Raw genomic sequence first — 1,025,993 nt, forward strand, 5'->3', positions numbered from 1 at the left:
ATGTTCTATGCCTGCTAGAGCTGTGAATCGTTAGGAAAACATGCTTCTCTTTTTGCTGAAGTAAATATTTTGTGATTTCTGAGAAGTGTCCCATATCAGGGCATTTACATTCCTTTTATAAACCTCTCTCGGGACTCTTTGCCTTTAGCTTTTTGGAGCACATTTTCATTTCATTTCTTGATATAAAGTCCAAGGATGGAATTATTGGGCCCAGCTGAGAAAATCCCACATTACTTGCTGTTTGCCTTCAAGTACGGTCATACGGTGTTTTGGTGGTGGTGGTGGTTGTCGTTAAGTGATAGCCGGACATCTGTTCTGTTGTGTTTAAGATTATCTGTGACGTGATCTTGGTCTCTTTGGGGTCCAGACGCTGCATCAAGATCCATTAGTACCAATTTTATTTCTCATGATGCTCTAATGTTTCTTCTTCATGGCTGTTCCTTATACTTTCTCATGAGGACACGTTAATGAACTTTTTCCCACTATTACCTCAGTTCTCATTTACTCATCAGGCTGAAGTAAAATTTAATGTGTGAGGCTTAGCTTTGCCCTTTTCTAAATAAAGGCTATTTAGAATGTAAACAATTTCAAAGAAAAACTTCCTTGCCTTCCTTTTGTAGTTTGACTGTAATGATTGAAAACAACTTTACTGTAGCAGTGTTTTAAGAAGTGGATGCCTGTTAAACAGTGTTTAAGTAAACTGTTATAGGTTGGTCTATTCTGGTATGATTAAGTATATTCTGGTGTGGCTTTGCCTCCAATGAATATTTGACTTTTTTTTTTTTTTTTTTTTGCCATTTCTTGGGCCCCTCCCGCAGCATATGGAGGTTCCCAGGCCAGGGGTCAAATCGGAGCTGTAGCCTCTGGCCTACACCAGAGCCACAGCAACGTAGGATCCGAGCCGCGTCTGCAACCTACACCACAGCTCGCGGCAACACCGGATCCTTAACCCACTGAGCAAGGCCAGGGATTGAACCTCCAACCTCATGGTTCCTAGTCGGATTCGTTAACCCCTGCGCCACGACGGGAACTCCCAAATATTTGAATTAGTTGATATCATTTGCTTTTTTCCTACTTTCTCTATCTTTAGTAATCATGATAGGAAAAGAGAAGCATATTTGCCTTATAATCAGTAGTATGACAGTAAGTATTGAATAACCACCTCTCTGGGCAGTGGGGAAGCAGCCCTGATTTGTAGCATGTGCTGATCTCTGGATATAAATACTCTCACCATGGATGATTTCAAGCTGCCAACGAGGCATTCCTGAACATCGAGTTGGGAAGAAAGGTGCAGCCACTCACCATTATATGGTGTTTCCACCAGAGGGATCCAATAGAGCTCAATAGAACTAGAGCTTGGACACTCATAAAACAGTAAAATCATTAGGAAGGAATGCGTTTTGAGTATTCCTTTTCTTTGTTTTTAATACAATTCATTGTAAGTTTATATATAATTTAATTTCGGGTGATGACTGAATTTAACAAGCTACTCACCAAATTCCCGAAGATTCATGAATTAGCTCTTGTGAGTGAGTTCAGACTGGCTTCAGCTTAAAAGGGAGGAAGAGCTAGTGGCCAGAGAGAAGGATCGATCACTCTGCTCCTCTCAATCTTATGTTCCTTGAAAGTTATCACTGGAGACCCTGTCCCTCCAGCTTTCCACTTCTCTTCTACCCTTTAGATACTTCCTATCAGCACCTCCTTTGTACTTACTGAAAAAGCATATTATCTCTGCTCCAGAATCTCCAGAGCCTGCACAGTTTAGTACAAACTGAAAAAGGGAGCTTATGAAAAATCTTTGTATATTTCAGTAGCCAGAGATTTTTTTCTTTTGTCTTTGAGTTTATGAAATAGTGTTGTAAGTTTTTATGGGATATTTCTTCCTCCCTGGGGTCAACTGGGTCTCTGTTGATCCCACACTGTCAGTCCATCTGGCAGGTCCCTAATGCTACCTCCCAGTAAGTGAAAGGAAATAGCAGCGGAGACAACTGTACATTTCCTCTACCCCCTTGGTGGGCATGTGGGATGATTACTAGAAGATGGTGAAAGATACCTCTCTTCGTGCCGCCTTGCATGATTACATTTCCTTCTTTTACTGTTACAGTGGAATAATGGGTCTAAGAAAAGAGGACGTGCTAATGACACCACACGCTGAAGCATGAATGTTTTCCCCTAATTTCTGGATTTTTGAAAATCCACTTTTTAAATGTCCCTAATTTTATTAACCTGCTCTGCTAGATGTCCTGTACTCTCGAATTAAGATCCCACAGCATATAGATTTTGACACATCTTGTACTTAGTGTACTGCAGGATTCATTTTACCTCCCGCAGTTCTCAAGCTGAAGGTTTACATTCCTCTTTCTTACTTCCAGCCCCGGCCTGGTGGTGACAGCAGAACATCATGCAATCACTGGTTCCAGGCAATCAGAGAAAGATACATGTACATGATCATTAAAATAAATACATCAAAACAAAGTATGTGAAGCTGTTCCATTAACATAACTAACAGCTGAAATGTAACATAACAAATCAACACATGTGCTACAACATTTGGTGTTATTCTTGACTTTGCCTTTTTAGGCTACACAGGGATTGTTCTTATTTTCATTGGAACACAGATGAGTGTCAAGCTGCAGCTCATCAAATGGCGCCCCTACTTATGGCAAAGATGCTTTCCCAAAGACTATGCTTACCTTTGGCACAGTGAGAATACTTTGCTGGGTACTTCTTTTTTTTTTTTTTTTTTTTTTTTTGTCTTTTTGCCATTTCTTGGGCCACTCCAGCGGCATATGGAGGTTCCCAGGCTAGGGGTCAAATCGGAGCTGTAGCCACCAGCCTACGCCAGAGCCACAGCAACGTGGGATCCGAGCTGCGTCTGCAACCTACATCACAGCTCACGGCAATGGCAGATCCTTAACCCACTGAGCAAGGGCAGGGACCGAACCCGCAACCTCGTGGTTCCTAGTCAGATTCATTAACCACTGCACCATGACGGGAACTCCTTTGCTGGGTGCTTCTACAGCATGGTAATTAGAATCTAACGCCATAGCTCTCATCATTTAGTCTTTGGTACATAGAAAAATCCAACACAGACAGTTGTAGAAACTACTTCTTCTTTTTTTTTTTTTTCTTTTTACACCATTAAAAATAAGAATCAACTTAATAAACCCCAACTTTTCCTTCCTCAGGTGTGTTCATCTAGACTTTATGATGCAGTAATAAAACATCAATACAATGCATTCCAGGGTCTACGAGAATCAATAAAATGTTGGGAAAATGAGCCTGGAATGCATTTTGATGTATTTGAAAGGAGATTGGGATCCACTTTCATCCAAGAATATGTTCATAACATATACTTTTGAAATGATCGTGAAAGCTGTTAAGTGGCAGTGCTAAAATTTTGCATGGAAAATATCTTAGCATTGGAAAATGTATAAATTGCAGTGGGAAATATCATATTTTAATCTGAGCATCTCCTATGTAGTGCAATAAAGCTATTGTATTATTAACTTTAAATCATGAAGCATCTGAGATTTCCTTGAAAGAGGCAAACAAGTGTTTTTGCATTTTTTCCTATAATTCCAACAAGCTAGTGTGTATTAAAAGTAATTTCAATTAAATATTGTTTGTCACCTAACTATTCTTTAGATAGCAACATGTTTATCAAAATCTCTTCCCTGTTTTTCTATTTCTCCCAATCCGTTTCTCCTTTCCATTTTCCAATTCAGTTCTTCCTCCTGTCTCCAAGACACCCATTCTCCATCTTTTTTTCTTCATAGTCTTGAGAGTCTAGCTAAACACGAATAACTCCCAGAATTTCAAGACCGTAAGAGAAAGGCATTGCTTTTTTTTTCTCCTCTCTGATACAGATGCCAAGAAAGTGAGTCACAGGCACAGGTGTAGAGCAGGACCCGGCAAGCCGCCCATCATGCATTTCCTGATTACATAACCTTTGAGTGTCTCCAGGAGAGATGGGTTTTGAGCTATGCTGGGTGCAGTGCCAGGCAGTCTGATCACAGACAGGCAGTGCTTGTATCCTTTCTCCACAACTTCCCTGCTGGGTTGTTAAAGCATCATAGGTTAATGTTTAAATTGGAATCGTGTCGGCCACAGCTGTGCGTGAGTGAATCTCTGCTTTAATGTGAATCAGAGTAGCTGACTGGGATATGAAGGGAGCATTCTCTTCTCCAACATTAACCATGTTGTTATGTCCTCAGTGGCTAGAAAGGAAGGACTGGGTGGCCAGTAAAAAAAAAAAAACAAACAAAAAAAACGAATGACCCAGGATACGTAAACATTTCTAATTCGTCATTAAACTATGTTACTTAGCTATCATAAAACATAATCATTATATGCCATTTAAAAGTCAATTTATGTTAACTTAAAAATGATTTTCATAATCTTTATACTGATCTTAAAGGTGATGTTTGGCCTTTTAGTTTTGTTTCATAGGTATGATTTCATCCCTTGTGTTGGTTATCCACTGGCAGATTATCTCTGGCTTATTAGGAACACATATTAGAAAGACATTCTCAGATTTTAATGGCATAAGTTAAATGGAATGGCCTGTAAATTTACTATGTGGCCTAATTAAGGATTGACAGTCAAATCCATTTTCTCCTTCTTACCCACTTAAGCACATGAGGAGGTGAGGAAGAGGGAGAGACCAGGCACCCCACCTCCGAGGAAGACAATAAAAGGGCACAGTCTGGGCGTGGGATGTTGTAGTGAGGACAAAATTTCAAGCCCCTTTCTAATGCTTTCAGTTCTGTGATTTTAATTGTTTTTCTTTTTTTTTAGGGCCACACCCACAGCATATGGAAGTTCCCAGGCTAGAGGTTGAATCAGAGCTGCAGCTGCCAGCCGACACCACAGCCACAGCAACGCCGGATCTGAGCCGCACCTGTGACCTATGCCACAGCTTCTAGCAACACCGAATCCTTAACCCACTGAGTGAGGCCAGGGATCAAACCCATATCTTCATGGATACTGGTCAGGTTCTTAACCCACCAAGCCACAGCGGAAGCTCCACAATTCTGTGATCTTAAATTAAGACTGGAGGAGTTCTCTTGTGGCACAGTGGAGGTAAGGATCCAGTGTTGTCGCCGTAGTGGCTCAGGTCACTGCTGTGGTGAGGGTTCGATCCTTGGACTGGGCACTTCCACATGCCTGGGCATGGTCATTTAAAAAAAGAAAAAAGACTAGTAAAGAATCAAAGGTGAAGGGAATATATTGCTCTTAAGGATTATGCTGGTTGATCATAGTGGGGACTGAACAAAGAGAAGTTGGTTAAGTGATAAGGAACCATGTTCTGATAAACTGACTGTGAGTAAGCAGAAAACAAACCCCCCCCCAAAAAAAAAAAAGTGAAAGGGCAAACAAATACCTACATTTCAGTACAATCAGAGAGGGGAAATATTTTAAAATTTCTATGAAGATATTCATTTAGGGCATTTATTCATAACAAGGAAGTCTGCAAAGCTTCAATCCAAGTTCTAAATCAAATATTCTTGCTTTGGGATTTTGGCTTTTGATAACAGCTGTTCATTTCATATGATTGATAATTAGACAGATGTGTATTTCTTAGAAAGGCATATCCTCTGCCTTTATTTTTACCTTTATGTGTCCAGCACTTCTACGAGTCTTATTTCAGAGAAACTTTATTTTTATCTAACTAGTGGTAGTTCAATATAGGAAGAGCATATAATTTATCATCTAAACCAAGATTCTTTTGTGAATAAGAGGGGAACTTTTAATAATTTGCCAGGACAATAGGCTTAAGCCAGAATGAAGTCATATGGCTACCCTAATTGTAGCTCCTTGAACCTGTGGGACATGCATTTAAATCATATGCAAAAACCCCCAAACTCATAGGAAGAGATATCAGATTTGTGGTCACCGGAGGTGGAGGGGTGTGGGGAGGGAACACTGGATGAAATTGGTCCAAAGGTATAAACTTCCAGGTATGAGATTAATAAGCACTGGGGTTATAATGTATACTATGACAGATGTAGTTACCATTGCTATAAGGTATATATGAATGCTATTAAGAGAGTAGATCCTAATAGTTCTCATTGCAAGGAAAAATATATTTTTCTTGCTTTCTTTTTTGTTTTTCTTTGAGATGATGTGTATGCTAGCTTTTTGCAGTAATCATTTCATGCTATATATAAGTCAAATCATTGTGCTGTGTACCTTAAACTTTTATAGTGTGTGTGTCAGCTGTATCTCAATAAAACTGGAACAGATAGTTCAACAACCACAAAAAGTGTACATGGAATCCTGTGGCTTTATGGAGTACAGAAAGCGTGTTTGAGCAGGAAGTAGGCAGCAGCCTGGAAAGGGTCTGCCCCAGCCTGGACAGAAGACTGAGTTTTATCGTGTTTCTTTTTGGGTTAGAACTGCTACCCCCTCTTTCATCCTCATATTTTTATGCTTGTTCTTGTCAATTTCACCGTGTTCATTGCAGAGAATTAAGTTCATAGGTCTTGCATTTGAGAAGGAAGGAGAGGAAACTGAGGAGGAAGGAGTCAGGTTGTGCTGTGAATGGCACGTTATTAATGAAAACTGGAAACCCAGAGAGACTTGGGGGGATAGGAAAGGATAATTTGTTATATTACTGAGTCATTGAGTTTGAGGGTTGTAGGCTATCCATGTAGCTATAATAAGTAGGCAGATGGAAGCAAAGGTTTTGAGTTCAGGAAGGAAATCAGATTGGATTTCTTCTACATATAGTTGACTGTTAAGTCTGAGAATGAAGTCTTTAATTCATTCATCCATTCATTCATTCTATAATTAGCATTATCCTAGATGCTAAGCATATAGTAATAAAGTAGACCCAGTCTGTCCTCATAGAGTTTATGGTCCCATAGGAGAAACAAACAAGTACAGGGTCCCATGGGCATACATAATAATGATACCTCAGCCATGCTTCAGGAGTCAAGCAAGACCCAGTCCTTTAGAATGAATAGAAGCCCAGAAAAAGGGGAAAAGAGGATAGAGTGCAAGTCCTGTGAGACCGTGCCTGGTATGTGTGAGAAGTGTAAAGAATGTGAATTGAGGAGTTCCCGTTGTGGCTCACTGGGTTATGAACCCAACTAGTATCCATGAGGATGCAGTTCAATCCCTGGCCTTGCTCAGTGGATTAAGGATCCAGTGTTTGCTGTGAACTGTGGTGTAGGTAGCAGAGGCAGCTCGGATCTAGTGTTGCTGCAGCTGTGGTGTAGGCTGGCAGCTGCAGCTCTAATTCAACCCGTAGCCTGGGAACTTCCAAATGCTGCAGGTAGCCCCAAAAAGCAAAAAAAAAAAAAAAAAAAAAAAAAAAAAGAATTGAGAAGAAAATAACAGTTGAACACAGAACTTCAATGAATGCCTTCCTTTAAGGGGAGATATAGCAGAAGAGGAAGCAACAAAGAAGCCTAAGGATGGAAATAGACAAGGAATCAGGAGAAAAGTGTTGGTGGCAGAGGAAAGTCAAGAAGGGTAACCAGTGGTGTTAAAACTGCTTAAGTGGGGTAAAGGTTAAGGAGAGAAGCTATTGAAATGCTGATTATGTGGTTGTTAGTGATCTCAGCGATAAGTTTCATTGGCGTGAGAGCAAATTGCAGTGGATTGAGGAATGAATGAGAAAGTGAGTATGAAGTAGGGAGGGGAAAGAGCAAAAAGGGATGATAGTGTGTGGACAAAGCAGGGGAAATATTTTTGAATGGAAGAGACGCTTCACTTGAACATCATTGAAATATAAAAAAGGAGATGAAATTAATGGAAATGTAGATTAAGGACATAATTGGTGTCGCCAGGTTCTAGAGGAATGGAGTCAACAGCACATAGGATTCATTTAGCCCTGGAAAGGAGTTCTTTGAAACATCAGAGAAAGAAAAAGATTTAGAAGAAAGCTCTTGAGAGAAAACCTGAGGGCATTCACACCAGTGTTTTTTCCTAGTTAAGGGGCAGATAAAGTCCACTGAATGTGAAGAAACATAAGGGACTTTTAAGGGATCTTTAAGGAGGATGGCAAGGTAGATGTAAGTAAAATCTTGCCAAGCTTTGTGATGACAGCTTAGGGGTGTGTGTGTGTGTGTGTGTGTGTGTGTGATGTGTATTTTAAAGTCTATTTATAGTGGATCCAGTTATTATAGTTTTTGTTGGAAGCTTGAGGAAAGAGTTAGAAAAATGAATGAATGATTAGCCTGACCCAGAATTAATCTTTGACAAGGCAGAAAATCAAGATGGGAGGAATTAAGGATGTTTAAGAGTATAGTTGAAATGCTGGATAGTCTTCAACCCAACTGTGTAAGAATGTAAGAGACCCTAGGTAGTGCCTGATTCATTTAGAGGACAGGAAGAAGCTTCAGATTGTGCTGTAAGTAGACAAAGTTTGATGAGAGGTATGAAAGGATGAAGACTAATGGCCAGAGAGAGGAAGCTGTGCTATTAATACAGTAGATGGTAAAGTGAAGTATGAAGAAAATCATAAAGCAAAATTCCAGAATGTAAAAGCCCAAGCCAATGTGGTACAGTCACATCCAATGATCTGGCTTTACCATTGGCATCATGAAATGTCCACCAGTGTATAGTGGTAGAATATATAAATGGCTTCTAGACTCTCTCATAGGACTGTGAGAGCAGTAGATTTTAAGACATGAGGAGTCAGTTCCCACCGTGGCTCAGTGGTTAATGAACCCGACTAGGAACCATGAGGTTGCGGATTTGGTCCCTGGCCTTGCTCAGTGGGTTAAGGATCCGGCGTTGCCTGAGCTGTGGTATAGGTTGCAGACGCGGCTCAGATCCTGAGTTGCTATGGCTGTGGTGGAAGCTGGCAGCTACAGCTCCGATTTAACCCCTAGCCTGGGAACCTCCATATGCTGCAGTTGTGGCCCTAGAAAAGACAATAAATAAATAAATAAATAAATAAATAAATAAATAAATAAATACAGACAGACAGACAGACAGACAGACAGACAGACAGACATGAGGTGTGAAGACAAGACTTGGAGAGAGAAGGAAAGGAACCGATCTGGGTGTCCACCGGAAGCTGACAGTCACGTCTCCCTGTTACTCTAGTCACCATTTCAACTTCTTTTGTGCTTTACCCTCTTCACTGCTAATGCTTTTAAAGCAAAGGAATCACCCCGATGTCTTAACAAAAATTTTGGCGCGACACGTCAAGTCTTCTCAGACTACAGCTTTGAATGTAGCTGACCCAATGACACAGCAGGTGCTTTATTTTCTGTTAGAGGATATTCTTGCCCAAATAAAACCTGACTAGTGATTTTTTTTCCCTTTTTAAAAAATTAATGAATTTTATTACATTTATTGTTGTACAACAATCATCACAACCAAATTTTATAGCATTTCCATCCCAAACCCTTAGTGCAATCCCCTAACCCCTCAACCTGTCTTTTTTGGAAAGCATAAGTTTTCCAAAGTCTGTGAGTCAGTATTTGCTCTGAAAAGGAGTTCATTGTGTCCTTTTTTTTAGATTCCACATGTAAGTAATAGCATTTGATGTTGGTGTCTCATTGTCTGACTGACTTCAATTCTGACTAGTGATTTTAATGTAAGTGATTTGGGAGTCAAATTTGCTTTCCTTTGAGGTACATTTGAAATTTGAAGCACATTCTAGAGACATTTTTTTAATGTTGTTAATTTGATTGGTTTAGGCTTTGGGTTCTTAATTTACCTTAGTACAGACATTATTTTAATTAGTGCACTTTTTAAAACTTTGAATTTAGAAAACGTTTAAGAGTAGATTTGAATTGGATATAATCTTTGCTTCTTAAGCAGGTTGGATTTACACATCATTCTTCTGAATAACTTCCAAGGTTAGAAAAAATTGCTGTGTGTGTGTGTGAAGCATATTTCACTTTAAATATTACAAAATTATTTGGTAAGAGAATAGTTGACTTTGTACTATTAAATCCACCAGGCTCTATACGTATGTTTTAGGGAAGGAGGTTTCCAGCCTGCAGATTACCTAGTTAAATAGAACATCCAGAAAGGCTCTTAAATATGACCCTTCTCTCATATTTCACAATACCTAGGAAAAAAGAGAGATTCTCTGTTGCTATTCAGGAGGGGTTTTTGTTGTTGTTGTTTTGTTTGATTGGTGTTTGTTTGTTTTGGCTGAGGGTTTTTTGTTGTTGTTTTTTGTCTGGTTGGTTTTTGTTTGTTTGTTTGTTTTGGCTGCATCTACAGCATGTGGAAATTCCTGGCCCTGGGATTGAACCTGCATCACAGCAAGCCTCTGCAGTGACAACTCTGGATCCTTAACCCACTGCACCACAAGAGAACTCCAGGATTCTTCTTTTAATAGCTTCAGAAATTTTGAGGTCTGCTGTATCTGCACATTTCCCCTCTCCTTAACCTCATTAATGTTACCTACAGAACTTTTCTCTTTTTCTTTCTAGAAATTTGCAGTTCATGACTCATGAAATTTCTCCCTACTTTTTCTCTTTTATCATCTTGAACATTTTTCAATATCCACACTAATAATCCTTATATCATATATAGTCTAGTGTTTCTTAACTTACCCAGTTCCAGTGTCTTTTATCTCTATTTCTCAGAAGTTACCTATAGGGGTGGCCATATACTAGAATTCATCATAATTTGGAACTACTTCAGCTGAAGATTTTTGACTCTGAAGTTTCCCTTTCAGATCATGATTTTAGTTTAGGCAACTGTCTTTCATTCATTTATTTAGCAAGTATTTTTGGAGTGCCTATTGTCCACTGAACCTCAGAGTCCTTCCTTTTAACTATGTGACATGTGCTCCTCCTTTATTTTCATCTCTAGTTCTTTGATACTCTGCCTTGCTTTTTTTGTATTACTACTCTGATTAATTTTTGTATTACTACTCTGATTCTAATCTCATTTGCTTTTCTGGGTATAATGAATGAGTGATCAGGCCACTCAAGATGGCTCTTCTTTTGCTCTCTGTATATCCCCTGCCTGAGCCGTGCCTGCTTCACCTGTATCCTACTCCCATGACTGACCTTCCTACATACTTGCCACAGGCCCCATTTAGTGATTGTTCTTATCCAAGGGGCAGTCAGTGAGGGGCAGGCCCCTTTGCTAGTTTCCCTTGTAAGCAGTGAGCCAACCTGATCCCGATGTCATTTCCCCCGTAACTGGCACTCTCCCCTTCCCCCAGGAGTAAAGACTGCCCCCATGTCTTGCCCTTGCACCACTATCTGCCCCACATGGTGGGTGTCACACCAGGACTTTGCTTCAGAGGTGAAACAGCCACCATCCACTAAACCATTGATGTCTCTGTTGCTGATTCTGGGCTCTTTCCTTGGTCTTAAAACTGGGCAAATGCAAACTTTAGTAGACCCATGGAGCGCAGCCCAATGACGAGCCTCATGGTTGATCATTTCAATTGCACTTTAATTTTACATCTTCAGTTCTGACTTCTCTTTCCCAGGCTCTTTTACTATTTCCTCTGACCTTATTCATTATTGTTATATGTTACAATCAAGATGTATTGATATTTAGGAGTTCCTGTCATGGCTCAGCAGTTAACAAACCCGACTAGTATCCATGAGGATGCAGGTTTGATCCCTGGCCTTGCTCATTGAGTTAAGGATTCAGTGATATCATGAGCTGTGGTTTAGGTTGCAGACACAGCTCGGACTCCACGTCGTTGTGGCTGTGGTGTAGACCATCAGCTTTGGCTCCGATTCAGCCCCTAGTCCGGGAGCTTCCATGTGCCACAGGTGTGGCCCTCAAAAGACAAAAAAGAAAAAAAAAAGATGTATTGATATTTACCTACCTATCTGTGCTTTCTGTTGTTTTCTGTTCCATCATGCTTTTTTCTAGGGCCTCTTTTTAATTTTTTTTTAAATTTAGTACAGCTCTCTTGATGATGAATTCTGGTTTTGTTTATTGACTTATGACATCTTTATTTCCTTTTAATTTTAAAAGGGTCTTTTAACTAGACATAGAATTGCAGGTTAGCATTTATTTTCTTTTGGCATGTCAAAGACTCAAGACCATAGTCTATGTCGGGTCCACCTCTGCTTTTAAGTGTCTTGAGAGCCTGGGGTGTTTACAGGCGCTTCCCCACTGGCAGATCCTGAACTATAATCCTTGTCCTCTTAGCACTGAGAAACTTCCCCAAACTTCAGTTATAGGTAGTTATAGGGACTCTAGCTCTTATTCTGTAAGAGATGGGAAGTCAGTGAAAAGTTTGAATGGAGGAGTGATACACAAAAGAATTTCTATTTGCTGTGGTAAGAGAAGATTTAAGAAAGCAAAGAAGAACCTGAGAAGACCAGTTAAGAGAGTCTTGCAAAAAAGCAAACAAGAGATGGGGATGGCATGTAATTTTTTGTCTGGCTATTGAAATAACTTCCCACCTACCTCAAATCTTAAGCTATTCAAACAGTTTCTTCCTCCTAATGCCATAGTGATTTATTTCTAAAATTTGTGTCTAATGATGTCATTCCTCAGAGATTCTACATTACATATCTTGAAGTTAAAAATTCAAATTCCTGGAGTTCCCGTCGTGGCTCAGTGGTTAACAAATCCGACTAGGAACCATGAGGTTGCGGGTTCGATCCCTGGTCTGGCTCAGTGGGTTAAGGATCTGGCGTTGCCATGAGCCGTGGTGTAGGTTGCAGACACAGCTGGGATCTGGTGTTGCTGTGTCTGTGGCGTAGGCTTCAATGAGACCCCTAGCCTGGGAACCTCCATATGCCATGGGAGCAGCCCAAGAAATGGCACAAAAAAAAAAAAAAAAAATTAAAATTCCTTACCAAAGGATACAAGATCATATCCATGCTCTGGTGCCTACCTCCCTTTATAGCATCCTCTCCTATTGTACCTCTTTCCTATAGAGAGTGTTATCTACTTGGAGTCTAGTCTCTCTCCGTAGGTCATAAAACCCCCATAGGCCTCCATTCCTTAGGCCACGTTTTCCTTCTTCTTGAACTATCCTTCTCATCAATTCCCTTCTCTTGTCTGTCTTCCTCTAACTCCTCTTTAAAGATTCAGATTAAGGATCAAGGATAAGAGAAGCTTATCCTTCTCTTAGAGACGTTTCTGAACCTTTTCCTTCCCTATTCCAAGACAAAAAAAAAAAAAAAATGAGTCTCTTTTGTGGATTCAGCACAATGCAATAAACATTTATAGCATTTACTCTCTACCAGGAGGTTTTAGGAGTTGGGAAATCACAGAAGACTAAACTACAGCATTTGCCCTCAAGGACCTTGTTCCAGAAGAGAAGACACAAAAATACATAATTATGGCATTCCCGTTGTGGCGCAGTGGTTAACGAATCTGACTAGGAACCATGAGGTTGCAGGTTCGATCCCTGGCCTTGCTCAGTGGGTTAAGGATCTGGCGTTGCCGTGAGCTGTGGTGTAGGTTGCAGATGTGGCTCGGATCCCACGTTGCTCTGGCTCTGGTGTAGGCCAGTGACTGCAGCTCCGATTAGACCCTTAGCCTGGGAACCTCCATATGTCACGGGAGCAGCCCTAGAAAAGGCAAAAAGACAACAAAACAAAACAAAACATAATTGCGTTATAGCGTGAAAGGTATAGCAGTAGAAAATATGATCTTGGGAGGAGGATGTGAGTGAAGGATTCCTAGAGGAGGAGAAATCCATATTGTCTTTTGAAGAATAAATCAGAGTTTATCAAGCAGACAAGGTGCATGGGGCAGGACAGATATGCAAGATTGAAGGAACAATATGCGCAGTGATATGGAATGGTGAAACATCAAGGAATATTACAGAAAAATTTGTATTTGAGTGTAAACTTTAAAAAGATAATTAATGGGAGGTGAGCTTAAAAAGAATGTATAGCCAAATATTGAGGGTCTTATTTGCAATGCATACCTTTATTGTTATAGTTAGCATATTGTATTGTAACCACTGGTTTTCATCTCCATGTCACACCGTATGGCTCCTTCTGGACAGGCATTGGGTCTTATTCATTAATCTTTTCCATACATAGCAGCTATCAAGTGCCTAAGATATAATGGATACTCAGTAAATGCTTATGTTATTATTGTGAATCCTATAAAACTTTTTTTTTCTTGGCTGTGCACATGGCATGTGGAAGTTCCTGGGCCAGGAATCTAACCTACACCACAGCAGCAAACCAAGCCACGGCGGTGACAATCTTGGATCTTTAACCTGCTAGGTCACCAGGGAACTAACTCTCTCTCTCTCCCTGTCCCTCCCTATCTATCTATCTACCTACCTACCTACCTATTTATCAGTCTATCGCCTGGGTTGAGTCTAGGCATTATCAAGTCCAAAGTCTAAGTATAAAAATAAAATTAAAATAAAATGCAAGTAATTAGAGATTTTTAGTAAAACTTCATTTACATCTGTGGCACAGGGCATGACATATCCAGTATGTAACGTTTTAAAAATTAAACATTATTAAATTGCTTCTCAGATTTAAATAGCAGTTATTGAGAGACAAGACCAATGAGTAGAATGGAACAGACACTTGGGCAGCCTTATCTAGGAAGCATGATGTTGCATATATATCTTTCCATTCACCTTTATGTCCTTGTTTCTGTTCCACTGCATTGGACCCCAGTTGGAGACAGTTAAGGTCTGTGCAACTCAGTTGGGTAGGACAGGTAGTCTGTGGGGTCCCTAGACTGGAAGACTGATGGCAGTTTTCAGCCCTGGTGTATTCTTTCCTATTGTATCCAAAAGGGCATCTCAAACCACTTCGGAAAGTAGCACAAATGTGTTAGAAATGTCAGGAATGTAAGGGGAAAAGGAAACATATAATCTCTATGGAATCAATCATAATAACACACAGTAGTAATCTGAGAAAAAAAGAATATTCAAATCACGTGCTCTTATACTATTAGCCACTGGCTAACTAGCTAATGACCAACCAAGAAACAGGAAAAGAAAATGAAAAGCAAAGCCTTGGAATAAACACATTGCTTTCTAGGTTTACACATCTTTTAGACATCTTTTCAAGAAAAAAAAATCACGTGAGCTTGTGTGCCTTCTGTTATCTTTTAAAAAATGCCTTTGCTGAGGCATCTACTAACCATTATGGTTTCTCCCAATATTCTCTCCTTTCTCCCCCCTTCTCCCTTAGTATCTTTTTGCCACATACATTGCTCCTTCAGCCACACTTGACATTGGACTCCAACAGGAAAAGAAAAGAGAAATTTATATGAAAATACAGCCACCATTTGAAGACCTTTTTGACACAGCAGAAGAATATATCCTTCTCCTCCTCCTCGAGCCTTGGACAAAGATGGTCAAATCAGACCAAGCTGCTTATGGAAAGGTATTGTGGTGCTGATCAATTGTGTGTGAACTGTCCAGGTTACTGCTAAACTGATGACAAGCAGCCTTGTTAACTTGCAAGAGAGAGATGCTGAGAAAGGTCTCACATGGGCTAGGAACTCAGAGTTAAGATTTGGGCAGACACAAAATTGGGTCAAGGAAAGTATTTATTAACTTAGCTTTTGCCAGTTTCTCTATTGTCTCCTAACAAAAGACTACAATCGATGTCATTTTTAATACTCTCTACAAATATGTCAGCAGAGAAAAATCCTGAGTTTGGGTTTCCTGTGAACCAATAAAATATGCCATGATAATATGCTGGCTTTGTCCCTTCTTGCCATCTCAGCAGTGGCCTTAATTTTGATTAATGGAAAAAGCCCGTTTATTTTTATGCTGGATGAGTTACAGTAAATATTACACCCATGGAAAATATAAATGTTTCATATGTATTGCGGAAAGCACATTCTCTGACTTCAGTGCTGCTATTTTAAAGCACCCCCAGATGTTCATCAGGTCAGCTGCTTGATTGGATAAAAGTGTCAACACATCTTTTTTCATTCCAAAAGAGGTCATTTGAAGCCTCAGTGCTTGAATATTTTCACCATTCTTATTGATGGGTGGAGGAAATTTCTTTAAAGGTTTATTTTGAATCACGACTTAAAACCATCCTTGGGTATTTTTAATAGGAAGTTAATGCATGTACCCTGTACATGAGGTCATTGCAGGTGGAGCTCTGCTGTCCCTGTATTGCCCTTGTCCGTTCACATTTCCTCAGCAACTCTTAGTCATGGCTTCTTCCAGAAAGGTTGGGTTAGGTAATTAAGATGAAATTAACACCAGAAATTAACATCAGATGGAAGTACCTTATTGGATTGTGACCAAAACAACCCTTCTGACTTACTAAATCCACTGACCCACAATAATGAATTTTTCATCCCTGATTTTTTTTTTTTTTTTGTCCTGAAAAAATAGCATTTGCATCCTTTCTACCATTGCCCCAGGATGGGGATATTTTACACTAGGGAAGCTGAAAGCTTTGAAAAATTCTTGCCGCTCATGATTTTAAATACAGTGTACCGTGTGGAGGAGAGTGGCCGTGAGATACTGTCCTAGGGTAACGGAGCAGATTTAGCGTTACAACTGTCTCCACTAAGCCTCAAAGTTTTGGCCTTGGTGATTTTTACAAAATGCATGGGGCAAGTTATACACTCTTTTTAATACGAGGAAAATACATTTCTCTTAATTCCACAAACTTCTTAAATTCAGCCCAGAGTACTTCTCTTAAAAAAGCCCAGCTGACTGGATTACGTAGACGATCCCCCAAAGGACAACCAAGGAGACGTCACCAAAATTAGCTATTAAACACAGGAAGTTCTCAGTCCGCCAAACTGCTTTTTCCTGCAATAGGGAAATGGAAAATGATTTTATTCTCCTGACGATGTGAAGGATTCCAGGACACGGTCTGAAGGCTGAGCCCTACTGAGAAGTTTAATTTGAAAGCTTGACTCTCTCCTCTCTTGCTATAGCAAAAAAACCTTTGCTAACAGACTACTAATGATACAGTCCAGTCATCTCTCGCTTTACTGCGGATTATTGATCCCCTAAAGCTTGCATTGCCTCCCTTCATGACTATTGGCCTGCTATAAAGAAGAGAAGCTGGAAATGTGACCCAGAATGTTTTTAATGTCTCTTAGTTCACATGGGGTGTCCAGAAAGGAGCAATGATCTTTGGTGGCATTGTATCATTGCATAGGAATGTAGGCTTTCTTTTTTTTTTTTTTCTTTTTTTGGCTGCACCTGCAGCATATGGAAGTTCCCAGGCCAAGGATGGAATCCCAGCTGCAGCTGCAACCTACCCCACAACTGCGGTGATGCCAGATCCTTAACGCATTGCCCCGGGATGGGAATCGAACCCATGCCACCACAAAGACAACGCCAGGCAACACCTGCACCACAGCAGGAACTCCAGAATGTATGCATTTTTTTTTAATCATAGGCACTTGAAGCCCGACTTTGTTGTAGCTAATATTTTCCACTATGTGGGTCTTCCTGCTTTTGCCTCCAAACTAACTTTATTGGCAAGTGTGTTTGTTTTTCATCCCACTGTTCTTGGCAAATTGTGCCTCCTTTCCCCACTTCTTCATAATGCACATTCTTTTGATGTTACAAACTTTATTATTTTATTATAGGTGGAGCTGGTGGAAGAGATTCGACAGCTAGATTCTACATACTTCAGAAAGCTACAGGCTTTGCATAAAGAGACATTTTCCAAGAAAGTTGAGGTAAGAAACTCTCTGCTTAAAAAAATAAACATTTTAACCTGGAGAGGATTATCACTGCATATACTGAGGACCAAGAGGGAGTAGGGGTCTAATATTGAGGAGATCAGGTATTGATAAAGCAGGGGACAGGCAGTTTCATTTCCTGCTGCTTCTTTGCCTAGCACGCTGCATTTGACAGGTGTCACATTTTGACACATTTAACAGCAAAGTCAGAAGAACGAAGCAGATGAAGGAGCATAGGGCGCCCAGAGCCCTCGAGCCACATTATATCCCTTTGAATGTTACTGGTTATTTTCTGTATAGCAGCAGCTCTATTTGTTGTCAAGTCACTAGAGAATTAAATGGAGCTTTCCAAACAGAAAAAGAATGGTTGTGTGACAGCAATAAGCAAAACAGTAACGGAAAAAAATATGGAAATGGTTTAAGGGAGTCTGTAAAAAGATCATAGGATTGACTAGGATATTAAAAGTGTTATTTTGATTTATAAATTTGCAATCTTTGGATTGGCTAAGTAAGCCATGATAGAACCATAAAGCCATAAAATCAAATGTGTATCTACATAAAAATGACAGTTTAGATTCATATTTATTGACATGGAAAATGCCCAGGACATATTATTATATAAAATGTAGGGAACAAAGGCACTGGTATCATGTAACCCTATTTATATAAAATAACACATGCATTTCTACTTGTATACATGCATGCACAGAGAGCTGTCTGGAAAAATATTCATCAAAACAATATTAAAGATAGTTAGCTCTAAATGGTAGATTTCAAGTGATTTTTAAAAAAATTTTCTGCTTTGTACCTATCTGAAATCTGTGCTCTTTTACAATAAAATTTTACACATATAGTAAAGTTATTTTTATAATGTAAACTTCATGATATTGCCTTGTGAAAACATAGCAGTTCTTTATTTGAAGCGCTATTAATATCTGGAAAGGATATATAAAAATCCATAAAGGTAGCACATTATGAAGTTGTATTTTTTAAATTCAAAAATTATACTACTATTCATAATGCTTTTACCATTTGAAAGTTGACTGTTTAAATATCGGTAGTTTATCTCATGATCTGATGCTTTTCAATAACCAATAAGAAGATGAATTAATTATATAGGGAATTACAGAAGGAAGGATTTCCAAAGAATAAGCCTCTCTAGCGCTTTGCCCTGCAGGGCTTGTAAACTGTTTGTAAAACATCAGAGGTCTTAAAAATATCTAACAGTTAACTCTTATGTGAAAGAAACTATATCTGAAGTGTCTTATATTACTGTATATCTTTAAAAATTGTTATAGAGAAAATAATGTTTTGTGTTCATGATATGTTGTGAAGTAAAGGAACCAAGTTACAAAATCATACATAACTGTATAGTCCTAGCTTCATTTTTAATAAACTACATGTGTGCTAAAAAAGACTAAAAGGATACACATAAACATGGTAGTGGTGATTAGCTCTGAGTGGTAGTACTATATATGCTTTTTGTTTTCTTTTTAATCACAAAAGATGTATGACTTCTGTACCAACAAAAATAATGCAATTAATATTTTATAAGCACATATATGGTAAATGTTTACTCACGGTTCCTGAAAAGAAGGGAATGGAGAGGAACAGAATAGAATTTGATGTGAGCTAGAACCAGATTCTAGATTCTAGATTCTTCACCCAGTTCTACCACTGACTTGATAAATGGCATTGTCCTAGTAGTTGATTTTTTATTGCAGTTTCTCTTTAAGTTTGGAAAATAATTTGTTGTATTTAAGAGATGTTTATGAAAAGTATTATTTCACTAGGACACTACTTGTGATACCGGAACTGGTATTTCACCACTTCCTCGTGTCTCTAAACAAACAGAATACTGGAATAATGTTCCTGCAGAATTTAGGCATTTTACTTTTAATGACCTGGTTAACAACACACTGGAGTTCGAGCATTTCCGCCAGTTTCTTGAGGCTCATTCTTCAAGGTGAGGAATATAACCATTTTAAAATTTCTTTCTCTCTTAAAACATCATTTGTCTAAGCTGCTTAGTTTTATACGCTGCTTATTTTGATTCCACATATGATAAAAGTGATTCGATGCTAGATTTTACCCATTTCGGCATAGTCATCTGAAACCTATGTGGATACGTTTTGGTTGGGGTTCGCATTTGACAGTAACAGCCTCTAAGATGTTATTTTAAGGAGTCAAACAATATTCGTTGATACTGTTAGCATTGGCCAAATAAAAATACTGGTATGTTTTATTTTTTCCCCTGTTCTGCTGTTTCCTTCTTTTGCATTTTTCTAGACAGGTGCTCTAATTACTATTTCTGAGGTTTTCTTTTCCATTTCACTAAGCTATTGAAATTACAATTTTGTAATTTTTGTTAGTTAATACATAAATGAAACATTGTAGCTTTGCACAGAATCTTGGAACCTTATGACACATTTATGTCATATAAACTGAAGTACTAATCATATTTTTTCCAATAATTGTCTCCCAAGTTAAGCAAAAACTGGTTAGACCTGGGAGCCAAATTTCACATCTGTAGTTTTCCCTTCTTTGTGATGAGAATTATTCTAAATGTAGCATGTAGCCAAATAGACGTGCAATAGGGGGAAATGTTTCCCTGTTTGAAAGTGACAGTTCTGGTCCATCATTAAGGGAAGAACTCTGAGACCCTACCAATATGGTGGTAGATTCTCTTCTGATCCCAGCACTCCTTGTATTCATTCATATATTTAGCTAGGATAAGACAAGGTATTGTACTTATTAGTTCCAAGATCTAGTCGCTGGTGTTGACAGCTTTCTAAGGTCTGTCAAAATAGCAACTTGTTTGATGTTTAGTAGAATTGACAGAAAGAAGTGAGAAGGGCTGTACTTTATTTTTGTGTTTTCATTTTAGCATGGACCTTATGTGCTGGACAGACATTGAACAGTTCCGAAGAATAACTTACAAAGATCGAAAGCAAAGGGAGGCAAAATCTATATATATTAAAAACAAATACCTCAACAAAAAATATTTCTTTGGACCCAACAGTCCAGCTTCTCTCTATCAGCAAGATCAGGTATCAACATGGAAACATACTTTCCATACTGAAGTAGGAAAACTAGTAATTTATTTATTTTTGCCATCAACCTGAAAGTCATCTTTTTTTCTTTTGCAACTTATATGTTAGACATTTTTGATATCTTTTTTAAGGTATTCATAAGTATCTACAAATATCTTTAAAATTCACTCAAATCTTATGTATTATTACAATTATATTTTGGGGGGTTCCCATTGTGGCTCAGCAGAAATGAATCTGACTGGTATCCATGAGGATGTGGGTTCAATCCCTGGCTTTGCTCAGTGGGTTAAGGATCTGGCATTGCCGTGAGCTGCGGTGTAGGTTGCAGACGTGGCTCAGATCCCGTGTCGCTGTGGCTGTGGCACAGGCTGGCAGCTGCAGCTCCAATTCGACCCCTAGCCCTTGGAGCTTCCGTATGCCACAGGTGTGGCCCCCCAAAGCAAAAACAAACCCCAAAAACCCAATAAAAAGACCTGTATTTTTTAAAAGTAATTTCTGGGATAAAAATAACTTTTATTCATCTACTCACCCATTCATTTAGCAACTCTGAGAGGCCAGATACTGTTCTCGGTGCCTAGGGTGAGTGTTAAACAAGGGGGTAAAGTCCTTGTACGTTTCCATAAGCAGGAAAACAGCCGTTCTCAGCCTTTGGTCCTTGTCTCCACCCCTTTTCCATTCTTCTCTTAAATGAAATGACTCCCAAACATGATCGTTCTTTGAAAAATCCTTTTTGCTATTGAATTGTCTCCCAAAACTATTCTTACTGACCAGGAACTTAGATTTGCCATTTTGTAGAGCCAAAATCACATGGCCTTAATCACAACTTATTAATAACTCTGTGTGTCACAGTTTACAGCAAAAATGTCAGATTAGGATTCAGCAGTGGGTTTGAGCATTTATGCAGTATGACTCAATTTTTTTTTTTTTTTTTTTTTTTTTTTTAGGACGCACCTGTGGCATATGTGGAAGTTCCTGGGCTAGGGTTCAGATCAGAGCTGCAGCTGAGACCTATGCTGCAGCTTGCAGCAACGCTGGATCCTTAACCCACCGAGCCAGGCCAGGGATCAAACCTGCATCCTCACAGACTCTATGTCAGGTTCTTAACCTGCTGAGTCATGACAGGGACTCCAAAAAGCAAAAACAAACAAAAAAACCCAGTTTTTATGCCTTTGAAATATCAAATTAAGTGTTGCATTTATTTAAGTTGAAGTTTGCTAGTACTAGAACTTTGCTAGATCAAATGTATAACATTTGAAGAGTTCTCTTGTGATATAATGGGTTAAGGAACTTTGCTAGATCAAATGTATAACATTTGAAGAGTTCTCTTGTGAAATAATGGGTTAAGGATCTGTAGCAGCTTGGGTTGCTGCTCTGGCACAGGTTTGATCTCTGACCCAGGAACTTCTGCATGCCAGGGTGCAGTCAAAAAAAAAATTGTATAGCACTTGATTTCTTTATTTTTGTAGTTTAAGTGAATGCATATCCTAATGGCATGTATTTATAAAATACACTTCTCAGATGAATTCAGAAAATTAAAGAAAAATTCAGAGGTGTTCACAAGTAGGGCATACCAAATTAAAACCATAGATTTTTTTTGGGGGGGGGGAAATGAGCAGAAGTTCTTGGGAGTAAGAAGGAGAAGAAATTCTGGAATTAAGCAACCCTAACAAAAATGCCTTGCTGTTACTTCCCTGAGATACAAATCTGGGATGTATTAGCAAAAGCGGCTGGGAGTATCTCAATAAGCACAAGTATGAAATAAACACAAGGAAAGCATTTGTTTTCTATTTGGCTTGTGCTACATTGCGTGAGGTTTCATGGTATCTGATGCTACTGTTTGAACCCTCCACAGTAAAACATGCTAAAAATTTAAAATTCAACTGAAAATATCACCCATTGCTTTCAGAGCACATGGTTGAGCTTACTACAGAGGAGTTTTCCAAATGACCTTTCTTCTTTGTCTTTACTTTTATTTATTTATTTATTTATTTATTTATTTATTTATTTATTTATTTATTTTGCTTTTTAGGGCTGCACCCATGCATATGAAAGTTCCCAGGGTAGAGGTTGAATTGGAGCTGCAGCTGCTGGCCAACACCACAGCCACAGCAACGCTGGATCCAAGCTGAGTCTGCAACCTACACCATAGCTCACGGCAATGTCAGATCCTTAACCCACTGTGCAAGTCCAGGGATCAAACCTGCATCCTCATGGATTCCAGTTGGGTTCATCACTGCTGAGCCACAATCGGAACTCCTACTTTTATTTTTATATACCTATTTTATATTTAAAGATATCTGTATCACATTATGTTTGATATAGATCATGTTATTTCTAGTTTTAGTTGTGTGGCCAACTTGCAGTTTCATTAGTCTTTTCTCTTATTCTATTTCCTTCTTATTTTTATATAAAAACAATTTTATTGTTAATATTATTTGATTAATATTATTAAAAGTTGGCTAAGAGATTTCTCTCTTATCTTTATAACCACATTATTGCTAGGATTTGATTAATCTGTTAAAGCAGAGCTAAGAAGAGGTAATTTTTTCAATGAGGAGTCCAGTTTTCTTTTGTGTACACATAACTCACTAAGTTGGAGTGGTATGTACACAGAAATAGGTAAAGAACAGGATGATTTATAGTGGGACATGGCTATGAATGTTGTTGAAGCCAGTGATTATGCTGAATGAAGATTTGGACCACAAAGAAACTATGTTTTATAAAAGGGTTACCTGTGCAAGTCGGAGACTCTTGTCTATACAACCTGGCCTTCCTCTACTTCCTGCTGCCTCTGTCTTCTTCTTTGAAGTTGTTGGAACAGGCCTACGATGCTGACACCACTGTCATTCCACCATCTCCAATGCATTGTTTATTGGTAATATATGTATTTGTAATACCTAAGTCAGAGTTTTTTTGTCTTTTCTAGGGCCACACCCAAGGCATGTGGAGGTTTCCAGGCTAGGGGTCTAATCAGAACTGTAGCCACTGGCCTACACCACAGCCACAGCAACGTGAGACCTGAGCCGCCTCTGCAACCTACACTACAGCTCACAGCAACGCTGGATCCTCGACCCACTGAGTGAGGCCAGGGATCGAACCCACAACCTCATGGTTCCTAGCCAGATTCATTAACCACTGAGCCATGACAGGAACTCCAGAGTTATGTCTTAACTAATTAATGCCTTATTTTTCTCAGATACAAAAAGAAAATGGGAGTTCCCGTCGTGGTGCAGTGGTTAACGAATCCAACTAGCCACCATGAGGTTGCGGGTTCGGTCCCTGCCCTTGCTCAGTGGGTTAACGATCCGGCGTTGCCGTGAGCTGTGGTGTAGGTTGCAGACATGGCTCGGATCCTGTGTTGCTGTGGCTCTGGTGTAGGCCGGTGGCTACAGCTCCGATTCGACCCCTAGCCTGGAAACCTCCATATGCCACGGGAGCGGCCCAAAGAAATAGCAAAAAGACAAAAAAAAAAAAAAAAAAAAAGAAAATGATTTCTTCAAACAAGCCCATTTGAGTAGAATCACAGATTCATTGAATATTAGAGCCGTGAATTTCCCATCATGGCTCAGTGGTTAACGAACCCAACTAGGATCCATGAGGACGTGGGTTCGATCCCTGGCCTTGCTCAGTGGGTTAAGGATCCCACTGTGGTGTAGGTCGCAGGTGCAGCTGGGATCCCGCGTTGCTGTGGCTGTGGTATAGTCCGGCGGCTACAGCTCCGACTGGACCCCTAGCCTGGGAACCTCCATGCTGCGAGTGTGGCTCTAAAAAGACAAAAGAACAAAAAAAAAAAAAAAAAAAAAGAATATTAGACCCAGAAGAGAATTTATCAAACTAATAGACTAATCCCCCCCCCTTTTTCATTTAAAGAAACTGAAGCCATGGAGAAAAAAATGGCATTGCAGTTGTCACACAGGATAAAAAATCCTATGTTCTCGGAAGTATATCATAAGCAAAATCATACATCTAAAACAATAATCACATAAACCACAATTCTCTCTTTGAAGCTAGAGGAGTTATCTGTCTTTACATAGTAAAGTGAGGAGATAATTTTACAGAAAATGGAAATTGTGGCACCTATCAGGTGCTCAGCAAATGGTTTGGGGATGAAAGCATAAAAATTCATGACTATTAGTGTTTCTTTACCTAAACGGAAGTTTTCAGTGTCTGTTTCATTTTTATTTTCTTAGATAATGAATTTAAGTGGTGGCTGGGGAAAGATTCTCCATGAGCAGCTTGATGCAGCCGTTCTCATTGAAATTCAGAAGCATGTCCTAAATAGGTTAGAAAATGTGTGGTTGCCATTGTTTCTTGCAAGTGAACATTTTGCAGCCCGCCAAAAGATAAAGGTATATAAATTAGTATAATCTTGGGATAGCAATTGATAGCACCTCTCAAAACATCAAATGTGCATACCTGTTGACCCAGCCACTGTATGGCATAGTGGTTAAGTGCATGGAGTCAGTTGTTGTCGTTGTTGTTGTTGTTTTAAACTGAGCTTGAATTTTAATGTCAGCAGTTGAAATCAATACTTGGGCTTCTTGGTAGGAACCAGGAAGGCCAATGTTGTTTCCTGAGCCTCTGTTCTCAGGAATTCTTGCCTCCAGCTTCTTTAAGCTTCCTGGGAGACCAGGCTCAGATTCCTTTTCTCTCTCTTTCTTTCTTCTTTCTCTCTCACTCTCTTTCTTTCTTTTAAATTATAGTTGATTTACAGTGTTATGCCAATTTCTGCTGTATGGTAAAGTGACCTAGTCATACACACACACACATATATATATATATATACACATTCCTTTTCTTACATTCTCTTCCATCGTGGTCTATCCCAAGAGATTGGATGTAGTTCCCTGTGCTATACAGCAGGACCTCATTGCTTAACCATTCTAAATGTATTAGTTTGCATCTACTAACCCCAAACTCCCCGTCCATCCCACTCCCTTTCCCACTCCCCTTGGCAACCATAAGTCTGTTCTCTATGTCTGTGCAGACTTCCCAAGTTTTAATCTCAATACTGCCACATATTAATTGCACAACATTAAGTTTTATAACCGTAGTTTCCTCCTCTGAAAAAAATGGGATTAGTGAGAGTAATTACTTCATAAGATTGTTATGATGGGGAAATGAAATGATTTATAGTTTCTAAAGTGAATGATGTTTCTTAGCATGGTCCCTGGCATACAGCGAAGCACTCAAATATTGTCTATTAATATAGTTGTTATTTTTTATGTGATTATTGCTGAGTTCTCACATAAATGGGCAAGGGTGTACAAAGGGGAATAGTTAAATGAAGTATGATCATTCCATACTGTGGAAAACTATGCAGATTTCCATGTAAAATGAGATCATAAAAATGAGATTTCTACATATACTGATAATGAAAGATGTTATTTATTGAGTGAAACAGGCAGGGTACAGAACAGTATATAGAAGATAAGCCCATTATACATACTTACAGCTCTTTATTTTTTTATGCATTTTTCTCTTTTTCTCTATCTGTCTATATTTATGTTTATAAACAAAGATAAAAAATGAATCTGCCTCCTGGGGATGGATTTGGGTAGTGAGAAGGATTTTTATTTGGAAAGCAGAGCTCTTGTTGTTGTTTTGTCTTATTTGTTTTATAAGAAGCATGTATTGCTTTGATCATTTAAAATGTCATTAATGTATCGAAAAGCTGGCAAGTGGGGTCTTTACCAAAAGAACACAAGGGGCATGTAATTTTGGACTTTGGTATTCAAAGCATATGCTATTAGTATTGATCAGGAAGAATCTACAACAGCTGCCCTCCATGTTTAATTTATCAGATGTTTTGAGTCTTAGTTATCTGAAAATATCCTTAGTCTTCTGAACCTTAAGTTATGGAAAACACAGTGCTGCTGGGGGCAGAATTTACCATGTAGGGGAGGAGATCTGACTTGTTTTAGGGAAAAAGTTCCTGGAAATAAGCTTTGAGACATTTTCCTCATTTCCTTTCTTCAGTCTAGCTCGAATCCTGTATCCAAAGCCAAGTAAAAGGATATTTGGCTTACTAATATTATTTACCATGTTTTCTCACTGTGTTTACCACAATAATTCTTTTGTAACTTACAGCCGCTTCCTGACTGTCATTCTTTGGGTGGCCAACACCATAAACTAATTGGCAACCTTAAGACAAAGTCAAAAGGAAGGGAGATCAAGAATTTGTTATAAAATGATGCTAGGGCATCTCACACACTTATGGCAAGAGTTGACACCCAAGCTTGGAATGGCCAGGGGCCAGGACGGTGCTCGGCACAGAGCAGGAAGAATCCTCAGATCTTTTCTCCAGGCCATGCTACCAAAAGACTCAGCCGCAGTGATTCTAGTTGCTGTCTCTCTAGGTCAGCTCCTGAATCTGTTGGCTGTGGACAGGGAGGTAGAGTCACAATTACAGATTTGGCAGGAATGGTTCCCAAGAAGGGAAACATATTGTGAACAGGCAATAACCTCAACAAATATCTATTATATTTCCTCCTTGTGTTGAGTAACTTTTGTACTCCTTTAAAATTAGTTGTGGCTCAGAGTTCCTGCTGTGGCTCAGCAGCAACAAACCTGACTAGGATCTGTGAGGATGTGGGTTCAATCCCTGCCCTTGCTCAGTGGGTTAAGGATCCAGTGTTGCTGTGAGCTGTGATGTAGTTTGCAGACACAGCTTGGATCCTGTGTGGCTGTGGATGTGGTGTAGGCTGGCAGCTACAGCTCTGATTCGACTCCTAGCCTGAGAACTTCTGTATGCCACAGGTGCAACCCTAAGAAGACAAAAAATAAAATAAAGTAAAATAAAATAAAATAAAATAATAAAATAATTAGTTGTGGTTAGAAAATAGCACAACAATCTGGGAAGTCCTAATTGTCTTTCCAACTTCACTTTCCATGTGACCCAAAGTGAAACTCTTATCTCCCTTTGGCTCAGTGCACTTAGGTTTTATTATCTCCATTTTGCAGATGAGGAAACTGCTCAGAGAATTTGAGTGATTTGCCCAGGGACCTGGACAGGGTTTCCATTTCTGTCTTATCCTTTTTCTTCTTTATCCATATATCCTTTTTCTCTTATCCATGCCGACTGGATACCTGATTTTTTAAAAGCTATTAAATTAGTAATACTGCTCAGCCATAAAAAAGAACAAAATAATGCCATTTGCCGCAATATGGATAGAACTAGAGACTCTCATACTAAGTGAAGTAAGTCAGAAAGAGAAAGACAAATACCATATGGTATCACTGATATCTGGCATCTACTATATGGCACAAATGAACTTAACTATGGAAAAGAAACAAACTCGTGGACTTGGAGAACAGACTTGTGATTGCCAAGGGGGAGGGAGAGGGAGTGGGATGGACAGGAGTTTGGGGTTAGTAGATGCAAACTATTGCATTTAGAATGGATAAGGAATGAGATCCTGCTGTGTGGCTCAGGGAACTATATATAATAACTTGTGAACATAATGGAGGATAATATGAAAAAAAGAACGTATATAAATGTATAACTGGGTCATTTGCTGTGTAGCAGAAATTGACAGAACATTGTAAATCAACTATAATAAAATTTTTGTAAAAAATTATATTAAAAATATTTTTAAAATTAGCAAGTGATTTTTACACTGTAGCCATCCTGAATAACAGGGATAAAAATCATTGGTTTTGCTTCTAGGTACAGATGAGAGACATAGCTGAAGAGCTTTTACTGCAGAGGCATGAAAGGAAAATCGGGGTCTGGAAGGCAAGTAGTAGTAGTTATACTCTTCCTCTTATAAGTTCCACTCTGTCAAAATATTGTTTTTCTTCCTCTTCTTATACAAAGACACTCATTGTATATACTGCTTTCTAAGCCACCAGCAGGCACTGCCACTGTTCTTCATTGGCTGATGGGATCCAGGGGAAAGTATGATTCTTCTTAGAGTTCCTTAACCTGCTCAGCCCTGGAAGTGTGCAATTGGACTTTAAATATATATTTTTATTTATTTTGCTTGTGATGGATTTATTGAGACAAGCTGTTCCTTCCAGCGTATCATAGTTTATTTATTATTGGGAGTGGATTATACAAAAAGAATGAGAAGTATGCAGCAGAATCAGCAACTGAAATGATCTTACATTATCCTCTTTATTTAGGATTACATTTTAACTTTAAAAGAATTTAGTATCTGTCATTTTGGTGATTATTTAAACCACAACCATGTGATACCTTTCTAAAAACTGCCTGTTTTGCATCTTAACAGGCATGACACACACAGGCTTCTTTTTGAACCTTCAAATTTGTGTGTATTCATCCTATTACAGTTCTTGATAACATGTCAAACTAGACCCAGCTGACCCCCTACTAACTAAACTAAAAATTTATTAGACTATTAGAGGAGTTTATGTATCTGTCAGGATGCTCTTTTTCTGTGTTTTCCTGTTGAAAAGAAATAAACTGTTCTTATACCTGTCTTTTGTTCTATATGTTTAAAAATACTTAATAGAATGGGCTTATATTTCATATTATTGACTATTATGTATTATGTTATTTTCTGTTTAGTTAAATTACAGGTTTTAGTTAAATTACTCAGTTTTAGTATCTTCAGGAGGAGGTCTTAAAACATTATTTGTTGAGTGGGTTTTAAATAAACATCCCAGTCTAATACATAGTTGTTGCTATTTATAGGGCTGTAATTTTAATATGGACCATATGGTGAGGGTCTTAACTTTTTGTGCATAGAACACCACATGTGCTTCACTAAAATAGCAAGAGATATCTCTTCACTTTATCTGGGGTAAAGGCACCACTATTCATCTACACAGCTTGGAGTTCACTTCACTTTTCAGTTTCCAACTCATGTCATCCTCCAGGCCCTTCGCTGTAAAGCTGTTATTCCTCCAGGCAGAATTAGTTACTCCTTCCTTTGTGTTCCTATAGATTTTTTTTTTCCATAACTCTCTTAAACACTTATACTGATAGTCACATATGATTTGTTTCAAGAAACTTATCATATGCATTGTCAGTAATGGTTATGTATCCTGTGTAACAGCTATTTATCATTGCTTGTTATTATAATTCCTAAGTTCATCTAAAACTATGTTTTTAAAATAACGTTTTCTAGTATAGTTGTAGGCTAAACTCAGATTTGGGGAACTTGAGTAAATTTATCAAGTGAAAAAAAACTATTCAGAAAATAAAATCTAGTATGATTTTTTAATCTGAGACGCCAAAGGGGGATTTTATGTGATCTAAAATGGTCAAAGTTCCCTGGCCAGGCACAGTAGGTTAAGGATCCAGCATTGCTGAAGCTGTGGGGTGGATCGCATCTGTGATTTGAATTCAGTCCCTGGCCAGGAAACTTCCGTATGCCATGGGTGTGGCCATAAAAAAAAAAATTTAAAAAAATAAAATGATCAAAGTGAAAAAAGTAGACATCATACACTTCAAAGTTGTGAAGATATAAAATAAGTAATACCTTTAAGCATTAGTGAAACACCATGGGTCCTTCTGGCATTTTTTAATGTAGAATCAATCCTGAGTTAGTTTATTATTAAAAATATGTATTAGTAAGTATTTAATTTTATTATTATTGATAGCAATTTATTATTAAAATAGTATAAAGATATATCATCTGAAAACATGTTCTTTCTAGTATAGAATTATAGTGAAGCACCACAGTAAATTTCCTATTTAAATTAATAGGATTAATTTTTAGTTTTTGAAAAAAAAATGCCTTAAATTTTCAACTGCTTTTACTTTTTGAAAGGCATGAGAATTATATATTAATATATAACAATATATATATTATAAAATAATGATATAATAATACATAATCATAGCATTATGGTTACTTTGTTCTGTTTAAGCACAGAACTCATCCTATACCCCTAAATGTAGTTTTTCATCATAGTCCCAAACTGTTAATGATTCTAAATGTAGTCATATGCTCTAAGTCATTCAATCATTTCTTTTTCTCTCTACCTCTTAAAAATACGATGCTATTAAACATATAAAGGAGACAAAAGGGAAAGTTGCCAAATTCTATTTATCCATGCCTTAAATTTCAACAGCCAAAAATGAAAGAAATAAAAGTTGGCCATTTTTAGCCTAATAAATTACTTTATTATTAATTTTCAGAGCACAGCTAATTTTCTGCATTCTCTTATTTGGACAGCCTGTGGAGAGTAAATGGATCTCTTCTTCTTGTGAAATCGTTGCTTTCCGCAAAGCACTATTGAATCCAGTTACTGCAAGGCAATTTCAGCGGTTTGTGGCTCTAAAAGGAGATTTATTGGAAAACGGCGTGCTCTTTTGGCAAGAAGTACAAAAATATAAGGTATTGTATTAGAAGCTGGAGAAAACCACGTCTTTTTGAGGAGGGAAGACATTAACATAACAGATTCCTAAGTTTAGGGACAAGATTTGTATAAGACATCCCAATTTTTTTTTTTTTTTCCCACTGTACAGCAAGGGGGTCAGGTTATCCTTACATGTATACATTACAATTACATTTTTCCCTCACCCTTTCTTCTGTTGCAACATGAGTATCTAGACAAAGTTCTCAATGCTATTCAGCAGGATCTCCTTATAAATCTATTCTAAGTTGTGTCTGATAAGCCCAAGCTCCCGATCCCTCCCACTCCCTCCCCCTCCCATCAGGCAGCCACAAGTCTCTTCTCCAAGTCCATGATTTTCTTTTCTGAGGAGATGTTCATTTGTGCTGGATATTAGATTCCAGTTATAAGTGATATCATATGGCATTTAAGACATCCCAATTTTGATGTCTTCATAACAATATGTAAATATTGTTCTATGTTAGATACATTTACTATTATGCAATGAAGAGTAAGAGTGAGCCCTGAAATGATAGTACAAGGTATATATATGTGTGGGTGTATATATATATTTTTTTCTTTCTTTTTTTTTTTTTTTTTTTGGTCTTTTTGTCTTTTTAGGGCCGCACCTGCAGCATAAGGAGGTTCCCAGGCTAGGGGCCCAATCGGAGGTGTAGCCACTGGCCTACACCAGAGCCACAGCAATGCTGGATTCAAGCCACATCTGCGACCTACACCACAGCTCACAGCAATGCCAGATCCTTAACCCACTGAGTGAGGCCAGGGGTTGAACCCACATTCTCATGGATGCTAGCAGGGTTCGCTAACCGCTGAGCCATGATGAGAACTCCGGTATTCACATATATTATGATCTAATGAGAACCTTTCTGATAAGTTTGAGCTATATTTTTGTGTATCACTTATCTATAAATGTATTATACACATTTTTCCCGAAGATATTCATATTCAGTACTTTAACTAAGAGGTCTTTACAAGAATTCCTCCTAAACATATTTGCAGCAACAGTAGTCAAAGACAGTGGATTACAGGTAAATAAATCAACAGAGATGAGAGAGGCTTTTCTATTAGCATGGCCAAATTCTTTTTTTTTTTTTCTTTTTTTTACATTAGGACAAGCATATTTATTGCAACATTGTTTGTAATTGCGAAAATTGGAAACAAAACAACCTATATGTCCATACAAATGGGAATGATTGAATAAACTATAGTCTATTATCCACCCAAAAGACTACAATGAGAACAACGTATCAACTGACATACAGTGATTTTTAGAGCATATATGACTAAGTGACAAAAGTGAAGTCCAGAAGATTACTTATTGTACACTACCTTTCATGTAAAAAGAAGGGGAAACAAGAATATATGTATCTCATTGTATAAAATGAAAAAATAATAAAACAAGAAAGAACTAAGACTGGTTACCTATAGAAGTGGGTAGGAATGTTAGCATGGCCAAATTCTTAACAAAATAAATAAGCAAAAGAATAGATTGTTAGGTGCAAAAGTAGTTTATTTTCAGGTTTAATTGTTTGATGGAATTATGTGGAATCTATGCATTGAAGAGGAAGAAAGGACTTTCTAGGTTATATAATCTAGACTTGAATACAGGAATGTATTCTAGGAATGCCTAAGAGTAGGCATCCAGTTTAAATGCTCCCAGGTTTAGTCATTCCCTTGCAAGCAGCCTATTTAAACCCATTATAAAAGTAGGGAATTAATTTAAGGGGATAATACCTTCAATTGGCTTATACTCAAATATGTATTATGTGGTTCTAATACTCTACAGCATGTAGATTCTATATAGTTAGTAGTTGCTCAGTGCAATCTTATTTCCAAACTTCCCCCAGCATACCACGAAACAGTTTTCTTTTTAAAAAAATTTTTTATATAATGATTTTTATTTTTTTCCATTATAGCTGGTTTAGTGTTCTGTCAATTTTCTACTGTACGGCATGGTAACCCAGTTACACATACATGTATACATTCTTTTCTCTCACATTATCATGCTCCATCATAAGTGACCAGACATAGTTCCCAGTGCTACATAGCAGTCGGAATGGCCATCATTAATAAGTCCACAAATAACAAATGCTGGACGGGGTGTGGAGAAAAGGGAACCCTCCTGCACTGTTGGTGGGAATGTAAGCTGGTACAACCACTATGGAGAACAGTATGGAGGTACCTTGGAAATCTGTGCATAGACCTACCATATGACCCAGCAACTCCACTCTTGGGCATATATCCGGACAAAACTTTCCTTGAAAAGGACACACGCACCCACATGTTCATTGCAGCTCTATTCACAATAGCCAAGACATGGAAACAATGAAACAGTTTTCCACTCTTTTCTGTTATCAACAGTTTTTGTAATTTTCTCAACATAGGAATTTCCTCAGGGGGGAAAAAAGGTATTTTGAGATAAGTTTTTTATTCAAAATCTGTCACAAGATAAGTAATATTAAATTTTCTTTGAAAATTAAAAAGGAGGTGGAGTCTGTCTTCTAGAACAGACAGTTATTATTGAGTGGGCAGGAACGGTCTTTAAGATAAAATGAATACAAATAAGCCCAATCTTGCTGGGACAAGAGGTGATACAAACTGTGCAAAATAAGCATTTTAAAAAAATGTAGACTGGAGTTCCCATCATGGCGCAGCGAAAACGACTCCAACTAGGAACCACGAGGTTGTGGGTTCGACCCCTGGCCTTGCTCAGTGGGTTAAGGATCCAGCGTTGCTGTGAGCTGTGGTGTAGGTCGCAGACGCGGCTCAGATCTGGCGTTGCTATGGCTCTGGCGTAGGCCGGCAGCTGTAGCTCTGATTTGGACTCCTAGCCTGGGAACCTCCATATGCTGCAGGTGTGGCCCTAAAAAGACAAAAAAGACCAAAAAAATTTTAAAAATAAATAAACATAGACTCATACAGAGTCAACCCTTATCTTTTTGACTGTTTCTCCTTCGAGGCTGCCCTTGGTCTTCATCTAAATATATTTTCTGTGGTATAGGACAGAGGACATATAATACCTGGTAACCATAAAAAAATGCACTATAGGAGTGAATTTGTTCAATAAGCGTTTATTAAATCTCTAATATGCCAGTCATTATGCTAGACTGTAGAAATAAAAAAAAAAAAAAGAATACAATGCATTGCACTCCCTCAAGGAGGGAGGCATCTGTGACAACAACATGAAATCATGCTGATTATGATCCATGTTCTAACTGGGTATGCTTTTGGCACCAAAGAGATGATTTGGGGGAGAAGGGCTGATAGGTCAGGGAGGTCTCAGCCCAAGTGATGATAATTGAATTGGGCGTTGAGGAAGCTTGTCACAGGAAAGTGTTCCACTTAACAAAGTCTTACTGAGCTTACTTTCATATGGCTTACTCATTTTGTTTTATTTTTATTTATTTATTTATTCATTGCTTTTTAAGGCCACCCCCACAGCATATGGAAGTTCCCAGGCTAGGGGTCTGATCCGAGGTACAGCTGCCGGCCTATACTGCAGCCACAGCAGCACTGGATCCGAGCCACACCTGCGACCTACGCCACAGCTCACAGCTGTGCTGGATCCTTAACCCCCCTGAGTGAGGCCAGCGATCGAACCCGCATCCTCTTGGTTCCTAGTCAGGTGTGTTGACTGCTGAGCCACGAAGGGAACTCCGACTTACTCATTTTAAGTGTTTACTGTCTTCCAGATACTATCTTAATGCTTTTCATGTAATAACTAATTTATCCTTTTTAAGAATCCTAGGTCAAAGCTGATAACTCTCACCATTTTACAGATAAAGAAGCTAAGGCACAGAAAAGTTAAGAAACTCCTGACATCATAGAGCTGATTAAGTCTAGCGCTGGAACTTGAACGAAGGCATTCTATTGCTACAGCTTGTGCCCTTAACCATTAAGCTATGCTCCCTTTTAGTAGTGATTGCAGTAACATGCAAAGAGATGGCTAGAGTGATCTTAATCAAACACTGTTCTGAAAAATAGGAAAGAACTCTAACGTTCAACGATAGGACATTGGTTACTTTAATTACGATACATGTATGCAGTAGCATACAGCCATTCAAAACTATGCTGTAGGAGAACAATTAATGATTGGAAAAGAAACTTAGTGATTTTTTAAAACCTAGCTACTAGAAAACAGTATGATTTAATCTAAAATTGTTTGTGTGTGTGTGTATCCTTCAAAAGACTTGAAGGATATATACATCCAACAAATACTGAGCACCTATCAAGGGCCAGCCTAAATCCTGAGGATACAAAAGAGCCTTTCCTCTTAGGGCTTACAGTGTTAGGGAGGAACAGACAAGTGATAGGCAAGGTGATCTTTAGGGTGTGATTACTGAAGTGGTGGAAAAAGCACTGGGAGCAGCGGATGTACCTGAGGTGGACATCTCTCCCAGATCAAGAGAGTCACAGAGAGTTTACTAGAGGGCAGAGCAGTTGACCCTTGAGCAACAAGGGCTTGAACTGCACAGATCCAGTTTTACTTTTTTTCAATAAATTCAGGCTCTAGTACTACACAAGGCACTTTTGCCTGAATACAGGGATGTGGTACCACAGATACAGCCAACTGAAGTTATATGCAGATTCTCAGCTATGTGGGAGGGTGGCCACCCCAACCCCCATGTTATTCAAGGTCAACTTTACTTAAAAGTTGTGTGCCTTTACTTTATACTGTGGACTTCAGTTGAGACCGTAAAGATAGGTAAAATTAACTCAGTGGTATAGTAGGGCAGACCATTTGAAAAAAAAAAATCTAATTTTGTCTAAATGCTATCCTTATACTTCTCAAAATTAAAACTGCATCATTTCACACCTTTGTTTTTCTTTCACAAGCCCTATGTTCCATAATAAGAAACCAGGCTCACCAAATAATTATATATAATTTCACTAGTAATGGAAAAATAATTTTTGGTAACATACCAAACACGTGTGGTAACATACCAAACACGTGTGGTATTTTCTGAGGGAATACAAAATTAAGTAAAAATGCTCTTGTCTCAGTGTAACTTTTATATCGAGATTTTTACTTACAACTTATACCAAACTTGTAACTTAAATATATATGTCAAGCACTAGAATTTGTCTTTAAGAGTGTCCATAAGACAGTTATTACAATGCCCGTCATATAATGAGCACTTAATCAGTGTTGGCCTATTTCTGGCCTAGAATTACAAATTTCCAAATTTGTTTGCTTTCTAGTGATTTAGAGAACAACGTCTTTGACAGAGAAATACTGTAATTCATGCTAAGCTACCTCTTTAAAAAAAATGATGGCCCTCTGTTTGTCACATAGAACTGGGTCTTTTTAATGTGCAATTACAATTTTTAAGTTCTCTAGCTAGAAGGATGATAATGTAATAGGTTACATGAAAAATATAGATATTAAGAGTTAATACATCTGTTATGCAGACATATTAATACATTTGTCACCACAAGCATCCCTACTGTTGTTGCTAGCCTTTGTGAGCCTAAATCACTTTGGTGTGGAAGCAGTTACAGTGGGAAAGCTTTTGCATCCACCTGTAAGTTGAGTTTAGGTGCCTATTCTCAGTGCTCTTCTAGGACCCTAGGTATACCTTTATTGTAGCACTTATTAACGATCTCAAATTAGGATAACATGTTTTCATGCATCTCATCCAGTAGATTTTGAGCCTTTAAAGAGTTCAGCTCAATGCCTGGCATATAGCAGGCACTTAATCCAAAACTGTTAAATGAGTCAAAATAGACACTAAAGCTGCTCCTTTGCCAGGAGAAGAAACAATCAGGATTAAATGAAACCTGTATTTATTTATGGCATATGCATCAAAGTCTTAGTTTCTTCAAACCTAAGAGAAATAAAAACTATAAGTTTTTTGTTTTTTTTGTCTTTTGTCTTTTTAGGGCCACACCTGCAGCATTTGGAGGTTCCCAGACTAGGGGTCTAATTGGAACTGTAGCCGCCGGCCACAGCAACGTGGGATCTGAGCTGCATCTGCGGCCTACACCACAGCTCACAGCAAGGCCGGATCCTGAACCCACTGAGCGAGGCCAGGGATCAAACCCACAACCTCATGGTTCCTAGTTGGATTCGTTTCTGCTGCGCCACAATTGGAACTCCCTTTTTTTTTTTTTTTTTTTTTTTTTCAAAGTATAAATTTTGAGATCGTCTTGACATGTCCCAGTACCCTTTTGACCTGAGGTTAAAATACACGTATTAACTGAAAGACATCCTGGCACGTTCTGTAAAGTGTTCTGTCTTTCCTCCTTGCTTAGGACTTGTGCCATTCACACTGTGATGAGTCCATCATCCACAAGAAGATCATGACTATTATCAACTGTTTTATTAACTCCAGCATCCCGCCAGCCTTACAGATTGACATTCCAGTAGAGCAAGCCCAGAAGATTATAGAACACAGGAAGGAATTAGGACCATACATATTCAGAGAGGCACAGGTAAGAAATCAGGGCATGTAGCTAAGCATACTTTTAAATAGATTCACCATCTAGATTTTTTTGGGAAAGTGTTTGCATTGTTTTTATTTGGCAAGGTTCTAATCCTCCTAATGCTGGGGTTTCTTCTCTTTAATTAAAAAAAAAAAAAAAGTCTTTGTGGAGTTCCTGTCGTGGCTCAGTAGTTAACAAATCCGACTAGGAACCTTGAGGTTGCAGCTTCGATCCCTGGCCTCGCTCAGTGGGTTAAGGATCTGGCGCTGCCGTGAGCTGTGGTGTAGGTCGCAGACAAGGCTCGGATCCCGCGTTGCTGTGGCTCTGGCTTAGGCTGGTGGCTACAGCTCTGATTAGACCCCTAGCCTGGGAACCTCCATATGCCACAGGTGCGGCCCTAGAAAAAGACAAAATAAATAAATAAATAAATTTAAAAAATCTTTGCATGTGCCACGGAACACAGAAACTAGGAACTTACTTTCATTGAAGAGAATATCCTGCAGATATAATTATTTGATTACTACACTTTGACTCTGCATGGTTAATTACCATTTTAATTTCTAACTTATAAAACTCCAGCTAATTCCTTTTTCCTTTCCCACCCTTCATATCCCCTTTTAAAATATCTGCTACCACAAAAATGTATAAAATATGTGTGTTCCAAGATTTGTATATTTTTAAAGATTGGAATATTCACATAGCTCATAAAATAAGTGAAAGGAGATTTAAGTACCCAACTAACATAAAGTACACAAGCTCATGAAAGAAAAAATCATGCCTGTTAACCTGCTCAAGTTACTTCTTTTTAAGATAAATAATAGAAAACAGTGATTTGCTGAACATAATTTATTTGCATTTTGAAAAGCCTTTTAGTGATGTTGTTCCTGAAAAAAATGATTAAGAAAAATAAATTATAATAGGGGAAATCAGGAAGCCATGTCATGATTTAAGTGATATGAAACAGAGATTTGGATATGATTGCCCTTGGATATGGAAAAAGGCCATTGTTCCTTAACATTCATTTGCAAGCCAGCTGTATTCAGAGTCCTAAAAGGAACTGAAAATAGACTCCCAATCCAAATTATGCATTAAAATAGGCAGAAATATAGAATGATTGAGGATGTGCTGGAGAGAAATAGGAAAAACATGATGCCAGAATTGGAATATCTCTTAATGAAAAGATCACTTAGCCTAGCCTACATTTCTTGATCACCAGGCCAAGGCTTGCCCATCTAGATCATAGCCTTGAGTCTGATGGTGACGGGAGCTGCTTATGTTGTGTTGGTTCCGCCACAGAGATTGCAGCCAGTGAACTTTATTGTTAATGTCCTTTATTTTATGCCTTCTCCCTGATTTTCCAAAACAAGGCCCTAGACATATCTTAAAGATGGACTTTGGAGCATCCGAAAACAGGAGAATATTTAAGGGCCTCTCTGCACCAAATCTATGATTCTTATGTCCCCTAAGGAAGCTCAGAGAATGGTACGCCTCCCACCCAGGTGGATAAGCCATCTTCCTCTCTTCCTGCTCCTTCATCCCCTTACCTGTGGTGATCTTCCGTCATTCAGACATATCCATTGATCTCCTTGTTATCTGTTCTTCTATCCACTTTCCTACAACTCCTTGCCACTACCTCACTTCACTTTTTCAGTGACTCAGTTTGATGACCAGAATTCCCTGCCTCTAGGTCCTCTTGAAACCATTTAACTCATTGCAGGGAGTTCCTGTCGTGGAGCAGTGGTTAACGGATCTGACTAGGAATCATGAGATTGTGGGTTCGACCCCTGGCCTTGCTCAGTGGGTTGAGGATCTGGCGTTGCCATGAGCTGTGGTGTGGGTCGCAGATGCGGCTCGGATCCTGCGTTGCTTTGGCTCTGGCGTAGGCTGGCGGCTACAGCTCCGACTAGACCCCTAGCCTGGGAAGCTCCATATGCCACGGGAGCAGCTCAAGACAAGGCAAAAAGACAAAAAAAAAAAAAAAAAAAACAAAAACAAAAACAAAAAACCTCATTGCGGTCAGTGTCATCTTTTTCAAAATATATATTTGATCATGATGCTTCTCTGCTTTCAATTTCGATTACTCCCCATTGTCCTCAAGATAAAGACCAAACTCTAACCACAGGTCTTCCTACCCCCTGCCATCTATCCCCCAGTCTCACTGAGCTATTCATACTTCCATAAAGAGGCCTTACTTTCTTCTCTCCAGAGCTTTTTACAGTATCATCTTCTCTTCCTTGTGCTTCTATAATACCCTGTATTTGTCCCTGTCAGAACATATCACACAAAAGTGAAGATGGCTGTTGTCATGCCTGACGTTCCCACTGGACTGTAAAGTCTTTGAGGGTAGGGAATGTTTCTTATTTATCTTTATGGCCTGAGTGCCTGGCACAGAATTAGACCCCCAGTAACATTTTTGAACACATGAGTGAGTGACATGAGAAGAGATGGATCATGACAGCAATAGATCAAATTAGAAATGAAAGCCAAGTTGAGCAAAAGGGCGGAAGAGAAAATTTAAAACTGTTGCCTCTTTTAGTGTCGTTTTCACTGGAGTCTCTGCCTGTCCCCCACCTGCATTCCTAACAGCATGAAAGTTTTTGCCATTCAGGCATATTTTCACTGGCCCTTTTTACACATGCGAGAGCCATTGCCCATCTGCTGGCAGTGAGCAAAGTTGCTCTATATTTATTAAAACATTTTCTTTCTTTCTTTTTTTTTTTTTTTTTTTTGTCTTTTGTCTTTTTAGGGCTGCACCCATGGCATATGGAGGTTCCCAGGCTGGGGGTCTAATTGGAGCTGTAGCCTCCAGCCTACAACCGCAGCCACAGCAACACTGGACCGAGCTGCGTCTTTGACCCACACCATAGCTCACGGCCATGCCGGATCCTTAACCCACTGAGCAAAGCCAGGGATCGAACCCGAAACCTTATGGTTCCTAGTTGGATTTGTTTCCGCTGCACCACAACGGGAACTCCTAAAAGATTTTCTTACCCATGGTTTGGTTATCTTTTAAGGATCTGGAGGGATAGGGCACTTTTCATGAATAACATGTATGTTATTTACCTTAACTGCAACTTTTAGAAATAGAACAATTTTCTCTACCTAGAAAAATTGTGTCCTAAAAGGATGACTTTTCTTGGAAAGCCTTCTAGATGGAAATAAAATATATTTGCGAGCTGGGAATGATTCAGGGTTTGGAGCAATGACTGAGAAATAGGGGCAATAGTTGGTAAATAGAGGAGGAGGGGGAGTATTTAAGATAAGAAGTTCATATAAAATCTAACCTAATCCATTAACGTTGAAGCAGGAGATTACTTAAATGCGTGGCAGAGACATGTAATCGAAAATTTCTTAAAAGCCTGCATTTCATCAGAGTATCTTTAGCTTTTATGTTTGCAATCCCAAGAAGCCCTAGTATTCAACGACAAGAAAGTATTGTAAAGGGAGTAAGTAATTTTAGAATTACAAATGATATTCATGTACAGAAAATAGGAATAATGAAATATATCAGTTCAAGGACTCTGTTGATCACAGCAGCATTTACTTTTTAAACATTCTACTTTCTCCCTGAAGTGCTGGCTTAGAGCCTAATGGGATGGTTCCTTTTTCTCTGGGGCATTAGGTAAAGGCCATTCCCGGCAACAAGATGTTGGACTTGATCTGATGTGGCAAGTCCTACCTTCTTGGAAGTAAAGTAAATGCCTCTGGAACTAATGGAAAAACTTGGCATGGGAATTTGAGCAACAATTCTTATCTCTATAAATATCACAATTAATCACTTAATGTGGAGTGTCCTCATAGAAAGCGTCTGTCCAGGATACCACTCTGCTTTTTAAATGTTACTTTTCTTGCTCTCACATAAAAGAGAGATTATATCATTTAAAAGTTACTCAAGATTTATTCTTAGATCTGCAGCTTTGTTTAAGAGCTTTTCCAGAGGCAAAATGGTATTTCCTTTCTCTAAAAGAAGGAGGCGGTGGGCGGGCAGAGAAGAGTTCCCCTTGATGAACTGAATATTTGGAATACTTGCAGAAAACAGCAGAGTGTGTGGCAGATCAACTAGGGTATGTTTTAAAAGAAACATTAATTTCTTATTTTAAAAGACCTAATGGATTCTTTATTAATACAGTCAGTTGGTCAGGGAAACGTAAAGAATAAAGTGACTTTTAAGAGTGTATTTTTTTAAAGGAAAAACTTCTCTTTGGTAGTAAAAAACATTGATGGTGAGCATGTGCCGAGCTAAACGATACCAAGATGTCTGGAGACAATAATTTGGAGGAAACATGCTGTATATTAAAGATAGAATAGTTAATCCATTATTATGGTGAATTAGAGTTTAAATTGATACATTTGTATAAAATTGTAATCTGAGACATACTTTGTTTTCTATACAGATGACAATTTTTGGGGTCCTGTTTAAATTTTGGCCTCAGTTTTGTGAGTTTAGGAGGAACTTAACTGATGAAAAAATTATGAGTGTTTTGGAAAGAAGACAAGAATATAGTAAGCAGAAAAAAAAATTGGCAGCCACAGAAGACGAAAAATTTGCAAAGGTGAGACAAGAATCATTTGGGGTTTAAGCAGACTTTTAAAAAGTATGTGATATGTGTAAATTTATAAAAGGAATCTGGGCTGGGCAAAAATACAGAGAAGTTATAGAATACAGATTTTAGTGGTTTTTAAGCCTGCAGTCAGAGGTTTCAGACTTGTTTTTGAATTTTTAAACATTTATCTCAGATGTCATCTCTTCTATGTGAAGACTTCCTTGTCCCTCCTAGGCCACCGCAGCAGCTCACAGCCGTTGTAGTAACAGTCCTACCCACCTATCTTGGAGAACATTTTATTTTGTCTTGCGAATGAGTTTTTACATCTTTTTTCTTTTCTTTTCTTTTTGGCTGTGACATGCAGAGGCTTGATGTGGGATCTCAATCCCAAACCGGGGACTGAACCTGGGCTGCAGTGGTGAATGTGCCAAATCCTAAACAGTAGACCACCAGGGAGCTCCCAAAGATACTCTGTCTGTTAAAAACTTCCACCACTGTCCAGCACATGCTCAATTATTTTTTTCAATTATTATTATTTTTTAATAGTTGTTTCCCCAATACATTTTTTTTCTACTGTACAACATGGTGACCCAGTTACACATATATATATACACATTCTATTTTCACACATTATTATGCTCCATCATAAGTGACTAGACATAGTTCCCAGTGCTACACAGCAGGATCTCATTGCTAATCCATTCCAAAGGCAATAGTCTGCATCAATTAACCCCAAGCTCCTCAACCACCCTACTCCCTCCTGCTCTGCCTTGGCAACCACAAGTCTATTCTCCAAGTCCATGATTTTTTTCTGTGGAAAGGTTCATTTGTGCCTTATGTTAAATTCCAGATATAAGTGATATGATATTTGTCTTTCTCTTTCTGACTTACTTCACTCAATATGAGCTTCTCTAGTTCCATCCATGTTGCTGCAAATGGCATTATTGTGTTCTTTTTTATGGCTGAGTAGTATTCCATTGTGTATATATACCACATCTTCCTAATCCAGTCGTCTGTTGATGGACATTTGTGTTGTTTCCATGTCTTGGCTATTGTGAATAGAGCTGCAATGAACATGCGGGTGCATGTGTCTTTTTTAGGAAAGTTTTGTCTGGGTATATGCCCAAGAATGGGGTTGCTGGGTCATATGATAGTTCTATATTTGGTTTTCTGAGGCATCTCCACATTGTTCTCCATAGTGGTTGTACCAGCTTACATTCCCACCAACAGTGCAGGAAGGTTCCCTTTTCTTCAGTTCCGCTCCAGCTCTTGTTATTTGTGGACTTGTTAATGATGGCCATTCTGACTGGTGTGAGGTGGTATCTCATGGTAGTTTTGATTTGCATTTCTCTAATAATCGGTGATGTTGACATGCTCAATTATTAATCATTGTTTACCAAATAAATTCAAGGATAAATGAATGTATGAATGAATGAATAAATGAATGAAAAATATTATGTACTGGGGCAGCATTTTCAGTTATTAAAATTACAGAATGATACATTGACTGTGAAATTTATGAATATAAGTCATAAATTGTCTAGCCTGCCTATTGGTCTGTTAGTTTGTCCATTCGTCCATCTGTTTATCTGTCTAGCTCTGATTATCTATTTTCTTTGAGTTGAAAAGGGGTTAAAAAGTGAAGTATTTCATCCTGATAAGTTTATCCCTGTTCTATTTTTCTAAAGAAATGTATGGCATTAAAAGATACAAAGGTATATAACACTCATATTTGCACAGGTCAGCATAAACACTATTAACATTTTCCTTATTTGCTTCTCATTTTTCCTTAAGAATTGAAATATCATAGAAGAATAAACTCTCTTAACTCTAGTCCTGAGTTCAATTACCCTTCTCATCCCTAAGAGTAACCATTAAGTTGGGATATGTTCTCCCAGTTCTTTTTAAAGATGGTGTTTTACCTGGGTATAAGGATTCATAACAATACAGAGGACTATTTTGTATGTATTTTAACTTAAATGGTACCATATTTTATTAGTCTGTTCAGGCTATCATAGCAAAAGATCACAGGCTGCATGGCTTAAGCAGAAATGTATTTTTTATATTTCTGGAGATAAGAAGTCCCAGATCAAGGTGCCAGCTGATAGGATTCTTGGCTTCCTGGCTTGTAGATGGCCACATTCTTGTCATGTCTTCAAAGTTGGGGACAGGCAGAGATCTCTCTCTTTCTCTTCCTCTTCTTATAAAGCCACAGTTCCTTTGGATTAGGATGCCACCCTTATGACCTCATTTAACCTTAAATACCTCTTAAAGACCTATCTCGTGATACAGTCATAGTGGGAGTTAGATTTTAACATGAATTTGGGAGAGACACAATTCATTTTTTAGTACATGTTATATTGTCTGCATCTTGCTTTTTGAATTCAATGTCATCTTTTAATTTACCCATCTGCTGTCCTTAGATCTCATTTATTCAGTTTAATTGCTGCGTTTCCATCCTATGAACAAATATACTATTTTTGTTTAACTATTTCTTTATTGTTGGATTTTTTTTTTCAATTTTCACCATTGCAAATAGCACCGTAGACAACATACCTGTAAATGTCTCCATAGGCACGTGTACAACGATGTTTTGAAGTGGCTGGGTAACAGAGTCTGTGCATGTGTCTGTCTATTTTCCTACCAGTAGTATATGAGAATACTGCTTCTCTCCATTTGGTGTGTTCAGGCTTTGAAATTTGTGCCAGGCTATTGATGACACATGGTATGTCACCATGCTAACACATTTATTTACATTCATTTATTTACCTAATTATTAATAAGGTAGAACAAATTTTCACATGTTAACTGTTTGAATATTTTGATCAGTTTGAGAATTGATGTCATAACAATATTGTGTCTTCTAACTCATCAACAGTTTATTTGGTTCTTTCATTTCTCTCCTCAATAATTTGTTATTTTTAATGATGAATCTTGAATATATTTTGTGACATTTATTTCAAAGTATTTCATATTCAAAATGATACTATTTCTGTATTTAAAAGTTTTACATCCCAAAGGATATTTTAGAAAAAAAATTTTTTGAAATAATTAACACTCACTGGAAGTTGCAGAGATAATAGAGAAGTCCCATGTACCCTTCATACAGTTTCTGCCATGACTATCTCTTGCATTAACTGTATTACAATAGTAAAATCAGGAAACTGACATTGATACAAGGTGAGTGTAGAGTTCTCTGCCATTTTGTCACATGTATAGCTTCAAGTAACCAACGCTATATTCAAGATACACCACAAAGATCTCCCTTGTGACTGCAAGTTATACCCACCCAGTTATCTCTAATGTCTGGCAGCCATGAATCTGTTCCCCATTTATATTAAGCTTGTCATTTTGAGAATGTTATATAAATGGAATCTAATATGTGACTTTTTGAGATTGACATTTTTCACTCAGCAAAAGAAAGACCTTAACATCTATCCACATTGTTTTATTCACCCTCTTTATTGCTAAGAAGCTCTCTGTGGTACTCGTGCCACACTTTAGCCATTCACTCTTTGAAGGACATTTGAATTCCTGTTGGGGGCTATTATATCAAAATGTTAACATCGTCATTTTTGCCTTCTCCTCCTCCTTATTTTTCTTTTATTTGAGTACTCTTACTTAATAACAGGTTTCTTGAGATTTCATCACATACCTTAAAATTCATACTTTTTTAAAATTTTATTTTATTTTTGTCTTTTTAGGGCTGTACCCTTGGCACATGGAAGTTCCCAGGCTAGGGCTTTAATCAGAGCTGTAGCCTCCAGCCTACACCACAGCCAGGGCAATGTCAGATCCGAGCTCACGGCAATGTGGGATCCTTAACCCACTGAGCATGGCCAGGGATTGAATCTGCATCCTCATGGGTACTAGTTAGGTTCGTTACCACTGAGCCATGACAGGAACTCCAAATTCACACTTTTAAAGTGTACAGCTTTTCAGTTTTAGTATATTCACAGAGTTATGCAACCATCCCTGCTACTTAATTTTTTTTTTTTTTTTTTTGTCTTTTTGCTATTTCTTGGGCCGCTCCCATGGCATATGGAGGTTCCCAGGCTAGGGGTCCAATCGGAGCTGTAGCTGCCGGCCTACACCAGAGCCACAGCAACGCGGGATCCGAGCCGCCTCTGCAACCTACCCCACAGCTCACGGCAACACCGGATCATTAACCCACTGAGCAAGGCCAGGGACCGAACCCGCAACCTCACGGTTCCCAGTCGGATTCGTTAACCACTGCGCCACGACGGGAACTCCTGCTACTTAATTTTAGATCATTTACATCACTCAGAAGAGAAACTCTTTACCCATTAGTAGTCACTCCCTTTTTTCTTTCTCCCTCCCAGCCCCGGGAAACCACTAATAAACTTTCTGTATCCGGACGTTTCCTGCAAATATTTCAACACATGACCTTCTATGACTGGCTTCTTCCACTTAGCATAATAGTTTCAAGGTTCATCTGTGTTGTAGCATGTATCAGTACTTCATTCTTTTTATGGCCAACTAATATTTCAGTATATGACTATACTGTTTTACTTATCCATTCATCGGTTAATGTACATTTGGGTTGTTTCTACTTTGAGGCTATTATTAATAATGCTGCTATGAACATTCTTGTACAACTTTGTATGTAGACATATGTTTTCATTTTCCTTGGGACCTAGAAGTTGAACTGTTGGATCCTTTTGGTGAACTGCCAAGCTTCAGCTATAGAACCAGCTTGCTCGCTTTTAATGTTTGCGTATATCTTTGTTCATTCCTTTACTACCTGTATCATTATATTTGAATTAGGTTTTCTATAAATAGCATATAGTTGAGTCATTGTGGGTTTTTTTTTTTAATCTACTCTACCAATCTCTGTCTTTTAATTGGTGTATATGGTCTGTGTCTCTTTAATTATTGCTATGTTAGTTCCTAAGTCTGCCATTTTATTTTTTGTTTTGTTTGTTCCCTCTGTTTCTTTTTTCTATTTCATTTGTCTTGCATTCCTGTGGATTACTTGAACATTTCTTAGAATTTCATTTTGGTGTATCTCTGTTTAGATGTTTCCGTGGTTGCTTTAGAAATCACATTATACATGCATAACTTATCACAGCCTATTGGTGTTGACATTTTACCAGTTTGAGTCTAGAAACCACCTCCCTTTAAGTTCCTTTCCCCTCACCTGTTTATAATTATCTTAAATATTTATCAACATGTATTGAGAACCAGATCAGACAATTTTAAAATTTTTTCTTCAGCCATCAAACATAAATTAGGAAACTCGAGGTGAAAAGTCTAATGTATTTACACGTACTTTTATTCTTTCCATTTTTCTCCCTTTCTGATGTTCCAAGATTTATTGTTTTATTCTTTCTTCTCCCTGTAAGTAAAGTATTGTTTCTCACTGCTTTTAAGATTTTTTTCTTTGTCTTTAGTTTTCAGATTTTGGTTTTGACGTGTCTTCTGTGGATTTCTTCAGGTTGATTCTGTTTGATGATTGCTCAGATTCTTGAGTATGTAGTAGGTTTATATCTTTTGCCAAGTTTAAAAGAATGGAATTTATAATCATATGTGTCTGTCTGAGTGTGTGCACACACAGACATGTATATGTATGTATATATACACTTTCTTTCTGATCCATATTTATGATCCCTTGGGCACCTTATGTAGCTTCATTTCTAAAAGATGTTTGTTTTTTTAAATCTTTTTTAAGTAAGCTGTCATATTTATTTTCCTTTTTATTTATTTATTTTTTTTGATCTGTTTCTATCCTGAATTTCTGCATTTATGATTGAGAGTACTATTTCATATATGAAAATGTTCATATAGGAATATTTTATTCATTTTGGGCTCCTATGTTAGAGTTTTCCTCTGATTCATGATTGGATTTCTTAGAAGGTACTGTCCTCACCTAAGATATTGGAGTTCTCTGGAGTTTCTGTTTTGTAATGGTTTAATGTAGATATTTCCTGCCATTTTCTGCTCATTTTGAAATGTCTTATATTTTCCTCAACCACTAATAGTAGAGAGCAGTCAGAACTCTTATACACTGTGGATAGGTATGTGTATAGATAGTCACTTTGGAAAACAATTTGACTTTTATCTAGTAAGTTAACAGATGAGCTTAGCCTTCAACCTTTCAAATCTACTTATATGTACATATTTCCTAGAGTAATTCATGGACACATTTTTCAGGAGACGTGTACATGGTTTACAGCAACCATGTTTTCAAGAGCAAAAAATAAGAAGCTATCCAAATTATTAACAGGACATTGGAAAAACGAGTTCCCTCATAGCTTCATAGTTTAAGGAGCTGGCATTGACTCTGGTTACAGCTGTGACTCTGGTTACAGCTGTGGCATGCATTTGATCCCTGGCCAGGGAAATTCCACATGCCATGGGCAGGATCAAAAAATTCAAATTCATGTAGTAGAATACTGTGCTGTCATGAAAAGCAAATAAACTATAACCAAACTAATAAACATAGATGTATATCCACAGTATAATGTTAAGAGGAAAAGCTGCAAAAGAATAGAACCAGTCAGTTCTAATTATAAAAGTTAAATTTTATACAAAACTTATTAGTACAAATATGGTAAACTATAAATCAGCAAAAAGAAAGATAAATACACAAAGTTCAGTATAGTAGTTACCTTGGGTGGAGTGGGGATCAGTGAAAGTGATTGGGGAGTGACACAAAGGGGAACAAAGGGACTGGTGATATTGCATTTCTTAAGCCTTAGTGGTATTGTTATTATTTATATCTTATGTGAATGTTATTAATATTTTATAAATACTTAATATCTAATAACTTTTTAATATGAATGATGCTACCCCCAAATTATCAGATATTTAGAAACTTTTCTTTGGTTGATGTTTTCTGTCATCTGGAGGTTGAGAGTATTTCCAAAATAGGGTAGGAATCTGGGAAAACATAGGAGTGAGGAGATAGGAAGAGGGGTCTGCAAAATCTTCATTCTCCTGAATCAGTTCTTCACAATGTGGCTTCCCATATTTTTGTTGATATAATATGAGTTCTCTAGCCAGGAGGCAAATATATACTCATATATGTAATTAAAATTCATTTAAGTTTAATATAATTGTTTTTAGATTATTCATTTTAAAATTTTCTGCAGTTATTTCCCTTCCAGTGGTTGAGATGATAAATTATCAACTAATGCAAAAGTTGATGTTCCTCTCAAACCAATTATGCATCTGTCTCAATCTCTGTAATCTGATAAGAAACAGAGTTCACTAAATAAAAATCTTCCCATTTACCTTCTCAGTCCCTTGAGACAAGTCCACGTCCAGTTGAGCTATAGGAGTGTGACCCTAAGATGGTAGACTCGGGAAGGAACGATATTTGAAGGATCGATTAGGGAGAAGAAAATAGGATGTTGTCTAACTTGTGTATGCTTGGAGCTCTTTTCTTTCTTTCTTTTTTCTTCTTCCATTGTTTATTCGTCATGTGTCTTTTACTTTCAATGTTGAAACAATTTTACAAAGTCATTTTTAACATTGTCTAGCTTAGGTTTTAACCAATTTTTACATTTATTACTCTCTGTTCAAAGTAGGACTTTCTTGGAGTTCACATCATGGAGCAGTGGAAATGAATCTGACTAGGAACCATGAGGTTGCAGGTTCGATCCTTGGCCTCGCTCAATGGGTTACGGATCCAGCGTTGTCATAAGCTGTGGTGTAGGCTGCAGACGCATCTTGGCTGCAGACTGTAGCATAGGCTGGCAGCTCAGCTGTGGCTCCGATTAAACCCCTAGCCTGGGAACGTCCACATGCGACAAGTACGGCCCTAAAAAAAACAAAAAACAAACAAACAAAAAAATAGGACTTTCTTTTTTTTTTTAATTGTTTTTAGCTTTAAAAATATATTAAAGTATAGTTAATTTACGATGTTGTGTTAATTTCCACTTTACAGCAAAATGACTCAGTTATCCATATAGACACATTCTTTTTTCATATTCTCTTCCATATAGATACATTCTTTTTTCATATTCTCTATACTGAATATAGGTGCTATACAGTAGGACCTTGTTCTTTATTAGAGCTCTTTGCTCATTCCACCTCTGACATGTGAATAACTTCACCAATCGGATGAGTCTCACATGAATCTGCTGCATTTTCTATTAATGTGGCCTAAATTATCCCTCAAAAGAGCTTCCCATCTTAATCCTTTTCTTCCTTTTCACCAGACTTTTATTGATTATCTACTTCAGAGGTTTATTGGTCATCTATTCATAGTGATCCCTACTACATATGCTAGGGATATGAATATAATTTACACTAGTATAAGGGTAGATAGATACACACATAGACTTAATTGAAAATAATACAAGCAAAAAACTGAAATCATAGAAAAGGAGCAATCAGTTATTTGTGGGGGAAAGGTATAAAGTATTCAAAGAGAAGGTAAATTTGAGTCTTAAGAAGTAGGGTTTTAGTAAATCATTCTAAATATCTATTTATTGAAGAATAAGGATAAGAAGATATGGAGAAGATCTCTTAATATATCCTAAACTCTTAGGAAGAACTTCACAGGTTTCTAAGTGTCACTTTGGGTAGTATGGTAAATATATTGTCTGAAACAATGTATTTGTTGGAACATATGGTGTGGTAAGAGTAGCGAAAATCTTAAATTAGTCTGTCTCCAGAAAATCCAGGATGTTTGCTTATATTGTCCATGTTATACTTTGGTTATGGAAATGAAAATATCCTGAAGTGAATTTCTTATCTGTCCATATCTATCAACTGATAATTGCTAACAGATTTAGGTATAAATATTGACAGTCATTTTGCAGGGTGTGTAATCCTAAAGAAAAGGGAAATTTTACTTTTGAATATTCTTATTATATACAGCAAACATATTGGTACCATTTATTATTTTGTCATAAGGAACTGCAAATTTTGCAACATGTGTTAGATTTTCACACAGAAAATATAAGGTGGGGAAGACCAATAAACTAGATGTTTGTTCCATAATTGTATTGTTAATGAAAGCATATGAGGGTATGTTGGAAAAAGTGAATATAGGAAACCTAAGACTTTTTTTGTAACATAAAAATGTATCCTCTGAAAAAAATCTGTTACTGTGAAAAACATCGAATTTCCCTAGGTAACCATAGGAATGACTCTTAACCCTCTTAACCCCAACTTCAACATCAGCTAATGATGATAATATTAATCTCACATGATTTGAGAGGGATTAATTGAAAAGGTATGAATAAAAGACCATGTAAGGTATTCCATTATATGGCTGTAAGGTATTATTTGATCTGAGAGTGTATGGTGTAGAAGATAAGAGTACAGTTTCTAAAGTCAGACTGCCTAGTTTCAAATCCAGGCTTACCACTGATCACTGAAGGAAAACCACTTCACTTCCCCAAACCTCATTTTTTCAGTAAAATTAAAAGACTAATAGAACTTACATCGAGTAGAATTATATATAACATGTGAAACATAGACATGTCATAAAATGAATGTGATTATCTTATTACTCTTGTAGCAGAAATTGTTCTAACAAAAATACTAATATCAATTATATCCATCTATTATGCTTCTAAAGGAATCAAATGAAACTAGGTAATCTGAAGAAAATGATGATTGGAGAAAAAAGTCTTATAAAAAATTGTGTATAGTTTAATATCAGATACTTTCAATGAACAGTGGCAAATTCATTAACAAAGGGTTATAGTGATTTAACTAAATAAAAATTTTAGATTTTAAATGGCAAAAAATAAAGTTAAGAAACAAATTGGGAAGTCACAAAACACATGTTATCAATTATAAAAATAAATCATAAAGATACTTAAAAAATAGAGCAAAGAACTTTAACAGGCAATTCACAAAAGAAATACAAATGGTTAAAAGCATTAACAGATGTTCAACCTCACTGGTAACCGAAGACGTGCAGATTAGCAAGAAAACACCCAGTGCTGGTTAAGGGTATGAGAAATAGGGCTACAAATTCATGCATCATTGGAGAAAGTGTAAAATGGTACTTTGTTTCTGAAAGACAGTTTGACAACTTATGTAGTCAAAAATATTCATTCTTTTTAATCCAGCAAATATACTTCTAGAAATTTATTCTAAAGGAGAGAATCAAAAGTACACAAAGATGTATATATGCCTCATTGTTTATTGTAGTAAAAATTTTTGATGAACTAAATTTCTTTTTTTTTTTTTTTTTTTTTTGCCTTTTCTAGAGGCACTTTTGCGGCATATGGAGGTTCCCAGGCTAGGGGTCGAATCGGAGCTGTAGCCGCCAGCCTACATCACAGCCACCGCAACGCCAGATCCAAGCCCCATCTGTGACCTACACCACAGCTCATGGCAACACCGGATCCCTAACCCACTGAGCGAGGCCAGGGATCAAACCCGCAACCTCATGGTTCCTAGTCGGATCCGTTAACCACTGAGCCATGAGAGGAACTCCTGAACTAAATTTCTAATAGCAGGTATTAGTTAAATTATTTACAGTACATTACTAGAATATTGTTCACCCATTGAAATGAAAATATTTACTCTTTTGTGATTCAACAAATATTTGAGTGTATAATTCAGCCATTGAAAATGATGAAATTTATTAATTTCATCATCCAACAAATATTTGAGTATATACTGTGTGTTCTACAGTAGGTATATTTGGTGAATGATACAGAGACCCTGCCCTTACATTCCTATTCTATATTTATTCACAGAGAAATATTTTCATGATATTTTGCATGAAAAAGCAGATTCTGAAAGAGCCTATATAATGTGATTAAATTTTATGAAATTTATGTAATAAAATAAAAATATTAAAATTATAGACCATGTCTAGGAGTTCCTGTTGTGGCACAGTGGAAATGAATTGGACTAGAAACCATGAGGTTGCAGGTTCAATCCCTGGCCTTGCTCAGTGGGTTAAGGATATGGCATTTCTGTGATCTGTAGTGTAGGTTTGCAGACGTGGCTCAGATCTAGTGTGGCTGTAGCTGTGGCCAGCAGCTGTAGCTCCAATTCGACCCCTAGCCTGGGAACCTCCATGTGCCGCAGGTGCAGCCCTAAAAAGCAAAAAAAAAAAAAAAAAAAAAAAAAAAAAAATTATAGACCGTATCTAAGCATTTCTCTAGTGAGAAGTTTGGAATAGATGCTCATGAAAAGGTAGTGGTATTTCTTGAAAGCTAGAATTTGGGGGTCATTTTTACATTCTACTTCATAATTTCTCTCATTTTTTAAAAATATATTTATATTAGTATGAAAGAAAATTATAAAGGTGATAACGGTAGATTATGTCATATTCGTGACATTGACTGGTGAAACCTCACATGTGGTTCTCAGCACAGAATGTTTTTACATATGAGGTTATGTCTGGTGAACTATAAGTTTACATTAATATAGCATTACTTCTTTTTTGGAATAATTGAATGTATTTACAGGATGGAATCAAACAATATCCAAGTATTTCAGGATCTACTAACAAAACGGCTACTTTAGCCAGTGACCCAAGTTTAGGCCTGCAAGCCTATGGCCGACAGGTAAGGTGTCACAGGTATCACCTCCTCTGTAGAGCCCTGGATAGCAGGATGCAACAACTCAGTCATTTTATAGTAGGAGAGGTATGCTTGTTTGAAATTGAGGCTGAAATTATAATACTAGGAGAGATTGGAAGGTACCTTCCTTGAGCCTTCAGAGAACAGTAAAATTTCAACTGATCCTGGACAGTATCATCAAGAAAAATAATTTCTTGATCCATATGAAGAAGATTTAGTGGCAGCAGTTTAAATGACCATCTTATTGGAAAAGAAATAATGAAGATTTAGAGCAAGATAGACTCTGTGTGTGTGTGTGTGTGTGTGTGTACATATGTAGGTATTGACATATTTTGGGATCAAGAGAAAAAAGAAGAGTATCAAATGCTAGCTTCACTTATGTAATACTTTGAAATAGTCATAAAATTGGCCAGTTCATGACCATCAATTAATACATATACAATACCTATGTTTATATCTGCATTTATAACTTGTACATTAATATCACTTCCTTGAAAAATTTCACAAGTTTATGTCCATTAATGATGTGTATTGAAAATGTTTGTATCTTAGGATAATACTAGCTTAAGAAATAATCTTTTTGATAGTTGAGAATGCCATATGTGTTCAGCCACCCAGCAAGAATAACTGATAGACTGTGAAGCTATTATTGAGAGAAGAGAAATGTCCAATTTTGTGGACTCAAACATTGTAAAATATATTCTAAAAGTGTATTATACCTAATAATGCCATTTGGAAGGACAATTATTAGCAAATGACTAACATTAAGTTTCAGAAACACCATGTAAAAATAAAGGGGAGAGATGAAGCATTAGGGATACTAGGCTTCTAATTTCTACTCTGTAATTTATAAATAATTATTACCTTGAAGTCTGAAAAAAATCACTTATTCTTCTTTGAGCCTGTTTCCTTATCCGATCAAAAGAGAAAGACGGAGGGAGTTATTGTCATAGCTCAGTGGTAACAAATCTGACTAGTATCCATGAGGATGCAGGTTTGATTCCTGGCCTCATTCAGTGGGTTAAGGATCTGGCATTGCCGTGAGCTGTGGTGTATGTTATAGACTCACATTGCTGTGGCTGTGGTGTAGCTGGTGTCCAGCTCCAGTTGGACCCCTAGCCTGCGTAGCTTCTATATGCTGCAGGTGCAGCCCAAAAGAAAAAATAGTAACAGTATGGAGATTCCTCAAAAATTAAAAATATTACTACCAAATGATCCAGCAGTTCCACTCTGGGATATTTATACAAAGAAAACAAAAGCACTAATTAGAAAAGAAATATGCACCATTATTTCACTGCAATATTATTTATACTAGCCAAAATATGGAAGCAACCTCAGTGACAGTATAGATGAACAGATAAAGAAGAAATGGTGTGTGTGTGTGTATGCATATGTACACAACTGAATATTACTCATCCAGAAAAAAGAATGAAATATTGCCATTTGTAACAACATGAATGGACCTAGACAATATTATGCTAAGTGAAATAAGTAAAAGACAAATACCACATGATTTCACTTATATGTGGCATCTGAAAAACCAAACAAATTGAACAAACACAAACAGAGTCATCGATAGAGAGAACAAATAGGTGGTTGCCAGTGGGGAGGATTTGTGTGGGAGGAAAGAATTAGGTGAGAGAGAATAAGAGATACAAACTTTGAGTTACAAAATAATGAGTCACAGGTATGAAATGTACAGGGTGGGGAATGTAATCAATGACTATGTAACATAACTAACCTGTCATGGTGAGCATTTTGAAACATACAGAAATATCACATCATTACATACAAGGAACTATCATAGTGTTGTAAACCAATTATACTTCAAAAACAAACAGACTCATGGAAGAAGAGATCAGATCTGTGGCTACAAATTCATTCTAATTTGTGAATTAGATGAAGGTAGTCAAAAGGAGAAATTTCCAGTTGTGTGATAAATAAGTACCAGGCATGTAATATACAACATGAAAAAAATAATTAACACTGCTGCATGGTATAAATAAAAGTCATTAGGAGTAAATCCTAAGAGTTCTCATCATAAGCAAAAAAAAAAATTTCTATTTTTTTAATGTTGTATTTATATAAGCTGGTAGATATTCACTAAATGTATTGGGATGGTCATTTCATGATGTAAGTTAAACATTATGTTGTGTGTGTTTAACTTAGTGCTATATATCAATTATTATCTCAATAAAAGTAGGAGAAACATTAGATTAAATTAAATTTTTAAAAATTTTAGTCAACGCTATAGAAAAGTATCTTACTTCATCATAAATCTGCGTAAAGGTAGATCAATAACAATTTGTGGTACCCAGTTAAAAGGTTAAAGAGGTAAGTTCTGTTTGTGAAAATTCATGTAATTGTACACTTATGTGTGTTTCTTTATATGTGTTATGCCACAATAAAAGTTTTCATTGAAGGGGCTGGTATCAGCTATTTTACCTTCGGTTTATTTCCTGGGGCAGATATTTCCAAAATTAACTTTGAAAATTGTTTTTCTAGCCAACCTGGTGCTACTCCAAGTACATAGAAGCCTTAGAACAGGAAAGGATTCTTCTTAAAATTCAAGAAGAACTAGAAAGAAAGTTGTTCGCAGGTAATTTTTGCTTTGGGCTTACAGAGTTGCTTTGGTATTGTTGACGACAGATGAATCTTAGAGGACTTTGCCGATGACTGCTTCACAGTTTTGCTTATTTCTCTTATTTTCATGCAGCCACACCATCTTTTACAAATTTCAAGCCTACTGCTTCCACTGTGTCTTTGAAAAAGACGTTATCGTCCCACAACATCCAGAGTGAGTTTCAAGTGACAGTCTCTCTTCCTTTCTTTCTTTCTTCTTTAGTTAGAGCTCTGCCTCTCACCTGGCCATCTGGAATAGAGAGGTTGGGAAGGAGTGAGGACTGGAGAATTTCAGAGAGAAAGAGTGAGTGAGTGTGTGTGTGTGTGGCTCTGTTTTTCCTCCTGTAATGCCAAAGACGAATACCCAACACTTCATCCCATTTCCAGAGTGACTGCCCTTGTGTGAGTATACACCCTGCTCCCGATGCGTGCAAGATAGATCATAGACCGAATTGATCAGTCCCATCAGCCTCCCTTCGGCTCACATGCTAATGCATGTGTACACTTGCAGCCACCCCCACCCCCCGCCCGCCACATATATATATACTTACACTCCCTACTAACAAATTGATGTTTAAGAGCACCTTGTCTTCCTTCTAAACGGCACAGTCTCTTGAGTAGGAAGGTCCCTGGGGAAGGATCATTTATTGCTTCTGTTTACTCCTTATCTAGGCTCTTCCGCAAGAACATATGTGGAAGCATGAGCTCAGTTTCCCAAGGTGAATTTTCCCAAGTTCCACTTTCCCAAGACGGGAATATAGGAAGGAACTGAAAATAAGATTGAAAATCAAGCTGAGGTCCTTCTCTCATACAGATACTGATGTGATTTTTTACAGTTTTGATTAGATACTCATGTTAGAGTTTAACAATGCCCTTGCAAAGTAAGATAGTGGTATAATGTAATGTCTGTGTAACCCATGGATCTACTTCTTAACCTGGTAAAAGTCCCCTTTTCTCTTTATCTTGCAGCTTAGATTGTTGTTCCCCAAAACCCTTAGTTTTTTGGTTCTTGGGAGGGTTTGATGAGCTGACTTTTATGTTCATAGCCTGCTCATCTTTTTTCTCTTCCAGTTCCCCCACCCCTTAGACCAACCTCACAGCACACATTTAGGGTGTGCTGACACATTTGTTAACTTTTTTGGTCCTTATTATAATTTGTATTATAATTCAATAAATTTTGTTGTTTCAGATTTAAATTTTCTCTAGCTGCTTATGTTTCAATCAATCATTTCTTCTCTCTCTTTTTTTTTTTTTGCAGGAATTCTTTAAACCAAATTTAATTAACATGGAAGCTCAAGTGACTTTTTGATGGTCTGCTTTAAAGGAAGCCTTATCACCTAGATAAAGTTTGGCTTGTTTTACTTAGTTTAAAAATTACAGCTATTCTATACATATGACGTACAAAACTATAAAATTTTTAAACACTTACTTAGAATAAAATGACTACTGTCTAGGTTAGAAGAATCAAAATGTTTTTCTTATCACAAACCTTAAGGAACTATCATGTTTTGCTGCTCAAGTAGTCTTTCAAGAGACATTCCCCGAGTTCCCATTGTGGCCCAGGGAACTCAACTAATATCCATGAGGATGGGGGTTTGATCCCTGGCCTCGCTTGCTGGGTTAAGGATCTGGCATTGCCATGAGCTGTGTTGTAGGTCACAGATGCCACTTGGATCCCACATTGCTGTGGCTGTGTGTAGGCTGGCAGCTGCAGCTCTGATTCAACCTCTAGCCTGGGAACATCCATGTGCCAGAGTTGTGGCCCTAAAAAGCAAAAAAAAAAAAAAAAAAAAAAAAAAAAGAGAGAGAGAGAGAGAAAGAGATTCCTTGAGCATTAAATTCACTATACAAATGACCCTTGCATGACACAGGTTTGAACTGCACAGGTCCACTTACATGCAGGTATTTTTCAGTAGTCAATATTACAGTACTACATGATCTGTGGTTGGTTGAATCCACAGATGCAGAACTACACATGCAAAGGAACCATAGATGCTGGGGGCCTACTATAAATCATATGCAGATTTTCAACTTTGCAGAGGATTCAGTGCCCCAAACTCTGTGTTGTTCAAGGGTCAAATGTATTTGATTAGCAGATATATTCAACATGTGGTTACAAGACTCATATTCCTAGCAGTAAACTGACTGGAGCATAAAGGGAAGAGCCTACCCCGTCTTATCTGTATGGATAAGGAAACTCAAGTTTCGAGTTGGGGAACTCTACAGAAACCATAAAGGAGTTGCCATCGTGGCTCAGCAGAAACGAATCTGACTAGTATCCATGAGGACATGGCTTCCATCCCTGGTCTTGCTCAGTGGGTTAAGGATCTGGCGTTGCCGAGAGCTGTGTTGTGGGTCTCCAACATGGCTCGGATCTGGTATTGCTGTGGCTGTGGTATAGGCCAGCAGCTGCAACTCCAACCCCTAGCCTGGGAACCTTCATATGCCTAGGGCACGGCCCTAAAAAGACAAAAAGACAAAAAAAAAAAAAAAAAGGAGGAGGAAAGAAATCATAAAGCAGTGGTTCTCAAACTTTAGTTTACTCCTATAGTTCTTGAATATTCTGTTCTGTCTTTGTCATTATTATTATTATTATTTTTTTTGTCTTTGTATTTCAGTTTGAGAATTTTCTATTGAGCTCACTTCACACTAGCTGATTCTTTCCTCGGCTGAGTGTAGTCTCTTTTGTTTTTCTTTTGTTTTTTGTTTTTTTGTCTTTTTGCTATTTCTTTGGGCCTCACCCCCGGCATATGGAGGTTCCCAGGCTAGGGGTCGAATCGGAGCTGTAGCCACTGGCCTACACCAGAGCCACAGCAACGCGGGATCCGAGCCGCCTCTGCAACCTACACCACAGCTCACGGCAACGCCGGATCGTTAACCCACTGAGCAAGGGCAGGGACCGAACCCGCAACCTCATGGTTCCTAGTCGGATTCGTTAACCACTGCGCCACGACGGGAACTCCTGAGTGTAGTCTCTTAATAAGCCCAGCTAAGACAGTCTTCATTTCAGTTTCAGTGCTTTCAATTACTAGCATTTCCTTTTTTTTTTTTTCCTTAGACTTTCCATCTCTCTGCTTACATTTACTCATGTGTGCTTGCGTGTTGTATACTTTTTTTAATTAGATCTCTTAGCATATTAATCAGTCACTTAAAATTTCTGGTCTGCTAATCTCAGCCATATCTGATTCTGATGCTTGCTTTTTTTGTCCCTTTAGACAAAAAACTAAAGGGGTTTTTTTGACCTTTTAGCATCTTTGTAATATTCGTCGAGAGTAAGATATGACGCATCAGGTAAAAGGAACTGAGCCTTTAGTGTGTGATTTTATGTTTATCTGGCTAGTAGGTAGGCTGTATTTAATGTTGACTCTAGCTGTGGTGTGAGAGGCTGAAATTTCCTCTATGTCCTTGTTTTTATCTCTTCTGTTGTTTTTGGGTTTTCCTACAGATTCCTGAGGCTTGCAATTCTTTTATCTGTAGTCCCTGTCATTATACAGGAGCATTATTGATATGGTGATAGAATGTGGGAGGAGGAAAAGTGTTTTAGAGTCCCTTGATTATATCTCAGTCCTTTAGTCAGCCTGGCTTGGGTATTTCCCTTCCCCTGCATTGCTCTTTGGTAAAACCACAGTCTCTTAGGCTGTGGCAGAATAGTTTTCTTTTTTTTTTCTTTCTTTTTTTTCTTTTTTTTTTTTTTGTCTTTTTAGGGCTGCATTAGCAGCATATGGAAGTTCCCAGCCTAGGGATTGAATCAGAGCTTCAGCTGCCGGCCTACACCAGAGCCACAGCAACGCCAGGTCCGAGCCATGTCTGCAACCTACACTGCAGCTCCTGGCAAAGCTGTATCCTTAACCCACTGAGAGAGAGGCCAGGGATCAAAGCCGAGTCCTCATGGATACTCGTCAGGTTCGTTACCTCTGAGCCACAAGGGGAACTCCAGAATAGTTTCCCTTGAGGGCAGGCTTTGTTAGGAAGAACAGAGAACTCGGGGTGTATTCCAGAAGGGTTGTGCTATCCTTCCCTCAGCCAGAAGCAGGAGGGGATTTTCCGCTGATCTTTATACCGAGAACCCAAAAGTCAAATTCAAGAATGTGGCAGGTGAGGGAGGGGAGGCTCAGGGCCGTCTTAGACTTTTTAACTCTCAAGCTAGTCTACCAGAAGCCTTGAGCAATTCATTAATTACAATTTAAAGTATTCCTGCTGAAATTCGATCTAGCGGATGGCTTCTGCTCCTGGTAAGCTTAAAATTACCAGTTTTAGGAGCAGCACTTTGCCCTGTTAACTGCAATTCTTTGCAGGATATAGGAGGAGTCATTGATTTTCACTTTGTTCAGCTTTTTTCTTAGTGCGAGGATGGTAGTGATGACATGTTGGATAGGGACCCTGAGGTTTGTCACCAATATTTTTTTTCATTATTTTTATAATGATTTTTATTTTTTCTATTATAGCTGATTGACAGTGTTCTGTCAGTTTTCTACTGTACGGCAAGGTGACTCAGTCCCACATACATGTCTACATTCTTTTTTCTCACATTGTCATGCTTCTCCATCACAAGTGACCAGACATAGTTCCCAGCGCTATACCGCAGGATGACGCCAATATTTTAAAATATTCTGAAGTCAATTTTATTCTTAAAATTAAGGAAAATTAATTTATTAAGGCTTTTATTGTGCTATGTATGTATATATATTCTTGACTAAAGTCTGATTGGGAAATACTCATTTTAAGCATCAAATTGTTTTAGTTGATTTAAAACAATTTTATAGTATAAATTTTTATACTATAAAATTTTTATAGTATAAATATTCTCATGTTCATTTTTGGCCTATCCTCAGAGTATCACACAGCATGAGTTTTTGCCACTAGAGGCAATTTCCTTATATTAGCGCTCAAGAAGGATCTTCTGACTGGTTCTACTGATTCTTCTTAACGGATCTTCAATGCGTCTTCCACTTTCCCTCCCTTCTGCCACTGGAGGACTGCCTTATTTCAGATTCTTGCCACCTTGGATCTGCGTTTTAACTAGTATCTCTAAAATAGAAATGCTTTATTTCACATGGCATACACGTAAGGCCCTCCTGTCTTCTGATGCAAACATTCATCCAGCCCAGGCACTTGGCCCTCTCGGAGGCCACCTCTGATATTCTTCTCTTACCCTGGATTTCTTGAACAGCTACATTAAGTATCACTCCCTCTTTCCAGTCCTACCACCATAGGGTATTCCCTACTCTGTAACAGCACTTGTCCCATTGATTGTAATGTGCTGTGTCATTTCCCAGTTAAAGCTGAGATTTGAATGCCAGCATCTTATGTAGAGCATCTAGAAAATAGATATTCATTAAATATTTGCTGAAAAAAATGAAGGAACCATCTCCATTGTCAAATCTCCAGAAGGTAAAAATCACTGTTTATCTAAGAAAGTCAATATAATGCTAGTCACAAAAATGTCCCATTAGTATTTTTGTAATTTTCAATGCACAGTGATGTGGCTATTTGATACAAAGTATATTAACTTTATTTTAGCTACATTATTTTTCATATTTATGAAAATAGACTTATGTGTCATCCTGTCTTTCAGAGAAGAAATTAACACATATTAAATCAGATTCAATCACTTAAATCACTTTAGACCTGGATTTCTCAGCCTTGGCACTAATGACATTTTTAGCCAGCTAATTCTTTGTGGTGAAGGGCTGTCCTATGCAGTGTAGAAGGTTTAACAAGATCCCTGGCTTCTACCCAACTGTGTGCTGGTAGCACATCCCCAGCTGTGCCAATCCAAAATATCTCCAGACATTGCCAGATCATCCCTAACTGAGAATTATTACTTTAGACTTTGGGATTTTTATGTTTTACTTTTTGAAATCTCCAATTACGGTGGAATCTTCAAGTTCTAGTGCCTAGCAAATAATTTTTTAAAGTATCACATCTGCTTGCGCCATAACACTACCAACAGTACCTTCTAGCTGATGACAACTTGTTTGTTTTGGCGATTTTTAGTGATTATCTGTATTACATCCACTTGGATAATTTCTCCTTTTATATCATCCTTGGAAGTAGAATGTCTCAAGGAGATGTTCAGCCCATGTCTTTTGAATTAATAAAATGTAAAATAAATTCCTTACTTAGATTTAATGTAACATATACTGTATTTTGGGTAATCTTAAAAGTGCCCTTGAAGCTGTCTTGGATTTGTACAAATAAATAAATTCTAACTGTGTTATATGGTTGCATCGGATGTGCGTCTTCATGTTATGAGTTCTCTATAAAAGACAACGTACTTTGGGAAGTCTGAGGTTTTAAAAACACACAAAGTACTCTGTATACTATGTCAACGTACATCCTTCAAAACGTGGGAAAATTGAGCTTATCCTTTGTTTACATTATCGTTCAGGGTGAATAACTATTTTGAAATAAATGTAATAGTGAAGCAGTCCAAAAGGAATTTGGCCAGTTGGGTCAGATTCGGTGTGTTTAAAACTAAATTTATTTTTAGTTTTAAAGGCATAACTTAATTCATGTTATATTCCTTAATGTGTTTATCATTAAATTACTTTATAGTACATAATCTGTGAATTTTTTTCTTTTCCTCCTTTTTTTTTTTTTTTGCTTTTTAGGACCACACCCATGGTATATGGAGGTTCCCAGGCTAGGGGTCATATCAGAGCTACAGCTGCCGGCCTACACCACAGCCACAGCAATGCCAGATCCCTGACCCACTGAGCGAGGCCAGGGATCAAACCCGCAACCTCATGGTTCCTAGTTGGATTCGTTTCTGCTGCACCACGATGGGAACTCCTGTGAATTGTTTCCCTTAATTGACATTCTCTTTAAAATTACAGTAACCTTTCTACTTTTAAAAAACGTCTCAGTTGGAGTTCCTGCTGTGGTGCAACAGGATCAACAGCGTCTCTGCCGTGCCAGGATGCAGGTTTGATCCCCGGCCCAGCACAGCGGGTTAAAGGATCCACTGTTGCTGCAGCTATGTTGTAGGTCACAACTGTGGCTCAGATATGATCCCCTGCCTGGGAATTCCATGTGCCATAGGTGGCCAAGAAAAAAGAAAAAAAAAAAAAAAATTCATTTTTTATGTATCTAAAGATTCAGTAGAATTTGGTTCTGATGCTGAATATGTTACTGTCTTTCAGACTTGCAGCCATTTGTTTTAACTTTTTGTATCTGTTTACTTATATATAAGAAACAAAGGGTCCTTTTTAGCGCTAATATTGTGTGATTCTATGAGTTTATAATATTAGAGCTTTTTAATTTATAACTACATAGAGTTTTGGTGTATTCCTCAATGAGCAAGCATGTCTATATTTAAAATAAGAGCCTTATGGGAGTTCCTGCCGTGGTGTAGCAGAAACGAATCCGACTAGGAACCATGAGGTTGCGGGTTCGATCCCCGGTTAAGGATCCAGTGTTGCTGTGAGCTGTGGTGTAAGTGGCTGTGGTGTAGGCCGGCAGCTGTAGCTCTTGATTAGACCCCTAGCCTGGGAACCTCCATAAGCAGCAGGTGTGGCCCCAAAAAGACAAAAGACAAAATAAATAAATAAATAAGAGCCTAAGGGGGAAGGTTCAAGATGGCAGTTTAGGAAGACCATAAACACACCTCCTCAACCAGAGACAACAAATCTTCAACTACATGTGAAATAATTCCTTCAGAAAGGAACCTGAAAACTAGATGAATAGAGCTTCCACAACAAAGAGTTAAAGAATAGCAGCAAGACTGGTAGGAGAGGTGGAAAATAGCCACTTGCCAAGGAAGAACCTACACACCAGGTGCAACTGTCCACAATTGAGAGGGATCACAAAAGTACAGATCCCTCGTTTTCTTTTTTTTTAATTTTTTCTAATTAAAATACAGTTGATTTACAGTGTTTCTTCAATCTCTGTTGTATAGCAAAGTTACCCAATCACACACAGTTCCCTCTGCTGTACTGTGGGCCCCATGCCCATCCATTCCAAGTATAAGAGTTTGCATCCAAAAACCCTGAACTGCCCATCCATCCACTCCCTTCCCGCTCCCCCCTGGGAACCCCAGGTCTGCTGTCTTTGGCCATGATCTGTTTCTGTTTTGCATATAGGATCATCCGTGCTATATTTTAAATTCTACAAATAAGTGATATCGTTATGGTATTTGTCTTTTTCTCTCTAGCTTCCCTTAGTATGAGACTCTCTAGTTCCATCCATGTTGCTGGAAATGGCATTAGTTTGTCTTTTCTATGGCTGAGTAGTATTTCCATTGTGTCTATGGATCCATTCATCTGTTGATGGACATTTAGGTTGTTTCCATGTCTTGGCTATTGTGAATAGCACTGTGATGAACATAGGGATGCGTGTATCTTTTTCAATGAATATTTTGTCCGGATATATGCCTTGGAGTGGGATTGCAGGATTGTATGGTAATTCTATATTTAGTTTTCTGAGGTACCTCCATGCTGTTTTCCATACTGGTTTTACCAATTTACATTCCAACCAACAGCGCAGGAGGGTGCCCTTTTCTCCATACCCTCTTCAGCATTTGTTATTTGTTGACTTGTTAATGATGGCCCTTCTGACTGGTGTGAGGTGGTATCTCATGGTAGTTTTGATTTGCATTTCGCTAATAATTAGTGATACTGAGCATTTTTCTCCTTAGTCTTGTAGGCTGTTTTCTACTGTCTGAGTGCAATAGTGTTATCATTGCATCACTCTGCATGTGCATGTGGCATACCCTATCCCTATGCGATCGTAGTTCTTAGTTGGGACTCTATGTACTTGTGCTGTATGCATCTTTGCCCTTGACATCTTTGCCACATGTATTTTTTGCCACAAGCATTTTCAGCACATAACTAATTGTGCTTAAGGCAATTTTGCCATAAGAGATAAAATAACTGGTTGACAGTTTGGTGTGGTAGTTGCTTTCATTTCTTCATTGATACGTACTCCCATTTTTATATTACATAAATCTTAGCTCTGGTAATCATCTGTATAGATTAACTTGATAGAAAATGTGGTGATAAAACCTCCTGAAAGCGAGATATGACAGCATAAAGACAGATGGCATCTGTACTAGAAAATGATTTGAAGGCCTAGAGGTGAACCCACATTTCCCATAGAACTTTGGAAGGTCTATGAACAGATGTGTGGTGATATACCAAGAACAAATAACAGTGTAGAAGGCTTTCACCACACAATACAAAACTCAGTTACATATATGCATCCTAGAATTTGAAAACTGATACCTCTCTTAATGAAGGAAGAAATTTTCTTAATGAAAAAGAGAAAGTGCAACCCAAAGAGGAGACAAATCAACAACCAAACAAATGTATGATACTATGAGTGAAAGGCTTGAAAGACAAGTGTTTAGGTACAACTCACAAAATAAGTTATCTGAGCCATATTGCCATGAATCTATATACATTTTAAAGGTATTCAAATATTTTACATTTTGCAATAATCTTGTTATTCATTTCTCATGTCCTTTTTAATGCTTCTCTTTTATTTTTCATTATTTTGTCTTTCACAGAAAAATTGCCCAGTTAGTTATGCAGTGAAAATTCTTTTTTTTTTTTTTATCTTTTTTTTTTGCCTTTTCTAGGGCCGCTTCCCAGGGCATATGGAGGTTCCCAGGCTAGGGATCGAATCGGAGCTGTAGCCACCAGCCTACGCCAGAGCCACAGCAACGAGGGATCCGAGCCATGTCTGCAACCTACACCACAGCTCACGGCAACGCCGGATCCTTAACCCACTGAGCAAGGCCAGGGATCAAACCCACAACCTCATGGTTCGTAGTCAGATTCATTAACCACTACACCACGACAGGAATTCCTGCAGTGAAAATTCTTGAGGCAAAGATGACCACGGCAAAAATGCTTGTGTTCAAAACACTGAACACAGTTGGGAGCTCTTATTCCTTAAATATTCACATGTAGATTCTCTAAATAAATAGAAACTTGCCTATTCAGTTCCCATCATAAGCATGATAAGATTATGTGTAGTATTTTAATCAAAACTATTTTATCTGCAGTTCACTGCATGGTTTAGTGGTAAAGAACCCGACTAGGATCCATGAGGATGGGAGTTCGATCCCTGGCCTTGCGCAGTGGGTAAAGGATCTGGGATCGATGTGAGCTGTGGTGTAGGTTGCAGATGCCGCTCGGATCTGGTGTTGCTGTGGCTATGGTGTAGGCTGGAAGCTGGAGCTCCAATTTGACCTCTGCTAACTTCCTTATGCTGTGGGTGCGGCCCTTAAAAAAACAAAAACAAAACAAAACAAAAAACTCTTCGTTTTAAGTTAGAGTAACATTTTGTATTAAATTTTCCTTTTATCATCAAAAGAAGAAAATAAATTTCTTTCAGAGAATAACTTGGCCCATATGAAAAATACTTTATTATATAGTGATAACACTTATTTCATCTGAGGATTTTAAATGGATTGTGACAAAAAAAAAATCGGTGTCCGTTTTTTCATTTTGTGTAGTATTCATTTTTGAAGACTTGTCAGCAGACAAGCATGCACTTAATCCAATTATGATTCTCATTGAAGGTTTTTTTTTTTTTTTTTTGGTCCACGAAGACTGTTAACAGACATGGTCCTTTTATGCCATATGTGTTTGACGTTGCCATCTTGCCAGAAATATAATTTTTGCAAATCAAGAGAATTATCTCTTCTCAGAAAAAAATATTCTTGCACACAGAAAAACAATCATCTCATTAACCAGAATGTGAAATGAGACAAATGACAGGACAGGCAGGGAACAACACATTGTCATACAGGAAGAATGTGCTAGCGTGCAAGAGCTTGTGCATTACTGTTGTTAAAACAAATAATGTGCTAGATCAACAAAATGTAATCTACTTTGTAAGACTTTCTATCAGCCTGTGTTGGGAGGGGGGGGTGCATGTGTTTGGAGGATGGCTACTCTTGCTGGTAAGTATTCCTTATTATATTTCAGCCTAAGGAGGATGACGGTTTTAATTCAGAGGTAATTCAGCAAAGACCACTGTGTAATCCTTATAGCCATCAACAAACTGATTCATGTGCAGTTGGTCCAAAGTTACAAAAGCTGTTTCTGAGTTCTTGTTTGTACCCACCATCTTAAGATTACATCAGAATTCAAGCATGCTGGACTTGAACTGACTTCAAAGACTAAACTTAGACTTCTAGCTAGTTGAGCTTTTTTCTTTTATTGGTTCATGTTTTCCATTTGGCTTCCATATCCTGTTTTAGCTTGATGCCCCTTCTAGAATTTCATTTACAAATCTTACAGCCTTGGTTGGTGAAACACACTAATTAATGTTGTGGTAGAGGCTGAGGATTTTAGCAATCTCATGCCTCCTGCTTGGAAAAATATCTGCTGTTTTTCCACCCCATGTCTAGCACCATACTGAACATGGCAAAATGGAACTCTAAATGTATTTAATCAAAATGCATTTAAGGAGCACTGTTTATACTATCTGCTGCCAATACTATTAATCATGAAGCTCAAACCTTTCAATGCAACAGAAATATGAGATCTACTTTTTCCTAATTAGATTTTTTTCAAGAAAATACAATAAAGTAAAAACAGGTTATTTTATGATTTTTTTTAAAGTCCCAAGTCATGCTTAACAGCATTCCAGCTTTATAAAATGGACAATTTCATGTGCTTTGTAATCTCTTACGAATGCAATAATCAATACCAATTTAAGGGACAACTTTCAGTTCCATAGGTCCTCAACCTGCCTGGGAATCCTATACAGGTAACCAAGCTCAGATTTGCAGGTTCATGCTTGAAGAAGCTTTTCTGTGACCAACTTCTTAAAAATTTGGTGACTGCCGTGATATACCCATCATATTTTAGTTGGAAAAAAACTTACAGACACTTATGTTACTTTGCCTACTATGCTTTTTAGCAGATGGAGAATGTGCCATATATATTTGATTGAGTCTTATTAGGAACACCTCATCGGCATGATGTCTTAAAACAGTGCTGATGCGTGTGAATGCAGTGTTTTTTGAGCAGCATGTAGGGACTAGGCTTTTAGTAGGATTAAAACCTTTGAAGAGGAGTTCCTGTCGTGGTTCAGTGGAAACAAATCTGACTAGCATCCATGAAGACACAGGTTCAATCCCTCGCCTCGCTCAGTGAGTTAAGGAGCTGGTGTTGCAGTGAACTGTGGTATAGGTCACAGACCCGGCTCGGATCTGGTGTTGGATCTGATTGGACCCCGAGCCTGGGAACCTCTATAAAGCCAAAAAAATAAAAATAAAGAAACTTTGAAAAAAATAATTGGGTGGTTTTACAACCACCATATTTTGTAGCTCCTGAGGATATAGTTAAATTTTCAATTCTTGTGACACTAAGGGGAAAAAAATGAAAAAAAAAAAAAAAACTTTGACTCTTGGATTTCTCCAACCCTAGCTAACTGATAAAGAGAAAAAACAAGCTACTCTTGAAACTCCAAATTTAGTGGGCCTAGAACATAACACACTTGTTTAGTGGGCTGACTTGGCGGCATTAGTTGACCATCTGTAAACCAAAGGAGATGGAAAGGATACATTGTGAATCTGTGCTGTGGATATAGCAACTACCCTGCCAAGTTCAAAGCTCTGTTGGCCAGGTTACCTTATCCAAATCCTCCTGTATTTGAAAGCTTTATGCTTCCCTTGAGACATTTTGATGAATGTGATTCCACCATGCTTCCAAGAACTTGGGGATTCAGGATTAACTAATGAAAAGATAATTTACAATACATTTACCTTGAACTCTGATTGGCCATGTTTGTGTTAACATAGCCCCCGTGTTCTGTTTAAAGTGTGAGTGTGCAAACACAAAGGAATGACACGTTGGTTCCAAAACAACAGTTTAAAAATGTATGAGGAAAAAGCCTGTATGTGGTTTGCTTAAGACTGTTTTCCTCATAATTTAAAAATATCTTTTCCAAGATGGCATGCTCTGATTTTTCTAACATTTAATTGAAAGTTTCTTTTGAAATACAGAGAAATCTAGTTCAGAACTTCCTTGACTGCTACTTTTGAAATATCTGTCCCAATTCTCAGTATGCCATTTATACAATACTTATATTTTACTAAAGAAGGTGAAAGTTCCCACATGTTAAAACATATTGTTCTTTTTTTTTGTCTTTTGAGGGCCGCACCCCGCAGCATATGGAGGTTCCCAGGTTAGGGATCGAATCGGAGCTACAGCTGCCAGCCTACACCACAGCCACAGCCACACAGGATCCAAGCTGCAGCTATAGCCTACACCTCAGGCCGAAGTAACGCCGGATCCTTAACGCACTGAGCGAAGCCAGGGATCGAACTCTTGTCCTCATGGATACTAGTCAGGTTCGTTAACCATTGAGCCATGACGGAAACTCCATCTTGTTCACATTCTTGTACAAAGTTAATGACAAAGTTGTGGTCAGTACTGGTAACATCTGAATTTTCTTACTATAGGGATAATGATATTGATCATGATGATGATTGATAACATTTATTAAATGGTTATTAATGACCAGCTTGTTCTACATTCTTTAGAAGAACCAGAAACAACAGTAAAAATTTATTTTACAGATGGGACACAAAGAGATAAACTTATCCGTGATTACACTAACAGCTTATATCATTAAACCACGATGACTCCGGCATGAACTCCCTTTCGAGTAACTCAAAATTTGTATCATTATGACATATAGTCTCACATAGGACATATGTGTATGTGTAAGTCATATGCATGTGGCATATAGCCTCAGTGTCAAGGGAGAATTAAAGTCCAAGCCTCATATGAAGTAAATTAGTCTTCTCATTTGCCATTATTGATAACATTGCTTATTTCCTAGAAAAGGAATAGATGATTAAGTAGCAAATGCAGATCCCATCCCTTTGCAGAAGATAGGTAGACTAATCTCTTTAGAAATATCTGATTTTTCGGAGTTCCCGTTGTGGTGCAGTGGTTAACGAATGCAACTACGAACCATGAGGTTTCGGGTTCGATCCCTGGCCTTGCTCAGCGTGTTAAGGATCCAGCGTTGCCATGAGCTGTGGTGTAGGTTGCAGACGCATCTCAGATCCTGCGTGGCTGTGGCTCTGGCCGTAGTCCGGTGGCTACAGCTCCAATTTGACCCCTAGCCTGGGAATCTCCATATGCCGCGGGAGTGGCCCAAGAAAAGGCAAAAAGACAAAAAGACAAAAAAAAAGTATCTGATTTTTCTAAAATGTGATACTCGGCTTTGGTTCTAGACTCTAACACTTGGCCTAAAGACACTGACAATGATATAATATGTTTTGATAATACAATGCTTAGAGTGTACTTTTGTATTTTTGGTCATGTAAGAATCATGTAAGAATAGATTAACCACTTGAACTCTCAACGAATGAAGTGAGAAAAATTCTTTTTTTTTAAAGGTGGGAGTTATTTTTTTTAATGATCCCTGAGATGTACTTTATGTCATAGCAACTTAAATGTGTATGGATATAAGTTAGTTTTCATCTAAATACTAGTGCATATGCTCATGATATTGCTCTTCATGGCTGATACAATATGGATGCCACATAGCTTCCTTTTCTACTTGTTAAGAATAGTTTTATGAGGAGTTCACACTGTGGCTCAGTGGTAATGAACCTGACTAGTATCCATGAGCTTTTGGGTTGATCCTTGGCCCCACTCAGTGCGTTAAAGATCTGGCATCGCCATGAGCTGAGGTGTAGGTCGCAGATGCGGCTAGGATCTTGCATTGCTGTGACTGTGGCTGCAGCTCTGATTCAGCCCCTAGCCTGGGAGCTTCCATATGCTGCAGCTGTGGCCCTTAAAAAAATAGTTTTATGATATTCTTTGATTGGTCATTGGTCAAGATAGTCCAGGTCATACCATTATAATACACCCTGAAATCTAAGTGGCTCAAAATTTTAAAAAAGGAATGGTACCTGGGCATGGCTTAGATAGATTCTTGGTGTTTTAGCTCTGTTTTCATGAATTTATAGGTCATCCTTTCTGTATTCTCAGTGCAATTGAGGTAACTAAAGTTATAGGATGCAGAGTTCCTATTGTGGGTCAGCAGTAATGAACCTTACTAGGATCCATGAGAATGCGAGTTCAATCCTTGGCCTCACTCAGTGGGTTACAGATATGGCATCGAAGTGAACTGTAGTAGTTCACAGATGAGGCTTGGATGTGGCGTTGCTGTGGCTGTGGTGTAGGCCAGTGGCTACAGCTCTGATTCAACACCTAGCCTGGGAACTTCCATATGCTGTGGGTACAACTCTAAAAAGAAAAAAAAAAAAAAGTTATAGGGGTCATACATTTCCTATAATGTACAGAACTAAAGTGGAAATCACATGATATGGGTTTACCCACCTTTAATTTCTTACTGTATAAATATAAGATTTATCTGTAAGAATTTGAGAAATATTTGTGGACTTCTGGCTCTGGACATGATGGAGTAACTAGTATCAAACCTCCCCTCCTGCCATAAACAACTGTTGAACTGTGACCTACAACAAATAGACTGGGAGTTCCCATCATCGCTCAGTGGTTAATGAACCAGACTAGCATCTATGAGGACGTGAGTTCTATCCCTGGCCTTGCTCAGTGGGTTAAGGATGCGGCGTTGCCGTGAGCCGTGGAGTAGGTTGCAGATGCGGCTCAGATCCTGCATTGCTGTGGCTGTGGTGTAGGCTGGGGGCTGCAGCTCCGATTGGACCCCTAGCCTGGGAACCTCCATATGCCACTAAGGTTTTATATAAAAAGACAAATAAATAAATAAAACCAATAGACTGCCAGTTATTTCTCCACCAAAAAAAAATAAATAAATAAAAAGGCGGGGTGGGGGTTGAGATTAGCAGAGAATTACAGTTTAGGATCTGCAACCATGGAAAGGCATGTACAAGTAAGGGAAGGAGAACTCTTTTATAGTGAGGAAAAGGAGGCTGGAAGGGCTACGGTAAACAAAGAGTCCATGGCTTTACATTGGCTAAGTTATTGTCAGGAAAGAAGAGGAGTCCTTCTTCCTGTTGGACTCTATTGTCACAGCATGTGAAAGCTCCCCCTTTGGTCTCCCAACTCTATTTCATTGAGGTTTCTGTTTATCAATTGCTTATAAATCTGAACGAAAGATATAAAACAATTAGTTTTAGGTATTGGACAGTACACAGTACATAACATCCTTGAGAGGAAAGAAGCAAAAAATGAAAGTGCTGTATTCAACCTGAGGGCATTTTCTAAACCATGTGTGAGAAATTTGGAGCAGATAAATAGATTGGAGATTGGGATTGCTAAAGTGGCTGGCAATTGCAGTACAGGGTACAGAGAAAGGGGAAGCCCCAACGAAATAGCCCCAGGAATCTGCACAGAGGTTTCTTTTCAATTCTTTGCCAAATCTTAAGCTGCATAAGTGCTGGGTAAGACTCTACAAGGCCTAGCAGAAAACAAAAGCTGAAGAACCTGAAAACAAGCCTCGATTTGAGAAAGTTGTACAATGCTGTGAAGACGTTGGATTTATTGCCCAGTCAGAGTGGAGGGACCTTGCTGAGACTCCCCAAAGGCCATACCCTAGGAGTATGGATGATACCACATAAGTAAAAACTAACCCCTACAACTAAGGAAAACATGAAACAGACCCACAGTGAAAGACTAAAGTAAGTGTAAACTGGATCAAAGTGATCCACCAGCAATTTAACTTTCTGCCAGAACAAAATTCAACACCCTTATGGTGTTTTAAGCCATGGAAATATTTTTTTGATCCTTCTTTTATTTTTTAAAAATTTTTTGTTATAGTTGATTTGCAATGTTCCATCAATTTCTGCTGTACAGCAAAGTCACATTATCCTCCATCATATTCCATCACAAGTGATCAGATATAGTTCCTTGGACTGTATAGCAGAATCTCATTGCTTATCCATTCCAAATGCAACAGTTTTCATCTACTAATCCCAAGCTCCCAGTCCTTCCCACTCCCTCCCACTCCCTCTCAACAACCGCAAGTCTGTTCTCCATGTCCATGAATTTGTTTCTTTTCTGTGGAAAGGTTCATTTGTGCCATATATTAGATTCCAGATATGTGATATCATATGGTATTGTCTTCCTCCTTCTGACTTACTTCACTTAGTATGAATGTCTCTTGTTCCATTTAAGTTGCTGCAAAAAGCCACTGAAATATTTAAAGCAAAATATTAAACAAGTGGCTGAAGAGATGGATTAATTGTAGTAGAGAAAAGAAACTCTTGAACCCAGTGGAAATGCTAAACTGAAAAAGACACTGTCTGAACTGAATCCACTGAATGGCTCAACAACAGATGGACATGGCAGAAGAAAGGACGAGTAAACTTAAAGACAGAATAATGGAAATTAGATAAATTAAAGCATAGAGAGGAAGTAAAAGTGAAAGGACAGAGAGCTAGAGACCAGTGGGACAGTGTCAAGTGATCTAATAATGGAGAGAGAATGGGGTAGAAGAAATATTTGAAGATATAATAGCCTGAATTATGAAAGATAACCTATAGATCCAAAAAATTCAGAGGACTTAAGCAGAATAAATTATTTAAAGACTACACCTAGGTATAGCATAGTCAAACTGCTGAAAACCAAAGATAAAAAGAAAATTTTAAAAGCCCTCAGAGGAAAGATAGGTAATACATTTAGACGTACAATAATAGTAAGATTGATGGCTGACTTCTAATCAGAAACAATGGAAGCCAAAAATGGAATAACATCTTTTAAAACAATGTAAGAGGAAAAAAACTTGTCAACCTGAGATTCTATAGCCACTGAAAATATCCTTCAAAACTGAAGGTCTTCATTTTGTCTTTGTCACAGCCAAGAATTCAGCTGGCACAATCAGTGTGGCCAGGGTCAAGGTTTTGGCCTATACGGTTGGTCGAGGCAGGGTTGAGGAGATGATCAATATGGTTGTGAAATTGATTACATACAAGAGGATTAGCAAATAATATATTGAAGACAATGGGAGTGAGGTTTTCAATGTTAAAGAAGGGAGTTACAAATATAGTAACTACAAGATACTTCTTAACGTTACAGTGGAGAAACATGGCACATGCCATCTTTTTTATTGCAGTAAAATCTAAATAACATAGACTTTACCTTTTTTTTTTTTTTCCTTTTTAGGGCCACTCCTGCAGCATATGGAGTTTCCCAGGCTAGGGGTCTAATCACAACCACAGTCACAGCAACACCAGATCTGAGCCACATCTGTGACCTACACCACAGCTCATGGCAATGCTGGTCCTTAACCCACTGAGCTAGGCCAGGGACTGAACTGCAACCTCATGGTTCCTATTTGGATTTGTTTCCACTGCATCACAACGGGAACTCTACCATTTTAATTATTTTTATTTTTTATTTTATTATTATTTTTTCTTATGATGTTTATTTTTTCCTTTATAGCTGGTTTACAGTGTTCTGTCAATTTTCTACTGTACGGCATCATGACCCAGTTACACATACATGTATACATTCTTTCTTCTCACATTATCATGCTCCATCATAAGTGACCAGACATAGTTCCCAGTGCTACACAGCAGGATCTTATTGCTTATCCATTCCAAAGGCAATTGTCTGCATCTGTTAACCCCAAATTCCCCATCCATCCCACTCCCTCCTCCTCCCCCATGGCAACCGCAAGTCTATTCTCCAAGTCCATGATTTTCTTTTCTGTGGAAAGGTTCATTCGTGCCATATATTAGAGTCCAGATATAAGTGATATCTTAGGGTATTTGTCTTTCTCTTTCTAACTTCACTCAGTATGAGAATCTCTAGTTCCATCCATGTTGCTGCAAATGGCATTATTTTGTTCTTTTTTATGGCTGAGTAGTATTCTATTGTGTATATATACCACATCTTCCTAATCCAATCACCTGTTGATGGACATTTAGGTTGTTTCCATGTCTTGGCTATTGTGAATAGTGCTGCAATGAACATGTGGGTGCATATATCTTTTTTAAGGAAAGCTTTGTTATCTTTAAGTGTTTAGTTCAGTGACATTAAATATGTTTGCTTTGTTGTGCAACTATCACCACTACCTATTTCCCAGAAACTTTTCATCTTTTCAAAGTAAAACTCTGTACCTATTAAAGAATAACACCCCATTCCCCCCTTTCCCAGAACCACTGGAAACCACCATTCAACTTTCTATCTCTATGAATTTGCTGAGTCTAGGTATTTCACATGAGTAGAATCATATAGTGTGTGTCTTTTCCTCACTGGCTTATTTCTTTTAGCATCAGGTCTTTAAGGTTCATCAATATAAGGATATGTCAGAATTTCATTTCTTTTTAAAGCTAAATAATATTTAATTGTATGTATATACCACATTTTGTTTCTCCATTCATCTGTCAATAGACACTTGGGTTGTTTCCATGTTTTAACTGTTGTGAATAATACTGTTATGAATACGAATATATAAATATCTCCTTGAGACCGTACTTTCACTTCTTTTGGGTATTGACCTGGAAATGGAATTGGTACATCATGTGGTAATTTTATATTTAATTTTTTTGAGGAACTCCCATACTATTTTCCGTAGTGGCTACAACAATTTAGATTCTTAGCAATACGGCACAAGAGTTCCAATTTCTCTACATCCTCCCCAACACTTGTTATTTTCTGTTGTTTTTTTTTTTAAATAATATCCATCCTGATGGGTATGAAATAGTATCTCATTGTGGGTTTGATTTGCATCTCTCTAATGATTAGTGATGTTAACCATCTAATTGACCATTTGGAGATCTTCTTATAGAAATGTCTATTCAAGTCCTTCGCCCATTTTTGAATTGGGTTGTTTATTTTTTGTTGTTGTTATTGAATTCTAGGTGTTCTCTATGTATTCCAAATACTAGCTCCTTATCAGACACTGAATTTGCAAATATTTTCTCTCATTCTGTAGTTTGCCTTTATACTCTGTGGATTAATCCTATTGATGTACAAAAGTTTTAAATCTTTATGTAATCTGATTTATCTAATTTTTCTTTTGTTGCCTGTGCTTTTGACATCATACCCAAGAAACCATTGCAAAATACAATCATAAAGCTTCTCTTGTGTTTTCTTCTGAGTTGTATTGTTTTAGTTATGACCTTTAGGTCTTTGAGTCAGTTTGAGTTAATTTTTGTATGTAATATAAGGAAAGAGTCCTACTTCATTCTTTTGCATGTTCCCCAATAACATTTGTTGAAAAGACTGTCCTTTCACATCGAATGGTCTTGGCACCATTATGGAAAATCATTTCACTGTATAGATGAGGGGTGCTGGGGGGCTCTCTATTCTACTGCATTGATCAATATGTCTGTCTTTATGCCGTACCACATTTTTCGTAATTGGGAAATGTGAGTCCTCCAACTTTGCCTTTTTTCTAGTTTGTTTGGATATTTAGGGACATTTACCCACCTTAACCAAGTAGTAAAAGTGAACACTACAAGGAATGAGGACAACTGACGTTGTGTGTTTACTGAAAGGATGCACTGAGAGGGACATAGCATCACTTCTGTGTTATTCCAGCCAAACAAAGAAATCTCTCTTGACATAAGAATAGGAGTTCCTGTTGTGCCTCAGCGGTAACTAACCCACCTAGTATCCATGAGGACATGGGTTTGAGCCCCGGCTTCACTCAGTGGGTTAAGGATCCAGCATTGCTGTGAGCTGTGTGTAGATCACAGACATGGCTTGGATTCTCTGTTGCCGTGGCTGGCAGCTGCACCTCCAATTTGACCCCTAGCCTGGGAACTTCCATATGCTTCAGGTGTGGCCCTAAAAAATATGCAAAAGAAAAGAAAAGAATAGTATGTAAGACAAACCCAAACTGAGTGATATTCTGCAAAATAACTGGCACGTACTTTTCAAAAAATGTCAAGGTCATGAAAGACAAAAAGAGGCATAGTCTTCCAGATGGAAGGAAATTAAAGAGACATGGTAACTAAATATGATATGTGATTCTGGATTAGAGTGCAGATTTATAAGGAATATCATCAGGACCATCACTGAAACTGGAGTGGGATCTGTGAATTAGGTGGTAGTATTGTTTCTTTCTTTTTTTTTTTTGTCTTTTTGCCTTTTCTAGGGCCGCACCTTCGGCATATGGAGGTTCCCAGGCTAGAGGTCTAATCTGAGCTGTAGCCGCCAAGCCTACGCCAGAGCCACAGCAATGGGGGATCCCAGCCACATCTGCAACCTACACCACAGCTCACTGCAACACCAGATCCTTAACCTACTTAGCGAGGCCAGGGATGGAACCACAACCTCATGGGTCCCATTTGGATTTGTTAACCACTGAGCCACAACAGGAAGTCCTGGTAGTATTGTTAATTCTCTGAATCTGGGTCATTATATCTACAGCTTACTTTCAAATGGTTGGAAAATTATATGCTGTATATTATAAAAATATCAAAATTATGTATGATGTATATACATATACAGAAGCAGGGGGACAGAGAGGGACAAAAAAATAGAATGATTAAGCAGATGTGGCAAAATGTTAGCAATGAAATATTACCAGTCACCAGTACTTGGAGTTCTTTGTACTATTCTTGCAGTTTTCAGTAAGCTTTAAAGTAAAATTTTTAAAAATAGAAAAATGATGGCTAAATATAGACATTTTCAGAAAAACAAAAGGTAAGGAAATGTGTTGGCACTGGACCTGAACTGCCGGAAATGCTTAGGAAGTTCCCAGGGCTGAAGAGAAATGATCCCAGATGGGAGCCTGCATCTGCTGGAAGGGACAAAAGCACTGGAAATGGTAAGATTTCTAAACTACACTTTCAGACTTGTAATTTTATGTAGTGGATTAAGCACACATGTTTAGCTCCTCTTCCTCCAAACCCCTCAAAATTACTGTAAAGGAGAAAGTTATAAACCCACAAAAATAAATAGGGAGCATCAGTTGAACAGAGGCTTCAACAAATTTCTGGAGACTGAAAGAAGGTGGTGGAGTAAGTATTTAATGAGGTGGGAAGGAGGAAACCTCACTTAAAAGAATGCATGCTGGATATTGTAGCGAGGAGACCATGCAACTACGTGTCATAAACCCGGAGAGGCTGAGGACTCTGACAGCAAAATATGGGGCTGAAAATAGAGGGGTTACTGGCAAATTTGTTGGCAAAACATTTAACACATACGCATCTCTGCGGAGAATGCCTCATTCTCCCCCAGTGTAGAGAGTGAGAAAGCAAGAATGAGAGGAAGATTGATTGATTGATTTCACTTTGAAAGAAATGGAAAGATAGACTACAGACTGTTTTCTTTCTTCCTTTCTTCCTCCCTCCATCCATCTTCCTTCCTTCCTGCCTGCCTGCCTGGATTTTTAGGGCGACACCTGCAACATATGAAAATTCCCAGGCTAGGGGTCGAATTGGAGCTGCAGCTGCTGGCCTGCCTCACAGCCACAGCAATGCCAGATCCAGCCGCGTCTGCAACCTACATCACAGCTCACAGCAACACCGGATACTTAACCCACTGAGCGAGGCCAGGGATCGAACCTGCGTCCTCATGGATACTAGTCAGACTTATTTCCGCTGTGCCACAATGGGGAACTTGCCTATTTTCTTTCTTTTTGTTTGTGGTGAGAACACTTCATATTCCCTTTCTTAGTCAATTTCAAGAACATAATACTGTGTTGTTAACTACAGTCGCCATGCTGTACATCAGATCCTCAGCACTCAAAGTTTGTACCCTTTGGTGGTATCTCCCCATGTCCTCTACCCTTCACCCCCTGGCAACCACCATTCGTTTCTCTGATTCTATGAGTTTGACTTTTTTTATGTTCCACAAACAAATGAGGTCATACGATATTTATCTTTCTATATCTGGCTGGTTTCACTTAGCATAATGTCCTCTAGGTTTATCCATGTTGTTGCAAATGGGAGGATTTCCTTTTTATGGCTGAATCATACTTCCATTGTATATAATTTCACAGTATATACATAGATTAAAGTATCACATTGTACACTTTAATATGAACCAAAAAACCCACATTGTACAACCTATGTTCATACAATTTTTATTTGTTAGTCATACCTCAATAAAACGGGGGAAAGGAATTTAAATGAATTCATCCCATACTCTATCTGGTATAATAAATAGGATACCTTGTCTCAAATGGTTTAAATATCTCCTTGGGAAGAAGCGTTTTTCTCTTCCTTATCTTTTTATATTTCTTTCATAGCAAGTTCAAGGGCAAACACTTGGAACCTCACTGTTACCACTGATGGAGAAAATCAGCTTGAGAAGCTTAAAATATATATTAGGAAAAAGGGGGAGTGGAGACAAGAGCATTCATTCAACATATGGAGAGAGGTATGCATTTTTTGGTATCTATTTATAACCAATCGAGATAACTAAATAGAAGCAGGGAAGGAGTCCTAAGAGATAAGTGAGCTCGATGATTGTCTATCATAGTAGGAAGTTAATAGATAATACTGATAAATCAAGAAGTTTATTTGATGTTGTGTTATGCTATCATATTAAATGGGAGATAAATATAGCCCTCCCAAATATGCCACTTAAAGTTAGTCAAGAAATAGCCAGGCAAGACGGACACTCTGACCCTCTTGGTCCCTCTGAAAACAGAAAATAACTCTTCCCTGTGAAAGGCACCGTCCTTGTTCCATTAGCTAGAGAGACATCCTTATTACCAGAGAGAGATAATGTAGAGCTCTCTAGAAGTCCTTGTAAACAAACTTTGTTACTTCTTTGCTAATTTACCACCCCAACTCCAAACTTTGTCTGATCGATTCTTCACCAATATATTGTGTCTTGGTCTTTTTAGACCTTTTGGTATTAAAGCTTCATGGTTGGCCATTTCTTTGAATCTCATATTGTTTATGAGTTTTTGTACATATAAATTAAGTTTGTGTTTCTCCTGTTAATCTGTCTTATGTCAACTTAATTATTATACCAGAACCTAGAAGGGAAGAAAGGAAAAGTTTTCCTTCCCTGTGATAGCACTTATTGTTACTATTATTATTATTATTATATTTTTTGGCCACCCTGAAGCATATGGAGTTCCTGGGCCAGGGATCAGATCCAAGCCACAGCCCCAAGACACCGCTGATCCCATTGTGCCACAGCGGTAACATCTATGATAGCACATTATTACATGATGAAAGCATAGCATTAATACTTCCATGTAATAGCACATGGTTGCATAATTATGGCTATGATTTATACATGTAAAGGTCACCAACTGAAGAAATGGTCAAGTAGTTGCTTCTGGAGAGTAGGATGACCATGGGGCTTATCAAGAGAGGACTTTATAGCCATGACCATGGACTGGTTTCCTTATTAGGTGACTCTGGGCAAGAAACTGAAAAGGTAGACTGGAGCAGACTAGAACTTGCTCTTTCACTATGTTAGGAGCGTGAACTTAACCTGCAAACGGTGAGAAGGCATTGACAGTCTTAACCTGGGCAGGAAAATATCAGTTGTGTCAGACTCCCTCACCCTGGGAAGAGCACACAGTAACTTCTAGTTCTTGCTTCTTCCCAACCCTCCCTCCCTTTTTTTCCTTTATTTCCTTCCACTTTTTTTTTTTTTTTTTTTTTTTTTTTGTCTTTTTAGGGCCACACCTGCAGCATGTGGAGGTTTCCCGTCTAGGGGTCAAATCAGAGCTATAGCCGCTGGCCTACACCACAATCACAGCAACGTGGGATCTGAGCCATATCTGTGACCTACATCATAGCTTATGGCAATGCCAGACCCTTAACCCACTGAGCAAGGCCAGCGATCAAATCTGCGCCCTCATGGATACCAGTCAGATGAGCCATGATGGGAACTCCTCCTTCAACAAATATGGATGTGTGCTTCCTATGTGCCAGAACCATGAGTTACAATTATTGACCAAAGTGTCAGTGTTCCCCAAGGTATGGGACAACTCATGCAAGATGATTTTAAGTAGTACACAAACAATGCACCAAACAAACAAACAAACAAAAAAACCAAGAACGTAAATTGCAAAGGAAAGAAAAGGATGCATTAGAAGAGAGGGAAAAGACATGTTAGACAATTGCAACAAGTGGCCCTTATTCAAATAGTTAAAAAAAAAGACTTTTTGAAATCTGAACACTCGGATATTGTATAATAGAGGGGGAATATCATTGTTTCAGGAGTGATAATGATACTGTAGTTACAGTATGAAATATATTAGTATCATGAAATATAATATAGAGTTTATTAGAGATATATAATAAAATATTTACAGGTGAAATTATGTAATGTCTGGGGTTTGCTCTGAAGCAATCATCGAGAGGAAGGGAGATGGGGGATGAGCTAAAACAAAGCTGTGTCATCGGTTGACCACTGTCCATGCTGGGTGATAGGGTCTTTCACCATGCTATTCTGTCAAGTTCACGTGTGTCTGAAATTTCCCCAATTCAAAGATTTTTAAAATGTTGGAGTCCCTATTGTGGCTCAGGGGTAATGAAGCCAACTAGTATCCACGAGGATGCTGGTTTGACCTCTGGCCTCACTCAGTTGGTTAAGTATCAAGAGTTTCTGTGAGCTATGGTGTAGGTTGCAGATGCAGCTTGGATCCAGTGTTGCTGTGGCTGTGGCATAGGCCGGCATCTGTGGCTCTGATTTAACCCCTAGCCTGGGAACTTCCATATGCCTCAGGCGCAGCCCTTAATAGCAGAAAAAAAAAAAAAAAAAAAGAGTTTCCGTCATGGCACAGTGGAAGCAAATCCAACTAGGAACCATGAGGTTGCAGGTTCAATCCCTGGCCTTGCTCAGTGGGTTAAGGATCCGGCGTTGCCGTGAGCTATGGTGTAGGTTGAAGATGTGGCTCAGATTCCGCATTGCTGTGGCTGTGGTGTAGGCCAGCAGCTGTAGCTCCGATTTGGCCCTAGTCTGGGAATCTCCATATGCCATGGGTGAGGCCCTAAAAAGCCAAAAAAAAAAAAAAAAAGTTGTATCATACAATGAGGAAGTTAATACTTTTTCAGTACTCCTTCAATCCATCTGATTAGTCAAGGAGAAAGTAATGTTTTTGTAAAGTCAGATTCAGAGCCTTCAATTAAATTATTTTTTTCAGCTCCTTCAATTTGACATTAATGAGATTATTACTTGGTTCTCTAATGATCCTGGCTTATGTGCTGTAGTGATATAAAATTTACATGAATTTGTTTTTAAAAATTGTTAAAGTTATATAATTTATACATTATATATAATTGATAATATATTATAAAATTAAGTTAATATTTTAACAGGTATGAATTTTATTTACTGGGCTTCCCTATACAAGAGTTTTCATTTTATTTCTCTATAACTGAACTCAGGAAAACACTCGTGCCCTATTTCTTCCTCAGCCACAGAAAGTGTGACTCAGTTCAATCAACCCTGATATAAAATTCAGCCTTTTCAGATCAGTTCAGAATTTTCCTTAGAATTATCCCACCTCCTCCCCTTCTCTATGGAGCAATGTTTATTTTGACCTCAAAGAGGAACTGGATGCCTGGTCAGCCTTGTCCCTTCACCGAGCGCAGCGCAGTCTCTCTGAATCTTGCCACTGTCCCCAGCACTGGCTCCTGAAATTTAGTTTTTGTCTTTCTCATCCATCTTCTGGCTCTTTGGGGCCCATAACTCCATCTCAGAACAGATTCCCCCAAGGAGACCCTGGCTGTCTCTGGACAGTTCTACAGCCTTGCATATCAGAATATAATCTGTGGGTCAGCAACACCAGCATTGCCTGGGACCTAATCAGACATGCAGAATGTTCAGCCCCATTCCAGCCTCACTGAGGCAGAATTCGCACACACATTAAAATATAAGCAGCTCTGCTCTACAGAACCTGCTAGACTTGGCCTGAACCCCCTCTCTGCAACCCACGAAGCATCCAAGTTCTAGTTTCCTCTTCCCTGACACGCCTCTTCTCTTCCTAGTTAATTTCCCTTGGAGTAGGGTACTGCGCGTATTCTGGATTTACTTCTTATAGTGCATTTTCTTTATACCCTTATTCCTGATGGACTTAGCGGCTGATTCTTTAAAACTTTCTTTTTCCCTAGAAAGCTCACGCTAATCAAAAGTTGTGACTCTTAAGACCATTTGCCAATGGGGAGGCTTCAAATCACTTCAACAAGTTGACTACCCTGAGGATAGTGTGTATAGAAAACGCTTCCTCCCAGGTTGATGGTGGTGGGGGTGTGGACAATGGTAGGGGTGTGGACAATGGGACAGGCCAAGTTAGCATCTACGAATGTTAATGGCTATGCTGATTTTTTCTTTAAATGAGTCAATTCAAAGAAAAATGCTAATAAGTAATCATATAAGGGTGTGCAGACCACTGAAGCTTGGAAACTCTAGGTTAGGCTGCAGGCACACTAAGACCTGCTCTCCTGAGGCTGCACTCATCTGTACTTGTCTGGATTCGATCTCTCTAGAAGACAGAAAAGCACAGAAAATTGATATACTGAGCTTAAGTCTATCAATACAGAGAATAGCTGGTTATGTTAAAGAGATGGGAGGCATAGAGGGCAGTGTCTTGGAGTTCATGATGGGAAAGCAGGGGTCTGCATGACTCTAGGTGCTCCCCAGTGTTTGCGACTGAATCATGTTCATCTTTGCTCCCACAAAAACTGCCACAAAGTATGACCCATAGTAACCTCAGTAAATATTTGTAGAATGAGCACCTCAGACTGAAAGCAGAATTTTTATATTTCTTAGTTCTTTGGAGAAATGGCAGGTGTAGTCTGATGCCACTTAAAACAGGATGGCTTAAGAGGAATGAGAGGACAACAAAGTGAAAATTAATTAAAAAATAAAAATATAATTATAGATAATCTCAACATGGGAGGCCAAAATTAATATGGTTGTTCAGGGGACTCTCATGTGAGTTTGGCGTTTAAAAGCCTATATACAAAAGGGGAAGTGAATGGTCTGTCATCCAAGTCAGATGTGGGGGACAGTCACTTGCAAGAATAATACAAAGAAGGCCGAAGAGTGGTCTGAGGCTCGTGTGTAATGCTGAAGACATTCATTTGTACTGTGGAAGGATCAAAATGAGGACTATTCAGATTGGAAAGTACAAGGAGTAGAAAAACAAAACAAGATAGCACTATTCACAATAGCCAAGACAAGGAAACAACCTAAATGTCCATTGACAGATGAATGGATTAGGAGAATGTAGTGCATATGTACAGTGGAATATTACTCAGTCATAAAAAAGAAAAATAATGCCTTTTGCAGAAACACAGATGCAACTAGAGATTCTCATACTAGGCGAAGTGTGTCAGAAAGAGAAAGACAAATACCATGTGATATCACTTGTATGTGGAACCTGTCTACAAAGCAGAGGCAGACTCATGGACATGGGGAACAGACTTGTGGTTGCCAAGGGGGAGGGGGAGGAAGTGGGATGGACGGGGAGTGTGGGCTTGGTAGATGCAAACCATTACGTTTGGAATGGATGGGCAATGGGATCCTACTGTATGGCACAGGGAACTATGTCCTGTCTCTTGGGATGGAACATGATGGAATCTGGCATGAGAAAAAGAATGTATTATAGATATGACTTGGTCACTATGCTGTACAGCAAAAATTGACACAACACTATAAATCAACTATACTCCAATGGAAAAAACAAAGAAGAAGACAGGGCAGGGCAGGAAGTCTATATGAGGAGGCCTTCTGCATACAGAATATACAGAATATTTTCTTCCTGGTCTATGGGACATCCTGGTCTGTGCAAAGGCTAGAAGGAGAGTTCCTGGTTTCTGGACTGGAAATTCTTCTTACTTTTAGCCTTGTGATTCCCATGGTCTTTACTCTGTGTTCAGATCCCTTCTACTGCGACTTACCAGCTATGTGATCTTGATAAGGGGGACATATCATTTTATTGCCCAAACCAAGACAATATAGAAAGTGAAAAGGGATGTTATTAGTGATTTCACAAAGAAAATATAATGTATGGGCATTTCTCTCTTAAGCAAAATAATAAACACTTATGTTTCTAGTGGCATATAATAATATATACCATATCTGTTCAACACTTATTGTTAAGCTGTGCTTGGTTTTCTTTCTTTCTTCTTTTTTTTTTTTCTTTAGGTTTTTAGGGCCACACCCATGGCATATGGAAGTTCCCAGGCTAGGGGTCCAATCAGAATTCCACCTGCTGTCCTATGCCACAGCCACAGCCATGCCAGATCTGAGTCTGCGACCTACACCACAGCTCATGGCAACGCTGGATCCCTGACCCACTGAGCAAGGTCGGGATTGAACTCGTATCCTCATGGATACTAGCTGGATTCGTTTCCATTGTGCCACAACAGGAACTCCCTCAGTTCTTTCCATACTCTCTCTAATCCTGTGGGGTACAAACTATTATTATCCCCATTTTTACAAATGAGAAAACTGAGGCTTGGAGAAGTCAATTTTACCAAGATATCGGGGACAACATGTTTCAGTTTTCCTATAACTATACAAAAATGGGACTGTAAAGCTCCATTAGAACTTGAACATCTAAATGGGTCTTCTTGCTGCAAGCACTCATCTTGAGAAGCTATGTCATACTAAACTCTTCTTGCAAAACTAAACAACAACAACAACAAAAGACATTTGTTGTAAATGTTTTATTGAGGAAAACATCAAACATAAGCAAAAGTAGAATAGTATGGTGAAATTCACAAATTAAAATCAATACTATTTCAAAGTGTTATCCCTAAGTAATTACTGAGAGATCCTCTTTTTAAGAATCAGAAGTTATTATCAAGTGTCCTATCTTAGACTATCTTTTGACTTTGTTGTGTCCTCTTTGAAGTTAAAATAGGGTATTTTCCCTTCTCTTGATTTTTTTTCTATTTAGTAATTTTTTTTCTTTTTTTGCTCTTTCTCTATTCTTAATAAAGCTGAGTTTAACATGACTCGTTCATTTAACAGCTTCATTTCATAAAGGCTTTTATCAGGCTAGAACATTTCTGTGTATAACTTCTGTGACTAATGCCAGTTTGATTCTGAGAAGTTTGTTTTTAACTACTGCTGGCTCTGAAATGAGCAGAGAAGAACCAATATCTGGTCTTTAGTTATTGTCTAAACCTCATCACTATTTGTTTGAATAAATAACCTCTTAGATTTTCTAAGTGGGACCTAGGAAGATATATTTATCCAACTAAAGAGAAATGGAAGGTTTTGAACTAATTTACGGATTTGGGGGAGTGTCATCAGTGGTATCTTGAGACTATTCTCTTAGCTATCAGGAACACACAGAGCACACAGTAGGTGCTCAACAGATCACAGTAGGCTAATGAATGGTGTCCAGGGAGGCAGATCTGTTTCCTGCTGTGGGAGGACTCTCACTCCAGATTCTATTCCTAGTCCTGCTCTTTTTCTCTACCACTGTGACCCTCAGTTTATTTATGTAAAATACAAGAATCCCTGATCATCTCTTGGGATTATTGAGGGCAAAATGAAAACATAGATGTGAACATGTTTTGCAAAGTCCTAGGTACTGCATAGGGCTTACAATGCAGTGAGGCAGTGATGTAGCTTTAGAGTGGCCAGAAAACGTTGTCTCTGATCCACATACACACTTTGGGGGAGTCCCGAGTCCCCTAGAATCCTGGGCCCCATCAGTCTAAGAAGTCTTCGGGGAGCTGACACCCCAGGCAACCCCTCGTGAGGGGTCCAAACACCCTGAGTTCCCTTTGGTAGGCAGCTGGAGGACTCTTAAGAAGCAGACAGGTTCTATTAAAAAACTCAGGGCTTCCCTTCTCTGAAGGTTAGCACTGGGCCCAGGGATACCCCTACCCTGAAAGGCCCCTTTTGTTTCCAACTTGGGAGAAATTGTGGGATCAACATAGCTCATTTCCAGTGTTGCCTTAATGTCTCCATTTCTTTTTCACACTCTCACTGTCTCTGTTAACTCATTTTATCTGTGTAAGCACACACACACACATTTAACTAAAACACTTTTTTTTCCCCCCAAACCTTCTGTATTAGTCAGGATGAGCTAAGCTTGTCTTTTAAAAAATTTTTTTCACAATAACAACAACAACAACAACAACAACAAAAAAATTTTTTTTTCACACAGTGGAACCACTTGACCTTCTTGGACTCTAGACATCCAAGTTTGTCTCTAGAACCAAACAGTCCCTGAATCTCAGTGGAGTAACATGCTACTGCACTGCTTATTTCTCACTCATTGAACCTAGCCAGTGTGGTATAGGAGGAGGTCTCTGCTTACCTTTGTCTTTCAAAGACGCAGGTGATACAGGTGGCTTCTCAATCAAAACTTCATTATAACAAAAGCAAGACAGAAAAACCCATGGAAGACCACATGCCGGGGTGTGGAGCGTCTGCCCAGACGTGACCCATGTTGCTTCCACTCATATTTGGCCAAAGGGAGTCATGTGGCTGTTCCTAACTGTAAAGGGATCTTCCCTATTGCACTGGCTTTCACCTGCGGTGGAGCATTGGTTGGAATTTTTCCTTTTGGACCGAGGCATGGTCATCTGGCCCCATCTCTAGTGGGGCACTGGTTGAGAATTTCTCTATTCGGAGCTAGGGAACAGATGCTGAGAGGTTATTCTGCATTGCGTGGGTTGGCTGTTTGCTTGGTATTTGATAACAGCGCCGTGAATAGTTAAGTAGGAGTGATCAAAGCTCAGGTCCATCTTGTAGTCCCCTCTGGTGTATCTACAACAGTGGGAGATCTTCAACTCTGTTCTCTTGAATTAAAGAAAATCGTATTTTATTGTAACCCTGGGCTTCAGTACTCCTTGGGATAAGGAGAACAATGGCTGCTAATGGCTCTCTAAATTATAACACCACTGGTGTTCCTGCTGTGGTGTGGCGAGTTGGGGATCCAGCATTGTCTGTGCAGTATCATGTGTTAGTGGGTTGGGGATCCGGTGTTGCTGCAGCTGTGGAGTATGTCCTGACTTCAGCTCAGGTTTGATCCCTGGCTTGGGAGCTTCCATATGCTGCAGGTGTGGCTGATAAATAAATAAACACCATCTTTAACTAAAACTGTTTCGTAGAAGGGAAGGAAAATGGGATGAGATTTCTTATGTATAGGCTTTTGCATAAAAGTGAGCCTTTTGGAATTGGTTTGGCTTTTATCTTGGGTGTGTGTGTGTCTCTGTACCTGAGTCTGAATCCTGTTCTCTCTTCCAGCTTTTGATCTTCATTAGGGGTCCTTGTAAGTTGACTGTTGATTCAAGTTCATCTGGAAGTGAGGCATGGAAATGTGAGTGAGTGATCTGTATCACCATAAATGATCTACCCAGGCTACTAGGAATTTTAATCATCTGTGACCCTGAAATTAAAGGGGAAAAAAGAGGTTTTTATACTCAAGCAGGAAAACTGTGATACCTTTGTCTGTGTCTGTACCTGTGTAGGTTTGGCCTCACTGTGCCTCAGGCACATGAACTTGGGTTCAACAACAATAAGAAACCTGAAAAAAAAGTTGCTGATGTACAAACCCACTTGACCTTCAATTAGCACCATTTGTGTAGCTGAAGGGGTTTACTCCCCAGGATGTCTGTTAAATTGAAGGACCAAGATTCCCTTACAAGCACCACCTCCTTGAAGTTACTCTCGTGGCGCAGTGGTTAACAAATCCGACTAGGAACCATGATGTTGAGGGTTTGATCCCTGGCCTCCGCTCAGCGGGTTAAGGATCTGGCGTTGCCGTGAGCTGTGGTGTAGGTCGCAGACGCGGCTCGGATCCTGCGTTGCCGTGGCTGTGGTGTAAGTGGGTGGCTACAGTTGCGATTAGACCCCTAGCCTGGGAACCTCCATATGCCGCGGGAGCGGCTCAAGAAAAGGCAAACAAACTAACAAAAAGCCCACTTCCTTGACGGTCTGTCCTAATAATAGCAGAGCCTAGTACATAGTAATTAATGTTGAATATATGTTGAATCAATATTATGTATCTTTTGTGTCCCTATGACTTTCACAGTGCTTGCTGAGATGACTTAAATAATGCAGTATAAATCCAGGTTATTACAACAAAAACCCCTAAGGCACAAGAGACTTTCTTTCACATATCACTTTCCATAACCTTTCAGATGCCTTTCTTTACTTGTCTTTTACCAAAAATCCACACAAATATTTCCATCAAAACTTGCTCAGTTCTGCCCAGCAGGCAGTTGGTTTTGGAGCAGCTGGGTCACATCTTCATGATAGCTTCCACTGCTTGGAATTGGTGTTGATCTGTTTACCTATGTCTCATCTGCTGGGCTGTGAACTCCTGGAACTTGGCAGTCTCGTTACTCAAACAAGCGGCTAGACGTGTAAAGGTAGTCATCATAATAAAAATGTCGGTTTGTGCACATAGTTGGAGCAATCCATGCCCAGGTTGACTTGTGCTGTCTTTGTAGGATACACTTTTTAAAAATTCACATATTGAATCTCTTTGAACTCCCTAATAAGTTCATATCAATCCTGTGTATGAGTAAGGTCAATATCTCCAGTTTACCAAGGAAAGTGACTCGGAAGATCAAGCTTTAAATCCAAGGTTGTACAGGAAAAAGACAAAACTTCAGCTGTGAACGGCGAGAGACGCGCCGGAGGCCTTTTGAACTCTTTCGGCCACCGTCGCGGGATCCTCTCTGCTTCCTTTATCTTTGCGCCTGCGCGGTGCTGGAACCCCGTCCATTTCTCCGTCAGTCTGCAAGGACGTTGTTGTGGAGGTGAGTCCTGTTACTTTTGCGTCTCTCGTTTGGTTTCACCTTATTGCCGCCTCCCGCTGCCGGCCCTTGGTCTGCTTTGGAGTTGAGTCGTGACTCTGCATTTTTGCGGTCGGGAAACTTGGGCCCTCTGGCCCGCTTCAACCCCAGCACGCTCTTGTGGCAGTTTCTGGGGGGAAGTGGGCAGGCGGCGGGGACCCACAGGGGTCAGGTTTGCTCCGGGGGCCTAGAGGAACCGCCGAGCGCTTCGGAGGCGGCCGGCTCGGCCCGGTGTTCGCTGTGTTTTTTTCTCCATTCATTGTGACCTTGGTTGTGTCTTTTGACCTGTCTGATCCCAGTGTTTTCACCCGCAAAAAGGGAGGGTGATTTCTTCCTCATTCTGGCCTGAGGCGTGAGGAGCAACGTCGGCACTCGGCCTGCGTCAGCTTTGCGGTAGCCTTTGTGATTAGAACTGGGAAGCTGCAGGAGGGCCTCCGTGCCTGTGGCTGGAGGTCAGCGGTGGGCCTCCTGCAGCTTCTCCGCGCGCTCACGGCCTTTGCGCCTCGGCCCCTGCGGCTCACGCAGGAGAGCTCAGAAGCCGGCCCACGCGCCGCGGGTCACAAAGCGGGCCTTGCAGGCCCTGCGGGGGTCCCGGCCGAGTCTTAGCCGTTGACCGCCTGACCTTGAAATAGTTGTGTAATCTTCATGCGTCCCGTTTTTCTCAGTAAAATGGAATAACTGCCCCACAGAGTTGTCTCGAGGGTTAAATAAATGAATTGGTAGTAAATTTATAGAGTAAATGCCAGAAATGTGTTTACACTTATATCAGTCCAGAGCTGCTATTAATTTTTACTGTAGTTGCGGGAGGTTTTTGTCATTTTTCTTCCCTGGCTAGTGTTGGGCCGCGATTGTCTTGATTATTTGATGTTCATTCAGCCGGGGGCGGGGGGTATTGGAGATGAAACTGGCTAAGCCAGCAAAGACCTTAGGCTTTGGGGGCGTAGTCGGTCCGCTCTCCTGCCTGGGCCTCGAGGTGACAAAATGTATTATGCAGAAGCATTCTTTAGGTGTCGTATGTCCTAAGAGTTGTTTCTTATTATTTTAGCTGTCAAGGAGAAAAATTACCATGGCTACTAGTTCTTTGACCAAACCTCAGATGCGTGGCCTTCTGGCCAAGCGTCTGCGATTTCATATTGTTGGAGCATTCATTGTCTCATTGGGGGTTGCAACTTTCTATAAGGTATGTATATTTGATTTTTTTACTTTGTGCTCATGGTCCAAAGATGTGCTTTTAAATTTGAAAATGTATTTTATTTTCATAAAGAGTTTAGAGCTTTTTAAAAGGAATTTCCTCTTTAATGTGCTCTCTTCCTCTTACTCTTTCACTGTTCACCTCAGTGTGACACCTCATATGCCCCGGATGGCTTTTCCTCCATCTTTAAATGAAGCTGTATTAGTTTGCTAGAGCTGCCATAACAAAGTACAACAAACTGGGTGGCTTCCACAAATAGAAGGTTTTTTTTTTGAAGGCTGAAAATCCAAGATCAAGATGTCTCTGGGGTTGATTTCTTCTCAGGCATCTCTCCTTGACTTTGTAGATGGCTGTCTTCCTCTCATCACAGGGTCCTATGTGTGTTAGCATGACTGAATTTTCTCCTCCTGTAAGGATGCTGGTTGTGTTGAATTAGGACCCATCCTAAGGACCTCATTTTAACTTTACCTCCTTAAGGGCCTTAATAATAGGGTTCAAGTTTAAAGGTTAATACAAACTTGGTTTATGTTGTCTTTAGATATTTTTGTGATGATCTGTAAAATAAATCCTAATGTGGTATGCTGCGTTTTAGTTTGCTGTGGCTGAACCAAGAAAGAAGGCATACGCAGATTTCTACAGAAATTATGATTCCATGAAAGATTTTGAGGAGATGAGGAAGGCTGGTATCTTTCAGAGTGCGAAGTGATTTTGGAATGTAAAGGTAATAAGGTTATTTGAAGTTACTGTATTAAATTTTAATTAGGGCAAAATACATAAAATACACCATTTTGCTATCTTAACTGTTTGTAAGTGTACAGTTCAGTGTTGACAAGTACATTTATATTGTTGTATAACCAATCTTCAGAATTCTTTTTCATCATGCAAAACTGACCCTCTGTATCCATTAAATATTTCCGCCTTCCCCGGCAGTCACCATTCTACTTTTTGTCTAGATATCTCATGTAAGTGTAATTATATGTTTTTGTGACTGGCTTATTTCACTTCGTGTAATGTCCTCAAGGTGTGTAAGAAGGCTAAATAATCCATTTTATTTAATCCACATTTTGTTTAATCATCTATTAATGGACACTTGGATTTCCACACTATTGGCTGTTGAACAACTGCTGTGATGTGTGCAGTTATCTCTTTTGATAGGCTGCTTTCAGTACTTTTGAGTATATACCAGAAGTGGAGTTGCTAGATCATATGGTAGTTCTATTTTTAATTTTTTAAGGAACTGGCCTACTATTTTACTAGTGGCTGCATTGGTTTACACTCCACCAGCTTCTGTGTACAAGGGTCCCATTACTCCACACCCTTGAACACTTGTTTTTTTTTTTTTTTTTTTTATTTTCCCACTGTACAGAAAGGGGGTCAGGTTATCCTTAGATGTATACATTGCAGTTACAGTTTTTTCCCCCACCCTTTCTTCTGTTGCGACATGAGTATCTAGACATAGTTCTCAATGCTATTCAGCAGGATCTCCTTGTAAATCTATTCTAGGTTGTGTTTGATAAGCCCAAGCTCCCGATCCCTCCCCCTCCCTCCCCCTCCCATCAGGCAACCACAAGTCTCTTCTCCAAGTCCATGATTTTCTTTTCTGAGGAGATGTTCATTTGTGCTGGATATTAGATTCCAGTTATAAGTGATATCATATGGTATTTGTCTTTGTCTTTCTGGCTCATTTCACTCAGTATGAGATTCTCTAGTTCCATCCATGTTGCTGCAAATGGCATGATGTCATCCTTTTTCATGGCTGAGTAGTATTCCATTGTGTATATATACCACATCTTCCGAATCCAGTCATCTCTTGATGGACATTTGGATTGTTTCCATGTCCTGGCTATTGTGAATAGTGCTGCAATGAACATGCAGGTGCACGTGTCTCTTTTAAGTAGAGGTTTGTCCGGATAGATGCCCAAGAGTGGGATTGCAGGGTCATATGGAAGTTCTATGTATAGATTTCTAAGGTATCTCCACACTGTTCTCCATAGTGGCTGTACCAGTTTACATTCCCACCAGCAGTGCAGGAGGGTTCCCTTTTCTCCACAGCCCCTCCAGCACTTGTTATTTGTGGATTTATTAATGATGGCCATTCTGACTGGTGTGAGGTGGTATCTCATGGTAGTTTTGATTTGCATTTCTCTTATAATCAGCGATGTTGAGCATTTTTTCATGTGTTTGTTGGCCATCTGTATATCTTCCTTGGAGAAATGTCTATTCAGGTCTTTTGCCCATTTTTCCATTGATTGATTGGTTTTTTTGCTGTTGGGTTGTATAAGTTGCTTATATATTCTAGAGATTAAGCCCTTGTCAGTTGCATCATTTGAAACTATTTTCTGCCATTTTGTAAGTTGTCTTTTTGTTTTCTTTTGGGTTTCCTTTGCTGTGCAAAAGCTTGTCAGTTTGATAAGGTCCCATGGGTTTATTTTTGCTCTAATTTCTATTGCTTTGGGAGACTGACCTGAGAAAATATTCATGATGTTGATGTCAGAGAGTGTTTTGCCTGTGTTTTCTTCTAGGAGTTTGATGGTGTCCTGTCGTATATTTAAGTCTTTCAGCCATTTGGAGTTTATTTTTGTGCATGGTGTGAGGGTGTGTTCTAGTTTCATTCCTTTGCATGCAGCTGTCCAGGTTTCCCAGCAATGCTTGCTGAATAGACTTTCCTTTTCCCATTTTATGTTCTTGCCTCCCTTGTCAAAGATTAATTGACCATAGGTGTCAGGGTTTATTTCCGGATTCTCTATCCTGTTCCATTGGTCTGTCTGTCTGTTTTGATACCAGTACCACACTGTTTTGGTGAGTGTGGCTTTGTAGTATTTCTTGAAGTCTGGGAGAGTTATGCCTCCTGCTTGGTTTTTGTTCCTCAGGATTGCTTTGGCGATTCTGGGTCTTTTGTGGTTCCATATAAATGTTTGGATTGTTTGTTCTAGTTCTGTGAAAAATGTCATGGGTAATTTGATAGAGATTGCATTGAATCTGTAGATTGCTTTGGGTAGGATGGCCATTTTCACAATATTGATTTTTCCAATCCGGGAACATGGAATATCTTTCCATTTCTTTACATCTTCTTTGATTTCTTTGATTAAAGTTTTATAGTTCTCGGCATATAGGTCCTTTACCTCTTTGGTCAGGTGTATTCCGAGGTATTTGATTTTGTATGGTACAATTTTAAAAGGTATCGTATTTTTGTATTCCTTTTCTAATGTTTCATTGCTGGTATACAGAAATGCAACTGACTTCTGAATGTTCATCTTATATCCTGCCACTTTGCTGAATTTATTAATCAGTTCAAGGAGTTTTGGGGTTGAGTCCTTAGGGTTTTCTAGGTATAGTATCATGTCATCTGCATACAGTGACAGTTTGATCTCTTCTCTTCCTATATGGATGCCTTTTATTTCTTTTGTTTGTCTAATTGCTGTGGCTAGGACTTCCAAAACGATGTTGAAGAGCAGTGGTGAGAGTGGGCATCCCTGTCTTGTTCCAGATTTGAGTGAGAAGGCTTTCAGTTTTTCCCCATTGAGGATTATATTTGCTGTGGGTTTATCATAAATGGCTTTGATTATATTCAGGAATGTTCCTTCTATACCCACTTTGGCGAGGGTCTTGATCATGAATGGATGTTGAACTTTGTCAAATGCTTTTTCTGCGTCTATTGAGATGATCATATGGTTTTTGACCTTTTTTTTGTTAATGTGGTGTATGATGCTGATTGATTTGCGTATGTTGAACCATACTTGTGAACCTGGGATGAACCCAACCTGGTCATGGTGTATAATTTTTTTGATATGTTGTTGGATTCGGTTGGCTAAGATTTTGTTGAGAATTTTTGCATCTATATTCATCAATGATATTGAGCGATAGTTTTCTTTTTTGGTGGTATCTCTGCCTGGTTTTGGAATGAGGGTGATGGTGGCCTCATAGAATGTCTTTGGGAGTATTCCTTCTTCTTCAACCTTTTAAAAGAGTTTAAGGAGGATGGGCACCAATTCCTCTTTATATGTTTGATAGAATTCACCTGTGAAGCCATCTGGTCCTGGACTTTTATTTGTAGGGAGTGATTTTATGACCTGTTCAATTTCATTTCTAGTGATCGGTCTGTTCAATTGGTCTGTTTCTGCTTGATTCAGTTTTGGCAGGTTGTAAGATTCTAGAAAATTGTGCATTTCTTCCAGATTGTCCAACTTGTTGCCATACAGTTGTTCATAGTATTCTCTTATGGTTTTTTGTATTTCTGCTGTATCCGTTGTGATTTCTCCTTTTTCATTTATAATTTTGGTGATTTGGGTTCTTTCTCTCCTCTTTTTAGTGAGTCTGGCCAGGGGTTTGTCAATTTTGTTCACCTTTTCAAAGAACCAGCTCTTGGTTTTATTAATTTTCTCTGTTGTTTTTTGAGTCTCTATTTTATTGATTTCTTCTTTGATCTTTATAATTTCCTTCCTTCTGCTGACTTTAGGACTTCTTTGTTCTTTTTCTAATTCGTTTAGGTGGAGGGTTAAGTTGTCAATTTGGGATCTTTCTTCTTTTTTGAGAAAGGCCTGGATTGCTATAAATTTCTCTCTGAGCACTGCTTTCGCAGCATCCCATAGATTTTGAGAGGTTGTGTCTTCATTATCATTTGTTTCAAGGTAGTTTTTAATTTCCTTCTTGATTTCCTCATTGACCCATTGGTTTTTGAGTAGCATGTTGTTGAGTCTCCATGTAGTAGGTTTTTTCTCTTTGCTTTTCCCATGGTTGATTTCTAATTTCATGGCATTGTGGTCAGAGAAGATACTTGAGATAATTTCTACGCTCCTAAATTTATTGAGATTCGCTTTGTGTCCCAATATGTGGTCGATTCTTGAGAATGTTCCATGAGCATTTGAGAAGAATGTGTATTCTGATTTTTTTGGATGTAGTGTCCTGAAGATATCAATGAAGTCTAACTTTTCTATTGTTTCCTTTAGGATCTCTGTTGCTTTATTGGTTTTCTGTCTAGAGGATCTGTCCATTGATGTGAGGGGGGTATTTAGGTCTCCTACTATGATTGTATTCTCATCAATATCTCCCTTTATGTCTGTTAATATTTGTTGTATGTATCTGGGTGCTCCTATATTTGGGGCATATATGTTGATGATAGTAACATCCTCTCCTTGGATGGATCCCTTAATCATTAAATAGTGTCCTTCTTTGTCTTTCTTTATGTCTTTTGTTTTAAAGTCTATTTTGTCTGATATGAGCATTGCGACTCCTGCTTTTCTGTCATGTCTATTGGCGTGAAATATTTTTCCCCACCCTTTCACTTTCAATCTATATGTATCTTTTGTCCTAAGGTGAGTTTCTTGTAGGCAGCATATTGAAGGTTTTTGCCTTTTTATCCACTCAGCCACCCTGTGTCTTTTGATTGGGGCATTCAGTCCATTGACATTTAAGGTGATAATTGATAGATGGTTATTTATTGCCATTTGAACCTCGTGTTCCAGTTGATTCTATGGTTCTCCATTCTTCCTTTCTTTTTTTTTTTTTTTTTGGTTGGATGGTCTCCTGTTATTATCTGCTTGAGTGTATTTTTTTTTTTTTCATTTTTTGCAGATGCAATATTTGCTTTTGGCTGAACACTTGTTTTTTATTGTTGTTGTTTTTTAAATGGGAACACCTGCTGCATATGGAAGTTCCCAGGCTAGGGGTTGAATCAGAGCTGCAGCTGCTGGCCTATGCCACAGGCCACAGCCTTAGCAGTGCTGGATCCCAGCGCATTTTCTACCTGTGCCACAGCTTGTGGCAATGCCAGGTCCTTAATTCACTGAGCCAGGCCAGGGATCGAATCCACATCCTCACAGAGCCCATGTCTGGTTCTTAACCTGCTGAGGCACAATGGAAAATCCTTGTTTTCTTTTTTTGATAGTAGCCATTCTAATAATTGTGAGGTGTTATTTTGGTTTTCATTTGCATCTCTGTAGTTCTGTAATGTTAATGATGTTGAAAATCTTTTCCTGTGCTTGTTGACTGTTTGTGTATCTTTGGAGAAATGTCTGTTCAAATAAGTCCGTTGCCTGCTTTTAATTAGATTACTTTTTGTTGAGTTTTAGGAGTTCTTTAAAACCCCCTATCAGTCACGATTTAGGTATTTTCTTCTAGTCTATAGATTGCATTTATGGTATACTTTGACGCACAGACTTTTAAAATTTTGATGAAGTGTAATTTATGTAATTTTTCTTTTATTGCCTATGCTTTGGATGTCATATCTAAGAAAGCATTGACAAGTCCATTATCATTATGTTTTCTTTTTTCTTTTCTTTTCCTTTCCTTTTTTTTTTGGTCTGGGCCTTACCCGTGGCATGTGGAGGTTCTCAGGCTAGGGGTTGAATCGGAGCTGTAGCTGCCAGCCTACGCCAGAGCCACAGCAACTCGGGATCTGAGCCACATCTGCGACCTACACCATAGCTCGTGGCAATGACGGATCCTTAACCCACTGAGTGAGGCCAGGGATCAAACCTGAAACCTCGTGGTTCTTAGTCAGATTTGTTAACTACTGAGCCATGACGGGAACGCCCATTGTCATTATGTTTTCTGCCAAAGTTTTTCTTAAAATTATTATTATTATTATTATTGATTTACAATGTTTCTTCAAGTTCTGTTGTACAACAAAGTGACCCAAATCACACACATTTCCCCTGTGCTGTACGGTGAGATCCCATTGCCCATCCATTCCAGATATAACAGTTTGCATCCCCAAAACCCCCAAAATACCCATTCCCTCCCATCCCTCCCCGCCGGATACCCAAGACTACTCTTCTTGGCCATGCTTTGTTTCTGCTTTTTGTGTGTTGTTTTTAGATAGGATCATTTGTTCCATATTTGAGATTTCACAAATAAATGATATTGTATGGTATTTATCTTTTTCTTTCTGGCTTACTTCACTTAATATGAGTCTCTAGCTCCAGCCATGTTGCTGCAAATGGCATTAATTTGTCTTTTTTATGGCTGAGTAATATTCCATTGTATATATGTACCACATCTTAATCCATTCGTCTGTTGATGGACATTTAGGTTGTTTCCATGTCTTGTCTCCCAAAAGTTTTATCGTTTTAGTTCTTACCTTTAAGACGAACTGTTTTAGTTTTTGGATATGATGTTAAGAGAAGGGTCTGCTTCATTCTTTTGCATGTGAGTGTCTGGTTTTCCCAAGACCACTTGTTGAAAAAGACCATCCTTTTCGTGTTAGATGGTCTTGGCACCTTTGCGCATTTTTGTTTTTTTACTATATGTGTGAGGGTTTATTTTGGCTCTGTTGCACTGGTTTATATTTCTGTCTTTATGCCAGTGCTACACTGTTTTGATTACTGTAGCTTTATAGTAGTTTTGAAGTTGAGAAGTGTTAGTCCTTCAAATTTGTTTTCTTTTTCAAGATTGTTTTGGTTATTCAGGGGTTCTTTGATAGCCTGTATGAATTTTAGGATGGATTTTTCTATTTATGCAAAAATCCCATGGGGATTTTGGTAGGGATTGCATTACGTTACAGATTACTTTGGGTAGAATGGACGTCCTAGTTATAAGTATTGAACACAGGATGTCTTCTGTTTAATTCAGCAATGTTTTGTACTTCTCAGAATACAGGTCTTTTGCCTCCTTGGTGAAGAATTGTATTTTTTAAATGTTAATGTAATTGGGATTATTTTCTTAATTTTTTTTCTGATTATTCATTGTTAGGGTATAGAAACACGATTGATTTTTGTGTGTTGATTGTGTAATCTGCGGCTTTGCTGAGTTAGAAGAAGTTGTTAAAATAGTGTGTGCATGTGTGTAATCTTTGGGTTTTCAGTGTATGAGAATATAAGATAAGGTCGTCTGCAGAAATAGTTTTGCTTTCCAGTTTGGATATCTTTTCTTTTTCTTGCCTAATTGCTCTGGTTGGGACTTTTTGAGTAGAAGTGATCAGAACATCATATTCCCCCCTAATCTTAGAGGTGCTTTTAAGTTTTTCAACATCGAGTATGATAGTAGCTGTGGATTTCTCATGTATCACTTTATGTTGAAGTAGTTTCTTTCTATTCCATATTTATTTTCTTTATCATGAAAAGGAATTGGTCAAATGCTTTTTCTAAATCAGTTGAGATGCTCATGTGGCTTTTTTGTCCTCCTGTGGTGTATTATGTATGATTTTCATATGTTGAATCATTCTTGGTCGTGGTGTGTAATCCTTTTAATGAGCTGTTAAATTGCTAGTATTTTATAAAGGATTTTCGCATCTATTAGGGACATTGCTGTGTAGTTTTCTTACTTGTCTGGCTGTGATATCAGGGTAATGTTGGTCTTATGGAATATTTCATATTCTTAAATGAGATGGTCAGTCAGATGTGACCCTAAGAGACACAGGAGAGGCTCAGGAAAACACGGTAGGGGCAATCTCTTCCCCCGTACAGAAATGTTTAAGATGTCTTAATACAAAGAAAATAAAAAATAGTGAATTATGAGATGTTTCTCCCCTTTCCCCTCCCCTCTTCAGTTTTGGGACGAGCTTGAGGGGATTGGTGTTTTAAATGTTTGGTAGAATTTACCTGTGAAGCCATCTGATCCTGGGCTTTTTTGTTGGGAGATTTTTGATGGGTGATTCATTCTCCTTAGTTATAAGTCTATTTATATTATTTATTTCTTATTTCTTGGTAGATTGTGTGTTCATAGGAATTATTCCATTTTGTGTGGGTTACCTAATTTGGTGACATGATTGTTTACAGTATTCCTTCATAATAGTTCCTATTTCCTGTGTAAAATCAGTTGGAATATCCCTTCTTTCATTTCTGTTTTTAGTTGAGTCTTTTTTTCATAGTCTGACTATATGTTTTATATTGCTGATCTTTGCAGATAACCAGCTCTTGGAGTTCCCGTCGTGGCGCAGTGGTTAACGAATCCGACTAGGAACCATGAGGTTGCGGGTTAAGTCCCTGCCCTTGCTCAGTGGGTTAACGATCTGGCGTTGCCGTGAGCTGTGGTGTAGGTTGCAGACACGGCTCAGATCCTGCGTTGCTGTGGCTCTGGCATAGGCTGGTGGCTACAGCTCCGATTCGACCCCTAGCCTGGGAACCTCCATATGCTGCGGGAGTGGCCCAAGAAATGCCAAAAAGACCAAAAAAAAAAACCAGCTCTTGATTTTTTTTAATTGAAGTATAGTTGACTTATAATCCTGTGCCAATTTCTGCTGTACAGCAGAGTGACTTAGTCATACATGTATATACATTCTTTTTTTATATTATTTTCTGTCATGGTCTATCCTAGGAGATTGGATATATTTCCCTGTGCTATGTAGGACTTTATTATTTATCCATTCTACATGTAATAGTTTGTGTTTACTAAGCCCAAACTTTCAGTCCATCCCACTCCCTCTCCTCTCCTTGGCAGCCACAAGGCTTGTCCTCTATGTCTGTAAGTCTGTTTTCTGTTTTGAGATAGGTTCATTTGGGCCATATCTTAGATTCTATATATAAGTGATATCGTATGTATTTATATGCTCTTTCTGACTGACCTCAGTTAGTATGAGAATCTCTAGTTGTATCCATGTTGCTGCAAATGGCACTATTTTGTTTTTTTATGGCTGAGTCGTATTCTGTTGTATGTATGTACTACATCTCAATCCATTCATCTGTCGATAGACACTGAGGTTGTTTCCATGTCTTGGCTATTGTGAATGGTGGTGCAGTGAACATAAGGGTGCATGTGTTTTTTTGAATTACAGGTTTGGTTGGATATAGACCCAGGAATGGGATTGTTCAATCATATGATACTTCTGTTTTTAGTTTTCTGGGGAGCTTTCATACTGTTTTCCATAGTGGTTGTACCAATTTACATTCTTACGAACAGTGTAGAAATGTTCGCTTTTCTCCACACCCTCTCCAGCCAAGTTCTTGATTTTGTTGATTTATCTATTGTTTCTCTATTCCCTATTTTATCTCTAATCTGTATTTCTTGCTAGTTTTGGTTTAGTTCCCTTTTCTTTTTCTAGCTTTTTAAGGTGTAAACGTATGTAGTTGATTGATTTTTTTTTTTTTAATTTCTTTGACCCATGGTTGTTAGACAGTATGTTGTTTAATTTCAGTGCATTTATGGTGTAGTCTTTAAACATTTTTTTCTTATTTTACGGCCTAACATGGAAATTGTTCCATATGTACTTGAGAAAATTGTGTAGTCTTATACTGTTAGGTAGAATGTTCTGTATCTGTGTATTAGATGTGACTGGTCTTTAGTGTTCAAATCCTTATTTTCTTAATGATCATCTCTCTAGTTCTTATAGCCATTGAAAGTATAAGTACTATTATAATTTATTTCAAATTGCTAACAACTTAAGTCACATTCAAAAGTTCTCTTACAACTGTGCTCTCCTACTTTACTTTTTTTTTTTTTTTTTTTTTTTGCCTTTTAGAGCCGCATCCACAGCATAAGGAGGTTCCCAGGCTAGGGGTCTAATCAGAGCTGGAGCTGCTGGCCTGCACCACAGCCAGAGCAACACAAGATCCAAGCCGAGTCTGCGACCTATACCACAGCTCACAGCAGTGCCGGATCCTTAACCCACTGGGCAAGACCAGGGATTGAACCCGCAACCTCATGGTTTCTAGTCAGATTCATTTCCGCTGTGTCACAACGGGAGCTCCCTACTTTAATGTCACAGATTCTATTTTTAAATATCGTGTACCCAGTAACATAGATTTCTAGTGTTTTGTCTTTTTCTTTCCTTTTTCTTTTTTCTTTTTAGGGCCATACCTTCAGCATATGGAAGCTACCATACTAGGGGTTCAGTTGAAGTTGTAGCTGCCTACACTGCAGCAATGCAGGATCTGAGCTGCCTCTGCAGCCTGTACCACAGCTCACGGCAACACCGGATCCTTAGTCCACTGAGCAACACCAGGGATTGAATCTGCGTCCTCATGGATACTAGTTGGGTTTGTTACTGCTGAGCCACAATGGGAACTCTGCTTTGGTCTTTTAAATCCTACAAAATTAAAAGTGGAGATAGGGAAACAAAAATAACATCGTCTTTTATATTTACGTACTTACCTTTGCCAGAGAACTTCTTTTCTTTGAGTTACTGTCTCCTGTACTTTTGTTTCAACTTGAACTCTCACTGCAGCTGTAGTAGTAATGAACTCTTTATCCTTTCGCTTTTGTTTATCTAGGAATATCTTAATTTCTTCCTGATTTTGGAAGGACATGTTTGCTGGATACAGTATTTTTCTGTGTGTGTGAGCACTTTAAATTTACCACCTGAGAGTCTTGTGACCTTCAAGGTTTCTCCCTTGTAGGTGATGAATCGTTTTTTTGAAGGGGCTGCTTTCAAGATCCATTTTCTTTGGGTTTTGACAGTTGGATTATAATAGTCTTGGTGTGGGTCTCTGGTTCGTTTACTTTCAAGTAACACCTTGTATTTGGGAAGTTTTTGGCCCTTGTTTCTTCCAATAAACTCTCTGCCCCTTCTTTTTGATGGTGTCTCATGAGTCCTTTAAACTCTGTCACTGTTCTCATCAGTGCTCTGAGACAAAGATTGAACCAGTCCCTTGGGAAGCCCTCAAAGACAAACCAGAACATTGTGCGGGGTCTACTCTTTTCCATCTGTCTTGAGGGAGGAGCCAGGAATTGGTCACTTTCCTCATGACCACACTGCTGCATTGAGGCAGGGGTGGGGTAAGGTTGGAGGAAAATTGCACAAAATAGCCTGCCATTTTGTGTGCAGCTTTTTCTTATTGAGGTGTTAGCTTGGTTGCTGCTTAACTGATTTCTACAGTTCTCACAAAGACACTTTGCTCCATGTGTTGTTGCTTTTTGTCTGAGGGAGTAGGGGTATGGGAGCTTCCTAAGTGTACCGTCTTGCTGACAGAAGCTAATTTTCATGTTCAGAATCATTTTGCAAGTTATGCTGGTATTGCTGTATCGGCATTAGGCAAACCACACTTTTAGAAGTGTTTTAAAAAACAAGTTTTTGACACCTTTTATAGTTAAGTTGCATGTCCATAGATGACTTGGAGTCTTTCCCGAGGTATTCTGGTTTGGTTGGTCATGGCCACAAGGTCCTTTGCCTCATGGACAGTGTGAATTCAGGTTCTTTGTCCTGTGTGCTGATGAAAGGTCATCTGTTAAATTGATTGGAAAGCATGAGTCCAGTACCTGCCTGATAGAACTGTTCATACTCTGGAATCTTGTCACTCACATATTTACCTTGATTCAAGCTCAAAAAAGTAAGAACAGTTCAGGCAGAGTTAAAGATCCTGTCTGTCACCCTGGTGTGAGTTTGATGTGGCAAGGGGAATGTGAATCTATTTTTTTTAGGCACTCTTCCCGAGTGAGCATTCCTGCCATATTATGTGTGTGCGCGCGAGAGTGTTGGTGATCTTTTCTCCAGATCTGGAGTGTTGGGGAGACCTGCTGTACTGGACTCAGATTAGTTTTCCAAAAGACTCAAGGATAATTTTGCATATAAGTAACTTTTTCCTGATACGGAATTCAATACTTTTACATTCCACTTCTGTAGTTTATCTTAAGGAAGTTTCTGAATTGCAGATAGTGATATATGCATCAAGTAGCCACAGTGTAATATATAATAATAGAAAAACAACTTTATATTTCCAGTGGTTGGAAAATTGATGAGTACAACTTTTGTGCCAGAGACTGTTAAGTCTATTAGAAATTGCACAGTAACACATTAATAAAAATAGAAAATTAAGAATGTTTTATGTAAAGGGTGATCTATGTTAAGCAAAAAAATGGCCAGAAAAAAGGCTAAAGGTAAAACGATAATAGAAAATATTAGGGGTTCTGTGTGGAATCTTAACATTGCTGTTTTCTTGTACCTTTGAAACTTTTAAAACTTCCACAGTGAATGTGCATTTCATAATCAAGTGTTAACAGGCTGATTTTTTTTTTAATACTTGTTTTTCTACCTTTTACTTACATAAGAAGCTATTTTGTAAAAATCAGTAAGAGGACCAGAAATGGAGACAGAAATAGAAATGTTTAGAACAGATGAACTGCTGCTTTTTAAGAATAGCATGGGTATGAGAAGGAATGGAGGGAGGTGGACTTGAAGAAAAAAAAAAAAAGAATTTGGTAAATGAAAGCAAAGAAACCTCAGAGTAAGGTGTGTGTGCACCCAATGGAAAAGAGGGGGGTCAGGGAGCATGTGGGAGAACGGACCTGGCGTCCAGGCAGCCTGAACCACGCTGCTCCTGGGCTTAAAGGGATTGATCAAAGTGTGGACTCCCCAGGTAGCAGGAGCTCAGGGGATCTTCAGGGTGGTGACGTGTTAGGAAAATGATTGTTACTAACTTTGCCACTCTGTTTTTCTCCACAGAATTTCTTTGGGTTGAGTTCCATGGAAGTTTGTCACTTAACCATTTTCCTGAACTGTGAAACTATGAGCTCCAAGTATCTGGGCTAAGAAGTAGTTTCTCTTGATAAATAAACAGTTAACAAATACTGTGAATACTGGTGTCTTTGCTCACGTATTCTCACTAATACATATAGTTCAGGGTACTTGCATTAGAATTGGTTGGGGATTTTTAACTATGAATCTTACGAAGATAACTTGATGCTAATATTTCTTAAATTTCATTGTTTTAGGACATTTTTGATTCCTCTCACATTTTGTCTATTTCACTGAGGTACTGCCTGGGCCGTGGATTTAAGGGGTCTGCATGAGCCTACGTGAATACTAGAATGTGGGCTCTTAAAAGGAAACAGAGACTGTCTTTCCAGTAAAATGTCTTTGGACTTCATTGTCATTGTCTGGTAGTCCTGCTGGCTCCAACCCCTGGATAGATGTCATAATAGGTAATTGAAATTTAAGGGCTTTTACTCAGCACTGCTTTATTGAAGACCTAATTGTATGTATGTGCAATATGGAATACATGTCTAGTCCAGGAAAGGTCCATGTTACTTTAATGGGACTTGAGTAATGTCTGCTAATTTACACTGTGGCAGCTTTTTTCAGAGGAGGTCTTAGAGGACTTTTCTCCCCTTTAATAATGATGTTTTTGTTGTGGTCAAAGTGATACTACGGAGAGCTATAAGAATTAAGTGTATTTTAGCCAAAGCTAAATTAATCACTAGTTCTTTTTATTAGGTTAACAAAAATTATTTCTTTTTAAATCATGCAAAATTTTGGGCCCCATAACATAAACTGTAATAACACCCCCCTTCCTCCCTCACCAGGTATTAGTGAGAACCTGCATTTTTAAGAACTGGTGACCATATACATCTATTTGTGATCAGTAATTCAAGGATTGCTTTTATTTTAAACAATTTTATATAACAATTCTTAGTAGTATGCAAAATTACCATAAAAGATACAAGACTAAGTACATATTTACATCTTAAAAATAGTTACTCTTGAGTTTGACCAAACTGTCACTTTCCTGAATGATTATGATACAACGAAGTAATGGTGAAACCATTTTTTTTCATATTCAGCCAGAATTGTCCAACTATGCAGTGACTTCTTACGACCAATAACGTGAGGCTTAAGTTAAAGAAGGCATTTGAATTTTCTTAACCTCTCACAATTGTAGGTATCAGGTTGTAGGCCCAAGTTTGGATGTAATGAGTGAAAATGTGTTTTAATCTGGAGTATGAGATATTTACTGAATTTTTAAAGGTGGTACCTGTCACCCAGCCAACTCCATCTTTAAATATAAAAGAATATCAAATACTGGGAATATCTTTATGCTTGATCAAGTCAAGTCAACAAAAGAAACTTACTTGGACAGGTTCATTGTCAAGGTTAATGTTGGGGTTCTTGGTTCTACCAGTACATCAGGGCCAAAGAGTCCTGCCACAAGAGAGTATCAGAGGGAGTTCCCCAGTAGTATTTTGCTTATGGAACTAAAGAAACTCACCTGAGCACTTTGGGTCTGTTTTTTATCTGTAGACATAGATTCTCTAAGCTTGCCTAGTAAAACAAACTTTTTCCAAAAGGTACCTGGACAGTCATGAGAATGTTTTGTAAACTTTGATAAAATGTACTGTTTAAAGAAAGGATACAAATGGGGGCTTTCACTGAAAGAAACAACATCACATTTAAGGAACACATTTAACAAGGTAAATAATAATATACTAAGCGTTTGATTTCATTTCAAGAATTTCAGCGTTTGCAGATAAGGGTGTTAGGCAAAAGACGCCTCGGCCTAAAAACGGATGCAACTGGGGATAAAGTTTTAGCCTGTCTCCATTCCAAGGCCTTACCACGTTTTGTTAGAGGTTTCCAGATCATAATTATAGTCAAATTTTTAACAAATATGTAACAAATACGTAGATAATGCATTCCTTTTCCTATTATAAAGACATAATAATAGGATTCTGTTCATTGTCCCCAAATAGGAAAAAGGGCTTTTTTGTATCACTGCATTTTAAAGAATATTAGTTCTAGGGAAAAGGAATAGTCTGAATTAGTTTTAGAAGGTGTTAGAAAATTAATTCTAGCACAGTGTTGGTTTTGCGTCCATATTAGATGTTAGAGCTCATTAGATGGCTTTTTCAAAAACTGCACAAGCAGGAATCAGTGCCTCAGAGGCGGCTCAAGGGAACCCTTTCCTCAGGGCTTTATTTTTCACCATGGTAAATTTACTAATGAAGACTTGGGCAAAAGGTGGGTCGACCATATAGTGGTAGGTTTTCACAGTGGAGGGTAGAGGTTCCACAGCCACCACGGGGCATGGTGTCTGCACAAAAGAACAGCTGGGGGCCAGGTGACAAGAGGTCTTTGTGATGTAGTCCACAAGTCTGTTATACTGCTGCTCTGACAGTCTCTCTCGAGTACCATCCACCTGTGATCCAAAAAGAATGATTTTTTTTAGTTCCCAAAGCTTCATAAAGAAGACCTCATAACAGAATCCTGCCTTCTCTTGCCTTGGATACATTGTATGTTGTGCCTTTTAGGTTCTCTAATAAAGCCACTGAATAAGTTTTTGGTGTGTAAAAAAACTCCCATGTTTTGAAGTTGACGATTTGGTAATATTTTATTCATTAACTCTTAAGACATCTGTCACTGCTCTTTACTAGCTTAGTCCAGGAACAAAGGAGAAAAGTGTCTTTCCTCTGGTCGACTCTAATCAGCGCTAAACTCCATACCCTGAGATAAAAGCTCTGCTTGCTTGTTTCTGCAAACCTCTCCAGACAGAACCTCTTTAGTTTGACAGAAACGTGGAAAAGAGCACCTCTTTCAAACCAGTGGCTTTGGACAGAGCATTAAAAAAAAATAAATACCTTTTGAACTGTAACATTTTCTGCTTTAATAAATTGTAGGATTTAAGGCCAGAGAAAATAAAAAAGCTGGGCAGAGGAAGGGGAAATTTTTATGGAAAAGAGGGAGGATGCAAAGTACATTTATGGTTCATAAAAGTCTGGCTCATCTTCAGTGGAACTCAAGCAGGAGAACTGAGATATATTACCTAAGTTCTTAGGAGAGATTTTCTGAGAAAGCACCCATCAAAGGCAAGTGGAGCTATAAATTCCTCCCATCCTGAAATTCTGTGGCTTCTACTGTAAATCAAGTGCGGTGGGACGTTTCCAAAGTAAGCTGCTGATCTGTGGGAATCAGGTAGCCACTGACCTTTCAGTGGTCTTACCTACCAAATGCTGGCAAGACCACTCTGGAAGAATCACACATTTCAATGAGGGCTTCTTCGTGCTTGAAATAGAAATGTAAAGAATTTTTCTCTCTCTCTCTGTGTAGGGCACCAAGGTAGTGTAGCCAGGGGTGTCCTAAAAGCTGCAGGACGCCAGTGGGGTGGGAAGGAGGGAGAGAGGTCTGCCTGCCAGAGCAAGAAGTCGGACATCTATTAAGAGTTCAGCCTCATGTTTTTAAGTTTGGGAAAGAAAATAGCGGCCCCCAAAGATTCACTGACAGATGAAAGCTCTGCACCACCAGGCAATAGCCAGAGCTCTGATGATATCATTTGATGGGGTCAGAGTTCGGCTGGACCGCTTTGAATACACAGAAAGTCTTAATTGCTCCTCCTGAACAGCAGCACAGGAAAACCCGTGTTGTGAAAGGAACATGGCCAAGGCATAAATTGACCTTCTGACTCATTTTGAGCTGCTCATAAGGGATTTCAATAAAGTGCCAGGCATATTAGGCAAGTATTAGCCGAAAAATGGCTGCATTTAACTAAGCAAAGCAAATGCTGATTTTTAAGGATCAATCCTGCCATATTTGAACATACCAAATGATGTCATCTATAAGTTAATTCCTTTCAAAATTCACACAAGCTGTGTTTCCTAGCATCTAGAGCAAAATCCTAGAAAAGCCATTTTATGTCAAGATCTTAAAATACTGTTCTCTATACTGTTCTCTGGTTTTCACTGGAGGATACTGCGTAGGCTTCTCGGGCCTGCTTTTATGCCTGTGGATTAGGCTGCTGTGCACTTACGTGGGTACGGCCGCCAAGGAGAGTGCAGTGTGTCAAGCAGCACTGCTGAGTTACCCATGTACTCCCGTTTTGAAAATACACTGTATTATGGTACTCTTAAGGATCTACTGCCTCTCAAAAAGGGAGCATTTAGTTCTGCAGCCTGGGTCACCGTTGGGGTGAGTGGGGGAGGTTAGGGTTTGGGCACAGGATTAGTGGGGCAGTTACTTCTTGTTTCTTAGGGAGAGGTACAGGGGACAGGTCGCTGTTGCAGGCTGGAGGCGTGCTGGGTATCTACCAGGTATCCACCCCTAACCCCAACCGCGTTATCCCTGAACACCAGTGGGAAACGAGTGGTGAGCATGGTGTCCAGAATGCCAGTGCTTCTGCCTCTGAACTCAGTGATCCTCTGGTCTCAACTAGCCTTAGCCACGTCTAGGGGTGGGGACTCCAGCTATCATCTCACTGACCCCCGGCGAAGCTGAGGTCTGTGCCTTCCAGCTACGATAACTCCCCATAGTACCTTCCTCCAACAGAAAAGCCAGAGAAGAACCACAGTTGAAGACAGTTTAACAGCAAAAGATGATTCTCTAGTCTCAATAGTTTAAGATCTGAAGTATTTCCCAAGCAAGTAAGGAACGACAGTCACAGATAACTCCTCAGGGTTTTGGAAGCTTCTCGTTAAGGACCAAGGACTTGAAGTTATCATTATTGATACTATCCCTTGCCAAGTCCTGTAGCCAGATCACTGCTGCTTTATTGTCAACTGGATCAGAAGATTTTGGCAGATCTAATAAAGTCAGCCTGGACATCTGACCTCTGTTTATTCCCAGAAAGTCATCAACTCGAACCAGTAATGTGGTCCTGGTGCCAAGCCCAGCTTAAAGCCTGACTGATTAGGATCCAAGAAACTAGAGAAATCTCAGAGTTGTTGTGGTTGGCTGCCTTCCATCTTCTCAGATAATTTTACCCAAACAGTGGTGAGGGAGATGCAGGCTCCCATACCAGGAAGAAAATAATGAAGGAACCAGGCAGGACCTGCTGGAGGCAGGTTTGCTGTCCTTTTCTGGGGCTACTCAGACCCTAAGTTAGGACCAGCTGGCTCCAGCTTGCCTCTGATCCATTCCCAGCGAGCCCCGTGGGACAAGATGTCTGTTTCTGAGGTCAACTCTCAGGGCCCCATGGGTCAGACAGTCAGCCAGGAGTGAGGGGCAGAGCAGTTTTCCAGTGGGAGCACCTGCTCGCCCAGGCTGGGCTGCAGGAAGCTGGTGCTCACCTCTGACCCCTGACACCCAGAATGCCCCACCTGAGCATCCATTCTACATCACAGGTGTGGCAGGAGCCAGCAGGCAGTACATCTCAGGAGCTGTGTGGCCAGAGAGTTGCCCCAAGGGCCTGAGCAGAATCCCCAGGAGGTTCCCTGTGGTGCTGAGGGGGTGTGACACTGTCCTGCAGGAAAGGGAACACAGCACAGAGCAAGGGATCTACAGAGCCGGGGATAGGAGAGAGTTCCCTATTGAGAGCATTGTGACCTCGAGGTCTCAGGGGTTAGGAATGAGGGAGGGGGCAAGTCAGGCCTCCTGGTTTGTGCGTTTGCAAAGGTGAGGCCTGTGCCTTGTTTCACGCATGACACCCCTCACTCTCCTGTCCCCGCAGACCTGCTGCAGTCACTTCCAGGCCACGGGCAGACGTGGGCCTGCTCTGTGGAGTTCAGACCAGGCGGCCTGCTTCGTGGAATGGCCCTTCTTGTACAGACCTGCTTGTTTGGAGGCTTCACTGCCCTATCCCCTTCTAGCACCCCAGCCTTATGACAACCATGCTTCTTCAATCCCAGTGCTGCTCAGCCCTGCCTGTGGGTCCCTCCGGCCTCCTGCTGTGCTCTCCCACAACAGGCTCACAGGCACCTGGGCGGCGGCTTCCCAACCCCCTTCCGCAGTGGCCTCCTTGCCACCCACACTCCTTCCCCTGGCAGCCCTCCTGGTCGCTAGCGGCCAGTCCAGAGGCTGCAGGCTCGTAAATGCCCGCTAGCAGCAGTCACCTCGTGTCTCGATTTTGCCAGCAGCTAGCCCCAATCACCCTACTTTCGGAAATGTACCTCCACATCACAGGCCACTCTTGGCTGCTTGAGCTGCACGATGAGCAGGTTGCTTTGCTTGCTGTCCTGTGCACAGTCGATCTCCGTGACGGGGAAGGCCTGCTGCTGGGTGTCCTCGCTGACACTCACCACGAAGAGCACTTCTGATGTCAGCAGCAAGCACCCTTCGTGCTCCTGGCCCGAGCCCCTCACCAGAACTACATCCAGGGTCATGTGAACTTCCGGTCTGCCCAGAGACTGAAGCATTTTCCTGTTTGAAAGGCGAAAAGTGAGGCCAAAGCCAGCTTTGAAAAGATGGTCACCTATCAGGGCTCACTGTACCCAAACAAAGGCCCCCACTGACCTGATGACTAGCTTCAGCTTGAGATGTAATTGTCACTGGGAATTCTTAAACTGATTCTGCTCAACAGAACCCAGCTCCTCCTGGAGACAAAGATTTCCCTTGGCTCTGGTAACTCCTTTCCTCCCCATTAGAAACGTCACCCCTAATTAGACCACTGGCTCCAGAGAGAACTGTAAGCCCAGTTGCAGGCCCGGGCTTCTCTGCCAGAGCGCATCTGTCCCTGAGTGGCGCGTGGGGCAGGGGCATTCTGCTGCCAGCCCGGATCTGTGGATGGCAGCCTTTCCCTGAAAACAGCTGCTCCTCTTGGGCTCCCCTGGAAGCACAGCCCATGAGCTTGAGAGCGAGCCGGGCCCTGTTACCATAGCATATGTGTACTGTGGAACAAGCATCTAGATCATTTTACCAGACATATTTGGCGTGGCTGTTTGGAGCCTGGTCAGCGTGCAGATCACCTGGCTGATAGCGCTGTTTGGGAAGCTGAGAAAGTCCAGCTCCGTGTAAAATACCTGTGGTAAAAGAAGTAAGGGAGTTTTACTAGTTGTTTTCTGGAAAACAGTTCTGTGCTACAGTGATGTCATCTGCTTGGAGCCATCCATAAACTGCTGCAGATCCCAAATGATGTCACATCTTTGGAAGCAAGTGTATAGATAATCATGAAACACTGCAATGCTGTTGACCCTTGTGATCTTACATTAACTACAGACTGAAATATGAATGAGCTACGGTCCAAGCAGAGACTGGCAATTAGAGGAAGCATAATGCTCGTGGGAGTAATCAGTCCTGAGCAAGAGCTTACAGATCATTTACAATTGATGCGATAAAAAAGTCAAGATTGTTGGTTGACTTCCTTGCTCATTACAATATTTCTGTATCTGTGCTATGGCTGGTCAGATAATAAAAAACACAACACACAGAGAGATGCACACAAAGGCACATGGTTTGCCTAGATACAGTATTTAAGTGACTTAATCCAGCTGTTAAACATGATTCCATATACATTTATGAGTGCTCTTGGGGCCTCCGGTTTATTACATGCTCTCCCTGGTGCCAGCACCAAATGAGGGCACCCAGCAGCAGCCGTGCAGTCCTCCAAAGAGACTCTCCAGAGCCAAAGATGGTACAGCATGTGTGCTTTCTGAGGGCTTGTAAATGTTTATAAATGAGGCGCAGTCATTAGACTAAGAGTTAGTGGTTTGTAAAACCTTCAGTGCGGTAATAAAAGTTTTACAAGAATGATGGAAACCAACAAGGCCATGCGAAGCTCTGTTCTGAGATGCTCTTACATAAGGGAGAGTTCCTCAGCCCCGGGAGACACACAGCGAGGGACAATGGCATTTTCAAGACCAAAGGAATTTATGAAGTATAAGGTGACTTTACCTCACTGGAGTCTAGAGCAAAAGGGATCCTGTTTGGATTAATGTGTAAACACTAGATAAGGGAGCCTTTAACTCTGGCCAGTTAGGAGTTGCAGTAGTTCTTTTTGTCAGTTTCCCTGGAAGTGAAAAGTCATTCACACAAGGAGGGAGACAGAGAAATGGGGAGAGGGAGGCGGTGGTGGTGTTGGGAGGGGAGCGGGAGGAACACGTGTTCCCGTCTGTGTGGTCTCTTAAAGGAGCCTCTCCGGATGGTTGCCTGAGTGTGGGCATTTGTCTCCTGCTCTCTTCCTTTCAGACGTTTTTATGTCCTGATCTGGCTGCCTCTTGTCAGAGCTAGTGAGCCGCAGGAGGCTGCAGTGAAATCTACTTCGCACCCTTTCTGGCCCGATGCAAATGCAGCGCTCCCATGGCTGAGAAGCAGGAGAGCCAGCCCACAGTTTGTCATGTTTGCCAGCCAGGTGCTTCATGATCAAAGTGATGACACCGATTTTAGGTAAAAAGGTGACCATTCTCGAGACCTATGTCGTAAAAGTCACTTTAATGTGCTCTGCCAAGCACGCAGAAAATGAGCTCAGGCGGAGGTGCGCCCTCTCCCTCGCACCAGATGCTCCCCCGTGCGCATGCGTGCAGGGGGAGGCCAGGCGGTCCCAGAGCCCAAGCTCCCGGCTGTGCTATCTGCTTGGGAAAGGCTTTTCTGGGGCACATCTTGCGCCTCTGCTGTCACTGGCCAGGGGACTGGGCCTGCCTGCAAGAAAGCCTTGCTCACCACCGAGCAGTTGCGGGCATGTGTGCACGCCACCCACCTACCCGCTCCCCCTCCTTTCTTTCTCTCATTCTCCAAATATATATGCACGGTCATTTAAGGATATCTGCTTTATAACCTACCTTTTCCTTTCAAATTGCTCGCCATAAGAAGGAATTCTACTCTGCTTCAATGTATTCCTCTTTCTTTCTATATATATATATATAGAAAGAAAGAGGAATATATACTCATTATATATACATATACATATTCTAAATATGGCCCTCAATATCTAACTGGTTACCTTTCATTAAAGTCTATTTTATTAAATGACTATAAAAAGATTATATGTGTCACAATCTTTTTACAGTCATATATACTGAAATTACTGATTTCCTGGTTCTATTATTTTATTCCTGTGATATACGATTAGTAATCCAATTCCACTCTGTGTAAAGAAGCATAAGGAGGTGAGAAAAAGAGCTATGTCTTTATAAAGTTATCTATTTTATTTGCTACTCCTTTGGCATGTAAGGGGCTAGATTATCTTAGGGAAACCTTGGCATAATAACGCAAGTTATTGATGATGTCTGAGTTGGCCTGGCAGGCTCCCCACGACTCACCGTAGCCAGTCTGTGACACGAGCTCAGCAGCCCCTCCGATGGGCTTTGTGAATACGCCCATGATTCCTTTCCCCACACCTGAGATGACACCCTTGGCCTTGTGTCCTGCCGAAGCATGAGCCTCAGATGTTTTCTGGAAGTTCTGCATTGGCTGATCAACTATACCAGCAATTGCCCCTGAAAAACAACAAAAATCCCCAGTAAGGCTGAGGCTTCAAATCCTGAGACAATGAAAACCTTCAAACTGGAACACAGTTTTATCAGGACTGAGAATGAAACCCTATCCTCATTATGAAGGTTTTTTTGTTTTTTTTTTTTTGTTTTTTTTTTTTTTCCTGTCTTTTTAGGGCTACACCTGCAGCATATGGAAGTTCCCAGACTAGATGTCAAATCAAAGCTGCAGCTGCTGGCCTACATGGCAGCCATAGCAATATCAGATCCAAGCCACATCTTCGACCTACACCACAGCTTGCAGCAACACAGATCCTTAACCCACTGAGTGAGGCCAGGAATCGAACCCTCATCCTCATGGATACTAGTCAGGTTCTTAGCCCACTGAGCCACAACGGGAACTCTATAAAGCCCTTTGCTATGCATTTATTTACCATGTTCCTAAGTACATTGAGGCTGTTAGAATTTATTATCTTCATTAAAACACAATGTTCAGACTGGGTTGGGCCCATCATGGTCAGCATCTGTGAACTTCAGTTCCGAATGTGATAAACATGCTGGACTCTTCCAAAGGGACACCCACACACCTTCCTCCAGAAATCAGACAACACAGTTCAGGGAAGAGAGCTAATAATTCCTCAGGAGGAGGGTGAGTCTGCTCAGCCTAATACATTTTCACGGAATTAAGACGATGAAAAAACTGAAAGGGACCAGTCCTTTCCCACGTTCTCTCTTTTGGTAAGAATAAGAGCAATTCTTTCATAGTAAGGTCATGTTAATATATTAATAATTATTTAATAAGAGTAATTATTGATGGAGTAACTACTGCTTCTATTACAGAGAATCTGTTTTGAGTGCTTCCTATGGGCTAAGAGCTTACTTATATGAGATCGTTAATTCTCACCATCCTAGGGAGCTGGGCATGGTTTTTATCCTCAGTTCCTAGAGAAGGCCACCGAGGCACAGGGAGGTTAAGGAGTTTTTCCCAAGGTCACACAGCTGTCCTGTGCTTGAGCCAGGATTTGAGTCTAGGGAGTCGGAGTCACCACCTTGCTCTTAAGCACCAAGCTGTTCACTGATCCTGTGTATAAAACAGGCTTTTCCCTTTGCCAGTCTTGGAAAAACTTCCTTTTCTCTCACTTCAGCTGAGGTTTGGCCACTTATCTTCGCTTGAGAACAGTTATAAACCCTGTGCTCCCAGCTCTGCTCTAAGGGCTCTCCCATGGGGCGGCCAGACCATGCCCAGAGCTGGAGGGCGAACCCCTCAGCCAGAGTCCCCTCCTTGCTCCTCTTCCTCTGAGCCATCAAGGATGAGTTCGAGAAAAGGTTCCAACAGTCCAGATCTTTTCATAATGGAGGGAAGGGTTCCCTAACCCAGTAAGAGGTAACAATATCATGACCATTCTTGACAGAATTCTCTGTTTTCAACTCAAATCTGCTAGGATTAATGAAAATGTACAGTCCCCCTGGTAGAAATTTTAGTACACGTCAAATCCCATTATTCCAAACGCCACTAATTCAAAGTCTCCTGGGGAAATGGAGATTTCCAGGTCTCGGTTAATGACCTGCTAATTTCAAGTAATATTCCATTGAACAAAATCCAGTAACACAAAAGGCCAGTTCCTTCAGGTCAGCTGTAACGGGAATATTCTTTGTGGAGTTCGCGCCCCTAAATTTTGACAGAGCCATTTAAGTTTATACATTGACAGATTAAGAATGACCTGATGTGACAGGTCTGTTTCTCAGCCTAGACCACCGCTTCCTAAACCTCCTAAAGAAATGACCTGGGAAGCCAAGGAAGCTGCTCAAACCTGGCTTGGGCCACCCTGGCTCTCCCCAGGCAAGGGATGGCGGTTTCAGTGTCCCCCAGATGCCCAGTCTTGGTGCTTGGCTGAGGACTCTGCTGTTTTGCTCTCTGTCTATGAGGTCAGGAGTCAGAGCAGCTGGGAAATATTAATGGAGCCAGCGACACTGGGAGAGGCAAGAACCTCGGAATCTTTAAATCACAGCAGACAGTTGAAAGTGAAGAGCCAGCAAATCAAAGAATACAGCTTTTTCTTTTTTCTTTTCTTTTCTTTTTTTTTTTTTTTTTTTTTTTAAGAGCCACACCTGCGGCATATGGAAGTTCCCAGGCTAGGGGTCTAATCAGAGCTGCAAATGCCAGCCTACACCACAGCCACAGCAATGTAGGATCCGAGCCAGGTCTGTGACCTACACCACAGCTCACGGCAACGCCGGATCCTTAACCCACTGAGCGAAGCCAGGGATCGAACCCATGTCCTCATGGATCCTAGTCAGGTTCATTACTGCTCAGCCACAGTGGGAACTCCCAAGAATACAGCTTTTTCGATGTCATTATCTGATTATCCGATTTCATTATCTGATTTCTTTGAAAGGTCTCCCTGCTCAAGAGTAGAAAAGGTGGGGTCAATAGTTACAACTTCACCAATAAAGTAAATCATTGCCTCTATTTCTGGTAGAAATGGCTTTTCCCAAGTACAGATTTCCATTAAGACTATAAAATTGAGTTGGGGGAGGGGGGCAGGTGAAAAGCTCCCATTTCTCTTCAATGTACCAGGCCCGACCAGCACAGGGAGCAGGAGCTGCAACTGTCCGCACAGGGCTCTCACCTCCCTCTGTCTGCGTGCAAACAGGTGTCACAGTGAAACCCCTTTGATCTCCCACTTTTTCCAGCCACTGGCTGCGGCGAAGGCTCAGTTAGCATGACTTTGATAGATAAACCCTTCCGGCAGCCCCAAAAGCGAAAAGCCTGCACCCCGTGACAAGGTGTTAGGTTCTAAGAGGGAGAGAAGGAGCTGCTGGAGCACATGCTCTGGGCCAGCACCAGGCCCTGGCGGGGGGCTGGCCTGTCGTCCCCACTGTCACCTCACCGGGCCCCAGGTGCGTGAGTGACCGGCAGCTGTGGCTGAGCCCGAGGCAGTGCTCTTGGGGCTCCGGAGGGCTCTCTTATTAAGTGTAATCCAGCTAAAGCTCACAATGGGAAAATTATTTACTGCTATATCCTCCAACTCTGCTCGGAGGCTTTAGCCATGGAAATTGATCCCTGCTGGCCTCAGGCCCACGGGAGGGCGGCCACATGGAGCTGGCTGCCGGGTGACGAGTGAGGTGGGGAGGGAAGGGCAAGCCTCGCAGGGGGCTTCCAGGGCTGCTTGGGTGTGTGCTGGGTGGGCAGAGGCCGGAGGCCCCTCACTCCTCGGTGACCTGCTCTCCAGCCTTAGGCCAAGGACCCTGGGGCAACCAACCCAGGGAAGTGGCTATTTTGGTGCTGCCCTTTCTCAGCCACATTGTCATTTGATTTGGGACACTTTACATTTTTTTATTTTATGATTGTTACGTTGCTTTTTAGGGCCGCACTCATGGCATATGGGGGTTCCCAGGCTAGGGGCTGAATCGAAGCTACAGCTGAGCCACACCACAGCCTACGGCAACACAGGATCAGAGCTGTGTCTGCGACCTACACCACAGCTCACAGCAATGCCAGATCTTGAACCCACTGAGCGAAGCCAGAACGCGAACCTGCATCCCTCTGGATCCTAGTCAGGTTCCTTAACCACTGAGCCATGGAAGGAACTCCTGATTTTGGATACTTTTTAAAAATCACAATACTGCAGGTGCAGACCTCAGATGGGACACACTCCACAGCTCCCTGTCCCAGGGACAAAGAAGCCCCAGAGAGGGTAGCAGACCTCCCGGCTCACTTGTTCTGACCAGAACAGATCAGCGAACTGAGAAGGAAGCACATTTGTCAGTCCCCAGTTCTCTTCTAAGTGCAAAGCAGGTGCTCTGGCTGGGGGTGGGGAGGCGGCATCAGAGGGAGTGTGTGCAAGGCCGGCTGGGTGCCCTGCTCTTCGCTCACCCGCTGGAGGCCTAGCTTGCTGGATTCCACACAGCATCCCGCGGGTGGCCCTGAAGACCGAGGGCGCGGCTACTGGGAAACCCAGCAGTGCCTCCTAAGTCAGGCGGTAGCCCCAAAGCGTGGGTCAGAGACGTGAGTTCTGACTCCTGCCTTTGCTATTCACGAGCAAGAAGCCTCCTCTGGGAGGGAACATGTGGTGTAACTGTGACGGGGGGCTCAGGTCTCCCTCAGCGGACTCCAGGGTGTAGTGGGAAGTGGGGGTGTCTGGGGAATGGATCTGGTAAATGTGGCCAAACCTGATGCCAGTTCTGCAGGTTAAACAGTTTTTCCACAAGCCTTTGCATTCGGAAAACGGATGTTGAGCTCCTCCAGGAGCCTCGGCGGCATCTCTCCGCAGGCTGACACTTCTTCGCTGACCAGGGGCCATGGGGCCGGGCATGGCAGCTGAAGACGGCCTTTGATTTTTCCGGGGCCTCACAACACTGCACAGTGTCCCCCAGAGGGCCAAGTGGAGTCAAGAAGGCCCATCAAACCCATAAACATTTGGGGGAAATGTGTTTTTCCTACCCTGGAACTTGCCATTGTTCAGTCTCCCACATCCTGATTGCTTCCAGGCTCGGAGCCCTCCAGGGTGGGTGACGTGGGGGAAGATGCAAGACTCGCGTCCTGCCTAGGGTCTGAAAATCGAATGGGATGACACATGTGAAAGTGCTTTGTCAACCCTGAAGTGCTCTTTAAATATATTTTTACTGAGCAGATCATCTATGTTTAGATCTCGTAAGGGAAGAAACAGAGGAATCAGCATTTCAACTGCACTGAGCATGGCTCTCAAACTCTTCCAGGAGAGGCGCTCTCACTCCAATTGAGCACTTACTAGCATTTAGCAGTTTTGTTTGTTTGTTTTTGGTTTTTTTTTTTTTTTTTTTGCCTTTTCTAGGGCCACACCCGTGGCATATGGAGGTTTCCAGGCTAGAGGTCTAATCGGAGCTGTAGCCACCGGCCTACACCACAGCCACAGCAATGCAGGATCCGAGCCGCATCTGTGAATTAACACCACAGATCAGGGCAATGCCAAATCCTGGACCCACTGAGCAAGGCCAGGGATCGAACCTGAAACCTCATGGTTCCTAGTCAGATTCGTTAACCACTGAGCCATGACAGGAACTCTGCATTTAGCAGTTTTAAACACTGTTTCTGGGAATGGATTAAATGGCAGCAAATCTATGCCTTTCCAGGTGAGGGGCCGTGGTTGGTCCTACTCTTGCTCTTCACACATCGAGGAGCAGATGTTGTGAGAGGACCCAGTGGGATACAGAGAGTTCTTGAGCTCTGCCAGGAAAGGGGGCTGGTCTGGGCCAACCTTAGTCTGAGGAGGCCAGAAATGGACACACTCCCTGAGGGTGTGCTGCTGGGAGCAGAGCTCTTGGGGGCCCTCGGTCGGGCCGGGGTTGGGGGGTTCCATCAGTACACCCTGTGGAGGAGGGATTTACACCAGCCCCAGGTCTCCCTGCTTTGGGGAATTACTAGAGAGACAGAATGACTCCGTGAGCCTACTGCGGTTTCCACGGACAGGCTAAGTGACTCCCTTGTGTGGACAAGCACGGTCCAGGACACAGTGACGACAGCAACGTGCAGAGGTTGATGATTTTCTACCCTGGTTAATAACAGAAGCCAGGAGTTCCTGTTGTGGCTGAGCAGGTAAAGAACCTGACTAGTATCCGTGAGGATGTGGGTTTGATCCCTGGCCTTGCTCAGTGGGTTAAGGATTCAGCGTTGCATGTAAGATGCAGCATAGGTCGCAAATGCAGCGTGGCTGTGGAGAAGGCTAGCATCTGCAGCTCTGATTAAACCCCTAGCCTGGGAACTTCCATATGGCACAGGTGGCCCTAAAAAAAAAATAAAAAATAAAAAACAAAACAGAAGCCATACTTCAAAGGCTGGCATCACAAAGGCAGAATCATGGCTCCCCAGGTAACTGATTTTCACCATCGGGCACAGTTCTATGCTGTGGAAACTGGGTAGTGGGTGTGGGCTTCTTGGGGTGGGAAGAGAACAGATTAGTCGGGCTGGAAATGGCCACATGCCAGCCAGCTAAGGTCTCCTCTGTGGAGCACCTCCATCCAAGAAGAGCTTGGAGGGTGGCGAGGAAGCTCTCCTGCCCCGAGCAGAGGGCATGTGAGGCCACACTCTGAGCAGAAAGAGGTCCCACGGTTCCCACATAATGACTCAAGGCCTCCAAGATAACCTCATTGTCGCTTCCTGTGGTTACAGCCACTTCACCCACCGGACTAAAACTAAAGCAAAAATGCTGTTGCCACTGCCCAGATGGCTCTCTGCCGCGACACTCTCAAAACCAGGCAACCGTTCCTTTGCCACCATAACATAAAGGTAGGTGCTGTCTACCGAACATGGACTATTAGCCTAGCACACATTCCTTCAATGGTATTTCCAGCCCCGGATTACAAAAATGAAGCCCCGAGGTCACAAAGAGGGGACCCGGACCCTTGCGGTGGGGTCTGCTGGCTCTTGAGGACCACCGCCACCCCACCCCACCCCCTTCCCCAGGGCAGCCACACTGCCCGGTCTGGCACATCCTCACAGGACCACGCCCCGCACCAATGCAGCGTAGGACCGTCACAATTTCTAGTAACTTAGCTGAACTCGTAACATCGTACTGCTTCCTCTCAGAGCCTCAGCTGGCTGCGCCGAGAGTGGCGGGATTGTGTATAGAACTGCAGCCTGGAAAGGACAAATCCTTTCAAGCTCATCTTTTCTAACCTTTGCTCCCTGTGCTTTGGGCCACTTTGATCTCTGCGAGATGCACACTCCTTCAGATGCTCCGCAGGCAGGCTGCCAAGCAATACAGTTTGAAATTCCTTTGCAAACAAATAAACAAAAGATACCCTTGAAAATGCTGCTCTGCAGAATTTCAGCTCTGAAGCTTCCCTTTTATAGATGTTTCCAACGCAGCTTATTTTTCAAACATTCGTAATATTTGGAAATACCCAGAGCACTCTTCACCTCTAGCTATACCATATGGCTGCTTGACAAGCAGTAATTACGCGAAGTCAGGATCCTGCACTCTTTAAAAAAATGAAAGACAAATGTGGGCTCCTCACTGAAGTTTACATGACACCTGCACACTGCTCAAGTGCCTCTCCAACAACAGCAGGCTTTTGCAGGATCCTTCTCTCGCCCGCAGAGAAGGAGCAAGGCTTTGGGAGGTTTACCTGTTACTCCCTTTAACAAGCAGACAGCCTGCTATGTGTCCCTTCCTTGGGTGGACACCCCGCGCGGGCCCCCTATGGAATGAATGATGAGTTATGGAAGCCTTGACAAGGCAGAAAGGCAGTTCCCACGAAAGGCATGGAAAGGCGGTGCCCAGAGTTTGGCCGGGAGAGGGATCGGGCAGGTCTGGGATGAGAGGCCTGCCCCTCCACACCAGGGCTCTGCGGAGGGTGTCAGGTCCCAGAGCCTCGCTGGTAGGAACCAGAACACGGGCCTCATCCTCCCCGAGCCTCCGCTTCTCCGGCAGAATGACGGGAGGTCCACTTCCACCCCTGGTCCCGGCCGGTGGACCTCCATCTGCGGGCAGACGCCCGAGCCCGAGTCCCAGGCGACCCCTTACCGAGCAGGCTGATGCCCAGCCGGGACAGGCCCTGCCGCAGCCCCTCGCCCAGGCTCTCCGGGAGCTGCCGCCGCCACTCCTCCTGCCGGTTGTAGTGCTCCTCGTCCAGCGAGAGCCGGTCCATGTTGCGGGCCAGGCTCGTGGCCAGGTTGGTGATGGAGGTGAGGGTACCTGAGGGCACAAGAGCAAAAGGGTTGGCCTCCTGGTCCGCACAGGGTGGCCCGGAGGGGGGGGGGTGGTCCCTGAGGGCAGTGGGGGCGGGGCGATGGCAGCCGGATGCCCTCCACGTGCTGACAGAGCTGCCTTAAGAAAATGACGTGGAGAAGAACGTCTGCTTACGAGGGTGACAGCGCTCGACACGAGAGGGGCTGGACAGAATCTCTCACCAGGAAAACGCCTGGCGTCTCAGAGGAAGCTCCCATCCCATTGTCAGGGTTTGGCTAGAAGAGTTTTGGAGCCCTCCCTGAAGCCCAGTTTGGAAGGTTGTTACAATTTGCCTGCTCTGATGTTAAAGGTTAAGGTTATGTTGCTGAATTTTATTTTATTTTTTTGCCTTTTCTAGGGCCGCTCCCACGGCATAGGGAGGTTCCGAGGCTAGGGGTCGAATCAGAGCTGTAGCCACCAGCCTACGCCAGAGCCACGGCAACGCGGGTCCGAGCCGCGTCTGCGACCTACACCACAGCTCACGGCAACGCCGGATCCTTAAACCCACTGAGCGAGGTCAGGGATCGAACCTGCAACCTCATAGTTCCTAGTCGGATTCGTTAACCACTGAGCCACGACGTAAACTCCTGTTGCTGAATTGTAAATCGACTGTAATAACCGTTTTGTAACTTTAGGAATACAATTTATTCCCTCCTTACTACTGCAGTCATGGTAAAGGGAGATACTCAAGTTTGTCATTTGATAGGCTGAGGCAATAATTATCATGCCACAGAGAATGTGTGTGATTTTGATCATCAGGATATTAATTGAAAAAAATGTGAGGACAATAAAGGGAAAGCCATACTTCTGTCTGGTTTCCCCCAGAAAGGCCATTTCTGCATCTTATTTAAGACAATCATAAGGCCGGCTAGCAAGTGTGCTTAGATCTCAGTGGGCAAAACTGAAAGACATCAACGGACATATCCTGAAGTTAATGAATTAGTTCATCTGTTATAAGATGTTTAGTTTCAAAAAGAAATGGAAGATGTTGTTTTTGCAGCTGCATCTTTAAAGTAATCTGTAAAGAAAAAAAAAATCGATGTGCGTGCACACACACACACACACACACACACACACACACACTGAATGGATTCTGCTAAGAGAAGGGGAGGACACGTGTAAAAAACATTCAGTGAGTCAGGACGCTAAAATTACTGCTGGAGTTCAATTTAGCAGGTGTTGGTTGTCTCATTTTAAAATAAAAACAACAGAACCACAAAGATTCAAGTGTCAAGAGTGAGAAATCCACCAGTGACTCATCTGTGAGTTCCTGCAGCTCAGCACACGGGCCTCCGGGACGTCTGGGGCCCGGGGGAGTGGTCCTGTCACTGTCCATGGAAGTTGGTTTATCGCTCCCGCCTCTCTGGACCATGGCTTCTCATATTTCAAGCTCAAGTCTTTCTGGAGGCCTTCTAGAGACTTCCATGACATGTCCACTCATCACAGTGTTGCAGTACAGTTGACAGTAAAAAGCTTTTTACGGGGGAGAAGGCCTTTACCCTGTTTCCCCTGCCTCCTGCTGAGAAGAAAACGGGGACTCACATGGCCCTTGTTAGTTCCCGAGTCACTGCCAACCTGACCAAAATATGGGCAAACAAACACACGGATGAAAGGAAAGCACGCTCCTTCCTGTGGGCAGCAGCTTGGCGTCTGTGTCTGATGAGCCGCCTTGGCCACAAGATGGCAGTGTTGACGTGGCGAGCCTGGGAGAAGCTGGCTCCTTCCCCTCCACGCCAGCTTCCACGTCAAAATGTATCCACATCTTTACAAAAGTTATGACAACTGTATCTACACTTAAAAAAAAAATATGAGGCAACACAGGGTAGGATTTCTGATGTTTAGCAGAAGTCCCGAACACCTTTAATATTTCTGTGTTTATCACATGGAATAATAGTTGAGCCAATGCTTGTTTTCCCAGTGGGAGGTTTAAAATTCTGAAGTTTCTGAAACATTTTCACACACTATAGGCAAGCAGTGCTCTGCTTAAAACATAAGACATTATATATGAGCTTTGTTACGAATCCAACATTTTGCTGCCAGTGAACACGCCAAGCAAAGCTGGGGCAGAGTTAATTCACTGAACACTTTAACACGTTCTTGAAAAATAAAAAAATAAAAAAACAAGACAGGGAAGGAATGAAAATAAGGCATCGTGACAAGGAACCCAAATAGCTACCTTTGGAAATGTGCTTCACAAATGACGTTGTCCCTCTGGAAACCCCGCTCACAAAGGCTCCGGGACCTCGGGTCAGCCCCTCGTAAGGAAGCCTGAAGAAGTCGGCGATGCCATTCCCAATGCTTCGCACCAAGCTGGCCGGGCTGCCGAGGATTTCCAGGGATCCAACCACCCAGCCTGTGAGGGACCAGAGGGAAGGGGTTACTGAAATCTTAAACACAGCCCTTTCCACATTTGGGAAAAGTGACCCATTTTCCCAGCAATTCATTTTTCACCCTAGCATTGAGAATGTAATAAGCGCCTTTGGAGCAAATATGGGAAATAACTCATTCACTGTGAATTCATAAATGGCAAACTTTCATACTTTATAAATCAAAGTGATCCTTCTGGCAGCCTCACAAATAGCTTTAATATGACTTCCCTGCCTGAGCCTCCCGGGTTCCTGCTAAAAGGGACCCGTGTGCGGGGTGGGGGCTCCTACCCGCCCCAAGAGAAGGCGGTCCCTGGGGCTGCAGGTGTTCGCAGGCTGGGAAGTTATCTTGCAAACCTCCTTGGGGCAGCAGAGGCACCAGGAGGAGGAGGAGACGCCTGGGTGGGTGGGGGAGGAGGCCAGATGCTCAATGGGGTGTTGCAAAGGGGATGCATGGTTCTGACAAGGATGGAGGAGTTACTTTTAATCTTTCCCAATCCTACCAAGCTTTTGGAGTGGAGCTGGAGCCAGACGGACGTCTCCCCTTCAATCCCAGCTTCAGTTGTGTAAACGCTGGTGACTGGGACACGCTGATTAGGTTAGGGAGAGGGGTGTGTTCCCTGCAAAGGTCCCAGGAGGGGAGCTTTGGATCGGGTTTCGTGCTGAGCTGGGGCTTGCCAGGAGCCAGCCCTCTTAGGGGCCCAACTGCTCAGGGCACTGTCCTGTGGGAACCAGAGGGGCTCCCCTTCTTCCCGGGTGGGGCTCGGGGTTCTTGCCCAGAGGATGGGAGGCGCAGGCTTGGCCAAGGGTGAGTGCACAGGAGAGGGGGATTCCGAGCAGGCAACTTCCAGGAACAGGCTGACCTCCCCAGCCCGGGCCAAGAGTGCTTTTGGGGTGGGGGGGGGCCTTGAGGACAGGACCCGTGTGGGAGCCAAGCCTCCCTCCACAGCAGGTTCTTGGAGGCCAGGCCTGGGCAGAGACCCCCAGTCAAGTTATTGATCCTAGAGGGTAAGGAAGTGTGGGAGCAAGTGCCAAGCCAGAGGCCTGAAGGGCTCCCAGGTCCAGCCCTTGTAAGGAGGAAATTTTCTTAAATTTTGAGCCCAGCTCTTTTCTCTGGAATGTTAGGAGACAACACTAGGGTTTAGGCTAAAAGAGGGAATAATTTCCAGAAGATGAAGATTACAAATGGGAGGACCTATGGGTGTCAGGCATTCAATGCACTTCATTTGCATGGCAACCGTGCAAACACTAGTACCTGCATAGATTCGCTAATGACGGAGCCTCTCCCCGGGATCAGGGACTGTACCAGGCACAAGAGAGCCCAGTCCGATGTGGTGTTACCCTGTCTCCACCATCTCAAGGGTAGGCAGGACGAGGAGGAAACTGCAACTCAGATGCTGAGACAATTCTCACAATCTCCCTACCGGTACAACACGTGGGAGGGCTTCCAAGCCAGTTTACGTTTTTGGTCTTTTTAGGGCCACACCTGTGGCATATGGAAGTTTCCAGGCTAGGAGTTAAACCAGAGCTGCAGCTGCTGGCCTGTGCCACAGCCACAGCAACACCAGATCTGAACGGCATCTGCAACCTACACGACAGCTCATGGCAATGCTGGATCCTTAACCCACCGAGCGAGGCCAGGGATCAAATGTGCATCCTCATGGATGCTAATTGGGTTCTTAACCCGCTGAACCACCACGGGAACTCCCAGTTTACCTGATTCCAAAGCCCACCCTCCCTCTTCCTAGGAGCCTGGTCTGGGAGTAGTCAGGGTACCATGGAAGGTTGTGGACTATTCTTGTTTGGAGGGCCCTCTCCGGAGGTAAAGAAACAGCAAATTCCTTTTAGCCCAGAATATTTGTAAGGTTCTCCTGGAGGCAGAAGACTGGGGTGGAAACAACCTAATCCCCCTTCTCCCCAAAGGTTCCACATAGAGATAAGGAAAGGGAAGCCACTGCTGCCAAGCAAAGACCACACACTCTGCAGCAGGCCCTTCAGGCCACAGCGTAGGGGGAAACTCTCCAGCCCTTCAGCCACCCCAGACCCAGGAAGGTGAGGTGGGCTCTTCTGGGTTAGGACCATTGCTGATGGGAAGGCCACAGTGGGCCAGAGCTACTTCTCAGTGCATCTGAGATAAGGACCAAGCATCCGAGGACAGGCCTTCTTTAATTGCTCCAAAAGCAAATATATCTTTGGCTTATTCGTTTGGAGATTTTTGTTGAAAAAGGGTGTGTGTCTGGCTTCCCATCAAACTGAGCCTTGGAGGTAGAGAGGGACCCCGGGAAATGACAAGGTCCGCATTCTTTCCTTCAGATAGGGTCAGTGGTTATTCATGTCTAATTACTTTCTTGTTAAAACCTCTACAGGCACTTCCCTAGAAATGAGGTCAGGGTATCTCAGTCATCCTTGTCAGAAACCTTCTAATCAAGCCCAGTGGGTGAATCCTGCCCCCTGGGAGATGTAGAGGCAACTCCTCCGCTCTCAGGCCAGCCCTTCCCCTGCCTCTCCAAGAAGGTTAGTACATTCTCTTTAAGAAGCATCTGCCCGGGGGCTGGTAACCCCCCACCACCTTCCCCCTTCCCCTTTGCAACTGCTTTTTTTCCCTCCAGATAATCTTCAGATTGTCTGTAGGCCATTAGTGACAGAATTCCCAACAGGCCTAAAAACTTGGCCTTCGATTTTAGAATTTCTTGTCTCATCATATAATGAGATTGGGACAACAGCTTAGAGAATTTTGAGGTGGATTACAAAAAAATCCAAACAGAATGTTCTTGTGAAAGCTTGTGAAAAACAAACCAAAGAGAGATCATTTCTAGCACAGAGGCTGCAGGGACGTGGTTCCTTGGTGCCACAGTTGGGGTTTCTCTGCTAGCACGTTACCGGTGGGTCCTCCCCACAGCTCTGTCTTATGTGACGACCCATGGACAGGAGGCCGATGCCAGCTTAGGAACCCACATGCCCGTGTCTCGTGTTAAAAGCCAAAATTGCCTGAAAGAGTACGTGTTTAATATGCCCATGTATTAAATTTCAAATGTTATCAGCTTTAAAAAAAAATAATTTCTTAGCAAGAGGGAAATAGTCTTGATTGTTGTAAAAGCTAGCAAAACAGCAGTTCTGGCAGGGGCCTCTCTTGATCTTACCATTTTCTTTTTTTCTTTTCTTTTTTTTTTTTTTTTGTCTTTTTAGGGTTGCACTCACAGCATATGGAGGTTCCCAGGCTAGGGGTTGAATTGGAGCTGTAGCTGCTGGTCTATGCCACAGCCACGCCAGATCTGAGCCATATCTGCGACCTACATCATGGCTCATGGCAACACCGGATCCTTAACCCTCTGACCGAGGCCAGGGATTGAACCTGCATCCTCAAGGATCTTATATTCATTTCTGCAGCGCCATGATGGGAACTCCCGATCTGGCCATTTTTAGTTGAAAGTTCTGGTAGCCCTCTTAACTCTAGGGATTTCATTGTGAAGAAAGTGGCAAATGTCACCTTCCCGGTATGGCAACAACATGGTTCTGTCATGCTACCACATTAACCTTCCATGGGAAGGCACCCACTGAGCACAGCCACAAAGGTCTCTCCTTGTGACTTTCAGAAAGTAAGACTTCCATGGTCTTTACCAGAAGGGACCGTGAGACCAGCTCTGGTGCGGCTTGGTACCGGTTGCTCGAATTCATCGGAATGTGAGGGGCCAGGTCTGAAACTGCTTTAGAGTGAATTTAGGTGGGGAAGGCGCGCTCCAAAGCCAATTACCATCGGGAATCCGGAGACAGCCCGGTCTCCAAAACAACCTTCAGCGCACAGTGCTCCCCATACAGCGTTTCATGCACATATTCAGACCACCCCCTGCAGACGTTTCCCGCTCAGGTCTGGGGAGAGGCTGAGACACCGATAGCCTTTTCTTTGCCATCTGTCTAGACAGGCAGGGCCACCCCAGGTAGGTAGAAGGCTCTTTATGCATCTGACGAGCACACAAATCCTCTGAATTTCTCACCTAGAGCTATTCATGGACTGTAATGAAGAAAGCTAACAACCCAGAACTGGATTCCTTTTAGGCCCAGGGACAGGGCCTGGGCTGGCTTTCCTGGCTGCACTAGCGCGCTGACACAGGGCCTTGTGCCTGTGAGGAGCTGAAAAAGTGTTTGCTAAATGGGATTAAAACTCTACGTTATATAACAGCAAATATAACAGCTACCAGTGCTCTAGTGTTCCTTAAGTGGCAACCAAAATTCAGGGTACTTTACATTCTTTCTTTTTTTTTTCTTTTTGTTTTTTTTTTTTTGGTCTTTTTCCTAGGGCCACATCCTCGGCATATGGAGGTTCCCAGGCTAGGGGTCGAATCAGAGCTGTATCCGCCCGCCTACAACCACAGCCACAGCAATACCAGATCTGAGCTGTAGCCGCCCGCCTACAACCACAGCCACAGCAATACCAAATCCAAGCTGCGTCTGTGACCTACACCACAACGCCGGATCCTTAACCCACTGAGCGAGGCCAGGGATAGAACCCGCAACCTCATGGTTCCTAGTCGGATTCGTTAACCACTGAGCCACAACAGGAACTCCTATACTTTCATTTTTATCCTGTCGAAAACCTTAAAACCCATTTTATGGATGAGGAAAATGAGACGTGGGAGGTTCCATAACATGCCCAAGGCCTCAAAACCACAGAGTGGCAGAGTCTGGATTTAAATCCATCACAAAGGCCATCACCTCCCACTGTGCAGCTTCCCAGTGCTGGAAATTCCTAAGTCCGCCCCAAAGCCTTTCTTTTCTAGCTCAGGCTCCAGCTCATCCCAGCCCCTCCAGCGCATCCCAGCCCCTGGTCACCCTTTATATAAAAGCTCCAAAGCATTTTCTAGACACACTGTCTCCTATTCCTCATCTTCCATTTCCTCTTAACCAGCTGAGTCCTCACCTGCCCTGAAGAGAGCCCCCGCGGCGTAGTGCATGGCCAGAGCGTGGACCAGCTGCCTGGCCGTGGTGAAGATGGGGCCTCTTTCGAACACGGAGAAGGAGAGCGGAGTGTGGTCCGAGGCGATGTACAGCTTGAGGGAGGCGTGGATGCTGACGAGGAGGTTCACGGGCTGTATCACCAGCTTCCGTAACCTCACAGGATGCACCAGGGCCCTGGCGTGCTGCCGGACTTGCAGGGGCAACCCCTGTGTGCCCCCCGCCAGGAGCGGGGCGTGAGTGGCCGGGCCGCCGCTCGGAAGGTAGGTCTCAAACAGGGTTTTGACGTAATAGACAAATGTATCTTCCACATACAACCGGGCAGGTTTCAATTCAAAACTGAACTCGTTAATATCAAAGGAGCAGCTCTTGCCCTCTGCTAAGGTGAGGCAGAATTTGATAAAACACTTCTTCCTGTATTCTTCCAAATCGTGGCTGGACACAAGGAGACTCTGCATTTTGGCACACGGGCTGGGTTCCGTTTTCTCCCCCTGGCAGACCAAGACGGCGAAGTGGAAATTGGACTTGTTGTACAGCTGGTTGTCCAGCTGCAGGTCCCCGCAGCAGACCTCCACACAGTAAAGGTGAACCGGGGCTGCGGCCGCCTCTTCCCCAGGGAGGTGACCGGCCACTGGGGCCAGCCGGAGAAAAACGTTGTCCAGTGTGAGTCGCAGAAGTTCGGACGATACCCTGTGGTGGGTAAGGTCATCCAAAACGGCCACACTCAACTGAGTGATGACCATTCGCAAGGCCATAATCTTCTCCGGAGTTCTAGAGGAGAAAAGGGACAGGACATGAGTCGCCTCCTGCTTTGCTTTGCCTTCTTTTCTCTCCCTCCCTCCCTCCCTCCCTTAATGTCTGATTGTTTAAGGCCAGGGTCTTATTCCACACCTCCTGATGCCCCATCGGATTCTCATAAGAAACAAATAAGACCTCTCTTCAGTACATCGTGCCTGGGCAGAGCCAGTCGCACTCCAAGGGTATTGGGAAATGTTCCCCATGGGACTATTACAAGTTCTTGCCATGTTTCTGTATCATGTTTCCCTTATCAACACCAGATTTTTATTCCAAAGGCTCTCTAGTTCTCTATGCACTACTTCTCTGTCATGATCAGCATCAGTAGAAAGTCACAATAAAACAACCAAACTGGACAAGTAATGCAGGCAGAGGAAAACATACCCTGAACTCCCACCACAAGGGCCCAGCTCCCGGCGCTGCAGGCCGCGCTCTGCTCTCCCTGCGTGTTTCCAGTGGAGCTGCGCGTGTTCCCGTCTCTGCCAAGCCCTCCCCTGCGCTGAACCACTGAGCTCTCACCCCCTTCAAGCTCTTATCCCTCTTCTGCATCATCATTTCTTCTTCACTCCTCGCAGCTTATAAACATGCTGTTATTTCTCCTATCGTAAAACAGCCTTCTTGTAACCCTACTTTCCCCTCTGGCTGCCCCTCATTTTCCTGGTCACCCTTTACATAAAAGCTCCAAAGCATTTTGTAGACACACTGTCTCCCATTCCTCATCTTCCATTTTCTCTTAACCAGGCTCCAAGCAGGAGCCTCCCGTCAAGGCCCCCAGGGAGTTCCCTGTGGCTAAATCAAGGACGGGCTTTTGGTTTGTGGCTCACTCACCCTACAATGGCATTTGACATGGTAACTTTTTCTCCTCCAAGGAGGAATCTGCTCTCAGCTCTTCTATGTCTGGTCACTCATCCTCATCCCCTCTGAGGGTCCCTCCTCTTAAAGTTAAGGCACCCTGGTCCTCTTCCCTTCCCGTCTCCACTAACTCCCTTTGGTGACCTTCATCCAGGCCTGTGGCTGGACGTGCATCTCCAGGCTGAAGACTTCCAGCGTCACAGAGTCAGCCCAGAACTCCCTGTGAACTCCAATCCTGTACATCTAACTGCCCGTCCACACAGGAGTCAAACTTATTTATCAGATCTCAAGGAATCACCCCTGTAGTCAAATGCTTGATCTCACCCTCAAACCCACCTAGAGTCATTCCCATCTGAGTTCATGACAACCACATCCTGCCAACTGCTCAGACCAAAAGACCTCCCTGATGCCTCTACATTCAACTCTTAGCCAGTGTGTCCGGGACATCCCACTGGCTTTTCCTTACAAGCAGATCCAGACTCTGACCATTCCTTACCACTTCTCCTGATGCTACCGTCTAAGATTTCAGTGCCTCTCCACTGTAATAACCTCCTAATGAGTCTCTTTGCTTCTTCCTTTGCTTCTCTACAGGCAACTTCAAAAGCAGCCAAAGGTCTCCTCAAAATTTCCATCACCTCATGTTATTTCTCTGCTCCAACAGCTCCGGTGACTTCCCCATTTCACTCAGAAGGACGACTAAGCCCTACACAGCATGTCCCCTGCCTCCAGGGGACCTTGGCTCCCTGACCCCAGGCACCAGGACTTTCCTGTGCACCCTCTCCACGGGGCCTGCACTAGCCTCTTCTCTGCTCCTCCAATATGCTGGACACACTGCTTCTGACCTTTGAACCAGCTGTGTCCCCTGTCTGCAAAGCTCTCCCCCCAGAAAAGCCACATTACTAACCCCCTCGCTGCTTTCAAGTCTCTGCTCAAATGTCAACTTCTTGGCAAGGCTTACCTCCACCAGTTTTTCAAAACTACGCTCTCTGTCCCTTTGCCCTGGTGCTCCTGGTCCTTATAAGCAGGCTCTGTGTTTATCCCAACAGAAGGCCAACCTCCTACAGAACCCGAACACTTCCTTTTTTATGATGTTTATTCTCTGTCCTCCCATTCCACAGCTCTAAGAATGCGATCTCTTTGGGAGCAGGGATTTGGGCTTTTAGGTCACCGGTGTATCCTCATCTCTAGAAGAGCATTTGGAAAATAGCTGCTAAGTAAATGAATTACGGAAATACTAGCCAATGCTTGCACCTCTCCTACCGCTACCACTGAATTAACACTACTGTCATTAATGAGGCCGACTAATGCTCTAGATAAAAACATTCCTGAAATTGTTGGGTGGGCTTGAAATTTGGGGTTAAGTGGTTTAAAATTTAGCATCCAGTTTTGTTACACTGTTAATTCATTTTGCAAAGACTTGGAGGCAAAGGAAACAGTCTACCCAACCTGTTCGAAATATTGTAAATTCAAATTAATAATAATTGGGCAAGGCCCAAATTAATGAGTTCTTAACCATGTATAAAAAGCAAGAAACTTAAAAAAAAAAAAAAGGCCTTAAGCAATGTAGGAAAGTTGCTATTATTATTTTATAATTTAAATACAAATTTAAATAATACATTCATTTTTCTGATTATAAAATAAATTCTTGTAGAAAATTAAAATACAGAAAAATTTAAATAATCACTTATCACTGCACATCTATTAACAATTTTGATTCTTTTCAGTGCTATTTCTAGTAATGTGTCCGTGTGAGAATATCAGTGCATATATATACTTGTGTGTATATATAGGTACACATAACTAGGATAGTTATATATTCCATTTTATATTCTGTTTGCTTCATTTGCGATTCATCATTCATCACATCTATTTTTCCATTCCACTAAAATCCTATAGGCCTTTTTTCTGTGGATATACCATTTTTTTAATGAAGATTTTTCTTTTTTTCCTACTATAGCTGATTTACGACGTTCTGTCAATTTCTGCTGTACAGCAAAGTGACCCAGTTATATATACACATTCTTTTTCTCACACTATCGTCCATCATGTTCCATCACAAGTGACTAGATACAGTTTCCTGTGCTATACAGCAGGCTCTCACTGGGATGTACCATTTATGGTACATGTGCATCTCCTCTATTCCCCTGCTGATGATATCCGTATCCTGAATATTTTCCCATTCTAATTAGCAATGTGATAAAACTCCTCTACATAGCCTTGCCTACTTCTCTAAGTACTGCTTTCACTCTTAAGCTCTTAAAATTCTCAAAAGTGGAATTTCCAAGCCAAAGGGATTTTAAAGCTCTTCATACATACTGCTAAAGTGCTTTCCACAAAAAAGTACCAATTTACACCCTATCTGGGACTATATAGGATGGAACATCATTGTTAATTCAATAAGTTATATCTTATTTAAATTTGCATTTCTTTGATTACGTGTGTTTCTTCTTCCTAGAATTTTCTGTTCATGTCTTTTGCTGTTACTTAATTTTTAGAAGGAGGGACTATCTTCATAGCATTCCTATTGAATTATATGAGTCTTTTTAAATGAAGGCTATTAACTCAGGTTCATATTTGTAAAACCTGGCTGCAACATTCAGGTCAAAGGAGGAAAAAATGTGCCTCTGAGAGGTGAATTTATTTTTGCTCTAACTGCCACGTCTAATGACTAATTACTAGCTTGTCATATGAGATACGGAAGTGTTATGTTATCTCATGCTAATGATAATGTGTAATTGTAAGAGGCATGTCTCCGTTTGGAACTCAGCTGGTAACACTTACCACAGAAGAACTGGAAGGGGTACCCACAGAAGATGATATAGTGCTTCTTATTATGCATGTAATTTAACGTGAATAACCATATCCTTATGGATTAGCATAATTAACACAAGGCTTTAAGGTATATATGGATGACAAAGAAGGGTAAGTAGTAGTTGACAACTTTTTTAACAGGAAACTTACCCTGCTGCCCCTGGGATAATAATTAAGCCTACCTGTGGGTGTTAGTTAAAATGGGTCCAGCTTTTCCTTCTGGGGCCACAGTGATGAAGATGGTGCCACCCTGATGGACAGTGTCCACGTATACACAGCCAAAGCCAGTCAGGAACACAACCTGTGGAAAGAATATTCAAAGTCTGATTGAAAAGCAGTAAGAAACACTCTTCAAATGTCTTGGGTTCTGAGGCAATACCACAAACACTTGCTGGTTATATTTCTTTATATCCATGTGTACAGGCCATTCAACTGACTTGAAATGAAAAAAAAAAAATCAAATCCAGATTTTTCAATATCCAGCTGTAAGGTTCATAGAGAAAAAAAATGATGGATGATAGGGCATGAGTGTCTTCATGCCCCGCTTCTCAGAAAGTGGCCAGTAACTCTGTATGGGCTGGAGCCCAGCCATGGGCCAGCCTGATGTGTGTATATGAATTTGTGAGGGGAAAAAACAACAACCCTCAAACTCAGGATTTGAAATGGAATGTGCAAAAAACTCTCAGGCTCCTGAGTACTCACTTACTACCACGAGGATGCCCTTCTATGATGGGGAAACAAAAACATACCCGAAAACGCACCAATAAGATGTGTTATGACCCCATCAAGGCCCCTAGCATAATCTGTGACAGGAATGTCAGATAACTTCATGTGCTTGGAGTCAAAATTAATTTTTCTTCCATGAGAAGGTGGACTAAGACCTAAAAAAAGTTCTATCTCAGAAGCCAGGTGCCAGGCCAGCAGAACAGATGTCCTTTCAGCATTAAATACCGATGCTGCTTAAATGGATAAATATTTGAAAACAGAACAGAGCTATTTGAAAAACAACTCCAAGAACATCGTGTTCACAGCCAACATTACCTGAGGGTAAGGGCAAGAACCTCCCCGTGTTTGGGAACTGGTGATTTGCAGGATCCCTTCAGTCCAAGTCTGGGCCCTTTATTATTGTTAGAACAGCAAATAAAAGAGGAAAGACTCAACATTCCTGGATGAAGGAACAAAGCTAGGTGTCTGCCTGGCATGTAATGAATGCATCCTAATTTTGACCCAAGGAAGAGGTACCAGAAAGCATGGACACAGAACCACAGGAGTCTGTGATTCTTACTCTTGGAAGTGACTTCAAGGTCCCTGAGCATCTTCCTTGTACAACGGTACCTCCTTCAGAATTCCTGACTATCTTCCACATCCAGGGCACCTGGATGTCCTCTTTGCCTCCTTCCTGTCTTCCTTTCCTGCTCTGCCACCTCCTATGCTAGCGCTCTTTTTCATTCTACCAGCCACTGCTCTGTCTTAGTCAGGCCCTTGTCTGCCCCCCAGCACCCTCTGTGGAGAACTCGCTTTCCCCCATGCAAATCCCGTCCAGATCCTCTGTATCTTTGCATAGATAGGGTAAGGACACCTTATTCTAGGAAGGAATTCTCATATTTTTCTATTCCTTTCCTCAGCTCGATACCCACTCCTCCATTCCTATGGCACTTTAACCACCCTTCTTTTTCTTTTTCTTTTTTTTTTTCGGGGCCACACCTGTGGCATATGGAGATTCCCAGGCTCGGGATCAAATCGGAGCTGTGTCTGCGACCTACACCACAGCTCATGGCAATGCTGGATCTTTAACCCACTGAGCAAGGCCAGGGATGGAACCTGCAACCTCATGGTTCCTAGTCGGGTTCGTTGACAGCTGAGCCATGACGGGAACTCCTTAACCACACTTCTGATCACAAATCTTATTGTTTGGATTACAGGCACCAGTTTCTATCACAGATGCAGTCACTAGACTGTCAACCTCTTGAGGGCAGGAGTGGAGTCAGTTTGCATTTTTGACGGATGTGTTTCTCAAATGGATTGTTTTGCAAAATATCTGTTTCCAAAGACTCTGCATCCTGAATTTGCCCCTTTTGTTCCAAGATAAGAATTGACTATGATCAAGTGTGGAATGAAGCCCACCTGAAAAAAATGGCTCAGCTCACGAACCTAAAACAAAACAGATATTCTTTGGGAGACACTCACATTTATAAAAGCCATTATTTTGTGTGCTGTGTAAAGTAAGTCAACTGCTTTTTTATTAGGCTCACAGACATGGGATTACTCATTTGACACAAACCTTAAGGGCCTATGATCCCATCTATATCCCCTCCTCTCAACAACTGTCCAGAACTTCAGGGCATACCCCAGGGTTTTAGCAGAGAGTGCTAAAAACCAGAACTCGCTTAAGGCGGGGGCGGGGGGGGGACAGGATCAGAAGAGGGAAATACTTATTGTTCTGCTCATTCTCAGAGCAATCTTCAGACATTAGGAAATTAGGGTCCGTGTACTTCCTAAGACAGTAAAGATAAGGCAAGCTGATGGTTTCTGTTAAAACTGCCTGGGGACTGTAAAACCAAGAAAATGAACCTAAACCTTTAAAGTACTTCTGCTCAAAAACCTGGACTCTGGGGAATTCCTGTTGTGTCGCAGTGGTTAACGAATCCGACTAGGAACCATGAGGTTCTGGGTTCAATCCCTGGCCTCGCTCAGTGGGTTAACGATCCGGCGTTGCCATGAGCTGTGGTGTAGGTTGCAGACGCGGCTCGGACCCCGAGTTGCTGTGGCTCTGGCATAGGCTGGCAGCTACAGCTCCAATTCAACCCCTAGCCTGGGAACCTCCATATGCCGCGAGCGTCACCCCAGAAAGGGCAAAAATAGACAAAAACAAAACAAAAAAACCCTGGACTCTGGAGAGAAATTCTGTTGGGTGTCCCTTTTACTCATCACTAGAACGGAAGCAACACAGACTTGAATTCTTGCAGTCTCTCTCATCTCTTTTCACATGCAGAGAAACAACTCCCAACACCAAGCATTTCCCAGGATGGCGCTCTAGGGATTAGGTAGGTACCTAAGGGCTAGAGGAAGGAGGCACCTATACCCAGGTCTGAGGGACATTCAAATAAATGCTTGTTTTGCTCTGACAGTTTGATCATTTAAGTATTCAGTTATTCAACCAATCGTTGGGTATTTGACGTGAACCTACATAGGGCTCCTCACGGCAGCAGGCACTGAGAAGACAAAAATCACGCCCTCAAGGTGCTCACAGCTTAGTTGGTGAAGAAGCAAAGTACACAAATAAAGAGAAAAGAGCTAACAGTTCCAGGGCAGAGATTTATAAAGACCTTCTCCCTCTTAGGGTGTTAACCATTGTGGTCTCCGTGCAAGCTCATGAGGGTGACAGTTTTGTGTCCATTTTTTTCAGTAATAATAACCAGTGCCTGGTGTTTGAGAAAGATCTGAGCGGACGTCATCTCAGTGTCCACTCACGTCTGGCTGCCCAGAGCCCTCTCGGCCTGGAGCAGGATTATACTCCTAACCCCCTTGCAGTGAGGTATGGAGATGTGACTAGCTTTGTCCAGCGGGCTAAAGGCAGAATTGACAGGTGTGAGTTCTGAGCCAGAGCTTAAAGGAGCCAGCCTTCTGCCCCTGCTGCAGAGACTGAATTAAGGCTTCATGTTCCATGTCAGTAGTGGGCCAGATCCAATCAGATTCCTGTTCTTTTAAATAAAGTTGTTAGTTTATGTTCATTTATTTGCATATTGACTCTAACAGCAGAGTTGAGATACTGTGACTGAGGCTAGATGGCCTGCAAAGCCTGAAATATTTACTATTTAGACTTCGAAGAAAAAGTCTGCTGACCCCTGCTCCAGGTGGTTGTGGTAGACTGCTAAGGAACTGCACATCCGGGATCGATGTCCTGGTTCAGTCCCTTCTCATACTGACACGAAGCTTGGCTAATGGGATGTCAGCAAGCATGAGGCAAGAAGCAGCATGATAAGGTTTGCTTTTGCGGATTAGTGCTCTCACCAACCATGTAAGGAAGCCTGGTCTAGCCTCTCTACGGAGGAAAGACCTTGCAGTAAGAAAGATGCCCCAGAGTTCCCTTCGTGGCCCAGTGCTTGGCGAACGTGACTAGTATCCATGAGGATGTGGGTTTGATCCCTGGCCTCGCTCAGTGGGTTGAGGATTTGGTGTTGCTGTGGGCTGTGCTGTAGGTTGCAGATGCGGCTCGGATCCTGTGTTGCCGTGGCTGTGGTATAGGCCAGCAGCTACAGCTCCAATTTGAGCCCTGGCCTGGGAACGTCCATGTGCTACAGGTGCAGTCCTAAAAAGCAGGAAAAAAAAAAAAGGAAAAAAAGAAAGATGCCCAGACTTCCTGGCTGAACTCATGCCTTGGCCAACCCTCCATCAGACTGCAGCTGCATGAGTGATCCCAGGCTCATGCTGCAGAAAAAACACTCAGCCACACCCTCTGATTCATTACTGTTTAAAGGCTCCAAGTTCTGGGGTGGTTTGTTACAATGGAACAGACAGAAGGTGGTGGCACCTCTATCAACCTGGGTCCCTGAGGAACCAGGTAGAACAGAGTGCTCTGATGACCACCACTGGGATGCAGCATGAGCAAGAAGTAAATGCTAGGACTGTGATAGGCAGCTTAACCTATAGCCTTTAGCATAACCATATCCTATGCTAATGGATAGAGATATTGGTAACAGGTAGGGTTCCAGCAAAAACCTAAAATATAGGTTTTTGGCTTAATGGTCAGGCAAGTAGAAATTCATATCGAAAGCTACAAGAATGGGAATGAATTCATGTTACGAAGTGGCAAGAACCTTAGTAAACTTGTCTGGGATTACTTGGGAGGTAGATCGTAAACCTAACAGATTTGTAGCTCTAGAAGATGAGGCTTGAAAACAAAATATTAGTAGTGTGTGTTGGCTGTTGCTGGCTGTGTCTGGCAAAGTATTATAAAGAAGAGATAGGGTCAGGAAAGAACTGGCTTATTTGCAAATAAAAATTAAAGAGAATAAAGCGATCCCAGAAATTCAGGGCTTTGCAAAATTAAAAATTCTTTTAAATTCCCAAAGAGCAAAAGATAAGATTTAATCTTTGAACATGAAGGCAGATTAATACACAGGCTTAAGTCTACATAGAGGCATCAGAATTCACTGTTAAAACTTCTTAATTGTTAAAGTGAGTCAGAGAAAATTTTAAGTGAATAGTATAGCTTTGCCACAGAAGCTCCCATATCCAGAGGTAAGGAAACAAGACAGCCTAGAAATATGTCTTTAAAAGGACCTAGGATGTGGTTATTAGGGCCTAGAATTCTCTGGAGTCAAAGAGATCAGAAGTCTGCTGAGTTTTTGAGTCATTACTGCTGCCTAACAACTTATGAACCTAGACTAAAAGAGTCTGTGATTGATGATTTGAGACTCAATACAATTTCAGTTGTGGCCAAGGAGGATCTCTGAGGGTAGTTTCGGGGACTGGAGGAGTAACGGTAACAGGCCCCTTCCAGGAGCAGAGACAGGGCTTAAAGGCTATTCCTTGCAAAAAAACAAAAACAAACAAACAAAAAAAACAAGAACCAAAACCCAAAAAACAAAACCCCAAAACAAAACAAAATCCAATTGCATAGCACTGGGAACTACAGTTACAGATAAGGAACAGTGTAATATAACTTGTGCTTGATGTTATATTCAGTTATCTTTATTAGAATGATTATTTGCTATATTTCTCTTCCACAAATGATATTTTAAAAATTATACCAGTTTAATTTCTAGTAAATAGGTTACAAGGAGATGGCTAGGAAACAACTGAAAGTATTCTTGAAAATCTCTCTTCTTTTCTCCATCTTCTCTCGCATTTTCCCTCAATAGGCTATATGTGACGATTCGGGGATAACCAAGAGGGAGTTATAAAGCATCATGGCAGGGAGCCCTGTATTAAATAACGGGTATCCCTGCCTTAAAGCCCTTAAGTCACCCTCTCTGCCAATCTGTACTAATTCCCCTTTGATTGGGCTCCAGTGCCCACTATGGCACATCTTGCTAGACCTCATCTCTCTCCAATTCTTTCTTTTACCTGATTCATTTTGCCTCAACTTCACATTTTCACTTCCTTTCTGATGGCCAATTTAAAAAAAAAATCCATCCTTAAATTGTTGAAATGTTAATACTAGAAAATATTACTTGATACAAAAGAAAACAGTAAAGGGGTAGGAGTTCCTGTCGTGGCGCAGTGGTTAACGAATCTAACTAGGAACCATGAGGTTGCGGGTTTGATCCCTGGCCTTGCTCAGTGGGTTAAGGATCCAGCGTTGCTGTGGCTGTGGTGTAGCCGGCAGCTGTAGCTCCGATTCAGCCGCAGCCTGGGAACCTCCATATGCCGCAGGTGTGGCCCTAAAAAGACAAAAAAAAAAAAAAGAACAAATAATAATTTGAGGTACAAAAAACAAAAATGAAATGGCAGGTATAAATCCAACTATTATAAAGAGGCACATTTTATAATGGGTTATTTTGTGTCAGTCTGATGGGGGGTGGGTGCCAGATGAAAAAACATAATTTCTGGAGGTGTCCCTGAGGGTGATTCCAGGTTAGATTAGCATTTGAATCAGTGGATTCAGCAGGCTGCCCTTCCCAGTGTCGGGGGACCTCAACCTATCCACTGGAGGCTTGAGGTGGAGGAAGAATTTGTCCCTTTTTTTCCCTGCCTCAATGCTTGAGCTGGGACATTTCATTTCCCCTTTTTTTTTGCTTTTCAGGCCGCACCTGTGGTATATGGAAGTTTTCAGGCTAGGGGTCCAATCAGAGCTACAGCTGCTGGCCTACACCACAGCCACAGCAATGAAGGATCTGACCCAAGTCTGCGGGATCCAAGCCGCGTCTGCAACCTACACCACAGCTCACGGCAACGCCGAATCCTTAACCCACTGAGTGAGGCCAGGGATCGAACCTGTGTCCTCATGGATACAAGTCAGATTTGTTGCTGCTGAGCCACAATGGGAACTCCTCATTTCCTCTTCTCACGCCCTTGGACTGGAATTTATAGCCTGGCTCTCCCGAGTCTCTAGCTTGCCTATGGCAGATTGTGGGGTGTCTCAGCCTCCATAAATTGATCTACAGATACAGCAATCAGGCGTTGTATTTGCTCTGCTGACTTTTGGCAAAAATCTATAAAACTTTTCACCCTCTGTTTTGGGAAGGAATAAGTACAAAATTTACTTCTATGTCCAGATCAAATAGTTTGTAAAAGAATATATGAAGATAGAACACCATGGTAAGGAAGAATTTAAGACTTGGACTTTGAAGGGAAGAAGAGATTTCCACGTGTGCTCCGGGATTATACACTAACCTACCCAGGGAGCAGGGGAGGAAGCTGCAGCCTGCTTGGCTGCAGGTGGTGGCTTATTGTGAGCAGTCTAGTGGACTGTGGAGGCTTTTCCGGGCTGGACTCTGTTGCAGTGATCATTTTGCTGGTCTCTATGGAGACAGGTTTGAGGGTAGGAAGGCTGAAAACAAGAGAGAGCCTGTAGGGGCTATGGCTAAAATCTGGGAGAAGGATGATGAGTCAAAGGCTGGAAGTAGACCCTGGTCAGATACAAAGACACTTCTAGGAATTTCTGCCAGAACTTGGTGACTGACTGGATGTGTGGGAGAAGAGAGAGAAAGGCAGATCCAGCAGGAATGAGAGGCTTGGAAGCTAGACAGGCCTGGGATGGAATCCCAGTCCACCTGCTCTGTCTGTGCACACGAACCTCTCTGCGCTTCAAGGATGGGATGCAGACTAATTGACAGTATTTTAAGAAAGCTTGACATAAAGTAGGTACTCAATACCAATTTATATCAATGTTATTAAGGTTTTCATAGTGGGGAAATGGTAATGACGTTAACTAAAGGCGACATCTGGGCGAAGCTGGCTTGGAGATTGGGAAGTGGTCACTGGTTTCAGACGATGATGATGTTTGAGGTGACCTGCAGGTCTTTCAGGTGGAGCTGTCTGGTGCATAGCTAGAAACAGAGCTCGAGCTTGGGAGAGATGTGGGGGCCAGAGATAGAGATCTCGGAGGGACCGGGTGGTTGTTGGGAGCTAACGTTTTGAGAAGAATTAGATCTCCCAGAGAGGCAAAGAAGGGGGGTGACTTCCTAAGATGATCAAGGTAGGAAAGACAGGATAAGGATGAGAGGAAAATAGCAGCTCTTCTGGGTGTAATTCCTCCTCCTATCTATTTGCTGAAAAATACTTCAGGGAAATCCCTCTGACTGAGCATCTCTGGAAGCAACACTGACTCAACCAGAACAAACTGTAAGCACACAGCAGACTCTAGACCAGGACACTGGGCAGATGGGAGAAGCGGGTGCCAACTTGCTGATACATCCCTGGCCCTGATCTGGGGGGTGGTGAGTGAAGTCAAGCAAGACGTGAAAACATCTGCACTGCACATTTTCGAAGTCAGACCCTCACTTGGATCGATAACTTCTCTGTGTGACAATGTGGGGATGGAGGCTAATGGTATCTCTGAAAATGACCACATGCATTTAAGCCTTAGTGCTCAGGGGTACGCGGCGGATCGGCACCAAGTGCACAGATCACACGCTTGAATCCTGGCTCATCACGGCATTTTCCAAAGTGTCTCAGAATATTCTTGTAAGCAAGATAAGGACTCTCTTATACGGCATAACTTAAAACTGCTTTTAGATGCATTTTCCTATTTAAGAAATGTGGGCTAGATGACAGTACAGTTTGGTGTGTAAGGGGCTGACTGAACCGGTGCATTAGGGAAGTGTCTAGTGATTCACCACAGCATGTAGACCTTGGACTTGTCCTGTTCAACGTATTTATTAATGACTTGGATGAACACGCAGAATGCATGCTGACCACATCTATAGATGACATAAAGCGACCAGGGATACTTAATATGTTGGATGACAGCATCACGATTTTTTAAAAAAGTGATTTCAACAAGTGGACCAGGCCCAATAGCAACAAGATTTAATTTCTTGGAGATAAATGTAAAGTCCTGTCATGGGGTTCAGAAAGCCAACTGAACAGCAAGTCCACATGATAAAGACCGTGGGGATGTGGTTGACCATGATTTCAATAATAACAAACAGTCCGGACTCGTTAATAAAAAGCTAACTCCATCTTCTGCTTTATTAATGGAAGCGTGGGGAGCTAACAGCTGGTTCGACCACATTTGGCACACCATGTGTAATTCTGGCTGCCAGACTTTTAAAAGGGAACATAACACACTAGCGTGTTCGGACACGGGTAACTGTGGTGATGGGTCTGGAAATCACATTGACTGAAGGAATGATTCAAGGAACCAGAAACGCTTGGCCTGCAGATGGGAACACTTGGAGAAGATGTTGAAGCTGCCTTCAAATAACTGGGGTGTTGCTACGTTAAAGGAGCAGTCGATACTCTGTGATGCCCCAGAGAGTTAAACAAGGATGGATGAATGGAGGGATAGTTTGCAGCTTGATACACGCAGAAACTTTCTCACCATCGCCACTGGAATACGCCAGGACTATGACACTGGGAGTCTTCTGAGGTGGGATGTCCCAGAAGGGACACTTGCTCTAGGTAAAAGAGGCAAATGAGAAAAGGTCTTCTAACCATGGACAGAGAGAGAGAGACCTCAGCTTGGGAAAGGAAAAACAGGACTGTGCCATATGTGAGCAGACCCAGGTTCCAGCCTGAGGCTGCTTAATTATAAACCACCTAGTGGATTACTCTTTCAGCCTCAATCCTCTCATCAGGAACATAAACATCAAAATTACTGCCCTATCTTAGAATTTGTGCAATGATCAAAGGCTCTATCTTAGGATGTACTACACTTGATTGCATGTATTTAGTTACTCAGGTGCCTTAAAAGTGGGAATTATACATTATTCAGGGCAAAGAGTGTGGCTCTTGTTAGGTCCTCGGTAAAAGTTTGCGACATAGGAGTATCTGGTGTGGCACGGGGGGTTAAGAATCCGACTGCAGTGGCTCAGGTTGCTGTGGAGGTGTGCATTTGATCCTGAGGCTCGCATTCAATCGCTGGCCTGGGAATGTTCAGATGCCACGAGTGAGGCCATTAGAACAAAGAAAAGTGTGTTGAATAAATGAATGAAAGAATGTGGACTGTGGATGTGAAAACACTTTGTAAATGGTACAGAGCTCATAGGAGAAGAAAACAGCAATGACACCGAACACTTCTGCTAAGAGCCAAAGATCAGGAGAATTTCCTGGCTCTTGGTAGAAGAGAATTTTCCTGCAAAGGGATAATTTTAATCTGCCTTGTGGGGTTCAAACTGCTCATTCTTCTTTGTCTCAGGCAATTGCTTTTCACAAACAATTCAATCACTTCCTGTGGCTCTTAAGTTTAAAATCCAAACCGTTGATTGGAGCTACCGGATCTTGCCAGCTTTGGCCTTGAATGGCCTTACTAGCCTCCTCTCCCAACCCTTGTCCTTCCTCTGGCACCATGGCCACACTGGCATTTAGATTCCTGAAAGGCCCATGTTCCCTCTCTGAGCACCAAAGCTTTGAGCGTGATGTTCTTTCTGCCAAGAAAAATCTCCCGTTCTCTTGTCCACTTAATGCCTGGTCACTCAGCCAGGGACTTGCTCCCTGGCCTCTCAAGCTAGTCTGCTGTGTAACTGCACACCTGTGCCCACTTTTCCTTCATAGCTGTTGTCAGGGTTCATACTGACACAACGACCTCCGGGATGACTTCCTCCTCATCTCTCTCCTCAGCGTGTCACCTCCTTGTGGGAAAGCGCTGTGTTTCATTTTTGCGCACTGTACTTTACGTAGTCTCAGCACCAAGTCAGAATGCCTGGCATATATTAGATATTCAGTAAGTCCTTGTTGATTGAGTGACTAGAACACACTCTGCACAATGTTTCTATTAGTTAAAATGGTACCTACTATATATATTTTTTTTCCCTCTTTTTTTTCTTTTTTGCTTCTTCAGGCCGCATCTGGGGCATATGGAAGTTTCCAGGCTAGGGGTCCAATCAGAGCTACAGCTGCCGGCCTACACCACAGCCACAGCCACGCCAGATCCGAGCCATGTCTGCAACCTATACCACAGCTCACAGCAATGCCGGATCCTTAACCCACTGAATGAGGCCAGGGATCGAACCCGAAACCTCATGGTTCCTAGTTGGATCCGTTTCTGCAGTGCCATGACGGGAATTCCGCGGCTATATTTTCTAGGTACCTTTTTCTGTTTTGAGTTTTTCAAAAGAATGCTGCCTAACTTTGACAAGGAGAAGGTTATGGACTATCAGCAATTGAAATCTCATACACTGGGAAAAAAAAAAAAAGTTCTCGGGGTGGCTCAGCAGTAACGAACCTGACAAGTATCCATGGGGATGTGGAATCGTTTGACCCCTGGCCTTGCTCAGTGGGCTAAGGATCTGGTGTTGCCGTGAGCAGTGGTGTAGGTCACAGACACAGCTTGGATCCTGAGTTGCTGTGGCTGTGGTGTAGGCTGGTGGCTGTAGCTCTGTCTGATTTGACCCTTAGTCTGGGAACCTCTATATGCGGCAGGTGTGGCCCTAAAAAGATAAAAAAAAAAAAAAAAGAAAGAAAGAAAGAAAGAAAAGAAAAAGAAAGAAAGAAAGAAAAGAAAAGAAAGAAAGAAAGAAAGAAAGAAAGAAAGAAAGAAAGAAAGAAAGAAAGAAAAGAAAAAAAAGAAAGAAATCTCATACACTTGGCAGGATTCTAAACTATTTCCCTAATAGGATCAAAATTATGATGTTTATCAACAGAAGCTTATTTTTCATGTCTTTTGTTGTTTACTGTGGATCTAAAGATTTTTCTCCCCTGAAGTCAGGCTACCCCTACCATCATTATGGGTAAGAGCACCGATGCCACTGCAGGGCCTCTGGCTGAGATGTCTTCCAGCCAGGTGTGAGCCATGGTCGCAGCCCCAGAAAACCCACAACAACCAGAATTTTGTGGCACAGCTGTCTTCAGTCTTCTTGATAACTCTTAATCCAAAGACTACTTGTTTGTGTGATTATAAAGTTATTTTCTGCATATTCCCTCTCACGTTCCAGCTCAAAATTATACAAGACGACTAGGTTTATTTAGGAAACCAAGGCAGGGGCATATCTGCGCCTGACAAAAGCTAAAGGGGTTTTCTTCCTTGGGGCACAATAGAGATTTTATGGTGTTTTCCTTCTGCTTTTTCAGGTCAGCTTTGAAATTCACATCACGTGCCTCAGACCCAGGGCTGAAGAAAGGCTCTGGGAAGGCCAGCTCCCTCGTACAGAAGGGTTGCTCCCTTTCATCAGAGGACACAGCTCCCCACACTCCCCAGTGATTTATATGCTCTGGTGTGTTATTGAGGAGATGTCACTGAGGGTTTGAGACAAATCTTCCTCCAGGATGGGAAGTAAACCATGCTTTGCAGGACATATGGCACACAGCTCCCCCAAAAAGAATGGGAATACGACACTTTGCCGGGTCCTAGGACCAGGGATAATAACAGTGCTAGAAAGAGTACCTCCTCTTAGCTTTGAAGTGTCCCCGACTACAAAGGTTTGAGTAAATTAGGGTGAACGGAGATTCCCAAAATATAGTTTGGCAGACAGAATGCCTATTGTAAAGAATTCCCTATACAAAAAAAAAAAAAAAAAAAAAAAAAAAAAAAAAGAGGGTCTGTTAAAAAAAAAAAAGAATTCCCTCTGACACCCAGGAATCTTGACTAGGTAGGAGATTTCTTACAGAAGTAAATACAATTAAATGTTACAAATGTTATCTGGGTATGTGGACGGTCCTCAGAGTGGGGAGGAACTTGCCAGGGTGTCGAGAGAGAAACTCTTGAGAGATGAGAAAGCATGTGCTGGCAGGACCGGGGAAGAGGGGAGTTAAGGAATTCCAGGTAAGGGAGCAGCACTCATAGCATAGTGGTACAGAGCACATGCTTTGGAATGAGGCAGATCTGGAAAAATCCCCAGGCCCATCCCTTGTCATGGGATTTAGGCCATGTTTCTTCTGGGGGTCTCAGTTTTCACTTCTGTAACATGGAGATGACAGTCCCTAGCTTCTATGGCTGCTGTAAAGGTTAGATAAGAACGGATATAAAGGAGTTCTCTTAGAGTTCCCGTCATGGCTCAGTGGTTAACGAATGCGACTAGGAACCATGAGGATTCAGGGTTGATCCCTGGCCTTGCTCAGTGGGTTAAGGGTCCGGCGTTGCCATGAGCTGTGGTGTAGGTTGCAGATGTGGCTCGGATCCTGCATTGCTGTGGCTCTGGTGTAGGCCAGTGGCTACAGCTCCGATTGGACCCCTAGCCTGGGAACCTGCATATGCCACGGGTGCGGCCCTAGAAAAGGCAAAAAGACAAAAAAAAAAAAAAGTACAATAGTATTCATCCATAAAAAGGAATGAAGTTCTGCCATGTGCTACAACAATGATGAACCTTGAAAACATTATGCTAAGAAGCCAGACACAAAAGGACAAATGCTGTACAATTCCACTTGCATGAGGTGCTTCACGTAGGCAGATTCAGAGACAGAAAGTACAACAGAGGTTCCCAGGGTTGGGGAGGGGGCAGAACGGGGAGTTACGGGGAAAGAGTATCTGTCTGGGATGATGAAGCATGTCTGGAAATAGCGGTTATGGTTTTACAACATTGTGAATGTCTTTAATGCCACTGAATTGTACCTAAAATTGGTTAATTTTGAGTAGAAAGAAAATGCTAGGTTCCTGTGCCATTTTCAACAAAAATATCACCACTAACACCCAGAGTAAGACAGAGACAAATCAGGACTCTAATCTGTTTATGTTTTTAAAACTGTACGTATATTGCAGTTTTACATACAACTAGGATGAATACATATATTTTAAAATTAGCATTTTTTCAAAAGATGGAATTCGTCTAGGGTTGGTGTTATGACTGTCCTGAAATCTGGATAGTTGGACTGCCTTCCATATAAAGAAGATTAACAATTTTATTTCACTTTTTTTCTTCTTTTTATGGCCGCACCTGTCTCATATGGAAGTTCCCAGGCTGGGGTTAAATCAAAGTTGCAGCTGCCAGCCTATACCACAGCCACAGCCACACGGGATCCGACTTACACCACATGGCTACATGTACACAGAGCTGCGTCTGCAACCTACACCACAGCTCATGGCAATGCTGGATTCTTAACCCACTGAGTGAGCCTCACAGGCACTATGTCAAGTTTTTAACCTGCTGAGCCCTAATGGGAACTCTTTATTTCACTTTTGACCTGGGATTAGACCCAAGATGGGCTTGCTTTACCAAGTGCTCTTCTCATTAACCACTCTAGAGTTTACTTTGGAGGTACACACTTGTGTTGGAGAATTAATATCCCAGTGAGAACGTAAAAGTGGATACACAGAGACAAGAAATTCAGCATTTAGGAAACTAGGTTTAGAAAGAGACAATCTTTCTAAGAGACAAAGAGAACAAAGAGTTCCCACTGATATGGAGGGGTGGGTTTAATCCCTGGCCCTGCTCAGTCTGGTTAAAGGATCCAGCTTTGCTGCGGTGGCAGTGTAGGCTGCAGCTGTAGCTTCGATTCGGTCCCTAGCCTGGGAACGTCCATATGCTATAGGTGCAGCCATTAAAGAAAAAAGAAAAGAAAAAAGAAAAAAAAAAAATAAAGGAAGAGAGAACCAGCAAAGCCTTAGGAAAGGGATGCTTTCTCTGGGCTTTGTCGGGAATGCACGAGGCTCACTGACCTGGGTTCCCTGATTGTTGATGTCGATGGCATCACTCCATTCAGTGGTCATCTCCTCCAGCAATTCTACTCTCAAGAGGAGGCTTGGAAGTAAGTCTCTGGTCTTGCAGTCTGGATAACTGGACATCTGATGATACAGCTCATGATGAACCGAGCACTCGGGAGGGATTTTTCTGCAATAAACCTCAAACTTTGGAATATCTGAAATTGAAAAAAGGCATATGTAGACTTAGGATCTGAAGACAAAGACCTAGGGATATGAAACATGATGTGGTGAGAGAAATATCGCAAAGAAGTTTACATAAAGATTAATCCTTTTTTTTTTTTTTTTTTTTTTTTTTTTGGTCTTTTTGCCTTTTCTAGGGCCGCTCCCGCAGCACATGGAGGTTCCCAGGCTAGGGGTCGAATCGGAGCTACAGCTGCCGGCCTACACCAGAGCCACAGCAACGCCAGATCCAAGCCACATCTGTGACCTACACCACAGCTCACGGCAACACCAGATCCTTAACCCACTGAGCAAGGCCAGGGATGGAACCTGCAACCTCATGGTTCCTAGTCGGATTCACTAACCACGGAGCCATGATGGGAATGCCAAGATTAATCTTTTTATTTAAGGATCACAGGTAACTACTAAGTCAAAAAGCTCCAGGAAGAATATAGGTTTTGTAGCAAATTCAACACTATAAAATATACCTTTAATGTTTTCCTTTATAAGTATCGTCACTGGACATCTGTTGTGGAAGATTATTCGAGGACTAGGGTCTTCTGAGAGGGTTAAGTAAGTCACTCCGAAGTGTTCTTGATAGGTCAGTGCTATAGCCCTAGAACAGGGTCAGAGCCAATGACAGAAATGATTTAGTGCAAAACATGTGCTTCCCCTCCTGGTACATGTTCATTTGGATTTGTGATATTTGAACTTCTATGATACCTTTTCTTTTCAACATCAGAGGAAATGTTTTCCAGAGAAAGGAGGCCATCTGCTTATCCTTTAATAGCCAAACACTAATTATAGGTTTAGTAACTCTTTTTCTGACACTAGTAACACTGTTTTTACAATATTTTTTTAAAAGGTGAGAAAATATTTAAATTCTGCTTTGTCTTTTTAGGGCCACACCCACGGCATATGGAGGTTCCCAGGCTAGGGATCGAATCGAAGCTGGAGTTGCTGGCCTACACCACAGCCACAGCAATGCAGGATCTGAGCCGCATCTGCAACCTACACCACAGCTCACGGCAACACCAGATCCTTAACCCACTGAGCAAGGCCAGGGATCGGACCCGAAACCTCATGGTTCCTAGTCGGATTCGTTAACCACTGCGCCACGACGGGAACTCCAAAATTTTTAACAACAACAAAAAACTCACTCAGGTTGAGTTCTCCAATCAGAGGAGGACAACTATTCCCCTCAAGATGAAAAGTGTTTATAAAATCAGGGATGCATATGAACGTTGTGAAAGAAGAAGGGACGAGTACAGGGAACAGAGCCTTACTATTAAGGATAACTCGAGTTAGGACGTAATCTTTAAAAATATTACTACTAGGAATCTCTATACACATCAAAGTTAAGATGGCTAAGATCTCAAATAGAGTCTATAAATTCATAATCAGGAGAATAAGATACCTCTCATAAGGTCACAATATGTTTTCTCTTGGACTTTTTACATATACCATAAATAAGTTATTCCTGACAGCTACAAAAAGGACGTATTGCATGCAAAACGACCGCAAAATAAAAGTCCGGTATGAACAAACCATTACATGTCTCTGGCTTGATTCTGTGGTTGTTATTTGCATAATTGGTAATTGGTAATTGAAGTAACTTGCGTGCAGGAACAACCACAGAACAGAGTCTTCTGTGACTTGTGTTTATCTAAGATATCTCTCTTAATGACTTCTTGAGAAAAATTCCATTTGGAAGTGAAAGTAAAACATGGGAAAAGAAAAAGGTTTTCCAGCTTGACTCTCTCATATTTTAACCCTATTTCTTATCACTTGACAGAGGCTAAGAAATCATAAAAGGAGGCGATCTTTTCATTATGATATATTGCTGCTTCCGTGGCACAAACACCATCATCTTTTCCCCAGAAGAAGCTGCTGAAGGAAAAAAAAAAAAAAAAAAAAAAGAAGAAGCTGCAGAAGGAAAACCGATCTCATCAGTAGTCCACTAGGACAACCCATACGTGATCATACCATTTGCCCAGCTGTACATAACATCTAGCAGTCATTAAAAATAAAACCTCATTTCACAGGCGGTGAGCACTGCAACTATTCTCCTGTCTTTCCTGGCACCTGGATGAACAAGCAAAGAAGGGCATTCACAAAAATGTAAAATACCTGGTACAGAATCCATTTTCCCCACAGCTCCCCAAGGGCACTGCCACACTTTGTCTGGGGAACTCTTGTCTAACTACGGCGGGCAGGCTCCAGTACTGGGAGCTGTTGGCTGCTGCGGCAGGAGCAAAGGCCAGCAAGATCTGTTTCTGAAGCAGGGATGCATCCAGGGCTGACTGACTGATGTCAGGCCTTAAGTCCCAGCAAGGAAGGGAGCTGAACGTCACTGCAGGCTGCTCGCCACCAGGGTGAAGGCTGAAAGTAGCACCGTCCGGAATGTGAAAATACTGCAGACAGAGAAGACAGTGCAGGGGGGGCACAGTCACTATAGTCATACAGACAACTTGAGGTTTTTCAAGCACAGCTTCTGAGAAACCATAACCACACAGTCTCGGGAGGCGGCCAGGTGGGGGACATGGGAGGGAATATTAGAAATCCCGTTTCCATGAGAAGGTCCTAATGAGACAATTACAAGCAGCAAGAGCAGAGTCTGCGTTTCTAGGCATAATGAAACGGGATAGAGCTGGCGTGATTTAAAAGGTGATGCAAAGTTCTCAACATCCCCCAGGTACTGCGAAAAATCCAGATGCCATGGGCTAGAAATGCCGTTTGTTGGGAGGAAGCCCTCTTGGAAAGGTACAGCCGGGCTGAAAAAGTCGCACCCTGAGTGACCGTGGGCCGGAGGGGTCTGAATGAGATACACTGAATGAGATACAGAAGGGCAAGGTTGGGAGCTCAGAAAACCAAGGTTTTTGAAGGCTCATCCTGAGGGAACAGGAAACTCTGATCTCCAGCCTTTGGCTGGAATTCCACATGGTTTCTGGCACACTAGAGAGCCTCAGGATTGGAGACTTAAAAAGGACCTCTGGCGATAATTTATTTGAGTCTCCTCTTTCACAGCTGAGGAAGCTGCTTTCCAGAGCGCCGGCGAGGTGTCCAGCATCTCAGAGCCAGTGTGTGGCAAAGCCTGGCCAGAAGCCCGGCTTCCGCCTTCCTCCCCTGTTTGCTGTTTCTCCCACTGTCCCAGATGGTCCTCCTGAGAGGCTGGGGATTATCATGTCTCTTAAAAATTCCTGCACCTGCCCGGAGCAGGGTCAGGGTGGAAAAAGGAGGCCCCCTCAACTGCAGAAAGAATCGGGGGTGTCGAGGTGGCTGCTGGCAACTCTCATTTCCTGAGCACCGAGCCTTTTTACTCATAGTATCTCATTTAATTTTTACCTGGACGCTGCAAGGAATGCAAAATCATACCCCCTTTCAGATGAGGAACTATCAGTGTGGAAAGCCCTGACCCACTGTCTCAGGAAGCCCAAAGGGGGGAGAAGCAGGAAATTCATCAGGGTACAGACTGGTTTTTTCCCTTGAATCCTCGCCTACAATGTCATTACAGTAGACCTCTACTTGCCAACAGGGTCCTTTTGGTCACCTGCTGATTTTATTAATATTTCCGTGAACCAAGATGAAACTCTCTGATGCTGACATACTGGTAAATACTATAATGCACTGTAAGCTTAGCCGACCCAGACTTTCCTCCTAGTGTGTTGTTCTAATGTAACTTTTAGGAGCTAAAAGTAAGGGATCACAGTAACTGCAGATGAAAGCAAAGACAAAGAATACGTTTCAGTATGATGGTTTCAACAGCATAAAACAATAGCACACCACTTAGCATATTCTGTTTTTAGGGCCTTTTAAAATAGCTCCTTACTCTCTTAAAATAAAACCCTTCATCTGAATCGTATAAAGAACTGAATAAAAAAATCCTTCTTGGATTCATTTTCCACATATTCTGCCACAGAGACGTTAACATAAATGAGCTGGTACATTTTCACATTTCCTCTCCTTGTGGATGCGGCGCACAGGGCTTCCAGATCTGGGGCTCAGTTGGGGCTGAGCCTTCTGCACACACGGCTCCTGCAGGCGCGGTGCCCTGCAAGGCAGATGTTCTTTTCCATGAGCCTCAGAGCCAGTTCTCAGGCTCCGGTCCCGGCGCAGCAGGGGCCGTGAACTAGGGAGCCCGCTGCAGCCCCTGGGCAGATGGGTGGGGCAGCGCTGCCCCGTAGTGCGTCAGGCCAGATGTCTCCTTATTAATGACCTGGGAAGCGCTGAGCAAGACATCCAGGGTTTTAATGAAAGCGAAAATAAGTGAGTCTGTACCTATACTCAGTGTCAGCTTTTTATTTCTTCTAAGGTTAAAAAAACGTTGATCGGGATGATTATTGATTTATCAAAAACTTAGACAAAACAATCCATGCTTGAATTGCTTACCTCCTTTCCAGACTGGGGTGTGGAGACAGACAACTGGGGTTTATAAAATATCTGATATGGGGTATTATTGATTATTGTAGTCTTGTCTTCAATCTGAATAACTTGTATGCCTTGCTGTACCATGGAGGAAATGCAGAACTGGCATAACTGCAGGACAATTGGGGAAAGAGTAATTTAAAAAAATACTACATGGCATATAAACATCTCTTGATTATTTCTAAAAGATCATTTTATCCACTGGTTTGCCCAGGACAATATCCATTTTACTTTTTGTTCTAGAGTATTTATTAGAATTCCCTTTGTGTCTCAAAACTATCTTGGTCCCTTAAAGGGGCCATTCTGTGCTCTTCGGCCGGGTGCTTTAGCAGATCAGTTGCTTTTGCTGCTACTGTATAGTGACAGAGACTTGTTTTCATGTTCTTTAACCAATTCCTTCACAAAATATTTGCATCTAAAGCACTTTTATATAAACAGATGCCCCTTATCTTTCTCAACATAAAGAACTCAGCACAGCATTCCTTGTCTCCTCCTCACGCTTATCCTGGCAGCTCTCGCACTGAATGTGTACATGGACCAAGGGGAGTTTGGAGAACTACAATCACGATGATGATGATGAAAAAAACCAGTAACTGACCCTCATATATTGTGTTCATGTGCTCTATCTGTTTAAAGTACTTCATGCATATTATCTCACGGGATCCTCACCACACCCACATGGGTAGCTACTATTATCCCCATTTTACGGAAGAGGAAAAATGAGGCACAAAGAGGTAAGCAACTTGCCCAAGGTTGCAAAGATAAAGGGGGTTGGAATTGGAAATGATGCAGTCTGGCTTCCCTGTGCTGCTCTTAACGACCACATGTATCATCTCCCTGTCCTACCATGTTGTACGAGAAGATACCCATCTAGGAAGCGGTGACATCAGGACAGGAGTTCTCGAAGTGTGGTCTGGGAACCCTTAGGGGTGGTGGCTTTGAGATCCTTTCAGGGGTCCCAAGGTCAAAATTAATTTTATAATAATACTACAATGCTATTTGTCTTTTTCACTCTAGTTTTCTCAGGAGCGTACAGTGGAGTTTTCCAGAGGCTATATGACCTATGACGTCATTGTTTTCACAGCTAACAAAATGTATGTTTATGAATTCCTGTGTTTAAAATGTTCTCTCTTTTAAGACTCACAGACATGGAGAACAGACTTGTGGTTGCCAAGGCAGGGGAAGTGGGATGGACAGGGAGTTTGGGGTTAGGGGAAGCAAACTATTACATTTAAAATGGATAAGCAATGAGGTCCTACTGTACAGCAGAGGGAAATGTGTCCAATATCTTGGGATTGACCGTGATAGGGGATGATATGAGAAAAAGAATACATATATGTGCATGCCTGGTTCACTTTCTGTACAGCAGAAATTGGCACAACATTGTAAATCAACTATACACCCTGCCCCCCCCCAACAAAAGCACATTAAACAATAACAAAGTCTAAATTTTTTTCTCTGTTTTAATTTCTAACTTAGTAAATATTAATAGAAATAATCCACATAAACAGAAGGTTTTTGCAGGGCCTCAGTATTTTTTAAGAGTGCAAAGGGGCCCTAAGACCAAAAAGGTTGAGAATCACTACTAAAGAACAATGAGAGATAATTGTATTTTCTAAGAGTTCATTCCTTCATTCACTAACATGTATTCACATTTGCTCTGGCCACTTGGTGAGGTGCTGGAGGTACTAGGTCTTGGACTGTATTTCATAACTATTTCCCCAGGTTTTGATGGTCGTTCTCAGCTTACAACTGTTCAACGTAGGGTGATTCACGCTTACAGCTCTTTGCCACTTACACCCATGTTTCAGTGTTCTGGCCGGCAGACCATAAACATGTGTTGCCCAGACAACTTTGAGGAAATGGATACCAGTCTTGAATACTGAAGACCTACTTCTTTATATCACAGCAATTTATTTTTTAAAAGTTACCAAATGACCCTAACTTTTCTCAAGAGGGTCTTCAAAGATGCCTGTCAAAATCTAACTTCTGCCCCAGAGAAAGGTCAGGCTGAATTATACTCTCCTGATGAGGAGATGAGGGATCCCTTCTTATTCTGATTTGGGACAGTGAAAATAATGAAGCACAGTGTGTGATTTCTACATGGTACGCTGTGATATTGGACTTTCACGCATGCAGTTAAATGTGATTTGTTACTATGTTATTTAGCTTAATCGGTATTCACATACTACTTTGGAAAAGATTTATGTTGAAAAGCACACACCACTTGTACTTAAAAAAACTGATTACATATTTTTTTTGTATTCATATCTTTGCAAACATGGGTCTCAATCCCCTGTTCAAGAATACAACTCCTTCGTATCACATTGGTTCTACAGGAAAATCAGAATTGATGCACATCATTTTGCTCAGGATGTCCTTTCCAGGAGTAGAACCTTGGTTGCAGGAGATTTTGTCCTTTCACTCAATACTCAGAATGTAAGCAACTCTACTTCCTGATCTAAAACAAGGAAGCCAAGTACAATTTGTGGCTCTTTTGGAATAAGTTCATTTTTCCCCTGCATACAATAAATCAAGTGACTGCTGAGTGTTCTGAAATAGAGTGGTTATTGGATAAATTATGTGACACAGCTTTTATCACTGGCAAAGGGGGTGGGGAAGAACACTGTAAAAGAGAGAGGTCTAAGAAATCACAGGTTTCACTGGTATAAATGGTTTGGGACAAGAAACACCTAAGAGAGATTAAAAATGAAAAGGGGGCAGACTCATTTCAGATAGGTTGAGGGGATGGCATGCCATCCCCCTGCCTGCCCCTGAGCCACACAGACTCTGATCCTACCTTCTGATGCCCTGGGAAAGCGCCAAGTGTTATTTCAGCATCGACAAACCCTTCTTCATCCAGTGACACAACTTCACCATTACCTCCATCTTTCCACTTTGGAGATGTCAGGTTATGGACCAGTTTAATTGCTACCGACTTGTGCACAGTGTTTGTATTTGCCCAGTATATTCCAATTTGAAAAGCTTCCTGGAAAAAATAATGCCTCATTATAAAGTATTTTTCTTTTTTTTTTTTTTTTTTTTTTTTTGCCTTTTTGTCTTTTGTTGTTGTTGCTGTTGTTGTTGTTGCTATTTCTTGGGCCGCTCCCGCGGCATATGGAGGTTCCCAGGCTAGGGGTTGAATCGGAGCTGTAGCCACCGGCCTACGCCAGAGCCACAGCAACGCGGGATCCGAGCCGCCTCTGCAACCTACACTACAGCTCACGGCAACACCGGATCGTTAACCCACTGAGCAAGGGCAGGGACCGAACCCGCAACCTCATGGTTCCTAGTCGGATTCGTTAACCACTGCGCCACGACGGGAACTCCTAAAGTATTTTTCTTAACTTTGATATTTTTACTTCAATTCCTAGGAATTTCATATATTATATAATAGGTCTACTTAGGCAACCAAATCCCTTTAAGATTTTTTTCTTTTTTTGTAGTTGCAACATACATTTTATTTTAGTTTCCAATGCTTTCTTTCATTCACAATGGAATTCATATTTATGGAAGGAGGAAAAGACCTCAACCCAAACTGTGACTACCCTGTAAATACCAAAGGCTTACAATCTGAAGATTTCATTTCATTTGACAAAAGAATAATATGTAACATCAGGTATATGGAGGTCAACATTCCAATTCCCTAAGGTAATATTACATTATGTTTATAAAAAAAGGAAAAATGCAATTGAATAAAGATGTTTATAAACTGGAGTTTTTAAAAAAAAGACTCTCAAATTGTTCCCTATAAGGAAAACATTTTATTTGGGAACTCCTTGTACTCTACTTTCTTACAGATTTATGTGCCTTCTTGAACTGGGGTAGCCTTATCTAAAAAGTTCTCTTGTGATGGAATATAAAACCTTCCTATGAAATTCCGTTTTACAATCAGGTTTTTCCTCCTATGTTAGTAATGATTCTATGTTGTTATTTTTGAGAGTGGGTAGGAGTCCATGATTATGGACTGGCAAGTCCACTTCTAAAGGAAAAGAGGCCTTGGCAAAAATAGTTGTTCAGAAATCTTTAATTCTTACCCATCTTGCAAATCTCAGAGAGTTTCTGTAAAACCCCCCAAAACATCTAGGGTGTGAGTTAGCACAGAATATGGCTCTACATTCTTAACATACCCTGAGTGGGCCAATCCTAATACTTGTCAAACACCCTGTACACAATGGAAATGAGAATGTAACTAGTATGAGTTATCAAATGTAATGATAATTCAAGCATGAATACTGCTGATGGGGAAAAAAGACATCTGAAATGTCTCTGAATATCAAAGAACATTCCATACGCCTTATATATGCATCTAGGAGGGAAGTTTTCCACAATGGATTCATTCTGTTAAGAACATAAATGCAACTTCAAATAAAAGCTAGTTGTTGAAAGAAAGGAATTCATATTAGTTTTTTAAAAAAGTTATATAGTACCTGAAAATTAGGAGGGATAATAATTTTGCCAGCAGGAACCTGTAGAATAATCTTCTCTCCCTCAAACAGCCAGAGGTCCCACTTGGACTGATTGATAAGCAGGGCCCAGGGTAGCAGTTCTATCAACAAGGTCCTCACATATGGCTTCCAGGCTGACAGCTTCACTCGCATCGGGCTGTCCCACTGGCTCAGCTGCTCATTCCTATGCCAAATACCACATCCAAGAGACTCAATGAAACATGATGACTTCTGGATCCATGAAGTGTGTTTAAGGATTCCAGACACACAACGCTCCTGTATGACACCTCTTCACACTAGAGTCATGCCTTGCTGCATTTGCATTCAGGAGAAAAGCTTTTCATGCAATTATGTTCTAGATTAGGAATGAAGCAATCTACAGAATACATCTATTAGGTGATAAAAGGTCAGAATCTGGCATATATATACAAATATCTTTTTAAAAACATTTTTATGGTATCTAACATTTTTGGGAATGGTTGTTCACTCCTTAAAACTGAGCAATGTTTGTAGACAAAGACTGCTGGAGAACATACCTGTCAGAATCCTTTTTATTATAGGGCCACGTGGGTTGAAGGGACTTTTCTGGCCCATAGAATTCGTCGAGGATCTGATTAACTGTCCCTCCTGGGTGTATCTTAGTGGCTATTTGCTTAATGAGGGATGTTGAGATGGGGACGGCACAATGTGATGGATCATCTTCTTCTCTAGAGAACACAAAGAAAAAGCAAGAGTGATTATCAGATGTATTATAAACCAATACTTTTTCGTGAGAATGAGTCAATGTTTGATGATTTGGGGATGATGACACAGTTTTAGAATAATCTGGGCTGTGGCCTCCCCCTCCCCCCCAACGCCTGTGAGGTTCATCTCTTGCTCCTCTACAGAAATGATGTGTCAATTAAATGTTCTGATCATCCCTCTGATTTATTTCTAAAGGTGCTGAATTTTATCTATAGAATATGAGAATACCAGACAGGGCAACTTTAAAACAACATTCTCCTAAGATAAGAAATCATACGAAAACCCTCTATCCTCCCATTTCCCCTCAGTGGGACAAGGTTACATTTCTACGGAATCTCTCTTGGAAGATATAAGGACTTTCCCAGTACCTTGCTTGAAATGTTAGGTGATGTACAAGGTCAGGTTCTATGTTTTGCAGTGGTTTTTCCTGTCCTTTTCCTGGAATAACTTGTGTTTCACTCAATCCAAGACTCCTTTTCTCCAAATGTATGATAATGGGGTCTGGAAGATGACTCCTCATGATAAAAAGAGGGCTGAACACAATCTATAAAAATAAAAGGACAGAACAACTTTCATATTTGCTTTGTTGCAGTATTCCAGCTGTTCGATGCCGAAACAAACTTGTAATAAATCTCTTCCCTGGGTCACTCTGACCTTAATTTATTTCAGAACAGGAAAGGTCAGAGTCATATACCATATTTTAGGATTGCAAAGCACTTACCATTCGCTGTTGCACTTGAGAACTGGGTTCTAAAGTCAAAACTGTGCACCAGACATAAATAATGGAACTGTTTGAAGATGGCACCTGCACATGAGATAGAAAAGGGTCCTATTAAATACTAAAAAGTTTACTAATTAATCCAAGTGAGACACAGATATAATATCTGTCTGGAGGATACAGAAAGCCTAATGTTAGAAAAAAAGCCACGTTAAAATAACCAAGCAAAATCAAACTTCATTGTGGCCTAACGTGAATGTGCAGTGAGTCAAGGAGCCCAATTCGTTCCATAAGGATGAAGGGATGTGTACGCAGAGAGATTGATTCAAGAGTCAGTGGGAGAATGAAAGAGATGATTTGTCCTTTATGGGAGTGAATGTGATGGCAGAGATGGAGAAAGAGATAAAAAAGTAGCAGATCATCAAAAAGATTCTCAAGTGGGGGGGACACCCTTTATTCCCTCCCATCCCCCCAAAGCCCTGGTACATCAGAATCTTTTTCAGGATGTAACCCATCTCCATCTGGGAGGGTTAGAGTCTTGGATACTGGAAGTGATTCAACTGTGTGGTCGTGGGATGGGGAGGAGGGAGTTTGAGAAGTGATATTCAAAGCCTTGTTATATTACTCCTCTCTTTTGTACATGTCACTTATTAATAAATTGAGTGGGGGTGCTGAGTAAAGAACATAATGAGAAATTTTAAATTTTAAAGCCGCACCATTCTAGATGGTACTACTTCTCATACCTGAATGACAACGCTATACTCAGGGGCCTTGGATTCCAGGCACACGTCTCTCGACCAGTCTTCATCTCCTTTGGCCCTCACACACAACTCGGTCAGTTCACTGTTTTCGAGTATGTATGAAGGCAATTTCTGCTTGGCTGTGAGGCAGTCAAAATGTTCTCGAACCACAGCTTGTCCGTCTTGACCAATGTAATGCTGAACAACTTTTAGTTCTATACTTTGAGACAAGTAACTACAGATAATCTGTCTTCCACAGATGATAATCTAAAAGACAATCAATCAATCAATCAATGAGACTTCATCAATTCAGATTCCATGCATTGGAAATAGAGGCATACCTTGGAGATACCACAGGTTTGGTTTCAGACCACCACAATTAAGCAAATATCAAGATGAACCCAGTTACATAAATTTTCTGGTTTCCAAGTATATATGAAAGTTCTGTTCACACTATATTGTCATCTTTCTGCCCCGGAATGCAGCAGCTTGATGTGGGATCTCAGTTCCCAAACCAGGGACTGAACTCGAGCCATGGAGGTGAAAGTGCTGAGTCCTAACACTAGACCATCAGGGAACCCCTTACTGTAAACTACTGAGTATGCCAAGCATTTTGCTTTAAAAAACAAAAACAAAAAACAAAACAATGTAATACATTAAAAAATAATCTTTTTGCTAAAAAAATGTTAACCATTATCTGAGTCTTCAGTGAGTTGTAATCTTTTTGTAATAGTAACATCAAAGATCACTGATCACAGACCACCATAACAAATGCAATAATAAATGAAAAATATTGCTAGAGTTACCAAATGACACAGAGACATGAAGTAAGCAATTGCTGTTAGAAAAATGGCTCTGAAAGACTTGCTCCATGCAGGGTTGCCACAAACTTTAAATCTGTAAAAATGCCATATCTGTGAAGTGCAATAAAGCAAAGTGCAATAAAACAAGATACGCCTTATGTAATTGTTCAGACGGAGCAAACTGTGCTGATTTTCATGGAAAGAAAATGAAATCATAGGCTTATTTAGAGAGTATGAGAAGAAAAAGAGGCTTGGAAGGAGAGAAGGGACTTTGCTCTGGTCATGAGGCCTTTGCAGGACTCAACTAGTATAGGCAGGATCCATGCCCAGCTAGAAATACCGGTCATGTGCTTGAGAGTGAAGGAGAGGCTGGAGATAAAATACTGGTGAAATAAATGCCTTGTAAACGTGCAGACAGAAAGGCACTTTACCTGGAAAAGTGAGTAGAGGCTCAAGCCCAGTAACTGGCCGACACTTCAGGACAGACTCAGGGTGAGAAGCCAGGGAAGGGGCTGGAGAAGAAGGGGGGTGGAGGTAAATCAGGAGAAAGTGGCCTTGCTGAAGTCACGAGAGAAGAGACTGCCTGGCACGTGTGGTCAGTGGTACCAAACAATGCAGCAGCCATAATGGAAGGTGACTGTAAACAAGACTTCAGCTCTCATAGCTGAGAAGACAGCAGTGATCAATCTATTCCCTGAGGCTCATCTCCAAGGGTTTACTGAACTCTTCATGCTAGATGAGATCTCTGTAGAGACGCCTCATACAAACAACTTTTAACACAGAAGCCCAATGATATTTTATTTTATTCAGCTTTTTCCTAAAGTGTAGAGGCATTTATCTTTATATAGCACACAGAATTATCCATTAAACACATGGATTATTTGACTTTTCATCCAGCTAAGAGTATAGTTCAGAGTAGGCTTTAAGAAATCTCTCTTAAATTGGTGGAAATTGCAAAGATAGAGGAAAATTTATTCCTATGCAGTGAACACTTTTAAAAAATCAAATCCTTCTGCATAGGAATTTTTACCATGATTGAGGAAGACAGAGTTTTCACATACTGGATTTCCTTATTTGTAATATTTTTCTAGATTTTAGAATAACAGTAAGCATACATCTATAGCATATTTACAGGTCTCAGGACATGATGGTTAATTTTACGTGTCAGCTTGAATGGGCCATGGGGTGCACATATATTTTGGTCAAACATTCTCTTGGTGTGTCTGTGAAAGTGTTTCTGGATGAGATTAGCATTTGAACTGCAGACTGAGTACAGCAGATTGCTCTCCCTAATGTGGGTGGGCCTCACCTGACCAGCTGAAGAGCTGAAAGAACAAGGAACCTTAACAAGAGCGGGCTCCTCCTGCTTGGCTGCTTGAGCTGGACATTGGTCTTTCTCAGCCTTTGGACAAAGACTGAACCATCAACTCTTCTTGCTACACTAGCCTCCTGGCTTTGTGACCGGAACTACACAACAGCTCCTCTGGTTTTCCAGCCGGAAGATGGCACATCTTGGGACTTCTCAGCCTCCATAATTGTGCGAGCCAATTTATAATAAATCTCTCTTTCCCCTTCTCTACGTACATATACGTGTGTATATACGTATGTGTACATGTATACGTGCACACACACACCACTGATTCCATGGTTTTTTTTTAGGGCCGCACCCATGGCATATGGAGGTTCCCAGGCTAGGGGTCGAATCAGAGCTGTAGCCACTGGCCTACCCCACAGCCACAGCAATGCCAGATCTGAGCCGTGTCAACAACCTACACCCCAGCTCATGGCAACACTGGATCCTTAATCCGCTGGGCGAGGCCAGGGATGGAACCCACATCCTCATGGATACTAGTTGGATTTGTTACTGCTGAGACACAATAGAAACTCCTGATTCTGCTTCTTTGGAAAACCCTAATAGAAAACATTTCCACAAATTATTTCTTTTATTTTCACAGCAACCGATTTATACAATAGGTGTCACAAGAACTCCTTGTCTAAACATGGAAAAAAAAAGGCACAGAGATGTTGAATAACTTGCCTGATGTTACCCAAGTTGTCTGGCCCAGAGTCTGTCTTGACAGTCACCCTGATGGTATCTCCTAAAATTAATATCTTACTAATTAAGAAAACATAGAAACAATAAGAAAGGGAAAAAAGGTTGCCCACCATAAGGGCAATGTGGCAGAAACCACTGGTCCATGGCAAATAGCTGGTCCCTCCTTTTCCCTGGCTATTAAAATCTTTGACGTGGTTTAGGTCTCAAAAACCAGCACACTACTCAGGGATGGTCAACACCTCCCATGGCCCCTGGAGGCTGTATCAGTATTGGTACAATCTCATCCTGGTAATTCCATTCCCCTTTTGACAATGATTTGTTTAGGGGTGAATACGGAATTTTGTTTTGGCTAATAATATAAAAAAGGACAACTGCTACAAGGCTTGGGGAAATTTTGACTACTTGATAATAAGGGAGACAATTGAGAAGAGAAAACCTTGCTTTTTTTCTGCCACGGAAGATGCTACGAGAGGACAGAGCTTTTGCAGCCGTCTTGAGACCAGGAAGGCAAATTCAAGAGGACAGCAGAGAAGCAGGGACCGCACTGAGTTGCTTAATTAACTAACCAACACTGAACCTGCCTCCTTCCTCTCTGTTACGTGACATAATAACTAAAATAGGACCAACAAGAGTACTGCCTCATTAACGTCCTGTGAAGATCAAAAAAACTATTTTGTAACTTCAAGCTGAAAGCATCCTAACTGATACATGTTCCTGTTATTAGGAGTAGTTTGTAACTATAACTTTCAATAAAACTATTATTTACATAATATGAAGAACTATTTATGAACTATTATTTACCCCAAACAAATCTGCTAGGTTGAGAGACCAAAAATTTAAGTCATTGTTGTTTTCAACTTACATTATTTGAAAAGTGAAGATTAGGATTTTCTTTCTTTTCTTTTCTTTTTTTTTTTTTTTGCCTTTTTAGGGCCACACCTGTGGCATACGGAGGTTCCCAGGCTAGGGGCTGAATTGGAGCTACACCTGCCCTGTCAGCCTACACCACAGCCACGGCAATGAAGGATCTGAGCTGCGTCTGTGACCTACACCGCAGCTTACGGCAATGCCAGATTTTTAGCCCACAGAGCGAGGGCAGGGATCGAACCTGCAACCTCATGTTTTCTAGTTGGATTCGTTTCCGCTGCGCCACCATGGGAACTCCTAGGATTTTCTTAAGCATTTATTTTCCAACTACCTATTACTTTGATTTTCTTTAGAAGGAACACATCTGTAAAAACCAAGCTGTACTTAACTATTTCATTTCCCCTAGATGCTTTGGCCATTATAATCTATGGAAACAATGTTTTAAAAATAACACAGACCATGCCAGGCTTTCTTTAGCATCTGGGGGTTGCTAGATTCTCCTGATAAGCCTTCTGATGCCACCGCATTGCCTAACGTTGAGTAAACATCTGAAAGCTCTGAGGCAGTATTTAACTCTGTTCTCTTATCCTGGCTGTGCCCAGGCCTGGCAATGTGTGCTCACTGCTCTTGCTTCAGAACCTTTGGGCCCCATGAGATTTAGGAGAGAATTTGGCTGTCTCTCACAGAAACCACAGAATCTCTGCAACCATCTGGGACTCACTTTGTTTAAAGACAAAGATCCTCTTGGTGGGTTTTTAGTTTCATTTTCAACGAAAAAGCCTGTTAAATAGGCTTTCAAATTTGATCAAAAAGAAAACCCTTAAAAGTGGCCAGGGAGGAAAGGCTACTGAGTGGAAGGAAAACCAAGATGGCTCCTCGTTGGGCTGGTGCTGCTCACGGCTGCTCCCACGCGGGGTTCAGTGAGAGCTCATGTCTGCTTTTCTTCAAAGTGGCCACACTTACAATGCCGTGATTTTGAAAATTATGGTTAGAATTTCAAGATTAATTTATCAGTTGAAGACAGCTACTTAATTTTTTTTGAAATGTAGGGTTTCTCTTTAATACACATTTCCAGGTTTCACACTAATTCCCTTCTTTTTCCAAAGCCACAAAGATGTGTACTGAAGATAGCCACATATGATTTTACTTAGCAGGTTTCAGAACTCTTATTAGATCAGTGCCAAGAAGAATAGTGATATTAAAGAATAACTCCAGAGCACCAGATGCACTGGAAAATGATATCTTAACCATGATGAAAAGTGTATGTAGAAAGATACAAATATGTATACATACATACATTTACATGTACACTTAAGTTTTAGCGTGGTAAAGCTTTCCTCAATGAAAGGAAAGAAAACATGGAAGCAAATATGTGTACGGGAGTAGCTGCATAATGCACAATATTCCTGAGAAGTTTTATGTGTGGTCAGTTTTCACTGAATTGGAGAAACGAGAGAGGGAAAGGAGAGTTAGGGTGCAGATAACTAATGTCATTGTTCAAAGAAGCTTTAGCCAATTCTCCACTGTCCAGTGGCACATTAATGTGGTGAAGATACATCAGGGAGCTGCACACACTCACCTCCACAAACGGGGCTTGGCCATCAGACAGCTGTGGTTTGTTGCCAATTTCCAGGCCCAGGTGGGGTGGGGGAGGAGGAAAGAAGCCAAGATGTAAGGGAGGCAGGGATCTAGGAAGCTCTTCTAGAAGCTTGGTTCCTATCTTCCCAACCTGGCCCACTGTACTTGAAAGCTAATCTGAATGTTAGTTAATCTACCCTGAGCTTAAAAAAAAAAATCCATTTTAAAAAGAAATAATATATTTGTGTGTGTGTGAGAGAGAGAGAGAGAAGGACAGGGAGTTGGGGGAAAAGAGAGACAGATGAAAAACTGAAAGCACTGACTAGAAAGGTTTTTCACAGCTTTGAGACATATTAGTTAATCCACCATGACCTTAAAAAAAATCCAATTTAAAAAGAAATAATATATTTGTGAGAGAGAGAGGAAAAAAAAGAGACAAAGAGACAGACAGAGAGTGGTGGAAAAGAGAGAGAGAGAAAAAATCAAAAGCACTGACTGGAAAGGTTCTTCACCACTTTGATACATGCAGCAGGTGGTTCGAGGCTGCCTGGTGGTCTGTTGAACCTCATATTACCTGGGTTCCATATAAACCATTTTCCACTTGCTTCATTCTAGGTTAAATGAATTGCTGTTTCTGTGTTCCACTTTTCCCTAAGTTTTTTTAAATGGCCCTAATACAGAGCTGAGTCTCATTTGATGATGACAAGAAATGCTAAAACTCAAACTATGAGTTATGTGTGTACATGCCTTCTATGATAGTGGGAATGTAAAATGGACCTTCCCAGTTCCTGGGGGAGAAGAAGACACTTCCTTTGAAAAAGGTAAGTGTAATGTGAGTGCAGCTTATGCTCCCATTATTGCTCTCCAAAGGGTCCTTTCCTGTTTGGCTAGATCTCACTTTTCTTTCTTTTTCTAAAAGTGTATCTATTATATTAGGGTAGAAGCAGAGAAAAGTATGAGGCATTCCCAGCGGAAAATGATTATTAACATTTAACAGTACAAACGACATTTGGAAAAGCCCTGAAATGTGATTCGGCACCAGATGCCTTAAAATCTACAGACCTGACATTAACGGGGAGAGTGACTAAAAGAATTCCTTAAACTTCAAATGTATTAAAAAAAATTTTTTTTTTAGTTCTGATTGGAACCCCTCATAGAAATATTTAAAACTGAAAAAATGCTAATGGTTTGAAAAACTCAGGAAATCAGCAGGAGTTTTAGGATAAGCATCTATTCAGTTATTTAAAAAATTAGTGTAGCCCCAACAAGACTCTGGTAAGACAAAACAATGAACTTTGTCTAAGGAATAAAGTACATCTCTTTAGTTTGGGAATATGCATCAAGCACCACAAAAAATGTTCATACCCTTTGCACAGGTAAATTTTATAGCAATTATTTTAAAGATAGACTCAGAAATTTGGACATATAATAATATACAAAGATACCTAAATATTTATTATAGTGACCAACTGGAAACTAAGTGTCCAAAACAAGGAAATGTCTAAATGTGTTTTAATATACTGTAAGGCAAATCACTATACCACCATTATAGGGATAATTTCAGGAATTTTAAATAACATGAGAAAATAAGCATTATATATTGTTAAGTGAAAACAAGTTGAAAAACTATAACCACAATCAGATCTCAAGTATCTACATGGAAAAAAAAAGAATAGAACAAAATTTACCAAAGTACTAACAGAATATATTTTTTGGGGTGGTAAATTTATGGGTAATTTTAATTTTCTTCATTAGGATTTTCCATATTTCCAGATATATTTTTATAATAGTTAACATAAAAATAAGTGTTAACTAATATTTATTGAGTGCTTTTCTTTTACAAAAGGACTGTGAAGCATAGAGAAGTTAAGAAATTTGCCTATGGCCATATAGGTAGTTAAGTACTAGGGATGAGAAATCTTTAAAAATCAGGGGGAAAAGGTAGGTAAAATTTTGAGAGAATTAAAAAGAAATTATTTTTCACGATCAACTTATTCATGGTATACCGTTGCAAGAGTATCTGCTCAGGGGCATTGTATATATTAATTTATCCCTAAAATTTAATATCATTTCTTCAAAACAGACAATATCTATGGCAAGAATGAGGCATTTAATACAGTAACACAAAAAAGTCCACCTGGCATTACACATGCCTTGAAGGAGTTCATTATTGTAACTAAACTAAAGTTTACTGGGTTATGACAGTGGGCCAGGCGATGTTGTCAGCACTGTACATATACAAACTCATTTAATTCTCGAACTTGCATCATGAGGAAGGCGCTATTACTGTCTCTATTTCACAGATGAGAACAGGGATTCACAAAGGTTCAACAATCTGCTGACCATCACACAGCTAGCAAGGGGGTACAGGCAGGTCACTGTTGACCTTAACCTACCTTCAAAACATTTCTCCACCTCTATCGAAGGACCCAGCCACCCCACTGATTGGTAAACCTTCTAGCAACTGGGTGCTAAAGAGGCGAATGAGTTGGGAAACTCTGGACCAGAGCTAGGGTGGTCCAAGCACCTGAGATCTTGTTAGAAATACAAATTACCATGCTATGCCCAAGAGCTACTAAATCGGGAACTCTGGGGGGTGGGACCCAGGAATGTGTGTTTTAACAAGCCCTCCAGGGGATTCTGATATATATTCAAGTTTAAAAACCCACTAGCCTTGAGGGATAGAAACCAAGGGGAAATATGAACTCCCCTCATATTTTTATTTATTTATTTATTTTAATTTTTTTTTTTGTCTTTTTGCCATTTCTTGGGCTGCTCCTACGGCATATGGAGGTTCCCAGGCTAGGGGTCGAATCGGAGCTGTAGCCGCCGGCCTACGCCAGAGCCACAGCAACGCGGGATCTGAGCCGCATCTGCAACCTACACTCCTGCTCACGGCATCGCCAGATCCTTAACCCACTGAGCAAGGCCAGGCATCTAACCCACAACCTTATGGTTCCTAGTTGGATTCGTTAACCACTGAGCCATGACGGGAACTCCTCCCCTCATGTTTTTAGAGGGCTGTAACACAGGGGAGAGGTGACAAGTTGTGTGTGCATTTTGTGTATGCCTCATAAGTTCTGAGGAATGTAAAAGACTGGCTGAATGGTGACAGATTTTGGCTCAGCATTTGGAAAGAACTTTTTGAATAGCTGCATGTAACCAACAATGGAAAGGGGCTGCTGTGTGAGAGAGTGAGACTCTCATCATGTGGAGTAATCCAACAGATGCTGTACGACCATTTCTGAGGCACGCGCGTGAATGAGAAGGTGTAGAAAAGGCTCTTTGGAGAGACCCTGAAGGACGGAATCGGAAAACCAGTATGTACTGGGCAGATCTTGGTGGACAGCAGCTCCATGCAAGAGAGCTTGGAGGGCAGAAGGGAGTGACACTTCTTGCCCTTCTGACTTTCCAGCTCAAAGCCCACACCAGCTGGGCTGGTCCCCAAGACGCATCTGCCCCGTATTTGTATCTTTGTTTGTCCTATATAGCTGACTTGGAATACCCTCTCTTAATCCAAATACGACATGTTTTCCAAAGCCCCGTTCAAGTCAGTCATCTTAGTGAAAACCTCTAAATTCCCTTCACGCTTACTGTCAGTTGCAGATACTGCTGAGTTTATGTCAATTTATAATTTAAAAGTGAAGAGGGTGTCAGTACTTAGTGTCTTTCATTTTACCCTGTCTTATGGGAGGCAATCTACAAATACTTGGAGGGAAGGTCAGCTGATGGGGAAGACTCCTCGATGCTTCTTTTCTGAGACTCCGCTGCTATAGTTCTCTTTCACTTCTGCTGCCCACAAAGAGAACATGAGGTCCAGCTCCCTGATTAGGTGCAGACCAAGAATGAATCTGGTATGGGTCCTACTGTTCACCAGTTGCTTCCTGCTTGCCCCCTGGCACACGGCAATGGCGTAGCCCCGGGTGCTCAACACAAAAAGTTCCTTTTTCCTTTTCTAGGGACTGAGTGCTGTTTCTATCATGTGCTCAGTTCACAAAAGCTCTGGATAGACTGTTACAATCCAGATGCAAATGTATATGTTAAAACTCTTATGACAAATCCAGTTATTATGTGTGCAGTGAAGCCAGTTTTCAGATTTTAATACTTCCTTTTTTTCTTTTTACTCTTGTCATATGCTCCACGCTTGAAAAACATCTTTTAAAAACCACATTTTCACATCTTAAGAACACAAAAAAGTGTCAGATACTTTTTTTTCCCCCTTTGCAGTCTTAGAACTTCAAAAACAGCCAAAAGGAAGTTTTATAAAATACGTAAAAATATGTGCTGAGAGCTGAGGTTTTATATGCCAAGAGTCAGCCTGCAGTGAATTTTTACTGCAGTTAATATTAACTCCTAAGGAAAGAAAGCTTGCTGGAGACTCAGGCCCACTCTGTCCTGGGAGAGAATCACGACACTTTCTCGCGGAGCATTCTTCCGTGTGTGAGCATCAACTCCTGGTTATCCACTGTTGGATTATCCAGAGTCCCCACTGTCCCTTGCTTCTCTCCCTTCTCAATAAAGACCCTTTGGCCATTTCACAGCTCATTAGCACCTCCACCAGAAGGTAGGTGGTGACAGGGAGAAGAGGTGAAACTGAAATCAGTAAATTTTACTGCTCGTTAGCAGCTCTTGTAAAAGACGTGGGACAACGGGGATGAAGCCATCCTCATCATCAGGATCATCGACGAGCACTTGCGAAGTGCTCGTGGGCATGGCAGCAGCAGGTATGACTAGGCACGGCACTGGGAGGTTTCTTCATCGTTAATTATTTTCATTTCTTTAGGTTTTCCTTCCATCAGTTACATCGAATGATCAAGACCCATCTGGGCCATGAACACGAAGGCACTTACCTGTTTTTGCACTCCGCTGAGTTGCTGAACCTTGATGATGAGCGAAGCAGTTCGACCCTTGTACTGAATAGTTCTAATAAAAGTCCCAGCGTGGTCCACACTGAAGGGCTCCGACCAGCGCCAATTGCCCCAACCTTCAATACAGATGTGTAACAGCTGGAGAGAAAAACAATAATCATCATAATGCCAAAAGTGCCAACAAAAATCGAGTCCTAAAATGAAAGTCTCATTGCTGGAAAACCTTCCTATTTGTAATATTTAGCATCTGTTTTCTTTCTAACCTGCATTATTCATCCACTTCCAGCCTATTCAACCAGGCTAAGAATAGCAAATATGCCACATAGAGTCAGTGTGGTTTTCCAGATCACATTTTAAACCTTCTTAAAAATAATTGTCCTATCAAATGGTAAAAGGCCTGTTGAACATTTGAGAAAAGACCATTTCATTCATCTGGAGGACAAGAAGGCTGAAATGTGAGATCAAAGAACCTTGGTCTTGGCTGATAGTTTATTCCTTCTTATGGCTAGACAGTAATTAAAGCTAAATTTGGTTTGTGGCACTATTTTTGACCCTAACTTGCCATTGCTTAGCTTTTTCTTTTGGTAAAGAACAAAACAGCAATTTCAGGATGCAGCTCATTTAATATGTTCCCCTTATGAAGTCACATATACCAAATGAGAAATACTGTTAACATTTTGAATGTGTGAGAAAATGTCTTTGTTCTATTTTTTCCTAGTATGTATTTATTGCAACTTTTACCCGTTGAGTGTCCTGATCCACATTCATATTTATTCACACAGTGCTTCCACTTTTGGTAATATTTACATTTCTTTCATGGTCATCAAATACTTTTTATTTCTATTCCTACCCGCTAACTACAATTAAGTACTCCAAACTTAAATCCATTAACGGAAGGAGTATCCCAAAGTAACAATAATGACTGCCTCTTTAGGATACATGTTTAAATGAAAATAAACAATGTTTATGATTACTAAGTATGAAGAAATAAAACTGACATTTTTAGGAAAGGCATTTAGATGATATACAAACTTAACATTTCCTTCATGTTATATACTAGTTTTTAAAAGAGCTAACCAAAAGCTAACCATATGAAACATTTTCCAATTAACAGAATGAATAGAGTTTTGAAAATATTCTATAAAAGTTATCATAATAGGCTCTTAAATACATTAAGGATTTACGAGAGGATTGGCATAATAATAAAAGTCTTTTGATGGAAAGATTATTATTTAGTTTTAGCATTCAGAGAAGCCCTTATAAAGTGCTTAAATTTGAAAAGTTCCCAAGGTCATTGGTCATCACAATGTGATTTTTGGTGGAAAATTAATAAAGGACTTTTTTGTTTTTGTTTTTAAATATCTTAATATTTTTTAAAAATCCCCTAACTCATCTCCCTGCTTTTAATATGGCTCCACTCCAGTTCTTCCTCCATACAAATGCCAGTGATCTTATGAAATCAAAAGGTTACCCTTCAGATGACTTCTAAAAAAGAAGACTAACAGCTAACCCCCCCCCCAAAAAAAAATTTTTTTTTAAAATCCTGGACAGCAAATAAAATACCTTTAGGCAAAATTTGATTTTTATATACTCTAGAACATAAAAGTACCACAGTATCTTTGATGTCTAAATATTAGCTACAGAAAAAAAAAAAAAAAAAAAGAAAAACAATCATGGTGTTTGGAATCATTTCAGTTTTTTGTAGCAGCAATTGGGAATAAAGCTCAGGGTACACACAAAACTAAAAGAAACAAAGGAAGTTGTTTTCTTTGGAGAGACTAGTAGCTGGAAATGACAAAAAAAAAAAAAAAAAAAAAAAAAGAGACAAGGTACTTAAGGTCAAGTTCAGCTGTATTTTTCCTGAAAACTCCATAGCCTCTGAAGAAAGTTTTAATGTACACAATGTAATTTTAATTGAGGAATGTTCACATTTGCATATGAGCTCAGTTTTCGGTCGTTGCTCACTCTGTGTACACAGCTTTTCATGACTGAATGCCACCAAGGAATATGCTGTCAGGTTTCACTTGGCAGCTATTTGTTCTCAAAATGTTGGCACATATATTTTCCTTGAACTATGAAAATTCAGACACATTTGGAGTTAGTTCACACAGAAAAGCTAAGTGGGAGAAAAGCATGACATTTCTCTCCACATGCATCACCAATAGAACATTTGCAATGTTCGGTCTATCATTAGAAAACATCTAAATACCATTGGCAATTAGAGGTATATAATTTAATAGGAGAGGAATGACATTCCTAAGACAGAAAATCTACTCACAGGACCTCAGGAGGGTCGGCAGTACTTTAGTCCCCCTTCGCATGGTGCAACTGATATGGGCAATAGACAGGGTGCTCAGATACCCATGGACATCAGGTAAGGGCGGGAAGTTCTACTCTTATTGGGCCAACTCACTAAATCTCACTGCTGTAGGTACTGAAAAGTCTCCATTTAATAACAAATACCCATATATCTATTTCTATAGCTTTTTACTAAGAAACGATAAAATCAGTCATAAAGTGTGAAATTTGTGTTAGACTGCCCAGTCCTAATGAGACTTCTTCCTATCTTTCATCCAATACATTTTTTTTTTTTTCTCTTAAAGGCCAAACCTGCAGCATATGGAAGTTACCAGGCTAGAGTTGAATGGGAGCTGCAGCTGCCAGCCTAGGCCACAGCCACAGACAAGTGGGATCCGAGCTGAATCTGCAAACTACACTGCAGCCCATGGTAACACTGGATTCTTAACCCACTGAGCAAGGCCAGGGATTGAACCCAAATCCTCATGGATACCAGTCTGGTTCATAACCTACTGAACCACAACGGGAACTCCCATTTGTTTTTTTAAATGGCTGTACCCATGGCATATGAAAGTTCCCGGGCCAGGGATTGAATCTAAGCAGCAACTGCGACCTATGCCACAGGTGCAACAATGCCAGATCCTTCATCTACTGTGTTGGGCTGGGGATCCAACTAGCACCTCCATAGCAACCCGAGCCACTGCAGTCCTATTCTTAACCCACTGTGCCACAGCAGGAACTCCTCATCCAATAGATTTTTATTACAGATACCATAAGGAAGGCAATATACTAGGAACTGTAGAGGAAATAAAGAGAAGGGCCCTTTGTCCCTGAAGGAGCTTGGTTTTACAAGGCAAATAAGGCATGCATAAATATCTAATGAGAAGCATTAGGAGAGGTACAAACTGATACAGGAGTCTAGAGAAGGGGAGGCTTGCTTAGGCTGTTGTGATCAGGAGCGCTTCCGGAAGCATTTGGTTCTCAGAGTTTGGGGAGGATCTCCACTGGTAAAAATGAACAGGCCAAGGGAACAATCTGTGAAGTGAAGCCAGAAGGTTTGCTCGGGGCAAAGTTAACAGTCTCAACTGGCTGGAGAAAAGGGAACAGTAAAGAAGAGTGAGGGATAAGATCGGACAGGGAGAGCTAGACTGTGCCAGCACTGATGTGCAAGTTACTGAGGTTGTGCTTTATTCAGGAATTAGCTTTCTGTATAAATGAGCAATGTGTTGAAAGGATGGTGAGAGTGGAGTGTGGAGGACAACTGCAATAGAACAAGAGGCAACATGGGCCAGAACGGGAGAGAGGACGCAGCAGGCTTAGCGAACTATCACTTTCCATTTTGCTTAGAGCCCAAGTATCTTTAATGTTCTCTTATCAGTTTGGAAGTTTCCTTTCCCCTCTTTTCTATTAAATTTCCCTGATTCACGTCCTTCACCCTCTTTTCTATTCTGTCTTTTCATTCTCTGTGGCCTGCTTAGCCGGTGTCTAATATTTTCCATTGGAAGAAAAAAGTCAAATAGGAAACACTCTTGTTTGAACTTTTCAGTGGGAACTGAAACTAAGTATAAGGCAGGCTGTACAGTGGCCACACTCAATGGAAGGTCTCAAGAGGCTACATTTTTTTTTTTTTCCCCTAGCAGGACCCCCCACCCCCACCCCCGCTCCATGCTGCACTGGCAGCAAAATTAAATTCATAGTTTTTCCACTGAAGACCTCAAATGGGAGCAGAGAACTTTCCACTTATTTTTTTCAATAAAAAATAAAACTTAAAACTGAATTACTGATCAGGGGGTTAGGGATCAGCTCTCAGGACCACCCACAGTCACAGCCAAAAGGAGAATTCCTGAATCGACAGATTACAGAGGAAAGAAAAACAAAATGAAATCTATGATAATAGGGCACACCAAGGAAAAGAAAAAGAAAGGAGATGGTTAAAAAAATTTTTTAAATGTATCTTAAATATAAATGAATGTTCTAGATACTTTTCTGTGAACTTTATTTCACTCTTCATTTAAAAACTGTTATCAAGATGATTTCTATCTAATCAGAAATTAAAAATGTGCCTTCAGATACATTTGCATTTTTTGGCATTTTACAGTAATTTATTGTACAGTAATAGGAAATGCTCTAAGAAGAAACTGAAAATTTATGTGACTTCAAAATATTTCCCCAGCCCATTGGTATTCTTTGTAGAAATTTTAATTCTAAAAGTTAATGTGAAATAAAGCACTTAATATATGTATATATAATATATAATGTACATTGACATATATTAAATCTTAAGCACCGTATTTATTTATCTTTTGTCTTTTCTAGGGCAGAACCCGGGGCATTTGGAGGTTCCCTGGCTAGGGGTCCAATCGGAGCTGTAGCTGCCAGCCTACGCCACAGCCACAGCAACGCGGGATCTGAGCCGCGTCTGCGACCTACACCACAGCTCACAGCAATGTCGGATCCTTTAACCCACTGAGCGAAGCCAGGGATCGAACCTGCAACTTCATGGTTCCTAGTCAGATTCGTTTCTGCTGCACCACAACGGGAAGTCCCATATTTATTTTTTAAACTTCTAAACTTATCTCCATATCCTAAGAGCCTAGTGCATAGTAAGCATTCAATAAAATATTTGCTGAATAAATGAATCAGGATTAGTGAAAAATAATCCAAAGTAGATATTCAAAAATTTTAGTGGTGATATTTGTACATAAAATAATATCATAAAATGAAAATCAAATAAAATATTTAGAAACAATTCCTACTTTGAATGACCTTTCAACAGAGGAGATTTTCTCTATGTGGATAATGATACTAGATTAAACTACAAATCAACGTAATCCCTCAGATCCATAATTCAGACACTGCAATATTGATATTAAAGCATAAAGTTGACCCCAAATGATATACTAGGTGAGCATCGTGAGTGAAGATTAAGTTAAAATATTAAAAAAAACTTGTCTCTCCAAAATAATATCTGAAAAGCTACAGATTAAACAAATCAAATTTAAATTGCTTATTTGGAATGCATAAGTAGAACTGACATAAAAACAAAACAAAATATGTTGCCCATTATTGTTTTTTTAAGGCAGTTAAATATCAGGATGTTCAGAGTATCTGAAATGATGCTAAAAAACAGGTAGAAAAGTTTCTAGATAATGGCTAATGCTTGGTGTCACCCTGAGTCAATAATAGAACTCTTTGGAACCTAAATATCCTTTTACATTTATGGAGCACAACCTAAAAGAATGATCAAGTGGAAATAAATCAAATTATTTTACTTCTTAATCATGCTTATACTATAGAATCATCTCATGCCACTGGAAAAAAAAAAAAAAACCACAGCATGAAAGAATATGAACATTACTTAGCAAAAGATTGACCAGAAAGAAGCACATGACAAAAGATATGTGTGGTAAACATTCTATTTCTGTAAAATGAACAAAAAGTACATATGCTGATTCCTAAGGGAAAAAACGGCTAGAAATATACCAGGACACTAACAGCAGTTACCTTGAGGTTGCAGGGTTACATGTTTTAAGTTTCCTTTTTGTGTGTACGTTTTGTGTGCTTTTACGTAATTTCCAAATTTCATACTATAAATATGTATTATGTTGCAATCAGATAAAGATTAATGTTATTAAAATGAAAAAATGTCTAACAGAAAGCATACAGAGCCTGCATTTCAAGTAAAAAGAATTATACATTTCTACTTTAAAAACTCAAATTCAGCTGCTTGCACGGAGTCTCCCCGTCTGTCCTGGTCAGTGCTGCAGCTTTCCCATTGGTTCCGTTGGCACTTTGCTAAAAGGGTGACATGAGCCTCAGTTCATTTTTGAGGCCTTCATGACAGCTCCTCGCTTGGGTCTGCCTTGATGCATTACTTGCTCAGATGATTCCTGGAGCAGTTTTACGTAATTATTTGAGGGTTTTTGTTTCCCCTAGAGTAATAGTTCCCCCCCCCCAATTTAGCAAATATTTTTAGGATCTAGAGCGAGTAAATGTTCACCATAAGCCAACTACCTGGATGACACCTGCTGGGTATAGAGACAAATGAGACACACACACAGAAAATTCTTACAATATAGTGGGAGAGAGACTTAACAAGAAAAAGTATGCTGCAAAAATTTATAAGAGTAAGGAAAAAATTATTATAGGACTCCAGAGGTATTGTTTTAGGACTCCAGATTGACCAGAGATTGACATATTTTACTTACTCAAAGAAATAATAGGGAAAAAAAGATACATTGAAATAGAATAAAAGATATACAGAACTGTTCTTTCTTTTTCTTATTTTTTTTTTAGGGCTGCACTCACAGCATATGGAAGTTCCCAGGCTATGGGTAGAATCAGGGCTATAGCTGCCAGTCTACACCACAGTCACAGCAATGCCAGATCTAAGCCGTGTCTGCGACCTACACCAAAGCCCATGACAACGCTAGGTCCTTAACCACTGAGCAAGGCCATGGACTGAACCCCCATCCTCGTGTATACCAGTTGGGTTCGTTACTACTGTGCTACCATGTAGGGAACTCCTACAATTGTTATTGATGACAAACAAATGCAGGTGACAGCCTAAGTTGGAATGGTTCTTTCTATACAAAAAAGTAATGTCTACAAAACACACGGATTGCATTACAAAAAAGGCAAGTCATAAAACGAGCAAACCAAGGCTTCAAGCCATTTGTGTGAACAACTTCTTGTCATACTTCTTGTCAATGTAAGTTGGAAAATTAATTTTACATTATGAACTCATTAGTTTATATTCCTCTAATAGCTCCGACTATAACTCAAATGGAACCATTGATTTTTTTTTTTTCTTTTTATGGCCGCACCTGCGGCATATGGAAGTTGCCGGGCTAGGGGTCAAATCAGAGCTGCAGCTGCTGGCCTATGCCATAGCCACAGCCACACCAGACCTGAGCAGCATCTGGGGCCTACTCTGTAGCTTGCAGCAACGCCAGATCCTTAATCCAATGAGTGAGGCCAGAGGTCGAACCTGCATCCTCATGAACACTGTGTTGGGTGCTTAACTCTCTGAGCCACAACAGGAATTCCATGAACCATTGAATTTTGATTCTGGAAAGGAAAGAGTCCTCCTAGAACAAACATCAATGTTTCAGGAGTCAGATGTTGCTCTTGGGCAGCCAGAAGGCACGTACATAGATTCTCGGGGATCAGGAGAGGTGGGAGAGAATGGTCCAGAGGAGGATGAAGATGCAGTGAATTCTTAGGTCAGTAACAGTCACTTCCCTTCAGAGCATCTATTAGCAATAAACACTAGGAAGTGAAGCATTAAAGACACTGAAACACAGTAACTAGTAGTTGTTGGGTTGTTTGAAATAATGTTATTAACTATCTCCCTGGTCTTTCTATCGCTATTCAGAGATAGTAGCTCCCAGGAAACAACAGATTCTAGCAGCACCTCACCACATTTTATCAATGGTCATCACAAGAGAAACATCAATGAAGAAAGGGTCAGGAAAAAAACAAACCACAAAAACAATAGCTGTGAATGAAGGAAACTGAAGGTTTTTTTTAAAAGGACTTTTGGCAATTTAGGATAACAGAGAACATGGAAGGATGCAGAAGTTTTCACCTCGATATAATTGAGAATATTAGGAAATGCCAGCTGGAGGATGGAAAGTGGAATAGGAACTGACCCTATCGTCTACCCCTGTAGCTGGATATAGGAGAACAAAAATCTTATCATTCCTCAAATGAGAATATAGAAAAACCAAGGGCAATCCACATAATATAATCATTACTAAGTAACAAATGTGACAAGAAAATAAGCCATGAGACCTATGAAAAGATACTGCAGAGCAAAGGAAAGAAAATGACATTTTTAAAAAAATGAGGGGAAGAAGAGACTAGTTAATATAAGCACTCAGTTACAGAATTCAGGGGAAAAAAATCAGGAAAGGTTTTGGTTTTCTCTAATGTATGCAAAAATACATGATTTCTATAAAACTGTAGGAAAATACTAAGAGGAAAGAACTGTCTCGTATAAATAGAAAACAGCTTGAGCTTAATAAATTAAATGATATAAGAAGGGAATTAGATAAGAGATAAATACAAGAAAACATGCATTTGCAGAATAATAATCTACAGTGATGGAAGGAGAGCAAGTCCTATGAAAGAAAAACTTAAAAATCTTTACAATTATGTAGAGTAAAAGCAAAGAGATGAAGAAACATGAGAGAAAATGTCATAGGTATGAAAAAAACACATGTATAATTAATATAAAGAAAGAAATAATGACATTCACATCCTACCTGTTCATCTTTAGTTTTATAGTATATTTCATCATACAGTCATTTCATCATACAGTTTATGATCACTCGTTTGAATTTCCATGAGTAAATAGGATGTCTAATGCCACACATTTCTGGCAAACATTAAGGCTCAATCAATGTTGCAACATATCTATAAACAAGTCACAGGATTTTTTTTTTTTTTTTTTTTTGTCTTTTGTCTTTTTAGGGCTGCACCCGCGGCATATGGAGGTTCCAGGCCAGGGGTCTAAGCAGAGCTGTAGCTGCTGGCCTACACCACAGCCACAGCAATGCCAGATCTGAGCCGTGTCTGGACCCTACACCACAGCTCAAGGTAACACCGGATCCTTAACCCACCGAACAAGGCCAGGGATTGAACTTGCAAACTCATGGTTCCTAGTCGGATTCGTTTCTGCTGCGCCATGACAGGAACTCCAGAATCTTTTTAAAAATTAAAAGATTGTTCACAAATATCTACAAACTAATCTAAGTTCAAGAATTTATTTAGGATTTTTCACTGTCGGAACAACATTAGTCTCTGTTCAATCTCTGAATGAAATTTATATACTTAAGAGAAAAATAAGTTGGAAAAAAAAAGATAAAGTAGGGTGAAGAGTAGTGGCACTTTCCACTCTCACCTATTTATCTCAGTATTGGAAGTACTAGACACAGAAATCAGACAAGAAAAATAAAAAGTATCCAAAATGGAAGAGAAGAGGTAAAATTTCATTATATGCAGATGACATGATACTATAGATAGAAAACCCTAAAGATACAACAAAAAACTACTAGAACTGAAAAACAAAATCAGCAAGGTAGCAGGGTATATGATTAACATACAGAAAATGATTGTGTTTCTTTACACACTATCAATAAAATGTCGGAAAGGGAATATAACAAAATACCTTTTAAAATCACACCTCCCAAAATAAAACAGGAATAAATCTTTTTTTTTTTTTTTTTTTTTTTTTTTTTTTTGTCTTTTTGCCATTTCTTGGACCGCTCTTGAGGCATATGGAGGTTTCCAGGCTAGGGGTCCAATCAGAACTGTAGCCGCTGGCCTACGCCAGATCCACAGCAATGCGGGATCCAAGCCGCGTCTGTGACCTAAACCACAGCTCACGGCAATGCCAGATCCTTAACCTACTGAGCAAGGCCAGGGATCAAACCCGCAACCTCATGGTTCCTAGTTGGGTTTGTTAACCACTGAGCCACAACAGGAACTCCAAAACAGGAATAAATCTGACTAAGAAGGTGAAAGACTTATACTCTGAGAATGATAAAACATTCATAAAGGAAATTGAAGATGATTCAAAGAAATGGAAAGCTATCCTATGGTGTTGGATTGGAAAAATTAATATTACTAAAATTACCATACTATCCAAAGCAATCTACAGATTTAATGCAATCCCTATCAAAATACTCATGACATTTTCCACAGAACTAGAACAAATAATCCTAAAATTTCTATGGAACCACACAAAATTCAGAATTGCTAAAGCAATCCTGCAGAAAAAGAACACAGCAGGGGTCAACCTCTGCCTCCCCCCATGCTAGACTTCAGACAATATTGAAAAGCTTCAGTAATCAAAACGTCATGGTATTGGCATAAAAGCCGACATATGTATCAATGGAACAGAAAAGATATCCCATAAAAAAACCCACACACCTATGATCAATTAATTTTTGACAAAGGAGGCAAGAATATACAATAGGAAAAATCTCTTTAGCAAGTGGTGTTAGGAAAATTGGACAGCTGCATGTAAATCAATGAAGTTAGAACACACTCTTACACCACATAGAAAAATAAACTCAAAATGGCTGAGAGACTTAAACAGAAGACATGACACCAAAAAATTCCTAAAAGAGATCATAGGCAAAACATTCTTTGACATAAATTGTACCAATGTTTTCTTAGGTCAGTCTTCCAAGGCAATAGAAAGGAAAACAAACAAATGGGGGACCTAATCAAACTTAGAAACTTTTTGAACAGCAAAGGAAACCATACACAAAATGAAAAGACAACCTACAGAATGGGAGAAAAATATCTGCAAATGAACGACAGACAAGGGCTTAATTTCCGAAATATACAAACAGCTAATACAACTCAACAACAGAAAAACCCAAATGACCCAATCAAAAAATGGACAGAAGACCTAAACAGATCTTTCTTCAAAGAAGAAATACAGATGGCCAATAGGCACATGAAAAGATGTTTAACATAGCTAATTATCAGAGAAAAACAAATCAAAACTACAATGAAGTACCATCTCACACAGGTTAGAATGGCCAGCATTAATAAGTCTCCAAATAACAAATGCTGGTAAGGGTGTGGAGAAAAGGGAACCTTCTTACACTGTTGGTGGGCATGTAAGTTGGTACAGCCATTATGGAAAAAAGTATAGAGGTTCCTCAGAAAACCAAAAATAGAATTACCATATGATCCATCAATCCCATCCTAAGCATATATCTAGAGAAAACTATAATTCAAAATGATACATCCACTCCTATGTTCACAGCAGCACTATTCACAAAAGCCAAGACATGAACAACCCAAATGTCCATCGAGAGATGAATGGATTAAGAAGAGCTAGTACATATATACAAGGGACTACTACTCAGCCATAAAAAAGAATGAAATAATGCCATTTGCAGCCACATGGATGCAACTAGAGATTCTTATACAAAGTGAAGTAAATCAGAAGGAGAAAGACAAATACATATAAGATCATATATGTGCAATCTAAAATATGACACAAATAAACCTAAACAAAAACAGAGTCAAGAGAACAGACTTGTGGTTACTGAGGGGTTGGGGAAGAGATGGAGTGGGATGTTGGGGTCAGCAGATGGAAGCTTTTATATACAGAACAAATAAACAAAAGGTCCTAACTGTATAGCACAGGGAACCATATTCAATATATATATATAATTGAATCACTTTGCCATATGGCAGAACATAACATTGTAATCAACTATACTTCAGTTTTAAAAAATAGCAGTGCTTTTAACTTAAACATTATCTACAAGACAATAGGATACTGCTTACTGAATATTCTTTGCAAAAAAGTTATCTAAATCTAAATTGTCTAAGTTAGGGACAAATGATTTACTTCACAAGATTTTTTGCAAAAATGTTTGATGAGCAAATTCTCTCATATGTTAACATAATTTTATGAATACATTTTGGGAACATATTAATCAGGAAATCAGATATAAATGTACATAGTAAAAAAAGGATGGGATGACATATAGGCTTAGTTTTAAAGAGGTCATTTCAACATTGCACATATCTATTGTTTTCATGGTTCTGAAAGGTGTGGGCCTCCCTTTATTTAAATGCTATATGACTGAAAATACATAAGCTCTGATACTAATAGCTGCCCTTCATCCAGAACTGTGTGATAGTTTTTGAGGGCGTTCACTCTTGATGCTACCATAAGGGATTGAAAAGTGAAAATTCAGAGAAATTTGATACGTATGTGTACAGAAAAGGACGGGTCTGTCTATAAAATATAAAATAATTCACATTTTCTTTTTAAACAATTAAATAAAAGAAATAAACATGTTAATTGCTTAACTGAGTGGCACTAACAGCCAGGATATTTTGGTGCGGTGTAGACACAATTCTCTTGACAGAAGCACTGTCAGTGGTTGTTAGGCTCTTGGGTGGACCCAACTCTTCAGTGAAAGAGATGAGTATGTTGGAAATAATACAGAAGGTTTAGGTAAGCTGGGAAATGGAAACCAATGAGATAAGAACCTGGAGATACCATTTGACAGTCATTCAGATTTGGACAAATGTTCTGAGTTTGTGAGCAAAACTGTCAGGTTTTGTTTGTTTGAAGTACAATTTTGACTCGATACAAATATAAGCCATAGAGAAATCTAACCAAAATTCGAAGAAGGTTTTTCTTTTGAATTTTTCTTAAATGTAACATTCATCATTTAGCAAAATTTAATGTAGAATAGTAGATATGCCAACATGCGTCCGAAGAAAAGATCAAGTAGTTCTATGTAATCTGTAATTTATTTTTAGCGATCATGGCAATTTAGCCAATTATAACTGTTACCTCTAATTGTTAATCAGAAGAAAAAAGAAGTCAACAGATGGATATAAAAGAAATCCAAAATTTTTACAGTTATTTATTTTCATTTAACTAAACTGCCTTGCCATACTAAGAAAACATTTTTGTAAAGGTTAAATAAAGTATTTCATGGCAACCGCTGCTTCTGAGTGCCTGTATAACAAGAAACATGAGCCAGCCAAAGTTGTGCAAGTTGGTTTTCTTTCCCAGTAAGGGAATGTGGTATCTAAGACCTTGTCCTAACTCATTTTATCCCCAAGTGTAAGTCAAGCAAGTCAAATATGAACTAATGCCTGAAGGGAAGTCCCTGACTCCAAAAGTATGGATTATTTCACATTTATCTTAAAATCTGCTCTCAGAGTTCTTAAAATTCACTAACTTGGCAAGTCAGGAATTATCATGAGAAATGAAATAATTTCATAACTATGAAGTCATCCAACATTCCATGCATCTGACACTCGTTGGGCTTGGCCATGTCTTGGGCATTATTCTGACCTTTAGATAATAAGCTCTTCAATATCCTGTTCAGCATGAAAATAATTAAAAAGTGCCACAGTGTAAAAGGTATGCCATTGTCTTTAACAGAGTTAATGCTTTTGTTGCACGGACTTGTGGTAATAGGTTATGATTAAACACAATCACACTCTGTACCCTGAAATCTTTATAACATGCTTAATCAGTATTTCCCATTCTTTAAAAACGGCAAAATACCATGCTGTAATGGCCCAGCTGCATTCCCTTTCTCTAAGCAATCTGTATTAAAATTCACATTTAAAATTAGTTCAGTCAAAGACCTTTATGTTTAGACATCAAGAATTCACATTTGCAGAGCACTAGCTTGTGAAAAGCCTTTGAGTGTCTTGTAAAAAGCTTAAGGAATCCTCAGTACATTTTCCTCCAAAGCTGTATTTCAATATCTAAAATTTACTACCAGAGAAGGGACAGAGAGACCATTAGCCACACCAGCAACCATTCCTCTGGGTGCTTCACAGCCGAAATAATCCCCAGTCGTTCCCTTTCAAGCAGGCTTGTAGAAAACTCCAGAAATGAGCCCTAGGACTGGACAAAGTGCCCTATCGCTATCCTATCTCTACCATTTCTTGTGAAAAACTTCAAAAGTCGTAACTAGGTCATATTCTGCAAATAATTTTTACAAAGAACCCTTGAAGCACACAGGAAAAAAACTCAATCCCAAACTTCTCCCTCTCACTTAAATAGAACAAATGTAGTTCCCAACAGAAAATGAAGAAATTCCAAACACGTCTGGTCCACTAGATTCTTAATGACCAAAGCTTTTAGGGCCCCATTTTCTGGTAACTTTACCAACAAGGCACTAGGATCTTCCTCAGAGAATGTATGTTTCTTGGAACCTTTCATGAACCTAAACACATTTTAAGAGAGAAAGGCGAAGAGAGACTTTGTCTACAGTCTACTATTCTGCTGTTTCAATTACTGCTTAAAGATAAAATAAAAACACAGTTGATAGTGACTGGACAGTAGGTTCAGCTACTCAAATGGAGTCAGTGTTTACAGAATATTTGGGATTAAATCCTTGCCAGATGGTCCTAAGAAGTGTTTACCTCACTGTTGATTTTAGCTATCTTAATATCAGCAACAATAAAAAGAAGCTTGTTACTGCCACTGGGGAGCAAAGGCATACAATCCTTCCTCCTCAAAGGGAACTGCTGGTTGCAGACAGCTGCGCCCTACACGGCAGTCAGGGTGACACTGTAGGTTTCTGGGAATCTATTTCCATGATTAGAGAAAGAGACAATGAAGGCAAATGCAACTTGAAATAATGTCTACTTTAAATCCATGGCATTTGGTAATTGTACAAGGTACTTTTAGTTTATGATAAACAATAGAACTTTTACAGGGTTAAACAAAAGTAGGAAGAGTTGAAAGGTGGTCTCCTTTAAATAGTACACTGCTGAGAATTCCCATCAAGGAGCAGCTGAAACAAATCCGACTAGTATCCATGAGGATGCAGGTTTGATCCTTGGCCTCGCTCAGTGGGTTAAGGATCCTACGTTGCTGTGAGCTGTGGTGTAGGTCACAGACACAGCTCGGATCCCGAGCTGCTGTGGCTGTGGCTTTGGCTGCAGCTATGATTCAACCCCTAGCCTGGGAACTTCCATATGCCATGGGCCTAAAAAGCAAAAAAAAAGGTACGCTGCTAATCCTCTCCTCTAGCACTTTCCTCTTTTATAAGTTTTCACTGGAGGCCACTGGGAGGCCAAAGGGGAAGGGCTGGGGTGACTGGGGTAGGGGGGGATGGACCAGGACCTATTCTCAACTAAGAGTCCATTTGTATTGACAATATACATCAGCATACATTTGAGATCACAGGAGCTCTTTTTGTGTGTCTGCATAATCTACTCACAAGTATCCAATATGATACAAGAATGCTCTTTTAATTTCCCTATTGTTAATCTTTTACATCTCTGCTCTAGAGAAATGTCAGAAACATTGAGACATCTCAACATTTATTTATTCACTGAACATTTATCAAATACCAATTGTGAACAAGACACAGGATTAGATACTGTATCTAGGATACAGGAATAGGAAGATCACTTTTTTAAAAGCCACCTATGCCCCCCCTTTTACTTTCAGCAAGTACCACCACTACAATCACATCTACATTCACAGCCATCCTCATTCCCTCTCTCCCCATCTCAAAGCAAGAGGAGGGTTTTGGGGGTAAGTTGCAAATGACCACAAATCTCCTCAGCAATTTGTGTCAAGAGGTTAAAATCTGGTTTCTTATCCTTTGGATCTGGCCTCGCCTTGGGACTTGCTTTGCCCAGCAGAATGCAGCAGCAGAGATACTGTGAGAGTTCTGAGCTTAGGCTCAGCAGGCTTCATAGTCTTTGCTCTAGCTCTCCTGCGGAGGCCAGCCTGCTGGAGAGAGCTCATGGAAGAGAACCCTGGCCAAGAATCTGCCAAGTACCAAATATGTGAGTGGGGCCATCTCAGACCATGCAGCCCCATCTGGCCTATCAGGTGATGCTGCCTCATGAGTGACCAGCTGAGATCAGCACAAGACCTGCTCAACTTGGGATTTCTGACCAAGAGACTCATGAGCTAGTGAACTTTCTAAGCCACTAAAGTTTGGGGGTGATTTGTTAAGCAGCAAATAGATATTTGGCATAAAACTTTCCATTCAGGGTCAACCCTTCTACTTGTGATCTGGATTCCTTCTTCTTCTCCCCTTCTGAGACCTTATTTCATTAATCATTCTTCTCTTCTGTATCATCAACTTCTCTATTTATTTTTTCTCACATATGAACATGCCTAAGGTACTTTCATTTAAACTCCTTGCAGCTTTCTCTAGCTAACACTCAAGAAAGATTTATAAAAAAAGAAAAACATGTTCATTCTCCTCACTTCCTCACATCTCTCTTTCACTTTTCAACCTATGCAATCTGACTTCCATTCCTACCTTGCCACTGAAATGCTTTCCGTGAGCTATTGCTGACATCCCAGTTGTCCAATACAATGGTCTCTTCAGTTCTTGTTTCACTCAATCTCCCTTTTTTTTCTTCTACATTTATTTATTTATTTATTTATTTTCCACTGTACAGCATGGGGACCTAGTTACACATACATGTATACATACTAGTTCCTCCCATTGTTGTGTTACGATGTAAGTATCTAGACATAGTTCTCACAAAAGACCCAGAATTGCCACAGCAATCCTGAGAAACAAAAACCAAGCAGGAGGCATAATTCTCCCAGACTTCAAGCAATATTTCAAAGCCACAGTCATCAAAACAATGTGGTACTGGTATCAAAACAGAGAGACCAATGGAACAGAATAGAGAACCCAGAAATAAACCCTGACACCTATGGTCAATTAATCTTTGACAAAGGAGGCAAGAGCATAAAATGGGAAAAAGAAAGTCTATTCAGCAAGAATTGCTGGGAAACCTGGACAGCTGCATGCAAAACAGTGAAAATAGAACAGACCCTCACACTATGCACAAAAATAAACTCAAGATGGCTGAAACACTCAATCTCTTCATGGCATCTGAAAACACTGATAATTCTACCCTTGGAGATATTCTCCTTTCTTGGCTCTAAGAATACCATATGCTTCAGGTTTCCCCTTGCGTCTTGATTTTCCTTCTTCCTCTTCTTCCTCTTCAATAGCTCCCATTCCTTAGCCTAACTCCTAAATTCTACTGTTAGTCCTTATGGCAGCCCAGCCTCACGACAGTCCCAATGATCCATGCCTCCTTTTATTTGTGCCTTTGTGTAATCCCCTCCCACAATGAATAGGGCTGATCTGAGTAACCATTAGGATATTAGAGAAATGAAAATGATTTCTGAGCCTAGGTCACACATGACACCGGGGCTTTATCTTGGGTAACTTGATCTGAGGGAAGCCAGCTGCTGTGTCTTCTGAATACCCAAGCAACTCTTTGGAGAGATCCTTGCAGCAAGGAGCTGAGGCCTCCTGCCAAGAGCCATTTGAAGGAGCCATTCTGGAGACTGGTTCTCCAGCCCAGACAAGCCTTTAGATGGCTGCAGTTTCAGCTGATGCCTTGACTACTGCCTGGTCAGAGACTCTGAGCTAGAATCACCCAGGCAAACCATTCCCTAAACTCTTGGCTAATGAAAGTGAGATAATAAAACTTGTTTTATCTACTCTAGTTGTGTGGTAACTTGTTAAAGAACAACATGTAGCTCATACAGAATGTGGTATCTGCAAGTGTGGTGGTGGGGGGGGGAGCTTCTGTAACAAAAGCCTAACATGTGGGAGGGGTTTAGGAGCAGGAAATTAGGCAGAAACTGGAAGGTCCTGAGGAGAGTACGAGAATGTCTAAGGTGGTTTAAAGATATTATTAATAGAAACCTGATGGCTTTAGAGGCTTCTGCCAGCGATGAAGTGAGGACAATGCTATTAGAAACTGGAGGAAAGGGGATTCCTTGTTATGCAGTGGGAGAGTTTAGCAACACTATAACCTGCAGTAACATGGAAAACAGAAAATGTGCCTAATAAATCAAGTGATCTAGCTAAGGCGGTTTCTAGGAAGTGCTGAAGTACCTCCTGACTTCTACCTGCTGCCTATATAAAAGTCCGATAGGGGTGACATAGGCTTAAGAAAGGACTGTCAGATGATTGGATTAGGAAGATGTGGTATATATACACAATGGAATACTCATATCGCAATTACTCACAGCAATTACTCATATCGGCCATAACAAAGAACGACATAATGCCATTTACAGCAACATGGATGGAACTAGAGACTCTCATACTGAGTGAAATAAGTCAGAAAGACAAAGACAAATACCATATGATATCACTTATAACTGGAATTTAATATACAGCACAAATGAACATTTCCACAGAAAAGAAAATCATGGACTTGGAGAATAGACTTGTGGCTGTTCAGGGGGAGAGGGAGGGAGTGGGAGGGATCGAGAGCTTGGAGTTATCAGATGCAACTTGGAATGGATTTACAACGAGATCCTGCTGAGTAGCATTGAGAACTATGTCTAGATACTTGTATTGCAACAGAACAAAGGGTGGAAAAAATGTATACATATAAGTGTAACTTGGTCCCCATGCTGTACAGTGGAAAAAAAAAAAAAAAAAAAAAAGAAAGGACTGTCAGATAAATAGGAGCCAGGACTCACTAGTTCTGGAAATTTCTAGCTTTCCAGATGGCAAATGATGTTAACATCAAGAAATAGCTTCCATGCAAAGATCAAAGCCAGGACATGGCCAGGACAGCTGGGTCTAGGGGTAAGGCTAAGGATGTGGCTCTACAATCCTTTGTTAAGATCTCGGAAGGATCTAAATTGGTATCTCAGCAAACTATTCAAGCAACAGAACTTCTGAAACACTTATGCAGAAACCCGAAGCAGAGGAGGAATTATTATTATTTTTAATTTTATAGCTGCATATGGAAATTCCCAGGCCAGGGATTGAATCCGAGCCACAGCTGCAACCTATGCCACAGTTATGGCAATGCTGGATCCTTTAACCCACTGTGCCAGGTTGGGGATTGAACCCAAACCTCCATAGCAACCCAAGCTGCTGCAGTCAGATTCTTAACCCCCTGCGCCATGGTGGGAACTACAAGAGAAGAAATTATCTTGAAGGGATAAGTGGGTGTAATTTTGTCTACAGCGCTGAACCCCAGTAAGATTAGTAAGGGACCTACAATCTTGATCAAAGAATTATAGTGGCAGAAACACTCCCAATTTAGGCAGAAAGAGAAAAACTGCCACATACAAAGAGGGCTTTAAACCTTCATAATTCTACAGGTAGAAAGCAGGCTGAGAAACCAATGAAGTGCAAACAAAGGATACTTTTCATGGGAAAGAATGGATGACGTACTGTCTTCAGCCAAGAGTCCAAAGCCATGAGACATGGAGAATTATTTCCAAGCAGGAGTATGAATGATTACCAATCAAGAAATTTCCAACATCTACCTGTTTGGATTTTAGAATTTCTATGGACCAATAATTCCTACGTGTCTCCCATTTTCTCCTTTGAGGAATGGGAGCATCTGTAGTAGTCATCCTATGCCTGTACCACCACTGAACAATGTCAACAACAGGTAATAGGAGTTCCCAGGTGGCTCAGCAGACTGGGGATCCAGCATTTGTCACTGCTGTGGCTCTGGTTACAACTGTGGCGTAGGTTTGATCCCTGGCCTGGGAACTTCTGTATGCTGCGGGTCTGGCAAAAAAAAAAAAAAAAAAAAATTAAAAAAAGAGAGAAATAACTCATAAAGTCCTCTGAGGCCCCATTCTCCCTCCTCTCATTCTTTGATGGCAATTACTCATATCGGACCTTTTGAAATTGTCCCATGGGTCCCAGCAGGTCTATTCCTTCTGTTTGAATCTTTTTTCTCTCTCTCTTCTTCAGATTAGATGATTTCTATTAAACCATCTTCAAGTTTACTGACTTTTTTCTTCTGTCCTGTAATATTTCTATTGCTGACTGAAAATGACTACAAATTGAGCAGCTTAAAACAAACTCAAATTTATTATCTCACGGTGGATCAGGATCCAAGCATAGCTTTGCTGGGTCCTTGGCTGAGAGGCTCACAAGACTGCAACAGAGATGTCAGCTGGGCTGCATCTTATCTAGAGGCTCGACGTGGGGAGAATCCACTTCCAAGCTCACTCTGATTGCTGGTAGAATTTATTTCCCTGGGTCCATATGCTGAGTGCTCTGATGCTTTATGACTGGCACTGGCAGCCACCTGGTGGTCCTGGAGGCTTCTCACAGCTCCCTGCCCCTTAGCCCTGTTCAAAGGCAGCCACACATGGTAATTTGCTTCTTTAAATCCAGCAGGAATGAATGTATGTATCTCTCTCCTCACAAAACGGTCCAGTCCCTCTTTTAGGCCTTTTGCCCAATTAAATCAGCCCACCCAGAATTATCTGTTTTGATGAACTAAAAGACAACTAACAAATAGAGAACTAGCAGTTACCAGTGGGGAAAGGAAAGGGAGAGGGACATGAGAAATGTAGGGGATTAAGAAGCACAAACTACCATGTATAAAATGAAACAACAAGGATGCATTGTACAGGGCAGAGAATACAGCCAACACTTTATAAGTTTAAATGGAGTATAACCTATAACAAATTTGTATCGCTATGCTATACACCTGAAACTAATAGTATACTGTAAATCAACTCTACTTCAATTAAAATAAAGAATGGCAAAAAAAAAAAAAAAACCCAAGTAATTTAGGACCTTAATTACACCTGTAAAATCCCTTTGTCATTGCCACAGTTGGCTTTAGAGTATGTGCTTGATAATTCCAACCTTTGGGTTATCTTAGGGTTGACATCTGTCAATTATCTTTTTCTTAAAATGAATAACTTTTTTTTTTTTTTTGGATTCTTGAGATCTGTCCAGTAATTTGGGGTTATATTGTGGACACTGTAAATCTTATGTTGTGGACACTCTGGATTCTCTTATAATTCCTCCAGAGAGTTAATGTTTTAAAGAAATAATTAACTTCTTGGAGTTCCCGTCGTGGCTCAGTGGTTAACGAATCCGACTAGGAACAATGAGGTTGTGGGTTCGCTCCCTGGCCTTGCTCAGTGGGTTAAGGCTCTGGTGTGGCTGTGAGCTGTGGTGTAGGTTGCAGACGTGGCTCAGATCCTGTGTTGCTGTGGCTCTGGCGTAGGCCGGTGGCTACATCTCCGATTGGACCCCTAGCCTGGGAACTTCCATGTGCCGTGGGAGCAGCCCAAGAAATGACAAAAAAAAAAAAAAAAAGACAAAAAAAAAAAAAAAGAAATAACTAATTTCTTTAGATTCAAACTGAAAAGTCTTACACCTAGGTGGCAGAGTAATTCAGTTCTTTAAGCCTTGGGTACTAGCTGCTTTCACTCTGCCCCATGCATGTGTGGTTCAGCAATAAAGAGGCGGGCCAAATTTTAACGTATGACTTTCCCATTCTCTGGCTTTCCCTTTTCCACAGTTTACTCCTCACTCTCTAAGCAGTCTGAGTTGCCTGAGCTCTTTCACCTGGTACTTTGGGCCAGAAAGATAGTGGGCCACCCCGGCGCTGCCACAACTGTAATTGCCCTCAAAGCAAAGCCACAAAAAAATGGGTAAATCACTCTGGGAAGATTGCTTGCTCAAAGAGTCTATGTCCCTTCAAAATTTGCTTGCCTTACTTTTTCCCCAGAGGTAACTGTTTTGTGTTTTTCTCAGAATTTGCAGCAATTGTTCACAGAAAGATCACGTTAGGCATTTGTACCAGGTCTTGGCACAGTTACCAGCATCTTTCTCATCCCTGGACTAAGCCAAATAATTGGGTATAGTTAAGAGATGGTAGGGGAGGCTGTGAATATTTTTGGATAGGAAAGTACCAAAACAGTGAGAAAATAACTCGAGATGCAGTCTGGGAGGTAGACTGATTTGGAAGCAAAGCTGTAATGAAAAGAATCGTTGAGAAAAGCTATTGCAATAGTTCATAAGAGAAGCATTAAAGATAAAAAGATAACCATTGTGGATATATCATTACACTTGCCACTGTTCTAATTAGCATTTGAAATTCCTATCGTTTAGCCTGTATATAAAATTTTTCAGGGTTTTTACTTCTCTCTGATCTAATAATCTATATCCTTTATTTTAAAAAGTTGAGAAGTATATAAAAATGTCATATATAGGAAAACTATCACCTTAAAAAATTACACCATGCAGAGGTAACCAATGGTAACATTTTGACATATTTCCTTGCAGTAATTTTCTATGCATTTTTCCTATATTGCTAAGATCATATTGTATATGTAGAATTTTATATTCAGCTTTTTCTGACTGATATAAGGTAGCACTTGCCTGCCTATGTAAAAATTTAAAGGTCTTATAATATTTCATCTAATAGATATGCCAGATTGTATTTAACTATTTCTCTACAAACCAATATTGTGCTTTTTAAATTTTTTTGATGCTAAATAAAAGTGTGATAAACGTTTTTGCATACAAACTTGTTTTTTTTTTTTTTTGTCTTTTTAGGGCCTCACCTGCAGCATATGGAAGTTCCCAGGCAAGGGGTCAAATTGGAGCTACAGCTGCCAGCCTACACCATAGCCACAGCAATGTAGGATCTCTGTGACCTATACCACAGCTCACAGCAACACTAGATCCTTAACCCACTGAGCAAGGCCAGGGATCGAACCTGCATTGTCATGGATGCTCGTCAGATTCATGAACCCAGTGAGCCATCATGGAAACTCCCCTGTGCATAAACTTTTAATTTGGATTGTTTCCTGAGTGTAGCTTACTAGTAGATTTACTGGGTCAAAGGTTATGACCATTTTAATAGTTTTGATGCTTCTTATCACATTGTTTTCTAAAAAGAAGTATCAATTCCATTTGCACCTTCAGTGTGTAAGAGTGTCTTCTCACTTGGCCTTTCTAAAAAAACCTCTGATATGCATGCCACGTGCCATATAATAGCAGAGGCGAACACCTGAAAAATTGATCAGTTTGAATAGCATTGTCACACAGAATATTTACCTGCCTCCCTAAGTCTGCTTTTAAATTTTTAAAATTGTGACTGTGGCAATAAGAAATGTGCTCATTCTCTAGATACAGGTGTACATACGCATTATATAAATGTATATGGCAAGAGTGGTAAGTGAAGAAGAATTATAGTCTAGTTAATAAAATGGACCACTGGCCGAATTACCACACGGTAGGTAGATACTCAAAATCCATTACTTTTCCTTTTGACAAGAGGGAAAATGATTGGATCTTGCTTTTGAATATGTTTATACCCAGAAAAAGAACTGCAGAACTTTGTCTATATGGGCTGAGAACAAGCACAAGAAAAATATTTTACTGTTATGTGGTAAGCACAGGTTGATTGCATACGTGTTAGATTTAATCTATTACCTGTCATGGCATAATTTCTGAGACATTTTACCAAGTTTTTAAGTGATGGGACTATCATTTAGATCAGAGCAAAAACAATTTTATATCAAACCTTTAATCTACTGAATTTTCAACTGAGAGACTTGAAAGCAGGGCTGGCAAATCTGGCAGGCTTATGGGCCAAATTTAGTGTACTGGCCTATTTTGGTATAGCCTGTGAGCCAAGAATGGTTTTTTACCATTTTCAGATGGTTGAAAAAAGTCACAAGAAGATTAAGATTTCGTGATGTGTGAAAATTACTGAAATTCAAATTTCACTGACTATAAATAGTTTTATTGGCACACAGTCACACTCACTTGCTATGGGTGCTTTTGTGCAGAGTTGAATAGCTGTGAGATAGGCTCCAAGGCCCTAAAACCCCAAAATATTTACTATCTGGCCCTACACAAAAAAGTCTGCCTGAAAGTAGTGTCAGATTTATGTTTTCTTCACTAAATCTGATTATTCTGATGAAATTTCCCAAATGCGCTGCTGCTCTTCCAAATGGATTCCTACTTTGATGCATTTTGCATTTTTAACTATCTGCCGTTTTCACAAACTTATAAAACTTCCTACTATATCCATTTTGGAGCAACATTTTGTTATTTTCTATAGTTCTGCCTAGAGCCCATTTTCACTGGTAGCTGGAATTCTGCAATTCTTTAAAAAAAAGCTTAACCTATAAACTGTGCATGTTTTGAGGGTAAAAGCAAATGTAATTCCTTACATACAAGACAGAGTCATTCCTATTTCAAGCAGTTTAATTAGCCAACAGTGCTCTCTCTAAACCAGAAAAGCAAGTTAACTCGAACAGCCTACACACAAATCCTACTGCGATGGAAATGTCACTCTATTCAGTTTGGCTAAATTAAATAAAGCTTCCCTTGACTCTTGAGCTGTACAACACTGCCCATCTTCCGAGGAAAGAGTCCATAAATGCACACATCCAGATTTGACTTCATATACTGTGAAGCACTTCTCTAAAGACCAATCCTTTGCTGGTTGGTCTCGTCCAACCAGACCTGAAATCTACAGAACTGGGATATTTAAGAGCCCTGTGTGGTGGCATATACGACCGTGCAGCTGAATATGTTCAATTATTCCCTAGGAAATCGTTTTGTTCTTCCTATGTTTGTTTAGGCAGGCAACTGTTGCGGGATATCCAGCATTTCAAGGGATTCTGCCTCTGAGCATGTGTTAGAAACTATAAGGAGAGTTTATAACTTTTCAATTTTAAAAGGTTTTTCAGCTTTGGGTTTCTGGAATAGGTTGTGTCCATGTTTTTTCCCATCCTGTTGGGACTGACTGTTGTTAGCAACCTCCTGTGTGGTTCTAAGACATGGTGACCTCTTTGAAACCTTTCCAGGTGTCATTGCCACTTTCTTGATCTCTGCAATATAAGCTACATTGTTTAGTGGAGTTAAGTTCTCTGAACTTTAGAAATCCTCCCTGAGACTATGAATTGACTAACACCCAAGGTAGCATAAACATGCAGACACAAATGTTCCTAAAACCAAGCCTGCTGGGCAGTGCAGGATATGACTTGGAGTCTGGAAAAAGGAACAGTTTGCTCACTTGTGAGGCTATGACTACCTCCAGGTGCAGTCTGAAGCGAAGTGGCTAGTTTCTCTGATCCTCAGATGTAACCTCTCATTAGAACACAGCAGAATTTGCAATTGTGGATGTAAGGAATTCCATGAAGACCCTCTGGGCCCATTAAGACATCTCTGGCTTCAGAGGGTCCTAAAACACACTTCCTTGAGCATACATAGCTGTAGTAAAGAGACACTTTTTACCAATTTGATCTAAGTTTCAGCCTGAAGATTATAATGACTACAGCTCTTCTTAAACTCTGTATCCAGAAGATGGAGTTACACATTAAAAAGGGAAAAGGTTAACAGATACCAGTCTCATGTTTCCAGTATGTCATTACAAGGTAATTTAATTGTTTTGGGTTCTTAAAGCTTTGCAAGCGTTCCTACTTGTACTAAGAATCCCATAGTAGTCTAGCTTTACATGTGATTTCTCAGCCCTTAAATCCTCACAGCTTGGCCATCCTAACAGACACATCATGCTGCCAAAACCTAGGAGAGTTTGACAGTGTTGTGGAAATAACCCAATATCGAGAATGAAAAGATGTGGGATTCAGTGCCAACTGCACCACTATCTTAGCTGAACATGTCTGTCTCCTTATGCATATATAAAATATGCATAACAGAAATACAAACTACACAGGGATATTATGAAAACAAGAGCAGTAGTAAGTACAAAAAGACCTTGCAAAAGTGCAGAAGAGTATACATACAAAAGATGTAGTGGGGCAGTGGTCATCCTTCTTTCCGGCCAGAAACTATATCCACAACCTGAAGACTACTGTTCCTTCACAGCCCTGAGCCAGCTGTTCTTACAATCACTCTTCCTATCCTGGCTCCAGTGTCCAGGGAATCTGGAGGGTCACTGAGGTCCATGGTAGTCTATCCAGCTTAAACTGACTCAGAAGAGATTAAGCTTCCTGTGCTGTGCTTCCTACGGGCTAAGGCCTGCAGCTTGTGTGTATGAATGGGTGAAGTGGCCACAGGGACCATGTATGATCACACGTCACTGTACCTTCTCAGAGGTTTCTCTCCCGTCACTACGAGTTCATTTCTGGGAATGCCATGATCATAAAAGCCCTCGGAAGGTCTAAAAGGCTAAACGACAAACACTAACATGGATTGTCTCTGAATGGGTGGAATTATAGGTGGTCTTTTTCTGTTTTGGTTTATAATATTTGGTCTGTGTTCTCATTTTTGCAATTAATAGGAAAAAAACACTATTTAATTTTGAACAAAAAGAAGGAACCAACCAACCACCCTTTAATTACGTTACAAGGGGCAAACCACCAAATGACTTAAAAACACTCAACATGGACATTTATCGAAAGGACAATTAGAAACCAAGGGCACGTCGTTCGCTCTAAAAATACAAGTGCAATATCATATCATAGGAGACATTTCTGCTAGAATTTTTATTAAGAAAGAATTTATGGGAGTTCCCGTCGTGGCGCAGTGGTTAACGAATCCGACTAGGAACCATGAGGTTGCGGGTTCGGTCCCTGCCCTTGCTCAGTGGGTTAACGATCCGGCGTTGCCGTGAGCTGTGGTGTAGGTTGCAGACGCGGCTCGGATCCCGTGTTGCTGTGGCTCTGGTGTAGGCTGGCGACTACAGCTCCGATTAGACCCCTAGCCTGGGAACCTCCATATGCCACGGGAGCGGCCCAAGAAATAGCAACAACAACAACAACAACAAAAAAGACAAAAAAAAAAAAAAAAAAAAGAAAGAATTTATGATGTTTTAATGTCCTGTTAGCCGAATTAGAATTAAATAAATAGACTTAAGAAGAATTGCACTAGATCTACTTTTACAAATTTTATACTAATAGTGTGGCAATAGGATGAAAAAGCAAGTAAGAAATCAGAATGTGGCTACTGGAAAAAAAAAAACGAGCAAGAGGGAGCCTGAGGGTAGAACATTCACGAAAGCTCGTCTATAGGCCAGATGGGAAAACTTGTTCTCTAATCTAATGACTTTCTTTTAATCACAAGCAGACAGTAGTTTCCTTATTCTCCAGAGTTTTAGAAATACATTATTCTTGAGAGTACTTCCTAGGATTTCTTTTACTCATTTAAGACCACATCTTTGTATTTAATTCTTCCTCACTTACCCCTGCAGGGCACATCCCTCTAATTACTCCCATCTAAAGTGACAGGAAAGTGGAATTACACTACTTGGAAAACAGACATCCTTTGGTATGTTTCTCCTCAGGGCTCCCTTGGGCGTATTCTGTCACTGGGCTCCCTGTGCCCCAGATCGTGAGCTGTCCTTGGACGGCGAGGACTAAGACTTCTCTGCCTTTGAATTCCTAGTGCCTGGGACATGACTGGCACGAAGTAGACACACAGTAAGAATGATCAACAATGCACAATAATAATACTGATCACATAGTTACAATATATCAAGCACTCTTTTGATGCCTTGTATATATTAACCTATTTAGTCCTGACGATTGAATAGGTATTATTTTAGCCCCAATATACCGATGAGAAAACCGAAGTGTGAAAGCAAAGTGAGGTCACCCAGAACCAGCATCCAGGCTCCAGGGTTCAACCTCGCAATCACCACACCACGCTCCCTCGGCAGCACCCGCACTCCACAGGAGAACCTCTGCTCCGAGAGGAGCGTGGGTACATTGGGCTCCCGTCTCTGAACCTTTCTGGGTCTTGGTCAGATGGAGTTATACTTCAAAAGGGAACTAACTGGACACAGGCACACAAATGCACGATACGTGAACCCCCAACCTGAACAATTGCTGTGTTTGTAAGGCCGTTTCTCAAATACCTGTGGGGATTTGTGAGAGCGCCAGCTGTACTGGTGACTGTGGAGACTGGCCAGCAGAATATTTTCATCAGTGTCCACCTGGCCAAACCGCAGTGTCTCCTGTGTGTCATTACAGATCACAAAATGGCTGAAGACCAACTCCTCTACCTCAGGGCATTTGTTCTGAAAGAAAAGGAATAGGAAAGCCAACGTGCATCAGATTAATTGCAAGATGTTTGGCAGCTGTCTGCCCAGTGGCGATTGTTACAACACAGAAATACTAAAAGAGCTGTTGTCATTAGCTCTGGTATAGAAAGTATTCTATACTTCCAGGATCAGCACAAAAAAATACCTTAAAGAGATCTTAAATGTTCCAAGAATATGTTTTGATTTATATTCCTGCAAAATAAATCATACACACAGAAGACTCAAAGAACAATGAGATCCCTCAAACTTTTAACATCTTAAAATGAATTAACATGCTACAAAGAACGCTGTACTGGGTAGCGCACGTTTTTTGAGCAGAGTACCAGAGGCTAGAATTACCATGTTCCCGGCCTTCTAAACTTGACAATCAAGACCAATTACCAAAGCCACAGTTTGTACCCTACAGAAAGTAAGGATCATTTAGGTATTACATCCCCAGTTCCCTTAGGGGGAGGGTGTGTGTGTGTGTGTGTCTGTGGGTGTGTGTGTGTGTGTGTGTGTGTCTGTGTGTGTGTCTGTGTGTAAATCTGCTCAGGGAGAGAGGTAAATAAAACCATTACTTTCCCTCTTTTGTTAAGAGGTTGAACACACAAAACAGATCAACTTCAGAGTTGCTGTGTGAGCCGAGCTGCAGTTTTCAAGACAGGTGATGTTAGTTGGAAAACAGTCGCTGGTGTCTCTGTAGGCTAATAATCAATCAGCAGATGTCTTCTACTAGTCTACTAAGGTCGGCAAATTAGTGATACGTTCCTGTGTTGATATGCCTTCTCAACTGTGTTGCTGTTGTATCAAAGTGTCAAGAGTGGCAAAGTGACAGAGCATTCTGTGCTTAGTCTTTTATCACTCTGGTTAGGGTATGACTTAAAAAACATTTGGTAAATGAAAAGAATAGTTCAATAAATGGTTAATTGGACAATGCAAGAGAAAATATTTTCATGAATTTTGTAGACCACAGGAGGTAATATGTTACTGTTCTTCTCCAGTTGGCCTCTACTTTCCTGGCTGTGCTTCTAAATAAGGTCGCAATGCCACACTCCACCTTTTGCCATTTTACTGAGGGAAAGGAGAGTAAAAAGGGAAGTATCACTCCAGAGCGTAGAGATTTCAGTGACTATGTGGCCTGAAGCCAACCAGTCGTCTATGGATGAACGTACCTGGAATCCAGCCTGGACCAAGACCTGTTCAGAACAGATATCTTGGGAGGTAGAATCCCTTCTGACTCCTCCAGAAGGCCCCCGAAGTGGGTGGGCAGAGCTCAACGGCTGGTGAATAAATCCAGAAACACCTCCTCCTTCTGGATACCCGTGAGGACTCCTAAGCGCTCACTCTATCATCCATCTAGCTCTTCTCCCCAAACCGCTCTATTCTCGGGGAGTGGAACCTTGCCTGACAGCCACACTAATCATAAAAAAGAGTCTCTGGCTAAGTGAGACTGAGGCGGTTATAACCAATAATTATCTGTTGTCTACCATACTGTTCTTTGCTGTGGCTTTTAATCAGGAGCTATGACTTCAAAACTGGCCTGCCTGCGGGTTTCAGGCACCCTGCCTGATCCGGCCCCTGCTGCATCTTGAACCACTCTCCATTTGCCTGCTGGACCCCAGCTCTACCAGTCCTTTTCAGCTCTTCCACACATGCCACACTGGCCCCCTTTCAATTCATCCCACATGTCAAACTCCTTCCTGCCTCAGTGCCTTTCTTCTGCTAGGACCTCTTTTCCTCCTTGCTCAACTAACTTCTCTCTACTCAGCTTTCGGGTTCCTGTTTTCAGATCACACTCTAGGGGCAAGGAGCCTCCTGAGATCCTCCTGGACCACTTTTGGTCCCCCTGTTTTAGGCTCACACAGCACTAGATATGTTGCCTCCGCAGCACTGATCCCTACTGAGAACTGAGTCATTAGTTGCGTGATTGCGGCTCACTGTTGTCTCCATCACGAGACTCTATACTGCATAAAGGCAGGAACTGGGTCTTTGTTATTTTACAGTGTTATCCCTGTACTCAGTGCAGTACCAACAGATAAGTACTCATGAACACTTGTGACACAAATACGCAAGTAAATTTAATTTTAAAAATTATATGTAATATACCTTCCCTGTAGAAAAATTAGAAAATACAGAAAGTATTGACTTTTTTTTTTAAAGTCTTTAATTTTATACTCAAGGTAACAGCTGTTAAGATTTTGGAGAACTTTTTCCAATAATTTTTCACTTCTGAGTGTCCTGCCTATTTCTATTCTAATCTATCCTACCTAATCCTATCTTATATATTTGAAGGTTTGTAAACCTTTAATCAAAGTACAGTCACAGTATATAATTAGTTTTGATGAGATTTTTCCATTGAGCATTATATAATCAACATAAACTGCTCTCCTTGTAAACATTTTTCTCTCCTTTAAGTCCAAGAATACAAACATGAAGAAAGGGATACGATTCCAAACTCCCACTTAGATAGATATCCTGAGACTGAAACTCACTTTTCATAATGAATTGGGATCAATCCACTGGTAACGCAGAGGTTAAGTTACCAGATGGGGCTTGAGTAGGGAAAAAAAAAAAACAAAAAAAACAAACCCATATTACTTTCCTCATCTCTAAAAACTGACCTTTAATAAATGATGAGGGTTTTAGGAAAAAATGTAAATGAAAGAACACAAGGGGGTTGTTTACATTTTTCTAAAGAATACTTCAAGTCCTCAGGGAACTGTTTCTCTATTGCTCCTTCATCTGCAGAGTTCATTATAACTGTAATAAGTTTAAGAATTTCTTGGAATGTTTAAATTCTAGTATATTATAAAAAGATTCGTATGTGTTTTATATGACATCATATAAAAGCAAAACCTCAGAATACTTTTGCAATTAAAAAGTGCCTTATTTATATGTAAGGTGTGTGATAGAGTGTTATACAGGCATTTGCAATGAATGAGAGATATCATTTTAGTGTAAGAGAAGACATATGAGCATAACCTTGATTTTGAAATAAAAAGCTCCTTTCAAAGCTATTTAGTCCAAATGTAGGAATGCGACATAGAAATATAAAGCAAACTACAAGTGGCATTTTGGGTCCTTAATCTGGTTTCACAAACATTAATCATTTACAAAAGAGAAAAAAAAAAATTCCCAGCCAGAGAAATCAGACACTGATGAAGGCTTCTGTTAATCTTGAACTTGTGACCTTAAGGTGAAAGGCCAAATTATTTCATGCTTTGACTGTCTGGTCCATCCACACTGGATACAAATGACTTGTCTCGGATATAAACCTGATAAAAAGTATGTGGAGAACTCAAATACCTTATCCTGCTTGTTAAATTCACATTTCTCACTGACAATAATTATACTGTCTATGAGCATTATACACACAATAAAATCCAAACTTGGGAAACTAAGCTTCCCCTCTGAAGGGGATAAACCACATTCAGAAAATCTTAGAAACAATGAACTTAATAACCCCTCCACAAGCCCATTTCAATGTCAAATGTCCTAGAATTTCAAAGTAGTGCATTTTTGTATTTACTTTAGAATACACAGGGTTAGATGCCTACCACATTAAAACTTGGTGGCAAGTACCCTTGACATGGGAGGAAACAAGAAAATTACAGCAACAATTACAGAAGTATATCCTCTTGTGGCTCATGTTAACATTGCCAAATCCCTGTATAAATCAGAACCAACTATTCATAGAATGTACCTGTCAGCAATATGCTACGTGACATATGGCTCTACTTAATCAAATATACAATTCCATTTAAAAAAAAAAAAAGCAGAATATTCCTTCAAGGCACTGTGTTAGCCAGTCAGTCATTCACACTCTGATGTGGTTTAAAACATTTAAATATTTATGCACCACATTTTATTTCTATGTAGAGCTGTGTTTCAGAGAATATGTTTTACCCTGGGAGGAAACTGATATTTCTGAGGGCCATTTTGCAGTAGTTGCTACACACGAGTCCTCTTATAATGGCCCTGATACCAAGACAAAAATATCCCGGGTTTAAATGCTCTATCAATGACTCTTTTATATTTTCTAGGTTTGTTTTTTATTAAATGCATTGTTCAAAATATGACAAAAAACAGAAATTGGAGCCACGGAGGTTTTTTTCACATCGCTATTTGAACCAGCTGCAAAGATTTAGATCACACTAGCTCTTATTTTACGCATGTCCTCTGCAACAAGAAAACCATGGAATGCCCTTAAAAAAGAATTTTAAAATACAAAACAGATGTGTTATCTTCTTTCTCTTTGCTATTGTAGTGCCATGTTAGGTAATTAATTCCTTCGTCTTGTATAGGTCTTCATGCATATAAAGAAAAGAGTTCATTCCCATAAAAATTCTTAAGTTAGAAAACTCAAGCCCCTCTCCCCCTGCACTGCCCCATCCCCACGTGGGGTCAGTGCGGACTGAAGGACCATTTCTCCTGGGGAGTTAGTCCGCACGAATGCAAGTAACATGCAAAATGCGGGGAAATGTCTCAGTTTAAATGGCAATACCAGCTTTGTGGAACTACAATACTATACTGAAAATCAGTAAAGGAAGCAGAAGTGATTCGTTATGAAATCACTGAACATATTATTACCCAAACATTCTGTGGAAGTTGTTTCATGCCAGCGGACAGGGGCAGGTTCCCCATTTTAAATATGTCATTCAAAACAGACTTAAACACTATCTCTGTTTTGACATGGCTACTTTCTGACAAAAGACAGAAGTGAAAACATTATTAATCAAGAGTCTTTAGCGGCTGAAAAAAGTCTCTTATCGAGTGTTCTTTTTAGTGACTCAAAGTGGCAGAATGGTAATGGGGAAAAGACTAAGCCTCTGTTGTGTTCAAAGACTTCCTTTGGCTGCTCTTCTCTCTGAAAAGACGAAGTGCTTCTATCAGAAAGGCTCACACAGGTTCCTCATTTCTGCAGGGGCTGCCGAGACAATCTGATATATAGCTAGGTTAAAGCTTTGGCAAACTAAAGCCATAATACTTGGAAAAAATTTCTGGAAATATGTTACTTTCCACACAGATGTGGTACATTAGTCACAAAAATGTGGGCATGATCTCTGATGCATGTGTAGAGAACCCAGAGTCTCCAACAAAGGTTTTAAGAATAACATGCATCGCTTTGCCAAAACAGAGAAGCTCCCCAATACTATGGTGCCCATCAAATTCTTCATTCTCTCACATTTTCGTCTGTGTTTAACTGGTTATTAGAAGTGATAACAGAGGGCCTAGTAAAAGATCACACACAAACTGTAAACTGTTCTGGAGCAAGCATACCTGTTGCCAAGCTTGTACTGCAGTGTTTAGAGAGTGAACTACATGTTGCCCGAAGTTTACAAATACAGAGTCAATGACGATGGCGCAGTCGATCAGCTTTTCTGCTGCGCTGCTGGAAACTGCAACCTGTCCAAAGATGCTGAAGGGCTTCACCAGGCTTTGCATCGTAACGTTTCTGCACTCCAAAAGTTTACAGTCAGCGTGAGCTGAGAACTGGATCTCCTGACAGACAGAACTATTGTTCCATTGTCGCAGATATATGTGTGGTTCTCTGAAGGAAATAATCATATATTCTAGTTCAGTTGGCACGTTTTTATCGGAAACAAATGGCTGTAGGTATTGCGGTGGAGCTGTTGAGAAAACAAACAAGGAAAACAGCAATTGAGATGAGCCAATCCTCTATGGAAATAAACAGATGACATTTAAATCACTCACTTCCTGGTTACTGAATGCAATATTTGCTGTTTAAGAAATTCAAACATTTTCTTGAATATAATATTTGAAGTACCACTTGATATTTGTAAACAAAACTGTTTTGTTCAATAGGCAGGACTCTTTCCAAAGGTTATATTCACAGATAAAAATGTGATCACAAAAGACAATAAATAAAATGAAGAGGAAGTAAACATCTAAGGAGAGTTTTATAGAAGTGCTCTGTATCTACCAACCAAATCTCAAAACCAAAAACATGACCCAAAGAGAGTTAGAAAATGCAGGTTAAACTCCATTTTTTGCTGAAAAGGCAAGATGCTTAACAGCAGCTGTGTTTAGTTTTAATCTGATTTTTTTCCCCTTTTTCCATTACATGTAGGTTGAAAACCTAATAGCAGAATCAAAATGAATTAAGTAGAAAAAGTCTGGTACAGACTTTTAGGAATAATTATTCATGTAACATGAGCAAATTTATAAAAGGCCATGTGCGGTGTGTGGAAAAATGTAATCTTCTACCTTAGCAACTTGCAAAAATGCTAGTCCTTTAAATCATTGGAGAATTTATCCATCTTTTGTAGAAGGTATTTGCACTTTCAAAATAAGGTAATATCAAGTACTTTTGGAAACTATTTGCCATTAATGTAATGGCTCAGAATATAGAACAAAAACAGATGTATTTCTTTCAAAAAGATCATAACTGGACTAAGAGTCAAACCTTCAACTTTTGTAACTTCCTTGAAAATTCTCACTAAGAAGTATACAAAATCATAGCATTTCAGTAAAACTGGCAACCTATACAATAGGTCCATAAGATGGTTCAAAAATTAGGGGGATATTTGTTACACAAAGTCACCTTGAGAATAACTTTGCCGGTGCTCACTGTTAGGGAAATGAATGCTGCTTCTAAAAATTTCTACCACCATGTGGGTGGTGATCATTAGGGAAGGAGCTTTGTTGGAAGGAAGTGATTAGCAATCACAACACTGAAACATCAATGATACCATAATACATAGGATAGAAACCCCTCCAGGCCTTTTTACTTTCTGAAAATATATTATCTGGGTAAAAATGGATTAAAAAAAAAAAAAAAAGCTGCTCTGAGAACACTCAGGACAAAACAACAAGTATTAACTGAATATTATTCTGATGCTAAAGTAAAGAGTACCTGTGCCTAGTTGATCAAGGTGATGACAAAGATGGAACTCCAGGTGAGAAAACTGGAAGGAAATGCAAAGAGATGGGACAAACCATGGGGTAAAACAGGAATCAACTCTGGTACAGGCAGCCAGGGCTGTTGGAGTTACAAGTTGATCACAAGCGCTTTGGGAACCAGATTCACTCGCAGAGCTGTGGGAAATAAGCAATAAAAGAAGCTCAATAACCTAAATTTCCCAATATTATATAAATGAAATGTTTTTCTGAAAAGTTTTTAAAGCTAGCTCCCATAATCCTAGAGTCAATATGTTATCATCGACTCTTCTGCATTTGCTCCCATAAATAAGTTGTCTTTAAAAATTACGTTCTTTTTGACTATTCTGAGTTATTGGTGGAAAAGCTTCAAAGGATTCCTCAAACCCCAGGCCGTGTTGACTACCAACCCAATTGTCTTCCATTCACATTTCACATAACTTATGGACAACTGGTTCTTATATTAGTTTAAGACCAACACAATTCCGAGTATGACTCTGCTGTTCAAAAAACCCAGTATTTTCAGTGTCACCATAAATTTTTGTTTTAGTTCTCCAGTTCATCCATATCAGTATTCTCATGTGAGTTAGTCATTACTCTTTATTGAAGACCCACTGAATTCTGTACTGTCATAAAGTTATGACTATGGGGAGTTCCTGCTGTGGCATAACAAAAATGAATCTGACTAGTATTCACGAGGATGTGGGTTCAATCCCTGGCCTCACTCAGTGGGTCGGGGATGTGGCGTTGCCATGAGCCATGGTGTAGGTCGCAGATGTGGCCTGGATCCTGCGTTGCTGTGGCTGTGGGGTAGGCAGGCAGCTGTAGCTCTGATTGAACCCCTAGCCTGGGAACTTCCATATGCCATGGTGTGGCCCTAAAAAGCAATAATAACAATAATAATAATAAAGTTATGACTGTGTCTAAAAGATCCAAGGTCCTATGGAGAATTACACTCTGTGGGTCCTCTCTTCAGTTGTCCATCCTCCTAACACCATTTTATTTTATACAGGGAAAAGCTGTTTAGGATAAAGAGTAAAGGGCATCTGTAGGAGGAAAGAAATTTGTAAATGGCAACTGCTGGTATACATGGTGAGCTGTGCACACTGCCTGGCTGCCTCATCTCCATGCTGCTAGAAGCATGAGAGCTGGGGACTGGGAGGGGCCAAGTGCATTCTGCTAATTGTTGATCAATGAATAGATACTATTCCCCCTCACCATCTTCCAACCTCTTCTTTCCAAACCTAAATATGGCTCTACACCTCTGGTAGCCTGGTTTCCAAATCCACGAGGAGCCTGGAGAAGAAACTCTGTGGTTTAGAGCAACATAGGAAGACTATGAGAGGGCAAACTGAAGAAACACATCCTTAGTTTTCAAAGAACGCACAGTCTAACTGGTTATAGAAAAATTTAGATGTTTACAAACATTATAAAACAGAACAACCACCCAGGAGTAGGAAAGTCGGAAGTGCTGCCCAGAGGGGGAAATATAAGAAGAACTCAGAATGGCACAGGGTGAATCATGTGGTTTCAAGAGTGTGAATCCTCAGCTGAGTTTTGAAAGAAGTTGTGAAAAGGCTGGTGAAAATGAAAGCTAAGTTCACTAAGAGTGTAACTTCAAGGAGTTTATAGTTATGTGGTGCTATTTACTGCACTGTCAGAAAAACTCCATTACATACAAAGAAAACACAACTCTGCGGTACTATGTTCCAGGTGAAATGTTATGCGTGAAAATGTAGATAAGTGTATTCTTAGCACTTCTATAAAGTGGACTTACTAATCCAAATAGCTTTCTAGGGATCTATCTGTAGAGGTATAATTAAAGATTTCACTTAAAATAGATCAACAAAAAGGTCCTACTGTACAGCATAGGGAACTATGTTCCATATCTTATAATAACCTATAACAGAAAAAAAGAGAAAAAAATGTGTCTAACTGAATCGCTTTACTGTATACCAGAAACTAACGCAACATTGTAAATCAATTATACTTCAACTAAAAAAAAAAAAAAAAGAAAAAGATCTCATTGACAAGGTAAAATTAAAACTTGTATTTATTCAGAAAGACCAAACTATATTAGTTGCACTTGTGTTTTATACATGTGAACTCCTTTCCTTATACAACTTTAAGAAGTTGTTAAAAATAGGGTATAGTGTTAGTCAAAATATTATTAAAAATCCAGGTGAGAGTCCTCTGAGATCAGTTTTAAAACAGTAAGTACACAATTTGAGGTGTTTATCTGAACAATTTTTCTTGCCAACTGCAATTTTTGACACTCTTGAGATTTTCCAAGATTTACTTTTCTCTCTCTTGAGAGTAGCAAATACTGTAACATATTGAAAACGTTTGCTAAAACATCACAAGTATGTGCCATAATCTTTATTTATAATAAACTGATTGATTCTTCACTTTTCTAAATGAAATGTACAAATCAATGGTTAAAAAGATATTTTTAGGTCTATTTAGTTTAACTCCTAACATATTCAAGCTATCAGCAATACTCTTTCAATCTTGAAATCCTGGCTAAAATGTTACTAATCTATATTTAAAAATTTAGAGTTTAAAAACTGGAGTTATGGTACATTACACAATGGAATATTACTCAGTCATAAAAACGAATGAAATGCTATTTTCAGAAATAGAGATGGACCTAGATATTATTATATTAAGTCAAGTATAATAGTATGATATCATTTATATATGGAATCTTAAAAAGGATACAAATGAGCTTATTTATAGAACAGAAATAGACTCTCAGACTTTGAAAACAAATTTATGGTTCCCAAAGGGGACAGGTGAGGGGCTGGGATGGATTAAGGGCTTGGGATTGGTGTATGCAAACTGTGGTACATGGAATGAATGGCCAATGGAGACCTGCTGTAGAGCACAGGGAACTCTACCCAATAGTCTGTGATAACCTACATGGGAAAAGAATCTGAAAAAGTAGGGATGTGTATACATGTATAACTGAATCACTTTGTTGTGCACCAGAAATTATCACAGCATTGTACATCAAGTAGCATGTATACGTTTACCTTTTACATAAGGATTAAAAAGATGTAAGAATACTGGAGTTCCTGTTGTGGCTCAGTGGTTAATGAATCCGACTAGGAACCACGACGTTGCGGGTTCGATCCCTGGCATCGCTCAGTGGGTTAAGGATCCGGGCATTGCCGTTGAGCTGTGGTGTAATTGCAGACGCGGCTTGGATCCCGCATCGCTGTGCCTCTGGCGTAGGCTGGCAGCTACAGCTCCGATTGGACCCCTAACCTGTGAACCTCCATATGCCATGGGAGCGGCCTTAGAAAAGGCAAAAAGACAAATAAATAAATAAATAAAAATAAAAAGATGTAAGTATAATGGAGCTAAACAGTCATAAAGATGAGGACAATGACACTGTTGGGGGCACTTATGGAAGCTACATTTATGGCATTTCCTTAATTAAGTACAACGGACTTTGACATGATCCAGATCTCAAAAGGAAAAACATAATTTATCAGCTGTGTAATAATCAGAGAGAAAAGTAAAAATGGCTCCTAGGATCAAGACCTCTCAAATTGTAATACACAGGACTCAAGATTCAGTAGTTAGTCAAATATCCATAAGTTCCTAATGGAAACTCGGGTTTTAAGAACAGTGGAAATATTCCCCAAACTAGAAAGTATGGCAGGAGTTTTACACACCCGTGCCTTCACTTTAGCCAAAAGGACTTATCAACTCTCTTGGGTGACCCATAGAAAGGTATAGGTTCCTTTATAAGGAGTATTTTAGTAATTCTCAATCTTGATTGATCCACAGGTACTGCAGGGACCCAGGAATAACCTTAAAGATTCACCCCTGGATGTCACCCCCATCACACGGCAGGTATCCAGCAATGAATGATCTGACTTGATTGATAGAGCCTTGTCCTTTTCTCTGGATCTCTCTGTGGTAATAAGGGTGTCATCATCTATCATAAAGATTAAGCAGAGATAAGAGAACCTGGATGGAAATGCCTGCACTGGTACCACTTACAGTGTAATCACAGCCAAATTAGTTCACCTCGCTAAAGCTCAGTTTTCTCATCTGTAAAGTAAGTACAGTAATTGGACTTACGTTTTGAGTATTGAAGGAAGTAGTACATACAAATTGGTAGCATAAAGTCTATCATTCCATAAAAGAAAAACCTCGCCCCTCTTTTCCTGACTGGCAAACAGGGTACTGTACTGGTTACTTACTTAGATGTCAATGGTTGGTGATTACCTTTAGCTCCCAAGAGGGATCTCATAATATCACACAGTTATTCATCTCAGTGTGGCACTGTCCCTCAGTGCTGGTTCACCTAAACTCTCCTGCCTACTGTCCATCCCGGGAGAGCACTGCATGGCGAGGAAAGACAAGGAGCGACATGTGTGCCTGCCACACCTTGTTCCCTGTACTCCTTGGAACTGTCTTTTTCTTGAATGTTTTAACTCTAACCCCCCCCCAAAGAAATACACTTTCGTTGTCACCTGTGCTACACATATAAAATATGGGGGGTTATGGAAAATATGATACTCTGTTATTTAAAAAATTGTGGTAAAATATACATAACGTAAAATTTACTATATTAACCATTTAAGAGTGTATAGTTCAGTGGCATAAGTACATTCGCACTGTTGCACGACTATCAACACCATTCATCTTGAGTTTTTTAAATCTTTCCAAACTGTAACTCTGTACCCACTAAACAATAACGCTCATTCTCCTCTCCCTCAGCCCTAACAACCACCATCCTACTTTTGTCTCTATAAATTTGACAACTCTTGTATCTCATATACATGGAAATAGTATTTTCTGGTTTGTTTTTTTTTTTTTGATGTTTCCTGGTCTAAAAAAATTTTTTTTTATTAAAGTATAGTTGATTTACCATATTCTGTCAATTTTTGATGTACAGCAAAATGATGCAGTCATACATTCTTTTTCTCATGTATTTGCCCTTTTCATATTGATATTTCATATATTTTATTTTAAAAATTCCATCAACAGATGAATGGATAAAGAAGATATGATATACATACACAATGGAATACTACTCAGCCATAAAGAGTGAAATAATGCCATTTGCAGCAACACGGTTGGATCTAGAGATTATCATATGAAGTGAAATCAGATGAAGACAAATATCATATCACTTACATGTGGAAATTTAAAAAGTGATATGAATGAACTAATGTACAAAATAGAAACAGACTAATAGACACAGAAAACAAACTTATGGTTACCAAAGGGGATAGCCGGAGAAGGGGGGATTAGGAGTTCAGGATTTATATATACACACCACTATACATAAAATAAACACAGAGAACTGTATAGCACAGGGAACTGTATTCTTCTTTTTTTAATTTTTTAAATTGTTATTTCCCCAATACATTTTTTTCTACTGTGCAGCATGGTGATCCAGTTACACATACATGTATACATTCTTTTTTCTCACATTATCATGCTCCATCATAAGTGACTAGACATAGTTCCCAGTGCTACATGGCAGGATTTTATTGCTAATTCATTCCAAAGGCAATAGTTTGCATCTATTAACCCCAAATTCCCAATCCATCCCACTCCCTCCCCATATCCCTTGGCAACCGCAAGTCTATTCTCCAAGTCCATGATTTTCTTTTCTGTGGAAAGGTTCATTTGTGCCATATATTAGATTCCAGATATAAAGAACTATATTCAATATCTCATAATAACCTATCATAGAAAAGAATCTGAAAAAGAATATACACACACACACACACACATATATATAGCTGAGTCACTTTGCAGTACACCTGAAACTAACATAACATTGTAAATTAAGTATACTTCAATTTAAAAAAAAATGGTTAAAAAAAAGTTCCAGCTGCAACCCGTTGTATTGACTCCATGACCAACCAGTCGATTTTGCAATATGTAGTCTTAAAAAATAAGCTTAAACATGTCCTCAGGTAAAGGGCTACTTTATATTTGACCTTAAAAAAAAAAAAAAAAAAAAAAAAAAAAAAAAAAAAAAAAAAAAAAGGAGGAGAGAAAGAGAGAAGGAGGGACGGAGGAAGAAACCTGTCATGGTTCAGAGAATAAACAACATGACCCAAGACTTTGTTAATGCCATGAGCCTAGAACTTTAGGTGAGGCCTGGGGGATACTGAGTATGCTGGGGAGCATGAATGGGGAGAAGAACTACCTGGCAAAGATAGATTCCTTGGCAGGGCGGGGGGAGGTGTGTGGGGGGTGTGTGGGTGGGAGTTACATAGAGTTCAGTTACCAAGTAAATAGTAAAAGGATTCCAAAAGACACTTGGGGAAAAATACAAGTATTCCTTCTACATAAGGCAGAGAAGGCAAAAACTCAGGTTTAGCCCTAGAAAGAAGTTTTTGGATAAATCCATTATGTGACTAGAAACGTAGATGGCACAACAGTTTCAAATATTAAGATATTGCCTGAATGGTTTATGAAAGTAGAAAGGTTAAAAAAAAATGGTACCCAGCAAATTTTGGTACATCTAAATGTACAGATCCAAGTAGCCAAATGGAGAATCTGGAGGCCACAGTGACCTTCTGGTAGGAGAAACTTCAACCAGTGGAGAGAAAGGAAATGATCTGGGGACTTTACCATCACAGGGCTCCTTCTTTGATTACTCCACTGTCTATATACATAAGAATGAAGGCTTGGAAAATGAAAAGCATCTCTTCCTCACACACACACAAGGCTGTGGACCACTGCCTCAAAGATCACTAAGTATCAGTGGCCAGTGACTTCTTTTATGGGATCTTAAGGGAGTGGGAGAAAATCTTTTTTTTTTTTTTTTCTTTTGTACTCCAAAAAACTCAAGAGTTTAACTTTGATTGAATGAAGAAAGAGACATGCACTCTTTAAAACCACTTCTTTTTCCAGGATGCCTTCTTCCATGAACCAGCGTCTTGGGGGTGTGGATAAAAAGTCCTTATAGGCAATCTACTGTCACATGTTTTCACATGAAAAAGTGACCATGCAACATGGAGCAAAACCATCAAGACTTGGTACAGGTGAACAGAATTTAGCATTATCATCAAATAACTCAGCATGAAGTTAGCTAGTCACACATATCAAGATCTTCACAGTTACTACTGGGTAACACAATGTCTGTAACTTGTGACTTTACACTGTCACATACTTCTGGAGCTAGCCATTTGGAGTGAGGGTAAGAAGTAGGAAAAAAGTAGAAATTTGTTCTGGTCCATCATAAGACATCTGGTTGATACCAAACTCCAGGAACCTGGCAGAGTGGGCCTGAGAGCTGGGCGCACCACTCCACTTCTCATCGTTCCATCACTGGGTAATTCCAAATACAGAGCGTGCTCGCTGGCTATCTTGTTTGCTCCTTAGATCCACTTTCTACTTCTTCTCCGCCCCAACTGTGTCAACAGGAGGCTTTGTGCTCTGGCTTGTCTTTTGGTTTAGCCAATGGGAGGTGGCCACGGGAGATGAGAATGTGGCGGAGAGGGTGGCAGGGTTGGGGTGGGGGGAAGGGTGTAATTCCCTGGCTCCATCTGAACCACATCCCCACATGTTGCTGAGTCCCTCCATCAAAACCAGCTACAAGAACAGGTTCTGAGTTAGTTTTGGTAACTGTCTCTCACCTGGCTCTTTCAGGATGAAGAGTGAGATGGTTCCCCTGGGTTTCTAGCCTCAGGGGGCTGTACTACCCCTTAACCTTGCCAAGCCTTTGTAAATACTCTCTATATGAAACTCTCCTCAGTCACCCACTTTTCCTGTTTCTTATCAGACTTGACTGATAAAAAGGGTTTATTTAGGAGTCAGCAATGGGCAATGGAGATAGGCAAATATATCATGATGAGATTAAAAATAAATAGCTGAAATGGATATCCTTCCTCATCAGGGCTTAAAGGCTGCATCTCTTACTTCAGTCCAGTGCACTACAAATGGAAGAAGTCTCCTAAAAGTCAATAATACTGTGGAAACTAAGCTTCAGTTACTCTACTTCCATGCTACCTTGAAACAAATAACCATTGCCAATCATTCATTTTCATATGATCAAGAAAACTGTTAGAAGAAGAATAGTGGAAAATGATTATTACAAATATACAAGGATTGAATTGAAGATAAGACGCTTGAATGGGATAAATCGACTAGGGTTTCAGAAATTAAATACTGTCTCCTGTCCTTTGTACCAAAGACTACCTGCCACCTCTTGGACTAGTTAGCTCCTATCCATTCCTCAAGGCCACAGCTTAGAAGGCAGTTTCTCAAGGACAGATAGCTAGTTGGTGATGGATCCAGGACTTAAACCCAGGTGTGTGAACCTGAAATTATCTAGTAAATAGTGCTTCTATTTACATATACACAGTGATGACATTACCACTAAGGACCCTATGTTGTTTCATTTTTTTTGCTTCTCTGTTTTTTAAAATTAAGCTTCATGGGACTTATTTTTACAAACTTTCTTCCAGTAATGTACATTGATGCATATCCTTCTCAAACTGTAAATATCACTTAAGAGAAGACAATCTCTAATCATAAAAGTTTCAGGTTTTTGTCCAGGTTTAGATTTCTCATCACAGAATATACTGGGACTAACTGCAGCAGTTTTATTTCTATATGAAATGTTGACATATTATCAAAGCATTGATGTTATCTTTCAAGAAATTAGATGACAATTTATTTTCCCTCTTGAAAAATGTCTTAATAGTGTTTTATTATGTTGACTTTTAAACCAACTCTTAAATTTCATTTCACTAATATCAATTTCTACCTGAAAAATGCCTAATGTCAAGCAATTTAAAAAAGATCAATTGTTGAAATATTAGGCATGTTGAAAAATCCCAGGTGAGGACAAAAGATCTGTGATTACAATGTCAAAAGCTTGGTGAAAAATTGCCTGAATTTGACTGTCTGCATAAATTTCCATTCCCTAAAGATTTCACATTTCTGCAGTGCTAAGCTTACCACAAAGTGATTTTTATGAATATTTCAGATTCAGAGGAATGAACCTTACCCAAAATGCTTCTTTCAAAGATGAAAACGCATACATTCATGATTAGAATCAAGATACTAATAATAAAACTCAGATTAAAAAAATTTCATTATCCCTATCTCTGCTTTCTGAGATTTCCTGATTTCTGCCTAGGTAACCTATGCTTAAACAGGCAATCTTTGTATCCATCTTCTAAATCCTACAGGATAGGTGTTCATTTCACTGCTGCATTTCATACAGGTAAAATCAAGACCCTGTTCCTTTAATATATTTTCACCAGCTGTATACTACTAGGTCATATTAGGAAGGCAATTATCTTTAAAGAGCCCACATGACCTAAAAATAGAAAATATAAACTATAAAACATATTATTATTAAGCATACAAAGTAATCAATGAAAAAGACTGTGTGATGCTATAGACTAAAGTGCGAACAGAGGTTATCTCAGGGTGAGATGATTATGGGTGGTATTATTTTCTTCATTTCTTCAATGAACGTGTATTATTATTAATTATGAAAAGAGAAAGCATTCACAAGTATCTATACTATAAAACAGGAATCAGGATACAAAATGGTGCGCTATGATTATAACCTTATAGTCATACAATAATGGGCAAAAATAAAGGTTCATTTGCAGGGTGTTGGAATGGTGCCTTTTTTTTCTGTTAGTGTCAAAACATTGTTTGGGAGGGGGGAAGGGGGGAATCATAGAAAAGCAACAAGATAACACGAAAGCAAACTCATCAGGAGAATTAGAAGATAGGACATTGACAGTGATGGACAGCAAGACTGACATAGGCCCACAGTACACATACCATATGACCCAAGAAACTATTTCATTGATGGTGATTTGGTTTCTTTTCTTTTTTTTTAAATCATTTATAACAGCATGAGCAGAAAGACGTAATAGGGATACATAAACTAGAAGCAACACTGATGAATAAACTGCTGAAGGCATTTTTTTCTCTCCTCTAAGTTAGTGGATGGATCAAGCAGGCAAACACTGGAGATGGACACAATCTGGCCCTGTTTTGCCACTAACCAGATATCCCATAGCGGGTGTGGAATGGGAAGTTCTGGGAACACGACTGGGAATACCTGAGGTCTATAGCTCCAGAGATATATTACAATTTAACAGACTCTAGAGCTGGATCGAACTTCAGCTATCTGAAATTCTCTGAGTATAAATAATTTTGGTTAGCCTAGTTTTCTTAATGTCTGGAGTTTCAACTTTTAAAGTTTTTCAAAAACCACTTAGAAGGAAATATTTTCAAAAGTTATCTTTTTAGAAGGAGAGGAGATTAACCTTTCTTTAATGCGCGGGGTTAGTATTACACGTATTGATTACTGTGTCATTAAGAGTCTACTGAAGTGTGTATGGTTCTCTTCCTCTATATTTTTTGCTTCAGGGTAACTGGACTAATTTTTTATAGTTTGTTTTTTGCTCTTTTTTCTTTTTATATTTAAGGAAAAGGTATTTACAGCTCACTGTAAAACATAGGAATTTTAGTACAAATACTTTGAAAGATCAGCTTCTATCTTGCTTCCTGGTTCTCATCTGTAGATCAGACAGATGCAGATGCTAGAAAACTGAGATACAACCTTGTGAAGGAGTCACTATTTAAGATGACTTGACAATTGTTTCCTAGTATGAAACCACTATTTTTCACTTTGTTCACTGAGTTACCTCTGGTCATCAGCTCCATTTTGGCTGCTGTTCAAGACAATTCTCCAAAGATCTGAGGATACCAGTTTCTTCTGGTCATTCACAAGATTGATATCTGGCAACTGCAGTTCGCAAACTTTGCTTTCAGACAGACTAAATTCTCGAAATGCAACGAAAACCTTCTGGAGTTCATCCCAGTATTCCAGACTGCAAGGAATCTATATCAAAAGAAAGAAGATTTTAGAAGTTGCAAACAGAAACTCTGCTTATCTATTTGTTGACATGCAAATTGAATCTTCATAAAAGTTATAACATTAATAAGACTTTCAAAAGTAGATATGGTTGTAAAGGACAGTAGTTTAGGATTTCCTCTCATAGTTACATTCATCCTATTTCCCTCCTCCCTCCCTCCCTCTCTCTCTCTCTCTCAATCTTTTTTGGCCAGCCTGCAGCATATGGAGTTCTTGGGGCCAGGGATCAGATCTGAGTCACAGCTGCAACCTATGCCGCAGCTGTGGCAGTGCCAGATCCTTTAACCCAATGTACTGGACCAGGGATTGAACCTGTGTCCTGGAGCTGCAGAGATGCCACTGATCCAGTTGTGCCATAGTGAGAACTCCTACCTACTTTATAAAAGACTCATTCAAGAATAATAAGTGAAAACAGCCAAGAAACTCTTTAAAAAAAAGAGAAAAATTGGGGAACAAGTTCAACCAGATGTTAAGTATATTATAGAGCTATACTAATTAAAAGATAAGGTTGGAATAGTAACATACAAATAGATTAGAAGGATAGAAGAAAAAATTAATAAATGTAAATACGGATAAATTTTAGTATGTAATGGAGGTACCATTTCAAACAAGTAGGGGAAAGATGGGAGATGAGATTATAAGAGCTGGTTATCCAATTGGTAAAACCAAGGTGGGTCCATATATCATTCCTACATGAAGGTCAATTCCAAAAGGATCAAAATATTAAAGGCCAAAACTGAAAGCATAAAATAAAGAAAGAATATTTTTATTATAATAGGATAGTTTTTTCTATGTATGGTATGAAACTCATGGATTGTAAAACAAAACAAAACAAAACCTCTCACAATTGATAAAATCAAAAGGTAAAAAATCCAAACCAAGATAAAGCAAGTAATATTTGATTGCAGACCTAGGAATACTTGCGCTAGCAGAGCACTCTTACGAATTAATAAGAAAATGGTAAATAAGATACAGAAAAGTAAGTGAAAGCAGTTGGTGGGAGAGACCCTGAACGTCCTGGGCCTGCATGTTCTTGCCAGGTATGCAAAGGATGCAAGGCCCTGAACGCTATTAACTGGGGCCATTTCTCAGGTTGTGTTTGCAGAGAGCATCCTTGAGCGATGAGGTAAAGTTTCTTTCCAGGACAAAGAGCAGACTTGCTCTAAAAGAGGCAGACGTGACAAGTCGTGTGTGCCATGCCATGCCATTTATCTACCACACGCAGTGCCAACCCCTGAGGCCCTTCTGTATCACCCTCGTGGGACTTGGGGGCAAAAGGAACTGATGCAAACATGACACACACACTGTTGACTGTGCCAGGAGCAATAATGTTCTCTGTTTCTGACCTTCTGTTAGCATTCATAAAATATTGAGACCAATTAATGAGCTTGCATAAGGCAGATTCTGACAGAAGTTAAATCACAGAAGAAAAGATATGACCAGCTAGTAAATACAAAAAGATACTCAAATTTACTAATACTTACAGAAATTCAAATTAAAGCAATAACATTATTTTTTAAAAATTTATTTATTTATTTTTCTGCTGTACAGCATGGGGGCCAAGATACACTTACAAGTATACATTTTTTTCTACCCTTTGTTCTGTTACAATATGAGTATCTAGACATAGTTCTCAATGCTATTCAGCAGGATCTCATTGTAAATCTATTCCAAGTTGTATCTGATAACCCTAAGCTCCCGATCCCTCCCACTCCCTCCCTCTCCCCCTGGGCAGCCACAAGTCTATTCTCCAGGTTCAGGGTTTTCTTTTCTGTGGAAATGTTCATTTGTGCTGTATATTAGATTCCAGTTATAAGTGATATCATATGGTATTTGTCTTTGTCTTTCTGACTTATTTCACTCAGTATGAGATTCTCTAGTTCCACCCATGTTGCTAATAAATGGTATTATTTTGTTCTTTTTTATGGCTGAGTAGTATTGTGTATACATACCACATCTTCCTAATCCAATCATCTGTCGATGAACATTTAGGTTGTTTCCATGTCCTGGCTATTGTGAATAGTGCTGCAATGAACATGCAGGTGCATGTGTCCCTTTAAAGTAGAGTTTTGTCTGGATATATGCCCAAAAGTGGGATTGAGGGGTCATATGGAAGTTCTATGTATATATTTCTAAGGTATCTCCAAACTGTTCTCTATAGTGGCTGTACCAGAATAACACTATTTTTAATTATTAATCTGGCAGTCCGAAAAGACTGAAAGCTCTAATTTCTGCATTGGTATGGGAAAAAGCATTTCTACCTAGTATTTCTGGTGAGTAATTTGGCAATATCTATTAAAGGTTTGGAAGGTTACATCTAAGAATTTGTTTTTAAGATATTCCAATGCAAGTACATGTGTGTCTGTGTATGTGTGTGTGTATTTACTTCAGTACTGTGTTAGTAAGAACATGGAAAAACTCAAATATCCATACATATGGGATTAAAAATAACATGCAGAGCTAGAGACTGGATTACTGTACAATCATTAAAATGAATAAGGAATATCTATATCTATCTGTCTATCTACGTACCTACCTACTAACACAAAAGACACCCAAGATACACTATTAAATTTAAAAAAAAATTTAAGCTTCAAAACAGAACCTGTGGGTTGACCCGATTTGTCTTTAAAAATAAAAAGACTGGGCTCAGATGTGTCTCCTGTTTTTTTTTTTTTTTTTTTTTTTGAAAACATATCCTAATTAATACCATTCTCAGGGCTGATCATTGCCTCTCTCGTGTCACTTCCACACCTACCACACTCCTGTATCACAGAAGTCATTTGTCACACTTCACAATTCCCTATTTATATGTTTGTCTCCTTTAATCAATTCTGTGATCCTTGTGGTAAAAATGGCATATTATTTTTAAAAATATTAGCATCTCAGCTTTGGGGACACAAGAGGATATTAATAAAAGCTTCATGAATGGACAGATTTCTCTTTAACCTTTTTTTCCTAAGTAAGTGCTTCTTAATCTTTGAATGGGAGTGATTTTTACTTCCACCTATAATGGTTTCTTTTCCTTAAATAGGGACTTGAGCATTTATATGGAGAGGTGTTAAATGGCAGAAAGGGACACAGAATGGATATGCATGAGAGGCTCACCGGGATGAAGTAGAGCATATATTTTGGTTAGTGATAAGGACAAGTGTCATATCCATAAATTCTACTTTTAGCCCCCATTTCTTGAAGTTCTTGCTTTCCATGACATATTTTTTTTTTTCATTATCCTCTCTGGGTCTTTTTTCCTATATTGTCTCTCAGCCTGAAACACCTAGAATCCCTAGTTTCTCACTGTCTCATGTTTAAATCTTTCCCATCTATCAAGGTCCAAATGAAATACCACTTTTCTTTGAACCTTTTCACCTCCCAGATATAGAAATGCCCTCCCTTTTCTGAACTCCAATATTTTTTAAAAATGGGAATCTGTCTCATAGCTCTTATCACTGTACACCTCATGTTACAGTTATTTCTATACATGACATCTTCCCTGGTAGACACAGTCCTTGAGGGAATGATTTCCATTTGGCTAAGCTTTGCCTTTTCATAGCACCTGGCAAAGTGTATACAGTGAATGTTCAAAAAAGTTGCTGAATGAATGAATGAATGATTCACGAATGAATGAATGAATATACATATACTGAGTGACTTAATCTATTTCTGGCACATTAAAAATTCTCCACAAAGATGTATAGCAGATTAAAGCATAAACTTTGGAGTTAGACGTAATGGAATTCAATTCCTAGCTCCATTAGCTATAAGTTTTTAAGCAAATTAATTTCCCTAACATCAGTACTCATATCTCTGAAGAGAGGATAATAACAGGACTGTCTCATAAATTGGTGAGAGAATTAAATGAGACAAAGCATCCTATTTAATACCACATAATAAAAGCTGTTGATACACAGCATTAACCTTTTGTCCTGAGAGTGTAATGGAAAGACAGAAAGCAACAAAGTTTAGGGTACTTATTTTCCAAGAGGGTGTTTGAAATGATGAATTAAGAATTTAAACTGGTTAAAGGGGCATGGGAAATTAGAGTAAACTGCAGGATAGGGAGAGAGCAGAGAACTGGAGGTTTCTGTGTAGTTCAATGAATGATTACAGTGGGGCTTGTTGAGTGAGCAGAATGGAAAGACTAAGGGACTGTGGGTGAGACTAGAAGGCCGGGCACAGAACCTGCATCCTCATGGATACTAGTCAGATTTGTTTCCACTGAACCACGACAGGAACTCAGAACTCCCCACTTTCTTTTTTTAATTTATTTTTTCCCCACTGTACAGCGAGGGGATCAAGTTATCCTTACATGTATACATTTTTCCCCCACCCTTTGTTCTGTTGCAATATGAGTATCTAGACATAGTTCTCAATGCTACTCAGCAGGATCTCCTTGTAAATCTATTCTAAGTTGTGTCTGATAACCCCAAGCTCCCGATCCCTCCCACTCCCTCCCTCTCCCATCAGGCAGCCACAAGTCTATTTTCCAAGTCCATGATTTTCTTTTCTGTGGAGATAGAACACCCCACTTTTAACAAACTTCTCAGTAGCTCATGAATCTTCTTTGCCTTTCAGTGAGAAGTAGACAAGGCCTGGCTAACCTCTAGGTTAGTAGTAACATAATTAAACTAAAAATCTAATGAAGTCATCATACCAATTGTTTCATATGGTAGCAATCAATTATTTTCAGGAATAACTGGGGGCTCTCTTTTGTGTGATCTCTTTAAAATCATGTCATTATGTGCTTTTAGGTTTGAAAGAGATGATGTGAATGATCCGCAGTTACACATCTATGACTGAGGATTTATTCTTAATGCCTCTGCTAAATAACCTGAAGGAAAGATGACTATTCCAAGAAAGTTTGGTTGCCAAAAAATAGTTTAGAAAGCCTAACTATCTAGTACTGAGTCATGGGAAGTGGGAACAAGTAAATTGGTTTCACTGGAAAACATTCCGCATGGAACACATGGTACATTTCAAATGACTGTCAAGATTATATATATTTTTATTACATTTTGTTTTCCTATCCATCATTTGACAGGACCTAAAAAATTAGCCCGCCATACCTAATAAACTCTACTCTAAGCATATGTGGTCTTTGCATATGAACGTATTTTCAGTTGTATATCTGCCAATTGGTAAGAGCACATGTATTTTTGCATTTAAAATGGGATTCCACCATTTGTTTCCATTTGATGGCTAATTTGGGAAGATGTGCATGTGCGTTTGGCCATTTAAAAATATTTTTGGTAGAAAGAATATTTTGGCACTTAATTTGTTTTTATTACTTAAGAGTACTGCCAAGACTATTAGCAGGGTTGCAACTGCCCATCTGTCCTCATAGACAAATAGCTCTGAGTTCTGTGTGCAGGAGCTGCTGAAGCTGGGCCATGGCCCCTTTTGCCCACTCAGTGCCACCAAGCAACCCTAAGAGGGATACAGTGGTCCCTGTATTTATGTACACAATAAAGAGGTGGTAGGTAGTATTTAGCGAGCGATGTATTCTATCAATCTGATTCAACTGTCTTTTCCTTTATATTTTGACAAAATAGAGGCAGCCTAGCTGACCGTGTAGGGCTGGTGAGTGAGCACAGAGCTAGAGCTTCCTCCGTTCAGGAGTAAGTTATTGAAGCCTGGTTACAGCAGAGAATACCATCTTTATCACTCCTCCCACATTTCCAGATTTCCCATGACACCGTGTATACAGTAGGGGTAAAACGGCTTGCTTTTTCATCATCATCACCCATGTTGTTTTGGTAGTAGAAGTAATAAAAATACTGATGGAAGTTGTGACTAGCCTTTTACAATTTACAAAGATTGTGTGTGTGTGTGTGTGTGTGTGTGTGTGTGTGTGCGCGCGCGCGCGCGCGCGCTTTATCCTAGTGAGGAAAATATTCCCATTTTACAGATAAGCCAACTGTGCCTTAGAGAAGTTAAGTAATGTAGTCAAGATTACACATTTAGTGTCATACCATTTTGCTATAAATCCTATGTTTTTAAAACTAATTACCTTTAGATGAAAGAAGAAAAATAGACCCCCATAATGCGTCATTTACAATTTCCCGTTCTGGTTCCTTTATAGCAGATTCTTAGAAATCTGAGTGCAGAATACATTTTGACCCTTACTATGTATCCCGGTCATTTAGTTACTTAATCTGGCAGTTTTTTTCCTCTTTAGCAGCCTTTTTCTTTCAGCACTTTGAATGTTATCACTCTGCCTCTGGTCTCCCTGGCTGATAATGAGAAACCAGTCGTTAACCTTATTGAGTATCCCTTATATGTGAGTCACGTCTCTCTAGTTGCAGTCCAGCTTGTTTCTTGATGGCTTGATTGGTGTGGAAATCCTTGACTTTTTCTCTGCATGGAGTTCCCTGAACTTCTTGGATGTGTAGACTAACGTTTTTAATTAAATTTGGGAAGTGTTTGGTCATGAGTTTTTCAAATCGTCTTTATTCTCTCTCTCTGCTTTCCTTCTAAGTCTCCCATCATACACATATTGATACACTTTTTTTTTTTATTCTTTTTTTTTTTTTTTTTTTTTTTTGCTATTTCTTTGGGCCGCTCCCGCGGCATATGGAGGTTCCCAGGCTAGGGGTCAAATCGGAGCTGTAGCCACCAGCCTACGCCAGAGCCACAGCAACGCTGGATCCGAGCCGCGTCTGCGACCTACACCACAGCTCACGGCAACGCCGGATCCTTAACCCATTGAGCAAGGGCAGGGACCGAACCCGCAACCTCATGGTTCCTAGTCGGATTCATTAACCACTGCACCACCACGGGAACTCCGATACACTTGATGGTATTTCATAGTCTCTAAGGCTCCGGTCATTTGTCTTCATTCTTTTTTTTTTTTTTTTTTTTTTTTTTTTCTGTTCTCTAGACTCAATCATCTCAAATGACCTATCTTTAAATTCACTGTTTAATACAGACATCACTATTACTTCCCTTTAGTCCTTTAGACAAGGCTTTCTTTAGGTTTTCTGAACATATTTAAAATAGATAGTTCAAGTCTTTTTCTAGTAAGGTTAACATCTAGGCTTCTTAGGAACAGTTACTACTGATTGCTTTTCTCTCTATAGACCATACTTTCCTGTTTCTTTGCATAGCACATATTTTTTTTATGGTTGGAAACTGGACATTTTAAACAGCATAAAATTTTATTATATTAACAAGTATTATTAACTACATTAATAACTAATAGAGTTATTTATTATTTATTAAGTGTGGAATTCAGATTCCCTTCCCCAGAGCTTTCTGTCATTGATATTTGTTCTAGTTTTGTTTGCTACAAACATTTGTGAATTAATTCTAAAAAGTATGTATTCCTTATGGCCACTGAAGTCTCTACTTGATGAGCTTAGTGGTCAGTTTGGTCAGTTAATGATTAGGCAGAGATTTCCTTAAAGGCCTAGAAATAATAAGCACACTAGTCACTGCTGAGGGGCTCTGTGAACCTGTTAAAGTACGCCCTCAACTCTGCCTTAGCCTTCCCTTCCTGCTTGTGAAAAGCCTTAAGGTCAGCCAGAGGTGAAAGCATAGGGCCTTCTTAGGTCATTCTTAGCAGTATGCAGGGTCTGGGATATCCTTCTGATATCCCAGGAATCTGTTGGAACTTTTTGGAGTCTATGTGGACATCTCATTATCCAGCTTTTCTTTTTAAGCTTTTTATTTAGCTTAAAGGTTTTCTGTTATCCACTTCCTCAGATAACAATTTCTTTGAATTTTTTCTGACCTACACTCCTCTGGGTAGCAAAAAGGGCTTTTCGCACTGAAATGTTCCTAGTTGCTAACTTTTCAGAGTTAATTATTGTGAGACCCCTATTTTGTTAATAGAAAGTTATTTCATCTCATTAACCAAGTAATACTAAATACTACACTTATCACAATGTCAAGGTGGTGATAAGACTAAAAATATTCCTCAGTGAGGAATGTACTAGAAAAGCTAGAGGTAGATAAAGAGTTTTTAGTTGATGACTAGAAAGAGAGTAGGTACATGGATCGTTAAAATATAGAATGTGATATCTGTGCATAAAATAGTGGATTGATGGGTGAGTGAAAGAGACAATGTATATATACATATGCATTGTATCATTATATAAATTAGGATAATTATAAATTATTATAAAAGATAGAATAAAGGGACATAACTATATATTTTTATAGAAATTAAGATTAAGAAATAGCAATATAAATGTTAAAACCTAACGAGCTAAAAAAACAGCTTTGCCTCTATAAAGACAGAAGTGGGTTCTGTTTACAATTGTTACTGGAGTTACCTGTCCTTTTAAATATGAAGAACACTTCTCATACTCAGTTATTTATAACAGGAGAAAAATGTTCATCACACAAAATAAATGCAACTGAGTAGAGATACTTTTCAATAGTTAATTAAAAATAAAATTATTGAAATGTTTTCTGATAATGGCATTTGTCAGTTTTTTGTTCTTCTACTTCAAAGTAAAAACTTACCATTTAATAATCACATAAAATAAAAATATGTATGCAATCTCAAATGTTTTAGCAGATAATACCATTTTTATATGTATCTGGTTTTCAGTTGATTTTGAAGAAGGAAAAGAAAAGCTTCTATACATCTTCAACTAATAGAAGTCATACCAAAAAAAAAAAAAAAAAAAAAAAAAAAAAACCTTAAAATATTGGAACCAGTTGAGAAACCACAAGCATTCAAATGCAGGAAATCATGATTTTATAACATTTTAATGTGATCTACTCTTGGGAAACAAAGTTAACCAAACCCTATTTCTGTACAGGAAATATTCCAGCATACAGTTGTAATACATTGTGGTGAAGGGGTACAGCTGCAGATTTTTCACCTGTAATGCCCCACTGGTATTGTGGCTTACTGCATTGCATCAAGACTGCCTTCCTGTCCGGAAAACCCTCTAAGTACAAACAAGACTCTAAGTCCAGATTTTATTTTCCCTTGGTATCAGAATATGGTAATTTAAGAGCCCTGAGAAATACTTTTTTAGCCTTTAAAAGGAAATGTGTAACATTCTTTTATTAGGATCTATGTTTGGGTTGGTTTTTCAAAAAACTTAACATATGACCCAGTTATCTTATCAATTTATCAAGCTACCAAGTTTCAAGCAAATGCAGGTGTGTAATATGACATCTTTCAAGATAATGTTTTCCATAAAGACAAATAATAAAAATATATTAAGAACTTCTGAGTCAAAACTAACTTAGAGTAGGGGCAGCTTTACTATTTTACTGTTTATTTTAATGAGGCTACAAACCCTATTCTCAGTATCGTGTCCTGGTGTCAGCTCTGACTGGTCAGGTATTTTACTTATCTGTATGAAACAGTCAAATACACATGGTATACTGGAAAAGAACTCTAATTGGGAATCAGGGGAGCTTAATTTGAATCTAAATTTAGTTGAGAACTAGTTTTGTTACCATGAGTTGAAGGCACATAACTGATCTGAGCTTCAGTACTCTTATCCATAAAAAATTCACTGCTGAGTAGCATTGAGAACTTTGTCTAGATACTCATGTTGCAACAGAACAAAGGGTTGGGGAAAAAAATGTAATTGTAATGTATACATGTAAGGATAACTTGATCCCCTTGCTGTACAGTGGGAAAATTAAAAAAAAAATTCAGAGGATGGAATAAGACTACTCTTAACTCTTTAAAACTCTAAGTGATTTGTAAATACAGGACAATTTTTTACCTTATATTTGAGGAAGACAGTTTACATTTTATTTATTTATTTATTTTCCCACTGTACAGCAAGGGGGTCAGGTTATCCTTACATGTATATATTGCAATTACAGTTTTTCCCCCACCCTTTCTTCTGTTGCAACATGAGTATCTAGACATTTTAAAGTACATACTGTGTGTCAAGATCCTCATTACTTTATTCAATTTTAATGGTAATTCTATAAGTTAGTAAGAGTATATCCATTTTACAGATGAGGATAATAAAGAAGAGTTAAACAACTTGCTAAGAATCTCAATGATAATAAGTTACAGAGCCAGGACTCTTAGATTCTAGAATCTAGAGAGCTCATACACCTCATTATACTGACTCCTGTATTTTAGTTACCTGATTGTGGCAGGGGTTTAAACCCATGCAACCTGGCAAACAAGCAATGTTCATAAAGCAAATACTTGTACTGTGATAACTTGCCTTATGCTTGTTTTTAAAACTAAAAAAGTTAAGAATATAGCAAATCATTGATAATAGCTCTTAATAATTCTTTATACTAAGAAAGAACTATAGTGCAGACAGGGTAACTCAATAATTGGGAAGAAGTCAATAGGGGTTACAGAATAACTTAAAAACATGAAAATACTTTAATTAAAAAATTTTTCTTTTCATTTTCTTTTTTGGCCACCCCTTGACATATGGAGTTCCTGGGGCCAGGGATCAGATTTGAGCCACAGTTGGAACCTAAACTGCAATGCCAGATCATTTAACCTAATGTACTGGGTTGGGTATTGAGCCAGTGTTCTGATGCTGCAGAGATGCTGCTGATCCTGTTGTGACAAAGTGGGAACTCCAAAATATGAAAATACTTTAGAACAAAAAGTAAGCTTGGCATATTTTGTAAAGGCTTGTCATAAAATTAAATGTTTTGATCAAGCAGTCAACAAACTTTTTCTGTAAAGGGCTAGATGATGGCGAACACTTGAGGCTTTGTGTGCTACATGCTCTCTGCTGCAACTACTTGACTTTGTCTACTGCATCATGTAAATAATATCTAAATGACTATATCTGCATTCCAATAAAATTTTATTGACAAAAACAAGCAGTGGGATGGATCTGGCCTACAGGCTGATTGCTTGATTAGATGAAAAATATTGCCCTTGGAGAGGTCCTTTAGAGTGTATGTCTCTCAGGAGATACTTTTCCACATATCTCAAAGGTAAAGGTATTGTCTTTGCTCCAGACTACCTTTTCAAGCAATGGAAGACAGAGATATTGTCCCTCTACAAAGAAGACGGCAGGCATGCTTATTTCCCACTTCAGAAGAGTCGGGTTCCCCAAGTTCTAGGTTCCTTCTTATAATGGAACTCACTGTACATTTAAGCATCACCTGGCTCTCTTCATGTCACCCACAGAGAAGTGTGGCTTGGGTAACTGGCACATTCACAAATACTCTGTTGTAGGTAATAAACTGTCCTTCGTCTCCGATCCAGCACTTCCATCTTTTCTCTCAGCATCCATGAAACCCTGGCAGGCTAAGCTGTCAACTTGCAAATGGAGTTAAATGCAAACCCTTCACAATTTTTGACAATATCTATACTTCAGTATATATTTTTATATGTACCACGTACATCACATACACATATATAAATATAGGTATGAAAGTGATATTAGCCTACTAAGTATACTTAATTTAGTCAGTACATATTTATTGTTAAGAACAAGCTAGGGATATGATTGTCAGTAAGGGAGACAGAGAGACAGACATGGTTTGAGACTTCGTGAAACTTACAAACAAGTGATACATAAATAATTAAGTACCTGACATTGCTAGAAAAGTGTGCTCAAGAAAATTTTTTTTCACGCAATTACTTACCTTTCTGGTAAATTTGAATTTGTCCTTAGAGTCCAAAATAATGTGGTTTAATTATTTATTAGTGGGAGAGTCTATCTTCTCAAAGCATAAATACATAATTTCACACTATCTTTTCACTAGATCTTTTAAAGGACTGCTAATAGGTAGGCAAGAGTGACTCATGATTTTAACTTTGATGGAGGGACTATGAGAAGAATTATTTGTAGGCAGACAACAAGAAAGAAAAGGATGAAAAATTAAAAAAAAACTAAGCCTGCCTGATCAAGTCCTGAGTAAGGGGCAGACTGTACCGTGTAGTTTTCAAACTGGTAACCTTCGTTGACCTCTGGGATTCTGGATAAGTCTCTTAGGGGAATAAATCTCAACGTGGTAAAAATGAAACTGTGTCCACCAACATTCCTAAGGAATTATCCCCAAATCCTGGCCCCTCCCTATTTCCCCAGACTAACCTCCCATTTTATGCTACATATGCTTTTAGCTGCCATTAATTTGTCTCCATCAGTGCTTCTTGAAATCTGATCCATCTTTCAAAACTATTCTCTTCACCTCCTCCTAGAAAAACAAAACAAAAACTCCTTCTCTAACAATCAAATTAGAAGTGATTTCTTTTCTGAACTCCCCAAATACACATGGCTTAGACTCTACTTACTGGCATTCAGTAATACTATCTTTAAAAATTTTTTTTTGTTATAGTTGATTTACAATGTTCCTTCAGTTTCTGCTGTACAGCTACCCATACACACACGTTATTTTTTTCTTTTTTTTTTTCATTTTCCATCATGTTCTAACCCAAGAGACCAGACACTCTCATGGGCATCTGTGTGTCTCTGTGCGTATGAACTCCAGCTTGGTACTTTGTAACTCCCTGCCTCTCCCGTGCAGAGTAAACTATAATCCCAGCTGCTATTCTCTTTGTTTAAACCACCTACCAGAACTCTTACAAGGATCTCCTTGTCTTTAGCCTGCTCATTCAGGAGGCTCCACACATCCACCAAACTGATCATGACAACAATATGTAAAGCCCAGACTAGAGTGAATATATGGGCAGGGCCTTACTTTGGCAATTACCTTTAGGAGACGGTCTCAATGAATTACGCTCATTTTAAGCTCTCACTCAGTCACAGTCAACTACTCTATTAGGCACTGGACGGCAAAGATAAACATATAAACTCTGCTCTCAAGAAGCTCAAAATGAAGTGAGGAATCCATAATATAAATAGGCCCAGGGTAATATAGGTGCCCTAAAGAAGGGCAGTTTTCCCAGCGGGGTGGAGATAGAGGATAGCGGGGAAGGCAGGCCCCTTGCAGGTCAAGAAATGAACAATATATAAAAGGTCAAGAAATGAACAACATATTAATACAGAGAAACACAAATGACAAATTCATACATCCAGACGATGTATTTCACCTTTTCAGGATTCAATTTACAGCGTCCCTACCCTAGGACTATTCTATTTTTTTAAAAAATGGTAAGATTTGACCATAAATTTGAAAATCAGGAAGCGATTTGTTATCATTATGTATATAATTAAATTTTGTTCACAACCCATAAAACTCTTTGGAATTTCAAATAGATGTTCATATCTGATAATGCGAACATGAATAAGCTGTATGGTTTCCTAAGATAACCATTTTCGTGAATGACCACCTCGACACTGTCGCCCCCAAGTGAAATGTAAAAGAAAAGCAGTCAGGCACATGGATGATTTATACCCTTACAAGGAAACAGGAGTGCCTTTGACACTGATTATGATTCTTTTCCTATTATCTGTCGTATCAAATTCACCTGAAATAATGGTTGGTGCCAATCACTCTTAACCTTACACTTTCCTGACTTACCATGAAGAACAGCCATAGGGGGTTAGTCTACTGCACAGCAACTGAACATATTAAACCATAGCTCTGTTCACTTGGTTTGTTTTCAGGTTTCAGGTGGCCAAGGGAACAAAGAAGGCTCTCACAGATAACTATAATTTTCTACGTCTTGTAAAATCATCCCAGAAAATCTACAGAGAGGCAAATTTCCTGGGATGGAATGACTGGCTCTTTATTCATAAATGTGCAGATAGAATTTCTGGCTGTACTGACCACCATTATTTGGTGGTGACCTATGTCCTGCTAAGTGAATCATCATGTAGAAGGAATGTAATGTGGAAAAGATGAGTTTGGGGAATGCTCTTTAGACAATTTAGCAAAATTCGTAACACATCATAGACTGGAATAAAAGCCACAAACACCTAATTTGCTGTTTTGGGGTACATCACGGACTTTTTGCGACAAATTTTTCTCTTGAGATTTGTCGAAAGAAAAAAGATGGAAAACTGAAAACTAACAAATAGTATGGACAGGATTTTAAAAAACTACCCAACAGCAAGTTGTGCCCATGGATCCATTTTTACATGCGCACAGAATGACCAGGCCCCTTCTTGGGTGTTCCCTACTCTGATCCTCTTCCCCTGACCCTGCTGCCCAAGGGAACAAAAGTATTCTTGGAACATGTCACTCTTAAAAAAGTTAAAAACCACAAAGAACAAATTCTTTTATATTCCCCAACACAACCAGTTCTTAAAACTTTAGTAAGCAATTAAAATAAATGGCATTAATTTTAGAGAGGGCTTCATAAAAAAAAAAAAAAGGAATGGCTTACTTTCACGGTTAAAAAGTATAAACATTTCTGTTATAGCCCACGTAGTTACACAAAAAGATTTTGATTTTTGTCTGTAATTCTTGATATGCAAACACTGATAATTCCAAAGAGCATCAGAATAGTTTCAGTTCTTAATGAAAAATATAGGATTATAGATTCTCTAAAAGGTACAATCTGGCACAGGTCTGAGGAACTGAGAGCTGTCCTGCATTTCCCTGACTGTTACAAACCCTGATTTTTTCCCCTGACTATATATCCTTAACTGTAAAACTTTATTGTACCTCAACTGAATATTAAGGCTTAATAGTTTGATCTAAGTATTTAAAAGAATTCTTTTGGCTAAAGGCCAAAACTTTTTGGGGGCACAATAACATATCTATTTCTAACTTCTGGCCTGCTTCTTTCTCCCTTTGGACCTCATCCCTGACAGACATCTGTATTTTGTAACTTTTCCTACATTCTGGCTCTGAAGATACTCTGAGTTTTGGCCCAATAATCCTTTTCTGTTTGAATTTATTAGTGTGAGAATCACAGGACTAGAAAAGACTTTGGGAGGTCATAAGACATCAACTTGCTCTGGACAAGACTAACTCCAAACCATGAAGACAAATGATGTTTAAAGACTTGTGGAAGAAATTTCAAGATTTTTCTCATCAACACTGAAATGCCTAGCATGTCTCACTGTTAGAAAATGCTTTATAATATAGCTTTCATTTTATAAAAATGTTATCTGGCAGACATCAAGGCTTTCTATAAAGCCAACTACCATACAGCTTATATTTTTAGTCCATTAAAGGGATATTTAAAACTGAAATAAATTATATTCTGCGCTCCAAAGGTCCATAATTGGGGTAAGGGTGGTACCTAGCTTATATGACACTGATATCACCTTACTGATAGTATGCAAATGCTACAGATGTTTTCATTCTCATTAAGTTTGGTCTTTTTAAATCTATCTTATCTACTTCTGAGAATTAATACTTTATAGTTCAATTATCTGTAAAAACAACTCCTAAAACCAGCATAACTGGGTTAATGTACCAGCTATATGTCATTAAGAAAACTCCCTCTATTTGCAATTTCTTTCCTATTAAACTATAAATGATGATATAGAATACACAAGATTTTGGAAATGGCAGATGAAAGAATGTAGGTAAACTGCCAAGCAAAATTTCTGGCACATAGAAATTGCTCAATAAATGCAAGCTGCCTCTTCCCTCCTAGTGAAGAATGAATTACTGAATTTAATTGCTGTGGGTTGGGGAAACTGCTGATGAACTGCAGGACCTATCAGTGAATGCTAAAAGCCAATGTGTAAAAGGTTGATGGGGAATTTGATAAGGACGGATGATGAGTTCATCAATTTTACTACCACTAAAAGTGAAATAAGCATCCATTGAGATGCAACAGAAAGAATATTGTGTCCCTTGGCAAATATTCTTTATGAGAATAAAAAAAGCAGCTAAAATCTAATCAGGTCTCCATAACAACTACTAGAGTACAGAAAATATGGGAGATAGGGGAAAATGTTAAACAATACCATAAAGATAAAGTGAGCCAAAATGTAGGAAATTCTATATGTCAAATGATCTAATTTCTTCATTGAATAAATGACACAGGGGAGAAAAAAAATAGGGAACTATTACAGAATAAAAGAGACTTAAAGGAGTTTTCTTGTGGTGCAGTAGGTTACTAGCCTGGGAACTTCCACATGCCATGGGCATGGCCCAAAAAAGAAAGCAAAGAACACGACGACGACGACGATGACAAAGAGACTTAAAGACCATACAATCAAATGTAATTTGTGGACCTCAGTGGGATCCTGATTCAAACATACCAACTGTAAAAAAAATATTTTTGAGACAAAGGAAATAAATAGATATCAATTATTCTATACTAAGAAATTATTGTTAATTGTGTTGGTTGTGCTAAAGATTACTGAAGTTGCATTTAAAAATATTTACCTATTAGCAATGCTTACTGAAGTATTTATGAGTGAAATAATATGATGCCAGGACTTCCTTAAAATATTCCATCAAAATAATAATAAGATGGACAAAAACTGGTAAGAGGAATAGATGTAACAAGGACAATGTGATATTGATAATTACTAAAGATGTATGAGAGCCATAGAGTTTATTATACTAGTCACTTTACTTTTGTATATATACATTTTTAATGACAGAAACATAGAATTTTTTTTTCCAGGAAAATCATCAGATTTTTTTCCCTCAACTAAGATTGATCAAATGATAGGAGACATTGTTAGGAATAACATAATAAGCATATCAAGAAAAAAATTTTAAAATTGTTTGAAACTTCCTTTAAAACCAGTTTAAGGATCATTTTACAAGGCAGAACTCATATAACAAATAACTGTGATAAAATCATGCACATCTCAGAAAAAGTCAAAAGTGTACTGAATCAAAAATAAATAAAAAAGGAAAAAGGGGATATAAAGACCACTAAAAAAGTACCATCATCAGGAGTTCCCGTCGTTACTCAGTGGTTAACGAATCCGACTAGGAACCATGAGGTTGCGGGTTCAATCCCTGGCCTTGCTCAGTGGGTTAAGGATCCGGCATTGCTGTGAGCTGTGGTTTAGGTTGCAGACCCAGCTCTGATCCCGCGTTGCTGGGGCTCTGGTGTAGGCTGGCGGCTACAGCTCCGATTAGACCCCTAGCCTGGGGACCTCCACATGCGGTGGGAGCGGCCCAAGAAATGGCAAAAGACATTAAAAAAAAAAAAAAAAAAGTACCATCATCAGAGAAAATAGTTGCAAATCATATATTTGATAAAGAGTTAATACTCAAACTATATAAAGAATTCATATAACTCAATAGAAAAATTAAAAAATATGATTAAAAGAGTGGAATGAACAGGGAATTTGGGCCTACTAGATGCAAACTATTACATATAGAATGGGTAAGCAATGAGGTCCTACTGTACAGCACAGGGAACTATATCCAGTCTCTTGGGATAGAACATGATGGAAAATAATATGAGAAAAAAAGAATGTATATTTATGTATGACTGGGTCACTTTGCTGTAGAGCAGAAATTGGCACAACATTGTAAATCAACTATACTTTAATTTTTAAATAATGGACAGAAGATCTGAGCAGACATTTTCTCCAAAGAAGGCATACAGAGGGCCAACAGGTACATGAATAGATGCTTAATATCAATAATCATCAGGGAAATGCAAATCAAGACCACAATGAGATACCACCTCACACCTTTGTTGGAACGGCTATTACAAAAAAGACAAGAAATTAGTGTTGCTGAGGATAGGAAGAAAGGAACCCCTGTGCACCACTGGGGGGGAATGTAGTAAACAGGTGTAGCCACTATGGAAAACAGTATGGGAGTTCCTCAAAAAAGTTAAAAACAGAACTACCATATGATCCAGCAATTCTACTTCTAGGAATTTTATTGGAAGAAAATGAAATGAAAAGACTAATTCAAAAAGATGTATGTACCTCCATGTTCACTGCAACATTATATACAATAGCCAAGAAATGGAAACAATCTCAGTGTCCACTGATAGAAGAAAAAGAAATAAGCAATAGGAATGTAATGCGCAGCATGGTGACTCTAGTTAATAATACTGTTTGGATCTCTGAAAGTTGCTGAGAGTAGATCTTACAAGTTCTCATCACAAGGAAAAAATTTTTTTTATAACTGTGTAGTGACAGATGGTAAAGAGACATTGTGGGGATCATTTTGCAATATATATGAATATCAAACCATTATGTTATATATCTGAAACTAATATAATCTGTCAATTACACCTCAATTTGAACAAAAGGCCATCACCAATAGATACTATCAGTTGATAAATTTTAGTGTACTCAGTACTACTTGAAAAACTGCCCCATCATCTAAGGTTCTTTACCCTACTACCAGATGACAGCACCAACACTGGTTATTTTATTGGTCTATGCTGGCTATATTAATAAGACCTTCATAAATACATTAATTAAGTATTTATGAAGGTCTACTTTACACTTGATGATAAAATATCTAGTAGAGATTTTCAACATAGTACATAAATTTTAAAGAGGACAAGGTATGGCTTGGGGAAAAAATATAGGGTTGTGTATCTAGATGGTGCAAAATCTACAAAAGAATAAATGGTGCAAAAGTTAGTTCTGCAAGACTATCTTAAAATTCTTAATATACTCAAGTACACTACATCAATCACTAAGATTACCTTACATAAAAGTTAAGCTTTGATTTTCTTAATGTGCTCAATAGAGTGGTCCCCCCCGCCTTTTGACTGCCCCCTGGCATTTGGAGTTCCCAGGCCAGGGATCTGATCCGAGCTGTAATTGTGACCTAAGCTGCAGCTGCAGCAACCCCAAATCCTTAACCCACTGTACCAGGCCAGGGATTGAACCCGCGTCCCAGCACTCCCAAGATGCTGCCAATCCCATTGTGACACAGTGGGTACTCCAATAGAGTGTTTTTTAAAGATTTAAAAAAAAAAAGTTCAGTAACTTGAGTACTCACTTTTTTAAAAAGAAATTTTTAATGAAATAGGAAGCAACTATGGAAGCTTGTTATTTTACACAAATGTGCCATGATGCAGCTAAAGAGAAAAGGGGCTGGTCAATGTTTGGAAATGACTTTTCCTCATGGAGAAGAAAAGAGATGTCACAATAAGGAGTAAAAATATGGGTATGACTGGTGAAATCACTGTTTACTTTTAAAGAATGGTTCAAAGTTGGTTTATATAGCAAACATTTTTCTAAGGCTAAATAATTTGCAGTCAACAAATGTGCAACAAAACTGTGAATACATTTTATATATATTTCAAGATCACTGCAGTAAAATGCAGTTTGAGATCTGTGTTAAGAAAGCTGGTTGTGGTGAAAATGAGTCCTTTGAGAATCTTGGTTCACTTTATGTACAGCAAGACTCATAAAAGTAAAGAATAATCACATCAGTCATCTCTTCACTGAAAATGGCCTTTGATGAGTATTATTTCCTTGGAAGAGTTAAAAGAGGCTGTCTCCTGTATTGCATGTTGGAACGGCAACCATTCCACTTTAACGTACGGTATAAGAACTGTCATCAAGAAAAAACACTTATCAAAATTCCTTCCAATAGTAGCCTAAAATCAACCTATCATTTAGCTGCTTTGGCAGCATCCCAAGCATCTCTAACCAGGGAATCACTACTATATGGCTGATAAAGCAATGAAAAAAGAATTGCCATCTGCAGTGACTTATTTATGTAAGTCTAGGCTTTCAAAACATTATGACACCAAGATAGAGAAAACTATTTGACACATGTTTTGGTTTTGATCAGTTATATAAAATGCAAGAAGATCTTATCCAGTAAATAACAGTGTAGGTAATGAGATAGAATATTCTTATCAGTAAAACTAATAAAAATTCATGATAGAGTGGAATATAGAATTTGGTTGGAAAACAGAGGTGATTTCAAAAAAAAAAAAAAAAAAAAAAAAGCCTGTGCTTGAAGGAGGCTTCTTTGGACCATCCCATGGATGCCAAAATTTAGGAAACACTGATCACCTGTAAAAGGGTTTCATAAAGGACATCTTAAGTAGGATACTTAACTTCTTTGAGCCTTAGTTTCCATAATAAAATGTGAATAACGGTTACTATAGCATTGTGATGATTAAGTAAGGCAATCATATAATGCTCTTAAGCACAATGGTTGGCACTAAACAAGAAAACACTAAATAATAAATCAGAGAAAAAAGTAAACAACTGCTTCTTTCAATCAGAAATCTCAGGGTCTTTTTCCAAGTTTAATTTTTTTTTCCTTGGCATACTACCATTTATCAAGGTTTGTTGGCTAGTACACAAAAACATAAGGGTAAAACCCTCCCACATTGTTGTGGGAATGTAAATTGGTAAACCACTATGGAGAACAGTATGGAGGTCCCTTAAGAAAGTAAAAATAGAACTATCATATGATCTAGGAATCTCACTCCTGGGCGGATATCCAGAGAAAACTGTAATCCAAAAAGATACATGCACCCTAATGTTCAGTGCAGCAATTTTTACAACAGCCAAGACATAGAAGCAACCTAAATGTCTATCAGCAGAGGAAAGGATAAAGAAGATGTGATACATCTACAAAATGAAATACTACTCAGCCATAAAAAAGAATGAAAATAATTGCCATTTGCAGCAACATGGATGGACCTAGATATTATCTTACTAAATGAAGTAAGTCAGGAGTTCCCATCATGGTGCAGAGGAAATGAATCCTACTAGTATCCATGAGGATGTGGGTTTGATTTCTGGCCTTGCTCAATGGGTCGGGGATCTGGGGTTGCCATGAGCTGTGGTGTAGCAGACGCAGCTCAGATCCTGCATTGCTGTGACTGTGGTGTAGGCTGGCAGCTGTAGCTCCAATTCTATCCCTAGGCTGGGAACTTCCACATGCAGCGGGTACAGCCCTGAAAAGCAATAAATGAATAAATAAATAAATAAAGTCAGAGAAAGACAAATATCACTTTATGTGGAATCTAAAAGAAGGATACAAATGAACTTATTTACAAAGCAGAAACAGACTGATAGACTCTGAAAACAAATTTACAGTTAACAAAGGAGAAAGGTGACAGGAGGGGCTAAATTAGGAGTTTGGGATTAACATATACACACTACTATATATAAAATAATCAACAAGGATCTACTGTATAGCACATGGAACTCTACTCAATATTCTGTAATAACCTATATGGGAAAAGAATCTGAGAAAGACTGTATATATGTATATGTATAACTGAATAAGTTTCCTGTACATGAGAAACTAATATATTGTAGATCAACTATACTCCAATATAAAATTAAAAAATTTTTAAAAGTACAAGGATATAGACCAAACCTTCATTTAGGTCTTGACACTGTCATCCTACAACTTTTAAAACCTGACATATTGCCTTGAGTTTCTTCTGTCTCCTAGGAATGAAACTTATCACTCAATTTTCTACTTCTAGGCCTTTCTACCAATAACTTCCTTGATAGAATCAAGTGTAAAATAAATTAATAACTACTTTTATAATTCCTAACTTCCCTGTATCCTTCGATTCCTTCCACAAACACTTACTGAGCAACTACTATGTTCTGGTCTCTAAGTGACAGGCAATTATTGATGAATAAAGAATGGAGGCTTATTCTCAAATGAACTTAATTTACAGAACAAAAACACACTCACAGACTTTGAAAAACTTATGGCTACCACAGGGGACAGGTGGGGGACTGGGAGGGATGGACTGGAGGTTTGGGATTGGCATATGCACACTGAAGCATATGGAATGACTGGCCACTGGGACCTGCTGTATAGCACAGAGAACTCTACCCAGTATTTTGTGATAACCTATGTGGGAAAAGAATCTGCAAGAGAATGGATATGTGTCTAAGTATGACTAGGTCACTTTGTTGTACAGCAGAAATTATTACCAACTTGTAAATTAACTATACTTCAATAAACCAAACCAAAACAAAGAATAGAGCCTTAATCTCATGGAATTTACAGTCTAGTGAGAATGTCAAATAATTAAGCCCAATGTGACCCCAGCATAGACTCCAAGGAGATGGGCTGTTGTAGGGGAATGACTGTTACGGTGCCCTGGTGACTAAAACTTCAAGCCAAGAGGGACCTCAAAGTTGTCAAGTTCAAAACATTTCCTTTTCTTCCAGTCCACAATTCAGTCATGATACTGTAGTCATGACATCGCTGAGTTCTCCAAGCCGCCTAAGTTTTTCACTATACTTGGATTCGCTAACACTCTAACTCTCCTAGGCCCTTCTCTCTGACCGCTCCTTTGTTGATTCTTGCATTAGTTTCCCAGGGCTTTCATATCAAATTACCACTAACTTGGTGGCTGAAAACAACAGACATTTGTTCTCTTACAGTTCTGGAAGCTGAAAGTCCAAAATCAAGATATTAGTAGGGCGATGTTCCTCTGAAGACTCCAGGGAAGAATCCTTCCTTACCTCTTCCCAGCTTCTGGTGGCTCTTGGCAATCCTTGGCTGTCCTAGTGTATAGCTGTGTCATGTCAATCTCTGTCTCTGCCTCCACGTGGCCTTTTCTCCACGTGTGTTTGTCTCTAGCCATATTTCCCCCTTCTCATAGGGATACTAGTCAATGGATGATGGCCCACTGTAATCTAGAATGACTGCATCGCACCTTAATTACAGCTGCAAAGACCCTATTTCCAAAAGACTCATGCTCTGATGCTCTTGGTAGAAATGAATTTAAGGGAGACACTAGTCAACCCACCACAGTTCCTAATCTACTAATTTTCACCATAGTGAGATTTCTCATAGTTTCGTTCCCAGTTCACTCACCTTTGAATTCTTCATTCTCTGTGTGATTTCTATTTTACTTTCATGGCTTCAAGTTTTACTTCTATGAGGATGATTCCCCACACATCATTTCTTAAATAACCTGACCCTTTTCTGAATTGTCACTGTACAGTTCCAAACTTTTGGTAGGCGTTTCATCATGCCTAAGGTTTCCTTTAAGGGTTCCTCTAAAACCTTAAGTTTTAAGTGTTTGATGCAGCATTTAGGGTCTCTTCCATATATCTCACTATCTCATTTTCTCTCTGATATTTCCAGTCCCCATTAATGGTGTTCAATCCATCCAGTCACCGAGGCTAGACCCACAGGGTCATTTAATTTTCCCCTCCTATTACAGATCACCTCTAGGCACTGAAATCAATTTATTCTTCCTCCAGATGTCTATCTCTCACATTCATTTCCTCCTTCCCATTCCAACTGTCATTCTCATTATTGCTGAGTAATTGTGCTCAGAATAGGTCACCATGCGGCCGACTTATACAGGCAATCTTGTAGTTATTGCAGCTTTGGTTCCAGACCACCACAATAAAGTAAATATCACAGAAAGTCACACAATTTTTTTTATTTCCCAGTGCATATAAAAGTTATGTTTACACCACACTGTAGTCTACCAAGTGTGCAAAGTAGCATTATATCTTAGAAAACACATATACTCCCTAATTTAAAAAACATTTTATTGCTAAAAATTGCTAATCACCATCTGAGCTTTTAGCACGTTATAATCTTTTGCACTATCAAAGATCACAGATCGCCATAAAAATAATAATGAAAAAGTTTGAAATATTGCAAGAATTACTTACCAAAGTATGACACAAAGACCCAAAGTGAGAAAATGCTATTGTAAAAATGGCATTGACAGACTTTGCAGGTTGCCATAACCTTTGAATTTGTAAAAACTGCAAATGTGTGAAGCGCAGAAAAGGGAAGCACAACAAAAATGAGGTACGATCCTTTCACTCATCCTTCCCTCTGTAATCAGCCGAGGTTCTTCCTCAGCTTGATGATCTTAATGACTACCTTCACAGGATAAAATGCTTATGAAATAAGCCCAAATGTCTTGGCACAGCATAAAATCCTTCACTATCTGGCTTTAAGCCAACTTTTCAAGTTTATCAACTACTGTATGAACTTCCTTCCCTGTACTTCCATTAACGTTAGTCGTATACCACTGAGTGATAGATGCATGTGAATTTGCTTCGAGAAGTTTAGATTGTAAGCTCTTAGAGATAACGCCTATAAGAACACTCTGTAAATATTATTCATCATGGTCATCACCTTTTGGTCCTTCCCCTCAAGTCTGCAGGACAGAAGAGAGACTAAGTGGAGAAGGATTCAAAAAGTGCTACCACCTAGGAGTTCCCATTGCGGTGCAGTGGAAATGAATCTGACTAGGAACCATGAGGTTGCAGGTTTGATCCCTGGCCTTGCTCAGTGGGTTAAGGATCCGACATTGCTGTGAGCTATGGTGTAGGTCGCAGACACAGCTCAGACCTGGCATTGCTGTGGCTGTGGCCAGCAGCTGTAGCTCTGATTTGACCCTTAGCCTGGGAACCTGCATATGCTGCGGGTGAGGCCCTAAAAAGAAAAAAAAAAAAAAAAAAAAGGTGCTAACACCTAAATGTCCAAAAACTGATGAATGGTAAGTAGAATGTGGTAAACTCATACAGCGTATTGCTATTTGGTAATGAAAAGTAATGAAACACCAATTCATGATTCAACATGCGAGGACTATGAAAACATGATGCTAAATGAAGAAGCCAGTCACAAAAGATCACAAATTATGTGATTCCATTCATATGAAATGTCCAATGCAGGTAAATATACAGAGATTAAAAAGTAAATGAGTGGTTGCTAAGGGCTGAAGGACAGGAACACTGGAGAGTGATAGCTAAAGGGTACTAGGTTTCTTCTGGGGATGATGAAATTGACTGTGGTTATAACTGCATAACTCCATGAATACACTAAGAACCACTGAACTGCACCCTTTAAATGAGTGAACTGTATATTATGTAAATTGTATCTCAAAAAAGCTGTTAAAAAGTGCAAATAGCATAAAAGAATCAAGATTCTTAACTTTGAGGTAGTTTTTGAAGATGTAGCTATGAAACATGTAACCTTTTCAAGTTTGATTCCACTCCTCCCAACTAGGAGTTTGAAAAAGAAAATTGGGGGCCATGCATATTTGAAATTGCATGACAAAAAATTTTTCAGACCAATGTGTTTATGAAGAGGATGGTTAAAAGGACAAAGAATTTTCAGTTTGTAGATTTACAAGGAGATCCTGCTGAATAGCATTGAGAACTATGTCTAGATACTTATGTTGCAACAGAAGAAAGGGTGGGGGAAAAAGGTAATTGTAATGTATACATGTAAGGATAACCTGACCCCCTTGCTGTACAGTGGGGAAAAAAAAATGAGTTTGCCGCCCAGGAGATCAAAAAAAAAAAAAGAATTTTCAGTTTGTAATCAAACTTAGTTTTGCTCCAACATTCAAAATCTGGGGCAGAACAAGAGACAAATGAGCACCTGGAGATGCTAAGTTCTTAAAGGAAAGTAAAAAGAGCTAACATCTATAAAGTCTTAACTACCTGCAAGACACTGTTCTAAGTGCTTTTCACATCTAATAACCATTTATTCCTTCTAAAAACTCAAAGTATTATCATGCTTAATTTACAGATGATGAAGCTGAAGTACAGAGAAGGTAAATATCTTGCCCAAGGCCATCCAGTGGTCCTTGGATCTGGATCCAGAAATTTTAGGTCCAGAATCTTTGCTCTTAACAACTAGGATATATTGCCTTTCTGTACTTCACTTTCCTCTTTCTGTTTTCTTACTTAATAGTGTAGCTTTCAAGAAACAACTTATACTTTTTGAATAATGGTTTTTACTGTGATTCTCAAAAGGGGAACTACTTCTATGGGGGGGGGAATAATTCATAAAAAGATGATCATAGGTCATCAGTTCATATTTATTACCATTTTTTTTTACACCTCAAACATTTTTAATACTGAGCAATAAACATCAAACACACTGATTGCTATGCTAAGCACAGTTCTTCATTTCCAAAAAAAAAAAAAAGAAAAAGCTTCCCCACTCCCATCTTTTTAAATGCAAGAGTATTTAATAGGAAAAGAGAAATAGGCTAATAAAATTTCTACCGCCAAATAAAGTGACAGGACGAAAATGACTTCAGTATTCTTCCAGTCTGCGAATGTTTTCCATTTACTTTAAAAGCACGTCTTATTGACAGATTCCTTCTCCACCTCGTACTTTTTTGAAGTGCAAGGAATGCTAGCATTTCAAACTATTTATTTATTTATTTTTACTTCAAAAATCGTGTTTGCGTTTTATGTTTTCTCTTCAAATTCTGCTTCAGCAGTCCATTCACTAATGAACTAGAAACTGAGTTCTCTTACTGTGTCACAGACTCAATGACGAATTTCACAAGCAGGCCAGAAGCAGGTCCCAATTTCCCCTTTAACTGGGAGTAGCTGCATGATACAATTCTGGACTCTGGGATGTTGGCAGCACAGAGTGCAGGGTGTGGGTTCCAGAAAACATCCTTAAAGGGGAGCTATGCTCTTTTTTAGTTCCTTTCTGTTCCTCTGGTTGGGCTGGGGACAAGAAGCTTGAAACTGCGTGACCATCTTGGACTATGAAGGAAATAGAAGGGCTGCCAATAGCAGAGCAGCAAGAAACTGGAAGATGGCTGGACCTCACGGTGTTGTAGAGACACTTCAGTCCTAGACCACGCACCTTCCGATTGTTCTCATGGACCAGAGGAAAGGAAGCTTGTTTCACTTAAAGTGCCGTTATTTTGTGTTTTCTATTTCTTGTATCTGAATCCAATCCTAACCGACACAGAGTTCCAGTAACTCTGGCAGTATTTCTTGCTGGGATTCTTCATTAAGGATTCATACATGGTTTACAGGACTCCATAAACTTCTTGAAATTGTATGTTAAATCTTGTGTGTACTCATGCACTTTTCAGAGAGAAGAGGTCTGTGGCAACTCATTGAACTTTTCAGATCCTCAGCTTTGTCATCTGTAATAAGGGGGACCACCACTCATCTCTGCAGTTGACTTCAGGAGTAGATATTTGCATACCGTGTGTAGCACGGTGAAGAGTGCCTAGCGTGAGAGGCATTCCTCTTATTTCCAAAATTTTCTAAGTAGTCTCACTATATTTCCAATGAAGGTAAATCTAGCTGTCATCCTTGACTTCTCTTAGTGCCTCTAATTAAATGACCATATTAGTTGGCAAGAACATAAATGATTTCTCTACAGTGTCTCGTGTATTCATTTATTTTTCTCCATGCCAGCCACTATGCCCTTGCCTCCCTAGTTTATAGACTTTCCCATCTCTTCTATGTAAGTGTCTTCTTACTACATTCCTCTCTACCAAACCATTAGATTACTTTACCTAAAGTCTTGGGTTGCCAATGGTTCTCCAACACCCATCAAATGAAATACAAATCCAATACTCTAAAAGTACTCAACGTAGTACAAAGCAGAAGAAAAACTTATGGATTCATACAAACCTAGATTTGAGTCCTAGTTTTACCTCCTTAATTGCTTTGTTCTCTCGGGGAGATTGTATTACTTCTCAGAACCTAAGTAACCTTAGCTATGAAGTAGAGATAAAAGTACCAATTTTACAGGGTTATAAAGAGGATGGAAGAGACATGACATATAAAAGGACAAGTTGTGTGCCTGGTACATATGAGGTGCTCAGTAAAATGTGTTCTCTCCATCCATGGAACAGCCATAGACAAAAAACCCAGGTCTGCAGCTTATCCCTCATCCACGAATCCCTTACTAACACAATCTTTGCTGTTATGATTATTTGCCACATCCCAAGTATAAGTTCTGTCTTCTCTTATTCAATTCTGAAATTTTAGTCACACTGATTTTTTTCTTCCTATACCCTCTGCCCCCCATTTTATCTGTAAAAATCCTATTCAGCCTTCAAGGATCCTCTCAACTGCCATCTCCTCCATGAAGCCTTTTCCTGATGTCCTGATGTTTCCAGTCAGTTGTAAGCACTCCTTGTTTAAAAGGCATAGTCTTTGTGTGTCTATGGCCTTTCACAGTCCTGCCTTGCCTTATTCTGTGGACTTGAATATGCTCCTAAAAGGCTATAGGTGTCTTAAGAGCAGAACTGGAGCCCTCCCTGCCTTTGTCTATCTTGTGGCCCTAGCTTAGGTCCTTTTGTCTGTATTTATGAAATTAACCTCAAAACTCTCAGGCAGAGCTCTTTTCAATGTATTCCTAGATCTTTTTTTTTAATATATTTTTACAACACTATGAAGACAGAATGATTAAAAGTTAATCCAGGGAACACTCTATTTTAGGTTCCCCTTCATTGTCCAAAAAAGGAGGCAACAGCTTCTGGATGCAAAACACTTAGTAGCTGATCCAGCACTGTTACCCATCATTCAAAACCATTTATTATTGTGTCCATTGGGTACACAGGACTTTTTCCTTTCCTTTATTTCCTAAGAGTCTGGCTCTGCCTCTTATTTCCTCAAAGCCCCCAAGACTTCTTTTTCTTTTTTGCATTTCAACAACAATGAATCTCGTATCTGGCTTTGAGCACTCCTCCTAAAGATGATGGATAGGAGCAAAGCCTTCTGGGACACATTAGTACAGCTGCCAGTGGGCAGGAGGTGCTTATAAAATAAAAAGACTCAGGATTCTGGGAACATATGTGCAGCTATAAGTGAACCGCCCAACAGCTGAAAAGAAACACCCAAGAACACTTCCTTTTCTTCTTTTTAAGTTGTGCATAGAAGAAGCAAATCATATTACACTGCAAGTAACTCTCGAAGGATTCTTTTTCTGTAGTGTCACCATGTGCTAATATCATAACCTTTGCCTATCAGGTCCATGTGCTTTAGAATCACAGGAAGCTTGTAAAATCAAGTTTAAGCAGTGAAAGTCTAGTTTTTAATTTATTGGGTATATTGAGTATTATTATCTGACTCAGAACACTTTTGCATGTAATTATGGAAAAAGAACAAAATCCACACGACCATCAGGTTTAATGAAGTTTTAGTTCAGTCTGTGGATAATTATGTAAGATAAAATGTTATAAGAAAACCAAACAATTAAATTACCACTAAGGTAGAGACATTAAGTATCAGACTATATAAACTCAATTTCAAAAATAGAGAATTATTTTACATGTAAAGCTCTCATCCGTGATTAGAACTGAGAGAGTATTTACAGAACCTGTGAAGTTGCTAATGTGTTACACAGGCATTGCATTAAAAGGAAACTCTGATCCAAGAAAGATACTTGGGGACAATAAGCTATGTCCTATATATCTGTAAGACAGAGAAGCTTGCCTGATCTGTATTTGTGGAAGATGCTAGGGGAGGACAATGAGAAGATTTAAAAAGCGATATGAGGCTTTCCTCTAGATGCAGATACTTGTAGTGTGCAGAGAGAAACAGCTCTGCCAGATATTTGCAAAAAGAAAATACCAGAAGAAAACAGAGTAACTTTTTTTTTTTTTTTTTTTTTTTTTTAGTGAGGCATTCTTTCTAGAGACTGTCTTGTCACTGGTGACTCTTCTTCAAAACTACAGACCAAATATAAAAGACTTCCCTTTTGGAAGAACAGGTACACTGTGAAGGTCTTTAGGGTTGATCAGACTGGAAAGATGCAGCTGGCAGCAGGAGGCCAGGACTGATGATGAGTTTGGCCAGGCTTGCCAGGGTGGCAAAGGAGAGCCACAAAAGAGAGATGATAGAGGAGAGACCCCCTTTGCTGGCTATCTGCAAAGCACAGTGACCGCTATTGCACAGCCATGCTGGTGAGTGTGACTCTACCCTGTGGCTTGAGCTGAATGGGCCACAAGCACCTGACACCAAATTAGGTCAATCAGGAATGTGGAACTGGACCAGAGGTGGCACCTGTCAATGTGACTCCGGGAGCATTGGGAGTTGGGGAGACTACCAGCTGGTCTGAGAAGCCAGGGGGAAAGAAGCCAGTCTGCTGAAGAGGAGGAATAAAGCAAATATGGGGAAAGCAGCAGAGAAAAATGATTCCTAGATTCCTGTCTTATTTCCTGCTCTATCCTTCTAAAGACTTAGATGCAATTTGCTCTTGGCCTCTAGGACTCCCCACTGTATCTTGGTATTAGATCCCTCCTCTGTTTTCCTCTAGGCCAGCTGCAGGGGGGACTCAGCTACCAGCAGCCTAGAGGACTATACTATCACACTGACATCTCAGAGGCCACTGACTGTGTAGCTGCGGGAAGGTGGTGTCTCTTTTAACATCCATTCTCAGTCAGTGAAATCATGCCATTAATGACACAGAGAGCCATCATTCTCAACAATCATGACATTTTCAGACTGTAAATGCAAAAGGTGTCTTTCTCAGAAAAGGGGCTTTCTTGGTCTAACACAGTATTATTCAGGTTCTTTAATCAATTGAGAGGATGACAACAAGGATGATGATATGATAATGACAGCAGTTACTGAGGGCCATGATAATAATTTACTGAGCCCTATGGCACAATGCCAGGTGCTTTATATACATCATTTTTACTCATCACAACTCTTTGAGGTGGTAAGGGTGGAATTTTGTTTGGAAAGGTTTGTGACACAAAACGCAATAGAGGTGCCATTTAGGAGAGGCCGGTGTGCTAGAAAGCTGGAAGCCACAAGAGGGTATATAGTGTGACGGGTTCACCACGATTTAAGGTCTGGCCATTGGTCTTGCAGTCGTAAAAAATTTCCATGGTGTCCCAGCACTGGCTAGATTTAGAAATGCTGAGTCAGGTAACCAAGTTCACTGGAATCTGATAGATAAACCAGATGCCAAGTTATTAGTTTACTGTGAGAGATGTATCTGCCAAGCAGCCTGAACACGGATGCTGGGCTGAGAAGTGTATGAAACTCTCTGAAGACAGACTGTATTGGGAGTCAAAGTATTAGAAGATTCCTTGGGTGCTTAGATGATTCGACTGTTGGACACAGAGCTCTGACAGCTGCTATATTCATCTCCATAAAAGGGATTTAGCCACCAGCTTAGCAGACCCTTGGGTACCCTTTCCTTGGATGCCACTAGGAGGGCTTCTTCCAACAAGTGCTTCCATGACTGTCGGAGGCTTCCTGAGTTGACCAGTTAGTTCTCCTTCTGAAGGAAATGTTCTTTTCTTAGATAGCTTAATACCCAAACCATCTTGTGTGCCTGGGGGTCCTTTTATTTATTTAAGTTTATTTTGCAAGTCTTTGGTCTGATCCATTATTTCATGATTTAAGAGACTGAAGCAAATGAATAATTTTATTTTCCTTCTTCACACATTTCTCAACAATTTCTCACTATCACTAGAATGAGTCATCTACAATATGCATATTTTACCATTTTACAAATAGGGGAAAGGACATGAGTTTTAGAGGCAAAAAGACCTGGGATGAAGTGTGGCTCTCCTACTTTTTAAGTCTGATGATTCAAGACCAGTTAACTTCTCTTGGCCTCAGTTTCCCTGCTTATAAAATGAGGTGAAGGCCCACCACCCAGAAAAAAAATGAAGTTTAATGAGGTTATGTACGCAAAGCCCCTAGCTCAGTGCTGGGTATAAAACACAAAGATGATCATGACACTCTGAAGCGAAAATAACACAGATCTCAACCATTTAGATGCTCCTTGGCTTCCCAGTATGTAGTTTTTCGGTTCATTATTCTTCCAATGTGGTTTTACTTCAATTTTTATAATCACATTAGTATTATTTTAAAAACTAATTTCCCAGACTTTTGGACTAGATAAACAAAAATTGGGCATGAGTGCATTGATTTCTTTGGCTACCATTCTCTTTCTCCATCAGAGATAAACAAATGACACAGCTTGCTTTTGTCTTTCTCTTCCTGTTATCCTTGAGAAGATAATGTTTAAGGACTCTAGTCATAATTTTTTTCAGATAAGAGTTCTGCACCTAATTCTGAAGCTTGAAAATGCCTTTTATTTAATTTATTATTTTTGCTTTTTTAGGGCTGAACCTGCGGCATATGGAAGTTTCCAGGGGTTAAATTGGAGCTGCAGCTGCTGGCTTATGCTACAGCCATGGAAACGCCAGAATTGAGCTGCATCTGCTACCTACACCACTTTGCCAGATCTTTAACCCACTGAGCGAGGCCAGGGATCAAACCCACAACCTCCAGGACACTAGTCAGATTTGCTACCGCTGAGCCACAGTGGGAATTCTAAAAATGCCTTTTAAACTGAGAAAGTGCTCTGAAATCATAGAGCTTTAGTAACAGATTTATTCTCCCCCCTACATTCAATTTACTCTTCAGATGTCAGAAGTCCCCAAGTTACATAATTCCTCCTATATAAATGGTCAATCAAAATATATATTCAGCTATTCTATCTTCTGAGTTTGCATAGGTAATTATGCTCTCTCTTTTCAATTAGATTATAAACTTTACAAGAGTAGGGACAGATCTCACTTTGTGATACCCTATACTGATATTGAGAAGATATTCAATAATTATTTGTTGATGATAAGTTGTACGAAGTAGAAATAAAAATGTGTTTATCTTCTCACGTGCTAATTAACTTCGCATTTTCTGGAGGTGTAGATCTGAATTTAAGTGTTTATCTAATTTTGGAATGTACAGATTTATGAAGCTGTGTTTATTTTTCCCTAAATTACTTAAACATTTTATTTCCCTTTTATCTGACTTTAACGCCAGTAATCTTATGTCCACTCAATATTTCTTGCATTAGAGAAATTCCTGACTTTAGCTCTTATATCTTTCCTTTTAACCCATACAGGATGGATTTTATTTCTTTAACTTTGCTTCACATCTGTTTAAACTGCTGCAGTAATCCCAATCCAATATTTACTAGTGGTCTTGAATTATAATGCTCAACCTTTATACTTTTGAGGTCCTTGGGGAAAAAGGACATTTAGTTTGGGCTACTGTCACATACCTAATAAAGATATCTAAAAACTTAGTGCAACACATAGATGAAAATAAATATAAAATGAGAATAATACAGTATTGAGATAACAAGAATAAGCACCCATGACAGGTCTGTGTGAGAATGAAAATATCCATTACCACTTCTACTGCAAAGGATGAACTAAAATGTTACCATCTGAGAACACAGGTATTCCAAAATGTAATCCTTAGTAGGCAGTGTACATACAGGCTGAGGAGAGGGGAAAACATACTATGTGCCAGAAACAGTGCCAGAAATTTCTCATATTCAAGCCCATTTAAACAGCACAACGTTCTTTCTAGGTTGATAGTATTACTCTACCTTACAGATCCTAATTTCATTGATATCTAAATATACTACTAACACTCATCAATTTAACATGATAAAATTATAAACTGACCACAAAATAAGCTCCTCTTGCTTTCTGTGAATATTAATTTTAGGGTCTTTATTCTGAACCTACGGTTACTTTAATATTATAGACATATTTTCCATATTTTTCAGTACAATCACAACATAAACCCTATAAAATCATATGAGGAGCCTGTTTATAAATCCCAATATCAATCATGGAAAGATATATAAACAGATGTGTTTAAGTGTCCTGTACAAGGGAACGCCATAAGGTGAGTTTTTTATGAACTAAATGGTCCTGAAGAAAAAAGTCATCCAAACTCGATTCTGTTTTTAGGACTAAGACCAAGGAGATTAACTTATTTTCATATTTAAGAACTAGCCTCTGCCTAGGGGGCAGTGGACTTGGCAGAACAGTCAGTGATCTCACCAAGAGCCTGTGTAACGTAATGACACGAGACTGTGTGTTTATAGTAGGTAATACCACTGAAGCATAACACAATGCATGCTGACATAATTCAGTTTGTAAAACCAAATGCATTCAATAGCCATATAAAATAATGACAAACATGTCATACTTCTGAATTAAACAGAATAGGAACACAGACATCCAGGCACTCATTCATCCAGTCAATATTCTGAGCATCTCCACTGTAAGGAACATAATGACGAATTAGCTGTGATCATTTCCTTCGGGAACCTACAAACTAGGAGGCAGATGAGATATGGATAATTAAAATGTGGGGAACAGATGAGAAACAGCATCAAGGTGGTGCTATGAAGTGTCACAGGACTTCAGAGAAAGGCAGGATCATGTTTGGAGATGGTGGCCACGAAAGGCTTCAGGGATCAGATGGCACTTGGGCTGTTTGGAGGTGTGGACAGCATTTCAGCAGGGAAGGGAAAGATGCAAACAAAGTGGGAGTGGATGCCACAGGCTGGTTTGGGGATGCCCCACAGGCCAGTCTGACTACAGCACAGATCACGTGTAAGGGAAGGAAAGGCAACGCTGTCTCAGGAGGTTCTGCAGGGGCCCCAAGGTCAGTCTAGCAGGGTGATGGGACCACTGAGGGTTTTTCTCAGGAAATAATACAGTCCACCTGTTCCTTTAAGAACTGAGCAGTAGGAAAAAATAAAAATCATTGAAAAAAAAAAAAAAAGCACTGAGCAGCAGAGGTTGGACGGAGAAGAGACTGAAGGCTGGAATTTCACTTAGGGTGCTCTTTCAGGTGCTCAGGCATTTATTTGCCTGTGAGGCAGTGAAGAAAAAGAAATGAATATTTATTAAGAGCTCACACTGTAGAAGGCATTTATTTATTTTAGCTATAATATTTCATTTAATTCTTACAATAACCTGAAAGGTAAATAGCATTAACTCCAGAGTTCAGTTGAGGAAATTAGGCTCGAAGAGATCAGTAGTTTCCCCATAAGGTCACTGAGTTGGTCAAATACAAAGGGGAGGGGAACAGGAGGCAGCAGCTGAGACTTCAGTGTCTACTTTACTCTATACCATGTTGATAAAGGGCCTTCTTTTCTTAAGTTTCCTGGTATTCTGGTTGGCATTTCAATATTTTAGCTGTACCTCTGGTACAGACCTAGCGATAATGACACAGAGCAGGAGAACGATTCTGACGACAGAGAACTTTAATGCTGAATGTGCACATGCTGAAATTAGGGAAACTCTTCTACCCCAAACAACCACAGAAACCTGCCTGCCGGATGGAGAGCTTCTTAGGAGTGGATGGTGTCTTATCCGTCTCTGAATTCCCAGGAGTGTGCCCAGGGTTGGGCACTGCAAGTGCTCAAGGAGACGGCTGTCATGTTGAATCAGAAACGTGGTTTATGCAACATTTTTTCTGTTCTCAACAGAAGTTCCAAGGAAACAAACTGGTTTGTATGGGTCTAAGATTGCAACTCAGGGATTTATTTCCACAGAGGAGGCTCACCCCAAACTCTGGGACAAATTATGCTAATGGTCCGGGGAATAGAAGGTTAGACCAGGAACTCAGTAGTGTGGCAACTTTCTGCCCATCCTTTTCTGTTCTTCCCTCTCAGCTGTAAATTCCAGTGTTCCTTCTTACCATGGGGATCAAGCTTCCCACCTTCAGCTTATAGTAGGTACAACCCTGTCTTGCTTTTTGAGCCAGCATCCCTGTCTTTGAACTCTGATGTGTATCAGTTCCTATCTTTCCAACAAGATATGAAATAGAGTAGGACCTCTCTGATACCAACTCGTTGCTTGTTGAAATTTGCCAGGCTTCCTTGAGACAGTGCTTGCTTATGTGCCAAGGGTCCTTTACAGGCCCTCGGATTGTCCCGGATCTCCTGGACTACTCCAGCTGGTCTACAGAGTCATCAGACCCAAGCTCTCTCTGGTTTAGCCTGTGCTTCTGCTTGATGAAAAGACTACTGACCATAAGCACTGTAATAGTATTGGTAGTACTCATACTTACATAGCATATATTATGTGCCAGGCATTTTGAGACTCATGTTCCTATGAGTCTAATTAATTCCTATTAATTCCTATAATCATTACATTATCAATAGCCTCATTGTATTGATTAAAAAACAAGCAAAACAGAAAGCCTGAGGCTGAGATTAAGATACTTGTCTAAAGTGACACAGTTTGCAAATGGCAGAGCCAGAATTCGAAACCATACATTCTGGCTATAGTTCATTCTCTTAACCACTATTCTCTGTGGCCTCTTCAATGGCAGTGAGAAGAAGATGATTAGGTCTTAGTGAATGTACTCACTACATTAAATGCTCTGTTTAATACAACTGGCATAATACTACCACCAACAGTTATCAGGCTTAGAGTGATTAACACTTAGCTATAAATTTGAACCCCAAAATTAGCCATAGAGAAGCCCTTATGTTATGCTGAAACTGTGATATATGAGTGTTTTCATTTTGACTGAAAATTCTACAGACATTCTGCATTTAGGCAAGTCTAACAAGACAGTAGGATTCAATGGCAATGCTATTTTATTAAGCACAAAGAATCCAAGAATATTGGTAAAGAAGATAATCATGAATATGTCCTTGACAGAAAGGAAAGCAAATTTGGGGATTTGAGAATCAAAGTAGAGTTGCTAAGAGGGTAGATCTTAAAAGTGCTCATCACAAGGAAAAAAAAATCAACTAGAGACTGTTTGCATCTTGGCAAACTGGATAGCTCTACACATTTTAGTTCACTTGACACGATGACACATTTCATTATTAATTCAGAAGGTGAATATCTGACTATATTATAATCAAGAATTTAAACAAGAATTAAATAAACATATAGTAACACCTATGTTAATATGTACCATGGACTCCTCTGATTTGTATTATTATTATTTTTAAATATAGAGCAGTCATTAAAAAATTGGTTAAACTTTCTATGTAGCTGGGGCTGGAGATAAGTGATCAAGACATATCAGAGGCCTATTTTCTAATGGTGGAGAGAGAAAGCCCATAAGCAAGTAAATAAATAAATGCATAAGATCATTCAGGATAGAAATAAGAACTAGGTAGAGAGTAATACAAGGCAATGTAATACAGAATAAAATAGAGATGGCGATCTAGCTAAGATATGATATTTTGAGCTGGCACCTGTTTGACAGAGGAGAGCAAACCAAGAGAGATGCTCAAGGAGAAAAGGAGGCCAGTATGGCTGGAGAATCTAGAGAAATGGGGAGACTAGAGGAGACCAAGTCAGAGAGGTGGGCAGGGTACAGATCACAGGTCCTCATAGGCCATAGCAAGATACCAAATTCTGTCCTCAATAGTAGAGGAAGCCATCATCAGATTTTGAGTTAAGGGAGTGATGTAATGTAATCTACATTTTAGAAAGGTCACTTTAGCTGCTGTTTGGAAAACACATTACAGGGAGTGAAGAGTGGAATCCTAGAGACCAACTAGGAAGCTACTGCAGCAGGGAACAGAAGATGGTAGTTTGGACTCAAGCTTACCAGGAGACACAGAAAGAACTAGATAGAAGAGGGACATATTGGGGGTTAGGGCTGATAGGAGTTGTCGATGAATTAGATGTGGGCAGTTAGAGACAGCAATCAGGACTGACTTTGTGTGGATGGTTGTGTGACCTAGTAACAGGTGGAAGAATAAGAGGAAAGCAAATTTTAAGAGAAATTCAGATCCACTAGCACATGAATAAGTAGAATAATGATACAGTGACATCCACACTCAGGGAAGTAACAAGCAACAAACTTTCCACAGCATCATATGGAACATGATCACTGGATAGATGTTTCTCCTATCAGCCTACAAGGCCCAACACCATTTTCAGCTCAGGAAATGAAATGAAAATAAGCCCTTCTTTCTGGGCTTATGGGGACACATCTTTATAGAGCAGTTCTAGAAATGCTAAAGAGTGTGAGTGCATGGCTGGTACTCGGAAAATGTGTGGTGAACGGAATGACACCTGTTTGCCCCATGACAGCTGGAGACCACGGAAGCTACCAACACCAAGACTAATTCTGTTCTAAGAGTAGAATTAAGAACTCTCCAGGAGTTCCCGTCGTGGCGCAGTGGTTAACGAATCCGACTAGGAACCATGAGGTCGCGGGTTAGGTCCCTGCCCTTGCTCAGTGGGTTAACGATCCGGCGTTGCCGTGAGCTGTGGTGTAGGTCGCAGACGCGGCTCGGATCCCGCGTTGCTGTGGCTCTGGCGTAGGCCGGTGGCTACAGCTCCGATTCAACCCCTAGCCTGGGAACCTCCATATGCCGCGGGAGCGGCCCAAGAAATAGCAACAACAACAACAACAGACAAAAAGACAAAAGACAAAAAAAAAAAAAAAAAAAAAAAAAGAACTCTCCAAATTGCGGTGTACCATGAATCTAGACAACATTACTCCCTTATTTTAAAATGTCTGGTGTGTGTGTGTGTACACGTTAAGTGTTTGTATGTACATGTTAAGTGTTTGTATATACACACGTGAGCATTTCTTTCTGATACTACTGACAGAAAAACTAGGTTTGCTCCCAACAGTTTTCTTATTATCTAATCAGTACTTTCCCACAAGGTTTTTATTTCAAAATAAATAGTCGTGACATACCTGTAGCATATCACCAAGGTCTGCTGTGCTAATATCCGGATCCTCTGTGGTGTTGAATGGCACAGGAGTGATGCGTACAAGGGTGAGCACTCTCGGTTCTGGGTACCTCCACAACATCATTCCTGGGCTATCTTCGGTTTCATTGTAAAACAAGACTTCATAGACACCAGGCATTTTCAAAGGTTCTGTTAAATGAAAGTATAATTAATGAATTAACAATGTGCTTTTGAAAGGGAAGATGTTGGTTTATTATAGCAAGAAAAAATTGTGAGGATAAAAGAAAAGAATATAAAGAAGTTGGTCATTTTTATATGGTTTGAGACAGGAACAAATCAAGAATTTTCCCTTAACAGAGACTGAATAGCAAATACTACTTTTTTTTTGTGACGGGGGCTGGGGGGCACACCCGTGGCATATGGATGTTCCCAGGCTAGGGGTTGAATTGGAGCTGCAGCTGCCAGCCTAGGCCACAGCCACAGCAATGCCAGAGCCAAGCTGCATCTGCGACCTACACCACAGTTCCAGGCAATGCCGGATCTTTTAACCCACTGAGCCGAGGCTGGGGATCAAACCCGCTTCCTTATGGATACTAGTTGGGTTCTTAACCCGCTGAGCTACAACAGGAACTCCAACAAGTACTACTTTTGTATTGTAGGAATTCACTTACTTTCCAAGTGATCGTGTGTGTTATCATTTAGCAAATGTGCAGGTAAAACACACACACACACAAACACACACACACACACACACACACACACACACACACACACACACTCTCATACTGAAGCTTTTGCTACTTACCGGCATCCCGTATATATTGAAATAGACCTGTCCGTAGGTCATCTGAACTTTGTTCACCTTTAAACATCTGATTCTTTTCTTTAGGAGATGGCATTTGTGGTACTGCTTCAGAAGCTTGCACGTCAAAAGCTCCCTCCTCATTAAGGTATCCATTGAGTAATTCATGTAGAAGAACCAAGCAATTCAAATGTTCTTGACCCCAGAAAACCTTTAAAATCATATGAAAAATTTTAGTAGCTTTAAATACAAAAATTTCATGATAATTAGGTACAATCATATTTGAATTAGTACAAGACTGTAATTATTTAATTTAATTACTGATAATAACTGAACTATAATTTTTAAGAAGCAACTGACCTATGAAATGAAACTCTATTACTTGGGTACATAAAAACAACAAAACCAAGTATATCATGTATTGTGTGAATAACGATCATTTTAAATGCCAGATTATGATGAAATTACATTGATGTGAGGTAATGTTTATGAATTAATTTAGCTAAGAGGGAAAAGAACACTTACTACAGTCTGAGAGAAGGTAATGAAGACTCTTCTGGGCCAAAATGTTAAGAAAATAATAACAATTTTCTAGAATAGCTTCCTACATTTTTGTCATGAGATTAAATGAAGGGGTCTCTCTCTTCGCATTTTCTTTTTTCTTTTTTTTTTTTTTTTTTTGCTTTTTAGGGCCGCACTTGTGGCATATGGACGTTCCCAGGCCAGGGGTTGAATCGGAGCTATAGCCACGGGCCTACACCACAGTCACCGCAACGCAGGATCTGGGCCGCATCTGCAACCTATACCACAGCTCATGGCAACGCCGGACCTCAACCTGCAGAGCAAGGCCAGGGATTGAACCTGTGTCCTCATGGATGCTAGTCAGATTCATTAACCGCTGAGCCATGAGGGGAACTCCTCTTTGCATTTTCATTCTTCAGGGAAACAGAAAGGGAAGATGCTCAATGAACCTGGCCTTAGATGGCTACCAACTTTAGTGAGAATGTGCCAACACACAGTATTCCGCGGCCCCTGAGAACCAACCATTCAGGAGCTGCAGTAGAGTTTCAGAACAAAAGCCTTGGTGTTTGATCCAACCGAGAGGATCAAGTTCCCCTTTTCTGAATATGAAGAATATTAGTCTATAAGAGAAGTATGACCAGTGGGTAATGATGATTAATGTCAGAGAACTTAAAATGTTAATAACATTCAATTTATCTGTCTATATTAGATAAAGGCAATACACCCATTATTTCTAAGAGAACCGAGGGAACACAGAAAAGAAGAAAAGAACATACAGAGGGAGAGAGAATAAGCCTATACTTTGTGGATAAGTTTTAAACCCTAAGCTGAAGTCCCGCTCTTTGGAATTAAGGCATCTCAGAGATGAAGGTAAGAGATATGATACTAAGTTATTTTTTCTCATCAATTTTATTTTTATTGGATCCTGAAAAACAGAGATAGGTGAAAAGTCGAGCTGGGGAATCAAACACCCTGTTCCAGTTTTTAAAATGTCAAGAGACTTTACAATGTAGAGATGAATTGCTTTGTTTCTACTCTTATGGTTGTTTTTAATGTGGGGTTACTTTGCCGCCTTTGAAAAATGGTAATAAAATTAATATTCTTGATAAAACAACACAAAATCACACGCTTAGTAAATATATGGAGATTTATAATAGATGCTGAAAAATCTCCAAAGAAATACGAAGCAGTAAGTTATTAGGCTCCATCTATGTTGAGTTCTGTGTCGGTAAGGAAACAGGTGAAAAAGTTGAGGCAAGACAACTTTAATTTAATTAATTAATTTTTTTTAATGGCTGCACCCACAGCATATGGAAGCTCCTGGGCCAGTGACTGAATCTGAGCCACAGCCATGACCTATGCCAGAGCTATGACAATACCAGATCCTTTAACCCACTGCCCTGGGCCAGGGATCAAACCTGCACCTCCACAGCAACCCAAGCCACTGCAGTTGGATTCTTAACTCACTGCACCACAGTGGAAACTCCTGAGGCAAGACAACTTTTAGGTGAAAACAAGAAATTCATATTTAATATGCCTCCACTATTAACAAATTATCCATTTCCATTTTCTGTAACTCTGAATTTCTCAAGCTTTTTAGATTTGTGTCAAATGCGGGGGACATCGAATCGTATAAAGAACACATTCAAATTCTCTCCAAACAGAAAATTATTAAGAAATAAGTTCCATACCCTCACATACTCCACACTTGGCTGCAAATGAAATATATAAAAGGTTGCAATGTAAGATTATATGTCACGTTAGTCATCAGACACCAAAATAGCTAAACAACTGTCATTAAGAAATGGTCTTTATATACTGTGGAGGAGACTGCTTGAAATAGGCTGACTACTTTGTAGCCTAGACATCAGAAAAAAGTTTAATGACTCAGCAAGTCCACTCCCAGTCATATATCCAAGAAAAAGGAAAGCGTGTCTGTACAAAACTTGTACACAAATGTTCACAGCAGCATTATTCCAAATAGCCCAAAGTGGAAAGAACGTAAAGGTCTATCAACTGCCGAATGGATAAATAAAATGAGGTATAGCCATACAACAGAATATTACTTGGCCATAAAAAGGTACCTGCAAAAACATGAAAGAACCTCAAAAACATTATGCTAAGTGAAAGAAGCCATTCACCAAAGACCACATTTTATAAGATTCTATTTACATGAAATGTCCAGAAGAGTCAAATATGTAGAAACAGAAAATAGTAGTTTCCTGGTCCCAGAGAGGGGACTGGAGGGTAATGGGGAGTGAATGTTAATAGTTTTGGAGGTAGGTGTGTAAAAATGTTCTAAAATGGATTGTTGTGAGGGCCACATAACTTTGTGACTATATCAAAAAATCCTTCTGAATCATATAATTAGGTGAATTGTATGGTTTGTGAATTATATCTCAAGAAAACTGTTTGAAAAAAGTTTAGTAAGACAGCAACCTGACAATACCCTTTCTCACCACATCAAGATTTAAAATTTAATGAAACAGTTCAAACACGAACCAAGGCCAGTTAATTAAAAACTTATGAAAACAATGGGGCCAGTCCCCACAGACCTGGAGCAGACCTCCTCTTAAATCAATGGATATTTTTGGTATGGACTGTTCTGGGCCTGGGTTGCCACTATGTTTACACCATTTAGCTTCCAGGTTGGCAGTAGCACAGCATGGTCCTATCAGAACCCGACTTCTTTCTTTGAGACTTGTTTTAAGGAGAAAATCATTTACGCTGAGTACAAATGATGATCCAAGAATGACACCTGGGGAAAAAAAAAAAAGAGAGAGAGAGAGGTCTATATTATAATTCTTCCTCATTTAAAAAAAAAAAAGTACATTTGGGCAAGAACTCTCTGCATTTTTTAAGAGCATCAATTCATTCTTTTTTTTTTTTTTTTTTTTTTTTTTTTTAAACAAGTGGCCGCACCAGCGGCACATGGAAGTTCCTGAGCCAGGGGTCGAGTCACAGCCACTGTAGAAGCAACATCGAGTAGTTATGCTGCGAGCCACATGTGAAGTCCGAGCATCAATTCATTCTTGGTCAGAGTCTCCTTTTCAGTGGGCTTTTCCCTACACTTCCATGCCATTTACATAGAATTCTAGTTATGAAGCAGGTATACCTCATTCACATTCCTAACAAAGCAATATTTGCCAAAACATTATGACTTTTTCCATGTGTGAGCATTTTAAGTTTTACGAGTAGAGACATTTTCATTAAATTGTGCGAGTTTTCCAAACAACTACATTACGAACGAGAACAGCTGCTTCATTTGTCTATTGTTAATATGATGGGAAAGGGCAATTTTCTGTGATTTCTTACAGTAACAGAGTACAGTATATTACTTTGCTAGACACTCCAGTTTTTGACCGGCCCATGTTAAAATTCAAAACCATCAAAATATATAACATGTGTTTTCTAAAAATTTTAGTTTAATCCAAACTTCACACATCATAACCACTTGAAGTTTACAAAGTCTTAAAAACAGATAGTGGCAGGTTAGATTTATGAGAAAAGCTATACACTATAGTTCAAAGTAAATACACCCAGAAAAGGAATACACTTTAAAATGGAGCTTTTCTTTTGAACTTAAACTAGAAGTGTAGATCAAAACCTTTTCATAAAACCAATGGCATACTTTAAGATATTTGGATGCAAGGCTAGAGTGGTGGGTTAACTCTCCCCTAAGGAGCTCATATTCTGAATTGTCATTGTGAATATTGAATTTCACCAGACCATGTTTGTAATGCCCATGGCTTATTTTTCTAATGATATTTGATCCTTAAAAGAGATGAAAGATTAAAAAACACCTTAGGTCCACAATATACTTGTTTCATAGTACAGGACCCACACTGACTTTTCAATTCTGTGGAGACTTGAAAACGTCATATATGTTGTATGTTTCTACAGCAGAAATTAGATATATAACTTCTAATCTTCCGTGGAAGACAAGCACACTTGTCAAAAGTGTTAGGGTTAAGATTCTTGTTAAAAACTATGATGGCAGCAAGCAATTTCTTAAATTTTGTCTTTTTGTCTGTTTTCCCCCCCTTTGGGCCACACCCGTGGAATGTAGATGTTCCCAGGCTAGGGACTGAATTGGAGCTGCAGCCGCTGGGCTACATCACAGCCACAGCAACACCAGATCTGAGCTGCATCCTCGAACTATGCCTCACCTTGAGGAGATGCCGGATCCTTTGACCCACTGAGCAAGGCCAGGGATTGAACCCGCATTCTCGATGATACTAATTGGGTTCTTAACTCGCTGACCCACAATGAGAACACCCAATTTCTTAAATTTTTTTCATCAAGACTTCTATTTCATTTACATCATTTTCTTGAGTCAAAGCTACACTTCACTTAGACTAAAGAAAAATATAAAATGGTAAATTTAAAAATATAAGTAGGCCCAAAAATACTCAAGAATAAAAAAAAAAATCATCTTTGTTAATGGCGTTTCGAACTTAAGTCTAACTTGACTTAACTGCGTCACACTTCCAAAAATACTTCTCAGCAGTAAATACTTGCTAAATGAAATACACCAATTCATTATTCAGAATTCTGTCATAATGGGATTCTAAAAGCACTTGTGGAATTCAGTGCGATCTTCTAGCAAGTGAACATTAAGGGAGTGTCAGAATTATAATACACTTGATTCTCAAATGCTTGCATCTTCATGCTATCCTGCAATAAAATACCTGATTATCTGGTGGTAATCTTAATGTCCTATGGGCCCCTCATACAGGAAGTGTTTAAGGTCTCCTAGGTTCCTTACCTTATTTAATGTTTATCATTTTTATCAGACACCCAGCTTAGACAATTTTGGAGTCCACTTCACGGGCTCTCTCTTAGATAGGTTTCTAAGACTTATCAGTTTCTACATCTTTCTATCCAACTCTAAAAACCTTTTACCTTAAAATAATGTTAAACATATCTAAAAGTTGCAAAAATATGTAAAGTTCCCATATATCTTTTGCCCGGCTATATAACTATAGTACAAAATACTGGAATCAGGAAATTCACATTGATATAACATTAAGTAATCTCTAGGTCTTATTTAAATTTTCCCATTTTCCTCATAATGTCCTTTTTCTGGTCCAGGATCCAGTCTAAGATCCCCACTAAATAGAGTTGTCAAGTGTTCTTAGACTCCTTTAATCAACGACAGATCCTCCAGCTTTCTTTGTCTTTTATGACCCTGATACTATTAAAGAGTCCAGACCAGTCATTTTGCAGAATAGCTCTCAATTTGGGTTTATCTTATGATGTCTTATTTAGAATGAAGTGATGCATTTTTGGCAAGAATACTTCTCAGTGCATCATATTGGAGCAAGCGATACTGATGTTTCTACCATCTTCGGGTAATATTAATATTCATCACATGGCTCAAGTGGTGTCTGCCACTGTAAAGTTGTTATTTTTCCACTTGTAAATAATAAATATCTTGTGGAAAGATAGTTGGAGGTTATGCAAGTATCTTCTTTTACATCAAACTTTTACCCACTAATGTTAACACCCCACCAATGGATCTTGTCTCCAATGACATAACTGTGGCATGTGATAATTGTGACTTCCCATTTCTCTTATTCGTCTACACTGACAATTAGTATTCTATAGTAAAAAGAGCTGTCCCTTCTATCCTATTTACCAGTTCAATTATTTATACCAGTATGGACTCATGGATATTTATTTTATGGGTTTTGATCTAATACCATCATTATTTACTTTGTTGCTTAAATTGAAACAGCTTTGGCCATTGGGAACCCATTGGTTCCTGTGTCATTTTGATATACTCCGGACATTTTTCAAGAACTTCTTTACTTTCTTGCCAAAAGATGTTTCAGGCTTGTCTTGTATTTTTCCCATCTCATCTCTGCTATCAGTCATCTCTCTGAAAAGCTTTGGATTCTTTTGCTAACGAATGGGGTGGTAAGTGTGCTCATTGCTGCTAGAATGTCACTGCTTCTAGCACCTCTAAACAGAGAGGGCTAAGAAATATGTACACTGCCTGCGTGTATACACACACATCAATTTTTCTGTATCTATCAGTAAAGACACTAAAAACCATGAATTCAAACTGATACCTCTGGTTCTAATCCACCACTACACGTAGTTTCTAGTCTTCTCCCTTTCTTTATCTGTAATCTCCTCCTAAGGCAGTGAGAAACCCACAAAGTACTCCTGATATGTTGATTCCTAATCATTCCTAAAACATCCCTTTGAGGAAAGTGGTCAAAAATTACAGCAGAAGAACTAAGACAGACATAAAGGACAACTTTATGCAAGCAAAGCTAATTGTCTATCAAATAAAAGACTATCAAAAGAAAGGGCTGATATTTATTCCTAGAAGTCTCATTAAGAATGGGTTTTGCAACATTCTGTCTGTAGCACATGGATGAATGAGATTACCTTTCTCGCCCTACAGTGCCTTTCATTTATACAAAGATATTTGTAAGCATAGGATAAACCTTCTTTGTAGAAGTAAGATAATATATACAGAATTTGAACCTTACTAGCTATATCTACTATGGAGCAATGACTTCGAAATATTGATAACTGTACTGTCTAAATTCATTTTTAAGGTTTTGCCTTAAAAAAGAGCAAAACAAAACTAGTCCTTAGATAACAAAATTCATTATGCCTTACTGTGTACTCCTCAGAAAGTAGTTATCTCTTCTCAAAGAAGAATGTAATAGGGGTGACGGAAGGCTCTTCCTAAATTCCCAAAGCTACACAATTAAAAGTATTTATTGGCTGGGGTAAGGAGGATGTAAGAAAAAATTCTAGACTTGCATTATTACATAAACAAATACTAAAATGCTGTCAACTTTTGTGTGACGATGTACACTGATAAACACATGAACTTCTCCCTACTGTCATACAAATTCTATTCTTTCTTGCTTGGGTAGAGAGAACGAGACACCTAGAATTCTTGGGAAAGTAAAGATAAAGGTAGGGACGGGGACCTGAGGAAAACGGCCTAGAAATAGGAAGCTACTGGTCATACAACACTTGGGAGCCTGAAGCAACAAAGAGGAGGACAAGAGGAAACACAGGGTGTCTTGAAGTCAAGAATCTTTCCTCTTGCTTTCTGGTTTTGAAGAAAATGAAGGTGCTGGAGCTGCCAGTAGCCACCATGTAGAGCCTGAAGCTGAAACTGTACATTACAGAAGGAAGATCTGATGAGTTCTGCCATGCCTACAGAAGGCACCAGTGCCAAGCGTCTCACCTATATGAGACTGCTTCAATCAATTTAGGTTGGATGGTCTGCCATTTATGACCCCAAAGCATTCCAACTGATACACATTCTCCAGCTAACAGGATTTCTGAATCTAAATTCTATTTTTCCTTGTGCCTTTAATTTCTTGCTTCAGTGAATTTCTTTACTATCATGCCTTTAAGGATAACTTCTTTTCTTTTCTTTTTTTTTGTCTTTTCAGAGCTGCACTCACAGCATATGGAGGTTCCCAGGTTAGGGGTCCAATCAGAGCTATAGCCGCCGGCCTACGCCACAGCCACAGCAACACCAGATCCGAGCTGTGTCTGCAACCCACACCACAGCTCGCAGCAATACCGTATCCTCAACCCACTGAGCAAGGCCAGGGATTGAACCCACAACATCATGGTTCCTAGTCAGATTCGTTTCCGCTGTGCCACAACGGGAACTCTAGGGTAATTTCTTATGACAGTACCTATAACTATGCCTAATTTTTTAAACAAGTGCTACTCCTAAGCTCCTAAACTGTCTGTAAGGAATTTAGATATCCTGGATGGCCTCCAGCTTGATATTTATGCATGCATATATTTATTATTCAACCAACATTTGCTGATTATCTATCATATACTGGGTATATACAAAGATTAAGTGAATAACTGGCAATTTTCCTTCACATCACAAGATTTTTTCTTGGCAATTTGCTAGCCTCAAGTTCTGAGATCTCAGTAAGTATTAGAGGAAAAAAAACAGCCAACAGCATTTATAATACTGACAGTGTGAAGAAAGTGAACAGTTGAAAAACACAAATACTTCCCTATTGTTATACACTTTTAGCTTTTTGCTTTTTGTTTACTCTGTGTGCTGTCAATTCTTTCATGCTAATTAAATACTTAATTGAATACCTACATGTAGGTCGCTGTTCCTTTTTTGGCCTTTCTTTTCCCGGAGAGCTTACCCCTCACTCTATTCTTACTTTTTCTGATCCTTTACACTTTGTTCTTGTCTATATCTCAGGTCTACCAGCATTGATCATGGCCTTGTTTAAAGAATAGGAGGCATGGAGTTCCCGTTGTGGCGCAGTGGTTAACGAATCCAACTAGGAACCATGAGGTTGCAGGTTCAATCCCTGGCCTTGCTCAGTGAGTTAAGGATCCGGCGTTGCCATGAGCTGTGGTGTAGGTCGCAGACGCAGGTCGGATCCCGCGTTGCTGTGGCTCTGGCGTAGGCCGGCAGCTATGGTTCCGATTAGACCCCTAGCCTGGGAACCTCCATATGCCGCGGGAGTGGCCCTTCAAAAGGGAAAAAGACAAAAAAAAAAAAAAAAAAAAAAAAAAAAAAAAAAAGGATGGGAGGCATGGAGAATTTAAGATGCTAAGAATTTAAGACACAGGCACAGGCACTGCCTAAAGACACTAAGAAAACACAAGACCTATAGAATAAACTTGCCCTGCCTCATGTTCTGTATCCTTTTTCTTTAGTGCCATACACCTGTAAGGATATTAGGTGTGGATTACTTCTGAGACTTAAACAACTGATTTCACTCATACCTGCGTGTGCCCATCTGCCCACTACACTTATTCCACACACTAGCCTGCTGTGCCTTTACACCTTGATGAGGGGTCCAGTTATCTGTGGCACCACAGAAGGGTCCACCCACAAGTAGCAGCTTGTAAGTTTTTAAAATTTTTTTTTATTTTTAACTTTTATTTTTTGCCTTTTCGCCTCTTCTAGGGCCGCTTGCTGTGGCATATGGAGGTTCCCAGGCTAGGGGTCTAATCAGAGCTGTTGCCGCTGGCCTACTCCAGAGCCACAGCAACGCAGCATCCGAGCTGCGTCTGCGACCTACACCACAACTCATGGCAACGCCGGATCCTTAACCCACTGAGCAAGGCCAGGGATCGAACCTGCAACCTCATGGTTCCTACTGGGATTTGTTAACCACTGTGCCATGATGGGAATTCCAAGCAGCTTGTAAGTTTAAAACAGAGCTTCTTTTTGAATATTTTCTGCTACATTAATAAAAAAATTTAAAAAAGCTACAACAAAAGAAGAGAAAAAACGTGTTAGTTCAAGTGATTTTAATCTTGGTGTAAATGACCAGTAATAATAACAATAATAATTAATAAGTAAATGAGATCATAGTAATCACCTCATAATAAAGAGTGGTGATAAATTTCACCAAGGGTCACTTATAAATGGTAAACCAAAGCTCATACTTTTATCACAAAATATGAAAATAATCCCTGGGGGGAGGGTTATTCATTCTCCCCCCCCCCCTTCTTTTTGTCTTTTTAAGGCTGCACCCCTGGCATATGGAGGTTCCCAGGCTAGGGGTCAAATCAGAGCTACAGCTACCGGCCTACACCACAACCACAGCCAATGTGGGACTGAGCCACGTCTGTGACCTACATCACAGGTCACAGCAACGCCAGATCCTTAACCCACTAAGCGAGGCCAGGGATAGAACCTGCAACCTCATGGTTCCTGGTCATATTCGTTTCTGCTGCGCCACAATGGGAACTCCCTCCTTGCCCCTTTCCTTTACTCTGTGAGAAGCTGGCCTGTGGGACATCATCCCTTCCTTTTGGTTTTTTTCATCAGGAAGCATACTAAATATCTTCTGTGAGATAAAGTAAATCTTAGTTTATAAATCACCACCCACATAAACCCAGGGCCACAGAGAATACTGTGTTCATGTAAGCTGGATAATTACACATTCAAAATCTGGTGTAAATGATTTCAGAAAGTGAGTTAAAGACATGTGTTATTCTTTTTCCTACTGGATGAATGCATTGTGGGACACAATGACTACAACATTGTAAAAACCTAACTTCTTAGCATTGAAACACTGGAAAAGGCTGAATAATTTGTTAAGTTTTATCCACACCCCCACCCCAGCCTCTGTGTATGTGTGTGTTTACATATAGCAAATATGACAAAATGTTTACATTTGTTCTGGCTGGTGAGTATATAGCATTCAAAGTGTTATCCTTATATTTTTTGTTCTTTTAATCTTTCCCCTAAATTTCCAAAAATAATGAGAAAGAAAGAAAAGTTAAAGAAATATGCTGCAAAAGTGTAAGATTTAAAAGGATCACAAACTTTAAAAGCATGGCTATTATCAAAGCTATTATGCAACCAGTGATCAGGCCATTTTTTAAAATTTAATTTTGAAATAATTTCAGGCTTTTAGCAAAGCTGATATCCTTCATGCAGCTTCCCTTAATTTAACAACTTACATAAACTATAGCATGATTCCTAACAGCCAGAAAATTAACATCAATACAATACTACTAATTAAAGTACAGATCTTACTTGAAATGTCACCAGTTTCTCTCCCTTCATGTCCTTTCTTTGTTCCAAGATCCAGCCCAGGTCCCTACCTTGCTTTTAGCAATTGAGAGAATCAAAATTTTGACTAATCTCTTTTATAGCCTTCCATTCAGTAGAATGCTTTCCTGCCTGATATCCCCATTGGCCTCCTTCAAAAACTTGTATCTACATATTTAATTTCAGCTCTAGCGAACTAATGGCAGATACTTAAACTAAATGAGGTGTATCAACATTGAGACGCAATTTCAGAAACAACTGGTGTGATAAATAGAAGTAATCTTGCTTTGCATACTGACATACTTTTCTTTGAGTGTAAAATTTTAGTTCAAGGAACAAACAGTTTTATGACCTTTGCAATACTCCTTCAGAAGACTAATAAATGCAAACCACTTGTTTTGGAGAATGTTTACAAAATGCTGCCAGCCCTACATCTAACTAGAACCTTTAGTAAGGCTCCTACTCTACATGCTGACTGTGCAAAATGCAGTATGCATCAAGCTTCTGTACACCATCAGAAAGAGTACTCAATGATAACACAGGCTAGCAAAGCATATTCAGGTATTTTATCCAGCTGGAAATAATCTAAGGCTACTAGAAAATCAGCAAGCATGTGTTAGATACATTCAGAAGTCGATTTGAGTAACAGTGAAGCATGAATTGCCTCAAACAGTGAGGAAGAAAAATATTTGGTAAGTATGATTCATAAAGAGATGACCATAAGTGACAGATGGACTAGAAAAAAAAATTTTCTAAGTCTGGTTCATAAAGAGATGACAGAAACCTCTGCATTTCTAGTTCCTTCAAATAATTATGCTGAAGCACAAAAAAGTGGCACTTGGGGAGTTCCTATTGTGGTTCAGTGGATTAAGAACCTGACTAGTATCCATGAGGATGGGGGTTCAGTGCCTGGCCTCACTCAGTGGGTTAAAGGATCTGGTGTTGCCTTGAGCTCTGGTGTAGATTGCAGATATGGCTTGGATCTGGCATTGCTGTGGCTGTGGCAATACATTGGCAGCTGCATCTCCAATTTGACCCCTAGCCCGGGAACTTCCATATGCCACAGATGTGAGCCTAAAAAGAAGAAGAAAAAAAAAGACAGTTGGGTACTTTAACCATGAAAATACCTTGTCCCCCCCACACCACATCCGCTTGCAGCGTCTGGAAGTTGTCAACCTAAGGGGTCAAATCAGAGCTGCAGCTGAGGCCTACACCACAGCCACAGAAACGCCAGATCAGAGCTGCATCTGAGACTACTCTGCAGCTTTTGGCAATGCCGGATCCTTAATGCACTAAGCGAGGCCAGGGATTGGGTTCATACCCTCATGGATAAAAGTCGGGTTCTTTACCGGCTGAGCCACAACAAGAATTCCCTTGATTCCCCCCTCTTGATCAGAATATGTAAATGGTTCAGATCCTATTTACTGACATTCTATTTCATAATAAGCCTATACATTGTATCTATTATTAAACTATAACCTAGGGTAAGACTAATACATGAAACTAAATGTAACAAACCTGTCAGAGAACTATATGAACACTGATGTTTAAGCTGAAAAAGATGCTGGTGTTCCTCAACAAAGTTACTAAAAGTTCCAGCACTCCAAAGGAGAGTCCAATTGGTGACTCACCTGCTAACATGCGTCCCTTCTCCAAAGCACTGATGATTTCTCATGGGTGGGACTTCCAATCCCCAGGGACTCTCATTGGTGAGTAAAAGCTGAGACCCCACCCCCAAGCCTAATCCAAATCTACTCTTTCGGACATAAGAAAATCCCAGTAGCAGGAATAGGATTTTTTTTTTTTCTTTCACATAAAGAAAGAACTACTACTTGGCCTTTGTCTGGGAGTGGTATCTTTTGAGAAATGTTTTAAAGTCCTCAGATCCTAGAAAAAGTAAGCTGAAAACAGCAAAGAGCAATGTAGGATATGCTTTGCCTCTTTCTTCCCCTCCAATCTGCCACCATGCTTAATAATGTTTTTACAGTTGTGTAGGTTTATTAGAAAAATAAAACTTGATTGGATCATATGACTATTTTTTTAAAAAAAGCAGACTCACAAATCTGACTATGCTTATTGGCAAGTGTATGACAACCTTCCTACTGAGGAAAGAACAACAGTCAATACATACTTAAAAAGTTTCTTAGATGAATATAGTAGCTGGTTAATTTAATGAGAAAATGGCTGTGAATCAATTTTTCTTAAAGTAAGTCACATGGGTGGAATAACGCAGAAACGTAGACAATGCTGAAAAGCAAAAAGACTTGTTAAGTGAATTACTGCACTGGCCTCGAAACTGGCCTTGATTTACATATCCAGGTTTTTAAAGATTGGTTTCATAGACCAGAAGCCAGGAGCTGTGTGCTGTCGTTTCTGCTGCACCCCAGAATATCTCACGGCAAATCACTGAATCCTGGTACCCTTAATTGAGTGAGGGAGTTGAGACCAGCTCAGTGGACCCCTGTCTAGGGTTCTCGGACACTTAGGGAGCTCCACATAGTAGCGGTGGTCCATGAGGTACTTTCAGTATTTCAAAAAGCCTGAAAGAAACCATGAATTTGTTGGAGAAGGGATGAGGAAGTGTACTCAAGTTTTTTATTTTTGGTTATAGTCATATCAAGTTGGTATGGTCATGTTAGCTGCCTTATCCAACATATAGTGTGTCTGGATGATGGAGAGAAAAGGGTAAAAAAAAAAATGTTCTTGATAAAGAAGAGGCTGATCTTTGCGATAATTTTCAGTGCTGAAATTTAATGCTCTATGACCTCAGCATCCATATGGTGTGACTGAGCTGGGACAGAGAGGGAGAGCAAGACACAAAACGACTAATAATTATTGAGGAATTTAATCAATTTGTGCCAAGGAATGTGTAGAGTACTCTGTGTACATTATCCTCTCAATGGCCCTGTGAATTGAGTATTTTTGCCTTTATTTTGGAAATGAGCTGTGTTGGTACTTTTACCACAATCAACTGACAGCAAGTGGCAGGGCTGGGATTAAGACTCTGTCTGCCTCCTTCCAGCACCATGTTGCTTTATGAAAACCACTGTTATTAGTTAGCTCTTAGTAATTTCATTTTTCCAGTTGGCGACAGGGTTGTGAATAAATGCTTTTTCCTGTCCCTGGCTGTCTTGCATGGCCTCAGTATATTATGCCAACATAGCCTACAAGTCCGGGGCCCCAGCCAGAGAGCGAAGGAACATCTAAGATGTGTCTTCGGTCTGACAGGGTTGCTTTGCCAGAAATTTTCCTAGCAAATAGGCTTCTGTCTTATGTGGATGACAGGGTAGTTTGCTGTGACTACAGGCAAAAATTAAACATTGTCACAAATTCAGTGGAGTGGGGGATATTTACGTCTAACCCTCTCTTTTTCCACAGTCCCAGTGCTAGGGACTACAAGAATTCTTGTCCATTTCACCTAATAGTAACTCATAAAGTGCCATCATTAAGACGCAGAGGAGATGCTATTAAGAAAAAAGATCTCTAATATTTAATTGCTAGGACTGGAAACTCTCTTCTCCAATAACATTTTGTACAGTGAGATATCTCCATGTTAATTGATAACATTTTTGTTATCTCAAACATCCTTTTTTTCTCCTGTTAAGGGAAGACTATGTTTTAATATATGTATATGGGAAATTTTTTTATCAGTTGTCCCTTTTTTTCCCTTTGCCTATACCTCAATCTAAAAAAATGGTTCTTTATCATATCTTTGTTAAAACTAAGAGAAGCAATAAAAAGCACTGATTTTTTTTTCTATAGTACCTCAGACACACAAAATCCAGTGCCATAGGACACAATTCTAAAACAAATAACCCAAAGCTAACAGTTTTCTACAGTCTAGATTAAGTCTGGAATTTGGTTAACTAAAAACAATAGGGAGAAAGAGTAATCTAGCTAGAGACAAGATTTGAAGGTGGATATATACTTGGAAAAGTATAATAACTGTACTGGATTTCTCATTACAAGGGAGCAGAGTCTTATGAAGACTGCACATTCCCCAAGAGAATCGTATCTACACAATTAACAATTCTTTTGTTTAAAAAAAAAAAAACCTTTCATTACTGCATCTGGACACATGTGGGCTGTGTAAAAATATGAGATGTGTAACACACGGTAAACAGAAAGTAATGATCTTAAACAGGCCAAATCCTTGAACTCGTCATTAATAAATGTCTCTCCTGCATTCAGCTACCCGGGCTGCTGGGAGCCTGTTTTCTTCCAGTACTTCAAACGCTGAAATCCAGGAACATTTATTATTTTAATCCATTACAGGCAGTGCTTGATTTAACTTTATTGGTTGTGGTGGTGGTAGTGGTTATAAGTGGGGGTACAGCAATGTTCTTTTACACATCATTTCAAAAGGGCTTAATTATATTTTATAGTTTGGGCCAGGAATTCTGCTTGTTTTTTGTCTAACAAGGTTCAAATGGAGTTCAGGTCGGTGATTAATCAGAAGAAAAAGTCAGAGATGGTTATCTCTGTGAGATGAGCTCATCTCCCTCTACGAAAGGCTGGGCAGGTACATCATGTTCACTACGCCACAGAGCACATGAGAACGCTCGGACATCCTGAGACGGCTGCTCATTAGATGATTTTTACTTTTTCTGCTGCCTGGAAACTAACACATCAGAAATTGCACCCAGCGCTTATCTTCTAAATTTCTGAAGTTACTATCCTACATGTTTAAAGCATTCTCATTAAAATCCAAAACAGCCATAGTAACCACACAGCACTAAAAAAATGTATACAAAGAGCAAAAAAATCACATAACAGAGCTTAAGAGAGAAAAAAAAAAAAGCCAGATACTATAAAAATTCTTAGAGGAAAATGTAAGTAAAACACTCTTTGACATATATCGAAGTAGCATCTTTTTGGATCCACCTCCCAGAGTAATGAAAAGAAGAACAAAAATAAACAAATGGGACCTAATTAACCTTAAAAGCTTTGGCACAGCAAAGGAAACCATTAACAAAACAAAAAGACAACCCAGGGAATGGAAGAAAATCTTTGCTAATGAAGTGACTTATAAGGGATTAATCTCCAAAATATACAAACATCTCTTAGAGCTTTGTATCAAAAAAATAAGCAACCCAACCAAAAAACAATCAGAAGATCTAAATAGACATTTCTTCAAACAAGACATACAGAAAAACACATGAAAATATGCTCAACACCACAAATTATTAGAGAAACGCAAATCAAATCTACAATGAGCTATCACCGCACACCAGTCAGAATGGGCAGCATCAAAAAGCCTACAAACAATAGATGCTGGAGAGGGTGTAGAGAAAAGGGGACCCTCCTACACTGCTGGTGGGAATGTAGGCTGGTGCACCTACTATGGAGAGCAGTGTGGAGGTACCCTAAAAAACTAAATGTAGGGAGTTTCCGTCGTGGAAACGAATCCAACTAGGAACCAGGAGGCTGCGGGTTCTATCCCTGCCCTTGTTCAGTGGGTTAACGATCCGGCGTTGCTGTGAGCTGTGGTGTAGGTTGCAGACTTGGCTCGGATCCCGCGTTGCTCTGGCTCTGGCTTGGCCGGCAGCTACAGCTCCGATTAGACCCCTAACCTGGGAACCTCCATATGCCACGGGAGCGGCCCAAGAAATGGCAAAAAAAAAAAAGACCAAAAAAACTAAATGTAGAACTACCCTATGATCTAGCAATCCCACTCCTGGGCGTGTATCCAGACAGAGTACAATTAAAAATGATATATGCACTCCAATGTTCATTGCAGCACTATTTACAACAACCAAGACATGGAAGCAACCTAAATGTCCATCAATAGAGGATTGGATAAAGAAGATGTGGTGCATATATACAATGGAATATAACTCAGCCATAAAAAGAACAAAATAATGCCATTTGCAGAAACATGGATGGACCTAGAGATTATCATACCAAGTGAAGTAAGTCAGAGAAAGACAAGTACCATATAAGATCACTAATGTGTGGAATCTAATAAAAATGATACAAAAGAACTTATTCAAAAAACAGAATATGCTTTTTCAAAGGGAAACATTGGGGGAAGGGATGGATTGAGAGGTTGGGATTGGCATATATGCACTACTATATCTGCATATACTATAAACTACATATACATAAAATCGATCAGTAATAAGGACCTACTATATAGCTTGGGGAAATCTATTCAATACTGTGATAGCCTACATGGGGAAGGAATCTAAAGAATGGAGATATATGCATATGCATGGCTGATTCACTTTGTTGTACATCTGAAACTAACACAACATTCATTCTAAGTCACCTACACTCCAATAAAACTTATAAAATAAACAAAAAACCCATATAAACCGCTTATCACAGAAAAATGTAAATATCCCAAATGAAATATGTAAAGACTGAATTAACATAATTTAAACAAACAAAAAAAGTGAGCATATAAATATACCTAAACAGCATATATCTACTAGTGAGGTTTTTTTCTTTTTTTTTTTTAATCAAACATTCTTGGAGTTCCTGTCATGGCGCAGTGGTTAATGAATCCGACTAGGAACCATGAGGTTGAGGGTTCGATCCCTGGCCTTGCTCAGTGGGTTAAGGATCTGGCGTTGCCGTGAGCTGTGGTATAGGTCGCAGACGTGGCTTGGATCCCGCGTTGCTATGGCTATGGTGTAGGCCGGCAGCTGTAATTCCGATTAGACCCCTAGCCTGAGAACCTCCACATGCTGTGGGCGCGGCCCTAGAAAAAGACAAAAAAACAAAAAACAAAAAACCATTCTTTATTTTTTACCTCTGTTTTTGAAGGGGTGAAAGAAAGATAATTTCTAAGATAGTAGTGTTAATATTGCTTATTATTATTCCCAATTCTATCTAATCATATGCTGTGATAATAATTACAGCCAGGAGAATCAAACTTGTATGTTGGGATTTCTTCTCCACTATATATGATTTCTAAGGGAGAGGATAAGAAAAATTATTTCGCAAGAGAATTTATAGTTTTTATTTCCCAACATATTAGAGAAAAAAGAGGAACATTACTTTGAAAAAAAAGTAAGAATTTTACTTTTTCCACTGTTTCCCATTCAATATTTAGAGCTTCCCATTCTACCTCTTTTGAATGTCTCAATAGTCTACCATTGAACAGAAAAATATCACTGTTGAGAAAACCCAGTAATCTACAGGTAATTTAAAGTAAAAAAAGAAGGACATGCCAGTTCATCAGTAGCAACTTTGAACCTTGTTACAAAGTAATAGGAGGCAATCTGACCAGGATTAATAGTGGTACTCAGTTCTGGGATGGGGGGGTGTCATGTTTCATGGACTCGAGGCCATCTGTTCTGCCTGCCTCCATTTTACTTCTGCAAAACTATAAACGCACCTCCACCTCAGGGACTATAGAAAGGCATTAGAATTCTTCTGCTTTTCATTATCACAAGATTCAGTAACTCATTTCATTGTCAAGATAATCCCTTTTTACTCTTTCTTTTGCGCTTGCGGGGTATGCCAAAATGACAAATAAAACCCCAGATGTTACAGACCCAATAGGTCTGCACCTTTCCTTGAGTGTTGGGTTTAAGCTACTTGAGACACAGTGTCAAAAATGACAGGACCCTGATGCCCACACCCAATATTCATTAAGGTTTGTTAGTGATTTGTATAGCTGTCTACAAGCTGTGCTTCCACTTCAGTCCTCAGTGGCTGTTTAAAAGTTACGGTTGTCCTTTGGCTTAACTGTCAGAGAATTCATTTCCTATTGTGCAGGCACTGGAAAAAGATGCTATTTCTTACTAAAAGTAACAAAAGTCTTTGGGGTGTTGTAAATGGCTTGCTATTGCAATATATTATTTTAGGTAGTCATATCTAATTTAATGTTTTATTTCCCCTCAGGCTTACGTGCATTTCTGTAGCATCCAACGGCTATGACAACGCCTTAGGAGATTTTCCTCAGGAGATCCAGTTGACTCTGGAATGAAAAGCTGGAGCTCCACTTTCTATCAATTAATGACCTGGTTTTACTTTTTAATACATGAAAAGGAACGTTAGGGTCTTTACATTTTTATTGGTCCTGCATTCAATGAACACAAGAAGAGGAATTCCTGTATGTGAAAAATAAAGTGGTTATGCTTTTTTTCTTTCTACTTTTGTGTATACACAAAGATAAGTACATCTGGATGACAGAGGCTGGGGTAGTGAAAGTTATTTAAACCACAGCTCTTTGACTTCAACTCATTGTTTTCTGCATGGATGAAAAGTCCCCCAAGTTCCTATGGAAAAGAGATTCTTGCAACTTTTCCCCAATTCTGACTAAAATGCCAGCCAAGATGGCCTCACTTAGGTGCTTCCCCCAAAGCTTTGTGCTACCTAACTTGTTCACATCCTATTTCCCTTTTACTTATCTACAAGGAGCTTGCTAATCTAAGTGCTCCTGAGAAACAGCAAGGCAGCCTAAAGCACAGCTATTTCACAGCCTGAATTGTGTACCCTTGTTTGCCGAAATCTAAGAAGGGCCGCCCTAATAGAGCCATAATTTATTCTGACAAGGAGAGCTAAAGCCTGCAGCTCTGTCCCCACCCTGCCTGTGCAAAGTGCAACACTGCTGGTTCAGAATTTATAGCTACATACTTAGAGTTTCTCCAAAACGCCGTACTTCAAACAGCAAAAAGGACTGTGTGGGGGTGGGTGGGGTGGGGAGAGAGGGTTGTTTTTTAAAAAAGAACTTACTATAGAACAGGATGGATTTAATGGATGGCAAAAGAAATAGTACCTGCCTTAAAATGGTTCAGAAAATAAGTTATCATTTTAAACAGGGTTAATTTTGTTATCGATAGCAGAATCATAGAAATTTTTTGCAAGATTATGCACAATCACAGAAGTTCTGGCAATATTATACACCAATTTAAAAAATATAATCATTACATCTACTAACATCAGAACTCTAGGGCCAGAACATAAGTGTTCTAACGGAAATATGAGATACGTTATTGTAAGTCACTGTTACACTTGCATCTGCAGAGTGTAATAAAAAAAAAAAAAAAAAAACCCAAGTCCCATGAAACGCCGGTAGTTTAGGGCTTCAGAATAGTATAGAGGCTAAGAACTCATGAATCTTTTTTTTTTTTAAGTGTAAAATACTTAACCATTTCATTTTGTTTCCAATGATGAAAATATTTCAGCGAATACTCTGTACATATTTTGCTGTAAAAACTGGTAAATGAATATAAAAGCATTTCAAATTTCAATGTATTGACAACATCCTGGGAAGAAAATGAGCTTTCCTCTCTTACTCTTTTATTAGTCCCTTTTCCCATACACGTCCCACAAGCTTATGACGGTTTAGATGATAAAAAACAATCATTAGGCAAACTCAAATATTTTTTGTACTTTTCAGAAGTGTAGAAACATGCCTACGACACATTCCCAATTGTGTTTCTCTAAATATTACTTAGAACATAAGATTCCTCTAGCATTACAAATCTTTTTCAGCTCCTAAATTAAAACTCATCTGGAAAAGACCGTTTTACCCTGTTTATATAACATTGTCACATAAAGAGTGTTAAAAAAAATATTTCACTAAAAATAGCTTGCGTAAGTTAGGGATTAGAGTAGTTTCTGCTGCTATAATTGTTCCTTTGTAGTTTTTTCCATGATGTTTTTGCACAGTGTTTTTGACTATGTTTATTAAAGTCAGCACATCAAAAAGGATCAAAGAGAAAGTGAGTGAGAACCAAAGAAACCCCAAGTGTGTTGTCTCATTGGGGAGTTATGCAGATTCGCATAAACAAGTGCAAATTGTTGAGGTTTTAATGAAAATTTTCTACAATTATTTTATCTTAAGTCATTCTATACAATAACATCTGTAGAGCAGATGGCTATGCTGTACCAAGGCAATGCTCCTTTTTCTTTCTGTTTAATAGTACATCTGAGATGACTACTTTTGTCACTGTGCTCAATTTGGTTGAGCAAATAATTTGAAAAGTGCAGCTGCTGCAGATGGTCACAATAGTTATATAAACTGTAAAATCAAAGACATAGTTAAGTATTTCTGTATTAGATTCAAACTATAAAAATCTGACATTAACTCTATTGAGCTCAAAGATATAAAAAATTTTGGTTGAATAGAATGATGTCATTTGAAAAATACAAAAAAGAAATACGACTAATGGTAGGATTTTTTTTTTTGGTGGGAAATACTTTTTACCCCTTATTAAAACTATATCTTGAACATATATTTGCATATATTTCCTCCAAGCTGTAAAGCATGAAATTTTAAGATATTCAACTATACAATGAAATTAATGTTCAAAGCTCGAATTATATTTTACTTTTAAAAAGTTTTGCTTAGTTAAAAATCAGTTGTTGGAAAATGCGTAGTAATCTTCCAATTACAATTCCCTAGAAATCAACCTATAAAAATAATTAGAACTTACAATCTTCACTTAATTATAATTTGTTATTATTTTGCTGACTTTGTTATCTTTTAAACATTTGAGCATGCCATCACAGTAAGAAGACAGGTAGAGAAAACAGATTTGGTGTTTGTTATATGCTCCCATGATAAAATTGTTTTTATTAATTAGATGGCTAACTTCAAACTTATTTGATTTGCTGATGAAACGAACTGCTTTAGAACATTTGCTGAACACTACACATTAGAGTTGTATAAAGTATATCTTGGTCAAAGCTATAGTTTCTGCTTCTGCATTTAACTAAATGTAAGAGTGTTAACTGTAAAAAGAACAGGGAAAAAACAAGTGACAAAAGCAGAATGAGTTTACGACCTTGTAGACATCAGTAAGAAGATTTTAATTATATTTTAGAGATATTTATGAGAATAGACACTACTAAAAATGGGTAAAATACAAATAGCAAATGAATGAAATAAGAAACAAGGATGAAAAAAGAAAAGGACCTAGAACTGAGTACAGTACATATTAAATTCTTTCACTCTGTTTGAGTGCTAACCTTTCCTTGCTATGATTAAGGTACAAGTGGACAGGCGTAGGAATGGACCCAGTGTTGTCTGGGTTGCAATTTATTTGTGGATAAATCAGACATTGTAGCCTCCAGTGCTTAAAGACTTTCATGTCCCATGGACCTTACATTTTTCATTTCTAACTTCTAAGGCAAAAAAAAAAAAAAAAATACAGTGCTTTTAGCTGGCTTGGTCACAAATAATTTCTGATGAGAAAGAAATAAATCATTTACTTTTTGGCCTAAAATTCATACTTCTTAACTACTAGACTCTTTCTGTGTCTCTTCAACTACTGTGCCCAAGCTGGCTATATGAACTGAGGAACAGTTAGATTCCAGCTGCCACTTCATTACTTTTTAGTAAGCAACTAAATTGCGGCACAGTTTCAGGATTTATTTTATCCCTTGCACTACCCCAGTAGCCCCACTTCTTTCCTGCAAATTAAAGTGGAAAAAAAAAAAATCAAAAAACTTTCCCTTTTGCTACTTTTACTTTCAAAGTTAAATTTCTGGCATCATGCCCTGAACTTTAACAGCAGCAGTTTCTGTGACTGAAAAAGGTTATTTCCCACCTGTACCTTGACTTTTCTCTTCCCCTCCTCATATTCCTCTGCTCACCCTTTTAGATACAGTGTGAAAAAGCACATAACAAAAGAGGAAAATGTAGATGTCACTGCCGGTTAATTTCTCACCTCTCCGCCCTCAAGGACATTCAGTTGCTGGTGACTGGCTCCCCAGGCTCAGCTGGGCACAGAAGCCCAGGCTTTTCTTGCCAGGTGTTGCTGCCTGATAATCCTTGACGGCACTGTCTCTGCAAAGTTGAACCTTGGCTTCTATTACAAGCTGTGTAGCATTCCTGCCACCAGAGCATTCCTGCCACCAGAATTTTTCTTTCTTAAATAAATTGTTACCAGTGACTGCATGCAGGGCATCGGAATCACCTGTAAGGTTTCCTGGAACGCATTCTTCCTGGGCTCCATGCCCAGAGTTTCTGATGCAGTGGGTCAGGCGTAGAGTCTGAGAATTTGCATTTCTAACAAATTTCCAGCTGATGCTGATGCTACTGGTTCTCAGACCACACTTTGAAAGCTATATTCTAATTATTCACAAAACTTGATAAGACTCTCTTCTCCCACTACAGCTCTTTTAGGTTAAAAGCAATTCAGGAATGAACAGTTTTAAAGATATCTATTTGTAGGAGCATGCCTGAAGAGGTGGATAGGATTAGTTTAGTTTAAGGCATTAAAATTACTTAAGCTTAAATGATTTGTTATAACATCTTCCCTGAAATAGAGTAACAAACCAAAAATGTTCCCATTTCCAACAGCCCTTGAAACTTTTAACCTCTACATAATATAAATCTTCAAATTATGCAGTGTCAGATGCTAACAAGTCATCCTGTCATCTCCCTCTTCCCTTTTCTGTGACTTACCAGGTACTTTTTGTGTTGCTTTCACATTAAGGCTTCCACTGAAGGTTGATAAAGATGCTAACAGGCATGGTTTATTAGGATGGGGGACAGTTTCCATGGAGACCACAAGCTGAGTTGTATGAACAGAAATTTTTTGAAAGCAGGAAACAGTTTTCCACACGTTTTCTGTAAATGGAATCTTCTGTGTCCCATCACCATGAACTTTAAGTTTAGACAACTTTCCACGGTAACACCTGGAGGCTGGAAGCTCATCCTTATTCGGCATGGTGTCGGACAGGGCTGAAGTTTCTCTGCAGTGTGCACTTTGTATCTTCTTTAAAAAGTTGTTTATCTGATCCAGCTTGGTAAAACTCACGTTTGCTTTCAAAGGCTTTGATATATCCAAGTGGATGTCTGCTATAGAATTGAAAAAGATAAGAAAATTACTGAAGTTCTCTTACTGAAGAGAAGCCTTCCTTCCCTGTCAAGTTCCTATTAAGTTTCCCAACACACCTGTACTGTGAACTCAGTGCCAGATGTTCTAATTCCTTTACACATTACCTAACTATTCTTTCCACGAATTTACTTGAAGGCACTTACTTACATGCCTACATTCCTGCCTCAATCCACATGACTGTCTGCTCCTGGACAGCGAGGGCCACGCAATGGGCATCTACGTTCACCCTCCCACTCTGAGGCAAAATTGAGCAGCCTTTCCAGTTTGTTACTGGAACTGACATTCTTTCTTCTGAGATAAAAGGACTTCCTTTAGTATCCAGCACAATGTTTGATACAAATCCTAGTATTAATCAGTATCTAACTGATTAATTGAAATAGCCTCCCCTACCACTCTCTGATCAAGTATATGCACAAAACATTTGGTTCCCTTTTGCGATCTTCATTTCCCCCAACATCCTGCATTGATAAAGTTTCAAATACCTCATCCAATGTAACACGGGTAGACTAAGATATATTAAGCTCTATAGTCCATTTTATATGGATAATATACCTGATATTGTCCTTATTTGTCACTTAGTCCCCTGACATTAAACCTTCCTACTCTCAGAGTTCCCGTTGCCGCTCAGTGGGTTAAGAACCTGACTAGTATCCATGAAGATGAGGGTTTGATCCCTGACCTCACTGAGTGGGTTAACGATCTGGCGTTGCTGCGAGCTGCGTGGCTGTGGCATGGGCCAGCACCTGCAACTCCCATTCATCCTCTAGCCTGGGAATTTTGACATGCCGCAGGTGTGGTCATAAAAAGGAAGAAAAAACAAAACTAAATAGTCTCTATTACTTCTGTTCTTGCCTTCTTCTACTTTTATTATCAATAAGACATAGGGTCGTGAAGGCAGAGCTTGGCATACAGCTTTATTCCCAGTGCCTGGCACAGTGTGTCTCTTATATGTATGTATTCAATAAATGGTTGTGTTTGACTAAACCTAACAAGTATTCAATAAATGGTTGTGTTTGACTAAACCTAACAAGTATTCTTTTCATTGGAGCCTGAGGATATAATATAAGACATAATCCCAAATGAAGGTAAGAACAGCAAAATTATCAAGCAGATAGAGTGAATATTTATTGTCTTCACAAAGAGGACATCGTCTCATCTTTCAATGCTGGCACCTTAGGTTTCTTGCTGGCTACCTAGGCTCAAGCTCGCTTTGCTCAGGGTACCATTTCTTTAAGTGTGCCTTTCCTTGTGTTTCTTTAATCAGGCTAAGCAAAACCCTACGAGTCCTGCTTCTAGCCCATTGTCCACTGGAAAGGGTCAGGCACTCAACCCTTCCGCGGTACAAAATCCTAAGACTTTTCTGCAAATATTAAAATGTGCTCTGCTCCCTACATTCTTTTTTCAACAGGGAAAAACATCCTAGTTAAAAGGAAATTTTATTTATTTATTTTTGCTTTTTAGGGCCGTGCCTGGGGCATATGGAAGTCAAATTGGAGCTGCAGCTGCCAGCCTGTGCCACAGCCACAGCAATGCAGAATCAGAACCGCGTCTATGACCTACACCACAGCTCACGGCAACAATGGATACTTAACCCACTGATAGAGGCCAGGGATTGAACCCGTGATTGAACCTGAATCCTCACGGTTACTAGTTGGGTTTGTTACCACTGAGCTACAACGGGAACTCCCTAAAGGAATTTTTTTTTTAAGCATCTTTACTGACATATTAACTTACATATCATACAGATACTTACTTAAAATGTACAATTCAATAGTTCTAAGTATACTCACAAGATTGTGTAACCATTACCACTATCTAATTTCAGAATTTTATCACAACCACCCCAAAAATATAACAAAAATTAAAATTAAAAATCCCCATGCCTCTTGGCAATCACTCCCTATCCATTCCCCATTTCCAGTCTCAGGCAATCCATAAGCCGATTTCTGTCTTTATGGATTTGCCTATTCTGGACATTTTACATGAATACCTGGCCTTTTGTGTCTGTCTTTTTTTTCCAGCCAGAGTTATAAAAGTTTTTAAGATTCATTTGTGTTGAAACATCTATCACCAGTCTGTCATTCATTTTGTGACTGAACAATACTCCATCCTATGGATATACTACATTTCGTTTTTCCATGATCAGTTTCTGGACGTTTGGGTTATTTCCACTTTTGGCTACTATAAATAATGCCGCTATGAACATTCACATGTAAATTTTTATGTGAATATGCTTTCAATTCTTTTAGGTATATACACAGAAGTGGAATTCCTGGGTCATATATGATTAGAGCCATCCTAATGTTCATGGAGTGGTATTCCACTGCGATTTTCATTTGTATTTCCTTAATGATTAGTGATGTTGAACATTCTCCATGGGCTTATTGGCTATGTGTATATATTCTTGGAGAAATGTCTATTTACATCCTTTGCTCATTTTAAAATTGGATTATCTTATATTATTGAATACTGAGTCCTTTATACATTCTGGATACAAGTCCCTCTGAGGTATAAGATCTGCAAATATTTTTTCCCATTCTGTGGACTATCTTTCCAAGTTTTTGATGGTATCATTTGCAGCACAAACATTTTAACTGTGAAGTCCAACAGATACATTATTTTGCTTGTGCTTTTGGTGATATATCAAAAAACCATTGTTGAACCCAAGGTCACAAGATTTACACTTATGATTTCTTTTACAAGTTCTATAGTTTTATCATACATTTAGGTCTATGGCTGCTTTGAAATAAATTTTGTATTTTATATGAAGCAGGGGGGTCCAACTTTTTTTTTCTTTTGCATGGGAAAATTCAGTTATATACCACCACCAATTTTTTTTTGTTGTTTTTTGGTTTTTTTTTTTTTTTTTTTGCTTTTTAGGGTTGCACCTGCTGCATATGGAAGTTCCCAGGCCGGCAGTCAAATTGGAGCTGCAGCTGCTGCCTTATGCCACAGCCACAGCCACAGCAACATGGGATCTGAGCCACGTCTGCACCTACACCACAGCTCATGGCAATGCTGGATCCCTAACCAAATCAGTGAGGCCAGAGATAGAACCTGTGCCCTCATGGATAATAGTTGGGTTCATTTCCACTGAACCACAGTAGGAACTCCAGCCAGCACCATTTTTCAGAAAAGCATTATTTTTTATAATTACATTTAGTTTTTATTTGAGTATAGTTGATTTACAGTATTGTGTCAATTTTTGCTGCACAGCATAGGGACCCAGTCATATACATACAAACATTCTTTTTCTCATACTATCTCCCATCATGTTCTATTCCAAGAGATTGGATATAGTTTCCTGTACTGCACAGTAGGACATCATCAGCAGTTCCCTGTGCTGCACAGTAGTTTACCCACTCTAAATATAAGAGTTTTAAACAGCGGTATTTTCGACTTGTAGAATTTGGGGGTACTCAAAGAGGCTGTGGGCAAAATATTTTATGGAAATTGGATGGTTCAAATGACCCATACATTGTCCTACTCTGCCTCAAATTTTTTAATGTGGGCTTCCCTTTTCTGTGGGTGCATAGAAAATACCAACTTTTACCAAAGCTTAAAAAAAAAAAAAAAAAAAGAACAATCTTAACAGATGATAACAACAACAGAAAAACAAAACCAAACTAAAGCAAAAAGAAGACTCTCAGGTTGAGGCCAGAAACTATCTGTTTTTACTTGGATTCATAACATGAGATTTAGACTAAGGGTCAAAAAATAGACATAGAAACAATTTACTGACCTACTCAGCAAGGTGCCTAAATATCCACCTATACCAACTGCTGAACATAAGGGACCCACCTTCCCTTCACTACAGACTGGCAAAATCTCCATGGGCTGGTACACAGGGGAGCTGCAGACTGCCACCGCAACATTGGTCCTTGTATCTCAGGTATGGCGGTCCCAGTGACACAGGAAAAAAACTATACCTCAGGTTATTTGCCTAATTTGTCCTTTGAGGCAAGTTAATCCTTGAGTCATTTCCTCCAGGAAATCGTTCTTGACCCCTGTGGCTGAGTGAGGTGCCTTATTCATTGCTTCCTGAATATCCTGTGTATTATGTACCTATTTACATTATTTTTATAGTTACTGCTTAGGTAGCTGTCATAGGCCAGCTAACTGTGAGCTCCTGAACAATAAGGATGCTTCTACGTCTTAATATTCAGAGTACCTAAACTACTGTTTGGTCCCTAGTAAATACTAAATGAATATTTAATGATGTAATGAAGGGGAAAAAATGAATGATTTCTTTCTTTCTACTGAATTCCCACAGGCCCATGAAATCAATTCATCCAGAACAGGCTACTACCTTCTCTCACACATGCTATATTCCCTGTCTCAGTTAATGACTCTAATCTACCAACTGGCTCAAACAAACAAACAAAAAGTCTGATTTTTTGACTCATTTTATTCCCTGTTTTCCTGGTCCAAATCCATTCAATAATTAGGTTTTCTCAATTTTATTTCCAAAATATTACTGGAATCCAATCTCCTCTCCAGTACTCCAGCCACTCTCCATTTTTCCCTCCACACCTTTGATACTTACTGTTCAGCTATTATAAAGCCTCCTAAGTGGTTTCTCTGTCTAGACTGAGTCTTGTTAATCCAGTCTCCAGAGTAAGTTCAAAATAATGTTTCAAATGTGATCCTGACTGGCACCCTACAGCTTAAAACTCTTTAATAGTTTTCTTTACCTATGGGATAAAAGACCAAGTGCCTTAGAATGGGGGAAAAAAAAAAAGTCCAGCCTTTTCTTATCTGCAGCCATTGCCCGCCTCAAATATTAAAGTTCCAGAATATATATCAAAGAGTTTATAGAGCCCACTTCCCCTGGCCCATGCTATGTCATACCATTAGGCCTTTGATCATGCTGCTCCTTTGTCTAATGTACACTTTCTTTGCCTAATGCCTAATCTTCAGGATATTGCTAAGCATTTTCTGTAAAAAGTAGTTGCACAAAACTGGCCCTGCCCAAGTATCTTTTTATGAGATTATGTCTCCCACCAATTAAGAAGATTCTTTTTTAAAATTTACAGTTGATTTACAATGTTATGCCAGTTTCTGCTATAAAGCAAAGTGACCCAGTCATTCACATACATTCTCTTTCTTATATTTATTATCTTTTATCACGGTCTATCCCAAGAGAATGGATATAGTTCCCTGTGTAGGATCTCATTGCTTATCCATTCTAAATGTAATAGCTTGCATCTACTAACCCCAAACTCCCTGAGTGCACATTTTCACTTTTAATACTTAGCACTGTGCCTCAGACTCAGCATGAAGCACATGTTTGGTTACTTCATACTGGAGCACCCCCAAACATTCTAATCTGTTCTGCTGTGGTCATAATTCTAAAGACGACCCCCTTCCCCCAAGATTTCTCTCCCCTGACTATTCAATCAAACACTAATCTAGGTACTGCTGCGCTGTGAAGGAATTTTTATAGTTGTGATAAAAATTCCAGGTAAATTGAATTTAAGATACAGAGATTATGTGGTAGGTCTGACGAACATTTTAAAAAGTACATGAAGGAGGCAGAAGGGGAAGTAAGAGAGATTTGAAATGTGAGAGGAACTCTATGATATGTCATTGCTGCTTTGAGGATGATAGGGGTCATGTGAAAAGAAAGAGGTTCCCTAGAGCTGAGGAAAGGAAGCACTGGCCAACCGTAATAAGGAATTACGGTCCTACAACCACAGGAACTGAATTATGCAAACAAATGGAATGAGTTTGGAAGTGGATTCTTCTCTGGAGCCTCTTAATTAGAGCCCAGTCCAACCGGCAGCTTGATAATGGCCTTGTGAGATTCTGAGCAGAGAAAACCCACCTGGACTTCTGATCTATCTAGAGCCTTGTGAGATAATAAATTTGTATTGCTATAAACCACTACATTTGTGGTAATTTGTTATGCATTAATAGAAAGCTAACACAAATTCCACATATATATATTTACCTACATGATACTTCCAGTTTCTAATGTGATCATAATTGAAGCTTCAAGGCCTAGGAAGGTTTGCCTCAGCTTGTTTTACCTTTCCCCCCAAAGTAAAAACATCTAAAATACCTTGCTCTTCACTGTGTTAGTTGCCAATTCCCTCTCTTTAAAAAATATTATTTCAAGGTTCCAGGAAAAATGGAACCTGTTTTTCCCACTTTATGCAGCCATATTATCTAGAGAGATTATAGCTATAAAACCTACACAGAGCAGTCATTTGAGGACTGTGAAAAGCAAATGGCAACTGGTAGACTGGGGAAGATGACTAGACTTCAAAATACCACCAAAATGGTAGTGAGTTTCTCCCTTTTCTTGCTGTACCCCAAAGCCTGGGACAGCCCAAAACCTGGAGGTGGGCATCAAATGGGAGTAGAGGGAGTGGTAGGAGAAACCCTTTATTTCTGGCTTCAGGAACAGAAAGGGAATTCCTGATGCTCACAGGGACTAAGAAAATTCCTCATTTTTTCCTTCATATTCTTGTACCATAGAAAATAGGAGACAACACTCCTAAATTCATTTTATGAAGCCATAATTACTGACATCAAGACCAGATAAAAACAGTGAAAGAAAGCTATAGACCAGTATCTCTTAAAAACAGAAATATGAAAATCCTCAAAAAAATTAAAAACAAACCAGCAATGTATGAAACATAATATACCACAAAAAAGAGTGACTACCAGGTTGGTTCAATATTAGAACTCGTGGACTTGGAGAACAGACTTGTGGTTGCCAAGTGGGGAGCCAGAGGGAGTGGGATGGAGTCTGGGGTTAACAGATGCAAACTATTGCATTTAAAGTGGATAAGCAATGAGATCCTGCTGTATAGCACAAGGAACTATATCCAGTCATTTGTGATGGAACATGATGGAGGATAAAGTGAGAAAAAGAATATATATATATCTGTTCATATATATACGACTGAGTCACCTTTCTCTACAGTAGAAATTGACAGAATACTGTAAATAGACTATAATGGAAAAAAATAAAAATTCATAAAATTAAAAAAAGAAAAGAAAAATCAGTCAAAGTAATGATATTACCAGTTTCTAAAACAAAAAAACATGACAATATCAACTGATGATGAAAAAGCTTTTGAAAAACTCCATATCCATTTACGGTAAGAACTCTTAGCAAACTGTCAATAGATATGAACTTCCTTAACTCGATAAGGAAGGATTGAATGTTTACCCCTAAGGTCAGAAACAAGTCAACAATATTGATTTTCATACCCAATATAATACTAGAGATCCCACCAGTGCAATAAGGCAAGAAATAAAAGGCATGAGGATTGGAAAGGAAGAAATAAAATGATGTCTACTCACAGATGACATGATTGTCCATGTAGAGCACTCCATAAAATCTACAGAAAAGCCCCTAGAATAACTAAGTGGATTTGGCAAGATTTTAGAGTACAAGACCACCCCACAAAAATAAGCTGAGTTTCTATAAACTAGCAATGTGCAGTAGGAATAAACAAATTTAAACAAAAAAATATTTACACATAGCTCCAAATAAGATACTTAAGTATAAATTAATAAAACTCATACAGAATCTGAATGTTAAAAAATTATTAAATATCTAATTTCATGAATTACTGAAAGACTCAAAATAGTAAAAATGTAAATTTTCTCCCATCTAGGTTTAAGACAATTCCAATCAAAATTCCAGTGGTATTTATTGTATATATAGAAAAGCTGATTCTAAAATGCATACAGGAAAGCAATGGAATTAGAATAGATAGCCAAACCACTTTTTTTTGAGATTCCCTCCTTTTTTTTTATTTAATGGTTTTTTTTTTTTTGAAATAGAAGAATAATATTGGAGGACGTACACTAGCTAATTTTATGACTTACTATGAAGCTACTGTGATTAGGAAAGTATAATTTTGGAGAGGTGATATACATGTATATCAGTGAAAGAGAACAGAGAATCCAGATTAGAGAGTACAACCAAATACTGTGAAATGATTTTCTTAAAAAGTTAAGGGCAGTTCAATGAAGAAAGTATAGTCTTATCAACAAATAGTTAGACATCCTCATGCCAAAAAAAGAAAAGTCCTTTTGAATTCAACTTTATATCTTATCCAAAATTAACTCAAAATGAATCATGGATCTAAATATAAAATTATAGAACAGTTTTAATTAGATTTTTACAGAGGAGAAAATCTATGAGTTCAGAAGTTAGGCAGAGTTCTTATTATACACAGTATCAAAAAAGCATGATTCATTAAAAAAATTTACTAATTGGACTTCATAACTAAAATGCTTTGCTCTGTAAAAAGTACGATTAAAAGAATGAAAAGGCAAGCTATGCACTGAGAGAAAATACATGCAATTTTGCAAATCACGTATCTGCCAAAAGACTAGTATCCAGAATATACAAAAAAAAAAAAAAAAATTCAAAATTCCACAAGAAGAAACAAAAAGGCTAACTTTAAAATGGGCAGAAGACTTGACTAGATACTTCACCAAAAGGATATATGAATAGTAGATAAGCACACATAAAGACAAATGACATTAGTCATTAGAAGAGTGCATTTTTCAATTGTGTTGTTGGCTTTTTTGCTGTTGAGTTGTATAAGTTGTTTGTCTATTTTAGAGACCTGAAAAGACATTTCTCCAAGGAAGATATACAGATGGCCAACAAGCACATGAAAATATGCTCAACATCCCTGATTATTAGAGAAATGCAAATCAAAACTGCCATGAGACACCACCTCGCACCAGTCAGAATGGCCATCATTAATAAGTCCACAATTAACAAATGCTGGAGGGGGTGTGGAGAAAAGGGATCTCTCCTGCACTGTTGGTGGGAATGTAAGCTGGTACAACCACTATGGAGAACAGTATGGAGGTACCTTAGAAAACTATACATAGAACTACTATATATGACCCAGCAATCCCACTCTTGGGATATATGATCCGGGCAAAACTTTCCTTGAAAAAGACACATGCACCCGCGTGTTCACTGCAGCACTCTTCACAACAGCCAAGACATGGAAACAACCCATCAACAGATGACTGGATTAGGAAGATGTGGTATATATACACAATGGAATACTACTCAGCCATAAAAAAGAACAAAATAATGCCATTTGCAACAACATGGATGGATGGAACTAGAGACTCTCATACTGAGTGAAGTAAGTCAGAATGAGAAAGACAAATACCATATGATATCACTTATATCTGGAATCTAACATAAGGCACAAATGAACCTTTCCACAGAAAAGAAAACCATGGATTTGGAGAATAGACTTGTGGTTGCCAAGGGGGAGGGGGAGGGAGTGGGATGGATTGGGAATTTGGGGTTAAGAGATGCAAACCTTTGAAATGGATTAGCAATGAGATCCTGCTGTATAACACTGGGAACTATGTCTAGTTAGTCATTTATGATGGAGCTTGATACTGTGAGAAAAAAGAATGCATACATGTATGTGTAACTGGGTCACCATGCTGTACAGTAGAAAAAAAATGTATTGGGGAAGTAACAGTTGATTACAATTAAAAAAATGATTTAAAAAAGAGTGCAAATAAAACCTTGCTGTTGGAAATGTCAAACAATACAGGCAATCTGAAAACATTTTAGTTTCCCACCAAGCCCACACCTACATATTTATCATAGAGGAATGAAACTTGTGATCACTCAACAAATTATGCACAAATGTTTAAAGTAGCACTATTGATAATCACCAAAACTGGAAACAACTTATGTGTCCTTCAATGGGTGAATTTTTAGACTGTGGTATATCTACATAATGGAACACTATTCGGCAATAAAAAGGAATGGACTACATGCAACCACTTGACTGAATCTCAAGGGCAGTATGTGAATAAAAGAAAATGTTACATGTTTTATGAACATCTGAAAATGTTACATGTTTTATGATCTCATTAGTGTGACATTTTCAAAAAGGCAAAACAAATAAACAAAAACTCTAAAGTGACAGAGAGCAGTAGCTATCAGAGATTAGCTAAGTTTAGGGTCAGGAATACCATGAGAGTTTTTTAAGATGGCAGAACTGTTCTGTAACTGACTGTAGTGGTGGTTATAGGAATCCATAACATGTTAAAATTCATAGAATTGTACACCAAAGAGGGACAATTTTATTGCAGATTAATTAAAAAAAATAATTTCAATGACTTTATCATATGCATGACAGGACAGTTTTTCCCACCCCATTTATTTTTTACCCTCCTATGTGTTTCTCAAAAAACTGAAGGGCTGGAATGTGCTCTTATGTGTAGGGGAAGCCCACTTTAGGCCTAAGTGCTAACCAACTCTATACTGGGTCAGTTCTTCAGGTTTACTTTCCTCTCTCCATGGCCTCTCCACAAAGGTAGTAGAATATTTATCTAATATCTTGAATGGTGAGATCAGGGTGGCCTTTCTGTAGAAGGTGAAGATGATGGAATGCTACTCCTAAAAGTTAGAGAAGCTACAGGACAATTCTTTTTTTTTTTTTTTTTTTTGCCATTTCTCAGCCACTCCCATGGCATATGGAGGTTCCCAGGTTAGGGGTCGAATTGGAGCTGTAGCCACCGGCCTACGCCAGAGCCACAGCAACGCAGGATCTGACCCGTGTCTGCAACCTACACCACAGCTCACGGCAGCGCCGGATCCTTAACCCACTGAGCAAGACCAGGAATTGAACCTGCAACCTCGTGGTTCCTAGTTGGATTCATTAACCACTGAGCCACGACAGGAACTCCTACAGGACAATTCTTGATCTAAAAAATTTTAAAAGAAGTCTCTTTTTTATAAGCAGAAGTGCTGCTAATTCGGAAAAAAGAAAGGTGTACTAAAAACCTGATCATATTGATGAATTTCAACTATGAATCTGTTTGGGTTACATTATCCACCTCATTCTACCAAATATAACTTCTTTGAACAGTCTCAAATCAGAAAGATCTATTTACCAAAACAACATCAAAAGCAGTCTTTATTCAGTGCAGGTCTAGTAGCTCAAAATGGAGATGATGGGAGTTCCTGTCGTGGCTCAGGGGAAAGGAATCTGACCAGTATCCATGAGGATAGAGGTTAAATCCCTGGGTTAAGGATCCAGTGTTGCCATGAGCAGCGGCATAGGTCACAGACGTGGCTTTGATCTGGTGTTGCTGTGGCTGTGGCGCAGGCCAGTGGCTACAGCTTTGATTCAACCCCTAGCCTGGGAACCTCCATATGCCTCGGATTTGGCCCTAAAAAGACAAAAACAAACAAACAAAAACAAAAAAAGCAAAACAGAAAAAAAACAAAATGGAAATAGCAAGTATATAATTACTTACAGTTGCCTGTCATTCTATCTTTAAGTCATGAATCTCTATTAGGCCACTAGCCATATATATATTATATATAACAATTAGCAGGGACTCAAAAAATTTAGGATTAAGAAAATTTGAAACAATTAATGGATCTTCCCCTCTCATATACTTGTCTCCAAAATGTCAGTGTGATTTTAAACTTTAATAACTTAAAAATAAATGTTACAGAATAATTCAAAAAACCATTTTTAAAGTTTAATTATTTAAATTTCTTATACGTTTCTTTTGCTTCAAGACTTTTTAATGTGAACTTTTTGTGGGCTGGTTTCTGAGGGATTCTTTCTTTAGAACAGAAGATTGGTAAGGAGGGCTTACTTATATGGACACTTTGGTCCTGTGAGGTCAGATCAAAACTTAATTCTTTGAGTGATCTTAAACCTAGGAGTACAAATGCAGTCTCTCAGTCACAGAATAGCTGATAAAAGTTTTTTGAAAGTTCAAAAATCTACTAGACAGGTGTTATGTTAACTTTTTATAAGAAACAAGTTGATAGTAAAACATTAATTTACCTTTTAAATGGTTTCTGTATGTTTGTTTGCATACAGTGCAACCTCTGTGCACAGTACCCTTCACTAGACAGCAAAGTCCCTCACTCCCACCCCTCTACATCCAGACTGCTGAGCCACATTCCTGGCAAAATACAGCCTGTCATATGTATAAACAGAGGAGTTGGGGCAGTCCCATTTGGGCAAGTTAGACATTACTTGGGCCCAAGAAGCAGTGCTGAAATGGGGGTATGCTGCAATACTAGGTATTCCTTTCAAAGCACCATGTTCACCAAGAGATAGGCAGCATGCACCAGGATGAGAAGCACCACAAATGCCATAGAACCCAGCATCCTTTATTGCTGGTTAAAGTCCATCAGCATGTGTGAATCCTTCAACTAAAATCATGAAGTCACTGTCACATCTCACAACTCAACAAATTTGTATGGTTACTTTCATTACCCAGTGTCTCTAGACTTCTACATCCTAGAACTAGTCACGTACAATTTGGGTTGGAAAATTAGTGCCTTTATTGTAAATACCTGCAGTGTCATAACGATAGGACAATTATTTTTATAAATGGGAAAAATTATGCAAAAAGGTTTGGCAGTTTTGAAAATAAATAAAAATTGGGCAATATATTTTCTGGTTTTCTTTTCTGTTTTTTCAACATTGAGGAGAAATATAAACCTCCTTATTAAGAAGAAAATATTAAAGAAATGGACTATAAAAGTTTTATTCAACAGAAACAGTGGGAGCTATACAGAATGATATTTTATAAGAACTGAAAATATAACTGAATAAAGAACCAGGCATAGATTGTTAACATGGGTTTTATTCCAATTATTATCAGATTCTTGTTTTAAAGGGTTTAGAATTTTTCATAATCCTCAATGAACTTAAATAAATGGATTATTTTCAAAGTTTAGAGTTTAAGAATGTGTAGTAATAGAGAATCTCCCAGCTGAGTCATCTATTTCTCTGCCAAATCTAATTTCTCACCATCCCCAGAACACATTCTGTATCTTTAAGTTACCAAGTAAATCCATGCCTGTCAATTATTAGATTCTAATTACCCTTCAAAATTTTCTGAACAGCTACCAGAAAATAGAATGATGGAATGATTATTGAGTTAAAAGGAGATTAGAAAAATACAAATAAATTACACTTATTTTATGCTCCCATCACCCTAGGAGATGACTTAATAGTGAAAGGAAAAGAATCATATTGTAATAATGAAATCAGAGAGGGAATTCAAGCCCCAGAGGTGATTCCCCTAAGTTTATGTTAATGCACACCTTGTGGGGGACCAAACATAAACTGGAAGAGTTTCCTGAAAACTGTTCCAGCTATTTTCTTATTTAAATTGTTCCAACTTTACTTGACCCATTAGTCATCATATTACTTACATTTATGATGTATTTTGAAATCTATTACCAAAAACCCAATGGATTCAATATGTCTTGTTATACCCAAATCATAACATTTATGAAAGAAAACTTCTTTGTTAAGTGCTTCTTCCTTTGGAATTTTATTTGTAAAAGACAATTTTTTTTTTTTTTCAGACAAGCAGGGCTTGCTAGGAAAACAGTCAGTGGCCATGGTGATTATGCACAGACACAGGCATAATGATGGTTCCCCCCCGCTCCTTGGCAGGGGGGTAAATGCAAAATAAAGAACAAATTTATAACCAAATTTGACTTTATACATTATAGTAACTCTACTAAAAATATTTTTTTATTATTAGGTCACAGTACATTTTTTTTCTCTTATTTAGCAATTCAGATTTTTGTTACAGCGTCCAAGTAAAGGTATTCATGATTATAATGGACAGTGGAGACTGAGTCGTTGCAGGTGTGAGAGCTAGAAAACTTGGAAAGCTGCCCTTGACAATGAGATCAATGTGTTTTCATTGACGGTGTGAAGTGTAAACACCTCAGTGGTGGAAGACATAACTGAGTCAATTAACATGGTATACCAAATGGAACTGGGTATACGCTGTCTGATGCACTAGTGAGGAGGCTCAGAGACACGGACAGACACATGCCTTTGACTGGGTCAGCCAGTAGCAGTTCATGGTGATTATTACTGGGATGTGGGAATCATCATTAATAGCATTATTACTCATGCACATATTCTCATGATACAGCATTGACTTTTTTTAAGTACACTGTCCCATCCAAAAACATCACAACATAAAAGTTCTGATTATAGGGTTATTGTATTGGTTTTCTATATAATGAATGCTTTGCAGTGAACTCTAAGCTTCTAAGTAGTTACCATAGAAGACTAAGTACATTCCATTGCTCCAATAATTGTGGCAGCTTTTCTGGTGCCCATCTCCTGCTATTTTTCTTCCTTTTCTCAATGATGGCATACACTTATCCTTGGAGACGGCAGATCTGATTTTTAGGAACAGCCAAATATTCTGAGATACGGGAGCAAGGATTTCAGAATGAAGGAAGATTAAAAACAGAGAAGCCCATTTTTAGAGTATCACTGCCAATGATGAGACAATTTGAGCATCATTAAAAATAATGAATTCAGTATAATAGCAAACGGCCACCACTGGAACACTCAGAACACCATCTCATTCCTCCCTCCCCCTGCCCCAATTTCATTGAGGATTGACTGACAGAATTCTAAGATTATTTAAAGTGTATATTATGATGACTCAATATACAGATATATTCTGAATGAACTCCCTGGTGGCCTAGCGGTTAAGGACTCAGTATTGTCATTGCTGTGGCTCAGGTTACTGCTATGACTCAGGTTTGATTCCAGGCCTGAGGACCTCTATATGCCACAGGCATGGCAGGAAAAAAAAAAAAAAAAGTGCAAAGGACATTCTGAAAAAATTCTTCCCATCTAGAAAACCAGCTTATTTTTTAAAATAGGGAAATAATTAAGAATTTATCCTACCTTTCTTAGGTGAACAATACTACTAGGTAATGAAATAATACATGAGGAGATGTTTCTCTTTATAGAAATAGTCCATCTAATATGTGAAAAAGGAATGCTAGAAACCAAATATTATTGTTTGTGACCTCCAATGAACTTAGGCATTGAGAATCAGTGACTTTTAACATCAAAAAAAGAGACCTTCAGACATTATACGCCTCCTGATGGAATAATACAAAAACTTTTACAAAACTGTCTTGCAAATAAATAAATAAATAAATAAGCAAGCAAGCAAACCTGAATCAGATTAAGTCAACTACCAGTTTATACATAGGAAACAGAGAAAACAGGGGCAGACAAAATCTAAACTGTGGCAAGCTCTATAGGATAAATGATTTGGTTTCTTCAACATATATGACTCATGCTTCCAGACTTTAGACTATACTACAAAGCTACAGTAATCAAAAAAGATGGCACTGGCACAAAAATATACATATAGATCAATGGAACAGGATAGAAAGCCCAAAAATCAACACACATTTACAGTCAATTAATCTGTAGCAAAGGAGGCAAGAATAAACAATGCAGAAAAGATAGTCTCTTCTGTAAGTGGTGTGGAGAAATTGGACAACTACATGTAAAAGAATGAAATTAGAACATTCTTTAACACCATACATAAAAATAAACTTGGAGTTCCCATTTGGCTCAGCAGTAATGAACCCAACTAGGAGAGACTAGGATCCATGAAGACACAGGTTTGATTGATCCCTGGGTCTGCTCAGTGGAATAAGGATTTGGCATTGCTGTGAGCTGTGGCATAGGTTGCCGACATGGTTTGTATACAGTGTTAATGTGGCTGTGGTGTAGTCTGGCAGCTGCAGCTCCAAGTGGACCCCTAGCCTGTGAACTTCCATATGTGGTAGATGCAGCCCTAAAAAAGAAAAGAAAAGAAAAAAGATAAATAAATAAATGCATAAATAAACTCAAAGTGGATTAAAGACCTAAATGTAAAACTCCTAGAGGAAAACACAGGCAGAACACACTTTGACATAAATTGCAGCGATATTTTTTTGGGTCTGTCTCCTAAAGTAATGGAAACAAAAGCAAAAATGAACAAATGGGACCTAATTAAACTTAATGAGTTTTTACAGAGCAAAGGAAACCTATGGGATGGGAGAAAATATTTGTAAATGATGTGACCAACAAGGGATTAATTTCCAAAATACCCAAAGAGTTCACAGAGTTTAATATCAAAAAAACAACCCAATCAAAAAATGAGCAGAAGACCTAAATAGATATTTCTCTGAAGAAGATATACAGATGGCCAGTAGGCACATGAAAAGACAGACAACATTGCTAATTATTAAGAGAAATGCAAATCAAAATTATAATGAAGTACCACTTCACATTGGTCAGAATGGCCATCATCAAAAAATCTACAAATAAATGCTGGAGAGGGTGCGGAGAAGGGTTCCTCCTACACTGTTGGTGGGAATATAAATTAGTGCAGCCATTAGAGAACAACATGGAAGTTCCTTAAAAAACTAAAAATAGAACTACCATATGACCCAGCAATTCTGTTTCTGGGCATGTATCCAAAAACGACGAAAACTCTAATTCAAAAACATACATGCACCCCAATGTTCACAGCAGCACTATTCACAACGGCCAAGATGTGGAAGCATCCTAAATGTCCACTGACAGACGAATGGATAAAGAAGATGAGGTAGGCACACACACACACACAAATATTACTCAGCTATAAAAAAGAACAAACAATGCCATTTACAGCAACATGGATACACCTAGAGAATATTATGCTTAGTGAAATAAATCAGAGTAAAACAATTCCTGTATGGTATCACTTACATGCGGAATTTCAAAAATAATACAAAGAATATATATGCAAAACAGACTCAAACACATAGAAAACAAACTGATGGTTACCAAAGGGGAGAGGGAGAGGGTCAAATTAGGAGTATGGGATTAACAGATACAAACAAATAAAACATAAAACAGATGAGCAACAAAGATTTACTTATAGCCCTAGGAATTATTATGAGTATCTTATAATAACTTATAATGGAATACAATCTCCAAAGAAATGAAATCACTATGCTGTATACCTGAAACTAACACAATATTATAAATCAACTCTACTTTGGTTAAAAAAAATGTAAAAATAAAATTCATGGTCCAATCCCTATTTGATACCTGACATCAAGTTTACTGTTTCATTATGATAAATCACGGGGAAAATAAACTATGATGATGTAATTCTGACACTGCAAATTGGAACTCATAAAACTCAGGAAATGTAAAAGTCAAGGTTCTTAGAGTTTTATTAACTAGTTTACATTTCTTTAAATGTAGAAGATAGCTTGCTAGTATGGCTGTAAAATTGAATTAAGAAACAGATAGGACTCTAGTAATTAGAGTATGGGCCTTGGCCCTATTTCTAGAAAGAGAAAAGAAGCAAAGGGTTAACTATCAGTGTTACATAGAGAGGAATAAATTAATTAAAATTAGCTTTTTAAGATGCTTACTTTCATTTTGAATCTTCTTGCATTTAAAAGTCACATTACTTATTCCTCATTTTGTACCTTAAAAATGTCAGGAGGCTATTTGTGTTAATTATTTATTTTTTTTTTTTTAGGGCCACACTTGCAGCATATGAAAGTTCCCAGACTAAGGGTTGAATCAGAGCTGCAGCCTTTGGCCTACACCACAGCTACAGCAATGCAGGAGCCGTGTCTTCTACCTACACCACAGCTCATGGTGATGCTGGATCCTTTAACCCACTGAGTGAGGCCAGGGATCGAACCCCGACCCTCATGGATACTAGCTGGATTCGTAACCCACTGAGCCACGGTGGGAACTCCCTATTTGTGCTATCTTTTTCAGGTAACTTAATTCCCTTGAATCAGTCATCTTCAACATGTCTGAATTAATTCCCAATGAGAAATAAGTTCAGTAACAACAGAACAAAAAAGATTTCACCAAGAAAAGAGCATTTCAAAAATACACAAAATTGGAGGTAAACAATTTAAAACTTCTACTTTATATTCATAAATAAACCTGTTTGAATGGTACGTTACTGTATCTGAGAAGTTTTTAAAGTAATACTTTACATTACTCAAATATATATTTTCATTCATATTAAAGAGGGGTGTAGAAATTGGACATTCTAGGATGTTTAGGAATTTTTTTAAGGTAAAAATTAAAGTCATTGCAACCTATAAAACAGTAGGTTAAACCATAAAAACAAAAATTAAATAAAACCAATCCAGGGGAGTTCCCCTCGTGGCTCAGCAATTAACGAACCCAGCTAGGGGACATGGGTTCTATTCCTGGCCTTGCTCAGTGGGTTAAGGATCTGGTATTGCCGTGAGCTGTGGTATAGGTGGAAAGCGTGGCTCAGAGTCCGCATTGCTGTGGCTGTGGTGTAGGCCAGTGGCTACAGCTCTGATTCGACCCCAGCCTGGTAGCCTCCATATTCCACAGGTATGGCCCTAAAAACAAACAAACAAACAAACAAAAAAACCCTGATAAAACCAATCCAAAGCGAGAATAAAATCAGAAAAACTGAAAACTACACAGGTCAATTAATGAACATATTAAACAAGAAGAGACTACATAAATGATTTTATTAAGAGAAAAAATATCAGGGGCTATGAGTTTCAACAGGAGATAGCAGGTATGCTAAAATAAAAGAAATAGGAAATTGCAGTCATAACTTATTGTGGTGTGCTAATGAATTTATAATGAAACATAAATGATGGGGGAATGTTCTCTCAATTTGGCATATTTTTTTCTTTGTTGTCCTTTAAATGTCATTTCATGGCTATGGTGATTATGTTCAAAAACATGTCTGCAAAGGAACAATGAAAAAAATATCAGGGAGCTCGAGTGTTTTGTAAATGACCCTGAGTTAATTAGAAAAATCTGCACCCTACCCAGGTCTTCTTCTCACGTGTCAGCTCTCATTAAATTAAAAAAAAAAATTTCATTTCAAAGTTAAGAAATCCTACAGTTAACAAAACTTTTTAAACTGGGATCAAATGGGCACATTCTTACGTTTCGGTATGATGTCATACACAGCTGAATTTGAATTTGCAAGAGTTATGAATGAGTTTTCAATATAAGAAGTATCTGATCTAATGCTAATTTTTCCTCTATCAGCTAACTGTGCTGGGAACAGGTGGCCCTGCTTTCAATTACGGAGGGCGAGCATGCCAGTGTGAGGCCTGGATTAGTTCACCTTCTCACGGGGAATTTTCCTCGGTTGGGAATGGATTTATTATGGCTTCACACATGGAATAGAGCTCATGTCAGCTGAGGGCAGTGACACATCATATGATTCAAATTAACCTGCTGTGGACTGTTCCGCGGGGCTTAGATTGTGTATTAAAATGACGACATTTTAAAAACAGCTTGAAAGAAACCAGAATTGCTGAACTGCAATGGTTCCAATTTGTTCCAACTAATCTATCACCTGCTGGAGATATTATTCTAGTGGGTTTCTGGTAGCTGCTGTTTTCCTGGTTTCTCCAAGCCACTGACCTTGCTAATGGGTACAATTGTTGCCTCTGAAGGAAGGGGGTGGGGGCTGAGAGAGCTTTGAAGGGGTTTTTTGATGTGGAAGTTGGGACCTACCATTTGCTCTAAGGTACTATTAAGTGAACAGAGGAAAAAAAAGGAATACTTAAGAACACCGAATTATTTTTCCAAAAACAAATGCTAAAGAGCAGCATTCCTAACACCTTGTTTAGAAATTTTAAATTTTACCCCTCCAAAAAATCTAAAATTCTGAATTGAAAAGCTGTTAAGTTTGCACCTTTATGTAGAAAATTTAAGGTTAATAATTATAATCAGTATTTCCCCTACTCTTCAGGGTCATAACTTATATTGCTACTACAATCTTAATTCAAGAACAAGTAAAGAATAAATGAAAAGATACTATTTTAGAGATGTAGCACGAAACATTCTTTGGGAATAATACATGCACATGGATTAAACTAATGGTAGCAAAGGACTCAATGATAATACTGCATAAAACTTAGAAGCATTATTTGCAATACTAAAAAAAAAAAAGGTCTTTTTCTTTTTCAAAGGAAAAGAATGGTATTGGGGAATATTATAAAGCTGAAGTTTGTTTACCCAGTCTTAGCATAAATAATATTGCACTTAACATACTATTACTAAAATCTGGAAAAAAAAATTTTATTGAGTTGCCAAAAAGCTATAAGACATTCCTATAAGCAAGAAATGCTTTAATATGTCCTGTTATTCCTACTGATCTCTAAATTAATACACAGTAGCTATATAGTGAGATAATATAATTATTTATATAATACCATCTACATATATATTTTATATGACAAATTGTTTACAGTAAGAAAACTTTTGTCTTAGAGTAAATTCCGGAGCAGTTCAAGGCTGTTAGGTTTATGTTCTAGTGGAATCCTACAGAACTGACATCATTCAAACTAATCTTCCCTCAAATAATTTATGAAAGAAAAATACTTTTAGTTAAAATGTTTTAGTCTTTGAAGAACTTAAACTATCTATTGGACACTGTATTTGATTTTTCATAATAAAAGTACCATTTAAAAAACTACTCATCATTTTTTGGAGTTCATGTCATGGCTCAGTGGTTAACAAATCTGACTAGGAACCATGAGGTTGCCGGTTAGATCCCTGGCCTTGCTCAATGGGTTAAGGATCCGGTGTTGCTGTGAGCTGCAGTGCAGGTCACAGACATGGCTTGGTTTTGGTGTTGCTGTGGCTGTGGCGTAGGCCAGCAGTTACAGCTCTGATTAGACCCCTGGCCTGGGAACCTCCATATGCTGTGGGAGTGGCCCTAGAAAATGGCAAAAAAAAAAAAAAAAAAAAAAAGACAAAAATAAATAAATAAATAAATAACTACTCATCATTTTTCACTCCCCTCACCTTCAGTTTGAGACCAATAATTGTTATCGATGGTATTAAGAAAATCATATATGTATAGGTTTTATTAATATGAGTAATATAAAATCTTGGTACAAAAGGTGTAGTCCCCTGACCAATAGTATCCACTTCACCTAGGAGCTTGTTAGAAATGCAGGATTTCATCTCTATTAAATTACATTTGCATTTTAACCAGCTCCCCAAAGACATTCAAATGCACACTGAAGTTTGAGAAATGCTGCTGTTACATAATTATTTCAATTCATTTATTTAAAGGTTTCACTCTCTAGATAATCTATTGAATGGGTCTAAAATTAGAAATGGCATGTATGTAGTTTCCAATTTTAAAAAGTATAAGAAACACAAAAGCACAACTATTGTAAAAATCAGACTTCTACTACATACCTTGAATGACAGAATTATAAACATATAATTTTTCAATTGTACACTGATATTTCTCTTAAAATTCAGTGTATTTGGTTGCCATGAACACATGGCACACAATTTATCATTAACTTACAGACCTCATCCCCTTTATAAACAAATCGATCAAATGTTAATTAGAAGAGAATTTTCTAGCCAAAATGGTGAAAGACTACTGGCTAAAGACAAAAGAAATCTGAAAGTAAAAGAGAGCAAAAAGAAGTAAATGCTAGTTTCCCTGTCACTTCTCCAAGAGCTAACTTTATGTTCTTACCCTATTTCATTCCTGCTAGCGTGCTGTCTTTTGTCCTTCAATTGATGCAGTAAGAAAGCACTGTATCATAGTTTAAATAGATATTTTTTTTTCTTTATTCTTAGTGGTACATAAAATGTTTTTCTCTCAGTTGACGGTTATTTGAATTCAAGGAAATATGGTCCTTCACACTCACTAACCAAGTACAAGGACTCCACTCCTCCCAACCATCCCACTCACCCCAAAGGATTCTTCCAACTTTAATGACCCCCTTAGCCTCCATCATCAGCTTCTTGCGTTCGTATGAATGTCTGAAACCATGTCTAGATGCTTATAATGATCAGAAAAAGTTCTTCGTGCTTCTATACCTTTTAAATCCCAGCACTGGAGAAACATGCTTAAGAAGACCTGGGTCCCTGGGAAAGGGCTGGCTGAGGTTGTTTTTAGGCTCTTTCTACCCCAGACACGATGATGGACCACCCCCTCTGCTCACAGCCATGGGCTTAAGGGCACTAGCATGCTACACACAGCACACGACCTGAATCAGGTCCACCTTGGGATGTTTTCCCATCGTCAAAATTTATGCCTTGCAGAGTATTGCTAGAGATCTTAAGAGAGTGTAACAATCATTGTTTTAAATTTGTAATGAAGAAACTAGTATTCTTCTGATGACTAACAGGTTCTGCAGCATTGTAAGTAGAAGATAAAAGGAAAACTGAAATGTACTAATTTTTGTTAAATAGCTAAGATCTCTGGTAATTCAGAGTTGAGGGAAGAGTGATGAAGAAGAGGGGAACTGAGATGAAGGAAGAAGAAACAGAGTAGCCAAAAGAGAGAGAAGGAGAAGGAGAAGAATATGAAGACGATAGGAAAAATCATTAATTATGCTAAAATTAGTGCAGTACAGAAGTGATCTAGGTCTTTGGAGTCACACAGATTTGAGTTTGAATGTATCCTCTGCTACTATAATCTTGGGCAATTCACTTCATTTTTCAAGACTTAGCTTCCTTATTCATAAAATAGGGATAATTGTAATGCCTACTTCTTGGGTTTATATGAGTATGTAAAGCAATTAGTTCCTGGAACATAAGCACTCAATCAACACTTCTTGATATCTAGATGTATCTATTTAAAATTGAGCTTTTATATGTGTCAAGCACTTTGCAAAGCATTTGAAATAAGTGTATTTATCTAATTGAATCTACCTACATAGACTATCTTATGTATGTATGTATGTCACATATCCTATCCACCCACTCATCCACTGCCCATCCATCCAACCAACCAAGCATCCACCCATCTATCCACCCATTATCTCTTTTATTTTCTTCATTTACAGGTAAGGAAACAGGCACAGGAGATTAGATAACTGCCTCAGGTCCCACAGTTAATTAGCAGAAAACATAGAAATAAAATCTTAAGTCTCTGGCTTCCAGTTTTTATTATTATTATTATTGTTATTATTATTATTACTATCATTATTATTATCTTTTTAGGGGCAGCACCCATGGCAAGTGGAGGTTCCCAGGCTAGGGATCTATAGCTATAGCTAGGGGCCTATAGCTATAGCTGCTGGCCTACGCCACAGCCACAGCCATGCGGGATCCAAGCCACCTCTGTGACCTACACCAGAGCTCACGGCAATGCAGGATCAGATCCCCAAACCACTGAGCAAGCAAAGGGATTAAACTCGTGTCTTCACAGATACTAGCTGGGTTCATTTCTACTGAGCCACAATGGGAACTCTCAGTTAATTATTTTTTAATTGATAACTACTTGGGTCAGACTAAAGGTAACTTTTCATGCATATTAATATTTGCTGTTTGATCTTTAGAATGGGCAGCCTGAGAAGAGTGCATACTTGGAAAACAAATGAACTACTTGCTTTTGGCAAGGAATGTCAGGATAGCGAACAACAGGTAACCTACATGTTAACAGGCTTACATGAAAAAAAAATTTGAATTATGAATTTCTTACCTGGTCCATTAAGGAAGTCTTTAATTTGCAGGGTCACAAGGGAAGGTGGAATACCACTTTTGCTGTCTATTTCTCCAGGCACTGTCTGCAGCCAAACTGTGCAGTAATCAAGGGCTTCAGGCAGAGTCTTCCCAGGATCTGAAGTGACAAAATTAAAATTAAAAATGTCAACTATCACACAAACATCTATTTTGGTGCAAGAGTTTTGAGCTGATAAAGAAAAAAATGGTTAAAATATTGAATGTAACTTTTGTTAATTCATGTGTATATACATACAGTACACGAATACTTGTGCGGAGAAAGAGAAGTACTCTCTATATGATGGAATGATGAAATCGTGTTTCCCAGAACCAGGTCAAGAGGAAAAGATGGAAAAAAAAAAAAAAAAAAAAAAGAGGAAAAGATGTTTCAAATCTTAGCTCAAATCATCTTTGAGTGAAGGTAAAGTTTCTGTACTCTGAGATGCTGACTGTTTACAGTTGAATAGTTAGATTTTTTTTTTTTTTTAAACGGGATGTTGGAAATGAGTTAAAAAAGGGGTAACCTTTTCAGCTTAGAAAGAAGCATACACATGTTCAAAGACACAGTGGATTAGTACTACTTAGGGGTTATTTGATCTGTTTCAGAGTTTTACTGACATTACAATCACTTTTACTGCTGGGCTTTTGAAGTTAACTTCAGTAGCTTTCCCATAACTTTCTTTAATGATAAAATTGGCCAATCTTTTAATAGTTACAATTATGACTAAAAGTTTACTTTTTTCAGTTTTGAATTTTTCTATTAAATTTTAAACTTTTTAAAAGGTTAACACTGTATATATTTTAAAAGTATTTTTGAGCTATTGGTGGTGGTAAATGGAATTTGCTTTTTAATGTTTGGCAATCCACCGTTTTTATTGAAATAGCTCTTTGAATAAAAACGACTGCTGCATCCTGGCATACAATGTAGTAGGCTTTCTAAAAACTTCTAAATATTCAGTTTTTTAGTTTCAAGATTGTTTTACTCTCTGGGTTTTAATGGTCTCTGAATGTCAATTTTATAGGGATGTTCTTGCCATAGAGTCCATCTATTCCATTTTCAGTCGATTTGAAATGTGTTATTAAAGTGTTATTTATTTTAGGTTTTATTGATTGAACTGCTTTCAAGAATAGCATTTACATACTGTGTATTATATTCAACATATGGTTATACAGTATTACTGTCATATGTGAACTGGGCATATAAATTCTGCCTTGGAATTTGTATTTCTTGACCTTATCATGTGATCTTTATGAAATTTGGCACATATGAACCTTTATGTGATTTCAAAGGAAATATTGAAAGCAATTGATCGTGACGTTCGATCTATGTGGTAAAGATCAAACACAAAACTAGTGCATTCTTCTCTTTTTATATGATCAGTGAATTTAAACCAGTGAGAATATGCATAGTAGATCCATTGCACAGTAACACTATACTATTCTCTCTTTCAAATATAATGTGAAAGGATGGCAAAAGTCTGTTGTTAGTAGGATCTATAATCAGTTTGTAGGAGCTACGGAACCTGCCAGGACCCAAATGTCTATTTCTAAGTCTCACCTGTGTAGCCCTCATTAAGAAGCCATTATTATCAAATAAGTGATATTGTCCAGACCTATACAAGGAGATATAATTCTTCATTTTGAAGAGGATAAAATCTAGAGAGAGAACAATGATATAATGGAGAAAACAAAAGTAAGTGACGTAGCTAAATAAATAATGAACAGAGGTGAATTAAATTGATGTAGAAATATTAAGTATAAAAAACTGGCAAATTAAACTTAGGGTAATAAGTAAAACAAGGTATAGAAATCAAATATTTAAATTTGTATGACAGAAAAGGGATATCATGACTACATAAAGAGTTTGTTCAATCAATATAGATACTAAGAAAAATGGGTAGAGGACAGAATAAGCAATTATTTAATGAAGAAAATAAAGAATAAATAAAGGAAAACAAAGTCCATAAAACAGTTAAAAGTATAAATATTAAGAGATACCAAATCTTAGCAATCATCAAAGGAAAAAAGTTTTTTAAATAAGTAGAATTTTCTACCTATCAAGCCAAGACTAAAAAAAATTGCTAATGCCTATGTAATACACACATTCGGAGAATTGTTTATCATAGCAAAATGTAGAAAACAAACTAGATGTCTATCAACAAATTAATGTTTACATAAACAATGATAATCCATACAATGTTTAAAAGAATCAAGAAGATTTCTATGCATTGACATAATGGCCATGTAGGATTCATCTTCTAAAGATATGTATTTATTCATTTTTTATTGGGTTCTTTTTTTGTTTATTTTACTGATTTGTAGGAGGCTCCTTATGTTATGAGTGTTACTGATTTGTTTGTCATGTGTAACAAATGTTTTTTCTTGGTATGTTAGTTGATTTTTAACTATATTCTGATGCTTTTTGCAGATATACTTTTCAAAATAGATGTGGTTAAAAATTATTATGTCTAATGGATTTATCCCTAGGTTTATTATACATTTTCTTGAAGCATTTTCAAGATTTTATTTTTATCTTTAGCTATTTAATCCTTCTGGAGAGCATTGTTCTATGAAAAACAGGAAAAATTTGCTCAGTCTCACTACTTATTAAGCATGCACAAATTAAAACAAGAAATACAAAATTTTCACTCATCAGATTAGCATAAATTTAAAAGACTGGTAATATCTTATGTGTGGAAGGAGAAAAAAATGATTCCCTAATGTATGGTGGATAAAAGTATAAATATAGTATTTTTGAATGGGTGGGAGAGAGCATTGGAAATGAATGTCTACCCAAATTCTAAATATCCATGCCTGGTAATCAAAATGGCCCCTGTAGGAATCTAAAAGTAATACTTAAGAATACAAAGATAAATGTCCAACGAAGTTGACCACAGTATCATGAGAAATATTTAAAATCTGGGAAAAATAAAATGAAATATCCATCTACAGACAAATGATAAAATAAATCATAACTGCACTGCGGATACCACATAGAATACTATGCTGCTGATAAAAAGAAGGGAGTGACTGATGTACTGATATAGGAAAGCTTTAAAATGTCTTGTTAAGTGGTATTCCCTTATGGTGCAGTGGGTGAAAGATCTGGCATTGCCAATTGCAGCGGCTCAGGTCGCTGCTGTGGCTTGAGTTCAGTCCCTGTGCCAGGAACTTCTGGAAGCTGTAGTCAATAAAATGAAATATAATGCCTTTTTAAGTGAATAGAACAAAGAAACAGACCACTAGCTTTGGTAAATTCAAAAGTAAAAAGCTCATCTGCATACAAGTGCTCACACACACACACACACAGATGATCATCTTCAGGAGGATCCTAAGCACAAACTTATATATGGACCTGATGAAAAACAGGACTACCTACCAAGCATTCACAAAAATTAAAATGAGAAAAAAACACTTCAAAGGAAATTTGATGTCCTACCTTTAAAGATACAGACTAGAGGAAAAGCAAATTCTGATAATGTGAATGAAGGTTTTCCAAGTAGGGGAGATGGGTTTTATGCAGGTTGCCTCTCTTCTGGTAGAAGTTAGAGGGCCTGGCTATCTGGCACAGAGCCTAGGAGTCTGCACTGGGGCGATTACAGAGGGATATGACTTAACAGAGATAAAATAAACAATCTGGCAACAGTAAGAGGCAGAATAGGAATTAGGAATTAAAGAAAATGTAAAAGTCTAGGAAATGTATCCAAGGAATTAAAAATTTCAATCACTGTTTCCCAACAAAATATTACTGGTCTAATGTTATTACTGGTTTAATATTACCACACACCTGGTTTTAAAAGTGCAGCTATATTTTAGAGGGCTGATAGAGGAATAGAATAACTGAAATTAAGAACATTCAGGAAAAAAGGGTTTCAGAGTTGATGAATATTGAATGTATGACAGGGCTGGTGGCTACTCTCTTAGTTCTGGCTAAAATCTCTACTTTGGATATGCCTGTAGTCACTGTGTGAGGTGAAGCAGCAGTATTAGCAGAAAGGTATGTCAGAATCCCAGAGAACAGCTTAGGTTTGCAAACTACTATTTAGTCTCTCATGTTGTAATGGCCAGATGAGGAGAGGCATGACTTCTAGACTTCCTGTACTGTGTTCCATTTAGCTTCTCCTTAATTCCACCAACAGGTCTAGAAACTAGGATTCATAGTACACAAACTTCAGAGTCAATATAGCTGGGAAAGCACCAGATAAACCAAGATTAAAGATTAAAGATTAATATAAATGGTGTGACAAATAGGGATGACTGTTTCATATTGGAAGCTCCTTTATACATTGCCAGTTTTCTTCTTCATACTTAGCAAACATCTGTTTATTTAAGTCCAGGAAGCTCTCAGAAAGAATAAGCTCCTGCCGATGTTGATGACCGCATTCACATTTATACTGTTGTCCCGAAGAAGCACGAGAAACAGGAGAAAGCCGTATCTTCTTAGGAGTTAAAGAGTGTGGGAGATGGGTTAGAACAAATGACAAGCTGCTCATAGCCATAAACCTTGTTCAAAGTCACTTAGAATTCCATTCAGTGAGAGACTGGTATTGACAAAGTTATCATATTTTGTTTTTCTTCTGGATGGATCTGGCCTCCAAAAAAGAAAATATTTCCATCATGTCATGCCCCAAAGAACACCCACAGAAGAGATTCAGCCTCAAGTGCATTCCCAGATGGATGAAGGTAATACAGGTTTTCATAAAGACTTGATTCAGATGATATTCTTTGTGCCTGTAGATTACTCTGCTCTTTTTCACAAAACCTTCATTTCACTTAACTGTTGGAAGGTGGTTCCTCTGACTCTGATAAAATGATCTTTGTAGTACTGCTCATTATTGCTATTTTTTAACACTGAGCAAACATCCACAGAGTTAAGTATGTCTTTGCTTAATTTTTGAATTATATAACTTTTAACATGATTCACTTTGGTTAACTCAAAATAAAACTTTGAAAATGAACTGTTTGTTTACTTTGTAATTTTCTACTTACAAAAAATTAATTTTCCAAGCTCATACAGAATAGCCAAATGCTGCAGATCTTGTAAGCTTTATTATTCTTCTTCATGTTCTCCTATGTGGCAGGATATTTCTTTTTCATAACTAGGCTGAATTTTTACTAAGGTCCCCAAATTTTTACTAACCATGTTCCCACAGATTTCAGTGAAATTTCCATACTTTAAGACTGATGTAACACTGAATACATAATGAAGCCCAGCCACTTTTATACCATTATATCAGATCCTTCTAAGTGCCGCCCATCATAGAGAAAAAAGGTTTTGTTTTAGTGTATATGAATAAAGAAATCTGAATTTCGAAAAGCCTAGTGTCATAAGAATCTGTTCGTTTGAAAGCTAAATATCTATCATAAAGAGAACTAGAGTGAGACTTTGCCAACATCATTTTCTTCCTCATTGTCCCCTCTCTTCTCTACAGTTACTTTTATCAACCACAGGTTTAAAATGGAGTTGATAACCCATGCCTGTTTCTGCTTTCTCTGGACAACTTCTGTGCTCAAGAACACCTCTAACAAGTGAACTGTTTAAAGAAGGATGCAAAGAAAAGTTAGCCCAATAGTTATTTTCCCTGAAAGGTCCAGCCAAGTTTTCAGTAATGCCAGTAACCACAGTCACAATCATGCTTTTTTGACCCTTTGATTCAATAGTCTCACAATACCCTTGTTGTTTACATTTCTGTGGAAAATGAGTGCTAACTGAAATATGGACCAATGGCAAGGGAATGAAATTTCCCCATGGCGGAGAGTCCTTGTAAATGTGTGTTACCAGAAAATATTTTAATTAAAATTTGTGGGATAAATAATGAAGAATAAACTTTTGATTAATTGGGTTTCAGTGTACTTCACTTTAAGCATATTTTCTTCAGAAGGAGGCAGTGTGTTATTTTATTCCTGGTGTTAACTTGCTGTATTGATCTAATCTTGGGTAATAAAATCTTGCTCAGTATTACCAACAACTTTGAAATTACATCATGGTTTTATTTCCAATCCTACTGATGCTAGTATTAGCATACCGATGATATATCATTAAAATTAACATGTCCCTAAGCTACTACTGTAGATTTAAATTTCAGTGACTTTTGGCTTTGATGTCATATTGCACTGAGTTTTCTTTCTGATAGTAGCACATGCTAAAAACATCACAAATTCCTCAGAAGTATCAAATAAATGCTTGTATGACATAGCACCAGAAATAGCCTCAAGATTTACTTCTGTTTCCATTTTACCAGTTCCAGAAAGTCCAGAAGGACTGCTGTTTGGCTTTTTAAAAGAAAAACAGACTATGTATTTTATTCACTCTTTTGCAAAGTCTTCAATGACCTGTTATTATGAGTTACAAGCATACTGAAGTCTGCCATAGCTAATGAGCCCAAGCCTACTCCAGAACCAAAGTGGCAACTATCGCTGCTTAGGGAGACTGGTTTCCTTTGGCCTGAGGTATCCATGGCTGTCATGTTTATGAAAGAGCATTTAAGTGACCTTGGATGAATTCTTGAGGGACAACTGGCAGGTAATAAGATACTGTCACACAAAAGAGTTTATATTTTATCACTGACCCAGGACATCCTAAACATAACCCTTCTTTCATTGAGTTTTCTAACATTCTGTTCTATAAAATAGTTTATATCAGTTTGTAACGCAGGAGAAAATGTAGTGTAATGAAAGAACAAGAACTTTGAAGGTAAACAGATCCAAGTATAAATTCCAACTCTTTAAACTTGGTAAATTTAATTTTAACTTCACCGAGTCCTAGTTTCTTTGTTTCCAGAATGGGATTATATACTCAATTGTGGGGATGTTGAGATTATATGAGATAATATATGCAACGTGGTTTGTATGGGACATATCATGGTTGGAGTTCAATAAACAAGTCACCATGTTTCTTAAACACAAATTCTAAACAAAATAGGAGTATGTGTATGACATATCTTTCAAGTGTCTATTCTTCATATTTTGTTTTTGTTTTCTAGATATTGAAAAATCTTCACTGCTGATCTAAAATAAAAAGAATATAATATAAAGGGTAAAAAATAAAAAAGCTTTGCTTATTAGCGGAAATTATACCTAATCTTGAATTTAGAAGCTAGGAAACTTCTATACTTAACTTTTAAATAATACTATTGAGGTTTGAAATACCGCTCAACATATTTTACTTTCCTATTAAATACTTCTGGCTAAATAATTACAGACCTGACAACTCCCCGGCATTTTGTTTCTGATAGTTATCAAAATTATATTCTCGGAGTTCCCGTCGTGGCGCAGTGGTTAACGAATCCGACTAGGAACCATGAGGTCGCGGGTTCGGTCCCTGCCCTTGCTCAGTGGGTTAACGATCCGGCATTGCCGTGAGCTGTGGTGTAGGTTGCAGACGCGGCTCGGATCCCGCGTTGCTGTGGCTCTGGCGTAGGCCGGTGGCTACAGCTCCGATTCAACCCCTAGCCTGGGAACCTCCATATGCCGCGGGAGCGGCCCAAGAAATAGCAACAACAGCAACAACAACAACAACAGACAAAAAGACAAAAGACAAAAAAAAAAAAAAAAAAAAAAAAAAAATTATATTCTCACCTTCTTTTCTACCCCTTAGAAATATTTCGCCTACATATAAATCAAGATGTTATAAATCTATAAGTGGAGTTCCTGTCATGGCACAGAGGAAACGAATCCGATTAGGAACGATGAGGTTGTGGGTTCAATCCCTGGCCTTGCTCAGTGGGTTGGGGATCCGGCATTGCTGTGAGCTGTGGTGTAGGTTGCAGATGCGGCTTGGATCTGGCATTGCTGTAGCTCTGGTGTAGGCTGGCAGCAACAGCTCTTAGTAGACCCCTAGCCTGGGAACCTCCATATGCCACGGGTGAAGCTCTAAAAAGACAAAAGACAAAACAAACAAACAAACAAACAAAAACAAACAAACCAAAAATAAAAAATAAAAAATCTACAAGCCAAAATGAACTCTTGTGGTTGCCAAGGGGGAGGGGGAAGGAGTGGGATGGACTGGGAATCTGGGGTTAATAGGTGCAAGCTATTGCATTTGGAGTGGATAAGCAATGAGATCCTGCTGTATAGCAGTGGGAACTATTATCTAGTCACTTGTGATGAACCATGATGGAGAATAATGTGAGAAAAAGAATGTGTGTGTGTGTCTGTGTGTGTATGTGTGTGTGTGTGTGTGTGTGTGTGTGTGTGTGTGTGTGTGAGACTGGGTCACTTTGCTGTACAGTAGAAAATTGACAGAACATTGGAAACCAACTATAATGGAAAAAAGTAAAATCATCAAAAAAAAACCCCCAGAGTTAGCTCTTTTCCATTTTCTAAACTAGAAGGTAAAGTCTCATTTTACAAAGGTGTCTGGGTATATTAACCTTTACACAAAGAAGGAATTAAAATGACACTTTAAAATACTTTATAAGTAACCATGGTGAGTCTATCAGGATTTCAATTTCACACAGCTTTCTTTTTTCAGGAAGATCAAGAAGAGGTCACATTCAGCCAGAGCAGAGAGGGAAAGGATATCTAACAAGGAACCAGAGTGGTAGAAGAGGGCTTAGATTCCCCATTCTGCTTTTCTCTTTTTGACTTCCTTGACAAGATGATCCTAGAGGGTCCTTTAGTTGAATCCTTTTATACCCAGCCAAGAATACACAAAGGTATTCCTTAACAGAAAATGAATAATCTTTAAATGAAAGCATTTTAGGAGGATACATTTTTGACTAGATAAATTTGCCTCTATCCGTGAGAGTGCTATGGTTATAGCTTCAAGGGCCTCTGTCAGAAGCCATGGTTGTGCTTGGTTTTGGTCCACTCAGAAATGGTTGGAAGTATAACTCCCTGAAGTGAGTGGTTAATACCAGAACACTCATCTTCTGACCACTGGGCATGTAAAAGGCAAAGCTACAGGCTTACTGGAGTTTCATATATCTTTCTACATTTATTTTATAATCCTTAGTTGAAAGGCTATCTCATTATTTTTTCCTTTTTTAATGTAGCCAAAGAAGCAATTGTAGAACATGAAGCCCCTGTGATATCCGAAAATTAAATCATGAAGGGACCTAGATCCATAAAACATAGTAACAGTTCAATGTTATGACAACAAAATCAACCAAGTAACCAGTGGATGCAGGGTAAGTGCTGCAGTATGCTTGTTGATATCCAGGAATTTGACTAAGTCCATAAGCATTTTTTCCCATACTGTACTGTGTACCTCATAAGATGTACAGGAAGGGGAAGAGGAGATTTCCTGGCTTGAAATCCCAAGCCTGGAGCCCACAGGAAGAGAAAGAGGAAAAGATTAAAATGGCTGCTAGCATGTGTGACCATCAGTGTCCACTGGCTCTTATTTCTAGAACCAAATCTTCCATATCTTGCTGGAAGGAAGTGCATTCTTGCTATGTAATGATGCTAATCAGCAGATGATATGTGAAATACCATGTCAATGAATTCCTTTTATTTCCAGGCTGTTCTGTATTACTCTTCATCTCGTTACTATGTTGTGTTCAACTCTAAATGTGGGTTTCAGACATGTAACAGGATACATAATTAAAATTCAGAGCAAGAAAACAGAGTGTGTTGTCCAGCCAAAAAATGTAGTCATATATATTCAAGGAAGATCAACTTAATCTCAACTCTAAGTCTCTGCTTTGAGTAAAGTCTTGGTTCTGTACTACTGAAAGCCAAGTCAGTGGTTATAAATGATTTCTCCCTTTTTTCCTTCACTTTGAGTAAATGTTGATGATTAAAACCAGTGTTAAAAGGGCCAGGACACTAATCATTTTCTCATGTCCAAAAAGGAAAGTCTATTAAGCTCTCCCTTCCACTGCTAATAACTACAGAAGTCCCAACTAGTAGTTAAATATTCCAAGGCATTTCATAATTATTATCTCATTTGGAGCTCAGACGAAATCATTAAGCTACAAAGACCAGATATCATTGTAAAAGTATGCCCTGTTTTATTGCACTTAGCTTTATTATGCTTTTCCGATATTGCATTTTTTACACATTGAAGGTTTGTGGCAACTCTGTGTTGAGCAAGTCTACTGATGCCATCTTCCCAAAAGCACTTGATTGCTTTGTATCTTTGTGTCACATTTTGGTAATTCCCCCAATATTTCAAAATTTTTCATTATTTTATTTGTTATGGTGATCAATGATCTTTGATGTTACTATTGTAACTGTTTAGGGTGCCACATGCCATGCCCATATAAGACAATGGACTTAATCCATAAGTGTTGCATGTGTTCTGACCGCACCACTGAATGGTCATTCCTCCATTATTCTCCCTTTTCTCAGGCCTCCGTATTCCCCAAGACACAACAATATTGAAATTAGGTCAATTAATAATTTTACAATGGCCTCTGAGTACTAAAGTGAAAGGAAGTGTTGCACATCTCTCACTTTAAATAAAAAACTAGAAAAGATTAGGCTTAGTGAGGAAGGCACAGAGGAAGCTGAGATGCGCCAAAAGCCAGGCCTCTTGCACCACTTAGCCAAGTTGGAAACGCAAAGAAAAGTTCATGAGGGAAATTAAATGTGCTCCTTCACCGAACACATAAATAATAAGAACGTGAAACAGACTTAATGCTGATATGGACAAAGTTTTACTGCTCTGGATAGATGCTCAAGCCAGCCACAACACTTCCTAAACCAAAGCCTAATCCAGAGCAAAGCCCTAATTCTCTTCAGTTTTATAAAAGCTGAAAGAGGTGTGGGGGCTGCAGAAGAACAGTTTGAAGCTAGCAGAAGATGTTTTACGAGGTTTAAGGAAATAAGCTACCTCCGTAACATAAAGGTACAAGGTAAAGCAGCAGTGCTGTTGGAGAAGATGTAGCAAGTTATTCAGAAGATCTAGTTAAGATAAGTAATGAAGGTGGCTGCAACAAACAACAGATTTTCTTTTTTTCTTTTTTTATGGCATATCAAAGCTCCTGGGCCAGGGATCAAATTTGAGCTGCATTGCAACCTATGCTACAGCTACAGCTACAGCAATGCCAGGTCCTTATCCCACTGCGCTGGGTTGGTGATTGAACGCAATGCCACAGAGATAAGCTGGATTGTTAACCTACGGCACCTCAGAAGGAACTCCCAAACAACAAATATTCAGAGTAGATGAAACACCTTTCTATTGGAAGAAAATGCCATCTAGGACTTTCATAGCTAAAGAGGAAAAGTCAATTCCTGGTTTCAAAGCTTCAAAGGACAGGCTGATTCTCTTATTAGGGGACAATGCAGTTGGTGACTTGAAGGTGAAGCCAATGCTCTTTTCCCATTCTGAAAATTCTAGGGTCCTTAAGAATTATGCTAAATCTACTGTGCCTGTGTTCTAAAAATGAAACAACAAGGCCTGGATGATAGCATATCTGTTTATAACATAGTTTATGGAATATCTTAAGCCCACTGTTGAGACCTATTGCTTAGAAAAAAAAAAGATTCCTTTTAAAACACTGCTGCTGCATTCCTTTCAAATGACTGCTCACTGACAATGCACCTGGTTACCTTAGCCCTCTGATGGAGATGTAAAAGATTAATGTTGTTTTCATGTTTGCTAACACAACATTCATTCTGTAGCCAATAGACCAAGGAGTCATTTCAACTTTCAAGTTTTATTATTTAAGAAATACATTTCATAAAACTGATGGATCTGGACAAAGCAAATTAAAATCTTCTGGAAAGGATTCACCATTCTGGATGCCATTAACAACCTTTGTGATTCATGGGAAGAGGTCAAAATATCAACATTAATAGGAGTTGGGAAGAAGTTGATTCCAATCCTCACGGATGACTTTGAGGGGTTCAATACTTTAGTGGAGGAAGTAATTGCAGATGTGATGGAAATAGCAAGAGAACTAGAATTAGAGGTAGAGCCTGAAGATGTGGCTGAATCACTATAATCTCATGATAAAACTAATGGATGAGGAGTTTCTTCCTATGGATGAGCCAAAAAAAAAAAAAAAGCTTCTTGAGATGGAATCTACTCTTGGTGAAGATCCTGTGACACTGCTGAAATGACAACAAAGCATTTAGAACATAAACTTAGTTGATAAAGCAGCGGTAGGGTCTGAAATGACTGACTTCAATTTTGAAAGAAATTCTTCTATGGGTAAAACGCTATCAAGCAGCATTCCATGCTACAGAGAAATTCTGTGTGAAAGGAAGAGCCAATCAATGCAACAAACTTCATTTTTATCTTACTTTAAGAACCTGCCACACACATGAAAAGATGCTCAACTCTGCTAATTATTAGAGAAATATAAAGCAAAACTACAATGAGATGTCACTTCACACCAGTCAGAATGGCCAACATCAAAAAAATCTACAAATAATATGCTAGGGAGGGTGTGGAGAAAAGGGAATTCTCCTTCACTGTTGGTGGAATGAAAATTGGTACAGCCACTATAGAAAACAGTATGGAGATTCCTCAAAAAACTATAAACAGAGCTGCCATATGATTCAGCAATCCCTGGATATATCCCAGGCAAAACTATAATTTGTAAAGATATATACACCCCTATGCTCATAGCAGCAATATTTATAATAACCAAGACATGGAAACAACCTAAATGCCCACTGATAAATGAATGGATAAAGAGGGTATGGTACTTTTATACAATGGAATATCATTTGGCCGCATAAAAGAATGAAACAATGAATGCCATTTGCACAACATGGTTGGACCTAGAGATTTTTATACTAAGCAAAGTAAGTCAGAAACAGAAAGGCAAATACCATATGCTATCACTTATATGTGGAATCTAAAATACGACTCAAATCAACATATCTATGAAATAAAAACAGACTCACAGATACAGAGAACAGACTTGTAGTTGCCAAGGGTATGGGGGTAGGAGAGGGAAGAATTAGGAAATTGGGATTAGCAGAGGCAAACTATTATATATGGGATGGATAAACGATGGATAAACAACAAGGTCCTACTGCATAGCACAGAGAACTATATTCAAATCCTGCGACAAGCCATAATGGAAAAGAATATGAAAAAGAATATAGATGCATAACTAGGTCACTCTGCTATACAGCAGAAATTAATACAATGTTGTAAATCAACTATAATTCAATAAAACTTGGAAAAAAAGAAAAGAAAAAAGAAACTGCCACAGCCACCCCAACCTGCAGCATCACCGCCCTGATCAGACAGCAGCCATCAACATCAAGGCAAGACCCTCCACCAGCAAAAAGGTCAGAACTTGCTGAAGTCTCAGATGACGATTAGCATTTGGAGCAATAAAGTATTTTTTAATTAAGTATGTACATTATGTTTAGATGTAATGCCACTGCACACTTAATAGTCTATACTACAGTGTGAATGAAACTTTTATATGTACTGGGAAACCAAACAATTTGTGTAACTTGTTTCACTGCAATATTTGCCTTATTGCAGTGGTCAAGAAAACAAACTCACAATATCTCTGAGGTATACCTGTATCTATTTTAGAGATAAGGAAACTAAAGCACCAAGAAATTTAGTTATTTGCACGAAAGGGCCTGGGCATTAGAACCAAGCCTACAAGTCAAAGTTTCTGATTTCCATACCAAAACTCTTGCCCATACATTAATTCCCCTCACTGGAAGGATGACTTCTTAACTTTCTCACTGCAACTCTCCCTGTGTGAGGTACTAAAGTGCCTACTTACTTGCTGATTCCTGTCAAAGTAATAACTTCAATTTACATTACCGGCCAGCAAGAAATGTTCCTAGCAGCTAAATTTTCAGATGAATGTTCAAGTTGTGATCATTATGACATTAAAGTCCACAGGTTAATTCTAAGCCTTTCCAGGGACATTAGCAAAACCGTTAATTCTAAAGAGACATGTAAGTCAATCCTTCTCTTAAAGTCACAATAACTAAATGAAATCAAGATATGATTTATGAGGTGTTAGAAGCCAGTTTATGATTTTTCTAACTGTTGGTTTACTCAAATGTCTTTGGCACATTTTCTGCAGACCGACTTATGAAAGAGGTCAAGAAGCCAATTATTATAGCTGAACATTTTCAAACTACACAATAATTGTAATTGCACTGAAATGATGTGATTTTTTGTTTTTGGCCCATTACAACTTAAAGATATTAACAATGATGATAAAAGCAATAACAACCATAATGTTAACATTCATTGAGCTTTGTGCTACACACTTAGCCTAGTGCTTCACATACATTATTTAATCCTCACAGCAACCCCAGGAGGTTGCTACCAGTATTATCCCCATATTAAAGATAAGGAGCTGAGGCTTAGAGAGGTTAAGTAACTTGCCCAAGGTCACACAGCTGTTTGTAGCAGAACTGGGATCAGAGCTCAAGACTGAATGACTCCAAATCTTGACCTGTTAATGAACTCTCTTCCATGTTTGCCTCTGAACTGAACCTAAAGTCATATCTAATATCTGTAAAACTTTAAAATGAAAAAAGTGTCCCATACTAGAAATGTCATGGCATGGATGCTTTGTCCTACACAGAGGTTGTATTATTACCTGCTTTTTCAGTAAGGTCAATTCTAATCAACTAGTTTCTGTATTTTAGTCTAGCTGATGTTTGAAAAATTACAATAAGGTAAAAAGATTGCAAGAGGGCAGAAGCAACTGTTTATAAACTAGTTTGTTAGTTCCTAGCACCCATTAGTGAGTAAAATGATACTGGAATGACTGACTGTGTCCTGAGGAAGTAAGGGATGGGGGGATTAGTTAAATTCCCTCAGAATGGTTCAACTCCTTCGCAAGTGACCAGATGGCACAGTCATTTTTTCAAAAACAAACAAAAAGCCCCAAACAAACTAGAAGAAAAATGACTTTTTGAGGCTGCCTTGGGCTGCATAGTCAAGATATGAGGCAATTTCAAATCTGGACTCCATTACCTCAAACAAAACAAATACCGATTTTTAAATATTTATAAACACAACTAATATGATTATGTTAAAGCAACTACATACATCTTTATTTAAATGAGAATTGCCAATATTACAGCTGCTACATGTAAAGGTGCTGGCAGAAGATCTCATTTTTGTTAGAGGTTGCTCCAAGTTAGAAGGGCATGGAAATAGACCATTTAACATTTTAGGAAAAACCTGTTAACTCATAGATCTACTTGGACTAGATGAAAATCACTTATAGGCTATTAGTATTAATAGTCATAAAAGAAGTTCAAATTGATAATTTAGACTTTAAATAATTTGCCATTTTAAAAAAATTATGGAGTAACACAAAGCACTATATATACATTTTCAGGTATAGCTAGCATAATTTAACGTCACTAAAATGCACTTATTGGGGGTTATAATTTTTTATAATACTTTCAAAATCATAAGCAATTCTCATCATTCTTATTCCACCTCAAGTTTCTCAAATAGAGGTACAAGTATACAAATTGATTCCCTTTTATTGTGGATAACATCCCATACAGAATTAGGTTTCTAATATACATGTGTATAGATGATATATATGATACACACATATGTATATATATTAGTCACAGGAGCTGAGAAGGCAGATTGACATGAGGAACAATGAGTTTCACAGCATTTCCTCTTCTAACTTGATTTTATAATGTGTGAAAGAATATCCCAATGAAACACATTGAGTGAACACTATCACCCTGCTTTGAGTATTTGGGTATGGACTCTGCCTAATGGCGACATGGGTAGAGTCAAGTTAATGCTGACAACTCCCTGGGAACAGTAATTATTCATTACAATATACTTAACTGATCTGTACTCACAGATGTAAAGATATTAAAGTATCACTTTTGGAGGAAATCCTGTATTAAGTTTCTCAGAAAACCATGGTTCTACTAATGGACTAGAAAATATGTGTGTTATCTTAAAATTGCAGGATTTCTAGTGCCAGCCCAAATTAGAATAAGCTCATCACAGCCCGACTCTCATGCTGCTTAAATTAAAACTCAAGGAAAAATACAAAACACAAATACCTGAGGACTCCGAAAAATAAATAAGAAAAATGAAGATTGCGAAGGGGAATTAAACTGACATGATCCAATAGTGGTGAGTTTTCCATTTTGTTTTGGTTTGATTTTCCTCTTTTTTTCTCATGACTTTGACTTGAGAGTGAGTCTTAAGTTGTGGTGCACAGTGATATATAGCAACGACAGCCAAAAAGCCCAACAGAAATCCTGTCTGGAAGAAAAGGCCCATGTGGTTTCAAGACTCCCAGGGAAACAAGATGCTTTTTCTTTTTCTTTTTCCTTTCCTAGTTTTGCCCCAAGGGTGGGCACAGTGAGTGTGTGTGTGTGTGTGTGTGTGTGTGTGTGTGTGTGTATGTGTGGTGAAGAGACAGAGCAGTGGCTGTGTTGAGGAGGCAGTGACACAAACATTTAAGACTTCATGGAGGTATTATAACTGTTTCATGAGGTAAAGGTAAACATACTTGAAATGAATGGAAATATAGAAGTTCTCAGAAGAGAAATAGAAAGTACCAAGTGGAGATGTTAGGACAGAAAAATCTAATAGAAGTCATACAGTATGAAGACAGAGAGGGAAAAAGAAAGAATAATGAATGGAGTCTTAGGGATTTGAGAGATAATATAAAAAAGTTTAACTCTGGAGTCCCAAAAGGAGAGGATAAAGACTGGAGCAAAAAAATATCTAAAGATACAATAGCCAAAAAATTCCTAAATTTTTAGAGTCAAGAAACTGAGAGAAACACAAAGAGGATAAATGTAAAGAAATCAAGCCCAGACATCACATAGTAAACCTACAGAAGACCAAAGATAAAGAAAAAATCTTGAAAGCAAGTACAGAAAAAACAACACATTACATATACAGAAAGAACGATTGGAATTTTTATGAATTTCTCATCAGAAAACACAGAGGATAAAGACAGTTGGAACAATATCTCTAAAGTGCTGAAAGAAATGTCAACCTAGAATTCTATATCCTGCAAAAATATCCTTCAGGAATGAGAAATAGAAAAAATACTCCCAGATGATTGGAAATTATAAGAATTCATTGCTAGCAGGCCTGCTTTAAAAGAAATGCTAGAGATGTTCTTAATGTTGAAGGTAAATGTATGAGAGGAAAACTTGAAACTTCAGGAATGAAGGAAGTACTCTCGACAATGGTAAATACCTGGGAAATATAAAAATATGCTCTTTTCTCCTCTCTAGTTCTTTAAAATAGGATTATAAGGCTTTTGCATTTTCCACAAAGTAATAAAATATTACCACTAAACTGACTGATTATGAAAGGTTAAGATGTATACTGGACACCTCAGAGGAACCGCTCACATACATTACAAAGACATGCAGCCAAAAAGCAAACAGATACATGAAATAGAATACTAAAAATTATTCTGAATTGCATCTAGAGTTGAATCTACTATTACTTAGGGAAAAAAAAAAAAAGAGTAGTACTATTTCAATCCTTGAAATCCAAGCAGTTTTCCTTAAAACCTCCCATACAAATGATTCTAAGCTTTTCGAAATTGCTTCTCTGCAAATGGAAGTTACAGCTCCTACTTAACTTTGTTTCACAGCCCTTCATGTCATGAAGATCCATATCCTGTTAAACTTTCACCATTAATCATAACAAGAATAATTATTAAATGATGAGAGATGCCTGGAGGTTGAAACTGGGTCTCGTTCTTTGTTCCTCAGCATCTTGAACATGGCTGATAAATAGCTAGTGTTCAAGTGGGATAAATAAATGACTGTGCCCAAAGACTTTATGAATGTAGAAATGAAAGCACAATAAAGATTAGAGGTTCATACTAAAGTAATATCAAGGTGATTGTACAAAATATGAGGGTGTGATTTTAAAAACCATGTTGATTAATTGAGTTATCTTCAGCTATTACACTATACGCCAACAATGGTCAAAGGATCTTTAGTATTTGCGTTCAGCGTATCTTCACTGCAATCTCCTAAACATGTCAAATAAAAACCACATCATCATAATGTGATGTTAAAGGTACTTCCATCTTTTCAGAATTACCCAGAGCCATGCTTTAACAAGGAATAAAGTCAGTGATAAGTGGCCCTTACCATTTTTATGATTCTAGTGAATTAGAGAATCCAAACCTCTGAGATGACCAGGGCCTTAAAGGTCCCCTGTGTATGAATTCTTTTGCAACATTCTTCTCAGTTCCCTCATTAATTAATGAGTTCGGTAAAATCTTTGACATGTTCATTTTATATTTACGAAAGAATTATGATTTTTCAGAAAATTATCCTCTGAACGTAAGTCATTTTATTTATTTATTTATTTTGGCCATTTCCATGGCCTGTGGAAGTTCCCCGGCAGGGGATCTAAATCGAGCCACAGCAGCACCCTGGGCCACTGCAGCCATAAGGCCAGAACCTTAACCTGCTACCCCACAATGGAACTCTGATAACTTTAAAAAGAGTGAAACAAAATCCTTTCTTTACTTTTTGTTCCATATGATTTCCTTACAAAGGAACATTAGCACATGTAATGATGGTTTGTGACTTTCATGTAAAACAGTAAACAATTACATGCTATTGTGCTAGATATTTTTTTTTAAACAATCAAATGTTTTTGTGCTCTTAAAAAAGAAAACCCATTACATCCATAACAACCCCAGGCATGTCTGAAATGCTGAAATTAGGCAGTCACTGAAATGTACATACATGCTGAAAGTGCTGTTGGCTGGCTGAAACTTGAGTTACCTTATAAAAAAGGATTATTTTTAGTATCAGGAGGAAAAAGTATGAACACTATAGAAAGTCATAATATGTTGTTTCTTTCATTTTTAAATTATGATGCCTTTAACTTTTCCTCGATCCTTCTTAGAAAGTTAGCTTCCTGGAAATACTCCTTTTGTCCCTCCAATTAAGCCCTTCACTTTAGAACCCAGAAATGCACCTGGCCACCTCCGTCTCACTGCTCCTCCTCCCCATGAGTGTTAATGTTATAGTTACTCATATTTTTCTCTTTTTTCTTACCCACATAGTTACTGTTTCAGGGCTTCAAAAGAATCCTGGACATGGAACACTGCTTTCTTCAGGATGAAAAATGCTACATAAAGTGGTTCTGGATAACTAAATTGGTTATGGGACTCAGCTAGTTCGTTCAAGTGGACCAAATTAGAATAGAAATTCCTCATGTCAGTCTTTGAAAAATAACTTCATTAACATTTAATAAAATTTATGTATTTAAAATATTGAATAAACTAATTAGTGCTCTACCAAAGCATCAAAAGAAAATTTGCATCTTTAAAATAAGTCAAAATGGGAGTTCCCGTGGTGGCTCAGTGGTTAACGAATCTGACTAGAAACCATGAGGTTGTGGGTTCGATCCCTAGCCTTGCTCAGTGGGTTAAGGATCTGGCGTTGCCTTAAGCTGTGGTGTATGTTGCAGACACGGCTCGGATCCTGTGTTGCTGTGGCTCTGGCCTAGGCCGTAAAAAAAGTCAAAATGAATTTTTATTTTATTTTTTTTTGCTTTTTTAGGGCCGCACCTGCAGCATATGGAAGTCCCCCGGCTAGGGGTCAAATTGGAGCTGTAGCTGTGGGCCTATACCACTGTCACAGCAACATGGGATCCAAGCTGCATCTGTAACCCACCACAGCTCACAGCAACACTGGATCCTTTAACCCACTGAGCGAGGCCAGGGATCGAACCCGCATCCTCATGAGTACTAGCTGAGTTCATTATCACTGAGCCACGACGGAAACTCCTTAAAATATATTTTAATCTAATAGGGTAGTAGCTTACGGATGTCAATTTCTTAGGCTAAAGCTAGTTTAAGTGTTTTTAGAAAGCTAAGAATGGAGAGACAAATTCCAAATTATAGATGATTAAACTTTAGAACTGGAATGAACCTTTTCATGTCTATTATAATCATCACATTTTACACATAAGGAAACAGAGACCCAAAGAAGTGAACTGCCTGGCTAACATCACTGCTAATTAATAGCAGGGTCAATATTAAATCCCAGGCTTTCTGCTTCCTAGTTTAGTAATCTATTTTATATTAACAACAACTGAAGCAGTAACAGCAAACAGTTGTGAGGGCCTCTACTAGCTAGTCTCAATGAGAAATACATTCATGAATTATCTCTTTTCAGTTTCACAATCGTAAGATAGATACATAGATAGATACACATAGATAGATAGATACACATCTTGTAAGTGGCAAGTGTTAGAATTTCAACTCAGGTTTACGGGATTCCCGTTGTGGCACAGCAGAAACAAATCCGACTGGGAACCATGAGGTTGCAGGTTCGATCCCTGGCCTCACTCAGAGGGCCAAGGATCTGGCGTTGCCATGAGCTGTGGTGTAGGTCTCAGTTGCTGTGACTCTGGCGTAGACTGGCAGCTATAGCTCTGATTAGACCCCTAGCCTGGGAACCTCCACATGCGAGTTTCAACTCAGGTTTGTCTGTCATTTTACCAAGAGAGGCTGTACTGTGTAGTCAGGTCATGGAGAATTATAACATGCACAAATTCACCAGTTAAAATACAGAAAGGGAACCATTCACATGGTCTGCAGGGGGACAGTGGAGGTTGACTGACAATGGCAATTCACATCTTTTTCTCCACTCCAGGGAGCCATATAGGTTGAAAGCCCAGACTCAGGAGTCCAGTGAATCTTGGTTTTGAGTTTTAGCTCTGTTTGTTGTTAGATCTGTAATCTTGGAAAAGTTACTTAATTTCTCCAAGCTTTCATTTCGTTATATGTAAGATGGAAATGTGTTTCCCAAGGAGTTGCTATGAAGATTAAATGAGATACTGTATTTCAAGCAATTGGTACAATGTCTGGCACAGACTGAACACTCAATAGTTGCTAGCTATATTTTTTGAATGGTCATTAAATTTTAACTATTTGCTTTCTGACAAATTTTTCCAAATCACTAAATTTGCTTTTAAAAAAACATGATAATTTATATTGATGACTCTTTATCTGGATAGGGTAAACACCCAAGTAGATGCTTTTTGTGTAAGAAAAGGCATCCATAGGAATATTATGTAAAGGATGCTCTTAGGAGGTATGTGAGACTTTTCCTCTCACAGGTAAATCCCCTATACTGAATCTGGCCCATAGCTTTCACTCTAAACTTCATCTAATGAAATTGGGTTCCATGTTGGTCTGCGTATAATGACTTTTTTAAACAAAAAATATTTTATTATTTCAACCTAGGAACCAGTTATAATTGAAATGCACACCTCTGCTATGAGCCCTGATAACTTTGCTGAACTGAGTATCAATATTTCCTAGTAGAGGCTGCTGAAGCCACTTGCCCATGAAGCAACTGCCCCTGAAGGCACTTAAAGAGGGGCTTGAAATTAACTTTTATGCTCACAATCCTACATCTACTTTTTGTCAATGCTAAGCAGACATCCAAACAGTTACCAGGTATATAGGCCTGAGTCCTTGATTCATAACATCAACAACCTCAGCACCACTCCCGTCTCCAGTGACCCTGAAGTACCCTTTACATTATAGGTACTCTAAATAAGAACATATTTGAAGAAGAGGGACAGTGGTTGCTGGTAACTGTTTAACAACCAGTACTTAGAGTAGGAGAGCTGATCGACAGCATTTACCAGTATCTGTGGTGGAAATACTCTCACTATGGCCAATTTAGGCTACCAGTGGTTTAACAACTGCCTTTTAAAGTTCCGAAAAATGTAAGTCAGCTCTTCTGAGCCAGTAGGAGCCAGCTCCAGCACACTACTGGAGAAAGGGCTGGCAGGCAGCCTAGGAGGTAACTCTAGGTTACTCCTTCTTTATAACTGGCCAGCATCCTCTTTCTCAAGTAGAGGACTTGACCTATTCCTCAGTAAGAGCCAAGGGACTTCTCTGACCCAAGTTCTCTGGGCTGAATCCTAATTCTGATACCTGCCATCTACTCTCCAGGAGCCTGCGGTGTAAAATGACTATCCTTAATGCCAAGAATGAACCAATGTGACTTCCACATTGGGCAAATTCTCCAAATGCCTGCTTAGATGGGACCACCTGAGAACTAAAATAAAATGCCTGAATTATACCTGAGCGTGCTAGGGCCCTCTTCCAATCCCAGATCTTAGATAATCCTGGTCCCCTCTCTGGAGCCTTTCTGGCCAAATCTTTAATTCTCTATTAACTCAGGAAAAAGGTCTCTATACCTTGTTTGGCGCTGTTTGTATTACTCTTGTCACTTAACCGCCCATATGTCTTAAATCTGAACTTCTGATCACTTTCCTAGTCTCAACAAGCAACAAGCTTCAGAAGTTCAACATAATTATTACATGACGCTCTTCTCTCTGATTATAAGGAAGGTGTGGACAGGCCAACAAGAGCCAGTTGTGAAGACCGCTAAAAAACATGTTGTGGATGTATAAAAATCTTGAAGTCATCTCACTTTACTATGAAACCTTCCCCAATACATGTACTATTATGCTGTTACAGCAGCATGATTAGAGCAAAAGAATACCAAAGCAATAAACTTCATTTTCTAAGGTTTTTCTTTTCCTTTTTTTTTTTACCTGAATAGCTGCATTAACATGGAAAGCAATAACTACGGGCCATTAACATGAAGAGGAAAAAAAAAAAGCACCCCCCCCACCAAACCCCCTTTGCTTCCCAATCACTAGAAATTGTTAGGCATTTCAATAGCCTAGAAAGAGTCCCTGTTCCATTCAGCTCCTGAAAAAAAATTTCAGAGGCCTCGCAAGAACGCTAAGGCTAAGCCCTGTTATATTTCAAACATTTACTTAAACATGATTCAGCTGTGGGACATCAACTTTACATATTGACATATTCTGTAGAGAAAAGAAGGCTTCCCTGGTCTGCCTGCTGGCTTCTGTTTGATCAATCTCGAAATTCTGAGAATAAAACATATTATGTAGTAGCAGTCATTGGCACCCCAGTAAACCTGAAAGCTCTTACCTGTACATTTGTAATCAGAGGCTACTCCTTTAAGCACAGCATCAAAAATGGATACTTCCACTCGCTGCTTTCTGTGGTGGCAACTCAGAAGCAAAGAAGGCTGGGATACAATAAAGTACAAAAAGGGTTCTAGCTGCAAGTCACCGGTTCCTCTCCGTCCAGGCTGCCGAACAATAGTGACGCCAAGTGCTTGTCTAGCAGATGATCTTGTGGATGCATGAAGACTTTCAAGAGAGATGACCCCAATTTTTTTCCCTGAAGGAAAAGATACGTTGCTGCTTAAGAGATCATCTGCTGTGACCATGGAAATACACGCCTGGCTCGGCTTTGTGATATCTGAATCAACCTCTGGGAGATTTAATGAACTCTTGCCTGTTTTTTCATTATCCTTTTGTTCTTGTGATTTCGATTTGGGTAAGGCCGTACAGGAATAGGTCATTAGTGAGATTCTACTTGCAGTAATAAATATATCAAAAGGAATAAAATTTAGATTTTTTACAATTGATGACTGGCGGGAGGGACGCGCAATGCGATGCTGACTGGTACCACTGTGCTGCTCTATTTGCACTATTCTGATTTTAACACTGTCGCTGCCGATTCCACTGTCCTGAGCACCACTGTATCGAGATGAGGTCTCAGCCATGCTTCCATCATATGCATCCATTTTTTTCTGTTCTTGTTTCGAGATCTATATGGAAAAATAATTAGATAATGTTAACTACCGGATTCCAAGTGTTATTACATAAATGTTATAGAAACATGTTAAAAATGGGACTAGTATAACTTAGAACAGAGTAATCATAAAAACAAAGTAGGTGCCCTTTCAAAAAATTACTCATATTAAAATGCTAAGGCAGTACTTGAGAAAAACATCCTATGTGCATTTCTATCATTAAAATATACTTTTCAGTATAAAGTTTTCTTTCTTTGCACTAATACACAGTATACATAAAAAACATGCCTTTTAAAAAATTACATTACTTAGTATTCTTTACAGTGATGTTTCAAGTAGTGTAATAAACTGTTTCCAAATCATGATTACAACTGCAATTGTATTTTAAGCAGAAGCAGTTTACGTTCTTTACCTTTGTCATTGCAAAACTGATTTATAAGATTTTCCACACTAAAAAAGAGAGGGAAAAGTCAATAGTCCTACTTTAGGAAGGACGGAGAAAACTAAAATGAATGTGTCATTCAAAATGGTATTTTCCTTTATTACAACAGAACTTGAAACAAAGGTAAATGTAAGTGATCAAGCAAAATGTAAGAAATTAAAATTCGGAGTTCCTGTCATGGCGCAGTGGTTAAAAAATCTGACTTGGAACCATGAGCTTGCAGGTTCGATCCCTGGCCTCGCTCAGTGGGTTAAGAATCCGGCGTTGCCGTGAGCTGTGGTATAGGTTGCAGACATGGCTCGGATCCTGCATTGTTGTGGCTCTGGCGTAGGCCGGTGACTACAGCTCTGATTGGACCCCTAGCCTGGGAACCTCCATGTGCCGAGAGAGTGGCCCTAGAAAAGGCTAAAAAAAAAAGAAAAGAAATTAAAATCCTAGAAGGTGGATTTTCCCTTTCTGCACTATATATATATATATATCCATTTTTTTCCCCTCAAAAATTTCTACCAATGACTGCCTAGTAGAGAAAAAGAACTTGGTGGCAGCAGTGTTGGTTACTTTGGCAGCACAACTGCAAGAGCTGCAGTTTGAGTCTTTGGTTCCCTTTTCTTAGTTTCCCAGCCATCCATGTGTGATACACTATTTGAGACATAGATATTTCACCTGCTTTTTCACTGAAGTAATACAGAGTCATTAAAGAAATCATAGAAAGTCTGAGAGAAAAACAAAATCCTCCTGATCTCCATGTTTTATCACTAAACATAACCAATGGCAATCTTTTAGTTTCTTTTCTGTCTTTTCTCCTACCTCTGCATATGTTCCCCCCACCCCACCCTTTATGGTTATAATACTGTAGAGACAAATTTGTAACCCAGTTGTTTTTCATGCTAACATACTCCTCATAAATGTCATTTTTTAAAGTTGCATAATATTTAATGTTAGGAACAATTTGTTCAACTGCATAAGTGGACGTTCAAATATTCAGTTTTTGCCAACAAACAGCTATGACAAACATCTAATAAGATTTTCTTAGGAAAGGATCCCAGAAGTAGAATTACTAGGTAAATGGTATGAAAAAGTTTAAGGTTATCAAATATTGCCAGCACTTTCCAAAAAGGCTATACTAATTTATATCATCATCAGCAATGGGAAATATAACCCAAAGTACTGTGAACTGTTCTCATTTTTTAGACTCTTTCTTAATTTGTAGGTATAGTATCATTTTCCCATATGCTACAAATTATTAAAAGTTGCTTGTGAAAATGTTAAAGGACAGTTAAATAATTCAAGACCATGATATAGTCATTACAATTTTTCAAATAATACATTTTTGCTAATTGATTTTAAAGTTGTTTAAAAAAGCATTGTTAGAAAAATCCAGTATTAGGTATCTGAAACAAAAACCAATTCATCTTGGAGTTCCCGTTGTGGTACAGTGGTAACGAACCTGACTAGTATCCATGAGGACTCGGGTTCGATCCCTGGCCTTGCTCAGTGGGTCAAGGCTCCATCATTACCATGAGCTGTGGTAGGCGGCAGATGCAGCTCTGATCTGGTGTTGCTGTGGCTATGGCTGGCAGCTGCAGCTCGGATTCAACACCTGGCCTGGAAACTTCCATATGCCGTGAGTGCGGACCTGAAAAGACAAACAAAACAAAACAAAACACCACCCACACCCAATAATCTCTTTTCGTTTAAGACACCCTTCTTTTATATTCATTGTTTTGCTTTTTAGGGCAGCAGGTGCAGCACATTGAAGTTCCCAGACTAGGGGTCAAACTGGAGCTACAGCTGCCAGCCATGGCCACAGCAATGCGGGATCCAAGCCGCTACTGTGACCTACACCACAGTTAGTGGCAACGTCGGATGCTTAACCCACTGAGTGAGGCCAGGCATTGAACCCACATCCTCATGGATACTAGTTGGATTTGTTTCTGCCGCACCACAATGGGAACTCCCTTAAACCATTCTAGCTATACCATTTGCTATTTCTCTGCCTGGAGCCCCCTTCTGCAGCTGGCAAACATTTCTCTCTCCATGAAGACTCAGAACGAATGACACTTGTCTGAGAATTGCGCTCTCAACTCTTATCCTTCTTGGTGACCATAGTACTTTACTCATACTTCTATTTTAGGATGTATTATTGTCTACTAAAATGTTCTGTGGTGGCAGTATCACATAGTGTTAAAACAATCTAAAGGTTTTGGAATCAGAAGTAGTGTCAAGTACAACACTTCCTAATTGTACAACACTGGGCAAATTACAAACCTAAGGCTATATAATCTCATCTGTAAAATGGGGATAATGAATCTGACCCCAAGGGGTTAGGATGAGGTTTCAATGAGCTGAGGTACCTAAAGAGGTCAGCTCAGTGTCTGGCATGTAGCAAATGCTCAATAATGGGCAGCTGCTGTGTATCTCTTTTACCACGTGAAGGACTGCTGGAGGGACCGGGTTGTATCATTTTGCTTCTGTGTATAACCAAGGAATAGTGCAATGCCTGGCACACTGAAGAGAGGATCCATAAATATTTGATGAGATATTAGTTTCTGATACAATATGAAATGAAAATAAAAACTCTGCAGACTAGAAATGCATGATTGTTAACATGTAAATATATGTGCATATTACACTCTTTAAGGTCTTTCCAGACATATTCATGAGCTCTTATTTGTGGGCTGATCGCACTTCAAGCAATACTCTCAGTCTCTGCTAGATCCTTATTCTCACGTTGTGGATATTAATACCCCACCCACAAAGTTGCTACAGTATTAAATGAGTTAATGTATTGCCCATATATAGTTGGCACTCATTAAAGGGTAAGTTAAAAAAGATGTCCCTTCTTTGTGAAGACTTCCTCAACCTTTCCAGATGGTGCTAGTCTTTCTACTATACTTTTATAACAAACTGTTATTATGCCACTTTTCAAACACTGTTCTGTCTCAGAGATTGTGAGCAACTGAAAATAAAAAATAAGATACCACTGAATATGTTTATTATTTGCCAAACATTGGTAGCACATTACATACATTTTCTTTACTAAGTGTTACAACCCTTTGAAGGGGTGGGTAATTCCCATTTTACAGCAGAGGAAAGTGAGGCTTACAGAGATTAATCAACAGGTCCAAGGTTAGAGAGCTAGTAGGCTATGGGTAGGAGACAATGCCACTAGTATTCACAGCATGCAGCACACTGCTAGTCACTCAGTAAAACTCAGTACCTTTATGCTGATGGAACACACGGACGAACATATTTCATTTTAAAACTCAGAAAAATAAAAACAACTAAGGCAATTATTAAAAGGACAATAAGAGTTCCCGTCATGGCTCAGTGGTTAACGAACCCGACTAACATCCACGAAGACGCGGGTTTGATCCCTGGCCTTGCTCAGTGGGTTAAGGATCCAGTGTTGCTGTGAGCTGTGGTGTAGGTCACAGATGCGGCTGGGATCCCCGTGTTGCTGTGGCTGTGGAGTAGGCTGGCATCTACAGCTCCAATTGGATCCCTAGCATGGGAACATCCATTTGCAGTGGGTGCAGCCCTAAAAAGACAAAAAAAAAAAACAAAAACAAAAACAAAAAGGACGATTTAAGTGAAAAAGTTTTAGTTACCTATTATAAAATTTCAAATATACCTCCAAATCAATTACCAGCTAGGAATTCTCAAATAATATGTGAAAAGATAATAAAATCAAGTACCTAAGTAATCCAGGATTTACTGCCCACATTTTGAAGCATTACAGGCTAAATATCTGTATACAGCATAACTAAAAAAAAATCTTTTAGGTTGAGTGCACAGCAAACTCAGATCAAGAACTCAATCATTTTTATTCTCTCAATCAGGAAAGGCAACCATGAGCAACTACATGAGACTGTGATTTTTATGCACGGAGCATTCTATTTTCTTCTTCTGATTTACATATTGTATTTAAAATCTAGCCTCTCCTTCTTCAAAGTGAATTAAGTGTCCCCTATTGGTGTTAACATGAGAAAACAAATCGTATGTAGGTAAAGATAAAGAAAGGTAGTGTTTAGCCCTATTACCTGTTGAGATTGCCACATTAAACTCCATCGAATGTCAAGTGGAAACGATCCTGGGATATAAATAACCAGCAAGGCCAGGGTGGCAGCTATCAGCTCAGGTCACTCAGGTTACTGAACAGAAGTCAGATGGTAACTAATTCTAGTCACTACTGAATAGAATGGAATTTGAACCAATGACCCAGAGATGAAAGACTTTGACTCTTATGGGGGAGGGGGGTGCGGAGGAAGAAGTACAACTTTCCCAGTACCAGCAGACTAAATTCTTTAAAAATAAGTTAAAAGCCAAGAGTTCCTCCATTTTTCTAAGGTTCCACACTATTTCTAGGACTGAAATAAATAAGCTGGTGGCTTTGGGGATATATTGAAAAATCCAGTCCACTGCAGATTTATCTGTTATATTGAAGAGTATCTGGCCTGCTGTTAAGAAAGCTTTATAATTCATTTTGGGTGGTGAACTATAAACTTGGGCGTCAATTTACTATCCCTTTGTGCAAAAGGAAAAGTTCGCAATGTGATAACTCTGAAAATAACTTTTTTGTTGTTCAAGGGGACTAATCATTTAAGTTGTCAACAATAGCCATATCTGCTTGCTGTTAGTGAATGCAGCAGCAACGTGTGTCTCTGGGCAGTGCTGTTACATCAGCTCTCCCACTCTTTACCTAACTCATTTAAAATGAACAATAAAAGTTTTCTTTAATTAGCTACTGGTGTGCATTAACATGATCATGATTAAACCATAAAAACCAACTGTACATTACTCTGGTCCCCTCTTCCATGTGTTTTGAATTATTCTGTTTGAAAATGTACTTTGCGTCCCTTTTAAAAGTTCGACCTTCTGCTTTCAGAGAATTAAATGCATATTACTGCAGTGAAGAAGATAATGTTTCAGACCTCCAGGCATATATTAAACACACTGGCAGCACTTGAGACAAAATGCTTTACTTATTAGATACTTCCTATTCTAAACAGTGTCATCAAAGGCTAAAAACAAAATCCATATAAAAGCTGCACAATGCTTCCACACAGAACCTGTGCCAAAATCCCTGTACTTTCCAACTAATGAGGAAAGGATGTGTACTCTTAACATATGAATGTAAGATTTTCCAAGCATTCACTTTAGGAAACTGGGCTATTGATTCCATATGGGTTATGTTAAATGAAACTGTATTGGTAAAATAACCTTTAAGATATCTGGCATGATAACTATAATTAAACAATATTCAAAAGACTAAAACAAAAGGGAATTTGGTTCCACAATGGCTAATTAAAATAAAATGAAAAAACACAGCACGCCATCTATCAAGATAAATTGTTATTCTTTAAGAACTATTTAAATACTGTTAAAATATACTTTCAGATAAAATCTGAAAGAGCTGGAAAAATATTTGTGGCTTAAAAATGGATAGTTTGGTGAAGAAAAAAGTATAGGACTCCGAAATTTTATGCAGAGATAACAGCTTTAAAGCCTTGAGCACAACCAGATGGTACTTAAATCAGAGGAATTCTACAGTTTCACTATCGATGGGTTTCAATATAAGAAGGTTTTCAATAGCTAGGAAAACATGTCAAGTTGATAGTTTACTTCTGAGATCATTTCAGCGCATTTCCCCATCCTGTCACAGCTCTACGTGGTACAGATATTAGCCACCATGCAAAAGGTGCTGAAAGCTGGACTAGTAGCTAGGGGAACCGTAGCTAATTCCTCCTTTTAATGTATTGAGATAGGTAAGTTTACTAGCTCACCCAGAGCCTGCTAAGAGCCACAGTCTCTCAGGAGCAGTGGCTAAAACCACACGAGTATGTGACAGTACCAAAGGATGCCCTGAAATCATTTCCAATGACCTTAATTAGACATTCATAGTAGCACTCTGGAGGGGAGAAAGAGAAGCCTGATTGACTGAAACTTTTTGTTTGGCCATATCAGCATTTTTATGAGCACATTCAAAAGTCAGCCTTATTAATAAAAATGCTGCAGATAAATGTTATTTAAAGATTTTAAGAAAAATATGTAGAAACCAATCTCGAGAATTAGCAGGGACTAAAGCAAACATAGTTTTTATTTTGATAGCCGACAAGAAATGGCAATTCAGCACCTATTCCAATATTTTAATTCACATTATTTCTTTTGTCTTTTTAAGGGAAATTTATAAACCAAACATAAACATATTCACATCTTTTCCCACCTTCTCATCAAAATTATGGTTATACAACAGCAACAGTTATATTTTAACTTTGATCAAAATATCATGTGCCAGTCATGAGATCACTTTTCACATCTTATAAATTAGGACAAAGTCAAGTGTGAAACCATAAAATCAAAGTGACAAACACATCTGTATGTCACTGTGACATTTACTCTAATTTTGCTGCCCTTGGTAAAATGGAGTCCTATTTTCTAAGAGGTAAACATTCTATCTTGCAAAGTCAAATACAATAAAAAAAATTAGTCACAGTATTTTAACGGTTTCACATATTGGAATTACTAAGAACTTTTAAAAACTTAAATTACTTGCCTCACTGTCTAAGCATTTGCAATATACTCTTCTAGCTGTATCTTTAGGAAGTTTGGTTTTGGGGATGGTGTAGGGAGGCACTGCTGGGAAAGGTTGTGGTATGTCTTTAGCACGGAGACGGTCTGCACTGGAAGCTCTAGATAAATAGCAAATTGTTATACCAATTGGATATTTCATTTCAACTTGATTAATTTAGTCAAGTGACCAACAAAAGTTTATTTTTAAGTCTCCAATTTTCAGTGATGTCAGCATTACACTTCATGAACTTTTATCATTTTATAGATGAATTACCATTGCAACTCAGTGATGCGCTAGATAAAATTTACCGATGCACATTAAATGAAAAACATTATAAAGAATAAATTGACTTTGATCTGAAACACCTTCTTCAATGTCACCAAACTACGTTATTTTTTTATTTAAAAAAACAAACCTGAATAAGCACTATATGCACTTAAGTGCTGCAGCTACAGAATGCTAGAAAACAAGGTCTTTTTATATTTTGTTTCTCTAAGCCAAATGTTATACAAGATCCCACATGATATAATTGTTCCCAGTTGGATGGCAAAAAGTTTTCACAATACTGCAGTAATTATGCAAAAGAGCAGAACTAATGATACCCATCACTGCTTAACAGATAGAATGGTAAAGAGTACTATAGTTTCAAGTTTTTCCTTTCATGAAGTTACTTTTCCGGCTCTTTGAAGTAACAGTATGAGGCCACTACTGCCTGCTAAGTATCAGTTCAAATATTCACATTTCAAGACCAGTGCTGACTGCAATAAAAGAAGCCTGGAGATAGTTCAGGCAAGGCTGTGTTTTACTGTAGTTGTGTTTGGTCTATTGTCCTAATTTAAGATATAAATTCTGAAAAGGGATCAATTCTGGTGCTAAACTGACATAATACCTCGATCATTATCACTGTCATTTGAATATGATAAAGAAAACAACCAAAAAAAAAAAAAAAAGTACACACAGCGTTTCCACACAAGTTCAAATTCTGCATACTGACTTTTTATCAACAAGGTTGATCCGGAAGACTTTTGTGCCTGTCTGTCCTTTGAAACATATATGATTTTACAGATTAAGCTTATTTTCGGGGCTTCTAAAGTTATGGGGGAAAAAAAAAAGAATCACTTACAGGCAAGGCTTTGCATACAAAGTCTTAATTCAGAAATAATTCTGATTCTCTCTTCCTCTATATCTCTCATGTATGAAATTGGAATAAGTTGGTCATTTTTATTTAAGGAGACCAGATCTAACTGATTTATACTAACCCCTAGGTTTGACTTGTTTGCTTTTTAAAATGAACTCAGTTTTTAAAAAATAAAATGACACATTTTGGGAACTTGGATCTTAATCAAAGTAGATGTCTCTATATCAGAAACAACAACCTGCTTTGAGATGGCCATGATGTTAATTCTTAAAAAGTGGCTACTATGTGTACCAGGTAACTGCTCTTCATACAGATGAAATCAAGGTTCATTCCACTGATGTCAATGTGGAAACCATTTTGTCCCATGACTGCTTAAGGATTTTCAATAGGATTAAATCAGCTGCAAGTCCTCATTATATCAGGGTTTACAATTGTGTCTGAGTTGAAGTCTGTTTCTCATAGAATTTTACTTCGAGACTGACTTAGATTGGCTCCTTAGAGCTAGTCTGATTTTACTAGAAACAACTGTATCACATCAGCCACTCTCATAAACTTGCAGTGAGATTGAATCAGCCCTGACCTCGAAGCAGATGAAAGTTTACCCAGCCTATATATTCTCTGTAAGAGTCACAGAAAAGTTTGCATTTTGTTTTCTGCAGCAACGCAGAAGTAGAAATATGCATATTAACTATTCCAGTAGGCCTCTGCCTTCCAATTACGAACCAGATTTTTTGATAAGAAAATTATAGCTGAACTAGGAGAAATTTCTACTGATAAAAAAATGTAAGAATCTTTGATTATTTTATCCCTCAAATCATATATCCCTTTAAAGAAACTATGCAGACTTTATGGAAATAAAGCAAAAGCATGCGTTAAAAATTTCCCCTAATATTCAGTGTAAGTTGAAAAACAATGAAAATGGTATAAGTACACCCATAATTAACTTTAGCCAGTAGCTGATTTTCATTGCCAAGCAAATAGTTATTTAACAAAAATATTAAACTGATTTTCATTATTATATATTCTGTTTATTAAATCTATACAAACCTGGTTGAGTTAACTACAGATTTTCCTCAAAGTAAACCTGAATATCAGTATTCCTTTACATTGTATCTGATTTTAGTATAGTACATCAAGACATTATAGAATACAGGATCATTTACAAACTTTTATTGGCTACCCTTTAACTTTATGATGACAGATTAAATCCAAATTGAACTAAAGCTACATATTGATTCTGTGTCATATGTTATCAATACCTTAATGCCACAGACTTGAAATGCAAATGATCACCATGTTAAGAGAGAAATATTTGTTTATGCCCTGCAGCCATTTCTTCCTTTCCATTAGAACAACTTTGTTCTTCTCTGCTACTCCATAAAAATCATCGCTAGGCCAAAATGATCTTCCACACAAACTGCTTTGATCATATCAACCTCTCCTTTCAATCTTTAGAAATTTGAAGTATTCTCTAAATCATGTAAATATTCCTAACTTTAGCTCTGGTCCGTGAGCCTTACAACATTAGTAAACTTTCAAATGTTGACATATTCCAAGTAGTTCTTGCAGTTCCAAGAAAGCAACTTTTTGTGATAATGAAGGTAATGCAACGTATACCTTGAGGATATTCCTAGTCATGTGGGACTATCTGAATAAGAGTTTAAAAGTTTGAAAAAAAATGTGGATTACCCCCTCCCAATATCAGCATCATCTCTACAAACATTAAAGTAGTAGTCAAGTCTGGAAAAAACTTTTCTCTCTCTAGACTAGTTAAAGAATAAGGTTTCTATTTAAAAAATATTATAGTTAACCCTTGAACAAGTTTAAACTTCATGGATCCTCTTACATGTGAATATTTTTTAAGAGTAAACACCACAGCACAGTTTGTTGAATGCATGGATATGGAGGAACCTCCAAATGGAGGATTGACAATAAATTATACCCAGATTATACCTTTGCATCATTCAAGGGTCAATTGGATTTTATTTATTTTTGGCTGTACCCATGGCACGTGGAAGTTTCAGGGCCAGGGACTGAACTCGAGCCACAGTAGTGACAAGGCTGGAAACCTAACCAGCCACGCTGTAGGGTCAAGTGTATTTTTAAGGTAACATTAGTCAGTCAAGTATGGTTAATGTTTAGACGTCAGCTGTAGCAATTTTACTGGGATAAAATTTCTTGAGTTGTTTCTTTCTTTCTTTCTTCTTTTTTTTCTTTTCTTTTTTTTTTTTTTTTTTTGCCTTTTTTAGGGCTGCACCTGCAGCATATGGAAGTTTCCAGGATAGGGGTTGAATTGGAGCTGCAGACGCTGGCCTACACCACAGCCACAGCAATGCAGGATCTAAGCCACATCTGCAACCTATATCACAGCTCACCACAACACCAGATCCTTAACCCACTGAGCAAGGCCAGGGATCAAACCTGAATCCTCATGGATATTAGTCGGGTTCGTTTCCACTGAGCCATAATGGGAACTCCTCTTGAGCTTCTTTTTTTTTTTTTTTTTTTTTTTTTTTTTTGTCTTTTGTCTTTTTTTTTTGTTGTTGTTGTTGTTGTTATTGTTGCTATTTCTTGGGCCGCTCCTGCGGCATATGGAGGTTCCCAGGCTAGGGGTTGAATCGGAGCTGTAGCCACCGGCCTATGCCAGAGCCACAGCAACGCGGGATCCGAGCCGTGTCTGCAACCTATACCACAGCTCATGGCAACGCCGGATCGTTAACCCACTGAGCAAGGGCAGGGACCGAACCCGCAACCTCATGGTTCCTAGTTGGATTCGTTAACCACTGCGCCACGACGGGAACTCCCTCTTGAGCTTCTTAAACACAGAGCCAATGTCAACATTACTGAGCAAAATGTGAAATACAATTTTACTTCAAATTATTCATTCGCTTAACAAATTCTAATTGAACAGCTACTATGTTCTAGGCATTGGCTGGGGATATAGCAGAATCTCTTCACCTTTAAGGAGTTTATATTCTAGTGGGGAAGTCAGGTAATAAAATTTTATATAATACATACACAAACACTCCAACCCTGTGTTTGCTGATGGATTTGTTGCTGGATGTTATGAGAGAATGACAGGAGTCAAAAATGACTTGAATTTTTTGGCCTGGTCAACTACAAAAATGAAGAAGGATGACTTCCCAGGCTATGCAAGTAGCTTCCCAGTCAGTCTGTGTTATGCCAGTGATTTAACAATCTGCCTTTTCAAACTTAGCCTGTTTTCTCAAGGATCATAAAAGACATCACTGATTGTCACATAGGGAGATGATGACACACCATCATACCTAATTTTAAAAGACTCTCTAGTTCAATTACAATGACTTTCTAGTTCCTCTGACAAGCCAAATCCCCAATCAGCCACGAACCACTCAAGAAAGGGCTATGATTAGAGGTGGTTTTTTGGAGTAGGCTTAGGCCTCATTCTAGACAAACACTTGGAGAATAGGGAAATGGGGCCAACACATGCGGTCATGCCACATATCAGAAAATCAAATGAATGAGACATAGAATATCTCTTGGGAGGATTTTGGCCTAGAACAGCAGGAAATGAAAGAATATCCATGAGTTGAGTTGGAAAGGAGAAAAGGAGAGAGGACTGGGCCTTTACAAGATTTCCATAGCTGCTAGTGAGCATTTCTACTCACTAGATGTCTTGTTAATGTCACACACTTAAAGGAACGCTGTAACACTTAAAAATACCTTTCCTCCCAAATACCATCTCGGTACCTTTTTATTTATTGATTCCTTCTCAAAAGGCCCCCACCATGTACTGTTGGTCATTGTTTCATTTCATTAATTACCCTTGCTGTTTCCTTGTTTTTTTTTTTTTTTTTTTTTGTCTTTTGTCTTTTTAGGGCCGCACCAGTGGCATATGGAGGTTCCCAGGTTAGGGGTCTAATTGGAGCTGTAGCTGCCGGCCTACACCACAGCCACAGCAATGCCAGATCTGAGCCATGTCTGCAACCTACACCACAGCTCACGGCAACCCCGGATCCTTAACCCACTGAACAAGGCCAGGGGTTGAACCCGCAACCTCATGGTTCCTAGTCAGATTCGTTTCCGCTGCGCCATGATGGGAACTCCTCCATTGTATCTTCTAATTTCACTGACCCTTCCCATTCTAGGCTGACTAATTACCAGAATTCGTTAATTAATTCCTTTCATTGGTCTCTCCCTTTCCTAAAGTATACCACATAGTACTAACAGTTAACACATCTCAAAATACTTTCAATATTTACTTAAAAATATTTGTCCCACTGGAATGTAAGGTCCATGAAAACAGAATTATTATATTTTTACATTTTTATGGCCATACCTGTGGCATAAGGAAGCTCCCAGGCTAGGGGTTGAATCAGAGCTCTTGCTGTGGGCCTACACCACAGCCATAGCAACGCCAGACCTGAGCTGCATCTGGGACCTACGTTGCAGCCTGTGAAAACACTGGATTTTTATCCCACTGAGGGAGGCCAGGGATCAAACCTGCATCCTCATGGATCCTACTCAGATTCTTAACTCCCTGAGCTACAATGGGAACTCCATGAAAACAGACTTTCTGTGTGTTTATTTTTCTACATTATCACCAAATTCTTAGAAAAGTGCTTGACACATAGTAGGCACTCAATAAATACTTAATGAGTACATTAAGGAAGGAACAAAGGAACTGAATCATTTGCACTGTGCTCATTTAGGTCCCTGGGTCAGGGAGTAGATATAAAAAGCAGTTAAATTTGGACCCTGCCTTCTAGGTTAGAGATACTTACTTAATAAAGAGAGTTTTAGGACACATCTCAAACAAGACTGAAAGAAGCCAGATTTTGGATTTGTTGAAATGGCAGTAAGGACACTGAGGCTGAGGGATCCACATAAATGAAAAAGGTCAAAAGACAAAAAAGGGCATGGGTAAGGGTATGGAAAAGGAAATGTCCTATTTTGTTCAGACAAAAGGTGTACTAATGAGAACAGTGAAACATGAGGTTTGATAAAGCAAGATTTTAAAAGTTAACAAATCTGGACTCTTTCATGCCAGTCTTCCTTGACCAGCTGAATCAGAATCACCTAGGTTTTCAACAGAGATTCTCAGGCCGCATACCAGAAGCATCTTACCTGAAGGCAACCCACACGTGTAATAACATTCCAGTCATTTTATCACACTAACATTTGAGAAACGCTGTAGTCAGTGGAAGCACAGAGGACTTTCTAAGCAAAGAAGTGATAAAGGGGTACTTGAGAAAAATAAATGGGATCAGAACTGCAGTGGGAGTAGGAGACTGGAAAACAGTGAGATCGTAGACAGCACCACCTGTTAGAAAGCAACCAGCCCGATGATGGTGGTGGGGATGTGAAACAACATATAAAGGAGGCTCATTCCAACTCGGAATGGGGTCACGACAGACCACTGCCTACTGAATCATTTAACCACTATTCTGGGACACCTCCCCCCCGCCCCCCCCCCCGCCCCGACTCATCCCTCATCACTCCGCTACTCAAATTCCCCATTCTGGAAGTGCACATTCACCTTCCTGATGCCACGTCTTCACGCATGCCAGTCTGGGATGGCCTCTTTCTCAAGGGTTCATTTCCTCTATGAAATCCTTTCTGTTATGAGCCCATAATTACCCCCTCTGCTCAATCCTGTAGGACATACTGTCTTTATCATTTACCTGGTACTTAACATATGCTACTTTGTATTACTATTTTCTCTTAATCCTTATGGTCTCCCAACTAGATTGTAGGATTGTAGGACTCTTGAGTCCAGAAACACACCACACCCATGTTTGTTAATCCCATGCACAGGGCATGTATTTGTGGTGAGATAAGTACATGTGGATGACGGTGATGAAGGTGATTAGTATGGCAGTGATGACAGCCTAACTAGTTGAGTACATGATATTCTCTAAAGCGACAACACTAACACACAGGTAACACTTCCTGGATGCTTAGAATGTGTCAGGCGCTTTTCTATGTGCACTTAGTATATGCCAGGTATTTTTCTTTATTTTTTTTTTCTTTTTTTGTCTTTTTGGGCTGCACTCGCAGCATATGGAGGTTCCCAGGCTAGAGAATCAGAGCTGTTGCTCCTGGCCTATGCCACAGCCACAGCAATGCGCGACCCAAGCTGTGTCTGTGAACTACACCACAGCTCAGAACAACACCAGCTCCTTAACCCACTAAGTGGGTCCAGGTACAGAACCTGTGTCTTCAAGGATACTAGTCAGATTCATTTCCACTGAGCCACGACAGGAACTCCTGCCAGTCGTTTTTCTATATCAACTTGTTTAATCCTCAGAACTCTATGAAATAGATACTATTCTTATCTTCATTTTAAGATGAAGAAATTGAGGTCCAGAAAACAAGTACCTGCTCAAAAATCACACAGCTAGTAAATGGTGATGTTGGGATTTGGAACACTGGCGGTATGAGTGCAGAGCTCATTTTAAAATCACAGAGGAATGGATAAAGAAGATGTGGTACATATATACAATGGAATGTTACTCAGCCATTAAAAGGAAAGAAATAAGGAGTTCCCGTCATGGTGCAGCGGTTAACGAATCCGACTAGGAACCATGAGGTTGGTTGTGGGTTCGGTTCCTGCCCTTGCTCAGTGGGTTAACGATCCGGCGTTGCCGTGAGCTGTGGTGTAGGTCGCAGACGCGGCTCGGATCCCGCGTTGCTGTGGCTCTGGTGTAGGCCAGTGGCTATAGCTCCGATTCGACCCCTAGCCTGGGAACCTCCATATGCCGCGGGAAGCAGCCCAAGAAATGGCAAAAAAAAAAAAGACAAAAAAAAAAAAAAAGAAATAATAACATTTGCAGCAACATGAATGGTCCTAGAAATTATCATGCCAAGTGATTTAGCCATACAGTGAGAAATCAACATCACATGCTATCACTTACATGTGGAATCTGAAAAAAGGACACAATGAACTAACTTCTTTGGAGAACAGATACTGACTCTCAGACTTTGAAAAACTTATGGTTTCCAAAGGAGACATGTTGGGGGTGTGGGGATGAGCTGAGGGTTTGGGATGTAAATGCTATAAAATTGGGTTGTGACGGTCATTGTATAACTATAAAGGTAATAAAATCGAATAATTACAAAAAAAGAAAAAATCACAACCTACAGAGTCTCTATCTCAGAACCTTATTTTTTTTTTCCCATGGCCCCCACAATAAGAAAATTTTAAAACTTTTTGTTGTTGTTAAGATACGTCTCCCTTACTAGATGGCAAGGTCCAGAATTGTATGGATGAGCTAACTTTGTTTACTGCTACATACTAGTGCTGGGAACACAGTAGATGCTTCACACATACAGGCTTTGTAAACAAATGGATGAATGAAAAATTAAGGAAGGAGCGGGAGAAAGGAGTAAAGGAGTGATGCCATAGATACTATTATGAATATATAAGGACTAGGGAAGTTTTTTTATTGCTGCAGATTTCAGACAGATGGCTTCCTAGGGAAAGCCTTCATCAATATATAAATATACTTTGAAATGTTGAAAGAAAAAAAATCCATTTCGCAAGGTGCTGGGACCAGGTGTCTCTATTTTAGCAAATCACTGCATTCAAGAACAGGAAGCAGAGCTTGGAGATAGAGCACTACACTAGGGAACTGAAGACCTGGCTGAGCTCCATGGTTTCCACTAAGTCACACCTGTGTGCAGCTATGTGGGGAGACACTTTGTTCACAACTTTCCTTTTCTTGACAAGGAGCTAAAATGGGGTGATCTAGGCCAAATTCAAATTCTCAGTTCAATGCATCAAAATAATGGCTTATTAGAGCTGGAAGAGGTTCTGGAGCTCATTGTTTCCAGAGGTTTTCAAACTGCTTTTGAGCCACAGTACTCTTTTTTTAAAGAAAGTCTTATGGGGCAATAGGGTAGCAGGTGAGGGGCAGGTGGGGGAGAGTGGAGGCACACTATGTAAAACAGACAAAAGCAAAGCTGCCCCGGGATGGTTGTGTCATGAATGTGTATGCAGGTGTTATGATGGCCACAAAGTTCAAATCTGCTATAGGTCAACCACCCCTTGATGTAATTTTTAAATATATGTTTTCTTGAGATAATAATTCACATGTGATATAATCAATCTAGATAAATTATACATATCAGTGTGTTTGGATATATGTGCAGAGTTGTGAAAGCAACACCATAATCAATTTTTGTTTGTTTGTTTTAGGGCCACATCCACGGCATATGGAGGTTCCCAAGCTAGGGGTCAAATCGAGATGCAGCTGCTGGCCTACACCACAGTCACAGCAACGTGGGATCCAAGTGCATCTGCGACCTGCACCACAGCTCATGCTGGATTCTTAACCCACTGAGCGAGACCAGGGATTGAACTCATGGATAGTAGTCAGATTCGTTTCGGCTGAGCCACGACGGGAACTCCCCACCATCAATTTTACAACATTTTTGTCCCTTGCAAAAGAAACCCCACACTCATTAGCTGTCACGTTCCTCTCACAATTTCACTTTCCTCCCTCCTAATCAGCCCCTGGCAACTGCTAATCTATTTCATGTTTCTATAGGTTTTTCTAGTCTAGACATTTCATATGGAGGGAATCATACATGTTTGGTCTTATGATTGTCTTCTTTCACTTTCCACAGTGTTTATAAGGTTCATTCCTATTGTAGCATGTGCCAGTACTGCATTTCTTTCTTTCTTTTTTTTTTTTTTTAATTTTCCCACTGTACAGCAAGGGGATCAAGTTATCCTTACATGTATACATTACAATTACATTTTTTTCCCCACCCTTTCTTCTGTTGCAACATGAGTATCTAGACAAAGTTCTCAATGCTATTCAGCAGGATCACCTTGTAAATCTATTCTAAGTTGTGTCTGATAAGCCCAAGCTCCCGATCCCTCCCACTCCCTCCCCCTCCCATCAAGCAGCCACAAATCTCTTCTCCAAGTCCATGATTTTCTTTTCTGAGGAGATGTTCATTTGTGCTGGATATTAGATTCCAGTTACAAGTGATATCATATGGTATTTGTCTTTGTCTTTCTGGCTCATTTCATTCAGTATGAGATTCTCTAGTTCCATCCATGTTGCTGCAAATGGCGTTATGTCATTCTTTTTTATGGCTGAGTAGTATTCCATTGTGTACATATACCACTTCTTCCGAATCCAATCATCTGTCGATGGACATTTGGGTTGTTTCCATGTCCTGGCTATTGTGAATAGTGCTGCAATGAACATGTGGGTGCACGTGTCTATTTTAAGTAGAGTTTTGTCCGGATATATGCCCAAAAGTGGGATTGCAGGGTCATATGGAAGTTCTATGTATAGATTTCTAAGGTATCTCCACACTGTTCTCCATAGTGGCTGTACCAGTTTCCATTCCCACCAACAGTGCAGGAGGGTTCCCTTTTCTCCACAGCCCCTTCAGCACTTGTTATTTGTGGATTTATTAATGATGGCCATTCTGACTGGTGTGAGGTGATATCTCATGGTAGTTTTGATTTGCATTTCTCTTATAATCAGCGATGTTGAGCATTTTTTCATGTGTTTGCTGGCCATCTGTATATCTTCTTTGGAGAAATGTCTATTCAGGTCTTTAGCCCATTTTTCCATTGATTGATTGGCTTTTTTGCTGTTGGGTTGTATAAGTTGTTTATATATTCTGAGATTAAGCCCTTGTCGGTTGCATCATTTGAAACTATTTTCTCCCATTCTGAAAGTTGTCTTTTTGTTTTCTTTATGGTTTCCTTTGCTGTGCAAAAGCTTTTCAGTTTGATGAGGTCCCATGGGTTTATTTTTGCTCTAATTTCTATTGCTTTGGGAGACTGACCTGAGAAAATATTCATGATGTTGATGTCAGAGAGTGTTTTGCCTACGTTTTCTTCTAGGAGTTTGATGGTGTCCTGTCGTATATTTAAGTCTTTCAGCCATTTGGAGTTTATTTTTGTGCATGGTGTAAGGGTGTGTTCTAGTTTCATTGCTTTGCATGCAGTACTGCATTTCTTTATATGGCTAAGTAATAGTCCATTGTATGGATACAGCACATTTTAATTACTCATTCATTAGTTGATGGGCACTTGGGCTAATTCCACTTTTTAGCTATTATGAATCAAGCTGATATAAATATTCAGGTACTAGTTTGTGTGTTAACATGTTTTCGTTTCTCTTGGTTACATGACTAGGAATGGACTGTGGGGTTATATATAACACTATTTCTTTTGAGGAAATGTGTCAGGCTGCTTTCCTAAGCAGCTTCAACATTTTATATTCCCACCAGTGTATGAACTTCCAATTTCTTCACAACTTCACCAACAGTTGTTATTATCTATTTTTATCTTCACAGCCATCCTAGTAGGTGTGAAGTGGTGTCTCATGCTGGTACTAAGGAGCATTTCACTGATGGCTAATGATAGTGATAGTTTTGTCATGTACTCATTGGCCATTTGTATATCTTCTTTGGAGAAATGTCTATTCAAATCCTTTGCCCATTTTTAAACCAGCTATTTTTGTTTGTTTGTTTTTATTCTTTTAAACTACTGACAAGTAAGAGTTCTTTACATATTCTAGATACAAGTCCCTTACCAGATATGACTTAAAAACATTTTTCACCTATTCTATGGGTTGTCATTTCACTGTCTGAATTTTGATGAAATCCCATTAATTAAGCAGCTTGTGCTTTTTGTGTCATATCTAAGAAATCATTGCATAATCTAAGATGACAAAAATTTACTTCTATAGCTTCTAACAGTTTCTTAGTTTTATTGCTTATGTCTAGGTCTTGATCCATTTTGTTTTTTTTATATGGCACAGGACAGTATTTCTTTTTATTTCTAAAGGTTGGTACTAATTTCCTCTCTTTTATTTCATAATTTTGTCCTTTTCTTGGTCAGTCTAGCTAAGGATTTGTCAATTCTGCAGTTTTCAAAGAACCGAGTTTTGGTTCTGTTGATTTTCTCTGTTTTTCTACCTTCCTTTGTGATTTTATAGAACCTTTGAGAAAGTGAAGAGTTTGGGGCTGAAGCAATAGCAGCTTCCTACTCATCCTTTCACTCAAATGATCACATGCCTGGGATGACCCAAGCTGGTCCTACTTCTTTTTCTTTTTCTTTTCTTTTTAGTGGCACACTGGAAACATATGGAAGTTCCTAGGCTAGGGGTTAAATCAGAGCTGCAGCTGCTGGGCCATACCACAGCCACAGCAATGCAGAATTTGAGCGACGTCTGTGACCTACACCATAGCTCACAGCCAACGCTGGATCCTTAACCCACTGATTGAGGCCAGGGATTGAACCCCCATATACCAATCAGGTTCGTTACCGCTCAGCCACTATGAGAACTCCCAGCCAGTCCTAATTCATGCCTATTACCTTCTTTATTAATAGTGTCCACTCTCAAAACTTTCCTGACCAGTTGTCAAGTTTCACATGTTCAATCTACCAAAAGCCCTGGTCTGCAATTGTGGATTTCTTGGAGGTTGTGTCCAGCTTCCTGCAAGCCCCTTTCTGGTTGAATGTTCTCTGCAGTCTTGGATTCAGGCATAAATAAAGTACAAAATTAAATAAAGCATCTGATCAAAGAGACACACTTGCAGTCAGTTCAGTAGGAATTAAAAAAGTCTTTTGAGAATGCTTGCCAACTAAAGAAAAAAAAGTAAAAGAATTATTAGTCTTTACTTGTCTCTCTCTTATTCTGTCCTTTTTATTCTTTTATAAACAAGTATAAACTGTGATTAAGGTTATAGAGAAATATTCCCAAGAACTACTATAGATAAAGCAGGCTGACTTTTCCAAGGGGCAAGACCCTGTAGTCTATTCTCCAGCTATGTCTGTGTACACACTCTTCCTTCATGAAAATGGCATTTCCTAGTGAGAAACCGCCATTTTGGAGGAGAAGTTCATTCTTTTTTTGAAAGAGAGGTTCCAGATCTAAGGGCTTAAGAAAACACAGGGACCACACTACCCCATCTTGCTACCTGCTTCCTGCATCACAATCAGTGTACCCAAATCTATAAGATGCCAATAATTCACCTTCCATTCTATCTGTCTATCTCACTTTGCCCTGTACCCATACTCTCCAAGGAGGAGGAGATGGTTTTGTGCTTCTATCTTCTTTAGCAAGTTAATCAGCTCTTTTAACACAGCCAAAGGCATACATGCAAACAAACAGTTGCATTTGATCAATTATTTCATTCACAGCAGGAGTCAGGGAACTGCACATTCAATATTTCTAGAAGCACCCTGTACAAACCAAGGAGAATTAAAAACATTTTAAAGTACTTTGTTTGAATCTCAAAATCTTTTATTTGTACTTTATTATTAATCTAGAGATCAGTCTTGCTGTGTTGGCCTGACTATTGCAATGTTACTCACAAAACTTCATTTTATTTTAGTCAAATGTGTTTTTTCCCCCCTGCTGTACTGGTTTTTAGACTTTATTTAAGAGAGCATATTTTAGGAATTGAAGTTTTAAAACATTTTGCAAGGACTTGTTTATTAATAAGAATTTTCTTGATATCAAAGTTAAATCAATGAAAAATCTAGTACGTTCAAGGTTTTCAGTGGAACAAAAACGCTCATTAAAAGTCAGGGAAAAATATTACTGCTGTTTTTGGCAATAAAACACAATGATGAGACAAAGCTTCCTTAACAATGTAAAGACAGTGGGATAGTGACTCAAAGCACTGGCAGCTATTTTATTTTGATACTTAATGTAGTTCACAGAATACCAGTTGACTTTATTCTTAGGAACACATTTAAAAAAGGCACTGATGGATTTTCAGGCGTGATTACACCTACCAGGAAAATGACGCAACCCTTATTCACCCCTTCCAACTATGGTTTTTACTGGCATCTTCTATGAGTTACACTTTGGCACTCTTCTAAACATCATCAGGCCACAAACGCAGTCTAAATCAAATATTGTCGCAAACTAAATAATCCTGTGCTAAAAACAACCCAAGTTACAAAGACCCAGTGCTGTTTCCGTTCCAAGGAATGAAAAGCTTTCTACGGAATGAAAAGGGAAATGGTACTTTAACCCAAAAGAACCAGGCTGGCCAGAACATTAGAAAAACACTGTTAGGATCAAACTTCCACTGGGTGCCTACTGACATATATAATCCACTAGTGATCTTTTCCATTCTCTTTATCTCATGAGTCCATGTAATGGATCATCAAGGCAACTGAGTTAGATTCACACAGAAAAAAAATTTTGTTTCATAGACATAGCCTATACTCCAAGTTCTGACAATTCTCTTGTACAAATGTGAGCCACTATTCACATAATTATTACAAAAGAACAATTCCAGGGGCATATCCTACTGATGACAGGTCAGTAGCATTCTCTCTGCATGTGCAGAGTATCTGATTTTCAAAAAGTTGAGGGAATGCATACAAGCAGTGCTGTTAAGCTAATGTAACAAGCCAGTGAAATTTTCATTCTTCTACACTAAATACAGATACAGTAATACATACTTGTAGCCGCTCCAAGTTTCAACTTGAAATTAGCTACATACATCTGGCACATAATAGATAAATTGGAAAATACTTGTTTGAATGAACAAATACAGAATATCTGGTACCTTTACAGATTTGGGAAACCCATATCATGCCCAGTGCTATATGAGTAATATTTTGGAAGCCACAGGAAACTTCATTATACATTCTCCTTTCCCTTTAAAAACAAAGACCACTAAACATAGATACAACGGAATATTACTCAGCCATAGAAAAGGATGAAATAATGGCATTTGTAGCTACATGGATGGACCCAGAAATTATCACACTAAGTGAAGTTAGACAGTGAGAGACAAGTATTGTACAATATCACTTATATGTGGAATCTAAAAAAAGGATACAAATGAACTCATTTCCAGAACATAAATAAACCTGCAGACTTTGAAAAACTTATGGTTACCGAAGGGGACAGGTAGGGGGGAAGGAGGATTAGACTGGGGGTTTGTGATGGAAATGTTCTAAAATTAGGTTGTGACGACGCTGGTACAACTATAAATATAATTAAATTCACTGAAAATTCATTTATTAAAAACAAAGACCACTACTCTTTACTTGAGGAGCTTTGTAACCAGACTAACTGGTCAGCCCCACAGATCTCCCTTACTTCTGTGACCTCTATCAGTGGTCTTATCACGCAGGGGTTTACACCAGTCAACCAGCATAGTATTACCTCCTCAATTCTGTACATTCATTAATAATCATCATTTACTGATTTAACAAATCTGTGCAGGGCTCCTACTATGTGCCTAATTTAGGCACTAGGATCACATGAGTGAACCAAGACAAACCCCTAAACTGGTTCTTGAGGAGTCTGATTTGAGAAGGGGGAGAAGCAATGAGTAAAATGAGTAAGTAAATCAGATAGGATGTTAGTTAATCAAATGTGTTATGAGAAAAATAAGAGGAGACCAGGAGTTCCAAAAAAGGCCTGCCATTTTAAACAGAGTGGTCACCTTAGGGCTCATAAGGAGGAGACATTTGAGTAAGGCCTCGGGGAGCTGCTGGGAAGAACCCTTTCAAACACCTGGTGGCAGGAATCCTGTTGAGCATGCTCAAGGAAAAGCAAGGGGGCCATTGTGATTGGGGTGAGTGAGAAAAGAGATCAGAGAGTAATGAAGGGGCCAGAGCACAGAGGGCTGAGAAGCCGTCATTGTAAGGACTTCGGCTTTTTTTCTGAGGGGAACAGGAGCCTTGAAGAAAGCTTTTGAGGGGACAACAAGAATCATTTAGCTTAGGTTTTAAAAAGGTAGCTCTGGCTGGTGTGTTGAGAATATGAGGTAGGGAAAATACAGCGTAAAATGGACATGACTCAGGAGGCTACCTCCTCCGTAACCTCGCTAAGAGATGACAGTGGCCTGGACCAAGGCAAAACAGTGAAGGTGGTGAAAAGGAGTTGAATTCTGGATATATTTTGAAGGGCCAATAGGGCTTCCTGACAGATTAGATGTGATGTATAATAGAAAAAGAGGAGGTGAGTATGACTTCATAAATTTTGGCTTTAGCAACTGGAAAAATGGGAGTTGCCAATGACAGATATGAAAAAAAAAAAAAAAAGACTATGGGTGGAGTATGTTTGGAGGAAGAGAAAGATCAAGAGTTCTGTTTTGAACATGTTAACCTCATATAGTGAAATGCCATAGTCCTCACTTACAATCCCAGTTCATTTTTCTTAGCATACGTTTACTTGTAGATTAAAAAAGCCTTCTATTTTTGAGGCATTCTAGCTAGAATTGTATTAGAGATCTAATATAAAATAACTTTTATTCATTAAAGCCAAGATTTCTCTCATTGTACTAGCTGGAAATTCTAGTCTACCAATTTAAGAATTAAGAAAAGTTCCTGGTTGCCTTTCACTTACCAAAGCCAAATGTATTTATAACTTCTGGTTCCCTAGATTCAAGAACAATCTGGGCAGGATAAAATGGCTCTGGAAATAGAATAAGACCTTCAGGTCAAACTGGCTTTTCCACCTACTTGTTATGGGGCTTTAACATCTTTAGATTTCATTGATGACAACATAAAGTGAAGAAAATATTTATAAGGATAGGGTGAGGTTAAATGACGTAAGTGAAAAGTTTTCATGGATTGTAAAGAATTAAATCAATATTAGAAGCTATTGTCCATAGCTTGCCATAGCTTTTCTATTGTTCTTGTTTATTTACTTTTTAATTCATGCATCCCATCATATTATAAAAGGGAGTAAATGTAGATAAAGTTCCTCAAATTATCTCAACAAACTGGTGAAAGACCTCTGAGAAGCTTTCTGGGGGTTTCTTCACCATTTTCACCCTCTACCCTTCCAAGAGCTGCCCAGACAATGGTAACAAAAATGCCTTATCTTACATAGATCTGATTCAATTAATGAATTCTGAAACAAAACATGCACTAAACTGAAAGGACAGAAAAACAAAACAAAACAAAAAAACCCTGGTAAAGTAATAGGAAACAGCATGATAAAGCAGAAAGAGCAATGAAAAGTGGGCCATGTTATGTATTATTGGAAGAGTCAACTGGACTGTTCCAAAATGCTGGGATGGGAACAGGGCAGAATCTTAAGACGTAACCTGTAGAAGAGAATGATGACATGGCAAGAAAGGAAAAAGAGATGGCCGAGGAGATTAAGAGCAAGGTCTTGGCTCTAACTGTTGCCAGTTTAGTTTGTGCCCTTGATTGCCCTCCATTTTTATTTATGAAGAAGTGAGGGTAGGCAGATCATCTTTGTCAATTCCATCACCATATGCAGAGTGACTGGCAACTTTGTTGACACAAGTTTAGAGGTGAAGTCTCCATTTCTTAAGAATCTTAGTGAATTAGGTTAGAACAGTTAGGGTCCTATGTTCTTAAAAAAAACCAACAAATAAACAACAATCCCCCCTCCCCGGCCCCCTGGAAATACTGTCAAGCTTTCATAGCTTTCCCCTAACTAACTGAAGGAGTCTGGAAGATTGAGGGGGGATTCTTTTGTAACTCTCCATCATGCTCTCAGACCCAATTTTATTACAAAACTTCTTATTGGGCACCATAATTATTTACCTTCTGACATAAGCTATGAATTCCCTCAAGGCTGGGAAGATATTTTATTCATCCTTGTAAAATAGAGCCTCTAGCACATGTATAACAGAAAGTCAATAAAAGTCAATTTCCTGATTCCCCTTCTGTGTACAGCTTTTCCTTCCAACCTTTTATTTCTAAATTGGTAATTCCAGAGCTCTTTTAGTCAGCTCTCATATATACTTCATTATCCTTTTGTGTCACAGACTGCTCACATAAAATGGTTAATGCCAAGTAATTTCACAGCAGGAAACCTAGAATTTCAGACAAAGCATCTTCTTACAAATGGAATGCTTGTGACATAAGGGGCCAGTATTATTCCAGGAATTCATCCGAACTGTCATTTAGGTTACACTATTGCTGTCCTGAGAAGAGAAGTTTTGGCTTCTAGTTCTTCTGAGTCACCTTCCATGGTTTTTATTGCGACACCATCATTCTTGAGAACTCATTTTTTTTTTTCCAACATGCCATTGTGAAAATATTCAAACACACAAAAAGGTCAAATAATTTTAGAGGAAGTATCTGTATACCTACCACCTAGATTCTCTAATGAACATTTTCTAGTTTTCTTTTTTTTTTCTTTTCATGGCTGCACCTGTGGCATACAGAAGTTCCCAGGCTAGGAATCGAAACCTACAGCCACGGGATCACTAGATTTGAGCTTACATTGATCTGTGGCTTATGCTACAGCTTGTGGCAATACCAGATCCTTAACCCAATGAGCAAGGACAGGGATCGAACCCACATTCTCATGGATACCATGTTGTGTTCTTAACCTGCTGAGTCACAATGGCAACTCCTAGTTTACTTGTTTTAATAACTATCTAGGAATGGAATAGATCTCAGTAGGAAAAAAGGCACCTTAATTTTATTTATTGTTTATGATTTAAGAAATCAACAAAAATGTTAATAACCATACGTATTTATTAAGTCCTTATGTGCTAAGTCCCTTACCTATACTACTTCTATTCCTTAAAAATTCCTATAGGGAAACAGGTTTAGAAGGTTAAGGAACCTTACCAAGTCCCAGAGCATATCTCTGAAAGCTAGACTCACACCTAAATTCACTTTTTAGTATTCTATACTGATCCTAAAAGCCAAAGGAGGGGAAAAAAAAAAAAAACCAGACAATTGAAGGAGAATTAATGGTTACCTGCCTATCATTCATTTAAATTTTCCCCATCCTAAGAGAAATCAAAATTTTCACAACGCCCTTCCACCGTATCCTTTATGTCTCAGGGATAGTTAACTACACTTCTAGGATTCAGGGGTCTAACATGTCATTTTCTTTTGATTGGTTCAGAAATTCAGGCCCAAGCCAATCAAAGAGAGAACTGCCTAAATCATAGGGCCTGGTTCAGGAATGAGCCTACAACCTAATTGAGTCCAATAATTCATGGAAAGAAGTTTTCTCAGAGCTTCTGGGAAAACGCTTCCTCCTTCATATAAGGTAGCTTTGTGCAACACCAGGATGCCATGTGCAGACACAGAGGTGGGAACTACTATGGTCACAGTGCCACCATGAGGAATGCAATCTAAGGATGGAGCCAATGTATTAAGAAGAACATAGCAGTGGAAGTCAAAAGAAAAGAAACTATTAGACTGAGAGAACTCTCAAGTCTCCCCTACCCCTGGAGTTCCAGTTATTAGAGCCACTAAATTTCCTTACTGCTTTGGGTTTTCTGTTATTTGTAGCTATAGACATCATAGCTGATAAGTGAAACCATTAAAAAAATACTTTAAAGAAAACATAATTGCTAAAAAAGAACACAGTGAAAGGAATTTATTCACAGAGCTGTTTGAAGGGTCCACTGAGTGAGGGGGCTGCAGTGAACAGCAAGTATTCTACACAACTTCACTCCCAGGGTGGGTTTAGCAACAGCAGCAGATGTTTCCTCAGTTGTTCAGGCACTGAACTCCCAGGCCTTCCCTGAAGAACAGTATTTATATTCCCATCAAAGAAAGGAATGCATTCTAGTCAGATTTTTAAAAGTCCGTTAAGTTCTTCCCAGCATCTCTCACATGCTGCTAACTACATTGTCACCCAGTCCCCAAACTCTTCCCCTAGTTTTGAGACTGAAATAAGTAGGCATCAACAGAGCTAGGTTCTAGTTCAGGCTGTAGTTGATTCCCAATGCCACCTGTTTTCTTGGATTCAGTTTCCAAACTGAAGCCCTGGGATTGCTCTCAGGAACAACTAATAGACTACTGATGAAATACAAATATTAGGAATTCTTATCAAGAAAATACAGTATGTTTGCTACCGCTCATTGGTACAGGGCTTCTGATCAGTCACTACCAAATAAGAAATGATGCTAAGAAATTTGCCAAAATATTATGCAGAGGAAGAAGTAAATTATTAGCCCTAGTCCTCTTCTCCTTCCCAACAGATTGGTACATAGTGCTGATGGAGCAAAGAGCAGCTCTCCAAGGAGCTATGTCATTAATGTCAGTGTTAATATTTATTACATAGGAAAGCACAGTTCAGCTGACCAAGACGAGTGCATTTTGGAGAGAACAGAATATCAGGAAATTACACAACGTAATAGCTGAGAGACCATGGATCAGCTGCCCGGGCTGAGTATAAAGTTGGTAACCAATAACAATGGAAGAGTGGGAATGGATAACACATTTCTTCTGCATAACAATTTTGCCTGAGCTGGGACTGGCACTATTTATTCAATTTGCCATCTTAAAACAAGCAAGCCTAGTAGAAAGGAGGGTAGAAAGTTGTTTATAAATCTTTCAGTGTGATGGATGTCTAAGTTCAGGCTCATACTGTCCTTTTGTTACTTACAGGAGTTACACCCAAATCTATCCAGAGCATGCTATGTGTTAAACAAAAAAATTGTTGCTTCGCTACTCAAAACAGTATTATTTATAAGTATCTCATACCATTAACTTTTATTTTCATTCTAAAAGTAGATCCAAGAAATATGTAAAGAATCATTTTTGAGATATGGGAGAGACGCAATTCTTTTTTTTAAATGATGTGCAAATGCATTTATTTGTGGGTTTTTTTGTTTATAATGCAATTCTTGATTCCAAATTTATTTACCTATTCAAGTTACCAAATCTTAGGATTCTTCGAATGTTTGTGTGTATGTATGTTGAAATTCTTTTTAAAAATTTTAATTTGCCTTCAAATACTAGTATACTACTTCATATATAGTCTAAGAACTTTCTAACAGTATATTCAAATCCCCCTCTAAGATTATATATTACTGTTGTCACATATTACACTTTCATGTATGTTACAAGTCCCAATTACACTGTTATTATTTTAGCTTCCCACAGTCAGTATTCTTTGGAAGAGATTTAAAAAGTGAGGAGGAAAAGTCCTTTACAGCTACCCACATAATTATCATCCTTAGTGATTTCATTCTTTTGTGTAGAGGCAGATTTCTACTTAGTATCATTTTCCATCTAACTAAAGACTTTCCTTAACATCCTTTATATGCAGGTCTACCGATGATGCATTGTTTCAGGTTCTGTATGCATGAAAAAAAATCATTATTTTGCCTCAGTATTTTAAAAGATATTTTGTTTGGATATAGAATTTTCAGTTGACACATTCTGTTGTTCTTTACTGCAAAGATGCTGCTTCGCTTTTTGGCTTGTGTTTATAGCAAGAGGTCTGTTGCAATTAATTTATCTTTGTGTCTTTTTTCCTCTGGTTACTGTTAAGATTGTGTCTTTAAAGTGGTTTTTAACAATCTGACAATGGTACAGTTTTCTTCCTGTGTCTGGGGCCTATGATTCTTCTTGGATCTCTCAGGTTTATAGTTCTCATCAAATCTGTAAAATGTTCAGCCACTATTTCTTCAAAGAGATTTTCATTTTTCTGTATCTTACTGTCTCTTCTCTCCTGTAGGTGCCACAATTGTACACCCACTAAGCTGTCTGAAGTTTCTTACAGCTTATATAAAGCTCTCTGATCCTTTCCCCTCTGCTGTTCTTTGGCATGTTTTATTTCGGATAGTTTCTATTGCTATCTTTTTTTTTCTTTTTCTTTCTTTTTTTTTTTTTCTTGTCTTTTGTGTATTAGGGATGCACCCACGGCATATGGAGGTTCCCAGGCTAGGGGTCCAATTGGAGCTGTAGCTGCCAGCCTATACCACAGCCACAGCAACGCCAGATCTGAGCTGCGTCTGCGACCTACGTCATGGCAATGCTGGATCCTTAACCCACTGAGCGAAGCCAGGGATCGAACCTGCAACCTCATTGTTCCTAGTGGGATTCGTTTCCACTGAGCCACGATGGGAACTCCTATTGCTATGTCTTAAAGATCAGTAATATTTCTTTCTATAGTGTCAAATCTGCCAGGATTTCTATTTAGTTGTTTTTTTTTTTATTCTCAGATATTAGACTTTTCATTTCTAAAAGTTCAATTTTTAAATATATTTCATGTTTTTCCTCAGCATGTTCATGCTTTCCTCTACCATCTTGCATATGACATAATTTATAATAACTGTTTTAATGTCCTTGTCTAATAATTATATCATCTTTGCTATTTATGGATAATTGTGTGAGTAATTTTTCTCCTTATTATGGGTCATATTTTCTTGCTTCTTTTTATGCCAGTTTTTACTGGATGTCAGACATGAATTTTGATTTGTTTGAATCAAGGTACTTCTACACTCCTCGAAATATCTGTATTTTTTTAAATATTCCTTTAAATATTAGTTCTGGGACACATTATTTGGATACAGTTTGATTCTTTAGTTCTTGCTTTTAATCTCTTTTGGATGAGACTAGAAGAAAGTACAGGCATGTGCTCTTAGACATTATTAATATTTGGGTATGTCTCCTCAGGTAAGGGAAACAAAAGTAAAAGCAAGTGGGACTATACCAAACTAAAAAGCTTTTGCACAGGGAAGGAAACTATCAAAAAAAATGAAAAGGTCACCTATTGGGTAGGAGGATATTTGCATATGGTATATCCAATAAGGAGTTACTATCCAAAATACACAAAGAACTCATTCAACTCAACATCAGTAAAGACTAAGAGCCTGATTTAAAAAATGGGCAGAGCTGTGAATAGACATTTTTCCAAAGAAGGCATACAGATGGCCAATAGACAAATGAAAAGATGCTCACGACCACTTATCATCAGGGAAATGCAAATCAAAACTATAATGAGATGTCACCTTGCATCTGTCAGAATGGCTTTTATCAAAATTCAAAGAATAAGTGTTGGTGAGGATGTGGAGAAAATAGAATCCTGTGTCCTGTTGATGAGAATGTACACTGGTGCAACCACATGGAAAACAGCATGGAGCTTCCTCCAAAAATTAACGCCCCCCCCCAAAAAAAAAGCATCATATGACCCAGCAATCCTACTCTTGGTTATCTGAAGAAAATAAAAATACGAATTAGGAAAGATATATGCACACCTATATTCACTGCAGCAATATTTACGATAGCCAAGATTTGGAAGCAACCAAAGTGCCATTATCCATTCAAAAGATCATACAATGAAACATCACTCAGCCATAAAAAAGAATGAAATCTTGCCATTTGCGGCAACATAGATGGACCTAGAAAGTATTTTGTTAACTAAGTGAAATAAGTCAAACTAAGACAAATAATATGTGATTTCACTTATGTGTGGAACCTGAAAAAACAAGTGAACAAACAAAACAAAAAATAAATGGAGTTATAGATACAAAGGACAAACAGACATTTGCCAAAGGGGAGAAGGGGAGGGAGAAGAAGGAAACAGGGGAGGCAGATTGAGAGGTACAAACCTGTAGCTGCAAAGGAGATGAGTCATGAGTATCAAATGTATAGTGTGGGGAATGTAGTCAATAACTATGTAATGTCTTTGTACAGTGACATAACTAGACTTATCGTGGTAAGCATTTTGAAATGTATGGAAATATTGAAACACTATGTTGTGTAACAGGAACATAGTATTTAGGTCAATTACACATCAAAAACAAACGAACAAAAAGACTCACAGAAAAAGATCGAATATGTGGTTACCGGAGGTTTGGGGATTGGATGAAAGTAGTCAAAAGGTACAAACTTCCAGTTATAAGATAGGTTAGTACTAGGGATATAATGTACAACATGAAAAACATAATTAACATTGTCATATGTAATATATGAAAGTTTCAAGAGGGTAAATCCTAAGAATTCTTTTCTACTTTTCTTTTCTACTTCTTTAATTTTTATCTGTATGAGATGGGGACTGTTCACTGAACTTACCATGACAATCAGTTGCTGATTGTCATGTAAATCAAATCATTATGCTGTATACAAATACCTTAGACAATGTGCTGTATGTCAATTATATCTCAATAAAACTAGATGAAAAAAGATTCTTTATGGTTTCACTCCACTTATGTAATATTTTCATGCCCTGGAAATCCAAATATGAGTTGACATAAAAATGTGATTCTTCCTTCATTTTATTAACTGTAGCTTTTGTCCTACTAAATGGAAGCTGAAAATGAGGCAGTTCTGCTTTTTTGGGAATACAAAACTTGAAGAATTTAACTATCATTTTCTACTCTACTTATTCATTTTTTTCTTATTAAAAAAGAAGCACAGCCCTAAGTAAATAGATCCAATAGCTAGGTGCAAGTAAAATGACACTGGCTCCTTTTTGACCTGGGATGGATGGATGGATGAATGGATAAATGTGTACGCGAACAGATATATGGTTAAGACAAAGGAAAATCTGGAAGAAAATATACAAAAATATTCTAATAACTATTGAGCTTTTAAACACACAATTTCACTGAAGCCTCACAATAAGATTAAGAATTAAGGAGCATTATCCCAAATTTACCAGTGAGGAAACAGGCTCAGAAATCAACCAGTCTGCCAACCTTTCAAAGTCATAAAGTGGTTGTGCTGGGATTTGGACCCAACCTTTCTTTTTTTTTTTTTTTTTTTTTTGTCTTTTGTCTTTTTGTTGTTGTTGTTATTGTTGCTATTTCTTGGGCCGCTCCCGCGGCATATGGAGGTTCCCAGGCTAGGGGTTGAATTGGAGCTGTAGCCACCAGCCTACGCCAGAGCCACAGCAACGCGGGATCCCAGCCGCGTCTGCAACCTATACCACAGCTCACGGCAACGCCGGATCGTTAACCCACTGAGCAAGAGCAGGGATCGACCCGCAACCTCATGGTTCCTAGTCGGATTCGTTAACCACTGCGCCACGACGGGAACTCCAAAAATGTAAGGTTTTTTTTTTTTTTTTTTTCTTTTTGCCATTTCTTGGGCTACTCCCGGGGCATATGGAGGTTCCCAGGCTAGAGGTCGAATTGGAGCTGTAGCTGCCAGCCTGCGCCAGAGCCACAGCAACACTGGATCTGAGCCGTGTCTGCGACCTACACCACAGCTCACGGCAACGCTGGATCTTCAACCCACTGAGCAAGGGCAGGGATCGAACCCGCAACCTCATGGTTCCTAGTCGGATTCGTTAACCACTGCGCCACGAAGGGAACTCCTGGGCCCAACTTTTCTGACCATTCTATATTTTTCGTACTATGCTATATTATTTCATTTAGAAAATGACTGATAATATACTTACTAATATAATGTAATAAGTAATTATTGCATTGAAATAAAGGTAAATTTCAATAGATCTGAGAAATATCCTAATACTGATTTTGGCAAGCAAAAATCTTACAAGGGAAATTGGTAAAGGATTTGCCTTTTTTTTTCTAGATTGCCATGTTAACATGAGAGAAAAAATAAATTTATCTTTAACTTAAGTAATGAAAACATAAAGTTCTGTATTAAATAATCAAGTAATGTAGAGCTATTTTTAAATGATCTGGATCAAGCCCAAATCCCCATTTGACACCAGGGTTAAAATTACCCTAGCCCATGAGACTTCCTTCTCATACTGAAACACTTTTAAAAGAATAATAATTTTAAATAAAAGATTTCTCTTGGAGTTACTTTTTTCTAGTTAAATCACATTAGCCCACACAGACTATAAGTAATCTCTAAGTGTAAATCTATGTACTCCCTTGAATTTGTCATTTAATTTATTTTTGTTTATTTAATTGAGGAAGACTGGAAATTAAGTAAGTACTAAGAGGTTTCCATACACATAAAGAAAAAGCCAATATTTTCCTGGGCCTCTTTTCTAGGATTAAAAAAAAATGGGTTGTTCAGAGTCTATACTTTTTGGATAGGATGCCAGCATGTTAAAATCAGCTGTACCTAACTAGCTTTACATTTACATAACCCATCACCCGGGTCCTGAGGTACCTGGACATCTGTGGTACTTTATCACCAAACAATATGAAGGCACAGAAACATTTTCACGTTTAACTTAATGGTCCAGGCTACTAATCAGTCCAAGCAGTAAAACATATTAACACCTATGTTAAACATATGTTTGAATAAAACATGTTAGACACATAAAAAGAATTTTGCTGTCTCCACATGATATTCAGAATGAAGTAAAGATGCAGTTCCTGCCAGGGTGATAGGCAGATAAGAATGTAAATAAGTAAATAAACAAACAATATATATATATTGCTTTAAATGCCTCAATAAAACTTTCATTCTATTAAGATGAATACACTGATTTAGACCACATCAACTTGTCACCAACTACTGGCCTGGCAATATGCAAGGTACTAGCAATATAAAGGTAGTGTTTATTCCCAAAGAATTTAAGACAGGGTCTCTAACCTTTCAGACATATTTGCAAGGTGTAACACACAATGCTATACATTTTGGGACACCCACAGATGAATCAGACTTTGAGCCTATCTTCAAAAAAGAATGCAGCGTAGTAAATGATCTTCTTCACTGCAAATAACTATAGATTGGTGTTAAAAATAGAGACTTAAGAAGTAAACATTTAACGGAACAGAACAGACTTGTGGTTGCCAAGGGGGAGGGGAAGGGGGAGGGATTGGGATGGACTGGAAGTCTGGGGTTAATGATGCGAACCACTGTATTTGGATTGGATAAGCAATGAGTTCATGCTGTATAGCACAGGGAACTATATCTAGTCACTTGTGGTGGAATATGATGGAGGATAATGTGAGAATACTAATATATATATATGTGTGACTGGGTGACTTTGCTGTAGAGTAGAAAATTGACAGAACGCTATGAACCAACTAAAATGGAAAAAGTAAAAATCATTTAAAAATAAATAATTTAAAATATTAAAAAAAAGAAGTAAACATTTAAAAAGCACATGGGTGTTCAGGCAGAAATTGGAAGGATCAGGGACTATAAGTGAGACTTAAGCTTGGCTTGAAGGCTAGGTAAGATTACAGCAGCAATGGATTTAGGTGGAAGGGTAGAACAAATCAAACAAAGAGCAGGATAAAGGAGCAATGATAGGAAAAGAGGGAGCCTGATGGGGGAACAGGAGTTAGAATCAGTTGTGTACCTACATTTGGGTGGGACCATTTGTGTATAAGACTCTTACACACTCACAGGAGGACTTGGTGCATCCCTGGCCCCAACACTCAAATGCAGATTGTGGATGCACAGCAACTTTGACAACCTAAAATATTTCCAAGCAACTCTACCCTCATCTCAAATGAGAACTACATAGGTTTCTGTGTAGGAAAGCTGAAGTAGGAGAGATACATTGCAGCCACCAGATCAGGCTGAGTTCTCATTTAAGTCCGTGGGCAAAGGGAAAGCAATGAAGATCTCTGAATGAAGGAATGATATGGCCCTAAATAAACTTTAGCCTGCTGTGTATGTTGGACTGATTTAAAAAGAGACAGAAGGCTAAGTCAGTGAGGAGGATATTTACTATTGCTGCATGGTGGTAAGGGCCACATGGCTGGAGATGAGGGCCCCCAATAAGATAAAAGTAATTTTATTCTTATCACTGCCATAGACAATAGCTTCTACTGAGCACTTCTGTGTACTAAGAACTGTGCTAAGCACTTCACTTTCTCATTTATCCTCGTAGAAAGCCCCCAAACCTTTTTGTGACTCTGAAAATATGATGAAAAACTAAGAATTGCTACTACCCTTATTCCCATTTTACAGATTAGTAAATTTAAGTTTAAAGAAGTTAAGAAACATGCCCAAGGATACAATAAAATGCAAAGGCAGGAAGCATTTTAGACATACAGTCTAGGTTGGATTGTTGGCTTCATCACTTACTAATTATGTGATCTTGGGAAAATAACTTAAACAACCCTACGCTTCAGTTTTACCTTTTGAAAAATAGAAATAAGAATAGTACCTATATTTTATGGGGTTTAGAGAGAACTGAGATGATGCTCCTATAGTACTTACTCTACTTAGCTAATAATTACTATATAATAAATGACTGTTATCATCATCATCAATTATTCTGAGTCCTTAGATATAGACTCCTAAAATTCTTACACAGCACATGATATCCCTCCTCCATTGATATTCTTAATGGAAAAAGTCAATCAAACTTATTCTGTGAGAGCATTTCTGGAAAGAATTTTTTTAAGTTTAGAGAAAGATTAGGGGAACTTTCAGTCCATTTTAATAGTATTAAAATAGAAAGTAAAGTCTAATTATGCTAAGAAACTGATTTAGGGAAAAAAAATCCACTGTAAAACAATTCCTGCTCTCAAACAAGGCTGCTTAAAAGACCGCTCAGAGAGTGAAAAGACTGTGTTAGGGTAGTGAAATTACTCCTATGCAAATAAATATGTCTGTGATTAGTGAAACCAAAGCTTTGTGTTTTTTTTTTTTTTCATCGATTAATTCTCAGTAATATAAGTAATTTTCTAACATAGCTCTTTGTACCTGGCACATGGTAAGCAGTTAATGAATATTACCCACTGCCAGCATTATCAACACTACTGCTAACATGTGACTCTGGAGAATTTTAAGATATACAAATTATTCATGTTAAAAGTCCTCTCAATGGTATTTCTGCCAAAACAACATCGCAGATAAAGCACTGGCAAAAATCAATCAGAGTTCAACCAGCTAATAAAATATCTGTACAGAATTTATTTGATATTTACTGTATTTTATATGGAAATTTAATATGCTGCTTTTTATATAATGAATTCATTCAGCTCATTGCAGAAGTCTTATTTTTGCAACAATAAGAGATTTTATAACTAAATAAGAGGTTTACAAGGTTATATAAAGGTATATATAACCTTTTAAGAAAATTCAGAATTGGCCCATTACTGGCCTTCCTCCTCTTCCCTAAATCAGTGTTTCAGCTCAGGCTCTTATCATCTGTATTAGTGCTAGAGCTCCCAGTGGTCTCCCTACCTAATCCCTCTGTCACTATTCCAAGCGGGAATCTAATGATGTCATGCTCCTGTTTTAGATACTTCAATGGCTTACTATTATAATACAATAAAAGGTCAACTTTACATAAGAACAAATAACACCTGTATAAACTAGTTTTTGCTTATAAACTAGTTTTTGCTTATTTCTTCCTATTAAAACATTCACATCCATATCAGTTAGGTCACTGAACTGCCTGCCCCTAACAGCTCTTTTAACCAGTACATTCTCAGATGGGGTGTGGAGGGACTAGCCTGGCTTCAGTACTCATTAGCTAGTCCCACTCGTACCAATTATGGGACTTTCTTGAGACTCAGTTTCCAAATCTGTACCATTTGAAAAAAAGCCCCGAACTCAGAGAGTTGTTGTAAAGACTAAAGGAGTGAAGCTATATAAAATATGTAGACTATCTGGCCCCTAGTGAGTATCCAATAAGCGTTAACTGGTGTTAGAGAGTATGGGAAACTACCTCAGTAACAGACGTTCTGACATTGATGGAAATCAATGTTCCCAGCAGATTTTTGTGTCTTCCAAAGCTGCTACTGAGTGGCCAAACATTTTAAAGCCAGGTATACTGGAAGATAATCTGTAAATAAAAAATTTACTCCTTAAAAACATACAGCTGAATGGGCTCTGACAAATGCAGACAGTTGCGTAACCACCGTCACAATCAAGATACAGAATATTTCCATCTCCCCAGTGCACTTTCATGTCTTCCAAAGGTGCATTACTGAATGGGCTGATTTTTAGAAGGAAAGGTGGAAAGGCACCTATGGCACATTTGCTGAAGTTCAGGAATCTTAAAAAAGTGTGGAAGAAAGATTATTTGATTTAGATTTTGGTGTTTATTTTATGTATCTCTAACCTCTGTGAAAGGACTTTCAGTTATTTGTTGCAGAAAACCTTTGATGAAGCGCCAAAGGTCTAGAAATAAGCAATTTAAAAATGTATGAAATCTTAGATGAGAATTATATACATTCCCATGGCTCTGATGTTAATATTTTTTTAAAGTTGTTTCTTTTATGTAAAAGTAACTCAAAGTCCACACATTTGCTTGCTAGAAAAGTACAAACTGTCAGATAGGAAACCAAGCAAAGCAGAGACCCTCAGACATTCTGAGCGGCTGGCTCAATTATCATGTTTTTACTCAGAAGAGATAATAATGAATTAGTTATAACCTACTTTCCTAGAGCTTTCATCTTTATAGACAAGCATTTTGGTAGGTCATGAGAAATATGGTACTAAAAGACAGCATTGGAAAAGAAAAGTAAGTGAGAAAGGAAAAGTTATCAAAGAGATTTCAAGGCCAGAGAGGAGGCATATAACTTAACTTGGATAGGAAGAAAGAGAAATATGGAGCAGACAGGGGTGGCCTGGAGAGAAGCATAGATGAGAGGGGACAGTAGCGCTGAGAGGGCAGAACTGACTGAAGATGGGGATAGAGTTGGAGCTAAGGGACTTACCTGTTCTGACCAGCTTGACCATAACATTATTATTTTTACTGTAACTTTATTATGCTTCATAGACAGTTGGATAGTGTGCTCTGTGTAGTTCTTTAAGTTGTAGAGAAGCCTAATACAATAAATAAGAGCAAAATTCTGGGGAAATAGAAACCTAATTTTGGTAGAAATGTCCATTATTTTAGAAATCTAAAGCAACAGGGACTAAACTTTGTATATTTTATGATGGTCGATTTTTTTTTTTTTTGTAAATGAGATTTTTCCTTAAAAAACATAATTTATAGCTATCAAAGACAGGATAAGAACAGGTATCAAGCATTCATGGGACAGGTCACCAAGTGAGTCATTACCAGAGACGGAAAGGAAAGGAGGGCTAAGGAAGTGCCTAAAACCAAGTGGTTAAGTGGAGGAGGAGGAGGAAGGAGAGAAGGCAAAGGAAGAAATGCTCAATTAGTGCTATAAGCTGTCCACATTCCTCTCCAGGATCTGTAGTGTGCGGATCAAAGAACCCCCACCTTCAGATCCCCAATGATGTGGTTCTATTCTTTGCCCCTAAAAATATGGTTTTTATTTTGCTACAAAAGTTTTCTTTTCTCTAAAACACTGATTTGAAAATGAGCATGTGTTACTCCTTACATATGCTACCTCTGTGAGTAGGCTTAATAAGATGATTACTTGCTATTCAGGAATAACAGAGTAATTACTGCAGCCAAATGAACATAACCCAGGGCAATCTTAACCCTCTTATCCTTCTATTTAGTCAATTTAAAAAGTGTGTTCTTTTTTTTTTTAAAGAATTGTAGCTTCTGGAAACAATAGATGATATTATATGCTACAGCTCTTTCAAATTCTAATTGAAATAAACCAATACTGTAACATATTCTATTATATTAAAATAGAAGGAAATGCAACTATAATATTTATGTTTGAAAATCACATACCTATGAATGTGTGAATACAGCTGATCAGGTTTAGCCTAAAGTGGATCTGAGCTTCAAAGCATACCTGTTGAAGTCATTCTCTAGTTAAATTAACTTCAACTCCTCTCTATTGCCTTCTTACTTATGAAAACATTTCAGCCTAGCAGTCGAAGCCTTCCACACTATTTACCCAACCTGTCTCCATCAAACATACAGTTAATCATCAATTTCTTCCAGTTCTTTTGATGTATATGTGGCATGTATCTTATCTTTTCTATTTTTATGAACAGAAATAGGACTTTCTATGAATTGATGCATTCATCTTTTAATTCATACTCCAAGTACTTATTCAGCACCAAACTCTACTACATGCTCAGTATTTCCCCTGGGTTTTATCATCTCCACTTCAGATTACTGTAACAGTATCCATATCAGTGAGGACTGTGTTTGGCCTTATGTAATAGAAAGCCAAATACCAGTGGCTAAACAATTTACCTTTATTTATCTAACAATACCTTAAGTCCAGGGCTAGATGCAGTGGCTCCATGATGTCATGCACATCTCAGGATCACTTTATCTATCCACTTTGCTAACTTTGGTGCAAAGCTTTTGTCCTGTTTGTCATCATATGGTAACAAGTAGCTAGTTGCTTCCATTATTATTCCAAGAAGTAGTAAACAGAAGAACATAGGCACTTTCCCAGAAATCTGGAGAACATTTCTCTTTATATCTCATTGTGAAGAACTGCATCAAGGGAGTCAGATGATGTCAATGACTTTATCTTTCAGTTTTGCTTATTCCTGTGAGTTCAACTCTTCTTTTTTGACAAAGATATTCTTCATGCGATAATAGTGAAGGAAAAGAGTGAGGCAATGGTCAAAGGAAGCTCCACTATGACAACATCTGAACTTAATGATTCCTAGCAGAGAGGGCTTCCTCTTCCCAGTGCCTTCATATGAAACACTGCCCCTGCCTAAGTGCTGTGCCCATATCTGGACCAAGGGGATTAATACAATAATTTGTTGGGCTTGTGTCTGACGTTACCTTGTAGTGGGAATCTCTATCAAAACCACTCAGAATAGGAGAATGTTGTTTAGGCAAAGAAAGCAAAGTTCTATTAGCAGATGAAGAAGGTTAAAAGTACTGTGCAAAGACAATACTTGTCCATATAGCAGGACTGAACAATTTGCAAGCTAACATTATTTGTGCCGTACTATATGATACAGAATTTTAGGATATGTTCAAAGTACTGAAGAGAGCCAAAGCTGCTTTCTAAGGACCATCCCCTAGCTTTGACTGGCAGGTGATCCCGAATTCCCTGTGGCCGAGGCTATCAGCTGTACCTCAATATTCATTATCCTTTCATGGTAGAATAATTTCTAGCAGGGCGTATGGCCCTATTTTAAAAAGACTACATTTCCAGCCTCTCTTGCAGCTACTTATGACCACATGACTAACTGTGGGCCAATGGAAATGATGTATGTAACTAGTTATGTACAAAGATATGTTGGTATACATATAGCCATATATATTACTAGTTATATAGATAGTTCCAGTTATTTGTTTACTATTGTCTATCTTTCTCACTGAATATATGAGCACTAAACCATGAAATCAGAAATTTTATCTCTTTTGTTTAATTCTGTCACCCCAGTATCCAGACGTGTTTGACATATAGAAAGGGTTCAGTATTTACTGAGTAAATAAGCAGGTCACTCTTCTCTACCTATTCAATTTCAACTTCTCCGTGAAGGTAGATTTTGAACCACTGAGCCTGACGTCTTTTCTTCTTATTCTGAATAGTTATTACAGCACTAATTTTCTGTAGACCTTATCTGACACTTTTCACTTACTGTTCTGAGTTCTTAGTTATAAACTGGTCTGTTTTATTTCTCAACCAGATTATAGATTCTAGAAAGCATGGACCACAGTATGTTTATCTTCCATGTCTCTGTCAGGCTGCAGTCAGTCTTGATGTTTATGGCATAAGTTGAAGCATAAGCTTGTTTATCAGGAGAAAATGATACTGTTTTTAACATTTACAGGGACTAACTAAAATTAAGACAGGTGTGATATAGCTCAATGCACCTAAGAAGCCCTTCCCTTGCAGAGAATAGGCAGAAAAGTACTTAGTAACTTTTCCAGGTCTAGATTTTAAGAAAAAAAATTAAAGGGATTTCCTCATAGGCTCTCTTGTCCATTTAAGGCTCTTCTTGAATTTGTATTTTATTAGAGCCTGAGTTTATTGCCAGGTTAAAGTAGTCAATCCAGATGCCTCTGAAGGGAAACAAATACTCAGTTGACAGGTGACAGAAGGTCACTACATGCATGTTATCCAAAATTCCTATCTCCTTTTCTAAGGAGAAACGTTATAGAAAGTTTACAGAAGTTGCAGAAACATGTAACCCTTGAAATGGCCTCTCCCATTCATGCCTACCTCAAGACAGAAAGCACTGAGATAGACTAAAGCATCAACATCCTCTCTCATATCAGTTTTAGTTCTTGCTTTCAAACCCTACCTCACTCACTTGTGTTCTTAAGGTATATTTGCCTCTATTTTCCTCATCCTGCCTTAAGTTCTACTACAGGAAACATCTGCTATTATACCACCACTCAAAGTCCCTCCCCTCTTATGTTACTAGTTCCAATGATCCCTAGTAATCCTTAGGTTGGTCAAGTATGCCTTGTAAGAATTTTTCACCATTCACTAAAACCCAAGAATTTCCATTCCTAAAATGAAGGACAACTCCAAAGCAGATGATTTCCAAGTTAAAACAGTAATAATACTCCAAAAAACAACCTCCACCACCAGTCCTAGGGCATATACTCAATCACAGCTCAAAAGAGTCTAACTTATTATATTCTATTTTACAGCAAACTGCAAAAGCACCAAAGTCAACTATATTAGGCATGTATAAGCTCCATTATATTTTTCCATACTATTATACTGTTTCTATATATAGAAAAACTTAATATTTTAGAATGGGAGAATAAAGATTTTGGTGATTTTATTAAATGGTACTCATAGAAAAAACATTATTTATTTGATACCCTATAATTTTCAAACTCTGTACCATTAACTTCAAAAATCACAACCTTCTCTTCTCTAGCTCTACTGTGTCAAGTGTGCAGCAGGTCTAGAGAACTACTGGTCCAGATGAAGAAGACGGAATGAAGGCTTTAGGAAAAATGGTTCCAAGGGAAAAAGCAGAGGTGACGTTATTTTATAGGTTTCAAAGGGTGAAGAATTAAATTGCCAGGCATTATGTAGAGTCAATGGTGGGAGCTGAGGTGGGGTGGAAAGAAAGAGAGAAGAGATAGAGATTTAAAAATAACAAAAACTGACCACATTTTAAAAATGTGGCAATGATTAACTTTAGGAAAAGCAAAAGAACATAAAGAGAGGAAATATAATGTTCTATTAGTTCACTAAGCAATGAACAATATTTACATGTTTGTAATGAAAACAATTTGTAGTGACTTTAAAAACATGATATAATGGAGTTTCTGTCGTGGCTCAGTGGTTAACGAATCCGACTAGGAACCATGAGGTTGCGGGTTCGATTCCTGGCCTTGCTCAGTGGGTTAAGGATACGGTGTTGCTGTGAGCTGTGGTGTGGGTTGCAGACGCGGCATGGATCCCACGTTGCTGTGGCTCTGGCATAGGCCGGTGGCTATAGCTCCGATTAGACCTCTAGCCTGGGAACCTCCATATGCCGTGAGAGCGGCCCAAGAAATGGCAAAAAGACAAAAAACGGACAACCAAAAAAAACATGATATAAGAATGTTGGGAAAATGTAAGACTGGAAAAGAAGTGTAAAAGATGAAATCCTCATCTACAGTAAATAGCAAGTGAACAGAAAATACGAAAATAAGTAAATCAAGAGACGATAGTCTATCCATTTTATTAAAAAATATGGAGATAAGTACTAGAAGGAACGGCTTACAGAAGTAAAATGACTAAGCAGGATGAGATAAGGATATAAGGGTAGTGACACTATTTTAATATATTTAACAACATGTGGTTGTTAAAATTCATGCATTACTTAGCTAAAAATAACATCACATTATAAAAAATAATCCATTCCAAGCAAACAAGCTAGTTTCAGTATCTTATCTAGATAGCTTATAATTTTATAGCTTTTAGATAGGTTAGACAGTTTTCATTTCAGTTTAAATCACTGTACTACTTTATTTATTTATTTGCTTTTTAGGGCTGCACCCATGGCATATGGAGGTTCCCAGGCTAGGGATCAAACTGGAGCTGTAGCTGTCAGCCTACACCACAGACACAGCCATGCAGGATCCAAGCCACTTTTGTGGCCTACACCACAGCTCATGGCAATGCCGAATCATTAACCCACTGAGAGAGGCCAGGGATCGAACCTGCAACCTCATGGTTCCTAGTTGGATTCATTTCTGCTATACCACTATGGGAATCCCAAATCACTATACTACTTTAAAATGTGATAAAAATTATCTTTTCTTATGGTTTTGTGTGTGTGTGTACGTGTGTGTGTGTGTGTGTGACTGCAACCAGAATAAAATGTTAAAAAAAGCAGTATTTGATTTATTTTTTAACAATTCCTTAAAATGTCCATAATACCAATATCTTTAGGAACATTTACAATGATTTTTATTTTTTTAAAAATTATTGTATAAAAATGGCTTGCATTATTAGCCCATACATACACTTACACAAATTAAAATTCTTTAACTCTTTGTTTATTCACATTCCTTTTCAAAAGTTTCCTGATACTTACTGGTACATGTAACTAAACTATCTCCCTTGCTAATTTGTGGAGGAATGTTATTATTATATTACTAATAACGACTTTTATATAATTGGGCTTTTATGGGACTTAGATCACCTTATAAGAAGAAAAAGAATCTTCTAAAGAGTAAACCAATTGTGTCAATCACCCTAGCCCTGCTAAACATTAAGAAAGATATCAAGGATGAGTAGTGGGGTTCTATTGTCGGAGAAAAATTAGAATTGTACATTTAGATTCAACTATGAAGCTATCTAGGAGGTTAACTTCTACCTCATGTAAATCGCAGGGAAGTAGGATGTAAGAAACCCAAATAACATTCCTCATGTACCACACAGAGCCAGATGTTATCATAAAGAGAGGAACTACAGAATGGAATATAGAAGGACATGTACTTTGCAATATGGAATGAATTTTGGTTTTTTGAATACCAAATGTTTATTTTTTTATGTACTTTCTCAGCCTGTCAATAACATGTATAGAGAAACAAAAAAAGAGAAATTTAAAATGAAGAAACTGAATATTCTAGGAACCAGCAGTCATGGAACTAAAACATAACATTTGAAGGAACCCCTGTAATCAGAGTACAAATACAGGCTACTTAATCACTAAGCAATCAGTACATTTTTAGAGCAAAAATAATGGAAAAGTTTCAATCAATATGGGAGGCAACTTGCTTAAACCAGTGGATAATCATTTTATTACCTAAAGTGCTTCTCTTTCAGCTATATACTTGAAAGTTTTCATATATGTTAATTGCATATCTAATTAAAATTGATATTAAACATTGGTTCTAGCAATAAGACTGCTCAGCCATTTTCAATTATATTTCTAAAGAGCTCTCCATCTTTCATTCCCTTTGTTTATAGTGTAGATATGTCTCTCTAGTAACAAAATCCCCTTTTCACATTCCTGAATAATTTCTGAAATTAATGTTTCAAATGAAACCTCATGAAAGATTGTCTAAAAATATTAACATCTTGAAAAGTAAGCAGAACAAAAGAAATAACAATTGGAACAGAGATCAATGAAATTGAAAATAGGAAATCCAATAAATAAAATCAAAAGTTGATTCCTTAAAAAGATCAGTAATACAGATAAGCCTCTAGCCAGGCTAACTAAAAAATCTAACAAAATAAATTAACCACATGCCACGCCTGCAAGACCCCTCAAAAATCACCAAGAGAGAGGAATCAAATTATTAATGTCAGAAATGAAAGAGGGGACATACCAACAGATCCTATGGAAATTAAAAGAATAATACAGGAATACTATGAAAAAGTCTATGTGCACAAACTTGATAACAATTTCGAGGAAATGAACCAATCCCTAGAAAGACAGAATCTAATAAAACTAATACAAGAAGGAAGAGAGGATGTGAATAGACCTATATATATTAATAAATTTCATCAATAATTAATAACCTTCCAAAACAGAAAGCATCAGGCCTAGATGGGTCACTGGTAAATTCTACCGAACATTTAAGGAAGAAATTATACCAATTCTTTACAATCTTTCAGAGGACAGATGCAGAAGAAATATTTCCTAATTCATTCTATGAGGCGAGGATTACCCTAAACACAAAACTAGACAAAGATATGAAAGGTAAAGGAACCTATAGACCAATATCTCTCATAAACATATATGTAATGATCTTCAACAAGATACTAGCAAATGGAATGCAACAATGTTAAAAAAGAATTATATACCATGACAAAGTGGGACTTATTCCAGGTATACAAGGCTGATTTAATATTCAAAAATCATTCAAGGTAATTTGTCACATCAAGAGACTGAAAAAGAAAAAAATCGCATGATCATATCCAAAGGATGCAGAAAAAACATTTGACAAAATTCAAATCCATTCCTAATAAAACCTCAGTAAGTTAGGAATAGAGGGTAACTTCCTCAACTTGATACACACTACTTACAATGACACCTACAGTGAGAAACTTGGACCTTTCTCACTATGACCAGGTAGAAGGCAAAGGATATCCTCTCTAACCAGTATTTTTCAATAACATACTGCAAATCCTTGTTAATACAGTAGGGCAAGAAAAAACTACTACATTTAGAATGAATAAACAATAAGGTCCTACTGTACAGCACAGTGAAATATATCCAATCTCCTAGGAGGTTTCCATGAGGGAAATTATATTAAAAAAGAAGTATTTATATGCATGATCGTTGGGTCACTTTGCTGTACAGCAGAAAATGGCAGAATGCTGTAAATCAACTATACTTAATAAAAATTTTTCTTAAAAAAGGAAATAAAAGTATACATATTGTACTACTCTATCATACCATGCACCAAAATAAATACAAAATGAATTAAAAGTTAAATATAAGACCTTAAGCCATAAAATTTCTGGAAGAAAACCTAGGCACTATGCTCTCTGAGATCATTTTTTGCAATTTTTTTGGATATGCCTACTCAGGCAAGGGCAACAAAAGCAAAAATAAACAAATGGGACTACATAAAAACTGTAATACATTTCCTTTTTTTTTTTCTTTTTCTTTTTAGGGCCACACCCATGGGCATATGGAGGTTCCCAGGCTAGAGGTCAAACTGGACTGTAGCTGCTGGCCTATTCCACAGTCACAGCAATGCAGGATCCAAGTGGTCTGCAACCACAGCTCATAGCAATGCTGGATCCTTAACCCACTGAGCAAGACCAGGGATTGAACGTGCTTCCTCATCGATGCTAGTAAAATTCGTTAAATGCTGTGCAATGATGGGAACTCCTTCAGAGGTAAGGAAATTATCAACAAAAGGAAAGACCACCAAGTGAATGAGAGAAGATATCTGTAAATGATATGTGTGATAAGAGGTTAATATCCAAAATATATACAGAACTCATACAAATTCAACATAAAAAAAATCCAATTAAAAATGGGCACAAGATCTAAGTAGACATTTTCCCAGGGAGGACATAGAGATGGCCAACAGGCACATGTAAAGATCCTCAATATCATTAATTATCAGGGAAATGCAAACGAAAACCAAAATAAGACAACATCTCACATCTGTCAGAATGGTTATTATCAAAAAGACATAAATGAAAGTGTTGATGAGGATGTGTTGAAAAGGGAACCCTCATGTTTACTCCTTTGTAAATTGGTAAGCCATATTAGAAAACAGTATGCAGGTTCCTCCAAAAATTAAAAAAGAATTACTATATGTTCCAGAAATTCTACTCCCAGTTATTTATCTGAGGAAAACAAAATCACTAATTAGAAAGGATATATGCACCTCTATGTTCACTGCAGCATTGTTTACAATGGCCAAGATACGGAAGCAGCCTAATTTCCCAACAATACATTACTGGATAAATTAAATATTTTAATTATGTGTCCCACACACACATACCAGACAAAGGAATATTATTCAGACATAAAAAGAATGAAATCTTGTCATGTGCAAGAACATGGATGGAACGAGACAGTATTATGCTAAATGAAATAAGTCAGACAGAGAAAGACAAATACTGTGTAATTTCACCTATGTGAGCAAACTAAAAAAAAAAAAAAAAAAAAAAAAAAACACACACACACACACACAGTAACAAAACAGAAAAAGAATCAAAGTTATAGAAAACAAACAAGTGGTTATCAGAGGGGAGAGAGGTGAGGAGGGAAAGAAGGAGGTGAGGGAGATTAAGAGGTAGAAACCTCCAAATGCAAAATCAATGAGTAAAGGGTATCAAATACAAAGTGGGGGGGGGTATAGTCAATAAATGTGATATCTTTGTATGGTGAAATAATGTAACCAGAATTATGGTGATCATTTTGAAATGTATAAATATTGAATCGCCATATTTTGTAAAGGAACTAGCATAGTGTTGTAGCTCAATTATATTTCAAAAATAAAAATCTTATGAAGGTAAGCAAAAGGTACAAATTTCTAGTTATAAGATAAAGAAATCCTAGGAATTTAACGTACAACATAATAAATATAGTTAAAACTGATGTTACATGGATGGGTTAGTAAGAAAGAAATCCTAAGAATTATCATAAACATAAAAAATACAAAAACTCTTTGAACAAATAAGCAATTATAGCCAGTTGGCAGGATACAAGGTAAATATAGAAAGTCAGGAGGAGTTCCCGTCGTGGCACAGTGGTTAACGAATCCGACTAGGAACCACGAGGTTGCAGGTTCAGTCCCTGCCCTTGCTCAGTGGGTTAACAATCCGGCGTTGCCGTGAGCTGTGGTGTAGGTTGCAGACGCGGCTCGGATCCCGCGTTGCTGTGGCTCTGGTGTAGGCCAGTGGCTACAGCTCCGATTAGACCCCTAGCCTGGGAACCTTCATATGCTGCGGAAGCGACCCAAAGAAATAGCAAAAAAAGACAAAAAAAAAGAAAAAAAGAAAGTCACTTGCTTTCCTATATACAAATCAAGAGGTGAAATTTGAAATTAAAAATACATGACCATTTATATTAGTACACAGAAAAATGAAATTCTTAGATATAAATCTAATGAAACAAACAAGATTCATGTAAGCGAAACTACAAAAACACTGTTGACCAAAATCAAAGAAGAACCACGCAAAGGAAACCCAAAAGAAAACAAAAAGACAACTTTCAGAATGGGAGAAAATAGTTTCAAATGATACAACTGACAAGGGCTTAATCTCTAGAATATATAAACAACTTATACAACCCAACAGCAAAAAAGCCAATCAATCAATGGAAAAATGGGCAAAAGACCTGAATAGACATTTCTCCAAAGAAGATATACAGATGGCCAGCAAACACATGAAAAAATGCTCAACATCGCTGATTATAAGAGAAATGCAAATCAAAACTACCATGAGATATCACCTCACACCAGTCAGAATGGCCATCATTAATAAATCCACAAATAACAAGTGCTGGAGGGGCTGTGGAGAAAAGGGAACCCTCCTGCACTGTTGGTGGGAATGGAAACTGGTACAGCCACTATGGAGAACAGTGTGGAGATACCTTAGAAATCTATACATAGAACTTCCATATGACCCTGCAATCCCACTTTTGGGCATATATCCGGACAAAACTCTACTTAAAATAGACACGTGCACCCACATGTTCATTGCAGCACTATTCACAATAGCCAGGACATGGAAACAACCCAAATGTCCATCGACAGATGATTGGATTCGGAAGAAGTGGTATATGTACACAATGGAATACTACTCAGCCATAAAAAAGAATGACATAACGCCATTTGCAGCAACATGGATGGAACTAGAGAATCTCATCCTGAGTGAAATGAGCCAGAAAGACAAAGACAAATATCATATGATATCACTCATAACTGGAATCCAATATCCAGCACAAATGAACATCTCCACAGAAAAGAAAATCATGGACTTGGAGAAGAGACTTGTGGCTGCCTGATGGGAGGGGGAGGGAGTGGGAGGGATCGGGAGCTTGGGCTTATCAGACACAACTTAGAATAGATTTACAAGGTGATCCTGCTGAATAGCATTGAGAACTTTGTCTAGATACTCATGTTGCAACAGAAGAAAGGGTGGGGAAAAAAATGTAATTGTAATGTATACATGTAAGGATAACCTGACCCCCTTGCTGTACAGTGGGGAAAAAAAAAAAAAAAAAAAGAAGAACCAAATAATTGGAGGGATATTCATGTTCTTGGATAGGAATACTCAACATTGTCAAACTGTCGCTTCTTCCCAACTTGATCTATGAATTCAAAGCAATCTCAGTCAAAATCCCAGGAAGTTAATGGATACTGGAAAACAGATTCTAAAGTTTATATGAAGAGGCAAAATACCCAGAATAGCCCATACAATATTGAAGGAAAAGAACAAAATTGGACAACTTGTTGTTGGACTTCAAGACTCACTATAAAGTTACAATACTCAGGACAGTGTAAAATGGGCAAAATAAACAAAGAGATCAATGGAACCTAATAGACAGTCCAGAAGCAGCCCCCTTTACTATGGTCAAATGATCTTTGACAGAGGAATAAAGGGAATACAATGAAACAAAGACAGTTTCTGCAACAAGTGGTGTTGAAACAACTGGGCATACAAATGTAAAATAATGAATCTACACTAATACCTTACCTGCTTCACAAAAGTTAACTCGAAATGGACAATAGGCTTAAATGTAAAACACAAAACTATAATACTCTTAGTTGATAACATAGGAAAAAACCTAGATGATCCTGAGGATATGGATGCCTTTTTAGATACAACACCAAAGATGTGATCAATGAAAGATACAACTGATAACCTAAATTTTATTTAAATTCAAAAACTGCTCTGTGAAAGATAGTATCAAGAAAATTAAAAAACAAGCAATAGATTGGGAGGAAATACTTTCAAATAGACACATCTGAGAAAGAAATGTTATCTAAAACATACAAAGAACTCTTAGAACTCAACAGTAAGATACAGCCTAAGATATGCTACCCAGCAAGAATATCATTTGAAATAGAACGGGAAATAAAGAATTTCTCTAACAAACAAGAACTAAAAGAGTACAGGAACACTAAACCCATTCTAAAGGAAATACTGAAAGGGCTTCTCTAAATAAAAAAGAAGTAAGAAGAAATAGAATGGAGTAAATCACAACTGGAAAGTAATCACTTAACTAAACCATTATACAGATCTAAAAAGAAAAAAAAAAAAAAACCCTATTGTAAAAGTGACAATAAACACAAGGAACAGCAAAAGGATAAACATGAAGAAGTTAAAATGGGACATTAAAATCATAAAGTGTGGAGAAGGAAAGTAAGAAAATCCAGATCTTTTTTTTTTTTTTTTAAGAATGCATTTGAACATATATAACTATCAGTCTAAAGCAAGCAGATATAGGAATGGGTTAATACACTTGAAAACAGGGCAATTACAAATCGAAACCAAACAATACATACACAAAAACTGAAGAGGACACAAACACAAAATAAAAGGAAATGATACAACAACAAAAAAACAAAAAAAGGAAGAACAGAGTCAACAGGAAAACAAGGTTTAAAAATAGCAATAAAGGAGTTCCCTTCATGGCTCAGTGGTTAATGAACCCAACTAGGATTCTTGGGAATATGAGTTCTATCCCTGGTTTCACTCAGTAAGTTACGAATCCGGAATTGCTGTGAGCTATGGTGTATGTCTCAGACGCAGCTCAGATCCAACATTGCTGTGGCTATGGCATAGGCTGGCAGCTGTAGGTCCGATTTGACCCCTAGCCTGGGAACTTCCATATGCCAAGGGTGAAGCTCTTAAAAAGGGGGGGGGGCAATAAATATATACTTATCAATAATTACCTTAAAGGGCAATGGACTGAATCAATCAAATCAAAATGGACAAAATCAAAAATCAAAAGACAGAGTGGCAAACTGGATTAAAAAAACAAAAGCCTGCAATATGCTGCCTGCAAGAGACTCATCTTAGGGCAAAGGACACATATAAATTCAAAGTTAAGAGATAGAAAAAGATATTTCATGTGAATACAAAAGACAGGAAGTGGGAGTTGTAATATACCTATCAGACAAAATAGACTTTAAATCGAAGGCCATAAAGGAAGACAAAGAAGGGCACTAATGATAAAGTATCATTTCAAGAAGAGGATATTACACTCATCAATATACATGCCCCTAATATAGGAGCACCCAAATATATATAATAAATACTAACAGACATAAAAGAAGAAACTGATGGGAACACAATAATAGGAGACTTTATCACCCCACTCACATCAATGGACAGATCCTCTAGACAGAAAAAATAAGGTAACAGAGATCCTAAATGACACAACAAAAAACTTAGACTTAATGACATTTTTCAGGACATTACAATATACATTCTTTTCAAGTGCACATGGAATGCTGTCAAGGACTGACCACATACTGGGAAACAAAAATAACCTCAATAAATTTAAGATTATAGAAATTATTCCAAGTACCTTCCCTGACAACAATGGCATGAAACTAGAAATCAACCACAGGAAAAGAAATGAGAAAAAATTGACTAAATGGAGACTAAACAACATGCTACTAAAAAAACTAATGGGTCAATTAGGAAATCAAAAAAATAACTTGAGACAAATGATAATGATAACACCAACATTCACAATCTATGGGATGCTGCAAAAACTGTTCTTGGAGGTAAATTCATAGCAATACAGGCCTACCTCAAAAAAGAAGAAAAATCTCAAATCCACAAATTAACCCACCACCTAAATAAATTAGAAAAAGAACACATGGAGTTCCCGTTGTGGCTCAGTGGTTAACGAATCCAACTAGTTACCATGAGGTTGTGGGTTCGATCCCTGGCCTTGCTCAGTGGGTTAAGAATCTGGTGTTACTGTGAGCTGTGTTGTAGGTCGCAGACACGGCTCAGCTCCCGGGCTGCTGTGGCTCTGGCGCAGGCTGGTGGCTACAGCTCTGATTTGACCCCTAGCCTGGGAACCTCCATATGTCACAGGAGTGGTCCTAAAAAAGGCAAAAAGACAAAAAGAAAAAAAAAAAAAAGTAAGAAAAAGAAAAAGAACAAACAAAACCTAAAGTCAGCAGAAGGAAAGAAATCATGAAGATGAAAGAGGAAATCAATAAAATCAGGATTTAAAAAAACAACAAATAAAACAATCAAACCAAGAGCTGGTTCTTTGAAAAGGTAAGCAAAACTGACAAACCTATGGCTAGACTCACCAACAAGAGGAGAGAAAAAACCCAATAAACAAAATAAGAAATGAAAAGGGAGAAGTCACAACGGATACTACAGAAATACAAAAAAAAAAAAAAAAAAAAAAAAAAAAAAACCACGAGAGAATACTATGAACAATTGTATGCTAACAAGTTTGACAACCTAGAAGAAATGGACAACTTTTTAGAGACTTACAGCCTACCAAAACTGAATCAAGAAGAAATAGATCAACTGAACAGACCTATCACTAGAAATGAAATTGAATGTCATAAAAACACTCCCTACAAATAAAAGTCCAGGACCAGATGGCTTCACAGGTGAATTCTACGAAACATACAAAAAGGAACTTATACCCATGCTCCTTAAACTTTTTCAAAAGGTTAAAGAAGGAACACTCCCAAAGACATTCTATGGCACCACTATCATTCTAACTCCAAAACCAGACAAAGATACCACCAAAAAAGAAAACTATTGGCCAATATCTTTGATGAATGTAGATGCAAAAATTCTCAACAAAACTGTAGCCAACCGAATCCAACAACATATAAAAGAGATCATACACCATGACCAGGTGGGATTCATTCCAGGTGCACAAGGATGATTCAACATACGTGAACCAATCAACGTCATACACCACATTAACAAAAGAAAAGTCAAAAAGCACATGATCATCTCAATAGATGCAGAAAAAACATCTGACAAAGTCCAACATCCATTCATGATCAAAACCCTTACCAAACTGGGTATAGAAGGAACATACCTTAACATAAGCAAAGCCATTTATGACAAGCCCACAGCAAATACAGTACTCAATGGAGAAAAGCTGAAAGCCTTCCCACTAAAATCTGGAACAAGAAAAGGATGTTCACTCTCACCACTGTTATTCAACATAGTATGGGAAGTCCTAGCCACAGCAATCAGACAAACAATAGAAATAAAAGGCATCCAAATAGGAAGAGAAGAGGTAAAACTGGCACTGTATGCAGATGACATGATGCTATACATAGAAAACCCTAAGGACTCAACCCCAAAACTACTTGAACTGATTAATAAATTCAGCAAAGTAGCAGGATGTAAGATTAACATTCAGAAATCAGTTGCATTTCTGTATACTGACAATGAAATATTAGAAAAGGAATACAAAAATTCCTTTTAACATTGCACCCCAAAAAATCAAATACCTAGGAATACAGCTGACCAAGGAGGTGGAAGACTTATACGCTGAGAACTATACAACATTAATCAAGGAAATTAATGATGTAAAGAAATGGAAAGATATTCCATGCTCCTGGGTTGGAAAAATTAATATTGTAAAAATGGCCATACTACCCAAAGCAATCTACAGATTCAATGCAATCCCTATCCCATTACCCATGACATTTTTCACAGAACTAGAACAAACAATCCAAAAATGTATATGGAACCACATAAGACCAAGAATTGACAAAGCAATTCTGAGGAACAAAAACCAAGGAGCAGGCATAACTCTCCCAGACTTCAGGCAATATTACAAAGACATAGACATCAAGACAGTGTGGTACTGGTACCTAAACAGACATACAGACCAATGGAACAGAAGAGAGAACCCAGAAATAAACCCAGACGCCTGTGGTCAATTAATCTTTGACGAAGGAGGCAAGAACATAAAATGAGAAAAAGACAGTCTTTTCAGTAAGTATTGCTGGGAAACCTTGACAGCTACATGTAAATCAATGAAATTAGAACACACCCTCACACCATGCACAAAAATAAACTCAAAATGGCTTAAGGACTTAAATATAAGACAAGACACCATCAAACTCCTGGAAGAGAATATAGGCAAAACATGCTCTGACATCAACCTTACAAATGTTTTCTCAGGTCAGTCTCCCAAAGCAACAGAAATAAAAGCAAAAATAAACCAATGGGACCTAACCAAATCTACAAGCTTTTGCACGGCAATGGAAAACATAAAGAAAACAAAAAGATGACTTACAGAATGGGAGAAAATAGTTTCAAATGATGCAACTGACAAGGGCTTAATCTCTAAAATATACGAGCAACTTATACAAAAAAGCCAACAACCCAAGTGAAAAATGGGCAAAAGATCTGAATAGACATTTCTCCAAGGAAGATATACAGATGGCCAACAAGCACATGAAAAAATGCTCAACATCCCTGATTATTAGAGAAATGCCAGTCAAAACTACCATGAGATACCACCTCACACCAGTCAGAATGGCCATCAATAACAAGTCCACAAGTAACAAATACTGGAGGGGGTGTGGAGAAAAGGGAACCCTCCTACACTGTTGATGGGAATGTAAGCTGGTATAACCACTATGGAGAACAGTATGGAGGTACCCTAGAAAACTATATATAGAACTACCATATATGACCCAGAAATCCCACTCTTGGGCATATATCTGGACAACACATTCCTTAAAAAAGACACATGCACTGCATGTTCACTGCAGCACTATTCACTATAGCCAAGACATGGAAACAACCTAAATGTCCATTGACAGATGACTGGCTTCAGATGATGTCTGTGTGTGTATATATATATATACACACATACATTAGAATAGAATACTACTCAGCCATAAAAAAAAGAACAAAATCATGCCATTTCCCGCAACACGGATGGAACTAGAGACCCTCATCCTGAGTGAAGTAAGTGAGAAAGAGAAAGACAAATACCATATGATATCACTTATATCTGGAATCTATTTAGGGCACAAATTAACCTTTCCACAGAAAAGAAAATCATGGACTTGGAGAATAGACTTGTGGTTGCCAAGGGGAAGGGGGAGGGATTACAATGGACTGGGAGCTTGGGGTTAATAGATGCAAACTATTGCCTTTGGAATGGATTAGCAATGAGATCCTGCTGTGTAGCACTGGGAACTGTATCTAATCACTTGTGATGGTGCATGATAATGTGAGAAAAAAGAATATATACATGTATGTGTAACTGGGTCACCATTGCTGTACAGCAGAAAATTGACAGAACACTGTAAAGCAGCTATAATGGAAAAAAATAAAAATCATTATATATAAAAAATAAATAAATAAAACCAATACGAAACATTAAAAAAAACCACACACACACAAATAACCCACTGAAAAGTGGGTGAAGACCTGAATAGACATTTCTCCAAAGAAGACATTAGAGATGGCCAAAAGGTCCATGAAAAAATGCTCAACATCAGTTCTTATTAAAGAAATGCAAAACAAAAGTACTATGATGGCCATTCTCACACCAGTCAGAATGGTCATTATAAGTAAATCTACAAATAACAAATGCTAAAGAGGGTGTGGAGAAAAGCGAACCCTCCTACAATGTTGGTGGGAAGGTAAATGGGTACAACCACTATGGAAAACACCATGGAGGTACCTCAGAAAACTAAATATAGAAGGAAATACCATGTGACTCAGCAATCCCACTCCAGGGAATATATCTTCAGAAAACTTTCATTGAAAAAGATACATGTACTTCTTCGTTCATTGCAGCACTATTTACAACAGACAAGACATGAAACAACTTACATGTTCACTGGAGGATAAATGGATTAAGACGGTGTGGTACATATATTCAATGGATTGCTACTCAGCCATATAAAAGAACAAAATAATGCCATTTGTAGCAACACAGATGGAACTAGAGAATCTCATACTAAGTGAATTGAGTCAGAAGGAGAAATACAAATACCATACGATATTACTTATATCTGGAATCTAATATATGGCACAAATAAACCTATCTACAGAAAAGAAGCAAAGTCATGGACATGGAGAAAAGACTTGTGGTTGCCAAGGGGGAGGGGGAGGGATTATGATGGACTGGGAGTTTGGGGCTAGTAGATGCAAAGTATTGCATTTGGAGTAGATAAACAATGAGGTCCTTAATGGACCAAACTGTCCAAACTGTCCTCCCTGACGAGAGCGTTTTTTTTTTTCCTTTTTTCAATTGTGGTAGAACATACATAAAATAAAGTTTACCAACTAGATCATTCTTCAGTGTATTCTTTTTTTTTTTTTTTTTTTTTTTTTTTTTTTTTACTTTATTTCTGTATACTGCCTGCATTGTTTAAAGGTTTTTATTTTTTAGCCATGCCTGTCTCTTGCAGAAGTTCCTGGGCCAGGGATCAGACCCATGAGACAGCAGTGAGCCAAGCTGCAGTGGTGACAACACCAGATCCTTAACCTGCTGAGCCATCAGATAACTCGGGTCTGTAATTTTAATATAATGTCCAAGAAGGATAAAGGGGCACAGACACAATTTTAAAACAGCCAAACAATTCTAGTTTGTTTATGGAACTATAATGAATGACTTAACACTCAGGTATGAGTTGCTAGCCGTCTAACCCTGAGTGTGCCTTATTTACTGAAATCAGATCCTACTAATAGGCATCAGAAGTAGGTAGGTAAGTAGCAATCAATTTGCTAAGTTCTATAAATTCCTAAAACATATCAGAAATATGTGATATAGATTTCATTGACATGACAGATCCCTAAAATTGGCACAAATAATATAGGAATTTGTTTCCAACCCAACTTGCTTCAAGGATTTCATTGAGGATGTCAAGGGGAAATATTTTTGATCTGCTTGTTTTTATATCATATAATTATATTCTCATGGATTGTCTAAAATATATTGGGGAATGGTTCCCTTGTAGTTCAGTAGGTTAAGGATCCAGCATTGTCACTGCAGTGACTCAGTTCTCTGCTGTTGTGTAGGTTCAATCCCTGGCCCAGGAACTTCCATATGCCATGGGTGAGGACAAAACTATATATACATCCCTTCCTTCTTGATATATACATAAACACACACATATATATGTAAAAAGAATCAATATTTTGAAGAGTATATAGCTCTATAGTCCTTTTAAAAAATCATGGGTGGTAAAAGATGATCTAGTTAGAGAATCTTTAACTATGAAAATTAAAAAATTTATAATTTTTAAATCTTTAAAGATAAAGGTGATTGAGACTAATGTAACAGTTATAGTACACCAAATTGGCAGACTGAAAAAAGCACTGACTTGAAAGATTTAGTTTAAAACCTCAGATCCACCATTTTTTACTTATGTGTGTATGATCTCAGGCAGGTCACTTACTGCCTCTGAGCCCCAGCATCCTAATCTGTACAATGGTGATAATGCTCACATCTACCTCGGAGTGGTTGTAGTAACATGCTTGAACATAGGAGTTAACCTACATGAAACTACCTGGCACACCTCCTTAGCATCAGGTGGCTCTCGGTGAGTACCTCTTCCTTCCTGTCCTTCTTAATAAATTGCACTGAGAGCCTTCTGCATAACACACAACAAAGGTAAAAGCAATGCCTTTTTCATAGATAAACAGTTTTTTCCACTGGCGCTTTTATCAAAGATTTATTCTAAGTACAGATATGGTTATAGAAGTATGGAAACAAAAAAGCAAAGAAAAATATCTTGAGAAGCATCTAACAAGCAGCTTTGTTTCATGCTGACATGCTTTGTGGTTACAATGCAGGCTTCCAATGAACACTGGATCAAAATTAAAATTCTAGGCAGGCATTCAAGTTTTTTGATTGTGTCCATTCTTCACTGAGCATGGGAAACGAATGCTTTAGAAGTTATTTACTGAAGATATTCCCATAGTACTCTTACAAAGTTCACTTCCAAAAAAGGCCTCAGCCCTGTAATGGATCTCAGTAAGTAAAAGCTATACCAGGTTTTGTGCATCATACTTTAAAAACTACAGCAAGGTAATAAAATCATGTTTTTTACAGAGGCTTTTCTGAGGCTGGGCCACAGCAATTGTGCAAAGGTATATGATAAATTACAGGAAAAGAGACCAAAGAAATTTCAAAAATAAAGAACACCATTCCCAAATGATTTATGACCATGTTTTGAATAAAATTAAATATAGAATAAGCATAAAGCATTTAATTTAATTGTTTTCCTATTATGAATGTAATGCTGGCACAAACGCAGAAGGCCTAATCAAAATCAGGTAATAGTTACCTCTGTGGCTTTGCTTGATGGTGCCAGTCCAGTCATATTTGCTACTATTAACTGATGTAAGAGTTGAACTTGAGCCACACTTAGGAAGAAGTCCAGGTTTGTGGTTATATTCACTTCCAAGGAATGGCCACACACTAAAATCTCCTAAAGGAGAAAAAAAGGTTGAATACAGATAAAGAAACATGATAGCCATTAGATGATAATTTATCATTCTTTCTTATTTGAACTCTACACAATGTTGATAAATTCTCCTGGGACTCCAGTTCCAATGTTAATGAGAATTGCAGAAATGGTGAGCCTCTTGACATAACTTTAATGGATTAATTTAATAAATATTTATGAGAGCCTCCTGTGCACTATGCCTTGTGTTAGTTACAGGGAAACAAACCAACAGTAAGAATTTTTTCACTATTTCATGTACATTTGGCTTTTTCATACACTGTTGCAATATGTCGGTGATGGTATAATTCTTTAGCATAAATTTGTACATCCATTCAAACCAACAAATATTTACTGAGCATCTCCTAAGTATTATACCCCACATTCAAGTGCTAGGAACATCAGAGGGAGTCAGGTTGGCCTTGAAGGACAATCTGCTCTTGAGAAGGTTATAATCTAGGTGGGCAGACAGACGTAAACGGGCAACTACAGGCAGGCAATTACAGTCACAAGTGGTGTGGTCAGAGTATTCTCTAAAGGACACTCTCCAGATGATTTATAACAAAATGGAGTGCAGAAGCCAAAGAGAGCTAGACCAATTAATTTCATTTTTCTAAACTGCTAAAATCTTGGCAGCATCAGGTAGATGTCCGCTACTTAACTGGTGCCATTCTGCATCACTGAGCCACTTGAACATTCACTGTTGGAAGACTCAGGGAAGGAAAACAGAAATGAAAAACAATCCAGAAGTTTCACTTAATAAGCAGAAGCCCTGCCTCCTGTCATGAAGCACATGTGGACAATGTTCAAATGCTTGGAAACGTCCAACAAACCTTCTTCTTGTTAGTGTCATCCAAGAGAATGGATTTAAGGAGTTTACGAGGGTTCCAACTACAAACTACACAGCTTAGAGTAGCTTTTAATAAAGCCATAAAGAACAGCATGTCGGAAATGATCCCCCCCACCTTTTTACTTAAATAACCTTTCCCTCCAAAAGTTTCTAGTATTTACTTATTATAGTTAGAACTCTTTTTTTTTTTTTTTTGGTCTCTTGTCTTTTTAGGGCCGCACAAATGGCATATGGAGGTTCCCAGGCTAGGGGTCTAATTGGAGCTGTTGCTGCCAACCTACGCCAGAGCCACAGCAACACCAGATCCGAGCCGCATCTGCAACCTACACCACAGCTCATGGCAATGCTGGATCCTGAACCCACTGAGTGAGGCCAGGGATCGAATCCAAACCAGATGGGTCCTAGTCAGATTCGTGTCCTCTGTGCCACAGAACTCTTATTCCTCAATTAATGATGAAAGGAATATATTTGTGTATTTTAAACTAATTGTGTTGCTCAAAGATACTAGCAGACTTACTTTTTATATACCTTTTGTGGATATTCAAGATACCATGCCTTCCCCATAGGGCTATTATAAAAATCAAATAAGATAACACGTACAATATTATTTTTTTTAAATTCAGATAAGAATGTAAACCTTTATCAACTTAATTAATATATTTCAACTGTACCTAAATTTTCTGCATTTTTCATAATAACTGCCTATAACTCTGAATGATCAAAGTATCTTTAAAGTTATAATGGATCACATTATTATTACATTTCTATTCTAGGCCTATAGGCAGTATACCATGTCATCAGACTTCAAATTTGGATCCACTACTAAATGGTAACATTGGTCAGGTTACCTAATTTCTTTTGATCTCAGCTTCCTCATCTATAAAACATGTATACTAATAATATCCATCTCATATGGATGGATTCTGTGAAGAATAAATAAGATAATTTAGGTAGACCTCTCTTTGTAAAGTAATCCACGTGAGATCTCTAAGTGATCTGTCAATATTACTGTTGCTTTTATTAGAAAGAAGTTGTAGAGGTCAGGAGTGTACGGCCTGGAGCCAGACTGACTGGGTTCACACCATGTTCTGCTTCTTACTACTTGTGAAAATTTATACAAGTTAACTCTCTATGCTTCAGTTTCCTCATCTATAAAATGAGGACAGTAGGAGAACCTAATCGGATTATTCTGGGGATTAAATGAGTTATTACATGAAAAGCAGTAACTGAACAGAATTAGAAAGTACTCAACAATTTTTAGCTATAATCATAACTGTTAATAATAAGCTAATCTGATATTCCGTGCACTGCAACTAAGAAAACCCCTAACAAACAAAGAAAAGCTACTCAATTACTTAGACTAAAATAAAACCTAAAGCAAGTTCTAACCTCAGTGTGCATATTTTCTGGAGAAATTATTTTGGTGAAAATGATGGCAGGTGCTCCAGTTATTCGGACAGAAAAATCTGTTAAAATGGGAGTCAAAATTGCTCTTCTTTCTTGATGCCGTCGTATACTAAAAGATAAAAGTAAAAAAATTATTAGCCATTTCATTTTTAAGGATAACTGTAATTACATTTGTACAAGCCTTTGTATTACAACCATGTATAACAAAATTACATTATTTTGAGTGTCTGTACATTTTATAGATATGATTTTATAACTACAATTGCTAACTTCATACTCATAAAAGATAAAAAAAAAAGTCACTGAGAAGTTTAGATATAAATTAATTTCATATTAGTAGCATCCTAGGACCTGTTAATAAATTACTTTGTCTATTTTTCATTCCTTTTTTTTTTTTTTTTATTTTATAGCTGCACCCACGGCATATCAATGCTCCCAGGCCAGGGACTGAATTCAAGTCACAGGTGTGGCAATGGTGGATCCTTTAACCCACTGCACTGGGCCAGGGATCGAATCTATGCCTCCACAGTGACCTGAGCCTCTGCAGCTGGATTCTTAACCCACTGTGCTACAGCAGGAATGCCTTTAATTTCTTTTGTTTTTACAAATAGTTTAGTATCTCTCTTGTTATCAACAATAATCTTACTATTTTGTGACCATTTTACATTTCCCAGTTTTAGTATTTCTGACATTCTACTTTACAACTGCCATCTTTCCAATCCCACTAGGTTCAAAAGCTTATCTTCTTAATCCTTGACCCTTTAAAAAAAAAAAATGCTAAGAACCATCTGAATTCATTGATTATGACTGCCTTTACAGTTTGTGAAATGGCTTTTGTAACTGTGATATTCTTCTTTACAACAACCCTGTGGAGAATTAAGGACCATTACTGGCCCCAAATTAGTTATGAAAAGATGAGGGTTAGGGACCTGATGAAGGCCACCCAGCTGGAACGAAGGTTCCACAATTTGGCCTGAAAGGCAAGGTGATACCAGAGCAGCATATGACCTCTATTTTAGTTCTTCTTTAAACATTTTCACCTTTTGATCAGTTATTTAGCATATTATCCCTACTTTACATTCAGTATTGTCAAATTGCTAGTAATTTCAAAGGAAAAGCTGCATTCATAGTAGATGAAATCGGAAAATATTACTGAGAAACCAAAGCTTGTGCTAGTGCAGATCCTTATGTCTACTGCCCATATACTTAGTTTTCATTTTATAAAATAATATAGTTCTATGTTTTACTAGCCAGCTGTACCTCAAAAGTTCCTTGGAACCATTAATTTAACATTTCTTATAAATATGTTCCTATGATTCTCTTATTATAAAATGAAAATTGAGATCAGAGAATTGGCCTAAGATATCTTATGAATAAGCCCAGAGAAAACTCGAGTCTGTCTATGTCTTTTCCTACCAGAGTTGTCTAGAGAGTATTGGTATCTTTTGTTGAACTCTGCAATGGGCAGAGCTTTACATGGTTTCTGCCAAAAAAGCAAATTGGATCATCTGGTTCTGTGACACATAAGTATTGTATTTCAAGAAAATCAATTTTAAAGAATTAAGAGATCTGGTGAATAGAGGGTAACAGGAAGAAGTATTAAAACCTGAATACAGAGGAAGGGTTGAGATCCTGAGAGACACCATAATTATAGCCTAATAGCTCAAATTCCACAAAATGACCAATGTGAGAAACACGTAACATCTGATGTGCTCTCATAGGGGAGTGCTTAAAATATATGATGTATTAAAAATACCTTAAAATGGAAAAGATGGCAGAGAACCAAATAAGAGCAAACTTTAACTAAAGTTAAAGTTTATGGGGGAAAAATAGTACTTGTCCGTATCATAATTTTTTCCCATTATGTGAATTAAATCAGTAACAAAAAATATGAAAGACCCATGACCTTAGAAATTTAAAAAAAATTTAATAAGTCAATAGTCTGATGAAACTACGACTTTACTGGTATAGAGTGTTAACTTTTCCTTTCTATTATCTCTGGTAAGTATTTGGATACGCATTTTTTAAACCATAAAAACATTTTTATAGATTCAAATATTTTCAAGGATGAATTCAAAAGAAAGAAAAAATAAACACTGAAGAAATAACTACAATGAGAATTAAATTCTGCCAATATTTTACTAGATCATAGTCTAGGGTTTAAAATAACAAAAGAGGGAAATAAAACTCGAAGTATTAACTGACATTGTTAATGACATCAGGGTCTTAGTCACTTTCCATAAACCAGGAGAATAGATTTTTAATGGCCATATTGAGACCACAGGCTAATCCTTACATCCCTGACAGGCAAGGATTTTGAAATGAGCTGCCAACCTAGATCTGGGGCCCTTAAAAGGCCAGAAAAACAACATCCTATCAAAAATAGAAAAGAACGAGGATGTTTGCCTGTCTTGGCAAGATAGCTTATTGGAAAACAAAACAAAACAAAACAAAAAAACCAACAGAGATCTCCATGTTGTTTCAACTTAAAAATTAAAATAATGGGGAAATTAAAAATTATGGGAAATACCTCATGGGTGTTTGGAAGCTGTAATTTATATTAGTTGTGTCAGTTCAGGAATGTCCACACTGAGTTATTTATATAAAATTGCCACCAGATCTTTGGTAACACTGTGGTATCAGCTGGAAATAGATGTAAAACCTCTCTGGAAAAACATGCCCTCAAACCAACAAAAAGGATTCGAAGCAACCAAGACGACTGAAAACAAACTCCTAATCACAGATTTCACATATTAATTCCCAAAATTATTAGCAAGAGGAGAATTCAATTCCATTATCAAATTCATTATCAAGAACTACTGATAATGGAATTTCCACATATGGACAATATATTTCTTTAAAATCATTAAACACATATAGGATTGAATGGAAAACACGAGGGAAAAACCAAGGTACTACGAAAAAAAAGGCAAAACAGATTTGAAAAACAACCAAATAGAACTTTCAGAAGTAAAACAATTTATTTACTATAATTAAACACATAATAGTTGGATAAAAACAATTTCAGATATAACTTAAGAACAAATTTAGTAAACTAGAATATAGATTTGAGAACATTCCAGAAATGTATTCAACTAAATTTTAAAATGGAAAGTTTAAAAGTTAAATGTGCTGAGGATGGAACTCCTATAAAAGCTGGATTGTGATGATCATTGTACAACTATGAATGTAATAAATTCATTGAGTAATTTAAAAAAAAAAGGAAAAAAAAAAGTTAAGTGATGTGGAGAGGCAAGTCTGATATATTTAACTGACAAGCCAAAATGAGAGAAAAGAAAGGGAAAGGGATGGTATTAAAGAAATAATGACTGAGAACTCTCCAGAACCGCTGAAATAGAGGAATCCACAAACTCAAGAAGCACAATGCGTCCTGGTTCAGAGTAATACAATAGGATCCACGATTACACATATCTTGATGAATGATGGATATTAAAATCAGCGAGAGAAAAACATTATCTATTTCTAAGGCACATGGGATTGGGAGAGCCATAGAAAAAATATTTCTACGATATGTTCTAATATAGCAATGATTAAATACAGCTCAATATTGTCCACAGAAACAAAGAAATGGTATAATGATTTGTGCCTATCATCCAATACAGAGGATTAAGCCCATAAAAACTTACTAAACTCTCTTTGAGTATTAAAAAACATTAACAACTGTAAGGTGGTAATCAAATTACAGCAAAGTAATCATATGTGTTAAGCTATTCTGTTAAGCCTTGAAAGGGGGAGACTGTAAATAATAAAAATGACAGTTCTCTGAAATTGTCACTAAGCAAGAAGGCATATGTATATGCTACATGCATTCATGAAAATACATATTTGGGGAGGTTTTGGCCATTTTTCTTGGGCTCAGCATATTTATGCTAAGGTTCTTCCGCCCATCTTCCTAACATTTTGGTGTGACTTCATGGTAAATATTAAAGAAGTTTAGGGACCATACTTCAAAATTTATAAGACAAGTAAGAAAAATGGTATTAAGACTTCCAAAATATTCCACCAAGAATAAAAAAGTGCTAGATGGTCTGTGTGTGCATAGAACATTTCTTATGCAACTGAAAGACTTTTTCATATGGTATTATGGTAATGAACTGGATCAGTATCCATGAGGATGCAGGTTCGACCCCTGTTCATTCAGGGGGTTAAGGATCCGGCATTGCCATGAGCTGTGGTGCAGGCCAGCAGCTACAGCTTCAATTCGACCCCTAGCCTGAGAACTTCCATATACCACAGATGTGGCCCTAAAAAGATAAACATAAAAAAATAAAAGTTACGTGTTGCAATACACTTTTAAGTAAATCTGATATAATCTTGTTTGGCTCCTTGTCTTAAAAACAAAATGTTGAAGGAGGACTAATGAGGGCTTTGGTCAGCTGGGTTTAGATCAATCTGTTCATTATCTATATTCACGTATATAAAAATCATGTAATATTAGGAGCTATAAGACTACAAAGTAACTGAAAATATAGAAGGCTTTTAAAATTTTATGATATATTATTATGACAATTATATTCAGCTTAAATATTTTCTGACTTTTGAGTACCTACTGTTAAGATACAAAGAGTAAGCCTGGACAAGACAGATCTTTGTCCTTTTTATCTCTCTGCCGCCTTTACAAGGTTGCCAAGAGCCCTTTCAGCCAATGCGTAAGGAAGAAAATATTTGCTGGCTATTGGGAGGGATAAACCAATGGCTCCTTCCTGCTGCGTCAGGATCCCTTTTCACACCTAGTTCCCAGGTATTTTCAGTGGCAGGAAAAATCACATTTCCTCATATAAAGCCATGAAAAAGCTTAAGAGGATTATTATAAAATCGTACAATTCAAGAGGGTTTTGGTCACTCCAGGCATTAATCCATAAACTATGGGAATCAGTTTAACTTCTGTTCTATAATTTTCCTTAGGCATTCGCCTGACATTTCCTGCAAATTAAGAGAAAAGTGATGGTTTTCAGGTTAAAGAGTAAAAATGAAGAAAATGCTCTCTTTCTACATTCCTGTGTATGATTTCAGGTGCAATTCTGGAAAAGTATCATGTTTGATTAATTGCAAATCAATATATGCAAGGGCTCCTAGGAACATTTGGGTGAGACTTCACTTCCAGAAATAAAGCTGTGAGATTAAAAGACAGATGCAACAGTCATGAGCTCTCAGAATTAAGAACAACTGTATGTGTTCCAGGTACTTTAATGTCATCACAAAGCCACACTTCCACACAGGCATTGTTACTAATCCTGTGAAGCACACAACTGACAGATTTTAAGGATGTGTCAAATTCATATTCAGCCTGGTAAGAAAACATAGCAACACTAATTTCTAAAAAACCGTTTGTGTCGGGGGGACAAAGGCGTAAGGGTAGTGTATGTACTTTGGTACATGTATATCAAAATATTTAAACAAATAAACATGCTGTGACTACTTCTCTCAATAAAGTTTGAAAGATTAATTTCCCAAGGATATCAAACATAGATAGTGAGGGGGCCAAATAAAAGTATATAAACTTTTTAAAATGAAAACTAAATTATTTATTTTTCAAGTATAGCTGTTTTTTTTTTTTTTTTTGCCTTTTCTAGGGCTGCACCCACGGCATATGGAGGTTCCCAGGCTAGGGGTCGAATCGGAGCTGCAGCAGCTGGCTTACACAACAGCCACAGCAACGCGGGATCTGAGCTTCATCTGTAACCTACACCACAGCTCACGGCAACGCCGGACCCTTAACCCACTGAGCAAGGCCAGGGATTGAACCCGCAACCTCATGGTTCCTAGTCAGATTCGTTAACCACTGAGCCACGACGGGAACTCCTCAAGTATAGTTTTCAAGTCTATTTAAATAGTATCTTTAAATATTATAAAAGAGAAAATTATTTTAACTTGGAGAACTATGTCTTATTGGCATTTTCAGGAAAGGGTAAGATTAAACTTTTCATACTATTCCCCCACCCCCAGCTGACCCCCATGTAAAAACAGCAACATGTAAAAACATGTAAAAACATGTAAAAACATGTAAAAACAGCAACAGTGACTTTAATATGTAACCTGCACATGGCCGACATCAGCACAGGTTATTTTAGTTCTCAGCACTTCTCATTTCCTCAGATTATAAATAAACCCAGACATAGTAAAAATAGTTGCTAAAAGAAAAAGGAAATAAAAGTGAATAACTAACAATGAACTTAGCCTAAGCGTAAGGGGTCAGGGCACTGAACCGAAGAAAAGGAGGTGACTGAGAATGAGCAAACCAGAGCTACATTTAGCTATATTTTTAAGTGACACTGGACAAGCCAAAGAATCTCCTCAAACTTTGTTTACTGTAATGGTTTCATTCTGTAACTTGCTAAGAATGGTTCAGAGTTTAGAAAGAAATTTGCATCAGAGTTGGAATGTGGAAGAGAAACAGTGGACAATATTCTCTGAATGTCATATTGTTTAAATAGTGATGAAATTATGTTACAGAGGTGCTGGCAGATTCCAGTTGTCCTCACTTTTCCCACCTTTGTGACTGGTTCTTTTCTGCTGACTGCTGGCTCTACTGACCAATAGCAATGGCAGGCTCATCTCCACAAGCAGAAGCAATAGCCTCCCGTGGACTTCCTAACAGCCTTCAGTGGTCCCTCCAGCTATTGGACTTGCCTGGCTTCCTAGTTTCCTGGGATGCTACAAATTTTTGCCCAGGTCACCCAGCTTCTTCCACAGTCAGATGTGGTCTTATTCCCAAAATAAGTCCCTTATGTTAAAATACTCATAGAGTATTGTGCTGCCCTGATTGAACCCTAATGTATTCTCTCAGCTGAAAAATTAAGCTTTTGGAAGTAAAAGACCTGCGAGACTTAAAATTTGATGATACTTTCTGCTTAACTTCCTTGCTTCCTTCTTCCCAACATACACACAGAAACGCATTATGATTAAAGACAAAATAAATAATGAGTAATTTATCAGGAGGAATAAATGAAAACCATTATAAAGGCTGCCAATTAATGTTGGTTAGTGGAGGAGTAAAATACTCTTCACTGTGTATTTTTTGGGTTCTACCTGTAATACCAAATGAGAAACAAAAATCAAATGACAACATCGGATCTAAAATGTTCTTTCTTTGTATCAGTATCTCTCAGAAACACTCACATTCAGTCACTGGATTTTCTAGCTCTACTAAATCATCTAATCATTTGATCTCTCATTATTCACTCTCATTAATTCATTAAGTTCCTATTAATGATACTATGTGCTAGGTACTCAGAAGTGAACAAAATATGCCAAGTTTTCATTCTGCACTAGCTTTCTTAGTTCAAAATTCTCCCTTCCCTCTCCTGCCACTCATACTTTGTGGAAACAAATTCAGAAGCCATATTCTCTGTGAAACCTTTCCTGAAAACACTTGAGTAAAAGTAACCATTAATTTATTTTTTAAAATTTTCTATTTGTGCCTAGATTGATTTTTAGATTCATTTGTTTTGTTTGCATTATGTCACACTTATTAGTATGAGATGTCCTTTGAGCAGAATATGTTATTCAAACTTTTTAAAGTTTTTTATTTAAAAAAAATTTTTTGGTCTTTTTTAGGGCCACTCTGTGGCACATGAAGGTTAGTAGGCTAGGGGTTGAATCAGAGCTGTAGCTGTCAGCCTATGCCACAGCCAAAGCAATGCCAGATCTGAGCCACGTCTGTGACCTACACCACAGCTCGTGGCAATGTCGGATCCTTAACCCACTGAGCAAGGTCAGGGATCAAAACTGTGTCCTCATGGATACTAGGTAGATTTGTGACTGCTGAACCAGTATGGGAACTCCTATTTTTTATTTTTGTTTAATTTTTAGGACCCTACCTGTGGCATATGGAAGTTCCCAGGCTAGGGGGTGAAATGGAGCTACAGCTGCAGGCCTATGCTTTAGTGACATCAACACTGGATCTGAGCCGCATCTGTGACCTACAATGAGCTTGCAGCAATGTTGGATCCTTATCCCATTGAGTGAGGCCAGGGATTGAACTTGCAACCTCATGGACATGATGTTGGGTTCTTAACATGAGCCACATGAGCCAATGAGCCACAATGGAAACTCCTATTATTCAAATTTTGATGTGGCTTTTCTGTAATCCTAAATATTCTTTATTTATTTCTATCGAAGTACCTATCACATCACACTAATAATTAACTAGTGAATCTATTTTTTTCCTCCTTTTTCAGCTGCATATAAAAATTTCGGGGCCAGGAATAGAATCTGAACCACACCTGCAGCCTATACTACAGCTATGGCAATTCTGGATCTTTAACCAACTGTGCTGGGCTGGGATGGAACTGGCAACACCACAGAGACAAGCTGGATGATTAACACACTGTGACATAGCAGTGCCTCTCTAGTCTGCCTTTTTGATAGGGTGCTGAACTCTGTAAGAGATAGACACTTATTAGAAGTTATTTTATTTTGTTTCTTTAGTGTAAAAGAAATTCCATGGCATATATTGGATGTTCAAAGACTATTCAAGGGGGAAAAAAATAAATGGTGCTAGGACAACTGGCTATTCAACATGCAAAAGAATGACATTGGACTTTTATCACATAAGATATATAAAAACAAACAAAAAATAAATCAACAACCTAACTATAAGCATAAAACTCTTAAAATAATACAGGCAGAAATCTTAATGACCTATGATTTGGTAATAGATTCTTAAATAGGATGCTACAAAGATAGATAGGCAACAAAAGAAAAAAAAATAGTTAGACTTCATCGAAGTTAAAAACTTTTTCATTGAGACAAAAACTAAAGGCACAAAACTAATTTCAACAAGTTAATGAATGTAGAAATTACTTCAGGCAACTTTCCTGACTACAACAGCATGAAATTATAAATCAACCATAGAAAGAGAAATAATGAAAAAATGATTACAGAGAGACCAAACAACATGCTAGCAAAAAGCCAATGAATTAATACAGTAGTTAAAAAAAATACCTTGGGACAAATGACAATGAAAACACAATGATACAAAATCTATGGGATGTAGAAAAAATACTTCTAAGAGGAAAGTTCATGGTGATCCATGTCTTCCTCCAAAGCAAGAAAAATCTCAAGTAAATAGCCTAATCTACCAACTTAAAGATTCAGAGAAAGAACAAATAAAACTTAAAGTCAGCAGAAGGAAGGAAATAATAAAGGTCAGAGGGAAAATGAATAAAATAGAGATTAAAAAAAAAGAAAACTAAATAAATAAAACTAAGATCTGGTTCCTTGAAAGGGTTAATAAAATTGACAGACTTCTGGTCATACTCACCAAGAAGAAAGAGAGAGGACCCAAATAAAATAAGGAAGAGGAGAGATAACAAATGGCACCATAGAAATAAAAAAACCATAAGAGAATACTGTGAATAACTATAGGCCAACAAATTGGACAACCTAGAAGAAATGAACAAATTTCCTAGAGACAAAGAGCCCACCAAAAATGAATTAAAAAAAAATAGTAATTTGAACAGACTGATTACTAGAAGTGAAATAGAATCTGTCAAAACAAAAACCAAAAACCAAAAAACCAAAAAAAAACCCCAAAACTGCCTACCAACAAAAGTCCAGGACCAGATAGGTTCACCAGGAAATTTAACCCAACATACAAAAAAGAACTTATAAAAATCCTTCTTAAACTCTTCTAAGACTGAAGAGGAGGGAACACTCTCAAAGTCATTCTATGAAGCCATCATCACCCTGATTCCAAAACCAAAGACACTACCACAAAAGAAAATTAAAAGCCATTAATTATCTCTGATAAATATAGATGCAAAAATTCACAACAAAATATTGGCAAACCAAATCCAACAACACAAAAAAAGATCATGCACCATGAGCAAGTTGGATTCATCCCAAGGATGGTTTAACATACACAAATCACTCAATTTGATACACCCATCAATGAAAAGAATAGATAAAAAACACATGATTATTTCAATAGATGCAGAAAAAGCATTTGACAAAACCCAACATCCATACATGATAAAACTTACCAAAGAGGGTACAGAGGGAACATATCTCCATGTAATAAAAATGATTTATGACAAACCAACAGCCAGCATAATACTCAACAATGAAAAGCTGAAAGCATTTGCACTAAATTCTAGAACAAGATAAGGATGCCCACTATCACCACTTCTATTCAAAATAGTAATAGAAGTCCTAGTTATAGCAATCAGATAAGAAAAAGAAGTAAAAGATATCCAAATTGGATGGGAAGAGGTAAAATTTTCATTATATGCCATATACAAAAATAAACTCAAAATAGTTTAAAGACTTAAATGTAAGACACAACACCATAAAACTCCTAGAAGAGAACATAGGCAAAACATTGTGTGACAGAAATCATAGCAATGCTGTTTTAGGTTAGTCTCCCAAGGCAATAGAAATAAAAGCAAAAATAAACAAGTGGGACATAATCAAACTTATAATCTTTTAGAGAGCAAAGAAAAGCATAAAGAAAATGAAAGCAATGTACAGATTGAGAGAAAATGTTTGCAAACAATGAGATTGCCAAGGGCTTAATTTCCAAAATATTCAAACAGCTCATATGACTGAATAATGCAAAAACAGATCACCCAAAGAACGGGCAGAAGGCCTAAACAGACATTTCTCTGAAGAAACACACATAGCCAATAAGCACATTAAAAGATGCTCAACACTGTTAATTAATAGATAAATGCAAATCAAAATGACAATGAATTATTAGCTCACACTGGTCAGAATGGCCATCAGTAAATAATAAATGTTGGAGAGTGTATAGAAAAAAGAGAACCTTCCTACACTGTTGGTGGGAATGTAGGTTGGTAAAACCACTATGGAAAATAGTATGGGGATTCCTTAAAAAAATAAAAATTTAATTGTCATATGATCCATTAATCCCACTCCTAGGCATAGGAGAACACTATAATTCAAAAAGATATATACATCCCAATGATTAGACCAGCACTAGTTACAATAACCATATATGGAGGCAACCTAAATGTCCAGTGACAGAGGAATGGATAAAACGATGTGGGGTGTGTGCGTGTGCGTGTGTGTGTGTGATTGATTATTACTTAGCCATGAAAAATATTGAAATAATGCCATTTTCAGCAACATGGATGGACCTACAGATCATCATTCTAAGTAAAGTATGTTAGAGAAAGACAAATATCATATGACATACCTTATATATGGAATCTAAAATATGATACAGGGGAGTTTCCTTCACGGCTCAGTGGTTAACGAACCAACTAGGACCCATGAGGATGTGGGTTCAATCCCTTGCCTGGCTCAGGGGGTTCAGGGTCCTGTTTTGCCGTGAGCTGTGGTGTATGTTGCAGAAGCAGCTTGGATCTAGCATTGCTGTGGCTGTGGTGTATGCTGGCGGCTGTAGCTCCAACTTGACCCCAGCCTGGTAAGTTCCTTATGCCATGGGTGCAGCCCTAAAAAGCAAAAAAAATTAATAATAATAATAATAATAAAATAAATAAATAAAATTTAAAAAATAAGTAAAATATGATACAAATTAATTTATTTACAAAACAGAAACAGACTCACAGACATAGAAAACAAACTTATAGTTACCAAAGGGGAAAAGGAGAAGGAAAGGAATAAAGTAGGAATTTGTCATTAGCAGATACAACTACTATATATATATAAAATAGATAAACGACAAGGACCTACTGTATACTGGAACACAGTAGGTGTTATATATAGCATAGGAACTATATTCCATATCTTATAATAAAACATAAAAGGATATGAAAAAGAATAAATATAATGGAATCACTTTACCCTGCACCAGAAACTAACACAACAATGTATGTCAAGTATACTTCAATAAAAATTGTTTAATCAGGGAGTTCCCGTCGTGGCGCAGTGGTTAACGAATCCGACTAGAAACCATGAGGTTGTGGGTTTGGTCCTTGCCCTTGCTCAATGGGTTAACTATCCGGCGTTGCCGTGAACTGTGGTGTAGGTTGCAGACGAGGCTCGGATCCCGAGTTGCTGTGGCTGTGGCGTAGGCCAGTGGCTACAGCTCCGACTGGACCCCTAGCCTGGGAACCTCCATATGCCACAGGAGCGGCCCAAGAAATGGCAAAAAGACAAAAAAAAAAAAAAAATTGTTTAATCAAGTTAAAAAAAACTCCTACAAATCATCAACAAAAAGACAACTCAGTTTAAAAATGGGCAAAGGGCTCAAACAAACATTTTCCCAAAGATATACAAATGCTATAAGCACATGAAGAGTTGTTCAACATCATTAAACATCATAGAAATGTAAGTAAACACCACACCCAGTAGGAGGGCTATAGTGAAAAATAAATAAAAAACTAAGCAGTTTAGGAAAAGGAAAGTGTTGGTGAATATGTGGATAAACTGGACCCTTGAACATTGCTGGTAAGAATGTGAAATTGTATAATAAATGAATTATGTAAAGAGTAGGAGAAAGGTAGCTGAGTTAAGCCTAAATTGTCATGAAGTTTCCTAGGAATAGAAGGCTCATCTTATTTGTTGACGATAGAATTTGTGCGTTTAAGAAGTGATGAGCTGCAAGTTTTATAATCTAGTACTTCCTAAATCTGAAAACTGAGTGAAGTGGAGGAATAGATGATTGATGTTGGCTGCTATCATGTGATGTTTAGAGACCACGGTGTGTGGTGTGTACACAAAACACTCAACACTCACTGCCCCCAAATGCAAGAAATGTTGCCTGCTGATGTCTCAATAATTGCATCCCTCTCCTGAAACATACCATGGCCAGTTCTGGGAGATTCATCACCCAAATTTATACCCCTCCTCAGGGGCACATGCAATCAGTTGACAATGAAGGGCTAAACAATACATTTTGTATCATGAAAGTGCTTTGTGCTAGGGATAAATAAATGGACAGAATGGAGATGATCTCTGTCCTCAGGACCCAGACAAAGCAGACAATTAAAATTAAACTTGCTAAGTACTATGAAAAGAGCACACAGAAGGGGAGCCTAACTTGCTCTTAATATCTATTCTGAGACTTAATGAATGGTAGTTAGGTGACTGAAACGGTGGCTTAAGAGAGTTCCTGGTAGAGAATCACATGTAAAGGCCTAGGAACAAATGATGACTCCTCTATTCAAGAAACTGAAAGCTGCTCATTATGAATGGAGACCAATAAAGTTATAAAAGAATGTGGGTCCTTAAAGAAGAAGAGGAAGCTGATAAGGAAAGACTTAAAAAAAAAAATCTGACTTTGAATATAATGGACTTCAAGGGAAAATGTGAATGTACCCTAAACCTGAAGTGGAACCCTTCATTAAACAGCAAACTTTAGGAGTTCCCTTCATGGTGCTGTGGAAATGAATCACATTAGGAAGCATGAGGTTGAGGGTTCAATCCCTGGCCTTGCTAAGTGGGTTAAGGATCCGACATTGCCTTGAGCTGTGGTGTAGGTCCCAGGCTCAGATCTGGCATTGCTGTGGCTGTGGCATAGGCCAGCAGCTGTAGCTCCCATCAGACCCCAAGCCTGGGACCCTCCATATGCTGCGGGTGTGGCCCCAAAAAAGATAAATATAAAATAAAACAAAATAATAAAAAAAAATAAATAGCAAACTTTAAAAACAAAAATTCTGAGAGTTCCCATCATGGCTTAGCATTAACAAACCCGACTAGCGTCCATGAGGACACAGGTTCTATCCCTGGTCTCCCTCAGTGGGTTAAGGATCCGGTGTTGCCATGAGCTGTGGTGTAGGTTGAAAATGGGGCTTGGATCTGGTGTTGCATAGGCCTGCAGCTGTAGCTCCTATCAGATCCCTAGCCTGGCAACTTCCATATGCTGCAGGTATGGCCCTAAAAAGAAAAAAAGAAAAAAAAAAAAATTCTGGAGTTCCCTGATGGCACATCATGTTAAGGATCTGGTGTTGTCACTGAAGCAGCTTCAAGTTGTTGCTGGGCCATGGGTTCAACCCCCTGACCCAGGAACTTCCACATGCTGAGGATGTGGCCAAAAAAAAATTCTGACACGACCTTAAATTTGTAATAATTGCAGTGTAACAGTAGTAGGAATAGCAGGTTTTCAAGCAAAATCATCAGCTACAATTACAAAATACATTTTAGGTTTGTTATGAAATGCAACAATACCAAAATACATAGGCTGGGCACATTAAAGACTGTATCATCAACTGTTCTTTGGCAATGAACTATCGGAACGTGGGTAATGTCCTAACCATTTCCTACCTGCTGGCCATATTCCACTCAAGGGCTGGATTCTGAGAATTTCTTTCATTCTCTGTTAGCACCCCTCCTGTTCCACTTTCCTTCTCTGGTTTTAGTTGATCCCACTGTGCAGTACCAATATTGATGGACTGCAGATCTATTTGGTATTGTCTATCTTCAATTTCTGATCCAGGGTCTCGAAGAATTCCTAAATTCAAGGCTCTCCTGTAAAGGCAAAGGAAAAAAGTAAATATATAAAGTTAAGTATACTATGTTTATGTTGTTCACTAACATTGCGTTATTGCTATTTTTCTCTTGGGATTACTCAGTTAATTCAATCTATGAGGCTGGCGTTAGAAAGCTATCATATACTACAATTTGAAAACTTGGCAATTACAGTATCTACCTTATAATGATTTCATATGTTTTCTCAGCACTGTGCTATTTTTCTAAGTACTTTCATATATATGATTTAAATCCTTGGGATGTTATGAGGTTCTATTATTATCTCCATTTTATAAGGAGAGAATAATGCGGAGAGGTTGAAAGACAGCCAAAGTTAATTAGCTAGTATGTGAACAAAACTGTAGCTTAAATCCATGTTTTTGGACTCAAAACCCTTTCTTCTTTCCAATGCTAAACACCTACTTTCCCTTCCTCAGCATTTTGATTTCTTGTCAGGAAAGGAGATGAAGCCTTGCAATTGCATTTAATTCCCCCAGCCCTTGCCTTTGGTTCTTTATATAACTCATTGCCATATATACTTAATTGCTGAGAAGACTACATTGCTTAGTGATGCAGAAACACAGTAAGGACTACTGGCCCATAGAGAGTTAAAACTCTCATCTTATTGGACCAAAGGCTAAGCAAATGAATAAAATTATCATGAGCTTAAGCTAAATTAGGGTTCATGACTGGTTTTAGGAAGGCATTATGGTAGGGTAGAAAGAACAAATTCAGGATTTGGAAGGCAGATAAGCTTAAGTTTGTGTGAGTTTGGAATTTTTTAGTTATGTTGGTTCACAAATGTTTTAAAGTGAGTAATCAAAAGGAAAGTAATATTTGGCCACTGTGCAAGTTTCAGTAACAACATAAAAACTGAAATTACATAGAGAATAAAAACAGCTTTAGCGGCTTAGATACTCTTGCAGAGCTTAGTATAATTATAACTAAATTAATTACATCAACTGAATACTAATGGAACTAGTAAGTGGAGGGAGAAGGAAGGGAGGCACTGAGTCTTAGTGTGAGAATTACAGAGTTATGGTCAGGAAGTGATCGAAACAATGTCTTGGCTAAGTAAGCAGTGAGGGTCAGACCATGTCTAGAGGCTGGTCAAATGCAGATGGCAGGTGCCTGGGCCAGATGCTCAGGAATGGAGATGGCACACATTGGGCCAGGCAAAGTGAGGGCTGAGGCTAATGAATTCAGGTGAAGAGAGGAGCAGAGAGAGGAATATAACCAAATGAGCAGGCAGCATAGATAGGAAGATATCACAGGGCCTTAAAACAAGGCAACAGCAAAACAAACAGGCATTGGTCAAAAAGTAAGTTGTAGTGGCAGTCAGAGAAACAGAGATGGATTGGATTCTCACTGTTCCTATGGTTAAAAGCTGAGTCTGTTTTTCATTTTCTTTTTTCTAACTTAGAAAATTACAACCTACTTTCCTACAATCTAGGAATGGACATGCAAAGAAATGTAGCCTAAAGTTTTACATGAACCTAAGAATTGCATCCAAATAGGGCCCATACATAAACCTCCCAGGCTTCAGACAATATTATAAAGCTACAAAACAGTATGGTACCAGTACAAAAATAGACAAGCAGACGAATGGAACAGAATAGAGAGCCCAGAAATAAACTCAGATACCTATGGTTGATTAATCTTTGATAAAGATACAAAATGGGAAAAAGTCTCTTCATCAAGTGGTGCTGGGAAAACTGGATAGCTGCATGCAAATCAATGAAATTAGAATACACCCTCAGACCATGCATCAAAATAAACTCAAAATTGCTTAAAGTTTGAAACATAAGACAAGACACCATAAAACTCCTACAAGAGAACATAGGCAAAACATTCTCTAACATCAATCATACAAATGTTTTCTTAGGTCAGTCTCCTAAGGCAAAAGAAAAAATAAAATAAAATAAATCAATGGGACCTAATCAAAACTTACAAGCTTTTGCACAGCAAGGGAAACAAAATCAAAACAAAACAACCCCCCCCCAAAAAAAAACCCCGAAAAGACAACCTGTAGAATGGGAGAAAAAGAGTTGCAAATGATAACAGCAACCAAATAGACAGAAAACTCATACAATTCAACAGCAGAAAACAAAACACCCAATCCAAAAATTGGCAGAAGACCTAAATAGGCATTTCTCCAAGGAAGACATATGGATTGCCAGTAGGCACATGAAAAAATGCTCAACATAACTAATAATTAGAGAAATGCAAATCAAAACTATGAGGTACTACCTCACACAGGTCAGAATGGCTATTATTAATAAGTCTATAAATAACAAATGCTAGAGAGGGTGTGGAGAAAAGGGAACCCTCCTATACTGTTGGTGGGAATGTAAACTGGTACAACCACTATGGAAAATAGTACGGAGGTTTGTCAGAAAACTAAATATAGAGCTACCATATGATCCAGCTATTCCACTCCTGGGAACATATCTTCCCAAAACTTTCATTGTAAAAGATACACACACTCCTATGTTCACTGCAGCACTATTTGCAATAGCCAAGACATGGAAACAACCTAAATGTCCATTGACAGATAAATGGATTCAGACAATGTGGTACATATACACAGCGGAATACAACTCAGCCATAATAAAGAATGAAATAATGTCATTTGCAGCAACATGGATGCAACTAGAGATTCTCATGCTTAGGAAGTAAGTTCGAAAGAGAAAGACAGACACCATATGGTGTCACTCACATGTGGAGTCTAAAATATGGCATGAATGATCTATCTACAAAACAGAAAGAGATCATGGACATGGAGGACAGACTTGTGTTTACCAAGGGGGAGGGGGAGAGAGTGGAATGGGAGTCTGGGGTTAGTAGATGCAAACTGTTGCATTTGGTGTGGAAGGGCAATAGGACCCTGCTGTAGAGCACAACTGTGATAGAACATGATGGACGATAACATGAGAAAAAGAATGTGTGTGTATATATATATATATATATATATATATATATATATATATGTATATATGTATAACTGGGTCACTTTACCATACAGCAGAAATTGACAGAACATTGTAAATCAAATATACTTAATAAAAACAATCTTTAAAAAATAGGGCCCATAAAATGAGCCATGAGCACCTTCATTTGCCTTAATGAAGGTAAAGATGAAAGGAGTGAATGAGAATGCAGGAGGGAGCAACATTTTTAAATACCCCTATTTTGGTAGAATGCTCTCCCTTCATTCAACTATTGGTGTAATTCTGTTAATTCTAAAGGCCCAGCTCAAAACTTCACTTTCTAAGAAAGCTTTCCTGACCACCCATCCTTCAAACTCCCTTTCTCCCAAATGTCCACTGTTAGGGTCTTTACACACCTATAAGAATATCACAATAACTTACCAGTTTTTCTCATATAGCATTGATTTCTTGAAGTCAGAAACCATGTGTCCTATTAAGCAATCAGTAAATGCTATTTCCACTCACTGATTTGGAACTGACACAAATCTTTACAAATCTCAAGTGGAGAACCTCCTTATCCTCAGCAATAAGAACACATAGTCATTAGACAGTAAACTTCAGCTCAGGGCCAGATAAATTCTATAAGGCAAATATCTTTGAAAGCTGGTGGCCTAGTTTATTTACCTAGAGTATCATTCCCCATATAAAAGTTACATTTACTTATTTTAAACTAGCCAATCCTTTCTACATTTCACATAAATTCCCTAAACCTGTTTTAAAGAGATCTAAAATGCTTCAATAATTCCTTTGAAGGAAGAAAAAATATGTTTGGGAATACAATTGGTGCTATATTAAAAGACAAAGGAAGCAACCTAGTACAACATTAATATCACTCTTTGTATTTCTCTTGGCACATGAAGAAAATGAAAAATTGTAAGATTAAAACCAGAAAAAAAAAGAATTTCATTATACTTTCCACCTATGCTTCAAATGCCCAATACTTAGTCTTAGCCTTAAGCTAATTGCCTCCTATCATCTGTGGAAAATATGACTTCCCACAGATTCTCCTCTATGCAAAAATGGATCGTACATGAAGCTATAGCTTAATACTTCTACACATGGTAATTTCAAAATTTCTTACTTTCTAAGAATCAGAGTTTTAGATTTTATATTTTTTCTTTGTTTTTGAAATTAAAATAGTATTTGTCACTTTAACCTGATCTGGAAACTCAGAGAAATTTATAATCTTTGGGTATATATATCTCATGTAAAAGTTAACTGAAAAATCATTTTAAATCTGAGTTGTAGGAAACAGGATAAGCAGAATATTCATGTGAACTTTGGTCTCAGACTTTCCAATGATCATGAGTTTGGGGAAATTATTTAACTTCTCTGTTTTAGTTATGTCAATATTAAAACTATTATATAAATAAAATATGATTGAAAATTAAACTATTCATAAAGAGGCCCATTATAAATTTTATGACCATATGTTATATGGTTTTGAATGAATAGCATATCTAATCACCAACTAATCATAGGTGCACTGGCACCAAGATAAACAAAGTTAATTATGAAAAATATATTGGTGAAACAAAAAGATAAAGGCTCTTTAACATTTCCATCGTTACCTGTTTCCCAAATATAGCATATTAGAAACTCTAAGTGAATCTTCTGACTGAAACAACTAAAAAGCTTGAAGATGATTTAAAGTACCTTTTTAAACACATTTCAGAGCTGGCACCAGAGAACAGAAGCTGCAGAGCCACTCAAAAAAGTGCAATCAGGAACACTAAAAACTAAACACCTTTCAAAGCCAGCTTTTGCTCCTAGAATTTCTGCTGGATCCCGCAATAGTGATTTCCCAAAAATCGCACAGGAGGAGATAAATATCAAGGCCACCTATGGTGATGGATGGATTTACTTAATCAGAGAATTCATATAAAGCTGGATCACAAAGGGCTACATAAGCCTTGAAAAGGTGAATTAAAAAAAGCCTTCCTAGGAAGACTTGTGATAGAAGAGTTCTGCCTTGATTGTGATAGCAGTTATGAATCTACACATGTGAAAAACTGCAAAAAAAAAAAAAAACCCTCTACACATATACACATAAATACAAACAAGTGCATATAAAACTCATGAAATCTGAATACAATTGTGGATTGGAGTGATGTCAGTTTCATGGTTTTAACACTGTCCTGCAGTTTTAAAAGAAATTATGCAATATCTGAAACTATAAAACTCCTGGAAGAAAACACAGGAGCACAAGCTCCTTGACATTGGTCTTGGCAATGGTTCTTTGGATTTGACACCAAAAAACAAAGGCAACAAAAGCAAAAATAACCATGTATGATTACATCAAACTAAAAAAACTTCTGCTCGGCAAAGCAAACTGTCAACAAAATGAAAACACAACCTCTAGAATGGGAATGTTTGCAAATTACATATCTGATAAGGGGTTATACCCAAAATATAAAAGGAACTCATACAACTTAATAGCAAAAAAAAGCAACCTGATTTAAAAACTGGCAAAGGATCAGAACAGAAATTTTTCCAAAGACATGTAATTGGCCAACAGGGGTAGCGAAAAGGTGCTCAACATCACTGATCATCAGGAAAATGAAAATCAAAACCATAATGAGATATTATCTCATACCTGTTAGGATATCTATTGGCAAAAAAGACAAGGGATAATATACACAGGGAGGACGCAGAAAAGAAGGAACACTTGTTCATTGCTGGTGGGAATGTGAACTTGTATGGCCACTATGGAAAACAGTATGGAGGTTCCTCAAGAAATTAAAAACATTGCACATTATTGCATTTGGAGTGGATAAGTAATGAGATCCTGCTGTATGGCACAGGGAACTATATGTAGTCAGTTGTGATGGAACATGCTGAAAGATAATGTAAGAAAAAGAATGTATATGTGTGATTGGGTCACTTTGCTATATAGTAGAAATTTATAGAGCACTGTAAACAAACTACAATGGAAAAAATAAAAATCATTATAAAAAAGAAATTAAAAACAGAACTAGAATACGACCTAGTAATCCTACTTGTGAGCACATGGCAAAAGGAAATGACATCATTAATCTCTAAGAGATATCTGTACTCCCATGTTCATGAAAGCAGTGTTCACAAAAGCTTTTTCCATACCTTTTATGGAAACAACCTAATTGTCCATCAATAGATAAATAGATCAAGAAAATGTGGTATATACAGTTGACAGGTGAACAATTTGTGGATTAGAGGCATTGATCCTCCACACAGTTGCTAATTCACATATATTCCTCTGTATCCATGGTTCCTTCTTCTTTTTCTTTTTCTTTTTTTTTTTTTTTTGTCTTTTTGCCTTTTCTAGGGCCACTCCTGCGGCATATGGAGGTTCCCAGGCTAGGTAGGAGTCTAATCCTAATCGGAGCTATAGCCACCAGCCTGCGCCAGAGCCACAGCAACGTGGGATCTGAGACACGTCTGCGACCTACACCACAGCTCACGGCAACGCCGAATCCTTAACCCACTGAGCAAGGCCAGGGATCGAACGCGCAATCTCGTGGTTCCTAGTCCGATTTGTTAACCACTGCGCCACGACGGGAACTCCCCATGGTTCCTTCTTAACACTGGTTCTGCATTCATAGTATTTACTGTTAAAAAGTTCTGTGTGAGTGGAACCATGCTGTGTTGTTCAAGCGTCAACTGCATATACAATGAAATATTATTTGGCCTTAAAAAAGAAAATCCTGTCATTTGTGAGAACATAAATAAACCTGAGAGGCTTATTAGTACTCAGTGTAATATTTATAAGGCAGAGAAAGACAAATATGGCATATATCATTTATAGGTGCAACCAAAAAAAAAAAAAAAAAGTCAAATTCATAGAAGCAGAGACTAGAAAAGTGGCTGCCAAGAGGTTGGGGAGATAGGAAGAGGTTGGCAATAGGGCCCAAACTTTTAGTTTTTTAAGATGGCTGGGGGTCTGAGGATCTAATGTATAACATCATAGTGACTGCAGCTGCTAACATTGTATCATACAACTGAAATTTGCTAATAAGCTAAGAGAGTAGAACTTAAATGTTCTCACCCACACAAAAAAGCATGAATATGTCAGGTAATGTATGTGTTAACTGATGGTAGGGGGGAATCCTTTCACAATGTACACATATATCAAATCATCGAGGTGTAAACTTTAAATATCTTACAAGTTTGGCAATTATACTTCAGTAAAGCTGGGGAAAAAAGGTTACATTGAAGGAAACTGGGTAAAGGGCACACAGGAGATACGTTTGCAACTTTCTGTGAATCTCTAAGTATTTCAAAGCTAAAAAAAAGTTTTTAAAAAGGAAAAAGCCCTCCTAATGCCAATGCTCAAAGGTATAAAGTAATTTATCAACTTACCCATCTGACCTTAGTCTGGGCAATGGATTAAGAGTGGGGGGTGGGAGGAAGTCCCTCTAAGACTTGGCAATCAGAAGACAGCACTTGGAGGTGTTTGATTTTCAAATGTGGTATGAAAAATTTTAATTTGGAGAGGCCTGTCCCAGATAAACAATGATGCCATGAGAGACAGGTTAAAGCAAAGGTAAAATCAAATTCTCTTTAGATGAACTTAATCTCAACTCAAAGAATTTCCACCGATTTAGTTCTAAGTGAAATGAGAAACCAAGAGCTACAATTCACACAAGACAATAAGGCACCTTAAATGAGATACAGCAGAAACAGTGAGCAGAAGAAACAGACCCTCAAAAACTTCACAAACTGGGTTAGTACCATGAAATATAAAATATTTGTTTGAAAAGAAGAAAAAGTGTTTTCAAAATATGAGAGGGACCAAAGCAATATACAGATGGCAAATAAGCATATGAAAATATTTTCCACATCATAATGTTAACAGGGAAATGCAAACTGAAACAGAGACACCAATATAATGACGAAAATCCAGAACATTGATAATACTAAATGCTGGGGAGGATATGGAGCAAGAGAAGCTCTCATATACTGCTGGTAAGAATGAAAAATGGTATAAATGCTTTTGAAGACAGTTTTGCAGTTTCCTACAAAACTAAACATTCTCTCATAATATGATCTAACAACTCCACTCCTTGGTATTTACACAATACGAAAACATGTCCACACAAAACCTACACATGAAACCTATAGCAGTTTTATTGATAAATGTCAAATCTTGGAAGCAGGCAGATGTCCCTTAGTAGACAGATAGATAAATAAAGTCTGGTATATCCAGATAATGGAATAATATTCAGCCCCCAAAAAGAAACGAGCTATCAATCCAAGGAAAAAACATAAGGAACTTTAAAGACACATTACTACATGAAAGAAGCTAATCTGAAAAGGCTACATACTGTATAAGTTCAACTGTACATCATTTGGAGAAATTTAAAACATGAAGACAATAAAAAGATCAATGGTTAGAGGGGTGGCTCAGTGGGAAGGAATGAATAAGAAATGCTCAGAGGACTATTAAGGCAGTGAAAATAGATATTAGGATGGATACATGTCATATCGTAACTTTGTCCAAATTCACAGAATGTCCAACACCAAGAGTGAATACTAATGTAAATCATGGACTTTGGATGATTAGGATCTATCAGCGTAGATTCATCAGCTGTAAAAATGTACTACTCTGGTGTAGGATGCTGATAATGGGGGAGGCTATGTATGTGTGGGGCAGGGAGTATACAGGAAATCTCTATACCTTCCCTTCAATTTTGTTGTAAACTTTTAGCTGATCTAACAAAAGTCATTAAAATATATGAGCAAGGAATAAGATTTTAACAATAAGAACTAGGTAGAACCATAAATAAGAACTGAATTAAATTTAAAGCTCAAGGAGACTAAACACAACTTAAGAGATAATTAGTGAATTGAAAGAAAGCTCCGAAGAAATCCAGAATGTACGCCCAAGTGACAAAGAAATATTGCAAATGAAAGAGTGTCAAGATACATGAAGAAGAAACTCTAAAATATATGGAAATGGAGTTTCAGGGAGATAATACAGTGAATTCCCATTCATGGAGGAACTTTGAGAAGAAACAGTTAATCTACAATTGTTGAAAAAATGCCAAACCTTAGATCCAGGCAGCCCAAAGAATCCCAAAAAGTAATGAATGAGAAGGAAGAGATTGGTAAATATACAGGTAAACCTAAACAAACATTATCTTTAAACTATTAAATAATGCCAAAATTGTGAAGAGAAAACAAGCTAAAAATAAGACATGGACAGTGACAATATATAACTAGAGGACCAGGTAATTTGAAGGTTTCTAAAATTCCTTGTATTTGTGGAAAAGGGTGATGAAGACAAAGATATTAACTTCAGACTTTATTAAGTACACCTGTTAAAACAGCTAGAGTAACAGTTAAAATAACAGAAATTGAATATATAATTTTTTTTTCTTTTTATGGCTGCACCTGCAGCATACAGAAGTTCCCAGACTAGGAATCGAATCTGAGCTGCAACTGTAAGACTATGCCATAGAGATGCCAGATCCCAGCTGCATCTGCAACCTACACTGCCACTAGTGGTGACACTGGACCCTTCACCCACTGAGTGAGGTCAGGGATCCAACCTGCATCCTTACGCAGACTATGTCAGGTTCTTAACCTGCTGAGCCACAATGGAAACTCTCAGAATATATAACTTTCAAATAAAAGAAGTAAAGATTAGAATGTAAGAAAAGAACAAAAATTAGAAAAAGACAAATAGCTAAAAATAAGAATAAACCCAAGGATAATTACAATCAGAATAAATATAAATGATTTAAACTGTCCATTTAAAATATAAAACTGTCAGATTGGGTTTTAACAAATCACAGTTTTATCTGGTTTTTAACAGGAAGATTAAGAAAATTTAAGTGCATGGAAAAATACATGCTAGGTCAAAGGAAAGCTGGAATAGTTACAATGACTTTCAATGACAGAGACTTGAAGGGAAAAATTATTAAAAATAGAGTTACTAACTGAATATAAAAGAGTCAATTTGCCTGAAAGGTAATTCTAAATTTATTTGTAATAACATAAGTTCAAAACATATACAAGAAAAATGGAAGTATCCAAAGAGAAATTGACAAATATATCACCTCTGGTGGAAAATTTTAACCTACCTCCCTCAGTAATGAACATGCCAAGCACATTAAGATAAAAACATAAAATACAGGAAATATGAAAAAGATACATAAATTTGATAAAATGGGCATTTATATTACATAGTATCCAACAATTGTAGAATACATATTTTTCTGAAGCACACAGGAACATTTATAGAAACCAATCACCTGGGAGATAATAAAGTTAGCCTTAACATATTTCACTTGGTTAGTATCATACAGGCTATACCCTCTGAGCAGAGTACAAATAAAGTAGATATTTTATTTAGAAAGAGAATCTGCAAAATTGCCTGTATTTGTAAATTTAAAAATATACTTCTGGCATTACACTGTCGTGCAATGGGGATCAGTGGCTCTTGGGAGCGCTGGGACGAGGTTTGATCCCCATTCTGGCACAGTGGGTTAAGGATCCGGCATTGACACAGCTGCAGCTTAGGTCATGACTGCATCTTGGATCTGATCCTTGGCCCGAGAGCTCCATATCCCATGGGGTGGCCAAAAATCAAAAAAACAAAACAAAAAACCCCCTCACTTCTATGTTAGTCACTCACTGGTCAAAAATAATAAAAAATGTATAAGTACTTAAATGTGAATTAAAGGTTGTAGGATAGAGTCAAAGTGGCACTTAAAGGGAAACTTATTGTCTAAAATGTCTGTTTTAGCAAAAAGAAGAGATTCAAAATTAATGAGCTAAACATAAAAAGGCAAAATAAACTAAAAAGGGAGGGGAAGAAACAAAGTAAAAAATTAATGAAATAAAAAAGAATATCAACAATGCCAAAAATAGATAAACCTCCAGCATTCAAGGAAAAAAAAAAAAAAGACATAAAGATAGAAGGCCAATAAACTGTATTTGCAATCAAAAAGGAAACATAATTATGATGCTGTGGAGATTAATCAGATAATGAGGATATAAGGAAGATTTATAGGAACAAAGAGTTTACAATTTATTGTGGAAAAACAATCTCACCTACTTATCACTGTCTCTAGGAGACATTTCTTATCCTTTTCACCGTGGGATGAATATAAAGAGTATCCTCTCATTCTTCCACCAAATATAATGTTAGTTCTATTATAACTCTTGCTATATAAAATAAACTATAACCTGACAGGATAAAGTTGTTAGTAATCTAATAACTGGTGCAAAGCAACCAAGTTCTTCCCTATTTCTCACCTCAATCAAGACTATCCAAAAGAAAAAAGAAAAAAAAAAAAGACTATCCAAAAGGTATCTTCCTGTCTATAAAGCCCTGTCTCCCGTGAGCTAAGATACATTCATTCATTCAAAGGCTATTTAGTGGGCACCAGCGGTGGACCCTGTGATAGGCCCTGAGGATACACGGTTCCTGTAATGGTCCCTGCTTTCGTACAGATAGATGCAATTACAAAACAGTCAATATTAGGCGAGGTTGGGCAGAGAATGCAACTGGAACCACACAGGAGAGGACACGTGACCCAGATCTGGCGTGCCCAGGAGAGGAGGCAGTGTTTAAAGTTCAACCAAAAGCCCAATCTCATTTAACACAATGAAGAAAGTACTCAGGCAGAGGAAATAACAGGTTCAAAGGCCCACAGTTGTGAGAGAGTAGCCCACCAGAAACTTTGAGGAGGCTCTGAATGGTTGGAGTGGAGAGGGGCATGAGGGCCTTAAGGCTAGTGAGGCTTCTAGCTAAAGACAGGCCATTCCTGAAAAAGCGTCAGTGGCCTGTACAAGGCCCAACTTCTGGCGGTAAGAGAGTATGGCCCACAGGTCAGGCTTGGCATTTTGTCCTGGGCCAAAAAAGTTATAGGAACTATGTAGTAGCAGCAGAGAAAGAACTGGGTTTCTGTCTTCAGTACAAAATTTAAGTGAGATAATATAGATAGCCTGGCACAAAACTTGCCACATCAGAAAAACCTCAGTAAGTGTTAGAAGAAAACAATCATCTACTTTGATTCTCTCTGCAGCCTTTGTATAACATGTTAAGTAAAAGTGAAATGCCTGAAAAGTGACAGGAAGAGAGACTTGTTGGGACAAAGTGACCATTAGGATTCTCAAAAACAAAAGTCTGAGCAAAACCAGAGCACCAAAGACTTGCAATTTAACTGATCAAACTGAACTGTCTCTACATTTTCTAATCTAATCCATTTCATCGATCTAAAACCACTTTAATAGCACGCTTATTAGTATGTAATAAGCCCCTTGCTTTTAAGATGAGAAACAGTTTATCATGGAAAATTTAGGCCAATTAAAAATAGTTATATCTTATAAAAAATCACTTTCCTCAATAATATTTTAGCCTCCTGAGAGATCACATCCAAAAAACAATGTATTTCCTCTACACACAGTTTCTCAAGAATAAGAATTTAAATTACTATAACAAATAGTAAAGGTAGGCCATTTGGCTTCTTAGTTTAATATAAAGATTTTTATATTTGAAAGAATTAGCTAATATTTAAAAACTGGACAAGTTTGATTTTGCTCCAATAAAAATAAATACAGGATAACTATCTCAGACTTAGATAATAAAACCTACTTTTCTTATTACATGATCCATATGACTTATTTTTAATTCTTTACAGCTAGAAAACATAAGGTGGTGCATTGATGTCCTTCATTTTCCAAAAAATACTTGAATTTTTCCTCAACTTGAAATATTCCCTCATCTTCATTTTCTCTAATCTTCATTTTTTCCTTAACTTGAAATATTCTCTAATCTTCGTTCTTTAAAGTGTAAAATACGCCCATTTTGTTTTATGCATACTTTAAACCAATTCCAGTTATTACAATATAGAATATTTAAAGAACTTGTTTTTCAATACTAAATTAAGAAAACTTATTCAAAATGTTTTCATTCAAATACCATACATTAACTTTTATTAAGAGGTATTAGAACAAGACGTCTTGCGAAAGATACATCTCACATCTCATGGCACAGAGATATTTTTTTAAGGTGTAAACACATAAACAGCCACAGACATAAGATTTGAAAATAACTTACTTTTGTTTCAAAGGCTGGAAATCAGTGCACAACTTTTAAAATGCTATTTTCCCTAGGTAAGATCTTTACAACTAAAGATAGCCAGTTAAGAGTAAAAACCAACCTGACTGCAAGTTTAAAATTAACGTTTATTTTATTCAAGAGAGCATTGATTTAGTGCACTATATTTTCATAGCACAAAAAACAGTTGCAAAATTATTAAAGAATTCTGATAGAATTATACTTTACTAGGGAACTAATAACAGGAAAAGAACTTTATGGCTTCAGAGAGGACCAGAATGCCCAAGATGAACAATATCCCTCTTAAAAAATACAAGTACAGTATCTTAATAAGAAAAGCTTCATATTATTTCCTAACTAAATTTTTCCTAGAAATGTTTGACATCATAAATAGGAATCAAATTTTTCTTGTCTCACATTCACATATTTCTAAAAGCTCTATGAACTCCGCTCTCCCTCCTTATTGCAGTCTTTAAAGTCTTTTAGCAATTCAAATCAGCAAAGAGAGTGAGTCAAGATGCCCATAACTTCCTTACCCTTAACACAAAAAGCTGCTTTATTAGCTAAAATGTAGGAGTTATAATTGTAATTGCTTTGCCCTTCCGAAACTCATCTCCCGTACCATTTGAACCATTCGGCAGGTGGTGTAGGAGGATAAACTAAAGTCTGCAATAGCTGGTCAATAGTATAATCATAAGGAACCAAAGACGACTTTAAGTATATAACAGGAAACATAGCTTTAATGTTTTCCTTTTTAAATTGATTTAGTCTGGGTCAGGCCTTTTGTATGTTTACATAAGAAACAGCTCATGTTGAACCATTTACTGCTCACTGCTGAATAGGCATATCTTGGGAACTCACTGTAAAGTAAAATTCACTACGTACAGCTCAATTGAGATCTACAAAATGTTAAACAAGCCAGAAAATAGGAATGTAAAAAGAAGTAAAATTTACATCTTGATTAAATGTCTACAATTTTTATCACCAAGTCTCCATAAATGACAGTAATTTTGAGAGTGTATTCGGCAGGGGATATAAATGGTTGACCATCAGGCTGAGACCAGTTGATGGTTTTCATGACCAGAAGGGCAAGGCTTCTTATCTTCAGAGTGCAGAGTAATCACCTGGGAGCTTGTTACAAATGTTAAGTTCCCAAATCTACAGAAATTCTGATTCAGCAGATCTGGACAAGGGCTAAGGAATATTCTCTCTCTAAAACTAAACTAGCATCGTTACTGATTCTCAAAACAACATTCTGATAGCGAGAACATCACACAGCTCTTTGACTTGGAACACCATGTCTCTGATCTGAACTGAGAGGAATACGGACAACAAGGACCAGTTAATCTAAAGCTATTTTCCTTATAAATCAGAGAAATTCATACTTGTCCTGCCTCTTTCACTGAACTGTTTAGAGGAAACTTCTCTTCAAGGCCAAGATCCCTATTAATTCACTTCACTCTTGAAGGCTAGGTCAGTGTCTGTTTTTTCACCAGCTTGTACTGAGCCACAGGATTTGGCACACGGTAAGCTTTTAATGTACATAAGTTGAAGAAATAACAAATAAAATATTCTTCTTTATTCCCTTTACTTCCCTTGGGGACTTTACTTAGTTGTTTTTACTTTTTCTCCCCTGCAACTTTACCACTCAGGCTAAAATATGTTCAAGTCACTCTCCTTGTAAAAGAGACACTTTCCCTACCGCCCTGTCACATTTCTTTCCTTTTTTTTTTTTTTTTAAGGCTGCAACCATAGCATAGGGAAGTTCCCAGTCTAGAGGTTGAGTCGGAGCTGCAGCTGCTGCTGCACAGCCACAACATCATGGGATCCAAGCGGCGCCCGTGCCTACATTGTAGCTTGTGGCAATGCTGGATCCTTAAACCATGGAGTGAGGCCAGGGATTGAACTGGCAACCTCAGGGATACTAGTCAGATTCATTTCTGCTGCAACACAACAGGAATGCCCCACATTTCCTTTTAAATAGAAACATTTTTCTCTTAGTATTTCTGTTTCCTCACTCTGTATTTCTTCCTCTAACCAAGAACAAACCAGGTGTCATCCCATCCTATCCCTGAAATTGTCCTGGAAAAGATCCTCAACTAATTCTCTAATTACCACATCCAATGGATGGTTTTCAGTCCTTGACTCACCTAAACTTTCTGGGCATTGGAAAATTCAGAATGGTAGTATAGCATGGTGCTGAAAAGCACAGGCTGCACATTTAGCTTGCCTGGATCCATAATTCCACCAAATTATAAGTTTCAATGCTTAATTTTATTCATACAAAAAGTGAAGTCATTGAGGGGAGTCAAATGAATTAATGCATGCAAAGCAAGAGCTGACACAAAAATAAAATAATATATATTAAAGTTATTCTTGCAATCTTGCTTATTCTTGAATTTTTCCTCCATGAGCTTGTATGGCTCCCCACTCCCTCAACTGTCCTTTCATCTCCTTTAATAGATTCTTTTCTTCTGTTTGCCTCTTCAATATTAGTGATCTGCAGGATTCTATATTCAGTTTTGTTTTATGCTTTATGTGAATTTAGTAGCCTAACTCATTCACAAATGACAGCATGTGTACTTCTGTATTTTATCTCCAATGAAGGAGATAAGTTTCTTAGGATCCCTTTAATTTCGGGCCCAGTCCATTCCATGATAAATGGCACACATCTGCAAGACAGTTGGCTACCATTAGGGTCCACTGTCAAGTAGAGTGCAGTATAAATAATACTGTATTACAAGCATGAATTTTAATTCTAGTTCTACCACTTATCAGCTATACATATATGCTTGGAGAAGTTAACTAATTCGATGAATATCAGATTCATCTGTAAGGAGATAAGGGTATCTAGATATACCTAGGTACAAAGGTTTCCTTTTTTTCTTTTTCTTTTTTTTTCTTTTTTGGTGTTTTAGAGCTGCGCCTGTGGCACGTGGAGGTCTCCAAGCTAGGAGTTGAATCGGAGCCAGACACGGCCTATGGCACAGCCACCACAAGGCCAGATCAGAGCTGCATCCACGACCCATGCTGCAGCTTGCAGCAATGGCACATCCTTTAACCCACTAAGTGAGGCCAGGGATTGAACCAATATCCTCATGGATACTAGTCTGGGTTCTCAACCTGCTGAATCACAACAGAAACTCCTATAAAGGTCTTCTTTGGGAGTAAATACATAACTTTACCATGCTTGGTATCTTATAATGACCCCTGTTATTGTTATTACTACAGTGGATATGAAAGAAGCTTGCCAGCCTGCTGAATCCATTGGTCTCATTTACTCTGTACTAAAAAAATCCAAAAGTCCACTAAGGACAAAGAGGCTTCAATTTAAGGAAGTAGTCCCTATAATAATTCTCGGAGTTGAAACATAATATTATGTAAGAAAATGCTTTCTCTACACTTCTACTCCAAGTCATAAACTAAACATGTATTTCACAATCTCAAAAGAAAGGAGGTTATAAAAGTAAAGAAACAAAAAAACCGGAGAAATCCAGTTATTAAATTATTTTCGGAGAATTTCATACCTTTCGGAAAGTGAAACTTTAAAGTAATACAAACTTTTTAATAAACAAGCAATTTCACATTAACAATGGTTTATGATGGGTTAATAATGAAATTTGCCTTTTTCAGTTTTATAAATTTTAAATGATTTATATGTATAAAGCCACATAATATGAGTATAAAGTAAAAATGACATGACAGCAGTATATATCAATTACTTTCCTTTTGATGACTGAATTACGGGCAGCTTCATCAGAATATAAAACATTAAATTTTTTCTTCTTGAAGAGTCTCAATATACTCTCATTGATTTAGTAAATAAGAAAGTAGGTTTTCACAGCCTATCTTCGGAAAAACATGAGCTTTGAAGTTTTTTTTTGGTTTGTTTTTTCAAACAGTCACAGACTTGAGCTGTTAAATCCCCATTTGCTCACTAATGTTATAAATGGGACATCTTCACAAGATGATTTAAGAAGTTACAAGGTATACAATGTACAGTTGATGTGAAAAGTATACTAAACTCTACCAAACTAATCGCATCCCATTAGAAACATGACCTAAAGAAGAGCACTAACTGAACACATACAGCATTGGAAAATTTGTTGATGTGATCAAAGAACCAATGTGTGATCTCTGAGAAATCAGAGAAAGATGTACTAAAATATAGAGAAATGGAAATGCTACTTCAATTTTGTACAAAATTTAATTATGATGTCATTTTCAACAAAACTGAGTATTCATTTTTGAATGAATGTAACCATTCATCAGAAAGGTTTGAGGACTTACAATAGAAAGTAGTATATATTAGGAGTTATATGAATTAACTAAGAATACATCAAGCAGAACGAAACCATACCTATTTCCTTCTTGATTGTACTATCATGACAAATAAGAAATCAGCATCAGTATTACGGGACATGATGTTATGAAGATAAATAACTGAGATGCTTTTTTAATGTAATAAAGAAATATGGACTTAATGAAAACATAGTAAAATGGATTTAGAGCTGGCTTAATATCCAAGCCAAATAATATCTTTTTGGAATCAGGTCTCTAGTAACAACATGCAAGAGGATTTGGCTCAATTCAGTAATTTTTATCATTCATTAATTTTAATGAGTTCATATAAAACTGTCTAATCAAATTTTTAGATGACAAAGTTGGGAAGTACAGCTAATACAGTCAATGAGAGAATTAGGATCCTATATCTCAAAATACTGGAACAGAGTCAAAATTAGTAAGATGAAATTTAACAGGAATAAAAGCAAAATTCCATGTACAGGTTCAAACAGCAAACTCTATAAGATGTGAGAGGCCTGCAACACTCCACACACACAAAAGGGGCAACAACAAGAGAAAGACTAGAGAAGTAAGCTGGCTTAGAGGAAAGGAAGGAAATATCAAAAGCATTGTCATATCATTCTAGCCTTCCAATTTTTATTTTTTTACACTTAAAAATTCAAGTATTATAACTGATTTACAGCATAGTGACCAGTCGTACATACATACATTCTTTTTCTACCTTCCATCGTGTTCTATCCCAAGAGATTGGATATAGTTCCCTATGTTGTAGAGTAGGACCTCATTGCTTATCCATTCTAAATTTAAAATTTGCATCTACAAACCCCAAACTCCTCATCCATCTCTTTCAATTTTTAAATAGCCTAACATACACCACACACATACTACAAAGTTTCACTGGATTAGGCAATCTCTTCCTCATTATACTAATAAAATAGTGCGCATCTTAAACTACTTTTCATTAATATTCAAAGATGAAATTTTTAGAATGAGTGTATTTTATTTGCATAACTCCAACTCAAATAACAATATATAATCATTCACTGACAACATGGGATCAGAGAGTTTTTTTCAGAATGTTGTAATATCACAGGTGTGTTTACATAAAATCCTCACGGACTTCTAAAAAGGTGCAAGTACTTGGCATGGAAGTTAACTTTTTTTATATATTAAAGTCCAGAATGGTCTTACTTAGTAGTGAAGTTTACTGCAATTCCCATGTGGGTGACTTTGAAAGACTAACTGTAAATTTAGTAAAAGCCCTGCATTCTTTAGCTTTGTTTAGATTTCATTTAGTTTTCTAAAGATGATAATAAAATAGATCAAATTTATAATATATGCCTATTAAAAGATAGTTAGACTCCTACTTGCTTCTAATGTTTCTGCAACACATCTTTGGCAATACTCCTGATTTAGGAATCTTCTATAAAATCTACCATGGCTGCAAGTCAACTCCTATTACGTAAATCATGAACCACCAAGACTTTATCACTGTGTTGGCACCCTTTCTCATTCAGATATTTTTTCATACCTTTACTCACATTTTTTTTTCATTTTATTTACTCAAAACAATTGGTTTTAGTAGTGAACTGGTTTCCTATTTATTTCCAAATCCAATTTGAAAATCCTCTTTGAAAACTATGAAATTCTCACTCGTAATATTCCCACTTTCTCTATTCATCAATCATTAGCCATATTTCCCACGCCTAAAATTACATTTACAAAGAAGACTTCAACAATCATCATTTAAATCAGGATTCAGAATTGGCTCCCCTTTATTCAATATAAGTTTTAGCAATAATAATGGTATTCAAACACACTGGTGAGTAATTAAAAATAAGATTTTAAAAGACTTTAATTACATAGAGAGAAATGTTCATATGACATAGGATATAACTGTTTTTTAAAGATTTTTTAAAATATCTTCTGTAATAAGAAAAACTCCTATAACCTTATAGAAGTGTTTATATAAAGTAAACTGTAGTTGAATTAGTTGGACTACATGAAAATTCCTAATTCTAAACTGCTTGGGGAATCTTTAAAAAAAATTTTATCCAAGACATCTCCATCTCTTACCAAATTCATTATTATTAATATCCAGCTTCCAATTCTATCATTTAAACCTTTTTCTTTCTAATTACATTCTTTTATTCCACTTTAGTCCCATATTCTTATCAAACTACAAAGTGTTTCATAACACAAAATATAAATACACATGATAGTAATAATATTAATAATACAACTTTAATATTTGTATACAGTTAAATGGTTTGCAAAGAGCTTTTCAATATCATCTCAAGGAAATCACCAACAACAGGGTGTGACAGGTAGATTCCATTTTATAGATGTTGATGATTTAGGTAAGGAGACTGGGTAACAGCAGAGTTTAAACTGGAAACCATACCTTCTGAATATAAATTCAGTCTTCTCTCTTACCTCTTTTCTATATTTAATATGAGAACTAGTTTTCAAAATAAAACATAGGATTATATTCAATATATAATATATCTATATGTATGTGTGATATAGTTGAGTAAAAAACTGAGAGATGTTAGATTTAATAATATTTCCAAGACAAGAGACTAGAGTAGATATAAAGAAATTTGGGGGTAGAGTTGGATGAGGAACCTTTAGATTTGGTATATTATAAAGCAACTCTTTTTTACTAAAATAAAAGATTGCCATGTTATTTTATATAGTTTATAATGTGTTGAGTTGCTTGAGACCCACAAATGTTACAAAATTAGTCCAAGAAAAAATAGAAACTAGAAGGCAAGATGCTCAAATTTACATACAATAATCATTAAGCAACTCTGTTTATTTGCAAAGGAAAAGAGTAGTTTTTAAAATGCAGCAAGAGTTCAGAAAATCTCTTAATACATGACGTTAAAATATGAGTATTTCAACATGCAAAATAATCAGAATCAAGACAGTTTAAGGAAAGGTACCAATTAAGAATATTCTAGTCAGCAATAAGTACACAGTCTAACATTTGACTTAAAAACCTGGTAGATTTTCCCTGGTGCATGGTAGAATAGTGCCCTTCTCTCACCATACATTAGAGGGGACACACCTTTACGTCTAATCGTATTAGGATATCACAGCATTGGCTCCAGTTGGAGAGAACAAGTATTCTTCTCTAAGGGTCTTCCACTCACTTCTAGTCCTAAGAAAATCATGTCTGTAGTGTCTAATATAACAGTATTAATGCCAAGTGTTTGCCAGAATGTAGAGTGATGGCAATTCTCATCATCAGCCACTGGGAATGTAAATCCTATACAATCACTTTGGAAAACAATGTGGTGATATCCAGCAGCACTGAAGCTGTGAATAACCTATGACTTAATTCCACTTCTAGCTACATAACCTAGAGCCATGCTGTCCACTACAATAGCCACCAGCTGCATGTGTGTACTGGAAATTAAGTTAATTAAAATTCAATACAATTATAAAAAATTTGTTCCTGAGTCGTAGTAATCACAGTTTAGATGCCCAACAGCCACATCTGTCTAGTGGCTACCGTTCTGGACAGGGCAGATATAGAATATTTCCATCACTGAAGGAAGATCTTTTGTAAGGTATTGCTCTAGAGAAACTACTTTAGGTGTACAAGGAAAATGCTGAAGGATATATATTTTAATGCCATATGTACATAGAAAAATTTTAAATATAAATGTCAATTAGTCAAAGGAAAGATAAACAATCTGGAGTACTCATGTGATGGACTACTAAATAGCAGTAAAAATCTAAGAATGAGATTATGAATATGTGATGAGTATAAGGTAAAGTTACAAAAGCATGTTGCAGAACAGAGGTACGTGTGGGTATAGAATGCATTTTCTTATTCTCTATATTTTTTGATGTAGCTATTTCAATGAAAAGGCTAAGAAGAATTACAATGCAGGGGGGTTAAGAGTTCAAGCTGGCTATGTGAACCTGGGAAATCTTGAGCTTTAGTTTTTTTCTGCTGCAAAATGTGATCAGTATTACAAAGAAGGACCTAGGGCTACAGTGAAAATTAAAGGAGGTAAAATATATGAGAAGTATAAATATATAATATATAACATAAATACTATGAAATCATAGCTAGTATTAAACAGCTGAAACTGAAAATTACCTGGGAATTTTAAACCGACACAAACCTCTTGAATAGGGAGGATAAGATGGGATATGTTTTCATGTAGTACATAAAAAATTATAGTTCCTTAGTTTGTCAGTGATACTTTATTTAATCTTATATAAGTAAAAACTAGAAGTGGAATCTTTCCCCAAATTTAGTCAATATAGTACAGCCAGATTAAGTAATTATTTCAAAAATATTCATCAACATTAATAATTTTGACAGCTAATGCAAGTAAATATTCAGTACCGGGAGTTCCCTTCATGGCTCAGTGGTTAATGAACCCAACTAGAATCCATGAGGATGTGGGTTCGATCCCTGGCCTTGCTCAGTGGGTTAAGAATTTGGCATTGCCATGAGCTGTGATGTAGGCTGCAGAAACAGCTCAGATCCTGTGTTGCTGTGGCTGTGGCTAGGCTGGCAGCTGTAGCTCTGATTTGACCCCTAGGCTGGGAACTTTCTTATGCTGCCAGGGCAGCCCTAAAAAGCAAATATATATATACATATTTCTAAATACTTACCATACGCCAGTTAAATTCTAAATGCTTGTATAATCCTCATAACAACCCTGTGAGGTAGGTAGTATTATCTTTACTTTATAGAAAGGAAATTGAGACAGTTAAGTACCTTATATTGTCCAAGGACAACTGGCTAGTGAGTGGAAAAGCTGAGACTTGAATCCAGGCATTCTGGTACCAGAATATGTGCTCTTTAAACACCTATTATGTCCTTGGCACTGCATTTAATCCTCCAAAAATAGTACAGACCTGATTAAAAATACTCAGGATCTCCCCCAATCATCCGCGCAATGAAGCAAAAATCTTTAACCAGGAATTCAAAGCTTCCATAATCTGACCTCAATTACTTTCCCCCACCTCTCTCTCATTATGCCCTTAAATTCAGTCCTTTGATACAGACAGAAGTCTGCTCAGGTCTCTAAATGTACCCGCCTCTCTTCTTTGACCCCTTATTTCCTTCTACCTGGTGTATTTGCTACAATTCAACACATTCTTCTTGGGTCTCATCCTTGAAGTTGTAAATCTTGAAGTTCCAAGAGTTCTAACTCTTCCATGGTGATTCTCTCCGGTTATCATAGCACCAAAAGACATCTCTATGAGAAAACATCCCTAACTCACAATCTATAATCAAAATATTAATTACACGGATATGAATTAGGACGCTGCAGGGTTATAAAAGAGTAATGATGCAAAAAGGAAATTCTGCAGACATCCTGTTGGTAATAAATGTACATACTGCTATGGAATGTGCTAGCTGCCTTTCAAGTTGTGGGGTTAGATTTTTCTTCTTTTGAAAAATTTTCCCTAAAGAAATTTAATCTCATGAGATGAAAGTCTAGAAAGATCTCCATTAACTCTAGGATCAAACACTAGACTTATAGAAACAATTAAAAATTTTAAAATATTATACATTAATTGAATTCCACATATAGGATTTTATCCCTCCCTTCAGTAATTAGTGAATCTAAAAAGTAATCACTACCTATTTCATTCAGGAAGTGAAACACTATCATGCCATTCTTAGTACGAAATTTTTTTCTTTAGGAAAATAATAACATAAAAATATTTCCCCTTTCTTATTATCCAAAGTATACATGTATTTTTATTTACATTAAGCATCAAAAAAAAAAATTTTTTTTTTTTTTGGTCTTTTTGCCATTTCTTGGGCCGCTCTCAAGAGCGGCTAGGGGTCGAATCAGAGCTGTAGCCGCCAGCCTACACCACAGCCACAGCAACACGGGATCTGAGCGGCGTCTGCAACTTATACCACAGCTCACGGCAACGCCAGATCCTTAACCCACTGAGTGAGGCCAGGGATCGAACCCGCAACCTAGTTGGATCCGGTAACCACTGAGCCACAATGGGAACTTCAAGCATCAGTTTCTTAACATGGAAAGAAATATAAAAATCTGGAAACAGTGCAGACGTGGCTCAGATCTGGCATTGCTATGGCTGTGATGTAGGCCGGCAGCTACAGCTCCGATTAGACCCCTAGCCTGGGAAGCTCCATATGCTGTGGGTGCGGCCCTAAAAAGACAAAAAAAAAAAAAAAAAAAAAAATCTGGAAATAGCGAATGTAATGTTTTTTTTCTTAATACTATAACAACGTTGAGTAAATATCATGCCATAATAATATAGTATTGACTTTAGTCAGCAAAATACAAATTATCTGACCAAAATATTTAAGTTACATTGTTTAAGAATAAATTTCATGTAAGTTCTAATTGATACCAGAGAACAATATTCTTAAAATATAATAAATACTACTCTACAGCGTAGTATGTTACTCTTAGACATTTTCTAAGCTATAGCTAAAACAAAAAAGGAAAAGGGAAAATTAAGGTAGCGTATAAACAATCTAACAATGTACATTCAGCAGTTTTTTTAAAAAGAATCACGACTACAAAAAATTTAACCTTCGGTGTTTGTGCTTCTCTACCATAATATTTTAAGAAAATAATTTTGTAATAGAAAAGAGATGTTGAGCAATAGCAAAGACAAAAACACATAAAAGATGAAGGTATAGTTACTCAAATAGGGACTCAAGACAACAGTGAAAATTTAGAGAACAATTACAAAGTTTTTAGATTTTGGTCACAAAATAAACATAAAACAAAAAAGTCTTGTATATCTCAATGGGAATACAAAGGAAACTGATTTGGTATGATGAAATTTCATTTCATCTATGAATTCAGCAAATTCAAAATTTTAGTTGTGAAAAAGACATGTCAGAAATGGGTGAAGAGCTAGGAAATATTTTACCAATAAAACTGAGACATGAAAGTCAAGGAAAAGAAGGGTATTTTTCACACCTTAGCATGTGTGTTGCGGTATGAGCATTGAAAATAAAATTTATGAACTGAGAAATAATGAACTCAAACAGCTGTTAAGGAGATGTTACAAAAAAGACTCCTAACTTGATGATGAATTTTAAATCTCTTTTCTTTCTGTGAATACCATAAAATATTCCTTAAATATATAACTGTTTATATATAACTATTTATAGATAAAAATGTGCTTTCTGCTTTAGGGTACCTTCGCCAACAGTGGGTACTTCCAAAAAAAGGGGGAATTATTATACTTATTTTAAAGCATATTTTCTGTCATCAATTTATCTAACAACTATCTACTAAGTTTATTTATTATATTAGTTTTATTTTATTATTCTAAATAGATCCTTTCCCAAATGTTCACAAAATCTGTTATTCATACTGTGTGTGCATTAATAAAATCACATACTAAAATATAGAATTTCCATTCAACATTAACATGTTTTCAAGTTATACAAGTTTTATATTCTTAACGTATTTCAAAAAATGCAAAAGGATATGCAGAGAATTACTGCAGCTTTTTTAAAAAGGTCAATTGAATAACTGTTTACAAATTATTAGTGAAAGCTCTGAAGCATAATAGTGGCTTTGTACACTATTATGCTTAAAATTTAATGATTATTTTGATCTTAAATATTATCACAAATCATTACCTGAAAATGACTGAAAGTTACAATAACTTTGACTTACAAAACTAGTGAAACACTTCTTACAAGACAAAAACAATCAGATGCTACAGCAGCATACTAAGAACATTTAAAAAGTTAGTGATTCCTTTATATTTTAAATGTGCCATATATTTTTTTACCAAGATAAAATGTTTAACGAAATCACTCACTTGGAGTTCCCATTCGCGGTTCAGCGGTAATGAACCCGACTGGTATCCATGAGGATGTCGGTTCAATCCCTGGCCTCACTCAGTGGGTTAAGGATCCGGTGTTGCTGTGCACTGTGGTGTAGGTCACAGATGCAGCTTGGATCTTGCATTGCTGTGGCTGTGGTGTAGGCCAGCAGCTACAGCTCAGATTCGACCCCTAGCCTGGGAATTTCCATGTGCCACATCTGTGTCCCTAATAAGCAAAAATGAATGAATAAATAAATAAATAAATCACTCAATTAATATACTTTAAGTATAAAGATGCTTAAACTATGTTCTATGACGGTAAAGACTGACTATTTTATTACCTTTTTAGAGGTAGTGTAGCGTGACACTTAGAAAATAACCAGTAAATGGTAAACATTCACAAATTTGAGAAAACAAGTAAGTGACATAAACTGATTATGTAAGGAAGAAGAAGTGAAACACTGAACATATCTGGATGCTCATATGAGGAGAAAAGATTAAACTGATTCCTCAAATAAACAAAATAATCCTCAATGTACACACACACACACAAGTAGAGACATGTCTGCACACACTAGCACATCAGAAATAGAGCACATTATTTCTTTAGAACCACCACTGTTGAGTGTTGAATGACTAATGAGTGAGCTGATGATATGCTACAAATAGTTTAAAAATATCTGAAAAGCAAACAAAGTTCATAGGATAAATATGAAAGAATAAAATACCTATTTTCATATATTTTACACTGAACAGAATTAAAGCCTAAAAATTTAAAACAATATCTTAAGATTTAAAGATATAATGGACCTAAAATTGCCATTTTTTCCTACTCTTTAGAACTGCAATTACAGTTTAAATTAGTCTAAAAAATATAGAAAATATCCATAAATAACAAGAGAAACAATTTTTCATATACTGATGATCACAGGTAACTCATTTGACAGTTTGGATGAGGGCTATTTTCCATTACATACAGTTTTTAAGGCATCTTTGTTCACTTAATAACCAACCTACACTTTAGGTTTTTCAAGAGGCACCGATACCATCCTTTGTGATTGTTGCTTAGAATTTCACTGCATGGATACATCATTATTATATTAACTAATTCTATACAGCTGAGCATTAGATTGTTATCAAATCTTTGCCATTACAGGAAATAGTCCTTGTTGCTCACTTACGTTTAAAAAAGAGCCAAAACCTACAGATGATTAGCATTCAACTGCTTTTGAACATGTGATCTTAGAAGAGTAAAGAATATTGGTAATTATCAACTTTGTTTCATTAAAGGTATATAATATTGCTGACAGCTACTCTGTCAATACTTATTGTCTATAAGACTCACACAGCCGGAAAACTACACTATAAAACCAGATGTAATGTACAACGTGGTTTGTATAATTAACACTGCTGTATATGTGAAAGTTGTTTGAGTAATTCTGAGTTCTCATTACAAGTAAAAAATTTTTTTTTCTCTTGTTTTGCATCTGTATGAAATGATAGATGTTCACTAAACTTACTGTATACTTATTTTATGATGTATATAAATCAAATCATTATGCTGTACACATTAAACTGACACACTGCTACATGTCAATTGTAGCTCAACAAAACCAGAAAAAAAAAAAGAATGAAAAAAAATTTTTAAAACTAGTTTCCATCTTGAAATTTAGATGCTTGTAGGAAACTACTGGAGGAAAATGCTGATTTAAACACCAGGTATAAAAGGTAAAGCAAGGAACCCTAAAGAGTATCTAGCTGCAGCAACATTAGTGTTGGCAGTCTGTAACACTGAATCATCTCTTCCATGAAAACCAGTCTCTAGGAGGACTATCCAATTATGAAAAATAAATATTTTAATGAAAATGAGAGGTGGTTATTTAAAAGAAAACAGCATCCTTAATTACAATAACGCTGCTAGGTATAGTTAATGATCTTATACACTAAGGAAGGTCGAACTTTAATGACCTGGACCACACCAGGGTCACAATTGGTAGCAGAACATTGATCAACATATAAAAGCCACCAAACACATGAAAAGAATTACAGTACATCACACATCAAACATTTTGGCCTGGTGCTTCCTTCCTCTAATCCTACTGGCAGGAAATGCTCTATATATCCTTTGAGGTGACCAGACACATTTAAAAGTAGTCCCTTGTTAAAAAAGCTCTTGGATACTGCAATTTTCTGCAAAGAGAAGAGCAACTTCTGCTCAACCCTCCATTTCTACTTGCAGCACAGAAATGGAGCTCCACTGATGAGGTACTGTAACTGCATAATGTAATTTCTTCTTTGAAGGGTTTAAAAGTATAGAAAATAAACCTGGAAAAATATGTTTTCACATTTTATATGATATAGTATCAGACAAAGTGACCCTTAAATGTTACAGATTTAACTGTTTTATTTGATATATCTCCTAATAAAGTTAAATATTATATAAGTTTTGACCTATCTCACCTTGTAAGTTAGACATCCACTAGAATATACTTATGGCATTGAGAATAAATTTTATTTAAAAGCATATCTTTAATATGCTTAAATTTAACCTGGAAAATGTACAAGTGATTCTAGCACACTATTCAAAATGAAGGCTGCTAAATTTCTGAGGATGAACATGTTTAAATAAAATAATTATATGAAGTTGGAAAAAAAGAGTGAGAGATTCAGACTGGAGGATCACTTCCCTGGAGGATATCTGTTGTGATATGAACTTGGATTAAAAAAATAAAGTGCTTGATTTTAGTATTTTATTCTATAGCATGAATACACTTATAGCATAATTTGATACTATTTAACAGAATTAAAGAACATGAAGTAATTACTGTGTTTTTCATTAACATCCATTCTATCACTAAACTGAATTAATGACATAATTCTGTAACTATGCATGTTATTTTTCTGTCGTTTTTGGATAATTCTTAAAGTTTAGTGGTACTATACCTCAGTTTTATCAGGTGTTATTTAAAATCACCTGGGAATACTGAGGTTGTGTTTCACTGAACCTGAGCTTCGTGACTTCTAATCACAACTTAAATGATTGGGAATGTATTAAACACCAAAGGCATGCTGTCCATAGTGTGTTTGATAAGCTGACATGGGACAGGGATTCTTTTCACTGTTGTGTCAGTTTATCAAACCCATACATGGACGACAGTCAATTCAGCTACAGGACAATAGAGTCCTGGAATACAAAGCATTATTTCCTTTTGAGAAGCAATATACTCTATAATGCACAAATGCCATGGACTTATGTATAGGACAATTTGCACTAAGTAAATGTTGCAGCAAATAAAATTCATAGAAATTGGTTCAAAAGCTCACATTACAACTAAAGTTATAAGAGCATATCACAGGAATTTGTCTAATGAATAGAGATATTAATTAAAATTTAATATTCATACACAGAGCTTTTATTTTTCCTGCATTAGCAATTTACATAGGAAATATAGTGGATAAATATACAACTTGACATGAATGTGTGACCAACTGAAGTTAAATATTGCTTTTTAAATTCCAATCAAAATCATTTTATATTTTGAATTGTATGATTTGACATTGACTTGACTCTGTCAAATAGACATATAGATAATAAATTGAGAAAAAAATTTTCGCAACTTAAAATGATTCATTTTAAAATTTAATTATATCAAAACTAGCTCAGGGCTACAGAGGTAAGAAGAGTGGTTCTCTGTGGAGTGCAGGGCACTGGATGGGATGAGAATGAGGAAAGTTTCTGGGATGTTGGGTAGCTGTAACATGGCTACATACATATGCGAAAGTTCATTGAACTGTGTAGTCCCATCGAGCTGTATAGGAACGATTCATGCACTTTCCTGAATCAAAGTTATAACTCAATAAAAAATAAATATAAGATGTAAAAAAAGTGCAAACTGGAAAAAAAATAAGCTTCGTGCAAATTTATTTTTTTATCTATTTTTTCAATCATATTTGAATTTTTCACTACCTCTGTCAATGTGGAATGATTTTCAGATATCTAGTTTGGCTCACAGCTCAATGCTGGGAATGATGGGCAAGAAAAGTATTGAGGCAATACCTTTTCTTCAGCACAGAGGAGGCACTGTCTCCAAAGAGACAATAGGTATTTCTATTATATAAAACAGGTAAAATAGTAGTTTATTTTAGGGCAGTGACCTAGCGGACACAGAATAAAATAAGAAATAAAGATAAGTATGTGTTTTAACAGCTACCGTTTAAATTGGCATTTTAGAAAATAGAAACTTCCTTGATCTCATGTAAAAACCACAAGGGTTTTGGGGTAGCAAGTGCTCCTACGCAATGTGTAGAGGTAATTTATTATTAATTCTACATATCAAATAAATGCAAATATGCTTCCTTCCTACCTTGATTTCTATACAGCTTCTGTATTTGCGGAGGGGATAAGAAGGGCTTGACTGAAAGCAGGCACTAGTCAACAAAGAGTAAAATGGGTCTTTCTCAAATTGCAATTACCAAGCCAACACTGCAGCTCATATTTACAATATTCTTAAAACTCGAAGCTGGCCATTTTTTTTAATCAATCAATCAAACAATTACACAATCATCTATCTCTTTTGTTTAATCCTTTTAGGATGTTGAATAGGGTACATTATATGAATAACTACAAGAATAAACATGTAGGCTATACTTTAGTTCCAATATTCTATTTCTGCCATTAATGAGAAAAAATGTAATTCTTCCTTTGCTTCGGACATTTAGCAGCACAATGTTTCACTGTTTGTTAAAAAGCTGTCATGTATGACAGCAGTTCTGGTGAATAGTCATCACGAATTCCAGAAAATGTAAAGATGTATCTGAAAGGGACACTATGCTTTCTCTTAAGTATCATTAATCCTAGAAATGTCAAGATAATAATTCCACATGATGATGTTAGTGCTTCAGTGAAGACACACGATCAGGAACGCACATTATCATATACTACATTTATGGTTACCAACGGTAAACGTCAGGCTGGAACGATAAATTAGAGGGTTGGGATTGACATATACACACTATTATATATAAAATAGATAACAAGGACCTACTCTATAGCAGAGAGTAACCTACTGAATACCATGTAATAACCTATATGGGAAAAGGATCTGAAAAGGAATAGATATATGTATAACTGATTAACTTTGCTGTACACCTGAAGCACAACTTTCTAAGTCAGCTATACTCCAATAACGTTTATTTAATACATATTACATATCTAGTCTACTTTAACCAGGATGTATTTGAAATAAGTTTGTTAGATTTCCCAAGTTCATGATAAAAAATTGCAATAATGTGAATCCAAACAAATTCTATTATTCTGTAGCTTTTTTTCCAATATGAATTTCTGAAGAAAGCATCAAAAATATCAATAAGGAGAGTTAAATTCATTTAACATAACATTCCAAGATTAATGACAGTAGAACTTACAATAATTTTTAACACTGTTATTGAGGTAGATTTGGCAGCAAACAGAAACATATTCATAGAAACCTACATCCTGCTAGAGGAAGCCACAAAAGACACAGTTACTTTGGTGAAGGCCAAATATAAATCCAAAGCCTTCACACTAGATCAGCTGAAGAACACAACAGGGACTAAAAGTCTGCCAATAGTATTCAAACAAAGCTTTTAGGCAAGTTATTCCAAATACCTACTATCCCAATCTCTCTGATTCGTTAAATGGGAGTTATTTGAAACCAACACTATATATTATAGGATTAGGGACATAACGTCACTAGATATGAAAAATACCTTGCCAAAAACCAATACAATGGTTATTTTGAGAACCTTTATATAGAGAGAAAATTAGGAAGAAATTAATGGTTGGGAGGGAGAGGGCATAGTTTTGTGGAGAAATGTAGAATTTAATCTTTACTATGTGTCTGGGAACTGCCGCTCGGTGTTAAAGTAGATGATAAGCTAGGTTTTAAGAGTACACACACACAGAGGAGCAATGCCGTATCTTGAGCTGCACATTCATCAAGAATAAAGAAAGGCTATTATTCCAGAAAGAAAGGCTATTATTATTCTTTCCAGAAAAGAGTAATTTTCCTTTTTGAAATACAGATGATTTCTTCAAAGCACTTCTGCACAACTATTAATGATGTTAATCTCATCTGTTAATTTCTGTCAGTCATATGCTTGAACTATTAACTGTTTGAGTCTGTATAAATTGTTACAGTATACACATTAATATTTTAAAAAATTAAGTTAATCTCAACTATGAATTTCACTGGTCACTAAATGTTAGTTCCTATTGGGAACATTATCCCTTTGAGAAGTCAGGACAACCGTTAGAAGGTTAAAAATTATAGAAGCATATTGTCAATGCTTTCAAGTATGAAACAGTTCTATTTCCTGCAAATGTCTATATCTTGGAGTGCGTTAAGTAACCTTTAACAAGGTACTTGATTCTTGATTTTTAGTAAACTACGATTTAAAAAATCTTAGTATATGGATTATACATCTAAGTCGATAAAAAAATTAAAAAACATTATACAGTAGTTTAAAAAATATTCTGCTTCCCAGTCAACACTTTTATCCTTTTATTAAATGATAATAAAACTCTTATTATCTACTTTAAAACTACTCTTTTAAGCAGTTCTCTTAAAACTACTCAATTTGAGGCAGTTCACATTGGGGCTCAGCAGTAATGAGTCTGACTAGTGTCCATGAGGATGTGGGTTAAATCCTGACCTCGCTCAGTGGGTTAAAGATCTGACATTGCCGTTTGCTCTGGTGTAGGTTGCAGATGCGGTTCAGACCTGGTGTTGCTGTGGCTGTGTTGTAGGCCAGCAGCTGCAGCTCCAATTCGACCCCTTGCCTGGGAACATCCATATGCCGTGGGTGTGGCCCTAAAAAGAGAAAGAGAAAAAGAAAAACACAAAAACCCCCAACATTCTGCTTAGTGTAACAAGCTTCCAATAAAGCTTTATTTAGGATGTGTATTTTTTGTGTTGATCATTTATGCTTCTGAAATATTACTCATTAAATTAATTTTTATAATAAAAATTAAATTTTCTCATCAACATATAAGAACAAAGCATGTTTTTTCCACTCTTTCTCTGTTGGTGATGTCACATCAGGCTCACAGTGAGAGAAGGAGAGCAACCACCATTGCAAAAGCTGCCATCAAAGAGCAATAAATAGATAGGAAACAAACATTTTGGATATAATGCTAGAAGAACTCTGCTACTACAAGTCCTCTAAGAGGGAAAACAAATCAGCTCCCCCAACTTTTATATTTCTTTAAAGGTAAAATTCCATGAATTCAACTGCTACAGACAGAGTACACCTGTCAGAGGTTTTACCTATAAATGATGTCTTTAAAGTTTACCAAAATTACCATGGATTTGTCATATAATGCTTGCGGACAATTTTTAAGAGAATAAAATTCTCTATGGAGAAAAGCTGAAACCCTACACTAGGTTCAAATCTATTAAGTACTGAATGCACTAAAAAGGGTTAGCGAATGTCTACAAAAAAGAAATGGCTGAAAAATCCAACAACTGACAAAGTTTTTAAGGAGCTATGGGATAAATTAGTCACAGATAAAATCCCATAAGGGACATCAGAAGACCCACAAATATTTATGGCATGAACCAAAAGCTGTATGCAGAAGTTCACAAACGTTCAATTACAAGAAGGATATAGTTCCCTCAAGTAAAAGATGAAAGTTAAGAAACTCTTTAATTAAAAATATTACAAAAGCAAAAAGTTCTGTTTTCAACATTTTAAAATTCCTTTAACAAATAAAATATTTTGGAAAAATGTACTAAATTTTATTGTTAAAATCATGAGTTTATCTTTCAAGGCTTTTAGTTTAGGTATTAAAAGACTGAATTTTTAGACAATGTGACAGAGCAATGATATAGGGAGACAATGTGTAATCTTAAATAGCTTCCAAAGTTATATATCTAATTCTATGAGCCCTGTCTTCAGATAGGTAGCTTAAACACAATATTTCTCAACTGCACAGGATTAGAAAGAAAAAGCCCAAGTTAGTAGAAACATTGATAACATTTATTTAACTTTAATATAATTTTGATATATGAAAAAAATGCATGTGGACAAATAGTATGGAGTTGTTTTCAAATAATAAAGTATTTTCTTTGATGCAATTTAGAGAAAAATGATCATATGTAAGAATACTGCAGGAAGAAGAGAGAATTATAACAAAGAAAAAGTTTTAAATTATCTTTTTTCTTTCATAACTCTGAGATAAAACTAGAGTAATAACTCAAGCCTATCAAGGCAAAAAGAGAAAGATTTAAAAATGTTTTATAATGATTTAATACATCTCTGATGAAATAGAAATCACAAAAATACAGAGTTTATTAATCAGCAAACATATGTTAACATTTCTATCTGGTCAAGACTCACTTCACAGCTTATAACAGATGTGAGAAAAAGCTGGATGATGAACAAAATCCTTAGCTAGGTATGCTAATGGGGAGCTATTTTCTGCAGATCAAGTGTAGAATTAAGCACAATCTAATGAAAATGCTTTTAATTTTCAAGTACCCTCAAGGACCAAAGACCTCCAACACTTGGGTTATAAATTACAGCTCTAATATCTATAATATCAAGTCCATCCCAGAGTGGAATATTTTCTGGAACCTAAAGAAAATGCACTCAAAATGCACTCAAATTGGTACCTAACAGTTTTTTCAATTTACTCACTGTTAAGAATGCTGTTAGAAAAAAATACATATATAACACTTAAATAGTAATAAAATTTAATGGACTATGAATGTGAAACTTCAAAAAAATTAAGTTTCAAACTTACTATCACATAATGGCTAACTATGTATTACTGAAATTCAGGCCAGTCTGTTCTAAATTCAGTTATAGGCAGCGAGATGTAGTGGTAAAGAGCATGGCCAATGGGAAGGGGTTCTGTCCCTTATTTTATGTGTGACACAAGAGAAAGTATTTAACATCTACAGACTCAGTTTTTCATCTTTAAAATACAGATCATCACACCTGATTCTTAAGATTAATGTGATTTATAAGTATTGCACTGAAAGCATCACGGAGAGTCCTTGATACAAAGAAAATACTCAATAGATGTTAACAATTAATGTTGCTACCCCTACTATTTCTGCTGCAGCTATTACTATATCACAATTATAGAAAGGTAGGTCAGACACTAATATAGAAGGACAAGGAACAGGGATATTACTTCTAAGTCAAGTGATAAAGAAATGTTTCCAAAAGAGAGCAGAATTTAAATGACACATTCTAAGACACACGAGTCTTAAAAAATTTTTTTAACTAACAATGATGAACACCAGTGAAAAAGATTTTTAAATAATCCATTACCTCACCAATGTAAAGTTGTTGTAACAAAAGTTCTTTGAAAGGCAGAGCGGGAAGAAAGCTATTTTTTAAGAAAGTTGAAAATTCATACAAAAACAAGGGCCACAGGAAAGAACACAGTAAGCATTATCGGGGTAAATAAAATATTTAACTTGAACAAGAGTCTTATGTAAGAAAGCAATTAGTGGTAAGATGTGAAGTCTAGGTTGAGGTCAGATCACAGAGGATGATGAATGTTGGGTTAAAAGACAAGGATTCTGTCATGTTAAAAATTGAGCACTATGACAGATGTTAAACAGAGTTGCTATCATCAAATAATGTTTCAGTGTGGTATGTCAAAGCCAAAAAACGCCTACAACTTTTCAATCCACAGTAGTATTGAATTGTGAATCACTTGGCCTTTGCAATTCAAATGGCAAGAGAACACTTGAGCTATAATAATTTCAGTTTCCTATTGGTACTGATCTATTTTTTTAAGGACCACCCTAGTAGCTATTTCACTGAAGGAATCAACTGTTTTCCTTTCACATTTTCTCAGGTATAATAATGTTTTGAAGCTTGGGGAATTTTGGTCACAACATGCTGTACAAAATTAAGCTTTCCTGGAGCTTTTTTTTTTTTTTTTTCCGCCCCATTTTTAAAAGTTTTATTGAAGTATGGTTGATTTACAATGTTGTGATCATTTCTGCTGCACAACAAAGTGATTCAGTTATACATATATACACATCCCTTATTTTTCAAATTCTTTTCCCATACAGACCATCACAGAATACTGGGTAGAATTCCTAGTGCCATAGAGCAGGTCCCTATCGGCTAGTCAAGCCATATATTACAGTGTAATGGAGAATATTTTGTTGCTGGTGACAAAAAAGTAGTCTTTAAAGAATCTTTCGGTCTATGCCATCTAAACAGATCAAAAACAGGCAAGTATTTCTGAATATGATGATACTGAAGCTGCCCACAATATATTACTGAGTGTAAAACAAATGCAAATTGCAGAACAACATGTAGAGTACAAAATCCCATTTTTTAAGACTGAGACAGACAGACAGACAGAAACACACACACACACACACACACACAGACACACACACACACACACACGGTTCGAATTTGTCAACCTAAATATCAACAATGGCTATAGAGAAAGGAAATAGTACTCAGAGGAATCCTTGGAATTCTATTTCATATGCACATACACTTCGGTATTACTCAGGTTTTTTTTTTTTTTTTTTTTTTTTTTAAATAAACACTGTAAGAGTTGCCATTGTGGCACAAGGGATTGGCAGTGTCTCGAGAGAAATGGGATGTAGGTTCAATCTCTGGCCCAGCACAGTGGGTTAGGGATCCGGCATTGCCACAGCTGTGGCTTAGGTTACAACTGCAGCTCGGATCTGATCCCTGGCCTAGGAACTCCGCATGCCACAGGCTGGCCAAAAAATAAATAAGCAAACAAACAAGCAAGCACTATACACTCTTACTTTAAAAATCTTACTAATACAGATTAATGTATTAAAAGTATATTTGATATAAAAAGGTATCATTCTACCAATTTATAAATTATTTTAAATCTTATTTTAACATAGTTTAATTTCATAATAAGATAATTGTAATGATAAACTAAGTTGTAAATATTTTAAACTTGGAATATAGAAAATTTTAAAAACATATAATTAAAACCGATTGAAAAAGTGACATATTTTACTTATATAGACTCACTAATAAATAATGTTTCTATTCCCTTACTTTTAAAAAGAAAACAAAATATAACAGAATTGAATACTTTTCTCTATTCCTTCCTGTGAAAACTGCAAAAACCTGATGGAACTTCTGAAATCACTCTATATTTTTATAATAATTTTCAGAAAATAAAGGACAGAATACTATAAGGACATTTAAAATAAAAATGGGGGAGTTCCCGTCGTGGCGCAGGGGTTAACGAATCCGACTGGGAACCATGAGGTTGTGGGTTCGATCCCTGGCCTTGCTTAGTGGGTTCAGGATCCAGTGTTGCTGTGAGCTGTGGTGTAGGTCGCAGACGCAGCTTGGATCCCGCGTTGCTGTGGCTCTGGTGTAGGCTGGTGGCTGCAGCTCCGATTCAACCCCTCGCCTGGGAACCTCCAATAAAAAAAAATAAATAAAATAAAAAAATAAATAAATAAATAAAAATAAAAATGGGACCACACACAAAAAAGTTTAGGGTGTAATTCATAACTTCTGATTTTGCTTATTTCATCAATCTATGCATTTTGGGGAGGCATTATAGACAAAGTATGAATAATGGTATCAAATCTAACAGAACTTCACAATGTAACTTCAGTGACTCAAATGATGTGGTTCCAGGTTTTGAGTTCCATGAAGGGAGGTACCATAATTCTACTCAAATATACATACATATATATATATATATATATATATATATATACACACACACACATATATATATATCTAAGCACTGCTGTCAAATACAGTGTAGGCACTCAATAAATATCTCTGAATAATTAAAATAATTGATGTATATTTAACAAATAAGTAAATTAAAATAATGAATTAACGTATGCGTACATGTAATGGAAAGGCAGGCATAGATGTCTCAAAGATCCCTACTGTTCTAATAACTGATACAGAGCTAGTCTAGATATGGAGAGCTATTTTTTGAAAAATTATTTAAAACAATGAAAATCAATTCGAACTACTTATAGGATAGTATTCTGGATTACAGTCAATGAGATTTTTAGAAAAGTCTTAGAAAGTGAAATATATAAACCATTTATATAAGAAAAGAGTAAGCAAAGTTATTAAATTCTTAAAGGGTTTAAGTTATAAACACATTTAAATATTTTAATTATACTTTTTATAATCCTTATTTTAATTTCTGTACATCAGTCTATGAAGGAACACTGTGGGCATAGGTAACTTTTTAAAAGTCTGCCTTTATAACCCTTGATCCTTAACTGTTTCTCTGCTTCTCTTTTACCTTGAGACAAGAATCTGAATTGTCTCTTAGTAAAAGAGGTTGTGTACGATAAAGGAAAAATCTTAGTATTAGGCCAGACTGTATGTGCTTTAGAACTTCAGTGTAAGTCAGAGAAATGGTCGAACAGATCATAGAATAGGAAAATCTCAGAATGGGATAAAAAGAACCTAGGAGATCATCTTATCTTGAAATTAGCAGCTGTAAGATAGGCAGATCAGTAGGCAAGGAGAAGGCTGGTAAAGAGACCATAGCTAAGAAAGGAACTCATGACTACACATAGCTGGACACGAACACTGAAAAAATGACATGTTACACATGCTCTGTTGTTTTCCATTGGCTTCGATGCTTTTTAGAAGAAAAATAAAGTACGAATTCATACAAGGTGTACCCGTAGTAGAAATTTTATACTTTATATTTTCTGTGTCAAAGATTTGAAAAGTAATAACCATTATCAACTGAAAGTGTATGAAAATTATAAAGTTTAAAAGAGATTCTACTGAGTGATCTTGTCAGGGAGTGGGTGGGAAAGCACGGGAGTGGAGATTACTCATATTCTGTGGTAGAACCTTTCATGTTTGAATTTTTAGTATAAAGTTATTAACATTTGCTAAAAATGTACTTTTGAAAAACCCCTGTAAATTGTTGGTCAGCCTTTGCTATTTGGCAACAGGGAGCTCAGAACCTCCTGAGATAGTGGACATTTTAAAAAATAAATGCCTGATACCCACCTGCCTAACCTTCCAAACTAAATCTTCCCACAGTTGTCCTTTCCTTGATTAATTTCGTCCTTCTAGCTGTTTACACGTCATACAAGTGATTATCTTTTCCTCCTTTGTCTCAAACCCCATGTGCTGTTCATGTGCAAATTCTCTTGGTTCTACCTCTAAAATATCTCCAAAATCTGACTAGTCTCACCACCTCCTAGGCCAACCCTGGACCAAACCACCATCATCTCCCGACAAGATTATTGCAGGAAGTCAAATACCCTTGCCCTTCCCTGCCTGTAGTCTATTCTTCACTTGCTGGTCTGAGTTATCAGCTTATATAGAAAGTTAAGCAGATAATGTCACTTCTCTGCTCAAATCCTCTGAGGGTTTTTCATTTGATGAAGAAATCAATAATCAAAAGAATTTCATATCGCATGTTCGGCTGACGCAAATAATAGAAATAATCCTTATTATAACTCTTTGGGCGATCAATATCAAACTCCCATTTTCTCTTTCGAACTGTGACTTCCTACATTTCTATCTCTATGTATTTGTCTATTCTGGAAATTTCATATAGATGGAATCTATAATGAAATATGTGGCTCTTTATGCTTGGCTTCTTTCAAGTGGCATGTTTCCAAGGTTGACTATGTTATAGCATATATTTCATCTCTTGCTATGGCAGCATAATATACTATTTACTGAGCATAACACCTTATGTTTAGCCATTGATCAGGTGATGAACCTTTGGATAGTTCCATCATTTTGCCTATCATGAGGAGTCCTGCTAGGAACACTGGTATGCAGGTTTGTGGAGATATATGTTTCAATTCTCTTGAGGAGTAAAATGCCTACATCACATGTTAACTCCATGTTTGACCTTATGAGGAATTGCTAAAGAGTTTTCCACAGTAGCTGTACTATTTTAGTATCCCACTAGGAAAGTAGGAGGGTTCCAACTTCTCCCCATCTGTTGCCTTTTTGATTATATCCATTCTGATGAGGGTCATTTTGACTTGGATTTCCCTCATTACTAATGGGGTTGAACATCTTTACATTGTGCTTATTACCCATGTTTATACCTTCTTTGGATACATATTCACATCTTTTGCCTGGTTTTTAACTGGGCTGTCCTATTTTTGAATCGTAAAAGTTCTTTATGTATTCTGGATACAAGTTTCTTATCAGATATGTGATCTGTAAATATTTTCTCCCATTCTATGGATTGTCACTTTCTTGATAAAATCCTTTGCAGCACAAAAGTTTATATTTTGATAAAGTCCACTTTATCTATTTTTTCTTTTGTCCCTTATCCTTTTGGTGTCATTTTAAGGAAACCATTATCTAATCCAAAGTCACAAAGATTTACTCCTATGCATCCTTTTATAAGTTTCAGAATTTTAGGTCTCTGATCCATTTGACTTAACTTTTGAATATAGTGTCAGGAAATGGTTCAACTACATTTTGACATTCAGATGTCTGAGAACCATCTGTTAATAAACCTATTCTTTATCACTAAATTGCCTTGGCCCCTTTATCAAAAACCAAATGGTAGTAAATATGATAGTTTATTTCTGGACTCTCAATACTATTCACTGATCTGTATGGCTGCCTTATACCAGTACTCTACTAGTTTGATGACTGTTATTTTGTCATAATTTTGAAATCTGAAAGTTCGAGTCCTCCAACTTTGTTCTTTTCAGAGATTATTTTGGCTCTTCTGGGTCCCCTGAAATTCCCTATTAATAATTTTCATACAAATTTGGATGCAAAACTGTTATATTTGGAATGGAGAGGTAATGGGATCCTACTGTATAGCCCAGAGAAATGTGTGTGATTGGGGTCACTTCGTTGTACAACAAAACTTGACAAAACATTGTAAATCAACTATACTTTAAAAAAAAAAAAAAAAAAAAAGAACACTCAAAAAAAAAAAAAAGCCCACAAAAAAACCAAATTTTAGAAATTTTGTCAATTTCTTCAAAGAAGCTAGCTGGGATTTTGATGTTGACTATACTGAATCTGCAGACCATTTTGAAGAGTACTGACATCTAACAATACTAAGTTTTCTGATCCACGTACATGGATATAATTCCATGTATTCAGATTTACTTTAATTTTTTTCAATGTTTTGTAGTTTTGAGAGTGTAAATTGTGTACTTTTCATAAATTTATTTGTAGGTATTTAATTCTTTTTGAAGCTATTATAAATTAATTTTTTTAAATTCACCTTTTTTTTTTTCTTTTTTTAGGGCTGTACCCATAACACATGGAAATTCCCAGGCTAGGGGTCAAATAGGAGCTGCAACTGCCCACCTATGCCACAGCCACAGCAACAGCAACATAGGATCTCAGCCACGTATGCAACCTACACCACAACTCATGGCAACGCCAGACCCTTAACCCACTGAGCGAGGCCAGGGATTGAACCTGTGTCCTCATGGATGATAGTCAGGTTAATTACTGCTGAGCCATAACGGGAACTCCTTAATTTCACTTTTAACTTGTTCACTGCTTATTGTTATTACGAAGTGATATTTATACAGTCGTTCCTCAGGATCTGTGGGGAATTGGTTCCAGGACCCACCAGGGATACCGAAATCCATAGCTACTCAAGGTCCCATCCTCCATATCCATGCTCTGTATCCATGGATTCAACCAACCAGCTTGTGTAGTACTGTATTTACTACAGAAAAAAAATCCACATATAGGTGGACCCATGCAGTTCCACCCTGTGCTGCTCAAGGGTCAATTATACCTTGGTCTTCATTTTACATTGCAACCTTGCCAAACTAGTTTATTTGCCCAGTGTTTCAGAGGATTCCTTGGGATTTTCTACATAAAGATCATGCTATCTGCTAAAAGATAGAGTTTTATTTCTTCCTTACAATGTAGTGCCTTTTACATCATTTTCTTGCCTAACTGCCATGGCTAGGGCTTCCAGTACAATGCTAAACAGAAGTGGTGAGAGGAGTTATCTTGTCTTGTTCCTGAGTTTAAGGGGAAAGCATTCAGTTTTTGACCATAAACTACACTGGCTGTGGGTTTTTTATAGATGCCATTTATTGGGTAGAGGAAGTTAGAAAAACCAAGATAGAAGAAAAACAAAAGGCGTATTAAACAAAGGAGGCAGTAAACATGTGGAAAGGGAGCAGGAGAATGAAATGACTAAATCACATAATCAGGGGGAGGCACTAAAAGACAGAAATATGAATTTAAAAATAACCGAAGAGGGGAGGTCCCCATTGTGGCTCAGCAGTTAACCAATCTGACAAGCATCCATGAGGACACAGTTCGATCCCTGGCCTCACTCAGTGGGTTAAGGATCTGGCATTGCCGTGAGCTGCGGTGAGGTCCCAGATGTGGCTTGGATCCTGTGTTGCTGTGGCTGTGGCTATGGCTGTGGCCAGCAGCTACAAATCCGATTTGACCCTTAGCCTGGGAACCTCCATATGCCGCAAGTGGGCCCTAAAAAGCAAAAAAATAATAAAAAATAAAACAAAACAAAAACTGAAGATAACTCATAAGAAATAGATTCTGAAATGGTCTGAAAACATAAAGTATATAGTTAAATATATAAATACTTTTATGTGTTTGGAAAAACACATAAAAATTCTGTGTGCCTCAGGTTTATCAATTAGAGAAAGAAAGGGCATTTATGCATAAACATAAAATAGCTCTCATGGACCTTTTGTGCACATATTTTTATGTATTTTGTGTGAGGCAGGATATGAGGCACTGAAGATCTAAAGAGATAGTGTACATTTTTAAACTTAATTTTACTTTTTGGCATTATATGTCTATACTACATAAAAGAAGTCAAACTATTAAAGTAGTGAAGTGGAGAAGAAAATGAGATATAGGGAAAGAACATAGAAAGAAAAGAAAAACTATGAAAAGTGAAAAGGTAAAGAATGAAGGAAGATACAAAAGGGAAGGAAAAATTATGTCTGAAAAAAACAGGCAAGTAAATAACAAGAGGGATTGAGAGGGGGAAAAGTTCAAGAAGGACAAAGGGGAGGAAGCAATGAGGCAGGAAGAGGAGAGCTGGAGAGCCACATCTCCACAAATGACGGCTCAAGAGCCAGGAAGGGAAGGAGGAGCAGAGGAGGAAGTATCTCAGAGGTCACTTTATTGGTGGTGATAGGGTCCTTTAATATGAAACATATTTCTTCCACCAAAAGTAAAGTAGGAAACACTTTGAGGACCACTTCTGAAGTGGAAAGAGAAAAGATAAATATACCTGAAAGAATTTCCAAATGTTAGAAAATTAAATTGTTTTCAACCAGAAAGGATTCTTCTACTGAAACCTTTCTCTGGATACTGAGGAAGTCAAAATATGATCTGTGATCTTGGCTCTGTCATTACTTGACTGAGACAAGAGCCATTCTTTCGACTCTTCAGTTTCCTAATAAGGAAGTTGGATTATATGATTCCTAAGGGTCCTTCAGTTCTGACATTCTTAAATTTTATATAAGTTAGCAAAATAAAAACTCATTTAAGGGGTGAATACTATAGGCTACTAAAAACAAACAAACAAAAAAAAAAACAAGAAAGAGAGCAAGATATATAAATAATTCAACGGCAAAAAAAAAAAAATCAACTCAAATAACAGGAAAAATTGAGAAAACAAAATCCCTAGGTCCACTGGAAGTAAAAATAGCTGTCACCCTCTAGGTGGTAAATGCATTACAAAAATCAGAATTTTTCCTAACAGTAACATTTATTGGAGAACAGTATAAATTTATTTTTTATAAGCGTGAAAGACTACAACATTGAAAAACAGACCAGCAGGAAAAATGACACTTGTTCAAGTGTATTTCTGTGACCTTTCTCACTTGGTATTATTTGCAACTGTACTTTTATGTCTGGCAGCAGTGCCAACTTCAGTAAGAATGATATATTATTTTTATCATGTTGATTACACATGTTCACCAGTTTAGTTGTCCATATACACTTGGTGTGGTTTGCAAATACTCAGTGACAAAATCCAGAGCACGGCATTTTCACAGAAAGTGTTTACTGTGAAATTTCTCTTTAGAAGTTTGCTTTTCTTTACAGCTTTGATCCATATGACATCCACAGTCCTACATTTCAAATAATGGCTTATGGTTAAATTAAGAAAATGCTTCAATTTGATACAATACGACAATACTAGGATGCGGTAGTTCTAGAGAGGACCTCATGTGCTCATGTGACTAGAGATTTGGTCAAATATAAAGTCTGCTAAAATTTTCCAAACTGCGCTTCTTCAGTTTTATGGTGACTTGGTACTTACATTCTGTTATTCATCAACACTTCACAGAAATACTTGATTTGTCTGAATGAATTTAAAAACCCACAACTGAAGAAAATCAGAAAAACCTGGTTTTAAATATCAAAAGATCCCGAATGAAAAGTATTTCTACAGGCTGCACTAAGCAAGTTTTATTGATCAGTGTACTTCTTTGCAGTATGAAATTGTTGCAAGACTGAACATAAGAAAATAAACTTACTGGTAAATATCTTTCCTGAGGACCGATCTGCCAAGGGGATTGTCAGCCTGGGGAGCCATAGCAACAGAGCCAATCTTCAGAACCATGGTGTCTTCCTTTGCTGCCTGATTAACTACAACAAAAGAAATAGATTCATGAGGTATACAGTAGATTTGTGTGTAACTTCACATGTAAGGAGAAATTTTTGAATAATGGCATAAACACATATTAACACAAGACCATAAATGAGGAAAAGAAAAAAGTTATGCTTAAAACAGAAATATTTAATGCTTATCTTAACTATTTCCTTTATGTCCCAGTAAGGAGACAACTGCATACACAACTAAAATGGCAAGGAAAAAAAAAAACAAAACATCACCCCAACATGAAAACATGTGATATAAATTATATATAATACTGAAGTAGTTTATCTAATTTCAAGATCTTATACTACTACATCTTTTTCCTAAGTGATTTTCAGTCTTGGGTTTTCAACACTGCATTGTTATTTACAAATATATTGAAGGATACCAGAAAGTCAGTAACAAATTCTCAGTCCTCTGAATTTACATGATTAGTAATAACTAAACACACACACGCAATAGCACTTTAAACTTAACATGTGAACTTAATGGCTGCAATGGTGAAGAAAACAAAAACCCAGTTACTAATTAATATACATGGACATTTCAACTTGCTATTTTTGGCACTTTAAAAATGTTAATAATTTCTGCTGTGGAACTGCTTGAGAAATAGTAATTTCAGACCTGTGTAAAAGTTCTACTTCGCAATGGAATGTAAAACGGAGGCAAGTACTCTTGGAAAACAATAAAAGGTAAAAAGGATATATTAATTCTGATTCTTTGTATTGAATAAAACAATACTTTACCTTATGTTCTCAGGTTATAAAGCTCAACATTTTTCTCTAAGTCACTGGCTAATTCAATGTCTTTTCTGAAAATTATTGGCAATGAAGACGTGTTCTTGATGGCATCATTAATTTATATTAAATTTTACTTCCTTTTCCCCCACAGATGATTCTACTCTAGCAGCTGTTTAAAATTGTTTCAAAATTGTTAGCAATACACTGCTTTCTGGGTTTTGAGGAAAACATATACTAAAACTCGTATTTTCTCTCAAAGAACTATTATCTGTCACAAATGGAACAGAAAAGGACTGGCTGCAAGACCTCAGGAATATCCTGAACAGAACATGCCTACAAAGGCATACAATCCATATTTCCCAAACTGTGGTGCCCAAAGAATGTAAAAGCTAAGAGATTATTTCCAGCTGCTTCAGCAGAACACTCGGTAGGGTCTGACTTAGATTAGTCTAAAAAAAGAAAGTCAGAATTAAGAAAATCAGAAAAAGTAAGAAGAAAGATATTCAGCAACGAAAAGAAGGAACTAGAAGATGAGGTGAGAAAAAAGAATGTATATATATATATGTGTAACTGGGTCACCATGCTGTACAGTAGAAAACTGACAGAACACTGTAAACCGCCTATAATTGAAAAAATAAAAATCATTATACAAAAAAAAATAATAAAAGTGAACAAGTAAGCTAAAAAAAAAAGAGAGAGAGGCAACATGGCAGCGGGCTGGGGAAAGGGAAGGTCAGTAAAACGGGAAAAAAACAGATGAACTATCATAATAAATATTAGCATGTGGATACCACAATAGAGATGGTATTTTTAAATGTCCACAGCAAAAAAAAAGATCAAATAGAAAACTATCTCTCAGGCAATTGCTCTATTTTCAAATGACTAGAGGTCTGGCTTGATTATAGGTCCTTATACTATGAACACTGTTTACATTTCACAGATCTTGCATTTTATGCCAGGCTTATCAAATAGTTCCATGTGGGTAAAACATCTGATTAAGCAGAAGGCATCAATTAAATCAATAAATAGTAAGCCTGGAGAATAGGCCATACCACAAAAGTGCAATTAGTGTACTTGCTAACTGTTCTTCCAGGCTACAGATACTACCCACCATATGAAAGTCTAAAATGAAATAGAAACATTGCAGTAAATGAGGTACATATGGAAGGAAAATGACGTACTTGGTGTTACATACAAAGCCAGATCCAAGAACAGAATTCTGTTTCTGTTAGAGCCAAAAGTGTTCTCACTACATTAGACTATGAAGTTATAATAATAATGATGATGATAAAAAGCACTTAATGCAGATCATTCACAAACTAAATCAAAATAATCAATTATATTACAGAAAGTATTCAGCTTATCAGAATGTATCTTTGAGCTATAAGGAAAAATAATAAAAATAAGTTATTTGTATAAGAAAGTGCCTTGAGTCATTTCTTTAGTTACCTTATAGCTGGAAAAAAAACAAGCTTCCCTTTTTTGGTTTCTTTCACCTGCATTTAATATATGGACCAAATGAGGAAATGTTCCCTCTAGAAGCATTTTCAACATGAAAATGAATGCCTTCCTTCTTTGCTTTAACTGTAGTTTTAAAAATTGAGCCTCATGAGGAACTACTCACTCTAGAAGACTCTTACGAGATTAAAAAAACAGTCCTCTGTTCTGAAATAAATAGCTTAAGCTGGAAGTCAAACACCTGTAGATTCAGAACCTTGATAATAACTGTACAAAAAGCAAGCAACATTCAAGTTGAAAACCAGACTTTCAATATCACTTCTTTAAATATGAATGTTAAATATATTTTTCTTACTATTAACTGAATTTAACATACGAACTATTCCAAACTTTTACATTTAATGTAACATGAAATGTAAGGCTCTTTTCTTAGGGCAAGAGGATAAAACAATTGAAATTATGAGCTTGGAAAAGTAACCAAAACCTTAAACAAAGAGCAGAATTTTCATGTAATTTTCAGACAATGTAAGACTGTTGCTCAAAACTGTTTTCTTAAATTCAACATGAAATAAAGAAAGTTTTGCAGACATCAACTTTCCCTAAAGATTCTCAATATAAATTCTATACAACAAAATATCAAGGAGTTCCCATCACGGCTCAGCAGGTTAAGGACCCAACATTGTCTCTGTGAGGACACAGGTTCAATCCCTGGCCTCACTCAGTGGATGCTTAATGCATCCAGTGTTACTGCAAGTTGAGGCTAGATCTCTGATGCAGCTCAGATCCATTATTTCGATGGCTGTGTTGTATGCCACAGCTGGAGCTCTGATTCGACCCCTGGCCTAGGGACTTCCATATGCCACAGGTGCATCCTTAAAAAGAAAGACAAATAAAACATTGAAAGTCTCAAGAGTATTTGAACTTACCACTGCCCAGTGTTACACTTTTATAAAGCCCCAACTGTACTGATAGCCCTACACAAAACTATCAACGAAAGCTTTTATTAGTTACTGCCACATTTGCATGCAGCTGAAGACAGAAAGAAGGTTCAATAAATGTGTAACCTAATGATTATACATATTAATGAAAAATATACATTGCATCTAGCTTACTAATCATCTGAGTTACAGGCATAAATTGCTTGGGGATATTTTTATAATATAGTTTCTGTTGAGAAGTACAATACAGCAACATTTCAGTATGCTATCACACTCAATAAGACAAAATTTACATTCCGTTTAATTAATTTAATAAAATGCTATGATCATTTGAATTAAGATTAGCAATGATGAAAGAAAGTGTCAAAAAATCTAGCATAATGCAATATGCCAAAACCTTTGAATTTTTGGCATGCATTTTTATATTTGTATTTTGTGGATAGGCACATGTTCTGGCAATACATAGCATCTCAGATATAGATATGAGGACAGGTATAAGTGAAGATATATACAAGTAGATATAAATACAGATGTATACATACAAAGACAGACAAATACACATAAAGGCAGAGGGCAAAAAAAAAAAAAAAAAAGACAAGACAAAACATAGGTCTTTTACAATGTAGACCAAACAAAAGGCTTAAAACAGAGCTCTTAAAAGATGAAAAGATGAGCAACTCCTTAGAAAAAAGGAAGTGTACTTTTCATTAACATGACTGACAAAAGACCAATAGGTTTCATAACCCTCTGTTAGGATGACAGTGAGGAAACAGTATAAAACAGTGCAGCCACTTAGGAGGGTATTTGACATCTATTAATATTGGGTTTTTTTGGCCACACTCAAGGAATGTGTAAGTTCCTGAGCCAAGGATAGAACCCATGCCAGAGCAGCGACCCATGACACAGCAGTGACAACGCTGGATCCTTAACCCACAGTGCCACAAGAGAACTCCATTCCTTAATATTTTAAAGGAATATACCCTTTGAATTAGCAATCCTTTTATTAGGAATTTATTCTCTATATAAACTTACCTAAGTCATGAAAAATACCGCTAAAAAGGTGTTTATACAAAACGTGTTCATACAAGCAAAGGATTAAAATTAATCAAAAGTCCACAGATAAATGGCGGACTGTATTTTCCAAAGATGGGTATAACAAGATTCCACCCCATATACTCTTATTCAAGGTTACCTGCTTAGCAGTAACTCAGGAATCAGAATTTTAGATTTATACATTAAAAACTGTACCAAAATCACCATCAAAACCCCCCATCAGCTTTTTTTATTTTTTATTTTTTTTTTGGCTTTTTGCTATTAGCTTTTTTTTTTTTAAAGCAAACAAGAGTCTAGAAATATTCTTGCAATTACAATCAATTGGGGATTTTCCTAATTAGAGCAACTACTTGGGAAATTTAAAGGAATATCAACAAAACTATGTGATAATGGTTATAAAATAAGCCAAAAACAATGAAGAAACAAAAAACAAATGCACACACAAAGGGAATAATGCTGTTTCTTTCTCTCCCTTTTCTCAAACAGCTAGATATAAATTCCTTCAGATATTTATACAAATCAGTGAAACACAGAACCTGTTTCACTCCACCGAGCAGGACAGAAGAATGAAGTGAGTCAACCAATGACCTTCTGACCTCTGCCTCACTGTGAAGGGGCTCAGCACACAAGTCCTACCACCCTTACTAAGAGTGAGCTCCCACTGCTCTGCTTGATGACTCAATTCCACCTACACATAAATACTGTTCAGAAAATACTACAAGTCCTGCCTTAGTCAAAAGGGTTTCCTAGCAGATTGGTGATTCTTCAAAAACATGAAATTCTAAACAAGAATTACCATCTAAGTTAGCAATTTCACACCTAGGTATATACCCAAAAGAATGAAAAGTGAGCTCAGACATCTGCATGTAGTAGCATTACTCACAATAGCAAACCCAACAGTGGAAACAATCCAAGTGTCTGATAGATGAATGGGTAAACAAAAATGTGATATATCCACGCAATGCATATTCTGCTATAAAAAGAAATGAAACACATGAGTGGACCCTAAAAATACTATGTCAAGTGAAATAAGCCAGACACAAAAGGACAAATAATTTATGACTCAACTTAAATGAAATATCTAGTAGAGGCAAATTCACAGAGACAGAAAGTAAATTAGAGGTTACCAAGGGGGAGTTATTGCTTAATGGGTTCTGAGTTACTGTTTGGAGTGATGAAAACATTTTGGAAATAGATAGCGGTGATGGTTGCACAATGCTGTCAATATAATTTATGCCATTAGTGCATACTTAAAAATGAAAACATTTTTATATCTACTTTAAGAAAAAAGATGAAAAAAAGACTTTTAACATAATGAGCAAGATATTTTACATTTTATGAGCAAACTAAGTGTTTTGACACTGACATGGATGGTAAAAAATAAGCTAGTCATTTAAGTTAACTTTAAATTAAAAAAATACCATATGATCCAGCAATCCCACTCTTGAGCATATACTGGGACAAAACTTTCATTCAAAAAGATACATGAACCCCTATGTTCATCGCAGAACTATTCATAATAGCCAAGACATGGAAACAACCTAAAAGTCCATCGACAAACAAATGGATTAAGAAGATATGGGGTATATACATACATATACATACACACACATACACGGAATACTATTCAGCCATAAAAACGACAAAAATAATGCCTTTTGCAGCAACATGGATGAAACTAGAGATTCTCATACTACATGAAGTAAATCAGAAAAGGAAGGACAAATACCACATGATGTTATTTATTTGTGGAATCTAAAATATGGCACAAATGATCTACAAAACAGAAACAGATAACGGCCAAGGAGAACAGACTTGTGGTTGCCAGGAGGGAGAGGGGAGGGAGTGAGGTGGATGGGTAATTTGGGATTGGTGGATACAAACTGTTAAATTTGGAATGGATAGGCAATGGGGTCCTACTGTGCAGCACAGGGAACTGTGTGTGATTGAATCACTTTGCTGTACAACAGAAATTGAGGAAACTTTGTAAATCAACTATGCTTTAATAAATATTTTTATAAACAGATTTTAAAATAATTTTTAAAAATTTAAAAAATAAAAAAAAACAGCACAGGGGAGATTTCCCCTCATGACCTAACAGTTAAGGATTCAGCATTGTCATTGCTGTGGCTCGGGTTTGATCCCTGGACTGGGAACATCTGCATGTCATGGGCGAGGCCAAAAAAAAAAAAAAAAAAAAATTAATTAATTAACATTAAAAAAAATCATGATAAATTAACTCAATTTAGGATTAGTTAACACCCAATTGTTATTTAGAGACCAATTAGGTCATATAATTTGAGGATCATCTGTGAATCCTAAACACTTCTAAATTATTACCAAAGTATCATAGTCAGGTGCATTGCCTTACTTCCTGATTTGTCTGAACGACCTTTTCCTATATTTTTGCAAGCATTTCCCCCAATATCTCTCTCCCTCAGCCTAATCTCTCACCTCTAATATTATTTATTTCCTTACATTTCAGTGAAATTTCATCCTTACTAATTGTTCACATTCAGATAAAAATAAAGAAAAAAAATGACCAAACGGGAACATAAAATATATGCATGCTAAAAGGAATTTTCAAGAAATCACAAAAGCTTACTAACATATCCTATTTTAAATGAAATTAAAGGAACTTATTCTATTTAGGAAAATGAATACTTTTGTACCAACAAGAGATATTTGTGGAAAATAATATCCCTAATTGTTAGAAAAAATAGAATTTTTATAATACAGATACTATAGGAATTTACTCTTACTTTTTCTAAACACAAAAATTTCTGTAATTTTTGAAATTAATTTTTTTTTTTCTTTTCAGGGCCGTACTTGGGGCATATGGAAGTTGCTGTGCTAGGGGTCAAATCAGAGCTGCAGCTGTAGGTCTACACTACAGTTCATAGCAAAGCCAAAACTTAGCCGCATCTGTGACCTATGCTGCAGCATCCTTAACCCACTGAGGAGGCCAGAGACAGAACCCACATTCTCATGGACATTATGTTGGGTTCTTAACCTGCTGAGCCACAACGGGAACTCTAAAATTTCTATAACTGTATTTTATTTTATATTTTATTTTATTGCCTTTTTAGGGCTGCACCCTTGGCATATGGAGGTTCCCAGTCTAGGGATCAAATCAGAGCTATAGCTTTTGGCCAAACCACAGCCACAGCAATGCCAGATCCAAGCCATGTCTGTAACCTACACCGCAGTTCATAGCAATGCCGGATCCTTAACCAACTGAGCGAGGCCAGGGATCAAACCTGCATCTTCATGATACTAGTCAGATTTGTTTCCACTGAGCCATGATGGGAACTCCTGTAATTGTATTTTAACGTAAAAAGTTGTGGCGACTGCAATATGATGCTACTTACTTTTAAAAATGTAATATTCTACACCATACTCTTTTCCCAAAATAATAAAATTTTCTGTAATAACAAAGCCGAACTACTTCTGTTTCTATAGTGTTTTCCCTCTAATCTCAGTTGGAAAATCTGGTTTTGTAAAAAGATTGTTTGAAAATCTCAGTGACATTTTATAGACACTGAGATAGTTCCTCTTCTTATATGTTTATGAGAAAATGTTGTTATTACTCTCAAAACTAGTTTTCAGAGAACTATATTGTGGAAAAACATAGGTTTCTTTTTTAAACCCTATGTAAGTACAATATAAATTATATTACCTAGATATTCATTGCATATTCATATAATAATAATAATAATAATGAAAAAGCATACAGGTTATTGCCTCTGCAATGAATGTACAGCCTCTTTTTTTTTCTGCTTATTGGCTTGTTTCTCATATCACTTGTAATTGCTTAATAAAGATAAGCTCTATTCTTTATTATTGATATGTTTCTACAAACTATCTGAACAGTTAATAACAACTGCATAGTGCTATCAGAATATAGCCTAAGACTAACCTCACATCTCAATGTAATCAATAGTATGACAGTCCCCTTAAAAATTACAATAAAAACAATAGAAACTGGTTTGTATTGAGAATCCATAGGTAAATACAATATATTTGTCTCTAGACATCTTGGTAATTTAGAACTATGAAACTCTAAAAATAATTATTTTTCATTAAAAGAAATGTTTTATAAAAGAAAAGAAATTTTGAAGAAAGCTTCATTTTTGGTAGTATTAGGAAGAATACCTTCCCTAACTAAGATCATTAGTCTTTGGGAGACAGAAAAAGAGACAGACTAGACTCTGTAAAGAAAGATAATGAAATCAGATGCTTTTCTTTTGTTATCTGCCATCACTGACTGTTCAAACTTTGCCTCTTCCACCTAATAACTAAAAGAAACAAACAAACAAAAAAACCCCAAAACACCTGAGTTTTGTTGCTTTCATTTGGCAAAGGCTATAACCTATCCCTTAAATACTCATTCTCTCCCCTCTCTCATATTCACAAGGCCCTCATTTATTAGCTGGACATGGTACCATCTATTTAAAGACTGTTTTTCAGTTTCTCTTACAACAGAATAGCCATATGACTATGTTTTGGTCGATGACATATAAGAGGTAGTGAAACATTGTATTTCCAGGAATTCTACTTTAAAAGAAAGTACACAGTCTTCTTCTGATAAGACTTGAATTTACTGAGAGCTTTCTAAGGTACTGGCACCATGAGCACAGTCCCATGCAGTCATCATTTGAAAGAAAGTTACTGATAAAACCTACTATCAAGTGAGATACTACAATTACTATTTCACACATAAGAACTTAGGAGAACCGACTCAACATCTCACAGTTCATAATGGGTAAATTTGGCATGTAAACTTTACAGCTCAAGTAATGGTTAACTCTGTTGTCCATACCATTAACTGCTGTGCTATAATTTCAGTAAAAATTGTTAATGTTCTTCAATCTTTGATACCATGGGGGAAACTATAAAACGTTAAAAGTCACTAGTGTGGATGGAGGCACTGAGATTATGAATTCCCTTCTTTTAAAATTCTAGCATAATTTTAGAGGGCACTGAGAAGCCTGGAAGGAGCCACAGGAGCTTTGGTGTATTGGCTACATTTTTAGTTTTTAGTTATCTTAGGTATATAGAACATAACACTTGAGTTTACTAAACAAAACAAAACAAAACAGGAGGTATAAGCTTTACCAGAAAAAGCTGTAAAGAAAAAACTCTCATATTTCTTACTCTAATAAAGAGTCAGAAACACAGCCAATATTTTGACATAACTCCTGAAGATTTAGTTGTAAAATTATTATAGCATATTTATTCTTTTTAAAACACTTTTAAAACTCTTTTTAAAATTACTATAACATATTTACCCTTTTTCAAACTGCAAACTAGAATGAGCTACCATATTTCAAAAAAGACAAAGAAAAAAGAAAACTAAAGTTCCTAGATGAAAGTTATTTAAAATCAACCCCCCCCCCACAAAAAAAAAAAAAATTCTGAAGACATACCTTCAATACTTGGCTGCACTTCTTCTGTTTTTGGAACAAAAATTCTGATTACGCTTGTGTTGATATAAATCAAAGGTAAATTGCGTGAAGTCAGTGTATGCGTCCTCATGGGCTGACCAGGAGATTTTCTTTTCTCTTTCTGGGTCTTTGGTAGTTTTGCTTGAAATATACTTGCAATGGCATTAAGTAAAGGAAAACAAAGGACAATATCAAAAGCTTGTGCTGAAAGAAGAATTTCATGAAGAAAATGAGGGGAACCATCTGTTAAACCTTCAGATAACTTATGAAAACTTCTTCGCTCATTTCTTGATGTTAACTTGTGACGAACATTTTTTGTTACAGCTTTTGTATATGTCAAAGAGAGAAATCCATGTTGCTGATGAGAGCCATCTAGAAGTTTTGCAGTTGTCTGTTCCAGAAAAAGGAAATCACAATACACATTTTATTAAAAAAAGGAAGGAAAACTATTTGAAAGCAGAAAACGATCTTGGTCGGTACTATAATCTCTTTTGTTATGTTCACACTTCTTAATGAGCACATTACTGATCAATTCTGTAGACAGCACAAAAACTTCTAAGACAGGATGACTGAACTTAGTTTGGGATCCTAGGTTGTAGTTCTAGATCTTGAGAGAGCTAATTAACCTCTTAGTGCCTATTTCTGTATTTTCTGTAACATTAGGAGTTTAGAACAAATCATCTCTAGATTTATCTTTCCATTCTTGATAATTTTTATTAAAAGTACTAACATGCTGTAATAACTTGGGTCACAGAGAGGTTGTTTAAGCAAGTGATCAACAAACAACCTGAATAGAAAACATGACTGACTTCGCCTGGCTTAACATTTACATGAACAAAGTTTTTTCTCTGATAATTTGGCTAATTTATATTAAGATTGAGTCCCTAAAAAGAGCCTCATTGATACTATGCTTTGATAACTGAATTAACCATTTAATGCATATTTACTGGAAATGGTAATGAGAAAAAATTAAACAAAGTCTTTTAGAACTTGTCTATTTTCATTGACTATCATATTGTTTAGAAAACCTACAAACTCTCCTAAAACTCATACTCCTTGGGTTTAATACAATATTAATACATATGGACATGTGATTGTGAGTGGAAATTATATCATTGTAATTTCAATATTTTTGACAAAATGTGTCCAATTAACTCTCATATTCAAATTACACACTATAAACAAATTATAGTAAAACAGCATGCTTTTAAGAGTAAAGTAAAATTCATACTTCATATTTTTCAAAATATGAAAGGGATATTCTTGAGAAAAGTTTTCCTGAACCAATTCACATAAACTCCTATCTTCCAAATTAATCAATATAAAGTAAGAGTTAAGTTGTTATTTGCCACATTCTCAACCCCTCTTTCCAAGACCTGGTGAAATTTTTTAGTTATTAGAGTCCAAATAATGATGTTAAGAGAGAAAATAAATTGAGGAAGAACAAAAAGAAGGAAATGTATTCACATAAACAAGAAAAAAGAAGAAGCCAAGCAGAGCGGGGCCTGAACCATTGTTATCCATTACTAGCAAACCTCTTCTACTTTGATTTTCTTCCTCTCATGTTGTTGCCTATCACTCAATGAGAAAGAAACAGTATGAAACTCAGTTTTCGATGTTAATTTTGTTTTTAATCTGAACATTATAATGAAAGGAAGGTGAGATAAAATTTACCTTTGCCTAAGTTCTTTTTATAAAGTTAATTTTCTGACCATTCAAAAAATAATTAAAAAAAAACACTTGGAAAGCAGGCACTAAATGAATGTGCAACATAGTCAGTTTCCATATAATTGTCTTTTTCTCAGAATGTTTTCTACTGTTTCCAATTTTCTCATTACCTCTTATCTGATTTCCCTTTCTTTTCGCTTTCTTCACTTAAAGCGAAAGGAAACAGCAAAACAAGAAAAAGTGACACCAGTCTTATCACCATTTTGCTGAAACGAAAGCAACAGTGGATGGAGAAGGGTGGCTGTGGTATGGGCCCAGTGGAAGATGCTACCCCAACGCCACTTCTAGTGTCTACACTGGGAATTAGGGCAGGAAGGAGTGGAATCAACCACTAAGCTGAATAACCCACCTCAAATCATCATTAATAGCAATGTTTGAATCCTGGAAATGGTATAAAAGATGTTTCAAGAGTTCCCGTTGTGGCTCAGCAGTAACAAACACGTGGGTTCGATTCCTGGCCTCGCTCAGTGGGTTAAGGATTCGGTGTTGCCATGAGCTGTAGTGTAGGCTGCAGAGGTAGCTCAATCCCCATGTTGCTGTGGCTGTGGTGTAGGCTGGCAGCTGCAGTTCTCATTCGACCCCTAGCCTGGGAACTTTCATATGCCATAGGCGCACAGCCCTAAAAGGACAAAAAAAAAAAAAAAAAAAAAAAAAGTTTCAATGTATAAATCTTTTGACTTTGAAAAAATATTTTTAAACATGCTGAATGTAGGTAATTTTAAAAGTAAACTCCCATGAGAGAAAGAGTTTTGAATTGCTACATCCCTAACTCCCCTAATAAAGTGGGGGAAAAAATTGAAGAGTAAATGAATACTAGCTGGAGTTAATACAAATTTTTCACATAGTAATAATATTTTATAGTACTTAAAATGAAAAGTTAGAAAGCACTGACAAAAAAGTTAAGAAAATTAAAAAATTTAGAATAATTGATTTAAGAAATTTTAAAGGACATTAACAATAATCTAAACAGAACTTCCACTGATATAAAAACCACATTTAGAGACATCTTTTTTCCAGACAAGGCTAAAAAAGAGTCAAAAATCAAATCAGAAATCAGTATTTGCAAATACAATGTTAAACATTAAATCTAAGAATGCAATTATTTAAAATATTTGGCTGGAGTTCCCACTGTGGCACAGTGGGGTAAGCATCTGGCATTGTCTCTGCAGTGGCTTGGGCTGCTGCTGAGGTGCAGGTTTGGTCCCCAGTCTGGTGCAGTGGGTTAAGGATCCAGTGTTGCTGAAGCTGTGGCAGGTTCAATCCCTGGCCCAGGAACTTCTATATGCCTATGGTGCAGCAAAAACAAAAACAAAACAAAACAAAAATTGGCTAATTTTTATACTCGTTTTAATGACATATGCCTTAAATACCATTTGAACTATAAAAAAGGGGAAATACCAGTTTATACATGATGAGAAAATATCTAGCAATGTACTATTTTAATAAATTCTTAAGAGAACTGCTATTATCATTGTGATAATCTGCTCTTAATATTTTAAAATTACATGCATTTTTATTGACTTTGGGAATGTCACTTAAAATAATTAGCTTAATAACATATTCAGATATTTTGGACCACTAGGGCAAGAAAGGTTCTAAACTTCTAAAACCCACTGGTACACAGTCTAGTGTTCATCTTCCACCAAGTCAATGACAGATGTACAGTCTTATCTATGTTTAAGAGGAACCAAAGAAGGTATCCGGAGTTAGGTGTGAGAAGGAAATGGCATAATAATAGAAAAAAAGCAATTTAAGTTAGAATGATAATAGGAAAGACAAAAGCAGTATGGTCAACTCTTGATCATTCGATACATGCATAATTTAAAAAAACGCATTTAACATCCTACTTTGATATTCTAATGCTGATGGTAAAATTACTTTGTATTCACAAAAGGAGAATGACAAATAGCATACTCAAGTAAGTCAGAAACAAAATATACTATACTGAAAACCAGTCCAAGATTTCAGAATACATTGCACTTCAGTACAAAGTGGATGATACAGAGAAAGATGAAAATCAAGAGTTGACTCTGTGGATAGTTCAATTCCTTCTCTGGGTTCCCGTTAATGGGAGTTCTGTAGCATAATTTAAAAATGATTTCTTACAGAAGGAAAGAAGCCAGAGCAATTACTGAAAGGGTCCTGCTTGCTGATGGGTCGAACCAACAAGGTGCGTCTGTTCAGCTTGTCAGTACAGGAAAGGAAGACACCTCCACATTGCCCCAGAGACCAACACTCTTCCCCAAGGCTTGAGGTGATGGACAGGAGCAAAGAAGGTGAAAAGACAAAAAGCAATAAAAGCCATAAGCAAAAAAATTTGGATAGCTTTAATTCTGCTCAAGTTTGCATAGGTTTAGGTTTGAGCCACTGCTAGGTATGGCCTCTGTTTGAACCATCTTCTGCAAAAGCATTGTTAATGGAAGTAAACCAAAAAAAAAAAAAAAAAACAAAAACAAAAAAAACTGCTTTTAGTGTAAATTACTACTTAAAATTTATAATAAAGCACAACCCAACATAAACTCAGTTACAAATGTGAAAAACTTCTAAAAAGTCAACATAATAATACATTAATGACATTAATGATAAAGTATATTAATAAAAGCAATCCTACCTTTGCCTTATTGAACAATTTACTTAATTGCTATAATAGGAAAATGGTTACAAAACACAAGCAGCTTCAAAGAATAAACAGTTTTATTTTAAAATTTGATTTTGAAAGAACAGGTCAAAAAGAATTTACTCTGAGCTTTAATTCTTGTAACCATTAGTCCTATTGCATGAAAGAACAAAGATAAGCAATTTATAATATATTTTTTGAAAAATCAGAATTACTAAATGAGTCTCACCACAGGTTTCTCTTTGCACTGCAGAAATACTCCTTCAAAATGTCCTGACTGCCAACCTTCCCCTGGCCTGGAAAACATAAGTTCACCTTATCTGTTCTCTTCAATTTTTCTGATTAAAAAATTGAGCATATATAACTATTTCAAGTAGTAAAAATATAAACAACACTACCCTGAACTAAAACATGGATCTGAAAATGTAATCAGTAGAACAATTTACATTAGCCCTATACCCTGGTTTATCTTCATGGTAAATTGTACATTTACTTGGTTATTTTTCTTTCTCATTCAAAAGACTATAAGGTCCATAAAAGCATGATTTATGATTATTTTTGTTAAACACTATATCCCCCAGTGCTTAGCAGAGTACTCAGGACATAATATATACTCAATAAATATTCTGATTAAATGATGAATAAATAATCTAAATATTTAAATTGTACATACACTTAAGAGTTAAATCATTGATGATCTGGAACATAAATTATAATAGTCATATAATCAAGAAATTATTTCAGCAGTAAAATAAAATTCATTTATCACTTGCAAGGATCATTTTCATATAGAGATATACCATTCAAAAGGAACTAAAGAGCTAATCATCCCATCATCAAAAAATCAATTAGTGATTCACTGTTAACTACAACAAAAACAATTATACACTTGGTAAAATAACACTATTATAACAGGTCCTAATATATATTCAGCAAAATATTTTGAACTTCACAATTTTGATATAATTTTCTGGCTGTGACAGATTTGATAACATAAACAATATGATATAGACAATTAAGAATAAAAATTCAAATGTATTTAATGTAGAATTATAAACCAGTTTAAAGACAAGACTGGTTTTTAGGGTATATAATGCATCAATAAAGATATAGAAACATATGTGCTTCTGCAAACACTTCATAATTTCTGAATAAATAAATATGATGAATACAGGAAAAAAAGGACTAATCAAATTAAAGTATAAAAATTCTTATATAGACTTTGTTCAAAGAAAATATCACTTTTCCCATATTCATTATTCATTATTTACCTGCTTCTGTAGTGGTCAATATTGAAACTTTCTATTTTACATTTCACTTTGGTGTACACATCCTGGACATCTATGGAAGCACTGAGATCTTCTAGTTCACTGACCATACAGAGTTCTGAAATAAGGTAAACATTAATATCAGCATAGGCCTAACAATATTAAAACTTTCTATTTTACATTTACTGTTGGCATAATATCATCGATGTCTACAGAGATTCATTAAGCACATGAGATTCTACAATAAAAAGGAAAATTAATACCAATATAGGCCTTACAATTAGGAAAGGATACCTATTTCAAGATGAAAAATCCCAGTTAATATCTGAAGTGCTACTTCCAATATCAGTCAACAATCTTTGCAATACTTTAAGTGATGATATATAATGCATGAATACAACCAGTGAAATTACCTCATGGCTTCTGGAATGAATTATAATACAAACTAGACAAAATTTAGGTGTTACAGTCAACATGTTAGTATTTGTAATAGAAATCACTTGAATTTTCTAACGATGGCTGATGAAAATGACAACGATAAATAAAACAAAGTCTCTAATTTCTTCTAAAGATAGTGTTCAATATTTTATCTTTTCAGTAGAAAAGTAATCCTGTACCTGTGCCTTTGTTTTCTGGATCTGGAGCAAAGAGCTTTATAGTAATTTTGGGGAGCACCCACTGCATCCACAAACTAATACGACCACTGGATCCACCAATGTTACTTGTAGTTTGTTCCAAGGTAACAGAATCTGAGAATGGTGAATCATCAAGTGCTTGTACAGAATCTCCCTGGGATGAGAAATAACAACACTTTGTAACAAATAAAAGTAACAAAAAATTAATTTTAAGTCTATAATTATTGCTTAGAACTTATCCTTATATGTGCTAATACCATACTGATTATACTAATACATAACGCCAATAACATAAACATATACTAATCATGTTTCATTTTTTAAAGTTTTATTGAAGTCAGCTGACTTACAATGTTGTGATAATTTCTGCTGTACAACAAAGTGAGTTATCCATATACACATATCCATTATTTTTCAGATTATTTTTCCATATAGGTTATCACAGAATATTAGAGAGAGATCCCTGTCTATACAGTAGGTCCTTGTTGACCATCCATTTCTTACACAATAGTGTGCATATGCCAGTCATAATTACAATGTACCTACATGCCCTTCCAGTTTCCTGAGATAAGCTAGGATCATATCAATGAGTATTTCCTTACAGAGTTGCTATCACCAAGGGGCAAATCTAGCTCTATTTTTGGAACAAAATTTTTACAACCACATAGCCACATCCACGCATTTATCTACTGCCTATCACTACTGTCTAGCAGAAATAAGTAGTTGCCATACTGATGCTATGTCCCACAAAGCCTAAAATATAATCTTGTCATTTACAAAAAAAGTTTGTGTACCCCTGTTACAATGTATTTATGTATGAATCTACAATAACCATAGCAAAACAAAGCATAATTAGAATGATTAAGAAACAGCAAAACCTTCATCTTGCCTCACAATTCAATATCAAGGAGATATTTAAAAGTTTGTAGAGCTGACAACAGACTTTTTAAAAATGATCTTTATGGTTAGAAGCCTCATAATTAGAGGTAGAGAGGCTAAGATTATTCAATTTAACAAGTACACAGTGAATTCTAGACACATATAAGGTCCTAAATTTGGTACTACCAAACTTTCTGTAAAAGGTTGGGTTGTTTTTTGTTTGTTTGCTTTTTAACCTTTTCAGCAGCTGAAAAATAAATTCTGGTTTGAAGGTGTAGTTTCATTCTCAAAGGCAGGTAGAGATAGTGACCACTAACTCATGTATTCTGCTTTTTTGGAATTAGCTATCAAGTATTTGGGTTGCTAAAATTTCAACTTCGCGGTCCACTCGGTGGACAAATCAAATACACCATAGTATGCTCATTTGTTCAAAAGGTACGTGTATATTTAAATATTAGTAACAGGTACTTAAGTTTAGTCTGGTAGGCAACATGCTGTATGTACCAGGTTAGGGACTTTAGATACTAGCTATGTAATTTAACCTCAGAATTTGTTTCTGCCTCTGCAAAATGGGTATTTCTCTCTCAGAATTGTTAAGATTAAATAAGAACATGAACATAAAGTGGTTATATGTAATATACAATTCATAAAGAGTATGTATAATTATCACCACCAAGCTGAACTACTATTTCAAGTTGTTACTCACAGTCCTATAGAATTTGGTATCCTGTACCCTTTGCCTTTCTCACTCTATCTTATTTCTAATTTCAGCACATTTTCCTTTGCCTTACATGTTCAATTTGTAATATTTAACTGTTGCTTTGAGTCTCAACAAAATGTCCATTTCTAAGGATTCAAAACCAGTAGTCAACGACCAGAACAAAACATCCCTTAAAATTTTATAGAAGACTATATGACATGGTCAGTATGCTATTTCTATGATGTTTTCTTAGAGAAGAAGCCACTAATCTCTTTGTTAAACCATTAGACTGGCACTCAAGAGCAGGGAAGATAAGTAAAACCTCATACAAAACCAAACCAAAGACCCTCCTCCCATTACCACAGACATGACATCTACACAGGTATGTTCAGTTCCTACATGATGTTTTTAACCTTGATCTCAATTCCATGTTATCTTTCAATCAGAAGAAAATCCAATTTCCTTGAATCCCCAAAAGGATACAAAAAGAAAGATTTTCACAAAACAGGCAAGTGTTTACTGTTAGAATACTTAGGCACCAAGCACTGCAAAGCAATGGTGTCCTGTGATTTAGCGTGACAGAAAATTATAGACTTAAATCTGGAGATAGTTGAGTCATTCTTTGTTCCAGTTACACCAAGCAAAGCAAACAGCTCACTGTGATGTTTTCATACAAATGCTTCTCCAAAATATAAGTGGCCCTAAATCTGCTATAATTGAAATTCCTAGAATTTGAGAAGCTATTTGAAAATTCAGGTTTTTGGTTAGCTGTATGAAATAACACAACATCTAATGAAAAGCACAAACTAACCCCAGAAAAAGACACACATTTTACAAAGTCAAATTCAATAAAAGACAACACAATGTAGTCAGTATGCCCTTATTTCTCTATGGATTGGTTCTTAGAGCAGAAGAATTCATAAACTAAATTCTCCCTCCAACAGTTAGAAGAACACTATAATCACAAGAATGGAAACTGTGGGGAAAACACCATCTCAAATCAATGAGCCCTGGATTTTTAACACTGTTAAGTATATTCAATAGGAATGCTAAGAAAACTTCAGCTTCAAATATAATCAGCAAGCACTCTTAAGAAAAAGTTTTGCTCTCTTTTTGATACAGTCTCAATTTTCAATTTGGATCTACAGCATTTGGTGTAAAACTGTTAAGTATGTTTGTACATTAATTTTCTCCTCTATTTCTAAACTTATAGAAAAAACTGAGCCAGATTTGGAGATGCTGATATTTTCTCAAGACTCTTTATGCCAAGTTCTAAAACATACAGTTCAAATCTTTCACCATTTGGTTGCAAAGTGACCAAAATACTGAGTTTATTTTGCTAGTTGAATTTATCTTTGCTCATCTGGAAGAGCAAACACTTCAGCCTCCATCCTTGGCCTACTTCAGAGCTCACAGATGATCATACTTTTGGTCACCCTACTATTCTTCCTTATCAAAATAACCCCAGCATTCTTGTTCAATCACAAAACTTCCCAAAGGGCTAAACAGTGTTTGTACTTAAGTCCACAGTAACAAGTGGCTTGCTGTGGTTTCCACTACTTTTGCTTTTTTTCTTTCTTTCTTTTTTTTTTTTTTTTTTTTTTTTTTTTTTTTTTTTTGCTTTTTTGAGCCATACTTATAGCATAAGCAAAGTTCCCTTGCTAGGGGTCGAATCAAAACTTCAGCTGCTGGTCTATGCCACAGTCACAGCTACGCCAGATCCAAGCCACATCTGCAACCTACCACACGGCTCACAGTAACACTGGATCCTTAACCCACTGAGTGAGGCCAGGGATTGAACCTGCATGCTCATGGATACTACTGGGGTTTGTTACGGCTGAGCCACAATGGGAACTTCCTGTTCTCACTATTTTAATGTGAGGGTGGGGAAAATGAATACCTGTTTTTAAATTCAGTTCTGAAGCCTCTCATTTATATTCCACACCCCTACCACTCTGATTAATATTCAAGAAACTAGAGCTATATCCACTGAAAAGTATGTTGCTCCCTATCAACATGACAACATAAAAAGAATTACAGTTTAAGTATAAATCATCTAGGGAATCATATAAGCAAATACTTTTCTTTTACTTAAAACAGCTGTTGAGAGTAAGCTTTTAGAAACTAGATTCACTTATAGTGAATCTTTTTATAGTTGAAATAATTAAAAAATAATTATTTTGACCCAACTGAGCAAGAAATATCTAAATAGTAAATGTTTTAAATTTTTATGAACTTTTTTGAATGCAAATATTAGTTAGAAATTAAAAAAAATCAAAACTGTAATTTCAAAGTTTTGTACTTACTTTGTACAACAATATAAAATGACCTCAGATTAATATACAACTAAACTGAATTTTAAAAAATAAGCCAATAATTGAGAAACTAGAGACATCTTCTGGCATGATTATTTTGAAATAAGAAAAGCAGGACAAACAAAATATTGTGCTGATTTATATGTGATGGCTAAACAATAATCTGCTTTGATACAAATTACCCTTGGCTCATTCAAAAGCTACTCAACTGATGAGATGATGTTTTGAGGATATAATCATTTAACGATTAATATTTAATGAAATAAGTCTATTTTCAGGAAGAAATTTAAAATTATTATAAAATATTATTGAAAGAGCAATTTGAGCAAGAAGTTCAAACTAAATTTACTTTCTGAAGGGTTGTTTGGGAGGGAGTGGGATGGACTGGGAATCTGGAGTTAACAGATACAAATTATTGCATGTGGAATGGGTAAGCCATGAGATTCTGCTGTATAGCACTGGAAACTATATCTAGTCACTTGTGATGGAGCATGATGGAAGATAATGTGAGAAAAGGAATGTATATATGTATGTGTGACTGGGTCACTTTGCTGTACAGTAGAAAATTAACAGAACACTATAAGCCAACTATAATGGAAAAAAGAAAAATCATTTAAAAAAGATAAAGAGTTGTTCTGTAACAATTTAAGACAGATTCATGCTAGGCTAACTGAACTTAAATAACTGAAAACCTGACAACAGTTTTCCTATAGCAGTTGATGCCAAACAACTTCATTTTTTGGGGAGGTGAGGGTGGGAGAGATATAAGTGACACATAATATTATAATAGTTTCAGGTATATGTAATGACTCACTATTTACATATACACTGTGAAATGATCATAGTAAGTCTAGTTAACATCTGTTGCCACACATAAGTCATGAATTATTTTTTTTGTGATGAAAACTTTTAAGATTTACTCTCTTAGCAACTTTCAAATATACAATATGGTATTTTAACTACAGTCGCCATGGTGTACATTACATCACTAGGACTTATTTACTTTATAACTAGAAGTTCGCACCTTTTCAGAACCTTCCTTCATTTCATCCCCTCTACCTCAAATTTTCAGTCCTGATTTAACTGAAAATAAATGCATTTTAAGTAATTACTGGAGACTAAGAAATGAACCACTTCATGCTGTTCTGTTTTTTTCCTGGAAATATATTTTCTTTTTATTTAATTGAAGTACAGTTGATTTACAATACAATATTAATCTCAGGAGTACAATATAGTGAATATCTCATAGGTTATACTCCACTTGAAGTTACTATAAAATACTGACTACATTTCGAGCTGTACAATACAGCTCATGCTGGATTTTTTTTGAGAAATAGGCTGCTAAAGCCATTTAAATTCCAGAATCAAAATAAAATGCAACTCAAATTCTGCCATGACCCTAAGCTTCCAACACTGGTGGTTAATTTGTCAATTTTTACCTTATGTTGAGCTTTAAATCAATATTCTATCATTGAGCCAGCATTTCATATTTTTCTAGAGCTTTGAAATTATTTTTTTAAAATGCTGTGAACAAGGATAACATCATCAAAGACACAATACAAACATACAATAAAATTAAAATGAAAACGTACTTAGTGGTTGGCTCAAAATTACTACTAAATTGGAGGGACTGAATTTCATCAACACAACATAGCTATCCATAATAACTGTCCTTCCTATATCAACTTTATGGAAAGTACTGAAAATCCAGAAGTGCAAAATATCATTTTATATAATTAGAACAGCTTCCAAATGACTTGCAGCTTATATATTGACCCTATAAGGGAAGTATGTGAATGTACTTGTGTACTCTATGTATATTTGCCTTGTTTACTTGTTAGGAAAATGAATCATAAAAATGTTGGCACTTATTTTTTGTACTTTTTGGGGGGAGGGGTCATGCCTATAGCATGCAAAAATTCCTGGGCCAGGGGCCGAACATGTGCTACAGCTGTGACAATGCTGGATTATTAACCTACTGAACCAGGGAATTCCAAAATGTTATTAGGACTTTTTTTTTTGTGTGTGTGTGCTTTTTTTTTTATTACTCAAATGAATTTATCACATCTATAGTTGTATAATGATCAGTTTTTTATTGTTGGGCTATCTTGTAAGCAAAATGGCATAGATATTTCAATGAACATGATTATACAATGTTTCAGTTTCCTGAACATCTACCTAAAACACAAATTTCTGACAACTCTAACTAGCTAAAATACAGTGGAGTACGTTCAAGTATACAGCTAAGCTCTTATTTGTCTTTGGAACCATGATAACAATTATTGTGCCAAAGACAGCTTGCTATGTAACAAAATTTTTGTTCCCCTTCTATGTAGTACATAATTTTCTATGGAAAGCAGTAACTTAGTTATGCACTAAGTTTCTCAGCCCACCTATGTATTATGTGTATGTAGATATCCACTCCCCCCACTTAAATATTATAAATTCCTCTAAGGATAAATGACTGTGTCTTTAACACAATTTTTTTTTCAAAAAAGCTGAACATAATTAAGGTAAGTATTTATTTTAAGAAATTAGAAAAACAACAGAATAAACCCAAGAAAAAAGCAGTGTCTATCTGAGCTTAGATAGTGGAAAAAAGCTATCCATTTTTTTCTTCTTTTTTTTTTTTTTTTCCAGGGCCGCACCTGCGGCATATGGAAGTTCTCAGGCTAGGGGTCTAATGCAAGCTATAGCTGCTGGCCTAAGCCAGAGCCACAGCAATGCCAGATCCGAGCCAAGTCTGCAATCTACACCACAGCTCACAGCAATGCTGGATCCTTAACCCACAGAGAAAGGCCAGGGATCAAACCTGCGTCCTCACGTATACTACTCAGATTTGTTTCCACCAAGCCAAGAGAAGAACTCTAAAAAAAATTACCCTTGAGACTGCGTAAACAGAACTCTGGGTTACATGTATGTTTGAGGGCTTGATTTCATACTACCAAAATGTTTCTAAAAAATCCTGTCTAGCTATGAAATTAACAACAAAGGTATCCCAGGCCAGTGATAGTCCTTGCAGATTCTCAGAGAAGGAAACACGTAAAACCCCTGTTGGAGAACAGGCCCTTAAGCAGTACTTAAAGAGCCTCATCAAGATCCACTAGTGAAGGACTCCCAGCAGATGAGTACATAACACAGAGGGAAATTAGTCCACTAAGAGCAAGAGCTAAAAACACAATTAGGATTAGACTCGCAAGAGATTCAGATAATAGATCTGATAAATAATATAAAAGAATTATGATACTGTACAGTAGAAAACTGACAGAACACTGTAAACCAGCTATAGTAAAAAAATAAAAATCACTATGTTAAAAAATACAATAACAAAAGACATAAAAACAAACTGAAAAGCTCATGAATGGTTTATGAATTTACATCAAAATATATGTATAGTGACAATACATAGATCCCTATGCCCTGAACTCTAATAAATCAGATATAATTGTTACGGGTTGCTATTCCCAAATCATTTAACATTCATATATTTAAGAACAGTGTGTATAAAATCTACACTGTACCAAGCACTATTGCTTACTGTACAAAGTGAAAGTTTAGAAGCCACACATAAAAATCAGCTGTGTTTCTATACAATAATAGTGAATAATCAGAAAAGGAAATAAAAATTCTATTTATAACAGCATCAAAAAGAATAAAATACTTAAGAATAAACTTAACCAAGGAAGTCAATGTGCACACTGAAAACTATAAAATATTGCTAAAAGAAATGAAAAAAAATACAATAAATGGAAAAATACCCCATGTTCATGGATTGGAAGACAATTTTAAAGTGGGAAGTTATTGTTCAGTAGGTATCAAATTTTAGATTGTAAAAATAAAAAAGTTTTGGAGATGGTTGATGGTGATGGTTACACAACGGTGTGAATGTACTTACTGCCACAAAATGGTACACTTAAAAATGGTTGAGGAGTTCCCGTCATGGCTTAGTGGTTAACGAATCCAACTAGGAACTATGAGGTTGCAGGTTCGATCCATGGCCTTGCTCAGTGGGTTAAGGATCCAGCGTTGCTGCGAGCTGTGGTTTAGGTCACAGATGCGGCTCAGATCCTGTGTTGCTGTGGCTGTGGTGTAGGCTGGCAGCTGTAGCTCCAATTCAACCCCTAGTCTGGGAGCCTCCATATGCTTTGGGTGCAGCCCTAAAAAGGAAAAGAAAAAAAAAACGGTTGAAAAGGTAATTTGATGTTGTGCATATTTTACCACAATAAAAAATTAACTGGTTCATAAAATCATAGTATCGAAAATATAAAAATCATAGTATCAAAAATATAGTATATTTATTGAGCATTTATAATTAATATGTTTACTAGTTTTATATAAACAGAAATGGTAAAAATATTTTATCATTAAGTATTATTTTATCAATGAGTAGTATAAAATTCTTTTTCTAGAAATATAGCAATATCATTATTGGAGTTCGGAGCAAGGAACAAGATTCTTGACTGTATTCCCCTTATAACGATGAAATAGGTGTCTTTATCTAGTCTATTACCTCTTTTCTAATAATCTTATAAGTTAAATCTTTTTCTACATACAAATAATGCCTAAATTAACACCTTCCAACGTGGATGAGGTATGTGTTAGACCCAAGTACCTTTTCAATTAGGATCACCTTGCTGGTTATCATGGGAATATACAGTGGCTGGGAGAATTTCCACACAAAACATACTTCTCCAGAAAACAAGAGGGAACACTTCCCAGTACAATCATGACACCAAAATATGACAAAGATACTTTATAAAAGAACCAGTATCAATCATGATTATAAATACCAAATTATAAATAAAATATTAGCAAACATAATCCAGCAAGACATAAAAAGGAAAATATATCACAACCAAGCTGGGTTTGTTCAAGAAATGCAAGATGAGTTTACTACTTGAAAATCAACCAATGTTACTAGTCACCTTAAAAGAATAAATTATAAAAGTATATAATCATATCAATTGAATAAAAGTATCAAATACTAAAGAACATATCTATAACAAAATGGTCAAGACTTTTAAAATGGCAACTAAAATCTTACTGAAATTAAAGAAAACACAAATAGAGAACTGTGCACTGTTCACAGGGTATACGGACAAACTGTACATACTCAATATTTGTACTAACACGTTGAGATGAATGCTAACATTATCTACACTTTTAGAGTTGATGAAGCTAAAGCACAGAGTTTACATAATGTGTTCATAAATTGCGGAGATAAAAATTCAATTGTTTGATTTTAACATGCCTTCTATAGATTCTACTAACTAAGATGAGCTGGTCCAGTCCCTACTTTCTGTGGCACTAAATTCAACTCATTGCATTTCAGTTTCCTAGTATACAAAATAATGATGCTGGTTAGAGGAAGGCAATTCTTAAGACTGACAAAAGAGAGAGTCGACCACAAAAAGTAGGGAGGCAGCAGACACAATGCAGCTAGTTTTTGCCAGGAGAAAAAAACAAATACATTATAGAGAAAATAAATGACTAACATTCTGCTTTTCTTTTCCCAAGGTTACCATGGAAACTAAGTAAACTACTTCTAATTTTACCCTTTCCCCTTTTGTAATCACTTTGACAAAACTCGAAATATGTTTAAATACATTTGGGGATAACATTAAGTGACACTTTAATTCTATACCCTCCTGGTTGGTACTAAGCAAATCACATCTTTAAAAAAATGACAAAAATGTGCTCTTCTGGGTTATAAAACCAGTACTGAATAAAGTATATTTAATATCTCTGCATTCACTTTCCTCTGCTCCTTAACTTTTATAGCAAATAACTCTGTTATCAACATATTTCAAAAGGTAAAGAAAAATTAGAATAGCATTTCAAGTATTAGTTTTAAACAGGTCACATAAAATGCATAGAATTTTTTTTTTTTTTTTTTTTTGTCTTTTTGCCTTTTCTAGGGCCACTCCCGAGGCATATGAAGTTTCCCAGGCTAGGGGTCTAATCAGAGCTGTAGCCAACGGTCTACGCCACAGCCACAGCAACGCAGGATCTGAGCCGCGTCTGCGACCTACACCACAGCTCACAGCAATGCCAGATCCTTAACCCACTGAGCAAGGTCAGGGATTGAACCCGCAACCTCATGGTTCCTAGCTGGATTCGTTAGCCACTGCACCACGATAGGAACTCCAAAATGCATAAAATTTTAATCAGCACTTATACATCAATGTTCATAACAGCATTATTCATAATACCCAAGAGATGGGAATAATCTAGATATCCATCTACAGATCAATGGATAAATAAAATATGCTATGTACACAAATGGAGTATCACTCAGCCATAGAAGGGAATAAAATTCTTATACACATTACTACATGGATGAATCTTTTTTTTCTTTCTTTTTTGGCCACACCCATGGCATATGAGAGTTCCTGGGCCAGGAATTGAATAGGAGCTAAAGCTGCAATCTATGCTACACCTGTGGCAACAATGGATCTTTAACCCACTGTGTCAAGCTGGGGATCAAACCTGCACCTCTGCAGCAACCCAAACCACTGGTCAGAGGATTCTTAACCCCCTACGCCGCAGCAGGAACTCCTTCTGGATGAATCTTAAAACCATTATACTAAGTGAAATAAGCTAGGCAAAAACTTATGATTCCTTTTACTTGAGGTATCAAAATAGGCAAATTCACGGAGACAGACAGTACAACAGTAGTTACTAGGGATGGGATTGGAAGAATGGGGAGTCATTGTTTAATTGGAACAGACTATTTATTTGAAAAGGAAACGTTTTAGAAATGGATAGTGTTTGTGGTTATGCAACACTGAATACTGATTAAATGCCACTTAAAAGTACATTTAAAAATGGTTAAAATGATACATTTTGCTACTTATATTTTACCACAATAAAAAAATTCAACAAAAAAATCAAAATTCAACCAATAATACCGAGACTCTAATATAATACATACAAGGCAGAGTGAGAAATAAAAAGATTCTAAAGATTGGTTTTTAGTACTCAAATGATGTTAAAGAAATTTAAATTCAGGTAGCATGGCAGACTAGGTTGAACATTTTCCTTTTCTACCACAAAAGCATTGAAAGTCTAGATAAAAACAAAATAAGAATTTCTTTTAATATATTAAAGTGCTTGGAGTTCCCGTCGTGGCGCAGTGGTTAACGAATCCGACTAGGAACCATGAGGTTGCGGGTTCGATCCCTGCCCTTGCTCAGTGGGTTAACGATCCGGCGTTGCCGTGAGCTGTGGTGTAGGTTGCAGACGCGGCTCGGATCCTGCGTTTCTTTGGCTCTGGCATAGGCCGGTGGCTACAGCTCCGATTCAACCCCTAGCCTGGGAACCTCCATATGCCGTGGGAGCGGCCCAAGAAATAGCAACAACAACAACAACAACAACAACAACAAAAAAGACAAAAGACAAAAAAAAAAAAAAAAAAAGTGCTGTACATCTTTTTTTTGGTCTTCTAGTGCTACTCTTCAACCATTAATTCCCTCTCTACCTGTGAGGCTAACATATATGAAAAAGGTAAAAATACTTTGGTCCTATGGTTTCTGGTTGGTTTCAGCTAATGAGGAACGGTGGCAGAAGGGAGCAGGATGAAGTCAGAGTATTATTCCCCATTTTCCCTGCCTTTAAGCCTATTTATGACAACAATATTCTAGTGTTACTAGCTCCAGTTGTCTACTATCCCTGAGTTCTCCCTTTCCGGTCAACACTTTTACCCTTTTATTAAACTCTCTTAAAACTACTCAATGTGAGGCAGTCCCCATTCTGGCTCAGAGTAATGAATTTGAGTAGTATCCATGTAGACACAGGTTCTATCCCTGACCTTGCTCAGTGGATTAGGTATTGGGTATTGCTGGCCAGTAGGCAACTGCAGCTTTGATTCGAATCCCAGCCTGGGAACTTCCATATATCACAGGCGTGGCCCTAACAAACAAAACAAAACTACTGAATTTGAGAATGCCATCTTGTTCTAATGTAATAGCCAAACTTGAAATAAATAAAGGCAAATCTCAAGATGTCAGAAAAGCAGAGGAAACACAAAATCAGGGTAAATAACTGAGAACTGAGTCCATGGTGGCAAAGGGAAGTATCAAATTCAGGTGAGGGAGCAGAGGTTTGAGCAAGGCCATTTTAATATTCATTCAGGGACTTGGAGACAAAGTTTAGAGTCTGAGTTGGAACTATTAGCATAAAGCCTGGAGCAATAAAGAGCTGTTTCAGTAAAACAGACAATTCACGTTGTTTTATCAGACTGAAGAAGTGTCCTGAGTGTTTTCTATATGGGGCACTGGAGTGGACAGGGAATAAGAAAGAAATCCACAAACTTCTCTTCTCTTATCCTCCAATCTTCTGCTTTTATCTCCCACTGACTGAAACCAAGTGGATTATAAATAAAGTGACACTGACTAAAGCAGAATAAAAAAGAAATTGAGAAAATGCCGTAGAAAGAAAACAGAGCTAATGAGAGTGGAGGAAGAAAAAAGGAAAAACAGAAAAACAAAACAACAACAACAACAACAACAACAACAACAAATAGGGGTCCAAAGATATAGACAGCCAATAAGGAAGTTCTAGAAAGAAAGACTAAAGAGAATGTAGAAGAAGCATTTTCTCAAGTGAGAATTTTTTAGGATCAAAGAAAAGTATTTCACAAAACATCAAGTGTTGAGCAGGATAAAGGAGAACATACGTACACTAGTTGGCAACAATTTACTTTATTTATTTATTTATTTATTTATTTATTTATTTATTTAGTCTTTTCTAGGGCCGCTTCCCACAGCATATGGAGGTTCCCAGGCTAGGGGTCTAATCAGAGCTGTAGCTGCTGGCCGACACCAGAGCCACAGCAACGTGGGATCCGAGCCGCAGCAACGTGGGATCCGAGCCGCGTCTGCAACCTACACCACAGCTCATGGCAACGCTGGATCCTCAACCCACTTAGTGAGGCCAGGGATTGAACCTGCATCCTCATGGTTCCTAGTCAGATTTGTTAACCACTGCACCACGACGGGAACTCCAGCAACAATTTTTAAAGCAAGCAAGGTTTATTATTTTTTTTCTCTAAGGTATCCTATTACACTGTTGGTGGGAATATAAATTGGTGTGACCACTGTGGAAAACAGTATGGAGATTCCTCAGAAAACTAAAAATAAAATTACCATTTTATTCAGCAATCCCACTCCTGGGCATCCATCCAGAGAAAACCATGACTCAAAAAGATACATGTTCTCCAATGTTCATTGCAGCACTATATAGACAGCCAAGACATGGAAACAACCTAAACGTCCATCGACAGAGGAGTGGATAAAGAAGATGTGGTACATATACACAATGGAATATTACTCAGCCATTAAAAGGAAAGAACAGCATTGGCAGCAACATGGATGGACCTAGAAATTACCATGCTAAGTGAAGTCAGTCGGACAATGAGACACCAAAATCAAATGCTATCACTTACATGTGGAATCTCAAAAAAAAAAGGACACAATGAACTTCTTTGCAGAACAGATATTGACTCACAGACTGTGAAAAACTTATGGTTTCCAAATGAGACAGGTTGGGGGGTGGGAGGGTGCACTGAGGGTTTGGGATGGAAATGCTATAAAATTTGGTTGTGATGATTGTTGTACATCTATAAATGTAATAAAATTCATTAATTTTAAAAAAGGAAAAAAAAATTTAAAAAACAAGGTTTATAAATGGATTAAATCCCAGAATTCATAGGAAAATATACATTAAGGACTCTAGAGTCAGAATGCAGAAGTTTTCATTTCAGCATTGCCACTTATGTCTATGATCTCAAGCAAATCAGTTAACCTCTGTAGTCACAAATTCTTCATTGTGAAAAGGAAATATTAATATCTACTTCATAATAAGGGTTTGAGGATTAAAAGAGATAATGATTAAAAAGTGCTCAGTTTAGTTGGTATTCCACAAAGTTTAAATTGTCTTCTTAGCCCTGGCTACATGAAGAAGACCTGTCGTAGTAATTAAATGGTTTACCACAGTAACCCCATGCTATTATAATACTATTTTATTACAATGGCATGGTGGGGAGGTGGTAGAACATAACTATAAAACAACTTCAATATTAATGACTTTATTTAAATGCATCAACATCAACACTCTTTTACTAAGGCAATAATAAACATGTTAAGAATTTATTAAAGAAATGCTATCACTCAGAGTTTCCTAACTAGTGTGCTGAGACACCATGGGATACGTCACAACTGTGCTGAGAATCTCTTGGCCCTCAGTGTTCTGTGGTGGGCCTGGGGTAAATGGAGCTTTCAATGATTTCTAGCTTTTTCTGGTTACTCTAGATACAAGTTTCATTTTCTATATATGTAATGACATGAAAATGATAGGGAAGCACTGCTATAATCAACCACAAAATATAAACAATATATTTAAATCTCTATACCGATAGTTCTGATATTTACATGACAGTGTTGCCCATAGAATGTCTTCTTACAATCATGAGATTACTAGGACAATGATTAGCAAAAGGAACAAAAAGATGCTAGAGTTTCCAGGAGTGCCAAGTCCAAAGAGGCATAAATGCTTTTGAATGGATTAAAACAAATTATACGTATAACCTCTTCACATTGTCTTCCCTAACCCACTCATTAAGTAGTTTCTCCAGGGAGAAAACAAGGTTTTCTCGCTATTGGTTAAGTAATATGCTTAAATACACAGGCAAATTCATCAAAATTACAAAAATATTTTTAAACGGAATTCAAAGGATCACAATAACTTATCTGCCATTTTAGAACTCAAAATAAAGGGAATGTAAATTACAAAGATCATTACGCAGTTTTACCAGCACTATAAACATAAGGAAATGAGAAATGAAAGCTTGGGGACAAATTCTGAATTCTGGATGAACTAGCCACAGTTTTAGTCATAGATGAAACATTCATACACAAAGGAGAAAACAATGACTACATTTACTGGCTAATTCTCAGAGAGGTAAATTAAAACTGAGATGCATACATAGTTAATCTTGCTTTCCACATAAACATTTTCTTGAGTGCAAGAAGAGAAATTAAACATGAATTGTTCAATATATAAATACCTCCTTCTAAGTTGCAAGGTTAAAATCAAAACCTTAACATTGACCATCATATCAAAATAGTCTTTACAAAAATCTTCCTGCCCTTTATGGAAAATAAACCAGATAAATTATTTTAAGATATTTCTAAGGAAACAAGTCTCCTAAGTGATTGTGGGTTTCAAATCCATACTGGACTACTAGGAATCACTCACCTCTTTTCTTGACCACACTACATAAACAAAAGAGGGAGCCTTTTGAAATATTTACCACATCCCCTCCTCCCATAACTCTGTATTAGTTTGTGAAAGCTGCTTTATATGGTCTTTCTTGAATATTAATGTGAGTCTTTTGCAGTAAGAGTCTTTCACTTTTAAATCTTTTTCCACGCAGGTCAGATTAAGTCTGTAACTAACACAAAAGTAACAAATCCCCTAGAAATATTTTCATTATTTGTATTTAGAAGTCAATCAGAAAAAATCCTCAATATTCTAAGTTTAAATTAAGTGCAGTCATGTGAAGAACTTAATAAAATCAAAATTAGTTTCTCCCCCTTGGTTACCCTCTCCCTTTCTTCCTCACTTTGGCTAATGAAGACACCATTCTTCTAATTCATCATATTTACTATATGCCCACTAAAATAAAATTGTCACACTAATTGTCTTTATTTTTTAAGATCCATCTTAAATGTTGCTTCCTCTGCAAAATACCTACAGATTCCATAGACTGAATGTGTTAATAATTTCTCTATAATTACAGAGCATGTCATCTCTATTACATCTCAATGTCAGCGTCGCCATGTCCTTTTGTATAGGTTGGACACTGCACAACTCTAGAGAGCACATTCAAACTGTACTTTATGTGAACGGCAAGCCTAAATGTATGACAAACCTGTGTGACCGTTCCAAGTGGGCCCCATCTTTTCTGGACTTGCAACATTTTTAAATATCTCTTTCCAATAAGACTACTCTCGGGATAGGTATTCATGTTGATCTTGACATTCTAAGGAATACAATACTTAGCAAACAACTGTTTAACTCAAATCTCTCCTTTCTGCCACAGAAATGTCTAAAAGATTTAACTTCATTTATCACTTTCACTTGTATTAGCCTTGTCTAGCAGTTTATCATCCCAAGCTTTGCTTACTCTACCAAAGTATTAAACAAAGTGTATTTTGTGCAATGTTAACATGTAGGCTATGAAAATGGGGTCTTTGGTTAAATAAGTTTGGAAACTACTGCAGTGATGAAAGTTAAGTTTTCCTTATTGAAAATTTCCTTATTTCCTTATTGTTAGCTTTTGTATTCTAACAACATTAGCAATGTCCAAGAAAGAATTCATTGTTTTAACCCCAAAAGGATACACCTCACTGACTTCATAAGGCATATTTCTAGATTTTCACTTGGAGTGGGGGAGGATTAGTCCTATCATTTAGGTCACTGTGTTTCTTAAGGTTTGGAAATGAGCAGGGATGGAGAAGTTGCATATGCAGGAGTCAAAGAGATCAAGTCAAAGAGATTTACTCCAACATGTGTTTATGCAAAAACAAAAACATAATTTCTACCTCTATTATGGTAGTTCTCAGTGGTAAAAGTTCAGGTCTCTAGGGAGTTTTTGGAAATGCATTAGGCTGCTTTTGGTTGACTTTATCAAGTTTTCCATTATTTCAGAAAATCACAGCATCAATAACAATACAACTTGCAGTGTTTAATACACCTGCACAAATCTATTTGTTTCAGACACATTCACAGTAATTATATGAACCTGGCTACTTCATTACAACTTCTCAAGCAGCCAAGCCAGAACACTCATATATTAAAATATATATTAAAAAATATATATAAAGTATATTACTATACTTTAAATTATTTTCCTTTAATCCTTTATATTTTACTCAAGATACTAGATATTTTTGAAATCACATGTATATATATGTATGTTGCATTTTTAAATTTTCAATTCAGGAGAGTAAAGGGGACTTTATAAAATATTTGTTATAAAAATGGGCACTGGCAGATTGAATGAGGTTATGGTGTTAAAAATTACAATAAAAGCTTTTATGATCAACAGAAAGGAGAGAACTTTGGGTCTGACAAAACTGAAAATGACTAACGATAACAGGAACACTGGTTCAAAAAAGGTGCAGAGGCAGACAGGGTAGGGGAAGGGGCACATAAGCCTCTTTTGCACTCAGCTTCTAAGTGTCCATACTTCTGAGGAACCCTGCATGGACTATGTCTCAGTTTTTGCCATTTCACAGAACCCCCACTGTCTTGAACTACCCTACCCCACTAACTACTGAAAAGTGATTAAAATACATGCTCCTAAGAGAAACATACTGTAATACACAGTCACTGCTACAACAGTTTCTCAACAACCTTCCGAACTTGCTAGTTTGCACAGAGGTGAAGTCATTGTCAGTCTCAATCCTGATACGGAGCTGTGTGGTATACATTTCCCTTCATTTAGTAACAGAAGTTTTCAGGAACACTTACCTCAGTGGTAGTTCCAATATCAGCAGATGGGCTACATGTGCTGGTATCTGGAGGAGCTGTGCCTATACTGCTTCTAACCGGAGAACTAGGAACAGGCCCTGCCAAGCTCTCTGGATGAGCAGAAGAAGGACTGAGATTGCCTCTCCTCTGAATCTTACACCAGACTTTATTCATGATATCAGTTAGCTCATATAAGAGCTGCACCTGAGAAGAAGGGGAAAAAGAGGGAGGAAACAAGTTTTTCAACATCTCGTCACAACTGATTACAATACTAAATATGAGAAAATTAAAAGGGAAGCAAAAAATGTATGAAACAAAAATCAATTAATGTATCACTGATCATATTATATCATGAGCTATAATCTGTAATATACAGTTATTACGCATACTGTAATTATACATATGATCATGACTAGTTTGTCATGACACCATGATTTTGGTGTGCCATGCAGAGAAAGAGAATTCACATAACATATACACTTTATGTATATATATGTATATATTAAACAGTTTATCATGAATTTGAGACAGTTAATGAATTTATTCATACCTAAAATTTACCACACATTTGTAGGAAAATAACTCTAATATGATGAAAATGCTAATAAAACAGATTACAGGACAGTATATGGCTTTTAATTTATGACTAATAGAGCTACCACAAAGAAGTGCCTCTTAAACAGAGGTCATTATAAAAATTAGAAACCAAATATATCCTAGTAAATATGATTATTTAGTTTATATATGAAACAGTTACTGTTCTTATTTCTGAATTATTTTCACATTTAAATTTTATCTACTTTCTGAAGAATAAATCTGAAACTGGACTTCTTGTCCAGCAAAATAAAAAAGAATGATATAACATAGAAGAGTAAAAGGAAAATGTTACATATGAGTCTTTTCCACAGATAAAGAACGTAACTATCCAACCTACTATTTCCATCAAATCTGTCATTCCAATATTCAGAAAAAAAAAAAACTGTTTAACTTGCACATTGTTTGTCTAAGTTCTAAGATATTTACACAAGACTTCATAAATAAGCATTAATCATGGAATTTGTATGACAACATATTGCCATATACTGTATAAAACAAGCCTAGGGGAAAAAAATGCAAACACAATATATAAGCAAATCCACAGCTGGATACCATATTCCGCTTCCATTAAAAAAAAAGAAAGAAAAAAGAAATGCTCATATTTATAAGAAGTTTCAGCCCCAGGACACAGCCAGATGATAAAGCTGGCTTCTTATGTGGGCAGAACAGATGCCTAAAAACACTGTTGTCAATCCTTATTTGATATAGAACAGTACATGGGTTATAGTTTTCTCCTGCTTTTTGTGTGATGAAGTCTCAAATCTCAGGTTGTAGCTCTTTCTGTTTAAAAAAATAACCTAATGGCTAGAGATACTACAATAAAGCCCTTAGAAAAAATTTAGGTTAAATTCTTTTGTCTTTCATAATCATGAATAAGTTCTCTCTAAAAAGAAACCATTTTGTTACAAACCAATTTTTTTAGAAAAAGATTATTCTACTTTTCCTTAAACCATTAGAACTAACAAATAAGGAAAGCATAAACAGTTTCTAAGTACTTTTAAAGGCATAAGGTTTATTTTTTAAAGAAAACTGATGCTGTTTTTGTCTGTACTTCTGATTTCCTTTAACTGTTATCATAAAATAATTATATGTCAGTGTTACCAAGTACAATGTATATTTAGCATTCCAAACAAATACTGACATAAACTTTAAAGTTGCTATCACAGAATTCAGACTTCCCAAATTCAGACTAAAAAAAAGGACAAAAATTCAACTCTTCTCCTTCAAGCTATACTGAAATTATGTTAACTGAAGCTGCAATGAGCTTCTACTACCTACCTATTAAGATGTCTGAAATGAAATAGCATAACCAGACCAAGTATTAGTGAAGAGGTAGAGCAGCCAAATTCTCATTTACTCTGATGGAAAGCAAAATTTAGATACAATTTGGCAGTTTCTGAAAAAGGCATATACATGTCATATGATTGAGCCATTTCCTAAGTGTTTTCCCATGAAAAATTAAAGCCTATGTCCACACAAAGATCTATATACAAATGTTCACAATAGTTTTACTTGTAATAGTCTAAAATTGGAAAAAAATCTCAAATGTTAACCAGTAAGTGGATAAAGAATACAACAGAACACTTAGCAATAAAAAGAAATATACTATGGATTCAAGGAAAAACATGGATTAATCTCAAAATTATTATGTTGAATCAAAGAAGCTGGATGAGGAAAAGGAACACAACTACATGATTCCATTTGTACAGAATCCGAGCAAATGAAAATCAATCAATAATGACAGTATCCGTGATTGCCTGGAATAAGAGGAGGAACAAAAGGGAAGATTACAAAGGACCACAAAGAAACTTTTTTTTAAACGGCTGCACCTTAAGCATATGGAAGTTACCAGACTAGGGACTGATTTAGAGCTGCAATTGCCTGCATAAACCACAGTCATCACAACATAGGGTCCAAACCCCATATGCGACCTACACTGGAGCTTGCAGCAATGCTGGATCCTTAACCCACTAAGCAAGGTCAGGAATTGAACCCACATCCTTATGGACACTATGTTGGGTTCTTAACCCAATGAGCCACAAAGAGAACCCTACAAACTTTGGAGGATGATGGATTTATGCATTATCTTTTTGATCTAATCCTTATCTTGTGAAAATGATTTCATTCATATTCATATGCCAAAACTTATCAAAACAGATAATTGAGACATGTGAAGTTTGCTGTATTTATGTATATCCCAATAAAACTTCTTAGAAAACTAAAAGAAGAGAACAATGTGAGGCAGCTTTATGTGGGTTATAGATGAAGGTGTTTGAATATCAATAACATCTTGCATAATATATCAAATATTTACTGAATATCAAAAATATAATATTTTGTTTAAAAATTAATTGCACATACATTTCCTTACTTAAAAACCAAAATAAAGGAGACTTTAGAAAGGCTATTCATTTGGCATGTAAGTTGTCACTAACCATTAAAATTCAGTTTCAAAAGAAAGTTTTTTTGATAAAAAACAAAAGAAAACAAAAAACCCTTTTCATATAGAGTTGTTACCATAACCAGTTTAATTTTATTCAAAAGACAAAAATAAAAATCAGGACCTCAGAGAAATTACAAATGAGTGAGTGGTGTAAGGATACAGACTCACTTTTGTCCAAATTAAATGCCTGTGTTCTCAGACAATAGTGCCAAATTCTTTTGCCTTGCTGAAGATTGAGCATAACTTTTAGCAGTAAAATCTATGAATAAATGGATAGGAAAGGAGCATAAAACCCATTCTCTCTCTAGTTTCACATACTTAAAACCCCAAAATGCCAAGATAGTTTTATGTTCCTATAAGGTATATCAATTTATTGACTGAGGAAAAATTGAAACCAACTATAATGGAAAAAATAAAGATTCTTTTTAAAAAAGTTCTATAGGCTCATTTACTTTTGAAAGGAACACAATTTTTAAAGTCTGAGAAACCAGTGTCTAAAGATATTAAAGGGAACTGGGTAACTTTGAAAAAACATTAAAGATGTTTTATCTTCCATCACTCCTAGGAACAAATTCTCTAAATATTCAACCAGGTGAAATATTTATAGTATCTAAAGCTTTGAATGGCAATAAGTTATAGGAACAAATACAGTCGTTTAGGTCTCTATAATTGATACATAGATCTACAACAATGTTGGACATGACAATGAATTTGCTCTAGGTCTGCCCTACATGTAGAACTTGCAATATACTTTAAAGTATATAAAGTACTTCAGGAGTTCCAGTCATGGCTCAGCAGAAATAAATCTGACTAGTATCCTTGAGGATGAAGTTTCGATCCCTGGCCTCGTTCAGTGGGTTAAGGATCTGGCATGCCATGAGCTGTGTGGTACAGGTTGCAGATGCAGCTAGGATCTGGCATTGCTGTGGCTGTGGTGTAGGCCAGAGGCCACAGCTCTGATTCAACCCCTAGCTTGGGAACCTCCATACATCACAAATGCGGCCCTAAAAAAAAAAAAAAAAAATACATACATACATAAAATACTTGAGGGCTCTGAGTACTACTGAACCAAATTAATTGTTAGCACTTCTGATGTTACTATAACAGATAAACAAAAGAATGGTATTTAAATAGGAATTACTTGAATGGAATCAAAAGCTTATACTATAATCAAAAGAACACAAAGCTCTGACAGTACATGTAAAATTTAGTAGGCATATACAAAATTCTGGGGAAAAGGCTTTAAGATTCTCAAAAGAAGTCCAATAGTCCCAAAAAAGGACAAGAAGTACATCACAAAAACTCAAATAGAAAACAAAAAGACCCCAGATGAATTGTGAGCAACTACTCATAAGAAAGAGATTTATTTTGGGTCCTTAGTCATAAAAAAAAAAGTAAAAGAAATTTTAAGATCCTATATGCATATGGATGTTTGTATTTTAAGGGCCCACAACATTCTTTTTATAAGGCAGGACACCCATGGAAAAAAAAGACATACAGATATAGTTCCCTAAGAAAGATTAAACATTTTTGGCCAAAAATCCTTTAAAGTTTAAAGGCAAATAACTTCATTAGATACAAGGTTTGTATTTATGGAAATATAAGGAAAGGTCTCCAAAGTAACTTAAAAATTAGGTAAATGATATATGAAATAACTCATAAAAGAGCAAATCCACTGGTCAATAAACATTGAAAATTTGTTCATCCTTATTAGTAATCAGAAAAGTACAAATTAATGTAAACAATATGAACTGTCAATTCACAAAAGAGCAAACTCAATGGCCAATAAACATTTGAAAAGTTGCTCAAACATCTGGTTTCAGTTCCCTTCACCATGAAGGATTTCCTTCAGGATTTCTTATAGTGCAATCCTAGTGGTGATAGATTCTTTCATATGAAAAATGTCTTTATTTAGTCTTTATTCATAACTGCTATTTTTTAAAATTCAGAATTCCAGGTTGAGAGGCTTTTTAGAAAATTTTCACAATTTAAAGATGTTGATTTTTCGATCTCTACAGTTTCTTAAGAGAAGTAAGCTAACAATAATATCTTGGTTCTCTTGCATGTTATGTGTCATTTTTCTCATGATACCTTCAAGATTTGCTCTTTATCTGTGCCTTTCAACAGCTGGATTATGACGTGTGTAGGCATGGCCTTCTTCGTGTATTTATCTTATTCATCTTTCTCCCCTCATTTCTGGCCTATATGTAGCACTCAATAAATATCTGCTGAATTCACTTAGGGGAAAAAAAAAATCAAGTCATTCTTTGTAATTCTGACAGAATCCAGAGGAAGTCTGGAAGTACAGGCTAAAGCAACTGCTCACAAAAAAAAAAGAGCTTTATTTGGAGTCTCATGTTTTACTATTAAAATTTAAGTCAATCTAGCACACAAAAATATAAAAGATTCTTCAAAGTGCTATACTGTTTTGTGGCTTCCTCTCCCTTCAGGAATAATGCTGCATTCCATCGGGGATATTCATGCCAATTTCCATAGATGCACTCTCATTTTTATCAAAGTCAATCTAAACTAACAAAATGACATTAATATAGCATCTCAGAGTTCACAAAATACTTTCAGAAATATCACAAATTTCCCAACAACCATGTGATCAACTGTGGATACAGCATTGGTAACAATTTAACAGAAGCTGGTTTATCAGGACTTATCAAGAAAATAAAGTGGAATTAAGTGAATAGATAAAAGTTATTCCATGTGGGGTGCCAAAGGATTCTTGGAGCATGAGGCTCATTCGGCCTTGGTTTAATTCTCAAAAATAAATAAATAAATAAATAAATATTCAGAGTATTCAGGGAGCAGCAGCAAGGAGGCCCCAGTAGTTCGGTAATGGAGTTACGATAAGGACAAAAGGAATGAGCAGACATTAGAAGGAAACACCAGGCCAAATATAAGCTCACGCTAGGTGATAACTTGGCTTAGAACTGGTTTATATTTAAATAACAAAACCTGAGCTTGGTTCCAAACATGCTAAATATCTAAAGAAGATATCCCAAAGCTCTAGTGTTGAGACACAGTATGACATTTAATAAGACTCCACAGAAATCACAATACTATCGATTATCTCAACGTATAAGAAAAAAATTTTTTAATAATATTAAAACAGGCTAAAACAACAATGGCAAAAGAATTTAGTCTCAGCTGGGAGAGCTATGGATAACCAGAACATGTGGAGTAAGACAATCCTCCCAAGGCTATAACGATCCCTAAAATAAGCCCTTAAAATATAAGGTTTCTGGTAGATAAATCCAAGTAGCAGTTAGCTATTATGCAGAGATAAAGCTGTTACTAAATATATAAACTATGAATATTTTTTTTATTATTATCACCAAGAGTTTCTTCATGTCCCTTTGTAATCTATCCTTCTCATCACTTCCTCCTCTTTCCCTCCCTGTGCCCTGCTTCCAGGCAAGAAGGAAGCTACTTTCTGTCACAGTGCAGTGGTTTACGTATTATAACTTTTATATAAATGAAATTATACAGTAAGTAGTTTGTTTGGTTGTTGGTTTCTTTCACTTAGCGTAACAATTGCGATATTTATCCACAGTGCTGAAGTTAGCAATAATTCATTATTTTTTTATTTCTGAGAACATTCTATGGGTAGGCCATAAATCCACCTACTGATGAACACTTGGGTTATGTTTAGGTTTTGGCTAAGCAAATAAAGCTGTTAAATGCATTCATGTAAAATGTCTCTGCATGGACATACTCCTTTTTAAATTATAGTTGATTTACAACATTGTGCCAATTTCAGCTGTACAGAAGACAGACATTTTTGCTGTTCTTAGAAAATACCTAGGTAGGAATGGGTGGGTCATACAGTAAGTATGTGTTGTTCTTTTTCAGGAATTTTCAAGTTGTTTCCAAAGTTGTTTTATAATTTTTACATTCCCATTAGCAGTTGCAGTTGCTTCACAACACCCCGTCTTTTAAATTTTAGCCGATCTAATAGGCGTGCAGTGGTATATGTTCATGTTTCATTCTGTTTTTCCCTGATGAACGCAGACAAACACATCTTTTCATGTGTTTACTGACCATTCATACAGCTTATGTTGTTCAAAACTTTTCCCTGTCATTTGCATTCATGCTAATTTATATATTGTTCTTTGCCTTCATGATATTGAGGACAAAGGATTCCTTAAATATTGTGGACAATAGTTTGATAAATGTATTGCTAATACTTTTTCCAAGTTTCTGGCTTTCTGCCATGTGAATCTATCTTTCAAAGAGAAAACGTTTTTAAACCTGATTATCCCCAATATCTAGATCAATTTGGGGATAACTGCCATCTTAACAATTTTGAGTCTTCTAATCCATGATCTCCAGTTAGATGTTCAAGTTCTCTCAGAAACGTTTTGTGGTTTTCAGGTAGAGATCTTGGACATCTTTTGTTAGATTCACTTGTGATATTCAGAAATCTGACAACCAACATAGATCCCTTTACCTCCCACTAACCTAAAAGATGAAGTTGTCTTGTATATTATTTACCTACATTGAAAACTCCAGCAGACAGTGTTACATGTTTTACTTTCAGCAGTCATAAGTATTTTTTAAAAGTTAAAAAAAAAAAAAGATTTATCAAGCCACGTATCATTTCTATTGGTTTTCCTTTATTTCCGAAGTTCCAAGTTTTCATCTGGTATCATTCTCCATTAACCTACAGAACTTCCTATAGTATTCCTTGTAAAGCAGAGCTGCTGGTGACAATTCTCTTAGTTTTCCTTCATCTACAATGGCTTCATTTCACTGGGACATCCTCACTGGCTTGACATTGTTTTTCTGTTAGCATTTTAAAGATACTGTTCCAATGTCTTCTGTTCTCTGTGGTTTTTAATGAGAAATCTGCACTCACCCAAATCATTCTTAAGCTATATATAATGTATCTTCTGCAGCTGCTTTCAAGATTTTAAAAAAATTTATCTTTGGTATTCAGTATTTTAATCACAATGTGTCCAAGCATGTTCTCCTCTGAGTTTATCCTCAAAGATAAACATGCTTGGGTCTGGGTGAACTTCTTGAATGTGTACAAGCCTATCTCTTTCTGCACATTTGGGAATGTTGTACAATTATTTGTTAATATTTTTCTTCCCCTAGCTTTTTCGCCTTACCTTCTAGAATTCCAATTACATATCTATTAAAACAACCATTGAATCTTGATCCTTTAAAAAAAATTTTTTTCTGATTTTCAAATTCAGTAATTGCTATGCTCTATGTTCAACCTCAGTGACTCTTCAGTCACATGCAGGCCACCTCTAAGCACACACAGTATGGTTTTTTTCTTAAGGCATTGAATTTTCAATTCTCAAATTCCATTTGATTGTTTTTATACTTAATTTCTCCATTGCAAATTCTTACCTTTTTTATTCAGTGTGCTTTCCTTTACGCCTCATGAAAAAAAATATAATAGCTACTTTATAAAGTTTTTTGCAATTCAATTATTTAAAAAACAAGTTGGGAACATTCATATGTTGTTAATTTTTGCCTTTTTTCCCCCAGAGTACACAGAAATAATTAGCAGGATGGATGGGCTGAGGTGGGATTCTGCCACTATGAAGGACTAAATCTATTGTTTCCCTTTCAACAACTTCTGTGATAAAGGCTCTAAAGGTGAATCTATTTCTCTGAAATCTGTTTGCTAGAGCTGCCATACAAAAGTATCACAAACTGGGTGGCTTAAAACAAATTTCTTAGAAGAAATTTGTAATTTCTTGGGTTTAGAGAGTGCGTAACCAAGATATCAGCAAGACCATGCTCTAGGATTCTGAGGAGAATCCTTCATTGCCTCTTGTCCTTCTTCTGGCGGCAGCCACCAACACTTGTGTTCTTCAGCTTGCAACTGAATCAGTCCCTCTGCCTTCATTCACATGGCACTCCCCCTGTGTATGTTCACATCAACCTCCCTCTATGTGTGTCTTCTTCCAAATTTCCCCTTTTCATAAGGATATCAGTCACAGTGGACAAGGGTTCACCCTAACTTCCTTTTAACTTGATTACCTCTGTAATAATCTTAACAGAAAAGGTCACATAATGAGATATGAAGGGTTAGGAACTCAACATATCTTTTGGAGGGGCGCAATTCAACCAGTAAGTTTTCCTTCCTCTAGGAAATGTCTTTCAGTAATCACCAGCAGTAGCATTCAAAGAATAATCTAAATAGTCTAAGATAGTGCAATTCATTTCATAATTACTCTATTCTATACAACTATGGGTCATAACAGAATAGCAAATGGCCATTAAACTGGAATATTTACTATTGTTAAAAAGAATTTACCACTGAGGAGTGGATCCAGAAGATGTGGTACATATACACAGTGGAATATTACTCAGCCATCAAAAAGAACGAAATACCAGCATTTTTTGCAACATGGATGGACCTAGAAACTATCATGCTAAGTGAAGTCAGCCATACAATGAGACACCAACATCAAATGCTTTCACTGACATGTGGAATCTGAAACAAGGACAGACTGAACTTCTTTGCAGAACAGATGCTGACTCACAGACAATGAAAAACTTATGGTCTCTAGAGGAGACAGTTTGGGGGGTGGGGGGATGTGCTTGGGCTATGGGATGGAAATCCTGTGAAATCAGGATTGTTATGATCATTATACAACTACAGATGTGATAAATTCATTTGAGTAATTAAAAAAAAATGAAAAAAAAGAAAGAAAAAAGAATTTACCACTAACTATACTAGAAATTACTTTTATAATGATGGATAAGCTTTCAGTTAGTCTGCCAATGTTCATTTAATATAACCGCCTCATAATAATTCTCACTCTATGTATTTTTATAATAAGGCCATCCATCACCAAGATATTAACAGGTCTAAACTTTTCAAAATGCACAAATATATAAAGAAATTAAATCAAACTGTGAGGCAGAGAGAACAGAGGAAAGGAGGATAGTATCAGTAAGGAGGCTCTATAAAATATGGAATAATATTTGAATCCACTTTGAAAACTGGCTTATAACTGCTAATACTGGGATAAACAACAATTTACCAACACTGACCTATCAGATCCAATAAGGCTCTAAAAAGTATTGTTTAAAAATATAATTTCAAATATTATTCAACATTGATAATCTATGTAGAAAATATCCTACAGTCCACTTGAGGACAAAGAAACAAGTATTAACTTGCATGTGACTAATAATTTGTACAAACCCAGGAGATCTGATTTCATGTTAAAATATATACCTACAGAATACAACATGTTTGGCCTATATGAGAACTGAAATGTTAAAGGATTAACAAAACACACCTTTTAAAACGAATAAAGGGAGTTCCCTTTGTGGCCCAGTGGTTAACAAATCTTACTAGGACCCATGAGGATGCGGGTGTAATCCCTGACCTCGCTCAATGGGTTAAGGATCCGGCATTGCCATGAGCTGTGGTGCAGGTTGCAGATAAGGCTCGGATCCTGCATTGCTGTAGCTGTGGTGTATGCTGGCAGCTATATCTCCAATTCAACCCCTAGCCTGGCAACTTCCATATGCTGTGGATGCGGCCCTAAAAAGCAAAAAAAATAAAAATAAAAATGAATAAAAAGAATAAATAGTGCTTTTTAAAAAAAAAAAAATTGCATGTTAAGCAAAAGACATTCTGAGTGAGAATCTGATTAGAAATTACATTTGATCATTTCAATAGACTTTTTCAGTCAGTCTGACAGTAAAGTAGTTCTTTACCATTAAAAAACTTTACATCTGCAACTGATTTCATTCCATCAGCCAAAAGATGCATTTATGCTGCCACCATTACATTTTCAGAAGAGTTTAAATTACAAAACTTGAGAGAGCTTCAAAGCAATACTTAATCTAACCATTCTGATCTTGATGGCCCTGTTAAAAATAATTTAGGACACTTAATAGAAGAGAAGCCCTTCAACAAAATGGATAACAATTGTTCTTAAATCACATTATTTTAAATTTCCTTTCATAAATCAAATGTACCAACCTGGGGGTTCGAGCATTTTATTTCAAGTGACTCTAGGTCAACGTGCAGACAGACAACAAATGAATGCCTCGTATCAGGTCCTGCAGTGAGCAGTTTTTGCGATGTAACAGCTAGAGTAGAGGTACAACCCATAGGTTCCACTAGGCAAAGTGTTACTTGTTTTCCAAAAAGGGTATATATGCTGAAATGATGCAAGCTGATGGTCCAAGGAAAAGCATCACCTGATAATGGGGACACAAGAGGGTAGGGAGGCACACATAAAAAAAATATAGTTAATTGTTACTTGATAGCATGGTGTTTACTGTTAATACATGAAGTATAAAACATTTGATATGGCATCATAAAAGGTGAACATTGTATCCAGAGACCACCATGTTAAACAGTTTTATATGCTGTGTAAGGGTTACCTCTAAAAATGTTGATATTTGTATTTATTGTAACATACTACTCTATCAATGATTAAGTACACTATAAACATACAAACATAGAAATTAAGGAAATGATATAAAAATATAAGTTGAGGCTCTAACTTTTTCTTCCCTCATGGTAGTCCTAGTGGGTTGTACAGTGCAACTGCTGGGGGATGTCTACAATCTACCTTGAGAAACAGAAAATGTGTTAAGCTCGGAAAACGGACTAAAAGTAACCACAGACTTGACCGTGGAATAAAAAAAGAAAAGAATAAAACAGTTTACTATGGTCTACCAGTCCATCTGCATCAGAATCATGTGGGTGCTAAAATAAAATACAGATCCTTGGTTTCTACTTCACACCTACTTAATCAGAATTTCTGGTGGTTAAGACCCAGGATGCAAATCCGTATCGTCAGGTGGTGACTCTTATTTATGTTAGTTTTAAATAATATATACTTCAAAAAAAGAATTAATAAATTTCAGCATTAAAAGCAAAATTTCTTTCATTGTTTTAAACTTTTTTCCTTTATTAATTTACTAGAGGAAAATGTGTTAATATAAACTTATGAGATAAAACCATCTTATTTTTTATTGTGGCTATATTTTGTGAAATAATGTTTGGAAGTGTACTCAGAATATTTATAAACATTTTACTGAGATGCCAATTTGATGGAAAATACATTCCCATGACTTTTTTTTTTTTTTTTTGCAATTTTACTAGCACTTGTCAGTATAGATAGTATAATATACACTTAAGTAAATTATTTTAAAACAAAATGAAAATACCTATTTTATAATTAGAGAAGTACTAGTACCTCACTGAAGGTAAGGTATACCATATAAAGAAAAAAATCAAAACCCCGTCATAGTTCACATTTCATCTTGCTACTCCCAGTTATATGCACTATTAACATGCTCCATTTCCTGCAAGCCTTTTATTATCCCCATTATTCTGCTGAATATGCCCACACAGAGTTGGAAGCAGGATCACACTGTACTTTTAGTTTCCTATTATTTGTTAGTAAGAAAAAAATACTAAGTGAATAACTAAGTGGATAATGCTATCAATAATGTATTTTAAAGAATCTAAATATGTATTTGAATTGTGAATGGTGATGCTCAATATAAGACAGATAAAAGTTTGAACTTTCAGAATGTCTGGATCAGGTAGTTAATAAAATTAAAACTAGAAACTTTGAAGTTGATACTTGGATAATAAAATAAATATAGCTATGTCAGAATCCACAGTAACTTGACTGGAAACAATGAAAACTGCATAATAATATGTGGTCAGCATAGTGGTACTCTGCCTGTCTTAAGACTTAAAATATTTTGCCCTCAAGAAAGAATGACAAACCTTAAATCGCCTGTAACTAATTATGAAATTATTTTAAAGCCTACACAAAGTTGCACGCTATTTACAAAATAAAGGCTTTGCCAAATTTTGTCTGAAAATACTTCGGAATGATTTCGGGTTACATTATTTTAAAGTTGGTAGCAGCTATATATAGTCTTTCAAATTTTATGTTATCCAAGAAATACTAAATGGTGATTATGGTGGATTTTAAAAAAACCAATTAAATTCATTAAATTGAAGAAAAATTTCCACGTGACATTAGTACTATCTAAAATATGTTTCTCTGCTTCTTCTTTGGAATCAGATCATAAACTGAAATTGGGTACCATATTCTATATCTTAAACAGAATCTTTTGAGGTAATACTCTATATCTGTTTATTCAGCAAGCAGATCATTTGTTTTAAAAGCCACACTTTATCTAGACGATCGATCCTAACATGGAAAGACAAACATTCTCATAATTTCATCACTGTGAAAAAATTACCAAAACACAACACATTGTTACTGGCAAAACTATGCCTTTTACACACACACACACACACACACACACACACACACACGTACACAAACAAAATAAAACCTTATCTATTTACAATACTGACAATATACTGTTCTGGGGACTCCTTAAAATATGTTCAGATATCCATGACAGACCAGGTCCATGTACTAATCTGAGACTTTTGAGATTAGTATTTTCACTTTAATTAGTGAGTTCTAAAGCTATAAAATGGGTCTTCCATTTTAGAAAAATTATTTATTGTTGGTAGAATTTAGGAATAGTCAAACAAATTGTCTAGAGAACAAGAAAAATTAAAAAGTATCAAGATTGGGAATTCCGTTTCTATTTGAATTTGTGAAACCTCTACATTATCAACAGAGAAAAGAATACCAAAAAATTCATTCTCAACAAATTATAACTGGGGTTCCCATGGTGGCTTGGCAGAAAGGAAACTGACTAGTATCCATGAGGACAAGGGTTTGATCCCTTGCCTTGCTCAGTGGGTTAAGGATCCAGCATTTCCATGAGCTACAGCATAAGCTGTGGAAGCGACTTGGATCCGGTGTTGCTGTGGCTGTGGTGTAAGGGTAGCAGCTGCAGCTCCAATTCACCCTCAGCCTGGGAACTTCCATATGCTCAGGTGTGGCCCTAAAAAGACAAATAAAAAAAAAATATATATATATAACCAACACTAATGTACTTCAGATGAAATTATGTAAAAGAAAATGAGCATGACAGAGCTTTGGGACAAAATGAGCATGACAGATTTGGGACAAAATTCAGTGTAAGGCTATGTGATACATGTGTCAACAATAGGGGAGGAAGACTTCATTAAATAATATTAACTTAAAACTGAGTGGAATCATAAAAATCACACAGTGTGGATTTCCTTATATTGTATTACATGTTGCTAATTTTTCACAAAACTAGAAGCAGAAGGACTGATTTAGATAACAAAAAAATTCTCTCAAAAATATACATTTCAAAAATTTTATTATCAATGTTGGATTACGAAGAGTGATTAATTATATAGACCCTCACCATATACATCTAAATCACAATGTTCAATATTGGTGGGCAGGAATCAATATTTTGGAAAGATAATCGGCCTTTTTTTTTTTTTTTTTTTTTAAAGGGCCAAACCCACAGTATATATAAGTTCCCATATTAGGGGTCTAATCGGAGCTACAGCTGGCAGCCTACACCACAGCCACAGCAATGCCAGATCCGAGCTGTGTCTGCAACCTACACCACAGCTCACAGCAATGCTGGATCCTTAACCCACTGAGGGAGGCCTGGGATTGAACCTGCAACCTCATGGTTCCCAGTCAGATTTGTTTCCATGCACCATGACAGGAACTCCAATAATCAGTCTTTCTAAAGATGCTATACTTTACCATAGGAAAAAGTATGTGTACTTGGTGCCAAGGTGAATGACTTTATAAACACCAATATGGAAAATGAAGAAGGAAAGTTGGTCAAAATTAGAGATACCACCCCTCAGTTTTCTTTCTTTCATACATAACCTCTGTCATTAAGTCTTCGAAACACAAGAAAAGTGCCCTTCTCTTCTTTTTTACTTTTTTCTCTGTGTCTCCAAATCCTTTATGGCTCAGGCAAGTTTTTATTTCAAATATGAATTAGCATAACCAGGAATATTTTACTAATTGTGAGGGGTAACAATTTGGAGATGGATACATTGCTTTCTACCAATATAAATAAGCCAAAGGGCTGACACTGTTTCCCCAAACCACTTAGCACTTACATGATTTAAAGACAGTTGAGATAAAGGTTTTCCTTAATTCTAAGTGATGTTAATTTAAGTATTGGAAACATTCAAAGAATGAAAGCACTAAAAAATGGTATAAAGTGTAATCAGTTCTCCTGGATGAAGAGAACTGCTGACATGTCTGGAAGAGAAGGAAATGAAAATGAGCAGCCTACAGTTTTATTTGCTCTGTAACCAAAATTCTACATTTGGAAGAAAATACTGCTTTGTATTAGGAAATGTAAAATGTATTGCATGGATCAGATAATAAAATGTAAATGTAAAAAAATAAAAGTATGTTATATAAAGATATATTTAAAATATGATTATTAAATTATGATAAAATAACACATCAAATTTGTGAAATATTTTCTTCACATCTAGAACTCCAAGCATTCAATGCTAACTACTGTTCATTTCTGAAAGTTATTACTGGTTTAATCATCAACATTTCACTACTTCATAAAGAAATATAATACTGCTTTTTAAGATTTTTTAAAACTTACGATTGCAATTATAAATGATTCAAAACCAGAACAAGAACAATTATTGCCCTTAAAAATAACCTCAAAAACTAGCACTGTCCTTCAAGCAACAAAGGTATTAGTAACTACTTTACAGTTTTTAAAGAGATGTTAAAATGACAGCAATGTAGGATTTGTTTAAGGTCATAGCTAATAAGACATACCCTCAGTTTCTCTAACTTGTCAAGAAATATGACAATTCTACATATTTCCTAACCACTAATGGCACTCCTCACCTCACATAAATCATTATGCAAAGACAACTACATAATTAAGGAAACAAAATATTTATTGGGTCTTATGATTTAGGCATTAAGATATATGGGTTATAACTTAAATTATAAATATAAGGTATTTTAACTATCCTTATTCTTAAATGCTGATTTTTGCTTCCTAATCGTTTTTTACTTTAGCTTTTAAAAATAACGGAATAGGAGTTTCTGTTGTGGCACAGCGAAAGCAAATCCAACTAAGAACCATGAGGTTGTGGGTTTGATCCCTGGCCTCGCTCAGTGGATTAAGGATCTGGCATTGGTGTGAGCTATGGTTTAGGGCACATACATGGTTCAGATCTGATGTTGCTGTGGCTGTGGCATGGGCCAGCAGCTATAGCTCCGACTGGACCCCTAGCTTGGGAATTTCCACATACTGAGGGTGCAGCCCTAAAAAAAAAAAAAAAAAAAAAGAACTCAATAGCTAATTATCCCTTTTTAAGCTACTAAATTGAATATGTATTTTACAAACATTGTGCTCTCAAAACTTTAAAAACTAAGAAAGATGCTTAGGTCATGATTCCCTTTCCAAAATATTTTTAGCTATATACATTATATTTATAACAATAAGAATAATTAGAAACATTTACAATACAAATATCCTAGAAGTTCAATATTTTTATCATTTTTCTTACCACAAAATACAGTACATGTAGTCACTTTAGTCGATTTGGGTCAAATCTATTTTGAGTTAAACCTTCCCAAGACTTCTACAAATGAAGTATTTTCAACTGTTACTGGATGAAAGTTGAGACTAATGTAGAAAGGCTTTGCCATGCTAACTCTCCTAATAAACAAGCATTTGTGAGCAATAAAAGGTACACATTTGTGTGTTCATTTTATTTTACTGACAGAGCATATCAACTCACTTAAGTTGATAAACTAGTTTACTGAGTGCAGTAGATACTCTTGACACTGTTTCAACAGGAGAATGAGCCTGGATTTTGCACCAGACCAACTTAGGTTAGAATCCTAGCTCTATCTATCCCTAGGTGTTGGAGGAGAAATGCTAAAAATTCCTAAATCCTATGCTTTTTCCTCGTGAAGCACTGAGCCATTTCATGACTTTTCTCTTTGTAAGAATTGAGTGGATTCAATTATAGTAAAAGAACCAACTTAGTGACAAAGAAAAAATGGAAGAAAGTTTTAACAAGGTAAAAAGTCAAGCCCTGATGAATTTCATTCCTTTCATTATTTAGTATTATTTGAATGTTATTCTTTTTCTTCTTTTTTTGCCTTTTAGGGTGGCACCTGTGGCATAAGGAAGTTCCCAGGCTAGGGGGCAAATTGGAGCTACAGTTACCGGCCCACGCCACAGCCACAGCAACACCAGATCTGAGCAGCATCTACGACCTGCACCACAGCTCATGGCAATGCTGGATCCTTGACCCACTAAGGGGGGGCCAGGGGTCAAACCCACATGCTTATAGATCCTAGTCAGACTCATATCCATTGGAGCCATGATGGGAATTCCTGAATTTTTGTAAAAGGCAGGACGTTCATGGATGACCACAGGACTCCTTCAGTTCAAGAAAATTATTTCAAATTCTAAATAAGTTTGAATTAATGAATTTGATTTTGTGAAGAGCTCATACAAAAGGGAATCATAGGGAAGAAAACCTGGGTCCTGGAGATCAAGGGGTTTTTTGGTATACCCATGGCTTGGCATATGGAAGTTTCCAGGCCAGAGATTGAATCTGAGTTGCAGTTGTGACCTATGCCATAGCTGCAACAATGCCAGATCCTTAACCCACCACACTGGGCCAAGAATAATCTAACCTGAGCCTCAACAGTGACCCAAGATGCCACAAAGACAACCCTGAATCTTAATCCACACTGCTACAGTGGGAACTTCTGGAGATCGTGTTTATCTATAACTTGGCGCCTAAAGCGTGGCTTCATTCTTGGGGGTTAAGGTGAACCACTTCAAAAAACACACTAAAGCTGACAGGTATAGCCAGGAACCAGCTTTGAAATTAAGAATGGAGCAATTTTTGATATTGAAAATAGCTTTTACTCTGTAACATAACATTCTATTAAGTTATTAGTGCCATATGATGGGCAATCTAGGTCAAAGAAATGCCTGAGAATATAAAAAAGGAATAGGAAAGCCAGATAAGTGACAATCTTATAGATTTATAAACCACCAGTGAAAGGGTAATAGCTTCAGTATAGGTATAGATAAGAATATCTAGTAAAACTGTAAATATGAACAGCACCTATCTTTAAAGAATGAACACAGGAAAAGGATTCCATAAAAGATGGAAGTAGCCATGATCCACAGAAAACAAACCAAAGAAAGTGACTATCCAGAAGTTAAAGAGTTTCAAAAAATGAATCAATGAACAACATCAAGGATTAAAAGTTTTCCACTGAATTTGCAACCAAAAGCTTCGTTCTGTTGAAAAAATTGAAACTTTAGCATATTCATATGACAAAACGGTTAAAGAGATTATAATTGATAAAGCAAATTCTTTAAAAACACAGTTCATAATACATTGTAGGCACTCAATAAATATTTGTTTTGAGAAGGAAAGAAGGAAGGAAAAGGAGGAAGGGAAGGAGGGAGAAGAAAGGAAAGAAGGAAGGGAGGAAAGAAAGAAAGGGTAAGAAAGGAAGGGAGGGAGGGAGGAAGGAGGGGGAAAGGGAGGGGCAGAGGGAGGGGAAAGTAGAAAAGGAGAATGGGAGGGAGGGACAGAGATGGATAAACGTATAAAAATGCTTGGGTCATAAAATGATGACAGAAGACTAAAGACTTACTCCAGTTACCGCAGATTCATTTATCAAACAAATATTTACTCCATTAATTACATCCTATACATTATTCTAGGACCTAGGAAGAGGGCAGTGGTCAATACAAACTCACTTTTCCCATGCAACTTGCATTCTAGTTGCAGAAAGAAAAATGATAATTAAATAACATATAATATGCTGATGGTTGTAAATGCTCTGAAGAATAATTAAGCAGGGTAATACCACAGGGGATGGTGCTGCCACTTTAAGATAGGACAGTCCAGTAATCTGCTCTGATAAATGACCTTTAGTGAAGATATGAGTCATGAAGCTACTTGGGAAAAAAAATGTTCTAGAAGGTGAATAGTGAGTGCAAAGGCCCTGCAGCAGGACCATGTCTGGATGGGAAGTTGCCAATGCTTTTGTTAAAGGCATAAAGATGTAGTATGTTAAGTAGAGAAAATAATCAGATAACCTGGAGAAAAGTGGTGAGAATTTATAGTACTTTTATAAGGAGTGGGAAGGCATTAAAGGAATTATTAAAAGTTTACCAAATTATCAATAAGGGCCAGAAGCAGTTTTTTCAAAAAACTGTCAAAAATTTCAAAAAAAGAAGGTAAAATGTCATATAGCTGGAAGGATCCAAAGCTACACTTCCTTCCGAGAAACTGAAAATCCACCATATCCAAAATATATAAAGAACACATGCAACTCGGGATCATAAAAAGTCTGATTAAAAAGTGGGCAGACAGGACAAAATTGACAGAACACTGTAAACCAGCAATAATGTAAAAAATAAAAATCATTATAAAATAAAAAAATAAAATACAACATAAAAAGCGGGCAGAGGACCTGAATAAACATTTTTCCAAATAAGACATACACAGTTGGCCAATAGACCAATGAAAAGGTGCTCAACAAAACTAATTGTTAGGGAAAGGCAAATCAAAACCACAATAAGGTAATATCTCACACCTGTCAGAATGGCAATTATCAAAAAGACTAAATAACAAGTATTAGGATGTAGAGGAAAGGGAGCCCTGTGCACACTGCTGATAGGAATGTCAACTGGTATAACCACTATCAAAAACAGGATGAAAGCTGCTCAAAAAATTAAAAACAGAACTACCATAGGATTTAGCAATTCCACTTCAGCTATTTATCTGATGAAAACGAAAACACTACTAGAAAAAGATATGTGCATCTCAGTGTCCATAGCAATATTACTCGCAATGCCCAAGAGAGAGAAGCAACCTCAGAGTCCACCAATAGATGAACACATCAAGAAAATGTGGGTATTGTGAGGAGGAAGAGGTCAAGATGGCAGAGTAGGAGTGTGGTAAACTCACCTCCCCCAATGAACAAGTCAGAAATACACTTACATGCGGGACAACTCTCACAGAAAAAGTGAAGGCTAGCAGAAAAAAAAAAAAAAAAGACCATGCTATGATCAAAGGTGTAAAGAAAAATCCACAGGAAGTCAGGCAGGAAGGGAGATGTAATCAGGTGGGGACCTGTGCTCTTTATAGGGGACCCAGAATAGGGAGGGTATATCAAGAGCTCAGAGATCCTCCCTTGGAAGTGAGCAGTTCAAACCACATATTGAGCACTTCAGCCCTAGAATCCAAAACTGGGAAGATGAGTCCCTTTAGCTGCTTGAAAAACCAATAGGTCTTAGCACAGGTTTGTAAGACACCAAGGCTGTGTTCCTGAAGAACACATACACGCACACACAGTTGCTAACTCCTTGGACCACAAGAGAGGAAGTGGACCGAAATTGTACAGGGATCTAGCAGATTTCCTGTGACAGTTAAGGCACATGCCCCAGCCCACAGGCAAGTGTGGCTGCTCCAGCCCCTCTAGAGCTTTGACTGGCTCAGCTCCCCTTGGCGCAAAGGATGCCACTGCCAAGGAAAGTGTGCACTTCATGGGGATGGAGCCAGTCAGACCAGCACTGCATCTAAAAAAGGCAAGAGTGGCCATTACTGGTGCTGAAAGAGAGGGGCCAGGAACATTCCAGCTTTAACAGGGGGACCACACTGCATGCCCTCTCTGGGCCCTCTTGTTCCAGATACACTCCCCTCTGGGGTGAAGGTGCCATTGCCAGGAGGGAATAGAGTACACACTTAGAGGGAATGGAACCAGCTCACACTTGGCTCTAGCCACTGCTAAGTTAGCAACTAGAAGATAAGATCTGAAGATCTAAGGCACATCATAATGATTAGAGTCAACAATCCTATATTAACACACATCAAATTTGCTAAGAGACTAGACCTTAAATGTATGCATCACAGAAAATAAATAATTCTGTGACTTGATAGAAATGTTAGCTAACACCACAGTGGTAATCACATTGCAATATCTAAGTGTATGAAACCAGCAATGTTGTACACCTTAAACTTACACAATTTTATATGTCAACTATATCTCAATTTAAAAATTGCCTTTAATGAGAATATACTACCTTAGTATCATTTAAAAAGCCGTATTTTTAAGATCTTAAGACACTGTAAATTATATAGTTTATTTTTAAAAGGTGAGCAGGAAAAATATGGTGCATATTAGATCTGCCATATTGGTTTTTGTTTGTAAAATAAATGTGTTTGGGGGTTGGGCAATGTAAAATTAACAGGAAATAAATAAAGGTTGTTTGTGCAGCCTTTCAAAGTAACAGAACTTGCAGCTAAACAAATGATTCAGAAAAATGAATGTGAGCTACTGAGAACAATGTCTACAGTAATTATATTAAATATGTTAATGCAGTTCAACAGCTTAACTTCATTTGTTATACATATATGATGGCTTTCAAGAGATGTATTTTAAAATAATAACATCAAGAACAAATCTGAAGCTCTTTTCTGAGCTTTCACCTTTCCTTAGAAAATCTAATTTACATACGGTTTAAGAATTAAAGTCAAAGACACAGAGTAAAACTGGGGGAAAAGAACTCTTGCAATACTACATTACCATCTTTCAGAACAGCAGAAATTTTTAAAAAAATTTTTTCTGACATATATTTGACTTACAATGTTGTGTTAATTTCAGGTGTAGAGCAAAGTGAATCAGTTATACATATACATATATCCATTTCTTTGCAGATTATTTTCTCATCCAGATTATTATTTCTTTATTTTTATTTTTTTACAGAATATTGAGTAGATTTCCTTGTGGTATATAGTAGGTCCTGGTTACTTATCTATTTTATATATAGTACTGTGTATATGTTAATCCCAACTTTCTAATTTACCTGTCCCCACATTTCCACTTTGGTAATCAAAAGTTTGGTTTTGAAATCTTTGAATCTGTTTCTGTTTTGTGAATAAATTCTTTAGAACAATAGAAATTGTTTTTCTTTTTCTTTTTAGGGCCTCATCTGTGGCATATGTAAGTTCCCAGGCTAGGAGTCAAATGAGAGTTGCAGCTGCCAGCCTACACCACCATCACAGCAATGTCAGATCCAAGCCCCATCTGAGACCTACACTACAGCTTACAGCTACACCAGATCCTTAACCCCACTGATTGCGGCCAGGGATTGAACCCGAATTCTCATGGACACTAGTTGGGTTCTTAACCCACTGAAGCACAATGGGAACTCCCAGAACAAGTGCAAATTATGATTATCAAACTATGATATTAAAAAAAAATCTATATTGCAACAATACACATGAGCCACTAAGGCGATCAGAACTACATGGAAAATAGCCCTCATATTTTTCAAAGATGTTCAACAATTTTCACATCAGTTTCTATTAAAACTTACTAAATCCAACAACAGCAGAGTTTTAATTTATAAATGATCTCAATATTCCATCTCTGTCAAAATATTTTATTAAAGTCACAGGCAACTCTTTCACAAAAGGAAAAACAAACCTCTGCTAGGCACAAGGTAGAAACCCATCTGCTCAGAGGTGTGAGCTGGATATAGCAAATTACATCTGCAAGCCTCACCGCAATATGTTCTCTAATGAAACTCAAGATGTTGATTTTGACCCAAACACCCTACACAGATTGAATCTGGCTATATTAGAGATCATCTCTCCTTTCCCATGGCAACTGAAAGCAGATGACACGTTTCAACAAACAGTTCCTCATTCTGAAGCTTAGAAGTCTAAGTTCAGACTACAAGAAGCCTCAAATCTATAATGAGAACACTTTTTGTTCATCCTGTTGATAATCTTTGTAATGCTGGAAGCTTTTTTTACATGTTGGTCATATCATAATGACTAGTTTGTTATATCTTGAATCTAAAACAACTGACTTCAAAAATTAAAGTTTTAACAGAAATTTAGAACTCCACAGTGATAACTGAATAACACCAAAGACAAAGATCAAGAGAAAATTAACTTCACAGGAGTTAAAAGGACAAGTTAAAAAAAAAAAAACATAAAGAAATGAAACAAAGTTTTAATTGAAAACATGTCCTTCATAGCCACCAAAGTCAAACGGAGAAATAGCAAAATTTTATTTAAAAATTCAAAGTTGTTTTCTAGAGTAGAATACAGTCAAAGGGTCATTAAGTCCCATTTTTGCTTATGTTATCCTGATGTGGTCTCTGTTGTTTACAACCAAAGCATATTAAGTTGTATATATATACATATACACACATACACACGTATCATCCCCACTCTTTTTTTTTTATCTTTTCTAGGGCCGCTCCCGCAGCATATGGAGATTCCCAGGCTAGGGGTCTAATCGGAGCTGTAGCCTCTGGCCTACGCCAGAGCCACAGCAACGGGGGATCCGTGCCGCATCTGCGTGCGACCTACACCACAACTCACAGCAACACCGGATCCCCAACCCACCGAGCAAGGCCAGGGATCGAACCCACAACCTCATGGTTCCTAGTCGGATTCATTAACCAATGAGCCATGGTGGAAACTCCCCATTCTTCTCTCTTAAATAATTTTTGTGTTTTGTTTTTTGCTTTTTAGGCCTATACCCCAGCATATGGAAGTTCCTAGGCTAGGTGTCAAATTGTAGCTACAGCTGCCAGCCTATGACCCAGACACAGCAACGCTGGATCCTTAACCTACTGAGCAGGGCCAGGGATCAAACCCACATCCTCATGGATACAAGTCAGATTTGCTTCTGCTGAGGCATCACAGGAACTCCCTTAGAAAATTTTTTAAGATTGTGAATGTGTTATATCAATTCTTCACTTTCAGTTTAGTCCTGAGGCCATCATCATCTGACTAGCATTAACACTATTCCGCTTAAAGTATTGGGATAAGAGAAATCGATCGCCTAAAACTGTCAAGTCCCTTTCACACCTTTTAGTCTTCATCTTGTTAGGCAGCTGTGCTACAGTTACACGACTTAATCATCTGTCTTCCAGGAGACTACTGCCTCATGGTTTTTCCCCTTACTTACCTTACCTTTTACTTGTAAGTTTCCATCACAGATTATTCTTTTCCTTTCATCCAATTAGTGTTCCCCTCTTTTTCTATCTGTTTGTCTCTGTTTAAGGGATCACATTTTTTTTCATGGTTTTCCCTGCTATCATTATGTATCTCTAACAATAATGCCTTTTTTAAGTTCTAGACTCATATACGCAAAAGCTTATTAGATAATTTAACTAAATGCCCCACAAACACTTCACAGTATTCCCAAACTAAATTCATCCCTCTCATCTTTCACACTCAAAATTAAGTCGCTTTCTTTATTTGTAATTATAATTTTAACTGTATAAACTTCTACATAGATATCGCAATTAGGAACCATGGAGTTATTCTATACATTTACTTTTCCTTCACCATTAGTAACTAGCCCAATCACAGTTTCATTAATTTTGGCTAATGTCAAATATTTCTCTATGCTTTCCCATTTTTCCCATTCCAATCACCAAGATTCTGGTTCTGATAATTTTAGACAATTATAAAAGCTAGACACACTATCTAACTAATCTCCTTGACTCCAATTTTCCTATCTTCCCCTGCACCCATTCCCCCCGGTCTCCACCAAATTCATCCTCTACACTTACCAAAAAAAAAAGAAAAAAAATGAGTTGAACATAAAACAATAGTATCACAGAAGCAGACTAGAAAACAGTATAATCAGAAGGTGGTATAGATTTAGTCACATTCCATATCTGTTGAAAATGACTAAAAATATTTATCTGCATTCTTAAACCAGCAAAATGACAGAGGAAAAAAAGCATTCTAAGCCAAAATGAGTAGGTGAACAGGAGAAGACAAAACAGCAAATAAGTAATGTTACCAAATTTTTAAACATGGGAAGATAATAGATAAACAGCAAGTGACTGATGCCTGGAGGGATAACTATAAAGGATCTATCTGATTCATGACATCTATCCTTCAACAGGTTCTAATACTCGAATATGTTTCAAAAAGAGAATGCAGAGTGACACCAAAACCAGGAGGACTATTTGAAAACTGAAAATGAAGAGACCTCCAGATTCTTTCTCCATCTACGCATAGGTGTAAAGATAAACTACTCTTTAAACATATCCATCAAAGGGTTATACCCAGATACTTTACAATCTTAAAGGAAAAAAGATGGTTTTTCCTAAGAAGTTAATATCTATAGTTTTTTTAATGCCTGAAAAAGTTTTAAATATCTTGAAATAATCTCCTTTCCTTAGGGCAGGTTTGACCAATGAGAATAACCAGATGGTTAAAAACTTGTTTCTACTTTAGGTTTCAATGTTGATTATACAGTCACTCTATAGTCTCCTAGGGAGTATGAAAAAATAGACTTTAGAAGGTTCTATTTGATTCTAGGCCTCTCCATCTGGTATATAATTTTTATTTTAAGTTTAAAATAAACTAAGATGCTAACTCAGTTCTAGAAGAAAAATCAGAAAATATAATAACACCTTATGCTTTAAAGACATAGACTTCTATAGCTCTTAAGTCACTCATAAAACACTGGAATAATAAGAATAAAATAATTTATCATATGAAAAGGACAAACAACTGAAGTTGGCAGGAGTGCTGTAGAAATAAGGTGAATACTGAAGAGATAAAAAATAGTAGGGTAGTATGTATCAGTCATTTCGTAAAATCCATTAGAAAAAGAGGGGTTAAAATAGCCTCATAACATCTTTCAATCACTTGAGGGATTCTAATACCAGAAGTATAGTAGAAATAGTGCCCTGAAGGACCCTTGTGCTAAAAACAAATGAAAATGGTGAATATATTTATAAAATGTTTGCATATAACACATACTATGATTAAAACTTGTATCTGTTTACACAGGCACACAAACACAAATTGGAACACACATTATATCTCCTAAAATTTATTAATGAGTTTCTCCAAAAAGTAAGGATTAAGGCATGGGAATGAGAGAAGCCAGAAACTAAAGAAATGTTCAAAAGTAGTGAGATTGAACACTCTTGTTCACAAATAAGGCTGATTAAAGATTAAGCCCTAGGGCAATCTGTAGTATAGAAATTAATAGGACATAAGCTTTGCATGCATACTTACGTTAGAGTAAACTAGAAATAAAACTGTCCCATTTTTCCGCTCTCTACATGCCCTATTAAAACGCTGCCAGAAAACTGAACCTTGAATAGAACAACATCAATACCCATAACCACAAGCCAAGCCTCATAAGAGGTTGTAACTTGAATTTTTTTTAATCTGAGTGGCATAAAAACTTCCAACAAGGAAGTTAGTTTCAAGTGGTCCTAAACTGGAAAACTCCCAACGTATCAGAAGTAAGTTCAAGCATGCATAGGAGGAATCTTTCAGCTAGTCTTCAAAGAATTTCTAGAGAGAAATTTCTAAGGAAAATAAGAATGCCCTCCTTAACAAAAAGAAGCAACAAAGAAACAAACAAAAAAAATGTACCAGAAATACTAGGTCTAATAGGCAAGAGTCAGCAGAGATTAGACAATAATATAAAATAAATGATTCAAGTATTAAGAAATACAAGGAAGCTCTAAAAATTATGAAAAAAGCAAGGAGTTTTAAAGAGCAATCAAAACGAAAAGAATATTATAATTTTTTTTTTTTTGCTTTTTGCATATGGAAGTTACCAGGCCAGGGGTCAAATCAGAGCTACAGCTGCCAGCCTATGTATACCACAGTCACAGCAATTCTGGATCTCCGACACACTGAATGAGGCCAGGGATTGAACCTGCATCCTCATGGATACTAGTTAGATTTGTTTCCACTGCGCCACAATGGGAACTCCCTACAATTTAAAATTTAATGAAGTGTCATAGAGTTCAAAAACAGGAAAATTAATTGATGGTTTTAGAAGTCAAGATGCAGTTTGAATCTGAAGAAAAAGAGTCTTGGCAGGGACTAGAGAAGATCTTCTGGGTACTGCTAATATTTTTGATCTTGATTCAGATGCAGGCAACATGGGTAGGTTTATTTTATAAAACCTATGAAGCTATATTCTAAGAGTTGTGCAGTTTTCCATTTGATGTATTCAAATTCTATAAAAGTGCATCCTAAAAAATTTAATGAATTTTAGCAGCATATCAGACATAACTTTAAAAAATTAATGAAATGGAGGATCAGATTAAAGAAATTACTCAGAATGCAGGTTAGCAAGTCAAAGTGAAAACATATACAAGTAAAAAGAAGAGACAAGAAAAATATAGTACAAAAGTGATTAAAAGGAATTCCCATTGTAGCTCAACAGGTTAAGAACCCCAAACAGTGTCCATGAGAATGTGGGTTTGATCCCTGGCCTTGCTTGGTGGGTTGAGGATCCAGCATTGCAGTAAGTTGTGGAGTAGGTCACAGAGGTGGCTTGGATTCAGTATTGCCGTGGGTATGGCATCAGCTGGCAGATGCAGCTTCAATCTGACCCCTAGACTGGGAATTTCCATTTGCCACAAGTGTGGGCATTAAAAAGAAAAAAACACGTGAAAAAAAATTCTAAAATATATTTAAGAAAGAATAAAGCACAGGCAATATATAAAGAGATAATGCCAGAAAACTTGCATAAGTTGTAAAAGACACCAATACTAAAACTTTAAAACACATACACTAAAAAAACTCTGGAGTTCCCTAGTAGCCTTGTGGCTAAGGACCTGGCATTGTCACTGCTGTGGCTGGAGTTTGATCCCTGGCTCAGGATCGAACACGCCATAGGCAAGGCCAAAATAAAAATTAAAAAATAAAAAATTCTAGAAGGTGCCAGCAAGAAAGGACAAAATATTTTTAGGGACATACAAACTGCTAATGGATCCTGAACAATGAAAAAGAGTCAGCACAACAAATATCTTTAACAAGCCAGGCAAAAACAGTAACTACCAATAAGATATTGTACATCCACCAATATATCTTTCAAAATGGAGAACCAAAAAAATACATTTTCAAACAAACAAAATTAAGTTTACTAACTACAAATCATCACAAAAAGGCAGAAGGAAACTGATTTGAGATAGAATAAAGGACTGAGTTGTATGTAAGAAGGAATGTCTCACTAGTATATGAGTCAGCAAATACGGCCTATGATCAAATTTGGCTATTAGATTTTGTGAACTGAATTTTATAGAAAAATACAGTCATGTCAATTCATCAACAGCTGCACTACAAAGCAGAGTTGAGTACTTGAAACAGAAACCATATAGCTGGTAAAACTGAAAATATTTACTATCTGGCCCCTTACTAAATAAATTTCCCAAATTGTGTCCTGGTTTTATACACATGCAATAAATATAAACAATTACTTTTTTAAGTGATAACCAGTTAATCCAGAGAGGATGATTGAGTTAAAGTATTTTAAGACCTGTGTATTGTTCAGAGGCAGAGTAAATAGCTTGGTTTACTGCATAATTTAATAAATTAAATATGCAGCATCATATTTCTAGGAGCAGATTTGATTTTGAGTAAAGGATGTTAATTTCTAAGATTGGAAGAAAAAGGTCCAGGAATAATTTCCAACACAGCAGGGGAAACACAGCATTAAAAGAACATATATTACAATAAAAAGGAAACTAATTCAATTGTTAATTAAACAAATAACTAAAACATTTAGTTAAGATAGTGAAAATACAATGAGAGAATGGGAGACAAAAGAAGATCTACAAATGGTGGCTAACAAGCACATGAAAAGATGCTGAGCATCATTCATTAGTCATTAGGGAAATGAAAATCAAAACCATGAGATATCGCTTTACACCTACTGGGATGGCAAGAGCAAATAAAACATGTAATAACAAGTGGTGACACAGATATGGATAAATTAATATTGTAAATCAACTATACTTCAATAAAAAAAAAGATAGGCACAAATCAGAACCTTCGTACATTGATGTGGGATTATAAAATGGAACAGACATTTTGAAAAACAGTCTATCAATTCCTTAAAAGCTAAGCACAGAGTTACCAAGTGACTCAAAAGGCCTACTCTTACATATGCACCTAATACAAATTAAAACATATGTCCATACAAAAAAAGTGTACAAGATAAACCGTAGCAGCATTATTCATAATAGCCAAAAAGCAGAAACAACCCAAATGTCAATCAAGCCATCAATGAATAAAGAAAATGTAGTTTATCCATGAAGTGAATTATTTATTCAGCCATAAAAAGGGAATGAAGACATATATACTATAACAGGAATCAACTCTGAAATTTAATAACTGAAAAAGTTAGTCATAAAAGACCACACATTTTGCTATTCCATTCTAATGAAATGTCTAGAATAAGCAAATTCATAGAGCTAGAAAGACAAGTGGTTCATACGGACTGAAGGGAAGGGAGAATGAGGAGTAATGCTAATGATACACCAATTCTTTTGGAGATATAAAACTATTCTAAAATTTGATGGTGATGATGGTTGCATAAATACACTAAAAATCATATAACCAAATACCTTAAAAGGAAGATTTTCACAAATATGAATTTTATCAGTGAGTTTTAACAAAAATAATCAAGGTACATATCATTTTAATCTTAAAATATTCCAGAATTAAAACAAAAAATGAGGGTGCACTCCCCAGCTCACTTTATGAAGCTACCATATTCTTGATATGACACGCAATAGCTGTTGTGATAAGCCATTCCCTATATCCAAAAACAAACAGCAAAGGACAAATATGTCCCATATGCTAGAGAAAAGACGCAGACAAAGAGCACATAAGAAGAACTTTGAAGAAGTTCCTTCTAACTCTTAGAATTCTACAATTTTATTGTAATGGTATTCATATTATTAAGTACCAACATTAATTTCTGGCAGTAAAATTATGCTTACTTTTGATAAATCTAAAAAAAATCCTAGATTTCAATGGAGATTTCAACAGAGAAAAGGAGGAAAAAAATCAACATCATGTCAAAGTCAAAAACTGCACAGACTGTATTTGCTTCTCAGTAACAGTACATGTGGTAATCTGAATGATATCAGGATTCAGACACTTACATTCTAATAATATGAACAAGGTGTTGACCTATTTAGCACTGTCAAAAATTTGAGGATTGTTATTAAAATATAGATTTACATTATTTACTTTGTGACTCAAAACTTTTCCAGGTTCACATACTATTTGAAATGAATACGTTAAAGTTCAAAAGGGTATGAGTGTGCAACTGAAAACACTGCAACATCAGAAATCAAGTATTTATTGAAAAAAGAGACATGGCTTAAATAACACAATTATCTACTTAAGTGAGTAATCTAGAAATAGATTATGATTGATGTAAATAACGTATCCATTTGACTATATATTTATAACATATCCATTCATAAGTCAAGTGGCTTAAATTAAGATCTACCCACTTAGAATTCTTACTTCAGACTAACGCAAACATCTGTAACCTTCTTCTCTGGTTAATTTTATCTATGTTTAGCATTTCAGTGATTATACTATACTGTATATGTTCTTTTGTAGATAGTCTCCATATATATTTAAATATGTTCAAAAGGTGAAGCTATCAATAAACAGCATCACTTAGTTCCTTTACTTTGTACATCGCTCTTTTTAGATTACTTTGTAAATCACTCAGTTCATTTCCATGCAGTTCTTCCAATGACAAGACTGATTTACAGATGCACTGGCATATTAGAAAAAAACCCAATAAACTAAAAATATCAGTATCAAATGTAGTAGCCATAGAAAGACTTTTTAAAAAATGTACCTTCTTCAAGGATGGGTCGTGGGATGACAAATGGAATCTCCTGCAGAGGTTCCATGTACTTGTGGCCAGCACTAACAATCTTGATTTGAGGCAAACAGAGGACAAGCATCCCAGGCATGCTGGTTTGTCCATGGTACCAACTTCTCACTGTTCCAGGAATGTCACCAGATACAATTGTACTCGGGGAAGGCAAGCTATCATTTGGGATGAACACACAGCAAGATTGTACTTCAAGCTGGAAATGAAAAGCAGAATCAAAATAATTGAATCAGACTAAATTTGAGAGTAAATGTATTCACAAACATCTAATATCTTTACCAGAATACACAGGCAAGCCAAAAAAAGAAAATATCCCATACTTAGGTCTTCGTGAGTTACTTTACTAAAGAATACAACAAACACTTGAAAAGGTGTTGCTTCTTGCTATAAATCTGATCAAAAGAACACAGTGACATGAAATGAAAACATATCTGCCTTTCCACAGTTCTTTCCAAGAAACATGATTGAGTCAGAAAATGTGCTGGCAAAAAAAGGTGAGAAAATCCTCCTTATTTTACAGTTCATTACATTTTGTTAACACCGGCTAAGGCCTTAGAACTGACTAGCATTTTATTGCTCTTACTTTAAAAAATAAAAAACCACAAACAGCTATTTCTGTGTGAATTTGTACTTTTTTTACTTTGCAGACTGAAATTTAAAGAAAAAAATATTTAAAATGTTCAGAGCTTATCTCTATACAAACATTAAAGGAGAACATATTTATAACATATAGTAGGAAATTCAGAGACTTAAAAATCAGAGAATGATTTCTTTTATCATGCTTTGAATTATAATAAATTGTGATTTCATGTAAAATGTTTATGTTCCCCTAGTCCCAGTGTGGTTATTTAGGGTGCCAAGCCCTTACAGAGTTAAAATAAGACTAAGTGTCCAAACAAAAAAATTGAATACATCATAAGTTCTTAATTCAAAAGCAAGGTAGGTTAAAGCCTATTAGTCTTAGTTGGCTCTCCTACAAGGTAATATTCTGTACCTGGTTAGTAAACTGCCCAAAAAGCCTAGCATACTTTTAAGAAAATAAAAAATATGACTTGTGAATTTCTATAAAATATCTGACATACAAAGGTGTTATCCTAACTTTTTATCTAATAAAAACTAAAGTTTGTTTGCTTGATAAATGTTTGGGTAGTCTAGGAAATTAAAATAACAAAGAGACTATATTTTATAAAAGAAAACTAAGAATATAGTAGTATCTCTTCTCTTGGGGTTAATATATTCCTTCAGGAGCGCATAATACGTAATAGGAGTGGAATTCTTGATATGATAAATATCAAGGCTAGTCTTATAAATTAAGTACGCTGGCCAGTCTCATAAATAAGCACACTTACTCATCTTTCCTTCGAGATTTCTCTGCATGGATAAATTGGTGAATTTGGTGAAAAAAAAATACAAGTATAATTTCACGAAAATAGATATACTGGTTCATAGACCATGGGATTTTTTAGTTCTACGATTTTATCTTGTAGCTCAGATAATCATACATTAAGTAGTTCATCAATCTAAGATCACAACACTTTAGTAGATATTCCCATTGTGGCTCAGTGGTTAACGAATCCGACTAGGAACCATGAGTTTGCAGGTTCAATCCCTGGCATCGCTCAGTGGGTAAAGGATCCAATGTTGCCGTGAGCTGTGGCGTTGCCCTGAGCTGTGGTGTAGGTTGCCACATGCAGCTCAGATCCCGAGTTGCTATGGCTGTGGTGTAGGCCAGCGGCTAAAGCTCCGCCTCAGCCCCTAGGCTGGGAATCTCCTTATGCCACAGGTACGGCCCTACAAAAGACAAAAAATAAATAAAAATAAGATCACAACACTTTAAACTTCTGAAATAGAAGTGTATATTTTCTCAGATGTATTACATTTATTTTTTAAATATATAATTTATTAATGATGTTAAAGTGCACAAGTGGCATACTGAGAACATATTCTCCTATATAAATTATAGTTATGAGGTCAAATGATGAAGAGCCAATATTTAACACATCATGTTAGGTATTGATGCTATGTTGAAAAATGTTTTCAACAATGTAAGTAATTAGTTTAATATGACACCATACACAAATTTAAATACAGATGTCCTGAGAAACAAATTTAAATTATGCCAAAATTTCCAAAATCACAGTGCATTCTAAATTCCCAGTAATTCACAAATAAATAATTAAATCAAATTTAAACAACCTGAATACAGAATTAACAGTATATTAGCCTGACACACATAACAACTCTAAAAAATAAACTTTATAAAATATGACACATGTTGTGGGGATTCTCTTAATGATAAGAACCAAAACATATACATAATCCCAATTGCTTAAACTTATTATAATGTTACATCTATTATATATACTAAAGCTATCACATAAATCTTTTTACACTTTTAAAATAACTGTTAAACTATATGTCTAAAATTGTGGTTTTAACGTAAAATGTTGAGTGATTTATGTAAGTGAATATAAATCTGCAGCAGTAAATTTTGCATTAATGTAAGGATCTGACAATCCAAGGGAAAGAAAATGAAGTAATCTGCCAGTAAGAAGTCCTCAAACCGGGGGTCAGATCATGTTCATGGAAACCATCTGGTTGAGACCCTCTGAGCCACACCAAAACACAAATGATCTTTTAAAAAAATATCCTATTCATTAATGCATCACAGCTGCACTGAGTGTTACTTCATTTTTCCATGGCAACATCCTTTCTGTTTCAAGGATCTTATTTCAGTTTTGGTAGCAACATACTCCTTTGCCAATATTGAACACATTCATGTGTTAAAGTGAAGGGATTATTACAAATTCTTGAAGTAGAACCACCTCTATTTTGATTCCTATTAGGTCAAGGGCTACATATCTAAGGATCGTATGCTGAGGATAAACCAGTAAGTAGAAATTATTTGGTATTATTTTAATAAATGAAATTATTGTCATGCATTTTTTTTCTGAGGTTCCAAATTCCATTTTTTTCTGAAGTTTCAAGTGCTGTTTGAAAAGATATATGCCATTATGTACCCCACCATCCTTCATCAGTTAGGCTTGGTAAACTTAGATTTTTCTAATTTGTATGGTCTCTGTGATCATAACTCAGTTAAAAAGAAGAAACTAAGAGAGGCTTCATTTATACATTACTCTAAGCATTTTAATTAGCCCATGTCCATCATATAGAATAACTTTATGTAAATGCTTGTAAAATGTTATACCAAATTTTCTACCCTTTTAAATAATGCTATTTTCTACTTCCAAAACCATGCTTCCTTTCTTCAAAGCTTGTAACTTTAGTGATAAGTTCTATAGAAAAAAAAGTTCTCTGCATTTTACTCCTAAGTAAACAGTTTCACATAACAAATAAAAATGAAATACAGCAGGTTTTATTTTCATTCACTTTTTCTTTCTTTCATTCATGCATTCTTTAGTAGCCACTATTAAATGAGCTGGAAGTCAGGAATACAGAGACAAAAGACAATAGGCCCACCACTTAAGAAACTTGAAATGAGAGGGTTTTAAAATACTAATAGCCTTATATACTTTTCACTAGAACATAAGGCTTATAAGTTCAGACATTTTGCCTAGTTTGTTCACTCAGCAGTCTCAGTACAGAGTACAGCACATATCATGTACTAAATAACTGTTATGTAAGTATTATAGAAGTTAACAATATTTGATGCTAATAAAAATAATTGTTTAATGGTTGTTATTCATCATTTCATTCCAGAGAGACGCCTTGTAAAATAACTGAGAAGCTGGACAAGATGGTTCAACTCCAGCTGTGGAACTTTTGACAAATTATTTAACCTTTCTATGACTTCAATTTTTTCATCTGTAAATGGGGGGAAATCGGCTTTGATATAAAGATGTACCATATTAACTGCCATCTAAATGTTTGCTAAATAGAGTCAATGAACAAACACTAAGTATCAACTATCTGCGAAATCCGCGTATTAGCCCTCATGGATTTATAAAAGATGTTCACAATCCTTTTATTTAAAAATACTGTTGTTTATGGTTTAGTTATCTACGTATATAGAGGCACCAAAATAAGCAGTATTATATTTGCACTACGGAGCATTTATAAACTTTTGCCCAAATGGTTTTCCCATTCTATAAATTCTTAATACCTTATGAAAATATTTGGAGTCTCTTCCTACTTAGTAGAAACCTAAATATACACACGTTTAGGGCATTTGTTAGAAACCTCAAAAGTGAACCTTGGTTGTCTTCTTTTCCACAGTGAGTATTATAAATCGCCACACTTTTCCCATAAATACTTGACATGAAAAAAGGCAAGATATGAAAAAAATTCCTAGATTTGTATTCCAAACTTCCTAAGAAATTACCACACAATTTCTGTCAGTTTTTCAATGCCTATAAATAAAAATACAGTCCTGTGGGAAAAATTTCAAACATTAAATGTAAATAATTTATTTTATAATTAAGGTGACTTGAAAATTGATATGTCTAGCCTAAAATGTCTACTAAATTATCTAATCCTGGAGATAAGCCAGAAAGTTCACTGGACTTGATATTAAGTGTATCATATGAGGTAATGATTGCATCACTGGTCATACTCAAATATAATTTCCTGGGAGAGAAAATTCAGTTATAGCTTAACTGACTTATGGTGCTGGAGACACTTTGACACTCTCATCAAAATCATACAGAATGGGGAGGTCCTGTCGTGGCTCAGCAGTAACAAACTGGACTAGGATCCATGAGGCCTCACTCAGTGAGTTAAAGATCCAGCGAGGATGTGAGCTGTGGTTCAGGTGGCAGACATGGCTCGGATCTGGCTTACTGTAGCTGTGGCTGTGGCACAGGCCGGCAGCTACAGCTCTGATTCCACCCCAGTCTGGGAACTTCCATATGCTGCACCTGCAGCCATTAAAAAAAAAACAAAAACAAAACAAAACAAAAAAACCACAGAATATTTGATATTCTCATCAAAATCATGTAGCATGTGAGAAATAGTTTCCTAAAAGGAATAAAAAATTATTAGTAAAAGAAGGAGATCAGGATGCTTCGTATGGAAAATAGAGTCCATTACATTATACTGTCCACAGTCAGAAGACTTCAGAAACTACCGAAAAAAAGCCCCACCCGGGAAATGCCATAGGCCAGCAACATGATGTTCAAAGTGAAAGACAAGAAGACTGAGCTTGGCAAAAGTCAAGGTAATGTTCTCCTTTATTACTGAATTCTAGGCCAGAGCACTTCTTTTTTGTCAACTGCTTACCACTGCCAATTATGTCATTCTGGAATAAAAATGTAGCTTCTTGAAGTATAATAGATAGTATCTTTGCTAATGAGCAGAGATAAAATGAAAAAAAATTGAATTAATCTCTAGAGAAAAGCCCCCGCCAAATCCAGTTAATAATTAAAAAAATGTTGAAGACTATATTTAGCAGTATAAAGTAATTCAATTAAAATGAAGTATAGAAGTTCTTTTACCTACAGAAAAACAAAAAGGTTATCGCAAATATTGCTGATGTCTCACTATAGTGTACGTCTTTCTACCCTAAGTAAAAAATACATGGGCTTAGCAAATATCAGCTTTGGCTCACAAAATCAACTTTCCAGAAACTCTGATTCCAAACACATTTACTTGCTCAAACTTGGATTAAAAGAATAATCCTTTGATGGCTTTAAGTTATGATGTTCTGTTTTATCTGATGACAACTTCAAGGTTTTCTTTTTTATATTGTTCATAAAACATCTTGGAAGATGAACAGAATTTTTTAAAAAAACTCAGTCTTAGGACCTAGATTTTGGTCATCTAATCAGAATTTAGTTTTACCTTTAAACTTTTCCAGAATATATTAACATTTGAAAATGTCTATATATCATATACAATAGAGGGCTGGGACTAGGGATGAGGCAAGCAAATTGCCTTGATCATATTCAAAACAACCTATACAAATAAAAATCATTTAGTACTCTCATAATTAAATGTTAATTCATACTCAATACGCTTAGTCAATTGAGAAACATCAGACTAAACTATATACTTAAAAATGTCAAAATGGTAAATGTTATATGTGTATTTAGCTACAATCAAAAATAAACAAGAAAAAAGAAAAAAATGAGGGACATCAGTATATCTACTTATAACCAATCCATAGGATATAGAAGATTAAGTTCACTGCTTGTGATAAAACTAATGAAGGTACTACACCATTACGAAACAAGCAAAAGAACCATAAGAATCACATAAGAATGTTACATGAGTTCCCATTGTGGCTCAGCAGGTTAAGGACCCCACACTGTCTCTAAGAGGATATGGTTTCTATTCCTGAATTGGCTCAGTGGGTTAAGGATCTGGCAGTCCCACCAACTGATTTGTAGTTCGCAGATGTGGCTTGGATCTGGTGTTGCTATATGGCTGTGGCATAGGCTGCAGCTGCAGCTCCAATTGGACCCCTAGCCCAGGAATTGCCATATGCCACAAGTTAGGCCATAAAAAGAATGTTAGAATTGGAAACACTTTACTTAATCTAACCATTTCATATTGCAGATAGCAAAGTAAAGCCCATAGCTAATATCCAGAATCTGATATTGCTGAACAATAGCTCCTTGAAATTCTACGCATCCCTGGCTTCCGTGCATCCTCTAGCCTTTCTTCCTACATTTCTGATCAGTGGCTTAGGGTTTCATTCAAGGATACTGTTTCTTCTACTGACTACTTTAGAAACGCTTTTCGCTTGACCCATTGCTCTTTCAACTTAACACACTTTTTTGAACGGTTCAATCTCCTAGTTTTAACCATTGTAGATGATTCCCCAAATTATATTTCAACTGTGCATCTCTTTCTTAAACTCCAGATGCAGCTAATAGATACCTGGATGTCTCATGGGCATTTCAAATACATATGTAAATTCTAACTCCCAAGTTGACACCAATCCTGAAAAGCTGATTCTCCTATCATATAACAGCTTCACTATCTGCCCAAACGAGAACCTGGAATGACACTTAGACTCCCACAAATCTCTAGGTCCTGTTGATTTTACCATAAGTCTCTCTGGGTTCACTGTCTTTTTTCTTAGTGTTTTGAAACCATAGTTTAATATACTTTGCCCATTTTTTTTGGTTATCACAAGCAGCAAGATAAATTAGTTCCCTGTTAACTTAATCCTGGGCAGCAGGGGATGTTCTTCAGAATGTATTAAGTTGTGGAACATTCATGTGTTGATTTGTTGGCTTACAAATATTATAAAGGTTTCTTGGAGTTCCTGTGTGGCTCAGCAGTAACGAACTTGACTAGTATCCATGAGCAACTGGCAATGCTGTGGCTCTGGCATAGGCCAGGAGCTGCAGCTCTGATTCCACCCCTAGCCTAGGAACCCTCATATGCCTCAGCTCCAATCTTGAAAAGCAGAAAAAAAGGGGGGGGGAGAGAAAGAGAGAGATTCTTATGTTGCTTGAAATATTAAACTTGAATATTTTCCTGGAGCTGTCAAATAATCATGTAACTATTTTTGTTATCTTCTGTCACATAACTTCTCAAAGTGATATCAAAAAAGGGTAATTACACTAAATTGGATAAAAGAGAATAGGATACTTTTAATACAATTACTTATGTTAGCATGAAATAATATTTAAGACCAAAGTAAACTTCAAACACTAAATATTCTTGATAGTTATTATATTCTAGACAATGGTACAGTGTCACCTAGATCTACAAATCAATAAATACTAATCTGAGATAGTATGTAAACTTGTCATGAACTGGGCAGAGAAGGCCCTAGGAATCCTTTCAGCAAATGACATTTACTCTTGACATGCCCATTTCTCTTTGGGGGAAGAGAAGAAAAGAGAAAACTCATAAGAGTTTTCTAAGGGATCCCTCTAAGAGACACTCCCCACAAGATGCTTCATAGAATGGCTCTTTTCCTTTTTCCTGCTACACCAAGAGAACTATCATGTTTTTTTTTGTTTCCTTAGCATCTAGCATGATATATATGGCAAAAGTTAAGTGTTGAATGTGAAAAGAAATGAAAGAATAATAAACGGAGGGAAAGAAAGCATTTCATAATGTACTACTAGGCAACTAGATGTTTTAAAAAATAAACAGGTTTACAGTAGGGTATTAAAAGTTTAGGGACTTCCCGTCGTGGCGCAGTGGTTAACGAATCCGACTAGGAACCATGAAGTTGAGGGTTCGGTCCCTGGCCTTGCTCAGTGGGTTAAAGATCCGGCATTCCCATGAGCTGAGTTGTGGTGTAGGTCGCAGACGTGGCTCGGATCCTGAGTTGCTGTGGCTCTAGCCTAGGCTGGCAGATACAGCTCCGACTGGACCCCTAGCCTGGGAACCTCCATATGCCGTGGGAGCGGCCCAAGAAATGGCAAAAAAAAAAAAAGATGTCTAAAAGTTTAACATGCTTATGATTGTTAAGTAAATGCTTATATTTTAACAGGACTTTTTGGGAAACACAATGTTTATCAGAAAGGTTATATGGAATTTTAGAAAGTGAAGGAGGATATACTAAAGAGCTATAGGACCTTGAAGCAATTCCTCAAATTATATTCCACTTCTTCATCAATTCCAGGGCTATTTCTGAGGAGAGTACAAGGTAATTAATTTAATTAATTATTTTTTTTTTTTTTTTGTCTTTTTAGGGCCACACCAGAGGCATATGGAGGTTCCCAGGCTAGGGGTCGAATCGGAGCTGCAGCTGCCGGCCTACACGACAGCCACAGCAATGTCAGATCTGAGCCGCGGCTGCAACCTACACTGCAGCTCAGGACAACACCAGATCCTTAATCCACTGAGCGAGGCCAAGGATCGAACCTGTGTTCTCATGGATACTAGTCAGATTCATTTCCACTGAGCCACAACAGGAACTCCAAGGTAAGTAATTTTAAAGAGAGCATATAAGTTCCAAGAAATATGCTACAGTACCACTATAGAACTTTTATTTCTATGCATATATAATGCATAAACATACTTCAAATATATGAAATGAATACCATATAAGTTTATTTTAGTATCAAACCTCTTTCACTAAAATAGAGAAGAAAAATTGAGCAAAATAAGAAATAAGCCATGTTGCCAGGAAGGGAAAGCTACAGATAAGATTTAAAAGAAAGCAAATTTTGTGAAATAGGTTAGATATCAAAATTTAAAAGAGATATCTCAGAAGTCTATTATACACTAAGTAAGTCTCAGAAAAGACACGAAGAAAACATATCTTTCCTACCATAGTTTTTAGTCCCACTTTAATGAAATCAAAATACAAGTAACTCCTGACTACAGCTGGCTTGTGCTAAAGAAAAACATGGTATGTTGAGGCAAAGTGCTGGAAAGAGATTTAATACTATTTGGATTACTCCTTTCTTCCATGAAATATTTGTGTCAAACTATAATTCAGAACTTCAGATTGAACTATAATCAGATGAGTTCACTATTTTTAACTAATAGAAATATGTGCTCTAAGTACTTACTTAACTTACTAATCACGTTAGTATTTACATTTATTAACTACCTAACACACCACAGATTACTGAATAATACATAAAAAGTTAGTGGGTAGTACTCCTCAGGGGAAAAAAAACACATTTTTATTGGTGATTTAAATAGTAGAAGAGAATGTGTTAAATCAGTGAAATTAGAGGAACACATAAAAGTCAGTAAGGCACTGAACAGAAACACAAGAAATAAGACTACTTAAGGTTATCTTCTTGTGACCACAGACTAGTGTATACTAATAGTACAAACTGAAGTTGACCAAACTGAGAAAGAGAATATAACTGAGATGCAACTGCCCATGACTATTTTCATTCCCATCAATGTATCTCCCCTGAAATTAAAGATTTTATTTTTAAAAAGCTACATATAATTAAGTGAATAAATATAAATAGGCACTAGGAGCAAAACCACACATGGTCTAGTTAGCTCTATAATGCAGCATGGGTAAATGTTTAAACCAGGATTGAGTGATATATAATCAAAGAGATCATATGGAGATGGCATTTTAGCACAGATTAAAGAAAGCAACACTGAATATGAAGTTCAGCAACATCTGAAGAGTACTACTTTCTGCTTCTACAATCAATCTCAATACAAAGACACTAAATGTTTCCTGCATTCATGTTGTCTCACCTTCCTATCTGATGCTACCAATGCATCAATGGAACCTCTAGAAGAGGAATACAGGTGAGTCAATACAAAGAGTTATCAGGATAATATTAATAGCAAAATACCTTATGTTGGCTGAGATGGGTGGGACATAAACGATGTCTGTGAAAAAGTCAAATTTCTTGTAAGCTACGAGTTAAATGACAACAAAAAGTGACAAAACACACTTTCTTTTTCCCACTCTTCTCTTAGTTTTGTTGTAAGTAGCATGCTCAGAAAAGAGAGGCTGTAAAGGATTGCCGAAACCTATAGTATTTCAAGTACTGGTGACCCTGAACAACGCTGGGATTAGGAGCACTGACGCCTCACAGCAGAAAAACCACATATTAACTTGACAGTCCACTCTTCATATTCATAGTTCTGCATCCCCAGTATCAATCAACCAGAGACCATGTGGTACTGAAAATGCATGTGGAAGTGGACCTGCACTGTTCAAAACAGTGTTGTTCAAGGGTCAACTGTAATCGTATTCACTTACCGATACTAGGCAACTGGAAAGGTTTTTAGACATATTTCTAAAAAGTGATTTTGGTAAGTTTTCATTATAGCAATCAGACTAAAGATTATAGCTATGTACAAGGTGCTTGTATCACTTTTCTATGCTGCATACAAACTACTACAAATGTAAAGGTTAAAAACAATACATATGTATGACCTCTCAGTTTATGTGGGTGAAGCATCTTGGCATAATTTTGTAGATCATCTACTTGCTCTTTCTTGTTTATAATGTGGCAGTAACATTCTTTTGCAATTTTCTACATCTTAAACACAAGTAGAAGTTTCCAGGACTTAGATATTACTGTCTGATACACATAAAATTCTGTAAAGATACCTCTGTTATCAGCCTTTCATATCTTACTTCAAAGAGAAAACAATCTATTCAAAAACTTTAAAACTGTTGAGTTACTCTTACCTAATTCCTAAGAAATGAGATAAGCATTTAATTGTGTATTTTCATCAGTTAAAACATGATCTGGAAGAAGGGTAATTCAGTAAGATTAAATTCTATGTATTTAAAAGTGAAAATAAGTGAGAAGAAAATTTAATAATAAAATAACTACAATTATCATTTTATATTTAGTTTGTGATTGTGTAAGAAAAACAATTAGATAACTCTTTTACTTTAATTCTGTTTATTTCAGTACTGAGATAAGAATGTGATTGGTACACTGACCATTTACAACATTTTAAATGATGCCTAAAAGAAACAAAAAGAAGAATGAATTAATTTTTTAAATTCAAGGAACATTTCAACATTTCTGTATTTTTATAATTTTATCAGGAAGAACATATGTGTTTCATATCATTGTTAATACTATGCAAAGTACACCAATAGTTTTCATTTAAATTATGAAAATGAGATGGTGTACATGAGTGTCATCAGTGAGAAATTTTAGCAGTATTAAAGGTACTGAAAATTAAAAAGGATCACAGAAATTAAAACCATGATATTTCTAACTCTTATTTTACCTGTAGTGTGAGACTCTTTACTGCATTCCATACTACTCCAATAAATTCTTTCATTCTTTCTTCAGGGCTTCTACAGCCTTCAGATATATTCAGCATGGCTTTCATAGGAACTGACAATGGTCTGGATTCTAAGAATAAGAATAGCTATTGTTATTGAATGGAAAGGTACCTTATGGTTTCACATAAATATATAAAAATATTTCTTTTTTAAAATTGAAACTTCTATATGAGGTATTAGAATATATTAGATCATTTTATCTTATAGAATTACTGATTTTTATAATTATTCAAAAATAAGCAAAACTAATCTGTTAAAAGTCAGAAGAGTGCTGACTCTTGTCAAGGATTGATGATTGGTAGGTAGGTTTGAGGATCAATCTTCTATTTATTGAATATATGGATTGTTCACTTTGTGAAAATTAATTGTGACCTACCAATCTGTCCATTTCTCAGTGTGAATTTAATACATCAATAAAAATCTTACTTGAAGAAAAAATTCAACTACAACGCATTTGCTTTTTCCAAAATTAATAGGAAATTTGTCTTCCCATATGTGAATTTTCCTGAAAACAAAAGCTTATAGTGTCTCTCAATTTTAAAAACTGATTTTGATGATAACCAAAAGAAGCATATGACCACATAAAAGGCAGATGTACATTATTAAAAATTTTATTCACCTAAAATAAATGATAGAACTTCAACAATTTTTACCATGTAAATTTCAGAAATTAATAATTTATAACATTATATCTAAACAGATCATATATATATTTATATAATATATATTTATGTTAATGCAAACATATAATTTATAGGTGCTATTTTAAATGTCATGAAATAAATAAATCAAATCTTGCTTTTTGAGACTTCTACAAAGTTAAGTTGTGGATCATAGGATGATCTCCAAAGTAAGTGCTGCCATATCATCACTATAAGATAACTGCTATACCAACTCATACTTTTCCTCCCCCCTGACTTGGTTCACATACATGCATTTATGGTAGATTTACAATATCTTAAGTGTATGGAGCATAAACCTTTTATCCTTGTATCTTACTGTCTACTACATTATACATATTAAATTTTAGATGGTTGTTAAAAAATAAAAAAATAAAAAAAAAAACATTTTGAGAGAGATCCATGGAGCTGGGGAACAGAGCATTCAAGGCAGATAGAACAATGCAAAAAGATCCGAGTTGGGAGTGTCCTTAGGATATTCAAGAAACAGTATAAAAGCAAGGATGGCTAGAATGGATTAAGAGTAAGAGACATAGGAAATGAGGTCAAAGGAACCAAATCATACAGGGCTTATGTAAGGAGGCTGGATTTTACTTTGAGGAAGCCAGGATATGATGACAGATTCTAAAAACAGTTAATGAAATTAATCGATATGTTTCAAAAGAACTTCTCCAGCTACTGTGCAGAAAACTGACTACATAGATCAAGTATTAAAACAGGAAGACAAGTTGTGATAGTAAGAAATGGTAGAATTCTTCATCCATTTCAAAGCTATAGCCAAAAGGATTTACTAATGGACTAGCAGTATAGGAAGAGAGAAAAGCAAAGCAAAGATGACTCCAAGGTTTTACATCTGAAACTGGAAGAATGGAACTCTAGGAGGAGGAGAACTGAGAGGAAAAGAAATTTAGTTTTAGACCTGTCAGGTTGACATTTCCATTACAGGTGTAAATGAAGTTATCAACATGACAAATAGATAAACAACTACAAAAGGTGGAAAAGAATGCAATTTATAGAAAAATGTAATTTGGCCAATAAACTTCTTAAGAGATGATCAATTTGGCTAATAAACTTCTTAAGAGATGATCAATTTTGCTAACAAAGAAATAATAATTACAACAACAATCAGAAATCCTTCCTAAGTGTACATTGGCAAAAATTTTAAAGAGTTAATTTATATTTTTAAAAAGTTGACACTGTTTGAGCCCCTTGACAGAAGTTTCATATACTGGGAATATAAATAAGTATAGTGTATAGCATGGGGATTACAAGCAAGGACATTTTTTATCTATCAAAATTTAAACATACAAGTTTTTCTACAATATAATAGCATTTTTAAGAATTTAGGTTACAGAAATACTAAAAAATCTAAGAGTACATGCATATCAACAATTTATAAAAGATGTTTAGTATTAGCCATATTATTTGAAATAGCAAAACAGAGGGAGGTAAGGTAAGAGAGGAAGGGAAGAAAGAAAAAAGAAAATGTTAAGCAACTTAACTGTCCATCAAAAAAGTAATGGTTGGGCGTTCCCGTGGTAGCTCAGTGGTTAACGAATCCGACTAGGAACCATGAGGTTGCGGGTTCAATCCCTGGCCTCGCTGGGTGGGTTAAGGATCTGGTGTTGCCGTGAGCTGTGGTGTAGGTCGCAGACGAGGCTCGGATCCTGCGTTGCTGTGGCTGTGGTGTAGGCCGGCAGCTACAGCTCCGATTAGACCCCTAGCCTGGGAACCTCCATATGCTGTGGGAGCAGCCCTAGAAAAGGCAAAAGACAAAAAAAAAAAAAAAAAAAAAAAGGTTAAATTAACTATGGAATAGCTGCAATAAAGATTATAGTTCAATCATTTAAAAATGAAAAAGTTAAAAGTATGACAGTAATTTTAAATATATATTTGTATACACACACACACACACACACACATATACACACTTTGTTTTGTCTCTTTAGGGCCACACCAGCGGCATATGGAGGTTCCCAGGCTAGGGGTCTAATTGGAGCTGTAGCCACTGGCCTACATCACAGCCACAGCAACACCATATCCGAGCCGCGTCTGCGACCTACACCACAGCTCACAGCAATGCCAGATCCTTAACCCACTGAGAGAGGCCAGGGATTGAACCTGCGACCTGTCCTCATGGATACTAGTCAGATTCCTTTCTGCTGAGCTACCAACGGCAACTCCAGGAATTATATTTTTGAGAGCACGTTAAGTGAAAAAAATACATATGTCTCGTATAATCCAAATAGGTTTTCAAAACTGTGTGAGCTTGACCATGTATTTGTCTATCTCATACAAAGAAAAAGTTATACAAGGGTAAATAACAAACACACGTTAACTCTGAGGACAGTAAAATGGAACTGATGAGGGGTAAGGGGGGGGAGGTATTTGACTTCTTATTCTGTATGTTTTAAAATTAATGTTTTACGATAATGAATCACCCATTATAATTTTTAAAGTAAGACACACCTTAATTTACTTTGCACTAACTTGGGGTTTGTTGCTATTCTTTTATATTTTAGCAGTTATGGGAAGAAAATGGTTACATAAACTTACTATATAATTCTGCCAATTTAAATAACTAACTTAAATGTAGACCAACCACATAAAAACTTGAACACAGATGTTTATAAAAGCTTTATTCATAATTGCCAAAACTTGGAAGCAACCAAGATGTCATTCAGTAGGTGAACTGCTAGATAAAGTGTGGTACATCTAGAAGATGGAGTATTATTCATCACTTAATATAAATGAGCTATCAATCCATAAAAACACATGGAAGAAATTTAAATGCATATTACTCAGTAAAAGAAGCCAGTCTTCAAAGGCTATATACTGTATGATTCCAACTATATATGACATTCTGGAAAAGGCAAAACTGTGGAGACAATTAAAGATCAGTATAGGAGTTAGGAAGGAGAAGGGAGGAGCAACAGGCAAAGCACAGAGAATTTTTAGGTCAGTGAAACTCTTCTGTATTCACTGTAATGGAGGATACATGTTATCATACATTTGTCCAAACCGAAAGAATGTAGAACACTGTGAGCAAACCATGAGAATCATGGATGTGTCAACATAAATTCATCAGTTTTAACAATGTAGCGCCTTGGTGAAGGATTTTGATAATGAGGAAGACTATGTATGTGTACGGGCAGAGGATAAGTGGGAAATCTCTGTACCCTCCCCTCAATTTTAATGTGAGCCTAGAATAGCTCTTAAAAATAAATAATTTTTTTAAAAATGCAGATCACATTTTAAAACTCTTTGAAACCATGACCATCAAAGGTTTCTACAAAAGATGCTTTTGGTCAAATTTTTAAAATCTACTGATACAGAATATTAGTGTTGTATAAATAACATTATCACAATTTGAAAATAAATCCATCTAATAAATGCTAATATTATCAAGGAGACTAGGCACCATTACTTGACTGTTAACTGTTCAAGCAATTACTAACCAAAACAGCCATGTTTATTGTAAATGTTGTATTCTCTGATGGAATGATTTAAGAAGTTAAAGGAGGCCTTGAAATCTATATGTGGCTTAAAAGTGCTTTCTAAAAAACTACAAAAAGCATCTATCTTTCTCATTAAATTCTCATTAAATAGCATGATTTGGCTATCAGAAGTGTAAAGGCACACTATTTTGGATATACTAATTTTCAATCCATCACAGGGAGACAGGTTTGTTTTTAAAAAAAAGATATTTTTTCCTAATTATGTATATATTACAGGTAGGACATGTATAACTTTATAAAACTCTGCCAATTCTGATACATACTTTATTTAACCAAAACCTCTGTAATATCTACTACATGCCAGGTACTGCTATAAATGCTTCACAAATATTCATCAGTTTAAACCTCCTAACAATCCCATGAAGAAGACACTAATATTTACTGGAAATGGCTAAGTAACTTACCCTGAGTCACTCAGCTGAAAAGTGACAGAACAGAGATACGAATCCAGGCAGTCTAACTCCAGAGTCTAGGCTTTTTAACTATTATGCTATGGTGCCTCTTCTGTTTTTCAAACCTTGTGCAATGACTTCTAGTTCTACTGAATATGTGTTAATGTATATTTCTACTTAGGATCTTGGTACTAAAAATAGTTCAGAATACACCATAGATTAGCTCATTTTTCCTGGAGCTACATAAAACCTACATTTAAGATGGTAGCCTGATTATCTATTATACTACCTGTTTTCAACAATAAATAAGGTAATTTTGAGACTCAAACTTTATTGGTTAAAATAATCATTTCTTAGGCAAGTACCACTCAACTTGGTACAATTCCAGTATCCATGGAAAAAGTCACTTAGAGTCAACTTAGGGTTTCAGTTGTACCAGGTATTACACAGCTTGGGGAAAACAATTTAATCTAAGTGTCAGGAGTTAATAATACTTATATCTAATGTCAAGAACATTATTTATATTAAATGTTGTATATTTAAAAGTTCTTTAAAGTACTTTAAATATAAAGAATAATGATAATTAAAAATTAACTGCTCATAACAGAGAGAAAAGATCTTGAAGGTTACCAGATCTGAAACACAGTTAGCCTTCTTTTCTATCACAATCAACCGACTGTTTCAGTTCTACCTTAAATACCATTTCCTCAGAGAAATGGTCACTGAATTCCCTAATTTAGATCTGGTCCTCCCTCTATAATTTCATAAAATTCTGACACAATTCTGCATAATATATTCAATTCTTCATGGTATTAAACATTTGAATATTTGTCTCTATGAGAGTAGTAGAGCAGAGTAACATGGCATAGCAATAAATGGGAATAGTTAATGGGTGAACATCGAAGATACATTCTGGTTTGTTTGTTTTGTTTTGTTTTTACTTTTTAGGGCCGCACTAGCAGCATATGGAGGTTCCTAGGCTAGGGGTCTAATCGGAGCTACAGCCACCAGCCCACACCACAGCCACAGCCACAGCCACAGCAATGCCAAATCTAAGCCTCATCTACGACCTACACCACAGCTCACAGCAACACTGGATCCTTAACCCATTGAGTAAGGCCAGGGATCGAGCCTGCATCCTCACGAATCCTAGTTGGGTTTGTTAACCACTGAGCCATGACAGGAACTACTTTGTTTTTCTTTTTGAAGATACATTCTGGATTCTGCCCTCTACCAACCTTACTCTTCCAATGTGAAATAATCTTTATTATATATTAACATAACACCAGTTAAATAAAATTGGCTTAAAAAGCACCAAGCTAGAAACTCCAAGCCACAAAATTAAATAACTGTATTTTTTGCCTTTTTATATCAATCAGTGATTTATATCAGAACATTCCTTTACTTCCGAATGGCTGAACTGGAACCTGGTAACAATTACTCAAAGTCAGTGTGTCTTTAAAAACCTCTGTTCTTATTTTGAAGAGTTGAGTAATGATGTCAATGGTTAAATGGTAATTCTAAGTATGCTGTAGTATGTATAAAACAATGGCACCAAATAATAACATTTGACACAAAATGGCTTATGTTCTTGAAGTTCAAAATTCTCATAATAACAAGGTTACTTCCTGTTACCAAAGAGTCAAAAAAACCTATATATTGTCACAGTATATACTGTTCAGTAATAAGCCCTCTGTTTCAAGTTTTTACCACCTGCTGTGTAAAAGTCTTAGAGAGGTGCTATCACAAAAGTAGGCCAACTTCAGTACTTGGTCAATAAGCGAAGATGACATCTAATAGGAAAGCAACAAAAAAAATTCTTAGAGCAATTTTTCATTTACAACATAAGAGTCTAACCACCAATTTGTACGTTTATGTACTCTATTCAGTATAATGCTAATACCAAGACAGTACTCATTTCACTGAAAGGACAATCCATGTCCTTTATATATTTCAGGTAGCACCCTCAAATAACATAGGGCCTTGCTCAGGAAACATTTAGCTGAATCAAGCAATCACTAATGCTTAAAAAAAGAAAAAAAAATCTTACGCATACCTTCTTTAATAGCACATTGACATTTTTGCCAAAAAATACATCTTTGTGTAAGGCACATATTGATGATTTACAGTTTGATTTTTATTCAAATCATTACCAAGAGGAACTGTGTCAATCTTTAATTTCTCCTTTATGTTCATGAGAAATCAAGTTGTTCAGCAACGTACTCATACCCAAAACAAAACACTGTCAGGAGGCAGCTGCCTTAACTGCACTTGTATCCTAAAGGAAACTTAAAAGATAAAAATAAAATCCTTCTGAGAATAAGCCTTGTGAACTCAGGCTGTAGATTACCCTGAAGAGGCAGCATACTTTAATCAGTCACAGGCAAAGAGACTTGACAACACCAAAAAGAGCTAGTAAGGGAAACCGAGGCTTACTAAGAGATAAAGAAGGTAGAGTTGTAAGCTTGAGAAAGAGAAATGTTTCAGTAGGACCTGAAGCAGGGCTATAATTTCATTACAATTTTTCAGATGCTAAAGACTGAGTAGAGAACACCAGGCTGTACAGAAGAGCATGCTTTCTAAGTTTTTGTGAAGAGGTTTTTGTGCAAAGTCACTGAGATTTTATGGTTGTTTTTTAGAATTGGACAACACTGACTAAAGGATCTATTAGAGGAATCTGCAACTGTTGTTCATTTCATCATCTTTGACATGAACTTCCTTCCTTATGGACATGACTGTCTCTTTCTGTGTGTCTTTACCACCACACTGGCAGCTCTTTCAAGGTTTCCTTGCTAGTTCATTTTTCAGACCTCTAAAATGCTAGAAGCTTCAAGGATTCAGTAGCTGGGCTATTTCTCTTCTCTTATATAAACCTCTCTTCTTAAATGATCTCACTCTATTTCAAGGCTTTGAGTATCCTCTTCAAAGTGACAATTCCCAGGCAGATTCTGCAGACTCTCTAAAGGTCCAGACCATTTTTTTTTTATTTTTAAAAATTAAAAAAATTAATTTTATTGGAGTATAGTTGATTTACATTTTTGTATTAGTTTCAGGTGTACAGCAAAATGAATCAGTTGTACATATAAATAGAGCCATTCTTTTTTTCCATATGGGTTATTATAAACCATAGAGTAGATTTTCCTGTGCTATACAGTAGGTTCTTGGTAGTCATCTATTTTATACAGTAGTATGTATAGGTTTTTCCCACCTTCTCAATTCTTCCCTCCCCTCCCCCAGACTATTTATCCAACTGTCTACTCAATGTCTCCATTTAATAGGAATTTCAAACTTAACATGGCCAAAGCAAAACTCTTGAGTATCCTTCAGCCCCATACCTTGCCTTTTATATCCTTTCAAGTCTCAGTACATAGCAAATCCACATTTTCAATTGCTCAGATGAAAACAAACAAATAAACCGACACTTCTCTCTCTCACCACACATCCAGAAAGCCAGCAAAATTTTATTGGCTGTATCCCCAAAAGTACCAAGAATATGACCTATGTCCTCTAGTGATACTATCCTGGTCCATGCCACCACGATTACAGAGATATATTATGGCAAAAGCTACCTGGCAACTGGTCTACCTGTTTCTATGCTTTTCTCCGTAGAGTCTATTCTCAACATGGCATCCAGAGTGATAAATGCTATTAAAACAGCCCCCAAAGGCCGTATCACTCCTCTGATCACGGCCTTTCTACGGCATTCAACCTTAATTTTATTAGCCAAAGTCCTTACTACAGTTTATAAACCCCTACAGAATATGGCTTCCCCACTGTCTTTCTGACTACTCCTCCTATCCCCCTTTCCAGTGTCTTTCTGTGCCAGCCAGGTTGTCCTCTGTTGCTGTTCCTTGAAGGCAAGAATACTGGCAAAAATACTGGGTTGAAGAATAGAGCAGAAGAGAAATCACTCACTCTCAATTCTCCATTTCCGTAATCTACAGAAGATCTATCAAAATTGAAGGAATTTCAGTACAGTAGGAATAAAGGCAGACAGATGCTGATTTGTGAATCTTATTATATTGCTATTCTTCTGTTCCACTGCTGTGGCTTGGAAAACAGTTGAAAGTGAGATAAAGGAAAATGTTATCCTCTTCCAAGACTTATGAGCTACGGAAAAGTTGCTCAGTTCAGTTCAATAAGCATTACTGAATGCCTACTTCTGCTAGGACCTTGGGAAACAAAGATGTATGAGACTGGGATTATGCCTTTGAGGAGCTTACATGGGAAAGAATGGGTAAGAAACTTTGTAAATGGATAGCTGGCACAGACCTACTTTAGAAAAATTTACCTTAATGTAAAAAGTTTAATAATTATGGAAGCATTATCTTATAATGACCTTTCACTCTTTCCTACACCACATGTGTATAGCTATGGAAAAGAAGCTATTATTCATTCACAATCCTAATAAAGACTTTGATGTCACTGGAAAGAAACATGAATACTTTTACAAAAAGTAAGAAAAAAAGGCAGCTTCTGTTATGGTGCAGTGGAAACAAATCCGACTAGTACCCATGAGGATGTGGGTTGGTGTTCTGGCATTACAGTGAGCTGTGGATTTGCAGATGTGGCTCAAATCCCACATGGCTATGGTTGTGGTGTAGGCTAACAGCTGTAGCTCTGATTGGACCCCTGCCTGGGAACTTCCATATGCCACAGATGCAGCCCTAAAAAACAGAAAACAAAAAACAAACAAAAAAGGTCAATTTTCACATTCAACAAAAATCTATACATTTATACTTTTGTCCTCCAATTCCATGGCTACCAACCTGCTAAAAATCTTCATCACTATAAAGTAGGATAACTCAAACTTCTGCAAAGGGTCTTTCTCCTTCAGATCCACCATGAAGACTACTCCCAACTATAGGATCCTATTCAAAAATGAACAGCATGTAATATAGAAAACCCAAGTCCCTATCTGATTTTCAAAGCTCTGTATAAGCTGGTCTTGCCTTTCTGAATCTGTTCAACTTTATTTTCCTATACTTCCATAGAGTCTTGCCTCCAATTCAAAGTCTTTCCCATGTTATTCCTATTCAAGTGTACTGCAACCTCTTGACTACATGAATCCCATATATTTAAGACTGACTTCAAGTTGTACCTCTTAAAACTTTTCCATTCCTAAAATCTATATTAATGCCTCCTTTCTCTAATTTTCCCTCAGTTCTATAAAGCCTAGCACATTACATATTCCCTTTTTTCTTTTCAGTTAGAACCTAAAGTTCATCAGAACAGATGTCATGTCATATACTACTTCCAACTTCCTAAAGCACTTAGCACAGACTTAAGAACACTGAAAGAACTCAAAGTTATATATACTGATTATCTGTCTCAAGATAAAATTTACCTCAATATCTTGGATTGTACCTGGACAATTATCATTGTTCAACATTTTTAAATATACTTAAATTTCTGATGTATCAGGAAAACCCTGAAAGATTATGTGTACCAATTTAAAATGGACAAACTAGAATTTTTTCCTAAATATTGATAAATATCCCTGGGAAATCTAGGAACAGATTTGAAAAGTTACAAGACATCAATTTAAATCAATTAAAAAACATAAGATAAATAAGGAATATGATTATTAAGCCCCTAAATAAAAATAACAGAAGAAAAACAACTTACTTACTCATACAACAATATTTACTCAATTCGCTCAATGCTAGAAATAGATGTTAGATTGTAAGAATACAAAAGTAAACAAGTCAGATATGGCCCTTGACTTACATTTTAGATGAAGAGACAGAAAAAGGAACACAAAACTATGACAAGCCTTATAAGGACAGGAAAAATGGGCTAAGGTAGTGAATCTTGGGGCAATGGCACACACCTATTTTAGACTAACTATGAAAGGTTTCTCTGTTGAGAGGATGACACTTAAAAACAGAATATGCAAAAGAACCTAGGCAAGAAAAAGCATGCAGTGTTTGAAGAAATGAAAGAGGACCAATGTAATGAGAATGACAAAAGTGGAATTGAAGAAACTGACAAAGGCTAGATCAGGTCAAATTTTGTAAACCTTGGTAAGGATTTTTATCTTAAATACAATAAGAAGTCACAAATGAATTTCAATCAAGGAGTAAAATGATCCTCTTGAAATCATTAATGAATCTTGCTGTTATCTAGACAATGGATAAGATAACCTGGAAATGACATCAGTGAGACTAATTAGGATACCTTTATGTTATTCTTGACAAGAAATATACAGTTCTGACGAGGGAAGAGGTATGCAAACAGACTGAAACAAAAAGACTCAAGATAATCTTTTTCAATATTACTTTGTCTTTTTGGGGTCTCTTGTGTCTCCATACAAATTTTAAAATATTCTGTTCCTAGCAACAACAACAACAACAACAACAAAAAGACAAAAAAAAAAAAAAAAATGGAGTTCCCGTCGTGGCGCAGTGGTTAACGAATCCGACTAGGAACCATGAGGTTGCGGGTTCGGTCCCTGCCCTTGCTCAGTGGGTTAACGATCCGGCGTTGCCGTGAGCTGTGGTGTAGGTTGCAGATGCGGCTCGGATCCCGCCTTGCTGTGGCTCTGGTGTAGGCCGGTGGCTACAGCTCCGATTCAACCCCTAGCCTGGGAACCTCCATATGCCGCGGGAGCGGCCCAAGAAATAGCAACAACAACAACAACAACAAAAAGACAAAAAGACAAAAATAAATAAATAAATAAATAAATAAAATAAAATATTCTGTTCCAGTTCTGTGAAGAATGTCTTTGGTAATTTGATAGGGATTGCATTGAATCTGTAGAATTTCTTGGGTAGCATAGTCATTTTGACAATAATGATTTTTCCAATCCAAGAGCATCTTCCCATCTCTTTCTGTCCTCTTCTATTTCTTTCATCCATGTCTTATAGTTTACAGAGTATAGGTCTTTTGTCTCTTTAGGTAGGTTTATTCTTAGGTATTTTATTCTTTTTGATGTGATTGTAAATGGGATGGTTTCTCCGATTTCTCTTTCTGATCCTTCATTATTAGTATATAGACATGCAATTGATTAATGTGCATTAATTTTGTAGCCTGCAATTTTGCCAAATTCAGTGATGAGTTCTAACAGTTTTCTGGTGCTGTCTTTAGGCTTTTCTAGGTATAGTATCATGGCATCTGCAAACAGTGATAGTTTTACTTCTTCTTTTCCAATATGGAGTCCTTTTAGTTCTTTTTCTTCTCTGATTGCTATAGCTAGGACTTCCAAAATTAAGTTGAATAATAGTGGTGAAAGTGGACATCCTTGTCTTGTTCTTGATCTTAGTGGAAATGTTTTCAATTTTTCACCATTGAGAATGATGTTAGCTGTGGTTTTTTCATATATGGTTTTTATTATGTTGAGGTAGGTTCCCTTTAAGCCCTGTCTCTGGAGAGCTTTTATCAGAAACGGGTGTTGAATTTTCTCAAAAGCCTTTACTGCATCTATTAAGATGATCATATGGTTTTTATTTTTCAGTTTGTTGATGTGGTGTATCACATTAATAGATTTGTGGATACTAAAGAATCCTTGCATCCCTGGGATAAATCCCACTTGCTCATGAGGTACAATCCTTTTAAATGTATATTTGGATCTGGATTGCTTGTATTTTGTTGAGGATTTTTGCATATATGTTCATCAGTGATACTGGCCTGTAATTTTCGTTTTTTGTGGTATCTTTGTCTGATTTAGACAATACGACAAAGCTAGAGTCATCAAAACAATATGGTACTGGCACAAAAACAGAAACATAGATCAATGGAACAGAAGAGACAGCCTCGAAACAAACCAAAGCATCTATAATCAACTAATCTATGACAAAGGAGGAAAGAACATACAGCAGAAGAAAGATAGCCTCTTCAATAAATGGTGCTAGGAAAACTGGAAAGAAAGAAGCTACAAGTAAAAGAATGACAGTAGAACACTATCTAACACCATGGGTTAAAGACCTAAACATAAGGCAAGATACCATAGGCAGAATGCTCTGTGACATAAATCAAAGCAACAGCTTGTGTGATCCACCTCTTAGAATAATGACAATAAAGACACAAATAAACCAATGACACCTAATTAAACTCAAAACCTTTTGCACAGCAAAGGAAACCATTAAAAAAACTAAGACAGCTCACAGAATGGGAGAAAATCTCTGCCAACAATGTAACAGACAAGAGCCTAATCTGCAGAATATACAAACAACTCATGCAACTCAACAACATCAACAAAAAAACCCAAAGTGAAAAACGGGCAGAAGACCTAAATAGACATTCTCCAGAGAAGAAATATGAATGGCCAATAGGCATATGAAAAAATGCTCAACATCACTAACTTTTAGAGAAATGCAAATCAAAACTCAATGAGGTTCTGCCTCGCACCAGAATGGCCATCATTAACACATCAACAAATAACAAACGCTGGAGAGAGTATGGCAAAAAAGGCACACTCCTATACTGTTGGCGGGAATGTAAACTGGTACAACCACTATGGAGAACAGTATGAAGGTACCTCAGAAAACTAAATACAGAACTACCATATGACCCAGCAATCCAACTGCTAGGCATTTGTCTGGACAAAATTTTCACTAAAAAAGATACATGCACCCCTATTTTCAATGCAACATTATTCACAGTAGCCAAGACATGGAAGTGACTTAAATGTCCACTGACAGATGAATAGATTAGGAAGATGTGGTATATATATATATATATATATATATACAATGGAATATTACTCAGCCATAAAAAGACAAACTAATAGCATTTGTAGCAACATGGATGGAACTAGAAATTTTCATATTAAGTAAAGTAAGCCAGAAAGAAAAAGACAAACACCATAACACATCACTTATTTGTGGAATCTAAAATATGGAACAGATGATCCTATCTAAAAATCTGAAACAGATCATGGCCAAGGAGAGCAGACTTGGAGTTCCCAGAGGGCAAAGGGGAGGGCGTGGGATGGATGAATATTTTGGAGTTTTTTTGGATGCAAACTGTTATATTTGGAATGCATGGGCAATGGGGCCCTACTGTACAGCATAAGGAAATGCGTGTGATTGGGTCACTGTGCTGTACAACAGAACTTAAAGAAACACCGTAAATCAACTATAATTTAAAAAAAGAGAGAGAGAGAGAGACTCAAGATATAACTTGGAGGTAGAACAGACAGGAGGAGAAGGCACTAAGGATGAATCCTAGTTTTCAGCCTCGAGCAACATGGTCAATGGTGTTAGGGGAGAGGAATGTAGTTGTACAGATTTGAAAGACAAGAGGCTTTAGGAGCCTGTAAGATACCTCAACAGAGATGTCAAGGCAACTAAATGTGAGATACCTTCAAAAAACAAATAAGAAGAAAAAAAAGAGGAAGGAAAAAACAGAAAAGAAAAAGGCTGGTATAATAAAGAAAGTCAATTAAGACAAGTGTAAAATAAAAACATCATCAGTGTGAAATGTTATTATGTAGGCATGAATGGAAGTACTGGGTTTTAAGGCAGCTTTAAGATAATTATGATCAAATACAGAGTTCCCCTCATGGCTCAGTGGTTAACAAACTGACTAGGAACCATGAGGTTGAGGGTTTGATCCCTGGCCTCACTCAGTGAGTTAAGGATCCGGGGTTGCCGTGAGCTGTGGTGTAGGTTGCAGACGGGACTCGGATCCCGCATTGCTATGGTGGTGGTATAGGCCGGCAGCTACAGCTCCAATTAGACCCCTAGCCTAGGAACCTCCATATGCCACGAGTGCAGCCCTGGAAATGACCAAAAAAAAAAAAAAAAAAAAAAAAAAAAAAGATTATTATCAAATAAAAGAAAAAATAAAATTGCACTGCAGGGTCAGAAACTAACAGATAAAATAAGCTTCACCTTGCTTGATGCCTAGAGCTCTCCTTTTAAAACACAAACATGAAAGATGTGGTCTTTACTTCTCATCTGAATTATAATTTACCATTTCATAGAACTTTCATATATCTTATTATATTTAAGTCGTATAACAAAACAAATCTGTGAGACAGTTCAGTATGCTTATTACAATTTTATAAATTAAAAAATGTGGCTTTCTGAGGTTAGTGTGAAATGAGAGGGGGGACTAGCTCAAAAGATGGGTTTGTTTTTTTTTTTTTTTTTTTTGGTTGCTCTTGCTGTTCCTAGTCTACCGGTTTTTCTACTATACCATCCCAATTCTTGATTTGTATTTTACACTGATCATGATTTTTGGCAACTCTGGTAATACAAATTTAAATAATTTGAAAAGTGACTTTTACATCATAATACTATTTTTAAATTTCTGGAGTTCGGATAATACATAAAGCTTTAAGTAACTTGCCATAAAAACAGCAATAATGCCTGAGACTTTTCATCAAAATACAACCTTCATTTGATACTATCACTCCTGAAAGCCCCATGGGAAATAATGGCTTTTGGATTCTGCAAGTCAGCGTGACATGGCATGCAAAATTGCATCTCATGCCGAGCCAACCAGGAAAATATATGTCATCACTATGTGACATTCAGAATTTCATCTGGAAACTATAATCTTGTTCTGACTGCAAAAAAGGGGAGGAAGACTGCATACAAAACAATTTGGTTGAATTTTTGCTGAATTCTGGCCAGTTTGTGTAAAAACTAGAATAACTTATCTCCAGAAAACTCTGTATCTATCTGAAAACCTTTCGATGTACTTCTCAACATCACAATGTGCTCTCATATTTTAAAATTAACTTTAAAATTTTAAAACTTTAAAATTAACTGACAGATTTTAAACTGTATGTTAACTCAAATGAGTTAAATCTCTAGAAAACTGTTTTTAATGAAACAAAGTTGCAAAATTAATGAATTATACAAAGCAGGACTGTATTTTCAAAACTGTATGTAAGAAAAAAGTCTCCCAATTCCTTTCCCCCAACTGAATAAACTCTAGGTTAAGAAACAAACATGAAAATCTGTTGTAACATCTGCTATCTTACACATCCCACGTTTCTGTCTTTTAAATTATTTCTTACCCTGCCCTTCCAATTCATATGTTTAATACCTTCATAATCTATTTAACTTACTCCTATTAAAACAGAAATATATAAATACAATTTAGTCCAAATGTTATGTGATCAACATTCCATGTTTCATTTGTTTTTTTTTTTTTTTTTTTTTTTTTTTTTTTTTATGGCCACACCAATGGCATATGGAAGTTCCCAGGCTAGGAGTAAAATCGGAACTACAGCTGCCAGCCTACACCACAGTCACAGCAACGCAGGAACCTCAACCCACTGAGCGAGGCCAGGGATCAAACCCATACCCTCATGGATGCTATACAGGTTTGTCACTGATGTGCCACCATGAGAACTCCAACAGGTTGCGTTTTAAAGCTGATGTGATTAACTATAAAATGAAAAAATAGTAGACATAAAATGGAATAGCTGACTGACTCTCAAAAATTATTCCCTAGGAACCATGTTTCTGCTGTCTCTACATTCTCTGCTATATCTCATGACCCTAAACACAGAGCTGGACACATGACCAAACCTGGGCTGCCACTGTACCAACTACAGTAACTAACCTCCTTGGCCATGGTGATCATCCATGATGTGTGTATGTAGCCAAGACAGGTCAAACAAAACCCTTTTCAGGTATGTTTTTAGCAGATACTGGACCACATCATTATCTCTTTGGTCACAGTCAGATATAAGTATGTGAGTATAGAGCTACCACAGTCATGTGCACTGCTCGGTCAAGAAAAATAAGTTCAGCAAAAGAAAGATAAGTCAACATGAAAAGAAAGAGTCCTCATGCTGTGGAGTCTGGTTCTAAGTCATTCCAAAGAAAAGATTTCTATTTGCCTTTCTTAACATTTTGCTTATGAGAATCAATAAATATCCCCACTTAAAAAAAAATAAACTTATCATTTGAATAGATTTTTGGCTCTTCCTATTGAAAGCCCTCTCGTGTTTAGAAATGTGTACCCTCTAGTAAAGGAACCACCTATAAATTAGGAGGAAACCAGGCAATATGTTAGTAGTTGTACATGTCCAGCCCTTGTGACATCATTACACATCCTGCATAGGGTCCAAAGTGCCATAAAATGCTTTAAGCATATCATGGGGCTTACTTCCTCAACAAGTATTCAACTTCATGCCCTGCCTAGCTCGCTTGGCTCTTACACTTTCTATTACCACAATACTGGTCATTAACCCAATGGTTTTTCTGCCCGAGCTTGAATATTTGGAGATGCTATTGATCTCTTCTCTACTCCAGAAGATTTCTTTCTTTCTTTCTTTTATTTTTTACTTTTTTTATTTTTTGCTTTTTAGAGCCAAACCTGTGCGATATGGATGCTCCAAGGCTAGGGGTCTAATTGGAGCTGCAGCTTTCGGCCTACACCACAGCCACAGCAAATGCGGAATCTGAGCTGCATCTGTGACCTACACCACAGCTCATGGCAATGCCGAATCCCTAACCCACTGAGTGAGGTCAGGGATTGAACCTGCATCCTCATGGACACTAGTTGGGTTCGTTACCACTGGGCCACAACGGGATCTCCCCAAAAATTTCTTGAACAGCATTAGCCAATATTTTTCTCATTTTAACTTAGCTCCTTGTGACCCTCCCACCTGGGGCCCATATGATTAACTTTCTCCAGTTTATCCTAAACTTCCGGATATTAGGATCCCAAGATAGCCATGTCCTCTGAAAATATACACAAAAATACAAGACCATCCACTGCGCTGTAGGAGAGATATATGAGAATATCTATATGTATACTTTTATCTAAAAATGAGGACATACAGTTAATATTTAGTGAAGGAGAATGACACTGAGGCCCTTCCGCTTGTCAGAAGGCCACACATAACACTAAAACAAAATATACCAAAGGAAGAGAAGACATTCAATAACAGGAAGGAACCAGCAGGGACCCTCTACTCTTTCATTTGTTTTCAGTTATGGTGGCATATTACAATTTACATATTTAATCATTTACAAACTTTATTATCTACATTTAACTAAATTATTTATATTTATTAATTTAATTAATTTGGATACATACTTTTAAAAGATTCTTGCAAAAAAAAATACCAAAACATATGGTATTGGTTAAAAAATAGTAATACATAATGATGCCACTAATTTATTCAAAAGAAAAAGGTAACATGTTTTCATTAATTTGGAAGGATACCTTTATTGATATAAGATGCAAATGCACAAGACTTTTACAAAATGGATGACAATGAAAAATAAGCATCCTGAGGGCACCAATGATGTGCCTTCCACTTTGTATCCACCTGTCTCAGTGACGTGGCTTTTCAGTTATGTTAGTCACTAAAATCAACTACCGAAATAAGTTAGAAGAACTAAATCTTTATGTGGTTATCATAATAAAGTGTTAAACTTTATTTTTTAAAATGAAGCATAACATTCCTCTCACTATAATATTGATGTATTAAAATTTTATCATGTTAAATTTTAAAATTACAATTATCTTGCATGCTCTAGAATACCTTAATGTAGTGATACATCTATTTAATGCATAAATCAATAAATGACATACTACACATGCTTACTCAAAATTTTTTACTGATAGTAAGAAAAAACTTTGAAGACTACTACTCTAAACTATTTTCAAGTAAAATGTAAGCTTTCCTCGGCTGTGTTCAAGGAAACCAACACAGTGGTTTTGTTTTTTTCTACTTTGTTTTGTTTTGAACCAGGAGTGGGGTAGGAGGTCGTAAGTACAGTAATCACAGTAAAGTAACTACAATATGATACACAATTTAAAAGTAATTTTTCAACATTAAAATAATTTATCGGAGTTCCCGTCGTGGCGCAGTGGTTAACGAATCCGACTAGGAACCATGAGGTTGCGGGTTCGGTCCCTGCCCTTGCTCAGTGGGTTAACGATCCGGCGTTGCCGTGAGCTGTGGTGTAGGTTGCAGATGCGGCTCGGATCCCGCGTTGCTGTGGCTCTGGCGTAGGCCGGTGGCTACAGCTCCGATTGGACCCCTAGCCTGGGAACCTCCATATGCCTCGGGAGCGGCCCAAGAAATAGCAACAACAACAACAAAAGACAAAAGACAAAAAGACAAAAAAAAAAAAAAAAAAATAATTTATCTTCTAAAGCATTCCCCCCAATGATATTCAGAGGAGTCCATATACAATCTTCAAAATAAAAAGTAAAATTTGAACACACTATAAGAAATCATACATAAATAAATCTCTTGCTTTACTGTTCTAGAGAAATAAAAAATGAACCAAGGAAATAAGTATTTTTAAATTAAATATGAAGTAATTATTGGCCTAAGTCTTGAGAATTAAGGTTTCAAGAAGAAAATATATTATGTGCATGTGGTACATTTAAAAATAAAAAATAATAAACCTAGTTTTCTTTAACAAAGTGAACACATTCTTGGTTTACTCATCAAACACTATAAAGCCTTCTACTGAAAACAGTGGGAAACACATCCAAAGATATACATAAATTGCATTTCTTTCTGAGCTGATGATTTACTTGAGGACATCTCAACTGAACACTAGCAATGCAAGAAATTCAGGTATACAGTAGTGCTGACTAGTGCAGTTATCAGATCTGTCCATAAAAAATTACCATCAATTGGTCAAGTGATGTTTCATGAAACATAAAAAGAAGATATTCCATGATTCTGGATTGGAAGAATAAATATTGTTAAAATGGCCATACTATCCAAAGCAATCTACAAATTCAATGCAATCCCTATCAAATTACCCATGACATTTTCACAGAACTAGAACAAACAATTCAAAAATTTATATGGAACCATAAAAGATCCAGAACTGCCAAAAAAAATCCGGACAAACAAAAACCAAGCAGGTGGCCTAACTCTCAGATTTCAGACTATATTACAAACCTACAGTAATCAAGACAGTGTGGTACTGGTACAAATACAGACATACAGACCAATGGAACAGAATAGAGAACCCAGAAATTAACCCAGGCACCTATGGTCAATTAACCTCTGACAAAGGAGGCAACACTATAAACGGGAAAAAGACAGCCTCTTCAGCAAGTGGTTGGGAAAACTAGACAGCTGCATGTAAATCAATGAAACTAGAACATACCCTCACACCATGTGCCAAAATAAACTCAAAATAGCTTAAGGACTTAAACATAAGACAAAACACCATCAAACACCTAGAAGAGAACATAAGCAAAACATTCTCTGACATCAACCACACAAATGTTTTCTTAGGTCAGTCTCCCAAGGCAACAGAAACAAAACAAAAATAAACCAATGGGATCTAATCAAAGTGACAAGCCTTTACACAGTAAATTATAAAAAAAAAAAAAAGGCAATCTACAGAATAGGAGAAAATAGTTTTAAATGATGCAACCAATAAGGGTTTAATCTTCAAAATATACAAACAACTCATACAACTCAAGAGCAAAAAAACAAACAACCCAACTGAAAAATGGACAGAAGACCTGAACAGACATTTCTCCAAAGACATACAGATGGCCAACACACACATGAAAAAAATGCTTCATTGTAGTTTTGATTTGATAGAAATGCAAATCAAAACTACCATGAAGCCACTCTTCACACTGGTCAGAATGGACATCATTTAATAAGTCTACAAATAACAAATGCTAAAGAGAATGTGGAGAAAAGGGAACTCTTCTACACTGTTGGTGGTAATGTAAACTGGTATAACCACTGTGAAATGGTATGGAGGTTCCTCAGAAAACTAAATAAAGAACTACCATATGATCCAGCATTTCCAATTCTGGGCATATATTTGGACAAAACTTTCATTCAAAAAGATACATGTACCCCTTTGTTCACTGAAGCACTACTTACAATAGCCAAGACATGAAAACAACCTAAATATCCATCAACAGATGAATGGATTAAGATGATGTGGTATATATACACAATAGAATACTACTCAGACATAAAAAAGAACAAACTAATGCCATTTGCACCAATGTGGATGCAACTAAGTGAAGTAAGTCAGAAAGATAAAGACAAATACCATATGATATTATTTATATCTGAACTCTAATATATGGCAGAAATGAACCTATCTACAGAAAAGAAACAATGTCATGAACATGGAGAACAGACTTGTGGTTGCCAAGGGGGAAGGGGAGGGAGTGGGATGGGCTGGGAATTTGGGGTTAATAGACACAAACTATTGCATTTGGAGTGGATAAGCAATGACGTCCTGCTGAATAGCACAGGGAACTACATCCGATCACTTGAGATGAAACATGATAGGGGATAATGGGAGAAAAAGAATGTGTGTATATATATACATGTATGTATAAACTGGGTCACTTTGCTGTATATCAGAAATTGACAGAACATTGTAAATCAAATTATAATATTTTAAAAATTAAAAAACAATAAAAAACAAACTGTGGTTACAACCATCTAGACTACAGTTGAAATAGCAAATTATCATCTGGCATCTATTGGAATCCTTTAGGAAAGTAAGCTTAGAAATGGTGTCTCACTATAAATTTGTGTTCATTGCCCAGAATAATGCAGAAACTTATAATCTGAACATTATGCATGATTTTCAACTCTGCAGACTGCTAATACTTTCTTCCATAAATTTTTGATTTAGAGATAAAAACAATTTTCTTACAAAGTAAAAAAAGGGGAAGAGTAATTCAATAAATCTATATTTTCATAAATTTCTTTGATTATTTTATGAATGATATTTTAACTTTTTTTTTATTTTTTTTTATTTTTTTTGTCTTTCTGCCTCTTCTAGGGCCACTCCCATGGCATATGGAGGTTCCCAGGCTAGGGGTCTAATCGGAGCTGTAGCCACCAGCCCACGCCAGAGCCACACCACAGCTCACGGCAACGCCCGATCCCCAACCCACTAAGCAAGGCCAGGAATTGAACCCACAACCCCATGATTCCTAGCTGGATTCGTTAACCACTGAGCCACAACGAGAACTCCAACTTATTTTATTTTAAATGTACTTCATTAGATAAACTTCATTTCATTTAAAATCCCTCTATTCCATAAGGGGAAAATATTTTTTAAACCACATTTTATCCCTAAGAGAATAAAATCAATTATGTATTAGGCATTAGTGTGTATGCTCATGCTTTAATATTTTCCAATGAAACTAAATATCTAATTAATCACAAAGGAATGGCATTTTATGCTAAGCTACATGATTAAAGTGAGCAACTTCTAATATACATAAATCCACAAAGTATTTCTTGTACATTAATACCAATTCCACACTCTAATTAGGAACATACCTGCTCAACATTCATGCCTAATTGAATTAATGATGATGGCCTAAACATTTTTAAATGAATAACTATATTGGTGTGACTCATTTTACTTACAATCTACAATTCTTAAAAAATCAGAAGACAGAATACATAAGTGCCTTCAGGAGCAACTACTACTTAGCAAAAATTACAGATATCCCTCCTTAAAACCATTCTTCAGCTTACAGAGCCTGTGGATAGAATGATTTTTTTTTTTTTTTTAAGAATTAAAGGAATTTCAAACTTGGAGTAACATATTAGACTGATTTTTTTTAAAAAATGGAAGGTAAAGCATAATGTCCTGCCTTATTTTCTTATAAGGAACATATTCCTCATACATGAAAGACAGGGGCTTACCTTGAAAAAATTATACATTTCCTAATCACTTATATTCTATGAAACAGTACAAGAAAATAATACTTATCCTGAATAAATACTTGCTTATGGAGAGAAAATAAACTAGACTGACCTATAATGAATGGTACATACTTTATCTTCTTACCTTTTTCTCAGAGGAAGTGGAAATTCTGTTAAATCCTACATCTGTTTATAAGATTTTTTTTTTTTTTTTGTCTTTTTGGGGCCACTCCTGCGACATATGGAGGTTCCCATGCTAGGGGTCTAAACAGAGCTACAGTTGCTAGCCTGTGCCACAGCCACAGCAATACTAGATCTGAGCTGTGTCTGCAACCTACACCACAGCTTAGGGCAATGCCGGATCCTTAACCCACTGAGCGAGGCCAGGGACCTGCAACCTCATGGTTCCTAGTTGGATTTGTTTCTGCTGTGCCATGACAGGAACTCCTGCTTATAAGATCTTACATTCTACTTCATCTGTGATCTCACTGCGTAAATTATTCCAAACTTTACTGTATCTCCAATTTTTACCTCTGCCCTTATTTCACTGTAACTAATGACATACTCAAGTTTCTTTACAGTTGAATTTCCTAAAAGAGTACTGTACAGAGGCTATCTCTGCATGCTCAGTTCCCACTCATTCCCTAACAAACTAAAGCTCCTCTGGCCAAAGGACTTTGGCCAATTAAAGTTTTTCAGCCTCATTGTTCTTGCATATCATGCAGTTAGTAACCCTCTTCTCAAAACTCTTTTCAATTGTATCATATATATATATATATATATATATATATATATATATATATATATATATGTTCCTTTGCTGCCTACTTCTCCATCTCCTCCCCTGGCTCCTACTCCTTACTCTTGAATGAGTAAGTTGCTCAGAACTAAATTTGGGGCTTTCTTCTCATCCTGCTGTGTGTGGTCTCCCTGAGAGGTCATGCACTCTGTGGCCTTAACTACAATCTACATGGTGATGACTCCCAAACCTGTATCTTAAGTTGTGAAAAATCCAAACTATATCTTAGACATGAAAACACTTTAACAGCTTTATGTTCTGATACCGTCACTAAAAGAAAAATATTACTTAGAATTTTTTCTAAAACTCAGCTATGACTTTCCACTTTAAGTTATTATGGCAGAGATTGTGAAATAACTTCCAGTATCCACTCTCCCCTTCTTTCTTCGTTAAAACCCACACCTTCTGGCCAGGCATGTGGCCCTAAACATTATAGACTACCATCCTGAGACCCCTTTGCAGCTAAATATGATCATATGACTAGCTTCTTGCAAAGAAAAGTAGAGCAAAAGTGGGGGGTATGACCTGTGTAGTTTTTAAAGAAATAAAAGAGTTCTCTTTACTCATTTCTGCTCATCAGGATGCAGATATGAGAAACCACTGAAGCATCCATTGTGAACCATAAGGTAAGCCTGGCAACAGAAGCCACCCATAGTGGGATAAAAAAGTACCTGATCTTAGAGAATCTTAATACCTCCGGGGGTCTACTTGAGGGTTTCACATGAGGGACAAAATTCAGTCTTGTTTAAACTGCTGTTACTGAGGGATTTCTGATATTTTCAGCCAAACTTAATACAATCTTAAAAATTACAGTTAAATTACTGAACTCTTGCTAAGTTTTAAAATACTTTTTTTTGGAGTTCCTGGTATGGCACAGCACAGTAGGTTAATTATCTGGTTTGTCTCTGTGGGTTAAGGATCCAGCGTTGCTGCAGCTGTGGCAAAGGTCAGAACTTTGGCTGGAATTCAGTCCCTGGCCCAGGAACTTCCATATGTTGCAGGAGTGGCTGGAAAAGAAAAAAAATAATTAAAAAATTAGAATATTACATTTTGAAAATGAGATCAAAAGAAAATGTAATTAGAAATATTCTACATAATAGCCCAAGTTCAGTGTCAAAAGAGATTCTTAAAAAATAGTCTGAAACCTTTCACTACCTGTACCATAAATAGGTTTTCATAATTCCAGGATTTTTCATATTTAATTCTCTTCAAGAGCTAAATAAAATTAGATTTCCATATGCTTAACAAAATTCTTAAACATTTTAAACATCATAAATTTTTTTATCTTGTTAGTAGCATCAATGACTCTGGGGTGTATGTAAGGACATACTAGGGAACAAAAAAAAAAAATGTCAGGAGTAGTGTTTCACTTTGAAACTGATGCCAGGAACTGCACCACTGACATGACACCTTATTAAAGACAGGCAGAACCTCCATTCTCATCATAGAAGTGAGATATTTTCCAGAATATCCAGGATGGCAGACACAAAATTCGTCACTGTCCTAGCCCTATGGAACTGGGCTGAAAATTTAAAACACTTCTTTTGACAAAACAAAACAAAACACACAACCAACCAAAACAACAACGAAAACCAGACACTCAGACACTCTGAGGTTGGCTGCTTATATATTAGGTTTTAGAGGGGAAATCTAACATAGACCTTACTTTTAACTGATTATGCCATTAAGGAATGAAAGAGGCAAACCAATAGTCATAGAATAACTACTATAACCTGCATATTAAAAAAAAAAGTCTAAATCAATATTTTTTAGCCTTGGATAAGTTCTTGACATCTTTATGACTCAATTTCTTTAATTAAAAATTGAAGGGGTTAGATAATTTGTACCTAGACATACATACATTCCCATGTGATTTTACTACAGATAGCCACATGCTTCACTTCCTCATGGGCTTCAAATATCTGGTTAAATGAGAACGTTCAGTGAGACCTACTGTGTGACTACCCCAATTATTATTCCACAGTTCACTAAAGCTGTGTACATTTTTTTCATTTTATTCTTTATGCTTCATTTTGACAACTTTCTAAGCTTTATCGTCAAGTTCACTGATTTCTTGTGCAATGTCCCCTCTACTTTTAATTCCACCCAGTAAGTTTCTCATTTCAGATATTATATTTTTCATCTCTATAGGTGGGTTTATCTCTTTTTTATATATTTTCCCCAAAATGCGTTAATCTTTCCTTAAACATCTGACATAATTATACCTGTTTCAATATAAAATATTTAATATACCTGCTAATTCTATCATCTATGTCACTTCTCGGGGGTTTTTGTTTGTTTGTTTGTTCTTTTTGGCTAGTTTTCCTCCTTGTCAAAGTTGCCTGCTTGTTTGCATCTCTAAGAGTTTTTGACTAAATGTTTGATATTGTGGTTTCTAAGATGCTACATGTCTGGGATTTTACTGTATTCCTCTTAATAGCACTGGGCTTCATTTTGCCAGCAGAAAACTATTCTGGTTTCTTCAGGAGCTTTTTTAAAGCATGTTTAATGGGGGCTACGGTAGGCTTTACTCCATGGATAGGTTAGCTCCACTACTGAGGCATAGTCTTTTTGGAGTATCTATCCAATGTTCCAAATGGTCAATGGGAGTTATGAACAATACACAGTAGGAACGTGAATGCCTTCCAGACCTGTGTGAGCTCTGAGAATCATTCAGTCTCCTTGGTCATCCTTTGCCCAACTTTGCAGAGTTTTGTGCTATGCAGGCACATCTTACTATTCAGCAAATAGGGAGAAATTTATTGCCAATCTCTCAAGTTCTTCTGCTGCATGGCTTTCTCTCTCTGGAACACTGTGCCACAATTTCTAGACATCTCTGCCTCCTTATACTTTAATCCCTTTGCTCCCTAAACCTCAATTTAGCAAGACAGCTGAGTTCAGCTTGATATATTCTACCCTGCTCTGTGGTCAGGAATGTGCCTTCAACCAAAAAGCCAAGGCAATCCTAGGGCTCAACTAATTTGTTTCCCTTCTTTGAGGGATTGCAGTCCAGTCTGCCTATTGTCTGATGTCTAGAAACTTTTATTGTTCTCCCATATATTTTGACCAGCTTACTCCTTATTTGCAACAGGAACATAAAACTAGTCCCTGTTACTCCCTCATAGTCAAAAGCTAAAGTTTCATACTTTTATTTATTTATTTAATTTATTTATTTATTTTGCTTTTTAGGGCCACACTCATGGCATATGTAGAACCCAGGCTAGGGTTCTAATCAGAGCTACAGCTGCCAGCCTACACCACAGCCACAGCAACGTGGGATCAGCGCCACATCTGCGATCTATACCATAGCCCACGGCAACGCCGGATCCTTAACCCACTGAGCAAGGCTAGGGATCAAATCCATAACCTCATGGTTCCTAGTTGGATTCATTTCCACTGTGCCATGACAGGAACTCCCTAAAGTTCCATACTTTTAATCTGTGGCATTATCTACTAAAATTTACACCATTATCAGGTCTTATAACCTTGGTAGTATTTGAGGAGTCAAAAGGTCTTCTATTACTTTAGGTGTGTACTTACAGTGCTTCAGGCTTAAGAGGTAATATATAAACATGTGAGATAAAAATGGCTAGAATTTTTTAAAGAGCTATATCATTTATGAAGGATCTCACATTTTAAAGTGCTCATCTTCATTATAAACATTTTCATCAAGAGTTCCAAATTAATGTTCATAACATTTCCCAAACATTGGGTAAACAGATGTCATAGCTTTTAGTGGTTTCCTTGTTTTGAAGGATATACAGATTCTCTAGAAGATTATTTAGAATTTTGTGATAATGTTATAGTATCTTCATGTGAAACATGTTGTTACTCTGGCTTGGCATGCCCTATGTGCCTATATCACTGAAACAGCGCTGTCAACACATTTCCAACCATCAAGCACATGTTTCCCCTGCAGCCCACTAGTTAAGATTGATTAAAAGAGATCAGAAGAAGATGTCTGCCTCTTGATGAATAATTAAAAAGCAAAATCAAGCCCAGTGCAATATCACCAAGCCTTCGAGATCATGTGCCAAAAATACTACGTAACTGGAGGATGACCTTAAGACCAATTCTGGACCTTAGGTTAAGAATATAAAAATTAAAAAGATATTTCAATAGGAATTCAGGCAAAAAAGAACACATCTCTCCACTTGAAATATCCGTTTAAAAATTGGAATGTACATTTCACAAGGAAGTGAATACATATCCCCCTCGGCTTACAATGGGGTTATGTCCTGAAAACCCATCATCAGTTGAAAATATACTTAATATACGTAATCTACTGAACTTCATGGCTTAGCCTAGCCAACTTTAAACATACTCAGAACACTTACATTAGCCTACAGTTGGGCAAAATTATCCAACACAAAGCCTTTATTGTACTAACGTGTTGAATGTTTCATATAACTTATTGAATACTGTACTGACAGTGAAAAAGGGATGGTTGTATGGGGACAGAATTGTTGTGAATGTACCTGTTTATCCTCGTGGATGCATGGGCAACTGAAAGCTGTGGCTCACTATTTCTGCCCAGCATCATCAGAATATCATATTGCACATCACTGGCCTGGGAAAAGGTCAAAATCCGAATATGACCAGAAAAAGTGCAAAATTCAAATTCACAGTATGGCTCATCGTGAACACACATTGCTTTTCATACCATCATAAAGTCAAAAAACCTTAAGTCAAACCATCGTGAGTTGGGGATTGTCTATGTACTTAACAAACCGAACTGTTCACCTAAAAAAGTTAAGAAGTAGAAGACAAAAACAATAGGAAAAAAGGTGTGTAAAAGGCTATGAATACCTTACCAAGCTCATTAATGCCTTATGATACAATGTAAGTAGAAATTAAAATAGTGATAACTACATTTAGATGTAGGTATAAATTTGAAGGACTCATAATGCATGTTTAAATTAAAACCAAAACAGGAAATATATACTCTAATTAAAAATAAAACAGAAAACTCTGAAACATAATTGTCAGTAAAGAAATGGTTAGCAAAGAGCATTCTCAAGAAAAGAGAGAACAATACCAAGGTTTCCAGAGACATGAAAATGGTGGCCATCCAAAGAGTGAAATATATTAGTTACAGAGAAGCATATTATACCCAGGGCCTTTCACCTTCTACAAATGCCCACAGTCCAAAAAAAAAGGCAAGCACAGGCATTAGCTTGATAACTGTTCATTGTTAAGCTAGTTTGAGTAAGAATATACATTTGCTGAAATACAGACATCCTCACCTGTAAGGAGAATACTTATTGGGATATCTAAACTAAAGATTCTAGAGATGAGGAAACACTAAAGACAGAAAAAGCAAATACCTATAGCGCAAATGCAAAGACCCACAGTTCGTGTCTGTAACTTGAAATAAAGAACTATGTATTGTCTGTATGTTTTCAGATTCTATAAAGTAATAAGTAATGATGAAAAATTCTGTTTGGGGTTTTCTTAATTTACTCAACATAAAATATTAATTTCTTATAATTAAGTGGGAAAGTATAAGAAAGCAAAATAAATCTCACATATTAACTGATATAATTCGTGAATTGACAGGTAACTGATATATCTTTAATATTTCTCCATGTATAGCAAATGCATTCTAAAATCCATGATCATATTTGCTATACACTCCTAGGTCATGTAATTTCATTTAAATTATAAGCATTTTCTGTCGTCTTTACACATCCTTAACAATTACATTAAATCAATTATCAAGTGTGATTTAAAAAATAACTACTACAGCAAAGCAGGAGGTCAGAATATGTGGTTAATAGGTGTATGAAATTAAACTTATTTTTATAATTGATACTTAGTGGACACATTTTATTTTATTATGAGGTGATATTTATCATATCTTACGTAAATTTAGATCGAATCTAAAGTCTACAATTTAACATTGACCAAAAAAGGGAGGGGGGGGTAGTTCCCGTGGTGGCGCAGTGGAAACAAATCCGACTAGGAACCACGCAGTTGCAGGTTCGATCCCTGGCCACAATCAGTGGGTTAAGGATCCGGCGTTGCTGTGAGCTGTGGTGTAGGTTGCAGATGCGGCTCGGATCTGGCGTCGCTATGGCTCTGGTGTATGCCGGCGGCGATAGCTCCGATTGGACCCCTAACCTGGGAACCTCCATAAGCTTTGGGTGCGGCCCTAAAAAGACAAAAAGACCTAAATAAATAAATAAAATTTAGCATTGTATCTAAAGGAAATATCTAATTTTATATTGACATGAATTACAGATCATATATGGTATGAAAAGTAAGCATAGACTCACATTTTTTTTTTTTTTTTTTTTTTTTGGCTGCAGCAAGCAGTGGCTTGATGTGTTTCTCTGTTCTCAGACCAGGGAATGAACCAGACCTGGGATGATGACAGTGCTGAGTCCTAACCACTAGACGACCCAGGAACTCCCCAACAGAAGTGTTTTTATCAACTGGTAAATAAAATCTCAACAGAGTAAAAGGTTTGTGGATACTGCTAAGTGGAAGTCTACTGATAAACATATATTTTATGAAAAGAAACAGAAAATAGATTAATAAACAAAACTCGACAAAACTATGTTAGCATTTGTATCATTTTTTTTAAATATGGTAAGGAAATAATGCTAACTTTTTCCCTAAACTACAAATGTTAGTTTGAACTTGTGTATATGATCATATTTTAAATTCCATAAGGGCAGGGATCATGGCTTATTAATATTTCTACCCTCAAAATTACTTACATCATAGTCCTACCAAATTACAGACATTCAATAAGCAGTTTTAATTTACTGAAAATATAAAAATTTTTAAAATATAGTTGAAAATATATGAGTTATAGGGAATTAAACTGAGTATCTAAGGAAAATATTAGAAGTTAAAAACATCACTTAAAGTGAAATCATAAAGTGGGTTTTCCTATTACATGTAAGTGAAGAGTAATTGTTCCATGGAAGGATATATATGTTTTACATTTGCATTGATAATCTAGCTAAGAAAGTAAGAGAAGGAAGAGGAGGGAAGATTGAGATGTAGCGTGGTTTGCAATAATTTACTTTAAGAAGGAACATACTATCGAGAGATGATTCTCCATGGGTCTCTTATGTTTGTGCAAGTAGAGGCAATGAGTGTCTTTGTTCCCCATGGTATTTTCAAGGACAACTGTACAGTGTACAGCCTCTGAAGACAAAAATATTATCTTCCCTCTGAGCAAAGAGCAGATGTGCTTATAGTCTTGTAAGGTACATATAAGGGCTCCCTCTAGAGAAAATGGCAGGGATGCTTTCTACCCATTATAAAAGGTCCAGGTTCCTTTCCTGTAACATAATCCACTGTATACAGGATCACCTGGCCCTCTTTGTGCCACCCTGTGAGAATTAGGCTTAGGGCAGAGACACAAGAAAATGCTACTACTTTGGTAACTGGTAATGCTATAGATAATAAAGTCCTCTGTCTCTATTCCAGGAGTCCCATGGTTTTGGTCAGTATTCATGAAATTATGGCCTGGCTAACTTGAAAACTTGTTAGCTTAGAGGTAGCGTGAAATCACAAACCTGTTACTGTTTTTGTTTTTATAGGACTGCTGGCATATTCAGAGGCCTGATATGATTGTTGCTTTGCCAAGGGCGCACTTCCAACAGACACCTCATCCTCCTTCCTTCTGCTAATTGGCACAACAAGAGGAACAGGTATCACAGGCTGCTGGAGAGAATCAAACGAAACACTGAGTTATTTATTATTTCTTAAGCAGAGAAGGTTAAACATAGCATCACTGAAGCAAGTCCTTTACATGTTGAGGTTGAGGCTTTATTATTTATTATTATTTTTTATGAATAATCATCCATAACCCTCACCCCACAGGGATAAACAATGAGCATTCTGATACATTTCTTCCCAGTGTCTACATACTTTTTTTTTCAATTGAAGTAAAACTGATTTACATCCTTGTGTGAGTTTCAGGTGCACAAAACAGTGATTTGGTATTTCTGTGCATTACAAAAGGATCACCACACTATGTCTAGTTATCATCTGTCACCATACAAAGATACTATAATATAATTGATATATACACCACACTGTACATGGGCTTTATTATTTTGAATCAATTAATCAATCAAACACTCTTGCCTTCCCCTGTGGTCCCTGTGTCTCTCACACACACTTACATATGGACACAAAAATTTCAATTTTAAAGTAGAATTCTGTGCAAAAACCAAGAGAGCTTGGAAATAATTGAAATTTAACATAAATTATAGTAAGAAGTATAAAGATAATATGGTAGGGACAAATCAAAAGTTAACTTTGAAAGTTATGATTACTAGAAAATGAAAAGTTATAAAATGATATTTCAGAGACATACTTCTATAAACTGATTATGTACATGTTAAAATGGACAATCCAATTATTGTTAAGAATTGCTGAAAACCTCTATATTTTGTCTAACAAAGTGGTATCCAGAGCATAGTTAGAAAGCACAGAAAAATATTTATAGCTAGAGAAAGCTGGAAAACATTATGATCCTATATTGAATGCATGAGTGCTGTGCTGGACAATAAAGCAGCTGTTTTATCTTTATTCACTAAAATAAAATCTGATGTTACTACCGATGACGCCCAATACAATCCTGTCAGATTTTTGGCAAAAAAAAAAGAAAAAAGAAAAAAAACAGGTATTTTTAAGTTTGCTATGGGATCAAAGATCAATATTGAACTAGGTGAAGACAATCATCAAGTATTGGGTTTTAGCCACAAATTGAGGAGGAAATTGCAGCCTGGGCAAAAAAAGATGATAACTGTGATACAGCTGCATCAGATGGTGGATCTGGAGGGGACTGGTTAGGCTGCAGTGTAGTCTAATACTACACTCGAAACTACAATGGCCACACTTTCATAGATCTGATTTTAAGCTTCACCCAATTTATTATACTAATTCAATATTACTGAAATTATGAACACATATTTCCATGAGAACAATGTACATTATGTTACCATACAATATAATCAATCAAGTAATGGGTTAGAGGGGAAAAGCCAAATTATTTTGCATGTCCTTACTTAGACTGAGTAAAAGGACAAAAAACTGATAATGAGAGAGTGACAGATTAACTATATTGTGGAATACACCACAATGTAGAATACCTGCTTTCTTGTTGAGCATTTAGTCAAACGGATAACATTTATGAAAATCTAAAAAGGAAACAGTATTTAAGACGTTGATGAGAATTGTTGAGCATAAATTTAAACTTTCTCATCTATGAAATAAGGGAGTGGCGACGTCTCATAAAAAAACCCTTTATGCGCTAACATTGTGATTCCATAATCCTTTGAATTTCCTGATCATCATTTATAAGCAGGAAATATGATGAAGCACTCTAAGAAATTACAACCAAGTTTAGGACCAAAATTAATACATAATAATTAGAGAAAAATAATGTTTTGAAAAGTGTGATATTTAATTCATGCACAAGAGTTGAAACACAAGGTTAATGAAAGCCATGGTATTAGCAATAACCAACAACAAACAAAAACCTTTCATTTGGTGGCTAAAACTCTGGGGGCATTTTCACATAGGTAAAAGCAAACGGCCAAATAAAAACCCTTTCTAGCAAGAGAGCACGGCTCTTACATTTCTTACATACAACTGTATTCTAAACGTCTATAATGGTGTCCAACAGAGACCCTCCATAAATATTTGCTGAATGATGGCCAATATAGATGTTACATGTTAGGCATGAAGAAATACTAGAAAAAGAGTAAGATAAGTGATTCCCACCACGTTTTTTGTAAATATGGCTACCCCAGTCAAAAATATCATAAAAACTAGCTTTTATTTTTAGCAACTTCCCGTAGCTCTGCTTAAATTCTTCTACATTCTGGTACTGGATAGTCTCCTAAATTTCAGTTGTAGCTTCACCCCAGATCTGTCCTATCCTTGCCCCATCAATATCCTGTGATCCCAAAGTACCTAAAATCCTTTTGCTCCTCCTCTATGAAATTTCATTTATTATTAATTTAATACATGTAAAAATATAATAAATTATAAAGAATTAAAACACCCATATTTTCATCATAAAAATAATTTTTGGCAATTAACTATCATTTGTTTCTTTTTTAAGAAGAAAAAGGAAATATTACAGATAAGGCTAAAATTATCTATGATTGCTAACTGCCCATTCCTCCCAGTGTCTATCACTATTATAATATTGATACAATCTTTTAATTTTTATTGTACATTTATTTACATACACACACCATATATGTATTAGACATTACATAATATCTAATAAGTAATTTATATGAGGTAGTTTGGGAAAAATATAATAGATACTCTCACTGCATATATCCTTGGGAAATTGATTTTTGCATTAAATATAATTTTGAGACTTGCATGTTAAAAAATATTGAATAATTTTTAACAATAAAATAATACATCATGTGATCATGTCATACTTTATTTATCTACTTTTTAGAGATAATATTTAGGTTGTCTCCAGTTTTACATCATTTCAAGGACTTCAGCAATGACAGGTTTATAAATGACTCCTTAGGCTCATATACATGTCACTATAAGAACATACAGGTATATCAAAAAGTAGAATTTAGGGGTCATGAGGTAGCATGTATAATTTTACTAGATAATGCCAAATTTATAAATTTTCACTCAGAATGATAGTATCTGAGTTTATCCATTTTTTACATTTTCACCACTACTGAATAATAGCATTTTTTCACCCAAATGATTTTAAAAGTGAAGATTAGTCATGGGTTGATAAGTATTGAAATTGGGCAGTAAGTTCGTAGGGTTCGACTATACTATTCTCTCAATTTTCCATGTTAAAGAAAATGTAAGACTGAAATAGTAGATTGAAGACATTTCCGAAAGTATATTTTTGAGATACGCTGAACTGTAGCAAAACAGTAATATTATAAAGTGCTAATGAAAATATAAACTGTACTGGTCATTTTGCAAAATATTCTAATACTGAATTGCTATGCTGTTACCTGAAATTAATATAATGTTACATAGCAATTATATCTCATTAAGAAAAAAATTACAGGAGTTCCCATCGTGGCGCAGTGGTTAACGAATCCGACTAGGAACCATGAGGTTGCGGGTTCGGTCCCTGCCCTTGCTCAGTGGGTTAACGATCCGGCGTTGCCCTGAGCTGTGGTGTAGGTTGCAGACGCGGCTCGGATCCCGCGTTGCTGTGGCTCTGGTGTAGGCCGGTGGCTACAGCTCCGATTGGACCCCTAGCCTGGGAACCTCCATATGCCGCGGGAGCGGCCCAAGAAATAGCAACAACAACAACAACAACAAAAAAAGACAAAAGACAAAAAAAAAAAAAAAAAAGAAAAAGAAAAAAATTACAACTATATTTTTCTCAAATGGTCTCTGCCATTCACCTTAACTTTTCCATCATCCATATTCTATTTCCTGTTAAAACTTCCTAAAATCCAAGTTTGTTTCTACCAATTTCCTATACTTCCTCATTATTCTTCAGAATAAAGTTTCAAACACTTAGCATTATTAATAAAACCTTTTATAAACTGCTTTTCAATTTCTACCAGTTTCTATAAGGACACTTGACTCTAGTCTGGAAACACTGAAGGTTCTTTTCTTCCCAGGTTATTACATTGTTTTTGCCTCTGCTCATTGAGTTTTGTCTAGAATAACCTTCCTTGTCTGGCTTACCCCTATGATGATGCTCAGCTCACCTGTCAATTCCTATTGTTAACACCCACCCTCACCTGATCCTGAGAACATTTCCTCTTTTGTTTTCATATACTCGTGTAAATATACCTCATGCAGCAATTACAGTCAGCCCTCTGTGGATCTGGAATCCAAGGATATAGAGGGCAGACTGTGCTACACCAAAGGACCTTAGCATCATGAGTCCTGGTATCCATAGGGGAGGGAAGGCTAGAACCATCCCTTGTAGGTACCAAGGGAGACTATACTAAGAATGGTGTTGCTATATTCCTTTACATTCTCAAACACACTAAATACCTCTAGAGGGAGGAATATTCTCAACCATGATTTCTGTAGCTCCAGTATCTAGCATACTGCATTGTATTCTGTAATTATGTGATAAAAGGAATCAGGAAATAGGGAAGGGATGGCAGAAGCTTCCAATGAAGTTAAGACAAAGTGAAGGAAAACCTTTAAAGATGCTCCTTGAGACACAAGTTGTACTTCTTAATTAATTTTTTATATTCCTACATAAATATAAAACTACGCATTTTTCTATCAACTAGCTTTAAGTTTCCTCATGGAAAAAAATACAAAGCTATCCTATGTACAAAATTACAAAACTACAATTAAGTGAATGGGAAAATGCAATTCAATACCACATAAAATCGGCCTTAAAAATTCTTAATTCAGTAATACACTAGATGTGTGATAGTAGGTATGTTTAATCTCAATAAGTATCAGTTTCTTCATCTTTGAAATGCAAATAATAAAACCCATCTATCAGAACTACACTTAAGTATCATGACATACATGGAGAATTACACCTAAGCATTCAAGGGGCTATAATGAGCTACGTTTTACTTTAAAATTTATAGCCCTTTAAACAAACACATCCCAAGACTTTTGCACCAATCATCCCAATACCAGGGTTAGGCATACTCAATGCATGTTTGTTGAGTAAATCTAAAGATGAAGAAGAAATGTACAGATAATAAAAGTTAAAGTTCACATTTACTAAGGAATGCTTATGTATCAAACACTCTGAGAACAAATATGTAGCACTATGTGTCACTATGAGGAAAAATAAGCCAGCAAAACAGGACTACCTAGGAATTCCATGGTGGCATAGGGGTTAAGGACAAAGGTTGTCACTGCAGCAGCTTGAGTCCCTGCAAGTGGTGCAGGTTTGATTCTTGGCCCACAAACGTCCACATGCCACAGATGCAGCCAATAATAATAATGATGATGATGATAGGACTACCTAACGTAGCATCTCTGAAGTATCTCCTGTACAAGCACTTATAGAGTAAATCCCTTTAAAAATCAATGCAACTCTACTTTTAGCTCTAATTTCTTGTACAGAAAATAAAGAATATAATTGCTTACAAGGCACAGAGTGGGAACAGAACAATTATGGTACATCCATAAACAAAATCAATAAAAGAAATGAAAAATATAACTCCAATAAACCAAAAAAATTATACATTTAGAGAATTATAAAAACTTCTCACCTGCTGCATATGTTTACTGGTTCGTCTCTGAGGTTGATAAATGAGCCATGTGTATAAAATAGGGTCAATATTTACTGCTAGTCCTTGTATACTACAAAGAAGCACAGCACCTAAAAAACAAGATTTTAAAATTCTTATAATTCCTCCAAGAAATAATAAGATTGATATCACTTTATATCAGTCATTAGGATACCTACAATAAAAAAGACAACAGTTAAGTGTTGTCAAAGATGTGAAGGACTGAGTTCCTGCTGTGGCTCAGCAGTAACGAACCCAACTAGGATCCATCAAGATGTGCGTTCGATCGCTGGCCCTGCTCAATGGGTTAAGGATTTGGCATTGCCATGAGCTGTGGTATAGGACATAGCTCGGATCTGGCGTTGCTGTGACTGTGGTGTAGGCCGGCAGCTGTAGCTCCAATTTAATCCCTAGCCTGGGAACTTCCATATGCCGGGGGTGCAGCCCTAAAAATAAAAAAAAAAAAAAAAAAAAAAAAAGAATGTGAAAGAATTCAAACCTTCATACACTGCTGGTTGGAACATAAGATAGTGCAAATAATTTCGGAAGTAGTTTGGCATTTTCTCAAAAAAAGCAGATATACGGGAGTTCCCGAAGTGGCTCAGCAGAAATGAATCTGACTAGTGTCCATGAGGGTGCAGGTTCAATCTCTGAGCTCACTCAGTGGGTTAAGGACCCAGCATTGCCATGAGCTGTGGTGTAGGTTGCAGACACGGCTTAGATCTGGGGATGCTATGGCTGTGGCATAGGCCAATTCGACCCCTAGCCTGGGAACCTCCATATGCCATGGGTATGACCCTAAAAAGAGAAAAAGACAAGCAGAATATACAGTCATAATAAGAGCCAATGATTCTATTCCTGAAATCATACATCCATACAAAAACTTGTACACAAATTTTCAAAGCAGCATTTTTCACAAGAGCACCAAAGTGGGAAAACAGGAATGTCCATGAATTGCTGAATAAACAAAATGTGTTAAATTATACACTTCGTCTGTGAAAAGAAATGAAGTACAAATACATGCTATAACATGGATAAACTCTGAAAGCATGCTAGGTAGAAGAAGCCAGTCACAGAAAACCACAAATTGTATGATTCTGCTTACATGAAATGGCAAGAATAGGCAAAACCATTTAAAAAAAAAAAAAAAAGTAGATCAGTGGATGCCAGGGCCTGGAGGGAAGGAAGACTGGGAAATAACTGCTAACAGATATGTGGTTATTTCGGCAGTGATGAAAATGTTCTGTAATAAGAAAATGGTGATTGTTGCACAACCCTGCAAATATACTAAAAACCACTAAATTATGCACTTTAAAATAATGTACTTTATGGAATATGAATTATAACTCATTAAATGTGCATTTGTCTTTAAAAATAATAAAAAATAAACGTATTTTTAGGCATATATCAATTTCTATATTGGCCATGAGAATGGAATTATCTCCCTGTTTGCTTATATTACAAAACTAACACATGAAGTGAAAGGAAACATTATTACAACCACTTAATAAATCACTGAAAATTACAGCTTTAAATGTTCAGAAGAGAGAGAGCTGCCTAGATGAAATGCAGGTTAACATTCTGACGTAAGACACAAAACTGAAGGGTTAACAAGTTAAAATTCCATCCCACTAACTAAAACATTTTTACCCCTCTCTGGTAAAAAGTAGCTCATATAAATTCAATGAAAGCAGAATATTTCATTCTTACTTTATGTAAGGCTATCTATATATCTATAAATAAGATTTAGTATTTCCACGTACGTTTTTTTTGATAAAAATAGCATTTGCTCCACTAGGAAATATGGAATATGAAGGAAGGGATATTAGTCAGTTTTGCTCTCAACTGTATCCCTAGCATCTAAAAAAGTACCTGCCACATGGTAGAGGCAAAAAAAAAAAAAAAAGAGAGAGAGAGAGAGTAGTGGAGTTCCCATCATGGCTCAGGGGAAACAAATCTGACTAGGAACCGTGGTTAATTAAGGATTGGAGTTGCTGTGAGCTGTGGTGTAGGTCGCCGACGCAGCTCAGCTCAGATCCTGCATTGCTGTGGCTGTGGTGTAGGCCGGAAGCTGTAGCTCCGACTGGATCCCAAGCCTGGGAATCTGCATATGCTGCGGGTGCAGCCCAAAAAGAAAAAAAAAAAAAAAAGAGTAACAATACATGGTAGACAGATTCTCAAGTTAGCTGAAAAAAATATCATTTATTCTATAATAATGCAGATGATGTAAACAATTAGTACAATTAATATAATTAGTATTAATACCAAAGTCCTATGAAAAGTGAAACACACACAGATGGAGATACAAAGACGGAAGAGAGGAAACAAGTAAATAAAAGAAAAATTTCCCCTTTTTCAAAGCTTTGCACAGAATTATCAAGCAAGCAAAATTTGCCACGTATACTCTTGTTCTACCTTACAGTGCTACTTCTCCCAGGAAGCCAGAATCAGCAGAGATCCCTAGGCAACATGCTGACACAACATAAGCAACCACCTCTTCCATGTACCACTACATGTGCTAGTGAGCAATGATGTCCTTAGATACATATCAGAAAGGAACGATGGGGAGAAGCTAAATTCAAGATGACTATAAAACAGGGGTACATAATTGAAGCCAATTGGAAAACACAATTTAATATTTTTTCCTGCAACACGCAGATTCCTCATAAGAATTCAAATTCTTCAATTTCTCAAATGCTATTAGTGTATAGAATAAAAGCTTAAAATTTTGTAGTTATATTAAGGAAAATAAAATAGGTTTTTCCCAAAATTATATCCAAATAATCCTAAGAGCTTTACTATGCCAAAGATTATCAACTCCATAAACAAACATATATATAGTACATACATATGTTAGTATATAAATAAAGCAAGCTAATTTTTTAATTTTTTTTTAATTTTTAGGGCCGCACCTGAAGCATATGGAATTTCTCAGGCGAGGGGTTGAATCAGAGCTGTATCTACCAGCCTACACCACAGCCCCAGCAACGTTAGACCTGAGGCACATCTTCAACCTACAACACAGCTCAAGGCAATGCCAGATCCTTAACACACTGAGCAAGGCAAAGGATCAAACCTGCATCCTTTTGGATACTAGTCAGGTTCATTACTGCTGAGCCACAACAGGAACTCCACAGTTAAATTTAAATACTGTTTTCATTTTATAATAGCTCATTCCATCCAAATATGTTACTAAGTAAGAAAGAGAATTTGGTATAAAACAGAAGAAAGTGTTAATCAAAATCTTTTTATTTTAAAGAAATGAGTTGAACACATTTAAACAATGTGTGTGAAAATTTATTTAAATTCAAAAATATATCATTAGAACATAAAATTTAAAAGTCCTTTCTAAAATCCATTACAGAAATGAAATTATAATTAGATTGAAATTACTGTGAATAGTTTCCTGTCACATGAGGAAAGGGCACCAAAATAACAACACATGGTTAACAATAAAGAATGTGTTTCACCAAAAGAAGGAATTACAGGCATTCCCTAGTGGCCTAATAGCCAAAGGAACTGGTACTGTCACTGCTGTGGCTCAGGTCACTGCTGTGACATGGGTTCAATCCCTTATCTGGGAACTTCTGCATGCTACAGCTGCAACCAAAAAAAGACAAAAGATAAAGACAAAAAAGAATTACAACAGGAAAAAAGACATTGGAATCAATAAGACTCAAGGATCCAACACAAGAGTGATGGGAATCACCTGGATGACAAGAGGTACATGGAAAACTTAGTAACAACAATCACAATTATTAAATATAGGAAAAAGAAGTGTTATAAAGGAGAGGATATCATGACTATCCCATACATAATATTTATAGACAGAAATACATAAATTCTGGAAAAATGAACTAATTGATTAATCAAACTTATGACAATATTGAAAGAATGGGTATTTAAGAGGAATGTGTGATGGGAGCTGAAGAGGATAAAAGTTAGCTAATTATTACTTTCCACCATAAGATAACAATAAATCTCTAAAATGAACAATCAAGAAAAAGTAAGAAAAGCCATGTTATTGCAAATTATGGAAGTAAACATCAAAATAATTACTGAAAAGATTTCAAACTAGGAACTGTTTGAAAAGAGACCATTAAAAAACAGGTACAGCTGACATAAGAGAGAATTTAATTGGGATTCTCAAAATAGAGAAAGCAGAAAAAAGAGGTAGATGAGTTTTAGATTTTCTTGATGAGGAATACCCTTATTGCCACGAGCAAAAAGCAGAATAAAATTTCTCTTGGAAAAAAGTCTCAAAGAATAGGTATATTTATATGTTTGACTGAGTCACTCTGCTGAACACCTGAAACTGATACAACATTCTAAGTCAACTATACTCCAATAAAATTAAATTAAAAAAAAAAGAAAGTTTCCAATTCATTGTCATGTAACAGCCAAAAATTAAGATCTGTGAGTGATTCCCATAACCAAAAACATCAGGAAGCACTACAGAAGGCAGTGAGACAGAGTCAGAAAAAAAAACAAAGAACAAATTTATACTCCCAAGCACTAAATATATCTGAATACAGAACATAAAAGAGCTATGTAGAAAATGTTTAAAATACAAAAGTATGGAATCATGAAGGGGAACAAACAATGAGAAAATACCAGCAAAGAACATATTTTAAAGAAAAATTGAAATTACAGAAATGGCAGATTTAACTGTTGAAGTAAAAAATTTATTGGGCAGGTTAAATAGAAATTATAGATTAGATACTGCTGAAGGGAAAATTAATGAAATAGAAGAAACAAGATAAGATAATGTGTCATGAATCTGAGATAGAAAAATGAAAGAAAGGTGTTAAAATGATGTTAAGAGATATTAAACTGACTAAAAAGGAACAAACACATATTTAATTAGATTCCAGAGGGAGTTACTGAGGAATGAGAAGAGTCAATAGCATTAAAAAGATATCAGATGAAAATTTTACAGGATTATTAAAAGATATTAAACCTCACACCCTAGAAGCCCAATGAATCCAAACTGAATAATTAAAAGTAAACCTACAGTAAAAAAACAACGAAACAAATAAGAAGATCAGAAAAGGACCAAAGAAAGATCACTTGGTGTATAAAAAAGCAAATACACTGATAACCAACTTCTTAGCAAAGAGTCAATGGTATTCATTATAAGATTTTACTTCAAAACTTACACATAGTATTTTGCATGTACCAAGTGTTATAAATAAAAGATGATAAAGGAAGAAAAAGAAATTAAATTGACTTTTATGAGTAAATAAATCAGATAAGTTTTATTCTAATATTATACGTTTCAAGTACAAGGCACACACAAAATTTTTAAAATTATGATAACAATATAGAGAAAACACTTGTATAAACAAAGCAGTTATAAATTTAAAAGTATGCAAACTGCAAAAGACAAAAGTAAATTAAGGAATTACACATATTCTCCACATTAGGTAAGTTACTTTAAAAAGTCTTTTCACATGTGCTCAAAACTAAAAGTGTTAAGTAAATTTTTAAAAAAATTTTTGATAAGTTATTAGCACACCTTTTAAACTGGGGTTTTAGAGAAAAGAAAATGAACATAAATAAAAAATATTCTAATATGAATAATTAATTTTGAAAGGCTTATTATAATAAAAAAGTCAAATACCTCACAACATTCATATATGATTGCATTATACCAAAAATGATTGATTTATAGACAGACCTGAACTTTATGAATATTAAGTAACAATAATCATCTATTAATTTAACAATTTAGCTGAAATTATAATTTAGAGATAACATTCTATTAAATTTAAAGTCATATCTTAATATTATACTCAATTTACAAGACATAGCCTTTAAAAATAATGCGTAAGTTCTGACATATAAGTGTGCAGACAATTAGTCTGATACTGAGTTGACTCAGAACAGATTCCCCATAAATCACTAAAATCTGGCAATATATTATTCTGGTTAATTTTAGCTCGGGAGACAACTAATGAGAAAAGTGTGCTTTGCTTTTCTGCTCACTGCCAAAATGGCTCACTTAACCACATTCCATTCAGGCTTCTCCAATTAGTTAAACCAAGGCACCACTGTCATTTTCAGTTACATCCTAAGTTGAAGAATGAGAACTGAAATAAGGGTAGAGACCAGAGTTTCAGAGCATTAACGTTAAATATACATGCTTCTTGTCGCTTACAGAAACCTTGTCAACCAATGAAATTGTTCTGTAAAATATCAAGTTATTAACAGGAAAAACTGCCCTGCATTTATCTTGAACACAGACATATTAATCTTCATCTAAGTTTTAGTGGTTAAAATTCACTACTTTGCTATTATGTGACTATAGTAAGCACTTTTTAGATTTCTATAGCTCTTAAGAAATTATTTGCTACCCTTATTTTTAAGAATAATGTTAAGAATTATTACACAGTTAAGTGAACAAAAAAGGAAGAAGCAAGACTTCAAAAACAAGGGTGGAGAATAAAGGCAAGATAGAGTAATCAGAGGCTAAGAAATGACAGAGCAGGGATGAGCTGCCAACTACTGGCAACCTTACACAACGTAATTGTCAAATTTAGCATATAAATGAATCATAAGATTTTTAGGTATGTGCGTATTGTAGCTCATGTTACTTAATTAACAATTTTCCCCCTTCTCTTAGGATACAGAAAATCCTAAGAGAATTCTATCCCATTGTAACAGTAAGAACAACCATGTAACCTATTAAAGCTTTTCAGCGTTCATCAGACAGATTTTTCTATGAACAAAAACCAAAAAAGTGAAAGGCTCTGCACAGGGCAGAAAGAATGAATAATGGCTTTTACTCTCAGTACAGTGGTAGGAGAAGAAAGCTGATGAGAAGAAAACAACCAAATGTTTAACAAATGTTTAAAGGGCTAGTTGGAGGGCACAAATGACAGCTTAGAATCTCTGTGAACCCCAGACACAAAGGGAATCTACCCACCTGCCACTGCTTTGCAACATACCTCCGCCGAATGCTCAGGAGAGTAAGAGGGGACAGGACTGGAGAGATAAAAACGATCCCCCTTAGATGCAGGCTCATGGAACCTAATGAAGTCTGAGTGTAAAGAAGGATAACAGAGAAATCTCACAGCCATTCTGAACTTTTCAGGGAGCACCAAGCAGGGCAATCTGTGCTAGGCGAAGAAAGGAGGAACTAAGATAGATCCCTCCATAGGACAGATGAACAAGATATGCTGAAGCCCGAGGGTACGTAAGAACTGAGAGAAAAATCACAAACCATATGCAAAGAAAAATTCTGATTCTATACTCAAAAATACTTAAAGCAGGGAGTGACTTATTATAAGTACAGCAAGAATCAGACCCAGGTAAACAAAGAATAGAAAGCAAAGACCAGACCCAACTAAACTGCACCAAATACAGGACAAATTAAGAGGCATGCCCTTTTGTGGGCATAAACTTTATTTATCATAGGTTATATTATTCTTTTTACATACAATGTTTGGCATTCAATTTTTAAAAAAGGAAACATACAGTAAAACTAGAAGAAATGACTCATTATCAAAAAAGAAAATAGTCAATAGCACCAGTCTCAAAGGCAGCAGATATTGGAATTATCAGAGGCTTTCTAAGAACTCTGCTAAGTATGCTGAAGAACGTAGTGAAAAAGGTATAAAAAGTATGAACTGGAAGGTTCCCATTATGGTGCAGTGGGTTAAGAATCCGACTGCAGGAGTTCCCGTCGTGGCGCAGTGGTTAACGAATCCGACTAGGAACCATGAGGTTGCGGGTTCAGTCCCTGCCCTTGCTCAGTGGGTTAACGATCCGGCGTTGCCATGAGCTGTGGTGTAGATTGCAGGCGCGCCTCAGATCCCATGTTGCTGTGGCTGTGATGTAGGCCGTCAGCTACAGCTCCAATTCGACCCCTATCCTGGGAACCTCCATATGCCGTGGGAGCGGCCCAAGAAATAGCAAAAAGACAAAAAAAAAAAAAAAAAAATTCTATTTTTATCACGCATCTATACACACATACATATCAATGTTACTGTCAAAACCAATTTAGATTAAACAAAAACATTTATTAGATACATATTTATGTACTTATGTAGTTTATAATTCCCATCTATCCAAATTCTACACATCTTCTGATTCAAATTAGCTTCCAACATTAAGACTTCTCACCACCATTGCCCTCTCCATTCTCTGGTCAACTGCAATACTGAGTATTAAAGAGCTCATCTTAGACATTGACTCAATTCAGTTTTCTCAGTAAATAAGAATGTCATACGTTAAGAATACGGATGGCAAAAAAAAAAAAAAAAAATTATGAGCACTTTAGGAAACTGAAGAATGTGTGAAATAGTGACACATTTTATTGCTCAATAACACGAAAGACCCATCTGTGTTCCCTGGTTATGAATTCAAGGTGACTCAACTCATCTTCATGGCGTATTTTTCTCCAGTCCAGTTCAGGTACAGAGAAGGCAGAAGTGGACTTCGATGACTCTGTGTCATTTTATTTTTCCTGCTGTTGTTTTTATTTTTATTTTTTCCTCTAGATCAAATGGTTACTGAAACAGTTTTGTCAAGTATTAAGGTAACAACTGGTCTCCTATGTGACTCTTGTGTCTTATTTCCCAACTGGAACAGAATCCAAAAATTAGATTTAATAGTAACCTCATGTCAATAATTAATACTCTGTGCTGTTTTTTAATTCTAACTTTATTTCATGACATAAAAGCCTAACACCATAGAGGTATTTATAAACAGCTTGAAAGAAAAAAGCTTAAAATTTCTAAATGATAAAAGATACCACAGACAAAAGTAAAGGCAAAAGGCAGACTAGGAGAAAATATTAGAAGAATATAAAACAAAGATAATGTTCATGACATAGGAAGACCTCCTAAAAATTATTAAAAAAAAAAAAAAGACATACAAGCAAACAGGAAAATGGGCAAAGAATGTACGTAGACAACTCACAAAATAAATACATCCAGGCTTCACTAATAGTCAAATTACTCACAGCCAAAAAATTCAAGGTAAAACACTAAGATAATTATTCAGTGATTAGCAAAAGCTTAAATGAATTAAAGTCTATTACTGATGGGGCTGTTAAGAATAAAGCACTCTCATGCTCTGCTGAAAGAAATGGAAATTGGTAGAAGTCTCCTTGAAGGATATTTTGGAATTACCTATTAAAATTTTAAATGTCTAACTCATTCATCCAGCAATTTTAGTTCATGGAATCCTACATTAACAGTTGTAGATGCTCTTAAAAGTATATTCAAAAGATGTTCATTTTTAGTATTATTTATAGCAACAAAAATGTAAATAGGGTCAAATTTTAATTATTTAATAGCACATTATTCAGGTATTAAAGGATGAAGTAGAATGGTATATAATAAAACCAAAATAAGTGCAGAAGTCCTAGTGCATAGCACAGGGAATTATTTCCAATCTCTTGGGAATAGAACATAATGGAAGATAATATGAGAAAAAGAATGTACATGTATGTATGACTGGGTTACTGTGCTGTACAGCAGAAGGTGGCACAACACTGAAACCAACTATACTTTAATAAAAAAAATTAGCAAGTGCAGACTGGTATACTTAAAGCGAAGGAAGCAAAGTGTATGCATAAGTGAACTGCACAGAAATATCAGGTATTACATATATATGTGTGTATATTTGAACATAAATATGCTTTTATATAATGTATACTTAAATATAAAAGTATAAATCCAGGTGTACGAAAGTGAACATACAAGTGATATATTCTAGAAAAAGATCTGCAAGTAATGAAACAAGCTGCATACAAACCAAGGTAGAACACATCACTTAACAATTAAAATATATTACTATATTACTTATATTCTAAAAGCATTAAACCACATCAGCATTTTTCTTTTTTTTATTATTATTTTTTTTCTCTTTAGGGCCTCACCCAGCGTATGGAGATTCCCAGGCTAAGGGTAGGATACTATAACTAAAAATCAATTTTGAAAACCAATTCTTCAATTTAAAATAGACTTTATTTTAAAGAAAATACAATGAAAATATAGACTATAAAACATTTAATCATTATAAAAATTATTATCACTGGCCCACCTCAGTAAAATTTTGTCTACTGCTGCTACCATGATAGTTTTATTAATTTCAAATAATTCTGCATCTCTTTTATATACAGGCCCAAAACTTCAACATAACTAAATTTTAAGGCTATTAGCTTAGACTATAAAATCACTACAAAAATTATGATAAAATTACCTTTTGAATTAATGGTGCATAAAATATGAATTAATGTACAATTTAGAATAAAGTAGTATTGAGTTTGGTTTAAGTAATTTAAAGCCAATACTGATAATCTCTGAGTGTGCTTAATTCCAAATAATAACGTCCTGATTTAGCATTTTAATTTTGCTGAATCTATGAAGTTACTCACATCTGGCTTTAATTTTAAGGACACAGAGTTAAGGATCATATACATGTATTTCTTTTTATAAAAAATCCTAGCAGGAAATTTAATAAATGTTTTTTATTATGATGATTCTTGAACTGGAAGAAGAATCTTCAAAGTCATCCACGTTAGATGGTGCCTGTAGTTTTTAAATCCTGTGTATCAGCAGTGGTTGGAAAAATGATTCTTTCAAAATTATAACATTCAGTAGACTAACTAGGAGACAGAATATACCTTTCAATTTAATTATGAAATCTCTGAATACTAATTTTTTATTAACAATAATAAATCTTAACTTGGAAATAAAAATGAATGCTTTTTTGACCAAGACCAGACAAGCATGTATTTTCTGACACTTTATATCATTACTTCTCATTCCATCTGAAATCCCATGGCATAAATCACAGGATAAATTTCTAGCATTCCTAAGTTCAGGATTCTGCCCTCCATTCCATCAGTCACCCTTCTCCAGCCTAGTTATTTCTTTCAATTTTTCAGAAATTAAGACTGCTTTTTTAAATACAAGAACCCTAGGATCACCATGTTTCAAACAGAAACAAAAAAGTTTGTTTTTTTTTTTAAAAAATCACTTACCTGCATGTATCAAAACAGACAAACAAAAATCCCCAATATTTATGTTTTTCACAAAGTAACCTGAGACTAAAGTGATTTTTCCCTTAATTAAACTTGCCTTGGGGGGAAAAAACTGATGGCTGAGGCAAAAAATAAATTTGCATGTTTAATTTACCCTACTATTTTCCAAAAACACTAGACCACTTCACGGTTATCTAGAATCTTATTCTATTTACATCATGTAAAATGCCACAAAGTCTCTGAAATATGCCAATACTTTATTCTACCTGGCCATGGCTCCAGTTTGTACATCTTTCTATTATAATAGAGAAATAAACCACTACAAGATACATGTAAATTTGAAAAGCAGGCAACATTAGCCTTATACAGAGTTCTCAAGTTTACAGAGCTTACATGTGATATGTGAGGATTAGCTGTCAAAATTAGAGGCATTCAAATTCAAAGAATTCTGGTTTCTGTACAACATTCCAGTATTAAATTGAATTCATGGTTGCCAATCATTAAGAGATTCAAGAAGTCATTAGTATTCCTGGAGTTCAAATTGGATTAGTCTTAATATCAAAGATTAATTTGGAACAAGTACATAAAATACAGAACACAAGGAAAATTAATGAATTATTGCTGTAGCTATTAAAACCAACCAGAATTATAAAAATACTAATTTCATACTACTTTACTACTTAAAAAGATATCAATGAAGCTTTGAGTGACGTGTTATTTAAAATTCTTTTAAATGAGGCTGTCAGATTTATTTAATCCCCAAATTCCCAGACATACAATTTTAAAAAGTTAAATCAAAATGATAGCAAGGATATGGTATAATTGATAGTGTAACCCAGCCTTCAGGCCACAGACTGAAAATAAAATTATTTAAGTATTTTGGAACACAGTCATGCCAACTTGTTTACATATTGTCTACGGCTGCTTTTACGTGGAAACAGCAGAAATGAATAGCTGCTAGAGACATTATATGGCCCACAAGTTTAAAATATGTATGATAAGCCTAAAATATAAGAAAAAGTTTGCTGATCCCTGTTAACACATTATTGGTAGGAGTTTAAATTAATCTAACAGTTTTGCAAATGATTTTGGTAATAAAAAGATAATACCTTTTAACTAATCAATTCCATTCCCAGAAAGTTTTGCTAAGGAAATACAGAAATCACTTAATATTAAGAATTTCACACATAGTTATTTATAATAGAAAATATTTTAAGTGATCTAAATCCCCAAAAATGAGGACTGGTTACAAATGCAAGTCTAAAACAATCTGGGGAGAAATATTTTAAATCAATATTAACATTCAGCTGTAGATAAGACTCCTAATATTTGAGGAGTTAAACCCCAGCTATTTCAACATCTATGTCTACACTGTAGTCACATGAAACTGGTATCCAGAAACAAATATACTTCGTAAAGATAAAAGTGGCTTCACATTCTATAATATGTTTGTTTTTTCTTTACTGTTTTGTGATGAGCCTTTTCCTGGGTCATTAGTGGTTTTATTCTCCAGCATTCCTTCCCCTGGTCTCAGATACCTCTAATTGTCCACCTGAGCCTAAATTATTCTAGCAGTTGCAGTGGTGAACGCCCAGTTCTATGGGGGTTCCTAACCAACTCAATATAGGGCAATCTGACAGAGCCTAGACCTGTGTCCATCCAACACGTCTCCTCCTCTGGATCCAGTGCTCCTAGCTGATTCCTCAGATATGGAGCAGTGCAATTCCTCAATTAGTGCTCACACATGCATGCAGAAGCTGGAAGAGCAGTCAAGTCAGTGTCTTGAGGAGCAGAACCTTGACCAATGGAGTGAGTGAGCCAACAGGAAAAACCTCTCTCCCAGAAAGAACTGTTTTGGGAAGTAGTGGTGGCTAGCTAGATTATACCCCATACAAGTCTCCCTCTGCTGACTCATTACCTAATCCTCAACTATAATCCTTAGTAATTGCAGCACATAAGCCTTTCTCTTAGGCTTTACCTTCTGAGGAACGCCCCCAAATCTTTCGTTTCTTCTGATGTTTTACCACTTCCGTTCCCTTTGGGGAATTATCACATCCCCTCTGCTGAAATCACATATAGTTTAGTGGGATTATCCATCAAGGTGGTCTATACTGCCCTGCCCAAAGGATGTACATGTGACTAAAACCAAGTATCTAAAACTGATCTTAAATTGCCTTTCTAAACCTAGGTCTATTTCATTATACCTCATGCATATAAATAGGCAACCCACTCCCCTTCTCTTCCTCCCTTTCTCCCATTCTTGAGCTATCATTTATAGATCTAATATGTGTAACACACTGTGCTTGGTACTTGGGGTTCAAAGATGAATAATTTCATAATAGAGGTCTAAAGAAGGAACAGGATTCTGCCAAGTGGCAAGAAGCAGGAAAGGACATTCCAGGAACAAAGATGACCTTGTGCATATAAACACGGGTAAGGGAGAGTACAGATTTTTTTTTTTTTTTTTAACAGCTGCACCCATGGCATATGGAAGTTCCCAGGCCAAAGACTGAAACTGAGCCGCGGCAATCAGATTCTTAACTCAGTGTGCCATATTGAAAACTCCAAGAGTACAATATCTTCAGAATCATACAAATAATTTTAAAAAGCTAGAGGCTGAGGATATGTTGAGTATATGACTAGATAATGAATGCCCATTCTAAGGAGTTGATATTTTATTCTGAGGGTGTTGAATAATACTGAAGATTTTCAAGCTGGAAAAACTGATCTCTCAAATGTTCAGTTCAGAAAGATCAAAATAAACAGCACAGATTATGGACTGAGGAGGTGGAGGCAAAACAGGTAATATTTGGTACTTTCACAATTAACTGGAAATTGCCTGAGACAGTAAAAGTCAGAAATATTTTATTTGAGAGGTTGAAATAACATTTCATAACTAAATTAGATATAGGGAAGATATAGGGAAGAATGGCTCAAGCTGCTGAAAATATACAGCGATACAATTACTGATGAAATAGGCTAAAATAAGAAATGGGTTCGAAGAAAAAGGTGAGGACAGCAACTGGGAAATGGGGAATTTGGGATGTCTATAGGACGCCAAGATAAAGATATTTATTAAATGTCATAACATATAGGCCAACATCATTTGTGGAAACAGTACTCCTAGGACTAAAAGTATAAATGAACTACACAGAAAGAAGAAGTTATAGTCATCAAATTATAACTGTTAGATAAAATAAAAATAGACACAAATTTAAATATGATATTCAAAAAAGTAATGCATACATAAATGTTATGCATACATATAAAACATTTTATATAAATATTATAGATGTAAACAAGTAAATATATCTAAAACCATAGTAGTCAAAGAAAAAAAAAACCTCAAGACAATGTTCATTAAGGAAATGAGATGTTTAAATGGTTATGGACTGAAAGAAACGAGAAATTTGAAAAGAAAATTAAAGAATAGTTTGAACGACAGAATCAGAATACCTATCTCTTTTTCTTCAGTATTTTCAAGGAGTGTTCCAAAGCACCAAATGCTGATCAAATCAAGTTTTTTTTTTTTTAAAAAACCATCTGATTTTATATATCAAACAATGGTCTTCTTAATGAGGTTTTATTCCTGTTGGTTTCTTTCCTCTAAACTAGTTTTACTGTCTTGAGGTAAACTCTTAATAGTGGCAAATGACTACAATTAAATTCAAGATTATAACCAACTCACTTGGAAACAAAACAGTAGTTTCTCTTTCCCAACAATTTCAACAGTAATCTTGGAAATAAATCTCCTTGAATTGGCTTGGTTCATGTGATCATACCTGAATTAATTACTTCATAAAAGGAACAAAACTGGATTTCTAGGGCAAGGGTCATATGTTCAATCCTGGAACTGCCCTGTGAAATCAATCCCACTTCAACCTCATAGCTTGCAATTACTATCAGACAAGGAGGAAATGAATGGTGAATGGGCAAAACCAAATGTCACCTAGGATTCAGTACAGTAATCTGTACTAGTGATTTTTTAAAAAATTTGATAACTTTAATCTAATTCCAAACTTTAATGCTATAGGAATAGTAGAAAGAATTCTAAAATACCTTTCAACCAAATCCCCTAATTGTCAAAATTGTCAAAATTTGGACCCAAATGCTTTACACACACTAACAAACATGTGTGTCTGTGTGTGTCTGGGTATACATCTATAGGAACCTTTACTGATTCATCTGAGAGTATGCTGGATACATGGTGCCCATTTACTTCTAAATATGTCAGTGTGTATTTACTAAGAACAAGAACGTGTTCTTAGGTAAATGTTGTGAATAATTTTTAAATTTTTCCTAATACTGAAAACTCCTTAATTTAAAAAAAAAATATGGTTTGTGTCACAAAGTCTCTTAATATTCCTGGAAAGAAGAGCTATTTCCATTACAAATAAAGAGAAAATGCAACATCACTAAAACAAAGTAAGTATTCCTCGGTCCATTTCTTTTAAAACATGTGATTTTCATTATTGGGAATTTTTCAGTTCTTGCCAGTAGTCATTGAAAAGATTCAAATTTCATTTAGAAAGTTATCCACTCCCAGGTGAATAATAATCAATGTCTACAACCCCTGACAAAGTAAACCAATTGATTATACAACCCTCCCCCCAACCAAGTCTGCCAAGTCTAGCCAGTAGAGTGCCAAAGCACAAATGTTTGACATCCAAGATAGTGATGGTACATGGAAAGATGACATGAATTCTTCACCGGAATCTCAACTGAGTTAATCTCAATTTGGCATCCTCTGAACCTTATTTTCTCCATTTTAAAGATGAAAGCTTTCTGAATCAGGCCAAGTAACAGGACCAGATTTACCCTCTCATGCTTACTTCCTTGAGAGAACCTCCAGGATGTCATGCAGAGAGAGGAACCAAGCAAAGCTTGGCGAGGAGTCAGACCTGAGAATCCAGGGAGATCCCAGTGGCTAGAGTTTTCAGGAAAGAGTACCAACAAGGGGAGAGGAACTGCACAGAAAAAGAACTCTATAGACTTGAACGGGTCATCTCAACTATTCAAAAGAGGAAAACAATACAAATGGACAATAGTCACATGAAAAGTGGCACAACACATCAATCATTAGAGAAATGCAAATCGAAACCACAACAAAGTACCACTTCACAGCCACTAGAAAGGCAATTTTCAAAAAAAAACTGAAAATGATGAATGTCGGCAGGGAAAAATCAGAACCATAGGACATTGTTGGTAGAAATACAAAAGCATTCAACTGCTGTGGCAACAATTTAAAGATTCCTCAAAAAGTTAAACACTTATTTATCATATGACCCAGTAATTCAAATCCTAGGTGTATTTTAAAAATAATCAATAGCTACTATTCAAACCATTTATCTATATGTATATTCTACATGTATATCCATATTCACAGCAGCACCACTCACGACTGCCAAAACATGGAAACAATTTATTTATTTATTTTTTTTTTTGTTGTTGTTGTTGTTGTTGTTGTTATTGTTGCTATTTCTTGGGCCACTCCCGCGGCATATGGAGGTTCCCAGGCTAGGGGTTCAATCGGAGCTGTAGCCACCGGCCTACGCCAGAGCCACAGCAACGCGGGATCCGAGCCGCATCTGCAACCTACACCACAGCTCACAGCAACGCCGGATCGTTAACCCACTGAGCAAGGGCAGGGATCGAACCCGCAACCTCATGGTTCCTAGTCGGATTCGTTAACCACTGCGCCACGACGGGAACTCCCATGGAAACAATTTAAGTGTCTATAAAGGATGAATGGACACACAAATAGTAGTATATACATACAATGAAATATTATTTGACAACAAAAAGGAAAAAAGCACTGACATATATGCTATAATGTTGAATGAACCTTGAAAGTATTATGCTAAGTAAGAGAATCGAGATGAAATATGTCACAAGTTTCAAGTGGGAAATGAAGAGGAACCAGATAATAACAGTAAGAGACACTCAGAGAAGAATAAGAGAAGAAGAGAGGAAGCAAAGAGAAAGAAGCAAATGGAGAAAAGTATTTCAAAGAGTGATAAACTTTGTTAAACACTACTGCTTAGTTAGAGAAAATGAGGACTTTGAACTGCCAGCTGACTATAACAATATTTAGGTTACTAGTAATTTGTACAAGAGCAGTTTTAACAGAGTGAAGAGAGCAGAAGACTGGAGTGAATTCAGAGACAGGAAGAGAAGAAATGAGACAGTAGATGTAAGACAATTCTTTTGAGAAGTGTTATTGCATAGGGCAAATAAATGCAGTAGTAGCTGGTGAGGGAAAGTGGGATCCAAGAAAAGTTTTCTTTCTTTCTTCCTTTCTTTCTTTCTTGCTGTCTTACTTGCTGCTTTTTTGATGGGACAAAAAACCCAGCATGTTTATGGGCCAGAGGGAATGATCCAGCAGAGAGGGAAAAGTGGATGATACAAGTAAATAAGTACAAATGTACTGGAGTGATGTCTTTGAATGGGGAGAAGAGATGGGATCTAGTGAACAAGCTCCAGACAGGAGCATGACTATTTCACCACTACCAACAGGGAGGAAGAGTACAGGTAGATACTGAAAGGTGAGTCACAATGGTTGTGTGTGTGAGTGTATGAGGCTATTCTCATAGCTTCACTCTTTGCAGAGAAGGAGGAAGAAAAGTCACCATCCAGACATGGAGACTCTGAAGTAAACAAATAAGAAGAGCAACGCCCTAGACGTGTACAAAGTCTAATGGAAACGTGGAGGTGCAGAAGGCTTTGAAGTCAAAGGTACAGTGGTTTGAAGCATCTGAGAGTCAGGAATCAGGGAGGGTTTGAAGAGAGGATAAAATGAGAAACAGTGTTTAGGGACAGTGCTTTTCTAACCTTGAATGTGCTTAAAAATCACTTGGGGAATTTTATTAAGATTCAGAGTATGAGTCTGTGGATTGAGTGTGTAGCCTGAGATGGTGAATTCTAACAAGCTCCCATATGATGGTAATATTCTGCTCCAAAGTGACTTCACTTTGAGTAGCAAGGATAGGAGAGCACAGATAAACCAGAGGGGGGAAAAAAAATGATTACAAAGCAATAAGATCCTGCTTTTGGGATACTGGCCATGGAATTACTGTGAGATAAGTCAACATGACTATCTATTTTTCTGATCTCAAGGAATCGTTAGCTGGAACAATAAAGATCTCACCTTAAATGGCTGTTACTGTTATATCTAAATGCAAAAGGGGTAACTGAGTTGTATTTCTTGTGGTCCTCTTCCAGGTTTCAAAATAAAAATAGCACTTTTCATGTCCTAGGCACTACTCTCAAACTTTTACAGCTTTTTATCTTATTAACAACAATCCAAGGACGTAGATTATACATTAAACTCATTTTACAAATGTTAAAATTGACTTCTAGAAAACTGACTTCTAGATAAATGAGGTAACATGTCCAAAATGATAAAAGCAATTAAGCTCAGAAGATAGGACTCAAAAGCTGGTCTGTTTGACTACAAACCCCCTTACTTATAACCTCTTTTCTAATAAGACTTCTCAAAGAAGTACTCTCTCTTCAAAGTATCCACTAATGGCTTTTTATAAAATGTACGATTCAAGTTAATATCCTATTCTCCTCCTATCCCTTAAGTTTTAAGTATGACTATTTCTTCCATGTGCACTTAAATTTTATTGGAACCTCTTCTAATTTCCATTCACATTAATTTCCATTATCTGGTGCTATGTAGTAGGCTGTTTTTATTAATTATAATGAAGACACTTTTTAAGCATTGAAAGGAACAGAAGGTACAAAGACAAATTTAAAACAGAATCACTGTCCTTATCAATACTTCTTTAGTAGAGACTCTGAAGCAAAAAAGGAAGAGCAATGCCCTAGACATGTACTAAGGTGAATGGAAACACTGAGGTGCAGAAGGCTTTGAAGACAAAGGTGTAGGTCTGAACCTGGAACTGACTTAATTAACTGTTTAAGTCCCTTGACCATATCGCTTCACTGCATATTTCTTCAATGCAAAATGAGACTAACGCCAACTTAATTTACAGGGTTATGTAATACCACTTAATTTATAGGGTTATTATGAAGACTGAAAGAGAAAAAATTTGTGAAATGCCCGTTACATAGAAATTTAAAAAGTGACAGTTGCTGCAATCATTATCATCACCATTATCATTATCATATATAATGTCGTATATAATGTCATATCATAATCAGGGATGACATTAGATGAAGAACTAAAAGTATTTCTGTCTTTAGATTTCCTAGAACTAGACATGTCATTAGCACCAAAGGCTTGTTGAATTATCTGGCTAAGGTAACTAATCCTATAAAATGATCTTCCAAGAGATATATGTAAGTGAAGAAAAACTCAGTATCCTATGGGGAGGGGGGTGCAGTGCTCTGAAAAAAATGAAAATCCAGTAGAGTAAAACTTACAAATAGTGAGGTGTACCTTATTCAATTGGCCTTTGTATGAGGATCCAGAGGACACTAACTTCTATATAATCCTAAAGGGAGCCATACCGAAGAGCATATCTTTTACTCCATTTGGATACATCTTCACAATAGTTAGCAGGGAAAGAATTACTCTGTCCCTAACTGCTAATATCTGAGAAGTATAATTCTGCATATTAGGCACCAGGTTGGGGGGGGGACCCTGACTTATCTAATAACATGAGGAGGCAAGACTGATAATCCTGGAGGATATTATTCTCCCAAAATTATCTTAATTAGGATCAGAGTGCTTTACGGTTGTATCAGAAGTACAGCTCTGATAGTCCTCCTTTAGGTCAGATGCTGCCTCTGATGTTCTGCTATAGGGACTGCCAGGTGTCCTGCTCCATGTGTTTCTACTCTAAGAAAGGGTCAGCAAATACATACAGCCTACAAGCCAAAATCAGTCTACTATCTGCTTTAGTAAAGATTATAAGCTAAGAAAGATTTTTACATTTTTAAAAAGTTGAAAAAGTTCAGAAGAATAATACATGAAAGTTATATGAAATTCAAATCTCAGTGTCTATAATAAAGTTTTATTGGAACTCAGCCACATTCATTCATTTACATATCATCTCCAGTTACTTTCCTGCTAGAACATCATAGTTGAATAACTGAAAAGGAGATCTATAGTCTGCAAAGTCTAAAATGTTTATTATCTGGTCTTTTATAAAGTTTGCCAACTCTTGATATGAGACAGTGTGTGAGAGGTATGGCTTCAAGCCTCAATACTGACAGGCACTGACTGCCTATCAGTTTCTTATAATATAGTGAGTGTCAAATGGTTTCCCACTAAGACTATGTTCTTTAAGATCACTCTGAAGTCCATTTCTGGTGATAATATCAGGGAACAGTCATCATTTGCCAAGCACTTACTATTATTATATGCCAGGTATTATCATCTTCATTCTATGCATGAGAAAACAGGGTCAGTGAACGGTGGTAACTTGTTCAAATTTACTAGATAGTAAGTCAATCCCATTATGGTCTCCACCAAAGCCTGCAAGCATAAACAATTGCCTGAAATAAGAGTAGAGAGTAAAAGAATTGGAAATAATAACCTCCCTCAAAAGAAAATAACTTTCCATAGTGACATGGCTAATGATGAAATAAAGAATATTATAGAAACCAAAACCAGTATTCCTAGAGGAAGGGATAATCCAGCCAAGGAAACCTTTTGAAAGTGGCTAAGAATTCAACAAACAAAACTGGCTCCAACTATAGTTCCCTTGTTTCTGTCAGGAGTAGCACAGTTCTCTCAATTTTCTAAGTTACATAATAAACTACCTACACCACCTTTTGCTCTTGCCAGTAGATCATATCCAAGTAGGCATTAATTCATGAGAAAAGGATAATTACAAAAGAATATATATCTTTTTTCTCAAATTATACCCTTTCAGTTCTTAAAATGTTAACATTTTAGCATTTTGTTTTCATTTTGAAATGAAGGTGATCCTAAACAGTAACTGTTAAAATTTCTTCCTTATTTGAAAAGCTAAGAAAGTTGGGATTTAAAAAGAAAAAAGAAAATATAAAGTTATATTAAGAAGGCAGCACTATCTTAGGTAGAGTATCATCAAGTTTATTAACCAAACATAATAGTTTGAAAGAAAAAACAGTGGTCTTCCTTCATAATCAACTAATACTAAAGTGTGGCTTTGATTCCACCAGGTTCATGGCCTTACTTTTTGATCAGAATGAGCACACTGCTTACTGTGTATCAAATTAAATTGTTCTTTACTTTTATTACAAATATTCAAGGTTGAATGAAAGTGTACATTTTTTAATGATACAGAGGACTTAGTATATGTAGTATATAGTCCTCTACTGTCTAAAACAGGAAGTGTCTTCATTATGATACCCACATTACTGTGTTTCCTACCTATCATCATTAGTATTGATTTTTTTTTTTTTTTCTATTTCTTTGGGCCGCTTCCGCGGCATGTGGAGGTTCCCAGGCTAGGGGTTCAATCGGAGCTGTAGCCACCGGCCTACGCCAGAGCCACAGCAACGCAGGATCCGAGCCGCGTCTGCAACCTACACCACAGCTCACGGCAACGCCGGATCGTTAACCCACTGAGCAAGGCCAGGGACCGAACCCGCAACCTCATGGTTCCTAGTCGGATTCGTTAACCACTGCGCCACGACGGGAACTCCTCTGATTTTTTTTTTAGAAATTACACAGAGCCCATCATCTTAAATGTAACTGATATATTTTGCGTTCCAACCCAATTAGAAAAACCTAAAAAATATTTTAATAGAGAATAAAATTTTATTCAAAAATATTAAAAATACACTTTTTTTTTGTCTTTTGTCTTTTTTGTCTTTTTGTTGTTGTTGTTGTTGCTATTTCTTGGGCCGCTCCCACGGTATATGGAGGTTCCCAGGCTAGGGGTCGAATCGGAGCTGTAGCCACCGGCCTACGCCAGAGCCACAGCAACGCCAGCAACGCGGGATCCGAGCCGCGTCTGCAACCTACACCACAGCTCACGGCAACGCCGGATAGTTAACCCACTGAGCAAGGGCAGGGACCAAACCCGCAACCTCATGGTTCCTAGTCGGATTCGTTAACCACTGCGCCATGACGGGAACTCCTAAAAATACATTTTAACTTGAAAGAACTGTATATTTAAAGTCAGTTTTATTACATGTTACAATTGCAATCATGACAAAATTCAACAAATACATCATACTTGAACACTTATTTCTAAAATAATTTTAAGATATGACTTATAATAATCTTAAGTAATTTGGAGAAAAGTAATACCTACCAAAGTAGCCTCAAACACTAGTCTTACAAAGCTTTCTTATTATATATATAAGAAATATAATAAGCATTTGAAGCATTTAAATTAATTGTTACCACAACAGGCAAGATTTCAAATTTAAAATCTTATGGAAATGTTAAGGTTCAATAGTAAGTATCCGATGACCAGAATTTGTATTAGCTTTCTAAAGATAACTGCCAAACTGATGTCTTCCTTACTTTTCCTTTCCTGATGATCCAGAGCTGTGTAATGACAGGGCACTAAAAGTAAACGGTAGGGTACAGCAAGCACCACAAGGTGGTGCTAATATCCTCTCATTACTGGCTGGATAGACCACTGCCGCTAGTCTTGGGATGTGGCCTAAGGTGAGGCACTGAAACCCACAATGACAATAGCCAACTACAGATGCTATGGTCTAAGAAAAAAGCAAATCATTAGCAATTTGGTAAGCTTTTTACTATTCACTATAGGGAAAAAAAACTTTTAAATTTATAATCCTCTAGAGGTGACATATGTGTGCACCTTAATTCTTCTAATTTTGTTACAATATTTTACATGAAAAGAAGCTAACTCTGTAAGCAACTATCTTTACAATACTGTCAGAAGAAATTAGTACTATGCATTTAATGAATAAACTAAACAACTTGCTGTGCTGTGTACAAATCAAGATTTCTTTACCAATAGGGTTCTGATGTGGGACACTGATACAAGTGATAATAAAATAGTCCAGTATTATGAAACCCATATTTGTTCCACCAAAACCTGTTTCCCAAATTAACACTTTCACTCATTTCTGTATACTTACTCATCTCTGTAATGTAATGGACTCTTAGAAAAACATGTTATGGTTTCCTACAAGTCAGGCTCTGAAAACACCAAACCAACTGCTAGAGTCACTCTTTCATGTGTTGCTTTTAGGCAAACACACACACACATGGGAAGATGGAAGGAAGGGAGGGTGGGAGACAAGGAGGAGAGCAACGGTCTGGCTCCAGAAATACAACCACAATTACAAAAGAGAAAAAGTTGCTAGAGACAGTTGATATATAAACTGAGAGAGAGTATATACACACATAGGGCACATATATGTAGTTACTATATGTATTTATACATCACCACCATTTGATCCTTAAAATAAATAACTGCCAATGCCAAACCAGGTTTTAGAGAAGTAAAGAAATTTACCCAAGGTCATCAAAGGACTATCTGACTTCAAAACCTCTTTTTCATTATTCATAAAATAATCATGCTAATATTAATGAGGACAGCTAGTGCTCATTATGTGTAACGCATTATGTGCCACACAGTGTGTTAAGCATTTTACATTTATTTTCTCAGTTAATCTACACAACAATCCTAAAAGGTATTATTATTTTCTTCATTACAGATTAGAAAACTACAGCACAGATTTTCCTAAGGTCCTACAATTACTAACTGGTAAAGCTGGGATCAGAATCTAAGCAATGTGGCTACATTAAGTCTGCCACGTAACCACTTCACAATATTGCCACTCAAAAATACAAAACTATTTCCTTTGAGAATAAAATAAATGACTGTTTATTAAGGAGTAAAAAAATTTAAAAAAATTTATTAAGCACATAAAATGAAGAAGAAAAAAAAAAAAGCCACTGCAAACCCTATGGAAAGGGATCTCAAAAAGCTTGAAATTGCAATAGGAACATACAACTCATCAACTTGAAAAATATAATGACACTTAAAAACCTTTACAAAATAAGTAGGAAAAGTAAAATGGTTAATTATCACTGACTGAAGAAAACAAAATAAGATGTTAGAAAGGGTAAAATATGATTAATTACAAACAACAGCTAACATAAGGTTTAAAAAAAAATTAGCAATCACCTCAGATACGGCAGGTTGGGAAAGTCACTAGAAAAAAGTTAGATTTAAATTGAATCTTTATGGAGAGAGAGGTTTGGACAGGTGAGAAGGAGGGAGAAAGGACATTTTGCGCATTTTAATATATGAATGAAAGTGTGGATGCAGAAAAATGCAAGCTGTCTTCAGGTGTTGATCAAGGTCATGTTTTACACAGAAAAAGTTAACATAGCAAAGCCAAAAGGGCTTTATTTCTCCAAAGTCCTCAAAGGCTGGAGATGAATAAACATATTTAGCTAGTTAATTGCACTTTCTATAATAAATATTTCAGAAAGCCAAAAGAAAATGGATTTCAAATTATATGAAGAAGGGATCAAAAGGAAATTGGCTGACTGTCATAGAAAAGAAAGGAAAAGAGATAGGAATGAAAGAACGAATGGGGAAAACGAAGAAATTATTAAGTCAACTAGTTTGCAATTCATAAAATATTCAAAAACAACACTAGAAATCCCCTAAGGCATTTAACTTAAGTCATAGCTTCATGTAGTACACACTGTAAAATTCAAATAAAAAAGTAAAGCTCCTATTTTAAAATTAAGTCAAATAGTTTGGTAAAGGTAAAGGTCTTTGATTTATTTTGTGGGGGGGGGGAGAGATTGAGAATTGAAAATAACCTTGGAGTGCTTCATGAAAAAATTCCTAAATGCATTATTTCATTTAAACTTCAGAACAATGCTATGAGAAGTTACTTTACAGCGGAAGGAACACAGTCACAGAAGTATAGTGAGTAAACCTCCTAATTTATATTAAGCCTGAAAGTGCTAAGATTCAAACCCAGTGTTAGACTTCAACCTGAAAATTCTTTTTCACTGTTACTCTTCGGTTTCTATTCTCATTACAATAAAACTTATAGTGCAAGCAAGTAAATTCTGAATACCATGGACAGTATTACTTGGATACACTGATATTATATGGATAGCAGCATATCTAGCCCCAGATCAGTGATTCATAGATTCCTCCACCCAACAAGTATTTATTAGGTAGCAATTAAATGCCAAGCACCATTCTAGACACTTAAGATACAGCAGCTGATTTTGAAATAAACAAAAAGGGAGTTCCCGTCGTGGCGCAGTGGTTAACGAATCCGACTAGGAACCATGAGGTTGCGGGTTTGGTCCCTGCCCTTGCTCAGTGGGTTAACGATCCGGCGTTGCCCTGAGCTGTGGTGTAGGTTGCAGACGCGGCTCGGATCCTGCGTTGCTGTGGCTCTGGCGTAGGCCGGTGGCTACAGCTCCGATTGAACCCCTAGCCTGGGAACCTCCATATGCCGCGGGAGCGGCCCAAGAAATAGCAACAACAACAAAAGACAAAAAGGCAAAAAAGTAAAAAAAAAAAAAAAAGAAATAAACAAAAAGGCACACACACTAGAAATATAACGTACTAAGTATAATTCAGAGTAGTACAGTAAGAAGAAAAAGAATGAAGGAGTGACTCATTAATACTGGGTGGTCATGAATATCTCTCTATGAAACTGACATGTAAACTGACAAGAGGCAGCCAAGTACAAAGCAGTAAGACCACCATTCCAAACAGAAGGCACAGCTACAAAAAAGCCCTAAGCAGAAACATAAAAGTAGCAGAGCCAAAATGTCGTGAAAAAGGGACAGAGTCAAAGATTAGGGCATAGAGGTAGGGATTTTTAAATTAGAAAAAGCAGTTAGAATTTTCTCTTCTCGATGTGATAAAGGAGGGTAGAGAGTAACATAAGCTTATTATATATTAAAGAGGGAAAAAAAATCACTCAGTGTGAGGTAAAGAATATAGCAGAGCAAGCTTGGAAGCAGAGATACCAATTAGAGCTAAAGTAGACTAGCAGCTCTTAACCTTTGCTCCACTCCAACTGCCTGAAGGATAAGCCACTCTCCAACAAGTAACAGCGAAGGAGAGGAAATTCTAATAAAACTCCTTGCTGTCTTTCAGAGGCTCTACTCTATCAGGCCTGTAGGTAACATTCTCCACTACTTACTCTCAACTTCCTTTCTCCAGTCTGTTCTCTCTCCTTTTCCTTTGTGTAGGCTAAAAGTCCTACTCTAGATGCTATTCAAACAGAATTGATGTCTCCTAAGAACACTGACATTGCCTAAATTCAACATTCTTGATTCTTTAAAAAGTTTTCATTCTGGATAGAGGCAACTTGAAAAGACATCTCCACAAATAACCAAAAAGCATATTTTGAAAAATATGCTTTATCCCATATAAGAAAATTCTAAAGATATTGTAAAATAGGTAATTCTTATTTAAAAATCCAATTTTGACATGCTTTCTGAATGCAGGCAAATTTTTATGCAATTTGAGAATAAATATCTAAAGATATTCAAATTCCTAGCATGTGAACACACTAAAAATATTTATGAAAATTAAAACCACTCTGGAATCTGATGAAATATCCAATTTTACTTCAAGCTTCATTTCTTTGTATCCTGGGATGTTTCTTCTTTATTACTTAGAAAGCACAGACTTTAAAATATAAAGTGAAAAGAAGGCCTAGAGTAGCAAACTCATGGTAATGAGTTTGTTCGTAAATTTTCAATTTGTTTGTAAATTTACAAATTAAGTTGTAAATTTTCAATTCTTATGTGTGAAAATTAAAACTCATTGTTCCACTTATCCAAATGTTTCCTAACACTACATAAATCTTAGAAGGCAACCTGTTTTTTTCTTTTTGCCTTTTCTAGTGCCGCTCCCACAGCATATGGAGGTTCCCAGGCTAGATGTCAAATCGGGGATGTAGCTGCTGGCCTACTCCAGAGCCACAGCAACGTGGGATCCGAGCCGCATCTACAACCTACACCACAGCTCAGAGCAACACCAGATCCTTAACCCACTGAACAAGGCCAGGGATCGAACCCACAACCTCATGGTTCCTAGTCGGATTCGTTAACCACTGCGCCACGACAGGAACTCCTAAATAAAAATTCTTCATAGTTATGGCATGTTTATTAGAAAATAAAACTGAGTTGAAATGACTTAAGTCAAATCTCATTTTCTCATACAAACAAGGGTAATATACAAGGTTATTTTCTTGACCACAACCTGATAATTTTGGAAATCAATATAATCATATTTAATCAATTATAAATGACACTCATAATACCATATTACTTTTTAGAATGGACAAAAACAATCACATAAATTCATAGATAATATTATATAATAATATAGTATACATTTCAAAGGTCTTTTCTTGCTTTTCATAATTGTTTTAACGACCACAAATCATTAAGGAGCCTTCCTCAACAATATGGAATCCAGGATTTATTTGGAAATAATGTTCAATCACTTTGAAAAAAGAGACTTTGGGGGAGACTTGGGTCAAGTAAATGGAATGACGAGAAACAGATCCAGCAATGCCTTTAGTGCTATCTTTTCTTAGGAAGTGATAACATTAGCAAATAAGTTTACATTCTGGTTTTTTGAAAGAAGCTGCATCTCCTCAAAACAATCTCTTCAACTTAAAACTAAGGTATGCTTGCCTTTAAAATCAATGAACTAACATTTACTTGTCATAAAATTAATCATCCTTTAACCCCGTCATTACATATTGCTTTACAATGTAAAAGAACTAGAATACTAAGATTACTTCTCCAGACTTCACATGATTAAATGTTACAAGCTTCTATTAAATATTACAAGCTTCTATCGTGTAATTTTCCTTAGAATAGTCACTAGGACTGCTTTTCCTTTTTTTATCAGTTTTTTCCCAGGACTGCTACCTATGTGATTACCAAGACAAGTGGTTTTATCTATTTTTGCTTTTAAATAAATTTATTAGAACTTAGAACTTGGAAGAAAAAACAATCCAGTTATGCTCTTATTGCACAAAATTTTTAGAATCTGCCCTTTGGAATTTCTTAAAATAAAAATCTGTTTTTCCATCACATAAAAAGTTATTCTCTTTTACTTGTTATCCAAAGTAAGCTCAAGATTTCTCAGTCATATGCAATTTTCTTCTTCATCTTTTAAAATTTAGCATCTTTCTTATTATTCCTCATTTCTTAGAATAACTCTACTTACAATAAACCTACTTATAAACCAAGAGATCCTTGTGCTGAGCAGGAAGGCTGCAGAAACAAAATGAGGCTGAGAATAAGGTGATGAAACTCTTCAGAAAAGACACTATATGAGGTCATTTCATTTGTGGAAAGCCTACCTACTACCAGTAATAGGAGTAATGACACAATGGTATAAACTGTCAGCATCCATACATTTGAAATTATTGGAAACAAAATTATTTAAGGGGAAAATTACCTATAACCTACTGGTATAGCTTTGAAATCAGACATTTTAAACTATGGAGAAAGACTCATTTTAGTAGCTCCTACTCTATTTCCTTTATAAATATGTTTGGGAATGCTAAGAATCCATAGTAAGAGGGCAGAGGGAGGGAAAGCCACTGACATAAAACAAGGATGATGAACTAAAACCTTACATTAAAATGGGTTAAGGAGTTCCTGCCATGGCTCAGTGGAAACAAATCTGACTAGGACCCATTTCAATCCCTGGGCTTGCTCAGTGGGTTAAAGATCTGGCATTGCTGTGGTGTAGGTCGCAGAGGTGGCTTGGATCTGGTGTTGCTGTGACTATGGTGTAGGCCTGTGGCTACAGCTCCAATTCGACCCCTAGTCTGAGAACCTCCATATGCCACGGGTGCAGCCCCCAAAAGACCAAAAAACAAACAAACAAACAAAAACAAAACAAACAAAATCCAAAAAAACACAAATGGATTAAGAGCAGCTGAGCCCCTCTATAAAGAACTGACCCCCCACCCCAGGCAGAACTGGCCATTCTCTCTTCCACATTCCCAAGAACATTTTATCCTTTATAATACTTCCACAATGATCTGTAATAAGATATTGGTACTGATAACCTGCAGGTACACAGATAACCTACTGTGGCACAGTAGGTTAAGAATCTGACTGCAGCAAGTCAGGCCTCTGTGTAGGTGCAGGTTCAATCCCCAGCCCAGCACAGTGGGTTAAAGCTCCTGAGTTGCCAAAGCTGTGGTGCAGGTTACAGCTGCAGCTGTTATTCAGTCCCTGGCCCAAGAACTTCCACGTGCTGAGTGTGGCCATTAAAATAAAACATACGCATGACTCTTTTCTATCTAGATACTAAGATATCCAATAACTTTTTTTTTTTTTTTTTTTTTTTGGCTTTTCAGGGCTGCACTCACAGCATATGGCAGTTATCAGGCTAGGGGTCGAATGAGAGCTACAGCTGCCAGCCTACACCACAGCCACAGCAATGCCAGATCCAAGCCACATCTGCTCAAGGCAGTGCCAGATCCTTAACCTACTGAGCAAGGCCAGGGATCAAAACCTCATCCTCATGGATACTAGTTGGATTCATTACCAATGAGCCATGATGGGAAATCCAAGATACTTGATGACTTTTTAATGACACCATTAATAAGACTCAACACAAAGGTTTACTGACTATTACATGCCAGTTTTCTTGAACATTCATATTTAATGTGAACAAATATTTAATCAAGTATTTAAAGTACATGTGGTATTATGCAGCAAAGGTATTAAATAAGATTTATGCACATTTAGAGAAATATGACAGGGGATATCAATAAGTCTCCCAGAGAGTGCTACATTTTAAGGGAGATAATTTGATTTTGGTCTAAAATGTTCAATCAGAATTTTCTAGACTAAAAAGAAATTCGAAAAATAAAATTGAGTAAACTCAAAAATATGAAGGAATTAAACATGTACACACACACATGCACAAAGTTCAGGAATGAAAAGGAATGAATATAAATCAATCAAGAGCATGAAAGTAAACAGGTGATAGCATATTAAGTTAATTAAGTTTAAAACTTAAATTTTGTGGGCAATAAGGATCCATAAAAGCTTTCAAAGCCAAGGAGTTACTAACCTGAACCTCTGCAGGAAGATAAATAAGCTGAAAGCGGTTTATCAACTGGAGACAGAAACTTAACAGAAGACTACAAATACTGCAGAATAAACATCAGAATAAATAACGGCATGAATACATATGGCCTTATTTTAGAATAGTATTTTCAGGAATCCCCATAGTGGCACAGTGGAAACAAATCCAACTAGGAACCATGAAGTTGAGGGTTCCATCCCTGGCCTTGCTCAGTGGGTTAAGGATCTGGCATTGCCGTGAGCTGTGGTATAGTCACAGACTCGGCTCGGATCTGGCATTGCTGTTGATGTGGTGTAGCCCAACAGCTGCAGCTCTGATTGTACCCCTATCCCGGGAACCTCCATATGCCGCAGGTGTGGCCATAAAAAGATAATAAAAAAAGAAAGAAAAAATATAAATAATATTTTCAAATCAAGAATTGATTTTCTAATGGTATACATTATTAAAAGTAGTAAATGTCTCCTTGGGAAAAGCTGAGAAGGAAACATCTACTTTTGTTTTTATATTTACCAATATCATAGTTTTCTTTTTTTCAACAATACTAAAAATATTGCATAATTTAAAAAACAAACTTAAAATTGTGTCTATATGAACATGAACAGAACTACTAAATAAACAAATTTCAAGGTGAGTAGTTTTTTGAAAGGTCTTCAATTACATACAATCACCTGATTCACCTACCTACCGCCATGTTTAATTTCAAAAATTCCCCAAGTGATTTCATTTCACTTGCTGACCTGCCTCTCTAGAACATCATTGTAATTTTCATTAGCTCTGCTAATTATTTTTAATTGCATCTACTATGCAAGTCAAAAACCAAGATGTTATCCTTAATACTTCTCTCTCAATGACTGCCACACATCATCACTAAATACTAAAAAATTAACCTCCTAAATAATCCTCAAATCTTCTACTTCTCTCCATCTCCAGCCTCCCTAGCGATATTAACTCCTAGTTATCTCTCATAAGAACTACCATGTCCTTTCTCTACTGGTCTACCAAGATCCACTCTCATGACAACATCTACTGGTGCAGTTCACACTACAGCCATAAATGATCTTTCCAAAACGTAATTTTATCCTGTCAGCACTACCAGCATGGCACCCTTTAATAACTTCATAGTGCCTTAAGGAGGAAAATGTGACTCTTTACAGGGAGCAGAGAGTGGCCCTACATTTCTCTCCAACCTCATCTTACACTGTTCTCCCTCTTGCTCTCTCTCCTTTACTTCCTCCCATCATTCTGTCAGAAAAGCTAGTGTCTTCACCTAGTTCATGCCTACACTAACTCCTTCACATCTGAACTCAAATTTCACTTCTTCAAGAAAGATTTCTCTGATTTTTTTAAACAAAGTCAATCTTCCTATTATATAATCTCATAACATTATAATTCCTTTTTCTGTGAGACTAATTTCAGTTTTATATTTATTTGTGTGATTACTGTTCCCTCCCACTTATAAGTTCTAGGAGGGTAAGAATGAAATATATTTTGTAACCCACTGTATCTTTACCACTTCAACCAAAATTTGTTAAATAAATATTAAAAACAAATTAATGCATGCTGCATGCATTAAAACAATACGGAGTATAAAGAATTCAAAACCTTTCTTCCTCCTCCCTAGTCACCAGAAATAATAACCATTACTATTCTGCTATGTATGGAGACTTTTTTCTAGAATTAGAGAATTCTTTTTCTAGAATTCTAGTATATATCTACAATTATACTTTTTATAAAAATCAAATCACATTTAGGGCTGCAAGATTTAGCAATGAGAAATACAGGATGTCCAGCTAAATTCAAATTTCAGATGAAAAATGAATTTCTTTTCATGTAAGTATACACCAAATATTATTTGCTGTTATTTGAATTTCAAATTTAACTAGACATCGTGTACCTTACCTGGCAACTCTAATCATGTAATACATATTGTTCTGGATTTGGTTTTCTCCATTATAGATTCTAGATTTGTGCTATATATATGTTTACAAGAGGTATTGAGTTATACCTCCAATAAGGAACTACTTGTCTAAGTAGTAAGAGGAAGAAATAAGAAAGCTTACTATTTTCAAATATGAAAAGTGTTCCACATCTCTTAAAAATAAACTTCTACTTTCCTGTTCATAAGAGAGAAAATAGTCTATTTTAAGTACGAAAAATTGAAAATCTTCTGAGAGCTGTAAATTTTATCAAAATAACACTCAATGATGGGCATTTAGCAGAAAGTTTTCGTGGTATTAAAAAAGCCTCTAATTCAATTTTGTATTTCAAACATATAAACTATATATTAATGTTTTATCATTAAATTTCTAAGATAAATTAAAATAATTTACCCTTAATGGAGTTTCCTTCATGGCTCAGTGGTTAACAAACCCGACTAGGAACCATGAGGATGAGGGTTCAATCCCTGGCCTCAGTCAGTGGGTTAAGGATCCAGCATTGCCCTGAGCTGTGCCGTAGGTCACAGACACAGCTCGGATCCCACATTGCCATGGCTGTGGCGTATGCTGGCAGGTGTAGCTCCAATTCGACCCCTAGCCTGGGAACCTCCACATGCCACAGGTGTGGCCCCCCAAAAATAACAATTTACACTTAAAAACAAAACATTCAAATTTATTCTATGAATAATTGAAAAATACTTTTTTAAAAGCCTCCTCACTACAAGTAATAGATCATGATGACTGCACTTTATTATTCTATGAAGATAAAATGATATGACCATTCTTACATCATTTAAACCAAATTTTTAAAATGTTAATGCCAATCCTAGTTCTGTGATCAAATCACCAAATTTGACTTTTAGAATAGAGAGTTGTTTTAAATGGTTCCATGAGGGAAACAGCATCATCTAATTTGTGTCCATGGTGTTTAATATTACAGAGGTAAAACAAATAACTTCTGTATGTCATCTGAAAAAGTTTATTTCCATGAACGTTTTTTCCAGCAATCTTGATTTCATCTATAATCAGAAATGTGATGTACTAAAACTTGAGCTGGAAAGAGATTTTGTTAGCAACTTAAAAACATAAAACCACTTATTTTTTAATTACATCTCAATAAAGCTGGGAAAAATAAAAACATAGAAGGCCATAAAGTTAATCTCATTAACACATGGAGAAATCTTAAGATACATACCTCAGAGATATTATGGTTCAAGTTTTACTATAGTCACCCAGCACATTATAACAATAAAATGACAATTATCTGGTATAGGAAATAACACTAGTTTGGTCAATCCAAACTAAGTGAAATGAACACGTGCAAGTTAGACCATGATCTGAACAATATTTCCTAACTTATAAACTGAGGGTTTTTTTTTGGTTTGTTTTTTGTTTTTTTGTCTTTTTTGCTAATTCTTGGGCCGCTCCCGCGTCATATGGAGGTTCCCAGGCTAGGGGTCTAATTGGAGCTGTAGCCACTGGCCTACACCAGAGCCACAGCAACTCCGGATCTGAGCTGCGTCTGTGACCTACAGCAACAGCTCACAACAACGCCAGATCCTTAACCCACTGAGCAAGGGCAGGGATCGAACCCACAACCTCATGGTTCCTAGTCAGATTCGTTAACCACTGAGCCACGAAGGAACTCCTGAGGGTTTTTTTTTTTTAATTGGACTTAAAACTTAAAAAGATTATTAAAATCCTTCCACATGTAAATAAGGAGATATGTATGAGTGTATTCATGACAGCATTATTTGCAATCATTTTTAATGGCCACAAATAACTATTAAAAGAAAAATGAAAACACTGTGGTCCATTCATATAATGGAATAATATAAGAGAAAAACGAATGAACGACACACAGCTGTGACAAACGTCTCATAAGTTAAGAAAATGAATCTAGACAAAGAATGTAAATGGAATGAACGATACCTGTGGAAACTAACTTTTGCTAGGTAATACACCTCACAAAAATCATGAGTCTTAAAACAACTATCATTTATTTGGCTTATTCTGCAGGTCACTCATGTGAAGTGACCCTAGCTGGAAGGTCCTCATGGTAGCCTGGGTTGATCTCAGCTGAGGCTGACTCTTACGATAAGTCAGTTTCCAGGTCAGAAAAAGGCTAATTTTCTGTAAGGTATATATAGCACTTTTATCTTCTTCAACATGGTCTCTCATATTCTTGCTCAAACTTGTTCACATGGTTGTCTCAGGGTTACCAAATGCTGCCGAAAAGCAAGGTTCAAAATACAAATGTTGTTCAAATTTCTTTGTAAAATTTGCTACCATCCTTTTGACCATAACTAATCACATGCACCAGCCAAATTAAAGAGATGGATAAACAGACTATACTGTTTATAAAAGGATCTACAACGTGGCAACTTGCAAGACTCACAGGGAGGAGGGAAATCTGTATCAATTTTTATCATCTACCATAATAACATTTATACAATGCCAATATCATACAAAAGAATACTTTATGTATTGCTGGATTAAAAATGCATACATACAATCATACCAAAATTATGAATGTGGAGTTCCTGTCATGGCACAGTGGTTAACGAATCCGACTAGGAACCATGAGGTTGTGGGTTCGGTCCCTGCCCTTGCTCAGTGGGTTAAGGATCCAGTGTTGCCGTGAGCTGTGGTGTAGGTTGCAGACGTGGCTCGGATCCCATGTTGCTGTGGCTCTGGCGTAGGCCGGAGGCTCCAGCTCTGATTTGATCCCTAGCCTGGGAACCTCCATATGCCGTGGGAGTGGCCCAAGAAATAGCAAAAAGACAAAAAAAAAAAAAAAAAAAAATGAATGTATGCATAGTAATGATAAATTCCATTTTGAGATAGTGACCAAGTCTTGGTTTGGAAAAGGGAAATGAGAAAAGGGAAAAATACAGGGGGAGCTTTAACTACATTTTTCAGCATGTCTACATAAATAGGAAGCAAATAATAAAAGGAGTTAAAAGGAATTCCTATAAATTAAGGGTATTTTTAAAGTCCTTCAACACTATTATTGAACATAGACTGCAAAATAAAATGGCACAATTTTTTAAAAGCTTGATGAATTACAGGATCAATTTCACATTATCTGCATAATCAAAAACAGGAACACCCAGATACAACAAATATTAACAGACATAAAGGGAGATATTGATGAGAATACAATCATAGTAGGAGACCTAAATACCCCCCTCACATCAATGGACAGATCCTCTAGACAGAAAACCAATAAAGCAACAGAGATCCTAAAGGAAACAATAGAAAAGTTAGACTTCATTGATATCTTCAGGACACTACATCCAAAAAAATCAGAATACACACTCTTCTCAAATGCTCATGGAACATTCTCAAGAATCGACCACATATTAGGACACAAAGCAAATCTCAATAAATTTAGGAGCGTAGAAATTATCTCAAGTATCTTCTCTGACCACAATGCCATGAAATTAGAAATCAACCATGGGAAAAGCAAAGAGAAAAAACCTACTCCATGGAGACTAAACAACATGCTACTAAAAAACCAATGGGTCAATGAGGAAATCAAGAAGGAAATTAAAAACTACCTTGAAACAAATGATAATGAAGACACAACCTCTCAAAATCTATGGGATGCTGCGAAAGCAGTGCTCAGAGGGAAATTTATAGCAATCCAGGCCTTTCTCAAAAAAGAAGAAAGATCCCAAATTGACAACTTAACCCTCCACCTAAACGAATTAGAAAAAGAAGAACAAAAAAGTCCTAAAGTCAGCAGAAGGAAGGAAATTATAAAGATCAAAGAAGAAATCAATAAAATAGAGACTCAAAAAACAATAGAGAAAATTAATAAAACCAAGAGCTGGTTCTTTGAAAAGGTGAACAAAATTGACAAACCCCTGGCCAGACTCACTAAAAAGAGGAGAGAAAGAACCCAAATCACCAAAATTATAAATGAAAAAGGAGAAATCACAACGGATACAGCAGAAATACAAAAAACCATAAGAGAATACTATGAACAACTGTATGGCAACAAGTTGGACAATCTGGAAGAAATGCACAATTTTCTAGAATCTTACAACCTGCCAAAACTGAATCAAGCAGAAACAGACCAATTGAACAGACCGATCACTAGAAATGAAATTGAAGAGGTCATAAAATCACTCCCGACAAATAAAAGTCCAGGACCAGATGGCTTCACAGGTGAATTCTATCAAACATATAAAGAGGAATTGGTGCCCATCCTCCTTAAACTCTTTCAAAAGGTTGAAGAAGAAGGAATACTTCCAAAGACATTCTATGAGGCCACCATCACCCTCATTCCAAAACCAGACAGAGATACCACCAAAAAAGAAAACTATCGCTCAATATCATTGATGAATATAGATGCAAAAATTCTCAACAAAATCTTAGCCAACCGAATCCAACAACATACCAAAAAAATTATACACCATGACCAGGTTGGGTTCATCCCAGGTTCACAAGGATGGTTCAACATACGCAAATCAATCAGCATCATACACCACATTAACAAAAAAAAAGTCAAAAATCATATGATCATCTCAATAGACGCAGAAAAAGCATTTGACAAAGTTCAACATCCATTCATGATCAAGACCCTCGCCAAAGTGGGTATAGAGGGAACATTCCTGAATACAATCAAAGCCATTTATGATAAACCCACAGCAAATATAATCCTCAATGGGGAAAAACTGAAAGCCTTCTCACTCAAATCTGGAACAAGACAGGGATGCCCACTCTCACCACTGCTCTTCAACATCGTTTTGGAAGTCTTAGCCACAGCAATTAGACAAACAAAAGAAATAAAAGGCATCCAAATAGGAAGAGAAGAGATCAAACTGTCACTGTATGCAGATGACATGATACTATACCTAGAAAACCCTAAGGACTCAACCCCAAAACTCCTTGAACTGATTAATAAATTCAGCAAAGTGGCAGGATATAAGATGAACATTCAGAAGTCAGTTGCATTTCTGTATACCAGCAGTCAAACATTAGAAAAGGAATACAAAAATACGATACCTTTTAAAATTGTACCTCACAAAATCAAATACCTCGGAATACACCTGACCAAGGAGGTAAAGGACCTATATGCCGAGAACTATAAAACTTTAATCAAAGACATCAAAGAAGATGTAAAGAAATGGAAAGATATTCCATGTTCCTGGATTGGGAAAATCAATATTGTAAAAATGGCCATACTACCCAAAGCAATCTACAGATTCAATGCAATCTCTATCAAATTACCCATGACATTTTTCACAGAACTAGAACAAACAATCCAAACATTTATATGGAACCACAAAAGACCCAGAATCGCCAAAGCAATCCTGAGAAACAAAAACCAAGCAGGAGGCATAACTCTCCCAGACTTCAAGAAATACTACAAAGCCACAGTCATCAAAACAGTGTGGTACTGGTATCAAAACAGACAGACAGACCAATTGAACAGAATAGAGAATCTGGAAATAAACCCTGACACCTATGGTCAATTAATCTTTGACAAGGGAGGCAAGAACATAAAATGGGAAAAAGAAAGTCTATTCAGCAAGCATTGCTGGGAAACCTGGACAGCTGCATGCAAAGCAATGAAACTAGAACACACCCTCACACCATGCACAAAAATAAACTCCAAATGGCTGAAAGACTTAAATATACGACAGGACACCATCAAACTCCTAGAAGAAAACACAGGCAAAACACTCTCTGACATCAACATCATGAATATTTTCTCAGGGCAGGCTCCCAAAGCAATAGAAATTAGAGCAAAAATAAACCCATGGGACCTCATCAAACTGAAAAGCTTTTGCACAGCAAAGGAAACCCAAAAGAAAACAAAAAGACAACTTACAGAATGGGAGAAAACAGTTTCAAATGATGCAACCCACAAGGGCTTAATCTCTAGAATATATAAGCAACTTATACAGCTCAACAGCAAAAAAGCCAATCAATCAATGGAAAAATGGGCAAAAGACCTGAATAGACTGTTCTCCAAGGAAGATATACAGATGGCCAACAAACACATGAAAAAATGCTCAACATCGCTGATTATAAGAGAAATGCAAATCAAAACTACCATGAGATACCACCTCACACCAGTCAGAATGGCCATCATTAATAAATCCACAAATAACAAGTGCTGGAGGGGCTGTGGAGAAAAGGGAACCCTCCTGCACTGCTGGTGGGAATGTAAACTGGTACAGCCACTATGGAGAACAGTTTGGAGATAACTTAGAAATCTATACATAGAACTTCCATATGACCCTGCAATCCCACTCTTGGGCATCTATCCAGACAAAGCTCTACTTAAAAGAGACACATGCACCCGCATGTTCATTGCAGCACTATTCACAATAGCCAGGACATGGAAACAATCCAAATGTCCATCGACAGATGATTGGATTCGCAAGATGTGGTATATATACACAATGGAATACTACTCAGCCATAAAAAAGGATGACATCATGCCATTTGCAGCAACATGGATGGAACTAGAGAATCTCATCCTGAGTGAAATGAGCCAGAAAGACAAAGACAAATACCATATGATATCCCTTATAACTGGAATCTAATATCCAGCACAAATGAACATCTCCTCAGAAAAGAAAATCATGGACTTGGAGAAGAGACTTGGGGTTGCCTGATGGGAGGGGGAGGGAGTGGGAGGGATCTGGAGCTTGGGCTTATCAGACACAACCTAGAATAGATTTACAAGGAGATCCTGCTGAATAGCATTGAGAACTATGTCTAGATACTCATGTTGCAACAGAAGAAAGGGTAGGGGAAAAATTGTAATTGTAATGTATACATGTAAGGATAACCTGACCCCCTTGCTGTACAGTGGGAAAAAAAAAAACAGCACAAAAACATTTTAAAAAGAATTGGATTGGTAGAATCTGGTAAGAAATAAAAACTGTTAAAAGACATGCTCAACACAGGTTACAAAATACTCATTTAGATAGTGCACTATCAAACATGGACTAAAAATTCAAGAGATTTAAATTATATGCATAGGATATGATAAAACAAGCACCCAAACACTCACTCACATAAACATTAAGTTCAGTAAAGTTTCAATTAAAGTCCAAATACAGATTTTCTCAAAACGTGAAAACTTAATTTTTTTAAAAGTATATTTAAGACATGACCTCATCTTTTTCAGTTCACAAAATAAGGCCTATTGATGACCCAGGTGCAGAAAGCCCTGGAGCATGCCGTATGACCATGTGGCATCAGCTGATGGGCCAAGGTGGCCATGAGCCATTTTGAGCCCAATGAGTAAGCCACTCTGACCAGCTAGAGTAAAACATTAACATTGCTTACAAATTAATGAACCAGCCCCTAATCCTCTCAAGAAGATTGTGTATGAAAAAGTGAATGATCCCAGCCAACCAGGAGTTCGAGCTGGGCCAGATATATCTATGGCTGCAGTCTGACTGCACAGCCAGGTAGGATGTCATAATCTCTATGGTTCACCCGCAGTGGGATGCCCAAAATTAGCATACCATCCATCATTCAATATGACTACCTAGTCAAGACCCAGCTCAAGGGAGTGAAAGACCTACACTAGGCCAAAAGCACAAAGCAGAGATTATACAAATTCATGGCAACTGCAGCTTCCAATTATAAATAGTATGAGTTTCTGGAGGCCTCAATCCAGAATCATTCACTGCATCGCTTTGGAAAATCACGTACTCTGTGATTCTTCTGATTGACACTTACTCCCACACTCCCCACAGTGGGGCCTATGGGGCATTTGCAATGGAACTGGCAGTACTGAAGCTGTGAATGGCATGCTTGGTATTCGTTCGAATTTGAGGTTCCCCAAGGTGACTGGTGTGAAATTGATGGGCATACTCTCTCACTAGACCTCACCAACAGATGTGATCCTGAAGGTGGCAGGCATCCTGCAGTGAAAGGTAGCATGGGTGCTACTGTGGAGTACCATGGGCCTGGTGTAGACTCTATTTCCTATACTGATATGACAATGATCTGCAGCATGGGGGGCCCTCTGTATTCCCCTGCAAGCATAGAATGAAGAAATATCTGAGTGAGGGAGAGTGAGGAGACATGGCAAACCTAGCACATAAATCCAAGGGTCACTTGGTACAGTGATTCTAACCCTAACTGCCATTATAACCAAATGACTGAAATTAACCTCAACAAGGTGAAGTAGCACATTAATGTGCCCTTTACCCTGATTTGGTCCACTTTAGGGCAGAAGTGGGTACTGTGGCAGAGAAGGAAGAATGATAGCCTCTCCTCATCCTAATGGGTCTGACCAGCAGGTGTACAACTCAAGCTATGAGGACATGGGACATTCAGCAAGTGTGGCTAAGCAAGAGCTGGCTCACAGGCTCAAGTACAAGCCCCAGTTCACCTCTGCACTGGGATTTGAGCAGATCTACACTCCCAATTAGCAGAATAGTGACACACAGATTCTGTAGGATGTGAGTGGCACTGTCCTGGCCAACGCCCGTGGCCAGTAGAACAGAAAGGACATCAACAAAGGCAAGTAGAACATAATCGTCACCTCCTACAATAGGAACTTTACAGGCCACAACAGTCTAAATCTGGAGACCCATACTTCCATTGCATCCCAAGACTGTCAAAACCCTGGCCATTCCTGGTGCCCTCATCTTCAATCCAGAGGGTGACTTTCTTACAGGCAAGGATGGCACAAAGTTCAAGCTTAGGACTCCAGATGCACACAAGCTTCCCTACGTGGAGGTCGACCCCTGGGCCAGACATCTACCAGTACCCTCTCTTCCCATGGAGACAGAGGTGGGCAGGAGGTGAATGTGAGCTCTACCAGCCAGTGCCTAAAGTTGCTGGAGCCTTTTGTCAAGTGAATGGCAAAGACTTAGGTGGCTAACAGATCCTTATGATGTTTATCAAAGGAGAGAATGCTGCCAAATGTTAACTGCTGGAATGTTCTAGGGCACCAGGACAATATCTCTAATAGTCTGTTTACTGGCGCCATCAACATCCAAAAGAGTAAGGCTAAAATAACTCCATGCACAATGTGTCACCGAGGTGTTTTGTCCTATTCCTGACACTATCCTGTCCTATTCCTGCCACAAGAAACATGGCATCAGAACAATGGCAAAAGAGTAAATTGTAGTATATTCATAAAAGAGATTACTATACAGCAGTTAAATAATGGAGGAAGAGTTATAGAAATGAAAACCTAATATTGAATTTAAAAAGCAATTTTCAGAAGAATACAAATAGCAAAGAAATCAAAACATATGAGAATAAATTTTTTTTCTGTCTTTTTGTCTTTTTAGGTCTGCACCTGCGGCATATGGAGGTTCCCAGGCCAGGGGTGAAATCAGAGCTGTTTCTGTAGGCCTACACCACAGCCACAGCAACGCAGGACCAGAGCCACGTCTGCGACCTACACCACAGCTCACAGCAACGCCGAACCCTCAACCCACTTAGCCAGGCCAGGGATGGAACCTGCGGCCTCACCGATGCTAGCCAGGTTCATTTCTGCTGAGCCACAATGGGAACTCCAGAGAATAAGACATTTTTAAATGATACAAACATAAATACTATAAATATAAAGGCATATTCAGGCACAGGAATAATAAGAGATAATTTGAGGACAGTGGCCAACTGTGATATGTCAGTTGAGGAAGTAGAGTATGACCAGGAAAGGGAAAATGGAGGCTTAAAATATATTTGCAATGATTTTTCATTTAAAGCTGGGATATTCATTATATTATTCTTTATGTGTGTTTAATATATTTCATAATAAAAAGAAAAAGGAATAACAACTGAAACACAGAACAGGATAATATATGTTCTCCTGCCATGGGTCTCATTATTTAAACAAAGGTATTTAAATGCTATTATGGTAACAACCTATATTATTACAAAGTGTTGGAATGATTGAGCTTCAAAAAGAACAGATTTTACAACATATAAAGGTTTGAAAATCACTGTCATTAGAAACTGCATTTCAAAATGTTTTCACAGAATACTATAAACCTCAAAATGTAACAATATAATTTGGTATGTTATTTTCATTAACTCTAAAATTGACCTTATTTTTATATTCTAAGCAAAAACAAAAGCTTAAATATAAAGTGTTTTAAAATAGGTATCTTCAAAACTACCAATCTTGCAATTAAAATCTTTTTTTCTCACTAATTCTAATGATATAAATTTGAAATACAAGTATATCCTAAAAGAAAAATATTCGGTACGTACTCTAACAGACTATGAAATTAATGATCAGGAGAGGAAGAAAATACAAGGTGGTAGGTAAGAAATAGTGTAAAAAAAAAAAAAAAAAAAAAAATTGTCCTGAGGAAAATTAAAGAAGACCTAAACAAATGGAGAGATATACTATGATCAGGGATTGAAACGAAAGACAATGTTTTTATGACATCATTCTTTCACCAAGTTTATCTAAAGATTCAAAGAACTTAGTATTACCTAAACAATCTATAAAAAGCTTAAAGTTAGAGGACTCACACTACCTGATTTCAAGATTCAGGATACAGTAATAGCAAACAAATCCATGAATATTGGCATAAACAAAGATAAATAGATTAATGAAATGGAACAGACATTCGACAAACAGACCAACCAATACAGTGTCAATTGATTTTTCAAAGAAGATGCCAACACAATTCAGTGAAAGAGTCTTTTCAACAATGCTTTAACAAATGGGGGAAAAAAATCCAAAACCTTGATCCTTACCAAACACTATTCATTAAAATTCATTTAAGATGTATCAGGAGTTCCCATTGTGGCTCAGCAGTAACAAACCTGACTAGTGTCCATGAGGACACAGGTTTAAATGGGTTAAGGATCTGGCTTGCCTTTTGCTGTGGTGTAAGCTGCAGACATGTCTTGGATCTGGCATTGCTGTGGCTGTGGTGTAGGCTGGTAGCTGCAGCTCCAATTCGATCCCTAGCCTGGGAACTTCCATATGCTGCAGGTGCAAACCTAAAAAGACCAGAAATTTTTTAAAAAGATGAATTATAGACCTAAAAATAAAAACTAAACTACAAAGTTTTTAGAAGTTATAGGATACTATCTTCAATTTCTCAGAAAATCTAAAGCACAAAAAGTACTAATCATAAAAAAACAGATGTTTGATGTCATCAAAATTTTTAAATGTTGTTCCTTTTTTTTTTTCTTTTTTTTTTGGTCTTTTTGCCTTTTTGAGGGCCACTCCCATGGCATATGGAGGTTCCCAGGCTAGGGGTCTAATCGGAACTGTAGCCACAGGCCTAAGCCAGAGGCACAGCAACGTGGGATCCAAGCCACGTCTGCGACCTACACCACAGCTCACGGCAACGCCAGATTGTTAACCCACTGAGCAAGGCCAGGGATCAAACCCGCAACCTCATGGTTCCTAGTCAGATTCATTAACCACTGCGCCACGACGGGAACTCCTAAATGTTCTTTACAAGACACGGTTATGAAAATAAAACACAAGGCCAGAATGGGAAAAAAAAAAAATTACCCACTATATCTGACTTGTATCCAGAATATATAAGGAACTCTTAGATCTCAATAAGAAGACCAGTACCAATATGAATCAGGCAAAAGATTTGAACAGACAGTTCACAAAAGAAGGTATCAAATGCCAAAAAGCACGTGAAAAAAAAATACTATTGCAGGCATACCTTGGAAACATGGTTTCAGTTGAGTGCAATAAAGCAAATATTGCAATAAAGGGAATCACACAAATTTGTTGGTTTCATAATGCATATAAGAGTTATGTTTACCCTATACTGTAGTCTACTGAGTATGCATCAACAGAATTATGTCTTTAAAAAAAAGGTACATACCTTAATTTAAAAATATTTTACTGTTATAAAATACTAACCATCATCTGAGCCTGCAGCAAATCCTAATCTTTTTGCTTGTGGAGGGTCTTGCCTTGATGTTAATGGCTGCTGACTGATCAGGTGACTGCTAGAGGCTGGGGTGACTAGCAGTTTCTTAAAATAAGTTAACAATGAAGTTTGCCATACTGATTGGCATTTCTCCATACCTTGCAATGCTGTTCCAAAGCATTTTATCCACAATGGAACATCTTCCAAAATTGGGATTGATCCTCTCAAACCCTGCTGCTTTTTTATCAACTAAGTTTATGTTATATTCTAAATCCTGTGTTGTCATTTCAAAAATTAAGCTTGTTATCTTAAATGGTCACGATTCATGGCACCCCAAAACAATTACAATAGTAACAACAAAAACCACTGATGATAGATCATAACAAATGCAATAATAATGAAAAAGTATAAATATTATGGTAATTACCAAAATGTCACACACAGACATGAAGTGAGTACACGCTGTTGGAAAAATGGTGCCGATAAACTTGCTCAATACAGATTGCCACAAACTTCCTTTTTTTTTGGTCTTTTTAGGGTCGCACCCATGGCATGTGTAAGTTCCCAGGCTAAGGGTCCAATTGGAGCTACAGCCACTGGCCTACGCCGGTGCCACAACAACATGAAATCCAAGCTGCATCTGCAACCTACACCACAGTTTATGGTAACGCCGGATCCTTAACCCACTGAGTGAGGCCAGAGATTGAACCCGCGTCCTCACGGATGCTGGTTGGGTTTGTTAACCACTGAGCCATGACAGGATCTCCAGATTGCCACAAACTTTCAATTTGTAAAAAAAAGCAGTATCTGCAAAGTTCAATTAACCAAAGCATAATACAATGAGGTAATGCTTGTATTAGTCATCAGATTTTAAAAAAAGTTAAAATCAGAATGAGACACCATTTCCCAGGTAAAATCAAAATGATTACACCAAATATTGACAAGGATATGGATGGACTAACTACAACTCACATATATTGCTGGCGGGAGTGCTAAATCACAGAGCCACACGAGTTTAAAAAAAAAAAAAAGTTGAGCAGATTCTTATAAACATACACTACTCCTAAATATGCATGCAATAAAAATGAAAATGTATATTCACAAAATAGTGGTACAAAAAAAGGTTTTACAGCAGCTTTAATCACAATAACTCCCAACTAGAAACCACCCAAATGTCCATCAGCAGTGGGATGGAGACATAATCTGCATCATATCCTTATGATGGAATACTACTCTGCAATAGTAATAAACTACTGACTTACACATCATGAGTGATTTCAAAAACACTACCTTGGGAAAGAGACTGGACAATGACACATATATATCCAGAGAATTAACCTGAACAAAAAAAGCATAAAAAGCATGATAAAATTATAGAAATGGGGCATGGATTAGTAGTTGTCAGAGGTTAATAAAGTGGGATTGAAGTGGCTAGGAAGGAGGAACCAGGAACTAAATGGGTAAGGTTATAAAAGGGTAACCAAGGGAATTATTGTGGTGATGAAATTGTTCTTTGTTTTGCTTACGGTAGTAGATACACAAACCTACACATGTGATCAAATTATACAAAACTAAATACACACACAAGTACCAATATAACAAAGGAAATGTGAACAAGATCAATGGACTGTCAATATTCTGGTTGGGATATTGCATTACAGTTTTAGAAGATATTATCATTGGGGGAAACTGAGTAAAGGGTATATATGATCTCTCTATATCATCTCTTATAATCCACAATTGTCTCAAATTGTTTGATTAAAAGAAATGATTTTTTAAAAATCACCATATGCATGGCCTCTATTTTCCTTGCACATCTTTCTCCAAGAAACATTCTCCGGGCATAAGTTTTACATCTCCCTGAAGCCCCCTTAGAATACAATAATTTAAAGATATAAGACTGTGTTAAAGTTACATTTTTAAACATCAGATTCTTCTCCAAAAATATATAAACTGTACAACAATTCAAAGTTTCATTACTAAGGTGCCACTAAAGTGGTACAATTTAAGTAGACAAGCATTATTATTTAAAGCGATTTCTGATAGACATAGCTGAAGAACTATGATTCCTTCATGTATTACATGATAAACAATTTTCTGAAGTCTAAACTCTTCTCTAAGTAGCGCTTAGAATCACTTTATTATTTATCATTAAGGAAATTAAGCAATATTATTTATACTTGACAACCTTACTAGAGAAAACATTTGACAAGTTTTTTTCCCTTTCCCATAAAAATTAGGTTAATGCAATGTCAGTACAATATCAAAATAAATAAATGGACAAAAAACTGAACATAAAGTCTAATATCTTAGAGTTTATAATACATACAGGAAATTTAAAGTAGAATATTATAGAAGGAAGGAAGGAAATCTCAATCAAATCTTTGATCTTGTATCACATAGAATGCATTAAAGAATGTTTTGAAGGACAGACAGGCTATGTCAATGTACACAAATCACTGATATTAAGTATGGACAGAGTGTAAAAGATTCTCAAACTTCTGAAAAAATGACTTTGAAATTAGGTTTTAAATAATTAACAGTTAGCTGATACTGCCTTTTTTATTTTTGATCCTCCCCAATAGGAAAAAATATACTAAGAAATAGGAAATGAAGACCTGCCAGCAAACAATCAGGAAAGATGGATAAGATATTTCATCCTTCACATAATTATAGAATGCAAGGAACAGTTTAATATTGCTTCTTATTCCCAACCTGCTCCCAAGAGGACTTAAAAAAAATCTCACCTAGGCTTTAGAATATTAACTTCTATTGCCTTGAAAAAGAAATTAAGTTAACAAAATATCCCTTGAACAAAATGGAATTTAAACTATTTATGTTGTGTTAATAATTCCTTTCCCTTAAATTGCTGTGGTTATCACTGTGTATTTACTATGGTGAGCTCAAAATATTGACAATTTCTTTTGTCAACTACCTATAAAAGTGTCATAAAAATCACTCATATATACTTCTATCTCATGTACAAATGCAATACTTTAAATTCTACCATTTCCATAGCAAATTTTAGATTTCATATCTGTCCTTAAATTTTACAATTTAATTCAGATGCAACAAGCTTCACTAAAGTCAAAATATATTAAGAACTTTTTGTGCAAAAATGCACAAATACAATCCAGACGTTTTATGTTAATAATATTACCAATTGTTTCTTACAGATTTTAATGTTTCTTAATTTACTACCAAAGTACCACTTTTTTAGCAATTCAGAATTTTAAAATTTATATTTCATTATAACTACTAGTGTCACTTATGCTAATGAGAACATGGTCTATTAAAAGAGAGAAGTTCTTCACAAAGGAGTCTTAGCTGCCCTAGAGCTACAAACACAAGATTCAAATAATGTTGTTACACAGTCTGACAGTTCTATTGCCATTTAGTTCTCATTGTAGAAGCTACTATAGAAAATGATTACTTTGCAATACATGAAATGAGCAAAGTTGATTAACACAATAGGTTCAGCTAAAATCCTACTGGTAAACATTTCACAACACACGCTCAAATAATCACACTGCACTCCTTATACAGTGATGTATGTCAATTATTTCTCAATAAAACAGGAAAAAATGAACAAAGTTGATTCCCAAATTAAGGCTTTCTAGACACTTTACAGAACCAATCCATGACCAAAAAAAAAAAAAAATTGTCAACATTTTTCACTTAAGTTTTCCTCTATAGGCCTTATTATCTCCTGTTGCAATGGCACCATCTATCCTTGTTCCAAAAAGGATAAAAATTACAGGAAGTTCAATGGATATGCAATAAAATTATCTATGATTAAAGAATCTGAAGGAAAGCATTTTAAATGGTTTAAGGTAAAAAGTGAGGGACCAATCCTTACCAGGAATAATATGAATTTTCTTTAAGAGACTGAATTCTATTTAATTCTTTTTTTTTTTTTTTTTTTTTTTTGGCATTTCTTGGGCCGCTCCGCGGCATATGGAGGTTCCCAGGCTAGGGGTCGAATCGGAGCTGTAGCCACGGGCCTACGCCAGAGCCACAGCAACGCAGGATCTGAGCCACGTCTGCAACCTACACCACAGCTCACGGCAACGCCAGATCGTTAACCCACTGAGCAAGGGCAGGGACCGAACCCGCAACCTCATGGTTCCTAGTCGGATTCGTTAACCACTGCGCCACAACAGGAACTCCCTATTTAATTCTATAATTCAATAGAGAACTAAACTAGTACTAAATTTCTTAAAGACAACGGAGGGGAATACTTCTGACTAGCAGCTTTTGGATATGTTAAAAAAAAAAAAAAGAAAGGAAAAAAAAACAGTTACCATGGCGATTTGGAACTTGGAGAGTCTCTTAAAAGCCATTAAAAGACAAGATATGGAGAGTTTCTGTTCTGTTTAAAGACAATGACTAGGATGAATTAACTTAAAGTAGCACCTTGTATCACTATGATTTCCTTCTAACTCCTTCACTTTTGAACCCAGCAGTCAATTTTTTCACAGCATAGAATGTAGGAGACAAGCAAAAATTAAAATAGGTGATAACATTTGAATATTAAAAATGAAAGGACAAAAAAGGAAACACTTAGGAGATACAATTAGCTTAGATTGAGGGTAGGAGTAAGAGAAGAAAGAGGAAATGACAACAGGAGGAATAATGCAGGAGCTTGTGTCCAGGGGTAAGAAAGAAGTATCTTAAGCGATATTAAGAAAATTCAGGAGTTCCTATCGTGGCGCAGTGGTTAACGAATCCGACTAGGAACCATGAGGTTGCGGGTTCGGTCCCTGCCCTTGCTCAGTGGGTTAAGGATCCAGTGTTGCCGTGAGCTGTGGTGTAGGTTGCAGACGCGGCTGGGATCCCACATTGCTGTGCCTCTGGCTTAGGCCGGCGGCTACAGCTCCAATTCGACCCCTAGCCTGGGAACCTCCATATGCCGCGGGAGCAGACCTAGAAAAGGCAAAAAGACAAAAAAGTAAAAAAAATTTAAAAAGCAAGGCTATCTTTAAAAAAAAAAAAAAAAAAAAAAAAATCAATCCTGGAGTTCCGGTCGTGGCACAGTGGAAACGAATCCGACTAGGAACTGTGAGGTTGTGGATTCAATCCCTGGCCTCGCTCAGTGGGTTAAGGATCCGGCGTTGCCATGAGCTGTGGTGTAGGCCACAGACACGGCTTGGATCCACTGTGGCGTGGCATAGGCTGGCAGCTGTAACTTTGATTGGACCCCTAGCGTCTGAACCTCCATATGCCGTGGATGTGGCCCTAAAAAGTAAATAAAAAATAAAAATAAAAAAAAAGAAAGTTCAATCCTGTTCTCTGATTCTGTTCACTCAAGTACTTGATTAAATTCCTAATATTCGATTCTTTCTCTTCCAAAATCCCACCCTTCAAATAAAAAGACTGATTACACTTTATCTTAGCCAAAAGGAAAGCAAAAGACAAATACCATATGATATCATTTATATGTGGAATCTAAAATATGGCACAGAACAGAAACAGACTCACAAACACAGAGAACAAACTTGTGGTTGCCAAGGGGGAAAGGGGGGAGGGAGTGGGATGGACTTTTGGGGTTAGTAGATGCAAACTATTACATTTAGAATGGATAAGCAAAGAAGTCCTACTGTATAGCACAGAGAATTCTATCCAATCTCTTGTAATTGAACATGATGGAAGACAATATGAGAAAAAGAATGTGTATATTTATAGATGTTGGGTCACTTTGCTGTATAGCAGAAATTGACACAACATTGTAAATCAACTATAATTTTAAATAAAATTTAAAAAGACTGATTAAACACAGACATAAATTCCATCACTGGTCCCTGAATAGTATTTCATAATCTCTATGAATGGCCATAATGATATTACAATGAGGACAACACTATCATTGTTTTGTATTCTATGTGTGATCAAAAAGTTCTGTTATGGGGCACTTGAACTTTTTCTATAAAACAATTCTGGTAGTGTACATTCTGAAATATTAGCCCCAAGATAACTACTCCAAATAATACATCCCTATTTTAAATTATTTTCTAAAAGCCCAGGGAATCACTTTTAAATAGGTATCTATAATAAGTTAATAGAAATTAGAGTAAAACATACACACTAAAGAAGTGGCTTTTAATCATCTTTGGTTGTCACAACTTGGAAGGTACAACTGGCCCAGTGGGTAGAGATTAGGTATGCTGTAAAACATCATAAAATGCACAAGACAGTCTTCAGCAGCTAAGAATTATTTGGCTTAAAATGCCAATTGAGCTATTATCAAAGAAATTTTTGCTTAAAGGAAAACTAAAGGTTAGTAAATTATTTACTGATAGAACTTCTAGATTACAGTATGTTATTAGAATCTGTCATTATGATGAAGAAGATATTATTTAGTGAGATCTCAAAGGAAATATTGTCATAGCACAGAACAGGAAGGTAAAGATCACTGAGAAAGCTTAGTGGTTAAATTTAATATAATCCACTGCAGCTGATGGCTCAAAAAGAAATAAGTTGCTTCAAAACCAAAATTGGCAGTAACACTGCAAAAAGATCAATTTTATTTATAACCTGGAACTAACAGGGTTTTTCCCCTTAATAGAGATGGATTTCCTTGAACCACTAACAACATGCATTGGATGTCAAGGCAAAGAATAAAGACATAAAATTTTGATCAGCATTCCCTAAGGTGATTTTTGTTAAACAAGATAAATAAATCACACTGTCCTTCCAGAATACCTTAAAAATACATCTTTTCAAAATGAGTCGTTCTTTTTACTAAAACACATACTTGGAAATAGCATAGAATCTACTAACAGTAGCTGCTTAAGTAGTATTTATTGAAATGAATAGTGTTTAATATGCCCCAAACTAAAATATAAGGTTTAGAATTCTCAAAAAATACCAAAGGTTTAAAATTTTCTCTCAGTATGTTTCACATAAAAATGGGTAAGATAATACTTCACAAGTGGAAAAGTCCTATAATCCAAGAACCCCCAAATTGAATAAAAAGTTAGAAATCATCCTGAGCTAAACTTCTCAAAGAGGACATTTACTCTTAGGCATATACAATTGTAAGCCAAGGAGTACTCAAAATGACAAAATAAGTAGTATAGATCTTGAGGCGCAATATAACCTATTAATTAAACAAAATAGCAATGGTAGTGAATCCTTTGCAGTAAGCTACTGCCCCACCAGTGCCATTCTACTGGGTTATTTCAGATTTTCTCTTCATCCCTCAAAGGCTCTGCGTTCCTAAAAATGACCACTTGGTTTACTTGGCAGAATGCTACAATCCGTCTCCACTGCTGCATTCCTCTCTGATTGTCGTTCATATCTGGTTAAAGCCTGAGCACTGCTATTAAACTTTCTGAGAGTGAATGCTTTTATTCCTAACAGACCAGCTATAGGTTGACCTTAAGTAATTAGTCTCTATATGCCAGGGTTTTCTCACCTGTTAAGAGAGAGCAAGAGGAGTTCCTCTGCCCTTGCTATGCAGCTTCTTTCTTATTCCTTGGGCATTTGAAAGTTTAAAAAACAAACCAGATACCATGTGAGTGTTAGCCATGTCTTGAGATTTACATTAAGATCTTATTGCTTGGGGCAGTTCCCGTCGTGGCTCAGTGGTTAACAAATCCGACTAGGAACCAGGAGGTTGTGGGTTCGATCCCTGGCCTTGCTCACTGGGTTAAGGATCCAGCGTTGCCATGAGCTGTGGTGTAGGTTGCAGATGCGGCTTGGATCCCACGTTGCTGTGGCTCTGGCGGAGGCTGGAGGCCACAGCTCCGATTAGACCCCTAGCCTGGGAACCTCCATATGCCATGGGAGCGGCCCAAGAAATGGCAAAAAGACAAAAAAAAAAAAAAAAAAAAAAAAAAAGAGAGAGAGAGAGAGCAAGAGCAGGAGGAGAGGGCAGAAAGAAGGAGAGAAATAAACACAGAGGGAGACGGAGAAAGAAGAAAAAGGATGAAGAGTAAAAGAAAGCAGTGAGAAGGAGAAAGAGGAGAGAAAAGGTGAAGAGGAGGCACACCTCATAAGATAATTGTCTTATTAAGTATCTTTAAATAATCTAATATATGCAAAGAGCACAGGATGGTGTCTGGCACACAGTAAGTGCTCAGTAATAATTACTTGCTGTTGTTATTCAAACAGATTGAATCACTTTAAAACAATTTTTTGTGGGGGGCAGCATATGGAGCTCCTGCGATCAGATCCCAGCCACAGCTGCAACCTAAGCTGCAACAATGCTGGATCCTTAACCCACAGTGTAGAGCCGGGATCCAACCAGGGTCCTAGTGCTCCCAAGATGCCGCAGATCCCATTGAGCCACAGTGGGAACTCCACTTTGGAACAATTTAATTTCAAGAAAAACATATGATGCATTTGCATGTGTCTGCCTAAGCTAGAACTACACTTCTTAAAATTCTCTTCTCCGGAGAGCTCAAAGGCAGCTTTGGCTACAAACGATATTTTTGCAAGATTTGAAAGGTGGAGATGAAGTAGTAGCCATATATTTTTCACACTCATGAGGTGGTTCTGCTGTGCATGCACACTGCTGCTTATCTGCTCGCTCACCTAGTTGGCATAGGTAGCAGCCGGACCCACAGCAACTCCAGCTTTTGTCAAACCTCCTCCTTCAATTTTTTTGGGCCAGGAGCATTATTCATTGTGAGCTATGTGATAAAGGATGCAGGAGTCTCTCAGAAGATACCTGTCTCATCAAATTGGAAGCAGTGAGAGGCCCATTTCCACTAATTCTCACAGGTTCCTATTTGTCTGTGCTTCCCTTTACTTCATGTCTATCTGGCTTTCTTGACTTTTTTGTCTGGCTGACTTCAGGTCACAATACCAAACACAGAAGAAACAACTTCCACAGAGTGTTTGAATAGCTCCCCACAACTGAGTATGGAGAAATCTTTACAATAAATCCCTTACACGTTCATCTCCTAATGGTCTGCTTCTCTGATTTAAGCCCTGACCAATAAAGAATTTCTACAAGGTGCACTATATGTACTGAGAACATTCAATTACGGTATAAATCCAGAAAAACAAGATGGATGAGATCTTAAGAAATGTTAACCACAGATAGCAAATTAAATGAGATACAAGCAGAACTCATAAAATATTTTAGGAAGCAAGCAGCTTATGAAACATACGGAGAATCTGCAAGATGATAAATATAGATAAATTAGTAACCTGTTCGGGTAGGGGAGAGAAAAACCATACAAACACTGCATGCCACAGGATACAGGATGCAGGCACTGTCCCACTTACATCCTATCCCACGTATGCTGATGTCTTACCTCTATTAATCCCCGTGCATCTCATCTGTATTCTAATTAATCTTGATTGTGTCTGATATAATATTTTGCCTTTACTTGACTTGCAACCTGCTTTATCGAGTTAGTGATTAGTGGAATATTTAGAACCAAGTCCATGACAAATAGTACTTTAAGATGAAATTGCTGCACAGGGATTTTGTTAACCTGACACTTTTCAAAGTATACACTGTAAGACTCTTCTTAAAACAGTCTAACCACCAAGTTTTTTAAGAAACGAAATATGGAGCTTTCATATTAAGTGAAGAAAATCTGAAAAACAAAACAAAAAAACAGAGCCCTGTTTTTTTTTGGTTCCTTTTTATTTCTCCAATAAAAAATTAATAATAATCTACTATTATTAGAGAAGATATAAATTTTATCAGCTAATCTTCAGAACATACTTATATCAACTCCCTCTTAATTTACATTATGTGAAGCTTAACAAATATTAGGATCAATAAAAATCAAAGGAGTAAGGTTCAGTACTGATATTAAACCACAGCAGGAGATACACCAAAAAAGTCCATATGAATTAAGATGGTAATTTCCTCAAAGACATTTAAAGAAGTGAAATAAAAGGGTCACACAAGTATTAAGCCCTATGGAGGATCCTACTGGTTCCTCTCCAGTAGCCACCTTCCTCCTCTTCCTTCCAAATAGAATCCCAATTTTATGTAAGAACCCAGAACTAAGTGCTACCTCTACTCTAGGTCCAAACTTGTCAGGACAATCCCATTCCCCTTGACTGGTTTAAGAACATGAAGTAAAGCTGATCAACACATGGCATCCCATGGCAATTACTGGTTCAAAGATGGGCAGGTGGCCTAAGTTGACCCAAATACATTGACTGAAGGATGAGGTTTTCATTCCACAGGTTTTCATTCTGTTTGTCTATCTAACATAAATATAATGTTCATTTAAATTGGCAGAAATTTTTCATATTCAAGTGGATAGCTCTTGAAATTTTTTTTAAAAATTAAGACTTTGCAAAAAAAATCTACTAAAACTTCTAAAGAGATACCTGTCTGCAAAGTATGAGCTACTTCAAATTTTTTAGAAAATATTACCTTTTGCAACTATAGATATAGTTAATACATTAAGGCTAAATACTAGTGTAATTCCCATCTTGCAAGAGAAGTCTCAAATAAAAATCATTATTCTTTAATAATATTTTCATTTTCTTTTTTTTTTTTTTTTTTGTCTTTTTGCTATTTCTTGGGCCGCTCCCGCAGCATATGGAGGTTCCCAGGCTAGGGGTCAAATCGGAGCTGTAGCTGCCGCCTACGCCAGAGCCACAGCAACGCGAGATCCGAGCCGTGTCTGCAACCTACACCACAGCTCATGGCAACGCCGGATCGTTAACCCACTGAGCAAGGGCAGGGATCGAACCCGCAACCTCATGGTTCCTAGTCGGATTCGCTAACCACTGCGCCACCACGGGAACTCCTATTTTCATTTTCAGTCATTGATAAACTTCAAGATTCAAACTGAACTGGGCTGACTCTATTTCACACTGTTACCATTTTTACCTGATTATGTTGACTACAATGCTATCTTTCTTCTTATCAAAGACGCCATTAATTATGACACAGTATTATTTTATACGTGTATAGAGTTGCAAAATTCCAGGGGTACACCTGTAAGATTTAAGAGAAATAAACCTTCCTAGTTTATAGGAAAAGCAGCAAAAGTCATGAAGTAGCTTTTGCCTTAGGTGAAGGGCGGGGGACAAAATCTCCCCAGAAAATTAAAAGCACAACCCAATACTCACACAATTAAGGCAGTCTAAATTCACACTAACGGTTAAGTCCAAAAAAACATCTAACAAATAATTTAAAGTGGTGTCAGGTTGATGGTGTCTGAGATGAGCTCAAGAAGAAAACATACTTCTTAAGAACTAGACTTCAAGTGAGGATAAGAATAGTAATAAAAGACCATTTATTTTTAAGATGTAGCTTAATTTCAGAAATAGTAAAATCTAGGAGAAAAATGTACCTCGGAATTAATGAACTATGGTATAAACTAAGTGTGACAAAGGATACATTTGTGAGAGACAGATAAGTGAAATTTAATTATAAATATGGGGAGGAGCCCACAAAAATACCTTTAAATTATTCCAGCATGCAGTTTTAAATCTGGCTGCTGGTGAAACCAGTCTCTCCATATATATTTTTAGCAAACACTTCTGAAATAGATACATCTCTAACATGCATGCATTTGAGTCTTCTTTTTAACCATCTTAATACTAACACATGGCTAGCTATAAGCAGCTTAGTTTTATCCTAAGATTCTGGCCAAGGAAGAGAGTGAAGCCTTAGGCATTTATTTACATACAATTTCATGGTATTATACTTTCTAGATGTCCACTGATCAGAATTTATTCCATATTAGAAAATTTTAGCTTCTCAAGTTCCTTTTCAACTCATATAAATGAGTGATGTCTTGGTTTGTCAAGCCATCAACTTCCATTTGCAGCAAAATTACTTTCATAGATTAATTTGCTTTTAACCAACTGCATAGAAAGAAATTCTGCCTTATTCCAAATTATTTAAGTTTTTCATATTTATTCACTTGACAAGTGGAAACATTCACATACCAGAGAAAACATACTCTTAGCTCTCGTGAAGCTTAGAAAACAAGATACACTTCTCAGACATTAAACGTGAATAACACAAGTTTATTCACTCAATCCATGTACTGAGTATCTGGTACACATGCCAGTAAAAATGTGAGTCTCTTCAACCAGGGTTCCTCATCTGAACCACAAAAATAGTAAATTATTTGAATCATTATCTTCTCAGTTCTTCCAGGTATGGTACACACAGATGCATAGGAAAGGAAAGGTATCCAGCAGAGAATACATAAGCAGGAAAAGTGATTAATTAATTTTTCTTCCAAAAATCTAGTGGCTAAGATAAATAATCATTAAGGTTAGTATAAGAACATAGATGAACATAGACATAGTTCCCAGTGCTACACAGCAGGATCTCATTGCTAATCCATTCCAAAGGCAATAGTTTGCATCCATTAACCCTGACTTCCCAATCCACCCCTATCCCTTCCCCCTCCCCCTTGGCAACCACAGGTCTATTCTCCAAGTCCATGATTTTCTTTTCTGTGGAAAGGTTTATTTGTGCCTTAAATTAGATTCCAGATATAAGTGATATAATATGGTATTTGTCCTTCTTGTTCTGACTTACTTTACTCAGTATGAGAGTCTCTAGCTCCATTCATGTTGCTGCAAATGGCATTATGTCTTTTTTTTATGGTTGAGTAGTATTCCATTGTGTTTATGTACCACATCTTCCTAATCCAATTGTCTCTCAATGGACATTTGGGTTGTTTCCATGTCTTGGCTATAGTGAATAGTGCTGCAAATGAACATGCGAGTGTATGCGTCTTTTTCAAGGAAAGTTTTGTCCGGATATAAGCCCAAGAGTGGGATTGCTGGGTCATACGGTAGTTCTATGTATAGGTTTCTCAGGTACCTCCATACAGTTCTCCATGGTGGTTGTACCAACTTACATTCCCACCAATAGTGCAGGAGGGTTCCCTTTTCTCCATACCCCTTCCAGCATTTGTTATTTGTGTTCTTATTAACGATGGCCATTCTGACTGGTGTGAGGTGGAATCTCATGGTAGTTTTGATTTGCATTTCTCTAATAATCAGGAATGTTGAGCATTTTTTCATGTGCTTGTTGGCCATCTGTACATCTTCCTTGTAAAAATGTCTATTCAGGTCTTTTCCCCTTTTTTCAATTGGGTTGTTGGCTTTTTTGCTGTTGAGTTGTATCGGTTGCTTGTATATTTTAGAGATTAAGCCCTTGTCAGTTGCATCATTTGAAACTATTTTCTCCCATTCTGTAAGTTGTCTCTTTGTTTTCTTTTTGGTTTCCTTTGCTGTGCAAAAGCTTGTCAGTTTGATTATGTCCCACTGATTTCTTTTTGCTTTTATTTCTGTTACTTTGGGAGACTGACCTGAATCTGGAACAAAACAGGGATGCCCACTCTCACCACTGTTATTCAACACAGTATTGGAAGTCCTACCTACCCACAGCAATCACAGAAATCAAAGGCATCCAAATAGGAAGAGGAGAGGTAAAACTGTATGCAGATGACATGATACTATATAGAGAAAATCCTAAGGACTCCACACAAAAATTACTTGAACTGATCAACAAATTCAGCAAAGTAGCAGGATATAAGATTAACATGTAGAAATCAGTCACATTTCTGTATACCAACAATGAAATATTAGAAAAGGAATACAAAAATACCTTTTAAAATTGTACCCCAAAAAATCAAATACCTGAGAGTACACCTGACCAAGGAGGTAAAGGACTTATATGCTGAGAATTATAAAACATTAATCAAGGAAATTAAAGAGCATTCAAAGAAATAGAAAGGTATTCCATGCTCCTGGGTTGGAAAAATGAATATTGTAAAAATGGCCATACTACCCAAAGCAATCCACAGATTCAATGCAATCCCTATCAAATTACCCATGACCTTTTTCAAAGAAGTTGAACAAACAATCCAAAAATTTATATGAAGCCACAAAAGACCCAGAATTGCCAAAGCAATCCTGAGGAACAAAAACCAAGCAGGAGGCGTAACTCTCCCAGACTTCAGGCAATATTACAAAGCCACAGTCATTAAGACAGTGTGGTATAGTACCAAAACAGACAGACAGACCACTGGAAGAGAACAGAGAACCCAGAGATAAACCCAGAGAGCTACAGTCAATTAATCTTTGACAAAGGAGGCAAGAACATAAAATGGGAAAGAGATAGTCTTTTCAGCAATTATTGCTGGGAAACCTGGATAGCTGCAAGCAAATCAATGAAACTAGAACACACCCTCACACCATGCATGAAAATAAACTCGAAATGGCTTAAAGGCTTAAATATAAGACAAGACACCATCAAACTCCTGGAAGAGAACATAGGCAAAACATTCTCTGACATCAACCTTATGAATATTTTCTCAGATACCAGATTTATGTTGACTATGATTTTTAACCTAAACCATGAATACACATAAATTGGAATTACTCTGCTAAGGTTGCTCTTTGTCATAAATTTTACAAAACTGCCTTTGAGAAGTAGACTTAAGTGTCAATACCTTCTAGCTTAGAAGGTAACATTTTGAAGAACAACTGAAGCATAAAATTACTTTTTTTTTCACTGTTAGATAATACATGAGCAGCTGCAAAAGCTGAAACATTGGATTTCATCTGACGGACAACAGGGAATTACTCTAGGGCTTCAGGAGATAAAATCAACTAATTTATACAAAATGAATGAAAGAAGACGGTAAAATTAGCAAGCAAACATTTAAACTACCCAAACTATTCTGTAATTAATGCTATGAATCTAGTATATATAATAAGTAAGAAAAAAAGCAAGGTATAAATTTAAAAGAAACTTATAGAAAAAAATTTAAAAAACCCTTAAGACCCCTTGAATAATTGAATAAACAGTAAAGAAGAGCAAAATTAAAATATGTCATTAGCCTCTTGAGAATAATACTAGTTTACATGTTCAGAACTTAAATGAAAGTAAGAATGGTTAATAAAACTGTTTCAGATTTTACAAAAAAAAGCTATCTTAATAGCTTATCTCACAGAGCAAAAAAGCCTTTAATTAAAAAGTATCAAAATGGGAGTTCCCTGGTGGCTCAGCAGGTTAAGGATCTGGTGTCACTGCTGTAGCGGGGGTTTGATCCCCGACCCAAGAACTTCTGTATGCTGTGGGCACTGCCAAAGAAAAATAAGTATCAAAATGTAACAAAACAATTACTTTAAAAACCATTTATAATCTCTGCAACTAAAGATAATCCCACAAAGGGATTATAATTAAAGTAACAGGTCTCAAAAATTCCCCTCAAAAATTCCCCTCAATCTATAAAAAATCATTTCTATTCTTTAGAATAAAAGGTTCTTATGCTCTATTTAAGTTGTGATCATAGAGACATTGAAATGTATTTTAAAACTAACATTCTTTTAAATTAAATAGTAGCTAAACATGAGACTTTAAGACTTTGTTAGGATAAGAATCCTTTTATCAAATAAATCTGACAGAGCAGTCCAACAAATTAGGCAGAAAAAAGAAGAGCTTCTTTTATGAGCTCTAGAAATAATAGTCTAGAATCTCACCTAATGGCAACTCTAAGAAATCTGGGGCTAGGAGCTCCAGTGGCACAATTGGTTAGCATGTGTTACTTAGAATCCTTGGGCTCTGCAGAGCACAATTTTTAAATAAAATTAAATGTAAAAGAGAATGTTATAAATCACTTTTTCCAGTGGAATAAAATCTGCACAACTAATGCTAAAATTAAATTAGTTATCTTATTGACAGATTGAGACATGTAAGTGAAAAAGGCCAAACTTGAAAGTTGATGAGCGGGAATAAAAAGGCTAATATTTGGTTAGAGGAAATAGGTACTCAGTAATTATTTACTTCAACAGCTTGAGAAAGTGAAAATTATCATGAGAGATCACACTTGCCTAACTTTAATTACTTTCCCATGTTCATACCATTGCTTGGCTTCTAAGCCTAAATTTCAGAAAGAGTTTGATCAACTGCTGAGTTAAAAAGATCTCCTACTGCTTTTATCTTTTAGTAAAGCTACCGTCTACAAAGACCTCCCCCAAGAATCACGGAGTATGAACTATAGGACTGCTCATGTCTGCTTGCTGGTATCCCAGCCTGCATTCATTACTTCACCCTATTAACATTCCATGCTGGGAGTCCTTTGCCAGTTTTATGAGGCGAAACCACAAAATGTCAGGTTAACAAAATCCTCACAAAGCAATTTCTTCTTAAAATACTGCCTGTCAAGGACTTGCTTCCAAGATATTCAATAAATCACTAACTCTATAAAGCAGGTTGCAAGTCAAATAAAGGCGAAATTTGCATCAGAGTACAATAAAGATAAATCAGAACACAAGCAGAACACAAGTTTAGAACTACAACCTCAGGGGGGAAGAAAGTATAGCAGTATGATTTCAAGTGTACCTGGTGACCCATCTCAGCTTTTAATTGTGCTTACAGTTATACTTACATATTTGACTCTCTATTACAACCACTTTGAATCATTCCAATACCTAATTTAAGACAGTTAGATAGACAGCAGAGAAGAACATACTGGTTCAATTCCTGGTTCTGCCACTTACTAACTTGCATCTCTGAGATAGTTAATAACCGTTTTTTAAAAGATGTCAGACAAATGCAGCAAGTATGATAACAGTCATAATAATAAGTGTTCAATAATGTTAATAGTAAATGTTCAAAACGTGTTGGTTTCCTTCCCTCCATATTCTTTGCAGAGATGAAAACTGCCAATGTTAGTAGGAGTTAACTGTTCAAACCCTCTACCCTCACTGAGGAGGCCATAACTAAGAAATCTCAACTCTGCACACACAGTCATGGAGTCAAGAAAGTTAGGATAAGAATGAAAGGGGAAAAGAAAGTAACAGTTTTTGGCATAAACCTAGGTGAAAACATACATATTAAACATATCCACCTACGTTCCTTTCTCCTTTGCTCATCAGGAATGAGAGAATATAAATTACTAAGCCTGTGCACCCAACCCTCTAAATTTATGACCATTGTCATTGTTTGTATTTGGTTCTCATGACAATTATTAACTCATGTGGGGAACTACCTTGAAAGAAAGTATCTTTATGGAGTTACCAGCCAACTAGCATCCATGAGGACAGGGGTTTGATCCCTGGCCTTGCCCAGTGGGTTAAGGATCTGGAGTGACCATGAGCTGTGGTGTAGGTCGCAGACACTGCTCAGATCCTGTGTTGCTGTGGCTGTGGTGTAGGTCAAAGGCTACAGCTCCGATTGGACCCCTAGCCTGGGAACCTCCATATGCCGCCAATGCAGCCCTAAAAAAAAAGTCCAAAAAAAAGCAATTATCCTTAAGTAGAATAGCCCATGCCTAAAGCCCATGTATCTTTACTCTCTTGCTGACACCTTCCAAAGAATCTTCCCAGTAGACTTAACTCTGAAACTGCCAAAATGGACAGAAATTAATTCCAGGGAAACTTGAAACTTAACTTTCTATTCTGAGCTGGAATTAGTTGCCTAAGAGCTCCTTCATTAAATATTTATTAGACAACTATTAAGTACCAAGCATTACAACTTTCTTAGAACTATCACCAGGACCTAGAGAGGATGACCACTTTTTCAGGTATAAAACCGTATCCACCAGGAAAATGGGAAGGAAAGGCAAGAAAGGAACCCAAACCAAATACAGTCTAGGGAACTGCACGATAAGAACAGGTCAAATTCCCAAAGGAAATTAATTCATACTCTGATTTTCTATACATTTCTTCTAAAAAATTATTTGTGTAGGTCATGCTATTGATCTTTGTGACTAAGCATAAGGCGCAGAGGATAACATACATCAGAGTGAAATATCAATGAATTAAGGCAAAAATATTTAGGAACCATTGCTGTATGATTTCCACATGTTCTCATTACTATTCTAATAATTATTATTCCTTTTCTTTGAATCCACTCTAATTTCTTCAAACCTCTTTGTAAATGCAGATAATAAAACTGAACAGGGAAAGGACCCAACATGAGACTCTTGCAATAGCTAAGCCTTTGCATAGTTACACTTCCCACTTCCAGTAAAAAAAATCACACAAATCTTTGACACTGACATGTGAATTGTATTCATGTTAAATTCCCGTTTCAACAGTTAAATGAGCATTCATATTCTCAATCTCATTAGCAAAATAAATCAAAAAGAAAATTGGCTAATAATATTCAATCAAAACAGTGTAATCATTGTTCACATTAGATTAAAACAACTAAAAACCATATACAGTCCTCAAATTAAAAGTTTACTTTTATTTTCCTCTAATGTTCTCTTAAGCTTTGGAGGTTTTTTTAAATATTCAAATTTATACTTGTATATCCAACACAGCATAAAGAGCAGCAGCATAGTTTTGGGTCCCCCTAACCTCAGAAAACATTAGTGATCTAGTAAAACCCTAAATCCAGCAATTGATCTTACACCTAAATGTACAGGTGTTAGCAGAGCACCTATACATTTTAGTGACATAGGAGATTTCAAGTATCTCACAAAAAAGATGGCTATTTTGCTCTACACTATTAGTAAAGAGCAGCCAATAACAAAGGACTATAAGAAAAGAAGGAAGTCATATAAATAAAGACAAAAGCAAGGAAACAAAGAATTGGATGCAACTGGAGGAGGAAGCAGGTCTTTGGACACAGGTAAAAAGGCCTTGAGTTTACTGTGCTCTCTAACACTTGAAGGCAGCAGGTTTAGCTTTCTACAATGACTGCAAAGCAGAAAGCAAAAAAGAGTCATCCTAGGAGTTTACACTTTGATCAACAATTCTAAGAACACAGAAGTCCCACCTTCTCTCTTGCATATACAAAAGAGATCTAAGAAGTCTAGAAACCTCTTGTACTGCAAAGAGATATAAATGATATTGAGTAAAATTATGTATTTATTATGGCTAAGTCTTATAATCTTCTGGATATTTCAATTCACATTTTTTGTATGGCAGGAATTAAATAAATGGTCCATAAACTTCCTAAGCGAAAGAAAGAGAAAGAAAGAAAGAAAGAAAGAAAGAAAGAAAGAAAGAAAGAAAGAAAGAAAGAAAGAAAGAAAGAAAGAAAAATGTTATCTACAAGTAAAGTGAAACCATAAATTCTATTCAAATGTAAATTTAAAATCCCAACACAGCACTGGAAATGAATAATGAAAAGTTTATTGGATGTAAGTGTAATAATAAAACAGATAAAATTTTAACTTCATGAAGGAAAAAAAATGGTCATTACCCAATACAGTCATCTATCTTAATTACTTAAGCAAATTCATTAAATTGGGCATAAAAGAATCTTAGATTTTAAAATAACCTAAAATTATCTAAACCAATCTGAATTATAATTAGATAGGTTTTCAGTAATTTTATAGAATGCTCCAGAATTAGACTTTAACAGAGTCTGTAACTGACAAGTTACTCTTCTGTGGAAGTGGCTGAATGTTTTAAGACAGCAATTGGTTAAAAACAATGAATGATAAACATTTGTTTAGTTTTAAAGATTTCAGCACTCATTGGCTCAGAACCAAACTTAAACGCTGAGTATCTAAAAGTCAAGGGTAAGCGTATTTACAAAAGCAACAATGCCTGACCCAAAGGTGATCTGCAGGAATAAACGGAAAACAGAAAAATTTGTTTGTTCACATAGTAAATATCAAAGCAGGGTGACTTGCTTTAAAAAAATTCATAGTATTTTTAATCTTCATATATTTAGGTAAGATAAAATTTTAATAAATCTTTATTTGAGGAAAACCTTAATATTTTTAAGCTTCACCATTCTATAAAATGTAGAGCAGCACTTACGAATCAAATGCTTGCTCTTTTAAATAAACTGTATGGTAATTTGAAAAGGAAGACTAGAGGCCCCTTATAACATTTTCAAAGTAATCAGCCTCATTAAAACTGCCAGAAGTAACTATTGTATCTCAGTTTACTAAGATATCTTAGTATACTTAGTATACTTACACTTTACTAAGTATACTTTACTTAGTATAATTCTTAGTATACTTGACTAAGATATCTTAGTTTACTAAGAATATAACTATTCTATCTTAGTTTACTAAGATAAAAGAGTATGAATGGCTTGACCTGGCTAAGATAGATGGATGGATGTACGAATAGATGGATGGATAGATGGATGGATGGATGGAAGGAAGGAAGGAAGGAAGGAAGGAGGAAGGGAGGGAAAGAAAATACAATGGGTAGTCAGTAGGCCATAATGACAGGAGGAAGAAAAAAAAGTTGAGAAGTTCCTGTTGTGGCTCAGTGGTTAACAAATCCGACTAGGAACCATGAGGTTGCGGGTTCGATCCCTGCCCTTGCTCAGTGGGTTAAAGATCTGGCGTTGCCATGAGCTGTGGTATAGGTGGCAGACGTGGCTCAGATCCCCGCGTTGCTGTGGCTCTGGAGTAGGCCGGCGGCTACAGCTCCGACTGGACCCCTAGCCTGGGAACCTCCGTATGTTGCGGGAGCGGCCCAACAAATGGCCAAAAGACACACACACACAAAAATAAATAAAAATAAAAAGTTGAAAAAAGAGAAATTACCTATTCTGTATTTTTAAAATCTATGTAACAAAGATCAGGATTAACAAGGAACTAAAAAGTCCTCAGCCTTTTACCACAGCCCCCACTAACACCCTGACCTTAGGAAAAGAACATAAATAACAGAAAAACATTATTATTCTGGGGAATGAATGTGCTTCCTGAGAGACACCTTTATCCTACATGTCTTTTTCAAATAGAAAGCAAAACATCATATTTCTAATGCAATACTCTCTTAGAAACTAGAGGCCATAATCCAATCTTGGCTAAGATTCACAAGTTCCAAAACACAAGAATAAAGACACAGCATAAGCAATCACTCTCTCATAAGCTTTTAATATTGGAATACAGTGTGACACGTTAAGAATTAAATAATAAAATAAACAAATATTTATTAAATGCCGACTAGTACTGGAAAATAAAGTGGTGAATTAAGAGAGACACGGTCTCATCCCATATGAACCACATGGCAGATACCCAAAACACATTATAATAGTTTATCCACTTAACAACTCCATAACACATTATCTTTCCAGTATTCCAGAAAGGAAACTGAGCCTACAAGAGGTTAACTAACTTGCCCAAAATCACAGTCAGTGAGAAGTCTGGAAGTAGAAGAACTTAGAATCAAATTTAAGACTGAAACTTGCCTGTAGCCTGTGCTCTTTGATCTGCAGCCACAGGATTCTATATGAGGGTTGTACCACCCTCTAGGGGCATTTTTGGAAATTAGTATTTTCTGTGTCACAATGAATGGAGACACAGAAAGATATCAGGAGATGCTACCTGACATTAAGTATTAACCAAGAACATTCAGAGTCATCAATGCTTAAAATAGTCCTTACACAACAGAGCATGGTCCTGCATCCTACACAATTACCAAATATCCTGACACTCATTTGAGTGAAAAATCTATTTATAAGTACTTGACCTAGAACTTAACTCCATTTTACATTTAAAGACATAGTGGTTTTCACACCCACTTTTAATAAACCTGTAAGTTCCATGAATTTAACTATCAGGAATACAGGAGAAAAACTATGAATCACTGAGAATTTGATTAAGGGATATTTACCATTTCAAAAATATTACTTCACTCATGGCTATTCTATTTGAGTATTTGCATTGCCAGTTTATCAACATGTAAGCAGTCTAGATTTATAACTGTGCTGATATAACACATGTGGCAAGGCAAATGTCTTACCTGAGCACTTCTACATCATGTACTCTAAACATTGAATAAACTACTTTACTCTTATTTTTCCCTTTCTACAACTAGAGCGCTATACTGACTTCTCCATATGTTATCAGCTTAAAAAAGCATACATTAGCTATGAATTTTATATCAAGATAATAAAGGGCTATCAGAAAATACATGCTACAGAAAGGGCGCTATATTGACTTCTCCATATGTTATCAGCTTAAAAAAGCATACATTAGTTATGAATTTTATATCAAGATAGTAAAGGGCCATCAGAAAATACATGCTACAGAAAGGGCTATTAGATTTTAAAGCACTGAGAATCACTACACTATATCATTGTACCCTTAATTGTGATATTAACTAGGCTATCCTTTGCCTTAAAACAACACAATTGGAACCATCTCAATTATGATTCAACTCTACTCTTAAAGATTTTCATAGGAGTTACTCTCAATGGCAGGATATTTCCTTATGTTGAACTAAAGTTCTTTATTCTATAATTTAAATATGTTTATTCATTTCTCTATCCTAAAATGAGATCTGTGCAGGACAAGAACAACTCCACTAGAAGCATCATAGAAATGCTATATTTTATCAATGGAATTTGTTTACCAATCTCCCTCTTTTCCTTATAATGTTTCCCAGTAAGTGTTCTACAAAGATTTGTTCATAGAATGGTAATTAACTCTACAGCATTCTTATTCAACATCAGTATGTACATGAACTAAATACGTCCAATACGTCAACCATTATATAAATGCTTTATACTCACAATAATTTCTTGATTGAGTATATAAACTCAGACATAACTCCCATGCAATATGAAAATTCACAAAAAGAACGCAGAAGTAGTAACTTAGAACAGACATACAATGGCACTGGCTTAATATCTGAATTTGAAAACTAATGTTAAAGTTAAAAATGTTAATTGTGAATAAAAATTTTCCAAGGAGGAGTTCCCGTCGTGGCGCAGTGGTTAACAAACCCGACTAGGAACCATGAGGTTGCGGGTTCCGTCCCTGCCCTTGCTCAGTGGGTTAACCATCCGGCGTTGCCGTGAGCTGTGGTGTAGGTTGCAGACGCGGCTCGGATCCCTCGTTGCTGTGGCTCTGGTGTAGGCCAGTGGCTACAGCTCCGATTCAACCCCTAGCCTGGGAACCTCCATATGCCACGGGAGCGGCCCAAAGAAATAGCAAAAAGACAAAAAAAAAAAAAAAAAAAAAAAAATTCCAAGGATCTTCTAAGTTTCCTAACACAAAATACAACAGTTGTTTAGAAACATATATGTATCTATAGGAAACAGGTATCCTCTACTAGCTATGGATTTTACAGTATCTTGGTACATACACCTAAATCCATGATAAAATTTTAAAGTAATGCAAGGAGTTGAATACTTCTTGCCCTATTACAAATCCTTATTAATACTGAACAAATCCTCCAGTACTTCCCTTTTCAAAAATAAGCCTAAGATGCCACTGGTTTTATATAATAAGTGAATGGTTCAGCTTCTCTAGACCTTTTACTAAATTTCAGGACATGGGCTGCTCATTAAATGATTATGCAAGATACAGCACAAGATACAACCTCTCTGGTTGACCTCAACTCAGGCCATGGCAATTGTGAGATATCACTAACTATACAAGGACTCCTATTTTCAGAGATATTAAGAAACAAATAATCCATGAGATGGCATTAATATGCTTTCAGAATTAACAAAAATGAAATTATAATTAGGGAACTGAACAAAAAGGACACGGTACCTCAAAATTCAAGAATTTTTCAAAGGAGGGAAAAAAACCAAAGTTCTAGCTAGGGAATTATAATTTCTTACTCATAAACTGGAAGCACTTCTTTCTTAAGGAGTATTTAGAGTAAGAAGGGAAATGTCAAAACTTTATTTGCTTCTACATGTGTCAGTAAGATTATATAACTGCACAAGCTATAAAGTCCAAGGATAATAATCTGTAACAGTTTTTAAAAGAGTAAAAACTAAGTGAAAGCTAGTATTTTAAAAATACAATTTAAAATGCAATTTAAAGGTTAATCTCATTACCTGTGAAATAAATAAATACAAATGTATATATACACATACACATATATAAAGATACAGAAGACATATATGGAAATCTGCATTATTGCCACTCTTTACCAAAGAAGATTTAAGATGACAGGTGAATTTTTGTGAGCCCTTAAACATTAACCAGATTTAGATGCACAATTTATCAGGACTGAACCCATCGTTACCAATTTGACAGATCCATAAGAGAGTGCACTTTTACTCAGTGTACTAATACTTCTTAATTGAGTTAATTAATCACAGACTAACCAAAATATCTCAAAGAGACCTCACACAGCATTCAAAGTGTAGCTTGAAATCTAACCCACCCTCCCTTTTCTTTAAACTGGCTCAGGGTATGAAGTCAATAAATTGTCAATTAATAACATACTTGCTTTGATGATTCTTCAGTAATTTACTGTCATCTCACTTCATAAATTTTTTAGTAAAAGTTGTGGGACTTCAAGAAAGATCCCTCCTCCATGGGAAAACTCAGTTTAAAAGTTTTCTGCTGCCAATAAACCAATAAGACAAACTAACTGATAATCCTCCCACACTATACCATGTAGGTACAGGCAGTCAACCAGTGAAAGTTTAATTTGTTCCGCCAATGGCACAGAAAACTATTCAGATTTATTCACTAAACAGATCTGAATATTAGTCTCTTGCTTTTGGTTAAAGCCAGGTTGCACTAGGTTACTCATAGGCAAAGATACATAGTCTTGAACTTAGTAGTGTCAGTACAATAAACGTAACTGGCATCCCACTAGCAGAGACAGGTGCTCCACTATTTATTTACATGCTCTATCAGCTGCTAACGGGAGTTCACTGCTACCCACAGCCAGTCTCCCCTGAACAGCATTCTCTTCTCACATAAAGTCAGATACCACTAAACAATAATGACATATAAACCCCTAGCACACTGGCCTTTATAACTCTAGATGTAACTTTCACCTCCTGTCCACACAGTCCTGACTTCTGTATGTTCTGATTCTTCGCCTCATATACACTCTCAGGGAAAACTCCCTAAATGACGTACATTTATTCTGTCCACAAAGTTTTCTGACCTCTTATCCATGTGAAAGACAGATTCCTGTTTCATGCCCTCCAAGAACCAGTCCTCCTAACCAATTTGTCAGATTCCCTTAAATCAGCTCGATGAACCCACTTCACATTTATCGAAATAAATATGCAAAATAATGGGAGAAATGTATCTTTCTAGTCATCTGATAAAACAAAAACAATAAACAGCATTAATAAAATTGAAAGTTAAAGAGTAATGCTGTAAGCTGGGAGAGAGGCACTTTTTGACAGAGTGCCCAGTACTAACAAGAAAGAGGACAAGACCAAATAGTTATTGCCAAAGTGACCACTAGATAAGAGGAAAAAATAACAGAATGACTAATGTAAATGGGCAAAAGCTTGGATTTCAGGCCATTTCTCTATTTTTACCTCTTGAAATTAAGTATGAGCAAGTAATTCTCATTATTTCCCATTAAAGACAAGTTCACCATGTAACTGTTACCAAAGATTCCTTTCTCCTTCAAAACTATTAATTCAACAAACATTTATTGAACACCACCCATTTGCCTAAAACTAAATATTAAGTATTCACAGATAAATAAGAAGTAGTCCTCATATTTGAGCTATCATAATTAGAAAACTGACAAAATTAATCATCATACTTTCTGATAAATGGTTTAACAAAATATTCATAAGAGGTTACAGAATGCAGAGGGCTAGCAAACATGAGGGACCTAGGTTGTCTTAAAAGGGAAATTTGCTAATGAATTTTTAATACAAGTGATGCTTCAGTTTAACAGATAAAGAAGAAAAAAGAAGGAAGCTTCCTATGTACTGTATATACAAATGAAACTGGTAAGGGAGAATAGCATGTTCATGGAATTTGAAAATAGTTTCAAGAGCGTAGTGAAAATATCACATGATATAAGGATAGAGTTGTATATCCCTCTAAGAAGTCTGGCCTCTTACCCAAAAAGAAGTAAGAGAGCCATTAAAGAATATTTTAAAAGGAGGAGAAAGAATCAGATTTATCTTACTGACAAGTTCTGTAAAAAGTCTTAGAATTTGATGACTGCTTAAACAGGGAAGATGGGAAAGGAAGGGAGGGAAAATTTAGAATAATCCCTAGGTTTCTGACTGGACTGGGAATACTACCACTCACTGGTTAAGGCATAGGCTTGGAGTAAAATGACAAATTTAACTTAAAAGTGCTGAGTCTTAAAGTGCCTGCGAATTATTCAAGAGAAAGTGTTTCATGGATAACCAAAAAACTTATCAGGGAAAATGCTGGCATTCCAAATATAAGAGCATAGCACAAATTTAACAGTGTATCTTTATAGACCTGGTTGGAATTTCCCAACGCTGGACACATACTATCAATTTACTTTATTCACTGGATACAATACTTTATTCCATGAAAAGAAAAAGGTTTAAAGTAATCATGTTTGCCAATAGCAAATTTGAACTTAATTAAAAATTTTCCTCTTTTCTTATACCTGACTATTCTTTCACAGGAAAGTGATTTCTGATAAACTAGAAAATAAAGACTACTGTATTTCTGTTTGGGGGTTATAGCCACAAACTTTTACCATTACGATAATAACGTATATGCCAAATCTTACTCTAAATACTTTGCTCACAATCTTTGTGACCATCCTATGAGATAGGTACTATTATTATTCCCATTTTACCAATGAGAAACCAAAGCTACCTCAAAGTCCGGATACTTGTCCATGATCATAGAGACAGCAGGTGGAATCAGTCTTATTTCAAAGCCCATGCTTTTAACTACTACACTATGCCATCTGTCATAAAGGATACTAGTCTAATAAATTAGGATAATGGAAACATGACAATTTATTCAGAAGCTATAGAAAACTACAGACCAAAACAAGTAAGTAGATTCGAGTGTGAATGGAAGCAGTTCTCATTAATAAGACATTGATAGTATAAATTTCTTTCAGGCACTAAACCACACCTAGCACTAAGCAGTCACCCAAGTGAAACAAGCACACTAAAGCAACATGGTATGAGGAGCTATGCACAGAATCTCTGCAGCTGCTTCAAAATCTTATTACTACTGGAATTTTGTTTTGGGATTCACTGATCAGTGAATGAACTGGCATTTAAAAATATCTGAACCCTTCTTCATCCTTAAAGTCACCTCAATTATTTACTGGTGGTATCACTATAGAGAAAATACACATAAAGTTAAACCACAGTATGAATTATGGGGAAATCTGCACCATGAGAAATATGTGCCTACTGTCTCTAGTTTCGATTGTGCAAAATAATGATGCTTTGATGTCTTTTCTTTGTCAACTGGTTTCAAACAACAAAGATCTTTTCATCATGTTTCTTAGCAAAATTTTTACTGGTATTCAGCATCAAAACAGTGTTGTGCTAATCTGAAGCACTAGGGATTACTAGAGATTACCAGCCATTCCTCTAGTAATTTGGCTAGAGAATACTAAGTGACAGCCAAATTAGTCTATTAATAGGCAAAAAATTCATTATCTTCAAACCCCTGAATGATGACCTGACAGTGGGCTTGGTGCAGCAGAAAATCTAGAAGGCCCTGCTTTCTTGGCCTGAGTTCCCTTAGAGACAGTTGAAGAGCTAGAAAGAGACAGAACTGCAGTAGAAGCCTCTTTATTTGACACTCTGAGTACCGGTCAGTTGATGCTGAAGAATAGATACAAAATCCTAAGAAAGAATACATTGCCATCCCTAAATATTTTATTTAAACCTAAAACACAAATGTTTATTCATTCACTAAAATTCTGATGTAGACAGAACCAAGGACTTCAAATACAGATTCTGCCTCATCTTACAAAAACACCTTTAATGGATCATTTACAATTACTACTTTTAACTTTTGTTTAAAAGTACAGTTCCTCTTCCATATAGTTATTGTGAGGGTAAAATGAAATAGTACCCTTAAAATACTGCCTGAAGATTGCTGGGAAAACTGGACAGCTGCATGTAAATCAATGAAACTAGAACGCACCCTCATACCATGCACAAAAATAAACTCAAAATGACTTTAAAGACTTAAATCTAAGACAAGAGGCCATTAACTCCTAGAAGAGAACATAGGCAAAACATTCTCTGATGTCAACTTTATGTACGTTTTCTCAGGTTAGTCTCCCAAAGTAACAGAAATAAAAGCAAAAAGAAATCAGTGGGACATAATCAAACTGACAAGCTTTTGCACAGCAAAGGAAACCAAAAAGAAAACAAAAAGACAACTTTCAGAATGGGAGAAAATAGTTTCAAATGATGCAACTGACAAGGGCTTAATCTCTAAAATATACAAGCAACCTATACAACTCAACAGCAAAAAAGCCAATAGCCCATTGAAAAATGGGCAAAAGACCTGAATAGACATTTTTCTCCAAAGAAGATATATAGATGGCCAACAAGCACATGAAAAAATGCTCAACATTCCTGATTATTAGAGAAATGCAAATCAAAACTACCATGAGATTCCACCTCACACCAGTCAGAATGGCCATCATTAATAAGTCCACAAATAACAAATGCTGGAAGGGGTATGGAGAAAAGGGAACCCTTCTGCACTGTTGGTGGGAATGTAAGCTGGTACAACCACTATGGAGAAAAGTATGGAGGTACCTTAGAAAACTATACATAGAACTACCTTATGACCCAGCAATCCAATCTTGGGCATATATCCAGACAAAACTTTCCTTGAAAAAGATACATGCACTTGTACGTTCATTTGCAGCACTATTCACTATAGCCAAGACATGGAAACAACCCAAATGTCCATCGACAGATGAATGGATTAAGAAGAGGTGGTATACTATGGAATACTACTCAGCCATAAAAAAGAACAAAATCATGCCATTTGTACCAACATGGATGGAACTAGAGACTCTCATACTAAGTTAAGTAAGTCGGAACAAGAAGGACAAATACCATAAGATATCACTTATATCTGGAAGCTAATATACGGCACAAATGACCTTTCCACAGAAAAGAAAATCATAGACTTGGAGAACAGATCTGTGGTTGCCGAGAGGGAGCAGGAGGGGGAGGGAATGGGATGGACTGGAAATTTGGGGTTAATAGATGCAAACTATTGCCTTTGGAATGGATAAGCAATGAGGTCCTGCTGTATAGCACTGGGAACTATGTCTAGTCACTTACGATGGAGTATGATAATGTGAAAAAAAGAATGTATACATGTATATATGACTGGGTCATCTTGCTGTACAGTAGAAAACTGACAGAACACTGTAAACCAGCTATAATGGGGAAAAAATCATTATAAATGAAAAATAAATAAGAAAATAGGTACCTGACCTTAATAAACACCAAGTAAAAGCTAATGTTTGAATTATGTGCACAGAATTTAGTTTATGAAAAAAAAAATCACACCTATATTAATTCATCTGATCTTTTCAATAACCCTATGAAGTAAGCTAGTATTTATTAATATTACCATTTTCCAGATGAGAATACTTGAGGTACACACTACATTAGTGACAAACACCCAATAAAGGATATAGCTAAGGCTTGAATCTGGCTCTAGGGTAATGCAGGCAATCTCTCTTGAATAGATAAATGAAGGAAAATAAATACAAATAAGAGAATATAGGAATAGTCATCAAATCTCCCAGTAAATGCCATTTTGTAACACCAAGGCTGGATGGAAAAAAGCAATAAGAATCTGGAAACCTATACTGTACCCTTCACCAAACATGTATTACATTTGGTCACAGACTGACTTTGAGGTACAGCAACAAGTTTAAGCTCTGACTCACTGAGTTGAAAAAGGTCTAAATAAATTTCAAAGAACAATTTGTCTAGGATACAGAAGACATTCCACACAGCAATGTTACTGTGTTGCAGTTGCATACTACTTCAGTATGTACTCTACAGATAACTTTGTTTAGAAAATTTTTTAACTGAAATTACTTCTCAAAAGTTGACATAAAATTATTTAGAATAAGTGACCCACTATTTATCAAAGAGCAAATTAATGCTGCATGTGCTATTCACTTAGGTATAACCAAAGATAAAGCCCAGTATGTATTTCAGAACTAATGATAAAAGAGGTGCACGTGGAACAGACAAGAGTACATGAACTGATATTATGCTGGGGGTGAAGCCCTGCAAAATACACTTGGCTAAAGCGCAAACACACAGATTGCTTTGCTTAAAGGGGTTAAATAAGGCAGCTGTAAGGAAGGATATCAAAAGGTAGGATTCAACTGAAGAAGATTCAAAGATTTAGAAACACATACAATTCTGATTTTATAAACAAAACTTTTCTTTGTGGCACATGCTCCTTCCAGACGAGCAGGCTGTAGTTATACAACCATGTATCAAAGGAGAGCAAAGCAAACTATTTAACTCATTTTAACTATAGATTTATTTTTCAAATATAAGGACAATTATGGATATTTCTATAAAATTTTCTTACTGTAACAGCATACCTCTAAACATATGATCATTAGTTGTTTGTCAATGAGGATAGTATCTTACACTTTTTAATACTAAGAAATATTTTTAACACATCAACATATAAAAAGAAATTGGTCAAACATAATGTCAATATTGCCTATAGCTGTTAACCAGCCACATGGCACCTTCCTCAATTTTACTTCAATCTGTTCAATTGAAAACTGAACTATGTGTCAAAATTGCTATATGTCATAATATAGCAAGATTGTAAGAAAAATAATTTTACTGTCATCTGCCTGAAAATCCTGCAATAAATAACAATAATATTATTAAGCAAATTCACTTGGTTTATGATGTGAATGATGACTTCTCTAAACGGGTGTCTTTATACAATGGAAAATCCACAAGAAAGTATTCAGTGCCTAGTGCTGCAATCATGAAAGAGATTAAGAAACAACCAAAGTGAGCTCAAGTGATTTATACAAAGATTGGATTCTACATTTAGAAGTAGGGTAGAATTCAAACAACAGCCTCAAAGTTACAGACACATTTCTTCCTTCATATAATATAAATCTCTTCTTAGCCTATGCTTTATCATCCCATATTTTCTAAAAATATTCTTTGGACTAGACATCAAATGGCAGTAAAAAGATGCCAAATAAGAAGTACAGATAATTAGCTGTGATTCAAAATAAACTACAGCCTGTATTTTATGAAAAATATAAAAAATTTGCACATAAATGAATCCAATATATAAAATCTATCCAGAACAGCAATATGTTGAGCATCTTTTGTGAACCTTTAAGACAAAAACATTTTAGACTTCATTTAAACTAATTTCTATTGTCACATCTAAATTATTTATTACTTTCAGTAATCTGAGTATATGTGATAAACTTGAGCAAAGTAAAATCGCCTATGTATTTGATTTTTGTAAATTTTAAATATGTAATATTTAAACATGATCTTGCAAGCAACAAACTTCAGAGCTATAATCATTAAAGGTAATGAATAAAGCTGGTCAGTAATTAAACTGATCACATCTCTCTAAAGACCAAAAACTTAGTGGATGACAACAGAACTCAACATTTTCCAGCTGCTGAGGAGTAAAGGCTTTTAACATTTGGATATATGCAGGCATCTTATTTTCCCAGGATTTCGAACTCCCCATGCAGGCTGCTGTTCAGCTATTACAAATGAGTAATTCAAGTAGGGCATGACTGCTTCTTGTATTAACTTGATAAAGATGTTTCACTCCAAATGCATCAACAGTTGTGTTAAGTCATCCCTTTCACAGGCTGTTTGAGGCTTACTTATGCTATGCTTTGTTAACAATGAATCCAATAAAAAAAAAAAAAAGATTTATTAACTTCTGCATATGTTTTTCTAAAGCTAAAAATCAAGTTCTACTTAATAATTAACTTCAAGCTAAACCATATAAACTAAGTACAATCTAAAGATCCCAATACTTATTTTTTAAACTTGTCTTAGGAAACAAAAGCAGTAACAGCAAGTATTCCAAGTATTTTATTTATTTATTGGCCACACCCACAGTATGCAGAAGTTCCCAGGCCAAGGACTGAACCTGCACCACAGCAGTTACCTGGGTTACCATAAATACGGTACCAAGCACTTTTTAACAACAATTATATATCTTATGCTTTTAAAAAATATGGCCTTGAGCTAGTAATACTTACCAAGCACTTCAAATAATATAAGCCAACTGAAAGTACTTGCAATGCTTCAACAGTAAGAATTTTCAACTCATCTGTAATCTATTATCATTCCAGGCTTCAATATCTATCCTTATTTGAGAAACCTTTCCTAATACAATTCAATTCTCCTTCCCCCTCAAATTAATCTCTTCCATCTATTTTCTAACAGAAGTACTTTTCTACCAACCAACTACAACATTTGTTAAAGTTAAGCTTGTTTGTTTAAGTTTTTTTTTTAGAATTAGCTGTATGTATATACTACTTGATGGGGACCTATATTGACTACATTTTTAAACCAGCCCTCAGTAGTGTCATGTATGCATCTAGCAGCCAATAAATGAAATTAACGGAATTAAATGAACTGACCAATCGGTATCTGTGGTCTGAATTTCTCCATGATCTTGCTCTTTGTTATGTATAAGCATTAAAAGTATGAGTTCCAGAGTCAAACTGCTTCAGTTCTACTTTAAATGCTTAGTATAATACCTGGCGTATGGAAAGAACTAGAAAAATCCTACTACTTACAAAATATCTTTATAACCCTAAGTAAGGCCTGCTTATTGTTCCTTTGTTCCTCCACTCACCTAAAGGCACTATGCTGTGTACTCTACTCTCTAAAACAGACACTGGATGCTTGCTTATTGGGCCCCTTCCCTTAGTCATCATATCCAATGAAAACCATCAATTCCTGTTGATTCCAACGCATAACAATCCCACAAATTTATGTGATTCTCTCCATGATCATTTTTTTCGTTGCAACATTCTCCTACTTAATTTCCCTGCTTCCTGTCTTTTGCCCTTGTTCATACTACTGACTACATAGGTTTGTAAAGTGTAACGCCAGATCCTTAACCCACTGAGTGAGGCCAGGGATTGAACCTGTGCCCTCATGATGATAAAAATTTTCAATTGCTCCCTTTAGCACTCAGTCCAAAGCCTTTACAGTGACTTTCAAGGCTTTTCACAACCTGAGGGAGCTTGCTGATTCCATCAAGTATTTACTCTTATCATGCACCCCTTCCAAGCTGGCACAGAAGTTATCTACACGTTCCCCAAACCTGACCCATTTCTTTTTCTCCTCTTAACTCATAATTAAGGTCTTGCCTTGAACATGGCTGATTCCAGGAATCCTCTCCCAAGCCCCAAGTGTGACTAGAGGGTTTCCAATGATGGGAACTCATACTACCTTTTTATAGCAACATTTTAACTGCCTTTTAGTTATCTGCTTATCTGTAAGTCTCCCTCAATGAACTATAAATTCATTAATAAGAAGTAAAAAGGTATTTTTCAACTTCATATCTCAAGCTTCTCACACAAAGTAAATATGTGCCAAATGAATGAGGATAACTACTTGCTTTTTTTTTTTTTTTTCCCTTTCTCTTTTTGGGTTGAAATTTCGGGGAACATGGAGGTTTCCAGGCTAGGGTCCAATCGGAGCTGTAGCCACTGGCCTACGCCACAGCCACAGCAAGCAGGATGTGAGCTGCATCTGCGCCTACACCACAGCTCACGGCAACACCAGATCCTTAAACCCACTGAGTGAGGCCGGGGATCGAACCTGTGTCCTCATGGATGCTAGTCAGGTTCGTTAACCACTGAGCCACGATGAGAACTCCCTATTTGATTTCTTGAAATGGGTCATTTAAATGAAATTAAATCTACACCAAACAAGAGTCAGTTTTGCCTTTTCCACTCCCTGGCTGCTTGACTCTGATGACATCTGACTATCTGTAACATGTTTGCTTTATTCTTTTCTTCTGGACTAGAAAATATATTGTAAAGTTCCTCTACACAGAATTATTAATTATAACAAAATTTTAAGAATAACTAGCTATTAATGACTTAAGAACATGATGCTGATTGTTTAAAAACTCTTACTCAGTAACTGATAGTTTAATGTTGTCTATTCTTACTTCCCTCTTTCTTTCTCCATTATATGACTGCTCATCACTCTATCACAGAGTTTTAGGCCCATCAATTCTTTTCTTTCCCCAAAGATTATTCACTAAGCTCTGCCTACCTTTCGTCAATTATAACTAAATAATTTCAGAAAATTTCATATTCACCTATAGAAATAAATCCTTTTTAAATTCTTGACTTTTCTTCTTCTTCCTTTCCCTCTGTCAACTCTTACTCAATCCCCCCAAGAAAATGTTCTGTTTCTCTACTTGAGTTCAGAGTAACCCTAATCATAGGTAATAATCATAAATAATGTTTAAAGAAAAAAGAAACTATTCAGAAATGAGGGTAAAACAACAAAAAGCATCACTGTTATCAACCTCTAATGTGCCTGAAATGCCAACATCTTTCAGTCTCTCTCAGAAAGTACCTTTTTGCCATTCCATTCTCCTAAGTCTTTTACCTGAAGTAGAATAATTATAAATATTAATTTTTTATTTATTCTTCCATGAAAGTACTATTTTTAGAGTACTGACTCCTACGAGTTTTCACTAAAAATTTAGAGTATTTCAACTTCTTTGGGAGGTTTAACAAAAAAAAAAAAAGAATTTTATGAGTTGGCCTTGAATTTTAACTATGACAATTCTTTGTTCCTATGCTATTCAAATATTCAAATATGTATTCAAATATCCTATGCATTCAAATATTCAAAGAGCTAACTTTTCGGTGAACATTTAAATCAAACCTCATTGATTTGGTTTTCTGTCTATAATTTTCCTAGATTGTTAACTAAAAATAAAATTTCAACCATATTTTGAAGGGAAGGCATATTTTAATTATAAGTAGAAAACAAATTAAAAATTCATTTTCAATATTTTAATCACTAGACTAAAACCATTTAAGGAGAAATGCAAATTACGGTCTCTCAAAATCTGATTCTTTTTTTCCCTGCTTTTTAGGACCATCCCTGCGGCATATGGGACTTCCCAGGTTAGGGGTCTAATTGGAGCTGCAGCTGCTGGCCTATGCCACATCCACAGCAATGGAGATCTGAGCCACACCTGCACCACAGCTCATGGCAAAACGCTGGATCCTTAACCCACTGAGTGAGGCCAGGGATTGAACCCACATCCTTATGGATACTAGTTGGGTTTGTTTCCACTAAGTCACAGAGGGAACTCCAAAATCTGTTTTTTTTTTTTTTTTTTCAGCTATACACTAATAAGACCCCCAAAACATCCTTAAAAACTAAGCTGTAAATTCTGGCTTTGAGGACACATGAGTATCTTCAAAGTGAAATTTTATTTAAATATTAAGGGTAATATAAGATATAATGTACAAAAGTGCCTACTTGTGAGCAAAACAACCAAACAATCTTTGAGTATATGAATGAGAAATGATTCATAATCCCATCAAGCATTTATAATAACTATAATAACTATAAAAAGCAATTTTTCTATTAAGATGTGTTTTGGAATTTTTTTAAAGATAGAATCATTATATATAGGTTTATACATTGTTTTTCACAAAAGCCTTTATTATGAACATTTTCTATTGCCTGATTTCAAAGATGGTTTTCTTGGGATATATCTTATTTTACAATTTGCATACTATTGGACAACAAGGAAAATTTGTGGTTATTATAAATAAATATATTACCCTTATCTTTTAAATACAAGTTTTTAAATGCATCTTGGATTACTCTTTTAAGATACAGTCTTAAAATTAGTATATAAATGATGATCACTCTTAAAGTCCTTAATAAATCTTACTAAACTGATTTCTGGAACGTCTAAACAAAGTCTCATTAGACTTTTATTTAACTGCTCATCCATTTCTTTGACTACTTATTAGTTTAATTTTTTTCATGTGGTTTTTGTCATTTATATTTCTTACTTTTGTGCCCTTTGGCCATCTTCCGGTGATATATTTTTATTTTTTCTTTGTTGTTGTTTATGTGTAACTGAGTTACATACAACTCTGTCTACTTACTATATTTCTTGCACATACATTCACAGTATTTCAGAATTCTGTCTCTTCAGTGGAAAAAATCAGACAAGATATAATTTTTACATTTGAAGAAAGGAGTCTTATAATTTAGATAACACTATATAAAGCATATAATTCTCATAAGAGAAAATACAATTAATTATCCACTAAAATAAAAATGTCATAATCAAGAGAATGTTATTTCTGTGAGGTTCGGTAACTCCTCTTTCCTGTGTGTATGCACACACAAACACACACTCTCCTTCCCTCTCAATACTTAAAGCAGTACCTGATGTAGAGTAAGTATTCAAGTATTTGTTGTATGAACACTTTCACCAGGAAAGCTTTTTAACAAATTAGAACACATTATTTACTTTAAAGCCTAACCACAATAACAACAAAACAAAACATAAGTCTTTTTCTGGAAAGTAGCAGATACTGACAAAGCACCTGACTGAAGGGAACTTGATATGACAAGATTTCAAAAGTTAGCCTCAAGCTAAGGTCTACAGAATTATCCCAGAATCATTCAACAATCAATATATCCTTTGGACAAGAGGAAACTGTTAACTTCATCACTGCCCTCTGCCGGTGGTATTATTTTCCTTTAATTTTCCCTCCATGTACTGAATATTTGCCTCACAAAATTACTCCTGACCTGCCTCTATATTTAAACCTCCTACAGCTAAAATTGCTAATAGCCATCTGCAATTTAGTAAGGCTTATAGGAAAAAATACAAAAAACAAAAAAAAAAAAAGAAAAGAAAAAAAACCTGTATTTCAATGAAGAGTTCTGCATTGTTGAGAGCACACTTTCCTGGTTAATCTAGTTCTATGAGGATTCTGCACCTTTCACTGTCTTTGAGGTATTTTACAAATCTCTAAATTGTAGATAACTAATAGAAATGAAAAATAACTATCCACTATCGATGCAAATAAATTCTACCAAGTAGAAATTCAATTCACTTCTCTTCCCTATTGTGGAAGAAGCCTGTTTTGTGTCCATTTCCAAATTTATTATGGTATTATTCATCTATGAATGCCCACTTTTTAGACTCTCCTTTGATATATTTGTAACACCTGTCTGGTTCTCTCACTAATAATGATGTTAATAATCTTTAAAGTGTGTACATTTTATATCTAAATGAGAGTCATTATTTCACCTTTTTAAGAAAATTATTCTTTAATAGGCTGAAGCCAGACTACATTTTCCCCCCACAGATCAATTTAGAAATAAAATGATGAGGGCCTGTAAACAACAGGGTTATAGCCAGAGGGCAAAAATCATATCCTTAGGACCAGTCTGTATTTACCGAATACCTATCATGTACTTGTCATGATCCCTGACAACATTCATAGGGAAGGAATTCCATGAACAGTTACGATTGTTTGCTTACGATATGGTCAAAGTGCCGCCGAGGTGCTGCATTAGAAGGGGGTCATTAATTAGGAAGGGAGAAGTGGAGAAAGAGTAGGAGGAGGCATAAGGGCAAAAGTCAGAGGAAGGTGAAAATAAAACATTCTCAGAAAAGAGCATTAAATTCTTACAAATTAACAGACAAATGACTTTCATCATTCATTTACAAAATGAAATAATAGCACAAGGATGATTCCTATGAATACTATACTAACTAAAAGAGATGCCAAAGCTATCTGTGGAATCAAGTTTCTTCTTGAAATAATGAAACTATCAAGAGAAGAGTGAGGTAGTAAACGCTAACATGAGCTTCACTCCTAAGTGTTTTATAAATCAACTGCTAGTGGTTTACTATGCCTTCTTCTCATTTTGCCAATATAACAGTTACTATACAGCCAACTTTAAAATCTAAACAGAAAATGAAAAAATAAAAACTCACTTTGAAGATATCACTATCTAAAATATAAAAATAAACTGAAGCAATAATGGTAGTTTTTTTATTCATATTAAAAAATACAAAACATTATGCATTTTATGGGTGGAAGTCTACTTGAAGCCCATTACAACCTGAAATACTTCTTGTATAATAATTTACTATTTTCAAACGAAGCAACCACTTCCTTACTTTGAATACCAGTTTCTCTTTACTATACAGGCAGTAAAAAATGCAAAATTTTTAACCTTGTGCTATAAATAAGGAAAACAACCGGTCACCCACAAATCTCTGGGTATTTCTCTCACTGGCTTTCTTCCAGAATCTGGGACCTTTCAAAGAAGTGAGCAAAGTAATTTCCTGTTGCTATTGAAACTGTTCCTGACTCCCAGCATCATGCCATCCATGAGACATTTCAATCTGGAAGAGGCAGAATCCTTGAACTAGGTAAAGAATTTGCTCCTACTTTCAGAACTGCATAACTACAGGTTTATAGAGTTGACTTGAAGAAAAATTTTAGGTGGATAGGGGTCAGATGACATATAAGAACAAGGTAGGAAAGGAAAGAAAAGGACTCAAGAGAAAAACCATAAGACATGAATTAAAAAAATGATTAACACAGGATACTATTTTGGACAGAATAACTAATACTTAAAGTTTGCACTATGTTTTACAATTACAATGGACTTGAAGGTAAGAGTATTTAATTTAACCTACATAACAGTTCTAACAATCAGATAAGAATATACTCATTTTGTAGATGAGAAACCAATACTCTCAGAAGTTAACTTGTTCAAAGTAACATAGTTTACAATGGATAAAGTTGCACTCAGAATATAAGCTTTTTTTTATAGTTCATTCATTCAGTCTTGGTGTTTATATGCCTATCTCCTCAATATATGATAAATTTATTTATAGTAGAGACTTTGATGCATCATTTTATTTCTATACACAGAAAACTTGCAATATATATTTGGTGAATGAATGAATAAATAATTTTACTAAAAATATAGTAATAAAAAGATGAAAATCGCAAAGAAAAACAGTAAAGTTTTCCTTTACTTAAATAATATGAACTTGAGAATCAACCATAAGAAAAACATCATGATTTGAAAAAGAAAAAAAGTTTTAAATGTATGGGGAAAAAATTGTTTTATTTAAGTACATAGTACGATAAGAAATTCTCTGTGCTACAAATGCAATGTTCTCAAAAGGCTATGTCCTGGTAACTATCATAATCCTTTAGAAATTGTTTATATTATGATTAAAAATCACTGTGCTCCTATATTCCCACAAATAGTTCATATGGTAAAGAAATCAGTAAACTTACTTTTATGCGTAACATCTTTAACATTTGCTCTCCTTTCTGTGCTTGTGATTAAATGTAACATTTTGAAATCCCCAAGTTCTGAGAAAAACATAAATCCTTGTCTCACAGCTGCTGTTTGACTCTGGAAACACATGCATTTTCTTTTCAAGCATCTACCATCAAAACTCCCAAAGGGCTTGGACTGGAGAACACCTGCATCTCTTCATTTAGTTCCAATAACAGAGCCTAAACTCCAAAATTACAAAAATAGACGCTCTGTTCAGCTGTAGTTACATTTTGCCCCTAATTCCCGTGAACAAAAATGCTAGGAGCATGAAATCATTCAGGCAAGCTCTGTCATCAAGAGGATAAGATTTTTTGCACCAGAAGCCCAGTGGGAACATGATAGAAAACTGGCAACAATTACAGATAAAGTACGTAGTAAAGTCCTCAGGGAGGAGAGAGGAAATGTAATAAGATAGATGGGTATAATTTTTACACATTTATGCCCAAACCACAAATGTGAATTGTCTTTAATTGCTACAATATATAAGCATTCTTACTCATGTGTCCTGTCAAAAATACTAAAAACATAACTTCAAGGCAATTCACTTAATTCTACATTATGAGGAGAATTTTTTGGAACAAAAACACATTCCCCATAAATTAAAATTTACAATCTAAAATACTGTCTCCATTTTAAAAACTCCTTAACAATTCATATCCTAACCAACCAACACCGAACAGTGAAATAAGAGTGTGTGTTTGCTAGCATATTTTAATCCAGAAAGAGAATTACTTCCCCAAACATAAATGTCCAGAGAACAAACTTATAATTGTGACCTTCTTTTCCAATAACAATGATCAAAAGTTGTTCATATTTGATGGATAAAATATAAATAACTTTTAATGTATGATAATCTAGTCAAGTTTATTTCTGAAACTGATTATACCAGCCAAAAGAAAGATTGGCTTAAAGTGACATTTTAAGAGGAACTCTTGTTTTAATTACTTTTAAATTACATCATAACCATTTCATTCAATTTTTCCACTAATAGAAAGAAATAGTTGTTCTGCATTTTATATATCGATAGCAAATACAGCATGTAAACATTACTTGCACAAATAACAACAGCCCAAAAGATATTTTAAAAGATGTGTCCGTTATTAATGTTGAACCAAAATCAACTAGATGAAATTTCATAGAAATAAGTGTGGCATTCTTTACATTAATTCCTAAATTTTATTATACTATAAAATATAGAAAACTGTCTTAAGAGCAGTTTATGTGAAAAAGAACTCTAGCTTCCAGTGGCACATAAGCTCAAGACAAAGAGTAACTACAAAGAAGTCCACCATACATACCTAGGAAACATATTCTGTACTTTGTGCTAGGTGGAAGATTATGCAAAATTTTAAAGAGACATTTTCAAATATATATTGGAAGTACGGCAATGATTCTGAAGGCAAATCATAATAAATAATCATATTTATTATGTCTAGCCTCGACTATTCATTAAAAAAAAAAAAAGCCTTTGTGGGACATCTACTATATGGAGGGGGATAAAGAAGGAGCAATTACGTTAGTGTTAAAATTTTCAGCATTAAGAGGGAAGTAGTGCCATTAACTGAAATTGAATGATGGAATATGAAATGGGATGGGGGAGATTACACTGAGTTTCTTCTTAAACATCTTAGGCACCAGTAAAACATCCATAGGGCAATGGTCAACATATGGTTAAAATTTGGAGTTTGGATATCAAAAGAAAACAAATGGACAAAGATACATGCATATGGTTGGTTGCTACACATGCACTGTGTGCGCACACACATCCACACGCACGCACAAGGACACACACACACAGAGCATTGATTAAATCCTCCAAACAGAAGAGTTTCAGTAACATAATATCAGGATAAACCTATATTTAAACTACAAAGGAAAGAAACGTATTTGAGAAGCAAGGAGAACTAAGAAACTACATCATTCTGGTGTCAGGAATTCTGGGCCTATGCTTTTACCCTATCATGAGTGATGTGGAAGACAGGAGACGCCGTAGTCAGACAAAGGAGTGTATTACTCATGGCACAGCAAGCAGTATGAGTATCAATATATTGGCCCCAGTTCCCTTTGTCCCCAAGTTCCACAGAGATGACAGTGAATATATATTCAGATCTATATCTGCACAGGCAATGGAATGATTTATAAGACACGAACCCTGAGGTGAGGAACCAAATCTTTTATAGTGGGCAGTAAGCATGCCTTCCACTGGCTCCGGAGGAATACTCGTTCTATCTTCCAATACTGCTCACTATACAAACATCCTTTAAAAAACAGTCCAAAATAAAGAGCGGTCAGTGTCTCAAAAGACATACACAGAGTTCTCTCTTAACACCTGGAGGCCAAAAGAGCCTAAGGTTTCAACAGAAACGGTACAGTCATACATAAATGCCAAAGAAACTTAAGTTTTGTCAGGTGTATTTCAAGCTGATATATTATTTCATGTCACTTATAAGACTAAAACCAGACTAAGAAATGGAAGTTGCAGTCCAACAGAGGACCCAACAGAAATCAGATCTAACAAAGGAAAACACTGGGAGCTGTTCTCTCCGATGGCAGACAAAATATATATGGAGAAGGAAGAAAAGGAGACACATAGGGAGAGAAAGGGGAAGGAAGTTAACATGTATTAAGAATTTATGATTTATCTTTCAAATACCCATTCATACCCTTGACCACCTGTCATAAATAATTATATATTCATTCATTCAACAAATGATATCTCAAACATTCCCTAAGTGTCAGGAAATGACAGGCCCTGGAAAAATGATAAGCGACCAGTGACTAACTCTGTCCTCAACGAACTCACTGTTAGGTGGTAAAGACAGCATTCAAATCAGTCAACTACATAAATATATACTGTCATTACATGCTATGAAAGAAACATACAGTGAACTACAAAAATGAATGTAACAGAGGTATTCCATCAAATTGGGTGGTGAAGCGTAGGGGAAAGGCTTCCTTGACGATACAGTAGCTAAGGTTTTAAGACTAAGCTGGAATTAAACAGGTATGAGGTGAAAGGATAAGGACAGTTGTAAAAATCCTAGACAGAAAATACTGCATATGCAAAAGCATAACCTCCACTGTGAAACTGAAAGAAGGCCGAGAGATCTGAAGACATAGAGAGAGAGGAACATGTTAAAATGACTCTTAACACTAGCTTAGAATTGAAATGGATGGCCTGTAAGTTGCTTTGACTCTAAGTTTACAGTACTTTGAGATCATTTTATATTCCTAAATAGCTGATGCCCTAAAATTTATTTATACATTAATACCAGGATTAACAAAGAATAAGAACCTGTGGCAAAATATAGCATATGAAGAAGAGCTAAAGTTTATACTTAGAAGGGAAGAAATATGTTTAGAACCTATTTTCAAATATTTTACATAACATCTACTATAGTTATGAAGTACAACTCTGAAGGAGACAAAGAAGAATCTAGTTTCTCTATTTATCTATACAACCCTAAGAAACATAAGTGCCACTAAAAGGTTCCTGTGAATAGTAACAATGAAAAAAGGCTGGCACTTTTGACTCCCACAAGAGCTTTCAGCTATTTCACTGTAATCAGAGCCAGTCGAGTAGAGAATGTCATCAAGGAAGAAGAGGAAAAAGTGCAAAGGGAGTTGCTAAGACTTCAAAGACAATGCAATGCTGTGACATCATGAAAGTGAAGGTCTCTGTACAGTGCTTAATATGAATTTAAGAGAGAGACTCTCAAAATCAATAATTTAGATGGCTGGGCGGTACCATGTTTAGCAACATGGATCCTAAGAATAAAAGACAAATAATAAATAGCCTAGGACAGTGAGAAAATGTTATATAGTTAGAAGCCCCAGATTCAAATTCCGAGTCTGGACTTATAAAACACCTGGACAACTTCTGGGCCTCTATTTCCTTCTCTGTAAGACAAACTGATATTTGCACTGCTGAAAAAAAAAAATAGTCTTGTTTTGTAAACAAAGTAATTTATGTGAAAGTGATTTTTAAATTGTAAAATATCATTTTATATGTCTTTCAGTAAGTTACTAACTTAATTGTGAAATGAGAGTCAAAAAACTCTGCCTCTTTATGCTAATCTTCTCTCAATACTCCCTTCCTAATATAATATCCACGTTATCTGGTCTCTACTTTTAATATCCCAATTTCAGTCTGGGAGAATATGCACACAGGTAGTTGTCTTCTACACATCATGCCATGATAATCAGAAGCCAATGAGTATGATCACCAAACTCCTTTAAAATACATGATTGCCACAAATCTTTTAGCTGATCACTTACTACTCTACATTTCAATACTCATTCAAATTCTATAAACCAGTGGGAAAAGTTCATTAACAACCTCACTTGGATGGTCTGTCTATAAAAAAGACAGCAGGGATTACTTCTACTGCCCTTTAATTGTCATTTAGAAGAGTTTAACTACCCAGCATTCTAACAAACATCAGTAAAGACTCTTCTTCTGTGTCATTTCCCTTAAGTGCTCCAGCTTCAAAAACCAAAGAAAAGCAAATATAATCATCAATTACTTGCTTGTGCATTCACTAAATATTTGTTGATAGTCTACTATATGTGGGATATTGTTCAAGATACAGCATTGACCCCAAAAGACTAAAATTCCTCCCCTAATAAAGCATAAATTCTAATAGCAAGGGGAAAAAAAAAAAAAAACTCAGTAACATATTTAGCATGTAGAATGTGATAAGTACTAAGAAAAAATTTAGAAGAGTGTGGAAATAAAATGTGTCTGTGTCTGTGTGTGTGTGTGCATATACATAAACAAGAGAAAAAAATTTTATATACAGTGGCAAGGAAAATACTTACTAGAAGGGTGATATTTCAGTAAAATCTTGAGATAGTTAATAAATTATTTCTTCATTTAAAATTTATTTATTTACAATTTGTTTATATCATCAGTCATTCATACAAACAGAGACATGCACACAAACACACACACCTTTCTAATTTAAATCTCATTACAAGAACATAAGATTAATCATTATTTTAAAACTGGCTTTAAAAAATAATACTTATAAGCTCTCTTATAACTGTATCATAAATAACTTAGCTGTGAATGTGGATGGCAGTTCCCAACATAGATGGAAAATTTCAACTTAAAAATGCCCTAAATAAAGTATGTATATTCAGTTTAAATAAAAACAGTTACATTTTAGAATTAAAATACTCCCAAAGGAATATTTTCAAAGTACCAATGTCTGATCACATTAAAATTTTACACACGAATCCTAAACCTAGCACTAAACATAACACTAATGTTGAAGATAAGGTGAATTTCCTTAACAGTAAGAAAAAAATGTAAAAACTTTATCTGAGAAGTACTATAATTTTTATAATAGCTTACTTTTAGACCCATATAAAGGTATGAAATGCAAAAATATATTTGTGACCATAGAAATGCATTTAAATTACAAAGAATAATATGAATATTGTTTAAGATCAGATTATTGTTTAAATAAGCTTGATTCAGTTCATTCTAACTGCATATATGGCAAAACAGAAAACGAAGAGTCCCTGTCCATGCATATTTAAGAGTATGCAGTAGACACAAGTAAGCTTAGTCCCTTCTTTTGCTTCAAAATTCTAACCAGTCGGGTCTGGTCACTGTAATAACATTTCAATGATTTGATGATTTGAAAATAAAACTTTACAAAAACTACTATTTGGATAATCAAATAAAGGAGTTTCTCAAATAGCATACTTAAAGAACATGATTAGCTAGGCATTAACAAAGCATGATGTTTATTTAACCACCAATCCCTTCTCCTTAAAACAGAGATAGGCAAACTATATAGGTTAAATTAGGCCCACTTCTTGTTTTGTGAATAAAAGTTTTACTGTAATACAGTCATACCCATTCATTCACATATTATCAGTGTCTACTTTTGTGCTATAATAGCACAATTTAACAACTGAGACAGAGATCATTTCATCCACAAGGCCTAAAATGTTAGCTATCTGGCCTTTAGTAACATGTCTAGCAACCCCCACCTTAAAGTATTGGTAAAATCTACCTACAGGCATAGCCTTAGTTTGGGTAGTGGTCTCATCCTCACTTATTTTTCCTTAGGGTTTCATATCCATGCTCATCAGGCTGAAAACTTCTTTTCAAGGACAGTATTCTTTAAAAGACATGCTGACTTAGGGGGTTCTCAGACTCACCTTTCAAATACTAATTTCCAGTTTCTAGTGTGGATGCCATTCAGCTGCAAATGCTATTATAACAAATTCAGCTTTCAAATGGTTTGGCATCCCTTACATATGTGCACTGCTTCAAACATTCACCTTCACATAGTCTCTGTCTGGTGTGTTAATTACAAATCTTTTCGTGGTTTCTAATTTGAATTTAGTGCAGTGATGCTTAACTTATTTTCTATAAGCTACAGTACTTGTGGTATATTGTTAATTGAGCTCTGCTCTTAGGCAGCTATTTGAAACCACCTCACTGGTCAGTTAATTCTAAAGAACAAATTGAGACCCCTGACCCTTTTAAGGAATCTTTATATAGCTACCTTATTTCCAGCATCATTGACTCGGCTTTACTAACTTCATACTGACTAACCGAATTCATGGCTGACATGCCTCTACTTACCATGCCTTGTTATCCCCAGTCTTTACTGATCCTTCTATATCTCCTCTCAGCATAAGAGGTGTGGCTCTGATACTAAGGTGCTGAATAAAGTTAAATAGATTCTAAGCAAAGTACTTCTAGGAGAAAATTTAATTCTAAGAAATAAGATCTTGACTTCTGAGTTTTTTCCTTTGCTTTATCATCAACATCTTTTCCTTTCTAGAAAACCACAGAAGACCCAAACACCTAATTTTAACATGGCAAACTATGGGTCACAAGTGCTACTATTTCAAGAAAAATATTTTCTCTTTTCAATGTCTTAAATTTCTTTTACTCTTTTCTATGTACTATATGATACATTTTAAAACTCTTCGATTTAGTAGTAGCAGTACTATTAGTGAATCTAAGATTAAGTGTTATACATACAACTGAATTACTTCTTAAAAGAATAAAACAGTGTGTAAACACATGCCATTTATCAAAAATGATACAAAAAATATTTTATTTGAACATTCATAGAGCACAACTACAGAGAATATTTTAATGGACACAAATGAAGGAGAGAGAAAAAAAGGAAGGGAGGGAGGTAAGGAAAGGAAAGAAGTCCAATTTCAAAAGCTTTGCTCGAAGAGAAAACACAAAATAAGTGAATAATGATGTACTTACCGGAACTATGGCAGTAGTCCATATATTGTGGAACTTGGACTGTGAAGGCTATCAAATCTGGAGCTAAGAGAGATTCTGGCTTTCTACTCTCATTGAGCCACTTACTGCTATGAAGGTCTTTAGTGTCAGAAGGACCCTGAAGCAATGGAATCAACTTCTCTTTTCCATTGTCACCTGAACAGAAACATTTATGAAAAAGAAAGTCTTATCAAATAAAATAAAGGAATAGCCTGAGGACACTTGATTTTAAAATATACTAACATCATAATGTAATTCTTCAATTTATACTTGGTAATTTTAGCTGTACATTTTGTATACTCTAAAAAGTATGACTGATAAAATTAACAGCACGTTTAACTCTTAAAATACTGTTTTAATATTTTGCTAATGAACGTAGAACATGTTCAGAAAAGCTTGTAAAATTAAACATCATGAACACACTGTATTCAATATTTTCAGTGGAATCTGTACCTCTTTAAACTTATCTAGACATTTAGTTCACATTGGAAAAATTAAATAACAAATAGTTTAGGGAAAATATTATGAAATAAAGTATTGGAAGGAAAGCAAAGTCAATTACGACTTTAAATTGAAAAACAGCTGGGTTTTCAGTTTAATTTTATGACACAACATTTTAATTTAATTTTTAAGTGTCATATATATCTATACCTCTTATTCCACCTCAAAAGTATAAGAATAATCTTCCCTTTAATTTTTCCTCCTTCATAACCATTCTTAAAAGAATGTAAAGATTTTTTTCCTTAAACAAAAATTAATTTATTAAAGTCAAGGAGTATGTATCATCCTGGCACAATTAACAATTTTTTCAAGTAAAAATAAAAAATTTAAAACCTCTGATTCATAGGAACAATGAGTAAATTCTTGTTTCAGTAACGCTCCTTGTAAAATGCAAGGCCAATTCTCCTATACAGGCAATAAAGTTTTACACGGTCCAGCTGCACATACCTGGGGCTTTGGCACAAATTTTTATTGATCCCATGGTCCCAGAGGCGCATTTGACCAATGATGTGCTGCAGTACTTCAATTCAACATTCTGGATTGAGCCCTCAAGAGTTGGCAAGGGATTCTTAGATTTCACACCTAATAAAAGAAAACTGCAAATGTACTAGCCGATTGAATTTAAATAATTTTTATACTCCTTCACCAAGGCATTTAAACTTAATTATACTTTAATTAACTACCTCAGATGTTCTTACAGTATTTGTGTTAGGTTTCATAGTTTAGTATTTAGGAGGTAAAAAGACGCAATTTTAAAATAAGTAGGCTGAACTGTCATAAATATACATATTCAAATATTAAATAACTATTTGTTTAAAATGAGAGACTAAATATCATATTTTGTTTTAGAATATAAAGATTTTTCATCTGAAATAAATTTAACTCATAAATTGGATTTCATTTAGGCAGAAGCATTTAATTTAAACAGGAAACTTCCTCCTCAAAATATCTTGGTCAGGTGGGATGAAGAGAGAAACAAGATAGCTCAAAACAGCTCCAAAGTTAAAATACAACAGCTTATAAGCAAAATTGACATGCCATGTGTAACTAAAAGAAACCAAAGGGATTCTATATCAATTAACAAAAAAAGTGGATATTAATGTCTCTACTAAATGCTACTTGCTGAAGGACATAAAAGCACAGAAGGGAACAATTACCATGACATAAATGGTAGGGAAAACCTAATTCAAAAGGGAGAAACTCATTTTGGCCCTAAAGGGTAGGTGATAATTTAAAAGGCAGAGAAACCTTGAGAACATTATACTAACATTATTGCAAACCACTAAAATGATGATGATGAACTCTAATCAACTAATATTTACTGGGGGACTTAACCATGTGTTATGCACATATATTCAATCCTTAAAACAAGACTGTAATAAAGATGTCATATTATCCTCAATTTACAAATTGGGAACCAACAGATTAGAAGAGTGAAATAATTTTTGCTCTGCCCTATAGCAGAGAAAGAGCTGAGGTGTTTAACACAATTTGACCCTATCACAGAAAACTACACCACTAATTTCACCTATATTCATGAAGAGTGGCCACTATAATTTCCCTTCCTTTCCTAATCCCACATTTCAATCAAATATATATTTTCCTTCATATGTGAAACTTCTTTAAGCAGAGCTATGTACGAATAATTAAGAAAACCATAAACTTTCTATGATTCTAATATCTTGATCTCAAATTCTGGTATATTCAAGAAGCCTCATAGTCCTCCAAAAGTCTTCCTGCAATGTGGCCCAGGAAACAGTTTAACTAACACACTATGTGGTTTGCAAATGGTTAAAGGACATGATCTTGAGGAACACCTTCTCACATACTAATTTTTACTTCAGAAGGACCTGTTAATTTACTAATTTGATGGTTGTACAAACATGTATCAAATGGCTGCTATTTTCCAATAGCCACTACCTCTGTTGTTCCCATTTGAAATGGTATCTAATATCCTCATAGAGTCTAAATCCCATGTACTCACACATTTTTCTATGTTTTTATCAGTTATCAAAATCTATCACTCAAAAAACTTAAGCGGAGTTCCTATCGTGGCGCAGAGGAAATGAATCCGACTAGGAACCATGAGGTTGGGGGTTTGATCCCTGGCCTCACTCAGTGAATTAAGTATTCAGCATTGCCGTGAGCTGTGGTATAGATCGCAGACTCAGCTCGGATCTAGTGTGGCTGTGGCTATGGCTGTGGCTGTGGCCAGCAGCTACAGCTCTGATTAGACCCCTAGCCTGGGAACCTCCATATGCCACAAGTGTGGCCCTCGAAAAGACAAAAGACCAAAAAAAAAAAAAAAAAAAAAAAAAAAAAAACCAAAAAACTTAAGCAGCAGTATTTCAGAAAGTCAAATGATGCCATCAACATGTATGTAAACATAGCAGCAGTAGCAATAACAGTAGTAATAGTACTAATTAGAGCACATAACATTCACTGAGCACTTACTAAATGCCATGTACTATACTTAATTTCTTTTTATTCATCTCAAAAGAAAAAAAAAGCATCTATTACTATTTCATTTTACATCCAGAAAAACAAAGTTTACAGAAATAAAGTTTTTTGCCAGGGTCAAGTCAGAAAGTGGGGAGGCCTGGATCATTTTTCTCCTCATAAGAAAAGCAGCTGAGCTAGCCTGCATATCTAACTTTCACTGTGGATGTAGAAGTTATAATCAGTAGAAATTTTACCCTTCTCCAATCATTGTGGTTAGATGATGAGAGGGACAGGAAATGGAATTATACCCTCATCTAGCTTTCAAGCCCCCAGAGTCAGACTTGCTTCTATGCCAATTTTTTGAAAAAAAAAAAAAAAAAAATTTAAAATCTAGATAGTGATCAGCAGACAAGAATTACTGAAGCATTCTCTCAAGGGTACTGATGGTTCTAAGAAACAGGAAATATGAATTCATTTTCTACAAAAATTAAATATATGTGTATACATGGAGTTCCTGTCATGGCTCAGGGGTTAGCAAACCCAACTAGCATCCATGAGGATATGGGTTCTATCCCTGGCTTTGCTCAGTGGGTTAAGAATCCGGCATTGCAGTGAGCTGTGATGCAGGTCACAGATGCGGCTCAGATCTCACTTTGCTGTGGCATAGGCCTGCAGCTACAGCTCTGACTGGATCCCCAGACTGGGAACCACCATATGCCACAGGTGTGGCCCTAAAAAGACAAAAAGACCCAAAAAAAAAAAAAAAAAAAATTTAAATGTGAATAGATCAAAATGGCTTTCAAAAAATTTTACAACACTGCTTTTTTTATAGTTTACACCAAGTTTAGGACTCTATCTTGAATTGCAAATGATAGGTCTTTGTTAATCTAATGCATGTGTACATAAGACTCTTATCAGAAGAATCTGACAGAATCTCTTATACATATATAAACCACTTAGTTTTAGACTAATACTATTAAGAACTTATTTCACATTTTTACGATCATTATGTTTCCCAGATAATTTTAAACTTGTTTCAGTAACTAAAACATCTGCATAATTTTTCCTTAAGGAAACTTTTTTATAAAGTAATTTGTTTTTAATGGTAACAAGCTCAAGACTTTTAAAAAGATGGATTATAATCATCTCTTTATAGACTTCAACAATGGAGAAGAACTGCTAGTAAAAAAATAACCTTGGCAATATATAGACTTTGAGCCATATCGATGTGTCAATGTATGTTCATGAATTGTAACAAATGTACCATTTGGTGAAGGATGTCCATATTGGGGGAGGCTATGCAGACAGATACGGAGACAGAAATATACGCAAAATCTCATATTTTATCCTCAATTTTGCTGTGAACTTAAAATTGCTCTCAAGAAAACAAAGTATTATTAAAAATAATATAAAAATAAACTTGGTTTAATTCTACTCTACCATCAAACCAAAATTTGTAAAACACCTCAAAATTTGTAAAACACTAGGAAGGTCTTGGCACTGCACAACTCAGGGCACCGTTTACATTGCTTTCTACCTACCTGAATGCTGCTTCCTAAAATTGTGAAAAGAAATCTCCTGTTAGGAGTGCAGTACAGTGAAACAAAAAGATTAAAAGCTCTGAAACTGAAAAAGCAAGGCATCAGGTCCAGGCAGCATTACGTATCTACTAGATAGGCGGTTTAAGACAAGACACTATTATTGTTAAATGCGGAGGCCAAAATACTGCAGTTATTGCTCAAGATATTTAACTCTTGGAAATTAGCTGAGGAGTTACCGTCATGGTTCAGTGGTTAACGAACCTGACTAGTATCCATGAGGATGTGGATTCAATCCCTGACCTCGCTCAGTGAGTTAAGGATCTGGCATTGCCATGAGCTCAAATCCCGGGTTGCTGTGGCTGTGGCATAGGCCAACAGCTACAGCTCCAGTTTGACCAATGGCCTAGGAACCTCCATATGTCACAGGTGCTGTCCTAAAAAGACACGAAAGAAAGAAAGAAAGAAAGAAAGAAAGAAAGAAAGAAAGAAAGAAAGAAAGAAAGAAAGAAAGAAAGAAAGAAAGAAAGAAAGAAAGAAAGAAAGGGAGGGAGAAAGAGGAAGGAAGGAAGGAAGGAAGGAAGGAATCAGCTGAACTTTATACAAAACTTAATTTGGGGTAAGGTGCACAGTTTTGGTAAGATGTACAATCAGCTGACATAAATCAACAGGACAATCACTTAAGATAGTGACAATATCTTATATTTGAAATAATGATTTTAGAAACCACTCATATACATCTACTCAAATACTGCTATCATGGTCTACTAGAGAGAGAAGAGAGAATCCCTAAGGCTCTGCAACTGAAATACAATTTTACATGCTATATATTATTAATGGAATAATCTAAAAATAAACCGAATGTTTGTAATACAATTTAACATAAAATAATACACTGTTACTTCTTCCCTGTATAGTGCTTGTCTAAAACACATTAACCCCTAACACACATTATTAGTCCTATGGTGCACCATAAACTCAGATTTTTTTTCCAACACATTTCTTGTCCAACATAATTCTACTCACCTCACAGAAATTTACCCTCCAGTGTTCAGTAATAAATCTACTCCTTTACCAACAAAGAAATGAAAATAAAAAGAGCTGAAGGTGTAACTTTCTTAAAGGCAGGAGCTGTCTTCAAAACATTGGAAGATGGATATTGATGAACAAGTAGCAACGAGATGACTTAAGAGAAAAATGCCCATGGATAATAAAACTAAGAAGCAATTTGATCTGAAATAAACCTTTGAAAGGTAAGAATTAAAGAAGCCAGGTAGTTTGGAGGGCAGGAATGCAGATGAGGCTAAAAAGATGAGCAGTGACTGAAAGTCTATCTAAATGACCATAGATCTTTTGCCTTGATCCACGCAGCCATGCAACTACCACACACTCCTCCTGGCAAAAGACTGAGGGGTTTGCACTGGAGAGACTGAATCATCGGAAGGACAATGAACTAAGGATACAACCAAAGAAAAGGGTGCATGCAAAAAATAGGAGAGTGTCTAAAACTATATATAAATCAGATGTACTGAATGATGAAATGTTTTCTTTTAGTAAGAATTCTAAATGCCAGATTTATAACCTGCAAGAAGGAACTGCAAGGATTTCCCTCTATGAAAACTAGCCAGTCCAAGAAAAAAGAACCAGAGATACTTATAACTGATTATCCCCCAACAAAAAAAAAAAAATGATTATGTGTCCAATTCCCCTAAAATGACACCAGCCACTCACTCAATAAGCTCTAACCTCACACACAGGTTCCCAATTGGTTATTTAGTATTTTATTCTACGATAGGAAGGATCATCAGAAATTAGGTAGAAATTACTAACATGAAAGGCAGACATAAAAACAAACACAAAAAAGGAAGTAGGGTAAATAGACAATGCTGGGAATAGAAAACGTTAAGTAATAAGTACTGCTGCTGTTGCTGTTACTGCTACCCTCAGAGGGAGTGCAGAAGGTACTAGAATGAGAACAGGATGTCAAACTTTTCAAAGAACAAAGAACAGCCCTTAAAAATTGAAATCATGATGTTAATTCTTCTTAAAATAATAGTAAGATAGGAAAATAAAGATAAGGGAATCTACCATATAAATTAAAACGAAAAAGCCAGAGAATAAAAATGGGAGAAAAATGACTAAAAGGATCAGCATAAACAATCATATGTATGAAAACCAAAAGTTCCAGGAAGAACTACTAAAACAAAATAGAGAAAATAATCAAAGAAATAATTCAAAAAGATTTCCTCCAAACTGAAGCACAGGAATTTCAAATTTAAAAGGTATCCATGTATCCAGCAGAACAAATGGAAAAGCAAATATGAAGGCTAAAGAGAGAAGCTCCTAAAAGCTTCTGAGATAGAAAACAGATGCATGAAAACAGAAAAAGACTAACATGCAAACATATAACACAAAATTAGAAGGATATCAAACTTCTCAACACAGTATTGGAAATGAGAAGACAACAACAAAGCTATGCTTTTAAAATTCTGTAGGAATATCATTCACAACCTGCAAATCTCTATATAGACACCCAAACTACCGTTACACATGAAGGTAGAATAAAAATTCACTCAAACATGCCAGACCTGAAAAAAAAAGTTTTACTTCCTCTGTTGGAAAGATAACTAGAGAATTGTGCTCCACCACAAAGAGGAAATAAATCAGGAAAGAATAACACATGTGATTCAAGAAACAGGGGATTCAACATAAGAGAAAAGGTTATTCCAAGATCAACAATCAAAGGAGACTTCAAAACATCTTTATAGTAGGATTAGAAGCAAACAGAGTATATGGAATGGTTGGCCAATGGGAACCTGCTGTATAGCACAGGCAATGCTATCCAATATTCTGTGAAAATCTATATTGAAAAGAATCTGAAAAAGAATGGATCTGTGTAAACATATAACTGAATCACTTTGTCGTACAGTAGAAATCACAATACTGTAAATCAACTATAATTCAGTAAAACTTTTTAAAAAGTAAAAAAGCAAACAGAGACTAAAACAGGAGGAAAGTACACTAAAAGAATAATGACTACAAAATTTAAAACTAATTATCTAATGCTCAGAATCCAAGCCATGTCTGTGACCTAAGCTGCAGATCACGGCAATGCCGGATAATTAACCCACTGGGCAAGGCCAGGGATCAAACCCATGTCCTCATAGTTACTAGTCAGTTTCGTTACCACTGAGCCACAACAGGAACTCCCAAAACTGTAATTTAATAAAATCAAACAAAAGGTCATTCAGGACACTCAGGCAGCCAGGACTCAATCTAGATACCCAAAAACGATAAAATCACAGTAAAAACTTTACTATTGGGTGGTGAAGCAGTAGTAAAGTTTTCTGTAGAGGGAAGAGGTAAATTCTTTTAAAATAGCCATTTTAGCAGAGTTAATAGGGAACATTCTACAAAAGAACAATAGCAAAGAGCTTCCAAATGTTGATATTATAGTAAAAACTAAGCATTATTCTATCAAGGAAGAATAAAAGGAGAAAATGAAAGAGAGGAAGATTTCTCACATGAGAAGAAAGTGGAAGTCTTAAAAAGAAAGGCTGGGCAGGCAAGAACAAAGAGGTGTACCAAGGCTCAACAGGTGACAAAGATAGCAAAATAGGAGACAGCAAAGGTTAAAAAGCAATGGTTGCTTTGTTATTGCTGCTGATGATAATGATTTTACTGTTTTTAACACGGAAAAGCAGATAAATTGACAGCCTCGAGTTTTGCGAAAATCTTAAGTAAATCACTTAATATCTTCAACAGGATATAAAAGATAACTATTGAATTATAACCAATTAAATGGCATAAAACAAAAAGTAATCTCAAAAGCAGAGACCACAGTGATAATTAGGTGACAGAACTGAACTTTATTCACAAGAAACAAAAGATAGTCTTCTACAGCAAGAGCTTTACTTTCCATTGTTTCGCCCTCACAGCAATCCCTGTCCCTAATGCTATCGTTTCCAGCAAAAAGAGAGTCAACAGGCATTTACTAAATATCTACAAATCAGCTTCTCTAATTCTTTTTTTAACATCAACAATGGCAAATAAACATTTGACAAAGACTTAGCTTCATACTGACAGAATGATGAAAAAAGATGCCTTATATTAACAAAATAAGTCTGCTTCTAACTCTAAAATTTTATGAATCAGTGTCTTGTTCCAACATGTCTTTGTCACACTAAACACATACATTCTTGGAAAACTAATTTGCAGTATTAGCAAGAATTAATCTACTCCTCTTCAAGGTTACTTAACTTTCCACTGTTGATTATAGGTTAGGGAATTTAGACATTTCTGGGTATAAGGAACTAGAAAAATATATATTTTCATTTGGAAGGGGGCAGAGCCTGGTTAGAATACTGAAGAACTTACAAATTCTGAACACAGTCTGGCAAGAGGACTTCAACGATTCGTTTTGGCTGGAAAGAGGAAGATCACAAGACTTCAAGGGTTTAAAAGAAGAGAATATCAGATAGTTTACCATAGTACTTCAAATACAACTGATGTCCAAGAACAAAGAGTTTTCTTTATCCTGACATTAGCGCCAAATATGGAAACTAAAATATTAACAGTGGCAGATCATATCATTAATTTCTTTTCACTTTGATCGCTTTTAAAGATTTATGCTTGTTTTAGCACACTGGGGTTTCATCACAATGCATCTACTCTAGAAATTTATGTTTAATTTTTCTGTTCCAGATTTATGACTCTTATATCTGAAGATTCACATCTTCCACCAATTTTGTGGGATAACAAAAAGTCTTTAAATAATATCCCTCTCCTAGTTTCTCCTTCTAAGACTATTACTAGACCTATATGGAATCCTCTGATTCTAGTGACCAACTCCATTGACCTGTACTTCAAATTTTCATCTTTATTTTCAGTGCTGCCTTCAGGGTAATTTCTTTATATCCACCTTTAAGTTCATAGTGTCTCTAGCTGTGTCTAGTCATTCACTCAATGACTTCTTTCCTTTTTTTAATTTTCTAATCTTTATTGACAATATCTGTGCCTTTCTCATATTTTCAACTCTATCTTTTACTTCCCTAATATTTTTTTTCTTTTATTTATGGCCACACCTGTGGCATTTGGAAGTTCCTAGGGGTCTTCTCCTAGGGCTAGGTGTCAACTCTGAGCTGCAGCTACAGGCCTAAGCCACAACCTCAGCAATGCGGGATCTAAGCTGCGTCTGCAACCTATGCCACATCTTTTGACAAAGCCAGATCCTTAACCCATTGAGTGAGGCCAGAGACCAAACCAGCATCCTCACAGACACTGTTGTGTTTTTAACCTGCTGAGCCACAATGGGAACTCCTCTTTAAAAATCTTAATCACTTTACACAATTTTTTCAGTTATTACTGAAATTCTAGGAGTCCACATCAGCTATTTGAGGTCTTAGCCCTTAGGGAATTATTTTCAAGTTCTTGGCAATTTTGGATTCTGAGTTACATTTCACAAGGTTTTCCCTTTTAAATATATTACCAGAGTTAAGGGTATAACCCAAAGCAAATATCTGTATTTACTATTAGATACCCAGAGATGTAACCAGTCCACCCAAGATCACATTTTAAGGTAACTTATTGGCTTGATGGTTCTTAAGACCATGCAGAAATTAAAACCTGACTGATGACAGGACTGTGGTCACAAATTCTCAAGGAAAGAACCCTCTATATTCCCCATCAAAGCCAAAAGAAAGAGTGGGGCAGATTTTTCAAACAATCCACCTTCCCGCTAGTCCTTAGAAGTTATGAGCTTAGAGAAACAAAAATCACTTCCCAATTCCTCCTTTCTTGTCCCCCCATCCAACCCTCTGGTGATTAAAAGCCAACCCTACTGATAACAGGTTACCACTGCCAAATAGGAAAATCAAAGCATGAATTCCTGCTGCTTCCTTCTCTGATTTTCAGTTTCCTCCTTGTTTTTGGTTTTTGGTTTTTTTTTTTTCTTTTTGCTTACTTGTAAATTTAGCAATTCACTTAGAATTATATGTTTTATATATTATCCAGCATGACTGTTTATATAGGAAAGATTTTCAGGTTAATTAGTATGCCATGCTACCAGGCATAGAAGTCATATCATGCTGTGCTATGTTTCTTAAGTAAATACACCTTGTAACTGAATTTTCTCCTCCTTAGGATTTTATCCATGATAGATGTAGAAACAACAAGTACTTTCTGAGGTTAAACACTGTAGGTTATACAGATACACTATACATTATAAACTAGAAAATGTGCTAGTTTAACTACTCTGTTTCCATAACTATAAAGTGGGTATAATTCACTAGCTACTTTACAGAATAATCCTCAGGGCTGAAATAATAAGTGGATGGTGGTTAACAGAGGATTTGGCATTCAATAAATGTTAGATAGTACATTCTCATTGTTGCTATTACTACAAACAACACAAGCTTAGATTGAGCAAGTTCAGTTTATATACATTAAAGAATAAGAAGAAGTTTCCTGTTGATATAATAGCTGTGTAATCTTGGATTTAAAATCTCTATGGCTGGAGTTCCCATCGTGGCTCAGCAGAAATGAATCTGACTAGTATCCATGAGGACGCAGGTTCAATCCCTGGCCTCACTCAGGGGGTTACGGATCCGGCATTGCCATGAGCTGAGGTGTGGGTCACAGATGCGGCTCTGATCTGGCATTCTGTGGCTGTGGTGTGGGCCAGTGGCTACAGCTACAATTCAACCCCTAGCCTGGGAACCTCCAAATATCTCAGGAGCAGCCCTAAAAAGATAAAAAAATAAAAATAAAAATAAATAAATAAACACATAAAATCTCTGGCTCCGTTTCTTCATCTGAAAAAAAAAAAAAAAAAGAGTGGTTGCATTTGATTATAATGAGATTTTTTTTAAGTTTTAAAAGCCAGTGATTGGAGTTCCTGTCGTGGTACAGTGGTTAAGGAATCTGACTAGGAACCATGAGGTTGCGGGTTCGATCCCTGCCCTTGCTCAGTGGGTTAACGATCCGGCGTTGCCGTGAGCTGTGGTGTAGGTTGCAGATGCGGCTCAGATCCTACGTTGCTGTGGCTCTGGCATAGGCCAGTGGCGACAGCTCCGATTCGACTCCTAGCCTGGGAACCTCCATATGCTGTGGGAGCGGCCCAAAGAAATAGTAAAAAGACAAAAAAAAAAAAAACAATAAAAGCCAGTGATTATCTGCAGCAGAAGGAGATTAAAGACTGTATGCTGGGATGGGATATGGAATGAAGAGCGGTCTTTGAAGGGAGTAATATCGTCATATACCATCAATATTTTTTTAAAGGCAAAGAAAAATTACACTAATCAAATAAAACTTTTACTATGTTTCTATACATATGATAGAAAGAATATGGACTAGGTAAAATCAGTGGCTTTAGTGAAAGGTGAACGAAATTAAGTCTAAAGATAAATATAATTTACAAACTGTTATTACAAGAATAACTTCTGAAACCTTTTATATCTCCCTGTGGCTTCTAGAGCTATAATGTCGGATAAGGAATAATGAACTACTACTTTATGATATAAATAATGAAATGATGCATTATTAGATTGCATTTTTCTTTACACAAAAATTCTTAGTTGAGGAAGTTCCCCCTGGTGCAGCAGGTTAAGGATTCAGCATTGCCGCAGCTGTGGCATAGGTCGTAACTGTGGCACTAGTTCAATCCCTGGCTCAGGAACTTCTACATGCCATGGGTGTGGCCAAAAGAATAATTTAGAAAAGTTCTTAGGTGAAGTAATAAATAACACCCAACTACCAGTTATGATCAATCAATATTATACACATACATGAACTTTAAAAAATAACACTTAGGATGAGAAAATATAATGCTTAGTGAAAAAAGTCCCTGCTTCTTGGATTAGGTATTTCATAACACATATGGGAAGGAAATATATAAAAATAAATTCTCATTAATAACCACTGGTGGAAATATCTAAAGGACTACTATGTAAAATTCATACTGAACTCCATATTCTGCAGCAAAAGTAGGTAAAGAGGTAACACTCTTGGTCAATAAGTTAAGGAAAAAGCAAAACAAACTATGTAGGCATTAGGACAAAAGTGAAATGAGATAATTTAAACATATCATATAGGAAGCTTAGAAACTCTTTTTTAAAAGCTTACTGTAAACATAAGAGAGAAACTGTGGAAAAGACTTTAATAAAAAAATTTTAAATGTGGATAAGGACTCTAAATGACTAGCTGGCAAAGTTAAAGACATCATAGTAAAGAGCAAAACTATCTTTTAAATTAAGTTAACTATGTGTGTGTGTTAAGAGGGAGTTGGTAAAGAGCACACCAGAAGAAAAATAGATACAACAATTACTACCTCTGTGTGGGACAAGATCATTCTTCTTTGCTTAGTTTAATTCTGCCATAAGGCATCTCAATTCTACCACAAAGTAAGACTGCCAAGCTAAGTATCTGACTACTATGAAATTTTGACTCTGACAAGCATTCTTTTAACTGTAAGAACTCTTACTGTATGCAACCAAGATTCATTCTTGCTACTTCAATCACTGACCTCCAAATACAAAATCAAAGGCCCACTACAAATAACTCTGGACTCTTTTTCACTGGGAAGGTCAATTATCGTAGCTGAAAGACTCAAGGTTCGGTCTGTACCTAAGGATGATCATCAGTAGATCGTTCGTCATGCATGCACTAACTCTGAGTCACGTCTCATTCATTCACTCACTGATTCTTTTTTTTTTCTTTTTTTTTTAACTATACACTACCATATACCAGAGGCAGTCTAACGTTATGGGGTAAATAAGACCATTTCAGGTTCTTTTCTTATGAATTATACAATCTAGTGAAAAAGTACTATTGGTCATTAAACCAATAACTACCCAAACATGTACCTATTTAATACTGTGAAAAGTGCTAAAAAAAGTACTGGGTGCTATGAAAACATAAGGAAGGGAGGGACTGAACTAGTCTGAGTCCTAAGAAAACAGCGCTTTAGCAATGACAAAGGAGTTAGCCACAAGAAGGAACTGGGAAGAATGTTTAACTCCCATGGGATTACTATCTGCCTAGACACAGCGTTACCTGAGGACAGCAAACAGATGGCCAGTGGGGGCATCATTTACTCAAAAGGCCATTCATCTGCATAAAGGTAATAACAATAATAGGTAAGATCATTGACTACTTAAGTACACAAAACCTGTTAGGAAAAATCATTGTTATAAATGGCATGTAGTCCTATCTGACAGTTTAACATGTTTCTATTTTGATAGCATAAATAACTATTCACAGGGAAAGGCCAAAGACTTATAGAGACTTAAAAAATTTCTTTAACAAATATACTAAAAGTTAATAAATCACTTCATTAAGCACACAGATTATCTGTTGAATGAAGAAACCCATGAATCAGTCAATGAATGGTTAAGAATACAAAAGAAAATTCACCTAAGAGAAACACAAATAATAAAAAGACAAAAGACGAATTTTGCTATAACTAAAGAAAGGTGAGTTAAAGGAAAAGTGAAAATGTAAGCAACAATATTTAATACTGCTGAGGTGTTATTACAACAACCATTACCCTTCATTACCAGATGCATTATATATTCGTGGAATGATGTGAGAGAGCAGTACATCTCTATGTTTTATTTGTTTTTTTGCCCTTGCCTGTGGCATGTGGAAGTTCCAGGCCAGGGATCAAACCTACGCCAAAGCAGCAACCACACCAGATCCTAAACCTAATGTGCCACAAGAGAACTTCTATATGCTATTTTTTAAAACTTAGAATCCATAACCAAGTCATTCAGTCCCGAAATTTTCTCTCCAAGAAATAACTAAAGAGAAGGAAAAATGCTTCATAGCAGTATTAATCAAAGCAGCAAAAATCAGAAAACATTTCAAATGTCAGAAGAGGAGAATGATTAACTGTATTATGAAATATTAATATCTCATTATCAATGAAACCTATGTTATTTGATGTTAATGTGAAAGTATACAAAATATATATCTATTAAGAAATGTTTAGAGTTCCCGCCATGTCATAGCAGAAACGAATCCGACTAGGAACCATAAGGTTGCGGGTTCAATCCCAGGCCTTGCTCAGTGGGTTAAGGATCTGGCGTTGCCATGAGCTGTGGTATATATAGGTCGCAGATGAGGCTCAGATCTTGTGTTGCTGTGGCTGTGGCATAGGCCAGCATCTATAGCTCCAATTAGACCCCTAGCCTGGGAGCCTCCATATGTGGTGGGCACAGCCCTAAAAAGTTAAAAAAAAAAAAAAAGAGAGAGAGAAAAGTTAAATCACAGTATAAGAGAACATAAGATAGTACAAACAATATGATTACAACTATGAAAACTACACATAGAAAAAATTAGAAATTATACAGAAATTGGCATTACTGTAGAAATAGGAAATTTTATTAAATTTTACATATAATCTAAAAACTGACTTACTAATAAGTTTAGAAGCTTAATTACCGTTATAAGTAAGGTTTCACATTAAAGAATAGAGACAAGAGTTCCCGTTGTGGCGCAGTGGTTAACGAATCCGACTGGGAACCATGAGGTTTCGGATTCGGTCCCTGCCCTTGCTCAGTGGGTTAACGATCCGGCGTTGCCGTGAGCTGTGGTGTAGGTTGCAGACGCGGCTCGGATCCCGCATTGCTGTGGCTCTGGCGTAGGCCGGTGGCTACAGCTCCGATTAGACCCCTAGCCTGGGAACCTCCATATGCCGCGGGTGCGGCCCAAGAAATAGCAACGACGACAACAACAACAACAACAACAACAAAAAGACAAAAAAAAAAAAGAATAGAGACAAATAACACTCTGTAATAACAGTAGGTAGAATCAGAAGGCAATAATAAAACCCCCTGCTAATTCTGGTGTATATACATTTACTTACAAATAAAAGGAAAGAAGATAAACAGAGGTCAATATGTGAAGTTACAAACAACAAAAAGCTTTCCAATAAATAACCCAAATATACAACTTAAATGGTAGAAGATCTCAGAGTCTAAGAAATATATTTTACAACTATGTACAAGAAGAAAAACAGAAATGATAATCCAATCCATACACGAACTGAGCTCTAAATTATTCACAAACCAGTGCAGACCACATCCTTCAAGAATAAACATTACTACCACTGAAGTCAGAGTCAAAGATCCTGTCAGGTAGCTGAGATACAGTTAAGCTAAAAAATAATAGCATCAACAAACAGACTACTCAAGTCCACATTCACCCTATTCAAACCAAAATGAAACATAATCAAGACTTTTTTTATTACAGCTGATTTATAATGTTCTGTCAATTTCTGCTGTACAGCAAAGTGACCCAGCCCGCACATATATATATATATATATATATATATATATACACACACACATTCTTTTTCTCACATTATTCTCCATCAAGTTCTGTCACAAGTCACTAGAAATAGTTCAGACACTTTTTCCTAGCTCATTATAGAAATAAACTAGTTCCACTTCCAGGAAACAGGGTAGACTTTTCCCTATTTTTCATGCTAATTAAGGAAAACTTAAAAGCCCAGTGTCATTATATATAAAACAAAAATAAAGAGCCTTTGAAAAGTGGAAAGAAGGAAGCAGACCAGTTAGGGACTTCGGGAGCCAAAGAAAAACACAGTGGTGAGGTGCAAAGGCTCTGTTTTTGCCTCATACACTCTAGACTTGAAGCTGAAGAAGCCAGTAGCCCAGGAAGGCCAATAGGTACAGACATAAAAAGTCCTAACAAAAGCCTATCCTCTCTGGCCAAAGGACCTGAATAATAGCATCCTAGCAGCAAGAAAGAAAACTTTTAGATAATAACTGCTCTACTCCAAACAATCACCACAGAAAAAACTGTGGTCTCAACCCACACCAACACTAGCAAAAGTCAATAGGAAGCCCAGACTTCAACTTTCAACATGCTCTAACAGGGAGCTCCCTGGTAGCATAGTGGTTAAGTATTCAGCATTATCACTGCTATGGCTTGGGTTCAATCTCTGGCCTGGGAACATGGGGGAGATCAAAAAAATTACATGCTCTAACAAGGAAACCCAAATGTCCCAAATTGGGTAACATGAAAGAAGGCTGAAGAGAGAACCTAGACTTCCAACCCAACTTGGCAATAAGGAGGAAACCTTCAACCTCCCAGGGTAGTGCCAAAGGAAGCCTACCTAGAAGAGAATTAGGACCTTCATTAACCATCAGCAACAATGAGCCACCCTACCACCACCACTCTGGTGTCAGTAGAGATCTTATGGGGAGCAGCAATGGGCAATCCAACTATTCCAAGCCAGGGAGTTACCTCTGGAGATCTAAATAAGGGCTAGAATCCCAAGATCCAAAAGTTATACTCCTCCACCCCCCATTTGGGTATCAATGGAAGCCAACTGGAAATGCTGAACTTCTAACTCCACTTGACAGTAACAAGGGAGCATGTCTCCTTCCACAGCTGGAGCATTATCAGATGATGCAACATAAAACAATGTTTAAATAAGATCTAGAGTCTCAGAAAACAATATCTAAATTTTCAGAATTCAATCAAAAAACCAAGATCCCAAACTGAAAAGACAATTCCTAGATACCACTGAAATGACAGATATGTTCGAACCATCTGACAAAGACTTTCAAAAAGCCATCATAAAAGTGTTTCAAATAAATTAATTAAATTAAAAATAAATTAAATAAAGGTAAAAAATAAAATACCATTTTTAAAAGTGTCTTAGCTTTTTTGCCTTTTCTAGGGCCGCTCCCATGGCATATGGGGGTTCCCAGGCTAGGGGTCTAAGCGGAGCTGTAGCTGCCGGCCTACACCAGGGCCACAGCAATGCAGGATCTGAGCCACATCTGCAACCTACACCACAGCTCACGGCAACGCCAGATCCTTAACCCACTGAACAAGGCCAGGGATCGAACCCACAACCTCATGGTTCCTAGTCGGATTCATTTCTGCTGCACCACGAGGGGAACTCCCTGAAAGTGTCTTATAAGCAACTTTAAGTACACCTGAAACAAATTAATAATTTAGAGAAGAAGGAAGGGAGAAATGGAGGAAAGAAGGACATTAAAAAGATTCAGATAGAAATTTTAGAAATGGAAAACAGAAATAAGAAACTCAGCAGACAGTTTCAATATTAGAGTGGAGAAGATAAAGGAAAGACTCTCTAAACTGGAAGATAGCACAACAGAAATTATCCAATTTGAACTATACAGAAAACAGAAAGAAAAAAATGAACAGAAACTCAGGTACCTGTGAGACCATAACAAAAGATCTAACATTCATGTCATCAGAGTTCCAGGAGGAGAGGAGAAATGTGGGGCTGAAAAGTACTTTAAGAAATAAGTATTGCCTAACACTTCTCACATTTGGCAAAAGACATAAACCTGAAAATTAAGAAATTGAGCTAACCCCAGAGTAATCAAAGAAATCAAACCACATTATAAACTTCTAAAAACTAAAGGCAGAGAAAAAAAAACTTTGAAAGGAGTAAAAGAGAAATGACACCTTACTCATAAAGGAAAAATATTTCAATGACAGTAGATTTTTAAATTAGAAACCATAAGGTCAAGTAGGAAGTGGCACAATATTTTTCAACAGCTGAAGATATCAGTCAGGTTGAAAGGTAAAACCAGACATTCTCAAATGAAAGAAAACTAAAAAAAGTTTCTAACCAGGAGGTCTTCCCTAAAAGAATAAAGTAAACTCTCCAACCAAAAAGGGCAAAATAAGGAACTCTGGAATATTAGGGAAAAAGGATGAACAAAATAAGCAAAAACAGAGTACATATATCAGACTGTCCTTCTTCCCCCAACCCCTTTTCTAGTGCTGCACCTGCAACATACGGAAGTTCCTTCCCAGGCTAGGGGTTGAATTGGAACTGCAGCTGTCAGCCTACGCCACAGCCACAGCAACATGGGGTCAAAGCCACCTCTACAACCTAAGCCACAGCTTGTGGTAACATGGGATCCTTAACCTACTAAGCAAGGCCAGGGGTTGAACCTGCATCCTCATGGATACTAGTCAGGTTCTTAACCCGCTGAGCCACAATGGGAATTCCCAGACTATCCTTCTTTTCTATAGTTTTGAGGTGTATGTTAAATGTTGAAACAATGGTAATATCTGGTGTGGTTCTCAAATCAGTATTGAGGAAACCTTTAAGATAATTGTATTATACACAGGAAAGGGTAAAGAAACAATGGTAAGTATACTCTCCACATGAGTTGAACTAGAAAAATGATGATACCAGGAGACAGTAGATATATGAAATGTAGACCCAAAATAATCACCAAAAAAGCTTGACAACAAGGTATACTCAAAATAATTACATATAAATCAAAATGGAATTCTAAATAATGTTCAAGGAACCAAACGACAGAAAAATACAGAGATTTCGATCAGAAAGCAAAAACTAAAAACTGAAATAGCAGACTTAAGACCTAACCAACCAATGGCTACATTAAATATAAATGGTCTAAATCTAGGAATTAAAAGACAAGATTGGCAGACTGGATTAAACATGACCCAACCTTATCTACAAGAAATTTACTTCATATTGAAGTAAAAGAATGGAAAAAAAGAAGGTCATGCAAATATTAATTGAAAGAAGGCAGAACACAGTAAGATCCCACTTCAACCAACTAGACAGGTGAAGTTGAAAAGAGAAAATAACTAGCATTGGTGAGAATGTAGGAAAATTTTAACACTCACACATGGCTCGTCGGAATATAAAATGATGCAGCTATGATGCAAAACAATTTGGCAATTCCTCAAAAAGTTAAACATAGAGGTAACATATGAATGAGCAACTCTAGTCCTAGGTAAATACACAAGAGAAATGAAAACATATGTCCACAAAAAAGCTTGTACAGAATGTTCATAATAGCATTGTTCTTAATAATCAAAAAGCAGAAACAACACATGCCCATCGACTGATGAATGGATAAACAAAATGTACTACATTAAGGAGTACTATTCACTACAAAAATAAGTACTGATACATACACAATATGGAGGACCCTAAAGAACATCATGCTAAGTGAAATAAGTTAGATGGAAAAGGTCACATGTTGCATGATTCCACTAACAGAAAATACAAAAATAGGTTAATCCATAAAGACACAAAACTTAGGAGTTCCCGTCGTGGCTCAGAGGTTAAAGAATCCTACTAGGAACCATGAGGTTGTGGGTTCGATCCCCGGCCTTGATCAGCGGGTTAAAGATCTGCTGTTGCTGTGAGCTGTGGTGTAGGTTACAGACGCAGCTCGGATCTGGCGTTGCTGTGGCTCTGGTGCAGGTCGGCAGCTATAGCTCTGATTAGACCCCTAGCCTGGGAACCTCCATATGCCACAGGAGCGGAACTAGAAAAGGCAAAAAGACAAAAAAAAAAAAAAAAAAAAAAAAAGACAAAATTTAGTGGTTCACAGAGGCTGGAGTTAAGTGGGAATGGGAAGTTACTGCTAAAAGGATAGAGGGTTTCTTTTTGGGTGATAAAAAATGTTCTAAATCTATACAGCAGTGATGGTTGCAACACTTTAAGAATATAATAAAAATCCCTCAGTTGCATACTTTAAAGTGCCTAAATGGTAAATGTTGTGTTACGAACTTATATGTGTAAATTTAATCGCAATGTTTTAAAAAAGCAAGATGCTTATATTAACATCAGGTAAACTTAAGAGAAAAAAAAAGTACCAGAGTAGATATTCCAAAATAATACAGTGATCCTAAATGTATATGAAACTAACAGAGCTGCAAAAACTGTAGCATATAGCTGATAAAAAGAGGAATAAACAAATCCACAATTCTAACTGGACATTTCAACACGTCTCTTAACAACTGACAGAAAAACTACAAGAGTATCAACTAAGATATAGAAGATGTCAAAAAACACTATCATTACTATTGGTATTACAGAACAACAAAAAATAAACATTCTTTTCAAATGCCTATAGAATATTTAATAAGAGAGACCATGTAATTCTGGGCCATAAATGAACTTCAAAAAGTTACAAGAATTGAAGTCAACAGAGTTTCTTCTCTGACTATCAGCGATTCAAATTAGAAATCAATAAATGTAAACTATTACATATAGAATGGCTAAGTCAGTGAGGTTCTACTTTTATAGCACAGGGAACTATATCCAATCCAATCTGTTGGGACAGAACATGATGGAAGAGAGAATGAAAAAAATATATATATAAATATATGTATGACAGGGTTACTTCACTGTACAGAAGAAAGTGGCACATTATAGATCCACTATACTTTAATAAAAAATAAAATTTTAAAAAATTAGAAATCAGTAAGAATAATACAAGAATCTCCAATTACTTGGAAATTAAGCAGATCTAAAGATTTGACAAGTCACAAGAGGAACACTCAAGAAAAATTTAAAACATACACTGAACTGAATGAAAATACAATATATTAAAATTGTATCAAAACACAACTAAAGCAGTGCAGAGAAGAAATTTTACAGCACTAAATGTACACATTGGAAAAGTAAGTCTCAAGTCAATAATCTAGGTTCTCACCTGAAAAACATAAAAAAAGAGAAAGATAAACCCAGCACAAGTGAAGGATATAACAATAACAGCAGAGATCAATGAAGTTGATTTAAACTGTTTTTGTTTTTATTTTTATGGCCGCATCTGCAAAATATGGACATTCCCAGGCTAGAGGTCGAATCAGAGCTGCAGCTGCCGACCTACACCACAATCACAGCAACAGAGGACCCGAACTGCATCTGCAACCCATGCCACAGCTTGCAGCAACTTGATCCTTAACCCACTAAGTGAGCCCAGGGATTAAACCCACATCCTCACAGACACTACGTCAGCTTCCTTTTTTTTTTTTTTTTTTTGCCATTTCTTGGGCCGCTCCCACGGCATATGAAGGTTCCCAGGCTAGGGGTCGAATCGGAGCTATAGCTGCCAGCCTACACCAGAGCCACAGCAACACAGGATCCGAGCCGCGTCTGTGACCTACACCACAGCTCACGGCAACGCCAGATCGTTAACCCACTGAGCAAAGGCAGGGATCGAACCCGCAGCCTCATGGTTCCTAGTAGGATTCGTTAACCACTGCGCCACGACGGGAACTCCTACGTCAGCTTCTTAACTCACTGAACAACAATAGGAATTCCTGAAAATTTTTTTTAAATAATTAAAATTGACAAAAATTTAGCAAGGCTAGTAAAGAAAAAAAAGAGACTATAAACTACCAATATCAGGAATGAAACAGGGTATCACCACAGACTGCAAGCAACAAAAGCTTAAGAAGAAAATACCACAAGTAAAAATTCTGCAAAAAGAATGTAATAACTTTGATGATATGGATCAATAAATCAAGAAAAATCTAAAAACACTCACAAAGGGTAAATCTCCAGGGACAGCTGGAAAGTTACACCAAATCTTTGAAGAAGTATTAATACCCCTTCTACACAGTTCTTTCCAAAACACAGAATAGGAAGAAACACTTCCCATTTCATTTTATGAAGCCAGAATTACGCTGATTCTAAAACAAAGACATTGCAAAAAGGAAGACTAAACACAATATTCCTCACTAATATACATGTGAAAATATTTCACAAAACATTAGAAAATGAAATTCAGCAATGAGTTTGTGGATATATAAAATATAAGTAAACATATCATGACCAACTGGGATTTATTCTAGGAATGGATGTTCAGTTCAAAACTGGAAGATCAATGTAACTCACCATGTTAACAGGCTAAAGAGAAAAAATATAATAATATCTATTGATACAGGAAGATGCATTTGACAAAATTCAACAACTCATAGAAAACTTTCAGGAAGAGGGGAATAGAGAAGAATTTCCTTAACCTGAGAATGACCATCTACAGAAACACCTAAAGCTACTTGACGGTAAAAAAGTTAATGTTTTCATGCTAAGACTGGCACAAAGCCAAGGACATCAGCTCTCGCCACTGCCATTCAAAATAATGCTGGAAGTTCTACCTAGCGTAATAAGAAAGAGAAATAAGCGGTATAGATAGAAAAGGAAAATACTGGAAATGACCCATATGTCCTTCAACAGATAATAGTTAAACAAACTGTGATATACACATACCATGGAATACGATGCAGCAATAAAACTGAACTACTGATACACACAACTTAGATAAACATGTATTATATAATATCATAGTACGCCCAGAATAGGTAAATCCATAGAAACAGAAGCCAGATTAGAGGGAATGCGGCAGAGAGAGATTGGGCATGATTATTACTTAAAGGGTATAGGGTGTTTTTAGGGAGTGATGAAAAGTTTTGCCACATTGTAAATATACACTGAATTGTTTACTTTAAAACTGCTGACTTTGTTACGTGAAGGTCACCTCAGTAATACAGAGAGGAATTCCGGTTGTAGCTCAGTGGGTTACAAACCCAACTATTATCCATGAGGATGCAGATTTGATCCCTGGCCTCACTCATTTGGTTTAGGATCTGGAGTTGCCTTGGGCTGTGGTGTAGGTCACAGATGCGGCTTGGATCTGGCGTTGCTGTGACTGTGACAAAGGACAGCAAGTGCAGCTCCAATTTGACCCCTAGCCTGGGAACTTCCACAAGATGCACCTGCAGCCCTAAAAAGCAAAAAAAAAAAAAAAAAAAAAAAAAAAAATAGAGAAAGAGAGGAGAGGAAAAAAACAATCAATCCATCCATCTAGAGAGTATTTAAAAAGAAAACCCACTGGTTCACATATTTAAAACCTAAAAGAAATATGAAAAACACCTATTTACCACCCTGTCTACCTCCCTTTTATTTTATGTTTATGAAAATTCATTTGCAGAAGAATGTTCAGTGTTTAAACTGTAAATAGGTGCTTGTACTAAGAGCTGAAGAGAAATATATGGGCATTTGTATGTGTAGGTGGAATGACTATAAATCTTTATGGACTAATTAATATACTTTTTATTCCTTCATGATGCTCAGCAACTAGATGCTATCCTAGAAAGTTATTTTACATTCCAAAAATTTATTGAATTTTGATGCCTATAAAATACTCTGTAGTTCTTGAAGAACTATAAAGAACTAAAAACTACAATGAAATAGTATTTGAGAGTTTCTTCAAAAATACTCTTAAAATGCATGTTTATATCTTTAAAAAATTAACTTTGGTTAAGTGGCATTTCTTTAAAATTAACTAGATAAAAAAAAAAACTAGAAAATTATTCCTGTGTCCCTGAAAATAATTCTTCATAAGCAAGTCAGAGACAAATTTCATGTACCATACAAGTTATACTGATAGGTTATTACATCAAGAGAATTATTAACCATCAATCCCTGACTCATTCAAGAAATGTTTGCAAAAATACTTTTAGCCTCTTTATCTGGTCAAAGCACTGCAAGCTAAGGGGTGTCTGTACAAACCAATCATCTCACCAGCAGTTTTATATTTTTTAAAGCCTCGTATAAAAAGCACCTGCTTAAAGTGAGTAACGAAGTTTTATATTCATTGCACTTAGGAACAGTGTATGTAACCTATTCCGTTTTCCTCCCTGGTGGAATATATTTCAGCTTATATTGCACAACACATTACCAATGCATATAAAGACTCTCTGATCAGCCATTTGGCCTTCAGTCAGCAACCTGCCGGAGTGCTTCAGGTTTTTTCCTTGCCCTAAATAACATATTCCCTTTAGTCATCAACTCAAATGAAAATCTTTTTAAGATGGCAACTTACTTTCTTAATAAATATATAACACATGGATGTGAACTAACTGTATTTGGGATACAAGTGGTGAGATACAGTCTTTGAACAAAATTTATGCAGTAATATTTGAAAGCTAATTGAATACATCATTCCAGGGAAATATAACAGAAGCCTATATGGGATGTTTTCATGTCTGTTTTCTCTCCTGAACAACCAAAAATTTAAAAATTACTATAACCACACTAAAAACAAAAGTGAAGTTAACTTTACACATGAAAGGCTTAGAAGTAAGGCTAAACTTTTATTAAAATTGGATCGCCCATATATCTGCCAGACCCCAAAATATTTTCAAGACACAGATATCCCAGTCACTGTCAAAATTTCCTGAAATATAAAACTAAATTTTCAAAAGAGTAACAATGATGAAAAGGTGGTATGGTATTTTATAGCTGAGCTAGATCTAAAACTCAAGAACAACTGATAGAGTAATGAAGACTGAAAGGAATTAGAGAAATGGAGGGGAGAGGAGATTTACCATAATTTTAAAATCATGTCTTGGTAATACAAAATACTAAAATATCTAACATTTTAACATTTTGCAATATTACATTTGAATAAGTAAATATTAAAGAACTGAAAGTATGCAAGACAAAAACTCCTCACTCCCCCTTGCTGGTACCCTCATGTGATAATCTAAGGCCAATAGTTTGCATCAATAAATGAATATTTACTTAGATCCAACTATGCAAAATTAACAATACTAAGGGTTAAGGTATTCAAAGCCTATAAAATATGACAGCTGCCCTCCTATAGCTCACAATCCATTAGACAAGAAATGAAAAGATAACCAAAAGTTTGGCCAATTCACCAATTACCTCAAGTATTAACACGACTTCTAGGAAACTGGCAAAGCTGTAATAATCAGAGCTCAAATCTGAAGCAAGGTTTGGCAAATTTTTTTTCTATAAAAGGCCAGATAGTAAATACTTTAGGCTTTGTGAGCAATAAGGTCTCGGTTGCACTTATTTATTCAACTCTGTTACTGTAGTATAATAGGGCCATAGATAACAACTAAACAAATAACTAAATAACCATGGCTGTGTACCACTGAAAAAAGAGACAGTGGGCTATATTTGGCCTATGGGCCATACTTAGCCAATCTCTGTTCCAACACAGTTGTTCTCAACCCTGGATCCACATTAGATTGACACAAAGAGTTGTTTGGGTTTTTTTTTTAATGACCGACATCCAAGCCCCACTCTCAGAGACCTCCAAAGTAAGAGTTCACTGTGGCCTGCAAAACAGTATATTTTAGAAGCTCTAGCTACTGCTCTAAAGACAAATTAGTTCTGATATGAGATACCTCCAAGACCTAAAGTTAAGACTTGTGTTCTTGCATCCATTAATTTTTGGCCTAAGAACAGAGAGAAACAATGGTGAGTCAGTCTATAGAGACCATGAGGCTTATGCTCTGGCATGAAAAAAATCAATATATTTGAAACAAAGCGAGCTCTGCATTCCCATGTTCACTGAAGCATTATTCACAATATTCAAGCCATGGAAATAACCTAAGTGTCCATCAACTGATGAATAAATAAAGAAATATGGTGTGTGTGTGTGTGTGTACAGACAGATATAGAAAGATATAAATAAAATGGAATTATTAATCAGATAGGAGACAGGAGGAAATCCTGATGTTTGTGACATCATGGATGGACCTTAAAGACATTATATTCAGTGAAATAAGACAGAAAAAGATAAATAATACATGGTATTATTTAAATGTAGAATCTTAAAAAAAAGCCAAACTAATAGAAACAAATTAAAAATTGGTTATCAGGGACTGGAGAATCAGAAAAATAGAAGTTGGTACAAGAGATATAAACTTTCAGCTATAAGATAAACAAAGTCTAAGGATCTAATGTATAACATTGATAACATTGTATTGTATGATTGGAATTTGCCAAAGAGTAGAATTTAAATGCCATCACCAAATATGTGCACGGTGTGTGTGTGGGGGGGGTGTGCACGCGCATGCACAAACATGTGATGGATGAGTTCATCCTTTTACAATGTTTATATATATCAAATCATGACAACTATCAAATATACATCAAATCTCAATTTTATCAATTACATCACAGTAAAGCTGAAAAAAACAAATTACATTTGAAAAATAACTACAATCAAGAGTGAGTTATGTATGAAATAAGCTCCACAGATATAGTGTACAACACAGGCGATATAGCCAATATTTTTATAATAACTATAAATGGACTATAACTTTTAAAAATTGTGAATCACTACATTGTACACCTATAACTTATATAATATTATACATCAATTGTCTATCAATAAAAACTTTAAACAAAAAGTTATTAGTGTTAGGTAAACTGAAATAAAAACTAAAATATCCTTCATTTTTCTTATACTCAAAAAACTAAATCAGAATTTTTCTAATTTCTAAAGTCAAGGTACTTGGCAAGGAAAAATTATTATCACCAAAGAAAATCAAAGTAGGAGTTCCCATCGTGGCTCAGCAGAAATGAATCTGACTAGCATCCATGAGGACGCAGGTTCGTTCCCTAGCCTTGCTCAGTGGATTAGGATCCAGTGTTACCATGAGCTGTGGTGTAGGTCGCATAAGTAGCTTGGTTCCTGCATTGTTGTGGCTGTGGCGTAAGCCAGAAGCTACAGCTGCAATTCGACCCCTAGCCTGGGAACCTCCATGTGCCTCAAGTGTGGCCCTAAAAAGCAAAAAGAAAAAAAAAAATCAAAGTGGACTCTGAAATTTACAGAACCAATAATAAATTCATTCTGATTAGTTTTTGAGTTCTTATTGTTCAAGGCAAGGTGGCAAATGCTGAGGAAGCAGCTAGAAGAAGCAAGACAAATACACTCCCTCTCCTCCAGATGTTTAAATTGTAAAGGAAAATAGCTAAGATTTAATAAATCTTTAAATATGTGCAAGACACCATGCACAATGCTTTATATTTTCCTAAATATTGCAAAAAGAATGTGAGTTAGACAAATAGCACTATTATCACTGAAAAACTGAGTATTTAAGTGGTTAAGTAACTAGTCGAAGGTCACATAAAATAACCAAACTGGGACTTGAATCCAGTTTGATACTGAAAATTAGGTTCCTAAACCCTATGTTACAGATGTTCATTATCCACTGAAAACAATTACGACACTAAAATGATCGTGAAATATAAGAGAGCACAAGAGAAACAAAGAAAAAGGGAGATGAGTCACATTCATTATGGTTATTCTGTGTATCATAGACCTGCACCCTGGTACATAATAACAAAGAAGGGCTAATCTAATGCGCTACTCATTAAGCTAGTGTAATATAGTCTTTCTTCTTGTTTAGTGAGTAAGCACTCATAGGAACTAATACTGACAAGTAATATGCTGCTGATTTAGGATCTCATAACATAGTTTATTAATTTCAAGATACATGGACAAAATTAATATTCCTACTACTACTAAGGGAACAGTCTTCTAAAATGGGGCTATCTTACAGATAGAATCAGATCTTTCATAGTCATGTTCCAATTAACTCCAGAGAAAATTAAATGTAAGGATAATGTTAAATGCTTATTAAGTCCTTGAAAATTTTTTCTCTAAGAATTTTTGATCTGTAACCATAGTAGATCCTTATGTGCTGAAAAGTGTGATGTATTAGAATATGCTGCTTTACAAATCCACAGTAAGAAAGTTTCAAGGTAAATACTAAATAGTATTTCAAAATAGCAAATTCTCATATTTGCAAATTAATAATTAGCTCTAAAAACCAAAATGTTTATTATAAAAACTGTACTGGTTCAGGTTTCATTGTTTTTTAATATCAGTAATTCTTAATGCAACTTGAAACATTTATAATCTTGTATGTTTCAAAGAATTACTTTATAACTTGGCTTAATTTGTGAGAAAATAGCATATATGAATGCCAGTTGTATTTCTTTGGAAAGACAAATGTAAACCTATTTAGTGATCTGATTTTCTCTTTCATCTTGTCTCCAGTTTCTGTGTAGATTTATAATGTTCATTGTTTCCAATTTTAACAAATCACCTAATGGCAGAAAGGAAAATATGTTAACCTTGGAATTATTTGCAGTTGGAGAATTCCCTTTTGTCTGGCCCATACAGGGCCTGCAATCTGTTTTAAACACAGATTGTCTGTCTTTCGTCTGACAGCCACCAAGCTGCACAAATTACTTTCTGCCTGTTCACCTGTTTGCAGCTGCGTCTGTAAGCTAAAGATTCTGCAGTTTGACTTGAGCAACCACTTCAGGATTGATGACATGTGCTGCTGATAAAGTGAGCAATTTGAAGAAATTACTGGCTATAGTTATTGAAAGACATCTGGGCATGAGCTGAGAACTAGAAGCCTTCAATCATGTGCTTGCAACCTGCAGTGGCGGCAGCACTGTTTGAAGTGATATCCTACTAAAAGACGTTGGCCCTGGCACTAAATAACCAAGCAATGTATGGAACATAATCTCTTAAATGAGTAATAAAAGGTTCTGTCTTTTGGCTATAAAAATTGGATGTTTGGTCCTTTCTTTAAAATAGTAAGAAAAAATATGAAGCAACAATTAATTCTTCCTGTTTCTATCCTGTCCTGAGTTAGCTTTACATGTATCTCTTATTTCCTATACAGTTAACTTATTCCCCAACTGCTACAACTACCGCTATTTTTTAAAACAATCAACGTTAAATGCCTACTACATGCTCCATACCCTAACCCTAGTTAGAGATTTATTATTAATACTCACATAAAATTTATTAAACCAGAATTACTATTCCCTTTCTCTGGTGGAAAAACTGAAGTTCCAGAAAACTATCCTCGTATCACATAACTGAGTAACAAGGCCAGGGTTTGTCAATGGCTCATTCAACTATATTGTACTGCTTTTTTGTTCTGCCTTTTTTTGTTTTGGGTTTTGTTTTTTTGTTTTTTTTAATTTCCTAGTCTCTTGATATACTTCTGATGTGGATTAATTGTACATTTTCCCAGAACCATTCTATCCCTTCAGATTAGCCATTAGGAGATGTGATTTCTATTCCAACATTCTGTCTCATCATATAAAACTTACTCCAAATCAAGCTGTCTTCATGAATTCAGAAGCCTGATTCAATCAAAATTCATGCTTTTAAAGGTAAGGAATAATGTAAAGAAATCCAAAGGTCAAGTAAAATTATGCCAGAAATAATAGCAAACGCACAGCCTTTTATGACAAAATTGTGCCCACGAATGAAGAAAAAGAAATCATGCCTAGTAAGGTGCTACTTAAAAAATAAAGGCATTATTAAAAATGTTTGAGTTTCATAACATGAGTAACAATGAATAAAATTAATGGTCAGGGAATTCCCATTGTGACACAGTGAAAATGAATCCAACTAGGAACCATGAGGTTGCAAGTTCAATCCCTGGCCTTGCTCAGTGGGTTAAGGATCTGGCAATGCCATGAGCTGTGGTGTAGGTGGCAGACACGGCTCGGATCCCACGTTGCTGTGGCTCTGGTGTAGGCCGGCAGCTGTAGCTCTGATCAGACCCCTAGGCTGAGAACCTCCATATGCCAAGGGTGTGGTCCTTAAAAAAAAAAAAAAAAAGGAAAAAAAAAATTAATGGTCAGTTAGAAAGGCCTATGAAACATTAGCATAAATATAATCAAATATGGAACTATGATAAGGCAGTTCTATATAAATGCCAAGTCAGAACAAACCTAATTTAAATCAATGCACACAGAATCAATATATTTAGATGTACATAAGTGAAACACATATTTATTGTGTTTCAAATGAAAAACTGGATAGAAGATTAATGGGCCAACACATGTTTATAGCATCATCTCATTTTTTCTAATTAAAATATGATTTTAGATAAGCACCTAAACACCTTCTCTCTACTTGCAAATAGTTATGAACCAGTATGTATTACATACAATGAGATAAAAACAAATAAGAAATCATAGGCAATGCAAAAACAAAAATACTCATTCAAATAACCTGTTCTTGTGCAATGTCTAAAAATCATCTGTAGACACTCATCAAATAGTGTAAAAATCAATACTTTTGAAAATGGTTCAACTGAAACATGCCCATTCATATGAGAAACTATACATTGAAAAAACTCATTAGCTGGTAAGCTATGCAAATTGTTAACGATGACTTTTGAAAATACTAATCAAAAAGAATTTTAACTCTAAAATAAGTCTGCAGCTAAATAACAGATATGAGGTTAATCTGTAAACATTAAAGATCAACTTTCCAACTATGAGATCATTGTTCTTGTTTAGGAGGGATACACTAAATAAAACCGATTTTTTTCATTTGGTTAGAGGGGATATGTTAAAAGAAATCCAAAAAGGCCTCTTTCAAAGATTCTTCTGAATAAATGACTATTTTACTATTTTTATGTTGGGGTTTAAATTTCCATAGAGTTGGAAAATATTATCTCTGTAAATACTGGTATTCCTTTCAGAAAAAAATTTAAATACACTGGTAAAAATGCCACCCAAAATACACAATCATTTCAACTTGCTAAAATCAAGGATACTGAAAAAACAGGCCAAAGACTTAAATAACCACATAAATTTGGCTTTCACATTTCAGTATTCATAAATTGGATTAAACACAAACCTGACTGACTCTAGCCACAAAAGAGGATATATATATCAATGACTATAATAAATCAAGCCTTATTTATGTATATAGCAATAACGATATAGCAATAACATTCTTTTACACAAAGATATACCATCTATGTCACTATCCTTTTTCCTAATCGTGTCATGAGTTCTTATTTTTAAAAGCACCTTTTATTTTAAAAGACCTAAGTCGTGAGAACATTCTTATGTACCACTTCATAACTTTGACACAAAGTACGTATAAAAAGATTAAACTTTATTTGGTATAAAATCAGTTGGCAGTTTTACATCTGTGCATGCAACATAAATACACCAGCTGGCATCTCAAGCACACACACATATGGACTTCAAAACAGAAACTTCCTTATTTGCAGCACTGCCAGGGTAATTTTGTATCCTCTGCATACTACAGCTATTTGTCAGGCCCCTGCAGGTGTGCACTGCACATAAACACACAGCTGTAGTCCAGCAAGCCAAGTGTTCCATCAAACACATAAAGGGAAACCTCAGCAGTTGGATTAGTCATCCCTACAACAGGTCCAGGGAGAACAATATGGGTTAGTATTTTTGGAAAAAGCATGGATAGGAAATTTATGATTATGCTAGTCTTACCAAATAACTGGTGGATTGTGTCATTTTTAAAGATATGCCTACTTATTAAGTTTTTGTTAGAAAGGTTGCAGAAAAGTGGATTTTGTTTTTTAGTTTTAAATATAAACAATAACCTGTAAATGAATTTATTACGTGCAAGAGTGAAAAGCACTTCAAATTCATTTTGGTTTTTGGAAGTTGTTGCAATTGCATGCCTTGGCTAATAATATTTACAAATCAAAGTAAGTATATCTTAAAACACTTATCAGTTCTATTTTATCATATTTATAATTCTACTTTTCAATTCATATGCACGTAACATTAACTTGCCAAAGCAAGCTATTTGTGGCCAAAATTATGGCATTCAACTATCAAGTTACATGCTGTATTAACAGTCAACTGTAAACAAATATTTACTCCTCAAATATGATACAAAAGTACATCAATGTACAAGTAGCAAGGGAAATAAATGAAATTACAAAACATGATCACTTTGCAATTATGTGAAAGCTCCCAACAAAATTAAATGTGACCTTATTAATATTCTTTAAAATATCAAGTAAACAAGCCATTGATAATCATGACTACCTTAACTACATTTCCCCAAAATGCTCAACGTCCACCTGGCAATTGACAAAACATGAAAGATAACTTAGAAAATGAGCTTGAATGCATTATGCCTAATATACTAATCTTGAGTGAACTTGAGGTCAAAGAATTAGTAACCAAGGAACACTAGCACTCTCTGACAGGAGGGGATATGTACATTCTTATATCTGAAAGGTACAAATGCACTTAAAAACGATGTTAGTTTGATACAAATCCCACCCCCCACATGAAGCCTAACTTTATTAAGTATTATTCTAGTTTAATGGAGCCACAAAAAATAGGATCTAAAGCAGGAAAAGAGACAAGAGTTTTTATGACAAGGAAAAATACTTTTTTCTTTTTATCTTGTATCCATATGAGATGATGGATGTTCATTAAATTTACTGTGGCAATCATTTCATGATGTAAGTCAAATCATTACACTCTATACCTTAAATTTATACTGTGCAGTATGTCGATATATCTCAATAAAACTGGAAGAAAAAAACAGCAGGAGCAGCAGCAGCAAGAGCTTGGAAACTGCCCTAGTTTTATAGGTCAGGCTGGCTGGAGGCTGACAGGTACTTCTACATACACCTAAAACACTGGGCATGGTGGAAATAATCAAGAACTACTCTCTTAGTAAGTTTGATGTTTTAATACAGTATTGGTCTATATTGTACACTGGATCTCCAGGACTAATCCATCTACTAGTTTCAAGTTTGTACCCTTAAATAGCATTTCTCTTACTCCTATACTCCCAATCCCTGGTAACCACCATTTTACTCCCTATTTTTATGAGTTCCAGTAATAGAGGTACTATAACACCACAATGGCAATCACATTGCCATATTGCTATAAATGTATCAAATCAACATGTTAAACTTAGACATCGTATGTAAATATATTTCAATAAAAGTAACAAAAATTTTTTAAATGAAAAACAGCAGGAAAAGAAAAAGTAAACAAAAGACGTGAAAGGCTTGTAATTATTTAATTAGATCCCTTTAAAAGTAATTTATCTCATGTCTTACTCTTTTCTGAAACTATAAATAGGAAACACTTGGAATTCAACCTGGATTCCCGTATTACTGATGGGTCCCTGAGGTGTGATTCATAGCTCTTTAAAGCTTCCTAGTAGCCTTAAATGCTCCAGGCTGGATCCAGCTGAGTTGGTTCTGAATCTCACAATAATTCTTTCTCAGCAATTCTGTCTCAAACCTTTACATCAGAACCTCTTGGCCCAAAATACTGTCATCAAGAAAAGTGTCATATGGTGAGGGTGAGTAAAACATCTTGGCCCTTAATGTCCACAATAAAATACATTTAAAACAAATTTTAGTTATTACTATCTGTTCCAGTTATTTACTGCCATGGAACTACTCCAAAACTTAGTGGCTTAGAACAACAATCTATTTTTATCTCTCCCAGTTCTGTTGATTTTCTAGACTCATCTGGGTGGATCTCGCCTGAGTCTCCCTCATGCAGCTAAAGATCTGGGGCTGGAGTCATCTGAAGTCTCCACTGAGCTAGTGATCCAAACGGTTTCATCACTCATATTTCAGGCCCCTCAGTTAGTATAAGTGAAACAGCTGGGGGCCAAGTAGGCATCCCTTTCTCTCTGCTTCCATATATTAGTGACTCTAGTTGTCTAGCTTGGGCTTCCTCACAACATGAGAGTCTCAGGGACACCAGACTTTTTCCATGATAGCTGACTTCACTCAGGGTAAACTGTAAAGTGACTGAGGCATAAGCTGCAGAGTTCATTACCTAGCCTCAACTGTCATACAGTATCACTTTTGCCACTAACTATTGGTCAAAGGCTAGTCACCAAAGGACTAGTCTAAACCCAAGGGGATGAAGCTATAGAAGGATAATGAAAAAGATGTCTCATAACCATCTTTGGAGACTGGCTACCCCAATACAGTAATAAATCATTTTTAAAAGGCATGCTCAGTTTTGCTAGCTAGCAATTAATCTGTTAAAGAATTATTTAACTATTTTGTTATTTATTAGTGATATTTACATGCATATCGATTTGATTATAAACTAGAATGACTTAAAGATATGATACACACCTCATTTATTTCAAGCAGGTTTCACTGACTTCTTAGAGGTTAAATAAATCTATTCTCAAAACTAATCCTAATTCTGTTTATATTTTTAAACACCCAAATATAAACACTGGAAGCTCAACTGTCACTAAAAATGACCAATCTTTAAAAGTTTAAAATATTACCAAACATTAAAAAGTTTGTCATTCACCCAAATAAGTCATACATCTCACTTTTTTAATTCTTGAAGTTTTTGTTTATTTGGTAGGGGGATGTTTTAATCTCTCCTCATTTAAAAAAATACTACAAAAAATGTGAAAAGGCAGCACTCTCCAGTAATTACTTGGCCTTTTTAAGTTTATAAAGAAGTGGGCCTAACATACTCCGTTCTCCATCTTGACTCTGCCCTATACTTTGCCAAGAGACAACAACTGGTACTTGCTTTATATGTATAAAACTTTTTTCCACACTAAAGTATCAATCAGCCTACTTACCTATCTGACCTATTAATTATCCATCCATCAGTAATATATACATGTACACTTTTGTGCACATACACATGAATACACAGACCTATTTCTTAAAAATAAAGGTGGCATGGTGTTGTACATACTGGTCTGCATATTACTTTTTACTTAGAACCAACTTACCTATCCTACATATTTTAATACACAACAAATATTTAAAAATATCCTAATATTACATAGCATATATATGCCTAATAAATTGATACAACATGAACAAACTACAAATTACATTGAGAGATAGAACCCAGACAGAAAAAGAGTATATACCATATAATTCCAATTACATGAACTTCAAAAGTAGGCAAAACTAGGGAGTCGTGTTGTGGCTCAGCAGTAACAAACACGACTAATATCCACAGGGTTGCAGGTTCAATACCTGGCCGCACTCAGTACATTAAGGATCCAGCATTGCCGTGAGCTGTACTGCAGGTCACAGACATGGCTTGGATCTGGCGTTGCTGTGGCTGTGACGTAGGCCGGCAGATGCTGCTCTGATTCCATCCCTAGCCTGGGAACCTCCATATGACGTGGGTGTGCCCCCCCAAAAAAAGGCAAAACTAATCAATGATGACAGAACTCAGAAAAAGAACTTTTTATAGGGGTGACCAGAATTGACCTGCAAGGGAACATAAAGGAACTCCTGCTCAATGGTCTGGAAAACTCTTGATGTCATTTCTAAGACATAGAGTAAGATCTTTTATCAACAAATCATTTGATATCTTTGCTTCTTTTTCTTCAATTGAGTAGTATTAATATCTCTCTGAAAATGCTGTCATTATTTTCAACATTTGGAAACAACAGAAGAAAATAAGGTTCTGAGAGGTCAAGTAACTTAACCAAAATTCCATGACTAATCAGGTAGAAGCCACATCCAGAATTCAAGCTTTCTCAGTCTCAATTCAAAACTATTTCTCCCTTTTCTTTTACTATTACAATTTCTAGATTGTATTACAATTTTTATTGGAAGTTTTCAGCTGTTCTCTCCAAGCAAAAAGTAGTAGGAAAAACAAAGACAAGTCTGCATTTAAAGTTGAAGGGCCTTAAAGCATAAATTAGGAACTTGCAATAACTGCAAAATCTTCCTTATGAAGTAAAAATAAACTTTAGCTGCTTATAACACAATTGGTATAATGAACTGGAAAAACATTATTTAATTCTTTTCATTTTATTATGAATTAAAATAAGATAAACTGCCCAATAACTATCAGCATTAGTAAGAAGCATCTGCACATATCAAACTGTCTAAAATTTTTATATGAAATCATTTCCAGTTAAATTTGTATTTTTCCTCTATGAATACGAATTTTTGTATAACCTAATGTCCCTTGACTTCTTTTTTATTCTACTAAAATAGTTCCAGAGTACATAGGGGAAAAAAAATCTTAACAAAATTTAATCTATTTTTACAGCTATCAGATCCAGATTTACTCATCTTTCAAAACTCAGTACAAGCATCATCTTTCTACCTAACCTTGCCTCATGACCACTTGATCTCCCCCATTCCCACCCGGCAGAACTAAAGGGTAACATTTAAGTACATAATAAATGCTTCCTAAATTTAAAAACTGGGAAATACTAGAGCCAGGATGTATATGCAAAACACTTATTTTGTGCTTGTTAACCACAGACATTGCCTGTTCCCAGAAAAACTACATTAAACACAGAGAGATAATTAAATCAGGAATTATAATGAAATGTGATTAGTATGATGGGAAAAGTATGGGGTACTTTTTTTGTTGTTACCTAAGTATAGCTGATGTACAATATTATATAATTACAGGTGTACAGTCTAGTGGCTCATAATTTTTAAAAGTTATACTCTATAGTTATCATAAAATATTGCTTATATTCCCTATGTTGTACAATATATCCTTGTAGCTTATTTTACACATAGTAGTTTGTAGCTCTTAATGCCCTGCCCCCTTCCCTCTCTCCAATGGTAACCACCAGTTTGTTCTCTAAATCTCAGTGTATTTCTTTTCCTGTTATATTCACCAGTTTGTTGTATTTTTTAGATTTCACATTTAAGTGATATCAGAGAGTATTTGTCTTCCTTTGTCTGACTTATTTAATTCAGCATAATACCCTCCAAGTCCATCCATGTTGTTGCAAATGGCAAATTTTCATTCTCTCTTATGGCTGAGTAGTATTCTTTTGCTATACTCCATTATCCATTCATCTGTGGGATCAAACCCATGCCACTGCAAAGACAACATCAGATCCTTAACCCAGTGCACCACAGTGGGAGCTCCAAAACTCCATAATTTTGATTGTGAAAATAGAATGTGTTCTAGATATCTTATTTTTCTCTAACACTTTTTTCTTTTCATATTCTGTATATTTTTCATGATTATATTTTATTTTATTTACTGCTTTTTGCTTTTTAGGGCCACACCCACAGCATATGGAGGTTCCCAGGCCAGGAGTCCAGTTTGAGCTACAGCTGCCAATCTATGCTACAGCCACAGCAACATCAAATTCGAGCCACACCTGCAACCTACACCACAGCTCATGGCAACGACAGATCCATAACCCACTGAGCGAGGCCAGGGATCGAACTCACAACACCATGGTTCCTAGTTGCATTTGTTTCTGCTATTTTAATCAAAGATAATTTTCTTAGATATTGGTGAGCATCATTTTGAGTTACTGCTTCTCGAACATTCTGATTTCTGCCTTTAATTCAACCTTATAAGATGTGAATTCTCAAAGAGGTTCTTAACCTGAGAGGCCTGTTGCTAACTTTAAACTAGAAAATGAAGACTTTTTTTAAGTTTTATTAATGTTAGCATATTAAACAATTCTATAGATTCTAACAATCCTCATTTATTAAATGTTTCATAACATTTTTAACTTAGAAAAATTATAAAGACTTTCGTAAAGTTAACTAAATAAGGTATGCTATTATTATTTATGTTAACCTAAATCACAGGTTGGGTATTGAACTCTACCTAAACATTGAACTTTAAAATAATAATTACTTTCACACAGTATTTAAGATCATTGGTACTTGCAGTATTTTACTCTTATAATAAACATTTATACTTCAACTCACTGATAGAATTTCAACGCATAAAACCAATAAGGAAATGTTCATTCTCAGTTACACAGAGAATGTGCATGTATAATTGAAAGAGAAAATTAAGACATTAGTAATAAATCCAAGTGACATTCTCCATTTATTAAACTGACACTGTTAGGTTATTAGATATGATAGTAAGCATTTTTACACACAAATTCAAGGATGCCAAAAATGACAATGAAGTAGGTATTCTGCTACTCAATCTTTTATAGACTGAGGTCAGAACTAAAGCCAAAGAGCTGATTTTAGATGAATACCCAAACTGAATATGTACTGCCATACATTTCTAATAAAGTAAAAACCACAGTTAAAGTAAGATTGAAAACACTAACAATTTTCATTTATAGAACAACCTTAGTATGCCAGACATTCTGTATTATTTCACTTACTTTTCACTGTAGGCCTATAAAAACAGGTACTACTGGTCTTCCCCATTCCACAGAGAAAGAAACTGAGTCTTAAAGAGGTAGAAAATTACCTAAGTCACATGGTTAGAAAGTGATGGGGCCAAGGTTCAAACTTTAGCACTGAGAAAACACTTCTCAGAAAGAACTAAAACTTAATTTTCAGCAAATAATGTAAGCCTTAAAGAGTCATAGATAACCAAAATTAGGCAAGTCATTCTCAATTAGGCAAGTCAGTATTTGGGTGAGACAGAGTCCTAAAAATTCCGATGGGAGGAGGGCAAACTTCTGATCCCAAGAAAAATAAGAGCAGCTCTGCAAGTCAGTAACGTGCAGGTCTCTGCTATATGCAAGAAACCTGGGATCTTTAAATCTTGTCCTGCACTACACTAGAGAGCTGTATGGATTCAGTGAGGGACTAGTTAAACTTTAAAGACTCACAACACATTCTCATGCAGAGTTTCAAATGCCTAAATAAAATTCCAACAAAGAAGTTCGCTTGCTTTTATCAGAGCTAAGAATAGGCCAAAAAAATCCAAACGAGTTCAATACATAATCAACTAAAAGCTATAATAAAGATGATGCTTGTAATTGAGTGAAATAGTCACTTAAAAACAAAAGAATTGATTAATGAGTTGCTACAGAAAAATGAGAAATGGGTAAAAACAAAGTCTGATAATGCAATTACTGTGCAAAAGTACAGGTATGTATCTTTTCTGGCAGATACTATGCCACTGCCAGTAATGTAAAAGAATTCTCCAAGTGACTACATGGCATCTCCAAAGTCAAGACATATTTGCATATGACTATTAAATGTGGAAGATGGTAAAAAAATAAGCAGAAGTAAACTTTCAAACCATAAATCAAATCGTGTCATTCCTCTGGTTAAAACCCTCCAATGACCTCCTATCACAATTAGAATAAATTCCAAAGTCCTTACTATGTCTTGGAAGGCTTTAGTGGCTCCCTCCAACTCTGATGTCATTTCCCTTTTCTCTCTTTTTTCAGAACTCTCCAGCCAGAGCGGCCTTCTTTCTTTTTCTCTTTTATGCCAAGCTGTTGCCCAAAGAGGAGCTTTACACCCAATGTTCCTTTTGTGTGGAATATTCCTCTTCGAGATCTTTGCCTTACATAACAGCAGTGACATATCTGATTTGCTCATAAGACCCAGGCCCAGCACTATTCCTACCACATCTGTCAGTGATAGTTGCTGAATGATGGATGAATGAATGATTAGTATCATCCTGGTCTACCTCACACTTGTGGCAGACATGCAGATCATCTTAGATTATCCTGCAACAAAAGACGCACTGTCCAACTGCAAGAAGTGTAATTAGCTGACAGCCTCCAATTGATGGTTTCTTTGCATCAGCTCTCCAGTCAAGGACACACTGGCCTCCCTGCATATCTGTGAGGGACTAGTCCCAGGACCCCCATTCCTCCACTACCCACGGATACTAAAATCTGCATATGCTCAAGTCCCTTAGAGCCAACCCTCCTTATCCACGGGTTCCACATCTACAGAGTCAAGCACCAGATGCAGGATTCCTCCAACAATCTATGTTCCAAAAGTCCCTGTTGGGTTGGAAGAGACTGTCAACTTCACAATGTGAGTACTGCTCCTGACCAATCCTGCTCCCATTCTTTTTCTTTTCACAAGTGTTACTCCCTAGTAAACCATTTGCAGTCCCAACTACACCTTAGTGTTTGCTTCCTGGAGAACCCAACAGCACTGTTGCCATTTCAAAAATCCCTTCTTATACCTACAAATTAAAATAGCTGTTTTTAACAGTGCACAGAGCATTCAATTTCTATCAAGCAAATGATGAAAACAGCTACCACCACCCTCAATCCCCACTAATTTTCATCACAAACAGACATACATTACAACTCACCTAAACTCTTAACCACATGGCACTTAGCAGATTCTTTACTTACATGTCTTAATTCAAACGTTACCTCCTCTAGGAAGCCTTCGAAAACACTAACTGATCTTTTTTGTGCCTCTCTTTTGAACATCTAGCAGTACCTACCATACTGTATTATAGTAATGTGCTTGTATGTCTGTTTCCTTATTAAGGATAGGGCTCTTAAATCTGTGCCTGGGAGTTCCCGTCGTGGCACAGTGGTTAACGAATCCGACTAGGAACCATGAGGTTGCGGGTTCAGCCCCTGCCCTTGCTCAGTGGGTTAATGATCCGGCGTTGCCGTGAGCTGTGGTGTAGGTTGCAGACACGGCTCGGATCCCTCGTTGCTGTGGCTCTGGCCTGGGCTGGGGGCTACAGCTCCGATTCGACCCCTAGCCTGGGAACCTCCATATGCCGCAGGAGCGGCCCAAGAAATAGCAAAAAAAAAGACAAAAAAAAAAAAAAAAAAAAAAAAAATCTGTGCCTGACTCATATTAACAACCCCAGTGCCTTATAATGCACCTAGTTCAAGTAAGATGTTCTATAAATTTCTTGATGAAGAAAGGAAAGAGTAATTTTAAAAAATAAGCCTTTAAAACCATATGATTTTTACATGGTTTAATCTGTTAGGTTAAGTAACTATGGCCAGCATAATCAAGCACCAAATAGTCATATATTCTAAAAATAAAATAACTTTATTCTTCATTGTGAATAAACTTCATTTTGTTTTCAAGAGGTAATTATTGTTAAAAGTGAAAACTACAAGGTAATTTAGAGGCATATTTCTTTCGAACTGTTTAGGACACTTCCCCACAAACAGCATAATAGTTACCAGGAAAAAACGAAGCACTGATATTTACACTCATTAAATTTCTTTTCAACTTCATATAACCTGTCAGTTCTCAATTACATACTCCTGGGACAAAATTAGGCCAAACATTCCTAGAATATAAGCATAAAACAAAACTAAAACATGAAAATACACACGCACGAATGAATAAACTATCTACTAGAAAAGCATTTTATAAATCAGAAAATTTTAATTTTGAGAGTGGCTTAACACCAATGATTAAGCCATCCTAATTTTTAATTCCTTGAGCTAAAATGGGTAAGCAGCATTGTTCCTCCACCCAGTAATCATAGAATAGGTGAACAATTTAAAATCTGTAGTCTTTTAAAAGAAGGCTAAGCCTCCCATAGGAAATAAAAGTGGAAATAAGTCCAAGGGAGAAAATGGCTTAGTTCCACACCCTTAAAATTGCCTACAGCAATGCATCAAAAAATAAAATAAAATAAGCCCCAAGAGCCTGGGTCAGCAGCATAGTGTTACAACTTAAGCATTGGGTCATCAGAGGCAATGGTAGGCTGATTAAGGGTTGAGGTAATATATTTACTTACAGTAGTAAGAAACTGTGTAACAGTACCGCCAATAGTACAAAGAGTTCTTGTGTGGATATCATGTATAAAAAATACTACAGCCATCTGCTTATATATCAATATTGAAATATGTAACATATCAGAACACCAGTTAAAGAAATAAACACAGATAAACTATATTATAAATACTATTAGTTCAACTTGTTTAAAAAAATAAACCAACTTCATTCAGCAATCAATTATATTTTCCAACAACAACAACAAAAAAAAAACTTCACTATTACTCATTAAAATCTGATCCTAATTGAAACAACCTTCCTCTAACATAAGGAATAAAAGCAAAAAATAGAGTCTTAATATAAAAATGGTAATTTTACACCTAATGAAGCCACTCTCAAATGTAAATAACAAAAAATCCGTAAAAGTAATGGCATTAATAGGTTAAAATTAACACTGACTTGTCTTCCTATTAAACAGGCAGCTCTGATTAGTGGAATAAATGTGTATGAATTATATGTATTACTGTTCAAAGCTCTTAAGAAACCTATTTTGCAATTAACCAAGAAAAGAACTAAGGAGAAGAATCTTACCATATGTGTCTTCTCAGAGACTGGTACAGAGTGACAAACAATGGTGCCCACATATGTTTTATTACTAAATCCAAAAACTAATGAATATACCCAAGGTCAGTTTTTTTGTAAGGATAAAAATATCTTTAAACTGAGAAAATGTTACCAGTATAAATAACCTTGCTTTTGAAAATCACTATACCTACCCTGTAACATATATTTTGGGCTAGATTGATATTAAAAATCATTATCCAGAGGATGATGTCCAAGAGAGCTAAGAATTGTCCTTACCTTTAACTCAGTATTTCTTGAAATATTTTTGCAGGAAAATAATTTTTAAAAATATTAACATGTGTGAAGATATAAAATGCACTCGCTAATAGCAGATCACCTAAATTCCAAGTGTTAGTAGATTACCAAAAATTAACTCGGAGGAATAATAATTAATAATAATAACAGTTAATAATTCAATTAGAAAACCCTTGTGAGGTGTATACTATATCTGGCATCATGGTAGATAGCATACTCAGGATACAAAAGAAGTATACCTAACTCATACTGAAGGCTATGAGACTTCAGTTAAGTCTGAAAGGAAAAGTAGATAAGTAGATAAGAAAGAAAAGGTTATGAGGATAAGAAAGGGGTTCCAGGCAGATGCAATATCATGTACAACAGCAAGGAGGTATGAAGACTTGTGTGTTTGAGCACCCATAGTTCAAAATGGCTCATGGAAAGGACCTGAAGGAAGTTTCCAGAAATGAGTCTGAGAGATCATAGATGACCTTGTACTGACATGCAAAGAAGTTCCAATTTTATCTTGAAGACAAATGGAAAACCACTGAAGGATATAATCAGAATTCCATTGTATACAGATCACTGAGACTGTATTGGAGAGAAAGAATTCAAAAAGAACAAGAGAAGACTGAAAGATCACTTGATAAAAGATACTACAGTAATCCCATTTGGGAATGAAGACATGGTAACACAAAGCAGAGGCCAGAGGTTAGGAAGACTTTTAAGGGCAAGAAATGACAGAACATGATGGCTTCTAGTTGTTTTGCATAAGATAGTGGGTGAATGGTGATACCTTTACCTACGATTAGAGAAAAGAATTAAGTTTTATTTTGAATACAGTCAATTTTAGATACCGTGGCATATCCAAATAAATGTATCAGTTTCAGGGATAAGTTCTGAGATAGAGAATTAAATGAAAGCACTTGTCAGGGTATAGGTTATAGCTGAAGTCACAAAGAAAGAAGAGATTACTCCAAGTACTTCTGCAAGGTCAAGGATAAAAGACAAAGGAGAGGAGCCCACAAATCAAAGAGAGTTTTCTGTGTGTCACATGTAGTCAAGGAAGATAAAAATCACAAAATATACACTGGATTCAGCATCAAAGCTAAATGGAAAGGTAACATTTATATCATTCTAAATTATTTCTCTGGGAAGGGAAAGAGGAAGATAAAATGAGAAGTTGAGAGGGACTCAGAGCCTAAGGAAACTTTCTTTGTATGCTTTTTACAATGGGAAAAACAAAAGTATGCGAGCACACACAAAAAAAACCTTTTTAATATAATGCTATAAAAGAAAAGCATAACATAAAATGGTATATACATAATAAATAGAACCATGTAAAAATTTATGTATAGGGACATGAGTTAGAAGGGAACATGGAAAATTAAAAACAGTCATGTTATACTTGTGGTATTTTTCGCTTTTATGATTTCCTTTAATGTTGTCCTATACTGTTACAATTTTAAAATGAGCAAAAAGGGAACACCGCTCTATGCATCTCCTCACCAAATCCCATAATGTTAAATAATTAATTAGAGATGCACAGTCTTATGATTAATATTCTAATGAAAAATATATCCATGATTCAATTCTACTTTTCTAATAATCATCCAATCTATTTAATTCTAAAATGCGCATTCCTAAAAGTGATCTGGTTGTTTCAAAACATCCCAGTTCTTTAAGACTTCTATGTCTCACTAAACTTGGAAAATATGAGGCAAATGACATATTAACTTAAACAATCATAAAAATGCTTAGAAAGTAAAAGCCTCATTTAATGAAAAAAACTTAGAAATGTTTCCATATGTTTTTATGAAGTATTCTTTCCCCACTAAATGAACACATTCAAGATTTTGTTTTTGGCTTTGTTTCAGAAAAAACCCATCTGCATAGTACGGCACTTACAAGTACATCTCAGTCATGCAATAGTTATGTCACAGCTCATATATCAAATAAAAATCACATTCGAGCCCACACAACCTCACAGACCTAAAGTCTTCCTTTCTATTAAGAGTATTCCTGAGAGAGCTTTCATTGCACCTCGCTGCTGATGTCACATGACTTTTGTTAGGAAGTTAAATTCTCAAACTAAAATATCAAACAGTGTGGAATAGAGTTTTGAGTGACCTAAAAAACTCTATTTTCTCTAGTTATAAAATATGAATATTTCCTTTTCACAGAAACAGGTGCTGAAGTGGTGAAAAAACTGTTACTATACCTCACAACACTGTGATTTCTTTTAATACAGCATTATTTCATTATATTAAATATTATTTTAAATTATATTTAAAGACATGATAAAGTGATAATGCTTCATTTAATATTTAGAATAAACTCGACAGATATTTTGAAAGCATCTCTATTTAATTCCATATATGTATATGAAAATATAATCATTATAGATTAGAAATATTTTATTATCTGGAACAGTTTTCAAAAATTTCATGTATTTGTGGACTAACATTACTGCTATCCTATCCGTGTATCATTGTACTATTATTTACTTAATAAAGAAGCAGCAGTATTGAAGAGTGGCTAAAGGCTTGAAAAGTATCAGAGCACATGAATTGATGTTCCAGCTCTGCTACTTACTTCATCTATAACCAAGGGCAAGATTTCATCTCTCTGAGCTTAAGTATCTCATTTGCACAATAGGAATTAATAATAGTACCAACCTCTCAAAACTGATGTAAGGATTAAATGACTCAATACATATATCAAGTACTTAGAAGACAGCTTGGCACATAGTAAACATAAACACTAAATTTAGCTAATACTATTATTAACATTTTTCTTTTAATTTACCCACAATTCTTTTACTTTTACTTCATGATAAATTATGTCATGGGCAAACTCTTATTCCACTACTACCTTAAGCAATAATAGCTGAAATCATGGGTATAACATATGGGATATATTTTTCCTAATATGCAGTAACTATAATCTTTACAATTAAAAACAAGGTTTCCAACATACTACTTAAAATCATCTCAACACCAACAGTGATATTGCAGCAATGATGAACACTTAATAATTATATAAGGGCCATCTTTTGTAGTACACATAAAAACTATGTGCCTCAGGGTGAAAAAAATCCGTTCAAAGGAAATGGAGATATTTAAATGTCATCGTATGATCAGTTCATTGATAACTATTACAAGAAAAATATGAAACAATTTCTTTAGAGAAGGAATATTAGAAAACAAGCAAATAATGCAATGTCATTTAGTGAATAACTTGTTCCATTCCCGTTTCAGAGATTTAAAATAACCACTGTTTCTTCATTCCTTCTTTTTTTAGAGCCAACACCTGTGGTACATGGAAGTTACCAGTTGGGATCAAATCAGAGCTGCAACTGTAGGCCTATACCATGGCCACATCAACACCAGATCCGAGCCATATCCGTGACCCACCCCGCAGCTTGCGGCAACAATGGATCCTTAACCCACTGAGCAAGGCCTGGGAACAAACCCACATTCTGAGAGACACTATGTCAGGTTCTTAACCAGCTGAGTCATAACAGTAACTCCCTTCTTTCCATCAAATTAAAGTCCTCCTAGTTTTAGATCATTTCTCTCCTTTACAGAATTAGAAACCCTGTACCTTTCATAAAATCATGAAAAATAATCTTGCCATATTTTATTACTGCCATCAATATAATTAATAACAGTTGCCACCAATTATCAAGCCAGGCACAGTGATGAATGCAATTTACCACAACAAAACATGAAAAATGTATTATTATACATATTTTACAATAAAAAAATAAAACTTCAAGAATCTAAGCAACATGTCTAAGGGCTCACGAGTAGTAAATGGAAATGCGTAAGAGGGGGCTGGATAGCAGCAGAATTTAATCCATAGGTCCTGATGTTATAGAGAATTATCAGTCAGGCAAGAATTATCCTTCAAAGTAGTCATTAACTACTTTAACAAAGTACAATGTTTCATTGATCAAAACATTTTTGGTACTCCTCATTTACAATGATATTTATGACCTACAGGTCGCTCTTCTGAATTGTCCCAATTATGACAAATCTTGATTATCTGAGAGGTGGGTCTGAATATTTGAAAGAAATAAATATAATACAGAATAAAGAGCAGTGGGTAAAGTGACAGTGGGTCTCAACAAACCTTTATATTTTAACCCAAGGCATGGTTCTGGATACACACTCAAGATTACCTTTTGTTTCTCTGACACTGTCTTTAAAAGAAAAGTAAGTGTATAATTAAAGCTATGGTTCTAATTTCCTCATGTATCTGACAACATGACTATACAATTTCAAAGAAGTTTTAAAATCTCTGAAAATGACAGTGTCTGTAGACTGGAAAGCATTGGCCAAAAGAATCACTAAAGCAACAGTCATTTGGATATAAAGTTTGTTTTCACTTTACAAGAATAACCTTCAAAGACGTTTTCTTTAGAAAACAGTCTTTAAAACCTCTCTCTGGTTTAAAAAAAAAAAACTCTTAACATTATTCTCATTTTAGCATACCCTGCATATTTCTTCCTCTATATATAGCTTATCTGAAACATGTTGAGTATTTTTTTAAAAATATTTTCTACTATGTGATAAACAATACTGCTCAAAATTTTTATTACTAAAGAATGAAATTAAGAGGAGTTTTCTCAGTTCTTCCTGGTGAATCTTTTGGTTTGGAATCACTCCAAAATCGTGTTAGCTCTTGCAGCAGCTATGGACTCATGTTTCAACTACAGCTTCACATTCCCTCTGTGCCTATAGCCCATAACCTTTCTTGTTTGTTCCAATCAAATCTCTGCTTTCTAATTTTATTACTTTTATGTTCTATTTTTTGTTTTTATTTTGATAAGCTTTATATTGCAGAAGTTTCAGATTTACTGAAAAACTGTGAAGACAGTACAGAGAGTTCTCGTATACCATATACAGTTTCTCTTATCATTACATCTTACATTAGTGTGGCACATTTGTCACAATTACTACTAATTTTATTACTTTACTAATCCAAAGCAAATTTTAACCTTGTATACTCCTTCCTGTTCTGAGAGCTTCACTATATATGAAGCTGACCAATTTAGAAACAATACCTAGTTTAATGTGCATATATTTTTCCTTCCTTCCTCCATGACATCAATAAACAGAAATGGGTCTAGGCGAAATACCAATTAATATATCTGATAAAGATAAGAAACCATCAATAATTATACTTTGCATTAGACAATGATAGGTATTCATTAGGACTCATATCAGAAACAAAAGTCCAACTTAAACTAGCTTAACCCAAAAGCTGGGATTAATTGGTCTGCAGAATACAGAGAGGGTTGAAAATCCAGTGATAATAAGGAAATGACAAGGCCATAGAAAGAATTGGTACCGGAGTCTCATATGACACCAGAGCTCTGCCTCATGGGTCAATCTCTCTCTTTATTTTTTCTTGGCTACACCTGGGACATATGGAAGTACCCAGGCCAGGGACTGAATCTGAGCCATAGCTTTGACCTATGCCTCAGCTGTGGCAATGCAGGGTCCTTAAGATACTGCACCATAGCAGGAACTCCTCCTGGGTCTCTTTAGATCATTTTACTTTTCTACAGTTGTGATTTCTCACCATGCCAGGAAACAAACAATGATAACTCCCAATTCCTACATTTTATGTCTTCTACCATTAGAAAAAAACCTACCTCATTTTCTCTGATTCCAAGTTCAAATATCCCAGAAAAAGATTCTGACTGGTGCAATTTGGGATTTGTGGACTTTTAACAAGTAGACACCCTAACTGACTCATTAAGGTGACTTATGCACAGGTCAAATGGAGATGGCAAATCCAAAAGCATGCCTGACTTGGCCCTGCCAGCACTTTGGATTTACATGAAAATTTGGCAGCTACCCCCTTGGTGGGAACCTTAACCTCCACTTCCGCACATGAAGAAAAGTTGTGGGCTTACTGGGGCATTTGATATACACAGAAGTTCCTCAAAATGCCTGGATCTAATTCACTGATGGTTCAACTAAACTGAAACATAATAGTGTCCACTGTGCTAGTGCTGTTATTCAATGTCGGCCCTAGCAATGTGCAAAACTAGCTCAGTGGGCAGAATTCAATAATTCTGCTTAATACTCCCCTTGGCAAATCTTGTTTTTAAGGTACTGACCCTTGGGTTATTGCCAATGGCCTACCTATTGGTCTGCCACTTGGAAAACTATAGACTGATAAATTAAATACTAAAGATTAGAGACCACAAACTACACAGAAATCAAACAAACAACAAACAAAAAAATCTATAGACAAAAAAAAAAAAAAAATCACAGCTGATCAAATCATCTGAGTTACTCAAGGTAATGCCCACAGCAGGGGCCCTTTCTCTGATGAGACCAACTGGAACAAACCGGCACCACCCAGACTGCTGCCACTGCTACCTGGATCTCTCGTTACATCAGACCTGGCAAAACATCCACGATCATGGATTGGGCATAAAGTAAGACTCTATGTTTCTGATGCAGAGGTTACCGTGGTATGGCCAACTCCTGACCACAAAGTCAACTAGTTCATAATGTGGTGATGAAGGCCACACTGCCATCCATGTCTAGACTACTCCTGGCAAATTCCCTGAATCAGACTTTTTACCCCTGTGTCTCAGTTTAATCAGCTAACTCTGGCCATATCAATGTGGTTATCAAAATTAAGCTGCTACATGTTCAAGACCATTTACCAGCTAACAATGGTGTGCCTTCTATCATAAGGGCACACAACAGGTCAAAGGTTGGAATATTTGGAATATTCTATGTTCCCTACCTAATCCACAGGCATCTAACACTGTTGAGCACTCGAATGGCCTCCTGATAACTCAACAAAGATTTTTAACTCTACCTCCTTCAACTTCTTTAGGTCCACATAATTCAGTAAAGTAATATGGTCAATAAATGCAGCTTTGCTAACAACAAAGAATTCATCTCCTCTTGAGTAATAATCTCCAAGGTAATAATCAGAAGAAAAGTAGTGGGGATTATAAAGACACCAGGGGTCAGCAAACATATCCTGCAAAGGGCCAGAAAGTAAGTATTTTAGACTCTGTGGACTATATATGGTCTCTGTCACATTCTTCTTTTGTTTTTCTCAACCATTTAAAATTGTGAAAAACACTGTTAACTTACAGACTATTCAAGAAGGCCACAAACCAGATCTGACTTGGGAGCTTTATCTTGTCAATCTCAGGTATATACTTATTTTGAAACCTCAGGATTCTACCCTGAAATTCCTGGGCAGGATGTACCTTAGTTTTTCAGGAGAGCATCCCAAGCAAGCACAGTTGACATACCATCCAGAGAGCAGTTCAACCAAAGGAAATCTAGGATTCAACCTAACTGTTGTCCGTCCAACCAACAGGGTTCTCTTATTGGACTGATATGGTACAGTATCAGGCAGACATTTTATGAAAAGGGCAAGACAGTAAGTGTTTTAATCTTTAGGAATCTTAGGATCTCTATTGCAACTACTCAAGTTCAGCACTGTAACGCAAAAGCAGCCACAGACAATAAGTAAACAGGTACAATCTGATTTTAGCCCAAAGCAAGCCAAGCTGCTAGAGTTTTGTTTTGTTTTTTTTTCCTATTTGCGGAGGGAGGGGAAGGAGGGTGAAGTGGAGAAGGCTACATAGTAACAGCTCTATTTCTATCCTGGAAGGAAGGATTTGCATAGAAAAGGAGTAAACTCAAATGTCTTGTATAATAGTAAGGTTCATATTGATGTTCTTTTGTATTCTGATATTTAACATTTGTATTACTATGAATAAAGGGCACCAAAATACCTATATATACTACAGCTGAAAAGTATGAATGAAAAACTACACACTCTTAATTTTATTCAAATCAAAAATAGTGAATGCCTGGTATGTGATAAAACATACCCAGGGATCTACACTTGTATTATCTCATTTAACCACCCAAATCACCTTCTGACGTACTATCATTACTAGACATGGAAATTAAGATTCAAACATGTTGTATACTTGAGAATATAAAGTAATGCCTCTGTGCTCCAAATTCCTCATCTAGAAAAAGGGAATAATTGTATACCTAAGAAAAGAGTCTCTATGGGTTAATACATACAAAACACCTAGAAAAGTACACAGTAACCACTCATATGGTAAAAATTATTACTCTTGCGATTTAATATTTAAGGGGGATACTAGGACTACAACATTTTAATAAACCTGCCGAGTGATCTCTTATAATTGTTTAGATCATTTCCTTAAATGATTAAAAGCAAATGGCGAATTTTCTGTCAATTTAGCCCCCTAATTCCAATACAATGTAAAAGAAATGCTAATGTGCTATTTTTCTGTAAGTTACTTTTTCTTAATAACAATCAATAAGTTTAAAATCCTAGGATCTCACACTAAGACAAAACATCAACATCTCATTTTCTGGGCATGTGCTATGAAAAATACGTAAGCAATATATATAAAATTTTGTGGCACTACATTAAAAAAGTAAAAATAGGTAAAATTCATTTTATTAACATGGTTATACCAAATATATCTAAGTGGTTTATATTTAATAAATGCAAAAAATTCATATTTTACATATCTTTGTTTTATAAAAAATTTTGAACCCAATATTTTATACTTACAGCCATCTCAATTCAGACTAGCCACATGTGGCCAGCACCTACCATACTGGATAACATAATTCTGAATTAGGAAATATACGATTCTTGTAAAAGTTATACAAGTCTAAATCTCTTTCGCTCTCCCTCCTCCTCCAGCACTTCCCTTTCCTCCTCTATCCAAGCTTTAAATTCATTCATTCATGTGATACTCTCGGATGAGAATATATGTCTCTGGGAAAGGAGAAAGACAAGCAATCAACACAGTTAGAAAGGGCTCTGGGAGTTCCCTCTAAGAGACCTGAGGGAGAGGGTAGAAAGGCACAGATAGATAAAGTCTAAACTGAAACACCAAAGATAAGTGGAGCTAAGCCAAGCAAAAAAGGGAACGTAACAAGGCAAAGAGAACAACATGGAAAAAAGCTCCGAAGCAGAAAAGTGTTTAATGTACACATCTGATGGACAGAATGAAGATGAATGTGGCTTAAGCAGAGTGAACAAGAATAAGTGTTGGACATAATTTGCGTCATCAGGCATTCAAATTTTCCCTACAGGAAACATGAAAAAAATTTCTAGAATAAAGTGATTGATAGGTATCCACTTAAAACTCATTCCCCAACTTGGCTCAAGGTAGGAATGTATCCTGCTAAAAATACCTAACTAGAATAAAAAGCAGATATTATTAGGTAATATAAATATGGTTTTAAGAACTGTGCAGAAAACACTTAACAGTGGCAAGCTTAAGGCTATCCTTAGAAAGGCTGAATCGGGAAGCTGGCCCTTGAGTGACAGCATCTGGGAACATGACTTGCCTTCATTCTCTAACTGATAAGAGTTGTTTGCTCTGCTTAGCCTTTTATACAAAAATATGGATTATACTAAACAGTTGCTTTCCTTCTGGAAGTCTGGAATTTTGGAATGTGCTAGGCAGAAGTTGCCTGCGTGAGCAGCCACCTGAAAAAAACTGGGGCGCTGAATCACTGACAGGCCTTCCTAGGCAGAAACTGCACATGTTACTGTCTATTTTGTTGGTAGAGAAAAGCAGTGTTATCTCCTTCAGAGGAAGTAGAGGGCAGAAGGATGGCTGTGTATGGATCCTTAAAGCTACCTGTCTTTTTCCCTTATAATCTGACATGTATCCCTCCTACCTTGTTAAAATAAACCCTAGCCATGAGTATAACCATATGACAAGTCTACTGACTTCCTCCACACTCTCTCCAAGTGTAGCGGTCTTGGGGACCCCAGACATAAGAATCCAAATAGCAATTCTATTTTAACCATGTTTTACAGATAGCTTAAATCACAGTATTTTCTTAACAATTATCTCCTATAATTTAATTATATTCTCTATTTTAAGGGGATGACTTGGCTCATTCATTGCAAAAACAGATCTCCGAGCTCCTATCTACTATATTCAACAGATGTTGAGGAGGAAAGGGGGATGGGGATGATCCTGCAAACTGACAGAATTTGTAGGCTATTTACGTTCTGAGTGCTCACTCAAAAAAAGCAGACTAACACCATCTTTAGATACTCTCAATATTAAAAAGTAGCTGCTGGAGATATAGCACGACAAATTGAGACATGGTGCCTGGTCGCATGGAACCTATTCTCTACTTTAAGAATCTTCTAAATTGATATTTGAGCTGGGCTCTGAAGGGTAAGTTGGTATAACAGGTGAAACAGAGGGAGAAGAGTGATGCATTAGGACAGAATAGCTTGAGAAAACCCCATGACAAAAAGCAGAACAGTTCTTTTGAGAAACTGAAATGTTAACAAAGCATAGAGTCAGATTTGAGTCTTCATACTACAGTTAATAGGAAATCATTGAAGGCTGAATGCTATGATTACATCAGAATTTTTCAAAGCTCACTCGGGCACATGGTAGTCCATGGATTGGAAGGGGTTAAAAGAAATGATAAAGTGGCCCTAGCTTGACAGAAGTAAAAATGGACAGAAATAGATGTATTGTAAAAGTACTTAAAAAATAAATTTGACAATACTTAGTGACTGATTCACTATAGGTCGATGATTAAACAGAGGCAAAATGTATCAATTAGAATAATCATTTAATTCTATTTTGTCTGTTTGTTTTTTCTTTTCTTTCTTCATTTTATGGCTATACCTGCAGCATATGGAAATTCCCAGGCTATGAGTTGAATCGGAGCTACAGCTGCCAGCCTATGCCACAGCCACAGCAAAGCCAGATCTGAGCCACATCTGTGACCTACTTTGCAGCTCGCAGCAATGCTCATGAGCGAGGGCAGGGATTGAACCTGCATCCTCACCAACACCACGTCAGGTTCTTAACCCACTGAGCCATGATGGGAACTCCAATTCTATCTATTTTGAATGAGATATTTTTCTTTAACAAAATGGTGGGTAAAATATGAAAAAAGTTTTCAAGTTTATCTAAAGTTTAGGCCACCTGCTGGCCTAATATTTGATTAAGTGAATTTTAAAATTACATGGAGAGTTCCTGCTGTGGTACAGTGGGTTAAGAATAAACTGCAGTGGCTCAAGTCACTGCTGAGGAGTGGATTCAATCCTCAGCCTGGTGCAGTGGCATAGGTTGCAGCTGCAGCTCTATTTCTATCCCATACGCTGCGGATATGGCCCCCCCAAAAAAGGAACTTATATGAATAAATATACTAAATTCCCTACAAAACAAAAAGTAGAATGTTTTAAATTGGCACCAAATGAGGAGTACAAGGTTATAAACTATACCATAGGTCAGCCAGCAAAATGTTTCTGGTTTTATAAAATTCAATATAGTAAAAGTTTTTGGATAGTGTTAACTCACCATCTCTGCTGCAAGTACTCAACACTGCCAGTGCAGGACAAAAGCAGCCACAGACAACATTGAAATGAATAAGCTAGCTATGTTCCAGTAAAATTTTATTTACAAAAACAAGCAGTAAGCTAGATACCAACTGATTATAGGTAGAGAGAAGAGTAAGGCAGATGTGGAGTATCAAGAGGGCTCCTAGAAAAATGGTAATTATGAAAAAGTAATTACTTCTTATGGGGAGAGAACTACAAAAGCAGGTCAAATCAGATACAGAAAAAATTTTAGCTATTTTACTGGTAAATTCTGCTTTTTAATCTACAAATAATATTAATCAAAGAACACTTGAAATTTTCTAATGTTTTTTTCTTCATAGTCAATTAAACTTCAGTAAAACAGAATAGAGCTGTTTCTAATTACTTACTGATGAAAATTTTTATAAATGGACTGTTACTTACTTTTGACAATAAAAGCTGGAGTAAATCTTATTATATCTGATAATTAAAACCAATGACTTATTGAATTTAACTGAATATTTTCAATAAAGTTTAATTGAGTGATTATGATTAAATAATATCTGAAAGATACTCCATGAGTGTCTAAATAATATTATCTATTATAGCATATTAGATTTTTGTCAGAAAACCTCATCACTCTAACAACAATATGGAATGACATTTAAACCAAGATCAAATATTATATTTCCCAAGCAGACCAAAAGATCTTTGAAAACAGGGTCCAAATGCAGTTGCTAGGTACTAAACATCTGTTGAACTGAGCTGATATATTAATCACAATGATATCACAAAGGAAAAACTTATTAACTCTCCATGGGTGAATGAGAGAAGTATTTGCAGAGGAAATACTAGTGCAGATACTAAATACCAATACTAATGTTACATTTCAAATAGGAAAGAGGTAATAAATCAGCACTTGTTTTTTTTTTTTTTGTTTTTTCTTTTTTTTTGAAGAGGGGGTGGAACACGAAGACAAGGAAATGTGAAGAGCAATGTATGCAGGATTTGATTTAAGCAGAGGTGAGGTATGAGGCTGGGAAGAAGCCATGTCCTAAAGGGCCACGCCAGGAGTCTTTTAAGTTTATGCTGAGCACAATGGGGAGCCCCTGGTAATTCTTAAGAAGTGGATTGACGTTACTCCTGCCTTCTTGATGCAGAGTTTAGGAAAGGTAAGACTACTGGTACTTCGGTAACAAAATGTGGTATAGGCAGAGGATAAATCTAGTCATGGCAGGACCATCATTCAAGAGATAAAAAGCTTCATGGAAAGGGGGAGAGGACAGTATGAGGCCTCTTCCTCAGGAGTCTTCCAATCCCAATTCACTGACATGGTCCCAGCCCCAAACCTACCATCAGGATGTACAATGGTCTTGTTAAGGGTCCCCCACGGGACATAACGCTGGTTACACAATGTGCTCAGTGTTTTATTTAACCAAAGCCCTAACAGATGCCTCATTAGGGTCTTCGAGCATAGGCCTGACCACATCCTGAGATTCAGAATCCACAGATGGTTCTGTCGCTGGTTTAACTGCTTCCTTGACATTTCCTCTTGAATACTTCCAAACCTTAAAATACAAAGATTTTGTCCAAAACGACACACATATACTCTGGCCACAGGCTGTCATGCTCACATAAATGTTTCCACTCAGTGCTTTGCGTACATATGTGGTAAGGTGCTGGACAGCCAAGGCTATCCATCCATCCTCATCCATCCATCCAACTGTCTGTCTGTGACAAGACAGCAAGTTCTGACCAGTCAGACCCCAGGATAGACAGCAAAGCTCTCAAATTCTTCCAAAAGATCATAAAGGAACACTCCCAAATTCACTTTATGAGGCCGGTATTACCCTGATACAAAGTCAGAAAATGCACTAAGAACACTATAAGAAAACTACTGGCCGAGATCTGAGATGAATATAGATGCAAATATTCTCAGCAAAACAATAGCGAAATAAAATCAGCAGCACATTAAGAGGATGATTCACCACAATCAAGTGGAATTCATCCCTGGGATGCAAGGATGGTTCAAAATATGCAAATCAGTGGGGCACAATCACATCAGTAGAAAAGAAAAAAAAAACACATAATCATCTTGATAGACAAAGAAAAAACATTTGACAGAATTCAACCTCCACTCTCAATGAATTAGGTATAGAAGGAACATACCTCAACATAATAAAGGCCATACATGACAAACCAACACCTATCATACTCAATGATGAAAGTCTGAAACTTTTTCCTCTAAGACGGGAAACAACAAAAGGGCACCTACTCTTACCATTCCAATTCAATATAATACTCGAAGGTCCAGCCAGAGCCATCAGGCAAGAAAAAGAAACAAAAGGCATCAGGTTTGGAAAGGAAGAAGCAAAATCGTCTCTATTTGCAGATGACATAATTTTAAATATTGAAAATGCTAAAGACTCCACCAAAAATACTGTTAAGCTAATGAACAAAATGATAAAGTTTCAGGAAACAAAATTAACATACAAAAATCTGTGGCCTTTCTATACACTAAGGACAAATTATCTGGAAAAAATAAAATGATTCCGTTTATAACAGCATCAAAAACAATGAAATATTTACAAATAAATTAATCAAGGAAGCAAAAGATCTTTACACTGAAAACCATATGACATTAATAATGAAAGAAATCGAGAACCCAAATAAATGAAAACATATCCCATTGACTCAAAGAATTAATATTTTTATAATGTCCATACTACCTAAAGTCATCCATAGATTCAGTGCAATTCCAAGATTCCAATAGCAGTTTTTGGTTTGTTTTTTGGGTTTTTTTTTAACAAATGTAGAAAAAGCAATCCTAAAATTTAAATGAAACCACAAAAAAGACTCTAAATAGCCAAAGCAATCTTGAGAAAAAACAACGAAGCTGGAGGCACAACACTTCCTCAAATCAAATGATATTATAAAGCTATAGTAATCCCAACAATATGGTACCAGCAAAAAAAAACAGACACAGAGACCAATGGAACAGAATCAAGAGCTCAGAAATAAATGCATGTGTACGAATATTTGATAAGGGAATCAAGAATACTCAGTTTATGGGAGTTCCTGTCGTGGCGCAGTGGTTAACGAATCCGACTGGGAACCATGAGGTTGCGGGTTCAGTCCCTGCGCTTGCTCAGTGGGTTAAGGATCCGGCGTTGCCATGAGCTGTGGTGTAGGTTGCAGATGCGGCTCAGATCCCACGTTGCTGTGGCTCTGGCGTAGGCCGGTGGCTACAGCTCCAATTAGACCCCTAGCCTGGGAACCTCCATATGCCGCGGGAGCGGCCCAAGAAATAGCAAAAAAAAAAAAAAAAAAAAAGAATACTCAGTTTAAAAAGACAATCTCTTCAATAAATAATGCTGGGAAAATTGGATATTCACACATAAAAGAATGAAACTAGACCCCTATCTCACACCACTCACAAAATTTAACTCAAAATGGAGTAAAGACTTAAACATAAGATATAAAATTCCTAGAAGAAAACATGAGGTAGGGGAAGCTCCCTGACACAGGTCTTAACAGCTATTTTTTGGATATGACACCTAAAACAAAAGCGACAAAAGCAAAAATAAATAAGTGAAAGTACATCAAACTAAAAAACTTCTGCACAGCAAAAGAAACAATCAACAAGATGAAAAGACAACCTATTAAATGGGAAAAAAAATAATTCCCAACTATCTATTTGATTAGGAGTTAATGTCCAAAATATATAAAGAACTCATATAACTCAATGGCAGAAAAACAATACAACTTAAAAATGGCCAAAGCAACTGAATAGAGATTTTTCAAAAGAAGAGATACAATAACCAACAAGTACAGGAAAAGGTCCTCAAAACCATTAATCATTAGGGAATGCAAATCAAAACCTCAGGGATATATCACTTCATACCTATTAGAATGGCTATCATAAAACAGACATGAGGAATTCCTCTGTGGTGCAGTGGGTTAAGGATCTAGCACTGTCAATGCAGCTGCTAGGGTCACTGCTAGGAAAGAGGTCCTATTCCTGACCCAGGAACTTTCACATACCATGGGCATGCCCCCCCCAAAAAAAAAGAAAAAAAGAGATAATAAATGCTGGCAAAGATAAGGGAGAAAGGAAACCTTTGAATACTAGTGGTGGTATTGTAAGCTGGTGCAATCACCAACATAAGGGGAAAAATATGGAGGTTCCTCAAAAGATTAAAAATTAGAACTACCATATGATCCAGCAATTTCACTTCTGGGTCTATATCTGAAGGAAGTAAAATCACTATGTCAAAGACATATCTTCACTCATAGTCACTGCAGTATTATTTATAATAGAATAGCCAAGATATGAAAACAACCTAGGTGCCCATCAACAGATGAATAAAGAAAATATGGTATATATACACAATGGAATACTATTCAGTCACAAAGAAGAATGGAAATTCTGCCCTTTTCCAACAACAAGGATGGACCTTGAGGGCATTATCCTAATATAAGTAATGTAAGTCAAGAAAGACAAATACCATTTGATCTCACTTATATATAGACTGGGGTGGAGGGGGAGAAGGGTGGAGAAGAAGGAGGAGGGAGGGGTGAGCTTGCAGAAAAAGGGATCAAATTTGTGGTTACCAGAGGCAGGGGATGGAGGGTAGGGAAAATGCATAAAGGTGGTCAAAATGTACAAATATCCACTTATACAATAAATAAGTACTGGGGGTGTAATGCACAACATGAGGACTATAGTTACTACTGCTTTATGGTATATTTGGAAGTTGCTAAAAGAGTAAACCCTAAAAGTTCTCATCTCAAGGAAAAAAAATATTTTTTCCTTTCTTTCGTATCTATACATGACAATGGATGTTAACTGAACTTACTGTGGTAATTGTTTCCCAATAAATGTAAGTCAAGTCATAATGCGACATGAACATTTTAATAATATTGATTCCTCCAATCCATGAGCATGAATATCTTTCCATTTGTGTCTCCTTCATTTTATTAAATTTTTACTTCAATTTAATCATCAAAAAGTCTTACTGGTAGTTCATAATGCAAATCTAAATCAACTCACTTTTATTTTTAGGTGAGAATAAATTTATAATCAATAGCTCTATCTGTAAAAGAAATTTTATAACAGCTCAAAAATATATCTTTTAGAACACATTGAAGGTGTATGGGTGGGAAAAAAGTAGACTGAGGAACAGAAAAAGCATAGACTTATACCTCCATCTTTTTCCTAAATTGTTAAAGAACTATTCAACAACTCCAAAATCCTTTTTATATGCACACCTGGGAAGAATACCAAATGCGTAACTTTGCTCAGAGTTACACTGATGTGGTTTTAGGCCAGATGTTTAAATGTTACAGTATGTACATTTTCTCCCCCCTTCTAAGGCAGAAGTAAAGTAAGAGGAATATTTGACTTCACTCCACAAGAGACCTATTTAATAGTTTGGCGGTTATGTAAGTAAAGGTAGCTTGGCTAAGTCAATGTTGACGACATACAGAACGACATGATCCTAATGAGTTGGAAAATATTGGCTCTCATGAGAATAGACCAGATGCTACTGAGCTGAGAAAGCTACTGTATTATTGAATTTCATTTTTATGAGGTAAAATTTATTATTCAACCATTAAGGTATCCCACATGAAATCTTGCATAAAATACTTTTACAGTTACATTCTGGAAAGTAGATTTTTATTTTAACATTAAGACATCACTTAAGTAACGGATTCAAATGTCCATTTGATCACCTTCAGCACAGATTTTAAAGTCTGTAAGTAATTTCCCTGCAAATACCAGATTAATGGAACTAGACTGTCAACAAAACAATGAACTACCCGAATAAAGAAAAAATAGTAACAAGTATTCATTTCCTTGAGCCAACAAAAGTCCTATGTGACTTTGTATTTTATGATCAGGTAAAACAAGAATGATTAGGATCTCTATGATTTGAGGACCACAAGAAACATGAACAATAAAAATACATTATTCAATATTCCCAATTAAAAATATATATTTAGTTCAAACTTTAACACCTGTTTTATTCTTTGTAATTTCTTCATTATTCTAATTAAATTTCCAGTATTTGCTATTCCTTCACTACATAATTTCCAGTGGAACAGCAAACTTTACTTATCTTACTTTACTTCTGGTCTTATTTATCAGAGAGGTTGTTTGATGGAGCAGAAGGAATGGTAACAGAAAGGTCAAAAAGCCTGGATTCAAAAACCAGCTTTACTTAGTGAATATCTGTGGGATGATACTTAGGAAAAACACTAAACTGTTCTAAGCATAAATTTCCACATGTGTAATGCAGGATATATATAACCTTCCAACATCAATATTACTGGTAAGATAGGATAAAAATTAAAGCATGAGGAACAAGAACCTGAAAAATGGTAAGCCACGTCAAACTATTCAAGTAAGGTTTTTTGTGTTTTGTTTTGGTTTTTTTTTTTTTTTTTTTTTTGTCTTTTTGCCTTTTTGCAGCCGCTCCCGCGGCATATGGAGGTTCCCAGGCTAGGGATCGAATGGGAGCTGTAGCCACCGGCCTACGCCAGAGCCACAGCAATGCGGGATCCAAGCCGCGTCTGTGACCTACACCACAGCTCATGGCAACGCCGGATCCTTAACCCACTGAGCAAGGGCAGGGATCGAACCCGCAACCTCATGGTTCCTAGTCGGATTCGTTAACCACTGCGCCACAACGGAAACTCCAATTCAAGTATTTTATGGTATCCAGTCTCTACAGTACACAGCTCAACAGAGGAAAACATGCTTGGGAGATAGTGATACAGTGCATGAAAAGCAGATTAAAGGACATGGTTTCACATTTCTGTTACCCCACTGAAACACAACATCCTGCTGCTCCACTCCCCTTTGGAATCCTCAGCAGAAGAGAGACTATATGGTTCATCATAGGTATCTGGGAGTCTGGTGTGGCCTCCTGTAAGGAGTTACATTAAAGAGGCACTATGCAGTCTCTTCATTAAGTCCAAACAACTAGATCTAAGCAATGTCTTGAACTTGGTTGTTCTCTCATGAAGTTTACTATTTCATTACCCTATTTACTTCCTTGCCTTACTGTTTGAATCTTCCTTTGTCCTATATCTTCTCAGCTAAAACACTGGATCACCAAAGCTCCAATTCTGATAGCAGTTATTTTAGTCTCTAACAACCTCAGACCCTACACAACCACCTCCACAGGAAATACCCCCATGTGTATGATTCCAGAAGGATTCTATAGCCAGGACAAGAACAACAAATCCCCTCTATGAATGCGACTACATTTGGCATTCACAAGTATTCTATGAGTAGAGGTACAGATACCATCACCATTTTACACATGAGAAAGCTAACTGAAACTCAGTGAAATAAACTGACCTTCCTTAAGACATATAATGGTATTTCCATGCTACAGTTCAGTACATTTTAATAGTGGAAAAATAAAAATATTACCTGACAGAGATAGTAAGACATTCACTACACCAGTATTTATATGGAACACACAAATTAATAAAATTTAATGCCAAAAATTAAATCTCTAAGAAGCATTAGCACAGAAAATTTTATTTTAATATCTTATAATTTTATTTTTTAAGAGCTAAAAAAATTCATCAAAGCAGCTTTAAAGAGCATATAGTATAATTTATTATTCACGTATTCTCCTAAAGCCTCTGAAATAAACTCATGCACATAATAGAAATAACTGATTTGGAGTTCCCGTTGTGGCATAGTGGTAATGAATCCAACTAATATCCATGAGGACACAGGTTCAATTCCTGGCCTTGCTCAGTGGGCTAAGGATCCAACACTGCCATGAGCTGCGGGTGTAGATCACAGATGTGGCTTGGATTCCATATTCCTGTGGCTGAGGTGTAGGCTCGCAGCTGCAGCTCTGATTCAACCCCTCACCTGGGAACCTCCATATGCCACAAGTGCTGCCCTAAAAACAAAAAAAAAAGAAAAGAAAAGAAAAGAAAGAATTGATGCAACAAAAGTTATCTCATTTCTATGACACAGTTATCATAAAAAGTCTATTAAAAAAAACTTTTTTTTCTTTTTATGGCCACACGTGTAGTTTTGGTGCTTGAAATTAAATTTGATATTTCATTTCTGAATCACCATTAATGACTCCAACATTTAGAAGAATGATGCACAAGGTTGTTGCATATTCTAAGACCCAGTGAAAACCAACAACTTAATGTTACTTGATTTTATGTACTCAGATCTGTTTAATGGCTTAGTTATTAAAAGAAAAAATATAAGGTTAAATAGGTATTTTTAAACTAATTAGGTTAATAATGAAATAATTCTATATCTATAAGCCAAGAACAAATGATTATTTTTCTGTGTTTAGTTTTCTTTATATAAAAATGATGCATAAAAAGGACATATATCAAACTTCACTATCAAACTAACTTCCACTGAATGATAAAATTATATTGGTCTGGGAGTTCCCATTGTGGCTCAGTGGTTAATGAACCCAACTGGTATCTGTGAGGACAAGGGTTCGATTCCCGACCTCACTCAGTGGGTTAAGGATCTGGCACTTAGTGAGCTGTGGTGTGAGCTGTGGTATAGGTCGCAGACGCAGCTCGGATCCTGCGTTGCTGTGGCTGTGGTATAGACCAGCAGCTGCAGTTCCGATTTGACCCCTAGCCTGGGAACCTCCGTATGCTGAGGGTCCAGCCCTAAAAAAAAAAAAAAAAATTATTTTGGTCACTCGATTGTTGTTATAATAAGGAAATCAAAACCATGTTTTTTTGGCTATCAAGATTGCAGAATAAACATTTTCACATTTAAAGTTTTCCAGAAGTATTTTATTCTTTACATATACATGTATTTTGTCAGCGACCCTGTGCTATTCTCCTGCCACATCGTCTAAAATAATGTAAAAATCAATAATGCATCTTATAGCTATGGAATTTTAGAATTTCAAATGCATGTCATTATTTATTATTAAATTCTTTAGTTTTCTCTCTTCAGAAAAAAACTAGATTTTTCTCCCTTTTGTTATTCCAGGCATCTCTCAAGTCCTCTCAATTTATAAAATAAATATTCAAGAAGCAACTGCACAAAATTTTAATTGCTAATCTCACTAAGAAAAAAAACTAGAGCAATAACTGCATTCACTGACAATGTATATCTTTCATGTTTATACATATATTTAAAATAAACATAGTACTTTCTCTTCCTATATTACATACATTCTACTTGATTCTATTTTATTCCCTCAAAACTTAGTAGTAATTGAAGATGATGATTTCAATGGCAAATAATTAGTTACAATCTGCAATTAATGATATGGTAAAATAGGAGCTCAATTACTAAATAAATTTTTCTCAAAATCAGTAACAGCTCAGTTCAGATGGAAAAGCGTTGTTCTGCTGGCTGTAAAGGTAATATACAGAAATTTCTTATTTGCAAGCAGAGTAGGCATAGAGAAAACAAAGATGAAAAGAGATGGGAAGAAATGAATCTAGGTTATTAGCATCACTGAAATTATTGGCCTCAGGAATCAAGCTAAGCAACAAGAGCAGTAAGGATTATGTGATAGTAAGAAGTTCGAAAAAATTAAAAGGTCTAAAAGTAATGATGAAGACCAAGAAGCAGTATCAAGAACAACAACAACAACAAAAAAGCCATTTCTAAATGATAAGAAGGTCTGAAGTAAACATGTACTTGAGGATGCAACTGAGGAAAAAATTAGACAGACGGTCGCCATCAGGAAAGTGAAAGGAGAATCCAGAGAACTACAGAAATGTTCACAAACCATGTATCTAATAAGGAACATATATTTAGAATATACAAATAATTCTCACAACTCAAAACAAAAAGATAAACAAACCAATGAAAAAACGATCAAAGGACTTGAATAGACATTTCTCCGCAAAAGATATAATAAAGAGTCAACACCATTAGCCATGAGGGAAATGAAAATCTAAATCACAACTACCCCACAACTGCTAGGACAGCCAGAACCCAAAAGCCAGGTAATATCGGTATGGTGAGGATGTGGAACAAATGGAGTCCTCACACACTTCAGGTAGGAATACCATTACGGTACAGCTGCTTTGGAAAACAGCCTGATAATTCTTCAAAAGGTTAAATATAGTTACCCTATGACCCAGCATTTCTACTCCTAGAAATAGACCCAAGAGAAATAAAAGCATTATATCCACACAAAAACTTGTATATAAATGTTTATCATCATTCATAAACATCAAAAACAGAAACAACACAAATGTCCATCAACTGATGAATGGATGAACAAAACTGTATATACATACAATGAAATATTATCTGACAATTTTAGGGGTAATGAAAATGTTCTAAAATTGACTGTGATGATGAACACAGAGTCCTGAATATACTACCAAATACAGTATACCTGAAAAGGGTGAATTGTATGCCATGTGAATTATATTAAAGCTATTGTCTAAAATGATGGAACAGAAGGAACGGGAAAGAGGAAAGAAACCAAGGTAAAACACTTCTGGCATTGTGTTGAGGAGTAAACCTGAGCAAAGGCATGAATGTGGAAAAGAATGTAATTTTTAAGGAACATGTACGCTATAATTAGCACAGTGTTAAATCCAAAGGAAAAAAAAAATGTGTTGACTTGTATTAAAGAACTAGTTATCAAAGAAAAAGGATAATGCAGAAGAATGTTAACAAATCAAAATTATATTCAACAGAGAGAGAGGGAGAAGCCACTAGGGTGATAGGAGAAAACTGGATGCTGTGGGTTAGTAACCATCAATAATAAGATAGCAAGAAGTAGAAAGGCAAGCTAGAGGCATAAGCTATGAAAGAAGGTGAGGCAGAAATGTTGAAGACAAGTGCTTTGCTTATAGATAATTGCAGAATGGAAGGATAATGCTTCTTTTTCCACACAGTATCAGAATATAAGTCTAACAAGCCAAAAACGTACATAGCCAACATATCACTTCATTAATGTAATAAATGAGAACTGCAGTGTAAAGCAAAGGATCATTGGTTAAACTAAACACATTAAACAAAGCTTAGCAGTACTGAGCATTATCTATTTGACCATCAACAGATGTAAGATAGTAAAATGCTAAAAACTTTATGCCTTAAATATAAACTTCCTGGAACTTAAGACAGAAAATTTAGAGACACGATATTATAAACAAGCACTGTACTAAGAATAAAAGGGGAGTTCCCGTCGTGGCGCAGTGGTTAACGAATCCAACTAGGAACCATGAGGTTGCGGGTTCAATCCCTGCCCTTGCTCAGTGGGTTAACGATCCGGCGTTGCCGTGAGCTGTGGTGTAGGTTGCAGACGCGGCTCGGATCTTGCGTTGCTATGGCTCTGGCGTAGGCTGGTGGCTACAGCTCTGATTCGACCCCTAGCCTGGGAACCTCCATATGCCATGGGAGCGGCCCAAGAAATGGCAAAAAGAGAAAAAATAAATAAATAAAAAATAAAATAAAATCTTTAAAAAAAAAAAAAAAAAGAATAAAAGGAACAGAATGAGATTAGGAGCAGGGAAAAAAAGACATAAGAAAACTAGACACTTGGAAATTTGGCTTTTTAAAAATATTTTAGCCGATTCTTTTAATTCATCGATGATGAATTTTATATCTACTTTATTTGACAAAAATAAGACTCCATGTCAAAGAGATGAAACTTCCTAACACTATTCCATTTTCTTCAACACTCTTAATCTCCAAAAATTAGTTCACTTGATTTTAGGCTTCTCATTGTCAGAATATCAGATTATGAATCACTTAATCTGAGATTACTTGTCTGACCCATTTTTTTAATACCTACATTAGCATTCTGTTATGACAGAATATTTTCAGAATGAGAAACTTCAAATAAAACGTTTTTGGTTTTTTTTTTTTGGAGTGCCCATCATGGCTAAGCAGAAACAAATCCGACTAGCATCCATGAGGATGCGGGTTAGATCCCTGGCCTTGCTCAGTGGGTTAAGAATCCAGCATTGCCGCAAGCCGTGGTGTAGGTAGCAGACGCAGCTCGGATCCCGCATTGCTGTGGCTGTGGTGTAAGCCAGCAGCTACAGCTCCAATTCAACCCCTAGCCTAGGAACCTCCATATGGCACAGTTCCAGCCCTAAAATCACCAAAAAAAAAAAAAAAAGTGTTTTTCACAGCAAAGTCCATTTGATAAATTCAGAAAAATACGGAATTTGTCAGAAAAAAAAAAAAAGTAAGTACCACCACCACCTGATTATTAATATGAATTTTTATTCTATCTAAACCAGCTGACAAAAACAAAAATTTTAAATAAAGGTACAGTATTACTGTGAGACAGTAAACCAAAAAAAAAAAAAAAAAAAAAAATCCTCTAGAGAGAATATCACAGGAAATAGAAATTTGACAAACAAAAAAATGAATTACATACTTTCAGACAGTGATAAATGCTAATGCCAATGAAGGCTTCACTGTAGGCCTGTGGGTGAGGATCTGGAATAAAAGCTTTTGTATAGTAACTCCACATAAAATAATGGCCATGTACATGGCAGTAATACAATGCCTCAGTCAATTAGAGCTGTTAAAACAAAATGCCACAGACTGAGTAGCATATTAACAAAAGAAATTTCTCTCAGTTTTGGAGTCTGAAAGTCCAAAATCAGGGTGCCGGAGTTCCCGTCGTGGCGCAGTGGTTAACGAATCCGACTAGGAACCATGAGGTTGAGGGTTCGGTCCCTGCCCTTGCTCAGTGGGTTAACGATCCGGCGTTGCCCTGAGCTGTGGTGTAGGTTGCAGACGCGGCTCGGATCCCGTGTTGCTGTGGCTCTGGCGTAGGCCGGTGGCTACAGTTCAGATTCAACCCCTTGCCTGGGAACCTCCATATGCCGCGGGAGCGGCCCAAGAAATAGCAACAACAACAACAACAAAAAAAAAAAGACAAAAGACAAAATCAGGGTGCCAGTATGCTCAGGTTCTGGTGACAATCTCTTCCAGCTGCAGACTGCCTACTTCTCATTGTCTCCTCAGAGGGGGGAAGGGTCAAGGGAACTCACTCTGGCCTCTTTTTATAAGGTCATTCATCTCATTCATGAGGACTCCACCCTGGCCTCTTTTTTAAGGACATTCATCTCATTCATGAGGACTCCACCCTTGTGATCTAATCAACTACAAAGCATCAGCCCCAGCCCCAAAAATCTAAACACCATCACATTGGGCATTAGAATTTCAACATATGAATTTTGATGGGACACAAACATTTAGACTACAACACATAATTTACTCCACTTAAATATGTATTGATTTAAAACATTTTAAATGAGAAAAATTCATATAACATAAAATTCATAAATTCACACTTTTAAAGTATACAATTAAGTGGAATTTAGCATATTCAAAAGTATGAAAAATACCACTATCTACCTAATTCCAGAATATTTCACCACCCATAAAAGAAACTCATGCAGTCATTCCCCATTCCTCCTTTCCCCCAAACTCTGGCAACCATTAATCTACTTTCTGTCTCTGTGGATATGCCTTTTCTAATTAGCATGTCATATGACTGGAATCAAAATATGTGACTTTTTGCAACTAGCATCTTCCACTAAACATAATGTTTCAAGGTTCATCCACAACATGTATTAGTACCTAACTGTTTTCATGCCTGAATAATATTCCATTGGAAAGATAAAACACATTTTATTTATTCATTTATCAGTTAACAGACATTTGCGTTGTTTCCACTTTTTGACTATTGAAAATAATGCTATCTTATCTCCTTTATATGTACAATCTAAAAAAGTCAAAATCACAGAGGCACAGAGCAGAATACTGCTTACCAGGGGCATGGAGGTAGGCCGGGGCGGGGGTGGGGGGAGATGATGGTCAAAAAGTACCAAGTTGCAGTTGTATAGCATAAGATCTAGAAACCTAATCTAATCTAATGATGATGACAGTAAATAATGCTGTAATGTATGCTGGAAATTTGCTAAGAATAAATTTCAGGTGCTCTCACCACAGGAAAAAAAATGGCAACTATGTGAAAAGATATACATGTTAATTAGCTTGACTATGTAATCATTTCCCTATGTATATCATGCTGCATATCTTACATATATAAAATTATTATTAACAAATAAATACTTCTTAGAGATCCCAATGTGGCTCAGCAGTTAAGAACCCAACTAGTATCCATGAGGATGCAGATTCAATCCCTGACCTCACTCAGTGGGTTAAGGATCTGGCATCACTGCAATCTGCAGTATAGGTGGCAGATGAGGCTAGGATCCTGTGTTCTGTTGCTGTGGCACAGGCTGGCAAGTACAACTCCAATTGAAGCCCTAGCCTGGGAACTTACAGATGCCACAGGTGCAACCTTAAAAAAAAAAAAAAAAAATGCAAAAAGGGAAAAAGAATAAGGCTAAGAATTCATTTGCAAGGTGTTATATAGATGTACGTTTTCAATTCTTGGGTGTATATGTAGGAATAAAACTGCTAGGTTATATAATAACTCCACATCTAACTTTTTGTAGAACTACTAAATGTTTTCCAAAGCAGCATCGATTATTTTTAAGTTATAATTCAGTAGGTATATATAAATTCTGAAATAGTAGAAAGAGAAAAATTAGAAGATAATAATTTTTTAAAACCTACTTGTAAAAAGCAGTATAGCCTAAACAGTACAAAAGGAAACTAAACAATAAGATGATAGAAAAAAGTAAAAAAAAAAAAAAAAAAACCTACAATCACAAGTAAAAATGGACTGAATTAACTAGCTAAAAGGCAGATTATAAAATCTGATCTAAAATATCCAGTAATATGCTATTTCAAAGACACACCTCTAAAGCATAAAAACATAGATGGGTTTTAAGTAAAAGAATGCAAAAGGAGGTATAGTAAATACCAACCAAAGCAAAGCTACTTGTAACCATGTTAATATAAGAAAAAAATAAATGTAAATCAAAATACTGTCTAAGGAACTGACTCACTACATTTAACAAAATCAAAAAGAGAACATAAACATATGTATGTGCATAGGAGTATACATTTACACACACACTAAAATTTGCATACTATTTCGTGGGATTCAGAGAATGTAAAAAACCCTTTCCCAGGCCCAAGCCAATAACTTATAAACTAATAAAACATTTGCCTTGTCATTTCTTTTCTTTTTTTTTTTTTTGTCTTTTTGACTTTTCTAGGGCCGCTCCTGCGGCATAGGGAGGTTCCCAGGCTAGGGGTCTAAACGGAGCTGTAGCCACCAGCCTGAGCCAGAGCCACAGCAATGAGGGATCCAAGCAGTATCTGTGTCCTACATCACAGCTCATGGCAATGCCGGATCCTTAACCCACTGAGCAGGGCCAAGGATCGAACCCGTAACCTTATGGTTCCTAGTCAGATTCATTAACCACCGTGCCACGATGGGAACCCCTGCCTTGTCATTTCTTATAGAATGCTAAAACCTGACATAAAGCAACTATAAAACTGTACTTAGGCAATAACAGTGTCAAATAATAAGGCTCTAATTAAAGTGCATTTTTTCACAGTTTATTGTACATTTCCCATAGTAAGGTCTGAACTTAAAATCTTTAAAAGCATCATGTAACAACACCAAAACCAATGTTTTCTTTTAATAAACAAAATATACGATTAAAATGTTATCATTTTAAGCATGCTTACACTTAATAAATAAAAAAAACACCTTTCTTTTTGTCATGGACAAAAGTAACCTGACTATTTTGAGCTGAAACAACTAAAAGAAGCAAGCTTTCTGTCTTTTTGTTTATCTGCAGAGTGAGTGAAAAGATGAAGATAATCTCTTGTACTGGCATCAAAGCAGATTATTATTACTATTATTATTATTATTATTAGTCTTTTGTCCTTTTTTTTAGGGCGGCTCCCGCCACATATGGAGGTCCCCAGGCTACAGGTCTAATCGGAGCTGTAGCTGCCAGCCACAGCACACAGTAACACCAGATCCAAGCCTCATCTGTGACCTACACCACAGCTCACAGCAACACCGGATCCTTAACCCACTGAGAGAGGCCGGGGATCAAACCCAAAACTTCATGGTTCCTAGTCGGAGTCATTTCCCCTGTGCCACAACGGGAACTCCCAAAGCAGATTTTTAAATTTCAGTAGCTAGTTCAGAGTATGAGACTAATGTTTTTCACACAAAAATAGCAACTTGCTTACCAGGTGCTTAAGTATATAATTAAGAATTTTATTCCACTCTTAGCATAATCAAACATATTGTATTTATACCTATACTTGACTTAGTTATCATTTCAAACACACACTGATCACCTCAAAACTTGTCCTAAGAAGGTCAAAGGGTCAATTGTACAAAGAGCTAGTGAAAAACACTCTCTTGTAACTACAAAATATACCTACAAATTGGCAGAGGAGAAAAAAATTGAATGGCTTAACACATATCCTGGATTTTACACAGGTGCTATAAAAGCTGCTTTCACAGAAATACACAACAATTCAAGTTGATAATGTTATACAAAAGAATTTGACTGATAAAATATTAGCCAGCTCTGATAAGAATATTTTATACACTTCTTAACAAAGAAAGACTGTGTTCTTACCTATACTTTGGAAAACTTCATTCATCAAAGCTTCATTCACTGCTAAAGAGCTGACATTTCCAGTATGAGACCAACTTTGATATATTGCTTGAAGCAAAAGTGTCTGTGCTCTTGTAGCTTGAATTGTGAGATTTGGAAGTTCAAAAATACCTTCAGTTATGGCAATCTGAGATCTCTTAGCCCTGCATGAGAAAACAGAAAGCATAACAATCAATATATTAAATATCATTGATAAAAAACAACATATAAAATAAATTATGTTTCAAGGGAAAGCAAGATATACGTTCAAATTATTTTAAAATAGAATTAAATCAAATATATATGCAATTTCAGTAACTTTAAATGTATGACTATTTCAAAACTTCTCACCATAAAAAAATACAACTAAAATAATATCCAAATACACATTCAGATACATATATTCTGTTCAAGTATTATACATTTGTTATCAAGTCAACTATCCAAAAAAAACAGTGAAGCTAATAGCAATTAACAAATAAGATTTACTATCACATCTGCCTTATTCTTTTTTAATTTTTGTTATAAAATTTTGAAAGGTTATTTTCCACTTATGGTTATAGAAAATACTGGTTATATATTCCCTGTGTTTATGCTATCTTACACCTAATAGTTTGTACCTTCCATTTCCCCCTACTACCTTGCCCCTCCCCACATCCCTACTAATCACTACTAACTTGTTTTCTATCATCTGTGAATCTTGCTTCTTTTTGTAACATTCTTTTTTGTCATATTCTGGTTTGTTGTATCTTTTTTATTCCACATATAAGTGATATCATACAGTATTTGTCTTTGACGTATTTCATTTAGCTTCATGTCCTCCAAGTCCATCCATATTGCTGCAAATTGCAAAATTGTGTTCTTTTTTTTATGGCTGAGTAGTATATTATTTTGGGTTTCAAAACACATGTAAAAGTAAAATGCATGACAACAGAAAAAGGACAGGAGGAGGGAAATGCAAGTATACTGCTATGAGACTCTTAAACAATATGTGAAGTGTTATAATGTTATTTGAAGGCAGTTATAAGTAAATGATGTAAACTCTAAACTTAAGAACAATTAAAAGCTTAAAACGAAAAGGTAAAGCTAATAAAAGCAATATGGAGATGAAATGGAATTATCCTAAGTATTCTATCCAAAAAACGTTCAAAAAGAAAATGAGAGGAGTTCCCACTGTGGCACAATGGGATGGGCAACATTTCTGAAGCACTGCACAGCAGATCCCCAGCCCAGCACAGTGGATCCAGCATTGCCGCAGCTGAGGCATACGTCGCAACTGCAGCTTGGATCTGTCCTTGGCCCAGGAATTACATATGCCACAGGTTACCCAAAAAAGAGAAAGAAAAAACAAAGAAAAAAAAGGAACAAAGAACAGACGAAACAATTAGAAATTAAATAAGATGACAAATATAACTGCATTAAATATAATTATATTAAATGCGAAAGGTTAAGCATATCAATTAAAGGCAGACATTGGAGTTCTCTTGTAGCACGATGGGTTAAGGCTCCAGCATTGTTACTGCAGCAGTTCAGGTCACGGCTCTGACATGGGTTCAATCCTGAGCCCAGAAACCCACATACCGCAAATGTGGCCAAAAAAAAAAAGCAGAGATGATCAGATAAGATTGTATTTAAAATATCAAGACTCAATGACATTACATCACTAAGAAACCCATTTTAATATAAAGAAGACAGGCGAGAAATAAAGGATTTATGTAATTACTTTATGTGATGTTTTTCCTCTTTTTTCCCTACAAAAATGTCCAAATTGTTTTGCAAGGTCCATTGATATATCCATTTTATTCTTTTCAAAAAATTTTAAGATACTGCAATACTTCAAGAATGGATTATGGAAATTACAAACTATGTCAAAATGAATTTCATAAAACATTTTTAAAATACGAAGGTAAGATAGAAGCACTATCAATTTATCAAACTATCTCCACTCCTTGCCCTGACACTGGATCATCAAATGATCTATTAGCTTCTCAGTGAAATAAACTTCACTTTTAAGTCAAAGACAAGTATCATACGTATAAGTGGAATCTTTAAAAATGACACAAATGAGCTTATTTACAAAACTGAAATAGACTCACAGAAACAGAAAACAAACTCATGGTTACCAAAGGGGAAAGGACAGGAAAGGGATAAATTAGGAATTTAAGGTTAATAGATACATATTACTACATATAAAATAAACAACAAGGTTCCACTGTATAGTACAGATAACTAGAGTCAATGTCTTTTTTTGTTTGTTTTTTGTCTTTTTAGGGCTGCACTTGCGGCATATATATGTTCCCAGGCTAGGGGTCCAATCCAAGCTGTTGCTGCCGGCCTACACCAGAGCCACAGCAACACCAGATCCGAGCTGCGTCTTCAACCCACACCACAGCTCAAGGCAATGCCGGATCCTCAACCCACTGAGCGAGGCCAGGGATCGAACCCACAACCTCATGGTTCCTAGTCAGATTCCTTTCCACTGCGCCATGACAGGAACTCCTAGAGTCAATATCTTGTAGTACCCTAAAATGGAAAAGAATCTGAAAAAAGAATATATGTACAGACATACACATGCACGGATGTATATATGTATGTGTGTATGTGTGTATATACATACACATGCACGGATGTGTGTATGTATACAGCTAAATCACTTTGCTATATACCTGAAATACTGTAAATCAACCATACTTTAATTTTTTTTTTTTTTTTTGTCTTTTTGTCTTTTTTTGCTGTTGTTGTTGTTGCTGCTATTTCTTGGGCCGCTCCCGCGGCATATGGAGGTTCCCAGGCTAGGGGTCGAATCGGAGCTATAGCCACCGGCCTAAGCCAGAGCCACAGCAACGCGGGATCCGAGCCGCGTCTGCAACCTACACCACAGCTCACGGCAACACCGGATCGTTAACCCACTGAGCAAGGGCAGGGACCGAACCCGCAACCTCATGGTTCCTAGTCGGATTCGTTAACCACTGCGCCACGATGGGAACTCCATATACTTTAATTTTTTAAGAAATTTTAATAAAAGAAATAAACTTAAAACCTCCAAGAAAGAAATGACATCATCAAAAATGTCAGGGAGTAAAGTATACCAAAATTGTGTCCCTCCAAAAAAAGGTGATAAAAAAGCTGGCAAAGATATTCAAGAATCAACTTTTTCAGAACTCTAAAAAAGCCTGTAACAAACAGGGAAACACAGAATTAAAATAATTAAAATTTTTTTAAAAAAATTTTTAAGCAGGCTCACTCTCAATGGGAAGAATGATCTCCGTGGTATTTTTATTTAACCATGCTATATCCCGTGGCCTCTAGCTCAGCAGTGGCACCAAACTGCCCATATTCCCAGTAAGAGGGATGCCAGGGGTTTTGGAGGTAACAGGGATGTACAAGAGATTTTCAGGGAGGTAAAAATATTCCACATGATATTCTCATGGTGGGTACATGTCATGTTTTTCAAAACCATGATATATATATCAGAGTGAATCCTAATGTAAACTATGGACTTTAGTTAATAATAATGTATCAGTACTAATATCAGCTCATCAATTGTGACAAATATACTACACTACTGCAAGATACTAGTAAGAAAGAACTGGCTGGGTGGAAGGGGATATACGGGAACTCTGTACTTAATGCTCATTTTTTTTTTTTTTTTTGGCAAATCTAAGACTACTATAAAAATAAACTCTATCAGCTCTTTTTTTTTTTTAAGAGGTAACAGAAAACAAAACAGACCTTATTTACAAAAAATTGTGGTTGTTTGACCTATCTGGTGGCTACCCAGAGGACCAGCCGAAGGACTTCCTTTTTCTCTCAATTCAGAATTTTTCCAATACTAAAACAACTACACAGGGACATTTGTAGAAAACATTCACAGGCAAATGTATTGCATTAGTCCCTGCTGCCTCAGATAATGGATAAGAAAAGGGGTGAAAAAAGAGACTAAGCAAAGTCTTAGGAAGAAAGTCTGGGAAATACTGCTTTCAGGAATAAAAATGTTGAAAAGCTCTGACACTTTTCTGGGAATACAGAAGCCATACACATGCTCGGAGCTGTGTACTCACAGAGAAAAGACAAGAGAAAGGCCTTAAGCTCTCATTTCTGGCTGGACTTTCAGGGTCTATACAACAAGAACAGGAGGCAGAACCATAAACTGCATGGTTGAACTTTGAAGGAGTTTCTCACCAGAAACCATAGAGGTCACAAAGCAGTGGAATGAAATATTAAAAGTGCTGAAAGAAAGCACTGTCAATTAATAATTATAATTCTAACAGAACCATCCTTCAAAAATGAAATAGAAATCTCCCAAGAAAGGAAAGCTGAAGACCAAAAGGCTTCACTGGTGAATTCTATCAACATTTAAAGAAGAAAAAATACCAAACTTTTCAGATTTTTGAAAAAATTAGAAGAGGAGGAAACCTTGTCCAGTTTCTTCTACAATACCATGATTACCCTGCTACCACAGCCAGTCAAAGGCAACACAAGAAAACTACACACCGATATCCCTTGTGAACACAGATGCGAAAATCCTCAGTAAGGAGTTCCCATTTTGGTGCAGTGGAAACGAATCCAACTAGTATCTATGAGGATGCAGATTTGGTCCCTGGCCTCGATCAGTGGACTGGGAATCCGGCATTGCCATGAGCTGGGGTACAGGTCACAGATGCGGCTGGGATCCCACATTGCTGTGGCTGTGGTGTAGGCTGGCCACTATAGCTCTGATTCAACCCCTAGCCTGGGAACTTCCATAGTTCACAAGTGCGGCCCTAAAAAAAAAAAATCCTCAGTAAAATACTAGCAAGTCAAATTTGGAAAAATATTAAAAGCATTACACCATGATAAGTGGAATTTATCCCAGATATAAAAGAGTGGCTCAAGAAACTCAATCAATGCAACACACTGTATTTATAGAATGAAAAGAAGAGAAAACATATTCATCTTAACTGACACAGAACCTGTCAAAATTCAATAATTGTCCATGTTATAGAGCACTCAACAAACTAAAAATAAAGGGACCTTCCTCAATATGATAGAGGATATTTACAAAAAACACAGAACTAACATCATACTTAGTGGTGAAGGACTAAAAGCTTTCTCTCCAAGATCAGCAAGAATTTTAAGGCATTCAGATTGTAATACACAAAAAAAGAAGTAAAATTATCACTACTCAACTACTCACAGGTGAGATGATCTAATACACTGAAAACCATGGAGAAAAAACACACCAACTATTAGAGCTAATAAACAAGTTCAACTAGGGCTAATAAACAAGTTCAACTAAGTTGCAAGATAAATGGTAACTATACAGAAATCAGTTTAATATCCACATTTACTTACAATAAACCATCGGAAAAGGAAATTAAGACAATTCGAAAAGAATAAAATATTTAGGGAAAATTTAACAAGGAAGTGTAAGATTCTACATTGAAAACTACAAAGCATTGTTGAAAGAAAATAAAGAAGTGATCTAAATAAATGTAAAGACATCCCATGGTTATGGACTGGAAAATTTAATACTGTGAAGATGACAATACTCTCCAAATTAATCTAGAGATTCAATACACTTTCTATCGAAATTCTGGCTATTTACTTTGGAAAAAACAAACTAATTCTAAAATTCATATGTATTTACAAGGAAACTTGATTGCAAAAACAATCCTGAAAAAGAACAAAGTTGGAAGACTAGGTCTTCCCAATTATAAAACTTAACTAAAAAGGTACAGTAATCAAACATACATATACATACAAATCAGTGCACTAGAACTGAGAGTCTAGAAATAAACCCATTCATCTATAATCAATGGACTTAGATAAGGGGTCAAGATAAATTAGTAGGGAATGAACAGGTTTTTAGGGTTTTGTTTTGTTTTTTTGCTTTTTAGGACTGCACTCATGGCATATGGAGGTTCCCAGCATAGGAGGGTTGAATCGGAGCTGTAGCTGCTGGCCTACACCACAGCAATGCAGGATCCTCAACTCATGGAGCAAGGCCATGGATTGAACCTACGACCTCATGGATGCTGGTCAGATTCGTTAACCACTGAGCCACAATGGGAACTCCATAAACAGTCTTTTTAACAAATGGTTTTGGAACTGGATATCCAAATACAAAACAATTGGATATCCAAATACAAATTAACTCAAAACTGATCAATAATCTAAAACCATAAAACTCTTAGAAGAAAATATAGGTGTAAATTTTTATGATCTCAGATTAAAGAACAGTTTCTGAAATGTGATACCAAAGCAAAGGCAAAAAATGGAAAAACAGATAAACTGGATCTCGTCAAAATTTAAAACTTTTACGTATCAAAGAATTCTATCCAGAAAGTAAAAAAAACAACACACAAATGGGAAAAAAAATCTGTAAATCAGGTAACTAGTAAGGGTCTAGTGTCTACAATATGCAAAGAACTTCTACAACTCAACAAAAAGATATACAGCCCAATTAAAAAATGAACATGAATAGTCATTTCTCCAAAGAAGATATACAAATGGCCATTAAGCACATGAAAAGATACTCAGCATCATTAGGGAAATGACAATCAATACCACAAAGAAATACCACTTCACATCTACTAGGTTCGACATAATAGGAGGAAAAAAAAAAAATGTTGGCAAGGATAGGGAGGAATTGGAACCCTCATAGGTTGGAGGCAGAAGTATACAATGGTACAGTCACTGTGTATAGCAATTTGGCAGATCATCAAAAAGGTAAACATAGCAATTATACTGTTGGGTATATACCCAAAAGAATTAAAAACATGTTCACATTAAAGCTCATCCACACATTTTCACAGCAGCATCATTAATAACCAAAAAGTACAATCAACCCAAAGTTACAACAATTGATGAATGGATAAACAAAATAAAATATATCCCTATAAAGTAATATCATTCAGCCATATAAAGGAATGAAGTACTGATACATGCTACTACATGCAGAAATCTTGAAAATATGCTAAGTAAAAGAAACCGGACAGAAAATGCCACATATTGTACAATTCTGTTTATATGAAATACATAATCAGGTTTTCTTTTTTGGAGTTTTGAAAATGCTCTGGAGTTAGACGGTGATGAAGACTGCACAACAATTTGAATATACTAAAACAGTTTAAAATAATTAAAACAATACATTTATGTGAATTTTATTTCAATTAAAATTTTAAAAATCTCCCTATGGTATTCAGAACTATACTCCTAAGAACAGTGGTCCCAGCAACTAACAACTGCCTCCCCTTACTCAAAAAACACAAAATAAAAACAAAACCCTAGGTTCACCAGTCACTCTTAATTAGCCTGTCATATAATTTAAACATACAGTTGCACATTAAGACATCTACAACCCTGTTCATACATTCTCAAATATATAAGCACAACATGTACCTAGATCATTCAATCCATAATTCTGGTCATATTTTGCTATAAAAATCCTAAGATTGTAATGAGCAGACAAGGAAATAAGTATGAACAAAACAAGATTCTTTAAACCAAGCAGATAAGATAGTAGAGATCATATGAGACAGGAGAAAAAAAACAAATAGGATCTGATTCACAAACTTACATTTCGTTATCATTACTGGTTCCTTTCGCTTATCCAATCACTTGTGATAGAATATGATAGAAGATATTATGAGAAAAAGAATGTGTGTGTGTGTATATATATATACACTTTGCTGTATAGCAGAAATAGACCAAACATTGTAAATCAACTCTACTTTAAGAAAAAAAATTCTTAAATGTACAGTTAATCTAGCTGCTCTGTCTTTAGCCAGATACTCTGTGGAATTTAGAAAGTCCTATGGTGTAGCAAAAGCAATGCTCTTATAACTATAGCCATAATTATTTATAAGGCAAAATTACAGTCAAGATTCTTTTTACAAGTGGGTCTTTACTATTTCATAAAAATTCGGCTACTGTATATGGTACTCTAACTTTCAAGACATCTTATATCACATAAAATGATTCCCAAATGGATAACATAGGCTTGAATAAAAACTTGAACATACGCAAATTCAAAAAGATTAATTTATTCTACATTTTAATAATGCCCAAGGGTAAGGGACAATTCTCTCCTTCAGGTTTAATTTAACATTAAAGGAAATAATTCACTTTGTACAAGAGCCAGGATTTGATAATAAGCAAGTAAATTATAGCATACATATAGAGCATGGTTTTGTGGTTTGTTTTATTTTCCAGCTATAACTTACTGCAAATAAAAGTACATTTTATTATGCTTCTGTTAAATACTCCAGTAGCATCTGATCTAAAATAAACCATTCAAAAATGATTTGGCAATAGACAGTAGATTATAGAATGTACCTGTTAGTGTAAAACTAGCTGTGAAGAGGGACTTTTTTCTCTTTTGTCTTTTGGCAACTTTGCAGTATTTCTAACAGGTTAACAAGTGTAAAAAATAATAAATGCCCATGTATCCAATTCATTAAACACAATTCATCAAACCATACAATCACACCATATTCGCTTCAGAAATTTTTAAACAAATCAATAACTATTACAACTTTAAGCTATTTAGGGGGCTCATTAAAATGTCAATGAAAATGCACAATAAAAGTAAAATTTTCCTTGTGATTTATACCACTATAAATTTATTTAAACTGCTTAAAATAAATAAGCTCAATAGAATTCATACTAAAATTATCTAACAACTTCTGGATTTACCTCATGTTTTTGAAATACCACTAAAGCTACAATTTAATGGTTAAGTTGGTGAAAATAATTTATTTAACAAATGCCTATTTCACATATCCAGAAGTCCTAGTCTGCACATATGTTCATTTTACAGAATAGGTTTAAAAACTATCAATTCAAACATTACTCTCTAGGGAAAAATAAATCCTAATGTAACTAGTGGGATAAACAACTCATTAAAACTCAACTTGGACTAACTCCAGGATAAATTTAAGAAAAGAAACAAGCAGGTCTTGATTGTGAAGTAGCAAAGACTGAAAATGAATATGCCTTAATTAACAAACACTTTAAGAGAATCTGCCAGTACCAATTGCTGACAAATTACAACACAGAGCTGATAAAATTTTTGGACCTATGTGGCATTTCCATAAAGAAAATTCCTTCTAAATTTTAAATAAAAAACTTGGAAGTGATTCTTGCTACTCGATGCAAAGAAATTAACTTAAACAATCCAGTCACATTCATAGCAATACTATAAAATTTTTGCCATAGGTACACTTGAGGAACAACCATCCATTCTTCTAAAATCAACACACCTTATAGCAATTGAAAGACTATCCTCAGCAACAGCTGGATCTAAAGATTTATACAGAGTCCCCAAATGCAGAGTCTGAACCTAAAATAGGTTCCAAAAAATGTATTTTTGTTATTACTCATATCCTGTACAGTAAAATAAGATTAGATCATTTTTTCCAAAATAAAATGAGAATGACTAACTCAACTGAGAAATGAAAGCAGTTTAAAAACCAAAGAAATCTGTTCTGCACACAATGGCTCTCTAACTTACATGATCTATCAATACTCATGGAAAAGAAAAGGAAAATTTTTAACTAAAGCATAGGTTAAAACAAAAGGTTAAATCTCCTCTTTTTCCAGATCCCACTCCATTCCCCACAGATAAACACTTTTTATGAATACAGCATAGATACCTATAGACCTCCATCTATGGATTATATGTATTTATAGAGACATAATTTTAATGGATATATATACAGAAAAGTCCACAGCCTGCTTTTTAATGACTAAGCAACATATCTTAGTGATGAAGATCTTTCCACATCAGTACATATTCTTCCACATTGGTCTTTTTTTCTTTTTTTTTTTTTTTTTTTGCTTTCTAGGGCCGCACCTGCAGCATATGGAGGTTTCCAGGCTAGGGGTCTAATCGGAGCTACAGCTGCAGGCCTACACCACAGCCACAGTAATGCCAGATTCGAGCCATGTCTGTGACCTACACCTCAACCCACAGCAATACCTGATCCTTAATACACTGAGCGAGGCCAGAGATTGAACCTGCATCCTTGTCGATACTAGTCAGGTTCGTTACCACTGAGACACAATAAGAAATCCAACATTGGTCTTTTTAATGTATGCTTGCTATTTTGCTGTTTGAATAAAGACTTATAGTGCAAGCAGCAGTGTATCACTGTATCACTTTCTCAACATCCCCACTGGCATTAATTGCTCTTTTTATTTAATTACTGTGATTTAAGCATTTGCAAATAGCTGTAAAATACAAATGACAGCCTATTTACGATATGGAAATATTTTACCTTTTTTCAAATTTCTGAAATATTATTTAAACTTAAATGGTAAATAACCGAGAAAATGAAAAGTAAAGTTCATCCATTACTAAAATAAAAATATAATGAATGCCTTGATTATTGTATATAAAGTTCCAAATCTTACAATGAACTAGATAGAGGTAAATACAAAAGGAGCAAAATGTTGTTTCATCATTAATCTCACCATCTCCCAGACAAGTAATTCAATGCAGACAATTTATCTATGTAAGTACAAATGTTTACTCAGGATAAAAAGAAAGAGCAAGTGTTTATGGAATATATCCTATACTTGTAATTAAAAACATTCAAATACTATTTCTCTTTGTCTTTTTAGAGCCACACCCATGGTATATGGAAGTTCCCAGGCTAGGAGTTGAATCATAGTTGTAGCCAACCTAAGGGATCCAAGCCCTGTCTTTGAGCTACACCACAGCTCACAGCAAGACCAGAGCCTTAACACACTGACCAAGGCCAGGGATGGAACCTGCATCCTCATGGATACTAATCAGATTTGTTTCTGCTGAGCCATGACGGAAGCTCCTCAAATATTATATTCAGGATTCTGATTAGGAAAAACCACTAAAATTTTAGTTCAATTTCAGTAATTAATTAAAGTCATTAGTTTCTGCTTTGGCTAAGAGTATATTTTACAGATGTTAAGCAAAAAAAAAAAAAAAAAAAAAAAAAAAAAAAAGACAGACTTGGTTCTCAAAGAACATACAATCTAAATATCAATTAGATAACCAAAAAACACTAAAATCACTGAAGAAATTACCAATTGCATTTACTTGTGCTTTCCATAGTTTTAAGGTTTTGAAGGTAAATATCCTCCATAGGAAAAAAAAAAATGGTCCTTATGGAACTTAAAGCAAAAAAAAAAGGAAAAGGCTATTAATAATTACATAAACCAGGGTAAAATCACTTCTATGAAAAGTAGTGAAAAGCAGGAAAAAATATCTCATGAAAGAATATATTAGGGAAATGTGATCTAGTCAGAGAAAATATCAATTGGGCCAATATCTGAGGAGTGAGTAAAAATTATTTAGGCTATTGACTAATGAGACAAGGGTGAAAGACTTGACTAAAAAAAAAGACACACTGAAAAAAGGCAAGAAGGTGGGAGATCATAGAAAGGAAGGAAGATACTCAGATGAATCTAGACAGCTAAGAAGGGGCCAGAATATGGAGGACATCACAGAATATTTTAAAATTTTTATTCCTTTTTTTCCTTTTTCTTTCTTTCTTTTTTTTTTTTTTTTTTTAGGGCCACACCAGCAGCATATGGAAGTTCCCAGACTAGGGGTAGAACTGGAGCTATAGCTGCCGGCCTACACCACAACCACGGCAGCATGGGATCCGAGCCACATGTGCGACCTACATCACAGCTCACAGCAACAGCAGATCCTTAGCCCACTAAGCAAGGCCAGGGATTGAACCCGCATCCTCATGGATGCTAGTTGGGCTCATTAAAGGTTGAGCCATGAAGGGAACTCCCTAAAAATTTTATTCTTTACCATAAAAACTATGAGAAACAAAGTATTTTAGGCAGGAGAAGGACATGATTAGAACCATCCTCCAAAAACAAATCAGCCACAGAAACCTGGCTTCAGATATATGAGTTAGCTAGCAATTAAGAACACCTCTCTGTGGAGTTCTCTTATGGCACGGCAAGTTAAGGATCCAGTGTTGTCACTGCAGTGGCCTGGGTCACTGCTATGGCATGGATTCAATGCTTACTCTGGGAATTCCAAAAACAAATCAATATAATTTTTAAAAAATCAATAAAATAAAATTAAAAAAAGAACACCTCTCTAAAAACTTCAAGAAAGAAAAAGCAAAGACCATGTTTTATTCATATTGGATCCAAAGCATATGACACAACAGTTCCCACATGACAAGTGCCAAAAAATTATTTTTAAAGCAAATGACTCGTTAACCAGATGAAATTTAAAATGTGCTAAGTATTAACAGATTCATCTAGGAAACTGAAAATATTTTCAAAGTTATAAATTATAATGAAGAATAAAATCAAAGCTATTATTAAAAACTTGCTAATCGCTACTAACATGCTATTGGTTCCATCACCAACTGAACCAGACCTCTAGAACATTTAGAACGAGTGATTTCATCTCTCTTGATCCACAGTATCACCCTCCCTAAGGCTCCATTTCCGTGTCTGTAAAAGAGATAATACCTAACTTATCTATTTCAAAGGTCAGTTCTGAGGGGATTTCAAATCCCATATGTATTGTAATTAGTTAAGTACAAAATGCTATACAATTATGATTGTGTATTATGATGCTGTTCCTAGAGATTTTCTTCTGCCACTAAATACGCACTGTATGATCTCTGGAACACGAGGACCTATTTGTTCCTAAGTTTCTAGTGTATAAAAAAAGATTAAATCATCAAACACAGTTAAGAAATAAGTTTACAGGCAACGATTAAAAACTAAATTCAGATATCACTTATATCTGGAATCTAATATATGGCACAAATAAACCTTTCCACAGAAAATAAACCCATGGACTTGGAGAAATAGACGTGTCGTTGCCAAGGGAGAAAGAGAGGGAGTGGGATGGACTGGGAATCTGGGGTTAATAGATGCAGACTATTTCATTTGGAATGGATAAGCAATGAGATCCTGCCGTATAGCACTGGGAACTGTATCTAGTCACTTGTGATGGAGCATGATGGAGGATAATGTGAGAAAAAGAATGTATATGTGTATGTGTGACTGGGTCACTTTGCTGTACAGTAGAAAATTGACAGAACACTGTAAACCAACTATAATGGAAAAAATTAAAATCATTTCAAATAAAAAAACTAAATTCAGTGATTTGTAACCAAGATATTGCTCTTTTAATAAACATACTAACAACTTAGAATTCTTTTAATTATACTCTTAAGTTTCAGTTCCAAAAATATAATAAAACACATAAATATTTAAAAGATACGTGACAAGAATAAGATGTTGTCACTGAATACACTGACACTGAAACAGAATAAAATGTTTCCTGCTGTTTTATATAGATAAAACCAAATACTGACAAAAGGCCAATATTATTCTTTTCATGGCAAGAGATACAGGTCTTATAATAATATACTCTAATACCCAAAAATCAAATCTAAAGGCAATAATCTAAGAAGGAATTATAAGTGTTCATTTGTCTACCACCAAACAATTTTACCAAGTTTAAAACTTTTAACAAGGGAAATAGATGGATCATAATTCCATATATAACTTCACACCTAACTGATCATCAAATTGCATGCAGAAAATTCCAAATTTTTCAAAAGTAAAGTCAAAGAAAACCTTCCGTTCTCATTGGACCAATACTTTCTGGTTATTAACATACGCTGCATGCTGTTCAAGCCCTTACTGAAAAAAAAATCCAACAGGAAAACCTAACTGGTACAAAGATTAATGCTATTTACTTTTAGTTGTATTTTTCATGTCTTTTAAATTGCATACACAAACACACTCATTTAAAAACTATAAAAGTAAGTATTTTTCTACAGGTTATTTATTTAAACACATTAAAAAAATCAGAACCTAAACATGACAAAAAAAATTGGTAGATCTATAGCATATATAAAAATTGGTCTTTAAAGGAAATGAATGCATTGATATTATAAATAAATGTACTTTTTTAGTAATATATAAAAGTATTAGTAATACAATTGACAATATTTATAGTATCATAATTGAATTTTTTACCTACAATATGGCAAAGTGTTGAAAGTAACCAAACTAAATCCCAAACCAAGATAAGCAGAGACTTTACAAGTATTAAGAAAGAGACAAACAGAATTTCCGATGATAACATGTTCTGAACCAATTATGTTAATGGTTAAATTTAAGATTCTGGGCTGTTATTCATATAATTATGAAAAGTGTTTTCAAGAAATGTAAATTCAATCACTCAATCAAGAAATGTAAATATAAATATATAGGGATTTATAAAATTTTTCTTTCTGATATGAAAAGCTTATTTCAAAATGACTTCAAATGCAAAATAGGTAAAAGTTTCAACTTTATACAAATATAAGGCTGTAAATAAATTAATCTAATTCAGTAAAATGTATAGAACATTAGTAAAATAATTTAATTTTAAATTAAAATCTTTTTTGAGCTAGACTATGCCTGTTGTCATAAAACACATTAGAGTCCTATGACATCTCACATGTTAAAATTACATTTCTGTTTTCCTATTTTTATTATTCTTTTTAAGCTCTTTTTAAAAAATTACCTAAGCAAAAGATGCTCGATGAAACAAAATGAAAATATGTGAAGATGTGTATATAAAATCTAGCTACAAAATCCTTTATTATGCAACCTAAAATGCTATGTGCCTCAGTCTCCGGCAGCTGGGTGGGCTAAAGAAATCCCAGAAGCCTTAGTGAAGAGAGTCAGTTGCCTGATTGGTTTGAGTGAAGGAAGAACAACAAACAAAGCAACAACAGTGGGTTGCTAACTAACAAACTACAAGCCAGTCATCCCCTGGTTGTCTTACAATTGGGGGACTGAAATAGGCATTACCTTTACCTGCCCTCACTGAAAGCTGACAAACTCTAAGCAGAGAGAAAGGAACTAAAGGCAAGAGAGAAATTTTGAGGGTAAAAGAAATGTTCTACATCCCGATTTTGATGGTGGCTACATGACTATTTACATCTGTCAGATGGAGTATGATAATGTGAGAAAAAAGAATGTATACATGTATGTGTGACTGTATGTGCAGTAGAATATTGACAGAACACTGTAAATCAGCTACAATAGAAAAAATAAAATTATAAAAATAAAATGTTAAGACAAAAAAATCACTAAATTGTCACATAAAATTGTTAAAATTTTGTATTTAAATTTCATTTAAAATGAAAATAACGTTACTGAAAAGTGGTATAATTCATACCATAAACCATTAAAGAGAATTTATAAACCACATTCTGTACAGCTCTAAAGTATTTTGAAAGCTTGCTACAGTTGTATATTCTTTTTAGGTATAGCCAGACCTCCAAGTATTTTTGCAGTTTTTTTAAATTATTCACAGGGATTTTACGTGAATAATAGAATAAGAATACACTGAGAAATAAATTATTAAAAGTATTCTTTCTTCCTGAAATATTACTCCTCCCCAGAAGCAGTTAATAGAAAGAACATCATGAAAGTACAAAAAACAAACTAGTATCCAGAAATATAAACTCCAAAAGCACCCATCTACCTGTATATTCACATTTAAGAGAATGAATAAAAATTGAAGATATTCAAGAATGGTACATTTAACTTATATTTTTCTTTAGATGTTATAATCTAAAAGAATATTTCTTTAGAATATTAGGGCTTCAGTTATTTAAAAAAATTCAAGAGGTACAAAAAAAAGAAATTGAGTTTATCTTTTCTACCTCAGACATTAATAAGATTGAATATACTTGTTCTTTTTCTGTCATTCTCAAAATATATGTTAACTTTTAAATATTTATAAAATTAAATCTTAATTAGGCTCATTTTAGTTAACATTTATTGAAAATCAACTATATGCTAGGTCCTGAGCATAAATGTAAATATAAAAAAATATAATTAGTCAAGATGCAAAAATGATAAAGTCCCTATAATGACACGGCTAGGCATTTTCAAAGTTAGTTAACTTACCAAAGCTTAAAAAAAAACAAAAAACAAAAACACCTACTACCAGCTATTCAAATCCCTGAAAAAGACAGACAAGTCTGATTGCAGAGTTAAATTCTATATTTATATGAGTCTTAATACCAATAATCATAGAGCAAGATGGGGTCTATTTTTTTAAGTAGGAATCCAAACACCATTCCCCCTTCTTTAATTTCTATATTTTAAAAGCTCATGTCTATTTGAGGTTGAAGAAGGGGTTATGACACAAAAGGTTATGCTTAGAACATCCGAAGTCACAGATACAGCAGCAACTTTAACAAGGTTTTGAAACCCTGGAATTTAAACATCTCTTGGTATTAGTAAGGTTAGTTATTTTTAATACTGAATACATTTTATTTGGGTAAAGAAAACCACATAAAGATATAGAATAAAAGACAAGTCAGCTCCTGACACTTGTTGTGTCAAGAATGATCTTCAAAAATATCATGCTAAGTGAAAGAAGCCAGATACAGCATACCACATATTGTATTATTCTATTTATATGACAGAAAAGATAAATATATGGAGAAAGAAGGTAAATCAGTGATTACCTAGGGCTGGAGCTGGAGATTCAATGTAAATGAGTATGAGGGATCTTATTGGAGGGATGAAAATGTTCTAATACTTATTTATATTAACAGTTGTACCACTCAGCAAAGTTACTAGAAATCACTAAACTTCATTGAACTGTATATCTGAAAAGAGTCAATTTTATGCTATATAAAGTATGCCTCGGTAAAACTATTTTTAACATAAATAAAAGTTAGCAAAGTTATTTCTATAAAAGAATGTCTAAGGATGCCAACTTAACCCCTACTTGCGATATACGCATCAATGGCGGAAGGAACCATTAATTTTAAGTCTGGATTCAAACAGACATAAAACTGAATCATATCTTCACCATTTACTAGTGTATAAGCATTAATGAGTTAAGACAAAGATATGTATAAAATGTGTATAATAGTATCTCTCTCATAAGGTTAATCTGAAGATTAAAGAGATAATATACATAAAGACTCTTAGCTCTGCTCCTGGCACACATATGCTATTATTAATAATAATATTAATTCTGTATCAATAAAACTTTCCTCATAAGTTTCTCACATAGACACATAGGCTGAAAAATAACTCTACCCATGAGTTTTTTATTATAAATTATATGCAAATTAGAAATATAAGTATTTCTCAGTGGATATAAAAAGTAACTATGAGCATGAGCTGTGATTATGAAGCAATAACACATTCTGAAAGTTCTGCCCCAAAAATTAATCACAGTAATTTAAAATCAAAGAATATATCTTCACATAAACACATATATTTTAAAACTTCATAATAAAAAAATCTTTTAATTAGAAAGCTATTTCAGATTTTTGAGATGTGTTCACTCTATACATTATAATGTAGAAAAGTCGGTATTAAGAGTAAGCCAGTGTGTCATTTAAAATAGGTATATTTAAAATAGTCTTGCCCTAATATAATGGTGATTGCATAACGGTTGAGAAATCAAATTTTTAGAAAAGCTTACATTAAGTCCAGAATTATCAAGTACACTCTACAAATCATTCAGCAATAACTGAAGAATGTTTTGAAGAAGGTGGAAAATAAAAGCAATCACAGGTTTATTTATTCACTGAGTTTTCACTTGTCTGTAAGAACCTATACTTCAGTTTCAATCACTACTAACTGCTCTACTACTAATTAGATGATTTTCAGTTCAGACATGAGTCAATAAAAATTAGACAGAAAAACATTGACTAATTTTAAAATATCATGCAATTAAAAACTATGCAGGCATCTCCTCCCAAGCCCCAAAACAGAAAAAAGGAAAGTTTTATAATTAGATTTCAAAAGACAATATAAACTGCCTCTTAAAGTAGCTTTTGCCTCTTTAAAATTCCCTTAATTGAATGAGTATTCTCTGCTGCCATGAGGGGAAGTACCTTGCCTATTTTGTTTACTGGTGCATCTCTAGCCAGGCCCCTGAAGAGTGTACAGCATACAGTGAGCATTCACCACCTACCTGTGAAAGAGATCTGAATGAATGAACAAAGAACAATCTCAAGTGTGCAAAAAGGCAGACAAATATAGTGGGAAAATTCACTGGAGTTAGAAAAAATTTTGGAACGGATTGGGGAACATTTCTTCAAAACTTGAAGAAAACATGTTTCCTCTCTATTCTGCCAGCCTTCCCTGCTTTAATCATCCCAATAAAGACACAAAAGAAGAATTAAGCATTAAAAGTTGGTAGAAAACAAAAAGAGTATGAGCAAAACAAAGAAAGGTTCTTAGAAAAATACACAAGAAAATGCTTGATTTATGAGGAAAAGATGGTTGTGCTAACAAAGCAGGGCAAATCACCCAACACAGAATCCTATAGGATGGAAGATTAAGTTACATCGTGCACAGAGCATCCAGCATGAGTCCACTGTTGTATGCCTGACCGGAGATTACAGCTCATATAAAAATATAGCACCTTAGCACACAATACAGTGACACCTAACCATTTGCTACAAGGTGAGTTATTAAAGAAAAGGGAAAAAAATAGCAAGTTTTATAAATCAAAAGAGAAAACTATAATGAAAACAGTTTGTACTATGAACTTTCCAAATCAAATTTACCATATGATATAATGGAGAAATTGATAAAGATGGGATATTTTCATTGTGATCATGCTTAATCATCTCTAATGTGTAGGCTAATGAGACAAAATAAAGCACATATATTTGACTTCTTTTAAGCCTATAAAATTTGGCTTATCTCATCCTTAGGGTCTCACAAAATAGCACATTCTTATGTGCCCAATCTAAAATTTTAGGGGGACAAAAAAGAGCATTTTCTAATGAAATTGAAATTTCAGGTGCAAAGTGAATGCATGAATTGAGCCAAAGACAAACGAAGATTGCTATATGTCTCACTTCAAAACTTCCCTAGGCTTCTTTAAAAGATCTATAAATGTTTAAGAACTGCAGAGCCATTTGATTGGAATAAGTTCCCAGATGCCATTCACATAATTTTAATGAGTTTGAATCTTACTTTGATGAAGAAATCACCCTTTGATTCATCTACCTTTGAAGTGGAAACATTTATCAGCAATGTATGTCAGTTTCAAAAGGATGTGACAGAGTTAAAAAGCAAATAATGCTGGATTTTTTACTAACATATTAATCTCAATCTGTCCTGAAATGTTTAGCTATGTGACCATACATAGAACAGTGCTTACATCTGCTTGGATTTGTTAAAATATATTCTTTATCATCAGATTGTTAAAAATCAAGTTAATATCTATCACTGGAGAGATAATCTTTCATCAGAATGATAAATGCCTTGGCTGAATAGATTTATCATTTAATAATAACTCAAAAGAGCTATATTTCAATATTCGATTTTAAACTGAATCTCAACGAGCACTAGGCCTATGGTAGTATTTTTTTAATGAATAATACAAAAATAATGGATTCCTTTAGTAGTACCTAGTTTTTTAAAAAAGTTTCCAACAATTAATAAATACTATTGCTAAAAAACAAAAAGGTGATGAAGCCAATATGATATGGATTTCAACACATGACAGATAATAAGTATGTCAACCCAGAATGGTAACAGTGAGGTGTTTAAAATTCATGCTAAAAATGGATACTAAGATCCCATACTTCCCAGTGTTTCTAAAACCTTCTGCGTCCTCCTGAAGTCTATTCTGAATAAAAGAAAGTAGAGTCATTTCATTTAATTGATTGTTCATTTTTTTTAATTTTGGTTCTGTTTTATAGTACTGAATGTGTCTATAATATATGACTTATATAAAGTCTGTATGTCAAGCACTATATCTAACTTTTGAAGATCCAAAAAGAAATGTATCTTTAAAACATATCTGGAATAAGAAGGAAATTATACAGAAAAGTATCTCCCTATGCCACAGAAAGTTGGAAAATCATTCTGCTAATTAACAACCTATTATAAGTAAGCCACCTCACAAATGGGAAAAGCATAAAATACTGTGAAGATAAACTTGTAAACAACCCGAAGAATTCTAACAAATTCACCTCTTTCTTCTCTTCCCCAAATCAAGTAGACTTATTCCAGATATATACATTATCACTTTTTACTCACTTAAAATGTACCAATTCTTAAGAAAAATTGTCAACTCTAAGATATCTACTCACAATAGCCAAGACATGGAAACAACCTAAATGTCCACCATTAGATGAATGGATTAAGATGTGGTACATATATACAATGGAATACTACTCAGCCTTAAAAGAATGAAATCATGCCATCTGTAGCAACATGGATACAACAGAGATTACCAGACTAAGTAAATGAGAGAAAGACAAACACTGTACGATACCACTTATATGTGGAATCTAAAACAGGGCACAAATGAACCTATATAAAAAACAGAAATAGACTCACAGACATAGAGAACAGACTTTCAAAGTGGGAGGGGTGAGGGGGTGAGATGGTCTGAGAGTTTAGGGTTAGCAGATGCAAACTATTACATTTAGAATGGATAAGCAATGAGGTCCTACTATATAGGACAGGGAACTATATCCAGTATCTTGGGATAGATCATGATGGACAATAATATAAGAAAAGGAATGTGCATATACATATGACTGGATCACTCTGCTATACAGCAGAAAGTGGCACAACAGTGTAAATCAACTACACTTTAAAAAAAAAAATGTAAAAGATAACATTTCAAACAAAAAGCATATGATAGAAAGGAGATAAACTCAGCTTCTAGCTTTAGAATTAAAGTAGACAGACTTAACATTAAAAAGCAATGCACTCAGAATTAGATCAAAAACTTATAAATCATATATATAATAGGGAATTAATATACTGAATATTTAAGGTATACCTACAACTCAACAATAAAAACAATAACAATTTAAAAATGGGCAAAGGACTTGAATACATATTTCCCCAAAGACAATATAATGGCCAATAAGCACTTGAAAAGATAGAGGGAGGTAGGGGGTTGGGTGAAACAAGTAAAAGAGATTAAGAGGTATGAACATCCAGTTACAAAATAAATAAGGTATAGGGATGCAATAAACAGTATAAGGTATATAATTAATAACAACATAAAAACTTTACATGGTAATGGATGGTTGACTATCATGATCATTTCATAATTTCAGTGTTGAATCACTGTGTTGTATACCTGAAACTAACATAATATTGTATGTTAAACTATACCTCCAAAAAAATCACTAAGTATTAGAGAAATGCAAGTCAAAACCACAGTGATATATAATTTCATATTCAATAGGATGGCTACTTTCAAAAAATAGAAAATAACAAGAGTTGGTAAAGATGTGGAGAAACTGAAGCCCTTTTTCATTGTTGATGGGAAGGATGACGCAGCGGTTGTGAAAAGTAGAATAGCAATTTCTCAAAAAATTAAAGATAGAATTACCATATGATCTAGCAATTCAATTTCTAAGTATAAGGGACCCAAACAGACTATTTGTACACCCATGTTCATACAGCATTAATCACAGTAGCTAAAAGGTAGAAATAACCCAAATGTCAACTGACGGCATGAACTGATAAACAAAATGTGCTATTTTCATACAACAGAATATTAAATTACCTTAAAAAGGAATGAAAAAGAAGGAAGGGAGGGAGGAAGGGGAAGAAATTCTGATAAATGCTCCAGCATGGATGAATCTCGAAAACTTTATGCTACGTAAAATATGCCAAATAAAAAAGGACAAATATTCAATGATTCCATTTATATGCTGTATTTAAAGTAGTGAAATTCATAGGGACAGAAAGTGAAATAGTAGTTACCAAGAGCTTAAGAATGGAAGTAATGGTAGTTATTGATTTAACAGGTATAGAATGTAAAATTTGGAGTTCCCGTTGTGGCGCAGTGGTTAATGAATCCGACTAGGAACCATGAGGTTGCGGGTTCAGTCCCTGCCCTTGCTCAGTGGGTTAAGGATCTGGCGTTGCCGTGAGCTGTGGTGTAGGTTGCAGACGTGGCTCGGATCCCTCGTTGCTATGGCTCTGGTGTAGGCCGGTGGCTCCAGCTCCGATTCGACCCCTAGCCTGGGAACCTCCATATGCCGCAGGAGTGGCCCAAGAAATAGCTAAAAAGACCAAAAAAAAAAAAAAAAAAAAAAGAGAGAATGTAAAATTTCTGGATAGTGGTGATAGCAGCATAACAATGTGTATGTACTAATGCCACAAATTGCACACTTAAAAATGGCTAAAATGGGAGTTCCCTGGTGGCTCATTGAGTTAAGCACTAGCATTGTCACTGCTATGGCTCAGGTCATTGCTGTGGGTGGTGTGGGTTTGACCCCTGGCCTGAGAACTTACACATGTCACAAGTGCAGCCAAAAAAAAAAGAAGAAAACGAAATGGTTAAAATGATATATTTTATGTTAGGTACATTTTACAACAATAAAAATTAAAATATGATCATTAAAAAATGATAATTTTTAAAGTGGTGCGACACAACTGAAGGAGCACTCAATCAAGAAAATGAAAATCAAACTGAGGCACTGATACTGTGTGCTGTTAAGTAAGTTCCCGGACCTCTCTGGGGTTCAGTTTTTTCATCTTTTGAAATGAGAATATCGACAATATCAGTTTCTTTTCAGTGCAAAACGTTCCATAAAAGCACCTTCCAGATGCCAGAAGAACCAAAGCTGAAAGTTGGGCTGCTGCCACTCAAGTGGAGATAAGAGAATTAACATCTCAGTTAAGTCTTAACCAGTGTTAAGACATTCTGTTACAGAGTATGTTAATGACAAAAGCACAGGGATGAAAAGAAACAAAGCTTTGGAAACAAAGGAATTACATAGTTCTTGCTCAAGGATATTTAAAAAAACCCAAAGGTGTTCCTGAAGCCTCAAACTGTGGTATTTATAAAGGACAGGGCAGTTGAGCACATACCATTTTGAGCCCTGGGTTATGTAGTGTGCTTGCTAATAAATATTGACATTTTTGTTAGATTTGAAGGGCCCAACTGCCATCAAAAGCTAAAAACATTTACTCTAGTGTTATTCTGCTCTAGCAGAAAAATGGCTGCTTTACTTTCCATTTCAGGGAGGCAAAAAGATCAGTATTTGCCTCAACTTTCCTCATCAAAACCATGAACCTACTAGCACCAAACCCTTTGTTTCCTGTTTAGCACTGAATTCAAACACAGATTCCACAGAAGTACCTTCCTCCCACAAATGAACTGTTCAATAACCTCACTAGTTAAAACCAAGGTATTTGGCACTGCGCTAAGTAACAAATGGGTACTTGTATGGATCCCTTTATCTTGTAAGGAAATACATGTTTTCCCACATTCCTACAAGTATAAAAATGGCTCATGACATAAATAAGCTATAATTATGATAAAGAAGAAACATGAAAATAGATTTTGATTCGGCATCAAAAAGAGTTTTAGAGTTGCCCAACAGTGAATCTGGCTGCCTCAGAAAGGAATTAACTCCCTCTGAATAAACTGTTCAAGCCCTGCATAGATGATCATAAATCAAAGCTATGTCAGAAAGACTCAAAAAATGAGACAATACTTAAGATTCCACCTAACCCTAACAGCTCCAATTCTATGAGAACAGAAACACAATAATATCTATACACTATTAATTGATACTAGGAAAACTCAGATTTATTAGCTGTACTATCACTACCCTGTCTATACATGGAAATCCATATTTACTATAAGGCAAGAAGCATACTGAGCTTTCAAAGATAATTCAGAAAAGATAATTATATCTTCACTCCTTTCAGATAAGAAAGGGATCAAGGGCTTTGGGATCAAACAACTCTCCATGTGAATCGTTGTCCAGCTACTATATGACTTTGGACAAGCTATGTACTCTGAGTTCTGGTTTTGTAAGAGGGAGTATCATCTAAACTCACATGGTTGTTGTGAAGACTTTGTTACCCTAAGTACTTAACACTGTACACAGAGTACAGTATTCTTCAAATTCTACCCACTCTTTAATAAACCACTTAAAAGTTACCTTCTCCATGTTCTCCACAATTTTGTAACCGAAGTGATTTTTCTCTGAACTTCCAAAATTTATTTGTGAATTAGATCACATTTTTGAACCCTCAATTATGGGAGAAAGTGAAGTTGAAACTATACTACGGTTGTAGTTTGGCAAGCCTGATCAGAAAGATATAGGACTAATGAATATCTGATTCACTGGTTTAACTATTTTTAAGTGTTCATATAAAAAGCTTACACATCCTTATCAGTGTACAAGTCCAGGCCCAAAGACACTTTCCAAATTCCTCCCCCCATTGTATCCATTCACAGATCTAATGGACTAGCCCTGACTTTGTTCAGACAAAATCATCTAGAAGCCTCTATACCCTTAACCAGCCTCTCTATACTTAGATATCTGATTGAACCACTACAGCCCAGTTCTAATGCTACTTCTTCTCTGAAGCCATTCCTTTAAAAGTCTAGACAAATTTTCTAACTTTTTTAAACTATCTGGACACTCTGCTTAAGGCTCAATTCTGCAATTTAATGACAACTATTTTCATATGTGTCTCGTGTCTGCTCCGCACCGCCCCCCAATAGACTGTAAGTTTTCATGGTCAGAGGTCTTTTACAATCATTGCATTCTACTTTATTCTTTCCCCAATCCCAACATGTGGCACAATGCCTATCAAAACAGAGAAAATCAAAAAATATTTAATGACATCTAGTGTCCTCTAATACAACTGAAACTTAAGGGAAAGAAAAAATGGCAAAGCGATAAAAAAAAACTGACACTAACTTCAGGTACTTATTTTTAAATTAAAATTGCATATCAACAATATGTAAATCATCAATATTCATGTAATATAACATTACATAGTGACAAAAACCATCTAAAAACTACATTACACAGTATAGATGAATCTCACGTATTATTTTAAGTGACAAAAGCCAGTCAGAAAAGAAACATACACGTATGATTCCACTTATATTAAATCTAAGAACAGATAAAACTTATCCATACCATTAGAAATCAGAAAAATGGTTACCACTGGAGGGGAGTAAAAGAGAGAGGCTTTTGGGATGCTGATAATATGTTACCAAATATTTGGTTCAGTTCTGAAATACCAAAATATAGACACTTTTCTGTAAGATATTAATATTTTAGTCAAATCATTTCTCAGTTTTGAAAAAGGAGAAAAAGTCCAAGAATATATATAAAAACTTAAAAGCGTTAGCACTGTAGCAATTAAAAAAAAAAAAAAACCAAACTATGAACAGTAGATCAATGCTCAATTCTGCCAGCAATAACAATACTATGATAATTTAATGAACCCTTTACTGCCCTTTTTAAACATCTTATATTTAAAAAAAGACTCAAGTTAACATTTAAGTTAAATGCTCAAGATTTATGTCATTAAATATTATTGGTCACTGTTTTTCTCACCATACCTTACCCATTTCAGTACTGCCCTAAGAGACTAAGAGAACTAAAGTTAACCTGATATAAAATAATGAAAAAAAAACTTTTTGAGAAGTTTCTTTTTATATGTTTGAAACTGTAGTACAGAATGAAAAATAAAATATAAACAAAATATTTTGAAAAAAAATCTAAGAAACTGGAGTTTTCTAATAGCTTGCTCACTGAGGTTAAAATATGTTAATATGAACACTGAAATGGGAAACAAATAACTTTTTTCAATGTTACTTAAACCACATATTTTTAAATTAGCAAGCCTGATTAAATATTATCAGTTTGATGCTTCATATATAAACAGCTCAATTCAGAAATATTTTTAAATAAAAAATGTAAACTATTTTGCTGATTTAAATAAAATTTGCATTTATCATTACCTGCTCAAAAATACCAACTACAATTTTTTCCAATGAACTATTAAATGCCTTTGTTTCAAGAGCTGTGGCCTACAGTAACTATGCTGTTCTCGTTATTGCATGATACATAAATATAGCATCACAAATGTGCTTTAAGAAACTCTGGAATGTGAATTTTAAAAATCTAAGTGAAACAGCTTCTATAATTTGAGTTAGAAACCATGAATGGTGACAGAGCTGATAGTTAATGCCATAACCAGGGTGATTTACTAAAATAATCCTCATTCACTGCAACATTGAAAATAAAATTTTCTGTTCTTACATGATTTCTATTTAACTCTAGTACTATATGTCTTTTATCTAGTATTTGATTCACTTCATTTAACTAAGATACACCTCAATTTTTTGTCTTTACAACAATTTAGATTGCTAAGAATAAAGTTACTAAGAATAATAGTTTATTTTCTATTTACTAAGGAAAACAATTTAAAGAAACTAGTTTAAAGCAATATACTTCTGTAAAGCATAGCAAAAGTATCACTGAAATAATATACAAGTGGTCTTGTCTACAAAAATGCAAATGTCATCCAAATAAGTATCAGCATTCTGTGATCTCATGCTTTTAGTATTTAATTGGAATATTTTCATTTAGATGTCAGGAGACATATTCTAAGCTACATTTGGCAGTATTTATTATAAGCCTTACACATCTCTGATACAAGCCTTACCTATTTATAAATATTTGATTTTTTTCATATAAAGGCTATAAAATTCACTTTGGAAATTTTGGTTATCTTTTTAAAAAGAAAAATTTTCTACAGTAAACTGAACTGTATTAACACAATCTTAGTGCTATGAATGATAAATAAATCAACATATACCTGAGATAATAGTACTCAAAAATATCTATTAAATTTGATATCAACTTATCAACTGGGATATATTCTACAGAATTTTGACCAGAATATAGATCAGAATACTTGGTTCAAATGCAGCATATATATACACCAATAAAGAGTTGAAAAGTGAATCACTGAACAACATAATAAGTGACAACTGAGAAGTATGGATCATTAAGGACAAAATTAAATTTATCAAGAAAAATGTAACAATGATTTCATTTCATAGAAGAACTGGTTCCAAGACTTAAAAAACTTCAAGTTCCATATTTTTTAATTTTCTGAATCAATACACAATTTTTTGAAAATATAAGCATTTACTTAATAAATTTCATTTTAAAAGTTATATATTAAAAGAAACATATTTTTAACAAATGAAGTACTTTAGATAATGAAATCAAATCTACTTTCTGAAAGATATATTGCTTTTCATAAATAATTAATGAAAATACATCCTATGAAAATAAGCTTACTAATTAGGATTAGAAAGCAAAAATACATTCCAAACAACAGAAATAATCCTAATTGTAAAATGCAGACATATTTCGCTAGCATATCATTTCATATAATTAAATCTTGTTTCATACAGTTAACTATTTCTTTAATATAGTAAAAGTACTGCTTTCAACTAAAAAATTATAATTAGTAGCTATTGACTTTTTCTATAAACCTCTTTTTAATTCAGGAAGAATGACATCCAAATAAAGTAATCCAATAGTAAACGAAAGTAAGGGCTAAAATCACGTTCTCCCAAATGCAGTGACTATACACAGATATGTCAAAGATACTAAATTTATGTCATGGGTATACTTTTCCCAGTGGCTAGGAATATACATGAAATTATTATTTAATTGATAAATACTCTGGCCTCAATACTAATGTGCAACTTAAAAAAAAAAATCTCTATCCCCTCAAAAAAGGAAAATAAAGTACCTGTCCTTGAAGTTCTTATTGCAATGCGAAGCAGCAACATTTTACTATAGCTGCAACATAGACTGACATGTATTACTTCAACAGTTATCATTACCACAAAAGATTCTATGACTTAGTACATTTCAGACACTGAAAAGAGTTTTTTAACGTCTCAGTAAAAAATATGCAAAATATTAACTTCGCATATTTTTCTAAGGTTTCGTGTAAAACTAACACACTGGCATGAGACAGATATACTTGCTTTTTTTCCCCCTCCTAAGATAGTAAGTAAAAATTATCATAAACCACACTTTAACATAATACTTACCAGCATGTAGGTAGTTTCAGAAGTTTACCATAAAGAGCAGTGCTGAAAGAGGGAATAATCGGTACAGGTAAGCAGTAAGATCCCTTACAATCCAAAGAAGTCAGTCCTGCCTGGAAACCAAATATCTGCAACAAAAAGAAAAGATCCAAATGTTCACAGAGACAAAGTTTTAATAAGCACAGGATGAAATACGTCAGTTTCAATTTGCCCTACAACAGCTGCACACTAAATATGTTCCAATGTCTCTTTCCACTTTCCAAACATCAACATTTTCTTTTATTCAATTTGACATTAAGTCAGAATAAAGAGATTTAAATATACAGTATTTCTTCCATTGTCCCTGAAAGATCACTCTTTTGACTAATTTTAAGTTTCACATTTTATTTCAATACGTAATTTTCAATTATCATTTTACTGTCTGCTAAAATGCACATATTCTCTGCTAAGATAAACTGACTCCACTGTGCACATCACATATATTAACATAAATAAATTACTGTTACATCATTTTATGCCTAAAAGAACATTAAGTACAACGAGGACAATCTTAAAAAGTATTCTGACTTCAACTTACAGTACAAACACACACACAAAGGATATCCAAATATACCCTTAACAATCTTTTCCCTTTCTTTTGTGAAAATAATTGTAGAACTGAGAAAATTTCACCTCAGGAAATTTGGTACATGGCATAAACTACTCTAAGTATGTTTATACTTAAAACAAGCAGATAAACACTCAAAAACTTTATAAGCATTCCCTGAAATTCCCAAACACTACATTTACCTTAATAGGAAGAATCAATATACCATCACATCTTACAGAAAACAATGCAGAAAACTGAATATATTTCTTCTTCCATTATTTTCAATTAGGTCAATGTCTCAAACAGGAAACACTGACACAAAGGGATACAAAACGAGGAGTTGATGTTTTCCAACAACAGGCAATAGCAGTTTAACCCCAATATTTATTTTTTGTTATTATTTTTTATTCCTCGAATTTATAAAGCACTGACTTTTCTATCTCTAGGATTAATAACAGCTACTAAATTCTACAAGGAAACATGTTTAAAATACCTGAATAACTAAATTTCAAAACAAAAATATTTTCATTTAATGAACATAAACTAATGACCAATTTCTTAGAAAGTAGTACTAAACTACTTCCAAAAAATTTCAAAAAACTATTACATTCTTATGATCCATCAAACTGACAATGTCAAATCCTTTCCTACAAAGTAACAAATAATTTTTTGGAAAACAAACGTTAGAATTTTATATTTTCAAAAAAAACCTGCATTTTCAAAGGGCCTACCTACCTACCTATCTAGTTACCAAAAAGAAAAATGAAAGTGATATATGTGTTAATTCCCATAAACCAACTACTAACCAAGAGACAAGAAATAAAGAATTGAGAAAAAGAAAAAAGCGTATTTCTAAAACTTAACTGATCAACCTTAAAAATTATTTCACATTCATTTTCTTTGAAGACTTGCTCTGAACAACAAATTATGCAAAAAGCTTCTGTGCACTGTACAATTTCAGCATTTCATATTTTCTCTGAAAGGCCAGTATTTAAGAGATCTTGATATTTATAATTATTAATACCATTTAATATAAATCATGATTATTAAAAAAAATGCTAAACCTCCAAATACTTCTAGAGTATGAATCAGGGTAATACTTTATCATACTAAATTATCTCTGTTCAACTAAGAACGCTCTCAAGCCACTTTCTAATATTCTATAAATGTCCCAATAGCATAATCACAGACACTATCATGAATGTATTCAGATGAAAACTGGGTGTAGAGGAGATCCCCTGCTGGTTGTTTGCAGAACTGCAAAGGACTTGAGGGAAACTGCATATTGTTCTGCAATTCTTTTTAACTTTCGTTAAATTTACATGTTGTCCAGAGATGACTCTAAGGGAATATTCAAGCAAATAAAAATTACAATGAAACAGGACCTATCTACCACATCAAAAATAATTACTTCAAAACTGATTTTCAGCTTTCCCTTTTAAATCATAGCAATAAGATACATAGATTTACCATACCCATAACACCAAATAACTTGTCAACAACGCTTGACCAAGATTATGAATACTTTGTCTAGAAAAAAGAAAACCAGTACAGTATGAATTGCGGTGGTTTTCATCAACACTGTTCATTTATTCAGAAAGAGAAAAACAGTACTTAACACTGCAAACAAATAGTCTGAACCAACAGTAATGTATAAAGTAGTAACTACTAATAGAAGCTTTAGCTGAAGGAAATGTCAACCTAAGTAAGATGACTTCACATCACATTAAATGAAAAGTTAAACATGTAGTGCTACCTTTTAAGAAATCCAATTAAAAAATAATTTAACTAAATCACCTCATTCTACATATGGAAAAATGAAGTATAAAAAGGATCAAGGACTTCTTCAGAATTACTTATTACTAGAACAACAATATGATAGTTCATTTGATTTAGCTCATCTATTAGCTCACAATTTCACTCTGCCTTGCTTCCTCCATTTTTCCTCCTTCCTCTCTCCAAAAAATATGGTCAATTCTCCACTTACTCCTAAAGAAAGAACAATCCATTTTTCTCACCACCTCTCACCTCCAATCATCAATAAAATTTAGTTTTTCACTTGTCATCAGCAAAAATCTTCAAAAAGTAGTCTAGAGAATGCTACATTTTTATCATTGCCTACTCATTCCTTAAATTCTATAAATCCAGTGTCTATTCATGTATCCATTAAAATGTAAGAAACTGGAGTGAAATTGATATTTATATTATTTTCTTATGGAGAGAAATTAAGTGTTTTCTCCTAATTTTTTCCACCAACAATTTAAGTGAGGAAACAATAAATAATTTTTCATCACACATAAATTTTTAAATGAATACTGTCATGCTGTCATCTATACTTTTAATGAAATAAAATCCTTCAGAATACAGAAAGAAAGCTTACAAATCAACAATAAAAAGACCTGTTCCATTCAAAAACAGGGAAAAGATGTGGATGTGAATAGGTATTTCTCTAAAGAAGACATACAAAGCTACCTCTCCACAATCACAAAGATAACTGAAATCAAAAAGACAGACAAGTGTGAGTGAAGATGTGGAGAAATAGGAACCCCAAATCAGTTAGTGGAACAATAAAACAATGCAACAATCCCTTTGGGGGGAAAAAAAGTCTGGCAGTTCCTTAAAATGTTAAAAACAGAGTTACCATATGAATAGGCATCTCCACATCTAGGCATACACCCAAGACAAATAAAAACCTGTGTTCATACAAAAACATTCATAGCATATTATTCATAACAGCTCCAAATTGGAAACAACGCAAATGTCCACCCACCAAATAAATGGATAAACAAAATACAGTTTATATCCATATAACATATTATTGAGCCATAAAAAGGGAATAAAGTACTGATACATATTATAGCAGAGATGAACTCTGAAAACATTATGTTAAGCAAAAGAAGCCAGTCACAAAAGACCATGTGTTGTTGATTCTATTTATATGAAATACCCAGAATAGGCAAATACATAGAGACAGAAAGTAGATTAGCTTTACAGGGAGCAGGAGGAGAGGAGTTAAGGGAGAGTGAATGCTAATGATTTCTTTTTTGGGGTGATAAAAATGTTCTGCAATTGCATAATGATGATGGTTGTTTTAACACTGTGAAAATACTGAAAATCACTAATTTTCTTATTCTTTAAAAATGGTGAATTTGTATATAAATTTATCTCAATAAAATTATTTTAAAAATAAAAAAACTTACATGATAGCTGAAGTCTATCTAAACCATGACCCTGTGCTGGTCTCACTGGCCCCTGCCCGAACCACACTCAGACCACTCCAAAATTACTTTCAGGAGTTCAGAGTGTATCCCGCCCTTCCCTTTTATACTTTAGCACTATTTTGCTTTCTCAATTTATATAAATGGCATTATACTACACAGACTAATATACTACATATCTCATTATGCTTCCTGGTATTACCACCAAAAATTATATTGCAGAGTAATATCCACCCACACCTCTAGTTGTACTTATCTCTATAAGCAAAATTTTCTCTGAGCAAGGGTCAGCAAACTAAAGCACACAGGTCAAATTCCAACCACTGTCTTTTTGTACTGCCTTCAAGCTAAGAATATTTTTTACATATGTACATTTATAATTGATTTGATGATAGATAACATTTCACCTAATGGGGCTTTCAACTTAATGATATCCCAAGAACAAGATTTCCATTCTTCATAGGAATAAAACTATATTGCAGGAAAAAAAAAAAAAAAAAAAAAAAGAGTCCTCTACTGCATTATGAATTTTGTCAACTCAAAATTCATGGACATGTGCTGTCTTTTTATTTAAGTACCCACACAATCTACTAAATTTTGTCTCTTGGCCCACACAGCCTAAAAAACTTACTACTGACCCTTCAAAGAAAGTTTGCTGGTCCCTACTTTAGGATACATACTGAAAATTGGAACGGATGGGTATAAAGTAAACATGCTTTCAAATTTATTAGAGACTGAGGAAGCACTCTCCAAAATGATACAAATTATACATCTACCAGCTATGTGTAAAAGCACAAATTCTTGAAATCCCCAGGGAAAACTGTTTCAATTGCCATAACTAATCCTTATGAGTAACAAAATCTGAAATTTACATGTTTACATATTTCTCTATGGTTTACAGGGTGCTTTCACTAACTTATTAATATATGTTTCAAACTTCAGATGCCTTTGCAATGTCTTAGCTACTTGATGTCATTACCTATTCAAAGGAGAGGTTTTACAGTTAAAGAAAACCTGTAAAGACATATGAAAGTTTCATCTGCTTATTTTCTTCCATGCCAACTATCTCAATTAATAAATTCCATTACATGAAGTGAGAACTATGTGTTACTTTGTTACACAGTCACATTTCTATACATAAAAGTAAAACTTAAGCATTTGAGTATTTAATTGAAAATTGAGTTTAAAATACCAAATGCACATGAAATAGAAACTTAAATCCTCTACTGTAATATTTTAACACTGTAATAGTGAAACTTAAACTTTGAAAACTTCCTCAAAGGTTATAATAATCATCCCAAGTAATACAAATTGCTATAAATTCTATAACAAATCAGTGCTCTTAGTTCCAAATAGTCACAAAACAAACTCTCTACCAAATTCTGAAGGTTTTAAAATGTACTAGACCACTGAAGAAGCATCAAAAATGCAATGAGGCATTCCCATTGTGGCACAGTGGGTTAGGAATCCAACTGCAGGAGTTCCCATCATGGCTCAGTGGTTAACGAATCTGACTAGGAACCATGAGGTTGCAGGTTCAATTCCTGGCCTTGCTCAGTGGGTTAAGGATCCGGCATTGCCCTGAGCTGTGGTGTAGGTTGCAGACACAGCTCGGATCCCACGTTGCTGTGGCTCTGGCGTAGGCCGGTGGCTACCGCTCCAATTAGACCCCTAGCCTGGGAACCTCCATATGCCGTGGAAGCGGCCCAAGAAATAACATAAAAAAAAAGAAGAATCCAAATGCAGTGCCTCAAGTCACTGTGGATGCGCAGGTTCGATCCCCAGCCCGGTGCAGTGGCTTGAAGGATACTACATTGCTGTAGCTACAGCGTAGGTCCCCAGGTAGGGATCAGATTCCATCCCTGGCCCAGGAACTCCCAGATGCCATGGATGCAGCCATAAAAATAAAAATAAAAGAATTTTTTTAATGCGATGAAACAGTCATGACTCAAGACTTTATTTTTTTTAAGTATTCAATATTTTTAAGACCAAGGAAAAGTTTTTCTACATATATTATACTATGTTCAACACCTAACTTCCTAAAGCATTTAACTTATCCATTGCAACTATAGTCAAACTAACCAAAATCTAAAGACAACAGAAAGTGTAGTCAAGATCTTTTCCCAAAACATAACTTTATCTGGACTGCACTGTAGCTTTTACACTTCCCCCAAAATTCAAGTAAATGTTTAATATGTTAACAAATAATAGGAGTAAAGAACTATTCCAATAACTTATGTCAGGATGGATGATGGATGACAACGATATTGGTGACCAGTGGCTTTGGAGGATATTTTTCTGAAGGATGGGGCATGTCTTGTTCATCTTTTTTTTTTTTTCTTCTTCTTCTTAGGGCCGCACCTGCAGCATATGGAGGTTCCCGAGCCAGGGATCAAATCAGAGCTGCAGCTGCTGGCCTATGCCACAGCCACAGCAACACCAGATCCAAGCCGCATCTACAACCTACACTGCAGCTTGGAGCAACCTGGGATCCTTACCCCACTGAGCAAGGCCAGGAATCCAACCAGCATCCTCATATCCTCAATCCTCATGGATAAGACTTGGATTCCTTTTTTTTTTTTTTTTTTTTTTTGCTTTTTAGGGCCACATCTGCACATATTGAAGCACCCAGGCTAGGGGTCAAATCAAAGCTATAGCTGCCGGCCTATGCCACAGACAGAGCAATGGATCCAAGACGCATCTGTGACCAACGCAAAAGCTCATCGCAATGCCAGATCCTTGACCCACTAAGCAAGGCCAAGGATCAAACCCATGTCCTCATTGATACTAGTTGGGCTCATTTCCACTGTGCCACAAGGGCAACTCCAGAGTCAGATTCTTAACCTTCTGACACAATAGGGACTCCCATTGTTCATCTTTAATGCTGAGTGTCTGTAAGACAGAAAGGACTTATTGTTTACTAAATGAATGAATCCCATGTAAGTAGAATACCTTGGAAAGAACTGCCTAAAATTGACCTGCTTCAACAAAACCAGGCAAATATTCTTAATGATATAACCTGATATTTAAGTTGGCCAATATTAAAAAAATCATACACCTCAGTGTATTAATTGCGGGAATGAATAAAAAAGACAAGTTCTCACTACGTATCTAACTTTCAAGAAATATTCTCTGTGTATCTAACTTTCAAAATTACCTTCTGATACCCTCTGCATGATAGTAAACACTGTAACAGATCACTGTAATAATGGCCCCCAATGAATCACACTTTCCTATGGCCATACCCCTTTGCAAAATGATACAGTAATTTCTCCATCAAAGGAGTGGAATCTCTTTCTCCACCCTCTTAAAAATGGGCTTTGGATGGACATCTAGAAAAATGTTTTCTTCCACTCTATATGATTTGAAAAGAGTAAAATTTTAACATCTTCATTTTAAGTATGTCTGGAGGTGATCTAAAACTGGTATCTTTAAATTGGTTTCTTCTCACTCTACAAAGACACCAACATGTAAGAACTTTAAAACATCAAACTATAAAGCATGAACCAATGAAGTCAATAATCTATTTTTGGAGTCCTCTAATTTTTCAGTACTTTACATAAAATTTAGTGCATTGTTAGTATTTATTCTTAAATTCAACTTGGCATAGTTTCCTCTAGTCTATAATACAGAATTTGATTAGGTAAGTACAAGCTGTCTCTACTTAGATTATACATCTGTGTTTGCTTAGCAAAAACACTTATTACACAACATCTGAATCTATCTATTTAAAGTACTGCATAGTGGGATGTACTACTTATTTACAAAAACAAAAAAAGATGGAAGAGATGAGCAAAGTTTTCAATAATTAACTTTACATAAGTTAACATAACTTGATTTAAGGTAATAAAGTTTTCCTTCACATTGAAAAGTTAACATGAATTCAATAAGAAGAAAATGACTAGAAAACAAATGCGTTAAACCTGCTTCATAAATCATTGTCTTACATAAATGTTCCCCCTCCAAGAAATCATAAATCTTTTAAAACATCCTTAGAAACAAAGTGCTCTTTCACACAGCTTATAATCAATAATATATAAAATCTTCAAAAATTCTAATTACCATTATCTTACAAATATCAAGCCATTAACATCAAATAATGGAAGAAATCTTTAAAACAGGTACACTTTCATTTTTTATATTATATTAAGTAATGAATATACCTGTCACATCTTATTTAAAACTCATCTTATAGTTCCCATCGTGGCTCAGCAGAAAGGAATCCAACTAGTAACCATGAGGTTGCGGGTTCGATCTCTGGCCTCAATCAGTGGGTTAAGGATCCAGTGTCGCCGTGAGCTGTGGTGTATGTCACAGACGCGACTAACATCTGGTGTTGCTTTGGCTGTGGTGTGGGCTGGTGGCTACAGCTCTGATTCGACCCCTAGCCTGGGAACTTGACCCTAAAAAGCAAAAAAGTAATAAAAATAAAAATTAAAAACTCATGAGTTTCTATTTCTGTAAAATTGTAACTCCAAAACCAAAAAGAGATTTGATTCTCCCAAAGCCAAACAGATAATAATACAAAAGAAAATTCACTTTTCATACCTTAAGGTAGCAATGTGCATAACAATAATGAAGCAGATTATCAGAAGGCTGAGTAAGGCCGCTGACCACATGCACCAACTGTTCAGCATACATTGGCACAGAGTGTTCCAGATTAATTTTATCCACTAGTATCTGAATGGATGGCAAAGGACGAAGAGACTGGAAGTTTGTAGTATTCATGAAGTTACTTGAGTTCTGGAAAATAACAGTGTTCACATTTATTTCAAAAGTTATTGCTGGGTAATGCCCTCTATACAAACTTCAAACTGACACATTTTGCAGAGCTATCAAACCATCCTAGAAATTATGCCCTTCTATCAGTCTCTCTTACCATCACCAAATAGAAATATCTAATACCTATTTTTAAGTATGTCCCAATTTCAAGCCATATTTTTTGGGGGTTGCACCTGCAGCATGCAAACATTCCCAGGCCAGGAAGTGAACCCATACCACAGCTGTAACCAGAGATACAACAGTGAAAACACCAGGTCCTTAACCCACTGAGCCATGAGGGAACTCCATAACAATACATATTAACTGCTAATTATCAATGCCCTTTTAGCTAAAGCTTTTTATCTTTTCAATCAACTGGAATATTGTTACTACATGCCTCAGTACACTGAAGATATTTTAAGCTCAATAATTACAAACAAAAAACCCTAGATATCCCAGAGCCTTTATCTTTTTCCCCTTTATTCACATTTAGATGACTAAGTGGACTATTCAAGACAGTCCTAAGAATACCAAGGTAGGCTTGGTTTTTTCAGTGTTACAGAATCTAAGTTTCCAAAGAAACTCAGGCAAATTTCAACATGTCCAGGGTCTGAACCTGATTGCCAAACTCCGCTTCCAGTCCTTGAATTTACTTCCATACCTGGAGCTCTCAATGGCCTTCTATCCAAAGATACCTCAAAACATATGCCAAGAGCAGTTTAACTGTTTGGTCTTTCATTATCACACTAATAGAGGAACAGTACTGGCACTGAGCAGACCTTGGCTAAAGAGAGTAAGTGCTACATAATACTTCTCCAGTACTGCCCAAAACTGAGTTGAACATCTAATGCTTCCTTTTTGACACATTAATAATAATTTTTAAACCACCACTTATTGAACATTTGTTTTACTTTACTAAGGGGCTTTATTTTGGATTAGTGAGGTATAATATACAGTAAAGCACACAAATCTTAAATGTAGGGCTCAGAAAATTTTGCATATGTAACCAGCACACATTTCAAGCACTCTAGAGGGCTCTCCTATATCCCTTCTCAACTAATACCAAATCCAAACAAGAGGCAGTAAATATTCTTACTTAAATCACCACAGATTGGTTTTGTCTGTTTTTCAGCTTCATTTAAACAGAATCATACGGTATATATTCATGTCTGCCTTCTTTCATTCAACGTATCATGTGTAAAAATTACCAATTGTTCATTCTTTTTTATCATTATGAAACGGCTATTTTTATTTCTAATAATACTTCTTGTCTTAAGCTCTGTATTTTCTGATATTATAATAGAAACTAAAGGAGTTCCCACTGTGGCATGGTGGGTTAAGGACCTGGATTTGTCTCTGGTGGCCTGGGTCACTGCTGAGGCACAGGTTAGATCCCTAACCCAGCACAACAGGTTAAGGATCTGGCATTGCTGCAGCTGTGGTATAGGTCACATCTATGGCTCAGATTTGATCCCTAGCCACGAATATCCATATGCTGTAGGTACAGTCAAAAAACACAGAAAACAAAAAACAGCAACTTTAAAAACTGGTTAGCACTTTTAAAATTTTTATTGATGTATAGTTTTGTTTTACAATGCTGTGTTAATCTCTGCTGTAAAGTGATTCAGTTATACATATTCTTTTTCATATTCTTTTCCATTATGACTTAGCATAGGCTATTGAGTATAGCTTCCTGTGCTATACAGTAGGACTTTGTTGTTTGTCTGTGATTAGCATTTACATGGTATATCTTTTTCCATCCTTTCATTTCTAACTTCTGTTAGTTTTCAGTTCCAAAATTTCATTTGGCTCTTTTTATAATGGATTGAAGTCTTTTCAATATCTTCCAATTCTTTGTCTCTTTCTTGAATTTATTAATCATAGCTACTTTAAAGTTCATGTTTAACACTAACATATTTTAATTTTTCTCCACTGAAATTTTCTCCAGATGATCTCTTTACCCAGTAATACAATGATTGGCTTATAGAGAGCAAACATGCAAATGAAATTAATGCATCCTAATCTCTGCCATACTTCTGTAAGTTCTTATTTAAAGTTAGGACAACTTTTATTTATATACTCAATCATTACACAGCCATCAAAAGAAATATAACCCAGCATTCCCACTACAACGCAGTGGGTTAAGAATCCAACTGCAGTGATTAGGGATTAGGGTCACTGCTGAGGTATGGGTTCTATCCCCAACCCAGCGCAGTGGGTTAAAGGATTCAGCATTGCCACAGCTGTGGCACATGTCACAGCTATGGCTTGGATTCAATCCCCGGCCTAGGAATTTTCATATGCCACAGGTATGGCCACAAAAAAAAAAAAAAAAAAAAAAAAAAAAAAAAAAAATATATATATATATATATATATATATATATATATAAAACCCCAAATGTAATAAATTAATGATAACAGATAATACCTTATATGTATATGGCAGACTCAGAGAGCAATACATTGTATATGGACCTTAAATATTAAGCATCTAAGTTCCTAATATGTACAAAATGGTTTATATGTATTATTTCATTGAATATTCAAAGTAATTCTAGGATTGGTACTTTTGGGGAACTGCTCTGTGCCAGCACCTTGACAATATTAAAATTCATGTTGGCCACAAAGGCAAGGCTAAGCCACAACAAACATGCCTTGGCAGAGCATCCTGTGATACTATCAGATCAGGTGGTCCTGTACAGAGTTACTAAAAGACCATTTCTCACTCCACTTCTCATCTTAAGAAATGCTGCTGTGGAACAATTCTCATCAGCATCCTTCATTCAGGCAGGATGGGGTAGTTCCATCTACTTCCCTCAAAGTACAGCTGTAGGCTATATAACTACAGTGTGGAAATGGATCCATGTCATTTGGTGCTCTGGTTTCAAGGTTGTCCTGAAGGGACAAGGCAAGCTGACACCATTACCGATTTGCTTTTGCTGTTTATGTAAATAATAAACTATCTGAATCTACCTGGGCTTGTTGCTTCTTTGCTGGCTAAATCTGTCAGCCTACTTGAAAAACTTACCTTTTGTTTTTCACAAAAGGAAAACAGGCTTAGTGTCATAAGCAAAGTGTTTTAAGGTGTCATAGCTTGGACATGGTCAGACATCTAGGCCCATGCTCTTCAGCATTTCTTTACAGAGCCTTAGCTTGAGGTTGTTTTTTAAAACTATTTACCTATTTATCTAAATAAACAAAAATTACTTCCTAAGAATTAACAATCATAGTTACTTTGCTTTAACGTCACCATAGGCAGATGATACTAAAATAAACTGATATTCTTTTCTTAATCATCTTCCTCTTACAGTCTCGGAGGACCAAAAAATACACATATATAATAAAACAAGTAGTGAATGACAAAATACACCTTTTCTCCCATAATGACAGGTAGCAAATGATCCAGCAAGTTGAATTCAGCCATGAAAATTGTGAAGGTACATTTGAGGAGAGTAACACTTGTATGTCGAGTAGGAATATATTCCTCCAAAGATGCCACTTCTTCAGGATTTAGAACTGTTTCACTTTCATCCTTAGTATCTAAAATGAAATAATAAAAATTCAATGAAAAATTATTTTTAATAATTTTCTTAATTAACTGAAAAATTAATTCTCCAAATTTTAAGGTCAAATTCTTTTTTTCAACAATGAAGCAGTCGTAAAACTGTGTTTTCTTTTTTTTTGTCTTTTTGCCATTTCTTGGGCCGCTCCCACGGCATATGGAGGTTCCCAGGCTAAGGGTCTAGTTGGAGCTGTGGCCATCAGCTTATGCCAGAGCCATAGCAATGTGGGATCTGAGCCATATCTGTGACCTACACCACAGTTCATGGCAATGCCAGATCCTTAACCCATTAAGCAAGGCCAGGAATCGAACCCACAACCTCATGGTTCCTAGTTGGATTCATTAACCACTGAGCCATGACGGGAACTCCAAGTGTGTTTTCTTTAACAGAAATAAATTACACTATTCTAGAAAATGTATGCCCTTGCCATATAAGAATTTACATTTTATATTTAAAAATATTTTAAAGAAATTCTTAGCATCTGTCATTAAAAGAATAACAGCATCTTTTCATAAAAACCATTGAGATAATGTAAAAGCAAGCCACGGACTGGGAGAAAATACTTGCCATAGATGGAAAGACATATAGATAGACATAGGTACCTCCACAAAGTACCTGTACCCACGGCATATTGAAAATTAAATTTAAAACCTCTAAAAATCAAAAGTAAACAATTCAATAGAAAAATGGACCAAAAAAACCTCAAAAACAAAAGATACTATATACAAAATGACCAAAAGTTATATCAAAAGCTAGTTAACATCATTAGACATCAGAGTTTAATCTTTAACAACTAAATACATGAAAATCGGATAAACAAAATATCCTAAAAAGGTTAAGTTAGCAAAACACAATTGGATTATATAATCATTCAAGTCAACTGCAAAATATTCAAAATTAAGCCAAAAACAAACCTGGTTTTAGTCTACTATATGGTTCATATTCATGTTCCAAGGAACAAACAATCATTTTTAAAATTCTATGTACTGCACTGCTATCCAAGCGAAAATCAAGAGGTCCTATAACAAGGCTTTTGGTAGACTTTTCCTGAACAGTTCCCAAATCTTCACTTCTCCCCGAAGAAAAGTCTTGCTGATTGGCAGAACCTATAAGAAGCCAAATTTTATATTAATACTGTATCGATCAGAAATACCAAGTATATATTTTTAATATTACTCATCTTATAAAGCCTGCTGACCTATATTTTTCTTTATGCAGGTGAGAATACATTAACAAAAACAATTTAAAAAATTGCTCCATGGAGTACCCGTCATGGCTCAGCAGAAACAAATCTGACTGGCATCCATGAGGACGCATATTCGATCCTTGGCCTTGCTCAGTGGGTTAAGGATCAGGGGTTGCTGTGAGCTGTGGTGTAGGTCTCATAGACGACTCAGATCCTGTGTTGCTGTGGCTGTGGTATAGGCCAGCGGCTGTAGCTCCAATGCAACCCCTAGCTTGGAAGCTTCCATATGCAGCGGGTGCACCCCTAAAATGACACAAGACAATAAATAAATATTCCTGTTACCTATTTTATGTCATAAGAAGTGCTATAAAATTTAAATGGTCATTCTTAAAAAATTATTTTTGAAAGACTAACTGGCCTATATCTAATAACTCTATACACAATGCTATTATGTTGACTAGGAAGGGTTACTCTGGAGGAAACTGCATTTTATTACTAATTTTACCTTAGAAGTTTCACTAAAAAACAGACTGCTTAAAATTACATGTTCACATGAGAATTTCATTGATGACTATGAAAGTAAACAGGTATTATCCACTTTGAACTTTCTCTTGAATAAAACAATTATGGCCACGCCCCATGGTATAGAATCCAATTTCCTCAATCCTGTCCATATATCTAAGAGGAACTAAGGCTATCTTCTAAAAAAAAATACTGCCTCTACCTACAGATATTTCTCCTTATCTAATATATATACAACTTATATCAGAGATTTGATTTTAGTAGATAAATCCACTATTTTAAGTGATAACATACAATAATTTTTACTTAAGCTATTTTGTTTAATCAAACAAAAATAGGAAAGTAAACTTTCCAACATTTACTACCTTTAGAATCTAAGAAGTCCCAGTTAAACACAAAAATTCCATACCTATACCTTCTGATAACTTTTTCAAAAATACATTTCCTTCATTTCACACAAAGGAGTTCAGTTCAATCTTTAGTCTCAATATCACAGACAAAAAAAAATTAAATCTATTATTCATATATTCCTAGTCATATTGTCAATACGGCTATACTACCCAGGGCAATCTACAGATTCAACACAATCCCTATTCAAACCATCAATGGCATTTTTCATAGAACTAGAACCAAAAATGTTTGTATTTGTATGGAAACTCAAAAGACCCTGAATACCCAAGGCAATCTTGAAAAGGCAAAATAGAACTAGAAAAATCAGGTTCCCTGACTTCAGACTATGCTACAAAGTTACACACAACAAAACAGTATGGCACTGGCACAAAAACAGAAAAATACATCAGTGGAATAAGAAAGCAAGCCCAGAAATAAACCCACACAATCATGGTCAAAGAATCTATGGCAAAGAAGGCAAAAAAAAAAAAAAAAAACACAGGGGAAAAAAGACAGTCTCTTCAATAAGTGAGACTACAAGTAAAAGAAACAAATTAGAATGCTCTCAAACACTATACACATAAATAAACTCAAAATGGATTAAAGATTTAAACATAAGGCCACATATTATAAAACTTCTAAAGGAAAACATAGGCAGAACACTGACATAAATCACAGCAATATCTTTTTTGATCCACCTCCTAGAGTAATGCAAATTAAAAAATAAATAAACAAGTGAGACCTAATTAAACTTTAAAGTTTTGCACAGCAAAGGAAACCTTATTAAGAAGAAGAGGAAATGACAACTCACGGAGTAGCAGAAAATCTGTGCAAATGAAGAGACCTACAAGGGACTAATTATCAAAATACACAAATATTACATGCAGCTTTATATGAAAAAAAAACCAATTCAATCAAAAAGTCATCAGATCTAAATAGACATTTCTCTAAAGAAGTCAGATGATCAAAAAGCACACAAAAAGATGCTCAACATCATTAATTATTAGAGAAATGAAAACCAAAATTACAATGAGTTATCACCTCATACCTGTCAGAATGGCCATCATCAAAAAGTCTACCAACAGTAAATGCTGGAGAGGGTGTGAAGAAAAGGGCACCCTCCCACACTGTTGGTGAGAATGTAAGCTGGTGCAACAACTATTAAGAACAGTAGGAAGGTTCCTTAAAAAACTAAAAATGAAACTACCATATGATCCAGCAATCCCACTCCTCAGCATCTATCCAAAGAAAAACATAACTTGAAAAGATACATGCAACCCAATGTTCACTGAAGCAACATTTACAATAACTAAGACATAGAGGCAACCTAAATGTCCATTGAAAGAGGAGTGGTTAACCATAGTTATCTCTGACTCCAGAGGTGGGCATGGCCTGCCACTAACAGGGGTATGTGAACAGGCATGATTTGTGGCCCTAATCACCTCAGAGAGTACCACATAGGAGGGCACTGTGACTGAACATCACCTGTTGTTGGTCTCACTCTCCTGGGAACATACCCGTCCTGCTGCTGCAACCACCAAACACTCCTTAGAAGTTTCACTGAAAAACAGACTGTTTAAAATTAAATGTTCACCCACAGGCTTGATCACTGTCCCTTCCCAGGACCCTGCAATTAGGAGGAGCATGGCAGCACCTCTTGTGTGGACTAAGCAGGATGGGGTGCTTCTTGGGTAGTCTACAGGTGGCAGGGGCCAAAAAGCACAGTTATCAAGGACTCCAGAGGTCGGCATGGCCTGCTACCATTAGGGGTCCCTGAACAGGCAGCACTTACAGCCCCAATCACTTCAGAGGGCACCACAGAGGAGGGCACTATGACTGAACACTACCTGTTGTTGCTCTCACTGCCCTAGGAACTCACACACCCTTCCGTAGCCACTGCCAGATGCCCTGGGCACCTTGTAAATCTGCCTAAGGCTCATTACCACTTCCTAGGGCCATGCAAATAGGAGCAGCCTGTGCCACCTTCATGCAGGTCCTTGCTGCTGTTTAAGAGCCCAGCAACCAGGCACTGACTACCAGCCCTACCCACTGCCTCCTTCTCCCTGGTAACCCACTCAGCACCATGAGGATAACAGCCTGCTCACACCCAAGAGACAGCAGATATCCAAACTCCCATGCCAAAAATAAATAGTAACCCCCCATAAAATACAAAGGGGTGCTCCTGCATAGAAATAGCCCTCTAAGAATACAGTTTGAATTCCCTAAACTCACAGAAAAAGAAAAACATAAGCAAGATGAAGAAGCTCAGGAACCATTTCCAGTTAAAAGAATAGGAGAATTCACCTAAAGCAGCAAACAATGAAATAGGCCTCTGCAGTCTGATAGACACTGAGTTCAAAAGGGAGGTAGTGAGAATACTGAAGAATTAAAGCTGAAAATCAAGGAATTAAGAGCAGATATAAACAGTAATGCAGATTACTTTACAAAGGAACTACAAAATATAAGGAGGAACATAGAAAGATTAGAAAATTCATTTGCAGAGACGCAAATTGAGCTAAAGGCACTAAAGACCAGAATAAATATTGCAGAGGAATGAATTAGTAACTTGGAAGAGGGAATAACGGAAATCACCTAATCAGGGCAGCAGACAGAAAACCAAATGAAAAAACATGAAAGCAATATAAGAGATCTGTGGGATAAAACAAAGCAGGCCAAACTATGCATAATAGGAATTCCAGAAGGAGAAGAAAAAGAAAAAGGGATTGAAAATATATGTGAAGAAACTAAGTCTGAAAATTTTCCAAATCTAAATGAAACAAATATGAAGATAAAGGAAGCACAGAGGGCCCCAAACAAGTTGAAGCCAAATAGGTCCACACCAAGACATATTATAATAAAAATAATAAAAATGGCAAAAGTTAAAGAGAGGATTCTAAAGGCAGCAAGAAAAAAGCAAAGTGTTAATTATAAAAGAACCCCCATAAGGCTATCAGCTGATTTCTCTACAGAAACACTACAGGCCAGGAAAGAGTGGCAAGACGTATACAAACTTTTAAAAGGCAAAAATCTGCATCCTACAATACTCTACCCAGCAAGAATAGCATTTAAAATAGAAGGGGAAATAAAAAATTTCTCCAGTGGACAAAAGCTAAAAGAGTACAACAATACTAAACCCATTCTAAAAGAAATACTGAAAGAGCTTATCTAAATAAAAAAAGAAGTAAGAAGAAATAAGATGGAGGAAATCACAATTGGAAAGCAATTACTTAAATAGACCAGCATACAGAGCTAAAAGGAAAAAAAAAACTACTGTGAAAGTGACAATAAACACAAGGAACAGCAAAAGGACAAATATGAAGACGTTAAAAAAGTACTTCAAAATCATATACTGTAGGTTAAGAAAGGAATAAAATCTAGACTCTTTTTTTTTCTTTTAATAATGCGTTTCATCCTGTCTGACTACAAGGCCGAAGGAAGGGGTTAACATACTTAAAAAACAGGTCAATCACAAATCAAAACCAAACATTACACTCACAAAAACCAAAAAGAAAAGTACACAAGCATAAAATAACTGGAAGTCATCCAACCAAAAAAAAAAATAAAGGAACAAAGGAGAAACAGAATCAACTGGCAAACAATGTTTAAATAATACATATTTATCAGTAATTACCTTAAATGTCAACTCACTGAATGCTCCAATCAAAAGACAAAGAGTGGCAGATGGGATAAAAAAGCAAAAACCAACAATCTGCATTTACAAGAGACTCACCTTAGGGCAAAGGACACATATAGATTGAAAGTGAAGGGATGGAAAAAGATATTTCATGTGATGGAAAAGACAGGAAAGCAGGAGATGCAATACTCATATCAGACAAAATAGACTTTAAAATGAAGGCCATTAAGGAAGACAAAGAAGGACACTATTTAATGGTAAAAGGATCCATATAAGAAAAGGATATTACAATCATCATTATATATGCCCCTAATATAGGAGCACCCAGATACATAAAACAAATACAGACATAAAAGGAGAAATTAATCTGAATACAGTAATAGTAGGAGACTTTAACACCCCGCTCACATCAACGGACAGATGCTCTGGACAGAAAATCAATAAGGCAACAGAGATCCTAAATCAGACAATAGAGAAGTTAGACTTCATTGACATTTTCAGAACATTACATCCAAAAACTTGGAATGAATATACATTATTCTCAAGTGCACATGGAACATTCTCAAGGATTGACCACATACTTGGGCACAAAACTAACCTCAACAAATTTAAGAGTATAGAAATTACTCCAAGAATCTTCTCTGACCACAATGGCATGAAACTAGAAAACAACCACAGGAAAAGAAATGAGAAAAAATGACTACATGGAGATTATTAAACATGCTACTAAAAAAACCAATGGGTCAATGAGGATATCAAAAGGAAAATTAAAAAATACCTTGAGAAAAACGGTAGTAAAAACACAACCATTCAAAATCTATGGGATGCTGCAAAGGCACTGCTTAGAGGGAAATTCATAGCAAGCAATACAGGCCTTCCTCAAAAAAAGAAGAAAAATCTCAAATCGACAACTTAACCCAACACAAAGAATTACAAAAAGAAGAACAAACAAAACCTTTTAGGAGAGAAGGAAAGATCAGAGAGAAAATCAATAAAATAGAGCTCCAAAAAACAATAGAAAAAAAAATCAATAAAACCAAGAGCTGGTTCTTTGAAAATGTAAACAAAATTGACAAACCTCTGGCCAGACTCACCAAGAAGAGGAAAGAAAAAAACAAAATAAACAAAATAAGAAATGAAAAAGGAGAAATCACAACAGATACTGCAGAAATACAAAAAAAAACAAACAAACAAACAAACAAACAAAAAAACCGTAAGAGAATACTATGAACAATTATATGCCAAAAATTTGACAACCTAGAAGAAATGGACAACTTTCTAGAGACTTACAGCCCACCAAAACTGAATCAAGAAGAAACAGATCAACTAAAAACAGACCAATCACTAGAAATTAAACTGAGTATGTCATAAAAACACTCCCTACAAATAAAAGTCCAGGACCAGAGATGACTTCACAGGTGAATTCCACCCAACATACAAAGAGGAAATTATACCCATGCTCCTTAAACTTTTCCAAAAGGATGAAGAAGAAGGAACACTCCCAAAGACATTCTATGACGCCACCATCACCCTAATTTCAAAACCAAAACACCACTAAAAAGGAAAACTATAGGTCAATATCTTTGATGAATATAGACGCAAAAATTCTCAACACAACTTTAGCCAACCAAATCCAACAAGATATAAAAAAGATCATACACCACAACCAGGTGGGATTCACCCCAGTTTCACAAGGATGGTTCAACATACACAAATCCATCAACATCATATACCACCTAAGCAAAAAAAAAAGTCAAAAAAGCACATGATCATCTCAATAGATGCAGAAAAAGCATTTGACAAAGTCCAACATCCATTCATGATCAAAACTCTTACCAAACTGGGTATAGAGGGAAGATACCTTAACATAATCAAAGTCATTTATGACAAACCCACAGCAAACATAATACTCAATGGAGAAAAGCTGAATGCTTTCCCAATCAAATCTGGAACAAGGCAAGGATGCCCACCCTCACCACTTTTATTAAACATAGTATTGGAACCATGAGGTTGCGGGTTCAGTCCCTGCCCTTGCTCAGTGGGTTAACGATCCGGCGTTGCCGTGAGCTGTGGTGTAGGTTGCAGACGTGGCTTGGATCCTGCGTTGCTGTGGCTCTGGTGTAGGCCAGTGGCTACAGCTCCAATTGGACCCCTAGCCTGGGAACCTCCATATGCCGGGGGAGCAGCCCAAAGAAATAGCAAAAAGACAAAAAAAAGGTAACAATAAACATAGTATTGGAAGTCCCAGCTACAGCAATCAGACAAACAAAAGAAATAAAATGTTACATGTAAGAATAACTTGATCCCCATGCTGTACAGAGGGAAAAAATTTAAAAAAAAAGAAATAAAATGTATCCAAATTGGAAGAGGTAAAACTGTCACTGTATGCAGATAACATGATACTACATACAGAAAACCCTAAGGACTCCACAAAAAAAACTACTCAAGCTAAACAACAAATTCAGCGAAGTAGCAGGATACATGATTAACATTCAGAAATTGGTCACATATCTGTATACTAACAATGAAATATTAAAAAAGAAATATAAAAATCAAATACCTTTTAAAATCACACCCCACCCCCCAAAATTAAATACCCGGGAATAAACCTAACCAAGGAGGTGAAAGTCTAAACATGCTGAGAACTACAAAACATTAATCAAGGAAATTAAAAAAGATTCAAATAAATGGAAAGATATTCCAGGCTCCTGGATTGGAGGAATTAAAATTGCACAAATGGCCATACCACCCAAAGCAGCCTACAGATTCAATGCAATCCCTATCAAATTACCCATGACATTTTTCAAAGAACTAGAACAAACAATTCAAAAATTTATATGGAACCACAAAAGACAGTCTTTTCGGCAAGTGGTGCTGGGAAAACTGGACAGCCGCATGAAAATCAATGAAACTGGAATACACCCTTACACCATATACAAAAATAAACTCAAAATGCCTTAAAGACTTAAATATAAGACTCCTAGAAGAGTAGGCAAAACATGCTCTAACATCAACCTTACAAATGTTTTCTCAGGTCAGTTTCCCAAGGCAACAGAAATAAAAGCAAAAATAAACCAATGGGACCTAATCAAACTGACAAGCCTTTGCACAGCAAAGGAAACCATAAAAAAAAAAAAAGAAAAGAAAAAGAAAAAAACAGTAAGACAACTTACAGAATGAAGAAAACAGTTTCAAACCATGCAATATGCAAACAACGTATACAACTAACAGCAAAAAAGCCAACAACCCAATGGAAAAATGGGGAAAAGACCTGAATAGACATTTCTCCAAAGAAGATATACAGATGGCCAACAAACACATGAAAAAATGCTCAACATCACTGATTATTAGAAAATGCAAATCAAAACTACCACGAGATACCATCTCACACCAGTCAGAATGGCCATCATAATAAGTCTACAAACAACAAATGCTGGAGGGGGTGTGGAGAAAAGGGAAGCCTCCTACACTGTTGGTGGGAAATTGGTACAACCACTATGGAAAACAGTATGGAGGTATCTTAGATAACTATACATATAGAACTACCATATATGACTCAACAATCCCACTCTTGGGCATATATCCAGACAAAACTTTCCTTGAAAAACACACATGCACCCACATGTTCACTGCAGCACCACTCACAATAGCCATGACATGGAAACAACCCAAATGTCCATCAACAGATGAATAGATTAAGAAGTGGTATATATACACAATGGAATACTATTCTGCCATAAAAATATAACAAAATAATGCCATTTGTACCAACATGGATGGAACCAGAGACTCTCATACTAAGTAAAGTAAGTCAGAACGAGAAGGACAAATACCACATGATATCACTTATATCTGGAATCTAATATATGGCACAAATGAACCATTCCACAGAAAAGAAAATCATGGACTTGGAAAACAGACTTGTTGCCAAAGGGGAGGGGGAGGGAGTGGGATGGACTGGGAATGCAAACTATTGCCTTTGGAATGCATAAGCAATGAGATTCTGATGTATAGCCCTGGGAACTATGTCTAGTCACTTATGATGGAGCATGATAATGTGAGATAAAGAAAGTATACATGTATGTGTGGCTGGGTCAACTTGCTGCACCACAGAAAACTGACAGAACACTGTAAACCAGCTATAATGGAAAAAATAAATATCATTTAAAGAAAAAAAAAAGAGGAGTGGTTAAATAAGACGTAGTACTTATATATAATGGAATATCACTAAGCCATAAAAGGGAATGGCATATGCCATTTATAGCATCATGGATGGAATGAGAGGTTATCATAATAAGTGAAGAAAGTTAGAGAAAGACAAATATCAATTGTATCATATCACTTTGTATTTGGAATCTAATGAAAATGATACAAAAGAACATATTTATAAAACAGAAACAGATTTTAACATCAAATTTAGCATTATCAAAGGAAAGATCATGGGAGACAGGGATAAGTTGGGAGGATAGCATTAGCACATACACACTACTACACATAAAAGAGATAACTAACAGGGACCTAATGTATAGCACAGGGAGGTCTACCCAATGTTCTGTAATAATCTGTATGGGGAAAAAAGAATGGATATATGTATATAACTGATTCACTTTGTAGTATGCCTGAAACTAATACAATGTTGTAAACCAACTCTATTCCAATAAAATTTAAAATAAGTAAATAAAATAAGCTCTCTATTGTACTAGTTTTTTACATAATGGAAAATACTGCCATGAACTTACTCAAAGCCCACCAACCAAATCTACTTTCAAAATTTCACAATTCACTACAAACTTTGTGAAATTATTAGTTTAATATGCACTTAGATACTTAGGCTAAAATGTAGGGGACTTTTTGATGAATTGGACTACAGAAATAAATGTCAAGGTACAACAAACCACGAAGAAAATATTTCTTTAAAGCATTTAAAATTAACTGCTTATGAGAATTCCAAATACTTTCTTAGGCTCAAAAATACTAAAATTTCTACAAATTTATTGTTTCAAGTAATGCAAGAAAGAAGAAAATCTGAACATGGTAGTTATGAATGTAGGCTACTGAGTTAGACTTGCTGGACTCAAATCCCACATAACAGGTGTGTCATCTTTGCCAGGTTATATAACTCTAGGACTGGTTGTTTCCTCATCTATAAAATGAAGATATTGTTATATTCCTCGAGGGGTTATCAAGAGGATTAAATAAGTTAATACCATGTAAAACACTTAGAACAGTGCCTTCCATTTAAAACCATTCAATGAATATTAGCTATCACCACCACCAATATATTGTAAGTGAATAATGATTCACCATAAGAAACAAACACATGAAAGCATCTGCCTAAAAGCAGTCATATAATAAATTAACAGATAATTGGGTGAATGAATGAACACATTTTTAAGGTACATGTGACATTTACAAGTTAAATTAACAGTGGAATTATTTTCTTTTAAAAAATGATCTGTTTGCACAATTGAGAAAATATCTGTGTAAGTGGTAAACCAAAAGCTAGAAAAAGATCATACAAATCTCATAACAATGGTTTCCTCTAGTGAGGGAGGAAGAAGACTGTGATGGAAAAGGAACACAGGAGGCTCTCAATGCTGACACCGTCCTGTTATTGGCTTATGAGAAGAATACACAGGTCTTTACATTTTTCTGCTATTCTGTACATAAATGTATAGAACTTTTCTGTTATATGTTATAACTAACATCTTGTTAGTATATAACAAGTTAGTATACAGTATAGTCTACAATAATGTATACTATTCACAGAATATCTGAAAAATTCAAAAATTAACAAAGTACTAGTTTCTCTGCCAGAAAACATATAAGAACCCTACCAAATATAAATCATGTTTCAATTTTTTCCAAACTTTAGAATCAAAATATGTACAAATAAAAAAAATTTCAGTGTGAGGTTTCATTTCAAGTGGACTACTTCATGTGGTGTACGCCAGCAGCTACAGCAGCTACAGCTGATTCAACCCCTAGGCCTGGGAACTTCCATGTGCTGCAGGTACGGCCCTAAAAAGGCAAAAAAAAAAAAAAAAATACTGACAAAATGTGCCAACTGACCTCCTCACAAAATATCGAATCCACAGTGCATACATCATACAAAAGAAGAAGAAAAAGAAGAAGAAACTTACTAGCTTACATTTAGCAACTACAACACAATAACAATTCACAAAGTTCTTAGAACAGATACTTGTGAATTGCAATATCATATACAGGTACCTCTTTCTTTCTTAAAAGTTAGCTTTATGCCATTCACTTTTATGAAAGATCTACATTAGTACCTGTTTCCCTAACCAGAAGAAAGCCAAAGGGGATTTTTGTTTTGAAAAAAGGTGAAAATAGCATTCACCACTTGTTTTGCAGTGAGACATTACAGGAGCAGCACACACTTTCGTGTCAGAAGTGGCACCACCAAGCTCCTTCCCCAGGAACTACAGAATCTCAGCACCAAGCCACCAAAGCTTTTAACTGTGTCTGTGAGCATCTGTGTTTATCTTGATTTATTCTGTGCATCTGTTAACAAGATACGTCCTAGTAACTGTTTCGTCACTTTACACCACTGCAGAATACCAAGGTTTCATAGCAATGTTGTACTTTTGTCTAGTGGGGGGAAACCTGACACATCTAACTGGCTACTGATCAGCTCTACCAATGTCTGTCCCCGGGTACCTCAAAAAACATCTTTTCCTCCGAAGATCTTCCTTTTATGTCTCTATCCTCCTTAGTGGCTATAATTATCCACAAAGTCACCCAAGACCAAAATCTGATCAACTATTTTAGTTTTTAATAAAGCAATAAGAAGACAGTGAGAATTTTAAGCATGGAATTAAACCAGTCTGATTACAGTATGGATTAGAGGAGGGCAACAGTAGAAGCAAGAAGTCAGTACAAAAGCTATTAGAATCCAAAGAAGATAGACAGGCTGAGAGTCCTAACAGTGGAGTTTATGGAAAGTAATAAGTTCGAGACAGATTCTGGAGATAAAATTTGACAAAATGTGGAGTTCCCATTGGGGCTCAGAGGTAACAAAGCTGACTAGTGTCCATAGGATACCTGGCCTCACTCAGTGGGTTAAGGAAACAGGGTTGCCATGAGCTTCAGTGTAGGTGAAAGATTTGGCTCAGGTCCCACGTTGCTGTGGCTGTGGTGTAGGCCAGCAGCTACAGCTCTGATTCAACCCCTAGCCTGGGAACTTCCAAGTGCTGCAGGTGTGGCCCTTAAAAAAATAAAAAATTGACAGAATGTGCCAATGGGTTGAATGCTAGGAGAGAAATGTGTCATGATGATTCCCAGGTCTCTGGCTTACATGACTACAAAATGGTAGAAAAATTTTCCAAAAGAAAAAACTGAAAATAGGGGAGAAGTAGTAGGTGGTCATGGGGTTATTAATAACTCAATTTTTGACATATTCAATTTTAACAATTTGTGAGATGCAGAGGTGAAAATATCAAGCATGCATTGGATATTTAATTCTAAATCTTAAAGAAGTTTGGACTGAAAATACAAATACAGGTATCAACAACATATAGAAAGTACTTAAATCCACGAAAACAAGTAAGATTACTTCAGGAAGATTTTAGGGAAAGAAGTGAATCCAAAGTTTGATCAATGACAACACCAATGCTTAGAAATCCATTACAAAAGGAGGAAGCAGAAAATTAGTGCTCTTTCCTCCTATTTTCATCTAACAAAACCTAACAATCCTTCAAGATCAACTCTTCTGTGAAGGCTTCAACCCCACAGACAAAAGTAGTTTACCTGGACCTCTTTTAGCTGCCTGATTATACTGCTGTTCTTAACATGCTACGTTAGAATCATTTATTAGAGTGCATAAACACTACCCACTGGTTTATTGAGAAGTACTTTGGACTTCTCTGCATTCACAATATCTAACTCATCCCCTAACACAAAGAGTTAATTAAAATTTGAAAGATTAACCAAAAAAATGGTGAATCTATTTTGACTAAGTTTTCAATATGAAACAAGACAGGAATAACAAGAACATAGTATATTGATGTGCACATGATACCAAATTGCTAAATTTTTGCAATCATTTGACTGCTAACACAATAAAAATGAAATGCAAATAACAGACTGTGTCCACAGTTTCTAGAACACATTTCTGCTTTCCTCTTAGAAACAACTCTTTTTAATAAAAAGATCTATATAACCTTCAAAATGTATTTAATACAGAAAAAGAAACATTTATGCTTTTTGAGAACTTAATGTATGAAATTCAATGCATCAAAAATTTCAATATTTGGTACATACTAATTCTAGTTGATTATATAAAATGTCTTTTCAATCAGCTACACAATGAAAGGACTAAAAATGTTAAGAATCTAAGAAAATTCTAACATGACATTAAAATTAAATCACTCCCCAAAGTAACAGAAGGCAAATCTGATGTAACAGAGTACACCCAGTCAAGGACCAATTGATTCTAAAGAAGCCTTTGTTTCCGTGGAAACAAGGAAAAGCCAACATCAAGGAAAGGAACCAGTACCTTTGCCATTGGTATTCTCCATTGTATATAGGTAATCCATGTAAAAAGCCCCAAACCTTTGCATTCCAGCTATCTCAGTGTATGTCTCCTATCAACAAAGCAAAGCAAACATAACACACATTGTATAGAATGGACTTCTGAGTTTAAAATCTAATTATCCTTACACAGAATGAGCACCAACACAAAAGATTACAAAAACAGAAGAACAGAGGTTATTCAAAGAACTCACTTCTAAAAAAGGTAGTGTTACCTCTGCCACATACCACACAAAAGGACATCTGTAATTCTACTAGTCAATTTGACCACTTTATCAACAATGTCTAGATTAATGAATACCTATAATGGAGTACGACAGTACGTTCTTGACCTTTATCACCATCACAAAACTGTCTGATATATACACTCTCAAAGCGAATTAATCAGTAAGTATTTCAGTATACTTATATGAAATAGTTCAAACAGTAAAGATATACTAATAAACATTTTAAATGTATATTAATTATGCAGGTCACGATTTTATTCTCTTCCAACTATGAAGGCTATAGAGTCAATGTAAATTATTGATTCTACTGTACTAACCTGCAGTAATTTTTTGAATTTTTAAATTCCATTAAAAGTACGTTAATTTAATCTTATATGAAAAATGCCAACAAGACATATAGTTAATAAAATGTGAAATTCCTCATCTCTTTTCATTAACCCTACCCTTCAGAAGTAACTAAAATTAAAAGAAATAATTCTACATGCCTCCTCCATGACTATTTTAACAGTAAGGAATGGATAAACTAAGTAAGGCTATATGCTATATGAAAGTACAGACTTCTGTGCACTCCTCAAATATCCCTAGATAGAAGTTGGACAAACATATTCTGGATGTTTCAATAAACAACCACCATTGTTTTTTACATATATTATATGTAATTTATAAATACATAAATTATAAATTTTATAATTATAAAATAATTTATATTTTATATATTATATAAATATATATTAATAATATATATGAAATATATAAATGTGAATGTTAAAGTAAAATTACAAATAATTATAATTTATATTATATAAAATAATAAATTATAAAAATAAAATAATATATAATTATAATTATAAAAATTATAAATATATAATTTACATATACATAAAATATATATTACTGAAAGAAAAGATGGTAAGCTTAAGTATTCAAAGTGTCCACCCAAATACAGCCAAGATTTTGGCTCAAATACACATTCTCTGACCTTATGACTAGCTGCATCCAGGATAAATTCTGCACGAGTACCATTATTTTCTGGGCTTCGGTAATCAAACAATGAATTTGTGAGGTATGTCAAACCTTTTATACTTAAATTTTCACCACAAATGAAGAAACAGGCTTCCTGAAAATAAATGTAAAATTTTTAACCAGGAGGAAACATTATTAGACAATTAAAGAAAACCTTGGTTTTATAACACGAATTCAGCAGTCAATAGAAATCACTGCAATTTGAAGTCCTGTTAAAAGACAAGCAATGCTGTCTCCATTTTCACTGCCTATTTTGGCAAAGAACATTTTAACAAACCAAAGAGGAACTCCATATAGCTGCCATAAACAAGAAAGAAGAAACATTTATGAATTGGAAAGTATTTAGAACTACTGTCCAGGTGTTAAGTACCACCAACTTTCTAAATTCCCGTGAGCTCTATAATTTCTTAGAGGGGAAAACAGTAAAGTTCCCCTCTCAAGCCAAAGATATATACATAGTCTAACAGACTTTTTTGGTATGGTTAAACACTTCAATAAGCACCTCATTATCCCTGCATTCTGTCCAAAAAATAAAAAATAAAAAAAGGAGGAAAGGGGAGATTCCGACTTACAGTTTCACTTCTATTCATATTCTCTTCAAAATCTTTAACACCCATAATTCCTTTAAGGCACATGGCTCTGCAACCTACAAAACCAATCTGGCAATCAAAGAAAGGCTCTCCCATCATAAGGGCCTAAAAGAGGAAAAGAAACATTAGAACTATGAACTCGAATTTCATAAGAATGTTACAGGCTTAACTTGTAGAATTTTTTAATTAGTTGAAACATCTTTAGGATTATGACCTTTCCAAATTTATCCTCCTCAGGTCAAAAACCCTATTAAAGTAGGAAACGTTTGCTTGTCCCTGTATCCTCAAACCTTTGTATCTTCAATGACTGGCACTTCAATAACATTAATACACACACACACACACACACACACACAAACGCACATGGGTACACACAAGTTAAATGAAGAAATGGAAAAAAACAATTACTGTTGCATATTACGGTAAAATCTTTGTTAGAGAATAACTATTTCAACCAATACTTCATATCACTAAAATAGAAATATAAAACTATATTTTAAATATACTACTTATGATATAAACATGTACTTATTAAATATTAGCCGTAAGGACCATTCAAAAGATTCCCAAAAGTGTTCAATGTTGAAGGATTACCTCAACTGTAGTTCCTTCTTGTTCCCAACACAAAACTTCTTTAGATTTTACTTTTTGAGGGCTGTAATAACTACTCTCAGCTTGCATTTCAGTGAGCTACAAAACAACATGAGAATATTAAGTAAGTCAAATTAGTATTAAATGGCAATAAACTGTCATTACTATGATGAATTGATGGAAACAAGGCCAATTTTAAGATTCAGGAAATTTAATTATTAAGCAGAAAAACAGGTGCAACAAAAACAGCTGTTACAGATTATCCACAGTATAAAGGTTGAATATGCTAACCTAATAAATTCATATAGAGAATATAAATACCACCTTATTTTTACTTAAGTTCTTTTTGTTAATAATATTGCTTAAAAAGGTAAAAGCTATGTAGCTGTAACAGTCCCACTCATAAAATGGCTCATATATTCTGTCAAAAATATACATACATTTTAACCTCAATTCATTATTCCCTAATATATTCAATCAGGTTTAGTTCAATCACTCTTAAGATGTGTCCCTATCTGTAATCAAAAAGAAAGCTGTGAAGAAACAGATTCAACACAACTTTTTCTAGATTCAAAGGCGATTACTTTCAAAGTCCCAATATATATGTCAAACACTCACTCAAACATGCATATACTGAGTGTATGCCAGACAGAAAGTACTACTACAGATGTTGACAAAAAATATATATGTGTGTCTTTCTCTCTCTCTCCCTCTATACATATATACTTGGTCCCCTGAAACTGACAGTATTTTAGCACATTATTTCTATGTATCCAAAAATTAGATAATTTAAACTATTTTTTAAAGATACTTTTCTAAATGCAATGTGGGTTTCCTGGTTTGGATCATGTTACAGAAAAAGGTCATTATGAAATTAACCTCAAGTCTGGAATTAAACAATAATGCACCAAGGTTGGCTTCCTAGCTTTGACAGATGCACTGAGCTAGTGTTAAAATGACAACAATAAGGAAAACTAGGTAAGGAGTATATATGAACTCTCTGTACTATTTCTGCAACTTTCATATAAATCTAAAACTATTCCAAAATAAAGATGTTAGTTCTTGAAGGTATTCTGCTCGTGTCTGCTAATGATGCAGTGACCCTTATTCTTATGAAATAGATATATTTTTTAAACTTAAATGCCAAGTCAAATGACATTTTTAAAAAACCAGTATTTAACTTCAGTTAAACAGAACTTATTGAACTGAAAATCTGTACTTTTAAGCATCATAACCTCTTTACACTAGAAATCAACTAATTATTCTCATTTTTTATAACGAATTTTAAATAACATAAGCCTTTATTTCTTGGATATATACAACTGGTATATACAATGTTGCTCTTTTTAAAGTACAGTTCTATAAAATGCTTAAGTAAAATCAAATATTTTAAACTTGATTACCCTTCAGCTGTCTACAATTACTGTAGAGAAAAAGCAATTAATTGATTAAAAGGACTCAAACATTACAAGAACAATTTTCAACATTATTTTTTAAATGCTACATTTAATTTGGCATGATTTTTGTTGGATTGTTATCGACTGTTCAGAATACTAATGTAGAAACATGACCTTATTTTCTGACCAAAATATGAACTACAAATTAATTCCATACATTCTTCAAATCCAAGCTGAACAATGAATTCTAACGTTTTCCTCCTAAATATCAACATATTTCCCTTAGAGAAACCTTCAGAGACACATAAATATTTCAAATTTTTTAAAAGATATTTTGACTAATGACAAATACTCACCAAAAGTCTATAAAAGTTTTGTATATAAATGCCTATTCTGCCTCAGTTTAATACAATTCTTCTCATCAGTGAAGTTAATAAAAATGTACCGGAATAATTTCAAAGTAAACAAACACACAAAAGTCACCAGAAAAGATAGTACTTTACTAGCAATCCTTAACCTCCTTCACAAACTTAATATTAATTTCACTTGGATCATCTAAAATTGGCAATGTATTTAATAATAGCTGGCAACAGTTGGCTTTTTATTACATTTTTAAAGGGTTTGCTGTTTTATCATTTTTATTTTTTCAGACTGACCCCACATCCCTTTAATTTAAACAAAGCTAAATTACTGAATTTCACTTGCAAAATTCATATTAAAATAAAAAATTTTGTTTCATAAAATCCAGAAATAAACAATTTTAAAAGTGTTAAAATAATAGAATATATGCTTTTTTAATCATTTCTGCCCCAAACTCTTCTGAAAAAAAAAAAAAAAAAAAAAAAAACAAAACTTTTAAGCTGCTGAAATCATGACTAAACTTTTGTTGAAACTTATTACCTATACTTTTTACCTTTTGTTAAATTAGAAAATATTGGTTTTAATCAGAATCTTTAAAGACTTTTAAAACATTTTTAATCTACCATCTGCTAGAGTTATAACTTATAGAGCCTTACCGCTGACTGAAAAAGTTTATTTCAAGTAGTTAAACAATCCAAGTTAAATAAAAAAACACCAGAGCAAAACTGTGACTTTTTCACTGCTACATTTCCAGTATATAACAGTTGGCCTGGAATGATACCTGTAATACGACTTCACAGATTGGACACAGGAGTTCATCTTTTTCAGAAAAATACCCGCATCAAAAAATAAACCCACAAAGATAAATACACTTTTAAAAAATAATCTAAAAGAAGGTCCAAAAATTTAGAAAAATGGAAAACAGACAAGGATATGGGTAGAGGGATGAACAATACATTTATTCAACAAGGACTTATTTGTTATATACGTATAAAACTAGCCTTTTTTAAAATTACCACTTCCTGAGTTCGGGGTACTATCAAAAAAACTACAGCCGCTATTTTCTGAAAAGGCTGTTGTTCCTTCACTTGACTGGTAGACATTTAAGTTGTTTCAACTTTTTGGCCATTGTAAAGTAGTGCTTTATGAAGATTCACATACATCTGTTTGAGCTCAGTTTTCAATTCTTTTTAGTATATACCTAGGAGGGTAACTGCTGGGTCATATAATAATTGTTTACCTTTTTGAGGAACCACCAGTTTTCCACAGCTACTGCACCATTTTACATTCCCACAGGTCCTCCCATTTGTTTTTAACCAACTCCAACTACAATTCCACTGCTATCAAATTACTACTCTGGTCAAGATTACCAATAATTTGCCAAACCCAATGATCCATGCTTAAAAATGACCTACTTCCTCCACTATAAAATGGCACTTAGCTTCCAGACAGGCACTCTATTGCTCTTCTACCTACAATCATTAGTTTCCCCTCATTGACTTGTCCAAAAACAAAGTCCTAACATTTATTTCAAACCTAATCCTTTCACAGTACTCCTCTCATCTCAGAAAATCAGAACTCAACCCTTCCTGTTGCTCAGGAGCCATCCTTGGATTCTGTTTATTTCATTTATGGCTCAAAATAAAATCTATCAGAAAGTCCTATATTCTTGATCTTCAAAACACATCCAAAATCCAACTGATTCTTATCACCTCCACTTGCTACCACCCTAGTCAAGCCATCATCATCTCTTGCTTAAAAATTGCAATCCTCACTTTGATCTACTTCTGCTTTTGTCCCCTTATGATCTATTCTCGACACAGCAGAATGACACAATTTAAAACATATTCATATCTTAGAACTACTATGCTAAAAATTGTCCAGAACATTTCTATCTCATCAGGATTAATGACAAAGTCCCTAAAATGACCCACTAGTATCCATGAGGATGCGGGTTCAATGCGGGGTTGACAATTTATGGACCTCTCTCAAAGCCATTACCTCTCTGACCCAATTTTGTAATACTTCCACATTAGCTCACTTTGCTCTGGCCCCAACAGCCACCTTGTTGTTCTTTGAACTCTGGGTGCCTTTACATATGCTATTTCTAGAATGTTCATTCCTATGTATCTGCAAAGCTTCCTCTTTTACAAGTCTTTACAGAAATATCCCCTTCCCATTAAGGCCTTCCCTGAGCACCTACTTTTAAATTGTATAATTCCCTCCCATTTATTTAGTGGAAGCATTTGATATTCCTCTTTCCCCTTTATTTTTTCACATAACCCTTATCATCAATAAATATACCATCTTATTAATAATAACAATTTACATTTTAAGAGGCAGGGTTTTATATCTGATCTGTTCACTGTGGGTCTCCAAATACAAAACAATACTTAGTATCATAGATGGCATTAATATATATTTGTTAAATAAATTAGATACTGTAGAGGAATATTACATATATGATAATACTACTATAAAAAGTCAAGAAATAACCCAAAATTAAGGTTAGGTTATAGTTGAGGTGCAAAAAAGACAAGATATGATCAAAGAAGAATATATAAGGGGTACACAAGTATTAGTGGTATCATATTTCTTAAAAGGATGCTCATCTGATTATTCTTTAACCAGAAAATATATTCTATGTAATCTTTTGAGAAATGTATTTTACATGCGTTTGTTAATGGAGGAAGTACTCAAAGTATTTTAAACAGTGCTGCAAAATAGAGTTAGATCAGGAACTAGATAATAAAAAACTGCACTATCTTTGAGAGAGAAAAAGAGAGGTGAGGAAAGAAACTGTACATAAACAACCCTTTCCAGAAATTGTGTAATGAAAGCACAGAAATGAAACAGTAGCTGGAGGAATACACAAAGTCACGGCAGATTTCTTCATGTATATTTCTTTTTCAATGGAAATATTAAGGCATCTTTGTATGCCAATTAAAAGATTCAGTAGGGAGGAATTCCCACTGTGGCACAACAGAAACGAATCCAACTAGTATCCATGAGGATGCAAGTTTGATCCCTGGCCTCACTCAGTTGGTTAAGGATCTGGTGTTGCCATGAGCTGTGGTGTAGGTCACAGATGCAGCTTGGACCCGCATTGCTATGGCCCTGGCATAGACCAGCAGCTGCAGCTCCAATACTACCCCTAGGCTGAGAACCTCCATATGCCACAGATGTGGTCCTTACTAAAAAGCAAAAAAAAAAAAAAAAAAAAAAGAGAGAGAGAGAGAGATTCAGTAGGGAGATAAAAACTTTCTTTCTCAAAACTTATCAAGTTAGTAAAAAAGAAAAGCAGAGAAAGCCACAAGAAAAGATCAAAATTCAGAGATTTCATATGATTTTATAGACTAAGCACTGTTAGACTCTGTCTTACAACTACTGAGTGTAGAACAAACTAAACTAGATTCTTACTAGAAGTTAAAATTTAAGCATTAAGAGATAAACAGCAAAAAAAAAGAAACCTACTTTAAAAGTCACAGTTGCCTTTGTACAATAAAATCCTATAGAAACAATAGGATCCTTCAAAGTCTGTGCTTTCTGTTGATGTGTGGTTGATGTAGGATCATTCCCAAGGTAGTCTTCCTCTCCATCATCATAACTCACAATTGCAGGCACAAATGACCAGGCCCATGACACCCAACCCTGTGGCTGTTCATCCTCTTGCTGTGAATATAACTCTTGGCCTTTGTACTGAGAAGGATACTGCATATCTAATCTTGTTTCATCTTCGGCACCTATCAATCAAAATAAATAAATCAAGAGAATTTAACCCAAAGGATAATTAAAAATTTAAATTATATAAAAACATTTCTCCCACATGATTCTTTCTACATGTAAAGTATGAACAAATTATACATTGGTTATTATTATTTGAAACCAATACTTTAGCATTACTACTTTCAAGTTTCTATGTATTGTACTTTATCAATCTCCTTTCATAGTCCATGATATTATATGGGGAATATATTTGATAAATACAGTATCATTGTATTTGATATTGTACTTAAAAATATTTTATAAATACAAAGAATAAATTCATTCTTTAGCATTTCACTCATTAAATAACAACATAAAACTTACCTCCCAAAAATAAAGCTAAGGTGCTGAAAAACTGACTTTTCTCAGAAACATAATATCAGAAAAATCTAAGAAAAGTTCTTGATTTCCTGATGTCCTCAAAAGAGGAATAATGGCAAGTGTCCCCAGGCAAATGCATCCCCCCACCAAAAAAGAGTTATCTCAAAGTATGAAAGTAAATGTTATAATGAAACTCTTCTTAGTTAAGAAAAATAAGTGTTAGTTAAAAGTTTCTTATTAGTAGAAAACATATTTCCTATTCCACAGATAAAGAAGTCACAGCAAAGAACTTTTATTTGGCTACAATTTGGCAGACTAAGGATTTAAATTCCAACCACTGTAAGGTATTCCACCCCATAAAGACAAACTCCATCAAAGTCCCTTAACATTGTTGTAATAATACAAAAAAAGGTAGATCATCAAGGAATTTAGGGAAAATGTTACTTTTTTAAAGATTCGTAGCATAAGCAATCTCCAGCAAATTCAAACATATCTACTCTTAGCTGATAAATGTATAAACACACACTCCTTTAAATATCATCCTCATTCAGATCTACTTCTAGGTTTTCTAGCCAGAAAAACCTCATAACTTTTCAATCCACAAGACAGGAGGCTCTTTGAACATCCTACATTTATAGGTCATGACACACGGCCATTTACGTCTTTCATCTGGGATGGAAAGTACTTGATAAATAGTAACTAGAGTACCTAAAATGCAATACCAAGAGACCTTAGCCATTTTACTTCAAAATAAATTATAAAACTTACAAATCCAGAAAAAAATGTTTTATATCATCTTTATATCTTACTGTTTAACCATAAATATCACATAGACTTCTATTGAGGAATGAAGCCTGTTATTAACTGTCCCTAATACGACCTTGAATTGGACATCATCACTGAATATCATCTTGGTTATACAACAGAGGTTGTATAACCCAAGCTCAACCCAAAACAAGGTTAGGTCCACAGAACTGGACTCTGGACCTCTCTTGTCTAAGCTATTAAAGTATTCCACTGCTTGATTTTTGAAACAAAAGAAAGAAATACCCCTAAGGGAAGTCTAAGAAATCAGTCACTATAATTTATATTTAATATTAATTAAAAATTAAGGAGGATATTTTGTAAGCAAGCTAAAAGTCCCTCAACAGACCAATGGTTAAAGAAGATGTGGTACACATATACTAGCCATATTAGCCATAAAAAAGAATGAAATAATGACATTTGCAGCAATGTGAACAGGCCTAGAGATTATCACACTAAGTGACATAAGTTAGAAAGAGAAAGACAAATACCATATGATATCACTTATACATGGAATCTAAAATACTGCACAAATGAACCTCCATATGCTGCAAGTACGGCCCTAAAAAATAGAAAAAAAGACAAGAAATAATACCCCCAATTTTTCTATGTATGTATGAAAACTATAAGCTCACAGACCTAAAAGTCTTACCATATTCCAATCACAAATAACATGAAGAAAAGGCACCAAGGCATATTAAAATCAATGTGCTTAAAATTTTCTGAGAAAAGGTTCACAGGCTATACCAGTGTCAAAGGAATCCACAGCTTATGCAATAAAATTTAAGGATTCCTGCTTTCAACAGATGAGAAAACTAATTCAGACTCCTTTGGAAGCAAGCAGTGGAGATGTTTTCTCCCTTTTTTAACATACCAAAAAACAAAACCCTGGTCACCTTCTCACATTATAGAAAGGAATAAAGGAAAAATTTGAAAATTACATTTCTTCAAAATGTAAAACTGTGCTCAAGAGACACCTATTAGAAAAATGAATTAAGCAAGTCACAGACTGGCAAAAAATATTCCCAAAATGGATTTGAAATGTACACAACAAAGGACTTGAATTCAGAATATATAAAAAACCACCAATCAGTAATAAGACCCAAAAAAGGTTTAAAATAGGCAAATATTTAACATAAACTTCACAAGTATAATTAACTGTCAATAATCACATGAAATAGTTCAAAATAATTGCTCATCAAGGAAGTGCAAATTAAAACCACAATGAACTACGACAACATATTTATGAGAAAGGCAAAAAGTAAAAAAAGACTGACAACACCAAATGCTGGCAAGGATATGGAGCAACTGGAACTCTCATATGTTGTTGATGGGAATGTAAAATGGCACAATCACTTTGGAAAAAAAGTCTGGTAATTTCTTAAAAAAAAAATTACACAACAATTTCAAACTTAGCTATGTACCCAAGAGAAAAGAATATCATGTGTCTATAAAGACTTTAAAAGAGTACCCAGGGCAGCTTTATTTATAATAACCAAAACAGGAAATACCCCAAACGTCCATTAACAATGAAACAGCTAAATAATTTATGTACAAAAGGTGCATTCATACAATATACCAGATAATAAAAAGGAAAGAAATATTGATATACGAATCCCCCAAATACTACACTTTTAAGGTAGTGAAAATATTCACAGAATGTACAATAGCAAGAGTGAACTTTAAGTAAACCACGGACTCTGGGTGATAATGATGTAGAGTCATCATTTATGACAAAAGTTATCAATCTGGAGAGGATTCTGATAATGGGGAAGGCTAAGCATGTATGAGAGCAGGGATGGTATATAGGGAAATCTCTGTACCTATCCTGCAATTTTGCTGTGAATCTGAAACTGTTCTAAAACAAATTTTAAAAAGTTTTTCAAAATTAAAAGTACAAAACAGTATTATGCTTGATGAAAGAATCCTTTCACAAGAGAATTCATACTGTATGATTCTATTTATACGAAATTTCCAGAATTAGTTTCCAGCAAAACTAATCCATGGATTTTTTAAAAATTCAGAACATTGTTTTCTTCGGTGGAGCTGGGCTGTGCCGGCAGGTGAAGGAAAGGAATGAGTGGAAAGTGGCATGAGATAACTTTTTGAGATGTTAATGACCGATATCTTGATGGGTGTTTCACATCACAGAGGTATACTTATTTCTCAAAACTCACTGAATAGTATACTTAAGATGTATGCATTTCACTTTGTAAACTTAATCTTTAAAAGAATTAAAAGAACCATTAATACACATTAATGTAAAACATTATATATATTATATATAATAATAAATTCTAGTTAACAGTATGGTGCTGACGTCTAGAGGTAAAGTATAGCGATGTCCATAATTTACCTTGAAAGTACCAAAAACTGGCTGAACTGGAGAGAAAGTAGTGTAACATGAACAAATATCTGATAAAGTAGATGTGACAAAATAATAATTGTAGAATCTAGATGACGAGCATGTAGATGTTCACAGTATAATATCTCTTTCAACTTCTCTATATTTGAAATTTACAATAGCATAGTAGGAAAAAATGAATTGAGCATCTACTATATGCTAGATTTTGTTTAGGTGTTAGACATTGAACTGCTGAGACAGGAACAAAGTCTAACAGAAATTTGCTGTATAGTGTGAAATGAAATACAAGGTTTGTACCTACATACACTTACAACATTGTTCCCAAAGCTTTTTTTTAAAAATAGACAAGATTACTATTAAACTATCATAAAATCCTACAAAAGTATACAATTCAGTGGTTTTTAGCATAGTCACAAAGTTGTGCAACCATTATCACTATCTAATTTTAGAACATTTCCATGTTCTAAGAAACATGAAACTCTAAAAAAGAAAATCTTTACCCATTAGCAGTCGCTCTCCATTCTCTCCTCCCCTGCAAGCCCAAATTACTAATCCACTTTCTGCTTCTAAGAACTGCCTATTAGGTATATTTTACATCAATGAAAATCATACATGTTCCCTTTTGACTGCTTTCACTTAATTTTTCAAAGTTCACGTTGTAACATCTATCAATATTTCATTCCTTTTTATGCCTAATATGTAGATAAACAACTGTTTATCCATTCATCAGCTGGTGAACATTTAGGTTATTAAATTAGGTTATTAAGAATAATGCTGCCATGAACATTCATATATAAGTTTCTATGTAGGCATATGTTATCAACTCCTTCATATAAACCTAGGAATAGAACTGTTGCATCATACGGTAATTCTATCCTCAACTTTTTAAGAAACCAGATTGTTTTCCATCCCCACTAGCTATACATAAGGGTCACAATTTATCCACATCCTTGCCAACACATGTTATTACATATCTTTTTATTATAACTATGCTGGTTAGTGGCTGCAAAGTAGTTTCTGTGGTCTTGATTTGCATTATCCCTCATGACTAATGATATTGAGCATATTTTCACGTGCTTATTGGGCATCTGTGTATCTTTTCTGTATACATATCTAGTCAGGTCTTTTGCCAATTCTTTTAATTGGGTTATTTCTTCCTAAGTTTTAAATGCCCTTTTCTAAAGACTCTGTGGAAATTAATCACCATCTCCAAATTTTTCTGAGTCTTGACCAACACAATTTAAAGCCAATCATTCTTTTCATCATTTTTCTACTTCAGATCACTCATACAGCTGTTTAATCAAACATCCTATCATTCTGCCATATGTCATACTTAACTGCTCACATGACTGTCCATTCCATCACATATTAAGATTTTAAAGGAAGAGAACTTCTTTGTATTTTCCCACATTACCAATAATAATGTCTCAGGTATAGCAGGCTTCAATAAAAGTAAAATGAAATTAAATAACTGAAGTGAATCCACTAAGTATCTGACAATGAAGTAAATACTTCATTAATTAATGCTCCAATTCATTAAGTAGGTATCCTCCAATGAAGCATATAGTTAATTATTATATGTAATTATAATTAACTGTAATTATACCTAATTAAGTATAAATAACTTAGTAACAATAATTCTTGGTGAGACACTGGAGAAAAATTACTAATATAGTTACTCCTCAAACAATGAGGGGGTTGGGGCACAAGGTAAAAATCCAGGTATAACTTTACAGTCAACACTCCATCATATCCACAGTTCTACATCTGAGGATTCAACCACCCACAGGTCGTGTAGTACTACAGTATGTGTTTATTGAAAAAAGTTCATGAGTAAGTAGACCTGCACAGTTCAAACCCTTGTTGTTCAAGGGTCAACTGAACTACAATTTACTAGGAAATTTTGATTTGGGACTACCTTAACTTTTACATAATGCACATTCTGAACACTTATACCTATTGAAAATATTAAAGTTAACATTTTTTTTTAATTTTTTTTGGTCTTTTTTGCTATTTCTTGGGCCGCTCCCGCGGCATATGGAGGTTCCCAGGTTAGGGGTCGAATCGGAGCTGTAGCCACCAGCCCACGCCAGGGCCACAGCAACGCGGGATCCGAGCCGCGTCTGCAACCTACACCACAGCTCATGGCAACGCCGGATCGTTAACCCACTGAGCAAGGGCAGGGACCGAACCCGCAACCTCATGGTTCCTAGTCGGATTCATTAACCACTGCGCCACGACGGGAACTCCAAAAGTTAACATTTAACATGTAAAAAATAGTACGCAAAATGTAGAAAAGAAAAAAATTAGTGTCAAACAACCAAAATAAAATCATCCCATATTAGAATACTGCAAAACTTAATCTAACACTGTAATTCTTTAAGTTTCACAATGAAGAAAACACTGTAAGACAATAGTTGTAAAATAAATTTTTTGTTATATTTACCTGTAACATTTCCTAACACATCTTTATTATGACAGGCCGACTCTTCTGTTTCTCCATCTTTAAAATTTCCTATTTCTCCATAGTAAAGAGCAATCCCAAGTTGCATTATACGGATAAACATAGGCAACTGCTGATCAGTAATAGAAAGTTTCAAACTCTCTACTAAGGTGTGAATCTGTATTTTGAGAAAAACAAAAATATCAACAAAAGCATATTCAACGGCAGTAGCATTTAACTTAAGTAGAGAGTTAAGTCTTAAAGTGGAATACCATAGGAGAGAGTAATGTCACAACATTTCTAATATTAAGCCAAAATAATAGTTTACTTTAAAATCTTAGGAATTAAAATAAATGTTGCTATGATGATCAGTACACTTTAGACAGAAACTAATCCAAACTATATAAATGGAAATAGAATTGATAATGAGAAGACATAGTCACAGTGGATTTCCAGATAATTTTTCCAAAATTTTTATCAAAATATCCACCCTAAAATGTTAAGAGCATGACAATCCTCCAGTAAAAACCAGAAAGGTCAAAATAATAAAATTTTCATGATGTCATTTTATTAAGACTTTAATCACCCTTTCCAGTTTTATTACCCAAAATGAACAAATACATATCCTAAAAACATATGTTAAGTGAGGAAATTACTAATAACTTTTCAAGTATGCACATGATAAAATGATTATTGCCAAATACAGAAAGCCAAGTGAAATATATGTTTAGAAAAACTTCTCAAAAAAACTTTAAATAAGAGATTTAAACTTGACATAAAATTTATAACATGAATCAATTGTAAGAAATGATTAATTACTATCAATAGGATACAATGCAGTCAATCTAAGTTCTCCTCTATTGAGATATCAATAGAAAATAAACACAGTTTCAATGTAATAGTTTCCTGATGTTACATAAACATGAAATAAAACCAATTAAGCCATAAAGTCAAATCTCTTGGAAGGCTTATTTTAACTAACTGGCATCTTAGTACCTGTGAAACAGGAAAAAAAATAAATAAATAATGGTAATCATCATAGTTTAGGAGGAAAGGCACAAAAAGAAAGTTGTATGAGGAAGGTATAAAATACCAAATGTAAATATGAGTACAGGTTTTTTTTTTTTTTTTTGTCTTTTGTCTTTTTAGGGCCGCACTCACAGCATATGGAGGTTCCCAGGCTAGGGGTCGAATTGGAGCTACAGCTGCCGGCCTACATCACAGCCACAGGAATGCCAGATCAGATCCGTGTCTGTGACCTACACCACAGCTCACGGCAATGCTGGACCCTCAACCCACTGAGCGAGACCAGGGACCAAACCCGCAACCTCATGGTTCCCAGTCAGATTCGTTTCCGCTGCGCCACGACGGAAACTCCAAATATGAGTACAGGTTTCTTAAAGCTGACTTAAAAATCATACACTGAATAGACCATGAAGAGGTAAGAAAACTGGAGAAGGATGTGCAGTGTAGGCCTGCCAAGCTCTTCTTAAATTTGAGATTTCTCTGCCACATCTTTTTAAATACTATATGGCACCAATAGCACCAGTGATAAGCTATCTTAGCAAAACTAATGACAAAGAATCAACCCTGTATGTATGCATGTACCCATGTATTTAAAACATTATACACACATATATATCCTTTAAATATATAAAAGATATTTACAAAAATATATATATGTAAATATCTTTTAAATCAGTAAGATTAATCCCCAACAGAAAAACTGAAAAAGAACCTGAATGAACTTTTCTTTTTTTCCTTTGGCCAGGCCCACAGCATGAAGAAGTTCCCTGGCCAGGGATGAAAACTGTGCCACTGATGTAACTAGAACCACAGCAGTGACAATACCAGATCTTTAACCCATGGAGCCACAAGGGAATTCCTGAATGAATTTTTCAAAGAAAAAAATAACAGCCAATGAATACAGTTTCAAAAATCTAACTTAAATAATAAATATTAAAATATATTATTTTTGGTCAACAAGTTGGCATTTTTTAAAAATGCGATCATATTTAAGAATAACAAGAGTGTAATACAGGCACTCTCTTTAATGTTCATGAGCATATATACTGGTTAAACCCTTCAGGAAACAATTTTTCAGTACAGATCACAAGCCTTAAAAAAGCTTTAAATCCATTAATAAGATATTTACAATCACAGAAATCTTTCCTATGGAATTAGTCAGAGATATGGTCAAATATTTATGTGCAGACTTTTATTCCTCTGAAAACCTGTTAAGAACATGTAAATTTTTTTAATAAAGAGGAAATGTTAAAATATACATCCATATGACCTATATCTTATAGATGATACAATCTTTAGAACATATTTATTTCTCACAAAAGACAAAAAATTATAAAAAGCTTGCCCAAAATACAAATAAATTCAAAAGCCACTTAAGCATATGTTAAAGTTTTAAACAAATAACTAGAATATTTGGAACATTTTGGGAAATCCACTGTCTTTGAGGTAATCAGTGAGGCAAACCATGCCCCTGTCCATTTAATATATATTTCCTAGGATCAGAAGAATAATAAATCTAACTCAAAACAACAAATTGTACATCATGATAGCATTAATAAAAAACTCAAAATTTAATTTCAGTCAAGTATAATGGTGCCTCATATTCAGTGATTACCAAAGTCAAAAACTATATGTCAACAACCTTATTTACATTAAAGTATCTTTTTACAATGAAATGTCCCAGCTGGTCAATTTTGAGAACACAAACTTACATGCCAACACTAAGTTTTCCTCAAGTTTATTATTCCTCAAGTTACTTAATTTTACTCTCCTCTAATTTAGCCACATCCTAGAATGTACAATCAAATTTGTACTAATGATCAATAAGATTTTTTATATAGTAACACTTCCATATAACCATTACCTACTTTTAAAATATATCTTGAATTTACCCTTAACATTCCCTAACCTGACTAGCAGATTCAAAGTCAAAGAAAGAAAGTAAATTTTCCTGAGATAGAAGCATAATTACTTTTCCATGCTTATCTTTGCCTAAGAAGCAAATTCAAAAACAGAAGGAAGAGTAACAGAATGTAAACAAACCAATGTGCATTGTACAGTGTGTAGAGAAAAAAAATAAAATATTCATGACTGGACACTACACCAAAGAAAAACAGGTGGATTTCATGTAAAAATATATACTTAAGTATTTATTTTTTTTAATTTTAGTAAAGCTCTAAAACTAGAAAGTGTTTTATGTTTTAAAAAACATAATAATAATTTATATAGCCATGCGCAAACAGGCACAGTAGGCAGTACCAGTGTCCAGACTTTGGGCCAGCTTTTCCATTACAGTACAAAAGCTTCTAACTCAATAGTAAAAAATTCATCTCACATTAAAACTTTGTTAATAAGATCACAAGTCTCTGTGTGAATTCTTCTTCAAAGATAGATAAATAAGTAGATAGACAAGTAGTAGAGAACACTGTTGTGGAATAAAAAAAGCCAAGATTTATACTTAGAGAATAATTATACACATTAAAAATATATACCAATACTTCGAGGACAAATTTTCACATGAATCAAAACACATTACCAAAAAACTCCCATATTCTTAAGATTTTAATTACATTTTTGAATCTATGAATAAAAAGATAAAATTTCCTAAACCAAAATATGAGGTTAGCAAATTAAGCCTTAAAAAGTTATCTAAGAAAGATAAGGTCAATAACTATCAGATCAATGGTAAACAAATTATAAGGATTGAAATACGACTAATATTCAGTCCACTGTGGGTATAAATACACTTTTTTTTTTTCTTTTGGTCTTTTTGCCTTTTCTAGGGCTGCTTCCTGCAGCATATGGAGGTTCCCAGGCTAGGGGTCCAATTGGAACAGCAGCTACCGGCCTACACCAGAGCCACAGCAACGCAGGATCGGAGCCGTGTCTGCAACCTACACCACAGCTCAGGGCAACGCCGGATCCTTAACCCATGAGCAAGGCCAGGGATCGAACCTACAACCTCATGGTCCCTAGTCGAATTCGTTAACCACCGCGCCATGACGGGAAATCCTAAATACACTTTTTATATGGTCTCCTCTATCTACTTGAAGAGAAAAACACTAACAGCTGAACCAAAAAAGAAAACTACAGTCATAGGAAGAAAAAAAAGTCCCCAAAATATCTCTACTGAAATATACAATGTAAAAAGTTATAGAATATAAAAAGTAACATAAATACTGTAACTTTTTTACAAAAACTGGTATATACATTCTTTGCTTTTTAATAACTAGCACACACAAGTCAATAAACAAAGCAGAAACATGAAACTCAACTACTAAAGAAAGAATCACCTACTTTAATTACAGAAGGCATCTTGGAATTGAGGTTATCATATGTAAAATGCAGACGAGTTCTGAAGGAACATTTGTACAATAAAGGGTCCTGGTAAAATTCTATTTTACCACTAGCATTTCGTTTATCAAGACAAACTGTACAGTCAGAAAAATTGATAACTTTTCTCAGCACCAGGTCAGTTGCTAAAAAAGGAAAGAAAAACATTTTAAGTAAAAAGTTAAAGGAAAAAGGCACATACTTATTATTACAAATAGTAATAAAAATAATAATAGCAGAAATAAGATTAATAGTGCCTTTAATATAAGATGCCAGAACCTATGAAAAGAACTTCTCATTTATTACATCATTTAAATCTTCCAACATCCTTATGAAATAGGCACAATAATCCCTATCTTATGTATGAAGAACCAAATAGAGGCCAAAGAAACAAAGCAGCTCTCCCCCGGTTTGCTTTACACCTAACTACAAATTTAAGACAAAGTTTAGGAAAAAACTTGCTACATTTCACTATCTAAAATGGAGTATTAAATTTAACAGTAATAAAATTTTTGAGAAGCCATATTAAAAACACTTTGAGTACTAGCTGTTCATTTAATGTTTATTTTACACTGGAAAAAACTGCTACTCTCAAAACCTGCATTCTTCAATATGGTAGCCACCAGCGACATGTTATATAAATATATCTATGAATTAATCACAATTATATGAAAGTAAAATTTCAGGTCATTGGTTGCATTAGTCCCATTTCATGTAATCAAAACCCACATGTGGCTAGTAGTTAAAGAAATGGACAGTTTAAAAAAAAAAAAAAAAAGGAAAATTTCCAGTATCACAGAAAATTCTGGACAGCACTCCTCTAAATAATAACTAATGAAGAAATTACCAGTAACAGTATAAAGTTTGTTTTCAGGGGAATAAAAATGGAAACAGTTGCTGGTAAAGCATCAAACTAGAAAATAAACCTTTAGCAAATGAGTTGTTTTATTTTTAATAAGCAATTCCTAGGTACATTCCAGGCCCAAATCTACTTAGTGATTTTAAGTTAGCAACTATCCACATGCTATAGCCGTGGGAATCTTCAAAATAATAATATACTATACTTTCTAGTCCATTCTTTTTTTGAGTATATCCTGGAAACCTCTAATTAACTCAATATTTAATTTTCTCTTCTTTTTTTGGATTTAAGTTTTTAAGAAGTATAAAGAGTATGCCTATGTGTGAAAACAGTAGAGTTTAAGCAAATAAATTTCAAATTTGTTAGTTGCAAAATACACAAACTTACCATATTATTTCATTTTACACAGCACATAAATGATTTTGTTGCTGTTACTATATACATGTATACAAATTAAAGAAATTATCATATAGGACTAGAAATGAAAAAACCCTCTGATGCTTCCTTCTGTGTCTTTATAACAATTATAATTTACTGAGTATTTGCTATTAAACACTACACTAAATCTTTTACATCCCATTATCTCTTATAATATTTATATGGCTCTGTTTAAAAGATGTGGAACAAAGGCCCAGTAATAAGGGTAAATAATCTGTCATGTTAGACAGTTTATAAAGAGCAGAGCTATAATCCAAACTCTGGCAACCTTACTCCAGAGCACATGTTCTTATCCATTATGCAATAAGAATATAAAGTGATGATATTTCAAGGATATTCTAGAAAATTTCTCAATGAGAAAGGAAATTATTATGTTTTGAAAAATGTTTTTCTTAAACACTATTAAAACAAGAACCATCTTAAAAACATACAAAATGAATTCTGATTCCGGTGCTTGCTTTAAATAATGAGCTGCAATTTAATCTATAAAATGGGGATAAACATTGTGTCTAACAAGAACTATGGAATATGACTTGGCATTTTTTTGAAACTGTGAACACATGTGTATCCTCCCATCTAACAAACCCACACCTAAGTATTGTACTAAAGGAAATGCTTGTGTATACATGTTTTAAAGGATTTTCAGATTTCATTCCTTTTTAAACACTTTTTTTTTTTGCTTTTTAGGGCCACACTCACAGCATATGGAGGTTCCCACGACGGGAACTCCGGCTTTCTTTCTTCTTGTTATTTCCCCAATACAATTGTTTTTTCTATTGTACAGCATGGTGACCCAGTAACACATACATGTATAGATTCTTTTTTCTCACATTATCATGCTCCATCATAAGTGACTAGATACAGTTCCTAGTGCTACACAGCAGGATCTCATTGCTAATCCATTTCAAAGGCAATAGTCTGCATCCATTAATCCCAAGCTCCCAATCCACCCTGCTCCCGCTCCCGCTCCCTCCCCCTCCTCCTTGGCAACCACAAGTCTATTCTCCAAGTCCATGATTTTCTTTTCTGTGGAAAGGTTTATTTGTGCCATATGTTAGATTCCATTTATAAGTGATATCATATGGTATTTGTCTTTCTCTTTCTGGCTTACTTCACTCAGGATGAGAGTCTCTAGTTCCATCAATGTTGCTGCAAATGGCATTATTGTTCTTTTTTATGGCTGAGTAGTATTCCATTGTATATATATACACAATCTAATCTAATCATCTGTCAATGGACATTTGGGTTGTTTCCATGTCTTGGCTATTGTGAACAGTGCTGCAATGGACATGCGGGTCCATGTGTCTTTTTTAAGGAAAGTTTTGTCTGGATATATGCCCAAGAGTGGGAATGCTGGGTCATGTGGTAGTTCTATGTATAGATTTCTAAGGTACCTCCATAGTGGTTGTACCAGCTTACATTCCCACCAACACTGCAGGAGGAGGAACAAAACCCAAGCAGGAGGCATAACTCTCCCAGACGTCAGGCAATATTACAAAGCCACAGTCACCAAGACAGTGTGGTACTGGTACCAAAACAGACATATAGACCAATGGAACAGAAGAGAGAGCCCAGAAATAAACCCAGACACTTATGGCCAATTAATCTTTGACAAAGGAGGCAAGAACATAAAATAGGAAAAAGAAAATCTTTTCAGCAAGTATTGTTGGAGGGAAAATTTGAACCAAGATCCTCTAACTCCCAATCTAACTTCCCTAAGTAACATTTTCATTACTTTCATATAAAGACTATAAATGAAATTTATTCCCCTAAAATGTCAACCTATCTATTTAATCCTGCATTATCCAGTTCTGTTTGCTTTCTGCTTTTCTTAACTTCCTTTTCTGGCATTTTTACCAAATATATCTTTCCACAGAGGATAAGAAGGAGGCACTGACAATGTCTCCGAAACAAAGCTTGGGCCTTTGCATATGCTCTTATTTATGCTTCCCAACAGAGTTGCCAGATCAGGATTATTCTTCATTTTTAAAATGTGAAGACCAAAACTTAAAGAACACACAAAAACGAAATTGTATTCCAATTCTGATAGTTCCCATTTGGATGTCTTAACAAGGTAAGTTAAGAAAACTTGTGATTGAATTTCACTTTGCTTTCTTTTAACTAGGACTTAAGATGGGTAACATAATATAGAGCTAAATTAATGAAAAGGGCTATCACTTTATGGAATTGTTATGAGAACTTGATAAAATAAATGTAAATAATAATAGCAGCTCGTTTTCTGTGCAATGACTATGTATAGGCCACTTTTATGCCATGGAATGTATTTGAGGAAACTAAGAAAGAGTGAAGTGGGAGTTCCCATTTGTCACAGCCCAAAGGATCCTGACTAATATCCATGAGGACACAGGTTCAATCCCTGCCTCACTCAGTGGTCAAGGATCCAGCATTGCCATGAGCTATGGTCAAGGTCTCAGACATGGCTCAGATCCTGTGTTTCTGTAGCTGTGGCATAGGCCAGCAGCTGTAGCCTGGGAACTTTCATATGCCAAGGTTGCAGCCCTAACAAGCAAAAAAAAAAAAAAAAAAAAGAAAAGAAAAGAAAAAGAAACAAACAAACAAAGAAGAAAAAAGAAAAGAAAACAGTGAAGTAACTCATCCAAGGTCATACAGCTCTATGAAGTGGGAGAGCCAGGATTCAAACTCAGGTAGTTTAACTTTAGTGCCAGCACTTTAACAATTATATACAATGGCAAGTCACAGATAAAATGTGTTCACAATAGTCTCCTTACCATATTTGCCAAAAATACTCATTCTTTACCATATCAGAACACGTATCAACTGTTGCGACCTATTTAACAATTACATTTTCTGACAAAACTAAGAAGCAGCATTACTTCTTTCATAGCTATACTTTCAATGCTTACCACAGTGCCTACCTTCCATGTAGAACATAATAATAAATAAATGATAGTTATTAAAATATTATTACTTAGTAGTTCTTTAATATAAGAAGACAGCACATAATAAATGAGGCTTCGAGATTATCCAAGAATCTCAAATATGCTCTATAATATACAAACCTAAAATATAAATCAAATACACTGTTTGCCATTATCATACTATGCAAAAGCAACATGACCCCTTTCCTTCTTTAAAAACATTCAAAATGTTAACTAAATATCATTTTATTTTTTCAACCAACCACACTGTAAAATATTACATATCACATTTGAAACAAGCATGTGATAGGTAAGAAAGAATAAAAATTAAGAATATTAAAAATCAAGTTTGAGATTTTTAATCTATTAACCTCCTATAATTGATTGTATGCTAAATTTTATATATGCGCATTTTTCTAGAATGAAGGTATAAAGCTTTCATTAGACTTGTCAAAGATCCTGCTGGCCCAAAAAATGTTGAGAACCCAAAACAATTGTTTCAATGATAGAAAAATCTATACTATTCTTGACGTTTACTTACCAGAGATATCCATGAATGCACGATCCCATAATTCACCTACTGTATAGCATTCTGCAGAAGTGATGTTGACTGAAAGGACAATATCATCTTCCACATACTTTAGGATAAGGTTATTTATAACAATATTTACATTATTTACAACTCGTCTAATCAGACTCTGCACATAACCTATAAAATGGGGAAAAAAGAATTGAATTAGGCATAAGTCTATCAATAGTCTTAAAATGATACTGAGCTTAATGTATGTGAAAGATGGGTATCATTTATCATATTTTGCCAAGATGAAACATTCCGATAAACAACTTGCCAAAGTGACACAGTTAATAAGTAGATTATCGACCCCAACAAAAACCATTACAAAGAGGCTCTATATCAATGAAGTGTTCAGGTACTAAGAGAAACCATAAAGACCATACCTTTTATGTTTTTTAATAGCATAATACTAGCTCCTATTCAATGATTATCCTAATCTACAAACACTTCATCTAATTTCTGCCCATTTAATAAACATTGTTCAAAAGGAAACGATTACTATATACTGATTACACAATATATAAGATGAGCTTCTTTGAAGTTTTCCAGCTGCCATCTTCTGTTCCTACTTTAAATAGCCATAAAAATGTTCAAAAGTTAAACATGGAAAAAGAAAGATAGGAGAAACATGACCGTCATAATGGATTCAACTATTTCCACTTACTAACATATAATACTGAAACAAGGAAGGGGAGAAAACATGAATGAGGAAGAAGATTAAGACAGAAAAAGGGAAAAAAGAACACAATGAAAATGACAGAAAAAAGAAAAGTAGAGAAAGAAAGAGAATGGAAAGTGTAATGAGAATCTATAATCTCAGAGGTTTCTCACACGACAAATGTGTTCATAGACACATTACTGAGGAATGCAATTGCAAATATAAATAAAACTAAACATAAACCTCATTTTAAAAGACACAGGAGAAAAAGATTAAAAACTTGTTTTATTCAAATGCATTTTCCACTATAAATATGGAAAAACTAATGTAAAATGTACTATGTACTATGTAAAAACTAATTAAAAATTTATCTATTTCATGAAATAACTATCTGCTTGTACTCTTCTAAAGTAGAACTTTACTGGACAAAACAGAATCAACTTCTGTCAGCAACTGACATTGTTAAAACCTACAATGGAGCCTGCTGAAAGAATGCTTATTTAAATTTATTCAAAGATAACATGCTTGTGAAAACCAACTCCTTCATTCATTCCCAACAGATACAAATAAGAAAGAAATTCAAGTTTTTCTCTTACATAGTAACTACTAGCTTTTAGAGTGCCAATTATCATATGCTGTAAAATTAACAGAATATTAATGCATTTAAGGTAACAAATATTTTTAAGAGAGTAAATACTAAAACGAGTTTTAACAAATTGTTTCCAAAAGAAATTTTAAGGATCGAAATTTTCAACTTTAGAATATATTCCTCCCATGCTATTACTACAACACAGATGTTAAAAATAAACTGTTTCTGAGAAGTCAAGAAGCATGACTAATATTGGTTTTCCTATTCTGTCATCAATAGAGAATTCGTAAAAACCTCTTAAGAGTTCATTAGTTTTTAGCGTCCAAAACAAAAAAAAAAAAAAAAACCACCTCAGAGATAGAACTAGATTAAACAAACAATGTATATAGTGCAAAGTAGTAAAAGAAACATAATGCTTCAGATTTATTGTAATTGACAGAACCCTACTGATGGATTTTTCATCTACTTTTTAATATTTTGTTTCTCATTACATAGGCTGAGATGAACAAGCCAATTAACCCAAGTAAATCAAGTTATCTAAAAAGAAACACTTCTATAGAAGACTATGTCATCTTATTAAAAAATGCAATGCCAAAGTAAGTAACAGTGTTATCATTTATTCTGTTGGTTTAGTCACTGTCTCTTTAATCCCTCACAATAACTTAGTCCAAAATTTGCTACAGAAAAGTATGAAAGAGCAGATCTTACACCTCTCATCCCTCGATGTTTACACTCCCTGAGAGTATACCTGTTCAAAAGAATTAACAGTAATCCAGGTCTATTCCACAAGCATCTGAAAACACAGGGTCACTCTGGGAATAAGAACCCAAGATGTCATATTAGATGGCTCCAAAACAACAGCCCGTTACTAGTCAATCTTTCCACAAATTCTTACCATTATCCAACTCTCTCCCATTTACAAACTATTCCTCCAAGAACATACATTTATGCCCACAGGACCAAATAAAACACTATGAATTTTCGTTGACTTTGCTCACATTCTCCCTTCTGTGTAGAACACTCTTTGTCAATTTTCCCTTCTTGTTCAGGCCCAATCTGAATGTCCTCTGCCATATATCCTTTTCTCCAATACCCCCCACTCCACATTATCAACACTAAAGAGACTGTTTCAACCACTTACCATGGGCTTATGTTACAAATGCCATTTGTATGTGTTTATATATACTTCTCTATTAAACTACTAAACCCTAGAGGACAAAGACTATATCTTATTTTTCAGATATGCTTAAATAGCGTGTAGCAAATAATTTAGGTTAGAAAGAGACAGTATTTGCAATCAATTTATCCTAACATTGTCATTAGGAAGCCAAGCTCCTGAAAACAGAAATTCCACGGTATCAACCATGGAATTTCTGTTTTTGAGCAACTTGGCTATAGTACCTAAAAATATTCTGATTAAGTTTTTGGTATAAAATTTACTTAGGGGTTATGCAGCATCATATAGGCAACTTATGCTCAAGTAGTTAAAGGAAAAGTAAGTTCTCTGTAGTATTTCTTGTCTTTTTTGGAAGGTTGAAGTTATTTCAAAATACAACTTTTTCAAAAAGGTTAAGGAAAGAATAAGAAATCTTGGTAATGTAATAGAGAGATTCAATAACATACAAATTTTTAAAATGACCATCATTTTTGGTAACTAAAAGATAACTTAGAGCAGTTACTGTAGGAGCTAAAGAAAAGAGCTATAGGTTGAAGATACTTAGTATCGGTATTATTACTTAAGATAGACAGAGAAGCTCTAAATAAGTAAGGTTAAAAAAGAGAAGTGTTAAGTGCTGACAAGAATGACACAAAATTATCCTGACGTAGATGACTTTTTTATATAGAAAATTCAAAAGATGTAACAGAATACTGAATACTGATCAGCTAACAAAAGGTAAAATTTAGCTACTGAATAATGATCAGCTAATAAAATGTAAAAATTAGCTTTCCTACATAACAAACTAAAAATAGAATAAAATGGTTTAAAAAAAAAAAAGGAGTTTCCATCGTGGCTCAGCGGTAACAAACCCGACTAGTGTACGTGAAGATGCAGATTCAACCACTTGTCTCACTCAATGCGTTAAGGATCCAGCATTGCTGTGAGCTATGGTGTAGGTCTCAGACATGGCTCAGATCGCTCATTGCTGTGGCTGTGGTATAGGCAGGCAGCTACAGATCCCATTCTGGGAACTGTAACTGGCAACTTCCATATGCCGTGGGTGATGCAGCCCTAAAAAAACAACAAAAGTTCTCTTGTGGCAGAGTTCCCGTCGTGGCGCAATGGTTAACGACTCCGACTAGGAACCATGAGGTTGCGGGTTCAATCCCTGGCCTTGCTCAGCGGGTTAAAGATCCGGCGTTGCCATGACCTATGGTGTAGATCGCAGACGCGGCTTGGATCCCGAGTTGCTGTGGCTGTGACATAAGCCAGTGGCTACAGCTCTGATTAGACTCCTAGCCTGGGAACCTCCATATGCCATGGGAGCGGCCCTAGAAAAGAGAAAAAAAAAGTTCTCTTGTGGCGTAGCAGGTTAAGGATCTGGCGATGTCACCCCAGCAACTTGGGTCACTGCTGTGGTGCAAGTTCAATCCCTGGGCTGGGAACTTATACATTCCATGGATGCAGGCTAAAAACATAAAATAGTGAGAAAAAAAAAGATATTCCAATTAGCAATAAGAGCCATGATGGCATTTTCCATCTATAAAAGGTTCAAAATGTCTTTTAATAACAAAAGACAGCACTGGATCAAAAATGTGCTTGGAAGAAAACATCATTAACAAATTTTTTAGAGAATAATTTGGTCACACATGCCAAAATCTTAAAATTACTCATAAATTTTGATTCAATAATTGATAAGAATTTCTCCTAAGGAAATAAACAGAAGTGTGTACAAAGATTTACCTACCAGTATGTTTGTTAGAGCACTTTACAAAACTGAAAATGAAAATCTAAATAACAAACAAAAAGGGTTTGGTTAAACAAAATATGCAATAGATGTACAATGTAATGGTTATCAATGATTAAAATAACCATCTTGCGGCTCAGAGGGTTAAGGATCTAGCATTGTCATGGCAGTGGCCAAGGGTTCGATCCCTGATCCGGGAGCTTCCAAAGGCTATGGGTGCAGCCAAAATAAATATATAAGTTAAATTTAAAAACAAAACAGCAATGTAAAAAAATTAATGTCCTAGAAACATGTTCCTAACAAAAATACAAATTACAAAAGTAACTGAACATGATGGAGGATAATGTGAGAAAAAGAATGAATATATATGTATAAACGGATCACTTTACTATACAGTAGAAATTGACAGAACATGTAAATCAAATACAATAAAAAAAAAACTTTTCTAATTACACGAAAGAAAATATATGTGTGTGTATGCACACACACACATATGGGAGAAGAAAGTCTAAAAGGCTATACATCAAAATGTTACCAGATTCCAGTACTAAGTAAGATAAAGTAAATATATTCCATTCTTTCTCACTCAATGTGGCTATAAAACCTGTAAAGTATGGAGCAGCGGAGTTCCCATCATGGCTCAGTGGTTAACGAATCTGACTAGGAACCATGAGGTTGCGGGTTCGATCCCTGGCCTTGCTCAGTGGGTTAAGGATCCTGCATTGCCGTGAGCTGTGGTGTAACTTGCAGACAAGGCTCGGATCCAGCGTTGCTGTGGCTCTGGCGTAGGCCGGTGTCTACAGCTCCAATTAGACCCCTAGCCTGGAAACCTCCATAAGCCATGGGAGCGGCCCAAGAAATGGCAAAAAGGTTAAAAAAAAGAAAGTATGGATCAGCTACTTTAGGACAATGAAAAGTAAAAAGCAAGCATGAAAGGGGAAATAGTAGAATGAAAATTAGACCTTACAAAGACAAAAACAAATAATGAAGTGGTAGAGATAAATTCAAACATGTCAGTAAAAACAAGCTACTTTAATTGTATCGTGGCCAGAGAAGATGGTCTTTACGATAGTGATTCTTTGAAATTTGTCAAGACTTCCTTTTTGTCCAAGTCTTTTTCAATGTTTAAAGATAACCAATGTGTGCATCAAGAGAAGGTACACTGTCTAATATGCTGGGTGCAGAGTTTTAAATGTATCTATAAAAGAATCTTGTTAATTTGATATTCAGAGATATACTTTGGGGACTTTTTTTTTGTCATGTGATTATTTCAAAGCTAGGCTGTTAGGTACAAAGTCATCACATATTTTTTAGAGAACTGTACCTTTCATTATAATTCAGCATCTATTATGTCCATCAATACATTTGCCTTAAGTTTTATTTTGCCTGATTTTTATGCTACAAATACAGATGTATTTTTGTCTACTATACCATTTCTCATCCTTTCATTTTCAATCTTTCTTACCTCTTTGTTTTACCTTTGTGTTTTAGAAGCCATGCATACCTGGACATGACGGACAACTCCTTCCTCTTAAAACCCCAAAAATATTACTTGTGCTTCCTTAGAGCTCCACTCCACTTTGGTTTTGCACTGTAGTTAATAATTTACAAAATCTCCTATACTAAGCTTATAATACTCTGAGGCCAAAAATAGCCTTCAACTAGTTGTTCCAGCATACTCTCATTCACACAGCAATCAAGATTTAGGGAATTAAATAGCCTGCCTCCACTAAGCACTGTTTTGAAATTCAATCTAATTAGAATGAAATAAAGGCTCTCCAGTTTCTGTTATAAACAAAATATAAACATTAGATATCTTAAAGATTACTGACAAAATAATAATACTTTTGAAAGAATCAACATATTAATGAGAAAGAATACCCGTATGCCAGAAATGATAAGCTATCTATCAATATTTTGTGCTTCGCCTTCTAGAATGCAGAACTGTTACTAATCTAGGACTTCTAAGCCATACACAAAGTCCACACTGTTTTCTTCAACAGAATTGAAGAAGAATATATATCACTTCCAACCTTAGCGTATTTTTTTTTCTTTTTAGGTCCATACCTGAGGCATATGGAAGTTTCCTGGCTAGGGTTCAAATCAGGGCTGCAACTGCCAGCCTACACCACAGCCACAGGAACGCAGGATCTGAGCTGCATCTGCAACCTACACCACAGCTCACAACGCGGGATCCCTAACCCACTGAGCAAGGCCAGGGATAGAACCCACATCCTCATGGATATTAGTCAGTTTCGTAAATCACTGAGCCACACCAGGAACTCCCCAGCCTTACGGTATTAAGAAATGGATAGGTCTTTCTCCAGATTCTCCTCTTGAAAAGGCTGAAAGCAGTATAATTCAAAACCTGGGTAGGTCACAGCAGAGCCTCAAGATAAAAGGAGTCTGAGCTTCTGATACAACACTGCCTTTGATTGGTACATAAAGAAAACATAACACTTCCAAAGTTCCCATCCTGGAGTTCCCGTCGTGGCGCAGTGGTTAACGAATCCGACTAGGAACCATGAGGTTGCGGGTTCGGTCCCTGCCCTTGCTCAGTGGGTTAATGATCCGGCGTTGCCGTGAGCTGTGGTGTAGGTTGCAGACGCGGCTCGGATCCCACGTTGCTGTGGCTCTGGCGTAGGCCAGTGGCTACAGCTCCGATTGGACCCCTAGCCTGGGAACCTCCATATGCCGCGGGAGTGGCCCAAGAAATAGCAACAACAACAACAACAACAACAACAAAAAGACAAAAAGACAAAAATAAATAAATAAATAAATACAAAGTTCCCATCCTGGCTCAGTGGTAACAAACCCATGAGGACATATCCATGAGGAAGTGGGTTCGATCCCTGCCTCGCTCAGTGGGTTAAGGATCTGGAACTGCCATGAACTGTGTAGGTCACAGACACAGCTCAGATCCCATGTTGCTGTGGCTGTGGGCAGGCCTGCAGCTACAGCTCCAACTGGACCCCTGACCTGGAAACTTCCATATGCAGCAGATGCGGCCTAAAAAAAAAGAAAAAAGAGGAGTTCCCGTCGTGGCGCAGTGGTTAACGAATCCGACTAGGAACCATGAGGTTGCGGGTTCGGTCTCTGCCCTTGCTCAGTGGGTTAACAATCCGGCGTTGCCCTGAGCTGTGGTGTAGGTTGCAGACGCGGCTCGGATTCCGCGTTGCTGTGGTTCTGGCTTAGGCTGGCGGCTACAGCTCTGATTCGACTCCTAGCCTGGGAACCTCCATATGCCGTGGGAGCGGCCCAAGAAATAGCAGCAGCAACAACAACAACAACAACAGACAAAAAGACAAAAAAGAAAAAAAAAGAAAAAAGAAACCATAACACTTTTGTGCTAATACTCTGAAATTTACAGGTAAACACATCTACCACTTAACATGAACTTATACAATTTGTCACCTTTTTTTAAAAAAAACTTTTCCTTGAAAATGTTAATGGAAAATGTTAAAACAATAAAGGCATAAAAATGGAAGATTTAAAGTAAGCCATGCATTTATTTTTCATTTACAACAAGGTTCTCTCCTTTCTTAGATGTTCCAGAAAGGAACAGTTGTTAGATAGCTTTAAATTGCTAAACTCCTCCATAGGCAAATAGATAAGAAATGACTGTGCTGTCGTCTAAGAAATATTGCATCACAACCCAGCATAAGTGCACATATATGCACAGGTTTCTTGAAATATTATTAACCTTTACTATATACTGTACACTATGAGGGTTTTTTTCTATTCTAGGCTACATATCTTTTAAATGCTTACCATGATCCACTAAACTGCTTTCATAATGCACTAACTGGTCAGGAAGCATAATCTGAAAAAGACTGTTCTAGATACCAAGAACAGAAATTGCAGAGAAAATATTAAATACTGACTTGTATTTTTTTTTTCTATTAGAAGGCCATCCAACCTTCAAGAGATAGAACAACTACTGGCAACTCCAAAACTTTTCTCAAAAAGCATCTCTGGAGTTCCCATTGTGGCTCAGCAAGAACCTGAGTAGTAATCATGAGGATGCAGATTCAGTCCCTGGCCTTGCTCACGGGTTAAGGATTCGGCGTTGCCACCAGCTGTGTGCAGGTTGCAGATGTGGCTCATATCTGGTGTTACTATGGCTGTGGCCTAGGCCAGCAGCTGCAGCTCTGATTTGACCCCTAGCCCAGGAACTTCTATATGCCATGGGTACAGCTATAAAAAGATTTAAAAAAAAAGAGGCATCTCTGAATATATGTAAATATTTGAACTCCAAAATTATAACCATAGAGCCTGGAAGAAATAACTTGCCCTAGAAAACTTTGAGAACATGAATTCATCTCTACCATGAATGAACCTTAATATAGTTTCCAGGCAGGATAATGTTGCCAGAAATGAGTCCTCAAATAACCATATGAGTTAATCGTTAAATAAAATGATTTACCATTATCCAACCGGATTCTCAAATTATCCCTTTTTTTCCCCTTTGGCAAGATTAAGTTTAGTTGCTCTGCTTCCCAGTAATTGCCCAATAAGTTCAGTTATTTCCTAAAGCAACTCCTTAACTAAGATTTATGTCAGCAAGAAAGAGGATATGAGTCCTCCTTCTAGGTAAGGCAGAAAAGCACATGTTAATCCAAAAGCTACCTCAAAGTAGTTCAAATAGAACACAGCTCTGTTTCATGACACTAAAAATAGGATGTTTTATGTTATGTTTGTTTTATGCTCCTAAAAATAGATGAATTCTCCCAATCCTGAAAACCAGTGTAAATTCCAATAAAGACTCTAAAGAATCATTAAAAGTCTGAGCCCAATTTTGAGTATATGCAAGTTAGCTCATAGAACTAACTGCTATCTGTGAAATCAACAACTGACAAAGCTTTCAATTTTTCTTAAACAAGTTCTTTTCTAAAAGAAAAAATGGAATAAGACTCAAAAGTAAAATTGATTATTCTTTGAGAGGATTTTACACAATGAGTTGGCTTAGAATGTTTTAAGGGGTACACAGTCAGAAATTTGGAGGGCTAAAGAAGTTGCCCATTTAATAAATAAGAACAAGCTTCATTTAATTTAATACACAATTTAAATCACCAAGGATTCTCCCAAGGAGTTAACAATTAGGAAAAAAATTTAGAAGGTTATGTAACCATTATACCATTCTATGTAGAACTGTAAATACTCAGAAGTAAAATAACTTCTGGCACACTCTCCAGCTATACCAATTACTCTACTTATTCTAAAACCAGAGGGCTTTACTGAGATCTGTTAGGTAACGTTTCTAAGAATACAAAACATTAGCATTAACACCCCTACAACGCTAGTTAAAAATGTTTCATTCAAATGTAATTTAGAATCTATATTTGAGGGAAAAGGGCTATGAAATAATGTACCTAACACCAGCCTCTTACAAGTAAAGTAGATGGTGCCAGACGACTGTCAAAAATCAATGAGGTTAGGAACTCCCTTGTGACACAGCATCAGATTCTTAAATCTGGTGTGGTTGCTGCAGCATCTCAGGTTGCTGCTGTGGCACAGGTTCAATCCCTGCCACAAGACCTTCCAATGCCACAGGCGCAGCCCCACCCAGCCCCCCAAAAAAGCAGGCTAAAACCAGCAGAAAGCTTACAAACCTTTGATGCAGAAAACAAGTGTACACCAATGTCAGCTCTATCTCAAAAAAAAAAAAAAAAAAAGTGACAGACAAATAAAATAAAAAGAGAAGTGACTTCTAACTCCAACTTTAAAAATGCAGGAATGCACTTTGGCCACAGAGCTGACATGTAACAATCACTGGGGGGTTTTGGTTCTTTATTAATTACTTACAATGGAACTGTTATTTGTAAGCTACTACTCTTCCAGATAAATAAAAATTTCAGGAAATGAAAGAAGAGACTGTCTCTCGAAGCTAAAAAATTCTGTGATTCCATCAGTGAATTTTACAGTTTGCAGAAACTCAGAACGATCTGGTATTATCCCTCTGTTTCTCAGGGAACAAGAGGAACAAAGAGACAAGGAGTCAGAGGTAAGTTTTTGCTTGGAGAAGATACACAAATGAAACTTAAGGAACAACCCAGGATAAAAGAGCATCAAACTTTGAATGAGTCCAGAGCCCTCACAAATGTCTTTCAATCTGTTCTGACACCATGCAGCAAATGTACATATAGTTTAAATACTTTGTGACATTAAAGAATACAGAAAGTATATATTCTACAAAGGGCTACAATGATTAAAACCAATTGAAATTCTGGGTTTATCAACCCCCATAGAAGTTACCTGGTGGCAAATCAGGATCTGCGGGAGCAGCCTGTTGAATTCTTCTGGGTTTTACTGATGATTTTGTGTTCTCAGTAGTACTACGGTTGGTAGAATTAGAACCACAACTTTCATGGTCATCCTATTTTTATTTTGAAGAAAGAAAAGGAAAATATCAAACACTATTTTAAAAAGTTTTGTTGAATGTATGCAGGTTACTAAAATGTCATTAGATCGACTCTTCCAATTTTTTTTTCCTCTAAAAAATCTACGTAGCCAAAATTTTTCGTAATTTGTATTGTTAAACAGTATTTTAAAAATAACTAGCAGTTTAAAACCACAAATCGATTGTTTCTTTAGTTGGTATCAAAACAAACCACTTGATAATGTCAAAAAATTCTTATATAAGGCTTTAGCAATAGAATACATTTTAACAGAAGCTTTTAAGCATTTTTCCACCTGAGTGCAAAATAAATGTAAAAGGTCTTTCTTAATTCCCCAGTTTGTTTTTATGTTAAGACTCTCTCTACTTTGTGAGTTAAATTAAGAATTTTAGCTGTCTTCTTAATCATCCTTAATGACTAATCTTAATCACTCTTAGAATCTTTGGTATCCTACTTAACAATGTTCACTGAATTGATTATTTTTCAGATTAGATATAAGGTGTAACTGGATTTTCATATGGATAACAAACTTCAAAAAAATCATACATTTTTTTTTTAAATTTACACAATACAAATGAGTATTCTTTTCCTGACTTGATTCAACAAATGTGTAAATAATGCTCTTATGTATTAAGTGCTGGATTTACAAAAGCAAATTAAATACCTGTCCTCAAGGATTTCAAAATCTAAAACATATATAACAAGTCTATAAGAGTATTTTTCGTTTGTTTTTAAGGAATAGGTACATAAAGAGTCATTCTATTTGGAAGAACTAGACAGAGCAGGCCCTTAAAACTGAGTATAGGAATGTTTTAGGCTAAGATTGGAGGCTATATAGGGGGCAAACTGTATACAGCACATACAAGGAACAATGACTATTCCAAAAAAGCCAGAATATACAATGTTTAAGATGAAAGAACAATATTAGAAGCTAAAGGTATGGACTAGATTCAATCCCCAGCCAGGGATTGAATCCACATCATAGCAGGGGCTCAAGCCACAGCAGTGACAATGTTGAATACTTAACCCGTGGAGCCACCAGGAAACTCCTTTATGTTAAAAACTTTAAAGATGGAGTTCCCATTGTGGCGCAGCGGAAACAATTCCAACTAGTATCCATGAGGATATGGGTATGATCCTTGGCCTTGCTCAATGGGTTAAAGATCCGGTGTTGCTATGACCTGTGGTGTGGGTCAGACACGGCTCAGATCCCGGATTGCTGTGGCTGTGGTGTAGGCCAGCAGCTGTTACCCTAGTCTGGAAACATCCAGATGCCACAGATGTGGCCCTAAAAAGCAAAAAAAAAAAAAAACAAAAAACAAAAAAACTTTAAAGATGTTCTCTGTCTTCCTTCTGGTTGACACTCAAAATTCGGTAATTAGAAGGAGGGTGCCAATAACCCATTAAAGAAAAAAAAATGTGTAATTCCAGCACAGGGAAAGGAGTGGAAGAAGTAAATGAGCAGTTCAAAAAATGAATAAGAAGATGGAAAAAATAAGCATAAACTGCTCTTTAAAGAAGACAGGTATTAGGGTTCCCATTGTGGCTCAGCGGAAAAGAATCTGACTGGTATCCTTGAGGATGCAGGTTCGATTCCAGGTCTCACTCAGTGGGTTAAGGATCTGGCATTGCCATGAACTGTGGTGCAGGCCACAGAAATGGCTCAGATCCTGTGCTGCTGTGGTGCAGGCCAGCAGCTGTAGCTCCGATGTGACCCCTACCTTGGGAATTTTCATATGCCACAGGTGTGGCCCTAAAAAGAAAAAAAATTTTTTAATAAATATTAAAACACAGGTGTTCTATTATAAGATGAAAATAGATGGAGTAGTAAGCATCTGACATCAACTTATATCTTTTGGGGGGATAAAATGCATATTTTCCTTGAAGGAGAGATGCACATGAGAAGGGAGAGATCAAACATCTTTCCAATAAAAAGGGTAACTGATGTTGCACTATGCACCATCAATTCATTAACCAATAATAAAACTATTTTATAATACTTAAAAGAATGGTGATAAATATTTTTTTCTATTTTATATATTTGAAGAGAAAATTTCAAGAAAAAAAAGAAGAATCACTAAATTTACTATTCTCGTGGGTACTAGAGGCAAGTTAGAACAATGACAGGACCTCCTTTAGGATAGAAAAATTCTTATTCACTACCACACTAAGAGGATTACATAATAATAAAAGATGAATTTTGTCCAATACTATAAGGCTTCAGATGCTAGTGATACATCAGCAAAAGAAAAAAAAATTGTCTGAAACTTCATTACAAGCAAAAAGTTTAAAATTTGCTATAATCAACAATAAAGAAGATTTTCACATGAGTTTATGCTCATTTTAAGTTAATTCAAAACAAACTTCACAACATTTCATTCCACAAAACCACTTCACTATTCAATCTTTATAATGACATCTTCTGTTATTTGGGGGGATGTTATGGTCTCTAAATACTAAAAGACTACCACTGTGAATAAAACCTTACTGTAATTACTTTTAGTTCAACTTACATCCTTAAAAATGTCTGTAGTCATACACTTCTGCACAATGTTAACATTAAAAGCACACTATTAATTTTTGAAACATATGGTTGTCTCAAAAGCCCAGAAGTAAAACATATTCATTAAAGAGATGTGAAAAAGTTCCAAGTCAACTGCCAAAACTAGCATAATTATGAAAATATTTAACACTGAAACCATCTGAAATCACATACTGTATATAGATTACAGTGATGTCATAATAAACATTCCAGCCAAAATGCACTAAAACTACTGCAGTCCAATAAATCTGGCATACACGAGATGACAAACATTTTAAAGCAAAAGAAAGAACAAGTTATATTTATTTTATTTTCTAAGTTATTAGCAGCAAAAAAAAAGGGTAAATTGCATAGACTAAATAGGAGCTTGCAAATAGTTTTTTTTAAAAAAAAAAAAAAACTTGGTGAATAAAGCTTCCCAACAAACTACATTTTATTTAAAAGAAAAACAAGCTAAACACTTTATTTGCTTAAAAATTTTAATAAACTTGAAATTTTACTGTGCCTTAAAAATGAGCACTAATCATGGTACCCATAGGAATATATTCTATGGAATAAACATCACCACATGTGTAAACAGGTCTTTCTTAATTATGGTTAGGAAATTATAGTTGCATATATATATAATTAGAAAATAATACTTTTGATAATTTTAACTTGTTTTCATTTAAATTACATTTTAATTGCATCAACTGTAAGTGAGCTTCCATTCAAGTCCTGCCCCAACTAAATAAAATAAAGCAAAAGCATTATAATATTTACTGCTAAAACTGGAATTATTTCCATCATTAGAGTTCATCATCTGCTTTCAACCAGTATGCATCACTTTAGACTATTACACATTTTACTTCATTGAAAGCCTCTAATTTCTAATAAAAGAAACTCTGTTCTCAAAAACACTAAAATGTTTTGAGATAATTTTTAACCCCAAACACATTACAGTTATTATATCTTTCTTATTTATGTTGCAATTTTTCCAAAATGTCTGGTAAGTCTATTTCATGGCAAAAGAATGTTGTCTCTTGAGGACCACATAGCTATTTCTGAAAATACTGCCCTTTGCTCCTCATGAAATAAGCAAGAATGTCATTTCCTTACAAAAGTTCCTAACAGGGAAAATGTGGCAAACACTGTATGTAAATAGACCTATTACTTTTATACTGATAGATCATGGAATCATATTGCATACTTTTCACCTTTGCCCTCACAGGGCTAGTCAATTAATACTGGAAAACTACCAACTCCCAGATTCACAACAGTATGAATAAGATTGAGGACAAAACTTAAAGTAGGTGACTGAATTATTCTGTCCTTGTTTAAAAACAGAGGTTAAAATTAAGAGTTGAAGAAGGAGAAACCAAAGACAGAACTAAGTGTTGTGCTTTACACTCTTCAGCTTTGCAGCACCAAACTTGGCAAGAAGAGAAGGATTAAGAGTCACCTGGCAGCTCTGGTCACCAAAAGCTCCTGAAATAGAGCATAAGGGTCTTGGAAATTGAACAGCCACAAAGCCCTTAGGGACATTCACCTCCAGCCCCTCCAGAAGCAAGTACAATGCCAAAGTCAGATGCAATAAAGAGTTTCTAAGCGTAATCAGGCACTTTGTAGAGTCAGAAAGCCTAGTAAAAGAGGTATATTTGAAGAACAAGAGAGTCGGCCAGAGAAAATAGTCACTAGCTTTTGCAGTTAAAAAAAAAAAAAAAAAAGAACCTCTGGATCATCTGTACCCTGACAGCAATATTAATATACTTAACTTTAGCCATAAAATTATATATATATATATACACACACACATATATATATACACACATATACACACACACATATGGAGTTCTCTTGCTGTCACTGGCTTGGGTTGCTGCTGTGGTGCAGGTTTGATCTTTGGCCCTGGAACTACTGCCTGCCACGGATGCAGCCAGGAAAGAAAGAAAAAAAAAAAAAAAATGCCAAGAACACCAAAGGAAGAGTGTATGCCCCAACATCTTCACACATCAGCCTAAGTCCAGAGAGGTGGCTGCTTCTATCTTCTCTCCCATCAAGGGTGAGGATAAGGGGCCACGACAGGCTGGGAAGAAGAAAGGAGAGCTGATGCTCCCTTGCATTCTTTTACGTGAACCTCCCAAAAGGAGGAATAACTAGCCTTACAGGCCAAAACTGAACATAGATTAAGATGTATTAGGCTACAATTTAATAAAGAAAGAGATCACTGTACTACTGTAAATACCTGTGAGATGGACACACTCCTCTAGCTCTAAGATCCACGTTACTCAGTAACAGGACCGCAGCCATATTCCCAGAACGATACAATCATTAGCCATCTCTGCTCTGCCGTCTATTCATACACAGAGCCACCCAACCCAGGATACTGCTCCAGCCAGGGAACAATCACACTATGCTAGTTAACAGCACCACATGTTAGGAAAAAACTGTTCTTTATTATTACCCATGACACCCCTTTCCTTCATATCAGTAGATACTATTATATTGCAACCTCTCCTACCCTCTTTTTAATCCACTGGATTGAAGTGGTTAAACCCACTCTTAGATTTTAAAGGTGAAACAAGTAAAAAGTAAGGGAGGAGAGAAGAGAGGTATATACAGGGGCATTCTGGCAAAAGCCACATTCTACCATCTAATATTTACCAAAATTCAGTGTAAGTAACTGGGTGAACTAATTAATAAAACTGCGCTTTGTTTTCTTACATGTGTAACTTCCCTCAACGACGAATACCTGATTTTTTTAAGGATGGGTTAGGCACTTTGAGAGGAAATAAGAAGTACAAATAGATGGTACCCTTATCCTGGTAACTTTACTTACTTGAAGAATAATATTTATTATGCATTAAAAAGTTTAACAGCAATTCAAGTTAGTTTGCATTTACCTATGTTGCAAAGAAGCAACAGTGAAATTTATTAAGCATTTATATGTGCCAGATGTCAAGTATTTGAAGGATGAGGAATTTAGGACTTAAGAGATTTCAGGGTCTAAAAAACACAAATTAAGAGAGCTGAGATGAACACCCAGATATGTCTGATAGAAAATCCCCACCCATTACTACTGAATGTGAAAGACAGGAAAGCAGAGAGAAAGGCAAGGAATAAGAATGGCAAGAAGCAAGCAAAAGAGGCATATAGAAATTTTTTATGGCACTTTCAATGTGTCACATACTACTGGCATTATATTCATATTTCTTAGTTCTCTAAACAACCCTAGGAGGTAGACACTTTTCCTCATACAAGAGTGTGCCCATTCAAAAAAAGATAAGGACACTAAGGGACGTTCCTTGGTGGTATAGTGGTTAGGATTTGGTACTTTCACTTCTGCAGCCCAGGTTCAATCCTAGATCTCAGAACTGAGATCCCACATCAAATCACTGCATACCATGGCCAAAAAAAGTTAAATTAAAAAATAAAGATGAGGACACTAAGGCATAAAGAAATTAAGAGGTTCAATATCATCCTGCTATTAAATGGTACAATCCTAACTACATTGTTCTATTGCTTCTGAATGAGAAAAAGCCAACTAATCAACAGTATAGTATACAGTGCCCTATATTCTGAGAAAGCAGAGATCACAGTGAGCTAGAGTAGGCAGAAAAACATCACAAAGGACCTAAGGTTTGAAAAGACTGTACCCTGCAGGAAAGAAAGTAGAAGGTTGAACAACAACAGCTACAAAAAAAAAAAAAAAAAAAGCAGAAAAGAAAAAAGCACTGTGTCTCACTGAAGAGAATAAATACGGGGTAGGATCAAGATGGCAGAAGAGTAAGACGTGGCGCTCAGCTTCTCCCACAAACATATCAAAAACAAAAAAAAAAAAAGCCCATTGTAGAACAATTTGTATAGAACATCTACTAAATGCTAGCAGACCATAAACCTCCAAAAAGGAAAACACTCCACATAACTGGGTAGAACAAAGGAAACAAAGAGAAAGGAGAAGAGGAAAAAAAGAATTAGGAGAGGACCAGCACTCCTGAGGGGGAGTTGTTAAAGAGGGAAGGAACCCACACCCTGGGAGGCCACCTAACTAACAGGGAAATCAGCCAAGACAGCAGGACCTCAAAACCTCGGAGAAAAAGGCAGCAGCCGGGCTGAGGGGAGCAAAGCAGAGAGAGAGCTGCACAAACCGTCAATACCACTGCCCCAGACACCACAGCCTGAGACACTCAGGCAGGGGCTGGGCACTGAGACACAGCCTCCAGAGGTTGGTTCTGGAGAGAGGACAAGGGTTGGCTGTGTGGAGACAGCCTGAAGGATAGGGAATAATTTGCCATGGGCTGGGGAGCAGAGTGCCACAGCTAAGGGAATGCTGGAAGAGGCCTAGGCCCGCAGAAGAAGCAAGTCACCATTATTGGAAAGGGCGAGTGGAGGAAGGGCAGACAACCATAGCAATATCTCTCTCTCTGCACCCTCGGGCTTTTGGCAGTGGGGTACCACAGACACAGGCCCTAGGCTATAGGGTGCTTCTTGCATGGGCTATGGGATGCAGAGGTAAACCAACACAGCCATTTCAGACTCCAGAGGGAAGCATGGCCCACCACCATTAGGGGTCCATGAAAGGGCACCAACCACAACCTCAGTCACCTCAGGGGTCAATACAGAAGAAGGCACTGGAACCAAATGCCACCCGTTGTTGCTCACACTTTCTTGGGAACACACACACCCAGCTGCTGCCCCTGCCAAACAGTCTGGGTGCCACTTGCACCCGCCTGAGGGTCACTGCCATTTCCCAAGGCCTACAACCATGAGCAGCCTGGGCCACCTCCTCGCAGGTCCTCACCACTGTCAAGGGACCAGTATCCAGGCACTGGCACCAGTATCCAGTAGCCCTGCCCATTGCCTCTATCTCCCTGGCAACACTCACAGTCCATACACCAGCATGAGGATAAGAGCCAGCACACACTAAGGAAGGAGACAGCAAGCATCCAAACCAAAAGCAGCCCTCACACCAAAAGAAAAAAATAAATAAATATATATATATATATATATATACACACACACACACACACATACTAAGCCCTCACAAACTACCATGGGGTGCTCTCACATACCAACAGACCTTCAACACTAGACTAGTTGTTTGCATGAACTCAAAGTATAAGAAAAATATAAGCAAAATGAAGATGCTCAAGAACCATTCCCAGTTGAAAGACCAGGAGAATTCCCCTGAAGGAGCAAACAATGAAACAGAGTGCTGCAGTCTAACAAACACCTAGTTCAAAAAGGAGATAGTGAGAAGTTCCCGTTGTAGCTTAGCAGCAACAAATCCAACTAGCACCCATGAGGACACAGGTTTGATGCCTGGCCTTGCTGAGTGGGTTAAGGATCAATCTGGTGTTGCCATGAGCTACGGTATAGGTTGCAGACACAGCCTGGATCTGGCATTGCTGTGGCTGTGGTGTGAGCCAGCAGCTGAAGCTCCAATTCAACCCCTAGCCTCGAAACCACAATATGCCTATGGGTATGGCCCTAAAAAAAACAAAAAGACAAAAAAAAAAAAAAAAAAAGGGAAGTAGTGAATATACTGAAGGGATTAAGAGCAGATATGAACACTAATGCAGATTACTATAGAAAGGAATCAGAAAGCATAAAGAGGAGCCAAGAAAAAATAGGAAATTCATTTGCAGAGACACAAACTGAGTTAAACTCACTGAAGAGCAGAATGAATAATGCAGAGGAATAAATAAGTGACTTGGAAGATAGAATAACGGACGTCATCAGATAGAAAACCAAATGAAAAAAACCATAAAAGCAACAGAGATCTATGGAATAACATAAAGCAGGCCAATCTATACATAACAGGGATTCCAGAAAGAGAAGAAAAGAAAGGAGGGGGGGATTACAAATACATTTGAAGAAATTATGACTGAAACCTTTCCAAATCTAAAAGAAACAGATATCAAGATACAGGAAGCACAGAGGGCCCCAAACAAGTTGAACCCAAACAGGCTCACACTAAGATATATTATAATAAAAATGGCAAAAGTTAAAGATAAGGAGAGGATTCTAATGGCAGCAAGAGAGAAACAGAGTTAATTATGAGGGAACGCCCGTAAGGCTATCAGCTAATTTCTCTCTACAGAAACACTATAGGCCAGAAGAAAGTGGCAAGATATATTCAAAGCAATAATAAAAGGGAAAAATCTGCAGCTTAGAATACTCTACCCAGCAAGAACATCATTTAAAATAGAAGAAAAAATAATTTTTCCAATAAACAAAAACTAAAAGAATACAGCAATACTAAACCCATTTTAAAAGAAATACTGAAAGGGCTCCTCTAAATAAAAAGGCAAATATAAGTTGGAGGAAATCACAATTGGAAAGTAATCATTTAAATAAGCCAGTATACAGATCTAAAAGAAAAAAAAAAATGAAACCTACTGTAAAAGCAATGATAAACACAAGGAATAGCAAAAGGATAAACCTGAAGATGTTAAAAAAAAAAAGCATATCAAAATCATAAAATGTGGGGAAGGAAAGTAGGAAAATCAAGATCTTTTTTTAGAATGTGTTTGAGCCTATATGACTATCACACTAAAGCAAGCAGATATAGGAAGGGGTTAATATACTTAAAAAACAGGGCAACCACAAATCAAAAGCAAACATTACATTCATAAAAACTAAAAAGAAAAGGACACAAGCATAAAATAAAAGGAAATCACACATCCAAAAAAATAATAATAATAAGGGAACAAAGGTGAAACATAGAATCAACTCAAAAACAAGGTTTAAAATAGCAATAAATATATATTTATCAGTAATTACCTTAAATGTCAATTGACTGAATGCTCCAATCAAAAGAAACAGAGTGGCAGACTGGATAAAGAATCAAGAGCCTACAATATGGAGTCTACAAGAGACTCAGCTTAGGGCAAAGGACACATATAAATTGAAAGTGAGAGGATGGAAAAAGATATTTCATATGAATGGGTAAGACAGGAAAGCAAGAAATGCAATACTCATATCAGAAAAAATAGACTTTAAAACAAAGGCATTAAAGACAAAGAAGGACACTATGATAAAAGGATCCATTCAAGAAGAGGATATTACAATTGTAAATATACATGACCCTAATAAAGAAGCACCCAGACACATACAACAAATACACACTGAAGGAGAAATTAATGGGAATACAGTAATAGTAGGAGACTTTTAACACCCCACTCACATCAATGGACAGATCGTCTAGACAGAAAATCAATAAGGCAACAGAGATCCTAAATGACACAATAGAAAAGTTAGATTTCATTGACATTTTCAGTACATTACATCCAAAACAAATCAGAATATACATTTTTTTGAGTGCACATGGAATATTCTCAAGGACTGACCACATCCTGGGGCATAAAACTAATCTCAACAAATTTAAGACTACAGAAATTACTTCAAGTATCTTTTCTGACCACAGTGGCATGAAACTAGAAATAAACCACAAGAAAAGAAATGAGAAAAACAGACTACATGGAGATTAAGTAACATGCTACTAAAAAACCAATGGGTCAATGAGGAAATCAAAAGAGAAATTTAAAAATATCTTGAGACAAATGACAATGAAAACACAACCATTCCAAATCTATGAGATGCTGCAAAAGCAGTTCATAGAGGGAAGTTCATACCAATACAGGCCTTCCTCAGAAAAGAAGAAAAATCTCAAATCAACAATTTAATGTAACACCTGAAAGAATCAGAAAAAGAAAAAACAAAACCCAAAGTCAGCAGAATGAAAGATCATAAAGACTAGAGAAAAAAATCAATTAAACAGAGATTCAAATAAAAATAGAAAAAAATCAACAAAACCTAGAGCTGGTTCTTTGAAAGGGTAAAAACAAAAATTTACAAACCTCTTACCAGACTCACCAAAAAGAGAGAAAGAACTCAATAAAAAATGAAAAAGGAGAAATCTCAATGGATACTGCAGAAATACAAAAATAAAAATAAAAAAAGAAAATACTATGAACAATTGTAAGCCAACAAATTTGACAACCTATAAAAAATGGACAACTTTCTAGAGACATAGAGCATGGCAAAACTGAATCAGGATGAAATAGATCAATTGAACAGACTGATCAGTAGAAATAAAATTGAGTATGTCATAAAAACACTCTCTATGAATAAAAGTCTAAGACCAGATGGCTTCACAGGCAAATCCTACCAAACATATCAAGAACTTATATCCATCCCTCTTAAACTCTTCCAAAAGGTTGAAGAAGAAACATTCCCAAAGACATTCTATGACACCCCCATCACCCTAATACCAAAACCAAACAAAGACACTACCAAAAAGTAAAATTATAGGCCAATATATTTGATGAATGTAGACACAAAAATTCTCAATAAAACTTTAGCCAACCAAATCCAACAACATATAAAAAAGATCATATATCACGACCAACTGGGATTCATCCCAAGTTCACAAGGATGGTTCAACATACACAAACCCATCAACGTCATACACCACATTAACAAAAGAAAAGTCAAAAACCACATGATCATTTCAATAGATGCAGAAAAAGCATGTGACAAAGTCCAACATCGATTCATGATCAAAATTCTTATGAAAATGGGTATAGAGGGAACATACCTTAACGTAATCAAAACAATTTATGACAAACCCAAAGTCAATATAGCACTCAATGGAGAGAAACTGAAAGCATTCCCGATCAAATCTGGAATAAGACAAGGATGCCCACTCTTACCACTTTTATTCAACACAGTATTGGAAGTCCTAGCCACAGCAATCAGACGAACAAAAGAAATAAAAGGTATCCAAATTTTAAGACAGGAGGTAAAATTGTCACTCTATGCAGATGACATTATATAGAAAATTCTAAGGATTCCACATAAAAACTACTCAAAATGATCAAAAAATTCAGAAAAGTAGCAGGATATTAGATTAACATTCACAAATCAGTTACATTTCTGTATACTAGCAATGAAATATTAGAAAAGAAATATAAAATACAATACCTTGTAAAAATCACACCCCGAAAAATTAAATACTAGGAATAAACCTGACTAAGGAGGTGAAAGACTTATATGCTGAGAACTATAAAACATTAATCAAGGAAATTAAAGAGGATTCAAAGAAATGCAAAGATACTCCATGCTTCTGGACTGAAAGAATTAATACTGTTAAAATGGCCATGCTACATAAAGCAACCTATAGGTTCAGTGCAATCTCTGTCAAATTACCCATGTCATTTTTCATGGAACTAGAACAAATAATCCAAAAATTTATATGGAATCATAAAATACCCAGAACTACCAAAGCAATCCAGAGGAACAAAAACCAAGGAGCAGGCATAACTCTCCCAGACTTCAGGGAATATTACAAAGCCGCAGTCATCAAGACAGTGTGGTACTGGTACCAAAACAGACATACAGACCAATGGAACAGAATAGTGAACTCAGAAATAAACCCAGACATCTATGGTCAATTAATCATCAACAAAGAAAGCAACAATATAAAATGGGAAAAAGACAGTCTGTTTGGCAAGGGGTGCTGCAAAAACTGGACAACTGCATGTACATCAGTAAAACTAGAACACACCATCATACCATGCACAAAAATAAACTCAAAATGGCTTAGAGACTTAAACGTAAGACAAGATACCATAAAACTCCTAGAAGAGAACATAGACAAAACATTCTTGGACATCAACCACACAAATGTTTTCTTAGGTCAGTCAGTCTCTCAAGGCAATAGAAGTAAAAACAAAAATAAACCAATGGGACCTAACCAAACTTAAAAGCTTTTGCACAGCAAGGGAAACCTTAAAAAAAGACAAAAGAAAAAAAAATAGATAACCTACAGTATGGGAGAAAATAGCTGCCAAAATGCAACCAACAATAGCTTAATCTCCAAAATATACAAAGAACTCATACAACACAACAGCAAAAAAAACAACTCAATCGAAAAATAGACAGAAGACCTGAATAGACATTTCTCCAAAAAAGATACACAGATGGCCAAAAGGCACATGAAAAAATGCTCAACAGCACTAATTATTAGAGAAATGCAAATCAAAACTACAATGAGGTACCATTTCACACCAGTCAGAATAGCTATCATTAATAAGTCTACCAATATCAAATGCTGGAGAAGTTGTGGAGAAAAGGGAACTCTCTTACACTGGTGCTGGGAACGACTGTGGAAAACAGTATGAAGGTACCTCAGAGAACTAAATATAGAAATACCATACAATCCAGTAATCCCACTCTTGGGCATATATCCAGACAAAATTTTCATGCAAAAAGATAGATGTACATCTATGTTCACTGCAGCCCTATTCACAATAATCAAGACATGGAAACAACCTAAATGACCATCCATAGATGAATGGATTAAGATGTGATACATATACACAAATGGAATACTACTCAGCCGTAAAAAAAGAAGAAAACCATGCCATGTGCAGTAACATGGATGGAACTAGAGACTCTCATACTAAATAATATTTAGTCAGAAAGACAAATACCATATGATATCACTTATATCTGGAATCTAGTATATGGCACAAAGGAAACGATCTACAGAAAAGAAACAAACTCATGGACATGAAGAATAGACTTATGGTTGCCAAGGGGGAGGGGAAGGGAGTGTGATAGACTGGGAGTTGGGTTGGTAGATGCAAACTATTGTATTTGAAGTGGATAAGCAATGAGATCCTGCTGTATAGCACAGGAAACTATATCCAGTCACGTGTGATGGAACATGATGAAGAATAGTGTGAGAAAAAGAATATATGTATATGTATAACTGGGCCACTTTGCTGTACCAAAGACGCTGACAGCATGTTGTAAATTAACTATAATTTTTAAAAATTTTTTTATATAAATTTGTTTTCAAAAAAAAAAGAAAAGAGAATAAATGGCCTAATTCAGGTAAAATAGAGAGCAATGAAATATTAGGCTGTGGGAGCTCCTGTCGTGGCGCAGTGGTTAACGAATCCGACTAGGAACCATGAGGTTGCGGGTTCGATCCCTGGCCTTGCTCAGTGGGTTAACGATCCGGCGTTGCCGTGAGCTGTGGTGTAGGTCGCAGACGCGGCTCGGATCCCGAGTTGCTGTGGCCCTGGCATAGGCTGGTGGTTACAGCTCCGATTTGACCCCTAGCCTGGGAACCTCCCATATGCCGCGGGAGCGGCCCAAGAAATGGCAAAAAGACAAAAACAAACAAACTAAATTAATTAATTAATTAATTAATTAAAAAAAAGAAAGAAAAGAAATATTAGGCTGTAATAGAAGCTAGAGCAAAGATCTCTAACATGCGTATCAGTCCAAGAAATTTAAGCTTTATTCTACATATTGATGAACCAATGAAACTTGCAAGTAGGAGATGAAAAAAATGAAGCACTTCATTCAAGAAAAGATTTTCTGGTTATGCAACAAGAAGCAAAAGCAGAAATACCTCCAACTAATAGATTATTACAAAAGTTTAAAAATTAAATGATGCAGGAAGCAGCAATAAGAATTTTCTTAAATGCTAGCACCTCAAATTCAATGTTAAAACACAACTCGTAAACTCTGTAACAGACTCTGTTCCTTTCTCCTTACCCCCGACCGCTCCCCCACCAAAAAAAATCCTGCTCTTTACATCCTAATTCAGTAAATGTCACTACAATTTTCTCAGGCTCCTCAGATTCTTTTCTATCTGCCCTAATTTGCAAAATGATGCTATAGTGAGCTTTGAAAACTGACCCAGCTACTCAATTCTGTCATTGCCCACTGAAACATGAAAACAGCCATAGAAAACAACTGCGCTGAATCTGTAAGCTGCCTTTGGTAGTATAGTATTTTAACAATATTAATTCTTCCAAACCAAAAGCACAGTATATCTTTCCATTTGTGTCATCTTAAATTTCTTTCAACAATGTCTTAAAGCTTTCAGAATACAACACATTTAACTCCTTGGTTAGATTTATTCCTAAGTATTTTATTCCTTTTGATAACATTATAAATGGGTTTGTTTTCCTCATTTCTCTGATAGTTCGTTTTAGAAACAAAACAGTTATCTGTTTATTAATTTTTTACCATGCAACTTTAATTCATTTATTAATTCTATTAATTATTTGGGGGAGTCTTTGGGATTCTTTATAGTATCACACCATCTGCAAACAGTGACACTTTTATTTCTTCCTTTCCAATTTGGATTCCTTTTTATTTCTCTTTGTCTGACTGCTGGGGTAAGAAATTCTGTGTTTAATAAAAGTGACCAGAATGGGCATCTTAGTTTTTTTTTTTCTGATCCCTGAGAAAATGAGCATGGTGTTGGCTGTGGGTATATTATATATGGCCTTTATTATGCCCCTATACCCATTTTGTTAAGCACATTTATCCTTAGTGAATAATGAATTTTGTCAAAAGTTTTTTCTGCACCTATTGAGATGATGATGATTTTTATTCTCAAATTTGTTAATATGATTTATCACATTGATAGGCTTGTAGATATCACACCATCCAATATCACACCATCCTTATATTCCTGGAATAAATCACACTTGATCGTGGTGCATGATGCTTTTAATGTATTGGGTTTTGGTTTTGGTTTTTCTTGTTGCTTTTTAGGGCCTCGCATGCGGCATACGGAAGTTCTCAGGCTAGGGGTCAAATCAGAGCTACACCTGCCAGCCTACACCACAGCCACAGCAATGCTAGATCCTTAACACACTGAGCAGGCCGGGGATCAAACCCGCATCCTCATGGATACTAGTTGGGTTCGTTATCACTGAGCCACAATAGGAACTCCCTTTTAATGTACTGTTGAATTTGGTTGGCTAATAGTTTTTGGGGACTTTGCATCTATGTCCATCAGTGATAATGACACAAAAATTTGTGTGTGTGTGGCACTTTTCAATGTAATCCCTATCAAAATGCCAGTGGCATTTTTCACAGAACTAGAATAATTCTAAAATTTGTATGACACACAAAAGATCTTGAACAGCCAAAATAATCTTGAAAGAGAAGAACAAAGCTGGAGGTCTCATACTCCCTGGTTTCAAATTATACTTCAGGAGTTCCCATCATGGCTCAGCGGAAACAATCCTGACTGGTATCTATAAGGACACAGGTTCAACCCCTGGCCTAGCCCAGTGGGCCAGGAATCTGGCATTGCCCTGAGCTGCGGTATAGGTCACAGACGCAGCTCATATCTGGCCTTGCTGTGGCTGTGGCGTAGGCCAGCGGCTACAGCTCTGATTCAACCCCTAGCCTGGGAACCTCCATATGCCACAAGTGCAGCCCTAAAAAGCAACAACAACAAAAATCAAATTGTACTGCAAAGATACAGTAATCAAAATAGTATGGTACCGGCACAAAAACACACACACAGATCAGTGGAACAAAATAGAAAGCACAGAAATAAACCCATGCTTATATGGTCAATTAAACTATGACAGAGGAGGCAAGAATATAAAATGGGGGAAAGACAGCCTCTTCGATAAATAGTATTGAGAAAACTGGACAGCTATGTGCAAGAGGCAAACTGGAGTTTCTAACGCTTGATAAAAAAAAAAAAAAAAAACTCAAAATGAATTAAAGACTTAAATGTAAGATCTGAAACCATAAAAATCCTAGAACATAGGCAACATAGTCTTTGACACAGGTCCGTGCAATATTTTTTCAATACGTCTCCTCAGGAAAGAGAAACAAAAGCAAAAACAAATGGGACAACATCAAACTAAAAAGATTTTGCACAGCAAAGGAAACCATCAACAAAACCAAAAGGCAGCCTATCGAATGGGAGAAGATATTTGCAAAAAGCATATTCAGTACAGGGTTAATAATCCAAAATAGGTGAAATAGAAATAGGTGATGGGGATTAAGAAGTACAAATCTCTAGTCATAAAGCAAATAAGCCACAGGAATGTAATAAACAGCATAGGAATATGATCAATAGTACTGTAATAACTTTGTACAGGGACAGATTATTACTAAAATTACAGTGATAATAACTTAGTGATATATGCAATTGTCAAATCACTGTGTAGTACACCTGAAACTAACATAATATTGTATGTCAATTATATTTCAATAAAAATAAATAAAACAGCCATAGACAATACTTACTTATGTTTCAAATAACCTATATTCACAAAAACAGGCAGGAGGCCCATGGGCCATAGTCTGATGACTCCTGCTTTAAAACATGTCTTAATAAAAATGTACAGGATAAACAATTACTCAACCTGAAATTGCTTTGGAACCTTGTTTTCAATATAAAAGGCAAAAAAAACAGACCACAAATAACATCTAAATTATGAGAGAATCTCTAAAACATCCTCGGTTGAAAACCATAAAATTTTTGTTTGGCTTTAACACTGCCAAAAACACAAGGCATTTCTACTGTTATTCTTTTAACTAATTTTAATGAGGTAATAAAGGTTTAATAAGAAAAAGGAAAACAATTTTCAGTAAAAAAAAATAGGCTGAAGAAGATTCTACAGATTCAAAGAAAAGAAAATATAACATTTCTGGAAGGACATAATGTATCTAAACAGCACATTCTAAACACATACAAAAGTAAAAGTCAAAATCTGGCCAACATAATAAAGAAAATAAGATCTAAAAGTAGCTTGTAGAAAAAGATATATGAGTGTGGGATTAAAAAACAAGAGAAACATTTTCTTATGTTTTCTTATCATATATAATTCCAAAAAAAAAAGGAAAAAAAGAAAAATCTAGGGAGCATTCATTACATAAGAAGAAAAGAATACATTTCAAGATGAATTTTCAGTAAAACACAGTAGAATTTTCTCAATAGAACCATGTATACATCTCAATAGAACCATGTATACATCTCAATAATACTACTGAAACCAATTTAGATTTTAAAGAATTGAAGTAAACGTTAGAAGAGTTAAATTATATCCTATAACAATATTAAGAATTTTTTAATTTAAATTTATGCTTGCTAAGTATCCAGATTATAATGATTAATTTCACTTCTGCTATGAAAGAAGAGCTTAAAGAGATCTCAAGAGCCAAGTTTATCATCTTTGTTTAAATAAGAAACACTTGTTTATTGTGTAGTTGAAATTGCCTAATCTAACATCTATTTTATACTTGATTGTCCACCCATAGACACTTGAAACAATTGTTAAGATCTAAATAGTTGTTATAAAGGAACAGTATATTCTTACCTATTACAAAATTAAAAATATATATACATAATAAACATATTTTCAAAGCATATTCTTTAACAGTTTAAAGTTTGTCTCATTAAAAAATAAGAAAGATTATTTTGTTTCTTAAAGGTATATCCAATCTCTTCTTAAAGGTATATCCAATCCAATCTCAATCCAATCTCTCTCTTAAAGGTATATCCAATCTCTTGCTGGCTTTTCTTTGATGCATATGAAAACCCTCTGTTAATTAGAACTACTTAATAGGACCCTAAATAACATTTTTCCCTTTTTTTCTTGGCATTGCATTTGTACTGTAAATATTAGGGGAAAAAATGTATTTATAGTCAAGAATGATAATTCCTACCTTTTCTATAAAACAAATGCAATTTAGAGGCAAATAATGGTTCTCTTAAATAAGATAAAGTTGAGAATGAGCTCTAACTCGGAGGGAAGTTTATATTTAGACAAGTTGAGGCAAACAACAAGATATGCCTGAGCTAAACTGTGCAATGAAGTCAGAGGTGTGAGCCTAGACTTCAGGAAGAGTTCAACAGCTAAGGAGTACAGATGCACAAAATAACCATCAACATCAAACATGATTCACTCCTCAAAATTATTCCTTCCTTGGACAATGTGCGTGAATTGAGTTCTTTACCAATAAAAGAGTAAAGACCAGAATAAATAAGTACTTTAAAATAAATTTACTAATCTTATTAGGCTGAAGAAGATTTTTGCAAGACTTAATAACACAGTGAGTGGAAAAAGCATATATAATCATAGAACAAAAGAACTACATAACAAGTCTTGCCTATGTTATAAAGGAAGCCTGAACGAACAAAAATATGCAAAAGGAGAAGGGTACACAGTTAAAACTTAAGTAATTGGTAAGGTTTTCATTCTTGAGCTGTGTCCTGGATGCACAAGCATTTATTAAACTGGAGTGGAAAAAACTAGCTAAATAAATTAATGTCAGACCTGGACCACTAGTGATGATGTGTCAGGAATCAAATTCTGTGTCTCAAGTCCAAAAAAGAAAAAAACGAAAAACACACACACGAAAAACAGCTCAAATCTGCAGGATCTAAAAGCAGATAGGACTGAGAGAGATAATGTCTCTCTGTGAAGAGAAAATAGTTAATATTTTCTAAGGGAACTATCTATATTAAAATAATTCAGAATGAACATCAAGGTGACTTTCTTTTACCTAAACAACTCTGTCACCTTTGCATCAAAAAACTCTCTGTAATTAAAAATGATTACAAAGACATGTTAAGGCACTATATTTTAACTATTATCATGAAAGTCACAATCATTATGAATCTATTTTTCTAAGTATTTTTGTGGTGATTACATAAAAATTTTGCAATGTTTCTCAATATATTTAAGAATGTTTAAAAATCTACAAATGTTAGAATTTAACTGAAGTTTATAATCTAGACATACCTTCTTATCAAAACATTTAGCAGTATTTTTTGTAATGACCTTTTCTCAATAAACCTCAAATTTCTAACTTTTAAATTGTGTTTTATTGCATTCTCATACATTAATAGTATTATTTTTAACAGATTCATTTCTCTAACTCTAAATGGCCCCTTCATTTAACCTACCATGCCCACACTAATTTCATTCAGAAATTAAGTCTTTTCTTCATTGTGAGTCTATAAAAATTTGAAATATAAGTCAAATATGATCTTAGTTTTACTAGCACATATATAATTTTTAAACTTAATTTCCTATTATACTAATCAAAGCTTAAAATAGAAAAATAAACTGTTTGGAAATGCACCTCATCCATAACAGAATGTTTTTAATGAAAAATTAATTTCAATCACTAGCATAACCTCAAGGATTACTCTCCAGAGGTGTACACTGCTGCATAATTTGTACAAATGTCAATTGCAGTTTTCAAAAATCCTTTCTACCTCAAAATTTTAAACATCTGTAAAAAAGATTTGTTTTGAGAGTGGTTTACACTCATGACACTTGACCTTTCGCTGTACACACCACAAAATTCAATTCTCAAGTACCATTTAAGCAGGAAATCTGATCATTCCTGCAGTAGCCATCTGCATGGTCCAATATCAAATATTAGTTCTAGGTTACCCTAAGTCATGTGTTACAAATCTTTTCCTGCAGCCTCTATAATTAGTTGTAATTTGTCTCTTTTAAAATGTGTTTCTTATGGGACATCTGGCCTTGAAATGTCCACCTTCCCAATGAAAAAATACTTAGTGTCTGGATTTTTTTTTTCTCTTAATATGGAGCACTGCATGGGTGGTATAACCAAATCCAGATTTCTTAAAAAAAATTAAATTCCAAGAACAGATGATGATTAAGAACCACTTAAGTATTACAAAATATAAATGTAAAATAAAACTTCATTGCACATAACTATCTACAGATTCCTAAATCAATCTCCCAGATATTTTAAGTTCACAAAATTAATTTGAATGGGAGTACAGCATTGCTCTACTCAATTCGAGGAACTATGTTGGTTAAGTTAAAATGAATAAAAAAGATGTAGAATTAGAGAATTCATAAAAGGAAAAAAAGATTTGAGCCCAGGGAATTCCCATCGTGGCGCAGTGGTTAACAAATCTGACTAGGAACCATGATGTTGCAGGTTCGATCCCTGGCCTTGCTCAGTGGGTTAAGGATCTGGCGCTGCCATGAGCTGTGGTGTAGGTCACAGACATGGCTCAGATTCCACATTGCTGTGGCTGTGGCGTAAGCCGGCGGCCATAGCTCCAATTAGACTGCTAGCCTGGGAACCTCCACATGCCATGGGAGTGGCCCTAGGAAAGGCAAAAAGACAAAAACAAACAAACAAAAAGATTTGAGCCCAGTGATTTTGTATCATACTCAAATTATCTACTGTAAATAGGAAATGTTTTTTAAAGTATAGTTGATTTACAATGTTGTGCCAATTTCTGCTGTATAGCAAAGTGACTGAATACAGCAGAAATACATATATATATTTATATACAAACATATACACACGTTCTTTTATATTATTTTCCAACATAGCCTGTCCCAGGAGACTGGATAGAGTCCCCTGCACTAAATGTAATTGTTTGCATCTACTAACCCCAAACGCCCAGTCCATCCCACTCGCTCCCCCCAGGAAATGATTTTTAACAATTCACAAATAACCTTAAATAACCTTAATTAATTTCACAGAGACTGAAATTTAAAATTACTCATAAATTCACTTGGTTTTAGAAAGCCTTCCTTAAACCTGAAAATTAAATATGGTCTAATGTAATAAAAATGAAAGAGACACTACTTTCACACAAGACGAAAGTGGGAAAATTCATCACAGATCTATTTGTTTCCTAAGTTGAAAATTTTTTGGTATAAACTCCTTAAAATAAGTATTACATCTTAACAAAAAATAGTAAAAAGCAATGTGAGATGGGCCAGAAAAAAAAAATCATTTTCTGATGACAAAACTTTAAAGACAATAAAATTGGGTATCGAGGTAAATTGAATGTATTTTCATTTTCTCAGAAAATAACTTGAGAAAATGGCATCTCATTTAGAAAAGTCATGTAAATAAAAATCAAACAGATCCTTTGCAAAAATTCAAAAACTTTTACCTAAAATTGGATACAATCAGGCTCCATTTCTAGTAGATATAGGTAATAAGCAAATACATAATCACTAGTAAGGCTCTGATCAGAATAAGTAAAATCAGTATGAAAATAACCTTTAGGATGTTTTATCCAAATCTAAGAAAACCCTTTTGCAATTAATTAGGTTAATTTAATAGCTGTGCAAAAAATTTTATGCAAGTTAACATATCCTCAACGTTAAAGAAATATCAAATATTAATAACCATTAAAATTGGTTAACATAAACGAGTAGGTTCAATAATTTCTTACCTGTATTCCATCTTTAAGTTTCAAAATGCATTCCATTGTATTGATGGTAATTACCACTGGTTCTGAACCCAGTTTTGTCCATGGTACATGGATCCTCAGTTCATGAATATGTCCACTTAAAAACGTGAATGGTAATTTCAACTCCTTAAAACACAAAATATTAAATAAAATTTGTTAAGGGCTTAATTTTTTTTCTTCTAACATCCAAATTACTTTCTGAAATGAGAAATAAAATTTCCAATACAAAGATATTTTGGGAATTACCAGTCATCAAAAAGTAGCATCAAATAACTTGTAAAGCTAGTTACTGATAAACCATAAAAACTTATTGTGCAAGTTATATTTAATATGGTACTTAGCCTGACGAGGCCCCTGTTTCTTATTTTGTTAAATGAAAATAATAGCAATACTTCGTATATGATTTCGGCTCATATACAGTAATGACAGTAGTAGACAGCAATAGTAATTGAGATAATGGAATGGTATATGGTTTAAAATCTCCACCTAAAAATATGTACTCAAAATGTATTTTAATCCAACAGAATAGGGTTTTAAGGCAAGTTGAAAGGGGGTACCAAATTAAAGTTAGAATGATCTGACAAAATAAAAACTGATCAACTATGAAAAAAAACTTACTAAATAAGCATAATTAAAGACTGCACCTGGACATTATTTGGTAATAAATTTTAAATGTTTTGACTGGTTTCCATTATTACTTTTTAAAAGGGTTAGAAATGAAAACACAAATGTCACCACAATCAGTTGATACTAAATTTTTTCACCATCAGATAAAGTTTGTTACAAATCAACAGAAGAAAAAATTGTATTTGGACTATACTTCAATCACATTTTTACAATAACTACAACTGGACTTGTGAAAGTTAAGATAAATATTAAGCTATTCATTCATCCAAGAATTGTCCACCTACTCGGTTTAGCAGCATAGTAGCAATATAGCTAAATGTATACAGTACATCAAAGTGGTTAGGACCAAAAATTTCGGAGCCAGCCCACAAAGATTTAATCCTACCTCTGCTACTTACTAGTACAACGATAAAAGACAACTTGTATTAATGAATCTATGCCTCAGTTTCTTTACCTATAAAACTGAGTAATAGCAGTGTCTTTGAGGATTAAAATGAATGAATTTATATCAAGTGCTTAGGATACTGTCTGACTCGAAGAGCAATCAATATAAAGATACTACTATTACAAATATATCAGCCTCTTTTATGTCTTCACAGGTTTTTTTAAAGGCAGAATACTAAAAATCTATTTCCACTATTCTAATAAGAAAGTCATGGAGTTCCCGTCATGGCACAGTGGTTAATGAATCCGACTAGGAACCATGAGGTTGCGGGTTCAGTCCCTGCCCTTGCTCAGAGGGTTAACGATCTGGCGTTGCCTTGAGCTGTGGTGTAGGTTGCAGACGCGCGGCTCGGATCCCGAGTTGCTGTGGCTCTGGCGTAGGCCAGTGGCTGCAGCTCCGATTGGACCCCTAGCCTGGGAACCTCCATATGCCACGGGAGCGGCCCAAAGAAATAGCAAAAAGACAAAAAAAAAAAAAAAGTCACAATTTTTAAATAGTTCTCATTAGTTCATTAATTTTAGACGTATCATTTCTTCAAGCATTAATCAACAAGATAAATTTTATCTTGATCAGTGTCTATAATGAAGGCAATATTTACTGAGCACTTACCATGTACCAGTTTTAAGCTGTTTTAAGCACTTAACTTACATGCAATTTTTTAATCACTTTAAGTACCCCAAGAAGTAAATACATTATAACCACTTTACAGATGAAAAATCTGAGGCATGGAAAGGTCAAGTTAACTTTTAAAATGACTCATCTAGACCATGACTCGAAACTGAAAAATATGATGCCAGAGCCCTTGTTCTTTAGTGAATCTATTCTTCTACTATGAACACTGAATACATTTCCATTGGTTATATATCCTTTCGGGTAATGATCCAATGAAATTTCCACCTCTACCCCTGACTTGTGTAACAATGACACATTAGTGAAATAACTACCAAGACTGCAGTCTATGGACACAAACTGTATTTTCCTAAGGAGAAGTTTAAAGACAACTGAATCAAACTAAACATCTTGGTATCATAAGAATGCTGGTAATCATTTGAATGACTAACCAAACACTAACAGAAAAAAAAAAGCCTTTTCTCACACCCTCTTCAGCACTTATACACGGAATCTAAAATATGGCACAAATAATCCTATCCACAAAACAGATCACAGACATAGGGAGCAGACTTGTGGTTGCCAGCGGGGAGGAGGAAGAAGTGGGATAGACTGGGAGTTTGGGGCTGATAGATGCAAACTATTACATTTAGAATGGATAATGAGGTCCTACTGTACAGCACAGGGAACTATATCCGATCTCCTTGGGTAGAACATGATGGACAATAGTATGAGAAAAAGAATGTATCTATATGGATGACTGGGTCACTATGCCATACAGCAGAAATTGACCCAACACTGAAAATCAACTATACTCCAATTAAAAAAAATTTTTAGCATTTTTTAAAAAAAAACTAACAAGGAGTTCCCACTGTGGTAGAGTGGTTTAAGAATCCAACTGTAGTAGCTCAAGTCCCTGCAGAGGCACAGGTTCAATCCTCCACCCCTTGCAGCGGGTTAAAGGATCCAGCGTTAGCATAACTGCAGCACTGGTCAAAGCTGCAGCTCACATTCAATTCCTAGCCCAGAAACTTCCATATGCCACAGGTGAAGCCATTTAAAAAAAAAAAAAAAAAAAAAGGACCACAATACCAAAAAAAGGCAGAAGAATAGGGCATATGCAGTTAAATAATTTTAAGATTATTCAGGAAATGGTAAGAATGCTAATTTAAAGTAGATTCCAATAAGTCAAATACTGACTTTGTAATCTTTAGGGAAATAAATGAAATTTTTTAAAGAGTGTAATTTAAAAGACTGTAAAGCAAGAAGAATTACTAGAGTGAAATGGGGACACAGTTCAGAATGATTTTTAAAATATATTCAAAAATAAGATATCAATACTGTATCTATATGAACTTAACAGTGTAACTTCATGATATATAAAGCCAAGGTTGACACAACTATAAAAGGGAAGTAGATAAATCCACAAGCACAGCTGGAGATGTTAACCATTAACATGAATCTCTTAGTAATGGACAGAATAAGCAGATAATGAAAATCCATTTGGATTTACAAGATCTGAAGAAACTTTTGGGTTTTTTTTGGTTTTTTTTTTTTTTTTGGTCTTTTTAGGGACACACCCATGGCACATGGGAGGTTCCCAGGCTAGGGGTCAAATCACCTCTGCAGCTGCAGCCTACACCATAGCCACAGCAACGCCAGATCTGAGCCACGTCTGCAAACTACACCATAGCTCATAGCAACGCCGGATCCTTAACCCACTGAGAGAGGCCAGGGATGGAACCTGTGTCCTCATGGATGCTAGTCAGATTCGTTTCTGCTGAGTCATGACAAGAACTCCAAGATCTAAAGAGCTCTAATAAACAATTTGAAACAACCGACATTTATGGAACAATAAAGCAACAGCAGCAGGATAAACATTTTTCACCAATTATACATGGAACATTTATAAAAAGAGACCACATGAAATCATGAAGTATAATGGATCGAAATCATATAGAGAATGTACTGACTACAATGAAATTAAACTAGAAATCAACAACAGAAAGATAATAAACCATTCCCTAAATGTCTGGAAATTAAGCAACACACCTCTAAATAACCCACGGATTAAAGAAGAAATCAAAGCGGAATTTAAAATTTTTTGAATAATAATGAAAAGACAACATATAAAATTCTGGGTGATAAAGCTAAATAGATGGCTAAAGAGAAATTTATAGTATCCAATGCATATATTTGAATAGAAAAATTTGAAGAAAATCAATAAACTAAGATTCCACCTAAGGAATCTAAAGGAAGCAAGAGCAAATCAAATCTAAATAAAGAGGAAGGAAATTATTTTTTTAAATAATAATAAGAGGAAAAATACATGACAAAGCAGAAATACAATTAAAAAATTCAAAAGTTGTTTCTTTGCAAATATTAACAAAGCCCTAGCAACATTGATGAAAATACAAATTACTAGTATCAGCAATGAAAAGAGGATATCATAACAGTTCCTAGGAGTTCCCTTTGTGGCACAGTAGAAACAAATCTGACTAGGAACCATGAGGTCGTGGGTTCGATCCCTGGCCTCACTCAGTGGATTAAGGATCTGGTGTTGCCGTGAGCTGTGGTATAGGTTGCAGAGGCAGCTCAGATCTGGCATTGCTGTGGCTCTGGAGTGGGCCAGCAGCAACAGCTCTGATTAGACCCCTAGCCTGGGAACCTCCATATGCCTCAAGTGCAGCCCTAAAAGGACAAAAGACAAATAAATAAATAAATAAGTTCCTATATTTTAAGACAATTTTAAAATGAAAAAATGAAAAACAAAGCCCAAATTTATGGCTTTAAATATGACAATCTAAACAGAGGCAAGAAAACTATTTCAGTAAGAAGCAGACAGTAAATATTTCAGGCTTTTACGAGCCATGCAGACTCTGTTCCAGCTACTTAACTCTGTCATTTTAGTTTGCAAAAGCAGCCACAGACAACATGTAAATAGATGAGAATAGCTAAGCTCTGATAAAATTTTATTTGCAAAATTAGGCCCAATTTTGAATGAATGCTGATCCTTGATTTTGAGGAAATGGAGAAATTCCTTGAAAAATACTAACCAAAACTAGCAAAAGAAGAAAAATCTTAATAGTCCTATATCTGCTTAAATGAGGAATTTCAAACTTTCCAACTAGTAAACTCCAGACCCATATGGCTTCATGATTAATTTTTCCTAACATTTAAAAAATAAAGGAAAAAAGTTGGAGATTTCACATTTCCCAATATCAAAACTTACTATATAGTTATAGTAATCAAATCAATGTGATACTGGAGTTCCTGTCATGGCGCAGCAGAAACAAATCCGACTAGAAACCATGAGGTTGTGGGTTTGATCCCTGGCCTCGCTCAGCGGGTTAAGGATCCAGCATTGCCGTGAGCTGTGGTGTAGGTTGCAGACATGGCTTGGATCCTGCGTTGCTGTGGCTGTGATGCAGGCCAGTGGTTACAGCTTTGATTAGACCCCTAGCCTGAGAACCTCCATATGCTGCAGGTGCAGCCCTGAAAAAGACAAAAAAGAAAAAAGAAAAACAATGTGATACTAACATAAAGACAGACATATAGACCAATGGAATTGTACTGAGGGAGCAGAAATAAACATATCTACGGCCAACTGATTTTTAAGAAAGATGCCAAGATCACTCAAGAGGGAAGGAATAGTCTTCAGCAAACAGTGTTGGGAAAAATGAATAACCACACGCAGAAAACAAATGAAGTTGGTGCGAATGCCATTCTTTCTTTTCAATGGCTGAGTAATATTCCATTGTGTATATGTACCACATCTTCTCTATCCACTCGTCTGTCAACAGACATTTAGGTTGTCTCCATGTCTTGGCTATTGTATATAGTGCTGCAATGAACATGTGCAGCAAAATGGATGGACCTAGAAATTATCATGCTAAGTGAAGTCAGTCAGACAGTGATACACCAACATCAAATGCTATCACTTACATGTGGAATCTAAAAAAAGGACACAATGAACCTCTTTGAAGAACAGATACTGACTCACAGACTTTGAAAAACTTAAGGTTTCCAAATTAGACAGGTTGGGGGGTTGGGGGGATGAGGGTTTGGGATGGAAATACCGTAAAATTTGGTTGTGATTATTGCTGTACACCTATAAATGTAATAAAAATTCATTAAGTAATTTAAAAAAATGAAGTTGGATCTTTATACCATGAATAAAAAATTAACTCAAAAGGGATCAAAGATGTACATGTGAGCATTAATTCTATAAAACTCTTAGAAGAAAACAAAGCTTCATGACACTGGATTTGGCAATGATTTCCTGAATATAACATCAGAAGACCAAGCATCTAAAGAAAAAATTCCGAGTTGGACTTGATCAAAATTTAAGACTTTGTTTCTTCAAAAGACACTATGAACAGAGTCAAAAGGCAACCTACAATGGGAGAAGGTACTTGCAAATCATATCTGATATGGGAATGATATCCACAATATATAAACAATTCCTTTAACTCTACAACAACAATAAAAACAGTTTTAAAATGGCAAAGGACTTGAACAGACATTTCTCCAAAGAAGACATACAAATAGCCAACAGCACATGGAAAAATGGTCAACATCTCCAACATTAGGGAAAGGCAAGTTAAAACCACAATGAGATAAATTTCACACTGATTAGGATGTCTAAAATCCAAAAACAAGTGTTGGTGAGGACATGGAACAAGTGGAACCCTTGTGCACTGCTGGTAGGAAAGCAAAATGGTGTAGCTACGTAGAAAACAGTATGTCAATTCCTAAAAGCAATCAACAGAATTACCATACAATCTCGTAACTCCATGTTAGGGTGTATACGCAAAAAAAAAAAAAAAAAAAAAAAAAAAAAAAAAAAAAACTGAAAGCAGGACCTCAGAGATTTGTTCACAACAGCATTGTTTGCGATAACCAAAAGGCGGAAGCAACCCAAATGTATACTGACAGATGAATGGATGAACAAAATGTGGTATATACGCACAATGGAAAACTGTTCAGTCTTTAAAAGAAATTCTGACACATGCTATGACACAAATGAACCTTGAACAAACCGTGCTAAATGAAATAAGCTAATCACAAAAGGATAAAAACTGTGTATTTCCCCTTATGAGGTATCAGAGTAGGCAAATTCATTTAGATAGAAGGTAGAAAGATGGTTGCCAGGAGCTGAGGAGTTATTGCCTACTAGATACAGAGGTTCAGTCTGTGAATCTGAAAAAGTTCAGGAGATGGGTGGTGGTGATGGTTGCACAACAGTGTAAACAGATCAATGACACAGATCTGTATAATCAAAAATGGTAAAAAAAAAAAAAAGGAGTTCCTGTTGTGGCTCAGCAGATTAAGAACCCAACATAGAGTCTGTGCAGATGCAGGTTTGATACCTGGCCTCACTCAATAGGTTAAGGATCCAGCATTGCCACAGATACGGCTCCAGTCTGGCCTTGCTGTGGCTGTGGCATAGGCCATCAGACGCAACTGATTTGACCCCTACCCCAAGAACTTCCATATAAGGCAGGTGCAGCCATAAAAAGAAAAGAAAAGAAAAAAAAAAAAAGGTTAAAATGGTAAGTTTTATGTTATGTATATTTTACCCCCTCAAAAAAAACCTAAAAATTCCAATCTTACTCAAACTCTTCCAGGAATTATGAAAAGAGAAAATACTTCAAATAATTTAAAGAGGCCAAGGTCAGCCTATCTATGATAATCAAACCCTGATAAGGACATGATGAAAAAAAATCACAGGCCAGTATCATTCATAAACATAGGTGGAAAAAAAAACTAAACAAAAAGTTAACAAATAGAATCCAACCATACATAAAAAAGAGAAGAGATAAGAAGTGAGGTCTATTTCAGGGATGCAAACTCCCATCTGAAAATTCAATTCAATTCACCATGTTAACAAAAGACAATATTAACTCATTAAATGTAAATACTTGATAAAATTCAACATCCATTCATGGTTTTAAAAACTTGTTAGAAAATCAGGAATAGAAGAGAATACCCTTAACCCAATAAAAAGTATTTACAGCTAACAACAAACATACTTAATGGTAAAATATTGACTGTCCCACTGAAGCTGGGAACAAAAAAAGAATGTCTATTTTCAAGATCTCTACTTCGCAGTGCAGCAATTTACTTAAAAAAAAAAAAAAAAGTTTAAGCACTGGAAAGAAAACTGTCATTATTTACGGATGACATGACTGTATACATAGACAACCCAAAAGAATCCACCAAGTTACTAGTCAAATCAGAAATGACCACCAAAAAAGTCAATATACTAAAATCAGCTGTTCAAATTACCAATGGCATTTTTCACAGAACTAGAACAAAAATCTTTTTTTAACTTGTATGGAAACATAAAAGACCCTGAATAGCCAAAATAATACTGAGAAAGAAACACGGAGCTGGAGAAATCAAGCTTCCTGACTTCAAACTATACTAGAAAGCTATAGTCATTAAAACAGTATGGTACTAGCACAAAAGCCAGAAAGATCAATGGAATAGGATAGAAAGCCCAGAAATATACCCACGCACCCATGGTCAAGTAACTTATGATAAAGGAGGCAAGAATATACAATGGAAAAAAGACAGTCTCTTCAATAAGTGGTTCTGGGGAAAACTGGAGAGCTACAAATGCAAAAGGATGAAATTAGAATACTCTCTAACACCATACACTAAAATAAACTCAAAATCAATTAAAGACCTAAACATAAGGCCGGATACTATAAAACTCTTAGAGGAAAACACAGGCAGACACTTGCTGATATAAATCTCAGTAATACCTTTTTGGGTCAACCTCCTAGAATGATAAATAAAAACAAAAATAAATAAATGGGACCTAATTCAACTTAAAAACTTTTGCACAGCAAAGGAAACCATAAACAAAACGAAAAGACAACCCACAGAATGGGAGAGACTCTGCAAACAAAACAAGCAACAAGGGATTAATCTTTAAAATACACAAATGACTCATGCAGCTCAGTATCAAAAAAAAAAAAAAATCCAATCCAAAATGGGCAGGAGATCTAAACAGACATTTCTCCAAAGACATACAAGCAGCCAAATAGCGCATGAAAAAATGCTCAACATTTGTTAATTACTAGAGAAATGAAAATCAAAACTACAATGAGATAGCACCTCACTCCAAAACTATAATGAGAATAGCCATGATAAAAAAAGTATACAAACAATAAATGCTGGAGAAAGTGTGGAGAAAAGGGAATGTAAATTGGTACAACCACTCGGAAAACAATGTGGCAATATCCACTAAAGCTAAATAAATGCCTACCTACCTCCCAGGTATGCAGCTAAGGGAAATCAATACCTATGTCCAATACAAGAATGTTCATAAGAGTTGTCCTTGTAATAGCCAAAAGTAGAAACAACCCAAATGCACACCAACAGGAAAATAAATAAGTAAATTACAGCTCTTTATGCAATGGAATACCACAAGAATACACTGTGGTTCATGCAAAAACCGGGGTTAATCTTACCCATAATGTGGAATAAATGAATTCAGACACAAATGATTCCCATTTATTTAATGTCCAAGAACAGGCTGAAGAAGCTTATGTTGACAGAAGTCAGAATAGCAGTCACTTGTTTTAGGGGTGGGGTTACTAATTACAACAAGGCACAGGAGGTCCTTTTGGGGTGCGGAAAATATTTTATTTCTTGATCTGGATAGTGGTAACAAAGGTATACATGCATATGCAAAAAACTGAGCTGTATACTTAGGATTTGTGCTCATTAAAAAAACAATGAAAATATAAAGACAATCAACCTTGGAAAGAAGAAAGGTAAGGAACCAAGAATACTATTTCTCAGTGTTAACACTAGATTATTCAGTAACAGAGAAAGCAGTGGAATATAAATTATCCATAACATCACCATCAGATTATCTTCCCTTATCTCCTAAACAACAGATAGTCTCTGAGTCTTCTAGGTTTCCAGGGATAATTTCTGTATCCTCAAGCCTGATAGTTCTCTGGCATATGTTAATAATAAATGTACTAAATGAATTAACAAGTATGTGAATTTTGAAGTTACAGTTTATTTGCATCAGACCATTCTCACGTTAAAAAAATAAACTAAAAGTGATTAAGAAGTTTTCAACTATGCTGGCATTCTCAATCTGTGTCTATCAAATATTCTGAGGATGCCATGGGTAATAATATTTTTCCTACTAAAAGAACTTTCCTCAAGATCTGATCTTGCTGTTTTTCAGACCCTTCCATTTCCCAAAAAAGGAAAAAGAGAGTATTTTCCAGCATCATACAGAATCCTGGCAATGAAAATTAGCATATTTGGTAATGCTTGAGAACTGAGTAAACAGGGTGAAAAATTCTGACAAGAACAATGAAACTGTTTTCCTATATGTCGAGGCAACTTGTGGGATTATGATTCTAACAATCCATCACTAGCAACAAACCATTAAAAAAAAGTTTTTTCTATAAAGGAATGTCTCTAGTTTCAAGGTAGCCCGCAGAAAAACTAAGTTTTTAGAGCATAAAGTCAAAGTGCAGGAAAGAACAGATGGCTTCAAAACAAGCTGAAAATGCTTCCAATCAATGACAGCTACGCTGCTTACCTGCTCCAGCACATCCAATTTTAACTCGAGCTTGCTGAGAACCACGTCTCCACCCCATAGTGAAAGCTGTAGATCTGACGGCTTTAAGTTCTTGATGTAGCGATTCACATAGCTCATTAAAATTGGAGTCACATATGACTCTAACATCCTTTAAGGTACAGAGTCGTCAAAGTCAGAAGCTGAGGGGAGTAAAGACAGAAACATTAGAGGTAATTGAGTTGGTACTGCAGCAAAGAAAAAAGCATTTCTCAAGACGAGCTGAAGAGGCCGAAAAGCAACAGTCCGCACCAAAGCGGCCGCTGCCTCCTCCAAGAAGTAGAGAATACTCAGGTGGATTCTGCTCCAGGCTCTTTTTCCTTACAACTCCCTCAACTCGCCTGGCAAAAAGAGTGGGGTAGAAAAGGTGGTGACCTAAAGAAAGCGGGTCCCCTGGAGTAGGAGAATGAAGTGAAGCAGGCTCGCCTTTGGCCGCCGCACCCCTTAACCAGCCCAGCCGCTTCATTGAGGCCCTCGTCTCCCGGAACCCAGCCGGACCTACCACCATGGAACCAGAGCCAGAAGCTGGCCGGCTTTGGCCTCCCGTCGTATTACACCCCTGACACTCACGCCAACAATTACCGTGGCGTCTCCTCCACCTCCCGGTACCTGGCACCCGCCTCCAGCGGCGGCGCAGCTCCCTTAGGGCGCCACTTCCGGGTGTGCCCCGCAGAGTGTTCGAAATAAGCTGTCCCTCCACGTCCACCACTCGATTCCGCAGCGGGAACGGAGTTCTCAGGATCGAGAAGCCAGTCAGTGGGTCTTTAGGAAAAGACTCTTGCTCTCCGCCAGGCCGCGTCTCGGCTCCGACCCCGCTAGAGGTTAGGACAAAGCTCTAGGAAGTGCGCCGGGGAGGTGGGCGGAACGGTAAAGTGGAGACACCGGAGATCCGGAAGTGGCGCTTGGGGAAGAGTGGCCGCGGGTGGTGGAGGTAGGGTTCGGGTGAGGAGGCACGCAGGGCCAGGGGTCTGATGAAGAGGAAGAAAGTGGGTGCTAGCGTTTAAGGCCCTGAAAAACAAGTGTTTCTCTTAGGAAACGGGAGGCCTGGGAAGAACTTGGGTTCAGAGGGACAGGCAGTAGCGATGAGGTTGCCGGTAGGAGTAGGGTGGGGGAGCGCAAGTTGAGATCCAGGCTTCACTGGCTGAGGAGAGGAGAAATTGAAGAGATATGTAGTGTAGGGGAATGCGTTTTTACCAAACGGGTGGCCAGGCTCTCGCGTTCTTTTACTTTGGCGAAGGAGTGGTTAAGTATCTTAAATGTTCCCCTGCGGGAAGGGGAAGGAATGGTTAAAGACAAGACGGTGGAAGTCCATTGGATTGCAGTCATATGTGGAACTTAAAAAAAAGCGGTGGGAATAGCAGAAGGAAAGAGAAAATGAGACTCTTAGAAACAGCATGAAAAAGAGCTGATAGGGAGTGAATTGAGAGATTTTAACAGTCAGTGTTGGGTTTTATTAGGCTGAAATGAATGTATAAAATGTTTTTTCTTCTAGTACCTTGCAAGGTAACAAAGGAACTCAAACACCTAAATCAGAAAAATATACACTGGGCTTAAAGGGATAGCATAGGACATTCTATTTTTTTTTTTTTTTTTTCCATTTTTGGTCACCCCGCAGCATATGGTCCCCGGCCGGGAATCAGATTTGAGCCTCAGTTGCGACCCAAGCTGCAGCTGCAGCAACTCCTGATTCTTAACCCACTTGTGCCCTGCCTGGGATTGAACCTACGTCTTAGAGCTTCCCCTTTCACCATAGCGGGAGCTCCATGCTGCGTAATTTTTGACCAGTATTTCCTATTTTGAGTAATCTCCAAAGAAGACGCCTACCACTGCATTTTGAAAATAAACTTCACATATAAAGTTATTAAAATATCCACCTTTGTTGCATTTAATTGAAAACACTTCATAAGTAAATTCATAAAACTACTGGAATTCAAGTTGTTATCTCTTTAAAGAGTTTTAGAAACTGCGATAGGAAAGAGGCCTAGATCTATTTTGTTAATGAAAATAAGGACCTAAGTTTCAAAAAGAAAGACGAATAGGGGGTTGGAGAAAGAGGAAGTTAGGAAGGGGGGGGGAAAAAAGCAGCAGCATCTAATGGCTAATTGAGAGCAACTGTCCTCTCACAGAAAGCTGTGATGAATAACCCAAGTAATTTGGGCCTTATTAAAGCAACAAAGTAAATTATCCAAATTAATTTCATAGGTATCTGCCTCACCTGAAAAGTGAACAGGTTGAAGCCAGGACTCAGAAGCTTCAGTATTAATGGTTCCACTTATTGTATGGAAGCCCTAAGTAGTCTAGAGTAGGAACTCCAAACCTTATTTTTCTAGGGGAAAAAAGAAAAAAGGGGGGGCCTAGTCTTATTTGGGTGGCAATCTAATAAATAAGACCAATGTATTGAGATAAATTAGCCAGATATTTAAAATAGATTTATTACTCTATCGTATAAACAAAACAATAACCAATCATGAAATACTAAATATTTTTTGTTCTATAATGCCATTTTTCTCTTGGAACCAATAACAGCAACAAAAAAATTGCCAAATTCCTGCCTGCCTTGGAAAAGTTATTTGGTTTTGGGTTTTTTAAATTTTTGTTTGGTTTTAAGAATCATTAAGTAGTTTTCAGCCTGTGTTCTGCTGTGTCTTGTTCTGTGAGCAGTTAAGATTAATTTCTTTTCACTAATGTGTTTCATTGGTCATATTTTTAACGTCAAATAAGCAGCCCTTCCCAAATCTCCTACTATTACTTGTAGGAGATATTTTTCAAAAAAAAATATTTTTTAAATTTCAAGAAGCCCTTGAGACAGGTTGCTTATATAGGCAATAATTTTCCAGAATCAGGTGGTTTTTTTTTTTTTTTTTTTTTTTTTTTGCTTTTCTTAAATGAACTTTTTTTAGAGCGGTTGTAGGTTCACGGAAAAATTGAGCTGAAAGTTGAGTTCCCTCTGTCTCCAACATACAACCTTCTCCACTATTGACATTCCCCAGCACAGTGACATTTATTATAATCGATGAGCCTACATTGACACATTTTTATCACCCAATGTCCATAGTTTACATTAGGGTTCACTCAGGTTGTATATTCTATGGATTCTGCCCCAAATATCTCCCATGCCTATTCAACCCTCCCTCTCCCCAAACTCTGGCAACCACTGAGTTTTCTACTGTCTCCATAGTTTTGCCTTTTCCAGAGTGTCATATAGTAGGAATCAGAAGTCTGTATGTAGCCTTTTGACACTGGCTTCTTTCACTTAGTAACATGCATTTAACTTTCCTTCATGTCTTTTCATGGCTTAATGACTTTTTTTAGCACTGAATATAATATTCCAGTGTATGGATATACCACATAAGAGCTTTTTTTTTTTTTTTTTTTTGTCTTTTGTCCTTTTAGGGCTGCACCCATGGCATATGGAGGTTCCCAGGCTAGGGGTCTAATCAGAGCTGTAGCCACTGGCCTATGCCAGTGACACAGTAACATGGGATCCAAGCCATAACTGTGCCCTATACCACAGCTCTCGGCAACGCCAGATCCTTAACCCACTGAGCAAGGCCAGGGATCGAACCTGCAACGTCATGGTTCCTAGTTGGATTTGTTAACCGCTGAGCCACGATGGGAAATCCTATTTAGAACATCTTGATTGGAGTTCCCATTGTGGTACAGTGGGTTAAGAATCCAACTGCAGCAGCCTGGGTTGCTGTGGAGGCTTGGGTTCAATCCCAGGCACTGGGTGGTAGGTTAAAGGAGTCAGTGTTGCTGCAGCTGCAGCTCACACTCAGTCCCTGGCCCAGGAATTTACATGTGATACTGAAGCAGCTATTAAAATATATATATATATTGGTTGCTTCTAAGTTTGGGTAATTATGCATAAAGCTGCTTTAAATATCCATGTACAACTTTTTGTGTGGACACAGATTTTCAGCCCCTCTGGGTAAATGCTAATAAGCACAAGTTTTGGATTGTATGGTGGTAAGAGTATGTTCAGTATTTTGTGTTTTGGGGGGGGTGTATTTTTAGGGCCACACCCACAGCATATGGAGGTTCCCTGGCTAGGGGTCCAATCGGAGCTAGAGCTGCTGGCCTACACCACAGCTCACGGCAACACCAGATCCTTAACCCACTGAGTGAGGCCAGGGATCGAACCCACGACCTCATGGTTCCTAGTCAGATTTGTTTCTGCTGCGCCATGAAGGGAACTCCCATGTGTTTAGTTTTGTAAGAAACTGCCAAACTGTCTTCCAGTGTTCCATTTTCCATTCCCACCAGTAATGAATGGAGAGTTCCTGCTACTCCATATTCTTACCAGCATTTTCCATTGTTAGTTGTCCAGTTTTTGACCATTCTAATAGATGTGTACTAGTATCTCCTTGTTTTAATTTGCAATTCCCTAATGGCATTTGATGTTGAACATCTTTTCATATGCTTACTTGCCATGTATATATCTTCTTTGGCAAAAGGTCTATTCACATGTTTTGCCCATTTTTTAATTGGCTTGTTCATTTTCTAATTGAACGTGAGGAGTTCTTTGTACTGAAGAAAACTCTTTTATCAGATGTATGGTTTCCGCATAAATGTCTTATCAGATGTGTGTTTTGCAATTATTTTCTTCTAGTTTGTGGTCTGCTCATTCTCTTGAGATTATATTTTGTAGAGCAGAAGTTTTAATGAAGCCCAGCTTATCCATTTTTTATTATATGATTCAGGTGTGCAGCATTATAATTCAACATCTGTATATACTACAAAGTGATCACCCCAAGTCTAGTTACCACCCATCACTCTACAGTAGACTCTTCACCAATTTCTTTACCCCAACCCCCTTTCCCCTCTGGTAACCACTAATCTGTTCTCTGTCTCTATGCGTTTGTTTTTGTTTTATTTGTTTTAGATGTGAGTTAAATCATTCAGTATTCGTCCATCTCCATCTGACTTATTCACTTAGAATTATACCTTCAAGGCCCATCCATGTTGTTGCAAACAGCAGGATGTCACTCTTTTTTATGGCTGAGTAGTATTCCATTGTATGTGTCCCTTGTCTTCATTCATTCATCAATGGACACTTAGGTTAATCAATTATATTTTTCAACAGATCATGTCCTTTGCGTTGTATCTAAAGAATCTTCACCATAACCAAATCATCTAAGTTTTATCTTCTAAAAGTTTTATAGTTTTATGTTTTACATTTAAACCTATAATCCATTTTAGTTAATGTTGGTGAAGGGTATAAGGTCTGTGTCTAGATTTCACTTTGTTACATGTGGATGTCCAGTTGCTCCAGCACCATTTGTTGAAGAGATTACCTTTGCTTTTTTATATTCTTTGTTCCTTTGATCAGTTGACTATATTTATTTGTTTCTGTTTTTATTCTTTCAGTTCTATTAACTTTTGCCTCACATAGTTTGAAGCTCTATTGTTAGGTGTATCCACATTAAGATATGTTGTTTTCTTAGACAACTGATTCCTTTATTGTTACGTAATGCCGCCCCCCGCCCCGTGACATATGGAAGGTCCAGGATAGGGGTCCAGTTGGAGCTGCAGCTGTTGGCCTATGCCAGAGCTTGTGGCAACTCCAGATCCTTAACCCACTGAGCAAGGCCAGGGATTGAACTGCATCTTCATGGATACTAGCTGGGTTCTTAACCCTCTGAGCCACAATGGGAACTCCCTGTAATGCCCTTTTTTTTAATCACTGATAACTTTCCTCACTTTGAAGTCTACTTTGTCTGAAATCAATTTAACTGCTCCTGCTTTCTTTTGATTAGTGTTTGCATGGTGTATTTTTTCCAACCCATATACTTTATTGTTTTTAAGTTCTTATAATGATTTTTATTTTTTCCATCATAGCTGACTTACAGTGTTCTTTCAATTTTCTACTGTACAGCAAGCTGACCCAGTCACACATATATGTATACATTCTTTTTTCTCACATTATCATGCTCCATCAGTGACTAGACATAGTTCCCAGTGCTACACAGCAGGATCTCATTGCTTATTCATTTCAAAGGCAATAGTTTGCATCTATTAACCTCAAATTCCCAATCCATCCCACTCCTACCCCTCCCCCTCGGCAACCACAAGTCTGTTCTCCAAGTTCATGATTTTCTTTTCTGTGGAAAGGTTCATTTGTGCCATATATTAGCTTCCAGACATGTGCTATCATATGGTATTTGTCGTTCTCTTTCTGGCTTACTTCACTCAGGATGAGAGTCTCTAGTTCTATCCATGTTGCTGCAAATGGCATTATTTTGTTCTTTTTAATGGCTGAGTAGTATTCCATTGTGTATATATACCACTTCTTAATCCGTTCATCTGTTGATAGACATTTGGGTTGTTTCCATGTCTTGGCTATTGTAAATAGTGCTGCAGTGAACATGCAGGTGCATGTGTCTTTTTCAAGGAAAGTTTTGTCTGGATATATGCCCAAGAGTGGGACTCCTGGGTCATATGGTAGTTCTATACATAGTTTTCTAAGGTACCTCCATACTGTTTTCCATAGTGGTTGTACCAATTTACATTCCCACCAACAGTGCAGGAGGATTCCCTTTTCTCCATACCCTCCCCAACCATTTACTTTAATCTAGATCTGTCTTCATATTTAAAATGGTTTTCTTGTAGACAATATATGGTTGGATCTTGTTTTTTGATTCATTCTAGAGGAGCCTGGAGTTGGATATTCTCATCCTCCATGTGGAAGGTTGGAGGGAATTGAAGTTGTATATTTCCCTTCCCCAGCTAGGACAGGCTCTGATAAAACCCCAAAAGGTTAGGTTCTGATAAAATAGTTTCTCCTGAAGGCAGACTTTGTTAATAAAAACAAAATTCTCTGGTGTATTTTTAATGGCTCTTTTTTTCTCTCCCCTCCCAGAAATACAAGGGAATTTTCCTCTGATATTCACTGTGAGGACCTGGTAGAGCTCCTGGAAGTAAAACTCACAAAAATGTGGGGCACTCACTGTGACTGGGTCCCCATAGAGTTTTTAACTCTCAGACTTGTACACACTGAGCCTTCAAAAATTCGTCAATTGCAATTTAGGTTTTCCTATCCTAACACTGTTTCCATAGGAGATTTCTGCTCATGGTTTTTCTGCTGTGCTAAGTTATGATTCTCTGTATTCACCTGTCTCTCCAATTTGGGGAGTGGCGGTTTACCCTGTGATCTCACTTCTCTGATGGATCTAATAAGAGCTAGTGGTATTTCAGATTGTTCAGCTTTTTACTTATTTAGCATGGCAACTTCTAAGTTACTTACATACTGGACCGAAAACTTAAAGTCTCAAGTGAAGTTTTTAAATATGTCAGTGGTGTTTAAAATATTGAAAAAGGTAGCGAAATGTTCTTTTATAATTTATTTTTCTATTATGTATAGTATAAGATCTTCAAATACAGGGGCTTACCTCCCTAGCACCTTGCATATTGTGTGGTACTTAATAGGTTGTGGGAGTGATTGGCTTTAACAATTACTCAATAAATCTGCTTTTCTTTTCCTCCTGTGCACATGGCTCGGTTATTATTCAGGCTCCCTTACAGTCAGGTGTTGCCATTAACTAAGTTCTGACCACCTGAATGTGGATGGAAGCGATGTAAGTACACGCCTGGCTCATAAAAGCCTTTCACATAACAGTTGCTCTTCATTACCAAGCTAGATAAATAGGATGCAACAGAGGACTCCCAGGTCCAAGGAGACGTCAAGAACAAAAAAAATAGCACACTGCATTTGTGAATTGTTGCCTAGTGGAACACAAACTGCTGATTAGTAAAATTCATTAGAATTTTGCATGATTGAGAAATAAACTGTTTATGTTGTAAGATATTGGAGTTTATTATAGCAGGAAGTGTTATTTTAAGTAACACATAGAAAATAGACATGAGCTGAACTTAATCTATTCAACTTTGTTACCTAGGAACATTAAATGTATAACCTTATTTATTCATGAAATTATCATTTTCCAATTAAATTTTAAAATATACTTATACTTACCTAGACAATCACTGAGTCATTGAATATTCTTTACCTGTTAAACCTCGTTCCTTTTTTCACAAAAATATAGCAAGATGAGGAAGCTCAGACATGGAAAGGTGAAGTGAACTACCTATGGTCACAGCCAATCCACCCAATTCTTATGACTTCATATCTCCATTTCTCCCCTTTTAAGAAGGAAAAAAAAGAAAAGAAAAACATTATTTACTGTAATAATGGAACAACAAAGGAAGTTTTTACTGGGTTTAGAGTGAAGAGCTGCACAAAACACATCTGACCATCTTCTGAAAGAGTTAACAGCATGGAGATTTTTAATGTTGCCTGAGTTAACTATAAACAAGTGCTGAGTCGCACAGGTATTACCTCACTATGAAAGCTGGACACATTACAGATGATAAGTCCATGTGATGGAGGATGATGGAAAATAATGTGAGAAAAAGAATGTATACATGTATGTGTGACTGGGTCACTTTGCTGTACGGTACAAAATTGACAGAACACCATAAACCAACTATAATGGAAAAAATTTAAAAATCATAAAAAATTTTTAAATAAAATAAAACAGCAAGGGGGAGTTCATGTTGTGACTCACCAGAAATTAATCCAACTGGTATCCATGAAGATGTGGGCTTGATTCGTGGCCTCACTCAGTGAGTTAAGAATCCAGTGTTGGGGAGTTCCCGTCATGGCTCAGTGGTTAATGAACCCAACTGGCATCCATGAAGACATGGGTTCAATCCCTGGCCTCCCTCAGTGGGTTGGGGATCCAGCATTGCCATAGGCTGTGGTGTAGATCGCAGATGCGGCTCGGATCCTGCGTTGCTGTGTCTGTGGTGTAGGCCAGTGGCTAGAGCTCTGATTCGACCCCTGGCCTGGGAACCTCCATATGCCATGGATGCGGCCCTAAAAAGACTAAAAAAAAAAAAAAAAAAAAAAAAAAAGAATCTAGTGTTGGGAGTTCCCATTGTGGCACAGTGGAAACAAATCCAACTAGTATCCATGAGAATTCGGGTTTGATTCCTGGCCTCGTTCAATGGGTTAAGGATCCAGCGTTGCTGTGAGCTGTAGTGTAGGTTGCAGATGCTGCTCAGATCTGGCATTTCTGTGGATGTGGCTGTGGTGTAGTCCGGCAGCTGCAGCTCCAATTCAACCCCTAGCCTGGGAACTTCCATATGCTGCAGAGGGAGCCTAAAAAGCAAAAAATATATAAAAATAAAAATAAAACAGCATGGGAGTTCCCACTGTGGTGTAATAGGGTCTCTGCAGTGCCAGCACACAGAGATCCCCAGGTTCGATCCCCGGCCTGGTACAGTGGGATGATCCAGCATAGGTTACAACTGCAGCTCGGATCTAATCCCTAGCCCAGGAACTCCATATGCCACTGGACAGCCAATTAAGAAAAAAAAAAAAATACAGCATGACTTGCTATTTCATACCTATCAGACTGACATTTTTACTGTCTGATGTCAGTTATATGGAATAACTAGAACTAGTGCACTGCTTGTGAAAAGTCCAAAGCAAAGAGGAATTTAGCAATATCCAGCAAAGTTGAAAACACATTTATTCTAGCTCTTCCATTTGTAAGAAAATCTTGCGTATGTGGACAAGGAGACATGTTTAACAGTGTTTTGTAACATTATTTTTAGTAGTAAAACAGTGTAAACAATTGAAATATCAACAGGAAAAAATGGGGTACATTTATAAAGTGAGTATGCAGTAATGAAAATGAATGAGTTAGAACTCTGACTTTCAAATGTTTTACCTACAGTTAAAAATAACAGTTTATATACACAATGGAATACTACTCAGCCATAAAAAAGAATGCCATAATGCCATTTGCAGCAACATGAATGGAACTAGAGAATCTCATACTGAGTGAAATGAGCCAGAAAGACAAAGACAAATACCATATGATATCACTTATAACTGAAATCTAATATCCAGCACAAATGAACATCTCCTCAGAAAAGAAAATCATGGACTTGGAGAAGAGACTTGTGGCTGCCTGATGGGAGGGGGAGGGAGTGGGAGGGATCGGGAGCTTGGGCTTATCAGACACAACTTAGAATAGATTTACAAGGAGATCCTGCTGAATAGCATTGAGAACTTTGTCTAGATACTCATGTTGCAACAGAAGAAAGGGTGGGGGGAAAAATGTAATGTATACATGTAAGGATAACCTGACCCCCTTGCTATACAGTGGGAAAACAAAAAAAATTATTAAAAAAAAAGAAATTAAAAGGAAAAAAAATAATAGTTTATATTATGACTCAATTTATATAGAGAGAAAGAAAGAGAACTTTCAAAAAACTATACTTAAACTGAGTACATGCGGTGCATTCTATTTTCTCTGTAATTCTATTTTTTTCTAAATAGTTCAAGACCTATTAAATTGATGTGAGCTACTAATGGTTTACAATTCAGTCCACAAAAAAAAACACTGAACACAGTTATACATTTATAAACATTATTATCAAATTAATAAATCTGAAAAATATAACATTGAGAAAAAACAGAATAAGTACAGCATATAATATGTAATATGCATACACAGATACATATATATGGCAGTCCAAGAAATACATGGCTATATATTGTGCTAGCTACATACCTATTTAGAAATGGTGTTAAATATTTTCATGACAAAGAAAAACATCAAATTCAAGATAGTAATTACCTCTGAGGAAGAAGAGACAGAAGAATAAAACAGGGGAAGGGAATACAGAGTACTTTAAATGTAGCTCTAATTTTTTTAATAATGCAGAATATCCGTATTAGAGTTAGGTGGTAGGAACATAGGTGTTTTATGTTTTCATATATGTACAAAATACTTGAGAATTAAAGATGAATTAACCAACATTTCTCAACTTTATATCACGCCTTCCCAAAAAATCACAAGTCCCACTTTTTCCAAGAAATTATTTATAATTTGTAGACATTTGATTATCTCAATCATTTAGAGTAATTTTTTTGTCTTTTTTGTCTTTTAAGGCCCACACCTGTGGCATATGTTTCCCAGGCTAGGGGTCGAATCAGAGCTGTAGCCGCTGGCCTATGCCACAGCCACAGCAACGCCAGAGCCGAGCCACATCTACGATCTACACCACAGCTCACAGCAATGCTGGATCCTTGACCCACTGAATGAGCCAGGAACCAACCTCAGGGTTCCTAGTTGGATTCCTTTCCACTGTGCCAAGATGGGAATTCCCATTTACAGTAAATTTTAAAGAAACAAAAGTTTTAGTCATATTTAAAGGCTATCTTAAGGATATCCTATTTTACCATGCTAATTTATAGCGATAATAGGTGCAATGGGCTGAACCATGGCCCCACAAAATATATGACCACATCCTAACCTCAGAACCTGTGAAATATTACCTTGGTAATATGGTAAAAGATTGACTATTATCTTACATGGCAAAATAAGTGATTAAGAATTTGGAGAAGAGGAGCTTCTCCTGGATTTTACAGTGGGCCCTAAATCCAGAGACGTGTCCTTATAAGACAAAAGAAGATAACACAGACAGAAAGGGAGGAGGCAATGTGACCATGGAGTCTGGAGTGATGTAGCTATGAGTTGAGAAAAAAAAGATTCTTCCGCTACAGCCTCCAGAGGGAGTGCAGCCCTGCTAACACCTTGACTTTGAACTTCTGGCCTCTGAAACTACAAGAGAATAAACTGTGTTATTTTAGGCCCCCCAGTATGCAGTAATTTATAATAGCAACTACAGGAAACTAATATAGAAGGTCAGATTGACAAGGTAGATAGTCTTCATATAATATAAAGATTAACCCTGTAGAAGGACACGAATTAAGATTCTTATCTTGGAGTTCTCCCTGTGGCACAACGGATTGATGGTGTCTCTGCAGCACCAGGATGCAGGTTCAATACCCAGCCCAGCACAGTGGGCTAAAGGATCCAGTGTTGGCACAGCCGCAGCACGGGTCACAACTGTATCTCAGATCTGATCCCTGGGCCCAGGATCTCCATATGCCACCGGGCAGACATTGCTGTATAGCAGAAATTGACAGAACACTGTAAATCAACTGTAATTTTTAAAAAATTAAATAAACACTAAGAGACACTTTTAAAAAAAGATTCTTATCTTGAATGGCCAAAAGATTTATTCAAGACAGAAACCCAATGAAGACTCTTCTACAGAGAAAGTCTGGGTGGATAGCTCTCAGTGAATTCAGGATTTTATGATAATTAAATAAATGAAACATTTATTTACCTGGGATGGACACAATATTTTATGAGGAAAACCTGTCAGAAAATATACTTAGTGTACTGATTTTCTAAGAAATCTGTATTCAGAAACCTGATAAAGAAGATGAGGGCTGAATACTCTTCTCTCTTAAGTCAGCAATATCAGAAGCATCCTTAAAATATTTTTCAGCACAGATTCCTTGTTGATTGCACTGGTTTTAAAATACATCCACAGGAGTTCCCATCGTGGCCCAGTGGTTAACGAACCCGACTAGGAACCATGAGGTTGCGGTTCGGTCCCTGCCCTCGCTCAGTGGGTTAACGATCCGGTATTGCCATGAGCTGTGGTGTAGGTTGCAGACGAGGCTTGGATCCCACGTTGCTGTGGCTCTGGCGTAGGCCGGTGGCTACAGCTCCGATTGGACCCCTAGCCTGGGAACCTCCATATGCCGCAGGAGCGGCCCAAGAAATAGCAGGAGCAGCCCAAGAAATAGCAAAAAGTCAAAAAAAATTTTAAAAATAAAATAAATAAATAAATAAATAAATAAAATACATCCACAAATTCTTTAATAGTACCCCTTTTAAAAGGTGGAGACTACTTCCCCTCCCTTTGAGTATGAGTTGTATTTAGTGACTCACTTTTAAGGGATACAAGGCGGCAGAAGCGAAGTTGATAATGTGATTTCTGATCTCTGATTACTTCACATTATCAACAAAACGTACTCATAGATGAAGCCTGAGTTCATTAGCTACATCACACCCTAAATTTGTATTGAGACCATGATTAAATAAAACTCATATTTCTTCCACATGAACTATAGCCATGTGAAGAATTCCTTCTTTATCTATTTGCAGGCCTTTAATTCAATAAAGATGCTGCTAAGAAAATGAAAAGGCAAGGCACAAAGAGAAATATTTTTAAAACATATATCCAACAAAGGACTTTTATCGAGAGTGCATTAAGAACTCCTATCCCTCAATCCCAGTAATAATGAAAAGCAAAAAGTAATTTAAAATGGGCAAAATATTTGAACATGCACTTTTCTTTTTTTTTTTTTTTTTTTTTTTGTCTTTTGTCTTTTTGTTGTTGTTGTTGTTGTTATTGTTGCTATTTCTTGGGCCGCTCCAGTGGCATATGGAGGTTCCCAGGCTAGGGGTTGAATCGGAGCTGTAGCCACTGGCCTACGCCAGAGCCACAGCAACGCGGGATCCGAGCCGCGTCTGCAACCTACACCACAGCTCACGGCAACGCCAGATCCTTAACCCACTGAGCAAGGGCAGGGACCAAACCCGCAACCTCATGGTTCCTAGTCGGATTCGTTAACCACTGCGCCACGACGGGAACTCCCTGAACATGCACTTTTCTAAAGAAGAAAAATGGATGGCAAATCAGCACATAAAAAGATACTTAGGAGGTCTTGTTGTGACTCAACAGGTTAAGAACTTGACATAGTGTCCATGAGGATGTGGGTTCAAACCCTGGCCTCACACAGTGGGTTAAGATCCAGTGTTAACCCACTGAGCAGGATGTCTGTGGTGTAGGCCAGCAACTGCAGCTCTGATTCAACCCCCAGCCCAGGAATTTCCATATGCGACAGGTATGGACATGAAAAAATAAAAATAAAAGATTGGCCATACTAAGTGTTGGTGAGGATATAGAGCACCAGGAACTCTCATATGCTGCCGACACGAATGCAAAATGATATGAGTTGACAACTCTCCAAACAGCCATGGCTTTTCATTGTTAGAAACAGTTTGGCAGTTTCTTAAAAAATTAAACATGCAACCTTTCCATTCTACTTCTAGGTAGTTACCAAAGAGAAATAAAAGAAAAAGTTGTACGAAAATCCTTAAGCAGGATCATTTGTAATATCTCAGATTATCTGTAAGAGTATTTATAATTGTAATGGATAAACAAGTTGTGATAGACACATACAATGGAATGCTACTCAGCAATAAATTAAGGAACTATTGATACCCACAACATGAGGAAAAATCAAAATAAGTATGCCAAGTGAAAGAAACCAGACAGAAAGTCCAATATTGTATTATTCCATTAATATAAAATTATAGAAAATAAAAACCAGTTCAGTAGGTGCAGTCAGAGAGAACTATAGAGTTACACAAGATTCCAAAAGGGCACGTGGAAATTTCCGAAATGAAAACAATGAAAATGTTGGCTTTCTTAATTATGGTGATGAATTCACAGATTTATACATATTTTAGAATTGATCAAATTATTTTAAATATATGTAGTTTATTGTATATCAATTATATCTAAATAAGTCTGTTTTTAAAATATAAATGAGTTAGATCTACATATATTAGCCTAAAAAGAGTCCACAATGTCATAGCAGCATTATTCATAACAAAAAGTGGAAACAATCCAGCTGTCCATCAACTGATAGATGAATAAATAAATTACAATCTTTCCACACAATGGAGTATTATTTGGTGATAAAAGTCATGCTATTTAGCAACAAAAGAAGTTACTGATAAATGCAATGTGCATGCCTAGAGATCAATGTATGCTCAGAAAGGACTTGAGTGGACCCTAAGCTTGCACCTCTAGCTGATCTTTAGGGTCTGCACAAGCAGGAAGTAAAAAGCTAAGTTAAATTAGGTGACCTATCCAAACATTGAAGGATTATCTCTGCTCAGAGCCAATTTGAAAAAATAAGGAGAGTGTGTTTTTTTCTTTTTGGTTCTAGGCACTTAGGGAAATTCCCGTAGGGTTACTGGCTGACCACTGAGATGATACAACAGAGACTCAGTAACCATACACAAATAATAATTACAATCTTTGCAAAAAGAATATTGGAAAGTCACTAGACAAATTGATGACTGCAGTTCCCAATAAGTAACAACAACAAACTCTGGGGAGAATCTGCTTTCCAGAGTTGTAATATTCTAAAATTGTCAGTTTATTTTAAAAATATTGCAAGGTATACAAAGGAACAGTGAAGTATGGCCCATTCAAAGGGAAAAAATAACAAAAACATTAACTGAGGAAGCCCGGGCATATAGTAAGAGACTTTAAGCTAATGACTTAAAAAGCTAAAGGAGGAGTTCCCGTCATGGCACAGTGGAAACGAATCTGACTAGGAGCCATGAGGTTGCAGGTGCGATCCCTGGCCTCGCTCAGTGTGTCCCGCGTTGCTATGGCTGTGGCATAGGTGGCCAGCCATTGCTAACCTGGACCCCTAGCCTGGGAACCTCCATATGCCTTGGGTGCAGCCCTAAAAAACAAACAAACAAACAAAAAAGCTAAAGGAAACTATGAGTAAAGAACTAAAGAAAAGCAGGATAACTATATGTAAATAGAAATGTCAATACAGATACAAATTATAAAAAGAACCTAAATAACTCTGGAGCTAAAAAGTACAATAGCTAAAAATGAACTACACTAGAGGGGTTCAAGAGTAGACTTGAACAGGCAGAATACAGATCAGCAAATTTGAAGATAGGACAAGTGAAATTTTCCATTTTGCAGACGAGAAAGAAAAAAGAATGGAAAGAAAATTAACAGAACCAAAGGGACTTATGGGACACCATTAAATATCTTATCATATTTGGGAGTCCCAGAAGAGAGAGAGAAAGGGAAAGAAAGAATATTTGAATAAACAATAACCAAAGATGGCCCCAATTTAATGCAATACATGAATCTATACATCTAAGAAGCTCAACAAACTATAAGCAGTATAAAGTCAAAGAGATTCACACCAGGACATAAAATGAAACTGTCAAAAACTGGCTGAGAGATTAAAGCAGTAAGAGAAAAGTGATGTGACATGTACAAGGGTTCCTTAAAAAGATTAACAGCCTAATTCTCATGAGAAACCATGGTATCAGAAGGCAGCAGGATAACATATTTAAAATGGTCAAAGGGAAAAAAAACCTGTCAATCAAAAATTCTATATCTGGCAAAACTATTCTTCAAAAATGAAGGAGGAATTAAAACACTCTGGATAAGCAAAAGCCGGGGGAGTTCACTGCTAGTAAACTAGCCCTTTAAGAAATTCTAAAGGGACTCCTTCAGGGAAAGGAGAGGACAAAAGATAATAACTCAAGGCCATATGAAGAAAGAATACCAGCAGAGGTAACACATAGGTAAATGTAAAAGCTAGTACTATGATACTTTTCATTTGTAACTCTGCTTTTGTTTCTTATACAACTTAAAAGACAAATGCATAAACTAAATTCTAAATATATGTTAATGAGTAATAATGTATAAAGATAAAATTTGTGACAATACCAATATAAAATGAAGTGACAGAGTTGTACAGTAGCAGAGTTTTTATATGCAATTGAAGCTAAGTTGGTATAAATTCAAACAATATTGTTATAAACTTTAGATGTTAATTCGAAATTCCAAAGATAACTATTATGAAAATAACCAAATAATACACTGGGGGAAAAAGGGGGAGTCAAAAGAGACAATAGAAAAAAATCAATTAAACACAAATGAAGATGGTATTCGAGGAACAATTTATGTATTAAAAATGTATAAAACATCATGGAAACAAATAGCAAAATGACTAAAGTAAATCCATCTTTATCAATATTACCTTAAATATAAATAGATATATTGTAACAAATTTTAAAAAGAAAAGCATGATCCAACCATATGCTGTCTATAAAAACTCACTTTAGATCCACAGACACAAACACAATGAACATTAAAAGGTGGAAAAGGGAGTTCCCGTTGTGGCGCAGTGGTTAACAAATCCAACTAGGAACCATGAGGTGGCGGGTTCGGTCCCTGCCCTTGCTCAGTGGGTTAACGATCCGGCGTTGCCGTGAGCTGTGGTGTAGATTGCAGACGCGGCTCGGATCCCGCGTTGCTGTGGCTCTGGCATAGGCTGGCAGCTACAGCTCCGATTAGACCCCTAGCCTGGGAACCTCCATATGCCGCAGGAGTGGCTCACGTAAAGGCAAAAAAAAGACAAAAAAAAAAAAAAAAGGTGGAAAAGGATATTACATGTAAATGGTAACTATAAACAAGCTTGGATGGCTATACTAACATCAGACAAAGTAGACTGTCAAAAATTGTTATGAAACAAAGATGAACAGTATGTATTGATACAAGGGTCAATTGATCAAGAAGACAGAATAATTACATCCTGTAAAAAAGCAAAAGCAGGTAGGAAATGAGAAGACTTAAAATTGTTAATATTATGACTATTGTTAAGATGACAATACCACCCAAAGAAATATACAGATTCATTGTAATATGTACCAAAATCCAATGGCATTTTTGCATAAAAGAAAAACCCATCCTAAATTTTGTAAAAAATTTCAAGCTACCCTAAATGGCCAAAACGATCTCGAAAAAATAGAGTTGGAGGTCTCTTAGTTCCTGATTTCAAAATATATTACAAAATTACAAGTACTGGCATCAGGACAGACACCTAGTCCAAAGAGCCCAGAAATAAACTCTCAAATCTATGGTTAACTGATTTTTGACAAGTATGACAAGTATCCTCAATGAGGCAAGAATCCGTCCTTAAATGATGCTGAGAAAACTGGATATCCAAATGCAAACAAAAAAGTTCTAACCTTATCACACACCACATACAAATATTAGCTCAAGATGGATCAAAGATTTACATTTAAGAACTAAGCTATAAATCTCATAGAAGAAAAGACAGAGGCAAATCTAACATGGCCTTGGCTTCGACAACAGTTTCTTAAATGGTTCTACAAGAACACATGAAAAAAAAAAAAAACATAAACAGAACTTCATTAACATTTAAAACTTTTGTGTATAAAAGAACACTATCAAGAGAGTCCAAAGAAAACTTACAGAATAGGAAAAAATATTTGCAAATAATATGCCTGATAAGATTTAATGTTCAGAATATATAAAGAACTCTTACAAAAACAGTAAGACAAAAAAACACAATTTTTAAATGTGTAGAGTACTTGAAAAGACATTTCTCTAATGAAGACATACAAATGTAAAAAATAATTTTTTAAAGTATATACTGAATTAGAATTGAAGACATCAGTATGAACCCATGTTTAGCTTAATACGGATGTAATTGGTTACATAAATAAGTATTTATAGATATGTGTAAGTACATGACAATGATGTCCTTGGTTTGTCAGTTGAGAGGGTGTAGATGCAATGACACACTAGAAACAACAATCACACCTACTGCCTGCCTCCTATTCTCTAATATCATTGTCCAACAACAGGACCAAGAGCTCTCCCAGCCCTGGCTAATTTTAGGACTCTGACAGGGAATATATAAGATGAACCTGGAACATCTACAGTGTCAGGGAGAAAGGAAATGAATCTCTCTCTCACACACACACACAGTAACAGTGGTATGTCAAATAGAGACAGGAGACAACAGCAAAGAGCTTCCAATGGCCAAATCTGGAACAATTTGAACAAAAATCTAAATAAAGTAGTATGGAATTGTAACCTAAAGCATAAAATAAATATCCTTGAGTACATCCTGACTTTAATAAATAATTGAATCAATGAGTAAATTAATGAGGGGGAAAATATAAATCTCCTTTGCAGAAGAATTCCAAACAATTTATACATGTACTCAAGGAGATGGAAGCGTAACTTTTTACTCCTTAAGTGGAGGCTGAATACAGTGAATTCTTTCACTATGAAAAGGTGAAAAGGTAGGGAAAGTAATTTTATGGTAGAGAAACCTGACAGACACTACCTGCTGATTAAGCTCAACATCAACAGCAACTGGTCGTTTGTAAGTATGTACCCTTGATAAGATTGGTGAAAATAGCACTTTAACTCTATGGTCTTTCTTCCAAAAACCCTAACCAATCTCAACATGAGAAAACATCAGACAAATCCCAACTGGGGGATGTTCTACAAAATAACCTGACAATATCCTGCAAAACTGTCAAGGTCACTGAAAAAAAGGGAAGTCTGAGAAACTCACAGCCAAGAGGAACATAAGGGGACATGCCAACCAAAGGTAATGTGGAATCCTGGATAGGATCCTGGAACAGAAAAAGGAATTAGGTAAAAAGTAAAGAAATATGAAAATGTATAGACCTTAAATAATGATAATAGACCAATATGGATTCACTGGTTACAACAAATGTACCATGTTAATGTACGGTATTAATGGGTGTGAGGTATGAGAACTCTCTGAACTGTCTTCAGAATTTTCTTATAAATCTAAAACTGTTCTTAAAAATCATGCATATATATAGTTATAGTGATTATAGTTATTTAGGACAATGCAGATGGAAGCACAGTGAACTTACAAATCTGAGTCCCAAGTCACTCTTCCCGTGATCGGCTTCACGATTTCAGCGAATCACTTTAAATCTCTAAACTTTAGTTTATCACTTTATATTTCACAGACTGAAGGACCTAAAGTCTTTAAAAGACTAAAGGTCTATGAACCCATGATTCCATTATTGCACTAACTCAGTTATATCTGAAAAGAGGAAATGAGAATATTAAGAAGTATTCAAATGATTTTTTTTTTTTTTTTTTTTTTTTTTTTGTCTTTTTGCTATTTCTTGGGCCGCTCCGGCGGCATATGGAGGTTCCCAGGCTAAGGGTCTAATCGGAGCTGTAGCCACCGGCCTACGCCAGAGCCACAGCAACGCGGGATCCGAGCCGCGTCTGCAACCTACACCACAGCTCAAGGCAACGCTGGATCGTTAACCCACTGAGCAAGGGCAGGGACCGAACCCGCCACCTCATGGTTCCTAGTCGGATTCGTTAACCACTGCGCCACGACGGGAACTCCTCAAATGATTTTTTAATTTTTTTTTTATTTTTTGCTTTTTAGGGCCATACCTGTAGCATATCGAAGTTCCCAGGACAGGGGTTGAATCAGAGCTGCAGCTGCCCGCCTATACCACAGCCACAGCAACGCAGGACCTGAGCCACATCTGCAACCTACATCACAGCAACCCCGGATCCTTAACCCACTGAGCAGGGCCAGGGATTGAATCCACATTCTTATGGATACTAGTCAGATTACTTCCTGCTGTGACACGACAGGAACTCCCTCAAATGATTTCTTAATGCTTTGAAAACTTCAAGTTCACTAAAATGAGAATAATTTTGAAATAAATGACCATTTCATTAAAATAACTCAAATGTTATCACACAGAACTTGTGAGGCGGTGCAAAGTGAAGGCAGGAATCATTAATTAGAGACAATGAAATCTTCTTATAATTTATCTCACTATGCCACAGAATGGATTTTATTTAAACTTATACCCCCCACTGATGTATCATTTTGTACATAGAAGGTACACAATATTTTCTGTATTATTTTGAAAACATAAAAGGTAGTATTATTTTAATTTCCTTATGTTAGAATTTTCTGAGGACCTTTCATTAATATTGAATGGTCCTGATTTTTCTTTAAAAAAAAAAACCCATATTAAAAAAAAGCTTAGCATTTCACCAAAAGTATTTATCACATTAACTTTGTTAATGTGAAGTTTATGTGAGAACAATAATCAATTTAGGGTAATTTTGTGTAAGGGCATTTTTCGCAGTCATTACATATTTGTGAACATAAGATAAATATCAGGAGATTTTAAGGGGAAAATATTTTGTTTTAAAAAAAACCTATGCTAAAGTAAATTTTTTTCATAACTAAATAATTTATAAAAGTTCATTCTCAGGCCAGCTAACTGTGATAAGTCTGACCTCATGAGATACCCAGCAGCTGTACCTTAGATTAAAATGTTTGATTTCTTACTCACTCTGACATAAATATAATCTAAAACAAGACTCTGAGGCTTACTTTGGCCTGAAGGCCAAGGATATGATAACCCTAAAATCGGAAAAGAACAATACTTACCAGCTTTTTCTTTTGGACTTTTTATGTGAAAGGTAGGCATAAAATGTCTTTTTCATATTTGAAATCACCATATCTAATAAAGAAAAAAAATAAGTAACTAGGGGATAACTATAGCTTTTAATATAATTACAATAATTTCTTTCTATTACTAAAAATTTTCAGCGTAGGAAAAACATCCTCAATAATACCGTATCAAATACTCTTGGGGAAAGAGGAAATATCGTATTCTATTATTTAGCATGTGGTAAAAAAATTACCTTTCTCCAATTCCAGTGGAGTCCAAACCTCAAATACCTCTTGCTTATCTGACTAAAAAGTTTGAAAGCTAACATCTTTTCTTTGATGAAATCTTTTAGTAGGTAAGAACTGCATTTTTTTCCCTATACATTTCTACTTTTAAAATACTATTTTTGCCAGATTTTTACCTGACAAAGTAATTTCATTTAGTATCTTCCTAAGTGTGAACACTTTCGTTTTACAGTTTTGTTAATGTTCTCATGGCAGCATCCAAACTTAAGGATAGCTTTTCATCATCAAAAAGGAGTTCTGGTAATATTTGTTCTGTTAGGTTTGCAAACTTTTCTTGATCTTATTTGCTGTTATATCTCCTGCTTGCCATTTCCTTTCGATTTAGTGTATTTTTAAGTTTCTTTAGAATAAAAGAAAGAAATGTGTGCGTACATTAAATGTTTACGAGTTCATTACCTTAATCTACTAAAGTCAACTTTTGTTGAGGCATTTTTATCTTAATAGTATTTTACGTAGAAAAAAAAAATAGTAGGGAAACCCTAATATCTGACACCCTTCAAATGTACTTTGAACTGTGTTGGTTTAGTGTCAGTTATTGACTACCTGAGCTGGAGAACTGCTGCCCGTATCAGTAACAACCAAACAAAACTACACAGTACTTTTAACATCAAAAGCACTTCATAGGAATCACTATCATCCACGATTGATAGGAAAGAAGATTGCACAGAGAGATGATGTCTTCAATAGAGGGTTGTGTTTGATGAGAAGAAAGTTAAAACTCTAAATGTAAGTCAACAGTAAGTCCAAAAACCATTTCCTTCAAGGCAAGTTTAGCACTAGGTTTTCTACTTTCAGAGTCCTTTCATTGTTACAAGAGCTATTCTTTTCTGGTTCGAATCTTGCTTACCTCCTTCTTAAAAGTTATTCCTGAAAACACTAGCCCAGATGAGCTAATTTCAGATGGCTTATTTACCTGCTCATAGATTTATATGCCACCTGCTTTTGTTTTTTCTACAGATGCAAAGTCAACCTCAGGGGCAAAATTCCACCTTTCTCTTTCTGCCACACAAGTGGTAAATAACATTACCCAATAAATTTTAGCATTTCCCCAAATGTGTAGGATACAAAAAATGTATTCATTCGTGTGAGATATAAAAATGTACACTCACACTTCTGAAATCAACAGCCAGCCATTTCACACTTGGGCCAAAGGCAAACAAACATAATTCTCACTGGCAGCTGGACAACATTCCAAGCTGCCACCACATTAATTAACTCACCTCAATCAGACTTCAACTTGCACAGCTTGCTGCCAAGACGCCTAGCAATAAATTGTTAGGTTAAATACTGAACAAGGTAGGGAAATACCATATGGTATGTTGTTACAGAGGGTGGGATATTCTTGTTTAACACTAGTAGCAGGGTTTTCCGTTCACTTTTTATTGTTGTCTCTTGTGATTTGAGAAAAATGAGTATAGGTTCTTGTTGATAAATGATCCTGCTTGTCTTACTGTGATGGGGGAATGGAATGGTAACGAGATAACAAAAATCTTTGTCCACAGGCTTCTATAATTGCTATTCCCCAAATTTCAAGGCAACAACTTATTTAGCAAGTACTGGGAACCCACTAATGGTAATTATTGGTATTAAATTTGGGAGGGGATGTCAAGGAACAAAGAACTCACAGAAATTCCCTTTTCACTGAAGTATATTGGGAACTTAAAAATAAATACAAACTACTTACAGCTGAAAAAATTCTAACACGGGAGTTAAAAGATTTGAGTTTGAGTCCAATTTCTGCCTTTGACTGGCCACGTCACTTTGATTAAATCACATCAGTTCTTTGATAAAATCACATCATTTCTTCGATATTTCCTCATCAGTCATATGAACTGGTTTGACTAGATGAGTGGCTCTGAAACCTTAATACACATATCAATTTAAGGAGCTTGTTAAAAATGCAGATTCTTGGATGTCACCCTTAGGGACCGAAACTGATTAGGTTTATTGTAGAACCCAAATCTGCATTTGTAATGAGCAAGAAATTCTGCAGCAGATAGAGGACCCACACTCTGAGAAATACTGGACTACATGATACTGATATCATGTAATCCAGTATTCTGATGGTATTGCCCTTTCTTCTGACAGTGTATTATTTTACTTACCAGCCCATGTCATTGCTTTTATAATTTGTGGTGTGATTTTAGAAAGAGGTATAATTGGGGGAGTTGATTCAGGACTTCATGGGCATTAGCTCAAATGCCTAGCCAAAAAATGCTGAAAACAACAGAAACCACTCAAAATCATATATGCATTTGCCTGGGGTTGTGGGATGGGTGTATGTACGTGTGTGTGTGTGTGTATCTACACACACACATATATATATACACACACATATACACATACATATGAAGCTATATATACATATATGAAGACTAAATCTAGACAAAAACACTGAAAGCCATCCTGAAGGTCAGCCTTTTTCACTTTTTCTTTTGCTGTGCTCACAGCATGCAGAAGTCTCCAGGCCAGGGATCAAACAGGTGACACAGCAGTGATCCGAGTTGCTGCAGTGACAGCACCTCTGCACCTCAAGAGAACTCACTTTTTCATATTCCTTACCACTCACCCAACTGAAGGCTTCCTTTGCTCTAAAGTTGTGATGAATGCTCGTTTTGTTTATTTTTCCATTTGTGTATATGGTACATTTTGCTTCTATCTCAAATGCTCAATCAGAAAGATATTCTGGGAGTTCCTGTCATGGCTCAGTGGTTAATGAATCCGACTAGGAACCATGAGGTTGCAGGTTTGATCCCTGGCCTTGATCAGTGGGTTAAGGATCCAGTGTTGCTGTGAGCTATGGTGTAGGTCGCAGATGTGGCTGGGATCCTGCATTGCTGTGGCTCTGGCATAGGCCGGTGCCTACAGCTCAGATTGGACCCCTAACCTGGGAATCGCCATATGCCTCAGGAGCGGCCCTAGAAAAGGCAAAAAGACAAAAAAAGAAAAACATTCTGTACTTTTTCACAGGACTAACAAAGACTATGAACTTATGAAAACCTCATTCTTCCTAGCTTCTGGGACATGATTTCATACGGAAAGTAAAAGGCTCTTATTAATATACCCTGAGTTTATTTCAAATAGACACTTACGGATTTCTACTAAGCCATGTATCTTCTTCTATCTGATCCCCCTTATGACCAGCAGAGAACCATCCCATAAGAATCTGTCTGGGGATAGCCTTAAATTAGGAAATGAACAGCCTCAACTGGCCCATGTAAAATAGTGTACAACACAGGCCTTTCTCATGTTACAAGCTCAACAGCTTCGAAGCCTCAAAAACTGCCTTCATTACTCTACACTTAAAACTGTGGGATCATCTTTGTTCTTAGTTCTATCAATGAAGGATGTAAAAAGGCCATGCAGTAGTTGCACTTGCACCCCCCGCAAAAAAAGTCTCTTAAATTTAATCAGTTCCTTCCAAGCTAATTACCCTACAAAAGTCTGCAAGTTCTAATAATGTTCCTTAGAGTATGAATGGATGGTCTCATTCTGATCTTTGTATTCTTCTCAGCTACTAAAATCAGGCTCTTAGTAGATGCTCAATAAAGGAAGGCTGGCTTGAACATCTCTGGCAGAGAAGCAAGTACCAAATCCTGTTGCAGGCTTCTTCGTCCCCTGCAGGTGGTGCTGGGAGACAGGTTCTTTACTTCTTTACTTACCTAATCATAATTACATGGGCAAGCAAAGGTGTTCTCAGTACGTGATTTAGAGCTGTTGTAATTATCCAAATGTCTTCCTCCTCTTCACTCTAGTTACTGGGCCACAGAGGGGAACAAAAAGACTGAAAAAAGTGACACAAATGAAGAGAAGAGAGACAGTAAGAACTGATGGTGTCTCCCAGGCCTGGCAGTGGAAAGATTATGTAAGGATTTAGAGGAAAGAGACCACATACTTGCACTTTCCAAAAGAGTATATTCAGGAAATTATCCTATACTATCCGACCGTCTCCCCAGATCTGCTGTATGAAGTCTTGTCCTGTATTTGTCAATCCTATACTTCTAGAATTTTTCACCATGGTTTGATATGACTGGTAGTTGGTATTTAGAGCTTCAACCATCTTATAACCTCTTTACCACACCTCTCAATCAGAGTCAGCTGCCCTCTTTTCTGCATTCCTCCAGTTTAAAGAACCTATCATTTATCTTTTAATATCTGACTCTCTCACTTAAATGAGCACTGTTAAAGGGTAGAGACTGTGTCATTGTACCACTAGTTCTTATCTTGATGCTTGGAACGTAATAGACACTTGATAAATTGAATTTAAAAAGCAATCAATAAGTCAATAGGAATACTGCCAGCTACCTAACTTAGAGTTGCCTGGAACCAAGCATACTTTTCTCTTTTATCAGCTCCTGTCCTGAAGATTTTCTGAAACTAAAAGTAGAGGTGGGAGACTATAGCCACAAACAAGGAAGCTGGTATTTTTTAATTTACATAATGAGATTCCCCCAACCTGCCTCTCTAACCCTATCTCTGCCGCCTCCCCCCATGTGAATCTTTTGCAACAATTAGATTGCTTCAGTTCCCTCTCTCTGAGGCTTTATGCTTTCCCACCTCTGAGATTATGCCATCCCTCTATTTTGCCCTCAAAATATTTTAATCAGTAATTACTTTCATCAGTATTTCTTAAAATGGCTCTCAGGGACTTATGATATCAACACTATGTTTATAGTAATACTAAGACACTCTTTACCTTTCCATTCTCATTCTCTGACAAGTGTGCAGTGGCATTTTCCAGAGGCTGTATGATGTGTGATATCACAACAGAGCAGATAAGAGAATTCAGGTGTTTTCTACTAAGTCAAAATTTTTTTTTTTTTCTTTTTAGGGCTATACCCACGGCATATGGAGGTTACGCGGCTAGAGGTTTAAAGGGAGCCACAGCTACTGGCCTACACCACAGTCACAGCAACACAGGATCCAAGCCTCGTCTATGACCTACACCACAGCTCACAGCTACACCTACACCTTAACCCACTGAGTGAGGCCAGGCCAGGGATCAAACCAGCAACCTCATGGTAATTAGTCAGATTCGTTTCTGCTGTGCCACAATTGGAACTCCTAAATCAAATATTAAAAAGCAAAATATAAAACAATATGATTTTCCTCCCTAAAAGGTTTTATTTGGAAAAACAGAGTTATTTTCATAAAATTATATTATTTGTATTAACATGTAGTTTCTTTTAAAATATATTGATAAGTATTTGACATTTTCTTGATTTTAATTTCTAACATGATAAAGATGGATAGATATAACCTACATAAACAAAAGCTCACTGAGGTCCTCAATAATGTTGAAGAGTATTATTAAGGGGTCTTGAGGCCAGGGAGTTTGACAATGCTGATTTAAATCTTCATACCCTTTAAATAAGTCCCCAAAAAGTCTCCTCCCTGATAAGCTCTTTGACTGCAGCAAGTAGAGAGGAACTCCTTCTCTGTCTACTCAGAATACCTGGCGCACTAACACACTTGTGGTTCTTTTACCTCAGTTACCCAGTACAAAACTTGTGCCTAAAAGCAATCAGTATTGTTACACTGATTAATAATGATATTTAAGGGTTCCCCTTGTGGCACAGTGGGTTAGGAGTCCAACTGTGGAAGAGCAGGTTGGATCCCCAGCCCCGCACAGTGGGTTAAACAGTCCAGCATTGCTAGAGCTGTGATGTAGGTGGCAGCTGTGGCTTGGATTCAATCCCTGGCCTGAACATGTCCATACACCACGGGGGCAGCCGTTTAAAAAATAATAATAATAATATTTAAAAACCTTTGTGTTTAACGGTGAATTATAAACAATCATTTACTTTTCAGTCTCTGATTATAGTCTTCCCAGCCTCAAAGGAAAAAATAATTTTCCTGACTTTTCAGTTTACCCTTTTTGCTTAAAAAAAGATAATAATAAAGTTATATGTATATATAAAACAATTGTTATGTATTTTTATTATAAATCTGGTGGGTTCATTGGAAAAGAATGAAACAAAAAATTAGAAATTAAAAAAACTGAATTCATCTACAATGCCATCAACCAGAGGTAACAGCTGCTAACACTTTAGTGTATATATCTCCAGTCTTCTACCATACATATATTTTCTCGCTAAAATTCAGTTATACTGAACATGCTATTTTAATTTTTAGCTACTATTTCTTAGATGCTTTTTTGTTTCTTGCACTTACCATCATGTAGTGCCTTATAGCGGGATTTAAAGAAATTACTAAGGTTCATTTTAGTAAGTGGATGGTAGATACATAGGTATTCTTTTTTTCTTTATGTACATTTTAATTCTCTTTTGTATGAATGATAATTGTATAATAAATGAATTTTCATAATAAATTAATTTTTAAAATAATATACAATGAAAATATTTCTATCAATATTCATTACCTCACTTAACCCTGTAATAGTCTAGTATATACCTCTCCTTTTTTTTTTTTTTTTTGGCCACACCAGTGGCATGTGGAACTTTTCAAGCCAGATATTGAACCTGTGCCTCATCAGTGATAATGCTGGATTCTTAACCCAATGAGCCAGCAGTGAACTCCAATAGTCGTTATATATCTTCTAAGGTTTATTTAACCCATGTTTAACCCTCCTGTTAGGCATTAAAATTACACTAATTTTTTAAAACAATAAATAACGCTTGGGGTTTCTTCTTTGCATACTAATTTTACATAGGTCTCCAATGATTTCTTTAGAATAAATTTAGAAACACAAGGCCAAGGGATAGAAACAATTTTAAGATATTTAATCAAAAATGCAATCATTTTGTGATGCTACTTCTGCTTTCTCACTAGAAGAAAAATAAAACTGCAATTTAGGAGAAAAGGTAAAGAGTTTGAGAGGTTGTGAGAGAAAGCTTGGAAAGCATAGGTTGGAAGAAAAACTCAAGAGAAAAACTGCTGCCAGAGAGAGAAGAAGAGAAGTCTGGAAGTATGACCAGAGTTGAAGAATGCCTACGAAGAGAAGAGATGAACAGGGCCTACTGGAAGGAGGAGGTTTTAGAGTTAGGCAGATGGTGGATTTAAAACAACTCATGTATTACTTATCTATGTGACCTTATACATAGATACTATGTATCTAGGTTACATAACTTCTCTGGGCTGGCATTTTCTTCTCTGTAAAGGTGAAAGGCAAAGAGCTTGGCAAAAGCAGGCACATAAATACATGTTTCTTTCCTTCAGAGGAAATGGAATAAAAAGTAGAGAGAGGCAGAGGTGCAGAGAAAGGAAGAGGAGATGAAAAAAATAACTAAACGTACAGAAAAACAAAACAAGATAAAATTTCATTTCACAAATTGCTACTTTCGTATAAAGTTCTGATGGAACATGGAACAACTAACAAAATAGAGAAAAAAAAGAAACCTGGCTTGAAAGAGGATTTATTGATGAGAAAAGTAGATTAATATGTGATAACAAAGAAAAAGAATGCTAGATCTAAAAAAAAAAAGCAAATGCTGCTTCAAAATAGTTGCAGAAGATTTTTTTTTTGTTGTGGTGGTGTAACTGCGTAATAAAATTGTTGCAGTTTGAAAAAAAGATAAATGAGAAAGATACTGAAGAGTGAAAAGGAGATTAAGACTTGGAATACTTTATATTCATTAAACTACTTTTAAAGTTGGAAACAAATCAGAAATTGGAAGAAAATCAGCTTCAGTACTCATGATTTTGACTGACCTTGTGCCTCTGAAGGCCTGCATTTTCTATCTGTGCTCACACACACAAGCACATGTGCACACACCTTATCATTCCCTTTAGGCAAGCAAAGATGCAGGTGGCAACACCCTTTTACTATTCTGCTTTCTGTTACTTCATTTCTGGTCTTTGGTTTCTCTTCCACAAGCTAAAGATAGTTCGAGGAGGAGGAGTTAAGAATCTCCTCTTTGTTGAATTTCCCTTGCTGGCCTAGAAATCCTGAGAAAACAGGTTGTCTTTTTCTCATGAAATTTTTTGGCACTTCATGCTTCTAACTGTGCCAACAATTAGAATGTCCTGAGACATTTTATTTGGCTTTTCCGCTTGAAAATCTAAACAGAAACTGACTGCCCAGAGATACAAGCGCATCAGCAGAATTTAATATGATGCCAACAGAAAGTTAATCAAATCTTGAATTAGTTTTCTTTTAATTAAGGGTTAAGACTTGAATCTGTTTTTATTGATTGTCCAATAATGCACGTCTACTGTTTTAAATGACTAACTTAGTTTCAGATCAACGCCTGGTGGAAAACTGACAGTGACTGATTTCCTTATTTGACTCCTCTTGGAGGAAAGTGCTAAGATAAGGAATAATAATGGCTTTTCGCAGAGCAAAATTTCTTTAGGCACCAACCAATAAATATTAAAGTGTTACAGAGCAAGAATATCATATGCTTTAAGTGAAGACAGCGATCTTCCAAAAAATGGGATAATAAACAACCAGTTGAAGTAAAGGTGATTTTATTCCAGTGTAACAGAAGCATAAGTGGTGCTGGACGCACTTCTGATTTATTCTGGATTGCTCAGGCTATCCATTAATCTCATCTCCTCCCACTCAGCAACAGTATCTTCTAGGCAATTTTCCCTTGTCTTCTCACTTTCAGAATATCCATCTTCCCAGAACTCTGAAGTAACTGGGATCACAACAGAGAGTTAAAAATCCGTGTACCTGTTTCTAAGTCAAATTAGTTGATTAACCTCATCCCTTCCTTTGCCCTTGCCCTTCAGCTTCCTCCCTTTGGTAACTCCCTTTACCCTTAACTCCAGTGCACAGACTTCAATTAACCAAAGTGTTTGATTACATCCTCATAATGGTGATTTTTTTTTTTTTTTTTTGGCCATGCCCACAGCATGTAGAAGTTCCCAGGCCAAGGCGTGAACCTGAGGCACAGCTGTGACCCAAGCCGCTGAAGTGACAATGCTAGATCCTTAACCTGTTGCACCACAGGAGAACTGGTGAAATTCTTAGATGGTGATTAGTATGTAAACTTTTTGGTTCTGGTTTTCCAAAAACGTTAACCAGGTCTTTGAGATTCTCAGCAAATATAATAATGAAAGAAACTTGTCAAAGATGCCAGTTAGCCTGTATTATAATTCTTAATACAGAGCGAGCACCATTTATTGTCTTTTTCTGTTCCAAAATTATACCTCCCTTGAGAACAATTATAGTATCCTTTTAAGATGTCTAGTTCTCTTAGCTATATAAAATACATTGAATTTTCAGACCATGAAGGTATTTTGATACAAAAATGTGCATTTAATAGGAAGACATGTAATCAGCATTATAGATTATGGATCAGCTAATTATGGAACTTTACTGGTAATACTACATAGCCTAGATCTGCCCTGTCCTACATGGTCACCACTAACCACGTGAATTCAAATTTAATTTTTTTTTTTTTTTTTTTTGTCTTTTTGCCATTTCTTGGGCCGCTCCTGCGGCATATGGAGGTTCCCAAGCTAGGGGTCGAATCGGAGCTGTAGCCACCAGCCTACACCAAAGCCACAGAAACTCGGGATCCGAGCCACGTCTGCGACCTACACCACAGCTCACGGCAACACCAGATCCTTAACCCACTGAGCAAGGCCAGGGATCGAACCGCAACTTCATGGTTCTTAGTCGGATTCGTTAACCACTGCGCCACGATGGGAACCCCCAAATTTAAATTTTAATCAAATCAAATTAAATTATAATTCAGTTCCTCAGTCACGCTTAGCCACACTTCAAATGCTCAATAGCCACATGTGGCTATTAGCTACCCTACTGGACAGCATAGACAGAAAGTCCTAAGAAACATCTCAGGAAGTTCTATTGGACAGCACTGGTCTAAATAAATTAAATATAGCATCAGATACTAATCAGAATAATAATTAGCCAGTCAAAAATAAGTTTAATTATATCTAAAAAGGTGATTATTTTTCTTTTTAGTAATATCATAAAATGACTTCACATAATCCTAAGTAGCTGAAAAAATAGTGTTGGTTGACAATTTAACAAAAATTCACATAAACTGTAAAATATTTCTTACTTTCATCCTTCCTGCTATAAATTGACAAGTGCATGTGTACCCTTCAAAAGGTATATGATCCTCATTTGTTTTAAAAAGCTTATTTCTGGGGAAATCCTTCTCACAGAAATCTATAAGGGATGAATCAAGTCCTATGAGAATGGGTGGAAGTAGTGATTAACATGAGTATGTTTTCTTAAATGTGTTTAAATTCTATTATCTTTTAAAAATTCTTTGAGAGGAGTTCCCGTCGTGGCGCAGTGGTTAACGAATCCAACTAGGAACCATGAGGTTGCGGGTTCGGTCCCTGCCCTTGCTCAGTGGGTTAACAATCCGGCGTTGCCGTGAGCTGTGGTGTAGGTTGCAGACACGGCTCGGATCCCATGTTGCTGTGGCTCTGGCGTAGGCCGGTGGCTATGGCTCCGATTCGACCCCTAGCCTGGGAACCTCCATATGCCGCAGGGGCGGCCCAAGAAATAGCAAAAAAAAAAAAAAGACAAAAAAAAAAAAAGACAAAAAAAAAAAATTCTTTGAGAGGTTAAACTACATAAACTGTAAAAATGTAGAAAACTGGCTTGATGAAAGCAACTTTTTCCCCCTATTTGTATCTTTCCAAGAACATGGACAATCAGAGCATTCCCATCTATCTCCTGCCAAAGGCTTTTGGAGATGGGCTACAGATTGAGACTGCTTTGGAGCTGGAATCAGTTAGCTGTACTTTTCTTTCTGTTGTCAGCCTACACCAGGAAAGACACCTGCTACACAGAGTTTATCATTTCTAAAATGATCTGAGAGCTTAGTACTTTTGCCAAAAACTGTTCAAGTAAGACAGTTCTACAAAGCAAACAGAAAATTCCCTTGATCCAGCATCTTCAGGATGTAATGCTGGGGCTCACTCCTTCGCTATGAATGTATCCGGAAGGAAAAAGTTAGAAATTTAGGATATCGAATCAGTGACATTCTGTCAATAAAGCAATCAGAAACCTACAACGTTCTTTTGTGTTTTGGCGTAGTTTTCGCTTTTATCAGCACCTTTCACAACATATTCAACTTCTTATAAACAGTTGGGAAAAGTTTAGTTTAACAGATATTTTAACAGTACTTTCAGTTACAAAGCCAACTACGGTTTGGCCTGTGCCTTCAGTGATCCCAATCTTTAATGAATGATAGGAATAGATGAATAGATAAGAGTTAGGCAAGGACTGCAATGAAAAATCAAAGTAAAAAGGGTCACATGACCAGCCAGTAAGATTTCCTGGAAGTAATGTTACCCAAGCAGGATTTTGAAAGATGAAAATCTTCCTTCCTAGCCAGATAAGGAAGGAGTGAGAAAGAGAAAAACTTTCATGCAAAGGAAAACATGAGTTAAGCACAGAGGCAAGAAACCATCACAGTAAGTTCCAGGAATTATGTGTCTCATATTTCCAAAATAAATGTCAGGGGCTAGATTATTGTAATCAATGCTGAGATTAATTTTCTTCTGTAGGTGATGGGGCGTTACTAAATGTTTTTTAGGGAGTAGTAGTCTGTTCATGTTTGTTTTAGATAGATCATTTTGTTAGACTCTGAAAACCATACTGATATTGATACAGAAGGGGCAGATTTGAGAAATGTTAGGAATAAAGAGAGCATGACCTAGTGGAATTAAAAGAGATTCCAAGCAATTTTTTAAAACAATAATAATTAAAGAATGAAATAAAAGGGAAAAAATATGGAGAGAGTCAAGTTTTCCAGGAAGTAGGTCTTTTTTTTTTTTTTTTTCGTTTTTGTTGTTTGGTTGGTGGGTCAGTTTTATTAGAACCTCTATGAAAGATAAAGTAACTAGAGAAAAGAAATGAGAAACACAAAACGAAAATTTTAGGAAAGAAATTGCCACAAGAAAAATAAAGAAATAAAGCAATGATAGTGCAGTCAGAAAAATCCTAATAGATAATGAATCTGAGCAAACCAAAAGTCATGTACTAACCTGTACCAAGGAAACCCAACACACAGTCAAAGATTTTCATTAATGATACAGAGCTGAGGGGCAGACAGCAATTCTCCCGGTTAAGAAGATGATGTAATTATACTGAAAGAAATAGAAAAACAAATGAAAAATTCACAGATTTTTAAGAAGCCAGCAAGTAAGTAGGTGAAAACATAAGTTAACTCCAAAATAAGCCCTAGATCTCTAGGTCTCCAAGAGCTGTAGTATTCAAAACTTAATCTACTACAAGAATTGGATTTTTTTTCTGTAAATGGATGCCATAAATATTCTCTTGCTAGTCAGGTACTTTAAAGAGGAGAAAAAAATTATGTGACTTTAAAATAAATAGAATTTCTTAAAATAGAACTGTATGATTTCCCGCCTTCAAAACATTCATGACACCATCTGCATCTTGAGGGTTTGGACAAGAATTTTTATTGCTTTTGTAGATATTCCAACAAAATATCACATACACACACACACACTCCAAAAAACTTAGAAAAACATTGCTGTAATTATTCTTCCAAAATGAACAGATTAATGACCAAAATAATGAAAGTAAAGTGGTGCTGAATAGGAAATCCAACCAACCAATAAGGAAAAAAAAAAATATACTGTGCAGGAACTGGAAGCAAAATCTTTTCTTGCTCTTGCATACGCAGAGCCAAAAAACTTAAGCTGATGTTGGATTATTACATGCAAACAGTTCCTGACTTGTTCACCAAGTGAAACAAAAGCTGCAAATGTTTTTTTATCCCTCTTCTAACATTTTGGGAAAGGTTCCTGAAAGGAAAAAAAGACTCAATTTAATTAAGTCTTACACACACGCACACACACACGCACACATAGGAACACACTTCCCCCCCCTTTTAGGAAGAGTTAAACTATTTGAATAACTCCATTTACATAATTTTGAATTGCAAAAAACATGGATTATCTTTAATGATTAAAGAAAGAAGACTCCAGGCATTATGATGGGATCATTTTTTTTTGATAGAGAAAACAATAAAACAAATAAATAATTTTTAAAATACTAAAGAATCTATAGCAATATTATAAATAAGTAAAGTATAACTACCTGACTGGGATCTAAATTGTAAAGTTTAAATTGCTTTTGTACTTTTTTATCTTCAACTGGCTACAACCTCCCCTTTTGGGTAAAATATCTGTTATTTTTAAAATATGTTATTGTAAAAAAATAAGGCAATAGAAATTTCATTTACCTGAAATAGGGCAAAATATAATTAATCAGAATTGTATAATTTAAAGCAATTGCTATCATTCAAATGCCCCAATAATACATGATTATATATACTGAATAATTCAAATTGTCATAATTCAAAATATGGAATTCAAAATATTCAATCTCACAGATTAATTGACAATTTAAAAAATTACTTTGAAATTTTTGTCATCAATTATCCAGTTATACACTTCAATTATTTCATGTGTAAAAATTTATAAAATGGCAAATAGTTATTTAAAAAAATGGAACAGATTTTGGGAAGGAAAAAGGATTCCAGTTAAAAGAGCCACAGAAAATTAGAAGTATGAAAAATAGATTTACAACAATACAGTTATTAGACTCAAATGTTAAAATGTGAAATATAAAACAACTGAAATATATAAGTATGCATGCAAGTTAAATAATGTTAATGGCAGCTGCTATTCAGTGCTTACTCTTGTTAACAACTGTGCTGGTCATTGTACAGCCTCACTAACAATTTATACATGTAGAATACCTTTAAATTTTCAAAAAACATTCTATAATTATCTCATATGTTCTTCATGTTATGCTACGAAACAGACACAAGGAAAAAGCAATTATTAGCCCTGTGTAGATTACAGATAAGAAAATAAAAGAATGTAGAGATTAAAATCACTGAGTTACTAAAAAGAATTATAGGCTTAGTTTTCTAACTTCTAGTTCCAAATCGTTATCCACCACATAACACTGATATCAGAGAGCCTTAGAAATCCCAAATGTTTTAGGAAACAGACTAAAGCATTAGCAAGCATCCACTGGGTTTCTACACTGTATAAAGCATAGAAGAATTTGTGTGATACAAAAAGATATAGAAAAAAAAAAAGGAAAAACTGGAGGAAAACAAGAAAAAAAAAAGAAAAAGGAGATTTCTTTGAAGAATCTAGTATCTGGCTGAGAAGAAAATATTAATTTTAGAATAATTATAAAATAATATATCATTCAGTGCAAAATAACAGTTGTGAAAATTTACCTGATCTACTGATGTAATTTAACCTTGTTCAAATCTGATGGTAGTACATTATGTATCTTTATCTATGGGGATTAATCATATCTCAGAAAATTTTTATTATGCTAATTCTTTTGCTAAACAGAAACCCTATTATACAAATTACTGTTACAAAGAAAAAACAACACCTAGGAAATACTAGGCAATCTTTCAGAAATTTTAGTTCTAACAATATTTGTTATAATAGACTGTTATTTCATTTGAACTCAAAAGGAACCAAAAATTTGCCAAAATCCTCCCCAAAAGTTATTAATGAGTATGAATGGAAAAGTTTAAATCATTAATGACCATACTTAGGATAAAAATTAAACAAACGGAGTTCCCTGTGGAGCAGCAGTAATGAACCCAACTACTGCCCATGAGGATACAGGTTTGATACCTGGCCTTGCTCAGTGGTTAAGGATCTGGCATTGCCTTTGAGCTGTGGTGTAGATGGCAGACGTGGCTGGGATCCCCAGATGCTGTGGCTATGATGTAGGCCAACAGCTGTAGCTCTGATTTGACCCCTAGCCTGGGAACTTCCATATGTCCAAAAAAAAAAAGAAAGAAAAAAAATTAAATTAAACATTACTATGGAGAGAAAAATTTTGTACTATTAGAAGATTAAAAAAAAAGAAAAAAATGTGATGTATAAACAAGTAGTAGTTGGCTCAGACTACTATTTGAAGAATGGTAATAAAGAATAAGTTAAACAAACTTTACAAGACAGAGATCTTATTTTTTTTAAAAATAATACCAAATCAAAGTTAAACCACACACACACACACACACACACACAAGCAGTTAGGAGAGGGTCACTATATGTTTGTGAGGTGATAATTTCAAGATAAAATTATTTGAGGAATGAATACTGAGTTGAAAATAATGGTATCTGAAAAAAAAAAAAGACAAGTCAGGACTTGATTCTATAACTTCTAAGAGACCTAAATGCATTGTTATATCATAGATTTTTTAATTTAAAGTGAAAAGAGACTTTTTCCTCTTCTCATACATGTTTTACCTTCATCTTCTAATTACTACAATTTTCTTCTAACTCTTCCAGCAGATCCAGGCAACTGCTAGAGACAAGCCTCACCGATACTGTAACATTTCTGAAACTAGACTGAGAACAAAGCATTCAACATACATGATTTGAGCACCATCTGTGTGCTCAGCACAGACCTAGGCACTGGGGAATAAGTTAAATAGAACCTAATAACTGCTCTCAAGAGAGTTTAGCTCAAGATTTCAAACTTCAAGTATGACCTTTTAGGAGTTATGAGTCAGTTTAGTGGGTTTCTGACCAATTATTTCAAAAGAATTAAATAGATTTAGAACAGAAGGTAAAAAGTCATTGTACACCACACATAGCCTTGTTTCATGAAAGTTTTGTTACCTACTTCTGTATGTTAGTACTGGGTCACCATGTAAAATTTATTTCAGATTTTTGACAGTGGATCACAGTCAAAAGCTTGAAAAAAACTTTTGTTTAGGAAAATACCTGCAAGAAAATTTCACAAAATGGTTTACGCCATAAAGATATTCACAGGCTGGTAACTTCAAGTGTTCTAGTCTAAATTAACTGACAGGACTGAATAAATGTCTTACCAAAGACATAGTCAAGCACAAGCAATGTCCTTCTTTTGAAAAATGTTATCTTTATTTAGATCTCCTTTATTAAAATGTTCACCAGTCAATCACAATGCTATGCAGTTCCAACCAAATATTTTTACCATTAGTTAATACAACATAAAGTGAAGTGAATATGATGCATGCTTAGGACTGAGAAGAGGAGGTTTGGGGGATATGGTTCTATTATCCCTGATGATATTCACTTAGAAACATTATACATTCTGAGTTGATGCTTAAGAGTTTCTAAGTTTTCTTCAAAAATGATAAACCACTTTCATATTCATCAAGGAGTACACGGTATCAAAATATTTACCTTATGAAATGCTAAGTAATTTAAACAGTCCCAACAAAAGGTTGAACAGCCAGTCACACCACACTTTTAGAGGCTGATTCATTCCAGCCAAACATATCTGAGCTCCATTGAGCTTGTTATGTTTACTTACTTATTTTTTTAAATTATTTAGTGTAAATGCTGACTAAATCCTAAACAACTTGAAGTCAGAGCACACACCTTACTCAATGTTTTGCATACAATGTTGAGGGTATGGTTGAATGTATTATTGATATTAATTTATTTTATATTTTCATTTTACTAAAATATCTGAATCAGTGTTCTAGATATATTGAGAGATCTTTCTTCATAAAGACAGAGTTCCTGGAAAATCAAATTCATATGACCTATGATTTTGTAGTACTTAAACAATTAAATTCAGTAAGTGTTAATGGCAACAATTTTGTCCTAGCCAATAAAAGACAAATAAATTACAGAATAAGAGAATTTAAAGATCACTTGATCTTACCCTTTTTCAAATGGGAAACTGGTTTTTGGAGGGGTTCAGTGATTTGCACAAGGTTGTCCAGATAATCTGTGCTGGAATAGAACTCAGGTCTTATGATTCCCAGGGGCATTCTTTCCACTGTAAAACAAACTTTTTAGTCTGCCTCTGTTACGACTTTTTTTTTCCTATACTATGTGAAAAATACTTCCTAAGTAATCTAGAGATTTAAAACATTAAGACAGTTTTTGATATCAGGTACTTAAAATGCAAAAATATACAAAAAATACATTCAGAGATTTATGGGGAATTAAGTTTTGGCAAACTACTATAATATTTCTTTTTTTATTTCCCCAATACATTATTTTTTTTTCTACTGTACAGCGTGGTGACCCAGTTACACATATATATATGCAATAAAGACCAGAATGAATAATGCAGAGGAACGAATTAGTGACGTGGAAGATAGAATAATGGAAATCACCCAATCAGGACAGCAGACAGAAAACCAAATGAAAACACATGAAAGCAGTATAAGGGGTTAATACTACAATATTTCAATTCAAACTTCATTCCTCTGAAAACTCCTTTGTGACCACTCCAGACTGAAATACTATCTCTCTTTGGTAGTAGGAAGAGCACTAGATAGGCAATGCAAAACTTGGATTTGTGTTATGGATTAACCATGAACTAGATATTTGAACTTTTTTTTCTTTTTAGGGCCGCACCTGTGGCATGTGGAAGTTTCCAGGCTAGGGGTCGATTTGGAGCTACAGCTGCCAGCCCATCCCACAGCCACAGCAACACAGGATCCTAGCTGCATCTGCGACCTACACCACAGTGCAGGGCAATGCTGGAGCCCCAACTCACCAAGCGAAGCCAGAGATCAAAACCGCATCCCTGATTATTAGAGAAATGCAAATCAAAACTACCATGAGATACCACCTCACACCAGTAAGAATGGCCATTATTAATAAGTCCACAAATAACAAGTGCTGGAGGGAGTGTGGATAAAAGGGAACCCTCCTGCACTGTTGGTGGGAATGTAAACTGGTACAGCCACTATGGAGAACAGTGGAGGTATCTTAGAAAACTATACATAGAACTACTATATGACCCAGCAATCTCACTCTTGGGCATATTTCTGGACAAAACTTTCCTTAAAAAAGACACAGGCACCCACATGTTCATTGCAGCTCTATTCACAGTGGCCAAGAGCTGGAAACAACCCAAATGTCCATCAACAGATGATTGGATTAGGACGATGTGGTGTATATACACACGATGGAATACTACTCAGCCATTAAAAAGAACGATATAATGCCATTTGCAGCAACATGGATGGAACTAGAGACTCTCACACTAAGCGAAATAAGTCAGAAAGAGAAAGATAAATACCATATGATATCAGTTATAACTGGAATCTAATATAGAGCACAAATGAATGTTTCCACAGAAAAGAAAATCATAGACTTGGAGAATAGACTTGTGGCTGCCCATGGAGGCGGGGGGAAAGGGAGGGAGTGGGAGGGATTGGAAGCTTGGGGTTAACGGATGCAAACTATTGCTCTTGGAATGGATTTACAATGAGATCCTACTGTGTAGCATTGCGAACTATGTCTAGATACTTACATCGCAACACAACAATGGGAGGAAAAAGTACGTATACATGTATGTGTAATTTGGTCCCCATGCTGTACAGTGGAAAAAAAAGAAATTAATTAAAAAAAACCACATCAGGTTTGTTAACCGCTGAGCCACGAAGGGAACTCCTGAAAATTTATTATTTAACTTCAGGTTACTCATTTGTGTTCTTGTTGGGGTTTTTTGTTTGTTTTTTGCTTTTTAGGGCCCCACCTGCAGCATATGGAGGTTCCCAGGCTAGGGGTCCAATCTGAGCTGTAGGCGCTGGCCAATGCCAGAGCCACAGCAAAGAGGGATCCGAGCCATGTCTGCAACCTACACCACAGCTCACAGCAACACTGGATCCTGAACCCACTGATCGAGGACAGGGATTGAACCTGAAACCTCATGGTTCCTAGTCAGATTGGTTAACCACTGAGCCACGAGAGGAACTTCTACTCATTTGTAAAATAGGGAGAGGGTACAGGAGTAGTGATCTTTAAAGCCCCCTTTCAGATCCAAGCAACAATTGTCTGCACCAGCCCATCCCAATATACAGTTTATATTAAAGCCATCCGCTTAAGCAGCACCTTACCCTTAATTCTCTTTCTATTCCAGTGTCTTTCTGCCTCCTTTTTTTTCAGGCTAGCTCTTACCCCTTGCTGACTGAACTCTGTTTCCCTGGTTCTGATCCTCAGTGCTTTCTAAAGAACTTAGCTTGTATAGATCCTCTGGCTCTTCTTATGCCTGAAGATGTCCAGCAGATACTCCTTACATGAACTGCCTCTGGCCCCTGGGATCCAAGACTGAGTTCCTGCCCATTTGCAGGGACACCCACCAGAAACACAGAGTTTGAGATGTCTTTCTAAGTACTGGTTTGAGATATTTCTCCTACTATTATTATTGCGGGGGAGGGGGGGTGTTTAGGGCCACATCCGAGCCATATTGAAGTTTCCAGGCTAGGAGCTGAATCCGAGCTGCAGCCTGTGCCACAGATCCGAGCCTCATCTGTGACCTACACCACAACCCACAGCAACGCTGGATCCTTAACCCATTGAGCAAGGCCAGGGATGGAACCTGCGTCCTCATGGATACTAGTCAGATGCGTTACTGCTGAACCACAATGGGAACTCCTCTCCTATAATAAAGTGTTATTTAACTATTTTATCATTTAACTTTTTGCATGTTATACAGATCCACAATCCCCAAAGCTCCTGAGATCAAATACATTTAGGAAGTCAGAATTTTTCAGATTTCAAAAGGTAATAAAGAACACACATCATGTAAAGCATAACATCACCATAATTAAAATCATTAACATATCTAAAGTTAAACTGAAGTGAAATAAATGAGGAATAAAAAGCTTCACATCAGCTCACATCAGGTTTTTCTACCAAATGAGTAAATCTTGGGTTACATTTTACTGCCAAATACATTACAAAAAAACAGCAAAATAAGTTTTCTGGATTTCATAATTATACATATAAGTCTATTCCCTAGTAAATTATGTGGACCTTAGTATGACCACACATATCACAAAGATAGCGATTTTGTCTTTTTTTTTTTTTTTTTTTTTGGCCATGCCCACCGCATACAAAAGTTCTAGGGCCAGAGATCAAACCCATGCCACAGCAGCAACCCAAGCCACAGTGGTGGCAACACCAGATCCTTAACCCGCTGGGCCACCAGGAAACTCTTAAGATTGTGTCTTTTTTTTTTTTTTTTTTGTCTTTTTAGGGCCACACCCTCAGCATATGGAGGTTCCCAATCTGAGCTATAGCCACTGGCCTACACCACAGCCACAGCAACACAGGATCCGAGCTGCATCTGCAACCTAAACCACAACTCACACCAATGATAGATCCTCCTTAACCCACTGAGAGAGGCCAGGGATCAAACCCGTGTCCTCATGGATGCTAGTCGGGTTTGTTAACTGCTGAGCCATGACGGGAACTCCCAAGATTGTGTCTTTTAATTCTTTATATTTCTAAAAAGTACCTTGCACAACACTCAATAAGAACAGTTCATGTTTATTTGAAGAATTCTTCACTGAGTACACACCACATGCCAAAACTATACTTGGGAGTTGTGAGGCATTTAAAAAATTTACAGTACTTAGAACCTGCCCTCAGAAGCTATAGAGTCTTAAGGAGAACAAAGCATAAAACAAATGTTAAAATGCAAGTTTGTGATCAGTGCTGAAATTACTGAATCGGGCAATAAGGATGACAGAATTGGGAGTGGTAAGTTTCAATGTGGAAATTATAATTTGTTTTAACAAAATCTGCCACTATCTCTCAACTATCAAATTGGCACAATGATTTAGTAGTATGCAATTTAGTAAGAGAATTTTATTTGTTACAAAAGCTTATAGAGAAAATCACCATAACTTTTGCTTTAGATATATGAATTTACAGCCTGAGTTTCATTCACAGTGATTTCACAAATGAACACTCATAAGGATAACTCTACAGACTTAAAAATGGAGTGTAAGACCATGGAGAATTAGCACCATATCACTACAGAGAACTGCCCTAGACGAGACAGCCTAATTCTGCACAGAGGAAATTATTTTTGACGAAATAAAGTTTGAATTCAGGAGTTCGCGTCGTGGCGCAGTGGTTAACGAATCCGACTAGGAACCATGAGCTTGCGGGTTCGGTCCCTGCCCCTGCCCTTGCTCAGTGGGTTAACAATCCGGCGTTGCCGTGAGCTGTGGTGTAGGTTGCAGACGCGGCTCGGATCCCGCGTTGCGGTGGCTCTGGCGTAGGCTGGTGGCTACAGCTCCGATTCGACCCCTAGCCTGGGAACTTCCATATGCCGCAGGAGCGGCCCAAAGAAATAGCAAAAAAAAAAAAAAGTTTGAATTCAACTTTTTTTTTTTAAATCAATCGGGCCTACTTTAAAACGAGTGATAGTTTCTGGTAAACATTAGTATCTTCTTGAGCCAAGAACAAATCAGGAATGAGACACATTCACTCAGATCACACATTATTTGTAAATCTCTAAGCAACTTTAAAGATACAAGTGATCTAATATTGGTTGCAATATATTAGATTTATTTTTACGATAGCACTTATCTGACATCTCTTAAACCAAAATAAATACTCCTCAAAGGTGATAAATATGATTATGTGTATTTTACAGATGAAACCCTTGAACCTGGTGATATTGAATAGCTAAAGGTCAATTAGATAATCAGTACATTATAAATTTTACATACATGGATCTTAACTCCAACTTCATTGAATTAATCATTCACTATCAATAACTGAAGCTAGACAAAGCAATTTGATAATTCATTGACCTGACTTTTTCTCTAATATACATAATTATCTTAAGTGGTCAAGAGAGTCAGAATAATAAGACAGCTTTATTCATAAAAACACTTCCTAAGCCCAACTTGTCAATTCTTTCCATCTCTGACATATGAAGTACTAGGTACACGCAAGTTATCAGACAAGAGGTAAAGTCCATCCATTCTTTCTTGTCACATTCCCTGCAGTCTGGAAGCAGCAACATTCTAGTATGAAATTTATCAACCAAATTATGACCACTTGTTTCAGATAAGACAACTGATTATGACAAAGAAAAATTATCTTTGTATTATGATCCTCTTAAGGAAGCTGAATTCATTATCTGATATCAAGTGAATTGTGAAGTATTTTTAGAAACCTTTTTTTTTCTATCAATTGAAAAAGAAAAGAAAACACTCTAGCTGTCTAAATGGGAAGAACAACCTGGCAAAGACTGTTACTGGCAAAACTAAAAGGGAGCCTATAAGTGATATCAGATGACATCGTCTATGGGGTTATTTTAGTGGTGATATCATCTGACATCTTCTATAGGGTTATTTGGGGTGAGTGTGACATTTTCTTAATGAGAAGATTAGGCAGTTGCCCTAAAAGAGCCTTATATAATGTATAAGGCCAAGGAACATATGGATAAAGTGTTGCTGGAGAAGTGTAAATATGACTCTTGAAGTAGTAAATGAAGGTTAAACATTAACAGCTGGTCCAAGGGAAATGAAGAGGAAAAAAAAGTAAGCTGTCTGTTTCAGACTGGTGTTTCACTAACCAGTAAGTCATCTTTATCTGTTTTCTATTTCAGGTCACCTGGCCAAAACATTCCACAGTTTAAGGAAGTAACTTTTAAGTTTCTTTCATTTAGTGAAATTAACCAAAAAAGACATTTTAGGATTGTGACTTGAAATTTTGAGCTGCAATGAGTTTTTTTTTTTTTTTTAAAGCAGTACAATCTAGCGGTAAACCTAAGTACATTAATGCTTTTTAAGGATTCACAATTTGTACTTTTATATATTAAATCTTAGACTAGAAAAACCATCTTAACTACCCAGCCCCACAGCCTCCCACTTCAAAACTCTATCACAACTTTCCTTCTGCACTCCCTAGGTCAAAATCCACTCATGTGATTCAGGAACTCAAGTCATCAATGCAATTTGAAAATCAAGATATTACTGGTTGCTGCTATTTCTGTTGCGTGGCTGAGTTAATTGAATTAAATGCAAGAATCAAATGTCCCAACAAACTTACTACAGAATACTATTCTGAAGAGCCGGCTTGTAGTGCTCATTCTGCAAGAGTATGAAATAAGTTTCAGTCAAAAAGTATATCTATCCCTGGTATACCTCTGGCAGGAGCAGCGTATATGTAAAATTACTAGTGGGAAGAGTAAAAATTTTCCACTGAGGGTATTTTCTCATACCCTCCCATTGAGACTAAATCATTTCCAATTTTGGAAGTAGAATAAATGAACTTAAGAAGCTCCTTTTGTCTCAAATTAGGTCTAGGGGTAAAAAATATATATATTTCCTTATAACTCAGGGTTTTTTTAAAATTTGCATTAAAGTGCTAATTTTTGCTAGCTAATTTTGCTAATTTTTTCCACTGTAAAAAAACTACTATATTGGAGTTCCCGTTGTGGCTCAGTGGTTAACGTATCCGACTAAGAACCATGAGGTTGCAGGTTCGATCCCTGGCCTTGCTCAGTGGGTTAAGGATCCAGCGTTGCCATGAGCTGTGGTGTAGGTTGCAGATGGGGCTCCGACCCCACGTTGCTGTGGTTGTGGCGTAGGCCAGCAGCTATAGCTCTGATTGGACCCCTAGCCTGGGAACCTCCATATGCCACAGGTGTGGCCCTAGAAAAAAGGCAAAAAGACAAAAAACAACAACAACAACAACAACAACAAAAAAAACTACTGTATTAACATAAAATGTTAGTGAGTTCTCCATCTCTGAAAAATATATATAATGGTATCATATGTTAAAGCATACACCTTACAGTCTAGAGAAGAAATAGCATGTAGTTTAGTAAATGAATTCTGTTAGTCATAAAAAGCTATACTGAAAATCCCTGTAACATTTGTTCTAGATATGGTTAATATGGTTAATGTTAATGTTAATGGTTAATGTTCAAAGCCACAGCAAATCACAAAGTGACTTTATATCACAAAGTCAAAAAATGATAAACTACCCCTAATGAAAATGATCAGGACCAATATTGAGCATACAACTTATTTTGTTAAGGGAAATACATACTTGTTTATAAATTCTACCATAAAACTTATAATCAAGTTATATAAATTCATATTGAGAAGTTCATGTACACAGTTTTGGTTTTATTCACTTAGTTAACATTAATGGAATATATGGCACAAGGCATCATTCTAAGTAAGGTGTCTCTACCCACAAGAAACGTAAAGTCTAGGAGGCAAGATTGAAAACATGTACACAAATAGGAAGAAATTGGCATAGATAAATGCTATAAATAATGACATTCAAAGCACCAGGAGAATTTACAGGTGGGAGCAATCAGAGAAGAACTCCAGAGGATGTAGCATCTGAGACAAGTTTTGAAGGATGGGTAGAATTTTCAAAGAGATGAGGTCGAGGAGAGTATGAGTATCATTTACTTATGATGTATACAGTATATCCACTAAATTCCAAGCACCTGTAAGGTACTAAGGATACCTCTATTAATAAGATGAATAAACATATCCTCTGCACTCGTGGGCTTTGTATTCCAAATCCAAATGGGATATGTATTCCAAATAATAAATAAAAACTGTACTCTAACTTATATAAAACCAACAAAACTCAAAGACAGCAGGCGATATATTGCAGAATTTTGCCTATTTTTTAACATACAGGGTACTTAAGTGTTGGTTAATCCAACTGTTTGAGGCAAAAGTTTTGGTACATTTCAATTACTCACAGCTGAAGTGTGTCCTTACTAAAGTAAAATGGATAATCCAATAATTTAGATTTAGTAATGTGAAAGAAACTTTTATTAGAAAGTTTAAAAACATGTTTAAAATGTACCATTAAAAAGGCAAATAGTGGGAGTTCCCATGGTGGCTCACTGGTAACAAACCTGACTAACATCCATGGGGATGCAGGTTTGATCCATGGACTTGCTCAGTGTGTTAAAGATCCTGTGTTGCTGTGGCTGTGGCATAGGCCAGCAGCTGCATTTTCAATTCAACTCCTAGCCTGGGAACTTCCATATGCTGCAGACGCAGCCCTAAAAAGCAAAAACAAACAAACAAACAGGCAAATAGGAGTTCCCATCGTGGCTTAAAGGGTTAAGGACATGGTATAGTCTCTGTGAGGATGTGGGTTCGATCCCTGGCCTTGCCCAGTGGGTTAAGGATCCAGCATTGACACAAGCTCCAGTGTAGGTCACAGATGTGGCTCAGATCTGGTGTGGCTACGCCTTTGGGGTAGGCCTCAGCTGCAGCTCCAATTCAACCCCTAGCCTCGGAACTTTCATATGCCACAGGTGGAGCTGAAAAAGAAATGAAGAAAATGAACTAAAAATAATAAAAATGGATAGGTAGGTGTTCCTACTGTGGCACAGTGGGTTAATGATCTTGCTTGTCTCTGTGGAGGTGCTGGTTTGATCCCTGGCCCAGCCCAGTGGGTTAAGAATCAGGCATTGCTACAGCTATAACACAGGTCACAGCTCTGGCTCAGATTCAGTCCCTGGCTCAGGGACTTCCATATGCCGAGGGTGCGGCTAAAAAAGAAAAAATCAAAATAAAAAAATAAAATGGATAGGTAACAAGGACCTACTGCATTGCAGAGGGTAACCCATTCAATACCGTGTGATAACATATGGGGAAAGAATCTGAAAAGGAAGGATATATGTATATGCATAACTGATTTACTTTGCTGTATACCTAAAACTAACACAACTTTATAAGTCAACTATACTCCAATAAAATTTATTTTTCAAAAAAAGACAAATATATAAAAAAAAGAAATGTCTACCCACATCTAGAGTTTGACTCCTAGCTCTGCTACAAACTAGCTACATGAACTTGAGGTCACCACTCGAGCCTGTTTCCCCAATGATATAATCAACAAAATGCTATCCACTTCAGAAGGCTTATTGTGAGAATCAAATGAGATAAACATAACTTAAAGCACTTTTTAAGATACAAAATGCTACAAAAGTAAGGTATTATGATTATACATTTAATTTCCCATGTAATTTTACTTTCTACTTATCTAATCTAAGCTTTATCAAATAAAAAGAACTATACTATTTCACTAGGGTTTACTTTATATCTACTTTGGAGTTAACCTATTCAAAGAAGAGGTAGAATCACACCATCAGAAACTTGCTCATCAGGTTGAAGCAAGCAAAACTGTGTTTTTAAGCAAAACTGTGAAGGAGTATCTAGCCAGGGACAATTACTATCTGGGTAAACCACAAACTTCTTTTCCCCAAAATTCATGCAAATTTTAAGTTTAATATCCCGAGGTCCTAAAACAGTTATTTGTTAACTAGAATAGGTTCACTTCCAAATCGCACTACCATAAAATAAATGATAGGGTTTTTTTTTTAAATAAAAGCTTTGTTGGAATTTAGTTCTTCCATATATAAAGAATAAAATGTCTTTTTTAGTCCATGCACTGTAGTCATTTTGCATTTATAATCACTGCTGAATAGTTTCCAAAATGGCATAAAATCACTTCGAAAACCAAAGTCCAGGAGCGCCACTTTCTACCAACAAGCAGATCTTTCAGAGACAGAGAATACATACAGATTAAGGCAGTGCCATTCAATGCCTTCATGGTCTCACTATTTACACAGAACTCAAGAGTCTATATTGGCCTGAACACGAGGAGTTCAGGGATTTCCTTTTATTTCTGATCGATGTTTGCAGAAGATTATTCACTGATATGATTTGGTCGTACACTAAAGTATGACGATAAAAAATGCATTTCATTTTTGCATAACTGCTCCAGTTCCAGTGGATTCACTAGGGACTCACAGACCACTACATTTGCAAATAACAGGATTTTGATTGTTTGATAAGGCCATCTCAAACACAATATTTGAATAATTATATTAGAATTTCAATTATATATTGAAATTATTTCTCCTTATTCCTGTTACTGATATGTGATCTTACAGACAGCAATAAGCAGAAAGTTTTTTTTAAACCCTTACTTCCAGAAAAGAATTTGAACCAAACCCTACAAATGAGTGTCTTATAAAAGAGCGTTAGAATCTCTAGAATTTTTAACAAATGGCAGTGATAGGCGAGCCGTTTGCAGTTAGTCAAGAATCAGAATTCCTGCCTTACATCTTCCTTTTAAAACAGTCAATGAATCTGAAATTTTAAGATTTTCTGCTTACAACCCCTTTTGCTGTCCATCCTTCTGACCACACACACACACATACACATACACACACACATATTTTAAAGAGGAGAGAAAGGAGATGACGAAGAAGCAGGTCTGAATCAAGTCCACTCAACTACATCCCTGTGCTGGGATGCGAAAAACGCCACCCCGAAAAATCTTTCTATTCCGCTCTAATTCGTCGGCACAGCGCCTCCTGCCGGTTCCGAAGGCCGCCGTCTGCTACGGGGGTGGAGGACGCTGACCCAGGCGACCTCCCGGGTTCCGCCGCCCTCTTCCCGCGGGGCAGCCGGGCGCGCTTGGGAAAACGCGGGCGGCCTTTGCCCCGACCGCCCGGGGCCGGGAGCCAGCGCCCACTTGGAGAAGCAGCAGGGCCCTAAGCTCCCGTCTACTTTCCAGTGATCCCATCAGGCCTCCGCTCCGTCTAGGGCAAGGGTCCAGGATTCAGGGGCCACGCCGCAGTCCACACCAGCTGCCCCGGCCGGGATGCTCAGCGGTCTGTAGGCTCCTGCTGGTCGTCCGCGGCCCACCCCGCGCTCTTACCCTACCTGAGCCGCGCGCTCGCCTCCCTTCTGCCCACGGCTCCCGGCCGCCGCTTGCACCCTTCGTGGGAGCGCCGCGAGCAGTCGCTCTTCCTGCGCGAGTCTTAGCTCTTCCACTTCCCCGCCACCTTCCCTTCTGACTCCGGCAACGCGCTTATCAACGAGTAAACGCACACAGGTAGCACGAGAAACCGTTAACCGTGGAGAATCGCTTGTGGGCCCTGTCTTCCGCCAGGCCCGTCCGCAGGTTCGCGTGTCTCTCCCACATCTGGGCCCGCGCCTTGGCGGCCGCAGGGGCATCCCTCCCTGCCCGGCTTCAGGGCTCACGAGACTCGCGCAATAGTGTTCCCGGCACGCGCGGGGCCTCGCTGGGGTCGCGCCCACCTGGCTTCCGGCCTGCGCTCGGGGAGGAGGGCCGTCGAGGAGACAGAGCGCTCGGTTTAGGCAGAGGCCGTCGGGCCCCTCACTTGGCGTCGGCTGGCGAGCGGGGGGTGTGCGCGCTGCTGGCCTCGGAGGCCGCGGTGTGAGCGGTGATCGTGGACCCAGACGGCGCTTGAAGAGGCGGGGAGGCTGCCCGAGAACGTCTTTGGGGGGGTTGAGAGCCTTTCCTAAAGAGCGCACTGAGGAGAGGCCTCCTAGACACAAACTAGGCTTCCCCCTCCCTCCCGCGGCGCCTGTCTAGGCTCTCTAGGTCCTTCCCTCACTCCGCCCTTTTTTCCATCTCTTCCTCTTCGCTCTCTTACCTTCCACCTTCTCCGTTTCCTCTCCCTCCCTCTCTCTCCCACCTCGTTTCTAACCCCCTCCCTCTCCCCCCTCCTTTCCAGCCCTCTCCCCTTTCTTCCTCCGCTTCCTCTCAAACCCTCTCCTCTCCCATCCTCTCCCCTCTCCCCGTCACCCCTACCCTGCTTGCTTTCTCACTCCCCTGGTGCCTGTGGCCTTCCCACCCCCACCCCCACTTAGATCTATTTGGCATTCGCCACCTTATAACCTAATGTTTCTCATTTTATATGGAAGTAAACTGTGCCCGGATATGAGGCTAATTTCACCTTTTTTACAACAGTACGTAATAGTTTCTCATATACAAGGGGCGCTGCCTAAATATCGAATAAACTCTTGAAAGGAAATGGATCTCCACACGCAGTTTTCCTCCGCTGGTAAAGTCGAAGGTTCTTGTTGGCCATCGCTGAAATCCGAGAGTTTTACGTTGGTCACAACGCAAGACCGTCCGTTCTGGAGACTCAAAGACCAGGCCAGGTCTGCTTCTTGCCTGCGGGGCTCGCTGGGCGGTGAGAACGTGGGGGCTGAGATCGTAAACCGTCCCACCTTCGAGAGCAGGGCGCGCTGGTCCCTCCTCCTGAGCAGCAGGAGTGCCCAGACTCCAGCCCCGTGGGAGCTCCGAAGCTGAGAGCCGGCGCCCCAAGCTCTCCACAGACTCTCCCTTCTGATCAGTTCCTGAAAGTTGTCTCACACTAGGCACCAGAGAAGGGCGCGCCTCCAGGTTTTGCAGATGGTCCTGCTGCCCCCGCAGGCAGGGCCCTGGCTTTCCCGATACGCGTCAACTCTTTCTTTGGAGAAAGGCCCAGGAGGAACAATGGCTCTGTCCAGCCCCAGCCTCCGGTATCCTCGAGCCTGGAGTCACTTGGCAACCTTTCCTACTCTTCCCAGGGCCAAGATATAGGGAGCCCCGTCCAAGCTCTGAGTGTGGATCACGTGGCTTCTTTCTGCTCTGTGTTGTGTATATATATATACATATATATATATTCCTTCATAAACAGAAATATGTTAGCACAAGCACAAAGTGTGGGCACAAGTGGAGAGAGTCTTCAAGGAAAATAAGATTGCCAAGCCTGGAATTGGAGGGACTTAGAGCCACAAGACAACTCTTGCTCTTAACTATTTTAAGTGTCTTTCCTCAAGTCACTAACCCTCTTTCATTTCACCATTTCCTAGATAAAGTTGTATAGGTAAGCTGTGATTCCTATACTCTTTTTCCAACTCAGAGACTCTCCCCCCAAAATAGGATTTTTTAAAAAATTCAATGACCATGTGAATGAATTGGTTTTGCTTTTCTTCTTTTTAACTCCTTTTTTTTTTTTTTTTTGGAAATCTCTATTACATTCAGAGGAGAGATGACAAACAGCTTAAAAAGTAGAAAACATTCAGAGAAGTCTGAAAAAAATGGAGAAAGAGAATAAATCAATTGATAATAACAATAATGTTTTAAGTATCCAATTTCCTTGGTGAAAATAAAACCAAACAGAGCCACTTAGGGCTGAGCCTCTGGCTCAGGTTTACAAAGGGGTACTGAAGCTCAAGTTTGCAGAAGGGTGTGTACTGGCTTGGTAGGTCCCAATTACACCATCTCATCTCCCTAGGCTGCCACATGGAATACTTAATTGCTCATTCCATACCATGTGTCTAAAAGCTGTTGTGTCTTACTGTTCCTAGGGTGAGTGGTGGAACCTTGCCATAAGTAAAATGGAGGAAAAAAGGACTGGGTAAGGGAGAAAGAAATGAGATAGGAATCTCCAGCAATGTGGTATCTTAACTCAAAACCCTGCCTTTCTTTAGCTTCCTAGGTTTACACACAGCTTAGCCAAGGGTTGAAAACTCTCTTCATTCCTTCATTTGCATCTGTTATGAGCTTTGTACTAGGGGATAGGTGCTGGGGAGCCTATATTGAACAAACTTTGAGGTGCAATTTACCAACTAGTGAGAGAAATGGATGGTATGAAAAATACTCTTACATATCAATGCAAGGGAGTCAGGGAGTGTTAAGAACAAACACTAGAATCAACAACGAGGAGAAGCTCTCCAGAGAAGTGCCCCTTAAGCTGAGCTTTAAGGAAAGATTTCAAGGGAGCATCTGGGCAAGAAGGAGGGAGGGAAAGGGGTGGGCTTACAAAGGATGTGCTAAAGGCTGGATGTAGCTTCCTTGGGAGAAGTTCAAGTAATTCTTTAAAACAGATGCAAATGGTAAAGAGGAAAAACAAAGGAATCATGGGAAATATAGCAAGAGAAGCAGGAAGAGGCTATATCTTAAAGGGTCTTGTGTGCTGAATTTGACCTTTATTGTGGATGTTATGGGAAGGTGTTGAAGGATTTTAAGTGGGAACTTGATGATACAATTTGCTTTTTCGAAAGATCATTTTGTCGGTGATGTTCAGGACACACAGGAGGCCTGGGTAGATTGCAGGGAAACCAGTTAGGAGACTATTGCAGTAGTGCCTGATAGAAGTGATGAGAGTCTGAATTTAGGCAGTGATAGTGGCTGTAGAAATGACATTGAGGGAGGACAGGGAGAGAGGGAGGGACTGATACAAGAGATAATGAAGAGAGACTTGAGAGAAGCTTATGACTAATCGAGTGTGAAGAATGAGTGAGAATGAAGAGTAGAAAAGGATTCCCAGGCTTCTAGTTTAGGTATCTGGAGATTTGATGATGCCATTTACTAAGAGAGAAACCAGGACTGGAATAGAAAGATGATATGTTCGGTTTGGGACATGCTGAATTTGGTGTGTCTATGAGACATCCAAGTGGAGATGTCAGATGAATGCATATCTGGGTCTGGAGCTCAGCAGTGATCTGGGCTGAAAGTAAAGACTTAAAAGTCACCAGCATAAAAATTGTAGCCAAAACTCTGGGTTTTGGTGAAGTCACTCAAGGGGAGTGATTAGTTAAAAAAAAAAAAAAAAAAAAAAAAAAAAAAAGAGTTAGGGAATACAAATGTAGCAGGCCATCAGAAGAAGAGAAAGCCTTGAAGGATATCAAGAAGGAATGTTCTAAAAGGCAGAAGGAAAACAATGATAAGCACCATTTGGGGATACCTATTACCTTCTAGTCAATGGCCTGGGATGTTTATATACATTATTTCACTGAATTCTTATGGCAACTCTAGAAGGTGGATGTTTTCAAACAGGAAAACTTAAGTTCTGAGAAGTTAAGTAATTTGACTAGAGTAGGTTCAGCTTGAAACCGAGATTGAAATCCCACCTCCCAAGAGCTATGGGATATGTGCAAATATGTGATCTGAGTTTCGATTTCCTCATCCACAAAATAGGACACAAATAGAACCTACTTCCAAGGACTGTTGTGAAGATTAGATGTGATAGCATATGTAAAATGCCTGGCACAGGGTGGATACTTGATACCTGATAGTAATTATCCTTATTAATAACCATAACCACATATCACTATGTTAACAAGTTACTGTCTCTTCTTTAGCTCCTTGGCCAAATTCTCACCAAGGTCCTTAGTGTACGACTGAGACCTGGGCCAGGCTAAACTATTACAATGCTTTACTAAAGACGTGGGCATAGCTAGATGGGAATGAACACAGAGAGCTATGTAAAGCTTGATAATCCGAAAGTGTGTCACTTCATTTTAGGATCCCCTTCCTGCCTACCCCTTAGGAGAAGCCATTTTTCCGTATTACCAGGCAGTATCATCAAATAATCAATATACCTAAAAGTCCAGCAGGAGTGTGATCCCACAGGGAGTCAGGAGTTCTCACCTGTGCCAAGACCTACCTCCCAAGATCTTGATGCCTGTGGAGGAACTGCCCCTTCCAGATGATGGATACAGGAATGCCCACTTTCTTCAGGGAGGATCACGCCCATCTCTAGAGTGTGGCTTTACCCTATGGTCTCAATAGTACAGCCTTATTAGAAACAACAAAATAAGCCCAAAATTCATATGAGGGTTACACTCTTTTAATAATTCCTATAAAAGATGAAACCTCTTATGTGAACTCTTCTCAGTCTTTCATAACCCTGTTTTACTCAAAAGTCACTGCAAAGGGAGCTTGAATGAAGCCAGAAACTGACTCATCCAACTACAACAACAAGACATAGAGCAAAAGGGACCTACCAGATTGAAAGTAAGAAAAAGATTTTCTCAATATAACCAAGAAAGAAACATAACCTTATATTCAAAATGGAAAGATATAGGTAGATATAGACATGAAAAAATTATTGGTTGATGTTCACTCATGTGTTTTTAATCCTGTAATATGATTAGGTATTTCAGAGCATAGAGACGTTTGATCATGGCTTTAGTACAATTCATAATGGCAGTTCTTTTATTTGTTTCTTCATACTTGTTTCAAGGAATGTAGAGACATATTCTGCCCTAGGGCTCCTGTTTACTTTTAAGGTACGTTTCTATACAGATTTTTTGAGGGCTCAGCACAGAACTTCACTAAGCAAGAAATTCCAAGTTGTGGCCCAATTTGCCCATTCTGAAAGCCATCTCCATTATTCATTTTTATGATAATAGTTACCTGTGAAACATAGACAGGCTGAAATATATTTCATTGAACCACAACCATTTTTTTTGTGGGAAATTATTCTTTTTAGGTTAAGAAGTTTAATGGCATCTGTCTAGATAGCAGTAGGTCTCCCCCCACCCCAACAACAACAACAACAAAATTAAAAAATTAAAAAAAAAAAAAGGTGAGTGGTTGTAAGGCAGTATGTGAAATGCCGGGTTATACTTTATTAATCAGGTCTCTTTACTCCTGGGCTTCTTAGAGACATAGATTGTTAAAGTACATGGTGAAATTTCAGATGTATCAGACTACAAAATTCTTTTGGTCCCAGAGAGTCTTAGGAGACTTTCATGTCATGGATTATGCTTTCAAGGAAACCGTTACTTGCTGTACTCTCTGATCGTTACTGGGCTAGCACACTTCCATTGGAGAAAGTCATTGGAATGCTCTCTCTTCATTGAAATCACATTTACTTTCTCCAGTGAGTATCACTTATCCCAACCCTTCCTCCCTCACTGACTAAGGAAACTTTTATATACTGTCATAGACACCAACATATATACTTGGATCACAATGTATCTATTTATTTATTCATGTTTTTCTTTTCTTTTTTTAGGGCCGCACCTGTGGCATATGGAGCTTCCCAGGCCAGGGGTCCAATTAGAGCTACAGCTGCCCGCCTACACCACAGCCTCAACAACACCAGATCCCAGCCTCCTCTGCCACATACACACAGCGAACCCACAACCTCATGGTTCCTAATCGGATTCGTTTCTGTTGCACCACGGTGAGAATGCCAGCATGTTTTTCTTTTTTTATTTGCCTCTCTTACTAGAGTAACACAGTGCCTGACACATGGAGATACTCAAAAACTATTTTTTTTTTTTTGGCTTTTTGTTTACGGCCACGCCCACTGCATACAGAGATTCCCAGGCTAGCAGTCAAATCAGAGCTGCAGCTGCTGGCCTACACCACAGCCACAGCAGTGAGGCATCCGAGCCATGTCTGCAACCTACACCACAGCTCATGGCAATGCCGGATCCTTAACCCACTGAGCAAGGCCAGGGATCCAACCTGCGTCCTCATGGATGCTAGTCAGATTCACTAACTGCTGCGCCACAATGGGAACTCCTCAAATATTTCTTGAAGGGGTATCAAATGAATGAGAATTATTGGGGAAAAATTCAATCAGAGGAGTTTTTTAGTTGCAGATATGTCTTAGGGATCTTCGTAGAACCTCAGGTTCTAGAAAATAAAAAGGTTGCCCCCATTGACACACCCACTGGGCAAACACCTATTCCATATTCTTTTGTCCAGGCAAACTTAATCATTACCAAGAGCTCCCGTGAGTGGAACCATAACTATATAATTCCATTGGATTGTTTCCATAAGGTTTTTGCTCAAGAGAGAAAACATGACCAGGGAAAAGGAATCCTTAATTACATCTTAAAATATGATCAAAAGCAACACTTAAGAAAAGTGTTTCCAGGGAAGAGCTGAGGATGACACCCGGTTTATTATAATTCATTTTCCCAAACCTCAGAGCGTATGATCAAAGCTGATATACATTATCTCAAGCTTGGTATCAGAGTGACTCATTTTTTTCTTACTGTTTTGATGTTATTATTCGGATGAATTAATAGATTAGGAAGACCCAAACCTGGGCCAGCCAGGTGTAGACTGTGAGTCCTCCTTCCTGATCTGTAATAACTCCTTTTCCTTCCTTCCTTCCTTCCTTCCTTCCTTCCTTCCTTCCTTCCTTCCTTCCTTCCTTTCTTTCTTTCTTTCTTTCTTTCTTTCTTTCTTTCTTTCTTTCTTTCTTTCTTTCTTTCTTTCTTTCTTTCTTTCTTTCTTTCCTTTCTTCTTTCTAAGGAAGAAGCTGTGGCCTTCAGCAGTTTAAGATACTATCCACAATTCAAGCTCTTTAAAATCAAGATAGGAATATAGCAAGTTAGAACCTGCAAGAGCAAGACAATGGAACCTCCTCATTAAATGTGTAAGAGGTTGCAAACAGATTAGTTATTAGGCAAATCAGTGAGATACAAGCACCCTTGACAACCTGTGCGCTCAACACTGGGATCATTCAGTTAATCTGGGCCAGGGATTTAGAGGATTCATACCCCGTGAGGCTTCAGCTCTAACCAGTTAATCCTCCTTCCTACCATTCCACCAAAAGGAGGAAATAAAACAATGAAGATTCTCGCTCCCTGCTGTCCTCCCTTAAAGTGTGGTAACATTGATACATTGGTAATTGTTGACAGATCTCCCAGAAAGACTGGAAATTTGCAAAATTCACTGACATATTTGTATGAAAGAGATGAAAACTTCCTAGTCTAGAATCTAGGTAAAGAAAGAATAAGCAATGCATTTTTCTGAGGACCTGATGGTATGGTGACACCATTCCCTAACAATTCTAAACATTTAACAAAGTGCAACTCAAACATCTCATCTGTTTATATAAGAGAGGTTCTCCTCCCCCTCCCCTAAGTTTACAGCCTAGAGAAAGTAGAGGGCAGGACAGGCCAATCCTTGCTTGGAAGGGGCAAGGTGGTGGATTTTTTTTTCTTTTTTTTCTTTTTAGGGCTGCACCTGTGGCATATGGAAGTTCCCAGGCTAGGGGTTGAACACGCCATAGCCACAGCAATTTTGGAACCGGGCTGCATCTGCAACCTATGCCTCAGTTTGTGGCAACGCTAGATCCTTAACCCACTGACCAAGGCCAGGGATCGAACCCTCATCCTCAGGGACACTATGTTGGGTTCTTAACCCACTGAACCACGATGGGAACGCCTGGATTTTTGATTGAGCATAGGACTTTTCTAACATTCAGAATGATCTAACAATGAAGTCTGCCGTTCTGTGAAATAATGAGTGCTCTTCCCATTAATAATGCTATGTGAGGGATGGACAAAGACATTTCCTTTTTTTTTGTTTGTTTGTTTGTTTGTTTTTTTTTTGTTTTGTCTTTTGTCTTTTGTCATTTTAGGGCTGCACCCACAGCATATGGAGGTTCTCAGGCTAGGGGTCTAATCAGAGCTGTACCTGTCAGCCTACGCCACAGCAACAGCAATGCCAGATCTGCGACCTTCACCACAGCTCACAGCAATGCCGGTTCCTTAACCCACTGAGCAAGGCCAGGGATCAAACTGTGACCTCATGGTTCCTAGTCAGATTCATTTCCACTGCGCCACAACAGGCCGTGGGGCGGGGGAGACAAAGACATTTCTAAAGTTCCTTCCAATCCAAAGACATTTCTATTCTTGAAGCATAATGAAGACCATGACTTTGAAAATATATTAGCTGTCCTGATGAGCAAATTAGGGCCCATCAACTCTGGACCTTAACTTCTTTGGGAAATAATGTTTCCTCCTTCATTGGTGCTATAAGGGAGGTAGGGTTGAAAAAAATCAGAACACCTTCTGGGCATCTAAAACATCTTGAACTGCATATTCACTGTTGAACATTTTAATAGAAAATATAAAAGTTGCTCTCTCTTTCCAAAAGGAGGAACCATGTTGGAACAAATACACTTTGGCTACTAAACCTGTGAGATCCCCATAATGAGAAGAGAGCTGACTAGGAATCATCATATTACTCTTCAAAACCAATTCATAAAACCAATTTTCAACTGATATTTAATAACACTCTTCTAAGAAAGGCCTGAAAAATGAATTCTTAATCTGATGTTTTCCAACCCTGTTACTTGTATAACATATATATTATTTCTAATGTCAAATAATAAGGTTTTTTATAACTTTAAATTGGCTCCTATTTTAGGCATAGGTTAAATTCTTGTAGTCTTTAAACTCTGTGCTAACATATATGACTTGACTCTATCAATTCACTTTAATTTTTTTTTTAATGGCCCCACTTGGCATATGGAAGTTCCTCGGCCAGGAACTGACTCTGGGCCACTGCTGAGACCTATGCTGCAGCTGCAGCAACATCAGATCCTCTAACCCACTGCACAGGGGAGATCAAACCCCTGGCTCTGAAGCCACCAGAGCTGCTGCAGTCCAATTCTTAAATCACTGCCCCACAGTGGGAACTCCTAGTTTGTTTGTTTGTTTTTACATTTACTGGATACATTATCTGCCAACCATTGTGCTGGAAGTTTCACATAGGTTGAATTTGGATAAATAATTTGGACAGTGAGCTAGCAGAGGAGTTTAAATTATTAGTTTATAGGAAGGCTTCACAGAATTTATAAAGCTAAACAATGCATGTAATAGTAATTACAATAGTGATAAATATCTAGGGTCAATATTGCATTTTATATCTTTCAAAACACTTTCAAGTAAACTCCTTTATTAGGTTGCTTTCCTCTGCTTCATTGCTTTTATTTTTTAACAATAGCTCTGTGAGATATAAGTCATATACTAGAACCTTTACTGATTCTTTACCTCATTTAAACAGTAAGAATAGGAGTTCCCGTCGTGGCTCAGTGGTTAACGAATCCGACTAGGAACCATGAGGTTGTGGGTTCGGTTCCTGCCCTTGCTCGGTGGGTTAAGGATCCGGTGTTGCCGTGAGCTGTGGTGTAGGTGGCAGACGCGGCTCGGATCCCGCGTTGCTGTGGCTCTGGCGTAGGCCAGTGGCTACAGCTCTGATTCGACCTCTAGCCCGGGAACCTCCATATGACACAGGAGTGGCCCAAAGAAATAGCAAAAAGACAAAAAATAAATAAAAATAAACAGTAAGAATAAACTGGATGCCAAGGAATAGAAAAAGTCTTAACTTTGAAACCAGTAAGTTTTAAGAATCCGTATCTCACTAATATTTAAATTTAAGTGTGTTTTTAAGACAGGTTAAAAAAGGAGAAAATATTTTGAGGCAAGGCCAGAAAGACAAAGTTGGAGGAGAAAATAAAGGCAACTGAAAAATAATATAAGAAAAGACAGGTTGATGATATATAGTATCTATATCAGGGAGTATGGAGGGGAGTATGTGAAACCTGGGAACTAAGTTTGATTTGGTGAATATCAAAAGGGATGATCAAGGCTTTTGAGAGAGGATGGAAAAGATTAAGAAATCAGCCAAATTAATTTGGAAACAAGCCAGCTTCACATATAGTAGTTAAAGAATTATCTGAGAGGATCGGTAATTCAAGAAGGTGGCCAAAGAAAGCCTGCTGCAAAAGGACCAAAGATAAATTCAAAGAAGACTGATGTCTGAAGTTTAACTCAAGGGAGGAAAATAATGTGTACATTTTTGCAATATAAAACAAAGACAAGTGGCAGTTAGCCTATGAATCATTTTTGTGCTATGTTTCTGCAATGTGTTTTCAGTGCAAAGTGGATGATTCGCCAGGAAAACCACATTGAAAAAAAAAATGTTGATAGTTGAACATACACTAAATAATCTATTTTGAAAGTCCAATGTAATTATGGGATCCAATTAAAACAATGCTTTTTAAAAATCTCATGCATAGAAGAAATAATGTGTTGTATTTGAACTTAAAATATGACCTCTTAAATTTTACCAACTGTTCCAAAATAAATGTAGCTGGAATTAATGTAATGATGATCCGATTATTTTGTATTCACTTTAAATGTTACAAAACTTAATACTACCCAGTGGACTTCTCACATTAGAATTTATTGCACTTGCTGTTCTTTATGAATTGAAATTGCTGTTTTTACTCAAAGTGTATCTGAGCCACGATATAAATTAATTCATGCCACTTTACTCTAGTTAGAGCATAATTAATTAACCAAATGTTATTACTACTACTAAATATAATGGAAAAATTTTAAACACATTTTTTCTATCACTTTGTACCACCAATACATCTTTCACTCTTCAGCCAAATTATACTTTTTATATTATATATTCCAATAATCAGGTTACTTTTGTTAAGCCTGGTTGGGTCAGAGTGTATATGTAGATGAATTTAGTCATAACTGATAGTTCAAAAATTACCAAAATTTCTATCATTTGTTAATTTAAAAATTAGCTTACATTTTTCACATTTTAAAAGTTATGTACATTGTATACTCTTAGTTAAAAGAGAAATTATAAGCTTTGCTCCTGCAGATGCTTAGAAAAATTTTAAATACATAGATATGTAAGAAAATAAACAAATATTTTAATGTTTTTGAATCACAGATGTATCTAAAAATCTGATGAAAGCTACAGCTTCCTCTTCCTAGAAAAAAAATACACGTGTGTGTGTGCGCATGAAATTTTGCTTACAGTTTCACACTTTATGGACTCTCTGAGGTCTGCCTGTGGATCCATTAGAAGTCCCTGAACTCTGGGTTAAGAACCTCTGCAATAAACCCAACTTTGCTTTTGCAAGATGGAAATCTTACCGTTAGAAAGTATGATTATTTAAGTTTTCATTCTTTAGGGGCATGTTTCTGAAAGGAAAGACTAAAAAAAAATATCTCCCTAAAAAATTTTGGCTCAGTTATCCATCCTGTTTAGCCTTAAAATGAGGACCAATTTCCTTTGGGTCAAACCCCAAACTCTTAGTGTCTTGACTTCCTAAATGCTTGACAACTATAGACACTTTAATGAAATCCAAATGGGTGAAATTCAACACTTCATCTGATGTTCTTTACAGATGGTCTTAATAAGGACACTGAAGAAGTCCTTAGAAGCTTAGCTTCACACATCAGCCAAGGGAAGAAAGAATTCATTGGAAAATTAAGATAATAAGTAATTCTGGAGTGTTCCTGAACCAGTCAATATTGAGAACTTACAACTTAAATGTATAATCAGCTTTTTAGGAAAGCATGTAATGACAGGGGTAAATCTTCTGATAGACTCCGGAAAGCAATAGTGTTAGACTACATTATCTTCTGATTTTGAATATTTAAATTCTGCTCAGAATAATTTTTCCCATAGAGATTTCAGTTCTATCCATGACGTTTTTTTGGTTTTGTTTTGTTTTGTTTTAGTTTTTGTTTTTGTTTTTTAAATATAAGGGAGTTCCCATCGTGGCTCAGTGTTTAGCGAACCCGACTGGTATCCGTGAGGAGACGGGTTCGAGCCCTGGCCTTGCTTAGTGGGTTGAGGATCTGGCATTGCCATGAGCTGTGGTGTAGGTTGCAGACTCGGCTCAGATCCCACATTGCTGTGGCTGTGGTGTAAGCCCACAGCTACCACTCCAATTTGACCCCTAGCCTGGGAACTTCCATATGCCACAGGTGCAGCTTAAAAAGAAAAAAAAAAAAAAACATTGAATATAGGATATATATCGGCTATCTTAATATTAGAACAATTATTTTAATAATAGAAGTGAAAATAATTACTTTAATAGAAACTTCATAATTGCTGGAATTTTATACGTAGAATGGATATCTTAATATCACATAGGTAAATTACGTCACCATAATTATTCTGTTCTGCTCCCTTTACTTGCCTACACTGGACAAAAGCTCACCTGAAATCTGTCTTCAAAGCTCTGAACAGAGTAGTTGCTGTCTGGGGAATTTTTTTCTGGACCTTCTTTGAGACCACCTGGAGAGAAGGATTTGCACACTTAGATGGACACCAAAGCTTACATTAAACATTTTTATCAAGAAATGTACAACTTTGAAGATGAAAAAATGCTCAATTTCTCTGACAAAATATTAGTGTTATGGGCCCTCTTAATACAATTTTTCAAGAATAGAGTTGGCTTTACAGGAATGTGTGGAAATGAGGCACATTAACCTGAAAGGAGAGATCAGAAAGAAAAGTACTCAAGATTTCGCACTAGATTAGGCAGAGTTCTGAATTCTGATCCAGAACCTGTCACTCCTATTTCCCACAGATCCTTAGGCAATTTACGTCACCCCAGTACCCATCCCCTGTTCACCTTCCCTCACCCATGAAATGAAGATAGTGCTGATCTACCTAATAAGAAAGTTGTGTAAATTTATTGTCATGATCAAAATATCCCTATAGCCTTAAAGCTTATTTAAAATAGCTAAGATGTAGCATTTGGATATATTTGTGCCTTTTGCCCTATATCTTAAATGGAAAGTGGTTATAAAACAAGTGAGACATTGTCAACTTTTGGTGCCTAACCCCAGCAAGAATTAGAATAACATTAAGCTAGTGAGTGACAAGGGGAAAATAGAAGTATGTGGGAAGGCAGAGAGGGAGGGCAAGTTTTTAGAATTGGCTGGCACCATAGGAAAAATCACTTAACTTTTTTTGCCTCAGTTGCTTCATCCTCAGATTAAGTAAAATCCTCTGTGTGCTCCTAAATAATATCTGCTTTTGCGTATTTACATGTGTATTGTTTTAATTTGGCTTCTTTCCAATAGAATGTAAGCTCTAAAATATAGGGAACTTTGTCTTTCTGGTATACCAGTGTATTTCTAGTATCACAGAGTAGCTGCTCATTAAACATCTAATATTAGATTAAAGTTCCCTTCAGCTCTAAAAGCTGATTCCCTTCCTTCCTTCCTTCCTTCCTTCCTTCCTTCCTTCCTTCCTTCCTTCCTTTCTTTCCTCCCTCCTTCCTTCCTTTTTCTTTCTTTCCTTCCTTATTTATTTATCTTTATTTCTGGCCATGCCCACGACTTGCAGAAATTCCCTGGCCAGGGACTGAACTGGCACCACTGCAGTATCCAGAGCCACAGTGGTGAGAACTGCCAGATCCTTAACCCGCTGAGCCACCAGAGAACTCCTGGTTCTTAAAAAAAAAAAAAAAAAAGTTTATTATGAATACTTCCAAGCATAGAGAAAAGAACACACTAATATAATAAACACCCTTACATGGGTCACTCAGTTTTGTCAGGTCTTCACAGTTTCTATATTTGCTTCAGATACTTTTTTAAGAAATAAAATATCATAAACATAATTTAAGTCCCCCTCGATGTAAATGAGTTCCTCATTTCTTTCCTATTTCTCCACAGAGATAACCATTATCCAGGATTTGATGCTTATTATGCTTATTATTTCCAAGAACATTTTATACTTTTACTACATTTATATAAACTATATAACATGTCTTCAAACTTTACATGAATTATAAACGCTTGTCATTCTGCAACTTGCTTTTTTTTCACACAACATTATGTGCTTGAGATTAATCCATGCTGATGCATGTAATGCTAATCAATTTTAACTACGATTCCTTTATGTGAATATTTGTTATTTATTTATCCATTTTCCTGTTAGTGGACATTTATGTTCTTTTGAGTTTTTTCTGTTATAAGCAATGTTTCAAACAATATTCTCACCCATGCGTCTCTCTGTAGATGTGCTTTAGTTTCTTGAGTGGAATTGCGGCATTGAAGGGGTATGTGTCTTCAATTTCATGAGTCTCGGCTACAGTATCTGATTCACTTGCCCATGTTTGTCTAGGCTACACTATCTGATTCATTTGCCTTGATTTACTTGAGTTGGCCAAGTTATTTTGTTTTTTCTTTTGACCTGGGCAGGAAATGAAGTGTTACTCAAATTGACAAGAGTATCATCTTTTTTATTTCTAAACTTTCTATCTCTAACCTTAGAGAGGTCAAGGTTATTTATTTCTGCCCTTATGAAGGCAGAAATGAGGCAGAAACCTTAGAGAAGTCAAGAAGACTAACATAAAATAAGGAAATTCAGAAGTATCCAGATCAGAATTACAAAAACATGGCCATGTCCTGTCATCACATAATGATATTTAAAACACAGCACTGTCAATATGTGGTGCTGCAAAGACACAGTAGCACATGGTAAATATTGCAGAGGCCTGTGAATAAGTCCCTTTGAAAGCTTATGACTATGAGCTCCCAAAAGAAATAATTTTAAGCTAGAGAAGCACTGACTTTTCAGACCATAGTAAAATAATGGGAAATATTAAATTCTGACCCATAATACCTATTGAGCTATGTTTTAAAGCAGTCCTAAAATAGGCAAAAAGTCTTAGTTGACTTTGATGTTCCAAATTTGGATCTTGTGTAATTCATTTTGCCTTGAATCTCAGATGATCTATTTGGAAAGGTAGGATATGGAAAACATTTCAGTTAAACAGCTGCTATGTTTCAATAGGTATTTCCTCACTGAGTAAATATTAAAATATAATAAAGAATATGGGAGCATTTGTATTACCTACTTAATATAATTTCTTTTTCATAGATTAATTTTCTTGTTTAGATAAAAGATGTAGGGCATGAAAAGTACAGTTTCACTGGGAAGTTTATCTTGGTAAAAAGACAGGAGCTATTACATTCTATCTTTTCAATGATCCATGGATAATGGGTCACTGAGGATTTAAGAACTGTATCTTTCAGTTCTTGCCAGGGAGGTGTATCAGTGTGCACTGATGTGAACAATAATGTGACACACCTTGAAGAATCTTCAGAACCCTCAGGCATTCTCTCAGCTGCTGTCATAAAGATATGGGACTAAAGGTTGCCAGTTAAAGATGGCGTTTTGTAAATAACTTCAGTAACAGAATGATTTTTCCCATTTCTCCTTATTAAATTCTAAAGAAAGAATTAATCCTCAGGTTTAAAAGTCCTGAGAGGTTTTTTTTTTTCTTTTCCTGTTACCTTAGAAGAATACCTATTTGTGCTTTTATGGAAAAACAGACCCAATATATATTGCTTTCTTGCTAAACAGAGGGAGGAGCATGTTGCAAAATAATATTATATGATCATATTTGTGTATATTTTTAGGTATGTGCTTACATTTGCATATCCACAGCAAAATGTCGAAAAAGAAGTACCAAAAATATAAATAATGGTTACCTTCGGGGAATGGGATTAAGAGGGGCATTAGTAGGGGAGGGAGAAATAAGAAACTTTTACTTTAGACACTTCTGTGTTATTTCAATTTTTTTTACAATAACCATGACTGTTTTATCACCTGAAAAATAACAAATATATTTAGTTTTCAATTTAAAAACATTACTTTCAATCAGTGGTCTTCTAAAGAGTCTCTAAAGTTTCAACAGTTTTAGGAAAACAGATTATACAACATTTTCAATGAACTTCTTTACAGAAGAGATATTTACAGATTTTTAAGAACTTATGGTTTTCTAATGAAACAGATTGGGGGGTGGGGGATGCACTGAGGGTTTGGGATGGAAATGCTATAAAATTTGGTTGTGATGGTCATTGTACAACTATAAATGTAATAAAATTCATTGATTAATAAAAAATAATTTAAAAATTGAGTAGAGCTTAATTTGTAAACCCACCTTTATTTTTACTGAGTTTAAAACAATTTTTGGGCATTCCAGTTGTGGCTCAGTGGTTAACGAACCAGACTAGTATCCACGAGGACGTGGGTTCCATCCCTGGCCTCGCTCAGTGGGTTAAGGATCTGGTGTTGCCATGAGCTGTGGTGTAGGTCACAGTCGCGGCTCAGATTCCATGTTGCTGTAGCTGTGGGTACAGCTACTGAATTTGGAAAGGCCCAGAAATAAATACTCTGGATAGATCTAATGATCACTCCTAGAGGAACACTGAGCTGGAATTAGTGGAGCTCTTAAAAGGGAGAAAACAAAGAACCACTATATAGAAACCTAGAGAAGAGAAAAGATAGGAAAAGAAGGTTTGCATTACATCAAGGTAGAAAGAACAGGAAACTACAAGTAAAACTAACAAAATTAAAGGGATGGTTTAGAAGGAGCATAAGGGTGGGTGTGAAAAGAGACAAAGACTTAGAAGCACTAAAGCAAGATGAAAAATAAAAATATTGAGGAAATTAAGGCTTTATCGTGGCTTTTAAAAATATCAGTGTTTATCACCTTTTTCCTTTATAGCTGTAACATGTGCTCATTGTGGAAGAGTTGAAAAATAAGAAAAGGAGAAGAACCCGCTGAATAGCATTGAGAACTATGTGTAGATACTCATGTTGCAACAGAAGAAAGGGTGGGGGAAAAACTGTAATTGTAATGTATACATGTAAGGATAACCTGACCCCCTTGCTGTACAGTGGGAAAATAAAATAAAATTAAATTTAAAAAAAAAAAAAAAAAAGGAAAGGAGAAGAAAAACGGACCCTTAGTTTGTTACTTGTGAATGGCTGCTATTAACATTTTGGTATATCTTACACTAGTCTTTGTTTCTGCTTAGTTTCTGGAAGTTTCTTGTTTATGTCCTTTGACCCCGACCCCCCAAACGTGGAGCATTGGGAAAAACCTTCTCTAGGAAAGTACAAAGCAAAGATGCAACTATCTTAGGACACATCTTGTTATCGGATGCATGAAATAAACTGAGATAAAGCACAGATGCTCACAGACACAGTTCAAAGCTATGGCAGCTTAATGCTGAGATGCTGAGTCTAGTTGCCAGAGAAGGACCTTGGCGATGCCACTCTTACTGCTCAGATTGTGGCACTGCCTCTATAACAGCTTCCGTAAAACAAATGCTATTTCAACTTTGTTCATCAAAGCAAAAAATCTCTTTGGATTTCTTTCCAGTTAGCGAGAACAGGTAGTCGTGTAGGTCTTTTGTAAAAATGAAGGGGAATAAAATGAATTTTCAAAAAGCGGGGGATACCTGTATATGTCATTAAATATCTTGCTTTTATAACATAAACATTTCCCAACATAGTCTTAAAGGAAACTTCATTTAAGAAGAAACTTCATTCTGCTTAATATCCACAATAGTCAGTTCTCCTTTCTTCCTTGCTGCCAGAATTCAGGTTTTTCAGGTAGTCAAGAACTTCAGGGAAGTCTGGCTTTACATCCTGCCTAGCAGGTGAATTTTGTTTAGTCCACGTCAATCATGTATAATTCTATTTTCCTTGTTAGTGATGGGCTGAGGAAGGGGCATCGGACCTAATTCTGGTCAACAAAATATGACAGCAGGTCCACAGGTTGGATTTATGGGAGAGATTCTTAGTTCTTAAAAAATGGTAACAAGGAAGAGGTAACTCCTTTTTCTTCCTATGGAATGTGCGTTAAGAAGGAAACACTAGAGCTGGTGGTTGGAGCTGTTGCAGCCATCTTGTGGCCATGAAGGGAGCCAGGCTACCCATTGGAAGATGGAAGAAGAGGGAAACAGGAAGAGTGGGCTCTGGATGATCTTGTCACTCCGATTAACCACACATCATTGGATCCCACCTTGAGCCTTCTTGTTATGTCAGAAAATAAATCCCTTCTTGTTTAAGCCCCATTTAAGTCAGGTTTTCTGTTTCTTGCAGGAGAAAGCATCCTAACAGAGCATTATAATTTCCTGGCCATTTTCCTTTTCCTTTTGTAGGCTACTTGTGTTACTTATAGTTTTTCATGATTGGTTTTTGCCTTCGATAGTTTCAAGGAAAAAAAAAAGTTACATAGTTTAGATAATAATGTAATTTGTATGGGGGGGGGACAAGCAATAAAGAAAAGAAACAGGAATGAACTTGAAATATCTCAGGTCATCAAAGCTGAATCATTCTGACTCTCCACTCCCTTTATTGCTCATTGCCGTCAGCAGAGGTGGTTATCAGTGGCAAGTTACATTTCAGAGGGAAAAATTGGGAAATAAAAGTCTCATCATAACACACTGCTAAGGGTGAACACAAATGATCCTCTGAAATACAAAAGCTATTCCTATTTGCAGTGTTATATGGTTTTACCAATTTTTCTCTTTATTAGAATAAAATTACTTTGGTAATAAGAAAGACAGCCCGTCATGCCATGGGAATTCCCTTCTCATATTAAAATGTGCTTTAGATTCGACACTGTGTTTAATCTAAATGCATCCAGTTTATCACATTGGTGACACTGAAGCACTGTTTCCCAAGAGCCTTCCAGAATCAAAACCAGGGCAAGAGTCCCTGATCGAACCTGATTTAAGTGAAGACGTTCAAATATTTATGCTCACATCTAACAAATGAATAGTAGAAGAAACCCCCAGTAGCTGTCTCTGACTTCCTCACTAGCAGTGGTTAGGCCCATTTGCCATTTAAGATTTTAGAGTTGTTTCTTTTCTAAATATTTAGCTGTCTCAGAGTCAAATTCTAGAAAGGTTCTTCATGTAAAAGAGGATATTTCTGGGTAAAATAACCATTTTAATCACTGTATTTATCAAGCACTAGAATACAATGACCTATACATTTCCATATTAGCATCAAGAGCACCTAATACATATTCATGAGTTTGTATTAGTGATTACAATGCAATTGATATTTAGAAATTATTTTTAAAATCCCACACGTAGATTATAAAATGAGACTCAAGTCACAGCTAAATACTTCACTGTTGTTGATGAAGCACTGTGGTTATGACTCGTGATATTTCCCACTCCTGGTCTCTGTCCAGAAGTATTGATTCATGAGCTGACTATGGAAGAGGGTGTAAGGAAAACACAAGCTAATCTAAAACTCAAATAATGACTCTCCTAAACCAAAGAAACAAAACCCCAGCAAATCAGTTTCACAAGCTATAAGATCTCATTTCCCTCATGATGTCTCACAACTTTGTCTCACGTAGGATTCATTTCCTGCCTACTTGACCACCCGAAGAAGAAGAAAACAAGACTCAGAACGTGGAGAGGAACCCACACTGTTCAAAAGTTCACCTCACATCACAAAGAATGTGGAAAGAGACTACTTGGAGGCCAGATCCTTTCTGAAGCTAGGTGGACATTGGGTTAAAAAGTCCAGATTGAGGGGGGCTGGTCATTTCAGCCCTGTTACAGATTTTTAAAAATTATCTAAGTGGCCACAATTCCAGAAGTGTCCCACTAGATATAGAAAGGCAGGAAACTGATCCTGAAAATCACTGGAAGCTAGCACAGGGCTTGGCACATGAAAAACATACCATAAACATTTGTTAAATTAATAACTACATAATGAATTATAAAGACATGTTGAACTTTTGAAACAGTGTGTCTATGAGAAGGGAACTGCTTTCTCTACCTTTGCCAGTTTTCCTCATTCACTTTGATTCCCATTTTTTCAATGAAGATAAATGGAGGGGAAGAGTATTCTGGTTCCAGCCATCTGTAGATCCCTGTGACAGTGACTTGAAGGGTACGGCTGAGCTTGATACAGAGCAAGGGTCATTCTTTGATTAGTCTATTGAACCCTGTGCTGTGGAACTATGGCTCTGGTAGTCAGTTGGGGTGGGTGGGGCAGCGAGACTGACTACATGGAAAAAGCCTGTAGGATTAGGGGAGCTCTAGGGACAGTCAATGTGTAACCCTACCCTAAAGTATTCAAATCTTCTGTGCCAAGGTGGGCAGGATCTTGAGGGCGTAGGGATAGGGAGGTCACTGAGTTAATTCTGTACAAACAAAAGAAAACAAACAACGGTTTCATTCCTCTAAATACCACACACACGTACCCCCCCACACACACTCCATCCCCGCCCCCATCTCCACAGTGAAGCCTTCGGGTCCATCCTGAAATGCATTTGTGTGAGCATTTGACACACAGGCTTGCTGAGTGGGTATTTTGTGGGAGAGACCTGATAGCTCCTGAGAAGCAGAAGTGAATTCCAGCCAGCACCCCTGCAATCGGGGTAAGCTGTGAAGCTGGAACACATTTGGAAACCTCTTCCTAAGTTGTTCTGAACAAGGTACAGATGAGGAATTTTGAGTCTAGATCTCAAATGCCTACCTACTCTTCCAGAGAATTCTAAGGTGCAAACGTAGGACCCTTTGCCTTGTATCACCTTGAAGATGAAACATGCCATGCCCACGCAAAGACACAAATGAAAAACATCTGAGGATACCTCATTCACCCTGTTGCTCAGTATTAATGTTTGTGAGAACTGGGCCACTGGGCCACAGGTTCCTCTGATGTTGCCTCTTTAAGTGCAATTATTTCCCTTCCAGCCTCTGCAATTGTACTACCATTTTTGTCTGCATCCAAAGCCTTCCACTCAAATCCTACACAGGATTGTCATTCATTATACTAGAGTCATATTCCCCAGAAACCATTTAGGCAAGGATTGAAATGCCTCAGATGGTGATTACATATTTGCCATGAGCTCTATACACAGAATAACCTGTACCTCTGGCATTTTCCCAGGGACAAAAGGCCAACCAGTATGGAAACCTTGCTAGTGACCTCAGTTTGCTTTGCAGAGAAATCCGAACCTTCTAGAAGAAAAGCTCTCCACCCTTGGGAAAAAAATATTTTGTGCAAACATAGCTAAGTAGTTTCTCTTTTCTCCTCTTGCCCCCCAACTTTTGAAGGTCGTACCTGCCTGCATTCTTCTGCAGGAGGATTTTAGACTTTTCCCGCAAAGGTGGGGTAAAGTCTCTGTCTATAGAGCTAAATCATAATGTTCAAAGTCTAATGGTAGGAGAAGTTGCCCATCATAAACTACGACAATAGGTCAAGGACTTCTAAAAGTGAAGTGGTGAGAAGCTCTGGTTTTTTTCTTTCCCCTCATGCTTCTTCCCACCTTGTGCTTTTAAGCGGCTCAGCCACCGAAGTCGCTTGTTGATAATAGTGATTATTGTATTGCTTTTATCCGAAGTTATTAGAATAAACAAAAGGGTATAAAATCTCAGAGATACCAAGACTAATACCTTCAAAAAACCCCAAGGACAGTGCAGTTGACTGATGCCAAAGTGCCACAGCACAAAAGGGGAAAAGATGAAATTTCAGTGAGAGAATTGTGAAAAGTCTTATTTTTAAAACCTCGGGATAAAGACTTGCCTCCAGTATCGAATACTTAAGTGGCACGCCACTCTTCCAGGATCCAGAGGAAAAAACAGCAGTCCAATAGCAAGACACTTGTGCAGGAGTTGAAACAAACAAGAAAACGTTTTATTTTGAAAATACAGTCTTCGAAGAAAAATTTGACTTCCATTTTCCATATCTAGGTGCATCCAACAAGATACAAAAAACGGACGAAACAGAACGAAACAGAGACCCACGACATTATGTACAGAGCTCTAAAATGAGCTGTGAATATCTACAAGAAACTAGCATATGTTCTTTGTGAAAGGATGTACTTGTGTGGCTTCCTAGAGTTCTCAGTCCTCGGGAAGATGAGTTAAGCCCCCGGAGCTGCAGGTGTGGCTGCAGCCAGGGAAGAGCTGGGGTCAGTGAAGGGTTGGGGGTGGGAGGCGAGGAGGAGAGGTGTCTGGGGAGGGGAGCGGCGGCGGCGGCGGCGGCGGCGGCCCGGGACAGATCCGGGGCTTCTCTAGAAGTCCTGCCGCGGGGTGTGAGTCAGGCTGTGCCGCCGCAGATCACAGTTTCGCCTGAACACTTTGCCGCACTGCTCGCAGCTGTAGGGCTTGATGTCTGTATGGGTGAGAAGGTGAGTTTTCAGATTACTTCTCTGATTAAAGGTTCTTCCACATGTGGGACATTTGTGTGGAGATTCCTGTTCAGATGTGAAGCAAGCAAAGGATTAATCCTTCACACCACCACGGCACCCTTCTCAAAAGTTTGTCTTATCATCGGCATCACAAGCGTTAACAGAACGCGCGCAAGACAACAAAGAGGAGACTTGCAGGAACAAATCTGTGCTCCTGATCCTCCAACCACGAAAACACACGCACAGGCACACACAGGGGCCCGATTACACTGATAACTGCCGGTGGCCACTGCGGTGGGCTTTGTGATTTCCAGCTCTTTACATTTCATCACTGTGTCACAGGCAGGAAAGGGGAAAAGGAAAATCTCTAATCCTCTCTTAAGGAACGACATTCTCCCGGGGAATAACGCTCCTCTTTGGTGGAAAATTAAACTATTCCTCAATGTTCTGAAAACGGCAAATTACGAGGCCCCTGGGAGAGAGCGAGTATGGGATTTCACTATGCCTCCATTATCAAAATTACCTTGATTTCCTCCCAAACACGAGAAGCTTTAAATGCAGGGCAGATCAGGTGAAAAAGATAATAATTCTAAAATTAGGATTTAGAATAATGAGAGTGGCCTGTTTTTTTTTTTTTAAAGAAAAACACATAAATGTTTGGTGTTAAATAAAATTAATTTCATGGATGGACAAAGTCAAGAGCACGGCTTTCCCCACCTAGAAAGCTAATCTAAATAGAGCCTTTTATGAGAAAGACCCTGCCATTGAACACTTTTGCAGAGCAAAAATGATAAAACAGAACCAACCTCTGTTTTTAAATAAGAAAAAAAAAAAAAAACTTACCTGCATATGTAAAGTTTTGTGAACTGCTAGAGTTCTAGACTGACAAAATCCTTTCCCACACTCCTGACATTTGAAGGGTTTTTCTTTGGAATGGATATACCTGAAAATCAATATAAGGTTTCACTGAAATGGCTTTACCACTGTCATGAGGGTTTTCTTTTGGCAATTACTTTAAACGAAGTCGTGAGAAAAAAAAAAAGAAAGAAACAGGATTTCCATTATTTATGTTTTTACATTTTTCCCCCTCTGTGTAATTCTGTTTATGGTTAACCTCAACTAACAGACTCTTCAAAACATTCACCGGACACCGGCTTTATCTACACTTGATCGCCCTCTCTGGCGTATTCTGGAGCTCGAAATCCTGCGGAATGAGCTCTTCTTGGCTACCACGGTTTTCTCTGGGATTTGAACCAGTCAAATCCAGGATGTAAGGCTAGGGGGAGTTTAGGGGTCCTGATTTTATCGAACCCCTCAAAAGCCACAGAGGATCAGCTTGGGGGAACAACCGCAAGTAAAAGTCGGGGAGAAGATGCCCTCTGCTTTCCCCTGGGAAGTGCTTACTGGATGAAAACACATTATTATAGTATTTCTTCAATTGCCTTTTATTAATTCAGAGTTGAAGGTGTGACGGGAATGTGGGGAGCTATTTCTTAATTCAGTGATCTCAAGACCCCTGAAAATAAGTTGGAAAGAGAGGTCTCTGTGGCGGGCTCTGGGGTGCAGCTGGAGGCGAGTCAGGGAAGGGAGGGAACCCAGAGAAGGTGGCCAAGTAGATTTCCAGAAATAGTCCTATGGCAGCCAGGACCGGCACCTACCACGAACGTCTTTGAGGTCCCGTGGCTCTACCGGCCCCACCCTCTAAGGCCGATCTGGTGGAAACTGGAAGACTGACCCCAGGATCAAGGCCAACTCAATAGCTTTTAACTACTTAAGAATGGGGATGGACCTCCAGCCTCCAAAACGATAATGCAGCAGGAGTCTGCTAAGGAAAAGGTAACTGGTAGGGGTTGGTTGCAGCTGGCTGGGGAAGGCTTCTGGGAATATATTCTAGGTCAGAGGGGATTTTAGTGACACTTGGAATGTCTATCAGGACTCCATATTCTGGATTAAAGTGCCCTTCCCTCCCCAGGCCAACCTCCTTCCCCACCTTACCTGTGATCCCGCAAATGATCTTGCCTCCGGAAAGCCTTATGGCATATGTCACACGTGTATGGCCTCTCATCCGTGTGGGTCCTCTCGTGGATGAGCAAATTGTAGGATTTGGTAAAGTGTCTGCCGCAAAACTTGCAGATAAACTCTTTTTTCGTTTTGGAGGGCAACCTCCCTCGGGAGGGCTTTCTGTCCGGAGTCAATTTACTGAGGCCCGAGATGGGGCTACCCAGCCCCGGGCTCAGCTTGGTCAGGTCTCCTATCTTAGGGGGGTCCTCTTGCGTAGCGGCCACAGCCAAGTTGGCGAAGTCAAACCGAGGCCGGTCTTTGTGCAGAGCTGGGAGGACGTGGGCAATGGCTCCCTGCTTGGGGTGGAAGAGGTGGGTGGTAAAGGGCAGAGCCGGGAAGGGGAAGCGCGCGTCCACGAGGCCCTGCGCCGCCGCCATCTCGGTGATGGTGGAGCGGGTGATCTCGTGCATGTTGGGGTACCCCAGGGTCCAGTGGTTCATGTGCATGGTCTGCACGGCGCTGAGACCGTACAGGCCCTGCAGGTGGTCCACCGCAGCGGGGAAGGTGTTCACGGCCTGCAGGAAGGAGTAATTGGTGAGCTGCAGCGATGGGTGGAGCGGGATGGGCGCCGGCAGGGCCTTGCTCCCCATTTTCCGGGGTGTTGGGGGCCGGAGGTAGCCACCTCTCTTTTCCAGGATTCAGAAGCGGCGGGCGTGGGGCTCCGGTGAAAACCCAGAAGGACAACAGCACAGCACGCAGAGAAAACCCTAAAAATGGCAGGGAGAGAGAGGGAAAGTCGTGACTATTATCCAAGGCTGCTCTGTCGGCCCTTTGACGCAACGTAAGTTACCGCACTTTCCAAGTCCTCCTCCCCACCCTACTCCAGGGCCCCCTAAAAGGGTGATGAGAGAACCTCGGAGTGCCTGCCCAGCGACTCTGCACCTAGCTGGAGCTCAGCCCCGGGGCCAGGGTGTCAGGTGGGACAGAAGTGGTCCCCCAGCGAGCAGGGCACCCGTGGGAAGATCTGATACCAGACACGCACTGATTCCAGGAACCAAAGACCCGGGCCAGGGGAGGAAAAAAGGTGGGCAGAGTCTCCAGCAGTCCAGCCCACCCACCTCCTACCCCGTCGGGCGAAGCCTGGTCATCCGTGGCACCCCTGCTACGCCAACACCCACAGGCCCGGGCTGAGCCTGTTGCCGCTGGGCCGCCGAGCTCCCGGGAGGAACGATGGCTTGTGAGTTGCACCCGGCTCGAGGGCCCGGCTAAGCCAGGCGGCTCCTAACGCTGCGCTAGGGCCGGGCAGCCTCGGTTCATGCACTCAGCCCGACCGCACTGGGGGTACCGGAGCGCAGCCGAGAGCGCTTTGCGCTCCAGGGGCTGCAGGGTTCTCGGAGGGGCCCCGCCTCGCCCGGCGCTGACCTCAGAGGTTTTCTTTTTCCTTCCTCTGCCTCAGTCCCATTTATCAGCGGTGACGGGCCACAGGGAAGAAAAGTGACACCTCGGGACCTGGTGGGGCCTGGAGTCGTCCCCTCCTCCTTCCCCGGGGCCATCTCCTCCCACCCCACCCCCCACTGAGATCCTTTCCAGAAGGTTCAGACCCAGTGGGGGGCGGTTGGAGAAGTCCCTGAGGCCGGAGACCCTTCTCCCAAACCGAGTGCTTCTCGACCTGGCACCAGCGGTTGCGCATACACCCGGCGGCCCCAGGAAAAGAGAGAGGAGAGAGGGCTCCCTGGGGAGGAAAAGGGAAGACGCAGCAGGGGAGCCACAACAGACTGGGCACGGTGGGGCTCTGCTGGCCCGGAGGGAGCTTGTTTGCTGGCCTGGAGGGAGCTTGTTTACCGGCCTGGAATTGAGTGCGACGTTGCTCCTGCCGCTGGGAAGCCCGCCCCGGCTCTGCGGCCTGGGCCTAAGCAGGCAGGGCTCAGGCACTTGCTTCTCCCTGCGCCCCCAATGGCAACGGGAAGGTCTGCTTTCAGAGCCAGTTCCCTGGGGGAAACCTCACCTGCTTTCAGGGTAGGCCCACCTTCGCCCACTGCCAGCCCCTTCTGGGCAGCGAGTTCTGCCAGCTTGGCGGGCCTGGGCCTGGCCTCCGAACATGGCTCCCCAGGTGCGGGACTCGCAGCTAAGCGCTTTCCCGGGAGAGGGGCAGGCAGGCCTATCGGAGCCATCAACAGTTACGCCTGGCTTCTGAACCCAGCAGGAAGGGGGGAGAGTTTGTCTAGACATCCCTCTACACCAGCCCTTTCTGGGCCTGAAACTTTCTTCTCTAGTGTGTTGTGAAGTGCTGCCTATGGCTCTATCGGAGCGCAGGCTTAGGGGGCTGCGCTAATGACACAGCGCTCTGCCAAGGCAGAATCTGGCTGCCTCCGTGAGGCCCACACCTTCCCTCCCTCCTCCTCTGTTTGGACCGGCTCGGAGACAGGGATTTATTAATGAACCGCTTCTGCCTGGTGGTATGCGGTGTGGGAATTGAGGCTGGGAGTTAATGAGAGGTGTGTAACAGTCAGAGGGTCTCAGTCAGACCATTCAACCGAAACTGTAAACCTCCATTAGTAATACAATTTCCCACCACAAATCACAATTCATTTTTGTTCAGGGGCAACCCTCAAACCCTCTCCTAGAGAGGCAGGAAAAGAGGATTCTACTAATAACATCCCTGATAGAATCTATCCAATTATTTCCTCTCCATGAAACATAATAAATTCACCTTTATTTCCTTCTTTCTGCATAAGGAGGATTTTTCTAGAGATTCAAATCATTATTTTTTTTCTCCGAGTGTTAAAAAGCCACTTCCCCCATGGAGAGGAAACCAAAATTATTATTTGGGTGTTTTCCCAGACTAGATTTCTTAGAAGTAAATACAGGAGGCAAAGTGCAATTCCCACCACATTCCCCGTGTATGTGTGTATGTACGTGTATGTAGGTGCCTGTGTGTGAGTGTGTGTGGTGGTTGTCGGTTGAAGGACTATCATGACTTGTGATTTTGATTCCAAGTGTACAAAGTGAACTCTGCCATAGAGGTTACATGTTAATTCTCCCAGCAGAAACTTGAATGCCATCTTCCTTCCCTTTTCATCAAATAGTTTATAACACAAAGATTAAGGCCTCTATTAGACTTCAGCTTCATGGTGGGACAAAAGTGCTATTTCATAGTATTATTCATTTTAATCTGCAGGACAAGTAGTGTCTTTATAGAAGAGCAAACTCTTCACAAACAGAACAACCTTAAATGTCCACCAACCTTTTTTTTTTTTTGCCATGAATAATTAGGGAGTTTACATTTCCACTCTCCTGCTGACTAGCTGGAAATATATGTCAAAGATATTTTAAGTCAATGCAGAGCTTTAAAGTACTTTCGTTTTGTCTAGAGCTGAGCATGTAGTTCTCACACTCTGTTTCAGGCAATAACAGTCTTCATCTGCTGTCACTTCTCCACCATCCCGTTTTGGACCATTGGTTACTTTTAATTTTGCAAGGAAAGAAACCTAAACCAATGAAAAGACATAAATATTTTGGTGGAACTTAGACTAGTTTCCTTTCATCAGTCTTCTTCACAGGAATTTCCAGACATGGTCAGAAGTTTTGTAAAATTTAGTTCACTGGCTGTCAACAAGTGAGAGGTGTACATACTAATTTCAGTTCAGTGAAGCTTTCAAAACACTGGCGACAGAAAGGTAGTGGTAATTTGATAAGAAGTCTCGCTGTTTGGTAATGTGTTATTACACCGAATTATCTAAAAATAATATACGGTCAGAGGTCATCTGCTAAAACCTGTGTGTTGGAGTCTGAGAGAAATGACTGATGGATCCACAGGCTCACTGAACTTCAGCTCAAGCCACAACAGATGTTTACAAAATCAGAGAGCTAGACTCCAATTGGATCTAAGGAGGTCATTTTTTAAAAAATTAAATTAAAATGGACAGACTAGATCAGGTGAACAGAGAGAAACAGCTTCGAAGTTCCTGCCCCTTCGCTGCGCCTCTGCCTTCCCAAGGAGTTAATTAAATTAAGATGCCTTCCGCATAATCTGGGTTCTGTTTCTCTCTGCTCCCTCGCTCCCCCCTGCGTGAGTAATTTTCTTGTTCTGCTCAGGACTGCAGTTTGTTTAACAGAGAAAGTGGCTGTCTGTTTCGCCCTGGGAAACGCCAGTCCTCTTTTGTTCCCTCCTAACAGGTAGAAAGACAGAGCCAGCGCTCCCTCCAACAAACACCTTTTTCCCCCCTTCTTCCTACAAAGGCAACTCTTTTCTCTGTTGCCATGTCTCAAGAATCCAAGCGTTTAAACCCCAGGGGAATTTGCCTTCTGTCCCCTTCTCCAGGGCTGGAGGGATGAGAGGAAAATCAAAAGGCCAATACGAGGTTAGAGAATTACCTAGGATTCAACTACTACTTTCCTCTTGAAACGCTCTGGCTAGGCAGACACTCTATGTCCCGGCCGGTCCGCGCTGCCGCGGCCGCCTCGGGACGGGAGGACCAGGAATCCCACAGTAGGGTTAGGAAAAATATGAGGTTGTGGCGTTTTATCTCAACGTACGTAGATCAGCTTTTATAAGAAGCCTTCCTGAATGCTTAGATTAAATGTCACACGCACCCTAAAAACAGCTCACGAAAGCGTGTGTGGCGTGTTAGCTGGGAGCGGCGTGCCTGGGATCCGATAAAGTGAAAAATACAACGCCCTGGAGTGCATGCATACGATTTCTTTTCAAAACGTCTGAACTCGCGGCACACCAGACCGAGAATCTGAGCGCCCCCTTACACCCCCTGCAGCTTCCCTCCTTTAGGGCAGCTGCAGCCGGTTCCCAGAACAGACACTCACCTCTAGCAGAAAGGTCCGCCTGGGGAGCACCACTCAGACCTGGTCCAGAGAGTGAGGCACACAGCTTGGAAAGGTCATTGGGTCCACGCCTGACAAACTTCTTTTTCCGCGCGGAGTCCAGGGAGCTGCGGACATGATCTGGAGGACGACGAGCAGCTCAAACCAGAGCGGATCCTCTGAGTCGCCTTGGTCAGAGTCTGTAGACGCAGAATGTGTAAAGACCCGGGGTGGTTGGAGTTCGCACTTAGCGCTAGCCCAGAACCTCGCGCCTCTGCGATCCTCTCGCCGCCGACTCCGGGTAAGGTCGGAGCCTGCAGCCTCGCAGGGCCATCACCCTCCAGCAGCGAGCGTACGGAGCTCTGTCCCCGCCCGCGTCCCTCCCCAAGCTGCTCGCGGCGGGCTGAGTCGGGCTTTAGTAGCGGCCCCGCCTCCCCTTCGGGCGGGCGTCCCGCAGCCGCGCCGGGCCCCCTGCGCCCAGGCTCCGCCTCCGCGCCGGGCGCCCGCTAATGGTCCACTCTGTTTACTTGTGTTTGGATAGCAACTGAATCTTAAAGGCACAGACAGGTTTGCTCGAGGTTTCCCTGTTACATGGCCAAGGTGACTCAGTTCAAAGCTCACACACAAACACAACGCCCACCCTCTTCCTTCTCGGTGCCACTTTTCCTAATAATGTTGGAAACAGAACAACTGGCCTTCTGCCTCCCAAAGACCCCGCAGAGAAGCCCAAAGTGCATTTTGCAGTTTTACTTGGCGCGCTCGCCGCGTTAATTTCCACGTCTAATCACGTTTAACATAACCATCTTCTTCGTAGGTAAAAATCAATCACTTCTAGATTGTATTCGCCAGCATACATCACCCTTCCCCTAATTTTAAATACAGTTGTGTACATACTTTTGGTCAATTACGACTGTATGTATAGTCTGCTTTCGTCTGTTGTTTTCAAAACGAAGTTTGTTTATAGAGGTGACAATTGACTAATTTCGTAATTACTGCAAAGACAATGTAGAATATCCCAGGAGAATTTTTTTCCCAATATTTAAGCTTTAATCAGCCAATGTACATTTCACAAGCAGTTAGCTAACTTGGTTAAAGGGGTGGGCATCTGCAACCCATTGACAAACAATAAAGAATTCATCTGGAATAGGGGAAAAGCAATCATTTAAAAATATTTAGGAAAATACTATTCTAGCTTTTCAAACGTGTGCATCTCCATTCCTAGCAAAGACAGGGTTCATTGTTCATTCGCCAGGAAACTTAATCGAATTTGAAGTGTAGTGATACATTTTTCAGGTTCTTCTAAAGGTTCGGTCCCGTGTGAGTGTAACTGCAGAACGCACTTCAGCTACTCTGGAAATAGGGGGACCAAGTGACAGAAAGAGGATGACATACTCTCATCTTAAAAAGCCTGTGTCCAGATGAGATCTTCGTGAGCAGCACTGAGTAAAATGCCCTTCGTCCCAGACGAGTTCTCCAAAGGCGGTTTGCGTTAGCCCCCTGCAAGTCTGAGCTTGGAGGGGCGCAGGTCTTCGAGCCAAGCGGATGTACACAGTTCAGAGGTGGTCCGCCAGAATATGGTTTTGGATGTGCTGCTCCTAAGCACAATTAAAATAATCTCAATCGTGCGGGGAAGGGGACAAATATAAGCAGAAGCCTAAAAAACTGCCAAAAGGTCAAACAGTGACTGGGAAGCCAGGCAGAAGCTACAGGATATTATTTTATTAAGATAAAATCCCTTCCATTTTATTTATGCAGAGGTGGATAGAATTTTTCGTTCCTTTGGTAAAACATAATTCAGAGATAGCAGATCTTTTTTTTTTTTTCTTTCCAATTTCAAATTTGCTAAGGTTAAAAACTGAGGTTGGAACGGAGACCCGAGCGTTGAATATCCTTCAGTATTTAACTGCTTCAAAATAGATTTGAGGAACAGTGCGGAAGAAGCGGAATGCCTGAGTTCAGGACTTTAAAAAAAAAAAAAAAAAGTTTTTCCCTAATGGATTCTATAGGGGTGCTTTCATTTTAGCGCTCAGTCCTGAGCCCTAGCTATGGGGATGCCTGTGGTCCCTTCTCTCTAACCGCCTCATTCCTTCCGCAGCTTTTCTCAATTTGGAAGATTTGGAGGGAACTTTCTCTTCTTTCAGACCCCCAGGACAAGACTCCCGGGGTGGTGTTCCACGCTTCATATTTCCTTGTCTGTAAGTAGAGGTAACCCCCCAGAGGTAGGCTTCACACCTTCCCACAGAGTGTGACTGTGAGTGTGTGTGTGTGTGTGCGCGCGCGCGCGCGCGCGGAACTCCCTGCTTTTATCCCGGGCTGAAAAGAATTTCCAAATAACCACGAGCTGCGCCCTCTTTCCGCAAATCTCCTGAACCCAGGTTTTTCCTTAAACGTGTTTACTTCGCCCACCCCAGCCTCCGAAGTTCCACAATGGAGTCTGGGCCATGCTGGCCCAAGCGCTGCAGCCACTTTAAGGTAGGGAGGAGTTGGCGAGCTTTCCGGGTAGTGGGAGAAACCTCGTGGCGGGGTAGCGCCTCAGCAGCCTCCAGGCCTGGCCACCACGATGGGCAGGTGCGCGCCTCACGCGGAAAGCGAGCCGGAGGAGGCTGAACGCTGCGCCGCACCACTCTCAGGGCTCTCTCGGGCCACCTCTGCGCCCACCTGGGGCCCAGTCCTTGAGTCTCAACTCCGTGATCAGGGCAAGCCCCCTGGCCCCGCACGCTCCGTGGCGCACGCTCCGTGGGGACCTACCCAGAAGCAGCCTCCTCCGCCGGACTCTCCGGGCGACCTCGCAGGGCAAGGAAGATAGGCCCGCGGCGAGTTGTGGGGTAACCAGTGCGCGGAGCGTAGAGTCCCGGAGCCTACCGCAGCCCAGCTGCGCGCAGGGGGCTGCGTCTCTGCGCCGCCGCCCCACTTCCCCTGCGCCCTCCTGGAGCTGCACTGCGCATTTAGTCCGACGTTTCCGCCGACTGGTCAGCTGCTGTCCTCACGGCTCTGGGCTTTCGACACCAAGGACGCTTCCAGGGAAATGGCTAACAGACTGACGAGGGGAGCGCAAACAGTTGCAGCCCTAACCCGAACTGCCCCCGGAGGACCGAATGCTGGCTGGAGAGAGGAGCGCGGAGGAGTGGAAGGAGGAGGGGGCCCCTTCATTCCTCCTTCTCCCTCCTCCTCCCCCGACCAGCCCACCCAGGTAGCTCTGCCTGTTAAGCAGCGAACAGGTGTCAGACACACACTTCCCTGGGGTTGACCCCGAGCCTCTCCCACTGTGACCTACGCACTGAGGACATGCTAAAAACTTTTGCCCTGAATGAGACATGTTATGGATATCCCATCTTTTTCTCAGAGTCTCAGCTGCCATTACTTCTAAGGACTCGCCTCCTTTCTCTCCCGCTTTCCCTGCCTCTACTGGGCGGGGACCTTTTGCATTTGAACTTCCCGCACTGTTTGCCGCTTTTCGCTAGAGCCTCGCGGAATTGGGAGCCCAGCTCTCTCCGGACGAGTGCTCTCCAGTTCCCGAGTTGTGAGGAAGATCGCAAAAACTTAGAGGAGGGGTGCGGGCACTGGTCTCAGAAATGAGGGTATAGAAGCAGGAAACTAAGAATTTTATCTTTTAAAAAGTATGTTCAAAACCGCGCTTTACTAAGCGCGGGGGTCGGAAAGCGCGGCCGCGGGCGGGAGCTCAGCGGCCCGCGGGAAGAGCCGCAGCGCCCCCTGGAGGCACGAGCCAAGCACTACGTGGCGCGGGCGCCGGGGGCGGTCACTCAGGCGGCTGGCTCCGGGTATGAATGTCTGGCTGCCAACGGCACTGCCGGCGGCTGGGTTCCTTTCACCTCGACCTGGGCCCCTTGGCTGCGGTGGCAGAATCGTGTGCACGGCAGGGGCTTGTTGTCAGAGCCAGTAACCCGCTCTACCCCACCGCTGGGGCCTTTGTGAGCGTCCCTCGTCCTCTCCTGGGCAGTTTTTCTAAGACAGATTTTCGGACTCATGCCCAGGGCGGCTCCGACTTCCTCGGGGCAGGGGAAAGACACTAGTTCTGACCCTAGCTTAGGGGATCGCGGCGGTATGGTGCTGATCAGATTCTAGCAGATTCCAAGGCCTCGGATGTGGCCCCTTTGGGAGAGGCAAGAGAGCTTTCTCAGAGGACCTCATTTGGAAAGGCTCTCGCACTCCCTACGACTTTCCACTTATCTCACCCAGCATTTGAAGCCCTGTGGGGAATGGATTCCCTGGGTGGGCTGTGCTCTCCTTAAACCTGAGAGCGGGAACACGCGCGCCGCGAGGAGAGCGAGTACCGCGGGAGCCGTCCCAGGCCTGGGAGCCTGAGGACCACCCGTCTCCAGCCGTCCGATCCCGGGACCCAGCCAGCTCCAGAGTAGGGACGGGCCGTAGAGCCTCCGGGGCCTGAGGCCGGCCGAGCCTCCTGGGCTCTTCCTCGCGGGCGGTGGGAGGGGGTGGGGAAGGAGAGCGTGTTGGGCCCAGTGGCGCCTTGCCTGTGCCTGTGCCTCTCGGCCAGCTTCATGCCGAAGGAGGCTTCGGCGGGCGCCCTTCTTGCTACCTGGTTATGCGGCACCGAGTAGCCGGAAAAGAGGAGCTACCTGTGGAGGTTGAAAAACCCAGTTAGAGGGTTAGCTAAGAGGCCAAAGCCAGGCTGGGCACGCTTGCGAGCAGACCTTCCCGTGAGCCCTGGTCCGGTCGGAGTTTGCTTTCCCGGGGGAGGTCGTCGGCCGCCCCTGCAGCAAGGCCAACTGCACAGGCCGCCGGCTATCCGTCAGCCCCTCGTGAGCATGAGGTTGGTCCCGCGCCTTCACGCCGCCCGGGATCACAAGGGGTTTCTGGGTCGAGGCTGCAGCAGCCGCGGCCGAGCTCCGGCACATGCTGGGCTCGGGCTCCCAGGATGCGCGGGAACACAACGCGCTTTCGCCTCCAGAACCTTCAGGACACGGACCTATCGCGGTTTGCCTCGCCAGAGAGAGCCGGGTCAATCCCTATGCTCCCGGGTCAAAGGACAGCTTCCAATTCAGGGTGTTTCCTAACGGAGCCCAAAGGTGTCCGTGACCGGGAAGACCGGGTTTACAAATTTCTGCAGCCGAAGGCAAGACCCAGGCGCCACTCAACGGTGAGACCCCCTTGCTGATGGCGCCCCTCTGGGGGAGCTTCACCCAGGCAGCGTGGGACTGACCCAGCCCTTGCGCTCCAAAAGATTATCTTCAGAAAAGACTAGGGCAGAGTCTGCAAATCTATTTTGATTGGCTTTTCACTTAAAAAAAAAAAAAAAAAGCTACTTGCGAACTCTTAACCACTGGGAAAATTCTAACGAAAATATTGATTTTCAATAGGCTCCCTTTCCTCCGCAGCTGTGCGCTGGCCGGAGCTGAGCAGCTCTGCTCTCTGTTTTCTGGGATCTGTTTTAAAGATGCTGGACCTTGGATTGCCTTGAGGTTTGCATTTATAGCTGCAGAAGTTCGTTGTCTGGGGCTCTGGCATCGGTCCAGAGTTAGCCAACAGTCGTATTAAAGTGTGGTCCAATAGCATCAGCTCCTTCTGGAACTTGTTAGAAATGCAGATTCCCTGGCCCCACTTACTGAGTCAGACCCTCTAGGAGTGGGGACCGGCAATGTTTTCGAACAAGCTCTTCAGGTGACTCTGATGCACGCTGAAGTTTGAGAACTACTGACCTAGATCAAATTGACTTTTAGGGGGCAGTCGCGATTTGGCTTTCTGGCTCTCTCCCTCCCTCCTATCTTACTTTTCTCCCTCCTTCCCTTCCTTTTCCTTCTCACCAGAGACTGCCCTCGCATATATCTGGCCTAGGACAGGTAATTCATTCATTAGCTCATTCATCCCCTCACTCTCTCAGTCCTCTGACTTTTCTTTGGAGGCACCTCTCAAGTCCTTGGAAAGGTGCTGAGGATTCCGAGGTGAACTAGGCTTGTCCCCTCCCTTCAAAAAGTCATATGAAGAAGAGCAAAGGAGAGAAAGCAGAATGAATGCCTTCACCTTTCTTAGGGTTTTGTTGTTGTTGTTCTTATAATCTAATACTAGATTTGATCTGATTTCAGGGAATGTCCCTGTTGGGACAGAACAGGAGCACTGCACCCATTTTTAAAGTTTTTGACCTTTTGGGACCCTCAACTCCCTTCTTTGCCCAGGTTGATGTTATTCTTTTCCTATATTCATTCACATCCTGGGGCTTCTGGGTGTCTGCTGCATACACTTCCACATACCTAGACATATGTTGCCCATGCCTTACCTGCCCACCCTGCACTGGATCAAAGTGCTTGGCTTCTGGAGTGTGGGAATGCCACAATTGGGAAATGTGTTTGGACCTGGGCTCAAAGCCCTTGTATTTCCCTGAAGCTGTATAGGAAGGTCTTAGGACAGCTGGCACTGACACTCATGTTTGCTCAAAGGACTTTGATCTTGCATCTTGCTGCCCCGAAAAGATCAGGTTCCTGAAGTTAGGTGTCCCTGAACGTTGACACTGCAGATGTGTCACCCTAAGATTGGGTCAGATCCCCTTGCATTTCACTTGACAGTGCACAATCTGTTGTTCCCCCTCACAGGGTATCTAAAACTCCAAATGAAACTCACACTTTCTAGTTTTCTTGTACCAAATCAGACTCCCTTAAGCTTTCGCTTTGCTCTTTCTCTCTAGAACCTTCCTTGAACTTCAGTCCCCAGCCCAGCAAAGAGCCACCTCCCCTGAAAATCTCCCACCAAGAGATGTTCTGGTTGTAGGACTGAGAACTGTGGAAGGCACACTTTGCCTTCCGGGCAGTGGCAAGTCCCTCAAAAATCAGGACTAACTGGAAGCTTCTTGTCTATTTTCAGACTGAGAAGAAGGTTTTCATTTTAGTGAGCCAGTGTAGGGAAGCCACTGAAAACGCACACAAAGAAAAATGAATTTTCCTATTGCCCTAAACGTAAATTGTCTAAAACTACTCAGCTCCACTTTGACAAAGAATTGCTACTTTAATATGACCTTTTCTTATGGGGATTTTCAAAATATAAAATGCATAATGGTCAGGAACATGATAATCTCTTTACAACCTGCGATCATGTTTCTTAACAGGATTTTGCTTTCCAGTGCAGATGGTTTGACATAGTAACATTCAAAGCAGCCAGCACTTAGGAAATGCCAAGGCCAGTATTTGAATGCAGATACAAGTTTTAACAAAGGAAAATGTATATCCCTGTAGCTGTTTGCCTGTGACTATTCCCCAGAAGATTAATACATTATTCTTGAATCTAATCCAAGTCAGCAAACTCTCTAAAAAGTCTGTGAGGTGCCAACTCATAAGGCACCCAGGATTCCTTGTCACCAAATATTTTTGAGTGTCTACTATGTACCAGGTACCAGACAATTGTGTTATTGTTTGCGGCCTTGAACTTTCATCCTGACTTGGGGTGGGGGCAAGGGCGAGGAAGGTGGGATTTTAAGGTTGGTTTCCTCTGTTTTTGTTAAATTGTTAAAGTATTTGTACTTAATAGCAATCTTTAAAACATTTATTGAACTCTCTCTTACATTTTTAAGTCATTTTTACAAGTCAAGGAGAGAAAGTCAGTGTTTGAGCCAGCTCATTTATTGGAATATGAATGCCAGCACAGGCTTAACTTTTGGCTTTCCAACTGGAAGACCTTAATATCATGACAACATTTTACAATAATGTTATTTCCATCATGCCAGGTGATAATTTAGCTGTAGATTCCTTATGATTGGTGACCAAAGCTCACTCAAGCCTGTTTTCATCTCCTGACCCTGTATGGAGCCACAGAAAGGAAAACACCCTTCTTCCTTCCTCTGGCATCCCTTGCTGGAGGGAGAGGTCCAAGAAGTGGCAGACAGCGAGGCTGGCCCTGTCCTCATTGTTCCTTGGGAGAACCTGGAGCAGGACCAGCTCAGATCCAGTTTGCTTCAGAGAATCCAGGTCTTACAAGAAGTGATGAGCTCCTTTATCTTTGCCTCTAAGCTCAAAGCACAGATGACTTCAAAGTCTCTGGAGCTGTACCAGTTTACGTCAGGGAGGTCTATTGAAGACGCTGAGAGGCCCCTTGTACTTTTACCCGCGCACTGTATCACAGCGCCTGGTCACATTGCATGTCTTAGCCACATGCTCCGTTTTACAGTGCCTAACCCCTCTTCCTCTACACCCTCCCCAGCCCATGCCCGGCAAGTGGGCCTGCCTCCAGGAATGGGACTGGGTGGATGCTATGATGTCAGGACACCAGGCACCCGCGTTTCTAACATGTTAGACCACGGTTGCCTTTTCCTTTCCCTGGAAAAGTACACAAAGTGCAAGTTGTCTCCCGGGCTGGGAGGCACACGGCCAAATGCCCTACGTGGTGGGCCCGCCCAGGCCCAGGAGAGTGTGGAGGAGAACACGAGTGTGTCATAGGGGTGTGTTCACCAGTCCTGCTCCCCTCTGTCTCATCTTTGACCACATTCTCTTGACAGGCCATATGGCCTGGGAGTGACCTGGAAGGTATTAAGAACATTGGCTTGTAGAACCCTTGCAGAGCGAGAGAGCAAGGGCAGAGGGGGATTTTAGACTTGTTAATTCATTTAACATGTGTTTATGGAGGATGTTTAATATGGTTAGCCCTGTGGTGGGTGCTGGGGATACAGGAATGGGTAAGGAGAGACAGACAAGCAAATAGGCAATTATGATATAGTATGAATTAGCCTGGATCCAAGGTACCTAGTGAATGGTTGATTATCTTGGGCCAGTCATGCCACTGGTTGGAGCCTCTGATTCTGAACCTACAAATTAAGAATATTTTGAGAGTTAAATGACATGAATGGATATCAATACGAAGTTACGATTCTTTCTTACTCATGAACGTAAACTGACCTTGTCAGCACAAGATTATTCCTGTCACTTCTCCAAGGCTTTGGAGAGAAAAGTGAGGGGAAGAAATCTGATCCAGTGTCTAGTATCTAGTGGTCAAGAGTATAAAAATTAAGTCACTGCAACAAGCATTTCTAGAAAAAAAGTCATCTGCCTTGACCATAAGACTTTTATTGACTTATTTTATTTTATTTTATTTTATTTTATTTTTTGTCTTTTGTCTTTTTAGGGCCACGCCCAAGGCATATGGAAGTTCCTAGGCTAGGGGTCTAATCTGAGCTACTGCTGCTGGCCTATGCCACAGGCACAGCAATGCTAGATCTGAGCCACATCTGCAACGTACGTACACCACAGCTCACAGCAACACTGATCCTTAACCCACTGAGTGAGGCCAGGGGTCAAACCCGCAACCTCATGGTCAGATTTGCTTCTGCTGCGCCACGATGGGAACTCTAAGACTTTTATTTTTACCGTTGATACTAAGAAATAGAAATACAGTACTGTGCATGACATTTTGGGGTACTCTGTTGTTTTATTTATTGCAGTTTAGAGAATACATGGAGTAGATCTGTGATGAATAGATTTTTTTTTTTTTAGGCTTCAAAGCTATTATTATTTTGGATGGTACTCTTTAATGAAACCATGATGCAATTAATTTTGGGATGTCATTGATATCTCATGAGGTCCTAAGAGGAAGAAAACTGTATCAGTTAGAACACAGTTGAGCTGTATCAGAAAATCCCAAATAATATGGGCTTAAACCACAGAGAAGTTATTTTCTCTCTCCCATAAGCATAGGCAAGCCAGAGTCAATATACTGTCTAGCTCCTTGATTATCAGGCATTTGGGCTCCTTCTGCCTTGTTGTTGCACCAACTTCAAGAAATGACTTTCACCTTACAGTCCAAGATGGCTATATGCCAGGCAGCAGCAGGGGGGGACATGCCCCCTCTCTTTAAGGAGATGTCTCAGAAACCAGGACCTAGCAAGAGGCTACATTGCCATAAGCTGCTGCAAGGGAGGCTGGGAAATGTGGTCTTTACTCTAGGTAGCTATATGTGTTGTTGAAATTCAGGGTTCTGTTACTAAAGAAGAAAGGGAGAATGGATATTGGGCTGATGACCCGGAGTCTCTGCCACAGGGTGTCTTGGTCTGGTGCTTGATCCTTTGTATATGTTATCTTATATGTGTTGGCCCCATAATCGCTGTCACTGGTTCCAGATAGTATGTACTGTCTCCTTTGCCACTTTTATGGTTTTAAATACCATATGTAGTGGCAGGATTCTGTTTTGGATTCTTTTGGCATATTGCCACCACCTAGTCTCAGTTGTGGCTGCTGGCATGTGACTTTCTGCTTAGACTGGGGTGGTGTGAACACAGGTGGGTGAGGTGGAGAGACAATAGGTGTCAGGAGCCTGTCTGGGGACAGGGTGGGGAATACTGCTGGTACCCCAGGGCAGCATTCCCTTTGTGGGCTGGGCCTTGGGTGTCAGGCAGGCCACGTGAATGGGCGTCCTGCAGGAATACTTCACTTTTCCCCTTGGAACATGGGGTGAGAAATGAGACTTAACATGCTAGAGGTAAAGTGGAAGCCCTGGAGTCTTCCTGGCCCTGTCACCATGTAAAGCAGGCATTGAGGGGTGTGGGGGGGAGCAACTGCAGAATCCAGGATCTGCCTTTTTACAGCCTTGGCAGTCAGAGGCTGCAGCAAAAAAATGTGCAGTTCAGGTTGCCCTGAGGGGCAGAATCAAAACTACAAGCAGACCCTCCACACAGCCGAGAAGGCCCTGCTCAGCTAGAGCCCAAGGACAGTCTCCAAAGATAAGTGTGCAGAGACTTAATTACCATTTACAGTTGTCCTGGCCTGACCTCTCTGCCTGCTTGCCTTTGTTTCTGAGCCTTATTATCCTCTGTTAATACTTACAGGCTCTAGTCTCCCCTCCAAGCCTAGGAGGACACTTAGCCACAAACATGACCTTCTACGTGTAGAAGGAGGCAGGTGGGAAGGACCTGTGGATCCTCAGGGCCCCCCTTCAGGATGCTGCTTGGCTTGGAGCAAGTCTGAGCGTGGAGGTTACATGCACAGCGTTCTTGCCCATGTGTGGGGAGGAGGATTCTTTCCCTGCAGAAACATCTGGAGTGACACTGAGGACATACTTTTATACACATTTACACGAGCCCCAGGGGATTCCCATGCCTGAGAGAACTGGCTAGATAGTTCCTATTACACATTTATTTCCTTGAAAGAGGTATTTTATATTCTACCCTGTAATTCAATTCCTTTGGCTCCCCACCCTGCTAAAAAGGAAAAGAACATACAGTCCAAACAATTTTTGAAAACCGAGTTTTTCCCCCTTCAAATAGTAAATGTGCACAATTCGTGCAGCTTTTATACACATCTGTAAGCTATGACTTGTTTATACCAGCCCTTACAAATTTTTAAAAATAAAGTATAATGTTTTTCGGTCTGTATACAATAGAATTTTCTTTTTATCAACCCCCCACATACAAATGTATTTCCCCTCTTTAGGGTGTAACTACATGTCTAAATAGTAATGTACACAATTGATGTATAGGAAGGACATGCATGTTTTACAGCAAACGCACCAAAAGGATGTATGAGACTTATGTTGATTCTTTAAAATACAGAAACTAATAACCTGCAGAGCTAGGAGAGGCCACCTAGGTTGGTTTGATCCTATTCCATGTTCTGGAGTTAACGGACTTGGGAATCATGGAATGAGAAAGTATTCTAGAGACAACATAATTCAGTCCTGCCATTTTATATGGGTCATAGAGGCTCAGGAGAAAAGTAAATTTCTCAAGCTGCTGACTTTTCCACAGCCCAGAGCTTGGACGCTGATTTCGGAAGGGCCCTTTCGGTTTTACCTCACAGTCACCTCTAGGCTGAAGCTGGAATTTTCCTTCTGGAGACGTTTGCATCCCAGCAGCCCATTGTGCCATACCCAGAGGCTTCAAGTACCAGAACTCCAGCCTCAGTCATCCTCAAGGACTTAGCTTCTTATAGGTAGGGGACCAGCAACTTTGGCCTGATCTGGGGGCTGGCTAGAAAGGCAGCCAGACCTACTGAATGAGAATATGCATTTTAATAAGATCCCCAGGTGATTTGCCTGTAGATTAAATTTGGGGGAGTTTCCATCGTGATGCAGTGGAAACGAAACGAATCCAACTAGGAACCATGAGGTTGCCGGTTCAACCCCTGGCCTTGCTCAGTGGGTTAAGGATCCAGTGTTGCTGTGAGCTGTGGTGTAAGTCACAGACCCAGCTCGGATCCTGCATTGCTGTGGCTGTGGCACAGGCCCACAGCTGTAGCTCCGATTAGACCCCTAGCCTGGGAACTTCCATATGCTGCAGGTGTGGCCATAAAAAGCAAAAAAAAAAAAAAAAAAAAAAAAAAAAAAAAAATTGGGGGAAGAATTGTTCCAGGCTTGTGTCTCTATGGCCAGATGGCCAGATTGTTTCCTTAAAGACCTATTTAATCATATTCTTCTAATGCATTAAGAACCCTGGTCATATACTAGACTTTGTAGGTGGAACTGGGAATTGAGATATTTAAAGCTGCTCCCCACGTTCCCCCCCCGCCCCCCACCCGGCCCCGACTAGCCCTCATGGGTCCATAAATTGGCTGTTTGAAAACGAGTGATAATAATGCTTTGGACTAATTTAGGATAGGTAAACTATGGAAACCAGCCAGCATTTCTCCCTGCTATCTTGTTTTTCTCAGAAAAACACAAAAGCCAAATCACAAAAGCTGTTTTTCTATTGACAGCATTGTCTATGATTACTTTGCTTTCATTGCTTCTCACTTGCTCCCAATTTGAGAAGATAAACTCTGCTTGAGTCTCAAATTTCCTCTTCCACTTCCCTCTGTTAATCAGGAGCTAACTGTCCCGTGGGCCTATTTATTCCATCCTGTCATCAGTCATCGTGTTGGTCTGGCTGCCTTTTCTGATAGTCCAATGATCACCAGGATTGATTTGGCTAATCTGGTTTGCTAAATTGCAAGTCTCCACCTATCTCATCATTCCATTAAAATCCCTCCTGAAATTGTGGTTTGGTCGGAGGGAGTAACATTTCTAGAGGAGTCAAGGCTAAGTCAATTGATGAACGCCATTTTTTAGAGTACAAAAAAACGCTTAACCACGGTTTCCAGCTCTGAATGTGTACTGGGTTGTTGTGTATCTTAGAGTGTAATCTAGTTCAGGGTTATTATCTTTGTTCTGAAGGGCTCCTCTTACGAGGGCAATGATACAGGGTGGGGCCAGTCAACAAAGTTTTTTTGTACTTAGAAAAGGCTGTTGACCCAAACCCTAGCGCCTCTCCTGGCTGTTCCCTGTTACCTCATGACAAGTGATGTTATCTGCCGAGTATTGGGCTAACCACTGACCACAGCATGGGCCTGGGCATTATTTGCTCAGATAATTTACTCCGCCTCTTCTTCTTCCTTTTTTTTTTTTTTTTTTTTTAAGTTAAATATGTGCAAGATGGGTCTGGCTGGGGCAGGATGGAGGTGGGGGGGTGATTATTTCACTAAGTACAATGAGTGCTTTTGCAGACTTTATGAGCTGTAGGCTTGCATTTTTGTTTTCTGACTTATTGTTCTCTGTTCTACAATTGTTCTATGAATTTGATAGTATATGGTTTCAGCCAAACATTTCTTACAAATTCTGCCAGGGTAAGGGGACGTTTGCAGACAAAACCCTTCCCAGGAACCTTCCTAAGTAAGCAGAACTTTAGCCCAGCCACTAGCCACTGCACTATCTCCTGGGGTGGGTGGGGGCTTCAGGTGCTCAATGCGCTCCCTCATTGGGCCCCAGCTCAGGTCATGTCAAGATACCTGGTCTCTCTGTGATGAGACACCTCCACCAGCAATTCTGCTACCAGCTTGGCAGCAGAAACACAGGTCAGACAGAAGCAGTGGGTTATGAACCAGGTCTGAGTGCTGAGAAATGAGGACGAAACTTACGGGGTCAGCTCCTTCAGGGGCTGTTAGGCCGATTCACCCCGAAATGGCATCCACATTCTCCTCAAGTAGTCTGCTTGGGTCATGCCCAGGGGATTTGCATGAGTATAGAGGTCACTGTCTCTGACAATTAAGCTTTAAAGTTAATTCCCAAGATAAATAGAGCAAATTGACACCACTTTGGTTGTAATTTTTCTTGCTTTCAAAACTCTCAAAGACAACAGTGAACCAGCTGCCAGACTTGGTTCCTGGAAATTCAAGAAACAGAGGCATTTTTATTTTCTACCTTTCTTAATGAGGTAATTTAGGGCCGTCAGAAACAGCAACAACAAAAAACCCATGTTAAAGTCTTAATTTTACAATTTTGCTTGCATTTCTGAGAGGACAGAGAATCTTTGTTTCTTTTTTTTTTTTAAGTTATATAAGTAGTGGTTTCTTTTTAAACTGGGATGGTACAGGGTTGTAATCTTTTTAATTCAGAACTTGCAGCAAGGAAGTGGGGCTTACTTGTGAGCTGTATTATTCAGTAACACACTCTGCATGAAACAAGGAAAGTAAATAACTGAACACATACTTTATAATTACACGCAGAGGGAATTCAAAAAGTTGCAATGGGGAGTGGAGTTGGGGGGCCTGGGGCAGCAGCTGCAGTTTCTGGCTTTTCCTTCACATGCTGCAGGCCTGGGAGGGACCTAGAGGTCCCAGCAGAAACCCCAGCAGAGAGGTGAGTTGAGGTGTACTGAGCGGAAAATGAAGGTTCTGTCACTCTGGGCCTCAGCTAGCAGGAAAATAATTAGGATTTATAGAATAAAATGGGAGCCTATGCAGAACTCCACAGATCTACTCCATGATTTCCTAAGTACTGTTCAGGACACCTCAAGATTTTAACTTTGCTGAGGAAAACAATTCCGCTGTCCAATAAGCTTGAGAAAGATCCATGCTGGATTCCCTATTGGACAATCAAAAGTTGTCATGTTGGCACAGCCAATGCTCTGACAGGTCCTACAAGAGAGACCTCTGTTTAATCTCCTCTTCTCATTCCCCTTTGATTGCTGAAGTTCCTTTTGGCAACAGTGGGCTGCAGGTTCTTGCTGACCAAGCACTTTCTGCTTTCCAAACTCATCCGGTCAATGACAGAGAAAATGGTCATAATTAATTCCGATTTTAAAGGTTGGATTCTATCACACTCAAAAAGGTGTAGGGATTTAATTATTCTCATTATCAATGTCAACTGAGAAGCTGTCATAATTTAATTGGAGTAACCTGATCTTTTAATTACCACGCTAGTACTCATCAGCTGGGTGACCTGGGCATTCGCTTAACCTTGGTTTCTCCAAGTTCACTGAACTTTGATTTAAAAATATTTTCCAGGAGTTCCCATTGTGGCTCAGCGGAAATGAACCTGACTAGTATCCATGAGGATGTGGGTTCGATCCCTGGCTTCGGTCAATGGGTTAAGGATCCAGCATTGCTGTGGCTGTGGATCCAATTGTACTCCTAGCCTAGGAACTTCCATATGCCACAACTGTGGCCCTAAAAAGCAAAAAAAAAAAAAATATATATATATATATATATATATATATTTTTTTTTTTTTTTTCCCAGCTCTAAAACTTGCTCACATATGGCAGTATTGATTAGAGGCTTTCTTTCAGAAGTTCATCCAGTTGTTAAACCCTTCCACTCATTCCAGCACATAATCTGTTCATTAGAAAAGTAATACCAGTGGGAGTTCCCGTCGTGGCGCAGTGGTTAACGAATCCAACTAGGAACCATGAGGTTTCGGGTTCGGTCCCTGCCCTTGCTCGGTAGGTTAACGATCCGGCGTTGCCGTGAGCTGTGGTGTAGGTTGCAGACACGGCTCGGATCCTGCGTTGCTGTGGCTCTGACTTAGGCCGGGGTCTATAGCTCCAATTCGACCCCTAGCCTGGGAACCTCCATATGCCACGGGAGTGGCCCAAAGAAATAGCAAAAAAAAAAAAAAAAAAAAAAAAAAAAAAAAAAAAAAGAAAGAAAAGTAATACCAGAGATTGAAGTCATTGGAAAACCAAAGATCAATGAGCACTTACTATGTGCCAGACACTAAGAGTTTCACTTGTATTGGCCCCAAGGCCAAACCATACCAAGGGCCACTTCTCTGTAAGCCCAGAAACCTAGAAAGGACACATTTAACTAGTCAAAAACGGAACAAGTATAAAACCTTCTGGCTGTTCCTGAAGGACCAACCAATCAACCCATCACCCAATCCCTCAAGCTTTTAAAAGGGAGCATGTAGGTGAATTTCGAAGCACAAGCATCTCAATTATCTTGCTTTTTAAAGTTTCACAGGTGTGTCCTTTTTGTATTCAACCAGGTTTCTACACGTTATTTGCAGTGAGCTATAAACCCAGGCATTGATAAAGCAGATCAAACATTTTCTCCTTGTGAGGTGATAGCCCCTCATTGCTTTAACTTTAGACCTCTCTCCAGGGGCCAGTGGACTCTATCTGGAGAGGGACAGTCAGTGTGTTTACAGATCATCAGTGAGGCAGGGCACACTGGGAAGGTGAGGACAGCTGGAGCCGTGGAATGCCACAGCAATTGTATCATAGGATGCCAACCTGTTTTTAATATCCTGACTCATCCCTTCTGCTCATCTTCCGCAGTCTTCCCAGGGTATATGGAATACCCTACAGACAAGCTTGTATTAGTCAGGACTCTTACCGGTAAATGACAAAAACCTGATTAACTGGCTTAAGCAATAAAGGGTGTTTCCTGGTCCCTGTAACTGAAAGGTCCATGGGTTGAGCAGCTTCAGGCACACCTAGATTCAGGAACTTAAGCCATATTATGAAAGCCTTTTTTCCATCTCTCTCTCTTTCTTTTTCTTTCTTCTATTCATGGTGTAAGGTCTCATTCTCCTTTACTGCAGACAACTCCCACCCTGAGACCTAGGAAGATGGTCATTTGTATCTCCAGTTTACATAAGCCTTATAGTTTATGTCTTTCCTTGCACATCAATAGCCTAAACTCTGGGACAAAACTGCCTACACAGTCTGTCTCTACCACCAAGCTGTGTGATATTAGATTACTCTGTCCTTATCTCAGTTTCTTTATCTGTAAAGGGGAGATAATTAGCATTGCCTTATTGAATTGATATGAGGAGTAAATGTATCTGAAGCATTTAGAGCAGCTCCTGGCACCTGGTAAGCCCTCAATAAATGCCAATAGTAGAAGACCTTCAATAGAAGAGTTAGTTCAGCAGGTGCCACATGCTGTCTCTGGATAAGTGCATGCAGGAGGAAGAATGCAGTAATCTGATTGGCCAGACCTGAGTCACATTTGCACCCTTGTGCACTGGGGAGGGCAGTACCCAAATCACATTGAGTCATAGCAAGGTCATTGCCAAATGAAGGACTGTCGGGCAGACAAATGTTATATGTCCACTACAGGGCCAACACCTGCTCTAAACCTGACCAGGACAGGAAAGAAACAGGCAGCCTCAATCCTGCCCTTCAGTGTGATTCGGAATGGAAGTTGGGTTACTAGTCACATTCAAAGGCTGAGCCTGGGGCCTTGATGTAGCCCTAAAGTGGAAGATTCATCACCCTCACTCTCTCAGAACTGAGCCCATCTAGGTATCTTGGTTTAGCTTGATAGCTGCTCAGTTACCCAGACTCGAACTCCCGGTCCTGTCTATAACCTGGGACATACTGTGAACTTCACGTTACTTGGCCATGGCCCTGACACAGCGTAGTCTGGATTCTGGTCCAGTGGCTGCTGTAGTTCACCCATGCTGCTACCCACTGGTGCTGCCTGGAACCTCTAGGTGCCTTGTCTTACCTACTGGTTTGGTCATTGCTCACCGACATGTAGTAATTTATTAGCCAACTACAGAACTGGTACTGACCACACCTCAGCTGGCTGCATCCCAAGACATTGTGTCTTAGATATCCAGAGGTCAATTTTCTCATGGTTCCACCTCTGTCCTGACCTTCTTCCTGCATGGCCCCCAATCCCAACATGTGCTGGCCCCCTATTTGAACAAGATCAGGCTCTACCTTATTTCTCAATGACCTTGCTCTTACAGCTGTATTTGCATGCTGTCTCCTCTCCTGGCCATTCTTTCAGGGCTCTGGCTCTTATTCAAAAACCTCTTCCCATGTCCCCATCCATATCACCGGGTAATATAATTAAAAATTTTTTCTCTTGAAGAGAGGGTTATTTTTCATGTCTTAGCCTAGGGCACTAGCCGGGAGGCAACATGAGGTGCAATAAACTTGAGACTCCATGAATGGCATCTTGGGTGGAGTGGAAAGTTCCAGATTCACTCTAGATGCATTAGCAGACAACCAGTTCTGTGGCTGGCTAATAAATTACATTTCTGTGTCAGCGAGTAGGTATTTATTTTACAATTAATGATTCCCCAAATACAAGAACTTCTAAAGAGCAGATAAAAGCAGCTGCAAATGTGATCTTGGAAGAAGTATCAAGAAAGGAAACACAAGCAGCCTGCAGAGTTCCAGCTGCTCTCCCCCCAGCGCTTGTCAGCGTTCTGATGGTCAGGCACATTTTGAAGTTGGAGGGCACATTTCCAACAGCTCCTGCCCTTATGCATGGATCTTGAAATATTACAGACATTCTGGTTCCTATCAAAATACTAGTCACTGTCACCAAAATTATTCATTTCCTCCTCATCCTCTGCTCTCCCTCTGGCCCCTCTTTTGGCATCTGCATCCTCCATCCTGATGCTTGAAGATGACAAATCCTAATTATGGGGAGGCTGTGACACCACATACTTTAATAACGAGCTGAGTGGAGCCAAGGTTAGCCTGTGATTTATGTGATCATTCTATTCACTGGGGCAAGCAAGGCTTTCTTAATCCCATACCTTTAATCCTCGCCTCCTCCAGACCAGTCACATTTCCATCTTATTGTTGCAGCTGCAGTCAGTTCCTTGAAACGAAACTGCAGTTTTCCAGGGATGGTAATTCCATCTTCCTGAGCTGATTCAAAGATTAAACAGAGTGCTTTAGAGACTGCATTCTCAGCAAGCAGCAAGGGCAATCAAAAAGTGGTGTTTGGGCCAACAACAATACACATTTCAGATGGAGGAAAAAAAAAATCCTTACAATGAGAGGCATTTAAATAAGTTCAGAATTTTGACATCGAAGGCTATGGATGCTGCCTGCTATAGCATAAAATGCTAAGGATTTTCTGTCACTATTTCCTCAAAACCTTCATCCCTCAGACAAATGAATGGGTGAAGCATTCAGTGCAGAGAGCAGTGTTCTCTCCAGTTCTGCTACCAATCCGCTCAATGACCTTGAGAGAGCCAGTGAATTTTTTGCAGAATATGCACGCAGCTCTCTAAATTTTCAATAAGTGTCCTTTCAGGTCTTGTGATACTACAAGTCTGGATGCTTTATTTTGTAGTTTTTAACTGAAAGACAAATGACTGCTATCCCTAAACCTGCCAGGAAAATTAGGATGATTGAGCCAAAAGAGGGATTAAAAACTCTGTCTTAAGGGATGGTCAGGAGAGTTTTGGCAGCCTGGTTGCACAGGGAGAAATCAGCATCTGATGGATGATGCTTTTTCGAGGGCATCTGCTCCATCCGGCCAATCTGCCCTCCTTGTGGTTACCCGGGAGAAGGTTGGGAGTTTGGCAACACTCTTGTCACTGCAGGGCAACCTACCAGAGGGAACTACTTTGAAAGATTAATCTGAGCACTTTCCTTGTCTTCTCCCTTGTCCTTCTCCACTGTATCAAATTCAGAGGATTTTGTCTTTGTCCTCTTCTTTCTTTCTTTTTCTTTCTTTCTTTCTTTCTTTCTTTCTTTCTTTCTTTCTTTCTTTCTTTCGGGCCACACGTGAGGCATGTGGAAGTTCCCAGGCTAGGGGCTGAATCGGAGCTGTAGCCACCAGCCTACGCTACAGCCACAGCAACGCCAGATCTGAGCCGAATCTGCGACCTACACCGCTGCTCATGGCAACGCTGGATCCTTGACCCACTAAGTGAGGCCAGGGATTGAACCTGCATCCTCATGGATACTAGTCGGGTTTGGTACTGCTGAGCCACAACCAGAACTCCCTGTCCTCCTCCTTCTGATTGGCATCACACAGTGTCATTGATCAGCAATAGTCCTGAGGCATTTAGGGCCATTCTTTAGGGGAACCTATCCCAGACTCCACTACCCTGTGGGAAGAGAAAGCTGGGTTTACTTCTGTTACCCTGAACTCTCACAATCTCTCATTGCACCTACAGCTTTCTACAGATCTGCTTCTGATAATGACTTTTCCTCTTTTTAGTCGTTTGACCTTGAGCCAGTAAATTAAACTCTTTGTTCTTCAGTTCTGGCTTTTATAAGGACTGTTGCCCACATGGTATGGTTTAAAGTTCTCATTCCCAAATATAAACCCTACCTCATGCCCAAAATTCAGTCTGTAGTGATGCATTCCTTGGTCTATGCCTTTTCTCATGGTCTTTAAAAAATTTCTTTAAAGAATCCTGGGAAGAAATCCATTGGTTCCTGCATAGGTTGATGAGAGATGAAAACAGTGGCTTTGTGAGTCATCTGGGCTTTTGCAAGGGGGAAAAGTATGCTTAAAAGAAGCAAGGATCCCTAAGAAATAAACTGTACTGACTTCACAGCTCTACCCAGGGTTGCCTGCTTACACAACCTTGTCATTTCTTTTTCCTGTGTACATAAAGTCTATACAACCAGATAGGGTAAGCAGAAATTCAATTTAGCAAAGAAACAGAAGCAGATAATGTTTGTTTATTGACATGGGAGGCAATCAGGCTTTGTTCACAAATGTGTTAAGGAGACAAGGGTTCGCCCTACTGTCTGAGGTCTGAAGAAGAGGTGGGGGGCCTGCAGAGGGAGGGAACACTCTCCCTAGAGTTTTTAGGGTAAACAACAGCATCCTTGTCTTTTTGTTTTCCTGCTTTCTTGACATGGGCTCTCTGGGCCCTCGGCCTTTATGAGCCCCTTAAAAACGCCTGACAAATCTTTCGCGGTACCGTGGATGGTTTTAGTGCTAGGATTTTTCTTTTTTCTCATATCATGAATCTAAACAACTTCCAAAGGGGGAGGGAGCCAAAGAACTGGCTAGTTCCACATAAAACCATTGACCTGCCGCCATTTTCTCTTCCAGCACTGTCAACATTTACACACCTGGTTTTGCAAAGTTGTAATGTGTGTAGACACAGTTACATGTTCTGCTTTTTTCACTTAACTTCATTCCACATATGCATTTCTATGACTTGGCTGGTAATCCAAACTTAAATTTTTTTTTTTTTTTTTTTTGGTCTTTTTGCCTTTCTCTAGGGCTGCACCTGTGGCATATGGAGGTTCCCAGGCTAGGCATCGAATTGGAGCTGTAGCTGCTGCCCTACACCACAGCCACAGCCACGAGGGATCCTTAACCCACTGAGCAAGGCCAGGAATTGAACCCACAACCTCATGGTTCCTAGTTGGATTCATTAACCACTGAGCCATGACGGGAACTCCCAAACTTAAAATTTTTAATGGCTATAGAATATTCCATCTTGTTCAGAGACCTAGGTTGCATGACCATTCATTCTCTTACCATAGGACTCGAGGGTAGTTGCAGCCCACAGAGACATTGGTTTTTGTTCAGGAAATGTCCCTGGGGTTTCTTGGGCCATTTTTAAAAGTAGTACTAGGTTTTAGGCTAATTGGTTTGTTTGTTTTTACAATTTCTTCTGTCTTAATTCTCATTTTGTGTTTGCATGAGGATGTTATTTCTGGATGTGGTTGCTTTTAAAAAATATATTAATCCTCACCAGCTATCACTGAATTTGTTCTGAAATGCAGTCAAGGCCCACTCTAAAAAGCAAACAATACAAGTGTTGCCACCTGTTGATGGAATATTTATTACATTTGTTTCACTTGGGTCCTGCGGAAGAGCAGCATGAAAGGGAAAGCTTTATTATAATTTCCACAAACTTAATCCCCAGACTTATTAACATAATATTTGCATTTTTTCTGTTCTTTTTGTTATTTTAGACCTTCTCTCATGGGCCATTGATTGTAAGCTAGTATAAATTTTACTCCATTACAATTTGCATTAGATATATTTAAAATCTTTCCATTTGATCAAGGCTTCACATTTTTTTTTAATTTAAAAGTTCCAAACATCAAACATTTTGAGAGAACCCGTGGATAGTACATATCCTAGTGATCTAAATGAAATGATGTCAGCAAACAGCCAGAGCTTGTCAATCCTCAGCGGAACCAATTTTAGCTAATTCAAAGAAGAAAAATAGTTTCCATATTTCATAGAAAGAGTTCCACTAATAAACATAATAGAGGAACACTCTTCTTTAAGAATGAGTACGTGTGCGTTAAGAAAATAGGCAAACAGCATGCACTTTACTAGGCTATAATTTATATAAATCAAAGAGCAAGAACCAAGACTCTCAGTAGTTTATACACCTTGTAAATACTATACCTCTAAAATATACAACTGAACAATTAACTCTAACCACAGCCCTCACTCTGTAACCAACAATGCCTTACATAGAGTAGGAGCTCAATAAATGAATTCCTGGATCATCTCTTATTCATTTCTGTTATTTGTTGGTTCATTCATTCATTCGTTCAGTAATTATTGAGTTCCTACTACGTACCAGGTTCTGAAGTGGGTGCTTGGAAGTCACATAACGGATCAAACAGTCTCTGTCCTATCTATCTAAGTGGAAAATTAGGAAATTAGAAAAGTGCCAGCTATGAAGTATTTGATCGTAGGTAATAGAAAATAGCCTAATTGTGGCTCAAAAGTTATGAAGGTTCATACCATCTCAATAAGAAGGCTAGAGGTGGGTGGTTCCAGGGATGATGCTGTGACTGAGTGGAGGCCAAGGACCTGGGTTATTTTTATGATCCTGCTCTAGAATCCTCAGAAGTTGCATTGCTCTCCCCATGCTTGTCACTCCTGGTTACAAGATGATTGTCACCATGTCATGTCTGGCTTTTCAGTCTACATTCAGAACAAAAAGAAAGGCAAAAGAGTATCACTAGCAAGTTCTCCAAGTTCTCTTCCTGTGTCTGACTTGTTGTTTTGTTTTGTTTTTAAATTTTATGGCCGGAATCTTGCAAGGGAGACTTTCCAACCTCTCTAGTAGGAGAGAGAGAAGTGGGTTAGGAAGGCCTCCTGGATACAGGAACCTGGTGTAGTATGAAATGCCATTAGGTCCTTGGAGGCTGTGGCAACTTGGAGAGTCAAAATTCATCATATTCCTTCATTCCGTAAAGATTTCCTTGCAAGTTTTCCCTGGGCTGGATCCTGAAGACATAGCCATGAATGAGACAAATGAGTTCCTTGAGGAACTCAGAGTTTTGAAGGAAAAATAGACCACTAAACAAATAACTGCAGTAAATAGGATGAGTTCATCATCATCAGACACTAAGGACCTCATCAGGATTTAACCCCAAGTCCAATCTTGCCAGGCCCCGGTGATCCAGGAAGGACCCTACTAACTTGACATGGGTGGGACTCTTTTAATTTGATACATCCACCCATCCACTCAAGCCATTGACCTCTTTCAAGAGTATATTTCAAACACAAGTATTACAAATAGGCTTTTTTTTTTTTTTTTTTTTTTTTTTGCAGTTTCATAGGTATGGTCTCTGTAGGCTTTTTGCATTCAGCTGGCACCTCCTAGCTGTTGCTATTACATTAGGAACCCAGGCATTGACGAGACAGATCAGTGTGTCCAGTGAAGTTGTTGCCCTTTACTGTGCTAAGTTCCATCTCTTGCGCTGTCTCTCCAGAGACCTGAGGCTGTGGGCAGGCAGTGAGCCTGGCTTCGAGCCAGCACAGGAGTCCAGCGGTGGGGTGGGTGGTAGGGAGGGGTGGGGGCTTGCTCAGTGTACACTGGTGACATTTGGACAAACTGGAAGCTGCTGGAAAAAGCAGAGAGCAAAACCTCAGCCCTGGGAAAAACCGTCAATGGACTTCACCAGGCCCCAACAACGGCTGGGCCACTTGTGGCAACATAAAAGGCCGACATCCCGGCCATGAGTAATGTGCTCTTGGCAGCTGTTAAAAGGGGCCTAAAACCCCACTGGCTCCCGGACCCAGCCGGACGGGCCAGGTGCAGGCTGACAGGAGAGCTGTGTTGATTCTAAAGGCCAGAGATGTTATTTTGAGGTTTGACTGTTTATGTCTCATTACTGCTAATTTCCATGAGTTTGCAGGCCTCGTTCTGTCAGCCCATCTCTGGTGGAGAAATCCATCTACACATGAAGGCTATTCACCAACCTATCCCCGCCCCCAATTTTTTTTGTTGGATGACAATCATTTCTGGGAATACAATCTTCGTGTGGAAGTTTCTGGAGCAATTTGGGTTTGTGGGCCCCTCTCCCCTGAAGTCTCTCACTGATTGTGAGCAGGGGGGCCTGGGACACACTGAAACAACTTTGACCTTCTACCCTCCCCTTAGAGGGACTTGGAACTATTAAGACAGTGGCCTGTGCAAATACACAAAAGTATCAGCTTTCTCTTCAACCGTTAGAAAATCCAACGGAGAAGAATCAGATTAATAAGGCAAAGAGTAGGAGTTCCCTAGTGGCGTGCAGGTTAAGGATCTGACATCACTATTGTGGTGTGGGTTCGATCCCTGGCCCCAGAATTTCAAAAAAAAAAAGACCAAAACTATGCAACAGATGGGATTAAATTTGACAAGAAATGTGCAGGAGACAAAGGACCCCACCCCCCACCCCCGGACACATCTGGTCCATTCCCCATGCTGCCCTTTGACTGGGTGGGCCCTCATCCACGTAGCTCCTTCCTGGCCCTTGGTTGTAACTCTTCTGACAAAGGCATATTTTAGTTTTTTATTATGGAAAAATCTAAACATATGCAAAGGAAATCGAATAGTATAATGAACACTCCTGAAGCCCTTACAGGCTGCCCTTTCTAGATCATGTCCACCTCCTCTCCTCCTCCCTGCTCCGTTTTTATTGTTCTCACAGCCTTTAAAGTAAACCTCATATACACTGAAATGCCCAGCTCTCAGCTGTACAAGTTTGACAAATGGATACACCACCCGTGTAACTTATACCCCATCACAATATAGAATTTCCAGAAAATTCCTTCATGTACCTTCTCAGTCAGTCGCTCCCAGCAACCATTGTTCTGATTTTTCCCCTTAAACCTCAGGGTTTTTTGTGGGGGGGATGTGTGTGCGGGGCTGTTTTAGAACTGACAACGATTTTTCTGATCTGGGTCCCATCTCTGAATTCTACTCTCAGTTTTCCAAGTTAGGAGCCAGCTTATCTGCGGAGACAATATACCTTCACCTACAGGTAAGGGCTAATGGATGGGTGTGTTGACCCTCTCAAGCCAAGCCCTGACATTTCACAGAGGTCTTTGGAGAGATAGATATTAGATCCAAAGAGTCCTTCTTCCAAGGTGGGGTCCTGTGGCCTATGGGGGTGAGGAGACATAGGAGGGGCTCCTCAACTTTCATCCCCTAGGGCTGGTTGTGCGCCCTACTAAATGGGGAGGAATGCCAGATCTGTACACTCATATGCAGGCGCATCTTGCACGAGAGAGCTTTGCTTATGAATACTCTCTACTTCCATCATTACCAGGGTTTATTCTCTCTGTTTTGGGCCCATCTGTCTGGGCCAAGCTCCCCTGACCCTTTTTTCTTTCTTTCTTTCTTTTTAAAATTATAGTTGATTTACAATGTTCTGTCAGTTTCTACTGTACAGTAAAGTGACCCAGTTATACATATATATATATATATATATATACATTCTTTTTCTCACATGATCCTCCATCATGCTCCATCGCAAGTGATTAGATATAATTCCCTGGGCTATACGGCAGGATCTCATTGTTTATCCACTCCAAATGCTCTAGTTTGCATCTATTAACCCCAAACTCCCAGTCTATCCCATTCCCTCCCCCTCCCCCTCGACAACCACAAGTCTGATCTCCATGTCCATGAGTTTGTTTCTTTTCTGTAGATAGGTTCATTTGTGCCATATATTAGATTCCAGATGTAAGTGATATCATATGATACTTGTCTTTCTCTTTCTGACTTACTTCACTTAGTATGAGAGTCTCTAATTCTATTCATGTTGCTGCAAATGGCATTATTTTGTTCTTTTTTTATGGCTGAGTCATATTGCATTGAACCCTGACCCTTTTTTTCTGCTTGACTGTAACACTGCTACTCTCTTTTAGTCTGAGGTGGGTCCCGACATGGCTAATAGGCAGCAGGCCCCCTCCTCATATTCCACTTGTAACTGCTGAGGCATGGATTTGAAAAGTGGAGAATGTCACCCAAAACAAAGATTTGGATTTTTTTTTTCTTTTTAGGGCTGTACCTGCTGCACATGGAAGTTTCTAGGCTAGAGGTTGAATCAGAGCTACAGCTGCTGGCCTACACCATAGCAATGGCAACATGGGACCCGAGCTGCATCTGTGCCCTGTACCACAGCTCATGGCAATGCTGGATACTTAACCCACTGAGTGGGGGCCAGCGATCAAATCCACATCCTCAGGGATACTAGTTGGGTTTTACATTGCTGTCCTTTTTTTTTTTTTTTTTTTTTTTTTTTTTTTTTGGCTTTGTGCCTTTTCTAGGGCCACTCCCTGCAGCATATGGAGGTTCCCAGGCTTGGGCTCAAATCAGAGCTGTTGCCGCCGGACTACGCCAGAGCTGCAGCAATGCAGGATCCGAGTCGCATCTGCGAGCTACACCACAGCTCATGTCAACGCTGGGTCCTTAACCCACTGAGCAAGGGCAAGGACCGAACCCGCAACCTCACGGTTCTCAGTCGGATTCTTTAACCACTGCGCCACGACGGGAACTCCTGCTGTCCTCTTTAAAAAGGTCTTATTGCTATATCTGCCAGTTGCTCAGAGTCTGGTCATGAGCCATGGCAGGAACTCTGGATTTTTTTTCCCTACAGTTGATATTAAATTGTTTTCTCTGAGGTAAGATAGCTACCTTTTAATGTAGCTCTTAGTTTGACTGTGAAACTGTGTCTCACCAGAGAGGAAAGAAAATTTTCTGAGCATCTATTATGTGCCAAGTTCTCAATCGGCTTCTAGAAAAAGTAAAAGGTTACCCCAAAGAGCTGGCTTCTGTAAGTCACTCAGCAGAGTTTTGGCCCTTCAGATAAACTATGGCTTGCTTGGCTGGGGAGAATTGATAACATTGCTGTCATTACAGCTGTAATATGCAACACATGCTAGGTGCCTTATGGGCTTTATCTCTACTGGTGCTTTCAAAGACAGCCATTTTCACCTTTGGAGGAAAAGGGGAAGGAAGAAAATATTAATTGTTTTTTAGAGTCACACCTGGCATCTCAGGCTATGAGCTAAGTACTATTATTATCCTCTCTTTGCAGATGGTGAAACTGAAAATTAAATGAGTTTGTACAGTTTCGTTAGAACAGTGCCTGGCCTATAGAAAGCCCTACATAAACGTGTCATATAGTCTTATTTGCTAACTAACTCACTCAAGGTTGCATGACTAGTAAGGAGCAAAGAAGGGGCCTTGAGCTGGTGGTCTTTCCTCTACCACTTTCCTCCAGGGATGGTTTTTGAGTCCTTGAACCAGACGACGTGGCCCCAAACTTGAGCTCACATCCTGGTATTTGGCAAGGGATTGGTGGGGTTTGGGATCAACAATGGGATAGGAGAGGTTTCTACCCAGATGGATGAGACGGCTTCCCCTCGATTCTGACCCCCTGGAAAGCAGCCTACATTGCTGTCCTCTTTAAAATGGTTTTATTGCTGTATCTTCCAGTTGCTCAGAGTCCTGGTCAATTAGATGGCTGTTAATCTAATGTCACAGGTGTATGCAAGGCATTATCCACAGGAAATCCAATTGATATAAATATTAAGTGCATTTTCTGTGTTGAAGCAATTAAACACGTTCTCAGAAATGCATGCCTTTTGGGAATTCCCATTGTGGCTCAGTGGTTAACAAATCCGACCAGGAACCATGAGATTGTGGATTCGATCCCTGGCCTCACTCAGTGGGTTAAGGATCTGGCGTTGCTGTGAACTGTGGTGTAGGTCACAGACGTGGCTCGGATCTGTGGCTGTGGTGTAGAAAAGAAATGTATGCCTTTTGGCCTCTGAAATAATCCTCACCATGACCTCCATGCCCTGGCTTCCATCTATTTTTTTTTTTTTTTGTCTTTTTTGCTATTTCTTGGGCCGCTCCCGCGGCATATGGAGGTTCCCAGGCTAGGGGTCCAATCGGAGCTGTAGCCACCGGCCTACGCCAGAGCCACAGCAACGCGGGATCCGAGCCGCGTCTGCAACCTACACCACAGCTCACGGCAACGCTGGATCCTTAACCCACTGAGCAAGGGCAGGGATCGAACCCACAACCTCATGGTTCCTAGTCGGATTCGTTAACCACTGCGCCATGACGGGAACTCCCCATCTATTTTCTGACTTCATCTTCGTGTCTCCCTCTCTGGTTTGCTCACTGCATTCCAGCTACACTGCCATCTTGCTATTCTGTGGACACGGCAAGTTCATGTCCATCTCAGGATCTGTGCAGATCCTCTTCTTAGGCTGGGATGCTCATCTCCCAGATCTGCTCTGAATCCTTCCTGTTGCTCAGGTCTCAGCTCCAAAATCCCCATCTTCAGAGAGGCCTAACAAACCTAGAACCATTCCCATCTCCCCACTGCTTTTTAAACATTTCCTAGGAGTTCCCATCGTGGCTCAGTGGTTGGCGAATCCGACTAGAATCCATGAGGTGGTGGGTTCGATCCCTGGCCTTGCTCAGTGGGTTAAGGATCCAGCATTGCCGTGAGCTGTTGCTGAAGGTCACAGACGCGGCTCGGATCCTGTGTTGCTGTGGCTGTGGCGTAGGCCGGTGGCTACAGCTCCGACTGGACCCCTAGCCCAGGAACCTCCATGTGCTGTGGGTGCGGCCCTGGAAAAAGACGACAAAAAAAAAAAAAAAAATATTCCCATGTAGCACTAATCCCAAGCTGAAATGATTTGACCATTATTTTGACCGAGGGGCAGATTTAATGCTGAACCCTCAGTGCCTAGAACAGTGATCTCAGTTAATACTGGTCACATGCATGGTGTTTAATAATAATGCATTCCATTTAATAGTGCTTTGCTGCCACTCATAGCCATGTGGTCCTTCCAACAACCAGAGGGGACAGGGAAGGCAACTATACTGATGTTACTGAAAGAGAAATTGAGTCTCTGTTATGGAGACTCACTCTAGACATGATGCTTGTTCTCTATTTTCCCTTAATTTTTTTTTTTTTTTTTTGCATCCTTCCTTATATGTCCAGCTCTAGGCTGCAAGCTGGAGTTTCAACATTTATTTGGAAGAAGCTTGCCCTCTGAAGCTTGTGCAGGCTTGTGCCACAGCAGGGAAACAAAAAGCACATTTGAAACAGCAGACGAAGACTCTGCAGAGCTTCCAGTGAAAATTGTGAATTCTGCTGCTTCTTTGTAGGTCTTTGAAACAGGAAGAATTTTCTTCTACCTTTTTTTTTTTTTGGTCTTTTTAGGGCCGTACCCCACACCCGAGGCATCTAGAAGATCCCAGGCTAGGGGTCGAATCAGAGCTGTAGCTGCTGGCCTACATCACAGCCACAGCAATGCCAGATATGAGCTGCATCTGCAACCTACACTATAGCTCACGTCAATGCTGGATCCCTGACCCACTGAGCGAGGTCAGGGATAGAACCTTCGCCTTCATGGATGCTAGTCAGATTCATTTCTGCTGAGCCACAACAGGAATTCCAAATTTTCTTCTACCTTTAATGGTTTCCAGAAAAGCTATCCTAGAGGACTGGGATGAGATGGTGGAATAGAAGGACTGAAGCTCACCCTCTCTCACAAAATACCCCAAAATTACAACTAATTTATGAATAATCATCAACAAAATAGACTGGAGACTACAAAAAAAAAAAAAAAAAAGAAAGAAAAGAAAAAAAAAAAAAGACAAAGAAGCAGCCACATTGAGATGATGTAAGCAATCCCACACCCACTAGACGGGGCAACCCATAAACTGGAAAATAATTACATTGCAGAGGTTCTCCCAAAGGAACGAGAGTTCTGAGCCCCTCATCAGGTTCCCCACCCAGGGGTCTGGCATTGGAAGGAGGAGCCCCCAGAGAATTTGGTGTTGAGGGCCAGCAGGACTGGTGTGCAGGAGCTCCACAGGACTGGGGGAAACAGAGGCTCTACTCTTGAGGATACAAACAAGGTCTCATGTGCACTGGGTCACAGGGCAAAGCAGAGATGCCATAAGAATCTGGGTTGGAACTACCTGTGGGTCTCCTGGGAAAGCAGGGGGTGGCTGTGGCTGTGGGGGCAAGACACTGGAGGCGGAGGTCCCAGGAATGATCATTGGCGTGAGCTCCCCCATTTTGGAAAAGCTATCCTAAGACAGAAGAGGGAGTTAAATGGCCCTTTAATTCCTAATTTCTATCTCTGGAAAAGGCAGTGTTGAGATTCTGTGTTGGCATTGGAGGTTGGGTCGGAAGGCTGCTCCTTGGAGAAGAAATAAATGTGGAGGGAATGGGGGAAGGGATGTTTTCTCTAAGAGTGGGGGGTGCCCTGTGTACAGAATGATGAATATTTCCTACCTAGAAACATTTTTTTAATAAGATCCAGTTTTTACTTTTATTTATTTATCTTTTTGCTTTTTAGGGCTGTACCTGCAGCATATGGAAGTTTTCAGGCTAGGGGTCAAATCAGAGTGCAGCTGCCGTCCTGTGCCACAGTCACAGCAACTCCAGATCTGAGTCACGTCTGTGACCTACATCACAGCTCCTGGCAACGCCAGATCCTTAACCCACTGAGTGAGGCCAGGGATCAAACCTGCATCCTCATGTTTACTAGTTGGGTTCTTAATATGCTGAACCACAACAGGAACTCTAAGACCCAGTTTTTAAAACCACACACACACACACACACACACACACACACACACACACACACAGTGATGATTATTATTTGCATTTCAAGAGTTCTTTGATGATAAAATTATTATTTTATTATCTAGGTAATTTTCGAGTGTATTAGATACCATGACAGGTACTTTTACATGCAGTCCCTTATTCAGTCCTTACAACCACCCTTTGAGGTGGATGTTTTATCTACACTATTCAGAGAAGAAACTAAAACTCAGAGAGAGGGTTTAAGGGTCTTGCCTAGAATTCTACAGTAAGTGACAGAAATAAATTGGGACCCAAATCCAATGTTTTGTTTTGTTGTTTTTTTTGTTTGTTTGTTTTTGTTTTTTTTTAGGGGGGTTGGCCACGGCATGCAGAAGTTCCCAGGCCAGGGATCGAACTCATGCCACAGCTTTGACCCAAGCTGCAGCAGTGACCACGCCGGATCCCTAACCCACTGAGCCACCAGGGAATTCCTCCAGTGTTCTTTTTAAAATGTAGTCCTAGATAGGGAATTGTCCTGCAACCCACAACATATGATTCCATTTTTTTTTTTAATGAGTAAAACACTTTTTTTTTTTATGATTCATTTAATGAAAGACACATTCACCTTCAATTTTTCAGGACTTTCTCCTTCCGTCAACCACAGCTTATTGTCTTTGTGTCATATATCCATCTTTCAGGCACCTACTCAGTGTATCAGTACATTTAGCTCTTACATGCCCCTGAGCGCACAAAGCTGGCTCCCACATCCTGTTTTGAGGACCCATGTTTAGAAATCTACTCCATTTAAAGAGAGATGAGGATAGACTGAAGGAACTAAAAACAATGTGATACAATTAAGAGCAGCAACGTCAAGTGTAAGGTTGAGTAATTTGGGCTTGTGTGAACAAACAATTGAAATGATTCAAGTTCCATGCTTTGTGAGTGGGGTATGCATGTGTGTGTATGCACACAAACCTACTTTACAAACATGTTTTTTTTTTTTTTTTTGAATTGGCGTTATCAGAGCAATCAATCACCGAAATAATTTTCATCTTAAAAATTTTTGGATTTTCATAAGAACATTTAGATAGTAAGTCTATTTAGCTAGAAAGAAACGGAAGCATCAGAAAATTTCAACACGGTTCCAACTCGATGAATCCAGCCTTAGTCTTTTTTGAGGTAAGGACAGAGAGGCTGAAAGAGACTCAAGGTCTCTGAGTAAGAGAGGCCCCAGCTAACAGCCTGTGGCTGCCAGCCGCGATCACCGTGGAGGACGCTGTTCTCATTCCTGGACTTCTGTTTGCTCCTAAGTAGAGATATTCATTTGTGGCTGATGTAGAAAATTCTTTACCTTGGGTTCAGTTGCATTGCGGTGCAGAAAGGGATTTAGTTTAATGCCTGAGTAGGCAAATGTGGTGCAAGAGGCTTGAACACTGAAATACCTGTGAAAATTTCCTTTCCTGGCCTCTCCTTGGCAGCTCTCAGACGCATGTGGACACCTTATCCCAAGGAGCCTGGATGAAGGCCAGGAGTCTCGCACAGCAAGTGTGGGTGTTGAATCAACATACCTGGTTATGACTCTCCAGGGACTCTTCTTTGAAGATTATGCAACTCCAGCTAAGAGGATGGGCTTTCCTTACTAGCTTTACACATTGGATTAACTTTTTCAAAACAAACAACAGTTTCTCTGCTCTCTTTTCGAGACTTTTTTATGTCTTTGTTTCTGGCTAAGCAGTGTTTAGGTAAAGGACAAAATTCTATTAGGCACAACAATGTTTTTCTAATGTTGATGGGCAAGACACTTAATTTGTGGTGTATGAAAGACGCATAAAACAGTATCACTGCATATTTAAAAAAGAAAGCCCTTCTTTGTTTTCAGAATACAACAGCTGCTTCTGTATTTATTTATTTATTTATGTACGTATTTATTTATTTTGGCCACGCCTGTAGCATGTGGAAGTTCCTGGGCCAGGAGGACGCGCTCCACAGCAGCGACCCTATCTATCCGCTCTAGTGACAATGCTGGATTCTTAACCTGCTGCATCACCAGGGAACTCCTGGTTCTGTTTAATGACCCCCCCCACTAACACCAACACTTTTATTAACGTAGTTTAAGAAATAGTCAAAACTCTTTCTTAGGGTCACATAGCCTTAGTTATCTGGAGATTTTGCCATTTATGAAGTTGCAGGTGGGTTGGCGTTCTTCTTTTCTCCTAGTCTCATTGTTCCACATAGAAGGCTTTCTTTAAAGTGACATTTCTGGTCTCTCTCTAGCCCTCCACCTCTGCTTTGTTTGGGCATAGGACTGGGCCTGTATGGCTCAGTCCTGTTGGACTTCGCTTTCTTCTTGGCCCAGCCGTTTGCAGAGGGCATGTCCTTCAGTCTGCTCCTTACGTGGTACTGTTGCCAGGCACCATCCATCCTTGTTAGGAAAGTCTTTGGTTTTCCAGCTCTTCCTGGGACCAGGCTGCTAAGTTTAATTTGGGGGCAATGTGTGAGTGAGTCCACTGTGATCCCAGATATAAAGCCACAGCCTCTAATCCAGCCTCACTAGGGATCAAGACAAAAGTTTCAATCTTCAGCTAACTCTTGTGTCTATCTCTCAGTTGGTTTTAAACTCAGGAGGGGGAAAAGGGCTTGGTTCTCTAAAACCTCAACAGATAATGATGTATAGGCAAATTCTTAGGTAGTGTTTTTCTATAACCTGTCTTTTTGGGCTAGGAGTAATTTTTTGTTCTCTATTTCAAGGTTAGATAGCACAACTATGAACTCTAAGAAATATGAATTATTTAGGATTAAACTCTGATTTCATTTTTTTAAATTTTATTTTATTTTTTAAAAACACATGCCCTGGAGATCCCATCGTGGCGCAGTAGTTAAGGAATCCGACTAGGAACCATGAGGTTGCGGGTTCGATCCCTGGCCTTGCTCAGTGGGTTAAGGATCCAGTGTTGCCATGAGCTGTGGTGTAGGTCGCAGATGCGGCTTGGATCCCATGTTGCTGTGGCTGTGGCTGTGGCCGGTAGCAACAGCTCCGATTCGACCCCTAGCCTGGGAACCTCCATATGCTCGGGAGTGGCCCTAGAAAAGGCAAAAAGACAAAAAACAAAAAACAACAAAAAAAACCCCACAAAAAACCAAAAAACATGCCCTTTGGACATAATTTGGAAAATGGAAAAGAGGAGGATAAATGCTCTCATAAGACCAACAGTCAAAATGTACTGAAACCAATCTTTGGGTATATTTCCTTTAAGAATCTTTTCTGTAATATACCCTTGTAGCTGCCTTAGTCATTTTGTACGGGAGGCTGCTGATATATTATGGATCACTCCAAGGACAGAATCTTGACTTAATTAATTGTCATCCACCTAGTTTATCTATACCGAAAGAGTTTCTTTAACTTAGAACTTCAGAATGGGAACAAAGTAATTTGTTGAGAAAGACCAAACCCACTCTTTATAAAGAAAATTGGAGTTGGAGTTCCCGTTGTGGCTCAGCAGAAGCGAATCTGACAAGCATCCGAGAGGACACAGGTTCTATCCCTGGCCTTGCTCAGTGGGTTAAGGATCTGGTGTTGCTGTGGCTCTGATGTAGGCCAGCAGCTACAACTCCTATTTGACTGCTGGTCTGGGAACCTCCATATGCCATGGGTGTGGCCCTGAAAAAAAAAAAAAGAAAACTGGGAGTTAGTTGACTTACAAGATTATAGGCAATAAACTACAAAGATTTGTACAGTATCATCTAACTCCAGTCCTTCATTTTTCCTTAGAAAGAATGAGTAGTAACTTTTTCCAGTGTGTGCTCCCTCCAGTAGTCTTCATAACTGCTGGTTGCCTGCTGCCTGTCTGTGTGTGGGCATCATCAGGAGCCTGGTGATGCTTCTGAGATAGGAAGGGGGCAGGCACAACTGTTAAAAGAATGAGGAGGGACACTGCCCTTGAGAAAAACAGGATAGGACCAAAACTGGTTAGAACCAAGTGGGCCCAAGATGGCAGAAGTTTCACCTTCCAGTGGATCTTATATGCTCATTGTAATACATTAATATATATTAAATGACCTGCCCTCAGGCGCCATGACAGTTCCAAGTACACCATCCAATCCCTTGTGGTGAGAGCCTGAATTTGCACCCCCAACTATCCTCCACCTCCATCTCTCTGCTGAGCCGGAGCTTCTCATCTCATCTTCTGCCCTCAGAAGAATTGGCTCACTTGACTTTGGAGGCTGAAAAATTCCATCGTCCTCAAGCTGGAGACCCAAGGAAAGGCAGTGATGTAATTCAGTCAAGTACCCAAAGGCCTGATTGACAGGGGAGCTCAGTCCCAATCGGAGGGCTCAGTACTCAGTGCCATTGAACAAACAGCACATGAATGTGATAAAGTCTCTAGAGCTAACCACAAATTTCCAGAAAAAGAGGGAACTAGAGGAATGAGAGATTGCGTGGATGGAATGACCACAATTCTGAGTGTGGGAAACCCTAAAGGACCAATCAACGAATACATTGTATGGAAAGAGCATGGGGAAGCAGGATACATATAGACTAATAGAGAATTTAAAAATATGTTGAGCAAATGAAATGTTTGCACCTAGTGTGGATCCTGATTTTAAAAACTTTATGAGACAACTGGGGATATTTAAACACTTACTACGTATTTGATAATGTGAAAGAATAATTAACTTTTCATTGTGCTGTAATGGTGTTTCCATCATATTTTATTATATTTTTTCCTTTGCCATTATATTTTAAAAAGGAACTTCATTGTAGGAACACGTATTGAAATATATTTTAATAAAATGATGTGGTATCTGGGATTTGCTTAGAAACCAGAAGGAGTTCTCTTGTGGTGCAGCAGTTAAGAATCCGGCTTTGTTACTGCAGTGGCCCAAGTTTGATCCCAGGAACTTTCACATGCTATGGGCCCAGGAACTTTCACATGCCATGGGCGTGGTTAAAAAAAAAAATCAATCCAGGAAAGAGGGCATGGGAGAGTACAATAAAGATTGGCCATGGGTTGATAACTGTTGAGATTTCTATACACTTTATGTTTGAAATTTTCTGTAATGAGTTTTGTTTGTTTGTTTGTTTTTTTAAAAAAGTACTGGGAGTTCCGGTCATGCTCAGTGGTTTAACGAATCCGACGAGGAGCCATGAGTTTGCGGGTTCGATCCCTGGCCTAATGCTGGTTAAGGATCCAGCATTGCTGTGAGTTGTGGTGTACGTCGCAGACGCAGCTGGGATCCTGCGTTGCTGTGGCTGTGGTGTAGGTCGGTAGCTACAGCTCTGATTCGACCCCTAGCCTGGGAACTACCATACACCGGGGGTGCGGGCATAGAAAAGACAGAAAAAGAAAAAAAAGTACTATGTTGAAAAAATTTTTAACAGTGTATTTTCTGTATGTGTGATTTTGGGCATGTATTTTAAACTAAATTAATAAATCCTATATTATAAAACATATTTCATCTTTATTGCTAAACATTTACATTTTCCAGTTTTGTACCCCCTGCCCATAAAAGCTCCATTGCTTTAAATTTTTCAATAGGATGTTTCGGGACACCTCATATCCAGCCATATATAATGTAAGTAATTGTGTATTTTCATTCAATGCATCAAGTCACACCCTGGCCATTTCCCCATGCCGTTTTGAAGTTGTACTAAAAAACAGTTTTAATGTCTGCACATAACACTGCAGATATACTAGACTTTATGGTTAGACATTTGATTGTACCTTGTTTTTCACTATTACAAATAATGCTGAGATAAAATATTTTCATAAAAAAGCAATTTCTCTTAATTTTCTTGGGAGTTCCTGTTGTGGTTCAGGGGGTTATGAACCCAACTAGTATCCACGAGGATGTGGATTCCATTCCTGGCCTCACTCAGTGGTTGGGGATCTGGCCTTGCCATGAGCTCTGGGGTAGTTCGAAGATGTGGCTCCAATCCAGTGTTGCTATGTCTGTGGGGTGGGCCAGCAGCTGTAGCTCTAATTCAGCCCCTAGCCTGGGAACTTCCATATGCCACAGGTGCAGTCCTTAAAAAAAAAAAAAAAAAAAAAAAGAGGCCAGGGAGTTCCCGTCATGGCACAGTGGAAATGAATCCGACTAGGAACCATGAGGTTGCAGGTTCGATCCCTGGCCTTGCTCAGTGGGTTAAGGATCTGGTGTTGCCGTGAGCTGTGTCGTAGGTCAGACATGGCTTGGATCCTGCACTGCTGTGGCTGTGGTGTAGGGTAACAGCTATAGCTCTGATTTGACCCCAAGCCTGGGAACTTCCATATGCCACAGGTGTGGCCCTAAAAAGCAAAAAAAAAAAAAAAAAAAAAAAAAAATTATTTTCTTACAATAGAGTTCCTGAAGTAGAATTATAGGATAAAGAATATAAATATTTTAAGATTCTTGATATTCGTCAAATTATTTTTTGCTAAGATTTTCTTTTTTTTTTTAACCAATTGACACTTTCACCATCAAAACACTCAAGGGCCAGTTTTATTATCAGCATTAAGAATTTTTATTTATTTTGTCATTTCAGCTATTGAAATAGATGAAAAAGTATATCACATTTCTGTTTTTTTTTTTTTGCCGTTTCTGGGGCTGCTCCTGTGGCATATGGAGATTCCCAGGCTAGGGGTCCAATCAGAGCTGTAGCTGCCGGCCTACGCCAGAGCCACAGCAACGGGGGCTCCGAGCCGTGTCTATAACCTACACCACAGCTCACGGCAACGCCAGATCCTTAACCCACTGAGCCAGGCCAGGGATCAAACCCGCAACCTCATGGTTCCTAGTCGGATTTTTTAACCACTGAGTCATGACGGGAACTCCTGTTTTTTCTTATTCATGTGTGTACATTATTTATCCCAAAAGGTGAAATAAATTTATTTACTTAACGAATATGAATTAAGCATCTTTTACTATGCTAAGCTCAAGGGGATACAATGATTTAAAAGGTAACCATGGTTTCTGCTTTCACGGAGCTTATGTTTATGGGAGAGGTAAACATTAAACAATTTTATATATACACATACAATTAATTTTGCTAAGTGCTATGAAGAAAAAAAAAAACCAGGATGCCATGAGAAAGCATAACATAAGAAAAAATTTACATAAGGAATGAGGCAAAGTTCTCTTGGTGAGAAAGTGACCAGAAAGCTAAGACCTGAGGGATGAAGAGGAGTCAATTAGTTCACACAGAGAAAAGATTTCGAGAATAAACTATGTGTGCAAAGACCCTGAGGCAGAAAAGAGTTTAGCATCCTGACTTGTGTGACTGGAACACAAGGAACAATGGAGATGAAGGTGGATAAAATCCTGGTCCCCCAGGGCCTGGGAAATATGTTGGAGGATGAAGTGAAAGGTAGCGATAGCAATAATTTAAGAGCCTGCATTTGGGAGGCTCAGACGAACTGAGTTCAAATCCTAATTCTGCCTCATCCTCATTCCATTATTTTGGGCAAATTACTTAATCTCACCAAGCCTCAGTTTCCTTATTTGTAAAACAGGATGGTGATCGCAGGGCTGTGAGCATTTACTGAGATGATGCAGGTAGGGGTCTTTGCACAGTGCCTCACACGTTGGTTATTAAAGTGCGATGGGAAGCCGTGGAAGTGTTTTGTGGAGGAGAACGACGGGATCCCATTTATCAAGTTTTTAAATGATCCCCAGTTGCCACTTGGAGGACTCAGGGGATTAGCTAGCTGGTTGCAGATGAGAAGGCTTGGATGAGGACAGTGACAGTGGGAGGATGCAAGAAATAAAGGAGGAACTGAGAAGACTTTGTGATAAATTGGGTGGGGGTGGTGAGGGATGGGGCAGGAGTCCCGGATGATGCCTAGGGCTCAGCTATGCATGAACTGCTGAGCCGATGGGAGCGATGGAGATTTATTGAGACAGGAACACGGGATGAAGGGGCCATCTGAGGGAGTTACCGTTTGGGACCTGTTCAGTTAGAGAAGATTTCTGAGACATCCAAATCTACCTCCAGGCTATCGGATGCATAGATAGAGAGCTCAGAAGAAGATCTGAGCTAGAGGTAAAAATGTAGGCGTCACCGGGAGGCAGATGATAGTTCAAATCATGAAAATGAATGAGGTCACTGAGGAAGAAGGAAAGTGCAAAAAGAGGACAGGGCTTAGTGCCATGCCTTAAGGAACCGTGATGTTTAGAGTTCAAGTAGAGGAGAAACTGCTGACAAAGGGCAAGACGGAGAAGGAGGAGAAAGCCCGGGAGAGGGTGACGTCAGGAAAGCCAAGAGTACAGAGCTTGAAGAACCAGGGAAGGCTCAGTTGGGTGGAATGCTACAGGAGTTTTCCTGGCGCAGCCCCAGGCGCCCCCTCGGAGGCACAGAAATCATCTCCCGAGTTGCAGGGTGACTTGCCTAAGGAAGTGGAGTGCACATGTGAAGTCAATCCTTCTGAGGAGGCCTAAGGTTGACCCTTTGTCCTCTTTATTGCCCATGCTTTCCCAGCTTGCCTATTAATGATTTATTTGACTCACAGCAGTTTCACATTTCTATGTAGGGATCAGCCCTCCTTTGAAAAGCTGAGGATTTCAGACAACTGAGAAGCTCTCTGAGAACACATAAAGCTACCCTGCTCGCTCCAGCTGCCTCCATCCCAGGCTTCGAGCATCCCAAGGGAGCCGGCATGGAATGAGGCTGCCAGGGGGGAGCAGGTGGGCACAGCCCACACATCCCGGCAGTGGCCAGATCTGCCCTGTGAGCTACCTGGGAATGGAATTTCAGCCTGGGAACCCCTGCCGCTCCCGCTGGCTGGCTGGGCCAGGCAGGCGTGATGGGTAGGGCAGGGCAGGGCCTCCCAGCAACCACCTCTCTCCTCTCTCCTCTCTCCTTCTCTCTCCCTTTCTCCTCTCCCTCTCTAAAACCTATGTAATCTCTGAGCATAGTTCTGTAAAGCCCCTGAGTAACTAAAAATGTGAAATAATGCTGTTTGGATGGCGAAGGAGAGGAAGCTTAGAATTACACATAGCTATAGTTAACAATAAACGCTGAGAGTGAATAGTAAAAGCATAGGGGGTTTATATCTATTATCTCGCTTAATCCTAACAATAATACTAAGATGTAGGAATCATTATCCCCATTTCACAGATAAATAAACAGAGGCTTAGCGAGTTAAGAAGCTTGGTGATAAATGGTGGGGCTGAGGGTTCTATTCTAGGTTTCTCTCACAGGGAGTCTAAACTTTTCATCACTGTGCTACTCTCTCTCATGACACTGAGGGCGATAGAAAAATGTTCCATCTCTTTGTAAATCGCACGCATGGTATGTAGCCTAGGATTCATATTACTCATGATATATTCATAGTATTTATGACAATGTTAAGTGAAAAAAGCGGAATATAAAACTATAACAACGTAAAAAATAACACATGGGAAAACAGCAGAAAAAAATAAACAGAAAGCTATGTGTGTATAATGGGATTTGGTTGATTTTATATTCTCTATATTTTGCACTTGGTGGAATGTTAAATTTGACTTTTGTTTTTAATACAAAAAAAAAAAGGAAAAGAATTCCAGACTGGAAATCAAGGAAGCCAGTTTTGGCATTGCGTTTCCTTGTGACTTAGCTCCCTGGACTCATTTTTCATGTGTAAAGTAATATTCCTAGTCCACATTTATTGAACAGTAACTAAATTCTATGGACATTTGCAAATGGAACAAAATTGAAGTCTTCCTACAATTCTCTAAGGGAGCTGATTCTATATTAGAGGAAACGAAGGGTCAGAGAGGGTGGATGGGAAGGCGGTAGAGAGACTTCGATCTGACTTTGCAGCTTGGCTTCCCTCTCATAAGCTGGCTGTGGGAAAGTTACTCTCTCAGAGCCTCAGTAGCTCTACCTCCCGGGGTTCTTGTGAGGAGTAAATGTGATTATGCATATTATTCCCTTGGCAGAGAATAAGTCACTTGATGAAGAATTATTATTATTATTAAGCACCCTGCAAAAGGTTTAGCAAGGTGCTTCCCTGGTAGAAGGCACAAGAGGCGTTCACTTCTTGCGCTGTATGAGAGCCAAGTCCAGTCTCCTTCCCCTCCGAGGTGCTGCCTAGGTGATCCTGCAGCATCCTCTGTCCTATCATCTGGGCCTAACAGTTTATGATCCTGACATTTTCCTCTCTGCTTCCCCTCACCCCCGTCCAGGTTTTAAAACTTTTTATTTGCAAATTTTAAAATTGTGCATTATGGAGTTCCTGTCGTGGTTCAGTGGTTCACGAATCCGACTAGGAACCATGAGGTTGCGGGTTTGATCCCTGGCCTGGCTCAGTGGGTTAAGGATCTGGCATTACCGTGAGCTGTGGTGTAGGTTGAAGACACGGCTCAGATCCCGCATCACTGTGGCTGTGGTGTAGGCTGGAGGCTACAGCTCCGATTAGACCCCTAGTCTGAGATCCTCCATATGTGTGAGTTTGGCCCTAGAAAAGACCAAAAAAAAAAAAAAATTGTGTATTCTAATAATTAAAATCGCTTGAACAAAAAAAAAATGGTACTCTGATTAAACTCCATTTTACAGTCTCTTGTGAAATGATGAGCTGAGAAACAAAGTTGCATGTTGTGTGTAAAGTTTTTTTCTATTTATAAAAATGTGTCCTTTGTCCTTGGGCTCATGGGTCAGCCCCTCATCTCTGTGTAAGTGAGATGCCTGGGTAAGAGCATTCTAAACCCTTATGGAAAGTACTCTTGTGTGTGTGTGTGTGTGTGTGTGTGTGTGTGTGTGTGTGTGTGTGTGTGTGTGTGTGGCGGGGGGGACTCTGGGATGGAGGAGTGGGAAGGATCTATAGGTAGAGATTTTGTCACTGGCTGTGGCTGAGCATGTACCAGGAAGGCTGTGTTTGAATTAGCTCCACATGAGAAGTTGATAAAACAATCTCATCCTCGGTGTCCTCTTTAATTTTTTTTTTTCTTTTTTTAAGTCATCACTTGCGGCATATGAAATTTCCTGGGCTGTGGGTTGAATCAGAGCTGGAGCCATGGTCTACACCACAGCCACAGCAATACTGGATCCCAGCTGAATCTTTGACCTATGCCACAGCTTGTGGCAACACTGGATACTCTAGCCCACTGAGCGAGGCCAGGGATCAAACCAGCAATCTCACGGACAGGATGTTGGGCTCTTAACCCACTGAGCCACAATGGCAACTCCAATTTTTTTTTAATACCGAAGAAATACTCTATTATGTTTAAGGCCTTTGGGGACCCAGAAAGTCTTGAAGAGAGCTGGATTTTTGCATGTGTATAGTTTCCCTCTATTTTAGGTTTACTTCCTGTATACTTTTCTACTGGGCAGAAAGATTAAGTTATTGCTAAGTGACTAAGACATATAATCTCTCATTTATAATGCATATTTCTCTCTCTCTGTCTCTCTCTCTCTTTTTTTTTTTTTTTTTTTTTTTTTTTTTTTTTTAGGGCCACACCTGTGATATATGGAAATTCCCAGCCTAGGGGTTGAATCAGAGCTATAGCTGCCAGCCTATGCCACGGCCACAGCGACTCGAGATCCAAGCCGCGTCTATGACTTACACCACAGCTCATGGCAATGCCGGACCCCCAACTCACCGAGTGAGGCCAGGGATGGAACCCACATCCTCATGGATCCTAGTCCGGTTCATTGACTGCAGAGCCCCGAAGGAAACTTCCCATAATGCATATTTCTTAATGCTTTTTGTGCAGGTTGGGAGTATTCGGTTAAAGAATGTAACACATTTTAGAAAAGGGGAGAGAAGTGTCTATGAAGCACTAGGTTTGTGCCAGACCTGCAGCCCCCTTTTTTAAAAAGAGCGGCCCAAACCTGTTTTCCTTACACAAATTTGCTTGAGGGGTCCCTAAGTGAAACCAAGACTGATATCTTGGCCCCAGCTGATTGGACCAGGGGTTGGTGTCCAAGCCAAAGGCAATCATATATGAGCTGGATATGCTGGAGGTTAGCAGCCTTTGACAGGGTTTGCTGTGAAACTCTGCCCGAACAGAAGAGTCTGTTGAATAGGGATAAACTGATGACGGTTCACACAAAGAAAGTAGTCAGTCACGCTCTGGGTCAGGAACTGTTACTCCAGTTCTCTACGTGGCCTGGCATTTGCCATGGCTTGTAAGTGGGGCTGGGATGGGGGTGGGCGTGCTGGTGAACAGAGCACAGCCAGGGACATGGGGGATGCTCTATATCCTCCCAATAGGCCCCATTCTCACAAGGCAACCTGGTAACCTGAGTCCTGCTTCTCCCAGCAAAGTCAAAGAATGTCCCAGTATCAACCCTCAGAAATAATTTAAGCCCCTTCCCATAAAGGAGGAAAACCAGGCCCAGAAGACAAAGCGGCCACATAGTCAATTAGTATTGCTCACAGGGAAGGAGCTTGGATTTCTTTTTTCTTTTCTTTTCTTTTTCTTTTTTTGCTTTTTAGGGCCTCACCCGTGGCAATATGGAGGTTCCCAGGCTAGGGGTAGGATCGGAGCTACAGCTGCCGGTCTACACCACAGCCACAGCAACGCCAGATTGGATCTGTGTCTGGGGCCTACCCCATAGCTCACAGCAACGCTGGATCCTTAACCCACTGAGTGGGGCCAGGGATCGAATCCAAAACCTCACAAATCCTGATTGGGTTCATTAACCACTGAGTCACGAAGAGAACTCCCTTGGGTTTCTTGATGTGTCTTCCTAAGATGTGTCTTCCAGCTGGGCCTGCCTCATGTTTTGCTACTCTGAGGCGATCATATAATCATGCTTTAGAAGACACATATTGGGAGTTCCTGCTGTGCCACAACAGGATCAGCAGTGTCTTGGGAGCACTGGGATGCATGTTCGATCCCTGGCCCTGCACAGTGGGTTAAGGATCCTGCATTGCAGCAGCTGCAGCATGGATCTGATCCCTGGCCTGGGAACTCCATATGATGCAGGGTGGCCAAAAAAGAAAAAATAAATTTAAAAAATTTAAAAAGGCATTCCCATTGTGGCTCAGTGGTTAACGAATCCGACTGGGAGCCATGAGGTTTCGGGTTCGATCCCTGGCTTTGCTCAGTGTTTAAGGATCCGGCGTTGTTGTGAGCTGTGGTGTAGGCCAGCAGCTGTAGCTTGGATTAGGCCCCTAGCCTGGGAACCTCCATATATCGGGGGTGCGGCCCTAGAAAAAGACCAACAAAATAAATAAATAAATAATTAAAAATTTAAAAAAGAAGACACAAATTGATATTGCCTGAATATTCGCTCATCCAGTGTACTTATTTCTTACCTGATAAATGGCTAGATATTGAGCCAAATATCAAGAGGAAAGGAGAAAAACATAGATAGGCCTTACCCTCTGTCATTTATAATCTGAGGAACAACATGGATCAAACTTTTTTTTTTTTTTTCCTGCTTTCTAGGGCCACACCTGAGGCATATGGAGGTTCCCAGGCTAGGGATCCAATTGGAGCTATAGCCACCAGCTTACGCCATAGCGATAGAAACACCAAATCCATCCAAGCCACGTCTGCGACCTATCCCACAGCTCATGGCATCGCCAGATCCTTAACCCACTGAGCAAGGCCAGGGATTGAACCCATAACCTCATGGTTCCTAGTTGGATTCAGTTTCGCTGTGCCACAACGGGAACTCCAGATCAAACTATCTTGTAATTAAGTGACAATGTGAGTCTACAAAATGACAGACTGACAAAATATTTACTACAGGGGATAAAAAACGATTTTTTTTTTTTTTTTTGCTTTTGGGGGGCTGATATTGATTGACTACATAATGCATGGAAAAGGAGTGTGAACTCAAAGGAAAAGGCTTAAAGACAAAGGAAAGAATGCCTGATGAACAGCTGCATCTTCAAGACCAGGTGTGAAGAAGTAACTTCAGTGCTGTCACTCCTGAGCATCCATGGGCATTGTATACCTACCTCTATCATACTTCATCATCCCACTGTATAATAATCAGTTGCTTAAAATGATCTTGGAATCCCCAAGCACCTAGCTTAGTGCTTAGTCCTGAAAGGTACTCAAATGAGTTCCTGTCCATTCATTCATTTACTCAACATATTTTTATTGAATATTTAAGACCCCTGGGACTATTCTAGATTCTGGGGATACAACAATGAACAAAACAAAGTCCACCGTGTCATGAAGCGAACTTCTAGTTAGAGGAGAGAGAGATTTTAAAATATATTCTTTATTATATGTACTTGTGAAGTGAATTAATTCCACAAATATTTATTGAGCACTACTGTGTGTTAGGCACTGCTGTAGGCACTAGTATGACACCAGTGAATAAAAATAGATACAAATCCTTATCTTCAGTGGTGCTTACCTTCTAGTAGGGGGTCACAGAGAGACTGACAAATAGCAAATAGTATGTTAGAGTGTGATCAAAGCTATGAAACAAGTGGAGGAAGTGAGGGGGGAAATCAAGACAACAAGAACCATGGTGTAGAATTTTAGATGGAGTAGTCAAGGTGGGCCTCATCGAGGAGGTGCCAGTTTATGTTCTAGTGGCAGGAGAGGAGTAGTCTCACCTATAACTAAGAGAATGATGGTGCTATTGGCAAAATTAAGGACACAGTAGCTGTGGGTCAGTTTTGGGGGGGAGAAGGCAAGATTACCAATTAGTTTGGACTTGTTGAGGTAGAAATCTTTTTTTTTTACCTTTTCTAGGGCCGTACCCACGGCACATAGAGGTTCCCAGACGAGGGGTCGAATCGGTGCTGTAGCTGCTGGCCTACGCCAGAGCCACAGCAACGCCAGATCCGAGCCACATCTTCAACCTATGCCACAGCTCACGGCAATGCTGGATCCTTCACCTACTGAACAAGGCCAGGGATTGAACCTGCAATCTCACAGTTCCTAGTCGGATTCCTTAACCACTGAGCCATGACGGGAACTCCGAGGTAGAACTCTTTGTGAGATATTCAAAGGAAAACATTCAATAGGCAATGAAAAATGTGGGTCTGGAATTTGCTGGTAAGACCAGGGTGGATGTTTTAGGTTTAGGCGTCATTAAGAGCCATGACATAGAACTGGTTCACCAAGGAAAGAATCCAGATGGGAGAAAGTCAGGCGCTCATGGCTGAGCCTTGGTGAATGCCCTCCTCATGGGATGGAAGGAAGAAGATGTTTTTTTTCCTTGCTCAGAAACTGCAGTGACTCATTCATTGAGGTCAGTATTAAAATGAAGAGTTTTCCATATTATCCTTCCTCTATACTGATCATGGATAAAAACAGTGTCTTTGGGGAGGGAAATATATGATGTATGGGCTGAAGAAATTGTAATACCTCTCTTAGTTCCTAAGTGGTTCAGTGGGTCTAAGATCTGGTGTTGCTGCAGCTGTGGCACAAGTCGCAACTATAGCTCAGGTTGGATCCCTGGCCTGGGGACTTCCACATGCCACAGGTGCAGCCAAAGGGAAGAAAAAAAAAAAAAAAAACTTTTCTGAAAGGCTATGATAAGCAAAAAGTTAATCATAGCCATCTGTGTCTAGACAAGTTCAGTCAATCTGGCCAGGATGAAACAAATGTCTGTCCAGTCAGCTCTGCTCTGCGCTTGCAGCATCTCCACAGTTTAGGCCTGGGATTAACACACAGCCAGTGGGCCAGGCCTGGGTGAAGCCACTGGGCCAAGTCCAGGTCCCTCGATGTTCAACCCAGGCTGTGGAACCGACCTTTCCTTGGTGGTGGCCTCAGGGATGCGGTCAGGGATGAAACCCTATGTCGATGAAGGGCCAGGCTAACATCTCCAGTAGTGAATAAGTGACAGCTCTGGTATTCATGAAATACATAGCCTAATTGGGAGGCAATTAGACAGTCCAAGGGGTAAAGCTTACCGAGTAAGAAAGTGCTCAAGTCGGGATAATTTCAGAGTTGTGCCGTCTTTGAGGGGAAGGGTAGAAAGTACAAGGGGGTGTTCTCAGCAAAGGGGATGATGTATTCAATGCCCTGGAGGCAAGGCTGAGGGACCAAGAGAAGGTGAGTGTGCTGATGGGAGGTGGTGGCAAGAGATGGGGCTGAGCAGTGAGCTGTGGCTGGACCACGAGCGAGCGCCTTGCAAAGCCTGTTAAGGAACCTGGATTTCATTCTGAGGGGATGTGGAAACAGCTAATGCTTTTCCGCTGGAGATTGTCATAATCGGGTTTGCATCTTAGAAACCTCCCTTTAGATACAGGCTGAAGGCGGCGAGGTTAGTCAGGAGGGAACCGCAGTTGCCTGGCAGGAGTTGACAGCGACCTGAACTATGGTATCATCAGAGGAAATGAAGATAAAGGGACAGCGTCGAGAGCTCTGTAGGAGGAATTTGTGATTGATTGAATGGGGTCAGAGAAGGAGAGAGGAGTCAAGGATGATTCCTAAGTTTCTGAGTGGGATGGAGATACTCCTTAATGGCAGAATTGCAAGGCATCCGTGACCCAGGTCTGTAGCATAGCTATTTTTGGGGTGGGGTGCCTGCTTGTCACACTTAAAATCACATTATGCAAACAGCTGCCTATCCCAAATATTTACTTTTCATATGGCTCTGGCACTCATTTTTACTTACTGGCATAGAGAGGTCTTTTGTTATGCTAGGACAGGAGTGTTTGTGGTCTGAATGCTTTCAAAGAGTAGTGAAGGACCCAGGGAGTATTTCCTAGAATTATTCAGGTTATTGGCAATTTTCACCTAAAGAATGACTTGAGTCCAACCCCCACCTCGTCTCTCACATTATGAAGTTTCATTTTCCTGCCATCTCTCTCCCCTCTGGAGCCCATTCTTCCCATCTCCTGTTTATAGTGGAAGCAGTTGACAGCTGGAAGTCTTTTAACAGCATGACGTATTGAGTTGAATCGTCTTTCTTTTACTACTGTTTATATCTGAGCAATACGTACACACACACACACACACACACACACACACACACACACACACAAGGCTTTATATAAAAAATATATGCATGGCTTACAAAACCTTTAACAAAATTCCAGGCACCCTAAATAGCAACCCATGCTGTGTGTCTATGGCAAGAGCTGTAGCACAGCTATTAGACATACATTTCAAGGAATATACCTAGCAATCATTATTATTAAATATGTTTTATAAGTTCATATTATAATTTATGATGCAACGAAGGGTGGTTAATGTTGACTGTTAAGAGTATTAAAACCATAAATGAGAATATCTGACAAAGCAATGAGATTTAAAAAGAAAATAAGTGCACCTGGTCTGCCTTAAATGTGTTTTTAAAAGACTCTTTCAGGAAAGTTCCTGCAAGTGAATTAAGTCTCTGTTTCTCCCGAGGCTGCCAGTGCTCTTCTGGCCAACACAACAGCTGCCCCACACGGTGCCGAGCTGCAAAGGCTCTGCACGGATCTGTGGTTGCAGCCCCAGCCCTGGCAGACTGGCTTGCAGAGGCTGCTGGCTGGCACCTTTAAGAACTGCTGGGAAGTCAGATTTTTCACTTGTGCAACAGCGTATAAGCTTTCAGCCATCGCTGTTAACTGAATAAGAGGCATTTGCCTGTTGGACAGCGTGGCCATCTTTCAAATTAAGCCTCTCAGTTTCTGGCCTGGATAACCAGGCTCAAGGCTAAGACAATAAAATATGATCATCCTTCAACCCAAGGACAAATGCAATGCCTGGGTGAGTGGTGTTTAGAAGATGTATCTTTACCAAAATAATGGTTTATCTGTGTATCTATGTTTTTAGATAATGGATTGTTGTGAACCCTGGCCTAGACTCCTAAAGGGTTTCATGTTTCTGGATTTAGAAAAAGACTAGTTGTATAGGTGTTTTGTTTTGTTTGTTTTTTCTTTTTTCTTCTTCAAGGGAATCTCGTTGCTGAATTATGTGTTGTACCAAGGCCTGTGGAGGAAGAGGGTAGGTTTGTAAGTTACAAAGGTCCAGTGAAAACTTCTATTTATGTGACCCCTGGTGGCTGGTGGGAGTGACTGGTGCATCTAAACAATTTCTCTCATTTCTTTGGAATAACAGAGTTGCTGATTGATGTTCAGGGTCTGGCTGGTTGTTTTGGAAGATTCTATCTTACTGGCTGTCACATAGATAAGATAGATGGAAAAACACATCAGCGGCTCTATATTCATTACTTCATCCCCACATATTATAACTAGAAGCTGTTGTGACAATTTGGCTCCCCAATTTTGTCTCAGGCTACAAAGGAGCTAAATAAAAAAGGATAGGAGGATAGAAGTCCCTGGGTTGGGGGTTTGAGCAGAGGAATTTTCTCTCTGCCGGTGCAGAGACAATGATGAGGAAGGAGCCAAGTGGGAAATCGGTAGAATCAGGGTCAAGTTGGCCTCCCTCTTCCTTGCTAGCTCCACTTGTCGCATTTGACTCCAGTGCTGGCAAGAGCAGTGGAATGGGAGCCCAGGCATCCAGGTTCTTTGTCCCAGGACAACCACAGACTGACAGGGAGACTTTGCACCAGCTGATTCTCCCTAAGCCTCAACTTCCTCACCGGGAAAATGAAAGTGTTGGATGAGATAGTTCCAGTTTCTGGATCCTCCTGAGGCTGTCGCTCTGCCTTTTACTCTCCCCAAACCCACTAGGGAAGGCTAGGATCTTCATTTCCACAGATAGTGCTCATCCAAAGCCTGTAGAAATCAGAATAAGTGGAAATCAACTGTGTGCCTGCTTTCCCCATAGGACATGGAGCTCATCTAAGTCCATGCTTCATCTTCTTGTCTTTTTGTCTTCTTAGGGCTGCACCTGCGGCATATGGCGGTTCCCAGGCTAGGGGTCCAATCAGAGCTGTAGCCGCCAGCCTACACCACAGCCACAGAAACGTGGGATCTGAGCCTTGTCTGTGACCTACACCACAGCTCATGGCAACGCCAGATCCTTAACCCATGGAACGAGGCCAGGGATAGAACCCATGTCCTTATGGATACTAGTCAGGTCTGTTAACTATTGAGCCATGACGGGAACGCCAATCAGTACTTCTTAAGATGTGATCTGGGACCAGGAACATTGGCAACACCTGAGAACCTGTTAGAAATGGCCATTTTTGGGAACTCCTCCAAACCTACCGAATCCGAGATTGTGGGGGTGGGGTCCAGCAACCTCTGTTTTAAGAAGCCCTTCAGGTGATTCTGCTGCACGCTAATGTTTGAATGAAGTGTGATGTATACTTTGACTGTAAAAAGCATTGATCTGTTGTTTCTGTTATACTTTGCTTGTCCTGGCAAAGCCCAATGGTTCAGTATTTTTATCTTTAAAAATAGCCCAAGGGCACTAGTGATAAGATGAGATTTGAAATGAGCTGAGTCAACTCTGTAAGTCAAAACATTGTCATATTTAAATATTTCGACTTTTCTATTGGGGACAATTAGAGTGGTTTAAAATATAGCTCCATGCCTGAACAAAGAGAACTCTGGGAAATGTAGTTTATTTATTTATCACCAGATTGCTTTGTACAAGGGGGGTGGGGTGGGTGTTGGGAACCATCTCCCGGGAGAGGTATGAAGTTTTCCAGGGCATTCCAGACTTGGTGAAAGAGGCCATTTCTGCTGTCGCTGGCAGCAGCCCTTGGGTAAAAAGCCCACTGCATTTTATCTCTGCGTGTTTGTTTGTTCTGCTTGTTAAACACTGGCTTTCATACCATCTTGTTCTGTAATTCAAAACTGACTTTATAATTAGGTCTGAAAAGGAATGGTTCCCAGGCAATTCCTTTATGAAACTGGTAAAGACAGTTGCGTTCACTTTGGCTTGTTTGGGTGTAATTTGTCTGAGGGGGGCTGCAGGGCCGCTCTGTTTGAAGTTATATTGGGCTGGCCTCTCTGTGTATTTGTAGCGGGTGCTGAGAGGGGAGGATGAGGGCTGAGCTTTGCTCTTGGGAACCTTATGTGGATGAGCAGGAGATGCTGGCAGACTTTGCTCTTTCATCTTTGGACAGTAAACTCTCAATTGGTTCATGTGTTTAAGCCCACCTGGCTCAAGTTTAGCTGTTTGGCCCCGAGGAAAAGGTTTAACCGGCTAAATTACAGGGGCCATGGGGGAATGCCTAAAAAGCAGGCTGAAAATGATTATTGGTGTGCTAATTCAAAGTTTTTCTTTTTGAATTCCATCCAGTGGAGACCCGAGACATTCTAGTCCATTTGCATACTTGGAAATTGGAGTTCAAACCTAACTTCTCAGTAGAGGAAATTAAGACTGCATGTGTGAATCCTCTTTTGCTTCAACATTGGGGTGTGGGACCATCGGGAGGCCTGGAAAGGGGAAAGCAGGTCCAATCTGGCGGGACCTTGGATCCCCACCACTGGCTTCCACTGGAGCGAATCCACTTTATTTGTTTTGGTTGTTTACACTTCCATTTAAGATTTCCTTTGGAGAAAATGTTTCATTGCTTTAAAATGTTTGAAAACTAATGGTTTAGACTAGAAGTATCCAGCCCAACCCTTGCCTATAAATCACCTGCTGGTCCACAAAGCAGGCCTCCACCACGGGAGGTGGGGGGGTAGGCACCAGGATCTACCCTTTGTCAGCCCCCCGGCTCTCTGCTTGCTCTTGCCCACCAGCTCAGACTGCAAACCCACCTCCACTTCCAGACTCAGCCATGGCTCTGATCTTCCCTCAGCAGATGGATACTCAACTCTCTTGCCCTGTTAGAGGCCATCCCTGCCCCACCTCACCCTGGTTGCCTACTGTCTGGCATCTACTCAGGAAGGCCTCTTAACTGTTTGGCTCTGGGGTTTGTCCAGACCTCTATAATATGCTGTTCTTCTTAGTGTCCTTGTCCAGAATGGAGTCACCCCCTACTGACAGCTCCTTGCCTTGAACTCCTCTCTGCTACCACATTTTTAGAGAATCCAGTTGCCAGCCTTCAACCAGAATTGAGTCATTGGGTCCTTAGAATGGTTTATTCCCATCAGTTTCGTGGTTGTCCCACTTAAAATAAGGGAATGGCAACTGCTTGGGCGTCCTGCCTTGTTTGTTATCGCCCATGGCACCTGGCCCAGGGAAAAGTTACCGCAGGAAGCACCGCTTCAACGTAGAGAGCCTTATTTATCACCTCCACCTGGATGCCATCAAGGATGGTTCCTCAGTGCTACTCATGGAATGTCTATGAAACTGGAAGCCTGAGACGGGTCTGGGTATACCATTCCCAGTGAAAAAGTTAGGCTTTAAAATTAGGAGTTCCCATCATGGCTCAATGGAAACGCTTCTGACTAGTATCCATTGAGGACACAGGTTCAATCCCTGGCCTCGCTCAGTGGGTTAAGGATCCGGTGTTGCTGTGCACTGTGCTGTAGGTTACAGATGTGGCTCAGATCTGGCGTTGCTGTGGCTCAGGGTAGGTCAGCAGTTCCAGCTCCAACTTTACCCCTAGCCTGGGAACCTCCATATGTTTCGGGTGTGGCACTAAAAAGACTAAAAATAAAATCAGGAGGACTAGCATTCTTATCCGGTCTTCACTTCCTGGCTGGTGTCACAGAACACCCCTCCTCAGCCTCTGATTGCTCATTTGTAACACGAGAGTGATAATACCTCTCTCACAGGACCACTGTAAAAATTACATGTGTGTTTGTGTGTGTGCGTATCCTAGTATCTCTTAGTGTATGGGAGCATTAAGAAATCTTATATTTTCTTCTCTCTTCCCTGAACCCCTTCTGTAGCACATAGTAGGTACTCAACAGTGCTACAACCATTGTTGCAGAAGCCTTCAATTAGATCTGGAGAACTGTGTTCTGTATTTCCCACTCTCTGTCTATAGGGATTTGGTTTCCCCCTGTGGTGAACAGTGTGTTCCCTGGAATTTGGTCTTGTCTTAGCCTTCATAACATTTTCCCATTGATGGTATATAGCATGGCTCTGCAGAATAGCTGATCGTTATTTTTTCACTTCAAGGAGAGTTGTCAGTTACAATGACTGCTTGCTTAAATTACTTTATTGGCATCTCATTGCTTTTCATGAAAGTGGAAAAATGGCCTGCTCTACCTGCATGGTCTGGCCCTAGCTCCTCTCAGCTGCAGCTTGCCCTCTGTCTTCTCTCACATTCCCTGACTGTGCAGTGTCCCCTCTAGCCGCTGAGCCTCTGTACATGGCACTCCTCTGCCTAGAACACCTGCCCTGCTTGCTCACTCTACCTCTTGCTCCCACTGCCTTTGCCCCAGTCGTTAGCGCTGATCTGTTTCCCACCTACTCTTCTCTCTGAGAGGAGGGGGCTGACTCATGCAAACTCCATTTTCCAGGCTTCCTTTCCAATTGGCTTCTGGCTCTATTTGGCCAACGGAAACCACTGGCAGGAAATTAGAGGGCAGGAAGTGGGTGAAAATTCAGGTAACCCCTTCTCCCCAACTTGCAGAGCAACTCCTAGCAGTGCCTAGAGCACCTCTCCAAGCTCCCAGCTTTCACCAGGTTCCAGGGCTTTATTCTGTCACCCCAAGCCCTGAGGTTGGCTGCAGCTTCCTGCTGCTCATAAGGTCTAATAACTTCACTATCCTGTTTGCTCTTCATACTCTAGTAACTCAGAACTCATCTCCTAAATTAAATTCCCTCTAGTGAACTGCCTGGTATGAGCTGTGTTTTCTTATCTGAACCCTGACTCTTAAATACATTCAGGAGTTCCCATTGTGGCCCAGTGGAAATGAACCCAAATAGTGTCCATGAGGATGCTGGTTTGATCCCTAGCCTTGCTCAGTGAGTCAAGGATCTGCCATTGCCATGAGCTATGGTGTAGGTCACAGACATGGCTCTGATCCTGCCTTGCTGTGGCTGTGGTGTAGGCTGGCAGCTGTAGCTTCGATTAGACCCCTGGCCTAGGAATTTCCATATACTTTGGGTACAGCCCTAAATAAATAAATAAGTAAATACCCATTCATCCTTTGAATCTCAGCTCAACTTTCACTTCCTTGGAGAAGTCTTCTCTAACCTCACCTTCCTCTTCCACAACCAACAGCAACTAGACCAAATCTCTCATGGTACATTTTCATAGCACTGTGTACGTCTCATGTGTAAACTTAGCTCCATTATAATTCCACATTTGATTGATTAATTTGTCTCTGCCATTAGAATATAATCGTCGTGAGAACAGTAATCATGTCTTTTTTTGGGTTGGGGGGGTCATGTCACCATTACTTTCCAAGTACCTAAAACAGTATCTAGCCCATATAATGTGCTCAATGAATGCATGAATCCTTTTAGAAAGTTTTGTGATGCTGGGGACCATTGGCAAAAAAAAAATTTTTTTTAATTGTTTTTGTCTAAAACTGCAGAGAATACTGCAATGCCATCTACCAGGGCCTCCATGTGGTTGGGCATGGCTTTGTAAAAGAGATTAAATAAATCTCAAATAATTGAATAAACTGCCCTATTAACAATGGGGAATGTGTTGGACAGATCACCTATAACTCAGCTGTAACTGACCACATCATTATGAGGAACAGCCCTAGGGACTTTCACAAACTTCTCATAATATACCAGAGCCTGATCTGGCCAAGGATGTAACATCATTGGCTAATTAACTGAACCAAGACCAGGTCTGCCTCTTTGCCACAGCACAGATGTGCTCTGATTGTAGAAGGACACGGTTTGTGTGTTATGGAGAGCAAAGTGGCTTGAGAACAAAAACTTAACCAGTGAAAAGTAACAGTGAAGTCAAACTTTCCCCCCCTTTTAAAAAGACTAAAGATGGTGTCATCTTCATCAATTGTGGTGCTTCTTTGAATTTTATGTTTTAGGCATATGGGGTTCCCAGGCTAGGGGTCTAATCAGAGTAGTAGCTGCTGGCCTATGCCACAGCCACAACAATGCAGGATCTGAGCTGCATCTGTGACCTACACCACAGCTCACAGCAATGCCGGATCCTTAACCCACTGAGCCAGGCCAGGGATCAAATCCACAACCTCACGGTTCCTAGTCGGATTCGTTAATCACTGTGCTACGAAGGGAACTCCTAGGTTTCTTATTTATTAGAAAAGCAATAAATAGCCCCCAATTGGAAACAATTAAAATGTCCTTCAGTTGAGTGATTGGTGAAACAAACTGTTGACATCCGTTCCATGAAATACAGCTCAGCAATAAAAAGGAACAAATTATGGGTTTGTTGATCTATTCAACAATTTGGATGGATCTCAAGAGAATTATGCTGAGTGAAAAAAGCCAATCTCAAAAGATTACATGTTGTATGATTCCATTTATATAACATTCTCAAAATGATAAAATTATAGGGATGGAGAACAGATTTCCAGGGCTTAGGAGGAAGGAGATGGGGGTGGGCATGACCATAAGGGGGTAGCATGGAGGATATGTGATGATAGGACACTTTGTATCTTGATTGTGGTGGAAGTTATGTGAATCTATGCATGTGATAAAGCTGCACAGAACTATATGCACATACACCCATGTGACGGCATAAAATACTGGTGAGATCTGAATCAGGTTTGTGGCTTTTACCAATGACAATGTCCTGATTTTAATATTGTGCTATAGTTGAGTAGGAGTTTACCTTTAGGGGAAGCTGGGTGAAGAGCATGAAATCTCTCTACTCTTATTGCAATTTCTGGTGAATCTGTAATTACTTCAAGATAAAAAGTTAAGAATTTCTCTTGTGGTGTAGCCAGTTAAGGATATGGCATGGTCACTGCAGTGGCTTGGGCTGCTGCTGGGGTGCAGGTTTAATGCCTGGTCTGGGAACTTACACATACCACAAGGGTGGCCAAAAGAAAAAAAAAAAAAAAAAGATAAAATGTTTTTTTAAAAAAGCAGTATAAAGGATTTCTAGTAAAACAACATATGTTAAATATATATTTGCCTTCACCTCCTTTTGAAATCCCACTAAGTGGATAGTAAAGGAATAAAAAAGGCAAAATCTAAAAGTACACACACATATGCATATAAGAGAGACCAATAAAGTAGAAATGACTCTAACAATGCGGAAACTGGAAAACAGATGGACATGAGTGAGCCTAAGTGGTTATAAGGAAGAAAGCCAAAAAGGAGCAAGCAGACTCATTCCACTGAGCCTGTGAACATTTCAGGAAGAGACAATACCAGGCCTCCAAAGGCTGCGGGCAAGGAGGGCCTGAAAAAACAGTGGGGTTGAAAAGCTGTAAAAGAGGAATTCGACCTGCAGACACCTCCCCTGTGATAAAATCCAGCACTCAGCCTCTTCCTCCCACCTTCCAGCAGAAGACAGGAGGTTCAACTGATGGAGGCCTTGTCCCACAGAGACTTTAGTTCCCAGGAGCCCAGGCACAGCTGTGGTGGGATGAGGTGCACCTGCAAAGAAGAGTCCAAAGCGGAAATGGCCTGCTAGGCAGGAAGACAGTTCCCCAAACCCTGGCAACTGAACTCACACATCCCAGGTGGGAGATTGGAGAGTTTTTTTGGTTTGTTTTGTTTGTTTTGCTTTTTAGGGCTGCACATGGGGCATATGGAAGTTCCCAGGCTAGGGACTGAATCAGACCTGCAGCTGCCGGCCTAGACCACAGCTCATGGAAGAGCTGGATCCTTAACCCACTGAGCGAGGCCAGGGATCCAACCCAAGTCCTCATGGATACTAGCTGAGCCACAATGGGAACTCTGAGGGTTTTTCTCTCTGGAGAAATTCTGTAGCTCAGTAGAAAAGTCCTGGAGCCACTGATATTGGAGAGTCCCTCCACAAAAAGGGCGAGGTTCCTGCCTGGCTACTCTAGAGTGAGCACACAAGTTAGCATTCCCTAACCATTCACAGTTCATTTTTGAGATACTCATTCCTAAACACAAGGACAGACCGTCAAAGGTCACCAGGCGTTTGCGCAAAGCTTCTAACAAGACAGAAGCAAAATAAACAGAAAAAAAACCAACACAGAGAAGGGATAAAGCAGAAGGACAGAAAAATAACTAAACAAAAAGGTAAAAATATCTTTGGAGAGATAAGGGAGTGCATCATGAAAAAGAACAGTTTGCTATAATAAACAAATATTGAGAAAACATAAAATTTAACTTTCTTTACCAGGACAACATTCCATAGAAAGATCAGAAGATCGTAAATTGGTACAACCACTGTGGAAAACAGTATGGAGGGGCCTCAGAAAACTAAACATAGAATTACCATTTGGAGTTCCCGTCGTGGCGCAGTGGTTAACGAATCCGACTAGGAACCATGAGGTTGCGGGTTCGGTCCCTGTCCTTGCTCAGTGGGTTAATGATCCGGCGTTGCCGTGAGCTGTGGTGTAGGTTGCAGACGCGGCTCGGATCCCGCGTTGCTGTGGCTCTGGTGTAGGCCGGTGGCTACAGCTCTGATTGGACCCCTAGCCTGGGAACCTCCATATGCCGTGGGAGCGGCCCAAGAAATAACAACAACAACAAAAAGACAAAAGACAAAAAAAAAAAAAAAAAAAGAAAAAAAGAATTACCATTTGATCCAGCAATCCTACTTCCGGACATCTATCCATAGAAAACCAGGACTTGAAAAGACACATGTACTCCACCATTCACTGCAGCACTATATACAATAGCCAAGACATGGAAACAACCTAAATGTCCATCGACAGAGGAGTGGATAAAGAAGATGTGGTACATATACATAATGGAATATTATTCAGCCATTAAAAGAAAGAAATAATGGCGTTTACAGCAACATGGATGGACCTAGAAATTATCATGCTAAGTGAAGTTAGTCAGACAATGAGACACAAACATTAAATGCTATCACTGACATGTGGAATCTAAAAAAAGGACAAAATGAATTTCTTTGCAGAACAGATACTGACCCACAGACTTTGAAAAACTTATGGTCTCCAAAGGAGACAGGTTGGGGGTTGAGGGTATGCACTGAGGGTTTGGAATAGAAATGCTATAAAATTTGGTTGTGATGAACGTTGTACAACTATAAATGTAATAAAATTCATTGAGTAATTAAAAAAAGAATGGAAGATAAATTGAAATCTTCCAGCAAGTGGAATAAAAGAGACAACTGTATTTATTAACACTATATTGTATATTTGAAAGTTGTTAAGAGAGACCTTAAAAGTTTTCATCACAAGAAAAAAAAATTGTAGCATATGGTGATGGATGTTAACTAGACTTGTGATCAGTTTTCAATATATACAAATATCAAATTATTACATTGTATACCTGAAACTATTATGAGTTAATTATGTCTGAATAAAAATAAGAAAAATTAATTTATAGAAAAAAGAAACACAGATATAGAAATTGGAGATAGATAAGAAAATTGGAGGGTGGAATTCCCATTGTGGCTCAGCAGATTAAGAACCCAACTAGTACCCATGAGGATGCGGGTTCAAGTCCCTGGCCTCACCCAGTGGGTTAAGGATCCAGCATTGCTGCAAGCTGTGGAGTAGTTTGCAGATGCATTTTGCATCCTTTGTGGCTGTGGCTGTGGCTCTGGTGTTGGCTGGTACCTGCAGCTCTGATTTGACCCCCTATTCTAGAAACTTCCATATGCTGAAGGTGTGGCCCTAAAAAGAAAAAAAAAAAGGAAAATCGGAGGGTCACACATGACTCTGTTTCAACAGATAAATGATATAGATAGATAGGGGTGAGTGACATAGGAAATGTTATAAATTAAGAGACCTAATAACTAAATATAATGTGAGCTTTCATGTAATCCTGCCTTGAACTTCAAGCCAATTGTGAAAAAAAAATGTATATATATATACATTTTATATACTTTTTTTTTTCGCCATTTCTTGGGCCGCTCCTGTGGCATATGGAGGTTCCCAGGCTAGGGGTCCAATCGGAGCTGTAGCCAACGGCCTACGTCAGAGCCACAGCAATGAGGGATCCGAGCTGCGGCAACGCTGGATCCTTAACCCACTGAGCACGGGAACTCCGAAAATATATATATTTCTAAAGTGAGTCAGAGGAGTTCCTGTCGTGGCGCAGTGGTGAACGAATCCGACTAGGAACCATGAGGTTGTGGGTTCGATCCCTGGCTTTGCTAAGTGGGTTAAGGATCCGGGGTTGCTGTGAGCTGTGCTGTAGGTTGCAGACGTGGGCTCGGATCCCGCGTTGCTGTGGCTCTGGCATAGGCCGGGGGCTACGCCAGAGCCACAGCTCCGACTGGACCCCCTAGCCTGGGAACCTCCATATGCCACGGGAGCGGCCCAAGAAATGGCAAAAAGACAAAAAACAAACAAACAAAAAAAGTGAATCAGAGATATATGAATGGGGACTGGGGAAATACTGTTAATGGATAATGATAGTAATGTTTTTTAAAGTTCCTATATATTCAAGATATATAATGAAGTATTTATAAGTGAAAAGTGATATCATATCTGTTTTAAAATAGACTTTTTTAAAAAGGTAAATGTTAATCATTGTTAATGGGTGATGGGTACATGGGGATCTGCTTTACTGTTTTCTCTACTTTTTTTGCAGTTTTATCATTTCTGTCATAAGATTGTTTATAGAGAAAAGAAAATTGCAGGATCAGATGAAAGCCAAACATTTGACTAATAGCAATTTAAGAAAGTGAGAGTAGAAAAAACAAAGAAAAGAAATGGGTTGGGGATCACTCAGTGGGTTGGGGATCCAGCTTTGCCATGGGCTGTGGTGTAAGGTCGCAGACATGCCTCAGATCCCACATTGCTGTGGCTGTGGTGTAGGCCGACAGCTGTAGCTCTGATTCGACCCTTAGCCTGGGAACCTCCATATGCCACAAATGTCGCAAAAAAAAAAAAAAAAAAAAAAAAAAAAATCAGGAGAAACTCCTAGAACCGAAGATCATCAATTTCCAAACTAGATTTCTTTGATTCAGGACTGAGAGAGGGAAAATATGAGCTGAGTCTGGAACATCTGTTGTGACAGAAAGAAGCAAGGAAGCCATTACAAATGACAGGGACATGTCTGAGGGACTTAAAGGTACTCCCAGTAGCCAAACTGGGACAGTGTGAGCATCAGAATAAATAATGATATTCCCAATATTCTTTCCCTCCTTCCCCCTAAATTGGGAATTTGGAATTAACAGATACATACAATTACATATAAAATACATAAACAGTGAGGCCCTACTATATAGCACAGGGAACTATATTTTTAAAAGTAATCATAGAAATGGATTGTAACCCATAGAATTAAATAAGAATTTATGATTCTATATTGATGTAACAAAATAATTGAATAAATAAATAGAAGGGAAAGCTCTTTTTATAATAAGTTATGATTAATAAATGTAGAAGGAATGATGGAAATTGAAAATCTTTTTTTTTTTTAACTCATGAATCATTTATTTGGACAAGACAAAAACATCTCTGCATTGTTTATACAAAAAGTGGAACATTTCAAATATATTAGTTTTATTCTTTTTCTGCAAAATTCACTTCAATCTGGTCCCAGGAACTGCTTCTCATTTTAGGATTCATGTTTTAGTAACACATGTGCACCCATTGCAGCCAAAAGAGCATACTTGAATTTTGGATAGTCATTCATTATTATGGTGACGATACCAACATATGATGAAAACATTTTCGATCTTTCCACCATGTCCTTTTTGAGCCAGTTCTGGCCTTCTTTGTACAAACTTCTATCATCAACTTCATTATTATCTCCTTCAGTTAGAAATTTGATGTCTCCATTATTTTTTTCATGAACTTTGATCACTCCATGAACTATTGGAATGTCTAGTCCTTCAGCTTTAAAAACGACTGTCACCAGCTTTCATAGGATCTTCCTGGAAATGTGTTAGGAACTGATCTCCTCTATTGAGTCATCCTAATTAGGTTTGTTTCACTTTTTACACTCAGGGAACAGACTTTCAGTTCACCTATTATAGGTTCAAAATGCATAAATTCCTTAATTGTATTCTGTAGACCCTATGACAGCCCATCAACAGTAAGAGAAGGAGCATAAATGTATCAATTTATAATACCCATCTTCTTAAAAGAATTCTGTGGGACTTCTTGCTGTGGCACAATGGGATTGGCAGCATCTCTGTGATGCCAGGATGCAGGTTTGATTCCCGGCCCTGTACAGTGGTTAAAGGATCTGGCATTGCCACAGCTGTGGTGTGCTTCACAGCTGTGGCTCGGATCTGATCCCTGGCCCAGGAACTCCATATGCCGCAGGGCGGCCAAAAAAAAAAAAAAAAAAAAAAAAAAAAAAAAAAAAAAAAAAAAGAATTCTCTGTCAATAGCCATTTTTGCAATAAGTTTGGTGATGATTTAGTAACACCATTTGGGACAGGTCAGGTCACCCAGTGCTCTGAGCCCAGTTTCTTTATCAGTAAAATTAGAGAATCAACGAGTTCTCTTGGGTCCCCTCAAGCTCTATAATTCTTTTGTTTTATTATGGTATCTTAAAGTGTGTTGAAAACATTTAAAAAAATAATACATAGTAATCATTCCAATGTCTTTTCAAGTTATTTTCCCATAAAACGTGGAATGGCTGGATTTATTCACATAGTATTACTGCTAAAAAGTAAGCCTACGAATGAAAAGTCTAAAAAAAACAGTCGAAAGCATTATTCTAACATCTTAAGCTCTAGAATTTGAAAAGTAAGCTGTACAGTCTCCTGAGCTAGAACAGAGACAGTATGGGGGGGATATCTGCCTGGCTGTTATCTTAAATTCCAGACCCTCAGTTGCTAGAATTATGATTGCACTGTAAGTGCTGACCTAACACTACTTCGTTATCAAAATTCCCTTTTGTACTTAACTATGGGCAACAGTCATTACAGAGCCCATATAAACTTTAAAAGAACTATTTAGTTTGTATGCCTACTTATATGATAATGCATGGTGTTTCAAAATCCTTTGGGGAGAAAAAAAATCACAATCCTAAATCACAGGGGTCTATCTAATCAGAACCATTAACAAAGTTTACGAAATGTGTAACAAATTCTTAGGTAACACCACAAGGCTATGTTAGAGTTTTAACGGAATAGCCAGGATTTTTTGTTCTAGGCAGAATAAAAGTTTCTTTATCTGTTCTGTGGGGAGTTGGCAGTTGACTCAAGGGCATTTCCAACTTTTCAAAATGCAAATTTTCAAGCATGTCGCCTACATTTAAAAATACATCTGTTTTTCTCTTTTGATCTGTACAGCAGTTGCTCTGTGACAGACAAGGTTGCTGATGAGAGTCCCATTTAGAGAAGAAGCTGAAGTGGAGAGATGGAGGGTTTCTCTCATTCACATAGCTTCTTAGAGACAATTGAGCAATGAACTTGACTGAGCCCTACTGAGAGGCAGTCATTATGCCTGGCCTGGAAGCTGTGTATCCTGGCCCCGAAAGACTTTCCTCTAGACCCAGGAGACTAAAATTTTGAAGAGCCCAGCATGGTGAGAGGGTTTCTATAGTCCTTCCCAATCTAAACGTCTCTCTCTCTTTTTTTTTTTCAATATGTATCTTTGTGTGTGTGTGTGTGTGTGTGTGTGTGTGTGTGTCTTTTGTCTTTTTAGGGCTGCTCCCAAGGTATATATGGAGGTTCCCAGGCTAGGGATCTAATTGGAGCCTGTGCCAGAGCCACAGCAATGCCAGATCCGAGCCGTCTGCGACCTACACCACAGCTCATGGCAACATCAGGTCCTTAACCCACAGAGCAAGGCCAGGGATCGAACCCGCAACCTCATGGTTCCTAGTCGGATTTGTTTCCACTGCGCCATGACGGGAACTCCTAAATGTCTCTTAATTTCTCTTGCCTGTACCTTTGGTTTATTGTTGACCTTTCTAGGCACTGTTTGGCTTGTTGGCTTTGCTAATGGTGGCCAGAGGTCTGGATTTTAGTGATATTTCTGTCTAATATGGTTATTTGGCTGCTCAACTCATCAAGACTAATTTCTGTTGTTTCCTGCAGTAATAAAACAAAACCTCCCCCAATGAGAGGGATTTCTCTCTCTTGGTCCTTGACCCAGTCCTCCAAGCAGCCTGGGTGGTGGTTCTGCTTTTGTGCCTGGGGGACATTAAAGGTCTTTCCTCACTCACCCTCCCCCCCCACCAAGTTTAAGCTCCTAGAGGTATTGGAGCTGAGTTGTTTGAGAGACAGAAGGGCCCCAGGGCTGAAGGGGGAGCACATGGACCAGGTGCTCCCAAGCTGTGCTCCAGAAGGGAGAGGACTTTTGGTGGGGATGGGGAGCAGTGGAGCTGGGGGCTAGAGTCAGCACTAAAATATGTTGCCTTTGGTGCCACAAGGAGTTTCCTATGGCTCTGCTGAAGGTAGTGGAGTGATTAGGGCCACTTGCCTTTGAACAGACTCTGCAGGCTTGGTCCTTAAGTACCTGCCCCTTTGGTGGCCTGAGGAATAGATGCTTTTGCAGCATTTTCTGGGTATCGCTTCTTCTACCCTATCCCTATTCTTGGGTGGAAGGGAAGAAAATTCTTCTCCAAAGGAGGCAGGGAAAATTCATACCCATCATATCAAAGATGATAGTTGCTATTTGTTGTGTATTTACCATATGCTTGGCACACGGCTTACTTGGCAGGTCAATTTATGAAAAATTTCATGTGGCAGAATAACTTGACTACAGAATTAACTGCATCTTGTATTCAAGGCTGTAGGCTGATCCCCAAAGAATGAGAGGAATGTGTCCATATCTCTTCCAGTGAAGGAACCCAGGCATTGTGTTCTGCGGCCTAGATTTCTTTTACCCTCTGGGAAGAGTCCGATGGTCTTTATTTAGAAAGGTCTAAATCCCAAGTGGAAACCTAGAGGTCTGGGTTTCTGTCTTATTTGGCCTAAAAAGTGTTTCAGGAGACTTTGAATTAGACGTCTACATTTTGAAAATAGGAGATTTTATATAAAAATTCTGAATTTCCCATGTCTCTTAAAAAATCAGTATTTGGTAACATTCAACCTGATTCCTTTATGACAACAAGCAGTAGGAGCGGAGTTGAAGCTCCAGTGTGAGACAAGGATGCTCTTCTCAGTTTACTATAATCTTCCAAATGCCTGAATATCTTCTGAGGGGCCCACTTCACTGAAGAATGTTTCTGCCTGTCTCCTATGAATGTTTGATTTCTGGTCTGAGTCCATTGACGGGAATAGAACTGGGTATTTCTAAGTCGTGGAGAGAGACTGGCCCAGTCCCAGAAGTGACTTCCTCAAGTCTGGACAAGAGGACGGGGCCTGGGGTCTATCTGCAAGTACATGTGTGGGTATAAAGCCTTCTCAGGCTTTATCTTTCTCCTGAAAAACAAGTAAATGTAGACCAAACACTCATTGAACAATGGTCAGGTAATGTTTAAAAATAAAAATCCTGAGTTCCCATTGTGGCTCAGCAGGTTAAAGACCTGATGTTATCTCTGTGAGGATGCAGGTTCAGTTCTTGAATTTGGTCAGTGGGTTAAGGATCCAGCATTGCCACAGATGTGGCTTAGATCCAGAGTTGCTGTGGCTGTAGCATAGGCCTCAGCTGTAGCTCCAATTCAACTCCTGGTCCGAGAGCTTCCTTCCATATGCTGCTGGTAGGGCCATAAAAAATAAGTGAATAAATAAAATAAAAACAAAAATTGGATCATATTATTTTAAACTGGTATCTTAAATTTATTGAATATGTAAAAGAGTTATAAACATCTTGATGGATAGTACAGATAAACTTACAGATTATACAGGAAATAATTGGTGTATTAGTTTCCTGTGGCTTGTGCAACAAATTACCACCAATTTGTGGCTTAAAACAATAGAATTTTATTCTTTTGAAGTTCTGAAGGACAAAAGTCCAAAATCAAGGTCTTTGCAGAACTGCCTTCACTCTGAAGACCCGGGGGCGGGCATCCTTCCTTACCTCTTCCAGTCTCTGGTGGCTCCAGGTGTCCTCAGCTGTGGCTGCACAATTCCAACCCCCCCATCTACCTTCACATGACCCCTGCGTGTCTCAAATCTCCTCCCACCGTACTCTTGTAAGGACACCCCTCACTGAATTTAAGGCCCACCCAGATAATGCAGGATGATCTTATCTTGAGAGCATTAATTACCTCTGCAAGGACCTTTATCCACATAAGTTTGCACTTACAGCTTCCAGGTAGATGTATCATCTGGTGGGTGGGGTTCACCATTTAACTCACTGCACTTGGATAAATAATTTTCTCCTTAAAAATGATTTTTTTTGGGTCTTTTATCTTTTTAGAGCCGCACCCGTGGCATATGGAGGTTCCCAGGCTAGGGATCTAATCGGATCTGTAGCCACTGGCCTACGCCACAGCCACAGCAATGCCAGATCTGAACCTCGTCTGTGACCTACACCACAGCTCTCGGCAACGCTGGATCCTCAACCCACTGAGCAAGGCCAGGGACTGAACCCGCAACTTCATGGTTCCTAGTCGGATTCGTTAACCACTGAGCTACGACAGGAACTCCTAAAAACGATTTTTTAAAAATTGTGGTTGATTTAACTTTCTGGGTCCTTTTTAAATTTGGTTACATGATGGGCAGAACTGAGCCAAAGGCAGAACTTACTCTGAGTCACCGAGCAGCAATAGGGGGGTATGTGGCAATAAAATACTAGCCACATACCTAAGAAACACACATCGAGGTTTAGCACCCTGTGCTTTGCTATCCAGAGGAAGTGGTGGTGAAACTGCAGCAACAAGGTTAATGATCTCTCTCCCCAGGATGTGGGACTTGGATTACAAAACTCAAGTGAGGCTTCTTTGCGAGTCAAATGGCCTCCACTCGTGCACTGTCCAAGATTTCTAAAAGGCTGACTTCAGTGAAAGGTATTTTGTTTGGCAGACCAGGAAGAGCTGTTTTAACTTTTCTCTTTTATTTATTCTGCCTCCAGGATTAGTCATTGAAGGGTTCAGTGTTGTTGGCGTGTGGTTCCCTATCAGATGTCTGGAGTTACCCTGACCATCTAAAAACAGGATTCTTAGAATATCCAGGTCCATGGAGCAACCTAGAGCCTTCATTGGTGATGAGGCTCTGTGTATGGTGCCCAGAGAGAGGTATCATTCTTTGGATGTGGTAGCAAGATTCAGCAGAACCCTAAAGACAACATTTCCTGCACTGTCAAAAAAATTCCCATAAACAGGAGTTCCCACCATGGCACAGCGGAAACAAATCCGACTAGGAACCATGAGGTTGCAGGTTCAATCCCTGGCCTCACTCAGTGGATTGAGGGTCCAGCATTGTCATGAGCTGTGGTGTAGTTCGAAGAGGAAGCTCGGATTTGGTGTTGCTGTGGCTTTGGCGTAGGCCAGCAGCAACAGCTCTGATTAGACCCCTAGCCTGGGAAATTCCATATGCTTTGGGTGTGGCCCTAAAAAAAAGACCAAAAAAAATTCCCATAAATGGGAATATTGTAACAGTAGTTAATGTGCTTAGTATAGGCCTGGCATAGTGCTGGGCCCTTAGCAGGTACTGCATTTATTTTTTCATTTAAACTTTATGATAACTCTTGAGGCACATATTATTGTTATTATATCATCCTCATCATCTCCATTTTATAAATGAGGAAACCGAGGCACAGAGAGATTAAATGCCCAAGATTAGTAAGCAGCCCAGATATGACTCAGAACCAGCCAGCAGAGTTCTATAGAGTATGCTCTTAACCACTATATCTGCATCTCCTAATCTGTTTCCTGACAAGACTATGAAGTGGGTGGGGTCACCTCCAGTGTTCCTCCATCCCCTCGCTCCTTTTCTTTTTGCTTCCTTTCTGAGGCCAGGTGGTGTGGGAGAAAGCATAATGACATTTTTAGTCAGTCTGACCTGGATTCAAATCCTGCCTATGTGCATTTAGACAGGCTGGATAATCTCCCTGAGCTTTAGTTTTCTTGTTTGATATTTTATTTTATTTTATTTTATTTTTTGTCTTTTTAGGGCTGCACCCGTGGCACATGGAAGTTCCCAGGCTAGGGGTCCAATTGGACCTGTAGCTGCCAGCCTATACCACAGCCATAGCAACTCTGGATCTGAGCCATGTCTGTGACCTACACCACAGCTCACTGCAATACTTGATCCTTAATCCACTGAGCGAGGCCAGGGATCAAATCTGCATCCTCATGGATACTAGTTGGGTTCATTACTTCTGTGCTTCAGTGGGAACTCCCTAGAGTTTCCTCATTTTAAAATGCTCATTATAATAACCAGTTCATAGAATTGTCATGTGAATTAAATCATATAATGCAGTAGATGCTCTGAAGTGCTGTGCAGATCACCCTTTCAGGACCGTTACTCTTCACTTCCCTCCTCTGTGGCCAGGACATTGCCTGTTGACTGTTCAGAGCTGAGCCTCTTCCAGAAAGTGCTGTAGCTAAAGGGAGTCGGTCACCTCAAATTCTGCCAGCATCTAATAACTTTTCAACTGGATTGAGGGGAGGACATGGAGCCATGCCCCTTTACCTCAATTAAGACAAACTCTGAGGGACCATACCAGCCCCAGAGGCTTCCCTTTAGGTTGGATTTGGGTGATGTTGCTATAGCAATTGGATCATCACGCCACTTCTCCCTCTGCCCAGTCTTGATGCCTTTATCCCTCTCAGGTATTGGTGATAATGTCATTTCCCAACAAACCTCCATCCTGTTTCCTGGGGAAACAATCTACAAGGGTTAATGTTTGCATGATATCTGACACACAGAGCACATTTAATAAATTCTTTCTGGGGGAGGATCAAGGTGGCAGAGGAGTAAGATGTGCTCACCTTCCCCCACAAACACATCAAAACCAAAAATCTACATGTAGAATGATTAGCACAGAACATCTACTGAATACTGGCAGAAGACCTTAAGCCTCCAAAATGGCCAAGAAACCTCCACATAACTGAATAGAACAAAAGAAAACAAAAAGATAGAGAAAAGTCCTCAGGATGGGACTAGCATTCCTGAGAGGGCGCTGAGATGGAATGACCTCAAAGTCACCAAGAACAACATGGCAGCTGGAATGAGGAGGGCAAAGCAGAGTGAGAGTCGCACAGGTCATCTGTACCACTGCCCTGGACACCAGAGCCTGAGATGCTCAGGTGGGGGCTGTGCACTGAGACTTAGGTTCAGGAGGTCAGTTCTGGGGGGTGGACTAGGGTTTTCTGTGAGGAGATAGCCTGAGGGGCTAGGGAGTGGTATGCTATAGGCTGGGGCGTGGAATGCCACAGCCAAAAGAACCCAGGAGGAGGTCTGGGCCTATAGGAGAAGCAAAGCACCATTTTTGGGGAGGAGGAGAGGAGGATGTGTGGATCACCATAGGAATCTCTTTGCCTGTGTACCAATAGGCTGTCAGAGGGCGGGACTCCTCTGACTCAGACTATGGGTGGTGAAAGACCACTTGCTTGGGCTAAAGGAGACTGGGCATCTCTTGTGCCGGCCATGGGGGGTCGGGTACCTCTTGTGTGGGCTAAGGGTGGGGGGGGGTCTAAGTACAATGCAGCACCTCTTGTCTTATCTACAGGCATGGGAACAAACTAGAGGGGGGTGTGACCCACCACCACTAGAGGCCTGTGAACAGGCTCTACTTGTGGCCCCAGGAACCTAAGAGGTTGGCAAAGAAAAGGGCATGGCAACCAAGCACCACCTGTTGTTGCCTTGGGAACAACCTGCTGCTGCCACTGCCAAATGCTCCAGGCACTGCCTGCACATGCCTGATCACTGTCACTTCCCGGGATCCTGTAACTAGGAGCAGCCTGTGCAGTACCTCCTGTGTGGGCTAAGTGGGACAGAGTTCTTCTTGCATGGTCTACAGGTGGCGGGAGCAAACCACTGCAGTTACCTCTGACTCTAGAGGTGGGCATGGCCTGCCACCACTGGAGGTCCATGAACAGACACCAGTTGTGGCCCAAGTTACCTCATAGGACACCACAGAGGAGGGCATTGTGACTGAACACTATCTGTTATTGCTCTCACTTCCATGGGAACTCACACATTCTGCTGCTGCCTCTGCCAAATACTCCCGGCACTGACTAAAACTGCCCGAGGTTCATTACCACTTCCCAGCACCCTGCAACTAGGAATACCCTGTGCCTAGTGGGTCCTTGCTGCTGTCAAGGGTCCAGCAACTAGGCACTGACTACTAGCTCTGCCCATTGCCTTCTTCTCCCTGGAAACACATGCAGCACTCTATCAAGGGAATAGCAGCCTGCTCACACTTAGGAAAGAGATGGTAAATATCCAAACTCCCATGCCAAAAATACATAGTAACCCCCACAAAATACAAAGGGCACTCTTGCATAGAAATAGCCCTCCAAGACTACAGAAGTTGGTTTCCCTAAACTCACAGAATAAAAAAATAAATAAGTACAATGAAGCAGCTCAGGAACCATTCCCAGTTAAAAGAACAGAAGAATTCACCTGAAGCGCAAACAATGAAACAGACCTCTGCAGTCTAATAGACACTTAGTTCAAAAGAGAGATAGTGAAAATACTGACAGAATTAAGGGTGGATATAAAGGAATTAAGAGCCGATATAAACAGTAATAGAGATTACTTTAGAAAGGATCTGGAAAATATAAGTAGTAGCCAAGAAAAAATAGAAAATTCATTTGCAGAGACATAAGCTGAGTTAAAGGCACTAAGAGCAGAATGAATAATGCAGAGGAATGAATAAGTGACTTGGAAGATAAAATAATGGAAATCACCCAATCAGGACAGCAGACAGAAAACCAAATGAAAAAAAACATGAAAGCAATATAAGAGATCTATGGGATACTTATAAAGCAGGCCAGTCTACACGTAATAGGGATTCCAGAAGGAGAAGAAAAAGAAAAGGGGATTGAACATGTATTTGAAGAAATTATGTGTGAAAACTTTCCAAATCTAAAGAAACAGTTATCAAGACACAGGAAGCACAGAAGGCCCCAAACAAGGTGAACCTAAACAGGCCTACACCAAGACATATTATAATAAAAATGGCAAAAGTTAAAGATAAAGAGAGGATTCTAAAGGCCCCCAAAGAAAAACAAAGCGTTAATTATGACAGAACCCCCATAAAGTTATCAGCTGATTTCTCTACAGAAACTCTACAGGACAGAAGAGATTGGCAAGATATATTCAAAGTTCTGAAAGGGAAAAATTTGCAACCTACAATACTCTACCGAGCAAGAATATCATTTAAAATAGAAGGAGAAATAAAGAATTTCTCCAATAAACAAAAGCTGAAAGAGTATAGTAATACTAAACCCATTCTAAAAAAAAAAATACTGAAAGGTCTTCTCTAAATAAAAAAGAAGTAAGAAGAAATAGGGTGGAGGAAATCACAACTGGAAAGCAATCACTTGAATAAGCCATTATATAGATCTAAAAGGAAAAAAAAAAACACACAAAAAACAAAGCCTATTGTGAAAGTGACAATCAATACAAGAAAGGGCAAAAGGACAAACGTGAGGATGTTAAAAAAGGGCTTCAAAATCATAAAATGTGGGGAAGCCAAGTGAGAAACTCTAGACTTTTTTTTAGAATGTGTTTGATCCTATACAACTATCAGGCTAAAGCAAGAAGATATAGGAAGGGGTTAACATACTTGAAAAAGAGGGCACCCACAAATCTAAACCAGACATTACATTCACAAAATATAAAAAGAAAAGGACACAAGCATGAGATAAAAGGAAATCACCCAACCAAAAGAAATAAAGAAAGGAACAAAGGTGAAATATAGAATCAACTGGAAAACAACTTGTTTAAAGTGGCAATGAATACATTTTTGTAAGTAATTACCTTAAACGTCAATGGACTGAATGCTCCAATCAAGAGACCTATAGTGGCAGATTGGATAATAAAGCAAGAACCTACAATATGCTGTCTACAAGAGACTCACCTTAGTGCAAAGGACACATAAATTGAAAGTGAGAGGATGGAAAAAGATATTTCATGTGATGGAAAAGACAGGAAATCAATACTCATGTGCAATACTCATATCAGACACAATAGACCTTTAAAACAAAGGCCATAAAGAAAGACAAAGAAGGACACTATTTCATGATAAAAGGATCCATTCAAGAAGAGGATATTACAATTGTCAATATATATGCCCCTAATATACGAGCACCCAGATACATATGACAAGTACTAATGGGCACTGAAGGAGAAATTAATGGGAATGCAATAATCATAGGAGATTTTAACAACCAACACCATCAATGGTCAGATCCTCTAGACAGAAAATCAATAAGGCAACAGAGATCCTAAATGACACAATTGAGAAGTTAGACTTCATTGGTATTTTCAGGACATTACATCCAAAAAAATCAGAATATATATATTTTTTTCAAGTACACATGGAACATTCTCAAGGATTGACCACATACGGGGGCATAAAACTAACCTCAACAAATTTAAGACTATAGAAATTATTTCAAGTATCTTCTCTGACCACAGTGGGATAAAACTAAAAATCGACCACAGGAAAAGAAATGAGCAAAAATGACTATATGGAGAATAAATAACATGCAGCTAAAAAACCAATGGGTCAATGAGTAAATCAAAAGGGAAACTAAAAAAATACCTTGAGAAAAATGATCATGAAAACACAACCATTCAAAATCTATGGGATGACACAAAAGCAGTGTTTAGAGGAAAGTTCATAGCAATATAAGCCTTCCTCAGAAAGGAAGAAAATCTCAAGTCAACAATTTACCCTACCACCTAAAATAATTAGAAAATGAAGAACAAACAAAACCTGAAGTCAGCAGAAGGAAGGAAGTCATAAAGAACAGAGAGGAAATCAATAAAATAGAGCTCCAAAAAACAATAGAAAAAAATCAATAAAACCAAGAGCTGGTTCTTTGAAAGGGTAAAGCAAACTGACAAACCTCTGGCCAGACTTACCAAAAAGAGGAAAGAAAAAACTCAAATAAACAAAATAAGAAATGGAAAAGAGAAATCTCAGTGGGTACTGCAGAAATACAAAACACCGTAAGAGAATACTACGAACAATTATATGCCAACAAATTTGACAACCTAGAAAAAATGGACAACTTGCTAGAGACATACAGCACGCCAAAACTGAATCAAGAAGAAATAGACCAATTGAACAGACTGATCTCTAGAAATGAAATTGAATATGTCATAAAAACCCTCCCTACAAACAAAAGTCCAGGAACAGATGGCTTCACAGGTGAATTCTACCAAACATACAAAGAAAAACTTACACCCATCCTTCTTAAACTTTTCCAAAATATTGAAGAAGAAGGAACATTCCCAAAGACATTCTATGAAGCCATCACCCTAATACCAAAACCAAAGATACTACCAAAAATGAAAATTATAGGCCAATATATTTGATGAATACAGCCACAAAAATTCTAAACAAAATTTTAGCCAACCAAATCCAACGACATATAAAAATGATCACACACCGAGACAAAGTGGGATTCACCCAGGTTCACAAGGATTGTTCAACATATGCAAATCAATCAACATCATATGCCACATTAACAAAAGTCAAAAGCCACATGATCATCTCAATAGATGCAGAAAAAGTCCAACATCCATTATGATAAAAACTCTTACCAAAGTGGGTATAGAGGGAACATACCTTAACATAAAGCCATTTATGACAAACCCTCAGCCAATATAAAACTCATTGGAGAAAAGCTCAAAGACTTCCCGCTCAAATCTGGAAGAAAAGACTGCCCACTCTCACCACTTTTATGGTGGAAGTCCTAGCCAGAGCAGTCAGACAAACAAAAGAAATAAAATGTATCCAAATTGGAAGAGAAGAGGTAAAATTTTCACTCTATGCAGATGACATGATACCATATATAGAAAACCTTAAGGAATCTACACAAAAACTGCTCAAGCTGATTGACAAATTCAGCAAAGTAGCAAGATATAAGATTAATATTCAGAAGTCAGTTGCATTTCTGCCTACTAACAATGAAATATTAGAAAATGAATACAGAAATACAATACCTTTTAAAATTGCACAAAAAATTTAAATACCTAGGAATAAACCTGACTAAGTAGGTGGAAGACTTATATGCTGAGTACTATAAAACATTAATCAAGGAAATTAAAGAGAATTCAAAGAAATGGAAAGATATCCCATGTTCCTGGGTTGGAAGAATTAATATTGTAAAAATGGCCATACTACCCAAAGCAATCTATAGATTCAATGCAATCCCTCTCAAATTACTCATGGCATTTTTCACAGAACTAGAACAAACAATCCAAAAATTTATATGGAACCACAAAAGACCCAGAATTGTCAAAGCAATCCTGAGGAACAAAAAGCAAGCTGTAGGCATAACTCTCCAAGACTTCAGACAGTATTACAAAGCTATAGTACTCAAGAGAGTGTGGTACTGGTACCAAAACAGACATACAGACCAATGAAACAGAATAGAAAAAACCCAGAAATAAACCCAGACACCTACAGTCAATTAATCTTTGACAAAGGAGGCAAGAATATAAAATAGGAAAAAGACAAATCTTTTCAATAAGTGATGCTGGGAAAACTGGACACCATTACACCATGCACAAAAATAGACTCAAAATGGCTTAAAGACTTAAACATAAGACAAGACACCATCGAACTCCTAGAAGAGAACATAGGCAAAACATGCTCTGACAGCAACCAAACAAACATTTTCTTCGGTCAGTCTCCCACAGCAACAGAAATAAAAGCAAAAATCAACAAATGGGACCTAATCAAACTGACAAGCTTTTGCCCAGCGAAGGAAACCATAAAAAAAAAGACAAATTATGTAATGAGAGAAAATAATTTCAAGTGATGCAACTGACAAGGGCTTAATCTCTAAACTATACAAACAATGTATACAACTCAACAGCAAAAAACCAACAACCCAATTGAAAAATGGACAGAAGACCTGAAAATATATTTCTCCAAAGAAGATATATAGATGGCCAATGGGCATATGAAAAAATGCTCAACATCACTAATTATTAGAGAAATGCAAATCAAAACTACCATGAGATACCACCTCACACCAGTCAGAATGGCCTTCATTAACAAGTCAACAAATAACAAATGCTGGAAAAGGTATGGAGAAAAGGGAACCTTCCTACACTGTTGGTGGTACAACCACTATGGAAAACTGTATGCGGTACCTAAATACAGAGCTACCATATGATCCAGCAATCCCACTCTTGGGCATATATCTGGACAAAACTTTCAATGAAAAAGATAATGCACCTGTGTGTTCATTGCAACACTATTCACAATAGCCAGGACATGAAACAATCTAAATGTCCATGAACAGATAAATGGATTAAGAAGATGTGGTATATATACACAATGGAATAATACTCAGCCATAAAAGAACACAATAATGCCATTTGCCGCAACATGGTTGGAACAAGAGACTCTCATACTAAGTGAATTAAGTCAGAAAGAGAAGGACAAATACCATAAATCACTTATATCTGGAATCTAACATACAGCACAAATAAACCTTTCCACAGAAAAGAAACTCATGGACTTGGAGAATGAACTTGTGGTTGCCAAAAGGGAGAGGGAGAGAGTGGGATGGTCCAAGAGTTTGGGGTTAATAGATGCAAACTATAGCATTTGAAGTGGATAAGCAATGAGATCCTGCTGTACAGCACAGGGAACTATGTCTAGTCACTTGTGATGGAATATGATGGAGGATAATGTGAGAAAAAAGAATATATATACGTATCTATATATATATAGATATGTATGTACACATATGTATATATATGTAGATATATATGTAGATATATGACTGGGTCACTTTGCTGTACAGTAGGAATTGGCAGAACACCGTAAATCGAGTATAATGGAAAAATTTAAATCTTATAAAATAATAAATTCTTTCAGGAATACCTACCCACCTCGTGTACATCCTACAGCTATGCCTCACCGCCTAAGAGCTTGGGCCTCTGACTACCTCTGTTTCATCAAAATTTAGCAATCCCACATTTAACTCACAGGGGAATAACTTGTCAAAAGCTGGTTAGTCATGGGTCAATGTCTCTTTTCACCTGGGCACAGGGCATGTAACCTCCTAGGCTCTGTTAAGTGGCCACAGGGTAAGCCTGATGCTAGAGGAGACCCAGTTACACCATGTTGGTAGCTGCCCACAGCCCCAGACATAAAAGGCTTTCAGTGAATGTTTGTTGTTGATCATGTAAGACTGCTACTGACCCCAAAGAATGGACACTCAGTTTTCAGAATACCAAATAGATGGAATTCAAAAACTAGACACAGACACTCTTTCAACAGTAAATGCTTTGAGAACTTCACAACATTTGGAATTTCTGCACCATCAGCAACAGGCCTGAGAAATCTAACTAGCATGGCCTAAAAAAGCTACAGGGTCTAGATAGAACAGAGAGCAGCAGCCACATATGGCCAGTGGGCACATGCTCTTGCAGCCTGGGAACATTGCTTGCAAAGCCTCTGGCCATCCCAGGCTGGGGACCATATGGCCAGGAGGGGGAAACAGTCTGATCAACTCTGCATTGTTCTATGGGCAGCCTCTGGGCCTTGCAGAAAATCTAGTGGGCTGTTGTACATGCTGGTCACTGCAGGGCAATAACAGGAGCACAGTGGGCCCTGATTTTCCACTGCATTGCAAGGTAATATGAAGATGAACTCTGATGTATAGGGAGGTACTCTATAGCTAATGCTACTGGTCTGCTGCTATTTTAAAGGTATGTGATATGTATTTATCGGAGAGTATCCCTAAGCAATGGCCTATGTTTTAAAAAATAACTTGTAAAAATAACAACCCCCACCTCCCTAAACCTATTGGAACATAGAAAGCCCACTTAGTATTGTTTATGTTGCAAGGCTGGGAAGTTTGGCAAAAAGAGCACAAGCTCTGTTGCAAGACTGACCTGGTTTCATATTGGGTCTACTTTATAAGTTTAACCTTATAACCTTAGAAATGATTAAACTCATGGACCTGTTTCTTCATCTGTGAAATGCACATAATTTTTTCTTCCCAGTGTTTGTGGTAAGAGTTCAACGCGAACATTCATTTCAAAGCTCGTTTCTGTGAAATGCTGCACAAATAAAAGTCATTCACATACTGCTTAGAAATAGTGGTATTTTAGCATTCACTGGTCAACAATTTTGGGGTTCCTAGGAAATCTTCCTTAGGAATTATAGTGGGAGTCTGTTAATTTTGTCCATGTTTTGAGTAACAGAGCCCCATTCCCCTTGGGAAATTCATTTCATGTGATTTGCTAGCAAATGGCCTTATCTACTTTAGCCACGAAGGGTGAGAACAGAAGTGTCCTTCTCCCTGGCCACAGTCAGTTGGTCCAGGGATGAATATACAACCCTAGTTGGGTTAATCAGAGCCTCCTCCAGATTTTTGTGCCGGAGATATTGGGAAAGACTGTTGCTTTTTGCTAGATTGCAAGATTGGTGGGATGTAAAGCTGGGGATGCTGGAGAGCATCTTGCATGTGGAGTTGGCCTACCCAATAGGGAGTGAGAGCAAATCTCCAAAGAACTGGAGACCCTGGATCCAGCCTGCTAGGAACTAGCTATACCTCTACACTTTCCAGAAATGGTAACAAAAACATTCCCCTCTCTCTTAAGTTGGCTTGAGTTGAGTGGTTTTCAGTGCAACCCACAGAGTCCTGAACAATATAAGACTAAATAATAAATTAGGGGACTGGCATCAATAATATCCATCTAAGAAGTTCCTGGGTAGCCTAGAGGTTAAGGACTTGGCATTGTCACTGCTGTGGCTCAGATTTGATCCCTGGCCCAGGAACTTCTGCATGCCACAGGTGCAGCCAAAAACCAAACAAACAAAAACACCAAACCCAAACCAAAAAACCAAAAAGAAAAATACCCCACCTACTTCCAGGGAGTATAATATGTGTTAATAGTCTCCATTTTCCTCATCTGTAAAATGAAATACAGAATATTTACTTCTCGAGCTCTTGTGAAGATTCAATAACACATGTAAAATTCATTCTTTAGGGTTCATGAAATGACAGCCACCTTGCATTGGGCATGGTGACTCTCTGCTGGATAAATACGGCTACTTGACTTCATACAGATGTTTCTCACTTTGGGGAAAAACATCTACTGTCATCTTGAGTTCCTGGTTCGTTACCCTCCAAAGCCAATTTACTCGGTCAAGCTTTTCATCATGACTGCTAAATAAATAAGCAGTCCTCTTATGCACAGGACCAACCTCATCCTTAGGTGAGGCAGCAACCTCCTAAATATTTCCTTAATTGCTGTTCCGCCAATACTGCTGATGCTTGGAATTTTACCATCAGAGCTTTATAGTTTCAAAAATAACTATTGAAATACATATGCAGAAATGTACACATATTGTATGTTTCAATAAATTTCCAAAAACTAGAGCCATCTTCCAAAGTAAGAAACAGAAAATGACTAGCTTTTTAAAAGTCTCCCCCAAGTTTCCTGCCCTATGTCATTATCCCTCTAAAAGTAGCCACTGTCCTGATTTCTAAGAGCGGAGAATATTTTGCCTTATTTGCTCTTCATGTAAATGGGATTATCTAGGGCCTATTCACCTATGTCTGTCTTTTGCACAACAGTATATTTGTGAGATTCATTCATGTTCTTGAGTTAGTTCTAGTTTGTCCATTCCCAACACTGCATAGAATTACATCCCACAATTTATTTATCCCATCAACTGTTAATGGGCATTTAGGTAGTTTTCAGTTGGGGGCTATTATGAATAGTGTTGCTATGAACATGACTTTTAGCTGAACATATTTATGCATTTCTGTTGAATATATACCTAAGAGAGGGATAATTGCGTTTGAAGGATGCTTTTATTCAGCTGTAATAGATATCACTTTGTGCCTCCCTGAGGCAGGACTGTGTCTCTTTCCAGATTCAGGCTCCCAGAAGTCAATGAAGTGTATCCTCCTCAAAATGAGATTCCCTGAGGCAGAACTTTGTCTCCCCTCAGATTGTGGTTCCCTGAGGCAGGCTGTGTCTTCATCTCAGAATGTGGTTCTCTGAGAGCAGGAGAGCAGGACTGTGTCTTTCTGTCAGAATGGGGCTCCTGATGAAGCTGGAGGGAAGGATGCAGGGCACAACTTTTAAAAGAATGACATAGCTGTTGAGGATACAACGAAAACTGGTTAGAATCAACTAGGGCCAAGATGGCAGATGACTGGATTTCCAGTGGACCCTGAGCCTCTTTGCAGCACCTTAGCAGCTAAGCGACACGTTCTTAGACAGTTCTAAGGCAGACCATAAAAGGCCAAAAAGAAGGGGTGGCCCAATTCCCAGAAACCCCTGTCCTTTCCCCAAAATAGTTGGAATAACCTCCTACTCTTTAGCATATGAAATTACCCAGCCCATAAAAACTAACCACCTCATATTTTGCAATATTTTATCGTCTTTTGGGGTTTCTCTCTCGCCTTTTGAGACTGATTGACATTCTATGGAATGTGTATATCTTCCAGGCCACTCTTGCCTTCTGAGATGGCCCATACTCTATCTCACTTAATAAATCTGCTTTGTACCTATCACTTTGCCTCTACACCGAGACAAAAGAACCTGAACTTCAGTAAGTCCTGAGACCAAGTGTGTGATTTCAATTAATAGGCACAGGGAAGTTAGGTGGCTGGCCCAATGACATCTATTTAGACACCGAGTCCCAATCTGAGTTGTGCAGTTTCCCTGAGGCAGGCCTAGACCAGGACTGTGTTTCTTCAGAGTGGGGTGTGCTGTGGAAATGGCTATTTCTCCCCTGGGAATGGGGATCCCTGAGGCATGGCTGTCTGTCCCCCTCAGACTATTACTCCTTGGGGCTAGATCTGTGTTTTCTCAAACTGGGTACCTTAGGGCATGAAAAAAAAAAATAGTTGTCACTTAACTTTTTCCAAGATGTTCCACATCATTTAACATAAGATTTTCTTATTGTTGGACCTGATTTTGAGGGGAAACAGAACAACATGGCATGCTAGAGATAATGGAGTTATGTTTTCAAAATTCTGAAGGAAAATTCTTTTCAACCTAGATTTTAATACCAGAAAAACTCTCATTCAAATGTGAATAAAGAATATGTACATTTCTGGATATGTAAAATGCTTTGCACTTCCTTCCTAAAATGTTTAGATAGCTTGTGAATAATGGGAACATGGGTAGTAATGGGTGATTTTCATTTTTGAAAAATTTTGTGTACTTATTGTTTCACAGGAAGAATGTTTATTATTTTAATCACCCATATGGAAATATAATAATAGCTAACTTCATTGATTACTTATTGATTTAGAGCTAGGCCTGCTCTAAACAGTCTATATTTTATGAATTTCTCACACAAATCTCTGAGGTCGATGCTACTGTTATCTCCATTATGTAGGTGGGGAAACTGAGGCACAGGGAGGTTGGGCGACTGGCCCCATGACACCTATTTAGCAAGTGGTAGAGCCAGTGGTCAAAACAAGGGAACCTAGTTGGGTCTGCCCTTCGCCTCAATGTGGTGAAGGAAATTCAACAAAGAGAATAAAGGGAAATTAAACAGAATAAAAAAGAGGAAGCAAATGCTGCTAATAATGACAATGCCGTTTTCTCTATTTTCACAAAGACAAGAGCTGTAACTCTAGCATCCTTCCTATTATCCTGACATGCTCTGTGTGGGTTGACATTCTTCCCCGGGGACCTTCTGGGCACAGCACTGAAAGAAACGTCCCCCCCCCCCGCCCCCCGAAATCAACTGTGTCCCCACCCAGGGAACAGCGAGCCTGGGCTCTGCTCACTTTTAAATGCATTTGACGCCCTCAGCAGCTCTGGCCATCATCAATACCACTTAACATATTTCTAAGGAGTCTGGTATGTTTGGGTGTGCCTCCTTGCCTCAAACTAAATTGGCCAATCCACAGGTGAGTACCTGAATCTCTGTTAGGCTGGTTTGAACCTGTTCTGTGTACATAAATATGAAAAATATTGGACATCTGTTATTTCAGCCATTTAAGCCCTTGCTGCTTCTATCCCTGCTGTTGACCTTGATCTACATTTAGTTTAACAATAGAACTTAGAGTCCAACATAGATCAACCAATACCTCCTTCAGGAGATGCCATTTCAGTGGATTTTGCAGGCCCTCCGATACCAGTATCTTTGTTTCAGCCTTCTTGTTTCTTTAATGGCATTAAAAAAAATCTCGTGAGCCGAAACTGCATTGACTGTAACTGGTGATCTTTGAGCATTCCCATGCCTCCAAAAAGCCCTATTCAGTCTAGTATGGAGCCACATCCAAGTGGAAACCCATTGAAAAACCCATTTTCCTGGCAAGAAACAACGGATGTGAACGTAGACTAATGTGATATTAAAGGAGCCTAGGAATTTACACAGTTAAATTTTCTTTGCTAGAATCCCAGGTCAGGCAGTGTAAATATTTTCCCCTTAGAGATGAATTGTGTATTGATTTGAGGTTAACCTGGCTCAAGTTCTGGCAAGTGGAGTTAGTGGTTCTTACGTTTGAATTTTGCTATCAAAATCCTGGCAATAAATGATTTTACCCCTATTATATTTTAACACCCTTGAAATCAATGTCTGTGTTAGTTTCCTGCATTAAGAAGGAAGAAAATCATGCTCGAGCCATTCTACACAGTTTTTCTACTAAGAATCCTTTTTAGCATAACATTCAATTTCCTTTTTCACATATCTTCTCTCATTTGCCTAGTAAAAAACAATACTAGATTCTTCTTTATCACCTTGTTCTGCCCTTTCCCCTCAGGGTCTAGGGACTCCCCGTACCCCACCCAGACTGGGCCTCCTAGAACCCCCAGCCATGCACCTGAATCAGGGCCACAGACTTGAGTGGGATAGACCATTAAACCGTTGAGTCCAGAAGACATTTTCACCAAACATATCCAATTAAATCTCTTAGGCTGGCATTCTTTCAGGTAAAGCAACTAGGACTCCAAATAATTACATAATTTTCCTCAAGTCCCACAGGGAAGCCAGTCCACAGGCTTTGAACCTGGTTTCACAGGGCCCTCTCTGCTGTTTCCCTAAAAGTATCCATTTGTTTTGATCCGAAAGATGCAAGGGCTTCATTACCACCTCCTGCCTCATTATGAAGAAAGGAGAACTATACTTATCTGCACAAATGCATAGCAAGGTGTTACCATTCTCTCTTCAGCCTCTTGAAGGAGTGTTTCAACTTCTTAAAGATTAAATGCCCAAATAAATGAAGTGCTAATAATACACTGTGAGATAATTAACTATAAAGTGTCTTTGCATTTTAATTAGGCCAGAGTTTAAGTTAAGTGAAGGTAACTCTGAGACCTCAGTGAGTCCTGAGAAGTTTCTGATAGAAAGGGGGATGGGGTAATTGATGTTTCAGGAGTCACTCACATCTTACTGTGTAAGAAGCGTAGCCTTCCAGCCCCGGACAGGACCTCCACTGCCTGCCCTTGCTGCTCCTATCCCTGCTGTTGACCTTGATCTTAGCCCAAGGTCTGGACTTTTTGTGTTTCTGTAGTATCCTTGTCCATCGTCCCTTTTCCTCAGGTTTATGTTCCTTGCTCTTTCTGAAAATATAATTCAAAGCTTATGATCTCTAACTCCCGTTTTACATTTAAAATAATATTAATTTCTCTCATATATCTCTGCCTTCCTCGCATCACCATGTAATTGCCCACGTGTTCTCTTTCTTCTGTTGACCTTGAGGGATCCTCAGACGGAAGAACCAAGTCTGCCTCCAAACTTATGTCTAACTTCTCCAGGCTCACTGGGCTATAGCTAGTCTTTCATCTGTTTCTTGAACATACCAAGCTCCTTCTCACCTCAAGACCTTTGGACTTGCTGTTCCCTTGGCCTAGAAAGCTCTTCCTGAACATCTTCTTGTGGCAGACTCTTTCCCGTCAACAGGTGTCACGCAAGATGTCTCTAAGAGACTTTTTCTTTTTTTGGCTGGGCCCATGGCATGCATCATCTCCCAGGTCAGGGACTGAACTCAAGCCACAGCAGTGACCTGAGCCATGGCAGTGATGATGCCAGATTCTTAACTGCTAGATTACCAGGAAATTCCGTGAGAGACTTTTCTGACATCCCATATAAAGAAGCCACCAACCTCCAGCCATTCCATCACATTCATTTGTTTTGTTTTCTTTATAGCCCTATCTATCTGATGCCATCAGATTTATTTTAATCCTTTAAAACGAACAAAAATCTTTCTTAACTCTATGAGACCAGGGAACTTGTCTGGTTCACTGCTGTGTCCCTAGCACCTAGAATGGTAACTTGTATGTAGTAAACAGTAAGTAAATGTTGATGTCACACCTGAATGAAAAGTTGTACTCAAGTGTTAGTTAGTTGAATGAATGAGTAAATGGATGTGTTTTGTTTCTCCTTCTGAATACCCACATCCATACCTTTCATACAGCACAATTGCTCTCTCCTTTGTATGGCAATGGTCTTACTTCTCTGGGAAGTCTTGGAGCTCAGATAGGCAGGGACCCAGTCAAATTTATCTGTGTATCTTCTCTGGCCCCAAGGGGGGTACTTTTCACCTGGTAGTTTCTCAGTAAATGTTTGAGTCACTGCTTCCATTTTCTGATGTCTAACAGAGCCCAAGAATTGCCATTCAGGTTCTCACCCGTGATGCAGACAACTTGATGTTCTGCCCTTAAGGGTAAGCGTGCATGTTCATGCTGTGTGATAATCATTGCACTGGGTAGAAAAGCATGTCCTGCATGGTCAGCTCCTTCTAGTCATGATGCTGGATCTCAGAACCAAATGTGCCGAGAGCAATCAGGGCAGCAGTTTGCTTGTGCATAGAGTAGTCAATGATGTCAATTGTTTTGTTCCAATAATCTCATATTGAACCTCAACAGCATATCAGGGTATCTTTAAAGCACAGCCTCAGTGATGCCTAGTTCCCTGCGCTCCATTGTGACTTAATGATGAAATCCATCTATAACCAGAACTTGGGTTATTTTCCCACTGATGTGTTTTTTTACTTATACTTAAGCCAAAATTCATCTGTCATTTTTACTTTGCATAGTTTATTCCTGTCATTTTGGCACATCACTTTGTATAAACATGTAGTATCATTTTCAAATTTAGCGATTTTACTGTGTACTCTCTTTTCCAAAACATAATAAACCATTAAATTAGATTGGTCTAGGATTGTTTCCTTGAGAAATACCACAACTTACATTTTTCCATTTAATAATACTTCTACCCTATTAGGTTGATGTTAATTCTTTATCCATAATAAAACCCTCTGCCTAATCCTAAGCTTACGCAACTGAAAAATAGCTATTGGTGTAAAAAAATTTTGACGTTTCCCCAAGGATAAAATACATTCATGATTTCTCCTTTCTTCACATATTTTTTTTATCCTGAGAGAACTTTATAGATTAGTCAAGCATGATTTCCTCTTATAAAATCAAGCTTGTTTTTCTCTAATTGACAAATATCCAGTAATCCTGTTTTTCATTCGCATTTCCACTAATGTGTAGATACATCCCTTTTATAGTCTTGATTCCCTCCCACTACTACTTCAGACGGGGCAAATAATGATTAAGTCTAGAACCTCAGATTTTCAGGCTTTCTTTGCTAACATAAGTATAAGAGAGCATTAAAAATAATCACCAGGTCTGCCTTATTATGTTTTAAAATCATTTTATTATATGATAAAATATTGTTGTCCGTGTGCATATTCAATCATCAGTAAACATATGAGAAAATTAATAAAAAATGATCTGACCAAAATAATCATATTTTCCAGTACACATTTAAATATTTTACATGTTTTTCTTTTTCTTCTCTCTAGTTTTGCCTCCTAATTAATTCTGTCATCCTCTCATCCAGATATTATTACCGTTCCTTCTTTAGGCTTTATTTATTTTTTGTCTTTTATCTCCAACTCTTTAGCTCTGTATTTAGTTTCATTGTTTATCTCCAGTAGTTGCTCTAATAATGAATTTTAACTTGAAATACTCATTCAGCCTCTACTTTATGGTTATTGATGTTGCTCTTACAAGTTTTAAATGGACTTTAAGGCATTATTCCTTTTTGAAGAACTTGAAATGCTAGTAACTCTTAGAAAAGTTTAAGCCCATATTATTCCCTAGCATACTTCTCCAAACAATCCCAGCAAATAAAACATTTAATCTTTTCTCTTTATTCTGCTCTCTTTGATAGAAGCTCAGTGTTCTTGATTTTGTTAATAAGGCAAATAAATCCTCCTTTGAAAGACATGACGGGTTCTGTACTTGGGTTTAGAGTCACAACTAGAAATTCTAAGCGCCCAAGTAACAACTTTTGAGAATGCTCCTTTGACCTTCATTAATTGCAAAATAAACAGACACATGAAGCTAAACCTTCAGGAAATCTGTACTAGATGTTTCAAGCTTTTTAAAGTTTTGAAGAGTCATCAAATATAACCCTTGAAATGGATTTGGATTATTATTTGTGTGTTTCCTTTAACAGCTTTACCGAGATGTCATTTACACACTATACTATTTACCCTTTAAAGCAGGCAATTCAATGGTTTTTAGTACACTCCCAGACATGTGCAGCCATTACCAGAGTCAATTTTAGACCATTTTCATCACCTCAAAAGGAAACCCTCCATTCTTTGGCTATCATCCTCTCTCACTCTCCACCCCCACCTCACTTTCACCCCAAATCCCATCCTGAGCTTTAAGCAACTACTACACTGCTTTTTGTTTCTATAGATTTCTCTATTCTGGACTTTCATAGAAATGGAGTCACATGGTGTATGGTCTTTTGTTACTGATTTCTTTCATTTAGCACAGTGTTTTCAAGGTTCAGCTATATGATAGCAAAGTATCAGGACTTTGTTCCTATTTATGGCCCCAAAATATTCCATTGCAGGGATGTACCACATTTTACTTATCCGCTCATCAGTTTACAGACATTTGGGTTTTTTCCACTATTATGAATAATGCTGATAGAAACATTTATGTACAGTTTCTGTTCTGACATGTTTTCATTTCTCTTGGGTAGATACTTAGGAGTGGAATTACTGCTGGGTCATATTACAATCCTATATTTAATCATTTGAAGACCTGCCAGACTGTTTTCCAAAGTGGCTGTACCATTTTATGTTCCCACTACTGGTGTATAAGTGTTCCAGTTTTTCCATGTCTTTACCAAAACTTTTTGTTATCTGACTTTGATTCTAGCCATCCTAGTTGGGTGTGAGGTGGCATCTTATTGTGATTTTAATTTGTATTTCCCTGGTAACTAATGCTGTTAAATATCTGTTCATGTGCTTATTGGCCATTTGAAGCTCTTTGTATAAATGTGTGTTCAGATTCTTTGTCCAATTTTAATTGAATTATTTTTTAATTATTGATTTGTAAGTGTTTTTTTATTATTAAAGTATAGTTGATTTACCATGTTTTGTCAAGTTTTGTTTTCCAACAAAGTGACCCAATCACATACATTTCTCTGGGCTGTACAGTAGGATCTCATTGCCCATCCATTCCGAATACAATAGTTTGCATCCCTAAAACCCCCCAAATGCGCATCTATCCCATTAAGTCCCGTCCCCCCGACCCCAGGAACCCCAAGTCTCCTCTTCTCGGCCATGATCTGTTTCTGTTTTTTGTTTTCTTGTTTGTTTGTTATTTTTAGATAGGATCATCTGTTTCATATTTTAGATTCCACAAATAAGTGATGTCATATGGTATTTGTCTTTTTCTTTCTGACTTGCTTCACTTAGTATGAGAGTCTCTAGATTCATCAGTGTTGCTGCAAATTGCATTAGTTTGTCTTTTCAATGGCTGAGCAATATTCCATTGTATATGTACCACATGTTCTTAATCCATTCATCTGTTGATGGATATTCAGGTTGTTTCCATGTCTTGGCTGCTGTGAATAACGCTGCTAGGAACATACAGGTGCATGTATCTTTTTCAATGAAAGTTTTGTCCAGATATATGCCCAGCAGTGGAATTGCTGGATCATATGGTAGCTCTATATTTAGTTTCCTGAGGTACCTCCATTATATTTTCCATAGTGGTTGTACCAGTTTACATTCCCACCAAAAGTGGGAGAGACTATTTTTTCTCCACACCCTCTCCAACATTTGTTATTTGTTGAATTTTTAAATGATGGCCATTCTGAGTGGTGTGGAGTGGTACCTCATTGTAGTTTTGATTTGCATTTCTCTACTAATTAGTTGATACTGAGTGTTTTTTCAGATGCCTATTGGCCATCCCTATGTCTTCTTTGGAGAAATGTCTATTTAGGTCTTCTGCGCATTTTTCAATTGGGTTTTTTTGGTGTTGTTGAGTTGCCCTTGTGTGTTGCATCGTTGGCAAAGATTTTTCTCCCATTCTGTGGGTTTTCTTTTTGGTTTTTTAATAGTTTCCTTTGCTGTACAAAAGGTTTTGAGTTTGATTAGTTCCTGTTGGCTTGTGTCTTTATTGTTATTATTCTAGGAGGTGGATCTTTATTATTATTTGCTGTGGTTTATGTCAAAGAGCATTCTGCCTATGTTTTCCTCTAGGAGTTTTATAGTGTCTGGCTTTGTATTTAGGTCTTTAATGCATTTTGAGTTTATTTTTGTATATGATGTTAGATAGTGTTCTACTTTCATTCTTTTACATGTAGCTTTCCAGTTTCCCCGGTACCATTTATTGGAGAGGCTATCTTTCTTCCGCTACATGTTCTGTCCTCCTTTGTCATAGATTAGTTGCCCATAGGTACTTGGGTTTATATCTGGGCTTATACCATACAATATACCATATTATTTTGATGATTGCAGCTTTGTAGTATTGTCTAAAGTCAGTAAGCTTGATTCCTCTATTTTGGTTTTTCTTTTTCATTATTGCTTTGGCTATTTTGGGTCTCTTGTGTTTCCATACAAATTTTAAAATATTCTGTTCTAGTTCTGTGAAGAATGTCTTTGGTAATTTGATAGGGATTGCATTGAATCTGTAGATTGCCTTGGGTAGTATAGTAATTTCAACAATATTTATTCTTCCAATCCAAGAGCATGGTATATCTTTCCATCTGTTTGTGTCATCTTTGATTTCTTTCATCAATGTTTTATAGTTTTCAGAGTATAGGTCTTTTGTCTCTTTAGGTAGGTTTATTCCTAGGTATTTTATTCATTTTGATGCAATTGTAAATGGGATTGTTTCTATGATTTCTCTTTATGATCTTTCATTATTAGTATTAAGAAATGCAATTGATTTCTGTGTATAAATTTTGTAGTCTGCAACTTTGCCAAATTCATTGATGTGTTCTATCAGTTTTCTGGTGCTGGTAGAGTTATTTATATACTCTAGATAATCTCCTCAGCACAAAAGTTTTCCTTTTTTTTTTTTTTTTTTTTTGCTTTTTAGTGGCACACCTGTGTATATGGAAGTCCCCAGGCTAGGGGTTGAATCTTAACAATGATCCATAAATATGGGAATATTTTTCTTTGTGGAGGTTTTTTTTTATTATTATTACTGATTCAATTCCTTATTATTTATTTATTTTGGCCATGCTGGCAGCAAGTGGAAATTCCCATGCCTGGGACTGAACCCATGCCATAGCAGTGACCCAAGCCATTGCAGCAATAATGTCAGATCCTTAACCCACTGTGCCACAGGAGAACATGTATTATAGTTCTATCCCAATATTCTACTTCTCCTTGAGTCACTTTTCATAGCTTGTGTTTTGCTCTGGTTCCTGATTCTCTGGCTGAGCCTCCCCACTTGATTGTCTCTAAGTACTGGCAGCCGATATGATGAATCTGCACTGGGACTTGAACCACAATTGAGTGTGGCTGGCTGCAAGACTTAGAAGAAATAAAAATCAGTCAGGGGTCAGCAACCTGGGACTCACTAGAAGCCAGAATGTGCATTAGCTGCAAAGTCAGAACCAGCCATGAAACAGAGCTAGAGGGAGACTAGACCCCAGAGGGAGGATAAGAACCAGGAGGTATGCAAATCTGGGAAGGGAAAACAGCAAGAGAAGAAAAGGCAGACAAAGGCTTAGGCTGAACAGAGTCTGATGCCTGGTAATGAATTAACCTCTGCTTCAGTTCAGGAGTTTTTCTGTACTTGTGGTGAAGGCAGAAACCATTCCCTAAGCTTCGTGCCCTGGGATTCAAAGACGCAGCCATGCAGGACTATCAGACCACACGGGGGGAATGAAGGAAGAGAACTGAAATAATAGGAGACTCCTAAAAGAATCCATATAACCTGCTCAAGACATACCCTAAAACCCCTTAACTCTGACAGAGAGTTCCCAAAGAGAACAATTAATTTAATTTAATATTAGTTTGTATAATTTAAAATCTATTCTTGAACTATGCATGACTATACCAAACAATGCACAATTAGACTGACATTTTATATGTCCCAGAAACAAGAAATTATCTTCTCATATTTTAAAATTTAAAAGCTGAGCCTTTATTCCAAATTAATTCTCTTCCAAAAAGCATGGGTAACATGAGTCCATTAAATAAATAAAAGAAGTAAAATGGAAAATATTTTTGATCACATATTTGATTAAAATATTTAGTATTATGTAGCTGGAAAAAGACACTCCCTTGAGGAATAAAATTCCAAGTAAGATGGGGTTTATTTTAAAGGGAGAAAGCCACAGCTATGCTAATAATCCCTTTTAAGATTCTGTGGATAACAAGAGATCCACAGAAGTATCTAACATAAACATGTAAGGAGGAGTTCCCACTGCGACTCAGCAGTAACGAACCAGACTAGTAACCATAAGGATGCAGGTTTGATCCCTTGCCTCACTCAGTGGGTTACCATGAGCTGTGGTGCAGGTCGCAGAAGTGGCTTGGATTGCACGTTGCTGTGGCTGTGGCGTAGGCTGACAGCTGTTAGCTCCGAATTGACCGCTAACCTGGGAACTTCCATATGCGTGGGTATGGCCCTAAAAAGACAAAAAAGAAAAAGAAAAAAAAAGTAAGGAGATTTGAGAGAAACACAGCAAGAATAAATTGTGAGAATCACCCCTGCAAAGTTTTTTCCACCCTCTGGCTCTTTTAAAATCTGAAGGAAAGGATGAGAAGCCCTAGAAGAGAAGAAAAAGACAAAGAAAAGAATCAGACAAGGGAGTTCCCGTTGTGGCGCAGTGGTTAACGAACCTGACTAGGAACCATGAGGTTGCAGGTTCGATCCTTGGCCTTGCTCAGTGGGTTAAGGATCTGGTGTTGCCATGAGCTGTGGTGTAGGTTGCAGATGTGGCTTGGATCCCTCAATGCTGTGGCTGTGGCATCGGCCAGCAGCTGCAGCTCCAATTAGATCCCTAGCCTGGGAACCTCCATATGCTGTGGGAAGCGGCCCTAGAAAAGACAAAAAAAAAAAAAAAAAAAAAAAAAAAAAAGAATTAGACAAGGGAATTTGTGAACTAGTTCCTTAAAGTAAGGGACAAATAAATAGGTATAGGTATTATAAATAATAATATTACCTTTATTATTAACTGAGTCAGGACTCTTTTAGTCGAAAAGTCCAAAAAACCATCAATGAGCTTAGCTCCAAAGGTAACTTGTAGGCTCACATAATTGCAAAGGCTAAAGGATGAGACGTCCCTGGGTGCCACCCACTATTTTCTTGCTCTTTCCATCTCCTGGCTCTGGTTTCTTTCTTCTTCCTCCTTCTCCTCCTCTTCCTCTCCCCACTGCCATGTTGCTTTGTTCTGAAGGTGGATTCTCCTCTGTGTCTGGGGAAGACAGCCTCTGACAAAAGTAGCTTTTCATACTCTTTAGAGCGAATTGCTTGTTGATTAAATTACAGCATGAGCGGGAGTTCCCACTGTGACTCAGCAGGTTAAGAACCTAATGTAGCTGCCATGAGAATGCAGGTTCAATCACTGGCCTCGCTCAGTGGGTTAAGGATCCAGCATGGCCACAAGCTGCAGCGTAGTTGGCAGATGCATCTTGGACCCAGTGTTGCCAAGGCTGTAGTATAGGCCTGTAGCTGCAGCTCCAATTCCACCCCAAGCCCAAGAACTTCCATATGCTGCAGGTGCAAATGTAATACAAATTTTTTTTTAATTTTTCAAAAATTAAAGAATAAACTAACACACTTGAGGCTAGTAGAGCTGTAGTAATGTGGAAAGCAAGGTAAAGAGCCCAGAGCGGGCTTATCCCTAAAGACCCTTCTGACTGTGACTTCGGTCCTTTCAACCAAGACCTCAGCACAAGAGCTTTTCTCCCCACCGGCCCAGGCCTGAGGGGCTTCAGCACATTATCTGAGTGGTGAGAACAGTTTTTGTTCATCAATGTTAATGTCCTTAAGTTTCTGCTACATGCAAGGTACAGAGAACAAGACAGATGAGGTCCTTGCCTTCATGGAAGTTACATTTGAGTAAGTATGTGTGTTGGGGCTATTTCTTCCTTAGATAAAGTGGCCAGTGAAAGCCTCTTTGAGTAGATAACACCTGAGCCTCTACTGTAAAGATGAGGAGGATTTAACCAGATGAAGATCCCTCCCCAGGAGGCCTGAGAAAAATCTCTGCTGGTACCAGCTGAGTTTCTGCTTTAATCATGACAAGATGCTGGGCATGGGCACCTGCCGCATGCCCCTAATTGAGACCCCTACCATCTTTCACTACTGTGACTGCAGTAACCTCTTGAACAGTCCTGTATTCTGAAGGGCCTTCTCCATTAGAATTGCCCTTTTAACATATAGCCCTGATCGTGACATTCTCCGGTTTAAACGCTTCCCCCAGGATAAAAGCCAGCCCCCTAGTTACACAGCTGCAGTGTTATTTATGACCTGGCCTCTGTGAACCTCATCGGCTCTGTTCTTGCCACTCACCCTGCACGGCCTGTACCAGTCACATTGAACTAATCAGTGTTCCTCTCTCATCAAGTGTCCTCTTACATCTTTGTGCCTTTGCACATACTGTGCCTTGACCTGAAATTCCCTTCCTTTGTTTGAACCCACTCCCTGTCCAATAAACACTCATTCTTTAAAGATACTCTCTCCTTTAGGAAAGCTCTGAATCATCCTGGGCTAAGTTAGATGCCTGCTTACCTTACTCATCTCATTTTAATTTAATTTAATTTTATTTTTGGTTTTTAGGGCTACACTAGCAGCATGTGGAGGTTCCCAAGCTAGGGATGGAATTGGAGCTGCAGCTATAGGAACATGGGATCTGAGCTGCATCTGCGACCTACACCACAGTTCACGGCAACACCGGATCCTTAACCCACTGGGCGAGGCCAGGGATCAAACCCATAACCTTATGGTTCCTAGTCGGATTCATTTCTGCTGTGCCATGACGGGAACTCCTATTCCTTTTTTTTTTTTTTTAACTTTATTTTAATGTACTGTTTATTTGCATCCTCCTCTACTAGATAGTATCTCTCTGAAGACAGGGTCCTTACCCTGGCATAGTATCCAGGGTAGAATATATCAATAGTGAATATTTTTAAAAGTAAATTGTATCCTAAAAATTAAATAGAAAGTGTTCCTGTTCTGGCTCAGAAGGTTAAGAACCAAACATAGTGTCTCTGAGGATGTGGGTTCAATCCCTGGGTTAAGGATCCAGTGTTGTTGCAAGCTGTGGTGTAGGTCACAGAGTTGGCTGGGATCCAGTGTTGCCATGGCTGTTGCGTTGGCTGGCAGCTGCCGCTCTGATTCAACCCCTAGCCTGGGAACTTCCAAATGCCGCAGGTGCAGCCATAAAAAGAAAAACAAAAAGAAAAAATGAAATAGAAGTGCAGGAGGGTAATTACAGACTTAAACTTTCAGAAAACTGAATAAATGAAGTATGGTATAAATTTGAAAAGTATTTCATAGAGCACAGAGAAAACTGATAGAATGATAAAAATGAAGACGTTGAATATACTAGATATAGAAAGTATACTGGGCAGTTGTTTTCTTTCTTTTTCAAGATTTGTGTGTGGAAACAAAAATACACACACATATGTATATACATATATACACACATATGCATGTGTACATCTATATGTACACATATATGCATATATACATATATATGTGTGTATACATATATATTTTTTAAGAAGCCTCTTATCCCACATCTACTGTGGATATCAATCATTTGACTCCACCATCCCTGCCATAGGAATGGGCATGTAACCCAGGCTGAACACCCTGTTCCCTTGGACTTGAAAAATTGAACCAAGAATAGGAATGCACCCCCCAAGCCCCCAAACAGGATCAATTAACATTCTTTTTTTGGCCATGCCCACAGCCGCTATAGTGACAACTCCAGATCCTTAACCTGCTGTGCAGCAAGGGAACTCCCCAATTAGCATTCGTATGAAGGGATGGAAATGCATCCTTTTTGAAATCTCACATCGTGAGCTTTAGGCGGCACTTCTACAGTCATGCAGATCAGGCCCACTTGAGAATTAATCCAAAGTAGAAAGAGGATTGCTGAAAAGTAGAGAGATGGCATCGAACTTATAGTGTTGAACCACTGCATCCAACTGGCTCTGGAGTCAGATCTCACAGTCAAACTTCCAAGTAGTTGAGACCTGACTTTTTGTTCACTTATATTGGAAGTGGACTATAACAAGTGTCAGTCCCTAAAATATAGAATCATCTGGGTTGGTGTATGTTAAGTGATAATGAGGATTCTTCTGTTTTCAACTGAGAAACTGAACATCTAGATTACATGGTAGACACAAATTAGACCATCACTGGTTGTATTTCGGAAATGTGATCACATGCTTTAGTAGCTTGGAGAAAATGTCAAGATATTGGAATTAGTTAATGACTTCTCAATTTTTTTAATAATATCAAGAAAAAACAGGCTTCATCAAACAGTTAAACATACTATTAGCACATGCTCTAGCAATTCCATTCCTAGATACTCTAAAGAAATGAAAACGTATGTTCACATGGAAACTTGTATAAGAATCTTTATAGTAGTATTATTCATAAGAGTCAAGAGGTAGAAACAGCCCCAAAGTCCATCAACTGATAAATGGATAAACAAAATGTTGTGTCATGCATACAGTGGGAATATTATCCAGCAATAAAATGAATTTAAGTACTAATACATGCTACAACATGGATGAACCTTGAGGACATTATGCTCAGGGAAAGAAGGCAATGACAAAGGGCCGCATAGTGTATGATTCCATTTGAAATGTTGAGAACAGGGAAATCTATAGAGAAGGAAAGTAGATTAGTAGTTTCCAAGGGCTGGAAGGAATGGGAGGAGAAGGAGACGAGGGGATGGGGTTTCTTTTTTGAGTAATGACAATATTCTAAAATTGATCATGGTGATGGATGTACAATGAGTTGAATATACTAAAAGCTATTAATTTGTACACTTTAAATGGATGAATAGTATGGGATGGAAATGATATCTCAAAAAAGCTCTTAAAAAATGCAGGCACTAGTCTAAAGAGCATTCAGAAAGGGAATAGCATATGGCTTTGCTGAGAGGCCCTTTTTGTCTGTCACCAGCAATCCAAGACACCCATGAGTCAGCTAATCACCTACAAGTGGAGAAGTCTGAGAATGGTATTCTCTACTTGAAACTGAAACTAAGGTTAGTGAGAGTGAAGACAGGGAGGTGGGATGTACAGTGCAAGGTAAGACCGGCAAAGGTAAAAGGGGTACCCCTGGGCCTCATCCAGACATCTCCTGCTGTTCCTTCTCTGCTCGACAAAGGTAAGAGTAATTCTACAACCAAGAGACAACCACTATATTAGTCCAGAGAAGGATTATGGGTCATGGGGTGTTGGGTCACATTTAGGGGCAAAAGCATGAGGAATACAGTTAAACCTAGGACCAGGGGGATGGGCAGACCATCAAAGTCTGTGGCAAAGAGGAAAAGCCACTGGGCTTGGGGTCATGACCCTGCCAGATCTCTGGCTTTGGTTACTAGTCCATGGAGTTGACAATGCAAAAGGGATTCTTCTGCTAGAGTGGGATGTTTGCTTTTTCTTCCAGCAAGATGGGTACCTGCTCTAGAGTGGTGGCTGGAAGTTGGTTTCCCATTTTCAAATAAGAATTGTTGTAGTTTTCTGTTTCACTTTAGATATTGAAAAATTGAATATGTTGGGGGTAGTTATATTTCTTCTTTACCCATAGGTTTCTAGATGGTGAGTCATAGCTAGACCTGAAATCCTGGACGTTAGAACATGAAGTGGTAACTAGAGGAGTTTTTGGATCTCTTCTGTTGAAGAGAAGTGTGAATTTCATTTGTGGAAGAGGAACTTGTATTGTCATAAGAAGGAACTCTTTTTAAAAATAAATGCACAGAGGAGTTCCCGTCGTGGCGCAGTGGTTAACGAATCCGACTAGGAACCATGAGGTTGCAGGTTCGGTCCCTGCCCTTGCTCAGTGGGTTAAGGATCTGGCGTTGCCGTGAGCTGTGGTGTAGGTTGCAGACGCGGCTCGGATCCCGCGTTGCTGTGGCTCTGGCGTAGGCCGGTGGCTACAGCTCCGATTCAACCCCTAGCCTGGGAACCTCCATATGCCGCGGGAGCGGCCCAAGAAATAGCAGCAGCAACAACAACAACAACAACAGACAAAAAGACAAAAATAAATAAATAAATAAATAAATAAATAAATAAATGCACAGAAATAGGAGTTCCCATCATGGCTCAGTGTTTAATGAATCTGTCTAGGAACTATGAGGTTTCGGGTTTGATCACTGGCCTCGCTCAGTGGCTTGAGGATCCGCGTTGCCCTGAGCTGTGGTGTAGGTTGCAGACATGGGCTCGGATCTGGCGTTGCTGTGGCTCTGGTGTAGGCCGATGGCTACGGCTCCGATTCAACCCCTAGTCTGGGAACCTCCATGTGCCACAGGAGTGGCCCTAGAAAAGGCAAAAAAGGAAAAAAATAAAATAAAATAAAAATAAATGTACAGAAATAAAGTGTGTGTGTGTGTGTGTGTGTGTGTGTGTGTGTGTGTGTGTGTGTGTGTTTGTCTAGGATGCTGGGTAGTTTAGGGGTAGAATGTAACTTTTCTGTTGGGAACAGCCTGACTACCATCTGGTGGGCAAATAACACAGGCCCCACCACACTGATTGGTCATAAGTACATCACATCTTAAAGCCAATTAGAATCATTTTTTGGTGAAATTCATACGGGTTTGGCAGAGAGAAGTCCTTTTTCCCTGTGTAATCTCAAGTAGCCTATAAGTTTGCATCTAGTGGGAACCATTCTTGCTGCCATTTTCAGAGAACCTGCTAGAGAACAAAGTTAACAGAGAGCACAAAAGAAGGCAAAAAATTTAAAAAGAAGGCGAAAATTTATGTGTTTTTCTCACCTTGGTATCCCCATCACTAATAGCAGTGTCTGCCATAGAGTAGGTGCTCAATAAATTTTTTTTTTTTTTTGGTCTTTTTAGGGCAGAATCCACGGCATATGGAAATTCCCAGGCTATGGGTCTAATTGGAGCTGCAGCTGCTGGCCTGCACCACAGCCACAGCAATACCAGATCTGAGCCGTGTCTGTGACCTACACCACAGCTCATGGCAATGCCAGATCCTTAACCCACTGAGCAAGGCCAGGGATAGAACCCTCATCCTCATGGATACTAGTCAGATTCTTTCCACGGTGCCAGGGCAGGAACTCCATCAATAAATATTTGTTGAATGAATAAAATCAGAATTGAAAACTAGGAGGAGAGAGAGAGGACTGGTGACATCATGTGAACTTCTGGTTCCAGTTGTGTCTAGAGCCAGCTCTAGCCCTTGGACTTCCCAACTTCATGGGCCAATAAATTCCTTTTGTTCTTTTCATTTGTGTGGCAGATACTGTAAATCAGTCCACTTCGTAAGATTCCAACCCCGCACTAGCATGACTCTGTGTACAGCAGAGGAGCGAAAACTAAAGTCTATATAACCAGGTGCCTTTGCAATGAAGATCTCTGCTTAGGATGTAGCATCCATCATATAGATGCATCTGAACAAGGCTTGGAAGGGGGTTATGAGCACTATGGAGTAGTTATTCTGGCTGCCTGGTGGCAGAGCTATTTTAGTGCATTTGCAGCAGCTGCGATAGAAGCCCTGATGTCTAGTCAGTCCCCAGCTTTGTGCGATAGCAGTGATGGTAGCAGCTTCCTGGTCTGGCTATTTTCATGACCATGGCAGAGTCAGCATAGTCCTTTTTTTTTTTTTTGCTTTTTAAGGCCACACTTACCGCACATGGAGGTTCCCAGGCTAGGAGTCGAATTGGAGCTGTAGCTGCAATGCAGGATCAGAGCCACATTTGCGACCTACACCACAGCTCACAGCAACGCCGGATCCTTAACCCACTGAGCAAGGCCAGGGATCCAACCTGAGTCCTCATGGATGCTAGTCAGATTCTTTAACCACTGAGCCATGGTGGGAACTCCTAGCATAGTCTTTATGAAGTCAGCAGTGATGCAATGGCAGCAGCAGCAGCTTTACTGAGGCAGAGTTTAGTTGTAGCTTCAGGTGTTGATCTGATAGTCCAGCTTTCAATCTTTTTTTTTTAGTAAATTAATCCACTTTTAGTAAGTTATCTCTCTGCTTATTTCTCACCAACCAGAGTGAATTGCGTTGTCTGCAGGTCAACTCTGACCAATCTAACTAATTGAAGTTGATTTTCTGTCAAAGTAACTTCAAGATTCCAGACTAACTTTGCAAAAATTCTAAAAGTAAAACCAACAAAGGAACAGAAATAAACTATGAGAAAACTTCCAAGTATATGAACACAGAAAAATGGCATTTTCAGTGGAAAAATATCAGACTAGCCTAGACCTCTATGTAACACCAAATACCATAAAACAATATAGAAACTTGAGGGTAGGAATGCTGTCATTTATGTTTAATGTCTTAAGAATGACATTCTTAAATATGATAGATCTTGGAATTAGACCATCTGTATATCTCAAAGATGGGCTCTGTTGCCTTGAGAAATTCGTCAAAATGAAAGAATTAAGAATTAGGAATTCATAGCAGAAAAAACTGCGGAAGTACAACACAACCAAGTAGACATATAAGATAAATTCATAAATACATCATAGAACCGACTGCAAAACAAAAACAATTGTGAAAGAAATGTGTGTATTTTAGATCCGTCAGGGCTCTTCGCAAGCAATAGAAATGAACTCTAAGCAGAGAAAATAATTTATCAGAGGGCTGAGGGGTAGCCACAGAATCAAAACAAAAATCAAAGATTCAAGTGTCAGAAATGGTAGGAACAAGGGCAGGTCCAGAGGATCCAAAGGAACTAATTGACAATCTCACACAACAGCAGCAAGGAGGTCCTGCTACCACCAGGTCTTCCTCAGGGGAACACAAAGTGGTTCTGGTTTCCTTGCTTTTCAGAATGAAGCAAAGAGCATTTCCTAGTTCCTTAGCTCTATACCAGTGCCTGAGGCGGTAGTATTTCGCCCTAACACATGTTGAACAACACTTGCAACTAGAATCACCACGTGATCACGCTAGCTCTAATCCATTTTCATTCTTCAAGAATGTTTTGGGATACTTTCAGCCCCTCAGCAGGCTTTCCCTCACTTAGCACTGGCCAAAATGTCGTCATATTCCCATTCCTAAACCAACTAATGCAAGGAGAATGGAATTATTTAGATTGATTTTAGTCTAACTAAGATTCACCCTCAGGTACCAGGAAGGCATTCAATCTCCTTGAAGCACATTTATCTTAAAACTTTGAAATAAAAAGGCATTATGTTCAGCAAGTAAAAACGGCTGTTGGGTAGGTCACAAATGGTGGCTTTTTTTATCTGAAATTTCCCAGGAATATAGCATTTTTTTTTTTTAAGTCTTTTTGCCATTTCTTTGGCCGCTCCTATGGCATATGGAGGTTCCCAGGCTAGGGGTCGAATCGGAGCTGTAGCCCCTGGCCTACGCTAGAGCCACAGCAACGCAAGATCCGAGCCGCGTCTGCAACCTACACCACAGCTCATGGCAATGCCGGATAGTTAACCCACTGAGCAAGGGCAGGGACCGAACCCTCAACCTCATGGTTCCCAGTCGGATTCGTTAACCACTGCACCACGACGGGAACTCCAGCATTGTCTTTAATATACTTTTTTTTTTTTTTAACTGTGCCTGTGGCATACAGACATTCCCAGGCTAGAGATCAAACCTGCGCCACAGCAGTGATCTGAACACAGCAGTGACTGTGGTGAATCCTTAATTGCCAGGCCACCAGGAAATGATTACTACTTTAAAATGGAGAAGAAAGATCAGTGTCTTCCACTCGGTTCTTCCAACCACAGTAGTCCAGGGGAAAAAAATCTGGGAATTTTTACTGGTTGCCGAGGATATTCTATTCAACACAGGAAATGGAAAAAAAAAAATCCACAGAATGAACGGTTTAGAGTTTGACTGGGTCACACTTCATTTTTTTTTTTACCTGACCGAGGTAAGTCTTTTTTCTGATAGGTAGGTTTCAATGGATTTCTGTATACCAGAAGTTGCTATTAGCTCAAATAAGTTTCTAACAGTTTCCAAAAAAGCTTTAATTATTTCTCTCATTCTAGACACAGTTATCCTATTAAATGGCCATTAAGAATGTCTTGGAGTAGGAGTTCCCCAGTGGCTTAGTAAGTTAAGGACCTGGCATTGTCACTGCCATGGTGCAGGTTTGATCTCTGGCCTGGAAACTTCCACATGCCATGGACGTGGCCAAAAAAGAATAATATTTGGGAGTAATAGTCAAAGAATTCACTCTAGCAGTTATAACATGGTACCTAGTCTCCCCTTTAAGCAAGGTGCCAAAGTTCTATGGATCCAGTTGTGGAACTGGATGAGGAGTCATGACTCTTTTGTATTGGCTCAGCAATTATTTAAGCCTCCTTGCACAAATCAAGTAAGATATTAATGGTAATTCTCTGCTCAAATAGACATGGCCAGGGTTCTCTGAGATATCTGATTACCAAGCTAAGGTTCTGGCTTATTAAAATCACGCACAACTTGCCTCTGATCACTGAGGTAGGCTATCTCACTTCTGTAACCCCAAGATTCGCCTCTCCTAGTTGCAACTGGGGGACACATTTTAATTGCAACTTTTCCCACCAGCAGTTTCCAACATTCAGATAATAGTGAAGCACTTTTTAAAAAAGATGCTGAAATTCCCCTCAGCAGAGCAGATCTCAAGGTCTTAAGGAAAGGAATAGTCATTCCAGTCCTTTCTGGGGCAACAGTCATGGATATACAAGCAGGACACTCACAATGGACCTACTCCAGCATTCCTATCTCAAGGAGTCTTTGATTTCCTTCCTGTATATATGCCAAGGGATTTTTGGCATCTTCACTTTCTTTAATGAGGGCCAGTGTCAGAGACTGATTTGCCTTATTCAGCCAGCCCCAGTTAGACACCCAACTGCTTGAGCCAGCCCTTTGCATGTGGCACCTCTGGTAGGTGCATCCACACCAACCAATTTAGCTCAATCTAAAATTATGTTTCACTCTTCTTGGTTGAAAACTTTCAAAATATATTCCCACAGAAACTTCACCAATAGTTCCTTTATTTAAAGTAGCAAATCTCTATACCCCTTGCAATGTAAAAACCTTCTCTTGGCAGAAAGAGAGTCCTGGCCAAATATCAGAGGCAGATGTTATTCCCTGTTTGTGTCTGTTATGTGCTTGCTGCAACATGGATAATTGGATGGCTTGTACTTAAAGTGTCAGGAATGGCAGGGACAAAAAATGACAAGAGCATTCCCCCCAAACCCATTTTCCAGTGGTTCTCAAAAGCGTTGAAGGTAGAAAGTATCAAAATCACTTGGAGTTCCTGTCGTGGCTCAGTGGAAACGAATCTGACTAGTATCCATGAGGGTATGATCCCTGGCCTCGACCAGTGGGTTAAGGATCCAGCGTTGCCATGAGCTGTGGTGTGGGTCACAGATGCAGCTTGGATCTGGTGTTGCTGTGGCCGTGGTGTTGGCCAGCTACCATAGCTCCAATTCAACCCCTAACTTGGGAACCTCCATATGCCGCTGGTATGGCCCTAAAAAGAAATATGTATATAACCACTTGAGGATTCTTTGCAAAGTGTACATACCTGCTCCTGCTCCCAGGGACAAATCAGAATGGTGGTGGAGGTTAGGGTAGGGAGGTCACACATATTAGAGAAGATCTTTAGATTTTTCTGATAGGCACCCTCCCACACTCACAACTGATAACTTTCAAAACCACTACTACATACCCATCCTAATCATGAATCAAGTATAAGGGAAGGGATAAAGCTGCAGTTTATGATTAATTATAAGGAGGGTGACTCTTCTTAGATTATGACAAGTTGTATTAATATTTCCAACTATTCTCTTCTCTGGAAGAGAACAGATGTTTACTTTCCCATTTCATTTTCTGAGTCAGCCATGTGACATGGGTCAATGGAAGATGAGTGGAAGTGACAATGTATTAGTTTTTGTTTTGTTTTGTTTTGTTTTGTTTTGTCTTTTTAGGGCCATACCCATGGCATATGGAGGTTCCCAGGGTAGGGGTCAAATTGGAGCTGTCGCCCCTGGCCTACACCAGAGCCACAGCAATGCAGGATCCAAGCCGAGTCTGCAACCTACACCACAGCTCATGGCAATGCCAGATCCTTAACCTACTGAGCAAGGCCACGGATCCAGCCTGAGTCTTCATGGATGCTAGTCATATTCGTTTCTGCTGAGTTGCAACAGGAGCTCTGATAATGTTTTAGTTCTAAGTAGAGACTTAAGAGGCAGTGTGTTTCTGTCAACTGGTTTGCTTTTTTATCTACCATGGTCCTTCTTCAGCATGGTTCCCAGAATGAGAAGATCCATAGGACAGAGTTGCAGTTATTGACGGATACCATGAACAATAAATAAATGCTTGTTTTGGGAACCTATAGAGATTTCAAGTTGTTTGTTACTGCAACAAATACGACAGGTGTATGTAAAATGATTTTTTTTTGGAGGGGTGAGGACTTGGTTGAGTTTAGATTTTTAAATGATACCAAATCTTAAATGGAGGGGTATGAACTAGAAAGAGCTAAATTTCTTTGTATAAGAGAGTGGGAAATTTTTTTCTTTTTTCTTTTCTTTTTTTTTTTTTTTTGATCTGGTAGAAGAGAGATTGGCCAGGAAATAAAAGGTAGAAAGCAGAGGTCTAAGCAATGAAGCAGGAGAATGGAGATGCAAAAATTGTTTAAGGACATTTAGGCCAGGTATATCTAATGTGGAGTTTTATATGATTTCCATTTTAGCTGTGTATACTACCTCACACATGAGTGTGCTTTTGGTGGAAAACTCAGGGTTGAGTTCCATATTTGGATTAACTGCCCAGAATAGAAGGAGCAAGAAACAGCCTTTGGAGTTCCCTCTGTGGCACAACAAGATTGGCAGTGGCATCTCTGGAGTGCTAGGACAATGGTTCCATCCCTAGCCTGGCACAGTGGGATAAGAATCAGGTGTTGCCACAGCTACAGCATAGGTCACAACTGCGGCTCAGTTCTGATCCCTGGGTTGGAGATCATATGCGACAGGGCAGCAGCCAAAAAATTTAAAAAAAAAAAAAAAGAAAAGAAAAAAAGAAAAGAAGAAAAGAAATAGCATTCAAGTCCATCTATCAGCTGATCCAATTGAGCAAAAGCAGGAACTCAAAGTTTGAGGAGTCCATGGGAACATAAACGTCTGTGGAAATTTGTAGAAATTATAAGGAGGGTTTTACTTCCACAAACTGTATAGTGGGCATTTGAAACCATCCTTTCTAGATTTTAAAGGCTAGATTTGAAAATCCTAAATAGATGTTAGTAGATCAATTCTGAATACACACTAAAATAATAATCTACACTGACCAAGTAGTATCTTGTCTTGGGAATCCTAGAATATTTTAATATTAGGAAGGTTGTTTGATTATCTTAAGGAGAATAAGGGGGGAAAATCACTTAATCACTTAGTGATAGTTGAATGATATCTGATAAATTAGATATTAATTTCTTTAAGGAAAAACCTCTGGAAGTTCCTGTGTTGGCTCAGTGGGTTATGAACCCTACTAGTATCCATGAGGATGCAGGTTTGATCCCTGGCCTTGCTCAGTGGGTTAAGTATATGGCATTGCTGTGAGCTTTGGTGTAGGTCATAGACTTGGCTTGGATCCTGCATTGTTGTGGCTGTGGTGTAGGCTGGCAGCTGCAGCTCCAGTTAGACCCCTAGCCTGGGAACTTAATGTACAGCCCTAAAAAAAAAAAAAAAAAAAAAGAAAGAACAAAAAGCCCATCTCGGATTCATTCTGGCATTATCTATATGTACAGTTCTCATTTTAAGGAAAATCGTGAAGGAAGGAAAATTCATTTTTGTTTTTCATCTTTCATGCCACCTTCCCTTCATTCTCAGGGTTTATGTTCTGAGTTCTATTCCCAAAGGATCCTCCTTTAAAATCACTGCCACTGGAGTTCCCATCGTGGCGCAGTTGTTAATGAATCCGACTAGGAACCATGAGGTTTCGGGTTCGATCCCTGCTCTTGCTTAGTGAGTTAAGGATCCAGCGTTGCCGTGAGCTGTGGTGTGGGTCGCAGACGCAGCTCCGATTCCGCGTTACTGTGGCTCTGGTGTAGGCCGGTGGCTACGGCTCTGATTGGACCCCTAGCCTGGGCACCGCCATATGCCGCGGGAGCGGCTCAAGAAAAGATTAAAAAAAAAAAAGAAAACAAACAAACAAAAAATCACTGCCGCTGTGTAAACTGGTAATAGCATCCAGTTACTTGCATTGTTAAAAGATCTCATGCTTAAAAATAAGAAAATTAATGTAAGGCTCTTAGCACAGAGTGAACGTTCAGTACATGTTGATGATGGTGGTGATGATAAGGATGCTAGTAATGACCACGGAAAAGAAGTCTTCAAGAGTAAAATGGGACTTGGTGGGAAAAAGTTATTAGTCTCCATTATGACACTTAGAAAATATCTGGAGTATGCCTGGAATTTCCTTTTCCTTAAAAAAATAAAAGGCTTATAATGGATCCATAGTCTGCAATAATACTAGAGATAACTATGATGATAATAATACCCTTTTCAACCTATATGACTGCAGGATTCATGAATTCCTATTAGGAAACATTAGCACTGTCTTTTAGTAATACTGCATGTTGAAGCTTGAAGGGGAACCCTCTCCTGCTACTATTCTTATATTTGTGGAGTAGGTGTACTTGACCCTATCCATATTTGATGCTTGCCATGACTTTATAAGTTAAAACATATGAGGCTATTTATTTCCTCCTAGGCACCATGCCTAGAATTTGGTGCCCTCAGGTAAGCAGTTGAGCTTGGACATGGCTGCATGCCAAAAACTAGGCTTTCTCCAGCTGTGGACAACTAAGGCTCATAACCTAAACTTCAACAACAATATTTTTTTCTGTAAAAATAACCACTCCCCAAACTTAGAATAAATATTAACTAGCTACTTGTTACCAGCCTTTGATTTTTACAGAAAGATGAAACTTTACACATGTTTAAAACTATGCCTAGCCTTAAGGCTCTTTGGTGTCTTCCTGAATAGACTTCAATGGTACAGCAGTAAAATCAAATCCTGTTTCTATTTTAGTGCTTCACTAAATCTCTTCCTACAATCCAAAGACATTTGGAACTTATATACATTTCTAATTCTGATTCCAGTTCTCTTTGTTTACATATTACCTCATGTTAGAGCAAGCCTTTAGGTGCCACCTTCCTAACCCAAGAAGCTTATCAAGATGTTTCCCTAAACAAAGGTAGCAATTGTTTTCATTCTACCTTACTAAGTTTTGTATTTGGCTTTGCAGCAATTTTCGGCTTGTCTATTGTGGGCTTCTTAAAGTCTTGAGCAACTATATATTTTTTTAATCTTACACTTTAAAAATTTTGTATTTATTTATTTATTTAAATTGTTATTTTCCCAATACAATTTTTTTTTCCTGCTGTGTACTGTACGGATTAGGAAGATGTGGTGTATTAGGTGTATTAGGAAGATGCACAATGGAATACTACTCAGCCATGAAGAAGAACAAAACAATCCTATTTGCAGCAACATGGAAGGAACTAGAGACTCTCATACTAAGTGAAGTAAGTCAGAAAGAGAAAGACAAATACCATATGATATCCCTTATAACTGGAATCTAATATATGGCACAAATGAACATTTCCCCAGAAAAGAAAATCATGGACTTGGAGAATCTTATACTTTTAAAGGTGATAAACACAAGGTGCTCTGAATATCAATCATAGACTTTCCCTATTGCTGTCTTCCTTTTTCCCTTCCCCCCACTTTCCTTTCCCAATGACTGAAAAATATTGGTGTTGCTTTATTTGCATTTTCCTGATTATTGGTGAGGTTGAGCATCTTTTCATGTTTCCTAATCATTTGAATTTTGTCCATGATGTTGTTGCTTTAGATGCTTTGCCCGTTTGTCTACTTAAACTGTCTTTTTTCCGAATTAGTTTCTTTCTCTTTATATTCTAGATATGAATCCTTCATTAATATATATATTGCAGATACTTTTATTTTGTTGTTGGGTATTGCTTAATGTTGGTTATTATCTTTCTTAATGAAAATTTTCAGTTTTAAAGCAATCAGATCAGTTCAGCTTTTCCTTTCTGCTTTCTGAGTTTTGCATTTTGCTTGTTTGGTCGTTTTGTCTCATGATTATAAAAATATTCTGTTATACTCTTTTCTAAAACATACCTTGGAGGCCTTTTATGTGCTTGAAACATTTTATTATATTTAAAATTATTTAAATAATTTTTATCTACCATAGCTGGTTTACAGTGTTCTGTCGATTTTCTACTGTACAGCAAAGTGACCCAGTCACACATACTTATATATATGTATTTTCTCACATTATTCTTCATCGTGAAACATTTTAAAATAAACTTTTCATTTTAGAATAGTTTTAGATTTACAAAAAAGTTGTGATGGTAGTACAGACAGTTCCTATGTACTATTATTACCAACTTACATTAGCATGATACATTTGTCACTATTAGTGAGCCAGTATTGATATTACAATTAGTGAGCAAATATCGATATTATTTTATCAATTAGTGAGCAAATATTAATATTAATATCAATATTGATATTATTATTATTAATAACATAGAAATCTATACATTATTCCTATATCCAAAGTTTTTACCTAATGTCCTTTTTTTGTTCCAGGACTCCCAATATGTTTGGGATAACTCATTACCTTTAGCCCTTAAATCTCCTTAAGCTTGTCTGATCTGTCTCAGTTCTTCAGATTTTTCCTTTTTTGTTGTTGTTGTTTGGTTTTTAGTTTTTATTTTTTATTTTTTGGCCCAGACCATGGCACTTGGAAGTTCCCAGGACAGGGATCAAACCGAGGCCACAGCAGTGACAATTCTAGATTCTTAACCAGCTGAGCCACCAGAGAATTCCTGGGATTTTCCTTTTTTTTTTTTTTTTTTCCTTTTTAAAGGTGTAGCATATGGAGGTTCCTGGATCAGAGGTCCAATCAGAGTTGCAGGCCTATGCCATAGCCACCAGATTTTAGCCGAATCTGCAACCTATGCCACATCCTATGCCAAATCCTTAACTCATTGAGTGAAGCCAGGGATCAAACCTGCATCCTTATGGACACCATGTATGGTTCTTCTTTTTGTTTGTTTTTTTGCTTTTTAGGGCTTTTTAGGGCTGCATCTGAGGCATATGGAGGTTCCCAGGCTAGGGGTCTAATCAGAGCTATAGCTGCCGGCCTATGCCACAGTCACAGCCACGCCAGATCCGAGCTGCCTCTGTGACCTACACCAGAGCTCATGGCATTGCTGGATCCTTAACCCACTGAGCAAGGCCAGGGATTGAACCTGCGTCCTCATGGATGTTAGTCAGATTCATTAACCACTGAGCCACTACGGGAACTCCCCCATGTTGGGATCTTAACCCACTAGCCACAACAGGAACTCCAACTTTTTGTTTTTAATGATTATCTTGATAGTTTTGAGGTGTAATGGGCAGGTAGTCTAGACTATCCCACACTGGGGATTTATCTGAGCCTTTTCTCATAGGGAAACTAGGGTTTGGGATTTGGGGCAGGAAGACCACAGAAATAGAATGCCCTTCTTATCACATCATATCAAGGGTACATACAACCAATGCGACGGTTGTTAACCTTGATCACCTGGTTGAGGTTGTGTTTCCCCACTAAAAAGTTACTCTTTTTCCCACTCTTTTCATTCTGTACTCTTCGGAAAGAAGCCGCTATCTGCAGCTCATGTTGATAGTGTGAGGAGTTCTGCTCTACTTCCTTAAGGGTAGAGTATCCTGTTGGTCTGTTTTAAACCAACTGGATTTTTCAATGCATTTGGAATTTATTCTGATATATTGTCATAGTAGACATTGAGGCTTTTCTTTCTATCCTCCTTTGTGGAATAGGCATTTCATTTGTTTGGAGTGGTCATAGTGGAAATTGACACCATCCACAGCTCTAAAAGAGGGTCCTCCTATTTTAGACTAAAGAGAGAATTCCCATCCATCTTCCCACGCTGACTTATACAGGTACATCATTTGTTCAGATGTAAGCCAAATCACTTTATATTGGAAAATGGTCAAGCTGACAGCTTAAACCAGTGAGACAAGAAGGGAGGTTGTGAAAGTGCTCTGGAAGAGGAGGTTTCTCTTTTTTAGGGAGCTACCAAAAAATAGTGTTTTTCTCCTTTAGGAGTACAGATTTGAAGCTTGAACCTTTTGCAGCCGTTTAGCCTTAGAATGAAGCTGACATTATAGAAGTCAGAACCCAGAGACGGAAAAAGAAAATGACAAACGAGTAAATAAACAAAACCTCTCAGTGTCTTTGATGTCAGTATCGAGCCACTGAATCAAAGCAATCCTACAGTCTGCTCTATCTCTGCATTTTCCAGTTAAATGCATTCTTTGTTGTATAAGGCAGTTTGGACTGGGTCTTCAATTCCTGGCACTATAAAGAAGCCTGATGTGGGGGGGGGCATATAACCAGAGATCTAACATTATTTATTTATTTTTCCCAGTAGTCCGTCGTGCCCACACAATTTACTGAGCGGTTCATTCTTTCCTCTGTGGTGTGAAAATGTCACTTTATCATCAACATTTCCTCATAAAAATGGTTCTGTTCTGGGCTTGGTATACATCATATGCATTAATTTAAACTCTTCCTTCCTTTCTTTTTGCCTCTTAGGATACACTTGTGGATTAAGGAAGTTCTCAGGCTAGGGGTCGAATCGGAGCTACAGCTGCTGGCCTACACCACAGCCACAACAACTTGGGATCCTAACCACGTCTACAAACTATACCACAGCTCACGGCAATGCCAAATCCTTAAGCCACTAAGGAAGTCCAGGATGGAAACTGCGTCCTCATGGATGCTAGTCAGATTCGTTTCCACTGAGCCACGATGGGAACTCCTTTTTCTCATTTTTAATTAAAATTTCACTTTATATTGGAGGGTAGTTGATTCACAATGTTGTGTTATTTTCAGGTGTATAGCAAAGTGATTCAGTTATATACAAACACATTCATTCTTTTTCAGATTTTTTATTTGAACTTGAGTTAAGCTTGCTCAATTCTAAAAGATCTTCTTACATATTTTTAAAATTGGGATTACTTTACATTTACAATTTAAATCTGGGAGTGACTGTAGTCCTGGCCTTCACCTTGACTACAGTCTTTTGAGAGACCCTGGAATGGCATATAGAATCTATGAAATAATAATGGGGTAATTTGTTATGTAGTGATAGCTAACTAAGAAATTAGTAAGTTGTGTATACCTATGTTTTCAGTGCTCTTACTCTTGAATTCACTTTAAAAAATGATTTCATAAATAAATCTGTGTTCAAAACTTGTCTCTTACTTTTCCCCACCTTATTTATGGCTAAGTATGAAAAGATAATCTACCTTTGTCAGTGGTGATTGATTGATTGATTGATTGATTTATCAATGATGCTCTTAGGGGCAAGGTGCCCTTTAGATAATTTTTTTCTAAGACTTTTGATTGTTTCAAAAGAGATTATAAAAACCATAGTCATTTTTTTTTTGCTTTTTTTAGGGCCACACCCTTCTTATGGAGGATCCCAGGCTAGGGGTCCAATCAGAGCTACAGCTGCTGGCCTACACCACAGCCACAGCAATGCGGGATCTGAGCCACGTCTTCAACCTACACCACAGCTCACGGCAACACTGGACCCTTAACCCCCTGAGCAAGGCCAGGGATCGAACCCATAAAATGTCATGGTTCCTAGTCGGATTCATTTCTGCTGCGCCATGACGGGAACTCCAAAACCATAGTCCTCTTAACCTCTTTCTCAGTGAACACTGAAATTGAAATCATAATTTAAATTCTTGAGGGAAATTAGCCATGTAAAAGTATTCCATGGGTAATTTTTGTAAAATAATTATTTCGTTAAGCAAAAAATTACCTTCTGTAAGGGAATTGCTCCCTTTGGAAAGAAATTCAAGAGAAGGAGCAAGGTAAAACTTTTAATGGGAAAACCTGTAGTTTGGGGGCAGGGAAACTCATTGCCTGTGCCTGGCAACTTAATAAGTAAATGTGGATTGAAAGAATGCTTGATAGGGACACAAATATTAAAGTTTGAAGGTTCACAGTCTTTCTTCTTCCTGCTTCTCCAGCCGCCTTAAAGGAAGGATCCTTCATTTCTTGTCTCCCAGCGCTATGATTAGTAGAACTAGAAGAGCCACGGAACTGAAGAGGAGATCGAATTAAGGGCTTGAAGTAGCAGCTGCAGGGAGGAAGCGGGAAGGTGAATGAGGATCACAAGAGGGAAGCACTTGAGTTCAGGGAACAGGGAAAGTTGATTTGGATAGCTCTCGTGAGATTCGAAGGGAGAAAGATGGGTAAAAAAGATTTTTTGACACTGTGCCCTGTTAATGTGCCAGATGATTCCATCCTTGGCACGTGCCTGAGACTTGTTAATGAAAATCTACATCTCTCCAAGCTTTGAGAAGTTGGATTTGAGTTCAGTTGGAATCTAGCACACACTAAGCCTGGTTTAAGTGTGGCTCAATTTTATTCCCGCATCTCTCTGTTAAACGTGTGTCTCCCTGCTTTTTCCCCTGTTACTATAAGTCTCATTGTCCAGTTTTTCAAAAGCATTAACTGCTGTCACCACTGCATATCAGTCTAGGAGTGGTCTTCTAGCTTTGTTGGCCTAGAAGTAAACAAGTTTTCTTTCTGTTTAATTTAGTCAAGTTAGAAATTGTTCAGAGACCGTAGGTAGGAATAAAAAGGAATTACAAAAAGAGAAGTTATGAAACAGCACTGATTAGTTTACTGTGAAAAGTGCCTTTTTTTTTTTTTTTTTAAAGCAAATTTGAGATGTTTTCCAGGCTTATTTTTGTGAATATTTATTCTGGCCCTCTCTCTGCTTCTTATGTTGCTCCTGTTACATATACAGTATACCACATTTCCTTAAGTCTCCTTTAATTTTTATTTTGTTTCTCTCTGTTCTTCAGCTTCATCATCTCTGTCAATCTGTTTTCAAGTTCTCAGATTCTTTGTTTGTTTGTTTGCTTTTTTAGGGCTGCACCCTCAGCATATGGAGGTTCCCAGGCTAGGGGTCAAGTCAGAGCTGCATCTGCTGGCCTGCACCACAGCCACAGCAATGCAGTATCCAAGCTACATCTGTGACCTACACCACAGCTCATGGCAATGCCAGATCCTTAACCCACTCAACGAGGCCAGGGATCGAACCCACATCCTCATGGATCCTAGTTGGGAATTTTAAACGCTGAGCCACGAAGGGAACTCCCTAAGTTCCTTATATTAATGTAACTAAAAGTAGACCAGGGAAAGGCCTTAAGTTGTGGATTTTACCAGGTTATTAACATCCGTTTCTGTCTTTTGCTTTGTTCTATCCCCATGTTCATTGTCTTAATCATTGCTGTGTTTTGAGAGATCTTCAGCTTGCCCTGGAACTTAAATTTGTATATAACAGAAACTGATTTTCTCCTTATAACTGATGTACATAAGGAGGGTGGATTTTGTAAAATGGAAGGAATTTTTGTTTTGCTTCACTCCAGCCCAGATCAATTTAAACTACAGCACTTTTTTTCTGAGTAAAGCGATAGAACTTAGTGATAGTTTATTACATACAGACTTGAGTCATTATTTTACTCACATGAATACATATTCTATATTTTCACCGAGCCCTATTCTGTATCTTCTATATCTTTTCCTCCATAGGTCTTCGTTAAATAAATCTAGTGTAGATTGGTGGTTCTCAAAGTGTGATCTGGGTACCCCTGGGAGTACCGGAGAGCCTTTCAGGGGGATAACAAGATCAAACTATTTTAAAAAATAACACTAGGAATTCCTGTCATGGCTCAGTTAACAAACCCGATTAGCACCCATGAGGATGAGGGTTCGATCCCTGGCCTCACTTAGTGGGTTAAGGATGTGGCAGTGTCGTGAGCTGTGGTGTAGCTTGCAGATTCAGCTCAGATCTAGCATTGCTGTGGCTGTGGCGTAGGCTGGCGGCTGCAGCTCTTATAGGACCCCTAGCCTGGAAACCTCCATATGCCGCAGATGCAGCCCTTTTTAAAAAAAAGATAACAACAACAAAAATACCAAAACTCAGCTCTAATTTTATGTGCCTTTTTCATTTTCACTTAAGATTGCTATGATACAAGAGGATAGTGGTTGAATTCAATGCAACATACTAGTTCAATGCTAACTATAAAATAAGTTAGAAAAGAGGAAAGAGATCAAGTGAAAAGGCTTTGTAAATCTGCTTTTTTTATAGGAAAAACTTTTGAATTCCCTAGCAAATAAAAAGTTATGTAATGTAACATATTGGAGCAGTGTCTTCCCTTTGTCCCAAACTCTTCTTGATAAAAAGGATTAAGTTGATTAATTAGTATTATTTTTCAAATAAGTAGAAAATTGAGGAAAAAATGAGTCATCCAATTGCAGTTTTAATAAATAGCAGCAACCAGTATAGCAAGGAAATTTTTTTAAATTAAAAAAAATTTTTTTCTACCTATAAAACACGGCAGTGTATGTATTCACTGACAACAAACGCACTTTTGCTTTTCAAAGGAACCCAGTTCCAAACTGAAAATCTCTCTGCTATTTCTCAGAGCATTCAGTTGGGAATTCCAGTGGGCTGTTTGCTAGTATAATTAAAGTGCACACTTAATTTCGATTCCAGTTGGAAGGTCAGAAGCAGGAACAGATTATGCTGCTTTCACAGTTAAGTGAAGCTGAGTGACCCTTATCTGAATCTCAAATTTTCCTCCAGCTTTCTTTTGTTCATGAGTGCTGCTGCTTCTTATTTGCAAGTTGAAAGATGATTTCTTTGCTTTCCTTCTTGGAATCCCCAGGCTGGCTTGCCATAGACAAATTAAAACAGAGAGTTGAGTCTTTTTTTTTTTTTTTCTTCCCTGAGTAATTCAGGGGAAAAACAATTCCTTTTATTCTGTAACACAGAACACACCAGGCCCACTGGCCTCGGGGCTGTAGACTAAGTGTTCCCTCCGCCTCACAGTTATCTTCCTACAGCGCTCAGCAGGGCTCTCCTCCGCTCTTCCTCCTCAATCACCCTCTCATGAAGGCCCCCTCTGGCCATGCTTTCCAAGTTCCATCCCTTCCCCTCCACTTTATTTTCTCTTTCTCCATTTTATTTTTCGTCCTAGCAGATGTCAGTACTATATACATCCACATATATACTGGTTTCATGGTCACACCAGAGGCATATAGAAGTTCCCCGGGCCAGGGATTGAATCTAAGCTGCAGCTGCCACAACACTGGATCCTTTACCCCATTGCACAAGACAGGGTAGAACCCACACCTCTGTAGCAACCCGAGCAACTGCAGTCGGATTCCTAACTCACTTTGCCATAGCAAGCACTCCCTCAGTACTGAACATTTTTGATTACTTATTTGTCTTACTATGTTTCACCAACCAGAATGTAAACAACACGAGGACAGGGATTTTTGTCAAATTTCTTTACTCATGGATCCCCAGTGCCCACGACAGTGCCTACATACACGATTGCTCAGTTAGCATTTATTGAATGACTTACAGGGGGATAAGGCATGGCTTTGGAGTTATAAGGGCATGGGTTAGAATGCAGATTTTCTGTGTGGCCTAGGATAACTCCCTCCACCCATTTGAACCTCAATTTCTTCACTTAAAGCAGAAATAACTAGCAAACAAGGCAGTTTCAAGGGTTTAATGAGAGCATGTGGGCCAAGTGTCTGATCCCATTGGGGTCACACAACAATTGTTAGCGCTCTCCCTTTTGGGTTGAGGGGAGACCTCAGATATTTACTTTCTGATATTATTCCTCTTCCTTCCACAAACCTTCTTTATGGGTGTCTATCAATTTAATTCAGTAGAAAACCCTTTAGAAGGTACACTCAAATTAGGGCCATAGGAGGAGGGTTGAGGTCTAGGGGGTGTGGGGAATAGAGGAGGAATCCAGAGAATTGCAGAGCAGTCACCACCCTCAGGCCCAAAGGGATTAGGAGAGTTGGGCCCTAGGAGACCTTGCAGGAAAGGAACCAGGGGAATAAATAGCCTGAAATTACATTCTTTTCTTCTTACATGATCTCCTACTGGGTCTCCCTATCATCTGACTCAAACATAAGTCAGAGAGCTGAGAGCCCAATGATGCCAGTCATACAGGTTGGCCCCAGGGCAAAGAGCAGATGGAGAAGGATGGAGAGTGAATCTAAGGAAGTAAAAGGAAGCTACCCAATCTGGTGCCCTTGCTGTGTGTCAGGTACTTGTTATGCAAGGGATAGGAGAGAATAAAGACAGTCTGGTTCTCAACAGACTCACAGTTGGGTTGAGATGACAGTCAAATAAATAGAACTTCAATACAGTGTGATAAGAATCCTAAAAAAGCCAGTAGAGTGGATTATGGGGGCATGGAAGAGAGGCATCTCTTTCATAATTGAAGTGTTGGAGGTAGTGGGGTGGTGGTTCGGCTGGTTTGATTGGGAAAGGCTTCCATGAGATTAAGGTTAGTAACACAATTTAATCCATCTTTTAAAGTATATTATAATTTTGGAATTCCACTGTGGCTCAGCGGTAAGGGATCTGATTACTATCCATGAGGATGCGGCTATGATCCCTGGCCTCGCTCAGTGGGTTAAAGGATCCAGTGTTGCTGTGAGCTGTGGTGTCGGTCCCAGATGTGGCTCTGATCTGGCATTGCTGTGACTGTGGTGTAGGCTGGCAGCTGTAGCTCTGATTCGACCCCTAGCCTGGGAACTTCCATATGCTGCAGGTGTGAACCTACAAAGACCAAAAAAAAAAAAAAAAAAGTGTTATAATTTGAGCCCATTAAAAACGTGTCAGTTTTCAAAAAAGATACAATGATTTTCCCTGAAAGAGATTTTTTTCTGATAAAGTATAAGGAGATGGGACTAGAGCATGGAAGTGAGGGTGAGTGTGAGGGACAGAATGAAGTAATTTCGAAGGTTTTTCCTAGCTTTGACATCTTAATGATTGTCTTGTTACTTCTGAACTGTTAGACTGTGGATCTTTAATAAATGCAAACAAGTATAAATTCTGTAATAATCTCTCCTGTCCATAGAATTTGACTTTAGGTTTCAACAATGAGTTGAATGGTCTTATAATAGATATTATAAGATAATACAAGAAAAAGAGGTATGTGTACACACACACACACACACACACACACACACACACACATGGCTGAGTCACTTTGCTGACAGCAGAAATTGGCACAACATTGTAAATCAACTATAATTTAAAAAATGACCTAAACAAACAGGAAATGGCCTTAACAAACTTTAAGTTTAGGGGGAGAATAAAATGGTTTGAAAATAAATCATGTAATTTTATTACATAGAAAAAACTTAAAATAACGTAAAAGGAGGACTGTCTCCATACATAAGTATAATTTGGATTAATGTTCACAACATTCTCTTCATACCTTTTGTTTTAATCTTCATCGTGACAATTTCTGACAAAAACAAGCTAGGTCATTACATAGCACCATGTAAGGTCATAAGAAAGATACCTATAGGAGTTCCTGTTATGGCTCAGCAGTTAACGAAGCAGGCTTGTATCCATGAGGACACAGGTTTGATCCCTGACCTTGCTCAGTGGGTTAAGGATCTGGTGTTGCTGTGAGCTGTGGAGAAGGTCACAGATGTGCCTTGGATCCTGTGTTGCTGTGGCTGTGGTGTAGGCCAGCAGCTACACCTCTGATTCAACCCCTAGCCTGGCCATATGCTGTGGGTGAGGCCCTAAAAAAAAAAAAAAGAAAAGAAAAACAAAAAAACAAAAAACCCTCTATAGATGAAATTTAAGGTTAAATGGTACACACACAATATGGATGCATGAAGGAGTCAAATTACAAATGTCTTGGGGACAGGTGAGGGTGAGGGTGGCAAAAGGGAAGGAAAGAAACTCTTCTTGAGTACTTTTCTATGTACCATAATCTGTGACAGGTTTGCCAGCAGTGCACTGAATCCAGTGCATGAGAGATCTCACTGCAGTAATTATTTTCTTTGTAATTAGACATAATTATTGCGAGGAGTTTGTCCACAATTAAAATCAAACAAGAACTTCCAGAAGCACCCCTCGTAGTGGGGGATGGCTGGGGGAAAACATAACCAATAATTATAA

General features: G+C 37.5%; 4 protein-coding genes, 1 long non-coding RNA gene and 2 pseudogenes across 40 annotated transcripts in view; 5 read left to right on the plus strand and 2 right to left on the minus strand.

Annotated features, from left to right (window-relative positions):
• RGS22 (regulator of G protein signaling 22) overlaps positions 1-57,513 on the plus strand; it is a 160,534-nt gene extending 103,021 nt beyond the window's left edge. The window contains exons 16-28 of the mRNA XM_085020961.1: positions 15,078-15,272; positions 17,461-17,553; positions 19,350-19,522; positions 20,444-20,606; positions 24,800-24,958; positions 28,279-28,347; positions 30,758-30,919; positions 37,194-37,373; positions 41,759-41,917; positions 53,320-53,418; positions 55,939-56,032; positions 56,150-56,230; positions 57,314-57,513. Of these exons, the coding sequence (XP_084877087.1) occupies positions 15,078-15,272; positions 17,461-17,553; positions 19,350-19,522; positions 20,444-20,606; positions 24,800-24,958; positions 28,279-28,347; positions 30,758-30,919; positions 37,194-37,373; positions 41,759-41,917; positions 53,320-53,418; positions 55,939-56,032; positions 56,150-56,230; positions 57,314-57,324 (1,638 nt within the window). The 3' untranslated portion in view covers positions 57,325-57,513. The remainder of the gene's footprint in view (positions 1-15,077; positions 15,273-17,460; positions 17,554-19,349; positions 19,523-20,443; positions 20,607-24,799; positions 24,959-28,278; positions 28,348-30,757; positions 30,920-37,193; positions 37,374-41,758; positions 41,918-53,319; positions 53,419-55,938; positions 56,033-56,149; positions 56,231-57,313) is intronic.
• Positions 57,514-57,682: 169 nt separating this feature from the next.
• On the plus strand, positions 57,683-62,275 carry LOC146403765 (uncharacterized). The gene is made up of 2 exons (XR_014843568.1): positions 57,683-58,191; positions 58,820-62,275. It is a non-coding gene; the product is annotated as an uncharacterized LOC146403765 (long non-coding RNA).
• A 27,292-nt stretch (positions 62,276-89,567) lies between these two features.
• Positions 89,568-104,313, plus strand: COX6C (cytochrome c oxidase subunit 6C). 3 transcript variants are annotated; one of them, NM_001097473.2, is made up of 4 exons: positions 89,568-89,641; positions 90,723-90,857; positions 91,462-91,590; positions 104,182-104,313. In NM_001097473.2, the coding sequence occupies exons 2-3, from the start codon at positions 90,744-90,746 to the stop codon at positions 91,573-91,575; spliced, it is 228 nt and encodes a 75-aa protein (NP_001090942.2). In that variant the 5' UTR covers positions 89,568-89,641; positions 90,723-90,743; the 3' UTR covers positions 91,576-91,590; positions 104,182-104,313. The 3 variants fall into 3 exon arrangements, 2 of the variants coding, with proteins under 2 accessions (NP_001090942.2, XP_013852024.1); XR_014842705.1 differs by having other exon boundaries at positions 89,599-89,641; positions 91,462-97,166; positions 99,922-104,313; XM_013996570.2 differs by having other exon boundaries at positions 89,599-89,722.
• Positions 104,314-105,090: 777 nt separating this feature from the next.
• On the minus strand, positions 105,091-834,932 carry VPS13B (vacuolar protein sorting 13 homolog B). 33 transcript variants are annotated; one of them, XM_085021963.1, is made up of 62 exons: positions 834,705-834,932; positions 834,060-834,238; positions 823,780-823,923; positions 802,086-802,206; positions 791,645-791,812; positions 786,871-787,052; positions 782,551-782,725; positions 776,324-776,592; positions 771,096-771,191; positions 770,484-770,606; positions 769,868-770,005; positions 768,627-768,714; positions 755,291-755,482; positions 754,184-754,353; positions 750,601-750,795; positions 742,249-742,373; positions 714,360-714,541; positions 645,208-645,342; positions 644,242-644,415; positions 554,206-554,315; positions 548,557-548,701; positions 517,982-518,109; positions 506,336-506,570; positions 486,706-486,926; positions 475,691-475,894; positions 458,243-458,414; positions 457,629-457,743; positions 455,847-455,988; positions 451,995-452,403; positions 442,255-442,366; positions 398,399-398,602; positions 384,167-384,293; positions 381,769-381,912; positions 323,380-324,067; positions 300,504-300,641; positions 276,764-277,159; positions 256,409-256,611; positions 253,335-253,542; positions 252,534-252,718; positions 214,382-214,578; positions 203,698-203,879; positions 202,101-202,450; positions 196,653-196,814; positions 169,200-169,355; positions 159,049-159,312; positions 158,309-158,392; positions 157,956-158,131; positions 157,380-157,550; positions 156,826-157,027; positions 155,196-155,384; positions 152,360-152,506; positions 150,101-150,384; positions 148,459-148,586; positions 147,767-147,966; positions 133,251-133,369; positions 128,576-129,381; positions 123,471-123,647; positions 121,091-121,261; positions 113,415-113,591; positions 111,077-111,179; positions 110,331-110,580; positions 105,091-106,651 (listed from the first exon to the last, which is right to left on the minus strand). In XM_085021963.1, exons 2-62 carry the CDS (start codon positions 834,204-834,206, stop codon positions 106,403-106,405), a joined length of 12,054 nt encoding a protein of 4,017 aa, XP_084878089.1. In that variant the 5' UTR covers positions 834,207-834,238; positions 834,705-834,932; the 3' UTR covers positions 105,091-106,402. The 33 variants fall into 33 exon arrangements, with proteins under 33 accessions (XP_084878089.1, XP_084878094.1, XP_084878090.1 ...); XM_085021968.1 differs by lacking the exon at positions 455,847-455,988 and adding an exon at positions 456,587-456,653; XM_085021964.1 differs by having other exon boundaries at positions 276,764-277,156; positions 548,557-548,704.
• On the plus strand, positions 593,344-595,012 carry LOC146403766 (aconitate hydratase, mitochondrial pseudogene; annotated as a pseudogene).
• A 69,813-nt stretch (positions 834,933-904,745) lies between the features above and the next one.
• Positions 904,746-912,470, minus strand: OSR2 (odd-skipped related transciption factor 2). Of its 2 annotated transcripts, none has more exons than XM_005655349.4 (4): positions 912,083-912,470; positions 907,259-908,031; positions 906,107-906,206; positions 904,746-905,247 (listed from the first exon to the last, which is right to left on the minus strand). In XM_005655349.4, exons 2-4 carry the CDS (start codon positions 907,912-907,914, stop codon positions 905,173-905,175), a joined length of 831 nt encoding a protein of 276 aa, XP_005655406.1. In that variant the 5' UTR covers positions 907,915-908,031; positions 912,083-912,470; the 3' UTR covers positions 904,746-905,172. The 2 variants fall into 2 exon arrangements, with proteins under 2 accessions (XP_005655406.1, XP_001928833.3); XM_001928798.7 differs by having other exon boundaries at positions 904,746-905,329.
• A 4,126-nt stretch (positions 912,471-916,596) lies between these two features.
• Positions 916,597-918,614, plus strand: LOC146403767 (uncharacterized; annotated as a pseudogene).
• The last annotated feature ends 107,379 nt before the right edge of the window (positions 918,615-1,025,993 follow it).

The sequence above is a fragment of the Sus scrofa genome, chromosome 4 (genome assembly GCF_054392235.1).
Source record: "Sus scrofa isolate SSC_HxYL_T2T_F1_AM1 chromosome 4, Sscrofa_HxYL_maternal_Yorkshire_Landrace_v2.0, whole genome shotgun sequence".
Lineage (NCBI taxonomy): Eukaryota > Metazoa > Chordata > Mammalia > Artiodactyla > Suidae > Sus > Sus scrofa.

Coding starts and splice junctions, on each gene's coding strand:
- COX6C (NM_001097473.2), top strand. CDS start 90,744: ATGGCTACTAGTTCTTTGACCAAACCTCAGATGCGTGGCCTTCTGGCC. Junction 90,858..91,461: donor GGGTTGCAACTTTCTATAAG/GTATGTATATTT, acceptor GCTGCGTTTTAG/TTTGCTGTGGCTGAACCAAG.
- VPS13B (XM_021090605.2), bottom strand. CDS start 834,206: ATGTTAGAGTCATATGTGACTCCAATTTTAATGAGCTATGTGAATCGC. Junction 782,726..786,870: donor AGATGCCTTCTGTAATTAAA/GTAGGTGATTCT, acceptor CTCAAAATACAG/ATTCACACCTTAGTAGAGAG. Junction 455,989..457,628: donor ATTGACCACTACAGAAGCAG/GTAAATAATGAA, acceptor CATCACCTCAAG/CCTTGGGGAAGAGTGTTGGT.
- OSR2 (XM_001928798.7), bottom strand. CDS start 907,914: ATGGGGAGCAAGGCCCTGCCGGCGCCCATCCCGCTCCACCCATCGCTG. Junction 906,207..907,258: donor GATCATTTGCGGGATCACAG/GTAAGGTGGGGA, acceptor ATTGATTTTCAG/GTATATCCATTCCAAAGAAA. Junction 905,330..906,106: donor ACAAAACTTTACATATGCAG/GTAAGTTTTTTT, acceptor ACATCTGAACAG/GAATCTCCACACAAATGTCC.